The sequence below is a fragment of the Ursus americanus genome, chromosome 11 (genome assembly GCF_024610735.1).
Source record: "Ursus americanus isolate L20-20 chromosome 11, mUrsAme1.1.p, whole genome shotgun sequence".
Classification (NCBI taxonomy): domain Eukaryota; kingdom Metazoa; phylum Chordata; class Mammalia; order Carnivora; family Ursidae; genus Ursus; species Ursus americanus.
Window position 1 is genome coordinate 38,226,501 of NC_142137.1, and position 1,049,939 is coordinate 39,276,439.

A 1,049,939-nucleotide genomic window follows, 5' to 3' on the forward strand; every position below is an offset into this window, starting at 1 on the left:
CTCGATATTTAATCACACTTGATGTCTGATGTCCTTGACCTATCTTTATCAAGAATTCTGTAAAGCCAATTTAGCAAGAATTCTCCTTCCCTTGGTGTCTCCTCTTAGTAACTTCTATCCACTGACCCTGCACCCTGATCCATGCTTATAAATCCCCGCTTGTCCTTGTTGTATTTGGACTTGCGCTTGATCTCTCTCCCTATGACCCCACTGCAGTAGTCTTGAATAAAGTTTTCTTCAACAATATCTGGGTTAAACTTTATTTAAATTTTATTGGCTGACTTTGCTCTTCAGTATTGTATCATTGGCTTAAATTGAGGGAAATTATGAAAACCACAAATTGCCAAAGAAGCAAAAGTTTTCCCTGGAAAACTCTTCTGAACTAATAATTTGCATATAAAATGTAATTGAAGATTTTAATTACAATATAGTGGCATCTTTGGTAAGACTCAGGAGAAACATCTTTCAGGTCTCAGCAACTAGGAACATTGTACTAATTTTAATCCACGGGATTTTCTCCACATTGTAGAGGTTGTTAATCAAATCCCTATCATCATTCACTTTTTTGCTGATTGCTTAGAAAGGTTAGGCCAAATTAGCAGTCCTCTATTAAATGTTCTACACATAAGGAGGTCGTTGTATGCTGATCTAACTCCTAGCTTCAGTTAGCCTTTCTATTCTCTTTTTGTGCTCTATTATATTCATTTACTCTCTTACCTGTCTTCTTATTTTTCTTGCTTTAGTTTTTTTAAAGTGATCTTAAATCTTTCCTGAAAACTAGCAGATTTTCAAGAAATGGTTTAAAAATAGTCAAGCTGGGGGCGCCTGGGTGGTGCAGTCGTTAAGCATCTGCCTTCGCCTCAGGGCATGATCCTGGCGTTATGGGATTGAGCCCCACATCAGGCTCCTCCGCTATGAGCCTGCTTCTTCCTCTCGCACTCCTCCTGCCTGTGTTCTCTCTCTCTCTCTCTCTCTCTCTATCTCTGTCAAATAAATAAATAAAATCTTTAAAAAAAAAATAGTCAAGCTGAGTGAATCACATGGGCTGAGAAAACAGTGGTTTTGAACTCATCCCATATCTACATTATATGTTAGTTATTATTTTCCCATATCCCTGGGTCAAAAAATACAAGAAGAAACTATAAAAATTTGCAAGGCTAATGTTTTTACACTGATTAAACATGGGGACCTCAGGGTTTTTTGGGTCTTTTCCCCCATAATTACTCTACTATGCCTCTGTCACAGAGTGCTGTCACTTTTTCATTTGGAAATTTTACGGATCAGTGATATAAATACAAATATAAATGAAAAGACTTAAAACATCCGAATCCCTATCTTGACTCATTTACTGAAATATTCTCCCATATTGGCCTTTTCTTCTCCCTCTACACAAAAGGTATTTATTTCTTTATTGAAAAACTCATTACATATGCTTGTGCAATGTCAATTAGCCATGGTGTAACAAGAATTTTATGTTTGAGCTACAATGAATTTCTAAGGAAATCTGTTGTTTTCAAGGCTGAGGCTGCAATTGGAGAAGATCCAAATCATTACCTAAATTTACATTCTATTGTTATGCATGAATCTTTTTACGACTTCCTATAGGGTATTTAGAAATAAACAAAAGTTTTGGGCTTTTTTGCTTTGTTTTGTTTTGTTTTTTTTTCTCCTTGCTTCTTTGTGCTAATATCTTTTATATAGCTAACATTTTGGGGTAAAATCTAAATTAGAAAACAACACACACAAAGAAAGCAGAACTAAGTCTCATAAGGAATGGGGGGAAGGAAATTGGCTGGTGGGAATCAGAGGTTTCTTGGGGCATCAGGAGGGAAACAAGACCAAAAGTAACACGGTAAAAATCTATGCTTTGCTATGAAGGTGTTTGCATTGTTTGGAAATTAATTTAGCCAGTTATGCCTCTATATTTCTTTTGTCTTTGAAATCCACTTCTTTAAAAATAGTGTTAATTTATTTTATGATGAAAAATGAAGCGATCGAGAAAACACCCTGAAAGATTTACTGTCTCACATCCCAGGTGCAGCTCTCCCTTAGCTGGCCCTCTGTCACATCGCCATCTCCAGAGTGGACTTTCTCTTACTTCATTCGGCTCTGCACTTGCACCACTCAAACATTGTCTGGTCCCTTCTGGAATTCTTTTCTTGCCTTGAGACTAAGACCCTCTAGAGACTTCTGGGATGTGCTGATTCTTTTCTTGCCTTGAGACTAAGACCCTCTAGAGACTTCTGGGATGGGCTGGGTGGAGGCCTCAGGACCTGGAGGTCTCCCCAGTCCACGTGGCAACAACCAGATGAGAGCTGACTGGGGGGGGGGGGGGAACAGAACCTTGGGCCAGGCAGCTCCTTTCAGCTGAGGGCACTTTAGAGGAAGGAATTCAGCTGTGAGCTGTCATCAGGCAACCATCCAGGCAGCTGGGGTGGCAGTCTTAATTCTGAGGTGGGGGTGGGGGTGGGGGTGGAAATCTGAGTAGCACACCAAAACATCCTTGAACTGCTTGAATCCTCTAGCTTTGTATAAATTCACCTCATCCACAAACAGTTCCTTCAGATTTCTAGTTGGTCTCTTTTTCTGAGGAGATTTGCAAAAAGAAAATTTATAGGATAAATTCTAGTCCTCACTGCTACAACTGCTCTTGAGGCCACCACTGATACTCATCTTTTCTCTCCTCTACTACCCATTCTGGGTCCTCACCTAGGACCTCTGTTGATCTAGGTGGCTTACCTGGTGGGGTAACCCAGGTTCTCTTCTTGAGGTTCCATGGCGGCTGCATTTGTCCATTTTCTACACAGGTAGGCAAAAGAGTTCTAACGGATCTTTCGAATGTTAAACATTTTCTTCCCTGCCTCCTTCATGCACCAGGAATGCTACCTCCTCCCGAGGGACAGGGTTAGTTTTACCTATGAGAACGTGGACTCCGTTTCTTCCTTCTTGTTAGTCTCTGCACAAGGAGCCCAAAGTGACCATGCTGCAGCCCTAGATGAGTGTTTAATGAGAGACTTGCTATGTTCCCTGGTAGAATCAGATATCTAGACTTGCAGAGCCTACGCTTGCAGGAGGGAGAAGCACACGGTCACCAAGGGAATCACTGGGAGTGACAGTTAGCAGAGCTACTACTTCTCCCTTCGGATCCCAGACCAAAATACAAGCATTCTACCTACTAGGGACACAGAACCATAAAGGGTTGTTGATTGTGTATACTATGTGCGCCATCCTTACAGGATATAATCTCTAAACTGCTACCTCAGCTATGCCTACAGAGGCTTTTCCGTCATTCTGTCAGGCTGACAGCTTCTGGGAGGTACAGTATGACATAGGACCAGTGGATCCCATGGTCATGTGCCCACAACCTCACCTAATTTCCAGTAAAGAATGTTCTTTATTGGATGTGATTATATATATAATTTTGCTTAAGAGGATCAAACCCTCTCTAAACCTGGAAAGTGGTACTGGCTGAGGCCCTACTGACAGAAAAGGGTAAGAGCAATCAACGTAACCGTAAGTGTCTAGTATACCTTCTAAAAGGATGGGGCCATATTGGAGTGTCAGTTTCCATTGCTGGGAAATTGGACATTTGGCAGCAGTTGCAGCTAGTTCGTCCTTGGTAAGAGGGAACCCATGCTGTAAGGCCCACTCAGAGCTTCCATTACTACCACTATGGCCATACCTTTCATGTGCCCACTGTGCCAACACTGGGGTGGCTGATAATAAAGACTGGTTGATATTAACTGTGTAAATTATTTTGTCACACTGATTATTAAAACTTCTAGTGTGGGTATTTTCGGGAGGGTCCCATATTCAAATATGTGATACAAAATACTTCCAATCCTCTCCCATATGCCCATCGACATGCCTTTTCCCCAGACCACCTCGTCCCTGATCTCCACATCTTTTTCCTTCCTGATGATCTATCCTCAATAGGCCTTGTTCCATATATTCTAACCTCAGGCCACTTCTCTTTCGTTTCAAAGGAGATGATCAAGTGTGCCATCCAAAATTCTGTCTATTGAGAAGATTTTCCTTTGCTGCTGTCTTTCTGGACCTCCCCTAAACAGAGTTTGACTATAGTTACTATTCACTTTCAGTGTGTAGACATATGCCAGTCTAATCCACCCTTAAAAGAGCTCATTCATTTTCCTCCTGTCACTTGATCTTATCACATCCTCTATTATGGCCATAGATATTAACCATGGGAAAGATGTCATATGACAATGGTGGGTGACATGGGAATCTGGGCTACCTGTTTGTGCTTTGCCTTTGGGCCTTGTCCGTGCCTGATCCTACAAGTACCATTTTCATTTTACAGTGGGTTGCTGTTGGACTAGCCTAACTCGTGCCTTGATGTACCTGACAATATCCAGCTCACCATGGACAGTTCTTGCTGCATAGTCACTTGAGATCCCATGGTCAGGTGCTCTATCTTAGAACTTAGCAGCAACCAAGTACTCTTTTTGAAGGGAATATTTTTTTTCTGTAGATCACATGGCTTTGCTTCAGAACTGCAGGTATTTACATTGTAAATCTGTTATATGGTTCAAATGACAGGTCTACTCACACCCTTCCCTGGATCTAACAGAGAGATCTTTCCTGGTCTGGGCCCTACTCAAAGCCAGTGATCTTTCATGTCATTGGTAATAAGGCTAGAAAAGAATTCCTACATGAGGACTATGCTACCTCTAAACCCAAAGAGGCCTAGCAGGCATTGTGCTTCCTTCTAACTGGAGCAGATTACAAGATGCTGTAGTTAGTTCTTTACTTTAAAGCAATGTCTCAGCACACCCCAGACCACTTGATTATTAAAAACTTCTTTCTCGTGGAAGTCCCCTGATTCTTCATAAGTTTTATCTCCTGAGTCTATTCCTCTCCCTACATTTGCCCTTGTGGAACTCGCCACTGTCAGCCTTTTGTCCTTACAATTCTTCTTATCACGGTCACCTAGACACCAATGAGCTCCATTTTGCCAAACCCATTGGTCAGTTCTTAGTCCTCATTATACTCAACCTATCAGTACCATGTAGCACACTTCATTGTCTCCCTTCTTGAAAATTTTTCCTCACTTGGCCTCCAGGACACTTTTTCTTAGCTGTCTCCTAGTTTACTATTCATTCCTTATTAGTCTATTTTGTCAATTCTTTCTCATCAACCTGAGCTCTAAAAATTGGAAAGTGCCAGGCCTCCCCTCTCAAAACATTTTTCTATCTATACTCAATTCTCAGATGATCTGCTCCAGTTGCGTGGATTTAAATACCATCAATAATTCGATAGCTCTCAAAGTTTTAAATTCTTTTGGGAATTCTCCCCTAAACCTCAGCCTGAAATATCCAACTGCCTATTTAACATCTCCACTTGAACATCTAAAAGACCTCTCCAGTTCAAAATATTCAAAACTAAACTCTTCATTTTGCTCCTCTGTGCCACTCTTCTGGAAAAAAACAAAAATCTGCTTATCTGGTTTCCCACATCTCTGCAAAAGGCACCTTCTTTCTTACAGTTGCTCAAGCCAAAAATCTTTGGACTATCCTTGAATCCTCTTTTATATTCTGCATCCAATCCATTAGAAATTTCTTTGAATTCATGCTTGGAATCATACCTGATATATGAATGTATTCCCCACCACAAACATTTTGGGCAAGCCACCATCATCTCTTGCCTGGATTGTTTTAAAACTTCCTAATTGATCTCTTACCTTCCTTTCCCCCTCATCTCTCACCTCATTATGTACACCAAAGCCAGAGTGAGCCTTCTTATGATATAAGCCAGATTATGTCCCTTCTCTGATCAAATTTTTACAAGGTTTTTATATTTGGAAGGGGCTAAAATTTAAAAGTATCAGTATTGCTTACAAAGCCTTATATGATTTGGTGCCTCCGGACTCATGTCCCAACCCACCCTTCCTCATTCACTCTGCTCTAGCTACAGAATTTCTTGCACACTTCAAGTCTACTTCTGCAGGGCCTTTGCTTTTTCTATTCACTCTGCCTGAAATTTTCTTTCTTAACGCTTTTGAAGTCTTTTTAAATATTCCTTTATAAAGGATGCCTTTCCTGATTACCTTATGTAAAATAATATCCCATCACTCTGTATCCCCGATCCCAACTTAATTCTATCATGCCGACTGCCACTTGATGCACAATTATTAACTGACTTCTTTCCTCCTTTATTATTTATTATTTGTTTCTCCTTTCTAAAATGTAAAATCCACAAAAGAACTGATCTTTTCTATTCTGTTTAGTATGGAATCGTTTCAAAAACAGTACCTGGCATTAATGGGATCTTTTTTTTTTTTTTAAAGATTTTATTTATTTATTTGACAGAGATAGAGACAGCCAGCGAGAGAGGGAACACAAGCAGGGGGAGTGGGAGAGGAAGAAGCAGGCTCATAGTGGAAGAGCCTGATGTGGGGCTCGATCCCATAACGCCAGGATCACGCCCTGAGCTGAAGGCAGACGCTTAACCGCTGTGCCACCCAGGCGCCCCTATATATTTATTTTCTAATTTGAGAGTTAGGATCACTCTATAAGATAGATGCTAATAGCCTCTCCCATTTCAGAAACGCATACTCTGAGTCTAAGAGAAGATAGTGAATGGCCCAAGACCAAATAAATGTTGAAGTCAGGATTATCAGCCAGGTCTTCTTACTTCAGAGTTATGTTCTTTACCTCTGTGCTAGGAGATATAATGCATAAATTCTGAGCAAGAGCAGCACTCTGTAATCTACTGACTATCATGTGACTTCAGTATTTACCCTTAATAGGACATTCACTAGCTAAGATCTTACTGGTGCAGTTAGATCATAGGTTAAGTATCTAAGTATAGCAGTTCGTAGATATTGATGGTAGAGGATATTACCCTTGACTATAAAAGAAACAGAGTTAAAATTTATTTTATTTTTAATATTATGTAATATATTTGAAACTGTTGTTCTAGCTGATAATGCAGTAAACTATTTTTGAGCAAATCCTTGAGTGAAAGTCCTGAGTTTCATTACCGTAGATCAAGCTTGGTTGAGAGAACTGCTCAGAAGGGAGAGAAATACACCATGTCCCCAAAGTTACAAACAGCTGGGTAATGAACTCCCATGGTATACGTTCTTAAATTTCCATTTAGGCATTTATTTTTAACATTGGAATACCCAGGATAGGGAAGACAAGATGGGATTCATGAGGCATTTGGAAAGTTCCTTTCACGTGCCACTGAGTCTATTGAGTGACCCGAAAAAGTAAGATTTGATCCTTTGGCCTTCAAGACACCTTATTCCATAATATTAATCTTTGAACAATCTAACCTTATAAACATACACACAGTGAATCCAACTGGTCCTTGGAAGGGATTGCTTTGTGATTAGAAGCCTTAAAAAAGAAATTATGTTGCATAGCCTGGACAGCTCCAATCATTCATTATGACATAAGCCTTGATGTATAGCATAGAATATTTTTTTGTTGTTCTTAGTCTAATAGTTTCAGGCATAAAGCATTAGCCACATGAGGTCACTGTTGTTCATACATGCATTACAACTACTATATAAATCTTGATTCTTCTGGTTGAGTGGTCTTGGGATCTATGACTTGAATAAATAATGTATGTGTGGTGAGGGGCAAGTAGAATATTCTGTAGAGCATACTTTAAGAATTCATTTAACTCAGTTATACTTCTTTAAAATTTAAGGAATGATTTTATAGATAAATCAGCAATTATTTTTAATAAATTCAGAATGAAAAATTTTTAGGGTAGTTTCAGAAACAAGAAAGAACATTCAATAACATATGCAAAAGCTAACTTTGTCCTTAGAGAAATTCTGAAACTATCTGCATATGGGACTCCCAGTCACTTAGTCGTCACTGGTGGTTTTTAAAGAGCGTGTTAAGTTCTGTAGTCTTATATGCAGTCAATTATTGTGGAATATCTCCAGCAATAGAAGAAATTAATTATTTATTATTTAGATGGCTGATTTTAAATCCACGGGGCCAAGACATTGATTGTGGAAAAATAATAGTTGCTGACAGAAGTTGCTACTTGCTCGTAGTCAGAGGTCTATTTTGAATTAAGGCACTTCAGAGTTACTGAATTTAACAATGGTTGCAGAAATACCAGGCTTTCCAAACAATTAAGCATCCTGGATGTAATGTCCACGAATCAGAGGACATAATCGTGTGTGTGTGTGTGTGTGTGTGTGTGTGTGTGTGTTTGTGTGTGTGTGTGTTCTTTTCTAGTTCTCCCGCAGGACTACCAAAACCCATTTTGTCAAGGTCCCCAACAACTTTGATGACATTAAGCCTGATGGACCCCACTTAGTCCTCTTTTTCCTGCATCTCTCAGGAAGGTTAAACAGAATTGGCCGCTCCCTGTTTTTGAAATTCTCTTTTGTTCTGCTTTCTCTCGTGCCTCCGTCCTTAATTTCTCTCCTACTTCAATAGCTGCTCTGTTGGTGATCCCCAACCCCTAAAAATGTGGCTTTCTTTGGGTCTTCTTTGAATCCTCTTCTTTTCTCTCTCTACTACCTGTCCAAGTGATCTTTATACATGTCCATTTTTAAAGTAACTTCTAACCCTAACCCTAACCAACCTACATCTGCAGTTTATTATCTTTTATATAATCTATAGAACCTATTCTTTTCAGCTTCAGACTGGCATATCCAAGCTGTCCAGGTATCGCCTCGATGTGGGAGTCACACAGACGTTGCGTCTCAGCACCTAGTGCACTCCTGGCCTGTAGTGGCAGCATAATGGACATTTCTTGAGTGACATTGTGTGAACGCACATGTATATTATGTGTGTACCAGCTCATGAACGAGTTATTTGTATTGTGTTCACTTATGTAGTAAAACTACAGGAAGAACCATACAACACGAAATTCTAGCCTATGTGAAACAAGCATCTAATACTATTGTCTATGTCAATATTTTTTGAAGATCTTCAGTAAATCACACAAAATGTGCTGTGTTATCACATAAAATACCTAGAGTCACAAGGAATTAATTGAATTTCTTCCCGCACTTGGTCACTCTTTCATATTCTTGTCCAAATTTTCTAATATCTTTTCTCAATTCTGTTTTCTCAGCTGCTTTCTAGAGCTCCACTATAAAGTAGGGCGCTTTGTTCCATATACTGCCTTTCAAACATTAATGAGAAAAAGGATAAATATTTTGATAGCCTCACTAAGATGCTTACATCCTTATCACAAATATTTCCATTGAATACTTGACATCTGATTATCTTTAGGATACATTTGTTTGTTTATTTATTTATTTAAGATTCTATTTATTTATTTGACACAGAGAGAGACAGTACAAGCAGGGGGAGCGGCAGGCACAAGAAGAGGGGAAAATCAGGGTCCCCACAGAGCCAGGGAAGCCCAATGTGGGACTCGATCCCAGGACCCTGGGATCGTGACCTGAGCCAAAGGCAGTTGCTTAACCAACTGAGCCACCAGGCACCTTTTAGAATACTTTTAAAAAACAAATTTACCAACTTAATTCAGTGGAGACATGAACAATGGCATTTTTGTGAAGATTAGATATATAAAGAAAAAAAGGAAAATTATTTATTAATGAGAGTATCATTCAGCATTTTAATATTAGTGTCCTGTGAGATTAAACTAATAGACATGTTAAATCTAATAAAATGATTCTGATGCTTCTTCAGGGTATTTTCAATGTTAGAGAGTCTACCTACCTATTCATTTCTCTTTTTATGATTAGCAGGCTAATTAATTTTGAAGAGCTATATTTGGAAAGCCCTTATTAAACTAGGATTATGTCATCTTGATTGTCTCTTTTATGGGACCAGAGATGACTAATGAGAAAAATATAGTAACTTCATATTTTGTTAAAGTTTTTGCCTAATGAGTTCATTCTGGCTGGTTAATTTCAAGACTTATTTCAGTCACTAACTTTTCTGCTTCCTGTTACTATAAATTATGAAATGTAGAACTTCTTATCACTTGCTACTCTTCCATAAGGTTCAATTCAAGTCTGTTCCTATTTATAAGCATTACATTTCCACTCAATGCAACATATGTTATAGTGCTATATCAGGATATTTCACTGTTGTGTGTAAATACTTGGAAAATTGATTGACACAATTCTTAAGTTTGAAAATTATAAAGACATCATCATTGACTACTATTTTGTGTCCTTTTTAATACCTACAATATTCCTGGATTTACAGTGAACAATAACACATAATAAATCTTTTTTGATTTGGAAAACAATTTATTCTTTTCCTGTTTGGTAATAAATATACTCTCTTACAAAGAAGAACATTTTTCACCTTTCAGACCAGTGCTATCAATTACAGACAGAACACAGAACCTGGCATCACAGATAACAGCTATCCTTCATGGCATTTTTTTTTCATTAGTCTCAGAAATTATTGCTAACCTGACATCGAATTAAAGACATTGGTTGGCAGCAAAATTTAAGGGTCTTCAGAGATTTTTGATTATTAACGCCAGTGTGTGTGTGTGTGTGTGTGTGTGTGTGTGTGTATTTGCCAGTGTGCTTTAATATATACCCATGTCCATGTGTTGCAGGTAGAACAAATAAGCAGATTCTATTCCAATAGAGCTATTTTCGCTATGATTTCTAGATCACAGTTGCCTGATTTCTATTTTAGTGGATAATCAAAATTCATATGCTGTGGTTGCTGTGAGATGTCTCATATGCACTGTAGTAAATTCTATTATTATTCCCAATTATATGTTGCCCTCTCTGTGAGAGGTTATACTTCCATGCTCTATCGACATTAGCTGGCCACGTGACTTGCTTTGGAAATAATGTTGCCACATCCTAGCGAAAGCTCTAAGAGCCATCCTGTGGTTCCGCCATTGATTTTTTTTTTCCTTCCAGCACACAAAGAGTATTTAATGTGAGTGAGCTTTATTTAAATTGAAATATCATTGGAATAATAATAATAAAGAAGACCCAGATAGGCCATGATCCTTCGGCCTGAGTCCCAGGTAGAAGAAGACCTGTGAAACAAGGCTGCAGCTGACTTGCAGTTGAGACATGACCAAATAAGAAAGAACCTTTCATTGTTGGAAACCCCTGAGAGTTTCAGGTCACTTGTTAACACATAATAACTTAGTGAAAGCTGACTCGCCTGCGTACATGTAATGTCAGCACAGTAGGCCATAACCCAAATAAAGTGTTGTTCGATGTGCTTAATTTTCATGACAATGAACATACCAATTAAAGAATTTAATGACTTCAAATGTTTACTATGAAAACAGAATGTAGTGAACCTGGTGGGCAAGCAGAAACTTCTTTTTTTGGAGAGGGAGATAGAGAGGTGGAGTGAGAGAGAGAGAGAGAGAGAGAGAGAGAGAGAGAGATGGTGGGGAAGGGGCCGAGGCAGAGGGAGAGGGAGAGAAAGAATCCCAAGCAGGCTCCACACCGAGCATGGAGCCCAACAGAGGCATAATCGCAAGACCCTGAGATCATGACTTGGGGCAAAATTAACTGTCAGACACTGAACTAACTGAGCCACCCAAGTGCCCCAAACAAGAACATCTTAAAATTTTTACATCCTACCCCCCATCAATTCAAATGAGAATAGATAGTTATTCTTTTAAAGTCTTGAATATTTAAATATTTGCATATAGACTTTCCTTTTGTTCCTTAGTCTTGCCCAGTTGTTCTCAAACACCATTGCAAGTAAGAACTGCTATAACAGGTGTGTATACAAAAAGTAGTGTATTATTCTTTATGGGTAGTTTAGAAACTAATGTATAACAATGTTGTAACCTCACTGTATTATAGTGTTACAACCAGTATTTTGTATTGTATCGACTTAGTCCACTTGAGTTTATTCCAGTCAATTCTTACATGTGTAATTTAAGAAAGCGCATTCTCAGTTCTCAAAAAACATTTGATTAAACCCAGTATTATATTTTCCAGCAGGACATCGTGGCAGATTACACGTTTTATGTAATTATCTTCCTGAATTACAATTCGGTTTCTGAAATTTGGGCCAGAAAATGTGTCTGATCTATACATTGGCACCAGTTGTGTATATTTTGAAATTATTATAAAGGATTCTCAAATGCAGAGATATGCTCATTTGTCCTGCGGAAGACACAAAGAAGTAGATAGGTCTCAACAACCCTGAGATCGATATTCTTTAAAAAAACAATTGCCAAATATGCTTCCCACTATAGCTGAATAGTTCTTCGGTTTTGTTAACATTGATTCAATAAGCAGTTATTGAATACCTAAAATGGTAAGACTTATTGAGACATTTGAAGATAGAGGGAGCTTACATTTAAATAAGAGAAAAAATTCTTTTATGTTTCAATAGAAAATAATTTGTACATAGGGGTGGCAAATATACACTAATGAGAGCTGAGTGAAAAAATGAATGAATTTCAAATTGAATTTTGAAGGGGGGTTGGATAGGCTGGTGATGGGTATTAAGGAGGCACGTATTGCATGGTGCACTGGGTGTTGTACGCAAGTAATGAACCATGAAACTTTACATCAAAAACTAGGGATGTACTGTATGGTGACTAACATAATATAATAAAAAAAATGAAGGGGGGTTGGACCAACAGATGGGTATGAAGTGTGAATGAGGGGGCTCCTGTGTGGTGTATGCTCTAACCTCAGTGGCTTGGTTTCTCCTCTTTAAAAAGCGTATGGGATTTGTAGGTGTTTGTACTCTATCAGTTATTCACAATACTTTGTGCCCAAGACCTTTAAGTATTGAGTAGCCGTGTAATTTGTCAAACTGGGATACTTTTGAGATTTAAAGGGGGACATTACTAATCATTATCCTGAGGTAACAGGCATAAATTAAGTTTGTTTGGGACACCCTAAGATTTATGGCGAACCTCCTGAAATAATCTGATGAAAGCTCTAGACACTAGGTTAGGAACTCTTGATTATTATCTACCCCCAATTCTTGGGAGTCCTTTTCCTCTACAACTGTCCTTTTCAAATTTTGAATTATAAATTGCTCTTTGCTTAGTGGCTTTGAAATCAAGCGCTCTGAAACATTGTTTCAGGGGTTTTCTTTTGATTACATAAGGCAAGTCATATCGGCAATTAAAGTCACAAACAAAACCCACCTCCTATTCTAAGACACATGGAGGTTCAAGGTGTCTCCTATACCCTTGAACTTAGTCCAATGAGCATGGACATTGGAGTCAGAAAAACATGAATTCAAGGCCTAGTGTACTACTTATATTCTGTGTGCCTTTGGGCAAATTATTACTCTCTTTAAGCCTCAATTTCTCCTTGTATAACAGTGTCCTGTTGTGAGGATTACCTTAGATGAGAGATGTGTAGTGCTTAGCATAATGCTGGTCAAACAATGTATTTCCAGGTGCAATATTTTATATTACTAATCTCATTACTTTCCAGTAATTCTCTAAGTCATGGCAACAAAGCACAGGTAAAACACCTCTGCCCTGACTTTCCCCGAGATCCATTCCCATATACCCAGCTGCCTACTTGATATCTCAACTTGATAGTTTAAACGACACTATAAACCTATGGAAACAAACAACCCTTTGTGTAAGGTAAAGCACAAATTGACCCTCCAAAAATCTTCCCCATCTCTAAATATCGTACCCCTGTTCATTCAGGTGGTCAGGATAGAAACACATGAGTTATCCCTAATTCTTAAGGTCACAACCATTCTCACAACCCAGAGACCATCTGTGCATAAGTAATATTGACTCTACTCCCCAGATTTTTCAAACCTGACCACTCCTATTGCCCCACAAGGACAACCCCAAACAAGGAGTTATCTTGTGCCTAAACCACTGCAATTGGATCTTACCTGGTCTCTCTGCAATCCTTTCAACCCCAAGAGCCAAAGAAAAAATTTTAAATTCAGATCACATTCTCAACTGTAAACAGTAAAATACATTTATTTATTTATTTATTTATTTATTTATTTATTTATTTATTTACTGGGAGAGAGAGAGAGAGAGAGAGAGGGGCAGAGGGAGAATCTCAATCAATCTCCACACCCAGCATGGAGCCTGACTCGGAGGTCAATCTCACAACCCTGAGATCATGACTTAAGCCAAAACCAAGAGTCAGACCCTTAACTGACTGCACCACCCAGATGCCCCAACATTCTTATTTTATTAAGTAATTTCTTTATTTTAAAATCCCAGCCTACAAGGTCTCCTTTCATGATCCAGGACCTATCTACCCCATTAGGTTCATTGTCTCCTACTTCTCAGTTCCTTTCTTCTACATTTCAGTCACTCTTGTTGTCTTTCTGCCCTTTGCATTTGATAAAAGTGTGTTTCCTCTTAGGACCTTTGAAATTTCTGTATCTTCTGTATGGAATCATGTCTCTCTGGATAGTCTCATGACTACCATCTTCATATTTTTAGGTCTCAGGTCAACTCTGATTTCCTTGGAGAGGTCTACCTTAACCATCCTGCCTAAAGAAGGATTACTCTACCCATTGTAAAACATTTTTACTAGTATTTTCTTATCACCCACTGGTCTGTGTATGTATGTTATATACATTTATTTGTTTTCTTTTCCCCTGGTAGAAAGCAGATGCCATAAAGGCAGTGACTTTGTCCTTTCTACTATGATATTCCTAGTATCCAGAATGTTCCTGGCACGTAGTGGATGCTCAAAATAGAGTTACTGAGTACATGACTGTCTGCTCTCTGTTCTGTTTCCTGAGCTCTGTGGTTGTCTTCATAGACATGCGTTTACCAAGTTTTCAGTAATAGTGCAGAGGTTAAAATAGAAGCCCTCATCTACACCTTTACAGACCAAAGCACCATCGTGGAGGAATCAGCCGCTGAATTACTGGTGTTTGGTGTTAACGTGGGCCTAATAAACACTGTCAACTGAGAAACAATACAGTAAGTGAGGCAACTTAACACCAATGTAACACTTTTATTGTTGATAAGGTTGATATTGGAGAAAAAAATCTGCAGGAAGGTGAGATTCCTTGGACTGAATTAGGTACTCTTACTTAAGCCTCAAGCGTGGATGAATAATTGGAGCCTCTCCATACAGGAGACAATCTTTGTAAAAGGTCGAGCTTGGTGCATGTAGGCATGCTGGCTCCTTAGAGTGAGGAAGGGCTAGGCTGCATATGCTGCTTTCTCCTTTTGAATTTACCTCGCAGATTAAGTCCCACTTTCTCCTCTGCAGAGAAGTGAATGAGAGGCCAGAGACAAGCAGCAGTGCTATAATCATGGAACTCTCACCAGTGGAGAGAAACGTAAGTTGTGAGGAAGAAGTGCCCCTCAGTTCGTGATGGACACCTTAATTTCTGAAATGTATATATTTTTATTAAATGCTCATATATTGTCTTTCCTCAATATTTAAGTCTGAAAGTGTTTTCACTAATCCTGAGAATAAAGGAGGTAGACCATAGTGTTTACTATTCTAGACTGAGATGAAAGTGAAATGGCCCTAATCTAAGGGAAAATTAGTGATCTTTAGGAATAACTTCTGAAGATCGGATCCTTGGGAATTATCATAAAACTAACATTTGAAATGTATTTTAAGTCAACATTTTACTTCTATAGGCACTTTTATGGAAGCTGAAATGGAGAAATTACCCATTTTTATTGAACAATGATTGCTTATTATGACTACATTTGGAAGCTCTGTGTTATTTACCCCGTGTGATAGCAGACGTTAAAATGGTCATCACTAAAAGGTCTTAGCTTCAATTTTCTCTCCTAAGCAATATATTGAACATGTAGAAGTATCTTAAGCTCACTGTGAGCTTATGTTAACAGTACTATTTTTTCAAGTTTAAAACCATCTTTGGAATTTTATGTTACTTTCGTTTTCAAAGATTTTTAGCACCTATAAATGGAGATTATCACTTATGCACAGCATCATATTGGATGGTTAATAAAGAAATTCGTACAATATACATTTTAGAAAGGAGTAAATGGGGAGTTTGCTGAGAAGGAGCTATGACACATTACCTCAATTTTATCCCTACCAAAGGATCAATACCTCCATGTTGACCCTGCTCTTTTTGGCCATTTTCTGTGTCCTACAATTCCTCCTTAATATCTCCTTGACTTCCACCTCTGTCAGATGATTTTTACTAAATAAATCTCATGACATCCCTTTCTCTTCCTAGTTTCGTGTCCACGTGTGAGTGTCATCAGTTATTTCTGTGATCCCTGGTAGCTAGATCAGGGACTATTCCTGGTGTTCTTTACCAAGCAGATTTAGAACAATCCTCTCTGAGCTTACCTCTCCCTTTCATCAAATTATTACAGGATGGTGAATTATCTCACGTAGGGCATAGATGATTCCCATTGTTTGCTTACCTTAATCCGCTATCTAATGTGGGGAGAGCGTGAAGTGATCAGTACTACCTGCCAACCCTGGTCAACTAAATACTAACTTGAAGACCCTGGAATTTCTGCTAAACTCCCCCAAGGGACTGGCCACTCTATGTGAATAAGCAGATTGTCACCCGATCATGAAGGAATTCTAGAGAATAATGCCTTGTTTAGGAGCACAATGAATCCAGTTCTGGGTGTTCTAGGCTCCAAGGATGACCATATGTTTAAGGTTAAGTGGGTTAATGGGGTACTTACTTAAGAAAAGCGTTAACTACAAACTAGCCTAGGAAAAAAACCCCGGATGTTGTAATAAAACACGAAGTGGTATGTATGTATAGTGGTCTCTCTGAAATAGGTTTCCCATCTTTTTCTGGGTCCGGATTTGGTCACTGAAGCAGCAGAAGCATAAATGATGCAATGACCTCAAGGAGACTCAGAATCATGAGCAAGATCAGCATCTGTTGGCAATGCAAATTCTATCAGAAAGGATCTTGTGTGTTTGTGCGGGTTCAGAAAAACATCACTGATGTGTTTTCAGTCCATAGAGCATGATAGATGTTGGCTTGAATCTGACCTTCCCCAGGGACTCTGAGTGATATTACAAACCTTCTTTGTAGGATAAAAGGTTATGTTTATTTGCCTACAGCAAATATTGTGTTATGGTTAGGTTAGCATGCTTCTAAACAGGGGGTAAGCATTGGTTTAATGGGCTCTCAGGTGGAGCAGTCTTACAGGTTTTAAAGGTTAAAAAAAAATGATTCTCCAGCTTCAGACATCTTAGATGTGAGTTTGCATATGACGATCGGGCAAACTGAATCCATTATCAAGTGTTGGTAGTAGTAAGTCAGTAATAGGTTTGGGATTAGAATTCAAGGGTCTAAGAGGGTGAGAGAGAAAGTGGGAATTCAAAAATTTTAAAGGGAAATACATGTTTTTCTGTAATTAATTTATAGTCACCATAATCACTACCTTGAGGTCTTGGAACTTTTTATATTATTTCATTTAATTTTTCCAGCAATCATGTAAGTATTACATTATTGTCCCCACATTATAAAGTTACAGGGGGTTAGAAAAATTAAATGCAGGTGCCTGGGTGGCTCAGTTGGTTTATTGCGGAAAAATAAGAATCAGACTGGCGGGAGACCAAGTGATACTCAGAGAAGTAGGAGAACTTGGATTTATTTTACACTGGCGGACCCAGATGAGTTCTGCTCCAAATTCTGGACCCCAGGCAGTGTGGTTACAGGGCCTGACTGCCTGCAGTCCCCCTCCAAGGGCCATGCTGACTGCTGGTAGGTGGGTTTGAACTGGGGGCGTGGGGGCTGCTTTAGGCGGGAACAGTAGTGCAGGGAGCCTGTGGAGGGAAGCCTTTTTACAGAAGCGGAAACGGCTGGTTATCTCTTGCTCCCAGTAGGGCTTCTGGTTATCTTATTGTTGGTAACTTTCTATCTTCTGGAGCCTCCTGGCCTGGGCCTACTCTGGGCCGTTTCCCTCTTCAGGTTAAGCAATTGCCTTCGGCTCAGGTCATGATCCCAGGATCCTGGGATCGAGCCCTGCATCAGGCTTCTTGCTCAGTGGAGAGAATGCTTCTCCCTCTCCCTCTGCCCGCTGCTCCCGCTGCTTGTGCTCTCTCTATCAAATAAATAAATAAAATCATTTAAAAAAAGAAAAATTAAATGAGATGTCTAAACTTGGATACATTATAAAGAGCAAAGGGGAATATTGGTTCCTCAAAAAAAAAATATATATATATATATAGAACTATCATATGGCCCAATTCCATTTCTGGGTATATATCCGAAGGAAATGAAATCAGTATCTCTAAGAGATAGCTGCACTCCCATGTTCATTGTAGCTTTAGTCACAAAATCCAAGATATGAAAACAACCTAAGTGTCTGTCAATGAATGAATGGGTAAAAACATTATATATATATGAACATGGATGAACTTTGAGGGCATTATGCTAAGAGAAATAAATCAGAAAGAGAAAGACAAATACTGTATGACATCACTCACATGTAGTATCTAAAACAGAAACAGGGAGTAGAATGGCTTGGAGGGTGGGGGAAATGGGGAATTGTTGGCCAAAGGGCATAAACTTTCAGTTAAGAGATGAATATGTTTTGGGGATCTAACATATAGCATGGTGATTATAATTAACAACACTATATTATATACTTGAAAATTGCTAAGAGGTAGATCTGAAATATTTTCACCACAAAAAAGATATGGCAATTATGTAAAGTGAAGAAGGTGTTAGCTAACCCTAAAAGGGTTAAAAATCATTTCACAATATATAAGTGTATTAAATTAACACTTTGTATACCTTAATTTTTTAAAATCTTAAATCAATTACATATAAATAAAGCTAGAAGGAGAAAGAAGGATGGAAAGAAAGAATGAAGGAAGGAAGGAGGGAAACTAAGGAGGGAGGAAGGAAAGGAAAGATAAGATGGGGTATAAAACAAATGATTTGATGCTTGGTTACAACAAGGAGCTCATTATTTAGAGGAACTCAGTGGCAGTTATTTTTTTCTAAAATAAATATTACTATTTTTGTCTGGATTTTTATGGTTTTTTTTTTTTTTTTTTTTTTTTTAGAAACTCAGAGCATGCAGAAAACTGGAAGACACTACAGCTTCTGTGATGCTGGGTCCTTATGTTTTTGACTATGGCAGGTATTATGTAAGACTCTGCAGCTGGCTGTTACACAGTGAAAGATAAAGTGAGCCATGGTGACAGGACAAGGGGTGTGCTCTGCTTTCTATATGACAAAAGAAAATAAGACTTCCATGTTCAAATGTACAAAACATTAACAAAAATTATATCAAAATATGTGTTCTTAGTATATGAATTTTGTGGTTAAATGATATATGAAATATTTGAAATAGTGAATAGTTTTGTGCAGGTAACCTTGAAAACACTTTGTGACCTGTTGAGAACTATATATTTGTTCATCAGTACCATTACCTAATTTTACTAACCACGAATACCACTCTACTACTTCATTAAGCTTTTATATGTAACAATATAGCATGATTTTTCTTGTACTTGAACATCCAAGGCATTTTACAGCTTATGATATTTCCCCCTCTAGCAAAGAAAAAAGAAACCTCTTTCCAAAATTCATTTTACTTGGTTAAAAAAAAGTTTTTGCTTTAAGACCTCTTTACAGAAATCACTCTTTAGTTAAAAAGATTTCAAGCATAAGACAATATGACAATTTTGTCACCATGCAAAATGTGAAAACTGTAATTAACATAAGGCATTTCACAAAAGTATGTGACAGTAAAAATGTCACTTGGGCAATCAAATCTTGAAATCCTGTAGGAGAGAGGAAAAAAAAGCACTTGGCATTCCATCTTCATAGGAACCATGAAATGTCTGTCATAATTTGGTATTACTATAATCCTGCTAGAATGAACACAAACAACTCTAAGAAGCATAAACTTCCAATAATTTTTATTGTGTCTTAAATTAAGTGTACAAATATTTCCCTGGCTTTGCTTTTTCCCCCATATCATAAACACATTTGCTGGCGCATTATTTTAAAATGGGCATTCTTTAGTCCAACACTGATACCTAATTATATACTGTCAATCAAATAAATACGCTTAATTTCTATCTTTTGATTCAGATAGTCACATTTTAAAGGGAACATACAAAAAACCAAATACGTTATGTGTATAAGTAACATATTCATATGTCTTAATACATTTAAGTTTAAAGCATAATGAAGTTATTGACAGACAAAAAAATGTGTACCATGTTTTATGTAGAAAGGAAGCTTATGATATATTTGGATCTGAATATGGTGATACATATGTGACTATAATAACTGATAGGAAAAGTATTTTTTTTTTATTTTTAGAATTCAAATATCAAAGTATTTGCCAAAGGATTGTAGAACATCAAATCCATCATATATACTTACCTTGGCAAAGGGCTGAAAAAGCAGAGAGTAAAATAGGTTTATCGAATATGTTTACTTAAAAATTGACTTCGAGGTGTCTTGCCCATACCATACAACATGGAGCAATGATTTCTGGCTCTAGTTTTAGTGGCTCCCTACAACTACACTCCTTTCTTTCCAATCCATTTTATGTACAGCTGCAAAGTGACTTCCTGGGGTGTAGCTCTCGTCCTTTCTCTGAGATATCTCATGGGCTCCTCACTGTCACTCGGAGGCCAAACTCTTCTGACTGACATTCAGACCTGCCATTCCAACAATATTGTCCAGGCTCCCCGTGTTGCAGCTAAAATAACGTACTTGCTGGGCCTGGATCTGTGATGTTTCTACCTCCAAACCTTAAGCCAGCTAAAATACTCTGTTCCTGACTCACCCAGGTGACACTACCTTCCCTTTGTCAGAACTGCCATGGCCCTCAGCCCTCACCTCTACTGATTTATGACTCTGAATAATTTTTCTTTCTGCTATGGTAATATTTAGAGTCTCCCCACCTATCCCTAAAGGCAATATATGTGTTTCACTCAACTTGCACCTGTTAACAGGTCTAACACACTCCCTCTCTGCTGGCTGCTCTCCCCCTGCACATTCAGACCTGCCATTCCAACAACATTGAGCCAGCTCCCTATGTTGCAGCTCTCCCCCTGCACCCTACTCTCTTATTATTACCTCCTCTTAGAAGAAAGAAGGAGAGTCCTGACCAGGCAGGGGGGAGAGAAGGGAAACTCACCACTTTAAACCACCGGAGGACTGGTGGAAAGCAGGGTATGCAGAAGTAGGGGAAGCAGACAGAGGTAAAGGTGTTTTGTGGTCCTTTCCCCACCCACTCTGGTTGAGGTGAAATTCCTGAATGGTGTGTGTAGACTGTTGCCATATTTTTCACTCTGACAAGCCCGACATGGGGCCGCAGCATCAGAGTAAATTGGCAAGGTGATATGGTTGGACAGAGTGACTGCCTGGATACATTTCTCCAGTGTCCCCTGGACTCCTAAGTCATTTGGACAGTAACCAGAAATTCCCCATGGTCCCACAGAGGATTCCTAGGTCAGGCTGGCAGTGCTGTCTGGAGACATATAATGATGACATTGTGACACAGAGACAGTCGGTTGTTGGGCTGAACAGTATTATGACTAGTGAGAATTTTATTGTGATTTGAAGTTAGTGCTTATGTGGTTTTGCCAAAGAGGCATATGTGAAAACAAAAATACTTCAGGAAGTGGGTGGCTATTGGCCATGCCCCCTCTCCAAGATCATCATCAGAAGGTGTCAAAGGAACACTCATGTTTACCACAAAATACCTAGGCAAAGCCCACTGGAAGCATTTCAGAATCACTGTCTTTCCTGGACAGTGCCAGGACGGGCAATTGAACCAGAACAGACCTATAAGGAAGCCATGGTTCTACATATCCTCCAGCTCACAGCAAAAGAAGGTAAACACAAAATGCCTGAATCTTTCATCTACCTCCAGATTTAAAAAGGACAATTTAAATCCAGTATCCCACTAAAGAATTCATTCCTTCTCTCTCAAAAAGGGAAAACAAACATTTGATTAGAATATCATATTTATATTACTGAACGTCTTAACTATAAAAAAGACACAACTGTGTTTAGGGATTTATTTTTTTTCCCTCCAGAAGCTCAAAACATACCACTGTGTAAGATTTTGAATTAATCCTATTATAAGTAAGTACACTACATCTACTTTCCTAACATTTCTCTTTGTCACTTTCTAATATTCTATTAAATTGGTATTTATTAGGGTTGTAGAAAGATAAACTGGGGAAAGCATAGCAAATAAAGAAATTTTACAGTAACTACATTATCTGGAGAGATACTTTCAAGCTGTGTAATAAATCTTAATTACATAGAAAAAATGTAGAGTACATATTACTATTGCTTCACTAAAAACTAATCATTTGTTTAGTCTCATTCAATTGAATGGTTTAAATACTCAATTCCTCATTTCATAATTGTAGGAAATGAATCCCAACTTTTAGCTTGCCCTTGAGAATGTGAAGTCATTTGAGTGGATAGAATATATTCCCTTTACTTGTCCACAGTATACGAAACCCAAAGTCAAATTATTAATAATCATTTTTCATTCTGGTTAATTCAGAGCAACACTTACTTTTATATTCAATTAGCTTGTTTCCCTGATATATTGGTATAAAGGTAATTTTTTTTATTGTGATACAATAGCATTATGTCTAAATTTTAATTTTTACTTATTTTAATGTTGAGGAAACAGTAAATTCCCTTTAATTATGATTCCTTTTAATTAGTCAATGGTTAAAACAGATTTGAAAACATGGCTCTCAACGTCTTTGATGTTCCTCTGGTAATAGTGGGGATCTAGGTTTTCCCATCCTTTAGGTAGGGTGGGCTTGTAACTTCCTTCTAACTAGTAGAAGATGGGGGAGGAACAATAAAGTAAGATAAAAACAGAGAAGGAGGCAAACCATAAGAGACTCTTAACTGTAGGAAACAAACAGCTTTGCTGGAGGGGAGGTAGGTAGGGGGATGGGGTAACTGTGTGATGGGCATTAGGGAGAACACTTGATGTAATGAGCACTGGGTGTTGTATACAATGGATGAATCACTAAATTCTACCCTTGAAACTAATAATACACTATATGTGAAGTAATTAAATTTAAATAAAAATTAAAAAAAAAAGAATATGAGGGAGGTGGAGCCAGGTGACTTTTGAGGATGGGTTAATAAAAAGCAGTCCAGCTTCTGCCTTATTGCCTGGAACATCGTGCTGCGAGGCTCAGCTGCCATGTAAGAAGTCTGGCTACTCTGAAGCAGCCATGTTGTGAGGAAGCCAGCCTGCAAGTACAGGCCGCATACATGCTCTGAAGGTCTGGTCCTCAAGCCTTTCCAACCCATGTGCCAGACCTGTGAGTAAATGAATCTGGAGATGAGTCCTGCCCTGAGCCGCAAGGCCACCCCCAGCCATGAAGCCACCTGCCATCTTGGAAGTCTCTCCAGCTGGAAGCCCCAGACAGTGTGGAACACACTTCCTCCTCTGTGCCCTCTCTGAATTCCCGACCCACAGAATCCACAAACATAATAAAATTATTGTTTGAAGCTATTATATTTGGAGTGGGTTATTACGACAGCAATTAGAACAGTAGGCCTGTCCTTACACCTATTTTCCGATTCTTCATGTTAAAAACAAACAAACAAACAAACAGCACAAGTTAGGAGAAAATCAAAAGATGAAAATATGGCTTTTCTAATCTCAACAATTGTTTTTATTTCTTAAATTGCATGCCTTTCTATGAGATAATTTACTAAAACAATATTATAATTGAGATTCTATATTTGTAAGATAATTGTATTAATAAGCCTTAAAATATCTCATAATAAATATGATTGAAATGTTAAAAATAATCAAGTTAATGGATACAACTGATCACTAGCAAATAGGTGAGATCCCAGCTTATTTGTGGCATTTTACTTTATATTATAAGTAAAATTTACATAAATTACAAATTAAAATAATTTAATTTAGAAGTATATAACCTAAATGGTATTTAGTACAAGAAAAATTACTGGTTAGGCATTGATCTGGTCCTTATGATGGCATAGTCCGTCATGTTGGCTTACCAACATCTCTTCAATGTTTTCTCTGAAGGCCAGCATTTTGGTTAAATAAATAAATGGACTTTCATTGCTAAGGTTCCATAGTATAGAATCTGTCATTGGATAATAATTATTAGAAATGCAATTGAACTTGCAAGAGAAATCACCACAGAAAGGCAGAAGACAATGTGATATATTTATGGGTCACAGTCCACCTCAGCATATTTACTAGGTATTTAAGAAATGATCGTTACATAAGAAATGTAAATTACAGTGGAAGATGGAAAAGTTTTTAAGAAAGATAATATCCATTACTGATAATGGCAAAGGGAAAATGGCAAGTACATTTCTTATAGGTATATGTTGATAGAACCCCTGAAAGGAAATTTGGTATTGTTTATTAAAAGCATTATATTTTTGCTCATCCTTTGACCCAAATGTAACTTCTAGAAATGTATCATAAGGAAGTGATCACAATATAGGCAAAAATGTACCTACAAATTTAAATACTATAAAATAATATTGAAGAATTGGAAGTAAACTGTATTGGATTTTTATTGCTGTTATGACAAATTACTCCAAATTTGGTACCTAAAATAGCACATATTAATTATCTTGCAGTTCTGTAGGTCAGAAGTCTGACAAGAGTAGCAGTTGGCTAAAATTAAGCTGGGGGCATGAATGCGTTCCTCCTGGAGACTGTAGTAGACACTCCATTTCCTTACCTTTTCTGGCTTGTAGAGGACACCTACATTCCTTGACTCTTGCCTCGCTTCATCCATTTATAAATTCAGCAATGGTGGGTTGAACTTCTCACCTTGCATCTTCCTGACCTTCTTCTTCCTTTTCTTCCATTACCCTCTGTCTCCCTCCACTTCACCACCTGGGAAAGGTTCTCTTTTTAAGGGCTCAAGCAATTAGACTGGGCCCACCTGGATAATCCAGGCTATTCTCCCCATCTTAAAGTTCTTAATTTGTGCTCAAAGTCTCTTTTGCCACGTGAAGTAATGTATTCACAGGTTCTTGGGATTATGGTGTGGATATATTTGAGGGGCCATTATTTTGTTCACCACAAAACCTGTATGTCTAAGAAAAGGATAAGAATTAAATAATCGAGATACTTGCTTACATTAGAATGTTATATAGTGATTAAAGCTACATTGTATGAAGAATAATGATAATTAACAGTCTTGAAATGTTAAGTATGTGCCAGACCCTGTTTTGAAAGCTTTTCATATATTGACATTTACATAATCTTCTCAACTTTATGATATACGTGCATTACTACTCCCCCTACTCATTACGCCTTACAGATAAGGAAACTAAGGCACAGAAAGCTAAGTGATTTGCCTAGGGTTACATGGTTGGTAAATGGCATCAGAGCTTGGAATATGAAGTCAAATTGGCTGCCGAATTCGTGAGCTTAATGGTTAATGAGTCAGACATATGTTATTGATCTATTATTAAATGTAAAGAAAAAGCAGATTAAAATATATTATGGATGATATAATACCATTTTTACAAAAAATGGTTTGTGCAAAAATGACAGATTATCTCTGGGTAGAAGGATTATGGGTGATTATTTTTTTTCTTTTCTTTTTATTTAAAAAAAATGTTTATTTTTGAGAGCGAGCGAGCAAGCTGGCGGGGGGGGGGGGTCGGGCAGAGGGAGAGGGAGAGAGAATCTCAAGCAGACCACACTGAGCATGGAGCCCAACTTGGGGCTCAATTTCACTACCCTGAGATAGTAACCTGAGCCAAAACCTAGAGTCAGACACTTGACTGAGCCACCCAGGCGCCCCAGATTATTTTCTTTTTAAAATTTGTTTTGAAAATACTATTATTTTCCAAACAAGAAAAAAAATCCAAGTTTGTATAAAATAGTCAATGAACCAATTTTGTTGGTTTGTGACTGTAAAGTTAATTGCTGCCTTTATGTTTTTTTAAACTATAATGAACAGAGTAAAACTTAGAGTGCAATTGCTCAGTGGTGTTACAAAGTCAGACTTAAGCTCCTGCTTTTGTTCAAGTGATTGGATGTTGACCAGACAGCAACTTTGTGGCTGTGTATCTACTGGATTCCATGCATTGTTCTGAGAGATAAATGAGATAATCAGTGGGAAATAACCTTGAAAGGTACTTTAAAGTAGGATGCCAAGGTCAGTCAGACGGAGATGTGTAATATATGACACATTCTCCCCACAGAAACAAGATACTTAACAAAAGTTATATCACCAGACCAGTCAAGGAAAGCCTTATATGGCTGAATAGGGTATGACTATTTCCGAATGAAAGTGCAATTGACATTCCAATTTGAGACCTCTCTCCTTCATGCCCTTCAAGGGGACAGTTGGGATTCTCTTTATATTCTTTTCCCTAAGGCTCCAAGGATAATAGGAAACGGAACAGAAAGGACATACCTACCTTAAGGAGTGGAACTGTACCCCTACCTAGGGCATCTTTTCGTAAGGGAGGCGTTGACGATACCGTATCTAAAGGACGCAAAGTGAACTTAATTTAGAGATAACAAAATCTGATCTCAATAAAGCTGGGAAAAGGGATAAAATATGTGTGATCATTCTGCTAAATATTTGTAAGTTATCATTTCTGTATGGAATTCCAAAATAATGGCAAGGAAGTATAGCAAAATACCAATAAAGTACAGCAGAGTGGTTTGGAAAGTGAATTTTGATGTCTCACAGACATGCCTTCACACACTAATTCTGCCACCAAGAACATGTGCACCTGTGATCAAGATACTTCATTCCTCTAGATCTTACTTTCTGTATCTTTCAGATGAACTTCTCACTAACTCATCGGTTTCTTGTAATGAATGAGATGATGCAGGTGTAGCACAAAGTAGTAGGTGCACATAATGAATGTTCAACACTAAACATGTATCCGGTTCCCTCTTCTGAGAATAAAGTGCCTATGATGCCAGATTAGGAATAAAAGCCCTTACAGATTGCCTTATGTTGGGCTTCTCAAGAGGCAGCTCTGACACAAGGCTTTGAGTGATTTTGTTTGGAGGTGAACCCAGGAAGCACAGAGGAGAAGGGAAATAAGGCAGGAAGGGAAGGAAGCTAATTCCGGGTGCATGAATGAACCAAAATGGTAAACCATGGGCATTATGGGCTCAGTCCTGGTGGGGAAATTAATGATGTGGACTAGAGTATGTCTCAGGATTTCCCATCTCTGGGTTGAGAAGTTGGGGTATTGATTCACCAACACCCATCCATTATTGGGCAATAATTGTTCTCACATCTGTAACTTCACTCTGGAGTCAAGCACCTTCTGTGACTAGAAAGAGCCTGTAGATAGAGAATCCCAAGTGCTTGATGAAAGAAGGTGGGCATGTACTGAAAGGCAAGTATTCAGGGAGTATGGGCAGAGCACTGAGAGTCAGCTACCGATAGCATTATGCTTTCCTTTAACTATAGAGCCTAAAGATGTTGGTGTTGCAGGGAAACCATTGCAGGGGAACCAGTGCTGGATCCATGCATTGTTGCTCCTATGAATTTAAAAAGATAATATGATGCTTTTCACAACAGTAGGAGCTTCTTCAATATTCAACATCAACTTAACAGCTTTCTTTTTGTTTGCCAGTACGAAATACCTGCATCCCCAGCAGCTACTGAACAGCTAACATGTGTGTAGAGGCAGAAAAGTAACAACTAAAAGAAACAACTGTACTAGACACCTCTGGCTTCCTTTTACCGAGGTTGTGGAGCACGTATTACCTACCAGGTCTGGCCGTAGGTAAGAGCATAGATTGGGTTCTCTTAATTCCATTAAACATTGAAAGACACTTTTCAGAGCAAAGCCCATTTACAAATAGGGCGATTAAAAGCAGACATTTACATTACAGTAATAAAATAACTGCGTTCCAAAAATTTAACAAATCAAATCCCTTTTTGGCTCTCTACGATTGACAAGTCATTTCTGAAAATTGAGTACCAGGCTTCTGGAGACTAGGGGCCCTATGCCCTACTCAATTTCTTTATATTTAGTCATTCTGGTATGTCATAATATTTATTCAAAGGAAGCAATCATTTGGGATCCTTATTTGTGGTTCCCAGCATAACATTATCCTACACAAATGCCATTTTATCAGAAGGGCCAAATCCCATTTGCTATGGAAAGCTCCTTGCCTGAAGTGGTTTCATCTGTCTTTATCCTACAGGGTATGGGGCATGCTTGCTTTTTGGTTTCCTTTTCTGTTTTCTCATCAGTCTCAGCTCTTCATTTTAATAACTCAGTTCCCCAGAGGAAGTCCACACCACCCTTTCACCTTCTGGGAAAGTCGGTAATACTTTCACCAGCTGCCAGGGGTTATAAAGGAAACCTGACCCTTGGATCCTGAATACCCCAGACCCCAGAGGCCGCCACCTGGACCAACTTATTCGCTTTTTAGATTTCCTCCCGCAGGTGGCAGCAGCGGGCTCCGAAGCGGGTCTTTGCAGGAGCCTTTGCCTTGCTTCTGGCCGGCGCTCTGGAGCGGGGTCTGGGGCATCACCTTCAGGAGTCCACACCCAGCTGGGACGGTCCTTAAAGCCCTAGTAATTGAGTGCTAAAATGGTCTCCGATTCTTTAATTTCTCGAGTGAAAACAGTTTGAAGCAGCAACGGCAACTCTTTGCGTCCTTACTCTCTCCGGTTCCCCAATTCCCCCACCAACTCCACCAGCAACCCGGTCCCTTTTCCCAAGCAGGGTCGTCTCCGTAACTCTCCACGCTCCGGCCCTTGCAGATATCCTCCCGCGCCGGGCGCTGGGCGGCTGGCAGTACGTCTGCGGCCGCTGCGCCCCTTCTCCTCCCCTCCTCCTACCCGTCCGCCAGGCTGGCTTTCCGACCCGTCCTGATGTCGCAGCTGCACCCCTATTTCATCACCCCACCCCCCTTCTCTAACCCTTCTCTTCGTCCCTTCTCCCCAAACACACACCGGCGCACACACGCGGCCCGCTCGCGCCTAGTGCTTCAGGCTCGGCTGAGGGAGCAGGACCCACGCAAGCCCAGGAAGCCACGGACCTGCTGCCCGGACTCTTCGCCCCGCGGTCCCCAGCGTCACCACCGCCGCAGTCACCGCTGCTGCGCCGCTTGTTCCCGCCTAGACATCGCCGCCAACAGCCCCTCAGCTGCAGCCCCTGCGGAGCGACAAGAAGTTTACGTCTCGGGAAGGGTTGGCGGGGAGCAGTTGAAGGATTTGTTGTAGGAGGATTAACACATTTGGGCGAGGGGAGGGGCAGTGCCGCTGCAGGACGCGGCGCGGACCTGGCATCACTGCGTGCGGCAGCCGCCGCCGCCGCCCGGGACCGCGGAGCCCGGACGCCCCCGCCCGGCCCGCGCCCCGCCCCCGCCCGCCTGGCCCCGCAGCGCCGGGCGCAGAGAAGCCGCGGGCGGCGCAGGGAGGCGGGCAGCGCCCCGCGCGCGCTTCTGCCGCCCCCGAAGCCGGCGCGCGGAGAGCGCGGGGCGAGCGCGCGTCGGGCGGCGGCCGCGCTGGGGGGCGTGGGGCGAGCCGGCGCGAGGAGCGGCGGGGGCGAAACTTCGCGGCCAGATGCCTGAAGGCGCGGCGGCGCTGCGAGGCTGCCGCTGCTGCCCCTGCGGGCCCCGGGCGCGTCTCCGCGGGCGGCGCTGCCCGCGGCACGGCGTGTGCACCGAGCGAGTGAAGGTATGTTTGGCGGGCGCGGCTGAAGCTGCCGCCGCCGCCGTCGCGCCAGCAGGTCCTAATGCCTGTCACTTCCCAGGACGCTGGCAGCAGCAGCCCGGAGCCCCCGAGCCCTCGGCAGGTTTGCCTGTTCTTCCCCGCGATCTGATTGGATAAAGTGGGGGCTCGACGGTGGCCGACGTGGGACAGTCTGGCTGTGGCAGGGGTCTCGGAAACCATGGGTTATTGCAGTGGCAGGTGCACGCTTATCTTTATCTGTGGCATGCAACTGGTAAGTGACACTTGGGTCCTCTTATTCTGTCATGTGCCTTTGAGATACTGGGCTGGGGAGTGCAGTAAAGGGTCTGCCATTGATTAGAATGGAAGGAAAAATAAAAGAGAAAAGGTGACAGATATATTGCCTATATTTAAAATGATTTCAGGGAGAGGCATTGTGGGGTACAGGAGAGGTGAGCCTTTACGCCCCTACCTATTTCTGTTCCTCTGAAGACAGTTTGGCAGGTGCGGGTTAAACTTGTCTTTAATTTCTTTAAGCAAAGCAGGATGTATCTCTTGTTCCTTTATGCTTTGCATTCCTATTACTGTAACAACGTGGTTGTCGCATATAATTTACTATACAGGTGTTAAAACAGAGAGATGGAATTTTTGACTTTTCTTCCATATACTAATTTTTGGCAGTATCTTTGTTTCTTCATTGACGTGTGTTATTTTTCCAGGAATATATTGTCTTGTAAGTATAAGCTCTAACAGACCACTATGTAGGGCAGATGCTATCCTTACAGCAGTCTGATGTAGAAGCCACGTTGAGTTTTGAAAGTATGTAGATTGAAGAGAAATAGTTAGATGAACTCAGTAACACCACTGCCGTAAACTGAACGAGTAGCCTTTGAATCACAATTATTATAAACAATTCTAAAGAAAAATATTTTATTTTATATTATGTATGTAATTGCTCCTGAAATAGACATGTCTGATCCTGTAGGATGGAGAATTATATATACTTTTTGAGGAATGTTGTACGTTTGCAAAGAGGCAAGAAGCCAGTAATGGAAAACGTCATGTCTCTGAATTTAAATTCTCTAAGGGCAATAGGAGGGGCTGAGGATAGTTGAGAGGTGAAAAATATACCACTGTAAGTGGTTAATTTGAGGTAGGAGTACTTGCTCACTCCTGCCATCAGATAGCTTTCCTTGGAAAGTATAAATTAATCTGAAAAGCCACCCACATTTCCAACAATTGTTTCATGAAGGTTGAGAGGACTACTAGACTGAAGGAGATTTCTGAAAGCCCAACCAGTAAAGTGTTCAAAAGAGCAAAGATTTGCTGTTGAAACTGATAGAACAATTCCTTAAGTGGTCTTCATTGTTTTATCAGTAGTCTGGAAGCCCGAGTGTTTGTTGTTCTTCTTGTTGTTGTTTTGTTTACTATATAGCTGAAGCATTGCTTTTAGTTGCGTATTGTCTTGGGGTGTTTTTCTTCCCCTAGGAAAGTTAGGTCATGATGCATATTTTGATCTGTGAATTACTTAGGCACTTGGTTGTAAGAAAAAGGTGGAACTACAAATATAATTTTAAGAATATATTTTTTCAGTGATGTATAAACCAATTTATTTCTTTTTGCTACATATTCATTTAAGTTTTGCAATAAAGGATTTTTACTCTTAATGGTAAAGCTACTCAGAACAATGGGAGAGTTTACTTTGTTAAATCAATGGTTAGCCCAAGTACGCCAAATTGTATAAACGTTTTCAAAACATTCCTATGTTCATATATGATTCAGAAAAGAATACATTTGCTGATTCACTGTGTAAAAGCATGAAACTGTGAGAATGAGTGGGTGGGTAAGAGCATTCTTATGCTATTTTCAATTTAAAAATTTTAAAATGTGATTTAACTTTTAATCATTTAGCATAGTAGGGCTTTATTATGGCACTTGCAGGCATTAGATCTAAGTGGCATTTTGTGTGATGAACACAAACTTCTCAAGAACTTAACAATCTTGGAAAAACCTAAATGTACAAATGAGAAAGCTAAATATACAAAGTGGCATGATAAGGCTAAAGATTTCTCTCTGCGTGTGTGTCTTTGTTCATGTGTGTGCATATATGCGATGGTGTATTGGAGAAGTGCTACATTGCTGATGGAACAGAAATTCTGAATCAAAGCTAAGTTCTCTAACAAAATAGAGGTACTTGTAATATAGGAGTGTTCAGTCTAAGCGAGTATGCATTTGAATCTTAAGGAAGTTCTATAACAGTCATGTGATTTTTCCCATTCAGACTTTATGTGCCACCAGGCTAATATAATTAGCAGCCATGTTAATGCAGATGCAGAACAAAAAGCAAAGGACGAAGAACATTGATTGCTTCGATAAGGTGAAATAATCACATCTAAAGGACCTCAGAGATTCCTTGTAACTGTTACTTCTTAGAGATACAGTATTTAATTTTAAATAAAATAATTCCTTTGCAATTTAATAATTGCAAAGCACTGCACACACACACACAAAATAGGTGGGTGTATATGGTTTCCTTTGCTCTTGATAGATCTTTGTAAAGAAACTTTTTGTATCTTTGAACTATTTTGAGTAGAAGTGGTTTGATAAGTAGCCATGTTTCCAGAGTAAGTCAGGACTCATGTACCATTGATGGACACAGAAGTTCACCCAGTTTTGTTTACTTCTGAAGTGTTTAGTGTGTGTTTTTGTAACATTCGGGCATGTTTATTGGTAGTTGTGCAGATAAATCTTAGATTTATTAAAATTAATGGAAGCCAAAGATAGTCTAGGACAGAAACTTTATTACATTTCTTTACTAAGTAAGTTTCTGGAAATATTTCTTTCCAATTATGTAAGTAGAATATTTCTATTTTAATTAGACTTAAAGGAATATTTATGTTTACGTCAAGTTGCAACTGACCTTTGTAGAGGATGAAGTAGCTGTTGGTATGGTGGAGACGGGAACCTCATTCATCAGGTTATTATCAGAGCAGACGCAGTATTTAATCTTTTAATAGTTGAGGGACAGAGACAAACGCGCCAGAGAAATTTACCTGTCAGGATTCTATATCTTTGCTTTTAATTATATTAAATGTGCATTTCGTTTAATATTTGGCAGATGACAAGTATGGATAAACATACATTTCTTTTAAAAGCCAGGAAATCCATTTATGAGACAAGAATTTAGAATTTCATACCACAGAGATTCAATACAAAACTGCCAGTTTATGAAAAAGTGTCTGACTCTGTATATCATAAATTAAAATCTTTGAGATGTATGGTTACTCCGACTTCAGATTTTAGGGTGATTCCTATAAAAAAGGGGTGTGATCTCTGGAAACAGATTTGTCCCATGTGCACAATCCAAAGTTGAAGCTCTTAATCTCAAGAAGGTAATTTTCTTTTTATCATTGCTGTCTTTAATGCTCAGAAACTGAAGATTTCAGATAGTAACAAAATTCATCACTGCATTTGCAGTGTTGGATATAGTGGCCCAATCTAACAATCTAACAAAATTGTTAGAACAATCTAACTTCTTATTGACAACTCAGCAGCTTGAGAAAATGTTTCAGTTTTATTTTGTTTTTGTTTTTGTTTTTCTTTAATGTTTGGTTGAATCAAAGAGTACTTTATCTAAATGTTGTAAAAATGACTCAGATAATCCTCAGTGAAAATCACTTAGTTATAATATGGAAGACCATAACTTGCTTGAGTTTGAAAAGACAGCTTTTTTCGAGTAAGAAAATTCAACATTGCCCTTTTTTTTTTTTTTCGTACATCAGATTCCTCTATGGAACAAGGTGTATGTGCCATAAACTATTGAAAGGATAGATTTACGTTCAGCAGTATATAGATTTATATCAAGGTGCCATTATTGCCATGTACTTTATGAAATATTGCTAACTTGAAGCAGATGCAATGAAGAATTGTGTTAGTACACACGTGTGTGCAGCTGTGTGAAGAAGCACATTTGAAGCTTACTTTAGAATGACCAGTTACTTTCTATTGCATAGGTAGTTACTAAGCGTTTGCAGAGGTACACATTTATTAGAAAAGAAAGCCACGATTGCATAGATGGACTAAATAAAAACAATCTTATTATAATTATGGAATATGTCAGTGGTGTCTGTCGTGACTTCGTGCAGTGTTCATAGTTACATGAACTTTCAAAGCTTTTTAAAAAATAAAGCATAACATGAAGTGACTTGAAAAATGCAAGTGGAATCGTATGATTTTCCTCAGGTACTTTCGACATGTCTGGAAGTTCTCGAGAAGTTTAGAACTTTACTTTCCACACAACCTCCCTATGCAGACAATTTAAAATTTTAGATTCACATGCATTGATAATCAAATCTTGTGATCATTAACCAATCTTTAACTCAGGATGAAGACTAACAATGTCCATATACTATTTCAGAAACTTATGTAAAAATATGCTAAGAGTTCGCTAAGTTGCAAAATAACTTTCTTCTTTTCAGATATTTTCTGCTTTTGCATCCCAACGTTGTCTTGTGTGTATGTGTGCGTATTTGTTTAAATCTATTCTTTCATTGTAAGTCAGCACTACTCTGCTCTAGTGTTTACCAAGAAAGATACAGAAACTCCTTCCAGTGGCCAGCTCTCTTTCTTGGTTCACAAACCATGTGGCAAAGCTCCTTTTTTTAAATCATATACCCAAAGTTTCAAGGAACCAATCGGTACAGAGCTTTCCCCTGCTGTCTCCAATAGAGGCTTGATGGGCAGCGTCCCCTGTGCAGAATGCCAGCGTCATCTCTGGCATGGGGCCCGTAAGTGGGCAGTGGCCCAGAAATGTGAATAGGCATTGCCCCTCCTTTTCCCTCTGATCCTGCTTTATTTTGGGGTCAGATTCTCTACTTGCCCAATCAAGAATTTCAGAATGGCAGCCAGGAACTCCCTTGAAATAGGAGGTCTTTATTTCTGATTCTGTTTCCTTTTTGTGCATGTGTGTGCTTGACAAAAATAAAATCTGAGACAGAAGCACATTTTAACCCTTCTAGATTTATACTGGAAATAAATATATTAGAATTGTGGCGTCAATTGCATTCAGTATTTGTCTATGTAAAACTAATGGCTAAAATTTCAAAGGATATACTTCAGTTATGTTATTTGGTAGAATTTTAAGCAGCTTAGTGTAATTTTTCCAAAAGTAGTTTTGAAACTAATATTGCTAATAATGGAAAATTTTCTATTTCCATGACTTATAACACTCAAGTGTCAGAAATCAAACACACACATGAGAAATATTTCTATTTCCTTTCTATTCCATTTTTTTACCTATACAATGAAACTTTTCCAATTTTGGCCCCCGTCTTCACCTAGAGAAACTTGATTATTGTTTATTTTCGAAATAATAAAATATGTAGTCCATCAAGATATGTTGTATCTAGGGTTCCTTTTTTTCCCTTAACAGTAATAGAAACAAACATTGTATTAACACAGATAATTTCTACATACAGAATGAAAATAAAAGTGTATGAAACTTTTGTTCCTACCGACTCTAAGACGCTGAAGGACATTTAAACACTACAAAGAAATAAGATAAAATTATGTTGTTTTCTTTCTCCAGGTTAAGGTGGAAAATGAAATTTATAAACTGGGTTTCTTTTCTTTTTACTATTTCAGGTGTATTTAGATTTGCAAGTTCTTACTATTTAAAGGAATTACTTGCTTCATCTTCCTGAACACAGCGTTTTTCTTTTTATGCTTAAACTCTAAAACAGGCACTGGGTCTAACAAATAAAAATATTTGTAACAGTAAGTCTAATGGAAACCATAGACTTTCTTTCTTTCTTTTTCAAGCTGGAATGGGAGTAAGGTGACTTCTAATAATTTTTACCTTTTAAATAAATTATGGATCACATGCTAACTTTGATCCTTGTAGAAACTCTTTTTGAAAAGTTACAATAAACTGACTTTTGTGGTACTTTGAAAAAAAATTCTACTTTTATAGTTTATAAAATCTAGCTTTGTAAAATACTTAAACAATAATGAAAGCTGTTAGTATTTACTGGAAGCTTGCTCTGGGCTAAATGCTAAATGTGTTTTTTTTCACTGATTCCTTTCCAATAATCCTATGAAGTAGGTAATTAGATACCTACAGAGAAGGAAATGGAGACTGAAAGATTTAGCAACTTTCTTAAGTCCGTCTCTTAGCTAGTGGTAGAGCTTGCACTCAGACCCAGCTCTGTCCCACTTCAAGCCCATTGAGCTCTTGTCACTGTGCTTCACCGAATCCCTTCCATTGTAGCTTGTGTTTCTTTTACTAACAAAGATAGAATTTACCTGCTAATTCCTGGCTGACCCAGTAATCAAGTAAGCAGGCTCAGGGAGGGGTATTGGTGCCAGACTTGGACCGGGGGTGCCGTAGCTAGGAGAGGCTGGTGTGTGGTCTGTGGAATAAAAGGAGACACTGTCCCCTGCCAGTCAGCTTCCCTTGCTGTTCCTACTAGATTTCAAGTGTGCCCTAACACTGCAAAACACACCTGTAGCTCTGCCTCAGAGAAGTGATCCCGCATCATGAGGTTGTGTTTCTGTGATTGCGTAAGGGTGGGGAAAAAAGTTATAGCTACTATATATCAGGCCAGTTATTGAGAAATAAGCACATATGGGCCTGGGCACTTTGATATATCAGTTTTAAGAACATTTCTATGGAAGACAGAATGTATTCGTTTTTCTCAAATTCCTGTTCTTTGTGAAACAAATTTCTGATTAATTGCCAATGCAGAGTAATGTTATTTGCCTGTTTTGTTTTTTGTTTTGTTTTTGTTTTTTGTTTTGTTTTTTTAAAACACATCCCAATCCTAAATCCATCAGGACGACTTTTTGGTGAGAATATTAGTTAGAATTCCTGTTGTTGGAAATGGCTTCTAGTAGTAGGTTATTTGAAATGTACATTGAGAGCCTAGAGCACTTCTCAATCTTGATTGTGCATAAGACTCACTTGCAGGGCTTTTTCCACACACATCACTGGGCCGCACTCCAGGGTTTCTGATTCAGTAGGTCCCAGGGAGGTCCTTGACCGGGAATTTGCTTTTCTCATGAGTTCCCAGGTGACATTGATGCCACTGGTTAGGGATCCAATTTTGAGAACTACTGGCCTAAAACATAAGTCTTCACCTAGGGTGTTACCTGAATACATGAACTTGTTTTTGAAATTTTTCAACCCAACTAGAAAATTAGCTCATTCTTCCTTTGGCCTGTTATTTATGGGAACAAAAACTTCTTCAGGACTAAGTGTGTCTATTTCTGACTTCTTGCTTAGTCCTATTCAGAAGTTTAAATGAGGGAAATGGAAGGTCTTTGCGCAGTGCTTGTGTCTTTGCAGTGAATGGAGATATAGAACAGCCTGAAAGTGATTCAGTTCCTCTAGTCTGTGCACTCTCTGCCTGTCATGCTGGAGCAGAATTGGTTCCTTCAGCTGTCTCTCTTTGCTAGCCTAGCTCTTCAGTCTGAAGTTCTGGAATAGCTTCTCCTGGTGCCAAGCACAGCCCCGGGGGAGAGAGGGAGAGGAGGGGATATGCTGGGAAAGCCCGGAACTAAGTGAGGGCACATTTTTCTACACCCTGTCTAGAGCTTCTGTTCTGGACGATTCTATAACTGACGGTCACTTCCTCATTTGAAAAATAGGGGCACATAATTCCTGATTCATTTCCCTTACTGGCTGCTTGGGAGCATCAGGGGAGAAAATGTGCTCAAAGTTTAGGTATGCCGGAACTTCACAGATGTGAAAAGAGCTTCACAGGCTTCTGATATCTAGAAAATCTTGGTAGGTATTAAGATGAATCTTTCAGAACTGTTCATTCAGTCACAGTAAGAGTGGTTACGGGCTGTTTATATATCATTTGGCCTGTGACCTTAGTTGTAACGACTAATTTCTTGTAGAAACATTTCTTTTCTTTCCGCACGTTATTCTGGGGAGCTGTATAAATAAGGAGGGTAACATTAGGTGCAGATCATTTGAAGTAGATAAAACATTATGCTATGTGTCTGATACACCTACCTGAAGTGTTCACTAGGAATTAAATTTTACAAACCAGTCAGCACAGTCCTTCGGGCTGGCATTTCTAAAACTGTGTTTCATGGGCACTAGTTCTGCAAAGTGCTCTGTTGTATGTGAGTTCTGAGGTTAAATAAGTTGTGGATGCCGCAGGCTTTAGCCTTTCTCCTACCCCTGGAGGTCACAACACATCTTAGTGGCTCCTAGAAGTCCTACACAAAAGAAACTCCTGCTTAATTCCACTTAATTCTGCAAATACTTACAAAGTGCTTGCAATGAACCAAGGACCGCTTTTCCTGATATCCCCTATTAATCTTCCATGGAACTAGCATTTTCAGAAACACTTTTCAGCAAAATATTACTCTTGGCTAATGATGCAGTCTAAAAGCTATTAATAGCAAATTATTATCTAAACAATATTTAAAGGCTAAAAATTCAGTGTGGAAACTCTTATCCTACTTAAGAGGTATTTAACAAATAGTAATACATAAAGATGTTTAAGAATATAAAATATTATTATCACGTAATTAAAATAAATGAAGGGGACTTTGTTTTCCGATACTTGGCTCTTATTTTTCATAGATTTACTTGAGTTCCTTGAAATAATCTTTTGGCCACTAAAATTACAACCCTTAACTTTGAAATTCAGTCAGGTCCCTAATTACTGATGTTACAAAGAAGGGGGCATGTTGCAACAGGTTTCCAAGGACATTTGGAACTTTTGAAAACTTGGGGGAGGGCATGTGCAGAAGAACTTTCTTTTAAAAGTTGTGGGAATGCTGACTAACTGAATTAAAAAAAAAAAAGAAAAGTCATGGGTGAGGGGCACCTGGGTGGGGGGGCTCAGTCTGTTAAATGTCTGCCTTCCAGCTCCCCCCATGTGATCTTGGGGTCCTGGGATCCAGAGAGCCCACATTAGGCTCTCTGCTCAGCGGGGAGTCTGCTTCTCCCTCTCCCTCTGAGCTCGCTGTCTTTCTCTCTCTCAAATTAAAAAAACAAAGAAACAAAAAAACCTTAGAAAAAAAGAAAAAAGAAAGTCGTGGGTGAGGAGCAGTGCCTGTATCCTACAGCTAAAACCAAGCTTGCTTTTACAGCATCGGCCCCTAAATGTCTGTCTTTGCAGGGCTGGTGGTAAGGAGTTCTCATACTGACTTTTGTTTCCTAATCAATGCACACACTCTAAAACAGTAACACATTTAAAAGCCTCAACAATGTTGTGTTCTTTGAAAACAAACGGGTCTTAGATTGGAATGGAGGAATCAAATCTCTTCTGTTAACAGAAGTCTTTGTATGCATCTGTATGATGCTAATTACACAACAGAATAAGGAGGTGCTTCAAATCTTTTAACTAACAGCCATGTGTCAAATGATGGATGGGTCAATATTATCTCTGAAATGTTCAGTGGTAGGGAATTCATAGGAGACTACTCTATATGGACTTCTAGCCATGGAGATCTACAAGGCAGAGCTCCTAGAGTATTATTTTTATAAAGGACAGTCTCTGATGTCACTAGGAAACAAAAAGTGGGGAAGACTTTTACGGGCCCCAAGGAGAACATTACAGCTTGGTCGTGTGCTGCCTTCTGTGACCTTGCCCCAGAAAAGCTCTGTTGACTTGCCTTGGCATTGAGCACTTTCTTTGTCATGGCACCTGCAGTTGGTGGGGGGCAGCTTGCTCCTGGAGGTCACAATTCATCCCTGTGGGCACAGTGATCCTGACCTCACTCTCTATAGGAGATGGTGTATCCAGGTGCGACCTGTTGCTCCATTTGATTTCTCTCAGGTGCAGAGATGAGATCAGGGTCTGTGGCTGTGTTTAACTCCAGTTGTTGGGAGCAGTGAGCTACATATTTGAAAACTTTAGAAGCTGTTGTAGGTTTGATAATACACAAGTGGTATGCAAAGAGCTCTGTGTCTTTTGCTCCTTCCTGCTTTTTAAATAAAGCTTGCTCAGGGTGCCTGGCTGGCTGGCTCAGTCAGAAGAGCATGGGACTCTTGATCTTGGGGTGTGAGTTCGAGCCCCACGTTGGGTGTAGTGATAACATAAATAAATAAAAGAACTTAAAAAAATAAAGCTTGCTTGAAAATTTGATGATAGTGGACCGAGAACTCATGATTTTCTAAAATATTGGAGCTGTGTACAGGATTATGTATTTCTTACCCTTCTCAAATAAGGATTAATGAAGTTTCATTTTTGTCCATCTTTCCTAAAATGCGGTTCCATTTTATTCCGTTAAAGGATGGTAGTTAAATTATGGCTGTTCAATAGCATTTATGAACCTAAGTTTTGCTTTCCTTTTGGCTTGATATTAAAAGTTTCTTCTTTCTTCTAAAGGACAGGGTTAGGGAGGAGGGAGATGTTGGGGAGAGGTGGCTAGGATCTGAATGTCTAGCAGTTAAAAGCCAAGTAATACTACTCTACTTAAAGTGATACATACATTTTTAAAGGATGTTCTAGTGAAATCTGTGAAGATGACTGCAAATTCATTAATGAGTTTCCTCATGAACATATTTTGGTTTTATCTATGACCTTGGGAAGTTCCACAATCTCTTAGATATAGGGGACACTGCTCTCCCATTTTACCATTTTATAGACTGTCCTGGAATAGATTTGTTTTTGTTCAAAAAAGCTGTCCTAAAAATCAGGCAAATGGCATAAGTTCAATTTACATTTAGTAAATGTAAATCTTTTAATAACAGTGTTCAGTGACCTTTAATTATATGCCTCTCTTCCTTTAATTCTTCAGGGAAATCTGTTGGTTTTCACTTTCTTTTCACAAGAAGGAGATAGTGATGATTGCTGTGTTATTGCACTTACTTTGACTTTCATAATGTGAATAAAAGTGTTACATATTGGACCTTAATAGTAATACATGGATGAGGAGTATTAGCAAAATAATACAGGCAGAGACAGTGATCTCAGTTTACAGGAGGGATGTTAACTTTTGGGTTGAAAAATAATTCTGTGACATAAAAATACCTTCTCTTACAAAATACATCTCCCTAAAGTTCTTTCTGACGTGGTTTGAATACAGCAGTAGATGGGCCCATTACTGGCAGAGACTGAGAACCAGCTTGGCCTTGGGCCCTGCCATGGGGTGTAGGGAGAAGGAGAAGACCCAGTAGAACTCCAAGAATCAATCTGGAGTTGATTTCTAGCCTGCAATGCTGTGTTCCAGTTATGATTGTTTCAAAATGAATGAATGAATTAATGAACAGTGGGAGGAAATTAAATAGTTACTAAATCAGCTTCATCAAGAAGGATTTATGAAATGTCCACACATGAACAGCATACTGACATGTGCTGAGTAAATTAAGTGTATGTTTCTGTCCTTTTGACAATTAGGATATGGTCTAGCTGAAAAGAATGTCAAGCTGTGTTTCTATCATGGATTGATCTAATATTTAGTGGTTGTAATAATTGAAGATTAGTTTAAATTGTAACCTGATCCTTATTTATTTATTTATGAAGCCATACTACTTGCTTATTGGTAGTACTTAAAAATGCTTTACTGTTCTCTGTTCATTATGTAAAATCACATTTCAGCTTACTGTAAATAAGATCAGTGTTGGTGAAAAATAAATGTTGATGTAAACTGGGCCATTTTTTAAAAATACGAATTCATAACTTTCAAATTCATATTATCTAGCTTTATTTACTGAAATTGATATAATATTATTTAAAGGCTGTCTTAGATCGGAATGTAAATAATGAAGTGAATTCTGTCTTTATATTTCAAATCCACAGAGCAGTACTTTTTAACTTTTTTTTTTTTTTTTTGCATGATGGGCTCTTTCGAGACCCTATTAAAAGTCATGAACTTTCTCATCCGAAAAATACTCAAACAACTTGAGGAGATTCACAAATTTCTCAACCTGATTCATGAAACTCAGGTGAAAACTGATAAATTTTTCCTTTCTGTTTTTTTTTTCTTGGTCTACATTTTATTAAGATATTCTACTTGACAAATTTAATTCAGTTACTTTGAGTTTGGAAAACATTTTAGGAAATTATATATATGTATGATACACATTATTTATAATGTATTTTAAAGATAATATGCATACATATGTGAGTGCATTTGTCTGTGTGTGTGTAATGCAAGGTAGAAGAAGCAGAGTTTAGTTGGATAGTGTAAGCAAACTAGGCCTTTGTTTAGGAGATTAAATGATATGTATAGATACCTACAGTATAATATGGAATGATAAGAATTGTAAGAAAAGTAAGAATGAAGTGCTAAGGGGATGTGGGGGAAGTAATCAGTTATGTCTTCATAAGATGATCATGCAAGGTATGAAGGGCTGGTATATGATAGTTCAGATTTCTATAACTAAAGAATGGAGAAAAGAGAATCCCAGGAGGAAGTAATGTTAGTTAGGGGGTGCCTGACTGACTCAGTTGTAGAACATGCAGCTCTTGATCTCAGGGTCATGAGTTCAAGCCCCACATTGGCCCCACATAGAGCTCACTAAGAAAGAAAAGGAAAGGAAAGGGGAAAGGGAAAGGGAAAGGAAAGGGGAAAAAAATAATATTTAGAATGAAGGTGAGAATGGAGGAGTATATGTGTGGGAAAATGTAGAGTCAGGTTCACTGGCAAGTAGGGAGAATTGGGAAGTGAAGTAGGGAATGAAATGGGTTAGGGTGCAGTTTGTAGATGGACTTGAGCACCTTTGGAGGGAGTTTAAGCTTTATAGGATATACATTTCTACAGATGTTAATTCTCCAGGTGAATGACACTATTCCCCATAGTAGAATTAGAAGCAGTATGACATGAGAGTGAAGGCCTGAGGTTTGGACCAAACTTTGTGGGGAATGTGGGGGCAAAGCAGCAATAAATTAAATGATTGCTAAATTGCATCAAAGGCCTTAGGGAAACCGGGTGGCAGGTGTTTGTAGGGGAACCAATTACTTTTCCATCATTCCCCAGCTTTCTAAGAATTGGAATGGAAGAGCAGGAAGTAGAAGTTTCCTTGGTCTTCAGTTGAACAAAACTGAGGGTTTGGGTGTCTTGAAATAAAATGTAGGACTGGATGGCCAAGAGTAAGATACCAGAATGGAAGGGGAATTTCGATTATTGGATGACCGTTGCAGATGTTTGAGGATAGGAGGCAGGTCCAGCAGAAGGGAGATAATAGGAAGGGTGCTTGTGTTAGTGCTCACGATGAGACAATACACAGCGGGGTTTAGGTCTTGGAGAGGAGCACTGCCTGGGGCATGCAGAAGTCCTTGATTGGCCACCAAATTGGGTGGAAGGTCTAGCTGTTGAGAAGGATGAGAGGCCATGAGGCCCAGCTGATAGAAGAACCATCACTGTACATTTCGGCTTTATTAAAGATGATCAGAAGTAAGGGATGAAGAGGAACACAGCCAGGAAAGAACAAGAGCGTTGCAAGGATTGCAGGTCCTCGTGACAGTTTGGGGAGAGGGTGGTGTGAGCTGGCGATTGGAGCTAGAAAAGAAGGGTGGTTAGTGGGGGGGCAGAAGGATGAATTGGGAGGAATGGAAACGTTTCATGAGTATGTGAGTGGAGTGATGAAGGAAGGGAAAGATTGGTTTCAGGTAAGGCACTGTCTTAGCTTCAGCAACGTTGTCATTTTGGACTGGGTACTTCTGTGTCACGTGGGGCTGTTCTGTGCATCACAGGGTGTTTAGCAGCATCCCTCGTCTCTACATGCTAGACGCCAGTAGCATACTCCAGGTCGTGACAACCAAAAATGTTTTTAGACATTGCCACATTACAAAATGGCCCTCTTGCTGAGATCCACTGAGCTAGAGAAAAGCCCTAGAAACAGTACTTAGCAATAATAGGAGGTTTTCTTCATATTAAATTTGGAATTATCTGGAGAACAGTGGCAGCAATGGTGAAGGGAAGAGTAGATTTGAGCTCGGCCATTGTGCACCTGTGAGGGTCATGCCCTCTGTACCATGGTCTGGGTCACAATCATTGGGAGCTGTATCACAAGTCAACACCAGCGTTCCTTCCCCCAGACCTTGACCGATGGAAATGTCAGGGAAGCAACCTACTCATCTAGACATTTTGAAAACTGTGTCTAGATGATTTTTATTGTTTCTAAGCAGGTGTTAAATGAGAGCAGGCCAGTGGGTTAGCAGCTTGGGAGGTGTGGGGAGAAACAGGAGAAAGAAAAGGAGATTGGGAGGTAGGTTGAGATGTACGTTAGGAACTGGGAGACATACATTAGGAATTGGGAGTTAAGTTGAGACATAAATTGAGTTAGCGTTTATGGGAGTATCTACTGGTGAGGCAATGTTGACTGTAGATTCATTTGAAAGCTCCTTTTTTTATGGTCAGTTATGTGCTCAACCACGCCTTTGCATTCTTGGCTGTCTTGATTCTTTTAGTTTGTACCAGGGGGATGTTATCCAAGACCCAGTGAATGTCATCTTTCCTTTGGTACCAGTAAAGACTGAATATTTGACACTTTTAATTTGTCCTCTCCCAACTCCAATAGGCTGCTAAAATATGCACATAGTATATAGGTCTTCATGAAATGTCTTAATTAAGAAAGATTTCAGATACAGAATACATATTAATTGTGAGATAGACATGTAATTGTTTATGTGAAGAGCAGGGCATGAAGTTTTAGGTCAGATTATGAGCTTTTAATTTAATACGAGAATTGGGTAAGAGTTAATATGATTGTAAATTAAAAAATAAACATTTTTAAGGCATTAAAGAATTTGGAAACTTCTCACTCTTACAGAAATGCACACACATACACACACACAAATTATAATCACTGCCCTTCAGGAACTTGAATTAAAAAATACTTAAGCTATTAATATTCCTTAGGTGATCCCCCAAACCCAAGAATATTCAACAGCATTTTAATATTTGATATCCTGATTCACCAAAAGGCCCAGTTATTGCTAAAGAAGTGTGGTAAGACAGCAGAAATTAATCTTTTAAATTATCCTATCTTAGACTGTATAATTTCTCTTGGCCCAACTTGATTTCTTTTGGTAACTCAGTCTTTTGGTGGACTCTGATTTGCATGCCTGGGGGTAGGAGAGTAAATTACATGACTTCTTGAAGGTCCTTTTAGCTTGAAGATTTTATGATTAAATCTTGCATTTAAAAATTGCCTTTTTCTGGGAGACCCAGGCTAGAAGGTACTTTTCCATCTTCATTTTTGTATAGAGCTAAATTAATATATCACCTCATGCAGTTTTCTTCAATACAGGGCAAAATAGCAGTCATAGTGGCAAGAAAAAAAGCCACCATAAATACCTTAATAAACCTAGAACCAAGATGCATATGATGTTTTCTTAATTGCCATTATCTGCAGTCTTCTAAAGTGGACTTGGGTCTTCTGAAAATTTAGGTGTGTGGAAAGTGTGTGTGTGTGTGTGTGTATGTGTGTGTTTAGTGGATGCAGCAGGTACATGGTGGGAGTAGGGGAGAGAATAAAAATGATGGTGTTCAGAGGAATCGACTTAGGTGTTTGGATGTATGTGAGAAGAGAGAAATGGGTTTTCTTAGAATACTCTCCGCTCTTAGCACATTGTTCTGGATATGGTAGGTTTTCATCAGGTCTTGTTAACTGGATATCCTCCGTGCATAGGGTGAAAAGCAAGAACCCTCATAAAATGTCAGTGAGGAATGAAATAGAGACAGAGAATGGAGAAGACTACTGTATTCAGATGGAACCAGTGAAAGTTTAGGTAGGCCAGATTGCAATTATCCCCACTGGAATTCAGCCAGGACACACATTAGTGCATGCTACTTCCTGTCTAGCCTAATTAAGGGATTGTTGAGAACTAACAAAGTTGGCTGACTTGCCAAAGTCAGTGCTTGCTAACATTTGTAAGCTGTAGGTGCTTAACAGTATGACCTGATTTTTATGCTGGGGTCGTCTTATTAATTAAAGTTTTCCAATCATCTAATTAGAAAATACAGTCTGAACTGAGTCTGGAGGACTCCCAGTCTTACTTGCTAATTTAAAGAAAAGTGGAAACAAAGAAGAGCAGCACTCAATTAAGGCAATGCGATGGAAAGCTACGTTCTGGACATCCCTTCAGAGAGGCTCCATACCAGCAGGGTAATTATTTAGGATGTTCTTCCAGTAGAGACATTAAAGGAACACCAGCGAGTTAGCTTTTAAATGGAGAAATCTGTGCCAGCCCCCAAATTAACTCTTGGACTAGAGTATGAGTGCACAATGGAAAGCTGGAAGGCATGACCAACACTACTGACTGAAACGAAACAGTTTGCTCATTGATGTTATGCCTTGTTTTTTTAGCCCAACTAGTACTTTGTCCAAAGAACAGAAAGAGAAGGAATAGTCTGCTAAGATTTTAGATGACTACCTGACACTTAAATACATCTTCTCTTAGAAAAAAAAAAAAAAAAAAGTAGATAAAAGATTCTGTGTGTTTTCTACAGGTAACTGTAGAAAAGGGTCTCTAACTGAGGTGTCACATTTAAGTCCTGAATGTCTGGAGTTTAATTTTCATCACTGTTTTTATATGCCCACCATGCTGAGAGCAGTGCTCTTAACCCCCCCCCCCCCAAAAAAAAGACTTCAAAACATTTTATTTTAGAACACCCACTGGGCTAAGAGGAAGGTATTAAAAGAAGCACAAAGGGATGTGGCCAATGCAAAAGATACATGGGTCTGTGGATATCTAGCAATTGAGTAATTAATCATAATTTCTCATTTTCCCACTTAAGTAGTTGAAATCAGCTCAGTATTTCTCTACAGGTACTAGTAAATAAAGTATTGTACAAAGAATTTTCTTTTAAAAGAGCTTACCTTTTCAAAGTGAAATAAAAAAGACAGAAGGGAGCTTTTTAATTTTTATTGAAATTTTAAAAATAATCTGTCTGTACTCTAAGTTGTCTTGATGAGTTCTCTAGATACATGTTTGTAGAGCATTTCCCATTTATGTGACAACAGCCGCGGAAGCAACTGTGGGACATGGATGTTCCCTCTCTCCTCCCATGTTGACCATCCGTATGCTTCGCAGCTGAATAAATCATACCAACATTCAGGTGGCCATGCCAAACCAGAAACTCTCCACGAAAGCCATTGTGTAGAACATGAGCGTGGATCACCTCTGCTGACCAGAGGTCTATTTATTCATGCATCTTGTAGATGATTTTTAAAAATTTGATACTTGCTTTGAAATTAATTGGGATATTGTTACCAACCCTTTGTTATTTGTCAATATCCCCGGAACAATTTTTAAGTTGTTTAAAGCCTATAGAGCAATATTACCTAACTTAATATTTAAAAGTAAAAAAAAAAAAAATACCCATTCTTCTAAGAGATATTTATTTATTTATTTATTTGTTTGTTTTTAAAAAGATACTATTTATTTGAGAGAGAGAGAGTACAGCTGGAGGAGGGGCAGAGGGAGAGGGAGAAGCTGACTCCACAATGAGCAGCGAGCCCGAGTGGAGGAGCCCAAGAGAGAGGCTCGATCCCAGGGTCCTGGGATAATGACCTGAGCTGAAGGCAAACACTTAACAGACTGAGCCACCCAGGCGCCCCTCTAAAAGACTTTTAAATAATACATGTCAAATTCAAATTTCACCTTAGGTTTCACTCAAAATGCATTTCAAATGCATATATCACAAACCATTGAGGAAAAAACATTCTAGCTGTTTTACAATGATTTGGCCTCAAAATGAAAGCAGCTTAAAAAAACAGCAGCTGAGGGTTTACATCAACAGCATGGCTCAGGAGTCTTTTGGGCCATTGTTTCTGTGTTTCTAATAAGCAATATTACATGCCAGCAAATGTCACTGGATCATTATATACATTGGCAGTTTATAAGCGAATAAAGAACAGTGACCTGAAAGGGTAGGAGTGAGGCATTTCTGTAGACAATATTGTTATCATCTGTAGACAGAAAGATGTCACCAGTTTTTCTTTTCATTGAGACGTTGAAATAACACTTTAATGGAACACGGTTCCTTCATATTGTCCCTCCCTATTTTAGATCAGGCTGTATTTTTAGTTTGGAAGATGAGAGCAGCTGGTTCAGGCCAGGTGCTGATAGTACTAATGTTGATGTAAGATGCTGCTCAGATGGATGGTGCAAAGGGAATCATTGTCCCTTGATTTGATCATGCTGGCTCTAAAATTTATTTTTTGATCTGGCATTTGACTTTGCATTATACTCAGAGAGCTGGAAATCACAAAGCTGTGCAGCTGCAGAGTATATATATAGATAGAGACCCTGGAACATTACCTCACACACCCAGCACTCACTATTAGCAGTCTTTGTAAATGAAAATTCCATTGGGGAACAAAAGCCAGTTATTTTTCTCCATACTGTAATAGAGGCTTATAGTTTGAGTCTACTGTGGGTGTGTGGAAGGCGACAGAGGCAGAGCTGGGGCTAGGGGTGGGGACGTGTGAGGGTTAGGAACCCATCAAGTTAAAAAAACAATATTGTTTTCTTATAAAGTCTCTTTTACTCTTGTTTATATATACGGATAAAGTGATTTAGAATCTGATTGAGATTTTAAATATTGTTCTTAAAGCTGGTAAGAGTAAAGGGGCTGAGTACTAGGGAAAACAGAACAAAGTTATACAGAGTCAGTTGAATTTGAATACTCTTTCTTTTCTGCCTTTTTTATATTGATGATCTTTTTTTTAGAGTGAAAATATATGATTGAGATAAAATAATCACTTAAGATAAATGGACTCTTTCAAAACCTTATATGGAATTTAAAAAATATTGCTTGGAAAGTATTAATTTGCCCCGTTACCACAATTTAATGAGATAATTTACCATATCCAGGCAAGTGATTTACACAAATGTTATAATTCTTTGCAGTGAGATCGCTGTGAAAAAAATTACTCCCAGGCTTCTGACAACTCATTTTTATGCCTCTATGGTCTCCTGCTCTCTTCTTTACAGCTTTGGGCCTTTCTGAAGGCCTAATTCTCTCTTTGCCATTTTTCTTTAACTTTTGCCATTAGCATTATACGTTTTGGAGTTAAATCAGTTGGTCAATAAATATTGATTGAATACATGCAATGGGACTTATACAGAGCTTGGTGTTATAGAATATGTTGGGGAAGAAAAAGTTTTCCTACACTGTCTGGGGCTCCTGGCTGGGTCTGGAGATTAAACTGACAAAGATTAACAGGAGAAAAGCATAGAAATTAATTTAATACACATTTTAGACGACACAGGAGTTTTCATAAGGAAATGAAGTCCCAAAGACGGAGTTAGACCTGAGTATGTTTATGCTAGGTTTGATGAAGAGTGGGCAGTCATGTAAAAATATGATAGGTTGAGTATGAGGTAAGTATAGTAAACTGGAGAATCTTGGGGAAGCCATTTTCTAACCTGTTTCAGGGGAGACAGGAGAGGGGAAGGTCAGAGTGACCGTGCTTCTGCTGTTTTCTCAAACTCTTTCAGCTTAAAATATTGAATATGCCAAGGTGCCATATTTGGAGGAACGTGTCCTGAACCCCATCAAATATAAGGAAAGAAAATGATGCTATGGAGCTTTCCATCTGGTTAGCAATATTGGAATGAGTAGACTGTCTTAGGGAAGACTCCTTGGTGTGGTAAGTCTAGTTGAGTTTTGAAGCATGGATAAAATTGACATGATTTAACATCAGAATCAAAGAGGGAAGTGTGAGGCTGTGTTGATCTGAGATGTGACTCGACCATTTAGATTGAAGTACTTATGTGGATGTAGTGGGGGTTATGGATGGATAGTTAGAGTTGGTTAATATTACTGATTTTAGAATATAATATAATTCTTAGGAGGTTAGCCACTGGAATCAAATTCTCAAATGCTGACTCTACATTTTTTTCACCTTTTCCAAATAATCTCTTTGTGTCTTACTTTCTTAATCTGTACAATGAGGACGATAATGATATTTACTTTATAGAGCTGGTGGAAAAGTTAAAATAATTAATACGTGTGAAATGCTTAGAATAGTCACTGACATCTGTTAAACACTTAATAAAGGCAACTTTTGTCATTATGAAGAGTTTTAAAATCTGATAAAGGATTCTAAATTTTATGGGGTAAGTGACATACAGCCAGGATAGTTTCTTTAGTATGTAGTGACGTGTTTAGAGCAATATTTAAGGAAAAAGAGGTAGAAAATATCAGACCAATTCACATGGGGGAGGGTTCCAGTCAGGAAGGCTCCTGTGATAGGAAATATCTGGATTTAAGATAATGAGAGCCTAGGACAATAGCTGCATCAAAACTGTGGATAACGAGCGCCAAAATCTGTTTTCTTTATAAAATACTTTTGATGTAACAGTACCCCTGTGGATACAACAGTATCTCCAGTTCAGATATGAAGAAATGGAAACTTGGTGCTGGCTTCCATCACGTGGAAAGAGGAAAGACAGAGGGTAAAAAGCTGATATCAGAGGATCTTTAGAAAAGTAATTGCTGAGATGATTGAGAGGGTGCAGGGTCAAAATTCTCCAGGGTCAGGGAATTATTTTGGGGAGGTTATCAAGTTGGGAGAGGGAACTAGTGAAATGAGAATGAATAGGAGCTTGTTTCGATTTTTTTTGCACTTGGAGTGACAGAAGTAGAATGATGGAAGTGTCTACGAGGCAGTTGCAGAATTTATTTGGAGGTTAATTCAGACTTGACTCTTTTCTGACCATCGGGATACAAGAAGAGGGCTAGGGACTGTGTTTTCAGAAATGCCACCAATGGGATTGGAAGGGGAGAAGGAATTACCGAATAAAAAGAAAAGTCGTACTAGGCATAGCCAGAAGGACAGGTGGCATGTCATTGCAGGGAGAAGGAGCACCCGGAAGGGAAGAACCCTGAAGAGAAAAGCCTAGAAGGAGGGCTGGGCAAGCATTTGAATTAAAAACTCAGGGAATTTTTGATAAAGTAGTTTCATTAGAATAGGGAAAATCAACATGAGGGATTTAAGAAGAAATAAGTAGTGAGGAAAAGAAGGCAAAATATATAGACCATTTCAAGAAGTTAAAAAATGCTGAACTGGGGGGTAGGATCCTTGGGGTTTTAGTTCTGGATTTGCCATTAACTGTGTGACCTTTGACAATTTCTCTGTTCCTGATACAATTTTCTGCACAGAACTGAAGGTACTTATTTTTACATTTAGGAAGCACTTTTGACCTTTTTGATATTCGTAATCTATACAGTAATACAGTACATAGTTAGGATCCCGAAAAGGCCCCGAGAGGCCCCTCATCATCCAGCGTTGTAACTGGGGCCCAAGGGTCCGAGAGCACCTGGCTCCAGGAATTCCAAACAGACCAGATTTGGCCACTTGGCACTGACAAAATCCAGACAGAGAGACGATAGTGGTGAAATAAAAAAGGAATTTATTTCAGTGAGGCCAACAGTAGGAAGACAGCGGACTAATGTCTCCAAGACTGTCTCCAAAGTGCTGAAAATACTTGCAGGTTCATATAAGGAAATGTGCAACAAAAGTCAGTGGGTGGGTGAAACTGGCAGGAAAGGTCAGGTCAGTCATTGTCTTGGGGTCAATCATGCAGGGTCCTCTTGGCCTCAGGGCAATCCCTATTGCTGGAGGGGGTAGTTTCATTTCCCATCACAGGATGTTTTGCCTGCTGTGGGGTCTTTTGCCTGAGTTAAAAGATAGTTTGGAAAGAACTTAATTAGAAAATGCAGACTGAGGTCAAAGTGAGGTCTTTCAGTGTCATTAAAGCCCATGTACCCTACAAATAAGTGTGAACCACAGACCTTTGCTGGGACTCTCTATTCTTAGATTGAAACTAACATGCATGAACACTATTATCTGATATTGTAAACCACAGCAGACCATTTGGAGGGCAAGGTAAAAGAGCTTTGTGGCAGGTATACTGAGGGCAAGAAAAATTGCATTAGATATCAAAATCCTAAAGGGGCAAAAGATAAGTCTAGCAAATATAAGAATGAAAAAATGTGGCAGTGTGGGGACATTTTGGCGGGAGGATACAATCAGCTTCTATTTGCCTGACTAGCTTTTGAAGGGCATTATTATAGGAGTTCGAAGTAGCTTACAATTTAAAAGTTGCCATCCCAGAACCCAGTTAGCAAGTGAAGGGTTTGAGTTTCAGGTCTAGATCTCCTGATCTGGAGTCTGGACAGCAGGCTGGCTGCCTTTCTTCTTTTCTGCCTGAATGAAAAGTTGGGTTTAGTGTGTTCTGTTTCTGTTCTGTTTCAGAAATCAAGAAGTACATGATGTACTTTTTGAAAGATTTCCAGTCATTAAGGCTAAACAAAATTGATTTTTAAAGAGATGGTCAGCTATTATCTAGGAAATAGCAATTGTATTCAAAAAGTATTTCTAGTTTAGAATAGATTATTGATACTAGTTAACTGATAAGCTTTACCTAAAATTCTGTTTTCAAAGTACACCATCATCTTGGCACCCATTTTGACACAAAAATACGTACAGAGTAATATCCTAACCCTGAAAGAATGCTAAATCACCCAGCTCCGAATCTGCCAGCCATTGCGTACCATTCTCATTGTTAACAATGGATACTCTTTTTTTTTTCCCTCTCACATACAGTTTAAGAGTATTCAGGGTGGGTTAAATGGGCATATTCCACTGCCTTAAAGCAAAATTTCAAGTTGGATTTATCTTGAAAATGACTTACACTGAGTTTGTTGTAACTTTGGTCATGTCAACACCTTACTTTGCCATCTATTAAAATCTCCCACTGTGTGTGTTTAACAAATTCCTTTGCTTTAAAAACAATGACAAAAACCCTTCTGCAGCATTCGGAATGATATGTGTTTTCAAACAGCAGCCCATCTCATTTCAAGAGATGGAATAAGTATCATTAAAATGGTAACTCAAATCAGTCAAAGCACTTTTCTGGGAGATTTAGATTAAAAGTGATTAAGAACTGCTGTGGTTTGCCGATAGACACTACTTTGTATGACATTAATTTCCACATTTAAAAATAGATGACTGCTTTTAATGCTCTAGGAGAATATTCAGTATCCTCTGAAACACATGGGTTTAGTGGGGTGATCCCCTTAGATGGTATCTCTGGCCTGAAAAGAAGGAGAACACTGGTGAGAGAAGACGTCCCAGCAGGGCCACTCTCAGCGTCAACCTACAGCAAAAGACTGCAAGGGAAGGAGAGATTTGCCAGCTTTTCCTTCTAAATTGGCCAGAAGACATTTGAAGGATAAAAATGTAACTAGTTGAGAATCTCCTAAATGTTGTTTTGAATAGAACTGGTTAGATTCTTAGTGCTGAAGAGTGTTAATAATCTTGGCAAGAGATCAGGCAAACTGAACAAATGGATTTCCTGTCCCAGATGTCTACTTTGCTCCAGAACAACTCTGGGATAACTTTGTAGCTTTTATTCATTTACTTAATTTGGGCTTTTTCTGAAACATTTCTTACTTCTGGATGTACCAGATTATAAAATAAAACAAAACAATAAAATTAAAGTACTTGATAGATTTTAAGTGAAGTTAGTGTCAGCCAGTCAGAATTACCACGTTGCCCAGTAGGTCAGATAACTGTGTGTTAATTGCTTTGCGCATTAGATCTTTTCAACAAATCTGATTTAGAAGAATGTGGAATATGTGAAATTATTCACTTTTTGTACCCCTTAACAAAGGTATTTGCATTTGAGTATTTTTTTTAAGTGAGATGGTATTGTGATTAACACAGTAAAACCTAGAAATATTTAAAAATGCTTTTCAAGGTCTTTCATATTTTAAAGGGCAAAGGTTAATCTAAAGTGAGAAGATGAGGATAAAGAAGAGAAGAGAAAACAAAACCCAGCATTGTTGTCTATTAAAATGTGGAATTAGGCTTTCGAATCATCACAAGATAACAGACTCATACATTGTAAATTGCAAAGATGTATTGGAATTGTTACTAGAAACGAAGTTTTCTTTTTAAAGTTTAAATTACTAACCATTTGAAAGGTTTTATTATATTTTAAAATATTCATCAGTAACATACAGGGACCAAATTAATTCCACATGTATTATCTTTAAACTTTGGGAGAAATTTCTGATTATAAGACACTAAGGCAGAATGCTGCAGCACCCAGGAAGGACCCACCCTCCCAGTCTGCTGATGTATACCTGCTGTTATTGCTTAAGAAACAGCAAATGTTCATTTTGTTATTGTAATTTCTGTTGTCTTTCTAGCAGGGCAGGGGAGGAGGTGTTGTGAGGCATAGAACTGGGCATCTGGAGGATGAGTTAGACATGTTCCATCAATAATCTTTGGGGCCTGGCAGTCAAGATCAACATATTCCAAGGTTCCCTTTATCATCCTTGTATACCAAATAGATACTGATTCCTCGGAGGTGCGCTTGGCAATTTACTAGGTATGGGGAAATCTAAAGGCAACATCCCTGAAGAAGTTAAATAGTCTCTTAATTCAGTGGTATATCATCCTTAGATATGCCTGTGGGAAGGGCTTAGAAATGAAAGGGAGCGGACACCAATGAAGTGCCTCCTATGTATTTGGCACCATATCCAAACTATTGAATCTGAACTTTCTGGCAAGTGTATGGGGTAGATGACTTGAATAACTTGAACTCTGTGTTAGTTCTTTATCCTTTTAAATAAAAATATACCTATTTGACACATGATTCAATCTTACACTTGCTAATTAATGTGATGTGGGTTCCTGATTATATGTGCATTTCATTCATATCAACTCTCATTTTACACTTGAGATTGTGAGGGCAGAGAAGGGTGGTATGATTTCACTGAGATCTTGTTTCTTTATTATCTTATTAGCAAACCAAATATAGCTACTGAAATTGATGACAGTGATCGAGGTTAATTCAATGCAAGATTAAAACGTGGAGAAGTATTTTCCCATAGCAGCTGAATGGGGCATCTTACTCTAGCCATCATGAGGTATAGGGTAACTTACTGTCCTGGACCCTGATGATCCTTGGAGGGAAAAGCAGATGGGAAGAGGGATGTTTCCTCTTTAACTTGATACTTGATGGCCCAGCCTCTCACTTCTGGGTGAGAGGTTTGAATTTAGAAACAATTAAAAAGGAACCACTGTTTTCAAACTACAAATATTATTCAATTATCTATTGTGGGTTTTACTTTTTTCCTCTGAACATTTTGTGCAAACGCTTTAAAGCATACTTTTACTAAAGGCTGTTTGCTTCAAGAAGCTACAATTAAAAGAAAAAGTAAAGTTCTGAGTACTTTATTAGAGTTTAAATAATTTTCCTCTTTATTTCAAAATTGATTGCGTTCAAATCTGTTAAGTACTACTGTCACAGTCGAAGACTGATCTAGCCAAGATGTGGTGTACATGTGTTCTGTTTTGTGATAGAAATGTTGTTAAGGATATTTCAGGAGAAATGTCCCAAATTGTGTGTGAGTATGACTAACCGTTCAAAGTATTAAAATGCTCTTTTAATGGAAAAAAGGCTAATGATTGCACAAAGGTTCTCACTTTTACCTCGGCTAATTTTTAAATTACCGGTAGAAGAAGCTCAACATTTTGCTGAATGAAATGTACTCTATCTCTTGTTGCCTAAAAGGAAAGACTTTACTTTATCTTCTGCAAAGCTTAACAGTGAACTGTGATAGGCCAGATGCGGCACTAGAGGAAGCGTGAGGAGATCATTGTGATATGGTGTTATGATTTATTTTGGTATCAACTAAAATTCTTGCAGCCCCTCTTTCCTGTATTTTTAATTTAGAACAACCTGCTTCCTTTTGTAAGAAATGCTGCTCCAGTAATCCCAATGCACCTACCCTCCTTATCTTAAGTAACGTTGGAAGCTTTCTCTTGTACCTGTAAAATTGAAAGGAATCTGAAAAGCATCTGTAACTAATGGCTCATAAATATCCTGTTTTCATTGACTTCTGAAGTTTAGAGGAATATGGTAAAACCTTTAGGCTTTAAAAACAATTTAAATCAAATCAAGAGATTTGATAGGGGAACAAAACTTTTTTTTTTTTTTAATCTTCTACCTTCTGAACTTCGCCAAGGAAATCTAAATCAGGGATTTATAATTTTTTTTTTTTAATCCCTGCAGTAGTCTTTACTATTTAAAGAAAAAAAAAATGCAGCTTGCTTCGCAGGCCTTCCCTCAATCTACTTGAAATGTGTATTTTAGCACTTGCATAAATGTGGTTGAATTACTTCAGTAAATCCTTTAAACAGTTTCCCATTCTTTGAAGTAATTCTCAGTGTTTTTATATTGTGTTTCTTCTACTTTCCTTATCTCTCATTCTTGCTCTCCCAGTAAACTTCCAGAAAAAGTGGTGGAATGATTATTTCTCGCTGTTCACTGTTTTTACACAGTTCATTTATTTTTCACTGTAAAAGCTGCTATTCTGAGTAGTACAGTGAAATTTTAAATGCGAACCCTTATGCAATAAAGTTGCTTAGCACTATTTAATTTTAATTTAATTACAGAAGAACTTCAAAAAATGTGTTCACACTCAGATACTTGAAGGATTAGGAAATTCAACAGGAAAGATCACATTATGGAGCCATTTCCCTACAGCTTTCAAATGGAGCAGGATGATCTTGGGATTGAGATGATGGAGTAGGAAGATTCTGAGCTCACCTCCTACTGTGGATACGCTGATATCTACAATCACTTGTAGAACAACTATCTCTGAGACCAAACTGAAGACTAGCTGAACATGTCATACACCACTAAGGATATAAAGAAAAAGCCACATCGAGATGGGTAGGAGAGCCGAACTGTGGTTTAATCAGGACCCACAACTGTACCGGCACTCCCTGAGCACCAAGGGTCTTGTCCCCACATGGGGCCTCACAGCCCAGGGGTTCTGCACTGGGAAGATGAGCCCCCGTAATGTCTGGCTTTGATAACCAAAAGACCTTATGTCTGAGAGCTGGAGGGTAGTAGGAAACTGAGGCTCAGTTCTTAAAGGGCACGCATATAGTTTCACTGGCTCCAAGTCCTGGTGCAGAGGCAACAATTTGGAAAGTGCCTGGATTCCACTTGAAGGAAATCCATTGACTAATTTTAGGCCATGTGCCAAAAAGGGCAGGGTTCTGTGTGAACTTTCTCTGGGGATGGAAGCACTGGCAGGTACCTTTGTCACTTCCTTTCTAACCATCTGGCTGGCTGTACGCCATCTACCATGCTAGCACCTCTTGCCCCACCCTGCCCCTGTGGACTCACCCCACTCAATCTGTATGCCAGTCTGGAGCCTCTCCCTAGTGGTTTGCTTCTCTAGAGTGTCGGGCAGGTGCCCCTTAGCCAGCACTGTACATATTCACAAGAGGCTTGTGGCTCTGCTACTTCTGGCAGGCAGCCTTGGTTGGCACTGGAGCCACTCCTATGCATCCCTGCCCTGGGGGGCCAGCACCCAACAATAAAATGCCTACCACAGTCATAGCTAGATCTTGTGGCAAGCCACACCAGAGACCTACCCCACTCATCTGCATCCCTACAGCTGTCACTGCCATGCCTTGCAGCTGATTGTGTTGGGGGCCAGCCCTGCACACTAGCACATGTACAATATTTGTGCTTGGCTTCTCAGTCAGATGGACAGGGGCCAGCCCTGCTCAGCAAGGTGCCAGTAGCAGTCACAGGTGGACTACAAGGTAGGGTGCATGCAGCCCACATGGGGTAACCTGGGGTACCCAGCTCAGGTAACCAGGAGTATTTGCATTACTGGGTACCACAGGACACTTTTTTTTTTTTTAAAGATTTTATTTATTTATTTATTTATTTATTTATTTATTTATTTATTTATTTGACAGAGACAGCCAGTGAGAGAGGGAACACAAGCAGGGGGAGTGGGAGAGGAAGAAGCAGGCTCCTAGCGGAGGAGCCTGATGTGGGGCTCGATCCCAGAACGGTGGGATCACGCCCTGAGCTGAAGGCAGATGCTTAACGACTGTACCACCCAGGCACCCCACCACAGGACACCTTTTGCATAAAGTCATTCTTTTAAGATCGGGAGATGTAACTGATCAACCTAATACATAGAAACAAACAGGGAAAATAAGAAGACAGAGGAATGTGTTCCAGGCAAAATAAGACAAAACCTCAGCAGGAGTACCAAATAAAACAGAGATAAACAATCTACCAGATAAATAATTCAAAGTAGTAATCATGAAGATACTCACTGAACTCAAGAATGGATGAACACAGTGAGAACCTCAAAAAAGAAATACGAAATATAAAAAAGAACTAATCAAAGCTGAAGAATGTAATAGCTAAAATAAAAAAAAAATAAAATAGAGGGAGACAATAGCAGATTAGATGATGTGGAAGAACAGAATAGCTATTTGGAATACAGCGTTGTGGAAACCACCCAGTTGGAACAGCAAAGAGAAAAAAGAATCTCAAAAGTGAGGATATTTTAAGGTACCTTTAGAACAACATTGAGCATACTAAAATTTGCATCGTAGGGGTTCTAGAAGAAGAGAGAAAGAAAGGGACAGAAAACCTATTTGAAGAAATAATGGCTGAAAATGTCTCTAACGTAGTGAAGAAAACAGACACATAGGGTCTCAAGTGAGGTGAACCCAGAGAGACTTCCCATCAAGACACATTATGACCAAAGTGTCAACAGTTAAAGAGAGACTATTAAAACAGCAAGAGAAAAACAATTAGTTATGTACAAGGGAACCCCTATAAGATTTCTCAGCAGAAACTTTTTAGGCCAGAAGGGAGTGGCATGACATATTCAAAGTGCTGAAGGGAAAATCTTATATCAGGAATACTCTATTTGGCAAGATTATCACTCAGAATTGGAGGAGAAATAAGGAGTTTCCCAGATGAGCAAAAGCTTAAGGACTTCATTAACACCAAACTGGCCTTACAAGAAATGTTTAGGGATTTTTTTTTTAAATGGAAAGGGACAGACCATAACTGGAAATGAGAAAAAAAAAGTCTCACTGGTAAGGCAAAAAACATAAAGGTAGTGGAATAACCACCTATATAGGTAGGCTGTAAGCTAAAAGATGAAAGTAGCAAAGTCATCTATCAAGGAATACTGAAAGTAAGAAGATATAAAATATGACATCTAAAACATAAAAGGGTGGGGATAGTATATTTTAGTATAAAAATGTATATTTTAGAATATGATTGAACTTAAGTGACTTTCAACTGCAAATAGACTGATGTATACCTAGAATATTATATATGAACCTCATGATAACTATAAGCCAAATGTCTATAATAGATACGCAAAAAATAAAGAGAAAAGAATACAAACATAACAGCAGGAAAGTCACCAACTCACAAGAGGAGAGAACAAAAGAAGAAGGGAACAGAGAAGTACTACAGAAAAAACAGAATGGCAGTAGGTATGTGCCTATTGATAATTATTTTAAATGTAAATGGACTAAATGCGCCAATCAAAAGACTGGTGGCTGAATGAAGAAAAAAACAAGACCATCTGTATGCTGCCCAGAAGAAATCTGGGGAAGTAATGCTTATGTAAGATGAAATATACTTTTAAAAGAAAGACTGTAACAAGAGAAAAAGAAGTGCATTTCATAGTGATAAAAGGATCAAACCAACAAGATGATATAATACTTGAAAATATCTATGCACACAATATAGGGGTGCATGAATCCATAAAGGAAATATTAATAGCCATAAAAGGAGACATTGACAGGATACAATAGTAATAAGGGAATTTAACCATGTGCTTATATTAATGGTTAGATTATCCAGACAAAATCTTTAAGGAAACACTGGCTTTAAGTGACACATTAGTGCAGGTAAACTTAATAGATATATATGGAACATTCCATCCAAAACAAGGTAAATACATACTCTTTTCAAGTACACATGAAACATTCTTCAGGATAGATCACATGTTAGATCACAAAACAAGTCTTAATAAATTCAAGAAGATTGAAATCCTACCAAGCATCTTTTCCAAGCACTGTGATATAAAACTGGAAATCAATTACAATAAGAAAACTGGAAAAATCACAAATATGGAGATTAAACAACATGCTACTCAACAACCAGTGGTCAGTGAAGTAATCAGAGAAATCAAATATACCTGGAGACAAATGAAAATGGAAACAAAGCAGCTTACAATCTATGGGACACAGCAAAAATCGTTTTAAGGGAATATTAAGGCCCACCTTAAGAAACAAGTAAAATCTAGAATAAACCATATAACCTTATACCTAAAGAAACCAGAAAAAGAACAGAGCCCAAAGTTAGTATAATAAGGGAGAGATGAGAGGTGAAATGAAATAAAGACCCCCAAAATTAATAGAAAACACTAATAAAATTAAGAGCTGGTTCTTCAAGACAATAAACAAAATTGACAATCCTTTATGCTAGACTCATCAAGAAAAAAGAAGTCACTAAGTAAGTACAATAAAAAATGGAAAAGAAGTCACAACAGATATCCCAGAAATACAAAAAAATTATGTGAGACTACTATGAACAGTTACATGTCAACAAATGGAACAACCTAGAAGAAATGGATAAACTTCTATAAACAATGTTTTAAGACTGAATTAAGAGGAAATAGACAATCTGAACAGACTAATTACTAGTAATGAAATTAAATCAGTAATAGAACCCTCCCAATAAACAAAATATCAGGACCAGATGGCTTCACAGACAAAGTCTACCAAACATTTAAATAAGAATTAATACGTATCCTTCTCAGACTACAAAATATCGAAGAGGAAGGAATGCTTCCAGACTCATTCTATGAGGCCAGCAATACTAAAACCAGACAAAGGCACCACAAAAACAGAAAATTACAGGCCAGTATCCCTGATGAATACAGATGCAAAAATCCTCAACAAAATATTAGCAAACCAAATTCAGTAATGCAGTATAAAGTTCATACACTACGATCAAGTGAGATTTGTTCCAGGCATGTAAGGATGGTTCAATATCTGCAAATCAAATCACCTGATACACCACATTAACAAAAAGGATAAAAAAGTTTTTGATCATCTCAATCACTACACAAGAATCATTTGGTAAATTTAACATCCATTTATGATAAATATTCTAAAAAAATAGATATAGAGGGAACATAACTAAACATGATAAAGGCCGCATATGACAGATCCACAGCTAACATCATATTCAGTGGTGGAAGGCTGAAAGCCTTCTCTCAAGGATCAGGTATAAGGCAGGGGTGGCCATGCTTAACACTTATTCAACGTAGTATTGGAATTCCTAGGCACAGCAATTAGACAAGAAAAAGAAATATAAAACACATCCAATTTGGAGAAGAAGTAAAACTGTTAGTCACTATTTGGAGATATCATAATACTGTGTATAGAAAATCCTAAAGACTCCATCAAAAAACTTAGAACTAATAAACAAATTCAGTAAAGTTGCAGATTACAATATGAATATACACAAACCTGTGGCCCTTCTATATATTAATAGTAAACTATCAGAAAGCGAGATTAAGAAAACAATAACATTCACAGTTACATCAAAAGGAATAAAATACCTAGGAATAAATTTGACCAGAGAGGTGAAATACAAGTACTCTGGAAACTTTAAGACACTGGTGAAAGAAATTGAAGATGACACAAATAAATGGAAATATAGTATTCATGGGATAGAAGAATTAATATTGTTAAAATGTCAATACTATCCCAAACAATCTATATATTCAGTGCAATCCCTATCAAAATACCAATAGCATTTTTCACAGAACTAGAACAAAGAATCCTAAAATTTGGATGGAACCAAAAAAAGACTCCAAATAGCAAAAGCAATTTTGAGGAAGAAGAACAAAGCTGGAGGTATCACACACTCTGATTTCAAATTATACTACAAAGCTATAGTAATCAAAAAAGCACTCTACTGGCACAAAAACGAATTTATAGATCAATGGAACAGAATGGAGAGACAGGAAATAAACCCACAACTATATGGTCCTTAATCTTTGACAAAGGAGGTGAGAATATATAATGGGGAAAAAGAGAATTTCTTCAGTAAATGGTGTTGAGAAACCTGGACAGCCACATGCAAAATAATGGAACTGGATTACTTTATTATAGTATATAAAGAAATAAGATGGATTAAAGACTTAAATGTAGGACTGAAAATCATAGAAGTAGTAGAAGAAAACCCAGGTAGGATGCTCTTGGAATTTTTGAGCAATATCTTTTTGAATCTATCTCCTCAGGCAAGTCCAAAAAAAGGAAAAAGAAATGGGACTACATCAAACTAAAGAGCATTTGCACAGTGAAGGAAACCATCAACAAAACAAAAAGGTAACCATTGAATAGAAGAAAATATTTGCAAACCATACATCCTGTAAGTGATTGATATCCAAAATATATAACTCAATATAAAAAAAAGGAATCCATTTAAAAATGGGCAGAAGACCCGAATAAACATTTCTCCAAAAACATACAGGTGGCCAGCAGACATATGACAAAAAAAGCCTCATATTACTAATCATCAGGGAAATGCAACTCAAAAGCACAATGAGATATTATCTCTCACTTATCAGTATGGATGGTATCAAAAAGATAAGAAATAAAAAGTAACAGGTATTGGTGAAGATGTGGAGAAAAGGGAACCCTCATGCACTCTTTGGGACTGCAAAATGGTGCAACAGTTTGGGAAACAGTATGGAGAATGCTCAAAAAATTAAAATTAGAACTACTGTATGATCCAGCAATTCCACTTCTGGATATTTATTCAAAGAAAGCAAATATACTAATTTGAAAAAAATAAGATGTATGTACCTCTATGTTAATTGTAGTATTATTTATAGTAGTCAAGCTATGGAAGCAACCTAAGTATCCGTTGATAGATTTATGGATAAGGAAACCATGGTATATATGTATAATAGAATATTACCTGGCCATGAAAAAGAATGAAATCTTGTTATTTGTGACAATAGGGATGACCCTTGAGGGTATTATGCTAAGTGTCATTAAGTCAGAGCAAGACAAATACCTTATGATTTCACATATTTGAGGAATCTTTAAAAAAAAAGATAGACAAAAGAAACAGAAACAAGCTCATAGATATACAGAACAATCCGGTGGTTGTCAGAGGGAATGGCAGTAGTGAGATGGGCAAAATAGGGGAAGGGGGTTAAAAGGTACAAACTTCCAGCCATAAATAAGTGGGACATAGGGATACAATGTGCAGCATAGGTAATATAGTTAATAATATGTAACAGCTTTATATCATGACAGATGATGGCTAGATTTATCGTGGTGCGCTTCACGATGTATATAATTGTTGAATCACTTTGTTGGGCGCTTGAAACTAAAATCATGTGTTGTCAGCTGCTTCAATTAAAAAAAAAGGAGCATGATTTATTAGTATCCTATAAAGTCAGTGATTTGATATTACCCTCTTTACAAGCTAATAATTTACCCCGTTACTATTTCACGAACGCAGTCAGGGGACCTGAGACTCCTGGGTCAGAGACAAAGAATTTCATTATCCACAGCACCCCAAGAAGCATGAACTTCATTATGTAAATTAGATCTCCCTGTGCTCAAGTCCTAAAGAGAAGATGGCAGGAGGGATGATTCTGGGCCTACATGGATGCTACATATGCAGCAGAACTTTCTTATCTGGTCTCCCTTTCAGATAGGAGGAGCCTGTGAGACTGCTTCTGGCCTGTGAGCTTGCTGGGAGGTAATACGAGTTCTCACCAAGGCCAGGGGTATGATAACAAAACCACTATGTTTTCAGATGCATGTGACACCATGGAGAGAGGCTGGGGGAAGAAATTGTTAGAGCCTCTATTTCTAAATTTGTTTTCATCTCTTTTTAAAGAAAATTTTTGTTTTGCATGACTTATGTATACATTTATTAGTGTAGTGAATATGGACAGAAATCAGTTTACATATGAGATATGAACGCAAGCAGTTTTATCTGATAGGTATGTGACATAAAAACCATTTTGAAGACAGCTTATGCAAAGAATGATATTTACTATTAAACATATTAAGTATCTACTGTGTGCTTGGCACTGATCCAGGTATTTTAGTTATTTCAATGAACAGAACAAAGATTACCGATTGCCCTGGTAATGGAACTTCCATTCTAATGCGGGAGGACAGGACATGAACAACAAACATAGAAAACAAGCATAGAAACACACATAACATATATTATGTTAGAAGTTGAGTACTATGTTGGAAGGAAAAGTCTAGCAAGGTAAGGGAGGTCAAGTTTGCTATGTGTATTATTTTTTGAAGGGTTATCAGTATGCAAAATTCTTTGCTTGGTATAAAAGACCATTCTAGAATCAATCTACTAATTCAATGTTTACTTTTTTATGTTTATTTTTAAATTTTATTTCTCATTTGGTTTTGAGTTTCCCTTTCTTTGGAATGACACTCTCTCATGTACTGTCTGTTAAATTTTCTGTTTAACCTTTGTGATTTTGCTCAAATATTATCTCCTCTGTGAAGCCTTCCCTGAGGCCTCTATGTTTCCTCTCCATTTATTGAGTACTTTGTGTTGTGAAACAGGCGTTTCATTTTTCTCTGACTACTCTTGTCTACCTTCTTGAGAGCAGACATCAGTCTTATTGCCTGGTCCAGTGTTTGTTTGTTGAATGCACAATTTTTGAATCATTGGTTAAACTTAATCAAGGTGCATAAAGAGTGCTCTAAATTGTGTTGGTGAAGAATTATAGATGCTATAGTGATACCATGTTGCTGACTGGGGAGTTTTTGTATGGATAATTTAAACAGTGAAGTAATACTCAGAGGCAAAGAATTTGAGTTAATAATAGCTTTTAAGAAAGTGGTTGGCACCCTGGAAGAGTTTTCCCTTGGAAATAAAACATGGTGTTTACATTGTTAAATAGCTTGTAAAAGTCTACTTAAAATCACAAACATGGAACAAAATTCTGATGTTATTGTTCTTTTTTTTTTCTTTTTAAATATTTTATTTATTTGACAGAGAGAGAGAGAGACAGTGAGAGAGGGAACACAAGCAGGGGCAGAGGGAGAGGGAGAAGCAGGCATCCTGCTGAGCAGGGAGCCCGATGCGGGGCTGGATCCCCTGGGATCATGACCTGAGCCAAAGGCAGATGCTTAAGGACTGAGCCACCCAGGCTCCCCTGATGTTATTGTTCTGTGCACTTCCTTTGCTTAAATCAAATACACTGTCTCCTTACTTCTAATAAAGCCCAAAAGTCTGAATGTAGACGCCAAGGGTTCTGAATGAGCTGATTCTTACTACTTTTGGATCACTTTTCTCCCTTACTACATTGTCATTCTTTTACTTCCTGAAATGTCTCAGACTTCTTCATGTCAGGAGCTTCATACAGCTATCAAGGTCAGGAATGGTCTCCCCACCCACGGTCACCCCAGCCACCCTAGCTACTACAAAGCTTTCAGGCCTCAGCTAAAAAGACTTTCTGCAAAACTTCCTGACTTTCAGGCCTGGTAGGGTTCACTGTTGTAACCTATCATGGTGGTCTTTCTGAGAACTTGATAGCATTGCATCCATGTGCCCCAAACTGTGGCTAGTATATACTATACGCTCAATAAATACTCATGGAGTAAAAACAGAAATGTAGGAAGGCTGCTTAACGATCATTGTATAGATGGTACTTCTGGATATCAGTAGCCCTTTAAGTGCTATACCTCTACAGCTGTTATTGAACTATCTTAAGGGTCTCTTCCCTTCTAATTATATTTGCTTTTTAAGTATCCTCACCCATGCCAGTAACTTTAATAATTGTCATTACCCAGATGATTCTCAAATTAAAATATTCAGTGCAGAGTTCTCCCTTGAACACTGGATCTATTTAGCTAATGGTCTGCCTGACAGCTTACCATGTATATCTCAAAAGTACATCAGCCTCCATGCATTAGTTAGGCTAGTGCTGGCTGTTAAAACAAACATAGTCCAAAATTCCAATGGTGTAGCAAAGAAAACTTGATTTCTTCCTCACAGAACAGGCCAATTCAGGGTTTCTGGTCATCAAGCAGTTTTCTGCATGGTGACTTGGGAAGCCAATTTCATCCTTCTTGTAGCTTTACTCTTTTAAGATTTGCGGACTTTGGCATGAGGCCAGGAGATGGGGAATGAAATGGAAAAAACACCCCCATCTTAAACTTCATGACCCAGTACCTTTGTCCATAAACTATTGGTGAGGTCCAAGCACATGGCTCCAGCTCAGTGCAAAGGAGTGGGGGGAGGGTGGGAGATGGAGTCCTTGGTAGAGCAGTTAATTCCCGCTAAGTTAATTCCTCACTAAGAAATGTCAAGTGCAGATCTTTAGCTGACAACTAATCATCTCTGACACATTCAACATGACCAAAATTCAACTAATTTCCCAGAGTAACTAACCCACCACACAAACAAATGAACCTCGGATCTCTTTTAGCATTCTTTATTTCAGATAATGCTACATTTCTGATAAGCCTGCAGACATAGATACTGTACTTTCCATCCTCTTTCCTAAGCTCTTTGATCAGAGGTCTATAGTTTGCTGCTTTAATTAATGATGAAAAATCTGGGAAAATAAAGAACTTTAAAGGTTATGGAGATGGGAGTCAAAAGCCCCAGAATCATCCCTGACTCTTCCCTCAAGGTCTGTGCAGTCATTACGTGGTCCTAGATTCTGTGTCGTCTAGATCTGTATCTGTATATCTAGATCCATATCCATATCTATATCTAATCTCTATATAGAGAGACTGGGTTCATTTTCTCTCTGCCTGGACCACAAAATTGCCTAACCATTCTTCCCCAGGTCCTCTGGTTCCTCTCTCCTCTTTTTTACACAGCAGGCCAAAGTGAACATTTAAAATGCAGATCTAATCGCATTATCCCCCTGCTGTTAACACTTCAAAGCCATTCTATTGCTTTTGGCATAAAGGCAAAACTCCTTCACATAATTTACAACTTCACGCATAGCCTGGCTCCTACCTCAGCTCACACTCTTGTTACTATTTTCTATCTTTTCTAGACACAGTGTCTTCTGGTGTTCTCTGTGCTACCCTGTGCCATAGGGCCTCACCTTCAAAATCTTTTCCCCCTTTTCTCACCTACTTAACACTTACATATCCTTGATATCACAGTGGAGTGTCACTTCCTTAGGAAAGCTTTTCCTGATCTCCCTAATCAGGTCAAATTCACCCATTTAAAAAATTTAAAGCAATTTGTTTTTCTCTTTTGTAGCACTTGCATGACAATTATTCACATGTCTTTGTGTGATTATTAGATTAATATCTGTGTCTGCCACTGGATTTTATATTCTGAGTGGGCAGGGACTGTTTGGCTCAATTTTCTTTTTCTGGTGTCTATATCAGTGTCTGACAAGTGATCAGTGTCTAATAAATTTTTTTGAATGAATGGATCAGTGAATGATGAACAAATGATTTTGTATACCAGGTAGTATTATCAACTGAAGAGTGGATGGTCATTATCTCCATAGGTATACAGAGATATGGATTTAAGAACTTAGACCATTCCTGATACCATTTTGTAGCTACTGGGTTTTTAAAGTTGCATATTTAAGATTTCTTTATGGAACAATGCAAGTCTTGAAAGGTTAGAGCATAAAGTCTAGAAATGAATTTGTTCTGCTTAGAGATTTACATCGGATCTTTACATGGTTGAAACTTTCTTTTTTTCTTCTTCCCACTGGGTTTCCTAGCAACACCCTTTGACACAGATAGTAATACCCTTAGTGTCTTTCTGAGGTATTGCATTTATATATCCAGAAATAATATCCTTCCATTGCATTTCCTAAATATCTATATCATTCTATATGTATATATGCATATTTATGTTATTTGCTGAAAATAGTATCATATATGCATATTGTGCAATATTTAAATCCTTTGTAGCTATGATTTCTAAAACTTTCCATGGCGATAACATACTTATTTTTAATCTCTGGGAAAAGTTATCCCAGTGTCTAAACTTCTTCTCTTTTTTGGCAAGAGAGCCATACTGTGTTCTAACTATGGCAATTGTAGGTGTTAGATATTCTTCTCAAGTCTCCTGATCAAATGTTTGGCTCTGAGGTCTTCATAAAGCATATTTCTGGTATCTTGGCCTTTAAACTACATTTCCATAGTGCCTCTTGGGCCCCATAATAAAACAAAAAGCAATTTAGATTGTTTAATCAATTTGGGCTTCAGAAAATACAGATTTTCTATAGTAGTAACATCTTTGGTATATATACTTTTCTGCACTGTCCATTCTTTTTTCTTTTTTCCTTTTTTTTTGGATGCACAAAGTAAATAAAGGCAAGTGGAATGTGATCACTTACCTTTTCCCTGTCTCTAGAATTGAATTTATGTTTTTATCATTTGACTCTGAAAATCTGTATTGTACAAGAAAGCATGCATAGGATTTTTTCATTAAAAATTTTAAAAAACTTTTCAGTAGAATTAAGGGATTCAGAATGAACTATAGCACTTGTAATTCTATTCTTTGTATAACGTATAGGTCTTCTTTCATTTCTACACTGTTTAAAAATATAAATATCGGAGTACTTGCTTTTGCATCTGATTCCCTGTCTTCTGAACTAATAGCACAGAGTATTGGTGGTGCTTTCAGTTTTCCATGACCTCATGCTGTTCAGTATCTCTGTGATGTGCACACTGTACTCATAGTAAACTGGGCCCAAACCTGTTTCCTTTACTCAAGACGTTGGGTGGACTGAGGTATATAGTAGACCTAAGGCAATTGATGGTTTATATCAAGACAATTTGTGAAATACAGGCATACCTCATTTCATTGTGTTTCACTTTATTGCACTTTGCAGATACTGTGTTTTCTACAAATTGAAAGTTTGTGTCAACCCCGCACTGAGCAAGTCTGTCCATGCCATTTTTCCACAGTATTTGCTCATTTTGTGTCTTTGGAGCACATTTTGATAATTCTCATAATATTTCAAATCTTTCATTATTATATCGGTAGGGTGATGTGTGAGCAGTCATCTTTGATATTGCTGTTGTAATTGTTTTGAGCTGCCGTGAACCACACCCATATAAGATGGTGAACTTAATCCGTGAATGTTATGCCTGTTCTGACTGCTCCACCTACCGGCTGTTCCCCTTTCTCCCTTTTCTCAGCCCTTCCTATTCCCTGAGACATACAGTATTGAAATTAGGCCAATTAATAACCCTATAATAGCCTCTGAGTGTTTGAGTGAAAGGACGAGTGGTGTACTTCTCACCTTAAATCAAAAGCTGGAAAGTAATAAGCTTAGTGAGGAAGGCATACTAAAAGCCGAGTAGGTCAAAATGTAAGTGGGCCTCTTGTGCCAAACAGCCAAGTAGTGAATGCCAAGGAAAAATTCTTGAAGGAAATTGAAGGTGCTATTCCAGTGAACACACAGATGATAAGAGAATGGAACAGCTGCCTTGCTGACGTGGAGAAAGTTTTAATGATGCAGATACAGCCACAGCATTCCCTTAAGCCAAAGCCTAATCCAGAGCAAAGCCCTAACTGTCTTCAGTTCTGTGAAGGCTGAGATAGGTGCAGAAGCCACAGAAAAAAAGTCTGAAGCTACCAGAGGTTGGTTTATGAGGTTTAAGGAAAGAAATGGTCTCTATAACATCAAAATGCAAGGTGCAGCAGCAAGTGCTGATGCAGAAGCTGCAGCGAGTTATCCAGATCCAGCTGAGATCGTTAAGAAAGTGGCTACACTAAACAGCAGATTTTAAATGTAGATGAAATAGCCTTCTGTTGGAGGAAGATGCCATCTAGGACTTCCATAGCTAGAGAAGAGAAGTCAGTGTCTGGCTTCAAATCTTCAAAGGACGGGTGGACTCTCTTGTCAGGGGCTGATGCAGGTGACTTTATGTTGAAGCCAGTGCTCAATTACCATTTCAAAACTCATAGGGTCCTTAAGAATGGTGCTAAGTCTACTCTTCCTGTGTTCCATAAAGGGAACAGCAAAGCCTGGAAGGCAGCACATCTGTTTACACCATGGTTTACTAAATATCTGAAGCTGACTGTTGAGAGCTACTGCTCAGAAAAACAGATTCCTTTCAAAATATTACTGCTCATTGACAATACACCTGGTCACCCAAGAGCTCTGGTGGAGACGTGTTATGAGACTAAGGTTTTCATGCCTGCTGATACAATAGCCATTCTGCAGCCTATGGGTTAAGGAGTCATTTTGACTTTCCAGTCTTATTATTTAAGAAATACATTTTGTAAGGCCACAGACAGTGATTCCTCTGATGGATGTGGGCAAAGTAAATTGAAAACTTTCTGGACGGGATGCACCATTCTAGATGCTATTAAGAACATTCCTGATTCATGGGAAGGGAAGAGGTCAAAATATCATCATTAATAGGAGTTTGGAAGAAGTTGATTCTGACCCTCATAGATGACTTTGAGGGATTCAAGCCTTTAGTAGAGGAAGTAACTGCTGATGTTGTAGAAATAGAAAGAAAACTAGAATTAGAAGTAGAGCCTGAAGATGTGACTGAATTGCTGCGATCTCATGATAAAACTTGAATGGATGAGAATTTGCTTATTATGAATAAGCAAAGAAAGTGGTTTCTCGAGATGGAATCTACTCCTGATGAAGATGCTGTGAAGATTGTTGACATGATAACAAGGATCTGGAGTATTACGTAAACTTAGTTGATAAAGCTGTCGCCGGGTTTGAGAAGATTGATTCCAATTTTGAAAGACTTTCTATTATGGATAAAATGCTATCGAATAGTATTTCATGTTACAGAGATATGGTTCATGAAAGGAAGAATCAATTGATGCAGCAAGCTTCATCATCTTATTTTAAGAAATTGCTACAGTCACCCCAGCCTTTAGTAACTACCACCCTAATTGGTCAGCAGCCATCAACATGAGGCAAAGAATCTCCATCAGATTACAATGTGCTGAAAGCTCAGATAATGGTCAACATTTTTTAGCAATAAAGTGTTATAAATTAAAATATATACATTTATTAAGACATAATGATATTTCATTCTTAATAGATTCGAATTTAGCATAAACATAAGTTTTAAATGTACTGGGAAACCAAAAAATTCATTTGATTCACTTTACTTCAATATTTCCTTAATGTGGTGGTCTTGAACCAAACCTGTAATATCTCAGAGTTATGGCTATTGTTTGGAAGGAGAGAGGAAAAAATGAAATGTAAATATATATGTAGCTTCATTTGAACTGGAGAAATGAAATATTCCATTTAAATTCATTAATTTGTTTCACTGATTTCTCCCTGTAACCAGTTTTATTCAGTCAGTTGACATTGCTTTTGAATCCTGAAAAAAATGAAGAAGCATTTGAAATTCCACCTTCCCATGTTTGTTAATCAAACTGATCAATTTATTCATGCTTAGGTTCTCAGCTTAAGCATTTTCTTTTTGTGCATGCTTCTTAAAGCATGCTGTTTATAGTTGTTATTTTTTAATAAATAGAAAATGAGTTTATCTGCAAACTATGTATCTACCTCTATATCCATTCATCAAGAGAGGTTGGCACTTAATGTCCATGGATGTACTTTCCAGTCATGGCAAAGAGTAAATTTTTGTTGTTGTTGTTTCATAGAAATTTTCCTTATTACTTAAGGCAAGTTAAATGTGGTGTTTACTCTTTTGTTTTGGAAGGGGCTCTATGTGTAAGCATAGACATCATATTACATAAATGGATCTGTTCTTTATTTTGTGGTTATGATCTTATAGCTGTTTCTTATGCTTGACTTAAGTGGAGTGAACTTACATAATTTCTGTAACACAGTTGGTTTGTTTCCTGCTGCTATTGTCTAGAATTCTGGGGAAATTCTATATCTCTTGAAGTGTTATTTCATTATAGTTTATTTATTTTTATGCCCGAGTTACAAAAGGCTCACATATCTGGCTCCCCCTGAGATTCATGATTGGGAATGTAGGGGAGGAAAAATAATTTACCTTCTCTCTGCCTTTCTAGGTTCTTGGCTGAGACATGTCCTCTAATAAAAGACAGATTAATGAAGAAAAGCAAACAAAAGTTTAATAACATGTATGCCTCATGTATACATGGGAAATAGATAGGAAAACTGAGTAACTCCCTCAAGTGGCCCAAGCCACCACCTTAAATACTACCTCTAGCTTAGGACAAAAGAAAGTTGTTGGGATAGGGAGCCAGTTATGGGAGGTTTTTAGGTAAAGCTCAGTAAACAAGGTTATGTTTGTTACGCAGACTTACGTCTGTGCCTTGCATCATTTCAGTATCCTTGGGGAAAGTGGTTTTTAAGCATGAGTGACTACACAAGAGACAGCCCCACAGAGATACAGCAGCAGCAGTTTGAAAAATGCCTGTATTGGAGGGAGATTTGTTTGCTAATTTCAGAACCTGTGCTGGAGGGACAGGGATCTTTGTGAGAATTTTCCAAGAACAAAAGAGGTGGTAGGTATAATTTTCCTCTCCCACCCCCCCAGCCTAGATCCACAAATACCTGTGAGAAACAGCACAGTGCCAGCACTCTCCTCCTAGCTTGCTAACAGCATGCCTCACCCCCGTGCACTTCTGTGGATCTGTTCTCTCCAACTGGGCTCTGGGCTGGCCTAGGCAGGAGTTTGGGACAGCTTCAGGTCCCCTCCTATTGTGGATCTGCATGGACCTTGCTGACACCACGTACCCTACCCCTGCATTCTGTGGACACACCTCCTCCTGTACACTCTTGGCGAGAGCACATCCGAAGTGGTGCTAAAGCCTGGCAACATGTATGCTGCCCTGACAGGGGCCAGCACCATTCCAAAGTGACTCCTGCCCCTCAGAGTGGTGAAGATAATGACACCAGTCCACTTGTGGCCCCAGAAGTGGGTTGGGGACAGACATCTGGTCTGACTGCATGACCTGCTCACCAACGAAAGCTTTTTAGGGGACAACACAGGGAAAGTGCCCTGCAGTTTGGTGATTCTCTATCTCTGGCAGAGACCTGGTCTGACTCGACTCAAGCCCTAGGCAGCCCCAGACTAGCCTATTAACAACACAAGAAGCAAACCCTGCCCAGAACAGGCAGAGCCATAGCAGATGACTGCACTGAAGACAAAAGTGGCTCAACCACAAAAGTAGGGTGCATACTACACACATAGGAGACACTCCTGAAGCACTAGGTTCTGTTGAACAGGGGACATTGTACTGCAGGGCACTATAGGACCTCTTTTTAATAAAGCCTCTACTTTGATGAGAAGGAGAAGTAGAAAATTTGAATAGATCAGTTACCAGCAATAGAATTAAATCATTAATCAAAGAACTCCCAACAAACAAGGTCCAGGACCAGACAGCTTTATAGGTGAATTTTACCAAACATTTAAAGAAGAGCTAATACCTAAACTTCTCACACTATTCCATAAGATAGAAGAGGAAGGAAAGTTTCCAAATTCATTCTGTGAGGTCACATTACCCTGATGCCAAAGCCAGATAAGGACACTACAACAGAAGAGAACTAGAGGCCACTATCTCTGTTAAATATAAAGGCAAAAATCCTCAACAAAATATTAGCAAACTGAATCCAAAAATATAGTAAAAAAAAAAAAAATCATTCACTGTGATTAAATGGGATTTACTCCCAGGATGCAAGGATGGTTCAATATTCACAAATGAATCAACATAATACATCACATCAACAAGAGAAAAGATAAAAACCGTTTCATCATTTCAACAGATGCAGGATAAACATTTGACAAAGTACAGCATCCATTCAAGATAAAAACCCTCAACAAAGTAGGTTTAGAGGGAACATACCTCAACATAATGAAGGCCGTATGTGAAAACCCACAGCTAACATCATACTCAGTGGTGAAAAACTGAAAGCTTTTCCTCTAAGATCAGGAACATGATAAGAATGTCTACTCTCACTACTTTTATGAAACACAGTCCTGGAAGTCCTAGCCATAGCAGTCAGACAAGAAAAAGAAATATAGGGCATCCAGATTGGTAAGGAAGAAGTAAAACTTTCACTATTTGCAGATGACATGATACTACGTATAAACTTTGCCAGAAAACAACTGGAACTGATAAATGAATTCAGTAAAGGTTGCAGGATACAAAATCAACATATAGAAATCTGTTGCATTCCTATACTCTAATAATGAAGTAGCAGAAAGAGAAATTAGGAAAACATTCTCATTTATAATTGCACCAAAAAAAAAAAAAATACCTAGGAATAAACTTAACCAATGAGGTGAAAGACCTGTGTTCTGAAAACTATAAAGCACTGATGAAAGACATTGAGATAACACAAACAAATGAAAAGATATTTCATGCTCATAGATTGGAAGAAGAAATACTGTTAAAATGTCTATACTACACAAAGCAGTCTACACATTTAATGTGATCCCTGTCAAAATACCAAAACATTTTTCACAGAACTAGAACAAATAATACTAAAATTTGTATGGAACTCTGAATAGCAAAGCAATCTTGAAAAGGAATAAAACTGGAGGTATCACAATCCCAGATTTCAAGGTATACCACAAACCTGTAATAATCAAAACAGTATGGTACTGGCACAAAAATAGACACATAGATCAATAGAACAGAATAAAAAGTCCAGAAATAAACCCACAATTATATGGTCAATTAATCTTTGATGAAGGAGGAATGAATATAGCAATAGGAAAAAGACGGTCTCTTCAACAAATTGTGTTGTGAAAACAGGACAGCTACATATGAAAGAATGAAAATGGATCACTTTCTTTCACCATACACAAAAATAAGCTCAAAATGGATTAAGGTCCTAAATGTGAGACCCAAAACCATAAAAATCCTAGAAGAGAGCATAAGCAGTAATTTCTGTGACATCAGCCGTAGCAACATTTTCTAGATATCTGTCCTGAGACAAGGGAAACAAAAGCAAAAATAAACTATTGTGACTACTTCAAAATAAAAATCTTCTGTGCAGCAAAGGAAATAGTCAACAAAACTAAAAGACAGTCTATTGAATAGGAGAAGATATTTTCAAATGACATAACCACTAGAGGGTTAGTATCCAAAATATGTAAAGAACTTATAGAAGTAAACACCAAAAACTCCCAAATAATCTAATTAAAAATGGCAGAAGATATGAACAGACCTTTCTCTAAAGAAGACATACAGATCGCCAATAGACCCATGAAAATGTGCTCAACAGTACTCACAGTCAGGATAATGCAGATTAAAACTACAATGAGATATCACTTTTCACCTGTCGGAATGGCTAAAATCAGTAACATGAGAAACAAGTATTGGTGAGGATGTGGAACAAGAGGAACCCTTGTGCACTGTTGGTGGGAATGCAAACTTGTGCACTCAGTGTGGAAAACAGTATGGAGGTTTCTCAAAAAATTAAAAATAGAACTACCTTACAATCTAATAATTGCACTACTGGGTACTTACCCCAAAATACTAAAACACTAATTTGGAAGGATATATTCACCCCATGTTTTTTATTGCAGCATTATTTACAATAGCCAAATTATGGAAGCAACACAAGTGCCCATTGATAGATGAATGAATAAAGAAAATATGATAAATATATACAATGGAATATTTTTCAGCCATAAAAAGGATGAAATCTTGCTATTTGCAACAACAAGGATGGAGTTAGAGAGTACAATGCTAAGTGAAATAAGTTAGTCAGAGAAAGACATATTTTACCATATGATTTTACTCATATGTAGAATTTAAGAAGCAAAACCAATGAACAAAGAAAAAAAGAGACAAACCAAGAGACAGATTAACTATAGAGAACAAGCTGATAGTTACAAGAGGGGAGGTCGGTGGGGGGGATGGGTAAAATAGGTGAAGGGGATGAAGAGTACATTTATCATATGAGCACTGAATAATGTATGAAATTGTCGAATCATTCTATACCTGAAACTTATATAACACTATAATTACTAATGTAACACTGGAATTAAAATAAAAATAAGAATGTGTAACCAGAACTAACATGTAAAGAGGATGTCTTACTATTCTTTTACTTATTCCTTTATTACTCTCACAATCTCCCATCCTCCATTTCAGTTAGTGGGTTCCTCCTCTTCTAGTTGTTAGACCAAACATATGGGACTCATCCTTGGCAGCTCTACTTCTCTTCCACCCACATTCAATCCATTAAGAGAGTGTGTTAGCTTTACCTTCATAATATATCCAGAATCCAACTATTTCTCATTTCTGCTACCACTGTGGTCCAAGCCAACCATCCTTCCCTTGGATGTTTTCTCAGTTTCTACCCATATGGCACAGTCTATTCTCAACATAGCCATCTGAATGATTGTATTAAAAGAAATTCATGTCCTTCTCCATTCAAAATCCTTCATCGGCCTCTCTTGACACTCAATAATACTAACGCCCTTACAAGACTCTGACCTTTTCTTTCTGAATTTTTTTTTCATTTTATTCTTCATTTTAGTGTTGGACTATTTTTTACTTAGAGGAAATTGGAGATAATTTTCATTACTGTTCCACTGTGGAACATTCTGTTCTGTGAAAAGTGATGTGGAAACTGCCTTTCAATATATTCTGTCAAGGAAGGCTTTGTGCATGGAAATGGTGACACCAATTGTCAGAAGTTTTGTAGATGGATCTTTGCTTTGAGGAAGAGGACAAGTTTATATATATATATAAAAAGAGTTATGCAACTGTACCTGGTAAAGAGGATTTTAAGAAAGAGGCAAGATTTGAAGCAATGGCAAATGATAGGAGGAAAAGTTTACCCTGAACGGTATTTTACAGAAAAATTGGCAGAATATCTACTGTGATATTCTTAGAAGTAAAATGCCAGATTTTGTTTTATTAATGCAGCAGTAATTTGTAATTTTCCCTTTTATCTCCAAGATAAAGAAAACTGAATTAAGGTAAATATGTTTTAACAAATGAATAAATGGAAGCTAAAGTCCTGAAGTCAACCTTTTTGTTTCTAATATATCTGAGAAATTAGCTGAAGTGGTTTTGAATGCTACTTCATAAACTCTCTCCTTTATGAATCTATATTTTTCTGCTTTTATTACCTCATAAATTCTGAGGGATGATTTATATAATTTAACAGTGTCCTTGTCCTTCCATTGTTGATCAAGAGAGCAATAAGACAGTCTTTGATATAAAAGTTATAATGTTATTCATCCTGGCTGCTGTCTCAGTGAAGGAAGTCATTTTTTATTTGAGCTATGTAAAATTTCCACTCTTAAGAAGGTTTTTGATTTTATCTATTTTTTAAAAAAACACTGTGAATGCCATATGATAAGAATAGCTAATATATTTATTTCATTTCCCATACACAGTCAAAATAAATGTGCCTCAGGCAAAACAGTCTATCAACAGAGACACAATACGCAAACATAGCACATGGAGAGATCATTATGTTAAAACAGTGTTTTTTTTTTTTTTATTACAGTTCTACTCAAGGGCGCTGGGGATCTGGGAATCTTTTTAAAGGGGTAATGGCCTTTTACATGTACATTTGAAATCTGGTGTCTTTCAAAGAGTATAAGATTTCACCCTCCATGCCAGAAAAAGGCATTTTACCTCCCAAGGTTAGATGAGAGGATTTGTTCCTTTGCATGCGTAAAGATGCTGCTAGCGATATGCTTTCTTGGATGTAGATGAAGACCCTGTCTCACAACTGAACCTGCAGTATTGCTAGTCATTCATGGGTTCCAGCTCCTTCTGCATGATAGCCAGTGTTGTGCTTGAAGCCCAGGGAGTAGAGCAGCCCAGGAGCCAAGGATGGCAACTGTCCTGTCCTGCTTAGCGGGCAAGGGACTGTGCATGTTTTATTGGTCATCTGAAGAGGCTGGCAGGACGGAGCACACCTTCACATCTTAAACTTACAGAAGTGAAAAGGGTTTGGAAAGGTCATTTCAAAGTGATTTGACAACTTGTAAAATTTATAGTTAATATAAATGTTTTTAGAAATTTAAGAAAAATATGATGGAGTTATTTAAAATGTTTTATAGATCCTTCATGTGTAAAAGCTCTACTTTTAACTTGACTTGATTTAGAATATTTCTCCAATTATGAAAATGATGACAGCAGACAATCTTTAGATGCTTAGGAGTGTCTGGACAGAGTGTGCACTTGAATCCTATTCTTTCTGTAGGGTTACACTGAAAAAGTACAAATAAGCATATGTTCGTTTTGTTCTTTTTTTTTTTTTGTGAAGTTCTCAGAGTTCATATTTCCTTTAACAGCTCAATCTTTTTCTAAATTTCAAGGTTTATTTTCACTTTGGCCGTAAACTTCCTGACCCACCTCCCCCCCAACTTTTTTTTTTTCAGCATTGCTGTGAGCTACTAATTCCAGTTTTAATAACTGAATGGTTTAAAGTATTTCCTTTCTCCTTTTTTGTTCACAAGATATTTATTGCGGGCTTATTAAAGAGAATATAGAAGTGATTATGAAAGATACTCCTCTGCTCAAAGTGTCACTTTTCAAAATCAGAAGCTTCTTAACATACCTACATATTTCCAAGTAAATTTACACACACACACACACACACACACACACACACACACACACGGAAACATGTTTCAGATATTAGGAAATATACTATATATGACCCTCTGAAAAATTAATCAACCTGTTCGAAACTTTCCCTATAACTGGACCTGATTAAAAGCAAATTGGTTTGCTCTATTTTTTGTTTTTCATTTCCATCTTTTCAATTAATTATTTTTGACGTAAATACTGGACTAATCTAATAGTCACCTCTAAATTGTTTTTCTTCCATAGTTTCGTTATAACCTGAAGACATCAGTAGATATGGCAGGAACTGTAGTTGCAAATACTTTGTATGTATGTGCACGTCTAAGTATGTATGTTTGTGTATGTTTAATTACTACTATTATCCAAAGAGTACTTAGGCAAATGCTGTATTCTTTATATGATTATATGATGTTCTAAAAATATTTACTTTTTTAAACTATGAAAGTTGTATTCATAAAATTTACATATAAATTATATCTCTTGTGCCAAAAAATTATACGCACATAGAAAAAAAATGAAACGTTCAGTTTTTTCTTTCACTTAGAGATGGATTTTTAAGCTTGCAAAACTGCAAGCAAAAAACTCCATATTTATACCAAAAGGGATGTTTGATTGAGGAAAAACTTATAATTGTTTTATAAGTTTGGTTATATTTTTATAACATATAAAACCTGGTTATATCTTTATAATTCCAACTAATTTTATGTAATTATCACTGTCAAAATAAAAAACAAGTCACAGATTTCTAACCTCTAAAATGTACTTGAGGTACTTTTCCTCAAATATGTTTTAAAATACACGTCATTAGACTTTTGCAATACTTAGAAAAATATGAATGTATTATATAGGTTTTTATCGAATATTCAAAATGTACTGTGATTTCAGAGACCAAAAAGGGGAAAAAAGTCTGCAAAAGACTTCATTTTATCATACTGGGACTCAAATGTGGTAGAAAGGACCTCTTCATTAAGTTTATTTGGTCGTTTCCTAATTTATGTACCACTCTTCACTCTTTCCTGTAGGGCTGTTAGAAAAATATTCGAAGTATATTCTGTGTAGGATTTTATTTTATGCAAAGGAAAATGCATTATATCTTTGAGACCATTAGAATCATTACTGTTTTTTCCATTTCACATTTAGCTGAGGTTGCAAACCAGTGGAACTTCTACCCTTTGTGTGTTGTAAGTACAATGGCAAATCCAATAAAAAGCCCCAGACTCGGGCACTCTTGGACCTTAGCGTAACTATTCTTTTGCACTTGCACTGAGAAAATTGCCTGGTGTGAGTGATGTGAGTAGAGCAGTATATGTACTCAAATAGAAGAAGCAGCTTAAACTTCTTCTTTTTCTTTTTTGACCACATCTTTGGGAACTTTAACATAGCACTCTCTTTGGGACCAATTTGCAGGTAAGATCATCTCATAACAAGGTACTTTAGGTATTCTTAATTAAATTCACTTGGTTGGAGTCCGAAATAAACTGGCCTAATACCAACCTCTACCCTGTAGTGAATGTTGTGATAGTGAGATGTCAGAGTATAGTGTATGTTTCCTTAAGCTGTAATAATTAAACATGGACAAGTAAGACTGAAGGGGGTGACTTGCTTTACAATGCCATATAATACAGCAAGGGTGGAAACAAAGCAGGCCTCTGCCTTTATCATGGCAGGGAAGAATTCAGTTATGATGGTAATTCACACCTGAATAGCTTTCCTTTATGGCATCCATCCATCAACAGCAAGGCTGTAACACTCTGAGGAGGTTTCCCGGATGTGACATTCTGGGGAGGGTGCCCATCTCCTGAAGACAGTCATGGAACCAAGAGCCAGAGGACCAGCTTCACTGGGACAACTGCTGAGACAGCCCGAAATAACCCTCAACACCCAGGCTGCTGAGGAATTTTAGAGCCTTTCAGTCATTTTCATCAGCAATAGGAAAAGCAGCAGAGCTAACAGTAGCAATAGGGATCCTCTATCATCCTAAAGACCCTGGCTTGAGTTTTCTTGGATCAGTTATTTTGTAACCTTGTCAGTCATACCATTTTGAAAGCAGCTATAGCATGACTTTCATAGAATGACAGATGCAGGGTGGGTTCAGAAAGCATCCTTGAGAACTCAGTTGTATTGGCTGCTAAACTGTTGAATACTGTCAGCAGATAATGGGCGGATACCACAGTAGATGAGATGGAAATGTCAATTAGCCCATTGTGATTTTAGGAGTATTTGTTTACCAATGTCAGTAGCTATCTAGTTTTGCTCTGTTTCTCTACCCCCAGGGTGTAAAAAATGCTGACAAAACAAACTTTACTCAATTTATTTTGAAACATTATACACAAAAATTAATTTTGGTATATGTGTTAGTCCACTTGGGCCACCATAACAGAAACCAGACTGGGTGACTTTAGCAGCAGAATTGATTTCTCACCATTCTGGGGGCTGGGAAGTCCAAGATCAAGGTGCCAACTGATGAGATTCTTGTTGATGGTTCTCTTCCTGATTTGCAGATGCCTCCTTTTTGCTGTGTCCTCGCAGGGTGGAGAGAGAGCTCTGGTGTCTCTTCCTCTTCTTACAAGGGCACCGGCTCAATCAGATTAGGCCCCACCCTGTGACCTAATTTAACTATTGCCTCCTTGCAGGCTCTGTCTCCAAGTATAATTACATTGGGAGTGGGGGCTTCAGCATGTGAACGAGGAGGATGGGGCAGCACAAATTTTTCGTCCATAACAGTGTGTAGATGATTAGGTTAATATAGTCTTTTGGAATTCTTAGGAACTTTTCCAACTCAGGATCTGGATGCCCTTGGCAATGGTGACTGATGTAATTCTCTTCTACAATTGTCCTCCACATTTAACTCCACTTATAGGATTTGCTGTGCTCCACGTGGGAGGATCATTCTTATTCAGAAACCAGAGACATCTAAGGACTCCTATGCTGGTAGTTTAGTGAATCCTTAAGTCTGTGTGTCTGAAGTTTTTCCTCTGAACTTCTACGTGGGCTCCAGCAGCGAGCCCCTTTCCTTTTCTCTGGTCTAGTCTTATATTCCACACCTATTAATAAGGTCCTGGTCTTACACACTTAGCAACACAATCCATACAATTCATACCTTGGTTTACTGGTTTCTTGGGATAGTTGGTTTTTTTTTTTTTAATTTTTAATTTATTTCTTTATTCAGATAACAAATACTTCATTGTTTTCCTATTGGCTAGTCACTGTATATGGGTAAGAACTACAACTGTGAGTAAGAAATTCAGGCTTCTATGCTCAATATCTCTCTCTTGATGTAACACCAATACATTATTTTCCTAAACGGGTAGTAAACTAGGTATTTTTATTTTCCTAGTTGCTATAGGATGAGAATAGATTTAAATAAAGAGGGAAACTCCAGTATAGCATAGGGAATGTTAAAATGAGGAGGGGGTTACAGGATGATATAAGAAAATGACAAAATAGGATAATACACCAAACTTGCCAGAGTTTGGACAGTTTCTTGAACAAACTGATGGTTATTTGAAGTCTTGAACATGAAGATGAATTAGCTAAAGAGTTGCAAGGAGAGTGATTCTGGAAAGAGGAAAGGTATACATGTATATATTGAAGAAATAAGTGTCTGGGGAAAGCATGGGCTATGAGGGAAGAATTAGTTCTACCTTATTTTCACTAACAGCTTCCAGAGATTGGAATTCTGGTTTTGAATCACCATTTTTGTAGGTTTATTTCTCCCTGCTCTGTACCTGTCATCTGCCGCCCAAATCCCCTTTAGCTGCCGGTCTCTACGGAATCTCTACTACTTGCTCCCCTTAGCCATTTCTAGCTGACTAACATACATGTGTGTTTTCTGAACAGGAGAAGTAACTGTCAGGCCATGTGGGTTTAGACTAACACTAGGACCCATGTCTGGGGGACAGGGAGCAGAGCGTAATCGTACCACATGGACTGGTATGCGTGTGCTTGCTCATCACCGGCGTTGTCTAAGGAAAGTAACAATCCAGATTTGATGGCAACGCTTACGTATTTATTCATATCATGCAAGCAGAATAGACTTTTAGTCCTGGAAGGGAGCTAAGAGATCATGTGATCCCAGCCCTGCTAGGTTAAGTCTAACAGATGTGATTATTTCTAAGTACAATTTTGAGTTCTTTCCATATCACCGTATGGCTTCTGTATGTACGCAGGATTGAAGATACACTCTTCATCAAGAATTATTTCCAGTTTAGACTCATTCGGGGAGTTATTTGCTATTGTAGGCAGGCCTGTGGCTAAATCTCAGCAAATGAAACAGAACTGGATTACTTAGTTTGAGTGACAGAGGGAATGGCGAACAAAAGAATTAAACATTATGCAAGAAGAAATCTGCGTTAAGATGTTAATTGGAAAGCAGCTTTAAATCCCAATTGAATAGATACCTTTTGGGTTTTGAGGGGTCATATTAGGCTTTTGAGAAAAATAGATGTTGAAGTAGAATATTCTGATTATAGGTTTATATACTTGGAGTAAAATCAATACATGTACTTTTTTTTTTTTTTCGCTGATAGCTTGCTATGTTTCTGAATTGGGTCTGAATACAAATACTATCAAATGTGTTATCTTCTATGACATGAAACAATTCGATAATATAAAGAATCCAGTCATCTGTGATACTTAAAAAAAAAGGCATGGAATTCAAATAGTTTAAAAGTCTTTTGACAGAAATAAAATGTAATAACTTTCAAACATTTCATAAGTAGACATGCAGTCATCAAACGGAAAAATACAAAAGCAACATGAGAAGTAGAGATTTAACAATTTTTGCTTCATGTGATGTATTTCCTTTTATACTTATGCCCAATACTGTATTATTTATCTGAAGTGAATAGCATATTTTATATTTCTCTTCATTTCTTGATTTTTATTATATACCTTAAACTTCTGATAGTTATAGAGAAGAGGCCATATCATTGATGATAAAAGGTTCTAAATAAAAAGACTAGTTTGACAAAGTTATATAAAATTTTGGCTTATTCAACTTTTATGTAAACCACTTTTTTTTTCTTCAGTCTCTTCAAGTACTTTCCCTTTTTATTCCGTGAAAGTTTTACCAAGTCTCTCTGACTCGTGCTACTCTCTCTCTCTGAATTCTGTCCACTTTAATTTTACAACTATACTTTTGGAAGCTTACATTTTTACATGTTTTATATACATCTTATTTTCCTAACTAGAAAGGAACTATCTTTAGCCCTATTAATGTGCTAAACCCTGAGCAGAACTCAATGTGTATCTGCTGAGTTGGAATTAGGCTTTCAACCCTGTCATTTCTAGGTGTAGGTAAACCTAGATGTGGTAGAAAAGACTGTGAAACTGGCTTGAATGAATGGATTTTCCTTGCTTACTTAATTCCTCGTAAGTTAAAGATAATGCCCTCTCCTGCCACCTCATCTAGGGTAGTGCTTTTGCCCCATTACTTAAAAAGTGAGCCCAATACTTGTTTCAATTCTTATCAGAACATGGGCCAAGGAAGAGATGTAGGTAGTTAAGCACTGTTTTTTTTTTTTTTTAAATCTGTACCCCGTGGGCTTTTTATCTAGTCTAACTTGTAGACATCTGTTGTGATCTATGTTTTGCCTTTAGAGGTGATATTATCTCAATTGTGAAGAAATAAGTGAGATGTTAATAGGAATAAAAAATGATTTCTCTAGCAACATTGCATCAAGGAAAATTAGGTTGATGAAGAATGTGAGAGCAGTTAAGTTCTTCATGGGAAAAAGTAGCAAGCAGTATTTGCACATGGGCTTCTTGTTTTTCAGTATTCTTCAAACCCAGGCTTCCTGGTGAGGGTGCTAATGGAAAATACTGTTGAAAATCTCTTTCCTAGAGGCATTCCCATTCCATTAACACACACACATACACACACACACCTGTCTCTTGATTATTCTTTCATTCACAAATACCTAGTGAGTACCCACTCTTTGCCCCAGCCACTGTGCTGGGGGTGGGGTACAAGGATGAACATGCCTTTATGGGCTGTTCTGTCTAGCACTGTGTAGGATGGTTAAGAACCAAGAGAAATTGTTGATTCAGCACAAATTCTTTACCTCGGAATTCTATACCTTGGCTAGAAGGCTAATAACTTACAAATGTGCTTGCATCTTTCTAAATCAGCCTGGGTTGACATTATCAATACATGTGTATCCACTATAGTGAACACGTATAAGAGAAAACATCCTACAGTCTTTGAAGGCATTTCATCATAAGCTGACTCAGGAGGATTCTTAATAGAGGCATGTCAATTTCCTGAAAGATGGTGGAAAGAGATTAAATCTTACAATAGTAATGATATTCTCCCTAGCTCACATTAAAACATTTCAGCCAAACGGAAAAAAAAAATTAATGTACACATATAGTTGCATTATTCAGCAAAGGGGGGTCTGAAGGGTATTATTGTTTTTTTAATAGACTTAGTTTTTTTAGAGCAGTTTTAGGTTCACAGCAAAATTGAAAGGAAAGTACCGAGACTTCCCGTATACACTTTGTCCCCATTGATATATAGCCTCTCCTGTGATCAGTAACCCTCACCCGCCTGGTACATTTGTGAAAACTGAACCTACGTTGACATATCATGATCACTTCAGGTGATTATGAAGTCCGTAGTTCACATTAGTTCTTGGTGTTATGCATTCAGTGGGTTTGCACAAAAGTATAATGGCCTTTATCCACCATCATGCCATTACACCGAGTGGTTTCGCTGCTCTAAAAATCCTGTGTCCACCTATTCATCCTCCCCTCTCTGGCAGGATGTTGTGTTTCGGTGCATCAAGCCAAGTGGCATGTTCCTTAATAGAGGGAACTCAGTGCCTGGAATGAGAAGTTGTGTCCTTGGTTGTACCACTTGTTACTAAACAGCCCTGAGTATATCATATAAGTTTTCTTAGGAGTTGTTTCCTCTTCTTTAAAATGACTAATAAATACTATTTTGGTCTCATAGGGATGATATTTGTGAGAGTAATTTCTAAACTGACAGGAATTATACAAATGCATCGTTGTTTTTAAATGTCACCTCAAATTCTTAATTTTAATATTAAAATTGATGTGTCTCAAATGCAGACCTATCAGTCTAAAGGGGTGGTTCTCTATGCTGGCTGCGTTGAGAAGCACCTGAAAAGATTTTAAAAATCTTGCCTAGGTAATTGGGATGGGATGGAGTCTGGGACTCTGTTTTTTTTTGGCGGGGGGGTAATGGGGAGTCATTTTTTTTTAAGGTCCCATGTGATTCTACTGTACACTCAGTGTGAAAATTGCTGGTTTAAATGTCAAGTCCTTCAAGTATGAGGACCTTTAAAAATGGCCAAGCAGCAACATTCTAATGCCTAGAGCAATGAACTCCAACTGCAGCCAAGAAATAAATAGTAAATATTGTTTATAAGAAAGCCATTGTAATGGAAGATACTGTTAGATAAAAGGTGGAAATACCGCCTCAAAGAGTAAGACACTGTGGTACTATACACATCAGTGCCTGGAGCCATTTTACTATTATCTTGTGGGTAAAAGATAAAAGGAGCTTTAGAAACCCTTGTCGGAGCATATAGCTTGGATTGGTACAACAGCAGGATACTAAGGAAGAAGAGATGAGGAATGTACAGACTAATGCCAACTTCTGCATGACTCGAAAGTGTGAATGTTTGCACACCGCCACAGTCCATTAAGGACCAGGGATAATGTGACTGAGACTGGGGGAATGTGCTCATTTGCAGAGTTCACGTGCATTTCAGAATTCTGAATTGCTATATTTTTTCAATATACTTCATGCCAGCTTCCATATTTGGAGAGAAGGGACTACAAAACATAGCATCTTCTACTTTTGAAGAGGTCCCCTTTACATTACATCCATAAAGAATAGAAAAGCTCTAGGACGTAATCATATTCCTACTGAATTATTCAAACTAAAGTTTTAAATCACATCACATGGCTTCTTTTACCTAAAATCTTTCAATAATTTCCCATTTTCTTTTTTTTTTTCATAAAGACTTTATTTTTAAGAATCTCTACACCCAACATAGCTCTGGAACTCACAACCCCAAGATCAAAAATCTCACGCTCTATTGACTGAGCCAGGCTGCACCCCAATAATTTCCCATTTTCTATCAAATAAGTTATGAGCCCATTTTGTTAACACTCAAGGCCTTTTGAGATATCGGCAAATTGATACCTCTTTACTTTGCTGTACTTGCTTAATGAGTCCTGTCATTTTATGTAACTTGTAGAAAATCTGTCTCATTCATCTTTGTATCATTTTCAGTCATCCTTACTAATAATAGAAATAATGCTAATGGTAGCAACCTGTTTCCAGGAGCTGTCCTTGAGATGGGAGTCATGTGTATTAGGAAGTATTCCTGGAGAAAAACCAGGCGCAGTCTGGGAAAGTAGACATGAAATGGAAGGAAGACAACAAGCAAGGGGTGAGATATCCAGGAAGATCCTTCAGCGGGTGGCGGTAACATGACTCAGTCTTGTAGGATAAACTCCTGACACACTGTGAGGCATACCACTGAGTTGTCCCATCTGGGAGGCAAGGGGACAGGAGTATTTTTATGTCTTCAGCCCTTTAGTCATTGGTTCAGGGCTGAGGGCTGGAAGGTGGCCTATGCTCCCTGGTGCTTGCCACCTTCTGGGGGCGTAGGCAAAGCAGTTCTAGTATTGTGCACAGCCTTCCAACAGGGAGCTGCAGATGCTGGTGTTGGGGGTAAGAATGCACTTGAACCTGGGGTGCCAGAAGCTGGTGAAGGGATCCAAGGGGAAAGGGGCAAGAATGCCATATTCTTATCTTATGCATTAAAGTATTTATTGGATTGGAAGCTCTTTGTAAGCAAATATGTCATTTTTTTTCTATCACAAGCCCCTGCAACACCTTATCCAAACATTAAAAAGAACACTTTCCTAAATATCTATTCAGTGATTGAATGAATCAGGGTTTACTTTTTGCTTTTTTTCTTCCTTCACATGCTGCTTTGTATTGTGCCAGTGTTGAGCATCAAGCTGCCGGGAATGCTATAGAACGGGATCCGAACTCTCTCGTGGTGCTCATTACTGATCACCCCCTTGGGCTCAGTCAGACAGCAGTATGGTCGAATCCAGATGAGCTATTATTCAGGGAGTTGACCTGAGATGCCTGAGGGCAAAAGACTACATCACATTCCCCTCCCCCCCATTACTGGGAAGGACCAAAGACAACTGCTGATAACAGCACTTGCAAGTTGCCAAAATGATGTGTTTTGTTTTGCGTGAAAGGCCAATGGTGGGTTAATGTCACCAACAAAGACAAGCATTTTGTTTTGTTTGTTTGTTTCAGATTTTTATTTAAATTCCAGTTGGTTAACATAGAATATACTATTAGTTTCAGGAGTAGAATTTAGGTATTCATCACTTACATACAACACCCTGGACTCATCACTAGCGCCCTCCTTAATACCCATCACCCACTTAAAACCCCCCTTCCCTCCAGCAACCCTCCTCATGTTCTCTATAGTTAAGGGTCTGTTTTATGGTTTGCCTCTCTTGTTTTTCCCCCCCTATGCTCATCTGTTTCGTTTCTTAGATTCCACATATGAATGAAATCATATGGTATGAGACAAGCATTTTGAATGGAGACAATGAGTAATCAAAGAACATTGTACCCATGTTCATTGTGGGAACAACCTTTTACTGCTTAGTTGTTCTAACCCTTCCCTGCATAAAACAACTCCCACTGCATTTTAGTAGAAGCCCCTCTTTCTGAAAGTTGTCTTCATTTGTCGCTTCCGGTGTTATACATACACATTGTCAAGGAACGCACCTTAAGGAATTTTGGGTGTATAGAGTAGATGTGGTGCTCCAAATAAATCTTTGGAATCAAGAGAGGAACAAGTGAAATGTGTGCTCTGATACAGTATTAATTAAATTTAAAAAGTTGCACCATCTTTAAGAGACTTAGAATGATAACACCAGGCATTCTGTAGATTGGTATCATTATCATCATGTTGAGTATCATTATTGATATATCCTAAAAAACACTATGATTAATTTATAGCCCGCATTTCTTTATACTATGCACCACACAGGATAATAAAAAAAAATTGCATATTTTAATGTGAATGGCGAAATTTTACAAATCAGTTACTTACAACTGGTTTGTTTTTACTTTGGAAAAAAAAAGATCTCTGTATGAACAGTGGGAATTTAGTGATTACCCCTGTGAAAAAACATTTGACTTCATCTTAGCTTACTCAATGTGAATGGATATGTGCCGAAGTTTGGTAAAATGCAATGTCCTTTTTATATATAATTCACAAATCTTCTATAGAAAAACTCAACAATATCTTCATTCTGTAGGCAAGGTACATAGTAAAAAAAATTGTAAGAATTGCTCAATATTTCTCAAGTGGAGTGGTCACAAAAAAGAGAAAACCTATAGGAAATCTAATATTAATAAAAAGGAAAGGAGAGAATTAGACTTGACATTTCATTCATTCGTTTCACAAACATTTATTATGCTATAATGAAATCTTGGTTATTGCATTATCAGATAGGCAGAAACAAAGCACTATGTTAGAAACACTCGCCTTTTCATTAATTTTTGAACACATAAGGAAAAAAGTAAATACAAGTGACACTCAACTACTTGGAGTAATGACAAAAAGGAGGAGAATATTCAATAGAGAAAAGTCAGACGCGTAAAATAATTCATTCATATGATTTCTAATGTTTATCCGCAATTTACCTTTGTATGGAATCATAAAGGAGACTTTTCCTTTTCTTATTTTTCTCTTGGAGCAGGGTGTAAGGGGTTTAAAGGTGAACCATGAGGGAAATTTAATTTCAAAGATGTTTGGGAATCAATGCTTTGAAAACAAAATTTGAAATATACTTTACCATGCCTTTTTATGCTGTGCAAAATCCATCATTTATAAAGCTACTGATTCTGACAGCGCCTCTCTGCAACCCAGGACATAATGCAGAGCAATCAAAAGGCATTTTAATTTTTAAAATGCTCTCATCTGCTTTTCCATCGCCTTTGGTAGCTTATACAATTTTAGAACATATGCCGCATGCCAAGTTGTCTGGCTTTATCTTCTCTATGAAGGAAAAATGTCACCGGGGCAATGCTTGATTGTTTGCTGGAAATGGAGATTTTCCATGGATCGAACTTAGTATGATATTAAAATATTAGCATTAATAATTAACATTATTAGTTACAAATAATTGTTACCCTTAAGTTCTTTCTGTATACCAGGCACTGTGCCAAATGCTTTACATACATTATCACATTTTACCTTCAAAGCAACCTTAAAAAGTAATCAATATCCACGTTCTATAGACCAGGACAGTGAGACTTTGTACACAGGTAACTACAGACGGTCCTTGCTCTTTATGGAGAACAGCTGAAGGTCAGGTTCATGCACCTAGGGGAAACTATAGTCTGGAGAGGTGTGTGACTTTCCTAAACTTTTCTGAGATAGAATCATGAGGTCATTAACTTAGTTAGATCTTCAGATCTAAAATAGCTTTGGGGTTCTGGAATTTTCCTTGACTGGGACAGGATTCCAGTGAATATTCCTGTTTTCGTCTTCAGCTAGACCTATCACTGAAACAGAAACATTCTCTTTACTGTCTTTGCAGCAGCATTCATTACCTCTACTTTGCCCAGAATGTCGTTGTAGTCTAAATTCAGTGTCAGTTAGGTAGAGATGAGTTTGGGAAGTGATAAAATAAAATATTATACAAGGAAATAGTATAACATATCCCTTTACATAAGCAAATTTGATATCTTATGTGAAATTTGTGTTAAGTCTGAAATTCTTGCTAATCACTTCATTGCCATAGGTTTTCAATGTACTGCATTTATGGATTTTCCTCCTAGGATCTCATCCCTAATTTTGGTGAATTAAAATGTTGTGAACAAATATTGTTGCCCTTCTGTCACAGGACATATGGCTGAGGCAAACTTAGTGAAGAATATTCTTGGATGTTTTAAGTCTGACATTTAGAAACTGGGTGGCACATAAAAAATACTGCCAAGGTGACATCATATTTCCTCCTGATTCTGGAAACCAATTCAGATCGCAAACATTTAAATTTGTGTTTTTATGGGAATGTCATTTAAGAGGGCTTTGACTATCACAGGTTGACCCAGAAGTGACGTGTGAAAAATGATATTACCTAGCTCTCATTCTTTGTGGGGGGGGAGCCTCTGTACTTCTCAGAGCACCATATTTGCCACTCTTACTGTACTGCACATGCCCTGTCTGAGGATGATGGAAATGAGACAGATATGCTGGTGTTTTTGCATTAAGGAGGCAGCTCCTGAGTGACAAGGCTATTTGTGTACCAAGCACAGAAATATTGCCTGATGATGTCTGAGTTCACATGGCTTCCCCATAGCAAATTTGCATGAGTGCCAGAGAATTAATTGCATTGTTTAGACTTGTGGCAAAACGATTAAAATGATGGCTACATTTGAGGAATTTTAGGTTGGCCTTATTAGTTGTACCTTACAGGGTGTAAATGCATTTTTAGCAATTATCAGGTTTATATTGTTGTGAAGTTTTACAATTAAGTGCCATTTTACCTTTCCACAATGTATTTCAAGATTTTTTATAGTTTCAAATGGCTTATTATTTAAAGACACCATATTGGATATAATAGAATGAAATGTTGCCTATATCCTTGATTTCTTTGTTTCTTACTCTTTCGCTTATCATAATGAGCTGTCCAATTTATATGGCCTATTTATATTTGATGTGGGAATAAAACTTCCTTTCCCCCCCAGATATGTAAGATTAATCACTGTTTGAGAATTACTACCTAGAAGTCTCCTAATTTTTCTGAAAGCATTGTGATCCTATAATCCCAGCATTATAGGGATGTAAAATAATGTTATTGTTAAACTGAGGCACTGTCTGGAATATAAAGTGAATTTTACTTATGTTTTCCTCTTCCATCTCACAGCACTATGATCTAAATTTGTGATTATCCGATTTTTATTTATTCCTGCTTTAGTGGATGATAATTATCAAGAGGGCCTCTGAGATGATCATTTGATACCCTGTAAATTATTGAAAGTAGCATTGGTATATATGTATTTCTTTTTTCTTAGATTTGCTCTATAACTCTATATTATAACATCCATAAGAACTTTTGTTGCTCTTCAGGAAAAAACACAATAAACAGAGTCTTGCCTCAGGGTGCCTAGTTTACAAATGACAACACAGCACAACCCATTAGGAGAAATTGTGAATGGATTGGAAGACATGCAGTGTTTCTCATTCTGTTTTTCTCTTGCTACCTAGATCTGTGTCACCCCCTGTGCTTGCTAGGTTTGCAGATTCCAGGCTCCCACACATCCCACAGAACCTCCTGAGCTGGGGCCAGGCGCTCTGTGTAACAAGCCGCCTGGTGTTGGAGCACACTTAATGTGAGAATGACTGGTGCTTCCAATACCCGCCCCCCCCCCCCCCCCCCCCCCCCCCCGTGTAAGTTTTGTCACATTGGCGATAAAAATAGCTTTGTGATTTCTGGCACCTAAAGGAAAAAAAAAAAAAAAAGAAGAGAGAGAGACATTGAGGTTCCTAATTTTCCCTTTCCGACCACAATAATTTGATCTAGATTTTATTCTTTATCTTCTTTCCAGTATTTTTATTTCTCTTAGTTGAAGTATAATACTCTTAAATTCTATTTATTTATTTTTTGATGGAGGAGTGTGATGGAGTCCTTTCACAACCCGGGAAAGCTGAGGAGCCTCTATCCAGAAAAATGCATATCACATTTTTGTGTACGATATCAAGGGTTTATGGAGCACCTGGAGCTCACCATGGCCCATAAAATAACAACACCCATGGCAGTAGGACTCCATAATTAATATAAAACTAGCCTGTGATTGAGAGATTTATTTATTTTTTACCTATGTTGTCATTGTTGTGCAGTACAACCACAGGCTTTTCAACGTGTACCTTATTGTAGTTCATAATGGTTCCTCGGGGGCCTGTAGGCGTGTATAATCATTGAATTAAAAACAATCTACACAGTTCTTCAGATAGTTCAGAAGAGCACCAATGTGTAAACATGAAATTTCACTTTTTTAGGGTTTCATTTACTGTGTAGGCCTCGGAAATTGGTTTAAATTTTCAGAGAGACTAAATCCAGAGAAGACTTTATATTAAACCAGAGCTTATTGTCAAATTGACATGGATGTACCTCCTAAGACCTTATGATAAAGTTTTACATGAGAAGACATGTTTTTAGTTCTTTTAGATATACACCCAGATGTGGGACTGCTGGATCGTATGGCAGTTCTATTTTTAATTTTTGGAGGAACCTCCGTACTATTTTCCATAGCAACTTCACCATTTTGCATTCCCACCAGCAGTGTTGCAAGGGTTCCATTTTCTTTAGAAGTATCCATAAGTGTCTTTTGGTATATTGAGGCATTCTATTTGATAATTTAAAAAAATTCTGCCTCATTATTCTCTAATTCTGTAAATGAGATTGATTATATATTTATATTCATATGACTGTTATTAGGTTTTCATATTGTATTTATGCTTACCTTAAAAATAATTTGAGGGATTTTCTGTGTTTTCTATGGCCTACGTAAATAATTTAAATTAATAATAATAATTTAATAATAATTGAAATAATTTTGGAATTGTCTGCTTTTTAAAGGTTGCTGAAGATTTCTTCTCTGAAAAAAAAAAGACATATTCAGAAATTTATTTAACAAAAGACAAAACACACTCTTATCTAGTATGGCTTTTCTGAAGGCTTCACCATGCTTAATAAAGACATGTTAAATAGCTCTTTTTAAGGAAAAAAGACCACACATATCAAAGCACAGAGCTATCAATTGTATTCATCAGACACACTACAGGCCAGGAGATCAAAGCTTTTGCTTCCATAATTTTATTTAACCTCTCCAAAATGTAGTCAGCTGCCCCCTATGTCAGTACGATTGTATTTGCAGAGTGAGAATGACACAGATTATTGGCTTGCCAAAGCTAGCCTGCTAAACAAAGACATATTAGATTTGTGTGAAGAGTGGGAAAGATAGTGTGAATGTGTTGTTTCTTCTGTCATTTTGAGAGTTTATTAGGGAGATAAGAAATTGGTAAATGAAAAGTATCTACTCACGGGCAGAAAGGAATCTAAATGCGTTTCCACATAATAGGTACTAACCTATCATTTTTAACATTAGCTTTTTGATTTTTCCAAACCTATTTTACGGACGAGGAAGTTAAGGCCAACATAACTTGCCCAAATACATGAGCGCATTTAAGGGTGAGGATAAAGCAGAGTTCTAGGGGAATAAGGGCTGGATCTCATTAAAGTCTCAACTGGTGCATTTAGAGCTATGCAGATAGTTCTCATCTTGGTAGGAAAACTTGAGAATGAATCTAGGCCAACGGACTTCAGGTCGGACTGCGTGGATCAAAATTGGTATTATTGGGCCTGTATTGTAAAATAATGAACAGGAAATGAGTTCTACATACTGTTGAAGAAGCAGGGTTGTGGAGGCAGCTGAGGTCGGTATCAGCAAATTCTAGGAAACAGTGGGTGTTGTGGTGGAACCTTTAATAGAGAGTGGGGCTGGTTAAGCAACCATAGTAATGGGAATGGCTCTGAGGACCCCAGACGCTCAGATAGATGAACTCACGTTTTGAAAGACATTCTTACCCAAAGGCTAAGATTGTATTGATATCTCTTTATAAACGTGTGTGCGTGGCATGTGTATATATTTGTAAACATATATATGTTGTATGATTATATGTGTGTGTCCATGTGTATATTTATAATTATTATTTCTAGTTACTAGGATGCTAGTTTACTGTTTTAAATGAAGCATTACATAGGACATTACATAGGGCATGATGACACAGTTTAGTAAGAGCTCATTTTGTTGAGTGATGTGGAAAATTAAATCACAAATAAAAGCTTTTCTTTTGAATCCCTATAAGAATTCACTGTTACAGTGAACAGAAACACAAATTCCATGTCAAGCAGTACATTATTTCCTTACATAGGAAACCAAATCGTAATCAAAAAGGCATGGGATGTGTTGGAGGAATCAAAGGGGCTGGTTATGACAGAGATACTCCAGTGGGCCCACTGGGGTTCAAAGACACACCAAGCAAAATTTTCCCTGGACTTGGATGTTGGAGGATCTCATTTTAAAGAGACAGCCCAATTCAGGACTTGACAGATTTCCCCAAATCTTGTCCAGCAGCATTTTCAAGAGTGTGTGGAAAAGGAATACTTTAGCAAGTGGCTACCCATTTGTTTGGTTGTCTACCCGCTATTTCACCTGTAATACTCTCACATTCATCATGGTAGGAGAACAGTGATCAGCTGGACGTTTGTCTGTCTGCTTTTCAGAAACAAGATTACTTGCAAAAATGACCCCTTTTATCTATTTAGTGAACATGGAGTGTCCGATTTATCCTTCCTGAGGCATTGAACGCCTTAGGACCACATGGGGTTTAGTCCTGAGGATCTTTTTTTTTTTTTTTTTTTTTAAAGATTTTATTTATTTATTCGACAGAGATAGAGACAGCCAGTGAGAGAGGGAACACAAGCAGGGGGAGTGGGAGAGGAAGAAGCAGGCTCATAGCGGAGGAGCCTGATGTGGGGCTCGATCCCATAACACCGGGATCACGCTCTGAGCCGAAGGCAGATGCTTAACCGCTATGCCACCCAGGCGCCCCTAGTCCTGAGGATCTTACCAAACACTGGCAGGGTAGGGCTGGAGAGAGACTTATGTGAATAAAAAAGATGCACCCTTTCCCTCTGCAAATGTTTCTCAAAAATGAAAAATATGCCAGGAGGTGGCCTAAAAATATATAACCTCCAGAAAAAGGAAATACAGAGCTGAGGATGTGGATTTGATTGAGAACCAAGTATATCAGTATGTTCCAAATATTTTTGTTTTTTTATTTTTTATTTTTTTGGGAAATTGTAATATATGGGTTTTTATTACATTATACTTTTTTTTTTTTTAAAGATTTTATTTTTTTCTCAAGTTTTTATTTAAATTCCAGTCAGTTAACATACAGTGTAGTATTAGTTTCAGGTATAAAAATTTTAAATTGTGGTATACATAATAATCTCTAGTAAACTTCCTGGAGCTTTCCATATATCAAAAATGATCTTTGTCTCTCTCACACACTCATACCTCTCTCTTTTGCACTTCTCTTCATGTGTAAGGTCTCTTTGCTCTAATTCAGTCCAACTCAGTATCTGCCGCCTTGAGGAAATTAAGAGAAATAAGAGCGTTTTTAGAGTGCCTTCAGTGTACTAGTCACATAGGCAGGTGCTTCCCAAAGTCTCTACTGCTCATCCCAGCACCACCACACAGGTGTTCAGTCACAGGTGTCCAGCGGCGGGAACGGAGGCTTAGAGAGGCCAGGTGGGTCCACGCTGACCAGCTCCCAAACCTCTGTTCTTTCCACATCATGGCGCCTCCTGTGCTTGTTAAAGTACTTGGGACAGATGATGATTTCGGAATAAGTGCTTGGTTCCCAGTTATCACTAAAACCTCCAAATCTCCTGTTTACAGTTAATAATTACTTCTAATAAATCACAACCATAAGAAACAAAGTAAATGTAAACTGAAGCCAGAAACAAATGAGATGAAGTCCTTTTTATTTCAGTAGTGTTTCTAGAGGTTAGGAGCTCAGTTTTCTAAATATCTGTTGAGGATCTGATACCCTGTTGTATGTGTGTCCAAAGGTAAGTCAGTCTATAAAGGGAAATCATGTAAAATGTACTTATCTGTTGCAAGGTAAAATTTACAATGTGCCATAATATGATGATGTCTCATTAGTTTATAACTCTGGTGACATACTACTGGAAGACATATCAAAGTGATAGAATAAAGGCTGATTTTGTCCTTTCCTTATAGAAACGATAACTATCTGAAAATCACACTGAATTTTATTGAGGTCCTATCCTTAGGTAACATGAAAATAAGTATTTCTCTTTCTAATTCTGTCATCTTAGCAGAGAAAATTTAGAAAATATGTCAAATAATCTAATAGATAATTCATTGTTTTCGTCTATGTAGAAAACACGAGAGTATCAAATTAACTTCTAAATTTGTTTTCTGTAGACTGTCCTCCTATCTGGACTTTAAGAATTGTTATATCACATATTTCCGGTTAAATTTCCCCTCTGTTTCAGTTTCCTTTCAATTTATTTTGATGCCTGATTTGCATCAAAATCTTATTTGTGCTATAGTACTACCAATTATTTGTGTATTACAGAAGTGAGTAAAATTAGATAAATAAGGTTTAGTAGCTTAGAAATGCATGCATTTGATACTTTGCTGTCAATTATGAATCTGTATGTCTGGGAACACGTTGGAATGAAAAATATGGCTGTATTAATAGTAGCCGTGTAACCACTCATACCCTCCTTAGGGGTTATAACCAAGCAGTTTGCAATCCAGATTCCAGCTTTGCTCCTACAGGGCAAACTGTCTCTAAGGTCCAATTTTTTTGTGTGTAAAATAGAGAATTGTTTATTCATTTGTTGGAATGAAGAATGAATACACACACACACACACACACACACACACACACACACACTGTCTGTATATAAATATATAAAGTGCTTGGGAGGGTGTGTGGTACTCCCTGATGTCACTAAAGGTCAGTAACTCAGAATTGTCACTGACATGCCCTTCTCTGCTATCCCTGTGGTCAGTCTTTTGTAAACCCTGTTTTCTCTTCTGTCTTACTTCTGTTTACTGCTCTTGCCCATTTCATCATTGTCACTTTATTCCAGACCCTTATCATAGCTTGCCTAGACTATGATGATTTCCCTAATGGACCATCCTGTCTCCTCACTCCCCGAGCTCCATTCACCCTCATTGCTCTTAGATTACCATTTGTAATGTACAAAAACACTAACACCTTCACCTTGGTCAGATTCTTTCTAATACTGTTTTTTGTTTTGTTTTGTTTTGTTTTTCTCCTGTTGAGTTCAGATGTGGCATCTTAGCATCTGTGGCCTTCTACAGTATAAACTTCCAGTCTCTTCCCTCCTGCTCCACTGCACATACCTTGTTATCGAATAAACAGAACTTCTTTCTATTCTTCTTTATTCTTCTTTATTCCTTGCCTTTGCTCCTGTGGGTCTTTCTGACTACAACAGTCATTCTTAAAATTATTTCTCATGACCTGTTTCCATACTGGACTCCACAAATACATGTAGTGTCGTCTTTCAACCCTTAAAACCTTTGGCTTTCCTTCCCTTATGGCATATATCATTTTGTTCTAGCATGTGTTATAGTCAGTTATGTATCTCTTTTTCCTCCTATAATGTAAGGTCTTTGTGGGATAAAGACTTAGTCTTACCATGAGTCCTTGGGAACATTCAGGGCAGTACACATAGCAGGTGGCCAATGAATAAATTGTTTAATTGTTTAATTGAATAGTTATATCTCAAAGCCCTCTCTTCCTGTTATTCTGTGGGTTTCTGTAAGTATACAAATCATAATAATAAAAAAAAGTTAAAAAATGATCATTCTCTAATGCCAGTTGGCCTCTTCAGGAAGCCATAGGAACAAAGAAGGTCAGAGTGCTATGGGGAAGGTAGAGGAAACAGTTAAAGAGCTTCTAGGGTGGGAGTATATTTAAAATTGAATAATGAGGATTTTTATTTTCCGGCTGGATTATAATAGTTTGGAGGCTGTCTGCAGTGATCAATGTTTGTCTTAGGTTTACAGGTAACTATAGCAATTAATATCAGTCTGGACTTCAAATTTACTTACTATTCTCCCTCATGTGTTATTTTTACTTCCAAATGAAGTTTCCTTTTGTACCACCTATTTTTATAGACAACATCTATGAACTTTCCATTTGTACTAGCAGATTGGAGAATTAAGGTGTAGAGGGATGGCAACTGTCTGTCTTCTGACCCCTTCTTGGAGTTTCTAGTTTATCTCTAGGTAAGTTGCAATCAGGTGATCTCATTCCTGAGAAGATTGTAGCTATAGTATTAACACACAGAAGAGCTGATTAGTGTTCACGCCCTCTTGGCCTGTGGGCAATGCTTGGAGCAGAGTTGGTACCTTACTACTGCCTTCCTTGTCTGATGCACCTTCTGGGCCTAGAAGAGCATCAGCGCCTAGGTCATGCCTGTACTAAGGGCAGTAGTGCAGTGTGCTGAACGTAAAAACGTTCTCCCCATCTATAAATGCAGGCCTCCTCTTCTCTTTCTCTTTATCTTTTCCATCTCAGCCAGGGAAAGTGATGCTAACTCACCAAAGCCCAATTATTTCTGCCGTAACAATAAAGTTGTGTCATAAGTCATACAGTTATCGTGAAAGATATATTTAAATGAAGAAAAGACGGCTCTTTTTGTATACGTGTTTTCTTTCAGCTATAAAGATCAGATTATCAAAGAACATATGATAATCTTTTGAAGATGCGTATTACCTCTTCCAGAGTGAGTTTGTGTTTTCTTTTTTTGTTGTTGTTTATTTGCTTGTTTTGTTTTTCTTTTGTCCCTGTGTTGAAAGCCTGAGGAAGGCATCAAATGAAGTTTTGGGATCTGTCAGTCAGAGTCTCTTAGGTTGCTACAGCCTGTTTTAAATAGTATCAGAAGTAGTGAGACTATAAATGGCTCCAATGTTGTGAGCTTTATATTATAAATAAATAGGTATGATCCTGACTTCTCTATTTCAGAATCAAATAAATCATCTTTTTCATCTCTGAATTCTTAAATTCATTCATTCACAGATATTTATTGATTGTCTTCCACATACCAAGTACTGTTGTAGGAGCTGGAGATAGAGTGGTAAACAAAATTAAGTCCCTGCTCTTACAGAACTGTCAGTCTGTCTGGGCTGCTATGACAAAATATCATGGACTGGGTGGCTTATAAACAGCAGGAATTCATTTCTTTCAGTTCTGGATTCCAGTAAGTCCAAGATTAAGGTGTCAGCTGATTTGGTATCTGCTGAGGGCCCACTTCCATTTCCTTTTGCATCCCATGGTGGAAGGGGCAAGGACATTCTCTGGGGTCTCTTTTATGAAGGCACTAATCTCATTTACGGGGGCTCCACCCTTGTAATCTCATTACCTCTCAAGAACCCAGCTCCTAATACCATCACGTTGGGCATTAGGTTTCAAAATATGAATTTTGGAAGGATGCAAACATTCAGACCATAGTGGGAGTTTATGTCCTGTGGGACAGAGAAGCCATAACAAATACGTAATGTGGGAAGAGGACAGAAAGAGATTGGAGAAGGGGAGGTGGAGTTTCACTTAGAGCCATCAAGGCAAGCCATTCTGTTAAGGAGACATTTGAGCAAATCCTGAATGAAATAAAGTGGGAAACCACAAGCATTTCTGGAGGAAAAACGTTCTAGGCACAGAGGATAGTAAATGCCAAGGCCCTAAGGTGGAAGTGTATTGGATACGTTGAAGTATGAAAAATATAACAAGCATAGCAATTAGATAAATCGAACATATTCACAAATCAAATGTTCCATATTTGCTCCTAAAACTAAAAAAAAAAAAAAAAAGTGCTAGCTGAATCTCAGTTAACCTCCTAAAAATTAATTGGTTATGTAGAACAATTAGTGAAAGTATTATATCAACCTTTAATAATTAAACTTTTACACAGCAATATCCTGCTTAATTATCTTTGATTTTGTTGAAACTTTATTGCATTTTTATGGTCATCTTTGCTTGAAGAATACTTCACATTTTTCTCTGTTTCTTTTAATTAAGTTAAATGAACTATCCTAGAAAATACCAAGTATTCTTAGACTCCTTTTAGGCGAAGAACAAGAAAAATATACTTAAGAATTACTTAAAATTGTCTATAAGTCTAACACAGATTCTTTTGATGTGAGCAATGGATGACTATTGACAAATTAATATACAAAATATCTATTGTACCATTTATGAAATCAGTCTCTTGGAAATTTTGGTAATTTCATCCTGATGCTTCCATTTTTTTCAAAGCAATAAATATTGTAAAAGTTTGCAGAAAGTCATTAAATGTTAATAAAAGGCTATATCTGATACTGTATCTGGGTAAGATGTCTTTAATTTCAGTTCATTCTGAAAGAGTCCTGATGGAAAGACAACTCTAGAATGACATTTATTCCAGTGATAAACATTTTTACACTATTAAGCTATATAGAATCTGTACCTCTTCCTTTAACTTTTTCTTCTATCTACTTTGTCATGATTGACTCAAAACAGGAGTTAGAGTAGAGATAGGTATATACTTATATTACTGGATTGGGATAGATCAAGAGAAGAAGATACATATCTCTTATTCTGGTATATATTTTAATCTACACATAGATATATATTTTATGTTATATTATTTATTCAGTTCAGTCCAAATTTTAACCTTAATGCAATAATTTATTGTTTGCTTTTAAAAATAATAATAATACCAATCTCTTAGGAAGGAACTTCAGAATTTCAAGGAACTTAATATATATCTGTTATGTAATTTCCCAGGAGCCATGTGATTCCATAATTCTGTGTCAAGCCATTGCCATAGCGCCAAGGTCAACAGCAGTTGAGATAATCAAATAGGAGAATGGCTTTGTTGAATATTGATAAAACAAAAATGAATGAATGAATATGTTATATTGAGAGAAGATTTAAAGTGTGTAGATCATTTGAAAAATGTAATTATGCAAGGCAAGATTTTCAACATTTTTAATTGTATAATGTACCAAAGTGCTCTCTCCCGCTTATGTCCTATTAGACAAATAAAATAGCTCCTTTGCCAAATGGTAGAAAACAATTGCTCCCAATGGTACCAAAGAAGATCCTGTAGGTGGTTTTGGAGTTTTATCTTCCTAGAATAAACAATATGATTTATTGATTGGGTAAAGCTGACTTTCCCCATGGCAGATGTAGTTAGAGGTAAATTTCCCTTGTGCATTTCATCGAAGGCCTTTGCTCATTCAGTTTACTCTCTCTCCTGTACCCTCAGTTTCTCCCTTATGTTGGCTCCTTTCTCTCTTTCCTCAACCTCTGTCCTCATCTGACTATTACCCTGTCTCTCTCTTACCCTTTGCAGCCAAGTTTCTTGAAAGAGTAATTTATGCTCATGTTAAAAGTTGCTCTTCTCTCTTAGTTATTTTAGCATTATTTACTATCTTTTGTTTGTTCCAGCCTCTCTAGTTGCTTTCCTTTGGCTTAAAAATTTTATTCCTCATCAACTTGATAAATTTAGTGTTTCTTTGGATTCCACTTTTACCACCCCCACTTTCCTTATTTATAAAATTGTCATACTTTTCCAAGGTGATTTTTTAACAACTATACCTTTCTTAATACTGTATACATAAATGACTCTCCCATTCTTCTCTAGACTTTTCATCTGAGCTCTAGAGTGTCATGTATCTATTGCCTAAGCCAGAGCCCAGGGAGACGTCTCAGTTGTCTCTCTCACCATCTACATCTAATCAACAATGAAGTCATCTTGACCCTTCCCCCTGAAGATCTCATGACATTTGCTATCTCTCATCTTTCATCTCTGCCGTTACCCTTGAGTCTTATTTACTCTCACTTGGAAAATTACAGTAACTTTTCTTCAATATATGTAATTTCCCATCTTAAAATCTATTCATGCATGCTAATGCCTTTAGGAACAATTCTGAGTTCCTCAGCTAAGTATTGTATCATTATTTGGCTATGTCTGTATTCTTTCCTTAGTCACTTTACTTTTATTGACCTTAAGGACGTCCAGTGTATTGGTTGATCAATTAAGAGCAAAAGTTGTGAAATCAGATTACTTGAATTCCAGTCTTAATTTTTGTGAATTGCACATTTTATGTGGCCCTTATGAGCTTTTGTTTCCTTATACAAATTATGAGAAGTATTTGCTTTCACAGTGTTGTTAAATGAATGCTTATTAAGATGTCTGATACATAAATAGGTACTCAAAAATGCTAGCTATTGTTAATTATTTGTGGTGGTTTTATACTATTTCAAAATATATGCCCCTGCGTGTACCATTCAAGATTGCACTGTCTCACCTTCACTTTATTATTCAAGATATATTCAAGCATTTACTCTTCTTTGAAGCTTTCTCTAAGTACACTCCATTACAGCTCCTTCCCCTGCACCACACTGTAGGTCAAATGAGAGCTTTTGTGGAACTGGAGCATCCTTCTATTATTCATTGTTACATGGGTTCTAATTGTTGGGCTCCTCCAGTCTTCTTCCTTGAGGTTATGAGATCCCCGGGGGCAAGGTTATATCACATACGTCTCTTACTCTCTAGCATTGCTCATAGTCTGCTGGTGCTGAGTGGGGTCTCAATAAGGATTTGAAGAAAAAATGACTGATTGATGGAATAAATTAATGAATAAATGTATAAATTAAGTTTAGCAGGGACATCTTTTTCTTGTTGGTTGCCATTAGAAGTGTTTTAGCACTTATTAATTGATTTTTTTGATTAAACTGCTTGTGATATTTTTCTGAATGCTAAAAATGAAATTAATTCATTCTTCCTGACTATAAATAAGATGTAGTCCCAAGTTGAGATTTTCCACTAAACCACTCATAGAGAGTTTACTAGTAATATCACTGATTTGATTAATGTGAACAGACAAGTAGAATGGTTTAGAAATTAATCAATTTCAAAATTACTTATAAATCTCTTTGTATTACATAAATATAAGTAAATAGAGAAAAGTTGATTACAAACCAGATTACCCCATTGGTTTTTTCATTTAAGATCTTTCATATTTTATGTAGAAATAGTTACTTCCCCACATGTCCCGCTATACCTCGTACTCAGAACTCTGAGTAATATTAGGGAACAATAATAATGATAGGGTAATTGCACAGTGAACGAAACAATCAATAAAACTAAAAGGCAACCTACTGAGTGGAAGAAGATATTTGCAAATGAAATATCTGATGAGGGGTTAGTATCCAAAATATATAAAGCACTTATACCACTCAACACCCCCACACCATATAATCCAATTAAAAAATGGGCAGAAGATATAAACAGACATTTCTCCAAAGAAAGCATACAGTTGGCCAACAAACACATGAAAGAACGCTCAACCTCACTCATCATCAGGGAAAGACAAATCAAAACCATGATAAGATACCACATCATACCTGTCAGAATGGCTAAAATTAACAACTCAGAAAACAACAGATGTTGGTGAAGATGCAGAGAAAGGGGGACCCTTTTGTCCTGTTAGGAATGCAAACTGGTGTAGCCACTCTGGTAAACAGTATGGAGGTTCCTTAAAAAACTAAAAATAGGACTACCCTACAGTCCAGTAGTCATACTACTGGGTATTTGCCCAAGAATACAAAAACACTAATTTGAAAGGATGTATGCGCATTTTGTGTTTGTTGCAGCATTATTAACAATAACCAAATTATGGAAGCAGCCCAAGTGTCCATTGAGAGATGAATAGATAAAGAAAAGGTGGTATATATATATATATACACAATGGAATATTATTCAGTCATAAAAAGAATGAAATCTTGCCATTTGCAACAACATGGATGGAACTAGAGAGTATAATGCTAAGTGAAATAAGTCAGTCAGAGAAAGACAAATAACATATTATTTCATTCATATGTGGAATTTAAGAAAGAACTATAGAGAAGAAACCGCTGGTTACCAGTGGGGAGTGGGTGAGTGAAATAGGTGATGGGGATTAAAGGGTACATTTATGATGATCACTGGGTAGTACATAGAATTGTTGAATCACTATATTGTACATCTGAAACTAATAAAATACTGTATGTTAACTATACTGGGATTAAAATAAAAATCTTAATTAAATTAAAGTAAACTTGAAAAAATAAAGATAGGGTAATGATAGAAAACAACTAGTCAGTTCTTGTTTGCATATTGAAGATAGTGAATAGTTAAAAAAACAAAATAAAAAAAGTTTAAAAAGAAAACTACCTACTAATCAGGTACACATAACAACTTATCAGAAGAAATTTTCCTGTCCCAAGTAAAGCCTGTTATTGATTGGTCTTTAAATTCTAAGTGTCCCAAGAACTAGAAGATCCTGAAGAGTTAGCTCATTTAACCCTAAAACTAAATCACTTTAAAGACAAATCTCAAAACAGATATGTGTTCTTAAAAAAAGGGAAACAAAATACCTTAGAAAATGAAATTTGCTTTCAGTGACTTTGTCATTTAATTCAGTGACAGTATTTATTAAATAGCTCTAAACTTGTCCATTCCTAGCTCTTAAGTGACCTCTTCTCAGAAAGCACTCAGTAAGTTCAAGTATGAAAAGGTAATCTACTGAGGTTATTGTGTTTGCCATTAGTTATTTACAGTTGTAAAATCTGAAAAAGATTTTAGACTTCTTATCTTTTCGTCTAACCAACAACATAATGAGTGGGTTCCCCTCTTCCATCCTATATCCCCTTACAGACCACTAAGTTCATGCAATTGTGAATTGATTTGAAAGCTAAATTATTACCTCATTACACTTCCATCAGTCTTGCATTACAGATTATACACAGGAGGAATAGGAAGCATCTAATGATCCCCCGTCATTAAGCGGGAGCTGAGCGAACCGCAGAGTTCAACATCTACAGGGACACTTTTTAAGTCACCCAGTTCAATTTGTATCCATTTCTTGAATGACTCTGCAATTTCAAGTGCTTTCTGGTGGGAAGATTTTGGGGGAACATGTGCTTTTCTATTTGGTTTGCTTACAACGTTCCCCCCCCACCAAAAAAAATCCTGAGGCACTTGTTTTTCTACTCATGGCACCCACTTACCACGACAAGGCCTTTGCTGATGGTTGGCTATTAGGAAACATTGAGGTAATCCTGATGAAAGCAAAAGTAAAGTCGCTAACTTTTAAGGTTGTTCTATAATCCACTCTTCTACGTGGGAAGAAGAGGTGCTGTTTACAGGGACTAGTAGTAGTAGGACCTGATTTCCCGTGAAAGTGTTTTCATCCATGTTGTTTTTTATGATAAGTTGTGTTTTGACAAAATTTGATAATCTCTACAACATTTTACAATGAATAACTAGAGTTTTCAATATAATATGGTGGTGGTAAAGGTCCTAGATTCTAGGTTTATGAATTTGCAGCAAATTCAAGTTATTTTTTTACTCCATCGTGTGCCTGATGCTCCTCTGAGCACTGAGGATATGACAAGAAAAGGATATGATAAGAAAAGAGACAAAAAAAATCCTTGTTCTCATGAAGCTTATATTTGATTGATGAAACAGACAATAAATTATATCAATAAATGAACTACGTGATGTTTCAGATGGCGAAGTGCAACGGAGAAAATAAAGCCCGCAGAGGTTAAGGGATGCTGATATGTGTGTGGTGAAGAGAGAATTGATTTCCATTTCAAATAGAGTGGTCAGGACATCCTAAGATTATGCAGTTTGTACAAAGACCGTGACAAAGCTGTGGGACATGTGGATTTTTAGGGAACAAGCATTCCCACTAGAACAAACAGAAATCTTAACTGCTGTGGCAGTAAGTCTGGGTGTGAGACTTGAGCAAATATTAATATTTTCTAAACCTTGGTTTCCTCCCCGGTAATACGGGGATAATTGTAGTAATGTCTCAAAAAGATACTGTAAGAATTAAATAGTAAATGCACTATAGATACATAATAAACATTGGAAAAATGTTAGGTATTATTGTTATTTGAAAATGTAGAGTTTCTCCTTCGGATCACTTTAGTGAAAGCCTTTACCTATTGATTAGTATCTTGCAGGATGTAGGATTCTTTGTTTTAATTCGTCAGCTGTAATAGAAAATATCCTACTCTTTCCAGTAGAAGTAAATAAATAATTAAATGCTCAAATATCAGATGAGAGAGAAATTGTCCAAAGCTCTTTTTTCTCTTTTTTTAGTGTTTGATTTGACCAGTTGTATATGTACGTAAAGACAAGTCTTTTTTTCTCACCCTTACGGTCTCATTCCCTATCCTTGGAAGCAACTGTTTTCCACTCTATTAGCTATTTGTCTTGATATTTGCTTCCATATATTTAAGGAACAAGCTTATGCTGCTGCTTCTTGATTTTTCAGCTTCAGACATTATCTCTTAATTTCCACGATAACTAATGAGGATTTGCTTCCTTTATGCCATCGTATATGTACACTTGATTCTCCCCCCTTACCAGTGTAGTTATATCCTACTTTTGGTTAGGTAAGTGTTGTCACTCTAAAGTATTAGCCCCAGCTGCAAAATGAGTAACTTTCCTTTCTTTAATGCTTTCCTTTTGTTCCCTTTAGCTAATACTTGTCTTTTTAGGTTATCGATTTGCTTCATTTGCCTACTACTTCCCCCACAAATACTCCGTTAGAAATTTAAATTGGGCTAGCCCGGCGATGGGTATTAAGGAGGGCACGTGTTGTAATGAGCACTGGGTGTTACACACAAATAATGAATCGTTGAACACTACGTCAGAAAACCTAATGATGTACTATATGGTGACTAACATAAAAAAAAGAAATTTAAATTTCTCTGTACTGTGTTCCAACACTCTGGGTATCCTCTCAGTTTCTTCTTCAGAGAAGATACTTTGCAGGAGCATTCCAACTAGACGTCGTCTGGCCTGAGTGCTCCGAGTCAGCTTCAGGGACAGACTGCATCACCGTCAGCTCCTGGAGACCCTCGTGCCTCTTCCCTTGGGTTAGATGCTGTTTCTGGAATCCCAAATATATTCCTTCTTGCTTTATCCTCTTGGTTTAATGGAGTACACATCTAAAATCTCCCTGGATGAAGGTATATGAGGGATATATTTTGACACTTTTTATGTCTGAATGTCTGTTCCTTTTGCAATTAATAGTTGCCTGAGTATAGAATTACAGTGTGGAAATAATTTCCCTTTACGGTTTTGAAGATATTTCTTTTCTGTCTTCTAGCTGTTAATGTGGCTATTCAAATGTCTGTTGCCATTCTGATTTTTTAAAAATTAAACATTTCATTTAATTTGAAACATATTAATGTCCATTCATTTGCTAGTATTTTTATTAATAAGGCACAGTCTTATCTTTCAATATGAATTCCTGATTGAATTTCCTTGTAGTCTCATATGCAACACACCCATAATGCATCATCTATAATTTATGTTTCCTTTTCTTTAAGGTGGAGTGAATTTTAGATTTTTCTTGTTTTTCACAGTCCTTTACCGTTGACATGTCCTTCCTAATTTGACATCGTTTTAGTCTACTCTTGTTACTACTCCCTACATGCCTGCAGTGCTGTATAATTTTGGTGGCATCACCAAAAACTGCAACCATGTTTAATATTATTTAATTTTTTTTTTCATTTTTCATTTTGCTTGAATTAATTGTCTTAGGTTGACTTCCCCAGAAGCAGACTCTGAGATGAGGATTCACGTGAAAGCAATTTATTAGGTTGTATTTCCAGCAAACACTTGTAGAAAAGCGAGGAAGTGGCCTGGAAAGGAAAGGGGGCTGAACAAGGATGTGATATCAAGTATGGTCCCAGTAAGGAAGCTATGGAGAGAGTGCTGTGCACACCTTATTATTCTCATCTGTAACCAGGGAGCCAGATTGTTTCCATCCTGATGTCCTTTCATCAGTGCTTGGGGACAGCCCCAGGAGGACATAAATCCTGGACTCTCAATGTGCTGAGGCAAGGTGGGGTTCAGCAGCTTGAGGTAGCTGTCCTGTGAAAAGACACAAGTGGTGGGGTGCCTGGTGCCTCAGTCAGTTGAGCTTCTGACTTCGACTCCGGTCATGATGTCAAGGTCCTGAGATTGAGCACCATGTCAGGCTCCCTGCTCAGCAGGGAGTCTGCTTCTCCCTCTCCCTGACCCTCTTCGTGCTCTCTCTCTCAAATAAATAAATAAAAAAGAAAAAGACACGAGTGGTGATGCTGCCTGAGAACTGATGTTCCCCGGAATGTTCTAGGCATCTGAGGAGTTGTGGGCAGACCACTGACTGCTGCCTTATTTTATAAAAAATAGTTGATAAGAAGCATAGGTCTTGTGACCCCAGTATATCTGACACAAAGATAACATTCATTAAGCATGCTGAAAGTGAGATTACTTCAGTTTCAATCAGACATTCATTGCCCTTAAATCACTTGACTCCTGTGTTCAATTATGGAAGAAAGAAAACAAACTAAAAAGTATTTTAAGTGCTGACTACATTATTGAAATTATCTAAAAGGTAAGTGTAATTAATTATGGGACTGTATAATATTTTTAGCTCTCCAGGAAGTGAATCTTCATTATACCACCTAAGATTATGATTGGATAGTCATATTTTCTTCTACCATACATGTTTTCAGGAACATCTTACTAATTCTCTCAGGTATTGTTGAGGACCAATGTGCTAGGCACTAGTTTTGGTGCTGGAGTTAACACTTTGAACAAGGTGGGTAAGACCTCTACTGTTAGGGTATGTACATTCTAATGGACAGGTACAATGAAAAAATAATGAGTAAAATGAAAATACTAGATAATGATAAGCACTGTGAAGAAAATCAAATGGAATGAACTGATAACAGAGTACCAGAGAGCTAATTGGAAGCTCAGAAAAGACCTCTCCGAAGAGGCAATATTTAGGATAAGGCATGCATGACAAGAACCGGCCAAGGATAGGAAATTTGGGGGGACATTGACTCCCAGAGGAGAGAATTCCAGGGCAAAGGCAGGAATGAGTTTGGTTGTGTCAGAAGATCTGCGAGAGGGCCATGTGTTTTGAGTGAAAGAACAAACAGAAGAGATGAGGTTCAAAGTTAGGCAGGGCCACATCATGAAAGCCATGGGAAAAGACTCTGTGTTATGTCACTGTATTTTAAGAATCATGGGAAAGCCACTGGAGGGTTATGAGCAGGACAGTGACATGATCTGCTCTGTATTTTGGAAGATTCCTGTGAAAATTTAATGTAAAATGAGGCAAGAATAGAGAGAGGGAGAATGTGTAGGAAAGCACCTTTTTAGATTGAAAGATGGTATTGGAGTTGGAGGGACATAGGCAGATTCTGAAAATTATTTTGGAGTAGAGTTGACACGCATATTGATGGGAATAGATAAGGGCTGCTAGGTGTTTGGCAGGAGAGACTGAGTGGACGGGAAGCCCATTTTCGACCTTTCCTTATGTGTATGTTTATCAAGTACAAGTGGTTATAAGCAGTGTTGCTTTACTCTTCATCATGCAGAGTCTAACTGTAGGTAAATGTATACCAATCATCCATATCCTCTTTGTATCTTTTGAATGATTTTTGCCTTTTTCCTGGTTTTAAATTTTGTTTGGTTAAAATAATTTTTTGACATATAAGAGGAGCAAGAAAAAAAATTGCTCATATCATGCCATCTGCCTCTTTTTAATTCCTTGCAAGAAAATTCTCCAAGGGAAGGCATCATCTTATTGATGCCAATTTTATCATCGGAGAGGCTGTTATATCCCCGGTTTTAACACTGACCTGTCGTGTGGGCATCAGTACTGGCTTACTGGATGCTTCTTTTTCCACTATGGGGAACATCTACCTGTGTGTCCTGCTGGGCCTTGAGGAGAGAGAGCCTTTCCTTCCCTCTTCTGAATTGACTAAAACTTGGGCTGATTTCCTAAATCCTAGTTTGTGACACAGTTGTATTGTATCTGTATCTCAGTAGATTCATAAACTGTTTCTGATTTAAAAATCACATTTCAGACATTCCAGATTATCCGGTTTATCAAAGTAATCTCTTGTCTTTGATTGTTGGATCCTGACTTCAGAAGCATGCCCACCTGTCTTGACTGGGAAATGGCCTGATTAGGGGAAAACAGAAATTATGCACTTCATTACTGAATGCATTTCAGCAGCTATGTGAATTAGCATAATTCCTAATACAGAGCCTGAAGGCACTTATTTTGGCACTAAGTAAAATAATTTATTAGAAATGAAAATATTAATGCAGTTTAAAAATGTAACTCATTGCTCTATAAATGCATTTTTTTCAGAATTATTGATTCTCATTACAATGAGATACAACATTATACTGAACAAGGTTCATAAAAATTAGTGGGTGTATAAAATTTTTTTATTGTTTCTTTTTATTATAAAAGTATGTCGACTGTAGAAAATTGGAAAAATATATAAAGTTGCAAATAAGAAAATAAAAACAACTTGTATTCCTTCTGCCAGAACACAACTATTACCATTATTGAGTAATTCTTTGATATTTTTCCCTCTATACATATGTATGTGTGTACACCCTCACATCTATATAAATTATGTGAAAAGTATTTATGACTACACAGAGTTTACAAATTTGAGATAATATGTTTAAATTATTTTGTATCCCACTTTTCCATCTAATTATAAGTACATTGTAAAATTTTGCTTATTTTTTTCCCTAGAAGGCTGCTTTTTTTCAATTTTTAACCTCTAAAGCTTAGAAAAACAATAGTATATACTACTACATGTAATTTTATTGAGAATTCATATTAAATGTATTTCTTTTCTAGTTATTGCCTTGTTTCTTGCGAACTGAGTGGAACTACAGGGCTGGAAAGTCCTCAGTTTTGCTATCAGTTCAAGATCAAATGGAACTCAATATAAATTATATAAATAATCCAAACTTTGTTTTTTTCTGCATATGCTTCATATCTGTTGCTCAGATACGTGTGCTGTCTGTTTATGAAGCTTGGTTATCTTTTAACTACATAAAAACAAAGGACATATTTAATCCAAAATGCAGAGTTTCATATTGTATTTATCATGTTCATATTGTATTTATCATGTATTGTATTTATCACGTATTTATCATCACCCCACCTCGTATTGGGGTGAAGGCTGAGTTGCTATAACAGAGAAGCCTGGGGCGTCTGGGTGGCTCAGTCAGTGAAGCATCTGACTCTTGATTTCAGCTCAGGTCATGATCTCAGGGTCCTGAGATGGAGCCCGCGTCAGGCTCTGCACTCAGGATGGAGTCTCTTGAGATTCTGTCCTCCTTCCTCTCCTTCTCCCCTGTTCCTCCCCCCTGCTGGCTCTTGCACACATGCTCTCTCTCTCTCTCAAATGCATAAATAAATAGATTCTTTAAAAACAACATGAAGTATAGTACTTTAAGAACATATAAATTCTTATGGCTCATGTAAAATTCTTTTTTTTCTGAACATAACCTTTGGCTTTTATTTAAAATGTACAGTGTTTTTCTTAAAAATTTGCATTTATTTATTGAAGAATAGTTGACATACAATGCTATATTAGTTTCAGATGTACAACAGAAATTTGGCAATTCTGTACATTACTCAGTGCTCACCACGGTAAGTGTTGTCACCATCTGTCACCATACAATGTCATCACAATGCTGTTGACTCTATTGCCTATGCTATACTTTCATCTCTGTGATGAATTTATTTTATAACTGAAGTTTGTACCTCTTAATCCCCTTTGTATATTTTACCCATCTCCCCGTGGACTCCCTTCAGGCAACCACCAGTTATCTCTGTATTTAAGAGTCTGTTTGTTTTTTGTTCTTTTGTTTTGTTTTTCAGATTCCACATATAAGTGAAATCATATGTTATTCATTCTTTCTCTGTCCTATTTCACTCGCCATAATACTGTCTAGGTCCATCCTTGCTCAGTTAGTGTTTTTGAAGGGAGTGGTCCAGGTTGTTGGCATATCTCTGCTCCTTTCGGTCATTCAGGAACTCAGTTCCTTCTGCCTTGTCTTTTCACCATCACCTAATGGCACAGTCACAGCTGAAGCAGGAGCACCTCAGGATTCTAGGAGGAACAGGAAGGGCAGGAAGAGGGGAGCCTTTCAGGCCTAGAAATGCACACATCACTTCTGCTTACATGCCTCATTTGAGGAGACCTGAGTAACATGAGAACCCCTGCAAAGGGGGCTTGACCGTGAAACTGTGCAGCTGCAGTGCCCTTCCTGGTAAAGGAGAGAATGGAATTCGATGGTCCTCCAGCAACCCCCATCACACACTTGTACTCAAAGACTATGCATTTGACAAGGGCCGTGTGGGCCTAAATGCATCAAAAAGAAACCTAAAAAGATGGAAGGGCAGAACATTTATTATTGCCTTTATTTTAGAACTACCAGATAGTTGGAAACTCTCAGGAATAAAAATAATACTTCTACTTACGCTTATGGTTGAATCATTTGAGTATAGTCAAAGGTTAAAGTGCTGGTGTTCAAAAAGTATAACCTTGAGCAATAAAGGTACTTTAAATTTTTTTCACCCCATTTTATATTTGCAGCCCCTGCTTTAATGTAAAAAGTTATCTTTGACAGAATGGTAAATATTTTCCTAAAAGCATGATTTGAAGACATTTTTTAGTCAGCTTTGGTGTGAATGAAAAGAATTACCAGATACGAGTCTGTAGGTTTCCATCAAAGTCACATTAAAGGATGGTGGGGCTGTGAGCAAGAAAAAAGCCCCACAGGGACTGCTAATAGTGTGCTGACTAGTCTGTGGCTTGGGATTTCATTCCAGAGAGTGAGTCAGAAAAATAGAAACAAGTTTGTGTGTATGGAGAATGGTTTCATGTGTTCTGACCACGGAGTAAGAGTCTGAAGAGGGCAGAAAGAGAAGCAATATAGTATGTGAAATGAAATGAGATCTTTTATAGTGAAATCTGACGTAGTGTATCTAGTGTCATAATCTGATTGCTCAGTAGGGAATTAGCTTGCCTTTAACTCCAGGAAGACAATGTAGAGAAAACGCATTCTTTTTTTCTTCAGGAACTCTTCCTAGAGTTTGTTTTTTGTGTATGCCCATTTAAAAATGTTTCTTATTTGTGTATTTCATATATAATGCTTGTGGTAATAAAAAATACTGTTCGAAGTGTGAAATCGTATTAGTAGAGTTCTCTATTGTGTACTGTGACAGAAATATGAGACTGATGTTTTATTCTGTAAGCCACTATCATGATATATTTATGAAATAAATATAGACATACAGAGTACATATATGTATACCTTCTGTCATACACAAGGGAGCTGGGATGAGCAAGGAGCTGGGATGAGCAAGATACTTTTAGACATAGTCTGTAGATTTTTAACAAGACTTTGTGTTTAAATTTAATATTACTATTACTGCTATTATTCATAATATTACTAAAAATCAATATACCATATTACTAAAATAAAAGCTACCATATTTTAAATTTTGGATTAGCTTTTGCTTGATGAATTATATTTGAACATAACATACAGAATCTGTAGACTAAATATCTATGCAGTGTTTTTCAAAACTTAGATTGTTGGGCTGCCTGGGTGACTCAGTTGGTTGAGTGTTTGGCTCTCGATTTTGGCTCAGGTCATGATCTTCAGGTTGTGGGATTGAGCCGCATGTCAAGTTCCATGCCCAGCACGGAGTTGGGGCTGGGGTTCTCTCTCTTTCCCTCTCCCTCTGCCCCTCCGCCTCTCTAAAAACAAGAACAAAAATAAAAAAACAAAAACAAAAAACTTAGACTGTTAACATTTTTCACATTGCTAACATACATAATAATTTCCACCCATCTGTAAAGTCTGATCTTTTCATATTATTTAATATTAACTCTTGGTTTAAGTTTTTATATAGTAAAATATATTAAACATATATATTTATTTTATTATTTTTTATTTCTTTATTTTTAAAGATTTATTTATTTATTTTAGAGAGAGAGATGGGGGGGCAGAGGGAAAGGGGGAGGGAGAATCCTCAAGCAGACTTTCTGCTGAGCGGGGAGCCTGAAGTGGGCCTGGATTCCAGGACCCTGGGATCATGACCTGAACTGAAATCGAGTCGGCTGCTTAATTGACTGAGCCACCTAGATGCCCCAAACACCTAGATGCCCCAAATCTTAAAAATAAGATTATATGTATATATTGTCATGGTTTGGGTAAACTCAGGTATAAGACATTCTGGGGTTTGGGCCATTAATTATAGAAGAAATAATTGCTTTGGATACAGTGTTGAAATAGATGACATGTGTGTCTCTTTCCATCCTGAAAAAAAGTTCTCTCAAACTACTTTAAAATAGGGGAAGTAATTTCATTTTAGTTTTCAGGAATTATTTGTGTGTCTTTATGTAAAACAAATAGAAGCAAGTAATTTACAGGTTCTGTCGATGAATTTGAATGCACAGTATTTTGTATATTATTGTAAAGTGGCTTTAATAATAATATAATGCTTTATTTAAATGGAATTTATCTTTCATTCAGGATTCAGATCAGGTTTATGCATATGTGTGTGTGTTTGGGGGACATCTTTGGAAGTTTACTTTTGTGTTAACAAAAATGGAAAAATCATCAAATAATGTCAGTATTCTCTCATGTTAGTGACGTAATTGTGTAATTAGAGATTTGGTAACCGGAATCTTGTAGCACAAATTTGTTGTTAATCAATCATGGTGATTTGTTTAATGTTATTTCAAAAGAGCACCCTAAAGCCTCGTAAAAGTTAAAATGAAAAGATGCATTTTTAAGTGAAAAGAAAAAGTAAAACAAAACATGTAGGGGTAGTTGCATCTACATGTGTATGTCTCATCATGTTCAGGAAACTTAAATTACACTCAAATCAGGCAGAAACTAAGGCAGTGAAACTTTGAGGCTTTTTGTTATGTTGTCTAGATTATGCACCCATGTGTCTATGTATAAACATGGGCATGTCTTTCTTCCCTTTAAGGAAACAAACATAGGAATTAAGAAGTTACTAGAAAGACTAAATGTTGATAGTCAAAAGGGTTTTCAAATCAGGTGTTTCTGTGTGTGTCTGTAGGCTGTGGGCTAACAGCTTTCCTAAAGGAATCTTTTACACTTTTGATTTTAGTTCAAATAATACTCTATTGATTTGGCTTGAGTAAGAGACATTTAGCAATGAATAGGTAATAACAAAATTGGTTGCTATCACTACATTCCTGTAATTCTGATAATCTGTCCAGATACTTTCCAGGTTAACAATTAACACAGTGAAAGGAATTCATTACAAACAACTGATGCCCATTGGTCTTAATATTAGATAAAACATTCATTCAGCCCATTGTAGAGACTGATGACTAAGTCTGTGATAAAATTAACATAGTATGATATTGTAACTTCGATTATTATTATAGCTAGGCAGCAAGCAGTGTCTTGAATATACCTTGATCATCACTTGTTTTAGCGGTAGCTGTATTTCTATATAACTGACTGTATTAAAAGTGCAGCTCATTCTGTTGATTATCTATCCCTCTTCTCTATGCCTATTCTAGTTCTCATTATCCCAGGTGCAAATAGGAAGCAATTTTAACTACACAATTTACAAGATTTGGTCCCGTCTTAAGAGACAGAAAGAAGTGATAATATACTCATAAATCATATTTTTTAAACAACTTAATTGATTTTATGCGTTTTACAGATTTACTCACAGAGTGATGTATTAGCATTTTTTTAATGCATATTTACTCCCAAGCTCTGTATTCTGGATGCCTTTTTGTCTGAATAATGTCAAAGGGTTCTGGTGTGATTTCACTTTTTAATGAGGCTGCAAGGACAGGTAGCTTCTGATAGGGTCAGAGGGTATCTTTGTATCAAATTTGCTCCTGATTAGCAGTTTCACAGTCTGGCTGCCTACAGACTTGGTGTTTATCTCTTCTCAGTTATTCTAATGGCCCTACTACAATAACTATATTTTAATCATTTGTGACACATTGATATTGAAATGGGAAATAAAAAGGTGTTTAGATTGAAATTTTTGATCAGATTTTGTGTGCCTTAGTTTTCTCAGGGAGTTAGCTTGGAACTAGTTAATGTTTAGCTTGAAATATTGAAGTATAAATAACATGACAGGAAAATGACCATGACCACTGGGTTTTAAGAGCAGTTAGCAATGAATCTCTAAATTCTAAAGTGAGGCAAATACATTCTTTGTGATACGAGAACAGCCGCTCTTCGAAGGGTGCACAAGAAAGACATGTTTGGATTGCTAAGCTATGCGATATTGTCTTTGTGTTAGTTTATCGACTAAATTGGCCTGCCAATCAGAGGTCCTTTTTAGTTTATCATTGCCTCTTGTTTTCTATGAATGTTGCATTTTACACACAAAGACAAGAAACCAGAAAAATGGTATTAAAAAAAAATTTATCTAAAGGCAGAGTGCTTTTCGAGAGTTTTACTTTCTGGTGCTGTAGCCACATTAGCCAACGAGGAGTGAAAGATCTAACTGAGATACAGCAATGATCAAAAGAAAAAAATAATAGGACTCCTACTAAAGAAAGATGGCAAGGATATAAGCAATTCAAAGAAGAGACAGTACCAATGGTTAGTAAACAGATGAAGCAGTTGACATTCACGCATAGTAATACAGGCAGATTAAATCATTTTTATTCATAAAATTATTGGGGACAGAAAGATACTTTGCAGAGATGGGGAAGAACATATCTGTCAGCTAGTGAAAATAAAGGTCTGTACAACTTTCAAGTTGACAGTTTGGGAAAAATTAACGTAATCTTTAAAATTGGTAAAGGTATTTTATTCTTAGAAACCTCTGAAAAAATATACAGATGATGATTTGTTTATATATATACATATATATTCCATATATATATATACACACACACACACATACACTAGGGACTTCCACATGATAGCTTATTTTGCAGTCATTAAAATATTTTGGAAGAACATTAAGGAATTGTAATATGGACAGTATGTAATGTTAAGTAAGAAACAAGGGCACTGGGGGTGCCTGAGTAGTACATTTGGTTAAACTTCCAACTCTTGTTTTTGGCTCAGGTAGTGATCTCAGGGATCTGATCTCGGGGTTCTGAGATCAAGCCCCACCTTGGGCTCCACGCTTAACCCGGGGTCTGCTTGGGATTCTCTCTCTCTCTCCTCTGCCCTGCCTGCTCACTTTCTCTCTCTCTCTAATAAATAAATCTTAAAAAAAAAAAAAGAAACGAGATTCCAACTATACATACCTTAGTATCTAAAGCCTGTAAAAATATATGTATGTACCTAGAAAAAAGTGGGGAGGGAAAATAGAAAATGCTGCCAGGTTTATGTTTGTGTCTGGGGTTATGGTCCTAGAACAAAAATGTGTTAATTATAGTGTAATAATGAAAAATTCATACAAAAAGAAAATTAAAAACTAACCTCTTGAACTAGAACATGTTCAATAGAAAGAAGGAAGAAGTATATAAAATTAATTTTTGATGGAATTGTTCACAGAAATAGCCAATCAATTTAGTAAAAAGGAAAATCAATCAGTTGGTCAGCTCTTCCAGAACAGTAAAATATTTTGTCAGTTGCCCCAATGAAATTATTTTTCAATTGACTGTATCGACTAGCTGTTTTGCAGTTGTGTAGACATGTTTTTGGAGAAGAAAATATTGCTGAAAGTACTTAGTCAGTGAAACTTAATAACAGGGCACAGTGGGAGATCATTAAAATGAATCCTCTTGCTTCATCTAGGCAATGTACTGTAATGCAGATTGTATTGATTTACTGCAGATATCCGTACGAAATGAAATATCCGTTCCCTTCAAGTGAGCCTATATATTAAAATCTGTATATTATAAAAGTCAGAATGCAAGTTTGTTTGATATCATTTTAATGAACAACCAAGCTAGTTAAACTATCATGTAGTTATTGGATCATCTTTAGATTTCTTTTAGCATTACACAGGAATTTATTAACTAATTACATTCTATTTTCTATCCCTACTGACCACTTAAGAATGGACAATTCAGTACTTCTCCTCTAAGCTGTTTGTAACAATGATTCTGTACTTGTGACATTTAGTGGAAATGTATCATCCACTCACAAAGTCTGCACTCAGATATGGCATGCCGTAGTTCTCATGGTTAAGAAGCAGCTCACTCTTGTCTGCTCTAGTTAAAGTGTTTGGCTTTTCACATAGTTTCTTTACAGTAGTGCTGTTTTATTCTTATCTTTACATGGAGCAGCCATTTTCAACGTTAAAACCAGTTGGAAAAATCAAGAAAGCTATAACAAAGGACATTAATTCTGAAGCAGATCATGTTGTATCTTCAGCTCTTGGCATATTCAGTCTTTATACACCCCGGGTTTCGGCACTGTGTAGCCCAGGCTCTTAACTTTGGTAAATATATTAAAAGTCAATAGCTCTGAATTTTAGAATTTTAGAGGAAAAAGAGATCTTAATAAAGACCTTCCATTTCTTTAATGAGGAATAAGGGGCTCAGAGAATTTAAGGAAATTGCCTAGGGTTAGGTGGTAGTTAGTGAGCAATCAAAATTAGACCTTTGTTCTGTTGCCCTATTATCCATCATTTCCTCCTTCTTTGAGAGGCTACCAATGAAGCCTTTCAATAGTGTGGTGATTAAGACCATGGAGTCTGGAGTCAGATTTTCTTGGCTTAACTTCTGGTCCTATTTCTTACTAACTTTGTGACTTTGGGAAAATTACTTAACCTTGCTGCCCATCAGTTTCTTTATTTGTACAATGAGTGGGTAATTGCGAAATTCAATGTGTGAATATTTGTAAAGTGTATTAAATAGTGCATGGGATAAATTAAGTGCTCTGTGAATGTTTCTTAATATAAATGCCAAGAGGAAAAGCAATCTAGACAAAGAAAACACATTATCCTTTATGTATATGTGTCACTTTTAATATTATAATCAATCTTAGTTTTAATAATACTAATTTAATATAAAGGAAACATAGGCACCATATTACATGAGTTATAAAAATTAACAGAGGTCATTTATGACAGCTTTACTTCATTTCTTTAGCCCATACATTTTCCAAACACCTCCTCTGTTTTTCTGTGGCTTAGAAATACTTTTCAATTAGGACTTTTTTGAATTGATAGTTTTAAGTATGTACTTTAAAAAAAAAAAAAGATTTATTTATTTGAGAGAGAGAGAATGTGCGAATAGGGGGAGGGGCAGAGGAGGAGGGAGAGAAAGAATCTCAAGCAGACTCAGTGCTGAGCTTGGAGCCCTAGGCTGGGCTTGATCCCAGGACCCTGAGATCATGACCTGAGCAGAAACCAAGAGTCTGACGCTCAACTGACTGAACCACCCAAGTGCCCCTTAAATATGAACTTTTTGGTAACAAAGATAAAATGTTAAGTCTTACCAGAAAATGTACAGAGGAACAATGGATGGGGGGGAATGCTGAGCTAGGTCTAAAACTTGGTAATGATTAAGGTTTTTTTCTTTATAAATCAGCATTTGAGAATTTTGTATTTTTAGTCTCTTGTCTTTCCCTTTAGTAATCCTGAGAGATATTATGACATATTTTCTTAACAATAGGCAATCGATATTAAAGTTCTTATACAATACCTTTCATTTATCTAGGAGTATTTTTCTTTTTCAAATTAAGAGGAAAAAACAACTGATTGCTGTTTCCTTTGGTTTGAGGACTTTCTACTTAATTAGAGGCCAAGTGATCCTAATATATTAACTCCATTTTTAATGACCTCTCTTTGCAGAGAATATTTAGGGGGCAATTTTAACTATTTCTCTTAGGGAGTATTCACACTTGAGAAAAATAGCCTGAGGCTGAACATTTTCCGTGCATGTTTGAAACGGTAACTGCACCGTCATGTAGGCTTCACATTTGGAGCTATTTTCAGCTCTGGCTGCTTCTAAAACACAGTGGAGAGTGAAACAGCAGCTATAGAAGGGCAGGCTGGATCATGCACTTTCAAGTGTAGACCTGGCCTTAAAGAACAATTTGCCGAATGGCATTGAAAGGATAAGACCCAGAAGAGATATTATTTTCTCTATTTTAATGCTTTCTGAGTGCCTTGAAAGTGATACTTGACCTGTATATCATAAATCCAAACCAGAACATTTCAGAAGAGTCATTTATGTCTCAGCTTTTTGCACTTCCACTGCATCCCCTGATAGTGCATATCATCATATTATTAGTTAGACTAAGTGCTTCCTAGGGGGCATTGTGACTTGACATATGTGGAGCTCGTTGATCTGAATGGCATATTCTAAATGAGGGGCCCTGCTGAAGTGACTAAGAATGGTTTCAGGGTGACCATTATATTTTGACCTTTTCTATCCCAGAATGACCTGAAATGGAAAGCAACAGGGTTCATTCTGTTGAGAGTGAACTTCTTGCTCTGCCCAAATTTAGGTTTCTTGGCATTTATTGCAAGTACCAGAAGAGAGGAGAGAAGAAGCAACTGTACAATGGTGACACGAGCAGGCTTTCTCCAGTGTGAATCTCTTGATTGAGAGAATGCAAGGAAGTATCTTAAATGTATGTCTGATATGCTTCTAGTAAAAAAAGAAAAAAAAAATACTTGAAGGAAAGGCTTGTTTCAGGCTTGTCTTTGAAATAATGGTTTGCACAAGGCGATCATAGTTAAATAAAACACTGAGTCATTAAGTTTAAAATAAAATTAAATCCTGAAAGTTGGGGACGTATTAGAGATTAGGAGGCATATGATTCATGCTGCCTCACCCCCATGTTTTTTGCCTGTTTTAACATGAATTCTCTTTCATCCTTGAATTTTGAACCAAACTCAGGACATAAAGTTACTGTTCTGGGTATTTTAATTTCCTCTTAATTTTGGAATTGGTTCCTGGTATTTTTCTTTTCACTTGTAAGCCACGAAGTTGACATACATTGTATGTTTTGTATGTATGGCTGCCATTCACCCATATCTGTTCATTGATAAGAATCTGCCACTACTGTATTATTCGGCCCATTTTTCTGGTCCATATATCAAGTCCCCTGATATGATTAAATCAGATCCATTTGGATGATTTTGAACTCAGATACAAAAATCCTATCTCATGCTGGCTTAAAAATAGAGCAGTTTATTACCTCACATATAAAGACATTCATTCATGGGTAGTGTAGATTTTTGGTTGAGTGATTTTGGCTTGAGTACATCATTAAGGCTTCAGACTTTTTCTGTCTTTCTGCTCTGTCATCTATGGAGTTTCAGTCTTGTGCTCAGTCTGGTTCTTCTTATAGTCATGAGACAACTCCAGGAAAGAAAGGCTATGACGGTGTGTTCCCTGTTGATAGTGTGTGCGGGCGTGGTGGTGGTGGTGAGGTGGGAAGAGAGAGAGATCATGGAGCATCTTTCAAGCCCTTACAAAGCTTTCAGTTTGTCTGATTGAATCCATCCTGGACCAAAATCAGTAATGGGGAATACCATGAGCTAAGCGGCTACCACACCAGCATCACCATCTAGAGCTGGGAGTATAGTTGATACGTGTGTAAAATGGAATTGTTTAGAAAAGGGGAATGAAGAAATGGCTGTTGGGCAATTAATCATCAGCATCCATCTTAATTAGAAGTCTTGTGTAAAAAACAATGTAAATCACTTCATACCCATTAGTATGGCTATTATAAAAAACGGTAAATATGGGCAAGAATTTGGAGAAATTGTCTCTGTTGTGCATTACTGATGGGAATGTAAAATGGCATATTCACTGTGAAACAGTCTGGCAGTTTCTCAAAAAATTGAACACAAAATTACCATGTAATCCAGCAATTCTACTCCTAGGTATATACCTAAAAGAATTGAAAACAGAAACTTAAACAGATTCTTGTACACCCATGTTCATAGCAGCATTATGTTAGAGCACATGTTCATAGCACAGTAGCTAAAAGGTAGAAATAACCTATGTGTCCATCATCAGATGAATTGATAAATAGAATGTGGTTTATAATACAATGGGATATTATTCAGCCATAAAAATGGATGAACTTCTGATATATGCTATAACATTTTGCTAATATGTCCGACACAAAAGGAGAATTATATGATTGCACTTAAATAAAGTACCTAGAATGGGCAAATTCATGGAACAGAGAGTAAAATAGAAGTTACCAGGAGTGGGGAGTCTGGGTGGCTCAGTTGGTTAAGCATCTGCCTTCAGCTCAGGTCATGACCCCAAAGTCCTGGGATCGAGCCCCGCATCAGGCTCCCTGCTCCGCGGAGAACCTGCTTCTCTCCCTCAACTGCTCCCCCTACTTGTGCTCTCTATCACTGTCTATCTCTCTGTCAAATAAATAAATAAATAAAATCTTTAAAAAAAAAAAAAGTTACCAGGAGTTGGGAGAAGGGGCAAATTGAGAGTTGTATAATGGGTACATACAGAGTTTCTGTTTAGAATGATGAAAAATTCTGGAAATTGTGGTGATGGTTATGCAACATTGTGAATGTGCTTAATGCCGCTGAATTGTACATGTGTAAATGGTTAAAATGGTAAATTTTATGTTGTGTATATTTGACCACACAAAAGCTATACAGAACCATGTATTGAGATCATGTATCAGTCACTTTAAGAGCTTGTGAATAAGCTTTAAGAATCAGGAAATTAGTTTCTTTGCTGTTCTTCTTATTCCTGCACACCAGGATAAAGAGGAACTGAATTTAGAGTATTGATCTAATGTCATTCACCAATACTTGGTGCTTATTCCTAAGGACTAACTCTCAAACATTGGTGTTTCTTCTTCGTATGAACTTGGCTCTTTTAGCCATGTAAGGTTCTGATAAACTGATTAACTTCAGCTATTCTTATAAAATAAGTGTAGCCCCAGTGATAAGCTTCAGCAATAAACACAGGGCAAAGTAAGCTACATCTTTCCAAGAATTTCTAGTCTTCGTATTTATTCTCAAATTTAATAGTCAATATACTGTAAGTTAGAACTTGGGTAGAGGAGAAAATGCCAAATCTCTCTAGCTTTATTTTCTGAATGAAATGAAGAACGGATACAAACATAAAATGGAATGGAAAGTACCAGTGTTATTATTTGCTGTCATAAATATTGGCTTCCCTCATAAAGTGGGACTCTGGTAAATTGTATGGTATGGTGATGCTTCTCCCCCAAACCCGGGTGGCTTTTTAGCTATGTTTGATCAGATCTGTGGGCAGAACTGGCTTTACAGCACAGGCTTAACCTAATTTACCCAACCAACATCAGAAAACCTGGAAGAGACAAAGAATGGTGTTCTTTCTTTTTTCACAATGAGGAGGTCCCGCTCAGGTGTGCCTAAAAGGTGACTAAAAATAATAAGTGGCCTGTAGTACCTGAACATTGGCAGGTCCCACTGCATTATGGATTACATTGCTACATGTGAGCAATGACCTTTAACACATGAATCCCCTCGACTAACAGAATATGATTCAGTGACTTCAGGCTTCCCGCAGTCAGATCAGCTGCGAGTCCTAATTTAGGGAGGAACATGCTCCTTTTTACACTCAGGCAGTGGGCCTAGATTTTCATCCAACAGATAAAACTTGTACTTTGGAGGGGTCGTACAGAGGAGCATGCACAGACCTTCTAAGTGTATCTGGCTCGTGGGGCTCTCCACCCCAATCTTAATTCTCATGCGGCGTTATCCTAGGAGTGAGGGTTCCACATATCATTTACTTCAATTTATCTTCTTGACATTGATTGAGCTCAGTCTTCCAGTGTTGTTTCTGAAATAAAGTTGGGAAGTGAGCAGAAGGCAAAACTGAAATTCTGTGATGCTAAATAGGAAACAACTAAATAAATTTTGATTCTTTACTTTGGATATAGGACATTCTTACCTGCCTCTGTTTTCAAACAATTTGTATGTGAAAATTCCTTTTATAGCTCTTTCACTGAAGCTAATTAGTATTGGACGGTAACTTCTCTTAAAAGATTCTTTTCCTTTTTACATTGAAAACCAAAGAAATGTAGATTGTAGAATCTTCGGGCCCTAAGGGATGACAAATATCTGGTCCATCCACTCACTTTAAAGGATTAGGCAATTGATGCCCACAGCTTGTAAGTGACTTGTAAGCCTAGTGTCATATGGCTGGTTGGTGGTGGAGCAGAGCCTGGCATGTGGGTTATTTGTCCCCTTTAGTTAGAATTTAGTCGTGTATTCAAACATTTGAGTAAAAGGCTGTGATGAGACCCCGAGAAATATGTGGCTCTAATGTGACAAGGTCATATTCAATCCTTGGCTTTCATGCCATTATCTTTTCTGTAAGATTTCTGGCAGGGATCATTCTAGAGGGAGCCTATTTGGTGAGATCCTGAAAGAAGGCCTAGAACCCTGAATTTACGTGTTTCACCTCGGTTTCCTCTGGGTAACACAAAGATATTGCCTGATATTTTTAGGTTAAAGTGTTAAGATGTTAATATGTTTTTTTTTTTTTAAAGATTTTATTTATTTATTTGACAGAGATAGAGACAGCCAGGAGAGAGGGAACACAAGCAGGGGGAGTGGGAGAGGAAGAAGCAGGCTCATAGCAGAGGAGCCTGACGTGGGGCTCGATCCCGTAACGCCGGGATCACGCCCTGAGCCGAAGGCAGACACTTAACCGCTGTGCCACCCAGGCGCCCCAAGATGTTAATATGTTTTATATATTTGTTGTGGGAGTCTCTGTGGAGCCCTGGGTGGGCACGTCCCCGGCTCGTGGCCACACAGCTCATGTGGTCAGGCATGGGCCGTTCGCTGCGGTAGAGCCAGTCCTGCTGGTGGATAACTCTCACTGTCAAAAATTACGGCTGCTCAGAGCCTAGCCTTCTGAATCGAAGCAGGCTTTCAGAATCTCTCAGGACTCAAGAATATAGGATAAAATCTAGAAGCCAGTACCTTGGCAGTGAAACAGAAGAACCAGAAACAGCAGAGAAGAGCACCGGTTGTGAGGATTAGAGGAGGTTGGCTGGGTGGTGTGCAGATTGGCTGCCGATATTTTTAAAGGACCTATGAAACCCTAGAAGCATTCAAGGATAGATATGAGGCAGAAGCTCTCAAGAAAAGCAAAGCAGAGGAGAAAAAAGGAAGAGAGTGGGCGAGGAGGAGCATTGGTGGAGGAGAGGGAGAACGAGGGAAAGGGAGAGCAGAGAGTGGGCTTTCTGAGAAGATTCTGAACCCCAGGACATCAGTCATTTACACCCTGGATTCTGTAGTGCAACATCGTGTCTCTGCTGTGTGAGATGTGGGTGGGGGAGAGGAGCAGGGAATGGAGGAGATTCATCTGGACTTAATCTCTAAGGTCCATCAAAAGCCATGGCACATCTCCAAAGGCAAGAGAAACAAAAGATAAAATGAACTTGTGGGACTTCATCAAGATAAAAAGCTTCTGCACAGCCAAGGAAACAGTAAAAAAAACTAAGAGGCAGCCCACAGAATGGGAGAATATATTTGCAAATGATACTACAGATAAAAGACTGGTATCCAAGATCTACAAAGAACTTCTCAAACTCAATACGTGAGAAACAAATAAACAAATCATAAAATGGGCAGAAGATATGAACAGACACTTTTCCAATGATGACATATGAATGGCTAACAGACACATGAAAAAATGTTCAAAATCATTAGCCATCAGGGAAATTCAAATCAAAACCACACTAAGATACCACCTTACGCCAGTTAGAATGGCAAAAATTGAGAAGGCAAGAAACAACAAATGTTGGAGAGGATGTGGAGAAAGGGGATCCCACAACATTGTTGGTGGGAATGCAAGTTGGTACAGCCACTCTGGAAAACCGTGTGGAGGTCCCTTAAAAAGTTAAAAATTGAGCTACCCTATGATCTAGCCATTGCACTACTGGGTATTTATCCCAAAGATACAGACGTAGTGAAGAGAAGGGCCATATGCACCCCAATATTCATAGCACATTGTCCACAATAGCTAAATCGTGGAAGGAGCTGAGATGCCCTTCAACACATGACTGGATTAAGAAGATGTGGTCCATATATACAATGGAATATTACCCAGCTATCGAAAAGAACGATTTCTCAACATTTGCTGCAACATGGGTGGCACTGGAGGAGATAATGCTAAGTGAAATAAGTCAAGCAGAGAAAGACAATTATCATATGGTTTCTCTCATCTGTGGAATGTAAGAACTAGGAAGATCAGTAGGAGAAGAAAGGGATAAAGAAAGGGGGGTAATCAGAAGAGGGAATGAAGCATGGGAGACTATGGACTCTGAGAAACAAACTGAGTGCTTCAGAGGGGAGGGAGGTGGGGGAATGGAATAGGCTGGTGATGGTTAGTAAGGAGGGCACATATTGCATGGTGCACTGGGTGTTAAACGTAACTAATGAATCATCGAACCTTGCATCAGAAACCAGGGATGTACTGTATGGTGACTAACATAATATAATAAAAAAAATTATTATAAAAAAAAGTTGGGATGTGTACTGTATGGTGACTAACATAACATAATAAGAAATTTTTATATATATATAAAAAAAAGCCATGGCAACCACCGCAACTGAGCACATTATACAAGATGAGCTTGACTGAGGCATAGAAGTTGTATTTTAATACCATTGCAATGTATCAGGCTAAATTAGTTGAAAGAGAAAAGATTATCTTAAGGTATCTAAGGGAAAAAAGGGTAGTGTATTTTAAAGAAAAAAAGAATGGAAGGAGATGTTTAAAGCCCTTGGGGCTCAAGGCATCTTTAAATTTTCTCTTCCTCTAGCCCCTCTCCCCTCTCCTCCCCTTCTCTCCATCTCTTCTCCTCCTCTCTCTCTCTCTGCTGCTCTGCCTTTCTCTGCATACTAATTTATTCTCTGTTCAACCAGGTGATTACATCCTTTTCCTCCACTCTGTCTTTCCTGGTCCCTCCAAACTTTGGATTACACATGACATTATTTCACCATTAGTTCACTGCAGAGTTTCTTGGTGTTGCCCTTTATGTGTTTGGAAAACAAAGAATTTAAATGGTTTCGCTTACCCTTTCCGATCTACATAGGCTATGTCACATACCACACTGCAAACCACCCAGCCATACTTCTGGTGCTGATTCTTGGGCCAGTCACCTGGGGCAGGCCTTGTGTAGGGTCCCAGCGGTATGAAATATGGCTGTTTAGGCCAAGGAGACAGCGACTGGGCTGAGCAGTTATCCAGGAGAGATCCTTTGACATCCCTGGTGCAGTTGTAAGTTCAGAAGTGTCATCAGGTAATGAACACAAATGCAGCAGAACAGAGCTGGGGTGCACTGTTGTAGGATAGTGTGGTACAACGCAGATCCCAGACTTCATTTATAACAGACAAGGCTAGATGCACAAGAAGGTTGTGTTATCTGTACTAGAACAAACAAACGTTCGAGAGGTTGATGAATGGCTGTAACATTCGTTCATCTCCCTAATATGATATCAAATCTTAGAAAGGCAGCTGTTCACAGTTTTTGGTGCTTGGTAAATCATCTCAAGCCGCTGCGGATTCAATATCATGCATATGACAAAATTAGGCAAGTCAACTGTGTGTTACATGAGTGGCTCATTTCGCCTGATGTTCTGTTAACATTTGTAGCTGCATCTGCATCTTAGACACGTAGCATTAACTGACGTTCATAATGATAACACGGAGTCATTAAGGAAATTTGGTATTATGTCTGGTATAGTACATTCGAGAAGTAAAGAGATGCGGTCCAGAAAGAACTAAGACTTACCAAATGCCTGCTGAGTTGTAGACACAGAGAGAGATGAACTGCTTATGCGTTTGCCATGAAGTAACAGGATTTCTGTGAGGCAGGTACAGTTACCCCACTTTACAACTCAAGAAACTTATTTAGACAGGTTATGTAAATTCCCCAAAGTCAGATCAGGAAGCCAGATCCAACTTACTCCAGAACGTTTGCTCTCCTCCTTCTACCACACATTTGTTCTTTTTTTTTTTTTTTTTTTTTTTAAATGAGAAATGTTCAAGTCAGAATTTAAATGAATTACTCTTGGCTAGTCAACTTTAGCTAGTCAAAGATTGACTGGAAATTTCCACAAAAGAGAGAGGAGAACTGACATTTGGAATCATGCATGATGATTTATTACCCTGTGAGCTATGCATTACTATCTCCAAGGTGTAAACTGAGGAAATTAGAGTTCAGTGGGGCAAAGTGACTTGTCCAAGGCTATACACTTACAAAGCTGGGCCTTTGATTTTCTTTGCAGTCTTCTCTTTTGCAATCCACTACTTAAATGTTAGGTGTTTGGTTTTTGTTTTTTAAAGTTAGTTCTAGCCTCAGCCCTTTTTCTTCTTATATACTTTTTAAGAATAGTTTCAGATACTGTAGCAATTCTGAAATTGTTAGCTTTAAACCCCACCTCTCTCTCGAATTCTCTTAGATTCTCCCTAGTTCGTGTCTGATGGAATGCTCAAACTCCAAATATGTAATATTATTGTTGTTATGCATTTATTGTGTTGTTATTTTCAACAGTCTGCCATAGCTGCCTCCTACCTTATGTTCTTGTTTCAGTGAATGGTCCTAGTTTACCAAGCAAGAAATCTAAGCTTCATCCTGTTTGAGCTAGTAAATGCTAACTGATTCCTTCCTGATATTTTTGACATTCATCTCCTCCTCCTGCTCGTATGTAGTTTCTCTAGTTTAGGCCAATCCTAAATGGTTGCAGTAGTCTGTGTTTCTCATTAGAAATGGTCTTTCTGTTGAATAACTTTGATCACGATACTCTCTTGCTCACAGTTCCTCAGTTGCTCCCCAAACCCCAAAGAAGAGCATCCATACCTCTTTGCATAGTATACACAAACCTTCGTGACCTGCTTCTGTTTGCCTTTCTCATCTTACCACCTGCTACTCACTCTCACTTCATGACGGTATAGTGATTTTGAGATACTTATGGTTCTCTGGACACGTCAAATATTATTGTAGTTTCCAGACTTTTTCAATGATGTTCCCTTCACCTGCTGTCTCACCTAAGTTTATCAAGCTCCCTCTCAAATGGTATTTGATGTTTAAGCCTTTCTGTTTTTCCCCAGGAGTGCTGCTACTCTTTGTTCAAACTTACTGGCTATCTTAGTATGTTAGAATTACACATGGACCTTTGCTTGCTTGACTGATAATCTTGAATTGAGATGCAGAGTGTACTGGGGTCGTCATACTGTTTGTGGCGGGCATTCTTTCTGATTGATCGGGCATTTGTGCTGACTGGTTGGGGCTCATGCCATACAGTTGTTCCATATTTTGAATATCAACTCCATCTTACTACCAAGCAGTGTGGGGCATAGACAGGGTGCTCAAAAATGCCTGTTGATACTTAGATTATGAATGGCTGACTGCCTAAGTGATGGCTTGCTCCAAAGCCCCATCTCACCCTCTTATTCTCACTGCCTGTGGTTGTACTGTGCTAAGCCAGATGAGTCCCTCTAACATATCCACCTGGGCTGGTTCTGTACCAAAACAAAGAACAAATATATCTCACAACACACTCATTTATTTAAAGAAAATTTGCATGTCTCACTGGAGACATCATTCCTTTTTTTCCCCCTTCTTTTATTCAAGTATAGTTAACATACAGTATTATATTAGTTTTAGGCGTACAATATAATGATTCGACAGTTCTATACATTTCTCAACACTCATCAAGATAAGTGTACTTTTGATCTCCTTTATCTATTTTACTCATTCCCCTTCCACCTCTCCTCTGGCTACCACTAGTTTGTTCTCTGTCTTTCAGTCTTTTTTTTGTTTGTTCATTTGTCTGATTTTTCTTTTTTTTTTTCCTTAAATTCCACATATGACTAAAATCATGTAGTATTTGTCTTTCTTCTGACTGACTTATTTCACTTAGCCTATACCCTTTAGGTCCATCTATGTTGTTGGAAATGGCAAGATTTCATTTTTTTTGTGGCTGGGTAATATTTCATTGTATTTATCTATTTGCCACATCTATTTTATATAAACACACATGTTCACACACACACACACACACACACACACACACACACACACACCCCACATGTTCTTTATTCATTTATCCATCAGTGGACTCTTGGTTTGCTTCCATATCTTGGCTATTGTAAATAATGCTGCAATAAACATAGGAATGCATTCATCTTTTTGAATTAGTGTTTTCATTTTCTTTAGGCAAACGCATCACCAAAACAAATAATCCAATTAAAAAACAGTCAGAAGACCTATATAGATGTTTTCCCAAAGAATACATACAGATGGCCAACAGACACATGAAGAGATACTTGACATCACCAGTCATCAGGGAAATGCAAATCAAAGCCACAATGAGATATTACCTTACACCTGTCAGAATGGCTAAACTTGAAAACACAGGAAATAACAAGTGTTGTTGAGGATGTGGAGAAAAAGGAACCCTCATGCACTGTTAGTAAGAATGCACACTGGTGCAACTACTGTGGAAAACAGAATGGAAGTTCCTCGAAAAATTAAAAATAGAAATACCATATGATTCAGTAATTCTAGGTATTTACACAAGGCTTCATTTTTAACAAACTAATATTCTCACTTCCCTTAATTATTTCTCAAGTAGTTTTAAGACTTTCTACTTCCCATAGACTGTCTGCTAATCACCCAAATTTCCACTAACAGCCCAAAAATCAGAGCTAAGGCTAATAAATCATTGCAGGTGAAGTAAGATGATTGCATCCCATGAGTTGGAAGGGACTTGTCTGATATCGATGCAGACTTTATGACACCAGCTCCTTTCACAACCATATCACATTGAACTTGTAATTACTTAAAGCCCAGGGTTTTTTGTTTTTTTTTGTTTTCCATATGAGCTGCTATCAAGTTAGGTAATTATGCTCCCATACTTGTATCACTGATTTTTAAAATCTAAATGCAGGCCTTTAATTATGTTCCTGCCCATTTGAAAAAAATAAATTTATACTTCCAATGATCTCTCCCTGTATGCACCTTTGTTTTCCATCCTGGTTGGGGATTCTCTGCATTTCGACAAGTTTGCTTTCTATAGCTTTCTTATAAATCACTGATGAAAATACATAAATGGAAATGTAAGTTACAGAACCTCAAATTATCCCACTTTCCCTCCAACTTCAGATTGATTCATTAATCGACATTGTTTGGATGCAAAACGTTCAGGTATCGATTCCTGACTCTTGGGGGGTTTTTTATTTTCCTCTGTCTTATCCCTCTACTTTGTCCACAGAATATAATTAGAGACTTAATTAAATGCCTTGTTTAAATTAACGAGCACCAGGTCTGCAAGTTTACTTAATCAATTACCTGCTTTATTAGAAAATCATCCTCATTGTTGTCATCATCATTGATATCATCATCCATCTTTTGAAGTCAATTTACATATGTAAACCGCAGTTAGCAGGGCTCCAGTCCTGCATCTCAGAATAATTTTTAACTTGGATTAACCTTGAATTCTGTGGCTGGGAATGTCCAAGGTCTCCCCAGGCCCAGAGAGGCTGAGACCCAGAAGGGCTCTGTCTCCTCTGTCTCCTCTCAGCTGCCTTCATAAACTCAGGTGCAAACTGAACACTTTTCCTGATTTCCTACGAAGTCCACTCAGGCTGAGCCTTCTGGGAGTTTTTAGGTCATGTAGAGGTCTGTGCGCACAGAGGTGGGTCAAATTGCTTATTGTGTCACCTTCCGCCACCTTGTTGGCTCATTCAGGGGCTTTAGCCTACTCCGCTCCCACTTGCTCCTCACCTTCTTTCTCATAATTGCCCAGGGCTTCAGTTTCTTCCTCTTCCATTCTGCCTAGCAATTCAGCTCTCCCTGGTCACCCACCATCTATACTTTGTCGTGTGCCAAGTCTGCCGACGTCTTTAGCCAACAAACCTGTCTATTTGCACTCTCTGTGGAGAGTTGACATTATAAATAATACATTCTCTGTTGCATATATATTAATTCATTTAATTTGTAGAGAAGCTCTCTGGGCTAGGTATTAGTCTAGCATTTTGCATCTTGCTAAACTGAAGTTTAGGTTGGCTTTTGTCAGGATCCCTGGCTAGTTGGTTGTGAATCCAGGTTTGTGACTCAGAGGCACCCATGCGAGCCATTGAATTAACTTATCCTGTTATCGCATGAGCTGATTTCCTTTTTCCCTTCTCTCTCCTGCCCTTTCCTCATAGGAAAGAAGCCCCAGCTCCGTTCAACCTTAATAGGTCAAAGCCCTAAAATGGAAATCAGAACATTTTTTCACATACCTTCCAACAAATTATACACGATAGATAAAGGGCAGTGTTTTTTGGTTGTTGTTGCTTTGGTTTTGTTTTCTGTTAATTTTAGCCAGGCATTAGTGATAAGGAAGAAAATCTCTACAGTCTGGTTAACCTCTGAGCTCAGTTATTCAAGCATAGATTTTGATCTGCAAAAGGAGGAAATGAAGCAACTTGGAGAATACTTTCTTTAGAGAGTTGTCTGGTTTTAAAGGCTTTTGGCTTCTTGCCTAATCATATTTTCATGTCAGAAACTGACCATGCTTCAGTTTTTGTCTTTGCGATATATCTAAAACAAATCCTAATGAGTTCCCAGGCAGATGGATACCTAAAACTAGGGAGGGAAACAGTAAAAGGAAAAAAGATAGTAATATTTAAAATGGTCCACTTAAGTAAAAGATTGGTTATATTAATAATTTTTAGTTTTATATTTGATTTAATTTGAGATTTTCTTTGAGAAGATGGAAGAAAATCACAGCTGAGAAGTTAACGTTTTGATCTAACAAGTGTTAATATTCTATCGTCATCTGATACTTGTAGTGGATCCTTGACTTCCTTGATTGTTTGCTTTTTAAAATAATATATTTTATCTTAATATTATTGTCCTTAGTATTTTTAATAAGTCTCAGTTCATTTTGGGCTGTCATCTCCCTAGAAGAACTCTATTAGCTTCTGATTTTATTTATTCTTTCTTTTGTGCCCCTACCTTTTTATGGCCATATTTTCATAGGGAGTTTATTAGAAAGCAGGCAATGAAATAACATTATTTTTTTAATGGCCTCACTTTTTTCTCCTTAGGATTATTTTTATTTTTTTAAGATTTATTTATTTATTTGAGAGAGAGAGAGGGCAGTGCCAATGGGGGTAGGGGAGAGAGAGAGAATCTCAAGTGGACTCCCCATCAACTGCGGAGCCCTAGCCCCGGAGTGGAGTGGGGTGGGCCCAATCCCAGGAAACCATGAGATCATGACCTGAGCCAAAGCCAAGAGTCAGACTCTTTAACGAACTAAGCCACCCAGGTGCCCCTCCTTAGGATTATTTTTCAACATCTGTATTTGCAGTATTAGGAACACTTTATTTTAGAGTCTCAAGTACCAGGATACAATTTAACATTTCTTGATTTTTTTTTTTTGAAATATTTCACAAATGATAAAATAAGTGGTTCAGTATACCAGGCATTTCCTTTGTTTTTAGTTTGTTTTTTACCCCCAGTTTCAATGGGAAATATTCTTATTTTGAGATTTCTGTCATTACCACAAGCAAAATTTCCTTAGGAGTCAGAAGTAAATTTATAGTAGACATTTCCCTTCCTGCTGCTCTACATATCAGTCATTTTTCTGCAAAGAAAGTGAAAATTTGTTGAATAAGAAACTTTGAAACCCCACACAATTCTCTTTCTGTGTTGTGGGCATATTTCATGTCTTTGAATGGAGACTTTTGTTCATTTCCATACTATAAACAATGAGATGTTATTATAAGCATTCTAAAGCAGGAGTTTCCAAGATACAATTAATTGATAATTTTAGAGAATTAAGAAAAAGAGAGGTTAAACTGATCTTTAGTTGGATACAATCCTTTCCTTACATTGGGACATGAAGACATTAAATAAGGAGACTGATACTAGTTTTTCTTGTGTGGTCTTAGTTATGTTAAATTTTATTTTATTTTATTGGGCTGTTGGGCAAATTTTAAGAAACTAAAACCGTATAAAATCGTCTGTGTCTCAGGGGCACCTGCCTGGCTCAGTTGGAAGAACATGTGATTCTTGATTTAGGGGATGTGAGTTCAAGCCCCACACTGGGTGTAGAGATTACTAAAAAAGTAAACAAATAAATGTAAAAAAAAAAAAAAAGAATTATCTATGTCTCCTTAGCCTTATGTCAACATTTATGGCCTAGAAATGTAAAAGGGTAGTATGTAATTTAAATACTGAAGGACACAATGTATCAAATGATAAGTCAGGTACAAAAATGCTGTTGTAAAAAGACGACTCTGTTAAAGGTGGAAATAAGCCACTTAATGAAGCCACTATACTTACACACATGTGGACATCCATGAAACGACACAAAGCAGCTTTACTTTGATAGTGATCATAAGTGGCATTTAGGAATGGAAGTTTCTGTGTTTATCTGCGTCTCTATCTGAAGTTGGTACTACCTAACCTAAGCAAAGTAAAAAGGGGCCAACAAAAATGTTATACTTTATTTTGCTTTAAAAAAGGAATTCCTGCATCTAGTGTGAGGTAGGTAGTTCAACCCCTTCATTATATACATTGTTGATATTAATTTGTTGCATTACAATTTTCATATTAAATGGCATTCACAAAAGTATGACCTCCCTGATACTGATATTGAAACAGCACCATTTCCCGTCATGCAGTTAATCCTAATTCAACATTAGGAACATTAGTATAAAATCTGGAAGATCAGGAAGTTTTTAGTGCCATCTTGAGTCTTATTATTGCAGATTTAACTTAACAACTCTGGGGATAAAACATTCCAAAAAGAAATTTAAAGAAGCATCAATTTATTCAAAGGGGTTATATCTGCTTCCTATGCATCCTTCAGTAGTATTCAGGAAACAGCTGTCAGATAAATTATAAAAATAGTCATCTTTTTAATTGATTTCAATCTACATCTAGGCAGCATAATGCTTTTCACTGATAGTAGGGTGAATAATATGTGTGCAATTACTTAGCAATTCACCATGGCTTAAAAATATACAGAACCTTCATCTATTACTAATATATGTCTAATGTGCCAAGTGGCAAATTCTTAGTGGGAGCTATTGAAGATCAAGTGATAACGAGTCCTACCTCTTGTTCCAGTTTAATTTCAAGAAACAAGGGAGGAAACTTGATTGCTGGTAGTAATAGCAATGATTGATGGGAAACTACAACTGAATAATTTATTGATTAATAGTGACCGAAAGTCATTATCCCCTCGTGGCTGTTCGAACAGCTAATGTGAAACAATGCAACTGATGTCTGTCATTAAATTCCTGCCATACTAGTTCTTTCTTAATTGTTGTTTTATTCCTTGCAGTTGAAAATGAACAGAGATGGGAGAGTCATGATTCTAAACTTGTTTTGCTGATAAACAAAGTGCTATCAGTTTTAAATGCCTGCCATAATAAGAGGTGATATATTTTAGTCGGTTACCTGAAGAATAATAAATGTTAAAGGATGAAGAACATCAGCGTTCTTCAGTCTGAGGATGTGCTTTGGTATTATTCAACACCAACGCTTAGCACGGGCTCTTCTCTATGGAAGTAGTAGAGAGTGGCCCATGATATTTCTGTCTGCAACCTAAGAAGAGAAGAAGTTGACTCTGGCAGCTCTCATTATCATTTATTTAGCTCTTTTTCAAATTTAGTCCTCTCTCACTTCATAGCACTTGGCTAAATTTCTCTTGAATTTTGTACTGCTTCCCATGGATTGTCAGGAGTACAGTTAAGTTTCAGGATAGGATTCTTAGGTAGACCTCATTATCTTCATATGTCAGATATTGGAAATAAGCAGAGGAGATAATCAAAGTGTAGTAATGTGATTTACCTACTTAATTTCAAACACGGGGGATAAACACTAATTCAGTTACATTCTATCAATGTAATAAAAACTCATGCATTGAAACTTATCAACTGATGATTTTTACCATTAAACGGTACAAAGCTACTCCAATCCATTTTATGGGATTTTCTATAAAGATAGCAAGAAATGATCAATTAAATGTGTCTGGTTTAGGGACTAAATGTTGACTTTTTTTTTTAAATTTCAATTTCAGTGTAGTTAACATACAGTGTTATATAGTTTCAGGTGTACAACATAGTGATTCAGCAGTTCCATATGTTACTCAGTGCTCATCAAGTTAAGTGTAGACTTTTGCATTCTAACTTATTTGGTCAATAATGAGAGTTTGTCAAAATAACAACAGATTATTAGGATGAAATGGCAGGTTATTTTTGTATATCTGTCATCTTCAAATTGATCAAGTAGTTATTATCTGCCTGTTTTGTGTACAGAACTTTACCATTATCGTAAGCCTAATAGAGTAGACTTACCTAATAGGTAAGGTTGTTTCTCAGGTTCCCCTTCTCACACTTTGCAACGTTCAGCCCAGCTTTAATGATTTCTCACAGTGCACAAGTACATCTTAAATATGACACTGGGTGTTTTCCTCCAAAAGAGTTATATGTGGGAATATACAGAGAAAAGTCTGTAATTAAATAGCTAATAGGCTTTTCAGTCAGTGAATGTCCATGAACCTGATATGCATTTGTTTTGGCATTTCAGAAATGACATGCTAAATGAATTCTCTTGAATGTTGATTAGCAAGCCTGCATCTAAAAATTTCACTCCAATTTTTCTCTCCCTCACATGGATATAAGCCTAACGAGCTGAACTGAAGATGAGAAGGCGAGAACAGGTTGGTGGAGGAGACCTGGTTTCACCAGTTTGGAGGGTGTGTCTGAACATCTGGGCTCAAATGACCAGTAATTATATTTTTTCAAAGGTCAATAGTCATGAAATTAATCATATTATTTACATATTTATGAATACTTACTGAAAGGGTCTAATTACTATTTTGTAATCTTAAGATACCTAGAAAATGGAAAAAATTCTAAGAAAGTTAATCCATTTCTTTTATGATGAGATATGTTTGGGTTCCTATCAAGAATGTGAAGGGTCTGAGATTTTTTTTTTCTACTTTCATGCCAGCAGTTTAGCCTGCAACAGTTTCATGGCAGATTCTAGCAGAAGGCATGGTACTCCTGGATCAGAGACAAAGACCTTATTACTCACAGTAGAGCAAGGGGCATTAACTTTATTATCCCTCCAAGTGCTTTGGGGATGACATGAATAGACCTACCCAGTATACACAATTAGTTTGTATCACAGCTGCGGAATCTTGAATTTAGGAAATTTCTGAATCTTTTATAATGGATACTAAGCAAATCTGCTTGAATTTTGTTATGGAGAGAGCCATTATCTTGATTATACTGGACAGTAAACAAACCTGCCCTCTGTTCCCATGGGAAACATTAACTGTCTTCCCAAGCTATTTACTAAAGGGCAGTTAGTATCTCTGCCTCATTCTGTACAGAAATGAGAGAGGCCCATAGAGACTGAGCTCTTAAAATATGTCCTGTGCCCTAGAGTATGTGCTAGCTTATGGTAAGTGATGGTCAGGACTGCAAGGCTCTTGATGAGCTTGCATAATATTTCTGACTCAGATGAAACAAAGGGAGTATATGGAAAACAACACCATTGGGAATAAACATGCCTCAGTTTTACCAATAGCTAGTATAACTAATACAAGAATATCTTTATTCTTTATCTTTAACCCCAGGTTAAATTAATATGTTCCACCTTACGTCAAGTGTAAGAGTGTTATTAATCTTTGACTATATATATTTCTATCTTATTGTTTGTTTAACACGTATATCATTATATATACCAAATTAAGATTGATTGTGGAATTGTTTTCTGCCTTTTCAAACAATGTATTTTTTTTTAACAGCAGTTAAATATAACACATATTGTACCAACCATGCACATGGCTCATACAGGGAAAGACAATTTGCTTAGCTATGATCAAGAGCAGGTATTTGCAACTATGTAATGACTGTCCTTTATATTTGTATTCCCAGCATTTGCAAGACAGTATCAATTGTAAGAGGTGTCCAGACTTTAGAGATGTTAAAATGTAAAAAACAAAACAAAAACAAAACAACTCAGTCTTGGAAGTGAAATGTGATACCTCCTTGAGATCTGCTAGAAGTATGCTTCAGAATATTGATTCTTGAGTAATATTTTTATAGAATAATCTGCTTATTTATCTATTAAGGCTTCTTATCTCTTGTTAGCCCCTCTAACCAGAGAAATACATCTGGGACTTTTGATTGCATGCATATCCCTATACACTTTTATACTTTCCCAAATCTAATAGATTGCTTAGTAAATGCCCTTCAGTACATCAGTTCGAAGTTTTAACTTGGTGTTTGATAGGTTGCTCTTGTCTTAGAAAATTTATTTACATGTAATGAATGTCATAAATGATCACAGATTTTTTAAAATTGAAAGTGGTCTGTTCATTATTTTTTAAAATTGAAATTATTTCAAATGAATATGATTTCAAAATCATTAAACTACTCAAAGCATTTCCCAGTTACTATTTATCTGAATCATGTTGAATATTCAGTAATAGAGAGTTTGATTAGTTTTTTTCTTTCTTATTTTCTTTCTTTCTTTCTTTCTTTCTTTCTTTCTTTCTTTCTTTCTTTCTTTCTTTCTTTCTTTCTTTCTTTTTTTAAAGTACCTTGGTTTGGAATATACTGACTCTATGTAGAGGACAGGAATTTAATTTCAAATAAGTTTTCAGACTGTTTCTAGCTCACCAAGTCATAATTACTATTTTGACAGTTATGTCTCATAGACATTTATTTTAATTGCATATGTTAGCAATTCATTTTGGCATGACAGTCTCTGCCATTGTTGTGTTGCTGAATTATGCTTACAGAAACTATGTCAGAAATTCAACATGTGGAGAACAGTAATTAACCTGAATCATCAATTAGCTTTTGTGCATACAGATGTCCTATGAATACACTCTAGTTGTTTTTTTTTTTTTCTTTTTTAATTAAGTAAAACCTCACTAATCCTGACTGTCTCTACTTACCCCTATTTCTAACCAACCCTAAGTAAGTCTTCTTGATTTCCTTCCTAAATATGTTTTGGACCTGTCCTCTTTTATTTGGACTACAATTACCCATGTATATCTTAACATTAGCTCTCACCTGGGTTCTACTTAGAGCCTGCTGTCTCCCCCACACCCACTCTTAACCCTTGCAATCCATTTCCCACTGTTTATAAACGCAAGTCATACCTTATCAGACCTACTTGCTTAGAATGATTCAGGAGCTACTCCATAGGAAAAAACTAACATCCTTGAGAGAGGCCAGGGCGGTGCTCATATGATCCCACTACCCTGAGTCCCACCATATGCCCTTGTCTATGCCCACAGGCCACATTGACCTTGAAAGTAGACACCATGCTGCCTCCTCCATAAGGCATGTGTTTTTTCTACCTAGAGTATTCTTTCAGCTCCCTTAGCTTGCATATCAAGCCACTGCAAACATTGCCTTCTCTGACCACCCAAACCAGATTAGGTCTTCTTTATGTGTTCCCATAGAAACTTGAACTGTCCTCTATCAATCTCTTCACAAAGTGTGAACATATATTCGTGTGCTTATTTTCATAGGCTATCTTTGCTGGAGTAGAGTGAACTTTGTAGGAATTCTGTATTTACCATAGTATTCTCGGCCATTGGCCCAGCAATTGGCAGATAATAAGTGTGCAGTAGTTACTTGCGGGGAAAAAAAAGAATAATTCTACTACAATGGAATGAGTGATTGTTAAGTCTAGGCTAAAGTAAGTTGACTTTTTAAAAGAAAAGTTCGGCATGAAAAATAGCATGATCAATACATTGGTCCTTTTAAATGGCCTTTGAGGAATTTAACAATATGTAGTTTGGAAATGCTTTTAATTATAAAATGTATCTTATCATTTGTGAGTCAGACACCTTATATATTTGGTTGGGCACTGCTACTTCCTGGCTGTGTGAAGTTAAGCAATTAATTACCTTCCTGAATCTGCTTCCTGTGCTACATATTTCTCTGTTGTAAAGAGAAAGCAGTGGGGGTGGGGGTGTGTGAATGATAAAGGAGTGTTTATTAGGTTTAACTATTTAAGTATGCCAAGCAGATTCGCTGGCAGCCATTGATTTTATTTTTACTACATCTTCTAAAATAATTTCTAAAATGCCTTTAAAATGTGCTACACTTTGTATTTCCACTAATTAAAACTGGCTATCTTTAAAGTAGTTTAAATTCGAATGTACTTTAGTGTATCATATGTATTTGTTTCATTAACCAATATTTGTACTGAGGACAGTGCATTCAATGCATGTTCTTAAATCTAGAAGTTGCAACTCACCTGAAAAAGAGCTCATAACGAGTATAAAATAACTTTAAGTTGAGGCTTTTCTCTGCTGTCATACAAAATACTTATCAAAATTTTCAGCTCTTGCAGCTAATAGGTAATCATGTAGATTACAGAGGACGTTTTTAAAATTTGTACAGTGACTCTTTTAATAATATATACATATATATAAAAGCATATATAAATGTATGAATATTAATACATATTTAGCCCAAATGTTGATTAGGCTTTTATCTAGATTACCAGATTTGCATTTTGGATGCATGTATACTATAATTTACACATATTTTTATAAATGTACATTTAAGTACAAGGCAAATGTCTATACTTTTTAAAAAAAATCTTAAACACTTTGAAAACCTCCTTCTGATTCTGTCCATGCCATGCTTTACCATTATCTTATATACAAATCTGGAGAAGTATTTGGAGTGCCTATTTGATTAATTAATCTTTATCTTTCGTGCTTTACAATAGTTTACAACAATAAGCAGTGCCTTACATCTGTATTGCAGTAAATAGTGTTTATATATAAACACTATATATGTATATGTATATGTATATGTATATGTATATGTGTGTATATATATACCCATCCCCCACCCCAGGGTGTATTTTCTTAAGAGAGCATCAAGCACTTAACAGACATTTTTCACTGAATTCATTCTACATTTTGGGTTAAAATTTATAGCTGAAGTTACATAATCATAAATTAGACACTAAGTAAGATTAACCAATATTTATAACCTCCTGAATGGTCTAGAATCATTAGAGCTCAATAGCGCCCGTCCCCAAAATATAGAGAGGTAGACACTTTTCTTGCTTAATAAACCATCTTTCATATTTGCCTCTAATTATGAAAATTAAAGTGATTAAAGGCTTTTTATTGCTGAAATAGATTATCTTTTTACCACATCAAAGATATTCTTGAGGGGCACCTGGGTGGCTCAGTCGGCTAAGTGTCTGCCTTCCGCTCAGGTCATGATCCCAGGGTCCTGGGATTGGGCCCCGCATTGGGCTATCTATTCAGCGAGGAGCCCGCTTCTCCCTCTGCCTGCTGCTCTCCCTGTTTGTGCACTCTCTCTCTCCCTCTCTCAAATAAATAAATAAAATCTTAAAAAAAAAGAGATTCTTGAAAGAAATATAGGCCTAATGATTGAAATTCAGATACAACATGTATTTTGTAATACATAATAATATATGTATTTTGAAGTTTGTGTGTATGTAATAATGTCATTTTGACATACTTTAGTAAATCATAGCATTTAATTCTGAGTCCACTTCAGTTTGATTCAAGTTACAAGAAACTTTCCAGCCTAAATTTTATGTTTGAAATATATTTGCTCTACTCCAAATGGGATTTTTTTTGTTTTTGTTAAGATATTGATATTCAGATTTGTCTTTTTTAGTGAATACTGTATTGACTTTTGCACATTCTCTCATGAATATCTATTAAAGAATCCATTAACCGCTGTGCTTTAACTTAAGACAACTTAAAGAAGGGGTTATGTTCTTACTTATTTGTATTATCCCTCAATTAAAATGTGTAGATTTCTTAGATGTCCCAAGGTTTGTGAAACTACTGAATCCAACACCATAAGCCCTGCTAGTACAGACCTGTGCACAGTGCGATTCCTAGTCGTAATGGTTAACTTCATGAAGTTATTCATCATGAAGGTATTCATGAAAATATTTTGCAGAAGTTAGGGGATGGGAGAACCTCATGTGTTCACCCAGGTTAAATTGCTCCCCAACTCATCCAACATCACTTCCTAACATGCCAGTGGTGGTTGAAAGTGGGCTACATATAGGAATTGATTAAAACCAGTGAAACATGATGAAACATGAAATCTAGTAGTGCCTAACATCAACCATTTAATTGAGGGGAAAAAAGCAGAGAACCTTGTTTTTATTGCCCATACTGGAAATAATTGAGGGACTGCTTTGTTCTTCTGTAAGTGGTTGGAGTTACTAAAAGAGAAGAGAAACTACTTTTATTTATCTCCTGTGATTGAAATGTTTATGATTGTAGATTACTCTTTATGAAATATAATTAATATCATAATTCTTTCCATCTCCAAAATGATTTTGTAAGACATGTAGCATTGTTCAACACTGAATGTTTACTACGTATGTAGTATGTTCTAAATGCTTTTGAATGAATTTATGAATGAGTGAAATTATTTCATTTCATCTTTACAGTAACCCTCTTTATTAGTCTACTGTGGCCGCCATAACAAAATACCACAGTATTGAAGCCACTGAGTGGCTACAATAACAGAGATTTATTTTTTCATACTCCTGGAGGCTGGAAGTCTGATATCCGTGTGCCAGCATGATTGGTTTCTGGCGAGGGCTCTCTTCCTGGTTTACAGACAGCTGCCTTCTGTCTGTATCTTCATATGGCCTCTTCTTTGTGTGCATATGGAAAGAAAGAGAGAGAGAGAAAGCTCTGTGATGTCTCTTCTTATAGAGACACTAATCTTATTGGACTGGAGCCCCACACCTATACCTTCTTTATCCTTAATTATTCTGTAGAGGCCCCATCTCCGAATACAGCTGCACTGGGGGGTTAGGTCTTCAACATATGAAATTTAGGGGAACACAAACAGTCATTACATAACATCCTCTGAAGTAGGTTCTGTTATAATCATCTCCAGTTTGGCAGAAGAGACAGTAGAGACACAGAGTTTGGTGATTTGCCGGGTGCCACCTGCTAGCAAGTGTTAGCACTAGGATTCAAACCCAGGCTCTCTCGCTCAAATCTCATGCCCTTCATCGTAATTTCATCCTCTGCTTTATTCTGAGGAAACATAGAGTAGGTAAAAAGAGTAGAGACACTTGTGATAGGAGTGATGGATGAGGAAAGAGGACTTAGAAGAGTCAGCTGTCTTAGTCACAGTTATAGGACCTCTGAAATGGCTCTAATCTAGAATGAACTTGGTCATGCTTTCTGAATTTCCTGTGTGATCTCTCTCTGTCTCTGTCAGTGTTAGATCAGCCTTCCTCAGAGGAGAGACCGCTACAGATTCTCAAGCTCACCTTACACTTACTGAGTCAGAATCTCTGTGTGAGTGGCAGTCTGAGACTGCATTTTGAAAATTTCTCAAATGCTTCATATGTGTTCTAAGGTTTGAGAATTGCTGCTTCTTAAAGGGGCATCCAGTTCAGGTTAGGAGACATATGTTTGAAGGTGACCCATGTTTGGGTGATGTATTGGCTATGTTTAAGTTCTGGCTCAATGGGAAAAGGTGGACATACACTGAGCTCTTTAAAGACAGCTCTCCAAGGAAAATGTGTTCTCCTTTTAGGTAATCAATTCCTACTGCCAGCCTTTTCTCCTCATGTCTTTTTCACAGTTTCCTTGGGTATATTTCCAGTCCCATGATTTGGCTCCATTTCCTAGTTGCCATCTTGATATGTCTTTTGTCCACCCACTCCCATCTTCCCTGCAAAGTGCACTCACTTTACCATGTAACACCTTTCCTTTCTTACAAGAAAAGTGTTATATGCAGAATATCACATACTGATATCTCGCATATCATAAATAGCATGTAGGATATCATGTACTGCTTCACTCAGGGCGGATTCCCTTGTCCTCTTCTTTCTAACTTTGCCACTTTTTATGCCTAAGAGAGTGGCAAGTCATTTACCTGGCTCGATCTGAGGAGCACTGACAGGCTTACCCAACCCAACATTATTTGAAAGTCTAGTTTCTGCAGTATGTTATCCATGAACTGCTTACACAGCATGGGGCAGTTTTTCCGAGGTAGACATCAAAGTTCCACAGTCCGTTTTGATTGTGAAACACTTCAGCTTGGTCTCCATCTTAGAGAAAAACAGTGCACATCTCACATAGTAAGTGTTCTAAAAGGAAAAGAATTAATTGAGTATAGTCGAACCCACCAATCTCCAAAGTTATTTGATCACAGAACCCATGTCTTCTGCATAATTGTGTTGATGTTCTGAGGAGCTGATGTTCTGTGGACACATTTTTAGGACTGCTCCACTGCAGTGGTCTACATTGAAGTACTGGTTGAGGCTTCATTTCCCAAACATCTTTTTTAAAAATACGAGCAGCTTGCCCGGGACAGGGGTGGCAGGGGTCTCCGAATACCTGTGGAAAATTTAATGACTGGGAGTTTAGAAGATAAGCTAGCAGAGAGAACAGAACAAGAACCTCACCTTGAAACACCGACACATCAACGATGTATGTTTTGAGATGAGAAAGGTAGCATGAAGGAACTAGAATGGAATGCGGGGTGTAACTGGGGTGATTGCGGTGTTCTTGAGTTAACTCTGTTGTACTTGGGAGGGAACAAATGAATGGAGAAGTTGAAAGGAAAGGTGGATATGAAGTTGGGTTACTTGAAAGCAGATTTTATGTCCTTCACAAATTTTTAGCTGCTAACCCAATCAGGAAGGTAGAAAATTGAAATATAGAGGTAAGAATGTGTGTGTGTGTGTGTGTGTGTGTGTGTGTGTGTGTGTGTGTGTATCAAACTTTAAATTACTAAAACTAATCATCTCAGGGCTCTAAACTTACATCAATGTCATACTCCTCTCTAAAACTTTAAAATTGTGAAGTTGCTGAAAGAGACCTAATACCCTGTCATGTGTGAAGACAAGAACACAGCCATAGATTAGAAAACGTGGCACTTTTATTTTTACTTTTACTTTCAAGTCTCTCATTTTTATTAATGTTCTTAGAACCTCTTTCTCTGAAGACAGACTTTGAAACTTTCTGTAAAGTTTTTTAAGAGACAGACTCTAATAAATTGAACAAAAGCAGGTGAGCTTGGATTTCATCCCTCTTCCATTTTCCCATTAGAATATATATAATAGCAAAATTCATTTGTGTCTTAGGTTGTGACTAACATGCTTACCTCCCCTCTTGGCAAATACAGTTTTTGAAGCAGATATTTAGGCATATGTCCTGAGACAACTTTCTAAATTTTTGCTTGAAATCACAAATCACCCACAGAATGTGTATTTCAGGCAAAAACTCTAAAAAGTGTTGTACTCTAATAGTTCATAGTAAAACTGAGCAATTGAAATTTCTCAATATTTGCATTTGTCATAACAAAGTATAACCACACACGAAAGGCCATTCCGAACCTGATTTTCAGTTTGGCTCATCTTGCTTCTATGAGAATCTCCTCATCGGTCTATTTCCTTTTCCACATCCCTTCGCATGTCTCCACACTGTCACTCTGTTCATCAAAGCCTGCCCTCAGGAAACGAGCTGATGGGTGAGTTCATAATAAGTATTAATAACTGATATGGCTGAACATATTACAGGAGGAGCTCATTATATTTTATTAATGTTAATCCTTGATTCTTAGTGAATTAAGTTCTATTGTGAAATATCGTCTACCAGCAGTGTTTAGGGAAGGGAAGGCTTCAGTGATTTGCCAGAGCCAACTGTTACCAGCTTACAAGAACTGATTCTTAAATTTTTCGGAATTGTGAGCTGGTTTTTAAACACAGCCATTATTGAAAATTAAATTACACAAACTTACAATTAAGTAAATCATATTAAAAACAAAGTTCATTTTCCAAGCTTATTATGTCCTGGTTATGCTACTACATTGCAATAACATCTGTGCTCTTGAGGATATTTTTGTCTATTGTATCAGTGGGATGTGTGACTACACATCTTGTCCCAACTCTGTTCAAGTGGCATTATATTGGTAGTTTGGAAATGGCCATGGTAGGTGTATTTACATTGTGGAGGTTAGCAAATATTCCAAATCAGAGTTTAGTTTCTTGTTCTGCTGATTTCTAGACTTTAGAAAATTCTAACAATGCTGATTAAACCTGAAAGTGTGCTATACTATAGGCTTAATATTGTTTTAACAGCACAGTGACTGAGGACATATTCCCTTAGTATTCGTCAACTATTATCCAGTTCAGCAACAGTCGCCCATGTCATTCTGACACAAATATCCTTCATTTCACTTTCTTAGTATTCTTTGGAGTAAAAGAAAATAACCAACATTCATGATGGAAGTGCCCTGTTGTTCCACTGCAACCACGAGTTAGCTACTCTAATGGTTAATTTCATGCATCAGATAGGTTAGGCCATGGTATCCAGATAGCTGGTCAAATATTATTCTTGAAGTTTCTGTGAAGTTATTTTTTTAGATGAGATTAACATTTAAATCACATTTAGAGTAAAGCAGATTGCCCTCCGTAATGTGGGTGGACCATATCCAGTCGATGAAGGTCATGATGGAAAAAACTGGCCTTTCCCAAAGAAGAGGAAATTCTGCCAGTAGACTGATCTCAGACTGTAGCATCAATTCCTCCTGGGGTAGCCACCCTACCAGCCTATCCTGCAGATTTTGGGTTTGTCAGCCTGCATAATTGCGTGAGCCAATTCCTTAAAATAAATCTCTCATCTATATATACGTATATATGTGTATATATATATTTTATGTGTGTGCGTGTATATTATGTATATAATGCATTATATATTATATGTGTTATATATTATTTATACATATATGTGTACATTATATATTATATGTATTATATGTATGTGTATTATATACATAATATACGTAGATACACATATCCTATTGTTTCCATTTCTCTGGGGAACCCTGATGAATACAGCTACTGATTCAAACGTTTTGCAAAACAAACAGCTGTGTAAAAATCAATTGGCTATATGGAATTTGTAATAAATGGTATTGTATATTTAAAAGTTATCATGAATTCTGTGCTACCCTTTCTATAGATAACTAACATTTATTGAAAACTTACGTATGTACATATGTGTACGCACTTTCTTTCTCAGAAATTCAGGTGTTACGTATTGAGCTGCAGACCACTGAGCAGAGTGTGCGTGAGTTCTTTTAATCAGATTGTCTCTGTGTATGTGTGATCTGCTGAAAGTTTAGAGCTGCTAATTTTCATGTTCTCCCAGTTGTTTATCAGACATTTAATATAGGGACAGAAAAAAATCCTTATCCATTATGTTCATGTTATTTGAAAGGCAGATATGAAATTTTTGCTTTCTAAACGTGGAACAACTAATATTAATTGCATTGTGTCTTTCTTATGCAAACTCCTAAAGTAATTAACTGTGGTGTAATAAATACATTTTCACACACAGTGCTATTCAGATACTTCTACTGCAAAGACAAAGTTCATGTGTAAATAACTGCAGGTGGTTCATTTTTAAAGCCTCTGAAAACATTCGAACATTGACACCTACGTGGTATTTTATCTCCTGAAGGGAGAGAGCTTGAGTGGATTCTGCAGTTGTTTGAAGTTTGTAGTTTCATCATGCCCCAGCATTTCAAATTCAAGATTTAATAATCTCTCACCTGCTAAATCATCAAATGCCCTTTCATAACAGGATGCTGTAGTGTCGTTCATTTCAATGGTAGCCATGGGATAATATCGTCGTAAGCCGTTGATAGTGATAAAGAAGTCACAGAGCATCAGGGGGAAGAAAAAGCAAGAAAGAAAGATCCTGCATGGACTTAATATGTTTTTTTTCTTCTTCAAAAAACGGCAGGAGCATATTAACTTTAATTGATGCAGTTATTCATTTTTTTCGACCTACAGCATTACATTGCATAATGTGGAAAATAAAATGAAAAGAATAGATATGCAAAATAGTAGTAAGTCCCTTGTATGAATAGTGCTTTCTTAGTGTTCAGTTATTGATTTTCTTTGCGTGACCTGACTTTGCAATGACTATGATGGAAAGACAAAATCAATATGAAATGAAATTTACATAAGGGCTATTTTCTGTGTGGTACAGATTTTATACATTCCCAGAGTACGTAGGTTTGTCTTTGTAAAGCAGTTTAAAAAGACGTACATGGAGTCAGTGGCAATAACCTTATGGCAGAATAAGTATGCTATTTCTAGAATGGTGGCAATAGGGTCCTGCTCTAGAATTGTTACTTTATAGCTCTGACAAGTTTTAAATTGGACTAATTTTGGGTGTATACTTCTTTAACTATGCAAGGATCTTAAACCTGTACCTCAAGCCAGTGCTACTTGGTAATTGTGTATAGGACTATGAACAAAATGTTCCATTGCTATTATTTCATTTTAGATATGCAAAAGCCTACAATTCAGGAGAGGATAAGGAGCTACCAAAACTAAATGTCAAGTCTGAAACTAAGGTTTCTTAATCCTCAGTCTTATCCCAACCACACAGGCAATGGCATCATTATTTTCTTCACTACACCCCAACTGAGAATAAGGAAAACAATTCAGATTCCTTCAAACTTCATATAAAACCCACATTCGTATTTTGGCTACACCTATTAATTATGAGAGGTTCAGATAGGACCATATTATTTCACTTCATTAACTCCCTCTGTCTATGGAAAGAACTGTAATGCACAAAAGCAGGAAATTAGCCGTATCTGTGGCATTACTCAAGTCCTCATCTTTAGAAGTTGTAAAAAAAACAGAAATGAAAAAAACACATGTATGTATCAACATATGGGTGGCGTTTGTAGTTCTTTTCCATTCCTGCTCCCCAGGACTTGGAGTGTGACTGGTGATGGAGGGGTAGGAATAAATGGATGAGCTGTGGAAGGTTTGTTCTGCTGTAATACTGCTTGTTCACACATGGGGATGGAAGTAAGAATGAATTATCAGGGCAGAGGGAAAACACTACAAATTACTAGCTTAAATGAGAAATGAGCTCAAACTAACAGAGAAATTCAAAATGGAAAGGAAATCACAGCATCATTGGAATTTTGAAAGACAGCCGGTCAGAATGCCCATCTGCAAAGTGCTCCCTTCTGTAGTGGCCAATGGAAATGGGCAGAGCTTTGGGGGCACACTCTACTTTTAGAGACAGCCCATCTGTGTTGTACAGCTTTAGTTTTTAATTTGTTTCGAACATAAAAGCAAAACTCTTGTCTTCCCGTAACTTGTACTTAATTCTGTGATTCTAGAGTAATTTTCTGGCTCTGGATATAATCAGCAGATGATTTGTGCATTAATTGATTCATCCCCTCAGTCATAGAGTCAATATTTAAGGAATGTCTATAATGTGTTGGGAATTATGCCAGGTGCCGAATATATCTAGCTCTTTTCCTTCAAATATTTGAAGTCCAATAACCCTGAAAATACTTCTTTTATTTCTCAGATGACATAATTCCATGTCTTTCACTGTTCTGGTCTTTGTCTTCTCATTGCATCCAGTTTATCAGATGGAAAGGTGAAGATGACCACTGGGCATATCTAATAAGAGGAAAATTCCTATTTCGTTAACTCCAGTATGCTTTATTACTGCAGGAGGCCATATGTGGGAATCCCAAATTCTGGTTTTATCATTTTATGGCCACTATTGCATGGTTTTGTTTTTTAAATTGCCTACTAGTGACGGATTTTAATAGTTTATAAATTATTACTCAATAATTTTGTTTCAAGGTGCATGACTATTATGTAGTGCCCATTAATTTGTCTTAGAGTTTCTGACTTTTCATTACAGAGACACCTGTCTAAATGTTTCCGTTTTTAAAAAATCAGGATGAATTTGTCCAGCAATTTAATTTTCTTTCATTTCTCAAGAGATTTGAAAAATTTAAATATTCTTAGCTGATAGGCAGCTCGTTTATATAAATAAGTTTCTGACCTCCTTAACAATTGGGTATTATTTTATTTTAAATTCATGCTATGTAGATTCTAAGAAAAAAATATCTATGGAAATGAGAAATAGAGAGCTAATAGGCTATGAAAATAAGTACTTGAATTAAGTCTCATCTGTACATGTTGTAAATTGTTGGGGAATGAACTGTTTTACGTATGACAGTTCTGGTGGTCTTTAATAACTTCTTGGTGCTTATTGATTTTGTAGAATTCTGTCCAGATCTGAAAGCTCCATAGATAATAAACCCTTTGAGTAATACGGTTAACTCTTATATTTTCAGTCTTACCCTTCTTGGGTGCCCAGTTTTAGTATTTCCTTACAGCTGTTGATATGTTGGGGTGGGGACAGGGAAAGAGCAACTGAGATTTTCGAATAATATGCTTTCAACACAATAGTGTCTGAATATTCATAGGGTTGATGGGGCTGACTTTCCTTAATGCACATGGATTATAGTGCATAAGAGTCCAATCTGTGTTGTTTGCTCGTAATACTTTTCAGTTATTCCCTGTTCTGAGAATATGTGTTGGATGGAAGCTGTAAGGAAGAGGTAACTAGAAAACTAATATTTTACTGAGTTGGCCTCTTCTTACTTTATCGAAATGCAAAGCATAACTTAATTTTTTGGCTTTAATATTGGAGAAATTCACTGTGCTACACTTAGAACTCAGCTCACTCACCATAAATTTAAGATCAAACATTATGTAGTTATTTTTTGTATTACATTGTGTTTATTCTTATAATATGCTTAGCTTCTTTTTGTAGGTAGTGTCTAATCAAAGAGGAAGCATAGCATTACGGCTACATACATGGGCTCTGGAGTCAGACTACTTGAGGGTCCTCCCTGCCGTGTGATCCAGTCAACTTTAATGCCTTTGCGTTTCATTTTTCCTTCTCTGTTAATGGGGTCTGTAAAAGTAACTACTTCATAAATTTGAATTCTTTATTGAAAGGATTAACTTAAATAATGTTAGTATTAGTTACCATTATTACTTTGAGTACACAGCTTATTGAATTCACTCATTTAATTTTGATTATGGGAAAAATAAAACAAAGTAAGTAATTCTGACAATTAAATAAGTCCTGTGAATGTTTTGGTTTGTATTACACTTGACATCTGTAACTTTTTACTGTAAGCTTTATGTATTCATTTTTTCTAAATGATTCTGAGGATGCTATTTTATTGCTTTCTATGAAATGAGTTTTGGTTTTGGTAGTCAACATATTACTATCTCTAAAGAAAGCCTTTAGTGTATTTAACAGATAAATCAGATTTTTAATGTCCGTTTATGGCAGGCAGACATATCCATACAAAACCTGATCTTAATCTGAGGGGAAAGAATTTGGAAAAGGAGGTAACACGTTGACTTTCAATATCAAGAATGTTTTAAAATGTGAACTATGTTTTAATGGTTTTAAATATACAAATGCTTAAAAATAAATAAATACTTAAGATCAATTGTAGTTTTGACATTTAAAAAGTTTCTTGTCTCCCATCTTTGTGTTTGTTTACAAATGAATTGGAGACATGCATTTGGCAATTATTTAGGCCATTGGATAAATGAGGACATCCTGTGAGGACAGTCTGGAGGCAAGCTAGCTATGGGATTAGCCAAACTCATCTTGTAAAATTCCATGATATTGTGGCAACATTGCCACTAAGTCTGTTCTCTGCCCTGACCTCACTTGTGTAATTTGGTGGTGTAAACAGCCATTTAATATTTATTTGTGCATATATGTTTGTAGTCTGTCAGAAGGAATGCTGAATTTACCATCTGTGTGACTTTGAGTAAGTCAGTTAGCCATTTGGAGCCTCTTTCCTCATCTATAAAAAAAGAAATAATTTCTCCATTATCCCATCCCATAGAGTTTATAGTGGGGACCAGAGCTTTATCACTTATAATGATGTTATTTATGGAACTTACAATCTTCTGCAGAATGTATATATTGTCCAAAGATTATTTATTTATATATTTTTCTGTGATGGAGATTTAGTGGTCCGGTAGAAAAAGAATAGGGATGGGATTAAGGAGACCTGAGTCGTTTGTATCTCCATTTCTTTATTTGTTGAATGAATGGGTTGGTTTTGATGATGTCTAAAGATCCCGTCTAGCTCTAAATTTTATCTATAATTTCATGGTTCTTCTTAGTTTTCTTCAGGAATTTTTTCTTATGTAAAATCACAAAAAGAAGGGGATGCTTTTGCTCTTTCAGCATACTTTAAAAGAGAATAAAACTAAGAGGTAAGGTGTTATACTTGAAGATATGTATGTATAGATAGGTATATACAAAACTAAAATGTTTTGTATAAGTGTTTTATATAATAAATAATCCTTTTAATTAGGTTTGATTGATAAGTGAAATATTATATTATTTTAAAATTGGAAAAAGTGTAAAGCTAAAAGAAAACATGTTTTTGAACCAGAATATAAAATTTCGACTACTTTTTATTCAGAATGCAATTTACTTTGATTTTCTAATTACTTGTTGAAGTGACCATAATTTCTGTTATAGATGATACAATGGATGTGTTTATTTAAAGCACTAATTTTCCTCGTAAGTATCATGTATATTTGTTAGCTGAGTGAATTATTTGACTTGCAGAAGAAAGAAAAGAAGTCAGTTGGCTCATGTTTTTCTACCCAGTGCAAAGTTTGAATATAAAACATTGCATTATCATAATTTGTATTCTAGAAAAGGACCTCAGGATCAGGCTCCAAATAAAAAGACACTGGTTCCAGAAACACTCGTGATATTTTAGAAATTTCCAAAAGCTATCCAACAAAGTGGACTTGACTAAGATTGCTTTCAATTTGCACTTGTCTCCTGGGTATCTGTTCAAACCTGCTTATGAATATCCTCCGACTGATTTGTAAAGGGGGTTTGGTTTTGTTTCCTAGCACTGTGAAACACTCCTGTAGAAGCCACGCCACTCCCCCGTTTTGTTACATATCACACTGCAAGTTGTCCTCTGTAAATTAAAAAAAAAAAAAAAAAGTCATGGAGATAAAATGCAGCCTAAGGTCTCTTGCTTCGGCTAGGTTTGCATATGAAATAGTTCTGAAGTCATTACTCTGACTGCATCATTGAAGGTGCAGGGGACATTTCTGGGGGCACTTTTTTCTGCTCATAGCATTTCTACCTTATCTTCAAAACCATCCAACCAGTCGTAGTGTTCTTCACTGATCTTCTTTTCTGCTTTCTGCCAAACTCTGGCATTTCTCACACTATTTATCTTTCATTCTCTTTCCTTCTCGCTCTGTTCTGCTAGCCACAGTGGTGTGAAATGGTGGCTTCTTTATGGATATTCAGGAAAATGTGGACAACTGTCTTTGGGACAGTTCTATTTAAATGGCCCACAGTTACCTTTAAGCAGCCTGTTTCAAACCCACCTCTGTCTTCATTTCCCCAAATTCCTGCTGCAGTGCTTGCTACCAGGGTCTCCTAAGCTAAAACCCCGAGTGAGCGTCACCACTCCATTTTTCCCTCCCCTCCCCCAATACTTTTTTCACATTTTCTTTAGCTGTATTATCCAAGTTTTGCCCCTCATCTTTATTTTCAAGGCCATTGTTTTGCTCCAGACTATATAAATGCTTTCCTTATCTAAATTAGTGGCCTCCCAAAAGCTCTCCTTATCACTGCTTCATCTCCAGTCAGCCTTCAGACTTGCAATCAGATCAGTTATAACCTTGTTCCTTAAAAAGTTTGTCATGTCACTTAGTCTTTAAGATCCTTTATAATCTGACCCAGTCTATTTTTGTTTTTTTTTTTCCCCCTTTTCTCTTGGACCTCTTATTTACCCTAACGTAGAAGAAGCTGCTAGCGGTCTACCCAAACAAATATTATTCTTCCTGGGCACAAGGCAAGACTCTCATCATTCTTTGTAGTGAAGAGGTGGCAATGTGACTAAGTTCCTGGGAATGAAATGAGAGCAAAAGTGATACGTAACACCTCTGGGTTTATACTACAGGACATTGGGTAGATTCTGTTTTCCCCCTTTTCCTTCCTACTGTCTGGAATCTGAGGGGACCATTTGACTGTGGATAAGATGACACTTAAAGGAGCCTAATTACCTCGATTTCTTGGGACCGAGCTGCCTCCGCCAACCTTGACTCTATATGGTGGCATGAATATATGGAAGTGAAAGAAACCATTTTTCTTTAAGTCACTACTTTCTTTGTAGTATGAGGCCTCTAAACAATATTTCTTAATTTTTCCTATAAACATTCTGTTTTATCCTTGGGAATTCTGTATCTTTGCAGAATGAAGACATTTAAAAAAGCCTCATATGAGTCAATGCAAGTGACTCCAAGAAGAGCAAAGATCTTTTTGAAGACATGCTTATCTTATTTGCAGTGTTCTCCATGGCGGGAGAACTGAAATTACCTGGCCCCCGGATCACTGACCTATGGCAGGCGTTGCCTTCTCTGACATCCATGTGTTAGGATATCATCTACATCGTTTTAACAGACCAAAAGAGAACCTGGTTTAGGCAAGGTGGACGCTTATTTCTCAAGTAAAGATCTAGAACAATATACAGGAGGATAGAAGCAACTCTGTTCTACGAGATGCTTCTTCAGCCTTGTGGTTCTGCTACTCCTGAGTGTACCACTCTTGTCCACATGACAAAAATGTGTCATCACCAGTACTTTCCCTTTTTAGTTAAAGAGAGGGGAGGAGTAAGTGAAGGGTCCCAACTATTCCTACTAAGGTCACAACCTGTAACTTGCAGAATAGTTTCTGTCCAAATCCCATTGTTTAGAACTTAATACACGGCTATACCTTCCTGCAAGGGAAGCTGGGAAATGTACTGTTTATTTGTGAGGCCATGAGTCCAGTTAAAACTTGGTTAATTCCATGAAGAAAAGGGAAAAGGGATGGTGAATATTGGGGGAAAAGTAGTAATACCTAACATCCTGAATGACTGTATAAAATCTGTAAAATTACCTGCTAGATATCCCCACAATGGGAATGATTTTTTCTTCTAAATAGTTCTTTCCTGTGGTCTACTTGATCTTGGCAAGCAATACCATCATATACGTATTCAAAAAAGAAACAAAAAACCCCCGAATACCTCCTAATCCTCATACCCACATCTAATCCACAGAACCTTGTTGTTTCAGTTCCATTAACATCATGTTCACTCTTTTTCCTTTCCTCTCCTCTGCAAGTTTTGCAGTAGAATCCACACCCCTATCTTTCTTCTCAACTATTATAGTGCATCTTTAAATGGTGGCAGAGTTTTGCTATTGTGTCTTTCTAATCCATTCTCCAAAACCATAATGATCTCTCTGATGTTCAAGTATGATCATTTTACTCCTCTGTTAAAGGCCCTTTGATGATTCCTCATTGTCTATGAAATAAAGCCCCAAATCCTTAGCAGATTTGGGGCTTTATTCAAATCAAAGACCACTTAGGCACTCGATGGTCTTACCCCTCATTTCGGAATATGTTCATCCTTACCACTTATAATCTACCCTTTAGCACTGCTATCCCAGTTTTCTAACTGTGGGATGCTGATAAAATCTTTGGTGAATTGGCTTGCAGATTTTCCTCTCCCTAGAAAGTTCTTTCTTCCCTACAGCCCTTGCAAAAAACCATCTTTTAAGGCTATTTTTAACATAGTCACTTTTATGAAGACTTCATTGGCCTCTGTGCATCTAGGTTTGATTATTCACTCATTAATGCCTACACTGTCTCTTTTATAGTCATTTGCAACCAGGATGGATGTTGACCCATATGCGTGTCATGGAGGCAGAAACAAGAGTAGGATTGTACAGATACTTATATTTTTATATTGTATAGATATCATGTAAATAATGGATATTTTTTTCACTTGTTTGTTTATACGTCAGTCACCTTTATTTGACTGAAAATTCCTCAAGGGATGATTCTGTCCCTTAGTTGTGTTTGCCAGCTCAGAAACCAACACAATTTTTGGACTGCAGTAGAGGTATGCAATAATTGCTTCTTTAAAGCTCTAAGAATATACTTTCAGATGCTAATGGTGGGGAAGTGAATGAGTACAACCACTTTGTAAAACAATATGTCAGTATTTATTAAAGCAGGACATAATCCATATGACCCAGTAATTTTATTAATAGTCGTATATCCAACATAAGAGCTTGAACATGTATATCAAGAGATATGAGCAAAAATGGCCCTAGCAACATTGTTTCTAATAGCCAATGAATGGGGAATAAAGCCCAAATGTCTATTAATATTATGCCGGATAAAAAAAATTGCAGTGTATTAATACAATAGAATTTTATATAGCAAAGGAAATGAATAAACTATAGCTATTTGTAGTAATTTGGGTAAAATTCCCAAATAAAACAGGGACAAACAAATAAAAAATAACCCCTACAATGTATGGACTACATTGTACGTATATCCTATTTATATAAAATTATATTTATATATTGTATGTATATCCTATTTATATAAAATTGTAAAACAGAAAGCACAATGTTAGAATCAGGGTAGTCTAGTTATTTTGAGAGATGAAGGAGAGAGTAGTGACCAGGAAGCAACATGAAGATTTGGTTCTGGGGGTGCCTGGGTGGCTCAGTCTTTAAGCGTCTGCCTTCGGCTCAGGTCATGATCTCAGCGTTCTGGGATCCAGCCCCGCATCGGGCTCCCTGCTCAGCGGGAAGCCTGCTTCTCCCTCTCCCACTCCCCCTACTGAGGTTCCCTCTCTCACTGTGTCTCCCTCTGTCAAATAAATAAGTAAAATCTTAAAAAAAAAGAAAAGATCTTGTTCTGGTTTACCGACAATGTTCTATAGTGGTTGCGTGTTCACTTTGTGGTAATTCATTGAACTGTGTGTTTTATACTTCAGCCAAAAAATTGAGAAGTGAATGACTGAATGATATGCTAGAGTGACTAAGAATCTCGAATGGGTCAAGTTATAATTTGTGGCCATGGATTTTTGGATGGATGTCATGCGATAAGTAACTCAGCCCCTCTGAACTTCACCTTCTCTCCAAGAGGATGAAGAAGATTGATCTAAGGTCTCCACAGTTATATTCCAGCTCTGGCATTCTATGCAGAACTTAGAAAGAGATGGAAAGACTCAATTTCATGTCTTTTCTGGGACTGCCTTATGCAGCAGCTCAGGTCAAATTAAAGGAAAAAAAAAATCCAACTTTTTGCTATGTTCATGTGTAAATCAAGTCAAAGGTCTTAGACACTTTAACAATGGGCAGCCAAAATGATAAACCCATCATCAAGTATTCACACTGCTGTTACTTTGATTATACTGCAGATCAAATAAATTTCCCAGTTGGCATAGTAGACGATGTGCGTGTCCTTCAGTGTAACATTTAGAGCACATTTTTGTTAGGGATTTTAAAGTGAGAATCTACTGTAAATAGGATTCATCAGCCTCCATAGTTTCAGTCCATCCAACATTTTAAAACCAAGACCAATATACAGCATTCCAAAATTCAAATGAAAATGCAATAATTTACTGTGAATCCATGTAATGTGACAGTCAGCACATATCAATTATTGGATATTTTGGAAAAATCAATTTTTGCCAGAATTATTTGTATAATTATTTTGTTCATACAATTTTTAAGTGTAGATTTAGCCAGATTGTGTTTTGGTTTGAATTATCCAGATTGCATAGTTACTTAGTCTACTTTTTCAGACTTTCCTATGTCCTCAAGGTAGAATTGGGGATAAAATGTGTAATAATCTGGGTTTTTTTTTTTATTATATTGTACATTTAGTGATCAGACCTGGCTCTGCTTTTATAATCTAGAATATATCTTAAAGGAAAATGTTCTTTATAATTCTTGCAAGCTACTGAGGTGAAAAATGACTTTTAACTATGAAGTCTGTATTTTGAATTCTACAAATATTGCCTCTTGGTATCTTTTTTGTATAAGTCATATATTCCGGACACAGATTAAGAATAAGGTGTGTTTCACTGTCTCTGAGACCTCTAGTCATGCACAGATAAGACTTGGAATCAAAAACAGCTAGAGAACTGAGCAGAAGAGTACATACAGTAGCATGAACAAACTGCAAGGATAATAGACATTCAGGAAGGCAGTTGATTGTTGTGTACGGTTACAATCTTAGGTGATTTCAAGGGGAAGATGAACTCAAAAATAAGTAGGTGTGTTTTGCCTGAAAGGAGGGGTGGTGGTGGTGTTCCTGTCAGTATGAATACACAGGGTTGGTCAGAAGTCCTATTGATCGGTTCTTTGTAGAGGCTCTCACAGATGTTCTTACCCTCTCTCTCAGCAGGTGAAGTTACCTCTTATCTCACTGAGACCATCAAAGCTTTCTGACCTGAGTTCCCCCATCCAAAACAGTTCAATATAGCATCTTTTTCTCATTTACATAGCTCTGTAGTTTCACATGTTCTTCTCGATCTCCTGCTGGTCTTTGAGGAAGAGGTATTCTCATTTTAATTTTTGGTCCGTGTTCTTCCTGTCCTAACACCATCCCCACGTAACCTTAGATTCTTCTATTTCTCCCTCTCCACTGAAACATTCACATGACACTTTGAGCTTAAAAGAAAACATTTGTCTTCTGTATGTGTTCATTTCGTTATGACCGTTATTGGATTCTGTTCGATGTTTAGGTAACAGTTTAATTATAAATGTATCCCCTTTCTATAAGCTTCTTGATGGCAGCACATATATTTTCATTCTTGTTTTCCTAACAGTACTTTGCATACAACAGATACATATTTTCAGATAGAAAAGAGACTACACATTTGTTCCTGCTTCATCATTTTTTATTCTTTTACCTTTGTTCCTATTCATCCATCTGTCTGTCCCTTGATTACTCAAAAGATTGTAGGTGGTCTAGAAAAATAATAGAAAACATTGAGGTAATGGTGAAAACTTAAATACATATTGAAGATGATTACTCTTTTGTCTTGAAAAATATTTCACCAGATTCTACTAATGCTCTTCACCTCTCTTCTCTTTAAGTTCACTCTTACCAAGCACATCTTAAAAATGAGCAGTACAATTGCAACCTCCATTTTATCAACACCCACTCAATCTTTAAATTCTCTCTAGTCTGATGGTTTCTGAAAAGGTGCTCTCCTGATTGCTTCCTCCAAGGTCACTTATGAATATATACTTAAAAATTCAAAACACTTTTTATCACATTGCATTTTCTTTACTCTAAGGCATATAGCACTATCATACTCAATTCTTCTTAAGTAAACCAGGTTCTAGCTTGGTGTCACTGTGTTGCGGTCCTCACCCTCCTCAGATCTTTGGATGCTCCATCTCTCTCAAGGACTAGCTGCTCTTTTTGTTCTTATCACTTAAGGCTCAGGCACTCATGGATGCCTTCTCCTTCTACTATCATTCCAGTACAATTTTATTTAATTCCATAAAGAAACCCCACGATGGTCCATGATGGTAGCTAGATTTCCATTCAGTTCAAGTGCATGTCCAACAGGACAATGACCAATAACTCTTCAATGTCTCTCCTCCACTTGAAAGTCAACACATATATAACGTGGAGAACTTTGACTTTCTACTTCATTTAACAGCATTGGAGAGGACGTTACATTTGGAGACAGGTTTTGATTTCTCTCTTTTCATCTCCTGCCATTTTGTGTCACCTTAGATTCCCTTTTCCTTCTATAACTTTCTTTCCTCTCTTTACTGACCGCAGTGAAGATCTTTTTGCCTCCCCATTCTTTTGTAAATGTCTCCAGTGAGTCTGTCTATATTTCTCTTTCTTACTTCAATCAGGCTTCCACTAATTAAACCTCATGAAATACATTCCCTCTTCAAAATTCTTGACTGTCTCTCTGTTACCTACACCAGCAACTTTTAGCCCGGATCTTCACAACTGTCTGTGCAGGGTCATCTAGATAACTATCAGGATCCAGTCCAAAATGAAAATGGGGAGCCCCTTGTTCAAAAACAGAGAAAAAAAAGTGTCATTAAAGAACTAGGATGAGAACAATGATCTGCTCTTTCATGGTCTCTCAACTTGTCAAGGTGGTTTTAAATTTCTGGTTAAAATTGTGCTAAGTAAATGAAAATTAAAAATTGGAATTATTAGTCTGAGTTTTATTATTCATCTTTATATTGTTCAGTGACAGTTTTAAGTGGAATTATATGACCATTTAATTCATATGCAGAAACATTGACATTACACATTTGCATTTTATAGTTTGTATGTGCATAATACTTCTTTTTTACCAAAATATTGGAAACACTGCCCAAAACTAACTCAAATGTTTTTATGTAATTTTTTGATACATTTATATTTCAGTAGCACTCTCATTTGGCTTATAGATGAAGAAGGAAGAAATGAAAGGACAAGAAGCTATGGGTTACCCTAGCTTTCTCTTTCTATGTCATCATTTTAACTGTAGATGGTTGGCTAGTACAGAGAAGTCCTCTGAGTAGGAAAGGATATGACAGGGTCCCTTGGTCATTTTTGTTGCTTAGAATGCCACTGCTTTCTTTCTGCCTTCAATGCAAATTCTGGTTCAAGCAGAAAACGTGGCGTCTTGGAGGCTGTCAGTATACCCCCGTTTAGTCATAGCTGTAGTAAGCTTACTTTGTATCCACTTTGGGTCATCCTGAACTCCCATACATTTGGGGTCCACTGCAATTCTGTATCATGGACCGTTGTGAATATGACATATGAATGCGGTGATGAGGAACAGTGGGAGACAAAAGACCAATGATAAAATTATTAAGAATATTATGATGGCATGCCTGGCTGCCTCAGTCATTGGAGCACACGACTCTTGATCTGGGGGATCATGAGTTCAAGCCCTACACTGGGTGTAGAGAATACTTAAATAAATAAAACTTAAAAAAAAAAAAGAATGTTATGATGGCTACAGCAGAGTATTAAACTAAGTATGGGGCCCTTATTAGCATGGGGACCTGTTAGACTGCACAGGTTGCAAGCCCAGGAAGTCAGCATTATATCTGTGGGTTGTTTTAAAAATAGCCTCCCATCCCAGCCTCTGGGAATCAGAATCTCTAGAGTGGGCCCTAGATACGTGTAGTCAAAATTAACAACACCAACAACAATAACAACAGCTTCGCAAGTGATTTTGTGAGCTTGTGTAAAAAGTTCATACCCCCTTAGGCTAGCATCGAAAAATCTTTATAATCAATTTCTTAACTACTTGCTTAATTTTTTCACAGTACTCCCCACTTTGAGCCCTCTTTTTTTGACGCATTAGGACTACTTGATGTGTCTGGCTGTATTTCCTGTTTTGGTTTACCCTATGTTGCTCATTCCATTATTCCAATTTCAATGCTCACTTTCTCCTCACTACTCATGGAAATTGTACCATTTTGGTTTTTTTTCTCAGACACATATCAAAGCCTAACTTCTCTATAAAATCATCGTCCACTACTCTAGCCCATGGTGAACCCTCCTTTTCCTGTTTTTATAGGTCTTCTGTTCCAGGCCATTTATTTTATGCACAGTATTCTACAGTGTGCCATGACTTGCCCTTTATGTGCGTGTTCTTTCTTCCTCGCTAGAGTCAGTGTGTCCTGAGCGCCCGGTCTTCTGTGGAGGTTTAAAATGGCCATGCTAGGGCCTAAGAATTATGATTGTGCCTAGAAAATCCTAAAGAATAAATAACTCTAATAAAGAAGCTGGCTGCTATTTTTAAATTTGATTGGACCATAGTACTTTTCAAAAAGAAATTTCCATTCAGAATTTATTTTTGTCAGTCACCATGACAGCTCTTTTTTAAATTAATTATTTTTTAAAATTTAAATAAAATCAGTGAAAGTCATCTACAATGTGATGCCTTAGCTGTGCTATCACTAGTCTCTACAAGAGTTGTTAAATCTATTCTCTACGATGTTTTTTCTCCGCTCTGAATGACATTTGAGCAATTTTCCTAAAAGGAAGAATTTTCAAACAAAATGAAGAAGCTCTTTTAAGAAATTAAAAAGGTAACTTTATCAGGCTTCTTTCTGTAAACTTGATTTGGAGCCAGAAAAAAACAGATATAATTGGAATAGTTTTCTTTTATCTTTCTTGTTTTTTTGCTGAAAACTAGTGGCAATATAGAAGAAACTTATGTAGTGCTGTCCTTCCTTGGGAAGAAGTGTGAAATTACAAGATGTGTCCAAGTGGTTGGCTTACAATTTCTGCTATTACTGTCAAAGCCATTATTTTATAGAGTGAATTTGAAAAGTAAGGTATGTTCTTCTCACATACACACACACACACACACACACACACACACACACACACACACACGGTGTATTCTTATATTAATTAAAATCCATTTTTTATAAACTTAGTATATATAGATAATTTCTAGGACCCCCTACCAGTTTGTTTGTTTGTTTGTTTATTTTTAATATTTTATTTATTCATTTGAGAGAGAGAGAAAGAGAGCACAAGCAGAGGGAGAGGGAGAAGCAGGCTCCCTACTGAGCAGGGAGTTCAATGCAGGGCTCGATCCCAGGACCTTGGAATCATGGACCTTTGAATCATGACCTGAGCTGAAGGCAGACACTTAACTGACTGAGCCACCCCTGTGCCCCTCCCTCTTCCAGTTTAAAAGTTATTTTATGGTTCTAGGAATGTGTAAGTATAGGAGTAGATTTTCCTTAAAGCTTAGTCCTAATGAAAATCTTATTCCATGTCATTAAAAGAAAGGGTTTTTTAAAAAAGGATATATTCCAATACTACATCAAATTTAGAAAAATAAGTTGTTTATGTATCAGTTACGTAATGCCATTTAATAACATAACCAAAATGCCTCTGAGTTCTAGCAGGGTTAATGCAGAATCCTTTCCTAGTTCAAATATTGAATCTAATTGTCTGACCAAGTAAGTTGGACCACATTTATAATCACCAAAACCACCATGGAGGTTCTTTTGCGTGTTTCTCTTAGGCCATTTAGGGAGACTAAGGATAGTCATACTTGCTATGGCTGTGCTTTAGTTCATTCTTCTCTTAGGGGGAGAAATAGATAAGAAAAAAATAAAAAAAATGTAACCTTGCTGTGATATTTCATGACATTTCTACATTTGAACATCTGGAAAGCCTCGTGTGACAGTGACAACCCAGTTGACAAAGCTGCTGACTGCATCCACTGTCCCCCCAAATATGCAAGCACTAAAAGCACCACTTTAATTCTGAAAAGCTTGTGCTGTGTCTTTCCATTTGGGCCTTGGAGAGAGAAAGAGAAGCCACATTTATTTTGAAGATGCATTCTGAGTATTGTACATCACACGCATTGGAAAACAACGGTTCCAAAGAAAGGAACATGCATTATAGGAAAAGAGAAGAGCAGCTGCAGAACCAGCTCTAATTGCAGATCCTGGATGGATTTGATAATCAAATGACTACTCTGCATAAACTAGGAGTAAAACAGCAAAACATTAATTACTCCTATTATTGCTTTTATATATTGAGATGGAAAAAATAAATGCATAAAGCATTTTAAGAACAGAAATCTAAAGGAAAATAAAATTTCCACATTGAAATATCTGCAATGGTGATGAAAAGATGTCACAGGAAGAAATGAATCCTAAAATAAAATGCTGACAGAAATCAAAGAAAAGTTGTGTATCTACAATAGACTATCCTTTAAAGAAGTTACAGAATGAGGGGCAGTAATAATGTAAAGACAATCTAAATGTTTAAAAGAAGACAACATTTATAGTGTGTCTTAGTCTGTTGGTGCTGCTATAACAATGCCACAGACTGGGTTGCTTATAAATAGAAGAAATTTATTTCTCCCAGTTCTGGAGGCTAGGAGGTCCAGGATTAGAATGCCAGTATGACCACCTTCTAGTGAGGTCCTTCCTGGTTCACAGCCGGCACCTTTTTGCCATGTCCTCACATTCCCTCACAGGGAGCTCTGTGCGATCTCTTTTATAAGATTGCTAATTCCATTTATGAGGGCTCTACCTTCATGACCTAATAAACACTACCCAAAGACCTCACTTTCTAAAACCAGTCATCACATTGGTGGGCATTAGGATTCCAACACATGCACCTCAGTGGGGTTTGGGCACAGAAACATTCAGGCCATAGCACAATAAAATAATTTGATTAATTGGCACAGTTTAGCAAGACTTCTTGTATTAGACTGATTATGCCAAAGTATTGTTATTTGTGTGCCAGTAAATTTTATGATTTTTCTCAATACATTGTGTCTGAAATTTAAGGAGCTATGATCTAGTGAGCAATGACAGGGGAAAAATGTGTTAATATTATAGAACATGGTCTATAATATTATTATTCCAGAGAAAATAACTTCTTGGCCCACCAGTTTTTGAAATAGAAGCTCTTCATTAAAAATGGGCATTCTTCTATTATTCCCAGTTACTTTCTAGAGAAATCACAACTAGCTCAGTGACCACTTCAACTACCACCCAACCTATAAAGCAGCTACTAGTCCTGTATGTCAAGGGGCAAAAACTACCACCACCATCACTATCATCACTATCACAAAAGGCTTTGCTATTCTGACACTAAGGTCCCAGAGATGTCTATTATATTGATTTTTCAATAAGGATGTGTTAACACAATGGCTTTATGGACCTTGAGAAGCCCAAGTCAAATCCCTGCTCCATACCTCAGGAATAAGCTCTTATTCTAGAAAGTTAAAATCATTCTTTGAGCTGGAGCAGATTTGTCATTAAATCTAACTTAGCTCTCATTGGAATGGTTTTGATTTCCAGAAAGAGTTTTGACTTCCAGAAAGGGTTGCGATTTGTCCAGGATTTTGTTGTTAGTAAGAGGTACAATCGATCTTGAATCTAGATATTCCAATGCCAAGTAGAGTCATCTGTCATTTACTCTTCTAATTAATTTTGAACACTTTCTTTTAAAATTAACTTGAGATGTAGACCACTCTTGGGGAAGTAACTGTTCCAGTAATATAGTAAAAACATTAAGAGCACACCATTGCAGATGAAAAGAAGGATGCCTTTACCTGAATGTTGCTTAGTCCCCACCAAAGGACCAAGAAATGTTTGCTGGTATCTTACATTTCATATTTTAAAGACTCAACTATTCACGAACATAGATAAAATATCTACATTGTTTTAACTCATTGACTTTGTAGCTGGAGGTATACTCTTAATTGCGAACTTGATACTCGTTTCCATTGTCCTCATTCTTAAGAGAACCCAATTTGTTTTGGGTGGCAGTGTGCCCAACACAAGCAATGGATTATCTGTTTTAGCTAATCCTGCCAATTCTCTTTATAAAGTGTACGGCCTTACGTGCAGCTACAGGCATCCATGTGACCCCGTCTGGCTGCTGGAGGGTTTCTCAAGAATGTTCATTATTTTCTAGATGGAAGGGTCAGCTTTCTGCTCCCCCATCTTATACATTCAGGCTGGACCTGATGCCCACAGCTTCATGAGGAAACAGCGGGAGGAAAGGCCAAGAGAACCCAGAAATCTCAGCTCTTATACTTTTGAGTTGCTGCACTAGGAACGGCAGCCATGTTACCACCTCATCTCCTTCTGTGAGAAAAAGAAACCCTTCTTTTGTTTAAGCGACTGTTAACTGGATTTTCTGTTGCTCAGAGCCGGAAGCATTCCCAACGAAAATCACATGGCTTAGGATTGAATACGCTCATTTCCAACACTAGAAGCGATAAAAAGGAAAGGAAAAATGCCATTAAAACACACTTCAAAAATTGTTTTGATTTCTTAGAAGTTTATTTGAGCACTTCGTGCTTCACTGTGATTGCCTTTACAGTTCCTCAGTCAAGTGCCCGGAGATGGAACAATCTGCAGTTGCCATGAGACCAGAACTCGTTTACAAGGGCAGCTTGTAGAGAATATAATTCCTTTTCTAAGGCAGACTCAGAGGATGACCTGCGTTTACTGACTATTGCAGATCTGCCTGATCCTAAGAAGCTGGGAGAAGAGTCCACCTACGGAATCACGGAAAGTTAGTGTGTACGTTGTCTTAACTCAGGCTCTGCTGGGTATGGTACTTAGTTAATGTTAGTGAAGTTAGTGACGAAAAGTGAGCATTGGCCATGCACAGCTAACCCATATGGAGGGTTAGTTCTTAGAGGAACAGTCATCAATCTGCCTGGAATAGCCAAAGAACATAGTAAAGTCCAGACTTGTCTGCCCAGAAATAAAATTTTGGTGGCTAGGATAAGGCAGAAGGAGGTTCTAAGAAGCAGGCAGTGGTTCTAGAATGTCAGGTGGGCCCTGTAGCTGTCGTTCAGCTTCAGAGAGGATCACCAGGCAGACTTTGGAAGTTCAAACAAAAGGGCCTATGTGATGGAAGGAAGAGTCTGGAAGGATCTAAACAGAAGGCTAAGGCTTGGATCAAGAGAGTTTGGGATCTGGATAAGTCTCCAATTTTGATGAAGTTGCAGAGTGCCAATCAGGAAACTGAACCACAGCCCGAAGATACAGTTATCTGAGGATGGTGGTGGTGTGTGGTGGGTGGAGGCATTTAGCTCATAGGAGCCCAGTGCTCACCAAGGCATAGATAATATTACTGCACAGAGGCACACAAATTCTGTACCTTGCACTCTCCTCGTGCCAAGATCTGTAACAATCTAGGGGCCTTGGAACCTGTTTTCTGTGGGGAGTGCATGCTGTGAAATGGAAGATGCCAACTCAGCACTACTTGTGGTACTTTATGCTTAGGCCACTGGCTTTCATGGATAAATGTTCTAGGACATAAAAATACATAAATTAGAGATGAAGCAAAAATCATCTGGCCTGTAGTTTACTGTGAATGACGCACTGTGATAATTTCATTTTATTCAATTTTATCCTATTATTACTTGGGGAAAAAAAGGATCTTGATCTACAAAATTGACTTCGTAACCCACCAAATAGGTCAGGACCTGAAGATTGAAAACTCTGGCTGAGTTCTTATGAAGATGCATTCTTGAGAGTCAAGTTTGGTGTTCTCTCCTGGGTTTGCTTCATTTCTCAGTCCGAATTCCTCCAGCAACAGGTTCTTTCAGTTACCAGTCGTGCAAGTGCCGTCCCAGCCTTCCAGGCTTCAGTAAAATTAACGGTGTCTTCCATAATGCCAGAAGGCTTTGCCAGGCCTGAAGGTCCTGAAGATCTTTATCTAATGCTTCCTCAATCATTTTCCGGGAGAAATCTGGAGGCATCTTAGCGAAGACATGCTGACAGCCAGTGTTAAGGCACTTTCTTTGTTTTCTGCCAGCAGGTCTAGCCTATAATTGTCAGTCATTATGGGCCATGACTGCTTATCAGAACACAAAATAAGTAGCTGGAAGAGACACACCAGGGAGAGAAACACACTGGGGAAAAGCTTCTACCCAGGATAAAGTTGTAAAGTGCTATTGACTGGGATCTAGCAGTCTGGCACTCATGGGTCAAAAGTTAGTTTAGTCTGCCATCCGAACTCCTGTTGGCCGAAATCATGCAAAATTCCTTAAAGCACAAGAAACATTCACATTAGCAGTATACTACATGAATTATATATGTACAGACATATATAGTTTTTCCGAAACAGGTATTTTAAAAATTAGCACAGCAGCATGAAGAAAAATGCTTATTTGATCTGCCCTACTGTCACGTAACTGCTGGAAGCAATATCTCCAGGAGTTCCTTACTCTGCTTCGGAGTTCAGGAAGGAGTCTGGATTAGGAAATCCTATGAAAAGTTCTCCTGTGGTTTTATTTTTTTCTGTCCCGTTTAAGTCTGCGCCCATGAAAGGTTGCTGTGGGCCTCCTCCTCTTTACTCAGCCCTTCTTTGCAGATTCTATCCTAGGGCTTCACCTTCAGTTTGGTTTCTCCTTGCCTTGGTTCTGCAGACCAGCCCCAAAGCATCAGAATAAGGTGTAGCACTACCAGGTAGCTAGTCGACTTCTGCTAGCATCATTATTTTATATGTGTATAATATTAGATCATTTTGTTTTTTACATACTGCTGATGAGTCCTTGAACAGTTGCCCCAATAGTTTCATAGTCTGAAATTGATTACTGAATACTACATGAAAAAATATTTTTTGACTTACAAAATGAAATGAAAACTGAGCATATTGGAACAGAATGTTCATTTACCTTCTAAATCAGTGCAATAGGAATAACCACAATAATGACCTAGCATGAATAGAAAAAGACATAATATTAATGAGATTTAGTAACTAAATAGAAACTAGTGACAGAATTTGCCTGTATATAGTTCTAGAGAGTGAAGAATTTCTTTAAGAGCATGATAAAATAAGATGAAAATAAATATTAAAAAAAATATTTGTCCCTGGCGTTAAGTTCTGAATTATACTAATGAGATACTGTTTAGAGATTTCATATTCTAAGTTATAGTCTTTGATTTTTTTTTTTTTTTTTGTACGGTGATACAAGACTGAATTTTTCCCTGGAGCTCAGTATTATTTTCTGCCATGTGTTAATTTCTTGCATGAATGCCTTATTTACCTTCATTTAGACAATGCTGCAGGTGGAATGTAAGCAGTACTTATTGCTGATAGTTTTGTTGGCCAAAGCTGAAGGACAACTCAGGGTCTTACATAGCTCTAGGGTTTTATGACTATGAAGGCAGTTTTGAGGTGTGATTTGTCATCGTAGAAGAAGACTGACTTTTTAAACATTATTCTATGAGCCATGATTCAAATTAATAAACTCTCTCAATAGCTTCCGAATAGGTGGTGTCTGTTTTAAAGACCCCACTTTTCATTTCAGACTTCATTGTAACCATAACTGAGTTTGTTCTGTGGGAGTGCTTATTTAGATAATAATTGAGCCAGGTACTCTTACTAAACGATTGTTAGGTTTTAGCTGCTATGTTATAAACTATTTTTCTCTCTTAAATCAGCCAAGTTACTACCTGTTACTCAATCCCACATGCATTACAAAACTTGTGGCCATAAAATTTACAGTGCAGTTTGCTTTAATTCAAATGCATTTACTTTATAGTTTTAATAATTATACGTTTCCATCCGGGGTACTTGGAAAGGAATACAGTTGACAAACTATTATAATAGGTTGACAGCCACGGGGCTTATGAAATAACCTATACTTACCTCTGAGCTATAATTAGTAAGTGTGTCCAGTACATCTAGATCTTTCTAAGGTGCTTATCACCTATTAAATATGCCTATTATTCTTCCCTCAAATATTTGTAGATTGGTTCAGATATGTACAGCTTGCTTTTATTCTAAATAGTAAATCAGTGCTCCAAAGGGTGCTTCCTATGACTCGCATCATTATTTGAATCCTTCAGGAAAAATATTGATGCGAAGATGTGACAAAACCATATTTTTAAAATCCTAGTATTCTTCTGGAGGTGATTCTTATTTTGTCTCCCTGTGGAAAGGGGACATGCCTTGGAGTAAGCAAGTGTGGGCTCAATTCTTTTCTCCCCAGCTTTATTGAGATATAATTGACATATGACATTGTGTAACTTAAGGTGTTGATTTGATACATTTTTATATTGCAAAATGATTACCACCATAGCATTAGCTAATACCTCCATCCTGTCACATAGTTACCATTTTTTTGTGATGAGAATATTTAAGATGTACTCTTACATATTAGTATAATAATATAGTATAATTACAATAATATAGTAATATTAGTAATAATAGAGTAATAATTAATGATATTATAGTAATGTAATAATATAATTACAGTAATAGTATTAGTTATAATCATATAGCTGTATATAGAGAGATAGATGTATCACATACAGATATATATAGATGTATCTGTATATCTATCTCTATATATATCACATCTTCTTATCCATTCATAGGTTAGGTTGTTTCCATATCTTGGCTATTGTGAATAATGCTGCAATGAATATGGGAGTGTAGACATCTCTACAAGATCCTGATTTCAAATGCTTTGGATATATATTGGGTTCAGTTCTTCACTATGCCTCTAAACTCTGCCTCAGTATCCTAGTTTGTAAAGTGGAAATAATGCCCACTTCTTTGGAGTGTTGGGAAGATTTTAGGAGAAAATACATAAAAGTATCTCTTTCACAATAGGTATGCTTATAACCACTACTCGTCTGTCCCCATGAAAAGAGTCAGTATGACTTTAATAGTTATCTCTACTTCATTGAAAATTAGACTTTAATTGTAACTCAGCCTCGTTGGTTTTTCCATTGTTCTAGGTATTCAGCTGCACTGAATAGCTGGGAGAGCAATTTGGAGATGCTTTATGGAGGTCAAAACACTTTAGCTCAATAATACCGTTTTCATTCATTTATCAAATGCTTAGTGATGTTGTAATAGCTTTAAATAACAAAAAACCAAACACAAACAAACACTCTGTTCACAGGACTGTGTTATTAGACCTCATTGAATTTAAGCATTTACCTGTCAAATATCTTTGAGTGATTACTTAGATAAATATTTGTAGACACTAATTGATTCCAAAGGGACTCTTTGAAGTTTTCTCTATAGTCCTATGGGATAACACCAGTTTTTTTTCAAAATCTGCTGGACCTGAAGCAAAAAAATAAAAACAAAACAAAACAAAAACGTATCAGGTCTTTCTTCTATTCCCATATTTGTGCCCTCCTCGTGTTTTTCCTTCTGGCGTGCCCTTTTCCCAGTTTCTGATACAAGCAGGGAATGACCAGGCTTATCACCAGTGCCCATTCCAGTTCATTCCCTCCCTGGTAGGATTTCAAATTAAATCACTCTTCCAGAATGGAAGTGGCTAGACTGTAAGGATTTTGAGATTCCCACCTTAATCCTTAGTCAGATTTTAGACACCTTGTCCCTCAAATCAAAGGATAACACCGGAGTCATCTTTCTCCTTGAGTCCCAGCTCTGTCCTTCTGGCATGCTAGCCTCTTTCCCCCTTCACCATGTAGCCTTACGCTTTGATGGCTTATTCCTAAACTAGTTCAGGATATTGCCTAGAACTGTGTTTTCATAGCAGTAGAGACTTACTGACCAGCCCTCCTTGGGCCTAATGTTACCCCTGTAATTGTAACCCTATCCTGTGCCCTACTCTTGCTGATACCTAATAAAGAAACCTATACTTACCCTACCTCCACTCAGTCTCAGTTGCAGACATGTTGATAAGGGGAAACATAAAATCTGAGAAACTGGTCTCTTATTTAATAAGAGAAGTTACTTTTGGATAAAGAGAAACCATGAAGCAATCACTTGAATATGCTGTTTAAGCAAATATAGTACAGTAAATAAAAACTTCTCAGGATTATTTATCATTATCTTGGTATTTTCAAAACTCTTTCACTGAACTCCTTAACTCAAGGTCATAGTTCTAGATTTGGATAGATTTTTGATCTACTGTTGGGGTTTGTTATGTTTATATTTCTGTCACCCTGATACCTCAGGGATAAGAGCAATGTCAAATATGTTTTTGAAAAAGTCAAATCATGCACACACGTGTACATATAAATTTTGTATGTGGAAATGTCAAGATTTATGAACCATATTTTAGATATTTTCACAAAGTTATAGAGGAGGGGGTAAAATAATGGTGGTTTATGAATTGAAGCTATTGTTAATGCTTAAGACGATAAAGTACTCATGGAGCGCCTGGGTCAGTTGGTTAAGTGTCTGACTCTTGATTTCAACTCAGGTCATGATCTCAGGGTTGTGAGATCCAGCCCCGCATTGCCCCTGCCCCCCCCCCCCCCCCCCCCGCCGAGTTGGGCATGGGAACCTGCTTAAGATACTCTCTTTCCCTCTCGCTCCCCCTCCCAAAAGAAACACCTCTTCCCTCCCTCCCACCCTTTCTTAAAAAAAAAAAAAAAAAAAGATTAAGTACTCACATTGAACTCTAGTTTTTTACTCCCCACTTACTTTGTCCAGGGTCAGTAAAACTGCTTATATTTGGGAAACACATTACTCTGCTAAAATCCCCTGCTTGGATGATCAGTACTATTAAACATACTGATATGGTGTTTAGGACAATATCCTAAGGCTAGCACAGTGTGCAGCTTTGTCTTCAGTAATCTGCAATTCTCTGTTTCTGGGTTTACTGGGGCCTCTCAGAGGTCAGGACTGGTTCTGCCACATCCACTCTTGTGTCTCTTGGTGTATTAAAAATAAATGTCTCATATTCTTATGAGAATTGTGTATACTGCATATATTGAGAATTTTAATATGAATGCCTCCTTCCATTCAACTGTCTGAGTATGCCTGCGACTATGTGGTCAAACTCAAATAGAGATGACATCAGTTTCCAGAACTGAGGTCCTCAGACAAGGTGCGGCCGGGACTAAATGGCGCTCTTTGCCCCCTCAGTGTTTAGCCTGGCACCCCAACTTCTTCCACAGTGATTGTGTGGCTGTGAACACACACCTTTTGGTTTCAGCAGCTGTTCCCCAAATCTGCCTGTACCTTTGAGGTCAGCTTGACAACTGTCCAACCGCTGTTGCTTGAAGCATCCTATTTGAGTGTGAGACTCACTCTCTTTTTTTCTTTTCCTCCTCGTGTTTCAGCAAAATAAACCTTCACGTCTTGTGTTGCTGGGAGTTATCCTTGCAAGTGAACTATTTCTATACAACAATTGAATTTCTGAGATAATTAGTCAATTGTGTCAAATTGAAACTTTTAATCATGTATAATTCAAGTGAGATTAAGCTATATTTAGAATGTTTAACCCTGATTCCTGTTGGGTAAGTCATAAAGAAATCCACTATGGATGACTGAGCCTTCAGCACAATTTCACCCTTAAATTATTAGACTGTAATTTATGCTAACATCTGTTTCGGATACCATATCATTTCCTTAAACTGCATATTTTCCTTATGTCAATATCAAGTTCATTCAATTTTTATTATGGCATTGGAGAATAATGTATAATTAGTAACAGTTATTTCAAAATCTGTAACCACCTGTACAGTCTTATTTGCATAATAAAAAGGGAGGGTTATCAGCTGCACAACAGTGTTGCTGTATTCTGGTAGGTTAATGAGGAATTTAGTTGGTGAGTTGAGAAAGTAAAGTATTTCCCTTGGAAGCAAAAAGAACCTTACATTTAAGTGATGATTTTAAGAATGAACGCCTATAATTTCAGTGGCACACAACACTAATTTCCCTGAAATTGTGTTTGTTGTCTATATTTTTCCCTTAAATGTTGACTGTATAAATCATTATTAAAATATATTTCTTTGAAATACTTTGCTTTAATATGCATGTTGTGTTAAATGTAACTTAAATGAAATTTACACTTTGATTTTTAAATCTAATTTTACAGGGAACTTCAAAACTCTCACTGTGTTAATGTAATTATCACCACAGAAATTTTAAAACATGTTTTCCTTAAGGAACTTGAAGTCTTTTCACCATTTTCAGATGATATGTGCCTTAAAAAAATTAACTATGTCACATTATGTCTGATGATTGTCATTAATTGTACCGTGCAAAGGAAAAACAATTGGAATTGCTAGCTAGCTCTAAATATCACGCTAACTTTGATAGAATAAAACCTGCACATTCTGCAAGCCAGATTGTTTAGATTCCTAAGAAATATCTATGCTGATTCCCCCCCTCCCCCTTTTGTTGGTGTTTGGTAAAGTGTAACAGTTCAGAGCAGACATACCTGTGCTCTGGGTATCAAAGGGAGGGTGGTGGCATCAGTAAAAGCCTTTGATTGGCAGTTTCTCCCTCCAGGGAAATGATCGTTCAAGTGCCAGCCTTGGAGGTTCTGGATGTTATACTCAGGAAAGGAGACCTTCCTGCTGGAGTCATTACTAAGCGGTTGTATATCTGGTGCCTCCAAGCTTGTTTTCCTACTCTCAGGAGCAGCATGGGGCACCTGGCTGGACTCTTGGACAAGGGTCGGACTCTTGATTTTGGCTCAGGTCATGATCTCAGGGTCCTGGGATTGAGCCCCAAGTCAGGCTCCATGCTCAGTGGGAGGTCTCCTCCAGATTCTTCTCTCCCTTTCCCTCTGTAACCTGCCACCCAAGCTCTCTCTCTCAAACAAAATAAATCTTAAAAAATAACAAAAACAACAACAACCACAAAACAATGGCTTGGAGTCTCAGCCCTGGGAGTTCCCCTCTCCTGAACCACGGTGCCTTTATGGGTCAGTGCCCTGATTGATGTGGTAAAGTGAAATGGCTGCATAATTCAGTTATTCTAGCACTTTGTCTTTGAGGTCAGAGCTCTGATCTAGAAAGCATGTAATAGACATATCTATCAAGGTTTACAAAATACTTGGACTTTTTCTTCATCTGACTGTGACCTTATCCATTTAGCTTAAACTGAACCTATGTGTCCCTGTTTCCCCATGAAAAGCCAGGATGTGTGAAAAGAACTTGGGGAGAGAGATAATAGCATTTTAAGTATGATATTTGAGTACAACTAACTTATGTTTATTCTTCTGAAATACTCTTTCACATTGTTTCTTTTTCTTCTTCCTTTCTTTGTAAGCCACTGGAATATTATTTAGATCCCGTGTTGCAGAAAGCTTTAATCCAAGACACTGCTAAGGACTTAGGAGCATGTATCTGGCATTGTCTACTTATTTTAGCTGTGGCCAGAGAACCAAGGACACAGGTTGCTGAGGCTTCAGGGCTATTTGTCCCCTCTCACCCATTCCCTTTCCATCCCCCATGGCTGCCTCAGCCCCAGTGCCTCTGTCTGCTGAGTCATGGGCCCCTCCACCTGGATTGCGTTCTTTGTTGGGTATCAGACTGCTTTGTCCTTTTTGACCTTCCCCCTTAGCAGCTGAGCCCTTTCGTACCCCAAAGCTGAACTTTCTGACTAGGGAACAGGGAGCAGTTGTGTGTTAAGAACATTTCCAGTGAAGGAAGCTGGAAGCAAAGAAGAATACAGTGATTTGGGGGAAGCTCAATATAGAACCTGTGATCTGTGATCTCTGGGGGTACACGGAGCGGAAAAAGCACAGGTAGGGGGTGGCGGGAGAGAGAGAGACAGAGAGAAAGAGACACGGACAGAGTTGATTAAACGTACCAATTCAGTCAGCATTTTAAAGCATTCATATGTTGTAGGACACATTTTTAAAGGGTAGAAGAGTGTATAGCTGACTTTCAAGGAGATACTGAAGAACTATAAAAAAAAAGCCCAAAACTTTATTGGCTATGCAAATGTAGAACTGATTATATTATTAGTGAGAACTATTTATCATTTCTAGCTAATTGTCGTGCCACAGACTTAGGATTGTAGATATCATGAATGTTCTTTGATTGTTACACTAAACTGTTCATGTATGCTGTCTACTTCAGCTTTCATCCTCAGTTGCTCAGAACTTAAATATGTGGGCATTTTGCATGAGGTACAATTTATTCTTTTAAATTCTTCATTACCGAAACAACTAAGTAAACAGTACTTATGAAAGCTGCAAAAAAATCAACTATGTAATCATGTAATCCTCTTAAAATTACTATGAGGTCAGGGGTGCCTGGGTAGCACAGTCGTTAAGCGTCTGCCTTCAGCTCAGGGCATGATCCCGGCGATCTGGGATCGAGCCCCACATAAGGCTCTTCCACTGGGAGCCTGCTTCTTTTTCTCCCACTCCCCCTGCCTGTGTTCCCTCTCTCGCTGGCTGGCTCTCTGTCAAATAAATAAATAAAATCTTTAAAAAAAAACATTACTGTGGGGTCAAGTTTAAATTTTTATATTTAAAAGCATACTATTGCCTTCACAGATTTGATTGTAATTAAATAAGATGCTGTATTCCTTTAAACATATTTGGATGTTTGGTTTGGAAGGAGGAAAGGAAAACCATTTATTTGGTCTTTATTTCGCAGGTAACATCTGTGCTAGGAGATCGGTGAGTTCAAACATGGGAATACCCACTCCCTTGCTACCTCTTCACTCTGGTTCTGAACCATCAGATTCTCAAAATTTTCTGGGAGTAACTGCCTGCCTAACAATTTCATTCAAGTTATACATTTAATCAGGAGAAATACCTTAGATCTGATAAGGCATTTATTAGTGTTTCACTCAAGAGATCAAACTACCCTCTCTGTGGGTCAGCATAGAAGAATAAAAATTCATCTAAAGACTTTGTAATTCTATAGTCAACTTTCTGTTTAAAATCAATTATTTTTTAATACTGAAAACTTGGGGTCACACTTGGCTGTAGGCACAGCATACCAGTATTACCTGCCTATAGAAAAATAATGTTTTTTGTTTTTTAATACTTCACCAATACTCACCTTAAAAATAGATTAGTAAATCATCACTATACTGAATCACTAATTCTCTTTTGCCTTTTCTTACTTCTCTAGGGCATGTCTGAACTTTAATTCTTGTATCATTAGCACCCAGCAGAGTGCTGGTTACATCATGGAAACTCAAGAAAAGCATATCGGAAAAATGAATGCAGTTACATGGTGTTTTTCAATAAATAGGATATTTTCTGTTACTATTGTATTTAACAGAGCTAGATCAAACTAATCACTTTTGAAAAACTCTTTAATTGTAAGGAATGATTATGCCTAATTATTATCATATGGGTTCTTCAACTCTAACATCAGTTCTTATTTTACTAATATAAATTTTAGTTTTCAGTTTAGATGTTTGTAAGTGTATCCGTGTAGTATGCACTTGAATTACACTATAGGAATGATCTACTGAGTGTTATAATTTATTCCTAGAGGAATTGGGTCCTTAATATGCCATTGTTTAGTATACTTCTCAGAAAGACAACTTTTTTCTTAAAATAATTAAGAAGATAGGAGATTAACATACAATTTAAAAATTAAATTCTTTATATTAATGTTAGTGTTTTTATTACATGATTCTTTTCACTGAAATTCTAGTCAGTTAAAATATTTAATGGGGGCATGATGCTATCATGTTTCATTTGGATTGATTGGGTTTTATGGAAGGAAAATATATGGGTAATATTTGTAATGTACAACGTGTCACGATACTGATAATATTTTTAGGAGTGGAAGGGATATTTGCTGCTAGCTATGTCTTCTCTTAATCATAGCCATTGTCTTTCCAAATTTCTGACCCTGAAAAGGCAGAACCAGGAGACATTTTAGGGTCTCAGCTTCCCAATACTTCCTAATACTTCCCAAGAGTGTTGGAGGGTACTCTTAGACCCTTTTGAGTGCTGCTGTACCTGGAAAGTTGAGAGCGCTTTTGTAGGAAAAAAATAAGTAGCAAGTCATCAGAAGTCATTAGAAGAAATAGGTTAAGTAAATCTGAAACTATATATCATCCCATCCTTTGTCCTCATTCCCATGGAAGCTATAGGAAACTCCTGTGAGATGAGTGAGTCTGGGGACAGAGATCTCTGCTCTGTTCACCTTTCTCCGCATGGAGCCATCTGTCACTCCCTGGCCATCAGAGTCTGTCTGATGGAGGAATTAATATCTGAATCTCCCTGAATTTTGGATTTAAACTTCCTCAAGTTGGATTTAAAGTTGTTTCAGAGTAGCTACCTTCTCTGTTCAGTTACCTTTCTCTTCGAACCAGGGGATGCTGGACTTGCCAGATTTGAATATTGGCCCCATTGAAATTAGACTAAATTCACATTTTCTTCATAGCTCGTAAGGCTTTCCTTGGCCTGGCCTTGCCCACCAGCTCATCTCCAAATGCCATCTCCAGCTCTTTACTGTGCCCCAGCAGGAAATAATTGAATAAAAATAGAAAACTGACTAATATACTGTACAAATTTATCTGATGACAACTGTAAACTTCCTTCGTCTGCCAGTCAACATATCCTATTGGCTCTACCTTCAAGAATTTTCCTGATCCAACAGCTCCTTTCTGTATCACAGCACTTATGTTAGTTCAACTCCTACTGTCTTTCTCCTCAACTTCTGCAGTTGCCGTGCTTTCCATGCTCTTCCTGGTCTCTGTCTCCCACAGTGTAGAACAAGGGATCTTTTAGGAACATAATCATACCATGCCGTGCATTTGAGGAGAATCTCCCTGTGGCTTCGAATTGCACGTTGCTCTTCTCTGTGTCCTACAAAATCCTAAAAGATTATGCTTCTGTCTTCTCATCTCACTTCTTAATACTCTCTGTCACTCCAGTCCAGCCAGGTGGTCTTGGCCGTTCTTGCAATAGGAGCATTCCAGTTGTTGTTCTTTCAACTAGAATATTTTTACCCTGCACCTTTACTCTGACTCTGTTCTCTACTCAGATGTCTTCTCCTCAGAGGGCCTTCGCAAACCACCGTATCTAAAGTAGTGCCCCGTATTCCATCAGCCTGTGTTGCCTACCCTATTATATATTTCCTCATCTATATAATTGTCTTGGATATAAGTTTCTGGAAAACAGGGGTGTGGGAAGCATTGTTTATCTTATCCTTAGAGCTTATGAGAGTGCCCACCATGTGATCAGCCTATCAATAAATATTTGTGAAGTGAATGACTAAATGTTTATTTTCACAAATGGGAAGAAATGAAAAATGCTATAGATGAGATAAGAAATTACAAATGGCCAATAATTTCCTTGGCAGTTATTGGCTACTGTTCTTGAATATGTGGCTTACATTAATGAGACATTTTCTTTGAGACCAACCTCATTGAAGATGTTACTCCTCGGTAGTTAGTTGAAAGGTTTACTCAAGTTGTCAGCGTGAAGATTTGGGGTCTGGGGACTGGGAGAAGGAGATGATATGGGGAAGAAAGAGTTTATGAGAGGGAATTTATATAAACAGTGGGTCAGTGGGTCTAGAAAATGAGCCAGGTTTTGTCACGTATCTATACGGCAGAATTAGACAGAGGATGGCATTTTCCCTTTGGGACCATTTAATGTATTGATGCTGCCGGTCTTGAACTTGTTCTGGCTTCATGAAGTCAATCTGTGTCTCTGAGTGCCTCCTTGAAGATTATGGGGCCACTGTGGAGTTGTTTGCCCTGTGGCACAGAGCGGAGACAGAAGGCACTTAGCCAGAGGCCCTTGGCTTCCTGCATGTGGCCGGCCTGCTCTGCCAGGAGCCCTTTAGGTGACTGGGGGGATAAAAGAGAAATGAGAAACGCAGATTTAATACTGCAACCACTGTACTCGCTTTACAGTGCTTATTTTGAGAAAGTGGTTGTAAAAATAATTTCTTATATGTCCTTGAACATGATATTCCTTCCGTTTCTATTGTGATTGCTGAACGGGTATATTCATACTCCTTTCTAAATGAAGAAATGGATTCTCCAGCTTAAATTGGATTTTGTGTTTCTTAAACCTGTTAACACCATGCATAGAGAAGAAATATATTAATTGAACTATGAAAATACTTGCTAACTCCCTGTCTAACTCAGGTTCAAATGACTCCAGCGGCTAGGGAAATGAGATTCCCCCCCCCCCAAAGACATATTGTCTTAGCTCATACAGCTATAACAAATATCATAAAGTGGGTGGCTTATAAAGAATAGAATTTATTTTTCAGGGTTCTGGAGGCTGGGGAGTACAAGATTAAGGTGCCTGCTGATTTGGTGTCACTTCCTGGTTCACAGGTGGCCATCTTCTTGCTGAGTCCTGATGTGGTGGAAGGGACAAGAGAGCTCTTTGGGGCTTCTATTATAAAGACACTAGTCTCATTCAAGAGGGTTCCACTCATATGAACCGGTTACTTCCCAAAGGCCCTACCTCCTAATACAGTCACACTGGGGGCTAGGATTTCAACATAGGAAGTTTAGGGGGAGGATGCAAACATTCAGTCTGTAGTACATATTTCTCTTAATCTGTCTTTTCTCCCTTACCTTTAATATTAGAGGCATGAATAAGACATAATTCATGATCAGGAGGGGGAGGGGTGGATAGAGAGGGAGAGAGAAACTCTACGCAGACTCTGGGCTGTGCCTGAGCCCAGTGCAGGGCTTGCTCTCATGATCCAGCGATCATGACCTGAGTCGAAACCATGAGTCCAGTGCTTAACCCATGGTATCACCCAAGCACCCCTAATTCTATTCTTTCAAGAAAACATTTTCAGCTCAAGACTAGGCAGCACATCCAATTACAGATACCTGTAAGCTGGGATGGGCCTATGGCCATCCTCTGCTATCTCTGACTGGAAATTAATGGCATTCATCTCACATCTGGGTCTTATTCATGTCTCCACACTGCAAGTGTGCTCAAAGAGCCCTCGCTGTTGTCACTCACTTTGGGGAGGGACCACGCCTCCTCCAGATTTTCTCTGTTCCTTCTCCCTGAAGCAACTCAGGCAGGTCTGCATCACTAGGTAGGCTTCTCTAGGAAGCTCTGGCTTTCTATCCAGAGAGTTCCTTCTTCAGAGTGCTCAGCTAGATCTGGGGAGCACAGGAGAGGCCCTGACGCAGGTGTATGCCTCCTTGGCAGATCTTGAAATGAGGTCTTTACATGATTTCAACTCCAAGGTCCTCTTAAGGGCCGTTTGAACAGCTCCTCTCCTCCACACCATGACCCCCTCATGTGCTCTCCCCTGCTTTTATGCCTGGGCTGCAGGCACTGATCATATGTTTTTATTAGGTGGGAGGGAACAGGACTCCAGCCTTGTAAGGTGAAGGTTCTTATAAGGTCAGAGGCCCACACCAGGCACTAGATTCTCTTACTGTGTGACTGGTCCTTAGACTCTCTTTCTAGATGAATGAGAGCCCTAACGATGGACCTCTCTGATAAGTGGTGAGAAGGGGGATTTACTGTAGACCCTGTTTGTTCTTTTCAGGGATTATCAGCCTAAGCAATAATGTCAAAATCTTTTGGAGTCAGGACAGGGAGAAATGTGCCTTTAACTCTAGTTCATATTTCAATAATAATAATAATAATAATAATTAAAGAAAGAGTTGTGAGTAGCTTTATAATTAGAAATAGTTGACTGTCTTTTCCTGACATGGCACTGGTGGTGTTAGAGGCACGTGTGGCAGAGGCAAAGCAGACGTGTGTGTGTCTCTCCCCTCGCACAGTTCTGTAGCCTGCCATTGTAGCTATTGCTCTTGGCGACAGGAAGTGCACATTGGCAGCCGTAAATGTGGCAGTGACATTCTAGTAAAAAAGACAAAGCAGAAGGGGGAAAAAAAAACCCCAAAAACCTCACAATGCCATAAATGCACTGAGTTTCCTCCTGTGTCCCATTTTCTACAACAACAACAAAATAAGTCTTAAAACTATATAAAGCCTCGCTTGTCGTATACTATTATTCTTGATTCCTTAAATACTTGTGTGGCTATAATCAAACTTGCTTAAAGCTCACGTGCTCGTGGGCTAGAGAAACACTTTAGAAGAAATGTGAACAATCAGAGCACAATTGCCAGCATATTATTATTGGTATTTTTCAGCATAATGCAGTTTCTGTTCTAGTCGACTCCCCTTTCTGAACATGTTATGTGTGTAGGCATATGCAAGTCCAAAGCCCTAATAGAATTCTTATTATGTCAGACTTGAGCTATATTTACTTGCCAGAATATTCATAATATTAGGTGCTTTGTGCGAACTGTTTTATTTTGTAGCTGAGATTGTATTGGAGAGATGATGGTTTGATCCAAAATGACCATTGCTACTTACTGTTTGTTGGAATGATACAATGCATTTTTTTCTGTTTGATAATAGATAAGGACACATTTTTAACATCTGATAATAAAGCTTTCCCCCTTTCTACAACTTCTTATATTATTGTGTTAATATTGATGAGTGTTGGTGTTGAGTCTGTAGTTAAGGATTGAAATAATACTTCACAAGCTTTAGCTTTACACCAACCCAAATATCAGGCAAACCATCTTTTGCCCATGCTTCTCACATAATATCCTATCCTATCCCATTTCGTTCTCTGTACACACACACATGAGAATGGACCCTTGAAAATTCTGCTTGTGCAATCTGAAATAAAATTTATTCAAGATCGGTTGTTCAAGAAGAAACTGGTCCTTTACGCTGAATCAGGGACCCCATTTCAGTACATGTTCTAACTCTTCAGCCCCTGGTAGACCAGCAGGCTAACTTATTTTAAAGTTCTGCAAATCACAGCTGATCTGTTAAATGGAAATATATATATTCTGTAGAAAATACACAGGAATAAAGGGTATAAAGATATGATTTAATTTTAAATAAGTAGTCAATATAAAAATCAATGAGAGTGCTCTGGATGAAAGGATGATTAAATATATAATCTGTTTGAAATTATATAGAAAAAAATGGAAGGAACATGTTAAAAGATTTCTATTCTATAATTACATTACATTTCAACAACAGCATCTTTTAGACTGCATTATTACACAGTAGAAAAACTGAAAAAAAAACTTTTATTCGTTATCCCAAGAGCTATAAACATTTTGTTTTTATTTTGGTGATACATATATACAATTAATACAAGGATAATATTAAAATGGAGGTTTAGTTTTTCCCAATAAAAGGCGATTCTTATGCATATTTGTTTTGCATATGTTTATATATGTATATATGAAATGGGTTGCCAGATTGAGTATAACTTTTTCCTATTAATTAGAAATTTAACATGTTTCTTAGAAATTGGCTAATACAGGGACACCCAGGTGGCTCAGTCTGTTAAGTATCTGACTCTTGATTTTAGCTCAGGACAAGATCTCAGGGTTGTGAGATTGAGCCCTGTATTGGGCTCTGTGCTGGGCATGGAGCCTGCTTGGGATCCTCCCTCTCCCTCTCCCCCTGCTTCCCCCACAAGAAATTGGCTAATACAGATAATCAAATTTTATTTATGCTAATATAATCATCCAGCACTCATTATCTTATTATATATATAATGTATATGTACTATATATAATCACAAAGCCATATGGTACCTAATATGCATGTATATACATGGGATACATACATGCTTATATGTATAGATACCTACACATAATGTTTATATGTAACCTAGCTAAAATATAGTTTAAAGACATCATTATTTGACCAGAATTATTTCAAAACCATTGGTGACTACATAGTCAATTATCTTAAGGATATATATGCAGAGATTAAAGTATAATTTTATAACATAGTTGAAGTATATCAGTAGGAGCTTTATTGAAATTAGTACTTGGAAAAGATAATTTAAAAATATAAAACCATATAAATCTCCCTATCAACAGCTTAGATGTTCATGTTATTTTATCTCTTTTTATACTAGATTTTAATAAAAACAAAAAGATAAAGTTCTTTTTATATGCGCTCTAAGCATTTTATAATGAATTCTAAGACAAGTGGACATAAACATCTTATTTAGTTAACTTAATGATAACCTCTAACAGTATCATACCAATCAAAAACTTAGTTTCTATTTTAAAATCTTATGTACTCTGGAAGAATATGTGGGTTTTCATTTGGGTATTTTGGAACATATACTGGGGTAATGGTATATTGCTAGTCTAGCATTCGTGTCTGAAGAAAAGCCTCTGATGGGGGCATTAATGAATTTTGAGAGGGCACATTTGACTGTCACCATTTCAAAGTCAGATGCTTTCCCATTTCCTTATCTCTCCTTACCCAGCTATTTAGAATCAATGATTTTTTTTTTTCTGAGTCCTTTTAACCTTATTTGTATTTTCAGTTTCTACTCTCTTTTGGACTTACAGGTGTTCTGAGACTGTAATCATTTGTGCATAATGTTGGGCAGTTTCTGCTTTTACCATTTATCATTTTTCCATTCCCCTCCTTCATTCTAGGCTGATGAATACTGAATTTCATTTCTTTCTTTTTTTTTTTTCAAAGATTTTATTTATTTATTCGACAGAGATAGAGACAGCCAGCGAGAGAGGGAACACAAGCAGAGGGAGTGGGAGAGGAAGAAGCAGGCTCACAGCAGAGGAGCCTGATGTGGGGCTCGATCCCATAATGCCGGGATCACGCCCTGAGCCGAAGGCAGACACTCAACCGCTGTGCCACCCAGGCGCCCCTGAATTTCATTTCTCATCACGTGTATTGGCTTACTGTTATTTTATTCTTGGTGCTTGGGGTTTAGAGTGGTGGGTGGCCTTTGCTTCATCCAGGAAGACATTGTGCAAAGGGAGGGAAATATAATGATCTTACTAATGTTGTCCAAGCCCTGAACTCATACCCACCACAGCACCGTCCATGTCAGGGCTGAGGATTTGTGCAGATAACCACCACTTACCAGACACACTTTTTAAGCTGCCTTTTTTGTGATCCACTTTAATCTTCTGGCTAATGTTTAATGGTTTTGGAGTGAGGGGAGAAAAGGAGGAACAGGTGAACAGATAAAACTCTTCCCTTCAAATCTTCACAAAAAAAGTCCATGTGACTATTGGAAATGAAAGGTCCCTCCTTTGAACACAGCTCAAATATCTTTGGAATGCTTCTCCTTGTTACAGAAAAATTTTGACAGAAATGACATTTTTCCAGAGAATAGTATTTCCATAGGGTATTATTTTGGATCCTAGTTTTGAATCCTGACCCTATCCCTTTTTAGCTATGTGACTTTAGGCAAGTTACCTCATTTTTCTTAGTTATAAAATAAGCATAACAATTGTGCTTAAATTGTGTATTACAGTGTTATGGATTTGTGATTACAACTGTGTATTACAGTGTTACGGATTACAGTATTACAGGATTAAGTAAAAATTTTTTTTAAAGATTTTATTTATTTATTTGACAGAGACAGTGAGAGAGGGAACACAAGCAGGAGGAGTGTGAGAGGGAGAAGCAGGCCTCCCGCCAAGCAGGGAGCCCAGCCCAATGCGGGGCTTGATCCCAGGACCCTGGGATCATGACCTGAGTCAAAGGCAGACACTTAATGGCTGAGCTACCCAGGAGCCCCATGGATTAAGTAAATTAATACTTATGGAATGTTTGGAAGAGAAATTGCAACATAGTAAAACATGATAGATAGATAGATAGATAAGGCATAGAAATTAAAAAAAAGAAAGCAGATATTTAAGGACACTTCCAACATTTTCAAGTTCAAATATTAGCTTTCCAAAATAGTCCATCTGAATTCTAAGAAGTTACTCAATATTGTGGATTAAATATTTAAATTATGCTTCTTATAGCCAGTATATTCAGTTTTAGATAGGTCAAATTTATGAGGCAACAAAGTTGTAATATTATGTGTGGTGTGCACAGTTTTATGGTGCATTTGGGCCCCTTGTATAATCAGCATGTACTATTCATTTATGTCCATTTTATAGAATTAGGAACATAATGATGATATTTTAAATTATTATATAGGTCTACAGTCGCTCCTCTTTGCCTTTATAGCATATTGTTGATCATATCTCTGATTTATTTGAAAAACAAATCATTGTTCAGGAACACAATATCCAATTACAAAATTATTCCTAGGGGAAAATACAAGCTGTTTTATGGTGTGATTTCCAAGAATGCTTTGTGGTATGAAGTAGAAATTACCTACATCAATTTTGTTTTCTTTTATTTATTTGAAAACTATCTCTGACTTTCGCTTTACCTTCTTTGTTCTAGTAACCTAGGATTTAGTAAATAAGTCAGTATTTTATCATTATTACACGGCTGTCTATTTATTCTTTGACCCTTGTGTTGCCTTTTCTTGAACCCCCTTTAGTTCCGTTAGTTTTAATTAGTATGAATTTCTAGTGTCAGCAACATTGGATTGCTTTATAAGCCTGTACGAATGGCCTCCTATGGCTCTAATGTGTATCTTAGCCATTCCAACTCAAATGTAGAAAAACTTTGCTTAAAAGTAGTCTCTGCTATAAAGACATAAGTTCCCCCTCATCTCTATATCATATCTCAATTTCCTCATTTTATTACTGAAAGGACATGGGGATGCCGAAAGGGCATATGTAAGAGTTCCAAAAATGATTAAAGGTTTGAAAAATAATTCTTAAGAGAAAATGTCAAATGGGTTTGGAGTGTTGCCCGGCTTCTTCCCTGTACTCGCATTCATCCAGTATCCACCTAGTTCTCCTTACCCCATCTGGAAGCTCAGCTTCACTCGGCTTCCTGGAACCTAGCCAGCCCACACTGAAAGCTAAATGAGCCCTGCATCCATTTCTCACCTAACAGATCCAAGCTAAACATGTTTCCTAGTCCTGTTATCTGGGCTCTTGTTTTCCTTTCTTTGCTCACGTTCTTACCTTGTACCCAGCACCAGTCTCCTGTCCTTTTGTCTAAATTTGAGTTCTTGCTTAGATGTATTGCCCAGGTAACCATTTTCTCCCCAGGGTTTTATTATTACCGATTTCTGTTTTCTGCTGCTGGTCTTCCTTTTGTGCAGAATATCTGTGTCTTCTGGTGTTTAGAATATCTCGATAGCCCGTGTGGTCTTATGTTAAGAGATCCATCCACCCTTTGCCAATGGATTTCCCTGATGTGAGATCCTCCTCAGTCTTATCCTGGTCACCTATCTCATTACTGACTTCAGAGATGTCCTAAGATAGCCAGGGATGCTGAAAATCAAAACTTGAACTTGGTAGTCAAGAAGTAGAAACAGTAGTAAGCTTTTCAGCTAGGTGACTTTTAGTTTATAGTGAAATGCAAGATTAGAGATGTTCTTCTTTTTTTTTAATTCAGATTTTTATTTATTTATTTATTTGACAGAGAGAGAGAGAGACAGCCAGCGAGAGAGGGAACACAAGCAGGGGGAGTGGGAGAGGGAGAAGCAGGCTCCCAGTGGAGGAGCCTGATGTGGGACTCGATCCCAGAACGCCGGGATCACGCCCTGAGCTGAAGACAGACGTTTAATGACTGAGCCACCCAGGTGCCCCAAGATTAGAGATGTTCTTAATAGCATTTGCAGATCTAGTTTGATTAAGAGATGGGAACTGGGAATTCAGGCTTGGGAAGCCTCGTACTTATCCTGTTAACCCCCCTTCCTCCATGGTCACAAACCTTTGCTGTCTCCCAGTGCTGCCAACATCTTTGCTCGTAGTTCTTATCAGAGTATTCAACATTTTCTGTAACTGATATTCATTCCTTTAATTTCCCATATGCTTCATTCCCCTACTCATATCCTGTGATCAACTAAAGCTAAACTGCTTTATTTCCCAAATTCCTCACAATAGCCACTGTGGTGCTTTTGTTCATTTTGTTGCCTAGACTTGGAATTATTCCCTCATTTCTGGCTATCAGAATACTATTTAGCTTTTGAAGCAGATTTCAAATGCCACTTTGTCCATGATTTATTTCCTCTTTTCTTGAATCAGATGTGAGCTCTTCCTCCTTTGAATTCACATAATAATTTGTTTTGGCATCATGTATTGAATCCATTCTTAAATTTTGCCTTGTGTTATTGGTATACAATAAAACACAATCTAATTAATTAGAGGGGCTCAAAACATTCTTAAATGCTAAAATACTTAACATGTTAGCATACATTATTGTGAGCTGAATACAACATGTGTAGGCAAGCCTGAGAAGCTAGTTGGCCCGGAGTTCTTAAGGAAGGGATGGCTGCTAAAAAAAAAAAAAAAAAAAAAAAAAAAAATCGCCCCACCCTGATCTTGGCTGTGGTTTGGTGCCACCTGCTGGTCAGGATGTATAAAAGCGTAAATATCAGTGGGGATGATTCTGGATCCGGTGGTTGGTTGGAACTTCCACAGAAATGGCAGCAATTTCAGAAATCTTCTCTTTGGTAAACTCTCCTTTTGTCGGCCTGATCCAGGGAACTTTTTTGGGGAGTATCCTGGGAATGCAGGGGCACTCCTCGGCTTTCTCATTTTCTGAAACTCCTTTGCTTGCCATCTTCTGCTCAGTCTTCTCCTTTTCACGCCACATTTATTGTCACCCCCAGGAAAGAAGAACTTTAATTCTAACCATGTCCATCCTGCACTCGTTTGAGAAAGGAGCCGAGGCAATATGTAGGAGCCAACTGCCAATTATTTAACATGCTAATTTGCTTTACCACTAAGGTGCCTTGTCATAGGATTTTACTGCATGTATATTAAATGCTTCATTGGGGCAGAGGATTCTCCCTGTAATCCATCAGCGGGTAGCACAGTGCATGGATACACTTTGTGCTCAGTAGTTCGTCACTTGGGTTGAAGCTGAGACTGAGCTCTCCAAGCACGAGTTTAAAAAAGGGGGATTTTCTCAGGAAGAAGTATAGAAAAAGCTAGTGATGTCGAAGTAGCAAGAATCACCAGAGGCAAGTTCCTGTGTTTGCGTAGCAAAAACACCAAACAGAGTTGAGCAAGTCGCATAACTTTGAGCCTCAAGATTATCATCTTTAAGATGCTATTTTAATGCCTACTACAGAAGGCTATTCTTCACTCAACAAATATTTATTGATCACCTATCGTGTGCCAAGTGCTGACTATTAGGAATACTTGAGTGAAAACCACAGACATGGTTCTAGATCTCATGACATTTTTTTTTCAATCTGCAAGAGGATCGTTATTTTGTGCTTCACCTGTTAAAATATTAAGGACGTGGTTTACATAAATATTATAAAATCCCTCTAGTCTGAAGGAATAAAATAAATTTCTCTGGCTTTCAGGAGTGATCATTATAGGAGTATCTATACTTACATTCCCTTTCACTAAGCCCCCGGAAAGCATTTGTCCAGCTAGAGGTAAACACAGGGCTGCGTGTATGCATGCTGGAATAGGCAACACCTTTGCTATGTTTTGAGAAGCACGGGGTACCTTCCTCACAATTTCTCTCAAACAACTGCCTTATCTACTTTACTAGCTCAAACTCCACGTTCAGAAAGACAGTGTTGATGAGAATGTGCACATGCGTGTCTTTTAGGCCACTGCAAGCTTGGAAAGCTTTGAAAAAGGAAATAGTCTTCAGGGGATAAAGCACATTAAATTATTATCGGTTATGAATATAATTAGTTGCTCTGATTCTTCTCTTCATGGCACATGGCTGAGATCATTGGGTAACCAGCTAGTAATGCACTAAGCACCAGAGTACAAACCATTTCTGTACTTAAAAACTTAAAAGTTACTTTCTTCTTACTCTACTACTCTCTCTTTTATTTTTTGTTACCTTGTTCTATCAGCAATTTCAGCTTTTCATGTCCTCACTCATGGTTGAAGTATAGTTGGTCAGAACTGGTGCTGGGAGAATCTTAAGTGGGGCTTTTCACCTCTCCCTAAAGGTCTGTGTGGAGCACAGAAAGTTAATGCGGCCAACGTATCTTCACCTGGCGTTAAACACAATGATAAAAAAGTGTATGTATTTCTGTATACACGTGTACTCATAATGTATGCATTATGTATACATAAACACACACACGTGTGCATAAATACCTAAATATGTATGTATGTGTGTGTATTATGTACACATGTGTGAAGACCATATTTGTTCCTAGTGTGTCTTTTCTACTTAGAAGCAACATAGCAAAATGCAGGATTGGGATTCTTTTCTTTCTTACCAAGCCGAGTCTGAATATGAACAAACCACCCTGAGATCCTGAAAATGCTGTGAGGAACCGGTGTGCTTGATCTCCGTGGCATCACAACACTTAACTAATTGTGCCTATAAAGTGACGCTCTGAGGGCTCACTTAAGAAGAGAAGAGGGTTCAGGTGCCTCTCAGGATGTAAAATGATGAATTCTGGATGCACATTTTCAACAGATGGACACGGCATTAAGGAGGCAGCCACGAAAGGCAGCAGGTGGAGGAGGCAGCGGGAAGGCAATGCCACTTGCAGGAGCACTTGACATTAATTACACCTGTTGGAGTTCTCGCCCAACCTTTTGTTTTCACATGTGTTCTCAGTATAATCACCGTGAGGCGAGAGGGAAGAGAAAAGCTGAGGCTTGTAAACAGGAAATGGAGTACTTGTCCTGTAAGAACAAGGAAAAAGGGGGTGGGGGCTTTCTCTGGCTTCTGTCCTCCAATTAATCACGTGCGCAAAACGAGAAGCCAGGGGCACAATTACCGATAGTGGTACCGGTGACACCATCTTGGGGCCGAACAGGACAATGTAAAAATTGACTGAGGCTGGAGTTTGCATGCAGTCGTACTACAGAAATGAAACGTGTTTTTCTGTATCTGAAGAGATTCAGTACATACATTGCTCTTTTTGTATTATCTGAACACATTTAAAAAATACGTTCTTGGCCATGTGAGGATCTTTTTTTAATGCTTTAGAGTCTTCATTTATTTGTGCCTGTAGAATGGGATCCTCGCTGTCCGACCAGGCTGTGCCCTCGTCAACCTGCATCTTCTGCTTCATGGCTCACACTGAGGCTCCATTCATAATTATCTTCGACCATTGCCTGAAATTGCCTGGGTGCCTCTTGGCTTTGCTCACGGCTTTCTTTCTCCCACCAATGCCCCTTCTCTGCTTCACAAATTTCCACTCATCATTAAATGTCAACTCAAGGGTTAAATCTGCAACGAAGTGGTCAGTGATGATCCCCAGGCCATCCCAAGGCTTAGGACCTGTCCATTCATCTGCAGAGGGTCTGGTATCTTGCAGTGTGCTGGGGCTGCCTCTGTCCCTTTCCACTGGGCTGGGAACTTTAGGAGGACAGTCCCAGTTCTACTCTTCTGTAAGTGTCCACCTTCCCAACTAGCCCTTACTCTCCCGCTTCTAGTGTCTGAATCAATGTGATTTGAATAAAGACTGGATTGCCTTCACCTGTAGGTATAGGCCTCGCCACTACAAAGCAATGTTAGCATTATCTGGATATCTTTTGGAAAAATAAGACATGGCTTTCAAAATTATCAACTGCCTTATGTTTTGGTCCCTTTTCAGTGAGGCTCACCGTTATTACTACTCTGTTAAACCTGCCAAGCACCTCCGTTATCTCTTTAAAAATGTATGCATGGGGAAAATTTTGCTCATTCTGGTATGCTGTAATGTGCAGTGTAACACGTATTTTCATCATGAGGAGGGGGCATTGCTCAAAAGAGAGATCTACTGAAACGAAGGAAAAGGGAATAGAGATAAATAGAGATAAATATAGTTTGTGGAGAAAGGGGTTTGTAACAATGCATTCAGCTGCAAATAAACAGAACATAACTAAGGGGAGAGGATGAATTTTCTCACCAACCGGAAGACTGGCACACATTTATGCACACATAAATGAGGGCGTATTTGCACCAGCTCAATAATGTCAAAGCCAGGGCAGTTTCCTTGGTGTTCTGGTTTTTTTCCTGATGGTTTCAAGATGCCTGCCAGAGCTCCAGATATCATGCCCATATTCAGATGGTAACAGAACGTAGAGAGTTGCACAGGGACCTGTAGCCTGTTTCTCAGGAAAGCAAGAGCTTTATCAGAATTCACTCTATAAAGAGCTGCCAGTGTTTAAATGGGCATATCAGTGTCACATGGGCTCCTCTAGATGCAAAGGAAACTAGAGAAAGGGAAGATTTTGCTTTCTCAGACTCTAGTGGAGGGAAGAGGGAGAAAAGGGGATTTGGGATGGATTTTCGGTTGCCCACTCAGCAGTGTCTGCCACAAAAACAAAATGTATAGAATTGTCGAATCAGTATCTTGTACACCTGAAACTAATATAACACTGTATGTTACTTATATTTGAATAAGAAAGGGATTAGGGGCACCCGGGTAGCCTGGTGGGTTGAGCATCGGACTCTTGGTTTCGGCTCAGGTTGTGATCTCAGGGTCTCGGGATCGCCCTGCGTGGGGGAGTCTGCTTCTCTCCGTCTCCCTCTGCCCCTCCACCTGCTTAGTCTCTCTAAAGTAAATAAATAAAAGTCTTTTTAAAAAAAGGATTTAAATTAAAAAACATAAATTGACCAAAGTAAATAAACTGAAAGAAGACATTAACTTATGGAAGGATACATGAGAAAAATGAATAATTCCATCATAGGATGAAATAATACGTAATTGATAAAACTGCATCTGCTAAATATCAGTGTGTGATTCAAATCCGTAGTATCAAAAACAAAGCGTAGGGTGATGAGAAAGCAGATTGGTTCAGTATTGTACTACTCTTAAAAACACACAAAGCGATAGTGATTTTTTAAATTGATATGCTTGAGTATAAAAGTATAAAACCAGACTGGAAGCCACATATCACATTCAGCCTAGTGATTGCCCTCTTTGGGAAGGAAGAGTGTTAACAGAACTGGGGAGAGGAACCAATGAGACTTCAACATTATTTGCAAATTTTCACATCTATCATAAAAAAAAAAAAACGTGTGACTAGTGTGTATATGGGAGTTTGTTGTATACACTTTTTGTGTATTGTTAAGGAAAACAATGAAGTAGAGGTGAAATTTAGTTATATTACTGAAAATATATTTAAAGGAATATAAAATAAAAACACAGGTGAGACTCTCATTGTCACAAAGGCTTGGACACTATCTCAGGAAACAGTGCAGAAAAAGAAGAAGACCCAGAATCAGCCCTTGACTTCCTTTTTTTTAGCTTACTGTCTTTGAACTTCAGTTTTCTCACTTGAGAGATGAGGATTTTGTGTTAGGTTTATTTTTTCTCCATTCTTTAGCAGTGTTGATCTTTCAAGAACGTTAGTCATTTTATAATAAGACATGGTTTAAAAAAATCCTTACTGTTTGAGTAATAAGCCATAGTGATTATATGTTTTATGAAGTATCAAAATTGGTCATTTATTTGGTTCATATTCATTAAATACCTACTGAATGCCTATACACAAGATGTTTTAGCATTGGGAATACGGCATAAACAAAGAAAAAGTTCGTATTCTGAAGAAGATCATATTCTAGGTGAGGAAGATAGATAAAGAGTACATACATTGTAATAAGTGCTTCCATAAAGCAAAATACAGTGAGATTAGAGAGTCCGTGGGAGAGGATGGCAGCAGAGCTAATGCTATTTTGGATAAAGTTTCTCTAACAAGGGGATAGTAAGCATAGAGAGAATATAAAAGTAAAATATTTTCCCAAGTAGTGTTTGTCAGGAATGATTTTAACTATGTGTGTATGTGTGTATGTGTTATATCTTCTTTATAATAGTGCCCTGTTTTAATATGGGTTTCTATATGCTTCATTGGTGTTTGCTCTTTCTCATTGTACACACACTGCTTCTCCTGTCCTGTTGAGGTGGACATTGCGTTCTAGTTAATCTCTTTGTGCAGTTTGGATGAATACCTGGGATTTGATCCTTGCATATTTGACATTGTAGGCTGATATTTCTGAAATACTATGGTAAGAATTTCTCTTTTAGGAAAGCTTTTTGTCCTTATCACATCTGTATTAAGCAGTCATTGGATGGACAGTGTTGGCTGGTGTTGGGAGGATTGGGAGGATTTTCAGTGATCTCCTGCCTCCTGGACAAGTGAATTATAATGAGATCCAAATAGGTTATATGTCCATTTTCCACTTGAAAGTTTAGCTCTTGTATAAGAAGATTGATATGGTTGAAAGTTGATATATTCCTAAAAAGTTGTTAGAAAGGGGCTTTAGAAGTTAATTGTATTCTGAAACTGTCTGGACAACTAACATACATTATTATCCAGATTTGATCAATGTGAATTTTTATGTCTTTGATTTGAGGTCATCACAGAACTCAAGGGGTTCTTGTGAAAAATAGCACAGTGGAAGGTTAATTACAAAACGAAGAGGTCTTACTTTACTGTGAAAATTGGCAATTGGAACGAAGGTTTAAGCATCTGAGTGAGAATACTGCCACTTAGCCCAGTGTCTGGAACATGGATATCATTGGAAGACTGAAAACAACAACAACAACAAAAAAAAACAAAAAAAACAACAACAATGTAATTGAATGGTGGGACCCTTTGGAAGTTGTGGAAAGCTTTATCAGAGCACAGTGTTAGCTTCGAGTAAGTCCCCCCCGACCCATTAATATTGGCACAACTTTGTTCCTACTCAGAAAATATCCATGAGTGTTAAAACCCTCAAGCGTTTTCATAAGCCTATATATAGTATTTTTCCTATTTGTACCTACACCATTTACTCTTTGGCTTCTAGATATAGGCCCCCTTCCCTGCTGTGCAGATCATAGGATTGTAAATTTTGGCCTATCATAGATGTACAGCTGTTGTGAGGTCTACATAGATGACAGAATACACATACAGCACTTAGAATAGTGTCTGATGCATGGTAAGCACACAATATCTGTAAAATGAATATTATTAATCAAACCAGGGGCTTAATACTATGGAAATCAGAGATCAATATATTTTATAACTTTTATATTTGCTGCCAGATTTTTATTTGCTCCCCAGATACCGAAACAAATGTTGTCTGTTGGAGAAATCTGACATTTAAAAAATTGATCCAGGAGAGTTCTGGCTTCATCTCTAAGCAGTCTTTCTGTTGTAGTGTAAACCGGTCAGAGGGCTGTTCTCTCCCAAATACATCATTCCTGCTGGAAACCATGAGGTCTGATTTCACCACCAGAATTTACAGTTTTCTGTCTCTGCATGCATGCACTTGGTTAAACTATATACTACCCCTGAAAGCTAACAGCCTATATATATATATATATATATATATATATATATATATATATGTTAAACTATATACTACCCCTGAAAGCTAACAGCCCATATATATGTATGTCAAAAACACCATGTTAAATAAAATATTCTTGAAAGAATGAAAGAAAGGCTAGGATTTGAGAAGTGAGGTGAGGAGGGAAAGAAATGGGAAGATACCAGGAGAGAGGGAAGAGAGACTAAAAAAGCAGAAGGAAAGGCATTGAGCCTCATACAGCCTACATCTTTCTTGCGTCTGGAGCAGTCCCTGGCTGTCTTTATAGAACAGAGGAAGGTTACTGGTTACAAGCTAAGGATTCAAGTTGAAGATTCCTAGTCATCACATTCACAGATAAAGATCAGAGTTTATCCCCATAGCAGGACTGTAATTTACTTCCCGGGTGTCTGCCTATTCATAACCCCAGATTCACAGTTTTTATTCACAGAATACAATGAGTTGTTCCACCATATTTATGAATACAGCTGTTGTGTTTGATTCTTAGCCAGAAATGTTTGAAGAACTGTTAAAGGATAGAACTTTCCTTATGGAACTCAATGATGTGGTAGAGTCAGAGCCCTAAAATAAAGGAAAACTATTTAGAAAAGAGAGGTCTGCAAAACCTATTTTTTAAAGATTTTATTTATTTGTTTGACACACACGGAGAGAGGGAGAGGGCAAGCAGAAGCAGGGGGAGTGGCAGGCTGGGGAGAAGCAGACTCCCTGCTGAGCAAGGAGCCCGATGCGGGGCTCGACCCCAGGATCTTGGGATCATGACCTGAGCCAAAGGCAGCCACTCAATCGACTGAGCCACTCAGGTGCCCCCAAACCTAATTTTTTTTTAAAGGAAGGAGGCTTATGCTAAAAAAATCAAGTTAAGAAAGAAAAAATACCATGGAAAGTTTTGATTTTGTGGCTAAAAGACATGAAACTTTTTGTTAAGAAAAGTGAAACTAGAAGTGCTTTCATATAAATGATGAAAATGAATCCGTAATAGTTATCCACTCATCTATAGAGAATGTTATTAAATCAGAATGAGAACATCCTGGTAAAGAAAGGATATTGAATAGGTAAGTTATGAAGCATTACAGATGCAAAAAAATGGTCTGGCTGTACAGCTGCTTGAGGTGAGTGCCTCTACAACTTCCGAAATTAGCGGAACTGCAATTCCTCTGAAAGGAAAGGATATTTTCCCTTAGAGTTGAAAAAAGTCAAGAAATAAGGTCTTTTTTGGTTGAAACCTTGAAGTAAGGATAGCAGTGGGCCTTATTGCTTCTTGCTGTGTTTCTTTTTCCTTTAGATTAAAAGTATGTATGTTCAAGGGGAAATGACTGCCTCTGTTCAAATAAGAATTACCATGGTTCTTCCCAGTATATTATTTTAGTGGCTTCGATAGAGGCTCTGAAGTCTTCAATGGGGACTGTAGACTGCACACACGAGTATCAGATTCTGTGAATAACAGGAGGCAAAAACCCAATGTCAAGACATAAGTATTGGCTCATTGGTTGAGGAGTTTTCTGCAGGTGTAGGCAAAAGGTTGGCCATTGAATTAAAGAATGTGCTTTTCAGAATACTCAGATCTTGCAGGGAAAGGTCAGCCAACTCAGGTAAGATTATTCAATTGAAGGGCAGCATGTCAGTGGGGCCCCCAAAAGGGACTTTATATTATGGTAGACATCTCCCATTTTCTAAGAAAATTCTAACAGAACTTAGAGAAGACCAAGTGTATTGCCTCCATACCTCTTATTAACACTGTCTTGCTGCTCAGAGTGTGTGTCCTGCAAAGTTAGAGCACAAATGAAATGTTGGTGTGTGTGACCTCTACAGCTACCCGTCATTAAAGAATTAATTTTCTGGACTGGAAGCCATTTCTTTCCTCACTTTAGCTTATGTTTAGTTATTAAGAGGAAGGGAGAAGAAAATCTTAAAAAGAGAGGCAGAAAGTAAAGTTATTCACCTGTCTTGCCAAAAACCTATTCTGAGTAATAAGGAAAATGTTGAACTACTCCTTAGGTATTTTTTCTATAAGGTTAAACAGATAAAATAAAATAAAATAATACCCTTTTAAAAAGTGACAGTTGGTGAATAAACTGGGTTTTGAAGAAATATTATATTTTTAAAGGGAATATAAATGCTCAGTGAACCCATTACTCAATTTATGTTTCTTTTTTTTTTTACCTGAATTTAAAAAAATGTATGGCATTTATTTCCATGTGGATAAGAAACAGTGTAAATGAATATTCTCATATACTGGGAGAGCTTTTTGAAGCGCTATAACTTTAATTATGGATAAAAAAATACCATTTTATAGAAAGAACTTTTAGAAAAGTTATGGGTCTATAGACTATTAGGTTTCTCCAGAGAAACAGAACCAATAGGATGTGTATATATGTGTGTGTGTGTGTGTGTGTGTGTGTGTGTGTGTGTATACACACACACACAAGGGATTAATTATAAAGAATTGGCTTATGTGAACACTGGGCCTGGTGAGTTTGAAATCTGCAGTGTGGGCTGGCAGGCTGGAGATCCGGGATAGTCAATGGTTCAGTTACAGCCCATAGGCAGTCAGCTAGAGAATTCCCTCTTGCTGGGGAAGCCAATCTTTTTGTTTTATTAGGCCTCAAGCTGACTGGATGAGGCTTGCTCACATTCTGAACAATCTAACCCAGAATTCATTGATTTAAATGTTAATCTCATCAAAAATACTTGCCAAGTTGACACTTAAAATGAACTATCATGCATGGTATATTCACAAATGGCCAGGAATTAGGATGACCTACCTTCATACACAGCTGCATTGGAGGCTGAATTTTCTACAAGAAGAATGAGTTAAAAATCAAAGCATCAAGTATACAAAGTTATGACTTTTCCCCCCTTCCATCATTTCAGTGTCCTTATGATCGCATTTCAATTTCTAAGGATTTAGAAAAATGGGTGAGAAAGTGGTAAGGACAAGGGTGATGTTCACTCTCCTCTACCAGCGATCTGGTCTTTCTTCAGTTTAGAACAATCAAAGAAGAGATATGGGCCCAGGATATTAACATTCCATTCATAAAGTGTGTTTTAACATGAACATTAATATTGACTTAAAATCAGGACAGTCAGCTTTCCATTTGTGATCTAAAAATTGAAAAGATATAAAACCAGTGCAGTCCTACAAGGACTGTATATGTGATGGTTTCATTTTAATCAAATGATTCTCTTTATGGAGAGGAAGGCTGTAACTCAGTAGTAGAGTTGTGAGATAGATCCCATTTAGGAAAAATATGCTAACCAACGTGTAAGATGAATTTCCTTGTTAATTACCTATATCTTATCCAAAGCCTTTTCTCCAGCAGTTAATGTAAAGAAAGCCGGAGAGTCTTCTGTAATCCTGGTCATGTTTGTACTTCAGACATCCTTGGGCAGTTGGAGTGGGAATAACAATGGGTTATGCAGATATTTTTCCTAAATGCAGAATATACATCCTTTGCATAGAAAAAAAATATTGCATCACTTGTATTTCTGTCAAATACTTGATTCATTTGCCTTCCTTTAATCTTAACTCCCACTGGATGAAAGCATGTATTATATTTGAATTTATTGGGACAAACCCTCAAATTTCACAGATGGACAGTATGTGGTATAGACTTTTAGAGTGTAGCTCATATATTTCGAAGAGGAACATGCAATGCTAGATGAATATAATAAGCAAATACAAAAATGTACGTATCAACTTAAAATGTTAAAGTGCTGCTTTTCACTTACTAATATTTATCATTTTTTCCGTATTATCATTAAAAAGTAACTCTTTCCTTTACTTAAATCTTCACTATACATTTATTTAAAATGCATACCTTGTAGGAATCGTGTTTTTTTGTTTGTTTACATGAAATGCATACCAAATACTATCTTGAATTGTTCAATTGCAATTGGACTGTGTTGGTTTTCTCACATTATATTTAGATAAATGAAGTGAGGAGTCCCAGAGGTCTGCTGAATTCCAAATACTTTGTTTTTCAATGGAGGTAGAGTAGAAATTAAACAAGTTACTTGTATGTATACCATTTTCCCTTTAAATTATGAGTCTGTAAGGGCATTAAAATTTGCAACTTTAAATCATGTTAGAGTCGTCAATTAAACTTCATACTTTGGGGCAAAATGTAAATAGAATATAGCCTGTTAACAATTATTAATATGATATTAATGCAAATTCAAACATCAGAACAGTGAATGTTAGTCTTAACCACCTGTGTTGATACACGGTGTTGAATATATGACTTGTCTTTATCATAGTCTCCCAGAAAAATGAATGCATTATTGAACAACTTAATTAAAAACAAAACAAAAAGTAGCACTGAGGGTTTTTTTTTCCTGTTTGGTTTTTAATTTACAAAGTTCAAATATGCATATGTTTGCTTATGAGTGAGTAAACATGTATTACACATACACGTACACATTATTAAGGCTTGTTCTTAATTGATTGACTTGTTTCTACAGGCAGAGTATATTGTCAATAAATTCAAGAGTTCAATATTTATCGGGGCAATTAGCTTCATGGTTAAATAGCAATAGACTGACTGCCTTCACAATCAAAGAGACACATTTTTATTTTTTAAACTTTATCACAACACATATGTATGTTACTGACTAGGACTTTATCCTATAGGTATGGAGAATCATTGTATTTAAACAGGGGTTTGACTATGGACCAAACTCTGCCCCCTCCTTAGGAGATATGAGACAAATATAATTATCACTCCCAAGCGTAATTTCTGAGCAATCAAGTTTGTGATTGTTGCTTAATATTACTACATAAAATGTTCTTTATATTCTCCATCTCCCTCTTTCCCTCCCTCCCTCTCTCTGTCTCTCTCTCTCTTTTTTTTAATAGAAGGACCAGACATCAATTCTGATTTGAGCCAGACAATGCCTAACTCTCAGAAAAGCTCAGAGTTATTTGACAGAGACAGAGACAGCCAGCGAGAGAGGGAACACAGGCAGGGGGAGTGGGAGAGGAAGAAGCAGGCTCATAGTGGAGAAGCCTGATGTGGGGCTCGATCCCAGGACTCTGGGATCACACCCTGAGCCGAAGGTGGACACTTAACGACTGAGCCACCCAGGCGCCCTGGAAAAACATAATTTAAAATTACTTTTTGAAGGTGCTGGCAAGGTGATGACATTTAATGATCAAATGACTGAACACCAGTCTTTCAGGGCAGTGTGTATGGGGCATGGGTGTGGACACAAACGTGATATATTTCTGACCTAAGTCATCTGCCACACTACAAGACGGGCCCTGAGACTTCTTGGGCTTCATCAGTATTTTGAGACCTTTGCACATCTTACTTCTGATAGACGCTAAATGATAATCAGAGGCCAAAACCTTTGTAAACAGAGTACTTATTCCATCCAGTATTCCAGAGAATCTCTCTTCCAATGCAGCTGTGTATGAAGGTAGGTCATCCTCATTCCTGGCCATTCGTGAATATACAGTGCGTGATAGTTCATTTTAAGTGTCAACTTGGAAACCTTTGGTTTCCACTTAGGAAAGTCAGCTTACCTGACTAGGACCAAATATAGATATTATTAAACAATGAAGTCCCATTGCAGTGCACTGTTTCGCTCTTTAACTACACCGTGCATCAAGTTATGGTTCCTATTGCCTCATGCCTTTTGAAAAGTTCAGTTAATTCAGAGATACTTTATACAATGAGTTCTCTGTATCTCCTTAAAACCCTTCTGAGCTCACCTTGGTTTGAATCGGTAATGAGGACAAGACAATGAAACATGAGCAGAGGAAATAGCTCTTGTTTGTATTTATGTTGTTGGTGGTTTTTTTCCTCTCTCTGTACCTGAAATGTCATCCAATTATCTCCTGCAACTATCTACAGAATTGTTAGTCAATATTATGATACAGGTTAGACAGTGAATGGTCTAATAGTTTTGGGAACCTTTACATAGTCACAGAACTCCTAATAAATTGGGAATGTGTTTGAATCTGATGTTCGTGTAAACTTTTTGTATCCTTGGGGATCTTTGAAAATTGCTGTTAAGTTTTTGATGTGTTTTATTATAGAAGCCAGAATACTTCTTGCTATTAATAACATATAGATACATACTTTGTTATTCTAGCATAAAGCAGATTTTCTAGGCATCTCCTGAAAATAAATGTCTTTTTTGGAGATTGGAGGCTGTGAAGCTGCTAATGAGATATGGAAGGAGCATTTTTGTAAAAGTGACAAGTTATTTTAATCAGAAAGATCATGCATGTCAGATAGCATTATTGTTTTTTGAAGTGGCTTTGACTCTGCCTAAGTCAGTGAGAATTAAGATTTCAATTATACATCACTAATGGCTGGGGCACAGAGTGAACGAGGTAGAGGTTTAAAACCTAAGCATTGCTGAAACATCGTCTTGATTTACTGGTATCACTGCTAAGAACTCTGTAAATGCCAGCAGTTTATGCCCAAGAGTAATGCCCCGCTAGAATTACAAAACAGACGGCATTCTACAATTCCCGGGCAGCAGAGTTAACTTCCAAACAAGATTTGAATACTAAAATGAATGTCATTTTGGAGAAGGAAAGGCTTTGGAATGATCAAGTCGGTTCTGTTGAATTATTTAAGTGATACTTTGGGGATACTTATTCTCTATTGAACTTCTGATCCCTTCATGGACTTTAATCATGCTAAATTGGGATCCAAGAAGACTGGAGTAAAAGAGAGATCCTGGGATGAAGTGGGGTGTTCTATGCTTCTTTATTTTTATTAATTTATTTATTTTTGGTCTGCATATCCTTCCCTTCATATCTCTGTTCATACAAACGGTGGATGCCAAGTGAACAGGGTACGGTCTTTAATGGTGAAGAACCCTTTATCATAGGAGTCTGATAATATGTATGCAAATGCTTTAATTTCTGTGGACAGTTTAACCAGTGCTAAAAGGATGGTGGCATCTAGTAGTGGACATTATGCCTAGACTAGCATAGTTCTGATCATTTAGAGAGCCTTTTTGACCAGGAGAACAAGACATTTTCCAGGTGGTCTCGTGTTCTTCTGCATGCCCCACAGTGCTGAATTCTGGCTTAGCATAGGGTCTTTGGTAAATGCAGACCTACCTGTTGGCCACTATCTGGTTGTCAGTGAGCTTAATATCCTCAGGAGAGGGGAAAATAAGTGTATTCTGCTGTATAGCCTGTGTGTTTTGGTTCATAATATACTTCTTTAGTAAAACTTGGCTGGTGCTGCTTCTTCTAATGGCAGAAAGGTTAAAGTCACAGGAGATTGAAATACTGTCCAAATCTGCTTTATTGATAAAAGAACACTGGGTGTTGAGTGAACATTGAACTACATACATAAAGAAGGTTAAATCCAAAATACTATAATTTTCCTGAGATGTGTATGTGTTGGAGATGGGGTGAACAGGGAGAGAAGGAGAGAGGGACAGAGAAGGAAGACAGGAATGGGGGGGGGGGCAGGGGGAGAAAGAAATAGACCAAGCAGATAGAATGGAAGGTAGGGAGGGGATGCTTTGGGGTCCAGATCAGTATGTCTTACTAGATTAGTATTTATTGAAGTTGGTCATTATCAGAGTGATCTGGGGGTGCTGATTAGAAATGTAAGGAGCATTGGATCGGTACAATGTTGTTTGAAAGTTCATATTAAAATTGTATATCCCCTTTGATAAGCTTGACATATTTTCTTTAAGTTAGGTCTGTCAAAAATGTTATTGCCATGTGACTAAATCTTTTTTCTAGAAAAAATTTCAGGTTATTGTCCACCATGTAGCCTTGACATGTGCAGAGCTGTTGTTGGCTCTGATGTAGGTGCTGGAGATGCAAAGATGTATAAGAGACAGACCCTTGTCAACCTCAGAGGAGTGGACATTTTAAGGATTCCTGGATTATAAAATCATGTGCTTATGCTAATATTGTATTTGTCACTTTCAGGCACCGTAATAGACTTAAAATTTTGTAGATATACGAAGAGGGTGTGGTTTCTTAATTCGGAAAGTGAAGGATTTATAGAGGTAACTTTTAGGTTGACTGTTAAGGAGAGATTTAATTATATTGGGTTAGATGAGAAGAAATCAGCTGTGATATTTCACTTTGTGCACACGGCATGAAGAAAGGTGGCAAGGATGCCAGTTGCATTTCACTGTGCCTCTGTGTGACCCTGGAGTAGATGGGAGTAGGAAGGGGGTTGGGTTTGGGGCTGCTGTAAGATATAAATGTAAAAGTATACTAAGAATAGGATTTTAAAGGCCCATGGTAAGTTACAGAATTTGAACATGATTTATAAATAGTGGGACCCATTAAATATATTTTTAAACCAGAGGTACCATTATTGTAGAAGAAAGATACTGTACGAGAATGATAAATTTAATAGCAAGATAACAATTTGAGAGACAAGAAAATGGTGGGCAAGTGGCAAGAGAGAAGTTGGAAGGCTACTGCAATAATTCAATAAAAAAGGAGAAGTCCGTGACCAAGGGTCATCAATGTGGAAATGCAATAGAAACAGTGCATTTGAGCCTCAGTTTAACTCCAAAATTGAAAGAAACTCCTTCTTTCCCATTCTCCTTTTTACTCTCCCCCCTTCTATTCTTTTCTTTCCTTCTTTTTTTTTACATTTTCCACGTAGATATTGTTACTCAGTGTCTGCTCTGTGCCAGGCTATGGGAGTAGGGATGGGAATGGATCAAAGATAATGCCAGAAGGTCTAGCTTGGTGAAGTAATGGGGCTGTTAACTATGATAGGGAACATTTTAGGAAAAGAAACGTTTTGCGGCAGGGAATGAAATGACTTTGAATTTGGACAGATTGATTTGGAAATGCCTCTGGGACTTTCTTATTGAGATGTCCAGCGAAGAGCCGAAAGAGTTCTCTGACATTACTGTGGCTGTGTGCAATGAACAGTTCCCTGATGAGCCCAGAAACTCCTAGCACTAGGAGGAGACATGACTTGGCCAGATGGCCTTGAGCCAGACATATTAGATGGAACTCTGAGGAGAGATTATTAGCAATCTTGAACCAAATGGAACACAGCGTCCTTCCAACCATACAAGTCTAAGTCTGTAGATGTGTATGAGACACACACACTTTGGCTTCTTTTTAACCATATCTAGTATCGTAAGCATTATTACATCTGTTGATATTTTCCATGTTACTTTCTTAACTTCTTAACCTCTAAAGTGAATGTCTGGACTCCTAAGGATATTCGAATACTCCCTGTTTCCCTACAGCCCACTCACTTCGTGTCTAATAAGCAGATATTCATGGGGTTTATTACTACAACCTAAACGTCACTTGGTACTTCACATTCTCAACAAAATTAGGGTGAATAGTTGAGGATATATTTTCTACTCACAATATTGCTAGGATATTCCAGTATAAATTAAAACTCTAGAAATTTTACACAGTTCTTCTTGATGATTTATTTTATTTTATTTTTTTGCTAAACTTGTCAGTAGTAAGAAATAAGGGTGAGCCAATATTTTGTCAGAGATCCTCTACTCTTTAAGGTAAAGGTTTAGGTTGTATTATTATTACTTATTATTATTATTATTCCTATTAATTTTTTAGTTCCGTATATTCAGACTTTTACATACACTTCTATGGGCTTTTAAGTCTTTGGAAAGTATGTGAAATCGTATGCTATTCGTAACATCAGCATATGTATAAATACAATTCATATCTTACATAAGATTCTAAAATGTAGCACTGATGTACACCGAAAAATATCAAGAAGAAAAAGTGATGTTGGATCTAACATCTTATTTTTAATTTGTACATGTGCATCTGAAACTGTTTGCCTCCTATACAGGAACATTAATTTTAGATTCTGTGAGGTTTTTCACTGGATGAGTTAGATCTATGTGTAGTGACCTGGAAAAATTCATGCCATCCTGTTGAATGAAAATAAACAACATATATGGGCGCAATCCCATTTATAAGTGTATTTCTATGCATTCAAAGTCTGAGAAGATACACAGATACTGTTACCTGTCAGCATTCTCTCATTCAATAAATGTTTAGTGAGTCCCAATTATGCACTATGCAACATAGTGGCAAAGAGACCTATGAAACAGTTATTAAAAATGAACTGTGATGGCTTATGATATGTTTGGTTTTCATTGGTGTTGCAAGGGTTGCATGTGGGAGGGTAACTACTAGTTTAGACATCTGGGAAGACATTCTTAAAAAAAAAACAAACTGGTGTTTAACTGAAACAGAAAGGGAAGGAAGAATTAACCAGGGAAAAATTATTTCAGGCCGAGGGAATAACATCTAAGAAAGACTACAGGCCAGAGAAGTTTAATGTATTGAAGGAACTGAAAAAGTTAGTAAGTGGGGTGTAGAGTATAAGAAAGGTTTACCTTTGGGGTTGGCATTACACATGACAATTTATTTCCTATTTTATAAATTTCTATTTCTGTTAACAAAGATGTTCCCATTAAAGCATAAATAATTAAGACATTAGCTAAAGTTAATCACCAAAAATAATGAGACATTTTAAATAGGAATACAGAAAAATGAAAAGACAAAGGAAGTTGCAAACAATTAAGTTGAAGCCAAAAACAAAAGGATAACACATATTATGCTGAATCGAAGGAGAGGAATATAGTGATTTTAGAAGATGAAGATATTTATAATAGACTTAAATAGAAACATTAAATAAAGCAACAGTGCACATCTTTAAAATTAGAATCTTATTATATAAAGACCCACAGGAATAGTCCTATCAACATTTCTGTGAAACATTTAGCTGACCTTCCTTTCAATGATTCTTTTAAGGCCTCAGTTGTCCAGGTAGATATCTTGAGCCAAAAGCAGGACCCCATAGTCTATATTAGCAGTTTTTTCCCCATTGTTGCCAGTCCAGGTATATTTTCTCTAATCCTTTCCAGAGGTGTAAGCCAGCTCTAGATGAGTGCCTCGAAACCTTGGCTTCGTGTTAGAATCACCAGGAGAGATTTTTGAAAATTTGGTGCTCAGGCCCACTTCAGGTCAATTAGATCATTATCTCTGGCATTGGGACCCAGGCAGCAGATGTTTTTAATCCTCCCAGGTGACTCCAACGTGCACCTGAGACTGAAAAATCACTGTTCTAGGAAGGTTTAGCCTATTAACGCCTTCAGTGTATAAACAAAGTTGCCTAGCATCAAACTGGGGGCGGCATCACTCAAATGAATGAGTCCGAAGAACTGAGTGAGTCGAGGTCTCAGAATGTGAGGTCTCAAACTCCACTGACAGGTTGCGCGGTGAAGTGTTTTGGGATGTGGCTGTTTGAAAGGTGTTCTATGCTGAATGCTGGAAATGGAGCCTTTGCTGGAGAGGTGAGCTGTAAAACATAAGAGAGATTTAAAATTAAGATAGTATAGGAGCCAAGGGCAGGCTGACCCAAAATGTGCTGCTTTGGCAGATGATTTTAAATAAAAGTTACTTAAGAAACAGTCAGTGCAAGGACTCTCAGACTCTCCTCTGTCGCCCTGAAAGCAGGAAACAGACATCCCATTTGAAAAATGCCCTCACTGTACTAAGGAGACATCCTATCATCAGAAACAGGGACTTTCAAGCTCACAGAGCTGTACAGACAAACCTTGTTACTTTTTCCTAATCGCTATCTCTGCCCAAATTCCACTCAGAATTCTTCACTAATTAAAGCTCCCAAACATCAACTTTCTGTATCCTGTGAATTCCTCATACATTTACTATCTCTCTAAAATCTATAAAAACTGCGGGCCTTGGTCATTTATTTAGGTCTCAATTTTATTATTGGGCCTTTATATGCCGATAATAAAGCTGTTTTTTTTTTTCTATTTATCTGTCTCATCTAAATTTAAATCTTAATCCAGCTAGAAGACCTCTAAGGGTATAGAAAAGATTTTCCTTCCCTACAATAACATTAAATATGTTAAAGATAAACTTAAATTCTAAGGACTCTCAGTTTTCTCATCTGTGAAATGAGAACGTAACTAGTTCATTCCCAAGTTGTGGTAATTCAATCAGAACGCATTTACAAGCATGGTGGATAGTGTGGTTCACTTAGAGTTCAGAGGCTCAATAAATAGAATAAAAAACTAGAAAAGTAGAGAATCGGGGCCTTTTAAATCTTATTTGTCAAATGTATTATAGCTTCCATTCTTGGTTTCCATCAATTAAGTTGTTTTTGTTTTTGTTTTTCCTTTTACGGACGCTAGTGGTCTTTTGTTCACGGTAACAAGCCCCAAACAGTAGTAAATAGTCAATGTACATATTATTTTGGACAGGTGGATGGGTAGTGCCCTTTTTGGCTTTTTGAAGATATTTGAATGTCCATAATGATCTGTCTGTGGAATGCATATACATTGGTTTTCTTTTGCTGTATAACAAGTTACCACAAATTTACTGCCTGTTGGAGGAGGTCATCAAGAACACATGACTGCCATTTATCCTGAGCTAGACCTTAGACAATGGGACGCTCCTCACCATTTCCCCTGACCTTGGAACATACATTCTGCTCACCGTTCCCATGGTGGGAGCTATTCCAAGGATGTAGCCATGAAGGAGTAACGTGCTGTTGAGACCATCTGTACCCTGTATGTGGCTGAACCCAGTGAAGGCCTCTGTATAGACTTTTAAGATTCTGGTGGGCAGGCATAGAAATGTCATCTTGCGGCCGCCCAAGACAGGCCTCATATGGAAGTTCTCTTGCTTATGAAACCTGCCATCTACCAGTCTGGGATGTTCTGCCTCTATCATTGGCCTCTCCTTGCCCTCTGTGTATGGGACCATTTTGCAAACCACCAGTGCTTTAAAACACCTGTTTATTAGCTCAGTTCTGTGGGTAAGAAGAGCAGGCTGATGAGGCCGGTTTTTCTGCTCAGGGTCTCACAAGGCTAAAAACAAGGTTTCAGCTGGGCTGCATTATAACCTGGACTCAGATTCTTTTCCAAGCTCACATGATTGTGGCCGGGTCCAGTTTTTGGCAATTAGAGGGCTGAGTGTTTTGTCTCCTTTCTGGCTTTTAGCCAGAGCTCCCCTCCTCTTTTAGAGGCAACCTGCATTCCTTGTCCAGTGGCCCCCTCTTGTCATCAGAGCCAGTGACACTGTCTGACCTTCTCTGTCTCTCTGATGTCTCCATGTATAGTTAAGGGGTTTGTGTGATTGGTAAGCCCCCCTGAAGAGACTTGTGCTTCTTAAAACCAGCGGTACCAAATAAACTAGCCACGGGAGTGAGAGCGCATCTCTTCACAGGTGTCTCTCATACCAGAGATGGAGATGATTATACAAGGGTGCGGGGCATTGAGGATCACCCTAGAAGGCAGCCTGCCCTCTCATTTAAGAAGAGTGAGTGGCCTGTGTCACATGTTAAGCTGACTTGAAAGCAAGGAATGAGCGAACTGTCACAATGTTGCTTCGTCAGTGAGTATCACTTTTTATCGGATTTGGTGTATACGCCTAGCTTTAATTCCTACAGGAAAAACAGGAGGTTTTTCCTCCTTTTTTAGAAAAACAGGAAGCGTAGAAAGATATCAATTCATGAAATAAAAAAATAAACTTTTTTTTCCACTATGTTTTTGGTGCCTAGCGAAGATTATATGCACTCTTCCTTCTTAGTTCTTTCCTTCCTTTTCATCCTTAATAAATTTCTCATACAACTTAATCTCATGACAAGTAGGTATTAAAGTATATATACTTAAACCTTCCTAAAGGAGCTACATTCAGCAAATAAAAATTGACACACAGTTGTTGGGTTTTTTGGGAGGTCGTGTTCTTTGATACAAAAAAACAAGAATAGCTTGGTGGTACTCTCGGCCACGTTGAGTGTCACTGGTTGTGTGAGTTCCGTGGACTTAGCATAGAACAAGGAAGGTCTCTGCATGCGGCCTCCCAGAGCTGTAAAACCGCTCAACTCTTGCTTGAAGTACTTGGCTGCTTTCTTAATTCCCTATAACCCTTTAAGAAACGGTGTCTGTAGCCAGGAAATGTTGTTTAGGTTTGAGCCAATTTTCTATTTCTCAGAACCCAGCTAAGGAAATATATCTTCTAGCTATTTTCCAAAAATTAAAAATGAATGGATTAATGGGTATTACTAATAATGCTTGGCCTTGTTTGGTGACTACAATATTGCCGAGGAAAATAAAACAAATCCTGGCATTCTTTGGAAGATTTCTGCGTAATTTGTATTAAAACTGAATAAATTGCCATAAATATTTGAATCATTAAGGGTATGTGCTTGTGTGCATGCGTGTGCGTGTGTGCGTATAGGGGTATGTGTGAATGTGTTTGATGATAAAAAGAAAATCCTTAGGATTATTTATTTCATTTAAAGTTCTTTAATTCATATTTACAGTGTGCTCTTTTACTTGTGTACTTTTAGGAGAATTGAACATATCTAAATGTACTATAAGTGGCCATCATGCTGTTGTGTGGTAGACTTTAAATTGGAGTGTGCATGTCCTTGGGGTTATATGAGGATTTCCCACTGGCATACAGACACAGTTCTTTGAGGATACAAAAAAAAAAAAAAAGGAGACCATTTGGTTGGTTGTAGTGTTGACAGATGGAATGACTCTGATGACTGGGTAACAAATCCATTTGCAAGTCAGGTGGTGTACAGTTCTCTACTTTAAACAAAGTTGCAAAAGGGCCTAATTGAGTTGTCAGCCAATATATGATTAAAATAAATTTTGATGAAAGATCACTAACTTTTGACATAAACTGAGGAGTTTGAGGAATTGAGTGACATTGCTGTAATGGAAGGAATTTCTTCCATTTTCATCTGTTTATTTACATGAGCAAAATCTCCACAGTTACAGTAATAAAAACAAAAGCCCCCCCCTCCCAAAAATGAAAGAAAGTTGATGCTGGCCCCTGTTTCCTTTTAACAATAAGTAATATTTCATGTATTCCATGGGCAACTAAATGGGGAAAAAAAAAGCCAAATTTATCCATCTTATTAAGAAATTCATTTCTAGTAATTGTGGTATTTATTTAATCCTATTTAATTCATTACAATTTTAAATGTTTTGGTAATTAAAATTATAATTCAGTCCAGAAGAAACTTTTTCCCCCTCACTTAGAGTCATATGGTCATGGGGAATTTTTTTAAGTCAGTTTTGCATACATATTTTTGTTGCAAAGAAATAGGATCAAAGAAAAGACTTTGGAGCATAAAAATTATTACATTAGGATAAAATTCAGTGGGGTTGGAAGTGAATTCAGAAAGAAATAGGAATGAAGTAAAACTTCCAGCTATAAATAAGGTACTGTTCATGTGGGTGTCTCTAGAAGTTAGATGACTCTGGATTCATTAAATTATGCAAGTTTTATTCCAAAACATCAATATTTCCAATAGTATGCTACAACTTGTGTCCCTTATTTAAACTTAGCATGTAAAAATTAAATGTCCTCCTTAAGGTGTCTAAGGGGTACATAGTTCTGGCAAATTACTTAGACAGGTATGTAAAGTTTGAAAACTGTTGCTGTTGTGGAAAGTGCTATCCATGTGATGGTTGGCTTTCTCAATGTTGCAGCTAGTTCTAAGATTGACAGTAGTTCTCTCTTCTCTGAACTCCTGAAGCCCTCATTAATCCTTCCAAACATTTGATGTGTTTAACATGTCTGATGTTGTTGACTCAAAGTTTTGGTCATGTTAGACTGGATATTGGCTGCACTTCAGACAAGCTCTTGATATACCATCCATACGATGGGTAGTTTTAATGAAATAATTAGTTGGATTTCAGATACTAAAATGTTTCATTAAATGTACATACAGTGTCTTCCAAGTCCTAAACTTAACAGTGATGTCCAGAATGTTTTACTATATACACATATTGTATGTTTTAATAATAAAGTGAAAATACATGATACAGAGAGTAGTAAAGAAATAAGGCAAAATTCATTTTTCTTAATAACAAAGTGAAAATACGTGCTACAGAAGAGTAGTAAAGAAATAAAGCAAAATTCACTTTTCTTGAAGCAAAAACTTATTTTGAGCTCATTTATATCTGAGGAATGTTAATTTGTTTTGTTGAATGCAGTTTAAAACTCTACCATGAAAATTTTGATTAACAGATGCTTCATTAGTACCTAAATCCTTGATTTCTGTGTTTGCCGAAGGGTTCTGCACTTTAGAACTAGTCTTGCCATTTGAAGTCCATCACCTAGAGATGGCATTTGAAGTCCCAGGCAGATATGAGATGGAAAGGGCAGGGTGTGTCCTGTGAGCATAGAAGCAAAGTCCTTGGATATTTAATAATGGTGGGGAAGGAGAAGGCAGGGTTGGAAGGATCCCGAGAAGGACTGTTAGAGAAGAAAATCTGGAGAATTTGGAGATTCCCAAGCAACAGGAAGAGACAGCACTATGTGATGCTTAGCAATTAAATGAAATGAGGAATGAAATGTCCACTGGAATTTTAACTTAAAATGTTTCCAAGGACATAAAATTCAAAGGGGGAGGGAAAAGCCTCACTTTCTGTAGGATAGACTTAAAACTTGGAGGTGGTCATTTGTGGTTAATTTTGTTCTTTCATGTGGCTCATAGTGAGAAAGAATGAGAAAAATATCTTTTTAATGGTCTCTGGTATGAGTGGTGGAGACAGGCATGGAAAGACAGTGGAGTAGGGAAGAGGTTGAGATCTTCTCCACTGTTCTCACTTCTGCATCCTTTTTGTTTTCTTCTCTCTTCTCGCAAGGGAGAGAATGAGGTACATGAGAAGACAAGATCTATCTTCCATAGGCAAAGGAGCAGCACTTCTATATCCTAATAGGTGGAAGCAGAAAGGAGTAGATAATACCACAGTGTAGGTAATAATGTGCTACTGGAAGAAAGAAGTTTCCTCGGTTTCTTAAGAAAATGGATAATTCTCTTTTCTCATGAAATATGAAGCAACTTCTGCTGAAAATGAAGGGGGGGTTCCCAAGATGTCAGAGGTTGAAAATAGTAGATAAGTTTGGAAAACCTGTGCTGAGTGGAAGAATTAATTGATCAGAGCATATGGTAGGGTTGTTGGACTTAATGTATCAAAATATTAAAATATTGATCATATATTTTCGATCAATTGATAAAATATTGATTCCTCCTTGAGAATGTAGAGTAATACAAATGCCTAATCAATCAAATTGGAACATGTTTATTGAGTTTACGACTTTGAATGTAATGATTTGAAGACCAGATGTAAACTTACGAGAAGGCGCATAACAGGATAATACATGGATTGCCTTTATGAACAGAGATCACTTAATGCAGAATAACTATGGAATATTTAATGGCAAGCAAGTCTGGGACTGGAAGAAACAAAGCTGGAGTGACCCTGTTAGACTAAGTCAATGACTAAAGAAGATGATCTTTATTAGTGGGAGCCGAGCGGCATTACTTCCAGATACATTCACCGTCTCTTGTTTCTGTTTTATTCCCTTATGGTACCTTTGCTTCTAAAATAAGCTATATAACAAAACCCTTACGAACCCATAATCGTCGTCCTACTAATAGGGTTTGAAGCCCAGCTCTACCGCTTACGAGTTCTGAGAACCCACACGAAGAGCATAAACTGTCTAAGCCTTTTCCCCCCATCTGGTGAAACAGGCGTGATAAAACACCTGTCTCCTAGGTGTGCTGTGAGGATCAAATAGGATAAGTTGTGTAACAAGCTTGGCACACTCTGTGGCATATAAAACTCAATTGTTGTAACATGTGAATGTTAACTTTCTTAATAGGGTGTTTAAGGCACAAGAGTATTCACCTATTTCTGCCCACATCATTTTCTGTCATTGTTACACTGTGCTAATTAATCTAATTCACTTCATTATAATAAGGGATAATACAATTGGGGTAGGAAGCTCATTTTGATTATAGTTATAAGGGAATCAGTGTGGCAACAGCTATGCAGTTTAGCAGTCTGACCAGCATGAGATGAAAAATCAACAGTAGTCCATAAATCTTAAAATTTTATAAGAGTTAATATTTAATGTTCTTTGATATTTTGAGAGGGACACTTTCTCTTCAGGCCTCAAGGTCTATATGAGCATAACCCATGTGTTTCATTGGCATCCAATTTGCTTACTTAACTATCCTTAAATAAAACCTTTAAAGGTTGACTCTTGCTGTTGATGATATCAATACTACCGATTAAATGAAAGCCAAATAGGTGGTTATTTTGACAATCAGTGCTTCTAGAGTGATCCATATCCAGTGTGCATTCTCCCCAGAGTTACAGAGCTTGTAAATTTTATTTATGATTCATATAAGGTTTTATGTTCCAATATTTTTCCAAAGGACATCCTTTATGTCCATGTGCTGCCCTCAGTTATACTGGTAACTGTCCATTTTGTATTAAGGATCGCATTGAAAGTAGTTCTTGTGATATTTCTGAATTATGAAGGAATCTCATTCCTTTTCCAATAGGGCCGTGCTGCAGCCAAAATGTATTGTGGCTATTCAGTAAGCTAATTGTAGTAAAAATAATTTAGGTGACCTTCCATGGTATTGAAATGGCTAATAAAACTTGGTCTTGGCCAGATGGAGGGCCCAGGTATAGAGCCAGATTGCCCACAGTCATCCTCTGCTACTTCCCCAGAGAGTTCAGGCTGTTGGGATGTTTTCTGTTGAGACTAGAATGTTTGTCCTTGGTTGTTCTGCCCACCGCGCTCCGTGAAATAAACTTCAGTTTGGAGAAGGGAGAGGGACAAAGAAACCAAGATTTTTTTTTTTTTCCTTCAGCTTCTGAGATCATATCTACCCACCTGCTCAGTGTACCTCTGGGAACCCAGAATAGTTCATAGTTCGTAGAAAGGCTGTTTTGTTTTTGTTTTACAAATCAGTTTGATCTTAAATTTCCTCAAATATTTACTGTGGTGGGTAGAAAGAATTCTCTCCCTCTCCCTCCTCTGCTCAATTTTGCCTTGGGGAGGAAACATTTCTATGCTTTCTCTAGCCCAAAAGGGAGTGGAGGAATAGAGTGTCTGATCTAGACATAACTTACCACTTTGTTGTAGGCCGTGCTCAGTTGCTCTGTAAGCAAATAGTAAGGCTCTCAGGACATTTTCCCCAGAAGGTCAGGAAGCTCTCCACTTAAACTGGGGAGAAAAGCATAATCCAGTTACACCAGCAGTCCTCTTCTCACATCTTCCCCATTGGCCTCCAGTAGGCTGCAAAACCAAACGAGTTCCATGCGACCTCCCTCCATATAAAAGAGCTCCCCCCGCCGCCCCTTCTACAAAAGTGTGTCCTATATGTTCCTGTGTTACCTGTTGTAGAAAAAACTAAAAACCAGTGAACTCTTCGTCTGTTTTGTTATAACAAGGTCCTAAGAAAACTTACGCTGCCATTGCTTTGTATTTTGACCTATTTGTGTGAGAGCTAAATGTTATGCCCACTTTTTGAGGTGTAAGGCAAGCATAAAGAAGGATCAACTCAATAGAATTCAAATACTGTTTTTGATTGGTTGCTTTAAGCTCTCCAAATAAAAAGTGCAAGATGGGGAAGGGAATTTGGTTAGTTCTGTTAACATTTGGTGAATGTTCTCCATGTGCCAGCTACTATTGGCAAGGCTGGGGACTCAAATAAAAGAAAGACAATTCTGTCCTCAAGGACCTCACAGTCTCCTGGGAGAGATGAATTCAAAGGATTTAACAAATGACATGATGGAGGTAAGCTTCATAACCACCAAGGATGAGGAGGAGCCAGACAGGTGACAAAAGGTGACAAGGAAGTTCCAGGCAAAATATTTGGAAATGGGAGAGAATAACAGAGAACTTGGCCTTAGAAACAGACAGAATCCCTTCTCCATGACTGAACTGTGTGAACTGGTAACTGGTAACTGTTTCCTGACAAGTAAAAATAGTTAATTTTTGTCTACTTAAGGGATTTCCTGAGGGATAAGTAGAATAATTTATGTAAGGAACCAAGCATGGCAAGCAGAATTTCTAAAAAAAAATAAAATAAAAAAATAAATTCTCTCTCATCCCCTTTCAATAGCCCCTTAATAGTGAAATCAATATTTTAAAGATGATGCAATTTAAATGTGATCAGAAATTAATGAGTAGTCAGATGATGAATTGGCCCTTTTTTAATATAGTCAGCTCCATCAGATAGAAGCCCAAAGCAGCCGTCTTTGGTGTAAAGGCATTTAAACATTACTAACAGTTTTTGTAAATTCACAGAGATATTATTTACAAGTCGGAAGGATTTTCTTGGTAGATGCCTTAATAGTTACTAAATAATCCACAGGTTGGTTATTTAAAAAAAAAAAAAAAAAGAAAAAGAAAGTCTCTAGTACAACCAGTTAGCTGACTATACATTATACCTCTACCATTCATTATTATTGTCTTGATTGTTGATGTTTAACAAAGCATTAATAATATCTGTGGAGTCAAGTACCAAAGTCAGATGAATTTATTTTGATTTTTTTTTTCAATGAATCAGTTTGTAATCTTAGTAAATGGGAAAATTTCACTTTCTGTTAAAACTTTCATGATCAGTGAGAATTGGGTATAAGATTTCTAAACGCTTGTATCTTGAGCATATTTGAAGCAACAAAAGGGTGTATAGAAAGGAAACAAAAACATAGAAGCCATTTATTAAATGTTCAGTTATTTTTAATTCATCTTTCCTACTTCTTTCCTTTCTTTCTTTTTTTTTTTCCTTAATTGCATTGATTTGTACTTTTTTTAACCTGAAAGATAAAATAAATCTCGGGTCTAAAAGGGCGAATAGTAAACAAAACTACTTTTTTCTCGTTTTTTCCTAGTAAGGCCCTCAGTACTTGGTCCTATTAATGTTTACTGTAGCTTACTATTCTCAGAAACTTTCAAGTAAATATTATGCCATTGTACTCTTAAATAATAGGTTATTTTTCAATCACAAAAGTGGTTTTCTTGGTAGCTGATGTTTAGTTTCCAGCTAACAAGTTCGTAATGTCTCGATATTAATTTGTGAAGTAGAACAAACTTTATATTCCAGTTTGGATGCTTAAAGGTTAAAAGCAACATTTTATTAAATTTCAAATTATCAACTAGTAAGTCCTAAATATAATCTTTTCTAGATTTCAGTGATACATGCCTTTGCCTTATTTATCTAAGACATCTGAAAATTCTTTGACTTTACTGACATTATAGTTTTTCTTTAAATCCCTTTAAATCCAAATTCTTTCATTATTTGAGATTAGCAAATGTAAGAAATTTCATAGAAAGTTTATCTTGTCAATTCTTTGAACCTCTTTGTTTCATAAAAATTTATTTTTTTTAAGAGGCCCTTTGAACTTTATTTCAGTATATGGATACTTGGACAGATAATTTTACCTTATTAAGATGGTTAAATACAATTATTTTTATGAACAGAAACAGCATTTTAGTTGTGAATACATTTTGCTACCATCATTTGAGAGAGTTATGTAGAAATACAGACTTGTATTTTGTTCCAAATTATGTATTAGTTTCTTCAAAGGATATTGGGGATTTGATACAATTGAACTGCGCATATCTGATGGATAGCAACTTTCAGCATGCACTAACCATTTTGTCAACCATCAATATAATGTATGATCAGAAGATAAACACATTAAGGCATTTGAATAAGCTGCTATTTATTTTAGGCTGATGCGTTTTTTAATCAATAACTCTAGCTTTCATAGATGCCATGCATTAAATATAATCTATTTCGAGCATTCTCTCCTGTAATATTCCTGTGACTGTTCTCTATAAACGTGGCCAAATGGTAGCCTATAAAACATGTTTTATCTAATTCATTGCTACCCATTTATAGCTGTACCATGTGGTAGGAATCCAGAAACATCAGGTCTGCAGTTCTTGTAACATTCAAGTGGCCTCCAGGTGATAGGCATAGCCAACTGTCTTGGCTAAGTGCCAGCTCACAATGGTCCTATCAACCAGCCCCACTTAGCAAATTACTTTGAGGCAGTGAAAGATCTTATGTGGAGCAAGAAAGGATTTTGCAAAGTGGACATTAAGTTCCTCTTCCTTGAACTAGGATGTGTCACTAGCTGGGGCCTATTGTTCTTTGTTGAAACAATTTGCTTTTTGGCCCCTCTAGGAGTTTTTTAAATGGAGTGAGGAGAGTTGTGTGTAGATTTAGTCCTTCATCCCCGTTCCTTCCACACTGCACACCCCTTTTAAATTTGTCTTATGCTATTTATATTTTGGTCAAGTACATTTTATGTTAATTAGAATTGTAGGTTTTGCTTCTTAAATAACTAACAATGGTTTGGCTTTGGTTCTTTGGTATAACAAAGATGTGGGGGGGAGGCAATGTACCAACACATTGTTGCTATCAACAGATTATTTAATGCTGAATTTTTCAGTTTTGCATTTTCCTTTTACTTAGAAGAAATCCCCCAAGGGAATAATAGGAATTCTTGTTGAGCATCTGTATGTACTGTATTAAATAATAAAGATAAATAAGCATATGTAGGCAATGTCAAAGAAAGGACAATATGTGCTCTTTGTCGTGAAGTTTGGTTCTTGACAGTTTGGTTCTCTAAAGCAACTAGAATTGGAGAAAGCAATTCTGTGTTGTATGCTTCACAATGAAAACCCTGGGGTAAAAAACAGAAACCTCAACAACTTCAAAGTTAGAGGCAAATTGCAACCCTGAAATCAAAATGTATCCAGTAAAGTGGGCACCCAACAGGATAATAATAATAACCTGGTAAACAGCATTGAGGGAGCAATAGCGGAAGTTCCGCAGAATTATCATGGGTAAGATTGGCAAATTGAAGGTTAATTCTTATGGGGTATTGGACCTGTATTAGAAGGTATTTTAAAGAAACATGGTCAAATTAGATAGTTCTTGTCTTTGAGGAATATAGTGAAATCTATATAAACCATGTGAAAATGTTTGTACTACATCTTTATAGTCAGGGCTGTAAAAATGATAACAGGTATTGTTCCTAATTAAAGACAGTCTAAAAAAGTTGGGTCATCCCTGGCCTAAACCCTACATCCTTTGAACAATCCTTGTTCTGGGTTGGTTTGTGTGACTAGATTGCTTCCTGAAGTCCCTGATGGTACCAGAATCAGACTTATTTTGGTGAGGGTGATAACATCAAAAAAGATGAAACAAATGCTCCACAATTTACGTTAAGTTTGTGTTTAGTTTATATTTTTAAAAGCTAAATACTACCAATTTTTTGACACAGTCTTCATTATTTAAGACTTCATAGCTTTAATTTTATTTTAATAAATTTAAGCATTTGCCTTTTTTTGTTGTTGTTACGAGCTAAGCATTGGCTCCTAAAGTAAATAGTTCATTAATTTTTATGTCAGCCTTGATGCTATTTACATGCATACAAATGAAACTAAACTACCCCAGGGAACTTGTAGAGGGTCGGTTTCAAATCCATGAATTAATGCAAATGGTAAGGTTACATCATTTGGGTATAAGCTATAAGCTTTGGAGAATGGAGAACAAGCAATCAAGGTAAAATAGCCCTAGTGCTTGCATTATTTATGAAAATGAGATCCCAGCATTTCTATTCTAAGGTGCTGTTACAGGAGATAGAACTACCTATTTGTGCAGGTGCACTATAAAGGTCAGTGTGTGTCTAGGACCAGCCTGATATGTGGGCAGAAAAACTCTTCTGCCGTATCTTAATTTGGAGGAAATCCATGGGGCTTTCATTTGACCAGCTGTATGTCTAATGTTTATTGCTACCGTAAGTGAAATCTGTCCAGGTTGAGAGCAATCATATTTCATCTGTTCTAAGGTGTCATCAATTTGAAGATGCATTATGTTCAGTATACCACTAAGAAAGGAAAAGTATTTCCAATTAAAGTATGGTTTTTCATAAACTGAAGGATCATCCCAATTTCAACGATGTTAAAATGTGAAAAATAAAAACTCACCTTAGAGTTGTTGAAACACAGCATAGCTTTTGTTTTATCAAGAGTGCTTGCTAGCTTGAAGGCAAAGCTTAAGCTTTGCTTCCAGAGGGCTGTCTCTCTTAGACACAGACATTACCTGCAGGGAGAGAGTGACCAGAGACTGTATCTCTCCCATCAGCACATTAGAGAAATGGCGGACTAGTAGAGCTTCACCTGGTGGGGTGCTCAGAATTTCTGCCTCTGTATCTGTGTCTTCCTATATTTAATTGCTGCCAGTGAATATTAGTATGATACAGATGGGCATAAGAACACTCAGCAGTGTTTCCCATACTATTGTCTTATTAATATAATTCTTTAATTCTTAATTTCTTTAAAAGAAACCATGCAGGCATTCTTAGTACAATGCCGTAAGAAGATTTTTAGGTACCTGGTTAATAAAACAAGCAAAAACCCTGATCTCCTTAACCTCTCCTATTTCAAATAGCCACTTTTTTAGCAGCATCAAAGTGGAAACTGATGGCTTGGTAAGGATAGAATAACAAGGAATACTTCTCCATCCTTAAGAGACACAATTTCAATTGTTGCCACACATCCATCTACTTTGTTAATTAAAGCACAAACTCCACAGACAAAATGTAGTGCCCAGAACTTGAATTTTAATAAATGCAAATGAGCCAAAAGTGAGAATAATCAGCCAGAGTTCCAGGATAGAATATTTGTCTTGTATTTACCTTGGAATTCATCAACTTTTGCTCAGCTGTAACAAAAGCCTCAGGAGTGAAGATAAAAAAGAACAAGATTATTCCAGGAATTTGGCAACTAATGAACACACTCCGTAAATGCTTCAGATTTTCGTGTGGGGAAAAATATCAATTCCATGAAGCCAGATGAAGAAAGAAGACAGCCCTATCATCTCTCTTCCATTTTACTTCAACTCCATAGATACTGTTCCTTCCCATCCCATGTGTCTGGGAACCTGGGTTCTTAAATTATGTCCTAACAAAATGCTCTGTAGGATTTATAGCTGCTAAGGATAGTAAGCATGTTCTCACCAGGTGGTGAGTTGCATCTTTTTAAATCCAAACACCCCTGAATTGCCAACAGGTTTTTTTGGCTTGTTTTGTCTTTGGAGTGGGTGTGTGTGTGTGTGTGTGTGTGTGTTTCATGGACAGGCTAAATTCTGTAATTTGGTGGTGTTGTTCATTAGGAGAGGAGCTCCAAATCACACCAAGAAGACAGTACAATTATCATTAGTGGCATTGCTGTGACGTGTCCCTTCTCATTATAGTGTGATTCCTTGGTTAATTGTCTCTCTGCTCCAATACACTATAAAATCCATAAACTATTTGTTCATCATTGAAGTAAATAGTAAATCACCAGCATGGAGTAAAGCCTCACATAGTAGATGTTCAAAGTATTAAAATAGCCCATGACTTGGTTTCAATAGCCTTGGCATGTGCTCAAACTTCTTGTCAGAATGCCCTGGACCAGGCCAAACTGGAGACGCCATCTAGCAATGCTGAGAGACGCATTATAATCTTTTTTTTTTTTCTTTCCTCCCCCTGTTTCTTTAGGAGTACCTTTGTTTTCTAAATTTTTCCTTCACTTCTGTTCACTTAAGGGAATGGCTTTTGAGGGTCATGTTAGAAATTAGCCTGTTGAGGGGCACGGGGGTGGCTCAGTGGGTTGAGCACCTGCCTTCAGGTCAGGTCACCATCTCAGAGTCCTGGGATGGAGCCCTGCATCTGGCTGTCTGCTCAGCAGGGAGACTGCTTCTCCCTCCCTTCCTGCCCCTCCCCCCAGCTCCTGCATTCTCTCTCTCAAATAAAATCTTAAAAGGTTAATTTCTTCTTCTTTTTAAAACTATTCAGTTCCGAAAACTGTGATTGACTAATGCTGTATCTACATAGAGAAGATGAAACAGGAGATGAACAGTTCTGTAGTGAATCTGAGCTAGTCAACTCCATGAGGTGAAGTTATCTACAACTGTGAAGATAGTGATGTAACTCGTTCTCATATGAAGACTTTCAACAATAGCAAACAGGACAAAGTAACATACTATTTCTTAAATCGACATTTGCCTACACAGCAGGATCTCGTACACTGCTTTTCATTTAGACATCTTGTTTTTCTAAAAAATAATAAATCAGTGTATTTGCTAAAAATATGCCACTAATGTTCCAACTAAATATATAGACCTATGCATTGGCGTGTCAGCACCTAAATCTTTCTGCCTTCTTAAAGAGCTAAATTGACAGATTTTTAAGAGGTTGTTGCTTAGAATGGTAAACAGTGGGTCATCCACATAGAAATCAAGTGAATTCTAAAAGGAATGAGTTTATAAATCAGTATTTATATCACTTTCTAAATAGAATATGTAAGATGTTAGGTGCCAGATATATTACATAGGTAGGCATAAATGAACATTGCAAATAAGGGTTACTCAAAGGAGAAATATTTGTCATATATTATGATCATGTTGGTATTTCTCCATTGAATCCTCATCACTGTTAGTTTGAATACAATTGTGTACAGTTTATTCATCCAACATTTATTGAAGCTGAGGGCTTCCTCTGAGTGCTACGGAAAAGTGATGCAGAGAAAGATTCATGCCCGAAAGTTGCTAGTTAAAGAAAGGTTTATCTTCGTATTTGATTTCCAGAAAAGTTAGAGAAAACTTGATTATTCTATACGGTCATTATTCTTGGAGGAGGAATGTAGGAGGAAGCACATCTTGGGGCCTCCTCTGAGATGTTCCAGGTATATCCATCCGATGCCTGACTATTATGAACATTCTAAGACTGTAATGTGATTGGGGATAGAGGACACACTGAAAATAGCATAATTTGAGTCAAATGGATAGTCTATGAAGAACTGGAAAACTTTGTAGTACGACTAGATCACTGAAGAAATCACAAACAAGTCGTCCTGTTTAATTTATTCTATCTGTCCCTCTTATTTTTTTTCTTACTACCCACCTCATTAAGACTTTTATTTTCTTCCTGAAAATTTTTTAAAAATTTTTATTTATTTATTTGACAGAGAGAGAGGCAGCCAGCGAGAGAGGGAACACAAGCAGGGGGAGTGGGAGAGGAAGAAGCAGGCTCCCAGCAGAGCAGGGAGCCCGATGCAGGGCTCGATCCCAGAACCTTGGGATCACGCCCTGAGCCGAAGGAAGGCAGAAGCTTAATGACTGAGCCACCCAGGCGCCCCTTGCTTCCTGAATTGTTAAGAAAAAAAAAAAAAAAAAAAAGTATTATCCTAACCCGCAATCCACCCTGTGTATCCACAAAAGCTCTATCTGCCTTAGTTTGACATTTAAGGTAGTTCAAAATCTGGCCTGCCTACAGTATTCATTCTCATTTACCTTTGCTCCCTCCAGAAGAAAATGCTCTATTTCTCTTCTGCTTATTGCAAGAAGAATTAAAAAAGCAGTTGTGAAAACAATTTAGTGAGAGAATTGGCAATGCTTGCAGTATTATACTGTATTTGAATTTGTAGATCCACTGAGAATGTGAAGGGGCTTCGTATGGATTATAAATAGACTTTGGCAGGGTTTGAACTGCCCATACTGTGTTCTAAGCTTTGAGCAAAGCTCTGCTGGCATACTGAACCAACTTAAGCTCTGATGAGTTATAAAGACACAAAGATGAGTGGCTCCATTTGGAACATTGTGTTAGCTAAGTAGGTAAAATGAATCCATGATTAGACTTTCTCCTCAGATCCTTTCACTCCTCACAGGATAATTATGATATCCCTTTTTGACCCGAAGCAGATAAATTGCACTATTCCTTATGGAAATGTTGATTTATTATTTAAAAGAACAACATGAGGCACGAAGATTCATTATATTGTCAGTCTTATTTCAAAAAGTGGTAACCTCAGGGAGGTAGATAGAGATCCAAAATCATGTTTTCATAAACTTACTAGTTGATGACGTAAGCTTGGACGCTTACACGTATTTTTCTAAAAATCACTCAAGGTAATGTGGGATGATCTTAAATATTCTAAATTATACCCTTGCCATCGCTGTATATGCATAAAGAACATGTTAATAAATACACAATAGTAAAGAACCCAAATATCCCCTTTACTAGTACCATCATTTCCTACCACTTGATGTTCCTGTCTTGGTCAATGCCCGACTTGTTTGGTACTTCCTGATGGAATGCAACTGTTCACCAAACTCATTTCTATGGAGTCCTTAATGTGTTTCTGCTACTGCTTTAACTGTGTGCCCTGTCTCTAGGGACATTGATAAGAACATGGGATTTTTTACATACCGAGATAGAGCAGGAATGGCAAAGTGAGCAGCAATGACTCAAAATATACCTTGTAAGGCCAAACCAATTAGTGTTCGGGGAACAGAACGGCTCATTGCCTCTGCCTAACTTCAGAGGTACAGAGAAGTGGGCACCACCATTTATAGCATTCTCAGAGCAACAACACAGCCCACAGGGCTCCAAGTGGAGCAGTGGGGATCCTGGTGGGCTAATGGAACTCTGCAACGGGAAATATCAGAAATGAGAACTGAAATGTATCAACTACTTTGTTTCAACATTAAACTTAAAGACTGAAATAATGTTTAGGGAAATGCAGTCCGTAGAGTATGTGACATATGATCTAGGAGTCAGGAGTTCAAGCCCCACGCTGGGGGTAGAGATTACTTAAATAAAATCTTTAAAAAAAAATGTTCAGTGGGGTGCCTGGGTGGCTCAGTAGGCTAAACTTCTGCCTTCAGCTCAGGTCATGATCCCAGGGCTCTGGGATTGAGCCCCACGAGGGGCTCTCTGCTCAGTGGGGGGTTTGCTTCTTCCTCTCCCTCTGCCTGCTGCTCCCCCTGCTTGTGCTCTGTCAAATAAATAATAAAATCTTAAAAAAAATGTTCAGGAAAATAGAATAACCTATTTCCACTTCTGAACTAATTCAAACAAATTTTTTCCTAAATACTAATTTTTAATCTTTTTTGCAAAAAAAAAAATCTGTGGAATGACTATAAATTTTTGCAGATATCTAAAACATACTACTAATAAATGAACTTTCTTAGAAACCATTAACAGTTTCAAACTCTAAATATAACATATATTTATATTTATATCCTGATGTTATGTATCTTTTTATAGAGGTCATATGCTAGGTCACTTAATGTAATATATCGCCTAGGTTTGAAATACTTAATATTCATTTTAGTGAGAGAATTCATTTTAGTGTCTCAAATATCATTGCCCTTTTCATCTATTTTTGTACCAATGCTGGCAAAATGCCAACTTAGCGTAGTCATTTAAATAACAAAAATAAAACTATACTCCTACATATATTACAAAATCCAATCATTTGCTTCCTTGAAGGAAATTAACAAGTTATTATCCACTAACATATGAAAAAAAAACTAGTTCTGATGGTCTGGTATGATTATATCAGGGTGACAACAGGATAAGATTCAGGAGACCTGACATTTGGTACTATATCTTTATTAAGCCATTTCAACCAGCTGGGCAATCTGCCACCAATCTCATCAGTCCCCCTGAGTCTTCTACCTGTTCCTTCTTTTTGTCATTCTTTGACACAGGCCTTTGTCATCTCACTGCAGGATTCCTGGGATCGGCTCCTACTGGTTCCTTTCCTTTGCATCTTTCTCTCTCTCTGCCCCTCTGTGCTTACACTCCTACAAGGTTCAAAATACTGCCATCATATAGTGTTTGTGTAGAATTTACTTTACATAATTCTGCATGTATACCATAAAAGCGTCCCAGTGTTTAAGGATAGCCCGAGGGGTTCTTGAGAGGAGGGATGGTTGAAAGATTTTAAAAAGGAGGTGTACTTTCCGTAGGGTCTTAAAAAAAAAAAAAAAGTAGAATTTACCCAGGAACATATTCTCGGGGAAGAGCAGTGTCATGAGAAAGGTTTCAACTCTCCTGGCTTTTTAAAGCAGTGGTGAGCAGACTGAGATTGAAGTCCCAGCATCTATGGGAGATAAAGCTGTTGAGTGACTCTAATCTAGATTGTGTGGGGGAAGGAGCTATGGTGCCAAATTGTAAGCCTTAGGGAGTGGAATACAGGAGGGAAGTATTAGTTAGTACTCTTTCAGTTTCCAGTGATAAAAACACAACTCCGATCTAGCTTAAAATACAAAGGGGGGAGGATTTTTACTCCTGTAACTAAGAAGTTTAAGGGGAGCATTGGCATTGGGTCCTGCTGAGCCCAAACAGCTGTACTTAAGAATATTGGAACTCAAACTGTCTTGCCCCTTGCCTCCACACACCCCCTTTTCCTTTGTGACCCAGCAGAGTTTTGCCATTTTGCCTGTAAATGCACAGCTATTGACTCTCCCCCCTCCCCTGGAGGAGGTTGCCTCTAATTGGACCTGGCAGGGTGTAGAGCTCCAGTGGCTGTATATGCATACCGGAGGGTGAAGGTGGTAGGATCAGGATCTCCAAGGAATAGACTAGAGGAGAGCGGGACTGCCCTCCACCCTCCCCAAAGGAAAAAAAAAAGGTCTTTTGTCAGAGGGAGGGGTATGTGCAGTTGAAATGAACAGAAGTCGTTCCAGGTTTCTCCGCAGAATGCCCTGAAAGAACTGCAGTTAACTGACCTACGCAAATTTGGCTATTCGGAAATTTATAAGAATCTATTACTATAGTCGCTGTTGGTTAGAGATAAGTGGACTGTATTGCACTCCCCTCCCCGCCGCAGGCCACTTCCACAACCATGGGGCTGGAACCAGTGAGTTTGCACGATGAAAGCGACACTCAGATTAAATTCTGCTGAATTTACAAATATTTCTCGTCAAGCCATCACAAAATTGTCATGCAGTCCTTTGTCATAGCTCAGGAACAGCTGTCCTCTGCACACAGGCATCCGGCTAGCCTGTATATTGAAGGTCTGCTCTGGGACAGCTGCAGTGGTATCTCCGAGGCAGGATTCACCAGCCTTTTACTTGTGTGTTGTCTGCCTGTCTCCGCGTGTTGGTATCAGTGCCGTTACTGGACCTGCCCTTCGGATTCTTACCATGATCACAACACACCCTCACTGGTAACTATCAGAAAACTTTGGTGAGGGGGGATTCTGGAAATGAGGTGACATAGCTGGGTGCTCACAGCAGGATCCTGGGTAGGGAGAGAAAGCAGGCATGTGCGAGGGCCTGGGGTTCTGCTTTCTTTGGGGTTGAGGGTAGGGGCCTAGAGTTTCGCAGGCTCACTCTTTATTGGTGAATTTATAAAACATGAGGTTAAGAATTTAAAGCATGGAGGGGCGCCTGGGTGGTGCAGCGGTTAAGCGTCTGCCTTCGGCTCAGGGCGTGATCCTGGCAATCTGGGATCGAGCCCCACATCAGGCTCATCCTCTATGAGCCTGCTTCTTCCTCTCCCACTCCCCTTGCTTGTGTTCCCTCTCTCGCTGGCTGTCTCTCTCTGTCAAATAGATAAATAAAATCTTTAAAAAAAAAAAAAAGAATTTAAAGCATGGAAAAGGAAAACAGTCATCCAAGGTCTCAAAAACAAAGGAGCCTGGGCAGATGTGGGCGCTTCTGAGCACTTTATCTAGTCCTGTGCCTGGCGTCGTGTTCACTGGGGATGGTCCTTTCTGAAGGGGACGTCTTGGCAATCAAAGCCAAAGTCAGGCACTCATGTTACAAAAAGAAAAGCCAACCCTCAGGGCTTATACTACAATAGATCAGGTGACTTAAATCGTTGTTGAAGTCGAGTGACATGGGACTAATGGGGATCTAGACCTCAACCTGCCGTAATATTTATTATGTGGAAGTTTGCAGACTGATGGAAGGGCAGATCATTCTAACCAACCGCCTATATTGAACACCTCTTATTTCACCAATGAAATATGATTTTTGACCCTTTATAGTCTTTGGCATAGAGTACGGTCATATTTGAAGCCCTTGTTTTACTACCCTAGAGTCCTGTTCAGGGCACATCAAATGCTGACCATCTGAAAATGTGTAGTAAATTTAATTGAAACATACACATCATAGCTTCAATTTATTTTTTTCAAATTCAGTTGATGATCATGATATTAATTCACTGGGTCCTAACGACCTCTTTAAAATGAAACTATAAAAATATCAAAGTAGAATAGGATTTTTTTTAGAATAAAACATTTAACAAGTATAAGGATTGTTTGTGGAAACTGAAGTTTCCTGTCTTATTTGTCATGAAGTATACATTTTTGGTGGGTTACTGGTAAGAAGGTTGTGAAAGCCACAAATTTAAAGCGTGTGGGCATTTTATTCCCCTATTTTGTTAATGGCATAGGGGCTGGTTGGAATATATATTATATAAACATTTAGTAAATACTTATATTTTATCATAGTTATTTTACAGGGTTTTATTAAGTTAGACTCAGGTGTGTTTATATTGAATCTGTTTATATTTTTACACAAAATCATCTGAATTTATCATAGAATAAGTGCGATATTGAATTAACAAAACTATATTTAAAAACACCTGTTCCTCTCTTCTCTATCACTCACTGTAACTGTTCCTCTTCTCCTTCCCTCTCCCTTTCTTTACTAATAATTATTGAATGCTAAGCACTTGACATATATTATGTCATTTAATCCTCTACCCTTGAGGTGTTAATATTGTTCCCATTTTACAGATGCGGATATTAAGGCTTAGAGTCTTGACAGTAGTTTTCTCAAGGTCACCCAGTTAGTATTTGAACCAGGTAGTTTGTCTATAGCCTGTTATCTTGACTGATTTTTTTTTTTTTTTTCAGATTTAAAAGACCAAGTTAGATCACGGTATCAATGCTTTTGGATCTATTTGCCCTGAAGGCAGAGAACATAGGGAAGGAGAATGCATGAGGGTCTCCATTCCACTGACTTGCCAGCTCTTTACCCTGCAAACTTCATGTTCTCATGTCTCTAGGGCTTTGACTTTTGGGATTACAGGCAAAGACATGAACAGGGAGATGAAAGATTGAAAGGGAGTTGTGCACCTGATCACTCGACAAAGAGCAAATAGTGTCACGTAGGACCATATTCTGTTTAAAGCCCCTGTCCACCATCTCCTGCTGGCCATGCTGACCCAGTGATGACCCATGACTCAATCCAGGGCAAAGGGTATAGCCAGAAGGAAGAGTACTGGGTTTTGGTTTCTTTTAAACTTGAGCTCTCCAATGGCTCTGCTTTGGTCAGATGCTTTCAGTGGTGTCCACAGAGAAATGTGATCTTTCATCTCACGTGTGTTCCTCTTTATTCCTCTTTGTGTTCCCACTGCCTGCAGCCAGGGTCTGTTTACAAGCATCAGTTCTTTTTTTCTTAACGCTAAGGAGTAGGACTGTGGTACAAACTTAAAAAAAACATGTAAACACTTGCTCTAAAGGAACAAGATAATCATAGGTCCTGATTACTTTTATAAAAATAGAACTCTATATTATGTACATCTTTTTGGAACCTATTGGAGAAGGATTAATTCCGTAAGTGTGTGAATGTAAAAGGCATAGTCATCTTTTCTTCCCTGAAGAGCTCGGTCTGCCCCAGAGCCCTTTGGGTAGGAGAGGAAATGGCATTTGTGAAGCAGTTCCAGAGAATCAGCACAAATCTCATCATGGGGCCTTAGAGAAGACCAGCCTGAAGTCAGTAATTCAGAAGTAGCAGGAACTGTGGCAAAGTGTGTTTGCTTGGATGCATGTTTATGAAAGCTCGTGCTGATACTCTTCTAAAGGAGATGTTCAATAACTCGAAATTGGGTCAAGCTTTTAAATCTCCTGTTTGTCATCCTGGAAGGTAATCCTTATAAATGGCTGTCTTGGCAACAGACAACACGCTAAAACTGACACTTGACTGGCCAGATCAGGTAGACTTCTTAACGCAGCGTGGATGAACAGAAGCACAGTTGATCCTTCGATGGACCCTTTGAGGGCGTAACCAATAGATGTAACTACTAATAAATGGGTACGTTGGTGTGTGGCCTATTGTGGTTATTCTTGGAGAAAAGGTGACAAACATGTCATGAGATTTGTCCATGTGATTTAAGAAGGTTTTCCATGTTTCTGTATATGAAAGAAAATTTTACATTAGAATTAAAAAGAAAATCAATTACTGGGCTCTACTTGATAGGTCAAAATTAATAATGATCGTCACAAATTTGCGCTGAACAGTTGTAATCCTGAAATACAAAGCTTAGCTCGTTCCATTCTCTGGTTTAATTTGAGGTGCCTATTTCTCCTATTCACTCTCTCCTGTCTCTTTTCTGTCTTTCCCCTGTCTGTCATCTCCATCTGCCTGCCTGTCTCTTTGCCTGGTTTCCAAGCTCCCTTGGAGCTTCCTGGGTGAAATCTGAAACCTGCCTCCATATATGGAGAGCAGGGAGAGGCGGAAGAAGCCATTGCTCCAGACCAGTAGTTGGCAGGTTTAATAAGCAAGGAATTCACATATGAGGCTTGTCTTGGGTGGCTATAAAACTAGTAGATCTCCACACCAGCCTACCAGAATCTTTTAAGTATATAGTGACCTTAACTAGATTTAGTTATGTATATATGGTCTAGGTGCTCTCAACAGCACGTCACTATCTCAAGACTGCTCGTGAGCCAGCCTCTGGGAGTGAAGGCAATTGGAACTCACATTCCAAGGACAAGGGAGGGGGTGTGGAGCCTCCGATTGTTGGGATCCATGTTGGCCATCTGGTGGTCCTGTCTTCTTAATGACCTCCTCAAACACTGTTTCTCTTCTCTCTCTGTGGCCCTCTGAAGACTGCCCAATCTACTTTTTTATCCAGCTCTCTAGCTAGCTCCTATTTCAAATTGATAGTGAGAATTCGTTTTGTATACATAAGTGGAAAGCAGTCATCAGAGCTAATTTTTTTGCATTCTAAGTCTTGAGTAGTCTGCTTTGTGGCTTACCCTACCAAGAATGTGGCATTCCCTTTACAAATGCGCACAAATAATGCTGGGTGGCAGCTTAAGAAGATGGGCTGCTCTTGGCCCTCTACACCTGGCAATGTCCCATCCCTGTCAGCACTGAGACCTGCAGATTGTTCTTTGCCTAATAGGTACTTCCGACTTTCATTGTTTGTATTTCCACACTTATCTTTTATACCTCTGAAAACAGAAGCTGGCTTATAATTACATGTAGTCATTTTATGTGCAGACTTTTCTAATTCTGAAGTTAATTGCTTTGTTTTCTTAATAAGGCATATAGGAATATTGTGAATAAATTTGGGCAATGCACAGTACTGAGTAGGCTTGAGCAAGTTTTCCCAGTGGTTTTTGGAAAGTGTGTCCATTTTGTTGTCTGTGGTGTTTATGGGTGTCTCACACACCCGCAGGTGGAGTCTTTTACTTGGTTTGCATTGCTAACAGTTAGTGTCCGAAGAAATAAGTATTTATAGTTTAAAAGGGGAATGGATGGTGTGCCTTTTATATCCCTTCTCAGTATTCAAGAGTTTAAGGTCAGATTCATTATATTAGTAGTACTTGTAAATGTAAACACATTTACTTGGTGTTACTGTCCGCTGGCCGTTCTCAAAGTATGATTTGTGGACCTTTCAGAGACTCAGAGAGATTGAACTATTTCCCTAATAATAGGGAGACATTATTTACCTTATTCATTTTATTGATATTTACACTGATGCAAAAAGTATTATTATTCACTTTTGCATGAATCAAGGCGTTTTTTACCAACCGGTGCTTGTCAATGTGTTCTTTACCACATTGCACTCAGAGTGCGCTTAAAAGACCAAAGGAAAGTTTCAGTAAAAATCCTTGATGAGACAGTAACAACTATGTATTTTGTTAATTATCAACCCCTGAATAAGTATCCTTTTACTGTTCTGTGACAAAGCGGGAAACGTGCATCAAGCACCCTTGCTATATACTGAAGTGCAATTATACGTCGTCTGGAGGAAAAGCACTTGTGCAGTTGCTTGAGTTGTGAGTTAAGCTTGGTGCTTTCTTCCATGTTGACACCAATTTTACTGGGAAAAGAACTGACAAATTTAGGCTGGGGTATTTTCATATATTTTCTGAAACAGACGAGGTAAGTGTGTCACTTTAAGAAACACAGTTGACAGGGGCACCTGGCTGGCTCAGTAGGTGGAACAAATGACTCTTGATCTTGGGGTTGTGAGTTCGAGCCCCCACATTGGGAGTAGAGATTACTTAAAAGAATAGAAATTAAGGAAGGCAATTGATTGTGTTTGTTAATGTCAAAATTTGAGTTTTGCGTTTTCAGTTTTGGAAAACTTGTATTTGCCATTGTGAGGTTGACAGCTTCCCAGGACTTGAAGACTTTTCTGATGAGATGGATTGTAACATTAATAATGAATATGACTTCTGCATACTGTTTAACAAAAAGAGTCAACATTTGGAAAATCTGCATAATTCAAATTATTTTCAAATTACTAATGTGAGATATTACAAAATTATTTGTGGGCAAATAATCCACCCAAAGTGCAAGATACACCAGTTGATTTTAATGTTACAAAATTGTATCGATATAGATAATTGTATCGATATAGATAATTGTATCGATATGGATAATTGTATCGATATGGATAATTGTATCGATATGGATAATTGTATCGATATAGATAATTGTAACGATATGGATCTAAAATTGTATTGATTTAGATCCACGTTGCAACTTAACTTTAAAAAAAAAAACTACACCTTTCAACTTTTGGTGTAGTATTAAAGAATATTGAAAGGCCATTATAATACCCCTCTTTTCCAGCTACATATTTGTGTGAAACTAGGTTTTCTACATACTCTTTAGTCAAAATAGTGTATGGAACAGAGAACCAAATAGGAGACTCAGACTTTATCTCTGTAAAGCCTATAATTCTAAAATATAGTCTGTGTGTATATCTATATATCTGTATCACTTTTGTCAATTTTTTTATTTTGGAAAACATTTTTCATAAATGCTTAATAGAAAATGGGTTTATTTTTATTTTAAAATGTTTAAATTTTTCTAGTCTTTGTTGTGGTAAATACTAATAGATGTAACTTACATAAACCCTGTTAGATCCTCAGTAACTTTACACTGTACATAGGTTCTGAGACCAAGTAGTTTTAAGAATGGCTGGTCTAATATATTCATATTGAAGTAATTGATTTTTTTAAATAACAGAGAATTGTAAAAATCATAATGGAGGTTACTCAATCAAAAAAGAAAGTAAGTTGATTTAACAAGAATATACAAAGTCAGGTGATCTTCTATAGAAAATAAGATCTTGCCATGGTCTGACTATATGAAATCTCTTAAACAGTGCTGTTCTCATCCGAGGTAGAGCATCAGTCTCTTCATACTACTTCTCCCCTTTTCATTCCAAAGTCAGAATGCATCAAAGGAACAAGATTGGCATCGAAAAGACACCATGGTCTTGATTTTAAATGAATATCCCAAGTTTGGATTTTTTTTCTCTGAAAGGGTCCAAACTACAAAATCTATTCCTCTTAAAATGTCAAGGAAGTACAATTTCTTTGAGAGCCAGACATTTCCCTCTGAACAGGGCGGACCACTCCTACTGCTAATTGAGAGGTGGCTCTCTGAGGAATTGAAGGGATCCAAAGGACTTTGTAAGATGCCCTAACTCCCCGGGGCACAGATCGAAGTGTAACCCCTGGGCATTTGGTAACTGACAGTGGTCTACCCTACCCTCACCACAGGGGCTCAGAGTAAAGGAAACCATGTGACAATAACTGCATAATCCTCACTTCAGTAGTTCACAGGTATGGCCTTGGTGAGTTTTTCCTCTTTTTTTTTTTTCCCCTCCATATTGTAAAGTTGTGTAACATAATTATTTTGTAAAATTTCTTTACGTATTTGAAGATGATCCCAGGAACAAATCGTTGAGAAAGTTGGGTGCGTCATCCTAGATTCCTTTAGAGTTCTATTTATACCACAGTGTCTTAGCGAGGAGTGTACCCTGGACTCACACACTGTCTCTATCACTTACTAACCTTGAGCAAGTTACTTAACATTTCTTTGCCGTAATTCCCTCCCCTATAATATAGGGATAATAATTGCTTGTGCATCATAGGGGCTTTTTAAAAGTTGAAGTGTGTGTGTGTGTGTGTGTAGAGTAGTGGCTGGTACGTAAAGGATCAATCAAATTGGCCAGTATCGTTATTGCTGCAGTGCTCTTGCCTTATGATGGGCCTTTCTGACCTTAGAAATTGTTTAAAAAAGCAGAAATTGGCTGGGACTGTGCTTTTTTTCCCCCTTCTGTTTTCTTTTGTACACTTTTTAATCCCCAATAAGATATTATCTCTTTTATAATTGTTATCCACTTATTGATAAATTTTTAAGGAGTAATTCCTAATCACTATCTCTACTCTTTCTTTCCTTAACTCAAATTCATTGGTAAAACACTTTTTGACCAGATTCTGTTCATAAGGCTATGTGGCAGCTCTCTCACAAAGGTCTTTAATGACTGCCTATTTGCCGAATCTAAAAACGACTTGGACTTTGTGAGAGGTATGCTTTTTAGCGGTCTTACCAGATCATGCCCATGTGATCAATCTCACTTGGCTCCCCATTACACATGGGGCAGAATTCAAAGCTGTAACAAATTGTACAAGGGTCTGAGCCGTAGCTTACCTGTCCAGCTTCACCACCTCATCACATACTCCTCCTTTCTTCTAGTCATACAGGCAACCCATCTTTTTTTCCTGTTTTTTTAAACAATGTATGGAGGTGTAATTGACATAAAAATGAATATTAAGTATACTTATCTGATAAGTTTTGACATATGTATACCATGACATATGGAACCTTGACCATAATCATGGTGAGAAACCTACTCCTCACCTCCAGAAGTTTCATTGTGCCCCTTTTTTCCCTATCCTCTCACCTCTCCAGTCCCCACCCCAGATAAAGACTAAGATCTTTTCTGCCACTATAGATTAGTTTTCTAGAATTTTACATGAGTAGAATCATTTAGTATTGCTGTTCCTTTCATCTGGCATATTTTACTTGGCATAGAGGCTTGAGAGCCACTCTTATGTTGTACATATTAATACTGAATATTCATTTCATTGCTGAATAGTATTCCAACTATAGACATACCGCATTTATTTATATTTTCACCTGTTGATGGACATTGGGTTATTTCCAGTTTGGGGATTTCAAAACAATAAGCTTTAATGTGTATTCATGTATAATTTTTCTTATGGATGTATGCTTTCCTTTGTCTTGAGTAAATACTTTGGAATGAAAGACTAGGTCATATGGTAGATGTATATTTTACTTTTTATGAAACTGTCACACCACTTTTCAAAATGGTGGTAACATTTTACAATCCTATCAGTGACGCATGAGAGTTTTAACTAGTCTGCCTCCTTGACAACACTTGAGATGTTCAGTCTTCTTCATTGTGGCCATTTAAATAGATGTATAGTGGGGAAAACAGAAAGGTGTGTAGTGGTATCTTATTGTGGTTTCATTTCCATTTCCCTAGTTATGTTCAACATCTTTTATGTGATACTTGTTGGATTACTTATTTGGTGAATGATCCATTAATATATTTTGCCCATTTTTAAATTAGAAATTTTGTTTTGTGCTACAATTTTGAGTGTTCTTCGTGGGTTTTACATACAAGTCTTTTATCAAATACTTTGGAAATATTATCTGAGTCTCTTTCTTTTCATTCTCTGAATGGTATTCATAAAAAATATTATAATGAAGTACAGTTTACCTATTTTTGCATTATAGATTTTGGTTTATGTTCAAGAAATCTTTGGCTAACCCAGAGTTACAAAGGTTTTATCCTCTGTTTCTTGTCCAGAAGTTTTAATAGTTTTAACATTAAAACTATTAATCTTTTTGTATCTATTTACATGGATATGCTCATCATTTTTCACCTCGTTATTAAAGTATGAGAAATCTAAGGTGAAGGGAGGTAAGGATATAGTGAATGAGTTATTTTCTTTGTAAATTAAAGTTTCGTTAGTAAAGATCATAGTTAAAACAAACATCCCTGATCATTTGTGTGGTAGGCAGAATAATAGTCCTGGAAAAAAATTCTGGGAGGAAAAAAAGCAAAAAACAAAAAACAAAACTCTGGAAACTGACTATATTACCTTATATGGCAAAGGGGAATTTGCAGGTGTGATGAAGGTCCTGGAACTACAGATGGGAAAATTATTCCGATGGGCCCAGTCTAATCACATGAGTTCTAAGAGCAGTGAACCTTTCTTCGCTAAGGTCAGAGACCAGTGCAATCACAGAAAATGGGTTAGAGAGAGGCAACCTTGCTGGCTTACATGAAAGAAGGGCCTCAAGCCAATGAATGCAGGTGGCTTCTGGAAGCCAGGAAAGGCAAGGTGAGGGATTCTCTCTTAGTGTCCAAAAAGGAATGCAGCCCTTCTGACATCCTGATTATAGTCCAAGGGATTTTTATTGATCTTAAGAACTCAATAATTATAAGAGAGACAATATGCATATTTGCTTATATGAACAAAAATGTCAGTGTACAAAATATACAGTATTGTACTCTTTTTCCAATCAATGATACGTTGTAACCTATTCTTTCAGTAGTATGTTGTGACCATCTTTCTAGGTCAATAAGCATACTTCAGATTTCCCCAACAAGGCTTCTAGTGTTGGTACTAACATTGTTTTCAGTATTCTGTAATTATTAAAAAATATATAAATTTGTCACCTTTTAATATTTAGAAGTTTCTTTTATTTCTTCCTCCTTCTCAGATTATTTTTACCTGGTTAAAAATATGCATTTATGAAAATACTCTAGAAAAAGTGTGTATATAGGGAAAGAACAGTTACTCTGGATGTTAACAGTTTGTTGTGGGACATCTTGGGTTCTGTTTTAGAGCACGTATTTGCAAAAGGAAATTTTACTGTGCTTGTTTAACAAACTATCAATATTTTTGTCATTTTTTTGAAAGACTGCATATCCAACCATATAAACATTCCATAATTTGTTTAACATAGCTCCTGCTAATAGATATTTTTTCCCATTATTTTGGTATTTTAAATGTTCTTGAATTCAGTGGTCTTATATGAATAATTTTTTAAATATTTTCTCTGATTATTAGCTTACAAAATTTTTAGAGATAATCTCCTATTCCAATGGAATGTGCAATTTGAAGGACTTAGATTCATATGATCAGACTGTCTTCAAGGAAATTTTAATTTGGATCATGACTAGCAAAATACAAAGGGTATATGCTGCTTGCCTGCCTAAAAGCATTTCATCTGTTTTCTTGCCTCTGGAATATGTATTATATTTGGGTTACTACAGCTTCAGGAAGGGGGTACTTTCCCTTTCTTGAGGGTGAATTCTGACTGGTATAAGCCAACTGTATTTAATTCTTTTCCCTTTGTCCACAAATGTTTTAGGGATGGGACCATAACCCAGTTTTGGCCAAAATCTCTAAAAAATTTTTCTTCACTGTTGAAGAGATACAGTGAACTTTTCCTTCCCTCCCCAAATTATATTTATCAATATTTGATGGGTTTTATAGAGTTTAAGTTTTAATTTCTCATTCCTTTAAATGTTCAAATTGAATCCTGGCTTCTTAAATCCCGTCACCATGAAGCCACACAGTGTGTCTCATGCTTGAGAGCCTCTTATTGGATCATTTCATAGTTCATTAAAAGAACCACATTTTGAATGGTTCAGCTGAGAATAAAAACCACCATGAAGCACTGCAAAGCTGTTCTGTAAGTTTAGCATAACTACTCAGGCCTCTGGTTAGCCATAAAATCATTAGCTGTGACTGGGTCATTAGTAACGATAACATCTCCTTTGATAACATACATCAGTAGGCATCTTCCATAACAGTCAGTATTTATGAGCTCTTCTCTTGAAGTACCATTCCAGAGGTGGTTTTAAGTTTCCCCCTAAGTGCCGTGGGAGGTGCTCTATCGTCTGTAGTGACCAGCACTAGGGATTGATGTGATTACTAGATTTTTCTCCTGGAACATACCTTGCAGACCTCCCCTTTCTCTCTCTCTCTTTCTCTCTCTCTTTCTTTCTCTCTCTACCACCAACCCTCACTATGCAATCAGTTTACACTGCTGAAGTTCCTCTAATCCACATTTATATCTTTCTAGTTTATAATTTCTTTCTTCGTAGGTATTTTCAATTTTGATCTGTGGATTCAGTGATTTATAGAATACTTTGCAAATTTTAAAAAGCATGAAAACTATTTGGGTCTTCTCCAATTTTTACATTTAAATTTTATAACTTAAATTTTAAGGTAACTATTTAGGGTCTATTACTTACCACTTAATAAATAGAATAAAAACTGCCGAGATAAGACCTTTCCTGGCAAGGTTTATGTGTGCAAGGGAAACCAAATATTCCTTTGTAATTATTAATGAAAGGCCAAGGAATCACGGGCAGGTTTGGTTGTAAAATTTACAGAATAAAAACTTCTGAGGAAATTTGTTCAAGCCTCAACAAATCATACTGTCAACAACTAGTTAATCATAAACATAATAATCTGAATTGCTGGAATTAAAAAAAAATTGCATTTATATGCAATGCTTTATGTACCTTGATTAAGTTGGCAGTTCAGTGCATGCTTTCCCCGAAAGCAGTGATCAGTTTTTACACAAAATAGATTGACCTGTTGTACGAATTCATGCCACAGTCCACAATGCTAATCAGTTTTGAAGAAGCTGAAATTACCTTTATCGTTCCTTTGAAATTTTCTTTGCTCAACTTTCTTTCCTCAATTTCACTGTTTCTGAGGCTGCTTCCCGGACCACAGGCCTAGACCGTGTATGTCAATTAGACGCCTTAATAAGAGCAACAACCATCTCTCAACTTCAGGGATGACTTAGGGATCGTCTGTTTTGTTCCAGGAGCAGGTTTTCATCCTTTACCTCCTTTTCTCATATGGTCCCTACAGCAGCTGGGTGAGGTTGGTTCTTTTTATTTCTGTTTTACAAACTAAGAAAAATAACCAAAGGCCAGAGACTCTAATTACATTTGCCTGCCTAACGTATGTGTTGGAGCCAATATTTGAACCCAGGTCTGCACCGCTGCAAATGCCCAATGCTGTGTTCGAGTTAGACACCCCCAGGCTGTCAACATGCCTGTCCCAACATCACACCGGCCCACTCTGCTACAGTTTCTCACCATACAATGGAACCAGTAGTGACATGTTTTTTTTTTTTTTTTTTCCCTTAACATTCCTATCTTAATGTGCAACTCTTAAAATATAGTAAAGTGACATTGGCTTGACTTTTCAGAGCGTAATTCCTGCCTCCCTCACTGTGGGGGTGGAAAGAAGGCATATTGAAGTAAATTAAAATATTATTTGGCATCTGAATCATAAAAATCTGTGAAATTCTGTTTTAAGGGTCTTTGATCTTGAAGTTTAAATTGTCAGGTTCAAAAACAATTTTTTTTTCAAAATCTTTAGGAGTTCATTTTCTACAGTAATAAACTCTTCTTGGTTACCTGTACCTGATGTCATCATTTTTGTATCTTTGCAAAAACTTAGTAAATATCCTAGATCATCTTAGAAGGATAAATATTTTAGATCACTTTAGATATAAGGGTGTCTGTTTGAAGGGAAATGTGCATCTCTGGTCTGGAAATCCAGGTGTTCTGTCATCTGCATTTAGATAAATTAATATATTAATATCATCTAAAATTCATAACAAATTCTTGGCATGATCACAGTAAAATATCAGTTACCCCCTACCTTCCCCTTGTTGGTGATAACTGTTTTTTTTTCCATTATAACTAAACAGACTTTTAAAAAACATTGGAGATACTACATCTAGATAGAAACTCATTCTAATGAAAAACAATGTTCAATGGAAGTCATTAAAATATAATTTATTAGTGGCTATTTTTATTAGTAAACTTGAATAGTCTAGGTGCTGTGGAAGGTAGGTGTCTATCTTGTTGCTTATTCATTCATTCTTTTATATTATTATTCACTTCAGCCTGAAATATCATCACTTTGAGTGATTTCTCTGTTCCTGTTCATAATATTTGAACAGAAAAGGCAGTAGGAAGCAGAGATGACTTTTTCCCCTGAGATCCTGTGAAGTGTACGTCTGTACCCACACTGTCCACGATTGTTCTTTTATAAAGCCAGTGTGAAAATGGGTCATTCTCTCTTCATGAGGAAGTAATGTTTTTCTTGCCAAAATTAATGGATATCATTGATCAGTGTCCTTTGCATATTAATATTAGAACAGAGTTTAGAAACTTTTTATTTGATTCATTCTCTTAGCACCATTTCTTCCTCTGCAAGTTCTCCAAAACGGGAGATCAGGGACAACACTCCCTGGTGTTCTAACTTTTGTGTTTGTATCTTGAGAATAGGCTAAAATAGAAGTAACATAAAATCTTACATTTCCTGCCACTTCTATGTATTTCAGGAAAGGACTTGATAGATCTAGAAGGACAATATTTAATTTTTTGAAGAAAGATAAAAGCCAATGTGAAGATATTTATATTGACTATTAAATGTATTAAATGAATTAATGATTCAAGAGCATTCATTCAGCCAATACTTGTTGAGTACCTACTATATTTTAGATACAGTTAGTACCGAAGCTTAAGCTTATGAAAGATTCTTTTTTTTTAAAGTCTAGTCAGAATTATTGCCTATGTCATTTCAATTTGTATCACCTATATTTGACATATTACATCTCTTAATATTTCAATACCATATACTATAAATATTATCCTCTGAAATCATCAGAAATTTTATCTTCTAAAAGTGGTCCAGAGAGAAGAGATTTTTATACTTGTCAACCTTACATGTCTTATGGAATTTTGAACTGCATAAAGGTTTCTTTTAAAAAGAAAAAGAAGCTTTTAAACTTCTTGATTTGTAGGTTTGCTATACAGGCACTTTCGTACTCCTTTGCTGGAAAAACTTATTTGGGAACTCTCCCCTTCTTCCCATTCTCCTACCTTTAATTATGTCTGGGTTTTCGTGAGATTTCTATGGAGTTAACGGAATACAGGTAACATCTAGTTATATCATGATCATAATCTTTACCTAGGTGGGTGTAAGGAGTGTAGCTCCAATTTTAGTGGGTCTCGACATTTGTGACCATGTGTTTTTGAGATAAAATAAAAGGAGGATAAATGACAACTTATTCTGTTCTTTTCCAATTACAAGCTAGGGTTAGAAAAGCCAAGTTCAGTCAGCTAAAGATGACTTACCTACAAATGAGCCTACTTGGAAACAGATTAGCAATTTAAATGACTAAGTTAATAAGATCCAATTATAGCTAATTTGCCCATCCTTTCTTTCCCTTGCCCTCCCACAGGCTTCAGAGTGTGAATGCCTCGCATGAATTCCTGCTAGCAGAGGGGGAGGGTTTTAGGTTAGGGGAGTTTGTAAGGAAGACAGAGTTATTATACCTGTGGCAGCTGTATGGGCTCTGCTGCCCATATGTGGATATTAACAAATATATATATATATTTAACACATATAGGTTTATATATGTTTAAAAATGTGTGCATATATACACACATGTGTATGCATATATGCATGTATATATGTGTACATATTCTAAAATGTGTATGCATGTATTATGTAATGTGTATACATGTATATATACATGTATATATACATTCATATACTCATACACAGCCATATTCCAAATGATATTTTGATTGTTTTTTTTCTCTGTCACCTCTCTGGCTCACATTTCCTAACTATTCTTCAAATTTACATTTTTCCCAGTGTGCTGGCATACTGCCAATTCTCCTTTATTTTTTTTTTTTTCCAAAGCTTTTACGTCACTCTTATCACTTAATTTAGTAATCCCCTTCCACCTTTCAAATACTGAATCTTCCTGCTCTGTGCTTTAATTTTTTTTTTTTTTGAAAAATGTACTTTTATTCATTTTAATATCAGTATGTATCTTTGAAATGTTAGCTCATTGATGTTAATAACACATTGTTACATTTAAGAATGCCACTGTTATCAGTAACATATTTTAAAGAATTTGAGATTTTAGAGAATTTCTCATTATTGCAGAATAGATTAACTTTACATTGATTTTCTCATTACCTTTGCTCAAATGCAGATACTATTTCCCCAAGCACTGTGTTGCTCAAAGAAGATACTTACGTGTTCCTATTACATTTTTGCAACTGAAAAGTTACAAAATTTAAAGCCAAATAGGTGAGGGATTTGGGCTAGGCAATACGGAGGAAAATTAAGAAATGTGGCTTCCAGAGTTAAGAGGCAACCTCTATTAGTAGAGTACCAGATGGGATAAGGAAAGGATTGATATAGAGAAGCCATCTGAAATTAATGTTTAGGGATGTAATAGAAAAAGTATACTACCCTCAAGATTGTTAGGAAACAATTAAAATGTTTCAGGTTTGAAAATTAAAAATGGGATTATAGGGGACAATTAAAAAAAAAATAGAATAGTGGGGATGCGTGGGTTGCTCAGTCATTAAGCGTCTGCCTTCGGCTCAGGGCGTGATCCCGGCATTATGGGATCGAGCCCCACATCAGGCTCCTCCGCTATGAGCCTGCTTCTTCCTCTCCCGCTCCTCCTGCTTGTGTTCCCTCTCTCGCTGGCTGTCTCTCTCTCTGTCAAATAAATAAATAAAATCTTTAAAAAAAAAAATGGAATAGTGATTGTCAGTGAGAGGAACCACGTCCTGCACTCTAATGATGTCCAAATAACTTTTGGTACAAGAACAAAATTTCAAGTGTTCTGGGTTTTGTTTTATTTTTTAAATATGTCATTTGATTTAGTCAATATGTCCTCAATTCAGGAAGTGATAAACACCTTATTAAAGGTATTATTAACACCTTATCAAACACTTGTATTAAATCAATTTTATCAGGTTAGCCTTCAAAAAATTTCCTAGTATAATAGCTCATACATCTAGGTCACTTATATTTTAACATTATCAAGGGATTTCATAAACTGATACATGATGGAAGAGAATGCACAAAGAGAATTGGAGACCATGTGCTGAATGTGGGCACCTCCCACTGCTATATTGTTTTGTCAAAACCAGTCCTCTCCCACTGGAGAATATGTTTCTTAAAAATGAAGGGGAAAAACAAAACAAATACTTAAGAAATTAATGCAAGGAGATATGAAATAACCTATGGACTTTTTAAATATATACTCATTAAGTTTCATATTTAAATAGTTTTAATATGGAGCAGGTTTTAAGATCACTGTTTATGTTATGTTATACATGATTATCAGACAATTATAACAATTAAAAAAATTACAACTCTGCCATTTCAACAGAGTGCTTTTCCTAATTATTAAAGTATATTTTATGATAATTCATTACTATTGTGCGTCTGTTTTCTAAATGGCCTGTATTGAAGATAAGCTGTCTTGCGACTGTGTGTTTAGTAGACCTGGAGTATGGGAAAATGGATTTTGCTTTAATCCAAGGCCAGTTTCTTCATAGGGATTCTGCTCTCAAATCACTAATACATATCCATTTTCTATCTGTCTTTTCTCTTTGTTTCTGAGGATAAAGGTTGGAGGGAGGGTGTCGTTTTCTTCCAGTGCTGACCTCACAGATCCTGCGTATGATGGGCTCGGCCTGCAGTCCGTGCGGTGGGAGATTGCGACCTGTGATGCGTGTGGATCTGTTCTTGTCCCAGCCCAATGAACCCGCAACTCCAGAGAAACAGCGAGGTCACAACAGCATAAAGAACCCTTCCCAGATTCTTCCAGCAAAGTCTAGATAAGAACCAATAAGTGAATGAAGCAAAAAAACCAGAAAGAAATGAATGTCCTTAATGAGTGGTGGTGGTCTCTTTTTACCTTTTTTTTTTTTAAAGGTCAGACCTTCAAAAACATTGTTATTTAGGAAACTAATGCCTTCATATTTGCTTGTTTCTTTAATATTCTCGTAACCAACGTAGTGAATCCTAGGGAAGCTGATTTCTATGCGGCTCAGTTGGTTGGTCAGTAACACGTTACCAAGAATACCTTGTTCTTCAATTCTCCTTTCCTTTGCTAATCAGAAAACTCTAATGCCCACCAGCATGTCCGATGTGCATCTCATCTATAAATACCCTGGACCTTTGGAGTAAAACTACAAAGGAACGGTAAATGTAGGATTCCCACACCACTACTCTCTTCTGCTTGTAGCGGACACTCCTCATCAATCACTGTTTTCCCCGCATTGAACTTTACAGGCATCCCAGTTCTTGACCTTGTGTTCAGACGGCTAATACTAATCAGTGTTAGCACGCACAAACCTGATTCTTATCCCTTTCTTTAAGCATGTTAAACTCTCTCATCCTAAAACAAAACCAGACCTTGAGCCCATCTTGTTACTGTCCCTTAATCTCTTCTTTCCTTAGCTCAGCTTCTTGAAAGAGTGCCTCCACCAGCTGTCGAAACTTCCCCATGTTATGTTCATGGCTTAGCCCATCGTGGCCTTCTGTGTCCACTGCTCCATTGAAGCTGAGCTGGCAGATCTCTAGTAATCCTGAGGCTGCATTGCCATTCAGCTTTTGGCTTCCTGCCACTGAGTTTAACCTTCATACTCTTTCTCTGCACCCTCCTGCTGTTTCTTCATCTCTCCTACTGATTGTCTTCTGATGACTCATGACCTGCTCATGCCTCCTGTTTTCCCTGGGATGTCCTTGACCCCCAATGGGTCTCACTCTCCACCTGTCCTCTGTTAATCTCTCTCAGGTTTTCATTATTATAGCTTGAAGTCTATATGCCCTACCTTAGCCTCTTCTGATATTTATTTAGTCTTGTATATCAAAATTCCTGGTGGCCAGGTCTTCCCAGATAACCCACAAGAAACCCATATGTAACATTCACGCCTCCTGAAGTCTAACTTTCAGAGGATATGATCATCTATCCAGTCACGTCTGGGTCAACTGGATATAGGCATTAGCTGTCACTCTTTATTTCATCCATTGCCTTCACCTCAAATGAATCAACGGTCAAGTCTCACATAAACTCCAAGTAGCTCTTAATTCTGTTATCTCTCCCTGTATCTTGTTACCATTGCCCTAAGTCAAGGTTTGTAACCTTCTTCCTAGGCTCTTAATTACTCATTCTGTTGCCCTTCTACTCTTTGCTGCAGGTAAAGAAAAATATACCTTAAATGAAAATTCAACCATGTCATTCATCTAATCAGAATCTTTAAATGCCTCCCAAATACCTAGAGAATAAAGGCCAATGTCATTAGCATAGACATATAGTTCCCATGATCCAGTTCTTACCTAATGATATCTTTGCAATTTAGTTAGGCTGGAATGGCGCTGGAAGGTGAAGTGTCCTCTGCACAAACCATGATGTTTCATGACTTTACATCTTTACTCTTAGCACTATCTAGAACACCCTCTCTTTCCTTTTCTGCCAGTCTAACATACACATCCTTTAGGATTCTATGTGTGCCTCATTCAACCTATAAAACGTTCACTGAGGTCTCAGTCTAGCCTAAAATCCTCTTCTCCGAACCTCCATAATGTTTTTCTTTTTTGCATGCAGTGGGTTGCTTCATATTCACATTTAATGTAAGGTGCCAATTTCAGAATTTAAGAATGAAGAGTGAAAAACTTATTGCATTCCATTTCAAGAGCCTGAGAATGATGGTAGTTAAGTGGGGCCACAGTAAGTGACACTAGTTTGGAAGGACAAAGGAGCATGGGGCCAGTTCTCTGTATTTTTCATTGTTGCAGATCTGATAAAGATTTAGATCAAACCCAGCAAACATTTATTGGTAGCCACTGTGTGCCAGACCTTAATTACATGCTTTAAAACATATTATCATGTTTAAACCTCACAAAAATAAAGCTTTGTTTAAAGAAGTGAGATTTCATATTAAAGTAGAATCAAGTAAACGTGGAGGCAAGTAGGGATTCTTTAAAAATCTTCCATTTCCTGTTCACTTCATAATTGTGAACATAAAATGTTGCCTAGAAAGTCATTTCCATAAAACATTTTTGATTCTGAGTCTTAGTGGTCCTCACAATGTTGATTGCAAATCATTAGGACAGCAGTAGTGTGCAAGACGTATACTGGCTTTCATGGATGATTTAAGGAATTTACGAGGATAATTTTTATCTCTATGTGCCAAATGTGCTTTCTTTAGAAACTGATCTCACTTAAGATGGGTGCCAATTAAGCTTTAAGTCTGTCAGCTCTCAAAACCAGCTTTGGGATCAGACAACTTCATATACATGATACAGGATGCAGGAACATATTCTTATGAATTTTCTGTATTCTCTGAGCCCAGTTTAGTGCCTGGAATGAATTAAATGCTCATTAAATCTTTGTTCAACTGAACTAAACTGGAGGTCAACACTACTAGTACCCAAAATAGAGAAGAGCCACCTGCTCCCTTGTATTGATTGCTAGCCACACAATGATTCCTATGTTGTGTTTTCCTTAAGACAAACCAACCAACCAGATTCGCTTATGTATGTGGTGACAGAGCTGGCAGAAAGGCAGAATGAAAAGCAGTACTTTAAAAATTTTTCAGGAAGAAAGCAAAACAAAAGATGAAGCTGAAATGTGGGTAGGGGTAGATGTGGTTGGGTTTAAACAAAGTAGACTGATGAAGCACAAATGTGATACCACATGTTCAGAATTCTAGATGGCCAGTATTACTCTACTGAAATATGTTTCAGTACAGCAAGAGATGGCCAAGAAAGAATCATTCCACTATGATCTTCACTAACCTGTCTTTAAATAGTGTGTGGAGCCCTTGTTTTTAAAAGTCTTTAGGAAGAAATTGATGATCTGCCTGTGGAATTCTAGAACTTCATTGAGTGAAAGTAATCTGCATACCTTCCGGTTTGTTGTCATTTTTATTGTTTAACAAAAGTAAGTAGGTGAGTAGATAACTCATTCATCCTGGAATATTCATTAAAAGCCTCAGGGGAAAGGCAATATTAAATTTTGAGGGCAGGGACTACAAAGCAAGGTAAAAATGATGAGGATTGCCATCTTAGCGTAATTATGGAATAAGAACATATTTAACATCATGTGATTTTTTTCCTAATTAAAGAATAAAAATTTAAAAATTAAAACATTCAAAGTCAAGATTTATCTGGAAAAAATATATCTCCTTAGCTGTTCCTTCATTGTATTGTCATGGCTGCAAACCAATGAAGGTAATATAGCAATAGTATAACAATATTTCCTTTTCGGTAATGTTGGTTTGCCTGGTGCCCTACTTTTGTATATAATACTTTATGTGTTAGTTTATTCTTTGGAAAAATCAATAAAATGCCATTGATTAACAATGCCCAGCCTACATGTTTTAGTAAACTGAACCACTTGCCTATTGCTCGTGTGATAGACACTTTTTAATATAAAAATCTGAGCCAAACGACAGCAAACATGTTTCTTTTTCAGGAAAAGATGTAGGGAATAGAGAGGAGAGTGATTCACAAAATAAAAAGTTAAAAGAAAAACATTAAATTACTTGATGCATTAGCCATTTACAAGTATTCAAGAATAGCTTATTGTCTGGTTTCAGGGACTTGAGAAAGGATGAAGATTACTGCTCTATTATGTCGACTTAAATGTGTTGCATTAATGTCTTAAAATAACTTGGGTGATTATGTAAAAACCAGTTAAATTTTTAAATACCTGATAGAAAATATCTCAGTAAAGATTATTTTACCCTTCTCTTATTAGCCGTAACACTTAAAAGATATTATTTAAAATAAATTAGCAATATAAGAATAGGTGAAAGAAAGCCAACCATTGTGTTTTAAGTGGCTGCTTATTTAGAGCCCTTGGGCATCCATTGTACCACAGTTATAAATGTACTTTCTAACTAGCATCCAGTGTAAAATAATTTGAGAATTAGTTAACAAAGGTTAAATTACATTTGGGACATTGAAAGGAAAACTGATGAGCAGATTGTTGATGGGTGATTCCATTCTCACTAAGAGAACATCCCATCAAAAGAAAGAAAGGCCTTTGCATTATTAAAAGCCTGAGCTGTAACACTGTTGGGAATTTGGTTGGGTCATGAATGCTGGCAGGTTGTCAGGGAAACAGAAATAATGCAACCGAATGCATAGTCTTCTTGAAAAATGGCTTTAGTATTGCTACTTTGATTGTCTAATGGCCTATCTGGAATTTCTAAAAGTAACGTTAATGGAGAGGAACATATTTTCTAGTTTAATTACATATACTCCTCTGTTGATACAGTAGTAATAAAAATGTTTTTCTAGGTATGAGTATTATAATACAAAAGGAAAATATTTTTTTCACAAACTAAGGTTTGAAATTTTTGTTTTGATAACAGTATGTGCTATGTGTTCATTTTTTGATAATGGTACTACTGACCCATTATCACATAGTGATAAGTTTTCTTGTGGTTGTGTGAGGGTTTGTGTTCATTAGCTACATTCACATTCCCATGACTCCTTTTTCTAATCACTGCTATTTAGAAGGAGGTATGAGAATAGGATCTGCCTCCACTGTGTTATCTTTGATAAGAGCTGACTTTCCGTAGAACCCCCAATAGTGATTACAAGCACGTGAAGAAAAACGTCCAGTGACACTGTATCATAAATATGTATAATGATTCAAATCTATAGAAATGCAAGAAAATAAAGACATTGGGCCCTTTTTACAAGAGGCTAAAAACACCTCAAGTGAAAAATAGCTATAAAATTGTTGTTCATGGTTTGTCTCCCTCATTGATTCCAAACCATGAGAGACTCTGGACTCTGGGAAATAAACTGAGGGCTACAGAAGGGAGGGGTGTGAGGGGATGGGGTAAGCCAGTGATGGGTTTTAGGGAGGGCGTGTGTTGTGATGAGCACTGGGTGTTATATGCAACTAATAAATCATTGAACACTACATCAAAAACCAATCACGTACTATATGTTGGCTAACTGAACATAATAATAAGACTGTTGTTCATAAGTTAGGGTTTGATCTCTTCAAAATAAAATCAATAATTTGGCCATGAATGAATGTTTGAAGTATGGGTTTAAAAACATTTACATGGGCTGAGAAAGCCTTGACATTAATTAGAGCACGTTTTGTGGATATAGCACATTTATCTTGAAGAATACCTTCTTCTCCTCAGTTTGCACAAGCAAATCTTTAATATCTCTTTAATACCTGTAGAATAAAAGTATTATCTTCATCTTATGCTAGCATTCAGGATCCTGCGTGATCTTCCCTCAAAATTATCCTGAGCCTCTAGTTTCCCCATGTCTTATTTCTGTAGATACCCACTGTTCTTACCCAGCTACCCTACTTACCATGTGATTCTCTGCAAGTTATTTCACCCCTGTGTCCTTTTGGTTTGTGTAGGACTTGATCTAAATAATAGCAGCTGACATACAAGTGCTTCATAGCTACCAGCCAGTGTTTTTTTGTTTTGTTTTTGTTTTTGTTTCATTTTGTTTTTTAGTAGACTCCATGCCCAGCCTAACATGGGGCTTGAACTCATGAACCTGAGATCAATACCTGAGCTGAGATCAAGAGTAGGAGTTGCGACTGACTGAGCCACCCAGGCCCACCCTAGCCATTGTTTTTATTATCATTCCCACCTATGGGATTGACTCATGCTGCTTCTGCCCCAAATGTCCCACATCCTATTTGCTGCCATTTAAACCCTGCTGTGTTTTTAAGTAATAAGTGAACATTTTTATTTAACATTGTGTGCAAGTAATTCAAAACTGCATTTTTGATACTAGTATTTATCAAGGTTGTAAACTCATTGTACTTTAGTACTGCTTGTGAGTTAGAAGTAATGTGCAGGGCTCCCCTGTGCTAGCAGAAGGGGCAGGCCAAGTGTCCCAAAGGAACCTGTCAACAGGTGTGTTTGATGGTAATGCTGGAAGGAAAATGACAAAGGTGCTAGAAATGTGTTTCGAAAAGCATGCCATTGTGATAATGTAAAAACAGATCAGAATTACATGGTATTAAAAGAATAAATAATGGATATTGTCTCTTAAGATTGATGTCATATAGACACTGTATAATTAGAAATTCTCTATTATACCTCATCCCACATGTTATACCCATAATATCATCGATCCGATAGCCACAAACCCCACATTGTATCTGGCAGGTAGGATTTTCTCAAGGCCAGACCTTCAGGTAGGAAACCTTTTAGAGTACTGGTACTGGGGACATGATCTTAACTTTACCTATTTTACTGTTGACAAACTTGGATAGCCTTTGAGTGATGTATTTTGAGTTGATACACACCTATTTTTCAGTTAGACTTGGCTAAGGATATTTTCACTTGTTTTTCTCCCCTCCCCACCTTGCTGAAGTTTAAGGGAGATTGTAGATTCTCCTAGTTGCTATTCTTATTGCAACTTCTCTATAGTCTAGTCCAAATATTTTTATACTGTGTTTGTTTAAACGTGAAAATAGTGCCTTTACACCCAGCCTAAGGGGATAGTTTCTCTAGAAAGAAGAACCTTTCCTCTCCTTTTTCACTGACTATAACAGATACTTATCTTTTATTGAGGAAACTAAATGAGCAGTTCATCAGCTAATCTCTCTCTTATATATCTATTTTGGTTTCTTTACAAACAAAATATTTTCAAGCCCAATAGCAGTAAAAGAAATTCCTGACCTTGCCTATTTTTGAAAGACTGGGAAGTTAAACTACACCCTATAGCAATCAGGCATCAAAATCATTTCTTTTCTACTTCAAAAGTGTGTATGCAGTTTTTTTAAACTGCTAATGAAAGCATTACAAAGATTAGCTTTTGAAGTGGTGAGCAGCTTTCATTTATTTTCCTTCTGGTATTCCCTCTGCCTCCAGCTAAAATTTAGAACCTTAAAAATGTTGCTCTTCGGTGCTAAATTCAGTTGATGTTCTATCAAAGTGCATTTGGATTATCAAAGCTTCGTTCTTATCTTGCAGCTCAGTATTCCTGAGAGAACACTAGTCAGGTTATAATCGACAAGTCTGTGTCTGGTGCTTTCAAACTAGAATGCGCTTTCTCCTCTACCACGGGCCTGCCTACCTGCACTGCTTGACTTGCTCCAGGTGCCCTGCAGGGAGATGGGGGCCCGCCCTGTGAGGCTACAGGAGGCCGTGCTCGCTTCCAAAGAGCAGAAGAGCTGCTTCAGTCGTTGATACAATGGGAAAGAGTCACACGGGAATTACCAGCAGGAACAGGTACATGATGAGATTAGTGATTTACAAAACTCAAATTCTGAAGCGTTTTGCTGTGTTATAGTTCTTGAAGCAGGAGGCTTATTTTTTGCTGCTTTTAATGACTTCTGAAAGGGAAAAAGACAAATGGAGCCCTAGTCATTCCAGTGACGATTTTATTTTATTTTATTTTTTATTTATTTTTTTAAAAGATTTTATTTATTTGACAGAGAGAGAGACAGCCAGTGAGAGAGGGAACACAAGCAGGGGGAGTGGGAGAGGAAGCAGCAGGCTCCCAGCGGAGGAGCCTGATGTGGGGCTGGATCCCAGAACTCCGGGATCACACCCTGAGCCGAAGGCAGACGCTTAATGACTGCGCTACCCAGGCACCCCCAGTGATGATTTTATATCAACAGTCTTTCTTTTCTTTTTTTTTTTTTAAAGATTTTATTTATTTATTTTAGAGAGCAGGCAGAGTGGAAGCAGGAGAGAGAGAGAGAATCTCAAGCAGACTCTCTCCACTGAGTGTCAAGCCCAATGTGGGGCTCGATCCCAGGACTCTGAGATCATGACCTGAGCTGAAACCAAGAGTCGGACACTTTACCGACTGCACCACCCAGGCACCCCCAGTCTTTCTCTACTTGAATGTCATAAACTGGCACCAGTGAAATTTGCTTTCATATTATTTCACAGATGTTATATCTTTCTGATGCCCTGTAGTTATTTGCTCCTGAAAACCTGTGTTACCTGAGATTTCTTAGAAGTTGTTTCCTCAAAAAAAAAAAAAAAAATAATAATAATAATTCAGACACATAAAATTTAATCATAATATTGGTTTAATGTGATTTAACTCTATGTCACCTCTGCACCAAATAGCGTCTTGAGGCGGATTTGGAAACCACATGGTTTTATTTGGAGGCTTTGTTGATCCTCAAGAGTTCCATTATAGTAACATTTATCCAAAGACTAGAATAGCCAACTGGGCTTTGGAACTCTGTAATTTTCTGGGATTAGGAGGAGATGACTAAACTTATATAAAGTAGTGGGAGCAAAAGTCAACTTGAAAGGTCTAAGAACTCGAAAGGTCTCAAAGCACCTGGCATGAACCCTGTGCTCAGTGAGCTTGCTGCAGTATGTGAGAAGTCCATGACTGGGTGGAAGGGAGAAGGAGCAGCAAGGTCAGATGAATGTACTTTAAAGCAGAGCTTGTTTGTGAAAGGCAGGGTCATAGGATTTTCCCCATGTGGTCTGACGAGGGCTAAGTCTTGGATGAGTATGTCCCCATTGTGTGCTTGCTTGAATTGAGGACAGTGAAAATGGGGTTGTAAGAGATCTCTTTATTTTATAATCTTGAAATCAACCAGGCTGACCACACATTTCATGTTAATTTAGGTGAGGCTAAAAGATGGTATAATTTAGTGAGCTGGCCTACAATTCTGCTGATGCGAGACGTTTCATTTATTTATCGCTATAGATTCCAATTTCCACCTGAAACTGACCGGGATACCTAAACTGCATAATCTCAAAAGGAAATAGGAGACCCAAGAAGGACTGTGTCTAAGTATTGGTGTATTGAATAACTTCATATTTTGTACCATAAGATTTGAGGTAAAATACAAGAAATCACAGGACACAGAATCCTGATTTTTGAGCAAAATAAATTGATACTGAATTTTTTACTTCCCTCCACCCCTTCTTCCCAAACACATGCACAAGCATACACACACACACACGCACACACACACACACACACACACACGTGATGTGCATGCACACATCACCCATGAATTGATAGTTTCTATACCATAACTAGCTCAGATAATAGATTAAAAGGCAATTTCTCTGATACCATGTTAATGAAATGTACCCAAGAAGTTTCATTTTAATGGGTAGGTACCTAAGATCTTGGCACCTTTATTTAGGACGGTGTACTTTCTAGTACATTGATACTTTCTAGTTTCATCAAAAGCAAATTAACAGAAGAGTTCAGGATTTTATAAATTGCTGTACTTAGAATCAAGGGTATTTTAACCAGCGGTGTCTACCCTCCCTCAGGGGATCTGTGACAACTCTGACAATTTTAAATTAAAGTCTCCTTTCAGACAAGTTTTCATGGTCACGAATAGTAGTTGGGAGCCTTTGTATTCTCATTGTCTGTGTTTCTCATGCAAAAAGGACATTCTTTCAGAAATCTTTTAACATCTGTTGAAGTTTTAATGTATTTACTTAACTGCATGCTTATTTTAAAAATATAAACAAGGTTGCTAAATATTACCAATGAAAATAATTTGAAATAATGGCACCTATAGATAGGCTGATATATAGGTTCTGTTGCAACACAGGATCACACTGTTTTAATTATTGTGGCTTTGTAATATTACTTAATGTGCAATAGGGCAAGTAGCCCTCCACAATCTTTCATTTAAATATCAAGGCTGATACCAACTGTTTTTGGAAATACAAAATAATTTGTTTCACTACTTGGAATGTGTTAGGTTCATATATGTAAGTGTGTACATGTATATTTATATATATTTATGATAATGACCTTGGTCATTCATTTATTCAGCTATTTTACATTTTCATATAGACTAGATGCATTTTTTTTTCTTTTTTCCTTTTCTTTTTTCTTTAGATCTCATTTATTTATTTATTTGAGAAAGTAGTAGCCTAGGCCTGGATCAGAGGGGGAATGAGAGGGAGGGGGAAAGAATCTCAAGCAGACTCCCTGCTGAGCTGGGCTCCATCATCCCAGGACCCTGAGATCCTGACCTGAGCCAAAACCAAGAGTCCTACGCTTAACGGACTGAGCCACCCAGTTGCCCCTAGATGAAGTTTTTCTTGATCCTACATATTTCATATTTTGGGTTGCTACCATTAATTTACAAGGGTTTTTTTTTAAATTTTCATTTATACTTAAATTTATTTATTCAGTTAACAGCTACTGAGAGCCTTCCAGAAATTGGGCATTTAATTGTAGAGAAGAGGCAATTCTTCTCTTCAGCTTAAGAAAGTGATTGCTTTTTTATATTAATTGTAAAACCTGTCCTTTGCCGAAATTACACCATTTTTAAAAAATAGGTTTTTGGTTGTCTCTCTCAGGCTGTAATTTACCCATACTCCCACTTTCTACAAAATGAATGTCTTTTTCCATTCTCTTTATTTCTTTCTGTTGCCTGGTTGCAATGATACTTACCAAACAACTATATTAGTAGACATTCTTACTTTAATAAGAATGCTTCCTATTATTCACTACTCTGGCCTTTGAGACACACGTATATACATCTCCATCCTCACCCTCCCCTCCAGCCCATACACATAAGCACTTGTATGTGTTTATGACCTGACTCAAGCATCCAAGTGTTGCTGCATTGTAAGAAGTTTGTTCTCTTTATCAGGTCCTTGCTGGGGGCTAACTTATTAATACATGCAACTTATTAACAGATTTCCTCCTCTGCCTCTTCCTCCTCATTATTGTTAAAATTATTATACATTTACTAAGTATTTACCAAGCTCCAAATTCTGTGCTAAACCTTGCTTGATGGTATCATTGAATGCTCGCCATGCAACTACGATGTAGGTGTTCCCAGAGACTCTGGGACTCCTTCTGGGGTTAAGCATGTGACTGTGCCTGTGGTTCTGTCTGCCCTAAGCTTCCTGGTTCAAATTTTTAAAGTCATGTTACCAGAAACAGCTGACTTAACATCTTTAATCTCGGTGTTCTCATGTCTATAAAGGACATGAAAGGGGTACTTACTTTAATGACATAAAAATTAAATGATAAAATGCAAGTGATTATCGTAGAAACTGTTATGGTTGTTGGTGGTGGTGGTGGCAATGATTAAGCACTGGTGCAAGGTCCTAGAGTCAAGGAGTGTGAGGGAGGAGCAGAGCCTGATTCCAGTGCTCAAGGCCCTGTACTCCGTAGTGAGCACTAGCTGGGCTCCATTCCCAGTTTGCTATTTTGGGTATTTTTATTTGTTTGAGTAGTTCACAATCAGGAGGAGAATTTTTCATTGTGCATTAATAAGGCCACATTCTAAGAAGTCATGTGAATATAGTTTTTTTCGTTTTGCTTTGCTTTGTTTTTAATTTTTTTTAAAGATTTATTTATTAGAGCAAGAGTGGAGTGGGGAGGAGCAGAGGGAGAGAGAATCTTTTCTTTTAAATTCAATTAGCCAACATATAATACATTGTTAGTTTCTGATGTGGTGTTCAGTGATTCATCGGTTGTATATAACACCCAGTGCTCATCACATCACATGCCCTCCTTAATGCCCATCCCGCAGTTAAACCATCCCCCTCCACAGACCCCCTTTTCTGCGGATCCTCAGTTTGTTTCCCAGTGGAGTCTCTCATGGTTTGTCGCCCTCTCTGAGAATATACTTTTGATTCTGCTCTTGTTATGGGGGCGTCCTCTGTTGTTCCAGTACCAACTGGGCCTTCTTTAGCCTTTGATTCATGAATGAGCGCCACTCCTGTCAATATTACCAGCTGAATAACTTATGCTTTTAGTGATGATTATCTGCGTATCATCTATTGTGAGGACATTACTGCCCTATGGGCATAGAAACGGAAACAATCCAGGAGCCTTCTGTCTTTTAAAATAGTGTTGGATAAGCAGAAATCCTGAGAATTTAAGGCCAAATTGAGTTTGTTCAAACTCAATGCAAATATTTGCATTTTGTTAATTTTATCCTATTGACATTCTTATGGATTTGTTATCCTTCAACATTTTAGCAATGCTTTCCCGCTTCTAAATACAAACACTATTTCAAATAGACTAGTTTCATTCTAGCTAAAATGAAGTAAGAGTTGACAGGTTTCCCTTACTACATAAAGTAGGGCATTCCTGGGAAGCCTTTTGTAAGCTGAAATGATGTGAAGCAAAGAATATCCCCTGCTTTCCGAAAGCTCACGTTATGCCACTCAGCTTTTACGAAAGACTTGCGTTAGTCAGTTTGAGGTTACTGTGTTAATGTAGGTCTTTCATAAAAGTGTGGCAGCGTAACGCGAACTTTCAGAAAGCAGGGGTTACTGTATCACAATTCAGAGGTTGAAAATTCCTATATTTGGGACTGGAGTTTGTTCACTTTAGTGTCTTTGCTATGAAATACTCATGCTAGACAATAAAAACAATAGTTTTGTTATTAATAAAGAAGAAATGTTGTCTCTCCTACCTATGCAGAGAATGGAAAGCAAGGGAAGGAAAACATGTATGTTTGCTTTCACAACCTTTCAAATTGGAATAAAGAGGAAGTCTTTGAAGGATCATGCTTTTAAAAATTAATAAAACTAAGCTAATTTTAATCTAATTGATAGGTGTCGATTAATAGGATTCTCCTAATGATTAGCTTGTTTTCTGAAAATTGGCCCTTTTTAGTTGGCTAACTCATTTGCAAGAAGAAAGAAGGTGCCCATGCCTTTCTTCACTTGAATAAACTGGAAAAATATATTACTACTACTACTCAGTTCTAAATAGGAATAAATGATTTCTTTGTTTTCACCAACTGAATGACATTTGGGAATATCACAGTGATAATAAAAGGGCTTGGTTTTTATTAGATTTGGCTTACTATTAGAAATGAAAGCTTGGATTCAAATTATGGCTTAATTAATAATAGTGAGCCAGTGTGTTTGTTCGATGAAATAGGAGCACCTTTCACTTGTCCCCCAGTCTATTCCTGCCCCCTTGTTTGTGTAATCAGTAGCACAGCGAGTCCTCACCCGGTTGTTGGCCACAGTGTTTGAAGCCAGAATACAGAGAAACCTGTTCAGAGAAACTTACGAGGATGGCACTTGGCAGAGGCATTAATACCTCTCCTGATTGGACATATGGATCCTAAAGCTCTAAAGTGTACCACCAAAGAGCCACATTGATGTGGGAGCCATCAGCAAGTGGCTGGCTAGGGCTCCAAAATATCACTGCATCAATTACAAAATAGAAGCCCACTTAACTCATTTCCGCACTCTACTCTTACATAATTTGGGAAATGTAAATTGTTTTCGGTATTCACTTAACTCACGGAGGGGAAGAACAATCCATAAATTGATCTCTGAAGAGCAGACTTACGATCCTTCTATCCTAGTGAATAGAGGGGTGCAACTGTAGGCTTTGCACTAATTCTGAGACCTGAAAGCCCGCAGGCAGCTGAAATTGGCAGTTTCAGCTTGCAGAAGTCTTGTGCGTGGTGTAGAGCTGGTTAAAAGGAATGCGTTGTATATTCTATTTTCTAAATTTTTAAACTTTAACTTAAACTATGAAGGATCAGAATAAATTTTTCATATGAACAAATACCTCTAGAATGTCCAAGTGAAATCTAGAAAAACTCTATTTTGAAAAAGATTTAAAATCCTATCCATGCATATTAGCCTTTTCTTTTTGTGAGAGGTCTCTCATGTTCTCCTGGATGCATGAAGTGCTGATGAAATGAAGTTAATTCCAAATAGAATGACTTTCTCTGATTTATTTAGCACATGTAATAATTTCCTTATTTTGATGGATAATTAAACATTTTTTAATAGAAGGATCTGGTTTTACTCCATCCCTATTAAAACATGAGGCAGATAGCTAAAGGGTATTTTTTGTGAAGGGATGCTAATTTAGAAACCTTCCCAGCTGTCTGCCCTCTAAGTTCTATCCCCGATGATAGCAACTAATCTAAAAATTTAATTTTCTACAAATATCAAGGCTCTTTTAAAATGGTAAAAAAAAAAAAAAATCCAACTTCGTTTATAAATTCACAACAAACAAGGTATCCTATAGACTTTTGGCAGTCAAAAACCATTTTGAGAATATTTAAAATAATACCTCTTAAAACCAAAACATACTACAATAGCGTTCAGACCAAACAACTGGATAGTGAGTGGTTGAGCACGTATGTTTTTAGAATTATGGCTTTTAAGTATTATAGAGTTCGAAGATGATTGTTTAGTAGGTTGTCTTACATTCCACAAATGTTCAACTCAGACAAATCTATTTTGAGATTGTATTGGGCACTGACAGAAGGAGGAATGAGGTGTTCTTTATTTGAAGACAATGCATCAGAGGTGTTGTACAACTATAGACCATACACATCGTTAAACACTGGCTTCCCTGGTGAATGGAAAATAAGATGGTGTAAAGTTTATTGCAATAGGCAGAATAAACTAGTCCTCTGCTCATTATCAATTAGATAGGTATTCTAGTTGTGTCACCATTGTTATGGTAGAAAGAGACTTGGATTGGCAAGCCCAACCCTGTTTCAGTCTCTTATCTGCTACCTGTGACCTTGAGCCAATTACTTACTGTTTTTCAGTCTTGGTATCTTACATTATAAAGGAAGAAGTTAGTGTCTCCAGGGCTCCTTGTAACATGTTCAGTTTCTGATGTTGGCAATTTCTCATTATTACCAAGATAGCCCAGCTATTTTAAATAGTCAACATTTATGATGAAATCAGTTTTAGAACCAAAGCAAAGTAGTCATTTTCAACCATAGCAAAGTTCCAAGGTTTCTGCGAAAGAGGGCAGTAAGAAAATTGTGCAAAGGGTTTCCACAGATATTGGGTTGGGAATATTCTGAACTATGCCCTCGTTGCTCTCCCATCTCAGAAAATGTCCGGTTTCCTAGGGACCATCAGGAACTGCCTTTTGAAATAGTTGCTCCCTTAAGTAACCGCTGTCACTTCTCTTAGAGCTGGAGTTGTGAGTGACCAGTCCTGAAAACCAGAAGTTCCATCCGAGTGCTAGAGCCATTCATATCACTGCTGTGATTCTGCTTACACTGCCAGGGGCTCTGGGCCCGGTTAAGGCTCTCTCAGTGCTCTTTCCTCATTCCCTGTGCATTATACAAGGTCACTCACCTAGACAGAATTTAAATGGCATTTTTTGACTTCCTACTTTGCAGGTCAATTGCTTTGGCAGAATACTAACCTTTCTCCTGAGTGCTGATCAGTTATCTGTATTTTCTGCAACATCCTCAGTTATCATTGAAAGATGTTAAGGGTGGAATTTTCTTACCTGCAATAGAGAAACAAAATCAGAAGAAAACTTCCTTTTAATCAGTAAAGCTGAAGTTGCTTTCACGTAATGACTGTAAGGAAAAGGAGTGTTTCAGTCTTCACCCCATATCGACTCCCTCCAGCAGCCTACACTGGGTTTTCTGATTCTCTGAAAGAGTAGTAGCTTTGTCTCCATGCCTGGAATTACCCAGAAGAGATAATGTTGTGGGCTCACCAAAAAGCTGTCTCTCCATTAATGAAGCTCTCTTACGGCACCATTCGGCTTCATATATAGTTAGTTGAGTTAAAACCTTTCTGTATATTTCTAATTTATTGTCATTGTCATTGTCCTGCTCTGGTCTGGTATGCTTTCTTGCGTGTCACTGGAGCTAAAATACTAGCTGAATGGTTGAGTGGATGAATGAAAGAATGTATGCCGTCTTGCCATGGAAAAATGGAACGAGTTTGTGGAATTTACGTAGTGACATAAAGAGATAAGAACTTCTTGATTTTTACATTTTTGGTTAATTTTAAACACATTCATAGGGAGAAGAAATCTTTACAGATGTGGCTATAAATTCAGTTTTTAATCTCTTGTTTAGAAAACAATTTGTGTCTGCCCTTGTGTAAGAGATCAGCGAAATCCTCAAAATTAAGCCCTTAATGCTCATCAAGTAGAAAACAAGGCTGTAGCCTAGTAACCTTTGTCTACATTGGAGGATTAGAAATGAAGCTAAGTGGTGATTCATAGAGATGGTGATTATGTGTTTCAGCTTATTTCAATGCATAAGTGACATTTAAACTATCTTTTATAATTTGAAATTGATACATTCTGGTTTTAAAAGGTTATAAACAGTAGTCCTTATCAATCTCTGACCCTTTCAGTATATATCCAATGTTTAACTTAATAGTTTAATGGTCTTTTGATATAGTATTAGAAATGTGTGTGAGTTTAAATTGAAATAATTATGAAATCCACAAATTTGATTTAAGAATTGGGTCTGTCTAGAGATTGAAACTTTTAAGTCTTTAGTGAGTCTTTGGTTTAGCCATCAAATATGGACTCAATTAACTAATTCACAGATATTCTAATAATAACCAGTTGCAAAGAAGGAAAAGAAGAAAATGTATTTCACGTTTTTTTCTGCAGATTTTCAGGAATTTGCATTTGATAGTATGTCTAATAGAACCTGATTTCATTGTGACCTTAAATCTATTGCAGTGGAGTTGTTATCTTAAAAACTAATCAATCTTTTTACACATATGAAGTATCCTAATATACAAATAATACCTTTCTTTTTGAAAAGATTTAAGAGAAAAATGATCCTACGTAGTTTGTCAATTACCTGCATCATTGAGGAAAATGATACTGTTTCAGATTCTATTCCCAGAATACTACTATTCAACCCAAAAAGGATTTCATAATGAAACAGTCTGTAAATAAGTACTGTTACTACTTCTTGGTGAGTTCTATTGCACATCGGCTCATTTAACACATACGTAGCCTCTCCCATTATCAACATCCCTCATCAGAGCAGCATGTGTGTTACAACTGATTGACGTGTTATAATCTTCTAAAGTCCAAAATTTACCTTACGGTTCCCTCTTGGTGGTGTACATTTTTTAGGTTTGGACAGATGTGTAATGACATGTATCCATTAGAGTATTTTCACTGCTCTAGAAATAGCAGGATGTTTTTTATTCAACTTTGTGCCATGAACACAGCTTCCAAATAATTATTTTTATGAAGAAAGAGAAAGAAGAAAAGAAAGGAGAGGGGAAGGAGATAGAGGCCAAGGTAAAATGTGGGTCAGGTAGTCACTGAACCAGGACATAAATTTCAAACCCTGTCAAATAGCAGTGGTTCTCAAGATATCCCTGAGCTAGCAGCATGAGAATCACCTAGGATCGTGTTAAAAATGCAAAATCCCAGACCTGCTGAATCAAGTTCTGGGGATGGTGCCCAGCAATCTGAGTTTTAATCAGTTGTCTAGGTGATTCTGAGGAAGCCTAAGTGTGGGAGACCATGAGCCTATGGGTGCAACGCTATGAGAGAAGATTCTGCCTCCTGAGCATGGGAATGCAGACTTTGAGCTCTTAAGTCTCTCCACGCGATAAGTGGGTTCTACGGCCTGATCTCTGAAGTGCTTGCTGAAAAGCTGTCATGGAGTAGAGTCAGGGTAGTTCTGTGGTGTCTGTCATGATGACAGAGTGTATCAAGCTATTCAAAATGCCATTTCTGTTTATAAAAAGCTCAGTCTATGTGTCAGATAAGAGCACTCATGTGACCAATCTTAAATTTGGAGCAAAAGGCCAATACTTGTACTCCTTCTATTACCTCACGAGATACTTTCTGGCTAGCCCTTGACAATCTGATTACTGTCATGGAAGACCTTCAGGTAAATCTAATTTGTGCGGTAGGAGGTCTTTGTATTTGCCTTGTGACTTATTTTCTTCCTTGCAGGACTGTAACTGCACTACTCAATGTGGAGCCTCTCAAATCTCTGACCTTTACTAAAATTAAGCTGTATTTGTAACCACTGACTGTACAGTTCATCTACAGATCCCATGTATTGGACACTTTGGTGAAGGTCAATCTATGCTTGCTTTTCATGTATCTACAGTACTGTGGAGAGGGTAAAATGGAGTAGAATGAAGGAGTGGGAAAAATGTACTGCATAAATGTGTAGTTAGAGCCGCTACATGATCTTAATGAGGTAAGCAACTTGTCCTGGGCCCCACATTCTCACACAGGAAAGCACTATGAGAAATAGTACTTCTCCCCTGGCTCCCAGGCTGTGCTTTAAGAGGCTCTGCTGTAAATCCAGGCAATCCATTCGTCATCCACCCTTAAAGACTCAGTGAGTAATACCAGCTCTGGCGCCCAAGATATTTTGGATAGTGACCAATTTCTTCTTTAAGTAGAGGGCAGAAGCAGTGTGTTAAATACCCAGCTAATTCTTGGCACTGGATTTAAGAAGGATAAAGAGAGTGCAGACCTTTGATCAGTCTGTCTCTTGGCATCCAGCAATATTTGCCTTCTTGTTACAGAAATCAAAGCAGTGACTTACCCAGGAAGGGGTGTTCTTCTCATTTTGGTAGACCCCAGAACATCTCCCCAGTTCTTGGGATCCCAGGCCTATGGATCAAATACGTGTTAGGTCTAGCTGTGCTTTAGATGAATTTGATCACTTTTAGAGGGATACGGCTGTGAATATCCGTTATCAACTATATTTCTTTAGTCTTGGGCATCATTGATAACTTCATAGATTTGAACATCAGACTTTCTGACACACTTGTCTCAGTAGCTTCTAGTGTTGTCTTCTGACTCTCTTGGTTATATTGGAGCATTTCCACACCATCTGGCTATGGAGACTTTCTTTTTGTTTCTGAAGGGAGATATTTTCCAAGATACTCCAAAGAATATTAAGCCACACTCTGATCATAGGAGTCAAACCTTTTTGTGGCCTCTACTAAGTTCTTACTCTTGTCTCTTATTTTCTTAAGCAAAACTGATGCTTTAATTGCCTCTTTTGTAGACTTGAAGAAAATTTCTTTTATAGATTATTTCTGTTGCCCAGAGATTACTACTATTTGGGTTGTTTTCTTATCACTTTTTTTCTGCATATACATTCACATACTTAACATGTTTAAATATGATATTCATATTGGCATTCTCTTTGCTTAATATTATGCATTGTGTGTTTTCTCATATTAAATCTTGGTGAAAAGGCTTTCAGTGTCTATTATCTCCACTGTAAGCATGCACTTCAATGTTAACTGATGTTCCTAATGCTGTCTCTGAAGTGCTGTGTGAGCCTGAAGGATCTGGTGAATCATTAAAGAAAGATTAGACTATATTTAGTAATACTTTTGTTTATCATCCATTTCTTTTTAAATTACCAATTCATACATGGTATAAGTCATACTAAAGATGCTAAGTAGTATATTTAAATAGTATATGGTTATATTATTTGGTTACCAAATACGTAGTAAGAGACTTGGCAGAATCATCATTTCCTATCAGTAGTCAAACAAAACATTTTGTAGATTTGAGCAGGTCTGATAAATGCTTGGATTATAAATGTTTTAAAGATAGAAACATAACGATAATATAAACAAGTTGTTTTTAAAAACATTAAGCATTAAACGTTTTTGAAACTTTGCAATTCTAGAAAATTTTTTTTCAGTGAATGACTTTAAGATTGGTTAGCGATATTGCAAAGAAACTACAGAGCAAATCTTTGCATTGATTGACATAGGTAAGAAAAATGGACAGTTTAAGACTGTGGTACTTAATTCACTGTTATTTTTGCAGAAAGAAACAGAAGCAAGTAAGTAAAGTATGTACATCTCAATATGTATGTCTACTAATTACTTAAGTCCTCAACAAAAATAATGGATTTTCATTAGGTTATGAAGACAAGAATAAATCGATCATATTTAGGTAGTAGTAGGAACACAAAGCCTGTTAGGTGCCTAAAACTTAGAAAAGCATCAAAAGAAAGATTAAAAAAGATATGACAAATATTCAGATTAGACTTATGTGTCCTTTTATAGCTGAAGAATGCACATGTTTATGTCTTTCCCAATTTACGCCCAAAAGAGTTCTAAGTATAGGAAAATGGGATGCTCATTCAAAATATTGTATAAAGAAAATGACTTCAGTTTGAGGACTTGAGTTTCTCATAAAAAAAAAATGGATTGACCCTTTCATCACCCCTTACACATTTTTAAAATTCTAATGGGCCTAACTTCCATTACAACTTGGTCTTCAATTCCTTTTACATCTTGGCACTTAAAAATTCATTGAGGAGTGTTGGAAAGATAAGAAAAAGCTACAGGAGGGAAAGGAGAAAATAGTGTATTTCAGGATGCTTCCTCGCAGATACATTGAAGTAAAACTGAAGGGGAAGAGAGCCTGAAGCAGGATATGTGATAAATGAAAATGCTTGTATTATCTGGTATCTTGAAAAAGAAATATAAAAGAAAAATTAACTATTTGAGTTACTGATTCTATCTTAATATGATCACGGGAAGGAGACACTCCTTAGAACAGAAGTGACCCTTAAAGATGAGTGTGTGGTTACCAGTTGACTGGGGTAGGAGAAGAGCCTCCAGGAGGGGACAGTGTGTGATAAAAGCTGAGAGAAATATGGGGCACCTGAGTGGCTCAGTTGGTTGAGCGTCTCAGATCATGATCTCATGGGTTGTGGGATCAAGCCCCTAGTCAGACTTTATGCTCAGTGGGGAGTCTGCTTGGATATTCTCTCCCTCTTCCCCTCCCCCCCCAAATAAATCTTAAAAAAGACCAGAGAGAAATAGGCAGCCTGTGATTTATAGGAACTGGAGTAGTTGGAATCCTTAAAGTTGGAAATGTAAAGTAGGCACAGTGTTCACACTACTAGAACACCTGAGCTCAGATTAGAGAGACTTCTGTATGGCATGACATGGACTTCAGACTGCCCAATATTCAGTGGGGAGCCTGTGTAGGATTTTGAATAGGGAAAACATGCGATCATATTTACATTTGGGAAGAAATTACTCTGCTAGAATTTTACAGGAGGGAAAGAGGTCTGGGCTAAAGTTATAGCATTGAAAATTATCGTTATCCTGATGGTAGAAGATGCTGTTTTGGTAGTGAGATGGTTTACTGACTGTCCTAAATTAGAAGAGAAGAGAGGCAAGACTGAGTCCTGGCGATCACCCACTTTGTATGTATACAATTAAACAGGCTTTTATATAACTGATCTAAAGAGAGGAGGGAAGACTTAAATACTTCAGGAAGATTTTCTTCAGAAATGGCTGTTCAGACAGTATCCGTAAACATTCCTTTCTGACTGATAAATCTTTCCTTCTAGTAGTGGAAAATATGCCAGTATCTATACAAGGCTGACAGTTACTTTGAGAAGGCATACGAGAAGAAAATGCCTCTGGGCTCTACATTCATAGCAATATTTTTGAGTCTTTGTGATGCTTATCAATTGATTGAAAGCTATTTTCATTTTTGATATAAGGAATTATTGGAAAGTTCAGCTGTCAATAAGAAAGTAAAAGAAAAGCAATACTTTTTGGAGATATATAGTATACTACTTACTGCTATTACAGTAATTTTCCTAAGTGCATCTCTCAATCACATTAAGTCTGTATTCTGGATTCTATTGATCATTAAATGCTGGAACTCTTAATGAATTGAGAATGACCTATGGTATAAATTTATCAATTTTTCTTGAAGAGAGTACGTAGGATCTTTTTAAAAACATTTTTATGTTTTTTATATGTATAAGGTCACCTAGTGATTTTTTTTTAATTTAATTTTATTTTAGAAAGAGGGAGAGACAGTGTGGGCCAGCATGGGGCGCGGGGCAGAGGAAAAGAGAGAGAGAGAGAAAATCTTCAGTAGACTCCCCACTGAGTGCCGGGCTTGATTACATGACCCTGAGATCATGACCTGAGCCAAAATCGAGAGTCAGATGCTAAACAACTGAGCCACCCAGGTGTCCCAAGATCACCTAGTTTTTATTTTATTTTTTTTAAAGATTTTATTTATTTATTCAACAGAGATAGAGACAGCCAGCAAGAGAGGGAACACAAGCAGGGGGAGTGGGAGAGGAAGAAGCAGGCTCATAGCGGAGGAGCCTGATGGGGGCTCGATCCCATAACGCCGGGATCACGCCCTGAGCCGAAGGCAGACGCTTAACCGCTGTGCCACCCAGGCGCCCCTATTTTATTTTTTAAAAGGTTTTATTTATCATTTATTTGGGAAAGAAAGAGAGAGAGCAAGAGAGCAAGCATGGGGAGGAGCAGAGGGAGAGGGACAAGCAGACTCCATGATGAGCAGGGAGCCCGACTTGGGGCTTGATCCCACAACCCTGAGATCGTGACCTGAGCTAAATCAAGAGTCAGACACTTAATTGACTAAGCCACCCAGGTGCCCCCATGATCACCTAATTTTTAAAGCTCACTGTATTTTAGTCAATATTGATTTCTAAGTTGTTGTGGGATTGGAAATTTTTGAGTCAATCCTCTGCATTTTTTTTTAAGATTTTATTTATTTGACAGCAAGAGAAAGCAGCAGCAGAGGGAGAAATAGGCTCCCCGCCGAGCAGGGAGCCTGAAATGGAACTCGATCCCAGGACCCTGGGATCACGACCTGAGCCAAAGGCAGTCGCTTAACCAACTGAGCCATCCAGGAGCCCCTCAATCCTCTGCATTTTATTTTCATAATTATAGAAGTCTCAAAATTTAAAACCACATGGAAGCGCTTTTACGTACCTCTTTTGGAGTCATAGGCTTGTTCACACATGGCCTTGATAGTTTCTTGCATGTAACAGATGTTTTAAAAGCTGAATACTAAGTAATTATGAAAAGCAAGACCTTATGCAATGTCAACTGAAAATAATGTATAGAAATATTACCTACTGTGTACCAAAAGATGCATGGGAAACCCTGGAAGTTGCTGAAAGCCCTCCTCTCTGAGTGTTTCAGATCTCTTCCAGCCATTTCAGAACTCCAGGGCTTTCAGAGACTACCTATAGGCAAAATAAATAAATGCAGCTACTTCATCTAAATATCCATCAAAGCTTCCATCTACTCCTTAGGATGTATTAAATACTATGCCAAACAATATGCTAATTGGGGACTGAAGAGTGGAATGTTATCCTGACACCATGGACTTGGTAGCTTTGTGGAACATTCATATATTGAAGCAGTGATGACAAGGATGATGAGTCTTGTCAAAGAAGAAATTCATGGTGGTGGTTTACTAATGGAACATATAACAAGGGATTTACTAATGGAACATATAGCTGAGCAGGGCCTTAGACCAGGTGCCTACAGAAGCATTCACTGAAGTTAAAGAGAAGACCCTGGGTCATGTCCCCTCATTGCAAAATAATCAGGGTCAAAGTATCGGGCATCTCCCTTCCCACATCCTAATACACTTACCCCATTACTGAGAAGGCTGCGTCAGCAGGTTCCTTTCAGCCTGTCTTGGGATTCAGTGGGTTTCTTTGGAAAACTCTGCCATATGCAAAGTTTGGCAAATGAAGTCTATTTTGTAATCTAAAACTTCACTTTCCCCAATGTGGTTAACTAAATTAAATTATGGTTATTTTGTGCCCTTACCCTCAACACAAATAAAGTGAGCTAAATTTATTTTTACAATATTCTTTATTTCTTAGCTTAGATAGGGCTATTCATTGGCTTAAATCCAGGACTTTATTACTTCTTAAAATGCTTCCATATGATTTATATTTAATTGTGTTCTAGCTTTCTAAAACTTGAATGTTTCAAGTGACACACAGTCTTAAAGTTGAGACCAGGACTGGAAAATCAGTTGGACCTATTGATTCAATGAAAAGTTTTAGGAATTTTGCCAGATGATCAAGATCTTTAAATACTGTTGTCCTTTTTGTAGGGGGAAAGAGAAGTACATGTGAATCAAAATAACTTAAATATCAAGTAAATGCCTTTGAATTAATCTGTTTTAACAGGTTAAATTTGTAGTGCATAATAATTTTGAAAAGAAATCCCATTTAATTTTGCAAGCTATTTAAATTATTTTAAATGATTTCCTGTGGCTAAAGGCTTGTGTTTTGTACATGCATTTGAACAGATAATATTTTAATGATAGTCGTGGTGAACTTTATAGCCATTTTTTGTCTTCCTAAACACCCCCTCAGAGCCTCTCTGCATGCATTAGGATTAATTAGATAATGTCTCCCAGGTGCTTAGAGCTTTTTGGAGAAAGGGAATAAAGCATTGTGTTAAAATGATTATTACTGACTTCAAAGACAGCTATATGAGAGTTCAGAAAGAAGAGTTTTTATTAATAATGACTCATAAATGCCATTGAGAAATAGCATTGTATGATGTTACAAATGGTCATGCTGTTAACAGGCCAGTCACATTTTTTTTTCTTTCTCCATTAGATATCTTAGGGAAGACAGTAGGAGCTTGTGGAACCCAAGATACAGGGTGGGATGCAGTGAAGGGGACCAAAATGATTTGATGACATTGGTTAAGTTAATTTAGGCGAATGGAATGACTTTACCCTTGGCCTTTCTGGAAGCACTGGTTTAGGGGTACGCAATAAAAGGCCAAAAGCAGATGAAGCTTACAGACTTTAGTCCCTTATAGGCAAAGAGGAAGTAGAAGTCGTGTCACTAAAGGATGAAGCTCAAAGTGGTGAAGTCCTTCATGACAGTAACTCACTCCCAACTCCCACTGGCTGCTCAGAGAAGGGGAGGAGTAGACTACCGGACTGGGCAGTAGATTCTAGTCTGTATCTCTCGAAGGTATATTTAAAATGCGATAGTAACAGTTAATTTCAATAACTTTCTTTGTGTAGCACTTCACATTCTACAGAACTTTCACACATGTTATTTGACACTGAGAACAATTCTGTACGATGGGTACTCTTATGCCCATTTTAAAGATAAAGAAGCTGATGCTCAAATGATTTAATGTAAGAGACCTGGGTGGGATTGGAGCCAAGCTTTTCACATCCCAGTGGAGCGTTCATCAGGACGCACAATTCTAGGAGAACAGCTCCCTTTTGTGTTAGCTGTAACAAGTCGTAACGTGAGGCTGTGGAACTATAAAGTTGAGCTGGTGACATATTTAGGGTTCTTACCTGTTTACTTTCATTAACTTCTTCCCAATAGCAGTCCCCAAACCTTGACTTTACGAGAAAGTCTTACTTTCCAAGTGGAATCCAACTACCTTTGAGACATACTGACTCAGTAGTACTCCTCTGTTTTATTCTGCAACTCATGCATTAGAAACAAACAGCTATAGATTTCTTGTGCCATCTTAACTTGAAAATACTGTGATGGGAATTGTTTAATTACACTTGTCATGTGGCCTAAAACTATTTACAGATCTTCCTTGGTAAAATATGCAGTCAGGTTCTCTTTGAGGTGACTATGAAGTTTATAGCCCCTTTCCAATGGGGGGGAAATCGTTTTTCCCCTCATGTATGCTCAGATGGTAAATCCTTGTAAACACCAGGTATGTATTAGTAATGGATAAAATAAAGCAGCATATTCTCCTTTTTAGTTGAGTTTGTTTGAACATTTTAGCCTTTAGAGCATGAAGTGTTTTAAGGAAAATGACTCTTGCAAATAAAAAGATGCTCTAAAAGGGAAAACTGAATAAAATTTCACAAAGAAAACAATATCCACAAAGAAACCTGTGCTGTGGTATTCACTTCGGCATGGTCTGTGACAGTGAAATGTTCACCATCCGTGTCTATCAGCTGGTGAATGGATTGGCAGGACGTGGTAAAATCATATAATAAGATGCAAAAGGGATTAATGACGTCCATATTTAACCAACGTGCATGGATGTTATATAAGTTTTTGTTAAATTTCACAAGAGTACGTAAACTGCTAAACTCAATAGTTTTAAAGGTATATACAAAATATACCCCCCAAATATATAGTACACGTGTTTTTTATATGTAAATGTAAGTATGTAAAAAAGGTGATTTGGAGAGGATATATATCAAATACATAAAGTAATATGGAACTGAGAGTGGAGAAATGGAATGCAAAAAGAAAGTCCTTAATTTAATATGAGACTGTGTTCCTGAGACTTATACTTGATTGAATCAGTACAGTACTACGTACATATTTTGCAGGCAAAACTCAAAATCTAAAAATGGTTATTTGATTTCCAAACAGGCTGAGTCTTTATAACGATACTAATAGCAGCTTGGATAACTATTTTTATTATTATCTTTTAAAATAATGGGTCTTAACCAAAACGTCACAAGCCATGGATGTATTAATCTCAGAAGAAACGGTTAGAATTACATGCTAATACTTCATGTCTGTCCCCCAAAAGGCTACCTTATGATGCCTGCTGTAAGATTCTGTAAATCCAGGCCCTTTTGCAAGTATTTCATGAATTTGAAAAATTATGCCCTACTAGGAGAACAATGTTGAGGAACATAGACTTTATATACACACACATATAGATAAGTATATTTCTAAAGATTTTGCTTGACTGCTTTTTAATGTTTCTGTTAGAAAAAATTTCTGGAGTAAAAACTAAATGTGCATACGATTTTTATTAAATGATTAACCAAAATAAAATACAGTTATTGAAAAAGGACAGTCTAATGCAAAAGTTTAAAAATTTAATATAACTTACAAATTAATATAAGCTTTACAAGATAAGTTATACCAGAAAGATAAACAATTTGTATGAGGGATTGTAACAGATGGCAGAATATGGTTAAGTGCCCAAAATTACCCATCAAATTATTTATAGTTATTCAGAGAATGGTAAAAGACCATTTTCAGTTAACAGGAAGATGAGGAAAGTCTTATAATGAAAGTCTTATAATAAAGAAAAGGCATGTGTGAGATACGCCTTTACATGTGAGGCTAAAATCCATTGATTTACCTCTGACTTCAGTGATCTGAATGTAGGAAATAGAAAAGGATAAGCAAGGAAAGACTCAGAATGGAAGCAAACTGAGAAGCGAGGAAGTGGGGCGGGGGATGGGGAGAAGAGAGAAGGGAGAGCTGTTGTGGGGAAAGGAGTGAAATGGTGAACTCTTTTAATTTGACATCTAAGGCACTGGACAGCATGTGTACGACCTACAACCAGCTGGTAAAAATGCCAACTGGAGGACAAAGCTAGCAGCTCAAGATGTGGTGTGGAATACTGGTTTAAAGCAACAGACTAAATAATTTAGTCATACCTTTTTTATCTAGCTCAGCATTTCATTGGCCATTAAATACCATCCGTCCTAGACTAGAACCCTTGGCAGTGGGCTGTTTGCTCTACCTCAGTAGGTTAAGGCAGAGTCAGTACATTATTAAGTTCCTGAAGTCCTTGACAAAGACCACTTATGATCCTGGTAATTCCTCAATTAGAAGCAAGTGTTACTTAAACAATCCTTTGTATACTCCTAATGCACAGCAAAGACCAGTTTATTCAGGAGTAGATTTGGTCTCGTAAGTTATCGGATCATTTTTTATTCTAGAAGATGGTCTCCTCTCCATGGTAAGGTTTGAAGTGGGTGTAGGGATGAGCATGTGAGATTTAAATGGCTTGAGAAAAATATGTCCACAAGTCAAGAAAATTTTCATCTCGATTAGTCTGGCAGTGATGAGATTCTAGGAACGGTGAGTTCAATGTGCTAGAATTTTTATCCGTACAGATTTCAAAGTCCCTGAGGATGGAGAAAATAAGAGTAAGATTGATGCTTACAAATGTAAGGATATTGTAAGATGATACAGACTGTTCATAAGGAAAGAAGGAAAGTAGTATAACAAATTAATAGCATGAATAGAAATACTTACATTTGGTAAAGCATTTTATTTTATTTTTTAAGATTTTATTTATTAGAGAAAGAGAGTGTGAGTAGGGAGGGGCAGAGAGAAAGAATCTGAAGCCGACTCTGCACTGAGCCTGGAGCCAGATGCAGGGCTTAATCCCAAGACTGAGAGATTGTGATCTGAGCCAAAACCAAGTGTCAGACCCTTAACTGACTGAGCCACCCCAGCATTCCTTGGGTAGAGCATTTTAGATACATTATCCATGTTGTCTTCATAAGAGTACTCCAAAGAAAAGTCAGGCTAATAAAATCATTTGGATTCAGGTAAAATCATACCAGGTGTTGGTGGAAGGATAGGTTTCAAGACACAGGTCTTTTGAGTCAAAGCTTTGTTTTTTCCTATGACTTCATGTTGCCTCTTAAGGAAAAAGTTACTGAGAGATTATAGGTGGGAGACCAAATAAGGAATTTCTGCTATGTCATTGGACTGGCACACTAGTAGAGGAGGCCTAGGGGTGTAGGAGGACAAAGTAGATGAACATAAGTGGTTAGAATTGGTCGGATTTGTGCCTAAAGCTATAACAGCGGACACTGGGAAATAAACCCATTGAGAGTTAGACCCAGGAGGCTTGGTAGTAGAGGAGGAACTTGTCTAAGCAAACTAATTTCATTTTGTAAGTTTTACTCAGATGGTACCTATTAAAAATTGGTGAGGGGCACCTGGATGGCTCAGTCGGTTAAGCATCTAACTCTTGATTTTGGCTCAGATCATGAGCTCAGGGTCGTGAGATCTACCCGTGCTTCTGGCTTTGTGCTGAGCATGAAGCCTGCTGGAGATTTCTCTTTCTCCCTTTCCCTCAAATAATAGATTAATTAAAAAATAAAAAATAAAATAAAAATTGGTGAATATATTGCAGGAGTTTTCCTGGGTTCATCTAATCATATTCATAATGTTGTTGGAACAAATGGTCATGCTAGGATAGAATAGTTAGCCTAGATATAGAAGAAACCTAAAATATCAATATTGACTGCGTTTAGTCCATTGGTAACATTCAGAAACTATGTCAGGTAGTGCCTTCTCTGCCCGGGACTTCAAGGAATAGCATTTTATAAGTTTTGGGCAACTTCTTCCTTTCTCCCTCATCCTAGCCAAAGGGTCAGAATAGGAGACCTTATCTTTCAACAAACCTGATTCCCTGTGACCCTGCTATTTGGTCACAGAAATCAAGGAAAGAATGAGCTCTTTATCTATAGAAGGTACCTCCTAGAAATACACCCACACTCACCCACCAGGCTTTCCTTTCAGGCTGTCAGGAGCAGATTAGGGGAGAAGGGGAAGGGATGCTGACTGCATTCAGGTCCCTGGGTCTCTGGATCCAGCAGGCTGGCTCCATCACTGCCCTTTCATTGGCTTGATGAGAGGCACCAACAGTTTCCTCTTTGTTTTGTTGAATTTCTGTTACTCGTGACTAACAAGTGCCCTGAGAAATGACCAAAGAATTTTCTTGATGGAATATGTCAATATAATTCAAAGGTAAATAGTCTTAACTTGACATTAGACATTAGTTTTTTTTTTGCTAAAATAAATAATTTATAAATTTGGATTAAATTCAAGTGAATTGTGTGGGTTTTTTTTTTTTGTTTTTGTTTTTTTGTTTTTTAGAGACTGCACTCTGGGTGTGGTGGGGTAGGGAGGGCCTTAAGCAGGCTCTCATGCTGCACAGAGCCCAAAGTGGGCCTGGATCTCAGAACCCTGAGATCATGACCTGAGCCAAAATCAAGAGTCAGAAGATCAACTGACTGAGCCACCCAGGCACCCCTCAAATAAATTATATTTCAAATACCATTTCACCTTGATAGTCTTACATATTGCCCATTAAAAAAAATAAAATCCTGCCACCTAAGGAGAATAATTTTCTCTCATTATAGTGAGGTAAGAGAAACAACTTGTATTCTCAATTCCACAATTTTTTTAGTAGCCAGTTCCCCCTAAAAAATACCACTGCATTTACTTGGTTTTTAATGAAATTACAAAAGGCAGAATGAAAAGAATGCATCATTTGAAATATAATAACACTGGCACTATTGAATGAATAATATTTTCAGATAGTAGCACCGTGGGAATCTTATAAATAAGAAAAACAATCATTGCATCATAGATTGAAAAAAATCTATTAGTTTTACAAGATAGAAGTTAAAAATGGGCAGGTGATTCAAGAATTAGATGGAAGACATTTAGTTGTAGCTTGTTTCTTCTAATTATCCACTGCTTTTTAAAACTCAGTAAGACAATTGACCTTCGAATGAACTCCTCTCTTGAGTCCTCAGAGACTAGACATTTAGGAAAACTGGGAACGAGAGCCCCCTTAGTCAAGTCATGGCAGCCCTGGGTGGAAGCCTGATTATTGGGTAATTGTGCAACTCTACAATAACACAGCCCAGCTCATCGCTATGACCTTCAAGCCCAAAAAGAATCCGAAAACTTGAGTGGAGAATGGCTTGTATTCTCTCATTTAGACTGACTTTTTAAAAATCACCTCGCTATTCTGTCATTTGTTGAAATGAACAAAAATGCATCATTTCCATCTATTTTAGAATATAAATGACAGGAAATGAGATATTCAATAGGGAAATGCAATGGGAATAGCCTGAAATACCTTCAACTATTGATCTAATATGTCAAAATTTGACTATTATGATTGAAATTGTCTTCCATTTTTCTATTAACTTCTTTCCTGGTAAATACATTTTCTCCAATCTGTATAAAGCAGGTTAACCAAGTATAACATTTGCTGTGCTATGATTTTTGCATGTTTGTTCTACTGATTTCAGGTGAGCTGATCCATTGCCCACATTTCTGGAAGTACGAGACAGATCCTGTGCCTAAACACAGCCCTGCAGTAGATTTGGCTGAGCAATGCAGGGTAATAAAAGTAATGAGGCCATTGAAATCCCTTTAGCTTTGTGCTGATGCCTGGAAACTGTCATTTATTTTGTAGTGCCTTTAATAGAGAAGGCTTTTTTTTTTTAATTCCACACAGTAATTGGTACTATAGTTTTTTGCTTATATTAAAAAGAATAATAAAGTCATATATCTTGTTTCTTTATTATTTTTTTTAATATGCATTGATAGTTTGTGATTCATGTAAAAATTTATTTTGATCCATTATTTTGGTATTGTCACAAAAATCTTAAAGATCCTCTTTGGTACAAAGAATAGATAAAGGCCAGTTCTTGTGACATTTATATGCATGCAAGATTGAGAACTCACCTTCTTCAACCCAGTGATGTTTCCTCCCCCTTTTGCAGTGCATAATACAGACTCTCTAAATATAGGTGAATAGTAAATAGGCATCATTAATAATTAATAGGATTGTAGCAAAACACAGTATCAGCATAATCCTCTAAGACATGGATGAGTACATGTTGCCACTTTAAATAATGGCATGAAAGGCAGTGGTGCTCTCTAATATGGATTTGCCATAGTAAATGAGTTTGTGTTACTGTATATATTTTGTTCTACATACCTAGTTATCAATAATCGTCTTCATGCCTCTCAAAGGCAGCACAAGCAGGAAAAGAGTAATTGCCACTCTTCATGGAGCCAGCTTATTGATGAGGTGGACACAAGTAATATTTTTAGCCTGCTGGCTGTCCATCTGTAAGCAGTTTCCTGGAGCTGTCACTTCTCCTTTCTCTGGAAACTGTTATGGCTTTGTCTGCCCAAGGAAAATAATGAGATCCATCTATCAAGAAAAAAATAAACAGTAAACCCTATACCTTCCAATTAATTTGTTTTCATCTATGTTTACCTACGTGCATTCGGTTAACTCTCCATCATGTTATATGCATGTAAAGAAGTGCATTTTTCAAAAGGTTGAATCCATTAACCCTTTTGCTAACTAAATATATAGGCACCCCTTTCAGCTAAATCAGGGACTTGTAAAAATCAATCCTTTTGGAGAGCTCATAAACACTTGGTCTGTCTTTCCCTTGTGTGCCCGGTGTTGATAAATCTGCAAGCTTAATATGAACCAAACAGGTTGTTCTCATTCATCCCTCCAAACTAAGTGTATGTTTTTCCTTAAATGCATCTTTGATTTTAATGCCGCCCTAACATTTTCAGAAACTGGTATGGAATGAGCAACTTAAATCAGAAGCTTCAACTTGATTTTTTTTATTTGTTAAAAACAATTTAGTAGAAAATGGTAGTGTACATCAGCAATCAAATGGCATCTTTTCTCTCCTCCCTTAAAAAGTATGCTTTTCCAAATAAAAGACACACACACTCACAAATGATTCAGGCAGTAATTTGTTCATAGGATTTTGCTGACATTTATAAACGACTTGAACTTTATTGCTGCCTTGTTGCTGGTAAGAAGCTTCAGCAGTGAAAGTGGTCCTGGAGTTAAGTACCCTCCTCTTTTTTATCTATCTGTACTATCAAAATAGACAGCCACATTAAATAAACACTTTGCAAATGTTTTAAAACCATGAAGAATAGTGAGGCAGAAGTCTACTGAGAGTCTCCAATTTAAAAACCTGTGTTCCAAGAATTCATTTGTAAAGAGAGTTGTTTGAAATTTAGAATATCAAATCCTCAATATGGTGGTAAAATTCCTAGTTTAATGCACTAGGACTATAGGGTATCAGAGATTTAAAAATGGGTGGTAACTTATCAGTAGGTTGTTTAACTTAAGATAGCTTTGTTATAGATACAAGGGAAGTAGGAGGTAGGGTAACAGATTTGTTCAATTTCAAAGAAAACAACTGTGAGCATACAGGTTGTTGAAAGAGAAATACAATGAAAGTAGATAATAGATACATTTCTCCCTAGAGAGCTGATGCTCTCTAGGGGGAAAACAGGTTTCATTTGAGAAATATGAAGGGAATAATTGTTTAAAAATTCTAAAGAGTGGGGCACCTAGGTGGCTCAGTCAGTTGAACATCTGATTGTTGGTTTTGGCTCAGGTCATGATCTCAGGGTCTTGGGATTGAGCCCCACATCGGGCTCCCTGCTCAGCCCCGAGTCTACTTGTCCCTCTCCCTCTGCTCCTTCCCCCATGTGCTCTCTCTCTGTCACCCACTCAAATAAATAAAATCTTTTTAAAAAATTCTAAAGAAAACTAGAAATATTTAGTGATTGTAGAGGTTGAAAGCATTGATTCTTTATTCTGTGTAATCCAACTTTTGGCTGGTTTGTTTCTGGTCCTAGGCATGTAACTTGCTTATAATTTTGTGGAGGATGGGAAAGGAGGGCATGAGAAAAGAAGCAAGAAGGCATAATGAAGAAAGAAAAGGAGACTAAAAATATGCCAGAATTAGAAGACGAGAAGGAAGAATGACATGAGGAGGGGGAGAATGGGAATGTAGTAGGATACTACTCAGCACTGTGTTGATAATGGGGGCCCCAAATGTAATAGGCTTTCTGCCATTCCTTCTTGTGGAGACCTTGGGAGCATTGCTTAGACATGCCTTTGTTTCTGTATTACAAAACACATATAATGCTAGTATTTACCACATAGTCTTGTTGTGAGCATGACCTGGTACATAGTAAGCCCTCGATAAAAGTTAGTTGCTATAAGGGTCACCATCTAATTTGTCGTCTAAAAGGGAGAACAGCAAACTACAACCCATGGAGCCAATCCAGCTACCTGTCTTTGAATGGTCAATGAGCTAAGAATGCTGCTTGTGTTTTTAAATCGGAAAAATCAAAAAAATATTTTGTGACACCTTGAGATGATAGGAAATTCAGTTTCAGTATCCATAAAGCTTTTTTGGAACACAGCCACGCTCGTTAGTTTACGTATCATTTGTGGCTGCTTTTGTGCTCTAGCGGCAGAGTCTCTTGGCCATCTGGCCTACAAAGCCTAAAATCTTTTCTCCTTGACCTTTGGCATAAAAAGTTTGACAATCCTGGTGTAAACCAGGACACATTTGAGAATGAGTGAGGATACTAGGAATCATAAGTTGGAGCCACTGGCATAAATGAGAATATCCTAAGCAAGCCAATAAGTACAGTCACCTTCAAAATGTATTGTGTTTGGGGGAAAAAACTGATGAAAAGAAGTAGCATTTTATGCAAATGATTGCAATTTGGGTAATTTAAATGTAAATCGTTGTTTCTCTCCTTTCATTAAATCCACCTACCATTCCCAAGCTCATTCTGTAGAAGGTCTTATGTAATCTGGTCCCTGCCCTCCTCTTGGACACCTCCAACTTTCCCCTTTATTCACCATGCTCTAGTCACACTCAGTTTTCTGTTCCAATAACATAGTAAGCTAGTCACTATCTTAGGGTCTTTGCAAGACTCTCTGCCTGGGATCCTCTATCCCAGACTTGCAAGTCTGGCCCTTCCCTTTGTTTAACCTGGCATGATCCTCCATTCCTTATTCCAATTTGTTCTCTCCTTAGGACTGCCACTGTCAGAAACCTTGAACCTGAGCTGTACGGTGACATGGGTTCTTCCTGTGTTTGTGGCCTTTGTGGCTAGCTCCAATGTCCACCACCGTTCTGACACAGAATGGGACTCATCATATGTGAATGCATCCTCTTGATTCTGTTGCACTGTTGCCACTTCTGTGCTGGGCATGTGAGTGGTTCCACTCACTGTTCTTCTCATCCTGTGCTTCCAATGGGTCTTTGGCTCTAGATGAGTAGTTCGGCAATTATTTAAGTTTTAGTCTAGGTCTCTGGTCTCGGGGGACCCTCTAGGCACACAACATGTCTTTGATGGGTTTTCCTGCCATTTTCATATTTGTTTGTGTTACCTAGGCTTATTTATGTAGAGTTCTCACCATCCTTTTCAGTCATGGCGTTCCCAGAGACAGGCCTTGTTTATTCATTGTACATCTCCCTCATAGGATAAAGAGGACCATAGTATCTTGCAAAACAAATAGCTTCCTTTGAGTTTATGCTGAATTGTTTTCAATTTTTTTTCAAACTACAAGGGTTTCCAGGATTGGGGTGTAAGCAACTAGGAGGCAGCGATGATAACTTTTAAACTATTTCTTTGTATCCTGCATAACACTGGAGCAGGTAGGGGCAGATGCTCCAGGAATATAGGTGAATGAAGAGTACAGTTAACTCTGTTGCAATCTGGGTAATGGAATAAACATCAGGAAAAACATAATAGCTGAAGATATTAAACTCCTTTGGCTTTCCAACACTTCTTTTGATCTTGCTACCCCTAGCCTTTGTGCCAGTCACAGGTTTCTCTTATTTTCATTCTTGTTAGGTTAGTGATCCATTTGTCTTCTCGGAGCTCATGGAAGCCAGCCTTACAGCGTATGAGCCTCTATGCAGTTGTTAGTAATCAACTGTCCTGAGAAAAGAAGGGGAAACATAGTTTCTCCTTTTTGTTGATTTGAAAACTGGCCCCCATTCACAGAGGACAAAGAGAGACCAAAGAAAGAGGTAGATCATTCCAAGTTGGTAGGTGGCAGGTTTAATAAGCAAGGGAACTTACATATGAGGCTGGTCTTAGCAGCCATAAGATGAATAGATTTCTGCACCAGCTCTCCAGAATCTTGCAAGTTTATATAGAGGGCTTAACTGGGTTCAGTCACATATACCATCCAGATGGTCTCAACAACATATTATTCTCAAGGCTACGTCCTTGAAACAGCTCCTACTCTGGGAATGGTGGGCACGATGTACATTCCAAGGACAGAAGGAGGTGAGGAACATGCCATTGCCTGGTTCCAGGTTACAGGTCAACCAGTGGTCATGTCCTCTCCATGATCTCCTCCAACACTGTTCTATTCCCCCCTCCTTCTTCCCAAATTGAGGCTACATAGAAAGGAGGAGAAGCAGAAAGAAATGCAGATTGGAACAGTATAGTCTCCAATTCTAGCCAAGGCAAGAAGAATGCCTGTGGTCCATTTTCTATGCATTTATCCATACACCTCACTTCAGAGCTTCCAAAAGAGAAGTGGACATCATTCACCAGAATGTGAGTTACATGAGAAGAAGTATGTCTGCCTTATTTAACATATTATTTGCTAAATAAACCCGGTGGCAAGAACAGTAAGGAACTGATATTTATTGCATGAAAGCATGACTTTCACCCTTACTTCTTTGCTTACTTACTCATCCGGTAAAGTTTAGTAGCCTGTGTAAATAAAAACTAAAATTTCATCTTCAGTGTTTAATTATAAAACTCTCCAAAGCAGAACTTTAAAAAACATGAAACTTTACAATAGAAGAATTAGAAAATATGCAACACAAGGTTCTCTCTGGGATGTTATCAAATGCTTTGGCATGAAAATATTCATCCACTAAAAACAAAATGTCATCCAGCAATGGAAAAATAACACAATCTGAGAAAAACTTGGTTGAAAATCATTGTTGTAATGATTAATGAAAATATGGCTTTTTATCATAAGTGCATGCAGTTTTGGAGAAAGCTTTCAGCATATATAACATGTTGAAAATAAAAGTTAATGTGATTTGATTGAAGAGTTCCAACCTTTGTGAGATAGTAAATGATACAGTATTTAGGAAATTGCTTTAAATATTTTTCTGATTGGCTAAGATTGTTCACAAATTGCTGTATCTTTTGGGTATTGAAGAAACAAGTCTGAATAACACATGCATCTTGAAGACAGGTAGAAATCCAACACCTTTTTAATGCTCAAGATGGGGGGGAGTATTCCCAATAGGAATGACATTTTCACAGGTGTTTATAATGATTGGTTACAAACAACTGAGAAATGTTATTCCATAATCTTTACCATTAACCCTCGTAGTTATTTTATGGGGAAGGTAGAATCAAGGCATCTGTTCAAAACTTTCTCAAAAAGTCTTTAATCTTTCTTTTTGTCAAAAGTTGATAATGCATGTGATTCTGTAGGGGGGATTCCATTAACTGTGATATAATTTAAATGATGAAAACCTTCACACTGTTAGTGTCTTTTGTGAAAAGGCAAGGTATTCAAAGAAAGTAAAAGGACAGTTGTTTACATATTCCTTCCCTTCCTGCTCTTTGGATTCCTTCATGTTTTAATAGTTTTTTTTTTTTTAAAGATGATTTACATGTTGGAAGCCGTACTACCCCCAAGCACTATCTACAAATTATTCATATTGCTCCCATTACTTAGCGGCCTTAGACAGTAAGAGCTATTGCCACAGAAGAGATCAGTTATAAAAGTCTCAGAAGTGCGTCCATAAACACACATCATCAAAGCCTATTTTCAGATTTTTTTTTACAAATAATACTACTCGTTCAGTTAAGAATAAAGTAGAAATAATGTCTGTAGTTAATCCCAGCCTTTTCAAAAAAATATTCTTCATTGGTTGATCAGGCTTAAGCTGAGTGTATTGGGCCTGGAGACAGGAGGGTAGAGAAAATAGAAAAAAATAGAAAAAATAGAATATCACTGTGTGTTTCAACATAAACAGGGCAGAAACCGGAACACCATTGGCAATGGAAAACAATCACACTTATTCTACCAACCAAATAAAACCAACATAATTTTAAAACCATTCTTTCCAATCTGTCACCCAAAGTTACTCTGTCCATTATAGTGGTGTGTAAATATAAATAAAAATATAAGCATAAACGGGCATGTGAAATTTACTAACCTATTTTTTCATCGAAGGTTATGCCCTAAATTATTTTCTGTATTTTACATAGTCTTTAAGATCAAGACTTCAAGATCACTCTCAGTTTTAGCGTATCTTTCTAATGAGGGGGATGCAAATATGATCATATAATTCTCCTAGTGTAGGGCATTTCCTTTTTTATTGCTATTATAAATACTGTGACAATGAATAGCTTTGTCTTTGCATATACAGAATACATCCTATTTTCCTTAGGTTGGAGTGAGTTCCAGGAATGGATTATTGTCGATGACCTCCTCTATGGCTTTGATACGTAATTCCAATTTATATTCCAAAAGTATTTTTGTCATTAGCAATGTAAGAGAGTTAACACTTATTGGTTCTTATGTGTCAGACACTCTTGTGAATAAACTTTTACATGAATTAGCATATTTCTCACCATAGTCGTTGAGATATATGGTATTATTGCACTTATACAAAAAGAAATTCCAGAATTGAATTTGAAGATATTTCACCCCAGAGATGTTAATTAACTTGCCTAAGGATGCACAGTTATTTATTTTTGCAAAGGTAATGGATAAAATAATAGCTTTATGTTATTTAACTGTCATTTTTTTGATTAGTGACAACTCTTTTTTTCCAGTTCTGTTTTCCTACTGGATTAGTTACTTATCTCGTAGGAATGTTGTGAGGAGCAAAGTTACTGTATGTGAAGGACTAGCCAGTGTCAAGTGTGGGCATAGCTATCCAGTGAACGCTGGTTTTATTGTTATTCTTAGTTAAATTACTGAGAGAATTAAGACAAAAACCTAGAACCGTGTATCTAGCTCATTGCTTTTTCTTTTATACCACTGTTTTTCTTTTTAAAAGGAAGTCAGTCTTAGTTCAGTATATTTGTTTTATATATAATTGTTCCTGAAAATAAGATAAACTAACATATAACTAAATGTAAATCCTGGAATGGAATAGAATATTATAAACTTTTTTTTTGATCTCTCATCCTTGACAAGAGAACATATTTTAGCATACGCAGATATATGTATGGTTATTTATATTGTACTAACATGTACTTAAAACAAATTGACATATATATTACATAGTCTGTTTATAATTTTTGTGTGAAATAATATTTTAAATAATTTTCTTATTTGCAAATGTTACAAAATACTTGTTTTGCTAAAAATTATAAAAATATTTCATAAGAGCCATATCAGATTTCATTAGATTAGATATCATAATTTTTACCTTGTATTCTGGCAGACAAGGAACTCCTACCAGCTCTGTTCTCATTATTTGGTTTCACCCACATTATTTATATTACTTTCAATCTGCAGGGTTTTTTACAGGTGTATTTTAGGCCACTTGAAGGTGAGGGTAGTGAAAACTAGAAAATGAAATCTCCAAATCCACTTCTCCTAGCATCAATAAACCGAAAGACGTCAAAATATTCTATAGACTTTAAAAAATTCACTCTTCTCAAGATATCTCTAGGCGGTGACATTTGCCATCTGGACCAAGTAAGAATGCCAATTTAGATATAAATACCTTGGATATAAATATCAAGAAGTGGTGGAGGCCATGGGAGGAATGTGTAGACTTTAAACACATGGGGTTTAATAAGGTATATGTACGTCTTATTCCACGAGTTTAAGTACATGAGCCTCAGTACCTGTATGGTTGGAGTGGCGGAATTGTAGGAATGGTCTGGGAGCCCAACGTGGGGCCAGAGTGCTTTAGGTGAGATTAAAAAAGTATTGGTAGTCTGAGTTGACTGTACAGGACCGATGCTGAAGCAGATCATGGAAAGACTGGGGACTGTCGCCTGGCAGTCCCTGGGTATTTCACAGATCTCGGTTTCAGTCCGGTCTCTGGCCATTAGAGGATGTTACCACTTTGGTAGGTTATAAGCCTCAGTTTTTGTGTTTGCATATAAGGAGGTACCTTCCTCATGGGGATGCAAGGAAATACTGAATTATGTAATTACATTGTTCAGAGCAATTCAGAGTGCATAGTAAGTGCTCAGCCATTGTTACTTCTGTAGGCAGCAGAGCCTGGAGCCGGACTGCCTGCATTCAGATCCTCACTCCGGAAGGAATACGTGCGAACCTTCAGCACAGCACATAACCTCTCTATGCTTCATCTTCTCACCTGTGAAGTGACAAAAATAATATGTATTTCACACAGTTGGTATGAGGGTGAAATTCAACGAGTTACTGTAGTTAAGCGTGCTTAGAAATGCCTGCCACTCACCTAGTAAACACTAAATAAATGTTTGCTGTTAATATTATTGTTTTAAATATTAGTCACCAGGATTTTAAAATAGCTTCCGGTGTTAACAATCTGTGGAGAAACACTCTCTTTTACCTGGTTTATCATATTCCCTCTTATCTCTCTGAATGCATAGGACGGTGTTCATGATGTTGCACCTGTAACTTTGGTTGTTCGTATCCAATTATCTGCTGGCTTTTGACCAATTAGCTATCTGTGGACTTTAATATGTCATTTTATCCACATCTTCAGTGCTTGGTAGTCCTGGTCTTGAGTTCCTTGTGCTTTTCACTGGATAGAAAAGTGAGCCAGTTTTGGAAAGTGAACCGTGAAAATCCCACAGACTTACTTTTATGCATTCTTATTTTCTATCTTAGACATTTCTACTCACAATCTTACGCAAAGTACAGCCTTTCATTATTTTTCACAGAAATAAAGGTCTTTACGGTATTTCCTTAAACTTCCTAATTTTTTACCCCACCTGCTTTTTCTTTTCTTCTTCATCTCTCATTCCTATGAGATGAGCGCGCGTGTACACGCACACACGAACACGGGACAGTCAGAAACTGAAAACCCCAGTGACTTCCGTTTGGCTTACCGAGAATAAGAGCTCACTTGCTGCTTTCCCACATAAACATGCATGTACACCAGCTCCCCCTCCCCATGACCTACTACTTGTTTGAGCCTGCCTTTTCCACTGGATATATATATAATCTCTCTTCTAGCCCCGGTTCATATTGTATACAGTTGCATATTTGTTCATTTGAAATTCACACTTTTAAGTTCTTAAACACCAAGGCCATAACTTAAAAAGCTTTCATAGTGTCTATTAATAAGGTAAGTGTGCATATGTATATAGGTGTGTATATGTAATATCCATCGCCACGCATCTGCATCCATGCAACAACGTATATGCAACTTTCTGAGCGTGTATGAGGGTATGCGTGACGTCTAGATGAGAGAATCCAGTGTAAAAGTGAGGAAGAATGGGACTCAGGTGACACATGACTTGCTTTGTAAAGTTAGCACCCTGCACCATCTCAGCTTTTCGACTGCCTTTTCCAGGTCTCGGTATCCAGGAGTAGGATTTGTCCCATTAAGAACCGTGCATAAGGGCGTGTGACCTCTTCCTCTGTCCCTGTCTGTTACGAGACTGTTATTTTTCTGAATTATAGGTATATTTGAGGCCTATGCATAATTACTTTTTATCTTTCCGTTTCCTAAGCCCTGTTATCAACGTGGCAGGCTTTTGCTCTCCGCTGCCGTCGCCGCATCTCCGCTCCGTGTTTGGCTGGGGCTCCTGATCGCACTGGCAGGAATATGCACAGCTTTAGCTAATTAATTGCTTCGACAGAGCAGTAAAGTGTACTTACCTAGAGTGCACTTCCAGCAGGCGCTATAGATTTATTAGAAAAGAGTTATGGATCGTGATTCATAGCTCATATATGCATATGCACATTAGAATGAGAACTGAGATTTTATAAATAGTATGTTAACGACCTCTCAGCAATAACAGATCCTAAGACCATTATAAATTTAAGAACTAGAAGCAGCAGGGCTTAATTGTAAAAATAAAATTATAACATATGATTTAGCCATATGTGTTTATATGTAAAAAGCTTGTTATTTAGAATGGGTTTCCTTTTGCTTCTGTAACCGCTTTAATAAGCAGGAAAGCACATAATCCTTCGAGTGCAGAGCATATTGTAAGGATCCTATCTCAAAACACAGTGATGCAACTTGACAGTGTATTTCAACTGTGCTGCATTTTTGTTTGTGTTAAAAGCAGCAAATACTCAGACTCCCAGCTTGAGAATATCTTCAATGCAATATGCCCTTTATTTGTCAATCTAAGCCAGCTTTCTTAGGCCAGAAAAGAATATCCTCTCTTTGGCTGATGTGTGCAGTGTGACAGAGGCACCTTGTAATGGGCCTTCCTAAGCATCGCATGGCAGGTTTCTCCCTATATTCTTAATCTGTTTTCTTGTCAGCTACTCAGCTCCTTTCAGCCTCTTCCAAGTTCTCTCTGGAGGCTGAGGCAGACCAACAGAGCAGGTTGGACTTTAGTGAGACAGCTGGGCATTCTTCCTAGAACAGACCCAGCATGGGTAATATTTTTGAATCACATAACTTTCTCATGCTCAACCCTCTAAGGGAAACATTGTTGTGGGTAGCATGATATCTCGCCACTTTGGGAAGACCATTCTCCTAAGTCTGTCTATATTTGTCTCTTTTTGTTCCTGCCCTTCGTTTTCACTCCACAGCCTTTCCTTTTTTTTGACCACAGTCCATTATGAGAAACCCTGCTTCTCACTGTACTTCTCTTGGATGTACTCATTATAGCAACAGAACAAATGCTAGAAATAGAAGTCGAAGGATGAGATATCTAATGACCTGATTATAATAAGAATCTCTAAAATGAAACAACATGAAAACACTTTGTACTGAACTATATTTTTTGGACATTTCTCCAAGTGAAGCTTTCATGTAGTTGTTTTTTGAATAGCAAGGCTTTAGTATCATTCTCAATTTCTCTGTGTGATACAGTAGGGAAGCATGGACTCTTGATTTCAAATCTCCCTTCTACCAAATAGCTTCATTTCTTCCTTTTTAAATCTATAACTTTATGTTAGTTTCAGGTATATATCATAATGATTTTATGTATGTATATATTGTGAAATGATCATCACAATAAGTTAACATCCATGACCTCACATCGTTACAATATTTATTCTTGTGATGAGAAATTTTAAATTGCACTGTCTTAACTTTCAAATGTTCAATACGGTACCTGCTGTATGTTACATGCCCAGAACGTACTGTATCTTATAACTGGAAGTTTGTACCTCTTGACCACCTTTACTCCTTTTCCCTACCCACCATCCATTGCTTCTGGTAACTGCCAATCTGTTCTATTTCTAGGAATTGAAGTGTTTTTTTTTTTGTTGTTGTTGTTGTTTTTGTTTTTTTTAAGATTCCACATATAAGTGAATTCCTGAGTCTGTCTTTGACTTATTTCACTTAGCATTATCTCCTCAAGGCCCATCTATGTTGTTGCAAATGGCAGGATTTCCTTCTTTTTTATGGCTGAGTACTATTCTATTGTATATCTATGCACCCTGTTCTTTATCCACTTATCTCTTGGTGGACATCTAGGTTGTTTCCATGGCTTAGATATTGTAAATAATGCCACAGTGAACATGGGGGTGCAGCTATCTCCTTGAGATAGTGATTTTGTTTCCTTCAGATATGTACCCAGAAGTGGAATTGTTGGATCATATGGTAATTCTATTTTTTATTACTTGAGGATCCTTGATTCTGTTTCCATATGCACCTTTTCCCGAAGATACAAGTTCCTCTGTTATAATCCAAACATAATGATAATGATATCTACATTACAGAGCTAATGTGTAAATAAAATATATCTACTTATCCCTATATTTATTGGGCATCTGTTTATGTGACAGGCTTAAAAGTGCCAGGGTAATGATCGGGATAGAACAAAATGAGGTTGGGGAAATGGACATATAAAGAGTAGAGGAGTAGTGTGTGTCACATGCTGCTATAAAATTTTTACTTGGACTACATACAGTCCATAATATAACTTTATGAAAGAGGCATTATCGTATTCCATTTACATGTGTGAAAACTAAGGCATATGGAGTCTTAGTGACTTAATCAAAGTTAAGTAGTTAGTAAGTAGAAGATTAAGGATACAATCCTAAGTGGTCAGTCTCTGTTATCTAATCTCTTAAACACTCTGTTAATAATAATTACATTAGAACAGAAAGAATGAGGAAATACAAATGCAGTTTCTTACAGAAGCATTCAAGTTCAAGAAAACAATATAATGTACAAGATACACAGTAGGTATTCAATGAGTGTTAGTCTCTTTTCCTGATTTTTGGTGGAGTTTGAGGTAACATGCAGCATGTTGTATGTCCATGAAAGCTAAAATAATTTGGCCAATTCTGTCTCTGCCAGTGATTTTTTAAAAAAGATTTATTTATTTATTTTGGAGAGAGAGAGAGTGCACATGCACACGCAAGGGGAGGGACAGAGGGAGAAGGAGAAGCAGACTCCGCTGATCAGGGAGCCCAACATGGGGCTTGATTCCAGGACTGCAGGATCATGACCTGAGCTTAAGAAAGACGTTTACCTGACTGAGCCACCCAGGCGCCCCACCATCTTTGCTCATTTTGGGAGGAGCTGTGGGAGAGACTTTTTGTGGCTAGCAGGGCACTTAGTAATTGGTGGATGTGGACAGCACTGAAGAATATCTTTCAGGTCAGGGAAAGAACATTTTCTTGCCTGTTGAGCTTTTGAACTTATTTGGAAGGATAAATTAATAATAAATCTTTGGGAGAAGGATCTACATAAGTAAGCCAATTATTATTTTCCAAGTGGCAACATGGCTGATATCTGGGGCGGAGAACTGAGGGAGGCTTTCCTGAAAAGGGATCTTCTGACAGATGAGTAGAGGGTGGGCTCACTAACCCATGTCATCTGGCCCCATGGGCCTGGTGTGAAGTGACAAAACTTGGAATCATAGAGTAGAGCCAATTGGTTAGTCAAGCTTTGTTAGTGCAGTGAGTCCTCAAAGTGATTTTACCTCCTGTCAACAGAGACCATAGCTTCTGCCCCACCCGCCCTCTTTCTTTGAAAATTCTGTTATGTATCCAGGGAGCACTCTACTTTGAAAACCTGCTTGGTTATCTCTTTCTTACATTTCAGGAATTCTGAGTAACCGTTCTGCAAACACAGTTGACCACCACATCATCTGTCTCTATTTTACTGCAGGTGGAATCTCATCTTTATTACTCAGGTTCTATTAAATTTTATTACCTCTTTTTTAACATTTTCTCTTAGAAATTGTTCACAGTCAGCTCAATTCCACGGAGCAATGGCCTAGCAAAATTTTCACATGTGAACATAGCTTCATCTGAAATGTCAGCTAAAAATCCCTGAGTTTTAGGTGAATTGTGAGTGAGAGGCTGTGAGACTGGCTGCCTCAGTTATAAGAGTCACCCCCTTGGGGCAGCTGGCCAGTTAGTCTGGCTCCTGCAGTCACTCCAATCAAGGGTGTGCAAAATACACCTGGGTTCAAGTCATTCAGGAAAGCAACCCCATTCCATTGCTATAAGTGAGTGTGCATTTTCACTGTGTAGTTCGGAGGAGCACGGGAGGTGGGGGAAGAGCAGCTCTAGCACAGAAGCAGCTCCTGGTGTCTAATTGGACAGGTGACTTGCTGCATGTCCAGACCAGGTCTGTGGCTTGCTCAGTCCCAGCTTCCCCTGTAGAGATAAAGCACAAGGGTGGGTGAATGGATGAGAGCCATGCATAGAGGTGATGTGGCTATTTTTACTCTGAGCTCCTGCTAGCAGGTGCCACCTGCCTCAACCAAGAGCATCACTGATGGCCGTGGTAGCTCAGTGGCCAGCCAGGAGGCATTTTTTCCCTTCTGGCACTCATACCAAATTCCAGATGGTCTCTTATGAAGCTGACCTCTGATTCCATGCCAGGGTAAAGCTGTACCTCGTTGGAGTTGTGTCTGCCACTTATGATATTTTCTACATCCTTGTCAATTCACTGGTACAAAATGGCTTTGAGTCTGGATGAGGAAACAGAGAAACCGTTGACTTAATTTTTAACCTAACCCGTTAGTATCTACTTATATTTTACGTTCAGCCACACCACTGTCAGAACATGTCTTTTTTGTTTTGGGGGTTAAAAGCCTGTAACTCATTTCTGTCTTCCCCCTTGCAGTAGCCACAGTGCTTGCTGCTTTCCTTCAGCTCGGTCACTTTGAGTTTTTGTTCTACCGACTGTATACACATTTTAGATAACTAATGAACCTGTTTTTGTCCAGAGCATGACTTACAGGCCTTCATCCTTTTCTAATTCTTTCAACCTGTCATTTCCATCATGGCTATACTCGGCCTCCGACCAGGAGCCAGAGGCTGTGTGTAATCCTTTATATAATGCATTGACTTCCAACCTCCCTAAACTCCTTGAACTTGTTTTCACTCCTGCTTTTTATTCCCCAAACCTAGATATGTTTATTTGTTCTGGATCTGAGTGTGCTTTGATAGAAACATCACTAACCACGGTGGATTGGTCTCACTCTGGCTTGCTGGTAGCTGTACTAAGAATCCTTGGCATTTAGCCCTTGGCCTCCTATCCTGAGTGGCAGTCCTGGACTGGATTAGGAGTGGAAAAGGCTCTAGAGCTGTATTGCTGAGGTTTGGTTTACAGCCTTGTCCATTCCTCTAAGCCCAGTCTGAATCTATCACACCTATGTCCAAACACCTACAAATGATGCCCAGTGCCGATCAGAAGTTCCTGTAACATTGACAGAGCCCCACGGATTTGCCATTGCCCCCCTTCTCAGCCGTATATGCCATTCCTTCCCGCCATCCGCCCCACCATGCACCAGATCATTAAGCCATTCACTTTGTCCTCACTCTCTTTCCTGGCTGGATGGTAAAGACTCACTCTCTGAAAATGCCAATAATTTCTAAATTTTCAAGGAATATTTCAAAATCTACCTTCTCTATGAAGCATGTTTTTATTCGCCAAACCAAGTTTTATTTCTTCCTCCTTTGACCTGTGTACTTCAGTTTTTACACTCACCATAATCTACTTTCTATGTTACTCATTTTTTTCATTGATTCCTTGTTTCATGGAACAGACATTCTCGTCCTACTTCAATTTCCAATTAAAATTGTAGGTTCCTTAAGGATTGCCATACTGTTTACATTATTTTTAGTCCATTTGTACTGGCTGCGTTCGGTCCTTTTCCTCAGGAAGTATACTCTGAAATGGAGATTTTCCTGCAGGTAGATTGACTAGCCTTCTTGGAAACAACACTAGTGAGGGAGAGAGGAAAGCAGAATTGAGCAGAGGGAGAAACTGAACCATGATGAAGTTGCAACAGAGATTCAGCCAATCCCACAAGGAACTCTAGAGCTTGGATAGTACTTCATTTTCCCTAAATTGAGGCAGGGAGGCTAGATTTATTTACTCCCATTTTGGCCAGTTACTGGATGCAGAAGGCATCTGGGAAGGATCTGTAACCTTGGCAAAAAGCAGCTCCCATTGACCAGGCAGTTCTAAGAGGGACTCCAGTCCTAGCTCTCGGCAGCCAGCTCTGCCGGCAGCAGCTGGGGGAGTGAGTGTTTTGGCCCTGAAGAGAGGCTGGCCAGGCACACCGCAGCGTCCACTGCACAGGACAGAGACTTATACATGGCTGAGACTCGTGACTATTTTACCGAACTGTATTTAAAGTGATTCATAAATGTTTTACAACTTCTAAGACTTTATGAAGCCAAATTCTGTATTCAAGTTTGGCCCCGATGTAGAGGCCACAGAAGACCTCATGTTTGGCTGCCCTTTCCTCTCTCAGGTGTTTTGCCTACAGACAGTGTTCTGTTGTTTTTAATGTCATAGCAACAGTCCTTTATTCTAACTTTTGTCCAGAATCACTTTAGATATATTTACAGAAAAAAAGTAATACTTATATCTTTCTACCATATGTTTTGATCTTTTCAGTGGCTGTCCTGCTGTGTCTCTCTCCACTACCGTCCCCCACCCAGCTGAAGGAGGCTCCAGATTTTATGAGTCTAAAAGACTAGACAATTGTGGGATCCTCTTTAAGGAAAGGGATACAAACCTTTCTTATCTTTGAACATTTTATAGAACATATTGTGTTGGGGTTCCCCAAGATCTCCCAGGTTTGATGATATGCTAGGAGGACTCGCAGGGCTCAGCATTTACTTGAACTCACAGCTTTATGGCTATGATTTATTATAGTGAAAGGATACAAGACAGAATCAGCAAAAGGAAAAGATTCGTTGGGCAGAGTCCAGAGAAAACCAGGTACGAACTTGCAAGAGCCCTCTCCCAATGGAGTCACATAGGATGTGCTTAATTTTGTATGCAGTAGATTGTGATGAGTCTGAAATGTTGCCCATGAGAAAAGCTCATTTGAGACTCACTGCCCGGGTTTTCTTTATTGGGAGCTGGTCATGTAGACACCCTCTGTCTAGCATTTACCAAATTACAAACTCCCAGAAGGAAAGCAAGTGTTCAGCATAAAGCATGCTGTTTGTAACGAACGTTGTAGGTGCAGTGAGCCACTCTTAATCATTTATGGAATGGTGGGAACCCTCCTGAAATCTAAGATCCCAGATGCCAACCAAGGAGAGCAGGCTTTTCTGAGGATAGCAGTCACAGGCCTGCTAGGGTAACTCTTTCCTGTACACATGGCAGCATTTGAACCCACTGCTAGGTTCCTTCCAGGGCCTTGGAAAGGGCTGGTGCAAGTGAGGGGACTTGAAACTGAAGCTTTATTAGCTTCAGCGGTAAGTGTTTCTCTGCTTCCAGCCACACTGAAACCCTCTCAGTACGTAAACTCACTAGTTCTTGCTCCGCTCTGACTTTGCACGTGCTAATCTCTTATCCTGAACCACTCATGTTGCTTTCTTCACCAAAATCTTATTCCTTATTTCGCTTTCAGCATAGCTGTCCCATCCTCCTGTGTTTCTGATTTACCCACTATGAACCACTATGAACCCACTATGAACCAGTTTTGAACAGAACTGTCTTATCATAGCCCCTGGCATAGTAGACCATAGTTAAGTAACTGTAGTTACTTAATCACTTCCCTCCATGCTCCATGAGACTTGAGCTCCTAGAAAGCAAAGTCTGTTTATTCTTCATATTTGTACTCCCATGCCCAGCATTGTCTCTGCCATAGAGCAGACTTCTATTAATACTTGTTGAATGATCTAGTTACTCATCAGTATTGACCAGAGTTACCACAGTACTGCAGTTAGTCCTCCAGCAGATATAATTTTTTAGGTTAAATTTTGAGATGTATTAAATAACAGTATTAATAGTACAGTGGTATCAGAGAAAACCTGCTATTGTCCATCCTCAAGGCTCTAAACCTATTGGAAAACCTCTAGGCAGTTTCCCTTAGCATCAGATAATCTATTAAAAAAACCCTTAGAGACACAGAGAAGCTATGTGACCTATATAGATTTGCTAATGAAAAGCTTGGGTAGATTTGCATGCAACTATGTATACCATAAAAAGGAAGCTACTTGGTGTTTCTCTTTTCTTGTAACATTTATTTATTTTGCATGTTTGTGCATATAAGCATGATATCGTAATTGACATTAATCAGAGTTAGATTAATTGTATTAAATTTTCAGAAATCTGTTATTAAAATGGGCATTATTAACCTTGTTATCATAACTTTAAGACCCATTTCAAGATCTGCTATAACTCAGGCAGGCCTACTGAGAATTCTATGACTCAAAGATGTGTCATGCATTGTTTCTATAAAACTTGAGGAAGTATGGCACTTTAAAGCTGTCATTCTTGCTTGGTGTATGAAATAGATACACATGCTTGTGTTTCTGTATTCATTCATATATGCAAAAGATAGACGTGGAAAAAGACAATCTACTTATTGTATATTCCGCAGGCAGGCTCTATGTGGGATTAACATGAAAGATGCTGGAAAAAGTTACAGGTGGTTGGTGTCTCTGTAACTCCCTGCATTGGCGGTCAGCAGACGTTAGGAATGTAAACCGTTACTTGAATCTAGTGTTTGTGGTTTTAATTAGAAATAGTTAATTCTGGGGGCGCCTGGGTGACTTAGTCGTTAAGCGTCTGCCTTTGACTCAGGGCGTGATCCCGGAGTTCTGGGATTGAGCCCCACGTCAGGCTCTTCCACTGGGAGCCTGCTTCTTCCTCTCCCACTCCCCCTGCTTGTGTTCCATCTCTCGCTGGCTGTCTCTCTCTCTGTCAAATAAATAAATAAAATCTTAAAAAAAAAATGAAATAGTTTATTCTGGGGGTGCTCAGTTAGTTAAGCATCTGACTCTTGGTTTCAGCTCAGGTTATGACCTCAGGGTCATGAGATCGAGCCCCGCATGGGCTCTGTGCTCAGCGTGAGTCCACTTGAAATTTTCTTGCTCCCTCTCCCTCTACCCCTCCCCCTGCTCATGTGCACGTGCTCTCTCTCTCTCTCTCTCTCTCTCTCTCTCTCAAATAAACAAAAATCTTTTAAAAAATGAAAAAAGAAATAGCTAATTCTGAAAGAATTTATACCTGAAGGCCATCCTAGGAGGATGGGAAATCAGCAGCAATGTCAAGAAAGTTTCCCAGGAGTAAGAGTATTAGAAAGTTGAGGCAGATGTCAACCATCTGAGCTGGAGAGAGGGGCTCAATAAAGGGGCCAAGAAGGAATGGAAAAGAGTTGAGGTGATTGACATTCCCAAGGGCCCTTTTCATTTGTGTTTGTTTCAAAGGCTTTTTCTGGAGGCATAGCTAATGACTGGAGCGAAGGTCTCTGTCTTGTTCAGCTGTTTGTGAGCAGACTACCAAACAAACAGAAAGTCAAAAGGAGGAGAAGGAGAGTGAACCCACCCTATTCTGCTGTCTGTATATATGCCTTAGACAGAACATCTGAAGGTGAGAAATGGATCATTGAATGTAGTTGATATATGTACCATAGAAATGGCAGAAGTCTTTTTCCTTTACAGACATTTCTTAAATGTCTTAAGACCTCACTCGAGATGTTCTTCCATGTGAGGTGGTAGTCAGAAAACTGAGCTTTCTGCGCTGAGGCTTAGCCCCCGAACAGCTCTGCAAATGTAAGCATACATCTGGAATGCAGAGATCTGGATTCACCTTCCAGCTCTACTCTCTAGCAGCTTTGGGACCTCACATAGGTTTTATACTCTCCTACCCTTCATAAATGGGAGATTATAAACCCTATCTCAGGGGTGCCTGGGTGGCTCAGTCATTAAGCGTCTGCCTTCGGCTCAGGTCATGATCGCAGGGTCCTGGGATCCAGCCCCACATCAGGCTCCCTGCTCAGCGGGGAGCCTGCTTCTCCCTCACCCACTCCCCCTGCTTGTGTTCCCTCTCTCACTGTGTCTCTCTCTGTCAAATAAATAAAATCTTTAAACAACAAACAAACAAACAAACAAACAAACAAAAACCAACCCTATCTCAGGTCTGGCCGAGCAAAGATTCAATGAAATAAGTGCTTAGTAAGCACCTTTATTGAATGAATGTATATAAAGCACTTAAAACCTAAGGCACTTAGTAAGTACTAAATAACGGTAAGTTGTCACCTGCCTTGTTAAAGGGAATATACTTGAGACCCTTAAGGCTGGACTCAGAGCCATCCTGCTGGGCATCCGTTGTACCACAGCAGATCCTAGAGCCTCCTTTGTGTCTGGAACACGTTAGGACGGTTTGTGTGTACGCCTGCATGCACGCCCACACATACCCAGTGGCATTTTGAATCTTTTCAGTGATTATTCTTTCATGCATGTGGTTTACATTTGTCAGTGTTTTCATATCCATCTTCTCATTCTTCTATTTTGCTGCTTATAAACTGCTGTTAGCTTGGAAACCGTATTAAGAGGCTTGCTATAAATATGGATAAGCTAAGAGTGAACCATTTCAGAGGAAGGAGGTGAGGTGTTCAGTTATGATTCAGGCGGGTAGGTTTTTGGTCCAGGAGACATCAACTTGATCTTTTCTGTGGCCTTTTAAAATGACTAATTCTTGGGTTTCATCAATGCAGTAGCCAAATGAAATACAATAAGAAAGTTTGATTTTCTCATTGCTAGTGAAATGAACATCATATACTGAATTTTAAAATTCTTAATTGTATTTCATTATGAAAAACTGAAAGTTTAATTATGGAGGATATATTAGCATTGAGGTTTAATGTTTCTTTTAGTGTGCATTTTATTTGATGTGATACTATATTCCATTTTTGCTCCAGTCCTCTTAATTTCATTCTTATTTAGGATATGTATTGGGGAGAGAATATAGTTTGTTTCTTATCAGGTCTGTAGAGTAGTAGCTTTTTAAAAGGGTTTGGGGGTTGGACCTCGAAGATGTGATTTGAATCAACAAGTACTTATTAACATGCCAATTATATGCCACTATGAGACAGTGCTATTAGCACTTTACAAATATTAACCTATTGAATCTTATAATAATAGACCTTTGAGATAGATGCTATTATTGAGTCCATTTTACAGATGAGAAAATTATAGGCCAGAGAGGTTAAGTATTTTGACAAAGGTCACACAGCTCATAAATGGCAAAAGAGGGTTTGAACCCAGACAGTCTAACCCCAGTCCATGTACTTAATCAAGCTTGAGAATTATCTGAGTGGCAAAGCAAATTGAAGAGCTCTTATCTTCCACATGCTGTGATCTTAGTCTAAAGAAGTTCTCTTATTTTTTAAAATTCCTACAATATTAAATATGTTCACCTGTCTTGTAAATAGGGTGTTTATTTTACATATGTCACATTAAGTGAAAAAAACCATAGGTGACTACGTATTATTAGCGTATGTGTGTACAATTATAAACCAAATAAAGTGGAGATTTTGTTTATTTTTATATAGATCATAGGTTTAAGTCTTGTATTTCTAATTACTTCATCATTTCTTAACATGTTGAAGTTACTTGAGGTAGCAGTTTTAACAGAAATGTGTCCTGGATTCTTTTCCTTCTTCCACTTGCTGTGTTATTTTCTGATAGTTGTATGTATTTATCAGGCACTAGCAGTGGAGGCAAAGAAAATGGTCAAACTTCAAATTAGTCAGTTTTGACAAAACTTAGTGAAATTGGTGAAAGATTCTTTAGTGTGAGGTAGAAATCACTGGAAAATATTTTATTTTGAATTCTATTCTGTTCTCCATGTGAAAGTATAAATTAGAATTTATTTTGTTCCCCCTTGGCATGTGTGTGTGTGTGTGTGTGTATGTGTGTGTGTGTGTGTGTGTGAGAGAGAGAGAGAGAGAGAGAGAGGGAGAGAAGGGATATGTTTTAATTTTGACAGTATTTAAAACTTTAGATAATAATGTGATCACTTGAAAAAACTAAGTGCTCTAATTTTTCAGATAGCTGAAGCACGATATGGTATACTGCCCTGTAACCATCCTCATGTTTTTCCTTTCTGCTTAGCATTTTCACTAAGTTGGCATATAAATTGGATAACGGGCTATGTCAGTTTAAAACTTCTTGTCTGGGCATGCCATTTATTTTGCTAAGCCTATAGCACTGGAGAGTATTAATAAAAGCATAATTTACTGTAACACGACAGCCTCTTGAGACCCAGGAAACCTGCCTTTCTCTTGCCATGGAGAGGAGAAGAAATTACTCAAGGCAAAATTAAAGGTAGTGAGCAGAGAGGAAAGAATTGATACTGAGATGGGAGGGGGAGACACAAAATGTTGTCCTCAGAGAAAAATGGTGGGAAGACCTAGAGGGGAAAGGAAGCTTGGTCATCAAAGGATTACAGAAGTGTGAACTATAGTTTAACGCCCAGGGGGAACCTGTGTGATACAGAAGCTGAGATCGCAGGTTTGCTCAGCAGTCTTCTGAGAGTCAGTCCTGCAGGGTAGGTTCCGTACACTGGGCGTCTTGTCTGGGTCAGCCTAGGCTGGTGCATTTCCCCATCTCTCCTTGGGGTTCCACATCTGTAAATTACAGATACTGTAAGATTTGCCACAGGTATTTGCTAAATTCTTCAAGATCTTTTATGAAGGCTCTCTTGTTCCTAGGTTAGAACCGAGTTAATGGTTCTCTTGCAATTTCTTCAAGTTACACTTTTCATTTTTTACTTAAATACTTCTGATCATCAGTGATATTTTTAAAAAAAATTAAATACCACTTTTTATTAAGTTCTTATATATCCTAAATATTTTATCAGTTTCCAATTTATATATAATGTATGGATAGACTTGATATTGTTTGTAATCTCCAACAGCTATAAAATTCCCTCGAGTTTACATTATACCAAAAATCATTGTAAAAACTAAATTCCTTAATAAAAGAAAGAAAGAGGAAGAACATAAACTGAAGATAATTAGCCAGCAGTTTAATTTAATGGTCCTCCTTGATTGAATCTGGCTTTGCTCTCAAGCACACACACAACTACTAGCAAAAACACTTTCCTAGCTCATTGTAGGAGACCTTTTTTTACACTCTCCTATCTTCCCTGTATTTATATAAGAAAAATATTTTTGAAATAAAATTCTGGGAATGCAGATTCTTAACATTTTTCTAGTACGAATATGCCAGATATGTCAGATTGCCAAAAACTTCAGAGAAATTAAGAGGCCTAATAGACTACATTTTTTATCATAAACTTACCTACATCAACGTAAATATCACAATAGTAATAAAACTGGATTGCAGGGCAGTTGATTTCAAGGATTTATTTGTTCACTGGCATTTGATACTTTAGATAAAATAAAAATAAATTCCCTAGTCTTCCATTTAGTCTGATATTAAAATATTTGTATTATATTGATGTTCCTGGATGTCACTTTTAATCGGCACCTCTACTTCAAAGACTTTTATCTGCCAAGGAACCCTGGATGACTGAGGAACTTACTTTATTTGCCAATATAGCTCTAGAAAATATAAGGAATGGTGTTTCTATACAGTAATGAAATCAATTTCTGTGTGATTAGTGGAATCAGACAAGGCATTTTGAAATAAGGTTATATTACTAGTTTACTAAAATGTTCATATTTCATTCATTTAGCTTTTACCTAAGATTTGCATTTTTATACAATATATTCTGTTTCTGCTCTTTACTAGGTTTGAATGGTGTTATCTTTAGAGTGTCTAAGTATAGTCCTTATGGATAGAATTTGGTAATTACTCATAAATTCTGTTTTCTTTTGCAGATACATTTTGCAAAAGGAACTTAAGGGAAGGAGAAAAATACTTATTATTTTTAGTAAAATACACTATAATTTAGTAAACTTGAGTTGAATCTTCTAGCAGAGACATAATATAGAGTTAATTTTTAGATACACTGTGATGGTTACTGAAACGCTGAGAATCAAAACTCTTGACTCTTCAAAGCCAGTTTGCAGTGTGAAAATGTAGACTTTCAGGACCAGGATTTACTTTAGAAAATCCAGTTAAAGTATGTTCTGTTAGGATAATAATGTTCAAAAATTTGGAATGATATTTTTATTGAACGACAGTAGTTGGATCAAACACAGTTATTTTTAGGTTAAATAACATTAATAATTCTCACTAAATTAAAGATCTGACCTCTTTAGCATCTTGATTAACCAACCCTCCGAGGATTGCAGCTGGGCAAATAGAGCACAAAGGTAAATGTGATCCATCTCTGGACCTCATGGGAGAAAGAATTAAGCCAATGTCAAGTGTGGTTAAGGATATGGGAAAAGTATTTTAGGAAGTCACAGAAAGAGGCAAATAACCCAGCCTTAGACACTGGGGTGGCATGTTGGAAACCATGGCCATGGGAGTGGGAGAGAGAAAGGGAAATCCAAGTTGGATTCTGGATTATGAATTAGTGGCAAGGACTGGATCTGAAGCATTAGTTCTCTGGGTACTTAGTGACCTTTTCACTCTATTCCTATGTTAAGCATCAATGAAAAGAAAACTATTATCCTGAGATGTTTAATAGACCTTTTTTTTTTTTTCTCAAGTCACTTAACATTATAGGCTGTTGACATACGGGTACAGTTTCCTTTAATTTCAGAGTCATTTAAATATAGACAGGCCCGATTGCATGTGAGAAACTGATGTAAAAGATATGATAATTGGTTCCTAATATGTACTTGTATACAATTTAAGTTGACAAATCTATAAGGTTTTGTTTTGTTTTTCCCTTATAGACTTCTTTTATTATTGATTCATTGAAAAACAGCAATTCGGATTAAAAAGCTGTTTTACTAAAACATTAAACATTTAGAAAAATAAGTTATATGCCTGCCTCAAATACTTGCTTTTAGTGAATGGCCAATATAAAAAAATAAGATACTCATTAGAATTCTTCCAAATTTAGGAAACCATGTCACAAGATTCAGAATCCAAATTTCAGAAGAATTCTTCTAAGCCAAACTGCTTAGGTTTCTGTGTGGTAGTTGTATCTGGGTAGGATCTTACAAAATAGAACTGTGTCTAATAGTGAGAATTGAATAATTTGCACACACACCTCCCAAATATGCAGTGTATAAGTGCCTATTAACAGCTTGTGGGTATTTATGCACATGAAATTAAGATTATTATTTAGCATTTATCGTAATAAGTGATCATCATCCCTTTCATGTATAATAACTATTGTATCTCAAATGTCTTCCCAATGTGAGAAAAATATATTTGGAAGAAAATAGGACTGCTTTTTATTTTGATTCCTAATAAACTCATACTATGATATATATACCTTTTTATGTGCCCTTATATTCAAAATATGCATATAATATTTGTTTTGAATGATTTTGGATTATAGTAAATTGAATTCAGATTTTTTTATTACTAATTGTGTGACTTCAGGGCAAATTATTTAACATCTTACCATTAGTGTATTCATCTACAAAATGGGATATGTATAGAACTTACTGACTGTTTCAAGAATTAAATGAAATAATCCATACAAAACACCTAGTAGAGCTTGGCACACAATTACGTTCAATAAGTGTTGACCAGTCTATCATTGTTATCATTGCCATCATTGCTTTTCTAAACTCAAAAATATTATCAGTAAATACTACATGTGTAAATATTTTTCTTTTAGTGAGAGATAATGCTGTTTTATTTTTCTCTAGATCCCAAATTTCCCTTAATTTCCATGACATGAAATTTATATTTACACTGGTTCTTTCATCAATACATATCTTCCTTATGTCCTCATAAGAATTTTTCATTGATATCTACAAGCTTCGATTTCAAATCAATCTATAATGTTCATCAGAGCATTGACACATTCCTTTCATTCTATGCCAAATTCAAGCTGGGACCAGTTCTCAATTATCTGTAGTGGTGGATCAGATCTCTACGATTGGAATATCTACAAAAAAGGAACAAATCTTTTTTCAAATATGCTAATAGTTCTTCGATCTAAGAGAGACTCTACAACAATCAGGTGTCTGCGTTTGGTAGGAGGGTATTAGCACTTTTAAAGGCCCCAGTGTTAAAAGGAACATGATGATTTCACAGAATTGCGAATTCCAGCATGGCTATATCTCAGCTGAAAAGCAGGGAACCAAAGAGGAATCAAAAATGACCATAGAAAATATCATAAATGCTTTAATCTTAATCCTGAGAGCAGCAGGGACCCACTGAAATTTTTAAGCAGTGAAGTGGCAAAATACAATTTTCTGTTTAGGGAGAGTCATTTCGCCTGCCACTGGATACTGAACAAAATGGGCAGATTTCCCTGTAGGTAGATTATTACAGTCGTCTGCATGAGAAGTGAAGAAGTCCTGGATTAACGTGATAGGGAGTAAAGACGGATGTGAGGATGCAGAGAAGAGAGGCTTACTAGCTGGTCAGCAGAGTTAATCTGAAGTGAAGTGGATGTAGTGGGTTTAGATGCTGTCAGGTTTCTGGCTTGGTTGTCATGGTGGGTATGTCCTTTACATGAGAAGAAAGAGGAAATGGAACAAATTGGAATTGGAGGGAGGAAATGAACACCCTTGGTTTGGACATCTTGTCTCTCATATCTCAGATCAAAACTGTATTCTTGGGGTGCCTAGGTGGCTCAGTGGGTTAAGTGTCTGATTCTTGATTTTGGCTCAGGTAATGATCTCAGGGTCCTGAGATCAAGCCCCACATTGGGCTCTGTGCTGGGTATGGAGACTGCTTAAGATTCTCTCTCTTTCCCTCTTTCTCTGCCCTTCACCTACTTTCTCTCTCTCTCAAAACAAAACAAAACAAAACAAAACAAAACAAAACAAAACAAAACAAACACCAACAAAAACCAATGGTGTATTCTCTTGTATAACTCCTGTGAATAGTGTTAATCTTCTCTTCCTACACAACCTGGTAGTTTCCAGAATGCTTCTACATGTGCTGCCCCATCTCGCCTGTGAGGTACTACATGTGGAAAAAGGAGAGAATGTTCTCTATCCCCTTGTAGAAACCGAGGCTCAGAGATCAAACACATACAAATTGGCATGTCTAGAACTGAAGTCAAGGTAATGGTATTATAATCATATAAGAATCTTTTTGGGTCAAGAAGAAAGCTTACTTGAAGCGAAGGTGGCAGGATTTACAAGGAACTTCTCCTGTCTTCATAGGAAAGAAAAATATCTCTATGCTTAAAAATGTGCTAGTCTTGCTGAGAAACCCAAAGAGCATTTTCTATCAAAAAGCAGTGCACAGCAGGTAAATGCTATGATGATATTTGCTTAAAGAGTTTAAAATTTGTTAAAAGGAGGCTCACACCAGGATCTTACATGTCAATTTTCCGCATGCATTTTATAAGTTAGAAATGCTGTAAATAGTGTATTTTGTAGTGAAAAACTGACAGTGTTGTCTTCAATATGTGAAAGCAAACTCAGGAAAATGCTTTTAAAAAATAGATTATGATTACAGTTCAGTAAACTATTTTATGCTCATCAGTTGGAATTCATATTTATGTGGCAATGGGGATTTTTAATGCAATTACTATTTTTAAAGTCTATAAAATTCCTACTGGTTTATTTATTAAAGAACTTTGAGAACTATAATTTATGCTAAAGAGAAATGAAATAACCCTGAATTTGGCATTTAACAAAAATGCATTGAATGACAAGTTAAAAATCATTGTATCAAATGATATATAGAGTATACATACTGTCACAGTATCAATGCATATTTCTCTTGCAGAACTGAGTGGGGGAGTAGGCAAATTTGAAGAATAGGCAGTGGGCGGGTAGCCTTTTGCATCTGGCAGATGCAGACTTAGGCTCGAATCCCAGATCTGCTGATGTCTGGCTTGGGATCCTTGGCACATAGCTCACTTTTGTTGGCCTCCCTTTCTTCACCTGTAAACTTGGGTTAGTAATACTTTATATGGTCTTAAGAGGACTAAATACAAAAAGTTATTTATGCATGCAACAGGTATCTATCTATCTACCTACCTACCTACCTAGATAGATAGATACATGACTTATTTCACTTAGCATTATACCCCCTAGCTCTATCCATGTTGCTGCATATGGCAAGATTTCATTCTTTTTTGTGGCTGAATAATATTCCACTATGTATAAATACCACCTCTTCTTTATCCATTCACCTATTGATGGACACTGGGCTGCTTCCATAATTTGACTGTAGACAATGCTGCAATAAACATAGGGGTGCATGTATCCCTTTGAATTAGTGTTTTTGTATTTTGGGAGTGAATACCCAATAGTGTGATTACTGGATCATAGGGTAGTTCTAGTTTGAATTTTTTGAGGAATCTCCATACTGTTTCCTACAGTGGCTGTACCAGTTCACACTCTCACAACAGTGCAAGAGGGTTCCTCTTTCTCCATATCCTTGCCAACACTTGTTTCTTGTGGCTTTGATTTTAGCCATCCTGACAGGTGTGAGGTGGTATCTCCTTGTAGTTTTGATTTGCATTTCCCTGATAAGTGATGTTGAGCATCTTTTCATGTGTCTGTTGGCCATCTGGATGTCTTCTTTGGAGAAATGTCTATTCATGTTTTCTGTGTATTTTTAATTGGAATATTTGTTTTTTAGGGTATTGAGTTGTATGAGTTCTTTATGTATTTTGATAGTAACCCTGTATCAGACACGACATTTGCAAATATCTTCTCCCATTCAGTAGGTGCACTTTTAGTTTTGATGATTGTTTCCTTTGTTGTGCCAAAGCTTTTTATCTTGATGAATTACAATAGTGTAGTTTGCTTTTGTTTCCCTTGCCTCCAGAGACATATCCAGTAAGAAGTTGCTAGGCTGATGTAAAAAAGGTTACTCTCTGCTCTCCTCTAGGATTTTTTTGGTTTCAGGTCTTACATTTAGGTCTTTAATCCATTTTGAGTTTATTTTTCTGGATGGTAAAAGAAAGTGGTCCCATTTCATTCTTTTGCATGTAGCTGTCCAGTTTTCCCAAACCATTGGTTGAGGATACTGTCTTTTTTCCATTAGACATTCATTCTTCCTTGGTCAAAGATTAATGGGCCATATAATCATGGGTTCATTTCTGGGTTTTCTGTTCTAAACCATTGATCTGTGTGTCTTTTTCATGCCAGTACCATACTGTATTGGTTTCTACTGCTTTATAATACAACTTTAAATCTGGAATTGTGATACCTCCACTTTGTTTTTTCTTTTTCAAGATAGCTTTGGCTATTTGAGGTCTTTGGGGTTCCATACAAATTTTAGGATCATTTGTTCCATTTCGTGAAAAATGCTGTTGGTATTTTGATAGAGATTGCATTGAATCTGTAGATTACTTGGAGTGGTATATACATTTTAACAGTATATATTTTTCCAACCCATGAGCATGGAATGTCTTTCTATTTCTTTGTGTTGTCTTGAATTTCTTTTGTCAGTGTTTTATAATTTTCAGAGTACATATCTTTCACCTCTTTGGTTAAGTTTAATTCCTAGATATTTTATTGTTTTTGGTACAGTTGTAAATGGGACCATTCTGTTAATTTGCTTTCTGCTGCTTGCATTATCAGGAATGTAACAGATTTCTGTACATTGACAAACTTTACTGAATTCATTTATCGGTTCTAGCAGTTTTTGGTAGTGTCCTTAGGGTTTTCTATATATAGATCATGTCATTTGCAAATAGTAAGAGTTTTAGTTCTTCCTTAACCAGTTTGGATGCTTTTTATTTCTTTATGTTGTCCAATTGCTATGGCTAGGACATCTAGTACTATATTAAATAAAAGTGATGACAGTAGACATCCTTGTCTTGTTCTTGGCCTTAGGGGAAAAGCTTTCAGTTTTTCACCATTGACTATGATGTTGGCTGTGAGTTTTTCATACAAGGCCATTATTATTTTGAGATGTGTTCCCTCTAGTCTTATTTTGCAGAGGATTTTTATCATGAATGAATGTTGTATTTTGTCAAGTGCTTTTTCTGCATTTGTTGAAATGATTACATGGTTTCTATCCTTTCTCTTGATGCATCGTATTATATTGATTTTCAAATATTGAACCACCCTTGCATTCCAGGAATAAATCCCACTTGATCGTGGTGTATTTTTTTAATGTATCGTTGAATTCAGTTTGCTAATATTTTGATGAGGATTTGTGCATCATATTCATGTAATTCTCTCTCTCTCTCTCTCTGTCTTTGTGATACCTTTATCTGGTTTTGGTATCAGGGTGGTATTGACCTCATAGAATTAATTTGGAAGTTTTCCTTCCTCTGGTTTTTTTTTGGAATAGTTTGAGAAGAAGGAGTATTAACTTCTCTAAATGTTTGGTGGAATTTGCTTGTGAAGCTATCTGGTCCTGGACTTTTGTTTTTTTGGATTTTTTGGTTACTGATTCAATTTTATTGCTGGTAATTGGTCTGTTCAAATTTTCTATTTCTTCCTGCTTTTGTTTTGGTAGATTACATGCTTCTAGGAATTTATCCATTCTAAGTTGTCTAATTTGTTATCATCGAGGTTTTCATCATATAATTTATTTGTAATTTTCTGTGGTGTTGGTTATTTCTCCTTTTTCATTAGTGATTTTGAGTCTTTTTTTTTTTTAATGAGTCTTGCTAGAGGTTTATCAACTTTATCTTTTCAAACAACCAGCTCTTGGTTGCATTGATCTGTTCTATTGTTTTTGTTATTATTTAATTTCTAAATAATTTATTTCTGCTCTAATCTTTATTATTTCCTTCCTTTTGCTGGATTTGGTGTCTTTTTTTGTTGTGATTCTTTTTGTTGTTGTTCTTTTTGTTGTTGTTCTTTTTGTAGCTCGTTAGGTGTAAGTTAAGTTGTTTGAGAATTTTGTTGCTTCTTGAGGTAGGCCTGTATTGCTATAAACTTCCCTCTTAGAACCATGTTCGTTGAATCCCAAAGAATTTGGACCATTGTGTTTTCATTTTCATTTGTTTCCATTTAATTTTTTATTTGTCTTTGATTTCTTGGATGACCCATTCATTGTTTAGTAGCATGCTATTTAACCCCCATGTATTTGTGCTCTTTCCAGATTTTTTTCTTGTGGCTGATTTTTACTTTTGTAGCATTGTGACCAGAGAAGATACATGGTATGACAGAATTTTTTGAGTTGTTGAGACTTGTTTTGTGGCCTAATATATAGTCTATTCTGGAGAATGTTCTGTGTGCATTTGAAAAGCTTCTGTTTTAGAGTAGAATGTTCTAAATATGTCTGTTAAATCCATGTGGTCCAGTGTGTCGCTCAAATCCACTCTTTCCTTGTTGGTTTTCTGTTTGGATGATCTGTCCATCAATGTAAGTGGGGTGTTAAAGTCCTCTTCTATTATTACTATCAGTTATTTCTTTTATGCTTGTTATTAGTGGCTTTATGTATTTGCATGCTCCCGTGTTGGGAGCAGAAATATTTACAATTGCTATATCCTCTTGTTGGATTGTCCTCTTTATTATTATGTACCGTTCTTCTTTGTCTGTTGTTACGGTCTTTGTTTTAAAGTCTATTTTGTCTGATATAAGTATTGCTACTCTGGTTTTCTTTTGACATCCATTTGCATGATAAATGTTTCTCCATCCCCTCATTTTCAATCTGCAGGGGTGTTTTGGTCTGAGATTAGCCTCTTGTAGGCAGCATACAGATGGATGTTGTTTTTTTATCCACCCTGTGTCTTTTGATTGGAGTGTTTAGTCCATTTACATTCAAAGTAACTATTGATAGGTATGTATTTATTGCCATTTTGCTACTTGTTTTGTGGTTGTTTCTGTAGATTCTGTGTTCATTTCTTCCCTTGATCTCTCTTTCATGGTTTGTTGGCTTTAGTGGTGTACTTGGATTCCTTTCTCTTTTTTCTTTGCATATCAGTTATTGGTTTTTGATTTGTGGTTACCATTAGGTTTGGATATACCATCTTCGCCTGTAACAGTCTATATTAAGTTGATGGTTGCTGAAGTTTAAGTCCATTTTTAACTCCTCTCCCCTCAAGTCCACATTTTAGATATGTGGTGTCATATTTTACTTCGTTTAGGAATCCCTTGACTGATTTTTACAGAAATACTTATTTTCACTGTTTTGGGGTTTTTTTGTGTGTGTGTTTTCGTTTTTGTTTTTTACTTTTTATACTTTCATCTATGGTCTTTCCTTTCCATTCAAAGAATCCTCTTTAATAGGTCTTGTAGTGATGGCTTAATGGTCATGAAGGTTTTAGTTTTGTCTATCTGAGAAACTCTTTATTTCTCTTTCTATTCTGAATGATAGCCTTGCTGAATGGAGTATTCTTGGCTGCAGATTTTTCTCTTTTGGCACTTTGAATATATCATGCCACTCCATTTTGGCCTACGATGTGCCTGTTGAAAAATTCACTGATAGCCTTATGGGGTTTCTCTTATAGTAATTGCCTTCTTTTCTCTTACTGCTTTTACAACTTTTTGCTTATCGCTACATTTTGCCATTTTAATTCCTATGTGTCTTGGTGTGGACCTCCTTCGGTTAGATTTTTAGGAGGACTTCTGTACTTCCTGGATCTGTATCTCTGTTTCCTTCCCCAGATTAGGGAAATTTTTACCTAGTATTTCTTCAAAAACATTTTATGCCCCCTTATCTCTCTTCTTCTGAGATTCCTATAATGTGAATGTTATTATGCTTGATGGAGTCACTAAGTTCCCTAAGACTATTCGCAATTTGCTTAATTTTCTTTCCTCTCCTTTGTTGAGCTTGGTTACTCTTCATTATTCTGTCTTCCAGGTCATGTGTTCCTTCCTCTGCTTCATGGAGTCTGCTATTTATTCTATGAATTGTATTTCATTTGTTGTGTTCTTGATCTGTGATTGGTTCTTTTTTATCTCTGTGTTAAGGGTCTCACTGATGTCTTCCACTCTTTTCTCAAGTCCGGTGAGTATCTTTGTGATCATTGCTTTAAATTCTCTATCAGGCATATTACTTACATCTGTTTTGCTTTGGTCTCTTGCTGTGGTTTGGCTCTGTTCTTTCGTTTGGGAGATATTTCTCTGATCCTTATTTTGTCTGACTTTCTGTGTCTGTTTCTGTTTGTTAGGAATGTCAGCTATTTCTTTTGCTCTTATGATAATAGCCTTATGAAGAAGGGGTCCTGTAGTGCCTTGCAGTGCAGTGTACTCTGTTCTCCGGGGTCTGGCACTTCAGGGAGCATCTCCTGTGTTTGTTATGTGTGCTCTGCTGTTGAGTCTTGGCCTCTTTTTCCTTTCCAGTTGTGTGAAGAGGCTCTCTTTGCCTCTTATGGGCACTTCAGCAGGGGTGGGGTGCATTTTAACAAGTTGTGCGGTGCTCTGCTTTCTTAAAGGAGAACTACCACCACCAAAAGTGAAGTCCCACAAAATGCAAGGGTCAGAAGATATGTTGGCAGGGTTTGCACTGGTCTTCTGAGGGCGGGCCCTGCAGCACCAGAACTGAGGGGAGCATGACTATGAAAGCCTTGGAGGGAGGGGCAGGCTTGGTGCAAGCCAGTTAGGTAATGAATATTGCTGCTGATTCCTGCCAGTGGTGGTTGTTTATGCTAGGGGGTGGGGAAAATGGCAACTGCCAGCTCCTTCTCCTGGGGGGCTCTCCCTGTGATCCCTGTTTCTCTGGGCCATGCTCTAAGATAAGTAAATCACTCTCTCTCCCACCTGCCCCCGCCCCCCAGCATTTTTCAAGCTGCTGGTCCTAGGTTGTATCTGCATAGGTTGTTCTACGGTCTCTTTAAGGGCAGGGACTCTGCTTACTGATGTCTTCTGGGCTTCCCTAAAACCCATGAATTTTGACCCCTGCTGTTTTCAAAGGCAAATATCACAGGGATTCATCCTCTCTGTTTGTGTGCTCCCTGCTCTCCAGTGTAAAAGACTGTTTTCTGCCCTTCACCACACCACTGGTTCCCTCCCCACATAAAAATCCTGTATACTTTATGTATCTTGAGTATCTTAACCAAATTAGCATACCTTGTTAGCAGTGGTAGACATGAATAGTGGGCATACAACTGACCACCTGTGGGGGAAGATGTTTTAGCTATAGTCTGAAAACATACACAGCTGAGAATGTCAGTTAACACTCTGAAGATTATATTAGAGTGAAATCTACTTAATTGTAATATCCCTATGGAATCCAAAACTATACAGCTTAAGTATTTACCACAATTATTAGAGAGGTTTATATTATACACATTCTCATTTTCACTTTAAGGATTTCCTTCAGGATCAGCAGTTTATGGTAGAACCACACATCCTCAAAAGCAGCTGTAGTAAAGCACATGAGTAACATGAAATTGCCAAAGGTCTATATGGCACATAATGTGCCTTGTAGGAAATAAATTGAGTTATTTGCAGAAGACAGTGTTTCAGGTGTCTCTGCTACAAAAATAGCAATTCAAAACATTGACAAGTAGCTCAACTTGGGAAATGGAAAACTGACATGGTTCTGAGGTCAATCTTTATCAGTCACTTGTTAATTCACCCACTTAGCAATTCGGTTACTAAAAAGATTTTCATTGTTCCTAAAAAATGATGTATCTAGCTTTCACCTGCTCAATATAGTCATCGTCAGTACCATTGCATTCTGTAGCAATAGTGGAACCTGACCAAAACAGAAATCTAGAAAATACTCATTGAATTTAATGATGTAAGCAAAGTCCATAGGAAGAAAATAATATTGATTAGCTACATAAGATATTGAGTTGATTTATATATGACACATTGTGCATTACCATTGATTTCTGTTTAGCAAAAGTGGTAGGATTTCTTTGCTGAAATCTTCTGAACTCACATGTATAATATTCTCAGGTTCATAAAATTTACATGTAAGTACCTGAATACATTGTCTATATTATACATTAGTGTTAGGAAACTTCATTTTCATGACTTCATTTTAGTGTAAAAGTGGGAAATGTTGCCATAGGTATTACCTGTAGGACCTTTGCAAATGCTTTAACCTTTTGAATAATCTCTACTTCTTCAAGGAATGCTTTGTAAAATTATGGTGAACATGGTTGAAGTTAACTATGATATAATAATTTTGATTGACTATAAAACAAAGTCAGTCACCATTGAGTTGATATATCATCTATTGCAGTACTTCTTTCTTTTGAAATTGGACCTCAGGTTAGTCACTCTCAACTAAATTAGTAATATGCACTATGCTCGATTAAATTAAATGCAATGAATAGTTGTAGCCTACTTTTTCAGAATGAGCTATATATAATTAATGATATGAATTACTTTGAAGTCACCATTGGTTACCCATGCTAATGCAGAGGCACAGAGTTCATTGAAGACATTATATTATTTCTTTTGAAGTAAATGGTATGCTTTTATGTTGAACATTAGCAGATATATAAGTTGCTTAATTATTTGGGCCATTATTTGGCCTTCCCCTTGAATTGTTTAGCATCTGCTAACTCAGTTGACATTAGAGGATTCCTGCTGGTAGACATTGTTATCTTCTTTCTTTTAGTTTGTTCTGTCTTTATAATCTCTTACCACTTCTTTCATATACCTTGTTAACCCTACCATTTTAACCCCAAACCTTATGTCCTATCTTATTGGAGCATGGCCACTTTACGAGTAGACCATACAATTCCACTCATGCCCTTTGTTAGGTGGTTCCCTCTCCCTAGAGTATATTTCTGCTTTCTTTTCCATACAACCAAGTCAAGCCACAGAAATAATATAAAACTCTGCAAAAAATTGCCTAACTGCCCAACTCTCTTCCCTAGAAAGAATAGGTTGAAGTTTCTTCTGGGTTCCCATAGGACTTTATTCATACAATTTAGCACATCCCATGATAATTGGTAAAACATATTAGGTAGTTATTGTCAGACACTGGTATTATCTTGGCTAATTCTCAGAATCAGCTTATACAGTAAATACTCTGACCCCCAGTTCATGGATGAAAAATCTGAAGTACAGAGTTTATGTAAGCTTCTCAGTCTTACCCAGCTAGTCAGGTGGCTTGAGTCATCATTCAAACTTAAGAATTCACTTTCAGAGTCTTCCTTCTTCACCAGTCGCTATTGTACACCTGTAGACCGAATTATAAGTAGTTGCATGTGTATATTCCATTATACCTTTCTTTTCCCATCTCAATATTGATTTTCTTAAGAGACTGTAGTTATAGCCATGGTATTTAAGATACCGTTTAATAGATACTTTGTAAATATTTGCAGAATCATTGTGGAGTAACAAGTGACAAGTGTGTCATTTCATATAGGAATGCTTTAGCAGTCTTTGTTTTGAGACATTTGTAAAATTTTGCTTTTGCCTTCCGCTCTTCTAAACATAACCTTGTTTTAGAACCTTCAGCTAAAGTCACAGTTTTAGTAGGAGGACAGAGAAAGGTCAGAGGATCTCTATTATGAAAGAAAATGCCTTCAGGATATTAAATCCTAACAGCAAAAAAATTAGCGTGTGTGTGTGTGTGTATAAACTGACTAAAATTGTTTTGATATATTGTTATAGGAAGTTATGACATCTCTTGTATAAATTAATAGTGGAGTTTTCACCCTGTTCTGGATGGTCTGAAAATTGTTCCCCTAGAGGCAAGAGTCAGATTAAGTGACAATTGCCACAGTGATTGAGACCGGAGCCTCTGAGTCAGTATACATCGTTCTAAGTCTAAGCCCTGTTGTATATTCAGAAAGTTACTTAAATTCTCTGAGCAAAAACAAAAAAATTCTCTGAGCTATGACCTGCCATTTAATAACAATGCAACTTACTTAAATTCTCTCCATCTCAGTGAAGCAGGATGAGAACATAGCCTAGCTCTGTTTTTTGTTCGTTTGTTTTGTTAAGATTAGGTCACAGAGCCCTCAAAGTGCTGAGCATGTTGCCTGTACATACAACTTGCTGAACAACAATAATTCAGTGTATTTACCTGTAAAATATGACGAATAATATGTAGTACCTCACAGAGTTGTTTGAAGAATTAAATGAGGTAACGAACATAAGACGTATACCACTACGCCTGGCATGTAGTAAGCTATGAATAAATGGTAGTTAAAGCCATTATATTATCAGATAAAGATCCACCAACCCTTCCAGTTGCACACCCCTTTAAATCTAAGTCATAACAATTTAATAGGCTATTACATTTTAAATACTTTTGAATCGGAAATTAGTATAGCACGTTACTGCGATTGTTGATATGGTCTATGTGACTAAACTCAAGGTAAAAAGACTAACAAATTAAATGTGAAATAAACATTAAATTGATTTTAAATGAAGCCTAAGCAAAGCGTTGTGAGATCTAAGGAAGCTGTATGCTACACAAAGTACTGAGACCATGTTATAATCCAGCAGACCAAAGGAGTAACCCCAGGCTACAAATGAGGAAGATTATGAAAGCAGGAACATAGTCCCTTGAGATCCTACTTGGAAAATGTAAAATATGATGGCAAGAATCTTCCTTTAATGATATGTTCTAATTTGCCCTTATGCTTATATCCATGTGTGTATATCAAAGAATGTGAATTGTTGAGTGGGAGGAGATTTGAGAAAAATATAATTCTTTTTTTTTTTTTTTAAGATTTTATTTATTTATTTGACAGAGATAGAGACAGCCAGCGAGAGAGGGAACACAAGCAGGGGGAGTGGGAAAGGAAGAAGCAGGCTCCCAGCAGAGAAGCCTGATGTGGGGCTTGATCCCAGGACTCTGGGATCACGCCCTGAGCCGAAGGCAGACGCTTAATGACTGAGCCACCCAGGCACCCCGAGAAAAATATAATTCTTGGTAAAACTATCTAGATAATGGGAAAACTGAGTTTCATAAAGACAATCTCTAAACGTTGGCTTTTCATTAAAGACAGTGGAGAATCTGAAAATATTCTTTCCTAGAAATTGGCTGAGTGGAACAGAATACCATTATCAAGTTCTGAATCATTTACTGCAAGCCAATCACCTGTTCCCTCACAGATGAGAAACCAGCTGGAGCTTTGCTCCCCTCCACCCCCCACCCCACCAAGTTGTTTCCTGCACTTCAGCCTCACATCAGTGATCCATTTACTCTAAGGTCACTGCTTCTCAAAAATAATGCTTACATCACATCGCCTATTTCAGTGGTTCCCTTTTTTTTTTTTAATGCATTGAAGTCCATCTTTTCTACCTTTTGCACTTTCATCCCCTTACTGTTTCTTTCCCATGTCACAGCCAAGTGTCAGTCTCCCTTTCCTTTTCATCATGGACTTTCTGCTTTACTCAACAACCTCATTAAGGGCATTGTATTCCCTCCCAGCTAACAGCGTCCCCAGCTTTGCATTTTAAATTTCCTAGTGCTGTGTGCTTTCTTAATCTTAACTTTCATTGTCTTTTACTTTTTAAACGGTTTATTCTTCATGTCTGCATGCCATATGCGTGGCCTTTCACCTTAGGTAGTGTTTGAAGGAATCAAAATAACATTTGAGGAATTAAACTTCTGAATTGCCCATATGTTGTATTTTATGTCTTGCCCAGGGTGTGAGAAATTGAGAAGAACATCTTTGTGCCTGGTTTCCTCTCCAGATATGTTGAGAACATGCAGAGATCATCAGAGTTTAGAAAATGTATAAGGAAAAATTTTCTGTAAAAGGATTTTAATGATCATTATAATTTATCATCTTTTATAATCTCTTTACTGCTGATTTTCAAAAGGACTTAAAGGCAATATTCAAGAGATTTTTTTCTGTAGTCTTTTCCTTTACGTAACACTACATGTTAAATTTTTTTTTTAAATTTCACTATAGACTTCTGCCACTACATAACTATCTAACTCAGGCTTACATTAATCAACTTTAGAGTGACCTCAAGGAAGCTTAATTAACCTCTTTTGGTCTCCCTTCTTTCCTGATGTGGTTGGATGATATCTAAGCTCCTTTCTAGCTCTCAAGTTTTGAGCCTATTTAGATAAAATTCTTTCTTTGTGTGGAGTTCATCTCAGTCCTACCAGACTACATATTCTTGGCTTACCAGAGTTAAGTTATCAAGAACTAGAAAAACTGGAGAAAAAAATCACCTGAATAGGGCTGATCTCAGTAGATATAAAACTATTAACCATTTCTACATCATCAGTCTCTATTGTCTTCAGCACTTTGGCTTGATTAAAGATTTTCCCCCCCACTGATTTTTCTCTCTATTTAATCCACTTAAATTTGCATCATTTTGTTTTCTTTTATCATCACTGCTTGCGGCTTCCTGCCAGTATGAATTTTAAAGTCTTATAGTTCCTAATTCTCATCTGCTTAAATGTTATAAATGTTGTGCAGATCTTAGCTGCGTGATTCCCTCTGGGCACTTTTTTTTTTTTTAAAGCTTACTTAGAAACATTGAACTCCTCCCTCTCAAGTCTATAAACTCAAGTTTGATTTGGTATATATATTTGTGGAAACCCAGATCGATGTAAGATTAGAAAAAGACATGTACAGTCCCAGGACAAGAAGAATTTAATCCCTATGCAGTTTCCGATGAACAGCTTAGTATAATGATGCTGCCAAGATAATTGGGGTAAAGTAGTGTAAGAGTATGAGCTCTAAAACCACACTCCTAGGTTCGTGTCCAGGCTCCACTACTTCTAGCCCTTTGGCCTTGAGCAAGACACTTAACCTTTACCTCACAGGGTTGTTATGAGGGTTACATGAAGTAACTATGGGAAAGCAACTAACGGAGCACCTGGTACATAGTCAGCCTTCGACACATATTAGTTGTTGTTATTAATGTATTCAAAAAATGTTTAGAGTGATATTTTCATTGGCAGTAGAAGGAAGATAGCATTCTTCCCCAGGAATCAGAAATCTGTATACTTTGATATACATGTCTAATATGAGTTTAAATAAATGAAGTTTCATAGAAAACCCATCATTCTAGAAAAATTAATAAGATGGGAATATTGATTGTATTATTTCTCTTACTAGAAGCACCCTAGAGAACAGGGATGTGCAAAACTATAAAAAGGCGACTGTTATAGCTACTAAGGACACCAACAGCCCTGTTCCTGCGACATTGTGCAAGGCATCTCATGCGACACAGCAGAGAGGACATCGAGGAGAAGGAATACATTTAACATCATCTGTTTTCTAGAGATTTTTCTTGTCTAAAAGAAATTAATTGAAATATAGAAATCAATGTTTATGTGATTGTGAGGGCCTGACTTTACCTGACAAGTCATTTGATATATGGTACAGGGTTTTTGTGTTTCGTGCTTTGCTCTGTTTGGACAGAAGTATAGTCTTTCGTGTGGCACGTAATACCAACACAGCCTTAAGAGACATTTTTCTTTTCCTCTTCCTTTTCTTTTCCTCCTCTACGTCTAACACCCTACCACTTCACACTCTATCAGAGAACTAGCGACTTATTTTCTAGTTGTTTCATATACTTAAGGTTCATTTCCTCATATACATTAAAAATCGAGGATTGAAACCTGCTACCTCCTTGAATTCTTATTTCTTATCCCAATTCTCAAGTACTTTTTAGTTAATATTTGAGGTAGAAAAAAATGGCCTAGTAATTGTGTCTTTAATGATTCTTATTTTCCAGAAATTGTCTTTGCATTGTTTCCTAGGACAATCATGAGATTAAAAAAATCTACAGAATTCTTCATGTTAGATGTTTCTTTCTTCCTTTGTCTTTGTCTTTTTCTTTTCTTTCCTTTTTTTTTTTTTTGAGGACTAAGAAAGAAAGCAGGTAAAAAAGATCAGATTTGAGAGCTTTTTTAGAATTTCAGCTTTAATTGGGCAGAAAGTGCTGGAGCTGGTTTCCAGTCGCATAATTAAATGTCTCTGGGACCTTCATCCCCTGACAGGGACACCAATGTCATCATGAGGGATTCACCTTCATGAACTTATTCAAATGCAATTACTTCTCAAAGGCCCAATCTCCAATTCTATCATATTGAGGGATTTAGGGCTTCAACATATGAATTTTAGGGGGACACAAATATTTAGTCTGTAGCATTAGCTTTATTGTAATAAACGTAGCGAAGAATTTAGAGATTCTTCTTCAAAAGTAGTCCCAGGTTATCAGTGTGGTTGAAAAGTTGCTGACTTTTATGATGTCATGTCAACCCAGCAGTTCTGCTAAAAAAGTCATTACAGAGTAAAACCATGTTGGCTAGATGATGTTGAACTTTTTAATATGTCTAAATGAATTGATACATCACTTTGAACAGTATTTAATCTAATTCTACAAATACTGGGTGCTTTCCTTGCTTCAAACATACACTTGTGAATAAGACCTACGTAGGTCCCAGCCGATCAGGAGCCCTGCATATAATCTTGTGTTGCATTCTGAATCCAAATAAGCCTTATTATTCTAACTTAAAAACGTGTACATTATATGTATTTATTCATATATTTAAATTAAATGTCCATTTAATTATATTATAAAATATGTAGACCGCCTTTCAAAAGTATATATGTATAGAATTATTTAATCAGAATGTGGATTTTGGTCTTCTTTGAAGCCTAATTTTAATATGATCTGTATTCAAGTTATACACAGATATATTTCATAGTCTACATAATTCTGCTGGAAATCCTAGGCTTAAAATTTTTGTAATACTGTATTCCACTTACCTGAGTAATTATACAACCCCCTATTAGATAAACTCTATGAATATACATTGAATATCTCCCTGGGGCCTCCTTTTTTATTTTATTGCTTTGTAATATAATATGAAGTGATCCTATTTTTCAATAAGCTGGTTTGCATTAAACATCAAGCTTACTCATTCCCCTGGGTACTGTTAAGTATACCATTGTAACAACTGGGCTAATGGCTGGAATCAAAATCTGGTTGCATTGTCTGTATATCCATGCATGCAAGTGATAGTGTATAACTGTACATCCCTGGGTCCAGGGATCCCTTTGCCATAACTGATTGGGGAGAATATCTTATTAACCTAGGAAGATCAGGCAAGTTATTCCTCTGTGAGCAAGGAGCGAAGAGTGGAAAGCAAAACCGTAGGAAAACTTTGGAACAAGAAAACATTGATCTAATGAAGTGAATGATAGTTTTTACATGAATAAGTCATTGCAGCATCTGTTTTGCTGGTCTGTTTGTTTACAAGAACTGAGGTGAACTATTATGACTACAGGATTTTCATTGCATTTCCTATAATGGGAACTCTCCAAAATATTGTACAGGATGGCCTAACGTGATCAGTCCAATGATAATGTCGAAGAATAGCTATTTTCTTCTCTTCCTTTAGCGTGTTGAAATCTGTCTGGCCATCCGTGGCCTAATGAGAAAAGTTCCCTCTCAAAGTGACACGTGTCTGAAAACCATGCTGCTTTGATGTTTTAATGAACAAACCCACGAGTGGCTCTCAGACTTCTCTGTTCTGGGACCCTCGCTCCTCACCCGTAGGCTCTCCTAATTCTAAGTTGTTTTTAGTGACAGTTAAACACCATGCTGTTCCACAGCCTTGATTATATTATTCGTGACAATCCTTCTTATCTTCTTCTTTTTACAAATTCTTACTTATCTTTTGAGGCTTACTGCACGTTCATCTTCCCCAGGAATCCTTCACCGAACTTCAAGTTAGGCTGTAGATATTTTTTCCCCCTGTACGTTTTACTTCTATTATTAAAATGACCTATTGTGTCTTTTTTCTTCCCTGGGCCTTGTAGCTGGGCACCTAGAGCTGTTTCTTATTCATATTTAGACTTTGAAGGAATGTTTGTTGAAATGAATATGATTTAGGAAAATAAATGAAGGCTCTGACAAGACCACTAAATAAGAAAGCATGTTTTGTTACTGATAATTAATTATACTTGAGATTATAGAAGCCTTCAAGATCAAGGAAAACACAAGAATTTTCAGTAAAATTATCTTTTTTTTTTCTTCTAGGGTATAATAATTTAAACACAAGCCGTAATAAATGTAAATTTCGTTTTTAGATAGCAGACTAGAGAGTTTTCAAATTAGATGGACCTAGTAGATAACTAGCCTGTCGTTTTTGCTGTTTGCTGTAATTTAGATTTATTTGTAAGTGAATGGTTTGTTCAATTATTTGTTATCTGTGTACAGTTGGCAAGCGTATCTCCTTAAACCAGAGCCGTGGGCGGTAATGCTAGATGAGGTTAGCAGCCTGGCTAAACTTCAGAACAAATGAGATGTTAATAATCCTACACCTGGAATTGCTGGCCCGTAAATTGGCCAAAAGCCTTATGCTTTGGACACAATTTTTTCTCAACAGCATGTTATATTTGTGCAACATGTGTATAGGAAAAGCGTAGGGTGAAAGGGATCTTACTGCAGAAGGAGATAACCTAGTTTGGTTGGCAAGGTCAGGGAAGGATATCCTGCAGACCTAACACTTAAGCTGAGACCTGATATCTTGGAAATTATTTGGCAGTATCTCAATCTGGCTGAGGGATGGACTATAGTATATTATCATTTTTTTTTTCCCCTTGGGTTAATCACCTGGAGGTGGGGAATGATTTGGCTGGGTCCACGAATCTCTGTGAGAGAACAAGGCATGTTACCTGGTAAAAGAAGGGAATGTTATAGCAAAGTGAGGAGATCATGCATCCTGGAAAAGATAACTAGGTTGTCTGCATTGTTTCAACTTTGGTTATTTCCTGACTATTAATATGCATTTATTCAAGTTTCATTGTTGTAAGTGTAAGCTTCTTGAAGACAGGAATCATGCTTTATTTGAATTTCTCATGTGAGGAATGCCTCAGTAGTTTGAGTTGTGGTATACAAAACAGTGTGCTGCTTGTGATTCCTGTTGGAGTATGATATTGAGAAACATATCACAATATATATCTAGCTAATATCGGTAATGTGTGTTTAATTGGTTTTAGGCAACTGCTTAGGATAAATGAGTTTCAGGATAGTTTTGTAAGAAATAGAAGTCCAGTTCTTTAGTGAGGTCAAATTGTGTCAATTGTGTCTCCCCCCTTAATTATTATGTTTGAAAAGAATACAGCCAGAATCTTAAATGTGAAAGACGAAATAACTGTTAAAGTTATGCTTACTCTATTGCCTTATTCCATCATAAAAACAAATGAAAAGAAGTATGAATAGTAATCTTTAGAGAGCTAGAGGCTGTTCCAAATGACACAGTCATAGTTTAATTATTAAAAAGCTAGAAGAAAAAATATGCTACTTTGAAGAATAAAAAGAGAACACACACATAATATTTTTATAATTTTATGGTTATAAGCATAAGATAATGGATTGACTAATATGTGGCCTGCCCTTTAGGGTGTTATCCCATTTGATTTCTATGATAATATAGAGATATTGTTATCAGCCTTTTGAATATGAAGACTAGAGGTGTCCAGAATTTAAGTAACTTAATCACAATCACACAGCTTCTAAATGTTAAAAATGAAATTTGAATTTAGGTTGCCTGACCTCAGTGACTTCAAAGCACCGGCATTCCTTTAACCACCGAAGTACAGAAACCTCCTAAATGTTCATGGCATTGGATTTGACCCACTCCTTAGTTACAGATATCAATATAAATATATTGTTCAGCCTTTGTACCTTTTTATTTTTATAAATATTAAAAATCAAATCCTTTCTTGCTCAATAAAGAGCTGCATGAAGGAAATGACATTGAGAAAGTAGCTAGAAGGGAATAAGATTAAAATAGTGGTTCTAGGGGTGCGAGTTTTGCCTTCAGGGGGCGTTTGAGAGTGTTTGGAAACATTGACTATCACGGTGTGTGGGGTGGGGTCAGGGAGGAGGGTGCAACTGGCACCTCCTGGGTAGATCCCAAGGATAGGGCTAAACATCCTTTAGTATAGGTCACAATAACAAAGAATTGAGTTATCTTGCCCTAAATGTCAATTGTGCAGAGCTTGAAAACTGACTTAAAGCCTCTGCATGGAACCTTACACATTACTGGATTCTTTTTGTCTCATTTGTTTTGATTTGAATTTCTGTTGGGTTAAAAGATCAATTACTACCAGTACTGCTGCCTTCTAGGATACTGATCTTCTAGAAGAGACATCTTAATTTTTAAAGACCTTCATTCTAGTGATTGGATTTTAAATCAAGTGGAAGTTAAAGAAATGTTCTTTTACATGTTAAAATTGAACATGGTTTATTCCCTACTGCAGACATTTCTTCCTTATTCACTACCTGACAAAGCCACTTATTGTTTCTCTTAAGACTTCCTGATCCTTCAGACATAAAGGGATGCTTGAGTGCTTCCTTTGAATTGGCAGATTTTTGAGAGTTTATGCAGGACAAGTAATGAAGTTAGAAAGTAATTTAAATCTAAAAAGGACACTATTAATGAAGTTTATGTAGAAGAAAAATGGTTTGGAAGATACTATTCTTTAGAAAAAATTAGTTTTATCAATGTTTGAAAAGTAGGTACAGATATATAAAATTTACTTTTGCCTTCCAAATACATATGTGTAATTCCTATCATTGATATATATTGAATTTAACACTTGTTTAGTGCCTAGTGTTTATGAAGAGCCAACAGACCATATTTCTCAACATTTTCAAACAGCAAAATACTCAGCAGCAAATAGAGTAGTTTATGTGAAAATTAATATGTCTATAAATAGAGACACAACTCTTTTTAAGATGTGATTGTTTCAATGTTAATTTAAAAGAAGAGCTTTTCTGTCACTCATTCACCTTTTGTGTTCCTTAAAAGTGAAAAAAAAAATCTCTTGCTGCCTTATGGATGTTGATATCACAACATGATAATTTAGACAGTTCTGCTTTTTGGGGAAGGAACCAGTAAACTCAACCACAGCCTTCTGATAGTTTGGGGACCCCTGGACTTCTGGCCCATTCCTGGTTTATAGAATCTTCCCCTCTCTAACTTCCCTCACTAACACACATCCCCTAAAACACACACACACACACACACACACACACACACACACACACACACTCTCTCTCTCTCTCTCTCTCTCTCTCTCTCTCTCTCTCTCCTTTAGCATATTGATTGCAACTTCTGCTTTCTGAGCAGTGTCACAAACCTTCCCTGAGGCAAGGAAACAAAGAGGCTGGCTGCTGCTGCCTTAGAATTTGAGGAGGTGGCAAAATGCTGGAAGAACATGACAAGGTTATATCTGAATGACTTACCCTGCCATAGCTAATATATTTACTGGTATCCTAGAATTGCACAAATTTTATATCTGTTTCCCCCCATTAATACAATGATGTCTATCCAGACACCATCTTATTATTATGTAATACCCCCAAAATGCATAGGGAAACCATACATGTATATTTCAAAAAGCAATGAGTAGGCAATGCCAAGGTGTGAAAGAAGTGACCTTAAGGTTGACGGTGTAGGCTCCCTGAGATAGCCACCTAAACATTAGCATGTAAGGAGTGATGTAGCCTTCTGGGACTCAGGGGTGGGGAAATGATGGGAAATGGGAAACGTGCTGGGAGAATGTGGCCAGCATGTGCTCCTCACCATTCCATTTTAGGCAGGAAGTTGGCTGGAGGAAAGACTATCATTTAGGGATAATGGTCCAAGAATAGATTGTCCAGGAAGTGACGAACATCCAACTAGCTAGATTATTGGTAGGCACAGAATGTCAACAGTCATAATTTCTATTAATTCATTGTTATGCTTCTTAAACCAGTTTTTTTTTAAACATTTTATTTATTTATTTGACAGAGAGAGACAGCCAGAGAGAGAGAGAAAACACAAGCAGGGGGAGTGGGAGAGGAAGAAGTAGGCTTCCAGCGGAGCAGGGAGCCCGATGTGGGGCTCGATCCCAAGACCCTGGTATCACGCCCTGGGCCGAAGGCAGACGCTTAACGACTGAGCCACCCAGGCGCCCCCTTAAACCAGTTTTTTTTTCTCCTATCTACTTCACTTCATGGGGATAAGAATCAGCCTGCCTTTCCTTTTGTTGTGAGATAGCTAAACTGTGTGTGAGCGTCTTGAGATGCGGCATGCAGAGCGGACTGTAAACTAAAATGTAATCTGATGTTCTGGGGTAATAACTCACTGAGTGGCACCGTGGTGTGTGTGTGTACCAAAAGTAAGTGACCAACTGAGAAGGAGGCAAGGTGACCTGAGTTAAGATGTGGCGAACGCTTAAGGGCAGGTCCCCAGTGTGGATGAGTAAGCTGAGCAGAAACCTACTCACCAAGTCAGGGTGAGGAGAGAAGTTGATGACTTGGCCAAAGAGACTGTGGCCACCAAGGAGTTCTGGAGGACGAAACTTCCTGAGTCCCAATTCTAGAAGCTGTCAGTACCAACATATGACAGTAGGCAGGGAGAGTATTCAAAGTTGCCTTGGCACTCAGGATCCAGGCAGATAATAAGACTTGTATCAAGAGACTTGACAACTTTAGTAAAAGATCCAAATTCAAGGACTGCTAGACAGTCTCTCATGTGAGAGGAGGTGTAGTGGGTAGAGTGGAGAAAGAAATGAGCTCTCAGAACCTAGAAAATGGAGCTGCTCAGACACAGGGTCAGAAAAACACAACACAAGGTGGGGAAATGCTGCCACTTCGGTGGTACAGGCCTCCTGGGTCACCCCAGCATCAGCTTCCATGGTATAGTCGGCCATGAAGAAGCCTGGGCCTGAGCCTGGTGCCATTCATTGTGGTTGAGCACCTCATGCCTGGTTCATACCAGGCGCTAGCTCCCATCAGAAATGAAGGACCAAGAAGTTGGATGTGAAGGCTTTCAGGAGATGCTTGCCTTTTTTGGAAACTGGAAATAGCCTGATTCAAAAGGTGAATTATTAATATGAGGTGTTAAGGAAGGCGGGTCTGGAAGTGGGCGTGACTCTCTGTGGGTGAGCCGTGGCAAGATGCCCCAAGAAGGAAGGTGGTGATCGCAACACACAGCACTTTCTTACAGGAGTTGGTGGGCTTCTGTTTCAGATCCAGCTGTATTGAGATCCCTAGTGATGTTCAAATGGAGCGCGTGACTCTATGCACAGGACAATTCGCTGAAGCATGTCCTCTTTTGTGAATGCACTGTGCTTTTTCAAAGAGCCTTTGATAACTATTCCACATCACATCGATTGCTTCCTTTTAAAAAATTCTGTAATGCAGCTGGAAAAATGTAATGGAGCATTTAAACAGTTCTGGCTTAATAGTGTCTAATTGTTTCAAATATACAACTCTTGTTTTTCTAGAGCATTGGTAGATAGGGCTGTCCTGTTGCTTTTGGTTTTTCTCATGAGAGACCTAATACGGTGGTGACTTAAACACGTGATCAGATCATCTTTGGTTTTTGATCAGTTATCTGCAGAATTCTGCACATTGCCTGACATCGTATACGGAAAAGAGTAGATTGGAAACCCATGGACTAAAAGTCTAATCCTACTTCTGTGTAAATTTGTGTATGACTGGACCAAAGGATGATTACTAGGTTATTTATCTGTAAGATTAAAAATGGCACAACATTGTGGTTAAAATTGCTCCTATATGCAACAGACCTTATTCAGGTGTCTAGATAGAGTGAAATGAGAGGAAACCAGACTTTGCTTCTAGTCCCAGTTTGACTAATGTCCTGGAATAAGCACGGCAATTCAATTACAGGAAAAATATATTGTGAATCAAGATAAAAGGATTTTCCTAAATATTCCCAACATACGGGATTTATTTGGAAGAGTTTATACATGTTCACGTGTATTTTTCCAGAAAACCAGCGGAAGAGTGAACTATGCAGCAGTCCTGGGCGGTATGAAAAACTCCTGCATTTGTCTTCTAGGGCCTATTAATTTAATAGCTCACAGCATTTTACTATCAGTATCTTTAGTCATTTCAGCTAATTAGAACTATCTGGGGAGCATTACTATCGAGCCAAAGAATGTGTGACCTTGTAATTCATTGAATTATTTTTCTAATAATAACTTCAAATTTATTCGAATGATGGTTATTAAATGGAATAATTTTAGAATTACAGGAATTTATATTACACTTTAAAACACGTCTTTGTTGACTGTGAGGCATGGAAGTGTTCTTTTTTAATTTTTAAAATGGTAAATAATGCCATCAAGTAGAAGTGACCTAAGCCACTTTCTCCTTTTCTAGTCATCTGATGATTGTAAAAGAAACAACAAATAAAACCCCACAAACAACTAAACTCTGTAACTTACCTGTGCAGTCTATTACTTCCCTCTTTTCTGTAGATGTAGTAATATGAGGCAGTGAAGGAATGCTTCTCATACTAATTTTCAGTTCTTTTTTTCACTTGCCTAAGTTTTAGATTCATTATCTTTATGGAAAAAAAACTTTGAATTCAGCTTGAGCTCTGATATCATTTCATATGGCCCGAGGTTTTTAGAGAGTGCTCTCTTTTTGTTGCCACATTTGCTGATGATGTTCTGATGATGATATTTTGGTGTCATAAAAGTTACGATTAAATGCTCATTTGAATTTTTGCCTCATCAAGAATGGCATGTTTTTATGTTTCCATAATTTTTCATCTCATGTTAAGAGTGAAGTATATTTTCCAGTGATTATATATGGATTAGGGAACTAAGATATTTTACATTTTTCCTTTGGTGTTCTATATATTTTCCAAATTACCATGATTCAGGTGTACATATATATGAATGCAATATGCATCCATATTGTTAATGTTAAGAAAAAATAAAATGTACTTTCTTTTTAAGAGCCTCTAAAATAAATGAAAGAAAATATGGTATTGGAGATTCATGAGTAAAGATAGTGTTCATACTAATGATTGACCTGAGAAATTAGTATTGTTCCAAATGAGATTTCTTATCTTTGCTCAGTTTTATAATTATTACACAGTGTTAATCTGTAACAGCCAAGGGATGCCACTAGCATTTTTTCTTTTGTAACAGAGTATCCCACTGGCCCCCAGCTATGACACAGGTAGCTAGTGTGTAGGGTTATGCAGCATTCCCTCCTTAAAATCCACTCTGTGTGCTGATTAACATGGAGATTGAGACACCCCTGGCAGTGGAGAACACATGGCTTCTGTCCACAGTTGGAGTTTTGATGTATACAAACATGTCCTTTAGACTGTGGTTGTGAGGCACTATGAAAAATCCCCTGCAGACAGAGGAATATTCTCTGTAAAGAATGAAGTCTGACATAGCAGTGTGGTATAGCTGTGTGTGACCATAGGTACAGTGAGCCAGACAGGTGTAAGTGTTTAAGCAAGAAAAAATATCCTACTTTTCTGGGTATGGGTCCAAATAAACCTTTTTTTTTTTAAGATTTTTTATTTATTTGACAGAAGAGACGCAGCAAGAGAGGGAACACAAGCAGGGGGAGTGGGAGAGGGAGAAGCAGGCTTCCTGCTGAGCGGGGAGCCTGATGCGGGGCTTGATCCCAGGACCCTGGGATCATGACCTGAGCTGAAAGCAGACGGCTCAACGACTGAGCCACCCAGTGCCGCCCCAAATAAACCTTCTTAATTGTAGCACAGTGGCAGAAAGTATTTGCCTTTCAGAGGGACTCTTGTGGCATGGGATTGGTTGACAGCAGTGTGTGTCTGGTCCAATTGGCAGAGATCTTCCCTTTGGTGGATATAGGCATGCCAATTGAGCTTTGAAGCCAGCGATGGAGTTCTGATTTAGTTAGAGGAGGGTAATGATAATGTCAGCATTTTTACTTGAATGGTGATAGCAGCCCATCAGGAATGAGGGCCTTTGCATCAGTGATTCTCTGGCATTCTGTCTGGCAGAGAATTATCAACAAGACTATGGTCTGTTCAAATTAGTTGGGCAGAGAGATACATATGCTAGAGTCTTGAATCTCTGATCTCTGGAGAGGCATGTGGACATCTACGTTACAAGGTAGACTGATGCTTTATGATAAGAAGGATTTCAGATGCTCACAGTCAAACCTCTGGTGTCAAAATTGGCAACCAAATAAATAAACCCAATTACATCAAGAGTTTTTTTAAGTTATACATGCTCAGCATTTGTCATCGTTTTCCTATTTTAGTATTGTTTAAAGCTGAGTCATCAGGTTGCAAAGGGGGATTTATAAGGGCAGAAACACAACTGTGCTATTTCCTTTACAACGACATGTAAGTCAATAATAGCAAATGCTCGTGAACATCGTTGGTTCATTATTTTACTTTATCATCTCTGCAACCTATGAGAAAGGTGTCACTTTAATTTATTTTTTAAATGGGGAAACTAAAGCAGAAGGAGGTTAAGTAACTTGCCCAAGATCCGACAGTTAGCAAATAGTAGAAAAGGGATTTCAGCCCAGATAGTGTGTGCTTAACCACCAAGTTAAGCTCACTCCCCGGAGCAATGTGTGACACAGAACATGCTACATGAATATCAAATGGCATATTCCTTTGAGCTTTAGTAACAAATATACTGTACTCCTTGAATATGTTAAGATAATTGATTAAATCAAGGTTTCGTATTAATTTTCCTGCTCTATAATGCTGGCGCCAAGATATAGCAACACTAGTTGTATGGTTGTGTAGTTGGGGGTTTCTGTCCACTGTGGATTGATCACATGATGGGATAAATGGAAGAGTTGAAAACACTGTTTGAGAAGAATCTCTTCTTTAAGAGTTGATAATTTTTCTTGTTGTAGCTGTTGGGAAAATGCCTCTATTATTGCAACATGCTAATTTTAATTAAAGACCAAATGAAACCACTTATGGTTTGTATCTAAAATATACTGAGATAAATTCAATTAATGGTATCAGTATAGCAATTGATTAATGGTTTTGACTTTGTACTACAATGAAAATCCTACTTTGAGAAAAACTTATGAGTTGGTTTTGTTATGCTAGGAAAGGCAGAATGATTTAAGCTTGGCCAATAAATCTAAAACAAATGTTGATTATTCTTTCTAAGTAAAGCTAGAGGAATTTCTCTGGTGATGTATTTTATGACTGTCCTTCACTCTGTCCACCTCAATATTTTAATAAATAACAGAATGAGGACATTAGAGAAAGAGTAATCATATTTATAGATCCATTCATTTATGCATTAATTCATATTTACTGAGTACTTTCTATATGACAGGCACTATTTTAGGCAATATAGCAGTGAACAAAATGCAAAAATGTCATTGCCTACATAAATCTTTACATTAAAATGTGGGACAAGTTCTACAAAAACAAAAACAAAATCCCAAAATGTACTAACAGTTTATTTGTTCATTAGACTAGATACTGTGCAAAAACCAAAAGAAGGATGTGGGATAGAAAATGCTGAGGGTTTACAATTTTATGTAGAGTTGCTAGGTAAGGCCTCACAGAGTAGGTGACATGTGACAAAGACTTCACAGGTGCGGGAGTATATTATTCAGATATACAGGGCAGAGCAGAGGGAATAGCAAGTGCAAAGTTCTGAGGCAAGAAACCTCAAGTGTGGCTGGAGCTGAGTAAGCAGGGACCCACTCAGATATGCGATCAGAGAGGTATGGGGTGGAACCAGATTTTGCAGAACCTGGTAAATCATTAAGAGATGGACTTTACTTCTGAGAGAGTCATTGGAGGGTTCGGATCAGAGGTGTTCTATGACTTGACTTGTTTTTTAAAGAGTAAGATTGTGGTTGACTGATAGAAAACAGTAGAGGACAAATATGTTGTAGAAACACAGAGACCTACTGTACTACTTATTTCAGACAAGACGGTGTGTTAGCAGTAATTATGTTCAATTTCTAGATATTTATTATTAAGGTAAAATTTACGTCTGGTGTAATATATAAATCTTAATTGTATAATTTGGTGAGTTTTGCCAAGTATATACACTTCTGCAAGCAATTACCCAGCTAAGTTATAGAAGATTACCATGCCTGCAAAATTTCCTCATCGCCCTTTCCTGTCAATCCTTATACCACCATAAGCAATCACTGTTATGATTTCTTTCCCCTTAGATTAGTTCCACCCATTCATGTGTGTGAGTGTGTGTGTGTGTGTGTGTGTGTGTGTAGGGTCAAGCACTTTGTACTCTCTTATTTCTGGCTTCTTTCAGCATCAATTTTTTTTTTTTGAGATTTATCTATATTGTTGTGGGTACCAATAGTTCTATCTTTTTATTGCTGAGTAGCATATCATTGCGTGGATTAAATCACAATTTGTTTATTCATTTTCCATTTGGTAGACATTTAGGTTGTTCATAGTTATGTTTACCATGAATAAAGGTGCTACAAATGTTCTTGTACAATTATTTTTGTGGGTGTGTTTTTCTTTCTTTTGGATAAATACTAGGAATATCATTACTGGCACACAGGGTAGGTATTTTAAGAATCTTCCAGTTTTTCAAAATGCTTTAACATTTACTCTCTCACTAGTGATACATGATATTTCTAGTTGCTTCATGTTCTTGTAATATGTTTTGTTATTGTCTTCTTAATTTTTTCAATTGTAATATGTGTAGAGTAGAATTTCATTGGGGTTTTAATTAGAATTTTCTGAATGTTTTTTTATGGAAAAGTGAATAGGATTTCTTAATGATTTGGATGTGGTTATGAGAGAGTAGAGTAAAAGATGACTCGAAGGATTTTTGGCTCAATTAACTAAAAGTCGTATTGTCCATTAACTGGGATGGGAATTACTGTACTAGGAGAAGATGGGAGGAAGGGAAGGAATGTGAAAAATCTAGTACAGAATATGTTGATATTTCTCTTAGATAAGGCCAACTGGAGATATCAGGTAGGAAGTTGGCCATAAGAGTTTAAGTTTAGGGGAGATAATTATTTGGAAGTCATCAGCATACAGACGACTGAATCCATAGGGTTCGATGACATCATGTATAGAATACCTATAAATGGAAAAGAGATCGATTGTTGAGTACTAAGCACTGGAGTCCTCCACAATCAGATCTATTAAAAGAAACCAGAAATGACTGAAGATGAGATGAAGTAACCAGAGAGGAAAGAGGAAATGGATGAAAGTTATGGTACTCCTAAACCCAAGAAAGGAGTCTTCAATAGCGAGAGTGATGGACTGTGCTCACTGTTGCCTAAAGGGATGATCAGCGCAGCTAAGGTATTAGGGAGAAAGGAGGGGGTGGCTGAACAGTGAAATGCTTGAAACTGATTGTATGTAGGATTCCAGCTATTAGTAAATGAAAACATATGGGGATTGACCGGTGGGACAATGGTTCTATTTAGGATGAAGGACAAGATCACAAGAAGAAAGGAGTTTAAGGGACAGAAAGGTCAGTGTGTTTAGAAGTTTGCTGGAACAAATGATAGATACACAGTTGGAAAAAGTTATATATATTTGACAAGCTAGGATAATAGGCAAAATCTATCAACATGCCATTTAATAAGAAAAAGGAAATTTTGAATTTGAATTTAGGTCTAATACACTAAATGCACCAAGGAAGTCATGCTTTTACGCCGTACCATATATACAGAATTTAATGAATCCAGTTGACTTGTATACTTAATAAGGGTCTATTAATTATTTTTTGTTTGTTTCTAAAAGACACAATTTATTCAGCATCATGAACAGACTATTACATTTAGCAATCAACAGCATGGGTGCAAAAAAAATCTATATTAAAACCTTTTGTTGGAATGCTTTATACTTTCCACACAACGGAAACTAAAATAACCTGTTATACAGTTGGTCACAAATGCAGACCTCGAGTTTTTTGCCCGTACACATGAGAATTGTGTAAAACATGTCTTCTTTGTAGCAGTTAGGCTGTGCCCCCACTGTGCTTGGCTGGGTTCACAAATCTGTTGTACCCTGTCACTTCTCTGGCTCTCCTCTTCTGCTAAGCTTTGTTTCCTGGCAGTAATGAAAACCTTCTGCCACGCCATAACTACTGCTCCTGCTGGAACCACCTTAGCCACCATGGTTTTGTGGTTTGGCAAATTGTTGGCCTCTACCACCATAGGGGACAGAGCTTCTGCCTCCAAAATTTAGTCCTTTCATGGGTCCAAAATTTGAAGATTGATTGTTGTAGTTGCCAAAATCATTATAGCTTCCACCACCTCCCAAGTTGCTTCCGTCATTACCAAATCCACCACAGCCATCCCCACTGCCCCATATCTGCTACCACCTCAACTGCCACCAAAACTGCCTTGCCCACTGAAGTTTTCTCCATGACCAAAGTCATCATTCACCCCCAAACCACCTCCATGACCAGCACCAAAGTTTTCAGAACCACTTTGACCTCTCTGGCTAGATGAAGCACTAACCATCTCTTGCCCTGATAGGACTTTCCTTATTTGATACTTGTGGCCATTCACAGTATGGTATTTCTGAATGACAATCATGTCTACAGTTATGGTCATCAAATGTTACAAAAGCAAAGCCTCTCTTGCCACTGCCTCGGTTAGTCATGATTTCAAGCATTTCAATTTTCCCATACTGTTCAAAATATTCTCTTAGATGATGTTCTTCAGTGTCTTCTTTGATGCCACCAACAATAATCTTTTCTTACAGTTAAGAGGACCCCAGGTCTTTGAGAATCTTCTCCTGAGACAGCCCTCTTTGGTGCCATAACTCTTCGATCCGCCTCGTGTGACCTTATCTTCGTGGCTGCGTCCACCTGCCTGACAAACCCAAGCACTTGGTGTTTGGATCTCACATTACCACATAGTCCATAAGTGTTCTCCATTGCTCAAAATGTCTCCTCAGACTCTCACCAGTTGCTTCAAAGCTCAAACCTCTGATGAAGAGCTTCTGCAGCCGTTTAGGCTCTTTGGGAGGCTCTGACTTAGACATAATGGTGGTGGGAGGGGAGACTTTCGGGATGCTTACTCAGTGGTGTCCACGGGCAGAAAAGCAAGGGTTTGTCAATTAGATTATCAATAATGTTTCCCCATAAAATTTTTCGGAAACAATTTTTCAGAAACATAATTCATTTTAATCTGCATTAAATAATAGCATCCAAAATAAGGATGACAGTTTCATGTTACCAGCATAGATAAGCAATATTTAAATACTGTGTTCTTTTTATACTCTACACAGCACATCAAAGGACAAGAGACTGGGGCTATGTGAGAATTTCAAACAGTATCACATAGTCATGGTGTTGCCAGACATTTTCAGATCTCTGGCTTAAGAAAAAAAAGTTGAAGAAAAACAATTGAGTGGCATTTAATATTCCTCCTTGAGCAATAGTTATGAGAAAATGTGGAGATACCCCTTCTTGACAGCTGTAAATTTTTTTTCTATTTTAATGATTCATAGCACTGCTTCATCAGCAATGTAATCCTTTACAATTTTTGAAAATGAATAAATTGGAGTTAACTTTATGGTGAAGGCTTATATTTTACAGATTCTAAGAAACTATCAATTATAAGATATACCATTATTTTATGTAGCAAATTGCCATTAAAGCTATGACGTGCCTTCGCTTTTAAGACTCATCCTGATTTCGGAGCACCTGTGAGGCTCAGTTAGTTAAGGTTAAGTGTCTGCCTTCAGCTCAGGTCGTGATCCCAGGGTCCTGGAATCCAGCCCCAAGTCTGGCTCCCTGCTCAGTGGGGAGTCTACTTCTCCCTCTGCCCCTCCCCCCACTCTTGCTAGGATGCCCGTGCACATGCACTCTCTCTCTCTCTCTCTCACTCTCAAATAAATAAAATCTTAAAAAAAAGACCCATCCTGATTTCAGAAATGTCAAAATATGAAAAATGTTTAGCTTATATTAATGATATATACTACTTAAAAACTATATCTTGACTTCTTGTTTTTATTTTTTTAATTTTTTTGATTTGTTTATTTATTTGACAGCAAGAGGGAGAGCACAGGCAGGGGGAGTGGGAGGGACTCGATGTGGGGCTCGATCGCAGGACCCTGGGATCATGACCTGAGCCAAAGGCAGACACTTAACCGACTGAGCCACCCAGTTGCCCCTCAACTTCTTGTTTTTAATAACGGTGTCTTTGGGTGCTATGTATTTTCAACTATCCCAAATTGACATAAAAATACATTATGGAAAACACATACTTTTCCGTGGGAAATCAAATCCACTTTTATACAACAATCATGTTTTTGTTATAGTTAGGATAGCTATATGTTTTCCTTAAATAATTCCTAATACATATTTATTCTTTCAGATCAGTAATAAAATTCTTATTAGACTGTTATCAGTTATCCAGGAAAAATATTATTATTTTTGCACAGAGCCCTTTTTTTTTCTATTAGTAAGAAAATGGAGATTATTTAAAGAGTGTGTTAGAGAAAACCATGTATTTTTAATATTCCATCTACAATGCCGTCAGCCAGTTTGTACTAAGAAGTCCCTCTGGCTGTGTTGTGAAGTAGTTGATGCCCTTCTTGTACCTTCTATGCATGGATCTTGTCAGCACATTCTATCTTTATTATGAAGAGATCTTCCTGGACGTTCTACTAGACTATCGTGGAAACAGCACGCCTCTGAGATGCCTGTGTGATGTTGATGAATGTGACATGCTGTAACTTATGCGGCGATAGTGCATGATCATTGAAAAATAGCTGAATTAAGGATGTTTTAACTTTAATTCAGGCTCCCTTATGAAGAACCCTAAAAAGTTGGTTGTAAAAATACAGTTGAATGAACACTGTTTTGGGGTGACTACCTAGTAGAAAGCTGGATTTGAGCATTACGTAATTTCCGTGGAGAGTGTAGAAGTAGCACTCCAAGAAGTAGCTGTGAAACAGATATTCTGAACATGAAACGTGGTAACTTGTAAGCTTGATTTTTTTTAAATTTAAATTCAATTAGCCAACACATAGTACATCATTAGTTTCAGATACAGAGCTCAGTAGTTCGTCAGCTGCATATCACACCCAGTGCTCATCCCATCACGTGCCCTCCTTAATGCCCATCACCCAGTTACCCCATCCCCCCACTGTCTTCCCTCCAGCAACCCTCAGATTGTTTCCTGTAGTCAAGAGTCTCTCATGGTTTGTCTTCCTCTCCGATTTCTTCCATTCAGTTTTCCCTCCCTTCCCCAATGGTCCTCTGTGCTGTTTCTTATATTCCACGTATGAGTGAAACCATATGATAATTGTCTTTCTCTGCTTGACTTATTTTGCTCAACATAATACCCTCCAGTTCCATCCACATCTATGTAAATGGTAGGATTTCATCCTTTTTGATGGCTGGCTAATATTCTGTTACACACACACGTGCATGCACACACACACACACATACATATTCTTTATCCACTCATCTGTGGATGGCATCTGGGCTCCATCCACAGTTTGGCCATTGTGGACATACAGTGCCCAGCTACAGGTAACCACAGCAGTTATATACCTATGTTTAAACAGGACTAAAAGAAAATGGTAAATATCTCGGTAATATTTAATATTATTAGTTACTACTACTAAATTATTGCTTCTTATGACACTGTTTCATCTCTTAAAATGAGTAGGTATAAAATGCTTTCTGGGTTTGAACTATTTATCTAATTCTTTACCTTTCCATTATAATATATGGTGGGAGATGCAGGTGGGGTGAGTCAGTTGCTTTTTTCCAATATCGAATTAGTAGTGAATTCAGTTTTGGTTAAGGTCGAAAAACATTTCATAGAAAAATTATCCAGTTAGGTATAGTGGAAGAACTAATGTCAACGTATTTGCATGCCATCGTGAGGCTTATAGAATGAAGTTTAGCAATACTGATTATTTTTTTAAAAGATGTTACTTTTCTAAGTAATCTCTACACCCAGTGTGGGGCTCAAACCCACAACCCCGAGATCAAGAGTCCCACATTTCATTGACTGAGCCAGCCAGGTGGCCCCCCCCGCCGATTACTTATATTTTAGGAAAAATTGAAGTAGTTCCTTCTAGGGGAGCTCTATGAGGCCTTCGATAGCATCTCTCCCAACACTTCAGACAGCCCAGGAAGCAAGTAGCAGGGAAGAATGGTCAGCACCATCCTGCATATTTTGTCAGAAAGACAGAGAGTACGTGAGCATCCGCCTGTGTTACACTCTACTTGGATTTTAGTAACATCACTATAATTCCGTATTGGTGCCCCCCCTTAATCTTTATGTTGCATTGCCATAAAAAGCTGCCATTCCAGTATGTACTCTGTCCTAAATCTCATTGGATCTCTGTATTAAAATTCCTTAAAACTCTCAGGATGAGATGGCCATACCTTAGGAGGTATTCTAACTAACTATGGGAATGTGATGTTCTTTCTCCTCAAGTTACAGCCCTGTACAGAACTGCATTTTTTTTTTTTAGGTAAGGTCTTTGTGGGGTCAGAGTATTCTCTTTCCTTCTTATTTTCCAGAGGTTTAAACTGAACCCCAGGGATAGGGCATGATGCAATCATAGGAATAGATTCCAGTGACAGCAGCAGAAGGTGCAAGCGTCTTTCTTTTAGGTCTTTTTCTATATAACTGATACTCTCATTTATTTATGTCCAATCTTCATTAAAAAGAGGAGCTATGACTAAAATAATGTATACATTGCAACGATGTAAAGTGAATAAAGAAAAGAGGCAAAAAGGAAACAACACGAGGGAGCTAAAATGAAACCAAGGGTAAATTAGTGTCAGCAATGGAAGTTAGAGGATTGAGGTTTTCACTTTAAGATTTAAGGTTTTAGCTTTTAAAGGAAAAAGAAAACAAATTATAAGATTTGAAGTGATGATGCTATTAATGCTAATTTCTCATGAGGAAAAGAAAAAAGACCTTTTACTGTACTCCAACTCTAGATCTCTTGTTTTCCTAGGGCCCTCTGATGAGCTTAACGTCCTCAACAATACGCCTCCAGCAAATGCAGTACAGATCAGTCTAGGTGTTTTTCTTATTATCCACATTTAATGTGAGCCTGTGGGTGACAGAAACATGGAACTCGGTAAAAAGTTACTGTGTATGGGTCTGTACAGAGTAATCTCTAAGGACAAAGGACTATGATTGTCTGATTTTGTACCTAAGCATAAAGATTGGAGTATCTAGAGCAGAAGTTGGCAAACTTGTCCTGTACAGGCCAGAGTAAATATTTTTCGTCTCGTGGGTCAGATGGTCTCCATCACTTACCATTCAGTTCTGCTCTGGTGGCACGAAAGAAGCCAAGATAAAGTGTAAATGAATGAGTGAAGCTGTGTCAAAGCTTGCTTTACAAATCAGACAGTTAGCCAGATTTGGTTCATGAACCATATTTTGCCAGTTCTTGATCTAGAGAAATAAATGTCATTTAACCAAAGTTACCTCCTCTCTGGGGCGCCTGGGTAGCACAGTCGTTAAAGCGTCTGCCTTCGGCTCAGGGCGTGATCCCGGCGTGCCGGGATCGAGTCCCACATCAGGCTCCTCCGCTGTGAGCCTGCTTCTTCCTCTTCCACTCCCCCTGCTGTGTTCCCTCTCTCACTGGCTGTCTCTCTGTCACATAAATAAATAAAATCTTAAAAAAAAAAAAAGTTACCTCCTCTCTGAATAAGGGCAGGTACGTGAGTAGAAGCAACAGGGGCAACATTTCCCTCCCCAAATTCCGCATCCTACATAAGAGTGCATGTTGGTCCATATGTGGGATATGGGAAGTGTGCTAAGAAAGAATACGCACCTAGGAATGGCCAGGTGTGGCTCTTGGCTCCTCTACCTGCCAGATCTGTTAACTTGATCAAACGTCCTCACCTGTCTATGACTTGATGTCCTTATTAGGAAACCGGGCATAATAATTACTTCCCCACAGGGTTGTCTTAGCTATTACCTGAAATACTTGGCTATTACCTGATACAAAATACTTAGCTATAACCTGAATGCTTCATATGAATTAATAGATAATAGTTTAGGTCCTGAAGTAAATGCTAGAAGTCTCAAATTGTTGACCAGGGGGCTCTATCCAACATATAGAAGTGTTTAATTAACCCTGTAAAACATGGACTGTTTAAGTATCTGAGATGCTAATATGAAAAACATATGTATATGGTGACTGTATGTAAACATAAGGATTTTAGGGAAAAGAAAGACGAGAAGATCTAGCTGCCATAGGCCTGTAGCATTGAATGGAAAGGATGAGCTGTCCATGTTAGCAGGGCAGGTGGCCTCCGGTTTGCACAGGCCCTACCGGCATACCTTTTTTCCTGATGCTCGGGCTGGGCTCTGTTGGCATTAATAATCCAGCTTGTCCTGCTGCTTTCCTTTTGCAGTGCCCAGAAAAAAACAGAATCCACCATGGTACCATGGCTACATCTTTCTTTTTCTTTTCTGTGTCTTGCCCACTTCATTGTTACCTACATGGTTGTTAGGACTCCAGAGAGTAGTGTCTTAGAGAGTGGATAAGTCAATAAATTAATAAGGTATCTGTGATCAAAGAATATTATGGTTAAATAAGTTGAGGAATGCTGAATGAAGCAAAGAAACCAGGTGTCTTTCCTGTGGGCATCTCATTATCCTTTAATATATTAATGTGTAGATTTAGTTACCAAGATAGGAGTGCACTCTACAGCTCTCTTGAATTGATATTAACAACAAAAATAAAAACTGTCTGAAAGACCTGTACTCTGAAAAGTATAAAACATTGATAAAGAAATTGAAGAAGACACAAAGAAATGGAAAGACATTCCATGCTCATGGATTGAAAGAACAATTATTGTTAAAATGTCTATACTACTAAAAGCAACCTACAGATTTAATGCAATTCCTATCAGAATACCAACAGCATTAATCACAGAACTGAAACAAACTATCCTAAAATTTGTATGGAACCACAAATAGCCAAAGCAACCTTGAAAAAGAAAAACAAAACTGAAGGTATCACAATTCCAGACTTCAAGTTATACTGAAAGCTGTAGTAATCAGAACACTATGGTACTGGTACAAAAATAGACACATAGATCAATGGATCAGAATAGAAAATCCAGAAATAAATTTGCATTTATATGGTCAGTTAATCTTCAACAAAGCAGGAAAGAATATCCAATGGGAAAAAGACAGTCTTTTCAATAAATGGTGTTGGGAAAACTGGACAGCTACCTGCAAAAGGATGAAGCCAGATCATTTTCTTTCACCATACACAAAAGTAAACTCAAAGTAGATTAAAGACTTAAATGTGAAACTTGAAATTAAAGAAATCCTAGAGGAGAGCACAGACAGTAACCATTTTGACCTCAGTTGTACTAACTTCTTACTGGGTATATATCTGAAGGCAAGGGAAACAAAAGCAAAAATATGCTATTGAAACTTCATCAAAATAAGTTTCTGCACAACAAAGGAAACCATCAACAAAAATAAAAGTCCACCTACCGAATGGGAGAAGATATTTGCAAATGACCTATCTGATAAAGGGTTAGTATCAAAAATATATAAAGAACTCCTACAACTCAATACCCCCAAAACAAATAATCCAAATTAAAAATAGGCAGAAGACATGAACAGACATTTCTCCAAAGAGGACATGCAGATGGCCAAACAGACATGTGAAAAGATGCTCAACATCACTCAGCATCAGGGAAATGCAAGTCAAAACTACAGTGAAATACCACCTCACACCTGTCAGAAGGGCTAAAATCAAAACCATAAGAAACAAGTGTTGGCAAGGATGTGGAGAAAAAGGAACCCTCTTGCACTGTTGATAGGAATGCAAACTTTAGTAAGAAAAGTATATGTTATCTTTCACTTCCTTTTTTTCTAGGACATGCATATAGCTAATGCGGTAGACTTGCAGAATTGTGGTAAAATTTAAGAAGAGGTCCTGAAATACTACTACTTTACAGTTTTAAAATGTTATATGAACTGATGAGATTTTTTTCTAAAGACATTGATACCCTTGGAACTATTAAGGCACAGATTACTTATATCAGTCCCTAAAGGTACTGATTAGCCCCAAACTGTTCCCTACTTAATAAAGGCCAAGAGAGATCAATAAAATTTACGCATAATTTAATGTTCCTAAAATCTTCTCTGCGAAATTATAGTGTTTAATAAAGAAATAGATATGCCTCAATTCCCTTTGTCTCTATGTCTTCACTGTCCACCTTTTCATGGAGTCTTGTGTATAATTTTTCCCAAGTGCAAATTTCCAATTTATTAAGGAAAAAATAGAGTATTGGAAATATGTTTATTGAGGTCCGAGAATTGTCAATCAGTTAGAAGACATTTGTTATTCAGTAGATTGGAGAATAAATACACAAAAATTATAACAAAATAATATTAGTTTTAAGTGTATAGATATACACACAAATGTAAATATATACATGTTGCATTTCATTGGTACCAAGATGCTATTGTTATATACACCATCAGTGTAATGGAAATTTTTAACAGAGAAGATAAACAATGTATCAGACCTGCAATTATAGTTTATGTAAGACACGTTCAGATTTCAGGAACATTTCATTCAAATGTATCTTATGGTGCAGTCTGGGTGAGATGGAATTAATGGATCGTTGACTAATGTGGGGGTTGGTAGAATGAGAGAAAAGGAGAAAATGATTGAGATTGGTTCCAGGTGACTGGCTTAAGGGTAGGGTTTGGTGTATCTGGGAAGCGAACTGAGATTGTAGCATGCTGTGAAGTTTATTTAAGGTCTTCATCAGTGTCAAGTTCAAAGCCTTGTTGAATTAGTTGGGGGTTACCTTTAGATGGTGACCCTCTAATCATGCCTTATTTGTCCCTCTGATATATTAACAGGTACTGAAGATGGGTGGGCATCATTAGGTATCTCTTATTATTGCCCCATGAATATCTTAACTGTGAATTTTTTAGAGTAATATTTTTCCATTCATGTCTACAGTGTGATATCCATTTGAAGAATTCATGACCATGCCTAAATGTTCATATTATTCCATTAAATAAAAAAATGATGTTCTTCCAGAAATTTTTAAAAAAATAACATATGTTTTTCTGGTTCTGAAAATGATTCATGGTAATTGAAATCAATTTGGAAAATGTTAGTATAAAAAAAGATGACAGAGTCACCTTTAATTGTACATCTACAATATAACTACTATAACCGTAACTACTTAATTTGAAATGTTTCTAGTCTTTTTAATTATAATTTTTTCATAGAAAACTGGGATTGTGTGGTGTAATAATTTTTCCCATTTAAAATGGACATTTAAAGTGAACCTGTCATTTTAAAAATGATTAGACTGCGTAGATAAGTAAATATTTCACACAACTTAGATTCACACAACTTAGTTATTAGGCTGACTTCAGAGAGGAGAGTTGTACAACCTATAATTTTAAGGAAAATCTTTTGCTGTGTAAAACTCAGCAAGAGGAAAGCAGACCTAACTGCCATACCTCTAACATTCCATTGTATTTTGTCATGTTATAATACCATGAGCGCAGGTGGCTCCGTATATTTGCAAATTGGACAAATTAAATTGTACAACTTACAATTGATAATAACACTCCCAAATTCTGTAGTATTTCTGAAAAAAAGAATGATTCCTTGTAATTTCAGATTTTTAGAAATATCCTTAAACTTATGTTTTCTAGACAATTTCTGGACCTTAACGATCAATAAGAATATTCCTAATTGATAAGACTCTTCAACACATAAGCCTCTGCCTTTGATTGAAGAAATTTCCATAGTATCATAATTCAGTCTCTTTCCAAAAGGATCTGATATCCACACTGATGTTAAAAAATAATGGGAAAATTGTATAGAAATTTTAAAAATGAATCCAAGTAAAGTGATTTATAGTACATATCACTGGGCCCGTGATTTTAAGCTCCATTCTGGTAAGTATCAGGCAACCTATTGCAAAATAAGCTTCCTTTTTTTTTTTTTTTTTTTTTTTGAGCTTGGCCATTTGCACCACTGGGCAAAATAGAAGGTGCCCAGTGAATGCGTGACTGACTACATGCCAGCAGGCTGCTATGGCAGGCCCCCAGAAGGGGGGGAGGAAACACAGAGCTTGGGAGGATTCAAAACTGGGAAGGCTCTTAGGGCAACATGGTTATGATGGTGAGAGAGAAAGCTACTGAAAAAGAAGTGAGGATACTCAAAAAAGAGACAAAAAGAAGTTTCAGCGTGTTAAACATTAGCTAATTCTTTTTCCTAAAGTATTTTTCTTAATTACTCTTTTCTTGTGATTTTTTTTTTTCTTCCGGGCATTACACCCTAGATATACTATGGAAATCAAGAGATTTTTGCATGGATTTGTATTTGTTTCACATTTATAGCAAAATCTAAGACTGTCATTTCAGATATTATATGTCAGTCATCAAGCAGTTGATGAGAAAAACAATCTCAGATCGCTTTCTGAGACTGGATAGTGAGTGACATATGAAGGTGAAAAACTTCTCATTTTCTAATAATGACTTAGTGGTCCTGGTTGTGCTGTAAGTAACAGTTGACCTGTTGATTACATAGTACCTAATAGCAGGGCCTGACTTCTTCAGACTGTTACCCTCTCCTGGATATAGCCAATGACTCAAAGACACAACTCTGAGGAGATGCCATTGCATTTTAAGACAAAATTGATTGCTAATCAATGTTAAGAGAAGTTGAGAGAGAGAAATCTAAGACTTAACTTTGGATTATTGGATTGTCTGGTGGTTCTCATGATGCAGGATGCTGAGTCATCAATATCACTGGCCACTTAGGATGATCTGTCACAGCCCTCCATGTGCGTTGCTTTATTACTATTTTTCGCATTTGGAGGATGCAGCTATTGATGTTGCCATACTTGCTTGGCCTGAAAAAGTCCACAGTGTATTGGATTTTTTTAAAGTAATGAAATCTATTAATCTCATTTTTATTTATTTCTAATTCCAAGAAGGATGGATTTAATTAAAATATTATACTGAAAAAAAGAGCCTTATTTTTGTTTAGTTGGGGAAGAAAAGACTTTATAGCATCTCCATTTATTTGTCAATATATGCAACTTCATTGTCTTTATTTTAGTGGTTATCTCAACAAATCATTTATTTAAATGTCATTTTTAAAGGTTATACAAATTATTGCATTTCCCATTACAAAGCAGTATTAATGGAAAAATGTTAATGGAAACTTGAATCATCTAAGGTATCCAGAATTTCAAAATGATAAATCTATTATTTACTAAGAATAATAGTCTTGCAGTTTTAATAAGGTGTGTGTGTGTGTGTATGTGTGTGTGTGTGTGTGTGTGTGTGTGTTTACCATTCTAATCATTCAGCCTGTTTCTCTGTACAGTAGAAGGGGAGACAAATGTTAATTCAGCCAAGAATGTGGATTTTCAAAGATGCCTTCTAGTCAGTTCTATGTATAGGCTCATTTCTTGCCTTGTTAACCATAACAGAAAACAGAATTGAAATAATTTTTAGTTTGGTGTCTGTCTTTGTATCAGCTTTTTTCTTCTTCTTCAATTTGCTTATGCATCACTGTATGATTTCGTAAACATTGTTCTTCCAAGTCAAGATATGCAGGTGATCATGTCATTTGCAATAACATGGATAGACCTAGAGGATGTTACACTAAGTGAAGTAAGTCAGACAGAGGAAGACAAATACCATATGATTTCACTATGCATGGAATCTAAAAAATAAAACAAAAGAATAAACAAAACCAAAACAGAATCATAGATACAGAGAACAATCTGGTGGTTGCCAGAGGAGAGGAGGGTAGGGAGAGAGCCAAACAGGGAGAGGGGATTAAAAGGTACAAACGTCCAGTTATAAATAAGACAGGGTGCTGCAATATACAGCATGGGGAAAACAGTTAATATAACAACTTTGGTGACAGATGGTAGCTAGATTTATCATGGTGATCACTGCATAATATATATAAATGTTGAATCACTGTGTTGTACACGTGGAACTAATACAGTATGTCAACTATGCTTCAATTAGAAAAAACAGACATATAAGTCATATTTACTTTGGAAGTCTTATGGAGGTGGAGGTTGATGGGCCTGGGTCTTTTCATCATTGTCCACGGTTTGTTTTTCTCTTCAGCGTTGCCCCCTTTCTTCTCTGGACTTCCATCATAAATAGAGCTAACATCACGGAGTCAGTTTCTGCACTATTCAAGGAACAGAAGATAGGCACCTTGTATCTCTTCCATTGTGTTACTGAAACATTCTTTTTCATTTAGATAGATCTTTGAGACTAGGATTCTCTGCTTACGTGAACATCGTCTGTAGCTAAGTCATTCCCTATTTTACCTGTAACAATGTCATACTGCTAGAATGTCAATTCTAAATATTTTTAAACATCAGTGGCTGTATAATATGTAGAAGAAGGTCCTTTTCCTAAAGGGACAGATTACACAAAAAAGTATATCTGGTTACTTTATAAAGGTTTTATAACAGCGTTTTATGAGTGAGTCACAACTCAGTGTTCTCTGTATGTGTGTGTGCACGCATGCGCACACACACACACACACACACACAAGCATCCATATACACTCTGTTTGGATTATTTCATTTTGCCTGCATGATAGCATTACCTACAGTGGCCCTTTTTTGTTTCGCTTTATTTTCCTCTATAAATCTCAAATTACTCTTTCATATGTGTTTATGAGCTATCAATTTTTATCCTCTACATATTTTAAGAAGGCAAACGCAGTTAAGTCAAGATGACTAATGGGTTGGTGGGGAGAAGTATAGGGTGATAAAAATTAAATAGGAAACAAATGATTCCCTTTCAGAGCTATCCTTTTTAAAATAGCCAGTTATTATGAATAAAAAGCCACATTATTAGACATTTCTTTTAATTAAATTTTATAATAGAGATATTTAACCTCCTACCTTCTAAGTTTCATGTTCTCTATGGCAGGCTTCAGTAGACTTTCAGAATTTGAGAGAATATTTGAGTTCTGGAAACTTTTATAGGAAGGGATAGGAATCTTTATAGGAATCTTATTTTATATACTTTAAAATATTAGATACAATTTTTACCCAAAACACAAAAGACAGTTAATCATTAGCAAAAATCTGTTTTCATCCTCTTCTGGGAACATTCTTTCCCCTTCTTACTCTCCTCTGACATTTCCCTAGTCCATTCTGTCTCCTGCTTATTCAGAAGACTTACTTTCTTGATTTTTCTTTCAAACCTCAACCATCTCTTCCTCCAGCTACCCTCTTCCTGGCCAACTTAGTTCTTGCCTCACTGAGAGAATTGGGGCTATCACAAACTTCGACAAGCTTTCATCATCATCATATTTAACACCTATCTCAGATTAAACTGAATCTACTGATGAATTGTTCATGCTGTTATGGAAGGCCCCTCGCTCCAAATGTCTTCTAGAACCTACCTTCCTTACTCAAGAATAGTGGTCTAGCAATTATTGTTCAGTTTTCCATTACAATAGACAAGTGCGACGCAATGCAATGTTATTTCTTAAAAATCAAGATCTCTTTACTGTGAAGGATGATTTAAGATATGTTTACAAGTTAGAGGAATATGTATGTTGTATATATGGAAGAGGATCTATGTCATATAATAAAATTCTGTATTACGTGTTACAGACATTCTTTAGTAGTAGGGATACGAGAACTATTCAGAAATGGCTTCAAGAAGGTAAGACTTGAACTGGAAATTTATGGATGGAGAGGTTTGGCTATCTGGGGAAGGAATTAAAGTAGCCATTCCAGGCAGGAAACGCAACATGAGCAAATATACAGAAGTGCAAATGAGCGTGGTATAATCAGGGTTCAGAAAGGAAGCCTGAGTAACTAGAGTAGAGGCTTCATGAAAGAACTCAGAAAGAGATGTGATAGGAAAGGAAGCTTGGATGCTGCTTCACGATGCCCTTGAAACCCAGGATGTATGCCATTGAGATGATAGTAGAATGTCCACATGAAAATCTCTACTGATGAATTTTGTATTTTTGGAGCTGAGATTTTATAATAGGATATACCTAGACTCATTTTTCTTTTGATTTTTTAGTACCTTCCAAACTGAGTTCACATGTCATATATCAGGATTGAGGAAAAATACACATCTTGGTGGCATTGAGGCCACATATTGGTGAACAGGGTAGAAGCCTAAACACATCAAAGTTCTACTCCTTCATTGAGGTGTATGAGGAACAGTCTGGGTCGACATAGGAGGCTTTCCCAGTGAACAGGTCCAGAGTTCCAGTTGAGTTTACATTTCAGCCTGCCTGAGCTTCTGGGTCCCAGGAGAAGACAGCAGGCCCCATGAGAAGGGAGTAGGCCTTTTAACAGAGGAGGCTGATGGTTGCCATTTCTTGTGATGACAAGGCAGAGGCTTGGAAATAGTTTTTTACCTAACAAACCATGTCTCTTACCTCCCCTTCTCTGACTCTGTCATTAGCATAGTAATCTCATAGCCTAGAGCATTGATGTCTACTAGAACTTTTTCTGATGGTGTAAATGTTCCATGGTATTTGTGGGTATTGAGCACTTGAAATGTGGGTAATGAATCATTTTAATTTTTTTAATTTAAATCTAAATTGTCATACGTGGCTATTGGTTATGGAATAGTACATGGCAACCGCAGAACCAAACTAGCATTTCGTGAGCGTGTATCATGTGCCTGGCCTAATCTAAGAACTTTACATGTTACTCACTCACTTAATCCCCATAAGAATCATAAGGAGTAGGCAGTATTCTTTTTCCCATTATAGAAATGAGAGAACTGGGGCAGAGAGGTTTTAGCATAGGGAGAAAAAGACAAAGTTGGGATTTAAACCTAGGCAATATATCCACATAGCTTAAACAACCATGTTGTCTCATCTTTAAATCCACGTTAATCTTGCTCTTCCTTTCTTGCTCACATTCATTCATTTGTGTATGTTATTACCATAGTGAGAAACTATGCATAAAATATATTAGCCATGCCTCTTGAGGCTTTATACACTCGCTTACCACTGCCTCTGAAATAGCATAGGCTCACTTAATGTGGGAATCACTGAATGGCTTCCTGACCATCATACCACATCCCCAAAGCAGTGTTTCTGAAACTTGAGTGTGCACAAGAAATACAGATGGTGGTTTCTGATACAGGAGGTCTAGGGTGGGGCCTGAGAATTGGGATTTCTAACAAGTCTCCAGGTGAAGCTGATACTACTTGCTGGTCTGGTGGCCACACTTGGAGACATACCGCCCTAACTTTAAACCAAGTTTTAAGTCTGCTGTCAGGCTAATTGACTTTAAAATAGAATCCTTAGGCTGGTGATGGGTAGTAAGGAGGGCACGTATTACATGGTGCACTGGGTGTTATACGCAACTAATGAATCATGGAACTTTACATCAAAAACTAGGGATGTACTGTATGCTGACTAACATAATATAATAAAAAATATTATTAAAAAAATTTTTAAAAATAAATAAAGTGAAAAAAATAAAAAAAATAAAAGAATCATTAATACTTCGCAGATTCTTCCAGTGAAAGACATAATCTTTCATTGTAATTTTTTTTCTTGTATGTTGCACAAATAGTATATGTATTCTTCTGTTGCCAAGGGGTGAAATACAATGAAAACTAAGGAAGGAAAAGAAGAAAGGAAGACAGAGTGAGGGAGGGGAACACAAAGACACAATGAGAAAGCAGCAAGAAAACTAAAGAAAAAAGTTGATATATAACTGAAAGGCTAGATTACATCAAACTCTCTAAGATTCATGCAGAGGTTGCCATCTGGTACCCACCAGGAAAAATCTGGTCACACACAAAGCTATTGTGATCAGAATAATACTTGAAAAAAAATCAAATTTCATTGTTTATGATTAGAGTATATCTTCATTTTCCACAGATCCCACCAATCCATTGGTTTTACAGGTATCGCTTTATACATTTACATCCTTTCCCTGCCAGCTAGACTTTCAAGTTTACTATTCCAGATTTAAGACAACATCACTCATCTATTGTTTTTTCCTTCCTCAAAGTTAGTTTTATTTTCACATTCGCTCTCTTGATATGGTGATGATGATGGCATTTGTCAGTTTCAGGCTTACATGAATTTTAGTCTCTGAATTTCAGTGAAAAGAGGATTGCTTTTTCCCAATAGGCCTAGCAAAGGTCCATGATTAAACCCGACTGGCCCTGATTTAGTCATGTGCTCACCACGCTAACCAGAGTGGCAGGAGTCGGGGTAAAGGAGTGGATCCTAGCGGGAGAGTGTGGGTGCTGGCTAGGGTGGTGTTACTCATGCACCAGGGCTAGGACTCCGGACAAAAGAAATGCACCAGGTATCCACAACACAGCAGATGAACCCAAGCCATGTTTTGAATTGTAACCTTGATAATGTTGTTCTTTTTACCTGAAATACAGTGACAAGGTACTTATCACTGTATAAGAGTATAAGAGATTTATTAGTAAATAAACTGCAATTCATGGTAAATCTCAAAAGCTTCATCCCTAAAAGCTGTTATAGCCCCTACTTGAAATTAATGTTCCTCAGCTTTTAAACTAGTAGGATATTCTATTAAAATCTCTCTCATGTGTACCAGATCTAAAAATAGCTTTATGTATTTGCTCTCTTTCTCCCATATTTCCAGGCTTATGTAAATAGGAACCGTTTTAATGCGTTACTGCATAATATAGATATGATAACTGAATTAAATGTTTGCATTCCTTTCTCATTTGTTTTTTGTAGGATGTTGATCTCTAGGATATAAATCTAGCACTTAAGATCAATCTTCTTGCTCCTTTTTACTTTGAATTATTATTTGGGGGCCATGATCACCTATCTTTTAGGATGATTTTTTAAAAATAGACATTGTGAATACATTCATATAAAGATGTTTAGAATAATCAACTGGAGAACAGAAAACAGTTTTAGATGTATTCCAGGTAATGGCGGGTAGAAACTGATACAGGTGATTGTACCTGGGATATAAAATCAGGACAACTCCCAAAACCATTCGATCTTGCTGCTTATTCAGTTAGTGCCAAGGGACGTGCACACCAGCACTTACCAGTGTCCTATCATGGCTTGATGTCTGTCCAGGCTTTACCACAGTTTGCTTAAGACCACCAATGCTGACAAAGACACACTAACAACTCTGCTAGTTATTATTTTCCATGATTTTTAGAATATCCTAAAGTTATGAACCAGGATTCCATGAGCTTCATCCTCCACAAGAAACTTTTATTTGAGTTATGTTTTAACATTAGGCCCTCCACCAGATTATAAATTGGTAGGAGCTATGTGAGAGAAGCAGTTTTTACCTAAAAGTTGGTTTATATTACTCAGTATTTCTTTGTATAAGAATTTGCATGATAAATCACTTTTAAGAAATTAATGAGGGTAGAAAAAATGGTCTAAATAAACTGGTATAGATTTCTTATTTGAAAAATAAAACTTTCCCATTGCAGTTGATAAAAAGTTCAAAACTGAATTTAAGGCATAAATAAATTACTAAATTACTCTGAGATTTATGTATAGAAATCTCCTTTATGATTTTTAAAATCTATTTCAGGGCCCTATTATATATATTTTTGAAATTTTCTTGAATTGTTTTCATCTTATTCTTCCTTAAGTAGACTGAGGAACATAGAAGAAGAGCATTTGGGAGAAGCAAGGTATTTCCGTTCTTTTCCCTTCTTCTTGGAAAATACAAGTTGAGGCCCCAAGTAAAGTTTATTAAGATACACATTTTATAGCCAAAACAAGTGGCTTAATTTTAAGATCTGACTTTCAGAAGATGATACCATTTCAAAAGTTAAGATCCCATTAATTTCCTTTTTTTCCCACACTGAAAAACAGAATCTGGGAGAAAATCAGCCAAAATTTTCTACTTAATATCACAAGGAAAATTCATTGAAATTAGAAGTAGGAACTTCAGAAGGAAAATGGCAACACTGAAATTCTTTAAACTGAAACTAGTTATAATAGAATATTACAACGATGAAACACAGTAAAGCATCATGTTACTGTTAGACATCAATCTTCACCCTCAGTCTTTCTTTTGCATAATCAAAATCGTTGCTATGGTTTCAAATAAAATATCTTTATTTTGGTACCAGGAATAATGTGAAATACACAATATGTATGTTGCAACGCTAATGACAGTTCTCTGAATGACTGAAAAGCATGAATTCACAATACACATCATATTTATTCATCATTTGAAAAGTTGTTGACAATTCTCTTGGTGTGAGACAATTTGCTATCCATTATCAGATGCAGGTAAAAACATTAAGAAGACATGATCTATGCAGTGGGTTTATGAGCTCAGTTATTGAGATGTTGCCTTCCTTTCCAAGAATAATCTGAACAGTGTGCTGCCTTTTCAATCCACCAGTTCCTCCCTAGACCGGATTAATGGAAAGAACTTTTGAGAGTGACTGCCATCTTTTTCATTGATTAATAGTCGTGATCTAGGGCCAGGACACTCTCTGGACCTTAATTAACGAGCCTCTAAAATGAGGCATTTGAATCATCTGACTATTAGATTCCTATCCAGCTCTCAAGAAATGTGTTTATTTCTGTATTATATTTGTATTACCCCAATAATGCACATTCATTGTAGAAAACATTTTATATTACAGAAACAAAACAAAACAAACAAACAAACCTAACACTAAAAAAGGGAGTGGTATCTATAGTTTCTTCTGCAATATAACGTGTTTTGATTTTATCATTATTCTTCTAGCGTGGCTCCAACCATCAGGCATTCCTGTAATGAATTTGTTTCTGCAGAGACATCTCAAGTCATTAAAAATATTCATAATACTATGGAGACAAGATTATAGCAGTTCAAATGGAGCTCCTCAGCTTTTACAATCTTTTCTACAGAGAATAGTGATTCATCAGGTAGGACGAAACTCGTAGTGACCGCTGCTGTGTGAGATTGCTGCCAGTGTTGCCCTGAGTTGACCAAGCAAGGGGTCCTTGGAAATTAAGCCACTAGGGAAACTACCACCAGCATTTATCATTCAAAGATATGAGGAGGCATATACCCTTATTAAGTCAGAAATGGGAAAAAAAATCAAGACGTATGACCTTAGTTTCCCGGGAATAGTGAAGATGGCCTGTGCTTGTTTCAGTGGGCTTTATAAAGAAAAGACGGTATTTTTTTTTTATTGCTCTGAACTGTTAGCTTAAAATGTTTAGACTGTTAGCTTAAAATGTTTAGAGTGTTAGCTTAAAATGTTTCAGCCAGTCTAGCTCAAGAAAAACAATTTTCATAAGTTTATTTTATAGTGGATATGAATTTTATATAGTTATAAAAAATTCAAATATGGAAAAATTATTAACTGATGGGAAGTTCAACTTAGCTGCTTTCCCCTTCTGTGGAGGAAGGGTTACTTTTGCCATTAATAGTAATTTTGTTGTTTGTGGTTTAAAATTGAAACAATTTTGGGTTAATGTGGTCAGTTTGTGTTTTTCCCGATGTGGTCAGTTTGTGTTTTTCCCGTTCTTTCTTGCCTGTTCTTCCCCTCCCCTTTCTCTGGGAGCTTCTGGGTTCAGGAGAGTTTTCTAAACAGAGTAGGTGTGGAAACTGGGTTTGTAGTTGATTCTTGGTTATCTCATTTCACTGCTGGCTTGTGCTGAAATGTGACTTGTCAGATTGAGACTGTTTCCCATGACCTCCAGTTCTCAGTTTCCTATGTTCTCTCAGTGTCTCTTCAGAACATTTTGGTCTTTCAACAAGTTTGCAACTTTCCTGACTACTCAAAATTCTTAGCTCTTCTTGCTACAGTATGCTGGCTTGTACAAGACACAGGCTACGTTCAGGCCCTATCTGTGCACTATGCTCAGACAATGGTTTCCTAACACACAGGGCTATGTTAGCTGCAAGTTCTCTGTAAAAATTGCAGTATCTTACACAGCATCCTGGACAATTCTTCTGCTCTGCAATTACCCCAAAACTTAGTGAGGTATGTACTGGAGTTTCACTGGTCCTGCCTCACCTCCATTTTGGGGTTCTAGGTAGGAGGGACCCTGGGACCCATCACCAGAAATCACCTGCATCCTGTAAACAGCACATTTATTCTTTTTTCCTACCCTCTGGTGAAATTCTTATTACCTTGTGATGAGAAAACATCTCTTAGATAATCATGAATTCCTTTTCACTCTATGTTTTGGATGTGATTATCATATTTTAAGTCTTACAGGACTCAGAGATAAAGGAAAAACAAAACATTTTTTCTCTCAAGTTATTTTCTTATAATTGAAAAACATGGTATTCAAGAATATTTGTTTCTTCTACTAACCACTTTCCCAAGTCCTTTTTTATTTATTTTTTTTAAGATTTTAGTTATTTGAGAGAGTGAGCAAGCATGAACTGGGGGAGGGGAAAGGGAAGCAGACTGCCTGCTGAGCAGAGCACCTGAGGACAGTGAGGGCTTGATCCCAGGACCCTGAGATCATGACCTGAGCTGAAGTCAGATGCTTAACCAGCTGAGCCACCAGGCGCCCCCAAGTCCTTAAAAAGTGGAAAAGCTCAGAGGGTGATTTTTGTTCTCATTTTATCAGCCCTTCCTGAATATAGTGTATTTACTAACAAAGGATCAGAGAATAGAGAAATTAACTGAAAAAAACACACAGTTGGAAATCAAAATGTTATGCAGTTATATTAACATATTCTATAAATGTTTGAAACAATTTTTGATTTAATTTCATAAAGAATTTAGATTTTATGATTCTTATTTTCAAGAACAGAAACCCAATTTATTATGTTGTGCCTGAAGGAAAAAAGAAAAATAATTAGGTCATAAATTTGAGGATGCCTTTATTTTAATTATAGCAAACCTTATTTATAGAGTGTTCATTTTTTCCCCAATTACTATTTTTGCATTTTATGCACATTATCACAATCAGACGAAGTAGATAAATATGTTCTCTTCCATTTTATCAATGAAAAAATTGGGGAAAAAGAGATGATTCGCCACGGTGAATCAACAGATAAATGGGAAAAACGAAGATCCAAATCCAAGTCTCTTGACTCCAAAATCCCTGCACTTAATTGTGCTGTATTCTGAGAAAATAACTCAACCTACTTAATTTTATCTCATTATACACTTTCCATGAGTCTTACATCTTTAAAGTCTTCATAGTACTGGTCAAATTCCTAAGCGTAGAAGTAAATAGAAATATATGTCCAAGGGGTTTCAGAATGTAGTGTTTCTAAGTTTAAAAATGTATCAACAACCACTCATTATTAAAATAAATTCTTCAGGGTCGCCCAGGTGGCTCAGCTGGTTAAGCGTCTGCCTTGACTCAGGTCATGATTTCAGGCTCGTGGGATTGAGCCTCATGTAGGGCTCCCTGCTCGCTCTCTCTCTCTCTTCCTCTCCCTCCCTCTCAAGTAAATAAATAAAATCTTTAAAAAAAATTCTTCAGTTAAATATCTCACATCTACCTAGGTGAATCTCACAAAGAGAGTATTGAACAAAAATACAAATCAAAAGAATGCATTAGGATTCCACTTCAAAAATGTCAAAGCTGACAAAACTAAGCATGTTATTTAGGAATTCATATGTGAAAAGTAGTGAAGAAATCAAGGGAATGAGTAATAATAATTTTCAGGAATGTGCTCTGGGAAAAAAAAAATGTGATCGGGGAAGAAGCGAGAAGGATTCAAAGGTCTTGTCCTCCCTGATAATACTTGTATTTTCACTGATTTCAGTACATCTGTCCTGTACCTTTCCACCTTCTTCACTATGTCCGAGTGCCGAAGGAGCACAGGATGCAAATGCTGGAAGATTTTAGAAAACATCCCCTGAAGCTTTTGTAGTGCACTGTGCATTCACTCAGGATATCCTGAAGAGTGTGACACTTGGATCCATCATGATGAGTGTGCAGGTCACCCTCACTAACCTGACAACAGTGAGCAGTAGTGGATGGATGCAATTTCACTTCCGACCTGCAGCGGTTAAGGGTCATTTCCGGAGAACAAGCTCCACTGTACATGAACAAGTTGCAAATATGGAAGTGGAAGCACAAAAAAAAAAAAAAAAAAACCCGACACCGAACCTATTTCTGCCTAGAACAGAAGAGATAAATACACTGAAAAGCTCAGAAGAAAGGTTTACTTTTCCAATAAGATTCTGAAAAGAACCAACCCTGAGAATTGATGATATAACCTTATATATTTTGAGATGTAATTAGGTAATGTCTGGGGGAAAAAAAAAACCACTGAGCTCCTCAAAGAAAGATGCTCTCAAAGTGACTTTTTTATGAACTCTGGTTATTTTGAAACATCTTCGGGTGATGCATGTTTGCCGTTGAAGTTTGTTCCTTTTCCCTCTAAGCAGTTCTTTTAATCCTTCAGTTTAATTGGCCATTACTTGCCCTAGTAAAGCTATCAGTAAAAAAAATATTTTGAAGTCATGGAATACTTAAAATTTCAGTTGTGTTTCTTTTTTCATATAAAGGGCTGTGAATATGTACATGTCTGAAAAATCCACCTCCCACCCCAGAAGGAAAGCATATGGCCCCATAACACCTACCCTGGACGTAGCTTTCTCTTTCTCCTCTCTAGTTTTTATTGCAGCTCCCCTATATACTAATTAAGTTTATAATATTTGATATAGACTACAATTATTCTTTTTAAATTTCTGACTTCTGAATAAGTGTCCTTCCTGTTTATGTGTGAGGAAGGGGCTTCCTTTGTTTATTCATGTAAGTTTTAGAGAACCTCTGTGAGGAACCTATTTTCTGCAAGAAATTATAAGATGTAGCATTAGAGAAATTGCATTTTTATAATGTTTTCCATTTTAAATAAGGTTTATTGAGATGTAAGTCATATACCATAAAATTCATTTTTTAAAAAAAAATTCATTGAACTCTGGTTTTTAATACGTTCACAGAGCTAGGCATCCATCACCACAATCTAAGTTCAAAACACTTTCGTCACACTGGAAAGAAACCTCCTATCCATTAGCACTCATTCCTCATTTCTCCTTCCCTAGCCCCCAGCAGCCACTGATCTACATTTCTGTCCCTCTAGGTTTGTCTATTCTGGACATTTCTTATAAAGGTAAACATCTAACATCTATTTTGGGGGGCTGACTTCTATCATTTAGCACAATGTTCATACATGTTCTAGCACGCCTCAGTTCTTTACTCTTTTCTATTGTAGAATAATATTCCATTGTACGAATGTGCCACATTCTGTTTATCCATTCATCAGTGGATGGACATTTTGGTTCCACTTTTTGACCATTATGAATAATGCTGGCTCTAAATATTCACATACAAAATTTTGTATGGTTATGTTTTCATTTCTTTTGGTTCTATAACCAGGATGGAATTGCTGTGGTTACTTTATGTTTAAAGATTTGAGGAACTGCTAAGCTTTTTTCCACAGTGTGTGCCCCATCTTACATTTCCACCAGCACCACTGAGATGGAGGGGTGCTGTTTTCCTCATCCTCACCAGTGCTTGTATCATTATTTTGATTATAGCTGTGCTAGTGGGTAGGAAATAGTATCTCCTTTTGGATTTTGTTTCTTTGACTATAGATGTTGGGCATCCTTTCATGTTCGTATAGGCCATTTTTCTGTCATCTTTGGGGAAGTGTCAATTTAGATCCTTTGCCCTTTAAAAAAAATGGGTTAGTGGTGTTTTTATTGAGTTGTAAAGGTTCTTATATATTCTGGATAGAAGTCCTTTCTCAGATACTCAGTTTGCACATATTTTCTTCCATTCTTGGAAGACATTTTCTTGGTGGTATCATTTGCAGTACAAAAGTTTTATCTATTTTTATTTTCATTTGTGCATTTGGTGTTATACCTAAGAAGCCATTGTCTTAACCCAAGGTCACAAAGATTTCCTCTTATGTTTTCTTCTAAGAGATTATAGTGTTAGGTCTATGATCCATTTTGAGTTAATTTTTCTTGTGTGTATGCTGTAGGATAGGGGTTCAACCTCATTCTCTTTCATGTGGATATCCAGTTGTCCTAAAACAAACTGGTTGAAAAGACTATTCATTCCCCATTGAGTTTTCTTGGCACCCTTGTCAAAAACAAATTTGCCATAAATGAAGAGGTTTATTTCTAGACTCTTGATTCTATTCCATTGATCCGTGTGTCTGTTCTTATGCCAGTGCCACACAATCTTGATTACTGTAGCTTTGTAGTAATTTTGGAAATCAGGATATGTGAGTATTCCAGTTTTGTGCTTTTTCAATATTGTTTTGACTATTCTGGGTTGCTTGCAGAAAAATATCCTTTTTTTCAGTTACCATTATATTTCTACTTGGGAGAGTCCATGGCTTAAAACAAAAACAAAAACAAAAAACAAATCAAACACAACACTAGAAAACATATTTTAAAAAAGTCTCCTTCAAAAGCTCAGACATGCCTGGTTTGCTGGAGACCACTAACGAATGGTATGTCATTCCGTATGTCTTATTGTACAAACTTCTCTGTAGTTTGCTGTATGAGTTAACAATTTACTCCAGAGCCTATGCCACATCCTAATAATCTATTTAAGCAGTCATATAGAATTCCATTGTAATGATAAATTGCAGTTCATTTAATCAGTTCCTTAATGATCGATATTTACGTTAATTATGGGGTTTTTTGCTATTACAATCAATGTTGTAATGAACATGTTTTGGGCATGCATCTATATATTTGTATAAACAGATAAATAGTAAGCTCATTTCCTGGAAATTGAATCCCCAGGTCAAATATATGGGCATTTTATATTTGTAAACATACAGGCAAATTACGTTCATGCAAGCTTTTGAGGATTTTAAATATGTTTCTAAGTGTCATTTGTAATTATTTTCCTGTGAAATCTCTATTCTTGCTCTCCATATTTCTATTGCATTCATGACATTATTGAGTTAAAACCATTTTTTATATATTATTGAAATTAATACTTTGTCAGGTGTTTCTTTTGCTTGGGAAAAGTAATAATTACTAATTTACTCCTCACCCAAATCTCTCATGTAAGTATTACCCCCCATTCTGTTAAAAATGAGGAGCCTGAGTATAAACCTATATATGCGGCTATAAATGAAGGAAATCTACTCAGAATCTAACACTTTGGTAGAACGCTGAATTCCATAGTAATATGTATGTTGACTTTTATTTTCAAAGCACTGTTATCAGATATCTTTAACTTCTGAATTTGAAACACAATATCATGTTATGAAACAAATTCATTTTTATGAGACAAAAATTAAAGATGATGTGTATATCAGAACATTTTTCTGGAAAACAATTTGTTTATGGAATAAACAGAATACTCTGGTTGGTAAGGTAATTAAAAAAGACAAATGTATATTGAGAACCAATCTGTTAGAAAATGAAGAATAAAATCTATCACATAATTGGCATAAATTTTCTAATGGAATTTTCATATCATCCCTAACAGAAAGTTGATTACTCCTGTACATTTGGCCAGCATTGCTGGCAGGTGGGAAGCAGGAAACTTGATTGATTGTCACTAGCCAAAAGTTGCAAAAATTCATGTATATTCTTTCAGCATTAACATGAATCAATTTTACCTGATTTTTAATTTTTGAGGTATAATTATACATATAATTGAAGACAAATCAGAGGTATACAACTGAACAATTTTTACATGTGTATATACTCAAATAACAGTTTCCCATATCAAGATGCCCAACTTCAGATCCCTTCTTTAGCCTCCCATGTATATTACTAATGGACATTTGGATTGTTTCCCATTAGGGGTTATGTTCTTGGGGCATATGCATTAATTTCTGATTATTATCTCTGTAGTAATGTAATTGCTGGGTCATAGGGGATAAATATGTTCAGCTTTAGTAGATAATACCAAAGAATTTCCCAAAGTACACTCCCAGTAGCAATGTATGAAATTTTCACTTACACTGCACTCTTGCTAACATTTGATATTGTCTACCCTTTTCATAAATTTAGTGATTTGAAATGTTGTGTCACATTATCACACTGTAATTTAATTTTTATTTCTCTAATGACTTATGATGTATGAACTTCTTAATGATTATTGGCCATCTAGATATTATCTTTCATAAAGTCTTCAAGATTTGCTAGCTTTTTTTAAAGATATTATTTATTTATTTATTTGAGAGAGAGAGAGCACAAACAGGGGAAGCGTCAGGGAGAGGGAGAAGCAGGCTCCCCGCTGAGCAGCGAGCCCGATGTGGGACTCGATCCTAGGACCCTGGGATCATGACCTGAGTGGAAGGCAGATGCTTAACTGACTAACTCAGGTGTCCCAAGATTTGCTAACTTTTAAAAATGTAGTTGATTGCCTGTATATTGATCTGTAAGACATCTTAAATACATTTGTATATACGAGATATGAGTTTTTTAATTTATGTATATTTTTTCTATAGTTTGTCATTTTATGTAATATCTCTTAAGAGGACAAAGAGAACCGTGGGATTACATTGTTTGGTTTTAATACCAAATTCTAGAACCCACTTGAAAATCACGTTCTTAACTGAAAAGATTATCTGACAGATAATAATAATAATAATAATAATAATAATAATATCTGTCAGATAATGATATACAAAAACAAATATTCTGTTATAAATTTACATAAAATTAATATTCCAAATTATTTGTGACAGTATTTTTGTCATAAAGTATTAATTGGGAGAGATTTACAGAAATGTGACTTTTAATCAGAACTATAAATAATTGATGCACAGTACCTTGGCACATGGCATGCAAGAGATTATTTCAGACATCAAAAATAAAAGGTGCAAAACTGCAGGGTAAGTTTTGAGTGCTGACATTTCAAAATTGCTGATTATTCTAGATTAGAAGCTATTTGAATTTAAGGCACTAGTATGTGAGATATTTTTGATAATATGGTATATATATATACATATATATGAATATATATATTGGAATATACTATATATATGTTGTCTTGGCTATTCTAAGATCTAGCAGGGTGTGCAGAAAATTGCTTAAGATTAAATGAGTGTCAGAATGAGCAGATCGATGAAGGAAGAGCTTGGAATTTATAATTGGAGAAATCAGGAAATAGCAATAATGAGAGTCATATTATAAATGATGAAAGTATATACATATAATATATGCTGTCTCTTTTGCTATATTGTGTCAGGGGCAATTTTGATATGATTTAATAATTGCATGATATGGAGATAAATGGAAAAGCAATTTGAAGGAAAATAAGCAATTTATGCTATTGGCCTCTGAATTGGGAGAAATGGTGATATGATGACATGAGATGATAGAGAAGCAGATAATTGACACATATGATAGAGAAGCAGATAATTGACACATAGTGCGTGGACAATTACTAAAGCTGATATTTTTAAGTCTACAAGGCAATAGGCATAAATGAAAAGATATAAAGATAATAAATGAACTCACTTCATCTTTCCCTATGTGCCTTTGGTTTTAAATTGCACTTAAGGTCCGTATGAACAATGAGCAGCCCAGAAATGCAAATATTAGGACAGTGGAAGGAAGAAAAAATGCCTAAACCTTACATCAAATATGATGAGTAAGTGGAGCAAATTTTGCTTCAAAAATTCAAAATTTTGCTTTTGAATAAAGGCTATTTTTGACAAGATGTACATCGTGAACTAGAGGTGCTTTCTATTTGGGAGACATATTTGATTTTAGAAATTTAGAAGGGGCGCCTGGGTAGTGCAGTCAGTTGAGTATCCGACTCTTGGTTTTGGCTCAGGTCATGATCTCAGGGTCGTGGGATCGGGCCCGTGTCAGGCTCCATACTCAGTGCAGTGTCTGCTTGAGACTTTCCCTCTCCCTCTGCCCCTTCCTCCCACTTGTGCATGCTCTCTCTCTCTTTCTCATAAGTAAATCTTAAAAAAAAAAGAAAAAGAAAAAGAAAAAAATTCAGATGGAGTAGGATAGGGACCAGAGAAGAGGAAGTAGATCACTGGATACTGAATGGATGACTACGTTATAAAGGAGAACAATAAGGAGAATTGACTTCATGTTTCTTTCTAATTCATGCAGCTTTTTACCAATGCTCCTCCTCCCAGAGTAGAGAAGGCAGGTTTTAGGGTTTATATCCATGATTCATGCATGCGTAAATATTTATTGAACACCTTCTCTGTGCCAGGAACTGTCGTAGGTGCCAGGATTTCAGTATGAGGAAGACACACAAGGTCTTTCATTCTAGAGAGAAAAGAGAGAAAAGAAACCATCTAAGATAAATACATGAACAAGATAATTTCTGAGTGAAAAATGCTATGAACAAAATGAACAGAAAGGTGCCGTAGAGACTTAAAATTAAGGACTCCTTTAGCTTGGGTACTCAAGCGAGTCTTTTCTGAAGATGTGACCTTTATGATGAAACATGAATAGTCACCTCTAGAGTGATCTGGGGGAAGAGTGTGCCAGGTAGAGAACATGGCAAGTTCAAGAGTGCTAAGCCATTGTTTAGGGATTAAAAGAAATTCAGTGTATCTGGAAAAGATTGGGTGGGGGAATCCTAGCACAGTATGTTTGCAGAAGTCGGCAAGGTAAGGCAGATCCCATAGGGCATTGTAGATGACTGGGAAGAGTTGCAATTCTACCCTGAATCAAAGAGAGAATTGTTGGAAAGCTCTAACTAAGTCAAAAAAATCCAGTTTATAGTTTTAAAGATCATTTGAATGCTTTGTGGAAAATGCAAAAGTGGAGGTAGGGAGCTTAGGCAGTCACAGGGGTACATATGAAAAATCATGGACTCACTAAAGCAGTAACAAAACACATGGAGATATTCCTGGGACATATATTAAGGAAATGGCAACCAGGAATTAAATTGTCTAGGGTTACGGTGGGAGCTGGGTCCAATAAGAAAACAAAACATGTATGTATATGTATGTCTATATCTAGCGTGTCCCTTCCTTCTTATTGATTACAATTATGTGTGTGTTCCTATCTAGTATATTGATAGTTTGATTATATGTTAAGGGTTTCTAAAAGCCATTTAAGAAAGTTCACCAACTAGTTGGGTTTTGCTTTTTTTTTTTTTTTTTTGGTTTGGCATTATTCATAAATGAAAGAATCAATCCTATAAGAAGTAGAACTGTTGTTTTCTTTTTGAAAGATTGGTGCAGTTGTGTTTACATTGGCCTATGGAACCATTGTTGAAATTAAAACCTCATTTTCTCATAACGGATATCTCTGTTGTTGAAATTAAAACCTCATTTTCTCATAACGGATATCTCTGCCAAGGATCACTGACACATGATTGGATGAGATTATCAGCTGTTCTCCCTTTACTGTCTTATTTACTCCATTCTTGATCATGTATGTATGGTTCTCAAACTTTTTCATTTGTGGCTCTAACACTCAGCCTCTTGAGGTTTTTATTTTTATTTTTTTAATTTTAACAATCTAGCTAAGAGGATTGTCTGTCATTCTCAGTTTGTTTATGTTGATCTCATTAACGTAAATGGAAATTAAACTAATGTGGATGTAGGAGATTGTTTTACTTCTTAAGCTGTGATTTCCTTCTGGTAGTTACATTTTTTTTATGTTAATGAATACAACCTGCTTACCATTTTAAAGTGGGCTAAGCACGGAGAACAAATTTAATTAGAGATGAAAGGGAGCCATTTGTGTCCGCATTTACTCCAACTGCCTACATTTGTAATTTTCTGCAAAAGCCTGCATATCAAAATTCCTATACAGAATCCAATATGAAGAATCTGTTTTTTCTCCTTGTATTAGTTTGCTAGGGCTTCCATAACAAAATACCGCAGAGTGGGTGGCTGGACCACCGACATTTATTTCCTAACAATTTCGGGGTCTCGCGGTTCAAGATGAAGGTGCTGGAAAGGTTGGTTCCTCTGAGGCTTCTGTCTTTGGCATGCAGACAAGATGGTTACTGCCTTGCTGACTCTTCACCTGGACTTTCTCTATGCGCAGGTATCCCTGGCGTGTCTGTGTGTTCCAGTCTTTGTAAAGACACCAGTCAGATTGGATTAGGGCCCTCCCTTACAGCCTCATTTTAACTTCATCACCTCTTTTCAGGCCCTGTGTCCAAATAGTCAGATTCTGAAAATATGGGTGTTAAGCCTTTAACATGAAGGAAGGGAGAGACAATATAGGCCATAACCCCACTGAGGACTGGAATGAAACAAGTTATAAGTATGATAGTATGCAAGAAAGTATTAAATCAAAATAGATTTCCCAGCCCAAGAATGCTTTTGTTATCTGTCCACGTAATTAAAATCTCTAAAGTTTTGTGATGAATAGGGCAAAGTTAGTCACTTAACTTCAGCTGGTAAGATTCACTGTTTTATTCCCTTCCTATCCAGACACGCAAGGCACCTCAGGATTTCACTCCAAGACTAGCCCACTTGATATTTTAGTCCCTTTGGCTGATGAAGACCTTGCAGTATCCAGTTGGAGAAAACAAAACTTAAATCTGCATGTCTAGGCCAGACTCTTTCCTGCTTGCCCGGTTCTTGTACTGCATGGAACTAGCTCATCAGATGCAACTTTAATAGCTATTATAGTAAGTGCCCAGCATTGGCCTGTGTGGGAAAGAAGCATAGTCTTGGGAGGTCAGAGGCCTGAGTTTATAGACCAGCTGTGCTGCTTACTTGATCTTAGGCATCCATTTGCTCATCTGTGAAATGGGGTTATTGGTGCATATCACATAGGGTTTTGATGCTGATTGAGGTGAATAACATAGATGGCAATCCTGACACACGTGTATATTTTAGGGCAATTAGAATCTCAAGGATATGGTAGACTACTATCTTTTACTCATTCTCTCACTTCTAATCCACTTTCTGTCATTGACGTTCCCATATCTGTTTATCCAAAAGGACCCCAGGTCTTTGCTAGAACATGTAGCAAGGTGCAGCGTGACAGAAACCTTCAGTATTTTGTCTTAACTTCACCGTATGCAAACCCTGGAGGATTAACATTTTTATATATTGTTTATTGCTCTCCCCGAAAGAAACTTTTCTTGACTGTAGCAAGATGTGGTAAAACCACTGAGGGACACTCAAACTCCAATCAACCAGTATTTGTAGTGGTGGCTTCTACTGAGCACTGTTTTTACCAGGACTCAAAAATGCCTGCCCTCAGGGAGTTGTACGTACTTGGCAAGTAGAAAGTATGAAGCCGAGTAGTGAACTCCTCTTTGGCCTCGGAATTGTGGAATCATCAAAATTGAGGAACTAAGACACACAGAATTTGAAGTGGCCTGAGAAACCCACGAGCAAGAGGCTATTTTTACCTGTGAAATTTTCATTATTTAGATGTGTCCAATACCAAATTATGCCTGTGGGAGAAAAATGTGAATAATGCTGATGATGCAATATAGCTGCCCAGACTCTCAAGCTGCAAATACTAAACCATGAACTTGGCAACGGGGGAGAGTGTTCATTGTTCCACAGTCAGCCAGTGTTTGCCTTCCCCCCTTTTTTTTGTCTTGCTACTTCTTTTTAAAGTCATCATGGGAGTTGGGACTTGGCAACGATGCTTATTCTGACGAAGCAATGAGGCTCATTTGGCAGTGGGAGGGGGAGGGCCATAAACACTGGCTTGCATATCCCATCAGAGTACAATCAGGAAAAGATTCTTCCTTCAAGATAATATACCTAGTGGGAAATCTATTCGGTTGGGGGAAGTGATCTACAGCAAATAAAGGGACAGAGCTATAGGGTAGGAAAAATAACCCTTGCTTTATCTACACAGCAGTCTCTTCTCCTTCACACTAAGAGCTAACAGCAGCAATCTATTCTCAATGCCTCTCTCCCGCTCAAGCCAAGACCCGATTGCTCCCAAGTGCACTTGTGTATTACAAGCTCTCAGGAGGGTACAAGAGTAATTCTACCAGTGAAATATATTCAGGTTTTCTTTTGGAACAGCTGTATTGGGGAACAACCCTATCTTCCAGATTAAATATATGCATCATTATATGTTACATACTGTATATATGTATAAAGTGGGCCTCCAAATACATGTCTGATTTATGTACAAGCTAAATGTGCATTTAAAACAAATGATTTTGCATATATCTCAGGTGCTAGAATGACTGGACTTGATTAATTAAAACTAAGGAAAGCAGTTTTGTTACGCTGAGGCTAAACTACCGAATCGAAAAATTTCAGATTCAGAGGAAGGGTGATTTATATAACGATGTTTATGCATGTATTATGAATCTTTTTTTGAGTTTTGGGGAATTTCTGAAGTCTGAATTTATAATCAGACTACAATGAAATTTTAGTTTTATCTGTAAGGTATCTCCTTTACCATAGGAGTACACATGAACAGATAGAAATTCCTTTTTTTTTTTTTTTTGCATTTCAAGATCCAGTTATACTCTGGTAAAAGTCACTTTGTAAGACTTTCTTAGGTATAGCATTTCTATATATATCGATTATTAATTGAACTATTTTTATTTGCAGTTTTAAGTTACACTAAATGAGATTGTCTTTGAAAGGAGTGTGGAAAGCCGGCTCTCAATATATTAAGTTATAAATTATCATACTAATAGAAAATGAATCCAAAAGCAAGATGACTTTATCTTTTGAAATTTCTGTGAATCGTTTTTAATGATAATACTCATGCTACTGGGAATAGCAATGATGCCAGGGTTTCCCCTTTATAAATTGAAACCTGAAGTTTGTAATTCTTGAAATAATGAAAAAAAGCATGCACAAGACCTATTATATAAGAACACCAACTTCCAGAACATGTGTGTCTGTTTCATATTTTTTAATTATTTGAGGTTTGACATCGACTTTAAGTTTAAGATAGCCTTTGAAAATTAAAACAAATTATATTTAACATTTTTCTTTTTTGAGGAGGTCAGAACAATCTACTATGAAATCCCAGTTATACCTTCACTTGGTTTCAAGCAGATCAGATAATTCTTTAAACATCTGTGTTCATGGTGAAATAGTGATATTAGTATATACCTCACAGGGTTATGTGGGGATTAGTTGAGACTATATATATAAATATATAAATATATAAAAGCACTGACACACAGAGTAAGCCCTGCATAGGAATAAAGGCAGTTAGATTGGAATGATGGAGGACTACTGTCTTCTATCTGATTGATCATCCCCTTATAATCTAACTTTTGGAATCTTTCTACTTTGTGACATCAAGAAGTAGATACTCATTCAATGAGATAGTATTAAACATGAATGGATGAAGAATTTTGGTTTTTTTTTTTTTTTACCCTATTAAAAGGGAAAATCAATATGGTACAATATAGAGGAATTGAACTACACATGTATATATGAGAAAGGAGTAGAACTTATGCTGTATGCTAGCTACAAGTACCATCTGGTGTTTCCATAACAGTTCAGGTATTCCACTTCCAGAATGTTTATGAGACTTGGAAATAAAGATTCATTTCAAAGGGTGGCAGGTGACAAATGTTGATCACAAACTTTAAATTGCTACGGGCCAGATAGGTTCTATCAGGAAGAGAAAGAGCCTTAGTGAAAGACGTCCTAGGAAGGGAAGCCCAGACACTCTGGGGCCAGGCATTGTGGCCTGCCAATTTCCAACCTGGAAGTAGCTTTTGGGGGTATTAGTAATGTGATACCTTTTAAAGAATTCCTTATGTTTGAACAGCTAATACAGTCATACTTACCAGACATGAAGTCCTTTTAGGCAAAGTTCTAATGCATGTAGATTTACTGTTTAAATAGGAGTATTCTTAATCTAGTGGAAATAAGTTTTGTTTTCCAAGTCTGTGTTGCAGTTACATACCGTCTGGCTTGCAGTCTCCTGATTTTCTGATTCTACTCTTGCTATACTAAAATGTTGAACACATTTATATATCAAGCAAAGTGTGCTGTCTTTGATCTTCATGCTGTTAATATTGGAATACTAGTTGATGTTTCAAAATCTACATAGTCGTTGATTCAAAATATTCAATCTGTGTGAATTAGAGTAAGTTAGAAATTGGACTCTTAAATATATTTGATTTGATTTGATTTTTTTTAATGATTTGAGAGAGAGCGAGAGAGAGAGAACAAGCAGGTAGAGGGGCAGAAGGAGAGAGAAACAGACTTCCTGTTGAGCAGGGAGCCCGATGTGGGGCTTGATCCCAGGACCCTGGGATCATGACTGGACCTAAAGGCAGATGTTCAACCAACTGAGCCACCCAGGCGCCCCTCCTAAATATATTTTAAAAACAGTTTTTTGTTTTCTTTTTTCCTGAGGAAGAAATATGCTGTAGTTAGAAAACAAATACAAGATTTTCTGGGAAGCATGCCTGAAGTATAAAGAACAATGTTACTTGATATTTGTTTATAAGTCTAAAATGTGTCCATAAGAAATGTATTAGACAATTATGGTCAGTTTTGTACAAGGCCATTAAGAATGTCTCACTCATATATTTTTAAATTTACTATACTATATTTGTATTATAGATATTTTAAAAAGCAAGAATTTTTACAACTATACTCCTAATCTGAGATCCTCCAAAATTTTGCCATATGGTTATGTTCTAACCAAAATATCTTGACATAAGAATTTTTAGTATTTATAATCTGTGCAAATGGTAAGACATTTCATTGGCTTACAGAAGTCTTCCATATCTAATTTCTCATTTAATCTACTAAAGCTGTGTTCTGTAATTTTACTATTATACTTGTGAATTCTACTTGAGAATCCATTGCATGAAGAAATTTGGTGATATCGAAGGTTAATCTAAAGGGAAAAAAAGCAAACAGATAATTAAATGAAAACTGGAACCTGAAGATTAAAGGGAAATAGGGTTGTTTGTTTGGGAAGAGACACAACTGATCTTAAGTTATAGGACAGCTTTAATATTGAAGACAAAGAACAGTTAGTCTACATTTATACAAATGATGGGTTTCAGATAAAATGAAATGGAAATTGAAGGAAGACGAAAGGAGTGAGCAAGCGATTATAAACAACCCTGGAGACACTGAGAAGGCACTGAATCTTTAGTTCTACTTCTTTGACTCAGTCAGCATCGGGTGGATATTTGGATTTTCTAAAAATTCCCATCAACCTATATAGAAAGTAAAATAGGAAAAAAAAGTTGTATATCCTGTGAAGGAGTTTTGTGAAAACTCCTCCATAGAGACAGAGATTTAGACATGATTAAGCAGATATTTTGGTGCACTGATTTCAGTACTTCAAAAGAACTTATCAGGTAAACTCTTAGGTGTCAAGTGCCATGGAAATCCAAAGTCCTAGAGTAAAGTAGCATAGCCTGGTGGGTCCCAAACAGTCACCTCAGGACACCATAAGGAACTCACAGGGCACCATGAGATTTGTCTAAATTTTCAAGGAAAATAAGGATGCATGGCATCTGTGAGACATCACACAAGCTACTACCTCCAGGGAGTTCATGGATTTAACACTAGAACACAGTCATTCCTTTTGATAATGTTAGTTTTGAGAAGTTGAGTTTTCAGTCATTCCTGGGAAAAATGAAAATACCATGGGAAAATCTATGTGGATTAGGGGATAAGGGTGGTGATGTCTAGTCAGATTCAAGGTTTAAAGTATCGCGCAGCTTCCATACTATGGCACAGCTCACTCATACTCCTAGTGAGTAACTGTGGTTATTTAAGAACAAAGTAAAATATTATTTTTTTCTTTCACTTGCCGCATTAGTTTTTCAAATGCCTACTAAATGTTAGACCATAATTTGTAATTTTAAGTTGTTTGGACTTGACTTATGAAACTGGACTGCTAGATTTTTTTCTGGGATGTTGTGAAAAAAAATTATGAATCACAAAGGTGACTCTGAAACCACAAAATTGAGAATCTGTCATTTTTTTTACATTTGCTTCTGTTTTAAAGCAATGCATCTCATATTCTTTTGCATTTTAAAGCAAATGCATCTCCTATTCTTTATAATATGCCTACATTGGTAAAAGTACAGATTGAACCCAATCGTTGTAAATTTATGACAGAACATCAGACTTTACGCTATAACTTAATTGCTCCTTTAAATGACTTCCATGGTCAGAAGGTGCTCTTTCCAGTCAATTCTGTGGGGGTTTTGAGATGTTTCTTATTATCATTAAGGTCTTGAAAAATCTAGATTCCTTTCTTATTTCTTTAAAGCCAAGAATTTCCCAAGCGAAAAAGAATATTTTAGTGATAACCTATGTCCTCTGTCCATGGCTCTTTGTGGTGTTAGCAAAAAGCATATATTGGGACCTTACAAAAATTTTGAACATTTTGAAATAAAAAATGTACTTAGATATATCAAGAAGCTTTCTTCAGTAGCAGTTCTTTCAAATTAGAAATGGAATGTCTCTTGAGGAAAAACTAGAATCACTAATTGTAGACTTAATAAAATGTTGCTAATAGGCAGAATATTCAACTTTGAATTGAAACTTCCAGCAGTGAGAAAATATTAAAGGATGTAATTCTACAGTTTATTCACTTTCCTCTTTTGTTACATATTCTCAATATGCTAGGTTGTTTGAAAATGTTGTTATGAAAATGTAGCCTCCAACTCTCAAAGTCAGTTCATGTGTTTTAACTTCAGTGATGCTTTACAGATTCATTTATTTGACTTAGTCTCCTGAGTTTGAGACCTGAAACATTGCAGGGCAATGTTTATCAAAGTACATGTGACCAGAGAGACATGCTTCTAACCATTTCCTTTGCTTTTGAGAATCCCAGTGCTGTATGGAGTCCACAGAAACATCAAGCATTTATTCCGTCTTGATGCCATATTACTTGTCATTACATTTGAATCAAAGATGAAGAGTTTGGGGCAAAATCTAATTAGTATCTGCCCTGCCTTATGATATTTTTTTTCAAATTGAACATTTAGATTTTTAATAACACCTAAGATTATATGACATCATTGACAGTTTTTATGGCTATATATGCTGGCCATAGTTCTGTAGAACTGCAAAGGGTAGCTAGGGACTAATCACCTCACATAGATCTGGGGCAGCTGACCAGTAAAGATGCTGTCAGGGTAATCATACTTTAGATTTCTAAAAATTGTATGGCATTTGTGGGTGTGGTGACTGGAATAGAATTAAAATAACTCTCATTTGTCCTAGCTGAAATCATGGTTTAGAATTATATAACAGTGTAGTTGGAATACTGGGGTGTGTATACTGAATTTTAAAGAGAACTTTTTTGGCTATACGTAGAATATTAAAAACTGTTAAATTTCAGTTACTTATGGGTTACAGATAATTTCCTTTTATGTAAAAAATACTAAGGAATGTATATAACAGGAGTTACAGTCTGTCAAGTTTGTTTTTATTATTTTTTTAAATCTGTGGTTGCACACTAGGAATTACATATTTTTTATTGTGTATCATTCTTTGAATAATATAACTTTCATAGACATTGCCTGTTTGTTATCCAGTTAGATTTATATGTATTAAGGTATTGTGAAATTCACCCTGGTATCAGCACTTTATCTCAAAAGGAGAATCAAGCAGAATAATTACAATGAGTAGTAATAGCCTCTTGTAAATGTAATAAAGTGTATTAAAAGCAATTTCCTTAGTAGCCATGTCACTTAAATGTTGACAGGTAGAAGGACTTCCTATAATGGGTACTCAACCAAATTCGTTTCTAACTTCAGGCTTCTCCCTTTTCCTCTTGTAGTATCTCCCTTTCTGTAAATCCTCACCTGGTTTACTTCCTCATTTCATTCAGATTCAGCTCAAATAGGACCTTCCTTTGCCTTAACGTCTAATAGTTTCCACTCTCCTCTTTGTACTCTGTTGCTTTACAGCTATTTGATTCCATCACAGAATTATTTGGCATTATGTAAATGTTTTTTATTTATTTTTCTGTTGTACGGCTCTCTGTAATCTCCATGGAAATAAGAACTTTGTCTTGTTCAGTACACCTGGAACAGTATCTGGCAAAGAAGGCATTCTACAAATATGTGTTGAATGAATGAGTAAAAGAGGATGCTATGTCATTTCTGTATATAGTTTTCTTTACTTAGCCTAACTTGGATTTATCTCCAAGTTATGTAGAAGGTCTGCAGGGAGAAGTATCTCCAGTGTGTGGCAAAAGGTATCTGACCAGACAAAATCATTAAATTTAATAGCTAGAGTTGGACAATGAAAGCACTGCAGTAACTCATTATAGAAGATTTCTCTGTATCACATTCTGCTCACACGGTGAACTGATTTTATCCTGAATAAGGGGATCTGTAGCTTCTTGGTTTCTACAGAATCTTTTGATATTGTCTGTAAATACGGTGAATTTGGCCTTAAGGAAGCCCCATTTTATGAACAATGTATGCGTTCAGGCCACAAAAATATAATTGCAAAGAGAGCAATAAGTGTTTTAGTTTCAGAAATATTCTTAATACACATTTGATTGTACCTAGACTGTCTACATCAAACTCTGTTGACAAACCCAGTCACATCTTTTGTCTTTTTCAATAAACTGATTATTTGCTGGTAGAATTAATCATAATTAACTCCTGCGTTCTCCATAAGCTTTCCTAACTTACTGTCTCAACGTTGACCTCTTGATCCTAGTGAAGGAAATTTCATATAATTTCTTTAAAAGCTTTGTCACTATCTTTTAAAAACATTTTTATAATTCAGATCTTTTTTTTTTTTTTGAAAATTTGATTTAGGTGGGAGAGAGATGAAAATAAATGAAATAAAGACTACCACTTGAACATCATTTTGCTACTAAACGTACATTTTATCACAGTTTCTACAGCCTTATCCATGTCAGTGAATATTATACCTTTTTAAAGACATACTGTCTGGGGAGCTAATTGTGATGTCAGAAATCCATTGAGACTTTTCCCAAGTTCTGTTCTCTAGCATATCATTCTAATTTTAAAATTTTATGACCTAGAGATTTTCATCTTTTCATTTTAGTCATAGTAATTTGAAATGAAATGGCAGAGTTTGACGTAAGAGTAAAATATGTGGGTTAGAGAATTTATTTCTATAATTTATGGAGGTCTTTCCTCAAACATTTTTTTCATAATAGGTTAAATTTTCAGGCAATTAGAAAACTAGATATTTGTCATAATACAAACAATGCTAATTTTTCCTGATAGGAAGAATTTTATTAGAGAAATTAAACAAGTGTTTTTGCATTATAAAACACAGATTTTGGTGTTTCAGTTTTTGAGGTCTTTAATTCTGTACTAGGCTTTTAAAAACTGTCTTATGGAACCCATTACTGGATTTTGAATTAAATATATTGAAACCTGTGTTTTCTCATGTAGAATGGAATAGAATGAGTGAAGAATAGAATAGGATAGGAAAGGATAGAAATATATGTGTGTACAGCAGTCTCTTTTCACTTATTTGATGGAGGTCAAGCCAATTATAAAAATTTTCGTGATTTTGTGGCACCTGGGTGGCTCTGTTGGTTAAGTGTCAGACTCTTAATTTCTGCTCAGGTCATAGTCTCAGGGTTGTGAGATCAAACCCCTTGTTGGGCTCTGCGCTGGACATGGAGCCGGCTTAAGATTCTCTCTCTCCCCCTCTCCCTCCCTACCCCTCACTCTATCTTTCTCTCTTAAAAAAAATCTTGATTTTAACTTTCAAAAGTCTGTTTCTGTTGCTTAATATGTACTATTGAAATAATTTGCATACAACAGAATTTGGCTGAAACTTTGATTCTTTAAATCATACCACATAAGCAAGATTGCTACTTCTAAATATACTTTTGAAATTATATCCATATACTCTTAAAACTTTTCATTTAAATGGCTAAGTGGCAATTATATCATCTCAAACCATGTTGATTTTACAACTAAAGTGGAATATGATTGGAATTTAACTAACATCTTCTAAAACTCTCAGTTTAAATCAATGCCAATGTAGTTCCAAATAATGACATATTTCCAGTTGTCTAATTGCATGATATAAAATGCATATATAGTTATATTAGGAATCTCTCTTTTATAAAAGTCCAAGAGATTACTGCCCCTGTTTTCTTTTAGGAGTTTTATGGTTTTAAGGATCATATTTAGGTCTTCAATCCATTCTGAGTTGATTTTTGTGTATGGTGTAAGAAAGTGGTCCAGTTTGTTTGTTTTTCTTTCTCATTCCCTTTCCCTCCCTCCCCCTTTCCCCCTTCCTCCATTCCTTTAGTCCTTCTCTTTCTTTTTTCTTTCTTCATGTAGCTGTCCTTTTTCCCCCAATACCATTTATTAAAAAGACTACTTTTTCCCCATATTCTTGCTTCCTTTGTCATAGATTAATTGACTATATAAATGTGCATTTATTTCTGGACTTTCTATCCTCTTCCATTGATTTCTGTGTCTATTTTGCGTCAATACCATACTGTTTTGATTGCTACAGCTTGGACGTGTATCTTGAAATTCGGGATTGTGATATCTCTGGGTTTGTTCTTTTTTCTCAGGATTGCTCTGGCTATTCAGGGTCTTTGTGATTCCATAAAAATTTTAGGATTATTTGTTCTAGTTCTGTGAAAAATACTATTGGTATTTTGGTAGGTAGTGCAATGAATCTGAAGATTGCTTTGGCTATTATAGACATTTTAACAATATTCTTCCAATATATGGACATGGTATATCTTTTTGTTTGTTTGTGTCATCTTCAGTTTTTTCATCAGTTTCTTATAGTTTCCAGAGTATAGATCTTTCAGCTCCTTGGTTAAATTTATTCCTAGAAAAAAATAATTCCGAGATATTTTATTATTTTTGGTGCAATTGTAAATGGGACAGTTTCTTAATTTCTCTTTCTACCACTTTGTTATTAGTATATAAGAACACAACAGATTTCTGTATATTAATTTTGTATCCTGTAACTTTACTGAGCTCATTTATTAGTTCTTTGTTGAGTCCTAGGGCTTTCTAAATATAATGCCATGCCATCTGCAAACAGTGACAGCTTTACTAATTTCTTTCCAGTTTTGACAACTTTTATTTATTTTTCTTATCTGATTGCTGTAGCTAGGACTATATTGGATAAAAGTTGGATAAAAAGTACTATATTGAATAAAAATGGCAAGAGTGTACATCCTTGTCCAATTCCTGATCTTAGAGGAAAAAACTTTCAGTTTTTTCACCATTGTGTAAGATGTTAGCTGTGGCTTTTTTGTATATGTGTTTATTGCTTTGAGGTACGTTTCTTCCGAATCCACTCTGTTGAGAGTTTTTATCATGAACAGATGTTGTAATTTGTTAAATGCTTTTCTGCATCTATTGAGACAATCATATGGTTTTTCTCTTTCCTCTTGTTAATGTGATGTGTCGCATGGATTGATTGGGGAATGTTGAATCATTCTTACATCTCTGGAATAAATCCCAATTGAACATGGTAAAAGATCCTTTTAATGTATTGTTGAATTTGGTTTGCTAATATTTTGTTGAGGATTTTTGGATCTATGTTCATCAGGGATACTGGCCTGTAGTTTGTTTTTTCCTTTTATAGTGTCTTTATCTGGTTTTGGTATCAGGTAATGCTAGCCTTGTGGAATGAATTTGGAAGTTTTCCTGCCTATTTATTTATTTATTTTGCATAGTTTGAGAAGAATAAATATTGATTCTTTTTTAAATGTTTGCTAGAATTCACCTATGAAGCCATCTAGTCCTGGACTCTTGTTTGGGAGTTTTTTGATTACTGATTCAATTTCATTACTAGTAATTAGTCTTTTTAAATTTTCTATCTCTTTCTGATTCAGTTTTAGAAGATTATAAGTTTCTAGGAGTGTATCCATTTCTTCTAGGTTGTCCAGTTTGTTGGCGTATGATTTTTCATATATCTATAATCCTTTGTATTTCTGTGGGGTTTGTTTTTTCTCCCTTTTCACTAAGCATGACTGGCCTTTAAACACAGAGACAAACCTTGGAATATTGTGGGTTTGTTTCAGGACGACTGCAATAAAGTGAGTCAAATGAATTTTTTGGTTTCCCATAAAAAGTATGCTTATAGTATAATGTAGCCTATTAGGCGTGCAGTGGCATTATGTCTAAAACAAATAATGTACATACTTTAACTAAAAAAAATACATTAATGCTGGGATAACTGGGTGGCTCAGTCAGTTAAGCATCTGCCTTCATCGTGGGTCATGATTTCAGCGTCCTGGAATTGAGCCCTGTGTAGGGCTTTCTGCTTGGCAGGAAGCCTGTTTCTCTCTCTCCCTCTGCCTCTCCTCCCCTCACTCTTGTACACTCTTTCTCTCTCAAATAAATAAATTTTTAAAATCTTAAAAAAATAGAAATACGTTATTGCTAAAAAATTCTATCATCTGAGCTTTCAGTGAGTCATAATCTTTTTCCTGGTGAAGAGTCTTGCTTTGATGTTGGTGGCTGCAGATTGATCAGGGTGGTGGTTGCTGAGTTTAGGGCGACTGTGGCCATTTCTTAAAACAGGGCAACAATTGAGTATGCTACATTGACTGACCGACTCTTCTTTTCACTAATGATTTCTCTATAGGATTTTACCACAGTAGAACTTCCATCAAAATTTGAGTCCATCCTCTCAAACCTTGTTGCTGCTTTATCAACCAAGTTGATGTAATATTCTAAATCCTTATTGTCATTTCAGTAGTCTTCACAACATCTTCACCAGGAGTAGATTCTATCTCAAGAAACCACTTTCTTTGCTCATTCATAAGAAACAGCTCGTCTCTTCAATTTTGATCATGAGATTGTAGCAATTCAGTCACATCTTCAGGCTCTGCTTCTAATTCTAGATCTCTTGCTGATTCTACCACATCTGCAGTTAACTTCCTCTGCTGAAGTCCTGAAGTCCTCCAGGTCAGTCCTCCTCCAAGTTAATGGTTGGAATCAACTTCTTCCAAACTCCTGTTAATGATGATATTTTGACCCCTCCATGAATCATGAATGTTCTTAATGGCATCATGATGGTGCATCCTGCCCGGAAGATTTTCAGCCTACTTTGCCTTGATCCATCAGAGGATTTGCTATCCAGAACAGCTATGGCCTATTAAGTGTATTTCTTCAATAAGACTTGAAAATCAAAATTACTCCTCCGTCCATGGACTACAGAATAGATGATGTGTTAGCAGGCATGAAAAGATAGTACTCTCACTGTACATCTCCATCAGAGCTCTGGGGTGACCAGGTGTATTGTTAGTGAAAAGTAATATTTTGGAAGTGGGTCTTTTTTTTTTATGAGCAGTAGGTCTCAACAGTGGACTTTGAATATTCAGTAGACCATATTATAAACGGATATGCCGTCATCCAGGCTTTGTTACAGAGCGCGGGCACAGTACACTTAGCGTAATTCTGAAGGGCCCAAGGATTTTCAGATGGCAAAGGAGCACTGGCTTCAACTTAAAGTCACCAGCTGCATTAGGCAGTAGCAAGAAAGCCTGTTTTTTGACACTTTTAAGCCAGGCTTGGCTCCTCTCTAGAAAAGAAAATTCTAGATGGCATCTTCCACTATAAGGCTCTTTTGTCTGCTTTGAAAGTGTGTTTTTTTAGTGTCGACCCCTTCATTTACTATCTTCGTTACATCTTTTGGAGAACTTGCTGCAGCTTCTACTTCAGCACTTGCTGCTTCACCTTGTACTTTCATGTTCTAGAGACAGTGTCTCCCCTTAAACCTCATGAACCAGCCTCTGCTAGCGTCAGACTTTTCTTCTGCAGCTTCCTCACCTCTGTCAGTCTTAATGGACTTCAGATAGAGCCTTACTCTGGATTAGGCTTTGGCATAAAGTAATGTTGTGACTGGTGTGATCTTCTAGCCAGACCACGCAAACTCTCTACATATCAGCAATAAGGCTGTTTTGCTTGCTTATCATTCATGTATCTGCTGGAGGTGCACTTCTAGTTTCTTCAGAACTTTTCCTTGGCATTCACAACTTGGCTATCTCTTTGGCACCACACGCCTAACTTTTGGCCTATCTTGGCTTTCAACATGTCTTTCTCACTAAGCTTAAACATTTCTAGCTTTTGATTTAAAGTGAGAGATGTACAGCTCTTTCTTTCACTTGAACTCTTAGAGGCTATTGTAGGGCTGTTAATTGACCTAATTTCAGTATTACTGTGTCTTAGAAAATAGGTAGGACTAAGGAGGAGAGACAAGGGAGCAGCTGGTCAATAGATCGGTCAAAACACATAGCTTATTAAGTTCATCATCTCACAGGGGCATGGTTTATAGTGCCTCAAAACAATTACAATAGTAGCATCAAAGTTCACTGATGACACATTACCCAAGAAATATAATAATAATGAAAAAATTTGAAGCATTGTGAGTTACCACATGTGATGGACACAAAGTAAGGAAATCCTATTGGAAAAATGGCCCTGACACAAAGTTGTCTCAAATCTTCAATTTATTAAGAACTCATCATCTGTGAAGCACAGTAAGGCAAAGTGCAATAAAACGAGGTACGCCTGTAAATTAAAAGTGATTGTGTTGATTCTTAACATTCCATAACATGAACCTTGTTTAGGCATTAGTTTTAATGTACATTAGCGTACATAACATGGATTTAACACATTTAGCATGTAATATGTATGTATTAGCATGCATCACATACATTGTGTATATTACTTTTAATATACTTTAAATGCGGCTGCGCATTTTCTAGAAATGCTTTTATCTTCCACTCTCTAGTAACTTTAAACTACTATTCTAATTGCAGTTATAAAGTGAGCTAACCTATTCCTATCTCAAAAACTCTTACTCTGAAGATTAAATGTCATGAAATAATTGAGCCTTACAGAAACAACAAAAAAACAATTATGCATACAAAATACGAGTTGGTTTTTACAAAATATTCATAGGCTTTTTGGAGAATTTTGAAATAGAAATTTGCAAAAGGGCAGAAAGAGGATATATCTTGCTAACACTGGTTCAAATCTAATTCTTCCTAAAATTCTACTTAAAGTTGAAATTAAGTAAATACTGATTTTATGATAGTCATATCAAATACTATTTTCTCTTCTCTGAAAGCATGGGAAAGTGAAAGAATTTGAATATTTTCCTTCCTTACTATTATTTTTTTTTTCAGGGTTAATGCAATAGAGTGGAACAAGCAATATAAGCATCATACCTGATGTATGGTTCTCATATCTCAGTTCTTTAAACTTCACCTGAGAGTGACATCTTAATAATTGATTATTGGTCTTTTTAAAGATTTATTTATTTATTTATTTTAGAGAGAGAGGAGAGCGTGAGCATGAGCAGGGGGAGGGGCAGAAGGAGAGGGAGAGAACCTCAAGGTGTCCCCCACTGAGCACAGAGACTGATGTGGGGCTCGATCTCACAACCCTGAGATCATGACCTGAGCTCAGATCAAGTCAGACATTTAACCAGCTGAGCCACCCAGGTGCCCCTTGATTATTGGTTTGTAAACTGATAGCTATTCTTTTGAAAATAAGGATTGAAACTTTCATGCTGAAGGATTTGATTCTGTTTATATGTATTTCTATTATGTAATAGGATTTTGTTTATGTGGCCCTTTTTAAGCAAGAAGAGATATTATGTGAAATATTTCTTATTTTTATACTCTGGTGTTCAGTCTATTCTGTATTAAACCGTGAAATTGAGCATGGATGTTTATAGAATTTAAAGAAATATTTGATACATGCAGCATTAAATCTATGCTAAATAAATACAAATTAAAAAAATAAATAAAATATGCTTAGAAAGCTTCCATAGGAGAGTTTCCACCAAAATAATAATAATAATAATAATAATAATAATAATAATAATTAGAATTAGAATTAGAATTTAAACTCATAGACTCTCACAGAATCTAGGCTTTGGGAGGAAAGTCAGAGGTTGTCCGTCCTACCTTCACACTAAGAACAGATTTAAGATCAAAGGATCAGATCTTAAATCAAATGTCAAGTATTTCCTTAAATTCAGGGTACACTTCTAGATTCAGGGAAAATAAAGATTTAAAAATATATACCTTGTGTCGTGGGGTGGTTCAGTCGGTTGAGGGTCTGACTCTTGTTTTCAGCTCGGGTCATGATCTCAGGGTTGTGAGATTGAGCCCCACGTCAAGCTCTGCGTTCAGCAGGGAGTCTGCTTGAGATTCTCTCTTCTTTTCCCTCTGACTCTCCCCCCACACTCATTCTTTCTCTCTCTTTCTCTCTCTTTCTCTCTCTCTCTAAAATAAATCCTCAGGAAAAATATTTTAAAAAGAAAAGATAAAGCTTCTATTTTACAGAAGTGTGTTGGTCAGGAGAGGCTAAGTACTATAAAAGGCAACCCCATCATTTCAGTGACTTAATAAATATTTATTTCTTGTTACACTGGAGCAGGTGTAGTACTCTGCTCTACAGAGCTGTGCTGGGATCCTGCATACTTTTCCTGTCTACACTACCCTTATCTAATTCCTGTAAGTTCTGTTCATTTAACTGGGCAATGGGCAAAGAGAGTAATGGGAGGATTGCCTTAGAAGATAGTTCTGAGCCAATGGCAAAGAAGCAAGTACCACTTTTCCCCACATTTGGCTAGAATGCGGTCACATGCCCATACCAACTAAGAAGGACAGTGGAGAAAAATAGGCAAACTTGGTGCCCAGGAGGAAGGAAAAATGAGTTTGGTGACAAATTAGTCTCTTCTACAAGACCTCGCAGATTACTAGTATCAATGGAAGATTATCCCCTTGGCTCCTTTTTAACCACTTGATGACACCACTTAAGTAAGAATGAAGAGCCGTGTATGTGTGGAATTTGCAATTAAATCTGAGGATTTTAATAAGCATTCCAATTAGTAGAATGATTCTTCTCTTACTTTGTGAGGCTCTCTGTCTGACTTATTAAAATAAGGCCATTTTCAGTTGAAGCAATAAGTAGGAAATTTTTCAAGTGTCATTGTAATTTGGGTTATTAAAATGGGGGTGCTCAATGGTATTAACACAACTGACCTTCCTTGCACTTTGGATTCTATACAGAGATGGTTATTGTGGGGCTCTCATCTAAAAGACAACTGTGAAATACTTGTATAAACCTGTCATTCACCCTGGGTGACAGATATACATTCATGCATAATGGACACACACCTGTATAAAGGCATTACTGCTTGTTAAAAAAAATAAAAAATCACAGCATTATCCTTCAGTCAAGGAATGTTATAATAGCCAAAGTCAATGTTAAGCAATTGAGATAATATTCCAAAAAAATTTGCTTAATTCATCTAGCATAAACTTAAATAGTTGAATTCTCCAAACATATTTAAAATTAAAACAAGCACTTAAAATATATGACAGGAGCTCCACATAATACAGACTACCTAAAGGAAAAATGAAAATTGCTTACATTTGGGATCTGATCAGTTCATACATTTCAATGACCACCCACTTTATAGATACATGTATTGCTTATATATCATTACCTTTAATACAAAAAAAGTTAATAGGCATATTCCCATGTCCCCAATCTTTCTCCGTTTCTTTTCTGTTTGCAGAATGAACTCCAAATTCATTTGTTTGTCATCCCAGATTTTCTTCAATCTGGCCTTACTAGGTTTTCAACATTATTTTCCAATCTGATAAATAAACTTGTTATTCTATGAAAGTATTCTCCCTGGTGTGTATATATCCTCCCTCCCTTCCACTGCCCTCTTACCATGAGTGGATTTATGTTACCATAATATGCTTTTTCAACTTTCTTTTAACTACTAAGGGTGCTGCTTCATGATCCTGTCTCACCAGATATTCTGTAGTTCGCAGTCTGGGTTTCAAGACCAGCCAGTCTTTTTTTTTTTTTTTTTCCCAATTCAGTTATTTAATGTACAGTGTATAATTAGTTTCAGAGGTAGAGTTCAGTGATTCATCAGTTGCATATATAACACCCAGTGCTCATCACATCATTTGCCCTCCTTAATGCCATCACCCAGTTACCCCATCCCCCCAACCACCTTCCCTCCACAAGCCTCAGTTTGATTCCTCTGGTTAAGAGTCTCTTATGATTTGTCTCCCTCTCTGTTTACATCTTGTTTTTTCTCTCCCTTCCTCTATCCTCCTCTGTTTTGTTTCTTAAATTCCACATGAGTGAAATCATAATTGTCTTTCTCTGATTGACTTATTTCCCTTAGCATAATACCCTCTAGTTCCATCCACGTTTTTGCAAATGGCAGGATTTCATTTTTTTGATGGCTGAGTAATATTCCATTGTATATATACCAGATCTTCTCTATCCATTCATCTATTGATGGACATCTGGGCTCTTTCCATAGTTTGGCTATTGTGGGCATTGCTGCTGTAAACATTGGGGGACTTTAACAATAGCTCCCCAAGGTTTTGGGTTTTTTTTTTGATGGGGGTGGATTCTTTGAGATTTACTATATCTAGGATCATGTCTTCTAAAAAAAAAAAAAAGGAGAGACAGAAATTGTTTTCTTTCTTTCTTTCCAATATGGACACCTTTTATTTCCTCATTGTTCTGGGTATAATTTCAGTACAATGTTTAATAACAGTGGTTAAAGTAGATATTTTTACTTTTTGATCTTAGGGAGTAAACATGTAATGTCTTTAAATGTGTTGTCAACTGAAGCATTTGCCCTTCTTTGTTCTAGATTTAGTAAAAATATATAATAGCTTTATAGAAGACAGGATAAACATGAAGATTTCTGATATGTTAACACATAATTTATAAACCAAATATTATGTTTTTGTCACTATGATATGATACTGCATTATAATTTAACTGGAATATAATAATTGGTAAGGTTGAATACCTTCCATATGTTTCTCATATGTATTCTTTAGTCAGTTTCTCACTCATAAATTTGTTTTTCTTTTTTTTTATTTTTTTTTCATTAGTATGCAAGTTATTATATATTAAGACTATTATCCTTTGCCTATCTTATATCTTGTAAAAGTGTTTCCTAATGTGGCTTATATCTTAGTTTTTTTTTAAAGCTTTTCCACATAGTTTTTAAATTCTGTGGCATAAAATTAACTTATCCTTTATTTTATTATTCCAGGCTTCACATCCTTCTTTAAAAATTCTATCTTGGTAAAATAAAAAAATGAGTAATATTGTTGATCTCCAAAATACTTTTGGCAACTTTACAACCCTTGAAACACAAACATAGGAGAATTTTATACCAATTACAAGTCATAAATTAGTAACATAAAAAATATATGAACAATTTTGGTGATCCTCGGAGATAAATAAGTTCAGGAAGCATAGATAGAAGCAATGAAAATTTTTTTCTCACATATAAAGTTTTAAACATCTCCTTATAAGGGAAAAACAGAAACCGTTGAGCATAAACTGGACAATTGCAAATTTAGAACATGGCAACTTCTGACTCGGTGTGATTTCCTTAACACTGACATTTCTGGTATAATCCTGCTTTAGTTCTGGAAATGGCTACCTTTGACATCCTTCTTTGTGGCTCAGATATTGATTTTCAGAACCTTTTATTAAAACAAAGAGCTATGACATTAGTATATACAAAAATGTAACATACACCACCAATACATTATACATTATTACAGTTACCCTGAAAAAGTGGGAAACATAATAAAAGCCAATCCTTATTTAGAGATTGTTGCATACCAACATGGTTTTAAGTGTTTTACAATCGTTGCCTTTTTAATTGTCATATCCCATCCTTATGAAGTAGATACTATGCAGTAGCCCCATGTTATGCTTGAGGGTGGATGCCATAGTGTGGTTGAGTAACTTCCCCAAGGTCATGGAACTAGTCCTCTAGGGAGCCAGTATTCACAGTTGTGCCATCTGGCTCTAGACTTTGTGCCCTCTGTATGACTGGCCAGTTTGGATTGGAAGAGGAATACAAGAAATATTTTGAACACAATGTGAACAAAAAGAAGATACCCAAGTCTGACTAGAATTAGATTTTCAAATATAGTACAAACCAAGACCTTTAAATAACGTGTATCAGGTATGGTACCATGTTTGGTGAAGGAATGTGCATTTGTTTCAGATACTGGTCTTTGACCCAACACAATTGATATACCATACAGATAGTACAACCTGATTAAAATTAGCGAAGACCATAATAGCGTTAACTTGCAGATAAAAAGAAAATAAATACAATTCCTGGATCAGGAGTTCTAAGCCAAGATGAGGAATTAAAATACTTAACTGTCAGGCCATATGTAAGATTTGTACCAAATTATGATCAGATCTAAGCACAACATAGTGAACACTAATTGATCACAGACCTGGATGTAACAGAAGGGGAAAAGTTCATTAATACAGGCTATTGAAACCTTGCCTCTCATTTAAAACTGAATAGTTTATCCATCTAACCCAAGTACAAGCAGTTCTGATTCTATTTGGAATAAGTGATCTCAAATACAGTGGCTTTAAATTAGCTAATGGCTTGAATGTGTTCTAGTACTTATGTTGTAGGATCAAATAACATAAAAGCATGCATAAACAATTGACACAAATGTAAAACTCTATGTGGTTTTAATTACTTTGGTAATTAAAGTTCAAATCAAGAACCACAGAAGTTGCAAGAGTACTGTTAAGAGGAAAGGGAGGGGAACAAGGAAGTAAAAAGGCAGCGGATAGATAGCAGAGGGACCACAGGGAGACTCCTATGGTACTCAAGGCGTATTTTCTCCATTTCACCAATTACCCATGGGCAGGCCCTGGATATTGGGTCTTTTATCCACAGTATTACTTTCTGAAGGAAATTGTTACTGTGACTGTTATATTGGTTTCTTTTCCTGTGAAGCAATGTGCAAACATCAAAGAGGTTTTCTATTAGAATCAAAGTACTCCTCAATTGGAAACCTTCTTAAATAATGGATGGTACTTGAAGATGTTGGTTGTCATTTTTAATAATTAACTATGTCTAATTTTGGCAGTAACTGAACTTTTATTTTCTGTGAGAGCTCGACACACTATTTGATTCAAAAGAGCAAGAGATTTAAATATGGCACAGTGCTTAGAGGCACAGATTCTGAATAAGTCTACTCCCCTGTATGACATTTTTTTCAGGTGACTTCCTCCTTTCACAGATAAATAGACCCATGTAGGTAGATTGATAAGTGAGTAGGTAGATTGATTAACTTATAGATAGACTGATCTAAGAAAGATAAAAAAAATATTCAATTAAGCTTTGTCATAATGAATCTCTATAATTTCAAATATTTTTAAAAACACTACTTCATTATGAAGTACAACAAGGCAATTGTTACTATACTGTACCATACTCCAGGGTTTCATCTTATACAACTGTGTATTCTTTAAAGTTACCAGTAAAATATTTGGAATATAACAGGTCCTCAATAAATATTTCCTGAACTGGATTGATACATATTTTTTATTCTAATTACCCAAGTGGTTTTTTACAAGTAATTTTTATAAAATTAAATTTACTTATATTATGTATTTGGGAAATTTTAGGTCCAGGTGGTTTTGCTTGATAAGTAGCCAAGAAATTGCCCCTAACGTTGTTGTCTATAAGATTGTCTAAATCCATGTTTTAATAGTTTGGATTTGAAACAAATAGGCCTGCTTGAAATAATAATTCATATGGCAGATGGTTATTATGTTTTATTTACCAAACATTTATAGTGAGCAAGTTATGCCAGGCACTGTTCTAAGCACTTTAAAAACTACTGGGAAAATGTAGTTCTGGAAAATACGTATAGGAAAATATTCAGTTTGAGAAGTTTGAAACTATGCTCTGTTAGTCTTTACGAAATATACTTATTAGTAGATTTCATGTTATTTATTGCAACTATGAAGCTTAGACATCACTGGAATGGAAATGTTACATATGTGAAAAATATTTTTGTATGATGAGGAATTAATCATTATCATTTTATTTTTGTACCAATTCATTTATTCATGATCTTGATCTTCTTTGGAAAATATAGATTGAGTTATGATGCTCTGCCCTGTGGGAAGTGTCCAGGTTGAAATCTTCTGGGAAGCTTTTCACATCGGGTTTAAGCAATGAGAGGTACAGTTTTTGTAGATCTTGGGATAAAAGAGGCTGAATAGATAGGTGAGAAGGAAAGTGGAAATAGAGACCTTGCAATCATAAACCAAGTGTGAATTTAGGAGTAAAATAGTGATCACACCCCCATAATCTTATTTAAATACATGCACATAGATAAAAATGTTTTTTGTTTATATTTACTACTAATTTAATGCTTGTATGTTTTATTTTATACTTCCATTATTACTAATAAAAGCATACTAACAGCTGATATAATGTATGTTAAGAAGCTTTAGAAATATCAGTTGGGGTGTCTGGGTGGCTCAGTCAGTTAAGCGTCTGCCTTTGGCTCAGGTCATGGTCACAGGGTCCTGGGATTGAGCCCCCTATGGGGCCCCCTACTCAGCGGGTAGTCTGCTTCTCCCTCTCCCTCTACCCCCCAGCTTGTGTTTTCTCTCTCTCTCTCTCACTCTCTCTCAAATAAATAAAGTCTGAAAAAGTGTGATCAGTTTAAGAGTAAATTACTATAGTCTCCGTATTGAGGATTTTAACTACATTTGAAAACTTAATCCTTAAATATATATTTCTCACATGGCAGAATTGTTATGTTTTACAAAATAGTCACATTATTTTCTCAATATAGATTTGTATTTAGTAATTGATGGATAACCATTAATTTTCATGTTAATGTTTATTAAAATTCCCCCCTAACGTTCCTTTTCTTAAACACTGCCTCTTTTTCCTTCAAAACTGTAGATTATTGATGTAGCATCTTATGATGGTTTTCAAGAGTTCATTTTATATCCTCCCTAATTAACTGAGATGCTGGGTTTCATATAGGAAATTTCATGTCTTACAACTTTTTCCACAAAACTATAAAAGACCAGAATGTGGTAGATTTACTTCATTTGCAAATGCATGTATCTCATTAGAAAACCCTGTTACTTTTTTGAGATTGAAATTTAACACTGTCACCTTCAGTATGGGAGATGTTTTTTAAAAATGCATGTTTGATTGTCATTTAGACTGCAGGAATAGTGAGGAATACAGACATCTGCCACCACACATTCAGACCGATAATGACTTTATCTGTACTTTGGCCTAATGCATAGCCTGTCAGATCATCAAAAAAGAAAAGAAGAACTCATCAGACAGTAAGAAATAGCCAGATGCTCACAGATTGATGAAAAGTCATTGTCTCTTATCTTTTAATGTTCCAAGTGTGCAAAGAAGACACTATTTATTATAAATGTAAAAAAGGAATCTAACTTATCGAACCTAAGTGCTACGTTAGGGATATGCCCAAGCATCCCGATCCCAAAATGTTCGCTTCTCTGCAGCATCCGTGTTCACCCTCTCATCTTTACCGTTAGTCCTTTAATAAAGTAGGTGTTCTCTCGATCTTGGAACCTTGAGGATCTCAAAGGTGCCCTACCCTTTTTGTAACCATTTTTGTTCATTTCATTTTCTGCCTGTGCTTACAAATCTCTTTAATAAACTCTTGATTTTTAGATCCTTCCTATGTTTTAGTCTCTCAAACTCCTCCCGGCAATATTTTGTTTTCATGTCATCTCAGGCCTCGTGATCAGCCATTTAGTTTTGTTCTCACCACCAGCTGAAGACTCCTTTGGTCCCTTGGTCTTTTACCCCCGGTATCTTGGTAGAGAACTCCATGTCCGCTACTGTACATGCTCTCTGGTTAGCTTCCTAGAGTGCTGAGAGAAGTAACAAAATTATGCTCATGATTTACCATGAGTCACTCATTTTCATAAATGATTGACTTACTTCTGGGGGAAGAAACAACTCATACAGGTTTATATTTTAACAGTTGAAACTAAAGAGATGTCTTTTTAATTTTGGGTGAAAAAAATCTAAGCTCGAAAAGCATCTTTGTTTAGTTCTAAAATTAAAATGATTGGACAAATCTAAAGAAAGTAAATCCTTGTTAAATATAGACTTACATAATTATCTCATTTCTTCAACTCTTAATCATAGATTTTAATGGATAGAGCAGTAGACTGGGGACAAGGGAATTAATTAGTAGGAAATTGAATTAATTATTACACAATGTACATCTATTCCTATCATTGGTTGGAAGAACAAATGAAAGCATTTTTTTCATATTAAAATTTATGACATACTAATTTCCCTGCTTGAAATACATCATTCACTCTATGTTTGTGTTCATTAGCTTACAATATAACCATTTAAATGTAAAACATATCTGTGTTTGGGATATTCCAGGGCCCTTGACTTTGGAAATGAAATTCATGGCAAAATGCAGCTATATTTAATATGTTCAACTTGAATTGAACTTTTTCACATTATAGACCTCTCAGATATATCATTATCCTACAGTAGTTTTTTGCAAGTAAATTATTCATTTCATTAGTACTGTATCTAAAACAAAACATTTTCAATTTTCACATAATGCAGTTTAAAATGATGAGCTCTGGTTCTTTGGGGAATTCTTCAAATTGTAGAAGTCAGAGAAGTAATGTGTGTCAGCTACAAAGCCCTAGGGATCTTAACCGAAAAAAAAAAAAAAACTCTCATCGAAACATAAAAATAAAGGCTGATACAAAGAATATCTTTAATGCTCAAAGAAAGACGAACTTTATATAATGAACAATAAAAGATTGTATCTAGTGTCTGTTTTATTTTTTCGGCACTAACTGCTGCTATAACAAATCTGAAAAGTGAGATCTATATGGTTTTTATGATGAGCACATTTGCTTAGGAAGTTACTCTAGAAAATTCATGAATGTAGCAGTCCTCCCTTCATAAATTTAAATTTCAAAAAAATAGGCATTTTGCGTGTGTAAATAGACTTGTTGCTTATATGCCATATATGGAAGCTCTTAAAAATAGTCCAAAGTTGTCCAGCTTCTTTAAATGGTTAAAAGTAGCTGTTTGTTTACTGAGGCTCCACCTGTTTGGAATTCCGTTTTAGGAGCTCCTTATGTGACAGTTGGAGATATTATATAGTAACAGTACCAAAGTCAAATAACTTATGGAAGATAAATAAAAATGCAAACAGCATACATTTCCCCTGGGATTATAATTCTCTATTACAAGACCAAAAAGAAAACTTACTATAATACTGTTATTTAAAGCATTCGCTTGTTGTCTGAAATAAGTCCATTAGGAGCTCAGAAGAAGATTGGAAGTGTATGCTTGCATAATGAATGTGAGGATGTATCAGCAGAAATAGTAGTAGAGGGTGAGGGAATAGTAAGGCAGAGTAGAAGGGACCTGACACTTGACACAGGGAGAAGGGAGGTAAAGAAGAAAGTGATATTTTCATGTATGTGCCATATATGTCTATTAAGTATATACAGACCTGAAGACAACTATGATTAAATTAAGATTTATGACAGTCCTTACCAATCAAATTAAGCATTTGTAAGTATATGTCTGTCTTCAGAAAATCTATCAGATGTAAATGTATGTGTTTACTACTCTGTGATATTTATTCATTGAATTCGTTATACTTAAAAAGTTTATTTTGTATTAAATTAATATGCCTCCTGTAGAGAATCCATGTACTTTTTATTAGGTAGGTAAAACGTAGAAGGAGACTTTGCAATAAGAAATATTGGGCTCTGTGGAAACTATATGAAAAATGTAGGCATTAGAGCCTCCGAGTCAGAGTCAGTGGCTATACATTTCTGGAGTGTTCTGTTAAATGTTATTGAGGTTGATTTTTTTTTTAATCCTTCAGGATATTTTTTTTAAAGCATTTTGGCTGACAAGAAAAATAAAGTACTGGATAAAGTTTTTAAAAATTGCTTTGTCATTACTTAAGCTGCACTCTGTAGCTTTATTGATGATCTAACGCTTTCTCAGAGCTGTGTGTGGGATTATTCTATACATTTCCACGTAGCTTTATTAGACTGTAGATGACTAAAAAGCCTTAAGAATTATTTCCTTTTACTTTGTTTTGATTTTTTTTTTTGCTTAGTAGAGTCCCTTAAAAAAAAAGGTTTTATTTAAATTTTAGTTGGTTAATATACTTCAAGCTCCTTCTTCATGTAGCCTAGCTTTACCTGATCTACTGACAATGCTCAATAACCTAATATGAATGGGTTAGAGATGACTTCATGACCAGCTTTGGTATTTTATGTGATTTTATACCTGCTAGTAATTCAGAGATTGTTCAGTAAAACCAACATGATCTGCAAATGTGCTTTTTTTTTTTTTTTTTTTTTTTAACTCTGGATCCTCAAATCTTGTGCATATTCAGTTTATGGATAAGTAAGACCATTATGTCCCTTCAGTAAGGGTTTACTCCATTCTGCTGTTCTTTTGTTTGTTGCAGTTTCCCTAGTCTAAATGGGCAGGCAGAGCAGTTTATGATGGGACCAAGCAGTATGTTTCCCAGGCAGTGAAAAATGTGAAAATAACGATCAAGGGTAGTAATACCCCTGTGAAAAAAAAAAGGCAAAAATTAAGTGAAATCTGTAGGCTTTTTGTTGTAATCTTAGAAAAAAAAGGAAAAAAAAAAAGAGGCTATGTAGCAGTAAACCTTCAAGTATAATCATTGCACTATCTGTGTCAGAACCATCGATGACATTTGCTTAAAAACAGGAATTCTGGGCCCTGCTCCAGGCACAGTGAATCAAGATCTTTGTAGACAGAGCTCAGGAAACTGCGTTTTTTAACACCTTCCCCAGCAAAAGTCTGATGACCACTTTCCCAAAAGCGTAATTTTGCATATGCCAAAACAGGTTAGTTCACTTTCTGTTTCTCTCTCCACCATCTTGATATCTGCCTCTCATCCTTTTTAATCTTAATTTGCCATCTGAGATGCATGCATGTGAAACCTCTTGTTTCACATAACTTTCCCTTATCAAGTTCAGTTTTCCTCCGCCCCAGACATCTTTTCCTCTTCCCCCTCCTTCTTAGAATTTTCACAAAGTCATTTGGAATTCTTGCTCTGGAAAGGAATAGCCACATACCCCTCACTGTTTCCTGGATTGTTTGAGTTAACTTCCTCTCCTTAACCAAGTTGTTACTCAATGAGAATGATACGATCTGACCTGAAACATGCTGTAAATGAAGTTACATATTCTTACCTGTTTCCTCTGTCATGGAGCCAGTCGATCTTTGCTTATCTCCTCACCGTAGGGTTCAATACTCTTATGCTTCTATATACTGCAAATAACATACAATGTGTGTGTGTGTGTGTGTGTGTGTGTGTGTGTGTGTGTGTGTGTGTATGGCTATTCTAGAAAGTAAAAGAGACTCATAATTCAAGAGCTGAGAACTGAAAAAAAAAAAAAAAAGTCAAAACTCATTGATTCTACACCTTGCCTGAATCTAGTCTTCTAACCTTGTATCAAGATTTAACCAGAGAAGCAAAACCAGGAGGAAAAATATATTAAGAGATTTATTGCAAGGACTTGGCTCACTGAATTGTGGGACTTAACTAGGCAAGTCTGAAATCTGTAGGGCCTGCTGTCAGGAAAGGGAGTCTAGAACTCTCAGGCTGAATCTTCCTCCACAACATAATGACCTTTCTCAGGGAATCCTCAGCTCTGCCTTTCAACTGATTGACCCAGACACACTCAGATTATCTAAAATAATCTCTTACTCAGCATCAACTGATTATGGACTTTAGTCACATCTACATAATACCTGTGTGGTAACACCCACATTACAGTTTGAGTAACTGAGGCCTGTAGCCTGGCCAAATTAACAGACCCCGCCCTCTCCCCAAAATCACAGGCAATGTTGGAGTTTTGTTTGATGAACTATTTTCTGTCTTGGTGTTCATGGCAAATTATTTCCTAAATAGAAGTTTTTATGCATGTGAGGTAACTTAAGTTTATCCTTTTTCTGGAAACTATTCCCCCAGAGAATACTATAAGCCTATGATTCACTGGTGAGCCTATTGGTCAATAGTTTGATAGAATTTATAGCTGTGTTTCCAGTCTTTTAATGGCTCTCGCAGAGTCATCAAAATCCATACTTAAATGCCATGTTCAATATAATTAAATATTTAACAGTTATAGAAAATCTCTTAAGCTTTGTCCTGATTCCTCCCATAACAGCTTGATTAAGGGAAACAGTTACTTACAAAGAACTCTGGACAAATGTTAAAAAGCATTATTCCTGAAAGATTTATAATAATTTGGAGAAACATTTTAACTAAGCATCAGACTCCCTAGTATAGCATTGATCTACGTGACAGCCACATCATTTTTACTGTCAACTGAAGGCACGCGCACTTAGGGATTTTGTGTGCGTGTGTTATGTGCTCACGTGAAGGAGGAAAAGAAACAAACAACATTGCATATTCTCAGAAATCACCCAAGTAACAAAGCGTGAGATTGTTGAAAATATAAAAAATCACTAATGGATATAACATGACTTTGGGGTGAAAAATAGGAACTTTTTAAAGGATTTGTGCTCTGAACCAGTTGTGTCCTTTGATGATTTAAATAAATGGAAACCCACAGAAGTGGAACTCCATATTGGACCAAGATTCTTTTTGCCTGCTAATATTGCAAAAACAATTGCTAGTTGTGCCGATATGGTTATCCGTGTTTAAAAAGAATGCAGAACACTTGATACTGAACTGTCCTGGGACAAATTTATGATGGCAAAATGCCAGAAACAAGCATGTCTTTCTTTTTTGTGGTAATTACTGCCCTTTTGAATGTTGCACAGGGAAAGAGGAAAGCCTTTTATCATTGTTCTCCCAACTCAGACATAATAAAGCAGAATGTCAGGAACACAATGAGCCTTCACATTATGGCCGCTTGGTATTTTGATGTCTATATTATCTTTTGGAGTTTATTCCTTTTACTGGAAACAGGATCAGAAGCAAGTTTCCTAAAATTGGTAATTATGTGAAATGTATGAACTATTATCTCCTTGTTCCAAAACTCTGTACACCTGCACACGGACACATAGAAGTGTGTCCTTGGTGGAAATAGTAAACAACTGAGACCTTGGCCAGTAGTTCTACTGAGGGCTGTTCCTCTGGTAGCTTTTCCTCCAAGGAGACCATCTCCAATTCGTAATGTAATGAGAGATTAGCAGGCCCACCTATTTGTTCTAAGCTTCAGTTTCTTTACTTACTAGATATTGGGGAGTTATCCTGATGCTCAAATGAGATGAGGTATGTAAAGCAGTATGTAAATTATAAAACACACACATGTTAGTAATTATGCTAGAGGATTTTAACCAGTTGAAAAGTGAGGCATTCAGTCTTGTATGCAAATGTTTGACATCATGTAGACAAACCATTTGAATGATAGACTGAATTTCTTATTTGTCTTTGGAGACTTGACATCATGTAACTGTTTTGAACATACTGGAGTATTTTATCAAATAGCAAGTAGTCTGGCAGGTTGTTTTTTTGAAGATATTTGTTGGAAGAATAAATTCTTTCTATAGTGGCTCTATAATTGACATTTTTGAATTTCCTTTTGAATTAAATATACTTAGTATGGCAATGTATTTTGGAGCTGCAAGTTGTTAATAAGCATATACCCAGATTGTTAATAAGCATATATAGTGGTAAGTGATTCAGTGTAAATTTCAACCAGAAAATATTCGTCTTCTCACATGACAAGGCGTCAGACAAAAAAAATTACATGTAAGATTAAAACATTAATAGAGAGTTCCTTTCTGACACCTCCTACCCTGCCAGCTCCACCCCACTGTTTGTTAGTTATGTGGTCAATTTTTTAAATTCTTTCCTTTAATAGACTTTATTTTTCAGAACAGTTTTAGATTCACAGCAAAACTGAGCAGAGACTAGAGAAAGACCCTGTACAGCCTCTTTCCCCACCTCATGAACAGCCTTCCCCACCGTCAACATCCCATCGCAGAGTGCTGCATTTATTACAGTCGATGAGCCAATCCTGACACGTCATCATCCACCAAAGTCCGTGGTTCGCATTAGGATTCGCTCATGATGTTGGACATTCTCTGAGTTGGACAAATGTATACGAACATTCATTCCCCATTATAATATAACACTGAGTAATTACACTACCCTGAAAATCCTTTGTGCTCCACCAGTCCATCCCTCCCTGCCCCCTGCGGTTTCTTTTTTACAGTCTCTGTAGTTTTGCCTTTTCCAGGGTGTCATAGAGTTGGAATCACACTAGACTTCCGTTATCATGTACCGTTGGAGCGCATGATTGAAACTGGCTTCTTTCACTTAGTAACATCCAATTAAGTTCCATGTCTTTTCACGGCTTGATAGCTTCTTTCTTTTTAGTACTGAATAATTCTCTGCCATCTCATTGTACCATCACCTACCAAAAGGCATCTTCGTTGCTTCCAAGTTTTAGCGATTATAAATAACACTGCTATAAATACCCATGTGCAGATTTTAGTGTGGACATAAGTTTTCGACACCTTTTGCTGAATATTAAGGAATTCAATTGCTGGATTATATGGTATAAAAGTATGTTTAGTTTTTTAAGAACCTGCTAAGCTGTCTTATAAAGTGGCTGTACCATTGTGCATTCCCACCAGCAAGGAATGAAAGGGTTCCTATTCCTTATTAGCATTTGGTGTTGTCAGTGTTCTAGATTTTGGACCATTCTAATAGGTATATAATGGTATCTCATTGTTTTAATTTGCGTTTCCCTGGTGACATATAATGTGGAACATCTTTTCATATGTTTATTTACCATCTGTGTATCTTCTTTGGTGAGGTATCTTTTAAGATCTTTGGCTCATTTTTAATTGGATTGTTTGTTTTCTTACCATTAAATTTTAAGATTTTTATTATTTTTTAATATCTTAAATAATAGTACTTTGTCAGATGTGTCCTTTGAAAATATTTTCCTCTAGTCTGTGTCTTGCCTTTTCATTCCCTTGGCATTGTCTTTCACAGAACAGAAAATTTTAATGTTATCAATTTTTTCTTTCATATATTGTGCCTTTGGTATTGTATCTAAAAAGCCATTTTAGGGTCCTCTAGATTCTTTTCCTGTGTTACGTTTTAGGAATTTTGTAGTTTTGCATTTACACTGACTGATTTTGGATTAATTTTTACAAAAGGGGCAAAATCTCTGTCTCTGTCTCTCTGTCTCTGTCTTTCTCTGTCTCTCTCTCTCTCTCTATATATATATATATTTTTGCATTTGGATGTTTAGTTGTTTCAGCACCATTTACTAAAAAAGCCTACTTTTTTCCTATTGTATTGTCTGTGCCCCTTTGTCCAAGGTCAGTTGACTATATTTATGTGCTCTATTTTGGGGCCTTCTATTCTGTTCCATTGATCTATATGTCTCTTCTTTCACCAATACCATGGTGTTACTATAGCTTTATACGTATTAAAGTTGTATAGTGTCAAAAAAATAATTAAATAAAATTTGCATAGTGTCAGCCCTTGAACTTCATTCTCCTTCAATATCGTGTTGGCTATTCTGTGTCTTTTGCCTCTCCATGTGCCATGATCTGAATATTTGTATCTCTGTCCTCACATTAATATGTCAAAACCTAACTCCCAAGGTAATGGTATTAGGAGGTGAGACTTTGGAGAGATGGTTAAATCATGAAGGTGGAACCCTCATGAATGGGATTAGTGTCCTTAATAGAGGAGGCCCTCCATATCTCTCTTTCTGCTTCTACCACATGAGGTTATGAAAAGTCTGCAGTCTGGAAAAGAACCCTCACTGGACCATGCTAGGCACCCCAATGTTGGAATACCACCCTCCCGAAATGTGAGAAAGAAATTTATGTTGTTTGTAAGCCACCCAGTTTTTTGCATGTTGTTAGAGCAGCACAAAAGGACTCAGACACTATGAAAACTTCAGAATTGGGGTGCCTGGATGGCTCAGTTGCTAGAGCATGCAACGTCTGATCTCAGGGTCATGAGTTCAAGCCCTACGTTGGGCCTAGAGCTTACTTAAAACAAAACAAAAACAAAACAAAACAAAACAAAAACCCCACTTTAAAGAATCAGTTCATCAGTATCCACAAAAACTCAACGGGGATTTTGATTAGGGTTGGGATTGCATTAAATCTATAGATCAAGTTGGGAAGAACTGACATCTTGACTATATTGAGTCTTCCTATCCATGAACGTGGAATATTTCTCCATTCATTTAGCTATTTGATTTCATTCATCAGAATTTTGTCCTTATTCTTACATAGATTTTGTAGTCGTGTCCATTTTTTTTAGTTGTGGCCATTTTTAAGTGTGTATAAAAATTTTCAAAAATAAACATGTAACTTGTATCTAAGTTAATGTAAAAATACTTAAAGAGTTATTTAATTTTCTATACAACTAGAGTTATATGAATCAATTATTTCATAAATTCTGAAGCAGTATGTGATGTTATACTTTTTTTGACATTCTGGCAAATGTATAAAGTGAGTTTTTAAATCTCTTTCAGTCTGTGTGTGTATAATTATGTTATATTTATTTGTTTTTCACCTAGATGGTTTCACCTCATCTAATTTATCATTTTCTCTTTTTATGGTTAGTGTTTTGGGTGTCATTTCTAAAAATGTTTGCCTGTATCAGGGACTCAAACATTCTGTTTTTTGTTTATGATATATTTTATATATGAGATATTTTGGATTAGAGATTAAAGTTCTTCCTTTATCACCCTCCACTGAATTATCCTGAAATTTTTTTTAAAAGATTTATTTATTTATTTTTAGAGAGACCACATACACCTGGGGAGGGGCAGAGGGAGAGAACTTTTCACGGAGACTCCCCGCTAAGTGAGGTGCCCAATGTGGGGCTTGATCCCACAACCCATGAGATCATGACCTGCGCCTAAACCAAGAGCCAGAGGCTTAACCAACTGAGCCACCCAGGCACCCCATCCTGAGATTTTTGTTGGAAGTCACTTGGTGTAGATCTTTATCTGTACTGATTTTTCTTCCTCTTGATCTTATATATCATTGTGCCGATATTGCACATTTGCATTACAGTCAGTCTTAAAGTCAGGAAGGACACGTCTTAATGTTTTTTTCTTTTTCAAAGTTATTTTGCCTCTTTAGGGTCCTTTGGATTTTAATATGAAGTTTAGAATTAGCTTGTTGATTTATAAAAACTTGTGTGGATTCTAACTGGACTTGCGTAGAATGTAGTCTTTCAGTCCATGAACATGGTATGAATCTTCATTTATTTAGATATTTTAAAAGTCCTGTCCACAATATTTTGTAGTTTTCTGAATACCAGTTTTGCATATGTTTTGTTTTATTTATCATAAGTAATTTTTGGTGTTATAATTAATTTAATTTTAAAAATTTGTATTGCTATTTTATAAAAAGGCAGTTGTTTTTGATATTAGCTTTGCATTCTACAATCTTACAAACTTATTTATTCTAGTTGTTATCTTGTTGGTAGTTAAGGTCCTTTATAGATACGGTCATGTCATCGGAGGATAGAGTTTTGTATCTTCCTTTCTAATATTTATGTTGTTTTCCCCTTTACTTACTACTTTGGGTACAACCTCTAGTACAATATTGAGTAGACATTGTGAGAATATAATCCTTGTGTTGATCCCAGGAATTCAGTCAGCATTTCACCATTAAATATGAGGTTAGTCTTTGGTTTTTCAGATGGATTTTATAAAATTTGAAGAACTTCACATCTGAGATTGTTTTCATGCATACTTTTGAATTTTGTCAAATGCTCTTCCTATATCTATCAAGAGGATTATATTATTTTTCTATCATTCCACTATTTTGGTAAATTGCACTGGTTTGTGGGGTTTTTTTTGAAGCCAATTTTGCATTCATAGGATAAACCACACTTGAGCATGATGTATTATCATTTTTGAATATTGCTGGATTCAATTTGACAGCATTCTGTTATGGATATTTGTGTCTGTGTTCATGAGGGAGGATCTGTCATTTTTTTTTTTTTTTTCTTGCAGTATCTTAATAGATTGTGGTGTCAGGGTCAAGCTGCACGTCTCCTCACCTTTTCTTAAAGAGTTTGTGTATGGATAGTATTGCTTTTTCTTAAACATTCCATGGGATTCTCAAGAGGAAAAATCTGCATCTTGAGTTTTCTTTATGAAAAGGTTTTTGATTACAGAATAAATTTATAATAATTGAATGAGTAATCAAATTACTTTTAAGTAATAAGTAAATAATACATAGAGCTATTGAGATTTTTCTGTTTCTTCCTAGTTAGTAATTGGTGTTTTTCTCCTACGTAATGCTTTATTTTATCTAAGTTATCATATTTACTAGCATAAAGTTGTTCATAATATCCTTTTACTATCCTTTTGATATCTATAAGATCTGAAGTAGGACTCCTTACTTTCTTCTGATATTGATAATTTTTACTTTCACTCTTTTCTTAATTAGTCTTGGTAGAGCTTTATAACTTTATTGATATTTTCACAAAGCGAACATTTATTATGTTAATTTTTTCTGTTGTTTTTTCTACTTCATTTATTTCTGCTTGCAATCATTTCTTTTTGTCCAATTACTTTGGGCTGCTCTGCTCTTCTTTTCCAGTCTTCATAGGGTATAAAATTAGGTTACTGCTTTTAAGTTTTTCCCTATTTTCTAGTCTAGGCACTTAAAGCTATCCACTTTTCTCTAAGCACTATTTTCACAGCATCCTACAATTATTGATATATTGTATTTTTATTATCATGCCTTGGGAAAGATTTTCTAATTTTGCATTATGATTACTTCCTTGATTCATGGATTATATAACAGTATGCTTTTTACAACTTATGTGATGGTTTTATAGATTTTTGTTTGTTTGTTTGTGAGTTCTAATTAAATTCTATTTTGATCAAAGAACATATTCTGTGAGATAGCAAGCTTTTGAAATTTATTGTGAGTTATTTTATAGCAAGGTATATGGTCTGTTTTGGTGAACATTTTCTGTGTATTTGAAAAGAATGTGTATCCTGCTGTTATTGCATGTAGTGTTCTATAAAAATTAGGTCAGAATTATCAGTATTGCTGTTTACATGCTGATTTTTGTTTACGTGTTTTTTGTTTTTTTTTTTGTTTTGCCTACATGTTGTATCAGTTGCTGAGAGAGGAATTTTAATATCTTTAACTGTAATTTTGTCTGTTTCTCTCGTTAGTTCTATCAGTTTTTGGGTATTACATTTTGAAGCTCTGTTAATAGTTGTGTATACATTTTTAGGATTGTTATGTCTTTTTGAATAATTGTCACTTTCTTTCCTAATTCCTTATTCTCTGATTTTTTGTCTTGATTTGATTAAATATTAATACTACTTTCTTATGCTTACTATTTGCATACTATATCTTTTATTTTTTCTTTTAACATATGGTTCTTTATGTTTAATGGGCATTTCTTGTTGGTGGCATATGGTTTTATCTTTCTGATCTAATCTGGAAATATTTGCCTTTTAATTAGAGTGTTGCTGTTTCATTTAATTGATACATTTAATTGATATAGTTGAATTTAAATTTACCATCTTCCTATTTGATTTTCACACATCGTCTTTTTTTTTTTTTTCTGTTGCTCCCTTCCTGCCTTCTTTTGGGTTAATCAATATTTATTCATATTTCATGTTATGTTCTATATGATGTAGGTCAAAAATGGCGTAAGTATTGATTGAGATTTCCATAGCACACCACGTTACCTTATGCCTTCTTTTTCCTGCATGCACTATTACTAGATCAATTTATAAGATATAACTAAGAAGGGTTCCATTTTATAACATATAATGGAGGGGAAAGAGAAGAGTTAAGAATTACTTTCAAATTTTTGGTAAGCTCTCATGCCATTTACTGGAATAAGGTACGCTAGAAGATAAGCAGCATGAATTCTTGGATTTAATTTTGCACATGTATACTTTAAGATGCCTGTAAAATATAGAAAAAAAAATATATAAAGGGGTACTCTATGTATAAGGCTATGGAAATTAGATGTGAAAGTTTCATGTTTGTCTTTTATTTGAACTGTTCCATTTTGGTCTTACCTCATAAAAAGGTAATACATTTTTTTATTCATGTCCTCTTCTTATTTAATGTTAAATACTTATAAAATTAACTTATAATTATTAATAATACTGTTTTATTTATTTTTTTATTTATTATATTCCTTTGAATGGACTTTTTATCTTTAAGAACCTTTTTTAAAGGTAAACAGCCGCTTCAAATAATGGCCCCTGTTCCATAGTGACCAACGGAGCAAAACAGTTCCATTTTAATTGTGTCCAATTTTGTGAGATCTCATTAAAACTAGATTAATTTCCATAGGATGCATCCATTCTGAAGATTACCTTGTCAGGTTTAAACATAACAACTTGTATTATTATTTTTTAAACCAGGTAATTCAGTGAAGTGGATACAAGTTTGAATTTCTTTACAATGAGAAAAAAAATCAGTTTTGCTTCTCCTATTCAGTATCATGCTCGAAGGACGTAGCAAATGTGCATGTGAACACTTGCTCAGCTTCTGATTTAAGAGTTCCACATACAAGTGTATATTTCTTGAAAGGACTCCTGAAGACTTCTCATTTGCATATGACTAAACTGATTCCCAAATTGTTGAGTGATTTTTTTCCCCCAAAGATAGTGATGTCATTGATAGGGTGAGACTTGGGTCCAGCAAAGTCTTCTCGTTTTTTTCTTTTTTTCTTTATATAACAACATCACAATGGAATGGTTAATTTTTTCGTGATTTCAAAGAGCTGTGATGGATCTATGAGCTATTGAATTGTGTAAGTTAATTTGCCCCTTCGTTAAGTAACGTCCAACTGCCATTTGCGTGTGTACACTATTTATCTGCCTTTCCCTTCGCTCCCAGTCTCATTTCTGGTACTAATCTAAGTGCTGCCTCTAGGACCTACTCCCTTTTTTCTCATAATTCGCTGCTTCCACGTTTGTTTAAGAAATACTAATATTAACCCTGTTTTCTCCAGTTTTTATTGAAGATACATGCACATCTGTCACTAAGAGTAGTTATGTTTTAAGACAAGCTGATGCTTTTTAAGAAACTGGTAATTAACCTTCATTCCCTGATTTGAGATTGCAACCTTATTATATTCATATTTTTGAAGTATTAGCTCATTTTCATTTGTCAATGATGACTTAAGACAAGCAAAGTGTTATCTTGAGCAAGTAGTATTTATACAAATAAGTATAAGTTGAAATACAGTGCTCCATAGTCCTATATGTTAGCAAAGTGTTAGCCATAGATAATAGCAGCAACAATTAACATACATTGAATGCTTTCTGAGTGGCAAGCCATGTGCTTATTCATTTTAACAACTCTATGAACAAGAAGAGTAGTCTTGTACTCCCTACGTTATAGATGTAGAAACTGATGCTTGAAGAGATTTAAAAAATTGTCAGTGTAACTCATGGCAGATGACACAGTCCTCATTTAAATGGATTTGGTCTTAGCCCTGAGCCTGAACCTTCAGCTACCATGTTCTACTGACTGTTAATCTTGAAATAGGTTTCAACTTATATATTTATACATTAGTCCCCACTTTTTCCACAAGGAAGGCATTCCAAGACCCCAGGGGATGTCCAAAACCTCAGATAGTACCAAACCCTATATAATTTTTTCTATACATACATACCTATGGTGAAGTTAATAAATTTGGCACAGAACAAATTAACAACAATAACTAATAATAAAAGAATTATAACAAATACTGTTATAAAAGTTATGTGAATATGGTTTCTCTTTCAAAATATTTTATCATACTGTACTCACACTTCTTGTGATGTTGTGAGATGACATATCAGAAGGAAGATCATCTGCTTCCGGACTGCAGTAACTATGGGAAACTGAAAAAAAGAAAAGACAAGACTGGAAAGCAAAAATGTGGATAAGGAGGAACTACTATATACCCAGACTCTGTCTTGTATCTGTTGTTGACCTTGATCTTGAATGGGAGTTTCTGTTCTTTCTCCCATGATAGGGGATATAAGCTTTGAGCGTGTATAGGATCTTAGATGCCAGACAGTTTCCTGTCCTTTCTCTAAGACTAGTGGGTTTTGTTTGGCTTTGTTTGTTGCTTTTTCTACCCTTTCCCCAGCCATAGGGCATCTTTGCTGCCTCTCCCCTATGTCCTAAAGCTTTTTACTTTGCATAAAAGAGTCTAAAGCAGAGCAAGGCGTTTTGTGCAACCCACAGCTGTTGATCTCCGCAGGCCTGCCCCACCTACAGTGTCTCTCCTGAGGCTCCTTTTCTGCCCCCAGTCTTCCTACTTAGCACAGGCCAAACCCTACTAAAGAGAGCATGCAAATGAGTTTGAACTCCGTTTGTGTCTGTGGTCTTCAGCTATTTTGAATGGATATACTAGCCCAAACTTCTTGGGCTCTTTGTGAAAATTTTAGCTAATATTTTCGTGTCTCACTTTTATGGGGACTCCAGCCTCTTCCTTGCATGATCCTTAACAAACAAGACAGTTTGTGAGCCCTGTTTCTCCCTGGAGGGCCTTGCCCCTCTTTGGAGTTCACGTTTCTTGGTTGCGTTATGTTTACAGCTTTCTGATAGATTCAAGAATTAAGTTATCATTTTGAAGACTATCTGGCCTATTTCCATAGGGTGGGAGGGACACTTTTGCAGTTTTCTAGATCCAAAGTGCAAGTCCATATCCTCCACCTTATATTATTTTATCATCTGCTTTTTACTTACAAATATATTCTAAGCAACATTCCTTTATAATAATGAAGTAAGGTGTTCCACCATTTTTCATCAGCATGCTATTTTTAGATTTACTTTTCAAAGCCTATAAAATTTTGGTCGGATGATAGTCCACAAATAGTAGCTGTGACAGTACCTCTCTTCAAAAAAAAAGTATATAATTATTGTGAACAAAAAAAAGGGGGGGGGAGAAAAGTCCTTTCCATTAATAACAAGTTTCCTTCCAAATGAATTCGTATGGTGTGATCTATCTTAAAGAACCATGCAAGGTGAATGTACAATCTGGCTGTCGTCCCACATCCTTGCCCTCTGCAGTAGATCTCTTGTCTGGGATGCACATTACGTTTTCTGCTTCAAGGGTGACCAGTGCTCAGGGCTCGCATTCATTCTCACTCCTAAATTATGTGATGCTTCCTTTCCTTGTTTGACATCTTCAAAGTGAAAAGTGTCATTGCCAGGGAAGCATGAAGATAGAGTCAGTCCCAAAGGCTATCTTGGAAAACCTACAGAAAGGTCTGGTATTATTGGGGCAAAAAATAAATATAAGGGCAAAAATATTAATATACATTTATACATAAATAATTCAACTTTCTTAACTGTTTAAAGATCACGTTTTGTAAAAATATATATAATATAGGGTGGGTTTGGGTGTTTAACATTTTGAATGTGGTAGTTAAAAAGGAAATGACCCAGAAATCAAGTTGGTGTTTTGAATATAATCAAGAAATAGGAGTTTTCTTAGATTTAATTGCTGAGACATTCTCTTAACCTTGTGTACCAAAACATATTTCATAATTCCAGGGATGATTCAACCAAAACAAGTATGTCTTCAAGGAGCAATATAGTCCTGAAATAAATATTCTTAATTCAAATCTTATATAGATATTATTGTTTGGCATTCCAAAATTTTCTTTTAAGTGATTTTAAAAATTTGAGGATAGAATATAAGGAAAGTTAGTTAAAAAAACAAATCAACAACCAAGAGACCCTCTTCACAAGTAACCAGGGTTTGAATGTTGCATGTTTTATGTAAGTTCTATCCAGTTTTGATTATTCACATCCAGATGACAATTAAATAAAATTGAGGTATAAATAAAAAATTTGTCAGTGAACACTCACTACCTCTCTATTTACTTTTTTTTGCCTAACGCAGCCTATAGCTCAGGAGAACTCTTCTCAAACCATATCTACAGTCATTTTTTTCAACTCAAGAATTTTTTTATAAGAGCGTAAATGTTTAAACTTTTCCACAGCTCTCAGCAGTTTGAGGGGCTCTCCTCTGTGTCTGTGCTACGGAGTGGGGAGCGGGGAATGTGCATCCCGAGGTAAGGGAATCTAGCCCTGTTTTTCCCAGTGGTGGTACTTCACAGTGAAGCCTCCCTGTCTGAAGTGCTGTGAGTTCATTATCATCAGATATTTACATTCAAACAAAACCCTGAAAATGCAGTTCTAAAACAAGTGTGTTAGGTGTTTCTCTGCTCTTATCTTAAACCATGCTGTATTTACATCACCAACCAACTCATGAGTATCTGTATATTTATATAAGTTTCATATGTATATTCGCTTTTTTAAGAATTAAGAATTAAATTATAAGAACAGCACAATAAATTGTGCCTCGTCTTTTCTCGATGAAGCTTGTCCAATTATTTGAGTGCACTGTACTTTGAAGTTCATAATCATTACCTTCTTTTTTATTCTAACTCTCAAAAGTGAGGACCTGATTACTGCCATACGACTTGTGCAAATATTCCACTTTGCAATATGTGCTGCATATAAATGTGCGGTTTGTATAGCAGGGGGTAGAATGGGCAGCCTCCCTGCCATCTGCGTGCTAATTAACCAGTGTCGAACACAGTCTTGTCGTAGGAAAAAGTCATCTTCATTTCTACAGGGTGCAAATTATGTTGCCAAGAAGATCACAAGGACAGGGTCAAAGTTGGCTGTCAGCAATGGTTCTTGGTTTCGTTTGTTCTTTGAAAAGTTACAGGAGTTTTCAAATAAAACCTAGACTAAACTGTACTTCCATATCTAATTTATACACCTCCATAATAAAGTTGTAAGTGTAGGACGAAACAAAAAATAACGGGCCTTTTCATATATGCGTACCTACTTATAACTGGATCCTTTTCTTTTGGCATCTTATTTATGCTAAGATTTATATACCAGGGGATGGATTAAAATATTGCATTACATATACATAGAAACATAATTAGAGTAAAACTGTTTTAATGGTTCTCTTGTTTTGCAACACTGGAAACCATATGACTCAAAGGCTCAATCGAATGGAGTTTACCTTTAAAAAAAAAGAAAACAAGGTATTTGTAATTTTAGATGCAATGACCCATAAATTAACTCTTTGGTAAAGAAAGAATAAAACTTGAACACTTTAAAACATATGTAAGTATTAAAATTCAGGTCAGCTCTAATTCTAATTAGTAAGAATCCTATCAGAAGTACTTAAGGGAAATTAGCTACCTATTGTTGTTAACTATAATTTAAAAATTTAGTAATGTTTGGCAGTGCATTGTTAGCAAACACGACTGTATGCACATCTGTAACGTGGGCCCTAATCTGCCAATAGCACTAAATAATTGAAAATGAAATATCACAATATTTTGCACATTATGTCAACATAATTACTCTCATAATTAAAACTTTGGAAGAATTGGAGGGATAACACTTTACTCCTGTGGGCACACATGGAGATACAGTATTATTTCTCATATCAGTTCAAGCATGTGCTGCAAAGATGGGAAAATAAAATAATCATCATCAAATGGTAGCTAACTGGCCTGCCTATGTTCTTAGGTGATTTTTTTTTTCACTGAAATGTTCTCAATTTGGAACTAAAAGTCTACTGCCTCATTCTTTATGAAAGTGAGAGAATTCCTTCAAACAGAGTAACATTTATTTTCTGTATAACAATTTTCCTTTAGTACTTTTTTGGGAACAAACTTCCATTAACATTTGAACTTTTAAAAGCATATTTTGTGTTTGGTTGTATTTTATCAACAAATGTTGTTGTAATTTTCATACTATCTGTAAAAAAAAAAAAAAAAAAAAAAAAAAAAAAAATTCCAGGCTATTTTTACTCTTGGGCAAAGTGGCAGCCATATGAGTGGAGAAACACCAAAATATGCTTCTCCATAAAAATTCATTCCCCCAAAAATATGACCTTTAACTTGTTGGGTCATTATTTTGACTGAAGGGGCTCTAGAGTATCCCCGAAAAGATAAGAATGTGATATTTCCTGGTATCACACATTAATCCTTTAAGCCAAGAGCACTCACCAATATTTTACTTTATTCTCTAAGACCCACTTGAGATATCAGCTTCCCTTCCTCCCAAGACCAGCATTGTTACACCCTCTGTGTTCCCACAGCAGCTGGCTTATAGTCCGGAGAGGCAAGGTACCAGGTCCAATTCTCTGTTGTATGCTCTGGACCTAACAGAGAGCCTGCCACATTAAGTATACACAGTTTTTTGTTGGATGAGTGACTAAAGGGATATACATCCTTTAGCTTGTTACGACGTCATTCGAACATATCGCACATCCTTGAGGGAGTTGGATTTAAGAAAAGCTTTGGGTGAAAGTTCTTGTCCTGAGGGGATAAATGTCCAGACTTTGGAACTGGACAGGCCTGGGTTGGAATCCTGAGTGTATCATTCATTGGCTGTGAACACTTAGATCATTGAAAACCTCTGAATCTCAGTTTCATTATTCTAAGAAAGGGCACCACATACGGTCCTTTGAAGAGTTGTTAGAAGAGTTGGACACCTTTTTCCTAAAATGTCTAACAATGCCTGTTGCACTCGGTAAGTGCTCAAAAAGCGAGAGCTCTTCTTCAATGAGGGGAAATATTTCGGACCCAGCAAGAATATAAGAGCTTCAGGAGAAATTTATGAGGTAGTTACAGATAGTATTCTTGTGGGCTTTATGTTGATTTTCTTAGCTGAAGACATGGAAAGAAATGAAAGAAATAATTGTTGGTCATGATTTGGCATCTGTAAGAGGCATAAAATGATAATACTTGTGTAGTCTCTAACACAATATTATAGGCATGTAATATATTTGTTCAAGTTTCAAGTAAGCTCTTCATATAGCTTTTTCATGTATCATGTCTGTTTAAATGTTAAAAACAAAATATGAAATTTTAGGTTTGATTTAAAATTTTCCTTCTAGTTGCATTTGTCTGTTTAGTACCTTTAGTTATTAAAATAGCTCCCTATAGAATTAAATACTTATATTGTCATGAGAATTGTACAGATTGCTAACCTGGTTGAGGGACCAAGTGTTGCTGGAGCATTGTGATTCTGACCCTTCTACCCATGGGATTATCAGTTATATCTAGTGTCTGATTTCAGAACAGTGAAGAGCTGAAAAGGGAAAAATCATATGTTGCCTTAATAGGCTGTTGCCGAGAGAACTGTGTTCTAGCTATGTTTTTATATGATTTCTTGGGAGTATTAAAGATGCCCTTGCAGGCTTTAAAATGCACCATCCTGTACGTGTGTTTCCCAAGGGCTAAATCGCAGGTAAAATTCAAAATATTAATTATAAAAATTGTCTAACTTTCTTTTTTTTCTTCAGAGAATTTAGGGCAAATCCTGCCCATTTCATCCCCATTGGGTAGATCTGTATGTCTGTACAAATAAAAAGGACATGAGAGTAGAGGGGTGATGTAGAGTGGCTTAAAAGAGTAACTCAACTCTGATGATACATCTGGAAACTTCCTATTATAAAGAATATCCGAGTTATGCTTGCTCATAGCAGTGGGGCGAGCATTTTCGGAGTAAGTCATAGTGCGAATTAGAGGAAATCTGAGCAATTGTAACCACTCACAACATTACACATTTTTTAAAGTACTGGTTTAGTAGGTTTGAGCATCGCAAAAGATGAAATATCCAGAAAGTAGTAATTGAACCCACTTTTAAGATGATAATAAGATAATGTAATAGATGTGCAAACTGCTAAATAATTTCAAAGAAGTATTGCCTCACTTCTGAGTGAATCATGAACTCATAAGCATTCACCAGATCAATACCATTGTGTAGTGTGCAAACCATGGCAACATCTCCAACACACAGATAAATCCAGTGCAAGCCATGTATTTAACGTTTTGTCCTTATCTCGCTGCTCTTATTGCACCTAAACTATATGCTTCAACAATCTTGTGCCAGATTAAGAGAAATCAGTTGCTGATTCACACATTACCTATATTTGTCGCAAGACAAATGAGAGCGTGACGGAAACACAAGTTCCAAAGTAAAAGGCATTCTCCATTTCGTAAAAGTTTTCCACAGTAAATCACAAATTTAGTATGTGAAAAAATCAGGGAAAATGCAGACAAAATAGCTTCATATTAAGACATATGTTGGAGAAATTATTTTGGCAAAGAATGGAATAAATTGAAAACCTAAACAAATGCAATTGAAGTTGTATCTAGTCTTAGTTTTTCTATATTGATCATTCGCCCTCATCTAAAGCAAATATATCAGTTAAACTAAAAGTTACTTGTAATAGAATTTATAACTTCGTTCATACCTTCCAAGGTTATCAGAGACTAAAGCATCGAATAGGTAGGAAAGGACACAAAGGCAAACAAATAAATAATTATCATTTATTCAGTGAACCCTGTGTGCCAGGAATTGTAAATATCAGGTTACATAATTTTACTATAGGCCAATTACTTGGATATTTTTAAGAAACATGAAGGGAAAAATAAAGACAAAAAGAGGAAACAAGATAAGTTGAACAAATATATCTGATTATACAATAAAATTTTCTTTTTTATTTAGATTCAATTAGCCAACATATAATACAGCATTAGTTTTTGATGTAATGCTCAGTGATTTATTAGTTGAGTATAACACCCAGTGTTCACCACACCACGTGCCCTCCTATACATTAAAATTTTCTGTTAAAAATCAAGGATTTACAGGTTGAGTCAAAAACATCCTCTAACTATATGCTATTTACAAGACATATTAAAATGTCAAGTATACATTAAATTAAAATGCCGATATATGTATAGCAGGCAAGCACAAACACAAAACACAAGGTGGACATGTTAATATCAAATAACATAGGATTCTAAGAGGACAGCATTAAATGCAACAGAGTATTGCCAGTGGCACCATCTACATTGGACAACCAGATTTGTTTAAGTTAATTATAAATACCTGCCGTGCTTAACAAAAACTGCCGTGAATATTCCATACCTTTCTTCTTCTAAAGAACAGACTTAATGTTGTCTATAATATGCTTTAGAATGCATGTAAAGGCACTCTATAAAGAACACAAATGTTTGTGCTAGAATGAACTAAGTACTGCTCCCCTAACTCTGGTTTTCCTGGGGTAAATGGTCATAGACTAGAAACCCTCTGGAAACACACACACGCACGCACACCCACACACCTACAGTTCTTTCTGAATTACGGTAATTGACAATACGTTTCCAAGTGTTTCTGAACAACTCCTCTCTCTGAGTGTCAAGTGTAGCTATTAAGTGTAGCTTTTCATTTATTGCTCTTCATCCTTAAGCACAGCCCATGCCCAAGCAGTTAATGGTATGCTGTGCTAGTAGCTTCTTTGTATATTTGTTTCTTTTTAGTTTTCAATACATTCAACTTTGATCTCCTTGTTGTAAAGAACAGAATATATAAAATATTTAGAGTATGAAACAAGCTTGAGAATAATTTCTCAGTTAGGGAACAGATACTTTTATAAGCCAGAAAGTTTTTCAGATTGGAATACACTAAATTTTAAGAATGCCAAATTAAGTGCCACATTTAAATTATTCATTAATATAAGTTCTTCCTAGGTCTAGGATTATTGTGTTGTAGGCTTTCAATGGATTTGAAAAAAAAAAAAAAAACAACAACAACAACCACCCACTTGTGAACATTGCTTTTAGTTTTAGTTTTATTACTAGTATTCTTTTTTTCACCTGAATTTGAATCATTATTCATAATATCAGAAAAGTATTATTTACATGGATTCATAGTCCTTATTTTGTTCTCTTCAGTCATACTGCTGCTTCTCACAATTCACATCTTTTAGTTTTCATGCCTTTTCTTTTTCTAACATGCTACTTTTTAAGATGATCTTAAAGAAGCTAAGTTTAAATGATGGGAAATAGAAATGATCCATTGAACTAGGATTATGCCAGTGACTAAGAGTCAATTAGCCAGCTGGCTTCTGGCCTCAGAAGTAGTAGATTAAACCTCTACATGATATGGTAGGCATATTTTCTTTTGGTGCAAAATATGGGACTAACATCTAATACCTCTTTCCATTAAGAAAACTTGTGAATTTGGGACTATTGTCCGATGGATTGGTCAAGTATATGTGGTCAGAGAGCACATTTCCAATTAAATGAAAGACAGTAAATTATACATATAACCTAGCTCACACCAGTGCCCAAAAAATGTTCTCTGAATAAATGTATAATCAAAAATCACTTTAAAATAAAGAGCTATATTATAAATCTTTTAAAGACTATTAAGGCGTTCCCATCTCAACCTCTTCTTAATTTAAGAATACTTAAACTTTGTTGAAGGATCCTAAATTTTGTTCCTTAGAAACTCATAACTATTTGGGGAATAAATAAAGCATATGTTTCTAAACAGTTTCACTCAATTACCCTAAATGCAGTTATAGCCTTCTCTGTGTTGCCACATCATTTTTATACTTTTACTAGAGTATTTATTTCATTGTTCCATATATTGTCTCAAGAGTACTCCTGGGCAGGAGCTCCATTTTATTTAAATTTTCTTTTTCCTGCCTTGTATAGCACTTGGCACATAACTGTGCTCAACAGATATTTTAAGAATGAATGAACAAATGAATTTAAAAACATTGATTTTTCCTAATTGCATAATTTACCATTTTTCTTTGAAAGACTGGTGAAGGATGATCTATTTTTTTAGACTAAATAAAAGAAACCATATATTATTTTGATTTCAGCAAAGTCAAGAAATACTTACCAGGATAAGAGTATAAGCAACATAATACAGTACAAATAATTGGCTTGTTCATTGCCCAATTCCTACTTTAAACAATGAACTATTGCATATAGCGGTTGTGTTATATGCATTAGAATTCCATATGTTGTTTTCTACAGGGTGACTCATTCTACAAACCTTAGACTTGCCTTGGATACTTGCTTTTGGGTAATTCACTTAATTTACAGTTAAAATATCAGAGAAAACCTTTGTAAAGTTTGTGTCTTGATGGCTGTTCTATTAACTGTGGAGGGTACAACAGAAAGAACAGAAGTTCAAGCTGTAAGCTCTACTAAACTTAATTCAGATTCTCACTGTGCTTCTTGCTGTGTGGTCTTGGGTAGCTTAGTTAGCATCTCAGACTCCGTTTCTTGCTCTGTAAAATTTGAATATTAATAATGCATACTCTGGGGGCGCCTGGGTGGCGCAGTCGTTAAGCGTCTGCCTTCGGCTCAGGGCGTGATCCTGGCGTACCGGGATCGAGTCCCACATCGGGCTCCTCTGCTGGGAGCCTGCTTCTGCGTCTCCCACTCCCCCTGCTTGTGTTCCCTCTCTCGCTGGCTGTCTCTCTGTCACATAAATAAATAAAATAAAAAAAATAATAATAATAATGCATACTCTGTGGAGTAGTTGTGTGGATTCAAATTTTCATCTAGTCCCTGGGTTGTATTAAGCACTTAATGTAACTCAGTTAGTAGTATAGTATTTGTTGTTGCTGTTAATGCATTAAGCTGTTAGCAAAACCCCCACATTCTTCAATAGGAATTTAGATTATCCATATGATGCCCAATGATACGGTAAGATCTGAACGATAAAATACAAGTTCCTATTTAGTGAGACAGAAAAATGAATTATCCATAATTTAAATACTTTTCTTTTCACATATTGGTATGTTTGTGTTTTTTAATATTTATGCAAACTTTAGGATGATAGCGTGTGTTGTATATATTACATATATATAATTATACATATCTACATTGCATTTATATAATTCCACTTAAGAGATAATTATATTGCAACAACCCCAAATATACTGTATTTTGTTTGGGTTATATTTTTGTCCTGTACAGAATTTAGTTAAAATATATATTTCTTATGTATTTTTTGTGATTTTCTAAAGAATTATATTTGAATGGAAATTCCAAGTATATTATTCCCCTGCATGAATGGGGAAAATAATTGAGAATATTATAGAATTATTGTGGCACCTGGGGCAATAGAAATATGAGAGGCTCATTAATATTTATTGGATTTCCTTGACTGTTCTCCCCCAAAAAATTTTTACTGATAAAGTTACCTGTTTTTTTGCAGGATATAATATCCTCCCTTTTGGGAAATATATTTAAAAAGAGCTTTGAACACAGTAGGTATTCAGAAAATGTTACAGAACTGAAACATTTAATCTTGCAAGTCATTAAAATATCTCCTAACAAATTGCTGTTTTTGACCCTATGTAGTTCTGTTCTGGAATAAAGAGAAATGATCAACAATTCAGAGCACTGAATATTTTCCAGACATATTACACACTGAGTTTGGCAATGGGTAAGATTAAGGTTTATTTTAGATTAATTCATTTAAACTTTTGTTGGCACATTCTTCCCAGATCTTGGAAATGTCTGGGAGTTCTTTGCCCCCTTCACACATTGACTGAGGGCTTCTTTGAGGGTTAGTGGGTACACTAGCCTGCTGCCAAAAGGATGATTCCCCAACAAATTGTTTAAATTTCTAATTCATATACCAATTCAGGTACTTAGTGAATAGAGGGGATGGTTATTGATATCTGAAACTATGATTGATCTTCAGATTTTTGTCTGTACAGTGACAAAATATTTTAATGGAAAGTATAAAAAATATCAAGTATACAACTGTTTCCAAATATCAGTTTGATGTATTCGCTTTTCTTTGGATGATTTGTACTTTTCAAATACAGTGTTTAATCGTCCTTAAACCTTCTTGGCATGATGGGCTTTCTTCTATTATGGAATATTTAGTGTTAACCTGGTTTGTAGGGTTTACAGTTTATTCAGTGAGAACAGAGTATGACCACTTGTTTCAGTAAGATCTGATAATACACATGGGAATACATTGCTTTTAAAAAGTAAATGTACAATCAAATAACTTTTTAAACCTGATATGGTTTTCTGGTGACATTTGCAATAACTTGTCTAAACCATTCATTCTAAACATTTTGTCGTTATTTGTGGTTTTATCTTAAGCACATGTTTTATTATTAATCCCCCTTGCTATTTTTGTTTAAAAAGTAATGTATGATTCTCTCTGAAATTATTTTTAAGGCTTTCAACTAAAATCTTCAAATAAAGGGAAAAACATGGGATGCCCTTAAAATGCAGTAATGTTGAAGCCTTCACAAACAATGGTCATTACAGGCAATATTTAGTATCATTTAGTCAGTCTTGAGTCATATCTCCATAATAAGTTAATAAAGCACTGGGGAGTTGTGCTTTATGGCATTTTTGCCTGGGGGTGGTCCTCTGGCAGCAGTGGGGAGCACAGTGTCACAGAGAAGCCCTGTGCAGATCTGTTAAGTATCAGTGAAACATAGTTTATGTCTGTACAAGTCATTGTATACTTTCATAGTCATTGTTTAGGTCTCTGCAATTCTGTCAGAAAATCTTGTTAGGTTATTAAAGTTCAGAATTCAAACACACACACACACACACACACATGTATTTGTATGTATTATAAATGTACGCTTTGTGTGTGTATGTATGTGTGTGTGTGTGTGTGTGTGTGTGCCTGGTTGACTCAGTCAGTTAAGTATTGGACTCCTGATTTTAGCTCAGGTCATAATCTCAGTGTCCTGAGATCCAGCCCAGGGTCAGACTCCTTGCTGGGCATGGAGCCTGCTTAAGATTCTCTCCCTTTGTCTCTCCCCGCCTCTCGCTTGTGCAGGCATTCTCTCTCTCTCTCTCTCTCTCTCTCAATAAATAAATAAATAAATAAATAAATAAGATCTAGTATGATTGAAATTTTAAGTTAGCCTCTCTGCCAAAACTCATAATGAAAAGCATTCAACCATGAATTGCCCTTGCAGTGTTTAAAGTAATATTTAATTTTCTGATTATTTTATAGAATATTTATTTAGTTATTAGATTCAAAATCATGGAACTTAGACTTTAGCTTTTCTTTATAGTAGTGAAGACTTCAAGAATGGCATTCATGAATCATCAAGGATAAGAGAGAACAAAAATCAGTTTATTAACAGCTCTCCTCTAGGCACATTCATGAAGGAATTAAACTACTCAGAAATTAATTCACTAGATAAACTTGCATATTTCTATGCCTTTATTCAGCCTCCTTTAAGCAATAATGCCTTCTGCCTATGGGCCTTCTCTCTCCATATTCAAGTTCCTACCTACCTTTTCAAACTCAGATCTTACATCACATCATCCCTTAATGAGATGTCTAATGATCTCCCCAGCTGTTAATAATCACCTTCTCTGAGTTTCTCATGACACAGTATCTGTATCTCTTATGGCATGTATCACTTTTTACTTTTCATTATAGTAATTTACATACCTCTATCCTTTCTCTATTTTGGATTTCTTGAGGGCAGATTCTGTGTTTTATAAATTTACTTTGGGTACTCAATAAGTATCTGTCAAGTAACAATGAATGAATGAATGAATGAGCTATTTTAAAATTAAATTCATTACAGTACTTTTAGTTAAATATAGCTGTATACATTTTTATTTTTGTCCTTCCTCACAATACTCCATTAAAAGTAAAGACACAAGAACCTAACACCCACTGGAACAAACAGAATAGATAAGAAATGAAAACAGAGGAGAGAAATACATTTTTGAACATGGAGTTTATAGAAATTGTAACAGATTACCCGAGGGAAAAAGTATCAAGGTGCCTATGTTGCTACTAAATATTTAACAACTTGCTCTCGTAAAAATATGCATGTGTATGTGTACTTAGTTTTTTTTTCCATACAGTTTACCAATAATAATAAAATACATAATAATTAGTAATAACTAATAAAATATCCTTTTTGCAAAATCCATTTAGAAATTTTTTTCTTACAGAACATTTTTTATTGAGTTGCAGAATATGGTATTCATGCCAATCTATTGTTTCAAATGACGTACTGACTTATCTTTGACATGAATGAGGTGGACATTTTTGTTTACATGGATGAGTAAGATGAACATTAAACCATGAATACCTATGTTGGAACTTACCTGTTTCAGCATGATGAGAGCAAGTTCTTTCTTAAGTTAGAATAGCTGGAAGAATGTTTCCTCAATTTGTTTACAATACAATGCTACAGAGACACTAACACTTTAAGCTTCATCTGCATTATTAACATTTTCTCCAGCACATTCTTAAATCTAGACAATTGACAAAACAAGAAATCAAACCTTGATTTGTAGCATTTGCCAATTTCCATGTTGTAAATATTCCTACCATGGCCAATTTCAAGCTATTGATGTAGTGTCACTGAATGTGAATTTGGAAACAGATGTGAAGTAACTCAGCATTATGTATTATTCTCTACCACACCGATACATAGATGTAAATAACAGCAGTAAAATGTTAGTAAAATAGTTAAGTGATGAGTTTAGAATATATATGTATTTTGAATATATGTTTTTATATTTTAATGTAGTTTAAAAGTAATAATAGTAATAATAATTGCTGTGTTTAACAATGAACTTGCAAAATTCCTGGAAACTCAACAATTGGACCTCACAAAGGATCAAAACTTGAGTTTTGATACCACAGAAAATGGGGATCCCACAATCCCACAGGCAAATGGTTTGAAAGCCTTTTCAAACTCCCCTCTCACCACCCTCCTACCTATTAGCCCTCAGCAATCAGGCATTTATCCATCCCCTTCCTGTAGGAGCAAGACTCTGCCTATGTGCAGCGGTTCCAATGAATTTTGTGGAGCTTCACTCTTAAATATAAAAGTCACAAAAGTATGCAGGAAAAAAAAAACAAAAAAACCTTCCATCCAAGTGACAGAAACCAAAATACAAACCAAACAAATTCTTAGGTAAGAGAAAGATGTGAGAAGACTCTGGAAAGATATGGAGGAAATGTTTGCATGACACAAGAGAGTGTACATTGAAAAAACAATAATTGTAGAACAAAATATATTCATGGCTAAGAAAACAGGAAAAACATTTTGGGAATTCAATTATTACAGCCATTTATTTTTTTGAATATCAACAGAACATTTAAAAACTAAACCTAAACAAATATCTAAAAAAAAAAAGTAATTAAATCAGGTGAAAAGTAGGAGATAAAACATTTTAAAAATTAGATCAAGGAGATCCAACATCTAATTTATAGGAATTTTATAAAGACCAGGCAGAAGAAAGGAAAGCGATTTTCCCACAAGTAATACACAAAGGAATTCCCGATTTGAAGAATAAGAGTGTTCAATATGAAAAGCCTAATCCCCATGGGCTGCATATTACAACATTTAAAAAATTTTACACATGTATATCATTTTGAAACTTCAAAGCCATTGAATTTTAAAAATGTCCATAAGGAAAATCAAAGACAAAAACAAGAACAGATGTGATCAGAAATAAGAATAGTATTAGATTTTCCACTGAATGCTAGAAGTTAACAAAAGAATGAAAACAGTTTTGATAATGAAATTAAAACTTAAAGCATAACTACACTATTAAAACAACTTTAGATATTAAAGTAACACAAATTATTTGTTTAATATAAATCCATGGTGAAAAAGAAAAATTCATTAAAAAATTTTTTTTGGTGAGATCTAAAGATAAATCTAACTAAAAACCATCTGAGAAATGGAACATGATTCGTTTTTATTTTATTGGAGATTAAGTATTGATAAAAATATGCATTATGGGGTTTCTTGTTTTGTTTTGTTTTTTACTCAAAAGTATTTTTGATATTTGGTAGTGTGAAAGTATGAATAGTTAGATCACTTTCTCATCTTGAAATTCCAATTTACATTTTCAACTGCATGAACAAATGATTCTACTGGATTTGGTCTCCCATTATGCCATATATTATAAGGCAATGTTGTATCCTGGCAAAATTCTGCTGGCAGATACATATGTAAAGCTCAAATTTACACTTAAATATTCTTTTTAGCAACAGTTTCTAAGATATACATAAAACTAAATGAATTGAGCTTTACATTATACAATAAACACTATTTCTTTGGAATAAGAATAGTGAAATAGTTTGGTTGAAACTTCTGAAAGCTACATTTCCAGAGGTACAAAACGGAAAGAGAAAGTTCTAATAAAAGGTAATTGGCAAAATGATACATTAAAAAAATGGAAAAGGCATTATTGACTTGCAGAGTGTTCTAAAAATACCTCATTCAATAAGTACATCTTGCTAGTTGACACACAATTATGTTAATGTAGTAAGAGTTGACGAGTAATTTAAATATAATTAGGGCTTAAAAAATAAATGATATAGAACATGGAACCTGCTTTCATCTTTCTGGAATATTATTTTTTTTTATGAAAGTGAAAAATAAAAATAAAACTAATCTGTAAATGAAAACTCTTCCTGTATTTTAAATTTAGTTTGAGTTTATAATTGCATGGCTGATAAAGATGGTGAAGCAAATGAGTTTCATCAGAAATTTATTCTCTAATAAGTAGTATTTTCAACATCTTGTTTTACAAAAAAGAATGAAAGCCATTTTTAATAGAACACCTTCTCTATGCGCATTCATTTTCATGTACTGTCTAGAGCTGTATCTGTAAAAAAATAACTGATTCAATAAGGAAAACTTTAGTCTACCAGCCACTGATCACTAAAAAATAACAACAACAAAATCATGTTGGTTGATAATTTCAGGGAGTTTACTGATGAGTTTTTAAGGAGTTGACTTTTTTGACATAATCTGTGATCAATTTTAATATTGCCTAGAAAGACAGAATTAGTAAAATATGTGAAAAATCATGTAATCTGACATGTTTTCTTCAGGGTACGAGTAGATCAAGTGTAACTCCTGGTGATGTTATCAATCGGGTATGCAAATTGATCCTTTTCTAGAACTCTATTTCAGATTTTAAAGATTAGGTCAGCTTATTCAGCAAATAGTTATTGCATATGTACTATAATTCAAGAATCTATTTGTGCAGGATATAAGCAGAAGATAAATAATGAAAATCATGAAGAATATAGTGTTAATATTGCTATGATGGGGTGTTATGGGAACCTATAGGAAGGAAGTGGTGCCTGAGTCCTAAAGTCTGACTTTCAAGTAAAGTAGATTTTGAGGTTTTAGGAACAATATCATGAAATGGTTCAGGGCAGGATATTTCTCTTTATTCCTACATCCTTATTTATAGCTTTAATTGAAAGGCAAAAGATATGTGAACAAATTAAAGAATACAGTAAAATGTGAAAGAATATAGGAGAAATTGTAGAAAGATAAAGGATTATAAAAAATGGTATATGTGATCTTTTGTTTCACTTGGCTTGTCTCATAAGGGTCTTTCCATGACTTTAAGTATATGGAGTACCAATTTTAATAGCTTCCTACTATAACATCTATTTATTTTGTTCCCATTATTTATTATGCCCATGATTTTATTGTATCATCTCTTTCTGTTGAATAACAGTTACATATTTGAATCAAATAAAGATATCCTATTTCATAAAAGATGAAAAACATGCTAAGTATGTAAGAATAGTTCTTATTGACTGTCACAAAGGTCCTTTTCTAATAAGGAAAATACAAATATAATCTTATGGTGTAAATCACTGAATTTTGTTTTATCTTCTTCTTTCGTTAAACTCAATACTGTTCCATGCTGAAAAGGGACAAGGATAAATCTATAGTGCCCAGGATGGGGTGGATTTGCAATCGTGACTTACCTATGTTATTGTCTCATTTTCATTCAATATTAGTTGCATCAGTCAACAGAAAGAAATATAAATTATTGCCCTCATGAATATTGTACTCTAGCTTGGGGAAAATGGGCAATAAACTAACCATCTAAAAACTAAATAATTAAATTATATACATACACGCACACATGACATACATATATACATATGTAATGTACATATGTAATAAGAGAAAGTGCCAGGTGGTAATTAGTGCTGGAGAGAAGAGTAAAATAGCAAAATTATTGGTGTATATGGATGCAAATTCAAATTAAGTAGGCAGGTAGATGAATGGATAAAGAAGATGTTATTGATTTAGATATAGATAGCTATAATGGAGTATTATTGAGCCAAAAAAAAAAAAAAGAATGAAATTTTGGCATTTGCAACAACATGGATGGATCTAGAGGGTATAATGCTAAGGGAAATTCATCAGAGAAAGACAAATACCATATGATTTCACTCATATGTGGAATTCAAGAAATAACACAAATGAAGAAGAGAGAGAAAGCAAACCCAGACTCTTAACTATAGAGAACAATCTGGTGGTTGCTAGAGGGAGGTGGGTGGTGGAATGTGTGAAATAGGTGAAGGGAATTAAGAATACACTTATCACAATGAACACTGAATAATGTATAAAATTTTTGAATCACTATATTGTATACCTGAAAATAAGATAACATTGTTAATTGTATTGGAATTAAAAATAATAATAGATTGAGTTGTCAGGGAATGCCTGATGGAGAAGCAGACATTTGAGTAAAGACCTGAAAGAGGACAGGTAATGAGGGAGAATGTATTACAAGCAAAGAACTCAGGCCCGAGGTCCAGGCCTGAAGGTCAGGTGAGATCACACAGAACTGAGCTCTGGTCACTCTCACATTAAGGGGTGAGGTTAATGAGGTATAATTAGCAAAAGGGACTGATGGAGAGAGGCTTGATGAGGTGGGAAGAAACTCAGTGAGGTGTATGGAAAGCCAGGTGAAGAAGGTGTTTCAAGGTGGAGAGTCACTGTATCTCTTTCTGCTAAGTAACGTAAAATATGGACTGAAAGTTGACCAGTTGGCCGTGTAGCGGTCATGAATGATGACAAGAGCACTTTTGGTTCCATGATGGGAGTGAAAGCCTGACTGACATATGTTCAAAAGAGAATAGGAAGAAAAGAAATAAAGTGAATATAGACAAATTTGAGAAATTTTGCTCTGTAGAGAAAGAGAATAATGGAGTTGTAATTGGCGGTGAAAATGGGGACAAAAGTAAGCTTTTGTTGCTGTTGTTTTCCTTTTGGGGGGAGAAATAAGGGCATGGTTATCTGCCAATAGGAAAGAGCCAGTAAAAAGGGAAATGATTGCTGATGCAGGAAAGAGGAGAAGAATTACTCAAAGAAAGTCCTGGATTAAGTGAAAAGGAACAGAGTCTAGCATGCAGATCTCCCTACCAGGTGGTGTGTATCCTGTCCCTGCCCTTCCTGCACTCTTTACTCTTGCCCTACTAGTTACACAAGACATTATTATTGTAAAGGCATGTGCAAGAATTTCATTGTTTTTCTGTGCCTTAATTCTACTTAGGCCTTGAAATTGATAAAGAGACGGAAAGCAGTCTTCTGTTTGGACCAGTTTGAGGGTTCTATACAAAATATAAAGCTAACTCCAGTTTCTTGGTTTGTTCTTTTGGCAACTTGCATGGAAGAATTAAAGTCAATATTGTTTTATTTTTGCATGTCCCATTTAGACATTCTTCCCTACTGAGATTTAGTTAGTGTTTGCTTCCGGTGATTCATCTGCTGACTTGGGATAGTTACCACCTATTGCTAGATGACAAAGACAATGAAAATATTGAGATCTGTAGAGTAATCGAGAATGAGACTGTTTACTGCCTGTGTATATTCATGTCCAGAAGAGAATGCAGAGAGAAAATGTATAAAATGAGATTGTCCATGGGGAGGATATAATTTTGTTAGTTTAATTTGAGTATAAACTATAATTTTAGGAGTGTGGGATTTTGGAGTTTGCTTTTAATTCATACTCTAATCTGTCATAGTCAAGAATAGGAGACTGTTGGAAGACTAACACTTTTTTGTGTGTGTTCACACATAGGTGTCAACATACATGCATATACATATGTGTATACATTCACATGTACATATTTCTTTTTTGAATGGGAGACTTCTGATTATTTCTTCTAGTTGAGCTAATTAACTGCGGAGCTTTGATAACTCTCAGTTTCATGAATGAAGCTGGTAATATACCAAATATCACAATTGTGCCAAAGCATAGTCCTATCTCAAATGAATTATTTATTTGATCCAAAGTTACTATGAAAATGGTTCTGCCAACATATGTGAGAGTTGAGTCACTTAAACATGTATTAATTGATGAGGGCTGCTTTTGTGTCTTTTTGAAACATTTAACTAGCCTAAGATAATAAAAATCCTCTGAGAATTACATGTTTTCTTATTTTTGTATTGTTTTTAGGTACAAGTAAGCAATCTGTAACTCCCCAGAAATAGCCTAAATATATCTACCTGGAAACTGTTGTTCTAGAAAAAAAAAAAAAAAAATCACTGCAATTCTAATTGATGACCCGCATAGCAAGCTGTCTTTCAGCTTACCTCCAACTTGAGCACAGAATAAACATACCCAGAGAATGGGTTTTTTAAATTCCTTTTCTGTCCTAAGGTTTAAGGAATCCTGGTCATTTCACATTATATGGAAATTGTTTGCCTTAGACAAGGATCACTGGCATTAATGGAAGTGGCATCTTCCCCACTTTTCTGAAATGTTTTTAAGCCTTGAAATCTTTCTGGATATTTAGTTGAACAGGTTTTGGTGTTTTGTTTTTTTTGTTTTGTTTTGTTTTGTTTTTTAATTTTATTTATTTTCTTTATTTTTTTTAGTGTTTGTGACTATTGGTATAGTATTTTAGAATGTGGCCATTCCGTGAATAGGAATAAAGGCTGACTCGGAAATATAAGCTATTTTTTGTTTTTGCAATATACTCAAATACTTCTGTCAAGTGCTGCAGTGGTCCCTGAGGTAACTAAGAACGTAGAACTTACCCTCTTGGCTATAACTGTCTAACCATTTATTCATTCTTTCATGCTATACATGTTTATTGGACATTCATTATGGATTGCTTTGTGTTAAGAGCTGTCTATTCATAAAAAATGCAGATGAAATCATAGGATATTCAACTGAAATGTTAACACTTATAACTTTGAAAACTTTTCATTTATTCATAGAGGGCCAGACTTCTACAAAAAAGAATTGATGAATGTATCTTAATGATACTTTATATATTTTTAAGGATAGTATAAAATAGCAAAATTTAACTGCATATCTGTATTTACTGTTTTTTTTCTTAGTCATTTATGATACCATGTCTTTATAAAAGTTTCATTTTAAGTGAGTCTTCTTAATTATCTGAAATCATGGAATGTTTTCTGTCCTATTTAATTATTACTGTCTGCTCCCATTTTCTAAAATGATCCATATTAAACTTCACTTTTATCTAAGATATCCCTGCCATTAAAAGAAGGTCTTTTAGAATTCTTAATTTCAACTTAAGGATCAGAAAGTAAGTTACTTCTTTTTAAAACTGGTAATTTGGAAGCTTTATGACATTGCAAAGTATGTGCTATTGTCAAGAGTCAAAATAATGTTTTCGAAATAACAATTATGAACATGGAAATATGCATATAAATATTTAAAAATTTAAGATAAACTATTTTCCTGGTTATTTTCAAATGTGTATAATTTCCCTATAAAAATACAAACATCTACTCATTTGTAGAGATTTTTTTTTCCATTTACATTGGAGAATTCCTTGTCCATATGCTCAAATACCTCTGAGACAGGAAGAATTATGTCATACCATCCAGAAAATCCTTATCAAAACAAAGCTCTTTCTCTGGTGGCATGAAGTGTAATGTATGATGAGTGGTTCTATTTTGCTGTTTGTACACTGGTCATTCTAGCAGAGGCCATTTATTAAGGAAACAGATGGGAAAACATCAGTTCTATTTTGTGCCTTCTGTTTACTATAAAATGTTGGGAGCCTTGGAAAGCAGAACTAAAGTAATTGGAGGTATCAAAGAATAAGTCAGGTATGATAGGAGAAAGTGGACATTCTCAATTCCAGTATAGGCAGTATTTTTTTTATTACCAAAAGCTTTGAAATAATCTTTAATTTGTCCTTTTTCCTATATAAGCTATTTGGTCAGTGGATATTTTGTGGGTTTTTAAAAATTAATTTTATATGAGCCTGACAGTTGACAATCTTTCAGGAGCTGTTTATTTGTTCAATACGTTGATAGGTTGTAAAAGAACCCCCAAACTAAGATGTCTTTTAGTAGTAAGTCAGTAGAATTTGATACCTTTTATGATAAGAATCTTTTAAAGTTGGTGTTCACAATAGTTTAGATGATACACAAATTTATAAGAAGTACAGTTTCTTATTTTTTTTTAATTTTTTAAAATTATATTATTTTAGTCACCATACAGTACATCCCCGGTTTCCGATGTAAAGTTCGATGATTCATTAGTTGCGTATAACACCCAGTGCACCATGCAATACATGCCCTCCTTACTACCCATCACCGGTCTATCCCATTCCCCTACCCCCCTCCCCTCTGAGGCCCTCAGTTTGTTTCTCATAGTCCATAGTCTCTCATGTTTCATTCCCCCTTCTGATTACCCCCCCTTTCTTTATCCCTTTCTTCCCCTACCGATCTTCCTAGTTCTTATGTTCCATAGATGAGAGAAATCATATAATTGTCTTTCTCTGCTTGACTTACTTCACTTAGCACTATCTCCTACAGTGCCGTCCATGTTGCAGCAAATGTTGAGAATTTGTTCTTTCTGATAGCTGAGTAATATTCCATTGTATATATGGACCACAGCTTCTTAATCCAATCATCTGTTGAAGGGCATCTCGGTTCCTTCCACGCTTTGGCTATTGTGGACAATGCTGCTATGAACATTGGGGTGCATATGGCCCTTCTCTTCACTACGTCTGTAAGAGGAGTACAGTTTCTTTAAAACAAGTTTTTCCCCTGCAGAAGTGATCCAATTTTACACTGTTGAACATTTCTTCTCCCAAATTTTCAAGACCTGTGTTCCCCTTCTAAGAGTTCTATTGTTGAATTATTGACAGCAGATAATTTGCCACTACTGTTGTGAAAGGCAGTGTTCCCCCAGTGATTAAATCTAACTCCTTGCCACATTGTGTGAGCCTCTGTTTTGTCTTCTTCCTCTTTCTCCTCTTCTTCTTCATATTCTGTTTTCATTCTATTTTTTGACTTGAAGGGTTCCCGCATCTCCTTATTTAGCACATATTTGCATTAGATTCTAGACTTCAGTAAGGCAAAGGGCCAGTCTCTTTCCTTCATTGACCACGAGAATATGTGTTGTCTTAACAGATCAGAATGGTTTTCAGTAATGCTGATAAATCTGCCAGGTAAGGTTTTAAGAGGTTTTTGGGGAGGCATTTTAATTTTTTTTTATCGTGTTATTACTTATGATGAATTTAGCACTTCTACACAACAGTCTTTGTGTTAGATGCACTTTACAAATATCTTTGAGCTCTCCCAGTGACCCTGTAAGAAGTAGAAATAGAGTATTTATAGCCTCCATTTCACAAGTGAAGCTGCTAAAACCACACATTTTTATTGTGTGTTCAGCTCTTTGAGGGAAATGTCTCTTCAGGTTTAGAAGATTCACCGTTGCTGCTTTCCTGAAGGCCAAAGAGGAACGGCTAGTCATATTCTGAAACTGGTGGCCTGAAGTTCGACTTCCTTGCTGAAGGTATTGATGCCACTTAGAGGAACTTAGTGACATATTTCTATTCCGATCTTTTTCATGTGGATTGTGGACTGATCACCCTGCATTTTCAATTTCATGTAGCTGAGGCTTTTTCTATGAAATGGTTCATGGGTTTGATTTAAAAGAAAGTCGAGCTATAACTTGCTGTTTTGCAAAACCGTGCTAATATTGAAGTTGGCATTTACACTTGCGCACATTTCTCCAAGGATTTCAGTGCCCGGTGTGTTTCTGTAAGCTTTGTGACGATTTTATCTTTTAATCTGTTTTTTATTGTAAAACATTTAGAATATTTGCAGATCCAAACACCCTTAAATTAAAGGAGTGGTATTAATATTAATGTTATAATTTTAGATTTAGAGTGAGTGTATTCTTACCTCTAATAAATAGTCATAAACCATCCAATTTTGCAGTGATGCCACATATTTCATTTGTATCTGTTTTTCATTAATGACTTGATGTAATTTTAGACTGACTCAGTTTCCCAGGCACCTTCTCCACTCTAGCTCTGTAGTGACTAACTCAGGCTCAGGTATGACTTCTTAGATTATGGAAGGCAATGTCTCATAGCAGAGAGAATGTGGGCCTACCAAGCCAACATGGAACACCCAAGTAATCCATATAGATATGAGACTAACCGTGGTAGTAGCCAATTACCTGGCTCCTGCCTGCTACGATTTGTATAGTAGTTCTTTATAAATCTCTTGTTTACTCAATAGTACTACTGACTGTGAGTTACTACATTCCAGAAGGCAAGTCTTCTACCCACTTACTATAGGTCTATTGCCAGTTCTTGCACTATTACACTGAAATTAATCTTTGATATGCAACAAAATAATCATAACATTAAGTGGCATTTTAAAACTATTCACCAATGCAAAGTAATATAAAACAGAAAAAATATATAGTGTCCATTGTGTCTAACATCGTTCATTCTACCATGGGCAGTTTTTATCAAAAAATATAGGGAGAGACATTCTAATAAGCAAACCCTTATATTACTAGTTGAGAGATCCTGTAACATTATTAGTCAAGTAATACGCAGGAGCCCAGAGATTTATTTCTTAAGTCATAGTAGGCACAAAGTTAGGGAAAGATTCATAGTGATAGGGAGGTATCCAGATAACTTCAAAGTACTTTCTACACTAGTCTAGCTCAGATGTGAGTTTTTAAAGATAAGAATCCTCTGACTGGCAGAGAGGATGGAAGATAAGTAACAAAAGGTGAAAGAAATGGGGGAATGCAAGCATGGCATAAGTTAATAAAGTTTAACTTACTCATGAATAATGAGGAACTTATATGACTGCGGCAAGCAGTTATTCTGTATCAATAAGTTCAAACAAATTGAAGATTCACTTCAACTAGTCTTCATAGTATAGGGACTACCTGCGGACAATCTGTAGTCTGGGGCCTTAATTCTAAATATGTCATGAAGAACTTATCTCACGATGCATAAGATTGTACAATTTGTTTTAGAATAGTATATTATGTTCATGTTATTTCCAAATATTTTCAAATATATATATATATATATATATATATATATATATATATATGGAGTGAACACTCAAAAACACATGAAGACATTTTCTCATTTCTTAATTAGGCCCTACCTTTTGTGTCTTCACTCTTTTAACCTCCATAACTACATACAACAACATTTTATTTTATTTTATTTTATTTTATTTCATTTCATTTCATTTCATTTTATTTCATTTGGGGAGAGAGAGAGAGAGACAGGGGGAGGGACAGAGAGAGAAGGGAAGGGAGAGAGAGAGAGAATCTTAAGCAGGCTGCACACCCAGAGCGGAGCCCAATACAGGTCTCCATTCATAGCCCTGAGATCATGATCTGAGCTGAAATCAAGAGTCGGACACTTAATTGACTGAGCCACCCCAACAATATTACATTTTAGATATTAGAATTTATCAGCTCCATTTTTGTAGGCATATATGATTTACAAAAACTCCCAAACTTCTTTAAGTCGCTCAACATTCAAATATTTTTTACCCTTCCACTGCCTGTTTTATCAGTATAGTATTAGATATGCCAAGCATGGAGATTTCCAGTGTCCCGGCCTCTTCTAAGCAGTCTTGTGACCCAGCTCTTCTGGGTATAACTGACTAGGCTTCAGTGGACAGATAGCCCAAGGGTATTTCATCCATGGGTTGCTCAGTGACTTGTAAAAAGGTCTGAAAAGATTTATTGAATGAACTAGAAAATGTGAAGTGAATGAAATGGTTATTAGTGGGAATGGAGGTTGGAAGGAATTATATAGAGAAGAGTCATAATAGAGCATAAGCCATGAAACTCGTGGCAAGCCCACGTTCCAAAGAAGAGAGAACTACACATAAGCAGAATCCTTGGGTAAAGAAGAAGATATATACATGTATAAATTCAAGGGAAAGAATAAATCAGTTGCGAAGGAGAAAAACCGAGCAGACCTTAGAAGCTGAGGCATAATGCGAAAGGGATTAGTGATGCTTAGGAGACATGGATTCTTAATCCAAGTTTTTGTTTATCCTTATAATATTTTCCCTTTTTTTCTGATTAAATCTATGTGTTTTTCTCTGAAATTTGCTCATCTGACATATTCTTCAAAAGCATAGACTGTAATTGCATGGACAGCATAATTTTTAAGGAAAAATAATCTTGGTTTGAGGAGACTGGAACTATTATCTTTCAGTAAGTTCTGTTTTTTGCAATATTTCTCTCATGCTCCTCATTGTACAAATCAAGAAGCCATACAGACACCCCCACCTTGTAACTAATTTATGACAGCTTATGTTATTTGATAGAATTGGGGCGATTACAGACCTTCCATACCAGTTCTTTAGAGAAGGAAAATCTCTGGACTGGGTGGTGCTGTAAGTAGGGAAGGGAAGAACTTTGAGGGGCAAGGGTGCTTTGGGAGCCAGTCTGGGCCTCAGGAAGAACTATTTCGTCTTAATACTTGGGAGACATGAATTCCCATTGTAGTAGCACATGTATTTACATATCAAAATCTTTGTGCTCTGCATTGCTTATACATTGTTCTTCCGAGTGATCCTTCTTCAGCTAATTTTAGAGGGCAAAGTTGTCTTCTTAAGAGAAAACAAAAGATGTCCTCCATTTAAACTTTGATTTTGAGATTTCTACACAAACCATCATTATGTCCCATCATAACATTTTCTGCACTAGGATGGAAACACAATTGGCTAGATCCATTGCCTCCTTGACAAGATGATGGATTTTGCTCTCTCCCACCTGTGTATCCAGGTGTCTCAGCTTTGCAGTTCTGCTTCCTACAGGGAGCCCTGATGGTGATGGACGCTGCCAAGGCAAAATGAGGGAAATTCTGCTTGAGACCTGCCCTCCCATCCCATGGCTTTGGAAAGGAGCTAAGAACATGCTTGTTTTCTTTTCTTTATCTTCATGCCCTCAGAATTCACACTTATATATAAGAAAACATTGCAAATGGGTCCAAACAAGCTATCTTGACTCTCTTCAAATTTTAAATTGTGATATATTTTGAGTCTATAAATTTTAATCTCATGCTCCCAAGATCTTTGTAATTTATGACTATGTTATTTTTTTATGTAATGTCTACTCTAAATGGCCAGGAAAAGTATAGGCATCTTCAAAAATTCTAAAATAACATAAATGAGATTTTCTAAAGTTTACCGTGCTCACTATACTATAAGAACACCCCTAAAACTTTCAGATAGCATCACTGTTTGTTTTTAAAGTATTTTCCTCAATTATTAATCTTACACAAGCTTTGCTTTTGAGTGGTCAGTTTTTTTTTTTTTAAGATTTATTTATTTGATAGAGTGTGTGTGAAGGGGGGTGGGTAGAGGGGAGGGACAGAGGGAGAGAGAAAATCTCAATTAGACTCCCAGCTGAGCACGGAGCCTGATGGTGGGGCTCTATCTCAGGACCCTGAGATCATGACCTGTGCCAAAATCAACAGCTGGAAGCTCAACAGACTGAGCCATCCAGGTGCCCCCCTTGAGTGGTTAGTTCTTAACATCATTTACCTTTTTCTCTATGCCTTAAACTTTATAGATCATTTCCTTCCTTGCAGTTATCCTAGAATGTAGATCATGGGTGTATAGACTCCAGAATTTCATCAGGCCAACCTAACTCTCCCACTTTCTCTAGCTTTCTCTCCTCTCTGGTTCTTTCCTCTTAGGAGCATTTGCACACTTACTTTTCAACATCAGCTTTGTCTAATCATCTCTATCTTAAAGCATCACTGAATCTGAACATAACACCCCAACGCTATAGTTTCCCCAAATATTCTTTCCTTCCTTTGTGCCAATCTTTCCAAAAATGCCATTTCTTTCACAGTCCTTTTTCAGGCAAATAATAATTTAATTTAAAATAAACTTTATTAACCATCTTTTTTGATTCAACACAGTACTAGTCATTTCCTTAATGTCATTGATACACCCTTAATAACCATGATGTCCAGAAGGGAAAAAAAGAATATTCCAAATGAAACCACTAGAGAGCTCAATTAGAGTAACATTCTCAAGTGCTAAATTCTACTATGCATAACATATATTCCTTAGAAAGGTAGGTATTTTATACTCCTTCGTCTCTTCCTATTTAACAAATTGCCTATCATGACCCTAGCCTTGAAGCCACCACAAAATATGGATAGAATTCATATTTCTACATGCACTGATTAAATGTTAACCATTCATATACTTTGTGTTCCATTTTGTTAAACGTTTTTCTTCATCTTCCATCAGTGTCTGTCTGAGGAAATAACCTCATATGGGGTCTGGCCCTGTGAGCTTTACATTTAGCCCAGTGCCCTCCACAAATTCTAAGTCAAATTTTATAACAAAAATTTACAAAATTGTATATTTTATTATTTTATTGACTAAATGAAGAATGTTAGATTGCCAAGTTTTCATTATAAAGGCCATCTGTATTTTTATACTTATCATAAGCTTTAATGATCATTAACTTCAAGAAGAGTAGTTCCCCAGTAGTGCCAGTCTTTCCATCATTCAACTTAATAAGGTAGAGTTGTAAAGCTGGCCTCCATTCAGATGGTGACAGGTGGCAGAGAAAGCACACAATGGAATTTTCCATCTGTTCTCTACTTTGTATCCAAGGCTTAAAGGGCAGAGTGTATTTTGTTATATACTCTTCAAACACTTTTCTCCATCCAAACGCCATTAAAATAAAATTATATATATATATAAAATAGATATAGATACACACTTTAGCTTACAGTAGGCTTACAGATCTTGAAGGTCAAAGCCACATGCTCATCTTTCCTTACCTTTTTTGAGAAGGCACACTGGTTTATTCTTTATGAGCAGCTGAATTCTGGCTTGGCCTTTTATACTTTATTTCCAGAAAATATTTCACCTTCTAACAGCTTTCCAAAAAAAGCAGAATGTATGTATTCATAAAGAGTGATACATATGAGGAAAATCAGTCTACTTCATACTCATTGAATTGTTAAATGCATTAAAGACAGCCTCACTTTGTTTTTATTGATAGTTTTGTAAGGTTTAGATTTTGATGGTACTCATTATGGAAGCAATATTATGATACTAATAAAGAATATAGCTTATGATAGATGCAGGGCTGCCAGTTTTAAAGTTTGCTTGCAAGGGAAGAAATTGTATATTTTGGATGGAAATGGTGAGTTTTTGAATTAAAATTTTAGTTTTTTTCTATTTAATTTTCCATGAGTCATTTTTATAATGCCTGTTCCATGCCATTATAATGCAGTAAAGTTTAAGAACCATAAAAGAGGCAGAAAATATGAAATTATAAAAATTTTCTAGGGAAATTGCCCTCCTTTCTCTGTCATTGAGAATTTGAAGGTATTCCTGGTATGGCAGCTAATAAAGACTGTATTTTAGTATGTTTAATTGTAAGCGACTTTATCTGAGTGGATAGGTTAAATCTGATTCCATTGTTCTTAAACAATTATTAAATACTTAATACATGAGACACTATGTGCCACATAATGTGCAAAGTGAAACAGGTCGCTCTTTAAGGAGTTTGTAGAGTATCTAGAATGGAAGAATGAATAAGGAAATAATGCAAATAAAGTAGGGAAGAGAAATTAGAGTTAAATTAAGATCCAGTGGTTCCCAAACCTCGATGCCCAGAATGATATCTGGGAAGCTTATACATATCATGGTGTTGTCTTAGGCAACTCTGATTCTAAAGGTCAGAGTTCAGAGGGTTCATTTAAAAGGTGATCCAAACAATGCTGAGTAGAGGCCCATACAAAAGGTTTGAAGAACTCATCCATAAGCAATGGAAAGACACTATAGACTTTTTTTTCAATAATAATATTTTTTATTATATTATGTTAGTCACCATACAGTACATCCCTGGTTTTTGCTGTAAAGTTCCATGATTCATTAGTTGCGTATAACACCCAGTGCACCATGCAATACGTGCCCTCCTTATACCCATCACCAGCCTATCTCATTCCCCCACCCCCTTCCCCTCTGAAGCCCTCTGTTTGTTTTCCAGAGTCCATAGTCTCTCATGCTTCATTTCCCCTTCTGATTACACCCCCTTTCTTTATCCCTTTCTTCTCCTACCAATCTCTTCCTACTTCTTATGTTCCATAGATGAGTGAAACCATATGATACTTATCTTTCTCTGCTTAACTTATTTCACTTAGCATTATCTCCTCCAGTGCCGTCCATGTTGCAGCAAATGTTGAGAACTCATCTTTCTGATAGCTGAGTAATATTCCATTGTATATATGGACCACATCTTCTTAATCCAGTCATGTGTTGAAGGGCATCTCGGCTCCTCCCACAATTTAGCTATTGTGCACAATGCTGCTAGGAACATTGGGGTGTATATGGCCCTTCTCTTCACTACGTCTGTATCTTTGGGATAAATACCCAGTAGTGCAATGGCTGGATCATAGGGTAGCTCAATTTTTAACTTTTTAAGGGACCTCCACACTGTTTTCCAGAGTGGCTGTACCAACTTGCATTCCCACCAACAATGTAGGAGGGATCCCCTTTCTCCACATCCTCTCCAACAATTGTTGTTTCTTGCCTTGTCAATTTTTGCCATTCTAACTGGCGTGAGGTGGTATCTCAGTGTGGTTTTTGATCTGAATTTCCCTGATGGCTAATGATTTTGAGCATTTTTTCATGTGTCTGTTAGCCATTTGTATGTCTTCATTGGAAAAGTGTCTGTTCATATCTTCTGCCCATTTTATGATTTGTTTATTTGTTTCTTGTGTATTGAATTTGAGAAGTTCTTTGTAGATCTTGGATAACAGTCTTTTATCTGTAGTGTCATTTGCAAATATCTTCTCCCATTCCGTGGGCTGCCTCTTAGTTTTTTGGACTGTTTCCTTGGCTGTGCAGAAGCTTTTTATCTTGATGAAGTCCCACAAGTTCATTTTATCTTTTGTTTCTCTTGCCTTTGGAGATGACAGTATAGACTTTTGAAAAGATAAATTATGTTAACAGAAGAGTGCTTTTAGAAGGTTCCTCTGGTATGAGGACAAATACTCTGAAAATGCAGTGGAAAGGGCATGTGAAATAAATGCTCTTAGGGCGTGGCAGGAAGTTGGGTGTGTGAAACCAAGGAAAATTGGGGTATTGTTGACAACAGTTTCTATTGGAAAAATGGGTGTGTTGAAATGCACAATGGAATAACAAATATACTAGTTAATTGGATACTGAGTTTGACCTAGAATATAAAATTGGTTTTGCAGGTGTTGAATTTAAGGTTCTTAAAGGTCACCTGGACAGAGGTGTTTATTAGGTACTTACGATTACAGCTCTGACACTCAAAAGTGAGAAAGATTTTGGATGATCCACAAACATAATCTAGTTTAAAACATAGGCACAGATGATCTCTAAGAGAGACTACAGAAATAGAAAAAAATGCAAATTTAGAACTTAGACAATATCAACATTATGAAGCAGGAGAGAGTAATCTATGAAGAAAGAAATATTACTTAGAACCAGCTAGCAAAATGCATGTGATGGAGGTAAATCATGAAATTTAGGAAATTTGGTATAACTGGTAGTGTGAAACACTGTAGAACAATGAGGAAGGTGAGACATAGAAAAGTTCATACTTGCTTTGCTAGAAGTCAGTAATAACTAGAGGAAGGACTTTTTTTTTTTAATTTGAGGGCCTGAAACAAATAAATTTCAGTTTATTTTGCAAGAAGAAATTGTTAAGGAATGAATGACTAGGTAGCAAGCTGTGACATAGGCGTAGAAAGCATTTTTGTTTTGTTTTCTTGTGAAAGGGAACGGTAGGACAAGAAATTAATAAAATGTTAGTGAATGAACTATACCTAAGTGGGATAGATGCGTGTGATTTTGTGTGTGTGTGTGTGTGTGTGTGTGTGTGTGTGTGTGTGTATCCTAAGGACACCTTTTCATAGGAGTACATCACTGGCAAGGTGGGATAGATACTTCTGCAAGAACAGCAATGAGTGAAGAAAGGGAAAAAAATACTAGGAAGGTATGGCTAAAATACATTAAACCTTATGGAACTTGACTGACAGTTTATCAATGTCTTGAATATATGGGGCAAGAGGAGGATTCTTAAATATCCCTGCTATTTTGAGCTTCATAACTAACTGAAAGATGATGCTATTATAAGAGTAAGGAACACAGAAGAGGGATTGTATTGGAGAGAAAGATGATGTGGTTGTCTCGGGTAGTGAGGTTTTTGAAGTATAAGGTCATCTAGAAGATATGTCCAGCAGACACTGAATGTATAGCTCAAAGGAGCCAACATGCTCATAGAGACTTATTTAATGGTCATTTGCAAAGAACTGAGAGTTGAAGCTGTGGAATAAGATAAAACAAGAGTAGGAAAAAAAAAAGATGGGAAAGAAGTGCAGAGCACCTCATCATTTTTGGACATTTGAGAGATAAATGGAAGAAGGGTAGGGAGAGAAGAAATGGAAGGATCAGGAATAATAAAAAGAAGACATCCTTGAGATATATAAGAAAACTGAGAGAAAAGAGGTTTCCAGGAGACAACAGTTTTTAGTTATAAGAAACATAACCAAGATATTAGTAAAATTTAAAATCTGTAATCATCGATTTTAAAGTCATTGGCTGCCTTCATGGAAACAATTTTAATTAAGTTGAAGAAAAACAGTACTAAAATAGATTAAAGCATGAGCATCAGGCAAGTGGTGAAGGTGGAAGCCAATGAATATAGACTATTTTTATGAATTATGATTGTGGAAAAATGGAGGGTAACATAAAAAAGGAAAGTTTTAAGATATAAAAAATATGTAAGTTAAACTAAAATTTAGAATATAGAGAAAAATATTCAGTAATTCTACTACAATGGATCTTCCATCACTATTAAATGTCATATTTCCCTATATGCATCATGTACTTTAATTTTTACTTTTATATTATGGTAGTGCTTTTTAGAAGATGGTATTAAGTAGATTTCACAAAGGAAGGCATCTCACAGTGAAGAATTTACGGTAATTTCACCCATGGAAGGCAAATCTCAATGATCAGAATCATGAAAAGGAGAAACTGGGAGGGAGAAATGGAGAATAAAAGTGAGGAAGGGGACAAAGTTGTCAGAAGAGTTTTGATGAGAAAGGTTAAAGGACAGAAATGGGAGAACTAGGCTTGCTAACAGTTGGGACATGTTCTGAACAAGGAGGTAAAGTGAAGAAGATGGAGAGGAAGATGTTGGAATTGAGAAATATGAGGGCTTTGGCAGCCAGAATACTGAGAATGTCATCCACGTGGATCTTGAAATCACCAAGACTATTGGCACTATGACCTTCCATAAATGTTGCTATTGTTTTATAATAATCATTTGTGTGAAGAACTACATGAACTCTCAGACTCTCAGCATTTATTGATTTGCCTTTTCCTACATTTACTCTTCTACAGAAGAACAGAATCCTAGATTGTTGGATAAGGTGAAGATTTTTGCCATTCTAGTTTGAGTGATATTGCTTTTCTTATCTATAGTAGACTTTGTGCACAGAGTAAGTTATATAGAGGGAATTTTACCATCACATGCTAGATTTTGGTCCCAAACTATTATTCATTTCTTAAATATTATTATGAATCTTTTGTGAGAATCAGCATATCTTGTTATTTACAATGGTTATAATATGAGCATAGTTTTAGTATGCCATAAATATAGCCATCGCTTCCAAAATTTCCTACCTTCTTTATTATTATTTGTGTATGTGTGTATGATAAAATTACTTAACGTAAGATCTATCCTCTTAACAAATTTCTAAGTAATAATACAGTTCTGTTAACCATAAGTTTTATGCAATACAGTAAATCTCTAGGACTTATTTTGTATAACTGAAACTTTGTACAATTTGACAAATACCTCCCTGTTTTCCCTCTCCACCCCAAACAACCACCATTCTACTCTCTACTTCTATGTGTTTGTTTATTCTAGATTCCTCATATCAATGGCATTATGTGCCTGGTATATTCTACTTAGCATAATGTCCTTCAGGCTCATGTTGTTGCAGATGGTGAGATTTCCTTCCTTTCTAAGGCTAAATAATGTTCCATTTTATGCATATACCACATTCTCTTTATCACCTATTGATAGACAATTAGGTTGCTTCCATATCTTGACTGTTATGAATAATGCTGCAATGGGCATAGGAGTGCAGATATCTCTTCAAGATCCTGATTTCACTTTGTATATATACCCAGAAGTATTGCATATTGATGAATGGAACAGAATACAGAACTTAGAAATAAACCCATGTATTAATGGCCAACTAATCTTCTACAGGGGTGCCAGGAACACACAATGGAGAAAAGATAGTCTTTTCAATAACTGGTACTGGGGAAACTGGATATGCACATGCAAAAGAATGAAATTGGGCCTTTATCCCATACCACACAGAAACAGCAACTCAAAATGGATTGAAGACTTAAATGTAAGATCTAAAACCATTAAACTCTTAGAAGGAAACTTAGGGGAACAAAAGGGTATATGAAGAGGTGCTCCACATCACTAATTATCACTAATTATCAGGGAAATGCAAATCAGAATAACAATGGGATATCACCTCATACCTATTAGTATGGCTATTGGCTATTATAAAAAAAAAAAAAAGGCTTTGACAAAGATGCGGAGAAAAAGGAACCCTTGTGCACTGTTGGTGGGATTGTAAATTGGTACAGCAACTATGGAAAACAGTATGGAGGTTCCTCAAAAAATTTAAAATAAAACTGCTCAGTATTTTTTAATCTACAACCCAACCACTCTGTATCCATTCCTGCTGCATGTTGGCTCCATCCTCTAAGTGTATTTTAATTAAAGTTTTACAATTCTTTGGTGCATGAATTGGTTGGAGACAAGCTAGCACATTTTTAGTTCAGAAACATGTCTTAGATTATTTCTCAAATGTTTGGTCTTGGTCAGTTCAGTCCTGGTGACATTTTCTTATGTTCTTTTTTCCATCTCAGTGTGTTCCTCTTAGCTTTTAAACCTGATAGTATTTTGAGAGACATTTAATCCATGTGGTTTATTGCTTTAGCTCTTACACATCCTATTCTATGACTTCAGTGTATTGTAAAAGTTCTTTGATTCAAAAGATACTAAGCAGCTTAGTGAGTATTTAAAGAATCTTACTCTGGGAGAAATAAAATTTGGTAATTTATGCCAATTACATGATTTTAGCATTTTGACTTAATTTAGCACAGAATTTAGAATCCACAGGAGTGGTATATATGTATTTATGCTTTCATTAGCTTCAGATCTTGCAGTTTAGCTACTACAAGATACAGGGCTATTTTCATTTGCTAAGAATAAAGAAATTCTCATTATTCTCCAGCTTGAACTTGTGTTTGCCCCCAGTTGGCAAATTAACCAGAGTAAAAAATATATATATATGTATCCTCAATGCTTTAGTAACCAATATTCAGAGAAATAAACTTAACTTCCTCTGAAATTTGAAGCTTTATCAAAGCATAATATAACATTTGGGTCAGGAATTGGGAGACCATGTCTACAGTTCAGTGGTTGATACTTTGAACTCCTATAGCTTTGAGTTTGAATTTGGTCTTTGTGATTTATTGGTTTTGTGATCATTGGCATGCCTGTATCCTTTCTGCACCTCAGTATGAAGACCTGTGAAAGGGGCATATTAAGAGCAGCTATCTCAGGGACACCCGGGTGGCTCAGTTGGTTGAATATCTGCCTTTGGTGCAGATCATGATCCCAGGGTCCTGGGATCAAGCCCCACATTGGGCTTCCTGATCTACGGGGAGCCTGCTTCTCCCTCTCCCTCTGCCTTTCCCCTAGCTTGTGCTCTCTCTCTTTCTCGCTCACTCTCAGTCTCAAATAAATACATAAAATCTTAAAAAAAGAAAAAAAGAGTAGCTATCTCATCAGTGTTTTGTGAGGCATATATTAGGCAATACATTACTTAAAGTGGAGCCTAGAATATAGCATTTAATGAATGTTAACTTTTTTTTTTTAAGATTTAATTTATTTATTTGACAGAGAGAGACAGCCAGCGAGAGAGGGAACACAAGCAGGGGGAGTGGGAGAGGAAGAAGCAGGCTCCCAGTGGAGGAGCCCAATGTGGGGCTCAACCCCAGAATGCCGGGATCACACCCTGAGCCAAAGGCAGACGCTTAACGACTGAGCCACCCAGGTGCCCCATGAATGTTAACTTCTGATAGAATTTATATAAGCTGCTTTAAAAAGTACCCAGTAAAGTCTTACAAAATGAAAATTGGTAGAAATCTCAGATAATGAAATGTCATTTCCCCCCGTACCCTGCATTCAGTACTCCCCCTCAAGCCTTTTTTTTTTTTTCTTTTTTGGTATCTCCAACCTATCATTTCCTCTATTTAGCCATAGTTTTAGTTTTTATTGCAGTTCATTGGAGCTAATAAAATAGTGTTCCAATAGTTTTGGGTTTCTTATTTATAGTCTGTTTTTACTGCAGTCCTTTCTCCACAGTGCTGCCGGGTTGATTGTTTTCATGCACATGGTGGATAAACAACATTCTTGTTCAAAAGCCATTGATGCCTCACCATTGTCTGTTGAATATAGCAGATATGTTTACTGTGACATTCAGTATCACTCAACCTGACTCATATCAGCATCACCTACCTACCCCCCATTTCTCAAGGGCCAGTGACACTGGATCTCTAGGCATTCCTCCAAAACAGGATGATTTTTCATACTTCTGAAACCATGCCCAGCCCACTTCCACAGTCTGTTTCACTCATTCCCATACCTGTGTCTTACAACCTCATTGTCTTAGTAGGTTTGTGACCTGGTGTTTTGGGAGTAAGCTAAACAAGGCAGTATGACCTTAACAGTTCTTCCATTAAGGGATGAATTTGAGGGGAGGCGCCGTGGATCTGGATTTAGGAGACAGGACCTTGCGTCCTGACACCACTATCCCTTAGCCAGTACATCTTTGGGAAATATTCACAACAATTTGAGTACCAGTTCTCTCAATTGTAAGAGAGACTCCAACTATTTTTTCTCATTTCACAAAGTTGTTCTGAGTATCAGGTGCTGAATTATTTTTCTACTGCTGCTTAGCAATTACCACAAACTTGATGGCTTAGACACACACATTTGTTATCTTACAGTTCTGTAGGTCATAAATTCAATGGTGGGGGGCACCTGGGTTGTTCGGTTGATCAAGCATCTGACTCTTGATTTCAGCTCAGGTCATGATCTTAGGGTCGTGAGATGTGCCCAGCTTTGGGTCTGCACTGGGTGTGAAGCCTGCTTAAGATTCTCTCTCTCCTTCTACCACCCCTGTCCCCACCCCACCGCCGCTCATGCTCAGGTGCTCGCGCTCTCTCTCTCTCTCTCTCAAAAAAAAAAAAAAAAAATCAACAGGTGTATCACTGAGCCAAAGTCAAGGTGTTGGCTGGGCTGCTTTCCCTTCTGGAGGATTAAGGGAACAACCCATTTCTTTGCCTTTTTTAGCTTCTAAAGGCCTCTCTGAGGACCTCACACAGTAGCCCCTGCATTTCAGAATGAGTTGCAGTGGGTCACTGTGTCCTTCTCATGCTTCCATATTTCCCTGACCATAGCTGGGAAAGATTTTCCACCTTTAAGGGCTCATGCGATTAGATTGAGCCCACCCAGAATCCAGGATGATCTCCCCACCTTGCGGTCCTTAATATTATTTATATCTGCAGAGCTACTTTTGCAATGTATACAAGGCAGTATAGTCACAGGTTCCAAGGATTGGGACATGGGTATTTTGGGGAGTCATTATTTTAACTATCATAGGTGCAAAATGATACATCAAATGCATAATTATTAATGACATAGTGAAGGACCAAATTGTGCCCAAGAATAACATTTGTTTATCCCTCATAATGTTTGTTGTTTCTTGCCATCCCCATTACTTTTTTTTTTCCTTTGAGGAATATGTAAGTTCAGAATTCGGGTTGTATTTGTATGTTTGTGTTTATCCATTTAAGAAACATTTTTTTTTCTTTGAAAAGAAACCAAAAGATACTAATAACAAGGAATGATAAGCTGAACAACTATTTTACTTTTTGGAGTTTCATGAAAATGTTTTTTTTTTTTTATTGAATTATAGTTGACACACAATATTATTTTAGCTTCAGGTGTACAGCATAGTGATTGGGCAGCTCTATACATTACACTGTGCTCCCCACAAGTGCAGCTAATGCCACCCTATGATGCTATTACAATACCATTTACCAGAGTCCCTGTGCTGTACCTTTCATTCTCATGACTTACTCATTCCATAACTGGAAACCTGTACCTCCTTCTCCCTCTCACCCATTTTGCCCATTCCCTTAACTACCTCCCCTCTGGCAACCACCAATTTGTTCTCAGTATTTATGGGTCATTTCTGTTTGTTTTTTTAAACAATTTCCTTTTCCTCAACTTCTAATCAACCTCATAAACTAGAGACTTTAGTTCCATTAATACAAAATAATTTGAGCAAGTGTTCGGATCATATGGTATTGATAGATTATGTGAAAACATTTGGGTTTGTACTCATATAGAAGGACGATTTTCTTGAAAACATGTAGGAACAAGTGAAGGATGGCTACTCTTTGTCCGGAAACAGCAAGAGTGGGCTTGTTCTCCTATGTTTAACGAGATTGCCTAGGGATGGAATCTACAATGCACCCTGGTGTGAAACCCTGCTATTCCCCTTTCCTTTGTGGATTTAATTATATATTAAGGGAAACGAACATAAATAGGTTTTGTATGCATTCAACAGTCTGGACTTTATGACATCAGTATTCCTTTGGTATAATGCGAGAATCCTTAATTAAGGATTAAATATACCATTAATTTTATTGAATTAAGTAGGGAGACTCGACTATAGTAAATTAAAGAAGTGAAAGGTGTTATAATTGAAATAATCAATGTATAGTACTTTTAATAAAAATATGCTCTCTTTATGATACCACTCTTTCTAAAATTGTAGCCTTTGCTTCATTAGAATGATGCAGAATTTCCTGTGAACTTATGTAAGAGAGAAAAGAAGAAGAAATGAGCTCCAGAATACATTTTAGTTCACTCACCATTATGTTAACAAAATCCTAATATCGTCTTTTCTCCCCTTACAGTTTCCATGCTCAAATTATACATTAGGGTTCAGGTACCTCAGTTTCTTCATCTTGGAAATGGAGTGATCACAAAAATGGGTTTTAGATTGCCTTTCACTTAGTTGTGATATCCTGGTACTTGAGCAGAGCTCACTTGGAGCAGTTTGCACATAAGAAGTCTTCTGTTTAGTGGCTAATTAGTACACCTGTGGGGTTTTTAAAAATGACTCTTACTTTTCCCCCTTTCATCTCATAAGTACTTCGCTCATATAGTTATAGTTCAAAAGTGAGTTAAGTAATTATGCTTATTACTTATTAAACCCCGAGGATCTTTCTAAAGCTTCTTTTAAGGGATGTCTTTATTCTTCAAACACCATCACAAATTCTTTAGTCTATATTGTACATTTATCATTAACCAAATATAAACTACTTTATATCTAGCTATAATTTTATACATGTAAATGCATTTTTCACATAGTAGATTGAGAAGTAATACTATATTTTAGACATCCTAGTGCAGTGCCACTTAGTATCTAATAAGCAAATCCAAAATCCTGATTAACAGTGCATTGTTTGGCTGTCCAAGGCATGTTTCTTGTCATGTGGGCTTGTGATCTAAATTCTAGAGATAAATGAAGAACTGAGCCTATTTACAGACATCTGTCTGCTAACACTGGACAAGAAAAGGGGAAAATCATAGGAAACTTCCTCTTGTACTGGACATTACATAACTTCAGAGCATAACCATCCCTACAGAGTATCATCCTCTATGCAGGTGTTGGAAAATAAAGTGAGAATAGCAGGCAAATAGATTTGAGGACAAGATGAGGTACAAACTCAGGTTCTAAATTTCAGTAAAAAATGAAGAGGTAACGGTTCGATCTAATTCTTAAAGCAAGGTGTTGTGAAGTATGTAAGAGAAAGGCACAATTAACTATAGTTTTTGAACATCTATGTGGCTGCAACACCTCTACAAACAGATTAGTCTAATCTGAGAAAAGTATGTTTCAGGCTCTAAATGATAGTATGAGGGTGTAAGGTTTGCCTGACATCAAAGTATCGCTCTCCTCTTTCAAAGTAAATGGGTTGTGCAAAACAGAGATCATTACAAACAATCAAAGGATATTCTTGATACTCAGGATAGAAGAGACTGCTGGTGGCAAAAGACATTTTTTAGGGAGAGGTGTGGGGGTTTGGTTATAGGAATACTATCTCATTGGATCACTGAAGCAAATGTTTTAGGCATGTCTATTCATGTCCCAGGTTCTCTAACAAGATAGGAAGAGGCTTCCATTTGCCAATAGCATGATAGATTAGATATCCTGAACAACTCTTCTTGTTGAAACAATAAAATACTGGATCAAAATAGTTACAGAAGTCTGTTCAAATGCACTGTTGGGACCACCCACACCCACACCCACACCCACACACGAAAGAACACAAGAGTACTGAAATAAAATGGAATTTAGAACCATGGGAGTTGAGTGAGCCCCAAGACTGCTTTCATCATGAGGGTTTATGCTGAAATCTCATGGCCTGGAGTTTCTACTCTAAAGGCTGCCTGCCTGAGGCACCGAGGGTAGGGGTTAAAACCAAATGTGGTGGATCTAATATGAGACCTCAAGAAGGTGGAGACCCAAAAGACTACACCTCTTTATATAGAGTGAATGAGGACAAAGCCCTGTCACATGGGAGATAGAAAAGAAACTTTCCTCTTCTTGGCCTCAGTGTGAAATAGGAAGAAGAGAAACCCTTTGATATTATAACCATAAACTTTGTGTGGCTGAAAACTCAGTCACACAAAGTTATATGTCAATTTTTAATCCAAATAAGATGATCTATTTGAAGGGAAAAGATGACTCTCAGGAGAGAATTTAGTGTAGTTTCCTTAGTTTGTTATTCTCCCAGCCAACAAGAACAAAATATACAATTCCTTTTGTAAGGATTCAGCTTTACTCAGGTTTCAAAGAATTTCCATAGGTCCGGTTAAAGGAACAAAGCAGTTTACAGAAAATACCGAGTAAATAAGACAACATAAGTCAGAATGTGCAGATATGACACACAAGAGAAGAACTATAGAGACTTAAGATAATTGGAAATAACAAAATATGAAATGCATTTAGTTTGTTTACTTAACAAGGGACAGGTGACTACAAAGAACCGCCAAGCAGACTGAAAGAAAATAAAATAGAATACAATTCAAAAATACTTGAGGTTAAAAGCACAAGAATGAATTATAGCAGGTCAGGCAAGGAGATATTAAATGGTATGCAGGAAAACTGAATCAAAGTCATAATGCAGAGTAAAGTCTAGAGACACAAAAAGATGAAAAATAGGAAAGAAAGATTAGAAGATATGAAGGTACAAGTGAAAGGTTTCCGTTTATGATGATTCAGAGTTTTAGAGGCACGAATAGAAAGGAGAATGTTGGGTAAACATTTAACAGAATTCTTGAAAGACCTCAATCCTAAACCCCACTAATCCCAAAGAATGCCAAGGAGAATAAGTAAAAAAGGTAACTTACAAGTAGACATATCATAGTAAACTGCAGAATCTAGATACGGTAGCTTCAATCTACCAAGAGATAATCGTTATGAACCTACAATTCCATATCCAGGAAAATGGTCTTGCTGATATTAAGTCAAAATGAAAATCTTTAAAACAACCAAAAAGTGAGACAATTTATCATTAAATTATACTTACTAAAGGAAAGCCTGGAGAAAAGAATTCAGATAGAAAGAATACAATCACAGTTGGATGATCTGAGATTTAAGAAGGGAGGGTGAGTAAAGATAAGGCTAAATATCTGAAATCTAAACAAATATTGAATGAATAAAAACTAATAATCCTAATTCATGAAGGGAAAAGTGGTAGAATAATGCACAAAAATGGCACATATGTTAGAAGTGATAGGAGGTCTTGGGATCTAAGGACTTGTTGTCATCTGAGAGAGAGTAAAGATATTTATTAAATTTAAATGATGGTAAATAAATATGCAAAAATAGCTAAGATAATTATTAAAAGAATAAGTACAGGGATAAATTTTCTGAACCAATAGAATAAAAAAAAACAATGGGGAAATTCTATTGTTTTCAAGCAAGGCAATAAATTTTTAAAAATGAGAGGAGTAGAGAATATAAAACAAGTTTGTGTAAATAATAATAGCAAGTTTTTGATATAATGGTACATGGACTATACCCTGTAGTTAATAGAAAATGATTGTTGGATTGGATATTTAGAAATTCAACCATATTCTGTCTCAACTTCAAATATAAGGAGACAGATTGATGGGACAGAAAAATATATACTATACAAATTGTATTCAAAGAACAGCGACATATCTGTACTCTTAGTAGAAAAAATATTTTTATCAGTCAGAAGACTTACACAGAGAAGAAAAGGCATGTTAAATCTAAAAGTTATTCCAAGAAAATAATCACCATAACAAAAAGGTTTCCCAAATATGTAAACAACTTTTATGAAAATGCTAACAGAAAAATGAGCTAAAGAAATGAACAAGCATTTTATGAAAGAGGAAATTGAAATTATTAATAATCACCTGCATAGATCTTAAAGCACTTTATTTTATTTATTTATTTTTTTAAAGATTTTATTTATTTATTTGACAGAGAGAGAGAGACAGCCAGCGAGAGAGGGAACACAAGCAGGGGGAGTGGGAAAGGGAGAAGCAGGCTCCTAGCGGAGGAGCCTGATGTGGGGCTCGATCCCAGAATGCTGGGATCACGCCCTGAGCCGAAGGCAGACGCTTAACGACTGCGTGACCCAGGCGCCCCTAAAACACTTTAGAAATAAGGAAAATGATAAAGAAATCTATGTTGAGAACCCATTGAAAAACTACCAGATTAACAAACTTTAAAAAATCAGTCAATACTGTGGGTGTTGTTGGTGTATGAGTGCTGGTTAGGATGTAGAGCCGAGGGACCCCTCAGCCTTCTCTGGTGGGAGTTCAAACTGATGGAAACCTTTGGGAAAATGTTTGGCATTACCTACAAAATATTGAAGGTTTATATTCCCTAGTGCCTAACCGCTCTACCCTTAAATTTAAATCATATAGACACTCTTGTACCTGTGAAGAAGGTATATATGAATATTTGTGACATAATGTTGCTAACAGCATGTGTGCAGGTGTGCTCATACATGCTTCACACACACACAAATGTGCACCAAAAACTGGAAACAACCTAGAAATCCATTAACAGGAGGCAGCAAAAGTAAATGTCATATTTATCCATGAAATTAGGTGAAAATACTATAGCTAAATGCATTTTATGATCAATATCAAAAGCATAATTTTGAGCAAAAATATCATGGAAGAGTATCTAAACTATAAATCATTTTTATAACGTATAATATAAGCTTAAACTAAAATATGTTGTTTACAGTTGTACCACCTCTATTTGTACCACCAAAAAAAGGCAGCGAATCATTACTACAAATGTCAGGCTAACTGCTACCTGAAAGCTGAGCTAATAAAATGTGGGGAGGGCAGGCACATAGGGGATTTCTGAATTACTGCTATTTTATTCCTTAGTCTTGATACATATTTTCATTTAAAATATATATGTATATATATTTAACATACATAACATATACATCTATGTGTAATTCAAAATTAAACATAGGGGCACCTGGGTGGCTCAGTCAGTTGAGCATCCAGCTCTTATTTTGCTCAGGTCCTGATCTCAGGGTGTATGCAAGTTCTCTCTCTCTTCCTCTCTCTCTCTCTCTCTCAAATAGGTAAATAAATACAATCTTTCAAAATTAGCCATGTAGTAAAGAAAGTGAGATATCTAGTACATTACAAATTTATTATAGAATAGGACGGAAGAAGATTTGATTGCTTCCCCTCACTGTGGTGTAGCGGTTAACAACAGAATCTGAGAGACTGTTCAAGTTACTACCTTTGTGACTTTCAGCAAGTAATTTAGATTTTCTCTCCTTCAGTGTCTTTATCCCTGAAATAAGGATAGTAATAGTACCCAATTCTTGAGTTTGTTAGGAGGATTACATGAATTTGTATTTGTAAAGCAAATAGAACAATGCCTGACACAGAGCGACAACTATGTGGGAACTTACTATCATTTTTCTGGCAGTTACGTATTAATTTCTTAGAATTTATAGGATAACGAAGATAGAGAAAAACTCAGCAGATATTTTGATTGCTTTTGCATTGAGCTTATAGTCAATTTAGAGAGAATTGGCATTTTTACAATACTGAGTTTTGCAGTTCATGAACATGGTCTATCTGTATTAGATTGCTCATTTTTCTCGGTCATATTTATGAATTCAGTGTCAAGGTTTTGTACATTTTTTCATCAAGTGTATTTATAATTATTTGATAAAGTTATTGCTATTGAGAATATATCTTTTTTTGAAATGCCATTTTAAATGTTCCCGAATATAAATACCGTTTGCTTTTGTACACAGCAAACTTGCTGACCTCATATGCTAATTCTAGTAATTACCTGTAGATTTCTTTTTCTATATTTTTATCCAAAGAAAGGGATCAAAAAAATAAAATGGAGAAGGAGTTATAGTTTTAGAGTATTTTTTGCAGAATAAAGATTTAAAATCAGCACATCCAGCGTAGTTCATAAGTTTGGAGGCTGCTTAACTCTTCCCTAATCTGATAGTACACTACTCCTTATGGTGAGTGGGGTGTGTATGTTTTTTCAAGTCATTATTATCATTTACTCTGAAAATCAGATGTGAGCTTTCTCTACTTCCTAAAAGCATTTATTATAAAATTTGTGTCATGAACCATGGATGCTATTTGAAAGAATGCCATAACATACCTGTTATCTTCTAGTATATGTTAGCTTGGTGACTCTAAAAGTCTTGTTTTATCATCTTTTCTTTAATATCTGTGGTTCATGTGCCACTGCTATTTTATTAAGTGTTCTACTTTCAATTGAAGTAATTTTCCCAATCTAGCAAATTCATATTCCTGTTTTGTTATATATTGCTGATACTGAAGGGCATCCCTATGAGACAAACATTTGCCAAATATTGTAGTCTGTTTTATAAAGAGACTTCTTTTAGGATACGGTGAATTGCTTTCTTCTCATTTTTGGGGGGGAACTGATGAGGGTAGCAGTGCCATATATATTGATTTGTATTTTTTTCTTTTCTTCTGTGGTGGCTTTATATTTGTTTCATTGTAAAAGCCAAAATAATGAGAGTTTAAAAAAAAAATAAGAGTCTGTAACGAATATAGCTATGGCGTGACCCAAGATAATGATTTTGAATATGAAATCTTACATACAGGAGTTGGAAGTCTTATGACATTACTTCATCATTAAAAGGGCACTACAATTTGATGCAGTTTCCTTCTAAGCACTGCTTCTCCATCCTTAACCTTAAATATTGATATTAGAAAGATTAAAAGTAGATAGTGAAATGCTTTCACAAAAAAGCATTAAAAACAATAGTACAACCTAACATATGCCTCATCTCTTCATGAACATCTAACTATTCCTTTAACATAGTCACCTCTATTTATAGTCGGCTTTTTATTGTGCTTAATAGACTTTCTTATTAAGTCCCTTGACTGCTTTAGTCTTCACACTGAATGGAATTCTCCTAAAATTGAGGCCAGGTGATGAATTAGGCCCCTTGGCTCAGATAGTGAACTAGTAGAGTCCGGTTGTCTAAACAGCTATTCCTGTTCAATTGCATCATTGTGTTTCCCTCCAGGGTGATAATTGCTCAGACCACATTGTGGCTCATTTCTTTATAATGCCTATAACAGTGCTTTTTCAAGGGAAGGAACTGCATATTTTAGTGCTGTGATAAAATGCAAGAAGGCGTGCTGCTGTAATGTGGTTGGACCCATCTTGTGTACAGCTATGAACATTTGTATTTATGACAACCATTTCACACTTGTATATTTGGGAAATGGTGAAATGTTTATGTGCTCATATACCAGGATTTGTGAATTTTCCATCTTCTGCTAAGAATAAAGAACACTTGTCTAATTTCAAACATTTATTTGAAGTGTCAACCTGGAGGGGGGAGGAGACAGAGTGGTTGTATACATCCTCATTTGGTAAAGATAACATGCATGTTAATTCATGCTGATATTTTGAACGAGGCACAGCTGCTGAATAACCATGTGATCCCTCTATCTCGCAGAGGATGCCGCATTTTCATGCAGTCATGGAGTAATAGAAAGCTTCCATTTTGTATATTTGTTACAAACAGAAAATAAAAGAAAGGGAGACTCACCTGTGAGAACTAAATGAGAGAAAGCCCATCATAATCTGTGATCAGAATGTTCAGAGTCTTTGTGCTGCTCATCGATCCTCAAACCACATGAAGCTCTGTTTGATCAAACCACAATTGTAACCATCCCCCTCGCCATAGTCGGTTATAGGATGCTTGCATTAAAATATACTCTTTCTTGCCCTCTGGTTTAGAATATCCCCATGGTCTCTGTGCTCTTCCCCTTTATCTACTCAAGTGTCAGATGCTGTGTGGGGCTGGTGTCTTCTGGGCAACATTTCCTTGCTCAGTCTGCTGCTCTTCCAAACCTCTAATAATCATAAAGGAGCAGCATCACCATTTTCAGAAGCGCCTCTCATCAAACAATATATATAGACTAGAAAGTTCATTTTAGATATCTAATTAAATCATGTTTTACGAGGGTAATTACCCCTTGGAGTGTTGACATGCCACTCTGTTCTCAGCGAGTCACTTGGCAAAGAGGAGACTTTCATCCTTGGCCTCTGAGATCATCATTTGGCCAAGATACTTTGAAGGTAGGGGAATGTTACTGCAGCAAAAATCCAAAAGGTCTTCACCCACAGATACAGGTCACAGATTTATCTTAAGAAAACTGCATTGGTTTCTGATGAAGGGTGATTTTTCTCTCCCATATTTCTCTGAAAAATGAGATAGTGCAGAAAGCCCTTACAAGCCTATGAATAATTCATAGCCTTGTTAAAGCATGTGAGGCAGTCTGATCAATCTTAAATGTAACCACCCAGTTTTGCCTTTCCAGAGCCCATAGAAAGGTAACCCAGGAACTAGATGGGGACTGACAATCATTAATACTTTTATGTAACTTCAACACCACTACAAAAAAAAAAAAAAAGAAAAGGAAAAAAAAAATCTAACAGTCCCCTATCACAAACACTTTTCCCCAGTAGCTTAGTATGACTATTAAGAGTATATAGTCTTGGAATTCAGAAAATTTTGGCTTAATCTTTCAACTAATGTTTGATCTTGTGCAATTTACCTAAAATATCTGTTCAACAATATCCTACATCATAGGATTTTTGAGGAGTGAAGTAGAAGTAAGTTATTCCAAATTCTGGAGACAACTTAAACATTAATAAACATTAGCAAAAAGAATTTATGTGTGATGTGTCAAGAGAATAGAATTCATCTTTACATTATGTTTTCCGTAATGTTTTCCCTCCTGGGATAAACACTGTCTCAATTAGCATTCTTGATAAAAAGGTGCATGAGCAACAATACATAGCAACATACAAAAGCAACAAATTCTTTTAGAAGTGAGAGAGAAAATCTTGTGCCTGAGATTGCCAATGCTTTTCTCTTAGGCTATGTCACTGAATGAATTTCTTTTCTACAGGATCAATTTTCACATCCCTAATCAGGTTGGTCATCCAAAAAATCCAGTCCATTGTCAAGATGGATGAAAGCAGATGACCAAAGAATTTTGAGCTAATGTTTTTTATCGCCTCCGTTATGCTGTAGTCAACTAACCAAAGGGTGAAACACTCTCTGCAAATCTCTACCCTCAAGCCTTGGTTGCTCTTGCATGCTCTTTCTGAAAATGCTTCATTGACAGAAACCCCTAACTGATGGAGCCGGGTTCCAGGTCTGTAGTTTAAGATTTGCTTCAGGAAACAAGCTGTCCAAACTTCTTACAGGCTCATTGTATGGGATTCGTCCTGCACATCACCTAGAACTAATTAATTCACCCACTATTTTCAGAACAGCAAATTTTCTCTTGGCGTATGCCATTTTTAATTGGAATCTTCAATATTATAAAATTAGAAATTAAAATTTCTAGATAGTGTAGATTAAAATTCCTTAATTTCCCTGAGCCACTTATGGAAGTCCAATTGAAATACAACATGAAAAAATGTGATTTGCATAAGATCTAAAGGATTCTGCTCTTATTTCCCAAATATTGGCGAAAATAGCTATTTGAAATAGTGTCTGCTTTAAAAACCTAGAAAGTACTTTAAAGCACTTACTGGGTGCCTGCACTTCTATATCTACCTAAGTTATCTCATTTACTCCTCAAACTGTCATATGAAGTAGGTACTATTGTGATACTCGTTTGAAAGTTCAAAAAATGAAGTATAAACCGAGGAATCAAATGGATCAGAATAACACAGTTGCTAAATGGCAAAGGTCGGTTTGAAATTCAGCACCATGTGTACAGAGTCTGATCTTGTACAATTCTGTACATTTGTATCTTTGCATGATTGGTTATTTCATTGTACCCTACTTTAAAGGGAAATGAAGGATCAGAACTTGCATCAAGGAGGGGATCTTCATTCATTCTTTCATTTTTTGGTGCAAGCATTAGATCCCTGTAAAAAACAATCCGATGATTAAAGTCATGATTTTGTTAAAGGGCTTATTTTATTAGCTCCTTGTTTCAGTACTTTCAAGGAACCATGGGAAACAAAATAATAACTTGAAACTGTATATTATCTAATAGTATAAAATTGTCAAGACTTGAAATTGTATGATGCAGAGATTAAAAACATTGGAACCAGACAGACCAGGCACCCCATTTCTCAACTGTAAACTAGGAGATATAATAGTTCCTCCAATATAGAACTGTTTCAAAGGGGAAGTAAAATGTTATACGTGTAGCAGGTATGAATCTCAGCTGGCCAAGGGATACAGTCTTCAGTTTCTTAAAAACAAAACACAAAAACCTGAATTTCTTTTTGAATTTTCATTTTTCTTGACTGATGGAAAATTTAACCATAGACATTTGGGGACTTCTCCCCTTGATTCATTCTCTTTAAGGTAACAGTAAGTTATGCAGTGCCAAGCCATTGTGAGGGCAGTGGAAATCCCTCTAATGATATTTATCATATGATTAGGACAATTGGATAATTTAAATATCTTTAGTCTTCCATAAGTTTTCTGCCAGTCCAGATTAAAACCTACCCACACCTTAGATGGGGTGTTTTCTCTGGATGTCTCTGTCTTCTTACTTTTTGTAATTTCTTAAGCTTATACACAAAAATAAAGTTTTGTGGGTCCCTCCAATGCCAAAAGATTTCCACCTCCTAGCAAAATATAATATAGTTGAGATTAATGATTACTATTCTTTATTGATTCTCATTGGTAATGATTTTGTTGAAGATAGTGAACCAAGTGATTAGTAATGATTACACAGCTAGTTAGAGTTAGAACAGCATCTATAAATCACTATAGGAGCAAGTGCCCTTCCTAATTTTTAATACTTGTTATTTTTTAAAATGTTTTATCATCATCATTGAGATTCATTCAGTCCTTGAGCGTATATATTGGGCACCTGCAATATGTCAAGCACAGTTTCAGACACTGAGTATATGTTAGTAAACCAAAAAGAAAAATCTCAACCCTCATGGAGCTCGCATTCTATTGGGAAAGACCGGAAATAAGATAAAAAGTTAACATACATCATATGTTAAAAAGTGGTATATGCCAAGAAGAAATAATAAAGCAGATGGGAACTTTGGAACATGTGGTGTGGTGAGGTTGTAGATTTAGGCGAAGTGGCTAGAAAGGTTTCAATGAGAAGATAAATTTTGCATAATTAACTGAAGGAAAGAAATAAGGGAGCGAGCCACACAGGTATCTGGGGAAAGAGTTATCTAGGCAGAGAAGACAACATGTAAAACCCGTGAGGTAGGAGAGAATGCCTACCCTATTCAGGAATCAGCAAGGAGCCCAGCCAGGATGCTCTGGTTGAGTGGGTTCAGGGAAAGCTACAGGATATGGAGTCAAAGAGTTCGTGAAAAGCAGGTGGTGAGGCAGAAAGTGAAGGACTCAAGCTATTTAAAAGGCTTAGCTTTTATTCTGAGATGGAAAGTCATTGGAGAATTTTGAGCGGAGGGGTGACATGATCTGAGTATATTTTAAGAGGATCACTCTAGCTTTTGTCTTGAAAATAGACTGCAAGGGAACAAGGGCATGTAGAAGTTCTCTAATTTATGAGTTATTATGGAGAAAATTTTAAGGTAGTAAAGACCCATTGAATTCTAATTCCATAAATTCTCCTTTTATTTTACTGCATCTGAGAATTTTGCAATGAAGTTCTAACTTTTATATTTGTGATTTAATCCAATCAGCCCTCAGTAATTGTGCTGAGGGTAATATGTGTGAGATGTAATTCTTGACACAGAGAGTAATACCTGGATAAGACAGAGGACTGCCCTTGAGAAATTCATGTTTCAGAAGTGATCATAGAACATGTCAATATGTAGTTTTCTAGAACATTGGTAAATGGAAAATATAAAAGATGGTCTACAGTGGTCTGGTTGTCCAGGTTCCTGACAAAAAACTCTCAAGCCAAAAATGTCACATATAAATACTACAGATATGAGAAATAATCAAACAATCTGTAGCCCAATGTGGTCTTTTTTTATTTCTCTTCTTCCCCTTCTCCTCCTCCTCCTCTTCCTCTTCTTCCTCTCTCTCCCTCTCTCTTTATCTCTCTTTCTCTTTTATAGTGAGGGAAAACTGTGCATGTTGACATCTATTGTTGAGAGCATTAATTGATGAGTTTGCTAAATCACTGTTTGCAAAATACTAGCCATTTTCTATTTTGTATTATCAGGCAGTGAGAACTTCAACAGGCCTGGTTATGACTGCTTTACATCTTTGGATGTCTCAAGACCATGATGGAACTACCTTAGTAACAAGCTAGCTAACTCCTAATTATCAAGATGTGGGTGGACTGCAACTGTTAAATAGAAAGCATTCCACTTCATCAGAAATTGAAGTTTCAATGGCAGTTTGCGGAGAGGCAGTCTTAATATCCATGCTCTCTTCTTCCCCCCTCAGGCTGGGTTAAGTGCCCCTCTTCTGTGCCCACCTAACACTTCATGCATCACTGTGTTCCTGGAATGTATCAAAATTAACTGGGAATGTGCCTGTGCCACTCTGCCATTCTTTTTGGGTCACGGCCGTGTGTAGTTCACACCTGTCCCTACCCATCACAGTATCTGACAGACGTTAGTGTTCCGTAAATGTTTATTGAATTGAACTGTTGAAATGGCTGCTGATGTGGTATTTAAATGATTTCTGTATGGAGAACAAATAGACATTGAATAAATGCTTTCAGGGGCTAAGTATTTGCCAGATATCAGGCACTTATGACCCAAGGCTACATCAAACTCCATCTCATCCTGTAGGAGTTCACAGTTCAGTGAGGCAGAGACCTGGAAACTCCTAATTGCAACGCAGTGGGATGTGACTCTAAGAGAACAGGCAGCCCAGAGGAGAGCTGCTCAGATCTCTCGAAATAGCAACAGGATTCATTGGGAAAGTTTGATTAAGATCTTGAAGAGTGGATGCTGTTTTCTGGTAAAGAGTAGGAAGTTTGTTTCAGGAAATGTGTACCAGATACAGAAAGTTGTAAAGGTATGAGAGAAAATATATTGTCAGTTCTTAAGATAAATTTGGGCTGTGTTTGCAAGCTTAGTGAGTGAGTGGAATGAGCACTGCAGCCAGAAGCTAAAGGGTTTTATGAGATGTGAGAATGAATTTGAATGCATTGATTTAGTGAAATTGTTTGAGAGTTACAAAGAAATAATGTGTTAAGATTGTATTTTAGAAAGGTCATTTTTGTGGCATATGGAGGATGGATTAGAAAAGGGAAAGATCAAAGACTGGGAAACCAGTTAATGGCAAAATATCATGAGATTTCAGTGTAGTGTTGTGGCTGGAAAAGGGGACTCTGGATCCAGATTGTCTGGATTTGACTTCTGGTCTCCATGACCTTGTGCAAGTTACTTAACTCCTCAGTGATTTGGTTTCTTCCTCTGGAGAATGGGCATATAATGAAACCTACATCTAGGGGTGTTATAAGTATTACATTGACGCATATAAACTACATGGCACATAATAACCACTTAATAAGTGGTGTTTATTGTCATTAATATTCCATTCAAACATCATAAAAACGCCAGAGGGAGATGCAGTGTTGATACTCATTTAATAAATATAAACCCTAAGGCTTCTGGGATTTAACTATGATGGCTAATCATAGCATTTCATATATTTGCATATTAAATACGCATACAGCAGGTCATAGACAATGAGAGAAAAAAGGATTTGCAATTAATATCTACTAATGAAGTTTGAATTTGTTAGACTTATTAAAAGCATGAATCGTGATGCTCCCATTCTCTTTTGTTTTGCTATGAGTTCAGAAGATTTGGAAGGAATAGTAACAACCAATGGGATATATAGGAACTAACATTTTGTACTCCAGAGCTGGAAAGTATCGACTATAAGGGACAGCATTTGTTCATTGGCCTTACTCTGCAGAGACAATTCTCCTCTGCCTATATTTCACTCTGTAGACTCTTAGTTTCACAATATGGTCGTGTTCGTACATTTTGCAAAGTTGCATTTCTTGTCAAGAAGAAAACAAAATGCATCATGTAGTTAATTCCTAGCCTTCTATCAAACTAACAGCCCAGATAAGGTCAACATTACAATTGGTTTATAAATCATGTCATCTTCCCTGCAATGTCTGTTTGTTTTTTCATTTGTTTATAATAACAGGTGACACCACCATCTGCCAGCTTAACAAATGTTGTATGTTCCCGATGGTTCTTTAAGACATGTCACTCTTCATCATACCCCTCCTCAGATGTGCACAGTATCCCTTGGTCAGTAACAAAATTCAAGTTTGATAAGCATCTATGCTTTATCAAGTGGTTCATTGTGGGTGAGGTTTGTCACCTTTGATGTGCATGCAATGGAAAATGGCAATTTGCTGCAGCTATCAGAAGCATTTTCTGAAATGTTAGGAAGAAGCTGAAAAAAATCTGTCTTCTTTGTATAGGGTGAAGGAAAGAGATCACCCTGTGGATAGGACCCAACTACCTCTGAATATTTCCCCAAGCCTTTGAAGTTATAAGTTCAGTGTATTGCATTTCCCCAACTCCTATCCATTCGGGGCATATCAGCTTCAAGGAGTAGAAGTTTCTTCTAATTTTCGGAATATGAACTCATGTGTATAGCAGGGGGAAGTGGAATGAGAAGCTGCTCAAAATTGGAGCTGTATGTTAAAATTACAATTCAACTTTTATTTAATATCAACTTGCCTGAACCCTCCTTTCAGACCATAAATTCCGTAGCTTCTAGTTTGCAAATACCTCACCTCAGCAGCTACTTCTGTATTCACTCTCACCTTCACTTCTGTCAGGGCCCCGGCTGAGAGAGCTCTTATTTGAGTGAACTCTAAAACATTATCTGGACAGTGTGTCCAACGATAAACCAAAGTTGGAAAATGTACATGAAACATTTAATATTGATTAAAGATTATTAACTTTAGTCCTTATACATTTCCAAATCCTAGTTTGATTTGTGAAGACAATCATTAGTTACTTCTCTAATTAAAACAAAGTCTAATATGGAAAAAAAATCTATAGTTAGTTATTCCAGCCGGCCATTTACTTCTGATGAAATTGCTCTATAAAATAGATATAAAACCCCCAATATCACTAAATCTCAATTATAGTGTGGAATGTGAAGACTGACATTTCTCAGGAAACTTACAATGAGATGAGCCCCAGTGAGAATGGGTGCTGAAACAGCAGGTTGGAATGCCTTACCATTTTTGTCCTTTTTTAAATTCTTCTTATTTTTTTAAATTTTTTCCAGCTTCATTGAGGTATGATTGACAAATAAGAAATTGTATGTATTTGAGATGAACAACATGGTATTTTGATATAAGTATTCCTCATGTAATGATTATTACAGTCAAGCCGATTAACACATCCATTGCCTTACAGAGTTATCATTTGGTAAACTCTTGAATAGGTCCAGCTTAAAGTATAGTTTTCAATTTTCAGTTGCTATCTTAAAAATGTATATCGTCTATAGTGTTGGTTAATATGCAACATCAATAGTGTTAATTTTTATCTCATTTATTTATTTTTTTTAGAGAAAGAGTGTGAGGATGGGGGGGGGTAGAAGGGGAGGGAGAGAGAGAGAATCTCAAGCAGACTTCATGCTCAGTGTGGAGCCTGATGTGGGGCTCGATCTCTTAACTCTGAGATGATGACCTGAGCCAAAATCAAGAGTCAGATGCTTAACCGACGGAGCCACCCAGGTGCCCTGATTAGTGTTTAGAGTTTTGTGTGCCAGCCAGTGTTCAGTTCTTCTTTTTTGGAAGAGTGTACCTCCCACTCCTCTTCAGCCATTTTGTCCAGCCCCCTATGCACCACCCCTTTGGCAACCCTCAGTTTGTTCTCTATATTTATTTGTCTGTTTCTGCTTTTTGTTCATTTGTTTGTTTTGTTTTTTAAATTCTCCTATAAAAGTGAAATCATATGGTTTTTGGTTATTTTTAAATAACTTCACTCAAATGTGCTAAAAATAATACAAATATATCTTACATAATTTTCATTATGTTAGTTAAACTTTAAATCATGTTGTGTTTTAGGTTCATGTTTGTGAATTATCAAGAAAAAATCTTGATCTATGATTATTGACAGAATTACAGACAAACTTTGGAATGTTTTACAGTATTAAAATTATCATAGGTATATTAGAACATAAATATACTATTTTTTAATAGTTTATGTCTAATACTAGTGTATGCCAAATTTGTTAAAATGAGTTTAATGCGGGACTTCTACTACCTGTCATTATTATAAAATAGACCCAATTTTAAAGTACAATTCAGACTTAGAACTTTCAGAATGGATACATTGAACCAGTCTAAAATTGTCAACTTATTTTGAAATGAGATAACAGAGGGGAGTTCAGGCAATTTTATTTCCCTTTTATCAAAAGACCCATGATTATTTTCTTCCAGAAAAACCATCAGTGCAAGTAATTAGTAGATTGTGCTTACTGACTAGGCTGATTTCTAATTCCCACCATGATGTGGCTTGATTCTCTATGCATTTACAGGACTATAATTACATATAAGAATTTAGACTTTGCCAGTCCAGCAAGGTGATCAACCCCCTTAGAACAACAGGGAATAGGAAAGCGGCAAGAAAGTGCAACACCATGGTGATGTCATGCCAGGAAAAGCTGCATGACCAATGGTGAACTTGGCAGAGCTCAGCTGGAGCCCAGGCACTGGGGTCTGAGAATGACACTGTTTCCTTACAGTGAAATGTGATACGTGATTGTCAGTGAAACAAACGAAGCCAGTCAGAGAGAATTAAAGAAAACAAACAAAATAAACAACAGCAATAACAAACACTGAGATTAAAAAGGCAAAGCAGGAAAAACCATTATTTTGAGACTTGGTTATAATTTTTATTTTGTGGATTTGATTGTTGACATATGAAGAAAATATATTCTGCATAATTTAATATCTTTTTGAATCAAAGTCATAACCTGTGGCCTATAGTGCTTATAATGGTACCTTATATAAAGAAAAAGTTTGAAGATTTTTATTAACAAATAATCCTTATAAATATTCTGTAACAATTTTGAGTATGATCTCTCTGTTAGGTATAACTCTGTGTATATGGGTGAGATGTCTCTGGCTTCTCACTCTATTTATATAAGGGATCCTGTATATATCCATGTCACTGTATACACAAACACATGCACACAATTCCTGGCTTTAATTACGTTGTCTTTAAAATACAAGAGAAAGGGCAACTCAGTCATCATCTTCAAGCCTTTCTTTCTCTTCTCTGATTAACATTCTTGAAGAATTAAGAAATTTCAACCTAATTATAAGGGAATTACGTAGATAGCATGGACATTTTAGCATTCTTTGAAACTTCCAACTCTAGAAAAAGCAAATGTTAAATCTCAGGAAGCCTTGCCAATAAACTAGTTCTTATGATATATTTGGAAAAGGTCAGAATTACTGTCAGAACTTTGAAAAATAATATAGCTCTAGAACTGATAGTTACTCTTGCTGTGATTCTCAAACACAGAGCAAATGAATGGAGAGTCCTGGTTAATTATTTATGGAACCATGAAAAAAAATATAACATAAGAAAAAAATTCAAACAGTTTTCATAAAGGAAGTAAACGTGGTGACTCTTGGCACTCTTCTGGCTTCTATTTGCTCCAAGGTGTGAGATAATTGTCAGCATTTATCTTTCCTAAACAATATCGTGAATTAAGATCTATGGAATAATTTCAGTCCTCTAGATTATGGTGTAGTGCAGTGGCTATGTTACTTGGTTTATACACAAAATTACAAGAAATGAGTTGGCTATCGAAATGATGACACAGTGCAACTCTCTGTAGACACTGAGTCAGTTAATCCAAAACCTTTTAAAGGGGTGAATTATAAAAAGGTGATACAAGCATACTTGACACATTTTATTTTAACTCAACCTACAAAAGACTTTTCTGTTGATGTAGGACTGAGGTCTCTTCATTGCATGTGGAATCACTGGCTAGAGTTTGACACGATTTTTTTGCATAAGAAATCCATAATTTATTGATTATGGATTTTTATGTTTTGGTTTCTTTACAGTGGAATAAGAACTTAAAGACTTGTAAAATAATTTGGGCAAAGAGTTCTTTTATATTTTTATCATTGTTTTCCCAACTATCCTTTAGAAGCTCACTTTTATTACTTTATGTAGTCTTTCTAATATGTTAAACTTAGTTTTTTTAAAGCTATATTTTTGCACTTATAGGGTAATTGTATATGTAATAACTAAATTGTGTAGTGATACATGTTATGAGTACGACTGATGTAACCAGGTTCAAGTTTGTGTTTATAGCCAGTTCTGTATAAACGTATATCTTGAGTAATGGGACATAGTGGTTCAGTGCTTTGGACAGCTCATAAGTAAATTTGACCTCCTTGAAAATATTTAGCATTTTTAAATTTCTCTCCAGATAGTAGCATCACTTCAGAGGTATTGTCCGATTTATTCCCCATGCCGATGGAATGAAAATGCATATCATTAGGAGATACAAGACTGAAAGCAATTGCAGCAATGTGGTACCATGCTGAGGGCTACATAAAATGGAAAAAACTCTTTTACTTAAAAAACATTTTAGGCAATGTTTTGTGTGGTTTCATCAACTTATTAATGAATCCACTGAAAAGAAATGGTATGATGAGTTCATGAAACTAGAAAGAAAATATTCTTGAAACAAAGTATAATGAAGTATGTATACATATATGTACATGTATTTGTACCTATAACAACTTACATATATACATGTATTCTATACATGCATGCATTATATATGCATGTTATTTATAATATGACTTGGGAGATAACATGATTGTAGTTCAAAATTTGGATTCTAGACAAGTCATCTGCACCAATTGACTGCTATATGAGCTTGGGCATTTAATCGCTCTGCCTCAGTTTTCCATCTTTAAAATGGAAATAATAATATTGCCTACCTCATTAAAGAAGCTCATATCTGTAAAGTACTTGGAATAGTGCTATGAACAGTAATAGTACTATATAAGCCTTGTGCACATGCAGATGGAGAAACCATACGTATGATCCAGGAGTGCCTGTAATGCTTTGAATTTTTTAGTTTAAGGCATGAACTACATTTCATAGCTTGACAGAATTTATCATTTTGAGCCTGGACCAGTTATCTATGCTACATTAATGGAGTCTATGGCAGAACTCCTAGAGCTGATAGAGAATATCATCTCTTATTACATTCACCCATGGACAGCCTCAGACATTCTGTCAACAGAAAAACAAACATTATGACTGCCTCTTTTCAGAACAGCATCTCCATATCTGTGTTGAATTCAATAATATGGTTACTTTAAAGGGCACAAAAGACATGGTATTTACCATGCCAAAAATAGCATACCTCATGACAAATTCTAAAATGTTCCTGTAGCCAACTGAAATGGTATTCTCTTGTATTCCTAGTGGCAATTTCTGATATAACCCACTGCTACGTTGACTGCCCGTACATGGTAGTGATCTTGATAACATTTCTGCTTTCATTTCAACTCTTGATTGGCCTTTAGCAGTCAGAGTAAGTGAGGCTGTCATTCCATCTCCCATCCTTATGAAATTGAATTTTATGAAAGAGACGTAACCTAGAGTTTGAGAGGTTTGATTGACATCTTCCATATGGCTGCCTTGCCGTAGTCAAAGAAATAGTTCCCTGAAACCTCTGCGGGTGCCTTCATTTGAAGAGAACAGGTGGGAGGAGAAGGAGGCAGGGAAGACACCAGAGTGCAGGACATTATGACATTCACCTCTGTCCCCTGAGATGGTATGCGCACATCCATCTCCAGTCCTGTTAAATACCCAGCATCTGCTTAACAAAGGGCACTAAGGATAGTAACAGTAAGGGCATTATTAGTTCACTGCCTCAAACTGGGGGGGGGGGGGGCAGGAGTATTGGGGTCACATTTTACCTTATTTTGAATTCACAAAATAAAGATCTATACAAAGATAATAAGTATTTATTAAGAACCAAACTGAAAGCTGCCTAGACTTTGCTTCTCTTATAATGGTATATGAGGCATGTTTTTGGACTCTATCAGTTTTATAAGGAAAAAAAAATATATATATATATATATATATTTGCATTTTTACCTAGTTGACAAATTTGAAATTCTCCAGATGGCAGCTTTAATATGTTTAATATGATTGTGCTGTTAAAAAATAGCAATAGAATTTTCTCTAGAGAAAGTCATTTGCTATGAGAAAGCAATGCCATATGATACATGAAAATAAGAACATTGCAAGCTATTTTTGTTATTTGGCTTTTACCGAGCTCTCAATGAATAAAAAAAAAAAAGTATGCTGAGCAAACAGATGATAACTGATGATGAACTTAGCAACTTATATTGCCCAGTTCCTAAAGTCTCCTATTAAAATATAGTCAACCCATCTCTCATCTGTTTTTCTTCGTATTGGTAATATTAGCCACCTGGTGGTTTTTTACGTATACCTGCTACATGAGCAGTAGGAGATCTGGAAATGGATCAGAACGAGATACATGATCCATAGCAGGGGTGTCATTTGAACAGCCACACCTGTGCCCTCTTGAGAGTTTTGAGAATTTCTGCCCTAAGAACCATTTCAGATATTAGGTATCTTCTAGTATAATTGTAATTCTTCCAGACACCGTGACAATGGATTCATCTCATCACCAGTTCCCAGCCCCACACCTCTCTGGTGCCTCAGACCGTGCTTTGCATCACCCAGGACTTGCAGTTGTGCCATCAGTGCTTGTAGATATGTGATTCCGAAGTCCATGGCCATGGCCTTCTGCACTGTAAGCAGTTTCTCCCTATGTTATGAATATTTATCCCATTTGTGTATTAGCCTTGGCTTGGATAAGTTAAGACTTTGTTGTGGAGATACTGGAAATTTCAAGGTCAAATGGTTGCATTAAACTTTCTAATTCATACCTGTCATGTGCTTTGTGTGAGCCATGAAAGTTACCTAGAACAGCTGTCATTTTGATGTGTTCTGATTCTTCTGAGAGGGTAGATTTCCACTGAATAAAATTACTATGGACTCTGTGGAAAAATCAAAACAGTGATCTACCTACCAAGAGGACCTGGGCTGTGAGCTTTTTAGTTCATTTCCTATAAGTACAGGGAGACCTAAAACTCTACATAGATGTCATTTTATTGTAACTTTGCAGGATTACTAGTCTACTGACTGCATCAGTGGTATAAATTTTCAGCTTATTTTATTTTCAGAATGATTCTGTCCTTACTCTAAATTTGTCTATAGAGAGAATTGTATAATTTGTAGAAATAGAATAACAGTAATAATAATTATTATTTTACAGGATTATCATAATTATGTGAGTTTACAAGCCATAGAGCTATATATAAAAAGTTATTACTGTATGTATAATTTTATCTTTTATCTTGTACAAAGAACTTCTTATGTTACTTGTCAAATTAGGAATTATTTGGTAATAAAGTAGAAATGATACCCTAACATTTTTGAAAGCAACAACATAAGGTTGTGGTATGTTATGGTTCTAGTATATTCTAGTGCACTGTTAAATAGTTTGTGGTTGAAAACACAAATTGAAGTTGGAATGACTAGCTCTATAATCATGATCTTGGTCATGATATCAGTTTCCTCATCTGTACAGTAAAGGTAATGGTAAATAATCATTGGAGAATGCATGATTTAAAAGTAAGCATGAACTAAAATAGCATATTAAAGTCCCTATCATAATGCCTGAGATATAATTAAGTACTCAATTTTTAATAATTATTGTATCAGAATCCATACTCACTATTCAGTCAGAGGGGTAAGATTTGTGTTATAAGGAGATATTAAGTTAAAAAATGTTAAATCCCCACTACAAAACATCAAATAATACATAACGATTTCACACACATACACACACGCACACATGCACGCACGCAGTTTAGCATATGAACATACAGATGAGGCAATTATATGACTGGGTAGGTTCAGTTCAGCAACAAACAATATGATTTGTGCTCTAGTGTCAACTTATTGTGCTACTTTTTTTGGATAATATATTTTTAAAAATCTAGTATAATATGCTAGTCATCAACTTGTCTTTTGATAGCATGAATGTTAACTATGAAATGGTTATAAATTACTATGCAGAATGAACATCTGTGGGAAATAATAAATGATTCTGTTATCACAACATCTAGAATATTAGCTGGCATATGCAGAATTTTGTATAAATGGCATTATTACACAAAATGGTTGGAAAAGTCCTAAAATATACTACTTAGCTCTGATGTGGGTCAATTAAATGGCCCTGTTAATTTAATCTCAGAAATATGTGATTGACTGTATTTCAGTAAAAAATCTGTAAAGAAATACCATGGACTGTTTCAGTAATGCAGCTTATAAGAAAATGCGCTTCTGTAAGAAAATATTGTTTTTATTTAGTTTCTTTGAGTTTATGCCAAATCTTTCCCGTTATTTTCTTGAAAATCTTTACTGTGCTTAACTGTATGGAGACACAGTTTTTTAAATAAGGTGAGGAGAGAGAAAGAAAAACATGGAAGAAATTGTGATATCTGAAGCCTGTGCTTTTACATAGTGCTACAATAGACTAGATACATGGGGTGTTGAATCAGGCAAGAAAACATTCGTTGAGGAAACCCCTCCCCCGATAATTGAGGCTGTCCATGTCTACACGTTATGATTTGCATTCGTGACCAATAAAATAAGAAATATCTGATCATCTCTAACTTAAATATTCTGGCAAGACCATCGATCTAGAATATTTGTACTAAAATACCGATGTCTGAACTTGTAATGTGTTGTTAAAATAGGAATTAATTAGCAGCCATCTTAGGGTGCAACTTAGGCCTTGTAATGAATATGTGAGCTATTAACTTTGGTCTTCCTGAAAATCGTAAGAACAATGTACTACAATATGCCCATTTTATAGATGAAGACACTGAGATTCACAGAGATCAGGTGACTTCCCATGGTTACAGAGTGAGTTAGAATTTAAACATGATTTTCTGGTCTAAGGCTTGGGTTCTGAACCACTATGACATGTTGACTTCTATTATAACTGAAGCCGTTAGGGCCAGATCTCCTTTTGGGGGTGTTTTCGTTATTTGTTTTTGTGGTTTATTTCTTTGTTTTGTATTTAAAGAAAAGCAATTATGTGGTGGGAGACAGAAAATCCTTGGTTTAGTTGAAATAAGGTAAATTATTTTGTGACGCAACACCTTACCAAATACCTTACAGTTTTATTTTGTTCCCTTAGTGAATAAGCACCCAACACACACACACACACACACACACACACACACACACACTTGAAAACTGCGATTACTCAAGAGTTATTAAAACTTTTCAAGTAAAGCTCTGAGCTTGGTTCTGTCCATATCTTGCATGTATGATTATTATAGACCCTACTTCAAGTTTATTCTCTTCATTTCATATTTGAATCAGATCTTTTGGTGAGATGAAAGATTTGTGTCTAGTATATCTTCTGCAGATAATGTTTAAAAGCTAGCATGTATGTTCTCACTTATCCAATATGAACAATATAGAGAATCTTAAGCTGGGAGTATCACTGATAATATTCTACAGAGTTTTGCTTTGTGATACTCTGGTATTTTAGACAATATCATAAAGACCTCAGCACTTCAGCAATGTCGTAAAGACCCAGAAAACTTCTCAAGTCTTTACAGCTTTCCTGGGGATTGGCTTAAAAAGAAGAGAAGGCAACATGGCGCATCCTTTATGATTCTGGAACAGACAGTCCAGATTATGTTCAAGATCACAATACAGCATAGGAGACTGAAGGGGAGGGTAAGTAACCAGAATGTAGATGAGATCTAGTGTGGTGAGCCATACTAAATAAATACAGGCATAAGAACTGGCAGCTTTACCAAAGTGGGCAGACAACCAAGAAAGAGAAGATGCAGCAAGGCGTCAGGCACAGGAGAATCATGTATCCTAGCCAAGATCTCAAAGCAGGCATAGAAAGAGCAGAGTCCTGTATGGATCAAGGAGTCAGTACCAGAACCATTTCCTTATCTCCTTCTGTGTTGTTTTAAGTTCTCTATGAGGCAAGAAACAAAGAGCAGATACAACTAGGAACAAGAAATTGACCATACTTGACTGGAATGTAGGAAAAAGTCACTGCAATGTCTGTTGACAGAATTCTGAAAAACAGATGGCTAAAAGAGGTTCTATCTAGAAGTTTATGTAAACTTTCATAGTCCTAGGGATGAAAGAAGAACTTCGGACCCATTCTGGGACCTGTTACACCCATTTCAATTTTCATCATGATTTCTCCTAGTGTTTCCTACTTTTTTATGCTGAAACAGAGTTAATTTTACTAGTTACCTTCTCCTGCAGACAACTACAATGCAAGTCCTTTCTTTTTTGAGTCCTGAAATTCCACAATTTGTACTTTATTAACTTTTTTTAAGAGATTTTATTTATTTATTTATTTGAAAGATTGAGAGAGAGAGAGAGAGAGAGCACGCACTCACTGGGGGAGGAGCGGAGGCAGAGGACAAGCAGACTCCGTTCTGAGCCGGACTCAGGGCTTAACCCCACAACCTGAAACCAAGAGTCGGACGCCCAATGGACTGAGCCACCCAGGCGCCCCAGTATTTCATTAACTTTTGACAAGCTTTTCATTTCCCTGAAGTTCCCTTGGACTGCACAGAGGGACTTTAAATGGGAGAACTCTACTTGCCTAGCATCCCAGTCTATCTTCTCTCTCCCCAGAGACCTGAGTGTGGAGGCAGTCTGAAAGTGTGGGCTCCTGAAGGAGAGTGAGGACAGTGAAATGGGAGAAGATACAGGGAGAACAGGTGTGCGCATAGACAAATTCAATTTCAATCTATAATTTAGCAGTAGAAACAATCTGGTTTTTCCTAACCTTTAATAACACACTTAAATTTCTTCTTAAATCAAAGAACCCATGTTCTAGCATGACAGAATAAAAAGGCCATTTTTTTCCTCTCAAATTCTGTGTTTAAGTTTTATTGCAGATTAATTGTAATAACTTGCAAGTTACATTTTAAGGACATAAAATTACAGAAATATTTGGCAGAAAACTTTATTAAGAAATCTTAGTAGTTATTAGCAAAATGCGGTGTCTCAAGGAAACCGATTCTGAGTCCCACCAGTTGAAAACAACTAGCTATAAACGTCCAGTTATGGCTTTTAAAAAAATATTTTAAAGTGTTCATTCATGTGTAATTGCCTTGTTAATAAAGTTAAATGGCAATAGCTACCTAGGAAATACGAGCAATTCTCAATTTGCTATGCAAACATTTGAAGCACACTCGTTTCAGACTGAATACTCTCCTATTAAGGGGTCACACTTAACGTAGCAAATTATTTACTTAATTGGGCTCAGTTTTCCCAGATGTACGCTGAAGAGTGTGGAGTGAGTCCCTTCCAGTTTGAAAAGTCAATAAATACATTTATCCTAAAGGCCTTTCATAGGTGCTTTTAATGAATATTTATTGTCATTGTTGGTAAGATGAATTCTACTTAATGTACTCTTAAGAAAGGTTTTTGAAAACTCTTTCATGTGAAGCTTACTCTGCTAGATAAACAATGACTACTAAAGTGCATGTTTAGTATAATGCAAAAGAGAGGAGTCATTTTCATGTTTAAACAGTATGTATATATATATATCAGAGAGTTAATAACACTTTTTATAATATTAGGGATTTTGCAATCAGAATTTTCAGCATGTTCAACATTTTCACTTCTGGGGATTTAGCCTATGGATGTACCAACACACGTATACGAGGTTGTTTAATGCACTCAGGTGTGTTGTAGACAAAAATTGAAAAACAGTTGGATATCTGTTAAGACGGAATGCTGAAGTATAGCGAGGTAGATCTATACACGTAGGAGGTGGGGAAACATCCACAAACCTCATGAAGTGTGAGGTAAAAAGCCACATCTACATTGCAATCCTATTTATGTAAATGAAATTACGTGAAAAAATTTCACACGTGTCTATGACAGATAAACACCTATATGCTGGCATGTACATACAATATTTCCCTGAAAAGCTAAATACTTAATAGTCCTTCCCCAAATTGACACAGGCTGCTTTTGGGGCAAGGGAAGAGGAATGATGGTTTCTTCAAATTTTGTTAAGTCCTTAGATGAATGTTGTATCTTATGTTTTAAGGCTGTTGCAACCTCTATAACAGAGATAGAGAAAAAGATAAAATTAAGTTTTGGGTCAGTTTATCCATACAACACTTTCAAATAAAATTTTATTCAACCCAAACTGAAACTGTGGTAAAAATAATATTAAATTTCAAGTAGGGATTTTTCCTAGAAAGAAAAGAATAATTGAACATGGCAAAAACTATCAGTATAAACAATCACATTAATGATATAAAAGAAAATAATAAAGTGATTATCTCAGTAGATGTAGAAATAATAAATGGTAAAGATTAGCCTCTATTTATATTAACAAATAGAAACTTCATAAATAATAGTATTGTAAGAGAACAGAATTCTTTGTGGAAAGCACCACGCTATGCATTAATAATAGACTACAATCCAGAAGCCGAGCACGAAGAACTAAATTTATATAGAGCTAAACACACAAGCATGAAAGAGACTCACTCCATTTATTTTTTTGTTTGAAAATGACACATAGAAACTACAGCAGTACAATCCCCAACTTACAATAGTTTAACTTACTATTTTTTGACTTTGCAATGGTGTGAAAGTAATATGTATTCACTAGAAAGTTGCTTCAAATTGTGAATTTGGATCTTTCCCCAGACTAGTGACATGCAGTGTGGTCCTCTCTAGTTACACTGGGCAAGAGGCCGGGAGCCACAGCTCCCAGGTAACTACACGATCACAAGGGTAAACAAGAGCACACTTCCAGTCATCCTGTAGCTGTACAACCATTCTGTTTTTCACTGTGGGTACAGTATTCAGTAGTTTACATGAGATAGCCAATACTTTATTATAAAATAGGCTTCATGATAGTTGGTGTTGCCCTGTTTGCTAATGTAAGGGTTCCGAGCACATTCAGGACAGGCCAGGCTAAGTCAGGATGTCTGGCAGGTGAACTGTATTAAATGCATTTTTGACTTATGATATTTTCAGCTCCTGATGGGATTATCAGGACATAACCCCATTGTAAGTCAGGGAAGATCTGGATATGTTTCTCAAGGCCATATACATATATTTGTATTCCAAGTATGGAAAGGACATAGAGCAAATATATTACAGAGGGTCCAGTAGGAGAAAGGAGGATAAACTGAGAACATGGGTTGAAGGAGACAGATAAGAAAATAAAAAGAAAAAGGGACCTTTGCCTTGACTAATGTCATGAATTGACAAGTATGATCAAAGAAATTCTCTACATTATTTCACAATAAATAAGGTAAAAAGGTAGCACATATCCTGTAACCAGCATAGGCCTACAGCATAAACTGTGAAAGCTTTTTGGTTTTGGACTACGTTTGGTTTGGACTTTAGTTTTGGACAAGTCTGCAACGTAGGGACATGGCTCAGGGACCAGGCACAGAGCCCTCTGTTTTGGGGGTTTTGTTGGTTTGTTTGTTTAACACTTACCACCTCTCAGACATCAGGAGAATCACTTAGCCACACTCCATCATAGAGTTCTTAATCTGAAAAATAGGACAGTATTGACCTCTCTGGGTTTTGTGCAGAATCAATGAGATAATACATGACTGGGGATTAGTGTGAATGCCTGTCGCATACTAAGCTTTAACTAATACTTGTTCTGCTGTCTCCATCCCCATCACCCTACCAGTGATTCCATAGTTAATATGCTCTCAGTTAGAAAGGAATTCATAGAAAAGACTGCAACTTCGTCTATATTTTGTTATTCCAGTTATTTTTGAATTTTTCAGAAAATCTTCCCTTCTCCAATCCCAGCTCTAAATTACAGAACCTGTGATAAAACTACCTATGATGGCTAATAGGGCCAATCAAAAACAGGGTAAAAGCAGAAATATTATGTGAAGAACTGCACAGTAACTTATTCAGTCTGCATAACCTTGTAAGTAATGTTTGATGATTAGTTCTGTCATAAAAAAAAAAAAGACTAATACATGTTGATGTAACTTCATTTAGCCATGCAGGCTTAGCAAGTATATTATCATCTATATATTTTTTATAATTAACGATGGTGCTGCTATTTTCTTCCATAATTGGTGCATTTATTGAGAGATTTCCCACTGTTTGACTAATGCATTTCATCCTCTATACTTTTTCCCTGCTGTGTCCCCACAGTCATGATGCTCAAAATTTATAGAGTTTAGATTCCTCTTGCTGCTGTTTACATTCCTACTTACTGTTTATTCATAGGATCAAGATAGAGAGTTCTATGTTGGAGTGAGATTTTATACAGATGATTAGCAATGGGGCTCTGAGAACAACGACTTATTTTTTTGGTACCATTAATGGAGTCAAAAACAAGGCATACATAATACTGCCTAACACCGCAAATGGGTCTCCTTTATGTGAAACGTTGACTGCATGACAGCGGTTGAAGGAATGTTTCATCAGAAGGCAGTTGGAGGTTTATGAATCTGTAGTCATGTGCCATGTTATTTACATTCCACTTTTTGCAATGCTGGTGGATACTGTGGATTTAGGATATGCAAGGTAAAACAGACCTACATTCTCTCTTTTTTTAGTCACCGCCAAGACTAAGTGAAATGAAGATTTGACAAGGCTGGATTACCATTACAGCCCTTACAGGGTTCCTAGTGTGCTTAGGAAACAGAAGTGTTCTGCAAACAGTTGTCATGAATATATTTTCTTTTTCAATGCCTGATGGGAAAATGTGCTCTGCAGCTGGAGAAGTGCAGTGGGAATAATGATCATTCAAGAAATCTTCAAAGTGAGCTATAGGTATTTAATTTAAAAGCACACTGTCTATTTTGAGAGTTGGTATGTCCTTCTGACAAGAAATATCTTTAAAGCATGGTGATGTTAGTAACTGAAAGGTTTTAAAATCCTTTTCCTTTAAAGCCTGGCTTGAAAAAAAATTGTTGAATCTCTATGTGAAATATCATCATGTCCTTTCACAGTGTTTTACTCTGAACAGTTGATTATCATTCCACCTGAGGGAAGGCAGGAAGGATAAAGCTGAGTTTAACTCGCCATTCCCCTTTTGCTTTGTTAGATCTGATGAGAGCTTGATAACTATCCAGGTTTTACTTCTTAATATCAAATGGCACTTCTGGACGGTGGCAGGTCTTGTTTGGCTGACTGGCTGGTTGGTTGGTTGGTTGGTTTTGTTTTTCTTCTCTCACTCCTTAGATTTGTACCTTTATCTTAACTGTAAAGTTGTAAGCACAGGTCAATGTAGGAGAATTTGAAATGACCTAAGTTCCTTGCTTTTATAACAGTGATGCTTTATTTTTATTTTTGTTCCCCATTGTTTAAATGTCCTTTTTACACCCTTTTGCCCATTATATAGGTAACTGAGTATGACACAAAAGTCATGTTTAATTTATAAGCCAGTACTATTTGTGGTAAGAGGACCCTAGATACTAGTCAAAATCATGCATTTTACAAATGAGGAATCAGAACCCCAGAGAAGGGAAAGTCTTAGCTAGGGCACTACAGCTGTTTAGAGGCAGATCTAAGTCCAGAATCCTAGGTGGTTGACCTGCTGACAAGTTATTTTTCCTCTACATCAGTTCCCTTTGTTTTATTTGTAACTCGTATAATGACGTTTGAGCAGATCCTAACAGCAAACCCTCTGTGTGGACTTTGCAAACTTGCTGGTTAATGAATCCAAGTGTTAGTGCATATGACAATATAATTTATCCTGTAACTTCACAGATGATATCCTGTGAATATGGCTTGATGCCTCTACAAAATCATCCCTGAAAGAATTGTAGCTGTCTATGGATCTAGTGTTTCTTTGAAATGTACCTGAAAATGTCAGTCTCACTGTTAAAGACCAATGCCAGATAGAGTAACACAGTTATAATTGCTAATTATAATGCAATGTGATCCTTTTTTTTCTCTCTCTCTTTCTCACCACTGTGCTTATCTATATATCCTGTTTTGCTATTTTAGGTTTGTGTGCTGGAGAGGCAAATATTTGACTTCCTTGGATATCAGTGGGCACCTATCCTGGCAAATTTTGTACATATTATTATCGTCATTCTTGGTTTATTTGGAACTATTCAATATAGACCTCGTTACATAACAGGAGTAAGTACCCTTCCTGCTTCTTTAAAAAAAAAATTGAAATAAAGATGCAAACTACAAATGTCTTGAAAATTTAAATGTATATCCTCTCCTTAAAGTACTATTAGGTTGTTTTCCTAGTTTCAGATTGCATCTACAGTAATTGAAAATGTCAAGTTTACAACACTTGACAGTGAATGTAATCAGATTGTGTTTTCATAAATTATACTTCCAGCAAGTATTCTATTGTAATTAAAAACAGAACTATGCCCCTATATTTCCAAACTGAAAGATTGTGGCCTTTGAATTAACAGATTCTGATGGGAATTTTCCCCAGTTTCAATAATCACATTTTATAAATTGAAGAAAGATAGTTTAAAATCAATACAAATGAATATATAGTTTTGATGTCAAAGTATTTGCATATATTGGGGTTAGTATTTGATACATTTGTAAGCCAGAAGAGTCTGGACCATAGTCTCTATATTTTCCATAATTCTTTTTGGTTCAGAGGAAGTATTTTGCATCTCCACTCAAGTTAAACTTACTTAACATAAAAGTGAAATCCAACTGTGTTGCAGTTGCTATGGGAACCATAACTTAGAATTTTTTACTTTTGTGTGTGCCTCAGATCTCAGCTATAGCTCTTCATTAATGTAGATTTTTTTTAGTTTCATCATTTTTTTCTCTTCTATTTTTGACAAAGGAAAAGTCTATAAGCATTTATTTAAAATTATAAAGCAATTTTGTGGTAAAGGAATATATATAAGCTCGTGCAGCTAAAGCTCTGCCTTATTCAACACAAACCAGCAAGCCTTCTCAGGTTTCACAAAGGCCTCCTTCACATAAAAGATGCCCTCTTCTGACCCGTTGTCTCAGTCATCTGGAACCTAGATAAAGCTCACTGGGACTGAAACAGACAATGTTGTGACAGCTGGACCAAGGGATCCACTGTCTCTGGCTGAGGATGCGTGAGAAACCCATAGCTTTCTTCTCTGGGTGCATGCCCAGAAATGAGTGCATGTCCCCTCTAAGGGTATATAGCCGGTTAGATCATGTAAAAAGTATGATGTGTTTTGTTGCTGGGTGAGGTTTTTCAATACACAAGATTTGATAGTACCATTGATTTTCGTATATGAATTGTAATATAATCCAATATAGGGAAAATAGTACAGTGATTGGGAGTGGGTCTTCTGAAATCATAATACCAGGATTGAAATCTTGTATCTGCCAATTTTTTTTTAATTTTTAGACAAGCATGACCTCACCAATTTTTAGTTTTCCTACTTTTAAAATGAATAATGATACTAATAAGATTAACTCATAAGCTTCAGTTAATTATAAGCCATTATATGAAAGATTCTTAATTTAACTGTTCCTTTTCATTAGACTTTAAGGGTCCTCTGTGATTTTATTTGTAAAAACAACATTGCTCTGAGTATAATCTTATAACATGTCATCTCCATTTCTGATAAAGTTCTTGGAATAAAAATCCAGATGTGGATCAAAATGTTTGAACAGTTTAAAAATTCCGAGGTTTGTTTGGAGGTATAAATGGAATATCCTGTAAAATGTCCTTAGCACAATGCTTGGTATTTAAAAAGTGGTCAACAAAAGTTAGCTGTAGTATTTTTCTCCTGATTGTTATTATTATTTGAAATGATACTAAATTGTATGGACTAGTGATAGGCTGGCAAACAATTTAAAATAGAGCAAGATGTTCTAAGCTGTTGGTTGAACTATTTTTTTTCCCTTTTATTCCACGCTGCTACAACTCTTTAAACAATTCTGTAGGATTTCAATGTATCAAATTATAATCCCATCCCTTTAGATAAAATACATACCCACAAATCTTTTCAAGACAGGCTGTTCACTGTAGCATGAGCTGAGAATTAAGATGCCATGGGACAGCTTCAAGATTGTTGGATTTTTTATATAGCTAAGAGAGTCTCTGAAATCTTTCTGAGGTCTTAACAGTGGGTCTTAGAGCTACATCTTTGATTTGATCTCGACTTGCAAATAGCATTCTGAATTTGATCTTTTCCTTGAGACAGTGTCTTGGAAAACCTCTTGCCAGCTGGAGATGCTGTAAATGTGAAATCTTCATTTTCCAACTCAGCAAGTCCTGAGTTGGAAATAAATTCTCTAAATTTTGCTTAACTACTGAATTGTTCTCTCTTTTGCTAATCTCTCCCTTACAATTATCATATTATGTGTGGCTAAAAGGTGACTACACTGTCAACTAATTGCTTGGAAATCCCCTTAGCCAGATCCACAAGTTGATTGGTATATTTTCTCTCTTCCTAGTAACAGCCAATAGTCAAGCTCACTGTTCTGACAGTAATTTATTATGAATCCCTTTTTCTCCATTCCTCAAAAATGACTTCCTTACTGTCCTTCCTGTCCTCAGAGAGAGTCTCCTCACTGCCCTTCTGGCCTCTACCTGCTACGTTTCTCCAAATGAATGCTGTGTTTTAGGTTTATGTTATAGTATCATTCCAGTTTTGGTACCTTCTGTTCTGGCTATTTATTTCTGTGTATTTTCTATATAACCAACTTCTGAATAATCAAATTAATGGAATCTAATGTCCATGATGCCATGTTAAAGGTCAAAAGTCGATTCAAGAAAATAGAGAATTTGCATAAGATTTTTAATTTGCCTAAAGTTGACAAAAGGAATTACAAATAAAAGAAATTTTAATGGAATCATAGATGCCAGAAATTCTGATCATTGAAGAATCTGTGTTTAGCAGAAAAATGCATAACTGGGGGCAAGCTGTAACTAATGATAATGTATTGTTACACTTAAGTAATTTCCAAAGGCTCTCTGTGCACTGGAGACTCAGATATGAACAGTGAAATTTATCTTTCTCCCCCCTAGATATGTAGGCCTTTATTATTTCTTTATTTGCCAATTTATATTTTTGCATTATAAAACAATTCAGTTTAAAAATAGAGATAAACTCATAATTTCACAACTGAAAGTTATTATTAATATTTATGCGTATTTCCTTCATGTATGTGCAAATGAAACGTCAGATTCTGGTACATCTCAAATAGGTCTTCACCTCTTTAACATTATATCAAACAATTTTAAATTCATACAGCTATTCATTTAATCTTTTACAGTATTGTATATCATACTATATAATAATATATAACATATATTACAGGACGTTATATATTATATGATTTCCTTGTTTTTATGATAAATAATTCCATATAGTCATCTCCATAAAAATACTCTCATCTTTACTTGTGATTTCATCCCTTAGGAGAAATATCTCAGTATAATTAAATAATATGAACAGTTTTAAAAACGTTCTTGGTATATAATTGGCAATTACCTATCCAAAATTATTTTACTGAATTATCCTCCCACAAATGTACAGCAGAGTCTAATTTACTGCACTCTTGCTGACCTTGAATATTATCTGTTCTCACATTTGTCAATCTGATAGGAGAAAAAATACCATTTTTGTTTTGAATTACATTTCTTATCTTGACAGAGTTGGACTGCTTCATATGTTCATTAACAATTTTCTACTTGTATATCCTTTTTGGGGGGTTGTCTTTTGGTTTGGATTTACCTTTGCTCACCTTTTCTTTGGAGACTTAGTGTTTAACATAACAGTTTTTATATATCATATAGTAAAGATATTTATCCTTTAAATATCATCCATTTTTATTTTGATGTTTATTATTTGTCTCTTCTTATACTCCTTGTCCCTTTGTGGTATCTTCTATTGCTTTAAAAATTATAATATTTAGAGGTGTCTGGGTGGCTCAGTTGGTTAAGCATCTGTCTGACTCTTGATTTCTGCTCAGGTCATGACCTCAGGGTCTGTGGGCTTGAACCCCCGTGTCAGTCCCCATGCTCATCAGGGAGTCTGCTTGAGATTCTCCCTCTCCCTCTGCCCCTCCCACACACTCTTTCTCCCTCTCTGTCTCTCAAATAAATAAATAAATCTTTTTAAAAAATTATAAAATTTAAATATCATTTTGAAAAGCATAATGATAAGTCTTCATTTAGTTTTGTTTCCTCTACTAATCTTTTCTCTCCTAAGAGTGAAGAAGAAATATTTAAAAATTTAAAACAGGTAACTGAAAAAAGAACTCGCTAGTACCCTTTTAGGGTCTCTGGCATTTCAAGGAATATAATATGTTGAAGGAAAATGAAATAGATTATTTCAATTCTAAGCAAAGGAGATCTGAAGCCAGAATCCACAGAAAGCCTGTGTATTGTATAATTCTTGACCACATCAAATCCCCAAAAAAGGCCTGGTTAACTCTGACAGAATAATTGATAAATGAATACCTATGAATGGCTCCCATGAAAGCACTTCCTCATGTCATAAATGGAATTGTCCAGCACATATTCAGTTGGACTAAAGATACTGGCAAGCAGGATGTGATTTGGGATATTCCCTTTAGCAATGACCAAAAATGTTAATAAGTTGCACTGCTCTAAGTCCGAAGTAATTTGAGGAGTGTGTAAGTTCCTGACTGCTAAAGGCACAGCAGTTTTCTTGGTGACATTACCAGAAGATGTGTTGCTGTAATGGCCAAAAAGATTTCTTTCTTTTTCCTTCCTTTCTACCTTCCTTCCTACCTTTTTTTGTATCTTCCTTGCATCCTTTCTCCTTTCCTTCCTTACGCACCCCCCCCCCCCACTGTTTCCTCCTATTTAAGTTATTTTGACGGAAAATATAATACCTTACTTAGCTTGGACCCACTGGTTTGATCAAGGAAACCAATCCTGAAACTAGAAATAAATTTAAAATAGCTAAAATTCCACTACTCTAGTTTCATAAAAACAAAGAAGAGGACAGTGTACCAAGATCATGGTAGTATTTATAAGAATCAGTTTTATTTCTCTTTACCGCTCCCATTACCGTCTATAGATGGTCCTAGACATCTTCCTCTACAGTTCCTATGAACGTCAGATTAATTCACACTCTGTCCAAACTCGTATGCCTAGGAAATAGCAGAGTTAGGATGTAGACCCAGGTCCTTCTAACTACCAAACCCCTACCCTTCATCCCTCTACTGAATTGCCTCTTAGGAGCACACAGTACAGAGGGCCATGCTATCTCACAAACGAAAACAAGTTTTGTTAAGTTACTGGAAAATTTAAAATCCGTCATGGCGTTTGCAATTTGGAGAGCATTTAGATTCTAAATTGTGATCTGCCATCCTCTATCAAGGATTATGTTTTTAGCTCTGTATTTAATGAGGAAACCACCTCGTGTCTCAAGAATTAAGAACAGAAAACCCTTAGTGATGGGTATTTTATTCTTGCAGAAGAACAGCATCACAGGGCATCCTTAATTTCCAGAAATAGTGATTTAGAATGGTGTTTTTTTTTTCTTTTATATAGCAATCAGCATTTTGATGATGATAATTCACATATATATACATCTGTACATATAGTATAATTTATATCTAGTATATATTAATTAAGGACAAAGTATGTCTTCCCACAATTGTTATTGGTAAAGAGCTTCAAAGAACTGATGAATTTGTGTCTATGTAATTGAAAAAAATACCCATATTATGTATTACCCATATCATTTGGTAAAATATGCAATAATGTATATTATCATATCTAGTGCAGAGGTTTGCCATGACATCAGTTTAGACTGCAATAGCTAATCCTAAAATTAAATGAATAGAAATGATTAGAATAGTTTCCTGTTTTGTCATGGAAAAAAGCAAGAGATTAAAATAATGTGGTTAAAGCTAATTTGACAAAATAAGGCTGTGATGGCTAGAAAAAGAACCCAATGTTCATTCATCTTTATTCCTGGTGATTTAAGAATGATAGGTTAAGTGCCTGTCTTCAGCTCAGGTCCTGATCCTAGGACCCTGGGATGGAGTCCTGAGTCCTGGGTCCTGTGTCAGACTCCCAGCTCAGCGGGGAGTCTGCTTCTCCTTCTGCCGCCCCCCACCCTCGTCATGCTTATGCACATGCGCACATGCTCTCTCGCGCAAAAATAAACTTAAAAAAATTTTTTAAAAAGGATGATGAACTATTAAACTATATCATTATATCCCTACTCATTCTTTCAAAATAGTAAAGTAATTGAACACTCTTTTTAGTTAATATATTGAAGTTTTAATGTTAATTTCCGACCATTTTTTAAGAACTACAGCTCAATTTGGGCCACTGTTTCCTTACTACAATTTTTTAAAAAATATATTACATATGCTTCTCAGTGGGTATTGCTTTGTGAATTGACACACATCCTTCTTCCCGGTGAAGGCGAAGGCACATCATCAAGAAAACAACAGTGAAGCAGTTTCAGACAAGGCTCACTTGCTTTGACTTCCTTGATTTTTAAAATGCTAAAGAAAAGTAACCCCATGTCATCTAGGCAAGACCTGAGAGCCACATAGTGACTGAAGCGCCAAAAGACCTGGGGCGCGTGGGGGGGCTCAGTTGAATAAGCGTCAGACTCTTGATTTAGGCTCAGGTCATAATCTTAGGGTCCTGAGACAAGATGCATGCCCACCAGGGAGCCTGCTTAGGATTCTCTTTCTCCCTCTGCCCCTCCCCCCTCTACTATGACTGTGCTCTTGTGCATTCTTTCTCAAAATTAAATAAATAAACAAAAGACAGATCTAAGGCCTATTTTGTAAAACATTCTGATATGGGAATTTGGGAAATGTATACATACCTTAGAAGATCTGTGAAAGCAGATAGCCACATACTTAATTTGTATGGAAGAAAAAAAAAACCTCCTCTAAATTTCTCGAATTTACTTCTTACTGATGATGGGACATGAGTTGAATTTTAATGGTGCATGGAGCTCAGGTCCCAACGGAGACTATAACCAATAGTAATAACTGAGAAGCACTTTGTATGTCCTATTTTTATGCTTCTTTATGTTTTCACTTATGTTCTTTAATAATGTTACCTCCCTAAAAATTTGTACACTCCTTGCAGTCATTTCTAGGAAGTTATTAATCTATGTTCCAGCAGTTGCTTTGCCTCTTTCATTCAATTTTTCTTGGAGAAAAAATATCCAAAAGAAAACTTATTGCAGCTAAAGCATTAAGAATGCACACTTTCTGTGTTCAGGACAGAAAATCAATGTAGATTAGAGATGAAGAGACTTGAGATAGTAGTAAATTAACAATGCTTCTAATGACTTAGAGTAGTTGTGAAAATAAGTCTTTCCCCATAAGCCTGCGAGGGGGATAAAAAAAACCACATCATTACAAGTTTTATGGATTTAGCCTGTAGTCCTAAAATAAATGTAATCATGCAACATGGTAAATGCAGTTTATTCTCAAAAGGATGTGTTCCCTTGGGGAAGTGTGGGCCATTTGTTCTATAAGAAGATACTTTGTGCTCTCATTCTGGTGTTAGGCTGTGACTAAAGATTTATAGAATGTAGTAAATGTAAGTAATTACATTTTGACAGTCTAAATTCATGTTTGTAAATCATCTAATAATTTTTGGGAAAATATTTTGAAGAAGAAACATGTTGTGATATATATGTGTATGTATTACTTTCCTGAAAAAAAAAATCAGTTCACGTAGATATTTTACAGAACCAAATACTAAAATTGGCTTTACAATAAAATAAAAGTCTTTCTTTTACCTCTCTCCAGCTGGTCCTGATCTCTTTATAATTCTTCTGGGATAGATAGATAGATCGATAGATAGATCGATAGATCGATATCTATATCATCTATATACAGAGAGAGTATACTTTAGAGGGTTTGTAAGAGCGAAATCATTTTCATCTAATTTACTTTTGGATCATCGTTTGTTTTTACCACCTCCTACCCTCTGCCAGAGTTTCTGGTTGCCTTTCTTTTTTATTTTTGTAAAAGAGAAGTGGACTTTTTTTTTTTTTCTTTAGCTGTATCCTAAATATATTTTCAATTCTTATTCATTCTATCTACTGGTTGGTATTCATTTTACTGTTATTTTGGGGACAGATTGCCTTCTTGTTTGAATTTAAACCATTTTCTTCATATTTGACCATGATATTATCTGTAGCTTTTTATTTTAATGGTATGCTCTTCTTCCCTGGAGATTTCTCTCATAGTACTCTCTCTTTTTGCTTTTACCTAAACTGGTTGCTCTCTGAGCCTCTTAGACATCTATCTTCCCTGCTCTGTTCCCTGAGTTAAATTTATTCTTTCTTGGATGCAGTGTATTTTCTTTCTGATACTCTTCACACAACTTCCTGAAAAGGCATGTTGGCAAGGTAAACTTTCTGAATTTATTCTACCTTTACAGTTGAGTAATAGTTTTGTTAGATGCAGGATTCAGGGTTAAGAATCATTTTTCTTTAGGACACTGAAGCCATTGTTCAGTTGCATTCTAGGGAGCAGTGTTACTGATAGGAAGTCTGATATCAATCTGTTCTTCCTTCTTTCATAGATAATTTCAGAAGAAGTTCTTGAAATATTCATTTTATCCTTCTTGTGTTGACATTTCAAAATGAGGTGTCTAAATGTGGACATAATTTAAAATTTTATAGGTCCTTTGATTTGAAAAGACATGAACTCTGAACTTTGCCTGTATCATTTTGATGATTCTCTATGCATTTGAACATTTACCTTTCTTAGGCTCAGATCATTTTATTTAACAGTTATTGTATATTATAGCTATTTGTTTATTTACCTAATTATTTAAAAATCTCTTTCTTTCTCTGGAAAGATAAATACTTGGCTGGTTCTAAAAGTCAAAGTCGTGAGGGATTATCTCTGTTCTCTGGCCCACTTTTAACACTCACTTTTGTTCACATGTTCCTTCCTCAAGTCTCCAGAACATACCGAATTCTTCCTAACAGTTCACCTTCCTTTGTGTCTGTTCCCCTGCTACATGGACGGTGGACTGCCAATTGTTCCACTCTTCTTATTAATCAATAATTATTAATATTATCAATTAATTGATTGATGTATTATCAATTAATATACATATTAATCAATATGTAGGTGTGGTGTTCCTCTTCCAGCAGTTGGCTGAAATACTTCTGCCACTAATGTTCTACTGCTAACAGTTGCAGCTGTCCATGTTGTATGCTTAACTTGCCTTTTTGTCTCAAAAGTATAACAATAACCATTAAAGTGAATTCAACATGTTTTACTTTGAGATCATTTTCTTTTTATCAGTGAGATCTGAGATGATGACAAAAAAGTTGTACAAAGATGTGGAAATCTAATGACATCTATTTAATTTTATAGTCCCAGATTGCACTTCAAATGTGTTAAATCAATTTATAATTACTGTAAAAGAGCCAAATCTTTGTCCATTTCTTGAGATGTTTATTTTCTAGTTAGTTTTTCCTTATAGATATTAACCTCTTTTGATATTATGGACAGCCTTCAATATGTGTTGAACATTTCTCCACATCTCTCTTATGTATTTTTGTTTTGGGCACTTTGACCAAAATAACTATTATTTGAATTTTTATCTCAGAAAGTATTTATATTTTCCAAGTTTCCTGTCCGGGTAATGAAGATATACCCACCCTAAGTTATACTTATAATATCCTACATTATTTTCTAAGATATTTATTAATGTTCACAGTAAGCTTTTAATTAATCTGGAATATATTTTAGTATTTAATATTAAGTAGGACACCAACACTATTTTCTTCCATATGGGAAACCATTTGTTCTACCATTTATTTTCTCAAATAATAGAAATATATAATTTGTTTATATGAAATTATCAAATGTACTGTTTATTTTTTTCTCAATTTTTTTCTCATTCTCTTCCACTGATTTATTTGCATCCTATGTCACTACCTAATTCGTGGTTATAATGGGTTTATAGTATTGTGACAGATGGTAAAACAAGTCTGCTCAGTATTTTACTTGTTCTTACCTCCCTTGGCTAGTCTCCAGCTTTTATTCCTTAATGTTAATTCAAAAATCATTACATTCAATTCAAAACTAAAAAAACCTATTAGGATTATAATTAGAATTGTGTTTTTTTTTTCAATTAATTTGACAGAGGGATAATTTATGAAGTTTAGGATTCTCATCCAAGAATTTAATGTCATTCTATTCTAATCTGTCTTGTTTTATTTTGATCTTCAATATGACTTTGTAGACATTTCATATAGATTTTGTGCCATTGTTGTTAAATTTATTCATGTGTGTTTTGTAGGTTTCATAACAATTGTGAATAGAATATTTTCTCCTAAGTTTTTATTATTAAGATGGAGAAAATATGTATTTTTGGCATATTTTTCATGTTTGAATTCTCTCATTAATATAGGAAAGTTCCTCCAGCATGTCTTGGGTTTTTTCAAGTAATATCTTTAAAGGAAAACTTTTGTCATTTATGTCTAATATTAATAGTATTTATTTTATATTCTAATGTATTCACAAGATTCTCCAAGAAAGTGTTAAATATAAATGACAATAGCAAGACTCTCAGTCACATTCCTGAATTTAAAAGTAAGGATTTTAGTATTTTGTTATTTATTGTAAAATTGCTATTTATTAAGTAGTCTTTATTACATTTAAGTAGTTTCCTTCAAATTTCAGGAATGGCAATATATTTTATTAAATATTTCTAAACCTACATTAATATAATATTTCTTTTTTAAAAAAAAATGTGGATGGGATGCGTTCAGGTAGGTTTGTAAATGTTCTTATATTAACCCAACCTTCTTTTGCTAGACTATAACTTATTTGTAATATATTATCATTTGCTTCAATGGCTGCATTCTACTTCTAATATTTTTATTGGCAGCTTTATTCAAAAATTAGATTGATTCATAGTTTTTCACCGATAATGTTTTGCAAATTATGCAAGCTTCAAAGAATAAATTGGGATTTCCTTCTGTCATCTGGAACAGTTCAAATAGGATCGGAGATATTAATGTTTTCTAGAACTCATCTATGAAATAATCTAGTCCTGGTACTTTCATGAATGGTAGCTATTTAATCATCTTTCTAATCTATTCTATAGTAATTGGTCTTTTCAAGTTTTCCACTTCTTGCATGATTTTAGTAATCTAAATTTTGACAGAGTATCTATTTTCTGGAGCTTCCATTTTATGTTATTGTTGTAGAGTTTCAGGAATACTTGATTTATTTCTTTTTAAAATATCTTCTTTATCCCTGGGTTGGCTTCTTTTCTCATTCATTTTTTTTTTTCTCATTTCATGAAGTATAATCCCTGAGTCAAGAGGAAAGTGAAACCAAATATGTCAAAGGCATCTCATTCCTGCTTTTGCCCCTTCCCCCACAGCAATAGTAAGAAGCAGGGTCTTGGCAGCATGGACACCACCTCCAGTATATTTGCTAATCTTTATGGCAACGGATGTGGCAAATGGATGATGTAGATTTATGACTTTCCTCGATTTAGATTTTCTTAGCACAGTCTGTGTGTTAAATAACAATTATAAACAATAAAAAGAGAAGAAAAAAGATTAGGGCTGAACAAAGGATTTCCACTTTAAGTTATTTAATTCTGAAATACACTACCAACTTTCATTTACCATTCCAGCCAGATTGAGACTAAATAAAGAGGTCGTCTTTGGGAGTAGTGATTTGTATGAAATCACTTTTGTGTAATATTCTTTATGCTATCTTTTCAAAATAAATCTTTCTTTGCAACAGTATCACAAAATATTCTGAAGTTGACCCTTCAGGTGCCTTGTGAACAGTTTTCCTTGCAGGATACTTTCTGATTGCCCAGCTGTCTCTTTAATGGAATAGTTGTCATTTTCCTGGTCATCTCTGTGTTTTATGTGTAGACATCTTGTCAGTGGTTTTTGGAAACCTCGACTCATCTGGGAACTCCATACACCAGAACATGTTATCTAAACTTCACAGTTAAACCTCTGTCTGCCTAGACCTGTCATTTTCTGGAACACAATGGAATCAATTTTTTTCTCCCCCCCCCCGCTTTTGTTTTCCTTTTAAGAGTACACTTTTATTTAAGGAATTTGTAAAAGAAATGTTTTACTGCAAGTATTGAAATCATTCCGTCTAGAGTTTATTTGTATGGGGAAAGAGGGTCATGGAATGAAAAATTAGCATGTGTGTGCATGTAGCTGCCCCTTGGAAGTGAAGCTGCTAGTTTTAAATAATTTCGCTGCATAGTAACAGTAAAATTGGAACCATAAGACATCTTATTTTAATTCTTTTGTCATTGTTTTGAAAGGTTAGTGTTTGACTAAAGGCTTAAATGCTTATATTTACATTTAAAGTTATACTTTCAGACTAGTTTTTGTTTGAAAATTTATAATGAGGCAAATTATATTTTGACATAGTTGTCATTCCATCTTCTTCTAAAACCTTTGTTTCTCCCTTCTCATTCTCTTTTTCTTGTTCCTTTTCTATTATTATTTCATTATTATTATTTTAATGCAAGATATTTAATCAAAGGCATTGGAGAGTGTGTGGACATTTTGAGAGGTTTCTAGCATGATGCTGTCAGCAGCAAATTTAGTAAAATTAAAATAATCTTAGCCCCACAGCTTTAGGTCAGTCTAGAACAATCATATGGACTGGCTTTTTTTGTACTGCTCACATGCATGGGTGAGTGCTAACACTGGCTACTGTGGGAATGAAACTCACTGGTTTTAAGAAAGAGGCTAGTATCAGTTTTAATAAGCCTAATACAATTTCATCAAGGAGAAATTAGTGTGCTTTGTAATGTTTTTTATGGTCCTGCTATTATTGATGCATTAGGACTGGAAGTGAATGAATTTCAATAAACCAGATAGAACACCTGCTCTTAGATATCTAATACTAACACCTATTACCAAGGCATAACATAATTAAGGCTTTTCTGAACTAAAAATATATGTAATGAACTTGTTTTTTAAAAAATTATTCTACCAAAGGCAATTTTCTAGTTTAAACTCACTTTCACTGTTCTTGATAAAATAGTGAAAATAAGTGAGACCTCAGAGAACATTTGCCATTTATCTGGTGATGGCTCTTCTCCTGTACCATGGTCACCCCCTTCATTATGAGAAACAGACTACCCATTATTGGACAACCCCACTTTATTTTCAGTTTGTAACATCATTGCTAATATGCAAAGAATCACAGAATTATTTTTTTAACAAATTTTAAAATTCAAAAAAAATTTGGCTTTTCAGTATTACCTTAGGTAATTGTATCATTTCCCCCAAATTGCTTTTTTTTTTTAAACACTGAACACCTTGGATTTAAATTTGTTCGTGATTAAGCCTCTGTTCAGCTTTCACTCCTTGTAAATCAGAGCATAATGAACTCTGAACTCATTCTTTTAGTTTACTTTCAGTCACAATAAGCTATATGCAGAATACAAGTATAAATTTGACATTTATAAAGCAGGAAATAGTGATAAAATGGAGTTTCTAGACCAAAAAATTCTTTGGTTGTCTTTTCTTTTAAAACATATTTGAGGATTTAATTTTTTAGTTCTTTAAAACATTTTATTTTATCTTATATTAATATTTTCATTTTACCATTTTATTCAGCTATGTGTGTATAAATAAATGTCCAAACAGAAATTATTTACATCATAATTGGTTTGTAGGAATGTTTAAAGTTCAGATATTATCAAGAAGATGCAAAAATTTCATGAAATACATGATGTAAAAATTATACAACTAAAAATTACATTAAAATCAAGTTACATATAAGTGGGAGAAAGGCGTACAAAATAATGGCAGTGCTCTACAGAAATAAGATGGACTATATCCAAACGATCTCACCAAAGTACCACTTTTTCCACATTTCCCAGTGTGATCTGGGAATAAATTATAGAGCAGTGAAGTAAATATAAATTAATTTAGACTTTCCCCACAAATATTAGGAGCAATTAATAAAATCAGGAACATAAGAATTATTTTGGAGAAAAATATTTCACTAAGAAGGACTAAGATCTAGTCCTTTTGGGACTTCTGGGTGCGCCATCCGCTTTTACATTAAATGTGCTTTTTGCACAATTGCAAAAAGGTATAATCTCTATGTAGGTAAATCCTTCATGGTATGTTTTTGTTCAAAGATAAGTTGAAGTGTATTAAAATTTTTAAGAGTTCATTTGACGAAAAGTAAATTGAAATTGAGCAACATCCCAACCACCAAATAGGAAGGAGCGCCAAGGAGCTATACAAAATGAAAGACTTTTATAGGCAGAAGGGAGCAGGAACAGGAAAGTTACACTAGGCAAAAAAAAAATGTAGATTACTTCCCTTTAGGGGATGGCAGGGGTCTATTAGGCAGGTAACCCAACTTGTGCTGATCAGGCAATTCCTGAGTGACTGGTTTGAGAGTCCATTTCTGGGAGAGTTAAAGCTGTAATTATGGCCAAGTTTCGGTTTGGTGAAGTCACTTATAACAAGTGACTTCATTTGGGGCCTGTGGTCTTGTTTTTACCACTTTGTACTAGATCAGTCCAACTAGCACTAAGACAACTTTCTCTCTCTCTCTCTTTCTTTTATAAATTGTGTGCAGGTATTACTAGATAATGATTAGACCTGAAATAATTATGATAATAACAATTACCTTGATGCCTCATGTGTAACAATATTCACTATAATATATATATATATATATATATATATATATATATATATATATATATCTTGTCATCTAAGTCTTCCCCATGGTCACTCAACGTAGAATGATAAATTTTTAGTTTTAGAGAGGACCACTGACACTTAGTGAAATTAAGTAACCTTCCCAGTACATCATATTGCTATTATGTAGACACTTTCGGTTGGTCATAGGTCTGTCTTCAAAGTTCTTGCCTTTTCTTCTAGGTTATGTGGCATCTCTAAGGAATGCAAGGGCACAAGACGATGAATCATATGCAGCTCATGACCGAGGGCACTCATACAAAGTACAAATGCCATACTAAAGTCACTCATGTGGTTCTGATACCACTTACCAATTCCTACAACCTAACCTGTCCCTGCAACCTTGAACCACAAATGGCATCTCACCAGTTTCCGCCTCCTGCTTTGCTAAGTTTCTGCCTTCTGTGCTTCTGTTCACATGCTGCCGAATACCGGAGTGATTACTTCTGATTTCAGAGCTCAAAGGGCAACAGTAAAGAATTTCTAGCATTTAAATTTTCAATTCCTGAAGTCTAGCAAAAACTTATTAAGAGACAGGTTCATGAACTCTATTTGTACTGCTCTATTACTGCCCCATTTTGCCCCGAACAGATCACAGGTCTGTAACTGTTGTGTCGCTCGCCTCCAGTGTAGACAAATTCAGCTAATACCTACTACACAGTGCAATGTTTGCTGAATGGCTGAGGTCATAGATTTAAAAACTCTGACCGGCTCTGTGGGTAGAAAAGGAACAACACCCTGCTGAGGATTTGTCCTATTATTTAGAAACCTTTTCCTTTCTGTGTCCCACCGCTAGATGCTGTCACCAGCCCCAACTATGGCTAAAATACTTTGTCTTCTCCCTTCTAGAATTGTGTTGATTTTTGTACACTTGCATGTGGATTACACTGTGGAAATTACTTTAATTTCTTTGAGTTTCCTAATCTCTAAACTGGGGATGCTAGCGCTCACTCCAGCTACCAGGAGTAGACGGCACAAGAGGTTCATAAAAGACAAAGCAGGCGGTGTATGTGGGATGACTTATAAATGTCATGCCTTTTAAGGAAATTATGCTTTTCTACAAAATCAAATTCCAGGTGAATTTACAGACAATTTCCTGGTGTTAGAACCTGAAAATACTGCTAAATGACTAGCCAAAGAACTATGTTCAATCTCATGTATTGTTTTGGTTTGATATTCAAAGTACAATTTAAGGACTACTTAAAACATTATTTTCTTCAATGTATTTCCATGTAGCAAGTAATATTTTCTTTCCTCTTGTACTCACGAAGTTGTTTCCTGTACTTCAGCCACTTCATTGAACTATCTGAATATTTTCAACTTCTCCAACATATTAAATTTGAAGGGCTGCAAAAATCTACTAAAAACATAAAAGACTTAAGTGCAGATTATGTTCTAACCCTCATATACCACTTACCCCTTCCTTATGCTTCCATTCTGTGAATAGCCTGTTCTTTTAATTCTGTTCTTCATTTCTATCGCACTAATATATTTGATTTCACAAGTCATTCTTAGTGCTTTTACAACCTATTGTTAATAATTGGAAAGTTATAGGGTTTGGGTAATTATATCCTTTCACGGAGAAGAATAATTTCAAATAGTACATCTTATAAGCTCTTTTGTAGAACTATGTAGAAATATAAGGATGGCATCCATCAAATATATTAGAAAGTTAGGGAAATAATTATATTGATACTCGATTGGTTACAGATTCACGTATCAGCATATTTATAGTTCTGATATCTGGACAGAAGAAGAAGGAAATGGAGGTGGTTCTCAGAAAACTCAGGATAGATGTGAGAGCTCTTACACATGTTACATATAATACATTTTTCTTTTTCTATTGTTGGCTATGCATCTTTTCTCAAAAAATATTCAGTGGATGTATTTCCTAAAGTTTGTCTTCATGTGTGGCTGTAGAATAATGAGGGAAAAGGTGACAGCTTTTTTTAAAAGTGAAATCAATTTAAGGTTGCTGGACTGGACATATTTTGGAATTAGAAAAATTATAAACTCTTCCATTTAATCTATATTAGTTAATGTAAAGTTTCAATTTTAGAACATTTTATTTGAAAGCCACTTTTAGCATCTAGATTATTTTTCACAATACAAAGTTTCATTTATGACGTGTATTGGTAAACAGTTAATTGCTAAGAATATGAAAGCATTCAAGCCCCCTACTGCTTTTATTTTGTCAGTAATCAACAGTTAAGGAAACTCTGACCTTTCTCTGATTATACTTAGATTTTCATCTAGCTCCCCTCTGTTTCATACACTTATGGTTGTGATATATAGTGAATATGAACTTTTAATTCAATCTTATATTCCAGGAAATAGTTGGATCAAAATACACATTGTTTGGAAGAGATACTGTGCCATTTTATCACCATAAAAATAATAAAGCTTCCCTTGATTTTTTTTTTTTTACTTCCCTTTTTCTTTCTTGACTTCCCTTTCTTTCCTGAAGAGGCCTATCAAGCCTTTTTGTTAATCCTAGTCATCTTCACAACATCATGTCGTGGGCCCATTATAACCACAAAATGAAAGTAAATTCAGAGCATTTACTCCCCTAGGCGACAGTGTTCCTGTTGTTTTCAGGATTATTTGGACTCACTTTATTTTTTGGCTTTGGAAGCTATAGGTCTGCATCTTTCTTAAATTTTTGGTGAAGCAAGCGGATGTTAAGCTTATGGTGTGGAAAAAGACTGCACATAAATTAAAGAAAGCAATTTTTTAATAGAAGAAAAATTCCTTTCTAAGCTAATTGATTTAATAGTAAGCTTTTAAAAAAAATTGGGTCTTTATAGGTTCATTTTCCCAGAGATTTCTTTTATACTTTAATTCTTTCAAGTTCCAGTTGTTTATGGCATTTCTTTATGTACACATACATTTACTTATTTATACCCTTACTCTTTCCAAAATTAAGAGGACTTTCACAGTACAAACCAAACTTTCTATTAACTTGTCCTCTTTGAATCCTTCCAAGACTGGGAGCGTGTGTAGATCATGAAAGACTGAGCTCTTCTAAGTGACTGACTCTCAGGCATTCCACTAACACATGATGAGTCAGGATATAAGTATTTTTCTAACATTGATTTTCCTAACTCTCAGAGTTGCTGGACAGAATTTTCATCCCTCAGATAAAGGATTCAAGACTCCTTAAAGTAGTTATTTTCAAAGCATCCCCTGGCAACTATTAGATATGCAAATTATCTATAGGCCCTGCCCAGCTGAATTAATAGCTGGAAGTGGGGGACGGTCATCGGCTTTGATACAAGCCGTCCAGATGAGTCTGATTTGTAAAGATTTATGACATCTTTTTTGGGGGGTGACTCACAAGAGGTTTTTCGTTTGTTTGTTTTGTTTTGTTTTCCTGCGGCATAATTCAGGGAAATAGATTTTTTAAATCTGTAAATTGATCAGTCACTTGGCCGTCTTTATTTCCGGTTGTATTCTTTTAGGCATATTAGCTAAAAGCAAGGCTCTTGCTTGCTTTTTTATAATCAGGTACTGAGTATTTTCTCTACTTTTCTAAGAAGGGAAAGGAGAAGACTGTCTTCCTGCCATCCTGGGGGAACATCCTTGAAGGCCATAGCTATAGCCAAAATCCAAACAGCTAATTCGGATTTTGTTTGATTTTGCTGTATAAAAATTTAGTGTTATCACAGAAAGATGTTCAGGCCTTAAAATGCAAATTATATAAAAATGAAAACAGCTCTTGATCGTTTTGATGGACCAAAGGAAAGGGAAAAGCCTTCACTGGAAGCCATTGGTTGCTACCTTATATGGCTCAGTCTTCCTGTATTTCTTTCTCTCAGCCGCAGAGGGCTGGCCTGGCTCTGAGGATAAGCTGTGGCTCTTGCCTTTAGGATTTTAGCTACAATTTAGCAAACTTCAGCCCATCATAGTTACCCTGACTTTGATCATTTATTTTCTAGTTTTTTTCTTTGAAGAGTGGCACACTACCATCTACCACAAATCTCACTGACTCTGGAGACAGTGTGTTTTCTGCTTTAGGGAGCAGAGATATGCAAAACTGAAGTATTGTGACTATTAATATGCCCATAGCAATAGACTGATTTATTTCATTATTTGAATTGACTTCTTTCTTTTTTTAAGTTTTTGTTTAAATTCTAGTTAGTTAAATACGGTGTATAATATTAGGTTTGGGTGTACAATTTAGTGAGTCAGCACTTCCATACAATGCCCAGTGCTCATCACAACAAGTGCACTCCTCCAACCCCATCACCTATTTAACCCATCCCCCTACCCACTTCCCCTCTGGTAACCATCAGCTTGTTCTCTGGTTTGCCTCTCTCTTTTTCTCCCCTATGATCGTTTGTTTTGTTTCTTAGATACCACATATGAGCAAAATCATATGGTCTTTGTCTTTCTCTGACTGACTTATTTTGCTTAGCATAATAATCTCCTAGCTCCTTCCATGTCATTGCAAATGGCAAGATTTCATTCCTTTTGATAATATTCCATTCTGTGCAGCACCAGCTTGCAGTCCCACCAACAGTGCAGGAGGGTTCCTCTTTCTCCACACCCTTGCCAACACCTGTTGTCTCTTGTGTTGTTGATTTTAGCCATCCTGACAGGTATGAGGTGATATCTCACTGTAGTTTTGATTTGTATTCCCCTGATGATGAGTGATGTTGAGCATCTTTTCATGTGTCTGTTGGCCATCTGGATGTCTGGTTTGGAAAAATATCTATTCATGTCTTCTGCCCATTTTTTTAATCAGATAATTTGTTTTTGGGGTGTTGACTTTTATAAGTTCTTTATATATTTTAGATACTGACCCTTTATCAGCTATGTCGTAATGTGAGACAGGAAACCATTAAAATCCTGGAGGAGAACACAAGCAGTAGCCTCTTTGACATCAGCTGTGGCAACTTTTTACTTGATATGTCTCCTGAGGCAGGGGAAACAAAAGGAAAAATAAACTACTGAGACTTTATCAAAATAAAAAGCTTCTGCACAGCAAAGGAAACAATCAACAAAACTGAAAGGCAAACAACAGAATGAATTGACTTTTGAAATTTTGATTTATGCTTTTGTTACTAGGATTTGTAATTTAAATCATAAAATGAATATTTTGAAAACTATATAGCTTATTAAGTCACTAGTTCACATTTGGGACAGGGACAATAATTTGTAACTGGTATATTCTAGATGAATAATTTTTTGACATTATCAGATCAGAAAAAATAATCTGTGTCAAAGTTTACATAAAAATTTTCAATTCATTTGATTATATCCCAAGCTTGATTTAGGTTGTAGGGATTGTAAGTAAATAGGAAGGTGAATACCTGTCATGGTTCTGTCTAGTGATCTCATTTTTTAAATGTCGATGAAGAATCTGTTAGTGGCAAGCCTCTAATGATATTCTTTTCAACTTGGTTTTAAAAAATAGAAATCTCTGTTACTTATGTACTTGTACTTAAAACAAATTGTACTCAACCAAATCTTGTTGATATAACAAGGCAGCTTGTAGGAATAAATCATAATCCTTTTAATACAAAATGCTCATGGGATCTCTGCTACCTGCCAACGAACAGAACTGTCATAACTTCACATTTACTCATTTTAAGCTGGAACTTATATATCCTTAGATCTCATCAACTTGCAACAACATAAAATTTCACGTCCTTTAATATCCAAATTCTAAAGACGCCCAAGCTGACACCTGCCCCAGATTAGCATAAAGTGCAATTTCTTCCACTCCATCCCCCTCTTGCATGTTATGTTCTAACATCCCAGGGGATGCTCATCCATGTCCAAGAGGTTCGTCCTGGTTATTTTACCTTACTGATGAAGTCAGTACTCAAGTACACTTATGTGTGGCTGAAGGACCATGCAGTATCCACCAAGAATGGTGAGTCCTTCATAAAATGCCACCACCTGCTGCAGTATGACTGCACCCAGACAGTCCAGTTACTTGCCCTTTTCTATCTTTGCTACTGCCGTAGCTACTGGAGGCCAGACATTATCCTTCATAGTCACTAAGGCAGGTCTCTGCTGACTGACTCAGGTTTTGATGGCAGCATTCCACCCCTGCCATGCCCTGTATTCAAGTGGTACTTGAGTACCACCTGCCTTGCTCTGGTACACAGTTGTTACTATTTATCCCATTTCCTTTTTTTTAAGGCTTTATTTATTTATTTGGCAGAGATAGAGACAGCCAGCGAGAGAGGGAACACAAGCAGGGGGAGTGGGAGAGGAAGAAGCAGGCTCCCAGCAGAGGAGCCCGATGTGGGGCTCGATCCCAGAACGCCGGGATCACGCCCTGAGCCGAAGGCAGATGCTTAATGACTGAGCCACCCAGGCGCCCATATTTATCCCATTTCCTAAAGCCCCTCTAGAGTGCCTGATTTTGGTAGCATTAGAACATCGGTCATACCTTGTGCTTAGACCTAGCGCCTCCCTGGAGCAGTCTATAACAGGGTGAAAAGTTACGTCAGAACCTCTGAGCACTGATCACGTACGTACTGAATAGAATTTTACTGGTCAGTAGTTCTAAAGCCACGAATTCCCCACCATAGCTACATGGGACAGTATTGGGCATTGTCTAATGGAATAAAAATCATAAAATTTGGTTAGAGGCAATGTCCTTGAATCTGAGGATAAGGATCTGGCTCTATCATTTCTGAAGTATGTTCACTTGTCCACCCCTGTCCAAGTCAAATCAACTCTTTAAGCTTTGCTTTCTTCCTCACATCGGTTGTCAGTTATTGCAAGTATGGAATGAAAGATGAATATAGAATATTGAGCATGAGTCTGATACAAGAAGGCTCTCGAGTTATTATTTCTCATATTAAAAAGTGCCCCTTCTTTGTGTCATCCTCCTTAGCCATGCTTTACTGGGGTTTAGAGCAAAGGTACACCATCTAGGAGTCAGAAAGTTTCTGAACTAAAAGATAATCAAAATTATTTAAGTCCTTTTCTGAATAGGCTTCCAATTCTCTTATACCATAAATTTATTTTAAAATGGCTTTTATGTATCTCCTTGTCACAAATCTCTAACAAAACTTGAGTAGCGATAGACCTGCTTTCCTTCCCTTCTTTCTCTCTTTCCATTTTTCATGTTTCCATAATGATTCCCATCTTTCAGGGCTCAGCAGGAAAAGGGCCACTATTTTTTTCAAATCTTGCTTGTTGTCATGAGTACCATTACCAGGAATGAACCATTTTCAATCTGACACTGAAAAGCAAAATAAATAACACATATGGTTGTAAACTGTTGCACTAAAGATGGTCCAAAATGCCCATTGCTCACTATTTCCATAATTTGCTTGTCAACAGCTCTATTTATTTGGGGATTGTTTTTATGGGTTTTTGTCTATACTCAGGCATAGATGATAAGGCTATGTACATTCATCTGGCATAAGCAGAATTATAAATAATATAGAATTTTAAATGTGAGATGATAAAGATCCTAGAAAAGCAGCTCCTTGTTTTCTGTGAACTCAGCAGATAATACCTACATTGGTAATGTTTGGATGTATTGAAGACCATGCTATACTGCACCTGTGATTATGAGTAAGGATACTATTGTCAAACCATTTTAGAATAGCACAGCAAGCCATTTCATACCATGCTATGGTGAGCACTGCCATGGGAATTTGGTGACATCTTCAGAGACTAATGTAGTTTTAGTATGTCCATGGCTGATGCTGTATCAAAGGCCTCTCCTGAGTCATCATGCATGGTAGTTTATGGATGGGCCTGTGATCAGTAAAGAAATAATCTTCCCAGCTGCTAAATTCAATAAATAAGCATCTTAGTTTACTTAAATGATTTCAAGTCTCATTGATTCTGAAGGCACAGAAGTCTCCCCTCCTGCTAGGCACAGGGAGGTGCTGCAGCTCTGATGTGTTTGGAAAATGCCTAGAGAGTCAACTTGGAGAATATAAGACTTGTTTGTGAAGGGCTTCAGGTTACATTAATAGTAGTAGTAGTAATAATAATAACAAGCATTATTGGGCTCTGAATATCAGTCTCGAGATGATATAAATGAAGAATTAAGGGAACAAAATTGTTATAAATATAATTATTTTTAAAAATTCCCTTTGGAAATTACATAGATTTCTGTGAATTGCCTGTCACCATTAATTTAGGTTCTGAAGTGGATAAAGCATGGCGTTTTATGCTGTTATTGGATTCTGGAGTATTACTTTTTCATAGTAATTGTTTTTTCCTACATTTTCTCCAAATCAGATCATTGCTCTGAAAGGAAAAAATGACATTTTTTAGAAGGGCGATATTTCTAAATGAAGCATTTCCAAGGATAATTCATGATGTACATTGTATTTTGACAATAGTGAACGCAAGGAAATTGTTTTGAAATAATAAGGAAAACATTGTTTATGTCACAAAAATGAGATAATCATAAATACCAGTGTTCTAAATCCCATGCCCTTTCTTCAACTTTTCCCCCACAAGTGTATATTGTCATTTATTTTCTAATTATACTTCTCTTTTCTGTTATTTCCTATTCTGAAATAAGGACTGAAGTTAATTGGGTTACATTTAATTATTCACTGAAAATTTTCTTATAGTTGTCTACTAAAATGTATAGAAAATATATAACTTAAAAGTATAATTCACCAATTAAGAGTGTTGTACTTTGTTAAATGATTTGTTTCACATTTCATTCATGATGCTTCACATTATTTCACAAGAGAGAATTCAAAACCCGTTTTGGTGTTGCTGATGCATGACTGTGGCATTTCTCAGATCAGCCTCCAAGGGGAAATGCTGGGGGGCCCTAGCAGTCCCTCGATGCTCACTTAGCAGAATTGTAGGATAGAGGATTTGCATACTGGCAGGCTAGTTGGGAGAGGTGGTATTTAATATTCCTTCCAACCCCCAAATCCTCTGATTCCTAGATTTCTAGACTTTATGATGGCTTTTGCAATATTGAAGATTTTCTTCCATGATGCAGAAAATAGATTGCAAATATTTTAATGAAGACTTTGTTCATCATTCCTCTTTGATAATGTTGTTTTTATAATTTTTGAATATGCTAAGATGTCAATATGGGTGATGTTTCAAAAATTTGTCTTAATGGGAAATAGTTATTTCATTCAAATTCTTTAATATTTTCCGTATGAAGTCTACATATTATCAGGTGAAAACTAATAAAAGCACACACAAAAATTATTATTTACCATAGTCCAGGTACATACTTTACTATATACAAAGTATGCATTATCTAAAATATCTTCTTCAATTTCAAGGGCTCACACAAAATTAAACGTTATAAAAATAATGTCATCCACTGTATTAGAGACACATAAGAAAAGGAGACATCCATGTCTGCCTTAGGGAGTTAATGAAGACTCTGCAGAGAAGGTAAAATTGGGGCTTAAACTAGGAGAATGCATGTTATTTTGGCAGACCAAAAAAAGAATCTAAAAAGGGGATCAGAATATGCAGAGGCAGAGAGACAAGAAAGAGCTTATGACATTCACAAGATTTCAAGGGCTCCTGCAGGGACTTCTGAGTGGAAATAGCAGGAGTTCTGTCCATTCTCCTTTTTTTCCTTCCTCCCTCTCGTCCTCCTTCCTTTCTTCTTATCATCCCTTCAGTTATCTTGGGTCCTGTGCTTTAAATTTAGTTCCTCCCAATTACCCTTGCTCTTCAGGTTACTAATAGATAATTGCCATCATCACTGTCACCTCATCCCCCCCACAACACTGCCACCTGCTAGCAGCCCAGATTAGCTTACTTGATTTTCATAATCAGAATGCATATGCATTATTGAGGAGAAGCATTTTTTATATAGTTTTTTGATATGTTTTCAGGAAGGAGGTCTCTTTACTCTTCTAGTATAGTAGATTACTTCTTATAACTAAAGAGTCGATAGGCAAGACATTTAGGGATAGTGCCTTTGAAAAATTAATGTCCACTCTGTGGTGTCTTCCAAGATTTAGCTTCCACAGACCCAGGAAAGACTAGGTGACAGGGTAACATTTCAGTAGCCTTCAGAGCTATAAACTGTGAATAACCTTTAATAACTCGCTCCTGAATGAAGATGTGTATTTGTTATATAAGAGAAACATTGTGAAAATGAATGCAAGAATCTTTTACCATTAAAAAAAAAAATCAAACTATGGGCCATAACTCTTAATGCTAAAACTAGATGTTTCAGGAATTTTAATGTGAATGACTATGATTCAAGCCAAGCAACTGATGATTAAAGACACCAAATCTGCCATGATACAGCACTTTCCAGGATCAATACAGTAACCCGCCTTTGAAATTTGTATGCTGAGGCTTTAAATATGCAAATGAAAGACAGACCGGATCACTCTAATGTCTAGGCATGACATATGTATTCTTTATTATTATGATTATAACTTACATTTAATCCATGCCTAACAAGTGTCAGGAGTTTTATGTAGACCATGCTTATCTTTATAATATGCTAAGTGAGTTTTTCTTAATCACAATAAGGAAACAGATGCCTCAGTCATTTTAAGTAACTGGCTCAAAATCACAGTATTAATAAGTATTGATTATGATTATAAATACTGGAACAAATCATTTTTTTCTCAAGATATTTGTGAAAGTGGGAGGCCCATGGTTCTGACATTATTTAAAAGGTTTATCTAGTGCCAGGTGGCTTGATGGCCACATGAGCTTATTTTGACTTGCTGATAGTCAGGAGTGCCCTCAGATCTCCACCCAAGGTCCAGTCCTTGGCCTGATGTATGTGAACTTTCATGGGACTTTTTTTTTTTTTTTGGTCTTGTTTATCTTTGGATATCAATTTATATTAAAAACATATATTAGTATGTATATTACATGTATTAACATGAGCATATGTACACACATAGTAATAATCATATACATATGTGCATGTATATTAAACTTTCTTGCTAAATCTAATTTAACCTAAGCTTTGTTTTTAAATAGAAAATAAAAACCGATAATTCATGTTTTGTTTCAAAAGATCTAACCTATGAAGGACCTGTGTATGAAAATTTTTTTTCTGACGTAAATTTAGTATATATCTTAGTTAATATGGGTGAGATTACTCCTCTGATAGTATATTACATAAGCAATAGTAGAAAACGCAAATAAGTTTGGTCTGCCCATGCTTCTTTTAAGGCAGCCTGTAGATATTTTAATAATTCACTAGTTAAAGTAAGCTTAAAATGTTCTGGCTAAATCAAGATAAAAATATAATTCTTGAACAGCCCAATTGTGTCAGGATATGTAAAGTAATTTATATGCTCATGTTTACATTATGATTCACCAGTTTATTTCTTATTCCACAAGGCATTATTTCAAGAAAACGCTGGGGAAGAGTAGTAGGGGGTGAATGGGATTGGATGTTTTTAATGGTTGTTTAACAGTTTGAAGGTTTGATGAGCTCAGGGTGAAATATTCATATTTACGGGAGAAGAAACCATGAATCCATCCTGTACAACTAGCTTACAATCAATAACTATGCGTATCTTGTGGTCATCACTGATGGAAGTGGAAAGCTTTTAATATGCATAAAGGTTGACAATTACAATTGAATTTTTTACTCTTTATTACCATAATCCATAGGAAAATATTCTTATAAAGCAATGTAAATTACTATATATTGGAATTATTTATTAAAATACACATGGTTACTGTACTTTTATTATTATTTTGTTTTTTGAGGTTTGTGCTTCTTAACCCTTTATCTGTTTCAACCATCCTACCACTTACCTCCCCTCTGGCAGCCACCAGTTTCTTCTCTGCATTTAGGAGTCTTTCTTTTTGTCCATTTTATTTGTTTGTTTTTTAGATTCTACATATTAGTGAAATCATATGGCATTGGTCTTTCTTTCTGACATATTTCATTTAGCATAATAACGTCTAGGTTCATCCATGTTGTCACCAAATGTCAAGATTTTATTTTTTATGGCTGAGTAATATTCCAGTGTGTGTGTGTGTGTGTGTGTGTGTGTGTGTGTGTGTGTGCGCGCGCGCGCGCACATCACATCTTTATCTACTCATCTATTAATGGACACTGGGTTGCTTCCATATCTTGGCTATTGTAAATAATGCTGTAGTAAACATAAGGGTGCATATATCTTTTTGAATGAGTGTTTTTGTTTGCTTCGGGTAAATACCAGTAGTGGAACTACTGGATCATATGGTATTCCTACTTTAATATCTGACAGCTTACTTTAGCATACTTATTTAAATAATTAAATATTATTTACAACTCTTCCTTTATGTTCCTTGATTTTTCAATCAAGAACCCTGGACTGGAGTTTCCAACTCTGCTACTTAATGGTTGTTTGACCTCAGGCAAGACAAATCTTCTCAAGGTCTTTGTTGTCTCGTTTGTGAATGGAGGAGTTGGACAGGGTGATCCTATAGATTCATCCCAGTCACAGTATTCTACACTATAATCTATTATTTTGGGACATTTTTGCTGGACCCTCTTAATGTCATAGAGCCCTACATTCTTGACTTATACGTTTCACCTTAGAATGTTTATTAAACAATGACCCTTCTTTCTGACTTTCTCTCTTTTGTTTCTGTTTGTTCCTCTCTTCTTACTTTTGGTCCCTTTTCTCATTTTTATTTTAACTCTCGGAATTTACAATCTCAACTAATAATGAAAGAGTTCAGTCTACCTAGTTAGGTTTGTTTGGATACATGTGTCAGACTTAAAATACCCATGCTCCATAGAAACTTTAAGTTCTTTGAGATAAATAGGGCTTGGTGGAAAGTGGTATCCTCAATATGTGTATTATAGAAGCATGTAACCAATTAAACACTTAAATGATCAAACCACTAAGCCAAATGAAGAAAAGCATTGGAAGGCACATATCTATCTGTTCCACTAGGGTTAACATGAGAATAGAAGGTGATTTACATAGTTAACTTAGCACTTTCACTTACGTAGATAATTTTTTGTGTGATTTTAATTTTTTTATTTGTGCAGCTGGGTTGGAATTGCCTTGAATTGCCATCCCTGCTTATAATGGTATTGCTGACACATCACTTGTGATAAGAGTTTTAAATTGCATAAGACAAATATTTTATACACTTTCTGAAATTGCGGTTAGAAAGTTAATATTTGAAATACTTTGGGTGTTTTAGCAAACAGAATGTGGGCTATAGATTTTTTGTTGTTGTATCTACAAATTGCAGAAACACCAAATACAACTCCCTGAGTTATGATTTTTTAGGATTGGCCACAAAATATATTGCCTCTTGGAGAATATTATAAACCTCAGTGCAACTGGAATATAGCCATATAATTCTCAAAGGATGGGTAGATTCATTAGAAAACTGACTGAAATACAAGCAGAGAAAGACAATTATCATATGATTTCTCTCATCTATGGAACATAAGAACTAGGAAGATCAGTAGGGAAAGAAAGGGATAAAGAAAGGGGGGTAATCAGAAGGGGGAATGAAACATGAGAGACTATGGACTCTGAGAAACAAACTGAGGGCTTCAGAGGGGAGGGAGGTGGGGGAATGAGATAGACTGGTGATGGGTAGTAAGGAGGGCACGTATTGCGTGGTGCACTGGGTGTTATACGCAACTAATGAATCATCGAACTTTACATCCGAAACCAGGGATGTACTGTATGGTGACTAACATAATATAATAAAAAAAATTTGAAAAAAAGAAAATTGACTGAAATAGAATAGCTAAAGTTTAGCTATTCTACCAAATATGACCAAAATTTCTACTGAAATCAGAGGTGATGTTAGTTAGTAAGCAACTATGGTCTTGGCACCTAGATTCTTCAGGCACGCCTCTCCCAATTATTTTGAACAGAAATATTCAAAATCCCAGGCTTTGGGAGACAGAAATGATACCAACAATGAAGTTAGCATCAAAAGGGAGGCAGTGTGGGAAGGTGGACTAAAGAGACATGAGAGTGAAATGCTTTGGTCCCAGTGTTGTTTACACCACATATTTGGGACTGAATTACTCATTAGTAAACAAACTAATTTTATTTTCTCATTACTAAAATAAAGTTGTTTGGTAATGAGACTTTCAAATTTCCTTCCATAAAAGCTTGAAGATTAAAAGATTCTTTTTTTCACTGACTATTAAAAGAGAGTTCAATATATAGAGCCAAGAGATGTGGAGATGCTCAAGTGGAAGCAGAGGGAGGGGACAAGAGCCCCGTCTGCCATTGTGAGAGCCCTGTCCCACTGATTAGTATGTGGCAATAGCATAGCGTAACACCTCTGAAGAGTCCAGGAGTACTGAGAAGCCCTAATTTTGGACAAGATCCCATACTAACATAGACAGATAAAACTATATCCTGTTGGAAAAACATACAGAACAGAAAATGCCACAAACTCCCTTTAGAAATCCATTTTAGTAGAATTATAGGTCCAGCCAAGATTCCTCACTTATACAAGCATGCTGCTCTCACTTTGTACTCACATACTTCCAAAGTAGATATACTTCTGGGCTTCCCTGGAACTTTATATATATCCACGGCCACCATGGAAAATCCTAGATTTGTTTTTCATGTTTTAAAAAAAGGTAACCACAGATTAGCCAGTTTCCAAGACCACATCTACTATATTAACTTATGTGAAAATGAATATAAGCAAGAAGCAAATAAGAAGGAACATGGACCACTATGGAGTTAATAGGCCGGCATGTCTTCTTATTGGATTTTCATTTATGTGCTCAATAGAACCCATTCTTAATTGGTATCTCTAGTGGTTATAAAGTCATGACATGTTCACGAATGTCTGAAGAGACCTGCATGCAGAAAAGAGACCATTGCCTGCCTGATGAATCTCTTCCTTTGACTTTGTTTGGCTGTTTAAAAAATACACACATATTCTTTACTTTCAAAAAAATGCAAACAATACAAGCAAAGCAAAACTTCACTATACCTTCACTCCCAAGTAATCCTTCTAACTGCTGTTACCCACCGTTCACTTCTGGTTTTAGACTTTGGAGAGAGAAAAAGAGATATATAAATATAGAAAACATATACAAACTTGTAATCATGCACTTTTTATTTGTATAAATGGGATCATTTCTTTGTAGATTTCTCTTTTTCACTTGATGTTATGATTATGCTTCCTTTCATGTAAGACTATGAATTCTTTTAAATAAAAATAGAGATGCATAGTTGAAAATTCTTTAGTAAACAGAAAATTTGCCCTTCAGTTAGTGTATCTTGCCAAGTAGGAGAGCAAATGTTTTATTTTAATCATTCCTCTCCAGTAAAGTTGGCTAATATCTCTCAAGTATTTGCTGGAATGAAATGTAACCAGGTCTTGAACAGTCTTAACCCAGTGGTTGGAAACGTCCAGTTTTCCCTCTGACTGGTGGAAACATCCAGTCTTCACCTTCGACTGCACTGTCTGATTCCTCTCTCCCATTCCTTAAAACATCTATGGCACTGGGACGCCTGGGTGGCTCAGTTGTTTAAGGGTCCAACTCTTGGTTCGGGCTCAGGTCATGGTCTCCAGGTCATGAAATGTGTCAGGCTCCATGTTCCTCAGGAAGTCAGCTTGAGATTCTCTCTCTCCTTCTCCCTCTGTCCCTCCCCTCCCCATGCCCTCTCTCTAAAATTAATAAATAAATCTTTAAAAACAAAAAACAAAAATGTCTATGGAAGATCTCATAGATTCCTTAACTTTTCAGGTCTTAATATTCCAGTTCATTCCAATTTACAACATCAGTCCCTTATCCAGTTTATCTCTTACCCTACCCATCAGCTTCCTTCCCTGCTTTAGGTACCTGCATGGAAAGCGGCCATGACTACTTCTCTATGCTTGCTTTATGCTTCTATGCTCTGTCTCCTCTTCCAGCATTCTTTCTTCTCCAGTGTGTTGGTGACCAGAGGAGAGATGGGGAAAAAGAGGTAAATATCTCTGACTTAACTGATCGTGTTAAAGTTCTCCCATTTTGACTTGTGAAATTTCTCCTGTGATCCCCTCTGAGTGGTTGGCGCCCTGGTGCTGGCTCTTTGATAGAGTTTGCATCATTTCCTTGAAGGATTCTTCAGCAGCCTCATTGTGGCAAATTCAGTCTTCAAAGGCAGAAAATTCGCTCTGGCTCGACTTCTTTTAACCTCGCCCATCCTCTGCCACCAAATCCAAGGCACTCAGGGCCTATCAGCAAGTCTGCTACTAAGATGTCCTATTGAATGTGATGCCAGCCTCTCTTCTTTAGGATTGTTTCAGACCTCTACAAGGGGTACTTTTGGGGACCACAGGGGGTGGTGGAAGTTTGGGAAAAGCTATGGCAGTCCCTATCTAGATCAAGGCTTTTCTCTGCAGCCCTTCCAGTTTTTGCTTAGATAGGGCTGGAATGGGAGGGCTGAGATGAAGGTTGGTGGAGCAGAGGCAGACTGGCTGCTGAGGGTGTAGAAATCCATTGTTTTTAGCCTTTGTTAGAATGTGAAGTACGTATTTTATGGTGCACTGGGTGTTATACGCAAGTAATGAATCATGGAACTTTACATCAAAGACTAGGGATGTACTGTATGATGATTAACATAATATAATAAAAAATATTATTATTATTTAAAAAATAATAATAAAATAAAAAGAATATGAAGTACGGTCTCCGTGCCTTTGTTTTCTACGTATGTCAGACAATTCTAGACTATTGGGCAAGTCTCCTTCAAAATCTGTTACATATGCAGAAATTAAAGAAAATCACAGATTTGCCTTACCTCTTAACTCAAAACAAATCATTCATGGAAAATGAGCAAAAAACATTCAGGACTTTTTTGTTCGGCACTTTGTGTTTGGTGGCCTTTGAACTAATTTTTACTAAATATTACTCCTATGAAGTTCTACAAAATGAAAAGGTTAAGCGGTTTCCTTTGTGTTGTATGGAAACATTCTGAGATGCAGAGGACATACTTGGAAGTGCTTGGGGGGGGAACACTCTACAGGGAAGTGAGGGAGGCTGGGTAGGGCTGAGGAAGACGCTGCAAATGAGGTCTCAACTCATCCTACAAGGAGTTCTGGAGCAGGCTTAACCCTTCAGAGTCATGCCATATTGGGGCAATGCAAAGGCTAGGGCCTTTCTACTCCCACATTAGCCAGTCAGTAGTTGAATCTTGTCCTTTAGAAAGAGATGAAACCTTGGGTAAGGCAGTTCCCTGAGGCCAGGGGTGATGCCCAGTGAAAAACCTCAGCTGTCAATATTCCCAGCAGCTGGGGAAGGTGTCACCTACAGAGAGGCTACAGAATGGGGCCACTGCACTATCCACTACAGAAACCATATGAATTCATTCTAATATTTTATTGGAATAAATCGCTTATGTTTGAATATACATTAATTAAATATCATATCTCATGAATGCCTGACACATAATTTGAATATTTCAGCTTACATAAAGAGGCTTTGCCTCAGTTTCTCTAAGTATAAAATGAGCATTCTAATGTGAAATATTTAATGTTGTAATTATGTAAGTTCTTTAAATAGTATATGATTAATTTGGGCCAGAAGTAGTAGTGTGCATACTATATTATCTTCACTATATTATTATCAATGAAAATTCCTAGAATTTTTATCTTGGGAAGAGCTGCATTTCTCTTTTAGATGATGAGGTCGATGTATCTACATCCCTAAGATCTTTAAATGCATCCAGAATCAACATCTGGCAGCTCATACTTGTAAACTAATCAATAAAACCATCCAGGCTTCCCAGGCACATGGCTACAAAGTGGCAGAAATTCAGAGCTCAAGCTATGGATTTTTTCCAATAGGATATTACAAAAAGCAAATGAGCAGATACCATTTACAGAAAGAAATAGTTACAGTGTCATAGAAGGTAGTGAAAGTACTAAAAAAGTGATTTCTCTCAGGATAGCAGCACAAAAAGAAAACCTCATAAAACTAAAGAAACTCTTACAATTTTGGAAGCAATTGACATGTGTAAAATTATTCATGGATCAGAAGTTGCTAAGAGCCTAAAATCTTTTCTAGTTTCTAGAGATTCAACATATTGAAGACATGACTTCAATTGTAAGGACTTAGCATATGAATAGAATTGGCAGAGGATTAATGTTCCAAAGTGTTGAATCTCCAAATATAAATTATACTGCATTGGTCCTTTGTTCACTGAATGCAATGGAAAAAGACACTATCTTACTCGATGTCCTTGCTTTTGCCTCCCAAAATACACATTTAAAGCAATGTCCAGTGCTTTTTGTATTTCAGTGAGAAATGGAAAAATGTGCAGATATATTAACATTAGCTTTTATATCTCTTCTTAGTCGGAACAAATCTTATCTTCCTGTTGAAATAAAAATAGCTATTAGAAACACAGATAATTGATGGAGTCAACTTTAAATACTTCTATCACAAGATGAGTGAATTTTCTTCCTGAAACATTACATCTAGGAGGCTCAGGATCAAGAAAGATTAACAGAGTGAATTGTAATCAAGCAGTGGTTAAATATTCACTCTCACAACTAGATAAATGTCTGTGAGAGGCAAAAATGAACATCAACATATAGAAAGAGATGATTTTTTAAAAGATTTTATTTTTAAGTCATCTCTAAGAACCCAATGTGGAGCTTGAATTCACAACCCTGAGATCAAGAGTCACATGCTCTACTGACTGAGGCAGCCGGGCACCCCAAATGTGTTGATTGATGTACAGATAGACTGCTGTAATCAGTGTAAATAAAGCAGACTGTATGATATGTACCATCTGTGTCATTAACATATACAATAATTTGAATAGTCACATTTTATATACTGAGTCTCTGAAAGTCATAAGGTTAGAAAAGTAACTTTACTATATGATATTGATGAAATTATAAAAATAAAGCAGAAAAGAGAGATATTGATGAGTTTTATAAAAACACAAGAGAAAGTTAAGGAAAAGAAAAGTTAGGAGTTTCAGGTAAAACTTTCCAGTACAATTGTATAATATTCTGGAAAAGTCTCTGTGATATTAGAAAGAGACAGTGCAATAAAGTTAACTTAGGTTAAAGTATCCTCCAGAATTGAAAGTTTCAGGTGGGCTGGGAAAGCACTGTTATATTTTAAATGTACTGTATTGCTTCATTCATTCATTCAGTGGCCGGGGAAGGTAAAGAGCCCCTGTGGCTTATTAGCAGTGGGGCTCTATCAGAGGTAAATTTAAGATTACTGCTGTGCTCTTGAGGTGGTAGATTCAAGGGGTGGGGCCTAAAATAGAGAAGGCTGAGCCCCATTTCGCATTTTTCCAAAGCTTTTTAGAACAGTACACTGTGGTATTTCGTTGTGGTTTTGATTTGTATTTTCGTGATGCCCAGTGACGTTGATCATTTTTTCATGTATCTATTGGCCATTTGTATGTCTTCTTTAGAGAAATGTCTGTTCATGTCTTCTGCCCATTTCTTGACTGGATTATTTGTTCTTTGGGTGTTGAGTTTGATAAGTTCTTTATAGATTTTGGATACTAGCCTTTTATCTGATAAGACATTTGCAAATATCTTATCCCATTTTGTAGGTTGTCTTTTGGTTTTGTCAACTGTTTCCTTCGATGTGCAGAAGCTTTTAATCTTGATGAAGTCCCAATAGTTCATTTTTGCCTTTGTTTCCCTTGCCTTTGGAGACGTGTCTAGCAAGATGTTGCTGTGGCCAAGGTCGCAGAGGTTGCTGCTTGTGTTCTCCTCTAGGATTTTGATGGATTCCTGTCTCACATTTAGGTCTTTCATCCATTTTGAGTCTATTTTTGTGTATGGTGCAAGGAAATGGTCCAGTTTCATTCTTCTGCATGTGGCTGTCCGATTTTCCCAACACCGTTTGTTGAAGAGACTGTACTTTTTTCCATTAGATATTCTTTCCTGCTTTGTTGAAGATTAGTTGACCATAGGGTTGAGGTTACAATTCTGGGTTCTCTATTCTGCTCCATTGATCTGTGTGTCTGTTTTTGTGCCAGTACCATGCTGTCTCGATGATTACAGCTTTGTAATAGACTTGAAGTCTGAAATTGTGATGCTGCCAGTTTTGGTTTTCTTTTTCAACATTCCTTTGGGTATTTGGGGTCTTTTCTTGTTCCATGCAAATTTTAGGATTATTTGTTCCAACTCTGTGAAAAAAGTTGATGGTATTTTGGTGAGGATTGCATTCAATGTGTAGATTGCTCTAGGTAGCATAGACATTTTAACAATATTTGTTCTTCCAATCCATGAGCATGGGATGTTTTTCCATTTCTTTGTGTCTTCCTCAGTTTCTTTCATGAGTGTTCTATAGTTTTCAGAGTACAGATCCTTTGCCTCTTTGGTTAGGTTTATTCCTAGGTATCTCACGGTTTTTGGTGAAATTATAAATAAGATAGATTCCTTAATTTCTCTTTCTTCTGTCTCATTGTTAGTGTATAGAAATACAATGAGATACCACCTCACACCAGTCAGAATGGCCAAAATTAACAAGTCAGGAAACGACAGATGTTGACAGGATGCAGAGAAAGCGGAACCCTCTTACACTATTGGTGGGAATGCAAGCTGCTACAGCCACTCTGGAAAACAACTTGGAGGTTCCTCAAAAAGTTAAAAGTAGAGCTACCTATTATCTATTAATTACACTACTAGGTATTTACCCCAAATATACAAATGTAGTGATCCAGAGGGGCACCTGCACACCAACGTTTGTAACAACAATGTCCACCATAGCTGAACTATTGAAAGATCCCAGATGTCCATCCACAGATCAATGGATAAAGAATATGTGAGATAGATATATATCTACATATAGATATATATAAAGGAATATTACTCAGCCATCAAAAAATGAAATCTTGCCATTGGCAATGATGTAGATGGAACTAGGGTATTATGCTAAGTGAAATAAGTCAATTAGAGATATGATTTCACTCATATGTGGAATTTAAGAAACAAAACAGAGGACCATAGGGGAAGGGAGGGAAAAATAAAACAAGATGAAATCAGAGAAGGAGACAAACCATAAAAGACTCTTAATCATAGGAAACAAACTGAGGGTTACTGGAGGGGGAGTGAGTGGGAAGATGGGGTAACTGGGTGACAGGCATTAAGGAGGGCATGTGATATAACGAACACTGGGTGTTATATGCAACTGATGAATCACTGACCTCTACCTCTGAAACTAATAATACACTATATGTTAATTAATTGAAATTTTAAAAAAAACAGTGCACTGAGGTCTTTTCTCAAATTTTAATTCAGATTTTCGTATCAATGCATTGAATACTTCTTGAGGTTCAACTGCATACAACTCTTTGGACTAAAGGCCTTATCCTGAACATACAGTGTAGGAAAGAATTTTCTCTTTGTTTAAAAAAAAATAAGAGGGATCAGTTTAGACCCTGTATGAATTGTGTTTCTAAAAGACTGCATTTCTACTACTTAAACAATATTAGTAGCGGTCAGGAGAAGTAACTAGTGCTGCATGAAGCAGTCTGTTCTCATTGCTTTGAACACATGTCATGGTCTATCAGATAACTATTTGGACTTCCTATGATTTTTACCAGGGTAATTAACTTAGGTTACAATAAAATTAAATTTTTATCATCTCAGTAGGTACTATTTTAATGCAAACTAAAAAGGAGGGAAGAAAAAATCTTTTTTTTTTTTTTTGCATTATAAGCCTCTGAAATATATATATTTCTTCATCCTCACAGAAATACTGGGGCAAAGGCTATTCTTTCAGTTATTTTGATCACCAAAGTACTAAGTTATTCACAACTTGTAAAATTTTAGTTGAAGAATTTTTAAGATCCTGATCAGGATTAGATTCAATATGTTTCTCATACCACCAAATACACCTAATATATATACCCATTTCTTATAACACTAGTAAACAGTGCCTTTTACTTTTCCTGTAACTTTTTTGGCTGATGAAGTTTGCTGGTTGGATTTGTTCTGATCATCCTTAAATCCTTCCATGCTGACAGTTTTAATTAAAAGAAAAAATTCCAATCATTTCTCTAATGCCAGAGAAATGCTAAGTACAAATCATTCCTATTCAGAATTTCAATACCATCTCCTCTGCTAAAGCCTCATGAAATAGTTTTGGCATTTATGTAGTTTTTCATAGATTGCATAGTAAATGTGAGCAATACTGCTTTGCTTCTTGTACAAAAATATTATCCGGGACCAACAGAGATTACAAATGTAGTATAATTTAGTACTGATGCTTTGCTATTTTGTTTTTATTATAGGTTTAGACCTCCCCCCCCATTTTAAAAATTTTGTTAGATTTGCCATGCTTTCCCTCAGCAATTCAAATAATTCTTTATTTTGTTTCTTGAGTTTTATGTCTGTTGTTGACATTACTCTGAATTATCTTTGGAAAGAGTGAAGCAAATTATGGATTATCATTTTAGCAACATTTTCCTCATCTACCAATAAATTATTCTTGATAATCCCTAAGATATGGATGGCCTTTTGATAGACTTTTGGGTGTTTTTTACATTCAGATAATATCCTAACATTATTATTCATCCCTGTCTATCAGTGATTTTTTTTAATTTCTACTTTCCTCTTTACTTCAACTTACTTTTCTTTGACTTAAAACTTTTCAGCTTACCTGAGAGTCTGAATATCCAGTAAAAAGAAATAAAGATTTCTGCACTAGATAAGGAAGTTATGCTGAGACTAAAGACAGAATCATAATGCTAAATATAGAATCATAGGGTGCAACCAGTCAGCGGAGCAAATAGTTTAGTTCCATATGATCAAACCTGACTCTAAAAAAAGGAGATTGTTGCCCCTTGTTCTCAGAACCCAAAGAAGAGAGACTGTGAAGCTCACTGAGTAAACAACTCTAGCTTACACTGAACCAAGAGGTATTAGTGAACATTTCCCTCCTTAGCGTTCATTCTCACTCACTATGATTACAAGTATTTAATACAGAATTATGGTTAAAGGTGCTTTGCTTATTTTCTATGAGCAGTGGCCATTTCTGGTCTATGGGTTCTGTTTAAACCTGTGTGTCTAAGTGAATAAGCATACAAAGATAAAGCTGTGGTCTGTCCATCCAGTTCCTAGAAGGAAGTGATAAGCATGAGTAAACCCATTTTACAAATGGAAGGTTGTAGCCCAGGAAATGTATGTGAATCACTGAAAATAAAAAGTAGTACATAGAAGTGCACACATTTATTTATCTATGTGTTTATGTAAGTTAGGTATGAATGACATATAACATTATTTAGTTGCAGGTATAAGCATAATGATTCGATATTTGTACATATTGTGAAATGATCATAACAGTAAGTCTAGTTAACATCCATCACCATACATAGTTACAACTTTTCTTTCAAATATGTAATACAGTATTATTAATTGTAGTCATCGTGCTGTGCTTTATATCCCTATAACTTATTTATTTTAGTACTAGAAGTTGATACCTTTTGACCCCTTTCACCCAATTTAAATCAAGATCTAACTTCAAGCCCCCTTCTATTTCTAGTCGTCAACAATATTTCTGCATGTACCATTTTGGTATTCAAATGCTGATTCCATACCCACTTTGCCCACAACAATATAGGGGCATATTTCATCAGCTAACAAATCAGAAAAGTCTTGTTACCTCATCACTCAGCAGTAGAAAATTCTGCAGACTTCAAACACATAGAGAGCCTTTACTGCATTTTATTGTTGATAGGGTGATTTTTTTAAATTGAAGTATAGTTGACATACAATCTTATATGAGTTTCAGGTGTACAACATAGTGATTTAACAATTCCATGCATTACTCAGTGCTCACCATGAGAAGTGAAGTCACCATCTGTTACCATACAGTGTTATTACAATATTATTGACCATTTTCCCTATGCTGTGCTTTTCATCTGATAGGGTGACTTTTGTTAGATGATTTATTTAATGCTCCCTGAAGTATGGCAATATAATTAACTATGCCATTATCTTTGCTATAAATGTTTTCATTACATAGAAAATTATTCTGTTCTTTTTGCTCCCAGGTATTTTTATTTGTTTTCCATGACCTCTAGTAACTATGGGTGCTAAAGTGTTATTATACATTCTGGGCAAATAAATATGTCCATTCATTTCAGATATCTTCCTTTCAAATATCTTACCCTTTAACTTCACTGAGTTTGTCCTCTCGGTCTCTTATTATGCATTGGGTACAAGGGCAGAACAAATTCATTTTCATTCTGCCCTTTGTTATTTTGAAAAATCAGAGTCAACTCTTTACATCTTCAAATTTTTTCTGAATTGCTAATTTTATATTTTTATATTACATTTTAAGTTTTGAATTAATCACAGCCAGATTATCAGGTGGAGTAATTAGCAGCCATAAATAAAGCCACAGTTTAAAAATTGGGCTTTAAAAATAATTTGAAAGGTGCCCAGATTTAATATGCTACACTTTCACTGTGGGATTTGTGGAGGATCCATTTGGCTCATGATCCTTCTGCCCTTGAATTGAAATCTGGGTTAATTGAGGCAAAGCTGAACTTGCTCTTTTGTGAAATGTGTGGAAGCCTACTGCTCTTTTAATTGCTAAAATCATCAATACTGTCTTGACATTTGGATATATTCCCATTTTATTTAAAGTGTCAGCTGTTTGCTCTCATATTTAGTTGCCTCTTGCCCTATCAGGTTTTTGATTTAAATTTTTATCCAAAATGGCATTCATCTCTAATGTTGCAAGAGCTACATCCTTGGGACTGCAGTCCAATTTTACAAAACCAAGAGCCCAGCTCGAATGAGGGGATTTTTAAAATGGGTTTACTCTTCGAAAGGCCTTTAAAATAAAAAAGAGATAAAAAGTGGTTGAGTAATGACATTCTGCAGTCCTCCACGAGCTCTCAAGGATAAGATTCATCCTAAAATGAGTGAGCTACTCCTTTATTCCCCATAACATGTTTCCACATATGAAAATCATTCATTCCCTTGTCCATCTCCCCCCAGTAGACTGAGATCTTTGAAAGCAAAGTACCTATTATTTATTGCTGTATCTGCAGCTACCAGCCCAATTTATGGGCTCAATAAATGTTTGTTATGAGAATAAATATTTAGCCAGAATGGTGAGACTGTCACAAAACTAGTTGACCATTTTGATTTAAAAGATTTCATCCATGATATCCAATGAATACCCCAAGGTACAATGACTGTTTTATCCATTCTTTGAAGTGGTGAACTTGATGGAGCTCTGAAGACTTTTAGGGTGCTTATGGGTTCTCAAACAGCTAATAGTTTCTTTTATAAACCATAACTGCTTTAGTGGAGAGGATGACAAATGAGGACATTAAAGGGAGCTTTAGCTAGGAAATAGAGATTTGTTGGCTCACTGATTTTGAAGCAACCTGAGTGAGTCTTCCCCCCCACAGCAAGGTGCAGTGAGGGCCCAGCTAAGTATTCCCTCTGCCCCCAGAGCTAACTTCTATCTCACTGATTTGAGTAATGAAATTAATTACTATATAACCTATAACTAGCCGGTGTCTCCAGGCCTTATGTTGATGGTGAACCAATACAAATAGGCAGTGTATGGGGTTATATCTCAAATTTGACATCTACCAGAGTGCCTAACACAAATAAGGGTTTCAGAATGCAGTATTCCTGAACCCTACATGAAGTAGAAAATGTTGGAGTGGATATTTTCACTGAAACCATCCAAACCATGTTAAACTTGCCTTCCTGTTATTACTTTTCCTTCTCTCCTTTCATTGATTACTTTAAATTTTCTATGATCCTTTTACTCTTTTCCTGAGAAACTCATAAGGCTTCCTGGCTACTCCCACAAACATGTGGATTGATAGGTATACTTAGAAGAGTTTTCTTAAGATCATAAATAAAGCATTCCATTTACAAGGTAACAAGTTAATGGGAGGAACCTTTTTGGTAATATCTTAATTTTACATACTGATATATTTCTGCAAGCTCCCAGTGCTCTGGTGGATATTACTTGTGTTTACATCAAATATCAATGAAGACCATGATAGAGCTTTCATGTTGTGTTCACTCTCTAAAGGGATGACTTGAGCTATGGATTGCTAAGTGATTCACTCACAGGCCTGCAAGCTGTGGGTCCTTGGGAATCCTCCATGCAAATTCTGTGGAACAGCTACTCAGAGGCAATGGAATGTTGGCATGGCTTCAGAAAATGCTAGGTGAAATTCTTACAAGCCAATCCGTTAATTTGATCATTATTTATATGGGCTTAACATTTTAACAACTGTTACTTGAAATGGAGACAGAAAATTTATGGATGTACAGTACATTTTGCTTTTAAATGCTGACTTTAATATTTATTTATTTATTTATTTATTTATTTATTTATTTATTTATCTATCTATTATAGGAATTCTATACTTTTTAGTAAAAGAAGGTCTATAGTAATCCAGTCATGGCCATCTTGTGATAAAATAATTTTTCATAGAGAGCTATATATAATAATTCCAACCAAGAGGTAAGTATCTTACACATGAACAAAGCCATACTGCACTAAAAACAAAACAATACCCCAAACAACAAATATAACTTGGTAAATCAGGTTTAGTAGAATAAACGTGTCTTTGCTTAACAAGATGGAAACATTTTTTTTTTTTAAAGATTTTATTTATTTATTTGACAGAGATAGAGACAGCCAGCGAGAGAGGGAACACAAGCAGGGGGAGTGGGAGAGGAAGAAGCAGGCTCATAGCAGAGGAGCCTGATGTGGGGCTTGATCCCGGAACGCCGGGATCACGCCCTGAGCCGAAGGCAGACGCTCAACCGCTGTGCCACCCAGGCGCCCCGGAAACATTTTTTTTAAAAAGAAAATTATAAAGCATTACACTTGGGTATGGTCATTTAAAAAATAAATCTAGCTTTAATTAGACTAACTAAAAAAGATAAAATAGATTTTAACTTCGTATTTTGAAGGAATTATAGATTTTAGGAAGTTGCAAAGTAGTCCAGTTTTCCCTAATGGTTATAGCTTACAAAACTATTATACGATATCAAAAACAAGACGTTTATATTGGCAAATATGTGTACTTTTATGCCATTTTACCACAGGTGCGATTTGCGTAACCACCACTGTAATCAAGATGCAAAACCATTACCATAAAATGTCTCCTAGTGTTACCACTTACCATATCCACCTGCTCCTCCCCACCATCCCTTAATTTTTAACAATCACTAATTTGTTCTTCATCTCTATAATTGTGTCATTTCTAGAATATTATCTAAATAGAATCATACAATATATGACCTTTTGAAATTGACTTTTTTCCCTCAGTATAATGCTTTTGAAATCTATCCAAATAGTATTAATAATCTATTCCTTTGTATTGCTAAGCTGTGTTCCATGATATGTATGTACTACTTTGTTTAACCATCCACCGATTATAGGGGGTTTTTCACCCATTATATGGAGGTTGGTTCCTGTTTCAGGCTGTTACAAATAAAATTGCTATGAAAAATCATAGACAGGTTTTTGTGTGAACACAATTCTTCTTATATGGTAAGTAGTTTTTTGTTTGTTTTTTTTTTTAGTTTTTTTAAGACATTGCCTAAGTTATTTCCATAGTGGCTATACAATTTTACATCCCCACCAGCAGTCTATGAGAGATCCAGTTTTTCTACATCCTCACCAGCGTTCTGTGGGGCCATGATTTTTTTTTTTTTTTAAGAGAGAGAAAGCATGCAATGTGTGTGAGTGAGGGTGGGGGGCAGAGGGAGAAGGAGAAGGAGAATCTTAAGCAGGCTCCACACTCAATGTGGAGCCCAATGTGGGACTCAATATCACAATCCTGAGATCACGATATGAGCCAAAATCAAAAGTCAGGTGCTTAACTGACTGAGTCACTCAGGTGCCCTTGATTCTTTGTTTTTAATTTTAACTTTTCTAATAGGTATCTAGTAATAACTCATCATGTTCTTAATTTGCATATCCCTAATGTCTGGTGAGGTTGGAAATATTTTCCGTGTGCTTACTTGCCATCTGTGTATTTTCCTTGGTGAAATATCTCTTCATGTATTTTGTCCATTTTCTCAGTGTAAGGTTAGTTTTTGTTTGTTTACTTTGGGTTTTTTAAAAAGATATTATTTTTAAGTAATCTCTATACCCAGTGTGGGGCTGGAACTCACAACCCCAAGATCAAGAGTCGCATGCTCTAACAACGGAGTTAACCAGGTGCCTCAGGGGGTTTTTTTTGTTGTTGATGTTGCATTTTGAAGGTTGTTTATATGTTCTAAATATGAGTTTTTTGTCAGATATGTGGTTTGCCAGTACTTTCTGCTCCTCTGCAATATGTCTTTTCACCCTTTTTCCAGGGCTTTTTACTGGACAAGGCATCTAATTCTGATGAAGTCCAATTTACCTACTCTTTTTGTGCTATGTTACATGCTTTTGCTGTCCTCTAAGAACATTTCACCAACTCCTTTATCACAAACATTTTCTCCTATAATATCTTCTAAAAAATTTATGGAAATAAATCTGTGATCCATTTTGAATTTATTTCTGCATAATGTGTAAAGTTTAGGTCAAGTTTCATTTTTTTGCCTATGGATATTCAATTGCTGCTATAACATTTTTTTTTAAAAAAAACCCTCCTTCCCCAATTTAATTGCTTTCATACCTTTCTCAAAAGTAAGTTGGACATATTTGTGTGGAGCTATTTCTGAGTTCATTATTATGATCCATTAATCTACATGTCTATGTGCCAATACTACATTGTCTTGATTACCGTAACTATAATATTGGTACAGTCGTTCGTCCCACTTTATTTTTCTGTCTCAAGGTTGATTTAGATTTAGTTATTTTGATAACTTTACCTTTTCATATCAATTTTAAGATACTCTTGTCTACATCTAAAAAGATCTGGCTGGGATTTGGACACTTTCAGTTTGGAGATAATTGACATATTTACTATCATGACTCTTCCAATCCATGAACATGGTATGTCTCTCCATTCATTTGGATCATTTTTTTATTTCCTTTATCAGCATTTTGTAGTTTTCATCATACAAACCACGCTTGTTTTTCTAGATTTACACCTAAGCATTCTGGGTTTTCTGAGTGATTGCAAATGGCATTATATTTTTAAGGTTTGAGTTAATTGCGAGTATATAGAAATACATTGATCTTGTAATCTTTGACCTACCTTAACTCACTTACTAATTCTGGAAGGAATTTTGTAAGTTCCTTGTGAGTTCTGCATAGACAATCATGTCGTCTACAAACAGAGACAGTTGTCTTCATTCCTTTCTGTCTGTATGCCTTTTCTTTATTTGTCTTATATTAATGTGCTGGCTAGAACTCCCAATACTATGTTTAATATAAATGGTGGAAGCAAACATCCTTGACATATTCCCAATTTTTAAGGAGAAAGCATGCAGTCTTCCACCATTAAGTTTGCTTTTAGTTGTAGGTATTTTTTAGATGTTTTATCAAATTGAGGAAGTTCACCTCCTTTCTTACTTTTCCAAGATTTTCAAAATCATGAATTAGTCTTGAATTTTATCAGAAGCTTTTCTGTGTCAATATTAATTACGCAATTACTTTCTTCTTTAGCCTGTTAGTATAATGGTTTATGTTGATCAATTTTCAAATATTTAATAAGCCCTGCATACCTAGAATAAATACTATTTGGTCAGTTATATTATATGTTTTTATATTATATTTAGAGATTGCATATTTCCTTATCATATTTCTATATATTTGTATATTGCTAAATATTTGTATATTTATATGGTACACATATTTATGTATTGCTGACATATATGTTTATATGTTTTATTTATATGTTCCTATTATATATGTATATATTATATGTATTTCATTGACCAATAGTTTGTTAAGGATTTTTGCAGCTGTATTCATGACAGATAATAGTGTATAATTTTGTTTTGTTGTTGTTTTGGGGTTTTGTTTTGTTTTGTTTTAAACCTGTTGGCTGGTTTTGTTATCAGGGTATATTGGACTCATAAATGAATTAGAAAGTGTTCCTACCTCTTATATTTTTTGTAAGATATTTTGTAGAACAACTATTAAATCTTCTTTAAATGTTTAGGAGAATTTTCCAATGTAATCATCTGGGCCTGAAAATATCCTTTTGCAAGTTTTTAAATTATGAATAAAATTTCTTAAATAGGCACAGGGCTATTCAAATTATTTCATATTGAGTGAGTTAGTAGTTTGTCCCTTTTAAGGAATTGGTCTCTTATCTTTTTCATGTTTTCAGATCTCTGAATATCAGAAATGAAGTTTCTGTTTATTTCTGATTGATACTTTGTCTTTTATTTCTGCCTCCACCCCCCACCCCCGGTCAGTCATAGAATCAATTTTTACTGATCTTTTCAAGAACCAACTTTTTGTTTAGTTGTAATATCTGGCCAATAGATATATTTTTTTAAAAGATGTTCAAATTTAGGGAAATACAAAATAAACTGAGAGTCTTCTTCATAAACAAGCAAGCTAAAATTTAAAAGATTGACAATATCAATTTTTGGAGGGGATATAGAGCAACTAGACTTCTCATGCATCACTGGGGGAATATAAAATGGCTCAAACACTGTGGAAAACAGATTGGCAGGTTTTTTTTTTTTTTTAATGACATATTTTATGACCTAGTAATCCCAATCCTAAGTATTTACCCAGGAGAAATTGAAAATTTACATCCATAAAAAGTCTTCTGTGTGAATGTTAATAGCAGCTTTATTCATAGTAGCTGAAAAAGCAAAAAAAAAAAAAAAAAAAAAGAACTTAATATCTATCAACAGATGAATGGGTAAACACATCAGATATATACATAAAATATAATGCAATAAAAGAGAACAAGTTGCTGGCACATGAATAACATTTATTAATCTCAGAAACACTGTGTGAAGGAAAAAAAAAGCTAGGCAATGCAGAAAAGGAACAACTAAGCTATATTGATAAAATTAAAACAGTAGTTACATTAGGTTGAGAGTGATTATTAGGATGCTTGAAATGTTTCATATCTTTTTTGAGGTGCTGCTTGTATAGGTTTATACAATGGTCAAAACTAATGTAACTGTGCCCTTAAAATTTATACATTTTATTATGTATGAATTATGCCTCTGTTTAAAGAAAGCAATGCTTTTACTGACATAGGTTTCCTTTATGTTTTAAGATGTGAAATGAGTTCTCTTTTATTTCAAGAAAGTTTTATTGAATTGGAGGTTTAAATACTTAAATATGTTCCATACTTTGATTTCATTCTTGGAAATTCCTGTTTTCTGTGAGTGTATATAACTATTTTCTTGAATCCTTTTTACCTTTCTCCTTATTTATAATTCATGCTTTACACTTTTCTTTTTTTTTTAATTTTTTATTATGTTATGTTAGTCACCATACAGTACATCCTTAGTTTTTAATGTAGTGTTCCTTGGTTCATTGTTAGCGTATAACAACCAGTGCTCCATGCAATACGTTCCCTCCCATCACCAGCCTATCCCAATCCCCCACCCCCCGCCCCTCTGAAGCCCTCAGTTTGTTTCCTAGAGTCCATAGTAATTCGTGGTTCATTCCCCTTTCTGTTTACTCCCCCTTCATTCTTCCCTTCCTTCTTCTACCGATCTCCCTGCTATTTCTTATGTTCCATAAATGAGTGAAACCATATGATAATTGTCTTTCTCTGCTTGACTTATTTCACTTAGCCTAATCTCCTCCAGTCTCGACCATGTTGCTGCAAATGTTGGGTAATCGTTCTTTCTGATGGCTGAGTAATATTCCATTATATATATGGACCACATCTTCTTTATCCATTTGTCTGTTGAAGGACATCTCGGCTCCTTCCACAATTTAGCTATTGTGGACAATGCTGCTAGGAACATTGGAGTGCTTATGGCCCTTCTCTTCACTACATCTGTATCTTTGGGGTAAATACCCAGTAGTGCAATTGCTGGATCATAGGGTAGCTAGATTTTTAACTTTTTGAGGGACCTCCACACTGTTTTCCAAAATGGCTGTACCAACTTGCATTCCCACCAACAGTGTAAGAGGGTTCCCCTTTCTCCACATCCTCTCCGTTTGTTGTTTCTTGCCTTCTCAATTTTTGCCATTCTAACTGGCATAAGGTGGTATCTCAATGTGGTTTGGATTTGAATATCCCTGATGGCTAATGATTTTGAGCATTTTTTCATGTGTCTGTTAGCCATTTGTATGTCTTCATCAGAAAAGTGTCTGTTCATATCTTCTGCCCATTTATTGATTTGATTACTTGTTTCATGTGTATCGAGTTTGAGAAGTTCTTTATAGATCTTGGATACCAGTCTTTTATCTGTAGTGTCATTTGCAAATATCTTCTCCCATTCTGTGGGTTGTCTCTTTGTTTTGATTACTGTTTCCTTTGCTCTGCAGAAACTTTTTATCTTGATGAAGTCCTACAACTTCATTTTTTCTTTTGTTTCTCTTGCCTTTGGAGATGTGTCATGAAAGAAGTTTCTGTGGCCGATGTCAAAGAGGTTACAGCCTGTGTTCTCCTCTATGATTTTGATGGATTCCTGTCTCACATCGAGGTCTTTCATCCATTTGGAGTTTATCTTTGTGTATGCTGTGAGAGAGTGATCAAGTTTCATTCTTGTGCATATAGCTGTCCAATTTCCCAGCACTATTTATTGAAGAGACTTTTTTTCCACTGGATGTTTTTTTCTGCTTTGTCAAAGATTAGTTGACCATAGAGCCAAGGGTCCATTTCTGAAGTCTCTATTCTGTTCCATTGGTCTATGTATCTGTTTTTGTGCCAGTACCATGCTGTCTTGGTGATCACAGCATTGTAGTATAGCTTGAAATCAGGCAACGTGATACCCCCAGCTTTGTTTTTCCTTTTCAACAATTCCTTGGCAATTTGGGGCCTTTTCTGGTTCCACACAAATTTAAGCGCTGTTCGTTCCAGCTCTCTGAAAAATGTCATTGTTATTTTGATCAGGATGGTGTTGAAAGTGTAGATTGCTCTGGGTAGCATAGACATTTTAAATATGTTTATTCTTCCGATCCATGAACATGGAATATTTTTCCATCTTTTGTGTCTTTTTCAATGTCTTTCAAGAGTGATCTGCAGTTTCTAGAATATAGATCCTTTACCTCTCTTGTTAAGTTAATTCTGAGATATTGTATGATTTTTGGTGCTATTGTAAATGGAATCGATTCCCTAATTTTTCTTTCTTCCATCTCATTGTTCATGTATAGAAATGCAACTGATTTCTGAGCATCGATTTTGTATCCTGCCACATTACTAAATTGTTCTATGAGTTCTAGTAATTTGGGGGTGGAGTCTTTTGGGTTTTCCATATAGAGTATCTTGTTATCTGAGAAGAGAGAGAGTTTGACTTCTTCTTTGCTGGTTTGAATACATTTTATCCCTTTTTGTTGTCTGATTGCTGTTGCAAGGACTTCTAGTACTATGTTGAATAATAATGGTGAGAGTGGACATCCTTGTCATGTTCCTCATCTTAAGGGAAAGGCTTTCAGCTTTTCCCCATTGAGGATTATATTCACTGTAGGCTTTTCATAGATGGTTTTTATGAAATTGAGGAATATACCCTCTATTCCTACAATCTGAAGGGTTTTAATTAGGAAAGGATGCTATATTTTGTCAAATGCTTTTTCTGCATCAGTTGAAAGGATCATATAATTTGGTTCTTGACTCTTTTCTTGTTGATATGATCTATCACACTGATTGATTTGTGAATGTTGAACCACCCTTGCATCCCAGGGATGAATTCCACTTGGTCTTGATGAATAATCCTTTTAATATACTGTTGGATCCTATTAGCTAGGATCTTGTTGAGAATTTTGGCGTCCATATTCATCAGGGATAATGGTCTGTAATTCTCCTTTTTGATGGGGTCTTTGCCTGGTTTGGGGATTTAGGTAATGCTGGCCTCATAGAATGAGTTTGGTAGTTTTCCTTCTGTTTCTATTTTTTTTTTAATACCTTCAGAAGAATAGGTATTATTTCTTCTTTGAATGTTTGGTAGAATTCCCCGGGGAATCCATTAGGCCCTGGACTCTTGTTTTTGGGGAGGTTTTTGATCACTGCTTCAATCTCTTCATAATTAATCAGTCTGTTTAAATAATCAATTTCTTCTTGTTTCAGTCTTGGTAGTTTATAGGTTTCCAGAAAGGCATCCATTTCTTCTAGGCTGTTTAATTTATTGGCATATAGTTTTTGATAATAGTTTCTAATGATTCTTCCTATTTCTTTGTTGTTGGTCATGATCTCTTCCCTTTCATTCATAATTTTATTAATTTGGGTCCTTTCTCAATTCTTTTGAATATGTCTGGCCAGTGGCTTATCAATCTTATTTATTCTTTCAGAGAACCAGCTTCTAGTTTTGTTGATCTGCTCTACTGTGCTCCTGGTTTCTAATTCATTGATCTCTGCTCTAATCTTGATCAATTGCCTTCTTGTGCGTGGGTTAGGCCTGTTATTCTGTTCCAGCTCCAGCTTCTTGAGGTGAGAATATAAAAACTGCATTTTAGACTTTTCTATTATTTTGAGTGAGGCTTCGATGGCTATGTATTTTCCTCTTAGGACTGCCTTTGCAGTGTCCCAAAGGTTTTGGACCAATGTGTTTTTGTTCTCATTGGTTTCCATAAATTGCTTAAGCTCTTCTTTAATTCCCTGGTTTACCCAATCATGCTTAAGTGGATGGTTCTTAGTTTCCAAGTGTTTGAGTTTCTTGCAAATTTTTCCTCGTCACTGAGTTCCAGATTCAAAGCATTGAGAATATGCAGGGAATAATCTCAGTCTTTTGGTATCAGTTGACACCTGTTTTGTGACCCAGTATATGGTCTATTCTGGAGAAAGTTCCATGTGCATATGAAAAGAGTGAGTATTCTGTTGTTCTGGGGTGTAGTGTTCTGTATATATCTATGAGATCCATCTGGTCCAGTGTGTCATTCAAAGTTCTTGTTTCTTTGTTGATTTTCTGCTTTGGTGATCTGTCTGTTGCTGAGAGCGGAGTGTTGAGGTCCCCTACTATTAACGTATTATTATCTATATGTCTATTTATTCTGGTTAAGAGTTGGCTTGTGTATCTAGCTGCTCCCCTGTTAGGGGCATAGATATTTATAATTGTCATATCCACTTGTTGGATACATCCTTTAAGAATAATATAGTGTCCTTCTGTATCTCTAACTACAGTCTTTAGTTTAAAATCTAATCTATCTGGGGGCGCCTGGGTGGCACAGCGGTTAAGCGTCTGCCTTCGGCTCAGGGCGTGATCCTGGCGTTATGGGATCGAGCCCCACATCAGGCTCCTCTGCTATGAGCCTGCTTCTTCCTCTCCCACTCCCCCTGCTTGTGTTCCCTCTCTCGCTGGCTGTCTCTATCTCTGTCAAATAAATAAATAAAAATCTTTAAAAAAAAAAAAAATCTAATCTATCTGATATGAGAATTGCTACCCAGCTTTCTTTTAAGGTCTGTTAGCATGAAAAATGGTTCTCCATCCCTTCACTTTCAGTCTGAATGTATCTTTAGGTTCAAAATGAGTCTCTTGTAGACAGCAAATGGATGGGTCATGTCTTTTTATCCAATCTGCAACCCTGTGGCATTTATGGGAGCATTTAGGCCATTCACGTTGAGAGCGATTATTGAGAGATATGATTTTAATGATGTCATGTTGCCTATGAAGTCTTTGTTTCTATAGATTGTAAATTTCTGTTCTGTATCACTCTTGGGGTCTTTTTACTTTTATAGAACCCCCTTAATATTTCTTGTAAGGCTGGCTTGGTGGTCACATATTCTTTCAGTTTCTGCTGGTCTTGGAAGGTCCTTGTCTCTCCATCAATTCTGAATGACAGCCTTGCAGGATAAAGGATCCTTGGCTGCATGTTCCTCTCACTTAGTGCTCTGAATATGTCTTGCCAGCTTTTTCTGGCTTGCCAGGTCTCTGTAGACAGGTCTGATGTTATTCTGATGTTCCTCCCTCTGTAGGTGAGGACTCTCTTCCCCCTGGCCGCTTTCAAGATTGTATCCTTGAATCTAATATTTGCGAATTGTACTATTATCTGATGTGGTGTAGGCTGTTCTCATTGATCTTGGGAGGGGTCCTCCCTGCCTCTTGGACACGAATGCTTGTTTCCTTTGGCAGATTAGGGAAATTCTCAGCTACAATTTGTTCAAATATCTCTTCTAGACCTCTCTCTTTCTCTACCCCCTCGGGGATGCCGATGATTCTGACTTTGAAACGTTTCATTGAGTCAGTAATCTCCCGTAATCTACATTTTTGAGATTGGATTTTTTGAGCCAAGTTCCCATTTTTTCCTTCTATCATCCCATCCTCCAGCTCACTAATTTGTTCTTTGCCTCATTAACCCTGGTCATCAGAGCATCCAGTTTAGACTGCATTTGATTCATAGCATTTTTAATTTCTGCCAGATTTGCTCTCATTTCCGCCCTTAGAGATTCTATATTCTCGTTAATATTTTCGTTAATATTTTTTTCAAGCCTACACATCATCTTGACCATCGTAACTCTGAACTCCATTTCTGACAATTTGGTTATATCCATGTCCATTAGTTCTATGGCAGAGGCTACAGTGGACTGTTTCTTTTCTTTGTTGGGGATTCCTCCTCCTTGTCATTCTGATGAGGAGAGGTTGTTGGGATGTACAGAGCCCAGATTATTGACCAGGACCCAGGCATTGTGCACTTGTTTTATAGTGACCTTAGGGATGTGGACTTCTTGATTTTTTTAGCCTGCCTTCTGGGGGAGGGGCCTGCCACACTGATACTCAAGCAACCCTGTTTGGGTAGAGTTGCCTGTCCCCTGTGAGAGGGGGTGAGGATGGGAACAATGTGAACCAGTATTTCCAGGCTTTTATTCTCTGGCGGCTTTCCCTGGCGGTTTTCTGTGACTCTTCTGAGGGTCAGAGCAGCAGTGGCCGTATCCTAGCCTCTCTCTCAGAACAGAAAGATTGCAGTCTGCTCTCCACCGAGCTCTCCTGGCCACTTTAACTCTGTTTCTCTTGGTGCTGCTAAAAATCCTGTAGCGTCCCGGGTTGTGTGCCCCACAGCCATTCTCCCAATCCTCGCTTCCAGGGCTGGCACGTCTCTGTCCTTTATGCTTCTAACACCGCGAGCCCCCCCCCCACTTCCCGCGCATGCTCCTGAGCTCCCTGTCTCAGTGTGGTTCCCGCACACTCCAGAGCTCCAGTTTTCAGTCTGATTGTGCGCACTCCCGAGTTCCCAGTTTCCGTCTGGTTTCTCGAGGGTGCTGGTCCACGAGTCTGAGCCATCCCCAGTGCAGAAGGCTACTGCTTCCTGGCGCCGGAGCCTGCGGCTCCCTCCCCCTTCTGTTTATCTTCCGATATCTGCGTGCGGATTCATGGCTCCCCACTTCGTACCTCAATACTCAGCACCGGAGATGGTCGTTAGTAGAGATCCAGATGTATCTCCCTGTGTCTCAGGTTGATTTCGTGGGTGTTCAGGATGATCTGGTAGATATCCAGCTCGATTCAGGTAACCAGCTGAAAAAAGGTCCCCTACTCCTCCGCCATCTTTTTTTTCTCCCCTTTACACTTTTCTGTATGCCATTTATTCACCTTACAAATTTTTTTGGTTATACACCTTTTAATTCCATCATTATTTCTGAAGATTTTTTCCTTCTAAATCTTTCTTGAGAACAGTCAGTTCTTATTTTAATCTTCCCATTATCTAAACATCTAATTTTTGAGCTTTTCTAAAAAGTTCTGATTTTGTTTGTTTTTCAGTGGTCTGTTTTCTTAATTTCTTTTGGTTCATTTTGAAATATTATAATTTAATTTTCATCTTTTGTGGTCATGTGTGTGTGTGGTAACTCTGTTTTCATCTTTTCCCCCCCTTTGTTCGAATAAAATAGAATTTCCAGGTCTTTTAGGAGGAGGTGCTGTGGAGAATGCAAACATAGATCAAACTATTTTTCACAGCTTCACTACTCCATGGGTGCCTCCCCCCATGTTATTATGAATGACTCAAATTATGGTATTTCTGTATAGCTATGTCTCTGTCTCTCAGAACTAAGTCTAATTCAGTAGGTTTATCTCCTCAGGTCTTGTGTTTCAAAACAATGCTCTCCTCTTTAAATAGTATGCTTTGCAGTTATAGGACTTTCTGGGATCTGCTGTCTCTGGTCTCATTCCCTCTAGTATTAATATCTCTCTTACCTTGAATGTGCTTATTCTGTTCATTTCCATTTGACTTCTGTAATGTTTCTTCAGGTGGAGGTTCTACACTTATAGATATTTCTGATATCCGGGAGGTAGAGTTGCCAGACGAAATGTAGATGCCTGATAAAATTTTATTTTCCGATGAACAACAGATTTCTGTTCTATTCTACTCTACTCTTTCTTCCTTCCTTCTTTCTTTCTTTCTTCCTTTATTTGTTTGTTTGCTTTAGTGTAACTATGTCCCATATAATATTGGCTGAATCAGGTAATCTTACCCAGAGGGCATGTAAGACCACAGCTGTGTTTATGTTCCCTATCTGCTCCTGTCCCCTTACTTAGTGAACTTAGCCATTCGGTTTTTGTACCCACATGTACCCATATTTAAAGTTTAATTTCTTCCTTCCCAACTTTTTATTTTTTTACATTTTCCTTTGTTGCGTGAGATATCTACCATAATGTTGAATAGAAGAGCTTATAGCAAGCATTCTAGTTTTGTCTGTACACTCAGTGTTTTTAAAAGACTTATTTATTTATTTTAGGGAGTGGCGGAGGGGCAGAAGGAGAAGGAGAGAGAGTCTTAAGCAGACTCTGTGCTTAGCACAGAGCCTGAGGCAGTCTTGAGCCTAGGATGCTGAGGTCACGACCTTAGCTAAAACCAAGAGTTGGACGCTTAGCAGGTGCCCCATGTTCATTCAGTTTTTAATGGGAATAATAATGGTACCTACTTCATAGGATTGTTTGAGGATTGAATGAGATAATCATGAAAAATTACTTTAGCATATTTAGTACATACTGAACTGGTAATAAATGATAGCTATTATTGCTTTTAAATATCAATAAAATCGTCCTATGTTATATTCATACAAAAATAAAATGGCAGAAATAAGTTAAAGAGCTTAGGAAATAATAAGCAGAATATGTATGGGAACGTACTAAGAAAGAGAAGAGCTTTTGAATAAAAAAGATATATAGTCATTTCTTCAATTATTTCTGGGCTTCCATATCATTCTCTTGAAAAATAAAAAAGCTAGTCATATTTAAATATTAAAATAATAACTAGTTCGTAAAGCACAGGATATCATCCATCCCCTTACAATATGAGGAAAATATATGATTTTGTAGGTGTGCAAAAAGGAGTAATAGAACAGGAAAAGAGAAGAACAAGCTAAATGGAAAGGAAGACCCAGCTGAAGAGGCCAGAAATGAATGCAAGGATATATTATTTAGTAATAGTCTGTATGTACTACACTCTAGGGAGGCAGCTTTATTGAGATTGTGACATAGACATTATTAATATATTATTGGACATTTGGACTGTTTACCTCTTAAAATAGTCGTAAACTATTTTTTTTAATCTGTAATGTATTTGTAAAATAATAGAGTGCTGATATTGATCCTGGTGTATAAATTTTCACATGAAATTGAGCCCTGTTCTTGCTGATTTCTTATGGTGCTATTAGTATTTCTTTATGCTTATGGTATTTTCATCAAAGAGATTTATGAAACCTCATTTTTTTGTTGCTGAAGAAACTCAGGGAGCTTTCTTTTTGCTATGGCCTGTAATGATTTCCACCCACAGGTCAGCTTTCCTGGGATGCCAAGTCTGAGACAGAGATTTACATGCAGCACATTTATTACAGTATATTCTTAAGAACAAAAAATGGAATTGGGCGAATGAAAAATTAGAACTGCAATGCAGTAGCAACACAGGAATAATTTGGTGTTATGGAAAGCCATGGTGACCTTTCATATATGTCCAAAACTGGCGGAATGATGGGCAGGCTTCTGTATTTCCCCATGGACCTGCCATTGGTTGTAGGCTGCTTACAGGAGCAAGACATGTCCTTGAGTGAGACTGAGGGACTCAGAACTGGAAGAATAAGTGCTTAATGCTCAAAGGGAGATCCAGGTGGCACACCACAGGCTTCTCTTCTGTTCATACCTTGTGCTCCACAAAGAAACAGCCCCTCTAGGTTAGTTCATCTCTTTCCCAACGTGGGCTTACAAGATTAGTGGAACAGACTGTGGCCCCACTGCTGCAGTTGATCCTGGGACAACAGTTGATACACACTGTTTCCATCCTCTACTATCCATTCTGTATGTATTCTCTGCACCTTCAGCTACCTGTGTAAGCAGTTTACCTACTGGGATAATCCACACACTCAACCCCTAGGGGTCTAAGTCACTGTTCATCATGCTTTTCAAGCTGTGGCTACTCCTCTGTTGCATTGCCATCAAAACTAAGTGGAGGGTTAGCAAGGGATGCCCCACTGTTTCACCTGGATGCCAAACATAGCCTTCCCTGGTCCCACTGACAGGTCCTTTAGCCCTGCCAGGAGGATGGCTCCTATTTTTCACTGTGGTCTCTTGGATCAAAGAGTCTAAAGTAACTGGATGGCAGCATAACTTAAATTAAGCAAACTCTTGCTTACTCCCCAACTGGAAGCATTTTACATTTTCTTCTGTAATCCAGGGCTTCTAAATCCATAGAGGCTAATTTGTGGGGAGAGGAAGCAGATTCCCCAAATTCATTTTTGGGAGTGATACTGAGTGGTTTCTCTCCTGCTTTCACTTCTCCACTCCCAGACCCATGTATTCTACCTGTTGGAGACTCCAGCACCATGTAATAGTCATTCATATAGGGCATTCACTCTCTCCTGGAGGAAGACACCTAGCCTTACACAGTATTATCTCCAAGTTAACACCTTATCTGCATATTCAAAAGCCACATGAGCTTGTCAGACTGGCAGCTTCTAGGTTCCATAGGGTTGATAGATCCCAGAAGCATTTGTTGAATTCTCCCCTTCTTTAACTATGAAGTAAGTCCTTGTCCGAGGCATTGGTGTTTTATGGTATCTTGTGTTGGTGAATCAAACATTCTCTAAACCCTGTTTTTCCAAAGCCTATAAGCAGGAAGGGAACCCATACTGAGAATGTCTTAATTTCTGCCCAGATGAATTACTTCCACTTTTAGGGTAGAAGGGATCTAATGTAATCTTCTGTTACACACTGGTTGGTGGTCTCTTCAAAAAATGGTACCATACTGGGGGCTCAGCACTGCTCTATTACTGGCAGTTTAGTTATTCAGCTATGGTTAAATAAGCCATCCCAGTTTACCAAGAGGGAAACTGTTAATAGTTTCAGTGCTACCATCTAGGCCAAGAACTATCATTACACCATCTATTCTACTGATAAGGTGTTCATTGCCGTCATTGGGAAGTGATCTAGGTTCAAAACCCCCTTTAAAATCTGCTTTCCAGGACTGCTATTTTCAGTGGTTGTTAGTTCTTCTGGTAGTAAGTTCTGAAATGGAATTCACATGCAGGTCGTTTATAGAGGAGTGTTTTCAGGAACAACACCTGTAATGGAGTGAGGGGAGTAGGGCGCTCAAAATGAGAAGTCGGACTACAGTACAGCAGCAACAGAAGCCTCGGCAGTTAAGGTCTGAAGCTGAGCCAGTTTTTCTAAATGTCCCCAGTTGAGACAAGGGTCTAGGAGCTTTGTACATTAGTATTGACCAGTCATAAAATGAGGGTTGCTCCCGGAGGTGAGTGTAATTATAAGCAAGGCAGCTCACTTTGGCAGAGAGTAATTCCTGAGAAGGGACTTGACTGTGAGCTATCTTTCAACAGGCAACACTTCTGACAGTTGGATAATGATTAGTGCCTCCATCCTAAAGAGGCACTTGGGCAGTGCTCACAGCATCCACTGAAGTCTGAGTTCTAGAATGCTTTAGATTTTATTTCTCTCAAATATGTGTTTGTCACACTGAGATTTTATACAGAAATAAGTTTGTACTGAAATAAGTTGCTAATTTTTTAACTTACATGTAGGAAAGTATATCATTTCTGTCAGAAAAGATATCATTTCTATATGACTGTGACACTGTTTATGCACCAATAAGAAATACGGCACAAGATTTTACCATTTGTTGGGATGTGTTTTCACTGTTTATTATATTCTTACCTTAAAACACCTTGTAACCTTGCATTTGTAGGATATGTGTCTCTGCTAAGACCTATGTTCTGTAGACAGGAGCAGGAAAAACCCTAAGGAGCTTACATGGGCATCCAATCCAAGACCATGGTCTCATTAGCAGAGTAGTCTAAACACCTGAGCTAAACGTAGACTTGCATAGTAATTTGATGAAGATACAATAATGCTTTTTAGAGCCAAGTACAGAACTTGATTTTTTTTTTATGATCATGTGGACTTAACTCAATTTTACCCTTGAGTAAGAGAAAACATTTTTAAAAGGAAGATGATTTTTAAACTTTTTATCCTTGAATACTATGTTTAAACTGGGAATTAGTAATTTTAGCTTTAGAATGGTTTAAAAACAAGCAAAAAACAGATAACATAACATGGTTAAACAAGAAAACAAAACAAGATAATGTAAAGATGGGAAGAAGCAAATATATCTAATGAAATGTAACTATCCATTATTAGTGCTTGCAGATCATCGTTAAGGACCTTCTTTTCAACTTTTGGAAAAGTTAATAAATATTAAGCTCTCATCCTAAAGTCATTTAATACTAAATGTACATTAAAACTTACGCATTTGGGGGCATATTTTTTTAACACATTTCCCAAGGTTCTATGCACTGACAACACATTTGATCAAATAGCATTAGTTTGCAAATAGTGTGTCTACTTGATGGTCATTCTAAGGCCTGATGTTTTTTTTTTTTCCTCAAGATATATTTCTCAAGAAATTGTGAATACATTCTTTATAAAAGAGTTCTTGTATAATGATACAAAAAGTGATTGCTAGTGCTAATACTTTTGGTTTATACCACTCTGCAATCATTATTTCCAATAAAAATGATTGACTGTCTAAGTGGCTGACATACGGTAAAACATTCTGTTTATTGCTATTGCCATTGTTGGACTAGCCCATGGGCACTGTGGCTATAAGGTTTGTTATGTGAGAAGGGATATGCTTCTCCAGAAAAAATAACAGTAAAATCACTTTGCATTCTTCCAGGAATGTTAGTTTCAAAAGCAGATAAAAATCCCAATATTTTTCAGATTATAGAAGTAGATTCATCATATAGTTTGGATTTAAACCCAGCTGTCCTAACTTCTAGATGTATCTTTGTATTAATTAATTTAGTAAATAATTTAATTGATATACCATATCAAACTGTCTTAGAATTCAAAGGGAAATACATATAACAAAAGTCAGTCTGAAAGATTCCATTAAATCCAGTCTACTAAAAATATAATGTATTTATAGCACTTGGTCCTTGTGGGAAATTATTTGACAGTTTAAAAATCTCTTTTGGGAAACAGAAAACTTCACTATTAAAATATTGGTTTGTTATTGCTGAATGACAAATTACCACAAACTTAGAGGCTTAAAATAACACCCATTTATTCTCTCAGTTCTGTAGTCAGAAGTCCAAGTGGGCTTGGTTGAGTACTGTGCTTAGGGTCTAATGAGACAGAAATCAAGATAGTGACTATCCTAGGTCCCCTGGCATAATGTCTGCTTCCAGATCATTCAAGTCATTAGCAGAATTCAGTTTCATTTGGACTTAGGTGCATGTTTCCTTGCTTGCGGTTGGCTGGGGACTGTTTTCAACTTTTCTAGAGGCCACCAACATTCCTTCTCAAGAGGATTCCTGCACCCCCAAAACTGGCAAGACACCTTAAGTTCTTGATGTGCTTCAAATCTCTCTGAGGTCCCCTTCTGCCACCCGCCAAAAAGAAGTTATCTACTTTAAAAGACTTATGATTAGATTAGGCCCGCCTTCATAATTACCCTATTTTAGGTCAAGTCTGCCTAGGGCATAACAGGATCACAAGAGTAATAGCTCAACATATTCACAGATTGTGGGGATTAGGGTGAGAAATATGTGGGGGCACCATTTTGTCTACTATTAAAATCAGAAATAAAAAATGAATTTAAGAAAGATGCTAAATTGATTTTCAAATACACACTTTGTTCATTATCATTTCACTGATGAATCAAAGTTTACACTTAAATACAACTCATAAAGTAAACCTTTAACTTGACCTTTTTGTCCTCAAAAATAAATGAAATCAAAAGAACATTTTTATTGGACACTGTTACTATTTGCAGAATATAAATGCATAGCCAAAAGATGCATAATCTAAAACTTAATTGTGCTTTGCATTGTACCAAGTGCTTTTAAGAGATTTTTCCTTTTACATTGATTTAAGAAATAGTTCCTATGTTCTGTGATAATTTATTTTAACTCCTCTGAAAGTAAGCTTTCTACATTCAGTGTCTCTTATGTAGTATGCATAAGTATCTTACGTACAGATATTTAACTGATTAAAAGTTTGGTGATTTTAAGTTTTCCTCTGAAACACTGAATAGCATTTAGATTTGAATATGTGGTTCTCTGGACTTCATAGCACATCAGAACTGTTGAGCCCAAAATACGAGCTTAGCAAGCAGCATTCATCAGATGTGGTATGAGTAGGATTTTACTATTGACAGTATCTAACCAAGAAGACAGGTATTTAGAAGACACACATCACACGAAATATTGTTAAATATCTATCCTGTCACTTATGTTGGCACACACACAAAAATGTACCCAGTAAAAATTTTGATGGGAATCTTATCCAAAAGGAAGTTAGGAAGTTGTATTATTGGAGTGATACTAAATGTTTGGAAGAACTTGATGATTTAGCCCACACTTAAAATCCAGTGTCCTACAGGGACAAATACCATCTGATTTCACTTATATGTAGGATCTAAAAAAACAAAACAAATGAACAAACAAACCTAAAAACAGAAACAGACTGGTGGTCACCAGAGATGAGGAGAGGAGGGTGATGGTCAAAATGGATGAAGGGAAGTGGGAGTTACATGCTTCCAGTCATGGAATGAGTAAGTCATGGGCATCAAAGGTACAGCATAGGGAATATAGTCAACGGTATTGTAAGAGCCCTGTATGGTAACAAACAGTAGCTGCATTTGTGGTGCACATACCATAACATACAGAGTTGTACACTCACTATATTGTACACCTAAAACTAATGTTCATTGTGTCAACTATACTTCAATAATTTTTTTAAATCTAATGTCTCACAAAAGGCCCAAGAAGAATGAAGCTTCCTTAATGTGTCAGTTTAAAAGAAAAAAAAAAAAAAAAAAAATATATATATATATATATATATATATAGTCTTGTCTGTATTTGGACATTTTTAAAGCAAACACAACAAATAACCATTTTTTTAAATTTTTTTTAAGATTTTATTTATTTATTTGACAGAGATAGAGACAGCCAGCGAGAGAGGGAACACAAGCAGGGGGAGTGGGAGAGGAAGAAGCAGGTTCACAGTGGAGGAGCCTGATGTGGGGCTCGATCTCATAACTCCGGGATCACGCCCTGAGCCAAAGGCAGATGCTTAACTGCTGTGCCACCCAGGCGCCCCTACAAATAACCATTTTTAAAGGCCATTTAGTAGATGTATCATACCTCCCAATTAGGATAATTTACATATTTTAGAAGGGTGTTTACCTTACTCTTAGAATTGCTTTCAATTTGAGATGAAACCTAGGAGGACAGAAAAGCTAAGAGATTAAGACCTTTCTAGTTGAAAGAGATCATGTTTCCAAGTCCAGAGGAAAAAAATAATAGACTCTGTTTACTCAATCAGCATTGTCAACTACCACACACCTACCACATCTTAGTGAAGCATATTTATATAAATTTTGAAAATGTCATTAACTTTTTACTTATGACTCATAAAAGTTCCTGTTTTCTTTATTTTAGTGTTTTTAATATTCTTCATAACAGTTTTTCTTCTTTCTCAAGACACAGATGTTTTACATTTCAAATGAGAAATCTAACACTAAGTATGATATTTTTCCTCTTTGTATGTTCTTCATCTTGTAGATGGTTTGTAAGACACTTCATCTAATTCACGCTCTTCCTCTGTGGTTATAGTCTGAATTTTTTTTTACTTACTTTTACTTACTTTGGTTGTAAGACTAAGTTACACTTCTGTGGTTCAATATATGTAGTCTTATTGAAAGAAAGGATTGGGTATTTCTCTAGAAAACAAGAGACTCATAAGAAATATAAAATACCAATGATTCGGGGCACCTGCGTGGCTCAGTCGTTGGGCGTCTGCCTTCGGCTCAGGGCGTGATCCCAGTGTTTTGGGATCGAGCCCCACGTCGGGCTTCTCCGCTGGGAGTCTGCTTCTTCCTCTCCCACTCCCCCTGCTTGTGTTCCCTCTCTCGCTGGCTGTCTCTCTCTGTCAAATAAATAAATAAAATATTTTTAAAAAAATAGCAATGATTCACTTTGCATATAAAAAATAGCATGTGCATAAGTTTCAGTAGCAGATAATTCAGTCCTCTAATTCTTCTCTACTAACAGAACCCCAATTTTGTTTAGATATTTAAATGGTCAGCAAAGCTCTCAGGGAGGTCTTATCTCTGGGGTCGATGAATGGGGAATGAATTACAGTTGGTTACAAACATGATTATTTCAATTTTCTTTGCCAGTGATTATATTCAGAATAAGCATATGACACAGTTCCAGCTAATGAGATGTGAGGAAGTCTGCTGAATACCTCTGGGAAAACTTCCCACTTCCAAACTTCATATATTAGAAAATATTTTTTAAAAACCCTGGTATTTAAACCTATTTGGTTCACTGTGTTACTTGCAGCCAAAAGCATTCCTGATTGAATAGTTGTTTTTCATTTTGCTTTCATTTTTATCCATCCTACAAACACAGTCCTGATGGTAATGGCTTTGAGCCTGGTCTTTGAGATAGCAAGTGAAAAGTTGTTTAGTAAATTAAAAAAAAAAAAGAAAGAAAGAAAGGAAAGGTAATGAAAAGTGCTTCTAAGATGGAAAAAACACTATAGTTTTAATTCATTATTAATATTTAAAGATGTATTAACATAAGTAAATTTGGAGCTTCACTATTTAAACAAATATTTGCAATCTAAAAAGTACCAAGTACTAGTTTAGAATACTGTAGGAGAAATACATATTCATGTTTACATTTGTCCATTAAGTTGAACATGGCCTCTTTGATTTGCCGATGTTAGCTACAATTGTCACACAATTAATTGGGTCAGCTATGTGATACTCCAAAACATCCTTTAGGTGACTATATAGAATATAAAGACTTGTGCAGAACTAGCTATCCTATTGATCAGGTCAGACAGACTTTATTTTTGATACATAAGCAAGCATATCTTTTTAAAAAGAAATTGTGCATTATAAATGTCTTCCTGAGTGGAACTTCCCAGTAATGTCACAGCTAATAGATTACAGATGTGTTGGCATGTTGAGTCCTTCAGGGACCTCGGGTGGCCAAAGCCCCTGAATCAATCATTTCAGCAGCAGGCTATGTCCTTTATTTACATTAGTATGCCTTACAAATAGTATCATTGTCCATGTGTGCCATGAATTGTTTCCCGAAGCACAGTTTGAAGGCTATAATTCAATATATGGATAAGAGTACGTCTTCTTTAAAGTAATTATTTGCCATAAGAAAAGAAGATTCAACATTCTTAGGAATCACAGGATACATTGATGAATTAGAGTCGTAGATGGCATCAAAGTGGTCAGAATGGTCATAGGAATATGCATATACTTAAATAATGTTTTCCACTTAATCCTCTGGGCCAGATGTCACAGTAATTTACTGTTAAAATATTTGCTAAAAAGTGATACAGAAGAGGATTTGGTATAAATACTGGGTTGGCAGATACTGAGTAATCAGCAATTTAACACCTCTCCAAATTTTCAAGGCCAACTGTGATGGTTGATAAATTTAGGACTGCTATTTGTTTATTAGAATTTTTAATATTTTTAGTATCACGTGATCAATTATCCCAACTAAAAAATACCAACCCATCATACTGATAATGGTTATCACTTGTTTTTCCTCTTCCTTGCCTTCAAATTTAGTTGCAATAAAACATTCCTTGAAATTATATATTTTCCAGGTACTTAACTCATTTTGACACTTTTTGCAAGTCTGGCAATATTCAGGACTGTCAATTTATTGATTTCTGCATACTAGAACTTTATGCAGTAAGTTCTAAAAACAATAAAACAACCTTATATTGTTAGAATATTGGAAATATACTAAAAACTGATTGAGACTCATAAAACAAGCGTACCTCATTTTCTATTATAGGTTTTCACAGCAATTACATACGGCAAATAAGTTTTAAAAAGTATTTCTGTTTGCATGCCATTCAAACATTAACAATGGACAGATTCTGAAGCAGTGATACAGTTGCCCAAAGGGAGTGGATCTCAATTTTGAAGGTAACTGCACATCTCCACTAGGCATTATAATCTCCAGCGTTACATTTCATTGACAGGGAGATATTGGAGGACAGAAGACTTGGGTGGATATATTAGTTTTCTACGGCTTCTTTAACAATTTACCACAAACATAGTGGCTTAAAACAGCAAAAATTCATTCTCTCTTAGTTCTGGAATGCAGAAGTCTGATATCAGTATAACTGAGCAAAAATCAGGGCTCACATTACCTCCAGAGGCTCTAGGGGGAAATATCATCCTTGCTTCTTCCAGCTTCTGGTGGCTGCTAAGATTCCTTGGCTTGTGGACACATCACTACAATCTTCAAGGCTGACACCTTCAAATCTCATTCTGTTCTATTCACATTACCCATTTGTTTGTGTGTGTAAAATATCCATCTGCCTCCATTTATAAGGATATATGTGATTACATTTGTCCCACCCAGATAATCCAAGATAGTCTCCGCATTTAAAAACTTTTAATAACATCTGCTAAGACTTTTCCCCTTCCTCCCTTCCTTCCTTCCTTCCTTCCTTCCTTCCTTCCTTCCTTCCTTCCTTCCTTCTTTCCTTCCCTCTTTGTTGGCTACATAAAGTCATATTAATGGGTTCCAGAGATTAGGATGTCAGTACCTTTGGGAGGGCCATTTCTCAGTCTACCATCTTATATGTGGGGAGCAGAGGAACAGCAAAGTAATGAAATAAAGACAGTGTTTCATGTATGGTATAACAATTTTCAAATTCACATGATGTTAGTTTTTTTAAAAATACATTATAATATCATCTTGACTGATCTTCAAACACCAGAACACCAGACCTAAAGGCAATTTCATATACTATAAGTATTATTGGGCTAGTCCAAGAAACTTCAACACAGGGCAAACCACTCTTATTAGAGTTAACTGTGATTTCCAAAACCAATGAGATCAGTATACTTGACTCTCTAATTATTTGCTGACTAGCAAAAATACTGTTTTTGATGTCACTTTTAAACACAAGTGGTGATGATTATGTGACAATAAAACAGAAATTGCCTTTTTAATAGTTTGAGGAAAGATTCTTTTCTCATTGCTTACCACTTTATAATCTTTGTATTACACATCAACATCTAAAAACCCTGCTTGACAAAAAAATATCAGTGAATAAAATCACTGATTCTTAAACTGTACAAATTTCAGATTTTAACTGTAGATTGGGAATTTCTCACTAGTTTTATGTTGTATTAGCTGTTCAAATCTCTTATTTGCATACATCAATTAGAATATTCCTATATAGCTTGATTTATTTTTATTCAGTATCAAAAGCCCTTTCAAAGGAATTCTCCTAGCTTTAGGGCTGTAGAGCTGTAAATATCTGTGTGAAATATTTTCAATGAGTTAAAATTCGTCGTATACAGATGTCTTCATGCTAAATGAGTATTATTGTTTTTTTCAATCAAAGGGAATTACTTTCTACTTTTTGCTTCAAGAAGAATAGAATACCTTTGGGGATACTGCTTTTATTTGGAGTTGCATAAAATTTAATAGCCATGTTTATATGTTCATTAAAATAATGCCCATTGGATATTCTAACATTTATAGTCTGTCTTAGAAATAGTCTGTGTAAGCAAAATATTTTCAAGAATGTTTTAATGTGTCAAACTAAGCATTCTAAGGAAAATCCAGATTTATAGGAATTGATCAAAAGAGAACAATAAGCACAAAAAAAGTTAATTAATAGAGAATTAGTTGAATAACTCATAGTTTATCATTGAATTGACATGTCTGTTGCAGAATACGCAAGGTGGCTTTTTAATCAAGTGGAAAAAAAATCTGGTAACAATATAGAGCAAGATTCCTACTTAATTTAAACATATATGATACCAGTGATTATGTCTAAGTATGGTATTTTCCAAATTTCTTTTTTTAAATGTTTAAATATTAAATATTTTCTACAATAAGAAATTTCTTGTAATTGGGAGAGAAGCATAATAAATCTTATTTTAAAATGAACTAAAAGTTATGCAGTCTTTAAAATATCTAAGTAAATATAAAATCACAAGGAAGTTTAATCATACGATAGCAGCATTGGTAAAAAATGAGATGGTAGAAACCAGCCTTCCTTTATGATCTGCAACATGATGTATGATTAGAATTGGATTTCTATCCAGTTCTGGCTAATTAACTGATCAGAGCCTTCATCCCTGGTCAAAGTAGAAGTTGTAATACCAGTGTATTTTTATGTGGGTATTTCTCTTAAGGGACAAGTTTTTATAGCATGGCATAGATATAACAGGATTTTTGAGTTAGGAGACAGAATTTAAATCATAAAGCAGCCTGTCCCTGATCATAAAATAATCAAGAATTAGGAAATTAGCTCTTTTCTGTGGGCCACTTTTTCTCTCTCTCTCTTTTTTTTAAATCATAACAATGAATGAGGGATTGATGAGAATGCCTGAGCAGATTAAGTGATACTACAGTTGAAGATGATAAAATTAAGTTACAATGTAATAACTTTGAACAAAAGATGAATATAGTCTACCCATTTTGACCAAGGATATTTGTCTTATGAGTATACATTTATATTTATTAAAGCACCTGACTATTAATAATTCTAAACCGTTGCTTAAAGGAGTTGCTTTTAAGATATGATTTACTAATATAATGCTTCTTAAGAATGCTTCTAACACAGTTTACTAGAATGGATTACGTTATTCCTTTTATGTCAGTGGCACCATATTAGTAAAGTTGATGAGCTGATAGTTTTGCTTCATACTAAAAGTAATCATCCTTAAAACATTCCTATAGATTGCATCAGTTGCATATCAGTGATAAATAAAAATCATTTTAGGGGATTGACTTAGTTATATCCTTGTAATATTTCTCTACAGCATCTATTATAGTCACTTGCATACAGCTGGTGCTTAAGAAAATGTGAACTGATTCACTGGCCCAACTCCTTTCCTAATTAAACATTTAGGGCATCATGTGGCCAGTGATTGAACTGCATTACCGTCTCTCATCTTCTAATCATTACGGTAGTATTACTGAATGATAGTTTTCTAAATTGTAATTTTTAAGAGAAAGTCACTAATATAATTTAGTCCATTCATATATTTATATATGTTTGCGTGAGCATTTTCTCTTCCTCTCCCTCTGTTTTCTTCTCCCTCCCTCCTTATACACACACACACACACACACACACACACACACGCTATACCACTATTTTTGCGGTAAACAAAAAATATAGTCCCTGCCCTCAAGTAGTTTATAATCCAACTGTAACCTGTATATATTGATAGAAGGGAGGAAGGGAGAGGAAAGAAAGAAAACAATGAAATAGTTTGCAAGAAGGATGCTCTTCGAAGGTCCAAGCAAAATTATTTTCATGCATAATATTTTTAAAAGTATAAGTTATAATGAAACATAATTAGAAATGTATTAGAAGATATTATGTAATTAGAATGTAGTTATTATTCAATATTTCACCCAGTAACATTGTGCATGAGAAATCTTATACTATCAAAAAAATGGCTAAATAAACAAGAAACATTTCCTTTGAAAAATTGGATTATTATCTAATATATTATTCCAATATGTTTTACTCTCCCTAGACATACAAGAATAAGAAGAAAGCCAGAAAAATTTAAATCTCCTTTTCAAGGAATGCTTGCTTTAATGGGAAACTCTTTTTTTCCTGAAATTGATTTTAGAATCATTGTGAATTAGTAAGAAAGTTAGAAAATCCATTTGTCTTAATAACCTCTCTTTTCCAGAATTTTTGTAGAAAAAAAGGTATTTTGCAAATACAGTGCCATAAAGATTCCAGTTTTCCTCAAAATAATTTATAAATTGAATATAATTCAAATAAGGATGAAAAAGTTGTATCTGTGTACGTGTATACATGAAAACTTGAGAAACTAATGCTAAAATTCGTATGCTTTGTGTATGTTAAATATACTTTATAATTCAAAAAATAAAGACTTTAATTAGGAAGCTTTATCGTAAGAGAGAGGTAGGAAAGCAATGGCAGTGTCATTAAGGTGTGACTCATTATTTTCCAATAAAATGTTTACCAGCCTTCTAGTCCGAGGCTGCAACTTGCTAATTATTATGTAACCATGGCATGTAATAGCACCATGTCTGAATCTGGCCAATATTTTGGCCTGTCACGATTGACAGCCTTAACTAATTTTTATCTTATGCAGCTAATTTGATTTTATCATTAGAGCCACAAATACAACAGGGAAACCACGATGATTCAATTACTTTTCAGCTGATAATTTTTACCATTTAGCTGGAGACTCAAGTTAAATCAGTCTCTCCAATGTTCCACTTAGGGCTACAGAAATCAGCCCTTAAAGAATGAATTTCATCATACAATGGGATTTTTCTATCACCACAGTTATCTCATAGTTGTTTGTTGGTTTTTTTGAACCTGAAACATGAAATACCAGATTTCTTTTTCACAGAAAAAGAAGGTGATATCTGGCAAGTGTGATACTTTGTTATCCTGTTAGGTTACCTCTCCTGGGCAGGCCATCCTTTTCAATTATATTAAAACTGAGCAATTGTCGATTATATCACATCAACTGTAGCTGTAGCAACTGGGAAGAAGTTAGTACAGATATTCATACTCTTAAATAATTATGACGAGTAATTTTAAGAACAGTGTGGAAGATAGGGTTTAATTGACAAAAAATCACTCATAGGCCAGATTACAAGGGGATGCAAAATCTATATTTAAGAAACTAGGCAAAATTCATTTAGAGAAAATTTGATTTAGGCAAATGCCAACTACTAAAGTGAGAGAAGCAAGTATGAAAAATAAATAAAAAGAGGAGAATGAAGAAAAGGGAGAAGTTAAATGAGAGAAAATTAACGAGTAAACTTAAATGAGATAAAGCCTGGGTTTTAGAAAATGCAAGGATTACCCCCTATAGCATAGTGTGGGTTCCTGTGTTTATTAAAGGCATCACACCGCTAAAGGTGATAATTCTCTTTTGTCAATCTGTAATGATGTCGAGTTCATTGTGAGGCCAACTGGTTTGTAATGAAGTATAGGATGAAATGAAAATTTTGCAAGTAAATGCAAAGATATGGAAAGAATAGTTGTTATGTTCCTTCTGGACATATCCTTCTAAATTACTCTGGGAGAAAAGGGATAAAAAGAAGAACAAAGTTGGTGCCCGCATGGCTCAGGAAGTTAAGCATCCGACTCTTGATTTTGGCTCAGGTCATGATCTCAGGATCTTGGTATCAAGTCCCACGTGGAATTCTGTGCTCAGCAGGGAGTCTGCCTGAGATTCTCTATCTCTCCCTCTCCCTCTCCCTCTGCCCTCTATGCTTTCCCTCCCTCTCTCTCTCAAATGAATAAATAAATCTTTTAAAAAAGCTATTACTAATAAATACGATAAAACAACTCATAAAGCAAGACGTAGAATGCTTCATAATTATGTAGGGTGCTAAGTCAGAAATAATAAATTATAGTTTTAATGAAATTAAATGAAGAAAGATTTGTTTCATAAAGAGCTATTGATCTATCAACATTGGCATTAATGTATCAAAAAAGAACATTCTAGAGAAGAATATGTGGCATTCAGGAAAACAAGTCTAGATTGCAAGTTCAATTAGAAGAATGTTTTACATTGATGTGGAAAGTATATTTTTAGTATCCTAAGGAGATAAAAAAAAATTGGGAATTACTGCTATGTTATTTAAAAAAGAAGTGGTAATATAATCATAATAAAATGGCAGCAGGTAATAAAGAACTCAAATATTGACTATTTTCAAATACTCTGTCATTCCATCTTTATATAAACTATGTGTGTTTCCTCCTGTTACCAAGGAGGAAACTTTTTACATTTTGCATTTTACATTTGAGGAAACTAAAGTATAGTGAGACCATCTGGCATGAAAAGAGCCACAGAGTTCCCAAGCGACAGAGCTTGACCTTAGGTCCCAAGTTCTTAATCTCTATGTGCTATTCATTTGCTTGTGACCCATTATTTCACCTATCCTTCATAAAATTATTAATTTGGGACTGAAACATAAATTTTTCAGCTTGTTTTTTTAACCAAGCTAAGTATAATCTAGATCTGCACATATGCATTAAGTATAAATGATGTCTAAATATATCTGGATGAAAAGTCCAAATTCTTATATATTCAGTATATAGTATTGAAGTAGTGCCTATGACATGTGTACCTCATGGATGCAGATAACCTTTTCAGCATTTAAGGAGCTTAAAATATAGTTTTGATTGTGAAACTGAAAAGCTGCAGCATTGGTACTCTTAAGTGCCCCATCAGGATGTATGCCTACCAATGACAATTTTTTTTTCAGAAATATTTAATATATGTAATACAGTACATGTTTCATCAAGTCTTACCAATATTTTACTTATTCTGCTTTACTTATTCTTACTTTGGCTTTCTTTTTTTATTTAAGATTTTATTTATTTATTTATTTATTTATTTATTTATTTATTTATTTATTTGACAGAGAGAAAGAACACAGCAGGGGGAGCAGCAGGCAGAGGGAGAGGGAGAAGCAGGCTTGCCAAGCAGGGGGCCCGATGCAGGGCTCGATCCCAGAAGCCTGAGATCATGTCCTGAGCCAGTGTCAGATGCTTAAGATTAAGCCACCCAGGCGCCCGTACTTCTGCTACTTTGGCTTTTAGAAAATAGTGCTTATTTGGCTTCCCATCATAAATAAGGTGGGAAAAGTGTATCACCATTAACAAAGGATAGGATAAAACACTTCAGTCAGTCCTTTTATTCTTTTTATAGTCATTTAAACCAAGTCACCGGAAACTATAAACACTTTTATTTTTTTTCTTAAACTGTTACCTTTAAAGTATGACCCAACACTTCATTATATTTCTAAAACTCAGATCCAAATCTGTCAGAGTCAAATAAGTCTAGATTTTTAGTTGTTTTTTTAAAACTGTAAAATGAATATACACTTTGCAATACTGAACAAACTTAAATATTCATTGAATCTCTGTTTTATAACTAACATTCCTTGCTGCAGCCTGTCTAGCTTTTTGACCCTTTCCAGTCCCCAGCCCTCACCTCATACAGAACTCTCAAACTCCTTCTTTTGTCTTGGACCATTTAGTTTATTGCTCTTACTTTATTCTCACTGAGCAATATACATATTCAGCAGTTAGATAAATCCATCATCTGGAAAACAGCTGAGTCACTATTTATTATTACATAAACTCATCGTGTAGGACCCTTACTCCTCACACTACATATGTGATCGTAGTATTCTCATTAAAACCAGGTCTGGGACAGGACAATGGGTTCTCCATCTGAAAATAGTAAAATTTTCTCTGTATTATTCCTCATCCGTTCATTGATTTGCAAAATACTTTCTGAAGCCAGTTTTGTACAAAGTTAACAATTTAGGGATATAAACATACGTTTTAAAAAGCCCCTTTTCTCAAGGAGCTTATGATTGGTTATTAGAGGAAAATATACAAATAATTAGGTATAAGATATTTGGAATGAAATTAAGGCAAGCAAGATCTCATTGGGGCACTTGTTGGGCTAAGTCAGTTCTGACTGGTTATCAGTCAGGAAGTCATATTTAAATTGAGCTTTGGTGAAAAACAAAATATTGGTAGGTGTTAAAAGAAGTACCTAGGGAAGAGAAAAATTATTAAAGGATAGAAGAATAACATACAAAATGGCACAAAAGTAAGAAATAGCTTTCTCTGTCCCCTCAACAACAAGTAATTTGAGGTGCCTGTAATCCCTAATGACATAAGAGATGAACTGAAACGTGTCTGAACAAATAACATGTACAAGATCATGGAGGTTCTTGAACTATGAAATAAAAATCTGGGATTGCACCATGTAAAGAATGGGAGCCACTGGAATTTATTTAGCAGAGAAATGACATGATATCCTCTTGTGTTATTTTGTAGAATTCACACCTGATGTTTTCCTTGTTTCCAGCCCTTTCCATCAGAGCCCTTATAACCTCCATACTTCTATTTGGGAAAGTCCACCAAATAGCTTGCTTCACCTCTTTGGAAGGTATTTCTTCTCTTCTGTTAAGCTTTGCAGGACTTTTTGCAGGATAGTTTATTTACTTCTCCCATCTTTCTTCCTTGTGCTCAGACTATACATCTTTTTATGATTCTTGTATAGTAACCATTTCTTATCTGTCTCCATCACTTGACTTGAATTCAGGGAGAATTTATCTTTGTCTTTGTATCCTCAGTGTCCTTCTAGCATGTTGCCCTCTAGATGCCTAATACATTTTAGTTGACCAAATGCTGAGAAATATATCTTGTTAAGAAAAATTTGTCATAAGTGATGAAAACACACTGAATAGCCAGCCATGTAAAATTAGAGATAATAACTCGATGGTCGCTGTTAATGGGAGATCATGAGAGAATAAAAGAAGAAGGTGAAGAGAGATAGGAAAGCAAGACACCAAAGAAATAAGGCTGTTTAGATGGGACTGAGGCATGGGGACTGATTTGAAGATGATACCAGATAACTTGGAGAAAGGTTGTATATTATCAAGCATGGGGTTGATTTTGCTAAAGGAAAATATGAGTCTCTTTTGGATGATTTTTATTTGATCTATCTGTCGGAGCATCTGATTTTGTTAGATATCTGGAAAACATAATCATCCCTCCTTAAAACATAAATATGGACTACTATATCTTTTGTATAAAAGCCTTAAAGGTATCCCTAAGCAAGTTTGGGCTGCAATGAGACCATAACAGAAAAAAAATCAACAGAAAGAAAAATATGCACCTCAGCCCGTTCCTTAGAAGCAATATCTAATATTTTCCACTAATCTTAAGATTTGGGTGTTCAAAAGTTTGAGTTCTATTTATATCTTACTCAGCTGATTCAAAATTAATTTTATGTTATTTCTCTCTTGCTTTTCTGCAGTATGCTGTCTGGCTAGTCCTCTGGGTTACCTGGAATGTGTTTGTTATCTGCTTCTATTTGGAGGCTGGGGACCTCTCAAAGGTAATTTGCCAACTGATTTGCCTGAGTCATCAGTAGTGTGTTAACAAGCCTCTTCCTAAATAAGGCAGAGTCTCACCCTGCTCTTGTCACTTAGATGCACCTCGAATGAAGGTAAATTGAAAGATGTCCTCATCTATATATCTGCTTTTCTACCATCAAAGATATGTTTTAGTTTGTTACAAAAACATGCTTTTATTATTTTAAGCAAAACTAGTGTGAAATGATGATTACATTCACCATGCTGTGTATTTTTAAAACATTGGCTGTTGAGAGATTTCTGAAGCAGAATAGGATTTTTTTCATTTTGAAAATTTTTTCATTCTGAAAAATTTGAGTTTTTGAAATCACTTAGTTTGCTTATTACTGTCCTAAAGGTTTTCCTGCTCGGACACAAATAGCAATGCAATAATTCAAACAATTAATGGATTTTAGTTGAATAAAATTGTTACCAGAGGGCTGTAGTTAATTACATAAATCAAAAAAATAAACATTCTGTTCTAAAATAGTCTAGGAAACACTTAAAATACTTACTTTTTCAGATAGGTTTTTTATTTTGTGCTATCCTCACGTGAGTATGTTTATGTTTGCTTGTGTATGTATATTACTGTTATATTTCTAACATGAATGCTTTTGCTATTGAAATAATGTAGTTTTTGGATCTCTAAAACCAGCATCCTTCTTCTATTGGAATGCAATTACCAGCAAATAAGCCAAATGAGATAGTCATTCAAAGTAGTAGTAAATCCTGCTTAAGATACTTGAGAGAGTTGCAAACTTGTCCTTCTTCTTATTAACTTTTAAAGACAGATTTTAAAATGTTCTATACCCTTTCCTTATTAGAGCAGAAAAACCCTGCAAAGATGTTGGCATTTTTAAAATCCAGAGATGATAGCCTGCTTTAAAAAGTAAAAAGAGCTAAAAAGTCGCCAGGAAATACCCTTGGAGGGCTTTATATTTTAGAGGGTGGGAGATGGGGAAGGTGATAATACACATTTATAATCTAAGCATACAGGAGCTTCACAGAGTACTCTGAGCACTTTCAAGGAAGCTTATTATTTAACTGTGATGTGGCTTTATATCGAGTATAAATAATCTTGATTATTTTGTTGAATGGCAAATGATGAAGGATAAAATAAGAGGTGACGTTATGGCATGAGATAAAACCAAAGCTGCTGGAACCTGTGGTTTATGATCCGATTTTGGGCACGTCCTTACTGTGGCCTTCTGCAAAATCTATGCTGGTAGATGGCATTTCTGTGATTCTTGCCAGGCATTGTCCTCCACACTCTTGGCAGCAGGCAATCCTTTCCCGAAGATGCCGTGACCAATGAAAAGAAATTGTTCAGGTGACCATAAGAAGGACGTAGACAAGATAGCTGCTTTAAAACTCATTTCCTCTGTACCAGAAAAACACACTTGCTTCCCAAGACTTGAATCCCTTACCCAATTTATACATCCCTGCTGCTCTGTAATTCACTTGGTTCAAAGCAATGCCATACTAAAATGATTTTTAATGGTATTTTTTATTTTAAATAATCACCCTAAAAATTGGAAGGCATGTATTCAGATATATTGGCTGAGTGAAATAATCTAGTGGATCAGAGTTTGTAAATTATATATACACGAAGAAGGAGAGAGGGAGATTTGAGCCAAGCTGGCTGCAGAAATGTTCTGTGATTGTGCTCGCTTCTCCACGTGATCACTGCAGGCACAGAATAAAGCCTGTGATCTCCTGACCTCAGACATGGGCACTGAATCCACAGTGAGGGCACATCCTAAAACATTGTGGTTCAAGACGGTTGCAATCCAAATGACTAAGAATTCTTCTAATGCACATAGGCAGGTAGTGTCTATCCCTTGGAAATGAGGTAGTTAATATTCCCTTTTTCTTTTCATCTTATACACCAAGGCAAGGCTCCGCAGAGCACATGAAAATTTAATAATTTCCTTTTAACAAATAATCTAAAGGAAAACCATAAAGGGCAAAGTTACATAGTTATCTGTACTGGATTTTTCCCTCCCTTTCCTACTCAAAGGGTTTGAGAAAGGTGTATTTCTACCATTTAATTCTTTAGCTTCTGCGACTGCCTCACATTCTTCAAGTAATGCAGCACCAGAAGGAAGCAGTGGTGATTGTAAAAGGTACAGATAGATGAAAACTCAAAAATGGGACTCCTGAAACTGTTGATAATACTAGATTGCAGAATATAAACTGTTTCCCTCACTCCACCAAAAAAATAAATAAAAATAGTTTGACCACAGAAGTGGGCCAGTTTGAGGCTGAGGGAGAAATATTGGGAAATAGAATCAAGGAGGACATTCTGTAGTCTTTATATATGTGAAAGAAGCGTGTATATTTCCATACAATTAAATGTAGAGAGGTGATTTCTTCATAATGAATATAGGCAAGAAGTGATAAAAAGTGGTAAACTATTAAGGCTACTTTAATTACCTAAAAGAGTTCAGAATTTTGTGTTGTCATTTTCCACAGTGTCTTTTCTGCTAAGCTATATGCCAGGTACTTATGAGCGATCCAGAGATTAGGGTCATTAACCAACCCGGTGTATATATTCAGTGATGAAATGGCTTAATCGCGATAATATGACACACACAGAACTGACCTGTTTGATCTCCAGTTTCCTTAATACCGATGGTTGTATAGGTAATATATTTTGTTCATCAAAAATTCTGTGTAAACCCAACGCTATTATTAAACTATCAATTAGTATATTTTAATTATTATTCTGATGAGACCCAAGGGGAAATAAAACTAATCCACCAGAGAAACTGATTTTTAAAAATTTTATCTCAGTGAAATTAACAAAATAATGGGCATTAATGTACAACAGTACATGATAGCAACAAATAAACATTTATATTGCGTAATAATTATTTCTACAGTATTTAAAATAATGATTTAGATACTAGTGTTATAACTAAATATCCTAAAACATCCTACAGTGTGTTACTTCCTGGGTTGGTATTCTAATAGACGTTCTGTTAAGAAAACAGAGATGACATTAGTTTGTAACCCAAAGTTGTCTGCGAACTTTGTAGGCAATTGCCTTTGAGCATTAAATGTGACTTGGATTATTGGATTAATAGTTTTGTGAACTCCTCATGTAAATAGTCTTATTATTGTTGCATTGTCTTATTCTGGGCAGTTGCGATTCTCTTGCTCACATATCAAATAGAGAGAAATGGGAATTAATCCCAGATATCAACTGAGTTGACTTATTTTGAAAAGAGATGGGATCTGCTATTTGTTCTGTAGTAATTTTGAACTTCAAAGTGCATAGCAGTTAGAAGGAAAACACATGTAATATGGCAATTTACCTATTAGGTTCAGCACCTGGGAAAATGAAATATATGAAAAAGTTTTGAATAGTAATAGACACGGAAAATATATAGTGGTCTTCAGGTTATCTGTAGAAATCTGTGTCCTATTGAATATGGTACAATCGTAAATTATTCTGAAGCTGAAATTATATACTAACACTTTTATTTATATGGCCATTTTGAGCTCTTAGTTTCTACTTTTGTAATTTATAGGGCAACATTAAAGAATGAAGCACCTGTCTTTAGAAATAAATTTACAGAGCCTAAAGAAGTAACTAAGGGTTTGAGTTACACTTAACACAACCCAATTTGTTTGTGTTTAACTCTTTGAGAATCGGGATGCAGATACATATCTCTCAGGCTTCCTTATATTATCAGAAACTTATCTAGTTAAACATAGCCTAAAGCAATTAATTATACCCAGCGATATGTATGTTTCAGAATGAACACATTTAAGAGCAACTTTTAGAAATCTGTGATATTTTAATAATTTTGATAGTCACTTCTAAGATCTAGATATAAATTTTCATTTTAATAGTTTGATAGATTAAAAAAAAACATGTAAGAATGTGGGCTACTTAAGCTTTGGGGAATAAAATTGCACTCTTGCAAATGTAAGAGACGGGAAGAAGATAAAACCTGTCACACAGTATAGGCAATAGGAAATAAGTCCTTAAAAGCAGATGCAAGTACTGTGTAGAAAAAAATATGTACTATTGCAACAATCCCAGTTTTATTCCTTCTATAAAAAAATATTCATATAAAGAGGTATCTGATATTTGGATATCTTCTACTCAAATCAGTGCTTGTATAAAACTTTGCTTTTATGATTTTATACAGAAAAAGATGGTATGGAGGGAAATCTGCTATAATCATTTTTAATACAATTAGTGCTGTTCTTCAAGAAGTAAAAATGTCTATGTAATTATTCATAAAAAAAGAACACCTCTGGTAATTTATTTAAGACTAAATTTGACAAATATAAAGAGGAAAGTTGATTGGATTTTTTTTTTTTTTTGCTTTTCTTACTGTAAAATGTATATAGTCTAAGAAAACTTCACTTGACTATTACTTAACTAACAGGAAAATTTTTCATTTCCCAACCATCAAAGTAGATTTTGCTTTAGGATATAGAATAAAAATGTCCTACATGTTATTAAGAATTAAATATAATGTAATTTTGCCCCCCAAATAGAAACAAACCAACGTATTATAATTTGGTAAAGCCATCACTGCCTCTCTTCTCTTATTTTCTTTAATAGTGTATTGAATTAAACTGCCTATTTTGTTCTTCAGTTCTCTTTGCTTACTTTTTCCACTTCGTTTTAATACCCCTAAAGTGAGCAATAGGGTCCTTGAACCTTTCTACTTCTCTGTCTACATTGTTTCACTTGAAAATGCCATCTACTGTCATAATTTAAATTATCATATTTGCACATGTATCTACCAGATTTATATCTTCAGTTCTGACCTTGTTGGTAAGTTAAAGTACCACATCTCTTTCTGTTGATGTCATGTCAATTCCATTGTCACCTTAAATTCAACATGTCCAAGAGGATTTTTCATTATTCCCAAAGAATCCAACTTTGTTAATTCACATCTGACTCAGAGAAGAAAATAAACGGCAAATTATATTTTGAAAAATGAATGAAAAAGGAAAAAAATAATTTGGCAGAGGGGGACCTACAGAAATATTTATAGTTTGACTATGAGATGAAGCAAGAAATAGACTTTTTAAAAAATGTATAGTGTTTGTGTGTGTGTATATATTTTAAATTTAAGACACCAACAATTCATAAACAGTAGTGAAGTAAAGTAATGGTATTCTGAAAAGGTAAGTAACCGCAAAGAGATGAGCTGACTTCTTAAATATGCTGTACCCTGGGGGCATTTGCTGATTCTGATTAGGGAAGGATGTGAAGAATCCACGCTTTGAACCCATAAATGACTATTTCTGGGGTATTTATAAATCAGGATAGCTTTCAGAGAGGTCCTTGAGCACATGGACAATTGTTTGTTTTGTTTTGTTTTGTTTAGGGAATTGATGGATTCTGTAGGCTAAAACATAAATAAGAATATTAAAAGCAGAGTAAAAAATTTGGGGCAGTCTTACAGATTAGAAATTGAAGATAGAAGTGGGGCTCTACAGAATAAACTCAACTTATTAGAGCGAACCAGGGGCAAAGGAGAAGTATCGCAAACATTTCCAGAGCTAAAATCCAGGCTCAATTCAGTACAGTCCTTAATTAAAATAAGTTGATCATCCATTGCTTCATCTGTCTTGTTGAGGAAAAAGGAAAACACCTTAAGACAAAGATAGCATTATCTTAGTCTTTACAATTTATTTTTGTGCATGATATCAGGCAATTGAAAATTCCTACACATGCTAAAAGAGAGAACCTCATTACTGAAGATGAAGAAAAAGCAGACAACTGAGGCAGACCAAGACATGATGCAAATATTTTAATTACCTGTTAAGGACTTTAAAAACCAACATGTTGAAGAAAATAATATATTTAATATATTATTAAGAGATAATATATTTATAGATGAAGAGATAATATATTTATAGATGAATTTACCCTCACAGAACCGGGATCTATATATAGAATCAAGTGGTAATTCCAGAACTGAAAAATATATTTAAAAGCAAGAACTCATTAGGTGTATGAGTTCTTGAAAGATTAGAAGACAAGATTGGTGAACTGAAGGGTAGGTTAATAGTAAATATCCAAACCAAAGCACAGAGTTAACAAACACAGAAAGGAAAGAATAAAACTATAAAAAGAATGTCAGAAAAATATAGGGCTCAGCTAAAGGCTTAGTATACAAATGTTGAATTTCCAGAAGAAGAAGAGAGATAAAATTGGACAGAAGCAATATCTGAAGAGACAATGACAGAGAATTTTTCAAAACTGATTAAATACATAAACCCACAGACTCAAGAAGACTTTCAGATCTCAAGTGGAATAAATATCAAGAAAACCACATTCAGGGATAGCATGGGATCACTGTTGAAAATCAAAATCAAAGAGAAAAATCTTAAAAGCCATCAAAGATGAAAGACCCATTGCCTTTAAAGGAACAACAAAACGACTGACAATTGAACTTTCAGCAGAAACAATGACTCTAGAAGGCAATTGAATGACACCTATAAAGTGCCTTAAAAGCGGCAACCTAGAATTTCATTCCCTACAAAAATATGGTTCAGCAATAAAGGTAACGTAAAAGTATTTTCAGGCAACAAGAACTAAGATAATTCACTACCAGCAAACATGCACTAAAAGAAATACAAGGAGGGCACTTGCGGTGATGTACGAAAGTATCGAGTCACTATATTGTACACCTGAAACTAATATTTCACTGGATGTTAACTACACTGGAATTTAAATATTTTTTTTAAAGATTTTATTTATTTATTTGACAGAGATAGAGACAGCCAGCGAGAGAGGGAACACAAGCAGGGGGAGTGGGAGAGGAAGAAGCAGGCTCATAGCGGAGGAGCCCGATGTGGGGCTCGATCCCATAACGCCGTGTTCACGCCCCAAGCCGAAGGCAGACGCTTAACGGCTGCGCCACCCAGGCACCCATAATAATTTTTTTTAAATGAGGCAAAAAAGAAATACTAAAGGGAGGTCTTCAAGTAGAGGGGAAAAAAAGTCCCAGAGAGAAAAGTGGAGTTTCAGGGAAAAAGTTAATAGAAAGGATAAATATGCAAGTAAAAAAAACACAAAACCATAATAGTAAAGTCTTTTGGAATTTAAATGTATGTGGAACTAAAATGCATGACAACAGTAACACAAAAGGTAGAAAAGAGTTAAAGTGTTCTAAGTGTCTAGTATTAGCAAGGAAATGGTAAAGATAATATTTTTAATAGATTATAATATTTTAAGGATTAATAATTTCTGGTGTATTGACTAAAAGAAAGCATAACTCCCCAAAACCAACTATCAATGAAAAAATTAAATGATAGAAAGAGTTAAATAATCAAAGTAAATCTAAAGAAGGAGAAAAACCCACAAAAACAAGGAGGTGAAGAAGAAAACAAATAGCAAGATGGATGCTATAATGTCAGATATTTCAATAATTACATTAAGTATAAACCAAATACTTCACTTAAAAGACTAAGACCATCTGTCTGGATAAGGACACAAAACCCAACTCTATGTTATATATGAGATACACCTTAAATATAAGGATTTAAATTTAAATTTAAGAAAAAGTAGACCGTGTATACCATGTAAACACACAGAAAACATCATGTCATTCTAGTATCAGGTAAGGTAGTGTTTAAAGCCGGAAGTAACACTAAAGATAAAGAGGATATTCCCATAATGATAAAAAAGTTCAGTCCACGTGAAGATATTACAGTCAGTATTGCCTGGATAAAATAATATAGCTGCAAAAAATATAAAGCAAAAATGGACAGAATTAAAAGGAGAAATAGTCATATCCACAATCACAGTGGGAGATTTTTAACACACCTCTCATCAAAATTCAAAAGTACTTAGAATATCTACAAAACACAATTAATACACTTGAACATATATAGAATGCTGCACCTACCCATGTAAAATGATGCATATTATTTTCAAAGGCACAAAGACTATTCAATTATAAAATGAGTAAAAACATAGAAAAGTCAAATATAGAATTATTTGCAATTATTCAGCAAGTATTCTCTGATCAATGTGGAATTAAGTTAGAAAATCTGGTACTGCTTAGAAACTAAGCAGTACGTTTCTAAATATCCAATAAACTAAATAGGTTGGAATGTAGATTAGAAAATATTTTGAACTGAAAATCCGAGGCAATGAAGTTAAAGAGGAGCTTACAATAAAACATTTGGCCTTACACGGAGATGTTAAAAGAGAAGAAATGTTAAAAAATTAATGATCTAAGCTTTCATACCCAGGAACTAGTAAAGAAACAGCAAATGAAACCCCTCAAAAGTAGGTTTGACATAATGAAGAAACCAGAGCTCAATGTACATATAACAGAAAAAGAAATCAACAAAGCCAAATTAGTTTCTTTAAAAATATTAATAAAATTGTTTATAACCCTATCAAAAGAGGGGGCGCCTGGGTGGCACAACGGTTAAGCTTCTGCCTTCGGCTCAGGGCGTGATCCCGGCGTTATGGGATCGAGCCCCACGTCAGGCTCCTCTTCTGTGAGCCTGCTTCTTCCTCTCCCACTCCCCCTGCTTGTGTTCCCTCTCTCACTGGCTGTCTCTATCTCTGTCAAATAAATAAATAAATTCTTTAAAAAAAAAAAACCTATCAAAAGAGATCAAGGGGAAAAAAATAAGCAAAAGCACATTTTGCTAATATCACCAAGGACCCTACAGATTAGAGTATGTTATGAGCAAAGTTAAACCAATATATTGGACAATCAGGATGAAAAAGACAAATTCTTTGGAAAATACAACTTGAAATAAATTTAATACCTGAATAATCTCCATTAAAACAATGAATCACTCCCCCCCCAAAAGATTCTATCATTAATTCAAACATTTTAACAGAGGGGAAAAAAGAACAAAAACAAAAAAACACTTCATGTCCACATGGCTTCGCTAGTGAATTCTTAAAAACATTTAAGAATGTTCTAATACCAATCTCACTCAAATTCTTTCAAAAAATAAAGTGGGAATGCCTCCTATCTTATCTTATGAACCAGCATAACATTGCTTACCGAAGATAATGATATACACATTTGACGATCTGAATTAAAATATAGTAAGGTAAACAAAAATAAAGAAAAATTCTAAATATCTCTGTATAACTATAAATAATTATGAATTATTTTTCACACTGTATTATAATATTTACTTATATTTCCATCTCTCCTACTAAACTTCAATATTTGCCAAAAGGCCATATGTCATCATCATTATTCAGGAGAATGTCTACCACTGAGCTACTACATAACAGGGAGGAATTATAGAATCAATTAAGAGCATTTTCTTTTTTATTTTTTAAAGAGCACTTTAGATGTTTATAAACAAGCCTATTTGATAGATCATAAAACAAATGCAACAAGTTGCTCTTACAGTACGTTCTATGTATTTGTTTACTTAACTGTCCCTTCTTCAGTGTAGGGATCATGTTTTATTCATCCCAGGGCCAAGGGAAATGAGAGTCATATGAACAGCGCTCACTAGAATGAAATCAAATCCTAATAGAGTGGATTTCAGTAACTGTCTAGCTCCCCCAAATAAAGCTCCTGGACGTGTTCCCTTCTACTCCACCATTGCATGGATAATGGAATTAACATCTCTTGGGGCTGGCCCAGCGCTCTGTGGTGATAGCAAGCAGAAGGAAAGTAATCCAAGCAACTAGCCACCGAGTCAGTGCTTATCAAGGTCAAGTATCATAGGAAGCACCTGGAGATCTTTTTAAAATACAGACTCCAGTTCCTTTGGAGTAAAGCCTGAGTTAGTTAGTCTCTAACAAACTCCTGCAGGATGACATTTGTATTTGTCCATTAATCATACTTTCACTTGTAAGGCTTAGATTACCCAGTACCTTTAAACAGCAGAGCTCTTGTTTTCTGGCTATCGTTTAAAACAAGGATCCCAGTGTAGATCTTGATATTTGTGCATATGCGAATTTGTTACCTGATTTATGACTTGATTCTGATTCTAACCAAGGTTTTGAGAAAAAACAAAACAGAGTACCCAGAGTCCTGGGAAGAAGTTATGCTTAAATTCAGCCTTTAGTCCCAGGTCATATGTAGCCTTTCTTTGTGTGGCAAAATACTTTCCAGGAACCTCCACATACCTTTTTCCATACTGGAGCTGACTAGCCACGCCTCTAATTTTACTTTGTTTGCATATTCTTTTATTATGATACATGATTTACAGAAGTTGAGGATCCCTATTCCCAGAGTAACGAAGCTATAGTATTCTAGTACAGCTCTGATTGAGAACTACAGCCCTATCTGAGAATTCCCACTTGGAGTCTGGCCTTCTTCTCTTAGGATGAAAACACTGAAAACCGTTTCACAATTCTGCTGTTTCCTTTCATACTTAAGTCACTTTCTCTTTCCACTAGAACTAGATGGCACTATGCAGTTTCTATGACTCTAGTAAATTAACTGCTTTAGTTTGTATTTTCTTCATTTGATGTCTTTCCCTCTTGCAGATTCTCCTTCCAGATGCCCCTATCAGTATCAAGAATCCCATTCTTCCTTTTGTGGAGCTTAACTGTGTTTTAGGTATTGAAAGGAAGACCTTCCACGTAGAAGAGTCCTCATGAGCATTAGCAAAGTTTGGGGCGCGGGCAAGCATTATTTCTTGATATTTCAAGTTGGATGATTCACAGGCATCATACACGTAAAATGTTGGTAGAAGGTCTTCCCAGAAAAAGAAAAATGAGAACAGGCAAGTTGAGCATCTCCCTGGAGTAGCAGAATGGTCTCTGGGTATTGACGTGGCTCCCCTGAATCTCTGAACTTCTAGCAAAGTTCAGTGTGTCACAGCAGTCCTCATTGTTCAGGGTCTGCTGTGCATTCAAAAGCACACCCTTTCCCACTTTGTCATCTACACCCAGTACATTCTCTTTAGGTTTGGGCTTATATGATCATAACTGTTTACTTTACCATCTGCTATTAAATGCACTATGTGTGGTTTTCCTTATCCAAACTTTCTTTTTCAGTAACCTTTTATTTTCTCTTATAAATCAAAAACTTTGGTTTCAAAGCTTTATTTCTTTTTTTAAAAAAAGATTATGTATTTATTTCAGAGAGAGAGAGAGAGAGAACACGAGTTGGGGTGAGAGGCAGAGGGAGAGGGAGAAGCAGGCTCCCCACTGAGCAGGAAGACTGACCGAAGCTGCAGGGCTCAATCCCAGAACCCTGGGATCGTGACCCAAGCCAAAGGCGCATGCTTAATGGGCTGAGACACCCAGATGCCTCCAAAGCTTTATTTCTGATAGGGACTTTGAGAAAGTCTTTAGAAAGTTGAAAAGAAAAGAAAAAATCAAGCACTAGCTATTTCTTTTTGCATTGCTTCTAAAACAATGAAAATTCTCTTTGCAGCAATGAGGATGTGACTCACTAGGGCAAGTTTGTAAAAGATAAGTATCAAAAATAAAAACACACAGATTAATATTCCAAGATAGTAACTGCTGGAAATAAAAGGAAAGCAGATACAAACGTGGTCTACACGATTGCCGTCCCTGTTTGTCTCCAGGGCCTAGTCTGTAGAGATCCCCCTAGAACAGCATTTTTTTTTCTATCCCCAAACAATCATGCTTTTATAGGTCTATTATTTACAGATCCCATGTAAGAATAAGAAAACATGTTTGCATTGTGAGTCCCATGGCTTTAAATTTAGAAATATTTTTTTTAAGTTGAAAACCACTGCAATTTTTTAAAAACCTTGGAATAATTGGTCCATGTTAGAATGATGTCCTATTAAGTAGGCCCTTAGATCCTGAAATAGTAGTGGAACTTGCTTGAGAATTATATCCAGTTCAGCATGGTCCACCCAGGCCCATGTGCTCTCAGTCTGTGATAACCTTATCAAAATCACACCCTTCACTGTAAACCATTATCCTAACATGACCCCTGGAACTCATTTGGAAACGAAATTGAGATTGGCAGTTGCCAAATTAGCTTTAGAGGGCAGAATGTCAGTCTCTTTTTCTACGGATTCACTCAGGGACAATTGATTCTTTGATGAACTGTGGGAAATTATATAAAAATACAACTCAGGCAATATTAAATAGTGAAATAAATGAAGGGCTTTTTTTTTGCTTCTGGCATCCAGGGTTATTTGGCTAGAAAGAGCAAATAAGTGACTATCTTCTGTGCTTTTCATATGGTAACTAAACTACTCTCTTCCAAGCTGTACTTAAAATTTACATGAAAGATGCAGTTGAACCTTTGTATTGGTAGTTTAGTACACTATAGGTAACCAGGGAGCAATGTTCAGTAAATACTATTATTAGACACAAAGCAATACAAAGAAAATGTGACTATTTAAATCTCTTTCCTTGTTGAGAATTGTATGAGGAAATTTTGAAATATTTAAGTTGTTTTACGTTCCAACATAGCACTTAAAGTGTTACTTCCCCTTCTCTTCTTTAGAGATTTATTTTCAACAGTTATTAAAGCAAAATGTGTATACAGCCTTATGCAACTGAAAAGCAGCTTAAAAGGGTAAAAAGAGGAAGAAGGCTCACTAATAAACAGCCACTTATAGAATATGATTATCTTTTCCCCTTCATTAGCACATGTAACCTTCTAGAAGAATGGTCTGATGGTAACTGCGTGACTGCAGGTAGTATAATATATAAAACTGAAGTAATTAGGAGGTATTTCAAGAAATATCATCTTTTTCATTTTGTAAAAACTAGGCATTTTGTAGCAAAGTAGCTGCATTGATACCGTAGGGACACTCTGTCCCCTTTCCACTCTGACAGAAAAAATCTCTAGTGAAAGGTCCTCAAATCTTTCATTTGAAATGCAAGTGAGAATGAGTTTGGTGCTCTCAATTAGCCCCAAGAGGGGAACCAATATCATACAATTTGGCACACCCCGCAATTGTTTCTGAGGAGATCTATAGCTAGCGAGGTGCTCGGAAATGCTGTGACCCTCCTGGGAGTACTCCGGGTATACCAGATTCACCAGACAGCATGCAGAATGGATGGACTCAAGCTTTTGCACTCCGATTTTATGAGCACTAAAATTAATCCATTAAGCATTTTGTACACCAGACCCCCCACTACTTACTTTTCAACGCATTTATATCGTATGTTAACGGTGGCATCATAGTGCGCAGCATAATGAGTTCGATTCTTCTTGTCTTTTTGCTTCCTGTTTCCTTCTTCTCAGTGGGAAAAAAAAAGATAGCTGAGTTTAATATTGCCAAATAGCCAAATAATTAGTACAGCTGGATATTTTTTTCCCTTTAAATTATTCCTCAGAAAATATAAAGCTAGAAGCACAATTGGAAAACAAAAATAGCAGAATATTATCTAATAGATAAAATGGATGTAAATGTACAGTGCAAAAACCATAAAGTATTAATTGCTAATGAAATAATAAGAAAAAAGTGTTTCACGGCAATCTTCTATCCCTGGAGAAATGGGCCCTCAGTCTGTGACTAATTCCATCGTTTATGAAGAGTGCAGGTTGTAGCAACTTTATGGGTTTCTTTTAGAAAAGTGGGAAAAAATATTGTAAATGTGATTTATAAGGGTTATAACGTTTTCCAGGTTTAGATCACTTGCCTGGTTGTAAGCTTTTTTAATTTTCTGAATGATTCTATTCTCTTGAGTATTGCATAAGATCAAAATCTCTCTATAGGGGCACAAGTGACATGATCCCATTTGGAAAACATTGTCAAACAGTCAAGCGAAAATGCAAATGAAATACAAACCCAAGTATTTTCCCTGACAACTATGAAAGTAATAGATCTGAAGACATATGAAGATTGGAAAAGGAGGGAAGTAAAGCAATTATTCGTTCAGAGTAAAGGAGAAACTGGAATGGTTTGGGTGATACATTTATTGTACCACAAAGAGCTCCAGTGACAAAATAATGTAAATGATCACATGAAGTGTTATTCCTTGAAGAAATTTGGCTTCAGGATACTTTATAATCTCTATCATCATTTGACCATGTTTTGGGCCACATTTCAAGTTATATTCTCCCAGAATGTGTTAAAAGCAAAAGCAACATGAAAAGACAAAACTTTGAACAGCACACGAGGCGGGCGGTCTGTGACATCTATCACCCTCAGATCTCCAGGGTCTATTCGATCTGCGTTTGTGTTTCCTGGAGCTGTCTGCTCATTCGAGAACGTTGCCCTACCCAGATGGAGGAAAGCCAGTCTTTCAAACTCAGTAGGATTGTTGTCCTCAGGATTTTTAATGATTTTTTTGTTCGTTTGTTTGCCTGGTCCTAATTGATGAACCGCATGAAATGAGAGGAAACTCAAGCTTCTTCATATTGAAATGTACTCTTTAGGAAAACATACTTACACAGTTTGGAAATTGTTAAAAAAATATATATTAACATGAATAAAAACAAATCACCCTATATGGTGACTTTGCATTTAATTTTCTTGTATTTTCATAGTATATCCTCAGTATATGTGTCAAAGTTACATCCGTCTAAATTGCTGGCAAATACTATTCTGTATTATTATTCTAATTCTTGTTCAGTTTTTTTTATCTCTATATCATATTAACATGCTTCACTAAAAAACTAGTCTTTGTTAAAAATATTTGAACATTAAGGGTTGATTTTTGTATTTGAACTTAATGACAGTATAAAATAACTCATATTTTTCTCAGCTTCCTGAAAACCTAGGGAGTTTGAACATTATTTAAGTGTGATGAGACATTCTATTTATAGAATATCACCAGGACTATTGTGAAGATATTCTGTAGGGGGACAAGAAGAGCAAAAGGAATATTAGTTTTTATACTTTACATGTAAGTTATAAAAAATATGGATTGAAATGAGGTGGCAGTGATGACAGTGACAAATGTCAAATGCATGATGATGCCATCTACAATTATATGTAGTTATATTCTTGAGGTCACATGAAGTTAGGGCACCAGGATTTATTAATGTTGTGGATGCAGCAGGCAGGAGGAAGTGAATGATCAGGGTTGAGCCTGAGCCATTAAGAGAATTCGGTGTTTCCATTTATTGAGATGAGGGGAAGACAGGGAGCATATATAGCAGAGGAGGGGTATGTGTGCATAACCAGTTGCTCTATTTTGTCTTTATCCTATCTGAGCTGCTCATTAGACATTCCAAGCAGTCCTGTCAAGTAAACAGGATACATAGGTCTTTCATTTAAAAGAGGTACACACACACACACACACACACAGAGAGAGAGGAATATTACTCAGCCATAAAAAAGAAGGTATTACCATTTGTGACAATGTGGATGGACCTAGAGGGTATTATGCTAAGTGAAATAAGTCAGGCAGAAAGATAGCTATCATATGATTTCACTTATGTGGAATATATTAAAAAACAACAACAACAAAACCAGACTCTTAAATACAGAGAACAAACTGGTGGTTGCCAGAGGGAAGGTGGGTCGGGGGTGAGAAGAGTGAAATAGAGAAAGGGAATTAAGAAGCACAAACTTCCAGTCATAAAATAAATCATGGAGATGGAAAGTAAAGCATAGGGAATATAGTCAATAATACTGTAATAATATATAGTGACAGATAGTAACTACACTTATCTTGGTGAGCACTGAATAATGTATAGAATTATTGAATTAATATGTTGTACACCTGAAACTAATATAACATTGAATGTTAATTACGCTTGAATTTTTAAAAAGTAAAATAATAATAATAATAAAAGAGGTTTTGAATGGTAGACGTCAATTTGAGTCATCAGTAGATACATGGGGTTTAAAGGCACACGAAAGGAGACCTCTTAGGGAAGACACATAGAGAAAGGAAGAGAACTAAGGGTTGTGCTTTGGGGGCTCTACAGCTTGGCAGGTCTGGGAGAGGAGGACCCAGACAAGGAGTTGAGGGAGGAGTGGACAGTGAAGTAGGAAGAAAGGCAAAAGACCAGTGTCCTAGAGGTTGGGTGAAAAAAACGGAGATGGAGGGATGATAAATTATGGCAAGAATGGGGATTGAAAACAGAATATCAGACATGGGAAAGTGGGAGTTACTGCACACTTGGGAAAAAAGTGGTGTCGATGGAGAAATGGTAAAGAAACTTCATTAAATGAGCTGAAGTGAGAAAATGAAGAGAGTGAGTAAAGCCAGCTTCCTCCAGGACTGTCGCCTGTAAGAGGCAGAGGAACAGGGCTACAGGGGAAGAGAGCAAGGGCAGGCTAGGGAGGGTGGTTTGTTTCTACATGCTTTGTCCATGCAGATATTGGAGAATGTTTGTATACTCGTGGAAACAGTCTCGTGAGAGAGAGAGAAACTCGTGGTATAGGAGCAAAGTTCTTGAGGAGCTGAGAGGGGAGGAGATCCAGTGCTCAAGTGGAGGGTTTGACCTTAGATAGGAACAGAGACCATACATCTTTTGCAAGGAGAAAATACAGAGCTGATGGTTATAGATGCAGGCAGACTGGGAGATTTAATGGTGAGACAATAAACCTTCTTTTAATTACCTCAGTGTGCTTCCGTAAAGTAAGGAGCAAGAGGCATCAATTTGAGGGATAGAGTGGGTTTTTTTAATTTATTTAAATTCAAGTTAATTAACATATACTGTATTATTAGTTTCAGAGGTAGAACTCAGTGATTCATCAGTTGCATGTAACACCAAGGCTCATCATATCACGTCCCCCTTAATGCCCATCACCCAGTTACCTCAGCCCCCCCATCCCCCCTCCAACAACCCTGTTTGTTTCCTAGAGTTAAGAGTCTCTTATGGTCTGCCTCCCTCTCTGTTTTCATCTTATTTTATTTTTCCTTTCCTTCCCTTATATTCATCTGTTTTGTTTCTCAAAATCCATATGAGTGAAATCACATGGTATTTGCCTTTCTCTGACTGACTTATTTTGTGAAGGGTAAAGTTTTGAGAAAAAAAAGGAAGTCAGGGTTTTGAATAAAATAAGGAGGGGGGAGTGTGTATGAATGGAGTGGCCCATAAGAGCGAATTTAACATTGATTTCCTAACAATAGTGGTACAGATGTGCTGAACCGTCAACATGGTTGTCAGGTGTTACCTATGACCTGTGAATTTCATGGATGAGGGCTACTGAGGCTAAGGGGCAGTGCTGGGAGCCAGCGTAGCCATTTGCCTGTAACTGTTACCACATTGGCTTCATGCTCTTTTGAACCAATTAAGCAAATTAGACATCGGAACTGAGCAGCAAGTAAGCTTATTTAGCATCAGTTCTCTGGGTTGGTTCCTTACATGCAAGGTTTCAAGTTTTGTTTTTAAACAAATTATTAGTAATTACAAAAGCAACATGAAAGTGTCCTGTCATAGATGTAATTAGAAATTGGAACAAAGTGTTATGTGCTAAGATGTAAAAAGCATTGTATATATTAGGAGAAAAGATCTGGCAACAATCTAAATACCTAACATAGCTAAGTAAGTTATGATATATCCATATGCAGTTTATTTTATAGCACTTTTAAAATCAGAAATATAATTCTAAAATGATAATAGTAAAGATAATTCTATACGAAAGCATTTAACACATGCAAGACACAGTCTGAAACAACTCTAGCCAGGCTCCCCAGCCCCTCTGGCCCCTGTTCGCCTTGCAGACTTTTCTCTAGGATGCTCCCTTCTGCTGTTCCTCAACCCTCCAAGCATGTTCTTGCTTCAGGTCCTTATTATTTGTTATTTCTTCTGCCCAAAACCTTGTTCCTCTGACTGTCTCATTCCCTACAGCCGCTTTTCTTCATATAGGTCTCCAGTTAAGGGTCAGCTCTTCAAAAGATCTTAGACTATTCTGTCTAAAATGACTGCTCCCACTCTCACTCCTGTTACCCATCTTTGCTTCTAATCATAGCCTTTATAATGGTCTGCTGTTACTTTTTACATGTATGTGTCTACTGGTATAATGTCAATCTCTCCTGTGAAAACATGAGTTTTTCTGTGTATTCTAAGCACTGAGCACAATGCCAGTAGGAGCTCGCTATATATTTGTTACATAAACAAATTAATAAGTTGATTAATCACATGAATTAATTAAATGAGTATTTCATTACAATGAATTCATGAAGTAATAACATTTTCATAAGCTCTATAAAGATGTAGCTGTGCTTGGAGATCTGCTCTTGCTCATCCAGAAAGATTTTGCTTCATTTAGGTATTAATAACTACCTGAAAAGAACCAGCAGTCTCTACACAGCAGATGAAGTATCCAACCAGAAAAAAATACAGAGGTAGAGGAGATGAAAATCGGAAGAGTTGCTCCCCATTTAGTCAGAACTTATATTCCCTTTTTGCTTCTATCCATTAGGGAGAACATGTGGTTGGTATTATCATTTTATCCAGGGAGTGAGAGTGATAGAGAATTCAGAAAAAAGGGGAGAAGGACACTTTCTAAATGAAGAAGCAGAGAAATTTCCAGTCAGAATATTCTAACACCTCTATCAAAAGCGTATGACTCCCAGACCTCCATCAAAAACCTAATGACTCAGAAATTCTGGACCCAAGTGCTGCCACACATTTTATCTAAAGCTCATCTCTAGATTAACCCTTTGTTCTCTGTTGAAATATAGACCCCCGAGAGAGGGTAGCATCTGACAGTGCCTGTGTGTGGCTTACGCTGGAGTATGAATGCACAATGTAAGGGAAGACTCTGATTGGAGGGAGCAGAAAAGGCCATAGGAGCAATGAGCTTTGAAGTGTTTGTGTGGGGAGGAAGCTGCATAGAAAATGAGATTTTCGAGCACCCTCATTGGAGATATAAGGCTGCTTAAAAGAAAAAAGTCACAAATTCACAACTTGGACTAAAACTGGCCTTGCTAAATCACATGCTGTATGCACTGCCTCTTAGTCACATGCACACATGCAAAAACACACATAATGATTTCATCCAAATGTGATTAGATGAGATTTGGAAAATGACCCCTTGGTGAGATTATTATAATGAACTTGAATCAATGATTTTTATGGTAAAGAACATAAGATGGTTTTGACCTATTGTTTATTTTTCAGTTTGGATAATACAAATTTTTTTTTATTTAAAATATGGGCAAATGCTAACCAGAAGGAACCCCATAGTGTGAAATACATTAGTACATTAAAAGATGGCATTAAGTATCTCCTGCCAGGAGAATTAGCCCTGAATATATATGCACTATGCATATATTTATGCATATTTATATGCATATTTAATTTGATCCATATTTCCAAAGCAAATTTATTTTGATCCATATTTCCAAATTTCTTTTTTAAGATTTAGCAAATTTAATTTGATCCATATTTCCAAATTTTTTTTTAAGATTTATTCATTTATTTGAGAAAGAGAGAGAGCAAAGCAGAGGAAAGAGGCAGAGGGAGAGGCAGATTCCCCACTGAGCAGAGAGCCTGATGCAGGTCTGGGATCATATCCTGAGCTGAAGGCAGATGCTTAACCGACTGAGCCATCCAGGCGCCCCCCATATTTCCAAATTTTAAAGTTCTAGCTCTTTATTAAATCAGAGAACAGATGACAGGAATAAACTTAATCAGTGAGTTTGTTTAAACTAACCACACGCTTAAGTATCCTCCTCATATCTAACCCAATTTTCCTAACACGATGCAAAACAGAATAAGGTGATGCTTCTTGGAACCATGGTTTTTAAAAATTATTTTTTCTAATATTGGTAAATATAATTCATCTTACTTTTATTTTTACTCTTTCACGGGAAAATAACATAAAAATCTATTCTGTTAATGATGTTTGTTTTTATCTAGAGGTGTCCTAGTTTATAAAAGAAGACATGTTGCCTTTAAGTTGGATCTATTGGTTAAATTTGACCATACTTCCCTACAAATTAACTTCTTGATCAGCAAATTGTTCTCAGTGAAGGAACTTTGGTATTGTCAGCACTGTTGATGGATATTTGGTAAACATTATATTATGCCATACATTTAATATGAATTTTAGATTACAAATAAAATTTCCTGATCTCTGAGGCCAGCGAAACATTGCCTTAGCTAAGAATTTGATATTGTGCTTTCTAGATGAAAGAAATGTTGTATCGCTAAAAACAGGTGTCATTCAATGTCAGTGTAGTCTTTGACAGAGGATACTTTGAAACACTATTCCAGAAATCTTCAGATCTTGTCATTTGCCAGTATTCTGCTATTGCAATCCTTCCTTTCTTCCTTTTCCCTTTCTTTCAACAAATATTTTTGAGCATCAGTTATGTGCCCTGGGCCCAAGGGTCATGGCAGGGAGCAAGCAAGACCCAGGTCTTCTGCTCCTATTTTCCAAAGTCAAGCAGAGAAGATAGGTAATTAAAATGGAATTGCAGGGTTGTGTGATGAGTATGACAACATAGCATGTGTAAGATGGAAAAAATTTGGGACCTCCCTGAAGTTCAGAGAAAGACTCTTAAGAGCTCCTCTGGAGAAATTCCTGTTTCCTCTCTTTCACATACCTGGGATCTCCAGCACCTTCTAGAATCTCAGAGGAATTGGGCTTATTAGAACTGTGCTACATGTGTCAGCTATGCTGACTGGCAGTTATGATCTGAACCCCAGAAGCTGAGTGAAAGTTCTAGTCCTTTTGGACACTGTTGGTGCCAGTGTGACTTCTTGCTCCAGTAGCAGTTACACTGACTAAAGGGCACACAGCCACACTGGCCAGGTCCTTCAGGATACTTTTTGAGCTTAAAGCTGAGGTTCTTACACCAGCACGGGCCACCTCAAGGACGCTAGGAATGGAAAGGCAGTTGCAATTGGGATTATGATGCTACAGAGATGTGGGGCTTTGGAATTCGGTTCAGTTAAAGGATGGGGCAGAAATGATCCGCTCCAACCATGAGTATATGCTGGGGGAACTGCAGGCCTCCCGAAGAAGAGAGAGGGCCTGTAAATCCCCCCCTGGGAAGTGTGAAACCCTTCATGAACCCAGTTGCCGCAGAGTCACTCTGATTTTACAAGGAATGTGTTACTCAGTCTGGTGGGACTACCCCTTAAGGTCAATTCTGGAGTGGAGTGGGGAAGGCTGAGGCCTCTGGTCTAGCTGACAGCATGAATGCTGGGGGTAGATGCACTGGTTCTACAGGAAAAGCAACACCTCATCTATGCCTGGTGGAAATTCCTCATGCTCTGCTAGTCCCAAGACAAACAATACAGCATCTACCAGACATCTTTTTTGCTACTAGAGGTTGGACTCAGGAAGTCTAGATTCTAACGCCTCTGATACTCAGATCCACTTCATCCATTTTCTTTTTTTTTTTTTTCACTTTGTGTCCTCTTTTTCCAGCCTCATAGAATTTTATATCAATGGCAGCATACCCCTTGCTGACGACCACTGAGCATTGAGGGACTCATGCTGGTCTACACTGACAGACCTCCTGTCATTAAATCACTGTAAAATAGGAATAGGACCCTTGAATGTTAGTGTTCTACTCTAAACCTCAAGAGAACTGACCCATTCAGCCTCTGGGTTATCTGGCTTCTCTCTAAGTTTAGCCAGTAACAGGTACTCTTAAGATTGGTGGAAAACTGGCAAAAAGAAATGAGAATCCAGGTATTTCTTTTTCTCTCCCTGTGTGCCAGAATTCCCAACCATGACTACATCTCCTCTGTGTCCTGTTGCTTGTACCAGATATGGTTCCAGATTCTAATGGTGGCCTCCATCCATGGGTCCCATTAGCACTCTCCCTACGTCTGTCTTCAGCCTAGGATTGGGGGTTGCTTTCTCCTGCTTCCAGTCTTTGGTCTTCTTCCACATCCTCAGTTCAGCTTCTCAGTTCTGTCATCATATATATAATCAGTTCCCTGCTATATCAGTTCAATTTCCAATCCCTAAAGTGCTTTCTGTGTTTCTTATTGGATCCCAACTGATACAGGTTTTACATACCATAAAGATAATGATTACAGTAGTTCTGTGTATGCAAAAGGCAGACATTACTTGTAGGCTTGGAAAAAAAGTCTAGGAGTATAAAAGCTTCTCTGATTGTCAGATCGGTACTGTACTTGATTATTTATTCTGTAATGAGGAAAACACCTCTGACAGAAGACAGTGTGTCAGGTATCTTTTTTGAAAAATCCATCAGAAAGTCTGGTGTTAGAACTACAATGTCACCCGCACACCAGGAAAAACATTAGGAATGAAACTTAGCTTATCTTTGTAAAATATTACTGTGGCCCCTTTGTCTTGTAAAATCCCACTGTTTCTTACCAGAGTCATTTCTCTATTAGTCTGACTTTTTTTTTTTAATTTTAAGAAAGAAAAATTCTGGAAGAAATGCCAGAATTTTCGCTGAGTTTACCAAAAAGAAGAGTAAGGGATCAAGTACTAGAAGGGAGGGAGAATTTTACTTTTCAATTTATATATCCTTTGAAACTATTTTACACATTTTTACTGTATGCACTTGTTAATTTCTTTTTAAGATTTTATTTATTTGAAGGAGAAAGCATGAGCGAGGGGGAGGGGCAGAGGGAGAGAGGGAGCAGACTCCCCACAGGGAGCCCTACACTGGCCTAGGTCCCAAATCCTGGGATCATGACCTGAGCCAAAGGTAGACACTTAACCGACTGAGCCACCCAGGCAACCCCGCACTTGTTAATTTTCTAATAAAGTTGCAAGAATGAAATCCTGAGGAGCCAGTTCCATTGTTGAGTATTTAATGCAAATATGAATAGAAACAAGATGCTGTTATTTTGGCTGCTTGTGTCTTGGTGATTCAGTGATGCATCAGAATGATGGCTGCATCTCATCTGTGCAAGCTACCTTCTCTCTGTTCATCCATGTGCAGAATTCCTTAAGAAGTAACTATTGGATTGTCAAGCAGCTGAGGTTGAAAGAATTCCTCCTGCAGCCCAACACATATACAACTATGATTTGAGAGTATTTTAGCAACAGGAGGATAAGATATTTTCCAGGGACTACATTCCCAAAATTGAAAAAATTTTCATAGTAATGCTGAAAAAAAATCAGTGATATTAGTGAATGTGGCTTTTTGATATTATATAACAAAGTAAGTTAACATTTGGGACATCTGCGTAACTCAGCAAATCAAAATTTCCAAATGATTCCACATATGATGTAACAAATCTTCCAGGGATAAATGATCTATTCAAAGTACAAGACACACAATTGGATTTCAATATAAAAGAGCATGAAAGTTCATTGATATGGTCCAGATTCCACATCACAACTAACCTTTAAAAAGCTACCATTTGTCAAGTCTGGGTATAGTATCAAGAAGAATATTCACTATGGTTTGAAATATTTAAAAATATCTGAAAAGGCTATGAGACTCCTTTTCCCTTTGTGCAGTACATTGTGAGCCTATATTTTTAAAAATATATTACAACTAAAACAATGCCACAAGAGATTAAATGGAGAAACAGACAGGAAGTCTATTTGTCTTCTATTACCCCAGACATTAAAGAGATTCACAAAACAATGTCACACTTCTCATCAAATTTTTCTTCGGGAAAATATAATCATTTTTCATAAAAATATGATTGATATTAACATTTAATAGGTTTATTATTACTTTAAAATGAAATGATGCATATTTCTTATTTGCTCAGTTTTAATTTTTAAATCTGTCAATATTGATAGATATAAAACATGTAAACAAAAGCCCCTTAGAATCTGCAGTAATATTTAGGAGTGTAACCAGGTCTTGAGATAAAGCATTTTGAGAACCACTGTTATGGAAGAAATCCACCTGTTTTTTAGGAACTGTTATGATACAAGAAATAAACTCTTGAGTTTGAGACATGTATTTTGTTGTCTACATGTTAACATCACCGAACTATATTCTCGCTCATGTAAAGGAACTCCTAGCATCTGTGCCCCAAACCCAAGAGTGAGATATACATTTAGCTCAGTTTTTCTGTAGCACCTACTTGACACAGACTTCAGTATCTTCATGTCTACCATTAAGGAGAGTAGTTGGGTGGGTGCCAAATAATAAAGGAAAAGTAGACAAAGTAAATAATAAAGAAAAATAGCATAGAAAAAGTTTTGAGAACTTTAAAAAGTGTTAGTTGCTTGTATTCTTTAGGGACAAAAAATAATTTAATTTCTACTTAACACTGGTCAGGAATCTTCATCTGTAAATGTTACTTTTAAGCCAGACATCAGTATTTGCATACATTAACATTTGCATTATTTGATTCTAAGCTTCTCAGTGCTTTAGAATGACACACATTTTGTACTTATCACCTACCTGTAAGGCAAGGAAGATATGTCTTCTCTGTTTTCAGTCACATTAAATTAATTGATCACTTTATTTATAGTAGTAAACAGTGCAAAAACAGTATATTTGAATTTAGAGGTATCTTAGATTGTAGATAGTTTCTAGGAACAGCCTTTCTTTTTTTTCTTTTATCTTTGTCAGACTTATGATTGAGGTAATATAGTTACCCAATTCTTTTTGCATTCATATAAAAGGTATAAGACAAATGCTTTACTGTAATTCTATATCCAATCAATGTATTATTTAAGGACTACTGATTCTGGGAAGGAGAAAGTGCAGTTGATATTGTTTCTATGTTTGATGCTACCTCTCCAAGTGGAAAAAAGGGAAAAATTAATTTATGGGCAATTTATATTTTATTCATTTTCTAACTTTTTTCTATCAGTTGTAACTGAAATCAGCAGACAGGTGCCTAGCCCAATTGAAACAAAGATGGGCTGAAACCTGCTCTGTTTGATGGGCCAGCCCCACTCTGGTATAGTTCTGTATAATGTGCACATGGCTTGGAAGATTTATCTTGAGGATATTCCCCAATAGGTCTTTTCAGGTCTGCTCAACCTATGCAGTATTGAGGTAGCTAATGTCATGTGAGTCTCTGTTAGAAGCTCATGGCTAATGGCAGAGAATAGAAAACAGGACACTTTGGTGGAGCTATGGTGTTGTTCTCTCCTCACCTATATGCCACATACAGAATACGCAGAAGAAAATAATGCCCTAATATCTATCAAAGGGACTAAAACATGTTATTTAATGCAGTGTCCCGAGGAGAGCAACATCTAGTTCCTATTACAAATTTCAGACTTCTTTGTATAAATTCATACTGCCAACTTCAATTTATTCAGGGTGATAACCTAATGATGAGTATTTGTTATCCTAACCCATGGTGAAAGAGAATGAGCAACAAAATGATGTAAAATCTGTTGCTCATGACATTAAATAGTAAATGGTTTTCTGTCATGTACTAGAATTATCCTAAATGGCTTAGACAATTTATAGTTCATTAGTTCTCACCACAGTCAATGAGGTAAATACTGTTTTTCTCCTCATTTTGTAGATGAGGAAAGAAGTCTGTCAGTTAGCAATGGGCCTGATCTTCTTCACTTGATTCTCCTGTCCCTCTGATAGTATCACCATTCAGCCAGTCCCTCAAGCCAGAAAATGGTGACTCCATTAGGACTTCTCCCCGAACTCTCTTTCCCTTTCCAGCCTCCAAGTGATATAAATTATGCCCCCCTACTATCATTACTAGAGATAGTATCCATCCCCTCAGTGACTGACTAACAGAAATCATGACCCTTGAGTGACCCACAGATAAACTTTCTCAAACCGTTTTCTTTGCTGCCTGTCTGACTCTTCAGTCCATTTTCAACCACTGGCAACAGAATGATTTTTCTAAAAGGGCAAATTGTATAAGGTCATTTACCTGCTTGAAACACTTCAGTGGCTCCCTGTTAGTTACAGAATAAAATCAAACTCTCTAGCGTAGTATAAGGCTCTCCACAGCTTGACCTCTGCCTATCTCTACTTTTCTCACTCCCCATCTTCCCCCACCTCCTATAGCCCCTCATCCTTAGATTCCTCCTATAGCCAGGATCTGATGGGCATGTACCACACACGGCGTTCCCTCTGCCTGTGGTGTCCCTCTATCTCTGCTTTTCTTGGCCAAACTCTATTTAACCACACACTTGTCTCTACTGCCAGTGTCCAGGAGCGCTTTTCTGATTCTCTGCCTATGTTTCCATCCCCTCCACCTCTATACTTCTAGCACTTATAATATACTTCCCTCTCAGTTACTTTGTTTTCATCACTCTTATCTGCCTTGCATGGCTTGCATGAGAAGCTTGAACCATTAGCTATGGTGGCTTTAAATCTTGGCTTTTACCCTGACTACCTGAATGACCATAAGCCAGTTATTCTATTTTTCTTGCTCTTAGTTTCCCCATTAGTAAAATGAGAATATTAATTATACTAACTTCACGAAGTTAATATAAATACGAAATGATTTGATGGGAGTAACATTCTTAGTGTTGGGCTCATACAGTGAAAGTGTTCAATAAATGCGAATTATCAATATTAGCTATTTTCTGGGAACGTAACAGAAGTACTTTTATCACAATGAGTTGTCTTCATAGTACTTGCTTATATGTATTAAATATCTGTCTCCCAGACCTACGAACTAAAATTCATGAGAACAGGGGAGCCTGGGTGGCTCAGTCGTTAAGGATCTGCTTTCGGCTCAGGGCGTGATCCCGGTGTTCTGGGATCGAGCCCCAGATCAAGCTCCTCTGCTAGGAGCCTGCTTCTTCCTCTCCCACTCCCCCTGCTTGTGTTCCCTCTCTCGCTGGCTGTCTCTCTCTCTCTCTGTCAAATAAATAAATAAAAACTTTTAAAAAATAAAATAAATAAAATTCATGAGAACAGTAAATTTGGTAAACTTATTCACTGTTGTAATCTTGTTATCTAGCATGTCCTAGGCAATCAATATATGTTATTTGAATAAACTATAAATTAAAAAAAAATGTGGTAGCAAACTAAAAAAGCTGACAGGACCAGGAAACTGAGAAGTATCCAAGGAGGAGTAAAGGCACATTCAAGTGTTGTATTTTCTCTGGATCAACTTGGCCAAGAAAATGGTTCTATATAACACTAAATAAGATTATACTGATAATGTGATGTCACTTAGTAATTAAATTGTATACCTCTTTATCAAAGTATAATCAATAGTCAGCATTAACCAGAAAAATTATTGAGATGAACGGCCTAATGTGAGAATAGTATCTACTTTGATACACAGTTGCTCACAGTGGTTTGACTCTTTTACTCATTTTTTAAATTCCCTTTAACTTGATTTCTAACTATTAGCTATTGATGTTACTGAATGGCCAAGACTCATTAATTTCACTTTTGCTGACTATTTAGAAATAATATACCTGAAATTTCAAGAATAGAGCCCAAAGGAGATAATTACTATAGAAAACAACATAATGCCAAATACCTGGTCAAGTGACACTTGTGTTACAAATGGAAAAGGCTGGACATCTGAATGTGCTTTCTTGTAGCCAGCTAGAAGGGCTTTTAAGGGCTGGCTGTAGGACAAGACTTTTAAGGGCTGGCTGTAGGACAAGACCATCAGCAGGACTGGGCATGTCAGGGAGATGAACAAGGTTCTTTGAGAAGCCTTAAAAGGATAGTCCCTTAGCCACTGGCAGCCTCTCACAATTCCTTGAGGCTGTATATTGACTTGTTGAGAGGCTTCCTCCCTCTGGTATGGCTCTGCACCAATGCAGCCAGTGTCTGTCTCAACAGTGTGTGATTGTAACCACTCTTCGATCTTTTTAAACATAAAGATTCCCAGGCTTCTAGCCAGACTCACTGAATCAGTATCTCCTAAAACTGCAAATTTTAATTTTTAACTCTCTAGAGCTAAAGTAGTAATAAATCCTTGTTTGCCTAGGTCAGTATTGATCTTCCCTCGTTATTCCATTGTAATTCACTCTAAAAATGTCCCAGTTTGGATAAATTATGTGTTCACCCTATCTACAGGTAGTTCTGTTGAGAAGCCAAGGTCAAGGCTTCCTTTCAACTGCCTTTTCTCATATTTATGCTCTATATTTATGGAGCTCTTGCTAAAAACTTTGATATATATATATACATACACAATATGGGTGTACGTGTGTATACATACATGCATATATCACACACATATATTTTTTAGACTTACATTTCACAGTAGAGCAATGATAAGCAAGGAATGATGTCCTGGGTCTTCAGTCTTCTATAAAATGAAGTTTGGCCTAATTAAAGTTTTCTTCAATCACTGTGTTTCTTGCAGAGTATAGGTCAGGATTCCCTTGCCCCTTTACATGAAATTGAATGTATGAACTGAACTTCTTCAGAATGTTCAGCACTTTCCCCTAGTCCTTTAAGTAAAGCATGAGCCCAAAGGCAAGCAAATGGTATGTCAGTGTCTGGCTGATTACCTCCCATCCTATTTACCCATTGCTTTGTGTTCAGTGATAACAAGCATTAGATGAAGCTTGAAATGACACAATGAACCACACAAAAACGAATGTGTATCACTAACAAAGTTCTATTCTAACATTTGCAGACAGCTCTGTGGTTTTAAAATTGGATTTTTCTCACATCCAGAGTGCCAACAATTACATCTATCTAGGTTGATGGCTTAATCTATATATAATCAGAATAACAATTATTTTCCTCTTTTTAAAGATGGGTTAATTGGTTTCTAAAATTTAAGGCCACAAGAAAAAAGTCATCATATACTGTGCTTTGTTCACCTCTGCATCTCCACCCCAAGTCTAGTCTGAGACCTGTGCGGTGGTTAGTAAATACTTAGATGAATTAAGCTGAATAAATTAATGAGCAAATAAAAATAGTACTACACTGGGTCAGGTATTCTCAATCAGAAGCAATTTTGCCTCCCAGGGAACATTGGTAATATCTGGAAACATTTTTGGTTGTCCACAATTGAGGGGAGGTATGACTAGCATCTGGTGGGTAGAGTTCCGGGATGCTGTTAAATATCCCATAATGCATAGAACAGCCCATGACAGTACAAAACTTTCCAGCCCAAGATGTCAGTAGTACCAAGGTTGAGAGATACTGCTCTAGGTCAGTACTCTAGACCTAGATTACTTCCATTTTTTTTTTTAATTTTATCAGTGCTATAAACTTATTTTACTGATGTAAGAAAATAAAATTGTTCACTTTATTATTAGTATGGGATAAAGACCCATTTAACTGATTTGGTCAACAGGACACCAACGAATTATACCCTACCAACCTCCCTTTACTTGCTGTTATTACTCTTCAGCTAGAACCATTTATAGTGATGATTCTCTGTAGCATATCCACTTGGAGGCCTTTTTTTTTTTAACTAATTTGTTTTTATGTTATTTTATTTATTTGAGAGAGAGAGAGTGAGCAAGAGAGAGAAAGAGAGCATGAGTGGGGGGAGGGGCAGAGGGAGAAGCAGACTCCCCACTGAGCAGGGAGCCCTGATGTGGGACTAGATCCCAGGACCCCAGGATCATGACATGAGTCGAAGTCAGATGCTTAACTGACTGAGCCAACCAGGTGCCCCCAGAGGGCTTGTTAAAAGGCAAATTGTTGAGTCCCTGCCCCAGAGACGCTGATTTAGCAAGTCTATGGTGGGACCTAAGAATTTGCGTTTATAACAAGTTTCTTGGTTGTGCTGGTGTGTTGGTCCACGTACCACACTCTAAAAAATATTCATCTATAGGAACGCAATCCACCTTTTTGCAAATTGCCAAAATTACTGTGCTCTTCTCTCTCTCCCAGGTTATTGTTAATGAAGACTGTCTGCTTCTGCTTATAAATACAATAAATCTTCATTTTTAATAGGCTCCATATTTAATAGGCTCCATAGCAAGTTTTCCTACTTGCTAAAAACTTCTTTACAATCCCCAAATCAGTAATCACGGTGTTTTTATGGCCATTCATGCACATGTGCAGAGCTGCAAAATATTTGAGTCAGTGCACATGTTCCGAGCTGAGGTTGAATAAAGATGCTCTGCCTCGTTTCAACTCTCACGCTGTAAACAAGTGCCCTTTTCAGTCTATGTAGTGCCATGTTTTCTGCATCTGTGTGCTTTTGTTGGTGACTTTTTCTGTTCAAAATGGCCCCCAAACATAGTGCTGAAATGCTGACTGGTGTTTCTAAGCACAAGAAGGCTACGATATTCCTTATGGAGAAAATTTATGTTCCTTCAGGCATAAGTTATGGTGCTGTGCAGCATGAGCTCAATGTTAACGAATTATATATATTTTTTATTTAAATAAAACACATAAAACAGGTTATATATTGATGGGTTGATGAAAATGTTGTAACCAGAAGTTCACAGGAACCTGACCCTATTTTTCCTGTAGGAACAATGATGCAATATTCACTAGCTCAGTATTTGCAGCAAGTTTATAGAAAATAACTACCCTAAGTACCAAGAAATGACTACAAATAAATCTTTCTCACCCAGTTGCCTACTATTCCCAACTGCTCAATCCATGTAGAACTTTCTTTCTGTGCATTCAAATGGCTCCTTCTATATGCAAGATACTCTAAACTATAAAAAAGTCAACAATGCAGTGTTACTTTGAAATACCCTACTGGGTTGGGTTTGTATTTTATATTCATTTAGTTTCACCTTTGTTAAGCATAATGCTGGGTATTTAATGGGTGTTTACTAAATATTAGTAAATAAATTCAAATGCAAACATGTTGTCTCTGTGGACATTGGACTGTTAACATGGATTAGATTAGTTTGTTTATTTCCTGAAACCTAACAAACTCAGAGGAAAGAGACTGCCTCACAAGTCAATGTTATGAAAAGATAAGTGACAGAATGATTTTTTTTTTCTGAAGGTCAAATCCATTACATCCTCTTTTTTCTGTGTGTGTGTGTGTACTTGTGTATATTTGTCTATGGGTTTGAACCAATTTTTATGGTTCAACTGAATTAAGTGATTTTGAACCTGTGAACCTAAGAAAGAAAATAAAAGCCTGTTTATTGGCATGTCAGAAAAAGGGGGAAAAAATTGACATGACACTAATTGCTGAACTATGCATCCATTTCGATTCCCTATCCGTTTCTAGATTCTGGATTCTGTTGGCACTTCACTTTTGGTCCCAGAATAGAAAACCCTTGTAGGTAAATATTGCTTATGGAATAGGTCATGGTAATGGATATTCCTGGGCCATGGACAAGCTGCATGTAGGTCCCCATCTTTCACCCCCTGAAGACCTTTGAAGGCTTAGGTTATGTTGATAACATCAGCCTGATAGGGTGAATTTTAAGGCCAACTGCAGTAGACCTGGTAAATCTCCCAAAATCTGATAATGTATAACTTTCTTTCACCTTTGGCACCAGTGCAAAGTAATTTTGTTTGTTTGGTTTTTTCTAGCCCTTTCCTTCAAAAGCCCTTATATCAGAAGCCCAGAAGTGAATGGGTGGGGGGGGGGGGTATCTTTCATTAGTTTATTCTCACCTAAGAACTGAAGCAAGGGATTTTGATGAATTTTTCTTACTCAAGATAAATAGACTGAACATTCAAAACAAGTAAACATGGATACTTCTTGAGCACAAACCAGTCAGAACTGAAGCCAGCCATAGAGTGAGTGGAATCCCGGAACCCCATTGTTGTGCTAAGCATGAAATTACACTTGCTGGGTCTTTAGGAGAATGGAAAGAAGTCATCTTAGAAGAGGGCTCAGGGAGAGTGGCACAGCACTCAAGAGAGCTTGGGACAGAGCTATTTACTAACCTTTTGGAGGTATTTCAATATTCTGACTATTAGGCTGAAGCAAACATCTATCAAGACAAGTGTATTGAATCAGAACATTATTTTGTCTGAGAAATACTAACCAGTAAAAAGCTGATTTTTATTTTTTTTAAGATGCTATCTGAACACTAGATTTGGCTTCTGTCTTTTCCAAAGGGAGAAATTACATCTGCAGATGAAATTCTCTAATCCTGAAAGAAACCTGCATCTTTTTTTCCGTCCCAACACCAAGGTTAGATATTCATGAAGAGAACTTTAAAAAATAATGCACTACATGATAAATCAGGAAGGGCCCAGTGTTGTAATTTGCAGGGCACATGAACATATTAGAAACATATAAGGGACATTTTACCTTACCTTCCCCAGAGGATGGTAACGTGCTTCTTTATCTATTTCAGGGCCTGTGAACTTGTGGGAGGGACCATATCCATGGGACTGAGGTAGTGAGAGAAAGTACGAGACCTGCAAATCCAGAATTTAGATCTATATAGTAAGGAAGGGGCCAGTCTGAACCTAGGTCTATCGGAGACCCTAGGAAGCCAGGAGAAGCCATTACAAGCACTATGAAGAACAAGTTAGTAAAAGAGAAAGAGGCATCTGAAATATATGTTAAAAGGTCAAGCTTCTGGGACTATTAGGGCATTTTGATAGAAAATTCTTTTTAGTTGATATATTTGAAGGAAATTTTCACTTTCTGGCCCTGGTTTCCATGAGACGAATAACTATATTCCAATAACCCAGTATGACCAATAAATACACATTGAGTGATTAAAGCCTTGCTAGCCAGAAAAACAAAAACAAAAACATCCAAACTTGAATGCTTACTGAGTACTACCAGTTAAACCTATAAGTCAGAAGCAGACTGCTATGATGGTTGATATTCTGAAAATTATTCTTGTCACAGACCTACCCTGTCGGCTGATGATGTGATGTTTATATGTGTGGGCAAAAGGGGTTAGCAGGTATCTGTAATCATTCTGTCCTTTTGACCTTTTGTTTTCTTAATCTGTCAATGGCAATTTCACATGATATGACCTTTTGAAGTCCAGGACTGTGCCTGTCTTGTTCACCAGGCCCTGACACAGAGTAGCTACTCAATAAATATTTGTTCAGTGAATGAGAAGCCCTTTAACAGTTGGGAGCATATACCTCTTCAGAGCAATAGACTCTAAACCCATTCTGAAATCACTTCCGCTTTCTTGTCTCTTCGAATCCAAAAGAGTCAGAACACACAGAGCAAACTCTCCATCAAGTAAAAATCCCCCTATGACTACAGAGTCTAAGGTTAAATATAATTTTTTCAAGTTGTCTTCTAGGATTCAGAATTCTTAGCTTCAACTCAGTGTTCTCAGAGGAAGCTCAAAGAGCAGGGAAAACATGTGAAAAGACTGAGTCTATTTATAAATTACTTTTGGTGCTGCACAGAACATGGCCAAAACTTGAACTTCTTATGATCTTATGAACCCTCTACCATTCTTATCGCTAACCCTGCTATCCTTTTCCCTATCTCAGTCAGAGAGTGGATGTCATGGATTCTATTGGTTACTACTTTCTATTCAGCAATCCAGCACTTGTGATTATTTCTATGAAACTAGAATCTCTAGGTAAAAAGTGATTTATCTGGCCTCTTGATGCCAAATAACCAATTTGCCCGGTATATCAAGTTAATTGAATATTTGTGCTTCTTTATATAGGCAGAACTCAGGGCAGTGAGTCTATTATAGGAATAGTATTTGTCTCCTTTTCTAATAACACTGTTTTTGTCTTGTCTTTTTCCTGAATTAAAAGCACTTTAAAAATTGGAAAATGTACTTTAGTATCTTTTTAATTTCTAATTATTTTTTAAATAATTAGGGTTCATTCAGAGCAACTGAATTCTTAAAATGATAGTTTATATACAGACTATAAGCTTTGAGAGGTTCCTTTTCTTTTAGTTTAACATAGTAGCCAGCACCTAATACAATGCTGTATATATAGTAGATATTCAATACGTATTTGCTAAATTAACAGATGAATGATCTTTGTGATGCTTTTGATTTTTTCCATTACTTCTTAGTTATAGACACTGAAGAATAAATTGGACCAGAAATGACCCTTAAGATTTTGAAATCATAAGCAAAGCAGAGATTAATTTTTCAGTTCTGGAAAGATCAGGCGAGGACTTTTCCAGCAGAGGGCATAGCGAGGAATAGTTCATGTGCCCTGAGCTAAAGAGTTGATGGCTTTGCTTGATCATGGCAGTCGCCATTGGAAAAACTGTCAAAACATGCTCCCTGTAGTTGGTTATTTCATGGCTTTGTTCCATTCACAAAGAAAAGTATATTTATGATAGAATACAATTCTTCCTTCTATTGATTTTTGAAGGATAGAACAATTTAAAATATGCCACATTTGACAGAAATGCCAGAAACTTAGCAGAATTTTAAAATTATTTGATAAAAGCCTGGAGGTCTTATCTCATGCAAAATAGATCTCTGGTCTACAGTTAGTCACCTAGCTAGGTCACTGTGCTCCTAGTCACTCTTTATTTCCTCCTTCTCTAAAAGGTTTGATTTGTGTCCCTTTGCTTTTGGATCTTGCTTTCTGTCAGATTGTCAATAAGTAAATAAACCCGAGAAGTTGGAAACAGCTGTGGCTTACTAGAACATCACTGGGGATAAAAGTAATGAAATTCAAGTTTAGTTTGACTCACTCGAGCAATAAGAAAACCTTAAATTCAGGCATGTGAAATTAACTTATACCTATAAATTAACATACAGTGCACAGGTACTCATTAGATCATTGTTACATAATGGCCCCATACATGGGATGCAACTGTGAACTGATGAGAATAATTCTTCATGCCACTTACAGAATCTGTTTTTTTTTATGGAAATCTCTCATGTAATCTCTCTTAAGTGATATTTATATTTTGACAAGACTGGGTAGTGGGAAGAGTTGGAATCAGAAGACCTGATTTCTAACCTTAGCTACACCATTTGCTGGCTTTATGATATAGACAAGTCATTTTCCTTTCTAAAGTTAGAGATTCTATTATAAAATTAGGACAAAAATAACACTTAGAGCACTGCTGGAATTTCAAATATTAAATTAAACAATGGTTGAAAAGAATTCTACTACTATAAATAATTAAAAGAATGAATCATAATGAAATGCTGCATACTGGTAGAGATTGGTAAGAAGAGACTGGTCTCCAAATCCCACTGCAAACACTACAGACCCAGCAAAGCAGCTCCTGGAAGTTCTACCCTGGAGGCCAGTGTCAGCCACTTATGCATGATGGCTTTAAAAATATAGTTGTATAACAACAATCGGGACTGTGTTTTATGTGCCCAAATATGCCACCCAGTGAGAATTTTGTGTATTATTTCATTTAATCCTCACTACATTCCAAAAAAGTAGATGTTATTTCCACCTATAAATAAGAAAATGAAGGCCAAAAGAGGTAAAATGAGTTGACTAAAGTTAAGTCTATGATGGTAACTCATACAACTAGGGCCTAAGCATCTAAAGACCTAGATATTATGTTCTGAGCCTAATGCTTATATGACCTACTATTTTAAGAGCTATATGTTTAATGTGTAGGTTTCCTCTTTAATTTTGCTTTATTATAATGATTCATTATTCTGCACAAATGACATTGGAAAAATAATATGAAGAAATTGGGCTCTATGAGGTTGTCTATAAAATGGCTTGTTTTATGTCCTCTCCAGCTTTTATAGTACTGCAATTCTGGTAAGGGAATGTTATAATCACACTTTCTCTATCAATTTCTTTACTTTCTTCCTTGGCTTCTTTAACAATATTACATTAGATGGTCAAAAAAGAAAAAAAAAAAGTAAATCATGATCTGCTAATAATAAATCCACCTGTATAAGGTTCTTCTGAAAAACAGAACCAACAGAGATATATCTTTATGTATTGTTCTATAGCAATAACTATAGATATCTATCTATAAAGAGATTTATTATAAGGAATTGACTCATGTGATTATGGGGTCTGAAGTTCCAAGATCTGCAGTTAGCTAATTGGAGACCCAGGAGAGCTGATGTGTAATCCCAGTTTGAGTCTGGAAACCTGGGAACCAGGAAAGCTTATGGTGTTCCAGTCCAAAGTCCAACAAGCTCAAGACTCAAGAAGAGTTAGTGTTTTCATCTGAGTCCAAAAGCCAGAGAAGACCAATGTTCCAGCTCAACAAGTTGGGCAAGAGGAGTTCCCTCTACTCAACTTTGGTTTAGTTCAGGTCTTCAGTTGATCTGATGAGGCCCACCCGCAATAAGGAGAGAGGGCAATCTGCTTTACTCACTCTACTGATTTAAATGTTACTCTTATCCAGAAGCAATTTCACAGACACTCAGAATAATGTTTGACCAAATGTCTCAGTATCTCATAGCTCAGTCAAGTTGACATATAAAATAAACCATCGTGCCCCCCAAATACAGTACTTGATTGCTCAGAGAAGCTGTCTCTGGCCATGGCTTTGAAAGCATCAGGAAGAGTGACATGGTGGGCTTGGACTTCGTAAATGTCAGTTTGGTCTTTCCAACCTCTCCAGAAGGTCAGTGCCAGGTCTTTAAGTGAACTAACTTAAAGATTATTTTTAATTTGTTTTGGTGTGTAAGTAAAAATAAAAACAATACTGGGGTGTCTGGGTGTTACAGTTGGTGGAGCATCTGACTCTAGGTTTTGGCTCCAGTCTGATCTCAGGGTCCTGAAATTGAGCCCACGTTGGTCTCTGTGCTCAGCATGGAGTCCGCTTGTGTCTCTCTCTCCCTCTCCCTCTGGCCCTGCCCCCTCTGTAAAAGATTTATTTTGAGATTTTTTATTTATCTATTTGAGAGAGAGAGAGCACAAGGCAGGGTGAGGGGCAGAGGGAGAAGAAGACTCCCTGCTGAGCAGGGAGTCCGATGCAGGGCTTGATCCTTGGACTCTAGGATCATGACCTGAGCTGAAGGCAAATGCTAAACCGACTGAGCCACCCAGGTGCCCAATAAAATAAATCTTTAAAAATGTTTTTAAATATAAAAACAATACTAAACTATAAAATACATACACAGAAATTGAAAGAAATCTGATCTTCTCAAGAAGATCATTTCCATACTTAAAATTTGAGGGTGCCCTCATTTTGTTGATGTCCTCGATATGCTTGGACTGTCTGTTTATTAGCCAGTACTGCCCTCTGTTCCCACATAATGAGTACATAGATCAAATTCAAGTCACAGGTAACTGAAGACAGAAATCTCTGTGAAATTCTGTCACCTGTCATTTGTTAAGTTTTGTATTTTTATGAAAAATCTTCCTTTGTTTAACAAATAGTGTATGCTTTATTTGTAGTTAAAAATATATGTATCTATAATATATTTTTAATAAGTTATTAACAACACTAAATCCCACAAATTCGGGTGTGCCTGTGTGGCTCAGCCAGTTAAGCATTGGACTCTTGATTTCAGCTCAGGTCATGATCTTGGAGTTGTGAGATCAGGCCCCCCGCATCAGGCTCCACACTGGGCATGGAGCCTGCTTTAAATTCTCTCTCTCCCATTCCCTATGGCCCCCAGCCTGACTCACACTTACTCTCTCTCTAAAACAAAAACAAACAACAACAAAAATACAAAACACACATACATAAAGTCACCTGATGCAGTAGTGCACACAAAATGTTTCATTCTAATGTTCCAAAAGAAAAAAAAAGTATTTTAATAAAATCACAGTGCTCATGGATTTTTCTAATACTAGCTGACTTGGAAGAATAAATATCTTGGCCCTAACTGATAGTTGGCATGTGACTTACAGAACTGTAGAATTAAATTCCTCTCAAAACCTCAAGATAATCATCCCCATTCTATTACTAGATAAAGCAACATTAGTGATTTGATTTTTTTTAAAGATTTTATATTCAAATCATTTCTACACCCAACATAGGGTTCATACTTAGAACCCAGAATCAAGGGTTGCATGCTCTATGGACTGAGACAGCCAGGGACCCCTGATTATTTTCTTGATTACTGCTAAATATGGATCCCTCCAGAATTTGTATGTTGAAATCTAATCCCCAAGTGATGATAGGGAGTGGGGTGTTTGGATGGTGATTAGCTGATGAGGACAGAGACCTCATAAATGAGATTAAAGCCCTTTTGAAAGAGACCCCAGAGAACTCCCTTGACCCCTTCCATCACTTGAAGACACAGAAAAATGTTAGCCATCTATGAACCAATAAGTGAGCCTTCACCAGGTGCTAAATCTGCAAGAATCTTGATCTTGATTTTCTATCCTCTAAAACTGTTTGAAATAAATTTTTGTTGGTTATAAGCCACTCAGATCAGCCTAAGCAAACTGAGATAATTGCTTTCATATGTAGAGTGATGTATGGAATGGAGAAGTATTTGAATGAATAGTTGTTGAGTTTATATCACAACAGAATAGGTATACTTACTTTTTATGCTGAGAGTATTATCATATGTTCTATAGAGATTTTTGCATAGTAAGTATGGATCAATCTTTTGAGGATATGCTTGTTGATTTGCTCATTAGTATATTCAACAAATATGTTTTGAGTGACAACTACATGCTAAGCCTCTAGGCTCTTAAACCATAGCAGTGAATAAAACAAATAAACCTCTGCCCTTCGGAGCCTATGTTCTGGTGTAACTTTCATGGTATTTTTTATTTGCACACACCCCCAATTGCTCCCATTTCAGACAAGGTACTATTGTTGCGTGCTCTAGAACTTTATCTTATTTTTTTCCAGTTTTAAGAAATAGTTGACATACATCACTGTATGAATTTAAGGTGTATGGCATGATGGTTTGGCTTACATCCAGCTTCCTTATCTAGATACATTAAGAAGAAAAGAAAGAAGAAAAAAGGAAAAACAAATTTTCCTTCTGATGACAACTCTTAGGATTTTTTTCTCTTAGCACTTTTCCTGTATATACTGCAGCAGGGCTGTATTGTACATCATTCCTAGTACTTACTTACCTTGTAAGTTTATACTTTTTGACCACCTTCCTCCAATTCCCCCTTCACCTGACTCTGGTAACCAAAAGTCTGAACTTTTTTAAATGGGTTTTTTTGTTTTGTTTTGTTGTTTGTTTATTTGTTTGTTTTAGATCCTACATATAGGTACGATCATATAGTATTTGTCTTTTTCTGTCTGAGTTATTTCACTTAGCATAATGTCTTTAAGGTTCATACATGTTGTTGCAAAAGGTAGGATTTCCTAATTTTTTATGGTTCAGTAATATTCCATTGTGTATGTATATATACATATATGTATATGTACATATGTGTGTGTGTGTGTGTATATATATATATATATATATATATATATATCACAAATTCTTTATCCATTAATCCATTGATGGACACTTAGGTTGTTTTCATGTCTTGGATATTATAAATAATGCTGCAATTAATTTGGGGTGCCAATATCTTTTTATGTTAGTGTTTCATTTCCTTTGGATATATTCTCAGAAGTGGAATTGTTGGATCATATGGTAATTCTATTTTTAATTTTCTGAGGATCCTCCATACTGTTTTCCATGGCAGCTGCACTAATTTACAATTCCACAAACAGTGCACAACAGTTACCTTTTCTCCACATTTGGGCCAACATTTTTATCTCTTGTCATTTTGACTAAGGCCATTCTTTTTTTTTTTTTTTTTAAGATTTTATTTCTTTATTTGACAAGGGGGGGGTAGAGTGCAAGCAGAAGCAGGGGGAGCAACAGGCAGAGAGAGAAGCAGGCTCCCCTCTGAGCAAGGAGTCTGATGTGGGGCTCGATCCCAGGACCCTGGGATCAGGACCAGAGCTGAAGGCAGACAGTTAACCAACTGAGCCACCCAGGCACCCCTTGATGAAGGCCATTCTAATAGGCCTGAGGTGATACCTCATTGTGGTTTTAATTTTCGTTTCTCTAATGACTAGTGATGTTGAGAATCTTTTCACAGACCTATTTGACTTTCATATATCATCTTTGGAGAAATGTTTACTTAACGTTCTTCACCTATTTTTTGATTGGGTTATTCAGGATTTTTGTTTGTTTTGCTATTGAGCTGTGCTACATATTTTTAATATTAACTCCTTATGAGATATATAGTTTGCAAATATTTTTCGTATTCTGTAGGTTGTCTTTTCACTTTGTTGATGGTTTTTTCTGTTATGCAGAAGCTTTTTAGTTTGATATAGTCCCACTTGTTTATTTTTTATTTTGTTGCTTATGCTTTAGATGTCATATCCAAAAATCATTACAAAGACCCACATCAAGGAACTTTATTCCTATGTTTTCTTATAAGAATTTTGTGGTTTCAGGTCTTACATTTTAGTTTTTAATACATTTTGAGTTAATTTTTGTCAGTGATGTAAGATATGGGTCCAGTGTCATTCTTTTGCATGTGAATCCCCAATTATTGCAGCACCAGTTTTTAAAAAACTGTCTTTTCTCATTGAGTATTCTTAGCTCCCTTGTCAAATATTAGTTGACCATATATGCTTGAGTTTATTTCTGCATTCTCAGTTCTGTTCCATTGGTTTATTTGTCTGTTTTGGTGACTATAGCTTTATAGTATAGCTTGAAGTCAGGTAGTGTAATGTCTCCTGCTATAGTTTTCTTAAGATTTCTCTGGCTATTTGGGGTCTTTTGTGATTCCCTTTAAATTTTAACAGTGTTTTTTCTACTTCTGTAAAAAATGCCATTGGAATATTAATAGGGATTGCATTGAATCTATAGATGGCTTTTGGTAGTATTGACATTTTAACAATATTAATTCTTCCAGTCCATGAACATGGAATACCTTTCCATTTATTTGTGTCTTCCTTAATTTCTTTCCTTAATATCTTGTGGTTTTCAGAGTAGAGATCCTTAATTAAATGTATCCCTAAGTATGTTTTGTTTTGTTTTCGTTGCTATTGTAAATGGGATCAATTTATTTATTTCTTCTTCAGAAATTTTGTTGTTTTGTGTGTATATACACTACTGATTTATATATGTTAATTTTTTATTGTTCAAATTTACTCAATTCATTGATTTGATTTAGATCATTTTTGGTTGTGTCTTTAACCATGTCATGTGCAAATAGAGACAGTTTTACTTCTTCCTTTACAATTCTGATACCCTTCCTTCCTTCCTTCCTTCCACCCTCCTTCCCTCCCACTGCCCTTGCTCCCTCCCATCCCCTGCCCTTCCTCCCTCCCCCTTCCCTCCCTCCTCTTTTTCTTCCTCCCTCCCTCCCTGTCTCCTCTCCCCTTCCCTTTCTCTTTCTCCCTTTCTTTTTGCCTGATTATTCTAGTATGATGCTGAATAGGAGTGGTGAGAGTGGGCACCCTTGTCTTAGAGGAAAAGTTTCAACTCTTCACCATTGAATATATCAGCTGTGAGCTTGTTATATATACCCCTTATTATGTTGAGATATGGTCCTTCTGTGCCTAATTTGTTAAGAGTTTTTATCATGAATAGATATTGAACTTTGTCAAATGTTTTTTCTGTGTCCATTGAGATGATATGATTCTTTTATTCTATTAATGTGATGTATCACATTGATTGATTTGAGTGTGCTCAATCTTCCTTGCATTCCAGGGATAGATCCCACTTGATCATGGTGAATGACCCTTTTAATGTGCTGCTGAATTCAGTTTGCCAGTAATTTATTGAGAACTTTCGTATCAGTATTCATCAGGGATATTGGTCTGTAGTTTTCTTTTCTAATAGTGCTCTTTTCTAGTTGGTTATCAGGATAATGCTGACCTTGAAAGATGAGTTTGGGACATTCGCCCCTCTTTGATTTTTTTGGAAAAGTTTGAGAAGGATTGGTGTTAATTCTTCCTTAAATGTTTGGTAAAATTTATCAGTGAAGTCATGTGGCCCTAGACTTGCCTTAATTGCAGAATTTTTTATTACTAATTGAGCCTCCTTACTAGTAATTGGTCTATTCAAAATTTTTTATTTCCTCTTGATTTGGTCTTAGTGACTTGTGTGCTTCTAAGTATTTTTCCATTTCTTTTATGTTGTCCAGTTTGTTGGCATTTAGTTGTTCATAGTAACTTCCTTTGATTCTATGAAGTTCTGTGGTATTCCTTATAAAGTCTGCTTTTTCATTTATAGTTTTGTTAATTTGGATCCTTTCTCTTTTTTCCTTGGTTAGTCTAGCTAAGAGTTTGTTGATTTTGTTTGTCTTTTTGAAGAACCAATTCATAGTTTGGTTAAACTTTTCTGTTGTTTTTCTGATGTCTATTCATTTATTTCTGCTCAAATACTTATTATTGAATTTCTTCTGCTAACTTGGGCTCAGTTTGTTCTTCTTCTTCTAGCTCCTTAAGGTGTAGATTTAGGTTGTTTATTTGGCATCTTTCTTGTTTCTTAATGTAGGTGTTTATTGCTACAAACCTCCTCTTAGAATAGCTTTTGCTGAATTTCACAAGTTCTGGTATGCTGTGTTATGTTTTCATTTCAGTTTGTCTCGAGAAACTTTTTAAAAATTTATCCTTTAATTTCTTCTTTGATCCATTGGATTGTTCAGGAATGTGTTGTTTAATTTCCAGATGTTCATGAATTTTCCAGTTTTCCTCTAATTATTGATTTCTAATTTTATGTCATTGTGGTCAGAGAAGGTTCTTGGTGTGATTTCGGTCTTCTTAAATTTGCTACAACTTGTTTTGGTGCCTAACATATGGTCTGTTCTAGAAGATATTCTATGTGTGCTTGAGAAGAATGTGTATTCTGCTGTTGTTGGATAAAATGTTCTGTATTATGTCTGTTAAATCCATTTGGTCTATGGTATTGTTTAAATCCACTGTTCACTTATTAATTCTCTGTTTAGATGATCTACTTATTATTGAGAGTGGGGTGTTAAAGTCCTCAACTATTATTAGTATTACTGTTTATTAATCCTTTTGGCTCCATTAGTTTTTGCTTTATATATTTAGGCACTCAGATGTTGGATACATAAATATTTACAGTGGATATATTTTATTAATGTATTAATCCCTTTATTGTTATATAGTATTATAGAGACTTTAAAGTCTGTTTTATCTAAATATAGCTACTCCTGCTGCTTGCTTTTTTATTTGTTTGTTTGCTTATTTGGTTACCATTTGCTTGAAATTTTTTTCTATCCCTTTACTCTTAGTGTACGTGCATATTTAAGGCTAAAGTCAGTCTCTTATAGGCAGTATATTGCATTTTTTATCCATTCAGCCATTCTATGTCATTTAATTGGAGAAGTTAATTTGTTTACATTTAAAGTAATTATTGATAGGTAAGGACTTACTATTTCAATTTTGTTCCTTGTCTTCTGCTTGTTTTGTAGACCCATTTCTCCTTGTTTTTTATCCAACTGTCATTTTTTTTTGTATTTTGGTGTCTTTTATTTTGTGTGTGTAATTACTACAGGTCCCTTTGTGGTTATCATGAGGCTTACATAAACTATCTTAAACTTATAACACCCTACTTTAAACTGATTAACTTCAATATAATTTGTAAATTTACACTTTTACTTCTCCTCTCACATTTTAGGTTATTTCTGTTACAATTTACATGTGTTTTTATATTGTGTATCTAAGAACGGATTATTTTAGTTACTGTTATTTCTATTATGTTCATTTTTCTTTAACATTTAAGTTAGAGTTGTAAGTGAATTAGGTACTAATATTACCATATCACAGAATCTATGACTATATATTTACCATTACCTGTGAGACTTATAGTACCTTTTTGTCTTTCTGTGATGTTAATTAGTATTCTTTTACTTCCACTCAAAGAACTACCTTTAGCATTTCTTGTAAGGCAAGTTTGGTGGTAATGAACTCCCTTAGTTGTTGTTTTTTTTTAAAGAGTTTACTTATTTATTTGAGAGAGAGAAAGCATGAGCAGGGGGAGGGGCAGTGGGAGAAGCAGGCTCCCCATCAAGCAGGGAGTCTGACGCAGGACTTGATCTCCGGACCCCGGGATCATGACCTGAGCCAAAGGCAGACAGTTAACTGACTGAGCCACCCAGGTGTTCCTAGCTTTTGTTTTTGAGGGAAAGTCTTTTTTCCTCCTTCATATCTGAAGGACAACTTCACTGGTTATAGAATTCTTTGTCAACAGTTATTTTCTTTCAGTATTTTGAATATGTCATCCCATTTTCTCCTGGCCTGAAAAGTTTCTGTTGAGAAATCTGCTAACATTCTTCTCTTGTATGTAACTTCTCTCTTTTCTCTTAAGCTCTTGAAATTCTTTGTCCTTGATTTAATTATTTATTTATTTTCATTTTTATTTAATTATTTATTTATTATGTGTCTTAATAGAGCCCTCTTCAGGTTCAATCTAGCTGGGGAGTCCTTTGGGCCCTCGTGCAATGTCAATTTCTCTGTCTAGGGATGTTTTCAGCCATTATTGCTTTAAATATACTTTCCCTTTCTCTTCATCTTCCCCTTCTGGAATTCCCATAATGCAAATGTTGTTTCTTTTCATTGTTTTCTGTAATACCTATAGGCATTTTTCACTCTTTTTATCTTTTTTTTCTTTTTGATCCTCTGACTGGCTAATTTCTAATGACCTATCCTCCAGGTCACTGATTCTTCTGTGTGTTTGAGTCCACTTATGAATCTCTCTAGTGAATTCAGTTCAGTTATTATGTTTTTCAACTCTAGGTTTCTTTCTTTCTTTTTTAATGGTATCTATTTCCTTGTTGAACTCATTTTGTTCATGCATTGTTTTCTTAATTTCATTGTGTGTGTTGTAGTTCACCAAACTTCCTTAATTCTGAATTATTTCAAACAGTTCAAAGATCTCCATTTCTTTAGAATCAGTTATTGAAGCTTTATTAGTTCCTTTGATAGTGTCATATTTTTCTGATTTTTCATGATCCTTGATTCCTTACACTGGTGTCTGTACATTTCAGTAATCCAGACTTCTCTTCCAGACTTTATAGATTTGCTTTGGCAGAAACTGTTTTTCACCAGTCAGTTCTGTTTGGGTTTCTAGGTGTGTCTGCTGGTGATATACTTGGGCAGGTGGGTCCTGCTGTTGAGATCTATTTTTGAGTAAGGCAACTGTTCCAGCTCTGAGAACAGGGATGGGAGGGGGGAGTGCCACTGCCGAGAAGAGTTGGATAGGAGTGCTGGCTTGGTTCCCTACCTAAGTGAGGCTGTGAGATGAGCTCCTTGGTTGCCTGGATTCTCTGGTCAGGCTTATTAGATAGTTGGAACTATAAACTATATTCAGTAGTCAGTGGTGTTATGAGTTAGCTTCCCTGCCCTGGCAGGGGAGCAGAATAGGACCCAGAGCCTATACAGCTTGTTGTCTGGGGACTTGAATCAGGCCAGAATGTGCACTGAATTTTCTGGTCAGGTGAAGCCACCAGTTCTGCTCTGCAGACAAGGGAAGCCACAAGCTGTGCTCTCTATTCAGAATCACTCTGCAGAGCTGTTGAATGGACTATATAAGCTTCCCGCTCTGGGTAGATTTCCTGGTCAGACAGGACAAAGGTTGTTGTATTCAGTGATGAGCAGGGCTATGAATTAGATTCTTTCCCTGGGCACAGCAGGAGAAGCAGCTCTAAAGCCAATGAAGGCTTTGCTTGTTGTCCTCATTCAAGCTCACCTACAACACAAGTTTTTTGACTGAACAGGGCCACTGGTTTTGCTCTGAAAACTATTGGCTCTCCCCATCTCCCCTCTGCTTGATTGCTGCTGGGCTGCACAGCTTCCAGGAATTTTCTCCAGCCCTTCTGGTCAGATGGGACTAGATGACAATCTCAACAGTGGGTGGACCTGTGTCCAGCTGTCCTTGCTGGGTGGGAGGAGGAGGGGATCTATTCTCAATTTCCCATGTAGGCTCTCTGGTTAGGAGGAGCTGGGAGCTCCCCTCAGCCTTGGCTATAAATTAATCCCCCTGCGTGCTTATAGCATGGGAATGCTCCATACCTGGTAGTGCCTTTGCTCTGGGAGCAATCAGCTTTGCCCGCCACCTCTTGGTTCAAGTGCCACAGGGCTGCACAGCATCCAGGAGTTGTTGCCAGCCCTTCTGGTCAGATGGGGCCAGAAGACACCCTCCACAGTAGGTGGGGCAGTGATTCAGCATCTTTCCTGGGTGTGGGCAAACCAGGCTCTAAGACAAGCAAAATTCCTTATTTGAGGATCTGAATCAGACCAATCTGTACAACACTGAGTTCCCTGATCAGAGAGTACCCATGACTTGGTTCTGCAGGTGAGCAAATCTGCTGGTTGGCAAAGCAGATATGAACTCAGTCTTCCAAGATATGTATGCTGCTTATTGCAAGTCCCTCCCCACTTCTCTGTCACAAATTCTTAGTGATTGAGCCCTGCAGATTCTCCTGCAATTCCCATGGTGTGAAATCAGAATAGGAGGTCCCACAAAGTGACCCACAGTGCTAGGGGGAGCTGGTTCTTCCACCTGGCTTCTTTTTTCCCACTGGGGGAACCAGAGGCCTAGGGGAGACCTCTCCAAATGATGCTGCACTGGCCTCGGGGGAGGGCAATTAAATCAAAGTGTAGCCACTTTTCTTACCCTTCAAAAGCACCCTGTTGTGCCATCTGCGATGAAGGGGGGTATGTAAGCCTCTCCCCTGTGTTCTAGGATTCTCTCAGTGGTGTCTTATTCTTGAATAGTTGTTTTCCCTGTGAGGCAGAGTGAAGTTGGGAACAACCTATGTCACAATTTTGGTTACATCACTTCCAAACTTTATCTTATGAAACATAGGAGATTAGAGGTACTTTATCATTCTAAAGAAAACAATGCATTATCTCACAATACTTTGTGAGATATGCCATATGCACCATGTAGGGGCAAGAAGAACATTTAAAATAAATTGTGAATACTGGAATGGAATGTAAGAAAGAGAAAGATAATATTGATATGAATAATTTTTTTGGAGCAGAGAGAATGACTGGGAAATGAGAAAAGAACTGGAGAAAAATAATGCAATGAAATGCAGTGAGGTTTGGATAAGGTTTGTTATCTGAATTTGATGGAAGGGTGTTGGCTGACTGGTAGAAAGATTTAAGGGGAATAATTTTAATGAAATACAATAGTGAATCAGAAATGTGATTTCAGTCATGTCATTTTGGCTTAATTAGAGGGCAGAAGGTTTAGAAACAGAACTGCTGATAGGGAACGTGTTTCAGTGATTCAGGCCAGAGATCATTAAGAATTTGTAGAGACAGAAAGGAAGAAATAACTGTTAGAGATGTTGTTGAATTAGAATTATATGTAGGAGGAATAAGAGGAACCAAAGATAACTTAGAAAGTTGCTCACCTTAGGGACACGACGGATGGTGGCATCTACCACAATAATGGAAATGTTGCATAGAACAAAGAGGAATTTAATTTTTTGCATCATTTTGGTTTCCTTATGCAGAAGTATCAGTTGTCATTAGAACATTAGAACTCGATGCTTTTTATAACTTGTGGTAAAGATACTGAAATGCATTATAGAATAACTCTATTCCCTATCTAGAATAGGAGCAGTTGAGATATTCTTAACAGTTGATACTTCAGTCAGTACTAAAATAAGTATGGTCCCTTACTTTTTATTCATGTCTGTGGGATAATTATATAACATATCCCTCAATATAATTCTAAATAAGACAATAGAAAGAACTATGATGATTGTTTTAACACTTATGACATACTGCCCTTCCTTTGAAATTTTGTTCAAGGAAATTAAATCAGGAACAGCTTGGATAAATTACATTATAATTTAAATAATACAAATAAATATAATTTTTCAGCAACTAATGATAATTATTTAGTTCTTTCTAAGGTACTTTGTGGTAGAATTCAATCCAAACAAAATTTAGTGCTTACCAATAATAATGATCTCTAAGAGCAACAGTGATAAAAAAAAAAAAATGGCTCTTAACAATAGCTAAAAACTATTGAGCATTTACTGTGTACCTGTCACTGGGCTAAGTGTTTTGTCTCATTTAATGATAGATACTGTTGTTGTCTCTGTTGTATGATAGATGTACTTAGGCATAGATAGATTATTTTTGTGACTAAGTTGGCATCGGAACTAGGTTTTGAACCCAAAGATTTGAACCAATATGTTATATACTACTAGGCTAACTGCTGAAATATGGGGAAAATAATGGAAAATTCAAGTTGTATACATTTCAAATTGTTTCTCATGGAAATTTTTTTATTGATCCATGTAACAAGTATGTCAAGTGGACTGGTGTTTTCATCCCCCTTTCAAACCAGAACACTTGACTCAAGAAGATTAATGAATTGTCAAAGTCAAAACTATTTAAGAGGCGGTGTCTGAATTTAAACACTCTTTTACTTTTTAATTTTAAATTATATTAGCTTTATTAGAAAAAGAAAGACCTGAACTTCTCCAGTCAGGTTCTCAGAATTTAATGTGTTTAAAAATTACCTGGGGAATTACTTTATAATGAAAATACCCAAATCCCAGAATCCCAAATTCAGGTGATTCTGATGAAAGTGAGTTTCATTTAGCTTTCAACAAAATATCATCATAGAGTTAGAACATAAGTGGTCTGAGATGAGGGGCGGATTTGACCAAAGGCACCAAAGTGGGAAGGCAGGTGGCAGAAATCAGATGAGTTGATGGAGAAGAGGCTGTGCAGAGGTGGGAATGAAGGGAAGGTTGGAAAGAAGCTGGGATAAGTTGATGCACATCCAGACTGTAAGCTATATTCATATCTTAAGTGTCTATACTTCACTCTTGGGCTTGGAAGGGCCTTAAAGGATTTTGAACATATAAGTGTGTTACAACGATTAAAATCAGCGTTGGTATGACACGTGGCTTAGAGAGGCAATTTTCAATTGTGCAGATTTAAATGAGATGTTATGAACCTAAATTAGGGTGTTACAAATGGTAATGAATGGAATGAAAAAGACGTAATCAAGTCTACTAGTTTGATTTCTGACTAATCAGAAATGAAGTACAGAAAAAGTAAAAAGATAAACGTAATGGGCCTTTTAAGTCTGTATCACTGAGTATGTGCTCTTGAGAGGAATACATTTAAAACTTATCCTGGCAGATTGTTTCAAATTTTGGAAAAATACCAACTGCTATTTCTTTTGACTTTATTTAAAAATGTGTTGTTGCTTTAGGTTACACATATCTTTAAGTTGACGGTGTTTGTGAGGCCTGGCAGATCTCCCTCTCTGGATAGGTTAGGATTTGCCTAGTAGGTTTATAGTCTCTATGAATTGAAGGTCAATCGCTTGAAATTCTTGGATCTTCTTTACTGGATTATTTCCCTCTAGGGTCAAGTGGCATTAACGAAATCTACAGGATGCATTAAGAAATAAGGGTTGCAGAGTTTGCAGAGAAAGTTACAGCAACCCATAGAGCATTTTTGTGAAATTAAACTTGGGTGAAACCATTTAGCTTTCCGATGAGTGAAAGCTCTCATGAGGCCTATCGACAGGTATTCAAGAGGAGAGGGTCAAGCAAGCACAGCATTCCAGAAATGTACTGCAAATCTTGGCAAACTTTGCCTTTCATAGGGTCTGTCTGAAAGTACAACCAACAGCTGGAGATTCCTTATTGAAGCAGAGGACAGAATTAGAGGAAAAACAGCAGGCTTTGGCCAGATATTAGGTACAATTAGTGGTTTCCCCTTTATAAAAATTGCTCCTGACAGTGCAGATGGATGAGAAATCATTGAGAACACTCTAACAGCCTACTGGGCCAGAGTTGGAAGAATTACTAGCATGGATCAGTGATTTTTTTTATTTGTTTTGTTATTTCTATGAATGAATGAATCATAAATTTTCAGAAAGGAGGGAAATGAGGGGTTTTTTTTATTGTTAATCTTTTAAAGAAAAGTCTCATATTTAATCAAAATAATCTAGAGGCTGTGTAAGATAAATGGGCCTTTACCAAAGCCATTATTATTTCTTCTTAATTGACTACACTGAGAAAAGTTAAACATTTCTAACTTAGTTATGCACAATTCTGAGGGGTCAATCAGGTCAGTGGTTTTTCAACCTGCCACACATTAGAATCTCCTGGGAAACTTAAAAAACACCTGGGCCACACCCTGAGAGAGCCTGATTTAATTAGATGAGGCTAGATTTAGGCCATTGATATTTTTTTGTTAATTCCTTAAGTTGCGCTGATTTTAATATGCAGCCAGTGTTGAGAACCACTGAGATAGATAAATATCAACTCCTCAGTGCTCACTGGTATAAAACCACTTTTTCATAGGACCAGTGATTCCTCCAAGTATTGAGCAAAATTCATAGTAAGGATGGAAAAATTAGGAAAATGAACTGCATTATGAATTTTTTATTTGTAAGTTTCTGTTGCTTGGCTTGATATAGTCACAAGAGAAGAGAAACACTTGGCATGCTGAGAATTTGGCCCAGACTGATGTGCTCAATATCCTTTAGGAGAGGAAACTTCCTAATTTGGGTGTCTTACACTCCCAAGTCTGCCTTACATGAATATTTATATCTCTTTCTCTAAAAGGAAGGAATAAAGGGAGGAAGGGAGGGGGGGAGGAAGGGAGGAGGGAGGGAAAATTCTAGTAAATTTTTTAAACTATTTTAAAATATAGCACTCAAACAAAAATGTGCATATGTGTATAAAACCAAATTCTTATATAAACACCATCCACGTCAATAAATAGAAGATAGATAGATAGCATCTTAGAACTCTTCCATATGCTTTCTCCCAATCTCTACACCAATATTCTGACTTTTACATGACACTTCTCTAATTAATGTTTTACACAAACAAACATTGCTAAACAGTATAGCTTTACTCAACACACACATTAACATAGATATACTTTAAGAATAAAAGACAGGTTTCTCTGTTTGTTTTAAAGACTTATTTATTTATTTTAGAACACATACCAGTGGGGGGAGGGGCAGAGGGACAAAAATTTTCAAGCAGACTCCCTGCTGAGCTCGGAGCCCAGTGCAGGGCTCAATACAAGGACCCATGAGATCATGACCTAAGCAAAACAAGTCAGATGCCGACTGAGCCATCCAGACACCCCTAAAAGACAGGTTTTTGATGGCAGCTTATAAAAAGTTAAATCACTGGGGCGCCTGGGTGGCACAGCGGTTAAGCGTCTGCCTTCGGCTCAGGGAGTGATTCCAACGTTGTGGGATCGAGCCCCACATCAGGCTCCTCCGCTATGAGCCTGCTTCTTCCTCTCCCACTCCCCCTGCTTGTGTTCCCTCTCTCGCTGGCTGTCTCTATCTCTGTCAAATAAATACATAAAATCTTAAAAAAAAAAAAAAGTTAAATCACTGAGTATAGTATGTACTCTTTTCTGTCTGCCTTTTTAAACACATCATTATATTTGTTTGAGTCAACTCATTGGTGGACTCTTTTCATTGTTTGTAACATTTCATTGTTTCATATGTTATAGTATATATCCCTTTTGCTGTCAATAGATGAGATATTTCTATTCCTTTTTTTTATTTTATAATAATTTTTTATTATGTTATGTTAGTCACCATAGAGTATATCCTTAGTTTTTGATGTAATGTTCCATGATTCATTATTTGCGTATAACACCCAGGGCACCATGCAATATGTGCCCTCCTTAATATTCCTTTTTATTACCAAAAATAATGCCAGTAACATCTTCTACCTATCTCTCAGGACATATTTGCTTACATTTCTGAGGAGTATAAACCTAAGAGTGAAATCACTGAGAAGGTATGAGTAATTTAGAAGATAATGACAAGTTTGCCAAATTTTCTGTTAACCAATTTACACTCTTACGAGCAACGTATGAACATTCATGTTATTCTGCATCGGAAATCCGCAAACTGTGGTTTGCTGGTCAAATCTGGTCTGCCACCATTAGTGAAAAATATGTGTGTTTTTTTTTTTTTTTTTTAAACTAGCCATGCCCATTCATTTACCCATAGTCTGTGGCTGCTTTTGTGGTACAACCGCAGAACTGAGTACTAGTGACTAAAACCATATAGACTGCAGAGTGCCTGGTTGGCTTAGTGGGTAGAACATCTGACTCTTGATCTTGGAGTCATGAGGTCAAGACCCACATTGGGTGTAGAAATTACTTAAAAATAACATAAAATACCTTGTTAAAAAATAAAAGAAATGGCCAAACTGTTTATAAAAGAATTAAATAAAAATAAAACCATGTAGGCTGCAGTACCTGACTTATCATCCCTTCTTCATAGTAAGTTTGCTGACCCCTGTTTTCATCCTCCATCACTCTTGATGTTGTCAGGCTTCTCCATTTTGCCATTTCCAGTGGAGATGTAGAATTTCCCTTTGATTTATATGTGATTTCCTGGTTACTGGTGATTCTGAACACTTTCCCATGTCTTTTTTGGTCCTTTTGATATCTTCATTTTCTGAAGTCTCTGGATCACTTTTCTATTGTTTTTATTGTTTTCCTATTGAGTTCCTTTAAAAATTGGTTATGAGTTCCTTACCAATTAGACTATTATTTTCTCCTCTTCTGTGTCTTGTCGATTCATTCTTCTGAAGTCTTTTGATGAACAGAATTTCTTATAATATAGTCAAATTTAACAGTTTTTATTTTGGCTAGAGCATTTTGCTTCTGGTCTAAGAAGTTGTTCTTTATCCCATATAATAGATATTCTTCTACATTATCTCTTAGAATAGTAGTTCTTAACCAAAGGCAGTTTTGCACCAATGGACATTTGCCAATGTCTGGAGAATTTTTAGTTATCACAACTGAGAGTGTGCTATTGACATCCAGCAGGAGGAGGCCAAGGATGCTGCCAAACTTACCACAATGCATAGGACATCCACACAAACAAAGGACTATCCCACCCAAAATGTCAATAATGCTACTGTTGAGAAACCCAGTCCCAAAAGATGTAGTATTGACTTGACTTTCACATTAAGATCTGTAATCCAATAGGGAATTGATTTTTTTTTTTTTAAAGAGAGGGAGAGAGGGGGGTTGTTGGGGAGGGGCAGAGGGAGAGAAAGAATCTCAAGCAGGCTCCACGCCCAGTGCAGAGCCTGATATGGGGCTCCATCTGACAACCCTGAGATCATGACTTGAGCTGAAATCAAGAGCTAGACGCTTAACCAACTGAGCCACCCAGGTACCCCTAGGGAACAGATTTTATGAATGGTGTGAACTAGAGTTCAGATTTCACTGTTTTCCATATGTATATCTGACTGCCAGCACCATTTACCATTTAAAACCACTGTGCTTTACTGTCACATCTGCTTTGTGATAAGCCAAACATATGTACAAAGTTCCCTGGGTTTACCACACTCTTCCATGGGTCTATTCCTCTGTCCTTGTCTGTCCTTATACTAAACACCCTCTCTTAAATATTAAAGCTTTATATAAAGTCCTGATATATGTAAGACATTTTCTATCAATATATTCTTCCTCTTCAAGAATTTATTTCCATTTTTATACATTTGAGTACTCTGTATATCTACTTCCATAGTTTTGCAGGTATTTTATATTTTGATGGCATCATAAATGTTATTGCTTTTGAAATTCCATTTCCTGATTACTTATTTCTAGTATAGATACACAAATTTAAGGGTTATTGCGTATTGACCTTAAATCCAGCAACATTTTTAAGTTCACTTTCTAATTCTAATACTTTATATTAGACCATTTTGGATATTGTATATTCACAGTCATATCATTTTTGAATAACAACAGTGGTTGGTCAATTTCTCTCTCTCTCCCTCTCTCTCTCTTTCCCTTTTCTCCTCACCTCCTTCCTCCCTCCATCACCAATTCTAATACCTTTCATTTCCTTCTTTCCCCTTTCTGTCACTGATTAGGAATTATTCTAGAAAATTATTTCATATAGTCAACCATATTTAATCAGCACACATTCTGTCAAAAATATTGCCATAGCAATTATTATAGAAATAAATCTTCCTGAACAAATACTTTTATCCAACAATTATTTAATGAGCGTCCACTATGTGCTAAGAATTCTATTAGCACCAGTAAAACAACAGTGAGTAAAACATGATCCTGGGACACAGAGAGTTTATATTACAGTGGGAGGAGATAGAGTAAAACCAAATAATGGGAAAAACAAATTGCTTCATTCTGTGTATATTCTTCTGGCTTAGCTTTTAGTTTACTCATTTTCATTCTCATTATGTGTAATCTACTGTTAATCATGTCCTTTAAGATCTTAAGTTAGATAACAATTTTTTCTAGAGAATTTCAGTTTGGTTCTTTTCAAATCTATTGTCCTTTCTTTTATAGTTTATATGTATTTGTCAAGATTCTTAATCCTGTCTTTTATTTCCACAGTTCTTTTAAAATATATGTAACTTTACTATCTAAAGCACTTATGAGTGTGTTTTTATTTTCTATTATTTCTATTAATTCTTATTTGCTTCATTATACATTTGATTGGATTTTTTATTTTTTTATTAAGACTATTTTTAGAGCAGTTTTAGGTTCACAGCAAAATTGAAGTGAATGTACAGAAATTTTCCATGTATACTTTGCCTCCAAACATGACCCTCCCCATTGTCAATATCCCCCACCAGAGTGATACATTTGTGACAACTGAGAAATCTATACGGACACATCAAATCACCCAAAGTCCATAGTTCATTATGGTTCACTCTTGATGTTGTATATACTATGGGTGTGGAATAAGTGTATAATGATATGGATCTATTATTATGATGTCATATCTGATTATTTTGAATATATACTAGACATTGTATCTGGGAATATTTTGTAGAAATAAATTAGGACCTTGGATGATTTTAACATCTTCCATAGAGGATTTACATTTGCTGTGTTAGTTGCCTGGGACTAGCAATCCCAGATTACTTTTGTCCATTTTGCAGAAAAGGAGATGATTAGATGGTAAGTTGTTATACCTGGGAAAATTTCTCTACTTCTGATTAACTTTTATCCCTAGTGAAGGGATTCCAGGAAGTCTCAGTCCAAACACTTCTTGGTGACCCCAGAACATCATTCTCTATGCTCTAGCCAAGAGAGGCTGCCAAAATTTCCTCTCAGCAACCTTCTCTGAAATCAGCAAACACCCCAAAGTAATAGTGACACTACTTCTCTGAGTCTTTTTTCCTTTCTAGTGAAAATCCGGTAACTCGTCCCTATCTTGTCAGAGGTCTAACTCCTTCAGATGCTTTTATAATTTGTTCTGCTTTTCTGGATGTACTCAGTAGGAGAGTTAGTCAGAATTACCTAATTCACTGTTACTGGAGAAGTCTTCAGAAATTATTTGTTCATGTAAAAGACTAAAGACTGATGGAACTAAATTTTCTGAAAAAACTGATTTTTAAATATTTTATATATTTTTTTTCTTTTTTAAGATTTTATTTATTTATTTGACAAAGAGAGAGACAGCCAGCGAGAGAGGGAACACAAGCAGGGGCAGTGGGAGAGGAAGAAGCAGCCCGATGTGGGGCTCAATCCCAGGACCCTGGAATCACATCTTGAGCCAAAGGCAGACACTTAACAACTGAGCCACCCAGGCACCCCAAAATATTTTATATATATTTTCAAAAAGCTAAAAAATATGCATGTATACATATTTTAACTTTGTTAAGTTTACATCAATTTAAATCAGAATTAAGATATGCTTCCTTTTTTACTATGTAATTAAAATGTAAATCCTATATCTTCACTTTTTCAAGAGTGTTTTCATTAATTTCATTCCGAAATGAAATATACTTAGTACAGAGAAACTATTATTTAGTCTATATCCCCTGTTGCAATGTTAACACTATGAAGCCGAGGATTATGTCTTTCTTGTTGAATCTTATACCCAAGTACCCTTGTGAAATGTTTGGTCCACATTAGAAACTCAAAAGAATATTTGTTGAATAAATGAATGCTTTGTTCAAACCATTTGTTTCTATAATCCTGCCTATTGCAGTACTTTTGGCGTGTTTCATGTCCAATAAAAATGGTTGATGATTATACTAGAAGAATTTTCTGACATAAGTCATAGACATAGTTGAGGAAAGGGCATTTTTCATGATTTACTGGGTTCTAAATTTATGCAAATACATTTCTTTTTTTAGCATAAGTTTTACAAAGTATGTAAAAAACACAGATAATCTCATTGATACTTGGATTCTTGATAGAAAATAATAATATCAGCTCCAGAAAACTTATGCATGCATATCATGAGTCTAAGAAACCTAGGGAAATGGTGCACAGTTTTTGTGGGATGATTTTCAGATCTCAGAACTCATTTTCTTCTTTATGCAGATATGTAGAAAGGAATATTTATTTTTAAAGTCTCAGTATAGAACCTGTTTCTATTGGTGATATTTTGAAAGTCTTATGAATTCACACTACCAAGATAGATATAGAACCCATTTTTATTGTCCTAAAATATTAGGAAACCCATGTTAATTATCCCACTAGTGAAATAGTTTAGAACCTCTCTGAAAATATTATTTAAATCCAAACAACATAAAGGTTAATACATTTTGCAGCACCAGGACTAAGAATTCTAAGACAAAGTAAAACAACAGAAAAAAAAAAAAATCAAGACACATTACTTCATTATTAAGATTTTAAAAAATTCCAGATGTCTGAAATTAGTATTTTGGGGGGCACCTGGGTGCCTCAGTTGTTTAAGCATCTGCCTTCAGTTCAGTCATGATCTCAAGGTCCTGCTCAACAGTGAGTCTGTTTCTCCCTCTCCCTCTGTCCCTCTGCCCACTTGTACTTGCTCACTCACTCTCTCTCTCAAATAAATAAATAATCTTTACAATTAGTATTTTTCTTAAATTAACTCTAAAGTAGGCCAGCCTCAACCTAAATGTATTCATTATAAACCTGTCATTTACTCCATTTATTCATTACTGCCACTGGATGTGTGTGTATGTGTGTGTGTATATGTGTGTGTATTCATGTTTAATTCTATATAAATAATTTGTTTTTTTCCTAAAGCTTGAGGCATAATTAACATGCAATAAGTTACCATATTTAAATGTACAATTTGAGGGATGTCTGGGTGACTCAGTCAGTTAAGCGTCTGCTTTTGGCTCAGGTCATGATCCCAGGGTCCTGGAATCCAGTCCTGCATCAGGCTCCCTGCTCAGTGGGGAGCCTGCTTCTCCCTCTGACTTTCACTGCCCCCTGTTCATGCTCTCTTTCTCTCTCTCTCTCTGACAAATAATAAATAAATCTTTAATAAATAAATGAAATAAAGTAAAATAAAACTTACAATTTGGTAAGCTTTGACCTATGTATAGACTGGAGGAACCATCACCACAATCAAGATAACAAATATATCCATCACCACTGAAAAGTTTACACATATCCGTCTGTAATTCTTCACTCCTGTACTTACCCACACTATGTAGCTATCCTAACGCATTCATTAATCTTTTTTCTGTCACTGTAAATTAGTTTGCATTTTCCATAATGTTACGTCAATTAGGTCATAAGGTATATACTTCTCCCCACCCTGCTTTATTGATTTAGCATGTTAATTTTGAGATTTATCCATGTTGAAGTAAATGCTGACAGTTAATTTTTTTTGTTTCTGACTGCAATTCCACTGTATGGATATAGGCCACTGTATTTATTCATTCATCTATTGCTGGACTTTTGGATGGTTACCATGTTGAAAACATATATCCATACAAAGTTTTGAACCCAAAGCTGCTAAAAAGGTGTAAATAAGTCTTTGTATGGACATATGATTTTGCATAAGTCTTTGTATGGACATGTGATTTCATCTCTCTTGGGTTAATTCCTAGGAGTGGAATGGTTAGATCATATGAACCATTGTATGATTAATATTTTGTGAAACTGTAAAATAGTTTTGCAAATTGGTTATACCATTTTACATTCCCACCCACAGCATATAAGAATTAGATTTTCTTTACACCTTTGCCAATACTTGTTCAGATTAATCTTTTTCATTTTAGCCATTCTAATAGGTGTGTAGGGCTAATCATTGTGGTTTTAATATACATTTTCCTAATGCCTAATATTGTTTAATATCTTTTCATGTACTATTTGCCCTCTGTGTCTTCCTGCATGAAACTTCTGTTCACATCTTTTACCCAATTTTTATTGTTATTTTTACTTATTATTGAGTGTTTATAGCTTTTCTGTATACTGGATATAAATTAAAATTGTATGAACAATATTTTTGAGGATGAAGTCAAATTTCTTAATTACTTCTTTTATGAATCATTGCTTTTGATGTCCTGTTTGCCAAACTCAGTCTCACTAAACGTTTTCTTCTATATTCTCTTCTAAAAGTTTTATATTTTTAGAATTTAGATTTAGGTTTATGCTTCATTTTGAGTTAATTTTCATATGTACTATGATTTTTTAATTGAATGCATTTCAACATATAAGATATCAAAGCAATGCTTGCTGCATAGCATGAATTGGGAAGTATCTCTTCCTCTCAAATTTTCTGGAATAGTTTTTATGAGATTGGTATGCTTTTTCCTCCCAAATATTTGGTACAAATCACCAGTGAAGCCATCTAGGTTTCGAGGGTTGGGGGTGGTGGGTAAATTTCACATGATAATTTCAATTTCTTAATAGATATAGAGATATTTGATCTTTAAATTTTTTTCTTAATTTTGGTAATTATATTGATGCATTTATATAAGTGTGTTAGTGTATTGATATAAATTTGTTTGTAATATTCCTTTATCATTTTAATAGCTGTAGGATCGGTAGTGATGATACCTTGTCATTTCTAGTGTTGGTAATTTTATCTTTTTTAAAAGTTACTATTCACAGTTAGTTTGGCTCAAGGTTTACCGATATTATTGATCTTCTCAAAGAACCAACTTTGGGTTTCATTGAATTTTGGCTACTGCTTTTCTCACTTTTTCATTGATTTCCACTGTGATTTATTTTCTCTTGTTTACTTGGAGTCAATTTACTCTTCTTTTACTATTTTCCTAAAGTAGGAGGTAATTCTACTTAATCCTTTTCTTCTGGGACCCCACCCACACAAAAATTAGATCTTTGATTATACTCCCATGTGTCCCTGAGGCTCTCTGTTTATCTTTTCATTCTATTTGCATAGGACTTCTATTTCTGGAAGAAAAAAAAAAGTAGAGTAGATACACTTTTCTGTATTCCTCCCAATAAGGACCACTAAAATCTTTGGATGTACTGTAAACAAACATAAGGAAATTCTGAAAGATGGAGAGAAGAGACTGACCATTTCAGGCTTCAAAGAACAGCATGGCCAGAATGGCAGTGAGTATCCTGGGTTTTCTTTTTGCTTCATATATCCCAGACTGGGTAACAATAACAGTTTATCTGGATCATAGAAAGAGATAGGAATCTCTTCACCCAAATTGTATGTGCATTTTTCTGGCATGGAATTTGGAATTCAGTAGTACATCATTAGGGTAGTATTGTAGGACGCCTAATGGAGAGTTGTGACTTTTACTACCACTTATCAGTGAAGAAGCAAGATGTCCACTCCCACCCCTTGCCAGTAGAGGACACATGGGGAGAAGCAGTAATGAGGTATTCCTCCCCTCTCAGCCAAGGTGGTTTCAGTGGAGATCAGTGGGGATCCTGGACACCTACCCTCACCCAGCCGTTATAAGAGACTCCTGTCCCCTCTACCGCAGCAGTGCAGGATGTCAACATAAGCCTAGTGGAAAAACTGAAATTATTTTCCCACCTAGCAGTAATGAGGGGATGTCATGCTTTATCCAATGGAGCAGTGTCAGAAGAGGCCTGCTAAAATACAAGACTAATAAGATCCACGGTCTTTCAATTAACACCAAATAGTCCAGGTTTCAATAGAAAAAAATATCACTTCTCATGAAAAGAATCAGGAATTTATCAAACGGAATGAGAAAAGACAATAAACAGATGTAAATACTGAAATGACATAGATTTTAGAATCACTGACAGGGATTTTAAAGCAGCCACCATAAAATGCTCAACAAGCACTTATGAACACATTTGAAACAAATGAAAAAATAGCCTCAGAAAAACTTGAAAGTCTCAGTAAAAATATACAAGATGTAAGGAAGAATCAAATGGAAATTTTAGAACTAAAAAATACATTTGAAAATTCAATAGATGTACTTAAGAGCAAAATAGAGAAAACAGATGGGAAGAATCTGTGAACTTAAATAAACAATAGAATTACTCCATCTGAACAAGAGAGAAAATAGACTATATCTGATATTTTTAAAATGTACATATGTGTCTGTTTTCTCCCAACCTAGCTTATGTTAGTTTCTTAACGTTATAGAATTTGATATTGTTATTTTGACTGCAAATTTTCTTTCCCCTTAAAATGTCATAGTTGCTATAGATCAAATGTTCTAATATGTTGAAGACTTTGCAACTATTTGAAAAGTCCGTGTAAGTATTACACAGGTCTTCTACTCTGTATTTTGTGACTTGGCCCTCAGGACTTTATACGTGGAACTCAAAAGCATATCCAATACTTGACGATGATCAGAGTAGACAAAATTAATTCAGTCCCAGGACTATTTCAGCCCTGGAGTTGTCAAGTAGAAATTCCAGAACCTCTCTCACATTGTCTATTTTACTCCCTCTTTAAATACTGCTATGTAGTTGTCTGATAGGTAGTAGGGAATTAAAAGGTTAGATGGACAATAGCCAGATTTCCTTTTTTTGTTGTTTTTTTGTTTTTTTTCTGGTGTTTTTTTTGGGGGGGGGGTTGTTTTGTTGTTGTTGTTTTTTCTTTTTGGTTAGTTGTTTTGGGAGGAAATACAAAGTGGTAGTTAAGAGAATGAGATTTTGAATCACGCAGCAGGTTTTAAATTGCATCACGTTCACTTCCTGATTATGGGATACTGGACAAGGTACTGAACTGCCTGTTTATGATCCGGTCTCCTCATATGTAAAAGTCTAGCAAAGTGAGAGACATAGTGGTCATTTAATAAATTTCAGCTCCACTTTTTTTGTTGTTTTATACAAAAAAATGTTGTAAACTTGAAGAGCTAGAGTAACTTGTAGCAAAACTAGTTTGAAACCAGGTTAAGACAAAATGCTATAAAGGGGTCTATTTGCTTAGTTTTCTTTCTTTGAATATGAAATAATTCTTTATAATAAAAAATAGGGTCTTCCAAGATTATATTTATACACGAATATCATGAGACTCTCCAAGGGTAATGGAGCATTTTGTTAGAGTAACTTTCAAATGGGAAATATGTACATTGCTCTAAATTAACTTGGGCATGTAATATACAACAAGTAGATATATTATGTAGTACATGCCAATATTGTGCTTTCTCCTCATTCGGAAACTGAAAAGATTTCTTATCCCTTGAGTCCAAGGTAATGAGGTGTTGTGTTCTTTTGAACTCCCCCTAAAAATGTGTTACCTCAGTACTGATCATTTATGTGCCCTTAGCATTGTTATCCCGTTTTGTCTTGGACTAGAATGATGGATTATTTGATTTGGTTCTTTGACTAGTGTTTAATCTTTTGCATATGCGGATGATTTACATTACACACAGTCTACATGAAATGGTTTTTGAAGGGACCTTACATCTTTTTTATATGCTTCACAAAATTTTTCTTCTGTATTTTTGTTTTAACCGGGGAATGATTCCCTCTGAAATGAAAATTTCTTATCTGTGTGTCTGCTTTCCATTCTGTGATTAGCATTCACTCTCTCCATTTCACTGTTTTCTCTCAAACCGGGGCAAAATAAATTTAATCTGTAACCTTTAAAAGCAGCTGTGTCTCACAAAGAACTATAATCAATCCTCATTTACTGTCTCTTTCTCTCTCCCCTCCACTTTCTCTGGGCATCTACTTTATTTTTCTTTATTCTCTGAGTACCTCAACCTTCATTGCTGTGTGTTATTTGTAAAGTTACCTCTATTAAACTATTAAAGTTACCTCTATTAGAGTCATTGCTGGTTTATAAACAATGACTCTCAAGTCACATCTCGTCGCCTGCCATAGTATTTTATGCTTCTAATACCAGATCAGTGTGGAGGAGGAAAACTTTTCTTCTACCCTCTTAGATTCAATAGCATGGGGCATGCAAATTAAACTAACAAAAGATAGATTAAGAGGAGAAAGGGTACACAATTTTTATTAATATTTCTGTACATGGGGGTTCACAGAAAAGAAATAAAACTCAAAGAAGTGGTTAGACTTGGGGCTTATATACCCTTTTAACAAAGGAAAGAGGGGTTGGGATTCAAGGAAGGATAAATTGTGGTAAGTGATTAGAAAGTATATGAGGGAGCTAATAGAAGATACAGGTTATTTTAGTAAGGTTTGTTTATGCAAACTCATCTTGGTGTTAACTTCCTATCTCCCATAAGTGTCACTCTTCTCTCCCTGGTACAAGGTGGAGCACCTTTTTCAAAGGAAGCTTTATGTCCTGCTTAGGCAGATAAGAGGAGGAGCAAATAACTTCTTCTACATCTTTTAATTTTCAGTTGCCTTCAGCTCAAAATAATCCTTATGCCAAAGTGGCATGTTTTGGGGTGGCGTATTCTGATTCTCTCATCAGTCATGACAAAATTCCAAAAATTCCTGTGTGAAATGAAACTCAATAGCAAAGGACTTTGCTCCTTATAGTTTGATGGAACTATGAAAACCAGGGTGCTCTGATTGCTCCTAGGGAGTGGGAACTATGTTTTTGGTTCAGTTAAACACAAATTGAACATTGCAGACACACAATTGCCTAAGACTCAGGGCTACCGAACTCTAAATTTCATGCCAGAAAAATGTGTATACAATTTGGTTGAGGAAACTCCTATCTCTTTCTATGATCCAGATTAACTGTTATTGTTACCGGAAAGCAGCAGACTCATAGTCCTGAAATGAGCCATTCACTCAGAAACAGTAGAAGACATATAGGACGAAATACCACTGCAAATCGTAGTCTACAGTCTCTATTTGTTCCTTCCTGAATACTTTCCAGGTCTGACAATGCTTTAACCTTTCTGTGGCATAAATTATTTTTTTAAAGTCTCTAATCTAACTAATGAGAGGAGCAAAAAATGACTTAATTGTGATCTCCCTGTATTTATACCTTTAATTGCAAATACAAGATTCTGAAGTATTGCTGATGGTGTTGAAAAGGTTGCACACTGTCTTGTTAGCAAGATTTCTCCCATTTCTCCCGATTATACTGGAATATAATCATTTGAACAGGGTGTGCATATAAAGGGAAGATGAATTGATGAAGAAGAATTAGAAAAAACACTATTAAGATAGCCAGTCTGAATTAAAAATCACTTAAAATTAGCCAAGGTGAATTTAAACTTGGTAATAAACTGTTTAAGAAAGAAAAGAGAAAAGAAAAGAAAAGAAAAATCAGACAATAACTTCAGAAAAATAGTTATTTGAAAAGACAAGTTTTTGATGACAGCTTATGAAAAATTAAATCAAATACTCCACCAGTTCTGTAGGCATTAATGCATTATGAAGGAATCCCTTTTGTTCTGACAGTTGAAGTAGGGAACCATTTCCTTTGTCTTGCCCTTAGTCTCTGCATCGTTGCCTAGAAACCCAGTCTCCTAGAGGCATTTGCCCATCAAAGTGCAGTTAGGGTAACATATTTGGTTTTCAGATGGAGATGATTAGAAAGAAGTGGAGTGAGGGTAGGTTAAACAAAATGAGCTTTTTGTTTATGTGTAGGTAGAGTTTAAAATTACACATAGAACCTGACTACAGAATTGAGTAGAATTACAGAGAGAAGAATAAAGCTATAGGGTAATTTCTTTTTTAAGAGAACAAAAAATATAGGCATCTCAGTAGTTAAAATTGTTAAAGGAACCATGTGTAGAAGCTCATTATCTGCACTGTAAGAACAATTGGGTATTGACTATGTGCCAAGCACTTTCCTTTTGAGTGTTCTAAGATCGCCCCAGATTGGTTGAGACTGGCCAACTATATTACTAATCCAGTTGCTTTGTGGGGTCAAAACAAAGATACCCAAAGAGTCTGGACAAATGATGAGTTTGTGGTTTTATGTGGATTATATTGTTTCTCCTGCATTTGGCTTTTATATAGCTTTATCTTCATTCAGTAATATAGAATCACTAATAAAGCACTATGAAAATACAATTATAACTACAAATTCTGCCAGCTAGGATTTCAAATAGAAAAAAAAGAAATCAGATGTCCACAAGAGATATCTCACCATATACATACATAATTATATTCATTTTCTTTATTCATACCCCATCAGAGTTTTAGGCAACAAATAACATTTCAAAAAAACAATTACGAAGACCAGACAATGGCTGCCGCTGTCAAAACCTGAAAAGGCACACTTTTAATTTGTCCCATTATCTTTGAAAAAATATCCTGAGTGGTTAATTGACCTTGCTTTTCTCTTCAGAATGCAGGGGTTTGTCTCCTTCTTCCAACTGCGGCTCACATGCTTTACTCTTGAGGGCTCTTGCTATGACTGGCAACCAAAACCATAATGAACAAAATACTATTAAATCTTATAACTTTCCTGAAACTTTGGAGAGGGAGATGATTTTTACTTCTAACAAATGGTATATTTGGTATATTAATATCCAAGTAGGGCATTAGTAGTGACTGGACACACACACAACTTCTGAGTGTTACCTAAAGTCTGTCCCTGTCAAGTGTTTCTGTGGGGCATTTCTTTGTATGCCATCCATGCACAGTAGAAGTATTCCAGCTTCTCTTAAAACTCCTTGTGTTGAATCTAACTGCATTTATCACAGTATCTCTGACAAGGACAAGTAGTGTTTTTAGTAAATGCTCTGGTATAGTTGCTGTTTTCTTCTGTTCATTGTTATGTACCAGTGGGGATGATCACTTGTGATTTGGTGTTGTTTACTCATACCAGGATTAAAGAAGTACTGTGAACATACAACATGAGTTCGCTTTATGTGGACTATCCTCTTTCATCATTCACACAGAACTCTTATTTCGTAATATTAGGGCTTAGCTGTTGTCCATTATCAGATATTTTCATCGATGCAGTTTGTGTAAACACATGCAACTCAGAAGACATTTCTTCCCCAATCACAGGGATGGAATTGGTAGATCAAAAGATAATACGCTAGCAGTAGTAAAGCAGGATTGTTTACCGCGTAATAGGAATTGTTAATTATGATTAACACAATGTCTGGCACTTAATAATTGGTTATTTTATTTTGTGTATGTATTTTTGCGGGTGTGATCAAAACAGCAAGCAGAGAATAATGATTAATTTTTTGTTTGTATCAAGTTTTTATTTAAATTCTACTTAGTTAACATATTATATAATATTAGTTTCAGGAGTGGAATTTAGTGATTCATCACTTACATACAACACTCAGTGCTCATCATAATAAACGCCTTCCTTAATGTCTGTCACCCATTTAGCCCATCCCCCACCCACCTCCCCTCCAGGAATCCTCAGTTTGTTCTCTATAGTTAACAGTCTCTTACGATTTGCCTCCCTCTTTTTTTTCTTCCTTCCCCTATGTTCATCTCTTATGTTTCTTAAATTCCACATATGAGTGAAATCATATGGTATTTGTCTTTGACTGACTTATTTTGCTTACCTAGTACGCTCTAGCTCCATCCACATTGTTCAAATGGCCAGATTTCATTCTTTTGACGGCTGAGTAATATTCCATTGTATATATACCAAATCTTCTTTATCCATTCATCAGTTGATGGACATTTGGGCTCAATAGTAAGTTACTTTAAATAAATGAATGAATTGAATTTAGGGTGAGAGTTTAAAGCAAGATGCAAGTGAGATAGTCTATAGAGTGACAGGAAATTCAAAAGTATGATTTGATGTAGTAAGATTAAAAAGTTTATAAATATCAAATATTAAATAATGTTATTGTGATTTATTATTAATTACTTTCCTTTGAATCTGTTATATGGCTCAAGACACTCATTTAAATTGAACTTTTTATATAATGACAGCTGAATAGGACATACTGGTCGTTGGCTTTTGGGAAGCTGAATTAAATATATTTTACCAAATTGAAAAGACAATAAATAATCCACATATTTGTAAGGGCCAAAATGGAAGGCCTATGAAAATTTCAGCTGCATATCTACAGATAGAATACATAAAGAAAGATATATTGCTGGTACAGCCTAACCAATGTTACCTTGTTTAGCTATTAATCCCTATGTTCAAATTATTGCTATGTGTTACCTTAGAAACATTAATTTTTTGTTTTTGTTTTGAATTGATAAGTGAAATCAGCACACTCAAATTTGGCTTAATAGGTTATTCATGCCTAACTAATGAACGAATTGAATTTTGTCTACATCCTTTGCCTGCAAAGAAAACAAAAAACAAAACAAAACCAAAAACAAAACAGAAAAAAACCCAAAACAGAACAGCAGAAAAACAACAACAAAAATAGCTCACTTGCAATCTGGATCAAATATCCTCTTTATTTTACTATTCTCAGCAGGGTTAGAATTGCATTGAGCTAACACATAGAAGCATGGAGCTGAAGTGTTTGTCTTTTAAGGTTCAATGAAAATCCTGTGAGGTTCTGACCTTTCCTACAGATAGTATGTGTTTGGGGCTGTCCAATATTTGCTATGTGTTCTTCAGGATCCTATTATAAATGGTTGAGTAAATCCCCAAGCCCTCAACTTCATGACTTACAAAAGAAAATCATTTTCAAAATAATAAGTAATTCCTAAGGTAAACATGAAAAAACACACACATTTGAGCAAACTCATCCAAAAAAAAAAAAAAAAAAGTTGGGTTTAAATGATTTTTTTAATCTAAATAGCTTAAACATTCCTCTTGCTGATTTTGGTAATCAAGTACAAATGTGTACTTGTGTTCTTTTCTGTGAGCAAAGTGATGAAGCAACGCTGGAAACTGTATTTTCTTTTTTTTTTTTTTTTTCATTTTTAGTGACTTAAATCATTAGATGTTTGGATGGACTATTACTGTGGATATTAATTGATAAATAATAAGAAGAATTTGCAGTCATTGATCTTACAGCCAGTCAAGCATAGTGGGAAAAGCAAGGGCTGTGGAGTCAGAAAGACCTAGATTCTGAAATGAGCTCAGTTATCAGAAGTATGAGTTTCAGGGGAGTGTGGGTGGCGCAGTCGTTAAGCATCTGCCTTCGGCTCAGGGCGTGATCCCAGCGTTCTGGGATGGAGCCCCACATCAGGCTCCTCTGCTGGGAGCCTGCTTCTTCCTCTCCCACTCCCCTTGCTTGTGTTCCCTCTCTCGCTGGCTGTCTCTCTCTCTGTCAAATAAATAAATAACATCTTTAAAAAAAAGAAGAAGAAGAAGAAGTATGAGTTTCACCAGTATACATAACCTTTGTGAGACTCAGGATTTCCATATGTAAAATATTTATAATAATCCCTACCTCATAAAGTTTTCAAAGAAACACATATTTAAGCACCTAGCACAAGATAGGGACTCAAAAACTGGCATTTATTTCAATATTAAAATAAAGGTGAAAAATTAAACTCTGCAATATGTATTATTCTGTTGTAAACACTTTTTACTTATTCACAATATTGTTCTCATACCTTTATAGTTGTTTTTGTTTTAATGTAATTTATTTTTATTTACATACTTTTGTAACTAACAAATATAGCAGTACTCAGATATATGCCAATGAATACCTAATGGCCATCTAACCTAGGTTCTCTGTAACAATTAGCACTTGTAACTTTTTTTTCCTTTTTTTCTTAAATCTGTCTCTTCTTTTGAACTATGTGTCAGATCGTAGTTGCAAAGATCATTGCAACAGTAGCTCTCATCCTTCAGGCCTTTTTTATGCTATGACTTTATATTTGTTCCGCGGAGAGGTGATGTCTGTGTCCCTACCCTTGAACTGGGGAAGGCTATTGTTATTGTTTTGACCAATAGAGTATAGCGCTAGTATGCTCTGTGATTTATAAGGCGATATAGCTACCACTTTGCTCTATGGAATAAGTGATCTTAAAGCTATCAGCCAAGATTTATGCCATGACATACCTAAAACTGCCATGCTATGCAGAAGCTCAAACTAGCCCAGGTGAGGAAACTATGCAGGGAGGACAGGGAGATTATCGAAAAGAGAGATTCAGCTGGCCCAGCTACTTCAACTCCCAGTTGTGCTGGCTCTAGCTACTGTCTGACTGCTGCTTCATGAGATATGCTAAACCAGAACCAGCAGCTCTTACTGTCCTAAATTCCTGAGCCACAGAAACTAAGGAAAATTATTTTGTTGCTTTAAGCCACTAATTTTGGAATGATTTCTTATGCAGATATGTGTAACCAGAACAGACTATCTGCTCTAAGACCTCGTGGTCTCTCTCTCTCTGTGTCTCTGGCATTCCTTCTCCATCACCATCACAGGCTCCCTTTCTTTTTGCTGCCCTTTAAATATGGATTCCTAGGGTGCCTGGACGGCATAGTTGGTTAAGCGTCCAACTCGGTTTCTGCTCAGGTCATGATCTCAGGGTCATGATCTCAGGGTCCTGAGATAGAGCCCTGCATCGAGCTCTGTGCTCAGCACAGCCTCTGCTTAAGACTCTCTCTCCCTCTCCCCCTGCCCTTTTCCCTGCCCATACACACTCTCTCTAAAAATAAATAAATATATCTTTATTTTTTAAAAAAAGATTTTATTTATTTGAGAGAGAGAGAGCACAAGCAGGGGGAGCAGCAGACAGAGGGAGAGGGAGAAGCAGGCTCCCCACTGAGCAGGGAGCTCAACGTGGGGCTCAATCTCAGGACCCTGGGAACATGACCTGAGCCGAAGGCAGACGCTTAACTGACTGAGCCACTCAGGTGCCCCAATAAATATATCTTTAAAAATAAATAAATAAATAAATAAATAAATAAATAAATAAGGATTCCCATTATGGTTATCCACAGCCTTCATCTCTCTGCTTTCCGTGTATTCTCCTGCAGATATTTTGTTTGCTGCCATGACTGCAGATATTACCCAAATTTTATTGAGTGAAACACAAGGAGAAAGAGCAGACAGAAAAATATTTGAATAAGTCATGGCAGAATTTTTCCAACTTTGATGAAAACTATAAGCCTACAGATCCGTGAATTTCAAGAACATGAAACATGAAGCAAAGAAACATGAATAAAACTGTATCAAAGTATGTCATAATAAAATTGGGCAGAATCAGTGATTAAAAGAAAATCTTAAAAGTCACAGACAATAGACACTTCAGAAACAGAGGAACAAAAATAAGTACGAAAGCAGATTTCTCATTGGAAACAAGTGCAAACAAGAGGTGGAACACCATCTTTAAAGCATGTAAAGAAGATAACCTGTCAACCTGAATTGTCCACTGTGTTTCAGTACTGATGGTAGATTAAGATTTTGTTTTAAAAAATTAGAAAGCTGAAAGAATTGATTGCTTAGCAAACTGGCACTGCAAGAAATGTTAAAGGAAGTTCTTCAGCAGGGTCATGAGATCAAGCCCTGCGTGGGTTCTCTCTCTCTCTCAAACAAATAAATAAATAAAATCTTTTTAAAAAATTAAAAAAGAGGTCCTTCAGGCTAACTAAAATTATTTCCCATGGAAATCTGCATCTCCACAAAGGACAAAAACATACCTGTAATTACGTGACTAATTACAAAATGTTTTTCATATTTTTCAAATCTCTTTGAAAGGTAATTGTGTAAAGCATAAATAATAACAATATATTGTAGGGTTTATATAACATTTGAAGTAAAAGGTGTGACAATTGGAATGCAAAGGCTGGAAGTCTCCCCAGTATAAGGTGTAGGTCTTATAGTCTATGTGAAGTACTGCAGTACCACATGAGGCTAGAGTGTGACAGGTTAAAGATGCATACTATAAACTCGAAAGCTAGAGTGGCTATAATAATAACTGCCAAAGGATATTTTAAAGAAAAAATATATATATAATTATATAACCAGACATAAAGAGAGGGTCATTTCATAATGATAAAGGGATCAATTTATCAATGGAATCTAAGAATCATGAATGTTTATAGGTCAATAACAGAGACTCAAAATACATAAAGCAAAAACTAATAGAACTGAAAGGAGAAAAATATAAATCCACAAATATAGTCCAAGATTTCAAGATTTATCTCTTAATGTAGTGTAAACAGCTTTAGTAAGACAGAAGACTTGAACAACCCCATCAAACGCTCTACATAATTGGAAATAAATGAGCAAATAAACAAATAAATAAAACCCCCAAGTCACATAATCTTAAAAACAAAACACTTTATCTAATTGATATTTATGTAATATACCTACCAGCAATATCCCAAGATACAAATTATTTCTAGGTGTACATGAAGCATTTATCATGACAGACCATTTATGAACCACAGAAATTCTTAATAAATTTAAAAGCATCCAAGTCAAAGAAGTGTGTTCTCAGAGTTCTATTAAGGGGATTCTGAGTACAGTGGAATTAAGTTAGATATAAATATCAGAAAGATATTTATAAAAATATCAAATATTTGAAACCTAAATAGCATACTTCAGGAGTAAATAAGTCATCTGTGAAAAAAAAAGCCTACAACTAACAGCATATGTATTATGAGTGACTGATTACTTGGTTACTAAGATCAAGAACAAGGCACAGATGTCTGGTCTCACCTCATCAGTGTAGTACAAGAAGTTCTAGACAGTGCAGTCTGGATCTACACGAAAGACTAAAGAGCACAAGAAATGGTAACTGCATTAGGCAAGGTGAAAAAAAATCCAGTTTGGACAGAATTAAAACTCTACATTTGCACATGACATTTCTATGTAGAAAGTCCTATGGAATCTGCAAAAAGCTACTAAACTATTGTGTGTGTTTAGCAAGGTTCTAGGATACAAGAGTGATCTCTGTAATCAAGTGTATTTTGACTGCTCACAACAAAAGACCAAGAAATGAAAATTTTAAAACAATATTATGTAAAGTAGCTGAAAATATGAAGTAAAGATAACCTCACAAAACATGTTAAATATGTGTACCTTGGAAAACAATAATTGTCGTTGAGGGAAATTAAAGAGAACTGAGTAAATGGAGAGATATACAATGTTCATGATTCAGAAGACACAATATTGTTAAAATGTCAGTTTCCCCCAAATTTATCTATAGATACAATATAATCCTAATCAAAATCTCAGCAGGCTTTTTTTAAAATAAATTGAAAAACTGCTTCTAAACTGTATATGGAAATGCAAAGGGCTTGGAATATACAAACTATTTTGAGAAGAATAAAGTTGGATGACTTATACTATCAGACTTCAAGCCTCGTTATAAAGCTACAGTAATCAAGAGGAATATGCTATTGTCATCAAAATAGATCATTAGAATAGAGTATGTGGTCCAGAATACACCCAAAACTGTATGGTCAATATTTTTTTGATCATATGTGGGTGATTCAGTGGAGAAGGGTTTGCCTTTTCCATAAATAATGTTGGAATAATTGATACCCATATACAAAAAAAAAATTAAAAACACAAAACGTCAACCTATACCTCATACTATATTAAAAAATTATTTAAAAATGGATCATAGACCTAAAAATAAACCTGAAACTATAAAACTTCTAGAAGAAAACATGGGAGAAAATCTATATGAAATTAAATTTGGGAAACATTCCTTGATGACACTAAACGCATGAAGCAAACACACAAAAGTAATAAATCTGACCTTATTAAAATTTCTGTCCTTAAAAAGATAATGTTAAGAGAATGAGAATACAACCCACAGAATGGGAGAAAATATTTGCCAATTGCATAGTCATAAGTGACTCATCCAGAATAAAGAACTCTCAAAATTAAAGAATTAAAGAAAAAAAAAAAAACATAGGCAAGAGATTTGAACAGACTCTTTGCCAAAGACGATAAAAGATAGAAAATAAGCACCTGAATCAGTTATTAGGAAAATGCCACTTAAAGCCACAAGGAGCTACCATTACACATGGCTGAAATATAAAAAGTTAAAAACAAAAATTAAACAACAAAACCACCAAGTGTTGGCAAGGTCTTAGAGGAACTGGGGCTATCTTACAGTTCTGATGAGACTATAACATGTTATGATATTTCAGAAAACAATTCATTAGTTTCTTTAAAAGTCAGATTTACAGGGGTGCCTGGGTGGCACAGTCGGTTCACCATCTGACTCTTGATTTTGGCTCAGGTCATGAGATGGAGCCCTGCTTAAGATTCTCTCTCTCCCTCTGCCCCTCCCCACCTGCTTGTGTGCTCGCTCTCTCTCTCTCTGTCTCTCAAAAAAAAAAAAAAAAGTCAAATGTACACTCGTTATAATATCTAGGAGTTGTTCCACTCCTAGATATTCACCCAAAAGAAATGAAAGTCTATGTCAGTACAAAGAATTGTACAGGAATGTTCATAGCATTTTGTTTGCAATAGCCAAATATGGAAAATGACCAAAAAGTTCATCGACAAAAAAATGGGCAAATTATGATATAGCCACACAATAGAATACTATTCAGCAATAAAAAGAATGAATGATGGATACATAATAACATGGATAAATCCCAAACAATTAACCTGAGTGAAATAACCCAGGCAAAAAAAAAAAAAAAATGAGTACATATTACATGATTTCATTTGTACATTATTCCAGAAAATTTCAGTAAATCTATGACAGAAAGCAGACTGCTGGTTGCGTGGAGACATGGATGTAGAAGGATTACAGAGGATTACAAGACCACAAATAAATTTGGGGAGGGTGATGGATATGTTCATTATCTTGATTATGGTGATGATTTCACACTTTGCAGACATACACCAAAATAATCAAATGGTACACTTTAAATATGAACTGTATTTTATGTCAGTTATACCTCAGCAAATCTATTTTAAAAACTAAAGCAAAAAAATTCTTGGCGAATCACATTCTGATATGACACTTAACTAACTCTGTGACTTTTTAGCAGTTTAATCTCCATGCCTTTGTTTCCTTTGTAAATTTGGGTAATTATAGTGTCAATTACATAGCTCATTGTTTTGGGGTGTTTTAGTATTTATTAAATGAGCTAATCTCTGTGAACCTCTTAGGGTGCCCGGAACCTAGGAATTAGTTACTAGCTATGCTTAATACATCAGAAGAGGCAACAGGCTTCTCACTGGTCTCATGGGCAGTGTCTTTCCTGATTAAAGGAAGCCTGTTGCTTTCTCCAATGCCAAAAAACAAAGGAAAGGGATGCAGTCTTGGGCTACCAAAATTTGTATCTGTCATAGCTACATTCTTGCTATTTAAAATTTTGTTTAGAATTACAGTATTATTTAGATTTTGCTTCAAAAGAATAGAATGCTAAAGACAGACTTTTCTAATCCTTTTAAATATAGTTTCCCTGTCTTCCGGCTTTCTATCTAGATTCTGTGCCAGCACAGTACTTCCTACCTCGACAGAATGTGTCCTCTACAGCCCTACACATAATAGATCCAGCAGTTTTTCCATTGCTGGTTATTACTCAGCAATTTCATTGTTTTTAAGAATCTTTCATTCTGGAATTCCTTCTACTGCTACCCTCTCCTAAGTACCATAAGCTAAGTTTATAAACATAAATTTCCATGGAGTGAGTACTTCTTATGAAACAGAAAATACCGCCAAAGAACTGGAGACATGTTTCATCCCCATTCCTGATTGCTGGCAATAACCCATACGTGGCTCTTTATTAACGAGATCACCGGGCTGAGATGCCATAACCGAGAGACCAAACTAAGTATGCTTGGTTTTTTATTTAGTCAGACTAGAAGCAGCTGCATTTCTGTTTGAATTGCTCCCTGAGCTCTCCTGCAAATATATAAAAGGATGTTATAAATAAGTTAGGAGTTGATGATTCTCATTTGTCAGTGAGGGCAGCCTAAGTGAAAGCTGCAGCAGGCAAAGAATGGAGGCAAAATATGCGGAAATCCTTCATAATGGTGGAGTGAGTTCATCATTCAGACGATATTCTCAGGGAACCTGAGGAAATATTTAAGGCCAAGAATAATCTCTTTTCTTTGGGAGAGATGGAAAGAAGGAGATACATCTTTTCTAAGATTAGGTGCAAGATTTGATAACTTGAATCTGCAGCATTACTAAATCAGTTTGAACACCAGCTGACTCTTCATGCCTACAAGAACGCATGTCTGTGAGCGTGCATGTGTGTGCCCACGTGAGGTTGTATATTCCAGAAGGGGAGTAAGAAATATGGACAGACGCAAGGCTTTTACCGTCTAGCCCTCTCTCACCTGTTCCCCCAGAACATAGTTCAATCTTCCCAGACTGCACCCCTTGGGAAGCCCTTCAGTTTTAGCAAAACCAACTACTCTCTGTTTCTTGAGCATGAACCTTAACATCCATCTTGTCATGCGTGTGAATTCGTATTCTTTCTTTTTGCATTTCCATTCTTTCTTTAATTATCAGTTCCAGTGTGGCATTCGTTGAAACCTCTCCAATCTTCTTCGCGGGCTGAAATGGGAACTTCCTCCTCTTTGTTCCCATAGCACTTGATGCATACTTCTGTTGTGACCAGCTGTTCATCAAAATCCCGGAGGTTGGCTCTTTCCAGAAGGAAGCTTTTGAAGACACAGGTCACATTTGATTTTTCTTTGTATCATTGGTGCTAAGCCAGTATTTGGCATTGCAGTTGGTATTCTTTGTAGGCTTATGGATGAATGACTAGATAAATAAATGAACAAGCTGGGACCTCAAGAGGCAGAAAACAAGAACAATACCCTCGGGGGTTTTAATGATCTGGCGCTGGCACTGCTGATACCGTGCTGGTCTCTGGCACCTGCTGCAGCCCTTGCTGCCAGGATTCCTTGTGTCCCTTGGCCAATCCTGAATTAGTGGGGAGTATGGGTGGGTAATCATTTGAAAATGCTAAAAAGAAATACTTGATGCAAGAAAGAATCAGGAGCAGGGATTGAGGAATAAGATGACTTACGTGGTCAAAGAGACATTAAAATCAGATAGATTAAATGAGGCAATGAAAAATCCAAGGGCAAAAATGTAAGAAAGATTTCAAGGAAAAAAGACTGCAACAAAGACAAAGATTTCAATATGTTGGAAAAGCCAAGAGACAAAATGTATAATGTAATTTACCAAGTTTCAATTATTTTTAAGGGAAATAAACTGTGATTTAAAATGTTGATGAAATTTACAGTAGAGAGAATTGATCCATTCAGGGTAAAAAAAAAAAAAAGAAAAGAAAAGAAAGAAAAAGCCTTCTTTTATGCTAGAGTATTTCAGAAAGTGGCCCAAGTTACTTTGAAAAATAAAAGTTTCTCTGAAAATATATGAACATCACGGAATTATTCTCATTTGGTATGTGTGCTCACATGTTCCCATTATCTATCGCTATATAACTAACTATCCCAAATTTCCATAATTTAGTGATTTACAAAACAATTCACAATTGTTTTATCTTTATTTCTTGTGGAATTTTTTTTTTAAAGATTATTTATTTATTTATTCATTCGACAGAGATAGAGACAGCCACCGAGAGAGAGAACACAAGCAGGGGGAGTGGGGGAGGAAGAAGCAGGCTCATAGCGGAAGAGCCTGATGTGGGGCTCGATCCCATAACGCCGGGATCACGCCCTGAGCCGAAGGCAGACGCTTAACCTCTGTGCCACCGAGGCACCCCTTCTTATGGAATTTGACTGCACTCAGGCTGTTCTCGCTTGGGTCTTTAATGTGGTTTCAGTCAGAGGTGGGACTGGGTCTGCAGTCTTCTGAGGCACACTCAAATCCAGCTCCTGGGCCGGTAAGGCAGGAATAGCCGAGGACTGGAACAACCTGGGCCTTCCCACCTCTCTGATTTCCTCTGTAGCATTTCCATATGGTTTCTCCAGCTCGGTGGCTTCAGGTGATATTCTGACATAGTGTCTCAGAGCTCCAAAGTTGTATATCCCAAAGGAGGTAGAAGTGCATTTCTTTTATGACTTCACAAATCATGCAGTGTCTCCTACACATCTATTTATCAAGACCATCACAAAGACTCTCCCAGGTTCTAAAGGAAGTGACATAGACCCTACCTCTTGATGGGTGGACATTTTAAACTGTCATACACATTTTTGAGTACACACACACACACATACACACACAGCCAATTCCTTACAAGCTTTCAATTACTTGGGTGTCATGAATTTTCAGTATGATTCAGACATGCTTTTAGAACTGCTCATGTCTTGCTAATATGCATGACCTCCATAGACGTTTAAATGGAACTTTATCGAGTGAAAATGGCAATAAATTAGAATGAGATAATAACTTCTTCATTGCCTATTTTTAGAGAGACTAATTCCTAGAGAGATTTTACAAAGTGCATATGATTGCAGTGGGATTGAGAAACTCATTCTGATAGTCTATCACAGGCAAAGGTTGCTTGGGAAACAGAAACTGCCAACTGTTTTGCATCCCGGGGCTTGTTTGACGGGATAACTGATTTTTCCCGGTCCCTGTTCTCTATTTACTCACTGCAATATCTCCGACCAGATTCCCACATGTAGATTTTCTATTTATGCCTTACTTTTGGCTCTCTTCAGAAAAATGACTGAAGCTGCTATCACGTCCCTGCAAATCAAAATAAAATCCTGAAAGCTAAAGAGGTCACCAGGATTACTTGATTTAAAAACGTTTTTAAAAAATACTCACTATTCATTGATACCACTACAGATGCCCTATGCCAGTGTTCTTAACCTTTTTTTCCATTCTTATCCCATAAGTTCTCCCCCCACAGGAAGTTTAACACCAGAGATATACTGTATATCTGTCTGCATTGCATGTAGAGCTGTGCTTTATGCATAAAAATGATAATATTTTTTCATGCCTCAAGACCTAATTTTTCCTCTTTGAGAGTGATGTCACCTCTTTTGAAATGCATGCCCTATAGGTATACATTTAATCTAGTGATTTAATTAATTAAAATAGCAAATCAGAGGTACCACTGCCATCTGAGAAATGCACATTTAAATATTGACATTTTCAAAGTATTTGTGTCTAACACATCTATTTAATTGTGTGCATGTATCTAAATACCTATGCATAATGCCTACGGATATTCCTACTGCCAACCCAAAAATAAATAAGTAAATAAACCCAAGAGGATAAGAGATTGATTTACAAAGTTCGGACACTGAAATAGAGCAACGAATGTCGGAATCAATGTTCAGAAAGAGAATTTTGAGAAATATGGGAAATAAAAGCCACTAGAACACACAAACTTCTTTAAACCCCCTTTTTAACCTCAGTAGTGTTCAAAAAGGAGATCTATAGGTGTCACAACTTAGTACATGTCTTGAACATCAAAACAGGGTATTTCCTGCCATGCTTCAAATCCAGCCACGCTATGCTCCTGTGGAGCTGCCTTCCACGTCAGACGGTCAAAGAGGTTCCACGTCAGAATGTTTATGAGATACCATTAGCAATGAAGGAGCATTTAATCTAGGCCTGCCCTCTCATCCTAGGAACATGCATTCTGGCATGTGCCAACCATGTATATCATGTCTTCTGTCCCATTACTAGGTTGTGCGGATGTATGATTATCATAGGTCCTCAGTGTATAAATGTATGCATGTTCAATCTTAGATTGTACGGAGCATTTTTGGAGGGCTCTGTTTAAAATTCTAAGGTTTGAGTGAACCCCTGAGTAGAGAAAGACATGTTTGGGTTAAAATAACAGCAAAATAAACTGACTAGACTTCCAGCCTCTATGGCCACCATTAGAGGAGTCAGTGGTCCACCTGGAGGAAACACTGCATTATCTGCCCAGATTGGATTTCATAGTCACGGCCTCTGAAGGACCTTACCTGAGCCCTTTCTCTCTCACCCCAATATCCAACCACTCCCTTCTCAGGGTCTCAAATGCACCGTTGTGCCCTGTGTGTGCAGCTGCTGTTGGAACTATCTTCCTTGTAGGTTTGCCTTCCTGGCACCCACCTGTATGCTAATGAATTTGGGAGCCCCTAGATAGTCAGGGCATCTCAGTTGTCTTTGTATCCCTAGTTGGCAGTAGAGGGATGCACCTGTAAAATATTTCTGAAGAAAGAAAGGCACGCTGGCAGGTTATTCTAAATTAGTGTAACAGATTTTCCTCAGAGCAAACCTGGTATGGGCTCAATGTCAGCTCCTACCACTGACCACTCTCACTCAGAAGACAAGCCCTGAAATTAGGGGGTAGAAACATTAATCTGGGCTGGGCCACTTTTCCTTGCTTGTTAGAACAAAAGCATATTACATGCCATAACTCCACTCTCCCCATCTTCGTCACACAGAAAACTCTGGAGAAAAGAAAGCTGATAGAATGTCTGTCAAAGGGGAGAGGATTTGTATTTAGTTAAGTCCCAATTGTATTTTTAAGGCTGCATTAATGCCTTTGGAGGGGCAGTCCTCCTCAGCTACAGGACAGAACTTGTCTCGTTTTCTATCACCAGCCCTATGACTTCATATAGAATTCCAGAATTCTGATAAACTGTCATGTGGAAAAATGATAAAGTGATTTATGCTCAATTTTGCTAGAAGGGAGAAATGCAAGGGCTGTCAGTCTGGGTCTTGAGAACAAATGAGTTACAGTTCATGAGGCAGCTCAATAAGGCTATCATTTCCCATCAGCTCCCATCACTGACAGCCAAGATTTACTAGCTGCAGAATGGGAAGGGGGCTGAGATTTGGTGCCAGGTGAATCGGCACTATTATTCCATCAACCAGGCTCGTATAGACAAGAGTCTACCATGAATATTTGATGGTAGCGTTTTCCCAGAAATGCTTGTGAAACGCAGCATTACTTTTCTCCCATTTGCTGGGAGCCTCTTCACCCTCTCCACATGCATGCTCATCACTATGAAAAATGACCACTTGTAAGCCACAGAGGCATTTGGGATTGTTTGTTTTTGCTGCTCCGGCTAGTGGCGTGTTCCTCTTGGCAGTCTGTGCGTGCAGTACACTAATTCCTTGTCCTCCGTCCTCCTAGGATGAAGTGAAAAATCCCTCGTCTACTGAGACGCTATATACATTACATATGTCATTATCCATCTGACACAGTGGCAGTGAGCGGACAGCTTTCAAGCCCCCTTTGTGCTCAGAGAAAACAAACTTTGATCTGTGGCATTTGCTGTGTTCTCCAGGAAAACAAAAGGTGGAGGTGGGGGTGGGTTTAGGTTAGGCCTAAAAATAGTTCCGTTGATTCTCTTTGAAGTAGAAATACGTAACTTTGTAAATTCTAAACTATTATAGGACTCTTTTACTTGAGACATTTATTTTCAGTGGGCGGGGGGGCTTACCTCAGTACATTTCACATGGGTCGGGTTATTTTTAAAAGAAAAAACATTTAATCTTTACCCTCGGGAGCTAGGGAAATGCGTTTCTAAAATCTGTAGGGGGAAGTTCAGCGTCTATTCAAAATCATCTCTAGATGATTTCAAATAAGCTTTTTCTATCTCACCATTTCCCCAATTGTAATCTCTGGTGTACTAGTTCAAAATGATAATAGTAGGTGTTTTGTAAGCATGTGGGAAATTTGAGGCATACAAACAGGGAAATTTTCGAACTACTGGATATTTTGTTTGCCTTTCTACAGGCACTACATAGGCAAATTGCTTCCTTGAATTATAAAACTAACTTCTCTTAAATTATCTAAACATTCAGTCTAGTGAAATAGTGAACAAAAATATGTTCCTCTATATGACTGTGATGCTGGTTGCTGAACACCAGTCATTCCTGCACTGAGTTCCTTAATCTGTTAGCCGTGTCGGTTTGAGGTTGCCTGAGCCAGGTGGAGATGTGGGGTGGTGCTGTGAGTCTGTGAGATAGCACGTGGGGTCAAGTATACAAAGGGCGGGCAGAAAATTTGAAGCTAAGGAAATAAAAATTTGGGGTTTTAACTTTTTTGTTCAGTCAGTCAGCAAATATTCCATACAGGCATTGTTCTTGCTGCTCTGAAGAGAGTTTTGAGTTCTCTTTAATTTATAAATTAATCGGGAGAGACAGAAATAAAAACAAAGTATTGAGAAAAGGTTGAGAAAGTCACAAGTATTTTGAGGGAACTAATCAGAGGGAGGTAAAAAAGAGTGACTATTTATTGATTTTCGAGTGAGTCAAGGACATTTCCCCGAGGCAATGACTTTTAAACTGAAATCCAAATGACTGGAGGAATATGGCGTCCAAAGCTCTAAGGAGAATCATTCCCAGAGGAGGAAATGCCTAGTACAGCCAGCCCTAGGATAGGAACTGATTAGCATGTTTGAGAAATCAAAAGAAAGCCAGGGGTCAGACCATAGAGGTCTTGGTAAGCCATTAAGTCTTTCTACAGCAAAAGCCCTCAAGTTCTCTTCTGGGCCTGGGGAGTCAGATACACTTATTAAGGTTCTTTTAAAAGAGGAAAAGGAATTTTCTGTTGATTATTTTCAACCAGCATTATAACTGATGTTAAATGAGTGTTTGGTGTGTGCCATGCATAGTTCTAAGTGTTTTATATATATTAAATCTTTTAATCCTCACCATAGCCCTGTGGTATCAGTATTTGTAGTAACCCTCTTACTGTACCAGAGGAAACAGAATCACAGAATTTAAATGCAATTCCCACAGACTGGCAGCAAGTGGCTGAACTGAGATTTGACTCAGGTGATTTGGCTCCAGAGCCCATGTCCTTATTGGGAGACTTGCCGCAAACTTGAAGTCTTTCCTGGATATCTTTTTCTGAACTGCGTATAAACGTATAATTTATGCCTCTGAGATCAGACAGTACCAACGTGGCATGTTTTTCGGAAATGCTTCTTCATAGGCTTAATGAATCTTTATATTCAAAAGTTTCTAAGCCAAACATTCTCTAGTCCAGAGAGACCCAGAATCCTTTGGTTCTTGGAAATGTAGTCTTCAGAAATAAGAATTCTGAGAAAAATTTACTAGATTAAGTGTAAGTAGTTTCTTCATAATTATTGAATTCAAAACCCACAATGTAAAGTTCTCTGTGAAAAAAATACTTGCTTTCATGGCTTTTTAAACTTCAGCTAACCACAATAACAAGTTGAATGACAGACACTACACTAGCCAATTGTTTATTTTTAATCTATGTATTTTTGTCTTTCTGTGTTATCAACAACTAAAGTATTTTATGCCTTACGTGCTTCCAGTTGGCACATTGAAGGAAATGATATGCTGAGTATTGTGTGAATTTATTGAATGTATACTTTCTTTCCATGACAAAATTTTATTTATTTAAAAAAAATCTCTATAGTATCAATTTTTCCTTCCCATAAGATTAGTTCAGATGTTGTTCTTATGAGTCTCTTCTTCCAAAGCTCAAGTAAGGAACACCAGAAATGAGTGTTTCTCATTTCTGTATACTTTCTGTTTCTCATTGCCTGTATACTTTCATTCCATGACAAAATTTTATTTATTTAAAAAACAAAAACCTCTATAGTACCAATTTTTCCTTCCCATAAGATTAGTTCAGATGTTTTTCTTAGTGTCTTCTTCCAAAGCTCAAGTAAGAAACACCGGAAACACCAGGATTTTTCTAATTAGATAGTCTTCAAAAATACAAATGTCTATTTTTCTACCATTATAATATCATAAAATGCAGTCTTCTTTTTACTCATTAAATTCATTGTTGATCTAATTCATAAAAGTCAATAGATGGGAATAAAAACGGTTTCATGTTTATGTCCATTCATATAAACATATGACTGCTTTTGAGAAACCTAGAAACATAGCTGAATAAAACTTTCATCTCCAGAACTGGAATTCAGGAAGAATGAGATTTCTCCTGGTGCCTCTTTATCCTTCAGTCCACTCCCATCTTCCTTCAGGGTATTTCCAGAACCCACCTCTCCCACTTCCACTGCTGCCACCTTATCCCCTCCTGACTTCTCACTGGCCCAGTGCAGTGCCAGAGTATAAACCACGTCATGTCACTCCCCTGCTAAACTCTTCAAATGGCTTCCATCTCTCTCAAGGGAAAGTCTACAACAGCTGTGATATCTCCATGATCTGCTATGGCTCCCCATCACCTTTGCTATATCACCTTATCTCCTATTCTCTCCCTTCTCATTCTACTTAAGCCACAATGGCCTCCAACACTCCAGGTTCACCCTGTCTAAGGGCTTTTCCACATACTGTGTCATCTCCTTGGGACGCCCTTCCTCAAAGGAAATATGCGTGACTCACTCTCTAAATCAGGTAACTTTCCAGTCAATCTTATCCTAACCACCCGTTTTAAAATCATAGCCCCTCACCCTTGTACTCCCAATCCAGGTGGCTCTATTGTTGTTTTGTTTTGTTCTGTTGTTGTTGTTGTTGCTTTCTGTAGCATTCAACACATTCTGTCATATCCTATGACACCATATTATTTAGTGTACTGTCTAATATATTATGATTACTTACCCTAAAATATGAAATCCAAAAGGCCAGGGAATTTTTAATGTTAATAAGAGCCTCCAGTGGCCTCAGGCTTGGTACAGAATCTGAGCTCAGTGAATATTCATTGAATGCACAAATTTTCCCCTTTTCTTTTAGAACATTTTTCAGTTTTATCCAGTATATAATTATGAGTTTTAACCTCATACATTTTGCCAGTTAATTGATCACAAGCCATTCTTTCTTGTGATGCTACTTTCCTGGTCTTTCTATTTATTCTCCCCTTCCCTTCCCTCCTCCTTGTGCTCCTCTCCTCCCCCTCCCTCTTTTTTTTTTTCCTTTCCTGCTCCTCTTTCTTTTCTGTCTCCTCCTCTTCTCTATCTCATTCAATAATATGGAATAAGAGTTAAGCGCTGTTGGATATGCAAAGATGAATCAAAAACTCTGCTTCCTCTGTAGAGCTCACTCACATCCTAGGAACTTAAAACTTAGCAGTGCATTGGGTTATGTGCTTTGGACAAGGTGTGTGCCTCCTGCAGAACTGGGGGAGGGGTTAGAGAAGTTGCCTCGTATAATAAGCTTTGAACTGGGTTTTAGACAAGGATTAATTATTTCCCCAATAGTTTAAAGATATGGTAGCTGAATTATAAAGATTATTTGCTGATCGTTTTTCTTAACCATAATTATTTGTCCAAAGCAAAGTTCTGATCTTTCTCATTAGTTATTATTTATATCATTCGAACTTGCAGCCTATCAGATCTGAAAATACAAGGGCATGTGTGTGTGGCAAGAAGGTCCATTGGCATCACATTTAATGAATACATTTCGTCCAGGCCTTCTATATGATTATCCAATGAGTGAAAATTTTACAGGGGTATCTTTCCATACACGTAACTTGTCATTATTTATATCATTATAAAATTGAGACAATTCAAAGTTTAAGATAGGAAGAAAAAATAGAACTTGCTAATTAGAATTGAGCTGCAATAATTAGTTTAAAATGTCCAGAATTTTATTTTTAATTTATTTCTGATTCCATAATTTGTTTTTCCCCCAAATACTTCACCTCATAAACACTATGCCCATTCAGCTTTAGAAAGGAAGGAGCAGACTATTTGTACCAATACCATTTTCTACCCTGTGGAAAATAAAAGGTCACTCTAGCTAATTCAAGATTCTTATATTATCAATTATTCTTTTTCTCTTTTTTAAATTCAGCGTCTAGCACTGAATTCAGCTCTCCCTATTGGCTCTTAAATGTGCTTTTTTCTCTTCAGAGAGAGAAACACACAGAGAAAACACGGACTGTTTGTGTTCTCCTACAGTTCACATGTTGAAGCCCTAACCCCCAGTGTGATGTTATTTGGAAAGCCTTTGAGAGATGATTAGATGTACATGAGGTCATGAGGGTGGGGTTTGCATGATAGAATTGGTGTCTTTAAAAGACTGGGAAGAGAGACCAGACCTTTTGTTCTCTCGGCTGTGGGAGGACACAGCAAGAAGACAGTTGTCTGCAAGGCAGGAAGAAGACTCTCACCAGGAACCAAATGGACTTGCACCTGGATCTTGGACTTCCCAGCCTTCAGAACTATGAGAAAAAAGTTCCTACCGTTTAAGCCAGTCAGTCTGGTATTTTGTTATGGCAGCCCGAGCAGCTAAGAGAAGGAGGTATGACAAACGAAACGAAATGCTCCACTCCACCTTTCGCTTATCAGTCTCTCTCTCCTGCCTTTGACAGTTGAACTTGTGACCATCTCCTCATGCTTCCTCACTCTTCAACCTGCTCTTACGCAGCAGCCAGCCCTTCCACTCCAAGAAACAGGTCTTGGTGATGCCTCCATGTCACTAACCAAAATTAATTTTTCAGTCCTATCTTACATGTTGTATCAGCAACATTCGGCACCAGTTTCCACTCTCCTTCAAACATTTCTTTCCTTCTCTTTTGGGACACGAGAGCCATTTGTTTTTTTCTTCAGAGAACACTTCTTCAGTGTCTCCTTTTATAAATGTGTCTTTATTACCCAGTTGCTAAATCTTGGAATTAGTAAAGGCTTGGTCCTAGACTGCCTTCTTTCTTTCCATACTATCATCCTATGTGATCTCCATCCACACCTGGAGCTTCGGTTACCACTTACTGATCTACCTAGATGATTTCAAAACTGTATCTCTAGCACACACTTATTTTCTCAACCTTAGAATTATACATGAAAACATTTCACGTGACACCTCTTTGCCAATGGCTAATGATATCTCCAAAGTTAACGTGTTAAGCGAACAATGCCCAATTCTCACATATACACTTCCTCTCTAATGAAACCTAACATGGTTTTTGTCCAGTGTTTTTTAATCTCATGAATGACACTAACCAATCACCTGATTGCTAATCCAAGAACTGCCTATTCCTCATGCCTACCCTAAATCTAGGTACTACAGATTTCACCTGCTAAATATCTCTCAAATTTATCCATCCACTTGTCTTTATTTCTAACATTACCACCCCCATCAGTTTTCTTGCATGCTCATGAGCTCATCTTCTCTCATCATTACTGCTTCATGTGGTGGACCTAATGGTACTTTGAAAAGCAGCTCTTTTAATGTCAGGTTTTTTCTCTTAAGTATCTCCCTCCCTACTGTTCCTAGGATCTGTACTAACCCCTTAAAATTCTTCCAAACTACAGCCTGGATTCTAAACCCCTTCTCCCTTATTTTATTTTGTTTTATTTTATTTCTAGTCAAATCTACATTTTAGAAGTAAGATACATCATTCACTAATGTACTATGTAGGGGAGGAAAAACTTCCTTTTACCGTCTTAAGTTCTCACCCTCTTAATATACCTGAAAATTAAACTGACATTAACAGGAGAACAACATACACGTTTTATTTAATATTTTTACATACACATGGGAGTCTGCATAAGGAAAATGAAGATCCAAAGAGAAGTCAGAACCAAGAGCTTATATGCTTTTTAAACCAAAATAAATAAATAAATAAATAAATAAATAAATAAATAAATAAATAAATAAATAAATAAATAAAATAGAAATGATAAATGTGTGGATAAGTGACAAAATTAAGGGATTGGGGTAATAAATTTTGGGGCAGTGACTAGAAATTATATGGGAGAATTTATGGAACATTAGGGTTATTTTAACAGGCTCATTTGTATAGATCCATTTTGGCATGGGCTCCCAGTTTCAGGTGATAACAATGTTCTCCTTCTGGTACAGAAAAGGCACTTTTCTCGGGGGAAATTTTACATGCTTTTAGATAGAAAGAGGGAGGTCAGAGAGCCCTTCCTGCATCTGTCGTTTCTCATGTGCCTTCAGCCCAAAATATTCTGTATACCAAAACAGCATATTTTGGGGGTGTCGTGTTCTGAACCACTTCAACTACTACAAAAGAAAAACACTTGCCTATTAAGCTAACAGGATGCTTATTTTTCATAAGGATTAGAAACTGCATTCCAACTTAAGTGATATAAAAATGTGAAAAAAGAATGTTTGCCTTACAGATGATGAAATAATGTATCTCTTCAGATTCCTGTGCTCTGTTTCTGGTTCTATCTTCTTGTTCTTTCTACTTTTCAGGTAGGGTTCCCTAGGAAGCATGCTCTGAAAAAGGTTTGCACGCAGGAAGTTTGTTGGAGTGTGTTCTCAGGGTCAAAATCTGGAGGGGATCTGAAAAAAGCATATTTGGATAGAGGGTGAAACTGAACTCTGTCACAACAAAGGTTTCAGACAATTCTATAAAGACTTCTGGGGCTAGGATGACCTTTCATTAATATCTTAAATTGGGCAGGTGGCCTAGACCTTAGATATCTTCATTGACCAATCATTGGATATGGAATATCCTTGGGGAGCAGGCATGAACTTGAGTCAGCCACCAACAATCCAAACAAGCAGCTAGATAATGAGTACTCCCAGCGGATTGGTGAATCCAAGCAGCACACCATGGCATCTACTACAGTCCACTCTCTGCTTTAAATAAGTTAAAGGGATTCCAATGGTCTTCCTTTTCTTGGGCAAAACTTGCAAGAAGGTGGTTAACTGGATGAACTTATACCCCTTTTTCTATAGCTGGTCTTGAGGTCATAACTGGTACTCCCACCCTCACCCTCAGACAGTACTTCTGGTAGTTAAGATGGATTTCCAAATGTAGTGTCTGAACAGCTGGTTATGTCATTCTAGGATTATGCCTGATGCACTTTTCCACTTACCATCGAAATTATGCAATTGAATACCAAGAAATGTCCAGTTGTACCACCTGGATTCCAAATATATTATTCCTTGATCCACTGTGTAACATCAGTTTGACCTCTTCTAATGATGGGTGTCATTTAGCCCTTCTGGGATACAGGCTTCTCTCTTTACTTGGCTATTTTTAGAGCAAGGAGTCTTAAGTAACTGGGCAACACTTAAAGCTTGAGATATGATAGGACTTGTGTCCTTTGGTATAAAGGTACCTTCTCTGAGAATCAAGACTTTTGGAAATCCTTAGAGTCCAGAGTTATGAAGTGAAAAGCACAGATTCTTCCCAGATAGTACACTGGGAATGATGGTAGGTAGGCCCATTCCTCCTTCAACTCACTACTTCCTAGGCACATGTATTCTACTTTAAAAAGACACAGTACCATGTCCTAGTACTTAATTTAGAGTATATACTGTCATCTTTTCAAGATATCATCTCCAAGTTCACACTCAGATAGTTTTGCTTTTTTTTTTTAAGACTTTATTTATTTGACACAGAGAGAGACAGCCAGCAAGAGAGGGAACACAAGCAGGGGGAGTGGGAAGAAGGAGGCTCCCAGCAGAGCAGGGAGCCCGATGCAGGGCTTTATCCCAGGACCTGGGATCACGCCCTGAGCCGAAGGCAGATGCTTAACGACTGAGCCACCCAGGTGCCCCAGATACTTTTGCTCTTAACAAGTCATTCTTCCCTCTGTAAAGCTGGTAGCTTCTATATGATACAGCCATTGGATGGTTTTGCACATTACTGTCCCCTCCTTTTCTATAAAGTGAATCACTCCAATTCGATTTTATGCGGGATCCTAAGTCAATTAATCAAGCACTAGAAGTCCCCAGATAGTGGTGCTGCTGAATCTCTGCAGGCAGAAAAGAATAACTCAGAATATGTGTAATTTCAATTGATGAATGTGGTAGTTTAAACAAGTCCACAAATTCTTTGATATTCTTCCATCAAAAAGTAGAGTCTAATATACTTTCTCTTGTATATGGCATGACTTTAGTCATTTGCTTTAATGAAGAGAATGTGGAGGAGGTGAGGTTATGCGATGTCCAAAGCTAAGTTAGAAAAGATGACATAGTCTTGCTTAATTGTCTCTTGCTTCCGGGACACTTGTCTTTGAAAACTACCATCATGCTCTGATAAGGCCAAGCAGTTTCAATGAAAGACTACATGAAGGAGTTCCAGCCCCAGTCCCAGCTGAGGTCACACCCAAGAAGTCAGCATCAAGCACTAGATGAGTGAGTGAGTGCTTTCAAATGATTGCAACCCCTACCCTTTGAATTCCTCTTATTTATATGCGATGGAACAGAGAAGAGCTGATGAGGTATGTGAAAAATGAATGTTGTTATTGTTTTAAGTTATTAGATTTGGGGATGATTTTCTGTGTAACAATAGATACAAAACATTGAATTACTGTCCTTCTAGGTGGAAAGGACCCAATATAGTCACCTTTCCACCATATTTTCTGGTATGTCTCTGCAAAGGATAGTGCTGTTTTAGGGAATGAGTATTTCCTATTTAATGCAGATTAAGTATTTGACAGTGGTAGTAGTCTTTGGGTATAAGAGTCTATGCCCTTGGACCCATGTATAGCTTTTACTGCTACCATCATGACCACTCCACTTATACACACGGAAGAGTAGCACTTAGGATGCCAATGCTGAGTCATTCTGTCTACTTTGCAGATGCTTTCCGGTGGTGTTAATATCAATACAAAGATCTTTATACATCGTGTCTATTACCATATATCCATCCCCATGCCTTTATCTTTAACCTCCTTATCCCTCCCTCACCATTCAGCTTTTCTCCTTCCAGATCCCTAATCAACCAGCATTTGCCACTGCTCACAAGTCAGTATATGTTCTTACGTTACGCCACCTTTATTTTCAAGCAAAGTGGACAACCAGGTGTACTATAGATGTTTTAATTTTTGGACAATTTCCCTTTACCACTGTATTTCCCTGTCGACCCTGAGTCAAGCTCTAATGTAGTCAATGCTTCTTTCTGTTTTGCACTCATATACCAAGCTAATTTACTCAGGACCCAAGATTGGCCTTTTCTTTCTTTTATCAGCTGATAATAAGGGACCTCCCATTCAGTCATGTGAACTGAGAAGAATTTGTGCATTAATGGCAGGTGCCATTGGGTCTGAGATACCTGCTCACACATCTTACTTGTAACTTCTGGTCTTACTCAAGCCCAATCCCTGAAATACCACTTCCATCTTACAATAGATTGTTACTAGACTCACTTGAATTTATGATTTAGTAGTCCTGATAGAATCTAGAACATGATAAGCACTTCTGACACTTTATGTCCTATATTCAGGCACTCCATTTCTACCATGTCCCAGTAGCGTGACAGAGGCTCTAGTTTGGCATGGTCTTGCAGATGGCTTGGCTTTGCTTCAAAAATTCTATATTGTGATTTTTTGGAGGAGTTTGCCATAAGCTGAAACCGAGTTTTCTCACCACCAATACTCTAATATCATAAGGTCTTCTGGGTCTTATGGTCCTAGAGGCAGGGCCACTTACACCACTGCCTGGTTCTACTCTAGACCCCACTCAAAGTTGGCAACCTTTTATGTCATATGGTAAATCGGTTTGAGTAGTATTTCCAAGTATGGAATATGTGACCTTTAGAACATGATGAGGCTGGGGGGCCTGGGTGGCTCAGTCAGTTGAGTCTCCAACTCAGTTTTGGTTTCAGCTCAGGTCATGATCTCAGGGTTGTGAGATTGAGCCCCATGTCAAGCTCAGTGGAGAGTCTGCTTGAGATTCTCTTTCTTTTCCTCTTTCTTTGCCTCTCTCCCCACTCACGCGTGCTCTCTCTCTCTCTCTCAAATAAATAATCTTAAAAAAAATTAGAATATGATAAGGCCTACAAGGTGTTGTTATTTCTTCTTGGTAATGACAGTTGCAAGATGTAATAATATGCCCCTTACTTTAAGGGGATGGCCCATTAAGCCACAGACTATTGGACCCCAACAAACTTCACTCAGTGGGTCCCTCAGTCTTTGCAGAGGTTATTTCCTATCATACCACATATACCTTCCCAAGCCTCCAATGTATTTGCTACTTCTGCCAATCTGTTTTGGTTGATATGAGTTATTGATATGGTTCTACCAATTTAATGGACTAGTGAGATACTCTGTGGGATATCCAGATAATCCAGTTCCCCTCAGACTGTATTTTGACAAAAGGAAGAAGTCATAGTTCTGGAGCAAGGCCATAAATGTATACTGTTTCTGATTCTCATTTCTGATTGGGACTATGAGAAACAAACTGAGCGCCTCGGAGGGGAGGGAGGTGGGGGAATGGGATAGACCAGTGATGGGTAGTAAGGAGGGCACGTATTGCATGGTGCACTGGGTGTTATACACAACTAATGAATCATCGAGCCTTACATCGAAAACCGGGGATGTACTGTATGGTGACTAACATAATATAATAAAAAAACATTAAAAAAAAAAAAGAAAAGAAAAGAACGCATGTGACATTCCAAAGTCAGTGTTAGTTTGCTCTTGCAAAGACATTATATCCAGTATCGTGACTGCGATTGGGGATACCACGTTTTTTCAGTTTTGAATAATCCAGTGTCATCTGGCTTTAGTAGGGTCCAAACTTGTGAGTCATGTTGGGATATGACAGGGCCATCCAAAGGGTGGCTATAATCTCTGCTATTCCCTACAGGAAGCAATATTGTTTTTCACTTACTCTCTTGATAGAGGCTTCCACTTGGATTTATTCACTATAGTACTTAACCCCACACACCAAGGAACATGTTGGGAATTTTCCAACTACAAAGAATACCCATTCCAATATTACATTTGGAGACTGGGAAAATGACCATGGTTGTGAGCCCTTGCCTCACAGGGTCTTTGCAGAGGCTGTTTCCTTTCTAGAAATGCTATTTATTTCCCTCTTTGCTTCCTTGATGCTTATTTATATTTTAAATCTCTTCAGGAAAACCTTCCTGAGTAGGTAAATTCTCACATCATAAGCTCTTAGATGACCTGTAATTCTTCTTTTTAGTATATAGCAGTTTTGATTTTATAATTATTTGCATGAGTATTTTATAATTATTTGCATGAATATTACCTAAATACTAAATTATAACTTCCATGAAATGCAAGGAGAATGAATATTTGTATTTACAGCATTTACCACAGTCCCTGGCATGCAGTTGGTATTTAGTAATTTCTATACAGTCAGTTTATTTGGAAAGAATATAAGAACACATGAATAAATTAGGAGCTACACTAGAATTTTGATGAGTGACCTCAAATTCTGTCTCCTAAAAATAGATTTATAGGACCCTTAAAATTAAAAAAAAAAAGTTAATTAGTACCTGTTACATACTATGAATTGCCTGGATTATTTGATATATTTTTGACAAAAATGAATGTTGTCCGGATTTGAAATATTCCACATGTTTTTGCCAAATTCATGTTTAACTAACTTAAACAGCTCAAAACCACTTTAAGTGCCTGAGATGGTTTTAGCATAATATTTGACGCTTTCAAGTTTTCTTTAGCCTAAGATACCCATATAAGAACATTTGAAGGAAATTGGGGTAACCATGTTATATATGCTGCTAAATCATTTAAGTTGGTGTACTCAATTTTGTTCAGTAATATGTATTCTAAACTACCAAACTCTTCTTACATTAAACATTATATTCTTAAATTAGGCCTTCATTCTGTATGTGGCACACTTATATTATATATATTTTAGAACATATTAAATCTAAGAACTTGAATTTCTGTCTCCTAACATTTTTGCATCTCAATAGAATTCCAAACTCAAAATTACACAAGAAAGAATAATTTCTCACTGACAGAAATGTCTAATTCAAAAAACTGTTTTTGAAATTGATGAAATTGAATGTAAAGAAATTCCATGTTAAGAATGAATCCTACAAATATTTTTATAGAACTGCTCAAGGATGCATATACAAAATTTACAGTGTAGAATTGTGTGTTCACAAAGAAACTGAAAATGTGCAACTCTCCATAAAAGGGAATTGTTGAAGAATACACACATGCAATCGATAGACTATATATAACATTTTGTTGCATTTAGTTGAATTTTGTAGACTATGAGGTCATTTTAAAGAATACAGTGGATGTAAAAAAAGAATACAATAGGTATATGAGTTATAATGGAGAACTCTACAACATGTTTTCAAGTAAAAAGGCAAGATGTAGAACAATACTATGCAGAATTAAATTTTGGTGTGTGAATAAAACTTTTTTGGAGGGAGACGCAAAAAACTTTGTTTATACTTCCTGGGGAAAGGAATTAGGAGTTGGGGGGAAGAGGTTATCATTCACGTCCTATTTTTTGCCCTTCTTTACTGTTGAGCTTTTAATCTACATATATATTACTTTTATTGTAAAAATTAATTTAATTTTAAAAAATTATTATTCCATTACCTCGGGAAATAAAAACTTTAACATGAACATCCCTATATGTGTTAAGGAATGAGGTTTTAGAGTGTTATCTAAAAATACTTTATATTTTATTTCTCAGGTCATTCAATATCTGATTTTCTCTAGAACAGCAACTTTCTAAAAGAATCTATAAGACTCAACCATTATGTCAATATTGAACATGCAACCAAAATGTTTTCCAGTTCTCGGACCACTGTTATATCAGGTTTCAGAATCTCATGCAACAACACTCTATTTGTGATTAACACCTATAATCTTTTACCATAGCAACAATAATATAATAAATTCTGAAGGAAAAATTGACTGAATACCAACTATTACTGCCAAGTGGTGGGATGTTTAAAAAAACAAAGAAACAGGAGCCACTGCCCAGGATTGGCATGCCATGAAAGGGTACTATGTGACCTTTGCAAAGAAACATATATAAGATTGCCAATAGGCCATTCATTTGACTAATTCTTGTTATCCATATTAGTACTTTTTTTTTTTTTTTGCTTTGTAAGAGTTCATCAAAATCAAAACAAAGAAGTGTCATTTTCATTCAATTTTATGTGCATTCAAAATGAGGGAGAAAGACCTTTGTGCAATGTAATTGCTTAGCTAATTGTGAAGTAATGCACAGCATCGGTCTTGTTGGGGGTCTTGCTGTGTCAGAGATGCTGCTCACTGAGATGTGGCAAGACCAACATACTATTTATTATTTTACTCCCTTTGTCTTGAGAGCAAACACTGTTATTTTTTTTGTTCTATGTGTTTTTTTTGTTTGTTTCTCTGTGTTGCCTCTGTAAGAGTGTCAATACATGAGAAATATTCAATAATTAGAACTATTTCTAGAGATTCATGTTAGTTAGGAATTTGGATCCTCCTTGAAAAAGGCAAAGCTCAACCCTGTCTCTAAAACTATATATTCAAAATACACACATTTATAAAGTGTCAGGTGGTATATATATATATATATATATATATATATATATATATATATATTCATTTAGAATTAAAATACAAGTATATATATTTGTACTCTAAAGGCAGTGGGATCTCTATGACGTCTTGGCATCTTATTTACTATATATGGAATAACTTTAATTTCTTTGTATGGCATGTGTGATCTTTGGTTGTCTAGCTTCTACCAATTGTTTTTAACTAAGGATGATGCTCCCCACTAGGGAACATATAGAAAGGTCTAGAGGCATTTTGATTATCACAACTGTGCTGGTGTTACTGGGGAACATATGCTACTGTTATCTAGTGGGCGAATACCAGGGATTCTGTTAAACATCTGCTACAAATGAATAGGATAGTCCCAACAACAAAATTATTGGGTTCAAAATGTCAGTAGCGTCAAGGTCGAGGTATCCCAGACTACTTTTAACATCTCACTCTGTCTCCTTTCCACACAAAACCGCCATTCCCATGAAAATTTCCTCTTTCTACAATGCCCTTCCCTCTTGGCAATAGGGTCACTTATGTTCAAAGTATTTCCTTTTATGTAGCTCCTCATCAGTGTCTGCAGAGAACTCTACTGTGAATGCCTCCATTGTAATATTGCATTGTGATATTTACTAGCATATGTATCTTGCCCACCAGACCTTAAGTTCATTCAAGCAACCAAAACCCTAATGTCTGGTAGATAATAGCCACTAAATAACTATCTGTTGAACACTAACTGAATAAAAACAAATTTAAAGGCTGAAATTTTTGTAATGTTTTCATGAAAGAAGGTTGAAAATGCCTTCAACCAGTTATTCTTCAAATGGATCCAGGAGGCTATTATGAAATTGGGGGGGGGGGGAGGAAATGACCTGTTATAGGAAATAAAATTCCAATCGCAACAATGAATTACTCTGTTTGGGAGTTAAATCAGAGTCTGTGCAGTTGCAGGTGTTTTCTTATGCAGAAGATGTAAAATACAGTGGTTGAATGGTGCTTGGCAGCATAGAGATGATTCTCACATAGATCATAGAATCTTAATTGCCTTCAACTCTTCTAAGTGTTCTGCTATCCTGTAGTCATTTCAACCTGGCTTCTGCTTAATTGCCTCCATCTCTGTAGGGCACAATAACTCTGGGAGTTTCTCTAGCACTAAAAGTTTTTAGATGCCAATGAGTTTGTGAAGGTGTAACTAAAGCTCGTGCTCTCTATTCTTCACCCCGTGGCACACATTAACACGATGGCCCTCTGTTTCCACATCACTCTGTGAAGTGCCATCAACTTTTCAAGCCGTTAGGTTGCCCTTTGCACTGGAGCAAATTTGCTCATATGATGTGTGAAGTGAAACTCTGCAGTTTCTCTAAGGCAGAGATCTATTTCGAATTCCCATTGCCATGCTGTACATACTGGGCTTGTTGAACACCTGGACTGAGTTCAGGCTCTGCCATTCGTCAGTTGGATGGCACTTTGATCAGCACGGAGTGTCAGCTGAATGTCACTTTGCTACTTTGGGCTTCAGTTTCTTTATCTGTAAAATGAGGTGTTGGGACACATGTTACTCATAGGTCTGCTCTCCTTTAACTCTGTGATTAGTGTCCACAAAGAAAATCTCAGCTCCAGTTTTGCATGTGCACATAAGGGTTTAATCATGGAATGACTCTAAGCCTAGTTGATCTTTAAACAATTCATCATAAGACCTTGCTGAGAGCTAGATGAATTTTATGCCCACCCAAATGAAACTGCACTCAAATAGTGACCCACACCCAGAGAGACTTGTCAGTCTTCTTTGATAAACAACCAAAAATTATCTTTCCTTTATTGAGAAGGAGATTTCTCCTTCTTGTCCTATATCTAGTCCCTACAATCCATATATTCATTGAAACTGGCTAACCAACAGAAGGACACTGCTCTCCTTTGCTTGGCTGGTTAATAAATGCAACTCAACTTCCGTAGGAACCTGTTTTGGCTTTGGTTATACTTCCACAACAGGGGGTCGGGAAGTGTTAGGCTCAATGGAAGCTACACATTTTCCTGTCTTGGGGTGCTTTTAAAGCACCATTAACCATTTAATCTCTACTGGCTGTCCTGACTTAAGGAAACAATGACTTCTAGAAGTAGAGTAGGCACAGATTCCAAGCTGAGCTTAAATATTTTAAGAAGCAAATGCCATCTAATTGTCCCTCTGTATAGTGAATAGCATTCATGATCAGAATTTAAAAACATCAATCTGTGCCCCTGCCTGCTCTACTGACTTGTAGACATTTGGTCTCTCTGAATTTAAAGATTAATTGATGGTTCATGCCTTAATTCATGCTTGGTCAAGCTTTATATATATATATATATACACACACACACACACACACATATATATATACTTTATATACTTTATATATGTATATATATATATACATATATAAAGTCACTTTTGAGGGACAAGGTTGTTAATTTAATAATGTCATAAATAAGTGAAAATAGATATGTAAGGCTATCTTACTGAATATGTGCCATAATTCTCAAAGGAGACTGTATAAATATTTGGGGAACCCCCTTAATGAGTATTTTTCATTTAGGTAAGCCCCTTAAAAAATTAGTAGGAATCTAGATAGGAGACCTAGTTTTAATGCAAAGTATTTGAATACTTTTTAGTGATAATTTATAGTTTTATAAAATAGCTATCTAAGATGTGCTTTTCAATATTGTTTTTCCATAAAATATAGTTTAATCTCATTTACTATTTTTTTTATAATGACTACATTTTGGGAAAGAACTGTCTGAAACATAAAGCCATATCTAAGCAGGAATCAGCAGGCATCTTCAGGGTTGAACAATGTGTACCAGCCAGAGCCTAAGATATTTTTCAGATATAACCAACCAATATTCTGAATAAGTAGAAAGCAATGCAGAATCATGTACCCTTCTTACACATGACCAAAAATAGAGATAAATGACGAATCGAGACATCAAGAAGTCAGTAGGTCATCTTGCAAGCCACGCAGAAGATGCACACAAATGAGTCCTGGGAAAGATTAAGTATTGTGGGTCTAGGAATGACAAGTTTATGCTTAGACCTTGTGAGCAATGAATCCCTCAATTTCAAGGAAGATTTACATGCACCAGCACACATCAGATCTCAAAGTTTTGAATCATTATGCAGTTTTATTGAGAATATACAATGTAATGTAACTGAAATAACCATTGATATAGCTTGAAATACTTTTATGAGCAAGTATGCAGAGCTATAGATCATATCAAGAAATGTTGTTTGGATTTGGGCTATAAATTGTCCTTCACTGCTGGGTTGACCAGTTACTTTTTGGGTAGATTGTTTCATTTGCTTTGCTTTTCAATCCAGTGTAGCCAAAGACTGAGGTAATTTATATTGAACATATTTGACTTTAAATGGGTACAGTCAGTAAATTATAACATCCAGAATGAATCTCTAGTTTGCAATGCTGATTTTGGATTTTCTTATTGTAATTCAAGAGAGAAATTACATCTTCAAATGGGAAAGAAACAAAGATATTTGCCAATATCAACTTTACAGTCAGTTTTGTTTTCTCCCCTTCATGCTTATCCTCATTATCACACCTCTCAAAATATGGTATTTAGTACTTATGATCCACTTAACCAACTAGTTGCCACATTACCAAATATTAATAAAATAAATTTCTGACAAAATTTTCTTTTCTGTATCATCCTACATCCCATGGAAATTTTAGAATGTGTATGTGTATAGACTATTATACGTTTTTAAGTGTTTTAAGTAGGTTATTTGCAATTCTTAAAATTGTGCTTATTTTAATATAAAAACTCCTTTCCTGTGCATGTATGATAAATTTTTGATACCCAAGTTTTATAAGATTAAAGGTATTAATCTAAACATTAATAATCCACATCAACACTGCCATATAACAAGACATTCTTATTAATAATGTAAGCCTACACTTATAATTTTAACTCTCATTTCTGTAAGGATGATGACTTTTTCATAGTGAAAATAAATTCTTCACAATGGAAAGCAAAAGAGACACTTTAATTTAATAGACTCTGCATATCTTCATAAGAATATTAATTGATTCTAAGATTTGTCAAACATTTAAATATACTAGAAATATCAAGCTGTCAATTTACTCCTTACATTTGAAACTGAGGCGGTTAGGTAAATGAACTTTTTTCTTTACAAAACATAATTATAGGGGCACCTGGGTGGCACAGTCGGTTAAGCATCAGCCTTCGGCTCAGGTCATGATCCCAGGGTCCTGGGACCCTGCTTCTCCCTCTCCCTCTGCCTGCCACTCTGCCTACTTGTGCTCTCTCTCTCTCTGTCAAATAAATAAAATCTTAAAAAAAAAGACATAATTATAATTTAAGTTAATGTTGATCAAAATACCTTTGGATTTCCACTCAAGGAATTTTTCTGTTTATTTGAATTCCACCAGATGCTTATGTCCATGTAGTTTAAAATTTAAACATATATTATTCAAATTGCTTAAGGTTTATATATCTGCTACCTGGGAAGATAATGTAAAAGTCAGTAATGATGCATAAAAAAATACTTTACCCAGCTATGCAGGAATGCAAAAAAAAAAAAAAAAAAAGTCTAAAACATACATCCGTGAAACCAGAAATGGAAAGAATCAGTTAAAATAATAAAACCTTTTAGCCCAAGCACACTTTCTGTAAAGTAATTTTATCATGATTATTCTAGGTTCCTCCACAGGAAATAACTTATCTATATTCATTGAAAGAAAAGCCAACTGCATTATCTTTAGGGCCCTAGTGGATTTATATTTATTTTTCTATTTTATTTTGGGTCCATTGATTTTTGTTCCTTGTAAGGGTTTGTTTTTGTTTTTTTTTAATTCCTGTTTGTTTTTAATAATCCACCACAGTAGATGTTTAAAATGCAACATTATGTTGTAATGAATTTGCTGTTTGCCTTTGAAACTCATGAAGGCAAATAATTATATTTCTAAAGAACTATTCATTTAATTTAGATATGTAAAATGGATTATTGATCAATGGAGGTTTTACTCCTCTCATTTCAAAGAAGTGTTCAGACCTTATCTAGAGTGTTGTTTGCATTTCTTGGTTTCCCATTTTCAGATAAATATTCACAAGCTAGTAATGTTCAAAGAAGGGGAGAGAAGGAGATTATGGCTTAGGAAACACCCTCATAAAGGACAGTTGAATCGAGGGAATATGTGCAATTTGGAGACAATATCAATAAGAGGAGACTTAGGTTTCTTCAAATATATAAAAGACTACTATGGAACAGAGTCATTTCTTCATAGATGACCAAACCTCTGATCACTTAATGGACATAGATCAGTATAATGATGAACATTTGACAGTGGTCTCCAAAAAGAAGAGTGCTTTAGAGGAAGGGATGGATTTCTTTTTGTTTATTTGTTTCTTTCCTCAGCTTTATTGAGATATAATTGACAAAAGTTTTATGTATATGTATGTATGATGTGCAGTGTGATGTTTTGATATACACATACATGGTGAAATGATTACCAAGGTTAATTAACATATCCACATGTCATATAGTAGTCATTTGTGTGTGTGCGTGTGTGTGTATGTGTAGGAAGAACATTTAAGATCTATTGTCTTGGTAAATTTCAAGTATACAATGTAGTATTTCTTATACTGAATTTCTGTCTCTTGTGGCAATGGTAAAGAGGATTTCCTGGACAAAAGTGTAAAATCTCTTCCAACTATTAATTTTAAACATCTGAAATTGTATTCAGATAAAAGGATTAGTGTGTGCTGAATTACTTTTTTTTTTTTTTTGTAAGCTTCAATTTGTTGGCTAGAGCATTGCTCTACAAGGAGAAGTGAGCCTACCCCATGGGATATACAAGACACTCCACTGGGATAGAGCAAGAAAACATTAGAACTCCCATTGGGGTTTATTTTATCTACTGTTTTCATGTATTTTGTGATAAATATGTTAAAATAGCTATGCATAATTATGATTTATAAACACATGTTTTAAATTTATAAATATGAAAAATAACTAAAAAATATTTTTATAGATAAGGATGAGATACCAAAAAAAAAAAAAAAAACTATTTGGAGACCACTGAAATGAAGTTATGGAGTAAAGGAAAGTTAGTTTAGAATAATTTCACTGGACTTTCATGTCTCTATGACAGAAATAAAGTACAACTCACAAATAACTTAACCTTTAATTTTTGTGTTTTTCAAGTTCATGCCAATAAGGCTATGCTGGGATTAGAAACTGAGGGTGTACTGGAAGGACAGGCCTTGTTAGCAACATTAATGTTAATAAGTTCATACATTGTCACAAAATTAATTGTCTATGTAAATTGGGATGCAGTAATAATGGCCTCGTAGACAAAGCACTACCCTCTCACATATAGGGTCATTCTACATCTAACCCAAGGTTTTAACCACAATTAGTTTAGTGGTTTGGGGTTATTACCTCCTAGGCAGTAGTTCTCCATTAGAATGACTGTAAAGCACATAATTTATCACAATTAGGCTTAATTGGCTATCTTCGTCTCTGTTCAGTGGATGCCAAGAGTAGAGACAGCATGGACAACAATTCTCATCTGAGTACCCAAAAAGGACAGTTTTAGGTCATTTCCTGCCATGTTCTATGATGGATGTGGTCTCATTTCACTCTCAAGTCCTCAAACAGAGGACACCATCGTTTATTTTGTCTTCCTGAGAGCTATTTACTTTTTATTTTCTGACCCCAGCTTCTTTTCTCCTTCATCCTTCTCCATGAGCATCCTCTCAGTCTCTGTCTTCCTCTCTCTCTCCCTTCCTCTGCCTTACCCACCCCTACACACACATAGTTTCTGATGCCCATCAGGAGACGCCATTCAACCAATGACTATGTAAGAAGGAATAGGATTGTGACAGTGTGACATACAATTTACATAAATAAATGTCACTCCTGCTTTTATATTGAATTTGGAAAGAATTTCTATATGCTGAGGACAAAAAAAGTGAAGAAAAATTTTACCTTAATGTTTCCAAAATATCCTTTCCAATATTCAACATTTTTCATCCATAGACTATTAAAAGAAAAAACAATCATTTTTAGTTTTTAATATTGAGAAACTTGACAGAGTTGTACACTGTGACCTGCAGTGCAAATGACACTGAAATTTTGTATCATCTTAATGATCAAGTGTTCTAGAGCATGTAAAATCAAGAAAAAGCAAAACACAGTATTGGATGAGGGTTATGGATTTTCTTCATCCACAAGGAAATAGATGTTTTTTTAAGACACACATTGATTAATAGATCTAGCATGATCATAGTTTTAAAAAAAAAAAGTGTAGATTTCTCCTGCAGGCATGCATAAGATGAAACACTGACATTAAGTGCATAAAAGTAGATTTATTGGGAATTAGCTGAGAAGAAAGGACAGAGTAATCCAATGCTAGAAAATTAAGATCAACATTATTCAGTAACTATGTTATCCAATGGCTATGGCAAAGATTTTTTCCTAAATAAACCAGAAGAGCGTACTTAATTCAAAATATTTAGTTCTTCAATATGTTTCTTTTGAAGTTACTGGTTTGCATGCTGACGTTTGTAGGTACATTGTAGACTAGACTGTGCCAAAGAACTAGATTGCATTGAGACTTGTGCATAGTATGGATGTGATTATATTAAAAGGATATTTTAATCATCCAGGAATGATTTCATCATAAAAATATTTTTTCATTTACTTGTGGTCTTAATTTAGACTTAAATTCTGACTATAAATACAACAGTAATATAAATTAAATTGTAGAGTGCAAAGCAAATTGGCAAATGCAGTGTCTTATACAGAAAGTATTATTGCAAGTACCAAGTTTTCCTCTGGTTGTGCTATAAAATGTAAACATTGTAAGAGTCTCAATTTCACTTGTGATATGTGATCTTTTTTACGTTACTTGAGATGAATGACATTGCATAGGCAAGCAAAGAACCCTTATTTCTGGTTGTAGCTTAAAAGCTGAAAATCTATTGAGGTAAGTTGAAATGAATTGTCTTCTTTTTTAAAACCGAAAAGCTTATGAATGACAATACATGTTTTTGCTAGGTAAAAATCAGTGTAGTGAGGATCTTCTTTTCTAAAAACATGCTCAGAGGATAATAGAGTTATTGTTACTGAGTTGTTCTAGTAGGACTAATGAGCACATGGGTGGAAAGGTGGGGTGGTATCATAATGAATTGGAATGTGTATGAATAAAAATGAGAATTTTATTACTATTCAGTTTCTTTCAGGACAACTTAATGGCACTTAAGACAAATGGTGTTCTCTGCATTTAAATATCTCTGTAAAGAAAACCACCAACCTTAACAACCCACAAGTTAGCAATGCAATTGCTAACATGAAACACAGGCAATGCAATTTTATCTATTTATTAAACCTATTAATCTATCAACACATAACTATGGAGATTGTTTTTAATATTAGAATCAAACATACATGGTCATCTTAGCACTATCATGTGTGTTGAAATGAGGTTTATAAGTTTTGAACTTTACTCCTATAAGTAACTCAGTCACAGTCTGAAACATGGGCATATATATTCATGATGGACAACAGTGAGAAACAACGAATGATTTTAGTAAGTATGAATGTCCTGCTTGTCTAGAAATAGTCACTGGAAAAATGTTCAGTGCCTGTAGTAGGCTTGCCCTTCACAGGAGCTGCCCAGAACTCACATATGCGTACCGGCTCCTGTCAGTTAAAAAAGAGCATTTGTGACAAAAGGCTTGGAACAAAGGTATGTTCACCAGCTGAAGTGTAAACACATTTAGGAAACACAGAGTGTTGTTCTAGTTTTCAAAATGATATGGAGCACTTAGAGAAAATAAGTGAAAAATGAGTAGTTTATACTTCTGAGAAGCCCTGATAATCGTAAACAGTGTTCATCAAGAAAACTTATCAGTGGAGAACCACTATGATGACATTAGAGAAATGCCCCAGAATTCCCTTTAGTATTTTTGGGTTTATTTCTTCTAGAAATTAGTAATGTTTCTCTTAATTACAAAAATCAATAAGTTCACTTTAAAAAAAAAGAATAAGGAAAGAGAGATGTAATTCTAGTTCTCAGAATTAATAATGATTAAATGGAGGAGGTACCTGGGTGGCTCAGTTGGTTTCAGTTCAGGTCGTGATCCTGGGGTGGTGAGACTGAGCCCCTCAGGCTCCGCGCTGGGCATGGAGTCTGCCTAAGATTCCTTCTCCCTCTGCCCCTTCCCCCTCTCAAAAAAAAAAAAAAATAATAATAATAATGGTAAAATGGTGTGTATCCTTGCAGACATTTGTATATATTTATATAAAAAATACACAAATATATAAGCAAACATAAAATGTAACAGAAATCCCTTGAGCCTGATTGGCCCCATGGCTAAAAGCCTTACAAATCTAAAAATAAAATTAAATCCCCATCTCCTACAGTGCAGTCTGACAGACTCCTCACCAGATATTCTTTTTTATTTTTTTTAAGATTTTATTTATTTATTCGACAGAGATAGAGACAGCCAGCGAGAGAGGGAACACAAGCAGGGGGAGCGTGAGAGGAAGAAGCAGGCTCATAGCGGAAGAGCCCGATGTGGGGCTCGATCCCACAATGCCGGGATCACGCCCTGAGCTGAAGGCAGACGCTTAACCGCTGTGCCACCCAGGCACCCCCTTTTTTTTTTTTTTTTGACTGAAGTGTGGCATGGTGGGGTGGTGGAAGATGGTGAAGGGGTGGAGACAGTGTAACAGACGCAGCATCAGGAATGATTTTAAGTGATACTTTTTTTCTTTCACGTATAACTCATATACATACACACAGGTTTCACCAGACATACACACTTTAAAAATAATAGTGCGTACCTATTTCTTCTTCTTGCTTATTGTTCTTGATATATTTTAGACAATTTTAATGTCAATACATATAAAGCTCTTTCTTTTTCGCTAATGTATAGTATTCTATTTGCCTTAATGTGCTAAAATTTATTTTCACTTTGCCTTTTTGGTGATCACTCCAACATTTCTGGGTTTTTGTTACTGGACACAAGTCTGAAAAAACCTATCTGTTTTTGTATAAATATATAATTAGCTCTTTACCAACTCATTCCCATATCTCTGCAGAGTAGATTCCTAATGTGGGATTTGGCTGTCATGGAGTATAAACTATTTATTTATTTACGTATTTATTTATTATTTTTTTATGTATGAAGAGTGCCATTTCTGTGTGCACTTGCTGGCACTGGGCTTTAACAGTTTGGTTGATCTAATACATGGATATATTAGTTTCACTTTAGAATTTGTAGCAAGTAGCTTCACATATGGTTATTGACTATTTGCTTATGGTTTTTGCCCATTTCTTCTATGGGTTGTCTGGCTTATTGATTTGTAAAACTATTGTATACATTATTAATATTAGCCCATTGATTCTAAATTTTGTTGTTTGATTTTTAACACCAAAATTTTTACTATAAATCTTATATGTTACACATTTGAGTTTAGAAATGTCCTCTCCACCTAAATATAGAAAAATTTATCAGTATTGATAGCATTTAATTAGTTTGTTGGTTAACTCTTGGATCCTTGATTTCTCTTATTTGTTGTGCTATACAGTGTAAAATAGGGCTTTAGCTGGTCAATATATTTAAAGCATTTAGAGAAGTACCTGGGGCATTGGAAGCTCTCAGTGACCTTAATTTTTGTTATTTGCCTTTTGGATTAGGTTAAGTTGCAACTCTTTGCAGTACCTGCTCTGTGTATACTCTCTCCGCAGGAAGTAGGGCTGTATTGTAGTATGAACCCTGACTGAAACTTAGCACCCAGATTCTAGATTTTTCTCAGCCACGAACTAGTTCATTAGTAAACCTGCTAAAGGAACTTGATGTTCTGGGTCAGTTACCTGCTTAAGAAGCTGAGATTCAGCCTCATTGTCATTTCTCAAATTGTCTTCTCTCAAGCACTGGTTGTGTTAGGTATTTATTTTAAGAAAAATAAAAGTAAAATAAGTTAGCCAAATACTTGATTAAAGAAACATTAACAAGTGGGGCATGTGTGTGTGTGTGTGTGTGTGTGTGAGAGAGAGAGAGAGAGAGAGAGAGAGAGAGAGAGAGAGAGAAAGATAGTTTTACTTTGCTTTTTACCGTGGGCCTTCTCACAGCCATTACAATCTCAGGTGTTGTGAATCTACACGTATTGTGCAGTATTTTCTAAACTTACCTAATTGCGTATCCTTTTTCCCCTGAGTCTCTTACAAGAAAATGATGATTTGTGAAAGGCTGGGTTCAGTGATCCCTCAGTCCTTTTACTTCTCTGATGTTCTACAAATGTCAGATACTCTGAGGCTAAGTCATGCTATAACATGCAGATCTGGGATTCTTAAGTTAATCCACAGAATACACACCATTAACACCCACTTTCAACAATTAGATTGTTTCCTCCTGTAGCCCACATGCCCATGTATTAATTAATAGTGTTAACTATTCCTACTGCCCAGTTCTGGGCCAGCTGCTGAGCAGACAGATATTTGAGGCTTAGTGCCTTTCCTTCAGAGTCCCTAGTATTTCTGCAATGTGTGGGGAACACAATGCATTCCTTAATTTGAGAGTCAAATCCACTTTGTGAAATCAGTTATTCAGTAACCTGTGTGCGTGAAAGGTGCATAATTTTTTAATATTGCAAGATGCTAAAGAGATCAAGTTTGTTGCTTTTTAGAAAATTACTCTCATTTTATGGTATGAGAAGCATTTGTGCTTTGTTTTTTGATAGCCTTTAAATTGGGACATAAGTTGCTTCCGTGTCATATTTGCTTAGAAGCATTCTATTTTCATACCTCTGTATTTAGTATGGCTTATGTAGATTTATTGCATACATTTCTATGGAAGTTTCTTGCAAAAAATAAAGCATGTAATTTATTGAAATATTACAAAGTCATTTAAAAAGTAAATAAGCCATATGATCAAGGAACCATTCTGGAGAGCTATTTTGTGACTTAATTATTATAAGGTAGAATATAAAACACCCAGAGCAAATCTAAATAAATTGGTGCAGCCGGTTTAACATTCCTTTTTTTGTTGAAACTCTGACAGGATATTAAGCAGTTGTAGGAATCGAGAAGTGTTCCATTGTTTTTTTTTTTGCGTTCTCAGAGGAAACTAAAGCAGTGTGTCGAATGGAAGGAGTACCTATAGGACGTAGCTTTTGATCTGCTGTAGGGTCTGTACATCATTAATTGCAAACAATATGACCCAGTGAGGGACTGCTGTACATATCTGCACATATGTACATGTCTGGACTATACCCATTATCATTAATGGGACTTAAATGTGTTTACATTTAAAATAACCTACTCTGCAAGAGGATAAATGAAAAAAGAAAAAGAAAATATATAATCTAGAATCTTGATATTGTTAGCATGAGCAAAACTATAGGACTGGAATGTTTTGAGGTAGTTTCCTTTCAAGACAATATCTAGACGGCACAATATACGCTGTAACACTGGAGATTAGCATGGGACCTTGTCATTCTATCCTCGTAGCTGAGGACCAGAAACAAATGTGTAAACTTGACCTTCACAGCTGCCTACTGGGAGCATGTTATGAAGTCTGAGCCTCACCTTAAGTGATAGAATCAGAAAAGAAAAAGAGCCAAGCAGAACTTCTGTTCCTGCCATGAGTTTCCCACCATTGCAGGGATGAACGGGTTCCTTCTATAAATCCTTGTGACTTTGGACTCAGACCTTTGGGTCAGGCCACCTGATGAACGATGTCTGCAATTTAATGATCTGCAGTGAATATTGACTGCCTTTCTAGTTTTTGATCACCGAGGGCAAATATAATACTGATAAATTAGTATCTCTTTGCTAATATTTCTTAGAAAATTTATTCTCAACATTACTGCTTTTCTAGATTACTGAAATGGAGGGAGAAGGAGTCTCCAGGGACTAATAGAAGAGTAAATCAGCCTAGACCCCAAGGGACTGATGGGTCCATTCAGTACTAGGTCTGTGACTTCAGTGGCCTGAACAAAGTCCACAAAAAAGCCAAGTACCTGGCTTTGTGGCTTACCTGTGCCCTTGAACAAAGCAACTTGCTGATGCATTTTAGCATGAATTGCATTAGCACATTTACATTAAAATGTGACATGATATCAAAAGATTGTAAGATAGCAAATCTTTGGCATACTATCTGGAAAAAAAAACCCTGTCATGTTAAAAATCTTGTTCTGTCATGATTATAAGTAGAGTAGTAATCGCGAATGACAGCTCTAAGAAGCTAGAAAAGAACCATCTTGACACCTAAGTGATGATATTGTTATCTGTATTCTGAATAATTTTACTTGTAACAGGTATTACACTGTAAGCTTGCCTTGCGATCCTTGTTTTCATTATGAAGAGAGAACATTCATGTGGAATTTCACATTTCCTTAAAATTTATTTACCATGATGTTAATAGTGCTTCATCAGCTTTCATTCAATTGGTGTAATATAACTTATTTTCATCTCCTTTAACGTAAAATTCCCTAGGTCTTTTGCTATAGTGTGCCTTCTACAAATAGTGTGGAGCTGAATTTTATTTTATTGTTATTTTGAATAATGCCCATCTTTCAAGGGGCAGAGTTAATCTGTTTGTATTTGTTATCATCACAGATATAAATGACAATTTTCTGTGACATCACATGTCGATGTGTGTGTGTTTGTGAGCTATGCTCTTGCTTTATCTCCTGTCCTACTTCCTATTGGATTTATGAGGTTTCTTAACTCTCACCTTTCCTCTTCCAGTGGTTTGGAAGCTATGTGTTCTATTTCTAGTCTTTTCAGGTTTACTCAGAACATATTTTCTTAACAGACCTACGGTTGGTCAGTGGGTCAGTGTCACTATGTTCTTTCCAAATAATGTGAGGAACATAGAGTTAGTTCTCTAACCTTGACCTTCACACAACCAACCTTGTGTTATTTTAGTTTTCTAGTTGCACTTTTTTAAAAAAATCCCCCATGTAAGTCATAGTTTCTTTTGACAACGTTTATTACATTAAGCAATAAGCTGAAGGAGTTCATTGCTCGCAGTCTCTTCTTACATACTATCCCTTCTTTCTGAGTTCAGTTTTCTTCTTACTTGCTTTAGAAGTTCCTTAAGTGACTGTCTGTAAATGGTAACATATTTTTGTTTTTGAAAATGTCTTCAGTTAGCCCTCCTTCTTTTCAGTGCTCGCTGTGTAGGGTCTAGAATTCAGAATTGATATTAGGTTAAGACTCTTTCACTCGGAACTATTAAGACATTATTTCATTGCATGTCTCCCTTATTATTGCTGACCAGAAACCTGTTGTCAGTCTGCTTATTATTCCTTTACAGATGATATACTTTTTCTTTTCTGTTGCTTTTGAGGCTTTGCTTCTTATGTTCTGAAATTTCACCATGATTTTTAAAGGCGATTTATTTTGTCATACTGCTTGAAAGCTGGCATGCTACTTCATCTTGAAGACTCATGTTTTTCTTCAGCTCTGAAAAAGGATTAACCATTTTCTGTATGGTTACTGCTCCCTTTTCATTTTATATACTATCACAGTATGTAATTCCTATTAGATGTATATTGGATCCATTTTTATAGATTCTATTTCACTTAACCACATGTTCTTATTTTCCCTCTCTAATTTTTCTTGCTGCCTTCTGGGAGGTTCTTTTGGTTTCTAGTACCTGGAACATTCCCTTTCTTCCTCAGCAATGTGGTTTTAAAACTCTCCTTTTATTCAACATTTCTAGGTACAAGTAACAGGAGATGAGCTTAGTCTGCCCTGATGCTGGATTTAGTTGAATTCTCTGTACCAAGTGTTCACACGAGATGTGATTTCATGCTATACCAAGACAATGGCAAGGCTTCTGAGAAACAACAAAACACTCGTAATTCCTTGACTTACCAAATCAACCTGACTTAGAAAGTGTTGAAGGTACAAAATGACCCTACAAATGGGCACATACAGAATTTTCTCTATAGTGTAGCTTAATTGTAACCCTTTGAGTCCTGCGTGTGTGTGTGTGTGTGTGTGTGATACACGTATACAGAAAGTTTCATTTCCTCCCAACTCCCAATCAATTGAGGTGCAAATTATATGGTTTCATCTCTCTATTTCTCTTGTTATACACATTTTGCTTTTCCCCTAAATTTAGATTCCATGTTGTTAATTTAATATTAGACTATCTTCTTAATCTGTTTTGTGTTTAACTACATCTTAATTACTTTTAGAAAATTTCTCTTCCTCACTCCATGTTTTGGCCTCTCCATTCAATTTATGAGAAAAAAAAGTATCCTAAGTTATGACTTTTTCAACTTTTGGAAAAATACGTATAAATTTTAAAACTATCATTTTTGAATTAAAATAATAAAAACAATATTGTCATCATCATAACCCTAGAAAGTAACTTGAATTTCCATTTGGAATATTGACAATATTTAATTGGCCAACACACTTATTGAAGGAGGGCCTGTTTTCACTAAGTATTTTACCAGGGGCTGTGGGAGAAGTAAAGGTAAATTTGACCTGCCACCTGACATCTAGTGTTTTATAAGCTAATAAGAAAAATAACATTAAAAACAAAACCAGGAAATTTGAAACAAAATCAAGGGAAAAAGGCATATAGCTATCACCAAATTCTAATCACTTAGGAAATGCTCATACGTCCCCTTTAGTTTTACCCAATATTCTAGGTATTTGTCTATCCCTTATTAACCTCAATCATTTGAATTCAAGACTTTTTGAGAATTTTTTTGTCTCATTTGGTTTTGTTTAGCTGCTGGCATTACAACAATACTAAATTCTAACCAAAAAGCATTTTATTTCGGTGGAGTGTACATTTTAAAGATTTTTAATTTGCTCATCTTGGGATAGATCTGTCATTTACAATTTTAGTTCCCTGATAAGATACATTCTGACTTCTAAAAAATGAATTATGAAGTTTAGAACATAATAAGAAATTGAAAGAAAGGTAGAAGGGAAGAGAAGGAAGGAGAGAGAAGGAATATATGTAAAAGACAATAGACTGTTTAAAGAGACTAAAAGCCTCATAACCTAACAAAAATCTCAGTCTTTTATTCATTTAAGCTGAACTTAGGAAGTAGTCTTATGTTGTTGTTAATTTGTTTGAGCTTTTTTATAAAACTTGATTTACTAATTTAAATATTAATATTTAGCAAAAAATATCTAGTAAGCTATGTGCATTTATTTTAGGGTATAAACTTCTCACCCTTGTCCCAAGTACAAATCTGACCCATTAGACAAAATGTATTACATTCTCCATGCAAGATCCTTAACTTTTATTTCTCGTCCACACCTTTATATTAGCTTCCAAATCTGAAAACTGTTACAAACATACAATAGGGAATACCACTTTTATATAACTCGGGTTGACTGACTCCAGTAATCTGGAATAAGTAATCTAGAACAAGTATCCTGACAGTTCCCCCATATTATAGTCTTCCTTTCACATCAAATTTCTGAAATATTTATTTGACTTTGTAAGACTGTATGCTTATTCAGGACTCTAGAGAACTTCATTTACAAGACATTTCTGAGAAACGTGTGTCATATTTTCGTATGTACATCCATATGTACATCTATGTGTATCTCTATTGAATACTACATCACGAAAATATAGAATATGAATATTATGACTTGCAAGGATCACAAAATACTCTGACATATGATTGAAATCTGCCTAATGGAGGTAAAGTGAATCTTTAGAAGGAAATCTTTAGAGCATTTATTCCACAACTCTGCAAAACAGTTTCATGCTGAACCTCTGAGCCAGAAATGTGGGAAAATAAAGTGATTGAAGCCTGTCAGCAAAGAAAATCAGCCAGCAGAGTGATGATTTCCCCATACAAGAGAAGTGAATCAACTATCTATAGTGAATTAAACTTAAATCAGTTATCATTTAAAAAGATGGGGTTTTGGAAGAAAGCCAAGTTGTAAATTAATAAAATAAAATGTGTGTGTATGGGGGGATGTACATAAGTACACTTGTGTTCCATTTATTTACCTGATAACCTACGTCTAAAGAATAATTCATTATTGAGTAACATAAATTAGCCCAATAAAATACATGCTTAAAAGAAATATTTTAAACATGTTCAATTATTGCCACCACTATGTAGATTTTGCTATTTGTATTATGTACATAATACTATACACATTTTACTGTAACAGGCAAGGTCTTGTCTCCCTCTGGATCCCCTAATGCTTTGAAGATAAATTCTAAACCTCTTAACCTGACAGTGAAGCTCTTCTTCCATCTGGTCCTATTGCATCGGTCCCACCTTATCTCTTAATTATTTCCTATCGCATAAACCCCGCCCAGCCAGTGTTCTTCCCACCTGTCCCTTAAGCTTTCTACTGTCTTCCATCTGCAGGTAACTTGTGTACAGCTATCCCCATCTCATCACCTCTGGCAATGCCTTCCTTTTCCTCATTTATTTGTGTCCTTCCTGTTCTTTAAAGAGACAACTTTGTCCTATCTATCTATCTGCCATGATGCCTTCCTTAACCTGTTCTGCCTAAAATTAACGCTTCTTTTTTATTAACTCCCGTAGTATTTAACTATAAAATTATGCACATGTTTATGTAGAGCTATTATTAAATACGTTATTTAAAGACTGTTTTGTGTTTCAGTTGCTGTTCAAAATGTTATTGCTTTTCCAAGTCATTTAAACATGGTAGTTATTTTTATTGTGTTTGAATCCTGAGAGATTTCAATCCAAAATAGAATCCTTAGAATATATAAGACCTCTATTTAGCTATTTATAACCTCTAAAGAAGTAAGGTTGGTACAGGGAATCATTTAAATGGCACCTTCAACTCGACAATCTCAGACTCCTTGACAAAATAAAATTTTATATGCTTTATTACATGTCTGGGATGGTGTTAAACAGTCATTATTGACATTTTTCTACTTTCTTGGCAAAAATAACCATGAACTCTAAGCTTTTTTTTTTTCCTTCAAACCTTAACTGTGACTTAGTGAAAGCACAACTAATGACCTTTCATTGATCACTTCTCTGTTCCCACTGAGGTATGTTTATCACCACATTGGTTAAATGTCCATTGTATATGCTCCACCTTTATTAGATTATTAATCAATTACCTAATGAGAGCAGTTTGTATGTTGCAAAAAATGCTTATTTTCAAGAAATTCCTATGACACTGACGGTTCTTGGTTTCCTTATCTATATATGATTGTGCTACAGAAGCTATGTGGTCACAACCAGCTCCAAATTGCTACAGTGCTATTATTCAGTGAACGACCATGGCCTTAAGAGGGCATTTGCCTAATTATGAAAGGGTTATATGCCAAAAGGATGATATGTTGCATCAATAATAAGAATATTTTACACTTCTAGAAAATGATTCGATGAAAATTGCATTTATGATTTTGTACATAGATGTGAATATTTGCTAAGAAATATTTCGTCTGTCCTCCAGTCCAGGAAAGACTTCTTTGAAAGCAAACTAAGATGAAGACACATATTACTATTTCCTATACATTCTCTTTACTTTTAAATCACAAATCATACTTTTTAAATACATTTTCATTCTTTATGGTTGGGACAGGTATAATGTTTTGCACGCTGTTTGGCTGACAGTAATTGGCAGTTGGATTAAGAATCCCAATCCCAAATCCCTGGATGGCACCGCGAAACCCTGACCCTTGATTTAGGGCAAATAAATTCTTCTCCAAGTTTTACCAAAGAGAGTCACTTAGGGCTAACCATGACATTGCAGTTCTCATAGTATGTTGCTCAGTGGGAGAACAAGCTACTCCAAGTGCCAAAGGGTCGAAAACTGAAGAGTTCTTTCTATAAGATATAATCAACTTCTAGTATGCAGTTACAAGGAGCGGAAAAATAAAGAAAACACCAGTAATTCAGCTTTAAAATGATAGTGTTCAGTTGTTAAAAGGTCACCTGCCCTTGGCCTCATTTCAGCTTAATTGGGACAGGTTAATCTTCTTTTCTGTTTTTCTTTCAATTTGGAATGAAACTGGGATCTCTGTTAGTACTCCTCATCCATCAAATCCTGTGACCTTGAAAGGAGACAGCAGCTCTCCTTCTCAGGAGAGTCTGAAAATGAGAATTAAAATAGGTCTTCTCAGTTGAGACCCACAGCAACATGTAATAAGACATGTAAAAAAAGATCCTATCACTGCAGGCATTCTGTAATATTTTTCAAAGTAACATATGGAGTCAAAAAAAGAATTCATTTAAGCTCAGAGTAAAAAAATAAAAAAAGAAAGAAAAATCACCAAGATGTTAAATCTTCTAAAAGTCAACTAAAATTGTCTATGACAATTTTTTATGGAAGTCAATAATTTTACAGTTTGCTTCAATTCTTCTGAAATGCTCCACACCTCAAAGTATAAGCCATTTTTAACTCTGACTCTCTAGAAAGTATCCCCCCAAAAGAACAGTAATAACATTAGCAAAAGGTTTGAATGAAGATGTAATTTTTATTATTATAAAAAATCTTTTTATTTAAAAAATGAGAAGACATTTTAAGTAACCACAGTGTGGGCCACTTCTGTAATATTAAATGCAAAACTAGGATGAATATACAATGAGCACTGCCATAGCAGCGTATTCGATATCTGAAAGTCAACATTATTTCACTATTTTCAGTGTGTTAAGGAAAATTCACATGATCCCAGGGACTGTAAAAGTTTATGAAAGTATCGCGTGCAATGCTTCCTTTTAATTTCTCAATAAGCAACCTGTATAAGAATATATATGGATCACCAAGTAAATTACCATTCCTCTTATAGAATTACCCAAGAAAACAATACTGGGAATAAGAAGAGGTTGTTGAATTTAAGACTAAAAGGCTTTTGATATGATCTAAGACTACAGAGATTTTAGTCTGACTAAATAATTCTCTATATTATTGTAATTTTATTTGAAACCAACTTCATGTAAGACCATTATTTGTAAATACGAGACTCAACTGTGTGTTTTCTATGCTTCCTCTAACTAAAGCTATGCGTGCACATTCCCACGTCTCCAAATTCAGTGCTGTTGTCTCTTTACAAATTGCTCCATTTATAAGAAAGAGCCAGACATTGCTCTCTAAAACTGACTCAAGGTCCAGAGAAATTTAATGATCATCCATTGCAAAACTTTACATTAATATTTAAGATAACCAATCTCATATACACTTATTTATTAACTATAAAATTAGCTATGAAGAATGAGTATACCCTTACGTCTGATACAAATAAAACATCAAAAGGATAGTATTTATAACATTTCATGTTTTATTCATTTTAAAAGAAAGTGTTTATTGTGAAAATATTGGAAATTTAACTGATCAAAGCTCAGGTGGAGTCAACTCAGAAATAATCCATATTCCAGTATCACTTCTTACTGGCTGGTGGCCTTGGAGAAATTATTTAATCTCCTTAAACTTCAGTTTTCTCATGTATAAGCTTTTGGTAAGAGAACCTAGTCATCACAGGCTGTCATGAAGATTAAATATGAAATACAGCTTGGTTAAAGTAAATAAGATGGTGCTAGGTACATACTAAGTACTCAACAAATGTAATTTAAAATTTTTCCAATTTTATTTTGACACCTACATGAAATGACATGAGTATGTCTTATGAATCCAATAAACAGATTTTATGTCTTCTGATATCGATAAAGGCAACAACCTATTTTATAGTATTTGAAGCCTCAATAGAATTTTCAAGATAAATTTGAGCAGGATGATGTAGTTGTACCAGATGATCTCATAGCCTAGGCCAATTAAATGTAGTAAATGTCAACCAAAGGAAATGTAAGGGTAATAAAATTCTGATATCTTGCTTTAGAAAATGCCCCAACTAGCAGACATTACTATGGCAGTGAAAGAAAAGAAGGGGGAAGGTGATGATGAACACTACACCCCAGAATTGAAGAAATGATTGTGAAAAATGAATAAATGTATTGTGCAATTACACTATGCTCCAGGAATTATGCTAAGAGCCTTACCCATATTATTTTATTTAACCCTTCAAATAATCCTGGCCTTTATTTCAGAAGTAAATGACCGAGATATTTAGATTACAGACCTCAAGGAGAATTCGTATGCTGATTAGTTTAACAAACACTGAGTGAGAGCCTAAAATGGGTCCATGTAAGTATTGATCCACATGGCACTATCCAGCCCTCAACATTGATAGCCATACTATTGTTTACCTTAGCTAATGTTTGCAATTCAAACCGTTCTCATGCTTTGTTCTATAGAACACTTCTCTAAATTCATGGTGAAATAGGAGAAAACAGAAATATCTTTACCTAAATGGCTTTAGCTCAGATTGCATAAAATCTGAGTATGCTTACAGGATGCACATATATTGAGACTTTTGTTCCACTGACTTCATAATTTGAAATGAAAATAAAAATATGATAGCTTTATTAATTATTTACATTCTACATTTAGTTCTGCCAGGTGCTGGACAGGAGTTTAAGAAACATTAATCAGTGAAACTTATGTGGACAAAGTTACCCTTGCAGAGTGGAGCTTGCGTCTTGTGGCAGATTACAGCTTTACTGTAGCAAACAAGTACACTGGCATTTTGAACTAAACAAGAGATGAGACTGGAAAGTGTTATAACATAGGAGCAGATAGTTTTATTAAAGTACCTGTGAAAGGTGGCTTATTTTTCTTTTGATAGTTTAATTTTTATTTTGTAATTATGCAAAACTCAAGATAAAGGTCTTCTACATCACAACATTGATCTAACCTATTCGTAACAATTCTGCCCTTCAGGGCCACCCACATTGCATAACTCCAGGAACTAATATTCCTAGAGAATGCCCTGTAAATTGTGTCCCTGGGGTTGCTCAATATAGCAGCCTTGCTGGTGTCCAGGTACTCCAAATACTTGATTGGATTGTTTCCATTCTCTGTTAATTCTCAGAGGCTGTTGCTTATAACACATTCCCCAGATGATTTCTTTCTTTTTCCCCTCCCTCCTTTCCTTCCTTCCTTCCTTCCTTCCTTCCTTCCTTCCCTCCTTCCAAGGGAGCAGCACGTAAAGTTATGGTGTTACGAATGTTATAACATTTTGGCAATAGATTTAAGAACAAAAAGAGTAAAACAAAATAAAAATCAACTAGCCAATGAAAAATAATTCTGCTCAGCAAGATATTCTTTTTCACGATATCCAAGATTTTCTTGATGGAATGGATATATTAATGGGCCACGGTCAATATAATTATATGACTCTTTAAAGAAATCAAATTATCTCTTCCAAATAGTTCATTTTAATCAATTAATACATTTTTCTCCTTGCACGTTCGGACACTTTATTCCAAGACCAGATGGTGAACTTTTCAACTTCTGCCAAAATATAAGTCATTAGGGGTGTATGTCGGGGGATGAATATATTCAATTTGTACATATTCAGGAAATGGAAAATTCTCTGGCTCTAATTCGTGTCAGTTTCATTCAGTGCTGTCTTGATAATCACTGCACGTAACAAAGGACTAACATGGTCCTTTTAAAATATTTTTGCTAATGTAAATAATGATAATATAATGCTATGTGCTTGCTTATAAATGTTTAAAATTGAGAATGTTTTATGTTTTATTTAAAAATAGAAAAAAAATCACACTATCCAAACTCCCTATAGAACCTTCCTTATAGATCTTATTTTGTCAGTTTTATAGGGACAGTTTTTCACAATAAGGATCCCAGAGACCCACAACAGGACATAAACTATAGGCTTAAAAAGAGGAATGATACACATTTCTCATCACCTCATTCTGGCCCCTGAACTTGCTTGGAATTACATGGTGATTAGATGTCCTACTCTCCGTCATCTCCTCTTCTCTCCCTGAAGAGAATAACCCCAAACTTGCATGACTTTTAGAATGAGTACAGCCTTAGTGCCTCAGTTGCCTCGTCCTTGTCTAGGCCCTAATGGTGCAAGAGAGTCCCACTAGTAGGTTTGAGGTAGTCAGTGAAGTCAGAGAGGGATTGACTGGAGAAGTGAGGGTGAAGATCAGCTATGAAGGATGAGAAGTTAACTAGATAAGGGAGGCAGCGGAGTGAGGGGATGGAGACTGTGCCACTTAGAATAGCATGTGCAAAGGTCCTGTGATGGCAGTGAGAATGACAAGTATGAGGAATCAAGAGTAGGCCTCTGTGACTGAAGCCCAGAGCATGGGCAGGCACAGGTGAGAGACCAGAGAGCAGAGGATTGCAGGAACCTGGCCAAGCAGAGCTGTGGGAGCCTTGGGAAAGATTTTACTTTGTGTTTTGACTAAAGTGAAAGAATTTAAGCAGAATGGCTCTGCATTTTGGAAGTAACTCTGGGGCTGCAGTGTTGAGGAAGGATTGAGGTAGGTTCCAAATCAGTGACTTTGTAGGAGTTTAGACAAGTTGATGGAGGTGAAAACAGTAAGAACTATTTAGAAAGCAAATCAACTGGAGGACTAGAATGCATAAGAAGGGTGAGGGAGATGTCAAGGATAGCTTCCAGGTTTTATTTTAAGTGCAATGAGAAGAGACAATTAGGTCAATATATTGACTGCACACGCACAAACACACACACACAGAGAAATGGAAAATCTTTGGTTAGAAAATGGTCATCCAGATGGTCATTGTAGTTCTAGTTAGGAGAATAGAAACTCTGGGAGCCCCAAACTTAAAAGAAAGTTCTCCATGCTATAAAGCCAGTATTCTCATCATTTTGAATTGTTAGCATAATATTAGTCTAATACAGAAATAGGTGAATGTTGTCATTGTGAAACACTAGGCCTCAATTGAATTAATTTAAACTTACTCATTTAGCTTTGTGAAATTAATATTTTTCTTGTCCTTTATTTGCTTTTTTAAAAATTTAAAACAGTGGTTGGCAAAAATAGAGCCTGGGGGTCAAATCTGATCTTCAGTCTGTTTTTGTAAATAAAGTTTTATTGGAACACAGCCACCCCCATTGGATTCCTTCTTAAGTATGGCTTATTTTAGGGTACAGAAACAGAATGGAATAGTCGCAACAGAAATTATATGGCCCACAGAGTCTAAAATATTTACTGTCTGGCCCTTTACAGAAAGAGTTTTCTGACTCCTGGGTTGAAAAAGTTATCTTTACCTTTGTTCTCTTGTCATAAAATGTTGTTTGATAGGGTTACTTATATCATTCCATTTAAATAAAATTCTAAATATTTTGTATTTGGAATTTGACTTTGTGCACAGGACCTCAATTTCTTGTTTCTTTAGAACAAACATAATTTTATATGTAATTTCGGGGGACCTGAAATAAATATCATTCTAGTCCACTATTCTTAAGTTATGCTTTCCGACATTTTTGTCTTTTTGTAATGTATACCTCATTAGTCAATCTCTGGCATATTCAAAGGCAAACATAGTCCCAAAACAATTACATGTAGAACTCTCAATTTTTATTACTAACAGTCCATGTCAATGAATCAGCTGCTTTATTAAAATATTTGGAAAACATTCATGCATCAAAACGTGTGCTGAGTGTAAATGCTTTACTGAGGAATAAATTAGAAGGCTTCATCTCAAAATAATAATAAAACATTGATATTGTTGAGAGCCTTTATATCTTATACAAAGTAATCTAATAATCCGTGGATCAAAGGAACTCAATGAGAACTTCTGTTCAGTAACTTAAGTACAAATATTTAGATATAAATAAACTCATACATACTTTTTTATCATATTTGTTTTTGTGTGTTGTATTTTTCATACTACTACTTTTATAAGGCAATGGTGAGTTACCAGAGCAAAATAACCAACATGAAACATTATTTTACATTTTAAGAATTTTTAATAGACATATGTAGTTATTATTTTTCAATTGTTTTTTCTACCTAGATTTTTTTTTAATGACCAAATAGTTCTTGAGGTATTTTTTACTATGTGGAATAATCAATAGGCAATAACAAAGGTCCTCAAATTCTTTCCACCCCTTTGATATATTTAGAACATCTAAATGAATAGGGAATTAGAGGTATTGTCTACCCTGCCATTGCCAGATTTTATTTAATTATACATGATTTACTAATAACATGTCAAAATATCTATAATAAACACCTAAGAATCACTGAAGCTCTGGAAATAAAGGCCTTCCTGAGAGGATGCATTAGACCGATCTCTGAAAAATATATATCTGAAGGATTTCATTCATGCACAAATGATTTGTTTAACACTTTATTTGAATAAGGCATAGTGATAGTATCTAAAATATTAAAACAGAAAGATATAATCCTCTCCGTAAAGATCATATGGTATATAGAGAGCAAGTAACTGATGCTCAAGAAATATCCGTAGGATGATGTGAACAATTATAACACAATGTGAAAAATGCTACTTACTCACCTGTACACAAACTCTCTGCTCCCAGTAGGCAAACAGTGCTTTGGGAGCAAACACAAGAATCACCTCAGCAGGGAGCATGAGGAAGTTCTCCGGGAGCTGAGACGCAGAGGATCAGAGGAGGTTTTCCATGCAGGCAAGGATGAGGGTCAAGAACAAGGAACAGCATGATTAATAGTATAGGCTGAGCAAACAGAAGAGGGCTTAGAAAATAGCATCTGGGTCCTTAGGATCATTGTAGGAGAGGAAGAAGGAGGGAAGGATGCACAGGATAGAAGACTAGATAATGAAGATTATGAAGCACCTTTATTATTTTGAAAAGACTAGATCTTTTAGTGTTTTATTTTAGATATTTAGATTGCATTATTGAGTCTAGGGGATATATTCATGTATATACGTGTGTGTGTGTGTGTGTGTGTGTGTGTGTGTGTGTGTGTGTGTGTAGAGAGAGAGAGAGTGGAGGGGGTGGAAAGAGAGGAAGAAAGAACAAATGTGTGCCTGATCTGGACACATACATAACACTCTTTAAAGGGGAGCTGTGTGGGGACTACGAAGAGTTGGGCTTGGCTTTCCATACCGTCCCCCTCCCCTTCCTGCTGCAGCCCCTGCTGGGGAACCGGGGAAGCACCAGGGATGCTGCCGCACACACCCGAGACTTAGCATCTGAGAAGGTGGAAGACCTCTGTCAGGGAACCCATCCGTTGAAACACACAGATTTAAAAGAATGCTTTTTAAAAATGAGTTTCTTTTAGTACAGGACAATGAAAACAACTTGTACTTAAGAAGCCCAGGGATTATTGATTAATTTAATGACTTCAGTTTTATTTTTGCAGGGCATCTTTCTGAAACTCTAACACTGTATTTCAGAGGTGCTCTGTGGGATTCTAGGGTTGAGTAAGGGAAGAGCTGACCATGGGGCGAGGAGGACAAGGTGGCCAGGCTTCTGCTAGAGCTGTTTCCATGGGTCAAACAGAAGTTAAGATTCTTAGTAAGACTGACTTTGAAATAAAGTACACCTTTGCTTTCGAATTTGTAAGCCCCTACACTGTTTACTAAGATATACAGATGTAGTTCCTAAATTCAAGAACATTTATGGCTTTGGGATTTATTTCATTCATGACAGTAACCAGTTTTTTCTTTGAGATTTATGTAGGCAATTCTTACAAAAGTAAATTCTTGTCTTTGTTGGCAGTCCTTTAGCGTGCAATCGTTCCCTCATATTAATGCTAAACAAATACACCAGGCTAAACAAAACACAAAATACTGTTAGAAATGTCCTGTGACGATTCCACGTTCTTCTGTATGCTTCATTGCTGAGGAATTCGGCGGCTCTTCCTAAAAAGAGACTGTGTAGACTTTACGTCTAAGGCTGTGGGCCTTGGGAGACCCCAATCCAGCCATTCGTCTGGAACTCACTGAGCGCACTGGTTCCATATCAGTTCTGCTAAACCATGCGTCAAAACCTGCAAAAAAGCAAAAAAAAAAAAAAAAAAAAAAAGCGAAAACTCCTCACTCACAGTGTGCAAACAGAGCAATTAAAAGCGGCAGTTAGGGACCCTTACGTGGCTCATTTGGTTGAGCGGCTGACTCTTGGTTTCTGCTGAGGTCTCATGGGTGGTGGGATCAAGCCCCGGGTCAGCCTCAGAGTTGAGTGGACAGTCTGAAGATTTTCTCCCTCTGTCCCTCCCCCCACTTGTGCATGCTTTCTTTGTCTCTTTCTCTCTCTCTAAAATAAATACAGAAATCTTTTTTAAAATTTCATTTAAAAATAAAAGCAGCACTTACAATCACAAGTAGAAGCACAATCTTCAGGTACTAACGAGTAATAGCTTTTTTCAGCTATATGCATGTATATGAGTAAACATCAAGTTAGCATTATCATCAATACAAATCACTGCTGTGTAGCAGTAGGAGCCAAAGTATAGTATCAGTAAATACGTATGCTTTATATTTTCTTAGAGTTGTAGTTAAAAGGAGAAAATATTTCCACCTGTTCAAGGTAGCAACTGCCAAATTTCATCATTTTAGAGGTGCCCTTTTCCCCTTGTAAGCCATGATAAGTTCTTATCACAAAGAAGGGAAAGGAAATAAAGAAATTGGGCAAAATCAGCACAGACTGTGTTGAAACAAACACCCTCTGAGCTTGTTTCTGCTGGAACTTGGCTATAGTGTCCATGAACATGCCATACAAACTGTCTCCTGTCCAGGTCGGGAGGACAAAGTGATTCTACAAACACAGCAACCTCCAGCACTCAAAAATGTGACAGCTATGCTCAGGATGTTTGTTCTAAGAGTGTGTGTGTGTGTGTGTGTGTGTGTGTGTGTGCGCGCACACAGGCAAACACTCTATATTCACATATATATTTTTTTTCAATTTTAAAATGAAAATCTATATATTTTTTTGTTTGAGAGAGAGGAAGAGATAGCGAGAGAGAGCATGAGCTGGGGGGGGGGCGTTGCAGAGGGAGAGAGAGAAACAGGCTTCCTGCTGAGCAGGGAGCCGAGTGTGGGGCTGAGCAGAAGGCAGACCCTTAACCCACTGAGCCACCCAGGTGCCCCAAAACCGCATATTTTAAAGAAGGCAAAAAGAACATGATGACTACTGTTAACATGGTAGGTGTTAAATATTTGATAAATGTTGTAGGTGTCAGAGTAACTTTCGACATAACCTTTGTCAATAACTGTGCCTACAAATTATAAGCAATAGAACTATTTTGGGGCCGTCTGTAATACATATTTCCTATTCCTATCTAGAGGAGGATTTTACTATCACTCTACATATGTATAATTTGTTCAAGAGTAGATCCACAGTCTTTTGCCCCATTTGGACATCAAGCAATGCATTGTTCTAGACTAGAACATTCTAGAATATTCCCAAAATAAATTGTTTGAAAGTCTGTGGCCTTCTGAAGCTGTAAGAAGTGGGTATTAGACATGCAACCCAACTGATTTTGACATGATCAGAAATCACCAAAATTAGAAGATGGCCTCACTTTATCTGTCTCTTTCTAATAATGAATTGTTTTTAAGACCAGGATTTAGGGTTCATATCTCTAGATTCTGCTAAAAATCAGTCTACCAGTTAACACTTTGGTACTTATGCTACCGCATATTATCACTTTCTAAAACAACATAACAGTTTTTAAGCCAAGCAAAATGGGTAAGCTTGAAAACCTAAAGACAGAAAATGTAAAAGACCTGTGGATTTTCATCCCCGAGTAGATGTAAATGCTAATGAAATGTTCCTTAAAACACATTTAAATTAAACCATGAGCTACCTTTAGTGATTATATGAAGTTCAAGAAGGACTGAAAATGTAGCTGCCATTATGAGAAGACAGAGTACCAGCGTGCTGATGGGCCACATTCACAGGCTGAAGGGAGTTTTCCTTTTCCTGCATATTAATAATGACAGGTGGTGCTGGAGATAATTTTAACCAGATTATGGTGAGCTCTAGTTCTGATTCAAAGACCTTTTTCACTGCTTTGCTTGAATAGAGTATGACTGAACACACTTAAAAATTCATTTCTTTCCCAAAAGCATTTGAAGATTTTTGTGAGAGAACTGATGAGGTACTTGCTTTTTTTCAAAAATAAATAAATAAGTGTTTGAAAAACTTAAAGCACTGATTTTTAAAGGGCCTCTCCGACATTTATGTGAAGATAGCTTTTTCTAATTCCTGAATATGAAGATGCCTGTTCATAGAGCTTCCAAACACGGAAGTGGGTGTGTGTGTGTGTGTGTCACTGTGTGTATAAAGAATGCACAGGAATTTATCATTCTTGGACTTTAAAACAAAGCTCCTCCTAATTGGCAGGATGTGGAAATCATTTCAGCCAAGAAATAAACACTTATATCTCTTTGGTGCTTATATTTTATAAGAATTTTTTTTTCTCAGTAAGCTAAGCTTTGGCAGGCATCTGACTCTCGGTCAAATTCTGAGGCATTTGAATCTCATTCAGAAGTCTTGAAGGAAATTTTAAATCAATCAAACCGGTTTTGTTTTACTGAACTGAGAGGTGTGTGTGTGTGTGTGTGTATACATGTGTTTGAGAACATGAGGGAAAAAATACACTCTTCTGGTTTTTGATAGGCATGTTTAAGGCATAGTTTCATTGCTAAAGCAATCAAAAGCAAAAAAAATAATAATAATCGAAGTTCTCAGATATCAAGTTTAGAAACCAATTAAATATAGCCAGTGTTAGGACCTTAAATTTCTCAGACAAGCTTCCTTTTTTAAAGCAATGCTACATGCATTGTGATAACAAAGGAATATATCTGAAGACAGCACCAAATCATTATAACACGAGTCACTTATTTTGTTGAATCCCTTATATTTGCTTACGGTAGTCTAACCTCTTTGCAAATATGAACTCACTGATTGCCCTTAACAATACTGTGAGGTGGAAACTGTTTGCACCCCTGTTTTATTTCTCCTATGCATATTATCACTGAGGTACAAACTGTCCAGGGTCACAGAGCCCATGAAAAAAATTGGACCCTGGATATGAATTTAGGCAGCTTTCTGTTTACTGCAATTATTTTGACAACATCAGTATCTGTACTTAACCACATAACCAACTGCCTTATTCAGAGGGTCACCCTTTGAACGGAGAGCCCTTTATAAATACTGGGTCTTGGACTCCCAACCACAATTAGCTAATCTTGAGGAAGAAAGGAAAGAGCTATACCATTCTGTGTTAATTCTTTCTGTCAGATATCCCAAGGAATTAAAAGATATCCCTTATAAAGCTCTTTCAAGGAGTGATTGATTTGCTCTAATCCTTAACCAAAGTAAGGAATATATGGGGTATTTTTGGTATGAGTCTTAGTCCACAAATGCAAATGAGCTAGAAACATGCGTTAGTGCTCCAGAGCTCAACTTTCTTTTTCTTTTTAGTTTTTAAAAGATGTATGTATTATTGGGGTGGGGGGAGAATGCACATGCACGAAGCATGTGGTGGGAGCAGAGGGAGAAGGAGAGAGAGAATCCCAAGCAGACTCCCTGCGGAGTGTGCAGGCTGATGGAGAGGCTCTGTCCCATGACCCTAAAATCATGACCTGAGCTGAAATCAAAAGTCGGGTGCTTGACCAACTGAGCCACCCAGGCACCCTTTTTTCTCTTTTAATTTTTCTTCAACTTGTATCTAACTCCAGCTTCTGTTGATGGCCCCAGCCAAGTGCCAGCTCTATCCCTAGAGTCTTCCACAGTGTCAGGGTAGTGGGGAGGAGAAGAGAGATGGTCACCTGCTCCAGCCAGTGGCCTAGCGAGATGCCAATTTTTCCAGTTCGGAAGCCCTCCTCAAGTACTGTAAGCTTTCTGCTATTTTGTGCTACTCGTGAGAGCCAAGAATCTTTTTCAAGGCTGCATATGATTCTGTTTGCTTGGAACTACCTGTTTCAGCCTTCCTTAATAGTGCTACTCCTGCCTAATCTTCCAAAATTATTCATATTCTCTCTCTCTCTCTCTCTCTCTCTCTCTCTCTCTCTCTCTCTCAGTGGTTGGGGGAAAGAATCCCAGGGTTTTCTCCTATGATCTGGTCAAAACTGCTTAAAAATGCCATCAGTTAATCCTTTTATAAAAAGTGTCGGTGCTTTGAACACAAACCCAGGGAGCCTGGCAGATTATTTTAGGTTTCTGTCCTGCCACATTCTTCCCTGGAGACAAGGAGCACAGAGCCAGTTATCTGCTAACACGGGTGAAAGGTAAGGAGGAGAATTCTAGTCCAGGCACATAAGTTTCTTGTTATAAATACTATGTTCATCTCAGAATGATTGTCCTTCTCTTCAAGAAAGCACAAAGAACTTTTTCTCTACAACCAATCTTTTAGGAGTGAAGTTGAATGTATTCTATACTAACAGGTAAAAGGAAAGGACTTCTGCGAGAAAAGTATTTATCTTAATATTAGTTGCAGTATCAGATCAGAAAACAATGCTGTTAAAAAACACTGCTGTATTTATCACTTAAAAATCAGCAGGCATAACTGTATTTTTTAAATGGTACTCTCAAATCAAAGGAACCAGGGTTCCTTGGAGAAAGTGACTGATTCTAGAGCTGCAGCAGGGAATATGTACCATGAGCCTGGAACATCTAGTAGCCCCAGAAAGTAAGAAAGCAGTACGATACACACAGACACAGACACACCCAAACTAGGGTATGTCCAAGGGACTTAGGAGCCAGCAGAAAGAGCTCCAAATGGCCAAAACTGGAACAATTTGAGCAATAAAATAAATAACAAGTATTAGATTATAACCCAAAGTATGGAGTAAATAAAAATTATTTATATAAATAAATGATTAAATTGATAGATTGGAGAGAACAGACAAGTCTCCTGTGCAGACTTACAAGATAACATTTGTAGATACTATGCCCTCAAGGAGGTGGAGTGTACTATCCATTCTTTAAGTGCAAGCTGCCCATAGTAACTTCCTTCCAGAAAAATACAGTATGGAAATGGGTAAAAAAGTAATTTTACAGTGGAGAAATCTGACAGACACCATCTCAGTCAGGTGATCAAGGTTAATAGCAACAGTAATGCATCGTGTTGATAGCAGGTAGCCTTGATACGATGTGATGAAAATGGCATTTTCCTCCGTGGTCTTCCTCCCGAAACCCATTACTCAGTCTAATCATAAGGAAAACAGAGGAACACGAATTGAGGAACATGCTACAAAGTATCTGACTAGTATTCCTCCAGAATTGTCAAGGTCAGCCAGAGGAACTGTCGCAGCTAGAAGAGAATTTGAAGACCTGGCAACCAGATGTAATGTGGTCCCTGGATGGGATCCTGGAACCACAAAGGGATATTAGATAAAAGCTAAGGATATCTGAATAAAGTGTGGACATTACTTAATAATAATGTATAGATACTCATTCATTAGTTGTGACAAACATCCCATGTTAATAATGTGAGGTGTTAATAACAGGTGAACTGGTTGTGGGACATATAGGTACTCTTGGCACTATCTCCATAGCCTTTCTGCAACTCTGAAACTTTTCTAGAATAAAAAGTTTATTTAAGAATCCAGATGCCAACCAACCAATCTAGGAGATGGAGTAAGTGGTCTCCCTGAGCTTGCCCTGCCACGGAGTCTCAGCAAACGCAAGCCCCTCTGTAGGCCTCTGCACAGCAGTGTGGTAGAAAGAATTCTGTCAGTAGCAAAAATCATGGCATGAGACGGGTTAAAAACTAAAAGCTTTACATTTTAAGTTTCCTTTTGAATCCTTTGTTTGCTCAAATCAATATATAGCAAGAAATGTTTAACAGTCTGGGCATGTTTTGTTAAATGGTGATTTTGCTGCTTCATTTCTTTATTTGTTTAACTGAGAGTCTGTTGTAGAATACAATTTGAGAGCTTATGGAGAAATTGTAACTACTGTTATTTTTTTTTCAGTTCAGGCATGTAAAGGGCCACTAGTATGCAGTGTGGTGTTTTGTTTTGCTTTGTTTTGTTTTAGAAAGAAAGAGAAAAAGGAAGAAAAAGAGTAGCAGATTGAATTCAGATAAAGGTACTAAACCCAATTAGAAAGAACGTTAAAAAAGCAAAAACAAAAAAACACAAAGAAAAAAAAACTTAAGAGCAAGCATCACTCTCCTTAGAGGGAATCCCAGCTGTGCAGTGCGAGACACTAATGCATTCTCCACCGAACAGACTGCAGAGGAAAAGACACTCTTGTTTTGGATGCAATTCAGACTTGGGCACGATCTCCCAGCTTCTGAGGTCACTTGCTTTTCCGTGCAGTACAAGTGCACAGACGTTGCTCATACCTTGTTCAATGCTGATTCAGTGTAAGTGAGGTAATGAAGTTATTTCTCTTTTTTTTTTTTTTGAACGTCTGTATAGCATATTGAGGAGCTTTTCATTTCAGAGCTTAAAATATTTAGTGAGCAGGTGGCTCACTGCCAGCTACAACTTACCACTCATCAACTGTAAAGAGAAAAATCTATAAAGAGTTCAACATTAGCTACTCTTACAGCCCCTTCAGGGCAGGGTCTGTAGGTTCGCAGGTGCATTCAGAAAGGTTCAGAACAGTACATAGATAGGTTCAGAAAGGCCTCCCGTGTGAAAAGAGAAGAGTGTGTGAGACATGAAGGAACAGATATTGTTAAGATACATAAGAGTGTTCGACCTTTCAGCTTAGAGCTTTCCTGAACTTGCACTTTTATATAATTTACTTTGACTTCGAGAAATTTCTTTACATATTCACTATCAGAGAAACCTTGAAATCTGTGGATCTCAGGAGACCTGTATTGTTTCTACAGATCAGCCATGTTCAAAGGGAGTGTTGTTTTCTCCCAAGTGAGCAAAAATTGGTTTTTTGAGGGAAGATGGAAAAAATTAGCTAGTACAATGGTTTGGGGCTTTCCAGAGAGCCTCAGTACCTAAACAGATAGAAGTATTAACATTTAATGGGGAGTAATTAGAAAAAAAATCTAAATTGGCTTATGGAGGGGGGGCAGTAATGAAGAAAAGGTCAAATCACTGAAAAGCCAAAGCAATTTAAATATATATTTTTAAACACTCAAAATGTATCTGGGTTAGAAAGCAGAGTGCCAAGTCTCTTCCCAAAGCAAATTAAACCAGCTGAGTTATAAACCTTTCAAAAATTAGACTTATAATGAACATGCAGACAGATCTTTAACTATAGTGATTCCTTCAAGAACTGAGCTACTTTAACGTTCTCTGGGAGCCTAATTGAAACTGATTATGGTTTGACACCTCATAATAGACTTTAGTTTCAATGATTTCCTTTTGGCTCTAAAAAGAGTTTTGGTCCCATGTATTTTTAAAATGTACAATAAAATTCCTTTATAATTTAATAAAGATACAATGTCTAAAATGTTGAATTGCTGAAAATATATCTAACTTCCCTTTAAAACACACACATGCAAGGAAAAAATAAAACAAGATGAAAACAGAGAGGGAGGCAAACCACAGACTCTTAACTATAGAGAACAAACTGAGGGTTGCTGGAGGGAAGGTGGGTGGGGGAAGAGGTAATTGGGTGATGGGCATGAAGGAAGGCACTTGATGTAATGAGCACCGGGTGTTGTATGCAACTGATGAATCACTAAATTTTACCTCTGAAATTAAATAAATAAATAAATAAATAAATAAATAAATAAATAAATAAATAAATAAATAAAACACAAACATGAACTAAACCAAACTTTAGGCCACACAATTCATGCTTCTCCAATCTTCACTTTGTGTTTATGTGGACTAGTGAACTCCTGGGAGTTTTAATTTCTGACAGGCTAAATCTTTGCGAGGATTTTTTTTTTCCCTTTAAATCTATATTTAAGCAAAATCAAGGGAAAAGTAACTCAGAACTGATTAAATTTTATAAGTATGTTCAAGAAAATTAAGGAATTTTCCAATACTTAGACATGGGCTTCTGTGAGTCATAATTACCAAGGAAAATGCACAACTTTGATATATTTGATTCTGTTAAAAATATGTGTTGTATCTGATCAAATAGTTTGATATGGCAGAGTTTACCTTTATGTTCATTTGTTAATTGTTTTTTCTAATAGCAGTAGTAATGTTTTTTTAATAACAGTAATCAGCTACACTCTACAAGAAATGCAGTATGCAAACTATAATACTAATCATACTAACGAAGCATCGGTTATAACTCCATCATTGTAAAAGCCTTTTATGACAGTGGATCTATCAAGTTTTAATCATGTGATTTTTTTTTTTTTTTGCCAACATTACTTCATATGCCATAGCCATGGAAGACTAAAAGGAAAGAGTATATTTTGCATCTATGTGTCAAGCATTTCACTAAGAGATAATAACATCCAAGAAATGTGGGAATTGAGTCACTAAACATTAAGTGCAGATAAAGAGCAAATCAAACCAGAAAATATGTTGAAAAGAGCATTGCGGCGTTTTGTCCAGCTCTGAGCATTAAGATATATCTTAGCACTCATATTTCTAATTTAAAGTAAATATAGTTTAAACTTCTGACTTAATTCAGACCTAGAAAAAAGAGGAAACTGTTTAGTCTGTACTCATTTAGAAAAAAAAAAAGTTTGGGAAAAAATGGCATGTGATAGAATAAAAATGAATATGAACAAATAAGATAAACTATGAATAAAAATATAGACTATTCTATCACAGTTCATAACATTACATTTTAAATTATGTAAGGACAGAGCTGGAAACCACATGAGAATCTTGATTCTTTAGAATCTCCAAGGAAATAAAAACTATGTACAGTAACAAATATGTATATATAACAAATAAATGATTTTATAAAACACTGTAAATAATATTTTATTGAAATCAACTAAAATTAGATAATGAGATGGCTTTTTAATATTTTATAACGAGTAGCCATGTTTAAAAAACCAAAACAGTGATTAAAATTATGGACAATTCCCCAGCATTTTGCTATGAGATCTTCAACATCTCAAGAATCTAGCACAGGCTAGAGCAATTTTAGATTGGAAGTCAAGCTAGGGTATGTCAAGAGCAGCAGACTAGACTCCATGAGAATTAAGTGTACTTACGCTTGCTAACTGGTGACACCTTTGGGGTGTTGTTGTCATTGTTATTATTGTTGTTTTAGGGAGGTAGTTGGAGTGGATGCATGTTTTTGCAATCTTTAAATCATGGCCAACTTTGAGAAAATGATAAAAACTATAGAATAGCTTCTCAGAAAAACTCTACATAAGCCAAAATATTTCCATTTCAGGAAGATTCTTTTTGTCTTTGAAGCCACTTTGTGGAACTCTGAGGATCTATTGGTTTCATGAACTAGGGTTCAGCAACCTTGAACTGGGATTATTTTAAAGATTCTTTTCATCTGTAGTTATGGTCCAGCCAAGTTCTTTCTATGTACCATGGATTGTCTGAACTTATATTTTAAAGCAAAATCAAATGGAATCTTTTCATTTAATTATACTGATGGACTACAAATAGATCCAAGCCTACTTAGGGACAAATCAACCAACCAGCCTACTTCCAGAGGAAACATATATGTAACTGGTGAAACCCTTGAATGATCAAGGATCACAAGTCTGTTCCTAAATCATTTCCTACTGTAAGCAGAAAACTAGTTTATTGTTTAGTGTTTTTATTGCTGTTGTCTCTATCCCTTAGAATTTCTGGGCTTCCAACCGCCTCATGGTGGTAGAAAAGACAAATTACTAATATCTGGTAGGAACATCTTAGATGATGGTAGGAAAAGGGATTTTGTGGCAGAGAGAAAACTTGTATCAGAGTTCCATTGCTTCCTTTTACTGGTTCAGTAACTATGGTGATTTAATTGCCGGCTCCAAACTTTCATTTTCCTTATTGGTAAAGAGAACATAAAACCTCCAAGGCAGGATTTTTGTGAGATAACAGAATACATACATGCACACACACATGTATATGTGTGTATAAACAGCCTCTAAGGTAGGTTTTTTCAGAGAGAAGAAAACATATACAGAAGTAGATATACGCATGGATACATGCATGAATCAGTATACATATGTGTCTATGAATACACATGCGTACATAAATACGTGCACGCATGTGAACATGTGCTGTGTGTGCGTGTCTATCGTATTCGGCAAGGCCCCTGCCAGCATATAAAGCACCTTGTGCACGATAAAAAAGGAGCTCCTTCTAAATGAGTACATTATCAAAAGAATCCTGTTCCCTCCTAGCTAAAACAAGCCAGTACCAGGGCTCAGGACTAGATTTCAGTTATTACTCACACTTTGAGCTGGGCATCAGAAATGGCTCTGTTAGACGTTCAGCTGCTCTTGTCCTGGTTCTCACAGTGTCCTACACCAGTCATTCTCAAAGGTAGCTCCCAAGATCAGCAACATCATCACTTGGAAGACTGTTAGAAAAACACATTTTCAGGTTCCATCCCTGACGTACTGAATCAGAAATTCTTGGGCAGGGCCCAGCACTCTGTGTTTAAACAGCTCTCCAAATGATTCAGACATTTGCTAAAGTTTGAGAACCACTACTCTGTACCACATTCCACTACCCGTTACACCAACAAATGATAAATAGTTAGTCCTCTTCCTTTTCCTCTTCCTCCTCCTCCTCCTCTTTTTTCTCCCCCTCCTCCTATTTCTCCTCCTCCCTATACTTCTCAGCCAAAGAGAATTTACCATGACATGCAGAAGAGATGTGAGGACATTCATGCCTTATAAAGATAAAGAAGAAAAGTTTCCTCAGCCTGATACTGTGCATTTTATTTCTTTTGAGTGTCACATCCCTACTGACCACATCAAAGGGATGGCACCTGGTTGTGCTTTCATAGGTTCCCTCAGATGACCTCACTGCCTTGTGATCTCTATTTGCCTGAGCCCTTCTCTAATACAGCCCTACCTGTCAGCAAGTCAAGTTACTCAACTCCCCATCTGTAGAGTGTGGCATTTGGATGGAACCCTATCTCTAAGTTGGCGTCAAAGCTCCTCTTCCATAGTCTGGTTTCCTGTGAGATATACAGGCCACCAAATTGATGCCGTGAAGACCCACAGGAGGTTTCATCACCTGGGTGATGACTCAGAAGTGTGGATGTTTTTCATAAAGCTGAGTGGAACAGTGTTGCCTTAGTTATTGACTCTGACCCACCTTCATCCTTAACAGGCTGACTCCAAAGAGTGCTGAATTTTCATTTTCATTTTTGATGTTAGTTCTTAACCCAGGGCTCTTCTCACTCACCCTTCCTTGTTATAAGAAATAAAGAGTAATAAGAGAGTATGGACTTTAATAATATAAAATGAAATAGATTGAAATACAGGGAGTGTGCCGAGTAGCTTCTAAAACTCTTTTGATAGGTGAAAGAAATATGAAGTCTGTCTCCTTGACATCAGAATGTTACAACAGCAGGATTTCATAAGAACTCATTTATGAAATATTTTGTATGATAAAAAGGGATAGTTTATAAAATAGAAATAGAAGTGGAAAGTAGATAAATGCCTGATAGGGAAATAATGAAAAAACCTCTTACTCTTTTATTTTGAATGTGTGAAATGTATCTGGGTTTGTTTTTAGTAAGAGTTCCCCCACACACATCTATTTCCCCTCCTCCTGTATGTTTGAATATTGATCTTGGCTTTACCAATTCTTTCTATTGCTTTATACTAGAATAACATCTTTTAAAGCCAGGCAATACAATGATATGAGCTACAAATCTATAGGTTGAGTATAGTGCATTCTTAATATTGTCTAACATTCTAGAAATTTCTGATCCTTTTTATTGCTATTATCAGTGAACTTCTATTTGGAAGAATTTGAGGACATGTGCTTTAAAGAATGTGAAAAAAGAATGTTTATTCTTAGTTTCATCACCTTTCCTATTTCCGTATGTACTTATTCCCTTCAAGCTCTTTCTTAGTTCCTCAGAGGACCAGTTGAGATACCTCACTGGATATGGTCTTCAGGTCCAACCCTTCAGGTCTTCAGGAAATCAACCATTTCCTTATCCTATGTGTATTTCTTCACAAAGCTTATTTCTGACTGCTATGATAATCTAATTTAAGCTGAAGTAGTGATTTAAATGTATCAGTTTTCCCAAGGTGATAGATAAGTCTTTGGTAGGGTAAGTATAAAGGCAGCTCAAGACTGGAATCAAAGTATGCACGAACTTTACTGGGCACCTCCAAGTAACTTTGAAACTGTGTGTCTTAGCAGAAGTTCTGAATTTAAAGAATTGATGCTACGTTATTTGATAAAATAAATCACCACAGGAAAAAAAAAATTAATGTCCCTTCCCATTTATAAACAGTATAACTAGACAGTCTTCCCAGAAGTTTCTAAATTTCTCACTTAGATTCTGGATATATGTAGATGCTCTGCTTCCAATGATTCTGTTCACTCGCGGTCTTTACTTGAGGAGCAGATAGTCTTTTTATATACCAAGGTCCCTTCGATGCGTGAGAACCATAATACCATGCAAGACGATGAGACTGCAATCTTATTAGAATAGCCTTTATCTGATTATAGAGATCCAGCCATTTGGTCCAAGAAAATCCTCCTTTTAGAAGATTTCTGAGCTATGCAAATATGCCCACTCTTAAAATTCTACCAGTTTAATTTACTAAGAACTTTAATATATTAATCTTCCCAAATGACATGGCCTTTCAACAAGGGATTTCAAAGAATGACTAATATGAGAATTGCAGACCATGTGGCAAGTCCATGAGGAATATCTATTTGAACAGTTGGATTGCTCATTTTCCAACACTCACAGCAGTAATTGCTAGAAATCTAATATACCTTTTTATAAAAGGGAAATAGAAGTATCCTTATGTATCAGAGATCATGCTCTTCTCACCCTTATGTTTCTATTTCGTATTTAGAAGTAAATGAGAGATTAGTTTTATAAGGTACCTTTCTGATGTTTTGGAGTAATAAGACTAAGAGAGAGCCCAGAGAATATCTGTTCTAGGAGTATTAAGTCCCAGCAAGTGTACTTGCCCAAGGTTACAGAGAAAATTAAGACCATGTCAACATAGGACCTCTCACTAGGTCCAGTTCGCTTTTTTTTTTTTCACTCTGACACATTTTATGTTCTATTGTACAGAAATGAAAAGCCAACAGAAATTGTTTTCCTGTCTTCCAAGAATTATTCAGAGTGATTTTTGTTTATATTCTTGGTATTAATGACAATGTCAGCTAATACACTGGAAATTTTCTCAAGTAACTTGACAACTATATATGTGGCATTGTACATCACTTAAATTGAGAGAAAGTATGACTAATGCAGCATACATCAAAATTAATTCTGTCATGAACTACTCTGTATGAGTCATAGAAGCCACAATAGTGTGTTTAGAATAATAATAAGACAAGGAATAATGGCATCCTAAAATTTAATGAGGTAGTTTAGTTTAAATGTACATTGTTAGTTTGTGTCAACCTACTGCCCATTGCAAGCAGCACATTTTTTTAACAACCTTGTGCAATGGGGCTGTAAATTACTATAATTAAATTAAGCCATAACCTTATCCAGGCAATATGAGGTATTTGTACTTTGTTTCTGTAATCATATTATCTGCTCAGAACAGAAACCACAGTGGAAAAAAAAATCAAACAGCATAATCAACCATGTCATTTGTAAATAAATTTTCAAAAGGAAAATAAAGCTATTTGGGATTTCTACCCATTTTGCAGGTAGAAAACTTCCTTGTATGGGTTAAAAGCCTTGGTGGTGGGAATTGAGCAGTTATATGTCATATCATTTGTAGCTTCCATGACCACTTTTAGAATTAAGAACATTTGGCCCTCAAATTATCACATTCAAGCTCTGGTTTCTTTGACTTCATCACAATTGCCATGTCTAACTCACTCATAGCCCCCAAAGTATTGAAAAAAAATGTAGATGGCAGAGTCACCAAACATATTCACAACATTCTCATCTTTTTATCATGGGATATAACTGTGATAATTATTACACTGTGTTTCTGACCCTCTTTCTCTATGAGGGATACTAAGTGGGGCACAGGTCAGATCTTTCATGATCTCACCATCTTTGCACTTCACTCTTTAAAGCTACAGGTATATTGCAATCATAAAAGAACTAGAATTGACAATATAAAATAGAAGGTAAGCAGATGTTTCTAGAAAAATCGAATCTGTATGTTTGTGATTGTGAGGGTTTTACGATCAGTTAATATTTACTGCTCTTAGGCCAATGTTGGAATGGCTTTGCTACTTGGTCCTGCCTACATTTTGACTTTGCTCCGTAGAACTACAAATGCATAGAGGTGGTTGTTAAAAAAAAAAAAAAAAAAGTCAGAGTATTTATGAGTTAGTCAAGTTTCTTAGAGCATCCTGGAAAAAAAGAAAAGAAAAAGAAAACAACAGGAATACAAATCAATTCCCAGTAGAGTATGAGTTGATATGTTATCATCATCAGTGAAAGAGAGGGAGGCTAAGTGAGTAGTCTCTAAATGAAATTACATGAATGTAGCAAGGGATTGAAGAATTTCCCTCAAAGGAAAAAGAATGTATAGAATGATAGATTTTTTTTAAAAACAATCTTTAATCATGGATCACTCTTTCCTTGTTATCACATTAATAGCTAATGGTTTAAAATGTGGGGAAAAATGCATTTAAACACAAATAACCAAGTGTTCAGTAGGGAAGTTATGTTGCTTTGTGCATTATTCTCCTCTGTGGTAAAATAGCAAGTAGCAATACCATTAATTTCAGTCCTGTGAGTTTAAATGAATCATGATGTACTATTTATTTTTCTTGTCATTGAGTATGTCAGGCAAGAGGCTAATTAGTTTGAAAAATCTCATTTAGAATATCTTCTAATTTATAATCCCTGTGCATGGAAATTGACAGTATTTAGTGAAAGAGAACATAGTACAATACCATTAGAACAAAATTTGTTCTTATATTTATCTTCCTGCAAATGAAAGTAAAGAACTAGAGTCCATTTTGTTTAATTGCTATATTATTAAAAATTGATGATGTTTTCTAAGTCCTAATGATCATATCTAATATTTAACTGAAGCTCTAGGAAAGAAAATATTTTCTAGAAAGATTTTTTGTTTTTTTTAGAAGCAGCTTCCTTATTTTCTATTGCTACCCTGAGGTATTTGCCAAGTTGTAATACGTAATTTTCTATATTTAGAAATTTCTGGTTGTAATATTTAGAATGAAATTCCTTCAAATTTATATCTTCAGAGAAAAAAAATATTATTTTTTTAGAAAATGATAATCCCTCAACAGTGAGCCAAGCACTTGATAAATGCGACACATGTATTATCTATTCATTTTCAAAAGTAACTTATAGTTACCATTACACCAGTTTTACAGACGAGGAGATCAGGGTCACATGCCAGTGAGTGGTAGGGAAAGGATTAGAACCCATCAGTATGTCTCAAGAGCATGAGTTGTATTGTACTGTGTACTAGCCCTGATTTCTGTGTTTTGTTCCAAATCTTCTGATTTATTCTCTCACCGATGATTTAGTCTTTATGAATTTCATTTTCCTGATTGATAAGGTGGATATTTTAACTCTTACTGCTGCAGAAAATAAATGCTATAGAATTTGTTAAGAGCACTGTTAGAAAGGCACTAGCATGTACTACATATGAGGGCAATGGACACAATCTTTTTTAAGAACAGTTTGGAAATGAATTGAGGGCCTGTAAAGTTTCTGCACCCTTTTATACCTTGTACTTCCACAACTAGTAATGTATCCTGAAGGAATAATCACAGATGTGGATAATGATTTATGTCTAGCCTGTAGCCATCTTTGAAGAGAATGTTCAACAATAACAATACATCTAAAATTTGCAAATTACTAGATAAGTGGATATGATAGACAATGTTCTCAATTCCAAAGCATGAAAGCAATAAAGTCTGTAATTGAGATTAGTGATAACCCGTTGAAGTCAAAATTTATTGAATACTTTGGTTGTATCCAGTAAACTTAAACTGTTAAAGCACAGAAAAAAAGAGTAGCTTCTGCATAAGAACATGCTCATGTTTGCCCGAGAAAGTCCTCTAGAACATAGATTAAATTTATAATAGAGAAGTAGTAGCAACAGTCATTGTGTCTGGGAACCATGGAAGCTAATGATAATGATGGATAAAAAAAGAATTAAAAAAAAAAGAATAAGATTCACATCAATAAAAATACAAGAGAATGCAGGTGAAGGAAAACCCTTTGAATTTGATTGTAATTACTAACCTGTTGCTGACATTTATAGCTCATTAAATACTTTAATACGTTTTCATGATCTTCATATAACTGTTGTGCAGTATGTGTTCTCTCTAATAGAATTGTTTCATTAGAGTCATTGGGACAGAAATCAGAATTCTGAGGACTAGAGAGATCATTTTAATTGGTAAATACTGTTTGTTCATATGCTTGGTATTATGCTTTAGTCTGTATTCTAGATTTTTAAGTAATTTATTATGTATAATTTCTTTGTCCTTACAATAGGTTGTCCTTACAACCTATGTGATGCTTAGTGTACAGTAATCTTACTTCATAGATGCCAGAATTAAATAATCTAAGAGATCTATTTTCATACACACACACACACACACATCAAATATAACTTGAAACTTCCAACAAGATCAACTTGAATAAAAACAAACACACTGAAAATTTTTGCTGTGGTCAATTTGTGAAATTTAGTTCCTCTGGTTTCTTGGGAACAGTACACTATGATGGTCAAAAAACAGACTTGTACACCAGGCAGATGAGGTCAGACAAGTCACTAGCCTCTGCCAGCCTATGTCTTCATCAATAAATGGAGTTAATTATGGTACCAATTAACAGAGTTATTATAATGATTAAATTAGAAAATAAATGTAAGAGATTTAGCACTGTGCCTAGCAAACAGTAAGAGCACTCATGAAATACTAGGTATTATTATTATTAAGAATATTTGAAGGAGGATTGGCTCTATCACACATTATTTTATTACAGTTGGACTTTATTAAAGCATAATGAGCTAAATCAGAAATACATAAAAACATATTTAGCCTAAATATAATGCTTGGCACACATTAAGCCTTCAGATGAATTAAATAAGTCAGTGAATATGACAAGTTTAACCTATAGAAATGTCAAAGAGTTATTTCTGCATTATAGAAATGATAAGAAGAAGAAGTACACTTTGAGCATTATCTCAGTTGGGAAATACTCCTGTGGATTCAGAGTAATATAAATTGAAATAGGTTTTGTCGTGAACATTCAAACCATATTAGACATGCTATCATATAATTGACTGATAATGATCAAGAAGCATGTCCTCTGGGTTTAGTCTGCTAACATTACATGAACTAATTTCTATAGTTAATAGCTAATTGTCAGTTGGAATGATCTTTTCTCCGTACTTCTTAGAAATCCCTTGACCATTACATATAGAGAGTATTATTTCATGTCTCTGCATCTCTCTACATTATACTGTCTCCTGTGCTGGATGGGTCTTCTTGTTTCTCCCTGATAAACTCCAACATTACCAACCCTGTGAATCCTCCTAGAGAGAGCCTCACCACTGCCTCCCTCACCCACACTGATGCATGGACACATCTTCTTGCTTCTGGGGAACCAATATAAAATCTCCCCACTGTCTGCTCAGACCAGGTTGAAACTTTTCCTCAGTTGAGACCACATCCATACTTAGCTTTCCCTCCTCCTATTCCGCTTTCCCCATCCTCCCTCCCTAGAGAACACTCTCTCTAGAAACCACTTTCTCAAGAATCCCGGTCTCCAGCTGTACTTCTAGAAAATTCAACCAATGACAGTTTTTCTGATTCCTCCAGACAGTCTTCAGACTGAGAATTCCATCATGGGTAACACCTATTCTATTGCATCTCTTATAATGCAGAATACTTGGTGTTGCATTGGTTTAACTGTCTTTCTTTCCTACAAGACTGAATTCTGTGAAAGGAGGAATATTGTTTTATTGTCTTTGAATTCTTAAAGCCTTGCATAGTGCCTGTCACGTATCAGTTCCTAAATAAATGTTTATTGAGTGAATAACTCAAAATATACTCCTCTGTATTAGCACTAAGAATGAATCTTTTTAAATATACTCATTCAAATATGCAAGAATATTCAAAAACACCTTTAAATATAAGCAGCAATATTTCAAGTATAAAAAGATTCTTATTTTCAAAAAAAATCTTACATTGCATTTTAAAATGAGAATAAATGACTTTTATTAAACCTGAGGCTTTTCAGTAAGGATTCTTATGAACTTAGTATGATACTTAATACGAGAATACCAAATGTGCGATTTGATTAACTATAATGTGTAAAGTTCTGTAAATATATCTAAGATAATGACAAATAAATCATAAGGAAATGAATCATGAGTTCCACTTAGGTCAACATACAATGCAGAGTTCAAAATATTTTGAATTGAACTCCAAACAACACAATTTGAATACCTAAAAATCATTTGATTGCTGTCTAAAAGTCTTTTGTATGTTTTAAGCGGACACATATTTATTTTGTGACTGTTGCTTTGATTGAGGAAAATCTAATTTTGCAATCCATGCTGGAACTTCAAAAAAATAAAAAATAAAAACAAACACTAGCATTAGTAAAATAGGAAAGTAGGGAACTCATCATATGAATATTTTTTCCAAAGCCTTTTGTTCTTATTAGTATTATGAAAAATACCGTTCTTAAGATTTCAAATATTTCTCTATAATTGCAATGCAATTAATACTCTATAGGCATTGGCTAATTCTAAGCTTTATGATAATGTAATAATAAATGCTTATTAACTATAATTGACTAGAAAGGAGCAGGCAGCCACCACGTCTAATGATTAACTTGTGGTTTTCTGAGGAAGGACTTATATATTTTCATTAATTCTATATCCAGATGACAACATTTGGAAAGGAAATGAAGTACGTTGATTATCACAAACAATATCTTAGGGTCGGGGTTCGTTTCACCTTTCATTTCCATCTTAATTATACAGCTTTATTTTCTTTAGTTTTGAAAGGTATTTTTAAATTGAAAATATCTTCTTCATTAGATGAATTGATGGGAAATTTTGCTTCTATATTTTTTAAACTTTTCCTCACCATAATGAGATACAAAAATTGAGGCTGTTTTCCTTTGACCATCCCCTGCCTTGGAGCATTGCCTCTCGAAGTTGAATGTGATTATGCATCACCTAGAATCTTGTTAAAAGGTCTAGTCTCCCTGGGGTGCCTGCCTGGCACAGCGGTTAAGCGTCTGCCTTCGGCTCAGGGCGTGATCCCGGCGTCATGGGATCGAGCCCCACATCAGGCTCCTCCACTGTGAGCCCGCTTCTTCCTCTCCCACTCCCCCTGCTTGTGTTCCCTCTCTCACTGGCTGTCTCTATCTCTGTCGAATAAATAAATAAAATCTTTAAAAAAAAAAAAAAGGTCTAGTCTCCCTAAGTAACTGTGCACGGTGGCATTTCTAGGTAGCCCTAGGGTGTCGTCAAGGCTGCTAGTGTGCAGACCACACTTCAAGAAGGAAGGTCTTAGTTGTTGTCCTTTGTAGTATCAGTCTTGGTCTTTACATTAATTTTTTCTAAATAAAGAAAAATTTGAATGATTCCAAGAGATGATGCATCTGCAGAATTCCTGTGACCTACGTGGCGTGGGCCTTCATCCCAAAGGTCAGCATCAGCATCTCAGAATCCATCTCTGATGACTCTGACTTTCCAGAAGGGTTGGTGTCAAACCATAGACAACTTCAGCATTGACACTCATAACAGGTTGGCAAGCAGCAGTGGCTTTATCACACTTTGGTGAAATTATTTGGCTACGAAGAAGGTGGAACTGGCACAACGTATAGAAACTTTGCTGTGACAAGGGGGCAAGCTAGTTAGTGGCAGTTTGACAAGTCTCCCTGCGTGAAGACAAATTAAGATGCCTTGACAGCTCTGAAAAAGCTGTTCTCTTTGGCATTTTACTTCTTCCAGTGTTCTCCGGGTATGTTATCTCAATTTTTCGTAAAGCTATACTTATAGCCCAGGAATTTCCTTAGTAGCCAAGTCACACCTCTGAGTTCTGTCAGTTGTGAATAACCCTCAAGGATTTTTTATTCCCTTGTCAAATGTGCCTGTATAGTATTCCAGCCATCAAGCCTTTCATTTCAATAAAACTTTTACTCTCCCAAGGCTTTCACATCTCTGGTCTTCTATCATCTTATCTTCCTACTGAGTAAAATGGTAGAGATAACCTTTTTTTATATTCATTGACACAATAAACATTAATTAAATTCCTGCTACAGGCAAGGCTATGTTAGGTACCACCAAAGATATAAAGATTAATAAGTCATGGCACTGCCCTCAGAGAACCGATAATGTAGCAGAGAGATAAAAACATGTGCATGAATTGTGAGGTAGAAAGGGCTAAGTGCTTCAGTGAGTTATAGATCACATACTGGGAGAATTTTTCAGAGCATGTGGTCCTTTTCAGCCCAGAGCAGTGCGTGGGAGGTATGCAAGGCGCCGCAGCACCCTAGCTTCAGAGCTGGACTTGGAGAATGATCGGAATGTCGAAGTGGGGCTGGGGCAGGAGCTGTAGCAAGGCATCAGGGAGCTGGAAGCCAGGGATGCTGCCTGGGGAAGAGGTAGGTGTCACCTCTTTGTTGTGGTTGTGGCCGTTGTATTACGGAGAGAGTAGACTGACACTAGACTATCAATGGGTTATATTGGAAAGAGGAGGGTTTAAACTTGTACTCACATTCCTTCTCTTTTACAGCTGAATAGAACGAGCTACAGAGAGATGAGATCACTGCTATAGAGTAGGAAAGCTTGTAAGTGGCAGTATCGTGTTTTCAACCTAGTTTCTGGGCTCACTGTTCTACTTTCCAGGCTAGTGACAGGTTGGATCCTGGCTCCACCCCTTCACTGCTGCTGGAAGGCTCCTAGCCAGTCCTGGGGCCTCCGAGGGAGGAAGGGAGGATCACCTCATACCTCAGGGACAAGAAGGTAAAAACAACAGGTTTTTATCTGAAAAAAGATAAAAGTATCACTTAACACTCATTTTGTTCTGCTTTGGGAATGTTTTGAACGAAAATATCTGGATCTTGTGCAGCTCTTTTTGATGTATCTTTATTTTTGTAATATTACAAACTTTTTTTTTCTCTAGTCATGCTTCAGGTGCGTCCCTTTTTACAAGATATATGACTTGCCACCAAAAAACACAGATGTGTAAATTGCATTTGGCTAGCCATCATATTTAATTTTTTTCTTAAACTGTGTTATTACCTCCTAGGCACTTTCTGCAGCACATTTGTTCAAAATAGATAATACATCATCATGGCTTTTCACGGCAAGAAGGGGATTTTAATGAAAATGCCACTTTTAATAAGAAACCGCAATAATATGTGGTCTTGGTTGTTCCAGCTGAGATATTAATGTCTGGCACTTTTTCTCTAGAATTCAGTAACAAAAAGATGTAACGAGTTTGGTTTGAAATGCAATGCTAAAGAAGTTGGAAAAATAATTGTCTTGAGATAGAACATATAGTGTATATAAGTAAAGTTCTCAACATTTACTGCAAGCTATATACTATATCTAGTAAGTGTTTTTGTTTCTTATTGCTTCCAAGCTTCAAAGTTGAAAGAAAGAAAGAAAGAAAGAAAGAAAGAAAGAAAGAAAGAAAGAAAGAAAGAAATCCAGCTAGTAATTAAGTCAGGCAAATTTTAATAAATATATTTCTACTACTTTAAATTTCAGGGTTTTATGTTTGTTTCTGGGGAAAAAAATAGAGAGACTTTTACAATCATTCTGTTTTGAAGAGGTTTGTCCTGACACTAAGGGAAACTTGAGCATCTCTTAATTTATGTATAAGAAATTTCCAAAAATGTCTGTTTCCAAATTATTTTCTCCCTAACCCAACCAAGTGGCCATATCAACTGTTTAGGGAGAATATAGCGTTGAGAAGGACAGGATGGATAACGCACCTTCCCATTTGTAAAAAACCTAAATGGAGAAGAAAAAGAAGAAAGCTTGAATAGGGGAAAGTTACAAAAAAGTCATTTATTCATTCATAAAGTATTAAGTGTGTCAGGTGACCTTCCTGTATAGCAGATGGTATGTGGCAGAGGGCCAAGGTGGAAAGACTGGCAGTGCGTGAAGGGTCTTGTAGCCAAGTAAGCAGATTGAATTGTATTCTCTGTCGAGAGCCCTCAGAGTACAGACATGCCGTTGACCATTTGTGAAGGAAAGGAGCTGGCAGGAAAGAGTGGGGCAGATGTGAGCATGGACAAGCCGTAAAACTAGCAAAACTGAAGCACAAAGCTCAGTGAGCACTTGGCTGCTAGTTGTTGATCTACGGAAAGATTGGTTCACAGGATAGGGGCCATGTCTGTTTTATTCGCTGTTGCCCTATTCCCAGTGAGGCATATGGAGACCTGGCATACAGTAGGCCCTGCTTACTTGTTGACTGCCCCATCTCTCAACTTGATAATTGGCTAATAGTCATCCTGAGGCTTTAACAAACTTACGAAAACATTTTGAATTCCTCATTAAATATACTTTGTGCTACACTTGATAGCAGTTATTTCCAATTGTAAATGAATTATACTAAATTACTACTGAATTATACCAATTAAGATGAAAAAAACAGGCAAAAGCTGTTAAAAGAAGAAAACGAGTAAGAAGTCTAATACTACTTCCCTTAAAGTCCATCATGAAATCTCAAAAACATATCTCTCCCGGGGCGGGGGGGAGGGGGAGAATAGGACTATTTTGAATGGTAGAACTTACATAGCATCTCAACATAATGACCCAGAAAAGGGAATGATTTTATCAGCTGGAATTTGAGAGAATCCTCGAAAGCGCATGGAACCAGATACATACATTGTACGACATACATTGCAGCTATATTAGTGCTGTGATGGTGAAAACATAAATGTTTCATCAAGATAAAAATCAAAGAAAATCTGAATGTCTTCTTGGGGAAATATTTTTTTATCATGTCTGAGACTATCTTATCATCCATTCTTACTATTCTCTTTTTCACTGTATGTCAGTGATCCTCACAATCAGAGAGCCTTGTGTTTTACATGTCATAGGTAGTATTTAGGACCTGTTTGGTAATTAACATATGTTATAAAATCATTTCTTTATCCATTAAAGCACTGCCTAAACAGATTATGATTAAAAGGGCATTGGATAAACAGCAAGGAAAACAAGATTTATTCCCATCTTCCCTACTAAATTGCCGTGTCATGAAATAAAATCTTTACATAAAAAGAGATTGAATTGGATGCTTGCTACAAATCCTTTTAGATGTAACATTTTTGTAATCCTAGTCATTGATAGATTCACCGTATTTCTGAACTCTTTTAGAATTTTTGTCTCTCCATTTTTATAGGTAGATATATGTCCCTAATATTTGTGGACAGACCTTACTGGAAACCGTGGATCTTGTAACCGTGCAAAAATAAAACAGTAAAAAAAAAAAAAAAAAATCACAAGTTTGGAGAACTCCATATCCTAACTGGTCTTTCTGGGCTTAAGAAAAGTCAAAACATGACAAATTATTAAATTACCAAGTCATTGAGATTATTTTTCCCTTGCTATTATCCAGTTGTGTGATTTGTCTTATGCTTTTGGCTAAATGAAGACTATATTATCATCTGAACAACTCATCTCAGAAACAGACCAACTTACACCTATTAGAGGCAATAGTTTTGTCTGTCAGTGAAAGGTGGACAGCCCAGCTAAAGCCCGAAGACAACCTTTGTGCCCTTTCACAAGGCTTTGAGATCCCAGAGGATAAAGAAGGTTAAAAAATGGAAGGACCCTTGGTCTCAGTTAGATTTAAACGTCTTTGTGATCATATCCAAAGCTCTGGGAAGGATTTATATGATATTATATATATGGAAGGAAGAAAAACTCTCTGAGCCAAGAATTCCCAATACTGCAATTTATTTAAAAATATACTCTGTTTTCAAGTTTGGTGGCATTAATAATGATTCTCCATATTCTACTTAGTTGGACTTGGACAGAAAAGAGTATGCAAATAAAAACTATAAACTGAGTTCTTTATGAATGTGTCTGGATGAACCTTTTCCAAGCTATCTTTCTGAAAGTAGTAGTATTCCAGGAGATTAAAACCAGTATTGAATGAGAAGATGCATGGCAAAGGCTTAACACAGTATGGGAAATGAAGTCCACGTGTGATAGATGTTACTAATCCTTATTGCTATTTTTATATTGCTCTTTTAAAAAGGTGAGGGAGCTTTGTGGTGAAACCAAATACAATTTAGTCTTCCCCTTCATTATTATCATATGAAAATTTCTAAAAAAAAAAAAAAAAAAAAAAAAAAAAAAAAACTCCTTAAATTTGTTTAACTAATTTTCCCCCAAATATAGAGACCTGTTTTCATAGAAGGAGTTTGGAGCCAAGTTTGGGAACTATCAATCTAACAATAGCTCATAAGTAAAGGCATTCCAGTTAACTGGGTGCATACTGACTTCCTACTGCACGTCTCGTTTCCAGGTTGCCCTAAGGGCTGAAGTGAATACAAAAAAACAAGTCAGAGATGCTCTTTAAAAAATAATCTAAGAGCGGGAGACAGGACTAATGTACACAACATAAATCAAGATAGCATATAATCACATTCTGGAGTGTTTAATACTGAAAGCAGTAGTTGCTGAGAAATGGGATAAAGGATTTTAGACTCTAGGTCTAATTTTCATAATTTCATGACAATGGGGGCCCTTGTTGGGGAGTTTGAATTTGAGTGTACCTAAAGGACTGGGAAACCCATCCCTAAACAGAGACAGGGGCATAGGACTGATGCTAAATAAAGAAAACGTCAGTGATGAGCAGGAAGGAGCCGCTCTACAGTACAAGGCAAACAAAGCAGGGTGATGGAAGTGGCGCTTTATGCAGATAACTTTTGAAAAAGTGGTCATTTGGGTTGAAATTGAAAATCATGGGAGTCAGAGAAGCCCTTCAACTGGCATCACAGAAGTCCTAGGCCACAGCAAACCACTGCAGTCTCGTGCTGGCTCTGGCCCCAAGTGCTTGTTCTCACACTACTTCCAACACTTACTGTGTGAATGTGGGCATGTTCCTGAACCTTTCCTGACAGTTTTCCATCCATCCAATGGGGATAGGAATGTTATCTCTGCCATGAGGTTATTGTAAGGTATAAATGAATAGATAAAACAGTGGTAGAAGAGTTCTGCTTAATAATTAGCCAGCTCTAATTAGCTGTGATGAAAAAAGAAAGAAAAGAAAACGGCTTCAAGGTGTTAATTAAACAGACTTTGTAACCTGCTGTGGTATGGGATATGGGACAGCCCACCCACCCAGCAGCCCCTCACTGCCTCTGGTGTTGCCACCTCCCCATCCCCTTCGTACAATCAGTTTTCTGCTCTATAGCCAGAGTCATCTTTCTGAAATGCAAACAGGGTGGATGACTGCATTCCCCTTCAGTGGCCCTCGGCAGTGCCCAGAGTCAAGGCCAGCCCCCTTGACATAGATGACAGAGCCCTGCCTGTCCAGACCCACCTCTCCAGCTTTTTCTTCCACCACTTCCTTCCCTACAATCTGTACTCCTGAAAGTGCCATGAGCTCCCATCTCTGGGACAACTCACATGTAGGAATATTCTTCATTCTTTCTTTGTCTGGTTATACATATTAGTATAGGGCATATAACGTAGAGATGAAGGAACCTTTGGAATTATGTGTAAAGCCACCAACAGGTGACTTGAAAGAGGGTGGAGCAAAGCAGCATGCCAAGAAGGAATTTTTGCTTTCAGACCAGAGTTGTCTTGGTTATACTGCAGATTAAAGAGGCAATCTTTCCATGTTATTTCAGTGTTATATGTACATTTTCCCTTATGTTAGATTCTTCTTAATTAGTAAGTGATATATATTTAAAGAATGAATGGATATATGGTGAAAAGTCTCCCTGCCACTCAGGGGGTGTCTTGCAGCCACTCACTTTCAGTTTATTGTGAATCTTTCAGATATACTTTGTGCATTTTGAGAGAATTATATGCATCTGCAAATCCCCCACTTCCAGAAATGTATATCTTGTTATACTGTCAAACTTGTAAATGTTTTCTGAATCATGTTTCATGCTTGGACTTTACTTACTCCAATTTATAGAAAAATTTCTCATTTCAGTTAGTACATTTATGGGTTCTTTGTTATATTTAAAGTTTTGATACTTGTCTAAGATATAAAATGTTGTTTTAACCTAACTTTTTCAGAAGTTTTTTCTATTTCTTTAAAATTGATCATTTTGCTAGTGATTTGAAATGTGCCCTGATTCTCAGACTTTAGTCCTACGTGGACTTCATTTGCCATTACATTGATCTGTTTATCTATTCATGTGCATTGTCACTTTTTGTATGATTTAGGCATTATAAAATGTTTTAATATCTGCTAGGGATAATCATTCCTTATCACTGGCCTTTTCCAGAATTTTCCTGGCAATTCTTCTTATTTTTCTACAGAAACTTTATAATCATCTTGCCTGCAATAGAAAAAAAAAATATATGGTGTTATTAAAATGCATTAAACATATGGATTAATTTGGGGACAGTCGAAACCTATCTTCCTATCCAAGAAAATAGTATGTCTTCCTCTTTTTTCAGTGTTCATTTAAAGTTTTCCACATACAGATGTTGCACATTCCTAGATAGTTTGTCTTGTTACTGATTTTAATAAGACATTTAATCAATTGTAACTTTTAACTAGTGTTTGTTATGTACAACTGCCCCAAAAGCAACCAGTCAAGCAAAGTCTAGAAGGAAAATTACAAGGATTCAATTCCAGACTGACACTTTCAGAAAGGACCTTCGAAAAAACTGTTCCACATACCTTCATAGAGACCTTAAGGCTATGATTTCTGTTTGGCACACTCTTTTTTTCATAATGTAAATAAAAGTGTTAAGGTTACTTGTGCAGAGTTGAAAATAGCCTAAAAGTATCCCAAAATATTTTCTACTTACACAATATTGAGTCATGCAAGAATTTTCACAAAATAAGGACTAGGTGAGTGAAGCAGTCAGTATGGATAAAAATATCATTAGATGGAAAGAGGTATACTTCTATTCAAATGTCCTCCTGTAGAGTTTTATGCCATCAGAAGTCACTTTTATTCCTGAATGAGTAGTTCTTTGCTAAAGAAGTACTTATCAAATATCTAGTATAGACCAGCCACTGTCCTAAGTGCTGAAGACACAAAAGTGAATCTAATTTAGTTATTACCAATGAACATTTCATATTCTTAAAAACAATAGTCTAAGTCTTGGGAATTAAGCTGAAAGATCTCTGTATGCCCTTTCAGTGTCATAGCAGAACTTCTGACTGAGACAAATTTGACACTCTAAATGGGAAGATAATTTTGTTTGATTTACTATTTGCTACTGATTAGGGCATAAGCTCTATAAATTACACATTAATTTGAGAAGATTGATAAATAGTGATTTTTGTGCAGTAAAGATATAAATCATTCTAGTAGGATCAGAGAAGTTGTAGTGCTATTGCTCTGTAGAACATTAACTTATTTTATATTTAACTTAACAAACTATTCCAGCATGCCGTATATGTATGTGTATATATGTAAATATATATTCATTTCATATATATTACATGTAATATATATACATGTATATAAATATATGTATATATATAATACACACACACAAATAAAGCAAAATAAAGAAACTCTATGTGTTACTCCTATCCTTTTCTGAGCCAACTTTACCGTTCTACTGGTTCCCTCATTAATAAACTAAATAACTTTTGCTTTGTGCTCACTATATTTTTGTATAAGAATGATGTCTTTTAACGTTATGAAATTTATACTTTGACAACATCAATAATGCTTCGTTTGCTTTTCCTTTTCATACTTGGACTGATTTCCAATACCACTGTGAGAGAATGATGGTACATTATTTGAAAAAACTTGACATTAACTTTTATTTTATACTTATTATAAAATACTTTAAAATTCTTTCAGTGATTTGTTAATACAAATAGATGGTAGAAGAATAACTCACCATACTTATATTCTTGTTTTCCAACAGTGAATTCTAAATTTTATTTTTTATTTACTTTAGAGAGAGACAGAGAGGAGGGGCAGAGGAGGAGGGAGAGAGAATCTCAAGCAGACTCCCAGCTGAACATGGAGCTGGACATGGGGCTTGATCCCAGGACCCTGAGATCATGACCTGAGCCGAAATCAAGAGTTGGACACTCCATAGACTGAGACACCCAGGTGCCCCTAAAATGTTCTTGTTTTAAAACTTAGAATTCGGGAGCACCTGGGCAGAACAGTCAGTTAAGCATCCGACTCTTGGTTTCAGCTCAGGTCATGATCCCAGGGTCATGAGATGGAACCCCAAGTTGGGCTCCATGCTCTGCAGAGAGTCTGCTTGGGATCCTCTCTTTCCCTCTCACTCTGCCCCTCCCCCCTCTCCAAAATGAATCTTTAAAAAAATAAAACAAAATAAAATTAAGTAAAACAAGAACATTTTAAATTATTTTGAGCACAAGCTAGTCATTTTTTAAAATAATCAACTGTGCCTCATTATATTAGAATAGAAAAAACAGAATGGAAGGGAATTGAATTGAAAGTATCCGCAGGAATTGCACATAGCAAAAGTAAGCATGCATTAAATCTTTTGTACTGGAGTTGCAATGAAAAAAGTTTGAAACGCAGTGGTTTAAACCTCCTTTGCTTCAGGCTATTACAAGGTAAGTGATTTCAGGCATATGAGTTGACTCTGGAAAGTATAAACTAAATGATCATGTTTAGTTTAACATCAGAGCACTCAGAGGACCCGGATGTTTGAAGCAGCAGCTGAGGCAATTATGCTTTTGCATGTCCTTTATATGGACACATTTCACTACAGGATGAGCAGATGACAAAGGACTTGCTCACCAACTCCAGTAGTTTTGATTGATCATGGAAAGGGGGGAAAAAAAAGGATTTATAAATCCATCCCTAAACCATATCATTACATTTCAGAATACAACTCATACAAGGTGACAATGAAATCCAAGCTGGAAATGAAACCTGTGCCAAGGGGTTCTGAAATTTGTATTAGAGAAATAAAAACTAAAAGAAATCCCATTTCATGTTTGAGACGAAAGAATGCTTGTGCTTATGTATATTTTATATTCAGTGAGTGTAGTGTGGAATACTCTACCTTATTTCACTTTCCTAATGTATCCTTGAAGTTCAAGTGGCATTTGACCCTCTTCAATATGGAGAGCTCGTGTAGCTGGTCTAACAAATTCAATGTATTTAAATGAAAATATGTTATAAAGCTCACTAGGAAAAAGACATCAAATATATTCTAACATCAGAACCTCTTCCATAAAATTGCCATTTGTAATTGTGGCACAGAATTTTAGTTTTGTGTAGAAGGAAGAAGCTTTTGCTGGAATAATTCCATGCTGAGACAGCTCTTTAATTGGGAACTACTACTAGGCTAGAAAATGCGTTCAAAGGCCAGCACAATGTTCGGGATGGGTAAATGATCTGCCTTTTTGTAAGTGACTAAGTTCTGTCACCCTATTGAATCTGTCAAACGTTTTCAAATCCAAAAACGAGAAGCATAAGTTTGGATGCTCTTTTAACATAAAATACAATGTTCATTCTGTTGTCACTCTTTGGAATAGTGACTCAGAATCCACAGGGAATCATTGTAGGTACAGGTGCGTGGAGCCCATGTTCAAATCACCTGAGGCATTTTTCAAACTACTTTGGCCTTCCCCCCAAATTTCTGCAGGCTCTTTCTTTAACTGCCTGCCCCTAACACTCAGCACTTCTTAGCGAGCCACTAGGAGGGTTGTTACCCTCAGGAATGTTTAGGTATAAAACAGTGAGAACCTTTCATTTCTCTAGTATGGAAGGTGCTGTATTCAAAAGTTATTCTTGCTTTTTTGTATTACCTTATATCTGAACTACATCCTTGTCATGTTCAAATTTGGAGGTGGTCAAAGGAAGTGTTCTAAGAAGCAGAGCAGTAAGGGCTGATCAAGGACACCTTAATGCGCCGTTTCTCCACAGGAGTGATAGTGGATTTGGCTCATCCCAAAAGGGTCAGTGAATTGAAGAGCCATTAAATTTGCCGGAATGGCCCCAATTGAGCTTTTCATACCTTTCTGCTCTCTCAGACAGTAGAGTTTAACTCAATGATGGAAACCAGATTTAAGAATGTTTTTAGGGTGATTGCAAGTAGCAACTTTCCCAGGGCAAAGAAATAATGAGCTCTGGAGCCCCAGAGACATTGTTCTAGTGAAACTATTTTCTCTGTAAACTACTGATATCAGAGTTTTACACAGGAGGAAGAAAGATGGAAAACGTTAAGAAATGAATGTACTTCACTTGCTTTTTAGACTTCGTGTGTGTGTGTGTGTGTGTGTGTGTGTGTGTGTGTGTGTGTTGTGTGTGTGTGTCTGACGATGTAGCTTAGGCCTTTTCAGAGTATTTCCCACAATGATCTAATCTTCATTGCTGCTCAAGATGCCCCCCGCCCCGACTAGGTGACTAGGCATCACCTGGGAACTAGATGGAAATGCAGAATCTCAGGCCCCACCCCAAGGCTCCTGGATCAGAATCTGAAATCTCAAGATCTCTAGGTGACTCCCGTGCACAATAAAGTCTGGGGACCTGTGGTAGAAGGGACATTGCTCTCCTGCTACTAGAATAATTGCTTAAGTTAAAGCTCCAAAGATGTAATAACCAAGGAAGAAAGGAGACGCATTTTTAAAAGTTCTTTGCACACATTACCAGATTGCACCTCAGGACGGTCACAGTGATTTTTACTTGCACCAGCAGAGTATAAGAGGGGCTGTTTCAATGACACCCTGGTCAATGTTGGGCATTATTACTTTTTAAATTGTTAAATTGCATACTGAAGCCATATAATATGGCATGAGGTAAGGATCCAGCATTCATATTCTTAAATAGGTAACCAGTATTCCTAGAATCAGCAAATGAACAAATCTCCCTCTCTGTTTTGAACTGAAATGCTACCATTGTCTTACCTTCCTATGACAAAGCTTTTGAATTTTGTACTTTTCCATCAGTATGTCTTTTTATTCTGACCTCAGGACCATGATACTTTAATCAAGGTGGCTTTATGTTAGGTTTTAAAATGTGTTTTTTGATAGTTATCTTGTCCATCTTGAATTGCGTCTAAATATTTCTGTCACATTCTTTAACTATAATATAAATCCCTAGAACATTCTGTGTATATTTTCGTAGTAATATAGGTATAAAAGAGATTCAACTTTCTACATCACTTATTTTATAGACATATTGTAAGGAAAGAGGACCTTAACTTAACCCTCAAAATATTGGCATTTTTCTGTCATTCTACCATATGTTCATTTTTTTTTTACCACATTCGTAATATGAGGCTCAGTAAGACAACACAGTCTTTGAATCCCTGCATTCAACATGGTACCAGGCTGAGTGGCATGGTAAAAAGGGGTTCAAAGTGAGGAAGAATTAAGGAAATAGAATTTATGAATTCTGCACTTAGGGAGATTACAATATAACTGAGAATTTAAGTTGGGTTTAAGACATAGACTCAAATACATATAGAAATACCCAACTAGAGAAAGCTAAATGAACTTATGTATGAGTTTCCTAGGGCTTCTGTAACAAAAGATCAGAAATTTGACAGAAAATTATTCTTACACAGTTCTGGAAACAAGTCCAAAATCAAGAGCTGTGCTCTCTCCTGGCTTCTGGGTATGACAGGCCACCCTTGCCTTGCGGCCGCAGGGCTCCAGCTTCGCTCCATCATCCCCTGCCTGTCTTCTCTGCCTGTCTGTCTTCATGCGGGATGTTCTCTGTCTCTTCTCATTTTATAAGGTCACTAGTCTTACTGGGTTAAGGTCTTTCCCTGTTTGAGGATGACCTCATCTTCACTAACTATATCTGCAATGACTCTGTTTCCAAGTAAGGTCATATTTCAAGTACTGGGGGTGAGTACTTTAACATATCTTCTTGGGAGACACAATTCAAATCATAACAGAGCTCTTCAGGGTAGAGGGATGACTCAGATGCATTGAATTTGGTGTTCCCTTTAGATTCCTTACCAGGAGAAACACATTCTTACCACTGGTAAGTAACATAATGTAAATGTGTAAGAAGGATTTCCACACTCTTTTCCACTCCAGCCAATAAGTGCACATCCCACTTGATGTTAAAGAGAACATCTTTCACTAGGTGATCAGCTTGGAGACAGTTCCATTGGTGATTACAATCCAGGAGAATATGCTGTTATCAATAGGAGTTAGAAATGGTGAAAGAAGGAGAAATTTCATGAATGGCTCTGCAGTTTCTGGTCCTGAAGAACTGAGAGAGGACAATGCCAACTACCTGGACGAGTAGTAAGCTTTACCCATGACTTCACTGGATAGATATTTTGTTTTGCTTTTCTATCTGTGTAATTAACAGACTGCCTTATTATAGGCCATTGTTTGGCTGTTAGTTAATATTTTTTTCTGTGACTTATCTGTTGGGTACTCTATAGTTAGAACTCTGTTTTGTTCTAGTGCAACACTTGCATTTCTGAACAAAAGTGTTTTCTGAGCCCATGACTTGTCTAACCATCTGCCACTCACTCACGAAATTATGGCACTTTATACACTATACCCACCCAGTAATTTATGAACAAGAAGCCAAGGTGTTTGATTAAAGTAATTTATTTTCTCACATCATCCTTAAAATGAGCAAGATGTGGAGCCAGGTGGTTTAGCTGATGTTCTCTAAGTCTACCCTCATTTATTTTGTTTGTTTTCATCATATGATTGAACACAATTCTAAAAAGCAGCATATTAGAAAGGCTGCATCATAAAAACTTGGACTTTGAGAGGATATAGCCAAATAAATATAGACATTAGTCGTATGCTTATTTTGAAATGAACATCCAACTAAAAGGAGATTTGGGATTTGATTGTTCTTTAGAACAAATGTCGGGAGAAACATTACCTAACGACTGAGACATACAAAAGGGATGTTATTCTAAATCTATTCAAACCAAAGCCTCTTTAGCACATGAACAATTCATTTAATCTCTGTCATTTTTCTATTGTTTCCTAACTAGGGACATATCCTTTGAAGAATATTACTGTTATTTTTTTGAAATTTGGTAAAATCCTTAGTGCTTTGGTGAAAGAAATGATAATATTTATAATTACACAGAATGCTACATCTCATAGAACTTTGGAAATGACCAAGTCTAACACTTTTTTTTAAAATTATGGAGCCAGGTTCCTTCCGTTTATCTTAAAAATAGAATTCCACTTGTTATCTAGAAAAATTTGAATAAGATCTTATTTTCAATATTATTTTAAATTATTTTGAGAAGTCATTTAAGTCTTTCTTTAACCAAGACCTTTAACATCATGCTTGAATCTGATGTATGACATTTCAGCATCCATATAATTAATCAACAGAGGTCCAACATAATGCTTAAATGCATGCCTCCTCATAAATGTTAGTAAGTGACTTAATTTTCCCAAAATGTTAAAGTCCACATGCCATCTTTATAAAGTTAAAAGATTCATGCCGTCCTTTATGCCTTTGATATTTACAGTTGAAAGGCCTGTATCGTAAGCAATCTGGTTCACAGTTAGGCGTTTAACTTGACATTTTATGAAGCATGGACATTTGAGTCCTCAATCCTTTCAGCTTGTTTTGAGCTAATTGTGAATTAAGTGGTGGTTGTAAAGACTATGCCTGATATTTTAATTAATAGCTTTTCTTGTAATTATTTTTATCTGACTACTCAAAAACATTCATTTTATTGAACAATATTTCTGTTTTTACCCACACATAGGAAATATTTCAGGTAATTCCTTCCCACAAAGTACTGAGAATTCTAGATACATTCTTCCTGTGTTACCTATTAGTAAATATATTAAAAATGTGTTTTAAAAATATACATTTATGTTTGATTATAAAACAACAACTTGATCTCAACATATATACAATGTGTTCTCGGAAGATCTGGGAGCAACCTCCTGTGTATATTCTGATATCTCTATGCTGCTGGGGACAGAATTGACAGCACTAGTTTCAAGTGACTCACACTGATGGTGATAAGGTCAAAAACAGGGGCCAATTATATATTCTAAGTCCTTAGCAAGAAAAGTGTGCTTGACTTATGGTGTATCTCCAGACCATGAATTTATATTTATAAATTTTAAAAATCTGCAAATTATTTATCTATCACATATCTTGAGTATCTTAGTTCAGAAATTATAAATGCCGCTTTAGATCAAGTTGAAAGAAAAGCAGGCTAAAGCCACTTCTTTTACCCTTAAGTCTGGTAAAAACATAATGAGTTCTACCCTGGAGCAGCTCTGAGAGCCAACTGTGCCCTGAGTTCAGGGTGTTTTTCCTCAAATAGGACAGAAAATCATAGATCACTTTGTACCTTCTCCCAGAAACTGCTCACATATGAGAGCCCAAGGCAATTAAAAATAGAAAAAATTATTCTATGCCATTTACTCAGTTTCTCCTTTTTGCACATTGCTAAATCCTTCCCCAGCTAAACCTGTCTTCATATTTTCTTTAGCTATCATTTTATTAAAAACTGTTCACAGGGGGCGCCTGGGTGGCTCAGTCCTTAAGCGTCTACCTTTGGCTCAGGGCGTGATCCCGGAGTTCTGGGATCGAGCCCCACGTCGGGCTCTTCCACTGGGAGCCTGCTTCTTCCTCTCCCACTCCCCCTGCTTGTGTTCCTCCCTCACTGGCTGTCTCTCTCTCTGTCAAATAAATAAAAATAAAATCTTTAGAAAAAAATGTTCTCAGAAAATATCTGAAAATTTAAATAATAATAATTTAAAATTAATGATAAGAGTAAATCCTCTAGGTCTTGAGAGATTTCAGGCATTAGCATTCCAAAGGAGAAAATATTTGGGGGAATTTATGGGTTCATCCTTGTGCTCCTCAGATGCCACTAAATTAATTTATTAGTCAAAGGAAGAAAGAAAGAAGGTAAGAAAGAACGAACAAGCAAGGAACTGGTCACCAAATCTCAGCCTGCTGAACCCCCTTTCCAAACTGCTGTCCCTCGTAATGTAGCAGCCAAGTCCAATTAAGGAAAAGGTGAAAAATCATTTCCTCATTTGACAAACCCAGCATGTTAACGCATGTACCCTTGCTGACCCTCAGAAGGGCTCACCACTTTTGAAATAATTCTTCAGATGTATTTGTAAAGCTATTCATATATATAAGAAAAAGCAACAGAGTTCAAAAATAATTTCCTTTTTGCTCCCCCCACTGATTTTAGTCTTAAATTTGCTCTAGGGATGATTTATGCCAAGTTTTACTTTAATTTAAATGTGGCCCAGGTGATCCATTGGCTAGCACAACTACATAAAACTACATAAAAGCAATTTTTTTAGACAGATCCATTACTCTAGTCATCCTTTGGAGAATAATGGAAAGGAAGTATATTTGACAACATCCACCAGTCATGCCACAAATTGCAGCTACACAGGAAGCAGACTTGCCCCCAAACACACCAGGGAGTGACGATCTTCCTATTTCATCTCTCCAAGAGTTTCCACTTCCTTCCACAGACTTTTCAAATTCCTATCTCTCATGGGCAGATCAGAGAAAAATTTAACCAAGAATGCATGTCTTTTATGTTCCACTAAAACTAAAAATAAACGTAAATGATTGGGAGACGAAGCAAAGCCCGTAGAAACTTACATTGAATAACTCTCAGTTGCTTAAATTATCTGAATTTTAGAAAGTAGTGAGAAAGAACAGGAAGCCAACAGTGAGTCACAGAGAAGTAGCCATGAAGAAAATTAAAATAGCTCTAAGAATATAAACACTAAAAGAGCATCCTCCCACCGAGTAACAGGTGCAGGACTGAACACAGAGAAGTCAGCCTGTTGCCATATGGCTTCCACTTAGAGCCACAGCCTGTCTGACCAGCAGCCCTGTGACACGGTACACAGCTGCCCGCACCCAGACCTCTATGAGGAAAAGTAGTCTGCCTGTCATTTTGGTGGAGGGAATGGTGGCAACCTCTCGGAGGACTGTGAACAAGTAGGTGAAAGTTGGTGTGCCACCCAGAATTTTGCTGCACTTTGTATGTTGTGTTGTTGTTCCCAGTCAGAGGGACAGCTAGAACTACAGATAAATGATAGTTCCAGACCAGTAAATCTACAAGATGTTTTTAAAAAATCAAAATAGTATAAAAGATCCAGAACGGAAAGAAAAAATGTTTATGGCGTCCTGAGTCTGTTAAGAAAATCAGCACAATAACAGGTGTTTTTCCAGCCATGGTTCATCACCTAAGAATGCAGAAATGTCCTCCAGGAAATAGAAGTAAATGAATCATGGGAAAGAATTGTGGACCCTTTAAGGTGGTATTGCAACCACATAAACTTCTTGGCAATAACCAAAGTATTATGAAAAATATTAAGCTGCAACTATGTGAAAAGTTTCTGATATATGGCGAAAGGTGTGTTGGTACACATTTATAGAGATATATAGAATTTTGATCTCATGTTAATATTACTCACACTTCCTAGTACTGGAAAAAAAGAGAATTTTTACTGGACAAAAATCTCCTTCTGAATTATTCCCTCCCAACACACCTGGGTAAGAAAGTAAATAATTTGACAAATGCAAAAATACATAGCAAGTGATAAAACCTCATCTTTGCACACACTATCATTTAGGGGCAATACTATATCAAGAGAGAAGAGAGAACTATTATATCAAGAGAGAATTCATTTTATTGGTGTCACTGGCAGCTTCTTCAACTCCTCTGTTTAGCCCCAGCTAGATATTCCTTTTGTTTTCATTTGAAATAACAGTTTTCATCAAGACGCCTTCAGTGTTAAGCAGAAATGACATCCCATATGGGTCATAGGACCTAGGACCATGCCTAACAATGGATGTATTTGGGCAAACCACTTTGTACCTCCCCAGTATTTTTATGTGAGCTAAAGAAAGTTCTAAAGGCAATAAAAGCAATATTTAATGGGAACAGAAACACAAAGAGTCAACCTCAGAGGTTTGTGGAAAGCTGAGGATGATTTTTGCCTTCATTCACTGTTGAACCAATTCAATATATTGTATTAACAAGTGCTAGTTCTACATTCTTTCACTTTTAAGTTTCCATATAGAATTATAACCCAAAATGTGGGAATTATGGACATAACCATTAAGAATTCCATCCATATATAATGTGTGATTGATGATCCACTAGGTGGAATTTTGAAGATGAATGACAAGCAAAATCTAGCAAGAGTGAGAGTTACTAACTATGCTGTATTTGTTTTTCTTTTTGTTTTTTATTTTATTATGTTATGTTAGTCACCATACAGTACATCATTAGTTTTTGATGTAGTGTTGCATGATTCATTGGTTGCGTATAATACCCAGTGCTCCATGCAATACATGGCCTCCTTAATTCCCATCACTGGGCTAACCCATCCCACCACCCCCCCCCCGAAACCCTCAGTTTGTTTCCTGGAATCCATAGTCTCTCATGGTTCGTCTGTCCCCCCCTTCATTTTTCCCTTCCTTCTCCTAATGTCCTCCATGCTATTCCTTACGTTCCACATATAAGTGAAACCATGTGATAATTGTCTTTCTCTGCTTGACTTATTTCACTTAGCATAATCCCCTCCAGTTCCATCCATGTCGATGCAAATGGTGGGTATTCATCCTTTCTGATGGCTGAGTAATATTCCATTGTGTATATGGACCACATCTTCTTTATCCATTCATCTGTTGAAGGGCATCTTGGCTCCTTCCACAATTTGGCTATTGTGGACATTGCTACTATGAACATTTGGGTGCATCTGGCCCTTCTTTTCACTACATCTGTATCTTTGGGATAAATACCCAGTAGTGCAATTGCTGGGTCATAGGGTATCTCTATCTTTAACTTTTTGAGGAACCTCCACACTGTTTTCCAAAGTGGCTGTACCAGCTTGAGTTCCCACCAACAGTATAAGAGGGTTCCCCTTTCTCCACATCCTCTCCAACATTTGTTGTTTCTTGCCTTGTCAATTTTTGCCATTCTAACTGGTGTAAAGTGGTATCTCAGTGTGGTTTTGATTTGAATTTCCCTGATGGCTAACGATATTGAACATTTTTTCATGTGTCTGTTAGCCATTCGTATGTCTTCTTTGGCGAAGTGTCTGTTCATGTTTTCTGCCCATTTTTTGACTTATTTGTTTTTTTGGGTGTTGAGTTTGAGAAGTTCTTTATAGATCTTGGATACCAGTCTTTTATCTGTAGTGTCATTTGCAAATATCTTCTCCCATTCCATGGGTTGCCTCTTTGTTCAGTTGACTGTTTCCTTTGTTGTACAGAAGCTTTTTCTCTTGATGAAGTCCCAAAAGTTCATTTTCACTTTTGTTTCGCTTGCCTTTGGAGACATGTCTTGAAAGAAGTTGCTGTGGCCGATGTTGAAGATGTTCTCCTCTAGGATTTTGATGAATTCCTGTCTCACATTGAGGTCTTTCATCCATTTAGAGTTTATCTTTGTGTATGGTATAAAAGAATGGTCAAGTTTCATTCTTCTGTATATAGCTGTCCAGTTTTCCCAGCACCATTTATTAAAGAGACTGTCTTTCTTCCATTGGATATTTTTTCCTTAACTATGCTGTATTTGTGAAGTGCCTGAAGCTACATTCATGAACCATATGTTACTGAAACAGAGAGAAGATGAGCAATAAGAAACAAATTATAGAAAGTTGGAAACATCACACGTGCATGTAACTGACATGGGAATGACTCTATTGGTTACTCATAGAGGATTGTGGACTGTTCGGCTTATGGTTCTTTCAAAGCATCCATTTTAGACTTGAACCATCCTTGAAGATTTTGAGAATCAGTTGTTGAAGTTCACTGAAGACCCAGAATGAAAAGGTTGGGTGTGGATATGATAATATCCCTCGGTTGCATTTCCCCCCAGGCTATTCCCACAGGCCTGATGAGCTATATCCCAAAATGCCCTAGGGCAATGGCTTTCAAACTTTTGAACTTCTCTAATGAGAAGCTCATTAGAAAGAAAACTTCTAGGCCCCACCCAGACCTACTGGATCAGACCTCTAGAGGTAAGGCTTAGGAATTCACATTTTAATACACTCTCTAGGTGATTCTAAGGTATTTTAAAGTTAGAGGCATGCTGCTAGTGTTTGCTCTTGAAGCCTCAATATGGGGTAGATGGCTGATTAGCCCCCAGGTAATGGTTAGCCCCCAGGTTCAGAAGATCTCCAGTAAGTGGAGTTTCAAGGGTTGACAAACCTTCATTCAGTAAGTCAGTAAATAGAGAATTTGTCAAAGTTGTCGAACTTGACTGCATACTGGAATCACCTGGGGTGCTTAAAAAAAAAAAACACCCATGCTGGATTTCACCCCCAGAGTTCTCATTTAACTGGTCAGACACTTTTTAGAAACTCCCCAGATCATTCCAATCTGCAGTCAAGTTTAAAACTACTGCATCAGAAAGCAGTTCACCGACCTTTTCCCACTAAGAGCCTATGGGAGTTGGCAAAAGAAACAATTTTTGACAGCAAAAGAAAACAAAGGGAAATATGTTTTTAAAATATATCAAACTTTATTCTTGGGTTATTCTTGAGACTTCTATCCAGAAAGATATTCCTAAAGAATCTTACTCTATAGTGACTGAGTATCATAGATATTTCAAAAAGATTAAGGGTCAGAATCTAGGATCATTATTCACATCATATTCAAGTATATTGAATCCCTAAAGCATCTAATTAAACTCTTCTCTCTTCTTTGAGGCACTCCTACTTTTCATTTTCTTCACTTTTTCCCTTATTACTCTGTTCCCATTTTCCATCCGCTGATTGTCTCCTACTCCACCTTTAGCACTTGATAACCTTCTTCTAGCATCAAAATGCTTTCCTTTAGAGTCCTCGATATTCAGTTATTGCAGTTTTAAATATTTACTGAGAAAGTCTTTTGAGGGTCATGGCAGTTTTCATAGTTACTTGATGATTTCTTCAAATTTCCTCAAAAAAATTTTATTGCATCCCCACTATATTCCAGGTTTCAAGTACTGTTTTAGGTATGTGGGACACATCAGGAAACAAAACATCCAAACATCTTGTTTCTGAGGGAGCTTAATTCTAGTGCACCAAGCAGCAAACCATAAGCAGTAGACAAGACAGTATATAGTAGGCTAGAATTTACAGATGATAAGTGCTATAAATATAGACAGTTAAAAAAAAACTAGAGAAAGTAAAATATAGTAAGAGAAATTGATGGCATAGGGATGGAGGATGAGAATTTTGAACAGGGTGGTTAAAGAAGGTCTCATTAAAAAAGGGAAAATCTGAGTCAAGACTTGAAGAAAAGGTAATTATTTGAGAGAAGAGCATAAAAAAATTTCATGAAATATTGGATAACACATTTTTTAAAATGATTTTGTTTTGTTTATTATAGTAAAGAAAAAAAGGCAGTGCTTCCCTAATCACTCTGGACTGCTTGCTCTACGGCCATCTTTCAACCTGTTCCATGTTAATAGATACTTTAAGTTAATGATTAATCCCTGTGTTAGGATATTCATTTTTGTTAATTTTCCATAAAGCATTAGGAAATTACAAAGTTCATGTTGTTCTTGTGTCGTCATTGGCAGTATCTTGGCAGCTATTTACATTTGCCTCTCACCAAGCACATTTATAATTTTCAGCATCCCAAGGTTGTGTGTACACATGTCTTTGTGTGTTTTAGTGACACACACGTCTTTGTGTGTTTTAGTGACACACACTCCTGTGTCTCTTAATGAGACCTGTATCACAACCAGTTACACACCTACAGTAGAATTGCACTGTGCCCCCAAATGCTCTTTTCCTTTGCTCATTAAAGAGTTCAGATCACCTTACATCAAGTCAATGAAGTTTCTGACTAAAATCTCAGAGTTGCATGGGTTTTACTCTTTGGCATAAGCCAATTTTTGTAAATGTTGGGTACATAAAAACATCTTCAAGTGTAAACTTTAATCAATTAATTAATCCCACAGACATGTAATGAATGTACTCTGCGAGGGGCATTTTGCTAGATTTTTGTCAACACACAGGATACTATCTGAGTTAGAGCTACTTTCCATGTACTCTAAAGAACAGCTCCCATCCTCAGTTTTAGATGTATCTTGGGAGGCTTATTGTGATTAGATTTTCACATTAGATTTTTCTGGTAATTATATGTTAAAGCCCTTAAGTTCAATTGAAATTCACAGAAGTCACAGGTGATGCAACTAAATTATTGGTCATGAGTGTATATATAACATTCGAAATAAATTTTGTTATATCTTCAGTAATTAGAAGTGGTCCTTTAGGGAGTCACTCTAAAACTAAAGAGGGAGCAATAATATAAAACCATCTTTAGGGCAGAGGAACTGTTTAATTTATAGTTCTTTTTTATTTGATGCAGTTATGTATGGGCTCTAAATCTCTTGTGTGCACACACATACGCACACACACACACACATTCACAAATCTGATCTTTATTCCCAGAACTGACTTATTTTTTGTTTCCCAGATTTATTCTCAGTATACTCCAAACACTAACTTCCATAATAATGCCCTTCATCAACTGTGCTAATCAGTTTTCTTATTTAGGCTCGGAGAGAAACTCACTGGTGTCAGAGCAGACAGAAAGAGCAGGGCTGGGCGCCTGGGTGGCACAGCGGTTGGGCGTCTGCCTTCGGCTCATGGCGTGATCCCGGCGTTAAGGGATCGAGCCCCAGGTCAGGCTCCTCCTCTATAAGCCTGCTTCTTCCTCTCCCACTCCCCCTGCTTGTGTTCCCTCTCTCGCTGGCTGTCTCTGTCAAATAAATAAATAAATATATATATAAAAATAAAAAAAAAAGGAAGAGCAAGGCTCAGGCTCTGCTCCTTCCCCCTCAGCCATCTTATCCTTTACCTCCTGACAGCCCTAACTTATTTTGCAATGTTCATCCAAAAAGGTTATGTAATTGTAAATTTCTATAAAACAAATATTCAAAAGAAAACTAATCGTATTATATTTGATTCAGGATTTTAAATACAAACAAGTGTTAAGAGAATTCTGATATGTACTATCTTCTATTTAAAAACTTCTTATTTTTACATAAAGCTTTTTAGGAGATGCGAATAACACTCAATTAAAAATAATTTAAACCTTCATGTTAAATTGGCTACATTTTTATATTGTTAATTTTAAGAGAGGATAGAGATAAATATACTTAAAATTTATTTTAGGTTTTCATTGAATACAATCTAAAAAGCATAGTTTAGATTTTTATTTCTTTACAGAATTTTTATTGTATCATGAAAGGGAAGTTTCGGGGGTTTTTTTAAAGAGCAGATTGTTTTTATTATATTACATTAATTACATTCTCTGTGAAAAAAGACAAAAATTCTCTCTGCACATTTTATTGAGCTGACCATATTTGTATAATTGGCAATATAAGGATTAGTAAAGCCTAGATCATTACTGTAGTAATCAGCACAGACTCTAGAAGAAGAAGAAGAAGAAGAAGAAGAAGAAGAAGAAGAAGAAGAAGAAGAAGAAGAAGAAGAAGAAGAGGAGGAGGAAGAAGGAGAAAAAGAGGCTCAGTATTTCAAATTCTAATGCAAATGTTACTCCCAGTAGTGTTATGCATATATGCTTCTTTCTGCCACTGGTCCTCTTGACAGTATTGATTCACTGGAAGGGAGAGAAGAAGAGTAAGGGAACATCGTGACATTATCACTTCACTTAACTGATGTAATGTGATCTTAGATACTTGAGAACATGTTCTTTATAGAACACCATTCATTCAACAAATATTTAGGAATCCCTAAAAGAAGTGAATTCTTCTTGGACCCAGAAGAAGTAGAAGAACCAGGATGGATTTAGCTGATGAAGGCAAGAGGTCCTCAAGACAGATGTGAACAGACAATTGTCTGGAAAGCAAGCTGGGAGATAGAGATCAGAGAGTGAGTGAAGTTAAGGGTACAGTTTGTGAGATCAGTGAAACAAAATCAAGAAACAAATTCAATTTCTTGACCAAAATGAGCTAGAGATGGGGCTAAATAAATAAACACATAAATAGAACACAGCAGTGAACAAAACACAAATGTAAGAGAAGCTGAAATGGACCAAAAAACAGGTATGACAAAGAACCAAAATAAGTACAGGTGTTATCATAAGATGGGGGCGGGGGTGAACAAAAAAGACTTGGCTAGAATATCTCTTAATAGGGCATGGTTCCTGGCTGGCAACAATCAAGGAGAACTGACCATGAATTAATAGAAACATGTGTATTTAACAATTGAAATTAGGATCCCAGGATAATGAAAATAGCACACAAGAATTACACTGTTAGAGGAATTTATGAGATTTGTAGGTATAAAAACTATGTCAAAATCTCAAATTTGAGATGCAGAAATCATAACCTTACTTTCTCCAGCACACTTAGAACAAGGTTACTGTAGCTAAGCAACTCAAAATTTCCAAGTAAGCATAATCAGCCCTGCAGATTTTGAAAGCTTAATGCAAGTTTCCAGAGTCTGAATTAAATTAAGAATGGCTACAGTGTTGAAGGATTAATAAATACCTGTACATACAAAAGATGAATCCAATGCCTACAAATAGAGTGTTTAAGAATTTTAAAGTAACTTAAGTAGCAGATTTGAAAGTCAGCAAGTTGAGTTTACAAAAGACATATAAGAACATTTTTATCTTAATATTTGCATATCTTATAGCTTATCAGTAGATCATCAAAAGAGGAGAAATAGTATATGAGATATATGAGCTTTTATTATGTGCCCAGTACCATCCCAGGCTCTTTACACAAATGATCTCATTTAATCTATACAATGCTTTTTTGGGGTAACTACTACTACATGTGTTAGAAATAAGAAACTGAGCAAGAGGATTTAAGCAAGATCACAGGACTAGTGTTAGGGCACAGATGCAAGCCTGCTAGGCTGGCTCTAGGGTGTAGGCTTTAACTACTCCATTACACTGTCTAGTCAGACAGAAAAACAGGCCAGGAAGCAAAGAAACCTTTCCTCTGTATTCTTAAAGGGTGCAATTTAGTTTCTAGGAAAGAATGGAAAACAGAGGCTAAAAGGCAGGGTGGGCTTTTCTTATTTTTAATTGTTTTTCCTCAGTGATACTTGTGATCTTTTTAATATCGTACTTGATTAAAATGTTTCTTCTAATGTTGCTTGTGTTTGATGAAAGATAAATTTCCTCCCATTGACTTTTCTGAGGTGGTCCCCAAAAGCTACTATGCTAAGAATTTTCTTATTAAGAATTATGAGTAGACATAAGTTCTAGTAATTATGAAATTGTTTAACATTTATAACATCAAGTATTTTTTAAACTGCAGTGTTTTATCAGTACAACCACTTTCACAATTATTTTTTAGAGATGACAGTGGAGAAGACTTAAAATGTATTGCTACTTGACTTGTGCCTCAGCATATTTGCCAACATTAACAAGGGCCATAAGAAGGGGAAAATCCCAAATGAGACAGAGACTCAAAAAAGAAAATTGTGATCTGCACTCTCGCACTAGTTTTGCGGCTTGCTAAGTCATTTACCTCTCTGAATTCTTATTCATTATTTACATAAATAAAAATCCCTCACTGCTCTAATGTCTGTGACTCGATTATCATATTTCCATAAAGAGAAAACTAGAAATTAAGTAGTTCAAGCAATGAAGACACACCCTGTATTGATTTGACCTGAATGAAATCACTTCATATTCTCAGGAAAGGATAAAAAGATGTTTTTTTTTAACCTAGACTCTTAAATATTCAGTTTCCAGTTGTTCATTCATAGCATATGGAAAAACATTTTTTATATTGAACTTGTATTCTAGGTCCTTGCTAAACTAATTGATTATTTCTAATAACCTTTTTTGTTCTTTGGGATTTTTTATGTGGACAAATCATGGAGTCTGCAGTTTGAGTTTTATTTCTCTCTTTTCAGTCTCTATGACTTTTATTTCTTTTTCTTACCTTATTGGACTGGTTAGGATCACTAGTAAAGCATCAAATAGGAGTGGTGAAAGCAGACATTCTTGCCTTGTTCCTGATTCCATCCATGCCTTGTTCCTCATCTTAAAAGAAAAGCTTTCACTGTTTTATCCTTATGTACGATCTTGGCTGGAGACTTTCTCTAGATAGTCTTTATTAGGTTAAGGAAGTTTCTTTCTATTCCTAGTTTGCAGTGAATTATTTTGATGAAGGGATGTGAATTTTGTCAAATGCTTTTTTCTGCATTTTTTGAGATGATTATATGTTTTTTATTCTTTAGTCATCATATTGTATTTTGTTTATTCATTTTCATTCATCTCCCTAAATGCTCCTTTGTCATCTACCTGGTATTTAACATAGCACCTAGAATATGGTATGCAATTAATAAATACTTATAAAGTGACAAATACATGAATGCTGGTCATTGTGCTAGGTGATCAGAATTCTCCAGGTTATATGCTTTCCTTCCCTTCTCTGTAAGTACAATTCTTGTTTCTGCAATACATCTCAGGTTACAAATATACAAACATTAATTACAATTAACTATGCTCATAAATAATTGACGGTATTATTTCCTCCTATAACCTTAAAATCAAGACTAGGTAAAATCTCAGACACTAACCCAATTATTTCCTTAAAATGCTCAGGTTTAATAGGTGAATTATTGACATGGTGTATGTGTCCATACTAAAAACTGCACAAGCATAGAGATATAATACTCTTTTTTAGCAAATGAATTATTTAGGGATATGTGTGTATATGTATGTCTCAATGTGTATGTATATATTTTTTACCCTTTTAAAATCATTTTTACTCTTTTCGGAGAGGTGTCTTAAGTTTCCTGATCATTAACAGAAAATAAAGACTTATCTTACTTTGTGGTCCTTTTTCAGTAACAACCCAGTGGATCGTTTAACAGCTTTTTGGCTTTGTGCTCTATATTTTTACTCTCCCATCTGACTCACTTACTTATGGTGGCTTTTATTAGGAATAATGGATTGTTTTTGTAGAATTGCTATAAACTATTAAATGATACTTTTCTGGCCCAGAGTTCAGGGCATAAAGTCAGTACCATATATAATGGAGTATTTATAAAGTTATGTTATATTCTCTAGTAAGAGTAGTACTAAAGTAATGTAAAACTGCTTTCATAAAATGCAGAATATAAGATGTTACTATTCAATCACATATATGCTCTTCATTATACACAGCATGACATTTAGTGTAGTTGTAAGGGCTTCTCATAGGAAAATTTGATGAAATACCTATCCTGAAATGGTAGGCATTCTTTCAGGAGTAGACATATTAATAATGTGATTTTGTATGAGGTTGTATATGGGAATAAATATAAAATACTTCAGTGAACGAAGTATTGCCATTGAGTTTATTCTCCAGCTGGGTACTATGATTTTCTTGTCAGCTTATAGTGTCACCTGCTTAAGTGACAGAAAACCTGTGGTTTCCTCTTATTTTCTATTACAAATAGAAACCTAGAAAGATACAAACTGTCCATAGATTTAATCTTGTATATGAATTTTACAGGAACTCTATGGTTGATCCATATGCAGAGTTTTCTTTTAGTCCATTAGTTTAAAACAAATGCTTCCATTTGAATCAAAATGTAAAATCTATATTGATATTTTTTTTTCCTATTACTGTTTCTGGGGAGGAAGGCCATATCAGTTTTATAATTTTTTTGTAGGTTAACAAAAAATTATTTTTAAGAAAATGTTGTTTCTTACTATCTTATTATCCATTTCCATAATCCTTTTTTTCATTAAGAATAGCCAGCTTCTATATCACAAAACAAGTTCAAGATTATGTTCATAATTTTACTTGCCTCACCAAAACAAATAGAATGAGTCTTTTCATAGTTTCTGGTATATGAAGATGATTAACATTATACTTCTCACTCTTGTTTCTGAAACTACAATTTTTATTTATTTATTTATTTATTTATTTATTTATTTATTTATTGGCAATATCATTGTCATTAGGAGGAGCTGTATTGGGGGTGTGGCTATATTTATTAAGAATTTTTCTGTGGGGGCGTCTGGGTGGCTCAGTCGGTTAAGCGTCTGCCTTCGGCTCTGGTCATGATCCCAGCATCCTGGGATCCAGCCCAGCCTCTGGCTGTCTCCTCCGTGGGGAGTCTGCTTCTCCTTCTCCCACTGCTACTCCCCCTGCTTGTGCTCTCTCTTTCTCTCTCTCTCTTTCAATAAATAAATAATTTTTTTAAAAAAAAGAATTTTTCTGTGAAGGATACCATTTTCACACTTTTCCTGAAGTATTCACTGATAATGAGAAAAAAATGAGAGTCATAACAAAAGCTAGTGTAGAAATGAAATGAAATACATGGCATATATATATATATATATATATATATATATATATATATATATATATATATATATATGGTGGGCACATGTGACCATATCTAATCACCTTATCAATGCAAATTATATGATTTGGAACTTGACAGAATTAAAAACACTTTAATAAACTTTTGTCATTTTGCTCTATAAAAGAAAGAATACCACAAGGACATCTGTAAAGAGGAGGACGTATGCTTCTATCCTCTCTACATAAACCCTGACCAACTCTACAAAACTGTGGCCAGAAAAGGATGGGAAAGAAAGAGGGGAAAAACAGTGCTCTTAAGGTTTTAAGCATGGATTATGGATGTATTATCCTGATCAGAAGGCTTTCTAAAAGGCAGAAATCTTGATTCATTACTCATGTTTAAAAAACTAATGTAGCGTACCTGAGATATTGTGAGCCATTGCAGGCAACAGTCTGGTTATTAGTGGATTGCTTTCTCAGTCCCATAATAAACTAGTCCAGAATAAAAAGAATGAATGGAACTGTATGTATTGGAAGTCTAGGCATGGCATGCTTTGTTTGCAATGTTACATAAATTACAGTTTATTTAAAAGAGCTTAATAATATTTCCATTTAGCCGTTACTACTTTTTCAGATGTTGTGTGTGGAAAAACAGAAAGTCTCTCTTGACAATGTGGTATTGATCTGGATGAAACAAGATCAATAGGTATTATAGTTACTTGGTAACTAGGTTATTAGGAAAATAAATTTGGAATTATCCTCCTGGCAAATAAGTACAAATTTTGCAAGAAATGCTCAAATTTGTTTATATGTTATAGTGTATTTACTGTTCATTTGCAAATACAAATAATCCTTTTCTCATGTTGTACCATTTATTTATGAAATGCTGGAATTATATATTTGGAGAAATTTTACTGGTCTATACCAGACAACATTATATAATTACTGTAACTCAACACTACTTAACATATTAAAGTTTGTCCTGTCATTTTAACAAAAACAATGAAAATAGTGATGTATTAGTATTACTTTTTTAATGTAAAGCTCACTATACACACGTCTGTACAAATATCAGTTTTTCAATAATTGACATGTATTGTTGACTGATGTCCCAGAAAAAAACTTAAGAAAAAGTGGGACATGTGTTAGCCCCTCGTTTAATGATTCCACTTGGGTGACAAAAGCTCAAGGGAATCTCTCAAACTGACAGAGCCTTTGGTGACAGAAGTGGACTCAAAGGTATTACACCTGTCCCAATCCACACGTGTTCTGTACATGGATGCCAGGTAAAATCTCACAGAGGCAAGACCATACCAGTGAACACCAGCACAACCGCAAACATTCCCCTCAGAGCGGAATTTGCAAGCTTTCTAGACTTGGAAAATGAGAACTGCAGTTAAGTGACACAATTGGTTTCTGAAGAAAAAGGCTGAGCTTCTTTTCAAGCTCTGTGGGTATCTTTTGTAGCCCAGTGAACCACTGACAGAAAATCAGACAACAGCTTCCAGAGAGATAGGAAGGAAAATGTGAAGGGAATATCTGAAAGGTCACCAACAGGACTTTATATACTGTATGTGTGTCTCTCTCTGGACTCAGAATTGATTTTTTCCATTAGCTGGAACTGTCTGTTTATCTCATGTAGGAGATGGGAATTTAATATTTTTTCTTATATGATGTTAAAAAATCCCAAAGGAGATATGTTCTGATAAATTTTTTACCTGTCATTAATGGCAGGGAAGGTTTATGAGTTGCTTTTGTCACATAATATAGTAAACAAAACAATGAGAATCCAGCCAGAAAGTGAAATTAGCTCCTTGTACAACTTTTACTTTAGTGATTCTAACAACTTCGTATAGTTCATAATCATTTGTTGGGAGGCAGAAGGAGTAATAGAAGGAGACTTACCTGGCCCAGGACATTCTCCTTTATACCATACAGTTTTTTATACACATGGATGAGGGTGTTATCCCCTGTCGTAATAATGTGTAACTAGAGGTTAATTTTAACTTCTCTACCATAGTATTGAGGTATAAAAGGCATGTAACACAGAGATTTTATTGTTGTTTTGTTTTAAAATATTAAGTTATACCTGCAAAAAAAATAAGGGTTAATGGGGAGGACTGCAGAAAACACTGCGCTATTGAAGGGGTTCTGAGTGTAAATGACGCTGAGAACCTGGACTCTGTGGCTCCAAACATGTGGAGCTTTCAAAAAGTTATATTAGGAAAAACAAAACAAAACAGGTAATGGCTTTAAAAAAATTACAAAGTTCCATACCAAGTGCAAGTCAACATAGCACAAAATGAGGTCCAGGGTGCTCAGAGCATGCCGAGATACAGCAGTTAAAAAAAAAAAAAAGATTGGTGATGAAATGGGTCAGGATTACAGAGCAGTAAATTTCAATTCAAATATTGAGGCAGGTGATGTATATGAAGTAGAATGTGTGGTGGGTGCACTCCATATAGGAGGGAGAATAGGTGCAAAGTTACAAAAGCAGAACATGGTAAGCAACATGAATGAGATCATCAAGAGAAGAGGGATGAAGGAGTGGTTCTGAGAAAGAGATTAAGTGCACAGGGCAGGTGCATTTAGTAGGACAGGCGATGGGGAAAATAGCAAACAACATAGGAGGTTAGGTGAGTCGGTTAGAGTTAATAGGGTAGGCAGAGTGAGCCCTTGAAAAGCCTTGAACATGACCGTGGCATGGGTTAAATATACCTTACAGGTTAAATAAAAAGAGGTACTGGGTAAACTGAGGACTGCATGAGGTTATTTCTTTCTGCCCAGTGCAAGTCGTGAATGATTCCAGGCCTTTTACATGGCAATTGCTGCTGGGGTATAAGAGGGCTCAAAAGATATTAGAAAGAGATATATCTCAGAGACAGTCTCAGGAAAAAGGTAACAGAACCTAATAATGGGTGATCTTTGATGAAGTCAGAGAAAAGAGAACAATTAAAAAATAAATCTATGAATTTTGAGCCCAGGGAAGTAGAAGGAAACTGCAACTGAAAATGATCAGAAATTATGACTCTCTGTCTGCTTAGTTTTAGTGAGAACTGTCTAGTGGAAGGCACAGTTCTGATCATTACACGTGAGTCAGGTACCATTTTCTTGAATGACTATTGGGGTGGTATGGGAGGGGTGGTATGTGTGATGAGTTTATATGTTTGTTAATGCGTAATACTAAACTGTCAACACAATAGCCAAAAAGATATATTTCCAAGACTAGTCTTCCACTCTGATTTTTCTTTTTTCCTTACTAACTTCAGCTATTGGAGGACCAGGTTTTATGCGCTTTGTGTCATTGACTAAGTACCATAGCACTTAACTACCATGCTACCTAGAAACTAATACTATAGCATTCCTTTCTTAAGAAAACGGGAAATAAGTACCCCACCCAGAGCTATCTATTATATAACCTACACTTTAATGTAATTAGAACAAACAGGCAAATCAATACAAGGTCTTGTATTTACAAAATCACTGGATGCATAGTCAATATGGTTCCATGTGGAATAAGGACAAGCCGCAATGACTTTTTAGTTAGATTCTTTGTATGATTTGAATTATGACTCTTTTGTGCTTACTGTGGCAAAAATACCACATGACATTTAAGGATGTCAGAAAAAAATATGATTTTTTCCTTGCTATTGTGTTCTTATTCTAAGACCTGTTCAGAACAACTGCTGTGAAATAACTGAAGTGTTTAAAGTGTCACAAACTCTACTTTCCGCAACACAGTCTACTTCTCCTGAACTTCTCTAAATGGCAAGCATTTCTGAAGGTATATCATTAATTCTAGAATCTGTTCCTGACTTTTGTCTCACACTATATATATTCTTATGGTGGGGGTCAACATGAGGGAGCCTACATCCACCTGTTCTGTGAACAGCCTGTTTAGCTAATGGTTGTTGCGCACGTACGACAACACATAATACAGAGTCATGTGGTAAGGCAGGGAAGGTAAATACAACAGGGCACCATAAATATTATGGTGTGGATCAATGGACAGCTGTTGGGACGCTAAAGTGATGCACACCGCCCAGTCTGAGTGTAGCAGGGTAGGTAGGAATATGCCAGCAAAGGCCAAACACACCCCTCAACTGGGTCACACAGCATGAGGAGAGGTTGCACAAGTGAAGGGGAATGGGAAGAGTTGACAGACAAATAGTGAAATTAGAGAGCTCAGTAGCCACCAGTTTATTAACTACCTTGCATCCCATGGCAGTAAGCTTAAACTCCACCCGAAGGGTACTTGGCAAAGAGGAGTGTGATATGATTAGCTTCACACTGGGAAGATCAGTGACAATGGGAGATTCACTTGGAGAGAATTCATTTGGAGGCTGGAGTAGCAGGCTGGAGTTGCATCCCACAGAGAGATGCTGATAGCCTGAACAAAGATAGTACCAATGGATGGAGGCATAAAGATGTATTCAACAGCTGTGAAAAAATGAGAATCAAAGGGAATCTAGATATTTCTGCCTTGGAAAGCATTAAGTTTTCTGTTTTACCTCAGCACTTTGTTTTGCCCTCTGTTTACCTGAGATTCTTTTATATATGTGGATGAACTATTTTCTGTTTTTGTGAAACTGAGGGTCAAATACTGTACCATAGTATTTTGTCTTTTTAAGAAAATAGTCACAAGAGGTTTGACACCTTGCACAAATGTGTTAAGTGTTTGTTCACCCAAGGCAGTTCCTTAAATATAATTGACTGTCATTGGATCATTTTAGCCCATTGTTCTAAAAACAAACACACCTGCTACCCTGTAATAGTTTCAGTAACTGAGATTACCACATATAGAGAAATATTATCAAGTCCTTAATGTTGTAATTTTCTCCAAAATCAGTGCCTGGGGGAATATGAAACTATCTAAATTTTTTGAGAATTAATAACTTCCTCTATCCTTTAAAGAAACCAAGTATGTAGAAATCCTCAAAGGGAAACAGTGACTTAGAAAAAAAAATTCAACTGCACCTACTACTTAATCGAGTAAAAAAGTAAGCTAATCTTCAACGCAGAACCTAGCAATGAAAATCAACAGCCAACAAAGATTCTTTTAAGAAATTCTATACAAGATAAACTAAGATTACAGATTCATAGAATTTTAGAATTAGAAGGGACTACTGAAATCAATTTTTGAGATAGAAATATTAATTTAGGAATAAAGCTAGAGCTTCTTTGCATTCACAGGTCTAGACAACTCAGAAAACATGCCCTCTGTGCTCAAGAAATGTGGCTTGGGGCATATCTTATTGTAAAATTACATTCATGTTTGGCTCAATATAATGATTGATTTTCATGGCAATAGTCAATTATATGTTCCTTTTGGGTAAAGAAATCATCTCTTATACCTTGGTACTAATCTTACTGCCTAGTATCAGCTTCTGCCCTAACATGTGCTATTTATGCACATGTAACAGAAACTCAACTCAAACTAGGATGAGCAACCAAACAAAATTAGGGGCAGGAGGATAGAGGGTATGCTCATGTTATCACAAAGTCTAGGGCCCAACTAGATTTAGGGGCTCAAATAATGTCACCAAGACTTCACCTCTTTATCTCTCTGCAGCAGCTCCACTCTCAGGGAGTCCCTTCAGTCAATCAGCTCAGCAACTCAGCAAATAAAAACCATAGTGAAAGAAAAGCATTCAGAATTTGGTCTTGTTGGATGACCTGAGACCACTAGAGTCAGGTTTAGTTTCCCTTTACTCGGTCCACCTTGCAGAAGGGTACTGTGTCTGAGGGAAGGAGAAAACTGATCGGCCAGGCCTGGGTCACGTGCATATTCCTGGGAAGCAGACTAGAACCATCTGGACTGAGAGTAAAAGAAAGGGGGCTCCCCAAGGGAAACAATGGTGGTGTTAGAGTAAAAGAAGGGGCACTAGATCATAGTCAGGGGAAAACATCAGATGTCCTCTACACTGCAATTTGTGATTTTCTTTCTTCCTTATCTTTACCACTCATATCACAATTTTTCCTTGTCTCTGTGCCAACTCTTATCAAACTAAGCCTCAAAATAGGCTATTGCTGTTGTTGTTCTTGTTGTTCTTGTTGTTCTTGTTAGACCTCTTTCTTTTTTTCTTAATGAAAACATATTCTTTATTAGGAAATGTCCCTCTTACCCTAATTGAAATAGGTGTTTCTGTTTTGTTCTAACATGTGATCTCCAGATCCTTGAGTAGCCGTATTAGAGATTATTAGAGACAGCAAGAAAGATTTTAAAGGCATCATGAGATAATGACCAGCACATTGATTAGAATTCCAGAGGCCAGAATGCTAGTCCTAGTGTTCACTTCCATGCCCACAATGAGACTGCTGGGATTGCCATGCTCTCTTCCAGCTCTGATGCCCCATGATTCGTAGAGAGAAAAGAGGTGTGCTCCTACAAGGAAACAAGAAAAAGGTTGGAATCATAGTAGGTTTCTGCCTTAGGGTGAGTATCCCTTACCCATGGCTTTCTGTGGTCTCTTCTTGTTTGGTGTTCAGTTTGCTCCCCACACACACACCCTCGAATGCAGAAAATGAAAAAAAAAAATTATATGCAAGTAGTTTATTTGGGAGCAGGAGGGAAGAACCTTGAAAATGAAATAAAGGAGGAAAGCAAATAAAAAGGTGAATTACTGAGTTCACAGGGGAACCAGGATTAGATTTCACCAGGACCTTCTGAGGCATCTACAGAAGCCTGCAGGTGGCAAAGAGAAGCATGTCCCTGTGGGTCCCTCCACCTAATTTATAGAGGGTTTTCCACTAAGGCACAGACATTCCCGCCCACCCAAAAGACCCCAAGCCAGAAAGCAAAAGACAGTAATGATATTAGAGATAAGATGATGTCAACATACAATGAAGCCTTACTGGAACTGTCTGCTGCTCCCAGGGCTGGATAGGAGGAAGAGACAAGAGGTGTCTAATATACCCACCTTGCTCCCTGGTTTTTTCAAAGATCTCCCTCACGTGCGTAAAAATCTAACACGTCCCTGACTCTGGACACTTGGCAACTGGCCTGCCTCTAGCTCTTGTCTTGCTGCTCCTCTTTTCATACCTTGCCCTAGCTTAGCCAGTCCCTGGCACTTCAAATGTGATGCTGCTCCTAAAACATGCGACTTGTCCAAAGCAAATAAATCCTCCACTTTGATTAGTCTGGGTTACTTGTAGTCTACCAGTAATAATGATTATTCTAATATAATGTCACATGAAATTATATGCTCATATCCTCTTCTGCCTTTATTGGTTTTTTTCACTTAAATGCCTGTCTCCAAATTATCCACTTCCTTCAGAGCTTAAATCACGTAAGGTTTTTCTCACCTACTGGAATCCACATTGTTCCTCTCAGAGTCCATTCAAAATCTCTTGCCTGGCCCCATTACTAACATATATTTTTACCACTAGCTTTCTTGAGTGCTCCTTTTAACTCAGGTAAATTATAAGTGCCTTGATACCCAGGAAGGTACAATGTATTTGTATCTACTAGAACACCTAGGTTGTACAGATAATGCTGTGCAGACAACGACAATTTAGAAGTCCCTTCTGATTACTGGATATTGCTTAGGGGCCAACGGCTAGGATTTATATTTTCTCACACCACTCCATGTCTGTATGACACCCATCATACCTCAGGTTGTTTACCTGTCAGCATATCTAGTAAGAGTATCCAGCTCAGAGTGTGAAGAGTAGAATCACGTCCGTGAAGACAGCCAAGTGTGCTGCCCAGTAGAGATGCTCAGTCCTGCACTGATGGGTTACTGTATAGCCCTGCAGTAATGGCTGTCAGTGCTTCTGTGGTATATGTGTGTTTTTGGTTTTTCCAACTAATTAAGTTGAAATTAGTCCAATGCTTCCTGGAGATGAGTAGTTGGTTACTAAACGCCTTCAATCCAAAAGTTGATAGCTATTTTTGAGAATGACAGATCGTTGGTTTGGATTTCAGGATACCTTCGTGTTCTGTCCAAGGGAGCAAACATTGGAATATGTAAGAAAGATGCTTGGACTTCATATTCACGTTATTCCGCCTGGTGTCCCCTACTTCTGTCCTTCACTTGTCCCATTTCAGGGACCTTTTAGAGGCCATGCCCTTCATGAAGCCTTCTCTCTTCCCCAGCCCACATCGCCAGCTCTCCACTCCTAGTGTGTTTGAAAATCTTACCACAACATTTGCATTTATCTTTTTCTCTAAGGCTTTGCCTGTACTAATTGTATCTTTCCAGCTAGATTTTAAGCTGCCTCAGGGCAAGGATCATCTCCCTTGCATTCTTTATCTGGGACACTAGTTAGCACACTGCAGAGTTCATGAGAGACTCAGGGAAGACTGGTGGATTGGCTTACTAATTAAATCACGTTGAATTTCTAAATTTGTCATTCAATTTACTAGTGCCTTTGCAGTCAGTCCTTGAGTCAGTAGTTCTGTTCTGCAATGCTAGACCGCTGGCCTTTACAACATGACAGTTAGTGCAGAGCAGTCAGTTGTGGTGTGAGATCTCTGAATCGTTAACCGAATGAAAAAGTAAACAAAGCCAATGACTTCCTTTAATTAGAAAGCCTTTGAAATTACGGTGCACAAATCACTAGGTTGCCCTTAAGAAATACTGGATTTTTGCTGTTTAAGTGCTCCAAAACCAATACTTCATTAGACGAACTGTCACTTCCACGCGCCTGTTTACACTTGAAGAATACAGCGATAACACCAGTGACCTCAAATAATTGCCATGTAAGTTTGCTTCTGATGAAAGTTCAATTTTTGCTGAAAGATGCCCGGAGCTCAAACTGCTGCCATGACTGCGGCCGCCAAGTTTTTGTTTTTTGGGGCCTGGGGAAGAAGGAGCAGGAGCAGCTCAGGGAGACAGTCCCTTCCTCCTTGCTGCTTCCCCCAGGCTTGAAGCCGCAGCTCTGGCTTCAGGAAGAAATGCATCATTATTTTCCTTTCGTGATAAGGCAGAGGATGCTGACACACAGCCCACTGACAGCAGCCGGTCCTGGCAGGTCAGAGAGGAGGCCTGGGGACACTGCCCTTCCACGGCGCGACGCGGCAGAGGGCAACGCTGGGCTTTCCAAGGGGAAGAGAACCACTGAACTAGAAACCGCTCAATGAAAAATTCAAACACCCAAGTAATGACTATCGAAAGGAAGAAACACATAAGAAACAAAGGAAATGAGAAAGAATTGTCAACCTGTAGACATGAAACGGTTTCTCTTTAGCAAGTCTTCTTAAATATTTTCTGCCCCGGAGCTCTTTGCAACTGAGTCTTTACTGTGTATGATTTATTTGTTTGTTTACACCTTCAGCTGGCCAGCCCTGAGCCAAATTCCTAAGGTAGAGATCATCCCCTCCACTGGCCACCAGCTCCTCCTTCTGGGCTCTTCTGAAGCCTCCTCCGTGTCCTCGTGTTGCCCCCCGAATGCCCAAGTCGTGCATGGTGATGCTCCATAGGGATGCCAGGTAGCTCAGGCCCCGAACTTTTCCTGCCTCCTGACCCCTTCCAAGCCTATCAGCGCCCCCCCTTATTTTTTGAACCTTTCCTTGAATTGATTAGGATTCTCCTCATTGCTACTAACAGAAAAATGCATGAGCTAGCTAACCCAAAAGGAGAATTTATCATAAGGACGCAGGGGTGTTTCATGCACTTCAAGGGCTGGGAAGCTGCTAGGCTTCAAAGACTGGAGTTACAGATTATCGGGCTCTCTCTCAGGCTCCTCTGCTGCTTCTCACAGGATACTGGTTGCATTTTTTTCTGTAAAAGATTCTGCGGATCTTTTACAGGATCCGCAAACAAATAACAAACAAACAAAAAGACAAAACAAATGAGCAAGAAAAGCAAATAAGCGTGACTCACAGCAAAGTGACATTATATGGCTAGCAAGTGGGTGCAAGATTCACTCACTTGAAACTTGAGCTTTGTAAGACAAGGCCACTGTTGGACAAACTTCAATCATACTGGCGCCCCCCCCCACCCCAGCTAACGTAAACACGCTGTCACCTGTGTGACCACGTGGCAGGGGAGAAGCAGTTCCCAGAAAATGGGGGCAAAAAGCCCACATGTATCAACTTTTATACCTTTGTCTACAGAGCCACTGCGCTGTGCTCTCCCCACATGCGTGGACTCGAGCTCACTGCTGCCTCATTCCTGTTAGCAAACCATGTCTCAGAAAGAACACTGGAAAATTCTCCTAAAGTGAGAATTAGAACTGTCGGAAAAGGAAATTGAAGTTCCTCAAATCATAGCGAGGAGCTGGAGTGTTAATCTGTTGACCCTGATTTAGCTTGTTCTACATGTGATCAATTGATTTAGAGAATAAACATCCACAAACTCATTATTGTCCTCTCTTCGGTCAGGTCTGCTGTTAGCGTCCCCAGTTACAGCCCAAGTATTCTTTTTTCCATGACCTGTGTTGCTTGCTTTAGCAGATGTTTTATTTATACCTTTAAAAAAATACACATTTTTGGGGCGCCTGGGTGGCACAGCGGTTAAGCGTCTGCCTTCGGCTCAGGGCGTGATCCTGGCGTTATGGGATCGAGCCCCACATCAGGCTCCTCCGCTATGAGCCTGCTTCTTCCTCTCCCACTCCCCCTGCTTGTGTTCCCTCTCTCGCTGGCTGTCTCTCTGTCGAATAAATAAATAAATAAAATCTTTAAATAAAAAAATACACATTTTCACTCTATTGGGTGTAATAATTTTATACATGCATGTGTGTGTGTCTATATATATATATATATATATATATATATATATATATATATATATGCAGGTATGTATAGCTTCATGGTGTTAAAACAGGTTTGTTGTTCAAATCCATATGCTCACTGTGTGCATAACTCTTTGGTAGCTGACACTATATTGTGGATTTGTTCAGTCAGATTCTGCTGGATTCTTCTTTCCTATCTCTCTCTCTCTCTCTTTCTTTCTCTCTCTCTCTCTCATATCTGTCCATATTAGGCTATGTGTAAGATACAAGTTCATGACTATTATATCTGCCTTGTAAATATTCCCTTTTATTCATAGGTAGTGTGTCTTTTTATCCCTATTGATGCCCTTTTTTTAGAGAGAGATTTTACTTATTTATTTGACACAGGGAGAGAGCACAAGCAGGGAGAAAGGCAGGCCAAGGCAGAGGGAGAACCAGGCTTCCCGCCAAGCAGGGAGCCTGATGCAGGATTCAATCCCATGATTCCATGATCCGGAATCATGACCTGAGCTGAAGGCAGACACTTAACTGACTGAGCCACCAAGGCTCCCCACTATTGATGCATATTTCATAGTCAATTGTTCTTGTTTTATTTCTGCTTGTTTTTATTTTATAATATTGCTCTTTTTTAATGGAGGTAATTCCTATTTATCACATCTAGCTTCTTAAACATACTTTTACATAGTCTTTGTCGTATTTTTTCATGAAATTAATATCACTTAGAATTGTTGGTAGGGCAAGGGTCATATCTTATATCTCTACATTCCTAATGCATAGCACATGTTAGATACTTAGCTGAGATTCAGAAAAATGTTTAATAAATAACTATACCAGTGTTCTATTTTGTATAATCAGGGATATTAAATGTTCATCTAGAGTTTAGAGAGTATTTAGTTCAGTACTACTCTTGTTTATTTATGAGGGAGCTGAGACTCAGAACAATTTTATCCCTTCTCTCAGTTAAACAAATACTTAGGGTCAGAGCCATGAGTGAAGCTAATGTCACTCCCACTCCCTTTATTCTATTCTGCTGCAAAATACTATTTTTTCATTCAGTCATTCATTTGTTCATGGATAGTAGCTTTCATTCCTTTGTTGCAATGCATGCATATAAAATAATCTAATTATCTGCAATAAATTCTCCACATAGGATCCTATTTTATAACCTGAATTGAATCTAGATGATGTGTTTATTACTTTAAAATAAATATCTTGTTAAAATTCATCAAGAACAATTTTAATTATATTTTAATTATTTTTTCAATTGTTTTAATAAATATATTTAATAATGATTAAAGAAAGAAAATAGCAAGATCCATTATGGATTTTCAAGCCATATTCCAGTCACCCTTAAATTCGTTATTTAAACACCAAGATCTTAAAATATTTATGCATTAAATATGCTTAGTGTCTTCTGTAGCAGAAAGGATGTGGATTTTACATTTGATTTCTAAGCAAATTAATGATGTAGCCAGAAAGCATAGCAGGATATAGTGGGCTATAAAGAAACCAATTTAAGTAATTTGTGCAAATACTTAAAAGTTTTATGAATTAAATTTCAGACAAATTTCCTATGACGAGGCAACTTCCTCAAGGAGCATAGCTCCAGTCATTTGGATGTACAGACAGGCAATTAAAAAATTCAAATTAAGAAATTAAGCCTCATGGGTCTAAATCAGCTGATTTTGTAATTTATTTTTTCTTTGAAAACAGTTTCCTTCAATTAAATATGACAACACTTATAAAGCTGTCTTTCTTCCTGTTATCTCTGAAAATTTTTGCACATCTGTAATGATCCATATTCCTTTTCTTTCAAGGAAATATCACTCACTAGAATGGTTGGGAACAGAAGTATTGGGTCAAGCTGACCTAGGATTCACTCCTAACTTAGCCGTGCACTACCTAGGCAGTAGCATATAATTATATCACTCCTCTAAGCCTCAGTTTGCATATCTGTGAAATTGGGATAAGAATATATACTCCATAGTATTTTTATGAAGAGAAAATAAGATAATGTGTTATATTTAGTGCCCAATAAATGTTACTTAGCTCTTTCTAGAGTTACTTCTACTTTTACACACACACACACACACACACACTCACACACAGACACACAGACCTTGTATTAACCTATATTTCTAAAATTACTGTTACTAATGATTATTTAAAATACTTTGTCTTACTGACTTCTTAAAGACCTCTCCAGAAGAGAATTATGCCATATTTAAGCATAGCAGACAGTATATTATAGAGATTAGTATCTTGAATATTTCAGTCAGATACATGAGAATGATACACAGGGCAGCATAAGCAGCTAACTTAACTTTTCTAAGCCCCAATTTCCTCATTCTTACAATGAAGAAGATAACGGGACTATATAAGTTGCCAAGTGGCTTAATGAATATAAAGGGCTAGTTCAGTGTATGAAACATATTAAGTGCTCAGTTAACGTAACCTTCCATAATTATGACCATTATTTGAAAATGTACTTTGTAAAATGTCTATAGACAGATGCATTTAAGGAAAAGTATGTGCTTTGCTTGGTGTTAGAGCTAATACATTGGCAAATGTCTTTAATACTGTGACATTCAACTGTGAAAACCAATTATTACACAATTAGAAACCTCCTCAATTAGGGAAAGATTAGGTCATGTTTTTAAAACACCCACCAATATTTGCTGCCAACCCCATCTGTGACACAAATTAGAGAGACCCCAGTTAGCAGTTGTTTAAGTCATTTTCCTAACACTGGCATCCGTCTCCTTGGAGACATCCATCAGAGACTTGTGTTAACATCTTTCAAGTTGCATCTGGATGGGACCAATATGTGATCAGCCTATTGCTACATTTCACTGGCAGACAGTGTAACATTTGCTTTTCATTCTATCTTTAAGCTTGTTTGTAATAAATAAATGCTTCATGAGATATATGCCCATTTTTAATGATATAAACATAAGGACTGAGCATGTTGACTACAAAGGAGACAAATATATATTTAGCAGCATGCTTCTGAGTATAAAAAAATTATTTAAAAATTAAAGTTTAGAAATAAATAAAAGTGATGATGAATTACAAAAAATAGATAAACATGTGATATAAATTTAAGGTAAAAGGAAAGATGGGATGCTTTCAGAGGGATTTATTATCTCTCTCTAAAGGGCAGCCTTATTTTCATAATTTAAACATATAGCATGTGATAGCTATCCCATTCATTTTGGATGAAACACAACTGGAGTTTAAAAGTCAGAATACTCTAAGGTGGCCTGAGTGGAGGTGGATGGCATGGGATGTTTTAAAGCATAATCACCAATAAAAAAGTCCTGACAACAGCGTCTGATCTACTAGACTTTCTTACAGATTTAATTTCTTTTGTATTTTAAGAACTCTATAATGGCTGAAGGAATGTGCTTTCAAAATTTTATTTGGTAAAGCAACAGACTGTGATGAAAAAATCTGTTTTCTGTAGGTTTTGTTTGTTGCATACTTTGACTTAAAGATAGATTTTTATATTAAAAAGAGTCAAAAATCTGGAATCTTTTCTTATCTCTCAGGTTGAAGGAAGAGAAGGTGTGGTGGTAGGTGAGTGGGGAGAATAAATATATTTAACATTAATATATAATTTTATGGTTCTTGTAGAAATTATTTCATGTCTTTGAAAGTTTGGTATGTTTAGCCTCACTTAAATGAAGAAACAGAGACTCAGGAAAATAGATGTCTTGGCTAGCTGGCAAAAGATAGAGGAGAACACAAACTCAGGTCTACTGATTCCAAGTGATATTCGAAGACCTTCACAACCGCCTAACAAAAAATGAAAAACAGGATACAAGCTAGAAGTTTAGATTAGACAAAGTCACTTCTCAGTCTTAAAATCCTCATTGCAATAACAATATTGCTTGTCTAAAAGGCTAAGGGTGGGAGAAGAGATTGGATGACCTCCAAGGATCTTACAGACTCAAGATCAAATATAGCAGCCCCTAGGTTTCAGCTGCATGTATCATAAGTTCATTGTCATCAGTATAATGCAAAAGTTACTAAAATTCTTATATTGAATAATCAATAAACTAAAGGAAAAACAGGCTGTAAAAACAATACTTGTAATATTTGAACTTTTAAAAGAAGAAAGAAAGAAGAAACAATAATAAAGGAAAAATATGTGTTCCGCAAACATTTTGATGAACAAATAGTTTGAATTTCTAAATACGATAATACTAGATTGGTCTCTTTTATCTCAGTACTTCACAGCACTTGATAAGCATTAAATTAGAGCTTTGCTCAGCATGGCTGCTTGGTGATTATTAAATAATAATAAAAATAATCAAAACACCACTGTGAAGTCAAAGAATATTTCTTTTTACTAGATATTTCCCCCATGTTTACAACCTTAATAGAATTTAAATGGTATACACTATGTATGCCAACTGTTCTAAAAAGTAAGAAATGAGGCTGTTTTCTCATCTTAATCAAAATTTGCATTCCATTTTCCTTGGGAAACTTTACATGCTGTTATACAACTAATCCTTGCACTACCTAACCAAATAATTAATAACTTTACAAGACATCAAAAAATATACATTAGTAAATAACTCATTATGTACTCAATTTTAATACTAATTGTCTAAAGATTTAATGAGCTCTTCATTGTAATAAGAAGGCTGATGTTTATTTTTATTAGATATAACTTCAGAACAAAACACACTTTACCAACTTATGACCCTACTTGATGTTTAGTGAAAATTCTTAAGGGGGAAAGTCTTTCCATTAGCTAGTGTTAGATGATTTACATAAATATTGTATAATAGAGTGTTAAATTAGAAATGTTGACTGATATGCCAAACCACAAAAGATGCTCAATTCTGAATTGGTATAAGACGATATGTAGAACTTACAAAAGTAGTACAAAACCTCTAGTCCACATTAAGTAGATAAGGGAATGAGGTTGTGTGAGTTGAGAGGAAATAGTGAAGGGGATTTTAGTGGGGAGATACAGGTGGGAGGAATGTCCACTCCTGCAAGGGAAGAGGTATGGTATTCCTCAAGACAAGAAGGGCCTTCCCTGGGCCACCCGAAAAACATGAATTCTGAGCTCCATTGTTAGTGGGCACATTGGACTGGTATTCGAACCCTGCCTAGGAATCTCTAAGGTAAAGACAAGCAAGGATGTGCTGGCCAACGACTGAGAAGAGTCACACTGCATTGGCATCAGTCTGTTCCCAGCATTTGTTGAGTAGAAACGCATACTTGTTTTCCAAGGAGCAGATTCAGGCCACTCCTAAGAGGGAGAGCCAGCCAAGTTCCACATTAAATTCTATCAAATGAGGCCTTCTAGTTGTTAACAGTTCTTGGTAGAGTAGGAACTGCAAGGAGGCCATTAGAATCCTGGGTGGAATAGAGTGACTTTCCACTGGTCAAGTGAAGTTTGAACCCCACCATGGATTGGGGTTCTTGAAGAGCTCCCTAAGATTCAGTCTGCTCCAATAGCTATCAGGCCCAGAGAGGAGGAAACCAGCCAGTGACATTCCAGGCGAGGAAGAGCTTTTCACCCTCGCTACTTCTCTTCCCATCCCTCACCTCCTAACTAGATCTCCACCATCAGAAGGGTCAGAAATCTCTGTTTGCAAGACAGAGGATAAAGGCTGTGAAATAAAGAATGACCAGCCCCAATGCCTCCACCTTCCCAGCACCACGTTCTCTCCTTGAGCACGTGCAGCCGTGGAATGTGTAAGCAACAGCAATCTTGGATAAACACGAAGCTTTTGAAAGGTATGTGAAATTAGCATTCTAATTACAGAATTGAATTTGTATTTTAGAATGAGCTTTTTAGTAACTAACAGAGAGCAGAAATGTCACAGAATAGCCTGTGTTCTAATCCAGGGGCAGGGAATGCTTTCCTTACCTCAGCCAATTTGAAGTGACAGTAGAAGGAAAGACCTAGATGGTATCTGAATAAATTCAATGAGTCCTGCCTGTTCAACATACCAATTACAGTTTTTATATTCAAATGAAAAATCGGTCTTCCTGAAACTCAAGATCCCTAGCTTTTAAATTAAGGACTAAGAGGTGATAGAACCAACATTATTAAGTGTTTAAATCCTAGTGCTCACCAAAAGAAGCAAAGTTCTTTTCTTTACCTCTAGATGAAAGTAAATATAATTTGATGATAAAGAGTTGTGTGGGTAGATCCCTTTGAATTTGTAAATGACAAATCAAGCAACACATGGAAGAATCAATAATTCTCCTTCTCTGGGCAGTGACTTAAAACTCTTCTATTAGGATACTGTAAAGCCTTCTCGCTTCATTTAGAAAGGAGAGGGAAAGTATTTGAATTTTACATCAACTGAATTGCCTCCAGAGGTATAGGACTGAATTCTATTTACTAAGGCAAACTTGTATATGCGGAATCGCACCAATGTCTGCCCTGAAAATAGCTTAACTTTGAGTCACTTGCTCTTTAAATGGAAGCTGAAAGCTATCTGACTTGAAAATAATCTCGCTTAGGAAGGGAAGCTAGCTTTCTTCATTAGAAGCAATGAAAAATAATTTGAGAATGGCATTTTCTTCTTCCTGCTAAAATTAAAATCCCTTTCCATAAAGACAAGGAATGGATTAAGTCCATGCAAGAGATATGATCATTGGTGGGGTAGCATCACATACATTTTGGCAACACAGCTGGTTTATATCAGATAAATCTTACTGTGAGCTTCTTTAGATGACTGAGTCAGTTTACAGCACAGGTTATTTTGTCCTTTCTAAGGGTTTATTGTTTGGCAAACATAGCTTTAAATCAATTTATTTAACTTTCATTTTTTCCACTTTCAAGTTCATAGTAAATAATCTGGAAACAGTATATCACTGCGTACACACAAACACACACACACACACGCACACAAATACATACATATCATTATTTTTATCATTATAGCTGATTCCCTACCTTTGTGTGCACCCATCAAATGCTAACAACTTTACTTGATGACACTGATACAGTTGTTTATGTGCAATGTACTAAACGATGGTAATATAATTGGTAAAATGGGCTTTCACTTACCCGCAAAGCAACTACAAAATGAAATGACACAAACATTAGTCTCAGGAATTCTGCCATGAAATTTGATTATTTGATTCTGTGTTAGTGACAGATACTGTATACTCTAATGACACATTAGAAGTAAATAGCAACATTCAAAGACTGCTTTCTCTTCTTCAACTATTTTTAATGTTCTATTTTGAACAAGCTTTCCCCGAAAAAAAAAAAATAGTGCGGAAAAACACCAATTTGTTGCTTCCTGATTTCTTTTTAAATCCTGTTTCTGATCAAATTTCTGGTGTTATAAATAATATGAAAGAATAGTATGGATAAAGAATAACATATGCATCAAGCTGCAAGTGATACTATTAATCTCTCCCACACACATCAAATTTCTGATTTGTTGAGCCAAGAATACAGAACTTAGTGGAGGCAACATTAATAGAAAAGGAACAGAGGAGCATTTTGGTGTGGCTTTTGTTCGCTGGGTTTGGTCCCTTAGTGCCCCAAGATGGTTCCTTAGTTCCCAAACATGGCAAGCAGTTACTGGTGATACTCTCCATGCAGATATTGTCCATGTAGAATTCAGAAACCTGCTGAGCACTTGTCGAGTAACTGCTTTTTATATATCACCGGCAAAGCCAAGTCCTCAGATAAAGTCACTTCTCAAGTGTCTCTAACAAGAATCTCAAGTTATCGAGCATATATATATATATATATATATATATATATATATATATATAATCCTAATAAAAACCTAATATAATCTGAGCATATGTGTGTGTGTGTGTGTGTGTGTGTGTGTGTGTGTATATCCATCCTTTCTCACCTAATATAATTTGAGTCTGTCTTTTTTTTCTTTCTTTCTTTCTTTCGACTATGTTTTTATTTATTGAACCTGTTGGGAGACTACAAAGGTACAACAGAAGCACATATAATTTCACCCTGTCTCATTTCAGGCTGCTATAACAAATATACCATAGGCTGGGTGGTTTAAACAATAAGCATTTATAGCTCACACACATTTATTTGCATGTAAGCTGGAAAGTTCATGATCAAGGTGCTGGCAGATCCAGTGTCTGGTGAGAGCTTGCTTCCTGGTTTGCAATGTCGGTCTTCTTATATGCTTACATGTCATAGAGCAGAGACAGTGGAAGCAAACTCTCTGGGATCTCTTAAAAAAGGCACTAATTTGTGAGAGCTCATCAGTTCGCAAGGTCCTCACTTCCAAGTACCATCATTAGGAATTAAGCTTCAACATAGAAATGGGGGTGGTCGACACACAAACATTCAGTGCATAGGGCATCCTCAGGACATTTACAACCTAACTGAATCAAGTTTAGGGAAGACTAGAGAAGCTCACTGTGGTTGAAAGCTCAAGTCACCACTGAGGAGGACACATTTAAACTGGGCTTTAAAGAATTGTTTTTGTTGGGAAGGTGGGGATGGAGACAAGGAGACAACAATGAATAGGAAAAGAACATACCAGGTAGAGAAGGGAGAAAAGAGAAAGTGGATAACTCATTTCAAAAACATCAAAAGGCCTGTTCTCAGCATCATAGTTTTGATAAGTGGAACACTTATCAAAGTTCTGATTATAAAGTGCCCAGCGGCCTTTCCTTTCCTAACGGACAAGTCAGGTAAACTCAGCACATGGAGTATCTGAAGGTAATTGGATCTGGCAAGTCATAGAACCATTGTATATGAACATCAAGGTTTTGTTTTACATTTTCTTTTGGACACAGACTACATGGTTCTTTTTAGAGTTGATTATGTAAATAAAAAGTGGTTTTTTTTAATATTTTAAAGAAAAACAAAGTAAGAAATGGTTATTCTTTGCAAATGGTATTAGAGAAAACTAAATGCCTAAAATGCATTTGGATAAGAATGCCATAAACTTAAAATATGACCACTTTTTTGCCCTTGCTAAACTCCTTGATTTATTAGTAGTTCAAGTAAAGAAGAACATTCTATTGCTTTTTGATGGAACTATCTAATACGCACAAACTAATTGAATGATATAAAGTATTCAGGGTCTCTAAATTATGTTTCACTGTAACATTTTAGATATGTAATAACATTTACAAGACTTGACCATTCAATTATAAATACATACAGAAATTACTTTAAAGTCTAGGACATTATAAAACAAGTATCTTTTACCTTTGTTCAGCTGATACCTTAAGAACAAACCTATTTGGAATAGCTGGAGCCTAAAAGTGACATTTGTAATGAACAGAAGCAGTTTTTAAAATTGTACTTAAACACCAGTTTTTTTTTTACACTTCTTTGTCAACTGTCCTGTTACATGTTTTTCTCTCCTGCAAATGTGGTTCAAAAAGTTTCTTTAAGAACCAAGGAAGGGGCAGAAGTCAGTTTGGGTACTTGATTTCAGGTGATAATAAAGTCTAATGAATCTGTAGTATCTGCCCCTTGCTTTTCATTTACAGTGCCGCCAGCCCAATGCCAACACTGTTGCCTGAACTAAAACATAGTAGCTTCACATAGTAGCTTAACTGCTTCCCGTTTCCCTTTCTTCCCACCCCCTTTCTGTACACACACATCAATACATGCAAACTGATAACCGTATCAAAAGCACGAAGTTCTTTTTGATAATGTTCCAAATCACCTAATATTTCTTGGATTCAGCATTACTATTATATGAAATTTACAATGAAATCTCAAAATGAAACATCATGTGAACCATGACCTGAACCATGTGATATTTCCTCTTTCTTATGGCAACAGAGGATGTTAACATATTGCCACATTTTCTAAGCACAACATGCCAACGCATTGATCCAGTGCAGTCTATATTACATCTGTAAATCATCACTTGGAGGATAAAATACAAATAATCTCATCTCTGAAATAGAAATTCATTTGTATAGGAATCCTACCAACTTGTGCTTTTGGTTTGTGTGGCCTCCTAAATATATGAGGAATGAAAATGTTTCTTTGATTTACAAATGAAGTACAAGGAAGCAATAATGGGATTTCATGGGTGCAGGTACTAATCGGATGGGCAGAGAATATAATTAAGTTTTTCCGATGGCATATGATATCCACCCTAGAAAATACTGACAGGATCATGTCTCCCCCTTCCCCTTCTCTGAAAGGGAAGCTTGGTGAATAGTGCAGAGATATAGCCACAAAACTCAGATGCCCCCTCTGTCCTCATCCAGCTCTCATTGCTAAAGAAGAGAGCCAGGATCCTTCAGGCAATCAAAGATTGTCACCTTCAGATAGAGAAAGGAAATGTCAGGGCAGAGGATATAAGCATGAATATAACTTTTCAAATCATGAGAGTAGATAAGTAATGGAGGGAGGGAGTGCAGAGGAGAAAGACAGCCAAGGACTAAATTTTGGAAACTACTGCATTCACGGAGGAGAAGAATGACTCAGAGGACGTGGAGAAGGAACACACAGTGTTTCAAGGAAGGTGGTGTTACCAGCTTTATGAACTACTATGGCTGAGACATGGAGGTAGTTTAGGGTAAAGAAGAAACCATCAGTTTTGCCAAGATGGAACTGATGGGTGATAGTTCTAGGCAACGGGTCCAAACAAATCCTGACCGAAGCCATGAGGAAAACAGAAGGTGAGGAGATAGTCAGCAGCCACAAACTACTCTTTCAACAAGTTTTGCTGTATGGTACCTGGAAGGAAATATTTGGACAAAGGTGGATTTTTTTTTTTAATTACAAAAATGGTTTGGCGTTCCTATATCCCCTTCACCCATCTTCCTGTTAATTTCTGATATAATTATAGAGAATTTATCAAAACTAAAAAATCATCCTTGGTACAATACTATTAACTAAAGTATAGAACTTATTCAATGTTTTCACTAATGTCTGGGATCCTTTTGGGTGTTAATCATATTCTTTTTGCTTATAATTCAATACTATCATTTATTCTGTTGCTCAGGTTGTTTTAACTTAGGCCATTGGAGGCTCTTTCCAGTCCCCTCCTATGACCTTTTCATATGCCCTACTCCCTTTAATTTTATTTTTTTAAATTTCTTCTTTCCCTCCCTTTCTTTCTCTCTCTCTTTCTGTATTTCTCTGTGTGTGTACATTCCTTACTTTCTTGTACCACAATACATTCATCACATATTTTCCCTAACTCAGCCATGGAATCATCCAGTTCTCCAAGAAGCTCAGGTTTCTTTTATTGGGGAATGGAGAAAACTGCCATCTGGCCCTAGGTGTGCTGATTGCTCCTGTGGTATCATTGCTTCTAGCCTCAAGAGTGACTTTCAAGATGAGAGATTAAAGAATTTTTATGTGGTGATGATCCAAAAGAAATTGATTGTGTAGTAGTAATTCTTTTTAGGAGCAAAGTCTTTGAGAAGGAGATGGTGATCAGTTCCAGAGCACAAGTGAAGGGCTTGGGCTTTGATAGAAGCTGGGACATTGTTCATTGTAAAAGAATAAAAGAGAGAACATGCGTTCAGATTCAAATAGATTTTGATTTTGGTAGGAAATGGGGGAGTTCCTATATTTTTCCTGGTGTTGTTAATGTAGTATTAGGCAAGATCATTAGCTAAGAGTGAAGGAGGAAAGTGATGAAATTTGAGTAGAGTGAAGGTATTGGAGAGCATGAAACCTAATATATTAAGGAATTAAGGTAGAATTGCCTCAGGGATTGCCATTTTGGGGATTTGTGGTCATGAAGCTAAAATGCTACAGCATCATTTTCAGATGCAGGTAGGGAGTAGGCAGATAAATTTGGTTAACCTATCATTGAGATTTTTCTAGGTGACTACAGTTGAAGTGGGTAACAGAAGTAACAGAATTTGTAAGCTAGTGTTTCAGTGATATGATGGTGATCCATGGGATTAAATTGGATAAGAGAAGAAAAGGGAAAAAATGGTGTAAGAATTATCAGTCTGTTGTCCTAGGGGAAAAAATCCAATTTTGTTTATGGCTATGAATTTATGTACATAATTTAGTTGAATGCTATGTAACTGAAATTGAGAAAAGTAGAGAATTGGTATCAGATTCTTTCCCTCACCTTCAGATAGAGTCCACACTAGCAGCACTACCATTCTTCTAAGCTTTTATCCCTTGGCCTCGCCAGGTGACCTCTCTTGTATATGCCTGAGTCTCTGACACTCCTTTTCTCTCATCACCCTTCTCTTCTACCACATCTTGGTATTTCGAGACCATTTCTCTAGTGAGAAAACAATCATTTCCTAAGCAACTGAAGCAGGCAAAAAAAAAAAAAATGTGCTTTTAAAGTTACAGACATCTCCCCCAAGTCTTTGTCAGGGAAAAGGTGATATGAACTTGGGGGATCACAATGAGCTTCTGCAAGGTCACTAGAATAACAAGTTTGAGAATCACTGACAGTATCATTGCCAGTCTTCCATCTGAAAACATTTCCTTTATCCCAATCAAGGTCATATAATGAAGGCAGAAAAGTAAAAATAAAACCTGTTCTGTAGGAGACTCCATTAACTGATCTGAAAACAGATTGATGAGAGGATGTGGTTTAATTTTTCACTGGTCAGAGTCATTACTTTGTGAGACATGTTTGGTCACCTTTGGTGTGTCAGCTAAATGGCTGTTTCTAAAATTACCTTGACCATTATTCATGAGAGTGTTAGTAATTACTCAGTGGTTAATGAAGTTGGTTTCCAGTTGACGATCGTCAGAAACTGAGCGTGACCCGTTGCACAACGGAATACTGAACAGAAGTCTCAGATTTACCCACCCTCTGCTCACTGGACTTGGTTCTGACCTGAAAACACTATTAATAACCCTGAAAAGAGGACATATTTTAAAAGAAACATTCCTTGACCTCCAGAAATTCCAATTTCAGTTGTCTACTAGCGATACTACTAAGAGTATTCTCACACTCTCTCTGTGCTCTGAGTAAATCATGTACATACTTTAGGGTATGCGCTAGTTTTATATCTGCCTCTTTCAACTAAACTTCAAAGCACATGAAGGTGCAGACCGTTTGCCTTAGACTTCCAGAGTCAGGGAGAAGCTGGGCACATAGAAGGCGCTTGAATCAGAATGAGTCAGGCAAGCATTCTCTGATATTCAAAGTAAGAGAAGTTGGAGCAACCTGTAACTTGTGTTCTTTTTAATCAAGTCAGTTGCCAACTCAGACCACTTCTTTCTACACACAGATTAGGTTTGTAGATTCACAGTATTTTAGATGTGGAAGAAACATTGAAGACCATCTAATATGTCATGGTCTTTTATATAAAGGAATAAAAAATTATCCACAAGAGCTAACTGAAATTACCAATATTACGCAGCTCATGTAGCCAAGCCAGTGAAGCCACTGAATTTAATACTTACAAGGAAAAAAATCTTCTTGATGCTTACTTGGCCAACAGAAGGAAAGAGGGTCTCAGAATCAAAGTCTAAAGGTCAAGTTATTCACTTGTTAAAAAAAAAAAAAAATTAGTCACTTACTTCTCAATCTACAGATCAGAGCCTGAACAACTCAGTGGTTTAAATTTAGACATAATACTTGGTGCCTAAGTATATTTATGCAACTAGAAATTCATAACAATTTAGGGGCGCCTGGGTGGCACAGCGGTTAAGCGTCTGCCTTCGGCTCAGGGCGTGATCCCGGCGTGATGGGATCGAGCCCCACATTAGGCTCTTCCACTATGAGCCCGCTTCTTCCTCTCCCACTCCCCCTGCTTCTGTTCCCTCTCTCTCTGGCTGTCTCTATCTCTGTCAAATAAATAAATAAAATCTTTAAAAAAAAAAAAAAAGAAAGAAATTCATAACAATTTAAAACAAATGCTACTCTGGTGTCATTATTTGAATTATTTTATATTTCATTGTCACGTACGTCAATAACGGCTGAATTAGACTGTACTTTAGAAGGCAAACAGAAGGATTTTTTTTAAAAGTTTATTTTCCTTTCCTTGATTGAAAGACAAAACCAGAAACTTCCCTCTGGAGTGTTTTAAGGAAATAGAAGTGTCTCTATCGTCCCTAGTCCTCTCTGTGTGCTCAAAAATGTTTAATAACAAGCAGAAGAGAAATTTCAAAATCAGGGTTCCTTTGGTAAAAGGTTTTGAAATTTGGACGAAGTCCATGTGGGGTAGAGTCTCAAGTAGTATCAGATTTGTTGTCAGAATTTTGGCCAGAATTACGTTCTGACCCCTAAATTACCATAACAGGGACCGTGCTAACATGTATTGAACATTCACTGTGTGTCAGAGACTTAGGGGTTTTAGATGCTTACTCACATGATCTTCACAGAAACCCAGTGAAGTATTAATTTTGGAACACTAGCCCTGTTTTTCAGCTGCATTTACATCAAAGAAGTAATTTGACCAATACTGTACAGCAGGATTTAATTTAATCTCTAGCCATCCAACTCTAAAGGTTTTACCTGTATCTGGTAAAAAGTATTTAGAATTAGCTAACATTATTTTCCTAGGGGAGGTGAAAGAGGAGGTGTAACTCGACAGGCACTTCCTAAAACAATATTCCATTGAATCACCAGAAGCCCATCTTCTCTTTATCACACACTTAATAAATAAACTGGCTTTTTTTTAATGAGACTGGAGTATGCTCTTTTACAACAGGAAAATGGGAAAATGATAAGTGTTTCCTTTATGCCAATGACAGAATTTTACTCTCATAAACCAGGAGCATCCCCCAGAGGCAGCTGATCTTGGTAGATAGCTACAGACAGAAATGATAGCCCAACTTTAATTATGTCAGAAACTAAAATTATTGTCTTTGCTTAACTTTCTTCACAATTCAATTGGTCAATTCCAGATAACTCCATCGAGCAAGCGAACGCGTTCTCTTTCTTGGGAATCTGTTGTACAGCTGACTACTCCTGGCAGGCACACTGAGAATCAATGCTGCTCTAAATCGGACATTTCGGAGCAGCCCTGCTGCGGCTTTTCTGGTGCCAGTGTGGGGAACTATTCTCCCAGTGTGAAGCAGTTTTAAGCCAAAACCATTTCTGCTGCATTCTCTGGTGTGAGTGTAGAGTTTCAGTCAAATATTTATCCGAGAGCCCAAACCGATCTAAACTTTCTTCTAGAGAAAGACCCCAGGCTGTCTTGGAGTAGCCTGGCTATGCACTCTTGCAGGGGAACACCAGAATTGAGAAGCCATGTTTAGTCTTCTTGAGTTCTCTGGGTCAGTAGTATTTTACTCACGCAACCCAGACATTGTAAGAAAATGTAAATTTATTATTTTCTGTAAGTGATGCTAGTTTTTCCCCCTAAGCCCCACCACAATGGATAGCAAAGACACTTAGTTTAAATTACCCGTTAATGGTAATTTAATCTTTTTTTGTTAAAAATAGTTTAGATTTGGTACAATTTTTGTCAATTCAAAGTTCAACTCAGGACCAGCGCTGTTTCCCCTTTCTTCCAACTTCTTCCCAAGATGATTTCTGAGCTTTAGGGGAGGGGCAGGGCAAGGTTCTCAGCCATGCAGGCGGGCAGATGGAGAGCCTCTGGTTTTGTGCTGGCTGTGTGCTCTTCTTATCTGTGGTCTTTCTGTGCTGGCATCTACTGTTGAATTCCTCAGGCTGTTGTAACTCAGAGCTTAGTCCCTGCCTTAGGGACTTTGGTCATCACCTGTTGTTACCTGCACTTCCTGGATCTGATTCTTGGTAGGTTCCTGGAGCAGCCTGCAATGAAACCTTTAGACCCAGGACGACTTCTCTTGTGGGGCCCCTGACATATCCCCACCGAGAATCCCAGCTTCTTTCTAGGCCTGCTTGGACTACAGAGAAACCACTAGGTCACTTCCACACTATTCACATACTGTTGGTGGAGGGCTACCCTAGGTGGGGTGGCAGCTGGTCCCCGGATACCAAACAGAGAACATGGCAAAATTCCCCTCAGCTTCTAGCTTTCTGGTAAACCTACCAAACACCAGTCGCCTCTGGGACTGTAGACATGACCAATTGCTTGGCTCTTCTGCTTCTGTCTCACAATCTTCAGAGTTGAAGAAGTAGACTTGGGGGCGCCTGGGTGGTGCAGTCGTTAAGCGTCTGCCTTCGGTTCAGGGCGTGATCCGGGTACTCTGGGATCGAGCCCCACATCAGGCTCCTCCGCTAGGAGCCTGCTTCTTCCTCTCCCACTCCCCCTGCTTGTGTTCCCTCTCTCGCTGCCTGTCTCTCTCTCTGTCAAATAAATAAATAAAATCTTAAAAAAAAAAAAAAAGAAGTAGACTTTAGCCCCCAATACTGTATGACAAAAACTTACCAAAATTCTCTCTACTTCTGTCGGGCAATAAAATTCTATGATATATTGGGCTAGGACTGGCTCTTAATATAGAAAGAGATGATTAAAACATAGAAATCACTACTCTTTCCCTAACTCGTGGATTTCAAGACTATGTATTTCTATGACTCAAAAATTTTCTTTTGTATATCAAACTCTTCTGTTTTTCTTTGCATTTCTGTTTCAAGTATCCTAAACTTCCCAAAGGCAAATGGATGATCCTGGTTTAATAGAAGGCAAAGAAGTCAAAAGACAAAAAACATGTGAAGGTGTTCACAGAAATATAACACTTGATAATCCAGACAATCTACCTAAACCGGTTTCCAAATTAAGCAAATTATATGGGCCAGTCTGCTCTGCCTAATGTAACAAAAGAAACTAAAGGACCAAAAATTATCTTCTATTTAGCTCCTGCCGAAAGCAGACTGAAAAGGAAACTCTTTGTCAAAGTTGAGTGAAAGCTGGTGTCACCATGCCTCTAATCTTTTATCTATGTGTTAAGTTAAATCACCAGCCAGTTGAATCAAATTCAGTTTGACCTTTAGTGGGGTGTTTAAATGGTGCCCTTGGCTTTTATCAATAAGAAAGTCGTATAAAAACTTCTTCCAATTTTGCTTCAATTATTTTGTCCATTATATTATTGAGTTTTCTATGTGAAAATGTAGAATCTAATAATAGGAAAACATCTGTATCTTTTGAGAAATTAGCCTACTTTTAGCCCACTTCCTCCTCATTTTCTTAATTAGCCTGTGTATCTCTTCCTATTTCCACTTTTATCCTGACTTGCAGGAAGCACGAAGACCAACGGGATGCTCAGTCATTTCCGTCTTTCTTTCGTAGGAAAACCTATTAATATTATTCCATGTTTGTCCTTGTTAGTCATTGCAAACTCCGGAGGTATAGGTAAGGTCTAATTCACATAGAACTAACCTCCATAAACTCATGAGTTAGGCATTATATGTTTTACAGACAGAGAAATGGAAGTTTATTAAGTTTCATATATGCTAAGGTCCTGTAGCTGGTAATTGGTAAGGCTGGGTTTAAGAATCTAGCTTTCAGGGGCGCCTGGGTGGCACAGAGGTTAAGCGTCTGCCTTTGGCTCAGGGCGTGATTCCCAGCGTTATGGGATCGAGCCCCACATCAGGCTCCTCCGCTATGAGCCTGCTTCTTCCTCTCCCACTCCCCCTGCCTGTGTTCCCTCTCTCGCTGGCTGTCTCTATCTCTGTCAAATAAATAAACAAAATCTTAAAAAAAAAAAAAAGAATCTAGCTTTCAGACTCTGTATCAAGTGAGTCTTCACCTCTACGAAGAATGTTTCCATTTTAAAACAAAGAAAAATCCCCATTTAATTAACCAAACCTTAGCTGTTCAATTTAAAATTAAATATATGATTGTGAGATTATTTTTTAATGCTTATATTAAATGTTTGAAAAGTCTTATTCTTTTTTATCTTTATTTCAAAATATCTTGCATGAGGTAAAGAAGTCTCAACCAGTGAATTAATGTTTAGCTTTCATAAACACCAGAACAAAGAGCTGGCCGCTAGTATATCAGACACTGATATTCAGACATTGCACAATTAAGATGCAGAAGATTTATACATAACATTAACATAGGCAAATATTGATGACTTTTCTTGTGCTATCATAGATCGGCTTCAATAAATCGTGGTAAAAACAGTCTTGCGGAGAAACGCCTGTACTCCTACGTAGTAGAAATGTGATCTTAACATTTGACAATTTAATATTCAGGATATAAAAAAGTAGATATTTTTCTAAAGACGGCTTGCCTTTCCCTAGGGGGAAAAAAAATTCTTTGGGTTACATTTTGCTTTGCAGCCCATGCTAAAAAAAGCACATCCTTTTTCAAGGTAATTCTACTTTTTCAAATGTGTATGTGGACAAAGGTTCCCTTTTGGTTCAAGCAACTACTGATTAAGGAAACAAAACAGAACAAAACAAAAGCCCAAACTACTATAAATGAATTTTTAACAAATTAGTACTGTCCCTATAGACAATATGAACCCTGATAGTAAAAAAGAAAGACGAATTAAGTAGCACTATCAGTGACTTTTCTCTACCTTGGGTCTTTCTGCGGGATTCTCTGTAATCTGAATTTTTTTACATTTATTTTGCTTCTTCTCTGAGATAATCTGGCTCCATTTGAGGTCAGACATAAGGCATCATTTATGATGCCTGACTACCTTAAGAAAACTAGAAGCTTCCTACATTGTTCTTTAATGTATGATTGGTTTAAAGAAAAAGCTTTCTTATGAGAGAGGCTTTTCCCTCTGTTATTAACAGCATATCACTTTGACTTAATACTATTAGATTTCTAAAGTGACTCATTCTGATAAAAAGTGAAGGTACTCTGATTTTAAATTATCATAGAAATGTGAGTTTAAATATTAGTAATTACCCCAAATTTGCACATGACCTAGTAACCCATGTATTACATGACACACAATGCATTGCTTTTTAGGTCAAACAAAAAAGACAGTGTGTTACGCTTTGTGCTTCAAAATCCACTAACTCTCTCTCCCAGGGAAACACAGCCTAAATCTGAACCTTTCTTTATGCAGTTTATGATGGTGATGAGGGCTGGATGGGGGAAAGCAACAGGTGATGATGCTGTTTAAAAACAGCCAGACATATCGCTATCATTATCTTCCATCAGGCTTCAGTCTTGTTCGTGATTTACATGTAGTGCCCAGCAGTTCCCATGAAGCTATTCAGACAGCTATGGACATTAAATATATAATCAAGACATAACAGAAGATACTTGATTGAATAGGTGAGGATACTTGATTGAATATAAGCTGAGGCTTATATTTAATATTTAAAAGTTCAAATTCGTTATCTCACCTTTGGACCCTCCTTTCTACTTTGTTTTGTTTGTTTGTTTAATTCTGCTACCCTTGCCTTTAAAAGGGAGTGGCCTCTGGCTTCTTAAGTCTCCATCCCTATCAAATCAGGAAAAGAATTACTTTAATTCTTGTTGGTGTCATTCATGTCATTCATTCATGGGGTAACTCTCCCAGATATTTGCATTTGTATTCCTTTAAGGTTTATTTATGGAATGAAAAACCTAGTCTCCTTTCAAGATGCCCCAAAGGGTGGTGGGCAGGAAGGAGAGAACCTTCTCTTTGCCACAAAAATTATGCTGGGGTTTAGACTGACTGGGAGGGAAGATCTGTTGAATCATGTGAAACTGGCTCAAAAGTATGTTCCAGGCACAGATACCATTCTTTGGAAGTTTACTTTTCCTAGCTTAGTATGTATTTACTAGTTTAATAAACATTTATTGGGCTCATTTAACTCTTGAAGTATCAGGATGGGATAGAATAAGATTGAATATAGCAATTGACCAACACAAAAGTCACTCTGACTTCATGGAGTTTATATAATATCTTATGCAGAAGAGAATGAGTAATGACAAATATCGTGAGGGATATGAAAGAGGAAGCAGGTGTTATGAGAGTGTATAGCAGGACTTGTAACTTCATTTTGAATAGTCATAAAAGTTATCCTAAAGAAGTAAGCTGAAACCAGATGATTCTCAGGTGTCATGGAACAGTGTCCCTAGCCCTTGGTGAAAGACTGTCCCTTGCTGGCTCAACTAATTCCTTCTTAATGTGGTGACTCTGCGAAGATAGTCCTTACGACTGTTTATATATATCCCAATTTTCTCTCCTTCTGGGCACAGGGGTTGACTATACTTCTCCCTCAGAGTTAAGTGGGATAATGGGATTCTCATACGCTAATAGAATATGAGGGAACGTGGCATACATCAACTCCAGACAAAAGTTTTAATGGTTGGCAGATGCTTTGTCACATTCTTTCTTTCCCCAACCGTGCTACAGTGAAGTGAGTCCCAGGTCATCCAAGGTTCTGGTGCGAGCACAATGACAATGTAGTATCAAGCCCCCAGGGAACCTATGATTGACATGGAAGATGAGTGAAAAATAAAATCTCTGACGCCTTACACCATCGAGATAATGGGGCTGTGGGTTACCACAGCATAATCTAGCCTATTCTGACTGATACATCTGCCCATATTTCAATTTGTGCCATGTCAAGTCCTCTAGAACAACATTAGTATCCATTCAAAGGAACTTTAGGTCAGAAGATAAGATTTATGACTTTATATGGTATTACAACTGTGGTGCTTGGTTTTGAGTATTGTATTATTTATTAGCAATGCAATATAGCATCATAACTAAAAGCATGAACTCTGTGCTGGCCTGAGTTTGAATCCAGAGTCTCATATTTATTATCTGTGTGACCTTGGTAAAGTTATTTAACCTCTGCATTTCAGTTTTCTTGTGTTTAAAATGAATGTAACAGGGGCGCCTGGGTGGCACAGCGGTTAAGCGTCTGCCTTCGGCTCAGGGCGAGATCCCGGCGTTGTGGGATCGAGCCCCACATAAGGCTCTTCCGCTATGAGCCTGCTTCTTTCTCTCCCACTCCCCCTGCTTGTGTTCCCTCTCTCGCTGGCTGTCTCTATCTCTGTCGGATAAATAAATAAAATCTTTAAAAATAAATAAATAAATAAATAAATAAATAAATAAATAAATAAATAAAATGAATGTAACAATGAGGCTACCCCGTGTGTATGTTATAAGGATTAAATGAGAACCGTGCCTAGCACATTGTAATCGTGATATAAGGATTAGCTATTTTCATCATAACACTAAATTCTCTATGGAAAAAATTCCACCTTCAAACTAAGAGGTGTAAAATGTAATTATTTTTGTTGCTTATCACATTATATCTCAGAGGAAAAATTGGAATAATCTACTCTGAACTTCTTTCTTTGTTTAAATCAAGAACAGAAAAATGACAAAGAGGGAGCCTATCGTTTCATGCCAAGACCATTTGAGTACTTTCACATCCTGAATGTGACTCTGCTTCTTGGAAGATGTGTCAGAAGTAGGAGAATGATTAAGGCATCAGGCATTCTAACCAGGCCCAGCAACCTTCCAGACCCAGAGGTGCTAGTAAAGTAAGAATTTCTGGGCAGGTCACCTAGGTGCAGAGACTAAGCCCTCAGCAGTGCCCTCATCAGCCTTGATGTGCGTCACTGTCTTGCTTCAGGCCACAGAGCAGCATTGATGCAAACAGAGTGATTACTGGAGAACAGTCTGAGCAAGAGAAAGCAAGCTACCGTAGAAGACCTAATGAACCCAGATGCCTGTAACACAAAAAGGCATTTTTGGTCCAAATCTGTAACTGAAATAATTGCTTTTAACAGATTTCTTTCAAGCAGTTTAGCCAACATATCTATATAGTGTATATAAATATCCCTTAGCCATTTATCATCTCTTTCCTGTGACATTTGCAATCTCATGTTTCACGCAACCAGCTATTATGTTAAACCTGGCCAATTTTGCATTTCGGCAGCTTTGTGAAGTGTCACAGCATTTGATGGAATTGCAAGATTGTAAATTGCAATCTGGTCTGTGGAAAAAATACTTAAAAAACATTAAATTAGTTTTTGTTACTTAGCTGACTCCCCCCGCCCCCCGCCCCAGCCTCTCTTTCCCTTTCTCTCAGTACCATTCTCTATATAACAAGACTTAATGAGAGAAAGATCACAGTGGTTAAGATGTATTGGTTTGTATTTTTCCTACTCTCTAAGTGGAAAAAGAGAAGTAACAGATTTACCCTACAAGCTGGGGAAGATGGGAAATAGGTTTTTGTTTGTGTTTTTATTTTTGTTTTAATTCTACTGCATTATTTTAATGCTAAATATATCCTAAAAGGAGACAAGCATTATACTGTTTTCTGCTGAAATAGCCCATGTTTTTAAAATATACTGGGTGGCTCCTTTGCACTTTGGATTATTAACAAGAAGATCCATCTGCAGCTGTCAGCTCTCCGGATAGCAGTCAACAAACGCATGGCCATGAATTCTTCACATAATAAGTCAAAGCATTGCACACAGTGCCTTACATTCAAGTGTGCTGACTTCAAACTGGGCAGATCTCATATTTTATCTCTGCGCTGTTTTAGTATCTGTCATTGTGGAGAAATTTACCGTTAAGATTTAAGTCTCTGGGATCTGGTGCCTTTGGGAGTTTTCTGAAAGCTAGGTTCATAGTCATGTAAATGTGTAGTGACTTTTCAAGTTACTTCTGAGAGGCTAACAATCAACATAAATTCCTTTAAATTTCAGCACCTGGAAATTCACATAATACTGTGAAATGGACGCTGGATATGCTAAGTCATCAAAAAGAGAAATTTACCATTGTAGCAACAGTAAAAAGGTTTTTTTCCTCCATGCTAGTGCCATTGAGACACCATCTCATTCAAATAAAAAATGAAGTGCAAATTCACCAGTACCTTCAGACTCTCTCAGATCAACAATCTCAGTCTACAATAGCTAAGGCACACACATGAAACTGATTATTTCCCGTAGTTTGGTTTAGTTCAGATAGAAGAAAATAAATGGGTAGTGTCAAATACTGAAAGTTTTTTTGACTATATTGAAAGTTCTTAAACTCTTTTGGTCTCAAGATCTCTTTAGTCTCTTAAAAATTATTGAGGACCTCAAAGAGCTTTGGTTTATGTGGGTATTGATGACCATATTAACCATTAAAACAAAAAATGTTTTAAAATTTTATCTATAAATTCATTTAAAAAGAATGAAAATAAGTCATTATAGTTTGCTATAAGCAACATATTTTCTTTTTTTTAATTTAATTTTTTATGTTACGTTAGTCACCATACAGTACATCATTAGCTTTTGATGTAGTGTTCCATGATTCATTGTTTGCGTATAACACCCAGTGCTCCATGCAATATGTGCCCTCCTTAATACCCATCACCGGGTTAGCCCATCCCCCCACCTCCACCCCTCTGAAAACCTCAGTTTGTTTCCTGTAGTCCATAGTCTCTCATGGTTCATGAAAAATAATTATTTTCCAAAAGAAAAATATTCATGAAAATTTTGAGTGGCGTTGTTTTACCTTTTGCGAATCTCTTTACTGTCTGCTCTCATAGAAGATTATTGATTTTTATATACACTTCTGCATTCGCTCTGTTGCCATATCATACATCAGGTGGTTTCTGGAAGACTACCATACTATCAGAAGAGAGTGAAAAAGAGGCAGATGAAGTCTTAGCATTATTATGAAAATATTTTGTGAATAGGGGTCCCTGGATCACACTTTGAGACCTCTGCTCTAGTCTCTCTACAGAGTTCCAAAAAAAATGAGAATCCTTGGATAATTTGTGAACATTAGTATTATTTTTGATTAGTTATAAACTGAGACCTAAAAAAAAAGACAGTAACACTAATCAAGTCCCTTGAAATATCTTATTTTGAGACAATCTTTCTATTTTAAAAATAATTTTGCATTCAAATTTCCACGGGTACCATCATCGAACTTCACCTATCTGAACCTCCTCTCAGTTTGCATTCTCTCTGGCTCAGACCCTCCTTTCATCATTTTCAGAATGAAAGCAAGTTTAGTGTGTTCATAATTAGCAAAATAGTTCCACAAAGGAAAGACATGAATCTTCCTAGAGACTGATCCTTTGCATTAAATATATGTAAAATAAATAGGACCCAGATGTTTTCACTCCACTTACGTTTTTTTCCCCAATTTCCCCAGACTGACTTTTACTATTTAACATACTCTACAAACTTCTCACTTTTCACCTCCCAAATCTCACCAATGTCTGTAACAGCTCCCACATATTCCAAGTTTCCAACTGTTACCATAAAAGGAGGAGATTTGTCTGGGATTGGGGAGTGTAAGAATGTCACTGAATGCAGAGAGAATCTCATAGGGCAGTGGAGTGACCATAGCCAAGGTTCTGACCCTCCGCTTTGCATGTGTAGAAACTTGATTGTCCGGGCACCTGGGTGGCTCAGTCGTTAAGCGTCTGCCTTCGGCTCAGGGTGTGATCCTGGTGTTCTGGGATCAAGCCCCACATCAGGCTCCTCCACTAGAAGCCTGCTTCTTCCTCTCCCACTCCCCCTGCTTGTGTTCCCTCTCTCGCTGGCTGTCTCTATCTCTGTCAAATAAAAATAAATAAAATCTTTAAAAAAAAAAAAAGAAAGAAACTTGATTCTTTGAGTGCAAGTAGAATTGACCAGACTCATTGGAATGCTTCATATTATTACCCTTCCCAAAGAGATTGAACATAAACCAGAATGCCAATGCATCACATTTCACTGAGTAATATAACTTCCAAAGAGACTTCAATAATTGCATTAACTGGTTAGTACATTAGCTCACCTTAATACAACCACTATGAGAAGCCAACATATAATCAAAGCAAAGGAAATCAGTGGGATCGTCTGAGTGGCTTTTTTATCAGGCTACTGTAACCTGATGTGTCTATCGTCATTCTAAAAAGATATTATATCTCAATATGTGATTAAGACCTAATTTTCCGGGAATAGTGCTTGAGACTTAATCTCTCCCTCTTTAGATTCACTTCCCCTTTCATTCTGTGTGAAAGCATTTAGAGTTCCTTGGGTTTATAATGCTGTTTTATGCCTCTGTACCTTTACAGAATTTGTTAGACACTGACCGACCCCACATGATTTGGCCTTGCATAGGTTTGGGTTTTCTTTTCTTTTTTCTTTTTTTTTTTTTTTGGTGGGTTTGGGTAATGGATAATGAGCCTTGAGATGAGAGAGACAGGAAATCTTTCTAAACAAAGGCTGAATACAGGATTTCTGTGGGAGGAAGTAGGAAGCTTGATTCCAAAGGAAACACTTCAGATCCCACTCACAAAAAGGATCACAAGTGTCTATAACATGTTTTAGCCAATCTTGAATACTGTTAATTTGAACAATGAAAGCCTCCTTCTCACATTCCTCCTGATAAATAAAAACCAATAAATTCTACAAGAAAAATGTTTTTGCTATGCTAAGCAGTAGGGTCTACAGTCTTGACCAAGTTCTGGGTAATAGAAGACTTGTAGTAGCCACCTCTGGAGTGCCAGATAAAACACTAACCACTTGCTGGAGTGGGGATTCTCATAGATCCCATTTGCCCCAGAATTGAAACTTAAACGAGCAATTAGTACTACCCTGTCTGTGTTCAAATATTTTAAAGTAAATTACAGATATGGCAACCCGATGCAAGTTTTACCGCCTCCTAAAGTCATTCTCTTATCCTTCATTCAGGCCCACTCTGTTCCAACCACCGTCTTGCAGGTCCCCTTCCTGGGAGAAAACTCAGCATGGACTTTTATTAGTACTCACCTCTATGTGTGGCAGTTCTTCCTTTTGTTAGTTCAGGTCTCTGTCTCTCTAATTAGGTTGTAGGTCGAGGCAATATTTTATTCCACTTTGTGTTGTACAGTGAATGGCATGTAGCAGGGGCTCAGAAAGTGCCGGATGCATGAATCAGTGGATGAATTGCTCTTGGCCTGCTCTTTTTGCCTCCTTGAATCCCTTCTTCCTCCTGTTGACACACTATTTCCTTAGATATATTAATACAATTGATTAGCTGACACTATTGTTTACTAAAATGTTTTCCTCTGCAGGGTATTAATGGGCATTAAGCAATAAAAGATTTTGGTAGTCAAAAATGTCTATGAAATGCTGAGTTACGCAAAGCTTTACAAGACTCTTTACTGTAAGACTTAAAATTTAATATACTAATGTGTATTTTAAATCTTCCAGACTTAAGCTAGGGTGAATTCTTAGGTAGGCATAGATGAATATAAAGAAAGTCATAATTTAGTATTTCATATAGACAAGAACTTCTTCCAAGAAATATTGTCTTACAAAGTTTGGAAAGAAAGGAAGAAAAAGGGAGAAAGAAAAGGAGGAAGGAAGGAAGAGAGGAGTTTCTATGACTAAGTGTGTAAAACATGTATTCTGCAGCCAACAATGCAAATGTGTTTTGACCATAAACTCTTCATTGTGAACAATGCTTAGGCAGCTTGTTCTTTAAATTCTGTAGTACCTTTAAGCCACTAATCTTAACATTTTCCAAATTCACCACCATCTTCTTGGGGCTTAGATTCCATTCTCATTTCAATAACTGTTGACAATAAAATAATTTTCTAGACCTTCTGGCTCTGTTATCACACCCTGATTGTAAAACCCAATTCTAGATGGAATAATGTGCTTTAGATCATTTACCCACCCCCCCAAAACAGCTGGACAATGGGGCACAGGACAGAGGGATGTCGCTCTAAGTCATGATCACCAATTAGTTGGACCTTCAACAGTATCCAGAAATGCTCCTATGAACGCCCAATCATTTCACTCTCCTTTTGCTTCAGTGACTATTTCAAACACGCACTTTGTTTCAAACCTTCAATCTTCCATATCTCTATTCATAACATTTATTAAAATTTGTATTTGTGCATCTGTTCTCATTATTTTTTTAAAGGTTTTATTTATTTATTTGACAGAGAGACAGCGAGAGAGGGAACACAAGCAGGGGGAGTGGGAGAGGGAGAAGCAGGCTTCCTGCTGAGCAGGGAGCCCCGATGCGGGGCTCCATGGAGGGCTCGATCCCAGGACCCTGGGATCATGACCTGAGCCGAGGTAGACGTTGAGCCACCCAGGCACCCCATCATTATTGTTTAATAGTCCTCTGCCTCCCTGACCAATATATGAACTCCGTGAGGGTAAGGTCCATGTATGTTTTCATTTTTCACTTAGCTTTTGTTGAAATGCTGCAAAACAATTGCAAGCATTAACTTCTCTCTCTCGTGACTGGAAGTTGTCAGGGGCGGCTCTGTTGATCTCAGTGGGAATCACTTATAGTCTCTGGCTGTCTGGTATTGGAGATCAAGACCAAGGGTCAGTAAACTTTTTTCTTTTAGAGATCACAAAGTTTGCAAACCACATATGTTCTCTGTCACCTTTCTTTCTCCCTCCTTCCCTCCCTTCCTTCCTCCCTTCCTTCTTTCCTCCTTCCCACCCTCTCCCTCCCTCCCTCTCTCTCTATTTCCTCTTTCTTTCTTCCTTCCTTCCTTTCTTTTTCTTTCTTTCTTTCTCTTTCTTTCTTTCTTTCTTTCTTTCTTTCTTTCTTTCTTTCTTTTTCTTTCTTTCTTCTTTCATTTGTGTTGCTGTTGGTTTTGTTTTAGAACTCTTTAAAAATGCAAAAAACATTCTTGTTCTGTAAGCCATACAAAAACAAGCCACGGGCTAGATTCAACCCCCAGGCCATAGTCTGCCATCTCCTGATATAGAGTATGTTTAACTGGGTACCTGTGCTTTAAACTATGTGTCTAGTTGAGCCTGAGTGCTATTGGTGGGGCTCTGGTCTACTTCACAGGTGCCTTCTGGGGCCCAGGGATGCTCTTCTCACGGCAATGTTAAAAGCAGAAGGGAGCGAGTAAAAACCCATGATGGCTCTTAAGGTCCAGGTACAGAACTGGCTCACTGAAACTTCAGCCTATGTTCTGTGAATGAAGGCAAGTCAGCTGGGTGAGTCTGAAGTCTCAGTGTGGGGAGGTTCACTTTCCCTTTAGTAGACAGAAAAACACATAGTAAAGGCTGTGGATACAGGGAATGGTAAAGAATTGGGACCAATAATTCAATCTCCCACATCATTGTATATTGAGTATTTAAAATAATGACTGACACCTAGTAAGCCCTTAATAAATTTAACAAATGAAAGAATGAATTTTGCAAGAACTATAAAATTAACCATAGGCAAGATGCAGAATATGTACTCTGTTCTAAGAGCCATGCTAAACATTTTACATATATTATCTTTTCCAATTCTTAAAATTGTTTGGGATATCTGATATTATTTCTACTCACTGATTCTTATAAGGTTAAGTTAACTTTCCTGGAGTCAATTAATATTAAGTTAGATTTCTGTCACTTTCCAAAATCTGGATTCAGTTATTCTAACCCCCTGATATACTGAATTTATCATTGTCAATACACATCAGTTCTATCACTTCTAGTTAGCCATCATGAAATCAATCTGTATAGCCTATTACAAATGCAGGGTGGTCATCTAGTGGTGAAAGAGGAATTTATGTAGGCTATTCACTAAGGAAAAAGTCAACGTAAGGTTGGGGGGGTGAGATCTTTGTTCAGCTTTTGATTTCCAGTATTATTGCCAGAAATGTGGCAAAAAATGGGGAACTGCCAGGAGAGTCTTTATTAAAATAAACCCATAAATATTTAAGCACCTTAAAAGGACAAATAAGCATCCAGCACTCATTATTTGTGACCACAAGCTCTTAATCTGCTCTCTCTTCCATTTCCTAACATTTATGCAGTTTCTCATTTTGGCCTCACTCCCATCCATGGCCTGGAATCCAGGCTCAATCCTGTCAATACTGCTCCCACTTACAGTCTAGAATCCCACACTCATGTGATCATCCATGCTCATTCACTCATAGGATGTGAATACCACCCAGGATGACAAAAACTGTTGGAGAATTTCAATAAACCATGGCGGAGACCACAAGTAGAATTCACACTAACTACTCTTAAATTGGCCCTCATTGCTGCTTCTCATCTTACATTTCTCTTCTCATTGATTCCCTGTAACACTCCCTCCCTGCTGTTCCAAACTCTGTATTCCTCAGCCCCTAATTCTACCCCAACAACTCCACTTGAGGAGCAGGGGGTGGCTTCACTCCTAATTTATTGAGATAGATGCCATTTGATGCCACCTCTCACAGATTTCTTTCTACCTAAAAACCAGAAGAAAGTTTCTACTTCTGGATTTATCTTCTCTTTGACTTGTTAAAAACTTTTCCTCTTCCTGATCGGAATAGAAAGCATTCTTTTTCTACTTCCTTTCACCCTCTCCTCACATTTGTTTAATCTTATTTCCTCCTCTCCAGCTCTACTACTTTCCATCAACTACCCATTTTTCTTACATTCCATTCTCTCCTTTGGCTCCTTTCCTTTGCCTATAAACATGCACAGGGATTCTTAATCTAGAGCAAAATAATTCTCAACCTCATAATTTCCACATGCTACTGACTCAGAATTCTTTCTCTGAAATAATGTACCTTTTAAAGACAGGTTAGCTAGTCCTTATTCATCCCCTCTTCTCCCACTCACTCTGACCTTGCAATTTGGTTTCTGTCTCCATCAGTCTACTTGATCTGCTACTTCAGAAGTTATCAATGATCACCCCATTACCAAGTCCAGTGACATTTCCCTCATTCTCCTACAATTCATTATTTCACCCTGTGTGTTCCCAGCTCTAGTCCTTTTCCTCTTTTGATACCTGTGACCCTGCACTATGCTGGTTCCTCTGTTACCTGTCAGGACTCTGCTCTATCTCTAACAGCTTCTTTTCTTCCCCCTGACATGCAAGTATTTTCCTCTCTTCTCTCTGTACACTTTCTCTCGGGAACACGTAGTGGTTTTCAATACAGCATCATTTGCTAAGGACCTACTCTGTGCCAGCTACTACATACGATGATGAACTGAGTATTACCCCCAAATGAGTATTACCCCAAACCTGGAAGATTCATAGTCTGGCAGAAGTAACAGAACAGTAAACAATTACTAAATTTCACTTGCTAACCATGGTAAAGGAATATATAACCCACAAATTATGAAGAAAGTACAGAAAAGCAATGACTTATCTGGAGTCTACAGGGATGAGTGGAGAAAGGGAGGAAGGGAGACTTTGAGGTGCAAAATGTCCAGGGAAAGTTTCCAAGGAGAAGATCAAGAAATGAGTCAAAGTTGATGACGTGGCTGTGTAGAACATTATAAATATAACGGTGTTTCTCTGTCCTATTCCAGAGTCTTGAAAGTCAGTCAGTCAGTCAGTCAGTCCTTTCCCAAGTATACGCCAGAAAGAGACATTTCCAGCTGAGGTATTTACCTAGTAAAGGTCTCCTCCTTATTTGCTCTTCTTGCCTGAACTTTCTGGCTCTCAGGATATGCATTTAGGCCTCCTTATTGTGACAGCTCACTCAGCTACCCTTTTCTGGACTGCCTCCTACCCTGCTGCAAGGCCACTGATTTAGGGGACTTCTACAGCTTAAAGAGAATCATGATTCGTGCCAATCTAGAACTGTGTTGACTGGGCAGGCCTGTCACCCACTCTTCCATCCTGCCCACCAAGATGAGATATATTGAAATCAGATTACTATCTGATTCCAGATAGGAGAGATAACTCTTGATCTCACAAAGATTAAATGATTGTTCTGCCTGTGAAAACAGAGGTAGTCAAAGAAATCTAGAAAATAAAGATTTCATTTTTGTTAATGAGGTTTTCCCCAAATATAGAGACCAGAATAAGGGAAATGGAATAGGGAAGGTAAAACAGTTAAACTTGTCACCTTCCATAAATGGAATGCTTAAGTTATTGTTTTGTCTTCAATTTTTTTTGTTTTCAGATTTTGGAATTAAATAAATATTGATTTAATAAGATTTATTAATACAATAAATTAAAAACTAGTAATTTGTAAAAGACTATCTAATTTCCAAATCATTGCAAAATAAATAAGAAATACTCTTTTTTAAGAAGATAAGACAAGAAAAAAAGAACTAAAACATTATTTAAATGTGAAACAAGGATGAGTGTGAAACAAAGATGGAGAAGTCAGCTCAAGTTTGTTTCATATTTTGACAGTAAATATAAGCAATTTAAACTTTCTTATCAAGGAGTCTTTTGGCTTTAACCCAATCTGCTTTTTTATTTACAAGAGATACACTTAATAAAAAATAATTAAAATGCTATAAACAGCCTTGAAAATCATATTTCAGTTAAACATGGACAAAAAAATAAGACGGAAAGCAATAGTCATAGCAAAGAATTTAAGACTTAAGAATTGGGTATTTTTAAATTGAAAAGATAAAATTTGGGGGCACTTCGGTGGCTCAGTCAGTTAGGCATCCAGCTCTTGGTTTTGGCTCAGGTCATTATCTCCGGGTTGTGAAATCAAGCCCCGAGTCAGGCTCCATGCTAGGCATGGAGCCTGCTTAAGATTCTCTCTCTGCCTCTGCCTCCCTCCACTGCCCCCCACTCCCGCTCATGCATGCACTCTTTCTCTAAAAAATAAATAAATAATAAATTTTTAAAAGATAAAATTTTGTGAAGTATAAATTTACCAGATCAATACAAGAGGAAGTGGAATGAACAGTACTTTAATTAAAAATCTAGAAAATAATGTAAGAAATACTTCTCAGAAAATGTCAGGTCCCAGTTAATGTTACTGGTAAATTATTTCTTATTTTCAAAAAGAAGCTAATCCCAGTCTCTTTTACAAAGACAAAGGTTGAATACCCAAAATGACAAAAATGGCACACAAAGAAAGAGAAATTGCCCCCTTATGAATAGTTGCACTAAAAATGTCTATAAAGCCCTACCAAATATAATCTAATTATATTGAAAGACTTCATAATTTATCGTGACTATATAAGGTTTATCCCAAGAATGTAAGGTTAGATCAATATCAGGATATTTTATAATATGAGCTTCAATTAGATAGTCTTACCAATTAATTTTATAGAAGTATTTGATAAGATTTAATACCCCTTTATGCCGAAAGCTCTTTTTGAACTATGACTAGATTATCTGTTTAACCCCAGTCAGTGTCACACCATGGACATAAAGATGTGGAACAATCCATTCCATGTGTTGTCAGTGCTACGCAATCTTGTTTGCTGTGTTCTGGCCCCAGCATATGCCTTTCCTTCAGTATTGGACTTGGTGGAACTAAGAGCTAAATGCCTGGGAAGTCTAAATTATTTCTTCTGTATTCGATGAGCTGAGACCTGTTGATTCCCTATCTGACTTTCTCACTATTTACTTCCTTCTTCTGCCTTCTTGTTGAACTGTTTAAACTGACTCCTCATATCTTCTTGCTGGTCTTCTTGCTTCCAGCCTTATCTCCATCTAATTATTTTAAATTCTTGACAAATTATACTTCTAAAATGCAGACTTCCTCCTGTTTTTCTTCCTCTTTTTAATCTTTTTATAGTTTCAAACCAAAAAAAAAAAATTCAAGATTAATTTTAAGGCAGAACAATCCAGCACAATCCCCCTGTCAGATCTGAAGCTGAGGCCTGGCTTTAACCACAGAGCAGTCAGCAGAATGGAATGTATTAAATGTATGGATGATGTATAGCACAGTATGTAATATATAGAAGGTGTTGCACTAATGTTCAATTCTCCTTTAGGTAAAATGCTCCACTCAAATCCTTGTGACAGTATAACTAATTTTATCCAGAGTCAGGCTGGGTGGAAAAGCCACTTGTGTATTCCAATTTAGATAACAAAGGAGTAGAGGTTTATTTGCTCTGCCAACAGAGGCTTTTCCACTCACGTGCAGTTAAAGCTACAAAAGAGAGATACAACCAGAAGCAGTTCCTTCAGGCTGAATAGAAAATGGAAAAGCCCCCTGCATTGCCATGAACGATCTTGGACATTGGGGCAATTTCAAAAAGGAGAGAGAGGGAGAGGCCAAAAAGGCAAGTAGCAGATGTCAACAAAGATGGCTGGTAGTGTAGGCAGCTGTGGGGCAGCTGTGTTCTATCTGCAGACCCGTTTGGAAGTGCTTCTGAGATTCTTCAGGTATCCGATGAGTATTTCATGGATGCTGATGCTATAAGAGGAGTTTTAACATTTTAGTGTTCTGCTTAAAGTTTTATTTAAAAACTTTCTGCTAAAACACAAAAATGGCTTGAAAAATACTGGTAAAAATGGAAAATCTATGGGCTATAGCATCAGACAGATCTGGGTTTAATTCCACTTAAATTAAATTAGAAGTGCCATCTTGGCTACTTGACCTTTCTAAGTTGAATTACCTCATCTATAAAATTCAACACACCTCATGGGGTTATTGGAGTTACTAATTTTTTTTTTTTTTAAGAACACAAAATGCCTAGTAAATGGTGAAGGGTAGGTCAATGCTAGTTTTTACGACTTGTCTACCTGTGACCATCGTAAGATATACTGAGTGACGAATTCATTCAGAATGTCTCTCACAGGCAGGAGGATCAGAGATTCTTCTGTGAACACCACCGCATCAAATACCTCAATATCAGTGTATAAAAATCTGCAGTAGGTCTCTACTGGAGATACAAGATGTGAATGCCATCTAGAGTTGAACTGCCAAGTTCTTCTTCTGAAAAGAACAAAGGCAAACAACCTTTTTTGTAAGCTTGTTGTATAACACCAGACTCCTAAATTTTCTCGAGGACGGCAGCATTGACTCTGCTGATCTCCATGACCCAGAGACCTCACAGTCCTGAGTCTAAACCCCAACTCACAGAAAAGAATAAGAAAGCCAGTGTTGCTTAGTAAGATCCTTGATCAAGCAGTAAAAATTATTAATTTATTGAATTTCGACCCTCGATGACACATCTTTTTAATGTGCTGTGTGACAACCTAGGCAGTATGCATAAAATACTTCTACTGCATGTTGAATGAAGTATGACGGCTGTCTGAAAGGAAAAAACGTTTGTGTGATTGAGTTGCAAAGTGAACTAGCCACTTTTTTTTATAGAACATGATATTTACTTTGAAGAACAACTGACAGATAAAATATGGTTATACAAACTTAGATATTTGGCAGACATTTTTGTTGAGCATGAACAAAACACATGTCACTTCAAGGCAAAAACTTAAATTTGATGCCAAGGACAACATTTGAACTTTCAAGCAAAAAATTAGAATTTTTTGAAACTTGTATCAACAAATTTGACAGTGAGCCTGACAACTTGCAAATATATAAAGATATATTTGATGAGATTCTTGATAATATTAAAATATATGATTATATATAGATTTCATAGATAAGATACCAAAAAAAATCCATAAAAGAAAACTATGTAAATTGAACTTTGTCAAAATTGAAACCTCTGCTCTTCCCTATACATGGGTAAGCAAATAAAAGGAGAAATGTTTTCAAATCATATGTTTAATGAAGGACTTGTAGCCAGACTTTATCAAGAATTCTCAGCACTAAAGAATAAGAAAACAAATACCCAGTTTTAAAAAATCAGCAAAATATTTGATCAGATGCTTGATCAAAGAAGACATACATGTGGCAAATTAGCATATAAAAGACGTCCAAAGTTATTAATCGTTAGGGAAACACAAATTTAAAGTACATACTTATTAAAATGGCTAACGTACTTAAAATAAGGAAGAAAACCAACAATATCAAGTACCAGCAAGTATGCAAAATAAGTAGAATTCTCACACATTGCTGGTCAGAATGCAAATTGGCACAGCCACGTTGGAACACAATTTGGCAATTCCTAATAAAGTTCAATATATGGTTACCATATAACTCTGCAGTCCTACTTCTAGATATTTACTTAGGTGAAACAAAAATTTATGGTCACACAAAAGTCTGTATGTCAATGTTTATAGCAACTTTATTCATAATCACCAAAAATCGGAAAAACCCAAATTTCCTTTACCTAATAAATGGATAAACTGTGATACTTCGATACAATGGAATATTGCCCAGCAAACAACGAGACAAACTACTGATCCATGCAACAACATGAATGACTCTCAAATGTATTTTGCTGAGTGAAAGAAGCCACACTAAAAAGGGTACAGTACAATCCCACTGATATGATTCCGTGTATAAGATATTCTGGAAAAGGCACAACTGCAGAGGCAGCACACATATCCTAGGGTAGCAAGAGAACTTGACTACAAAGGGGCACAGGGGAATTGGAGCGGGAGGTGATAGAACTCTTCTATCTACTGGCTTGACCACTGCATGTACTTCTCAAAACTTACAAACTTATACACTAAAAAGGGTAGATTTTGCTGTATGTAAATTTTGCAATATAATGATAATAATAACAGTGATGGAACAACAAGTTAAAAAAAAAAAAAGGAAAGGGTCAGGTAGAGGGAAGGTCCCCATCCCCAAGTCTCCCTTATTACCGCGAAAGCTGATACCAGAGGATGTAGTGTTCATCTGTGGACAAGTTACTGAAGTCACAGGCTGTGGCCCACAAAAGTTGGCCTGCCCGGTGCCAGGGCAACAAGCCTCAGCTCACTTGACTGGCTGAGACGAGTCAGAACACGTGCTCTCTGCACGCAGACCCTAAAGAGGAGGCTCGTGCAGAAACTGAGCTGCAGGTGTCTTGGGCCTCTTCCAGATCTCCAATGAGGCAACTCGGCGCCACCTCCACTGGAAGAGTAGGGGGAGGGAAAGAGGCTGGATTGCTTTAGGAAAAATCTCTCCCAGTAGAAAACAGAAATGGGAAAGGAAACATCTCTGCTTATATGACAATCAACTTTTTTTTTTATGAAAAATTTAAACATGTTGGAATCTAACAAAGCGTAACTAGCTCAGCTTATAAAAAGAGCATTTTTGCAGCAAGTGTCCAATCCTCCTAATAGAGCAATCTCCAGAAAACTCCTTTTCCTAAAAGAAATCACTAAATGAGTATGCTCCATTGCTTGTACATGGCCCAAGTAAATCTTTTAAGTTCCATTTCAATATCCACATGACTATGTTATCACTGAAGTCTCAGTGATTTCTCCTAGGTACAAATTTTATAGTAGCCAGGGATCATGCCTGTTTAATTATCGATGAATGGTGCCTAACACAGCATCATGGAAAGATAATTCATTAAAAATTACTTCTATCAGGGTGCTGGCTGGCTCAGTCAGTAGAGCATTTGACTCTTGATCTCAGAGTCATGAGTTCAAGCCCCTGGCTAGGCATGGAACCCACTTAAAAAAAAAAAAAAAGAAAAAATTACTTATATCAAAATGATTGTTTATACTATCGCTGTAAGTATGAATTTCCTTTAATTTAATTTTCTACATCCTTTCCATCTCTCTGCTTCTAAGAATTTGCTAAGAATCTTTGCTAAGATTCTCATAACTTAAAAGTGTCATTTATTTAAAAAATATTCATGGACAATTAGAACTTGGAAAAAAATTGACCATAAGAATTTAAAAATCTGAGACCTGTGTGAATAATTGTTATAATAATAGCTATGTATTATTTACTGAACAGATTTATGTTTTCTTTGGATTTACTATTTTTGAATTTTTGCCACCTTTTAAAATGATACATCAGGTTTTAAAGTGAACCTGGAGCACAGGTCAGCTCAATAAATGAAATTCACTTTCAATTATGTGTACTAATAATTGAGTGAGCTATGGTCAGTTATTTGGGACTTTGGGCCCATATATCCTTCTCAAGAAAGTGAGCCCAGAGATACTCAGAGGTGCTACCAATTTGGGATTGTAATAGAGCTCTTGATTCTATTACATGCATCACAGACTTTCTAGTGTACCCCCAGCTGAAAGCTCCTTTAAAATAAGCCTCGGGGACCATAGAGAGATTGATCATTTATCTGAAATAATGTTATTTCTGTGGTTTAGTCTGTTTGTGCAACCTCTGGAAAATATTTCCTATCTTGACTTATAATAAAAAAAAAAGTATTGTTCGCAATTGGGAGAATCTACTTCAGTGACCTATTTTGGGTATTTTCTCATTATGGTAAATAATATATTACACTTTTTTAATGCTTTCTTATAGTGATGCTATGTTCCTTATTCATCTGTATATAGAATAGATGTATCTTTCTTGTATATAATCATTTAAAAGCAAAAGGCAAAAGATAAACTTATGAATCAGAGAAATATATATTTATGTAGTTAAATATAGCATGCTAACTTTTATAAATCAATATGAAAGGAACAGAAATTGTCTGTGCAAAAATGCTTTAACAGAATATAGGTCATCCTGCAGAATGTTTTCTTTTCGCTTGTTAAAGGAAAACAAACACTGAAGAAGTAGGGATTTTTCAGCATAAAGCCTCATTTTTCTTCTGCTGCTGCTGGAGAATTCAATAAGTGAAATTTCCAGATAACTCAGCTATAATTTCAATAATCTTCAAAACTACTTATTTAACCTCTTTCCCCATGAGTGATATTCTAATATTTATTAAAAATTGTAAGATCTTCCTTAGTAAAAAAAAACTTCAAATACAGTTTAAGCTCTTCTTAATAATTTGGGGTCACTATTAATACCTCATTTCCTCCATTGTAAGACTTCTTCACATTAGGAAATCCCATTGCTTCAAAAAGAAGTCTTCCAGGAAAAATAAAGTAATAGTAAGTAGACTCATTGACAAGATGTATACATGGTAGTTTCAAAACATGAAAACGTGGGGGGGGGGATTACATCTTCGAATGCTAGAACTGTGTATTGATTCTTAAAATGTTCCCCAAAATGCAGCAGAATGCTCCTGCTTTTGTTCCTCTCCCTGCTACTTGCCAGACACTCAGTCATTAGTTCTCACCTGTGTTACTTCCGATGTAAACTCATGTCCATTCCCCTCTATTTTGCTGCTGCCCTGACCTGAGCTGTTGGCTGAGTTGGGAAACCCAGATGGCAAACAAATCAATAATTATGTGCTAAATTGTAGCAGTCAGTTTCTTCCCCGAGACCCTAAGGCTATACTTCAGTGCTGACGTTTTGTGACAATTGCTTCTGTGCTCAGAGGTTTGGGGTCATATCCAGTGTCAGGACTATGTCCCAATGAACTAGAATTGCCAAGAAATTGTACTTTGGATGAATGGCATGTTAACTGCATTAGGAATTTTGAAATCCATTTTATATAGATGACTGAAGTCTGCAGTCCTATGCTCTGGTTGCTTGAAAGAAATATATGAAATGTTGACACTATATATCTTCATTTCAGAACTGACTCTGTCAGGAGATACACTTAGATCTCAGGGACAGGACATGTGGGAAACAAGAATCTGGGAGTGGGAGGGATGCCATTTGCACCTTGCAAGGGGGGCTAGTGGTTCTGTGGCTCCTGGCACATGCCCCATGTCTGAGGCAAGCAGTAGGGCGGTGTTCCCAGGGGGGTGGAAGAAAGTGAGAAGTGAAGTCAGAGGGGAGATTCAAGTCTTAGGTGACTCTCAAAGTCACAGGGAAAGCAAGCATTGGCATGGGGTCTTCATAAGAGCACTTCAGTCAGTGGCTTCCCAGGAGGTTTAAGAAAGGAAGGAGCAACTTCCATCAGCCCACACAAAGTAGATAACGAAGCTGGCCAAGTCTTCAAGATCCGGAGAAGCATGCTGGGGCTCCCCTGAGGTGGCTAGGTTCCAGCTGGTGATTGGGATGCCTGAAGAAAAACTGAAAAGGCACTAACTGAATCAACAAGATAAGAGTAGAGAATACAGTCACTAAAGGGTACATGGCGTTTGGATTTCTTGCTTCTATGAAAGAGGCACTAGGTGTATCAGCAACCAAGAGCCATCCCAGCCACCAATGGGGCGGGTGCAGGACTTTGCTTTTTGTTAGGGATCTGGTGAGTCTGAGCCTGAAGATCATGGACACTGGTGCCCACTTTCCTTGTAAGAAATTGGGAAACTCTAGAGAAGTCAAGAAATGACAAGCACATGATTGTTTCCAAAAGTCTGTGGTGTCACAAACTGGAATGTACCAAAATTGTAAGGAAAACCATGGATTCAGCCAAAGGTCATTTATAAGTCCGTTGTTTACAACTCTAGATTCTGCTGGTCTAGGGCAAGAAACTCCAAGGAAGGAGATCAGAAAGGTCCATGTGACAGAAAGGAAGAAAAAACCTGATCAGACTTGGTGTGAGGGGTAGAGAAGAAAACTCTATAGAGAGTATGAAATTGAATGTGGAAAAGGCAGGAAGATGAAGGAGTGAAGAACTGTGAGAGGCAAGCCTATAAGTTGGTATGTTCTTTTGGGGATGTTTTTCACAGCCTCGCGTCATTTCCCTTCAGGCTTTACCTTTTCTTCTGCTGAAACTGGTTTATATGTTCCCTTCTCCTATCAGTACTTGTCACTGCCCATTGTGCATACAATTTTCTGCCTCTCGTCCGTTACAAAAGCAATTTCTAAGGGTTTTGTTGTTCTTGGTTTTGATACTGCTATCGCTGAAGATATTAATAAAAATAATAGAGAACCAGATAGGTGATAAATATTTTCTTCTTCTTTCTCTTCCTCCATCATTGTATATTCCACTGTTATTTCACATATTCTGTGAATAAGGAACTCTGCCAAGCTCTGTGGCTAAAAAAAAGGACAATGTTTGCAGTGTCCTCTTGGAGCGCACAGCCTAGGGATGAGACATGCACAGGATCACAATGAAAATGTGTAGTTGTTACAATATTAAGTATATTCCAACAACATCAAAAATCCAGAAGAAAGAGCACTGGTCAGGTCAGGGAATCAACCAGGTGTTCAGAGAAAAGGAAATCCATAGCTGAAAACCAAATCAAAACAAATAAAAACCCCCACTACCACCATCTCCAATACTAACAATGAAATAAGAGTGGGAGTGTGCCAAGTGTCATAGGTCCAGTTTGGTATAAGTAGAGTTTGGGACAAGGACTCCATGTGTATTACTGAGGAAGTACACTTCAAGAAAAACCTCTCACCGAGGGAATGAAGTGGGAGAGGGAAGGATAAAGAACTGAGCAGGGATGTGGTCTCAGGTAAAGACCTAACCACTTAAGGAATCACAGGTTAGAATTTTAGTAACCTTCCTAAGGTTACATAGTTAATAAAAAATAAAGCTAAGGTTAGGTCTTGATGAATAAAAAAATCCATACACTTTTCACTATACCATCTTTTCTTCAGAGAATAGACCCCAAAGAGTCAAGACTTGATGCTAGCTCAACTTTAATGAGGATGAAGAAAGCCACTCTAATGAAAATGTCCTTGACTGTAGAGTTTGAGCTAAATTTGGAGTCTGATAGAGGTTATATTCATTAGCCTCAAGGGCAAAACAAAGCAAAGCAAACAATAAAAAAGTACATAAGGTTTTGGCCAGTTTTCAAAATTTTAGATAATTGTTTTTATATGATTATGTACTGATATGCATAATGTTTTCTCCACTGGTATCTGTTACATGCAAGAAAATGTTTCAGTGGAGATTTACGTTAATACATGGCTAGTGTCATTGGTGAAATGCAGGAATTGAGGAACCTCTTAACCCCGGAAATATGCAAGTCACTCTTTAAACCATAATGAGTCATTTTGCATAATCTTTTGCATAATTATTTTGATTCCTAACACTTAACTGTGGAAAGGGCATAGACTGACTATGAGGAAAGCTAAAGTTTGCCTGAGCTATAAAGCTTTGGAAACCTCTACTTCAGAGAATTTTAAAGAGATCTAATTCACATTCTCTTTTACCCAGAGCTAAATTGCAGAGGCAATGAAAATATTTATTCACCAATACTTGGGCCCAAGCCATGCTAGCAATATGCTCACTTCACAATTCGATTCTCATCCTGGAGTGCTTAAATTTGCACCTGGAGTTGTCACTTTGTAGCTATGTAAATTTAGGGGTGTTCTTCTGTTTTGGTTTTCTGCCTACCGGTAAAATGAGAGCAGAATATTCCATGAAAAGTACTTGGACAAGTGCTGGGCATGTGGTAAGAATTCAAAAGTGCTAGGTAGCATAACTGCTTTGAACTTGAGGCTAGCTATTCCTCTACCAAAGTCCAAATGGAAGTCCTTCCAAAGATCTCTTCTTATGTTCTGTCGGATACCAATTTATCCTTCCCTCTGCTGACATCCTCCCACTACTGCCCATTCTCCACATCCTTGTGCCCTCTGGAACTTCACTTCCATTGTAAACAAGCTCTTCCAAACCCTTAGTTTCCTCCCGGAACAATTCTTCCACCTCAACTTCTTAACTGAAATTCGTCTTTACTCCAATGGCAATGCTTTCTTGTTCAGCCATCCAAAGGAGATGATGAGGGTTTTTGTGCCTCACCTACTAAGAGGCCAAAGGTGAAGAAAGAATTAAGAGATTTTCAGCATGCTTCTTGTTCTTCATGAACTTACTCTTTTACCCTCTTGCCTAACAACTTTGTTTTCCACAAGATTGATGTCATCTGGCTGTATCGTTCCGCATGTATCCCAATTTTTAAGTTCTACTGATCTTTTCCCTGGTCTTACCAGTTAGTCTGAGAAGGAGAAAGTCGGGGAGGGAGCAGTGCAGGCAGAGGCAGAAGATGCCTTTACCTCAGTTCTCAAAGGGTGGAACTTCATAGCGTAAGGACCTCTAAGGAAGCAGAAAGAGGAAGAGGTACCTTCTTTTAAAGTGAGAAAATTGGCAGAAAAATAGAAAGAGTTCAGTTCATGAAGAGTCTTCTAAGCTAAGAAATTTGAACTTTATTCTAAAAGCTACAGGGAACTACTCAAGGATTTTGAACATTGAGGGAAAATAAGATTTGAATCACTGTGACTTCATTGTGGAAGGTGTTCCAGAAGCTATTGCTACACATGACTTGAGGCTGCATTCACTTAGACTGGTGTTAAAGGGAGAATTTGAGAGATATTATGGAAGTAGATTAACTAGGACTTGGGAAATATTTAGGGTATTAGTGAGAGAAGAGCCTGAAGTAACCTCCAGGTTCATGTTTTGAGTAACTTGGTTATTTACTGATGCTATTATATTTTGTCATAATTAGAGTTTCTAAGGCACAGGGTTATTATACAGATTAAATGAGTTAGTGCATTTAAAGTGACTTATACTATTCTTGGCATAAAATCTTTTATTTACAGAGATACAGACTGTACAGAGGAGGTTAAGGTCAGTGTGAGGGAGGAGAGGGAAGGTGAGCACAGAAGATAAATTTTGTTTTGGACTTGTTGAGTCAGAAGTGGGCCTCCTGCAGTACATCCAGTCAGATAGACAGAACTCAACACAACAAAACACAACTGCCTGGAGCTTTGGCTTGAAGAGTCTTCAGTACAATGAAAGTCATGAATTTAAATTATTAAATCAATTTAAACATAAATAGAGCAAATAGAGTGAAATGATGATTAAACCAAGAACAAAGCCCTGAACAAATCAACATTTAGGAGGAGGCAAGAGAAGAGCCTAAGAAAGATGAAACACAGTAGACAGGAATTCAGACAGTCAAGGTATTAGGAGAAAAGAGTTTTTTAAAAGGTGTGTGCGTGGGGTGGAATGTCAGCCTTGTAAAATGCTGCTTTAGTCCTTTAGACTAAAGTTCCTTTAGAATAAGGACTAAAGTGTCAGAAAAAGGAGGTTGATGTACCTAGAGATATATCCATGGAGTAGTAAAACTTAATATTTGATACTGTCATCTCAAGGTCTACAGAATAGAGGACATAAGAAAATGAGACTAACAAATTCTGGTTGGGAGGGAAAGGAGAGATGACTATAGCTAGAGGGAAATGTGAGTTGTTTCTTTGTTTTGTTTTTTAAAATAGAAAGACTTTAGTATATTTATTTGTGCCAAATCAAGAGAGAGGAGAGTGGGAGAGGCTGGAGATTGAGAGAAAAGAGCAGGGATTGCATTAGACCAGAAGAAAATCACCTCCTCACCTGTCACAGGAGGGCAGGTAAAAAGATAAGCACAGACAGTGTATAAATATGGTTGCTAAGAAAGAAAATTGAGATATTTTCTCCTGACGAGCTCAGTGAAGTGAGAGCGTTGTCTACTGAGAGAAAAGTGAAAAGCAGTTGTGTCAGAAGTTTCAAGAGGAATCTGAAAGTTTGAAATAAAAAAAGAATCAAAGAAGAGCCCTCTGGGTTTACATAAGATTTTGGGGCCATCCTAAGGATTCAACTGAGATTAGAAATCATCAGTATGTAGTGGCTTCTTTTCACAAGGCTGATTGTTATTCAGTATCAATCTTTCTTCTCATTACTGATGCCCATGATTATCATTCAGACTCCTTGTCTAGGTTCTGATCTCTGTGTTTTTCTACGTTATCTTGCCCTCTTACCTTTAACCCCAACCTCACATCCTGATCTCCTCTTTAACTGCTTCAGATGGGGCACCAGATCCTTTATCTGGCCATGTCCACAGACCCTGGCTGCCCCCTCCTGGTTGTACTGATGTTGCAAGACTTGGCTTCTGAGTCACCTGATGGTCTGACAATTACAGAAAAACTCTTCGTTTGGTGTCAGGCCCCCAGCCCAGCCTCTATTGAGGATCTGAGAGAACAATCATTTTGTGAGCAAGTGATCACCTGGTTTGGTGAAACCCCAGTGTGCCTCCACTGAGAGGAAGTGAGAGCAGAGTTTATTGAAGACATAGAGTGCAGATATAGACAGAGCATCTAAGAGTCTTCCACCTGATGTCTGTATGACTTAGGTCTTGCTGACTTATTTAGGTACTATCTGAATATGGGAAGGAACACTGGTAAGATGGGGAGAAAGCATCAAATATTACGCCCTAGAGTTCCCAGTGCCCAAAGTGTATGTGAGGCGAATATCGCCATACTCGCTCAGAACTCGGTCCTGGAGTATGGATGAGATTGCTTGTTGAAGACTCTCTGGGTGGCGAGAAAGGCTTACACCATCAGAGGAGTGCCATGTGAGAACTCTATGCGATAGCTGCTAGTTGTGGCCGAGGGTCAGAGGGGACCGCCTATGTTTAGGACTAATGCTTAAGACTGAGCCCCCTCAGTAGCAGAGCGTATTGCGGTCACCTATCCCCAACAAGTCTATACACAATAAGCAGATCAACAAATTGGCCAACAGAGGGCACAGCAACTTTGTTATGGTCAATTATATAAAAAGTGGGTACTACTTCTTTCTCCGTCATGTCTGTATTAGCGTTCTCCAGAGAAATAGAACCAATAGGATGTGTATATATAAAGAGATTCATTAGAAGGAATTGGCTCACCTAAATATAGAGGCTAAGAAGTCCAGACCCACGAAAGCCACAGATGATATAGTCTCAGTCTGAGTTCAAAGGCCTGAGAAGCAGGAGAGATGATGACGTAAGTTTTAGTCCAGGTCCAAATCCAAAGGCAGGAGAAGATTGATGTTCTAGCTCAAGTACAGTTAGGCAGAGAAAGCTAATTCTCTCTTCCTCAGCCTTTTGGTTCCTGTCAGGCCTTCAATAGATTGGATGGTGCCCACCCACATCGAGGAAGATAATCTGCTTTACTCAGTGTACTGATTCAAATGTTAATCTCATGCAGAAACCTCCTCACAGACACATCCAGAAATAATATTTAACCAAATACCTGGGCACCCTGTGGCCCAGTCAGGTTAACACATAAAACTAACCATCATGCCATCCCAATTCCAGAAGTTTAAAAATAAACAGAATTAAAACAAAAAAAAATAAAATAAAAAGGAACAGGATCTTTCTTCATAATTAGATTAAAACTCTTTTGATAGCTGGCAAATGACTGAAAACCTGTTTAATCAGATGAGGATATTAAGAGAGCCATGCAATATTTGAGACATACTTACAAGAAAATGTTATTGTTTATCTGCGATTTAAAATTAAATGAGCCTCCTCTATTTTATCTGGCAATCCTACTATCTGTCATCCTCTGTACCAGAATGAGTAATAATTGGAGTTATGAAATTAGATGGAAATGCTCATTTCATTCATTTAACAGCATTTACATGAAAAATAAATTGTACTCATATTATGTGTTGCAGTGAAAATGCATTGGGAATAGCAACCAATAATGCATGTTCTTAATGTGTTAATATTTGAAAAGGTAGTTATAAGATTATTTAATTTTCCACCTCAGAGCCACTGCCAGAATTCTGAGAGACTTTGGATATCCAGACTTCTAGTTCAGAGTGAAATAACAGAACCAAAATTCCTCTAACCCTGAACAAATGGTTTGAGCTCATAAAACCATTGAGTTTTAGAGCTATAACGGATATTAGGGATCATCATTTGATTAAAACTACTCTTGTGCTTTTGGATGAAAAATTGCTGGTTTTAAAGAAGAGAAGTTATTCGGATGATCTTTCAGCTCTGCTGCCTGACATTCAATAAAGCAGAACATCTAAGTCTTACTATCAAACAGCTATAACCATGCTGTCAAGTACGACTTTTTAAACCTGTCAAATAGTCATTAGTTCTTCCTTCTTAAAACATCTAACTTTGAAGCTGTCTAACCTTTTCTGAGAAAATTCAAAGCATAAGTTCATTTTATGAAAAATTACCTAGATAGAGTCACTTCTTCCTTAAAAAGTACTTTTGAAAAACTACAATTGAAACCATTTTAATTATTGCCTTTCCAGGAGAAAGTAGTTGTAGACCTCATTGATTGAAATGCCTCATGTTTATTAGTTATATCTCCCTAATTAATTGAATGTTTAAAATTATATTATCTACTTTCTCTTTCATAAGGAATCAAAAGCATAAAACTTTTTTGGTTTTATCATAATCCTTTAAAACTGTCAACTCTACATCACTACATAAATTAATAAATATCTAAACTACCAGTAGGCTTAAAACTCATGAAAAAAAATGTGCTTTGTTGGCATCTTTTCTCTTCATAGTTAATATCCCCTTACTGAGATATATGGTGTTGATGCAGAAGAAAAGGGAATAATGGCACAACCATGTGAAAGCTCTTGATGTTTCTGCTTGAATGTGGCATGTATCACTTCCACTCACATTCCATTGTGCAAAGCAAGTCCAGAGCCAAACCAGATGTGAATGGGGTTGGAAGTATACTCCTTTCACAGAGAAGGACACCAAGGTGGACCCCGTAGGAATGAACCCAATGAAAAAGTCCAGTGAATATTTTGAATTTAAAAAAAAAATGCTATTTAACATAGGAAACTAAAGTCCAAAAGAGATAAGAGACTAAACCACATGACCAAGTTCACAAGTTATTTATTAACAGAGTCATGATTGGAACACAACTTCCTTTCATTGATTTTCTGTTCATTTCTACTTTGCTCCCTCTTAAGGATAGATGCACACATGCTCCTAAAGTTTTGTTTAGAGATCCCTCTTCCCCTTATCTCTTTGTTCAGGAAAAAAATAGATCAGATATTTCTAGATTCACTTTAAGGGTATTAATATTCAAATTCATAGAAGAAATGAATTATACAATCTGTTTTCTGTCTTTCAACCTAATATCCCACTGTAGTTCTTTCAAGAACCTAAAATTTCGATTCTTTTAAAGATTTCATTTATTTATTTATTTGAGAGAGAGAGTGAATGAGAGAATAGGAGCAAGGGGAAGGATAGAGGAGGAGGGAAAAGCGGACTCCCCACTGAGCAGGGAGCCAGACATGGGGCTCCATCCTGGTACTCCAGGATCATGAACTGAGCCAAAGGAGGACGCTTAACTGACTGAGCCATCCGAGTGCCCCAAGAACTTAAAATTTCATCACAGAGCAGGCAAACAGCCTCTTCTCAACCGTTGGTCTCATTTTAGAAAATGTAATGATTACTTCCTGTCTTTGGTTTCTGCCAAATATCTATTAGATCCTAGAGGTTTCATCATACATTTTTAATCTTAATATAGATAATATCAAAAACTAATAACTTGAGTAAAAAGGCGATGAGGAGTAAGAAAAACCAGGGTAAATTAGGTAAAATAAACTGATGGATGAAAGATAAGAACTGATTTTGAGACATGGAGAATCTTTGTAGGAAAAAAATCCTCTGTTTTAGCCTGAAGCGAGTATGGATTTTAGTAAAACATATTTAATTGGAGCAAGACATCATGGTTCCATTTAGTCCTTTCATCCCTGCAATAGATCCCATAAAAATCCCCTGCTGAAAGAAAGCACATGGTATTGCAGCTCAAAATAGTTAGAAATTATTTTTAATCTATGTGTGAAGGCAGAGACACAGCTATGGACCTTGTCCCCTGAGTACCCTTAGAACTGATCATCTATTAGGATGGTGGATACTTCTTGGGTGAGGGCTAGAAATAAGAAAAGATAGAGTAGTTGAAATGCCGTTTTTATGAAAGGTGCTCTTTGCTCTTCTTCGAATATCATTGAATGGCTGAGAAATGGCCCACAATGTGTCAAGTAGCTTTCTTTCGCAGCCAAAAGGGAGCCCAGCTGTGAATGGCAGAGAATATCTACCTCTCCTGTTCTTTCAGCCCTGCATGACCAAGGTGATGATAAGTGACATCCTTAGGGTATGTTGAAATAGAACACAATGCTCTGGAATACACAAGGTATGCTCTGTTTATGTCAGAGGCTCTGACAAAATCAAACCTGATCAGAGCATCAAATAGCCTGTTAAGGGATCTGGCAGCGTGACTTCTGGAACCTAGGCTGGTTAAGATTTCCAGGGCTCCCAGTGGATTTCATTATGTTGGGGAATATATGTGAAAGCAGAAGAATCGGACCACTGTGTGAGTGGGAACCACGTCATAGTGAGTCCAAAAGAGTGTTAATGGTCACTTCAGTAAAGCAAGCAGCTGTAATGTGACTGGATGTCATCACTGCAGTTCAGGGATTATTTATAGGAGGATGTAATAAGTGACTGCTTTGGGGCACCCACAGGCACAATGAACATTAGGAGGTTAGCATCCAGCTAAATTCTAAATGCCATCCATATATGTAGCTTTTTCAAGTGGAAACAACGATTTTTTAAGGCAACCCATAAAAGCATCTGAAACCAATGGCATATTTATGTGCTCTTATACATAATATAGAAGCAGTCAACCTTATTGAACCTAAATTTTATTTTTACAAAGGAAATTTATTTTTGAATCATGATTTATGTCATATTAAACATTTTATGTGACAGGAAGCTGCCCCAGAACCCTACTAAAAATATTTATTTTCAGGAACTCATGTTTATAATTCATTTTGTTTTGTATTCTCACTTTAATGTTTAGATGTTTAGCTCTTTAAAAGAAAATAATTTACTTTCAAATTATTTCAGTATTTGAGGAATCCATGGGTAGCAGCAAATAGAATCCAAAGGGTTAAATTTGTCTAGCATTAATTTAATATTTGAATTTTTACAATTGCAGAATAGTTTAATTAACTCCCTTTATTTTAATATTTCACAGAAAAAAAATTCATATAAGTTCCCTGTAGATAATAATTCAGTTTCACCTTTTTGGAAAACAAATATTTTCATGGGTAGAAGAATAAGAAGTAGTCTCTCAGTTTTGACCAGAAATATTTTTGTCAATAAATAACAGTGCCCTGCACTTAATATGCCTTCTCTATATTTTTCTTAAATGAAACCGTGAAGAAGAATGATCAGACTAAATAAAATCTCCCAAAGCTCCTGCTTCAGATGGTATTTTTTGAGTCCCCATTGAGTTCCATTTTGAATGTGCCAGTCATTACCATATAGGCAGGGAGGATAATATGGTACTCAGTTTACATCAGAGGAAAGAGAAGAAATTTAAGTCACTCTGATCAATTCAAGTGCTATGCATAATGCTCTGTCAATAGACACACCACAAGGCAGCTCCAGTTGAATGCTAATCCTTCCATTTTTAAAAGGTTACGTGGCATGTTAGCTTCATGACTTCCATTAAAACCAATGGGAGTTATACCATTACCATGCTTTGGAAAGAATGTCCTCTAATACTATTGATTTTGATCTTTTGAACTCAAGCTCTGATGCCTGTGTCCATTGACAACTACCCTGCATAGTTCTTACAGGATTCTGTGCTCCTGAAGTGCTGGATTAGTGAGTAAGCTTCTTTTTCAAATTAATCAGCTTGTCTATCTGAGACAAATGTTTTTATCTTAATACTCTTAGAAATGCCACATTTCAAGCTTATTTCCCTTAGTTAGAGTATACAGTTCAGAAGTGCCAACCATGGGTTTTGCAGAAGTAAATGGAAGGCCCAGCCCAGGAAGAGGGGAGCCATTGTGACTTGGTCAGATTTTTATCGTAGAAAGTGCAGTGTGTCTGAAGAGTAGCTATTTGATTAGGAAATGTGGGTAGCCGGCAAGACAGAAAGCAGTGGTACGAGTTGGAAGGCTGCTAAAGATATCCGGCTGCTAATGACAATGGCAGTTTGGACTGGGGTGTGGGCAAAAAAGATGTGGGAGAAATGAAGGAATTCCAGTGATGCTTACAATTGACATGAGCCAGGCAAAGCAAATGATTGAAAAAGTATTATTAGTAGTCAAATAATGAGAATTGACAGGCTATGTAGCAAACCGGAGAGCCCAACCAGTGGGGACAACAGCAAATCAGGTCCAGACATTTGCTCCCAAAGTAGAGGTTTAGAATTAGCACTGTCATCTTCTAAATATATATATATATATATACACACACACACACATACACATTTGGATATTAATATGAATCTCCTAACTTTTAGGTATTAGCACCATTGTATAAACATCTTAGAACATATGCTCAATCTGCCCACAGGCTGCCATTTGAGGTCTTCTACCTTTGTCCCCAGTGCTTGATTGGGACTCCATAAAGCTGAATATACATCAGATAGATGAGGAATAAACAAATGACTGGAGTAAACTGACTCTAAGGTTGTGTGTGGTCTCAGGTGTTTGTAATTCTAAAACTGAGCTTACATGAGTATGTGTTTCATACTAACTGCATTTGAGAAAAAAATTTATATTTGATAGTGTGAAGGCTAAATAGTCTCAAAGCTTTCTTTACATAAAAATTATGTTTGCATTTTATATTAAACATCATTTTATTCTGGTTCATTTATGAAATTTCCTATTTGTAACAGGTATAAATGATGATTACCTAACAGCTAATATCAAAATTCTCTTACAAATAACTTATTTCGATAGCATATCATAAGCCACTTTTAGATGAATTTTGAGGATTGACATAAGGCATAAAGTGCTCTGCATAAGAAAAGGAGAAAGGAAGACAGAATATGAAAAAGAGAAAAAAAAGCTAAGGAAGAGGCTAAAAACTACGATGGTGAAGGATTTTTTAATTTTTTGCTTTTATTTTCTGCAAATTTTCTCTTTTGTTCTTTGTTCTTCTTTTAGCTCCCTACTTTGGAAACTCGGACATTGTCAATCCCTATTTCTTTTTCTAAAATGTATATTTGAGGATGAAAATCTCCTAAATATTTCCTTGACTGTGTCACCCACATTCTGGTATGTAGAACTTGCACTGTTTACAAGTCCCATGAGACCAAGCCCCTTTGTGAACCTTCTATCTCTGCAACGTCCTTAGATATAATAATTGCTGCTAATGGTATTTGACCTAAGATCAATACACCTAAAAAGAATCAACTACGGTCATACCTCATTAAAAGATGTCATCTAATGACATCTAGTCATCTACTTATAAAAACACTGAACAATGGGCATAATAGAGTATAAAGATTAGATAGGTTCATGCTTTGCAACCAGAACTTATAAATCACTTATAATATGTCTACTTCATTTCACCTTTATAATTTAATCATCACAACAACACTGTTAGGAGATGCGATCCCCAGTTTACAGAAGAAAAGAGCAGTCACAAAGATTAAATGAATCCAAACCCACAAAGCCACATACTTTTATTCCAAAAGATCTAATAACTCTGTGTATCTTGATATTTTCCCTCTTCTCTGCTACTGAAAATGATTCTGCACAGTTATGTGTCATGTCTGCCTTCAAAGCAAAATTGTACTCTTATCGAAGTATGTACTCATACTACTTCTGTCATTTGAAATAGTTTTGTTGAAGTAAATTTTGATACTAATTTTCTGCATCTCCACTTTCATTACATACATATTGGTTAACAATATTTCATTCTTCTCAGAGAAATAAATCAAGAATTATTCATTTCAACTGTCTCATGTAAATAGAATTAACAAACTATTTCAATGTAACTCATTCTTTGTTAAGTCAGCTTAAAATTATTTAAGTAATAGAATAGAATATTTGATTAAATAAGCTGCATCAAAATTTACCATTCCTCATTGAGTTGTTCTACAAATTAGGGTTTTCATAGTATCAGTTCTTTCTTCCTTTCTATTATATTTACATAGGATGACCATATAATTTTTTGCCCTAACTGGTATACTTCAAGAGTGAAAAGAAACAAGCAAATGGGACAACAGGGCTAGGCAGGCTGTCCTAGGAAAACTGAGATGTGTGATCACCCTAGATTGAAGTCACATTAGACCAAATAAATATGACCATTTCCCGTTACCTAAACTCAAAAGAATCAATCCAAGATAGATTTCAGCAATGTTGGTTTCAGGAGATGAAGTGTGACCAAACTAACTTCACAAGGGCTTAGTTACCATCTCAAGACAGCCTCAGATCTTTCGGGTTTGCTGCCGTCAGACGATGGCCATGCCACAGTTGTAGGTCTGAGGTATAAAGAGTGTAAAGGACACACTTTTTCTTTGAGGATCAAGATGATAGCTTTCTCTGCAAGGGCTAGACCAGAGCAGAGTAGCAAGCAGCATTTCTTGTAGTTCCCATAGCTGAAGACCACTGAATGATTGACAGACCCCACCCCAGACCTACTGAATTAGAAACTCCAAGACTCAAGAACATGAACTTGTAACTAAATCCTTAAGTGATTCATATTCACATTACATTTTGAGATGCACTGTTTACCAGGCACCTGGGTGGCTCAGTTGGTTGAGCATCTGACTCTTGGTTTTGGCTCAGGTCATGATCTCAGGGTCATGAGATGGAGCCCCTTACCAGGCTGAGAATCTCTGCGTGAGATTCTCTCCCTCTCCCCTTCCCTGGCTCATGCTCTCTCTCTCTCTCCCTCTTTCAAAACAAATAAATAAATCTTTTTTAAAAAATTAATTAAATACAAATACTAAAATAATGTGGTGTAATCCCTAACCGCTACTACCTTCCTTCTTAGACCTTCCTCGGGCTCATTTGCTGTCTTAAAAATATCAAAACGCTCCACAATTTGAATTTTATTAATAAATTTGGGTTGAATTAAAGCATTTTCAGGCTTTCTAAGGATCTTTCTTTCCCAGAGTCTCTGTCCCTCCCTGCGCTCTTTTCTGTTTCTTCTTTTCTTTCTCTGCCTTCCTCCTCTTCTCATGAGAAATAGATGGATCATCACTAGATCTTTTTCTCCATTTCTGATAGTTTTGCCTCGTTATCTTCACCAAAAAATACTAAATGTATTTTAATATTAATACTTAATAATTATAGTAAAAATATAAAAATGGAGAAGTGACAATACATCATTTTTCCCCAACTAAAAGTTACTTCTCTAAGCATTTTATCTGTTTGAGTTGAGAAATGAAATCTACCCTCCCAGTTACTTTATTCATTTGCATGTCATGCTGTAGGAATCTGTTGGTTACAGAATTCAGAGCTCTAGACTCGATGGCCTTACCACCTGCCTTTGACTGTATTCCTTACAACAAAGTATCATAAGACTTGAGGGCAAGATCTCTGCCAATTCATCCTTGTATCCTGAACAGCTCCTGGCAGAATGTCTTGTGCAGGGAAGACACCCATTAATATTTGTCAAATGAATGAACAGAGAAATAGAAACACCTGGGCTTTCTCTTGTCACACGGGGTTCATAAGTGAATCAAACACGTAAAGAGACCCTTTCACAGCATAAATGAGAGTAATAACCCCTGTTCTGTATAGCTTTGTAATAATATTTTAACAACTGAGTTCAATCTTTGTAGTTGTTAGGACTTTGAAAGTAAAAAAAAAAGTTTATACAAACAAATAATTTGAAATATTAAGGGGACTTATGCACTGGTTGTTGTTACTTTTACTCCCTGAGTCTGTAGAAAGTTAGTGGTGTAGTTAGAGAGCTTTGAAGGTCATGATTAATAAGCATTTACTGAGCCCTTACTGTTTGCATGGTACTATTTAAAGATGTTATAGCTGAGTTAAAAGAAATAAGGCACATGTCATATTTTCTTCCTCTCTAGCATGCAACCTTGATGGAAAGCAAGATTTGGAGCACAATTAGAGAACAATATAAGACTACGTACAACAAAGTGCTAAATTGAATATAATTAAGCACATTTTCCATTAATAATTCCAAACTACAAGAAGTCAGAGGGGGGGAAGAAATGTTGGCTCCCCATGTACTGAAACATGTCAAAATCAATTGAAGATGGAATACAAAGTATTTCAAGTTATACTATGGGGAATTTCATAGGGGTATTTCCCCAATAGATTTTTGAGCTCAAATTTTGCCTTATAAAATGAGAAAAAGGGATTCTGTATCAGAATTTTTCCTTATACATTACTTTGAAGAACCCTCTATTTCATGAATTTAGGACAGGTTACCACAGCTACATAAAAGAGGAAAAAAACTTTGTAATATACAGTATGATGTCCTTTAAAATTATTTGTGTTTGCTGATAATGTTTGTACGGAGTCCCTTTAGTTTATAGATACTGCAGAACAGGGACAGTCTTTTCAGTGGGGTTGCTGTAGCAGGGAGGGCGAGGAGACCTGTGCCCCCAGTGGTGTTGTTTCTGTGAGCTGTACCTAATGTGCTCATCTGTCCCTGAGATGAACTCTTCAGGGATACAAAAGCTTTTGAAACATAAGAGTTTGGACTTTAGGAAAGAATTTTTTAAATTTTTAAAGTAAAGATCTCAAGTTAGGTCGGTGCTGTTTTTCATCATTTAGGTTTTATACATATTTAAAATTTCCATTTGGCCTCTATTTTAAGTCCTCCCAAAGTGATAGTACCACTACTAACCTCCAACAACTCTGTACTCATAAATATTCTATTTCTTGGAAATACCTTGATCTCAGAGCAAAGAAAAGCAGATAGCATCCTGGGGCTTGCTTTTCTCAGAAGACTTCTGCTTTTTCTTTTTCTTTTTGTATTTCTTTTTTTTTTTAATTTCATAACAACTTCATTTTCTGTCCAAAGAAGAGTTGTTGTTGTTTTTTTACAGGGCAAAGGAGCAGAAGTGAAAGGTTGAGTAAGTTCACAGTCACACCTCTACTTGCTCTTTGCATTTAGTTAGTAATATCTCAGTGCTATAGTCTTCAACACTGGAGATTTTTAAAAATTCAGCTATCAAAGGAGTTTTGCAATGAAGGATTAAACAGCTTCATAAAATTTACCAACATCTTCTTTAATTGTACATCCATTAGAGATATCAAAATGGAAGAGAACTTTTCATCGAGGAAGAAAATTAAAATTTCATAATTTCTGGCATTTTGTATAAATGATAAATGCATATTAATTGTAGAAATCATAACATATCCTTTTTAAAAATAACTCTAGTAGTAAGATAAATGGAAAGACGAAAAGTGGAGAAGTAAAAGGAAAGAGAACTTATGATAGTTTTATCTTCATGAAGTCAGTCAGTAATAGTCATAGTAAATAGCAATAGTGAATCAGTGAACTTGTCATCTGTGACATTGTGTTCATATCACGAGGCCCATTCTTGCTTCTTCCAAAGACGGGGTTTAGAATCCATATTTTATAATTTTGAACTACGTTTCAAGAAAGGACCTAGTTAAATCGGTTAACAATCAAATAGGATAGCGATCGGCTCACATAAATGGGAAATTAACAATCATTTCCTATGCTACTAAGCAGATGGCACTGTCGGGTCATCCATCACCGTGAGTAAGGATGAACTGTCAGCAATGGGAAAAATGACATTATGGAGGGAAGTTTGGAGTTTGTTGGACTTAAGTTGTTTCTAAGACACCAATGAAATAGGATAGAGAGAGAGGAATGAACTTGGAGTGCTGTAAAAACCTGTTGTCACTCATAATTTATAGGAGTTTTGGAATTATTCAAATGGATTCTGTAAAGACACTAGACCCTAGTGTTCATTTTAAATGATTATGATAAAGTATGATTTTAGTATATAACTATCTTCAAGTTACTACTGTCACACTGGATTGCAAAACTTAATCTTACTCTTTGTTATACACATATATACGCTTATGTGTGTGTCCGTATATGAATAAATATGTGTATATGTTTATGTGTACATGTCTGTATATACATAGATAGATTGATACGTCTTTCTTACAATCATAAGCTAAAAAGGGAACTGCTGTGATAAAATTTGTGTTTTCATTATCAAACAAATCATACTTTTTGGCTTTACCACAATCTCTTGTCAACGTCTGTTTTCTTCTACCCTTAGTCTGCAGGCTCTTTAAGGGTAGAGATGACATTTACTATGCAAAATCCCCCCTGCCTTTAGCACTTAACAGGTTATTGGCACAAACCAGGCACTCAGTAAATGTTTTGTAAATTGAACCGAATTGTCTTCTTTATCTTCCCCTTCAAAATATGGAGATGATAAATGGCAGTATATTTGGAGAGGAGGGAGGTCTAACCCTCGGAAGCAGCAGAGGCAATGTAGGAAGAGAATTCAAATATCTGCTGGAGCTAAGCAGGCAGTCCGGTGGTGAAGTCCCAGGATGGTACTGAGCGTGGAGAGAATGTGCCCTCCCTAAAGGGATCTGTGGCCACTCTGTTCCAAATGATTTCCTAAGGAATCCTTTATTGTCACATCTTCCAAGTTCCCCAAGGAAGCTAGGCATTCCAATATTTTATGGAAACATCTGCGTTTTAAATGTTGGCAAAAAATTTGAGATATTTTTTAAAACACTGTGCCTGACAAACAAAATATATCTGTGGCTCACATCCAGCCCTGGGGCTGACAGTTCTGACATGACTTAGGGAAATGGAAAAGCTGACCAAGGGAGTCAAGGTGTTCATTAGGTAGCATTGCTTGCCACAGACAGGTGCCTACAGACTCTAATTCTTCACCCCACTGTCACTGGGCTACAGGGTGGTAGTGTTAATGACAGTTGAGTAAGGAAATACATATGTCCGTGAAGATTTGTCAGTCTGTGGTGTATTCTCTTAATGGCTGAAAATCAGCTGTCTATTATTATGTTGTTGTGGTTTGTTTGGTGAAACTCTGGGTTTGGGAATGTTTGTGGCTTAAGAGCTTGGAAACCTCAATGTAAGTGAACATAGGAATTGTTCAGGGAGAAGATATACGGGTGAGGCAGGAAACCAGAAAGCCACCTCTAATTTCAGTTGTTGTCTGGAATGCAAACAATGCTCCTAGTTACCTGACCAATATTTCCCCTCAGTTGAAATGATACGATGAAGGAAATAAATACTCTTTCTTGTAGCTGCAAGAGATGGCAAAAATCCTCTTATGATCTATTTGGAAAGTAAAAAAATTCTAAAAAAAGAAGAAGAAAAGAAAGATGGCCAAAATAATCATTACGAAGCTTGAGGCTAACATCAGTTTTACTTTATTTTTCATCATTGGCCATAGAACGGTTTTATAGGATGTTTTGAAAGATTCTGAGATGAAGAGAAATCATAGAATCTCCAAATGTTAAGAATTGTTTAATCAAATATTTCTAAAATTCATTCAGTTTTTGGCCCCCTAGAAGTTGTGATGTATGAGAAATTTAAAAGGACATCTTGAACGTTTGGCATGGGGGGGAGAGGAGGATGAGTGAGGATGATGGTGAGTCCCCAGTCTGTCCATACCTGTCTCCCACCCCCCCCATGCCCTTTTGAACTCAAAGACTTCGCATCCATGTGTCTGAGACTGTTTACCTGAAAAAAAGAGAGGGAGAAGAAAAGAGAATGGAGTACTTGTTGAGGGCTTAAACTCTGGGGCTAGGATACCTGGGTTTTTTCTCATCTCTGTCCCTTAGTATCTGTGACCTTGTGCCTCAGTTTCCTATCTTTACAATAGAGACAATAGTATTACCTACCGTATGGGGTAAGTTTGAAGTTTAAATTAATTGGTAGATATGAGCACCTGGGTGGCTCAGTTGGTTAAGCGACTGCCTTCGGCTCAGGTCATGATGCTGGAGTCCTAGGATCGAGTCCTACCTCTGACTTCCTGCAGAGCTTCTCCCTCTTCCTCTGACCCACCCTCTCTCATGCTCTCTCTCTCATTCTCTCTCAAATAAATAAATAAAATCTTTAAAAAAATTAATTGGTAGATAAAAGTACATGGAAGATTTCTAGCCATGTAGAAAACCCAGTGTAGTGCGAAGTTTAAATTAATGATTTAGCTCACATCCCCTTCTTATTTTACTATTTCTCACACCCACTTCCCTGTGAAGCTGGCTTTGCCTAGCTATCTTTTCCTTTCCCTAGGCCCTAGGAGGTTCATAGCACTGTCGAGTACTTGCTCTCTAAGACCAATCGCTGTATTTGACCTTTCACTCACAAATGCTTGGAACAGGGGCACCTGGGTGGCTCAATCAGTTGAGCATCCAACTCTTGATTTCAGCTCAGCTTATGATCCCAGGGTCATGGTCTCAGGATCCTGAGATCAAGTCCTGAGTCAGGCTACACATCAGTGGGGGGTCTGCTTGGAATTCTCTTTCTCCCTCTGCCTCTCCCCCCACTTGTGCATGGGCTCTCTCTCTCTCTCTCTCTCTCTCTCTGACATAAATAAATCTTTAAAACAATGCTTAGGAGAGTGTATTATAATATCTACTTACTTATCCTTCTGAATTGTGGGCTTACTCAGGGCACAAAGTTTATAATCTTTTCTTGTATTATCCAGAACTTATTCCAACGTCTGACACATTACAGACACTCAAAATATGTCACTTTGATGAACGAATGAGAAAGTATGTGCATGAAGTTTGATTCTCACACCACTTCATGTCTTGCATTTAGATTAAATATGCATCGGAATGAATACTGTGTTTTTGTGGTTTTGACTTGATATTTGTCATAGCATAAGGTGCTCTAGTAACTTTTCCAGAGTGAAATTATCTGCACTCAGTACAATGTTGGCTGTTACCATTTCACTCACTTCCATTAACTCTGACTCTTCTCAATTTTAAATGCAATATTATCACACACTTAGCTATAAGCTCATAATATTGCTGTCTTTGACACAAGTTTTCTGTACTACAAAAGTGTCATTAGGGCCTATCTCCAAAACACAACCTTGCTTTCTCTAGATTCACATTGAAAGAGGAATCAGATAGCAACTTTACTTACTTCACTTCCACGAGTTCAATACAATTGACCACACCATAGGTGAAATAAAAAATGAAAAAAATCCTAAGTGACACTTCTCCTGATGTAGTATATTTTATGAGGGTTTTTTTTTCATGCAAAGTTACTTAACTATCAATAGAATATTTATAAATCAGAAAAGCTGACTCAGAACAAGTTCTGTTGTAAGCTTATGCATCATTATTGTCTTATTTTTATAAGTATACATATAAAGGATAGAATTTTCTTATCATTATTGAAATCCTGACTTCAATCTAAAAAACACTTAATTGTATTAAATCAAAGACCATGTAGAAAAATTTAGAAAACATTATTTTATGCCAGAGGTTTGACCAAGTGTCCTTAACTCTATTTTTTAAACTAGAACTAACTCATTTTTTAATATTATCCAAATTCTCCTTTTTAAAATATTTCATTAAGTTGTTATTGTTATTATTAGTATGGTCATCTTCTTTAGGGAATCAGAATGAAAGAGCTGGAAATCTGACCTAAGTCATTAGTTAAAGGAATGGGAATCATTTACCTTAGAGAAGAAAGAGATAAGAAAATGAGTAGTATTAAAAACAAGTAGGTGAACATCCTGTTTTATAGACAGGATAGGTAGAACAGAAAGAATAGTGTATGTATGTGTGCATAACCAAAGAGATATACAGACATCTATACTGAAAGAAATTTAGTCTCCCTTGTGCTGGCTGTTTATAATATAATGAACTTGTCTAAGATTGCTTAGGTGTGACTGACTCCCTTGAGGCATACAAATGGGCTAAACGGGACCAGCCGTCCTGAGGTCTCCATAATGTGTCAAAGACTCAAGGGTGGGGGGGAATCTTGAGTGTTTTACTACCAGTATAATTTAGAAAAAAATTATTTCTTTTATCAACTTTAAATTCTACAGTATGTATGGGCATCAACTGAATTTCAATCTTTCTTACAGCTAGAGAAACAAATAGTGGGTATTTCTACTGTTTTGTTTTCATTTCTTCTTCTTAGAACTACCATTCATTCTGAAAGTTCATGTGAAGATTGCCATTTATATCTCAAATAAATATTCACCTTCTTCCCATAATGTATACGTATTCCAGTTTGATTATATAATTTGTGCTGAGATTTCATTTGAATCACTCCATCTTTTTGGAATAGTTAAAGGTCTTATTTACAGGAACACAGTTTTTATGTGAAAACTGCTAGGAAAAAAAGAATCCAGAATCAGGTAATACAGGTTGCTTTGCATTAATTAAGGGAGAAATTCTTCCCTTCCTTATTATTTGTGGTACAGCAGCAATTTATTTTAAATAAATTAAATTCACATAACTTAACAGAAATACTGACTAGCTTGAACTTACTTCTTTTATGTTCTTACTCTATGGTAAAATAGTCAAAGGATGAAGTTACGAGCCTGTAGCATACAGGGTAAATCTCTGTGGAAATCTAATTCTTAAAGTCTTATGCCCCATAGGCAGCAGAGAATAGGGGTGGCTGAAGTCAGTGGACCCCGACTTTTGTTTTGACTATGTACAACTTACATATTGTATGGCTTAAAAATCTCTGGGGCAGAACCTTCCTCTCCTATAAAAGAAGCTATTGAGTCAGATGATCTCTAAGGTCACTTTTAAGCTTTATGAATATATGGATTAAAAGGAAAAAAAAAGTCCAAGAAAGATATAATCACAATACCCAAAAGTAAGTAGACATCTTAGAGTATAACTTCAAATCATTTCCAACTATGTATCTCTGATGATGATTACTGATGTGGTTATTATGTATTATTTGCATGGGAGAGTCTAAAGGAACGTCTGAATTTGGAAAGAACCAACTACAAAAGTAAGGGAAATAAGATAAGCTTTTGGGAATTACCCTATCAAGCTGACATGTTCAAGAGCCAAGAAATACAAAGTCAGCTAAAAGAGAGCAGGTAGCTCTCATGCCAGCAGGACTGGAATGTAACTTTTTGAATGTTTCAATATCTCCAAAGCATGCATGTGCAGAAGTGGAAATAATTGGAAGAATAGAAAAGGGAGCGTGAGTGCACAGATGGTGGCAGGGCCCACGCAAGCACAGTGCAGTGGGAAGTGAGGCTGAGCACTTTAAGTATTTCCATGTCAATAACAAGACCATTGTGAGATGGTGAGATGAATACATCAGGTTATCTTATCCTGATGCTATTAGAACCTCCATTCATCTAACTCCCTTATTCTGACTTTCTGCCCACCAAGCTACCTTCTGATTATATTTTATGCATGTCTGCCTCTTGGATGAAAGGGCACTGAAGATCTACACTTTGAATATTGCCTGTCTCTATCACAGTGATTTCTTGTGGAACATTAAAATGGGTTTCTGATTATGATTTGGCTTCCTATGTGCTTTACCACAGAGAGGATATGCTGCCAGTGTGACTGTTCTAGTCTATATAAGTATTTTTTCCCATTGTAAATTAATAAATAAGTAACCCATTTTGTTTGAGATTTAGTTAACATGAATCAACACTCAGGGCACGAAAGCCATGGATACCAAGGGATGTCTGGTCATTCAAAACAGAGGGCCAGGTTTTTGGATGAGGCAGTTAATGAAGTCATTACCCAGTGAATTTTTACCTAGATCCAGCTGGCTTTTGCAGCTGGCTTTTGCAGAACACTCCATTCATCAACCTATTTCTAAAGGTAGAAAGAAATTTTACCAAGACTATCTAAATAATCATTTTATATGGGTCAGTGCCCAGTTACTTTTGGAGTAAGAGAAGGCCCAAATATGATGGTACCTTGAGTATCTTTCAAGCTATGCTGACCCAATGTATATAAGAGCTTCAGGGGCGCCTGGGTGGCACAGCGGTTAAGCGTCTGCCTTCGGCTCAGGGCGTGATCCCGGCGTTATGGGATCGAGCCCCACATCAGGCTCCTCTGCTGTGGGCCTGCTTCTTCCTCTCCCACTCCCCCTGCTTGTGTTCCGTCTCTCACTGGCTGTCTCTATCTCTGTCAAATAAATAAATAAAATCTTTAAAAAAAAAAAAAAAGAACTTCAAGCAGAATTACTAAAAAGTAAATATTTAATTTCTTTTTTAAATCCCCACAAGAATGTAAGATCCAGAAAGACAAAAACTTCTTTCTGTTTTTCATTCTTTGTCCAGTATCTAGTACAGTGCCTGAAACATGGAAGATACCATTAAATACATGTGGAATAAATAAACAGAACTGTTCACATTTGCTGCCACTTCAATTTTTCAACTTCATTGCTATGCTGATTTTAAGCAAGTAATTTCAATTACATTGTTTCTGATATAGTCCATCATGAAAAATTTATTTACCTTTGCTTTTTAGCAGCTTGTCTATGAAGTGCCTACATAAGGTTTTCTTCATTTTCATCCTGCTTGAATTTGTAGATCTTTCCCCAGATTTGGGAAATTTTCAGCCATAGTTTCTTCAAATATTTTTTCTGACCCACTTTTGTTTTCCTCTCCTTTTGGGTTGCGATTGCATGGATATTAGAACTTTAAAAAAATTGTACTTGGGTATAGTTGACACACAGTGTTACATTCGTTTCAGGCGTAGGACATAGTGATTCAGCATTCTCTATATATCATTCTATGTGACTACAAGTGCAGCTCCCATCTGTCACCACACAGTGCTATCATAACACCATCGACTAAATTCCCTATGCTGCGCCTTTTATTCCTTTGACTTACCATTCCACAACTGGTAGCCTGTGTCTCCCACTCCCCTTCACCCATTTGCACATCATACCACTCCCCTTCCCTCTAGCAACCATTAGTTTGTTCTCTGTATTTACAGGCCTGATTCTGCTTTTCGTTTGTTTGTTTGTTTATTCGTTTTGTTCTTTAGATTTCACGTATGAGTGAAATCATATGGTATTTGTCTTTCTCTATCTGATCTTTTCACTTAACATGCTACCCTCTAGGTCCATCCATGTTGTCATAAATGGCAAGGTTTCATCTTTTTATGGCTGTGTAATATTCCATCACATAGATCTCACGTATCTTCTTTTGGCTATTAAAACTTTTGGTACAGTAACACAAATTCCTAAGGTTCTGGTCATTTTTCTCTATTTTTAGTCCTTCTGTTCTTCAGATTACATACTTTTTTGTTGCTCTCTCTTCATTTTTACTCATTTTTCTGTCATCTTAATCTGCTATTAAGCCTGTCCAGTGGGTATTATTTTTCAGACACTTGTATTTTAGTTACAGAATTCTCATTTGGTTCATTTTTTAAAAAATAGCTTTACTTCTCTGCTGGTATTTCCTATCTTTTCATTTGCTGTGAGGATATTTTTATTCCCATCATTCAGTGTTATATCAGCTGCTTTAAAACCTGTCTGCTCGTTCTAAAATCTGATTCACTGCAAGGCTGTTTGCAGTTGATTGTTTTTCTTTTCCAAATGAGTTATTTTTTCTTGAATCTTTATACGTGGGCTGTACCCTGAATATTGTCATTTTTATATTGTGGAGACTTAGGAACTGTTATACTCTTAAGATAACAGAATCTACTCTGAAGATTTGACTCTCATTTATTTATTAGTTTTAGTAGGCAGTTAACTTCACTGGATTCAAATGCAAGTCAAATTCTGTCTCTTGAGCAGGAGCTGAAATCTCTATTTAGTTCTTTTTAGTTCTTTTCTTCATTCTACTACTTGGAGTCAGCTCTTATGGTTTAGGACACAGCTAGAGATTTGGGCAGATTCATACACAGAATTTGGGGATAGTCTTCTCTGGCTATCTCCTTTTTGTGGTCTCCCTTTACTTCCCAGCATCTATGGTTGCCTTCAACCCTGTTCTCTTATTCTTCTGACCAGAAATTCAGTGGATTTTTATTCTAATTTTATGTGCCACGTGCAGTGAGTGCACCCTTCTCTTCTTCCAGGTGTTAAATCCTCCCTACTACTACCTGCCTTTCTTCACTTTCCAGTGCCTTCAGATTTTTTGTATTTTGCCTAAACTTTGTGGTTGTTATTTGCAGGAGTGTTGGTCTAGCATAGCTTACTAGACCATACCAGAATTAATGAATTCCCAAATATCCCACAAGGAACAGTTTAGATAACATATCCACACTGAATCCTTCCCCCATCTTCTTTTCATGTAAATCTCTTCAGCATAATTTTATATTTTTATGTAACTGTCAGGTATCTAGGTCATATCATAGTACTTCATAAGCATATGTTAGCTGCCTTATTTGCTGAATTATTAACTCCTTTAGTGAAAGGATTCACTCATGTCTGAAATGGTCGCTAGATAAATGAACAAATAGGATACACACAGCTTATAAAAATTGTGAGTGGGATTATAAATTCTAAAACCTTAGTGGGGTCCCACAAATAGTAACTATGTAACCCTCTATGATTTGACTCCCATGTATGAGAAGAATTGTACTGAGGAGATACATTAATAAATATAGGCCTAATAGAATATTAAATTTTCTTTGTATTCGTGACTATTTGTGGCTATTTCAAATACCCAGCTGAACCTCAACGTTCAAATGGGAGAATTCTAAGGAATACTTGGGCTTAAGAAACAGTCTACGTAAAGACAAATTTGGAGTAGAGAAGGAAGAAATTTGTTTCTTGTAGTTGGACAAATGAATGCAAAAGCAAATATTTTATTCAAAATAAGAAATATAATGAGTAGGGGCGCCTGGGTGGCACAGTCGTTAAGCGTCTGCCTTCGGCTCAGGGCGTGATCCCAGTGTTCTGGGATCGAGCCCCACATCAGGCTCCTCCGCTATGAGCCTGCTTCTTCCTCTCCCACTCCCCCTGCTTGTGTTCCCTCTCTCACTGGCTGTCTCTGTCTGTGTCAAATAAATAAAATCTTTAAAAATATATATATATATAATGAGTAAAGGAGCACAATTTCTGCACAAGTTTATATCAGCAAGAACACGTGTTTGCAATTCACTCATTCTTCAGTAATTTTCATAGGATGACTCTAGTAGTAAGGTCATTAATATCTTGTTTTGGATTGTTTCAATGAAGAACAAATTCTCCCTTTTGCATTTCCCTACAAATTCCTTTCCTATATTTATGGTTAGAGACTTAGAAGTTACTGCCCGTATATTTCACTTTATAAGTTTGTTCTTCTTGGGTGCCTGAGTGGCTCAGTCAGTTAAGCATCTGACTCCGGATCTCAGCTCAGGTCTCAATCTCACAGTCTTGAGTTCAAGACCTGTGTTGGGCTCCATGCTTGGAGTGGAGCCTACTTAAAAATAAATAAATAAATAAATAAATAAATAAATAAATAAATAAATCAAATCAAATATAAATTTGTTCTCCAAATAGGAGTCAACAAGTCTGAAGCCACTTTACTGATGAATCCAAATTTCATAAGAAACAGTACGTTCTACAATTCCAAAAAGAAAGATACTTAGAAACAAGGGGAACTTGGTGGCTATGAGGAGCAAATTCATAGATTATTTTAATGCCTTAATTGGGGGGGAGGAAGTAGTTCAATCAAAAGATGGTTTTGAGATGCATGTTACGATTGCAGGCCCATTAAATGTGAAAAAGGAAGAAACGTGGTTCATATATTCATAAAGCATTTCTTCTGAATAGTTTGTTGTGACATTGTTGATATGGTAATCATCTTCTGGGCCAGGTGTTTCTGTGTGCATGAGTTTTTTAAATAAAGCACGGTTTCCTTCGGATGAATCCAAAATACGACTGCATTTCATCTAAGATTTCTACACATCTTTTTTTGAAAAAATAGAAAAAAACTTCCTCTCCTCCCAGAAGTTCCTGGAAACGTTTCCACATTAATCATCACATTTAAGGAAAAGAATTAAATTGCATAATAAGAACATGAAGACCAAATTATTTTCAATTTTGATTTATTAGCTGAGGATCAAAGAGACATAATAAGTATTTGATCCGGGGGTGGGAGGGACCACATTTCCTTAGGTTTGTGGAGATTCTCAGACTGTGCCAGGTTGGCATTATAATTCCCTTCCCATTAAAATGGAGGAGGAGGTTTTCTACCAGATAAATTATTTTCTACACTTCTTGGAAGCCAGTAGGACTATTTGGAGATTGTGGGTAAAAGAAATGGTTGTAACTAATTCCAAAATATAAGTTTCTTCCATTTCTGAAAATTCCTAAGCCTCCAATATCTTCGTTGTGAAACTGAGATAATAAAACATTTCGTGTTCACAGTATGGTCTCTAAAACAAATTTAAGAGTTAAAAGCATTCAGTTCTTGAACTTGGTAATTCCACTTCGCTTGAGGGAAAAAAAAATCCAAAACTCTTAAAAGAAGTATTGGTACTTAGGAACAAGAAGGTAGACATTTTGTTAAATCCTGCACTCTCACGGAGGCCAGTGTCTCTGAAAAAGCAGCACTGCTCTGGTAATGAGAACATCAGGGAGATGCTCTGATGACAAACCGCGATCTAAGGGTTTGGCTATGGTGAACAAGGAATCCGCACCAGCACAGCTCCTGCATTGAATTGTACCTTCTAAATAAGCAATTGGTAGGCGGGGAAAAAAAAAAAAAGCATGACAATCTCAATTTTTCCTATCCTTTTTTAGATGAAACCCTGTTTTGTTCTAGAACTGGGGATCAGTGTAACATCACTGCAGACAAATAGAGAATTAGACCTGATTTTAAATTCTAGTTTTGCTGTTTATTTGCAACATAGCCTTATATTTCTTAATATCCCTGAGCTGGCCTTGGGTTCCTCATCTCCTTGTTGTGAGGTTTAAATGAGAAGTACCTGGTACAGTCAGGTACTCAAATAAATAATGTTAAACTAATAAATGAATGTTTTAAAACTGCCTGGCCTACAGGTGCCTACAAATATTAAATCCCTTTCCCTTTGGCACACTGATGTTAAACAGAAGAGACGACACAGTACCACAGACGCAGATGGTTTTTGCAGGTTTGATTCTTTTTTGATCCAGAAAGCATGACTTTTTGGGTAAGCATTACTTTACTATTTATTAACCGTCTGTATTATTCAAATCATGCCGGCAAAACTCATATGTATAGTAATCCTATTCTTTCCAAAAATTCTAGCTTATATTTTATCCTTATTGTTGGTTTACAAACCTTATCCCTGCAAATAACTATGGTTTATTTATCCTGTAAGATTTATAGATGAAATATTACTCACTTAATTTAACAAATGAGAAAAACTGAAGTTCAAGTTGGCAAACAAAGCTACTTCATGGTAAAAAAAAAAAACAACTGTTTTATGACCCTACACCCAGAATTCTTTCTTTTGCCACATGCTAGCTTCAAATTCCCACTGTTCTAGAAGTTTCCAATGTTTATGATAAGTGATCTTCTGTATTAGATGGTCACAGAGGCTGAAAAAGAAAAAAGAAAAATCCACACTTTGCATATAATTTAACTTTGGATATCAATGTAACACTAATACCTTTCATAAGCTAAGCTGAACGCTTTAAAGATAACACAGTCTGTCAGCCTGCCTCATACGGAGCACTAAGCTTTCTAGAAGTGTGTATGGTCAAGTTAAATTTATTAGTCCCTAATAAAATAACGAGCTCAAAAGCTTGGAGGGTTTTTCACAGAATAAAAATAAATGAGCATAGCCTACCAAGGCTAAAAAGATATTCTCTTAACTTCTGCTAAAGAAAACTAGCAACAATTTGCCAGAGGGAACAAAAACAAGATTAGAAGCTGTCTCCACAGAGGTAGTGAACTTCAAAATCTTGACACAATAAATAGGCAATACTTACGGTTGCTATTTAAAGTAAAAGCCTTCCTTTTTCTTCCCCCCCTTCCCTGCAAATCCTGTTTGGGAGCCATAAAACAGTGGTTCTCAGCTTTGGCTGCACATTCGAATCGCTTGGGGAGCTCTAAGAACATAGCCAAGCCCGAGTCTCACTCCTAGAGACTGATTTAATCAGTAGAGAATGCTACTGGGCATCAGGAGTTTTTAAAAACTGTTCAGGGGATTCTAATATGCAGCCACGGCTGAAAAAACACTACTTTAAGACACTTTCTTTGGAAATTCATTGATGGAATTCCAGGCTAATAAGATACTAATATTTATCATGTATATGCTACATTTCAAGAATTACATTAAGTGGCTTTACCTTGTGTTTCAGCAGTCTTTGGGTAAGGTGTCTAAAGTGTCTTGGACAAAATGTAATTTACTAGGTCTTGTAACTAAAAAGTCTGGAGGACACAGCAGAGCAGAATTGGAAATCTTAAATCATGTAACCAGTGTCTTACTTCTCTCCCAATCTGGGTTTCAATTTTTCTGGTTGGCTTTATTCTAAGACCAGATGTCCCTTCAGAGTCAGAAGATAAATCAGTGACTCTTAACATTACATTCTTCTCACATTTGAATCTGTAAGAGGAGAGCAAGGGTTTCTTTCTCAGACTGATCAGAAGTCTCATTTGCTCTGATTGGATCAGAGACAGTTCAAGATCCCAGAGCTGAGGCTGAGGTCATAATTTGCACCCCGGCCTGCCTGATTACAGAGTTCATGCACCTTTTACTATATATCACTGCCTCAAGAAAATACTACCAATTTGATTAGAAGAGAAAATATTTCTCTTCTATTGGAGAATTTGAGAAAGAACAGATCCCCAGTTAAGACTTTGCTTATATTTCAAAACCTCTTCCCCACTCTGGCTGGAGGTATTCCCTTTCATCTCTGCTTTGCGTCCATTTGCCCTCCCTCTTCTTGCTCCGGAATTAATTCTGTCCAAGGGCAGACCCGGGCTGTGTCCCAGGCTGGAAACCTCAGTGACAAAAATAACAACCTATCCATTCACTGGTTCTGAAATAATTGATTTTCACATTTATGTTTTATACACTTGTATTCATTTCCTGTGGCTGCCATAAAAATTAGCATAAATAGAAATTTGTTTTTGCACAGTTTTGGAGGTAGTAGTCTGAAATCAAGGTATGGGAAGGGCCATCCCCCCTCTCTGGGGGCCGTAGGACAGAGTCCTTCCCTCCCTCTTCCAGCTCTGGTGGCCCCACGCACACCTTTGACGTAGTCCTGTAGACACAGTCCACAGAGTCCTCTGTGTGTCTGTGTCTTCTTTTCTGGCTTTTATAAGGACGTTTGTCCTTGGACTTAGAGCCTACCTGAGTAACCAGGAGGATCTTATCTCGAGATCTTTAACTTAATTACATCTGCAAAGATCCCTTTTCTAAATAAATTCACATTCACACGTTCTGGGGGTTCAGACATGGTTACATTTGAGGGGGGCATCATTTCACCCCTTATTGTTCATTGCTCATTGTTCCTCAGCTTCTAGTCATTTTTATCCTGGGAAATAAAACCTGTCTGGGGTTTTCACTTCAAAGCATTCTGCGGCCCGTCCCAGGCTCGAGTGGGCTGCAAGGGAAGGAGTAGGATGGACCTCTCTGTGGAGAAGGGGAACACTCAGCTGTGAGAACAGGAAGCCCCGTAAGCATGTCTGGCTAATCAGCTGAAGACCAAAAGTAACTCCTCAGGGAGCAACACACACCACTGAACTTTATAAGTAGAAGGAAAACAAAAGAAGCAGCGTGGTTCCTTAGACCTTAAAGTTGTAGAGAATGCTGACTGCGTAATAACAAGAGCAGTTAGCTGTAGAGAATTTGAGGGTGCACCTACAGAATAATATTGTATCAAAACGCTTTTAAATCCGAGTGACAAGAACCCGACTCAAGCTGGCTTAGGGAGAAAAGAAAAGGGAAGCTATTGGCTGTGAACTGGAAAACCTAGGAATGTGCTCATTTCAGGATCAGCGGAATCCAAGGATACAAATGAGGTGAATCCATCAGGAATTTGTCTTTCCTCTTCTACTGTTTTTCTGACTCGTTTTCTTTTGTGTTATTGCTTCCCTCCCAGGCATGCCCCCTGCTATGGTAGGAGAGATGCCGGCAGGCCTCTGCAGACTTTCTCAGTCGTCAGTATATTCAATCTCAGAAGGAGACATCCTCTTTCTTGGAGGTTCACTTCAGTCCTATGAAATGGACACTGATTGTCCCTACTTGAAACAGGGCCTTTCCCTTTGCTAAATTACTGTGTTTACAAGGATGAAGTACTGTGATTAGTCAACTTAACATCACGGGGCAAGGTGATTCCTATTATCAGAAAAAAGGAAGGGATGTCAGTCAGGTAATGATAACGGAGACCCTGTTAAAACCTCTTCAAAAGAGAAAACTTCCCTAGACTCTTACGTTAGGTGCATACATCAGTCTAAGGGATCAATAAAAGTAATCATAGCCTGCTCCAGATGTCAAAGAAAGGAAGAGAAGAGGGAGGGCGTTTTGCTTAAATGATGATCTCTCTAAGGTCAGTAGGACGAGAGTGCGTGATTTGTTCACTCTAGAAGGATAAAAACATAAAATGCAGTAAGATTTAGGACATTTGGGACTTTCATCTAGTTCTGCTACTTACCAGCAAATAATATAATTTCTGAGGTCCTTTTTGGGTTTAAGACTCTAAGGATTATACAAATGAGAGAAGAAAGTGAGCTCAGTTCTAATGCTTAAATGCCAATTTTCTTATCCTATCATGAGACGATGGGATGACTTGAAGTGAAAGGATGTTTAGCGAACAACCAGCAGAAGCTAAATTCAAACTTTTGATCTGCTCATTGGTACACCTTCATTTTTTTTTTTTTTTCAAAATCCCAACTGTGAGGAAAGTCTTACAAATGATAGCCAGGATATTATTTATTCTGCACCTTCTCAAAAGCAGGGAACAGAATTACACTTTTTACAGTAGGACTTTTAATTCTGCCAATAAGTTGTTCTCAAAAAGTTTGAGTCTATTTGTGGTGTGAATTTGTTTGTCTTGAATCAGAGTAGGTACCTGTTAAAATCAGAGGTTGGAATCTGAACATATCACTTGAGCAAATGGTTGCAAGTTATTTATTTAAAAATAATTCACCATTGTATGTTCTCACTGGGTCATTTCGATAGACTCTGCTGGCTCATTTGTGTTACTTAATTTCTTAAAATTTTCCATCTTCACTTCCAGATTTCTCAAATCCAGTTTTTGGATATTTATTTTGTTCTAAAGGAAGAGAGTTAAATTGCTAAGATGCATCATTCCCAGATCAGAAATACCACGAAAGAAGAAAAGTCATTTCCTCGAGCACCCTCTGCAATATTGATTTGCGTTTGCCTCCTCTGTCTTCCTGACACGAGAGTTTCCTTCATTCCACTTAGGAACTAAACGCAATCATCAAAGAGTCTAAAACATAAATCGCAAAGCCATAGTTGAGTGTAATTTCTTTCTTTCCCTGGGACATATCCTCTCTTAGAAATCTTCTTCACCTGTATGGGTTGCCGTTGATTACATGTCAGTTTCTTAAGCAAAGTTTTTCTCCCGGCTCTGCACTGAGGCTGTGACCCTAGCGACCAGGGAAGAAAAATGCTAGATCTGATGATTCAAGAATGTATAATCATAGTCCTTTGTTTTATTTTTTATCTGGGCAGGAGGTGTTGCTTGAAATGTTAGCAAGCAGGAAATAGCTGGTTAGTTTCGATCATCAGATACCAAATAGTTGGACAGGATCCAGCGGCACATCAAAGGTATTTTTCAAAACTTGAATAGCTTATCTCACTTCACTTTTAACAAATGTAAAGTTACTATGAAAAGAGAAAAGAAATTTTTTCATTGAGCACCCACTTTGTGCCGTATGTGCTTTATGTTTTTTGGCCCCATGGAAAAACTTAAAAGTATTATCCACACTTAAAAAAGGAAGAGAGAAAGGTGAAATAACTTAGCTATGATTACACAGTTAGAAACCATCAAATGCCAGATTCAAAGTGTGTCTTAGTCCCACGTCCCTACTCTTTCTATTGTAACACATTGTCTTCTTTAAAAAAAAGTAATGATCATAATCAGATTTACTTTATTTTTGTTACCACTCAAAAACAGAAAAAAGAATACTGCTTGCTGCCTCCATGAATATCTAAAAAAGAAAGTAATTGCCAGGTTCTGAACTAAGTAGGAATACAGTAAGTAGGGTAAAAGCAGAGGTGAAGGGCCAGATTTCAAAACTCGCATTCAAAAAGCTCCCTCCTGAGTTTGTGGGAATGTAGAGAGCTCTGAATTGAAGAAATACTGAAACTTCTGATAAAATATGCAGTAAATGAATCATGGAGTCATGATATAATCATATCATGGGGCAGGTCCTGGGATACCTGAGCTGTTCTCATCAGCGTTATACAGTGGAGATTCATGGACCAAAGAAGGAACATTTACATATCCAAGTGTGTAAATCTATCCATCTAACACAGATACGTTAAACATCCAGGAAATCCATTCTGTGAAATGACTCATGCCTCATTAAATGCTCCCATACATAAGCAGGAGTCTAAATGGCAAATTCACAGATATCAAGACAACTGATGTGCCCCCTCTTATTCTGTGAAATGCAATATTTCCAAAAGAGTGCTAGATTGTTTCTGGAAGTACATGGTCAGGCAGGGTTTAGTTTTGTTTTGTTTTGTTTTGTTTTGTTTTGTTTTGTTTTAATTTAATAGGTATATTCAGGGCTACCACATAAAGCTATGTAGATTGTACCCTGCTCCAAGGCACCTCTCTGGAGTAGAGACTAAAATACAGTCTTAGTTTGGCTCACCAAACCCTGTGTCTTCATTCAGAGCTAATCCAGGCCAGAATCGTTGGGAGGGGTGGGAGAGTGGGCTTTTTCTTAGCCTTATGTGCTAGCTAGAGGATTCTATTATACAAGAATTCTAAATTTGAATTAAAAAAAGCATGACCAGCATATCAAATAGTGATATGAATTTCCTTTCCAAAATAAATAGTTATAACTTAAATTCAAAGTGTAAGTTAATTGCAAGAAAAATATTAAGAGACTAATGCAAGTGATGACAAGGCAAACCAAGGAAGAAAGTATGTAAACAATTAAAATTTGGAAGTATCTGATACTGGGGAGAAACCAGTAGCTTTGGAGTAAGACAAGTAGGAGTTCCATCCAGGTCACTTAATTGCTCAGTGGCAGTTTTCTCCCCCCCAAGTAAGAAGGTTCACTCCAAACGATTGTAATGAGAATGGAGTGAGATAATGTCTATAAAACTGTCAGCACATGTGTGTCTCCATCCTTCACCTTTTCTTGTGCAATGCCAAGTCTAAATCTTCAATCACCCACACCAGCTCCCAGCTGGTGCATAAGTCCTGGGTACTGGTGGGTGTTACAGTCAAAAGGATGCCCCATTGGTCCCAAAGTAATTAATCATCTCAGCTGTTTCTGCTTTAGTGCCCCACAACTCTCATCTTCCCTCTAGCCCACCCCACTCCACTGCCTTACCATCCCACAGTGATTGTCCCAGGGGGCATGTACAGACAGACACACACATTTACACACATGTTTGCACACACACACTCATGCCTGCACACTCTCACATAATCACACATAATTAGGTTATACACATACACACACGTGCAAAAGCAATCCACTGTGGCTCCACAGACCTACTCACCATTTCTTCAGTATTTCCTCTTTAAATTCTTTTGTTCACTTTATACCTTCACCCACAATTCCCTCTTATATCTCTTCCTACTTAAAACTTCTCTGTCTTATAAGGTCTAGTTAAAATACCAACTCCCCTATTAAGTCTTTCATCATAACAAAACAGGATGTGACCTTAACTTCAAAAATGGTGGGGTTTTTTTTATCTTTACTAAGGTTATAGACACATTCTACCTTATGATGTAATTACTTGCATTGACTGTGTATCAGATTATACAGTCTTGGAAGTCTATAATCATGTCTTACTTCATTTTTCCCTCTACAGTCATGGCCTTCATGATTTTGAAGAACTGTAATCTTAGTTAATTTTCATGAAATAGGCACTTTCCAGTTTCCAGGAACCAAGACATATTTAGAATACCATCAATGACTTGGAGATGGATATTTTAGTGACAGACAGTTAAATTTATTTAAATATACTATATTCGGCCTGGGCAAGAGACAGGATCTAACTGGTTCCTTATCTCGTATAAGAGTTATATTCATTATCCAATTAGCAGTGGACAGGGATTTGGGGTCCCAACTCAGCATTCCTCGAAAGTGGGCTGTGGGTACAGTGGGCCCTTTGAGGAGTATAGACTTCTCTCCAATACTTGCCTTGGGCCTCCTGTTTCCATGACCCATTCTCCAGTCTGGTATCATTCAGCTTCCAGGCAGAAATTCAGTTGAGTTGTATATTTTTATAAAAGATAACAACATTAAATACAAATGTATCTTTATAAAATATCCACATAAATATTGATATAAAGAAGATCTAGAATGTACCTCCAGTTTCACCCTGTGGAGCTGTAGAAATCCTGTGCATTCTGAGATAAGCTGGCTCCAAATAAGAGGAGAGGAACCACTGACCTGGGTACACTCATCCTCTTTTCCAAACTTGTCCATTAAATAAGTCATTCTTCGTGGAAGTGATGAGACTAAGAGGAAGGAGAGATGTGGCAAGTTTATTTCTCCCATCCTTTTTTTCCTGAGGAGGGATGAAGTGGAAATTCTTTTTCATCTCTGAAAACCTGAAGAGTGGGAAATAAGTACTTTTACTTTTCTCTTAATTCATTCATCTAAGAAGTAAGCCACAGGGGTATAACAATCTCACAGAGGAGAGGGGGTCAGAAGTCCAGAACAGTACCAGAACAATCTTCCCTCTTTCAGGGGACTTTTGCCCCCAAAACTAACTTTTGCAATCTTAGGTCTTTTTCTCAGACACTGATAAGCAGTTTATCACTTGCCTCTAGAATGCTCTGAAATGATTTCTATCAGACTTGACTAGCCCCCAAATTCATACTCAACACTATTTCCCGTCTCAAATTATGTGCCCCAAAACTAGTGTATCAAGATGTTTTTTCTTGCTTATTTTGGCCCATGGGAAGGCATAATTTATCCATGTGCACAGGAGAAATATTGTTTTCTGTTTCCACCAAAGAAGAAAATAAGGACCCTGGAGCTTAAGAGAAGTAAAGATATACTTACTTGTGGTCATTAATCTAATTGAACACAAGTTTCTTATTCAATTCCTCTTGCCTCTCTTTGTTTATGGTTTAAATCTGATACACGTTAAAATTTTTCCAGCATTAAGATATCGCAAAAACTGTTATATTTTCCAGAAATCCATTTTAGTCAAAAAGAAATGTTAAACCAAGTTATAAAGAGAGAGCTCACGTGACCACAATACATTCATTATATGTACGTGAGATCTATTGACTCAATAATTCAATTCAGAAGCTCGATTAGATGCTTGTCATAGTCAAGAGATACTTATGCCAGTAATTAGTAATGGAATATATTTAGACTCTAGGATTTATGCTGATGTGCACTGGGTCTAGAAAAGCAGTTGGCGCAGAAAGACTGTGAGGCCAGGATCGGAAGCCAATCATGACGTCAGGAAACACAGGCAGGAGCACAAGCAGCATAGAAAGAAATGTCCCAGAGCTACTGTGGCTCCATGTACGGAGGCTGGGGTGTTAGATTCAAGTGGAGAGAAGGTCTAGAGCAAGGTAAGTAAGCCAGAATTATGTTTGGAGATATACACAGGCAAATGCAGACTCCTTACATTCGGGCAGAGGCCAGGAAAGGAGTCCGGGGGAGTACTACGGACCAAGTGACAAAGTAGAGTAGCCAGGATCTGGGCAATAATAATGTAAAAGTAAGTCAAGGCTGTCCTACGGCATAGTGGAAAGTATCTTAAAGTGATGGGAGAGGGTTCTGAACTGTGTGCTAATCCTCAAAGGTAGGATTCTTCAGATGAAAATGGTTAATTATTACAGATCTTCAGAAATCTCATTATTTCAGTACCCTATAGAGCTTTACCACTAAGACCAAATTCATCCTTATTAAAGGTAACAGTTCCCATTTTACTTCTCTAGTACTCAATTACCTGGAAAGGGATGGTCATTATCTCCTCTGTGTTACTGAATGAAAAAGCAATATAGAGAATGATGCCCACGGTCATGAGCTCATATCTTCTTATTCACAGTCTTTTACTTTTCCCACCATCTCGACTCCCTGTTTCTACTGGCAAACAGAGCAGAGAAATTACATAATTACCTGGATAATTTAAACCAGAAGAAGGAAAAAAAGAAAAATAGGTGATTCCCATGAATGACATGAACGCTTTCAAAATTTTCCTGAACATGAAATATTTTTCCTTTTTCCTTTTCTTTTACTCTCAGTGACCTCCGACAGGCACATACATCTCTCTTTATGGAGAATGATTAACATGGACTCAACTAGGGAGAAATCAAATTATACAGTTAATAAAAACTAAAGCTTCAATCCATGCGAAGTGACAATGTAGCACTAGGGAAAATTAATTACTAGATTTTAGAGTGAAAGGAGTCACATACATCAGGTTTGAGTTTAGCCTTAGGATTCTCAGTAAATTTCAGTTCTTCTGTGACCGAATTTTTTAAAGTGCGAAGTCACTCAAAATCATGTGGCTATTTTCCATAACAGTAAGTGACTTTTTTAGTAGTCTAATTAGATTTAATTCTTAAGATGCTTGGATTTTTGTAGGAATCTTTTCAGATTCATTGTGTAAATTCAAGTCACTCCCTTCATCCTAGATATGAGCAACCACTGGTGCAAATTTATTAAAATTGCTCCTTTTCACAAGAGTGTTTAAGTGATTTTGATACTGCTAAAGAGATTCTCCAAGTGCCCTGATGCTGAGAATTTATATATAACCATTGTCAAATAGAGCCTAGTATAGTATTTAAGAGCTAAAATGAGTAGTTGTCAGTGGAGGCAGATTTTTAGCAGTTGAGCATAAACTATTCGTTTGTAGGCTTAAAATTATAGTGTATTTTTTCTAAGTTATTTCACATGAACTTCAGAAGTTCGCCTTCTCCTGTCCATTTAAGTGGCCCTGAATAAACCAAGGCAACAGAAAATCATATCATGTGTGATCTTTAGTCTCTCTCTACTCATATAATCACAGAATCATTTTGAGGGAAGAGACTGTACAAGTTTTGAGCACAGCCTTTCACTCTTAAAGGGCCATCCATCCTTTGCTTAAAAACCACTAGCTGCAGGACTTCGTTACCCAGAACACTGCCCATTCGATTTGGGTGCATTTCTAATCCTTTAAGGCTGATCAGCCTTGCCGTCCAGATAAATTCATCAGCTTGAATCTTGGGGTGCTTCCCTAGAGTTAACTATAAATGATAACTTTTTATATCTCTTTAACCATTTGAAGACAATTATAAGGGCCCTTCTCATTCTCTTCCAGATAATTCAACCCAGATTCCTCTCAAGTTTCCTCACGACTTGATTTTTAGTTCCCACAACCGCCCTGGACACAGTGTCAGGATGCAGTTTTATCATTGTCTGTTTTCAGACACAAAGCCCAAAACAAAGAAGCTGATCATAAAGCTATAAAGATCCCTTAGGTGTAGGAGAACACTAGATGTCAACCATTCCTTATGTTCACTGCAGGAAAGGAGCTGGTCATTTTATTATCCCTTTATTGAAGTAGCTTAACAAAATCTACCTGTAACCTAAAATTATACCACAATGTTTTCCTCTGTGATTTCCAGTTTCGTATTGGGCATGCTAAGGTATATAAATTACATGGCTCCTTGGCTTAGGGCTCTGAACAACCACTTTGGAAGGGGGAATTATTAAGCTATTCCTTTTCATGGGACTTCTCAAGTCATTTTTTGATACTCTTAAGAATCACCAGTAAATAGAAAAGAATATTCTGATAATTATGCCTCCTTTTTGTAGACAAAATGAAAAAAATCAGTTGGAAGGAAGCCCATCCTTTAAATAGAACTAGGTTCTGGGGGATGCTGTAGCTGTATCAGCACCATTTCTAGAATGAACTACTGTCCAATGAACTACCGCTCCGCTCTCATCTCTCCAACACTGCCACAAAAATGATAGAACTGGTTCTTTCTTTCCCTGTATTTGTGCCTCCAACTTCTAATTCTGTCTTCCCTTACACTTCTGGCGAGAATATCTTCTCTTCCTAAAGAAGACTAAGAAACTAAGTGTTTTCTCTCTATAATGTGATAAGTATTTTTCTCTGTTGTTTAATGTTTTCCTCTACACAGCGACCTTTCCACCAGTAGCCTCTTGGCCTTATGTGTTACAAAAGCTGCAAAGAGCACTTTGGAAGCACTCCAAATGAAATAGGTACATATACTTAAAGGTGTTTTATTTAGAATTAGAGGTTTATTTATATTTGTCTCCACAAATTCTAAGCAGTATTGATCTATGTACTTGCCGGGATAAAACAAGACAAGAAACAAATCTTACCACTTAAAAAAAAAATTCTCATGAGGATAAAGTACAACTAAAATATCTTTAAAAGCTTCTTCATCCAAGTGCATGGCAAATATAACTGTACTATAAATGCGAGGTAGTGAATTTTGGATGAGAGTTGACAAACCACCAAAGAGGACATGTCAAGGTCTTATACAGTGCTGAGTAGGTTTCTGAACAGCGTTTAGAAATTTTTGAAATAAGTTGTATGAATTATGTGTCTGCCATTTTTTATTCTAGTACATTCTCCTAAAGAATACCAAGTATGGTGTTTTGGCAATGATCGATTGGGTGACCAAAAAATTTTCTTAAGAGGAAATGAGGTCCAGGGACATGAAGTCACTTTTGAAATCTAGTTTCATCCTTAATAAAAAATAACTTGATAGAGTTATAAATGCACTCAGTCTCATTTTTTTTTCCTGCTGTTAAATAAGGATAGTAATCCCTACCTCTTAAATGTTGTTGTAGCGTATACTAGGTAATGAATACATAAATTTTACCTCCTTTCTTCTTTGCAGTATGTATGGCCTCAAATTTAACCATAAGTTGCAGCATTCATAATGGACCAGGAGACAGACTTATCTTTAAAATGAAAAGATTTATAGAGATTTTATAGAGAAAATTTCTATTGGTTAGTATTTCATTTCATCTCCAGTTATGGTCATTCTCAATACCTGAAAAATTACTGTGAAGTCCATCATCAATAGCATTAACACTTGGCTCATTCTCTGTCTTGCTACCATTTTTTCGTCATTTTCTCATGAGCTGCTCTCTTCCAAGAGAATCAACAAAGAAAAGAACATTAGACTTTATTAACATCTCTGGTAACAAATTTAATGGAGACATTTTGAACTATGGATCAAAGTGAGATCAGGCTCCCAATTCAACCCTTGACAAGCTAAAATCCGTGGAGGCAAGCACAGATGCTATCCAAGTCAGAATTTCAGACCTTGCGGAAATGACAGTGTCAGTACTGGGGGTGATTGCACATGTAGTTGGGATAATGCCTGGCAGTAATGGTGGGGAACTACTAAAGGACATTTCAGGGTTCCTTAAATGTTTCCAAGTCTTCAATATCATCAGCACTTGTGTGCCTCCATGCCAATTAAAAATCCACAGAAATGTGCTTTATAGACAAATGAAATGGTGGCCTTCAGGTGGGTGCTAAAACAGCAGGAACCTCCTCTCTTGAAATAGCTAACCTGTTCTTTGCCTCCCTAAACCCCTAGAGTGAATGCAGATCACTTTTCAAAGCTCTTAGATAGGAAAGGAACACTCACAAGATGGGAAAAGATACCTGCAGGGAAGGAACAAACGGGAAGTGAGAAAACAGCAGGAAAAGCTGCCTGAAGAGGTTTCAGTACATGGAAAACTATAAAGCCAGTGAGAAGTTGATCTTTCATTATTGTAACCAGCTGAGAAAATTCTGCCTCTAGCATCTGCTAGTAAGGGTGTGAAAGAAAGAAGACTCATTGTGCCAAACTTAGATCCTACTCCTAGCTGATGAGTCCTAACTTTAGAAGGTTAAAAAATAATAATAATAATGAGGACTTTCAAGGCTGGAGGTTCGATTAACTTCAACATGAGCACAGAAGCTTCCTTAATGAATTATTTTCCCGTCCTTCTTCTTCCTTTTCCTTCTTCTCACCCCCCTTCTTTCTCTTTCAGAACATTACAAGGATCACCTTAAAACAAAATTCTCTGTAGTTCAAATGCAAACTTTCTTCTTCAGCTGAGAGTTAATATGCATTTTTTGAGCAGGAGCAGACTATCCTTGCGCTTCACATCCCCCTTTACCCGTAAGAAGAAAGCAATTAACCAAGATAATATTGCTACTCATATACATATATAAAGAAGTACTAGGTATAGCATTGTGGTGCTGAAAAGGGAATAGAGTTAATCAGGAAAAGCTTCTTAGAAGGAGTAGTCCAGAGTATTAATTTAAATGCAGACAGATATACAGGATGTTAATAGGAGGTATTGAGGAGGATTTTATTAAAATGCGATTTTCGCAGCAATGCTCAGCATGCAGAAAGTGCAGACCCATTGTGAGGTAACATAAAACATTTATCGGGACTAAGAAGGCAGTCAGGATAAGATTTGGAAAAGTGAAATAATGGCCTTTGTTGGACCACAGACATGAGAAACCTGTTTCAGTCAAGAAATAATGAAAATATATAATAGCAATGAAATTTAAACATTTTATATTAAATCTTTAGTGACTCTTTCTATATAGTGAGAAGAAACACATTTTGTGCTTAAAATCTAAATTTTAACAACCCGAATTCCATCAGACTTCCCTCATCTGTTTTTAGAGCAATGGTTGTAATGTTTTCCACACTCACAGAAATATTTGTGAAAATCTTTTCTTGAATAATTAATGACAAGAGCTAGGAACTGGAGTTAACACCAGCTATGTTGTTATATTGAATTATGATCCATAATCATCCAAACCCCAAAGTTGCCCATAGTTGAAGATTCTGAAAGAAAGTAAGGGAATAGATGTATATTTGACACCTCATCTACTTCCCTTAAGTTCATCATCTAGCAGGGTGAATCACATCTTTGGATTTTGGAGCTGGTAGATAGGAACTTCCTTATGTTCTGGGCTTCATTCCTACATATGCAACATTCATTCAACCTGTTAAATAAAGCGCATTTGTAATTTTTCTTATCTCCTCAAATCTATATTTGCTCAGCTGCTTCTTCTTGGCATCTTCAACAATATAATTTGCTGTCACTGATTTTCATATGTTACCAGGATAAATTTAGCATTTGGGTTTTTATATGTAGATTTGCATAGATCTATGTATATCTTAACAGAAAAACAGCTATATTTAGGGCTAGAATATTAAGCTCACCAGCAGGAAACAAGCCATGGATGATGATAATTTTTAAGAATTTTTCAGCATTTCCTATGAATTGGTATCCATATGTAGATATTGGCAATAAGATATAGAATGATGCTTTCTCGTGTTATTTCAAACTGTAGCCCAATGTATATTGGTTGTAAATAAATAAGAGTTCATTGCAAAAAAGTGATTGTTGGTGGCAAATATAGCCTTTCCCACTATTCCAACTCCTGCATCATAGGCTAATACAGTATATCATTCAATCCCAAGGTTTCCTAACTACTTCTCTGAGTCCTAACAACTAAATACGTATGTCTTCTTCTTTTTTTTTTTTTTTTTTTTTTTTAGAGAGAGAGAGAGAGAGAGAAAGAGCAGACGGGGTAGGGAGAGAATCTCAAGCAGGGAGCCCTCTTGGGGCTCAATCTCAGAACCTGAGATCATGACCCAAGCCGAAATCAAGAGTAGGGCACTTAACCGACTGTGCCACCCAGGCGCCCGTAAATTCACATGCTTTTATTAATATATTTTGACCTCCTGGAGCATTTTTGTTGGTAAAAGTTGCTTCTTTCCATTCAATGTGCTTGCTGGCATTCCTCTAATATCATCACCAGAAGCATGTTTTAAAGTAAGGAGAGGAGAATGCTGACTTGTTCCCATTCTTCTGACGGCTGAGAGCAGTGATTTGGGTCCTGCCTCCCTGGACCCTTGTAGAACTCAGGACAATAGTCTGGGGTGAATAAGGTCAAGCATTTGAATTTTATAGCATGAATTATTCATTACCTCCATAATGACTATTGCTTAAAACAGCACCCGTAGTGATGTCCATCATGTTCCTGCACTGCCCCACCCCAGTCCTACAGCAGACTAATATTTATTGCAACACCTCTTGGTTCATGCTTGACGGTGCCAACATCCTGTTGTTGATCAAAAGTCTTTCAATACGCCGAGACATTTGTTCTGGCATTTAAGTCTCTGCTCAATCCAGTCCCAAATCAAGATCTTCCCAAAGCCATTTTATACAGCACCTTCTCACAAACTCTCACCTCATAAAATTAAGGCTACCTAAATATACAATTTCTTAAATATACAAATACTCATAGCTCTGCAATTTTGATTATTTAGGCCCTCTACTTAAAATGGTCTTTCCCCCCAGGCTGTGAGCCTATCTAAGCCTGGCCTTTTTTCAGGCCCCAGATAGAGTTCCCATCTCTAAGGGGCTGTCCTACCAGAGTACACAGGCAGTACACCCTCCAACGTCCTGTGCATAGACTGTCCACACCTCTCTTGAGATACTGATCAAACACTCCCTTGTACTGCTACATTTCATCTTTATACCTTGTCCTCGAAAAGATACAATAAGCCCCATAATGTTAGGGATCAAACGTTCTATCACTTCACATCTTTATGGCTTTGCCTATAGTGTATGAATAATTTAATATGTGTTAGCCACTATGCTGCTAATTGTAACCTAATTGCCTTATTATAAAGTGCAGTTTCTAGCCTTTCTGGTAGTGACTAAGCAGTCTAGAAATGAGAAAGTATCCATTTTCAATATTATTATTCCAAAAGAACTAAGTCATAGAAAACTCCAAGAATCTAAGAAAACATTTCAGATTTTTTAAACTGCAACTCAAAATTTCTCTCTCCCCCTCCACCTTCTAATTTCTGCAGTAGATTCTCCATTGCTTATTCTTGGAACAGAAAGATGCGTCTATGCTCTTCTTCAAATGCCATGAAACTGTGAAAGTAAATTTTAGCTTTTTATTGAAATTTCGAGATGTTACTAGTATCGTTTTCTCATTTGCTTGTCAACTTTTTTTTTTAACCAAATGCTTATTATTTGTTGAGCAATTAGGGTTCTTGTGTTCTCCTGAATGCATATAGCCCCTATCAGAAATAACTTTTTAATGCTAATAACAGCTTTCATGTAACACATCAGACCCTGTTATTTTGAAAATTGACGTGACCGATAATGGGGTCCTTCAATCTGAACTTTTTGGAGACTTACTAGGAGAAATGAATAAATACATTGATACAAAGGGGGGTTTTGTTATTGTACTGATCTGAACATAAAATTGTGAAAGTTTAGATTTAAAACTTTTAGATTTAAAACTTTTAAACTCTTACAATTATGAGACCATTTTGTATGTTTTTGAATATGAATCCCTGCAGAATTCACAAGATTTAGTTTATAGTTTTCTCTCTTATTTTGCGCTATCAAGACTTGTTCTTTGTCTCAAAAGTTCTTATAATTTTGAGCTCAAACTTACAAAATATGTGGGAATTAAATAACCTATTGATTATGCATAGAGCAGATAACACAGAAATTTCTGTTGCATTAAAAGGGAACTTCAAGACCTTTCTACTGTCTGTTTTACAACAAGGAATTTATATTTTGTGGTTAAAATAATGCACACATGCACATCAAAAACAAAGTTCTTTATTTAAATGTCTATGGGAAGATAAATGGAATATAAGATAATGCCAGGAATCTTCCAGTTAATGGTAACTGGTTGAAAATATACACTTATTTATATTTTATCCCTAAACTCCTATAGTGATATTAAAGAATAAAAAAATATAAACTAACAGTAAAAGAGAATAGGAGAGTGGGGAAAAGGACAGTTTTCAGAAGATAGAAAGTAGATGGAGGATTGGCAAGTGACTTAGCAGAGTAGAAAAACCTAGTTTATGAACATGTGGAGAAATGTTCCAATGTACAGATTTGACCTATAAAGCCCTTCAAAAATCAGGATTTAGAAGTAGGCAGAGTGTGTGAGGCACAGGACTGAAAATGGGAATGGACTGAATAATCTGTTCAGGGAGAAATTGGACTGCCCCAGGTTCTTCCTTTAATTTATAAAGCCAGGCTTCTCCTCTGGACAAGTGAGACTCCAGACACAGGCAAGCATGGGCTAAATTTCTGAACACATTAGGATTAATTTAAAGACTGCATACTGAAAGGGGGAAAAAAAGTGCATACAATGTAGCAAAACCAGCAACTCCTTCCCAGTTCAGCCCAAGCATTCTGTGGTCTGGTGCTTACCCAACCCATTAGTAGACTGGAGGACCCAGAACAAAGTCCTACAGATTCATACAGATCCAGCATTTGGAAGGCACTGCCAGGTCATCATATGTGAAGGATACTAGCTGACTACTACACTAATGCATAATAACAGCCACACAAGCTTTACTTTCTCCTCTTGGATATGAAAGAACAACCAGGGATCCCCAGACTTTTAAGGAAAGACTCCCAACAGGAAAGTCAGAGACAAAATTAAACAAACATAACAAAAAATCTTCAGGACATTCCTACCAGCTGTTCCCTCTGCTGGGAATGCTTTTCCCTATCTTTGCTCTGTTCAGTCCTATACTTCATTCAGGACTCTCTCTCTCTCTCTATTTAAAGATTTTATTTATTTATTTGAGAGAGAGAGAGAGTGAGAGAGAGGACAAGCAGGGGAGAGGTGGGAGGGGAAGGGGCAAAGGGAGAAGCAGACTCCCCACTGAGCAGGGAGCCCTTTGCAGGTGCTGTACTCCATCCCAGGGCCCTGGGATCATGACCTAAGCCAAGGCAGATGCTTAACTGACTGAGCCACCCAAGCATCCCATTCAGGACTCTCTTAACACAAAATAAGCTTTTTTTTACCATTATATTTAGGATAGCTTTACACTCCCCCCCCATGACTCAATTCGCAGTTATCCTGTTTCTTTACTTGAATTTATTTTTCTCCATATGTTAATTGCTACACTGATATTTTTATATATTTATGTATGTGTTATTCATTTTCCCTACTGCATGATGAACTCTCATAAAGGCAGGAATGTTGCATATGGCACATAGTAGATGCTTGATAATTATTGTATTATTTACTTATTTATCTACTTATTGGTTTAGTAAAAATAATTAACTCAGATAAAACAAAACCAATATGGGAAACACAATTTTTAAAAAATAATAATTCAGAAAACTATGAAAAGTTATAGCCCAGAAACAATTAAAAAATATTAGGCATACAAAAGCAATAATTAGAGAAGAATAACTCTTAAAATTCAAAATATTAAAAATAAAATATATAGTTCAACATAACACTGCAAGGAGTTGGTAAAGAAAATCTCCAAGAGAGTCAAGAGAAATGTAAGATATGAAAAATGGGAAAGAAAAGGTAAGAATGTAAGAGGTCAATCCTGGAAGTCAAATGTCTGACTAACAGAAATTTATATAGTAACAGAAAAAGTAGAAAGAAGGGAATAATTTAAGATGAACTGCAAGAATGTTTTCTGGAATGGAAGGAACAGTCTCATGATTGAAAGGCCCTCCAAATGCTTTATGAACTAAATGAAAAAAAAAAAAGCCATCAAAGTATTGCTTATAGAATTTCAGAACCTGAAGCCAAAAGATTTTCTACTTATATAAACTTCAAAAATATATGGAACCAAAATAAGTTGGAGGGTATACACATTTTACACATTTTATTTTATTTTTTTCATTCTAAATTTATTATTTGAGTATAGTTGGCACACAATGTTACATTAGTTTCAGGTGTACAACATAGTGATTAAACAACTCTATACATTATGCTGTGCTCACGACAAGTGTAGCTACCATCTGTCACCATACAACACTATTACAATACCATTGATTATATTCCCTATATTGTACCTTTTACTCCCAAGACTTATTCACTCCATAACTGGAAGCCTGTATCTCCTACTACCCTTCACCCATTTTGCTCATCCCACCCATTCACCTTCCCTCTGGCAGCCATCAGTTCTCTGTATTTACAAGTCTGTTTCTGCTTTTTTGTTTGTTTGTTTATTCATTTGTTTTAGTTTTTTAGGTTCCACGTGAGTGAGTATACACATTTTAAAACCTAAAAACAATATTTTATATTATTAATGAATGTATAAACATTTAATAAAACTATGAAAAACTTTCATGAGAATATTAATCCAAAATCATGATAGTAATCATCTATGAAGGAGAGAGGGAAATAATATTTAGGAGGAGTACAGAGATAGCATTGTTTATATTTATAAAATTTTATTTAAAAAATAACAGCAAGCAAATATAGCATAAGGTTTAATGAGTCTGAGTGATGGGTATAATGATTTTGCTGTACATACCCTCTACACTTTTCAAAGTTTTTGAAATATTTCACTATTGAAAACAAAATAATGTAAGAGATCAGAAAAAAGAAAACAGGTTACATAAAAAATTGCAGGAAACAAAATGGTATCAGGTTTCTAAACTGTTATAACAGAAACCAGAAGATAATGGAGAAATATTCACCCACTCTGAGAGGAAATCATCTTCAACCAAGAAGCATATATCCAGCCAAAATATCAATCAATTAATATAAAATCTTAATGAAATCACGTAAGGCTTAACATCATTCACCTATTCTTAGGAAACTAGTGAATTTTGTACTCTGTGAAACAAGGAAGAAAACCTAGTAAGAGACTTGAGAGCTGTTAAGAAAAATTGCACTGGACAATTGTTAAAAATAGCAAGACACGTTTTCTTAACCGCTATGGTAGGGAAGAGAGATGTCAGTACAGAACTGAGCTCAACTCCAAGTGAAACAGGCAAGAAAGATTTTATTTATGAATTTTGCAACAGGGGACAGAACTTAAATTCAATTCCACTGAAACAAAAGTTGGGAGGATTCGTAAATGCTGGGCTGAGCTAATGGAAAAGTACCTGAGGGCATTGTGGGGGAGGTTAGTCAATGTGATTAGGCCATCTGTGTTTGTTAATTGTTTCTTCTCAGAGTTAGGCTTCTACCCATCCACAGAGACTGAGAGATAACGATGCTATCTTTCTTGACAATTACATTTCAAAGAAATGGCTCCCAGGGCCTTGAGAAAGACATTCCTGAGTTTTAGAAAATTTACATCTTGAAGGAGCAAAGGAAGAATTTATAATTGCAAGTTTTCTAAAGAAAATGTTCTTAGGAAAGTGAGGTCAAGGCCTGTATTCAGGAAGAAACCTAAGTTTAGTCAAAAGTTTAGTCAAAGTGATGGCAATATTGAGGTCATCTTAGTCAAATACAGGCAACTGGGGAATCCAACATAAGAAAGAACTAATGATATTAAGTGAAGTCCAATGTCCAAATTTATGCATCAATTGCATAGAGCCTGATGAGAGCAGAAGCCTGTGGGATTCCAGTTCAGAGGTCTCCAGGAAAAAACAGACAAAAAAGGAATCTATTGGTTCTAAAGTGTTAGACCATGTAGAAGTTAATATTGAATGAGTTTTACAGTTCTGTTGGTCAGTTTAAAAAAAATTAGTGATAGAAACAGTACAGAAAGACAGTGGAAAATATGCCACAAAAATGTAAAGAAATCAATAACAGATAACTGGAAAATCCCCAAATACTTGGTAATTAAAGGTATATTTCTAAATAACACATGGATCAAAAAAGAAATCTCAAAAGAAGCTCAAACTTATTTTGAATAAATTAAATGAAAATACAATATATCAAGCTATGCAATGCAGTGAAAGCTGTGCTTAGAAGGAAATTTATAGAATTGAATGCTTATATTAGAAAAGAAGAAAGATCTAAAATCAATAACCAAGCTTCTATCTTAAGGTACTGGGAAAAGCAGGGCAAATTAAATCCAAAGTAAACAGAAAGAAAAGAAATAATAAAAATTAGAGCAGAAATAAAGTCCAAAACTGGAAAAGAATGGAGAAAATCAGTTAAATCAAAAGCTGGTTCTTTAAAAAGATGAATAAAATTGATAAGCCTTTAGCCACACTAAGAAAAAATTAAAGAAGACACAAATTACTAATATCAGAAATAGAAGAGGGGACATCACTACAGATCCCATTAACGTTGAAAGGATAATAAAGGAATATGATTAACTCTATGCTCACAAATTTAATAACCTAGATAATCTAGACAGATTCCTTCAATGACACAATCTACCAAAACTGACACAAGAAGAAATAGACAATTTTAATAGGCCTATATCTATTAAAGAAATTGAATCAATAATTAATAACTTTCCAAAACAGAAAATACCAGGCTCAAATGGGTTCACTGGTAAATCTACCAAACATTTAAGAAATCATACCAATTTTCCACAATCTCTTCCAGAAGATAGAAGCAGATGGAAAACTTTCTAACTCAGTCCATGAAGCAAGCATTAACCTAATACCAAAACCAGACACAGACATTACAGGAGATGAAAACTACAGCTCAATACCTCTTACAAATATAGATGCAAATAGCTTTGACAAAATATTAGCAAAATGAATCCAACAATGTACGAAAAGAATTACACACCACAACCAAGATGAATTTAAGTCAGATATTGAAGACAGGTTCAACATTCAACAATCTGTTAATGTAATCAGAAAGTGTAGACACTTTTTGTTTGGCCATTTGCAGGTAGCTCCACCCACAGGCTTTCTTTTAAGATTTATCCGGCCTGAGCCAGAAGCTAGTCTGCTGTATCTCCCAGGTTGCAAGCCTTTGTCAATAGACTGGAAAGAAAATTTACTCACTCCCTCCATGGAGATCACGTGACTCATTCCATAGCTCACTCCAGAGGACTCATCCTTTCAATCTCTAAACCCCCGGCCACTTCAGCTGAACCCTTTCAGGCATTCGGTGTGAGTGAGTGTTCAAGGTCACAAAACCTGATTTAAGATAATTTCTATGCAGCATCTACCTAGTTAATCCAATACCTCATTCTGGAGTGAGAATACTTGGTATTTATTATCTTGTAGCACTATCACTGAGAGTGAACTAATTCCATTTTCTACCACTGACCCTCTCTGTTAGGATTCATCTTCCCTTGACTTACTGTGTAACAGAATGTGTTTGTTTCCTTTTAGTCATTCTCTTTCTGGAAGACAGCATGTGTCTGTGTGCTATTAATAGCTCTATGCTTGTGTGTGTGATTATAAGCTCTCTAAGTGCAGAAATCTACATTCTATTCCATTTATAGCTACACATTACCTAACATGCTGAACTTCATCTGAAGAGTTGTTGACTTACTATCTCCACCCTGGAAGAATTTCTAATATTTCCTAAGGAATATTATGAACAACAAATATTATGTTTTATTGACTAAAGATCTTACAAATTTTAGCTTTAGCCACATTATGTTAAATTTTGCCAAATTGAAGTACAGCTTTAATATTTAAATGTGTAAAAGGGAAATATTCAGAGGTTGAAAAAGTAGCTGATTTAAAATAAGATGAACTTCACATGATTAGATAGTTTAAATCACTCCTTTTGTAATATTTTAAGTCCCCACAAGTAAGGACTCTTCAGTGCTACAAATAATGTCAGTCATTGATAATTTTACCAATAAATATTTTTATTTATGTTATTGTAGTCAAGCAAACTTCATAAATAGAATCTATAGACACATAACTTTCAAGCGGAACTAATAGTTTTACTTGGGATGCTTCCTTTCTGTCCATAAAATATGGTGAGGGGAGGGGGAAAAAAACCACATTTCCCATTGGAACACTCCAAGTCAGTCCCAAAAAGCTGACTAACATTTATAAAGTAATTCTCATCCTTATAAATTACCTTGTTGCAGGAAACAGACCTTATCCTGACTTTTAATATTTCAATGCACCGATCTTGGTGGATGGAGAATGGACCAGGATGTACGGTGACTTCAGTGACACCTGCACCAGACTGGGCCCCAGAAGACCATCGCTACATCACAGTCTCAGGGTGTTTTCTGGAGTACCAGTACATAGAAGTGGCTCACAGTTCCCTCCAGATTGTCCTCGCAGTAAGTGTTGACCGCCAACCACTCCTAGTGCTTCTGAAGTTGTTTTATTTCCCTGCAAATTTAATGCACACAAATGGAATCTGGATAAAGTGTGGCTATTTGCTTTTTTCTAATTAAGGCCCCGTTCTGTAGGGATTTGTCAGGTTAAACCAGGGTGTAGTAAAATGTCATCAATCAGTAAATCAGTAAGTAGGCTTTGGCATCTTCAGCATTTTATATAAGAAATCCAACCAGTCAAGGTTTGATCATTTGGCTTTTGGTAAATAAGACTTTTCCAAAGATTCCTGCAGAAAGATCAGAGAGTCTTCACAACTAACATGCTACAGTGCCTAAATTTATAAGATTTCAATGTACATTTTTCCTCAAGTACTTCTTTCTGCCTGTGCTTCTAGCCCTGGGAATTCTCCTCTCCGTTTGCCCATATTCTTCTTCCCAGATTTTGCCAAAGTACCATGCATCACCTTCTATCATTTCCCTGCTTTTTCAAAACAATTCAGCTTTTCATAAATTCTACTTCTAGGACTATCATGCCTACATTTTTCATAGTATTAAACTGATCAATACCCCTCCTTCTACCAGGGGACGTTAGGAGTTTGTATTTGTATACAGTATTTATAGAGCATATTTGTATAATATATGTCTGTTATATAAAACATATTATTTTGTGGGGCATCTGGGTGGCTTGGTTGGTTGAGTGCCCCACTCTTGATTTTGGCTCAGGTCACGATCTCAGGTTATGGGGTAGATCCCCGGCTAAGGCTCTCTGATAAGCAGGGAGTCTGCTGGGGATTCTCTCTCTCCCTCTCCCTCTGCCCCTCCCCTGACTCATGCTCTCTCTTTCTCTCTCAAATAAATAAATAAATAAATATTTTTTAAAAATGTATTATTTTATGTTGTATCACTATGACAAAGAGATTAAATAAACACATCCTTTTCTCAAGAAGGATTTTTACTAAGGCTAAATGTGTAATTTTGTAGGATTTATAAAGGCAACTTTATTATACGTGTCTCCATCTATTTCTTACATATCCTATATGTACAGATCTACATATATTTTTCTTAGACTCCATGTAGATCTGAAACCACTGTGCATAGCCTTAAGATTGTTAATGACAAATAATGCAAATAGAATCTGCTTTTTGAGTCTTTCTTCAGTCAATTACTTTGGAAATGATGTTAACTCACAATTCTTAAATAATGAGACATAACACGTTCTGGATAGAATGGCATCAATTAGTTCACATAAAATTCTTCTGGAACTAATAAAACCATGTGAATGTCTATGTATTAGATTATGTAACTAATATATAGTTACTAATTTTTTAAATGAAGAATGTATATATACACTCACACATACATACACATACACACACATAAATTACAGCAGGCTAAGTATTCTGTGCTCGTAAACATTACTAAATCCTTGTGACGAAAAACCGTAAAGGGTTATTCTTGTGGGTCGGTAGAAGGTTCTGCCGATCACTGTCAGTAAGAAAACAAGGCTGGTGGGGCAGCCGCCACCTCAGTCATCGTGGGTCGCCACGCCAGGGAGCACAGGTCGATCTGGAGTATCTACACCAGCACAAAAATGCTTCTCCCTGAGAAGAGAAGATCATTGTTCACAGTCCATTGTCTAGAACTAATCACACAGTCCCACCCAACCGCAAAATGGCCAAGAAGAAGGGAGAATGTAAATTTTGGGAGATCAGCATAAATTATTTCCACAGTATTTGAATTATGTTTTGGCTAAAGCATTGAGTGATCTCCCTTGAATATGTGCAACCGGAGACACTTCTTAACAAACACACCCTTCTACAACACTCTTAAACTCTAAAACTGTTCATTTTAATTATCTTGAAGTAAAACTAAGTTAGATTTGATGGGATGGAAAAAGTCATTTCATTATTTAAAATCCATTTGGATGAAGTATTCATTCTTACAAAGGAAAAATAACACGTTTCTGGCATTTGGGGACAGATAATATATTAGAGGGGGATTTTAGATAAAACATCCCTTCATTGGAAGTCCCTTTTTTACTGTACCCACGCATTTTGGAAAACTCCCACTTCTAGGTCAAGGATGCTGTAAGGGTATAGTTTATGTGCATGGATACTTACATGTGACTGTTTTAGGGAGTTAGTTGAATTAATGTGTGTATGTATAAACTATATTCATAGATTTATTATACCCACATAAAATTTTGGCACACAGGCAATCTGCATAAATAAATAAATAAATAAATAAATAAATAAATAAATAAATAAATAAAGGACATGAGGCTGACATGCTGCCCAAAGTAAAATCATCTGTAAATGCCAAGTGGCTAGAATGCAAAGATGGAAGAAGTGCCCTGAAGAGCAGATGTGACTGATAATTCAATCTACTGGCTCTCACTGCTGTCTGCATTGTCCCTATTTGAGTAGAGAAATAGTTTGAGCAAGCCATCACAGAATGTGGTATCTTTACTTCTCCCCTTTCCACCTGTTCGTCCTCCCGGCGGCGCATTTTTCTTTGGCAATGCTGACTGTGGATCACCTGAGAGTCAGTTAGCAACAGTGTACCCAAGCCAGTTACCTGGAGCATTTTCAAAACCCTTTTTGTCTTTGGGCTTGCTGTTGTCTAGCCAGCCTCAGGCTGAAAGCATCTGCTGTACAGAAAACCTAGCATATCTTAACTAGAGTTTTAGAATGGAAACCAAAATGGGACTTACCGTGAACAATTTTTTCTGCCTACTAATTGGAAGCCTGCCAACTAGATTTTTCTATAGTCATTCTGATCACTTCTACTATCCTGATTAAGAGATGAAATGGTGTCTTCAATCTATGCTCCTCCCCTTTTCATGTTACCCAAATAATCCCCCAGACAATCCAACATTCAACTCAGTCGGGTCCGCTGAACCCTTCCTGAGTGCTTGTCCCCTGCTGGCATCTTGAGAAACAAATGACAGGATCCCTGACCTTGACAATGTCACAAATCAAAAATAGGGTGAGATTCTTCCTTAGAATACAAACCGGGTACAAATAGGTATATTTTGGGGACATGGTAGACAGAGAATACAGTTTGTGCAGTTTCTGGAGTAATGTCTTCTTAGCTCCACCTCGTTTTCTGTAAAGTCAGCTAACTTCCTGTTCTCCTTGCTTCCACCAGTCTTTGAAGCCGCCCTCTCTTCCAGGATGTCTGGCTGGGATCTGCTTTCCCAAACTGCTCTCTCCCAGCTACTGCTCTTGACTCACTCCAAATCTCTCTAGCTCATTTCCTCCAACTTCACCCAGCCTTTTCTTCACAGATTCCTGACCCCTGGCAATCCTGTCGGCCTGTTGTTCGATTTTCTGCCAATCAACTCCTAGCTGATTTGGAAATTAGCATTCACAAAGCCCACATTTGCAATGCACATACATAAGATATCTTCCATCTACAGCCAAAGGAAGATGAGTATAATACCCACATAATTGGGAAGAGGGGCTATTAATCACACAGCCTCCAGCCGAGCAGAGAGGACCGCCAGAACACCGTAATGATGAGCCAGGTGTGAGACTTCTAGCCTTCTCCTCCTTTAGTAGCATTTTCTTCTAGTTAGTATCAGATATCGCATTTAAAAGGAATACAGGTGTGCACAGCTTTAATAAAACAACAACAAAACCCACACTTACAAAATAGATCAAGTAAATATGTATGGAGAGCCAGGGAGGAGATGAACTACAGAGATGGTGTTGTTCGCATTACAAAAGAATTAAGCCGATTTCTTCAAACGACATGTGATTGCAACTGCCTGGTTTACAAAATGTGTTCACAGGAATTAAATCTTTAGATTTGCGTCACAGTCCTGTGAGGCTGCAAAACAGGTGAAAAGCCTTTCCCAAGATGTCTTAGCTAGTAAATAGGGAGGATGGACTTGCTGACCCAAGTGTTCCTCTGATACCAAGGCTAGGAATGAGACTGCAGCCTGAGAGGAGCAGCAGCTGGTTAAAAATGGATTCCTGAAACCCCCAAATTCAGGGTTCTTCAGTGGCAACGAAAGCCATGATTAATTAGCCATGTCTGCCGTGGGGGAGGGGAGTGGAGGTGTGTGTACCTCACTTCCCATGACCAACAGGATGAACGTGGAAATGTAAATAAATGAAGCTTTAAGGAAAAATATTTATAGCAGTAAGGAAGTAACTTTATGTTTTAAAATATATGTTACAGTTTCAAATAAAACATTGGAAACAAAACAAAAAAAAAACAGAAACAAATACTTAATCCCTCTTTTTTCTGATTCCCTCCAGAGGACCAATATCTCTAAATTTAAGCTAAGCCTCTCCAACCAAAATTGCTGGGTTTTGTTTTCCTTAATTTCCTTTACTTCCAACACACTTCTAAGTTCACAGCAGATTGATTAATATTTTTAGGATACCAGCAGAGGATACTGGTAAAAACGTTAATAAGCTTACTATTTTCCACAACTATAAAAATTGGCTAAGGAACCATATACAAATTAACAGGAACATCATAAATGACTTTAGAAAAGGTTCTAATACCTGGTGCGCTGTTCATAGCTAAAAACAGGATCACTATCAAGTTCATCCTTCAGTCATGTCTATTCCCTATTCAGAAAACTTTGTATTTTTTAGAATACGTAAAATAATGGAAATCATTGTTTAACAGATAGTAAAAAAAATTTTTTTGAAGATAAAATGTGCCTTCACATGGATGGAGCCACAGATGTTTCCAATTATTCCCAGTTAATGATATATATTTGATATTTGGCTTGTTCAGACTTGCTTGGGAATAGCATTGGTGAGGACTTTTCAAGACTTCAAAAGACTTTATCCAAGTTAATCTGGGATTGTGCTGGGAATGGCACAGGAATATTTCTTTGGACGTTGATGGAGTGCATGGTGCATGGACGAAAGTGAGTTGCCTTATTGCTCACACTGCACTTTGATGCCTTCTTTAATCTGGGAAAGACATATTCACAAAGATTTTGGTGGTCAAAGATTTGGGTCCTGACTTTAATGTAGCTTGTGACATTGCTCTTCAAGTGGTAAATAGTAAATCTGAGTGACGAACTTGCATTGTTTTGAAGGGATGCATGTTTTTAAATGAAAGAAGGTGAATTTCAAGTCACGGTGGTATTCAAATTTCATTGTATGGGTTTCAAAGACTAATATGGCTCTTTAAAAGATATTAATATTTATAATATGCCAAAATAAATAGCCCTTTTGCAACTATTCAAAGTAATGACGAGGGGGTGCCTGACTGGCTCAGTCAGTAGAGTATGGGATTCTTGATCTCTGGGTCATGAGTTGGGTATAGAAATTAAAAAATAATAATAAAATGCATTTTTTAAAAAAATTAAAAATGATGAAAAATATCAAGCATCAATTTCAAATGTACAGAGCTTTTAAGTGGATTATTAAAAATTCTTTCATGTTATATGGGAGTGGAAATGCTTAAAGGCATTTAAGTATCAAATTACTCTAAAACAGTGGTTCTTAATGCTGGCTGAGAATAGAAATTATTTACTCACTTGTTTAAAGGATTACCATAAACATGACCTACTTCTGGAAATTCTGTGCCCTTAAGGCTTGAGGTAGGACCTAGGTGGGTGTCATTTTGAAATTTTTCACCAGAAATATCAGTGCCTTCCCTTTCTTTTCACTACTGATCCCTCTATTGTCCTGAATTGCTCAGAAACACATGGTGTATGGTCAAAAAAAAAAAAAAAAAAGATTCTGTAATACTAAAATGGTACCAGAGCTGCAGTTGCTCCATCAGCTCCTGGAAATGACTTTGAGAGTCATTTCCCTTCCAGGATTGCAGAGTCTACCCTGTGATCAAGTACTGAATCTGTGAATCGACTCTGTGTCTGCCGTACCTCCACACCAAAGAGTGAGTGAGTGTGGAGCCCAAACTGAGTCTTCTGATTCCTAGTCCAGCGTCCATGACTCTACAACAGTTTTCTTCTTAGGACAGAATTGCTTGCTGCCTGTGATGGAAATGGACAGAATAACAAGCACTCGGTTGCTTTCCTAGGTCCTAGGATGGTCAACAACTTTGCCGCTTGGCTTTGAATGTCATACATGCTGCCCAACTCTAGTTCTCCTGGGTTCTCAGACACATAGACCTACTTGTCAAAAGGTAGTAATAAGAAATGAAATAAATGTGATTTATCTTTCTGTAACATCAGAATAATTTATACAAATATCACAAAAATATGGGAAGAAGAACCAAATCGCCATTTTGAACACAGGATTTTTCCAATGACAAAAGTTACGGAAATCAGAGAATGAAGGCAATAAATAGCTCAGGAAAGGACATTTCTTGGCACAGTTGAGGGCTGCAAAACATATAAACAATAGTGCACAAATTAATTTTAGAGCCTGAACTGGGTTATTCCTATATAGTAAGAAATACCAAGATGTACTGATACTTCTGAAATGGGCACGTGTTTAACGTTCTAATCTACTCTCACTTCCTCTAGACAATAATAAAGACACTTTGACACTGTCACTCATAGCGTAGGACCCTGATGTCTTATCCACAATTATCAATCAAGTTTTGGTAAAAAATAAACCCTGAGTAATCCGTTCTCATGGTCTTTTATTTCTGAAAGGTGCCCTTGTAAATTAGTGAACAGTTCTGCGTGTCCACAAAGAAGCAGAGTACAAGAACTTGAATAGCCTCTAAAGTCAGATTAAGTCTAAGACATTTTTTGCTCTTAATATTCTCTGGTATTCCCTACATGCAAAGTCAGAAATATAAGGTAACATATTCACAGTCTGGGAGTAACAATCCTTAAATCTTACACTCAGCTGTATAATAAACTATTTTGTAATTATGAACTAAATGAGATAATTCTTAAGAAATTGCCTGAAAACAATAAAGGCAGTGTTATTTCTTTTCTCCTTAGCTCAGTATCTTCCACTGCTTATTGAGAATACTATGATTTTTTCAGATGAACTCACAGTGACATGCAAAAATGAACTAAATCTCACTAAGTTTACTCACTCCCCAGATACGCCTGTGATTCTTACAGCCAGTGTGATACTATTTAGTGTACCAACACACTAGCCTACACAGGGGCAAGTTTTATCCCATATCAACCATTATCATCAGTGTGCAATATCTGCTTTTCTACGTAATGTTTGAAGCACTTGCTTACCCCTGAAGCATAATATCCCTTGATCTGTGAGATGCTTAGCACACCCTGGACTATGAATGCCAGTTTATTTAAGATGGTAGTGAGGATTATAAATTGCAACAAATTACCAAGAACCAGGTTTTCTTTGAAAGGTTTTCTTTGTACATGAACCATGTACAATTCCATTTCCTATATTTAATCTTATAATTATAAACTTAGCTCAGAATAAATAATAAGGTATATTAAATCAGAAGTTATTTCAGAAAAATAAGTATATGTAAATATAGTAAAATAGAGTAATTTTTGAAAAACATGACAAGCTATTGGCCTTGAACAAAGGGTTACCATCTTCCTTTGTAATATATAATATCATTGTCTTTTAGGATGTCTTTCCAGTCATGATCATTTATAATGATAAAAAAGGTTTTAAGAAATAAGTCTTTGATGGCTATTTCCCTTTCACTGGAACTTCTAAACACAGTGGCAGGATAATAATAGTGGAATGTGTCAGTGTTTTCAAATAACAACAAGGCATTCTCAAAGGAAGCATGTAAAGACGATTGATAATGACAGCTATAAAATGAGGGATAATTTATTGTTTAGCATGTTATACTTGAATGAAAAAGAGTAAAAATATGGGCAAACACACTTAAGCTAAATAATGTTTACATAGTAGAAAAAGAGCCATCTGTAATGTTCCTCCTGTACCTTTTGTGTTTACCAATCCTATAAATAGGAGTTTAAACTCTACTATTCTCGACCCACACATTCTACTAAACAATTGGGTATATGATGCCTGGTCTTCACTCTCCTCCTGCCTATTCCTGCCCTTACAGCATTATGGTTGCTTTTGCCCCAACTCTATCATTTGTTCCTCTCTGACCTTTGTTGTTCCTTTCTGACCTTCGTTGTGACTCTCAACCTATTGTCAAATTCCCTGAGAATCAAGACCAATTTTTTTTTTTTAGAAAAGCAAAAAACATTTTACTAAAACGTAAGATCTACCGAAGTTTCCAGACAAGCCATACAAAATGATCACAAGCTTCATGTTGAAGGAAGGATTCTACACTTGACAGCAAAGTCCGGTGTTATTAGTGAGGGCTGTGATGTTTGTTTAATGTTCCCATTTTGGTTCAAACAATCAAGCTTGTCCATGTACAGCATCTAAATAAAGTTAGACTTGGCTAGAGAGCATATTCTAAAGAACTAGTTAGCTGCTTTTAACCAATGCAATTAAAGCACCATAAAAAAAGGGGGAAAGGTTAGGGTTAGGGTTAGACCACAACTTTTTGCACACATATGTCTATCACTTGTAATTTCCTGCTAACTTTATTCACAATATTATATTGTTATGGTACCTAATGAGGCAGCTACTTGTCACCTGATGATTTTGGTTAATGCTAATGGCAAATATGGCTGCAAAGTCAAGGACTGAATTAGAGAGTATCATGCCTCCAAGAACATTTTGGTTTTCTTTATCTCTTCTTTTATTCTGAAATGTCTACCTTGCTGTCCTCTCCTTATTGATTCTTAGTCTCTCCACCTTTTAAGTTTAATCAGCTCCTTTCTTATCAGCAACTTTATAAATACAAATTGTTTCTTTTACCTCGAACTATCCGGTGTCTTCCAGTCATTTATCTTCACTTTTCCATCCATTTTCCATAACTGTATTGATTTCTTTCTTCATCACAGAATTATGGGCAGATTCTCTCTCTTTTTTCTAATTTCTAAATCTTACAAATGATATTTGCTGTAATTTTATACCATTCTCTTAGTTACATATCATGTTTAGGTTGATTTAGTCCTAATATGTTATATCTGTTACAATGAAAATCAATTTTAAGTGAAATTATACTGTGAGGTACAAAAAATTTCCATGTCAGTGACCCAGCAGTTGTTCATGTATTCATTTTCAGCAATGTGCTTAGTTCACAAATTTAGGAAAGTCTGTGTTGCTTACAAATTAAAAGGCTCGAAACAAGTTGTCAAAGGAGGTTGAATACTAAAAAGATGGTAAAGGAGTGGCCAAAGCTAAATGAGAAAATATGTTTAGCCCCTCCTTTATTGTCCTTCAATTGTGAGTCTGAGGTCTGAATTAGAATCACGTAGCCACGTGGTACCCACATTCTTTTTTTTTTTTTTTTTTTTTTTTTTTGGTTCAAAGCTTTAGAGTTGCTGTGGTACTTAATCTGGAACTGAGTTGGAGGGACTTTAGAATCATATTAACGAAGATATAACTTTATGCATCATCATTGTCACTATAGTGTATAAAACAATTTCACACGTAAACCACTGTGTTGGGTCAACAAGTCTGTGAGGCAAACAGGGTTAACTGTGAGCACCCTGCCAGTGTGACTGGAAAAATTATCTGAACATTTAATTTATAAACTACAAAACTATTGAAAGCTCTATTTCAATATCTCTGCATGAACATTTACCTGAGATTAATCTTCACTTTTATTTTCTTTTTGTGAACCATTACAGATTCTTTTTCCCTTTAAACCCCATATGCTTACAGATGTTAATCTCTAGAGAAGGACCCCGATTCTCCCACCAAAGGCAGTTTGTTGCTTGGCTTTGCTTCGCAGAGACCCAGTCAGAGGCTCTGATGACAGATAGTGTGCTTGTCAGCTTTGCTTCATGAATCTAAAGAAAATGGAACTCATCAGAAGCTGAGCCTCAAGCACCACCTGTGCCTCTTACTGGGGCCTTTCCACACTAGGATTGGCGGGGGTCTCCGTCTTTCATCATTTGGTTCACCGTCAGAAAGAGAAGGGAGCTGTTGCCCTGTGAGGTAGCACTCAGCAGACTGCTCTATTGCAAAATAAACAAACAATGTATTTTTAGGGCACCACCTGCAGCAAGCAGCTGTACCAAACAGAGCAGAACCACGAAGGATGTGATTTGTTCCATTTACCATGAAGCCTTGAGGTTTAGAAGAGAGGGAGGAGAAGGTTCTATGTATACAACCCACACATCCGCAATTTCAACTGAAGCTGATTTTTTTTCTTTTTTAGATTGGAATTGAAGTATCATTATATCTCTCCTCCTTTCCCACCCCGCAACCTCTGGTTGAAAACAATTCTATTATTGGGGTTATAACTGTTAACTGAGAAAATCATTTTTCTCTGCCAGTAAACTTCCTCTTCCATTCAAGGGCAATTTTCTCTCAAGCAACCTATACTTAAATGCCAACATCTGCTATATCTAAGCTGTATATAAATGGTGTCTGGCATTTACATGATGCCAATGACATGATTAGAGAAACTCACACACTTGGCTTACATAGAATTTTCTTCTTATCGTATAGCTTTCATCTATTTCAGTCCTCCTTCAGGATCTGTCTGCCTCTCTAAATGTGCCACGCAAGTCCAAAATACTCTGAAAGCTGAACTTTTAACTCTTATCCTGATCGACAGTCAACTCTTGTATTAACTCCTACCTTTCCGGGCATTAAAGCTGTATAATGCCTCATGTTAAAATTCCCCCATATATGAGTTGTCTGAGAACCCAGAATTTTGAGGCTGAGGCAAGGGATATTTTAAGTACTTGCTTTTTTCCCAGATTTAAAAATCTCCTCATTCTCTTAATGGCTATTGATTCTGACCTCACAAACCAAAGTCACCATTTCATTTTGAGTTCTTCTAGGTGAGCAGGGATAAATATAATTAAATTATGGATGACTCTGGAAGCAATCCAGGTAGTTACAAATTGAGGTCATTTTAAGTACAGAGAGGGACAGTTACCTTTAATATTAGATTGGCCATCAAGAACCATATACTGTTTAGCTTTTTCTTGAAAACAGACACATTTTAAAAAGAGAAATTGGTCTAAAAATTTAAGAGGTGAACTTGAATGCCATCCTTAACCTCTCTACCACTAACTAGATTCTTAGTCTGAAGGAGAAAAGTCTATTGACCATCTTTTTGTGGCTCATTAACACTCTTTGGTGGGACTTACAGATATTGCTCTGAGATTCAGAGAGGTGAGATGAAGGAATTTCAAATCTGCAATGATGCATGCCTCCAGCTAATAGAGGAAATCAAATCCTGTGAGCCACGAAACTAAGTTTCCTCTATTATTTTCACCTGCATCATTAAGATGATGATTTTTTAAAATATTGGGCACAAAATAAATTCCTGCCAAAGCAGTCTCCAAGAGTGTTGAATGTGAGAACTGCTTCCCTCTCCTTCACCTTTCTAACATATTAAAAGAAATTTTCTGGAAAAAAGCCCAGACTGGGTTTTGCTAAATTATGTCTGCTTCTGAATCCTTGTCGATCAATCAGGTTTCTACTTTATGACTTATGGGACAGTGCTTTTCACTGGGTGTCGTGGAAACTGGAAGAACGAAGGGAAGCATCCGTAGTTCCAAGGAACAGTAGAGCACCTTAGCCGGAGCACCTTTATGTTCAACAAAAGTAATAGTCAGTTCGACTGATCTTTAGTTAGTAATTATAGTAGACCAAATATTCTTCAGGGGTCTCTGGGGAATAGTAAGAGAGATAATAGAAGAAAGAGAAAGTCTTTGACCTTGAGGTTTAGTGAGTGTGGAATGAGGGAGAGGAAGGAGTAAGGCAGGTGTAACTGGATATTGAATAAGGCTAAAAAAATGTGGGTTGTAAAGGGGAGGATTCACCATTTCAGAAACTGTGTGCAGAGGTTACAGAGACAAACATTAGGCAGCTCCCCCAAGCTTCAGTTCCTCATTCCTCATCCGCAATTGGCATAACTGATTGGGTTTATGATTATGGTTATGGTTAGGTGGTAAAAAAACGCATAACCTGAAATCCACCCTCTTAACAAATTCTTAATTGTACAATCTCGTTCACTGTATGTACAGGGCTGTACAGCAGATCTCCAGAACTATTTTGTCTAGCTTGGCTGAAATTCTATACCTACTCACTAGCACCTCTCAATATTCCCCTCCCCTCAGTACCTGGCAACATGATTCTACTTTCTGCGTCCGTAAGTTTGACTATTTTAGATACCTCATATAACTGAAATCTTGTAGTGTATATTTTTCTGTGGCTGGGCTTAATTCACTTAGCATAATGTCCTTAAGGTTTATCCATGTCGTCACATATGACAGGATTGCCTTCTTTTTTTAAGGCTGAATAATATTCCACTGTATGTATATACCACATTTTCTTTATCTGTACTTCAGTCAGTGGACATTGAGGTGGCTTCCACCTCTTAGCTGTTGTGAATATACAATGCCACGAATTTCTTTGAGATTCTACTTAAAGTTATTTCAGAGAAATACCCAGAATGGGGATTTCTGGATCATATGGTAGTTGTATTTTTAATTTTTGGAGGAACTTTCATTCTGCTTTTCATTATGGCTGCAGGTGTTGCATTTCAACAACAATGTGTAAGAGTTTCTAGTCTATGTGTCCATATCCTCACCAACTCATGTCTTTTTTTATCTTGGCCGGATTGACAGTTGTGAGGTGATTTCTCATTCGGGTTTCGATTTACATTTCCCTGATGTCAATGACATTGATCATTTTTTTAAATATACCTTTTAGCCTTTGTATGATTTTTAAAAAATGTCTGCTCAAATCTTTTACCTGTTTTTAAAATTTGGGTTATTATTTTTTTGCCGTCCAGATATGGAACGCTTGTCAGATATGTGCCTTGCAAATACTATCTCCCATTCTTTAAGTTGCCTTTTTATTCTGTTGATTGTTCCCTTTGCTGTGCAGAGCCTTTTATTTGATATAGTCCCACTTGTATATTTTTGCCCTTGTTGTCTGTGCTTTCAGTGTCATTTCCAAGACCAATATTATAAAGTGTTTTCCCAGTGTTTTCTTCTAGGAGTTTTATGGTTTCAGGTTTAAGTTTTTAATTTTCAAAATTTTAATCCATTTTGAGTTGATTTTTGTGTGGTGTAAGGGCCCAGTTTTTTTCTTTTGGATGTCCAGGGTTTCCCAAAACATGTTTGTTGAAGAGTCTGTCTTTAACCATTATGTATTCTTGACACTCTTATTGAAGAGCAGTTGACTATATACGCGTGCATTTATTTCTGGGCTCTCTATTCTGTTCCATTGGTCTATGTCTGTCTTTATGCCAGTACCATACTGTTTTGATGACTGTAACTTTACAATATGTTTTGAAGTCAGAAAGTGTGAGGTCTCCAACTTTGTTCTTCTTTCTCAAGATTGCTCTCACTATTCAGGGTTTTTTGTGGTTCTGTAAACTTTTAGAACTGTTTTTTTTTTTTTTTCCTATTTCTTCCAGAAACACTATTGGGACTCTGATAGGGATTGCATTCCTCAGTGGCCCCCACCTTCCCCAGACTTGGAGTTATTTTCTTAATTTTCTTTTCAGATAATTTGCTGTTAGTGTACAAAAATACCAATAATTTTTGTATGTTTATGTTTGTATCCTACAATTTTGCTGAATTCATTTATTAGTTAGAACAGGCTTTTTGTGGAATCCTGAGCATTCTTACATGTAAGAACATGTGCATCTGCAAAGGGGGATAATTTTACTTCTGCTTTTATTTGGATGCCTTTTATTTCTTTTTCTTAGCTCCAGCTGGAATTTCCAGGACTATGTTAAGTAGAAGTGGTGAGAGTAGGCATCCTTGTTTTGTTCCTGATCTTTGAGGTAAAGCTTTCAGTTTTTCACCATTGGATGTAATGTTAGCTATGGACTTTTCCTATATGGCCTTTATTATGTTGCGGTAATTTCCTTCTATTTCTGGTTTGTTGAGTGTTTTTATCACAAAGGGGTGTGGAATTATTTCAGTTTTTTTCTTCTGAATCGGTTGAGATGATTACAAAATTTGTATTCTTTGCTCTATTAATATGGTATATCCCATTGTGTGCTTTTATAGGCTGAGCCATCCTTGTATCCCACTTGGTCATGGTGTACGATTCTTTTAATGAACTGTTGAATTTAGTTTCCTCGTATTTTATAGAAGATTTTTGCATTTATGTTCATCAGGGATATCGGCGTATAGTTTTCTTATAATGTCTTTGTCTGGCTTTGTGTTATGGATGAATGTTTGTATTCTCCTCTCCAAAATTGATATCTTGAAATCCTGCCCCCCAGTGTGGTATTAGGAGATGTGACTTTGGGAAGTGATTAGGTCGTAAGGGTGAAATCCTCATGAGTGGGATTAGTGTCCTCATAAAAGAGAAGCCAGAGAGCTTTCTTACCCTCTCTGCCACATGAAGACACAAGGAAGTCAGCAGCCTGCAACAAGATGCTTGCCCTCACCAGACACCAGCTCTGTTAAAACCAGATTTTAACACTGTTAAAATCAAACCAGTGCTTTGATTTTTGGATTTTTACTCTCCAGAACTGTAAGAAATAAATTTCTGTTTTTATAAGCCATCCATCTATGGTACTCTGTTATAGCAGCAGGAACCAACTAAGACAGAAATTGCTACTGTAACAAATGTCTAAAGATGTGAAAATGGCTTTGGAACTGAGTAATGGGTAGAGGCGGTACAAGTTTGAGGTACATGCTAGAAAAAAACCTAAATTGTTAGCAACAGAATTTTAAAGGCAATTCTAGTAAAGGCTCATAAGGAAAAGAGAATAGCTATAGAGAAAGCTTCTTCTTTGAGAATAGATATGGATGGGAAATACCTGATGAGGTCTCGGATGGAAATGGAGAATGTGTTATCAGACGATGGCTAAAAGGCAATCCTTATGATAAAATGGTAACAAATTTGGGTGACATGTTTATGTTCTAGTGCTTTGTTGGAGATAGAACTTGTGAGTGATGAAATTGGCTATTTAGCTGAGGTGATTTCTAAGGAAATTGATGAAGGAGCAGCTTGGTTCTCCTTGCCTACTAATAGTAAAATGCAAGAAGAAGGAAATGGTTTAAAGATGGAATTGTTGGGCGCCTGGGTGGCTCAGTCTTTAAGTGTCTGCCTTTGGCTCAGGGCGTGATCCCAGCATTCTGGGATCGAGCCCCTCATCAGGCTCCTCTGCTGGGAGCCTGCTTGTTCCTCTCCCACTCCCCCTGCTTGTGTTCCCTCTCTCTCTGGTTGTCTCTGCCAAATAAATAAAAAAATCTTAAAAAAAATAAAATAAAGATGGAATTGTTAAGTAAAATGGAACCAGAGCTTAAGTATTTGGAAAAGACTCAGCTAGCCAAATTTTTAAAAATTAAAAAATGTGCTCAAAAGAGAACACTAAGGTGTGGTCAGTCAATCAACAGTTTGATAAAGATATGAATACCAACCTAATCAGTCATCTCAAGAGAAGCCAGGTTCTATTCTTAAAGACAAGGAAAGAAGTACTCCCTCAAAGGCAATTCAGAGCTCAAGACTGCCACTTCTACCACAGGCCCACAGTGTGAAGGCTCATGGAGACTGGGGGGATATAAAAAGGTCTCAAAGGGTGGGGCTGCCTTTCTGATTAAGGTGAGCCAGGATGCCCCTGCCTACTGCCTCCAGGATGGGACCCCTGCAAAGAACTGCAGTGTGGGGGGTGCCTGGGTGGCTCAGTCGTTAAGCGTCTGCCTTCAGCTCAGTTCATGATCCCAGGGTCCTGGGATCGAGCCCCACATCGGGCTCCCTGCTCAGCGGGGAGCCTGCTTCTCCCTCTGCCTGCTGCTCCCCCTGCCTGTGCTCACTCTTTCTCTGTCAAATAAATAAATAAAATCTTTAAAAAAAAAAAAAGAAGAACAACAACAACAACTGCAGTGTGACCTCCAACAGGCAGAACCATGTGGGTGGGACCACCTGAAGCCATGGAGCCAGGGCCTTATCCTGGGAGACCCTTAGGTATACAACCCTTGCCCAGGAGAGCCAGAGAGACAGAACTGCCACCACAGTGGGTCCAAAGGTAGAACACCATGTCAAAAAGGATTACTCTCAAGCCTTTTGGTCTAAAGAATTTGCCTGTTAGGTTTTAGACTTACTTGAGACCATTATCCTTTTCTTCTTTTCTATTTCTCCCTTTGGAAGGGGAATGTCTATCTTATGCCTACCCCATTATTTTATTTTGGAAGTACTTGACTTTTTGGTTTCATAGGTTTACAGATGGAGAGAAATTTGCCTCAGGATGAATTGTACTTTGAACTTTACTCATGTCAGACTTATATAATTTTTAAGAAAACTTTGGACTTAAGAATTTAGAGCTTATGCTGGAATTAGTTAAAACTTATAGGGCTATTGGGATGGAATGAATGTATCTTGCATATGAGAAGGACATAAATTTGGGAGGACCAGAGTGGAATGTTATGGACTGAATGTTTGTGTCCTCCAAAATTTTTATATTGAAATCTTAACTCCCAGTAAGATGTTATTGGGGGATCATGAGATCATTGAGAGGTGATTAGATCATGAGAGTGAAGCCCTCATGAATGAGATTAGTACCCTTATAAAAGAGACACTAGAAACCTCTCTCACCCTCTGTCATACGAGAACACAGGGAGAAGTCAACAGTCTGCAACCAGAAAGTGAGTTCTCACCAGACATTGATCTGGGATTTCCAGCCTCCAGAACTGTGAGAAACAAAGTTCTGTTGCTTATAAGCCATCCAGTCTAAGGTGTTCAGTTATAGCAGCCCAAAATGCTTAAGATACTTTCATATCAGGGGACACCTAGGTGGCCGAGTTGGTTAAATGTCTATCTTCTGCTCAGGTCATGATCTAAAGGTTCTGGGATCAAGCCCTGCATCGGCCTCCCTGTTCAGTGGGGAGTCTGCTTCTCCCTCTGCCCCTCCCTCTACTTGTGCATAACCTCTCCCCACCCTCATAAATAAATAAATAAAATCTTTTTTTGTTTTTTTTTTAAGGTACTTTGGTATCAGGATAATGCTGACCTCATAAAACGAATTTGGAAGTGTTCCCTCCTCTTCAGTTTTTTGGAATATTAAAGAAAAAATGTCGTTCTTCTTTAAATGTGTGGTAGAATTCTCCAGTGAAGCCATCTGGTCCTGAGGTTTTCTTTTCTGGGAATTTTTTGGTTACTGATTCAGTTGCCTCATCAGCTATAGGTCTGTTAAAATTTTCTGTTTCTTCAGGATTCAGTCTGAGTAGATTGTATATTTCTATAAATTAATCCATTTCTTCTAGGCCATACAATTTGATGGCATATAATTTTTTATAGTACTCTGTCATGATCCTTTTAATTCCTGTGGTATCACTTGTGAAGTCTCCTCTTTCATTTCTTATTTTATTTATTTGTGTGTTCTCTTTTTTTCTTGATTAGTCTAGCTAAAGTTTTATCCACTTTGTTGATTTTTTAAAAACCCAACTCTTAGTTTTGTTAATTTTTTCTATTTTTTCTATGCTCTACTTCACTTATTTCTGCTCTAATCTTTATTATTTTCTTCCTTCTGCTAAGTTTGTGCTTTGTTTGTTTGTTTTCCTAACTCTTTAAGGTATAAAGTTAGGCTGTTCATTTGAGATCTTTCTCCTCTTTTAATGTGAGCCTTTACTTCTATAAACTTCCCTCTTAGTATTGCTTTTGCTACATTCCGTAAGTTTTGGTATCTTGTGGTTTTGTTTTCATTTGTCTCAATATAGTTTCTGATTTCCCTTCTGATTTCTTCTTTGACTCAGTGGTTGTTCAAGAGTGTGTTCTTTAGGGGTGCCCGGGTGGCTCAGTCCTTAAGCATCCGCCTTTGGCCCCAGGGCGTGATCCCTGTTCCACTGGGAGCCTGCTCCTTCCTCTCCCACTTCTCCCTGCTTGTGTTCCCTCTCTCACTGGCTGTATGTCTCTCTGTCAAATAAAAGAATAAGAAATCTTTATATAAAAAAAAAGAGTGTGTTCTTTAATTTACACCTATTTGTGAATTTTCCAGTTTTCTTTCTGCTATTGATTTCTAATTTTATTCCATTGTGGGTGGAAATGACACTTAGTATAAATTTTCTTAAATTTGTGAAGACTTGTTTTTTGACCTAATATGTGATCTATCAGAGACTATCCATGTGCACTTGAGATGAATGAGTGTTCTGCTGCTTTTAGATGGAATGCTCTGTATTATGTCTGTTAGGTCCATTTTGCCTATCATGTTGTTGAAGTTCTATTTCCTTATAACCCATGTGTTGTTGAATTGGTGTCTCTAAGAGGGGAGGGATGGTCTGGGGCTTTGTATTTCATCATCTTGCTGACATCACTCCTCCAGTCTCACTGGGTTTTGTGTGTAGGAATAAAATAAGATGATGAATGGGGTTTTTTTGGGGTTTTTTTTGGTTTTTGTTTTTTTTTTTTAAGATTTTATTTATTTATTTGACAGAGATAGAGACAGCCAGCGAGAGAGGGAACACAAGCAGGGGGAGTGGGAGAGAAAGAAGCAGGCTCATAGCGGAGGAGCCCGATGTGGGACTCGATCCCAGAACACTGGGATCACGCCCTGAGCTGCAGGCAGATGCTTAACCGCTGTGCCACCCAGGTGAACCAAGATGATGAATGTTTTTAAAAATCTCCATTTCTTTCATAGAATAAGCATTCAGTAAAAATTAGCATCATTATTGTTCTTATATTTACTATTTGTGAAAGGAAGCAGTCAGGGTTATTTGGGGAAAAAAGTGGAAGTAGTGACCATTAGAGATTTTCACAAGTGAGTTAGGAAATACAAGGGAGTCAGTTGATAAAGGAATCTGAAAGTTAGGTCAAATGCTTAGATGTGTTTTAAAATATAAGGGAAACCACTATAAGCATCTAAACAGATAAGGGAGCAAGAGATGTCATTGTTTATTCATTACCCTGAGCCACCAAATTTTTATCATTCTCTCACTTACCTACCGTATTTTATTTTCTTTTAGGCGATGATAATTAAAATTTCCTTCTATTATATTAAAGATTTCTTTGTAGTACTCCAGTTGTGCTTACATAAGTAAATACCAAAACTTGATGGTTTTTTGAATATGGAACATTAAAAAAGGATAAATCAATGACAACATTCACAATTTGTAGAGTATTTCTCCTTAAAGAAAATTTATCACAGACCTTGTAAGAAATGTTGTTTCCTTCAAATTTCCAAAGGGAGAGGCAAACGGATGTTTGGTTTCTGGTGATTTCACTGGAGTCGGAGAGAATCAGTACATGTCTGAGAATGGAATTTACATTTAGTTAATAGCATTTAGTTGGTTACATTTAGTTAGCACTCACAATGAGAAATGTTTACATCAGAATCAACTATTTGCATCATGATTTAGAGTCCACACAGTATTCAGGCATGAATGTCAGAGTGCCAACAAGCAGGAACGAGATTCTTGGGATTTTACTTCTTAGTAGTACTTGGCTATAAGGTGACTTTCCTTTAAAGATCACATAAATTGAACTATTTTTGTAAATTCAAATACTCAACACACGCATACAAAAAAATCATCCATGCAAGTAGGCAACGGTATTACAGGACAGCCCAGAATTTGGAGTATTTCTTTTTCTTGTTTTTACTTAACACTTCCACGGAAGAAATGGAGTTTTAATAGAACCAACTGCTAGAGCTCTTTGATTAATACTTTTGCTCGGGGGCGCCTGGGTGGCACAGCGGTTAAGCGTCTGCCTGCCTTCGGCTCAGGGCGTGATCCTGGCGTTATAGGATCGAGCCCCACATCAGGCTCTTCTGCTATGAGCCTGCTTCTTCCTCTCCCACTCCCCCTGCTTGTGTACCCTCTCTCGCTGGCTGTCTCTATCTCTGTCGAATAAATAAATAAAATCTTTTAAAAAAAAAAATACTTTTGCTGAGACAGAACTCTAAGCAAACTTTAAAGTGACTGTCTTCTCTCTTAGAAATGCAATAAGAGATGCCATCTAACTTTGCTTAGAAAATATTAATAAAATAAAATAAGAAAGAAAGGAAACTAACAGGTATATTTAAAATAAACTGTTGGGGTGCCTGAGTGGCTCAGTCAGTTAAGTGTCCGACTCTTGGTTTCAGCTCAGGTCATGATCTCAGGGTTCCGAGATCTAGCAGCATGGGGCTCTGTGGTCAATGGGAGTCAGCTTGGGATTCTCTCCCTCTGGCCCTCCCCCTATTTGCACATGCATGCTCTGTGTCTCTCTTTATGAAATAAATAAATAAATGTTTAAAAACAATAAAATAAACTGTCATTTCATACTTTAAAAAAACAGAAAGTAATCCAAAATAAGTAGCTAGATAACAATATAAGACAAACAATTTCAGTTAATCTCATTCTAAACATCATTTTAAAGCATCAAAAATTTAGAACAGGTAATAGAGGCCATTGAATGTTCTTTCTTTTGGTTTGTTGATCAGCACACTGAGTCATACGGCTGGGTGGCTGCAGGGTTGGGACTACAGCCTGGGCTCCAGTGCTGCAAGGCACACTCCTCCAGTTCTTATTTTGAAATTCCAAGTGTTATTTTCTTAGTCAACAATTTCTTTTATCTTTCATATAGAAAAGACATCCTTTGAAAAAATTTTTGGCCTCTGTTTATGAAACCAGAGAGTGTAAAATCATGTTGACTATAGGAAAAATTGGAAGATGAACTCAAATTGTTTTTAGAAACTTTACATTTTTCCCTTCAGGTCTCTCTCCCATCCTTAGTGGTGATGCAGGAAAACTAGGTTCTTGTTTCACTGAGTCGAAGAATGGATCAGTCTCTTGGACAAAGGAGAGTGAGTGAGTAAAGCGATAGAAGCTTGCAAGTGAAGATACAGGAAAAGCTCTCACGAGTGAGAGGGGTCCCGACAGGGTTGCTAGTGAAGGCCTTTAGGGTTGGTCTTTTATAGAAAGCTAACCAGGGAACTTAAATCCTTTTAACATTTCTATTGATATCACCGTTGAGCAAGGACTAGTGATAGCACCTTCAGTGGCTTACTTCCTTTTAGGATCTGGTTGGTTATTCCTTGTTGGTCACTGGCGATTATCATAAAGAGACATCTACCCTGTATGCCAAGGGCAGGATGGTCGATTTGTCCTCTTATTTCTGGTTTCCCCACACTTTACACGTTTTTTGGGATTTCTGTGAGCCTGATCACATAGCCCCGTATCTATCTTTCCCTACCTAGCCCCACCTGTCCCTTACTCAGTGGGTTCCACTGACCCCTTCCCTTTCCTGAACCCAGATTCTCATTCTGCTTCCTGTTCTTTCAAATGAGAGGGTGGAAAGAACATTTTTATATCACTTAAACACAGCAGCCTGCTTAGAACAGATTAGTATGTAAGTAACGTTCGTTTTAACATACAGAATACTCTATCACATTTGAAAACATATGCTAGCCAGTAGAAAGCTTTACTACCCCTGATGGGGGCAAACAATGTGCAAATCAACACAGGATTCTAGAATTAGAAAATTCTTTAGAACTCAGAAGAATGAATTTTGATAGTAGAATTAAGCTACCATGGCAGGAAATAAGGATGTTGTTCCTGGCATGGGAGAATGTTTTCAAAACATTCTTTAAATCATTCCCAGTGGCTGACTACCTTTTTTCTTCTAATTGGAAGCATTACTCAACAAAAATAATGTTCACCATCATCATTACCATCTTTGATTGAAATCTTATGGTACTAGATACTTCCCAAATACCTTTTCATGAAATACTTCATTTATTAAAATGAGGATAATAATGGGACTTACTTTATGAGACTGTTGTGAATTTTCAGTTACTTAATACATGTAAAGGGCATTAAATAGTTCTTAGCTAATAGAAAGCCTCCAGTAAATGTAGCTGCTATTGGTGTTATTACATCCCTCCCTCTTTACCTTTCTACCAAGGCTCTCTTTTCCAAGATAAATCCCTTTATTTTATCAATTATAACTAGAGGATGTGGGTTTTGGCCTTCATGACTGTGGAGTCTTATCTCTGTAGAGTCAGCAATTTAGAAATGACAGCTTTGTCCAAAAACAAACACAACTCTGCAAGTGTTGTCCAACTAACTGGCTTTTAGTCTGCCAATCTTGGAAAGGTATCTCCTCTCTGAGTTAGACAGTACTTTGATTATTTAATTGGAAATAGATGAACATTTCATAACACCAAGAACAGAAACTGGCTGAAGAGTTTGACATATTCAGTGATTAGTTTTTACCCACATAACTTTTGCATCTCAGGCTGAAGCTGGGAATTTCCACTTGGCTGAGGGATATGCTTCTGTATCTAGTGATGGCACTATTTGCTCTGGCTGGAGTCAGAAGGAAGATCACATCCTCAATGTGGCAAAAGGGAAGGCTATGCTGACCTTTATATCCTCAGTTCAGAGTACGTTTGCAGGCCCAGGAAGCAATTTGATTACAAATGCCAGCCATGATGAAATCCCATTTCACTTTTATTTTGCTTAATTTTGTAACCAAGAAGCAAGACTTTAAATAGCTAAGGAACACATGTCAATGGAGATTAAATAAAGGGATCTCCAACTAGAGTTCTCTGTATTAATCACTTATTATTTAAGAATCTTGGGAAGAGCCGAGCAAGATTTGAATACCTTTATTAAAAACATTGGTCATTCTCGGGGCATCTGGGTGGCTCAGTCGGTTAAGCATCTGACTCTTGATTTCAGCTCAGGTCATGATCTCGTGGGTCAAGACGGAGCCCCACATCAGTCACTGTGCTCAGTAGAGAGTCTGCTTGAGATTCTCTCTCTCTCCCTGCCTGCCCCTCCTCCTGCTCATTCTCTCTCTCTCATAAATAAACAAATCTTTAAAACAACAACAACACCAACAACAACAAAAAAAGTTGGTCATTCTTCAGGTCCCTTTGGAAGGCAGGAAATCTTTCTGTATCTGATGCTAGCTTGCTATCAGGCCCCAGTTGGAGATTTGCATAAACAGTAGGCCAGCACTAGCATCTTTCTTGTCCAAGCTCCTGGCACATCCACTGCATCACCACTGCAATCTTCTGCCTCCATTCATCCTTTCCCGTTACCACCCACCCTGTTGTGCAGCTGGCTAATGCCTCTGAATGCTGCCAGGTCAATTAGGCAATGATCATAACCCAGAGAAATGCTAATATAGCTCTCCTCCTCTGAAGAATCTTTAAAGCTCAGAAAAGTTAGACTTTTAAATTTCTTGGCAATCTACAGGTGTGCCCTGTTACCTTGATTCAATCTGTATTTCCTTGATTACGCTGAAAGATAAGGATCTTTTCATATGCTCTGAAGAACATTTCTGCAGAAATTCAGGTTTCTGTGAAGTTCCTAGTCCTACCCTCTGTCCACTTTTCAGTTGGTTTGTTTATGTTTTTAATTTTTTTATTTTATAAAAAATATATTGTAGAAAGTTGTCTTTTTGAGGTTATTCTTCCAATGTTTCTTTATCTTTTAGCCTTGTTGTATGGTCTTCCACCACGCAAAATATTTCACCTTGATATGGTCAAATTTATCAAATATATTCCATGAAGGCATGTGCTTTATAAACTTTACATAAGGAATATTTTATCAACAGATATCTCAAAAATAAATCCTATATTTGTTATGAAACAAATAGTGTAAACATTTGTTTTTCACATTTACATCTTTAACTTATCTCAAATGTACTTTTCCTTATGAGGGTGATATCTGGAAGATACCTAACTGATATTTTCCCCCCAAATAAACAGTTGTCCTAATGCCATTTAGTGAACAATCTTTACTTCCCCAGGGATGGGTAATTCTATTTCTGTAATAAACCATATTTACCTCTATGCTTAGGTTTGTTTTTCAGGCTGTCTACTCTGTTCTACTGATCTATTTGGCTATTCCTGTATTTATGCCTGACTTCTTTAATTACTACAGGCATGCCTCAGAGACATTGTGAGTTCAGTTCCAGAATACTGCAATAAAGAAAATACTGTAATAAAGTGAGTTAAATGAATTTTTGGTTTCCCAGTGCATATAAAAGCTATGCTCACACTATACTGTAGTCTATTAAGTGCACAAAAGCATTCCATCTAAAAAAAATAATATATATACCTTAATTTAAACATACGTTATTGCCGAAAAATGCTAATCATTATCTGAAAGTTCAGTGAGTCGTTCTCTTTTTGCCTGAGGAGGGTCTTGCCTTGATGGCTGCTGACTGATCAGGGTGCTGGTTGCCGAAGGCTGGGATCGCTGGGGCAATTTCTTAAAATAAGGCAGTGAGACTTACTGTACTGATTGACTCTTCCTTTCAGGAATGATTTTTCTGTAGCTTGCAATCCTACATGCTACAGCATTTTACCCATAGTAGAACTTCCTTCAAAATTGCGGTCAGTCCTCCCAAACTCTGCCACTGCTTTATCAGCCACGTTCAGGTCATATGCTAAATCCTTTGTGGTCGTTTCAACAGTCTTCACAGCATCTTCACCAGGAGTAGAGTCCATCTCAAGAAACCACGTTTTTGATCATCGATAAAAGGAGCTCCTCATCCACTCAAATTTGATCATGGATTGCAGCAATTCAGTCCCATCTTCAGGCTCCACTTCTAGAGTTCTCTTACTGTTTCTCTTACTATTTCTACCACATCTGCAGTTACTTCCTCTACTGAAGTCCTGAACCTCTCAAAGTGATTCATGAAGGTTGGAATCAACTTCTTCCAAATCCCTGTAATGTTGATATTTGGACTTCTTCCCATGAATTATGAATGATATTAACAGCATCTAGAGCGGTGAATTCTTTCCAAAAGGTTTTCAATGTACTCTGCCCAGATTCATCAGAGGAATGACCATCTATGGCACCTATAGCCTTAAAATAATATATTTCTTAAAATAATAAGACGTGAAAGTTGAAATTATTCCTTGATCCATGGGCTGCCAAATGGATGTTGTGTTAGCACGTATCAAAACAATATAAATTTAGTGTACGTCTCCATCAGAGCTCTCAGGTGACCAGGTACATATTCAATGAGTAGCAATATTTTGAAAGGAACATTTTTTCTGATCAGTAGGTCTCAACAATCGGATAACCCATGTTATATACAGATGTGCTATCATCCAGGCTTTGTTGTCCCATTTATAGAACATAGGCTGACTAGATTCAGCTTCATTCTTAAGGGCCTTAAGATCTTTGGAATGGTAAGTGAGCACTGGCTTCAACTTAAAGTTACCAGCTGCATTAGCCCCTAACAAGAGAACCAGCCTGTCCTTCAAAACTTGGAAGCCAGGCATTGACTTCTCCTCTTCAGTTATGAAAGTTCTAGATGTCATCATCTTCCAAGAGAAGGCCATTTCATCTACACTGAAAATCTGTTGTGCAACGTAGCCACCTTCATGAATGATCCGAGCCAGACCTTCTGGAGATCACGCTGCGGCTTCCACAGCAGCACTTACTGCTTCACCCTGCACTTTCATGTCATGAAGCAGTTTCTTTCCTCAAACCTCATGGACCAGCCTCTATTAGCTTCAGACATTTCTTCTGCAGCTTCCTCACCTCTGTCAGCCTTCATAGAATTGAAGAGAGGTAGGGCTTTGCTCTGGATTAGGCTTTGGTTTAAGGGAATGTTGTTCCTGGTTTGATCTATCTAGACCTCTAAAATTTTCTATCAGCCGTAAGGCTATTTTGTGTTCTTATCATTTGGGTGTTCACTGGAGTAGCACTTTTAATTTCCCTCAAGAACTTTCCTTTTGAGGTGCCTGGGTGGCTCAGTTGCTTAAGCCTTGAACTCCTAATTTCAGCTCAGGTCATGATCTCAGGGTTTTGAGATCAAGCCCCATGTCGGGCTCCATGCTGGGCATGGACCCTACTTAAGATTCTCTCTCTCTCTGCCCCTCTCACCTCCCCCCCTCCCCCGCAAAAAAAGAACTTTCCTTTTGCCAGAGGGGAAGGGGTGGGGAATAGGCAAAATAGGTGAAGGGGAGTGGGAAGTACAGGCTTCTAGTTATGGATGAATAAATCACCGGGATTAATGATGCAGCGTAGGGAATATAGTCAATGATATTGTAATAGTGTTTCATGGTGACAGATGGTAGCTACACTTGTGGTGAGCACAGCATAATGTATAAACCTGTCAAATCATCATGTTGTACATCTGAAACTAATGTAACATTGTATGTCAACTATACTTCCACTAAAAAAAAAAGAACTTTCCCTTTGCATTCACAACTTGGCTGTTTCCTGCAAGAGGCCTAGCTTCCAGCCTAGCTTAGCTTTTGACATGCCTTCCTTACTAAGCTTAATCATTTCTAGTTTTCTATTTAAAATGAGAGCTGTGTGACTCTTCCTTTCATTTGAACACTTAGAGGCCGTTGTAGGGTTATTAATTGGACTAATTTAAATATCGCTGTGTCTCAGGGACTAGGGAGGTCCAAGGAGAGGGAGAGAGATGGGGAATGGCTGGTTGGTGGAGTGGTCAGAACAAACACATTTATCAATTAAGTTTATCATCTTTTATAGGTGTGATTTGTGCTGCCCTAAAGCAATTACAATAGTGATACTGAAGATCACTGATCGTAGATCACCTTAAGAAATATCATAATAATGAAAAAGTTTGAAATATTGTGAGAAGTACCAAAATGTGACACAGACACAGTGCCAGCAAACTCGATTGGAAAATGGGACAGATAAACGTGACTGATGCAGGGTTGCCACAAACCTTCAATTTGTAAAAAATGCAGCATTAAGAATTGCAGTCAAACATTTGTATGTCTTCATTGGAAAAGTGTGTGTTCATATCTTCTGCCCATTTTATGATTTGTTTATTTGTTTCTTGTGTATTGAGTTTGAGAAGTTCTTTGTAGATCTTGGATACCAGTCTTTTATGTGTAGTGTCATTTGCAAATATCTTCTCCCATTCCGTGGGCTGCCTCTTAGTTTTTTTGACTGTTTCCTTGGCTGTGCAGAAGCTTTTTATCTTGATGAAGTCCCATAAATTCATTTTATCTTTTGTTTCTCTTGCCTTTGGAGATGTGGCATGAAAAAGGTTGCTGTGGCTGATGTCGTAGAAGTTGCTGCCTACGTTCTCCTCTAGGATTTTGATGGATTCCTGTCTCACATCGAGGTCTTTCATCCATTTGGAGTTTATCTTTGTGTATGGTGTAAGAGAGTGGTCAAGTTTCATTCTTTTGCATGTAGCTGTCCAATTTTCCCAGCACCATTTATTGAAGAGACTGTCTTTTTTCCACTGGATGTTTTTTCCTGCTTTATCAAAAATTAGTTGCCCAAAGAGCCGAGGGTCCATTTCTGGGTTCTCTATTCTGTTCCATTGGTCTATGTGTCTGTTTTTGTGCCAGTACCATGCTGTCTTTGTGATCACAGCTTTGTAGTACAGCTCGAAATCCGGCATTGTGATGCCCCCAGCTTTGTTTTTCCTTTTCAACAATTCCTTGCCAATTTGTGGCCTTTTCTGGTTCCATAGCTACCCTCTGATGCAGCCATTGCACTACTGGGTATCTACCCCAAAGATACAGATGTAGTGAAGAGAAGGGCCATATGCACCCCAATGTTCATAGCAGCATTGTCCACAATAGCTAAATCGTGGAAGGAGCCGAGAAGCCCTTCAACAGATGACTGGATTAAGAAGATGTGGTCCATATATACAATGGAATATTACTCAGCTATCAAAAAGAACGATTTCTCAACATTTGCTGCAACATGGACGGCACTGGAGGAGATAATGCTAAGTAAAATAAGTCAAGCAGAGAAAGACAATTATCATATGGTTTCTCTCATCTATGGAACATAAGAACTAGGAAGATCGGTAGGAGAAGAAAGGGATAAAGAAAGGGGGGGTAATCAGAAGGGGGAATGAAGCATGAGAGACTATGGACTCTGAGAAGAAAACTGAGGGCTTCAGAGGGGAGGGGATGGGGGAATGGGATAGGCTGGTGATGCGTAGTAAGGAGGGCACGTATTGCATGGTGTACTGGGTAATGAACGAATCATGGAACTTTGCATCAAAAATCAGGGATGTACTGTATGGTGACTAACATAATATAATTAAAAAATATTATTATTGTAAAAAAGAATTGCAGTCAAACAAAGCACAATAAAATGAAGTATCCCTGTATAGCTTTGTAATATGTTTTGATATCTGTTAGAAGTCCTCACTCCTTGCTGCTTCTTCAGAATCATTTGGCTCTTCATATGCTTTCATTCCTCCATATAGATTTAAATTAATATATCAAGTTCTATGAAAAACACTGTGGATGTTGCATTAACTTTACAGTTTAATTATGGAATAAATAACATCATACAATGCTGAGTAGAAAAAAATTTGTGTCACTATATTTTTATTTCTAATTCTGAATATTATGTCTCTATACTTTTCAAGTCTTCTCTCATATAACTCAAAAAAATTAATAATTATCTCCATAAAAGACTAGCATAGTTCATTGTAACTAAAAAAATCTCTAGGTACCTGGGATGTTATTAGAACTAAAAATTTGATTTTTTTTAACAATTCTATTACTTTTTCTAATTGTAAATATTGGGATTTAGGAGTAATTTTGAGTTTGTGTCCAGCAACTTTGAGAAATTCTGTTATGTTCTAAAAATATGCCTGTCGATTTTCCTGGATTTTCAATGTAGGTGGACATATCATGTGCAAATAATGATAATATGGTTCCTTCGTCTCTTCTCCTTTAACCGTACATCTTTGAATAGTCTTCTCAAATTTGCCATCACAATAACGAATTGTAGATCTAATAGCAGGATTCTGGTATGTTTGTCTTATTGTGGCCTATGTTGTACCTGCTCTAAAATTTTGTATTAAGGATGATTTTTAGTAGGTTTGTTTTGCTTTTTTTGTGGGGGGCGTATCATATTCTTTATCAAGTTAAGTTCTCTTCTCTTCCTCCTTTTTTAAAAGCATCTGTGAAATTTACTGGACATTTTCCTTTTTATCTTAATGATTATATAAAATTTCTCCTTGGATCTTCAATGTAGTTAATTGTGATAAAAATCCTAAATTTAACTATCCTTGCACTCCTTGCATAAATCATACATTTTCATGTTGTTGTTTTGTTATCAATAAATAGTTAAATATGAACATATTTTGTTAAATATTTTTAATAAATTAAATTGTCCATGGTGTTCTATAATTGTACAGTCTGTCGCTACTCTTGAATAAGGCCATCCTAGAGTGTCAAAAAGTATTTAATTATATTTCTTCTTTCTCAATACCTACAATTGCTCATATAACATAAAAGTTTCCTGTATATTCAGTTTATTAATTATTTAATTATTTTAATTATTTTAATTCTGAAAATATTTGGCAAAATATTTTATACTATCTTATTTTTAAATATGCATTTCTTAAATAATGTCTTCTTTTTTTATTACGTTGTATATTTTTGCCTTCAATTTGTATTTCTTCATTAATATTTCCAGTGGTTTGTCTCTTATTTTTTCTAAAGAATCACTTTTATTTTCTTATATCTGCTTTTTAAAATCTTCAAAAAATCTCCTTTTATCTTTCTTATTTACTTTAACTTTTATTGGATTTTTTCTGCCTGGAGTTGTAACTGTGCCCTATTATCTTCATTGTTTTCTAATTTAAAAAAATTTAAGGATAATTGCAGCTGCTTTACTTGTTATATAACAATGTTTTGTCATTCAGTTCTAAACAATTTGTAATTTATATTAGAACTAGCCCTTAATTCATGCATTCTTTTGAAGTTTTGTGCTTTGGCTTTCAAAGATAAAGTGAGTTTCTCTTTTGTTTCAAAATTTATTTCATTTTGATCAGAAACTTTTTCCTTTGGTACTTTTGTTCAGCCTACATGGTGCGCTACTATATGGCCATTCTTGGAAATGTACCATGCGTTTTGTTTGTTTTTTAAATAATGTGGATTCACTTTATACTGAAAGCAGGCTTCTATACCGTGACTGTAACATAAGTTTGCTTATTGCAGTGTTTAAGCCTTTTACATTCTCTTTTTTTTAGTTTACTAAATACATCAGGTGTTCAAATTTGTTAAAAGCTCCTGCTATGTTTATGAATGGGTTGGGATTTTTTTGTTTTATTTTTACAGTTCGGTCAGTGTTTGCTTTATATTTTTTGGGTTGTTTAAAAATTCTGGAGATCTAACATAATGATAATTTCTTGGTGGATTATTCCTTTTATCATTATGTAATGGTTCCCTACCTCTAGTAATGCTTTCCTAGTTAATTCCTTTGGGTCTAGAATTAGTACGGCTACATCAGCTTTTTCTTAGTACTTCCTTACAAATCTCATTTTATTATTTTATTTTCAGTACCATTGCCATTATGTAAACAATGTGTAGCAGGATTAAAAACATCTCTGAGGAATTACTGAAATATTTACCCTACTTATAATTTCCTTCCATGTTTTTTATTTACCATATTTTTAAACTGTTTTTCACTACCTTATTTTGGATTTTTGAATTTTAAATTCTTTCTTTATTCTGTACTTCTTAAAAAGTTATATTTTCTATTTTGCTTTTATTAGTGCTTAACACAACACCTTACTCTGCATTTTTAACAAAGTTATATAGAATCAGTGTGGTTAGCATCATCCTGAATAAGGCACTAAAATGCTCTAAGCGTCCCCAAACACCCTAACTTTCTACATCCCATGATTTATTATTGTATGTCAAACTTTATTTTTATAACGCTCCTAATTCACTATGTTACTTTTATTACTTTTCATTCTTGATGGTTCCCCCCATGTTTCGAAGGATGCTTCATCTTCTTTTGTTTCTCAGAATATCCTTCCGTAATAAATTTTCTTGTTGCATGTATATCATTTTCTCTAACAAGCTTCTGTGGGTAAGGAAATGATCAGTCTTCATATATCAAAACTAATATTTATTTTATCTTCACCTTTTAGTGATAATTTGTTTGGTGTTGAATTCTTAGTTGAAGCTATTCTTCCCAAGCACTTTGAAGCTATTATTCTATTTTCTTCTGGCATTAGTGGTTCCTAAGGAGAAGCTGGTTCTGAGTCTGCTTATCATCTAGTTATAGGTAACGTGTCTATTTTCTTTAGAAGCTTTAAAAATCTTGTCCTCTTCGAAATTCTGAAATATTCTGAAATTCTGAAGAACACAATTAGATGGGTATTTTAAAAAATTATGTCCTGCTTGACACTCTGAGCTTGCCTTTTCATGTTCTTCTTTGATTCAGGAAAATGTGCCACCATTTTCTTTTCAAATATTGTTTTACCTCCTGGAAATTCAATCGTGTGTTGGAGCTTCTTGTTCTTAACTTTTATTTCATATTTTTCATTTTTCTTTCCTCTCTGTGATGGGCTTTTTAAAGTTTAACAAATATATTTTTCATTTTATAATTTCTTTTTAATTCTTTTAAAAATCTCTACTGTTTCTTAAATATTTTTCCTTTTCCTTTGTTTTTTATTCTTTTATCTCTTTTTACACTAAACATATTGGTTTTAAAGCATAATTTATTTGTTCTCGTACCTGTAGTCCCTGGACAGTTGATCTTTGTTATGTCTGCTATCTATTCTGCAGCTGGGGATTAATTTATACACTTTGCAATTACTTGGTATAATCATCTCTTTATCGGGGGTTGTCTTGAGTGAGACTCTACCATTGCCATAAGTTGGGAAGGCAATTTTGCATTTACCCAACCTAATGTCCTAAAGTCATGCATGTAGCTTCTAGATCCCACTGTCATGCGTAGCTGAAGCATAGGGCTTCAAATTTTATGATGCCTGATTCCATCCACCTATGGTCTAGAATTGGTTCATTCATGGTCAAAATGCCACTTCCTATCTCCTCTCTCTTTTTGGAAGAAAGCACATTTCATCTACTCATTGTACCTGAGTCTTCTGATCCCTGTTCCTATAGCATAATGAAAGTCTTCTTCCTGGAGTACATATTTAACCTCCGTGCCTCCAAAGATTACAATTTTAGCTTCATTCATTGTCTTGGTTTTAAAATCCCATCTTGCTCATTAGAGTTGACGCTTTCTTTTCTTTCCTTTTAAACTTAGATCTGACTTTCATTTTAATTATAATTGACCTGAGGGAATTCCTATATATGTTCTGTTCACGATATTGACTAGAACTTTCTTATAAATGAATGAAATTATTTTGGTAGGAAGTGTTCTAATGTCATATATTTTCATGATTTATTAAACAGAGAAAAATAGGTATAATACTATTTTTTTAAAAAATTGCTTGCAAACCAATATAGGATAAAGAAATGAAAATTCCATTTTCATAGACTATGAGATCCGTCTCTGCACTTGGTTCTTGCCACTTCAGCAAATAACTACACAGTTCCCAGTTTCTCCACCTGCAAAATAAGCATTATAATATTTACCTTAGAATATTTTCAGATACTATTACAAATATTATTTAAAATATTTTTTTGAAGATTATTTTTAAAAATTAAAAGTAACATCTATTAAGCAACTAACATACTACATAGTAGACCTTTGATAAAGATACCAGTTATTTAATGAAAATATGACAACACGTTCAAGCCCCATTGAAAACACGTTGGAATGTTTTTGTTAATCACAAAGCTATAGATAGTTAGAAATGTTTGTGTCCTTACACATACTATCTATATTTTTGTCTGTTTGTTTTTTTTTTTACAATGAGTTGGCCATTAGTCACTTTTTGTCATTTGAGTTATGTCTCCCTCCTATTTGACCAAAATTACCTTTTTCCTCTTCTTCAGCTTCTGTATGTTTCCTATTTTTAGTCTTCTGTGGACAGGAAAACTGAGATTATTAGAATTATTTTTAAAATAACAATAATTCATTTTTGGGTCACAGATAGAAGGCCTCCCACCTGAACAGAATGCATAAGATTGGTGAAATGTTTTAGATACTTGGGCTGTTTTTGCACATTTCCTGACTTGTGACCATATTCTAGTTAGGGACCTTGTTTAAGAAGCAATTGAAAAGGGGCAACTGGCTAGGTCAGTTGATAGAGCATGCAACTCTTGATCATGGGATTGTGAGTTTGAGCCCCATGTTGGAGGTAGAGTTTACTTAAAAGAAAAAAAAAGATTGATTGATTGATTGATTTCAGAGAGAGAGGGGAAAAAAAGTATGAGCAGGGGTGGGGGGGGGTAGAGAGAGAGGGAAAGGGGAAGCAGACTCCCCCTGAACACGGAGTCTTATGCTGGGCTCCATCCCATAATCCTGAGATCATGACCTGAGCTGAAACCCAAGAGTCCGACGCTTAACCAACTGACCCACCAAAGTGCCTGGGGTAGAGTTTACTTTTAAAATAAAAAGCAATGTAAGAGTAAGTGAGGTATTTCTGTATAGACAAGAACCCCAGTAGTACATATTTCCTTGTTACATATGTATTAAAACCTTCATTTTTCTGGACTGTCAATTAGTTAGTGGTTGAGACTGAGCCAGTCCTATCCTACAGCCCTATATTCTTTCTAAATCGTTGTATTGATTCTAGTATTCACATACCATTTTGTTAACACCATAAGAAGTATGATGTAGAACTCTATTTACATATGATTTATTTTCAAGGCCAACTATAAAACAGTAGAAATTTGTTTTAACATTCTGTTTTCATTCTCCATACCTCCGACTAAGTTATCATCCTGTTTTAGATAGATCACACCATTTAACTGACTTCCACTTATTTAGAAAAAAGAACATCTCTGAATGACATAAATTATATATAGTTCAAATCTTCTAAGCTCATAGAATAATAGTCTGATGCATCATATTGGTATACTGTTAATCTAATGGTTCAATTGGCTTTTCAGATAAATGTCATGGCCTTTGACTCATGCTTGCTGTCGAATGATGTTGTTTTCAGAGTGGGTCACATTGTCATTCTTGTTTCATTTGGTTACTTTGCATATGGCTAAGTCTATGCATAGTATATATGTTCTGCTGCTATAGTTAGGAATAAAGAGTAGAGATTGAGACATATGGGGATAGAGAAAATGAACGCTTGGAAAATCTATAATTGGATATAATTTAGAATCTTTCTGGTTTCCTTTCCATGTGAGAAAAGTTTCTGTGTTTCTTGTAATTCAATCCTTCTAAGGGCCCTCACCTACAAACAGGTGAGAAACCAGAAATAGAAATAAAAGCTTGAGAGATCATTTAAATTCAGACTTGATATCTTGAGCATCAAAGAAGCAGGTAAATTTGTAGGAAAGAGAAACAGTGGAATGAAAGGAGGAGAACAATGACAGAAGAAAGGCAGGGAAAATGTCAGAGAAATGTAGAGAGTCGCAGAGACCAGAAAAGAATGCAATGTGCATACTCTTCAAAGAAGCTAGAATTTATTTCAAATTCCAAACACATTTATATACACGTATTATTCCATACTTTTCTTTAAGAAATAAAAATGATTGGTGACACACTTAAAAGAAATGGTAAACAGATTCAGAGGACAGAGTTATCATGAAGTACCTGGTCATTAAATAGAGAGGTACGATCAGAGAGATATCAAATTTTAATAACTAGTATTTGGTGCAGGAAGGGGAACTTTGTGGTAGTAAGTTAGAAAACCTCAAAAAGCCTATTTGAAAGAGATGCTGACACTGTACACTTGAAAGTGGTCACAGTATTAATCTGTTTACAGTCTGTAAAAGGGTCACAATGTCTGACTAGGGGCATAAACATTAAAGTCTTTTATTAGCTGGAATTTCTAGGTTATGTGACATGAAGTTCTCATAGTAGAGGCTGATATCTAAGTAAGAACTCACTGCCACAGGACATTATTATGCCAACTCAGTATTGTCTCAAAAAGAATCGTGTAAGCAAAATAATACTTAAAGTCATTTCAGTCCAGAGGGGAAAATACTCCTAATGCCTGTGATAAAATACAAGCAAAATTTGCTGACTTGAATAAAAATTTTCCTCTTGATCTACATTTAAAGGACAGTATAAATCAATGTTCTCTGATATCAGGATTGACATATTTTAACTTAAAATCATGGCCAGTTCTCATCAGAGAACCATAAACTGGGTAAAACCGTGCTTTAAAAAATTTTATAAGGTGAACCTATTGAAACCTTCCTAATCGCCCCACACTGGGAAGGCTCTGCTAGAAAGATTACCTCCGTTTGACTCAGGTCCTACAGTTGACACATCACACTGCATCTGCTAAGGAAGTGACTCCCACAGAGCTATCCTGTTGAACTTCCGAAGTTGTGGGTGGTGATAAGTTTTGACTGTGCAGCCAGCATATGTCATGATAAATTTTCAACTCTCTAAGTAAAGAGAATACACACTGTTCTCTCATCAAGATTAGGCTTGATTTTCCACCCACTGTCTTCCTCAAACAGATCTTGAAACAAACATAAGTAAATACTTGACAGGTGAAATATCTCCTGTGCCATTCTGTGAACCAGAATGAACCATACGTGGAAAGTGTTAATTTACTGCTGCAGTCGTATTCCATTAGCCCTGAGAGAATCACATCTTCCCATCCCTTATAATGGAGCCACGAAGAACAGAAACTTCTGTGTCCTGTGGGCAACAGGATAAGTCTAGGTATTTCAGTATAGGCCTCATGGGGACTTTTTGATGAGATTTCTTTACATCTTCGTGTGCTTTCAGTTGTCTAGGCGTACCTAAATTACTTCTTTATTCAGCTCTGAATAAAGCTTTGTCATTCCTGTGCGACCCACATGTCAATGTTCCACGCAGAGAAGCTGTTTTCCTCGCACCGAGTTCACCAGGAGAAGGCAGTTTGGTATTGCGTTTATTTGCCAAGTAGGTTCCACATGAAAGTTTCAGACGTACAGGAACCCCATATAGAGGATTGTCTATGGGAGCTGTGCAGCAACACATCGCACTGTAATCAGCCTCCAGAGGGGTGGGGCGGGCGGGGGTAGGGGTGAATGACCAGCCTGCAAGCACCAGATTTGATACCCCTCCTACTTCAGCACATGAAGTGCCAACACCAGCCTCCCTTTAGTCACTCAAGCATATGCACTGGCTTCAAAAGCAAAGACAAAAGGGGCAGCTGTTCTTATTCACAGCAAGTGGGAAAAACAGTCACCATGCAAAGAGATCTGGGACTTGGCAGTAAATGGTGAAGCCCACATGGTTCTGGCTCATCTGCGTGGGATTCTGAGAGCATTGTGGAAAGTTGAAGCTCCCTGCAATTCACTAAAAATCACTGAATTTCTAAAGGAGAGTGTGTTCTTTACGGGTGCATCCCCATGTAAGAAAGCACTAAGTTTCAAAATAATAAAAACATACAAACCAGCAAATTAGGGGGAGAGCATTTATATCATAAGACATTTCTCTCTCGATAAAGTCATGGGGATGTAACGTACAGCATAGGGAATATAGTCAATGATGTTGTAATAACCTTGTATGGTGACAGATGGTAACAAGACTTATCATGGGGATCATTTCATAATATATAAAAATATTGAATCACTGTGACGTACACCTGAAAGTAATAGGCTATTGTATGTCAATTATACTTTAATAAAAAAATAATTTCTCTCTTGAGAATTGAACTAAAGGTTTGTTTCCGTAGTGATATAAAATGGAATTCAAATTATGAATAAAATTTCAGGAATATACAAATTCTATAAAATTGGTTACACCTGCAATCTGGTAGCTTCAACAGCTATAAGGGGAAAAAAACTATATGTCTACTTGAACTTTTGTGTTTGCATGAATTTGTTGAAATATTTTACATGTTTTAAAATATGGAAGAGCAGTTAACAGCCTAACAACTTGTAGTGGAGATTGCTTAGCAATCTCGGCAGTTTCTCAAAGTGTGATCCCTGGACCAGGAGCAGCAGCAGCACCTAGGATCTCGCTAAAAATGCAAATTATCAGATCCCACCCAGACTCCTCAATCAGAAACTGAGCGATGGGACCCTGCACTCTGTTTTAACAACTCCCACAAGTGACTCTAGTGCGTGCGAAATTCGGCAACCACTGCCTTAGCAAGAGCAAAATGTTGATAAACAGTTCCCATTATACATTACCTTGAAACATTTAGGGAGAAAGTGAACAGAGAGAAATCTCATAGAACATATAAAAAACCCACTAAAGAAAATCCAGAATGAAAATCTGGCAAATTTAATCATTGTAATGGGTTTCTTCTAACCGAGAGGATGAAAATTTAAGTTCTTTAGTCTGACACACAAAGTTCTTCACAATATGTTCCCCATCTGAATCTCCAGCCTCATTCATTAGCCAGTCACTTAACCAGTATTTATGGAGTGTCTGCTACATTTGGACACAAGCAAATAAATGGAGAAAGACAAATAATTACATCCAATGACCATAACCCCAAAGGACATAAGACCCAGCTCCCTGTGTCCCATTCCCTACTCTTCAGTGATTCTGAAACTTGAACATGCTGTTTCTTGTTTTAAAACTTTATTCCACTCCCCCTCTTCTTGCTTCATCAATCAGACTCTTAACCATTCTATAAGATCCAGCTCAAATAGATAAAGTCTTTGCAGACATCCTCAGGTAGGCTTAGTCATTTCTTGTTCTGGGTTCTCACAGGAATGTGTTTTCTTCCTCCCTCCCCTTCCTTCCTTCCTTCCTTTCTTGCTTTCCCCTTTCCTTCCTCCTTTCCTCCTTCCTTCCTTTCTTCCCTCCTTCCTTTCTTCCCTCCTTCCTTTCTTTCCTTCCCTTCCCTTTCCTTCTTTCTTTCCCTCTTCCCTCCCTCCCTTCCTCCCTTTCTTCCTATTTACAGGTTTTAAATACACTAGGTCCAGGGCCTCTGAAGATGAGAGACTGTCAAATTAAGTAAATAGTTAGGTCTGGGGATATTTCTCATATGTCACACAAGTGACTTGAAGTAAGCATGTGGAAGGTCCCTGTAGACACCTAAGCAACACAAAAAAGTTCTGCTAATTTGAGTCCCTGTAGAGAGGTAAAGGATTCTACTTTAAACTAAAAGGCAGAAAATAATTATAATTAGTATTAATATTAAATATGAAATGTGATTGTTTAATGAAGTGATTTCTCAAAGATTGATTAGTTTGTCATTCAAAACTGAATATTAAAAACATGCAAACCATATTACATATGTGATTATTTGCAAGAAGAAACACATTTCTATGAGATGCAAACACATTCTGTGACATGATTTCCAAGTTTTGCAAAGCAATTCAGTCTAGACATGAAACATACTTGGAACATTGAAACTAAAAGAGGTTTTAGGGATTTTTTTCTGGTCAATTCACTCTGGAAGTGAGATGACTTTAAGAAAGGTGGTCCTTGGGGTGCCTGGGTGGCTCAGTCAGTTAAGCGTCTGCCTTCAGTTCAGGTCATGATTCCAGAGTCCCAGGATGGAGCCCCACATCGGGCTCCCTGCTCAGCGGAGAGCCTGCTTCTCCCTCTGCCCCACACCGTGCTGGTGCTCTCTCTCTCTCTCTCAAATAAATAAATAAAATCTTAAAAAAAAAATAAAGGCAGTCTTCCCCTTGGGAAAAAACCCATAAAGCTGCAAAAAAAAAAAAAACCCTAAGTTAAGATGATATTAGGATTTCAATATTCATGTAGATCACATGTCAACCTCATAGATCCTTTTCCATCGTCTACTTGGCCCTGGCTTTCTCAGGACTCCACAAAGATAAAGCTTGCTTCTAGCCAAACCATCCTCCAGTCATATCTTCTCATGAGAGGGGTTGGTTAATAGCATGGGCATTGTAATTGGACAGATCTGGGTGCAAATCATAGCTCTGACATGGGCTACTCTGTGCATTTGTTAAATAATTTAATATCCTCAACCTGAGCATTCTCATCTTAATGGGGATAACAATAGGGAATTTCTGGAAATCAAAGTGAAAATGTATGAAAAGTGATTATCATTGTGCCTAGCATAAAATCAAATGCACAATGAATAAAGCTCCTGTATGGACTATATTATAAAAGCTCCTTATCTTAAGAATTCTTCACTTAGATCAAGTTAAGCCTAGAAAAAAACGTGAGAGAGATTCTACTCCAGCTTCCTCATTTTATGAACAAGGCAAACTGTGACTCAGAAAGGTAAAGTACCTTGACTACTAAAACACGGTTCTGTTCTCAATAGGCCAGAAACTTCTTCATTATATCTCGATGTTTATGATCATTATCTCATTGCCACTGTATCAATTTTCCAGAAATTCAGTAGCTTAAAACAACTCACATTTCCCTCATAATTTCTATGGGAAAGAACTCTGGGCACAGCTTAGCTGAATCCTCAGCTTCAGAGTTTCTCAAAGGTGACAACCGATGTACATTAAAAGGGCATGTGATGTAAAGAGCACTGGTTATTAAATAAGACTGATGAATCACAGAGCTGTACCTCTGAAGCCTATAATACATTATATATTAATTGAATTTAAATTTTAAAAAAGGTGACAATCAAGGCTTTGGTCCGAGCTGTGGTCTCATCTGAAGATTGTCTGGGGAAGGATTCACTTCCAAGCTCAGTGAGGTTGTTGGCAGAACTCAGTTCTGTGTGACTGTAGGACTGAGGGCTTCAGTTTCTTGCTGGTGGTCAGTCAGAGGCCTCCCTCAACTCCTAGACACTTCCTACAATTAATTCTTTGTCTTGTGGGCTTCCTGTTATGGACTAATTTTTGTGTCCCTTCACAATTCACATCATGAAATCCTAACCCCCATTGGGATGCTATTAGGAGGTGGGGTCTTTGGGAGGTAATTAGGTTATAAAGTTGGAGCCCTAGTGAATGGATTTAGTGCCCTTATAAGAAGAGACATGAGACCTTGCTGTAGCTCTCTCTGCTCTCAGGTATGTAAGAATACAAGAATATGACAAGAAATTAGCAGTCTGCAACCCAGAAGAGGGCTTTTACCAAAACCCAGCCATGCTGGCAACTTAATCTAGAACTTTGAATCTCCAGAACTGTGACTGTTGTGTATTAGACACTCTGTCTATGGTACTTTGTCATAGCAGCCCAAATTGACTAAGACACCTCCTAATGTAGGCAACCTACAACCTGGCAGCTTGCTTCTTGAAACCAGCAAGCAAGAGACTCCTACAAGACAGGCCTTACGATTTTATGTACATCATCCTGGATATGTAATCATATACAGCCCATCACCCTTGTGTATTCTCTCGGTTGGGAGAAAGTCACAGGCCATACCCTTACTCAAAATTATGCAAAGCCATGAATATCGGGAGGGGGGAATCATGGGGGTTCCCCCAAAGTCTGTTACAGTATCTAACAGAACTTCCATTATTCAATAATCCTGCCCCTTTATCACTGATCAATTCTTACTCTTTTCTTACTTCTAGCAGTCAGCTGACTATTACTCTTTAGGAAAACAGTTTACTAACCAACTTTATTCATCACAAGTCAATTTTCCTCTGAGTGTGAGTGTCCTCTCGATACAAAACATTTCTAACATCTCCAATTTAATGATATTACTGATTTTCTGTTAACTTTTTTCCCCTTTCCTTCTATTTTCCAAGTGTTAACAAAAATAACAATATAGCCAAGAGTTATTCTCTTTTTTTTAAGATTTTATTTATTTATTTGTCAGAGAGAGAGAGAGTACAAGCAGGGGGAGCAGCAGGCAGAGGGAGAAGCAGGCTGCCCATTGAGCAGGGAGCCCAATGCAGGACTCGATCCCAGGACCCTGGGCTCATAACCTGAGCCAAAGGCAGATGCTTAACCCACTAAGCCACCCAGTCATCCTAACCAAGTGTTATTCTCTTATCACATTCAGTGTTTCACCTTAACAGAGTTTACATTATACCCTTCTACTCTATCTTTAACTTTGAATAAATCTTTCTGAGCCATGCCTTTTTCTGTTTCCTCAGACCTTTTTAACCTCGGGAGAATTTTTTTCCTGTCACTTTTCACCTCAGTTGGGCTCTTCCTACCTCTTCTTCCTCTATGGTGCATCTCAGGTTGAGCCTTCATCCCTATCACCACGATGGCTATCTAAGCATGTCTCCCCTCAGGTGGAAACCTCTTTCCCTGGAACATATGACTCCTCTTCCTTTCTCTCCTGTTCTGCTGTGCTATACATTATAGTCATGCTTTTTCCCCCAAAGTACTGTGTCAATATTGTCACATTTGCTTGTCATTTCAGAATCAAATTATTTCAGACCCCTTATCCATTCTCCCTACCCTACTCTCCCAACTTCCCACTATGCCTGGAGAGTGTGTTTAAAATGATATGAAGGAAGGGAATAAGAAAAAAGAAAAGGATGCAAGAAAGGCAGCAGATTAAGTTGTAACTTTTTAATGTTTTTACTTTAATTCCAGTTAGTTAACATATAGTGTAATATTAATTTCAGGTGTGTGATACAGTGAGTCAACACTTTCATCCAACATCCTGTGTGCATCACGACAAGCACACTCCTTAATCTCCATCACCTATTTCACCCCTCCCCCACCCACCTCCCTTCTGATAATCATCAGTTTGTTCTCTATAGCTAAGAGTCTATTTCTTGATTTCTCTCTCTCTCTTATTTTTTCCCTTTGCTTGTTTTGTCTCTTAAATTCCACATATGAGTGAAATCATATAGTACTTGTCTTTCTCTGACTTATTTTGCGTAAGCATTATACTCTGTAGCTCCATCCATATTGTTGCAAATGGCAAGATTTCATCCTTTTTATAGCTGAGCAATATTCCATTATGTATTTATATAGACACCTCATCTTCTTTATCCATTTATCAATCGGTGGATACTTGGGCTGCATCCATATCTTGGCTGTTGTAAATAATGCTGCAGTTAATATAGGGGGTGCATATATCCCTTTGAATTAGTGTTCCTGTGTCCTTTGGGTAAATACCTAGTAGTGTGATTGTTGGATGCTAGGGTAGTTCTATTTTTAACTTCTTGAGGAACCTCCATACTGTTTTCCAAAGTGATTGCACCAGTTTGCATTCCCACCAACAGTGCACGAAGTTTGTCCTTTCTCCACATCCTCACAACACTTGCTGCTTCTTGTTCTGTTGATTTTAGCCATTCCAACAGGTGTGAGGTGGTATCTCATTGCAGTTTTCATTTGCATTTCCCTGATGATAAGTGATTATGAGCATCTTTTCTTGTGTCTCTTGGTCATCTCTTCATGTCTTCTGTCCATTTTTTAATTAGATTATTTGGTTTTTGGGTGTTGAGTTTTATAAGTTCTTCGTAAATTTTGGATACTAACCCTTTATCAGATATGTCATTTGCAAATATCTTCTCCCATTCAGTAGGTTGCTTTTAGTTTTCTTGATTGTTTCTTGGGCTGTGCAAAAGCTTTTTATTTAGATTTAGACTCAATAGTCTACCTTTGCTTTTGTTACCCTTGCCTCAGGAGACATATCTAGAAAGAAGTTGCTATGGCCAATGTCAAAGAAGTTACTGCCTGTGTTCTCTTCTAGGATTTTTATGGTTTCAGTTCTCACATTCGGGTCTGTAACCCATTTTGAATTTATTTTTGTGTATGGTGTAAGAATATTGTCCAGTTTCATGCTTTTGCATGTTGCTGTCCAGTGTTCCCAAAATCATCTGTTGAAGAAACTTTTTGCCTGTTGCATATTCTTTACTGTGTTGTCAAAGATTAGTTGACCATATACTTGTGGGTTCATTTCTGGGTTTTCTGTTCTGTTCCATTAATCTACGTATCCATTTTTGTGCCAGTACCATACTCTTTTGATTACTACAGCTTTGTGATGTAACTTGAAGTCTGAAATTGTGATACCTCCAGCTTTGTTTTTCCTTTTCCAGATTGCTTTAGCTCTTAGGAGTCTTTTGTGGTTCCATACAAATTTCAGGATTCTTTGTTCTAGTTCTATGAAAAAAATGCTGTTGGCATTTTGATAGGGATTGCATTAAATGTGTAGATTGCTTTGGGTAGTAAAACATTTTAACAATATGCATTCTTCCAATCCATGAGCATGGAATGTCTTTCCATTTCTTTGTGTCATCTTCAGTTTCATTCATCAACATTTTATAGTTTTTAGGGTACAAGTCTTTCACCTCTTTGGTTAGGTTTATTCTTAGGTATCTTATTTTTAGTGCAATTATAAATGGGATTGTTCTCTTAATTTCTCTTTCTGGGGCTTCATTATTGATGTATAGAAATGTAACAGATTTCTGCACATTGCTTCTGTGTCCTGTGACTTTACTGAATTTGTTTATCAGTTCTAGCAGCTTTTTTGGTGGAGTCTTTCTGGTTTTCTATATATAATATTATGTCATCTGCAAATAGTGAAAGTTTTACTTGTTCCTTACCAATTTGGATGTCTCTTATTTCTTTTTGTTGTCTGATTGCTGTGGCTAGGACTTCTAGTACTATGTTAAATAAAAGTGGTGAGAGTGGATGTCCTTGTCCTGTCTCTGACCTTAGGGAAAAGCTTTCAGCTCTCCCCCATTAAGGATGATGTTAGCTGTGGGCTTTTCATATATGGCCTTTATTATGTTGAGGAATGTTCCCTCTAAACCTACTTTGTTGAGGGTTTTTTATCATGAATAGATGTTGTACTTTGTCAAATGCTTTTTCTGTATCTATTAAAATGATCATATGGTTTTTATCCTTTCTCTTATTGATGTGATGTTTCACATTGATGGATTTGCAAATATTGAATCACCGTTAAGTTGTAACTTTTTGTTTCCCTTCAAATCCCCCCCCCTTTCTAAATTGCATTATAGGAAACATTACTTTTATTCCAAGCATGGGATTAGGCTTATCTTTACCTCTTTATTTTCTTATGCTACATTAAGATTATCCAGAAATCCTGGATCTCTTCTACCAAAAGGTCTCTAGAAATGACCATGTACCCCCTACTGCCAAGGTAGTTATCTCCACTCTCATGACTACACTCCCGGAAGCCTTCAACCTAATTTCCATCTGTCCTCACTGCTCTCAGTCTGTCTCCCTCCCACTCAGCACAAAATACTGCTGCCAAAAACAGCTTTATTGCCTATTAATCCCCCAAACCTTGTGTTTGCTCCCTGTCACTCCTCCATAAAAGCCAAATTCTTCACAACGTTGTTTCTGGCCCTTTTCAGTTGAGTGCCTTCACTGGGAATTGGAAAAATTAAGGTCAGTGGCCTCATACGTTGTTTCCACCTCTGTCCCTAATTTTCAACTTACATAGCTACTGCTTTCAATGTCAGCTCACAACTTTACATTTCTCTTTTTTCTTCTACATTATCCAAGATTACTTTTTATTTATACCCTTTCGGGAAGACCATCCTGACCAAATAAGGATGGAGAGAAGTCATACTCCCAACATTATCCGTAGGAAAGTTTGACCTACTTGATTTTTCAACTCCAAGATAGTCCCACCTTGGTAACAGGTGAGGCCTCCCTCCTGCCACCTCTTCTTACATCATAGAACAACACAGTCTGGAAACACACAATGGGAAAAGCACATGGTAACACATTCAGATGTACATTCTAGCTTCTCTTTTGAATATAGATCTTGAAGTAATCAGATGACTGCACTGTAATTGCCTCCATAGTCATCAGTCATTGGTTAGTTATATTTTGTTTTTGTTTTTCTTAAGATTTTATTTATTTTTTGTCAGAGAGAGCACCAGCAGAGGGAGCAGCAGGCAGAGCAGGCAGAAGGAGAAGCAGGCTCCCCGCTGAGCAAAGAGCCCAATGCGGGACTCCATCCCAGGACCCTGGGATGATGTCCTGAGCCAAAGGCAGTTGCTTAACTGACTGAGCCACCCAGCCATCCCAGTTAGTTATATTTTGATACTTAAATGTATAGGATAAAAATCTGCAATGTACTATTTGGATAAAAATGAGTATTTGGCTGTCTTTAATCAAAGGGGCTTAAAACTAACTTTATTATACAATATACGCCATTTACTGATACATTTTGGCTTTCTTTGAAATACTGGTTTAACTTCTATTGTAACTAGAAAGTTTTAATTGGCCAATGCATCACAGAAGTAGCATTCCATGCTGGCTTTACTTTTTCATATTTTCATGAGGTATTAATTAATAGTAGGGTAGAAGGAGTAAGCAAGTATCTTGCTGTTTTTCTCAGATTCTCTAAATGATTGCAAGGTTTGTAGATGACATAATAGCCATTGAGCTGAAGTATTCATATTCTCATGAAGGTAATCTTTGTCTCTCCCCACATCATAATCGAAAAATAAACATAAAGCTAAGTGAGGTAAGTGGGAATGAAATCAAGTAATTTTTAAAAACTAAGGTGGTTATTTTTCTCATAGAAACTAATGTTTTTTACGATTATGATGGAGGCTTTTGGGACCCCACTATTATATATTATAATCACAATGAAAAAGTCAGTTCTGTGGTGCAGGCTCCAGTGTTAACACAAGATAAACTATGCATTTAATACGGAAACCATAATTTCTTTATGATTTCAAATACCCAACCTATTCCTCAGAACAATTAGTATAATCTGAACTCTTTACAGTGAGCAGCCCATGTCACAATGCTGATGTTAGGGAATCATGATCTAGCCTGTACTTTACACTGATACACAATGCGTATCTCTCTCGTGTCATGCTCTTAGAAAAAATACTTATTTGGAAGTCTGAGTCAGGACAGTGTCATTTTGCATACAAATTTCCTGTCCTCAGGAGTATATTCCAGGTTGAAGATAACTATTACAAAGTGATATGATAAGTAAGATGATAGAAAAAAGTCCAGGTAATAGGAGAACTCAGATAAGGAACACTTAACCCAGCCTGGAGAGATTAGGAAAGCAGGCTCAGAGGTGAGGTACCCCTGACTCAGTTTTGAAGGATGAGAGGAAGTTACCACGGAGCAGCAGGTGAAGGGGAAAAGGGAAAGGCCAGGTGTTCGTGTGACTGGAGCATAGGAAGTTCACCGAGGGAGGCATGCCAGGGGAAACCAAAGAGGTCCAGAGACCCTGGATGTGGGCACATGAACATGCCATTCCTTATAACCTCTGTTTATCATACACTTCCCGCCTAAGGACACACACCCTAAGAATTCAAGGAGACCTGGTGTGAAAAATCAAGTCCCTCAAGTTGCATCTGTTCTAGTCCAGTCTACTTGCTTGTAAACTATAAAAAAATAAAAGTACACTTTAAAAACAATTTTAAAACATTTTTACAAGGGGAAAAACAGACACCGTTGCCATAAAATCAGTAACCCAAGCCAATTACCATAAATGTGCATCTCATAAACACCATTCCATCAAGTGTTTTAGGCATTTGCTTAAAAGCACTGTTTGGATCTAGGAACATAATATATGGCACATAGTTAAACAAGTACATGTGTGTGTATATATTTTACTGAGCATTATCTTCAGCAAAAAATAATGGAGTGTTCTGCACGCTCACATCCCTGATTCTGCTGTCCTGGCACATATGGTGAGTAGGAATAGTAGCTGAGGCTCACTCATCCAATCATTTTAATGAAACTATCACAATCAGGCTTTCTGCAAAGTAGTATTCTATTCCTCTGCCCATTAAATACATCCCCATCCCTTTCAACTCTGCGTAAATTGCAAAGGCAGTGTTATTTACCAATTGGAACTGGCAGCATTAAATTAGCACAGGCTGATTACTAGACTTTTGCCCAGTGAACTTTATGTTCCCCCATTGAATCCGTTTATTGTTGCTGTCCCTACTTTGGAACATGACTTCCCTAGAAAGCATTTCTTCATTCAGCCTCTATGCTGGAAACAGACAACAGCTTGAAGTCAGCAGCTGCTCTTGAACAAAGCAGGTAGAGAGGCAAGAAAGGCTGCTGAATCCATCACAATAAGCACATCATGACATAATTACAGTAAATCTCCAGAGTGACCTGCACACATTCAATACCATATGGTTATTTTTGGTGCTGGAAACGTGTAGCCGGGAGCCATAGTTTAATCTAGCCACTTTCCACAGTATTCCTGCTAGCATGAAATTGATTTTTTATCCAAAAAATTAACATGAATATTTATTGACAGAAGTGAAGACTATATTTGCACAGTCAGCTAAGTGTGCCGGTAGATTTAATAAAAATATTTGAATTCTGTTTTACCTGAAAGGTATGAATAGGTGAATAGGAATAGATGAATAAGTTTTGTTTTTTCTTTCTTTCTTTCTCTCGTTCTTTCTTTCTTTCTTTCTTTCTTTTGTCATTGTTGTTGAGTTGGCTTTTTCTGTATGTTTGTTTTGACTCTAACAACACTTTTGTACTATGCAATATATACCTTTCAACCTCCTTTACCTCCCTCTTTTTTGGTGCAGTGTTTCTTCAGTGATGCTTAGAAGGACTGTTCTCTGTTTCTCTTAATGTCTTCATTTGACTTTGACTCAATTAATAGGATTTACTGCAACTGTAGCCTTCCCAGGAAAAACAGATTGTCAACAAGGACAATACTTTGTGGTCCATGAGGAGTTAGTAAACTGTCCTCTGTGCCCCTGATTTTGAAAATAATTTATTCTGCAGAAAAATTTATTCTGCTATACACACATACACACACACACACACACACACACACACACACACACACACACACACATCAGGGAAGTGGGCCAGCCCAGAATCCCAGCCTCCTAAACCCACTGAGAGGTTTCCCAGGCAAATCAAGTCTTACCTGGACAGAAGAATGAATCTCAGATAAGTGTAAACATTCCATCACTTTCTTGAAAATATTTGTCATGCAATCCCACTCATTGATTTGATTTTTGAGAACTTTAAGAAGGTTAAATATTGTTCTGTATCTTCACCAACTACAGTCGTCCCATCTTGGTAACAGTGGACCGAATAACCAAATCCTTAAGTCTGTCCGTCCTCCAGCAAGAATTCTGGAGGATTCTGGGCAACCTGCTTTATGAACTGAGAGGAACTTTATTTCCAAAAGACTGTGATGCATTAAAAACACTTTATTCAAAAATCACATTAAAAGAAAAAGAAAATGGAAGGCAAATTCTGCTGAAGTGGGAGGGCTCCAAGAATACATATGTTGGTATAGAAATGGAGGATAATTCAAACTAATTTCACTTCAGAGTTTTCTTCATGCCATGAGTTTTCTCTAGTGACCTGAGGCCTATGGGATTGAAAATATACCCCAGATTTGCTTCCCTTGAGGTAGATAACGGGATTATCTACACAGGGAGTTCCTGTGTCATCATCATGGGAAGCCAAATAAATCCCCAGCATCAGAAACAAACACTATCTCTTTCTGTCACCCCAACAATTTAAACTGCTGAAACACAATGACTTTAGGTCCATTCTTGAGAATTGAAGCAAGTGGCATTGTCTCATGGACTTGACTATATATGTATGTATAAAAAAGTAAAAGAATGCAGCAAAATAGCTAGCAGTGACTGTAGAGGTCAAGAAGATTGAAATAAAACGATTTAGGGAACTTGTTCAACAGCTGGCAGAACGAGGACTTATTTAGGCCATTGTTATTTGTTTGCCACTTTTATGAATGTGGGTTCCAAACAAGCTCACTCGGGACTTAATAAGTAAGTGCTTCAGTAAGCAAAGAAGGCAGGGAAAAAATGGCGCCTTTCCTATTGACTCACTGAACGACCTTCAGAGAGTTATTTTCCCCTTGACTGTGTCTCCCCCATCATAAACTAGAAATCATAATAGTAATCTGTTTTCTCCCAGAAAACAGATTTCTTAAGTCTTGAAAAACTTTTTAAAGTTTAAGTGCACAATAATCACTAAAAGTCTAACCTAACCTGAGCTTCTGCAGAATCTCTAGGCCTTCAAGTGGCCCAAACAAATTGACTAAATGTTCCGAATGCAAAGGTAACTGGTCAAAGACAATAAATATGACAGAAAGAGAGGCAGAATGAGGTATGGGAATCAGAAGAAGAACAAGGAAAATATGCTTTGTGTTGAGAAATACAATTAAATTAATCAGGTCATAGTGTTTCTGACTCAATCTTTGGTTGCTCAATAGATTTTTTAATCCAGTGGCCCTTTAACCATCTAATACCTAATTTAGATCATGAGTTTTTAGCTCCTCGGTTGTTCCATCATATGAGATATTTATTTTTTTATGCTGAAGTTATAAGTACACTTAACATGTCTTTGTTACACCAGAGCTCTCCTAAATGAGAAACGCTATGACACTTTAATACTTACTCTGCATAGGCAATGCTCTTATGAACTCCAGCAAAACCTAATGCTAACTTTTCCTACCTATATTTTTTCTGTCCCAAATTGCTAAATTTTATTGTTCCTGTAAAGCACACAGACAGTTCTACTGCTATTACGTACTAACAGAAATCAGTAAAAGATTATTTCGTAAAACACTTCCTCTAGGAAGAACCCAGGCCTTCTTTTAGTCCTCCTACCCTTAAAATTCCTGTATCTCCCACACTTGGCAGTGCATAGACTTGTAACCCATCTCTGCAGCTGGTCTATGTAAATGAGCTAGAAATGATATGTGTGTGTCCTACACTCACCAGCCTGAGTTTGCTGGGGTTGTGTCATTTCTGACTTGATTAAGAGTACACCTGTGACCAAGCAGGTGATGAAACATGGAGCAAATAGACAGAGACAGATGGATTAAGACTGTCATAATTGTAGTTTTACTTGATTATCATTTTCACAGGCTCCAGGTGATTTCTATTTCTTTATGGCTTCACTCGTCTCAGGAGGTCCCAGCGGACCTCGAACCAGAAGAGAGAGATGCATCTTGCTTTTTGTCTAGGCCAGTTTGCAGAGCGGGCACTTCAGAGAGTTGTGCTATGAAAAAGCGATTAGCTTCTTGAGTCTAGGGTGCCATTTAGAATATCTAAGCTACTGTACTTCATCATAAAATTGACCTTTTTAATTTTTTATGTTGGAAATTTCTACTATAAGTGTTAGCATGAAAAAAGTACAGCTCCAAGGAAAATATGAAAGGCATGGGAAGGAGTCAGGAAAGGTTTTGTTGCCCTGAAGGAAAGTTGAAATCATCTCTACTTGGATATAATAAATACCATGTCACGAAATACCCTGTGCTTAATTTTTAAGTAATTGCTATCATTAAGTAACATAACAATGACATAGCAACACCAGATCTGTGTAAGAAGTGGGCAGGCAGTGTATTTTAGATTTACAGCCAACTCACAATCTTGCAGGATAATTGCTTTGCTCTCTAGAAAAGAGGTCCTTTTCTCATTACTTTTGACTGTCATTCCTATGCTATAATCATCTTAATGTGACCGTAATTTATGTACTGTATTTTTCCAAGCTGTATCAGGTTTGCCATTTTAATTTCCCTGTCCAACTCTAATGTTTCAGCAGTAGCAAAAAAAAAAAAAAATCATTGTCAATAGAAAAAAGGAAGCGAAGTTATTTATGAACAGGAGAATTACCACAGAAGGTCATCAGTGTCATCCACGCAGCCCACAGTTCTGCCGCCACCAGTAACAACACGGAATGCTTTCCAGTAGGATAAAGGTTGAGAGTTAACTTACCTATATTGCAGCCCTAATAACTCCAATTATTAACTGTATGACCTTGGGCAAATTTTTTAACCTTTTGGTGCTTCAGTGTCTCTCTCTTTAAAATGGGAATGCAATCTAGTTAATTATAGCTCTAGCTCTATTCCAAAGCTAAGTAGCTTAAAGCAGCGATGTATTAATTATCTCTCAGGGTGCTGTGGGTTGTCTGGGCTCAGTGAAGTGGTTCTGATTTGCGAGCTCAGCCAGGTGATGGTTGTGCTGGGGGCTGGTGTCTCTGGACTGGGCATCCAAGATGGCTCTTCCACAGAGGGGGCAGTTGATGCTAGAGGCCACTGGAGGCTCCCCTGGGAGATAAATCAGAGTGCCTACTCACAGCCTCTCTGTGTACCTTGGATTTCTCATAGTATGGTAGCTTAGTTGGGAGGGGGCAAGGATCCTGGGAGAGTGCCTTCCTAGAAACCCCAGAGGAAGCTCCAAGGCTTTTATGACCTAGCCCTGGAGGTGAAGAATTAAGATTCCACATCGTGATGGAGGGAGTGGCAAGATCTCATTGTAGAAGAGCACAATGGGATGAGAAAAGTCATTGCAATCATATTTACAAAATAAAATCTGCTGTGGGCTAAGAATTATATAGTATCTGCTCTATAAGTTTTTTGTGGGGGCTTATATGAGTTAGTCACCCTAAGCAAATATTTAGAACAGTGCCTGGCATATCTTGAGCCCTCAGTAAATGTTGGATATTAATATTGTCCTCCAGAACCTAGACTATGCTGCATTATGTCCTGATCTCTTTACCCTTTCTGTTATTTGTAACTGTGATTTTTTTTTCAATATTTCAATTATTGAAATTAACATATTTTCAACCTCTACCTACTTGCAGACAGGGGAAAAGAAACATTTACTGATTTTTTTTCAGGCTTTAGTAGATATGTAAGTATTCACTTTGTTGATATTCTTCATAATTATAGTTGTGGAAAGCAGCAGCTTTCCACATGCTGAGTCCCAGTACACTTCTGTGCCCTTTCACCAGTATTCCATTGCCTCTCCCTGTGAGGACTGGTTATGGCATGTGGAATCTCTAGTCAATAATGGGTCAATTCCTGTGGTGTATAAAATTTTACACAAGTGATGAAAAGATGATGATATTTTAAAAAATTAAGACAGCTTTCAGACTAAAGCATAGTATTTTTATCTTGAACTTCATAATGCTGGAAAAAGAACTCAACTTAATATGCAAAATCTTATTCTTAGAACCAAAAGTGCTGCAAAATAATAATAATAATAATAATAATAATAATAATAATGATAATGATAATGATAAACAATGTCATTGAAGTACAGTTTTATTAGTATTCTATCTTATATAGAGAGGGAAATTAAGTTTTCTCTTCTCTTTCTTGCACTGTGCTAGTTAAGTAAGATTTAGAATCTAGCAGAGTTCTTTGCTCATAGCAAATACTAAAAGAAATATGTGTTTATAAAGATGATTCATTGATATATTTTTAATTTCACATTTTGATGACTTCCAACACACCTCATTACTAATATTCAGAATAACCTATTTTCACTCTTTAAGTGAGTGACTCTAATCATTGTTCTACAGACGAACATTATTGGAATTAGATGAAAAATCAGGCAAAATCATGGAAGTCACAAGGGAAAATAACCCATGCATTAAATACTTTAATAGGATCTCACCAAGATGTAGGAAAGAACATTTAAAAATATGCTTCCCTCTGAATTGATTAGTATTACTTTTGTTCACCTGGAATCTCATTAATAAAAACTCAAGGTGTTGAGTTACATCAGTAAGTCTCTGCCAAAGGCAAGAAGTTCATCACAATTGAGAAATTAAATTACAGTCACAAGGTGAAGGACATTGTCCCAAACACCATCCAGCCCCTTGTGAGTGTTGGATAACTGACATGGGCGTCAGTTTGCAAATGAATAGCATAATTTTATTTTTACCGGGCTTCTTCAAAGATGAACTAATAATTAAAGTAAATGACAGAAGCCACTAATGGCCAAAGATGTGGAAGTGTGCCCCCCAAAACAAATACAAGTCAGTTCAGTGACATACCTAGAGAGGCTGGCATATAGGCATTTAGAACAAGCGAAACATAAAACATCTGACAGAAACTAAACTAAGACAGAAAAATGCACCTTAAAATAACTGGGTGTCTTAACACAGAAGCTCATTTTCTAACCTTGGACAACAGAATATTAGGGTGATTTCCTTGGATTCCAAGAAAAAGGAATATGCTAGGTCAGGCTCTTCCTATAGAAATCATCTCTTTCCTCCTATATAAATACTGAAATGAGAACCTTTTAAAATAATGCTTTAGAATTTTGAACCTGTGGAGACAAAGTCCTATAAAGCCTTCAAATCTAAGCTTATTGTAATTTATTTATTTAAATTATTTTATTTACTCACAGAATGCTATCATCTAGAATTTTTAGCATAGGAAATAAAACCATGATTGACAAAACTAAAGATGTAGACATCCACAAACTGGGATGCATATGTATGAAAACTGGGCCACAAGTTTGGAGTTTCATTTCTTTTTTATAATGTTTTATGGGGCTTTTCCCCCATTGTTCAATGAGTTCTTTTGCAATATTAAAACAATAAGAAAAGACATTAAACTGTGTAATCTTATGCAGTCTTTCTAAAGAACAATTCATTGACCGTGACTTTCTTTAAACCTCTCACCTCAAATATCTGTCCATATGAGCTTTATACGTATACTGAGTTGAAAAATACTCAGTTATGTATGTATTAGAACTAATTATGATTTGTTCTTAGCTACTAAAAATATAAGAGAGGGGCGCCTGGGTGGCACAGCGGTTAAGCGTCTGCCTTCGGCTCAGGGTGTGATCCCGGCGTTATGGGATTGAGCCCCACATCAGGCTCCTCCGCTGGGAGCCTGCTTCTTCCTCTCCCACTCCCCCTGCTTGTGTTCCCTCTCTCACTGGCTGTCTCTATCTCTGTCAAATAAATAAATAAAATCTTTTTTAAAAAAATATATATAAGAGAGCTTTATAGGGGCACCTGGGTGTCTCAGTTGGTTAAGCATCTGCCTTCGGCTCAGGTCATGATCCTGGGGTCCTAGGATCAAGCCGCACTGGGCTCCCTGCTCAGAGGGGAGTCTACTTCTCCCTCTCCCTCTGCCCCTCACCACAGCTTGTGTTCTCTCTCTCTCTCTCTCTCAAAGAAATAAAATAAAAATTTTTTTAAAAGATAGCTTTATAAAAATTAAACAATACGACACAGAATAATAAAAAAATAAACTGAAAAACAACTAACTAAAGAAAGAACAGAAGTAAGTAGATGTAATAGGTGAACTGGGATTTATTACCTAGAACATGATAGTCTCTCAGGTGAAAAAGAAACATGATAATAAATGTAGATAGAATTTTATTTTCCTAATCAGCAGTAACATACATTTATGTATGCTGCTCTTCTTTGTGTCATTATCAAGTTTAAATTTTTTTAGACTTTTCTTTCACTTGTATAAAAGCCTAGTGTTATTTAAGTGAAACAGTTATATTTTACTGTAAATTTTTGTATTTTTCACATTAAGAAACCAGAATCTAGAAACTTTTGAAATTGGTTTTGGCCATCATCAGTTCTGCCATAAGAACCAATTATTTGGCTTTTATATTTATGAGGATTGTTGCATAGCCCGATAGAATATATGTTAATAAAGACATTGCAAAGTTTTAGGATATTTGGGAATGGGATTAGCTCTGTTCTTTTATCTGAGATTGGGCTAGAGATTCGTGCTGACCTCTGGAACTAGAGTGAGCCCACATAGAGTTATGGAGAGTCAAAGACATTGGACATAGCTACAGTTTGAACCACTTATATGTTTAAGACATTCCTGCTTAGAGAATACTTTAAAATTGGGTTACATTTAACTGATAGATATAAATAAATGCAAGTACTGCTAAACATACATATTTGCCTATTTACCAAATGTACATGGTGAAAATGGCACAAAATATCAAAATCAGATGCACGAAGCACTCTGAACTACTTTAGAATACTTTCTGAATATTGAAGATTTATTTTCTGTGTGGATAAATATATCATATTTTGAATTTCATGAAAATCTCCCCCTTACAAATCATTGATATGAAAGTTCATTTTTTGAAATATGACATATTTGAACTTAAATGTACAAGGACAGACAGCAGAAGACCATTCATGTTTATTTGAATGATTAGTAAGCTTTGTGAATAGTCTTCATGAATTTCATGTCTAGCTAACATAAACAGCCAGCAAATTCTTGCCAACATTATTTTCATTTTCTTTCACAACGGGGTTTCTTTAGATACATTACAGAGTTTAAGGAAAGTGTCAGGAAAAGGCAATCTGTAGCCAAAACAATGTGGAAGAGGGGGAGAAAGAAATAGGTTCATGATGCTTCTCTCCAACTTCTGTATTCATCACACTCCCGGTCTGCTTGCCTTGATACTAGTATTCTATTAAATAGGCAGTGCTTATTAGCTTTCTGGGAGCAGCAGAATGTAAAATTTCAAAAGCTAAAATGACAGCACAAATGTCTTCACATTGGTCATTATATATCTGTGCTCCCCAAATAGTCAGAGTCTCTTAAGTCATTAAAAATGCAAACATGGCATTGAATATACAGTGAGATTATTTCAATGCTATGTGGGTAATTTTCCAAATCGAATATATTCCTTAAATGTATGGTTTCATAAGTTAAATTTGGCTCACTGCTTTACTCACATGATAACATTTTTATTTAAAAACGAATTAAAAATAAGTTCTGTGGGCTTAACAGTCATCTTGAGCTCATGTGCCGAATACAGTAAATGTTGCATGGAGGAAAAGGGCATTACTACTTGTTTCCATCATTCTACTGGGTATATTTAAAATTGGATTCAACCAGTACTGTGTCTGTCAAGAAAGTCATAAACCTTTCACAAATGTATTGTCACCAAAAGACAAAAACTATGATCTGGAACAAACCAATGATCCTTCAAGACTGTCCCTGACAGGTTTACTGTGGGAATCTTCAAAGGTAGATATAACATACTCTCCAAAGTAAGAATGACTGAAAAAGAAAGAAGAAAAAAATTTTCTGTGTGAGAAAATTTTTTCCAGACCTCAAAAAATCAGCATAACCTTTGAACTCTGAGCACTGATTACTCCTTCCTGCCGTCTCCTTAATTGGGCAACTTTGGAAGTTGTTTGCCTCTGATGACTTCATAGAGCAGAAAATTCTATTTTGGTGCATTATTTGACCCACATATTTCTTTAATTTTCTTGTGTTTTAATAACTACATTAATTCATGCATTCAGCTGTACCTTGATCTGTGGTACTATAAACAAGAGGGGGAAATAAAAGCTAGAAGATTGTACAACCTGAAAACTGGCAGCTCTGACAAGTGTTTAGAAAACAGCTCTTAGCTCCAGGAGCACACATCTAGTCATGAGGCTTAGTTCCTTTAGCTGAGGAGTAAGGAAGTGACCCTGCACTAGCTCTGACATGTCTGGCAAGAGATAAGCTATCTTGCCAGAATATAAATGCAAAACATAATTGAGAACTTGCCAAGAAATAAAAAATTCACTAACAGTGTTTGCTTATACTAGTTTGTAGGTAAATCTGGAATATGCTAGGATATGTGTTTAATAAATTTAATGTCATATAGGAAATAGGCTTTGGAGTACAGATGTACAATTTTTATCTCTACCATTTAAAGTAGTGTCTCTCTATAAAACAACAAAACAACAACAAAGCTAAATAAAAGGGAAGAAATAAAGAATTAATTATGTATATGGTGCTAGAGACCAGTGTTTGTTTTTCTGAGCCAGGGTTACATATACCAAAATGGGAGTTTCTGGAAAATGCTGATATAGATCATAACAATGGCCCACAGGGCATTCATAATGACAAAAGGAATATCGTGAGGAGAGGCTCACTTAAGCATCAAAGAGAATTTGAGAGAAAAATTGCACCCCCCTCTTTAAAATAAAACCAATGAGAAATGCATCAGAGATTGAAGCATAAAGATTAATATATTTATTCAAACATGTATTGAAACAACTCTATATGGCAGATACTGTAGTTAGGAACTTACTAGAAAAATGTCTTTTTTTAAAAAATCAGAGAAGACTGAAGAAAGAAGAAATAAAGCACATTGGTCACAAATGTTCTGACTATAATATGTATACTCTAATTCATAGAAATTAAATAAACAATGTAAATTGAAATTCAAATACAGGGCTACAAATATAATCCAAAACATATATCCAAGACTGACCAGAATGGCTTACAGCTAATGAATGACAATGGAAGGCTTATTCCCAAAAAAATCTTAAAGTAAAAGTGTATGTCACAAATATATAAATACGGGAAAACTGTAATTCTACTGTGGGAGAATAATGGACAGCGTTTTATTGGGACCAAATGTCAAGAGCAAGAACAAGAGTGAGAGCGAGAGAGAAAAAGAGAGTAATGACCCCATGACGGAAGTATCCTGAAACCTTCTGGTTAGATGGTCAGAGTCTCCTAAAACCAGTTATGACGCCAAATATCTTCACTCCAGTAGACTTTCATTATCTGATCAGCTACTATGATTTATATCCTGATAGAACCTAATAAATTCTCTATTTACCTTCCTGATGAAAAGGAGGAAGGAAAGAAGAAGAGGCAATAGGGAGTTATCTGCGCTTAATTCTGACCACCCAAGAAGAATCAATTAACAGTGAAATGGAAGCAAGAAAATTCTTTGTGAATGTGATAGTGTTATCTTAACGTTTATAGTAGCCATGGAAAAAACACTTGATTTAGTCACAAATGTGTCTTCTGCTCTTTAAAAAGTTCCTGCTAAAGGATAAATAGAAGCCAACAGCCAAAAGCTCTCTGAAAAAATATTGCTCAGAAAGAAACTAAATGCTCCCCAGAACAAAATACTGATCATACAAAGATAAGCTTGATAAATAATACTAGGGAGAATTAACTAAGTAGCTAAGTGAATCTGGATGGAGAGAGTTGTCTAAGAGCTCTCTCTGAAAAGGAATATGTAGAAAAGATGGGAAGTCCTTCAATTAAGTAGAGCAAGTTGAGGCATAAAAATGATTTTTATTACATTCAAAACAAGATACAAATAAGACAGAATCTGCTATTAAGATAGTTTACAAAATGCTATCAGATGACATGAAAAATAGAGAAATTCCCAGATGCTTTCTTGTTCTTTTCTTTGTCGTGGACTGGTGTGAGGAGAGAGCATTGGTAAGAGAGAACTGAACCTTAAGTGGAGAAAAAATGAGTACCTAGCAACCCTACATATGGATTCAAATGTCTTGCTTAATAAAAATTGCATCCCAGAGTATTGAAAAGGCTTGTAAATAGGAGTGCTGAGATGCTCTCAGTCATATTTGAGGAATATAAAGCCATAGGCATTGGAAGACTAGAAACAGGCAAATTATGTACTGATTTTCAAAAGCTATAAAAAGATTTCTGAGGGGAAAAAAGACAAATAAGCAGTAAGAGTAAAAATGTAACAAGTACTATATAAACCCAGCATCATTTTGAACACCTAATGGAGAGAGTGATCATTAAGGCTCAAAATAGTAAGGGCTAGAAGAGTTCGTGGAAATAATTAAGCATATATTATGTATTTATAGAGATAGAAATAAGTCAAAGAAATACCATTAATAACTGAAGCAGGGGAGGAAAGGTTGCAGAGAATATAGACTCACTAAATTAAGAGACCCACAGATTTCCCTACATATACCGTTGATGGCCATTGAGTCTTTAGAAAGAGTGATGACAGTGACAACCAAGACAAGGCAATAATTACCACAACAACAATGATCCTGATAATGATGATAGGGGCATTGATCCATAGGCCCCTGAGGGCAGGAACTATTTTTATTTTGTGCATTGCTGTGGTCCAGTACCCACCACCTAGTGGGACGTCAATATGTTTGAATTGAATTGAATAATAGCTAATAATAATAATAATTCTACGTAAGAATTGTCTAAACATCGTACAATGCTTTATTTCACTTCATCATCACAACAAGCCTGTAAGATCCAGATAATATTATTACCCCTTATCTTAACAGATGAACAAATAAGGCTTAGGCAAGTCCTTAGCCAAGGTCACCCCTAATAAGTGGGGAAGTTCTAATTTAAATCCAAGGCTGTCTGATTCAAAGCCTTAAGCTCTTAACTACTGTTACTATATTTTTTACGTGACAATGAGCAACTTTCCATCCTGACTGAAGGCTGATTCTATGGCAGCTGAGACAGTTTTCTTTGTTCCATGGAAGTTCTAAGAAAAAAGAGTAAATGGCAGGAAGTCCAGCCAGAAGCATCAGAAAAGCTGAAAATTCTAAGGAACAAAATGAATAAAATAACAAGTTCAAAGGAATTCAGAATCAAGGAGCTGGATGCAGAATAAGGGCTAGGGGAAGCAGGTAGAAAAGTGTCAATATAAATTAATGGTCACAGAGCATCAAGGCACTCAGTGTGACTATGACAACAACATGGTACCAGATCTTCATTTGACCCTAGCACTTTCTCTGGGGCATAACGCATCTCCAGCTGAAAAAATTAAATTAAGTTCAATTAAATTAATAAAATGGCTGACCTTATTAAAGGGATTTTTCTCTCTTTTTTAAATATATACCTGGTTTTATTTTAAGAAACTGCTTCTTAAAGAGAATAGCATTGCATCTAACTGTACAGGAGGAAAAGTCAGGTTTCATGGTAGGTAGTGGGGAAAAATAGTCTTAGGTCTTAAGTTGTGGTGTTTGGGTTTGTTTGGGGGGGTTGGTTTTGTTTGCATCTAGTTATAGTCAACATATTTATCTTTGCTTTATATAAAGAAATGGTAGAGATGGAAGGAGAAAAAATTAATGTGATGCATGACAGAGTGAACATGTAAAATAATAACAACAGGGTACATTATGGAGGGCTTCCTGTTGAAATAAACCGTTTATGAAGCTTATTTAAGGCTTACATCAATCCTATGATATTATGATCCCTGTTACCCAGATAAGGAAACTGGGGCTCAGGTAGATTAAAGTCCTTGTATCTGGTCATAGCTATTAAGCACAGGAGCAAACTTTCAAATCCAGAAAATTCTTTCTCTTAATCATGATAATAAGCTGACGTTAAGTTTGTTTCTTCCTAAGAAAGCCTATAGGAATAGCCTCAAATAGAATATGGGTAGGGAGTATATGGTTTAACAGAGATCACAAGAAAAAGCCTCAGAGACTTTTACTTGACAACCATCCCAATATGAGTCAACAATGTGCTTAAGGTTTCAAATAAAGACAAAATAGGCTTGAGCTGAATTAAAAGATCTTGGAATTTCAAACAATGGTGGTGGTTACAGCTCACCTCTCCACATTTGGAGTATTATGGTCACTTCTGGACATCATGTGTCAAGTGAAACTTTAGGAAATGGAAATGCATCTAAAAGTGGTGATGGGGAAGAGATTTTAGAGCCATTATGATGAATCATATCCTCGAGCTGAGTAAGCTCAGAATATTAGGATGGTTATTCTCAAAAATTAGACAGACTTTCACCTAGGAGAGGTGTAAGGTTTTCTCTGTGTAGTTCCAGAGGTAGGAGGGAAAATTTTACTCTGAATAAGAAATAATTCTGATAGGGGCGCCTGGGTGGCACAGCAGTTAAGCGTCTGCCTTCGGCTCAGGGCATGATCCCAGCGTTGTGGGATCGAGCCCCACATCAGGCTCCTCTGCTATGAGCCTGCTTCTTCCTCTCCCACTCCCCCTGCTTGTGTTCCCTCTCTCGCTGGCTGTTTCTCTCTCTGTCAAATAAATAAATAAAATCTTTTAAAAAAAAAAGCAATAATTCTGATAATCAGAGCTGTTCTGAAATATAAGGGGAGTGAGCATCCCATTAATATAGATTCAAGATGTTGTTGGGTCACCTGTCAAAGACGCCATAAGGAGGATGGGTAAGTGACCTTGAGTAGTACATATCTCTGAGGAACCTCACCATTTGCTCATCTAGGAGCTTTAAAATTGGCTGGGACAAGGTCTAGCCCTTCCTGAGGCCCAGATGCATTGTCCTCAAGACATTCTCCTGAATATGTCCTTTCTGTCAATGTAATTTCTTTCCCAGAAGACTGTATACCTGTCCCTGACACATTGTTTCCAGCTCTTTTAAATATCTGCTTCGTGAACCCCTTTTGTTAGTATAGTGATTCTAACTTCAAGAGATTGCGATATAATCTATATAACTACTGAAACTGAGAGATCTAAATTAAGCTAAAGCCTCTTGGGTTCCTTTAAAAAACAGACCATGGCTCTGAATAGAGCCATAAGCACAGGCGGGAGTTACTCAACCAGAGATAGCTCTTTGATTGATAAATCAATTTGCAGGAATATATTAAATGATTAATGAATCTGTCATATCAACTAGGACACTTGCTAATTGTTTTCAAGGTTCCAATAAATGTAATGGCAATTAATTGCACCTGCTATAATCCACTTCATGCTTGCAGCTGACGTGGAAGTTTAACTTTCATTTTTCACTGGTGAAAAGCCTTTTGTCTGTTCTCTGTCTTTCTCCACACCTGCCTGATAAAGGAAAACAATATTTGTGTTAGGCAAAATCCTGCTTATTAATGGCTATAAATTTAAAGCCCTTAGAGCCCTCCCTACAAACGAAAGTGAGAGGAAGTTTTGCAAGCCACCCAGAGAAGAAAGTGGTGTACTTACAAATCTAATTTTCATCTGAGTATAGTATATTGTGGTTCCCTGAGGCAGGCCTTGATATCACAAAAGCAATTTCTGGCAGATTGGAAGGATTATTCCCTTCTGAGTTTCCAGCATCTGACAGGAGATCAGAGTGGAGGTCCTACTCTCAGGGGACTGGCAGCTTCATGAAGCAGATGGGACCTGACAGGCTATTTCCAAGAAATGGAGGCTTCGAAGCAGGAAGCAGGTATGCCTGACTGAGTAATGGGAGACTCCTTATTGAAACTGGGGGAGCCAGGGCCCCGGTGGTGGCAGGCAGCATTTATTCATGTCAGAGGAGCACTGCCAGCCATTGCAGGAACCCTGAGAAGACAGAATGATTCAGAGTGCTGAGCACCCAGGCTACAGAGTTCATTAGGCAATTTAACCCTATTAATGCCATCCACTTCCTGCAAGTGCTGTGAAAAAGTGGATCTCATTCCATTACACTTTGTGTCTCCAACCCTAGAGCCCTCTAGAGGACATTTTCTGTTTTCTACCCAGATCGCTTTTGCTACTTTCCTCAATTTGTAGCTGCTAAAAATGAGAATCAACTGTAGAGTCTCCCTCCACACCCAGAACAAGGCACAACAAGGTTTGGGGGAGGGGGACTAACATGGATGCTTGTCCACCTCTAGGAGGAAGGAGGTGGGATGGGAAATGAAAGGGAAGATGGACGCTCACCACTGAGTTACCCTCTGTCACTCTGCCCTGCATTCTTCATGCCTCCTTCTCTCCCTTCCCTAAGTCCCCAGAGCCAGAGGCTCAATCTTGAGCTCTCATCACCTTTTGCTGCCTTGAGCCCTACCCCTGCCACCTCCCCCCCATCCCCATCTATCACTCTGTAGGCAGATTCAGAAAGAATCCTAGAGCAAGCCTGGGATCATTGAGGCATGTAATAACTGAATTGCCCTTTTTTAACATCTTATTAAGATATAATTTACATACCATAAAATTCATCCATTTAAAGTGTACAAATCAGTGATTTTGAGTATAATCACAGTTGAGCAACCATCACCGCAATCTATGCTTAGAACATTTCACTTCAAAAGGAAGCCCTGTGCCCACTAGCAGTCACTCCCAGTCTCGGTGTCCCCCAGGTCCTGGAAACCATAAATCTGCTTTCTGTAGATTTGCCCATTCTAGACATTTCATATAAGCACAATCATATAATATGTGATCTTTTGTGACTGACTCCTTTCACTTAGCACAACGTTTTCAAGGTTCATCCATATCGTAGTGAGCATCCCTCATTTTTCTTGCCAGATATATTCCATTGCATGAATGTGCCACATTTGTTTATCCATTCATCAGTGGATGGACATTTGGATGTTCTCACTTTTTGGCTGCAATGAGTGATGTAGCTGTGAACATTTGCGTAACAGCTCTTTGTTCATTGTCTTTTGCTATTTCAAGTGCTATGAGGAAATCCACAAACTTTGCAACTACACAGTTGAGCACTCAAACCCCAGCCTCACCAGACTTGGCTGTGTGGTTTTGTACATGTATTTTCGCTTCTCTGAACTTCTGTTTCCTCTGTGAGCTGTCTTGGCAGAAGAATGTAAATGCTCAAAAGTGATGCTTATGCAGGAAACTCAAAAAACTTTCAAACGTTAAATCCCGTGTCTGCCTTCACAGCTATTTTACAAGATGGCTGGTTGGCAAATGCTCTCTTTCTGAGTCAATTTAAATGATCTAAACTTTGCAGGTAAAATATGAGGAATAAGAACTGATAAGCTATAATCCATAACTTGTTAATAAACAATAAAATAAGATCCATAATTTGTTAGTAGAGTAAAAATTCAATTTAACACGTCACTTTTGACAAATTTAAGTGACCGACTAGTAAAGAAGATTTAAATAATACATCTGAGTTTAATGTAATTTTATCGAATGTTTTTGTGTGCTTATTTGTCAATATAGATGGAAAAAGGAGAAATGGTGATATGCTTTGTCATCTCTTATTAGTCAAATAGACTGTTTTTTTCAACAGCATTCTTAGCATAAATTTCTAATTTCCATTTTGTGTAAAAATCAATTTTTATGTAACAGTCTTCGTCTCAACCCATTCCATAAAACTAGGCTTTACTATATTCAAGTGCTGACAATGGCTCAGACTTTATTTTTTTTTTTAAGATTTTATTTATTTATTCGACAGAGATAGAGACAGCCAGCGAGAGAGGGAACACAGCAGGGGGAGTGGGAGAGGAAGAAGCAGGCTCATAGCGGAGGAGCCTGATGTGGGGCTCGATCCCATAACGCCGGATCACGCCCTGAGCCAAAGGCAGGCGCTTAACCACTGTGCCACCCAGGCACCCCTTGGCTCAGACTTTAATAGAATATGTAGAGAGCATTTCTCTCTCTCTCTCTCTCTCTCTCTCTTTTTTTTTTTTTTTTTTTCCTGACTACGGTACATTAAGTCTCCAGAGGGAGCAAATGTTTAGCAACATGTTACTTATCACTATGTGACTGCATTGGAATCTAACTCAGAAATGTCTATTAAAAAAAAAATCTTGTTACTAGGTAGTGATTAGCAAATCCTATACCTTTAAAGACAATCTGTAAACAAATAGTTTTCTTTATTTATGGTTTTCTTTGCTAGGATAAGAGCAGTCCATGAGGACTCTTACTACTTTTCCAAGAGCATCATCACTATTTTTTTTTTTGTACTCTAAAAGCTTTCTCTTCCTAGAAAGTAAACACCATAGTTGACCTATGAAGTAGATATTTCTGTTCATTAAACCTATCCTGCTAATCAAGAGAAATAGGGAGATTTGTGTGCACAAGCATAGTATTAATGCTGGGACTTATTTCTACACGTTCATATTGTAATGGAATTTTTCCCCTATGGTTCATTCATCACTTTAAAAAATTAAGCCAATTTAGAAATATAATTTGAATGTATAATTGAATTTGTCAGTTGATCTTAGCCTTTACAAGTTAATCAAATAACACGGACTTAAGGAAGTTTCCCACACATGCTCTCATTTATGGGCAGCCAATCATCCCCTAAAGAGAATGTCAGGTTCTTTCAGGATTTTTTGTTGATTAGATCCTCATTCTTTCTTTAGAGGACTGAATCATTTTTTTTCCTAGCAATCAAGATTCATGCTATCAGTCAAACTGAAAGGAAGAAAATGGCATAATTTTAGCTAAAATATTAGAAATGACAAATAAGTGAAATATGTTAACTGGAGTGGAAAAGAAATGTGTAATTAAGCAGCACAAGGACCATATGTCAGATTCTTCTATAGTAATAGATGGGAGGAGAGTTTAGATTTTTTGCAAAGACCAATGTAGCTGTCAGGACATTTTAATCTTCCTTATGATTCACTGGACTCATTGGGGACACCTCACCTCAACCAACAATTGACAAGTTGGTTTGTTTCCTTTTTTTAATTTTTCATTAAATATGGGAGGCTAGATCAATTGGAAGCTATGGCAAATTAAATGGAGCAAATTATAATAGGCAAAAGATATGTGTGTTATTTAAATGATTTAAATAAATGCAAAAATGAGCTTTTGGGAATCTTGAAATATATGAATTGCTACCTTTCCAATACTCCTCAGCCCTATGTCAAGCATATTTTGAAAATTTTGGTGGAATATGTGTCACACTTAAAATAGCATCTCCTTCCTGGTGTTCCAATGGTGCTCTAGGCGTAGAGCCCTGTTTAGATTTTTCTCCGCAAAGCTAGGAGGTTGGACATTCAGATTGAAAAGCGGGTGTTGTAGTCCTACACTATACAGGGAGAGAAGCGCCTCAGCTCCCCAAAGCCCAGAGAAGCCTGGAAGCGAGGTTGTTCCACTTGGAGAAAAGAATGCCAGGACCTACATGCTTCAATCTGAGAATATTTCTAAACGCCTATGGAGACATAATTAAATCTAGGTCCCAGTATTGGAACATGTGTTCTTTATCCTCAGCAGTATAGTTAGTGGGGTTGCCAACATTATTATGTTTTAAAATACCACCATTTTGCCCATAGAATCAATATCGTTAACTCATTTTATGAACAGGAGTGCACAGTGCAGGAACAATGAAGTGAACCTCCTTCTACATTTGGCCTTTCTGAAACTGATCATTCTGATGCTATCATGGTTCTAGTCAGAGAGGTAGGGAGGACTTTTAACCATGATACCACCCATTTTCACTTATGTCTTGGAAGTATGAGAAGTTAGAGTCCCTCAGACATTTCACCTAATTCACTCTGATGCAGTGTACATGGGAAGATTAAGGATATTGAGAACCTATTAGGTGCCAAGTTTTACCTGTGAATTATAAATATATTTCACACATATTATATTATGGTTAATTCCCTTGTATTATTAACATTTCTCTTTTCGTTGAATCCTTTCCTTAAGTTTACAGTCTTCTTCAAGACTCTTCCCTTCAAACTACTGCTCATCCCTGCTTTCCCTTCATGGAAAATATAAGATAAAATTTTCCATCTTAACTACTTTTAAGTGTACAGAGTTGAGTAGTGTAAAGTACATTTACATCATTGTGCAACCAATCTCCGGAACTTTTTTCATCTTTAAAACTGAAACTCTATACCCAGTAAACATCTTCCCATTCCCCACCCCCAACCAGCCCCTGGCAACCACCGTTCTATTTTCTGTGTCTATGAATTTGACTAATCCAAATAGCTCATATAAGTGGAATCATATAGTATTTGTCTATTTATGTGGCTTATTTCACTTAGCATCATGTCCTCAAAGTTCATCCAAGTTGTAGCATATGTCAGAGTTTCTTTTTAAAACTGAGTAACTTTTCATTGTATGTATATACTACATTTGCTTATCCATTTCATTGTTGATAGACCCTGGGGTTTCTTCCTCCTTTTGACTATTGTGAATAATGCTATTATGAACATGGGTGTGTAGATATCTCTTCAAGACTCTGCTTTCAGTTATTTTTAATATGTATCCAAAAGTGGAATTGCTGGATCACATGGTAATTGTATTTTTCATTTTTGAGGAGCTGCTGAGCTGTTTGCCATAGCAGCTGTGCCATCTTACCTTCCTACCAACGGTGCAGAAGGGTTCCAATTTATCCACATTTTTATCAACACTTGTTATTTTCTGTCTTTTTGATAGTAGCCATCCTAATGGGTTAATGGGTATGAAGCACCAGTTCATGTTTAGACCTAAAATTTTAGAGTTTTCCAAAGAGTGGTTTGCAAATGCCATTCATTAGGATCGCTTCGCAAACATATTACAGACCTTCACATTCCTGAATCAAATCTCTGAGGATTGGGCAGGAACAATATTTTAACAAGTTCCTCAGACAATTCTTTTGAAGACTTTTGGCATACAACTTACTATATTGGATGGATGTGATATGAAAGTACCTCAAAGTAAGAAAGAAAACACCGGGGCCAACACTACAATATTGTATAGAGTAGAATACTTGCTATTAAAAAATCTCACTTTTTATCTGTATAAACAGAGGTTACATGGAAACAACTAACATTTTTCACCTCTAGATGTGTAATTTTTACAAGTATAACTAAGTCCTTGAGCCACATAGTAACACTTTAGTGTGTTGCTGGATGTTACTATTATCATCACTGAGGTCATGGAAAACTATGAGCATTTTTATTATCCTTTGGGGGGTGTGTGTGTGTGTGTGTGTGTGTGTGTGTGTGTGACAGATATAATGATCTCTGACTTACTGCTGCACTAGCTAAGATTTTTATTTTTATCCATTTTCCTTCTTTGCCGCAGTAAAAGTCAGGGTTGACATTTCAGTTCTATTATGATTATTTGAGTCCTTCACACTGACTACCGTGCTAGGTAAGCACTGTTTATTTTCTAGAGTAGACGGTGTCTTTGACCTTAGCTATTTGGAAAGATATTTGTTTATTATGAGAGGAGACCTTAGGGACCAAAAATGAAATTGTGTCCAAAATGACAGCAGGTAGGAACGTTGGCCTAACAGGAAGAAAATCTGTATTCGCTGGTAGTGAAGAGTAAGGCAAAGGTGCTTGATGTCAAGACTTGAATTGAGAAGCTTTAGTTTATTCCAAGGAATTTTTTTAAAATTTAAACTGGTCATATTGAATTTTGCATCAGCACAATTACATTTATAAAATCATGTACAAGCAGACCCTTTACTTCCAAAATACTGGGCGTCTTTCCAGTCCTAGTCCTCAGATTTATTGTGTTTCTATAGTTCTGTGCGGATACTTTGTGCTCCTGAAACTCCGTCTGCTTTCAGCAATTAATAAAAATGTTATGGGTTTTGATTTGCATCACTGCAGCATATGAACTAAATTACTTTTCATCGGAGGTTTAAAGCAGAATAAAACTCTTTGTAATAAAGTTTCATACTGTTCGGATATGAGTTGCTGAACCATGGAATCCAATGAGCCAACGCCAAGACAGCCAGGAAGAGTGGCTGCCTTTTGTTCCAGTTTATATCATTCCAGCTAAACAGTCCGCTGTTCTAGGACATTTTAAATGCTAAGCCCCTCTGTGGCTTTTAGAAATTGAATAATTTTCTGACCAAGAGCAACCATGGAACTAAACCAGAGCACAGCATGGGACGGCACCTCAGCTTATCTGTCATGGCTTAACAACTGCAGTTGCCAATTAAGTGCAGAAATTTTTGCTCCCTGAAGTATTTAAAGAACAAATATTACAAGTTATTATATCCTTAGTAGAATATATTTCACCTTCACCTCCACCCAAAGGTAAAGTCAAAGTTATTTCTCCTTCTACTGATTACTCTGTGTCCCTGCCTTTCTTCATTCCTTCTTCCCTTTGTTCAGTTCATATAGCTTACACGGATAGTGTGCTCAACTACTTTTTACTAGAGTGTAAAGGAGTATATATGTTTGTGTGTTTATAGGAGATTTTATCTATTTTTCTATCTATCATCTATCTTCTAGAATAAAAATGGAGTGTGTTTTTAGATAACATACTCAACATAGTTACAAATATAGGAAATACTTCATTAATAATATAAGAATTAAGGATAGGGACATGTTTCATTTATATGCATACCCCCCTTGGTGTTTAGTACAGTTTGTGCATGTGTTAAAGGGGTAAACTCTAAATGCATGAATAAATTAAGAAGAGGTTCCTGGGTTTAAATATTCCCCTTCGGTCCATAAACCCTTCCACAGATCTTGGCCTTAGCTTCCTTATTCTTCTAGATAATCTACCCTAATTTCTCCCAGTTCCAGTTTGAGCTACACCCTTTTACTCACTGTTTTATTTTCTTAGTGTAGGGGGATCTCTTATAAAACTGCAGTGATTTTTTTGTGCACCTCTCTCACCCACTCTGCTGCAGCTTTCCTGGAATCTGTCAAGAATCCTGTCTTCTTCTTTCTTCTTTCTGTAGCTTTTGACTAAGATCCACTGCCGGTACCTGCATTCTTTGTTCAAATGAACCTTTCCGTTAAGTAGCTTCCTTGCCTGCCCCAGAGTGTCCTCCCGTCCTCACTCCCACACAGACCCCGCTCTTAGGTCACGATGTGGATACTGGAAAACCGGCTTTGGCTTTTGGCATTATGCTATATTCGAGGGCTTACGTGGGCTTCGTCATCCTAGAACATTTCTGTGCCCTGTTCTATTTCTAGTTCTCTTTTAAAGAGAGGACTTCTAATTTTTCTTATATTCTCCGAATAGCATATACCAAGTTATTTTGCCTTTATTACCCAAACCTAGCTATTGCATTTCCATTCAAAGCTAGAGTATTCGAAGGGGTACAAAAGGGCTGTGTTCTGAAAGTTTAACCCATTGTTTAAACCCCAGAACACCTATCAAAATGAAACTAAAATGTAAGCTTCATGAGGGTAGTTTACTCACTTTACTGTAGCTATTGACAATCTTCTGCCTGCCTTTCTCCAGAGAAACTGTCTTGAATCACTCAGTTTACTTCGTGCCTCTACAACAGTATCAATAGAACAGTAGTCGTGTCTACAAAAGTATAAGCAGTGTCTACATCACAGTGTCTATAAAGTCCATATGAAATGAATATGTAGTAAGTATTAAATTAGCAGTGGTTGTTAGAATGAATATAATACATTGATATCAGAATACTTTAAAAGCCTGTTTAACCCACGTGTGGATGAATAATCATTCTAATGTGCAGTATAGTATATGATGTAACCTCCATTTATCAAAGCATCTCTCATGAAAATTCTATAGACCTTCAAAATAGGGATAAAAGAAACACATCTTTCTCTGCTATGATTTTCACACAACAAAAGCCCTCCTTCTCCAACCCTCCTTTTACCTTTTGAGTGAGAGTAGCCTCCCTGAATTCTAGTTTATCTCTGGGGATTCTAAACAAGAAGGGACCACTGGAACAGATAGGGATCACATACAAAGAATAAGGAGTAGAAATTTAAGCTTTTGCAGGGAGCTAGGGCATAGGACAGAGTTTGTTGAAATGAGAAATAGGAGGGAAGTTAAGTACAGGCTAAGACTAAGACAAAGAGCAGAGGATTGGGTCACGAAGATGGGATGGAACAGGGGGTTCCCACTATGTGCCAGACACTGTGGGAAGGAGGCTGCATGATTAGCTCATTCAATTTTTACAAGACCCTAGCAAAGTGTGCATAATTATTACTCCCGATTTCATAGATAAGGAGATTGAGACTCAAAAAATTCATTTTTCTTTAATTCTATATCAAAAGAAAATATTGGCACGAATGAGTACAAGTAAAACTGGTGAAATCTGAATAGAATTTGTAAATCGTATCAATGTCAATATCCTGGTTTTAGTATTTTACTACAGTTTTACAAGATGTTACCTTTGGGAAAACTGTAAAAAGTATACTCTCAATTTAGGAATTCTTTATATTACAAATACTAGCCCTCTGTCATATACGTTGTGAATATTTTCACCTAGTTTTTCACTTGTCTTTACTTTTTGTTTATGGTAGTTTTGGCTCTGGGGGAAAAAAAAGTAACTTTGTGGAGCCAAAGGTATTAATCTGTGTGTTTTTTTCTAGAATTTTGAGTCATAGAAAGTGTTCCCTTATAGCTATGTTAAAGAGCAATTTACTCATGTTTTCTTCTAGTACCTGTACGCTTTCATTTCCTACAGTTAGATACTTAAATCCATTCTCAGGCTATAGTGCAAGTTTGGTATCTCAGGAAAACCGCCGAGAGGTTTCAAGATGACATTTTTAACTCATCAGTTATGAAAGGTTTTCTTAGCACATCGATCTGCGCACATCATATCCCTTAATGATAAGCACCAGATAACTCATGGTGTTTGATTATCGTTCCCACAACCCTGGTACAGAAAGACTGCAACCAGGAACAAACTTCCAGTGAAGAGTAAAAGTACCATTGGTTCCACAGACTCATGGGATCTTTGCAGAACTGTCTGTGTTAAAAATGTGGTTTTAAATTCACATGAATTTCTAATGCAGACCAAACATTTTTCCACTGGCTCCTTTTAAAAAACCTTGAGGAATTTCTACACTAGAAGTGTGGGTTACACTATTTGTGGCTGTTTTCAGGCTTTGGCTTGGGCATATGCAGAAGACAAGGGTCACAGGGAAGTAGGCAGATAATAATGTCAGGAGCCTTGAGAACATCCAGTAAGTGTCTGGATCATCTTAGATGAGAAGTCAGCATTTTGCTAGCTGTTTCTCACCCTGATTACTGATTTCTACTCTATTTATATTGTCACTCTATGTATAGCATTTACTTTAAAAATAAGTATTTTAAATTATTTTTCATCACTTCTAGATGTCATAGAGCAAGACTCAGTAGTTATGGCAATAGATGCTGACAATGCACACATCGTTAGCGAATCACCGTTATTTAGATCATACCTCCCTCAGAAAGAACATCAATATAATGAGGTAGAGACAAGGGACTGAGCTGAAGCGGGGAAAAGGCGTCATAAATAACAGCATAAAATACATTAAAGTCAATTTCAGTTTCTAATGGATAATCTGGAAACTTCCAACTTTAATGTCTAATTTTCTTTTCCAAATGAATAGAGCTAAATACAATGAAAATAATTGTTATTTTTGAAGTTTGCATTGTAAGGCAATGAAAATTATTACATCAAGAATAATTTTATTTTTCTTTGAAACACTCATTCCAACAGAATCTTAAATTTTCACTATCCTAAATTTTAAGAATATAGTAATGATGATGATGAATTATTGAGGTCAAAACATTCTATCATCAACTAAGATTAAAACAGCATATCAGAAAATTATTTCTATCATAAAGAGATAGTTCTTAAAAAGTCACCAATATGTTCGCACAATAGGAATTTAAGCTCTTTAGCATTTGGTTCAATTTTAACTTTTTATTAGTGTATTTGCATAAGAAATTCAGTGTAGTGAACTCTTGCTTCTTTTCATATTGTAGTATTTTTGGAAGCTGTTTAATCCAAGGTAGTTTCTGCAACCATCACTCCATCTTCTATTAGTTGGGATGGAGAAATAACATACAAGAAACCATTTTAATTTTGCCTGAACTTGAGGCCACACAAGACCAAATCAGAAAGTTAAAGATAAAAGTAGTAAATTAGGGGTGTCTGGGTGGCTCAGTTGGTTAAGTGTCTGACTCTTGATTTCAACTCAGTTCATGATCCCAGAGTCATGGGACTGAGCCTAGCGTCAAGCTCATTGCTCAGAGTGGAGCCTGCTTGTCCTTCTCTCTCTGCTCCTACCCCCTGCTTGTTTGCTCGCTTGCTCTCTCTCTCAAATAAATAGATAAAATCTTTTTAAAGGAGTAAATTAAACAAATAATGCAAATTAATTAGTATAGATTAAGAAGCTCATAATAAAAAACTGAACCCCTTCCCACACAGTTGTTTTGACAGTATATAGCTATGACTCTTAAAACTGTTGTAATTACAATAATAAATGTGCTATTATAAAACAGATCATAAAATGCATTCAAAAGGCAAACACAATTCATATTTAAGATTATCCCACCACTTTGAATTATTTATACTACCTGTCCCCAATATAAGTGTATTTAATCAACCTTTGGATACAATTTAAAGTGCTGTAAAAATTAAATGTATTGATGATGACTTGCAAGTTGGAAAATAACCCAACATCTGATTAACTGAAATGCAAGAATTTTGCCAGCCTTAAAAATATGAATTCTGTTTCTGTTTATTATAACTATTATTTTAGAAGTTAAATAACTTTTTAACTTTTCCACATCTATGAGAATGACTACAATCCAAAAATGAATTTTAGAAACCAGACAGTACCAAATACTGGCATAGATATGAAGAAACAGGAAATCTTATTCATTGTTGGAGGGGAATGCAAACTGGTACAGCTACTTTGGAAAACAGTTGGCAGTTTCTTACAAAACTAAACATAGTCTTGTGACATCACCCAGGAGTCATTCTAGTAGGTTTTCTTATAACTGATTTGAAAACTTATATCCACACAAAAATCTGCACACTGATGTTTATAGAAGCTTTATTTAAAATTGCCAAAATTCAGAGCAACCAGTATGTCCTTCAATAGGAAATGGATAAACAAACTGTTATCTCCATACAATGGAGTAGTATTCAGCAATACAAGCAAATGAGCTATAAAAAGACACAGATCAACATTAAATCTATATACAAAGTACATACACATATAGTCACATATACATATATATATACACACATATATTAGAAAGTTTATATTTGTATGATTCCAATTATACGGCGTTCTGGAAAAGCCCAAATTATATCACAGTAAAAAAAAAAAAAATCAGTGATAGCCAGGACAGAGGGGCACTGGACATAAGATTGAATAAGTGAAGCAGAGGGAATTTTGAGGATGGTGACATTATTCTTCGTGGTTTTGTCATGGTAGATACATGAAGTTATGCATTTGTCAAAACCCAAAGAACATTACAGCATAAAAAGTAAAATTAAATGTATGGAAGTTTTTAAAAAATCATTTAAGAGGTACAGAAATCCCAGGAAGGAATGCAGATCAGGACAAGAGAATCTAACTGTATTACAATGTGTAAAACAACTTCACTGAAGGGGATGGGCGGAATGGTGCAGAAACTTGGAAATGAGCCTGTAAAACTAAAAGAAAAATAAACTGCACCTAAGCACTGCACAGTAGTTGATATTGTCTCCCATGGGTGGCACAAATTAATAACTCTGATACTGCCCCACATGTATACTGGAATTAAACAGTTACATAAATGGATAGTGAGAGAGAGATTTCTCACTATTATAGTACAAGGTTGCAGGTAAGCAAGGAAAGAAGGCTAGAATGAGCCTGTGGTAATGGATTGGAGTTGGAGTCATCAGTATGAACTCCTGTTTAGCTTAATATAGATACATATAGTTACATATATAAATAAATATACAGGTACACATGTATATACACACACATATACACACAGGTTAGTATATACACGTATGTTTCTTTGCTCTGTCAGATAAAAGGGCCCAAAGCAATAACACCCCCATAGAAATGAGCACATTTAATGCCTAGATATTGGCTTTTAATGCCATTCTCTAATAAGAAGGAACTGGGCTCCCTGGAAAAATAGCTGATTCTATAACCAAAGCAGGAAATATATAACCGGAGCCAGAGTATTTGTTATGCCAGAAAAATAAGGAAATATTGTTTAAAAAAACCACACACAATGTTGGGGGTTTGTAAAAAGGCAAAGCAAAAAATAAAAACAAAACCACACACAACAGTTTATTGCAACTGCTTGTGCAATAGTGTAAAGTAGTTGTATTCGTCTTCTCTGGCTGCCACAACAAAATACCATAAACGAGGTGTCTTACCCAACAGAAATTTATTTTCTCCCAGTCTTGGAGGCCGGAAGTTCAAGATCAGGGTACCAGTGTGGTCAGGTTCTGGTGAGAGCTCTTTCTCCGGCTTGCGCATGGCTGCCCTTCTCGCTGCGTGCTCACATGGCCTTTCCCGCGTGGGCGCGCACAGAGAGAGCAAGTTCTCCAGTGCCTCTTCTTCCAAGGGCACTAATCCCATCAGACCAGGTTTCCACCCTCAGGACCTCATCTAACCCTCATGACTTGCCAAAAGCCCCAGCTCGAAATGCTATCACTTTGGGGGTTGGAGCTTCAACGTATGAATTCAGGGAGAGGGGGTGACACAAACATTCAGTTTCTAACAGTAGTGTTGGAGTATAGCCCTCATTTCTCTTCCAAAAGCTATGTCAATTTCACTCTAAATTTATCTAACTCTAGGATCTTGACCCTGTTTGCTGTTATCTCTGCTGGGTTTTATTATCTCCCTGCGAATTACCATCACAGCCTCAGAACTGGGCCCTCTGCTTCAGCCTTGTCTATAGTTCACCGTATTTTATAAAGTGCCCAGAGTTACTTCTTTAAGTGTAGCTCTCACCATGCTTCTCCTTTGCTGAAAATCCTTAAATGGCTCCTCACTACGCAAATTCCTTAGTGTGGCCCTTGGTAATTTGACCCCAGGTTACCTTATCAGCAGCGTTTTCCGCCATTTCTCCCTGACAGAACCCAGACATCCTATAAACCAGGACAAAAACAGCTTACTTCCAAACAGAACTTCCAAGAGAGACCTTCTAACAGACCTTGACTGACAAAAATAGGTAGTGGGAAGAAATGAAAAGAGTTTGTGGAATGTCAAAAAAATTAGCAACAGACAAATGTTAGACATCACCCATTTAAGGCACAGAGTAAATAGGTAATGTTCTGTAGAGATTTATTGAACAGAAAAATCAGCCCAAAAGAGGCAGAGAGTAAATATGAGGGCATTAGTGCTAATTCTTACTATTCATGGAAAATAATAATAATAATATTCTTTACATATAGTATGTGCCAAATACATCTTGCATTGAAATTCTCTTTCAGACTTTTTAAAAAAGTATTTCGTATATTTAAAATCTCTGCAAACTTTTCTCCCTCCTTCTTTCTCTTCCTTCTCTACTACCCTAGAAAGACCGAATGATCATTATGGTGTAGAATTTAAGTTAATGGCACACGCTCATAGTGTTTTGGCCACCACAATGTATAAGTAAAAACATTTGAGCAATGTTTTTTTTTAAATGCAGAATTCACATTTAAATCCAGATTTCTGGCTTCCCTTGAAATTGCTGAGATCTGTGACTCAGAGCTTTTGTTCCTGCACAGCGACACTGAGTGAGGACAGAGGGACGCATGCGGCTGCCACATCCACTCAAGTGCTTACCTCTCTCACCTCTGTAGGCTTTGGAATTTGAGTCAGACTGACTTTTATGAGTCTTGGTTCTGCCAGTTACCAACAGGGTGGACCTAGGCAGATTATATAAAGTCTCTGTATCCCACTATCTTCAGCTGTAAAGTTGGGATAATAATCATCTCTCAACAATAGGGTTATTGTGTAAGACAAGTGAAATAATTTCTGCAGAAGCTTTTAGCACATAGTAATAACCCTAGAAATTGTAGTTATTTTTAAAAATGCCATTGTCCTTTTGTTAATACTAACAAAGGTATAGAGTTAAAAAAATAAAAGTAACAGTATGTTGAGAGAAACAACTAGTACTTTGGTTTTTTAGGGAGTATGGTTGTGCTGTTAATAGTAAATGGAAGTTAGGAATAAAGGACAAAAAGCCTAAACCCTCCTGTTAAAAAAAATCTTTTTTATGATTTCTTTCATGCTGATTCACCATCCTGGTCCTGACACCTGTCTAGCCACTTCCTTGTCTCATTTGATGGTCCCACTTTCTCCATATGTGTCCTAAATATGAATGTAGCACAACCGTGGTATGCTGGAACCAGTTCATTTCAGCTCACAGTCAACTGTTAATTTTTTATGAATTTTGCAAACCAGTCGACATCACACATCTAGCTTGAAATCAGCCATGATGGGTATATTTATACTGTAGAAGTCAGCAAATGCTACTAATTAGGGCTTTTTTTTTTCTTTTTTTTTTTTTTTTTTTTTTTTTTTTTTTTTTTTGAGAGTGTTATGCATTTATCAGCACATCCCTGGCCCAAGCCTGACTCTGGTTCTGTGAAAGCTTTCCTCTGCCTTGAGAAATGTATCCATTCTTATAGTTTTATTTCTCACTTAAACTTGGATTTCTCCCTCATCTCAAACTAACAAGGCTTGACTTGATTATCATCTGTAATGTACTGGGTAAATATTTCCATATAGACAACCCATATATGGTCTCAGACTGAGCATTACTGTATTAATTTCTTAGGGCTGCTGTAACAGCGTCACGAACTTGGATGGCTTAAAACAACAAAACAATGTATTCGCTCACAGTTCCAGAGGCTAGAAGTCTGCAGTCGAAGTGTTGGTAGAGCGGTGCTGCCTCTGACACCTGTAGGGGAGGGGCCTTCCTCGCCTCTCCCAGCATTTGGCAGGGTCATCCGGTCTTTGCATCCCTTTGGCTTGCAGTGGCAACATGCTGGTCATCTTCTTTGTCACCTGGCCTTCTCCCCTCTGTGTGTCTTTGTGCCCAAATTCCTTCTTCTTTTAAGGACACCAATCATATTGGATTAGGACCCACTCAAATGCATCTTAATTTGTTCGCAGATGCAAAGACCCTATTTCCGAATAAAATCAAATTCACAGATTTGGGGGGACTTCAATATACCTTTTATGGGGGTACATTTCAACCTACAGCAATTACTGAAACCAAACTTTTAGCCAAATAATCTCCTCTAGATTGACTCTGTTCTTTCAGGTTAGAATCCTTGGCGACATTTCTGAAATCTTCATATTGCTGGTTCTCCATTGTCCTCACCCATTTATCAGATTCATGACAGTGTATACATCATGCTAGTGTTTTAACTATTGCAACAGTTTCCTAAGAATCTTCATATCTACTTTAGTCTATCTTTCTTTCCAAGGCAAACTTTGCAGTGGATTTTTACCACGCCATTCAAAAATCCTTAGTGCCTTCCCATGGCCCAGAGGATAAAATTAATTGCCATAGCCTGTTTTTAAAAGCTCTACACACCAAAGCTTTGATGTATGTTTACTTAGTCATGTTTTTTCAGACTCACGCAAAGTATCCCACCCTTTGGTAGAAAACACTGGCCTTCCTCCATGAAGCCTAAAAAAGGCTGTAAACCTCTGTCTTCAAATGTCTATAACACTTGTTTCCCAAACCATGTACTTGGCTCATGTAACGTACAACAATCTGATTATTTGCTCTGTATTGTTTTTCTCTCCTTCCTCACATAACTCTATAGGAACTTTAAGGCCAGGACTTTGTTCCTCTACCCTGGCATAAGTCCTTGCTCTTGGTAGACATTTCATAGATATTTATTGATTCTGCAAGATTGTTGTCAAAGAGGATGTTAGTGGGAGATTAAAGGAGTGACATTAATATCAAAAAGTTAAATGACTTTATAAGATATCAAATTAGTTCAAAATGACAAGTTTGACTATTGATAAAATGCCATAATGTAGTAATTTTTTAAAGACAAGGTTAAGTAGCCAATCATAACTAATCATTCCTCATTCATTCACCAAACATTTATTTTTCTTACCATGTGCCTGGTACTATATTAAGTAACAAGAGTTAGTATGCATTATTCCTCGATTATCTATCTATAGAGAGGAATTTACATATGCAAAGTATGTATAAATACGTGTAAAATGTGTTTGTTTATATGTTTGTGTGTGCATATTTGTGTGTCTGTGTGTATATGTATGTTTGTGTAGGTGTTATATATACACACACACAGAGGGAGAGAAAGAGATTATTATTAATTTTTCACAAGGAGGAGTAGATATACTTCTCTCCCTTATATAATCAATGCAGTTGCTATATAGCACTCTTTGAAATATATGCAAATAAAATTTTACAAAGACTCAAATCAGAAAGAAGTTGCACTGCTGAGTAGTAGTGCAATTTGTCAGGGAACAGACTCATGAGATTCATAATCTATTTAGTCCCCCCTCTAGGAAAAATACACAAACATTTTATTGTACTTGAGAGAAAAATATCCCATTCAAGATGAAAATGGTCTAAATTCACAAGCAAAATGAAAGTAAAGCATGAGATTCCTTTGTAATAGGCCAAGAAAAACACTTAAAGCACAATAGTAACATATTTTAGAGGGCATAATTCAGGATAGAACTGCACAGAGGTTATTAAAAGTGAACAGAAAGATTATAAGAGTGCAAATATACTGTACAGGATGTATTCACAGAGCATAAAATATACGTCGCTGCAGAAACCTAACAACTGTGTGAATTTGGAGCTTACAGGGTGCGTTGTGTTAAAGAGAGCTCCTAGCACAACAAAGTCAAAACCTAACAGAGATCTCGAACATACAGCCTTTCCAGCAACCACTGGCTCTGCTCCAGGAGAGAGCTAGCCGACACTGAGGTCCATGAGCCCAGAGGCCCAGTTCGTATTCTCTTATGGCAGCCCAAAGCTGCAGAGGTTGACCAACAACTTTCTGTACCCCCTGTAGTGAGATTCTTCTTTTTCACAATACCCACACGGTGAAAGAGCCTAGATTGTTTCTTTTCGTCCTCAGGAAAAAAACACACAAAATTTTACATATATAAAGAACCAGACATATTTAATTTTCTGATAATGTAGATGAGGAAACTAAAGCCTAGAAAAGTCAGGGGACTTGCCTAAACTCACAGGGCTATTAGTCACTGAGCTAAAGGGATGTGATGACTGAGTCTACTCCGTGAAATGAGAGAGAGAAAAAAACTGAGTTACTTTGACTTCATGTGTGTATGTGGGTATGCACATATATATAGTGAACAAAGAAGCATATGAGAAAATACATGCAAATAACATAGAGTTAATGTGTAATTATACAATTACATAATGTGGCTTATACGCTTTACACATCAGAAATATATAGGGATGGCGTACATTGTTCTGGTCTTTTCTTTTTACCACTGTAGTTCTTTCACTTCTTCTTCTGTGTCCTGTGTACACACCATATCCTCCTGCGTTAAAACAATTAACGTTCTTAAACCTTGGATTTTGTTGTAATTGCCCACCTTTTTCTGTCCTGCCTCCAGCAATGGCTCAAAGTTGGAGGCATGAGTACAGGTTCTTCCCCAAATGTGTCTCAATAATTCTAGTGATTCCCTCCCACGGTCAGGGTTTGTGCCGATGCTCGGCTGTGCACAACATACTCTGCAAAATGCCTCGCACCTGTTTTCATCTGGACAGCCTTCTCCAGCTGATCCGTGCCTGCTATGTCCTCGTCCTCTCTATTTAGTCTTTCTCTGACCTATAAGGGGGACCAGCTACCTAATTTGTGGGGCCCCATGCAAAATGCTCCTTGTCCAAAAATCCTTAAAATGAGGACAGCAGGAGCGCCTGGGTGGCTGTCGGTCAAGCCTCTGCCTTTGGCTAGGTTCATGGTCCCAGCGTCCCAGGATCGAGCCCCTCATCGGGCTCCTGCTCAACAAAGAGTCAGCTTCTCCCTCTGTCCCTCATCCCGCTTGTGCACTTTCTCTCTCTCTTTCTCTCTCTCTCTAACTCAAATAAATAAATAAAATCTTAAAAAAAAAAAAAAAAAGAGGACACTGGGCCCTTTTGAGCACGAGGCTCTGTGTGACTGTACATAGCTCACCCACGAAGCCAGTCCTGCCTGCAAGGGTGCATGGAAGGGTTTGAGTGCTCTTACGGCTTTGGCAGCAATAGGACTGCGCGCAGGCTAAATCCAGCCTATTGTGCAGAAGTCATTGACTGAATGACGCTTCCCATCCTGCCCTACTGCACAGCCCCCCTGGCTTCTCTGCCATCTGGGGATTGCTCTTTAGCTGTTTCCTAGGCAGTTCCACGTTGGCTTCTCTGGGAACAGAACTGAGATTGCCTGAATAATTCCACGTGCTTTTCAACTCTATTACCTTTCTTCTGATTTTTGTTGACCTTGAGATAATATCTGCGAAACTCTCTGTCACAATCCTTGGCATAGAAGAGATACTCGGCATGACATTTTATTAAAATACTCACAGGCTCATAGAACTTAAAGGGACCTAAACCAACCTTCTCATTTTGCAGAGGAACGGAGATGCATTTCCTCTAATGTTGCTCCAGACCACAAAGGGTGATCGGTGAACAGCCCCCCACAGTTCTCTCTCCTTCTGTCAAATGCCCGCCCTCCGGGAATTCTGCCCTCTTGATGCTATGCTGGCAGTTTTCTTATCCAAATGATTAACTTACTCTGTTTGGGAATAGGGGATATTTATTTTCTTTTCCATTATTACTTGAAACGCTATTATTTCACTTACTCAACAAATGGTAACTGAGCAAGTACTAAGCATTATGCTAAGGGATGCCATCCATAAGTATATGAAAAATATCAAAAGGGCTCACGATCTCCAGACATGAAGCAGCTAAGTGACCCTGGAAGGCAAGAGATAATTGCATGCCAAATACTTGTTAGAGAAAATTACAGGAGTCCACTAATGGGGGACAGCAGATGAGGTAAGAATCACTGGAAAGGGATCCCAAAAGCACAGGAACTACATGTCAAGGTGGTAGAAAAGGTGCGAGTTGCAGACCAGGAGTCTGGAAACCAGAGACCAGAATTAGCATGATTTTTCCATTGAGAGTGAAGCTATTCAGTATTTTTCTTTCATGAGGCTTCAGTGTACTTTGCAAACAAATATAGTGCACATTGAAATAAATTGCAAATCCTTTGCAGAAAGCAGAATTAGAAAATATTCAATAATAAAACCATTCTATATCGGATACTTCTAACTTCTGAGTCCTAAGAAATTGCCACCTTCCAGTCTTGACGGAAGGTAACCAAACACATCATTAACCTCTGTAAGAAGCATCCAAAACTGTGTGCCAACACTTTCACAACTATATTTTCTCAAAAACTCAAAATTTGTTAGAACTGTGTGAAAATGTATAAGGAAGAGCAGGTAAGAGGAACCCTCCTGAGAAAAGGATTCTTATTTTCACCTGTAACCCACATTTATAACAGCAGCAAACCAATTGTTTGAGCTTAACAGCATGATACATTCTCAGTTACAGTTATCCACATGCATCAGCCAATGATGGTTTCCCTGTCAGATAGTATCTTCCAATGTAGGTTAGCTAGGAAGCGATTATAATGTGTCATCTTGTCATGGTTCAAAATAAACCCTTGGAATTCAGAACTTCATACAGTTTGTCAGATATATTTAATTGTGTTAAAGAAGCCATTCCACAGATCAAATCCCAATGGCATTATGATAACATAATAAGTAACAATATGCACAAACTAGAGGAAGTGCAGGGTAATGGAAATATATGAGATCATAAATACTTCAAGGGAAAATAGTAACTGTAAAATAAAACGTGATTTAAGGTTTAAATGGTCTATGGGGTCTAATGAATGTTAAATAAATGTGGCCTAACCCTGAGCTTGGATCTTGCAGAAGAGCCATCCTGGCTCCATATTTATCTCCACCCATAACCCATTTAATATTGGCATTAGATAAATTAGTATCAAACATTGAATATTTTATAAGTAGCAATATATTGGCTATAATAAACAGCAAGTTCAACCAATTTTTTTTGCTATATTTGGCAAAATGCCTGCCATTTAAAGATTTGTTACATAAGCAATTTAATTAAATAAGCTAAGATAGGGGTGCCTGGGTGGTTTAGTCACTTAAGCGTCTGCCTTCTGCTCAGGTCATGATCTCAGAGTCCTTGGATCAAGCCCCCCAACAGGCTCCCGGCTCAGCAGGGAGTCTGCTTCTCCCTCTCCCTCTACCCTTCCCCCTGCCCGTGCTCTCTCTCTCTCTCTCAAATAAATAAATAAAATCTTTTAAAAAAAATAAGTAAGTAAATAAGCTAAGATAGTATGATCATAGTATTTTTCCCCTTGGATAACAAAATATAACAAGGAAAGAAATGAAAATAACTTTTAAAATAAAATATTTTTTAAATATCCTAAGAGTGTTTCAATTATGAATAGCTTTTTAAAATATATTCCTTATCTTTGTTCCACAAAGCAAAATTCTGATATTACCTTGTAAATGCAATATTTTTGTGTCTAAAAGTGGAAAACCAATGTAAATTATTGCTATACCACTTAGCAATATTTGGTACTCTTATTAATTACCAATCATGCTTTTTTTAGTATGCATGCAACGTCTCTTCACCTCAACTGTGCATCTTTGAAGAGCAGTTACTGGCAGACCTTCTGTGAGTCCTGGTTCTGAGATGGAAAGTCATTTAATTTTTTCAGTCTCATTTTCTTCATCCTAAAATAGAGCTCAACGTCTCTGTTATAGGATTGTTATATGAGATAAAAGGTAAATTGTATGAGAAAATGATTTGCAACTTGCAGTGTTTTCCATACATTAGTGATTAGTATATTTCTTTGTTTATGTTTAATAGATTATTTTCCCCAATAATTCCCAGGCAACTCAAATCTATGCTTATTAACTCCAGTTCATCTATCAGTTTGTTTTATACATTCTCTAATTTTTTTAATTTTTATATGATGTTTATCATGTAAAACAACTATTGAAAAATGCATGAAGATTATCATCACCTTTCCAGATTTTGATTCTTGAGACAAAGGCCGCCAAGGTTAGCATGGGCAAAAATTAATCATAAGCCGTTTAGAGACTTTTCTTCCCTGTGTGTGTTATTGTGCACAACATCCTTCACAAATAACTAGGCAGTGACTTACAGTGGTGGCTTACGGAGCAATGTGGCCAGTGGCCCTTCCATACTGTGATCATTGAGAGACACTAGGGTCATGTTTGGGGCCAGCTCAGGGCTACATATTCTGTTGTCATCATAGCAGGACTCTGGCGGTGGTAGGAGGAGGTAGAAGGCTTGTAGATCAGTTGACCATGTTGAAAACATGAAAAGAAATGAAGAGGCACATATCTTGAAGATGGGTTTGGCTTATGATGTCGTCAACCAGGTCATAAATGGAATCATAAGGCGAGCACCACAAGTAACCGATGCCTAGGGCAGCAGGAAAACAGAACACTCCATGATCCAAAAAAGAAAAAGAAAAAAAAAGCCTGGTGTGGACCTGCTGCCTGTATACCAGATGGTTAGGTCTCCTAAAGAGGCCTTAATGATGTCTGAGTAGCTTCCTTGCAATCAGCATGTTCTGGCAGGGGAAGGGTGGCGGGAGATAGACTACCCTGGGCAGCCAAGAAGGCCCACAGAAGGTATAAATGCTCTGTAACTTGGCAGAGCCCCTCCAGCTTTGATCTGAGACAAAGGGGCCTAGCGAAGCACTTCGTGATCTGTATTTCCATTTGTGCGCAAAGTCAAATGCATCTCTTCTAGACTCTCCTCAAAGGTTCCCTTCCAAAAATAACCAAAGTTTGGTTACCCCTCTTTTTTCATTTCCATCATTTTATCATTATGACTGAAATGTACAGGCTAAGTATTACAGTAACTAGAGAAGGAAGAGTAATCATAAGGAGCCAACATTGAAGACATGGTTAATTCATAGCCTATATAATCTACACCCAGAGAATTTATGTATGTAAGAATTTATGTATGCAAATATTCAACAAATATTTGCTGAGTGCCCTCCTAAATACCAATTACTGTTTGAGGCCCAGGGAATAATTAGAGAACAAGACAGGTAAAGATCCTACCCTCATGGAGCTCACCTTTCCATGAAGGGAGACAGAAAATAAACATATACATAATATAATGTCAGGTAGTGACAGGTGCTAGAAATAAAAATAGAGCAATGTGCAGAAACAGAAGCAAAATGGGGGGAGGGGCTATTTAGACCTGGAAGGGCAGGGAAGACAGCTCTGATGACCCTTGAGCAAGGAGCTGAGTGAAGTGATGAAGTGAACCATGTTAACGTCTATGGAAGGAAAATTCCAAGCCAAGAGGACAGTAAGAGGAAGCCCTAAGATGGCAATGAGTTTGCCATTCTCAAGAAACTGCAAGACAGTCAGTGCCTGTGAAGAGGGACGAGTGAGAAGCAGCATAATAGAAGATAAATTGGGAGAAGAACCAGATCAAGTGGAACAGCGAAGGTTCTGATAAAAACTCTGAATGTGATCTAATTATATAATGGCAAGAGTCTTGTAAAGACTTTGACCCGCACTGCAAAGAATTGATGGTGGGAAGTCAAGGGTGGAATTCCATAGAGATACCAGTTTAGATGCAATGAAAATAATTTAGCTGAGAAAAGATGGAGTTTTAGACAAGGTAAGAGAGCAAAGGAGGTAGCAAAAAATGTTTTGAAGCTGGCTCGATTTGGGGATTCACGTGCCTAAAATATGCACATGAGAAGGAGAGAAATCATGAATAACTTCTAAATGGCCAGCAATTGAATAGTGATGCTATTTACTGAGATGGGAAAGATGTGAAGGAGTAGAGTCAGAAGAAGAAAATCATAATTCAAATAATTTTCCAGGAGCTGCAGCTCAGGAGTTTCAAGTCGTAGAGATGAACCCTGAAAATAATACCAGTGTGAATCACAAAGACCACACGACACAGTCTCTGACTAATCCATTATCAAAAAATGAGACCCTCAGAAGAGCAATGTGTGCTTATCTCTGACTGCAAACACTAATTCAGGTGAGAATAGGAAATGAGGAGCTGAACTTCCACTGAACCTCAGGGCAAAAGCAGCTAAAGACGGCGATGGTTATTATTTATCGTGATTATGATTCTGTATTGTAACCTCATATTGCAATTTGCGAAGGCAAACTGCTTTACAATTGATTTTACTTATCCATCACAGCCTACTCCATATGCCTTTTGATCTTTTTACTGTCTGAATTCACATGTTTTGACATATAAGCCACTTTGATCCTCCTTAGAATACAAATCATAAAAACAAATATTTTAGAATGAGCAAGTTGAGTCAGTTAATTGGTAAATGGTGCAAGTTGAACTTTCTCAGTGAAGGGTAGAAGCTGAGGGAGATTCATTGACTTGTCTTGTGTCATGAGCAAGCCAACAAGGGTACAGTGCTCAGATTCCAACGGGGTCGATGTCAACACTGGGATATTGCCCTCATCAACTCCTCCCTTCTCGACCCCCCTCCAGAGCCACCCTATAAAATGCAGCAAACAACACCTTCTCTGGATAGTATGTGCCTCTCACTCTTAATTTTGTCATTAGGTAGATTGCCTTAACCTGACTCCTTCTACCACAAACACACTGTGTCCTTAGGAAACATTCCCTGCCCTAGCAACCCAAGCTGCAGACCCCGGTGAGTGCCCTTCCACCCTCCATCACACCCTCACCCGGGACACCACCTGCCCTGGCTCTGTGTGCCTGAGGTTCTGATTCCTGGAAGGTGGTCAGATTTTAAAAGCCCACGGCTATTACTTTCAAAAAAGATGGTGGAGATTTTATAACATAACATGATCAAATATTATAATTATAACAAATATTAAAATTATAATTCAATTCAAAACTTAATTCCTTCAGAATTCAGAAGTGTTCAACCGAACCCCCAAGAATGGAGATCTTGTCGGTCTGGTTCACTGCTTCATGCTCGGCGTCTGGCATTATGCCCAGCTTGTTGTAGGCCAGGGATAAATAGAGGCTGTGGCATCAAAGAAGCAGGGCATACTGATGGAAAGTACAGACTTTGATGTGAGATCACCTGGGAAAAACCATAGCTCTGCCTCTTACTAGCCCTGTGATCCCAGCAAGTTACCTAACCTAACTCAATGTCCGGGTCGTGAAAACAGGTGGCACCTGCCTCAGAAGATGGCTGTGAGGTTCAGTAAACCACCACACAAATAAAACTGGGAATGTCATAGGTCTTGATGTGTTTTAGATATCGATGATGAATTATTTAAGAATTTAGAATGTTCCATGTGTGATGAGTTAAAATCCGTGCCTCCGTGTTTATTCCATTGTTGAAAATAGCGCATGTGCAAAGAGAAACACAGGCGGCCACTTCTGCTCTCTTTCTTGTTTCTGTCCATCTGTGAATTCCATGACCCTCAGAGGCAGTGTCAAAATTAGAGAAGTGAGAGGTGTTATTGGTAAGTTCGCAGCTCCCCAGCCCTCAAAGAAGGAGATGCCATCTGTTATCCTTACAGTCCACTATTCAGTTCAAGCTTCAAGGTTCCCAGACATTCAAGTTTGCCAGAGGAAACCAGAATCAGGAGACTCATGAATTCATTGACATAGACCACAGCCAGAAGAGTTTGCTGTAGAAACTTTGGTAACTGATTAATTTACAAAAATATTAATAGTGGCGCCTGGGTGGCTTAGTCAGTTAAGCGTCCAACTCATGATTTCAGCTCAGGTCATGATCTCAGGGTCATGAGACTGAGCCTCGAGTAGGGCTCTGCACTGAGCATGGAGCCTGCTTAAGATTCTCTCTGACCCTCCTCTCTCTTTCTCTCAAAAAAATAATGAAAATAAAAATGTTAATAATGACCAATTTATTAATATCTAATGAAAAACAAAACTACCCAGCACACAAGATAATTGCGATGAGTTGGTTTTATTAGAAAAATTATTAGAAAAAATCTGCATTAAAAATCAGAGGGCGAAGGGGCGCCTGGGTGGCCCAGTCATTAAGCATCTGCCTTCGGCTTAGGGCGTGATCCCTAAGGAGCCCCACATCAGGCTCCTCCGCTGGGAGCCCGCTTCTTCCTCTCCCACTCCCCCTGCTTGTGTTCCCTCTCTCACTGGCTCTCTCTCTCTCTGTCAAATAAATAAATAAAATCTTTAAAAAAAAATCAGAGGGGAAGATGAAACATGAGAGACTATGGACTTGGGAAAACAAACTGAGGGTTTCAGAGGGGAGGGAGGTGGGGGATGTGTTAGCCTGGTGATGGGTATTAAGGAGGGCATGTATGCAAGGAGCAGTGGGTGTTGTATACAAACAATGAATCATGGAACACTACATCAGAAACTAATGAAGTACTGTATGGCGACTAACATAACATAATAAATTTTTTTAAAAAGTTACAGCAAGAAAAAGTTTAATATTATTTTTTTCCTGTTCTGTTTTCTTTGAGGATGAGTTTGGAAACAGAGCACAAGGGTTACTTTGATTAATAGCTGATGGAATTGAAACAGGGTAGCCTCAAACATCCCTTTCTACTGTAAGGATAAATTGGAATAATACTGATGGTTCCACTGCCCACACATCCCCCTGGCTTATGTACTTATGTGCTGGAGGACACAGGCAAATCCTTACTCTCTGGCCTTTTATTTTCATTTATTTGGTTTTTGTTTGTTTTGTTTTTAAAGATTTTATTTATTTGAGAGAGAGAAAAAAAAGAGAGAATGAGCATGCACAAGTTGGGGGGAGCCGCATAGTAGGAGGGAGAAGCAGACTCCCTGCTGAGCAGGGAGCCCAATGCCCCTGGATCCCAGGACCCCCGATCCTGACCTGAGCTGAAGGCAGATACTTAACTGAATGAGTCTGCCAGGGGCCCCTATTTTTATTTATTTGGTGGAAAGAAGGGGTAGATGTGGGTTACACAAAGACCATCTGAGTCACTTATGATGGTGATGATGTAAAATCTTTTCTGGCTATTCATTTTATCATAATGCCTCCTTCATATTTCACCTAAGTGGTTTTCATTGAATTTATGATTTCCCAAATTTTTTTCTGCTACTCTATTAAAACAAAAATTAGTTGATCTGCATCTATTTATTTTTTTTCTGTTTTCTCTCAAACTTTGGGAGTGGGAAAGGTCTTATATTACCCCCGTGGAGTGACCACCAGGCACTTTCAGAAATATTATAATTTTGAAGTTAATTCCCAACCACTTTAAAAGAAAGTAGCATTACATCTATCCTATTTTGTGTATTTGGGGTCACATAGGGGCTCCATCAAATGATTGAGATATAAAAACTTTCTACTAGGTTAACAATAGTCACAATGTGCAATACACAAATTTTAGCAGAGATATTTTTGCAACACGTCTTTCTATCACGACTTTCCTATCAGCACTAAAGAGACAGACGCTGTCCATTGAGAAGCATAAACCTATAATGTTTTCCAAGAAGGGTCCTTAAGATGGCAAATTTCAAACAGGAGAGATGTCATCCTTGGCTACATATTAACTCCATTTTCCAGCAAAGGGCAAATGTCTCACACAATTAACCAAGATTCCATCAGCCCACAAAATGCCTGGCTTGAATGCCAACCACTTTCACATTGTCGGGAGATCTTTGGATTCTCTCCTGATTTTTTTCCCATTTAAATTTTTCCAGTAGCCCTAATACTATAGTGGAGAAGATAAATTAGTCTAATGCAGGATACTGTAAAATGTTCAATTATTGCAAAAGATATGGCCAGTTCCCAAAGGAAGGAATTTAATCGAAACTAGATCAAAATGGGAAAGTGAATGACAGAATATGTAAATATTCTCACATACTTAAAGATGATTTTACAAAAAGGCTTAAAAAATGAATATATCACAGTAGATGTACAAACACTTAGAGGCATTCAATTTGTCCGTTATCTAGTGGGACGTTAACATTTGATATGACAGAATTTCTAGACTTAAAGTTAAAGATGAATCTAATATTTAGGGTATTTCCCATCAGTAGAAATTTTTTGGGTATCAGAATTTTCCTAAAATTTCCTTATATTTTGAAATATGAATCTGTAATAATTTTTAAATTGTCTTTATTTTCACAATAACTATTATTATGGAATAAAAACATGATAATATTACAAATTTTCAATTGTGCTACACGTCCTTTCTGTTAAATATTATTCTAAAGGTTTTATTTATTCATTTGAGAGAGAGAGTGTGTGTGAGTGGTGGAAGCGGCAGAGAGAGGGAGATAGAGAATCCCAAGCAGACTCCCCACTGAGCTCAAACCCATGACCCCAAGATCATGACCTGAGCCAAATTCAAGAGTTAGACACTCAGCTGACTAAGCCACCCAGGCGCCTCCTTTTAAATATCATTTTAAAAACTGCTAAGTGATATCTGTGACTGAATACCCACCTTAGAACAATCAGAGATACTGAAATAGAGAAACATTCATGTCTCCAAAAAGGATATGAATGGTACTGTTATTTCTCAATTGTATTTCTGTATATCCTTTATCTAGACATGGATATGTTCCAAAGATCAGACAAATCATTAGTGCACAAGTCTATGTAACCATTCTTTTTCCGTAAGAATACCTGGTTATCAAAATAACAATAATAATAAATGTTACCAAGTTGTTCATTATTCATGAGACATACTATGGCATACATGGAAAAGAAAGGTTAAGTGTTATTAACTGAATGCAAATCACAAGATTGAACAATATGGAGATGTTTTTGGTTCCAGGTATCAAAGAGAATCAAAATGAAAAATAAAAGATACAGAATATTGATTTGCTAATTACTTCTTGTCAGAATGGTTTACTGCTTGAATTGTAAAACTCTCATTATCTAGCAATTTGGGTGTAAGCCCTACTTTTTAGATCTCAGCTGTTCAGAAAAGCAGCGTGCTGTAATAAGAAAGAACTAGGTTTTCGTATGACACACTTGCTTTTCAATGACAGTTCTCTTAGAGCTGTGTGATCTCAGGCAAGTTACTTTACCCTTAAGATAGTCCATGGAAGGAGCTGAAATTCAAAATGATGACCCCAATCATTATACTTAAAATGTTCTAATCCTCCTTATGAAAGTAGGAAAAAAGAGAATTAATTTTTTTAAAGATTTATTTCTTTCAGAGAGAGAGCAGAAGAGGTGAGGGTGAAGGGGGAGGGAGAGACTCTGAAGGAGACTCCATGCTGAGCACGGAGCCCAACAGGGGACTCGATCTCCTAACCCTGAGATCATGACCTGAGCCAAAACCACTGAGCTTAACCCACTGAGCTACCCAGGAGCTCTGAGAATTAATGTTTTTTAATAGGTAAAAAAACATTTATAAATCCTGAGAAAGAATGATATGATCAAAAACAGAAAAATGGACAAGGGAGGGGAAGACTAGTTTTAAAAAAGAGTACAAGGAACTAAAAGTTGTCTTTTTCTCCAATGACCAAAGATATTTATACTTATGGGAATATGCTGACAAGGAGTATTATTTAATTACTACAAAGATAACCTAGAGAAGATTTTAATGACAGTGAAATAACTTGACATATTAATATTGAATGAAAGAGGAGGACACCAAACTGTCTATGCAATAAGATCCCAACTTTAAAAATGTATATCTAAATACAATAAATTATTAGGAATATTTATCTCTGAATTGTGGAATTATACAGGATTTTAATTTATTTTTATATCATTTGTATGTCCCAAGTTTTCTACAATGTGTATTTATTACTTTTATAATCACGGACAAAAAAAAAATGTTCAAGACCAAGAAATAGGAAAACTTCTAGATTTGTCTCTATCATTAATAAGCTAAGTGACCTAGGGGAAGTCACTTAATCTCATTGTGTCTCAACTTTCTTATCCATAAAATGAGAAAATTGAACTAGATCACCTCCTAAGGTCATTTTCTTTTCTATAATTCCATGAATCTATAATGTAGTCCTAACCACGTGATAGCCAAAGAAAACAAAGACTAATTAAAGTATTAGTAGCAACAAAGTTACCATATAGGCACTAAGCCTACTAGGCATTTTTAGCAAACCACACCTCACTGGCCACTTCCCTATGGTATTAACACCTTCTATCTACTATAAAATTAAATTGCCAAAACAATTTCAAAGATAATATTCAATATTTTCTTAAAAATAGCCCTGTAAGATTCGCAGAACAAAGACACCCAAGGTGGGAATATACTGCATAAGGTCAGAGATGAGAACACACACGTCCCCTGATGCCCCACCCCATCAGGCCTTTCTCACTATGTGATACTTCCCTGGGTTGCCCTTGTCCCTTCTTAGAATCCCACTAGGTTATGTGTTGCGTTTTCATCTGCCATTTTCATAGCTTGGCTGATCAGAAAGCACTGTTTCTCTATGATTTGGGGGATTCTTCCAGTAATGACTTTGCAGCCATAATTAAGAAATATGTTAAGCCTTCTGTCAATTAACTTAACTGATGTGAAAACCTGACTGGTCCAGAGAGCGATGGATTTCCCCAGCTGCACCTTATCAGAGAATAGCTTAGTGTGAAGGAGAGAAGCTCAGAGCTGTAAAAGGGCCAGGAAAATTGGCACAAGCTCCTCATCGAGGGGGCGAAGAGGGAAATGCGCTCTGCTAGTGTGTGGGGGTTGCTTAAGCAGGAATTATTTTAAAATCTTTCATTGATGGGATGAATAGTTGCATAAATTTTTGCTACATGAAAGTTTCTCCAAAGAACTGCACCAACAGGAGAAGTGGAGGAGGGGGTCCAAATACAGACAGAGGTGGCATAGTGCTTCTGCAAAGTATTCCAGAATGTGGCCCCATGAAAATATAAAAAACTCAGGCCAAAGCAAGAGCTCAGACAAGACACCCCTGACCTCTCTTCTTTCCTTCTGTTTCTCCCCAGTCTGGGCTCGATAACCTCTTCTCAATGCTTGACCAGTGCTTCTCAAACTCTCTGTGGGCTTTTCATTTTCCCAATCCATCGCAATGGGTGTTTTTATAAAGTATAGGAAAAATAAATTACTACAAAAATTATATTAAAAACATGTAAAAATAACCCCATTTTTATTATTAGATTCAAAAGACATAAAATCACTCTGTCAATTTGCTATAAAGTTTCTTAACATTTAACTCTGTACATTATCATCACAGACCAATAATACACAAATTCCCAGACAGGAACTTTTGAATAGCACTGCGATCAACAATTATCCTGCAAAAACTTATCTCGGCCTTTCCCCACGCTGCAGCTGTTTGTTTAGACTTCTACGCACCCAGAGTAGACTGGGAGTTCCATAAAGGGGTAGGCAATACCTAACACTCAGAAGTACTCAGCAAATATTTATTGAATGAATGAATGAATGAATGAATGAATGAGTGAGTGAATGAATGAATGAAGCACATTACACCTATGGGGACTCTTCTAAAACCTAGAGTAACTCCCATGCTTACCTCACTTCCTTTAAGAGATTCCTGAATAAAGCATTAACTTGGCCTTTGCTTAGTTCCTGCTGTTCAAAGATCATGAAAACACTGGAGTCCTACCTTTATTTTTGAGTTTCTCTATTTTCCCTATTTGTTTTCCTGCACCTCTGTGAAAATATTTAAGTCTTTTCTTGGAGCCATTTGCTGCTTTCTTCAGCCTCGACATTAAGTATACTAGTGTATTAGTTTTCTATTAATAGTGTAACACTTTACCATAAACTTAATTGTTTAAAACAACAAAAATTTATTATCTCACAACTTGTGTATGTCAGAAGTCCAGTGTGGTCTCCCTGAACTGAAATCACAGTTGTCATCAGGGCTGCGTTCTTTCTTTGAGAGTCTAGAAGAGAATTTGTCTTTGCTCATTCAGGTTGTGGGAAGAGTTCAGTTCTTTGAGGTTGTATGACTGAGGTCCCCATTTCCTTCCTATTAGCTAAGGGCTAGTCCCAGCTCCTCAAGACTACCAGTTCCCTTGGTTTGTGGCCTCCTTCCTCCATCTTCAAACCCAGCAATGGTGGGTACAGTCCTCAGGCTGCGCTTCTCTGACCTTCATGGGGGAAAGGTTCTCCATTTTTCAGGGTTCATGTGATTAAACTGGACCCACCTGGATAAAACAAGATGCTTTGCCCATTTCAAGATCTGCAACCTTAATCATATCTGCAAAGTTCTTTCAGGCGTGTAATGTCATGTGTTCACGTGTTCCAGAGAATAGGAAGTAGCACTTTTGGGGACCTCTACCTAACACAAATATAAATCCATGAATTTATGCTGGGGAAAAAAAGAAAATTAAAAATATATGTTATTAACTTTATATCATTGGCTAAGGTCCCAGTCTTAAATGAGGGCTCCTGATAAGGTTCTCAGAGGCTTTCTGGTGGGGTCTGTGCTGTGTTTGTACACCTGGTCTGTTGGATTATTCTCCAAATGTTTTCCCAGCTCCAGTGCAACTGCCAGAGACCCACCATAGTTAACTCATACCATTTTAGCCCTCTGCCTAAGATTATTTTTTTAAATCCAAATTCCATACTACAAAATTCACTTTATTTTGCCTGGCAAATCTGATTCTTCATAATTTGAGCCCACCCTACTCTATAGCCTCATTTTTCATGAGTTCCTACTCATTGCATATTCCATACCAAAATACTTGTCATTTTATGCTCCTCTTTGCACATGCTTTTCTTTCTGCTTGGATGAAATTTCCTCTGCCCTTCCCTTTGGGAACATGTGGAATAATCAAAATAGAGTAAGCTTGGAAATGACTCTAATTTGAACTTGAACTAGTCACTCTGCCACTTACTAGACCTGAAGGTGCCAAAAGCCTCCTTGGCCTGGGGGAAAAAATAGGATTATTAAAATCAACTTTGCAGGGATGTTTTGGGGCTTTGAGATAATATACGTAAGTGCATATAACACAGTGTCTGTCATATAATAGCCTTTAACTTTATGTTAGTTATTCTTTTGCCCTTAGAGAACCTCATTTTTGCTTTAGGCTTTAGCTTACCATCTTTTCTGTCATGTTGTCCCTGACCCCTCAGGTACAGTTAAGCTTCAGCCCTGGCAACTCCATAACCATGTGTATTTAGTACTTTCACATTTTAAGGGTACTTTCTACACCTATCTTCGCCCTCTAGAACTTTATAAACTTCCTGAGTGCAAGAATGTCTTAGTATTTTATCCATAGCACCTAACAAAAAGTACAATTAGTCATTTGATAAAAGTTTTGGGTGAGGGACATCTGGGTGGCTCAGTCAGTTAAACGTCTGCCTTCAGCTCAGGTCATGATCCCATCGTCCTGGGATCGAGTCCCATGTTGGGCTCTCTGTCAGCCAGGAGCCTGCTTCTCCCTCTGCCTGCCACTCCCCACTGCTTGTGCTCTCTCTCTCTGACAAATAAATAAAATCTTTTTTTAAAAAAAGTTTTGGGTGAATGGAAGGATGGATGAATGGGTATAGAACCTTACACAGTAACTAAGTATATACTATATACTTAATAAACATATGCTAAATTTAAATCAAATACACCTATTTTATAGACGAATCATTCTGACTGTTATTTTATCTTTTTATCTTGTTAGTTGTCTTGCGTGCTAAATGGTAATGTCTATGTGTTTGCATTTTTATCCCTATAACCACAGTAAATTCCTAAAAGGCTGTTCCATTTCTTTGTTACCTTCATTAAAGCAAAGTTCTATGTTCTATACATAGTAAGTGTTCAGTACACTTTGACGGAATGATCAAAAAATACTATGATTTTAATATATATATATGTATGTATTTAAGTTTTCTAGATAGACAAGAGCTGATTTTCAGAAAGCCCAACTGCGTACACGGGAAAGTTTAAACACCTGACCGAAACACAATAAGAAATATTTGGAGACTTGGGAGCATGAAGACCACCTGTGTTTGCTAATTGGCCTTATCCAAAAGAAAAGTAAACTTTCTAGTATCTTTTTGACAAGAGATAGTTTTACAGCTTGACAGAAGTTGCCTATCTTCTCACAGAAATTAGGAGTTGGAGTGCTGTCTTCCTTAATGATTACATTTCAATGGGATAGCTTCCAGGACTTTGAGAATGGCATTCCTGGGTTGTCCAACTGGTAAAAAGCTTTTTAAAAATGTATATACCAAAGGGACAGAGAAAGAATTCACAATACAAGTTTTCTAAACTAAGTGCTCTAAGAAAAGAGAGGTCAGAGTCTGGAGGAAGTGTATCTAAAGCTTAGTCAGGCCAAGGGGAATGTTAAGGCCCTTTTGGTCAGTAGGAACTTAAATGTGTGTTTCTGGATTAGAGGGGATGAGTTAGAAAAGTCCCTTGAAAACCAAGATAGGGATGAGTGAGCCAATTCCTCAATGGAATCTATCCCTCATGGTGCACCACAGCATGTCCATTGATATGCAAATTCAACCTAGCAACCCCTTAGGTGAGGTAGTTTAAATATAAGCCCAAATCTTTAGCTGTAAAGGAATACTTGGATTAAAAAATAGTTTTAAATCTGGCTTCATATGAACATATATGTAGAACTGTCCATTTTTCAGAAAACTTTATCGCTTCAGAAAATGTTGTATAGCTTTGCTTTTCAACTCCCATTTTTTCAGTTAAAAGGCAGTAGAGGTCACAACCCGGTGGACTACATGGTCTGTGTCCTCACCCCCTTCCCATTCTTCTCATTACAAAAGTGGGTGGAGGGAAAGCTTGATATTGCTCTTGGGAGAGAGCATGGTGATTAACCTCAAGCATCTTCCAGAAGAACTTTCACATTTCAGGCATTTTTTTTCTCTTTTCCTCTTCACATTTATTCAAAACATCTCAATTCTGCAGTTCCCTGAAACCTATTCCAGGCATTAAGTAAAAAGTGGGAAGAAATGGGGGAGAAGTTATTTGTTTCTCTTCTTCCGAGTGTATCTTTCTCAAATTTCCTTCAGTTTTTCTTTTATTTGTTTCTCCATTCTTTCTCCCAGCCGCTCCTTGTCATTTCCTCCACTCTGAATGTGATCAAACTTTGTGGTTATCTAAGTGATACATTGAAACGTGTGTGAAAGCGTGCCCACATGTTTGAGAAGTGTAAACAATCAACAACCGATTGTATAGGGAAACAATCTCACAGTGATCTGACTACTACTTAATGGACTCCTCGGCAGAGCTTGCCCAGAGTTTAGTTAGGTCAGCGGAGCTCGTACACACCTTCCTGTGCTCCCAATACAGTGACGGGCTAAACAAAAAATATATATCTAAGCATGTATTCTATAAGGGTGAAAATAAATTCTGCTTATGAAATGAATAAATTATACTTATGAAATTATACTTAGGAAATGAATTCTGACATATATGCTAAAAATATTTCAAGTAACTCATGGACTGTACGTCAACAAAATGAACAAGAAAATACCCCAGTTTGGGATACTCTTCCCTCTCTATCTCGTCCTCTAGGCTCTTAATGCCCATATTCAGGCATAATTTTTGAATACTTTTTTTTAGCCAGTTTTCACTGAAGAGGTCAGATGAGGTCAGGGTCTTTACAGTAAGTCACACTCTTGTCGGTGTGAAATTCTGTTGTACTTGTCATTTCTCAGTTAATTAAGCTGGATATCTCCTTAGAGATCTTTCTTATATGAAATTGGAAACTGGCTTCATGTTCGTGATTGTACCAAAATGGGCTTTAAAATGTAAAAGTCTCTAATCCTCTTTTAAAAGGGCAAGTGTTTTACGTCACCTTGTCTGTAGAGCAAAATCTCTTTCTGAATGAAGGATACAGCTTTGCTAAACCGCATACTCTGATTATAAATCAACCAGTACAATAACGGTACTGCAGACACAGCCTCCTAAGATAATCTCTTTAGCACTAAATTGTATTCAGCAAGATGAAAATCCTAACAAGAATGTGATTTCTGTCAGTTTAGCTTTTCATGCATGCCATTTACTCTGTGATTTGTTTTCCCCCAAACTCCCGTACCAGCTCAATGCGGGCGGGGGGTGGAGGGGGTGCAGGGGACAGCTCACTATATGATCAGGGTTCATATGCATGGACCACAGAGGGTATAAAGCATATGAGGATTTTTATCGAGTCAAGATTCGTAGAGATTAGAGGGCATTCAAAGAAAGGAAATAAACGTGATTAGAAGGCATGGTTGGCTCATGAACACAGAGTAAAGGAACAGAGGTACGCAGCCGGACTGCATCCTGCCAGCAAGGAGTGAGGAATCTTTGAAGAGTGCAACTTCAGAGGAGAAGCTGAAATTGTTTATTGTTGCCCTGGGGAGGTGTAATTGGGGTTAATGGGGTGAAGTTAAGCAAAGAAAAATTCAGGATGTATATCAGGAAACACTTCTTAATAATGAGGTCTTTTATAATATTGTCCCAGTGGAAGTATTAGAAGCCCTTTCGTGTGAGTCATTCAAACTTCAAGTAGGAAAATATATGGAAAAATAGGCTGTAAAAGACAGTCTCATACCAGTCCTCCAGGGATGAATTACATAGCACAATCAGATCTCGCTCAGCTCTAATTTCCATGACTCTTTCGGTAAGTTCCTCAAAGGCTCAATTTTTAAAATGCCTGTTCAATTGCTTCTACTACACACCTGCATCAGTAACAGATTCCAATTAACTGAGCTCGCAATTGCGCAGTGCAACAATTGGGAGCATTGCCTGAGAACTTGGAACCCTGAAGTCATCTGGGATGACCTCAGTCAGTATTTATGTTTGGAAAGGTAGTTAATACAAAGCTCAGTATAATAAACAGAGTTCCAAAGAATGCTACCAGTAAACAGATCCAATTGCTACACTGAATGCCTTGTCTCATTTGATTCCTTATTACATTTTTTAATTCATTATATTAGAATTTATTCAGACTCTCTTAAGTGCTGGTCACTGAGTAAATGCTAAGGATAAAAACATGAAAATATTAAATAAAGCGTGATTTTCCATCCTCTTTGAAATGTATTCTAGCTAAAGATGGTGTCTTTTCTGCCATTACACGCACTGGTACCTAAGCCAATGTCTGGCACATATATATTTAATTAATTAATTAATTAATTACTCAATATCCACACTTGAGACTAACACTAACAGAGCATAAGCTCATTCTGTGCCTTTCCTCCAGTTGACTCATTACAAAAGATATATTTTTAAATTAAATGAAGAAAGAAATAGGCAAGCATGTCAGAGGAGTGATGGTTTAAGTATGTTACCCAAGACCTTCCACCTTGTTTTATTCCAGAGTTGCTGGATAGAAGGCCCAAAACAACTAAAAGCAAGAGCTGTTTGCCTGAGGCCCCTTCCTCATTCTTAAGTGGGAGTGGGAGTGGGAGTGAAGCAGGGATTTGAGGAAAGTTTCCTCCCTCTGCTTTCAACACTGGGCTTTTTAAAGACACTGGAGTAAACCCATTTGTGTTTTCTTTGGAAAAGGGGGAAAGATTATTATTTAGAACCTACCCTACTTTCCCACTACGATTAGACTCTGCAAATGCGCAAAGTCAAGAGGGCTAGCCCTGTATACCAGTGGATACCCAAAGAAAATTTCAATGGGGAAAAGGCAGCTTACAGTATAGAAAATCAGGAGGTAGAATGATGGAATTCACTGAAGATAGAGCCGTGGCACTGACTAAACCAGGAGCTCTGCTGAGTGCTCAGACCATGAAAACCTTCACTTCCTTTCCTTTTCTTAGGTTTAGCCCCATTCATGCCATTGGTCTTCCTTTGCATTTATATTATAGAAGCATCTTTTTTAAATCTCTTTGGTCTTTGATTGCAAAACACGTTTAAGTGTTTTTAAAATATTTGCTTTCGTTTTTACTATTTAATATGCCTCTCATACTGTTTTCAATCTTTTTCTACAAATGTTAAAAATAGATTATATGCTTCATTTTTTTTTCTACTTTACATCTATATTTTGTATAAAATCAGTATGAAGAAAATTTTAGTGGTATTGTTAGAACTCTGTTTATTTATTTGTAGTCTTTTTTCTATTCTTTCTTCCCTCTCCACTTTTTATTGACAAAGAACAACTCTGCTGCTAACAAGTTGGAATTTTAAGTTGGAGGTAATTTCATCTTTTACTCGCTTTAAAATCTGTCTTTGAAATATCCTTTATCTGGCCTCTGATGAGATCTCCCTTTCATTTTCCACATTTGTTTTTCCTGCATTTCCTCTTGTTAAACAGAGTATAGATTTGTTTGGTCATTTGGAGATCTGATTTGCTTTTCCGTTATTTTACTCTGCACACCTCAACATTTCTGTCACTATTATATATTGGTTCATATTGTATCTACTAGGAATCCCTGTTCTCATTTTTTCCCCCAAATTTCCAAGATGGCTGCATCTTGTGAAGGGTTCACTAGATACTCTTTACATTTTATTTAACTAAACATGTTCAGAAATCAAACTAGATACATACACTCATAAAACTGTAGTTCTTCTGACACAAAAGTATGACAGTGATAAGATGCTTCATCCAAGTTTAGACCAACATATACACTGATGCATGTCTGTGGAATGAAAACAGGCTTCTCTAGGATACGTGTTACATTTTCCAAAGCAATAAAGTGTGGCAGACTATGGTCATTAAAACGTAACGGTCCTCATGGAGGTGGAGCATCCTGGGGCATACAAGTTCGTGTAGGGTTATCCAGAAATGAGCTAATCTAATGAGGAGTGACTTGTTATCTTGGAAATATAAAATATGCCAGCACACTAAATTAAATAGACTCACATAGTTTTAAACAGCATGGGCTCAAATTTAAATGTTACACATGAGAGACTATGGACTATGAGAAATAAACTGAGGGCTACAGAGGGGAGGGGGGTGGGGGAATGGGATAGACCGGTGATGGGTAGTAAGGAGGGCACATATTGCATGGTGCACTGGGTGTTATACACAACTAATGAATCATCGAGCCTTACATCGAAAACCGGGGATGTACTGTATGGTGACTAACATAATATAATAAAAAATCATTATTAATAAAAAAAAATTTAAATGTTACAGAAAAGTCACTATTACTGAGATGAAGCATAAAATAATCCACATTTCAATAGGAGTATCCACACCATATTTATTTACTTTTGTTTTTAAGATTTATTTATTTGGGGCGGGGAGTGGAGGAAGAGGGAGAAAGAATTTCCATTAGACACCACACTGAGCTCAGAGTCCATCATGGGGCTCAATTCCACGACCCTGAGATCATGACCTGAGCTGAAACCAAGGGTTAGACACTTAACTGACTGAGCCACCCAGGCACCCCATATTTATTTAGTTTTTAACAAATAAGATATCGTTGCTTTATGAGATTCTCCATATTAAGGGAAGATAGAAAAATATAAAAGAACAAAGTATGAGTATGTGAATACCTACAATCTCTGAATTCCTTATTGTTGCAGGCATTCAAGTTCAGTAAATTAAATTGGCAAAGGAACGTTATGGTAATATCCCTGAATTTTGCTTATTGTGTTGCCAGTATGTTGTACAAAGATTTTTTTAATGTTTTGAAAGATTTTGAAAATGTTTCAACTTCAGGTTCCAGGCCTAACTGTCAAGCATCCAAAGATGTCAGTCGCTCCACCCAAACATCCCACTTCCCACCATTGCACACTGGCCTCCCCTCAGACTTTCTTGTTACTGGCAAAGGCATTCCAGAAGCTACCCCTCAATTAGGCTCCTGCCTCACCGCCGTGGCAGAGGCTCACTGATTAGTGTCTCTTTCTCCTGCATCCTCCAGCTTGCCAGGGAATTCCTAAATCACACCTCGAATTGGCTTATTTTTCTCTCTTTTCAAAAATGTTCAATGGCTCCCCATTTCTGTCAAATTAACTACAATGTTTCAACCAGAATTCAAAGCCTTATACAGTATGGCTCCAACCTATCTCCAGCGTATCACTTTCTATTCTCTGACTCAAACTCTATATTCCAGCAAAATTGAACAGCTTGTATTCATCACATTTTCTAGTTTTTTCTCTCCTCTAGGGCACTGTTTCTATTTTCCTCTGTCAGGAGCCTGTCTTTTAATATTATTTTAAATATTGTCTCCTGTAAAAACAACTTTCCTAATTTTTCAATCATATATTATGTTCCATTTCCTTAAAATACCAGTCATTTTTTCCTCTTGTATTATACCTTGTATGAAGGTGGTTTTTTATTTGCCACATCCCTGGTGTAAGACCTGTTCAGGGAAAGAGATATAGCATCTAACTCCTAAAGGATAGTCCCCACGGCAACCTGGACAGTGCCAGACAAGCAGTGGCCAAGCATCTATTTATTTGAGTATTCAACAAAGACTCATCGAGTAGTCAGTGTGTGCCAAACACAATGCTACTGATATTACAATAGAATTTCATACATAAGTAAGGTCAAAAAAATATTCTTCAATCTCATATGGTAACATGCTGTGAACAAAATTTTCGTACATCATCAATTCCTAGTAAGGGGTTCCGAAAATTATTTTAATATAATAAATATTAACTACAGAATCTAGTCAATAAACATATATAAAATATTAATTTGACATTTAGTATTTCAAATGATCTATGTCTGGGATGCTTATCCTTCTCACAGATATTCCCTTGGTTCTCTCCTCTCTTCCTCCCAGTCTTTACTGACATGCCACTTTCTCAATGAGATACGTCCTGGCCACCCTATATAATATTGCAGTGAACACATACACACACATACACACACACACATCTATAGTCCTTTCCTGCTCTATTTTCCTCTTAGCACTTATCACTATCTAATATATAAATATTTTACTCATTTATGTTTTTATTGTCTATTTCCCCCGCGAGAACATAAACTCCATGACAGCAATTTCATTCAAGAGTATATTAATATTTACCCAAATAGCACACCACAGTAAATGTAAAATAATGCTTATTGAAGAGGAGATTTACAAGCAGAAAAGTGACAGAATACACATGTTGCCATGTGCCCTGATTAGCCCACAGAGAGGCAAGCTTTGACTAGATGCATGAACTAAAGAGACACTGTCTTTGAGCCAGTGTGTGCAATCCCAGGAGAGGCAGAGGGAACAGGGAACGGCAGGTTGATTCTGATCACCATGAGAGCTTCCTGGTCAGGGAATGACCTTGTTAGGAACATAAGAACTAGGAAGATCGGTAGGAGAAGAAAGGGATAAAGAAAGGGGGGTAATCAGAAGGGGGAATGAAGCATGAGAGACTATGGACTCTGAGAAACCAACTGAGGGCTTTGGGGGGGGGCGGGGAATGGGATAGACTGGTGATGGGTAGTAAGGAGGGCACGTATTGCATGGTGTACTGGGTGTTATACGCAACTAATGAATCATGGAACTTTACATCAAAAACCAGGGATGTACTGTATGGTGACTAATATAATATAATTTTTAAAAATATGATTATTAAAAAAAAAAAGAAAAGAAATAGGCTAACCTTTCCATTCAGCCAGATTCCTTCTACTCTACCAAAAAGGAAGAACCTGGAGGACCATCCAGATTGAATTTCCTCAGTCCACTCTCAGGTCTATGGGAGCTCGGTGTATATAAGTTCATTACTTAACTGTGACGGACCCTAACTTGTTCTGGTGTTTAGGAGTCGGACGTTAGTAAGTGTCCCCTGCAACTGAGTCAAGTAAAGAGTGATATATCCAATATCACTATGAGTTCAATTTAAGACCTATCACTTGCGACATCTTAGAAAGGTGTTTGAGTCTGTCTGTTCCCATCTGCGATGGAAATGAATTGTTCAAATCACCCCACCACCCCACAGTGTTCATTCGCTTGCCGAGATTGTATGAGTTTACAGCCAATTCTGACACCCTCGGATCCCTTATACCAATGTTTATCAAACTACGGTCTTTGGTTCCCTGGGCATCCATGGATTTCTTCTCAGGAGTTAGAGAAAATAACTTTTCTTTAACTTATAGGTTCTTAATGTGGGGTTCTTGAAGATGGGGAAGAAAATAATTACATATTTTACTTTCACTAACTTCTCACTGACATATGACATATGGAGTGTCAGTCGCACCACAGGCAGTATTTTTATCGGGCATTGCAATTCCTGTGGAAACCTGGAATATTTTTTATGCCCATCACTAATTCAAAAGTACAGAAGTTATCAAGCCTGATATTGCTAGATCTTCTTGTTTATTAAGTTAATAAGGTTGCACCTATTTTGATTATTATAATTCTATATAAAATATCTTGCTGATTATAATTCTATATAAAAATTGGTATTCTCTATAAGCCTTTAAGTTTAATTTTTATGCATTTAAAAATGTTGTTCTGAGAAGGTCCATAAGCTACACCAGACTGCCGAAGGACCCTACAGGATAAAAATGGTTAAGGATCCATGCTTTAAAAGGAGTCTGTATACTGCTCAAGTTTGAGGGTGGGGGAGAACCACTTTGTATTATGAGTCCTCTTTGCGGTTAGAAACCTGTATTTGGGGGTGGGGGAGAACTGTCTTGCTTTATTGCTCCTCCTTCCTTTAAGAACTTCTATTTAGACTTTTGCTTTGACTACTAACCCATCTATTTCTGTATTTATCAGACTTCTCTGCCTCAATACCTCTGAGCCTTCCTAGACAGCTTCTTATCACTTGAAAGTTGACTGTAAATGGATTCTTTTATTTAGTTTACCCTAGAGTCAGAACAGGCAGGAAGAAATCAGGTTGAGAGGAGCAAAGCATACTAAGGAAAATTCTATCAATTAAATGTTAATGCAAAAAAAAATTTATTTACTTTCCTGATTTTTGTTACCTTAAGGTAAAAGTCAGCATATTGAATGAACTTATCACAAGGTTGCCTAAATGCTTGCCACTTTTCGGCACATCCTTTCACTGAGTTCCACTAGGGCCAAATGTAAATATATCGCTTCCACTTAGCCAACTTCCAGATAATATTTTAAAAGGTAATGAAATAATGTCTGAGCCCCTCAGATGGAAGCTGTTATGTAAGTACAAACTACAGTCATTATTATTTTCATAAATATTTGGCTATTCAGATCTCACGGAAACCTTTCACATTCTTTTCAAATGCTCTTTGCAGAGGAAAATGCAGTCAAAGCATGTCGCACTGGAAAGACCTGCTCCCCTTCCTTTCTGAGGGAAGTAATCGTCTCAGGGGACGGCCTGCTGAAATTCCAATGGCTTTATCAAATGAGACCCTACCAGTTTGTCCAACAATATTTAAAGCCTCCCTTAGTGATTTCCTTGCATTTACAGAGAGACCTCAACAATCAAGAGGGAAATGTGTGTTTTGCTGTTTCTTGGCTCACTTTAGTGCCTGGTTTTATCAAGCTGCTGCACAGCCCTTCTGTCCTGAAAGACGCCTGTGTGACTTGGATTCCGTTTCACACAGTCACACTGGATCCTCTTATGTCTCGCCAATTAAATTATCTTCTCCAGCCTTTATTCCTGCCAAAGAGGTTCAGGCTGAGATGAGGTCACACTCCTCTTAAGTTGCTCTTTGAAACAGTGTGGAAGGCCTCATGGAGAATAGGAACACACAGCAGCGTTCATGCTTCGACTTCCCCTGCCTCCGAGGTAGAGAACAGAATGTCTTTGCAGTCCTTCCTCCTGCTGTCTACCTCTACCTGAATCTCTAAAAACTAAAGAATCCTCTACAATCGTATTAAATTAAATTATAGAGGCGCCTGGGTGGCGCAGTCGTTAAGCCTCTGCCTTCGGCTCAGGGCGTAATCCTAGCGTTCTGGGATCGAGCCCCGCATCAGGCTTCTCGGCTAGGAGCCTGCTTCTTCCTCTCCCACTCCCCCTGCTTGTGTTCCCTCTCTCGCTGGCTGTCTCTATCTCTGTCAAATAAATAAATAAATAAATAATCTTTAAAAAAAATAAAATAAAATAAAATTAATTAATTAAATTATAGCACTCCCGAAAACATGTGGTAAGTGTGACATTTCACTATCACTGTGCCCATTGAATTGCCGATCGGGCATTGCGGGAGCTGGAAGAGAATTCTTCAGTTGGTCCTCTTAAGGGACTCTGGAGGCCAGTGATTGACTCTGTCTTGTGTTTTTACAGAACTGTCTCTACAGCACTACACCTCTAAAACATAATTAAGTTTCTGTGAGCTATCAAGATATTTGCTATTTTGCATGTTTGTCAGCCTGCACTTTGTCTGGACTTTCTCTTTCCCATGAAAATATCTGCTAAGACAGAACTAAGATAATGGGTGTTTATTTTAAAGAAAACATGAGGTCCAAAAATTGAGCTTTTAGTGGATTTCCTATCAGGCTTCCCTATTAGTTTTCCATGAAGAGCGGCTGCTCTCTCAAACTCCGGCCTGGCAGGAGACTGTAGAGTCTTCTCCATAAAACTTTTGTTTAAAGTGACTCTTAGGACTGTTGAGGTTGGCAAGACGAATTTTACTTTTGTGACGCAAAATGAGACGAAGAGAACCCAAGGTTGCCTTGTAAGAGTGGACACAAGAACGAGGAATCCCGGGGCTGTGGTGCTCGGTTCCACGCACAGCGGACTGACTTTGGCAACTTTATCCTTCTCGGCCACTGGTTCCTCCCCCCCCAGCCCTCCTCTGCGTCCTAACGGATTCAGTCACGGATTGTGTGCCTACATCAGGACTTGCTGTTTCTGCTGAAACTTTCCTTTGGACCCTAGTGCTTCGGTGCTCCTAGCCCTGCAGGTGATTGCAGGTGTAGCGAACACATTGCCCTCCTTGCGAGATTGTAAACACACAGGTGGCCCTTGCTTAAATGTCTGCTCACACAATTTCCGGCACGGTAACATAGTAAAAGGAGGAAAGATAGCTCTAGAGTGTATGATTTCCACAAGCGGCTCTCTTTGTTAACTGTTCTCAAACCAAAGAATATTTCAACAGATTTAACAGGATGAAGGGCTGGACATTTTTAGGCCAAGGAACGGAACACAGTGATGACTGAGAAGCCTTCCTCATTCTGGGTATTTTCCTTCGAGGTGTCTATCTTATTTGAAGTACAGGACATATTTTGCATTTCACGTCTCGAACGGTGCTTCATGCCAGCTTTCCATGTCACCTCAGGTGTGAATGGAGGAGGAGAAGAAAGAGAAGCCACACTATTCACTTTCCTGCTTTTGGCAGTGCTGTTCCAAAACACTGCTTGATAAAAAATAGATTTTGCTTTGGGATTCCATAGGGTCTTCTCCACCAAAGACATCTCATGGCATGAAGATAATCAGGTGTGCTTTTGCTTTCACAGATGAGGACATTGTCGCATTCAAATTCTACATGAGTATTTTGTTTTCCTTTTGAATATTGGAGGAGTGTACATAGGACATCGAGTGCTCAAAGGTACTTTCTCTTTCCTTCGGCCAGCACCCCCCCACACACAGAGTCACACCACTTATAAAAGATTCCGCAGTGTTTTCCTCCCCACCCAGTTTTTGTCAAGTCCCAGCTCTCTTCTACGTGCCCCCTTTTCTTTGCCTCTTCCATCTTTCCCCTATATTCTGCCATTCTAGCCAACCAGACAACTTCATAAAATACCTCCTTACATAGATTCCAAGAGTTTATGTGCTAGTTTTCGTTATAACAGGTAAAAATAAATTAGGTGAAACCTTAGCTGTGTTCAGATATGCAAAAAATTGATTTCCAATTACGGGTAGAACTAAGTACTGATGTTCTTCTATAGATTTAAGGCAGCATTTAATTTTATTTTTTATTTGTATTTGAGTATAGTTGACACACAATGTTACAGTCGTTTCAGGTGAACAACTTAGTGATTTGACAAGTTTGTACCTTCTGTGCTCACACAAGTGTAGCTAGTTTGTCTCATTACATCACTATTACAGCATCACTGACCACATCCCTTACGCTGTGCCTTTTATTTCTGTGACTTACTCCTTCCATAACGGGAAGCCTGTAGCTCCCACTCCCCTTCACCCATTCTGCCCAACTCCCCGCACTCCCTGGCAACCATCAGTTTGCTCTCTGTATTTATAGGTCTGATTCTGCTTTTTGTTTATTCATTTGTTGTATTTTTTTATATTCCACTTACGAGTGGAATCATATGGTATTTGTCTTTCTCAGTCTGACTTATTTCACTTAGCATAATATTCTCTAGGTCTATCCGTGTTGTGTTAATGGCATGATCTCATCCTTTTTTATGGTTGTGTACTATCCCATTGTATATATACACCACACTTTCCTTATACATTAGTCTGTTGATGGACACTGAGGTTGCTTCCATGTCTTGGCTATTGTAAATAATGCTGCAATGAACATAGAGGTACAAAAACTTTTTTTAAAGATTTTTTTTTTCTTTGACAGAGAGAGACAGAGAGAGAGGAAACACAAGCAGGGGCAGTGGGAGTGGGAGAAGCAGGCTTCCGGCTGAGCAGCGAGCCCAATGTGGGGCTAAATCCCAGGACCCTGGGATCATGACCTGAGACGAAGGCAGACGCTTAACAACTAAGCCACCCAGGCGCCCCTACAAAAACTTTTTGAATTAGTGTTTTCAGGAGTGGAATTACTGGAATTCAGGAACAGAATTACATATGGTATTTCTGTTTTTAATTTTTTTGAGGAAACGTCATACCGTTTTCCGCAGTGGCTATACCAGTTTACATTCCCACCAACAGTGCATGAGGGTTCCTTTTTCTGCACGTCTTCACCAACATTTTTTGTTTCTTGTCTTTTTGATTTTAGGTGTTCTAACAGGTGTGAGGTGATATTTCACTGTGGTTTTAATTTACATTTCCCTGATGATGAGTGATGTTGAATATTTTTTTCACGTGTCTGTTGGCCACTTGTATGTTTTCTTTGGAGAAATGTCTATTCAGGTCTTCTGCTCATTTTTTTTTTTAAGATTTTATTTATTTATTTAACAGAGACAGAGACAGCCAGCGAGAGAGGGAACACAGCAGGGGGAGTGGGAGAGGAAGAAGCAGGCTCATAGTGGAGGAGCCTGATGTGGGGCTCGATCCCATAACGCCAGGATCACGCCCTGAGCCGAAGGCAGATGCTTAACTGCTGTGCCACCCAGGCGCCCCTTCTGCTCATTTTTTAATCTGCTTGTTTGGTTTTTTGATGTTGAATTGTATAAGTTCTTTATATATTTTGGATATTAACCCCTTATCAGATATGTCATTTGCAAATATCTTCTCCATTCAGTAGGTTGTCTTTTTGTTTTGTTCATGGTTTCCTTTGCTATGAAAAAGCTTTTATTTTTGATGTAGTCCCAATAGTTTATTTTGTTTTTGTTTCCCTTGTCTTAGGGGACATATCTAAAAAAAACATTTAAAATTCATATTCTTATACAAGTCATTTTTTTTTTTTCAAATTCCTAACTGGCCCATACCTCCCCTTTCAACCTCAGCTCCCATCACACTTATACCAGCTCAAGAAGTTCTAACCTCACTGATTTTCTTTCTGGTCTCCAAATAATGCCAGACTTTTTTGTACCATATAGACTTTGCACTTGCTGGGCCTTTTATCTAGAAAGCTCCGTCACCTGATCTTCATATGGCTGGTTCCTTGTTGCCAGTTAGGTGTCACTTCAAATGCTGTCTAGAAGCTTTTTTTTTTTTTTTTTTTTTTGGTCCAAAGGGCTTTTAAGTTTGATGTAGTCTTCTTTGTTAATTTTTGCTTTTGTTGTTTGTGCTTTTGGTGTTCTAGCCAAAAAAGAAATCATTGCTGAGACCAATGTCTAGGAGCTTCTTACCTATGTTTTCTTCTAGGGGTTTTACAGTATAGCATTGGGTTTTTGTTTTTTTTGTTTTTTTTTTTAGTCTTTAACCCATTTTGAGTTAATCTTTTATAAGTGGTGTAAGATAGGGGTTCATTTTCATTGCTATGGCTTAAGTCAATTGATTATCTTTTAAAGGATGAAAAAAAGAGAAAAAACATTTTATATTTATCTATATGTTTAACATCTCCAGTGGTTTAATGTATATCCTAGTATCATTTCTCTTCAACTAAAAGAGCTCCTGTTAATAATTTTGATCATGCTGGTCTGCTAGCAACAATTTTACTGAGAATTTATCACGTCTATTGGAAGAAATTTTCTCATGGGTATGGAATTCTAGGATGGCAAATTGTCTTTTTTTTCTTTCATTACTTTAAAAACAACATTCTTTTTTCTTCTAGCCTCCATTGTTTCTGATAAAAAGTCAGATATTTTTCTTATCATTTTCCCCCTTGGCTGTTTTTAAGATTTCCTTGCTGGCATTTGGGTTCAAGATGCCAATATAGTAAGATCCTGAATTCATCTCCTCCCATGGATACATCAAATCTACAACTACACATGGAAGAATTCCCTCTGAAAGAAACTGGAAAATTCAATGAACAGAGTTTCTACAGCAAAGGATAACAGGACAGCACTGAGATAGGAAAGAGAGGCAGGAAAAGGCTCACTAGGGGAAAAAACACACCCCAGCTGTTGTGAGTCACAATTGGGAGGGATAGTGGATGTACAGAACTTTTTCCTGAGGAGCAAGGGATTGGAGCTCTACATTAAGCACCCCAACCTTTAGACCCTTCACAGGAGAAAAGAGCTCCCAAAACACTTGGCTTTGAAAATCAATGGGCATTATATTCAGGAAAACTATAAACCTGTAGGGAACAGGAAACCCACTCTGAAAGGGTTCATGGGTAGACTGACTCAACCTGGTTACCAGCACAAAAGCACCAATTTGAAAAGTGCTTAGGCCATAGGTAAAGGAGATCCATTTACCAGTCTTTAAGCATCTGCTAGAGAAGCAAGAAACAGCAAGAACTTTGTCCAGAGACTGAGACATTGGCACAAGCCATTCTTTCAATTTCAGTCTTTCTTACTAATACTGGTGCACTATTTTGGAATTTTCCCTGTAACTACTAATGCCTGTAGGTGTGTCCCGCTGAGAGCCCCACCCACCAAAACACTGTAACAGTCATGGGCACATGCCACAGCAGATCTAGAGACCACCTCACCCACCAACATGCCACAGCAGTTGAAGACTGCTAAAATGACACCAATTCCATCCACCAGTGTGCCACAGACATGCCCCCACCACATCAGGAGGGTGCACACAGCCCACTTAAGGGACACCCCTTGAGCACCTGGCTCTGGTGACCTGGGGAGATTAAGCTTCTTAGCCCCACAGGACTTCTCCAACATAAGGCAACTCCTGCAAGACTGTGAGAAGTAGCTGACTTACCTAATACATGGAAATAAATACAGAAAGGCAAAATAAAGACACAGAGAAATATGTTTCACACAAAAGAAGGAGATAAAACCTCAGAAAAATAACTAAAGGAAATGGAGATATGCAATCTAATTAATAAAGAGTTCAAAGTAATGGTCATAAAGATGCTCACAGGACTTGAGAGAAGAGTGAATGAACTTAGAACTTTAACAAAGAAATAGAAAATATTAAAAAAGAATCAGTCAGAGCTAAAGAATTAAATAACAAAGGAACTACACAAACAGCCAAAAAACAATTAATAATATGGCAATAAGTATATACTTATCAAACGTTACTTTAAATGTAAATAGAATAAATTCACCAATCAAAAGTCATAGGGTAGCTAAGTGAATAAATAAACAAGACCCATTTAATATGCTGCCTATAAAAGACTCACTTCAGAAGTAAGGACACACACAGACTGAAAATGGAAGGATTGAAAAAGATATTCCATCAAATGGAAATGGAAAAAAAAAAAACTAGAGTAGCTATACTCTAAGCAGACACAATAGACTTTATTTTGGGGGGAGTTTGGAACTTTCATTTTTTTAATTTATTTTTTTGTATCTTTTTTTGCCATTTTTTTACGTTAGCCACTGTATAGTACATTATTAGTTTTTGACGTAGTGTTCAATGATTCATTAGTTGCATGTAACACCCAGTGCTCATCACAAAATGTGCCCTCCTCAATACCCATCACCTGGCTACCCCATCCCCTCCACCCGCCTCCCCTCTGAAATCCTCAGTTGGTTACAAAATAGATTTTAAAACAATGACTGTAATAAAAGACAAAGAAGGCATTACGTAATGATAAAGGGGTCAATACAATAAGAAGATATAACATTTGAAAATTCATAGGCTCCCAACATAGGAGCACCAAACTATATAAAGAAAATACACACAGAACCAAAGGATAAATTGAAAGCAATACAATAATAGTAGGAGAATTTAACACTCCATTTACATCAGTGGATAGATCATCAATAAGGAAACATTGGCCTTAAATGAGACATTAGACTAAATGGAATTAATACATACAGACCATTCCAACCATTCCATATTCTTCTCTAGAGCACATGGAACTTCCCTCAGGATAGATCACATGTTGAGCCACAAAACATGTCCCAATGAATTTGAGAAAACTGAAGTCATATCAATATCAACCATCTTTTCTAACCACAATGGTATGAAACTAGAAATCAATTACAAGAAGAAAATGGGAAAAAAAAAACACAAAAACATGGAGATTAAACAACATGCTACTGAACAACCAATGAAATTTAAAAATACTTAGAACAAATGTAAACAGAAATACAACATACCAAAATCTATAGGAGGCAGCAGAAGTGGTTCTAAAAGAGAAGTTCCTAACAATACAGTCCTACCTCAAGAAACAAGAGAAATCTCAAATAAATAATTTAACCCTATGCCTAAAGGAACTCAGAAAAGAAAAACAAATGAAGCCCGAAGTTAGTAGAAGGAAGGAAATAAAAAAGATCAGAGCAGAAATAAATGAAATAGAGACTAAAAAGACAGTAGAAAAGATAAATGACACTAAGAGCTGATTCTCTGAAAAAATAAAATCAGCAAACCGTTAGCTAGACTAACCAAGAAAAAAAGCAAGAGAACTTAGATAAAATCAGAAATGAAAGAAGTTACAACTCATACCACATATATACAAAGGATCATAAGACTACTGTGAACAATTATATGCCAACACACTGGACAACATAGAAGAAATGGATAAATTCCTAGAAACATAGTAATCTTCCAAATCATGATGTAATAGACTTATTTACTAGTAAGGAGATTGAAACAGTAATAAAAAACCTCCCAACAAACAAAAGTCCAGGGCCAGACACTGGCAAGTTTTACCAAACATTCAAAGAAGATTTAATACCTTTCATTCTCAAACTCTTCCTAAAAATTTAAGAGGAGGGAATGCTTCCAAACTCTTTTATGAAACCAGCCTTACTATGATACCAAAACCAGACAAGGACACTACAAAAAAAAAAAAGAAAATTATAGTACAATATTGTTGATGAGCATAGATGCAAAAATCCTCAACAAAATATTAGCAAGCTGAATCCAACAATACATTAAAAGGATCATATGCCACAATCAAGAAGTATTTATTCCAGGAATGCAAGGATAGTTCAACATCCACAAATTAAGCAACATGATGCATCACATTAACAAAATGAAAGATAAAAAAAATCATATGATCATCTGAAAAGATGCAGAAAACGCATTTAACATAAAAGCTCTTGACAAAGTAAATATAGAAGGAACATACCTCAACATGATAAAGCCCATATAGGATAATTCTATAGCTAACATCATACTCTATGGTGAAAAGCTGAAAGCTTTTTCTCTAAAAACAGGAACAAGCCAAGAATACCTAATCTCACCACATTTATTCAACATAGTATTAGAAGTCCAAGCCACAGCAATTGCACAAGAAAAATAAATAAAAAGCATCCAAGTCAGAAAGGAAGAAGTAATACTGTCACTATTTGTAGATGCCATGATACTGAATACCAAAAAACCTAAAGATACCACCAAAAAACTGTTAGAACTAAAAAATTCAGTAAAGTTGCAGAACACAAAAATTAATATACAGAAATCCGTGGCATTTCTATGCACTAATAATGAAACATCAGAAAGAGAAATTAATAATTCCATTTATAATTACATCAAAAAATACCTAGCGATAAATTTAACCAAGGAGGTCAAAGATCTGTACACTGAAATTTATAAGGCACTGATGAAAGAGATTGACAAAGACACAAATAAGTGGAAAGATATATTGTGCTCTTGGATTGGAAGAATTAATATTGTTAAAATGCCCATACTACCCAAAGCAATATATAGATTCAATGCAATACTTACAAAAATTCCAATAGCATACTTTACAGAACTACAACAAATAATTCTAAAATTTGTATGTAAACATCTAAGATCCCAAACAGCCAAAGGCAATCTTGAGAAAGAAAAGCAAAACTGGTGGTATTATGCTTCCTGATTTCAAACTATACTGCAGAGGTATAGTAATCAACACAGTATGGTATTGCTATGGAAACAGACCAGTGGGACAGAATTAAGAGCCCAAAAATAAACCCACACATGTATAGACAGTTAATCTACAACAAAGGAGCCAAGAACATGCAATGGAAAAGGACAGTCTCTTTAATAAATGGCATTGGGAAAACTGGATAGCCACATGAAAAAAATGAAACTCAACCAGTATCTTTCATCATATACCAAAATTAACTCAAAATTGATTAAAGACTTGAATATAAGACATGAAACCATAAAATTCTGAAAGGAAAAAACATAGGAAATAACATCAGTCATAGTGATGTCTTTGTGAATCTGACTACAAAGAGAAGGGAAACAAAGGCAAAAATAAACAAATGGTATCGTATCAATTTAAACAGCTTCTGCACAGCAAAGGAAACCATAATCAAGACAAAAAGGAAAACAGGAAAAAGATATTTGCAAACCATTTACCCAATAAGTTATTAATATCCAAAATATATAAACAACTTATATAACTCAGCAGTAACAGCAGCAACAACAAAACAACCCAATTTAAAAGTAGGCAGAGGACCAGAATAGACATTTATCCAAAGAAGATAAACAGATGGCCAACAGGCACATGAGAAGATGCTCAACATCTCTAATTATTAGGAAAATGCAAATCAAAACCACATGAAATATCACCTCACACCTGTTAGAACGGCTATTATCAAAAGACATGGATAATAAGTATTGGCGAAGATGTAAAGAAAAGGGAATTCTTGTGTGCTCTTGGTGGGAATGTAAATTTGTACAGTCACTATGGAAAACAGTATGTAGGTTCCTCAAAAAGTTAAGAATAGATCTATCATATGACCCAGCTATTAACTTCTGGGTATTTATCCAAAAGAAACAAAAACATTAATTTTAAAAGATATATGCACCCTTATGTTCATTGCAGCATTATTTACATTAGCCAAATAGGGAAGCAACCTAAGTGTCCATCAATAGATGAATAGATGAAGATGTGTTATGTTTATAAATGGCATACTACTCAGCCATAGAAAGGAAGGAAATCTTTTCATCTGGGACATGGCTAGACCTTGAGGGTATTATGCTCTGTGAAATAGATGAAATGAAGAAAGACAAATACCATATGGTTTCACTCGTATGTGGAATCTAAAGAAACAAAACAAACAACATAAAAACAATCTCCTAGATACAGAGAATGAACTAGTAATTACCAGAGGGGAAGAGGGTTGGCACATGGGTGAAATGGGTGAAAGGAGCAACTGTATGATGATGGATGGTAACTAGACTTGCGGTGGTGATCACCTTGTAGTGCTTGCTGACATCAAATTATAAAGCTGTACTCCTGTGGGGCAAACGGCTGTCTCAGTCAGCACAGCATGCAAGTCTTGATCTCAGAGTTATGAGTTTGAGCCCCACACCGGGCATAGAGCTTCCCTGGAAGGAAGGAAGGAAGGAAGGAAGGAAGGAAGGAAGGAAGGAAGGAAGGAAGGAAAGAAAGAAGGAAAGAAGGGAGGGAGGGTGGGAGGAAGGAAGATATTACCTATAAAAAAAAGAAAGAAGCTATACACCTGAAACATTATATATATTTTTATATATACATATATTTTATATATAAAATATATGTGTGTAATATATATGTATAATATATATTATATATATAATATATATATATATATATAATAGAGAGAAAGAGAGAGATTTCCTCTTTAGTTTTCAGTAGTTTGACTATGATGTATCTAGGCTTCATTTTCATTGCATTTCTTTGTGTGTAATATTTACTGAGCTTATTTGATTTCAGACTGTTTTCTTAAAAGTCAAATTTAGCCAATATTTCTTCACATTTTCCTTCTGTCCCATATTCCACCTCTTCTCTTTCTCAGACTTAAATACTATCTATATAAGACAGCTTGATACTATCCCAAATGTCACTGAATCTTGTTTTCTATCTTATTCTCTCTGTGCTTCAATTTAGATGGTATAGATATTGTACGATCTACAAGTATAATGATCCTCTCTTCTGTTGTTACACAGAGTGCATTTTATCCCATTCGATAAATACTTGATTTCGGATATTGTATTTTTTGGTTCTAAAATTTCTATTTGGTAGTTGTTACAAATGTCTCCTGAAATCCCCTCATTTCTTCATCTATATAATAATCTTTTTCTATAGATTCTTTAAAATAGTTTCTTAATTCTTTATTACAAAATTCCAAAATCTGGGTCATTTTTTATTCTATTCCTATTTTCTTCTTCTCACATTTTTCTGTTTCTTCACATGCCTAGTAATTCCTGATGTATACTAGACCTTATAAATAATACAATGTAATATCTTAGGATTTTGTTCCTTTTCCCTAAAGATTGGTGAGTTCTTTTCTACTAGGGAGTTAAATGACTGGCAGATTATTTTAAATTTTTAGAGGTTTGGTTTTATACTTTGTTAGAATGGGACTATGTTGATTTGTCTACTAATTCAAGGAAATTGCTTAGTCCTAGGACACAGTCTTAACTCTATTTGGAAACTCTGAGTATTTATTTATCAAGAACCTTTGGCTTGGCTGAACTTGAACTCCAAATTTTTTTACCTTTGCAGTTGAAATCTCTGCTTACCTCTTTTAGCCTTGCAGCTACTGTTTTCTTCCTGGGCAACTTGGAACATTACATGAACATATATAGGAAAGGGGTTAGCCAAGGGTTTGAAAGGATTTTATAGGTAGATTTTGGTATCCTTCACTGTTGCCCTCTCTTTTTCAACATGCTGGAGATCCTGCACCCATCCTTTGATCCCTGAAGCAAATAAGGCTATGGTTTTATCTTCAATTTTAGCTGATCCACACTGTGCTGGCCCATTTATTTATTGGTTCATTCATATTTTTGCCTAGCTTCTCCCACTAACGTATAATTTTTGGAGGAACAGATTTCTTATCTGACACCGTATTTCAGCACATGATGCTATGCATAACACACCGTAGGTTTTCAAGAAATAATTACCTAACTATTCACATTTTATATCATGCCATATGACAATGGCTTTATAGTAATGTTGTAATTGTATTAATCTTTGCAATACCATTAAAAGTAAAATAAGCAGAATGTTGTATCCCCATTTTGCAGATAGAAAAAAAAAAGTCCAAAACATTTAAAATAAAAATGCTAATCATTTAGATTCAAAAGGATGTCCTTAAAAACCAAGTATGTAAATTTATATTATTTTTAGATAGTCTATTATATAATGTGTGAAACTATTGAAGACAACACATCAGGATGGAATTAACTCTTTATTAAGGTTATGTATCCAACTTTATTGCGAAGGAAAGCCTGTACAAACTCTACATTTCTGCAGTGTGGAGAAATAATAAATTTTCCCTCTGAGAATGCTGAATGGCCATGTCAGCTAAGTTCTTTCCTCTCCATCAAGACATCAGTCTCATCTGTCATCTCAGCAGCACTCACTGGCCATTCTGTGAAACATCCTTCCATCTTAGCTTTTGAGAGCCCAGACTCCTAACCTTCACTATCAGAAAAATAACCAATCAGACTGTGTTGATCCTACAGTGCTTCTTAAGCTAAAAAAGCAATATCAAAACCTTCATATACAACACTTTTGAGGCAACTATAAACAGATGTCAATCACCAAATACACCTTCTCAATCATTCCTAAGTATAGGGGTTGTTTAATTACTCATACTTCAAAATTTTCCTACATAGGGGAAAACCCCTTTGTTTGATTTCTCTCTGTCTTATTTGCAGCATTTTAATAGTTGGCATGGTATAGGAAATAAGAATTTATACCTTGTCCTTTACCGGGTTGTACTTCTTTCCAGAGATAGAAAAATTGATGCAAATGCCATCTAAATGCCCATTTTGTAGCATCACATTTACAAAGATATTTTGGGTCACCACAATCATTGGAATTCACTCACCCCTCAGAAAATATTTCATTCTGGTCATAACATCACATTTTTCCTCTCATGCAAAACGAACAATCCATAGTCATATGTTGTTTCTTTCTTTAAGCCACAGTTTCTAAATTGAGTGTCTAGCATTTATAATCAACTGCTTCATTTAATTCAGGTCGATTTTAAATGCTAGGCATTCATTCGGTGGGCTGTGAGCAGCCTGTGGTTTTGTTAGATCGACAGCATAAAGAAACAATTTTTCTTATCCTGATCCTATAGCTGTCTGGAAAAGGTGACACACGGGGAGACATAATGATAAGAAAGGCTACAGCTGCCCTAGGCAGTCAGATACCAAAGCCAGATGATTAAACCCTTCTGTAGCATTCCCCAAAGACAAAGCAGAGAAGAAGAAAAAAAAAATGTTTAGAATGCTTAGTGCTAAACAAACAAACAACAAAAAAACCCTCCAGAACAGAACTCACACATGCTGTATGTGTTTTTGTCCCTCCAACCCCCACCCTCTGCCTCTATGGCTCCTCGTATTAATAAAGAATTCAGAATGGGAGGAATGATAGGTTTTAAAATGTCTGTTTACTAAGAAGTCTTTTCTTTATCTGTTGTATAGAAATATCAACTTGATTAACTTTGAAAGATTATAAATGGGCTTAGAATTTTCCATGTCTCCCCATGAGAAAGATTGTTTTCCGTTTCAAACAGCACTCCTAAAAGACACACTTATTCATTTTATTGCTTCTTCTTATTTCTTGTTCTCATTCAGACGCATTTAATAGTAAAGGGACTGAAATATATTCAGGACAGTTGAGATTGCTAGATTAATTACAAGTGATGGATGGGTTTACCTGGCAACTTCAGGCCCTATTTGCTTTTCAAAAGCAAACCCTTAATCCTAAGTCTAACAAAAAGATTTCATAAATTGGGCAGACCGTTTTTAGGTCCCCAAAGCATACACTATCTTGACACTCTTGTTTTAGGTAGAGGAGTGGGGAAGAGGGAGGATCGGTGTACATAGTTTTATACCTTGCCTTCTTCCAGAAATTCAGGAGTTAACTTTTTTCTTTTATTATCTTCGACTTGGTTGAAGGCAGGTAGCAGCCCTCTCCAGAGACAGATTCTGTCAGCACTTCAATAGCTCCCTCAAATGAGAACAGTCACATTCAACAGGGTTAGAGAAAATAGAGTACATATTTGCTTTAACGGAAGAGGAAAACATTAACCAAACAAACATGTTCTTTTAAATATATGAAAGCATAAAGTTTTAAGGTCAAAAACGCCCAACTAAATCCTGCAATATGATGGCCTCATCGCTGGTACCTGGGTGGAACTCCAGCCCTCCTCCCAGCTGGTCTCCGCTCCACCTCTCACACCAGCTGCTCTTCCCCTTGGAAATTTTCTGTTTCCTACCTCTTGGTCTCCATCACACTCTTGAACTCATTTGAGTCTTTCAGAGAAAGGAGGTGATAAAACTTCACCAATCTTTTCAACAAAATTCTAGCTACCTACCTGTGAACAATGTGCCGCCAAACACCTTACTATCCCATCCCATTTTCCTACAGCATTGGACCTTCTGGAGTGAGGTATTAAAAGGTTTGGCTTCCATTTTTCTGGATGACAGTATCTTTTATTTTAACTGACTCAATATCATCCATTTCAAGATTTCATTGTATAATTTACACATTTTAATCTCCTTTCTTCTCCTTTTTATTTTTCCCCCTTTTCTCTTTACTGCCTGAAGTCTGCCTTCTCTTGTTAACTGCTCTCTCATTCATTATTTCACCTCTTATCATTTGACTGTTCTAAGTCCACCAGAGGCTACTTAAAAGGCTATTAAACCTCCAGAGGACTAATTGGTACATTAGCTCAATGATTCTCACTTGTTTTCTAGCTGATGCCCTCACTAGGGCTTTCTTTCAAACCTACACCAAATTGTCCCTTTTCTTTAAATAATATAAAAATATATATATATCCACAGCTTATCCTCCTTTTGCCACATCAGGAAAACTATCAAGTTGGGAAGGAAAGGGAACAAGAGGAAATCTGGGAATGGCTCTTCTCACCATGTTCTGTTTTTAAAGCTTCTCAGAACCCTCTATGACTGCCCTAACAATCCTGACTCCATGGGCATCTTGACCAGTCCAACAGCCCTTGCTTCTAATTTCTTCAAGAACCAAGAGAAAAATATGTGTTGTCTAAGACAATTTCTTCACACAAGGCATTTTGAAGAACCTGTACCTTTGAAGTAATTCAAAAAGTATTATAGGCTTTACCTGGTTTAAGCTGTGTTTAAAATACAGCTTGAAATTGTTTATAGAAGGATTAACTGAAATTTGGCAAAAGCTATGAAATGTGTTAGTGTCCATGATGCAGCAATGTCATTCCTAACATGTCCTAAAGAAATAATTGATAATGGAACCAATATGTATGTTTTTAATAGAATCTTTATTCAAAAAAAAATTGAAGCTACCTGAAAATAATAGGGGACTGAGTGAATTATGCTTCATCTATAGTATGGACTATAAGTAAACATTTAAAAAATGATCAAGAGTTCTATTCCTTGTCATTGAAATGTGTTCACAATATTTTGCTGAGGGAAAAGAAGTGGGTTTCAAACAGTATATTTAATATGATGGCATTTAACATTTTTTTAAAACTGTGGTTTTATATGTGTATGATATATACATTTTATTGGACAGATAGGATAGGATAGACAAGAGCATGTTAGCAGAGATAAAGTAAATGGCAGAAGTGTAATTTCTATTTTTCTCTTTCTAGTTCTTCTTTTTTTTAGTGAACATAGCTTAATTTTGAACTTAGTGAGATTTAAACTAAATTTTAAAAAGAAGGGGTTTGCCTCACTAACTAAGGACCCCAAACAAAGACTGAGGAGATGACATCTAAGCTGAGTTTTGAACAAACAGGAAAAGTTCTCAAGGTGAATGCAGTTGTTCCCTTTCAGGCAGAAGGAGCAAGAGGGGGCAACAGCTGTTAGCTGTTGGGGAGTTATTAGGATGGAATTTATGAACAACTTCAGGTTGCTCAGTGTGACTAGGCAATAGAAATAAAGTTGTGCGACAGGCAGGAGGCAAATCTTGAAATACAGCCTATGCCAGGTAAAAAAAGTTTGAATGTTGTCCTGAAGGAAAGTGAAGGACTTTTTTAAAAAGAAGACTGACATGATAGGATTGCATTTTTAGAAAGAGCTCTCTGGCAGCGCTGTGGAAAATGAATTGGCAACCTATTACAGTACACTGTGCAAGAAATGGCAAGGTCCCAAACGAAAGCAGTGGCAGTGTGGTTGGAAAAACAAGAACCGAGTTTATAGATCCATAGTAAGTAGAAATGGGGCTTAGTAAGTTGGAGGCAAGGGTGCAGGTGTCAATGATTATCTCTGAGATTCGGGCTGATATGACGGAATGAATAACCGTGCTCTTCACTGAGATAGGGAGCAAGAGAGGAGGGCCAAAGTTGAGAGCAAAGAGGACCGAGTGCTACACAGGGTGCATCTGAGACGCCCGCAGCTCACTCAAGCGGTGATGCCCACGGGCAAGGTGACAGCAGTCTGCAAGACCTAGTAGCAGAAGTGAGCTTGCACATGGACAGCGCGCTTATGAGAACGAATACAGAAGTATGTGAGGTGCCCAGCGAAGAGGGGCCAGGAGACAACTGTGGAATGATAATTACGTAGCGTTCATAAGAACCCAGAAAGGAGACTGAAATGTATTGATACATGGGGAGGAAAGAGACTATTGTCACTAAAGCTGAGGGATGTGAGAATGTTAAGACTCTGGGAGTTTTTTAACAGTAGTGAACTAAAGCCAAGCCAAGTAAAATAAGGTGTAAAGGTCCGTGGGCTTAGCATCCTGAAAGTCATTGGATATCAGCGTAGAAGAGTTTTAATGGAGTGGAGAAAGTGGAAGCCTGATTGCTTTGGGTTGTGGAATGAAAGACATATGAAGAGCAGGGTAGAATGATCCTTCAAAAAGCTTGGCTGTAAATAGGAAGGGGTGGAGTGGGGAGTGGAAGAAGAAGGGAAAGAGAGATCAATGGAAGACTTTAAATAATTTAGTGTTTTTGTTTTTGGAGGGGAAAAGTTCAGTAGAATGGGGACATGTAAGGGTAGAGGTGGAGGCAAAGGTAGCTGATGAAAAAAGAAGCAGGAGAGTGGAGCATCTGAACCACAGGGAAGAATCACCTATGGAGGATGAAGACTAGAATGGAAGTGGCATCATAGGCCTTCAGGGTGAACAAGGTTGGAAGTGAGTTTGAATATGGAAGAAATTTGGGGGGAGTTTTCTCCGAGCAGAATACCAGAACCAAATTACAATTTATATTCAGTTTCCCCAAAAGGCAACAGACCCAGAAATTTTTATCCGGATTACTAGTGCCAAAATAACCCAAATCAACCACACATTAACTTTAGAAATGGAATAAAAAGGTCGTACTTATGACTCAGATGAAATTACTATGGAAAAATAACAGACAATGATGAGAGGTATTGAGAGTGCCAAGGAAGGAGCAGTTTAAAATAGAGTAGTCAAAATAAGCCTCATTGAGAAGGTAACTTTTGAACAAAACTGGAAGGACGTACAGAGAGAATATCCAGTGCCTAACGGCTGCCATGGGTCTGTTTGTTCAAGTAATAGCAAGAAAGCTCATGGTAGCTAAAGAAAGTGAGCAAGAAGAGCAAGAGGTCAGGATCAAGTCAGAGAGGTAATGCGGGGACAAATTATGCCATATTTGGGAGCCATCGCAATGACTTGGGCCTTTACTCTGAGTAAACTGGAACGCCAGAGAGGGTTTGAACAAAGAATCTAATGTACATTCTTAAATGATCATGCTGGCCGCTGTGTTGCAAGTAGATTACAGGTGAAGGGGAAATGGTGGGCAGTGGGGAGGTGAGTTAGGAGGTTATGGCAACAATCCAGTTGAGAGAAATGGCAACTTAGATCTGGGAGACCCTGTGGTTAAAGGAGTCAGATTCTGGACATCCTTTGAAGGCAGTCCCTACAGCAAATTCCTGATGGGTTGGTTCTGTGGCATGAACGAAGACCAGGGATGAGTCCACAGGCATAGGATTTAATCTGGAAGGATAGCACTGTCATCACCTGAAACGGAAAGGCTGTGGCTGCACTCAAATATTAGGGAGAAGAGCAGAAGTTTCGTTTGAGCATGGTGAGTTTGCGATATCTACTAAGACACCAAAGAGGAGATGGCTGGTGGACGGTTGGTAACACAATATGGAGCTCAGAGATACTGCCAAGGAATCTGGTGATAATTTTTTAAAGTTCAGTTTCCAATTCGAAAGGAGACAGAAAGAGAAAGGTTTGATTTCCTGACCCCTCAATCCTTTGTACTCCTGCTACTCTTGAACCCAGCATATGGAAGGGACTCAGTCAATATTTGATAATCAAATAATTTGAGCACATTCTTTACTTCTGTGAAGGAAAATGCTTCATCTCTTCTAACTATGGGATTTTAGAATATTAAGTATTCAACGGACTGAGTAGTAAAGGCAAGAGTGGGTATTCAGAAAACTTTTGAGCAAAAGTGGAACTCAGAAGTGAGCTCTGCATCTGCCACTCTCCCAGGAGGCTAATTGAGCCCAATCATTCTGAACCCTCATTTGCAGCTTTCTTGGGACAAAGCCAGTCTTTAATCTCCTCAAAGGAACTCTGTTTTCCTCCATTGGATTAATCATTTTACCTAAGAAGTTGATCCAGGACAGATTAAAAACCTGCATTAGAAATTGAAGTCCTCTCCAAACAATATATTCAAGTTCTGAATTATTTAGGAAACTCTGACCACCCAGAAAACATTACATTATTTGTTTAATCCCATTTTATTTTCCCCCAAAAGCTCTTTGACTAGATTATAGTTGTATACAGGTAAAACTGCAGCTTATCATGAAAGAATGTATTGTAATTCCACATGAACATAAAGAGGACATTATCTCTGAAGGGGGAAAATGCCTGTAGCTTCAATCTTTCATTCGGCTTGAGCGGTGACCCTGCCATGTTAGCTGTGATAACACTGCGAGGAACCAAACTGTACCAGTCAGGGTGATTGCACTGGGCAGCTTCAGAACCCTCTTGACCCTGGTTTAATTGAAATAAAGATTTTTTTTTTCTTTTACTATCCTGAACATTTCTGTTACCTTACAGAGGTCAAGCTCCTAAAGTACCAATAGCATCTAAAGAGTCAGGGCCAAGAGAACCAAAACAGAAATTTGAAGTGGTCTAGCCTAGGAGGATTCCGGAATGTGAGAATGCCCCTTGCTGTGTCCACTTCAATACTCTGCTCCTTGTGGCTGAGGCTAGCATCTCTGGCAGAGAAGAAAATCAACCCTCATCCTTCTGAATCCACTTGCAGTTTGGCTTTTAAGGATTTTTGGTCCTGAAACAATATGCAGAGATCTCTGTTCACACTCAGTCCATCCTGTGAGAAAAGATTAAACCTAATCTGTCTAAATTGTTCATGAAGCCTCCACCGATATTTTTGTATAACTGTGAACTTCATTTTTCTCTCCAACAGTCTATCATTGAATTTTCTCTGATAATGCCGGTGCCCTTGGCTTTCTCCTACCCTACGCTCGATTTTTACCGAAGGCACTATACTTGAGACTGGCGTTATTGAATTGGGAAAAGAGCCGGAATTCTGGGCTAGAAGAACTGAGAATAGGAAGTGGGTTTTTTCACCTCTTTTTTCATCTGCCTTTTAATCACTGAGGTCACCCCATGATAGTGGCAAAGGGAATGAAAAGGTAATAAAAGAGTGTACCATCATTGCGACGTGGTCTCCCCCTGACTCAAGCTGCGTGTGATGGTGCGTGTGCGTGTGCTCCCTGCCTTCCCACATAGTGTAGGCTCCCGAGGGTGGGCCCTGCATTTTATCTCTGGGATAGCCTTGTCTTTTACTTTTAATAGACCCTAAATATGTTATTATACATCTCATTTTTATGACATCTTTCTATTATACTATATTTTCTAAGAGATAAAACTGTGGTTTGTAATTTTTAATTTCTCTAACAATAACTAGAGTATCAAGTTTCAAATTACAGGCACTCTATATTGATAATTCTTTAAGTATTTTTGTACCAAGTGGTTCTTTTCTCAGTTATTTTACCTTTAGGAAAATTAAAAGTTCCTTTTTTGTATTAGGTGTCCATATTTCATCTTTGTTATAGTTCATGTCACCTTACTCATAGATGTACAGTTTAGGTTAAAGGCTTAAGTGTTTCATTAAATGTCAATAATACATAGGAATAGTTGCTATGAGCCTGAAATTTTTACCTCTGCAAAATAAAGTGTAATCAAGGAAATATACTGTCACGTAGGCAAAGTTTTTTCATAGCCTAAAAATTTATAAGCAAATGAATTTTTTTTTCTTTTTTTTTTTTTAAGATTTTTATTTATTTATTTGACAGAGATAGAGACAGCCAGCAAGAGAGGGAACACAAGCAGGGGGAGTGGGAGAGGAAGAAGCAGGCTCATAGCGGAGGAGCCTGATGTGGGGCTTGATCCCGTAATGCTGGGATCACGCCGTGAGCCGAAGGCAGACGCTTAACCGCTGTGCCACCCAGGCGCCCCAGCAAATGTATTTTCTGTATAAGATTTTAGTAAATATATAATGTTAAAGCCCAGAAGGAAAGTTATGCTTTTTGGTATTTATTTACGTTTACTTTCCTAAACAGCTATATTTCAAGGGAGAAATTTTAGTCCATGAGGTGGATATTCTAAAAATCCACAGTGCCAAGGAGAAGGCAGCCTTTTGGGTCCTGGGCTGAGCGGGCAGCACAGCCTCATAAGGAGCCTGGATTCTGGAACCAGCCAGGGCTCTACTATTAACTAGCAGGTGACCTCAAAGAAGTCACTGAACTTCTCTATCCCCCAAATTCCTCATCTATAAGGAGGGCATAATCATTATAGCTACCTCATAAAGTGTGAGGCGTAAGAGACTTTACATTGGAACAGTGTCTGGCACAGAATGAGTACCATATAAATGTTAATTATTATGATTCACCAAGACTCTCAGATTGAATACGTTCATCGGAGATGATGAACTGCAGTCTCCCTGCTTTTCAGGAAGCTGTAAAGATGGAATATGGTCTATGACAGGGACAGTGAAGTTGCAAGTAGTTGGGGATCAGCTCTCTGAAGAAAAATTGAGAAGGAATCTTACGAATTCTAGATGGGGACTTCTGAGACGGCGGGGGGATGTAGGTATAGAAAAAATATCTCTAAACTGTCTTAATTTTAGAAAGTTGATCTGCAGAAGCAGACTGGGCTAATATTAAAAGAATTCAATCCACCTTCATAAAAGATCATGAAAATCAACAGAATGTACTCTCTTACACTGTATTTCTTTCTGTCTTAAAACCCACATTCACACACACACACACACACACACACACACACAAATGCACCCAGCAGTGACATTCAACAATGAGATTTCAATGGTTTTGAAGTCATTAAGGTAAAGTGAGGGGATAGATTGTCATCAAGCCTCACTTTTCTAGGAGATACAGCTAATAATGGCGGCATCTTTAAAGATAAGAAAAAAGCAGACGACGTTCTCTCCCTCTGATTTCTGATGCTGTGGTCATGAAGAGTGTGCTCCTTTGTATCTTTTCAAATGTAATTTAAAAAAAAATAATGTGATGGAACACGTATTTTCCTGGAGTGGAGGAAAAACTACAAGTCAGCGTAAATACTAATATGCTGACTTAAAAGAATGAAAACTTGGTTCTTATAGCATCTAGATCACAATTTTAAAATAACAAATTAAAAAATAATCCCTGCATGGGGGCCATTCCCAAGCAATCTTTTTTTTATATCTTTACAAACTTATCAAATCCTTTCCTCTCTTTTATTTTCTCTTCTCTTCTTGCTTCCTTAATGAAATCATCAATGTTGTACTCTCCTTGATAATTTTTGACAAGTGGATAATGAGAAAATGTTAATGATATAATAATTAGAGGGAGAAAATAAGAACTGATAATCCAGATAGAATTAGTTTGACATAAATCGAGGAAGTTAGAGCTCAGAAATATGAATGAACTTACTAATAAAGAATAAGTACTTTTTTGAAAGATTTTTAAATGGAGGAGGCACAATTCTAAGCCCCACTTCAATTTTAGAAGCTGTTTTTATAAAAATTCTAATTTAGTCTACAGTTCTCAACTTTTACACCCTTAAAGTTAAAAAGAAGAAGAAGGAGAAGGAGAAGAAAAGGAGAAGGAGAGAAGGAGAAGAAGAAGAAAGAAAAGAAGCAGAAACCACTTGAGATGATCAGTTCGGAATGGGGACAAAAAAAAGAAATAAAAGCCTGTCTTCCTTCTTGAGGGAAAGACTAAATAGAGTCTAAGTCTGATGAACATTTGGAGATGAGGAGGATGTGATTAAAAATAAGATGTTTCTCCTAGGAGCTCAAAGTATGTTTATAGTTACGATTTCACATTGTTCTCTTCACATTGGCCGGTAAACTATATGAAGCGTATGTTCCTATCACTACTTAATCATGACATCTTTAAAGTGTAACTATTTAAATGAGTTCACCCAAGAGACAACATTGGAACTAGGTGAAAATAGGAACTAGTTAATTTTTGAGAACCTACTAAGTGTTGGACATAATGCTTATTCATTTTCCAGTGAAAGTCTTCCAATCTACTGGGATCGACATATTTTGGGGGATTAAAAGAAAGCCCAAACTCCCATACCATACGCAATGTATTCTCCAATATCACTGGGGGAATTGGGAGGAGGTCTTTTTAGATGCCTTTAACTCCACTCTTATTTTAACTGAATTCTCAGTTATCTCTTTACATCTCACCTTTGTACGCTGTCACCTTGATTCCTTCAGTTCCCCAAAGTACCATTCATATATGAATGCATAGCAAGACTTTACTACTTTCAGGTATAATGAGATGTTGAGAAGATGATCACGTTGTACAAACGTACCAAAAAATTAAAAATAAAACTAAAATTTGGATTATAGCAATCTATATTCTTGAAGAAGCCAGTTTGTACTGTCTGCTAATTATTTCCAGAGGCTCAGACCACTTCCAACCACCAGGCTCCTACCCTGCAATGACCCAGCAATTCCACTAGTAGGTATTTCTTAAAGAGAAATAAAAATGCATGATCACAAAAGATGTGTAGAAAATGTTTAGGGCAGATTTATTTACGGTATCACCAGCAGTAAACTGAAGGGAATTAGTGGCTCACCAATATACTTCCGGTATTTGAAGCCCATTCTGGGCTTCTGTTTAGAGACACAGATAAACAATTCAGAGGAGGACTATAAAATCATGATGAGTTGGAACCCCTGAAAGAGAACTGAAATGATAATTAAATGAGTGGGAGGAAAACTCCAGTTCTCCTGCATACTACAGGTTTCCCATGAGTGGCATTAAGTGCTTCTGTGGTTCGTCTGGTGGCTCAGCCAGTTTGTTTCTTGCTGATTTCCAAGATCTGCCAATCCAAAGCTCAGTACTATCCTCTATGTCCAGATTTCCAACTTGGAAAACTAGGTGAACTTAATTTTAGGAATTTTTTTCCTGAATGTGAATTTACTCTGATTCTTAGAATCTTACGTTCCCTTCACTTGAGAATGTTGTCAGATTTGCCTGTTGGAGAAGTTAAGAATACTTTGTAAGAGTGAAAATATAGGATTTCAGGTTTGTAGACATGATTCAAGTCTTCTTCTATCTCTTAATCTTGGGACGTCAACTAATTTCTGTAGCCTCAGTTTTCTCGTTTACAAATCATAGATGGTGACAGAACTCTTTCCTTGGTTCTGGAAAGAATGGATGGACAATAGCTGTAAAGATGTTAGCATATACCCAGAATATGGTGAGCATTCCAACAATGCTGTTACCTTGAATATTAATCACTAGCCTTTCCTTTCCTACGTCCTGCCATACGAAGGGTTAGTTAGATGTTTGGTTGTTTTGAGGTTTAAACACGGAAAAGTTAAAAAGCAAAATACACAAATACACTTACAGTTTATATATTCCCAAATGGTAATAATCCTGTTACTAGCAATTAGTGAAATCGTTTCAGTCTGAGGTAGTTGATATAGTGTCTTGCACCCTCATATTGGCTATGGGTTATGTAGAAAGAAGATAATCTAGAATTTCTAGTAACTCAGATGGAAAGGAAAAAGGGGTCAGTGAAGAACACCAATCATAGCCAAGCTCTGATTCCAAACTTACTCAATCCAACTAGATTCTACTCTTGCACATGGATAGGTGGGCCTTTTAAAAGTAACAGTTAGATTCAGTTTTGTGCCTTTTAAAATTGCTTTGGGAAAAAACTGGTCTTCAAATGTGTGTCTTCCCCAATCCATATCTTATTCCCCTTGGGGTTCTTTTCCTGTTACTACCTTCACTCCCATTCACCATCCCCTGCCTCGTGTTGCAGCAAGTACTTTGCTTCAGAAGCAAGCTCCATTGAATGCTACATAAAATACCTTTTCATAGAGCATAAAGCTTATTCCCACAGATGTCATGGTAAATGGACCAATTGCTCTAAGTTTCCCTTTTAACTATATTTTCAAACCCCAAGTAATACATCTAAGTTTACTGTAACATTTTGAAGCAACTTTTCTCTCTAGCTGGTATATTCTGATGTTTTCTTTTTCATTTTTTCCTTTCTTAGTACAGCGAGAGCTCTGTTTTTGTTGACATCATTTTTCTATAATGTTAACCAATAAATTATTTTTGATATTGGTGAGTTTGTCATTTAGCAATCTCGTCTGACACTCATTATCTGCCAAAAGAAAAAAAATGCCTTATGAAGATTCGTCAAAGTTAGGTAACATTAACTCTTTCTTACTTCCCACCACATAACCAATCAGCCTAGGCCAAGGATTTCTTATATATTGTAAGAGGATAGCACTGGCTTCCAAGCCATGGGGTTATCCCAGCTGGCCATGCCAAAACACGCATAGAGCCAGCAAAGAGCTTGAGGTCAGATCTGTAGTTTGCCTAATGAGATTTATGATTCTTAGCATATTTCTTGACTCAGCCCCTTATGTAAACAAACACCTAAATGGAAGGTCCCTTCTAACTGGAAGATGACAACTGGGTCAATTCCAGAAAGGTGTCTAGTGGGATCTCGTCTAATTAGTATCGTCAGATGAAATTGGAAGGAATGCCTTCTATCCAGACAGAAACCTTGTGCCCCCATGTAGCTGTATTATTCTAAGGATCCTACATGACCCCAGAGTCCCTGAGAAATGTGAACGAGACAGAATCTTAGAAACCAAAAATAATTTTTTTATTCATCATTCCCAAAACATTAGATGGCTCACTGTGTTTCATCAGAGTTACTTTAACAAGAAAAAATACAGAATATTTACTACTCAAGCATGGGTGGGTGTGTTCATGTTGCCCTTTGACAAATGCTAGTTTAACAGCTTATTTGCACAGGAGACATCTGAATGCACTTCAAATCTTCATTTCTAAACAATGATAATTTACGCATTACTTCATTATAAAATCTCTGAGGTGAAGTGATCACAGAGGTCGTCTGGTCCTCACTGATGTTCCCAGGAAGCAGTCAACCATCAGCTTGCATGGGAAGTTCTGTGTTGTCATCAGCATCATCACAAAGTTTATTAAGAACTTCCAATGATCCAGGAAGTTTTCTCATCCTATCTCATTTCTCTGTCTCCCATTACAGTGTGGTTACAATTCCTTTGGGTATCTCTCTTATTTATGGTACCATCATTGAACACTGTCAGCATTTTGAGGACAAGACCAGAAGGAAGTGAGGCTATTTGCCTCCCTAGTTCTAGAAAAAGTAATTTTCTTCAGATAACCTAGGACCACAGTACTTGTATAGGCATCCTCCATTAATGACAAACTTTGATCATCAGATCATTGTTGTCCTTCCTCAAGAATTTTTAGGGGCGCCTGGGTGCCTCAGTTGGTTAAGCAGCTGCCTTCGGCTCAGGTCAATCCTGGGATCAAGCCCCACATTGGGCTCCCTGCTCTGCAGGGGAGCCTGCTTCTCCTTCTCCCTCTGCCTGCCGCTCCCCCTGCTTGTGCTCTCTCTCTCTGTGTGTCAAATAAATAAAATCTTTAAAAAAAAAAAGAATTTTTAAATATCCTGCAGAATAGGACTTAAGGTGAGATGCCTAAAGCATGCCCATTGGAACTGGCCCTCAATTTTGAACTGATCTCTTTATCATTGTTCTTTTCAGAGTCTAGGTCTCTAACCAGACACAGAGCCAGTGTATAGTCTCCATATATATATTATATAATATAAATATTCTTATGATGTCATTTATTATTTCAGTATTTAGTCTCCACATCATAAATGACATCATGAATATATATATCTATACTGAATATATATATACATATATATATATTCATGTCATGATGTCATTTATGATTTCTTGAAATACAGTGTTGTAATACGTGCCGCAGGACCAGGGGCATTGTATATTCTACCTTTCCTTGTAATGTAACCCCTCTGAAAAAAAAATGTGAACATAGTTTTAGCACCTTTTTAAAAGAGGTTATTTTTGCAACTAGTATTGCAAAATCTCTTCAGAAGAATCCTGCCTTGTATTCCCATCTTCATCACTGGGACAGCTCGCTCCTCCAATGAAATACAGTGAACATTGTTAGCCTTGTCTATCCATGTTGACATACCTAAGTTGGGCTAATTTATTTCTGCATATGTCTTATTTGTATCATTAATTTTGCTTTCAGTTCCTTGTTATCTCTGAGCAAAAATTATTTTACTTGAACCATTTTCTCACAAAGGAATTATGTACTTAATTTCTTTGATTTTTTTTTTTGCGGGACAATATTAATTGCTTATATTTTACAGAACATTTTTAAACTGCATTTTCTTTCTCAAATGCTACATTATAATTAATCAGGGTCCTGATTATATTATACAGTCTTAAATTTAGTGTTACTTTTGAAATAGTAGGGTGTTGTTGATAGGTTGCATTTTGCATTTCCTAATCGCTTTTTTAAAATTGAGATGTAATTAACATATGATATTGTATTAGCTTTAGGTGTACGACATAACCCAGTTATTTTCAATGAACAGTTTTGGTTAAGGACTTTTTTATGGCTCCTACCTCAAAAACTGAAGGCATTTTGTGACAGCTGTATTGCATTACATAGTATTTCTTTGATCACCTCCCAACTGGCCTATGTAGAGAACAGTTGAACTACTGCTCTCGATACAGTTTTTAAAACTAATTTGATATTTAAACTCTGAAAGAGGTATTCACCATCATGACATTTGAATTTTATTAGTTGCCTTTTACCCCACCTGAATATCTTTTGCTCTGCCAACTTTACTAATCCATTTGGACTCCCTTGAACTCAGATAACTTTTTGGTAAGTTTGGCCTGAAGAAATCTACGAGTCTCCAGAGGCCAGTTTATAATGGGAATTATTGGTTAAGCCAGCGTTGGCATTTGGTTCAGTCCATTTCCCAGCCTTAAGTAGATAGTACAAGTTTGCATGTGCGTCTACTCTTATTTAATCTTTTAAAAAGTGTTTAATACAGTCATGCTTGGTGATGCGGCACAATACCTAAAGGCTGGTATTAAGATATGTTTCTGATCCTCTGAAAAGCTTTTCTGACTCAGTAGGCTGTGAACGTTCACAATAGCCCTAAAGGCAATCCTCCATGAGTTATTGTAGGTAGGTTGATAACTGCACCTGGATTAGCCGTAGCAAAGAAAATTTGCAACATGCTTTCTAACAGTCCAGTCAGTGGAATAGTATGGGATAAGAATCGTCTGGTGGACAAGATAGATGATACACCAGCCCACGTAAGAAATATGTTATATAAAAGACCTTCATTAATAACACTGATATAATCATATTAGAATCCTTTGCTGAAGCAATCTCGAATTATGTAAATGGAGTAAGACACAAAAGAGCAAGTAAAATCATTTGCAACTTTAAAGTATATTTTGTGAGGGTATAATATCCTTCTGTTCAAATTCATATTACAAAAAGCACGGGCTTATAGCATCTGAATTATGAACTCAGATCAAAAATAGATGATTTGATATAAATGAAACATAAAACTAATTTATTTGAGAAAGAGATAATCGCAAATAAAAAATAGTGTTTGCTACCCCCATCTCTAACCCCAGGCAAAGAAGAGTGGTTTTTTTTTTTTTTGTTTTTTTGTTTTTAAAGATTTTATTTATTTATTCGACAGAGATAGAGACAGCCAGCGAGAGAGGGAACACAAGCAGGGGGAGTGGGAGAGGAAGAAGCAGGCTCATAGCGGAAGAGCCTGATGTGGGGCTCGATCCCAGATCGCCGGGATCACGCCCTGAGCTGAAGGCAGACGCTTAACCGTTGTGCCACCCAGGCACCCCCCAAAGAAGAGTGTTGAACAGTGATTCTATGTAGTATCAACCTCAAAAACTCTTGTAGACTTCTCTGTTGGTCTAAAGGCTCTGAATTAAAATGTGTCTCTGTACTTAAGAAAACAAGTATATCTACCATGTTTACGTATATTTGCAAATTTAGAAGTTATAATACAAATGTTTTTTACCATAAATAATAGTTGCCTAAAATACGGTATTTTTAAATTGAACTTTTCGCCGTGAGATCATTATAGATCACATGCAATTGTGTGACATAATGCAGAGAGAGACTGTCTACCCTTTACCCAGTTTCCCCGGTGGTACCATCTTGCAAAACTATAGCACGGTATCACTATGGGGATTGACACAGTCGGGGTGCTGAACTTCTATGACCAAAAGGATCCCTCCAGTTGCCTCTTTATGACCACGTCCCACTTCTCCGTGACTCCCACCTAACTTAGCCCTGGCAACCACTAACCTGTTCTCTGTTTCTTTAATTTTGTCATGTCAAGAATGTTATGTAAGTGGAATTATACAGTATATAACCTTTTGGGATTGTTTTTTTTCACCCAGCATAATTCTATAGAAATTCATACAGGTCGCTGTATATATCAATAGTACCTTCCTTTTATTGCTGAGGAGTATTCCATGATGTGGACACACCACTGTTTAAGTATTCACCCACTGAAGAACATCTGGGTTGTGTCCAGTTCTCGCCTGTTGTGGATAAAGCTGTTATAAACATTAGTGTATAGTTGTTTGTGTGAACACGTCTTCATTCCTTTGGGGTAAATGGCCAGGAGTGCAATTGCTGGGTTGTATTGTAGTTGTATGTTTAGTTTTTAAAGAAACCCACAAACCATTTTTTCAGAACGGTGTACATAAGTACTTCCCTCTTTCTGCTTTCAAGAGTTTTGTCTCTGATTTTTCACATTTTGACTGTCATATGTCTTGCTTGGTATGAATCTTTTGGGGCCTATCCTGTTTGGGCTTCACTCAGTTTCTTGAACATGTAACTTCACATCTTTTGTCAAATTTAGGAAGTTTTTGCCCACTATTCTTTTTCAGTACTGCTCTCTTTTGCTTTTATTTCAGGACTCCAATGATACAAATGTGAACTCTTTTATTATGGTCTCAAAGGTCCCTGAGGCTCTGTTCATTTTTCTCAATCTACTTTTTTCTCTCTTGTCCACATCAGATCTATCTTCAAGTTCATGGATTCTTTTCCATTCTGGAGTTGAGTTGTTTTATTATTATTATTTTGGTTATTGCATATTTTTCAGCTCCAAATTTTCAATTCGGTTCTTCTTTAGGTCTTCTGTTTCCTTGCAGAGACTATTATTTAAATTTATTTCAGATGTGTTCATAATCGCTTGTCAAAGCATTTTTATGATAACTACTTTAAAATATTTGTCAGACAGGTGGTTCTAACATCTCTGTCATTCAGCTCTGTGTTATCTTCCACTGATTGTCTTTTTTCATTCAGTTTGAGATCCTCCTTATTAGCATGTTGAGTACTTTAAATTAAAACATGGACATTAGGGATATTATGCTTTAAGATTCTAGATCTTTCTTAAACCTTCTTTTAGCTGGCTTCTTCTGATACTCTGCTTTGGCAGGGGAAGGGGGGATGCACACTCATTACTGCCAAGTGGGCTAGAAGTCCAGGTTCTCCACTTATCCTTCTTTGAAACTGAAGTAGGGAAGGGCTTCTCATTAAGGCTGGGAGACGGGGGAAGCTCCTGCTCCCCATGCGGTTGTCACTGTTATCTCTATGGCTGGGGGGGGGCGGGTGATGGGGTACCAGCACCTTGTTACTGTTCCCAGTTGATTTGTCTGACACCATGGAGGCAGAGGAATGCCTTCATTACTGCTGGGCATGGGTGAAAATCCTGATTCTCCACTAGATGTCCCCAACACCACCTGAGTTTTTCTTTGGAGGAAGTATACCTCCTTACTACAGAGTGAGGCTAGAAGTCTAGATTCCCCATGTGGTCTCTATCCGACACTAGGGAGAGGGTCTTCCTCCTTCCTGACAGGAATGCAAGTCCAGCTTTCTGCCTCACATCTCAGACCCTCCAGCATGGTGATGGGAGGAGTCTTGGCCCTCCACTCTTTGCTGCTGTGGGTGAGGAAAGGGACTATGGATTTTCCTGTGGTGTTGACGAAAGAAGAGCTATTATTGTCTTAAAATTTTGTCTTACTAGGCTGTCCCTTTCCTGGTCCTTTGGCTTTTATTAGGGTTTTTGGATATGTGCGTGTTGGCATTTCTAAGTTGTGAGCTTTTTCAGCTCCAGGTCTAGTATATAGAAAATGAAAGAAAAATAGGGAACTCGTTCCCATTTTCCTTGGCTCTTAAGATTCCTAGCCAGTCTACATTCTTTCTACTTTTCAGAATCTTCCTATGTTTGTTATATATAAAATGTCCTGTTTTTTTCAGTTGTACTTAGTGGAAGGGTTAGGGACAGCTATGCGTACTCCAAGTTTCTGGAAAGAGAAATCCAGAAGATAGTATTTTTAAACACTAAGGTTGTTACATTTTCAATTACTACAATTGAATCTTTTTAAATACTTACCAAAAGGCTTTGGTTTCCTCTTATCTATTAGTTTCTAAGTGAGTTTCTGGGACATGCAATCATAATTTGGTTTGTAGATACAAAAAAGAATTTTAATCTGATTAGTTATAGAGAGAAAATATCATTTCCTTTCAGCCAGTAATGATATCAAGAGATATGAATTCCCTATCAGGTGAATTAGAGATGAACAAATCATATTAGATGTATCAAGGTGAAACGATGAATAAAAAAAAAAATTTAGCCTTAGCTCTGCTTTGAATGCCAAAACTAAAATAACTGGAATATCTTATTGTTGTTATATATATATATATATATATATATATATATATATATATATGAATGACTGTATGTTTGCCTAATACAATACCACTGGTATCTTTCATTATTATTCTAGTTATCTTTAAATAAAGAACAAAGTAAAATAATTTTATCTTAACTCCATGTACTTGGATCTACTTTGACAACATGGGTCACTGTTCTCTAATTTTTGCACCATTACTCCTTTCCCATTGCCCAAACTCCTCTAAACCAGGCTGCTTGCTCCTCCCTGAGCATAATCCACAGCTTCCCAGAGTTTTCCTGAATTCTGCTTGGAAGACATCCTCGCCTTTCCCTTCATTATTCCCTCTGAAAGCCCTCCCATCTCTCAAGTTCTATTTCCAAAGTACCAACCCTGCAACCTATCCAATCAATGGATTGCCAGTTCTTGGGGGACACTGTACTTTAATTCAGTCTTAAAGGATGAGTTAGAGTTACTCAGAGGTGCAAGGGTGAGTGGAGATGGCAGGGAGGTATAGGGCATGCACATGCTTTGTTGGCAGAATGGGTTAATGAGTTAACAGAATGAAACCATCTTATATAGGTTGGCAGGCTACCAACAGCTTACTATTGGCATCAATTTCAAGACTAGGAGTAGTGGGAAATGAGGCTAGAAAGGAAGCTAAGGATCACATTAGAAAGGATTTGTATTCCATGAAAATTTTTCTACCTTATCAGTAGATGAGGTGTTCCTTTTTTTTTTTTTTTTTTGAAGTTAAGCATGAAACTTTAATCTTTTGGAAGTGCATGGGTTTTTAATTTTTTTTATTTAAATTCAATTTTGGTTTACATATACTGTATTATTAGTTTCAGGGGTAGAACTTAGTGACTCATCAGTTGCATATCACACCCAGTGCTCATTCCATCAAGAGCCCTTCTTAATGCCCATCACCCTGTTACCCTATCCCCCCACCCACCTCCCCTCAAGCAACCCTCAGTTTGCTTCCTAGAGTTAAAAGTCTCTTATGATTTGCCTCCCTCTCTGTTTTCATCTTATTTTTCCTTCCCTTCACCTATGTTCATCTGTTTTGTTTTCTAAACTCCACGTACGAGTGAAATCATATGTTGTTTGTCTTTCTCTGATTGACTTATTTCACTTAGCATAATAGCCTCTGGTTCCATCAACGTTGTTGCAAATGGCAAGATTTCATTCTTTTTGATGGCTGAGTAATATTCCAGTGTGTGTGTGTGTGTGTCTGTGTGTCTGTGTGTGTATCACATCTTCTTCATCCATGAAGATGAGGTGATTCTAAAGTGTATTGTGTAGAAAATGACATAGTTAGATTTGCAATTGACACACCCCCAAGACCCTCCAGTCATAGCCCTAATCTGCCTTCACAGCTTCTATTTCCACTGCTTTGGTATGGGATCCCCAAAGTCTCAGGTGGAACTAGACTCAGGTGGAACAGACTCTTCTCCGAACACAACCCACACCTCTCCCACTCGATGTACCTACTCCAGAAAAGCAAGATCCATTACCTCTCCTCTACAGAAATACATATGACATTCTTCCAAGGGCGGTGGTGGGAATTAATGAGCTAATGCGTGAAAAGACGCAGTTTACTGTTTGTCACATCGTACGCATTCAATTTTCTTCCTTCCTCGTGACACTCATCTTAATCTACCTCACGTTATAATTATATGTGCATCCCAGCTACAAGATTGCAAATTCCTTGAAGATAGGACTACATCTAAAACAGTGACTCTAACTTGGGGCAATTTCATCCTTTAAGGGGCACGTGGCAATGTCTACAGACATTTGTAATTGTCTCAGTTGTCAACTGGATTGATTGTAGGCTGTTACTGCTTAAGCATCCTATAATTCACAACAAACCCTACAAAAAAGTATTACCCAACGCAAATGTCAATGTTGCCAAGGTTGAGAAACCCTGGCTTAAGTTTGTCTTTGTAGCCCACATACAATTATAGGAGTTGCACATTAAAAGAAGCATTCAGAGTTGTTACAAATGATTTGAAGCCCCTGTCTGTAAGTAAATTTTATAAATTAGTATGGAGTAAAAATTAAATTATAAATTTATGTGGTATAGGAAAATTGTAAGATAACAGAGGCTTATGAATCTTGATTAATTTGGGGGAAACTAATTTCCATTTGTACTTAGAGGTGACCAATTTAAAAGCTAAAGTTCTCTTAATCAGCAAGTTTTTGTAATGAAATGCAGCAGGATTTACTTTTATATCAAAGGAGTTCCCCTGATAGTTAAAGAATGCAACCGAATACAATTAAAAGATCACTGGTAAGCAGAATACAGTGCCTGGCTGCATTCTGGGAGAGCAGTACACTTAATAATCCAGAATCTAGTGACACTTTAATGAGAAGTTTAAATTTATTGGCCCTGAGTCTCAGAATTTATCAATGCTCTCTACCTAGATTTTCATTTAGAAGTAATGAAGTGATGAGTGAAAATCAAAAGAAAAGTTTGTGACTAGGAAAAGGTTGCTTCATAGATAATTCAAGTAGTCAGTATTTAAAACTGAAAAGAAGACATAAATTATTGATAAATGGAGAGCATTTAGCCAAGGATGGTAAGGACTTCCTGTGGAGGAAGGAAAGGAGCTATATAGGCAGTACCCAGGGGACTTAACCAAAACCACAGCCTCTTTAACTAGCCACAGTCAGATCCAAGTACTAAGTAGTGACAGAGTACCCATGGGATTGACTCACTCAATTAGAGCATTTTCATGGATCCTGGTGGATAAAAGACTAAAAAGTGTTAGTATTGTCTATTTTTTCAGTACCTATGAAAATGTTCAAATTACTATGTAATTTGTTTGGTCAAATCAAAATCTTAGCTAAAGCCAAGTTTCTAAAACCACCCTGTCCTTTAAAAATAAGCCTGTAAAAACAGCCTGATGATTCTATCCTATAAGGAAAGAGTTCTTGCTACCACTATTTTATTGCCCATAGCAACATATAATTTAAAGAGAAAAATGTTAATTTGATGATTTTTCTACGATATCCTTTTTTTTTTTTTAAGAAAACTAACTTAATATATTAGTGGTAATCTTACGTAGCTCTCCATTATGCGTACTGGTTTAAAAACTACATTCAGGAGTGGAAGGGTACACATTCCCTCTCGTCCAGGATGTGAAAACAAAAGCCCTTGAAAAATGTGTTTCGGGGGTCTTCTTCCTCATCCGTTCCTCCCCCAAGCAGGGTCACCGCTGTTTTATCTCATGCCAGTTCTCTTTGGAGACATCTAGAATCCGCCAGGATATTCTTTTCTCCCTCAAATCCAAATTAGGGATTTTCTAGTTTCTCTTTTAACTGGACCCCTCTTTTTCTCCAGATAATACTATGCTCATTAAATACCTATCAGTGTATCCTCTGACTTAAAGTGTTCCACTCACATCTTCCAGAAAGATCACTGTCAACTAATGACAAACAACTTCATTAGGCTTCTCACAGCAGCTCCTTCTTGCCCTGTGCCTTGGCTTCCTGCTGGAAGACTGCAGGATTTCCTGATGTTCCCTTCCCCATGCCAAATAGTGTCCCAAATATTGTCGTCTGCAGTCAGTTCTCAACCAGATCAATGCCTTTCTGAAATGTCATTGAGAATAATCTTCATCACTGTTCCATCCTTTAAGGGTTCCCCCAAACAGGAATATTTGGGGGGGGGGAATGCCACTATCAGGAAATTATATGAGTTTTCCATACTTTCACCAGCACTCATAATTTCACTAAATAAATATTTTACTGATACAAAGAAATACAAAACCACTCCATCTGAGGGACTAGATATCAAAGAACTTTGCTGTGCTCCTTAATAATTTCAGGGAGCAAAGACTTCTCTGACCATAGGGACCTTTTTGCAGTATGTTTCAGAAAGGATGATGTGATGAGTACAATCCCAAATTCAATGCATCGTGATATGTCTTACCTACAGGTATCCACCCATCGCTTCTCTGTAACATGTCATCCTAATTGTGCTTAGCATGCTCGGGTTCCTGTTACGGGTCTAAATCAACGTTTTTCTTACTTACACATTGTCAATGCAGCATACCACAAAATCTCAATATTTTTCTCTCAAAGCATGTTTCTAATAGATGATGAGAGTCTAATTTTAGAATCTAAGGCTCTTGGCTAATGAAAGTAAATTAGAAGTTGATTGGCACAAGAGCAAATGTTATTCCATTAACAAATGACCATAATTTTTTTCCCGCACCTAAAATAATTTGTTTTAGATTGTCTGGCAATGAACAAATCTTACACATAAACACAGTTCAGAGAAAAAGGAACAATGTATTGATTTATAAGGAAGATAAGCATCGCTTGAATCAAGAATCCACAATGAAGTCTAGATTCAGTGTGAAGAACCACCATTTTGGAACACTGACTCTGGCGAGTCATAAACTGCCTGCCTTTGAAAAGCCACTCCCCCAGTGAGATCCAGTCCCGTTGCCTTTGCCTCCTGTCTAAAGCATCTCTGTTTTGTTTCAGCTGGCAGGGTTCATCTACGCCTGTTATGTTGTGAAATGTATAACTGAAGAAGAGGACAGCTGTAAGTATTAAAGCTCTATTCTGTTTCTTTCAAGTTCAAAGCATCTCCTTTACTGCCTCCTACCTAGCCTTGCCACTTCTCAGACAATATCCTCCAACACATCATTGGAACAGAGGATAAGCCTTTTGTATCTATCGGACTAAAGTGTTTTCATAAAAGTATCCAGCATATTGAGAAAATGGAGAATTACCCATTTTGAAAACATTTTCTTTCATTTCATTGAAGGTATTTTTTTAAAGATGTGTTTCTCTTATAACAATTCTAGTAGAGAATAAAGAGGGGGAATTAAAGACAGAAATGATTTTTAAGTGTGGTTAATTTGCTTTCTTTTTATAAACCCTTATTAAGGATTGATACCTAATCAGTTTCACCCAGGACTAAAATTCCCAACAATCAACAACTTGGAATGGTTCTTAAAATTTTCAAGAAATGACTTCAGATTAATTCAAGAAATGTGTTTTCAGGAAACCAAATACTCATATTTCCTTTTTGTTCCTATAATTTGATGCAAATAGTTATCACTCTCTGTCAGAGTCTCAGCCTTGAGGCCTATTGGTTGATCCAGAATTTAGATGTCGGTACCCTCTTCCAAGCCCTAAGTGGCTCCATTGTGTTTCACTCTTCTAAACATGGCAGATGGAAGGTGTCACTTGTTCCTACCCCCTAAGGATCTGAAATAGGAGGACTGGAAGAATACTTCTATGCTCGTGGTACTATCATGGATACTTGCCTAGGTAGCTATATTTACTTGGAAGAAAAAAATCAGAGTTGGAGATCTTTTTTCTTTTTTTTCTGGTTTCCAAAAATATTCATAATGATTGGGATTTCAAGACAAAAGATGAGATCCACTGCTCTGTAAAGGAAAAATTCCAAAGAGAAATATGTGTTTCTTCTTCACTTTCCAGTCATACTAGAAAGGTGGGAGCAGTACCAGGTGATCAATTTAGAGGAGGCACTTTTTCGATCACAGTAATACGTAATGTAAAATCAGGAATATACAGTACATAGTTATTTTGTGTGTTAAAAGAAATGATGGTCCTTTCACTAAAAACATCATTTGTGTAATACTCCTCAGTATATCAAGTGTTATGTCAGGCTTTGGAGATTTTAAGGTTCATAACACACAAGCTTTTACCTCTAGGAATTTACCAGCTAGTAGGGAAAAACAAACATGTGAACACGTAAGTATAATAAAAATCTGCAGAGTGTATATTGTGGGGAGATGGGAAAGGGACCAGGAATGGTTTCATAGAGAAAGACACTCTTGAGCATGATCTTGAAAGATGGATAGATATTGTTGGGTAGCTGATGTGAATAAGGTGATCTGAGGCAAAAGATGAAAAAGCACCACGGCATCTCACAGCCTGCCATGTGGGGGCAGAGCTGCCAGCCTAATATGACTGAATTGTACCTGTATTTCCAGAGAAGATTGGAAAAGAGAGCATGAATGAGTCAGTAGACAAATGGTCATGACAGAGTAAGGAGTTTGGACTTTATTTTGTATATAGCGTGACAGCAAATCGATTGGCAGGTAGCTTATGAAAAAAGAATAACATAATCAGAAACGTGCTTTAGAAAATCCCATTGGTATCAGTATGAAGGAAAGACTTGTTGGGGGCAAGATGAGGGAAAGAGAGACTAGTTAGGACATCATGAAAATGACTGAGATACGAGATGATGAGGGTCTGGACATCTCTGTATTAGAAATGGAGAGGCTGCATCTGGTAAGAAACACGCTAACAGGACGTGATTCCTGGGTGATGGATGGGTTCTGTGTAAAAGAAGGACCGACAGCTTCCTGGGTTTCTGGTACAAGTGAATGGCTAAATGGAAATGTCATTTGAGGGAAGTAGAATGGGGATGTGACAATAGGTTCTGTTTAGACAGGTGGAGATTGAGGTGCCTAATGAATGCACTTGAGAGGATATCTCACGAGCGCTTGTCTTATGCACAAAAGCCTTATTCAAAGATTAGGAAGGGTACAGATGTATGGATTTTAAAATATATGGACTCTACAACCTATGTGAATTCAAATATTATCATTTTGTGTCTTTGTGCCAAATCCTTGGTGAAGGGCAAGCCCAAATTTCATATGGCAATTGAGCTTTCCTTCAACTATAATGTTTGGTTTCATTTCACTATGATGTCAGTGCATTTTTATCTTCAGAAAATACTGACACACCAAATCTCCTGGACAGATAATCAGTATCTCTCCAGAAGAGTGCCTCCCAAAGGGGACCCCAGAAATGCTAGTTCCGTAAGATATACCGCTCGGAAAGATTCCAAAGCTAAGAAAGTGTGACACTGAAAATTTAGAAGGCACGTTTACATATTAACAACTCTGAGGCTTTTGTGGTAAAGTATGGCTGATTTTTCCTCATCTACAATTTTGTTTTAACCATACTACTTGGGTGAAGCCAGACGCAAATCACAGGGAGAAACTAGAAAGATTTCTACAGTTTTATTATGCTCACAGTTTCCCAGGGAGAACACAGCACCCATACAAGGCCGCTGGGAAGGGTCATGAGGCAGAGAGAGAGAGCAGAACTGTTGGCCAAGCACCTTTATTGCAGTTTCCTCAGAAAGGAATGGGCAAGGCAGTGTAAATGTTTTAGGACTGGCTAGCTAAGTTTGAGCCCATGTTCACTGTGACTATTAGAGGAGATGGTCTGGGGGTACCTAAATTCTCCAGATGTTTTAAGGGAGCCAGGGTTGACTTGGGAATAACCAGTGGTCATTCTGTAGATGTTAAAGCATTAAGTTACAGAAATTAAAAGTGAATATCCCAAACATTTGAACACAAAACCCTTTTTCATAAGAAATCTTAATATTCCAGAGAATTGGAATGCTGAGGAACTCAGCGTAGAGAATTCCAACCTCTGTCAAGTTTTAGCCAAAGCCATGTAAATCCAAGGGGATATGAAATCACAAATATCTTTTGGAAAGTCAGGTTTTTCTTTCAAGCATCTAATAAACTGTTTTCAAAAAAACTCCAGAAAATGGTGCTAATATCTTTATGTGTATTTTGACCATGACCCCTTATCTGCCTTTATGAATACGGATCCCAAGTCGACTCCTCATAAACAAGTTTTCTCATTTTAGTCTTTTTGCTCAGTGGTTCAGATGAACTACTTGTTTGTTTGTGAACCAAATAGACTGATACTTACCTTAGACATTCGAGGAACTCCTAACCAGCCTGGAGGAGATGCTCATTTGGGCTAGTTCTCTGTCTAGTTAGGTTCATTTACTATGGTCATTTACACACAGGATTAAATTGTGAGTATTTGTTGAACACAATGCTTTGGATTGATATTTCTCTTGTGTTATTGTCTCCATCATTTGTCTGTCTGCTCACCTGCAGACACTGCCTAAATCCTCAAGAGTAAAAAGGTTGGAAATTTCTGTCTGATTTTTAGTAATCATATTCTAGAGAAAATTATTTTGATCCCTTAAAAGCATTCTGGCTTGGCAAAAAAAAAAAAAAAAAGCTCTCAGAAAGTAAGGCCTGAAGTACGGGAGAAGTTCATTGTATGTGTAAACAGGAAAGGGGGCTCAGGATTGTCTGCTCTTACCTGCTATCCTATCGATCTGCAACGAAGCATTCAGAGAGCAGAAGACCGGCAGGAGGCCGGCGGTGCTAGCCACCTGCTTGCCAAGTTAGATAAGTTTGCATTCCTCAGAGCCTCGTGAGGAACAGAGGGCAGTTTTAGGTCTGTCACTATGCTGAAAACGGGCAGGAGAGAGAGAGGGATAAGGGCCCAGTTTTGGAAACTGGAAATTAAGGTATGTTGACGTCAGTCTGAAGCGGCCCAGCTCTGCGCTCCATTTTGATAGTGCAGCCCTTACAGCTGGTGTAGCCGGGAGGCTTCGGAGGCAGAAGCCTCCAGGGAAACTACGGGAACGGTTCAGGCTCCAGGAGCAAACTCACCCACTTCACCCCGCGAAATAGCCGTCAGTCATCAGCGAACTAGAGAGAGTTAGACTGTAGGCACACCAAATGCCTGAGAATTTTTTTTTTCCTTATTTCTCCTTTTAAACAGTATCTCATTTACTTTTGCGAAGCCCAGCTCGATAGATAGGTAGAGAGATGAGAGAGAAATAGATACACAGATAAATAGAGAAGATAGATAGATATGCTTTCATACAAAGGGGGTTTTTTTGTTTTGTTGGGGGGGGGTTCCAATCAAAGAGCCTGGACCTTGAAGTTTGCGTCTGACTCTTCAGTTCTGGAAGCCAGAAGCAGAGCCCGACAGGCCGGCCAGGGCACGCTCGCAGCACGCCACTGCCATCTGCTGGGCCTTCCGAGAGATAGCAGCCCCGGGAGCAGAGCGGCTTCCCGGCCGCAGGAAGACGGCCACGGCTGCCCCGCGTAGTAGTCGCCTAGGGCTGCAATAACAAAATCCCACAGACTGAGTGCCTTAAACGACAGAAATTTATTTTCTCACAGTCCTCGAGGCTAGAAGTCCAAGATCAAATTATTGGCAGCTTTGGTTTCATCGGAAGCCTCTGTGCTGGCTTGCGGGCAGTGGCTTCTCACTCTGTCCTCACTGGACCTTCTCTGTGTGGGCAGGCCCCTGGAGTCTCGTCCTCTTCTAATTCTCTTTTTTTTTTTTTTTTAAGATTTTTATTTATTTGAGAGAGCGAGCACGAGCAGGGGGCGGGGGGCAGAGGGAGAAGAAGACTCCCCACGGAGCAGGGAGCCCCACTTGGGACTCAATGGACCCTGGGATCATGATGAGCTGAAGGCTAACATTTAACTGACTGAGCCACCTAGGCGCCCAGTCTTTTCCTCTCCTTATAAGGACCCCAGTCCTATTGGATTAGGGCCCCAGCCTTATGACCTAACCCCCAATTAGGCCTTTAACATATAAATGGGGGGGGGCGGGTTTCAGTTCTGACCATTCCATATCAACACACACACACACACACACACACACACACACACACACTCACATACTCACATCATGGGGCTCCCGGACGTTTGACCGTCCCTGTGCGACACAGATTGGAACCAGCAGTGGCTCCTGGCCCACCAGGCGCGTGTGGGTAAGAGCTCCAGGCTGTGCTAGTTCCCATCTCCCCGGCTCCATGCTCTCTAAGGAGTTCCCGGTCAGCACCCCCTGCCTTGGCGTGGGGTGATCTGCCCTCAGATGAGTAGCTCCTCACCAGAAAAAACCTGGGAGCCTGCTCCAGAGGGTGTGCCTTGACACTTGAACCCTATTCGAGTGAGGCAACCGTTGCCACGTACTTTTATATATTTGTTCATGAAAAGGCAGCGATATTTCTTAGGAGGAAAGACCGTCTCCAGGAGAGCGGGCGACCCTGCTGTGCGTCTTTGTGGCAAGGCTCTTCCCGTATCATCTGTTGCCAACCACGCTGCGTTTTCCTGATGACCTCCCGTCCTTTCTATTCTCCCCTACGTGTTCTCTTTTACAATATTCTGTGAAAGAAATGAAATGTTCCGGGATTCTTGGCCTGGTGTGCCTTTTATGATATATGTAGCTCCTCTCTCACTCAATCCCTAGCTCTCCTGCTCCACAGTTGGGTGTCCACTTACAGGGATAGAATGAAAAACTTCTCTCTCGGCCTCGTTCGCACTGTGAGATGTGACAATTGAAAGAAAACATGCAGCCATGGAAAATAGCACCAATCCAGAACAGAAAAAAAAAAAAAAAATCCTAGGATTTCTCAATTTGTATTATGTTTCCTTATAAACCTTTTATTTAATAGTTAAACTAAAACTAAACATCCGTCCTCTAGAAAACACATCCATTTCTCTTAAGTAATCACTGTCTTTTTTAAAAGAGAGTCGTATGCTTGCAAGGGTTATTAAATATTCAAATCACCCCTGGAAAGATACAGAATGTCATTAAGAAAATAATATCCTAAAGGGACCTATTTTGAAAAAAATATTGAAAAATGAATTCTAGGTGTTTAAACTTGTAGATACACCCAAGCACAACCCACCAACCAAGCGGACATGCATAAAAACCTGTCCGGAATTCTCTAAATTCAAGTGGCCTTGGGATAAAAGTCACAATTGATTTATAGAAACGTTCATTTGAAAAGCAAACCACAGGAAATTATTCACTTCTCTGAGGCTAATAATTTTCTGTTATTTTTGTTTGATTTTTCTTCTAAAGGCTGCTGGCCTACACTTCTGTGTATTGAACTCCTTTCTGTATGTTTTGATCATTTTTCCAGTTTGTCAGGATCATTGAGTTTGAAGGCAATTCTTTGAACACAATCACACGCACTCCCACTTTTGGGGGAGGTAGAAGTGGCAGCAGGGAGGAGTACTACCCCTTTAAAAAATATGTTTCTCCCTGTTTATAAAGAAATATAAGTTTACTGCAGAACGTATAGAAAACACAAACAACACAAAAAGAAAATTAGAATGACTCCACAATTCTAAATTCTGTTTCTCCATTAACATTTCAGTGTATTATATGGCTCCTAATCTCCCTTCCTTCCTTCTTCCCTTCCTTCCTTCCTTCCTTCCTCCCTTCCTTACTCTCTCTCTACCTCCCTCCCTATTAACTATCTATCTATCTTTCTATCTATCTATCTATCTATCTATCTATCCATCTATCATTCTTTGTATCTGGTTGTTAGCGTCATACTATACATTCTATTTGGTAATCTAAGCTTTCTTTCTTGTTATTTATAAATCACTCTTCAAACTTAACCTAAGGGGTAGGCAATTAGCAGTTCAAAAAAGGTGCCAAGTTCTTGGATATCAGATTGACAGAGTTAAGAGAATGTTGTGTCTCTTTCACCTTTGGAGTATCACACTCAAGCAATCACATGAGAATGATATATTGTTAGTACGGTACTATTTTATCATCTCTTCATATCATTTGTTTTGTTAATTTTCAAGGCGACTGAGTGAAATAATCTTGTCCGCATCTGCTAGCCTCCCATAAAACCCAAACTTGACATTTCTTTCCCCATTTCTGTACAGAATCATATATGATGAAAGCCTGGAGCCCCAGATTTCGAATGCTACTAATCTCCAGCTATGCTGTTCGGAATCATAGTGAGGCCAGGGTAAAAGGAGTCACCTTGCTCCTCCCTCACCCTCCGAAAACACAGGAGCTCTGCTTTTATTTAATTTTACAACTTTTACGATCTTATGCTTAAGATTTCTTTCGGACTAAGAATACTGCAGGTTTTTAAATGATGGAAAACTACTGTCTACCACTCTATTTCAACACCTTAATTTTGTCTACCCATAAAGATTAAATGACTTGCCCAAGGTCACTGAGCTTATTCGTGGTCAGAATAAGCTCAGTGACCTTCTGACACCAATACAGCACGAATTGACTCCCTCAGGATAGAAGAATATTAGCCAATGCCCCTCGGGGACCACACCTGTCTTGACCGCTGCTGTATCCTCAGCATCGAACACATCTCCAACCCGGAGCAGGACTCAATAAGATCTGGGAAATAAATGAATCAATCAATCAGCTCTCCACAAACACTTGGACTGTCTGGAAACTGCTAAGGAAATGTGACATCGCCTTAGATCCCAGTCTAAGTAAATGAATAATCAATCATAATAAAGCACTTTCATCATTTTCTAAGCAAATGACAGGAAAGAGTGGGATGGAGACATGCTGCCATATGTAAAAATGAAAGACTGAATAAATGATCAACACCTGAAACAAATGCCGACATATACATATGCCTCCTGCTGATCACATGCAAGTTTCTATCAGAGGCAACAGCATTTCCTAACAGTGAAATCCAGTTTTTACATTACATTGTCTTCCCCATTCGCTAGTACTGGTCTCTTTTTTTCAGCCTCCTGTTAAATTCCTCCCTCTTGTGGTCACTGAAGGTAAAATATATAAGCTTTATTTTTAACTTTGGGTGTTCAGGTGAAAGTTGCGTCTGATTCCTCAAGGGTCACTTCTTATTTTCCCCTTTTTCTCACAATGACTCCTCCATTATATCACACTGCTTTCCACTTGTGCCCACACACATACATACATGCACTCACATCCACACTCCCTTGTGCACACACATACACACTATGATCATCTTTTAAGGAATTTCATGTCCCCAAGTCAAAAATGCGGGGGAAGGAAATTGATTTATTCCCTACCCTCTGTTGGTTCAGAACAATCAGGACCTTGTTTCTAAAGAAACACATTGTAACAATATTCAGACTAGCACAAAGGAGGACCTTTTCCTGGGGCGTAAGAAAGGAAGTATTTTATGCAGAAGATATTTCTGCCTGGGAGAACTGAAGTTATCCAATATTCTTCAGGTTGTTTTAATCAACCTCAATGGAAAAGAAAGCCAGAGAATGAGCGGAAGGAGAAGTGGTGACATTTACAGAAATGATTAAAAGAAAAGCCTTCCATTTTGATGATTCTGCCTCGTCCTCCAATTCTGCGGTACCCAGTCCACCTGTAATGGACTCTCACCCCCTCTCTGGACTCGCATTGCTAATGATATGACAAAGAAAGCAGCTAAGTGGCAGGAAAATAGCATGCTTTTAGCACCACAGTGTAGATATACACGCTCACAAAATAAAGTTCCTGAGATCCCATAGTCCCATCTCAAAAGAACAAACGAGAACAAGACAAAGAGCTGGCACAGGACACTGAGCGCTAAAAGCCCTCCAAAGCTGAGGCGTGTTGGTCAGGAAGGCTCCACAGGCAACGTTCGTCTTTTGATAAATGATGCTGGCAGGTGCCCACTTCATTAGGTCCAGTTGTGCTTCAGTTTGGGAAGTGGCTTCTAATAGATACGGAAGGCTGGGCTTCGCGATCTCCTTCTTAACAGCAGGAGAGTGAAGAGCGCTGCATCTCTAAGGATGGCCACCAGGTTTGCAGAATGAAAACATCTGAGCGCGGCCGCCTTACGGAGCCTCTGAAAGAGTGCCTTGTAAATAAGGGAGCAGAGGGCGAGCCCTGGGTCCTGCGTGACATTTCAATGGGGCCGCTCTAGCTGCGGAGACACACGGAGGCCCCCGTGAGGATTGGTTGGCATTGTGTGGCAGGAAGTGAAGGAGAAACAAACTTAAAGCTCACAGGAGGTGAGGTTTGTTTAAATAATAGAAAGTAATTAGACCGAAGACAAAAATCAGTGATGGCATTTTATAATTACAATTAATTTAAAGGTTAATTTCCTTTGGTGCTAAAATCTTATTTAAAACATTTACCAGGAAAGGAAATTAGGATGTTGCTATCAAGAGGCATAGAGTGCTTCTGGGAATCCATGCCTATTATCACTTGAAAATTAGGTTAGGCCCAAAGTGGGAATTTCAATTCATTTTTGCGTATAATGGATGGTGGTCAGGCTCAGAGTCAGTGAGGTTGGCTGGTGCAAGCACTGCAAGATTTGCATTTTTTGTTTGTTTGTTTATGGGATTAATTGCAAATGTTTCCAACAAAGGAGCCTGGTTTATACATGAACAATCCTGACACGGAAATAAAATTGGATATGGATTGCCTGCTGCCTTTGTAACTAATGAAGCTGATGTTAAGAAATTCCCAAAAAGCAGAAAAGCAGAGGGAAGCACACAGTGACATCCCTTCGCCTTCCTCACGGAAGCGAATGGAATCAGGGGACAGTGTTTCTGTTCGCTCTAAACATTCCAATCCTAGTCCCCTCTCCCAGTTCCCACATTTTTTTCATTACCCTGTTTTCCAGTTGGAAATTGTCATGTCTTAGGTTCCAAATGCTGCGTGTGTGTATGTGTGTAAATATATAAATATTATATATATATATGCACACTACATATACTCTATGGTATGTATACACACTACACAGCAGCTCATCTGCCCGGAAACTTGCTTAGTAAAATTAATGCATAATAGGAGTAACAGTCAGAGAGAAATAACTCCTTTGCACATTCACTATGCCTGTGTACATCTGCTCATTTTAAATATTTTATTGCTATCATTGGTCTGTAAAACCATCCCAGAAATATGGAACTGTGCAGAACCCTAGAGCTGTGAGCAATATTAGCAATCACCTACTTTAATCCCCTCATTTTACCGTTGAGGAAAGGGACACTTGAATTGACTTTCTCTAAGTCAAACATTCATTTAGAGGCAGAACTGGGAATAGAACCTAAGTCTCCTGATTTAAATGTACTTTCCACATACTTCTCTGTGATAACCAAGATTGATTCTTTCAACACGTCTTTATCAAGTAACCACTCTATGGGAGGCTGTGTGTTAGTCACGAGGGATGAGGTGGGGAACCAAGCGGATACCGCCTTTGCCTTCATGGTGCTTAGAGTCAAGGATGCAGTTCACACAAAGAACTGCTGTAACTCATAATGAGAATTCAGGCAAGGGGAGGAGTTGTGGTGGGAATGCACCCCCAGTGTCTCATCCAAATGAGAAGACTAGAAAATTCTTCCCTGAAGAGATGACATTTTGGCTGAAATCTATAGGAAATGTCAGAGGGATATGTAGAATTTAACAAAAATAGGTGTGCCTTTGTTACGACTGCTTTCCAATCCCTATTGACCAAATGTACACCATAATTCACACAGGAATAATCTTCAGTGTTTTTAATGAGCTCGATATAGCAAATCTAGTTTCAGCTTTTGCAAACATCAATAAAAATGTTAGAATAACCACCGGACATTCTCTTTTCTGAAACCACTACTGTCGTTCTAAAAAGATGATGAATTTCAGCTCCAGAGTTTTGGGATTTTCCTTTCTGGAGGAAGCAAAATCATGCAAAGATTATGTTAGCAAGGATTATAAGGCAAGGCATGCATGGTTTTTTATTTTCTTAAATATGCCTACATACATAAACGTGCCCACACCCTAATTAAAACCACTGCATTTAAATGGGCTGTGCATTCTAAGTATATCCTGGATGTCAGCTGAGAAGACATGCCCATCATGTCTAACTCGCTCACCTATAGCTTATAATAACTGTTCTCTCCGATGTCATATCTAATTGAAAGCGGGTCTAACAGGGAAGAACAAAACAAAGATTGGTGAATCCGATCCATCCAAATGGCACAGCACAAAGCGAGACCAGGCACCTTGAAGGTGAAGTTTGCTCAGTTATCTCATCACATTCTGTATGCTTCTCCACATCTATCGAAAGCATTAAAGATGCCTGGATACATCATTTTCTGACTCTAGCTTTACAATTTCTTGACCTCCTCAGCACTTACCACCCTTGTTACCACTCACTTCATCTACCCCTTAATTTCCTTCGTCAAAGAGGCTAATTTGGATCACCTTCACTGTGGAGAAAGGAGGCTTCTCCAAAATCACATATTTAAAATTCTCTGCCTGACAATAAACTCCTTTTTTTTTTTTTCCTCCCACTTTGCTCCCCTGTCTCCCTCCTGGAAAAACTTCCCTTCATCCTCATTTAAGAACTCCACTCCACGGGAACCTTTGTTTTTCTCATTCTTCAGATCTTTCCCCTTCTCATCTATGTCCGGGATATGGCAGTGATGCCCCCCCCCCCCAGCCCCTTGCACTTGAATCATGCTTGGATTTTCAACAGCCACACTTGATGAGCTCGGGTTCACTTTCCCCACTATAATCCTGGGTTGCTGCACATGATGGAGAAGTTCTCTAAACATGGCTGGATGCTCTCTCCTGCTCAATGACGCTTTCGCTTCCTCCCGTTGACTTTCCTCAGGATCTGTTCCAAACCTAGGCGTGGGTTCTGAACCTAAGCCTAGTACTCAAACCAAAAAAATTAAAGCTATCAAACATGAAAACCTTCCATTTTTCTCCCAGAACCTGAAAAATTCTCTATGCTGGCAATTATCCTTTTCATCTTGCAACCCTACCTAAATCTGAGAGGAACAGTTAAAGCTTTTCCTTCTTGAATAATCCTTCACCGAACATTGAACTCATCCTCTCTGCCTGATCCAGGAGGATAAGCTTTCAGGCTCTTCATTCTGGCACACTCCACTGGATAGTTCCTTTTGCCTACATCCAGGCCGCAGCCTCAGAGACCACAAAAGACCGGTCCCAGCCTCTCTGTCCTTTTATAAAATATACAGGGTGATTTCCAAAAATGTATTTGAAGTATGAAAACTCAGCCCCATGTAGTTTTTTTTTTTTAAGTAAAAAAATAGTCTCTCTTTTTTTTTCCCTATATTATGTCACAAACGCTATTCCCGTTGCTTGTCAGATCGCAATTAACCAACAGAGTGGGCAATTGAAGGGTTTCCATAGACCTACCTCGGCTTTCCTCAGCTTCTGCTGATGACCCAGTACTACGTCATTCCAAGCAATACTCTTGGAAATTCTAATACACAGCTCTCTTCCTCTCTTAGTAAAGCACCTAAACATGCATTTTAAATCATTTTCTTTGTATAAATCCCTTTCAAAAAAGAGATGAGATCCCAAATCTATCCATGGTGTATCTTTAATATACATGCATCTAACTATTGCATCTGACACTTCATGCTGTCACTTACCCTATGAAGTTGGAACTGTTGCATTATCCCTACGTTAGGGAGGACAATAGCCAGGCTCAGAGCAGTTGTGACCTACCTGTGGGTACGATGCTGGTAAGAAGTAAAGGTACAACCTGAGCCAGGTCTTCCGACTCCACAGCCCTCAATCTTGGCACTACTTCCCCCTCCCTGTGATGTATCCAGGGGTGACTTCCACTGGTGGAGGGTTGTTTGATAGCCGCATCCTGCTGTCAGCAGAAAAACCGCGTGTATTTCTTCAAATCTCCTAAACGGTACTGCCTTCACTGAAAACAGGCAGAAATAGACAAGAGCAGAAAGACGGAATACTTTGTCACATGAAACTTACATTTTATTTTTTATTCAGTTTTAAAACCAAAAGCTTTAAGTGGTTACTCAAACTATTTCTAATGAAAGAAGTATTTCTTCTGCTATGATACCATTGTAGTGATCGCTTTTCACTTTCATTTTGGACGGGGCCTATGTAAATGTGTTTGAGGCCAAGTGTAAAATATTGAAGATCTGGTTCTAATATAACGAAGGGAGAAACATGAAAGTAAGACCCTGAAAAATACATCTACTGAACAAGGTTAGGAAGTGAATTTCGAGTGATTTAGCCCATAAGTCATCTGCCGTGATTGAGCTCATAAGTCTCATTTCATTCAATGTGGGCTTCGCCTGTCAGGAGCCCTCTGCAGTGTAACAGTCACTGTAGTGACCTTTAAGGCAACAACAGGGTAAAGTACCCCTACAGAGGGTTGTTTCCCTAATCAGGAAAAAAAATAAAAAGTAACTCAGCGTCCGCTCAGGGATTTTAGCCCAGACCAAACACCTCAAGCTCACACAGTAAGCTGAATTGCTACCACCATGAAAATCTGTGTGGGAGGAAGGTGGTTCTTTTGAATTTGGCCTACGGTTGGTTATGCTCTAAATTTCTTTTGTGCAACTGGAGACAAGTACCCTTGAAATTCTCACCTGCAGAGATAATGGATATACACTCTGTTTTCATAGGCCCACACAAATTCTTTAATGTCTTTCAAGGAGTTCTTCTAAATATTTAGGCTTAGTTTTCTGTGATCTGCCTTTTAAAATTCCCCCTCATGGTCTTTTCCAGCTCTGTCTCCAAGAGGGAGTATGCTGACTACTGGCTTTGTCATTAACAACCAGGGTACAATTTTATATTACAATACTCACTACCAACATGTATTTTAAAAAGGCAATTTTAGGTTTACTGAACTCACTGTTCATGAGTGAGAGGTTTAAATAAATGGGGAGCTCACAGCAGGGAATATATTTTAGCAAGGAATATTTATTCAAAAAGCATTCTTCTCTTGATAATTTTTAAATTCCACTATTATTAATGTTATTAAATTATAGTTATTAAACTGATATGGCACTTTACTAATTTAAAATAATTGGACTTCCCTACATCTCCTTAGGTCAGTAGATATAAATATACCCATATTGCAGATAGGAAAACTAAGGCAAAAAGAAAATGTAACAGTTGCAAAGAAAATGATAACATTCCTGAGTTGTTGTCAAAGACGAAAGGCAAATCCCTCCAATGAGGCAAAAATTAAACGAGGACAATTTTTATTTTATTTTGTCACCTTCTGCCCCATTAGGATGGTGTAAACTGGCCAGAAAGAAAATCATGTTTTTCCTGCCAATTATCAACATTTGTAGCACTGGGGTAGCATTCATGGAAGAATGACTCTCTCACCGGAGTCACTTTGAGGCTAACGATGTCTTAGCCTCTCTCCCTCTACTCCTCTAGGCCAAAGAAACTACTGTGCTGGTTTTTTCCCATTGGTATTGAAAACTTTCTTTTATCTGTCAGGACCCAGAAAACAACTAACATTCCAGATCTTCTAGAAAGTGTCTTCTCTTTATTATCATCGAAGTCCTTAAGGAGGAAAGAGTAAAAACAGTTGAATCCCACTTAGAATTTTTCCAACATCTACACTCCAATGATTGCCTTATTTTTCCTTACAGCCTAACAGGTCTAGAGAGTTCAGTCAGTAAAAACAGTCTTCCAGGAGCCAAGACACTGTTTGGGGTTCTGGGCCACTGTAGCAAACAGTAGGAAACAGTACATTTCACTCGGCTTACATTACAGCAATGGAATCAATGAAGAAACAAGTAGATCACAATTTGTCAGGTGGTGATAGATAAGTTTCAACGAAGCCCAGTAAAGTTGAGTCAGGAGAAACTAAGCTCTAAGGACCCCCGCAAGTCTCCAACTGGTCTTGCACCAGTTAAAGTTACGTTTCCCTTTTTACAGGGATGTCCTGGCACTTGCTGCTTGTATGTGCCACTTATCACTTACATACTGCATTTAAAAATGAAGCCAAGCCTCAACTCCCTCCTGACATTCTTTATTGTTCTGTTAGAGACGACAGCACTCTCAGAGTCAACAAGTTTCTGAGTCAACTTTGAATCTTGTCTTTTCCTCTCCTTCCCCCATAATTCAAAAACTTGGCATGTGGTATGTTTTCTACCTCCTTCTCCATATATCTTGAACTCATTGTCATTTTTTCTTTCTCATTCTCCTAATCCTAATTCAGGCCTTCAGTAATTCCCATCCTCCATATTTTCTGAATATAACATATTCTGAATATAACATATTTCTTGAAACTACAGACAATATGCCAAGTGGCTATGAAGAAAACATGCCTCCTTACTTTGAAAAACACTATTGTAATCAAAGTAATATGAGAGGGCCTGAGAATACAAGTAATTTTCAAAAGAAAGGATCATTTAAAAGTTTATATGGTATCCTGCATAAGTTAGCAGACACAGAAGAAATGAACTAAACCTTGAAGGATGTTTGTTGTTTTTTTGTTTTGTTTTGTTTTGTTTTTTTGAGGCTGCTCACCTTATCGCCTCTTAAAGATATGTTATAGAGAACCAAGACATCTCATGAGTAACCATCACTGGCAAATCCAGCCTAGGTGGGGTTTTTGCTTTGATCCTTCTTCACATCAAAATATTCCTAGAATATTAGATTGAAGATGAGAAGAAGATGAAAGAATAAATTTTCCAGAAAGAACAGAGCAAAGATGCTAGAGAATAAATAACAAAGGGAAGCATCTCCAACCAATAGAAGACTCAAAGCAAGAACTCAAAAATGTTTGTTAAATGAATGGTATAAAAAGAAAACAAAAGCCTAAATATGTTAGATTTAATCTAAAATGTGATGCAAAACCTTTGATAACCTCCCAGGAATTTACTGGAATGATATGAGTGAAAAGCAGAAATCACTTCTGGAATATAGTTAGGAAAGAAATAGAGTACCTAGCTGCCAGTCCTGTCCTCAGCTGCTGTGTGCCCCCCGAGCAGTCAAGTTAAAGTGTATTTATCTGTAAAGTGAAGGTAATTGTTCCTACCTGCTTCACAGTTATTTTGTAAAGATAATTGATATCACCTGAAAGGGCCTCAGTTCCTTTGTGCAATTGTTTGGAACTTTATTTTTATTTTCAGGAGTTAAGGAGATTCCTGAGGAATCTCTTTTCTAAATAATGCAGAGATGAGCGATGAGCCAAACATCTAGATGCCATCACAATTACTTAGAAAAGGACCTGTCAGATGTTTTTGTTAACCTTATTGCTCAGAAAAGTTCTACAGCATGTGGTAGCCTCTTTAGAGCCTAAATAAATGTGATTATGTAAAGGAAAACAGACCAAAGGGGTATTAAGGGTATTCTAAAAATGTAAGCTGACCCCAGGGACTCAGTTTTTTTGAGAAAGAAAAAAAACTGGTTTCTTCTTCTGCTCTCCAGCCACCTGGCACCACAGTGAGTTCCAGATGTGGCTGAAGCAGCATCTGTGAGGGGGCAAGGAACTGAGGCTACCTACCCTGATCACCATGACATTAATGGTGTAGTCTGCTGGTCCAGCCTATGGCTCTTCCTCTCCCTCAGGTCTTTAGGAATTCATCCAGACAATTACTGAGAATGAATATAGGTGGACACTGACCTTCCGTAATTTCCTTGGCTGTGAACTCAGACATGCTTATAAAATATACAACAGAAAATATGCCCTTTGATTGTTGTTTAAATTTGAATGTCCCCTTCATGAGTGAAATGGTAAAAATCCATCCTGGTTCCATTCAAATCCTCCTCTTTTCTTATGCTCCTTCTGAGTCACCTTGCTGTTGGATCCTTTTTATGGTGCCTGATGATCTGAATGATCAGAACAATGGCAATCCTTCCACCGCAGTTCTAGTGCGATCCTCCCCACACGGGTCATTGTAAGCCAGCTCTACCGAACCCCACACCAGATAGATCATGGCTAATAAGAGCAAGCCCCAGACAACTCAAACACTGTTCCCAAAACATACTCAGGACACACCTCATTTCCCTTCTGACCTTTTCTTCTCTTTTTACTTATTTTATTTATTTTAAGATTTTATTTATTTATTTGTCAGAGAGGGTGCACGAGCACAAGCAGAGGGAGTGGCAGGCAGAAGGAGAAGCAAGCTTCTCACTGAGCAAGGAGCCTGATGCAGGACTCGATCCCAGGATACTGGGATCATGACCTGAGCCAAAGGCAGACGCTTTACTGAGTGAGCCACCCAGGCATCCCTTAACTTATTTAAATTCAATTAGTCAACATATAGTGTATCATTAGTTTCAGATGTAGAGTTCAGCTGTTCACCCATTGCATATAACACTCGTAGCTCATTATATCACATGCTCTCCTTAATGCCCACCACCCAGTGACCCTATCCCCCCACCCACTTCCCTTCCAGCAGCCCTCAGTTTGTTTCCTATAGTTAAGAGTCCCTTATGGCTTCTTCTCATGTCTTAGGAAGGTCTACATTGCTCCCAACTCAAGCTTTATTTTCCATTTTTGGTCCTGATTCTATATTGGACTTGAAAATTCATCTTGGTTTCTTCTAATTATCCCTTGGTTCACTCCACAATCTTTGGTTTGTAACTACCATCTGTTTTTTTCTGCTGTCCATCTCAAACTCCTGGAAACCAACCAAGGAAATGTTTCATAACAACAATAACCCGAGTTTAATTTAGATCTCCATTTCAGTGGAGGAGACCTTACCATTTACATCTGCTGTGATCTTATTCTAGTCTAGCCCACTCTGTTCTCCATCACCATCACTGGGGTGGGGACCATCTTACTGAGAGGGAACCTCAGAACAGGAAACTCTAATGCTGTGAACACCTCTCAGCAAACTAGTCCTTAACCGAGTCTCACTGTTTACAAGAGCGAACCCAAATGAAAGGGAATTTAGACACTATCTGCAATGAATCTCCAATCATAGACAATAATTTCTTAAAATGCAAACTTTAAATATAGTTGCCACTCAATTATGGTATAGCCCTTCGGGTGTCATTTATAATAGCTAATGTGCAAATGTGGGCAATTCAGAAAACAAAGGAGGCTCCTTCTCTTTTAATTCATCTTCTATAAAGTACTTGGAAAAGTTCCACAGTTGTCCCAAATTTCATAGTTGCTGTTTTTCTTTCTCCTACACTGCATGGCTTAGAAGAATTATAAAGAAAATCCGGAAGTTTCTCAGGGGCTTTTATTTGTCTTCTTCCACGCCCTATGTCTCACCCAGGGCTCTACATTCCTTATTCCATTTTATCCTCACACTAATTGTATGAAATAAGTATTTTAACTCCTATTTTAAGAGATGTTAAATGATTTCTTTAAGGCCACACAGCTGGCCTTAAAGTGGTCAAAGCAGTATTTGAACCTTGATCCTTCTGACATCAGGGCCTTTGTTCTTACACTGTTCCGCATTTGATGAGAAGAGGAATTCAGCCTCAGAAAAAGTGTTCTCAAGATAAAAAGAAATGAAGCATTACACCATAAAAAGACACAGAGGCACCACAAATGCACACTAAGGAGGGACAGAAGCCAATCAGATAAGGCTACATACTGTTTGAGTCCCACTATATGACGTTCTCAAGACGGCAAAACTATGGAAACAGTAAAAAGATCAGTGGTTGCCAGAGATTAGGGGAGGGAGGGATAAAAAGGCAGAGCCCAGGGGATTTTTAGGGCAGTGAGACTCTTCTGTCTGAGACTAGCATCGTGGATACATGTCATTATACATTCATCAAACAATGTCGCTTAAAACACCAGACCCTGATGTAAGCTCTGGACTGTGGGTGATGAGGATGTGTCGGGTGGATTTGTCAGTTGCAGCAAGCGTACCACTCTGGTGTTGACAGTAGGAGAGGATGTGCATGTGTAGGGACAGACGCTATATAGGAACTCTCTGTGCTTTCTGCTCAATTTTGCCGTAAACTTTAAACTGCTCTAAAAAATAAAATCTATTCAATAAAGATTTCCCCACTAAACAAACAGACGTCATAGACTTGATGTTACTTTACACCTGGCTCCAATTTCTACCTGTAGCGCTTAGGATACTAAAAGGAGAACAAAAACTAGTCAAAGCTAAGCCAATATAGAATATGACGCTAGAAGAAGTTAAGACATCCACAGGCATCCTAATTCAGCATCAATTTCCCTTTCCCTTTCCCTCTCCTTCCTGTCATCTGTGTTGCCAGCCTTTCATTGTTTTATCTCTGTTATCCATACCACACAACATTTAAGTCCAGGAGTGGAAAAGAAAAAATAAAAACAAAAGCTATTAATGGTACTCTCAATATTTACTGTTTCAGCAACTACAGCTTCCAAAACTTAATGGCGTAAAACAACCATTTATTATGTTCATGGGTCTGTGGGTAAGATTTCAGACAGGGCACTGTGAGGATGGGTTTTGTCTGATCCCTGGTATCAGGGGCCTCAGCTGGGAAGACTCCGCGACTGGGTTGACCGAACAGCTTGGGGCTGGAATCATTCGGAGGCATTTTTTCTAATGTATCTGGGTGGTGATGCTGGCTATCGGCAGGAACCTCGGCTAGCCTGTCGTTCAAAATACATACCCATGGGGTCTCCATTAATGTCTCCATGTGGGCTAGTTTGGGCATAGTGGCTGTGTTCCAGGAAAGCATCTCAAAAGAGCAAGGGGAAGTGCATGAAATCTCTATCATCTAGCCTTGGAAGTCACATAGGATCACTTCTACCATACTCTATTGGTCAAAGTGGCCACTAAACTCTACCCAGGTTCAAGACGAAGGGACACAGACCAAAACCACCAGATGGGAGGAGTGTCAAGATCCCACTGTAAGCAGATATGGAATAGGAGATATTGTTGCAGACACTTGTGATATACTCTATCAGTAACTTTTGCTATATGTTATTTTACCTTAAGTATCTAGGTATTTATTGCATTTGAATATTTGGTTAGACTTTGCTCCACATCTTTATTTCTGATTGCCTATTTCAGATTATAAACCATATAATGGCAAGGACAGCTGTGTTGAGTTAATTTACACAGGCTCCATCATAGCACCTTGAACTTGACAATCATAGTATATAATATTATTACTAGTGTTGCAATTGCTGATAGATACATGCACTTAAGCAGTCATTATTTTTTACGTTTGTAATGTGTTGCAGAAAATCTCCACACTAGGCAAAAAGACATACAGCATCTTTACTATGCAAGTAAATTTTATTACTCCAATTAGGTCTTGGTTGCTTGAGAGGAGTATGTAATTTCTTCTCCCAAGTGAATAGATTCTTGTAAAGCAATAATTGAGTCTCACAGTTGGGGGGGGGGGGGAATCACTACCCTGAAGGAACTGTCTGTTTTCCTCCACAATTAATCACTTTGGTTTTAATAGATTATTAAACAGTTTAGATGAGTAATCTGTGCGAGATCTTGATCATGGACGTGGAGCTCTTTTGAAAAGTTAACTAATGAAAGCAATTGTCCCTTTTCAGTTGATTTCATAGGTGGCTTTGATTCTTATGGTTATCAAGGGCCTCAGAAGACATCTCATTTACAACTACAGCCTATGTACATGTAAGTACTTGACTTTGGAGGTATTCTTCTGTGATACTAAAAGATGATTAAGTAAACATTATCATGGCACAAAATAGATGGCATGGAGCTTTCCTCCAATTTCATACTTTCAGTATTTTCTCTTCTATTAATATTGTCTTGACTGGGATAATTCTAATAACACTTTCTTCATAATTCTTTTTTTTAATTTAACTTATTGAAATACCATCTCTAAAGTTATCTTTAGTCTTATATAGAAGTATCAACTACATAGCTAAAAGGCCTTTATTAATATACTACTTCTTTGAATTATCCCAAAATTGTATATTTTGAAAATGATATAACGTTGGAGGTAGTTATATGTAACTATATATAAACTGTGTGTTCTGGCTTTCCCAGGAGAGTCTCCGTTTACACGATTGTCGTGGCATAGTTGTTACCAATACCTCCTCTTCCCTTTCAAAAGTATTCTCATTTGGATGATAAATGATAGGTTATACGTGGTTATATATAGTATAGCCCTAGTATATATAGTATAACCTTAGTTATATATAGTGTTAAAAAATAAAAAAAAAACTGAAAACTGAACAATAATGCTCTGTATCATTTTTCTGATGTGAAAAGTGAAAATTAAGCCAGAATAGTAACACTGAAATTTATCAGACCCTTAGCTCTAGCAGTCAAGAGAGCAGACATACAATCAGAGCCTGATTTTTATATCTGTGTTTAGGCAAATTCCCTTGGATAACAACTGATAACAAATTCTATATATCAGCATCAAGTGATATGCTGAATTGCAAGCGAAGATCAAAATAGAAAGTAAGATTCCAATTCATTTTGAAATGTGAGCTTCTCTCTTTGAAGATATGTGTTTGTCGTCGTTGTCCTCCACCATTGAATCATTTTACCTTTTAAGATTGTTAATGTGTAGGATAATGAATGGATTTTTAGAGTATTTCTCCTCCAAGATATTAAAGTAATTTTTATACACCTCCTTGTAAGCTTCTCCTTAAAAAGGGAATGATCTATGCATCATGCCTGCATTTTTCTTTGGAAGTATTTGGTAATACCACCCATCAAAAAGACTTTATCAGTTCAGAATTCAGCTGTATGTCATTCAAGGCATCCCCTCTGCAAACAGTGCATCACACATTTTCTTCTTAGTATCCCCACAACCACTGCCCTAATTCAGGCATTCATTACCCTAAGATTTCCTGTTGCTTCTTAATTTTAGTATCTCTATCCCATCTTCCATGAGGCTGCCAAATTAATCTCAAAGTACCATTTTGACCATCCCCCCCCCCCCGCCCCCAAACTGTCGATGAATCCCTATTACCTACTGCACAAAGTCCACTCTCCTCACCATAGCCTGCAAGTAGACTCTGATCTGGCCCCAAAGTTCTGCTGAAATATCTCTTCTCTTCAACCCTTAACAACTCTTGACTCCCAGACATAAGCAGATGATGCTAGGAGACACTGGGAAAACGTAATAATGAATAAGAACTGGCTCTTGTCCTCCTGAAGCTTAAAAGCTATTGAAGACAGTAATAGTCTGATATCTCCCCTCATCCATTTTTTTTTTTTGCCAGCCGAACTAGAACTCTTGCTTTCTGCAAACATGATGTGTATTTTTCCAACTGTCCATGTTGTTCTCTTGACACCAAACATATTTTTTTCCAAGATGAAATCCCACTATCCTCCAAATTGTATCTGCAATACATATTTTATAGAAGATTTTTAAATTTCTTTTTCCTCTCTTACTTCTTTTTTCTTTTGCCTAGTACTACGGTTGTTCTCTATTTAGGCTACACCTCTCCTGTCCTCCCAGGAAGACTTGATAGCTTACACAAAAAGTAAAATGATAAATCCTTTAAATTCTTTACCACTCTTCTCAATATTGTATCATAGCCTTATGTAAAGTATTCTATTAAAAAATAAAAGCAAAGCAGTAAGGAGTAGTGGTTAAGATGATCTGCTGAAGACAGAGTACTGGAGATAAAATTCTTTATGACCTTGGACATACAACTTTGAATAACTTTAATTATTCTCATCAAACCTAAGTTTCCTTATTTGCAAAATAGAGATGAGATTGCGTACATGCTTCATATAATTATTCTGAATTTAGAAGCACGTAAGACATAAAACATGCCACACAGTAAATGCTTAATCAACATAATTTATTATCAGTAGCAACAGCGCTGTTAACCAATATGACTCATGAAAAGACTGTATCAAGTCAGAAATAAATATGTACTATATTTCATTCCCAAAGGATTTCCTCTGTAAACAATGTATCACATATAATATCCACCCAAGTAACATGTAACAATGTTTGCACTTAAGAGTAGACCAGAACATCGACAAAACTTGCAATTGCTTGCTTCTGACAATATCACATAACATAGGACTTCATTGTGTTGATCAATATGAATGATCAATAAATGTGATCAAGTTATAATGAATGACATGTAACCACGTATGTAGGATTAGTTAAGATAATAACATGAGAATGCTAATTATACACAATCAAGTATATTGTTTCAAATCCAGCATTTATAATTCTAATGTTGTCTTTAAAGAGGGGACTCTGCAAATTTAACATCCAGCGTTAAATTCCTTGAGGACAAACCTTCCCATGATTTTATTAAATGGAAGAGTTTAAATGCCAAACGAAAAGTAATAAAAATGTTGTTTTCTTCCTTACTGCCTGGGAATGGTAAAGGTGTGTAAGAAGTTTTGAGTCTCACTGCTCATGAAATAAGTTAAATGTTTAACGAAATTCATATTTAGAAAGTTAGAAACACTTGTATGTAACAAATCGCTAGTCAAAATACAATCCTGTCCCTTCTACAAACCAGCCTGTCTGGGACTTCAGAGACTACAACACTAAGACTCTAGTTTACAGATGAGGAAACTGGACGAAGAGGAAGGAAAACAAAGGTCACACAACTGGTTAGTCATACAGCTGCCAATTATCAGCCAGTTCTCCTGACCCCTTAGCTCAGTGTTCGTTCCAAATTCTTGAACAGACCTGCGAGTTTGCTCTGGCATTCACTGTGTTTCCTGATTGTCCCTTTATTCATTTGTACGTCTCCATGCTAACTTAGCCGCCATACTTCCAAACAGGCCTGCCTCCCTCCCCTTCTCTGCGCGCCCTTTACCCCTTCTGATCTTACACTATGCTGTGAGGAACGAAGGGCGTGTTCAAGGGGGTGGCCCTCAAAACCACGCATTTGAGAGCCATTGCCGCTTCAAACCCTGTGAAAAACCAAAAGCGACTCACGGGCAGACCTTGTCCCCTGCTGCGAGGCAGGGACCCAAACATCTCCTATGTCTTTGTCCTTCGGGGTGTAGCTTTTCCTGTCACCCTGCCATAAATAAGTCTCCTAAAGTAAGAGTAATTTAACATCATGGGCCAGTTCAAGCACTTTAACGATATTATACAGCAACTGGAAATAAACGCTGTTCCTTATAAAGAAAGCAAATACTTAAAAGTAACGTGCACTTTTAGCTGTGAGGCTCCCATATACCCAGTCAGTCTGTGGCTGACAGCTTTGAAAACACTGCCCTGACTGACTTCCATTCGCAGCCGTGTTTCAGCGCTACCGCCACTGAATAGACAGTCCTCTCTTGTTCAGTTAAGTTAGGCGAATGCTCCTGGCCTGTAGTTCTTCAGATTATCTATCACCCATCCTAAAAGAAAAGATTTTCATTAATTTATTCCTTAGGGGTTGGCAAACCTCCTTGAAACAAATAATAGCTATAAAGTTGTTGCCCAAAAACATTCCCATGTCCACAGGTTAATTGTTTAACCAAGTAGGTGCTTCGACTACCACTGACCTATGTGCCATAGCGTGTCAAGCTCTGTCTGGGCTCCCTGCAGTATAAACCGTGAGATATCCCATGTTATCTTATTAGTAACATCTGAAAACATTGCATTCTTTTTGGCAGCCTAATTGTACAGCAATATATATGCATTTCATTTGCCCCCAGAAATGGACTTTAAATGATCATAAGTGGCCTCTTTATCCAGGAGGTTACAGACAAAAAAGGAAAGGAAAGGAAAGTTGTCTCTTTTAAAACAAAATTTGGGCTTGGACTTTTTTTTTTTTTTTTTTTTTTTTTGCTTGCTCTTGTGCTTGGAAAGGTGAGAAAAGGTGCTAAGCTCTCCCCCTGGATTAAAAACATCTTTTTTTTTTTCTCTCTCTCTCTCTCTCTCTCTCTCGTTCTCTTTCCCAGGTCGAAATAATACAGATGGCTTCAGGCTGTCAGCTCCTGGACCTTTCAAAGTACTTGTTTCACAGTGGCCTCCTGCATTTTATGAAGAGCAAGAAGCAACTGAGTTTAAATATATATACATATTAACAGAACAAACATAAAGCCTCCACATACACTGGGACACGCACACACATGCACATACACGTGCGCGCGCACACACACACACACACACACACACACACACACACACACACACACACAGGCGCATACTAATTCCACTTGGCCTCCTCTTTCTGACCGAAACAAACATGCAGGACACGGCCATCTTGGATTTCCTGAAAGTAGGCTTCTTTCTCCCAGGCCTTTGGAAAGTTCCTAAGGAGACGTGTTGGTGCCCTCTGCTGGCCGTCACTAACTCCTCTGCAGCCCAGCCAGTCGGCCTCTGCGAGCTGCGAAGTCATCCAGGGCGCGTTAGTTTGAGAGCCCTGTCTTCTGCACTCTATACGTCTTGATAGCACCACGGCTATGTAGGCAATGTAATTGCAAAAACAAACAAAACATGCCATGATGACCTTGTAACCGAAGTCCGAAATGGCAGGTTGTTTGACCTAAAGGCGACACCGTACATACTTGCCTTAACCCACCTAAGTTGTGCGCCCGCCCGAGTCTCAGTGCAGACCTCCCCGAGTCACTTCCTTTAGGCTAACACACTGCTATTAATTCCGAATGAGTTCGAGTCCGTGTGTTTCATGTCAAGAAACAAGACTGCATAGCTCAGCACCTCCAGTGTGTCCGTGTACAAAAACTGCCAGCTGTCAGCAAAGTACTTTCCCATTGAACCTCCATGGTGGCCCAAAACAGACAAGTGACAATAACCACAACAACAAGAATCGTCATCTTTATAATTCTGAACTATGATCTTCTGAAGGGGTTGGGTGGGACAAAGTAAAACCTATTAATCTACTAAACTCATTAATCTACTGGAAGCAGAGAGCAGAAATGGCTTAACTCATTTTATTTATCGCACTCTAGGTGCTTTTATAAGTATCGACAAATGTCTTTTACTAACACAGAAACAGCTGTGGATTTCTATCAACAGAGGCCAACTGAATATGTATTAGCTATGTTTACTCTTTTATATCTAATTCCAATCGAAAACCCTACGTAGGTGACCCTTTTTTTCCTAACTTCAGCGTACGAGATTATTTTTCGGGTGGGCGGGGGGAGCAATAGTTACCTTGGTGAAATATTTGAGATCTCTTTGTGGTATTTGGGGGATCTGTTGTGTGTTAGAGTGTATTTTAATCCTCCTGTATTATTGTGGCAGAAAAACTGTGCTGTTAACGTAGTTGGCAACAAGATGCCTTTGGAAACTTAATAGTAGGTCAATGTGTTTATGGAATATTCTGAATTCCTAGGAAATTTTGTTCTATATATTCAAGCATTATTTGGTTTTCATTAGTGGAAAACATAATTAGCTCAGGCTTGTCAGGAACTCAGAAGAGTCATGTTTTTTCTTGGATCCACCTGAGACGCTAAAATCAATTTTTTAAAACCAATACATCCTTAAATGCAGTGAAATTGAGACTTGAAAAGTTATAAATTGGCATGGAGCAATGTTTTCTCTTGGTTTCTATGTAGTTTCAGTTATTGGGTTAACCTACTTTGGACCTTAGCCCATCCAGATCCACATAAACCGGTCCCATTACTGTGTTTGCATGGATGTCTGTGAAATACACACATATACATTTAAAAGCGATAAAGGAACAAAGGTGATATTGGAACATAAACTACAAAAAAATAAGTTCCAGCACTTGTGCTTGAATTTTCTCAGTGGCTTGTATATGTTTGTCCATACATACATGTATAAAATCTATAATTGCAAACATGTCAGTGAAACCTCATGGGCTGATTTTATAGTGACATGCATGTTTAATGTATGAGAAAACTATTTATCAATGTATTGTCCTCTGATTCTTAAAATATAAATACTATACATGCCAGAAACTACTCTATTAATGTGACTATTAAAATGAGGTTTCACTGTACATTCATGCTGTGATCAGATTCCACCCTCTAGGAATGTATATGGAGTGAGATTAAAGTGCACGGAGAACAAGCCCTCATATTCCCGCTTTAAGTTACAGCCAAGCTACCACCTAATCACTACTATCATCGCCACCAAATTTTCAAAAACAGTTGTTGACTACTAAAAAGTAATCAGTGGACAGGTCTTTTTTTGGGAGCAGTGAGCACAGTAGTGTGATTATATCTGGAAAAACATCTAAGTTGTACAGCTGAATCCTCCTCAAAATCCGGTGAAGAATGCTATTTTTCTAGGCTGAGCTTTTGTTATAAACCTAATATTCAGAAGGCAAGAGTTACAATCCTGATGTGTCTCTTTTTTTTTTTGCGTTTGTTAATTCTGAATGTATTTTTAACAGAGTGATTTTTTTGACTTACTAGTGTAATTTGCATTTTAAAAATAAATGGAAAAACAATTAAGTTTCTGAGCCATCCCTGAAAGCCCCTGCTCCTTCTCACAGTGTATTTGATTATGACATTGACAAGGAACCCTATTAAATTTACATGAAGCCAACGCTGCTGTTCTGTGCTATGCAGGGACGGATGTGTCAGCAGTAAAAAGAAATTGCCAGGTCATGGCACCGTTTTAGCTCAGTCATAGGTAGTGCATACTTTCATTATCCCCTAACACTAAGGGTTCTTTTATGAGACTGCCTGGTATAGACTTGCTGTCGTTTAGAGAACTTTTTTTTCCCCCTTTCTACCTGGAATTTAGAGTTAGCATCAGGCTAAGAGCTGACAGAGGTGTTAGGGCACTATATATAAAAACCTTTGCTTAACATAGGTAGGGTTTTTCATATTTTTAAAGGCCAAATTCTTTAAAATAAAATAATTTTAAATACTCATGTATTCATTATTCCTTTGATGACATAGTCTTTGAGAACACTCTCAGTGGAGCATATTGGGGTGGGCTGGGTAAGTAGAGAAGATTAACCCCTGGCATTTGTGGTTGCACAACCATAATTTCACAGTATAGATGAAAGGGGTAGAAGGTAGGGGGCTTAGACGGCTCCAGGCTTGGGCCGTCTCAGGCTTGAGCTGCTGTTGGGGTTCCTCTCACTGCACTCAGACGCACAGCAGCCCCACCCCACCCCCAAGCTAAAATGCAGAAATTGATTGAAAACAAAAAAGGCTTTGAGGCAGCATTCCAAGAAGCTGAAGATCAACTTGTAGTATTTGACTTCTTGGCCACATGGGGAGTCTTGTGAATGATCAAGCCTGTTTTTACTTTTGTTCCCTATGCTGGTATGGTTCATTGTGGATGACTGTCAGGATGTTGCTTCAGTGTGAGGTCAAAGGCACACAATATCTCCTTTGCATAAAAAAGACAAAAGTTAATAAAGCAGCTCTATACAGGCACCCTAAAGAAAAGATTCTGGCCTCTGGAGTTCTCAAAAAGGGTGTGCATTTGGTAAATAATAAATGTTATTTGTTGATGGTACCAAGATCTTCATTTGGTAACTGTTAAAATCATAATCTCTAATACAGTGAAGGAAACAGCCAACATTCCATTGTACTATAAGGAGTGGACCATAAATTCAGAAATCCAAACTCATTTTAAGTAGGTCATGTTGCGGCGCAAACTTTTTGGAGATCCAAGCACACTTATTACAGAGACAATAAATTAAGGCCCACAGAGGTAAGTAATCACTCAAGTTTACCATTTATCCCGAAAACGCAAATAACTCACCATTCCACACCAAATTCTGGTATGTGTACTCTGGTCAGAATAGAATAAACAAAATCCCAGACAATGGGATTCGTCAACTGACGCTGGACTGCTAAGTCAGAATGAGCCCTGATAAGAAAGACCCAAAATAGTATAAAATCATGAAACGTGTCTGCATTATTGTGTATTAGGTTCCATATAGTCTCAGTGTGAAATATGTTTAAATGTGTTTTATTATCTTCCAATTCTTTTAAAAACCAATAACTTGTACCCATATGTAAACATAGTCAACCAATTGTGTTTATTTTCGGGGTTAGAAGTTTTTCTGTTATTTCTTTTTTCTTTTAAGATTTTATTTATTCATTTGACAGAGAGAAAGAGAGCACAAGCAGGGGGAGCAGCAGAGCGAGAGGGAGAAGCAGCCTCCCTGCTGAGCTGGGAGCCCTATGCGGACTTGATCCCAGGACCCTGGGATCATGACCTGAGCCCAAGGCAGATGTTTAACTGACTGAGCCACCCAGGCACCCCCTATTATCTTTTATAATACATTCATGAGTAGTTAATATTAGAGAGATTTAAATTACTTAAACCATTCCATTAAGAAAATACTTACTGTGATTGTCAAGATAATCTTCCTTCAGACACTTTATCTGTCTTTGGTAAAATTTCAGCACTAAACACTGTACTCAGAAAGCTTTGATACTGAGATCCTGTAAAAATGAAGCCCCAGTTATCTTCATCACATGTGAATCTTTGCTTAGGATCCATAGTCAATCCTCTTTTCATTTTATTACATCTTCCCTCCACCCACTCCCAAGACAGGAAAGAACAAAATCTGTGATTGATATATTATGTCCAATTTAAAACATGCTAGTATCTTGAAACAATCACTTTTGATAACTCTAAGAGCAAAATCTCTAAGACATTTATGTACTCTGTGCCTTTTAATTCAACAAAACTTGAACTAGATAATGCATTCAAGGGTCTCATTTGCCACGGAAATCTTCACAGGTATCATGAGTTATGCCTGCCGGTGACAATAGAGAAAATGAAGGGGAGTTTCTCTGAAAAAGGGATAAAGGCACCTCTTTTTATATTGCTTAGAATTGTAACGAAGGTTATTTTTAAAAATCCTCAAACAGAAGCAAATGAGCCTAAAATTTTAATAGGTATTCAAAGTTGATTTCTATAAGATAAACCCAGAGAGGAAAAATCCATTTATAAGCCACGTGTTGATGCTCTGACAGAGTCCAAACCTTTATTAAAATTAAGGTAAGCCTTCTCTATAGTGAGAGCACAGAATTGTGGCACCTTAATAATAAAACAGTTATATTTTTTAACCTCTCATTCTACCCTCATATGAATTTTAGCTGTAACAGCAATGGAATAAAACAACTCCCCAAAAAAGATGGCAAATTGATGCTGTCACCCCGAGGATGATGGATTGATTCAATTAATCAGTAAGTCTTTTCTAAGAGTCCTTCAGGGGGTTATTTACCAGAGGCATACCCTGTTTATTCCCCTCCCGTGTGCCTGTCATTTTTCTTCATTATTCTTCTAGTTTTACTCATTATATCCTTTGGGGATATGTTGATCTCCACGTGCAGAGAGGTTTTGCACACTGCTGTCTAGACATAAATCTTCCCAGCCTCAAACTAGAGGCCACCAGAACACCTGAGCCTCTTGTCATTGTTGTCTCAGGCTGACCAAGACCCTCAGGATGCAGTCAAGCAAATGGACACTGAGTTACAAATGGTAAGTCACTGGGAGCCTATTAAATGGAATGAAGACTATGAAAACTCCTCCCCTGGCAAATCTGTAACAACTCTGTGTTGCAGATACCCATGGAACTAGTCTTCCCATCTGCAAAAGCAGATAGAGCAGGGCCGGATGGTTGAGAGGCTGGGGCCCAGGCTAATAATTCATAGAAAAATAAACTGTTTTCGGTGTCTGTTTTGTTTTGAGTGCTGAAAGCCAAATATTCTTAGACATGAAACAGTTCCATTTCTAATGAGCCAGATATCTGTCTAAATCTTGCTATCCGGGGTGGCTACACAGTTTGTGAGACCCAATGAAAAAGGAAAATATAAGGCCCTTGCTCAAAAAGTAGGAAAAAAGTGCTACTAAATGTATTAAAATGGGGACACCTGGGTGGCTCAGTCAGTTAAGCATCTGTCTTTGGCTCCGGTCTCAATCTCAGGTTCCTGGGGGTCTCAATCTCAGGTTCCTGGGATCGAGTCCCTTGTTGGGCTCCCTGCTCAGTGGGGAATCTGCTTCTCCCATTCCCTCTGCCCCTCCCCACCACTTGTGCTCTCTCTCTTTCTCTCTCAAATAAATAAATAAAATCTTAAAAAAAAAAAATAAAGGTAAGAAAATAAGGGTACTAAAATATAACGGTTTTTCCTTGGGGCCCCTGGGTGGCTCAGTTAAGACTGACTCTTTTTTTTTTTCCTTTCTAAGATTTTATTTATTTATTTGAGACAGTGAGAGAGAGAGAGAGAGAGCGCGCACAAGGGGTGGGGAGGGGCAGAGGGAGAGGGAGAAGCGGACTCCTGGCTGAGCAAGGAGCCTGCCTGGGGCTTGGTCCCAGGACCCCGAGATCATGACTTGAGCCAAAGGCAGACACTTAACTGACTGAGCCACCCAGGGGCCCCAAGCATCCGACTCTTGATCTCAGCATAGGTCTTGATCTCAGGGTTGTGAGTTCAAGCCCCCAAAACAAAGATTTTCTTTCTTTCTTTCTTTCTTTCTTTCTTTCTTTCTTTCTTTCTTTCCCTTCCTTCCTTCCTTTTCAAGATTTTATTTTTTTAAGTCATCTCTACACAGAGTGCAGGGCTCAAACTCATAACCCCAAGACCAAGTGTCACGTGCTCCACTGACTAAGCCAGCCAGGCACACCAAAAATTTTTCCTGTAAAAGTATTCTATTACTTATAAAATATATTAAGGTAAATAGTAACACATAAATAACAATATAAAATATAAATAATAAAAAATATTTTGGTGTCATCATTTTAAATAACACAATGAACATACTTTATTAATGGTACATCTTGGATCATAAAATGTTTGACCCACCTTTCTACAATTTAATATTAAGTCATAAAAATGTATAATTTCAACCAGTTAATTTTCAGTCAATATAAATGAATGTGATGTCAGTCAGTCTTAGCAAACGCATCACAACTTTTGATAATTTTTATAAAATTATAATTTTTTATAATATTTAATCTTGAGAAGAATCTTCCTGCTGCTTCCACTGGTACTAGAACAGTGAAGAATATTTTATAAACAGTGATGGCATTGAGATAAATTTCTGATCGATTACTTTTAAATATAAATTTTAATCATTTGAGTTAATGGTTCACAGAACAATTTTTCTAAAAAGATTTAACTTCATAAAAATCACTTTCAGGGGCGCCTGGGTGGCGCAGTCGTTAAGCGTCTGCCTTCGGCTCAGGGAGTGATCCCGGCATTATGGGATCGAGCCCCACATCAGGCTCCTCCGCTATGAGCCTGCTTCTTCCTCTCCCACTCCCCCTGCTTGTGTTCCCTCTCTCGCTGGCTGTCTCTCTGTCCAATAAATAAATAAAATCTTAAAAAAAAAATCACTTTCATGTAAGTCTGAGTGTAATTTTAAAGAAAAAATTATACAGTAGTCTCTTAGTGTTTCCTCTGACATTTCTTGTTACTTGTTCAAAAAGCTGAAAATGGCTTCATGGTCTCCGTGTACTTGAAAACACCCACTTAAATACTCTATTGCTATATATTCAATTACAAGAAAAATAATTTTAAAATTGCCTTTCTCGTTAGTAATTTGTTCGTCTGAAGTATCGTGTGAAAATAGAGTTATTTTCTGTCTACTACTAATGCTACAATCTTTTACTTTTTATGGGTAAGCCTGTGGATTTGTTTTACAATATTGCAGCAGTTCTCAAAACCAGAGCCTCCAAGCTCTTTGAATAATTCTAATACCTCCCCGATATGCGTTACTAAATGTCGATGTGTACACTTTCATCTCGCGATAACTTACTGACGGCGCTTGCTGCCCGAGCTGCGTCGCTGCCCCAGCTGAGCCGTGGTGACCGTGTAAGCTCAAGCGGCGGGGGCAAGTGCTTTTGCGGAATTAAGAGGGAAGCTGGCCTCCCCCAGTTCCGAGGGCCGCCCAGGGCCCCCGCTGTCCCCCAGGGGTAGAGTTGCCGCTCCTGCGGCTGTTGCTGCCACTGTCACCACTGCCAGACTGGTCAGGGTCACTCCCCAGCCCAGCGGCTCTCTCCCCTGCCCTGAGGCTGGCCAGGCCAACTGCTGTGCTCTCTCTGCCCTGTGCCCAGGGGCCCTGAGCCAGTGCCCTCCGGGACTGCTGCCAGATCACAAACAGTCATGCAAGCTGTCACCCCAGGGTATCTTGTCTGCTCACCGCATGCTCAAGATATATATATATATATATTAAGAATTTCACGGAGAGGAGAATAGGACATTAAGCCAAGCAGCAGACACCTCTGAGCGTGGGGACCATGTGCGGTGGGATGTGTCACATGCCCCCCCCCCCAATCCCTAACGCTAGGTAACCCTGCTCGCTACAGAAGCCAAGGGTAAAAAATTCTACATCTACCCCCACTTCAAACTTACCCCCATTTTGTTACTGGAATAAATGTAACTAGGATATTTCATTTATTATTAAAAATAGACCTGGGATGTTTTTACTAAGACTGAAAGGATGACTGTGTTTCCAAAAAAAGAACAAAACACAAAAAAGGATAGATTGGATATCACGTACATCAAGGCTGGTGAGTATTTTCACATTTTCCAATGAATTGGAGCAAACATCTAGTTATATGCATAATTAGTCAGGTTTTTATTACATTTCTATTAAAGGAAGAGTTTTATTGTGATAATTGAAATCCATTATGGTGTTTGGGCACTAACATTTCATGGCTATAATTCATTCTGGTTCTGTAAGTTTAAGAATAAATCTCAAGAATAACAAAGGTTTCTAAATCCTTCCCACTAAAATTCAGAAATAAGAACTGGTGAGGTGAGTGATAGTATGTATCTAATACACATAAGATAAGATGGATATATTGTTGAAATGCGTTTAGAAACTGAAAATAGGGGCGCCTGGGTGGCTCAGTCAGTTAAACATCTTCGGTTTCAGTTCAGGTCATGATCTCATGGGTTCTGAGAGGGAACCCAGAACCCTGCCTCGGGGTCCTTGCTCAGTGGGGAGTCTCCTTGGGATTCTCTCCCTCTGCCCCCCATTCACTCTAGCATGTGTGTGTGAGCTCTCTCTCTAAAGTAAAGAAATCTTAAAAAAAAAGAAAAAGAAAAAGAAACCGAAATATACCTAATTATAATGCATTGTGAATCAAGACACCATGTGCCAAAAGAATAAATTGAAATAACTATATTTTAAGTAATTGAGAGATTTTTTCCTTCATATTTCTCTGTGTGGGCGTATACTGGAAGCACTGCAGTAGCAAAGTCCCCTCCCTTACTCCTTTTTCTATTTTTCAACATTCTGCAGTAAAAGATGATATTAAAGCTCTAAGCCCCACACAGCACTCCACATGGTCATAGCATCTAAGCGACAGATCCACATCCCAAACACAAACCGCGAGCAGAGCCTACAGTTCTAACCTCCACTAAACAAAATCTCCAGAGAGCAGGACGCAGATGTGAGGAGCTATGTTTCCCTTTGATATCAAATGAAGATCTGTCTCTGATTGTATCATTCTTACCATTCATTCACAGACTATGTAGTTCTGCCCTTACTCGGACATCCTTCTTCTTTCCACCCACCGCACCTCCCCAAACACTTTACACTGAGACGTGCAATGAGATTTCTGAACAGTGAAGGCTCTTAGGCAGAGGGTGGGCTTCAGGGGAAAACGCTGGAACTATCCCTCCCTCAGGGACACCATGGTTTACAGGTCATCCACTTAAACCCTCATGACCATAGGCCTCCTCTCACCAACAGTCTTTCCCTGTCTGTACAGAGAGAAATAAAAGCACAGTAAATCTTGGTAAACATGGTCAACTCCGAAGGAAAACAAGACACTTGTAATATATTGTGTTTATAAATTCCCTTCTCCGTAAGTCCCACTTTGGTCGTGCTTGGCATTTAAAATTGAAACTCACAGAGAAGTGCTGAGCTAGAGTGAAAAGGGATATGGATGCGCAGTAAACCAGGGCTTGTTAAGTATTTGCTGCCAGTGTCATTCATTCTTACAGACAGAATATAATATCACTACAAAAAGTCACATCTTCCTAAAGGACTATTTATATTTAGAGGCTAAACAAAAACGGAAGCAAGTCCCTACAGTGTTCCACCAGTCATGGCAAGCATAATGGTATTCCCTCATCCCTAGTCTCCTCAAATGTCTAAGGGAAATTTCTCCTTCTTAAATAGTGTACTTTTGCAACTAAAGGCCAGGTATGTGAACAAAAAGAAAAAATGTATTTCCAAAAAAAAAAAAAAAAAAAACTTACCTACTGATTCATCTTTTCTTATATTTTGCCCATAAAAGTCAACAGCATTTTATATGTATTATTGATTGTTAGTGGGCGGTCACAAATTCTCTTCAGTCTTGCTCTGGTTGACAATTTCTATTTGTATTAAAGGAGAAGGAAGCACATACAATTGATATGACCCTCAAATTTTAGTTCTAGATATAAATCACCATACTAGTTTCCTGTTGCTGTGGTAGCAAGTTACCACAACTTGGTAATTTAAAACAACACAAACTTATTAAGATATTAAGATACCCTTCCAGAGATCAGAAGTCCTAAATCAGTTTCACTGGGCAAAATCAAGGTGTCAGCAAGATTTTGTTCCTCCCAGAGGCTCAAGAGAAGAATCCATTTCTTTCCCTTTTCCGAATTCAAAAAGCTGCTGGATAGAGTCCCTTTTGTCCATATTCAAAATCAGAAGCACAGCATCTTCGCTCCCCATGACCTCTGATTTCATCATCACATCTCTCTGACACTGACCCACTGCCTCCCTCTTATAAGGACCCTTTTGATTATAGTGAATAATCCAGGATAATCTTCCCATCTCAAAATTCTTACATCTGTAAAAGGACTACAAAAGTCCCTTCATTGCATGAGGTAACATATCCATAAGTTTCAGGGATTAAGGCAGGGACATCTTTGGAGAGCCATTATTACATCTACCGTAACCACCTATGTCTCTACCTAGGTACCACCCACACACCCTGATGGAAGACATTCTTGCTGAGAATCAGCATTTCTAATTGCTGATCTAGAATATATAGGGTATTAAAAATCTTTAAAGAATTCACAGAACTACGTAAAGAAGCGGAGATCCTCTGCTTTCTGGCAATAAGAGTTAGAATCCCGGAATTGTAAGATGAGACAGAAGATGAACCAGTCAGTTCCTTCTGCAACGCAGGAGACTGTTGCATTTTAGACTGGCGACGCCAAAATGGACAACTTTCAAAGACTTTGAGTGAGACCTTCAAAGCACATGAGACTGCTATTCCTACTACATCATGTTGTTGCTAATAATCTGTACAATTCAACTCACTTTTAATAAATCACTTCTAAACACTAAGTGTGACTGAAAGAGAAAGAAAAGTCTCTAGAATGGATTAGCCGCTATCTAGCTTCTTGTGAAATTTTTACGCGAGTTTTCTATACTATTATATAACTCATTCATTTGGGTTCACATCAACTTAAGAAAATATGCCTAACGACACTGAACTTTTTTCACAGAAGCATAATATAAACTGACTTTCAAGTACTCATTAAATAAAAATAATATTTTAAATGAGCATATTAAAAATATAAATACTACAGAAATTTATAAAATGACTAATAAAAGTCATCCTCCCCAAACATTCATCCCATCTCTACTCTGTAAATGTAATTAATCCTTATTCATCTTTTCATGTGTGTCCTTCCAGAAAAGACACCGGTTTATAGAATGGCATATGTGCATAATGTTCTGAGTGGGCTCTTTAAAAATGGACAGATGTGAAACTTTGCACATACTGCACTTTACTTTTGTTCGCTTGAGAATTTATCTATGCCAAACTACCTCACGGTTTTTAACAGGTACAGAGTATATTCTAGTATATGGAGCATCGTAATTTATCTAACTACTCCTTAACAATTCACAGAAGAAGGATTCAAAGGTTCTGTTTTGTTTCAGTAACAAAGGGCTTTTGAAAATGTATTATTTTTATTTATTTCAGGAAAGGTAATATATGCCCTTCGTTTGAAATTAAAAAGGTCTAGCAGAGGTGTGAACTCCTCTTCTTTAAACCCAATTGCGCTTTCTGAAGGCAGCCATAGGTAGACATTTTGTGCAGATACCTTGCTGTTTCTTCACTCAAAAAAAGTGAAAGCATACCTTGTTTCATTGCACTTCCTTTATTGCAATTTGCAGATGTCGTATTTTTAACAGATTGAAGGTTTGTGACAACCCTGCATTGAGCCAGTCTATCGGCACCATTTTCCCAACAACATTTGCTCACTTCATATCTCTGTCACATTTTGGTGATTCTTACAATGTTTCCAACTTTTTCAACATTATTATACTTGCTATGGTCACCGTGATCTTCAGCATTACTATTGTAATTGTTTTGGGGTGTCACGAGCTGCGCCCATATAAGATGGCGAACTTAATAAATGTCGTGTGTGTTATGACCGCTCCACCAACCAGCTGTTCCCTGTCTCTCTCACCTGCTCCTCAGGTCTTCCTGTCCCCTGAGACACAACAATATTAAAGTTAGGCCAATTAATAACCCTGCAACGGCCTCGAAGTGTTCAAGTGAAAGGAAGCGTCGCTAGCCTCTCAGTTGAAATCAGAAGCTAGAAATGGTGAAGCTTAGTGAGGAAGCTCTATGGAAAGACGAGACAGGCTGCAAGCTAGGCCTCTTGCATGGAACAGTGAGCTGAGTTGAGAGCACAAAGGGAAAGATATTGAAGGAAATTACAAGTGCTCCTCCAATGATGACACGAACGATAAGAAACTAAAACAGCCTTATTGCTGAGATGGAGTAAGGTTGAATAGTCTGGATAGAGTAAATGAGCCACAACATTCCCTTAGCCAAAGCCTAATCTAGAACTAGGATCTAACTTTATTCAATTTTATGAAGGCTGAGAGAGGTGGGGAAGCTCCAAAGGAAAGTTTGAAGGTAGCAGAGGTTGGTACCTGAGATATAAGGAACGAAGTCATCTCCGTAACATAAAAGTGCAAAGTGAACCAGCAAATGCTGATATAGAAGCGGCAGCAAGTTTCCAGAAGATCTAGTGGAAATACTTAATGAAGGTGCCTACACTGAACAACAGATTCCCAATGTGGATGAAACAGCCTTATATTGGAAGAAAATGCCATTTAAGACGTCCATAGCTAGAGAGGAGAAGTCAGTGCCTGGCTTCAAAGCTTCCAAAGACAGGCTGATTCTCTTATTAGGGGCTCCTCCAGCTGATGACTCTTAAGTTGAAGCCAATGCTCATTTACTATCCTGAAATTCTTAGGCCTTTAAGAGTAAATCTACTTTGCCTATGCTTTATAAATGGAACAATAAAGCCTGGATGATAGCACACCTGTTTACCACATGGTTTACTGAATATTTTGAGCCTTCTGCTGGGAGCTATTGCTTGGGGGGGGGGGGGAAATCCCTTTCAAAATATTACTGTTCTCAGTGCACTTGCTCACGCAAGAACTCTGATGGAGATGTAAAACAAAATTCATAACATTTTCATGACTGTTAACACAACATCCATTCCACAGCCCACAGATCAAGGAGCAGGTTAAGTTTTCAAGCCTTATTAATTTAAGAAGTAAATTTCATAAGTGTCTAGTTTCAATAGATAGTGATTCTTCTGATGAATCTGGGCAAGGTACATTGAAAACCTTCTGGAAAGACTTCACCATTCTAGAAAATATTCACCATGCCATTAAGAACATTTGTAATTCATGGCAAGAGGTCACAGATTAACATTAACAGGAGTTTGGAGGAAGTTGAATCCCACCCTCATGGATGACTGTGAGGGGTTCAGCACTTCAGTGGCGGAAGAAACCACAGATGTGGTGGGATTAGCAGGAGAGCTAGAATTAGAAGTGGAGCCTGATGAGGTGACTGACTTGCCAAATCACATGAGAAAACGTGAACAGATGAGGAGCTGCTTCTTATGGAGGAACAAAGAAAGTGGCTTCTTGAGATGGAATCTACTGCTGGTGAAGATGCTAAGAAGATTGTTGACATGACAACAAAGGATTTAGAATACTACGTCAACTCTGTTGATAAAGCAGCAGCAGGGTTTGGGAGGATCGGCTCCAACTTTGAAAGAGGCTCTACCATGGGCGCAATGCTAATGAACTGCATTGCATGCTACGGAGATATCATTTGTGAGAGGAAGAATGCAGCAAACGTCATTGTTTTATTTTAAGAAATTTCCACAGCAATCCCAAGCTTCAGCAACCACCACCCTGATCAGTCAGCAGCCATCAAGGCAAGACCTTCCACCAGCAAAAAGATTATGACTCACTGAACTCTCAGATGATGATTACATTTTTAGCAATATTTTTAATTTAGATATATATGTTGTTTTTTAAACATACTGCTAGTGCATACTTAATATACTACAGTACAGTTTAAACATAACTTTTTTTTTAAGTAGGCTCCACACTGGGTGTGGAGCCCAACGTGGGCCTGAATTCACAACCCCGAGATCAAGACCTGAGCTGAGATCAAAAGTCAGATGCCCAACCAACTGAGCTATCCAAGCACCCCTAAATATAACTTTCATATGAACTGGGAAACTAAGAAATTCATTTGATTCTCTTTATTGCAGTGTCAGCTTTATTGCTGTGGTGTGGAACTGAACAGGCAATATCTTCAAGGTTTCCCTGTACCTTGAAGATCTTTCCATAGTCACACAGACTTCAGTGAAATCTATTCCATGTCCATTGATTGTCATCAGCTCTGGGAAGAACTGAGGCCTTTAAAGGGACTTCATGGTGAGAAAATTGTATTTCCAAAATATAGGAATTGTACATTTGTTTATGATAATTTAGATCTTATTATGTAGGAAACCAAGACTCACTAATCAAAATTTATTCTGAGACCATAAAGAACTCACACAACAAAACACCCAAAAAAAACCCACAAAACAACCAAATAATATAATGAAAAATAGGCAGAAGGCATGAACAGATATTTCTCTGAAGAAGACAAACAGATGGCCAATAGACACATGAGAAGATACCCAAAATCACCCATCGTCAGGGAAATGCAAATCAAAACCACAATGACATGTCACCTCGCAACTGTCAGAATGGCTAAAATCAAAAATTCAAGAAACAAGTGTTTGCAAGGATGTGGAGAAAATGGAATCCTCATGCATTGTTGGAGGGAATGCAAACTGGTACAGCCACTGTGGAAGACAGTTTGGAGATTCCTCAAAAAGTTAAACATAGAACTACCCTACAATAGTAGTAATAATAATCACACTACTGGGCATTTATCCAAAGAATACAAAAACACTAACTCGAAGGGATATATACACCCCTATGTTTATCGCAACATAGCCAAACTATAGAAGCAGTCCAAGTGTCCGTAGACAGATGAATGCACAAAGAAAAGGTGGTATATATATACGATGGAATATTATTTGAACATAAAAAGAATGAAATCTTGCCATTTGCAACAACGTGGATGGATCTAGAGAGTATAATGCTAGGCAAAATAAGGCAGTTAGAGAAAGACAAATTCCATATGATTTCACTCATGTGTAGAATTTAAGAAACAAAACAGCGAACAAAAGGAAAAAGAAAGAGAGATCAACCAAAAAAACAGATCCTTAACTATAGAGAACAAACAGATGGAGAGTGGGCAGGGGGATGAGTGAAATAGGTGAAGGGGATTAAGGGCACACTTACCAAGATGAGCACTGAGTAATGTATGGAACTGTTGCCTCACTCTATTGTATACCTGGGACTAATACAGTGTTAACTGTATGTTAGCTCTAATGGAATTAAAATTAAAAAAAACTTTTTCTGAGGCCAACCTATCACCCATGTCGCTAGTTAAGGGCCCAACAACACTCTCTGCAGAGACACTCTCCTTGTGTCTATTCCAAGTGCGCTCTCCAGCAATTTCAGCATTTTGACAATTGCTTTGTCCTCAATGAAGACAGAATAGCTGCTTATCACTCAAAAAATGGTGACAAATATTTCTTTAAAATAACCTCTGCCATATGGTTTTCACTTGTTTCTTAATATTTCTTTTAAAAAAAGATTTTATTTATTTATTTATTTATTTATTTATTTATTTATTTATTTGACAGAGAGTACAAGCAGGTGGAGCAGCAGACAGAGTGAGAGGGAGAAGCAGACTCCCTGCTGAGCTGGGAGCCGGATGTGGGGCTCCATCCCAGGACCCTGGGACCATGACCTGAGTGGAAGGCAGATGCTTAACCAGCTGAGCCAACCGAGAACACTGTTTCTTAATATTTCAAGATAACCAATCTTTGCTATAACAGACCAGAAAGAGAAATATTGGCACCCAGAAACAAAGCAAAGAAAACCATGAGTACTTTCTAGGATGAGGTACACAGAAGATGAATCCAGTGTTACTGACAGATGCATTATATGTATAAACTGTGGTCAACAAGGAAGGCAACAACTGCTTATCTTCATCAATAAGAGGAAATTGACACCCAAAGTTCTCTGGAGAGTATATATGTATGCAAATTACAATAAAGATTGTAGCTAAACACTATGTTTGGTTCCAAAAAAAATTATTTCTAACATTTATTTATTTTCTCTAACTTTGGAAAAATGTTTACCAGTGCAGATCTTACGAAGATAAGCTTTGAAATACATCACTATTCTTTTATAAATTTCTCATTGTACAAATAACTGCCCACTTTTCAGAAATAACTTTTTTTTTGCTAGAATATTCTCACATTAGCCACCAGATATGTCATTTATAAAATATTCATGAACCCATCCATGAGCAGTGAACAGATTTCAAATTTTCCAACCAGGATTATCAATGAACTTGAACCTTCCTGATCTTTCATTGCTGTATAAATCAACTCATTATATATTGAGGATCTACTAGGCACTATAGGCTCTGATGAAATACAAAGGAGTTTTAAGACAGGTATCTGCCTCAGTGAACATAAAGAATTAATAATGCATGGTTAAATATGCAGCGAGTGCTGTAGATAAGAGTGCTGATGGGAACCACTTACGGCTAAAAACAAATAGTCGAAATTTCAATGATTTCTGTCTTATGCATGTTTTTGAGATTTCACTAAACAAATGGGAGTGAATGGTCTTAGTGAGGAAAAACAGAATACCTCTGATGATAAGTACTTATATTATGAAAAAACTTACAAATTGTTGATAGTCTGGTATTGTCAAGTAGTAGAAAAACAAAGCAGTCAACTACAGAAAATGTAAAACTCATTTTGCTCTCATTGTTTTCTTCTGTCCCATCTTGTCTCTCTCCTCTAAGCCAACCCCAAAGCGAGAGAGGCACAGACCAAAATAACGTGCAATTATGCAAAGATTTTCTACCTTTTTGTATTGCATGGTCTCACTTTCAAAATAATCGAAGAATGAGAAACCCCTGTCCTGCTTCTAGTTGTATCCTGCCCGAACGCTTTGACCCAAACATGTGTTAACTAACTAGTCCTAAAGGATTTAGACCAAGGTGGCTCAAAATTAAAAATGAAAAAAAAATTCCCTATTTCAAGTATTAAAAAAAAAAATACTTACTTTTTACGTTAGACACACCTGAAAAATAAAACCCCAGGAAGCTAAATTGCATGTTTTCCTTCAGGTAGTAAAAGCAGTGACTTCAGTTTGGTGCAACTGCAGTTAGAACCGAGGGGAAGTGAGTAGATCTCCGATTATCACTGGATCTTGGATGAAGTGTGTTTTTCACAGGTGAGTGCCATTTTCTTGTCCTTTGAATTATTTCAGACACGTCGCCTCTAATAGTTGTAACTAAGATTCTCCCCATTCACCTCAGGCCCAAGTCCCCTCCCAGAGCCACCTGCGAGCAGATGCTGCCCACCTGCTGTCCTGCCCATCACTCAGTCCTGTCTCCAGTCCCGTCGCCCCATCCGCCCTCCTAAGTGAGTGCACTTTGCGCATCAGAGTCGGCAGGTCTATCACAGGCACTCTCCCACATCCTTACACGTCTCTCAATGCGCTCCTCACCCTCTTTCTCGACTCAGGGATTTCAAATGGTGTCATCCACATCACGTGGGGTGCCGGAGAAACCGCAATAGCCACTTTTCCTGCCATCCCTTTGCCTGTGGACTTCTCAAGGGCCAGCGGCCGCCCCCGCGAGGTCCTGCGACCGCCGGCTCAGCCACCTACCATGGGCTCTGTCCAGCCCGCAGCGTGCAGGTGGCCCGTGCCGAGGCGCCGGGGAAAGCGCTGGGGGACCGGGACCTGGAGCCGAGGAACGGCCGCTGCAGACACTGCCTGCACCTGCAAGTGGTCCCCGTGGGCATGGGGTTCGGCTTCCTGGCCGTGACCGCCAGCTCGGGGTTTGCACAAGGCCCTCAAATGGATATCTTGATGCCCCGGAGTCAACTGCTCCTGAAGGGCTTTCAGAGCCTGAAGGAGGGTGTGGCAGTGGAGTTGACCTTTAAGAAGTCCCCGCCGGCCTGGAATCTCTTTGTGTCCCGGCCCTGGTGGGGTATGCTGTACTGGGAGTGAGAGAGCGCCAAAAGGAGGAGCATGCAGAAGGATTATCAAAGGAAATCGGTGCTGCAACTATGGAGGTCTAGACTATCAGGCCAAGGAAAGCAAGCTGCCATCCCACCCAGAAGTACCCTTTCTGCCAGAGCTTCCCAGCCCTGTGATGGCCTGGTGTCCACTGAAGGGCCCATAGAACCCTACTCACAGGCAAAGCCAGCCTACTTTCAGGAGGAAAAAGAGATCCACAGCTGGGCCCTGCTCCCAGAAGGCCAGAACTGAACCACAGTGGGTGGGGACTGTCCTTTTGCCATCAGGAAATTTCTAGAAGCAGGCCTCAGTCAGCAGACTGGAGCAGGTGGGGATAGGGTGGATAGCGGCACTGCCCAGCTTTTCAGGCCAAGTCCACATTAATCACCTCTGCTTGCTTTTTGGGGGCAGGAGGGTGAGGCAAAGGAAACACCAGTCGCGCTCTGTCCAGATGCACGGGAGGCTTTGGGGGAAATTCCTCTAGAGCCTGCGTGCTTTAACGGAGTCAACACCCCCAGAATCTCCAGCTTTTTGCAAGTGGACTGGATAATGAAGTTGCTTTCCTTCTAAAGAAAAATATGTCATAATATTTCTCATGCCAGAATGAAAGGATTAAGCATGAGACCAGATTGATGGGTCCACCCACAAGCCACTACATTCTGTTGGAAGGAAACTCTCAGGTACAAAGCAGGGTTTTTCCATGTCTCTCTCCTCATAACCCACTCCTGGGAAAGGGTGCCAGGAACTGTCCCAAGACATAGGTTGTGATGATAGGCGAAAGGAGCAGTGGAGGGACCAGCTGCAGACCTGCCCCCCCTGCTGCCTCTTACGCATATTGTCCATTCTGGGCCAGCATGATTTTACTCATTTCCTCCCTTGGATAACGGTACCTTGGGTGCCCCTTTCTCAGGACGCCAACTACACCAGCCGTGTACAAATGGCATATCTTGAGCATTATAACTTTTTTTTCTGAATATAAATATTTGGGGTTTGTATCTTTGTGCATTTTAATTGAAGGCACTCGTTCCCACGCTGCGTTCCCAGGTACGTGAGCAAGCCCAGAGGTGAGTGGGCATCGTCTCTGCGTCTGCGCAGCAGGGATACTTTCTGTTGTGTTATCACCACGGAGAAGAACGATGCGGAGCGCGAAGCCTATCGAGCTGTCTCACTTTGCCAGTTAGAGCTGGCTCTCCTGCCACAGCGGCCTCTTGAACCCCCTCCACCTAAAATGTTTCCTGCGAGCCTAGGTCTTAACTGGTTTGTCCTATGACCTGATTTCCTTCTACTGCAAGGTTGGAAATTGGTCCAAACAGGAAAAGGTGGTACAAAGAGGTTAGGAGAGGCTGGGCCGGCTGAAAGTCACCTGGAGGAAGCCAAGATGAAGTGAGGGTCACGTCATCTGTGATACAGGTTTCCTGTCCCGGACCTCTCACCTCAGGGCGCGGCCCCGACATCACATACCAGATGCACCCTCCGCTGGAGTGGGCCGGGCCTACCTCGTACCACAGAGTGTGGGTGTCTCTTATCGTATAAAATGTGAGTTGGCAAAGATAGGCTTTAGGGACGATACCTCTGCACCTATCTCGTGCTGCCCAGGGATGTCTGTATGAAGGAAGGACTAAAATCCGTAACCTTCAAACTTCTGGGCTCTTCTTCCATGGCTTCCAGAGAAACCATAAGCAATGTCTTCTTTCGGTGCCCAGAGCCAGTGTCCTGCCTGCAGCAGCAATTAATAGTGTTGTAGCTAGAAGAGAACAAGGGTTTCATTTGCCTCCTGTGAGATCACGCCAGACCTGCCTCGCTGCGTCAAAGCCGGGCAAACACAACAGAACACATTGGGTGATGTTGGTCTGGGTTCTTGTTTCGCCCAGCTGCTGTAATGGATTTGTCTGGACTTTGTAGGACTTCGCAAGTTACTGATTGGTAATTGCTAGTTGGCCTGCTTTGTGCCAATTTAGTGTGTTGGTCTTTCTCCATGTTCCTTTGGAGTTGGACGGTTGAAAAACTTATTTTTGTATTGAGAGAAAAGTAGCTCAATCATCTTTGACAAAAGTTTCTGCACCAGGCAAAAGGGTCTAAACCATAAGCTTGGGGGCCCCTCTTCTTGAAGTGGGGGTCTTGAACCATACTTTCTTTGTGTTCCCCTTCCCCTATTTCTTTTTCTTAACCAGGACTTAGTGCCTAAAAACTTGACTCCTACCCTACTCCTTTCTCTCCTTTCCCAAAAAAGCCTACATACCCGTTGCCATTCCCATTTAATTTGTGGCATATCTTCACAACTCTGAAATGATTTGTGTAAAAATCCTGAAGAAGCTAGAAACACTCCATCCCTTATTCCTGACCACCTGAGTCAAGACCGTTCCTTGATGTAATTCATGCCAAACACTTACGCTGCTATATTTGGGTGGACCGATCCTCCTTTCAACTCTAATTCTTGAGTAGAGAGAAACAACGAGGGGACCATCCACATAGAAAGTAGAGTCAGAAGACCAAGGAAGAGAAGATAGTTGTATATACAAGTGGTTCAGGAACTTTTATGCAGGTGCAAGAAACATATCAAAGAGGCCGAAAGATTATTTAATAGGAGAAAAACAAATGTAACTCCATGTTTACTGTTGGAAACCAAAGCTTTGCGTGAAAACTTGAATTTATGGGGAGGGAGGGAGGGAGGGAGGGAAGGTGGGAGAGAGTGTGCCTGTTTATTCTTTCCCTGACTCCGTTCTCTCATTCCTGAACTGCAGGAGACTGAGTCCCCTGGGGCTTTGGTGATCCCATCACTGGGGAGAGTTTATTTGATGGTTGATTTTTTTCTGTTCCAAGTACTTCCTTTCCTGTTTGCTATCACTTTGTAACACAAATGATTTTTTTCTTTTTTCTTTCCCTGGTGAAATATAATAAATAAACAAAGACTTATTGGTGCTAAAAATAAATAAATAAATAAAATCACCCAGATTGCTTGTTAAAATAGTGTCCTAGGCTCCATCCCCAGAGATTCTGATTCAGCAGGTGAGGATGGAACCCATGTGTTTTCATAGATGATGCCAGAACTACTTATCCAAGGACCACATTTTAAGAACCACTCCTTTATGAACTTCTCTGAAGGCTCTCTTTTCCTTTACATGTGAAGTTCTTTCTCTCCCATACCTTGCATTTCATAGGACATACTGGTTGGGTGTGCCCTTCTTTCTCACTAATAATGCTTCCATTCCTTCCTTCATCATTATTTCAAAAACACGAGATCGTCTGAAGTACACACCAGATAGACTTTACCACACGCTAGCCTTCCTTGCTTATCATCTTGTATCTCTCAGTCTCTCTCCCTCTTTTAGTGTTGTCCTCTGCATCTCTCTCTAGCCCAACTCCATCCTTATTCTTGAAAACGTCAATATCCAGATAGATGATCCATCCATCACCCTGGTTTCTTCCTTCACTAATAATGCAGGCCCTCAGTTTCTTTGTTCTGCACTAGGAAGGTCCTACTTCTACTGGTTTTCTTAGAATCCAATCTTGATCCCTGATTCACAGTCTGATAACGTACTCCTTGTGTTATTCCTCTGTCAAGACTAGCTCTCAGAGTATAGAGTCTGGTCAATTGCACTACAGCCCCACCTTTAGTTCCTGTACTCCAGCTGGGTCCCTTCTGATTCAGCTTCTCTGGGTTGATCTTCCTTTTGCTTCCATTCAGCTACTTGCTGCAATGTACCCTACCCCCTTCACCTTTTGTTGAGGGCTAGCTCTGATAGGGTTTAGTGTCCAGAATGACTATGGGCATGTCCTAGAATATACACTGTACAACGGAAATTACACACTAACAAGCTGCATGATCGTAGATAAGTCTTTGAATCATTTACCTATTCTTTGTGTCAGTTTCCACATTTATACAGTGAAAGAGTAGATAATGTGAATTACATTATTTTTCATGTTGCTCCAAATTCCAACATAAATCATTTGGTATTGATTACAAAGTTTAAGAGTTTAATCAAGCTACATCCCCACAACCTGTAGTCCAAAGGAAAAAATGAGTCAAAAGTACGTTTATAAATAGAAAATTAAAATATGTGATTTTTACAGGAGGTGATTACACAAGGACAAATGCAAGCAGGGTAAAGAAACTATCAACATTAGGTGAATGTTGTCATTAATGCCTTCTTGGAGAAAGCAAACCTAAATAAATTGTTGTCCATGGATTGGCAAAGTTGCAAGGAGAGCAAAGGCCTCCAGGCTAACCTATCTACTTCCCTAAACTTCATGACGAAGTGAAGCTTACCCAGAAAACTCAATTAGGCCAGTAGTCCCCTAGAGGTTAAATTCATCTCCAATAATTATTTTTTTTAAAAAAAGTGAAGACATCATAAAAACATAAAATTGGAATCACCAGAAAGCACTGTGTTCCCTGTGTCCCTATTCCTAATCCATCTTCAGGCTTATCATTATGGAAGATACCAGAGAAACAAAAAGATCACCTCTGGGGATAAAAATAAAACTTCCTGCCATCCAGAAATAGATCTTTCAAAGGAGAAAAAAATTAAATTACAAGAAACAATTTTTAAGTGGCTCAGAAATTTATATAATTAAATGCTAAATTAAAGTTATATATACAATTTTCAAGAGTTGTAGAAAAACAGAGCAACCAATTCAACAGCCTTTTTAAAGAATTCATTTCTTAAAATATTAAGAGTGATTAGCTTCCAGAGTAGTTACTAGTGTTCTTGGGACAGAGATCTTTCACCACCGAACTGTGCACCTTCTTCTCTACAAGTCTCAGGGAAGTCCTGGCCGTAAGCAAGCAATCATAACTCTTTGTATGCATCCATCCCTGGAAGAGATGGCTTCACCCTGAATAGAGCTCTCACCCCCATTTCTACTCCAGCTCTTCTCAGGTTACCTCCTAGACTTAGTTATAACCATGGTCTGCTCCATCTCAGAAACATTAAATTTCAGTAGTCCGTTCTGATCACACTCTTGTCATTACTGTCCTCTCATACCTAAGACTATTTAGACAGCCGTTGACCTCAGAGAGATGTCTAGATCACTGACCCTTCTATTTTCTCCCAGTCTATTAATTACTTACTGAGCTCTCTTATTCCCTTCTCATGGGCTCCCAAATCATCCGTTATACCTGGAATTAGTCAGCATGCATATTTTTCACTCCTGTAGGGCAAAACCTTATCTCTACTACTTTTTGTTAAATACTGCTGAAGATATAAAAAAAGAAAAAAAGAAAAAAAAAGTCCAGGATCTTACCACTAAACACTCCCATTCTTTAGTCTCAGATGGCTCCGTATCACTGCCCATGAATCATTTTGCTTGAATATTTCTGTCACTCTTGCATCTATATGGCCATGGTAGTGTGGGTGGCGAAAGCAGAGCGGGGTGGATAGGGGATTGGAGATGAGGTGATCAAAGGACCAAGTACTAGGTTATTTGATAGATGCTCACATGAAAGTTGAAGTTACTGAGGATGCCCTGAGGACTCTGTGTGTAAAGAAGGTCATGACCCAGAGGCTCACAGTTGAGCTGAGGTCATCAGTGATAAGTCGATGTGAGCCTATGAGGGTAGCATAAAACTGGAGCTGGAGTTGGAGAAATCGAGGTCTGTGAAGCACCACTTCCTGGGAAATAGGGAAACATGTAACCATATCCCAGCCCAGAGGTAAATGTGATAGAGAAGAATAATTATTAACCCCTTAAAAGTCAGGAAACCGACAAGGAACACTGGCACCTAGCTCGTAGTCTTCCTCCTGACATTTCATTCTTCCTGACGTTATCTTTAATGACTTAAACGTCAGTGTGAATAATCAGTCCAATCCACTGGCCTCTTGGGTTTGTAGGGGTGGAAAACTTTTCCCATCTTCCCTTCTAGATTCTTTGGCTGGCTTAATAATTAAATTGACAGGACACTTGGCTGGCTCAGTCAGTGGAGCGTGTGACTCTTGATCTCAGGGTTGTGGGTTCAAACCCTGGGTTGGGTGTAGAGATTACTTAAAAATAAAAAATCTTAAAAAAAATAACTGAATTGATACAAGACAGATTAACAGGAGAAAAATACATTTAATGTCATACATATTGGAGCCTCATAAAAAGTAAAGGACTCAAAGAAACAGCTAAAGCAGCAGATTTATACCTTTTAGGCAAAGAAATAATAAATTTGTAAAGAATTGACAAGACAAAGGGGTTTGGGTATGGGGTAGTAAATTACTGAAGAAGTAACAAGTTTTGTTTATATAGCTTTCTCGACCCTAAATTTCCTATCTCTGGTGATAAACATGCCTTCTACCTTCCTGGTACAGGAGGGTATCTTTTACATAGGAGAGTTATTTCCTGCTTTCAGAGGGACGGAGGAGGGTCAGAGTGTCCTTCTGGCACTGGCTGTTTCTTAAGTAACTTTAATTCAAAATAATCAATAGGCCAAAATGGCATATTTTGGAATGGCATATTCTGCTGTCCTCCAGTTCCCTGGCTGCCTCATCTTGGGGATCTTTCCCGTAATTCTCTTTAGTTATCTGGCCCATGGCCAATCCTAGAATATATGTGCAGTACAAGAATGTTGTGTTACACCATCCAGAACTCCCGTTTAGGACTGAAACACTCATCCCTCTACCCTCTGAAAGCATTGGTGGCTGACAGCTTTCTACCAAGACCTTTCCTGGAACATCTCCTCGGCTTGACCTACCCAAATCACACCACCTTCCCATCACCGAAACTCATAGTAAATGACTGCTTAACATGGAGATTTTTTTCAGTGTATGTACTGAACCTGATGTCAGTTTTCTCTGCATTGCATTTTGTGAAACGGAATCAAGGAAACCTCGTTTAATATGGAGCCCAGATGCCAGCAGGGGGAGTTCTCACACTGTACCACTAGTTGCAACCCTTGGCCGACCCAGGAGGACGAGATGTACTACGCTTTGCGTTTCCATTAGGAAGAAGACTTGTAGTCAGAGAAAGGAAGATTTTCTCCTTGCCCAAAAGCAGCCCAGCCACTGAGACGTTGTCACATCTAAGCCAAGGAAAAGCCACCATGTTTGGAATTCCCACTTAATGCTAATGGACTTTTTGCTTATAACAGCCCCTCTCAACCATCCCTTTCCCCTTTCTTCTATAAAAGACATGTCTCCCCTCTGTTCTCCAGACTTGCCTGTGGCTTTTGCTGTAGCTTGTTTTTCCTGAATTGCAATTCTATTCCTGAATAAATTCATTTTGTTAGTAAAATAACTGGATGTTTTACTCTTAAGGTTGGCAATTTACATACACCTAAGTTTATAACACACTAGTTCATTAACACTATAGAAAATGGTATATTTTACGTTAATTGTACAAATCGTTTATTTGTACGTCACCTATTTTAAAGGAGATAATGCAATTTTACTCCTTTGCAACTAAAAACCACTGAATTATTTCAGGGTTTATGTCTTGATTTCATTAAAAGAATCTAACCCTGATCTCAAATCAAGTTTGAGCAAAGAGAAACAAAACTACTAACGTATACCCCCTCCTTCTGTCCTTTCTGTTGAATAATTTCTGCTATCCAATGAGGTCAATATGTACCAACTGAAAATTTTGTATTGAAACTGAAATTTTAGTAGTTCTCTGATTCCCTACTCATTTCTTAAAAGAAAAGTTTTTGGACTCTCCTTTCCAGTCATCTGGCTACCTAGCTACGAACAAGATTTAGACCAGGGTCCAGCAAAACCTTGTTTTATTAAAAGGCCACATAGTAAAGATTTTAGGTTTTGCTCACTATACAGCCTCTCTTGCAACTACTCAACTCTGCTCCTGTGGCTTGAAAGCAATCATAGACATGATAAAAAATGGGTGGGTGTCACTATTTCAATAAAACTATTTACAAAAACAGGCAGCTGGCTAGATGCAATGTTGTGACCTGTAAGAATTATTTACATCTGGTGATTTGGGTATATTTATAGTTGGCCATGCAGATACATATTTCTTATATATATTTAGTCTTCATTCACAATTCCTGGTTTATAGCTTCCAAAACCTTTGGAATTTCCTGAGTGATGAGGGCAATGGAAACACCTTTTATTACAATATTTGGTCTCTTGTCCTCAGCTCCTGAAAATGCTTCAGAGCCATAAAAGTAAAATGGGTGTCTTTTTATTCATAACAAGCTCTTTGAACCACAACTGGGTTAATGTTAAGGAAGTGACTTCTGGAAAGCACGTGTGTGGGGGAGGGAAGGAGTGGGTAGTCAGGGGAACCAACCATGAATAGAGAGTTGGAATTTCAGTCCAGGCCCTGATTTCTGAGGAGGGGAGAGGGGCTGGAGGTCAAATCAGCCAGCAACAGCCAATGATTTAATCTATCAGACCTATGTAATGAAGATTCCATAGAAACTCAAAGGGAAGGGGTTCAGAAAGCTTATGGGTTGGGGAATCAGCACCCTTCCAGGTAATACTGTGTGGCCCCAAGCTCCATGAGGACAGAAATTATTTTGTTCAAGATCTCACTCTATGTATCTCTTCATCTGGCTGTTGATTCCTATCTTCTAATATCCTACTTTGTAATAAATTGGCAATCTGGTGAGTAAATGGGTTTCCTGGGTTCTGTGAGCCATTCTAGCAAATTAATTTAACCCAAGGAAGGGGTCGTGGGAACCTCTGATCTATAGCCAGTTGATAAGAAGTGCAGGTAACAACCTGGGCTTTTGACTGGCATCTAAGTGGAGGGCAGTCTGGTGGGACTGAGCCATTTACCTGTGGAATCTGATTCTAGCTTCAGGTAAGTAGTGTCAGAATTGATTGGAATTCTTGACACCCTCTTGGTGTCCAAGAATTGCTTGTTGGTGTGGGGAAACCTCCGCACATACACTCTGGAATTATAGCCAAGAACCTAATTTATTGAATCTATCCCAAGGGCTGTAGTTTGATGGCTCTTGACAATGGATTTAAAGTATGCTGGAAGATCAAAACCACACTGAGATACCACCTTACGCCAGTTAGAATGGCAAAAATAGACAAGGCAAGAAACAACAATTGTTGGAGAGGATGTGGAGAAAGGGGATCCCTCCTACATTGTTGGTGGGAATGCAAGTTGGTACAGCCACTCTGGAAAACAGTGTGGAGGTCCCTTAAAAAGTTAAAAATTGAGCTACCCTATGATCCAGCCATTGCACTACTGGGTATTTACCCCAAAGATACAGACGTAGTGAAGAGAAGGGCCATATGCACCCCAATGTTCATAGCAGCAATGTCCACAATAGCTAAATTGTGGAAGGAGCCGAGATGCCCTTCAACAGATGACTGGATTAAGAAGTTGTGGTCCATATATGCAATGGAATATTACTCAGCTATCAGAAAGAACGAGTTCTCAACATTTGCTACAACATGGACAGCACTGGAGGAGATAATGCTAAGTGAAATAAGTCAAGCAGAGAAAGACAACTATCATATGGTTTCTCTCATCTATGGAACATAAGAACTAGGATGATCGGTAGGGGAAGAAAGGGATAAAGAAAGGGGGGGTAATCAGAAGGGGGAATGAAACATGAGAGACTATGGACTATGAGAAACAAACTGAGGACTTCAGAGGGGAGGGGGGTGGGGGAATGGGATAGACCGGTGATGGGTAGTAAGGAGGGCACATATTGCATGGTGCACTGGGTGTTATACACAACTAATGAATCATCGAGCCTTACATCGGAAACCGGGGATGTACTGTATGGTGACTAACATAATATAATAAAAAATCATTTAAAAAAATAAAGTATGCTGGAAGAGGAAACTATGGTCTTGTAATATTGTTTATATCATGACAGAACCATGATTTCTGAGAGCCATAGAAGAAAACACTCTCTTTTCTTTTCTCCAGTAGTCCCTGGTTGTTGCATATTTTATTTTAAATATAAGCATACACATAAGGCCAAAATATTGAGTTAAAATAAACAGAGAAAAACATACTCTGTGACTCTCAGATCAAACAACATTCATATACTCATTAATTTATTTTATACATATTTGTAAGTTGCCTATGATATATATTACGTGCTAGGTACCACAAAGGATGCAAATGTGGGTGAGATTTAGACTCTTTCTTCGGAAAGTTAATAGCCCAATAGGGAAAATAACACATATTCATAAATATGTATAGTACAAAGTATACAGGAAGTGTATCACAAAAGAAATAAAGATACATTTTTCTAGAGGAGGGAGAAATTACCCTTGACTGGCTTGAGGAAAATGTGGAGATCTGGGAGAGAGGGGTCAGAGCCTTTTTCATGAAGAAAATGATATACAAACCAGGTCTTACAGACCTGGGCAGGTAGAAACTCCAAAGGCAACACTCAGAGAAAGGGAAAAAAAAAAAAAAAAAAGCCAACCCTGAACAGCACAAAGTCCAGTAGTGAAGGAAGGAAGGAAAAGGAAGGAAAGAAGGAAGAAAGAAAGGAAGGAAGGAAAGAGGGAAAAAAAGACTGTATGTAATAACAATGAATAATTACTTTTTATAGGAACGCAAGGTAAAGGGCTGGCTTCACATAAGCCCAGACAGTTAAGTAAGAGCAAGACATTAGTGGGACTTAAAAGGGGTTGGAGCAGAGGAGAGCCAGGCTTGCATATTCTGAAGCTTACCGTTTTTTGAGCCATATTTAAGAACAAGAATACAAAATTACATACAAAAATGAGTATATATTTGAAATGAGAAGAGAATTTACAGCAAAACAGAAACTTTTAAAAGCGGGTAAGTGCTACAATATCACAAGGTCCAGACTATGAATCCCTCGAACTCCTGTACTATCTAACACACCCACCCTCTTCCCCATTGACTGGCCACACTCTCTGATCATGTCTCCATCTGCCAAGGAAGACGATAACTCAGCCTTTGCTCCAGCCCAGCTGATCAAAATTCATGTATTTTCAATAGCATATAAAAGTTTCTTTTGGCTTCGCAAATTATTATTGATAATGAGTAAATGCTTAGGACTATTGTCAAATTTAGAAAACCCTTTAAATTGTGAAATTTCAAATTATTTCAAAGTCTTCTGTGCGATGACGAATTGTAACTATTCCTTGGATTGATGGCAAGTCAATCATGAGTCACGGATGTCTTTCCGTAGCAGCATATCATTATGTTAGCGTTGTTGGAGGAAGCATTACATGTCAAGAATTTAAATCTTTCATCAATGTGTTCACACGATTCATGCCTCATCATTAATCGGTTTATCAAACTGTTCAAGAGCCTAATCATTATTTCCATTTACAATGTATTTCTTCCTCTTAGTGAACTTAGAGGGAGAAAACTCATTTGATGAAAAAGCCTCCAGTAAGGCAAAATCTGTGGGCCACTGAAATAGCCTTCGGAATCATTTTAATCACAAATTGTGTATTTCTATAATTTGGTACCACTTACTTGTTTTAAATCTTTTAAAAAATGCAAGCCATGCACCACCTTAGGACGTCATGAAATTGCTAACATTTCCTCCGGAGGAAAACAGAATTTATCATGCTATATTTTTAGCGCCATCTAGTGTTTAAAAGATTTCATCAATGAAATCAATAAGCAAACTATTTAGTTTTCATTTTTCGTCAACACATACTCTTTGGTTCTGCATCCCAGAGATTCCATCCAAGATTTTATATTAAATATTGACAATAAAATGATTGATTATAAGACCATAGGAGCTTCTGGAAATTAAATTAATTATTATGTAAGGAGAGGAATTAAATCATTCCTTCACTATTCTAATAGAAGGTGTCAGTTAGGACCTCAGCTACCACAAGACAGAGACTAGGTCTCATTGAAATGTCCCATCAGATACACTATTTTCATGGACTCTTAGGTCTAGAAGGATATGTTTGAGTTAAATCAAGTTGAGTTTAAACTGCATATGATATCTTCTTTAAGAATTTTTTACAATTGACTTTATAATTCTATTAAAAGCAAAAAGTTTTGTTTAGCAAATCAGTACATTTATTATTATCACCATCACCAAAAAGAGATGCTTAAGTTTTTTAATTTTATCAAAGTAACACAGCTTGCTTGGTTTTACTATTTTTATCCCATAGCAAACAATACTAGGTTAACAAAACAAAAGTTTACTTTGACAATTTTATTGTTATGGATGACACATATAACCAAAGATTTAAAAATTTCTGCACGGGACAGCTGGGTGGCTCAGTTGGCTGAGAGTCTGCTTTCGGCTCAGGTCATGATCTCAGGGTCCTGGGATTGAGTCCCACATCAGGCTCCCTGCTCAGTGGGGAGCCTGCTTCTCCCTCTGCCTGCTGCTCCCCCTGCCTGTGCACACACTCTCTCTCCCTCTCTCTGACAAATACATTTTAAAAATCTTCAAAAAAATGAAATAAGAAAATAAAAATTTCTGCAAATTTAACATGAGAACTAACAAGGGGTAGGCAGCAGGCTTGTTCTTTCTCCTGCTTTTACTATTAATTCATTGGCCACATGAAACAGCAGAGCTTACATGCCAGTAAACCGATTCTGCTCTTACAGTCAGAGAATTTAGAGGGAAAAACAAAGTCAAAGGAAATTACAAATTTTTTAAAAGCAATATATGCTACAAATTCCACAATATCATGATGATTTTACCCCAGGCCAATTTTTTAAAACTAAGAGTAGCAAACTGCACTCCCTCCAGCATGCAAAGGTATTCGTAAGGATGCAGTGATGTGACACCGTGGTGACTCCCGGTAGACATGGGTGGAGGGAGGTTCACGCTTCAGTCCCTAGGAGGCTCAGTCGTACTGGCAGCCACCTCTCAGCCCGCCGGGCTCTGCAGGGGCAACAACCCCGGAGTGTTCAGTCTAACCCAGGCCTGCCCAAGCCAAGAGCCTCTGCTGGTATTACAGGATCAAATCTTTATGGTTCCCCAGGAAGTTATGAAAATATTGGATAAGTTATTTCGAGACGTTATCTATCCACAGTGTGGGTACTGAACACCAGTCATTCCCGGGGGAGACGAATCAGGGGCGCTAGGCAAATGTGCAGCGCCTGGCAGGAATTCCCTTCAATGAAACTGAGTCATGGATCGCAACAGTAGCAATAGGGGTGGACGAGCGCACGTGGGATTCTGTATATTAAATGACAGGCAACATACGTAAGTCTCTCTGACGAGTAGCCCAATAGAGTACATTTCGCTATAAATTCATCTCTGATCCATAAGCATTTATCATTTTTCTCGTGTGGGATGCTCTCCACTGCTTTGCTATACCTTCTAGGTATTCAATAAATACACTCTGAGTGATTTTTCCCTTTAAAAAAAGCTGGTGAAAATGAGAAAAGTTTTGGATGTAGAGAGGAAGCAATTTTTACCTCATTAGTTTCTGCTTAATCCAGGTGCTATTAAATTCCACTTGCTGATTAGAGTGGCAATGTTAAAAAAGCCTCCCCAAAATAGTTCCTGAATTATTCATCTTTAATCCTAAAATGTATTGTGATTTTAGTGAATGGTTGAATCTGGGCTGGCAATTCTTATAATTAATTAGGACACTAGTCGTTAAGCTGAACATAGAGACAACCAACAAGAAAAAAAATAATAAATTTGACTTGCTATTGTGTTTTGCTCATAATTCATAACATTTTTGTTTTAAGCATACCATTAAAAACTGCTTTCAAATGTGATATAATACTATTGCATAACCAAAATTTTTATCACTGGAACATTTTAAAACTTCATGTTGTTTTTTTTCCCAAAAATAAATTTATTGGAAAGTCACATATTAATTATACCTTCTATTTATAAAAATTATTTTTATTTAACCCATCAATTCTACTTTTCCATGTAGAATTGCAACGCCGTAGTCTCAGGCAGAAGAAAACAAGTTATTCTAAAGAATCTTCTAAAGAATTCCAATCACAACTACTTTTATTAATCTTTTCCAATAGTTCACATTTTCCTCTGTACAGAAATTTTTCCTAATAAATACTCTATTCTTAGGTATCTGTGATAAATGAGGTGTTAATTATCACTACTGTGACAATCATATTAAATATGCAAATATATTAAACTAACATAGTGTAAAATTGATACTGTGTTCTATGCGAAATATATTTCAATTAAAAAAATACCAAAGATCATTTTTTTGAGGTACTTTATTCAAAGGAAATCAGTATTAGTATATATCACTTGCTTTCACATACATGAAAAGAAGCTTTATGGTGCCTCCTGGAGCTTTCCTCTGCAAAAATAAATAATTGTTTCTTTTTTCTAGGTCTTTGCTACAAACCCTCTGAAGCAAAGTAATTTATTTACTTAACTGCTCACTTGTTTGCTCACTCATTTAATATTGAAATCCTTTCTTGCAATTCATTTAACATTGAAATCCTTTCTTGATTCCAAAAAAAGCTCGAGGCATTTTACAGATGAAAAGGACAATTTTCAGAATTAAAGCACAAAGGAAGTCAAAGGCAAGTAAAATATTTAAATACTAAATTAATGAGTGTCATTAGAAGAGGTGGGGCAAGGAGGGGCAAATGCCTTCAGATGTGAGACAGCGAATCTTTTACTTATCTTTTTGCTTCATGATAAGCCAGTTTTAGTTTTTAAAGTTCTAAGACTCCTAAAACAGTGAACATCACAAGCCGGTGTACTTGAATTTGAAGATAAGCTTACCACACACGCTCCAGCTTCTCTTCCCTGAAGTACAGTCCCCACTGACTCTCAGGGAGCAGGCTGCGACATGACACATCCAGGGGTGCCTGCAGGGCAGAGGCAGGGGGTCACCAGGGCTTTTTGCCTAAGTGACTACGGAGCATCCTGAGGGAAAAACCACTCTGAAGAAACAGAAAGTGGGAGTCAAGGCCCACAGGCTGGGACCAAGCACCATGGGTCATGTCAGAGGGACAGGAAGTGTGTGGTCCTCACTTCAGTAAAGCAAAGTATGATGTGGCAGGAGGCGGCATTTTATGGAGCAGGCAAGCAGCAGGTGATCAGCACAATGGCCTGGGAAGCACATCAAACCAGCTCACCTGGGGAGGTGAGCACATATGCAGAGACAGAAACAACAATGCCACACCAGGACCTAGGGAAGAAGCCTGATTGTAGGCTTCACCTCCAAACCGTATCCCAGATCTGACCATTCCCAGCATGTCTGCCTCCATCACCCTGATCTAAGCTACTATCTTCTGGATCACCACAGTAACCTCCTTAACTAGGTTTCCTGTTCCTACTCTCCTTAGTCCCTCCCACGTTGTGCTCACACAACAGCCAGATGGATCCATTGAAAATATAATTCAGATCACGTCACTCTTCCACCCATAGCCTTTTGATATCTTCATATTACAGTTAAAATAAAACTCAACCTTTGTTACCAGGACTTAAAAGGCCCTCTATGAGCTCGTCCTTGAATACATCTGCAATCTCATTTCCTACCACTTTATCTCCAGTCATACTGGCCCCCAAATCCTTCTCAGTATATCAGGAACACAGCTAACTCAGGCTTTCACAATTGCTTTCCTCTTTGCCTCGAACATTTTCCCCGCTGATATCTGCATGTTGGCACTCTAGCTTTAATCAAGTCATCAGACATTTGGTGTATATGCTTGGCTGAGGAGCCGATGGGACAAAGCTACTGTCTGTGGGATGGTGACTGAATGCCTCTAAGTCAGAGGCTGCCCAGGCTGAAGGGTACGACAGCACGCTGGGCACTTGGTTGGCCTTGGAGAGCTGGTCCCCCACCATGCCTGCCGGGGGGCTGACACTCAAGATCATCTCGTTAAAGATGTCTTCCCTTTAAAATCGAAAATGACTGCCACCTGTCACTCTCTGGTACCTTTTCTCTTCATAACACTTCCAACTATAATTCATGTTTACTTGTCTGTGGATTGACTGTCTCTCCATCACTGGAATATAAGTTCCGTGTGGACAGGAATTTTTATTTCTTCCCAACAGTATCCTTTGTGTTTAGAACAGTGACTGGTACTTACTGTATTCAGTATATACTTATGGGTTAAACACATGATTAAAGAGGAATTCTTGATGTGAAAGAGAAGAATTTATAGAAGATGAGAATTGCCAGCTTCTAAGTGGGGGCTGAACCAGAAGAAAATCTATTTGAGATATTCTGAAATGTTGAGCGCCTGGCATTGCAAACTGGTGTTTGCATTTGAATATTTGAAAGGCACCTCAAACCCAAAATGTACAATCTTCCCCCCAAGCTAGTGTAGCGTTTTAAACAGTTTATCACTTCTTTCTTCAAGTATGCAAGTTAAAAACCTGAGCCATTCCTGAATGCTCTTGCTGCCCCTACCCCGTAAAACAACTAAATCATCTGATCATGTTCAAGTTACTCTATTTATCTCCATTTCTCTCACTGCTTCTCGGGTCTGTGTTAGCAGTAGGCCCATCACACCTCCCTATTAACACGTCATCTGTCCTTACCTGCCTCCAGTCCACACTCCTCTATAACCAAAATGGTATCTAAAAATGCAAATCAGATCAACTATATTATCCCCTTCTCCACAATAGCATCCCGCACGTACACACATTCACTTCCATTTAAAATGCTCCCAGTCTTCCCAATTCTTTTATGATCAAGACAAAATCCTTAATATGGGCTCCAAGGCCCTACTTGGCCTGGCCCTGCCTGCCTAGCAGTCCCTATCTTGTCTCCCATAGTGGTTCTCTGCTTCGCAGCTGAACAGCCCCTCACTCACCTCACCCAGAGCCTTTAATCCTCTTCTCTTTTATTAGAATGTTCTTCCTCCTTATCCCATCTCATCCCCTCCTTCTTAGCTCAGTGAATTTCTACTTATTCTTCGGATCTGTGATAGGTTGTTACAGAAATGGCCGTAACCATACTTCCTGTCCCGTGTGAGTTTTCCTGGAACTTTGCCTTTCTCCCATAAAGAGGAAGAATCTACTTCCCCTCCCTTTGAAGCTGGGCTGGGCTTTGTGACTGCCTTGAGAACAGCTTGTAGCAGAAACAACACCATGATACAGCGTCTGTGTGGCTCTTTCTCTCTCGGATGCTGAGGCCTAGAACCCAGCTGTTACGCTGTGAGGAAGTCCAGGCTTTGTGGAGGGTCTGTGTGGGGGCGCTCTAGTCCAGAGTCCCAACTGCAGTCCCAGCCTGCAGCCAGCTGGGTGACTCTGGAGATTCCAGTTCCGGGCTTTAGAACCCACCCACACCCCCTGCACTCTGCAAGGTGCAAAGATATAGATTACCTGCTTAGGATGGAAGAGCTCCCTGCAGCTCCCTCTCCGTCCCTCCTCCCTCTCCACACAGCACTCCCCCCCCCCCCCACCGGGACCAAGACCTGCAACCTAGCAGAGCCTCCAGGTGTGAGAAGCATGAAGTCTGCAAGCGAGTCATGGGTGGCGATGAGGGCAGCATCACCTGAGGAGCCAGGAATCCAGATAAAACATTTCTTGGTTTGTCTAGACCTACAGGAGCCCTAGAATTCTTATTTTTAATTAAGAAGGACCACAGAGTCACAAAGAGAAAAATGCTACATAATTCCACTTGCATGAGGTACCTCAAATTCATAGAAACAGGAAGTAGAGTGGCGGGTGCCAGGAGCCCAGGAAGAGGGCACAGGGAAGTCATGTTTAATGGGTACGGAGTTTTAGTTTTGGAAGGTGAAGAGAGTTCTGGAGATGGGTAATGGTGTTGACGGCACAGCAGCATGAACAGACTCCATATCACTAAACTGTGCAATGAAAAATGGTTAAGAGGTAAATTTGAGGTTATGTATATTTTTCCATGGTTGTTTCGAAAACCAGGGGCGGGGAAAGAACTATAGCCTAGTCCTCTCCTAGTGCCCTTCTGGGGGCCGTGGAGAGCTTGAAAGAAAACTGAAGCCACGGCGGCACTAGGAAGCATCAACGGGGAGCCTCTTCTGGGCCACCTCTTAGGGTTTGGTCTACTGATTTGCATCTTGGCTCCTTCTCATTTGTAACACGGAAACAATGACATCTACCTCACAGTGCTCTTGTCAGAAGTAAGGTTTTGTGAGTGAGACTTTTTAAAATAAATTCTAAAGCCGTCTGCCTTCACGAAGGATTTTTAGTATCATAAATAACGATGACAAGAAATCCAGCTACAAGAAATGATTGACTTTCTTCTAAGCTGTACATTCTCACATCACACATTGGTATCTTTGACTCGCCTCTCACATGTCAAGTGTGACCTTCCTCTACCCCAGAATGATCATTTCCAGCATGGGAGTCCACTTCCCCGCATGACCAGCTTAGTCTTCTCGGTGTGAAATGCTGCCCGCTGTTTTGCAAATATCCTCTACTCCCAAAATCTCTCCTCATGCTTGTCTGGAAAAACTCCCCTCCCTAAACCAGAGCTGCTCAACATGCTGGAGAGAATGTACAACCAAAGCAGATTAGCTTCTAGAAAGGCCCTAATGCAGAAGCCTCCACGAAAGTCTTACAAGATGTGGGCCTCACAGTCCGGTCCATTTCATGTTCCGCTTGAACCATCCCATCCTTCTACCATCAGCCGTCTTCTTTAAGGGATACATTTGGCTTGGGAGGATGTCATCTATTACATGGTATTATAGTTGAGCTGGGCCCTCTACCCGTTGGATATCAACTCATGAAAAGGAGGACTTTGGGCACCAATGGCTCTAACCTTGACGCGGACATTCACAGACTTTCACCCTTCGCACAAGTTCATTGCTCCCTTCTCGATCACCTCCACAGTGCTTGACAAACGCGAGGAAGTGCTACATTAAAAACAACCCTGCTTCTAAGACACTTTCCACTTTTTCTTTCTTTGTTTTTATTCAAATTTGCTTTGACCTCAAGTAGGGTACAGGGGTCTTTGGTGAAGGAGCAAATTAAATGTTTCTTCCCCCGTTCCCCAAATAATTTTGGTCGCACTCCCAGCCAACACTGCCTATCACTTGGAACATACTGGGGGAAGAGGGAATGACAATGAACAAGAACAAGAGAGTAAGAGAGAAATGAGCATCTGAGGGGGGGCAAGGGCAGAAAATGACCCCAAAAATGGAGAAGTGATTCTCTTTCTCCCACTCCCTCTGATCGCAAGTATATAACAAAAAATAATAATAATAAATTAAGGATATCAGTAAGGGAGGGAGAGGGAAACAATGGATCAGTGAACAGGGCACAGGGAAAGAAAAAGAAAAGAAAAGACACCCGTTGGTCATTCCTTTGTGCCTGTGTTACTTTTCTGTTGCTGCAATAGCCAGTGACCACAGATTTTGCTGTTCGAAACGGTGCACGTTTATTATCGCACAGTGCTGGGGGTCAGATGGTTTCTCCGGATCCACAATGCTGAAATCAAGGGGTTCACAGAGCTGCGTTCCCTGCTGGAGGCTCTGGAGACGAATCGCTTGGTTGTTGTCAGGATTCGGTTCCACGCAGTGGTAGGGCGGGAGGACACATTTCCACGCTGGCTGTGGTCCAGGGCTTGCTTTCTGCCTCTAGAGGCGACCCCTGTTCCTTGGCTCACAGCAGCGATGGACTGAGTCTTTCTCATGCTTCACAGTCTCTGACTTTGGCCCTGTCTCTCTAATTGATGTTTCTGTCTTACTCCTAGGCTTCTGAGGGCTCCTATGATAACAGGGATCCCATCCAGATGACCCTGGCAAGCTCTTCCAGGTCAGCTGGTGGGTATCCTTACTCGCACCTGGGAGCCCCTTCCCAGCAATGTCTACATTAGCATTTGGTTGAATAACTAGGGGATGGAAATCTTCCAGGGACAGCTTTAGTAATCTGCATACTATATTGTTAAAAGCCACGCTGAATGCTTTCCATACATGGTGGTATTTAACTATTTAAAACGATCTAAGCAGGAGATAATTACTATTATCCCTAACAAAAAGAGCAAAACCAAAACTCTGTATATTCTTTGTTTCCAGGCTAGCCAATTATAGCTATCAGGCTACTTTCATGTATCTATAACTGGATTTCATTTTTAAACGTTAAATACAAAAATTAAACTCGTTAAAGGACATATCTGCTGTATAAGCAAGGGACAAGTATGGCGGAGGTTATTTTTTTGGTTACTTTTTTTTTTCTTCCAAATCTCGACCTGCCTTTTCTCTATGCTCATTTCCACAGTGTGGCCAAAAATCCTGATGCAGAATCAGTGATCATGGCATTTCCATGGCAACACACCAGGGACCCTCCAGCATAAGGCCGTCTTCACTTAATAGCATAAACAATTCACCTGATTATGGGCTATTAAGGAGCGAGGCATGAGGATATGTGAGTAGAAAAAGAAGGGGGGGTGTTCTTTAAATGTACATTGAAATAAATTTCAGCAATCCCTAATTAGCCAAAATAAGAACAACAATGCTGATAGAACGGTAAAGAATTCTTCCAATTGGGTTTTGCAAAAATCGGACAGCTTCTCAGCTAGCTGACTTTGTAGTGTGCCTTTGCAAGATTCAGGACGGTTTTTCTCTGTACAAAGTGCAGAGTATGAAATATTTCTCTCTCCTTCTTCCTCATTATCCACCAAAAAAAAAAAAATTCTTTTCTCACCACATAAAACACAAAAGTGGTTCTCACACACGAGTGAGAAAGTTTATGATATACTCGTATTATGCGTATGTTATTTTAAGCCAAGACAGGAGAGAAGAATAGGAGTCACTCATTTGGAATTTTATGTCAGGACCAAAGCCCAGAAAGAGAACAGCTTTTTAAAAACCCTCATTGACAGTGTTTCCCTAAGTTCACCTAAATGCAGGGGCTGCCCTGAGAGGAAGCTGTCAGAGCAGGTCGCCTCCAACCCTGAGGTGAGCTTTTCCACGCAGCCCCGTCCCTGAATCCACCCAGACTGCCAACCCCTGCTGAGGGTTCTGGCTACCTTATCACTTCTCAAAATTCAAAGACTCCTGGGAAAAGAAATCTGTCAAGTCACATTAAAGTTAATGAGTTTTATCAAATATAATATCTTATTATCTGGCTCTTCAGGGCCCCCACTTCCATTCTCTTTAAAAAAAAAAAAAAAAAGGTGGGGGGTGAACCGGCGTCTCTTTAAGTACACTTCCCATGCACCCCCCAGGGCTGCCGTTTTGCAGGTTTTCGCCCCAAGGGGGCGCTTTGCTATGCATCTCACATTTTGGCTTCAACCTACTCCCCACTTTCCACCTCTGACCCTACATTCATACCGCATGGGTGTGTGTGTGTGTGTGTGTGTGTGTGTGTGTGTGTGTGTGTGTGTGTGTTTAATCTGTGGACAAATGTCCTGAGGATGAATTTCAAGGACCGATACAGTTGATAACCCCAGTACCGAAAGTTTTAACGCAGAGGACTCTCTCCTCTCTGACAATGACACACTTTTCCCGGGAAGTAATTAGTAAAATTATTACTCAACAAGGTGAACACTTGGATCTGACAGAGCACTGCAGGAAGGGCAGAATATTCAATAAACATAACACTGGCTTTCAATATCCTGAGCAGCTCTGGGTACGACCTAGTAAAGAACTGCAGGCGATCACTCTGCAAAGTAACCAAACGCAGCCGGTGAAAAGGCTGCTTGCGTTCGTGAGCCGTCATGTCAGCAAGATCTGCGTTTCATTTTGAAAATGGAATTCTATTTTATGGGGAAAGTTTAATCACCCTTACGACTTAGCCTATAAAGGCTACGAGATAAGCAATAAGTTATATGCCTTGGTAGGCAAGGGAGGGTCAAAAGGGCCCTGGAGAAACCCTGAAAGTGTGACAGACACAACCTTGGCCCAGTGAAAGCTTAGAGTCAGCTCTAACCTGGCAACTTACAAGCTGGTCACCTCGGCCTTAGTTGCTTCGCCTCTCTGGGCCTTGGTTTCCACAAGTACACAAGATAGATAATTAGAAGGACATATACCACAGTGTCCAGATCAGGATATTTTGAACAGTGAAAGGGGGTGCTGTTAACAACTACCCCAGGACAACAAGAGTAAACCAAGACTGCTCAACAAGTCAGGACGTATGGTTATCTTATCAGGGTAACTGAAATTCAATGCTTTGCGCCACAAACAAAACAAAACAAAAAAACATTTAGCGTGTAGTCAGCACCAGGCAAAAATCTCTGTTTTTTCTACCTTTCCCCCTTCTCCTTTGGGGAATAAAAAATACAATTTTGGGGCACCTGGATGGCTCAGTTGGTTAAGCCTTCGACTCTTGGTTTTGGCTCAGGGCATGATCTCAGGGTCATGAGATGGAGTTCCTTGTCAGGCTCAACGCTCCCCAGGGAGTCTGCTTAGGATCTTCTCTCTCTCTCTCCTTCTGCACTCCCTGCTCGCATGCACGTTCTTTCTCTCTAAAGTAAATAAATAAATCTGTTTAAAAATATAATTTTTTCTGTTAAAAAAAGGATAGGAAGAACACAATTGGTTAGTACTTATAACCATGTGTTGAAGAGATCACCTGACATCTAACAATATTTATAGCTAAATCTATTTGCCTATTAACATATTCTAAATTAAAATACATTTAACTTATTTTAACCATATATACTCTCCAATCCACAAATCTAATCATGCTTGTTAAATGAGTCATTGAATAAGTCACAAACTCTTCTCTGTCATACATCACTCTCTTTCTGCTTCTTTCTCTACTTTCTATCACGTATTAATGGAGAGAGAACAAGATTTGCAGTCAAGAAGGCCCCAATGCCTGGCTCTATCAGTTATATGATCTTAGGAAAGTCACTTAAACTCTTGCGCTCAATTTTCTTTGTCAAACCAGCAATCATTGAACTCTTTAACATGATAGCTGGGGAATACCTGGTACTTCATCTGACATGCAATAACTGATGAATCACATCAGCTTTCTTCCTTCTTCCTTTTTTTCCCTTAATAGCATTCCCATTTGGGACCGAAGTTTCAAAGAATCTTGGCTCTCAGATATAAGCTTCTCAGGGATTTCTGGTGCATATAAATGATTCCCGGTCATCACACACTGTAGTTCAGGTAAACTTGTCAGTCACTAACAATCAACAGTAGTGATTTGCTGTCACCTTTCAGAAATTTAATTACAAAACTATGGAAATACAAATTTTGACACAAATCTTGGCATCCATTGATAAAATCAGAATTTCTCATGCCTACCAATTACCAGAAGAGGGCGCTCTAAGATTGACATACAAGCTACAGCCTTCTTACAGCTAATACTATCAAATTTTCAATATATGCAAACTCTAAACCCAAAATACCTAAGTGATATTTAAAAAATCCAGAAAAACAGCAAAAAAATATACTTGAGTCTTTATTCAAAATTTTCTTAATTTTGTTTTTTCATTTAAAGTACAATCTACCTCCTGGAGGTGGGGCTTGAACTCACAATGACAAGATCAAGTGTCCTATGCTCTATGGATTCAGCCAGCCAGGCACCCCTTTATTCAAACATTTAAATGTGGAATAATTTATTTATTTTTATTCCAAATGCAATATAAACTCTATTTTTATTACTATGAAACACTTTTTTTGATGCATGTTTATAAAACAGCACATTCACCGATATATCTGAATATATACAAGTATTTAAAAGGTTTCCCAAGTGTACTGTGATACGTCATTTTTTTTTTAACTATTGAGATTTTAGTTCAGTTGGTGTGGATCTCTACATAAATTTAGTTTTTACCATACAGACTCTTTCAAACCGTGGGTATGGTACATTTCCTCTTCTCCCCATTTACTACATTTTCTTTAATTCTTCTCAAGAATGTTTTGTTTGTTTGTTTGTTTTTAAAGTTTTTATTCAAGTTCCAGTTAGTTAACATACAGTGTCATATTAGTTTCAGGTGTATAATATAGTAATTCAACATTCTATATTTTGATGTTTAAAAATGTTGAAGAATTGTGGAAGGTGGGGTCATTGTTCTCTCTATTATATCCTTCTAGTTTCATTTCTCTTGGTTGCTAAAGTTTAGGGGCACATTTCTCCGCCTTTATAAACGCCCATGTCCTGTGATACTTAGCAAAAAAATTAGTCTTTTATTCATTATGGTCAAGCCTAACTGGTTCTTACTTTCTTGATAGCTAGCTCACTCTATCTGTCCATCCATCCATCCATCCATCCATCCATCCATCCATCCATCCACCTACCTACCTATCAGCCTAACTATAATTTCATCAGTCAGAACTTATAACCTATATATTGACAACTTATCAGAGATCAACCAGAAACTATGAAAATCATAATTATTTCATGACTTATATCCGGCAAAGTTATAAACACAACAGCAGGCATACAAGATCAAGCGAGGAACTGCTTCAATTAGTTAAACTAGATGAAGCATCAAAAGAAAGAAAAGTTCATCTCCATTCAATCAATTTTGCCTTAATCACATTTGCTACAACAAAGTAAAAATAGGGAGCCAGGGTGGCTCAGTCAGTTAAGCGTCTACCTTCACCTCAGGTCGTGATCCCGGGGTCTTGGGATGGAGCCCTGCCCAGCAGGGAGTCTGCTTCTCCCTCTACCTCTGCCCCTCCCCCTGCTTGTGTTCTCTCTCTCTCTCTTAAATAAATAAAATATTTAAAAAAGAAAGTAAAAATAGGGTCTTGGGGAATTTGAATATAATTCTGCCACTAACTATTCATGTGGCTTTTGAAACAGGATTTCTCATGCCCCAATTCTGAATGGAAAGAATAGTTACTGTTCTACAAGGCTGTTGTGCAGACCAAATGAGATACTCTGTGAAAGTTGCTCACCCAGCACCCATCACACAGAAGTTCAGCATAAACGGCTTTCTTCTTTCCTCATTTTACAAGACCTTTGTCATTAAAGTCTGCATTTCTATACCAACCACATACTCTATTAATCAGATTTCCATACAAAGCTTTCTCATATATGGAATTGATCGTTGCTTATATGATGACAGCCCTGAGGCAACAGCAAATTCTAATAAAACCTAATATTTTTTGGAGCAGTTTATCAGGCATTGTGTGTCACAAAGTGGAGTTCATTCAGTCGTTGAAATCTTGTGATAGGTCCTTGCTGTCATCCTTTTACCTTAGAAGGCATGAAAGTGGCTCCTTAATGACTCAAAGCCACACAACTAGTGATCAACAGAAGAGAAGTATTTGACCGCAAAAGCCAGAATTCTTAACCATTGCTCTTGACTGCTCAAGGATGTTCTGAAACAGAAAGTTTGCTTAAAAGTCATTTGCAGTAGAGTTTCAACTAGTATATTTTGACAGATTGGTAAATAGATTGATTATATTTGTGTGTGTAGCCACTTCTGCTCATTTGGGTGAGTTGTACTCGTTCAAGTTTTTCCAAACCGTCAAATCTACGAGGATCATATTGTTCGTAATGTTCTTTTGTTATCCTTTTAATGGCTGTAGTATGAGGAGTGATGTCACCCATTTCATTCTTGATGGATTTCTGTTTTTCACTTTTTATTTTAATCATTCTTGCTAGCAGTTCATCAATTTTATTGTTTTTGTTTTCAAAAAATAGCCTTTTGTTTCATTAATTTTCTCTACTGGTTTCCTATCTTCGAGTTCACTGACTTCTGCACTTTATTATTTTCTTTCTCCTGCTGCTTTGGATTTATTTTGCTCTTCCTTTTCTAGTGTCTAGAGGTAGAAACTTAAATTACTGATTCGAAAACTTTCCTCATTTCTCACATAAGCGTTTAATGCCATACGTCTCTCTCTCTGAACTGCTTTTACCACATCCCACGTGTTTTGATATGCTGTGTTTTCATTTCCACTCTGTTCTTTTTTGTTGTTTCCTTTCAGACTTGCTTTTTGGCGCGTGCATTTTTCAGAGCGTGCTGTTTAATTTACATGTGTTTGAAGATATCCTTATTTTCTTTCCGTTATTGGTTTCTGGTGTGATTTCATGACGATCAGAGAGTACGCTTTATATGACTTCAGTGCTCTGTGTTAGGGCTCAGGCTATCTCAGTTAGTCTTCCAGGGAGACCTGTAAACAGGTGTATTCTGCTGCTCTTGAGTGACATGCTCTGTATCCTCCAAGTAGGACTGTTGGTTGATCATTTTGTTCAGTTCTTTTATATCCTAGGTAACTATCGTTTTGGATTTGTCTACTTCCTTTCTCAGCTCTATCAGTTTTTGCCTCATGTTTTTCTTTTTCTTCACATATGTCTGGTGTGTACACCATTAAGTTTGTTATGTCTTCCCGGTGGATTAGTCTAAAATTTCACATTACAAGGGCACCTGGCTGGCTCAGATGGTTGAGCATGAGACTCTTGATCTTGGGGTTGTGAATTCAGGCCCCGTGTTGGGTGTAGAGCTTACTTTTAAAAAAATAAATAAAAATATTTTTAAAACTTTGATCAATATGCAATGTCCTTCCTTTTCCCTAGGAATTTTCATTGCTCTGAAGTCTGTTTCATCATTCTTTTTATTTTTTATTTTAAAGATTTTATTTATTTATTTATTTATTTATTTGAGACAGACAGCATGAGAGGGGGAGAGAGAGAGCGAGAGCATGAGCGGGCATAGGGGCAGAGGGAGAGGGAGAAGCAGATTCCTTGTTGGGCAGGGAGCCTGACATGGGGCTCGATCCCAGGACTCTGGGATCATGACCCAAGACGAAGGAGACGCTTAACTGTCTGAGCCACCCAGGTGCCCCTTCATCATTCTTTTTAAATAAGTATTGGCATGTGTATCTTTTTCCATCTTTTTTCTATCCACCCATGTCATTGAATGTGAACTTTGTTTCTTATTTAGCACACACTTGGGTTGTTTATGTTCATTTCATTGGCTTAAAATCTCCATATATTGTCAGTAATATTCATCAGAACCCCAGAGCTGCTTTGCCTACCTATATTTATGAAGCTGACAGTTTTTCCATTTATGGAACTATAGAAAATAAAATGTTCCTGTCACATGCCCCAGGCCAATAGATAAAGATTTTTCTGGTCCCAATTTCATAGCTTGTGCAACTCTTCGATGCTTCTAGCTTTACACAAAAAGCTTAATTTCAGGTCTCCATATACATACACATGTCTTTTTTTATTATTATTATGTAAGTAAGCTCTTCGCCCATCATGGGGCTTGAACTCATGACCCTGAGATCAAGAGTCACATGCTCTACCGACTGAGCAGCCAGCCAGGCACCCAAGATGCCCATGTCTTCAAGCTTGGCTTCTCCAGGTCTTGCTGGTCCCGGCCCCCGGCAACGGGATGTGGATCTGGTTTGAGTACCACTATGTGTTTTTGTCTACTTGCTCCCACTCGTTGATGATTCCAAGCTCACCTGTGTCTTAAGAACCTTGTGGTTTTATTCAGATTCCTCCGTGTTTGGGACCTGAGACTTTTCCTTCTGCATTACTGTTGTCTAAGCCTTACAGGCTTAGATCTGTAAGGTTTAGATCTGATTCTCACCTGGTCCAGAAGAAAACCTCCCATCTGGATTTTGCCTCCACGTTGTTCACAGTCTACTTTATATGATTCTTTAAATGAACACTTATTTTTCCTTATTATGCACTTACTATGATGATTTGACCAACACTTCTTTAGAGCACTAATTATGTGCCCAGTACTATTCTAATTATAGGTTAACTCATTTACACCTCACAATGACTTTGCGAGGCCTGTGTTTTTACTCTCCCCATTTCACAGCTGGGAAAACCGAGGAAGAGGAAGCTGCAGTAACTTACCCTAAAGTCATCAACTGGTAAATAGCAGAGGCAAGACTTTAATCCAGGCAGTCTAGCTCCAGACTCCAGCCTTTTAACCACTATGCCATCATTCACACTACCTCCCAAACTAGCTTCCTAAAACATAGACTGAATTACAGAAAACCAAATTCCTTGCCTTACCATATGAGTTCCTCTACAATCTGCCTTCAACAAACCTTCCCCCCTGCTTCAACCCCTGCTTCCCCACCTCCGTTTTGTCTGAGCCCTCATTGAAGGTTCTGGTCATTCTGGACTTCTATTTCACGAATATCCCACTGTCAGGTCTTTGCAAATTCGTTTCTGCTGCCTGCGGTGACGCTTTTTATTTTCTTTGCCTGGCACATTTATACTCATTCTTCCACTCTGAAGTCAAAGTTCCCATTTTCCAGCCAGTTTTCCTGGAGGTCCCTTGATAAAATTAATCACTGTGTTCCTAATCACTTTATTCTTCTATTACTATTACACGACTACATCATGACTCATTTATTCAAGTGCTGAAACTGTTGTTGCTTGAAAGTAAAGTCAGAGTACTTTTCATTTTCATGTCTTCGTCACCTATCCTGCATATTGATCCCATACAATACTGCCGATGGGCAGCTTTGAGCAGAGGACTTACAATGTGCTGGAATTTCGGTGTTTTTACATGGACTCTCTTGAAAATACAACTAAATCGTCAAATGTAAATATATCTCCATTTTATACACGAGGAAACTGAGGGTCAGAAAAAGACACATGACACATAAGCTGGAGAGACAAATGTCATCTTGAAGACGTTCAGTCCTAAGGAACTTTTGACAGTGCTCTCAGCATCCTTCTTTAGCAGAAAGTAATTGAAGAACTATTTACACTAAGTGAAAATATTATTGTAATTGTATTTGAAAATCTGCTTTTGAAATTTATTAATTCCCTTCCACAACAATACCAGCAGAACACCAAGTATGTGTTGGGAATCAGAGATGAGAAACAATGATGCAAACCACCAAGTTCATGTGCCCTGGATCTTAGCAACAGCCTGAGAGAGCACTTTGCAGGGAGTAACTGGTGCGGTTCTGACACTGGAAGGCCCCAGGACGTGAAGCCAGCCATCAGAGTCTGGAGCTGTTACCACAAATGACTGGAAGGCAGAGACCTTACTTAGCCCCTGGAATGCATACCACATACATTTATGTCATTAAAGGTAAGGAGAAAAGAAATGGCCAAGAGGGTTGAAAACAGTCTTCTTCCTTTTCCTTCCCAGAATAACACAGAGAGCTCCTTTGGAAAGCCTGCCACTTATTAATTTGCTTATGCGCTCGCTCATGCTTTCTGTCAATAAACATTAGGTAGTCCCTACTTCACGCCAGGCACTGTGCTGTGTGCCTGAGATACAGGGAGAACAAGGCAAACAACATCCTTGCTTATGCAACATGCGCGTGTCCTCGTCCTTAGAGGTAAAACCCTCTGTAGGGGAAGTTCATCGTATGATGACTTTGCTTTCTCCTGCTTTTGCTCTGGCTTAATGAAAATCTTTACTAGCTGATCAAAGAATCCAGCTGAGTTTCAAAAGTGTCAAATACCACTCAGGTTGAGGGCCAAGAGACTTCATCAATAGAACAAGAAAGAAGTAGGGCCTTTAGAACCTTGAACTCTGTGATATAAGCTTAAGGTGTCATGCTTACGCTTTTGAAAGTGACAAAAGCAGCCAACCTGGGGAAAGAGCTATAGGAAGAGAGAATCCGATCAGGGGAAGGCGAAATCTGCCTTCCTTACAAAGAAAGGGAATAGGAGAGTGAGTCCCGCTTGAATACCCAAGAGCCACCACGGACAAATACAGGTAATGGAAAAGCCATGAGTTTCTGTCTCTGAATTGCCGTGACAGTGCTTCCTTCCAAATCAAATTAACCTTTTCCAGAGCAATGGATTTAGCTTGCTAAGTTTTCCTTCCCAGGTGGTGAAGAAGGGCCCCATCCTTCTCAAGGATAGAAGATATTATAGGAGAACACAAATGGCTCCGAGTTTTTGGAGAATAGATGTGCCGCTGGATTGCCACGGATAGCACTGCCTCACCATGTATTCTTAGACATTCTGGGTAGCTTCCTTATTTAAAACATGGCGTCCATAGAACTTGTCAGCAAGAATGTGTGAACCCTCAAGTAAAATTTAGTACGCGGCGCATGGTGCTCAGAGTTCTCATATTATCCCCCCTCCCACTGGAACTGGCTGTGTGACAGATCTCAAATACCAGAATCCTGCAAAGCAACTGCAGCCAGTCTGTACATTCCTAGCGAACCTGAAAGCACGTCCAGAATATTGGTGCATCTGGTTTTCCCTAAGGCGGCAGCTGCAGCTGCTCCACTTGCCACGGGCTCCCAAGCGACAGCCCCCTCCTGGCTGGCAGGGTCACTGTCATTCAGGAGAGAGATCACAGAGCCTATATCCTTTCTGTTTGGGACACACAGCTCCCAGACGTCCGCGGGAGGGCCGATGGCATGCAGGCAAGAGATGAGAAGCCTCCAAAGCAGGAATGCCTTGTCACGGGGAGATTCACCTGTCCCGAGTGGGACGGGGCGGCCCCAGGAGGGAGAGGAAAATACATCTGAATCTCCACGGCCGTTGGGTTCTCATCAGCAAAGACAAGCAGCCCCTGAAATAGGAGCCTCGGGGCTGACAGCCACAGTTTAAAAAAAAAAAGGGAGGCCTTCTTTGAAATGGCTCTGGGGGTGGGGCAGGAGAAGTTCAAGAAAACAGAAGCAGGGGACATGTTTTCCCTCCTTTTTCTGCAGCTTTTTTTCTACACAGGATTTCCTGGTCACATCATGAGGAACTATGTAAATATGCCCCCTTTGACTTTGTGGCAAAAATCATTTCCTCTCAGGTTCTGTCAAGGAGGAAAAAGGACCCCCAAACAGCCCAAACCAAAAAGGTATGAATTGTCATCTAAAATTTGATCAGGAAAAAATTTAAAGACAGACAAAACATTATTCTATAATCTGTTCTTGGTTGCCTTTGTTTTGTTTTGTCTTGTCCTTTTGGTCGAACACATCATTTACGTTGTGAAATACACTGGCATTTTCATCTTATAATCATTATTCAAAATAAATTTCATTTCTTGAAAGGTTTCGGCCTTATATCAAGCCCAGGGTGATTCACTGTCAAGAACACTTCCTCTTTCTCTACATTCTCATTCCCACCTTGTTTTATTTATTGTGGAAGTAGGAAATCTTCAGCTGACACAGATGTGGGTGTTTAATTTAAGAAAGGAAAATGTTCTAAAATATTTCTCCACACTACAGAAAAAAAAAAAATCCATGGAACTAAATGGATCATTTGCCTTCTTATCTAGATGATTCTCCTTCTGACTCCGTCTCTAACTTATAACATTTAATACTTCCACGTCAGTGAAATTCAAATCCTTTGAGCAGTAGCCTGAATGCGTCAGCCATTTCTGCCTACTTGGAGTGTCCTTGGCATTTCCTTCGCTCAAAGATTCCTTACAATTATTCAGTTGTTCACTGTTTCTTGGGGCAAATGGTCTCTCTCTCCCTCTCTCTCTTTCTTTCTCTCTCTCCCTTTCTCTCTCTTTTCTCTTTCATAACATATCTAGGAGATACTACTGTTTAGTGACACATTCTTTGGGAAACGCTGTTGTAAATAAAGAGCTTTGTAAGAATTGAGTTCCTATAACTGTACCTTGTACTAGAGCTGTTGTAACACTTTGCGTTGAGCAAACATGAATAAATGAACAAACACTAAGTATCCAGCCTCCTAGCTTCTCACTTTTTGCTAGCCAGGCCAACACTATCATTCAAAGGATATCTCTTGAAAATCTCACAGCACCATGTAACATCAGCTTGCTTACATCTTTTTTTTTCTCTTTCATATCAGGTGAAGACAGAAGAGTAAATGACTCTACCATTTATATCCAGATGAACGTAACTTAGGAGACAGCTTTCTGGGATGCTGAAGAGCTGTGGTCTTAATGCTTGTGTTCCCCCAATGTTTATATGTTGGAATCCTAATTCTCAAAGACGATTGTATTAGAAAGTGGGGATTTAGGAGGTGCTTAATTTATGAGGGTGGAGCCCTCATGAATGGGATTAGTGCCCTTATAAAAGAGGCTCCAGAGAGATAACCCAGCCCCTTCTGCCCTGTGAGGACAAGCCATGAATAAGAAGGAGCCGGCCATGAGCCAGGAAGAGTCTTTCCCAGAGCACAACCATGTTGGCGACTTGATCTTAGACTTCTTAGCCTCCCAAACTGTGAGAAATAAATTTCTGTTGTTATAAACCACCTAGTCCGTAGTATTTTGTGATAGCAGCGAAATAGACGAGGACAGCAAGTCAAAGCCAAAGAAGGCAAGAGAAAGAGGAGGAGACAGATAGACAGGGACAGAGGTCTGCTGTGAAGAAAATTTTAAACTATTCCATACCACATACATCTCTTGGAGATGTATAATTCATCATCAATTTTTTTTTAAGATTTTATTTATTTATTTGACAGAGAGAGACAGCGAGAGAGGGAACACAAGCAGGGGGAGTGGGAGAGGGAGAAGCAGGCTTCCCGCTGATCAGGGAGCCCGATGCAAGGCTCGATCCCAGGACCCGGGGATCATGACCTGAGCCGAAGGCAGACACTTAATGACTGAGCCACCCAGGTGACCCTCATCACCAATTATTAAAAACAATAGTAAAGATGTAGAATTCAGTAATTCATCAGTTGCATGTAATACCCAGTGCTCATCACATCACGTGCTCTCCTTAATGCTAATGATATACTATATATTGGCTAATTGAATTTAAATTTAAAAAAAATAGTAAAGAAATGACCCTCATCACTTTTAACCCAATGTCTCCCCAAGTTGATGGTGAAATGTGACTATATATGTATATAATATTTATTCTCTACAGAACCTGTGTTCTTTATTATTTTCTTTTGAAGATTTTGTTTTTAAGTAATCTCTGGACCCAATGTGGAGCTCAAACCCACAACCCCGAGATCAAGAGTACACGCTCTACTTACTGACCTGGCCAGGTCCCCCAAGCCTGTCTGCTTTAAAACACCCTTTAGAAATCACAGAGTTCGAACATAGCTCAACTGCACTAAAAGAAAAATTCTATCAGGTTAAAAACATTTGACATTAATTTTCAAGATCAAAAATTATGTAGATTTTCCTTAATTAGCCCGCCGCATTGGGCTGCTATGCTACTGTTGCCATGGCACTTGCCACCACTTTAAATTACATTTTCAAGTTCAACCCCAGAGACATTATGGCTCTTCTGTACATGTTCTTCCATCGAAGTGACTGGATGATGCCACGACCACAAGTGGGTCCTGCAAGTCATCCAACACACAAGGTGTTTTTCGCCTTCTCAGAGAATGAGACCAATTAATATCCCACTCAGATTCAACTGTTTATTAAGTCAACTGTACGTTTAAACATGGAAATATCAGAGCCAATTTTTCAAGGCCATTAACACTGTTAGTTCACTGACTACTCCTTAACCTAATCTCCTCCTACCTCAGCCCCTTCCTATTCACTCAAGTCCTGTCATACAGTGGTATCTCTCCTTGGTGGACACCTAGTTTATAAAATAAACAATGTTTGGTACTGAAATATTTGGAGGCTGTCACTTAACCACAAAGATTATTTAAGGCAGGATCCTTTGCCTCAACGAGCTCAAAAACTGAAGACGGAGAAAATGCAAGAACAAATAATGACTGAGCAGAGTGCTGAACATTGTGGGGCGTCTATAGGAAGCTTTGCTAAACACTGGGGAGAGTGACTCAGTCTCAGGGAGTTCTGGAAGATTCACACAGGGGATGAAGTGTGAGGTGGATCTTGAAGACAGCTGTGAAACAGGATTGTGTGCTCGGACTTTTCTGTGTGGTTGAGACGGACAGTAGAGGTGAAGGCTGACAGGAGATGGACCTGGAAGTAGAAGAGTAGGTCAGGATTAACAGATGAGAACATCTCTCCACCTCGGTGAGAGATCTAGATTCTTCCCTAAAGGACATAAGAGCTTCAGGAAAGTTTTAACCAGAAAAGTGACATAATGAGGTCTGTTCATCTTCTTTAAACTGTTTGCTAGAGATAATTAAAGGTTTGTCCATAGTCTTAAAAAGCTTAAATCAGACTTATTGTCTCTGGCTCTCTTTTACATTACTTTACAAGCACAGCAGAAATAGAAATAAAAACAAGTACCTAATCCCCGCCTCCAATGGGAGTGAACTGCTTGTAATTAAAGCTCTCAAATAAAAATTCCTGTCCTATTTTGCTCTTGAAGAAATATACTTTTCTCAGTAGTTTTATGTTTTATAGCTTCATCTACATGTAACCTTCCTCTATAATTCCAAAGTCTGTTTCTAGCAATAGAAGCTCAAACTCTTTCTCCTCCTGTGACAAAACAGCCTCCTTAAGATCAGAAAGACCTGGGCCACCTGGCTGGCTCAGTTGGTAGAGCATGTGACTCTTGATCTTGGGTTGTGAGTTCGAGCCCCATGTTGGGTGTAGAGATTACTCAAAAATAAAAACAAATCCTAAAAAAAAAGAAAGACAAAATCTACACTAGGCATATGGCATTTCCAATAGGTTTGAACCAAGCATAAGCCAATTTTTGACACAGCAACATAGTCATGAAAGCACCTTTGAAAACTTTTATTTCTTTTCTTTCCTGGCCAAGCGTGAACTTTAAAGCATTACAAAGTCCTAGAACAATTATATTCAATTCAGTAAAATCTGAGGGCCAGGTCAAAACATGGACAGGTGGAATCTGGTTGTTATTGCAAGGGAAACATGTTACAAAACCCTTAAGTGCACCCTGGGGAATGTGGAACAAGAATAACATGACCACACAAGATGCAATGGATGGTCCCAGACAGATAATCATCTTCTTGTCTCAGTTACTTCATTATCCAAGCATGAAATGAGAGTTAGAGTAGTGCCTTCTTTACAGGATGCAAGTTGACACTTAAATGAGATGGCGTGCTCAAGAAAAGCACTGTGGAAACAATACAGTATTTGACAAGTTTTAGTTGTTCTTACTAAATAACTGTAAACATGTGACTCAGCTCTTTTAAAAACTGGCCTACAGAACCACCTCTCCCCTGCTATCACGCCATGAATCAGTGTGCATGCCCTCCTTGCAATAAAAATCCTGATTCCAGAATTTTCTGTGTGGTCCACCATGCTCTAGCGTCAAGGCATTTCCTTGCCCTTTTATATTCAAGTAGTATGAGAACGATTTTTAGCGATGTAGTAATAGGTGTTGATCTATTCATTTTCTAATCTCAAAGATTTTTCTACCTGCAGTTCTCTGTGTCATTTCCCCCCCCTGAGGCCTCCCTACTGGCTTTCAGAACTGTTCCTCTTCTGGACCCTTCACCCTTACCGACCCTTTTGTATGCATTCCTTTTGGTGTTGCTCTTCCTTCCTCTCCAGGAGCAAAGTGCCCTCCAAACAAGGAATGCTGGTTATTTTCTTTCTTCCTTGAGAAGGCCCATCTGTGTCAGGCCTGAGCTGTGGCTTTTTTGGTGCATGTGTGAATCATTTACCCACTGACCCCTGACCCCATCGAGTCTCACATCTCTTCCTGTTTTCTGATGGTGACACCCTCTGACCATCCTCTCCACTGAAGCCTCCATTTCCTCCCGAAGTGAGTCCAGTCTCACAAACAGGACACTTCCTAGTTGCCCTAACTCTGAAAAGCCATCTCTCCATTCTCCTAGCAGCTTCTGTTTCCCCATCACACTTCATCAGTTGCCAGATTGTGGTGTTACTTCCTCTGTGTGATCTCAGAGATCTGCTTCTTTCTCTCAGGGTGGTAGGCAGATACCCGAATTAGATCCCGTTGTCTTTGACTAAACTGGTGCTCGTTTTCAAAGCCTTATGTGCCACAAATGCTCATTTCCAAAGTCTTGAATTTGTTGTTATCTGTTGCTAACACTGCTGCCACCCACTTACTTGTTCACACTTTCCTCCAGCCTCTCGGCTCTGGACTCTGTCCTATGTCATTTGTACTTGGTTTGGAAACCTGACTCCAAAGCATTCTGAAAACATTATCTGTCATCTTCATACTCCTTTCCTTCACAATCTGGTGAAAGAACTTTCTCTCAATACTTCGTAACTGATTTCATTTCTTCGGATAGCATCAATGTCTATACTTCCAGGCTCAGATTGGCATAGATCATCTCTGTCCAATAAAACTTCCTATGATGATAGAAGTATCCCATACCTGCATTTTTCTACATGGTAGTCATTAAACTCATGTGACTACTGGACACCTGAAATGTAGCTAGTGCATCTGAGGAACTGAATTTTTAATTTTATTTAGTTTTAATTTAAAGAGCCACATGTGGCTAGTGGCTTGTTTATTAGACAATACAGGCTAGGCCCTAAGCTATCAAACGATACTATGAGATTTGGACCCATTAAACACAATAAGCTTTTCAAGGATGTGGGGAAATGTATGAGAAAGGAAAAATACATTTACAAAATAACAACAAATTTCAAAATCAAAGTTAATAAATGATTAAATATTGCAAAACATATTTTGTCAGTTTTAAAAAATTATTTAAGAACTCAAGAAATCAGCGTCATTTCCAAATAATTTGTTTATATTTTTCCTCTTTTTTACAAGAATTCCAAGTATACTAATAATTGCCAAGAAATCAAATCATAGCCAATTGCAAATCAAATGAGTTTCTTCTAGCCAAATTCTATCAAAAACAACACTATAAAAACTCCGAGTTTTTATAGCAAAAATTAATATTCAACGTGTACATTTTTGATATGTTCGATATGATAAGATGTGGGCACTCTGCAAGAGTGTCTGGTCTATATGCAAGCATAACCTCCTAATCTACCTAAAAGTAAGTGTCAAACTATTGTACCCAATCTCTCTACCCATTTACTCAGACCCATCTTTAACATTTCTAGGACAGAGCAGAGTATAAATGGAACCTCTTGCCTCATGCTTACTATCCTACCCATTTCACTTCATCCCGTACCAAGAAAGACATCTTTCATGCTCTTGCTTATGGGCAGCTCAGTCCAGCCTTCTTCCTTTCAGAAGTCATCCTAGGAATGTGCACACCTGCGGCTCATTTTTCCTTTTAGAATACACACACAATTAGAAGGACCTGGAAGTAGAGGGACACCTGGGTGGCTCTGTCAGCTGGGTGTTGGACTCTTGATTTCTGCTCAAGTCATGGTCTCTCAGGGTCATGGAATTGTGCCCCAGGTCCGGCACTGCACTCAGTGGGGAGCCTGCTTGAGATTCTCTCCCTCTCCCTCTGCCCCTCCCGGCTTGTACTCTTTCTCTCTCAAATAAATAAATCTTAAAAAAAAAAAAGAAGAAGAAGAAGAACCTGGGTGTGGGGAATTCTGAGATTGCTGACTTGGGGTGACCATGACTCTTGACCCTAGGGACTCCTTGCTTTGTGAGTGGAAGTACAACTGGAGAGCCATAGTGGAGTCCTTTAAAGTGTGGAGCCTGGGTAGTACTGCTTTTCCCTTTCTATATGCCTACCATAGACTTGAAGGCTATCCGGGATATTATCTTGTTTTTTATCTACATTTAAGAAAATAGTGCTACCAGGGCACCTGGGCGGGGGGAGGGGGGGGGGGGCTCAGTCGATTAAGCATCTGACTCTAAATTTCCCCTCAGGTCATGATCTCAGGGTTGTGAGATCGAGCCCAGTATTGGGCTCTGTGCTGGGTGTGGAGCCTACTTAAGATTTTCTCTCTCTCTCCCCCTCCCTCCTTCTCTCAGTAAAAATAAATAAATAAATAAATAAATAAATAAATAAATAAATAAAATTAAAGAAAAGAAAATATTGCTACCACTGGACTAAAAGCAGACTTTGCTTGTTATAATACTAGAATAATAGGAATCCCGATGATAGGATATCATGTGCCTATAGCAGATACTAAGTAAATATTCGTTCAAATATAAGTGATAATTTTTCACACTTTCTTACAAAAAGATGGCATTTATATTGGAAAGAATGTGTTTTTTTTTTTTAAAGATTTTATTTATTTGTTTGATAAAGAGAGAATGGGAGAGAGAGTGTGAGAAGGAGGAGGGTCAGAGGGAGAAGCAGACTCACTGCTGAGCAGGGACCCTGATGCGGGAATCGATCCTGGGACTCCAGGATCATGACCTGAGTCAAAGGCAGTTGCTTAACCAACTGAGCCACCCAGGCACCCAAAAATATGGTTTTTGAAATTAAATATACTTAAACTGCATTCTCTTTCACTCAGTTACTAGCCATGACCGAGGTTGGTGGGGATAAACTAAAATCTAGACATTTTTTCCATTTCCTCCAAATTAATTTCTTTTTCTGTTTTCCTGTCTTAATGTGTTCTCTGTGTTAAGCTGTGGTTGGCCACCCGTTAGTGAGTGCCCATCTAATTTAGCATTGTAGTCCCCAAAGTGCAGTCTATGGGAACCCAGGCAAGGACGGGAGGAGACAGGTCCACTGGGTCAAAACAATTTTCATGATGATACTAAGATGTTATTTGCCTTTCTCACTGTGTTAACATTTGCAACATAGTATATGGTATTCCACAATCATGGTGCAAAAGGAATAGTGGGTAAAACTGCATGCCTTTGGCAAAAATCAAAGCAATAGCACCAAACTACACTAGTAGACACTATATTCTTCATTGCAATGCACCCACCGTTTAAAAAAATGTTACCAATTTCACTTAGGAATGTCCTTGATGAAACAGTGAAAGTATTAATTTTATTAAATCTCAACTTAAGTGTATACCTTTCCAATCTTCTCTGTGACAATAGGGGAAGAGTGACGTAAAATGTTGTCTCAAGGAAAATTCTTGTGCAATTAAGCTACCAGAGGAACTACATACTTTTTAAATGACATAACATTTCGATTTGAAAGAACAACTGAGAAACTTATTATTCAGTCTCGGGTATTTGGTCACCACTTTGGTGAATATGAACAAAATGAGTGTATATCATTGTTGCCATTATAAATTCAAAGTTTGTAGCAAAAATTGAAATTTTTGAAAAAACTTGTATCCACCACTGTGAGCTTGACACTTCCTGATAGTTAATGACTTTTCTGATGAGATGAATGGTGATATTAACAAATGCAATTTTTTGATATTATGTAATGTAGTTTATAAACATTTAGAAAATATTCATAATTCAGTGTACCAAGATTTTCCAAGTGACCAGTGTATAATATGTCCAACTTATGAGTGAGTAAAAGATCCATTCAAAGTGCAAGACAGGCCAACGGCTTCTTTAAAAAAGTGCTAAAAGTTCATTGACACAGTTTCAGATTTCATGATGCAATAACCTTTAAGAAACTACTATTCATTGGATGCCTGGGTGGCTCAGTCAGTTAAGCGTCTGCCTTCAGCTCAGGTGATGATCCCAGGGTCCTGGGACTGGATCCAGCATCTGGCTCCCTGCTCAGCGGGGAGCCTGCTTCTCCCTCCCTCTGCCTGCCACTCCCGCAGCTTGTGCTCTTGCTCTCGCTCTCTCTCTGTCAAATAAATAAATGAAATCTTAGAAAGAAAGAAAGAAAGAAAGAAAGAAAGAAAGAAAGAAAGAAAGAAAGAAAGAAAGAAAGAAGAAAGAAAAGAAAAGAAACTACTACTCACTGAATTTGGTATAGAAAGAAAGAAAATCCACAATTATCTTCAAAAGGCTATTACAACGCTATTCCCTTGTCTAACTGCGTATCTGTGTAAAGCCAGACTTTCTCATCCACTTCAATTTAAATAGCATATCTCAACCAAGTGAACACAGAAGCAGATATAAGAATCTAGTTGTCTTATACCTTAAAGGGATTTGCAAAAATGTAAAACAAGGTCTTTTTTACTAATTTTTGTGTGAGTTACCTTAAGGATATTTTTCATTAAAAATAAGTTATGTTAACATATAATGAGTTTGTTATTACCATTTTTAGATAAATATTTTTTAGTTGTCCATTTTAATTTAAAATATGGCAAACCTCAATTTCTGGAACCCACATAAATGAAAAGCCTTTTAGGGTCCTTAATAATTAAGAGTATAAAGAGCTCCTGAGGCCAAAATGTTTGAGAACCATTGATTTAGTCGATTCCGACCAGCATTTTCTAAATGAAATAAAATATAAAACAACATTGAATTTTTGTATTACTGAAATATTTTACATTAATTTTTTATGTCTTACATTTTATGGGTAAATATCATTTATTAAAACCTTTGTTAAAGTTGTGCTGATATACATAAGTGCATCCTGGGTCACAGATAAAATTGATTTTTTTACCATGCAGTCAAAAAGTTTGCAAAAAATAATGTACTAGGTCAACTGCTCCTTAAAAGCAGGGGCTGTGCTTTTTTATCTTTCTAGGTGAAGACACTTAGCACAATACCTGACACATATACTGACTCAATAAATATACAACGAATCCTCTCTTTCTCTCAATGTGCACATCCTATGTATCAGCAAATGCTGTTGGCTCTGTCTTCAAAACCTACCCAGTATCTGACTATTTGCCATGTAATCCACACCGCTCTCATTTCTACTTTGGATTATTGTTAATGTTTGTGTTGTAATGTTCACCCTTCATTCAACTTTTTGCCTATAGACCAATCTTAACACAGATGTTAGGATGATACTGTTACCTATCTCTGATGTCAACTCCTATTGCTCTCCCTCTTTTCTTGTTCCCTTCAACTATCTCATCGTCTTCCTTGTCCGTTGAACATTCAGGGCTTCTCACTGAGACTCAGATTTCAGCATTATAAATACTCCGTTTTAAGGACAGTGAATTAACACCTTCTTCCATTGTTGCCTTTTGCCACCTGCTTTCCTACATCATATTTTCTATATCCTTGGATGAGTTTTTCCACTGTTCCATGAATTGCCAATTGCACTCATTTTTTTAGTACTGAGTAAATGGTAATGACCCTTTGTCACTGAATCACCTTAACCAGATGCTAATGAAAGCTTGGCAGAAAGCAGTTGAGAAATTAGCAGCCCTTGCATCTGCATATTGTCTATAAATCAGATATCAACGTATACTAAAAGGGAAGCTTAACTGAAGTAATGTAAAGTTATTGTAATAATTACTCAATATTTCCTGGAATAAAAAATAAAATTCTTCAGATGGACCAGTTCTTTTTTTTTTTTTTTAAGATTTTATTTATTTATGTGACAGAGAGACAGCCAGCGAGAGAGGGAACACAGCAGGGGAGAGGGAGAGGAAAAAGCAGGCTCCCAGCCCAGGAGCCTGATGTGGGACTTGATCCCGGAACGCCAGGATCACGCCCTGAGCCGAAGGCAGATGCTTAATGACTGCGCTACCCAGGCGCCCCAAGATGGACCACTTCTAAACTAGTCATAGGAAAGTTAGAACACAGAAATGTGAGGGCACCCAGGTGGCTCAGTTGGTTAAGCATCAGACTCTTGGTTTTGGCTCAGGTTATGATCTCAGGCTCCAGGGATCAAGCTCCGCGACAGGCTCTGCACCCAATGGGGAGTCTGCTTGAAGATTCTCTCCCTCAATCTCTGCCCCTCCAGCTCACACTCTCTCTTTCTCTAAAATCAATCAATCAATCTTTAAAAATGAAAAAAAGAAAACAGAAATGTGAACTGATACTCTAAGGAAATAATTTCAGTAAATCAGTTCATGTCTGAATTAAGAGTGGGCTATGAGCTTACTGATAAAGTGGTCCTGGAGAAGGATGTACGACTAGGGTCATGGAGATACTGGCTCTCTACCCTTTCCTTCACAAGAAAAGAATTCTTAAATTTCCTCTTATTTGAAAAGGAATCTGGAATTTAGGTGTTAAATTGTTTGACCAACTACGCTTTTAGAAGTTTTTTTATTTAATTATGTTTCTATATTTTCTGAATGTGTGTATATATACTTCTGTTCAATGAAGATAATACCTATTGTTCCTAGAAGTGATGTATGACCATAAATTTAACTTCTGTGGTAATTGTAATTCCTTCTCAGAGAAAGAGCAAGAGAATCATAGGGCACAGTAGACTTAGCAGATATTTCCCAGACAGCAGCAAACAGAAAAAAGTTTTTTTTCTGACCATGACTAACTACTGGTCCTGTTCCAGCAACAAAATGATTATAAATCATGTCAGATTTCTACAATATTTCTTTGCAAAGTAACTGTACTTTGTGAATATTCTTACAGGCTCTGGGGCACAGATAATAATGCTAGAAGAAACTTTTATTTATGATAAAGGAAATGACCAAAACCAAAAATGACATATAAAAGAAAAAAATCAGCCATCGGACAAATATAAATTAATGTAAAAAATGTATCGCTTAAGATGGCTAAAGATAAAAAGAAAGCAGGTTTATGATAGAAGGACAACCTATTGGCATCTTTGTAAGACCAGTCCCCGCAGGAGTCTGAAGCTCACTGATGTCACCATAAGCCTGAGGCCTAGTCCTGCATACTTAGTAAATTCATTGTTTCAACTCACACTGGGATGTCCCCAAGTAGCTCCTTTCCCAACTTCAATCCCTGACATGACCCAGAAAGTTCTTGATCAATGATACATGACTGTGGCTAGGATTAATCTGTTCCCATAGAACAGAGATAATGAGCTGGGGGCTAAAGAATGCCCAACATTGTGGCACTACTACCTTAACTAATTTTTTTTTTAAATGAAAGAACTCAATCAAAATGATAGTACATAAAAGATGAATAGGAAATATACAATGGAAAAAGTAATCAAGGCTGTAGCAATATTAATGAGCAATTAATGAGCAAGGCAGTTCGTTACTTCTCTATTAATTCTTTCAACAATCATCTGTTGTTTGCCTCCAACTATTGCTAGACAAGTGTGGATGAAATAATGCTGTTTTCCTTAAAGATCTTACAGTCTACTATCTGGGTGTACCTGCAAACCTCAAGTTACCAAATTACCATAGCTAATAAGTTTCTAGTAGACATAAATAATTATAAATGAGTTTACTATTTGATACTTTTTCATTCTTTCAAATTCTGTAAAGAATATCTTAGAATAATAACCCTCAGCACAATTTCTCAAACATTTAAGGCAGCAATTTGGTCAACAAAATCCATAAAGAAGAAATAAAAAAAAACCCAGAGATTATAATAATTTTATAATTTTGGGGTTGTGATAGCTCTTTATTAATTTGGGTTGCTCCATTTTTAGGATAAAAGAATCAGAAATAACAATAATAGATCATTCTAGAGGGTCATCTTAAAGTAGAAACTGACTCTGGAGAAGGCAAATTTAATCCCATTTGTAAAGCGTTTAGCATAACCAAGGACAGACGTGACCACTGAGAGACTTTTGACATTTCCTTTACTCCTCAACATTTTAGTTTGCTTTTCTGTAGTGAACACAATGAAACCCTTAAAATGAATAGGCCCTGAAGGCTTCTTTAGTGACCATCTGAGAGATGGTGTCTTCTTGCCTGGCTAGCCTCGGGAGGAAGGAGCCACAGGATGCTTGGGACTGTGATAAGGGAAGGAAGCCACAATGCCCTGAGGTCAGCCAGAGGGAAAGAAAGGTGTGGAGTCAGTTTAGAGGAGGTCCTTAGACCTTTACTCAATCTTGGAGTTCTGTGCTCCTGCCTAGTTCCCTTTAACTGCATCTCTGCCCCCTTGGGGGAAATAATTTTTCCTCTTCAAGAATGTGTTTCTATTAAACACTCCCCTTCTGTTCTGATATATTTATGAAAAGCAAGCAAACAACAAACAAAATAAGCTGGTTCTTTCCTTATGGAATAGATAACTTCAGAATATGTATAGCAAAGATTAACACTGATACAGAGTGTGTGTTCCCCGAGGGACACGCTATACGGGCTATCTCATTTAATTTCATGCAAGCTCTAGAATGGATGCCCTGCAATTAAGGTCAATTTGCATCAGAGAGAAGTGAGCAGTTGAGTGCCCTTGGTCATGCAACTACTGAGTGCTGTGACTGGGGATCAAAAGCTCAGAAATCTTCAAAGCCTTGAGGCTTCTTTGAGCCCCTTCCTAATCCTGTTTTTCTAATGGCTGTTTTGTTTACTGAATTTATCAGAACTTTGTTTTCCTAGCTAATATGATTTGCACCACAAGTAGCACATGGCCTGTGAGCCTTCTGGCTTCTGTTAAAGCAGTCATGCCAGTGGGCCCACAGCGTCAGAGAGCAGCTGTGTTACCTCCTCGAGTCACGGAATCCCCCTGGGTGGCAGCGTCTTAGTAAAACTCAGGAGTTAGATTTGATTATCTTTGAGCTCAAGGATTCTGTTGTTGATTTTTCCATTCTGGGAAGAATTATAGATGTTACAGATGCTTCCAGAGTATAACTGATTAAATCTCACTAGATCTTTTTTGTCCATAAACAAGTTCAAGAAAGATGCTAGTAAGCGTGGAAATAATGAGAAAAAAATGTCTCATTATTTCTCATCAGATCCATTTTTAGACATCTAGGAAAATAAAGAATATAAGACCAAACAGCAAAAATCAAATTTTTGTAGTAAAATATACATAATAAAATTTACATTTTGACCTTCTCTAAGTGCACAGTTCTGTGGCGCTAGGTACAATCACACGTTGTGAAATTGTCCCCACCGTCTACCTTCTTCGATCTTCTCCACCTGAAACTCTTTACCATTAAACACGAACTCCTTTTTCCTCCCTCTCCCAGGCCCTGGCAACCATCCTTCTTTCTGTCTCTATGAATCTGACTACTCTAGGAAGCTCTTATAAGTGAAATCAGACAGTGTAAATGTTTTTGTGATGGACTTTATTACTTATAATGTTTTCAAGGTTCATCCATACCAATTGATGTGTCAGAATTTCCTTCCATGTGAAGACTGAGTAATATTCCCTTGTATGTATACACCACGTTTTACCTTTATCTGTCCATCTGTATAGGAACACTTGTGTTGCTTCCAGATTTGGGCTATTGTGAAGAAGGCTGCTATGAAAATGAGTGTACAAACACCACTTCGAGTTCCTACCTTGACTTTTCTGGGGTATATACCCAGAAGTGGAAATGCCTAGATCCTATCTAATTTTATGTTTAACTTGTTGAGGAACTATCATACGGTTTTCCATAGCAGCTACACCGTTTTCTGTTCCTACCAACGATACTCAAGGGTTCTAATTTCTCCACATCCTCCCCAGCACTTGCTATTTTCATAAAAGCTGTTCTAATGGGTGTGAAGTGGTACTTCATTGTGGTTTCGATTTGCATATTCCTAATGACCAGCAAAGTTAAGCATCTTTTCATGGGCTTGCTGGATATTTGTATGTCTTCTTTGGAGAAATATCTATTCAAGTCCTTTGCCCATTTTTAATCAGGTTGTTTCAGTTTTTTTATTATTAAGTTGTAGGAGTTCTTTATATATTCTGATATCAATCCCTTATCAAATATGGGATTTGCATTTTTTTCTACCATTCTGTGGGTTGTTTTTACTCTGTTGCTAGTGTCCTTTGAGAATTAAAATATGTTCAATTTTGATGAGGTCCAACATATTTTTTTGCATCGATATATTCAGTTTTCTTCACATCATTTGTTAAAAAGACCGTCCCTTCCTCATTGAGTGGTCTTGGCACCCCTTGTCAAAAATATTTGACCACATACATGAGGGTTTATTTCTGGGCTTTCTATTTTATTCCATTGGTCTGTATGTCCGTCTTTATGCCAGTACCACATTGCTTCGATTACTGTAGGTTTGTGGTATAAAATTTGAAATCAGGGAGTGTGAGACTTCTAACTTTGTTCTTTTTAAAGATTATTTTAACTCTTCAGGAAAAACTAATTTTCTTTTTTTAGAGAGAGAGAGAGGAGATAGTGCAGGGGTGGGGGAAGGGCAGAGGAAGAGGGAGAGAGAGAGAATCTTAAACGGGCTCAATGCCCAGCTCAGAGCCCTACACGTTGCTCCATCTCATGCCTCTGAGATCATGACCTGAGCTGAAATCAAGAGTCGGAAGTTTAACCAACTGAGCTACCCAGATGCCCCAGGAAAGAGTAATTTTTAATGCAGAAGTAATTGGACTTAGAAGTAAGTTTAAGATAAGCATTTTATCACAGACATACAATAAAATATTCCATTCATGAATGAATGGGAACCTATTCTCAAGGAGCTAGTTCTCTGGTCAGAGAGATACGTTCTAAATGAGATACAAAGTAAAACCACAATGAAGGAAACTAAAACCTAAGTCAATTTCAAGAAAATGAGGAGCTATTTCTGATGAGGGTTAACAAGGAAGACTTCCTTGAGGAAGTACAAGTTGAACTAGGTCTAAAAAAAATGGAGAACAAGATGAGGAAAGGTATATTTATTGATTGCTTGGTTCTTCTACCTTCTATTTCTACCTCGGTTCCATGTGCAATGTAGTATATTTCCAGCCTGCTTTTACATTCTTTTAAAAGGTGTGGTTAAAAAAAACATATAAATAACTGCTTAGATAATATCCTATACTTTATCTTATCGTGTACTTTCCCAACTTTGAGGAAAAACTGCATAAATTCTTTCAACATGCTTTCTGAATTAATGATGTTTTTAAAAATCTTATTAAAAAGATCTGTTTTAACACTTCATCAAGGAAGTTAGAGATAACAAACAAGCATATGAAAAGACGTTCTGTGTCACATGTCATCAAGTAAATGCAAATTTAAACAATGAGATATCACTACCTATCTATTACAATGGCCAAAGCCCCAAACACTGATAGCACCAAATGCTGGGAAGGATATGGAGCCACAGAAAGTCTCATTCATTTCCAATAGCAATGTAAAATAGTACAGCCACTTTGGAAGATAGTTTGAAGAAACAAAACATACTTGCACTATATGACTCAACAATCATCTCCTTGGTATTTACCCAAAGGAACTAAAAACTTATGTCCACACAAAAACCTGCACTTGGATATTTATGGAAAATTAATTAATTAATTAATTAATTAATTTTTAAGTAAGCTTTCTGCGCAGTGTGGAGCTTGAACTCATGACCCTGAGATCAAGAGTCACATGCTCTACCAACTGAAGCATCCAGCTACCCCTGGAAACTTTATTAATAATTACCAGAGTGAGCATCTTGGAAGGAATCAGGATGTTCTTCAGTAGGTGAATGGATAAATTAACTGTGGGTACATCCAGACGATGCAGTAAGATTCAGTACTTAGAAGAAATAAGCTATCAAGCCATGAGAAGATACGGAAGAATCTTAAATGCACATTACCAGAAGTGAAGCCAATCTGAAAAGGCTTCATACTGTATGACTCCAACCTATATGACACACTCTGGAAAATTCAAACCTATGGAGATAGTGCAAAGATCACTGGTTGCCACGGGCTGGGTCGGGGAGGTATGAATAGATAGAGCACAGAGGATTTTTAGGGCAGTACCATAGTACCATAAGGATGGATATATGTCATTTATACTTTTTTTTTTTTTTAAGTAAGTTCTACCCCCAACATGAGGCTTGAACTCATGACCTGGAGATCAGGAATCATATGCTCTACCGACTGAACAAGGCAGGCACCCCATGTCATTTATACTTTTGTCCAAATCCACAGAATGTACAACACCAAGAATAAAACCTAATGTAAGCTTTGGACTCTGGGTGATAATGGTGTATTAGTGTAGGTTCATTAATAGTAGCAATTGTATCACTCTGGGGGAGACTGATAATGAGGTATGTTATGCATACAGGGCAGGGGGGTCAATAGGTATATGGGAAATCTCTGTATTATCCACTTGGTTTTGCTGTGAACCTAAAACTGCTTTAAAAAATAAAGTCTGTTTTTTTTTTTAATGGCCTTTTTTGTTTCTCTTTGGGATGGTGAAAAGGTTTTGGAAATAGGTAGTGGTGATGGTTACATGACATTATGAATGTTATTTAATGCCACTGAACGGTATACTTAAAAATGGTTAAAGGGCTAAAATTTATGTTATGTATATTTTACCACTGTTTTTTAAAAGGTCTCTTTATTGTCTGATTAATAATATTTTGCTAAAGAGGAACTTCTATAGATGTTGTACAGAAATTTAAAAGTTAAATGTAATTGAGGGCTTGTGGGAAATATGGAGGCTATGATAGGGAAGCAAGAAGTATTGGTAATTGATGCTTGTATAAGTGATTTTTATGCTTCAGGGTAGATAAACTGATAAGGTGGCACTATGAAGAAACAAAAGAGCTTCCAGAAAATTCTGGAAAGTCAACTAGAAAATTTTAATTTAAATGATATATTTAAAAGCAATTATAGAGGGAGGTAACTATCTAATTCCTCAGGATAAATCCTGGAGAATACATGAGACTGGAAAAATCAAATTAACGGAGCAATTTTTGACATAAAAATAAAGAGATAGTGCTTGTGCCTGGTCAAGATTTTTTTCCTCCAGGAATTCAGGGGAATGGAAGAGAGAAATCAATCCAGGCCCAAGTCCAGAAAGGACCCCAGAGACTTTTGGCTTTTTCTCAACCATCAGTGAATCCTCTCTCTCTTGTGGCTTCTCTCAAAGATGAGTCATGCATCTGGGCATCAGTCTCCCTTCCTTAGTAGTCCCCAAACATCCTTAATCTAAAATTTCACAAGGAGCTAGACAGAATTATTTGGTGTTTTAAAATAATGACAGCTGGCCTAAGAGAAATGAGGCTGTGAGGCTCTCATTCTACCCTACAGTGGACCTTCAGAATCTGCTCCTTCAGGAGCCAGGCAGTAAGCAGAGGAGGGAAATATTACAAAGGGTCACAAAAGAAGATGTGGAACATGATGGTTATATTCACTATCCTGCATTGAAGTGATGGTTTCTGTGATTCACACACATGCCAGTAGTCATCAAATTGTTCAACTGAAGCATGAGTAGTGTATTATATGCCAATTATCTTCAATAAACCTTGGAAAATAAGTTAAAATACAATAAATACATTTAAATAAAATAAATTAAAAAAATTTTTTTTAAGATTTTATTTTTAAGTAATCTCTACACCCAACATTGGCTCGAACTCACAACCCCAAGACCAAGAGTTGCATGTTCTACCCACTGAGCCGGCCAGGCGCCCCAAATAAATTAAAAATTTTTAAAGAATTTGCTCCCTCAGAGACCTTCGCACTGAAGTACAGATTAGCTCTGTCTGGCCTTCGTTAAATTAGAAGCACGCCAATATGCTCAGCAAGTATTTAAGACCCACTTTGCATCATGAAGGGAAGAAAATGGATAGGACATGACGCCCTGTCTTCGAGAAGCTTTCAGCATGAAATGAACTTGATATACTCTTTGTAAAGAAGCTCAGTGTGTATTAGACTTATGGTGTATTTATTCACTCTGTGATCACGGATCAAGCACCTTCCCTGAGCTGTGACCATTTCTAGCATTTGGGACAATACGGTTGAGTGACAGGCGTTTGTGTGGTCATGGAGCCTGAAAGTGAAGGGTCACCAGAGAAGAGATCTGTAGGTAACATCCAGCATTTACTGCACCCTTTCCATATTTCAGTCTCTCTGCTAAGCATCCGACTTTCTTTAACTTATCAAATCCTCATCAAACTTCTTTAAAATAAGAATTAATGACCCCAGATGGAATTGAAGGATATTATGCTAAGCAAAATAACTCAATCAGAGGAACACAATTATCATATGATTTCACTCATATGTGGAATTTAAGAAAAAAAACAGAGAATCATAGGGGAAAGGAGGAAAAAGTAAAATAAGAAGAAATCAGAGGAGACAAACCATAAGAGACTTTTAACTATAGTGAACAAGCTGAGGGTTGCTGGCGAGGTGGTTGGGGCGATGGGGCAACTGGGTGATGGACATTAAGGAAGGCACATGATGTGGTGTGCACTGGGTGTTACATGCAACTGATGAATCACTAAACTTTACCTCTGAAACTAATGGTACACTGTAAGTTAATTAATTGAATTTAATTAAGATTAAAAAAAGAATTAATGACCCCAGTTTATAGTTGAGAACACTATTTGTTAGATATGGTTTGACCACTTTTATTACAACTGTCTTGCATTGTTTCGTAGCAAAAATGTTTTTGCTAAAAAAAAAAAAAAAGAAAAAGAAAAAAAAGAAGAAAAAGGAGTTCTCTAAGGTCACCCAGCAAGAGTAATTCAAACCCCGAGTTCTTTGCTACAAATGTGATACCCTGAGGCCTCATATTGTTTTGTACCCCAATTCCAGTCTCAAATATGTAGACGTCTTTACCCTCCACCCCCTTTTGACTAATTCATCAGAGCCCCTGTTTGACCATCATGAAAGAAAAGTAAAATGTCCTAGCCGTATTACAATATGCTCACGTTCTCCTGGTGAGCCTTCCGAGACCGGCGCTGGCAGCCCCTCAGGAGCGTTGAATTGCATGGGAAGATCTTGCCTCGTGACAGACACAGCGCAGAAATTACGCTCTGAGAGGGCACAAGCAGAACGTCTGCATCATTCTTTCCTGGTTTGTTTGGCTTGGGTTTTATTGTCTTGACAGTGGAAACAGTTCATCTATACAATTCTCTGAGAATTATTTACTACCACTCCAGTAATAAAAGAGGCCTACAAAAGAAGAAAGCAAACATGGCAAGTCTTTATATTTGCAGAATTATTTTCTCCCCATAAAAACAGAAGGGTATTTCTTTTGTTTCCTCATCAAAGCCAGGTTAGAGTTATCCTCCCATATAAATGAAAATACTGGAAAAAAAAAAACAACAACTGGCATGTAATTGAAGAGGGAAAAGATACATGAATATTAAATGTGGGAAGCCCATTCACTGGTTCCAACCATAAAGTCGCTCTTTTTCTATATTTTGTTGTCAGAAGAGAGATTTTCATTGGACAGACACATAAAAAAGGATTCTTAGCAGAAAAAACCAAACTACAGTTTTCAGAAAATTGGGATGTGACCCCGCCAAAGAGCAGTGATACTAGTTCTTAAATGGTAAACTTTTTAATTCATTAATAAGCTTAGAATTAGACTATTGTAGGCTCACTTCCCTTGAGTGTCCTTGCTCTGCTTAAGTAAAAGCAGCATCACCGGACCCATTTTCCTTTTCCCTCGAGCTTGCCTTTCCTAATTAAGAAAGATAGTGATGGCACTTAGATTTCATCTAATCTGGCTTTAGGTAATTATGGTTCATTGTAGCAATTACAAGTTACATTTATAATGAACAATAAAGGGAAAAACCTTTCAAATTCAGTTTATTAAGCTTTGAAAACCTGCTACAAAATGGGCAGTCAAGATATATTTACTGGGCAATCAAATTCTTTTGTGAGAAATTCGAATTAAGCCTAAGCAATTTATGCCAAAGACTCTCTTTCCACTGAAACTCTGAGCCCATTTCCTCCACAATCTGCCTATAATTTACCCCAAAATAGCACTGTAGTTCTAATGCTTCCTTAGTTTTCTATAGAGATAGCCCACAATATTAATTTGCATTGCCCATAAAATATGATCTTAAAAAATATTTCATGGGATTTTGTTTCTGTGTATATAGTCCTTCATTTATAGGGAAGTTTTATGAAGGTTGAAATCACCATCTCTATTTTTTTTATTTCTTTTTGCAGTTCCTATCCACAGGTCTTAAATTTCTTCACTAGGAGGGCCCCTCAATTACCTTGATATGTAACCGGAAACCAAATTTCTTTCAGAAGTTCTTTTGACTACTCTTAAGGCAAGGTCCTTCCCTCTACCAATCCCCCATAATTTTCCCCACATCTAACATACTTGGTCCCTCTAGTATATTGTCTCATACCAATAAGCATTGTTACTTCCTTAAAAAGAAAACAAAATGGATCATCTGCCTGTCATATATTATTAAATCTTGCCTATGCATTTAGAGTATATATATATATTTATTTATTTATTTAAGATTTTATTTATTTATTTATTTGAGAGAGAGAGCACAAGCAAAGGGAGTCGCAGGCAGAGGGAGGGGGATAGTAGGCTTTCTGACCAGCGGGAAGCCCTATGCAGGGCTCGACCCCAAGACCCTAGGATCATGACCTGAGCCCAAGACAGACGCTTAACTGACTGAGCCACCCAGGTGCTCCTAGGGTATATATTAATTTTGTTAAAAAATCATCACACAGAATAACTGTTATAACTATATTTGCCTAAACATTGCCACTTTTTAGTCAATTTATGCACTTTTTCAAATTTTCTATCTATACAAGATTGACTGCATATGAGTGGTTTTTTACTAAGTTATTATTAAGTCCTGATGTTTTAAATAAATTTTTGAGTCATGATTGTAAACCCCAAATAAATCATACATTAATAGAAATTCCTTTGAATGTTTCTCCTATTATTTTTCAGGTGTCTCTTAAAATTGATATGGTAAACTTTTAAATTTGTTCTACTAAATTTATTCTTCAATATATTTAAGTCATTGTGCTATCATGAGAAAGCACAATTTAGTAAATTCTGCCTTTGCCATACATTCTCTTGCGAACAGAATCTGTTTGTTTTTAACAGTACATACCTCTTAAGGAGCAGTGTATTAGGTCCCATCTGTTTAGGAAAACATATCTGGCTATGATCTTAGAATTTGAAATAAGATAATTATTACCTATTTGTACCCTTACATGCCAAGAACTTACGAAAATCTTCTCTTGGTATTAAGGCTTTCACCACTTTTCAAAAATGTTAAATTAATACTGCAAATATAGTCTTATTATGGCAGCTGGTTGTAGAGGTAAATTGTACATTCTCAAATAATAAAATAAAACAGTAGACTCTTAATCATGCTGACCTGTAATCCTTGCAATGTGTCAGCCTTCTGGGAGAAATCACTTAAAAACAAAATTTGCTACATCTACATAGTACTTTCTTGGATAAGACTCAATACTGATCCGAATGAGACAAAAGTCTATTCTGCAGGAGGTAATGTAATCATAAGGTCCTAATGCTTCTCTCAGAAATACAGTGCTGAGTTCAGGAAGTCTTCATGTTGGTCATACTCATGGCCCTGCTAAGGGAATCTGCCTGGCTAACAGCCCCCACTGTAAAGCAGCCTATGGCCAGCCATATTCTTGCTAAGTACACTCTAGGTACACCTTCAAATGTATTACGTCCACTCTCATCTACATATATTCATTTATATGTCTAGGATCCTGTGGACACAATCCCAGAGACTTAACAAAAGAAAAGTACCAGGACACTTGAGTGGCTCCGTCAGTTAAATGTCTGCCTTTGGCTCAGGACATGATCGCAGAGTCCCAGCATGGAGTTCCGCATGGGGGGACTTAAAAAATCTTGAAAGAAAGAAAGAAAGAAAGAAAGAAAGAAAGAAAGAAAGAAAGAACAAACAAAAGGACCCTTCATATATATTTGATTTTTAAGTCATCTGGGCTCCAAAGCAAGTTAATGGTATGAAGACTTTTACAAACGAATTAGGGAGAAAATTTGTCTTTCCAGTTCTAGGTAGAGACTTCTGCTCCCTTCCTATCTGAGACAAAAAAATTGTAGCAATAAACAATAACAAAAAATAATGATAACTTGTTCTTTTTACTTAGGTCTTTTTTATTTTATGAAATTAGTGCTTCAAGCACCAAGTATTTAGGTTTAAAAATAGCTTGATGTTTCCAGGGGCACCTGCGTGGCTCAGGGGGTTAAGCTTCCGACTCTGCTTTTGGCTCAGGTCATGATCCCAGGGTTGTGAGATCAAACCCTGCATCAAGCATTACCTGTTTAAGAGTATCTGTCTCCCTCTCCCTCTGCTCCCCCCAAATTAAATAAAAATCAATCAATCAATCAATAATAAAAATAGCTTGATGGCTCTGGGTTGAGAGGGCAACATAGGAAGATCCTCAACTCACCTCTTCCCAGGGACACACTGAATCTACAGGTATATGTGGAACAATTTCCTCTGAAAAAAAAAACCCTAAAAATTGGCAGAGAGACCTTCACATTGAGCAAGTGAGAGAGAAAGCACATCAAAGCAGCTGTTGCCACAGGACTCCTCTACTTTGCTTGGCTCTGATGGCCAGCAGGTCTTATGCTCATCGGTCCTACATGACTGTAACCAACAGAGAAAGAGTTCTTAAACAGCTACCACCCCCAGGGCACAGCAAGAAAAAACACCAGAGGCTCGGTCTTTCTGTGAAAAAGGGCAATTCATTTATCATCATGACTGCAACCCGAGGGGCAGATTGTAAACCTCTCTAGAGACCTCCGAGGGTGGGTATGGTCTTTCTGCTCTGCCTCTGTCGTCCTCTAAAGCATGAGCATCTCTCAGAGGGCAACTCTTATACGTGCCTGGTGCTCCAGTTTCTTACCTCTGGTACCCTGGTTTTTGTAGCTGCCACCTTGGTCACTTGGCTCTGGTGGGCAGTGGAGCTTACATTCTTAGGTCCCATTGGACTGTAACAATAGCAGATACAAATCTTGGCAGATTACTACCCCCTAGGGCACTGCACAAAAAGCAGACTGAAACACACCCCCAACCTTTCTGTGAAAGAGGCTTACTTGCTTGTCCTGTAGCATTAGCCTTAGAGGTAGGCTTTGGGTTTGGCATGCATCTAAAGGCTACTAGGCTGCTCTCAGGGAACATAGGTCAGGGCAGGCTGTCTTTGTGCTTTTCCTCTCCTTCAACACAGCTCACTAGATTCTTCCAGAGAGGAGCTGATATGCTCATTTGGAGTCCTGATTTTTGTGCTTGACACTTAGGGAACACCTCCAGATTGCCTGGCTTTGGGGGCCAGCAGGGCTTATGCCTGTGGTCCCATAGGACTGTATATATTTGGATTCTTTAAAAGCTGCTACCCGAGGGTCTGGCTTCCAAACAGTCTGAAGCAAAGTGATGACTGTGATCTTTCCCTTTGAGACACTGACTTGGCACAGGCTCAACAACTGGGAGATATTAAAGTAAAATAGGCTATTTGGACAATCACAAAGGTTTGAAAGACAACCAAGAGCTAGGGCAGGGGTGACCAAGAAGGTTTATTTCCTACATGAGACCAACCCTTGAAGGCTAGGAGAGGTGGCTGTTTCATCTAATGCATAGAAACCAACACAGACAATAAAGCAATATATAGACACAGAGGAATATGTTCCAAATGAAAGAGGAAAATAAAACTCTAAGAAAAAAAAATTCAGGAAATGGAGATAAGTAATTTATCCAGTAAAGATTTCAAGGTAATGGTCATAAAGATGCTCACTACACTTGGGAGAAGAATGGATGAACACAGAGCTTCAACAAATTATAGAAAATATAGGAAAGTTCCAAGCAGAAGTCACAGAGCTGAAAAATATAACTGAGCTGGAAAATTCGATAGAAGGGTTCAACAGCAGACTAGATGGAGCCGAAGAGAGGATTACTGTATTGAAGACAGGGTAGACGAATTCACACAACCAGAGCAGTGAAAAGAGAAGAGAAGGAAAAAAGGGAAAAATAACTGAAGGAAAGTACAGGACAACATCAAACAGACCAATACTAGCATGATAGGGGTCTCAGAAGGAGAAGAGAGACAGAAAGGAACAGAGAACTTATTTGAAGAAATAATCACTGAACACTTCCCTAACCTGGGGAAGGAACTAGACATACAGATCCAGGAAGCCCAGAAAGTTCCAAGTAAAATAAACTCAGAGAGACCCACATCAAGACATATTATAATTAAAATATCCAAGGTTAAAGACAAGGGGAAAATCTTCAAAGCAGCAAAAGAAAAACAACTTGTTACATACAAAGGAAATTCCATAAGAAGATAAGCAGATTTTTCAGTCAGAACATTGCAGGCCCAAAGGGAGAAGCACAATATATTCAAAGGGCTGAAAGAAAGAAACTTCCAACCAAGAATATCTTACCCTGAAAAGTTGTTACTCAGGATTGAAAGAGAAATACGTTTTCCAGGCAAACCAAAGCTAAAGAAGTTCGTCATTAAACCACACTTAAAAGAAATGTTTAAGGGACTTCTTTAAACTGAAGAAGAGGCACTAATTAGTAGCAAGAGAATATCCAAAAGTCTAAATCTCATTGGTTAAAGTAAATATATTGTAAAGGCAGTGGATTAATCACTTATAAAGCTAGTATGAAGGTTAAAAGACAAAAATAGTAAAAAATTATTAACTACAATTATTAGTTAAGGGGTATAACAAGATGTGAAAGGTGACATCAAAAACATAAAATGAGGGGAAGGATTTAAAAATGTAGAACTTTAGAATATATTCAAACTTAAGTTGTTATCAACTGAAAATAGACTGTTAAAATTTAAGTTGTTATAGGTAAGCTCATCCCAACAAAGCAAAACCTATAGTGAACACATAAAAGATATTGAGAAAGGAATCTAAGCATAACACTAAATAGTCATCAAACCACAAAGGAAGAGAGCAAAGAAGAAAAGAATAGAGGAACTACAAAACCTCCAGAAAATAATTAACAAAATTGTACATACCTATCAATAATTACCAATAATATTATCAATAATATGGATCCATCCATATGTTGCCTACAAGAGACTCAACTTCGTATGTAAGGACACACACAGACTTAAAGCAAAAGGATGGAAAATGATAATCTGTGCAAGTGGAAATAAAAACAAAGATGTGGCAGCAATACTGACATCAGACAAAATAGACTTCAAAATAAAGACTGTAATAAGAGACAAAGAAGGGTATTACATAATTATAAACAGCTCACTCTAACAAGAAGATATAACATGTATACAATTTTATGTACCCAACATAGGAACACCTAAATATATAAAGCAAATATTAACAGACCTAAAGAAAGAATAGACAGCAATACGGTAATTGTAGGGGAATTTAATACCCCACTTACATCAACGGAGAGGTCATCCAGACAGAAAATCTGTAAGGAAGCATCAGTCTTTTTTTTTTTTTAAGATTTTATTTATTTATTTGACAGAGATAGAGACAGCCAGCGAGAGAGAGAACACAAGCAGGGGGAGTGGGAGAGGAAGAAGCAGGCTCCCAGCGGAAAAGCCTGACGTGGGGCTCGATCCCAGAACTCCGGGATCACACCCTGAGCCGAAGGCAGACACTTAAGGACTGAGCCACCCAGGTGCCCCAGGAAGCATCAGTCTTAAACAACATGTTAGACCAGCTGAAAAATAGCTTAATTTGTAATATTAAAAGGGGAGAAGCAAAATTAAATGCGAGGGGGTTACTTAACACAGAGCTTCTGAAGTACAACATGACCGTGTCTTATTCCCATTAAACTCCAACAATGCAATCATTGTGGCAATGGTTAGGAACTGCAGTGCTGATACGGCTCTAAGAGGACTCACCTGATAAGCAAATTACATTAAAGGACACAAATAAGTGACTTTAATAAATGGTGTATTCTTTAAACCTTTTAACTGTAAAATTTAAGTATTGAAGTGGCAAAACGATAATAAAAAATGTATGGCAATTTTACTCACCCTTCTGCTTTCAAAAAAAATAAAATAGCTAAATCATACCTACCTCACAGAACACTAGGTACTGTTTCTCATCTTTCAACCTAAAATCCTTCAGTTTTAGGATTACGAGCAATTATTCCAAAAGTACTGAAAATGTCTTCCAGTCACCGCCATGCTACTTACCACAGAGGTAGTCGTGTTGAGAATCATTTCCTACAGGCCTGACTCTGTTCTTACGTGGAGGGTCACTAAATTGAAGGGTGGGGCTCAATCCTGCTCGTCCCCATTACTCCCTATGAATTGAGATCTCCAGGTAGTCATCAGTCATCCTATCCTCTCACGTGCACCTTGCTGGACATGGCACACACTCCACTCTGGAAGATACTCCAGTTTCTAGAAAACCCCATCTTATCTACCTTAGGATACATCTATATAATACACCTACATATGTATTTCGATCCTTTGGCTTTACAATTCCATTGAAAACCAATGGAATCGAGACCCGTTAAACAAAGTGTGCCTGCAGTGAAAGCTGTAGAAGTAAAATAAATGGGTCACACACTTAATTGCCTGCATTCTACAACTAAGAACAGTGGAAGAGAGCATGCCTGGCTGTGCTGAGGTATAGCAAAGCTCGCAATAGGGTTTCTTCTGAAAATGTGTGGGCTGCTTTTTGCTCTGCACTCTAAGTACCCTGCAGAAGGTCAGGATTTAATTTGCCAGTCTTCCATTTCAGGGTAATTTGAAGCATGCTTCTTATAGTTCACCCCTCCCCCAACATGATGAAATTTAGTCCATGGAGCATATTTCCATGAGAAAGAGACATCTGTAGTTCTGCCATTACACAGGCGTCACCTCAGCATTCCTTTCTACCTACCAAAAACTTTTTGAAAAAGGGATTCATTTAATCTCCTTTTTAATGTGACCCAATATGTTTTCACAAATGGGAGATTTTTCTCAAATGTGGCATTCATAACAGTCTGTGTGGGTTTATGTGGCATGAGTAAATCAAACAGGGAACCTCACCATTTTGACAGTCTGATTTAACTGGACCATTTTAAAGCACTATGAGCAGCAAGAGCAAATACAGACAAGCCAACCAAGGAATTTTCTAGCCAGTCCAATTGAACCACATATTTGTTCACACAGACAACCTCAATCACCTGAAAAACTCTGAATTTAATTATATTCCATGCTTTTAGGGATTTCACTAGGGATTTTAAAGACAGGAATGATCCTGTGCCCTACAAAAAGAAATACTTGTGGTTAGTAGAGATGTGCCTGCGTGGTCTAGCTCCATCGCTCCCACTCTTAATCATTACATCATCTACTCAAAAATTCCTGAAAGCATGTTTGGGCCAGTACTAGATATAATTGGTTAATTCCATAGGAAGCCTGATTCACTGATGTTAATTTGAGCCAGTCTACACTATTGGTTTTCTATTTAAGCATCAAAAGACAAATGAGCCAGTTGTGTTTCAGGTAGAATAATTAGCTTATAATCTGTGCATTTAAACAGAAGGCTGAATTGGAGGGACTAGCTTTAACTAGACTTTATTCAACAGAAACTTAGTCAATCTTCCATTCCAGTCCTATAGTTTGCTGACTGTGGTAGTTGGCGCTGTAGTCTTTGTGTTTGCAGGACTTAGTCTTGTGAAGAAGATGTACTCCAGGATATTTGAAGATCCCAAATAACCAAGAAAACATGCTTACTCCAGAAACCAGTTAGCAATTTCCCAGCTGCTTCAGAGGTGAGAGAAATTCTCTCACGTCTTGCATCCAGCTCTTAAGCTCCATGGTTCAGCTAAAGGGAGAAATTGGTTAGTGAGCAATCAAAGGTTGTCTTCACAGTCAGTAGAACTAGATAGAAGTTCTCCTGGATAGGAGGACATCTATAGCCAAGATGATAATGAAACAGATCAAGTGTTCTCCCAAGTCCACAAAAAACTTGCCAAAAGAAAGAAACTTTGTTCAGAAAAATTAAGTATAGGTTAAAAGAGGAAAAAATTTATTTGATGAAAAGGAACAAAAGTGAAATCCACTCCAAGAATATTTATATATGAAGAGACTCTTCATATTTATATATGAAGAGACTTATGGACAGTATCCATAATCCTGTATTCAAACATGATGTGATAATTGACTTGTTAATAGCATGAATAATTTTTTACATCAAGTAAGCAAATAATTTTAAGCATTTACTAAGTGTTTGGCTCTGATTAACTTAGGTAATGTAATATATATATATATATATATATACACACATAGTCTGTGTAAAATTCTCTTTGTGATTCTATTCTCTGAGGATCACTGTACCTGTATTTTGCTTTGGCTGTATCACTTTGTATACATAAGGATGACAATGCCACCTACCTCCTTTGAGACGGCATTTCTCTTATTGTTTTCAGCTCAGTATAAAGCCAAAAAGTCTTGAGTTTGAATCTTGTCCCAAATATTTAATTTCTGTGTAACTTAAGGCAACTATTTTAATGTCTGCAAACCTCAGTTTCCCCACCTGCAAATGATGATGATAATATTTTTCTAGTAAGATTATTATGAAAATAAAACGAGAAAAGGAATGTAAAGGACTTACAATGCAGTCATGGTAAATGCCAAAGAAATCTTACTATTCTTATAAAAACAAAAGCATGAAAAAAAAAAAAAGCATGTATGTTCTTATAGAGGATTTGTGTCTACCCTTATGGAGGTTATAATCTCATGGAAAAGACAGACAATAGTTGTATGGGAAGGATGTTCTAGATTAGGAAGTCCACTCTGCCAGGGCTATACTTTAGAGAGACCTAACTGGAGTGTAGGAGTCAGCCATACTGGTATCTGGGGGCAAAGCATGAAAGGCAGCCGAGGAGAAGTGCACAGACCCTAAGGAGGAACTGCCTTTGGGAAAACACACCCATGGTGTCCACAGCAGAGTAGGAGGAGAGAAGGGTCATCTTAGAAAAAGTCGGCTGACCTTATAGCCATGGTAAGGACTTTTTATTTCACTTAGCTTTGAAAAACCAATGAACAACTTTGAGCAAGAGCAAGACTCAATGTGATTTGTTTTTAAAAATCACTCCAGTGGCTTCCTTCTTACTCAATTACAAAGGATAGCTATATGTCTGTGGTTTTCCTTCCTTCTTTCTTTCTTTCTTTCTTTCTTTCTTTCTTTCTTTCTTTCTTTCTTTCTTTCTTTCTTTCTTTCTTTCTTTCTTTCTCTTTCCTATGCCTTTACCCAAACACCTATTTTCTTTCCAAAAAGACTCCTGTTTCTTTCTTGAAACAATTTCAAGAGAAAAAAACTCATTGTTTTTGACAGGGAACTAGTCTTGGCTTCTGTATGTCTTGGGGTAAAATGGCATTTTTTGCTATTGAATGTGCTACATTAACATTTTTAAACAAAACTGATCATTTTAATTATGCCAATAATTTTTCATTTTAGTTTTCTTCATATTAGTATCAATAATTACAAGTCCACCCAAATACTCATATGAATGTATAGCTTAAGATGTTATCAGAAGCTAATTACTCTACAATCATATATGTAAAAAATATGTTCTCTAAGCAGAATGCTGCAAATTTACAAATATTTTTAACATTATTGGTTAAAAAATTGTTAAATATATAATTTTTTATTATTTGGTTTACTTATCTGTAGATCAGGGGCCAAGGAGGCAGTTCCACTGTGCTCGCTGTTCGAGAGCAAGTGAATCTCTTACCCATTTAAGACCTGGGTTCTCGTTTACAGTATGAGGATACCGGACAGAAAAATGATAGGTTTCTTTCCATGAATGTTATATCTAGATAAGTTGTAAACATTCAGCTTAGTATTTATACAGCATATCACTTAGTCTTTTCGTCTGACTTTCCAATGTGTGTCTCTCCCTTAACTTATTGTTCTTTAAACATTTTATGTAGGGTCTTCTTTCATAGGTAACAACTGACCAGATCCATGTAGAGTACAAATAAATTTTGAAAATTAATATTATTTATTAATCTTGATTTCTTTCCACTACAATGAACTTTTCTTCGTTTTTCTATATGACAATATATTGGTTTTAAATTCTCAATGGAAAATTACTTCTTGAACAAGTCCCTGGGAAATGATGTAATGGTATTATATCACCATTGAATAAACAAATTTTTCCTCAACTTAAAAATTTCTTTCTATGCTGTATTATATACCCCTACCAAAGTGTTTCTTATTTCAAACTGCAAAAGGGGTTGTATTTTTAAAAGTTAAAACTTACTTTACCTCATCATACAATAAGCACATATTGAACATCTAAATAATGTGTCTTGAAATCTTGTGCCTGGAAAATTCTTACTGCTGAATTGCTTCTCCTGGAAATCTGGCCTTAATTTGCATTGAATTTCAATGACTTCCTTAAGCAAACACCTGGAGTCCCTCCAGTCTAATGGAAATGAGGGTCCACAGACACAATAGTGCAAAAACAGTGAGTTCTTTGGCAGTTTTAGAAAGGTTGAATGTTGGCCATCACCCCGACCACAAGCTGTTCACACTGTTATTTTCAGACAGGCAATGCAAGCAAGGCAAGGTCCAATATTGCTCTTGCTTGAGCAAAAGGATTAGAGCCCCGATACTACTACAAACTGGTATTTGTACAGTGAAGCAGTTTCATTGTCATGATGAGTCATGTTCATGACTCGGGAGGCTTCTAAGTAACTGTGGTTTTGGACCTCTGCCAAGTCTCCCAGTCCCAAAATGGCATTCCCTCCAGAACCACTTGGATGGTCTAGATTTTAGACCATGTCAAGAATGGTAGAGAAGAGCATACCCCAAACACTACTGTGTTTCTCTGTTGTTACCCCAGGAGCCCAGATCCAAGGATTTTTTAATTTCCCTTCTACCTCTATTACAAACCAGCTACAAAAGTTGGAGTCAGTCCAAAGAAAAGCAGTCATTGGTAGTGGATTTAGAAAAAGGAGAATTAAAAAGGCCAACTGCTCAACAGCAGCAAAAAAGAGGAAATGAAGCAAAGTTCACTACATGTCTGGAAAATATTAAATGATGCAGAACAATAGGAAATTTAGATAGAGTATAAAAGCATAAGTCAGGAGAAAAGGAAGTGGACATATAAGCAGACTAGATTTTAGAAGAACATTTCTCAGCCATTCATGCTGTGCTCCGCAGTGTTATTGGAAACTTCAGTGTTTTGCATGGTACTGTGAAATTTTTTCTAGTGTGGAAAAATTTCTGTTAGAAATGAAGCTAAATAATATTACAGCATGAACAGTTAGATGATTAGGTTGAAAAATGAGACAGAGCTGGCACTAAGGAGAAGATAAGAGGCATATTGTAATGTCCAACTGGTGTTAAAAGAAAAATCATGTGTTGAGACACAGCACCAACGGGTCTGGCTGTCTAGGAGTTTTCCCCACTCCCATGTAACCATGGGGTTATTTAAATGTTTCCGAACCCCGGGTATGCAGTGGTAGTTATGGAGTCTCCTGGATGGGTTACCTTACTCACATTACATCTGAAGGCTGGTTAAAGAAGGGGCATTTGAATTTCGTGCAATTCCCCTAATTCTGTCCAGTTGGTTTCTGATGAGTTTTGAAATAATCTTGCCAACAGAGGGTAGAATTTTCAAACATTTACTGTTTATTCACTCAAAACATGTAAGTTTTGTAAGTAAGTATGAGCCCTCTGTAAAGTGAATTAAATAAACATAGGCTTGCCGCCCTGGAGTTTAGTCTCAAACAGAAGACACGATCGTACCTAGGAAAAAAAAGATGTAGGTACCAGTAGAAAAATAGGCAAGGGAAATAAAGAGGTAATTCACAATGAAAGGACAATTGGTCATAAAACAAAAAAAGAAAAATAATGTACTGACAAGGATAGCCGTGAAATTTGCTCTGTGAGTATATGACAGAGGTTAGAGCAGTAACGAATTTTTCTCAAAGACATATTTCCAAAAGTCATCAAATAAATAATGTGGTTTCCATAGATGCTTTTCTAAACTCTGTGGGATCTTGTTATATGTAGGGTGTTTCTATTGTAAATTTTGCTAATTTGTTTTGAGCCTTTTAATTGTTCCAAATTTCCAACAACATTTTTGTATCCAAAAGGATATCTCAAATACAAAAAGTTGGTGAAGCAATGACTTACTTACAAAAGTGATTTTAATTTGAGGTGGGAAAGATTACCCCAGCTTCAGTTTCTGATACATCCCCCAGTGCACCAGGCCACCAAGACCTTCCCCAGAATTGTTTACATGTGCGAAGAAAAAAAATTGAGAAAAATTTGATCTAAAAGTTATTTCTAATATTGTGATTAATCTTACAGTCATTACCGGACCACAAAATGCTGCTTTTAAAAACATTGAATTATTTAAAATAAAATGTAAAAGATATCATACATGATATATCCCGGGGATTAAGCTATTCATAAGAAATAGGAGTGAGTTCATAAAGTACAAGTTTTTTTCCTTGTTATTTATGAAAACTTAAGTTTTGGGTTCGTTTCATATGAAGACCTAACTTTCAAAATTTAGTTGCTAATCCATTATTTGAAGATTCATACTATAATTAACAGAGAAGCTTTGCAGAATAAAGTGAATTTTCTTAGGAAACAAACAGAGTCCATGAAGTCAGGTAAAGAAAGGTTTTTTTCACCTATTCATTTAAGGTTTTTTTAAAAAAAAAATCTAATTCTGAAATTTTTGCCTGAAGGAGAAGAAAAATATAATTAAATGGCAAATTTGACCCATCCCATGTATCCATACCCACTGATCATATTTAATAGCTTAATTTGATCATCTTCTAGAATATTTTAAAAGTATTAATAATGTAAAACTCATATCCTGAATGATTAAATGGGATTTTGTAATATTACTTCTCTAAATGAATTTTTTATAAATGTTCAGTGCTTAATAAAGCTTCAAGTAAGAAAAAAAGAAATAAAAGTGAGATGATAAGCTTTTCTGTTAAGAATTATACATGATCTAATTTGGATAATACAGTGACTTAGTCTTAATTTATTTCAACATTCACTTGTATATTAGAATGAACAGCTGGTTAATTTAATAATTTGTTATAATTCATTTGTTTCTTGAGTATAGTTTTTGTCTGCCTATTATTATGTAATACTATGGAAATATTAAATTGCTAATTTCAATATAGCATAAAAATATTGCCCAGTGTTTTCCTCTTTATGAAACAAAAAATTATTCTTATTATGTGGATTCTTCTGCAAATTGGGTACTCAGTAGCTCTCAGTTAATTAGGTTATCATTTCATATATCTCCAAAAGCTTTTGCAAGGAACATAAAATTGGGCAGAGTCTGTTCATTCTGATTCTACAATTCTGGTTCTAAAACTATGCTTTCATTTTATTGGAAACTATTTTAGTGGTGACATAAAGTCAAGGTAACCCATCTATAATAGTCTCTTCCATTGCTTTCCCCTCACTGCCAACAATCGTTTCTTTATATACTTTATTTTTTTCATTCCCTGCTAAAATTCTGGCACTTTTAACCCTTCTAAATATTTGAAAGATAAAGTCCTGCATGCTGGAAAACATTCACAGAGTAAGTATAACACATCAAATATGATTCTTTGGGAAGCGGTCATGAGGTATACAGAAGCAGTAGTGGCCAACCTCACTGGATTTATGGTGGAAGCACTGTGCTATAATCCTACAGAGTAAGTTAGTAATGGGAGACTGAAAGCTATAGCTTGTTAGAAAGTGCATGTGAGATCGTTAGAGACATTTCCTATGGCTACTGACTTATAGGTTGACATCTGATTTGTTTCACCAGTAAAATCACTGATGCCTATAAGAAATCATCGTTGAATAAAATAATATGTGAATGCCTGACTGGTTCAGTCCTCAGAAGCACGCAACTCTTGATCTTGAGGCTGGAGCTCAAGCCCCATCTTGGGCATATAAACTACTTCAAAAAAATTTTTTAAGGAGGTAGGGGCAAAAGGAGAGAGAGAAAATCTTTTTTTTTTTTAGATTTTATTCATTTATTTGACAGAGAGACAGCCAGTAAGAGAGGGAACACAAGCAGGAGGAGTGGGAGAGGAAGAAGCAGGCTCCCAGCAGAGGAGCCCAATGTGGGGCTCAATCCCAGAATGCTGGGATCACGCCCTGAGCCCAAGGCAGACACTTAACGACTGAGCCACCCAGGCACCCCAAAAGAGAGAAAATCTTAAGCAGGCTCCACACCCAGTGTAGAGCCTGATGCAGGGCTTGATTTCACTACCCTGGGTCATGACCTGTGCTGAAATCAAGAATTAGTCGCTTAGCTGACTGAGCCGCCCAGGTGCTCCTGGTGTAGAGACTACTTAAAACAACAACAACATACAATTAAAATACAATGCATTTGGCTATCATTACATTGCTGACCTACAAAGCAAATTCATATATCTATAGTAGACGACAAGTTAATATTTTTAATACAAACAAATCAATAAATAGAAAAATGGCCAAATATTATGATAGGAGAACTATAAATAGTGAATAAAGATATGTTAAAAACAGTCAATGTTACTAGTAATCGAAGAACTACCAGCTACTTGGGAAAGGGGAGGTGGGCTTAGTAAGTTGAAAAGGCAGGACAGTCTCTCATGGTTTGTGGGCCTACATAGAAAGAACATGTGTCTCTCTGTACTATGTCACATCATTCATGGAAATTGTTTTTCCTCTTATCCTTACAGGAACCAAAATTATTACCTCAACTCTCCCTTTTGTTTTGACTATGAAGCTTTGGTCTTTAACAACAAATATAATAGGAATGAACTCAGTTGGAAACATTTTATTTGTCATTTATCTTCTTTTTGAGTTTTGGGGGATTTTTCTGAGTGTATTATGTGTTTTATTTATTCAGCAGTAAAGAGAATATAAAATTTTTCAATGAAAATAACTGGGAAATTAAGAAATGGTTAAGGGACCTAGAACTGTAGAAACCTTAAAAAAAGATTTTAACTGTATCTACATGCAAAACCTAATAGGCTGATTTTTCCCTTTGTTTTATTATTTATTTTGCCATATTTAAACTTTCTTCCTAGAAATCACAGAATATTAGATCTCAGTGAGACCTTAAAGGTTACGGTATCCACCTCCTCTTCACTCAACATGGGAACAGAAGACATGAAACTAAATGACTTCTCTAAATCATATAAACAATTTTACACTAGAACACCACAGTCTTTCCACTAAACCCCAACTTGATTTGATTGACAAATTAATTGCTTCTGTGTGTTTTTTCACACTCATATCAAGGTCTAATGTTTCTGAAAAATGATGCTCCCCTCCCACTCACTTTCCCAAGGGCAGCTCAACATGCATTGGGTAGTTCTTTCAGCAGACACATCCTTCTTCTCTTCTCTCTCTCTCTCTCTCTTTTTTTTTTTTTAGATTTTATTTATATATTTCAGAGAGAGAGAGAGTGCACACATGATCGTTAGAGGGGTGGGACAGAGAGGGAGGGAGTGGGGAAGGGAGAAAGAGGAGAGAATCGCCAGCAGACTCCATGTAGGGCCCCATACCAGGCCCCTGAGGTCACGACCTGGGCCAAAACCAAGAGCTGATGCTTAACTGACTGAGCCACCCAGGCTCCCCCCTTTGTCTCTTCTTAAGGTGAGAGTGGAGCTATGATCTTTTTTTTCTATGGGTATTAGGTGCCCTCTCTGCCATCTGCTCTGTATTTTTTGAGAAACTGTCAACCCCACTGGCCATTTTAAAATTACTTTAGGAGTAGTGTGAGTTAGGACTATAGCAAAAAGAAAGAATTTTAAAAAATATGAAGTTATCAAGAAAGGAAATGAGTAAAGTGAAGATTAATGGAGAACATCCAGATATAGTTATATTTGAAACCAGTAAATTTAAGGCAATGGAAATACATTTGTGTGGATGTTCCTTCTGGAAAAACAGGTCGGACAACTTAGTCCATTTAATCATAATAATTTATTCAATACTTTGCTTGCTAAGAAAGTAAAGAAGAATTTTTTTTTTTTTAAAGATTTTATTTATTTATTCGACAGAGATAGAGACAGCCAGTGAGAGAGGGAACACAAGCAGGGGGAGTGGGAGAGGAAGAAGCAGACTCATAGCGGAGGAGCCTGATGTGGGGCTCGATCCCATAGCGCCGGGATCACGCCCTGAGCCGAAGGCAAACGCTTAACCGCTGTGCCACCCAGGCGCCCCTAAAGAAGAATTTTTAAATGCCAAATAATATGGCTAGATACCCTCTTCCAGAACACTTTGTAATCATGTTTTGATCCCACAGCTTTAGTGAAACTATTTCTTCCAGCCAAATCCACTGCTATTAATTACTCCTTAAAATTCTATCTTCTGTTATATCCTACTTCCCCACTTCCACCCTCTTTGCTCCACCACGTATGTAAGGTATGCTTTTATTTTTCTTCTGGCCACTCCTACTTTATTTCCACTGAGTTCCTGGCTAGGATTCTGTGCTCTTTTCCCTCTGAACTTAACTATCTATGAGAATTTTGCCTCATAGCTCCATTCCTTGGTTAAAAATTTCAATCTGAATGCTCTGTTCCTTATTGCTCCATATTTCCAGCTATCTAGAGGGCATCTCTCCTTGCTCAACACATATTCACTATTGAGAAGATGAAAGTCTCGAGTTACAAAGAAGAATAAAGAACCCTAACCTCAAAGTAGCTACAATTATCCAGAGATCACAATGAATGAACTAGCAGAGGAGCTAAGAATTCATTGAAGAGATTAGTAGATGTTAAAACTTGAAAGGTAAGACGGTTGTGGGCTGCGTATGTTTCTAGGACTCCAAAAATCAGTCTAAATATCAACAACTGTTGGAAGGAAGTAGACTCTTTTTTATCTTTAGTCACCCGTTACACATTTTTTTTGTGGTCCACTATGTGTCAGATACTTTTCTAAGCACTGGAGCTGGTTTTACAGCAATGAGGAAAACACACAAAGTCCTAATTCTTCTAGAGTTTGTGTTCAAATGGAAAAGTCAATGAATAAATTAGTGAAACAAATGAAAAAGATAATTTCATCTGGCAGTAAATGCTGTGAAGAAAATGACTGGCTGATGTGACAGAGAGTAACTGAGGTTACATCTGGACTGTCACTCTAACAGGGAAGATAGGCATGCATGGAAGGGGTTTGGGGGAGTATATTCCAAGCAGAGGAATAGAAAGTGCAAAAACCCTGAGGTTGGAATAAGCTTGGCATATTTGTTGGGACAATAGAGGCTTACAGGTGTGGAGTATAGTGTGGAAAGGAGAGAACATTGTGAAATGAAGTTGAGAAAGTGGACAAGAACCAGACCTGTGGGTTTTAGTCTGTCAAAATAAGAGATCTGAATATTTATTCTAACTGTTCACAACAATAATTTGTGGCACTTCATGACACAACATAAACACATTGACTGAACATGTCATTAGAAATTGAATAACTAGCAAAACCACAGTATCTGTCAATATTTAACCAGTATTACTTAAGACTCAGAGACAATGAATCCGGGGATATGAATGTGGTCACTAGAGAAATGTGTTCCTTGCAGACTAAGGATGTTTTCACAGGGGCTAGTTTAAGTATCTTTGCCTATGCTCAAGTCACAGAAACATTCTCCTATGATTTCCTTAAAAGCCCAATGATTAAGGTTTTTAGAGTTAGGCTTAAGAGCAATCTCCAGTGAATTAGGGGTCAGGGTTTATTTTTTTTCAAATGAATGTTTCAGTTATTCCAGCGCCATTTATGAAAATACCTTCTTTTCATAGTTATATTGTTTTGGGCCTTTTATTAAAAAATCAGATGATTATAAATCATGGGTTTATTTCTGAGGTATTCATTCTGTTCCATTATTCTATTGGTTGATCCTTATGCGAATATCATACGGTCTTGATTTAT

At 37.1% G+C, this 1,049,939-nt stretch overlaps 1 protein-coding gene and 1 pseudogene across 2 annotated transcripts; one reads left to right on the forward strand and one right to left on the reverse strand.

Annotated features, from left to right (window-relative positions):
* Positions 1-29,421: 29,421 nt before the first annotated feature.
* NKAIN2 (sodium/potassium transporting ATPase interacting 2) lies at positions 29,422-965,280 on the forward strand. Of its 2 annotated transcripts, XM_087865453.1 has the most exons (8): positions 29,422-29,801; positions 461,228-461,365; positions 533,140-533,220; positions 798,860-799,060; positions 938,189-938,249; positions 958,497-958,578; positions 959,288-959,376; positions 962,797-965,280. In XM_087865453.1, exons 1-7 carry the CDS (start codon positions 29,748-29,750, stop codon positions 959,310-959,312), a joined length of 642 nt encoding a protein of 213 aa, XP_087721579.1. In that variant the 5' UTR covers positions 29,422-29,747; the 3' UTR covers positions 959,313-959,376; positions 962,797-965,280. The 2 variants fall into 2 exon arrangements, with proteins under 2 accessions (XP_087721579.1, XP_087721580.1); XM_087865454.1 differs by lacking the exon at positions 959,288-959,376.
* LOC123792908 (heterogeneous nuclear ribonucleoprotein A1-like) lies at positions 325,911-326,891 on the reverse strand (annotated as a pseudogene).
* Positions 965,281-1,049,939: the final 84,659 nt, after the last annotated feature.

Excerpts from the sequence above, each read along its gene's own strand:
- NKAIN2 (XM_087865453.1), top strand. The coding sequence starts at position 29,748 with ATGGGTTATTGCAGTGGCAGGTGCACGCTTATCTTTATCTGTGGCATG. Across the intron at positions 799,061-938,188 it reads CCCTCCAGATTGTCCTCGCA|CTGGCAGGGTTCATCTACGC; the intron begins GTAAGTGTTGAC and ends GTTTTGTTTCAG. Across the intron at positions 938,250-958,496 it reads AACTGAAGAAGAGGACAGCT|TTGATTTCATAGGTGGCTTT; the intron begins GTAAGTATTAAA and ends GTCCCTTTTCAG.